We start from the raw sequence: 1,040,244 nt of genomic DNA on the forward strand, positions 1-1,040,244 counted from the left end.
AATCTTCAAAGACAAAAGAGTATGAAATTTATCTGTAGTGATTATAGCCACCATTTTGAATTAAATTTTACACTCTGCGCTCAAATAAATTAGCTCAGGCCAGACTAAGTTGGGACCTGAGAGTTAAGTGCTGAACGGTATTATTTCACTTTGATTTTTGATAATTTCCTTTTTTTTCTTGCGTTTTTGTTTTCTTTAAAAAGTATTTCCAGTGCTCACTCTTTCACTTGTATCCCCCCTCCCCAGTCGCTACACACAAATCACCCCCAAAGTCATGTTTTAAATGCACCTGTATTTGTTTAAACGAAAACGTCTGTATATTTATTTGTCCAACAAGCGGTGGGAATCGCTCTCCTCGGCTGGTCTGGCGATGCACGCCCTCGAGGTGTCTGTGCCGCTCACGTGTGAATGAGTGAGGTAATTGAAGATGAGGCCCTCTCCTCTTCATTTCTTCGTTTTTCCGTCGGTGTGTTTGTTTTGCTTTTTGTTTTGTTTTTTTTTTTTTTGTTCTTTTGTTCCTTTTGGACATTTTGCGTCTCTTTTCTGCGTAGACCCAGAACAAGTGGGTCATATTTTAGGGGAACTTGGAACATGTTGTGTGTTTGTTCATTCATTCGTTTGTTTTATTTTCCTCAGAATTTTCAGCCAGGCTTGAGTCTACTTCAGGATGTGGGACTTCTTGCTTGGACAGTAGCATTTGAACTCAAAAAATGTGAGTTTTCTTGCCACTTGGTATCCTAAAGCAGCCCGGCCGTAGTGCCCCTGTTAGGTCTTCATCTCCTTAGGAGAGGAGATAACAGTTACTCCCACTGAGCCATTCAATCAAGGAATGGCAGCCGATTATTTTGTTACCTCTTTCCCATCTCATTCTGTCTTAAAAACTGGATGTTGCTGCTACTGTCTGCAAGCTCTGGGTATTGCTCTACAGGAAGAACGTAATATCCCTCATAACCTTGCACACGCCCTGTGCTCAGGAGCTGCTGCTTCTCGCCCTCAGTCCACAGGCGGCTCCCCTCTCTCCCGTCCCTGGCTTTCTGCTGCTCCTTGGCCCAGGCGGTGCCCAGGGCCCTCTGTCTCGCCTGGTCCAGGACGCGGGCCTTCTCTTCGTCCAGCGTGTCAGGAGTGAGGCCATAGCGGATGCTGAGCAGCAGCGTGGAGTACTGGAATTCAATGTTGGTGAACCTTCGAGTCCTGCCGTTGACCAGCAGTGTGGGCTGCGACACGGTCACGTTCACCCCGTTCTCCAGCACCTTGCGGCCGATGGTGGTGCCCAGCGTGACCAGGTCACTGTCGGCCGAGCCGATCTTGACAAAGTAGTGGGTGTCTTTGCCCTCGATGCTGTAGTGCATCTTGTCCAGGTAGTAGGCGTTGTTCAGCACGGAAGCCACCTTGCGACTGTCCTCGCTGGCGATGCTGGACACACCGGTAGTCACCCGCCCTTCTTTGATGGCAAACATGATGCCTTTCCCGATGATGGGTGTGGTGGTGGCAAACCAGTGGCCTGCTTTCTCTCGGATGGTGGCGTGGAGCTTTTTAGAAATGACCTGCCCTTCAAGGGCCATGAATGCCTGATTATGCCTCTCTGTTGTCTGCTGGACTCCTGTAATGAGCTGTGGGCATAAGAAAACACAGAAAACTGAGGCGATAGGCTGGGCAGCTGTTTCCATGGGCTGGGAAGCTCATGAAAAATGGGTCAGAAAGAGAAATATTTGGCCTCCCCCTGGAAGAACTAGTCTGTGTCTGTAATGATGTGAGCTAATATAGTCCTACCTTTTGGAACTAGGACAGGCTGGCTGGTCTTCAGTGCTCTGATGGTGTGGCCTGTCCACCTCGTAACTGGGCCACTAACTACAAAGATGGTGATGGAGGTCCGCCACCTCGCTGGCATCTGCACCCAGGCCTATACACTTACCACGTCTCGCCATTATTGAAGGCGGGGCCACTCTGCACTCTGATGTTCTGGCAGCTGCCTTGCACACTTCAGACCCAGGAATATCCTGACCTGAAGGGCAGCGTGTGTGTTTGAGCAGCTGTGACCCTGCTGCTGTGACCTAGATTTCTTTGAGGCCAATGCCCTGGATGTTCATTAACTTCCTTGGGTTAAGACCTTCTTACTCAAAGTATGGCCAGCGGAGAGGAACTGCCAGGACCTACTCTGTCAGAAAGGCAGCATCTCAGGCCTCACTCCAGACCTGCTGAGTCAGAAGCTGCATCTTCACAGATACCCCAGGTGGTTTGTTTGCATATTAATGTTTGAGAAGCATCAGGCTCAGAGATTCTGGCTTCGTGGGCCAGAGGGAATGTCCCTAGTTCTGAGTCATTTGCTTTGGATCCTGGCCCTGGTTCTGCAGAGGGATGAAATCACCATTATCTCCTTGGCCTTGCGTTCTCCACTCACAAATTACAGCTTGTCTCAGTTGGTGGTTGGGGGGCAGGCTGGGATATTGGAAGAGGCTGTGTTTGGGAGGTAACGGCACTTAGACAAATGAGAGAAATGATGGCTATTCATCCACTGAGTGGTCCCCAAGGGGCAGGACTGAGAGAACGCTGTTCTCAATTACCCGGCAGCTCCTCCTTGCCTCTCTCTAGTTACACAGTCTGGACCATTATTCAGGGCAGCTGAGATCTTTCAGACTTTTATAGTGCTGAGTACCGGTTCTGTAGCAGGGGTTATCTCAACACTGGTGCCCACCCCTCCTGTCCGATTGAGGCAGAAGTCTCAATTTGCAACTGACCTCCCTTCAGTCATCACCGAAAGACCCAAACACATATTACCTTCTGAAAACTCAATCTGTATACATTTGGGCCATAAAACACTGAGGTTTTATGTGGGGCATAAAAATGTTCTTTAATGGGACAGAAACTGCAAACCACGGTTTTATTACATCCCATAAAAGCCAAAAGGGTTAAGATCTTATAGGCAGTGCAGATGGTAAGTTGCTGCTAGATTTCTCTGTGCTGTTGTTAATCAAGGAGTGACTCAAGGGTACATACTGAACAGATAATGATATTACAATTAAGGGAATAATTGAGGTTGGGAAGATGTGCTGCACCAGACAAGTGACAGTGCTGACATTTGCTATCCTAGGAAGTCACAACGTTTCATGCACCTTTTATACCCAGCTCCAATGTTTTCTCTTCTACTGACATGCCCTTGGCTCCCATGTGGTTCTGTTTGCAAAAGGAAATGATGACAATCATTTGGATTCTTGGAGGAACCTCCGCTTACCTGTCCATTCTCACTTGCTTGACTCTCTGACAATTCATAGGGAGGAGGCACGAAATACATTTTGGCTCTTGGGAAGCCAGGAATTATGTTGCTAAGCTGAAATCCAAACATCACAAGCCAGCTTTTCACATCTATGGTGGAAAGAAAAATAAAGATTTCTGAAATCACGATGGATGGAAAGCAACAGAGGTTCTTGGAGAGAGAACAAAATAAAATGGGTGGTTGGGTGTGTGGTCCAACCCAATGGAGCAGGAGGCAATAGCTTGTGAAAGTCTCCTGGTCCAGAGCTTCTTTACATGGGTTCTAGGAAGTAGATGTCCTTCCAAACTAACCCCCATGTGGTGACTTAGAAGGCCAATGCTGGAGTGAGATAGATCTAGCTTCAAATCCGCTTGCTGTGTGTCCTTGAGCAAGTTCCTGCCCCTCTCTAAGCCTCAGCTTTCTCAGATGAGAACTGGGATAATAACTGTACCAATCTTACTGGGTTACTATGAGGACTGAAGGAGAAAAATCCATGTAAAAGGCTCATCACAGTGCCTGGTACATGGACTGCTCAATAAATGTGAACTCCTTCATTTGGCAAGTGTTTAAGGGAGCATCTAATATAGGCCAGTAAATGTGTTAGAAGCCAGAGATACAGTGATCAATTAGATGGATAAGTGATGATTATTAACACTGTGCAGGACATCTGGGGGAGAGTGTGCTGCACTGAGGCTGGCTCATTATGGAAAGGGGGTTCCAAGAGTGTATGGAATGCACAGAGTCTTCTGGCTCCTGAGACCCATTTCTCCGGGTGCCTAGTCTTCAAAGAGAGGTGAAGAGAGAACTCTGTGCTAAGAGTAAGACTGTCCTTCTCCCACCTGGGTCAAGATTGAGTTCCTTGCAATGGGAATTGTACCTCCCACAGGTCCTGCCCTCCACTGAACATCCAGGCTCTCAGAGTAAGACAGCATCCCCCAGGCCACCTTGCTTCCTTCTGCAGTGACCAATAGGGAGTCCCGGACATTCATCCCTTGCAATGCTCACAGCCTCACCCACACCATTGGCCTCGAGTCCAGCAGGACTCGCCTCTTTATGCTCCTTATCTCTGTAACAGGCACCCCAACATCACGCCTAACCTCTCTTTTCCACTTCTCCCCAACTCCCGAAACACTTCATCAGGCCCTCTGAAATTCACATCCATCATCAGCAAAGTCCCCCATGTCATCAACCTCCTCTCAATGGTTCCTTTCCCTTCTTGCTCTAACTGAAAACCTCTCTCTCCTGTGGACACTGGGCTCCCTGCTTCTTTTCCTACAATCGCTGGACCTGGAGGGACAAGTGCCCCTTGTTACAGTCATTGCTGACTCTGGGCCGCTCACCTGTGTTTCTTGATGCTTTTCTGCTCCACTATCACTCTCTCCATCTCTGTTCTTGAATTCATTCTAAGTGATTTCACTGATCCTTCCAACATCCTGGCCTCTTAGTTCCTTGGATGATCCTTCCCTCCACTTACTCTCATGCTCATCCTCTGGACCTTGTCATCACCAATAATTCTGATCCCCCCATTATCTCAATTTCATGTACGTCTCCCTCTGACCACCACCTGGACTCTTTCTAGTTTGCTCCTTTTTGTAAACTGACACCTATACTCCTTCATCCTCTCACCTCCCTGGGACCTTCAATCCCTCCTAAACTTCTTTTTCTCCTGTCCCTCAACATCCTGGTCTCTCTCCTTCTCTTACCTAGCCCACATTCCATGGCCAATCATTAGATTCATTCCCTTGTGTATATTCTCAGATCCTTTGCCCCTTTCTTGCTTCATCACACTTGCTTGGTGAAACCACAGTTTTGGTTAAATCCAAGTCTTTGCCTATTCTGTGTTTGTACGTGTGCAGCTGAATGTGGCTAGAGAAATGAATGTTACCATGCTGACTGGTGTCACTTTAAATTCCTGACTAGGAACCCCAGTTCTGCCTTCCTGCTGGCTGGCAATCTGACTACGTTCCCTTCCTCCCTTCAGTCATCCTCCCATTCTCCTGGGTGATTTTACACCTTCTCCTAAAACCTACAGCACCTGCTTTCCCTTCACACTCCAGCAGCTGTCTTTGTTTCCTATTCTCCTGAGAAAACTGATGCAGCCAGAGGGAAATTTCCCTAAACCCTCATCACATTTACTGGCCTACCAGCATCTGTACCCAAGTTCCCTGCCTTCTTCCTATTACTCTGCAGGAACTAAGTCAAGCTGCCACTTGAGCACTAGGTCACATCCTTTCTTGCCCATGCAAGGACATCACTCCAGAAACTCTCTCTCCCCCACACCATCAATTTATTCCCTCTTCCACTGGATCAACCCCAGTGGCACACAAACATGTTGCTAAATGTTCACCTTAAAAAATGATGTGAACAGACATTTTTCCAGGGAAGATATACAGATGGCTAATAGGCTCATGAAAAGATGTTCAGTATCACTAATCATCAGGGAAATGCAAATCAAAACTACACTAAGATATCACCTTACACCCATTAGAATGGCCATAATCACCAAGACAAAAAACAACAAATGTTGGAGAGGTTATGGAGAAACGGGAACCCTCACTCACTGCTGTTGGGAATGCAAACTGGTGCAGCCTCTATGGAAAACAGTATGGGGATTCCTCAAAAAATTAAAAATAGAAATACCTTATGATCCAGCTATCCCACTACTGGGTATTTATCCAAAGAACATGAAATCAACAATCCAAAGAGGCTTATGCACCCCTATGTTCATTGCAGCATTATTCACTATAGCCAAGAAGTGGAAGCAACCCAAGTGTCCATCAACAGATGATTGGATAAAGAAGATGTGGTATAGATATACAATGGAATACTACTCAGCCATAAAAAAAGACAAAGTCGTCCCATTTGCAACAACGTGGATGCACCTGGAGGGTATTATGTTAAGCAAAATAAGCCAGACAGAGAAAGACAAATACCACATGATTTCACGCACACGTGGAAGGTAAACTAACACATGGACAGAGAGAACAGTTTGGTGGTTACCAGGGGGAAGGGGGTTGGGGGGTGGGCACAAGGGGTGAAGGGGCGCATTTATATGGTGACTGACACAATAACGTACAACTAAAATTTCACAATGTTATAAACTATTATGATGTCAATGAAACAAAAATTCCTCTGTTGTCCCTACTTCTCCCTTTAGCCACTACCCATTTCTCATCCCCTTTAACAAAAACTTCTCAAACTCAAAATAATTCTCTATACTCATTGTCTCCCATTCTCCTCTTTCCAATTAAAGATGTCCTGGACTACTCCACTGAAACCACTCTTGTCCAAGTCATGAATGATTTCCATGTTGCTAAGGCCAACGTTGATCATGTTCCTCATTTTATTTGACCTATTAGAAGCATTTGACAAGTTGAACGCTCCTGTCTTTCTATTTTCTTGGCTTTCTGGATAACACCTTCTCTTGTTTGTCCTTTTCCTATCATAGTAGCCACTCCTTGCCCTTTTTTGGTTCTTCCTCATCTCCCTGTTCTCTTAATGTTGGGATGCCCTGGACTCAGTCTGTGAACTTCTTCTCTACTCTATCTACTCTTACAAACACGGTGATCTTATCCAGCCTTATGGCCCTAAATACCATCTACATGCTGATGCTGACTCCAAAATTTATATCTCCATCCTGGACCTCTCCCTGAATGCCAAACTTGTATATCTCATTATATTCCAACTTACATCCAAAACTGCACAACTGATTTCCTTCCCAAACCTGCCCCACTCACAGTCTTATCCATTTCAGGTAATGGCAACTCCATCCTTCCAGCAACCATCCTTGACCTCTCTCTTTTTCTTACTCCCCACATTTAATCCGTTGATAAATCCTTACCGTTTTTTTTTATTGAGGTAAAATTCACATAACATAAAATTCATCATTTTAACCTTTTTAAAGTACACAATTCAGTGGCTTCTGGTACATTCACAATGTTGTGCAACCATCATCACTATCTAATTCCAGAACATTTCCATCACCCCCAAAAGAAACCTCATATGCATTAGCAGTCACTCTACAGTCTCCTTTCCTCGCAGTTCCTGACAACCAGTAATCTCCTTTCTGTCTCTATGGATTTGCCTATTCTGGACATTTCATATAAATGGAATCATACAGTATGTGGCCTTTTGTGTATGGCTTCTTTTACTTAGCATGTTTTCAAGGTTCATCCATGCTGCAGCATGTATAAGTACTTCATTCCTTTTTACGGCTGATAAATATTCCATTGTTTGAATATACTGCATTTTGTTTATCCATTCATCGGTTAATGGGTATTTAGGTTGTTTACACTTTTTTTCTTTTTTACTATTACGCATAGTGATGCTATGAACATTCATGTAAAAATTTTTGTTTGAAAACCTGTTTGCAATTTTCTTGCATATATACGTAGGTGTCGAATTGCTGGGTCAGATGGTTAAATCCTTTACTTTTACTCTTACAATAGATCCAGAATCTGCATCCACTTCTCGACACTTCCATCACCTCAACTCTGGCCCATCATCTCACACCTGGACTTCCAAGTGGCCTCCCTGCTTCCACCTCCCTGCCCCATATACCTTATCAGCACAGCAGCCAGAACAAGCCTTTAAGCATGGAGCAGACCATGCCATTCCTCGGCTCAGAACACTCCAGGGACCCCCATTTCTCTCAATGAGAAAGTCAAAGTCCTTCTAATGTTCTGTAAGGACCCTCACCCATTATCTCTCTGACCTCATCCTCGCCACTCTGTCCCTTGCTCACTCAGCTCCAGCCTCTGTGCTATTTCTTGAATATGCGAGGCACACACTCATCTCAGCAACCCCTCTGCCCCAAGTGTGCTTCCCTGAAAGTATTTTCTGGCTCTCTCACTCACCTCTTTCAGATCTTGCTCGAATGTTGTCTCTCCAATAGGGCCAACCCCAACTATCACATTTAAAACCTGCCCCCCATTCCCAGCCCCAATCCAAAGTCCCCTTACTCTGCTAATCCACGCTCCCCTCCCAAAAAAACCCCAGTAATCACATTCTAACATGCTGTATCATTTGTGTATTTACTATATTTATTGTTTATTGTCTGTCTCCCTCATTCAGAATGTAAGTTCCACCAGGGCAGGGAGTTGAAAATTCTGTTTTATTCACTGATGTCCCCCCAGGCCCTACAAGAATGTCTGGCACAAAACAGGTGCTCAATAAGTATCCATGGAATGAATGAGTGAGTGAGTCAATGAACACTGAACATGTGTGCAAAAGCTACCCTGAGTAGTGTAAGTGTGACAGAGGAACTATCTGTACCTGCCTGAGAACACGCTTCTGAAGGGGCTAAGTAAGGTATGACTCCCTCTGCCCTGGGACTGTAGTGAGAGATTTAACGTTGACTTTGCTACTAAACATACAGGCATAGAAGAACCTTCTAATGAGAGGGAGTCCGGAGTCCATGGTGCATCCATTGGTCTTGGGCACAGACTGGCTCCTTGAACCACTCACCAACTACATATAATAGTGATAGCCCATTTAAGAGTCATTTAAGAATACAGGCTTGAAATTGCCTTAAAAAGTGTGTCAGCATCAAGCAGAGAGGTCTGGCTTTAGTCCAGCAATGATCATATATTTATGGAGCACCTGTTTTGTGCCAGGTAAGTGCTAGGGGCAGTAGAACGTGGATGTCCCAACTTTGGATATTCACAGTCACTCGTCACGATGGTTTTGCCATATCCAGTATCACCTGTACTAGTACTTACTTCCTGATTTTTAAAAAATAAATTTGCCTTTCCCACTTCAGTAAATCCATTTTAAAGAAGAAACTTATGGCACTACCATAAATGGGAAAGCAAACTCACTGGATGCAAACAGAAAATAACTAGAAAATTAAAACAGAGGGGAAAAAAAGCAATGCAATTACATTAGAGTGTGATTTTGTTACCTGTCACTGAGGGAGTCTTAGACATGCTCCCTCCCTAAAAAAGGGAGATTAGAAGTGTTAATGAGGTTTTAAATACATACCAGAATCCAGTGGAGACTTTCTCCTCAATTTAGAAGAAAAGGAGCTCTGAAGGGAGACTAACTTTCCCCATTCGTGTTTCCATTATCTAATACCTCATCTGTACACCGTATAAAGTTATCCCATCTTTCACCAGGCACACGTGGGATATGGAGGCAATCCCAAGAAAGGCAAGAGGTCTTTGCCCTCAGAAGACTCTCCCCATCCTGATATTTTCCCTGCAGGGATCCCTCCCTAGGACTCAGGGGGGATGTTAAGAACTCCTTGCCTCTGAGACCAGAAATTTTAACGGCCACTCCCATGAACGATAATAGCTCACGTCATCTACTCTTTTTTTTTTAAGTGTCTAACAGGGCTTGGTTTCTGAGTCTAAACGTATTCTGAAACATTTATTCAAGCTGCCCGGCTCCTCCTCCATTCTGCAGAAGGCACTTCTGGCACCACGCAAACACCCCTCCTCCTTTTGAAGTAATTGGTGTTATCCAGCGACAGGCTCCCTAAACAATCTGTGAGAAGGAGCCGGGGAGGTGGCTCCTCCTAATAGCTCATTACTCCCCTCTCCTCATGTTCTTCACGGCCTGTGATTATGTTGCCACCACTGCCGAAGCTCTCTCTGAAAATGCTGTCAGCACAGCATCTTAGGTGTTAAGTGTAGACATGAGAAGAGGGTAATGTGAGAAGGAGGCTGTGCCTTCTCCCTCACTTGGGGAAATTAAACTTCACAAAATCCACCTACATAACTCACGTGTGCCTGGGGTTTGTGAGCCCGAAGCCCCGCCAGGGAGAAGGGGTGGGGAGAAAAGAATCATTGTGGGCGACATCTGGGAGGTTCTCTTGACTCAGAATTTGGGGTTTCAGGTTTGCCCAAGCAATGCCACTCAGAGCAGAGTTTGGATCTGTTTCAGGGTGGATCTGGAGACCCCTCCCCACGTTCCCCAGAAAATTATGCAAAGGTGGTGTCTCCACTCTTCGTCTACAAACTTCCCGTCTCCAAGTCCATAGCTGCTTATAAGTAACACATGCATTCCTGCCATTTATTAGCCTTGGCGAGTGTGAGGTGCTTTACACCTCACAATTCATTTACTTTTTAAAACCTCATGGAGTGAGTGCTATTATTATCACCATTTTGCCGATGAAGAAACTAACATTCAGAAAGGTTAAGATGTTTGTCCAAGTTACACAGCAAGCGATTGGCAAGGCCAGGATTGGTGTCTTGAGATGTACTCAGCTGCTAACATCCTAAGGAACTGGTGTGAGGACAGGCCAGGCTTGGGGCTGGCACAGGTCCCAGTTTGTTGAGGACTGAGGAGTTTCCTGTGACGCTAAAATTGGAAAAGACTGGGGCACTGCAGGTTGTTTGGAAGGGAGTCTGTCTCCCTATCTGTCTTTTACATCCATTTCTCTAATGTCTTTTTATCACAGATATATCAATTGTTAATATATTACCTTAAAAAAATAACTGTTATAAAAGGGTGCTGCTTTGGAGCCCAAGAGTGGGAAAGGAACCACTCTGGCCTCCTTCAACCCCTCCAGGCAGCTACACCTCTGTTCCAGCCCAGGTGTCTTCCAACTCCTCCTGGGTGCTCTATGCTGCTCCCCTTCATGCCAGCATTCCTGGGGGGAAAGAGAACCTCCTCCAGGCTCAGGAGCTGCCTCCTGCGTTCAGAGAGCTCTGTTTCCAAACAGCAATGATCCTTTTGAGCACCAGAGAGAAGGTTCTGTTCTCTGCATTCCTCCTGACTACATCTTAATTACTTCTGCTTAAATTGTGAGTGGCAAGTTCAACCACTCTGCTGTCTCCTAAGTGGCAAATTAAGACTAATTTAGATGGGGTTTACAGATTAGCCAACATTTGCAGAGTGGAGAATGATTTGGTGTTCTCTGCTGGGATCCACTCTCCGGGGGTCATCTCCTCCTGAACAGGCAGCAGGTGTGGGCTGGTGCCTGGTCTGACTCGCTTCTCTTCCTGGGCCCCCCCTTCCCCTAGCTTCCACTGCAGACATCAGCCCTGTGCACGCGGCTTCTCTAACAGTGCCTTTTATTTTAGACTCTTTCAAATGGTTTTTGGATTCAATTTTGTTGGACTTAGTTCAACTTGATTTGATTCCCATTTATTGAGTCTCTACGAAGCACAGGAATGAGGAGAGCCATCTCACTATTTAGAAAACTCTGCTAATTTTTTTTTTTTTTTTTTGCCTTTTCAGGAGAACCAGGAAAATAGCTGAGGGGGTCAGTGAGTTGACTGTGCTCTGTGAATGATTGTGTTCGGGCCTTGGCAGCTCTAGGTGTCTGTTCAGCTCACTCTGAGGGCTTTCTTTTTATTTGCCTCTGGCTGATTCATCTCTAAGGTATCCAGTGCCAAGCAGGGCTTTGAGAAACACATTCTGGAGGGTGGGGGAATTCTTCTCCCATGGCTAAGATAGGCATGGTCTGCCTCCCCAGTCACACTGCTTCCTCTGTCTGGAACATTCTTCCTTTCCCTGCCCTACTTCATAATGGTCTTTGCTCAAATGCCACCTCCTCAGAAAGGCCTCTGTCAATACCCTAAATAAAGGAGACATTTCCCATCACTCTCTGTCTAACCCTATATCCTATGTTATGTTCATAGTACTTATTGTTACCTGAAACTATATACATACGTGTGTGTGTGTCTGTTTTTCTGAGAGTTCCTTTAACTTGAAAGTGCAGTGACCTGGGGGACAAAAGTCATGCTAAGCCATGGGGAAGAGAGGGGCAGAGTAGTGTGGCAGGGCCTCCCCATGAGGTGCAGCGCGGAGAACAGGAGGGAACTAGCTTGGCTATGGCTCTGGGCTCAAAAGGTACCAGTTGTAGGGAGATGCTGAGTTCAACTTCAACTGCTATGGAACTTGTCAATGAGGCATAGCATCACTACAAGTTGATCTCTAAGGTCATCTATTTCTGTCTGCAGCATGGGACATTAAGGGCAGTGCTGTGCTCCGGATAGCTGCTGCTTCCTTCCCTATCTTGGGGATGGACAAGTGACCTCTGAGGGTAGGGACCCTTTGGGCTTGATGCCTCCCTGGCCCATGGCCAAGAGCTGTGAGTCTCCTAGAATTTGAGGGGCCTTGGACTTGGGGTCCTCACTGTTGCTCCTCTATAATGCACGGACAGGTGAGATGGCCCTGGCTTCCTTGCTGAAAGTTGGTGTCTTTGGATCCATCCATCCATCTGTCCATCCATCCTGATTTCCTTGCTTTCTTCCCCCTGAGGACAGGGACTTTATCTTGCTCTCTACTGCATCTGTAGTACTTAGTATATGTTAGATGCTATGAAAATATTTGTTGAATGGGTGAATGGATGATAGATGGAGATAGATGGCTGTGGATGGATGGACATTTTACCAATTTCTCATTTAACATGAGGAAGTAGATTATTTGCCTTTGTTGGCCCCTCTATCTATACCCCCTCTAGAAGCTTCCTATGTCCTTCTGACTTTTGCTCACAGTTTTTCTTCAGGGTTGAGCTCATCTCTGCCAACCAAGATCCCCTTCATCCTCAGGCCCATTTTGACATGGGCCCTTCTGTACTATGTCAAAATTTTCAAATCTGAAGTCATCTACACATGCATACACACACACACACTTGAGAGAAAGGTGTTTGTCTTGTTCACCATTGTATCCCCAGAATCTAGCATGGTAGCACTCCATAAATGCTTGTTGAATAAATAACTGAACAGACACGTATATGGTAGCACAGACTTAATTCTCTTTGCCTTATCATTGGTTATTTGTATTTGTATCTCGCCAGCCTGGTTGTGAGGTCAGGAACTGGGTCTTAGTCATCTCAGTACTTATGCTAACTCATTGCTTCACTAGTAATGATAATGTTAATAACGTGAGCAGATACCCTTTTGTGAACATCCTCTGTCTAAGTGCCAGGCGCTAGACTTTACCTACATAAGTTCCTTTACTTCTCGTGATCACTCTATGGGATGGCTTTATTAGTGCCCTTTCACAGAGAAGGAGACTACAGCTCAGAGAGATTGGACAACTAGACCAAGGTCCTTTGCCTTATAAATGGAAGAGAGAGAACTTGAAACAGACATTTCGGACACCAGAGTCTCATTCTTTCCCACTTTATAAGGCTGCTTTCCTCTGTTGGGGTAGGAAGGGCTCTTTTAAAAGTTATTTCAACTGAATGGACTTGAAAATGGTCAGGGCATCTTCAAACAGACCTGATGACTGCTCTGTACTGCTGCCATTTGACTGTTCTAGATATTGTACTGCCCACTGTTTACAGCTCTCCGGGATTCTCCTAGCATCAGATATAAGACCTTCTTTCGAAGTTCCCAATGGTCTACCAGGACAACCACCCCACAGGGAGCCACTGCTCAACTAAGGTGGGAAAGTCCTCACCTGTCACATAGTTCTTCAAGTCCAGCTCGTTGCTGAGAGGATTGTTGCTCTTGAACATATACAGGTTAAAGGGGGCTGGCTCCTTGCCCACATTTTTCCACATGGTATAGTCTGGAGAGGTCCATCGTCCTGCTAGCACATCATAATCACGCTGAGTGAAGTGGACCAGCTTGGTCAGGGGGTCGTAGAGTCCCCCATGGAAGCCAATGACCATCTGGAAGTCAGGGTTGGAGTCATAATAAATCTCCCCATAGGCTGTGTACTGCAACTGTTTGATCATGAGACCATTGATGCTGAACACAGCCAGGGGAGTCCCTGTGTTATCTGAGGCAACGTAGTACTCCTCCCCACTGCTGCTCTCCATGGCAAAGAGGTGACCTTGGAGGTCATAGTAGAGCGATGTTATCTCAGAATTGGAGTGATTGTAGACATGGGTGATGCGAGTTGGGTTGTGAAGGTCAGAGTAGAAATACTGCAGATGGTGGCCCAGGTTGGTCTTGTAGGAAGCCCGCCGCCCCACACCATCGTAGCGGTACTGGACACTCCATCCACTGGCCTTGTTGTAGGCTCTCGTTAGGAGGCCCTTGGAGTTGTACTCAAAGATGTCAGCACCTCGCTGGCACAGATAGCCATCATCGTCAATTTTGTACTGCACATCGCCGAGTCTAGTTATCCGATCTCGGAGGTCATAGCGCAAGGGCATAAGGCGCACACTGTTGCCTGGGTTCAGCAAATGGAGGTTCCCATTGAGGTCATAGCTGTAGCGCCAGGTTGGGCGGTCATTGACGGCCACACTCTGGAGCTGCCCATCCCCATCATAATCATAAGTGTACTTAGTGGTGTTGGCATATGGCCCCAGTTTTAGCTCCCTCTTGATCACCCTTCCCATGCTGTCATACTGCACTGTCATCCAGTACATGAGAGACCGGAACATCTCGTACTGGACTTCCTTGATCCGCCCGTGCGTGTCAAAGTGTTTGCTGAGGGTCATCACAGCAGTGGTGATAATCTGGTTGATATCATAATAGATGACTCCAAACTTGCCAAAGTGCTCCACCTTGCCGGAAATCTCGTCATAGCGGTAGAGGTCAACGGGAAGGGGAGTCTCACTTATGACAGGCTTGATGCTTGCAATCCGGAAGCTGTTGTCATGATAGGTGTAGTCAAACCTGGCGTTGACCATGCCTTCCTCAGAGAACCTATAGATCTGCTTGTCCACAAGTGGGCCAATCTTCCGGTACCTGATGGTGCAGGAGAAACCCCCACTTTGAAGGTTGACCATTTTTAAAACACCAGTGGTCTCGTCATACCCAAAGGTGACTGCAGTACTGTCATAGACAATCTCTGATAACTTGGAGAGTTTTCCATACTTGTAGAATACCTGGCGCCCAGTGCCCAAAAACGATGTCTTCAGGATGCGGCCATCATCACTGTAGTCAAAGATGACTGAAGCGTTGCTTTCAGGTGGGTTGTAAATGTTGCGGATGTAGCCAATGGAGGTGTGGGTAGACATGCTGTGCCTGGCGACGCTGGGCATGGTGACGGCATGGAGACGCTCGGAGGAGTCATACTCAAATATGTACTGACGCTGACTCTGAAGCAGGAGGACCATGGACTGGAGGAAGGAAAGGGGAAGGGAACACGTGAGTTGGCTCTTTAGGACTAAGCAGTCAAATGGACAGAATTTATTCCATTTCCCCAAATGTCAATTCAAAAGCCACGAAGGATGGGGAAGTTTAGACCAGAGATTATGAGTAGATTGATTTCATTGGGCATGCCAACTCTGATGGATCATGGTGGCTGCCTCGAGCAATGCTTCCCAAACTTGAATGTGCGTGTGAAACACCCAGGGATCTTGTTAAAAGGCAGATTCTGATTTAGTAGTTCAGTGGAGGGATATTGGGGGAGGTGGCCTGAGAATCTGCTTTTGTAACAAGCTCCCAGGTGATGCTGATGTTGCTTGGACCATACTTTGAGTAGCAAAGGCTTGAAGGACTGAGGTGAGAGGCATTGACCTTGCCTCTAGGCTCAATAACGAGAAATCCTGAGGTTGTTTAGAAATGACTGCCACTGGCCCAGCAGGGAACAGGTGTAACACACCTACTACATTTTGGCCACCCCTGATTAAACCTAGAAAGAAATCATATCCTCCATTTAGAAGCTACTGAAAAGATTACATAAGCCAGAATCATTGATTCTTTGGGAAAATAATGGCCTCAAACTTGAGGCAGTTGGGAGATTCTTGCCTCCCCTGGTCAACCATTCTAGTATTTTATGGCATAATGAGAACATTATTCAGGAAAGACTAAAGGGACTGCTGTCTCTTGTCTCTTGGAGAGGAGGCAACAGCTCTGTCTGCAAGTGACTGCTGTGATGACCAGGCAAGAAAGGAAGACATGGAAATGGACCTGTGTCAAGGTGAGTCCAGGTGAGAGGCCTAGGCTGAGCTAGGTGACCGGGGCAGCCTTCAAAAGTCTTGTCTTGTGCCCTGATGGGACCTCTTTTTACCACTGCTCCAACCTGACCTTTTCCGACATGGAGACCTGAATCTGGCACTTTCGGACACAGGGAGTTATGGAGAGAATCTGTTGGCTGGTTTAGCCAATGGGCCAAGTAGGAGGGTGTTGCTCTGTGTGTTCAGAGTTTTAGGCAAAATTCCCTACCTTGATGGCTTAATTTCGGGCAAGGCAGAAATGAATCACTGCATTTCCAATTCATAAGTAATGATTAGTCATGCTGCCAGTGGGATGAGTCTGTCCGCTTCAACAGCACTTTTTTTTGGGAATAAAATCAGATAATCTGTCCTTTTTGCCATTACTGAGTGTCTAGCACTTTTTTTTTTTTTTGCTTTTCATAGTAATGGTGCTAAGCTATGAATAACATTGTCCTTCAGATTTCCTCCTTCCCAGCGAGGATGGGAGTGTGAAGGAAGCCCTTCTAGAGTAGTCAAAGTAAAGATGTTAAAATGTCTTATGGCAAAGCATATCAGGTCAGCTTAAAAAGAGCAGCGTGAATAAGAGAAAGCCTCAGCTGAGCCGGCAGCAGTACCCACCTTGTCGAGGTAGGAGTAGCTCCACACTTTCCCGTCCGCAAACATGCGGGACACGATTCGGCCTTGCTTGTCGATGTCCGTCCTCTCGCTCATGGCCCCACGCTGAAGGCCAGCCAGGCGCCCATTGAAGAAGTACGAGACATTGACGGCTGCCAACCCACTGCTGGGGAGCCACAGGAAGGGGCGGCCCACCTGGTCGTAAATGATCCTCAGGGTGAACTTCCGGTGATCATCATAGATCTTTTCTGTCCGAATATTCCGGTCATAGTCAATGGACAAAAGATTTCTTCCATGGACCTAGGAAAACACAACGGGCCTGGTTTGAAAGACATCACCTTGGCCTGTTAGTTCAGGCTCCATAGGTATGTGTTGGAAGAAGAAATAACCTTGAAGTTATTTTGAGTAGTGCTTTCTAAACTCCTTTACATTATGTTAGACACAGAAAATGGTAATATTTGTAGGATGCACTAGAATACAGAAATGAGGCTGCTTATGGTCAGAGCTGACTGATTTGGGCATGGTTTCCATGAGCAGTTATGTAGGCTGTGCACTGCACAATTAAAAGGGGTGCCATCATGCTGTAGAACATGTGAATGGTGAAAATTGTGCAGTGCACAAATTACAGAGCCATACACAATAGCCCTTGATCCTGGGGTTCTGACTGCCCTGGCTGGCCACCCTGGGGGGCAAAGAATTTGTATATTTGCACATTATAACCCTTTTATGGCACACCATCAGCTGAGTAGCTAATGATCTTTAAGAGCAGGTGCCAAGATTTCTTCTGAAACCTCAAGTAAAGGTATGTAGGAGGGTAGGGAGGAGGTATTAGAAATCCATATTTTACAAAGATCTGGGAATATAAGGCTCATTCCTATGCGAACTCCTTTACTTCTGTCTAGAGAGAAATCTTGCCACTGTCAAGGACGCAGGACATCACTGGGGAGACCTCAGTGGGGCTGGGGAATTCCAACAAAGGGAAGAACTGATCTCCTTTGATTTGAAAGGAATAGTGGAACACATCCAGACATAATTTAATATTTATTTAAAAGTTGATCTGATCAGAGAAGAGAGCCTGTCCCAGAAGGCAGAGCTGGGGGACTAGACTCTGGTTAGGGGCAAAGGAGAGGGACTCTGAAGATTCAGCTAGCCCTGAGTGGATGGCTGGAAGTGAATAAAATGAGGCCGATTCAGCCTAGGCTCTTTCAACATAATTGACTGCAAATCCAGCTGTCCCTGGGGTGACTGCTGAAGGCTAGGGAAGATGTAAACAGGCAGAAGGAAGAGACGTGAGAGATGTTTGCTACTTCTTCACCTTAATCTAATAATTCAATAGCACTTAATGATAATAATGATGAGGATGGTAATAACAACTTTAACATGTGCCGAGGGCTAGTATACATAGGCATTGTGTTAGGCAATTTGCATCTATTGTCTGAGTTGATGCTCACAAAGATCATTTGACAAATGAGGAAACTGAGCCTGAAACAGAGAGGTTACATACTTGCTCAAGGTCACACAGCAATGAAGTGGTAGGGATCGTCTGGAACTTAGGTCTTCAGACTTCAACGAGTTAACCACTTAGACATTTACCCAGCTTTACTGCTTCCTGTATTGTATATGCCTTGAGTGCCCTGAGATGTGTCAAATGATGAAGAGACAGTAAAGCATTGCCTCAGCCCTTGAGGGCTCCATATTGCAGCTTTATGGGGAGACAAGGAATAATTCTAATACCACAGACACCTGTATTCTGAGGAGCAGCATTATACCCTTTCACATTTCACAGCTTCCTTTGGAGATAGGAGTGGCTAACATGATGTAAGTTGTAATTGTTGGCTGCGTCTTCTGTGGACCTTGAAGGAAGCTGACTCAGCTAAGAAGTAAGCACCCTTTTGTTCTTCCCACTTTCCTCCTTTGGCTCAGTGGAATGTGGATGTGATCGCTGGAGCTCCAGCATTCACCTTGTGAATATGGGGTGACTTTGAGGATGGAAACCTCAAAGAGAATGGCTCATCCAGAGAAAAAGAGTCTAGATCCCTATTGACCTAGGTGTCTTCAATGGTCATCCATAAGAGCCATGAATTGCTTATCTCTAGACTCCTTTTAGGTCATAAAACATAATAAGCCTATATCTTGTTTAAGCTCTTGTTGTTTCTAATCTCTGTTACTAGCAGTTAAAACTATAAGTTCTTTTTTATTTTTTTCCCCAAAGCCCCAGTAGATAGCTGTATGTCATAGTTGCACATCCTTCTAGTTGTTGTATGTGGGACGCGGCCTCAGCATGGCTGGAGAAGCGGTGTGTCGGTGCGCACCCGGGATCTGAACCCGGGCTGCCAGTAGCAGAGCGCGCGCACTTAACCACTAAGCCACGGGGCCGGCCCAAAGCTAATCTAAACTGACACAAGCCCCTGATGTTTGACAGGTACTGTGCTAGGTACTTTGCAAACCTGATCCCAGTTTAATTCTCACAACATAGGTAGAAATTAGTTTATATATGGGCAGTTGAGCTCAGAGGAGTCACATGGATAGACAAGGGGCAGAGGCTGGATTTGAACCAGTACTACTTGATTCCCCAAACTATTGTTGTTTCATGGAGTCATCCCAGAGAGAAGGGGATAGAACATTTAGAAAAGAGAATGCATCAAAGCACGGAGATAGGAATAAAGGTGGTGGGTTCTTGGGATTATAAGGAAACCTAACTTCCAGTGGAAGATTCATATCATCAAACTTGCAGCAATTGGAAGAATAGTCAAGAAGACAAAGGGCGAGTAGTAGGACTTTTTTAACAGGCGCAAATTTAATGCTGTCAGAATTACTGGGGAACTTGATCCCAAACCAGAGTTACCAAATCCAGAGCAAACCACAAGCTGGAGTCAGAATGATCACCTCCTTTGGAAACAGAAGTTTGGCCATCTTGGGTTGCTTCATTTGGGACAGCTGCAGAAGCTCACCAACACAAGATTCTCAAACCTGTGTTTGAGAATTTCGGTTCAAGACCTTGCCAGTGTTTCATTAGCAGAATGAATTACATGGCAACAATGAGGAAGGATTTTTGGGGTTTCCTGAGCCAACTGCTGGTGACTCCCCACCATGCCTACATATTTCCCATCTCCTCGGTCATCCTTCTATACACTTGCCCTTTCCTTACTTTTTCCCCTTTTTGCTTCTCTTTGCTAATACCTTACAGCCCCCAGTGCATTTATTATTCATTGAACATTAAATCTCTGTTAATGTCATGTGTGGTGCCTGCTCTGGAATGCAAGGGTGAGCAACACCAACAAAGCGGTGTGTCTGGAGAATTTGGGATGGGCTTAGCATGTTTTCAGCACTGCCCTTGTTTTGTCTTATGTAATCCTCACAGCAACATTCCCAGGCAAGCACTATTATCATCTCCATTTTACATGCAAGGCACATCCAGGTTTAAGCGCCCTGCTCAGGCTTACACAAATAGAAAGTGGTGGAGCCGGGATCCCAACCCAGAGCTCATCGCCTTCACCCCTGGGCTGTACCACCTCTCCCACCAGCAGCTTTCCATCAGGCGTGCAATTCTAAACCACTTGGGATGCTCTCTCAAAGCACTGCTGCTGGGCTGGCTCCACAGCTGCTGTATCAGCCCCCCAGGGAATAGAGGCTGAGTGATTGTGATGTGCGCTCTTGGTTAAAATATACTCAGTGTGATATAAGGGCCTATCTTCAGTTACCTGGGAGAGACCAATGGGCAAATCATATATATAAGCATAATATAATCGTGTGTGTGTATATATATGTATCTGTATATATACGAATATATACTATAAGCTGTGATCATGAGAGAGACCAACATGTAAATCATATACAGACATACCTCATTTTATTGCACTTTGCTTTATTGCACTTTGCAGATACTGTGTTTTTAAAAAGACTCTCCATCAGCAAAAGATTATGACTCACTGAAGGCTCAGATGATGGTTAGCATTTTTTAGCAATAAAGTATCTTTAAATTAAGGTATGTACATTGTTTTTAGACATAATGCTATTGCACACTTAATGGACTACAGTATATTGTAAATATAAGTTTTATATGCACTGGGAAACCAGCAAATTCATGTGACTTGCTTTATTGCAATATTTGCTTTATTGCAGTGGCCTGAAACCGAATCAACAATATCTCTGAGATATGCCTGTATATATGCATGGCTATTATTATAACAACTATATTAGTATGCGAGGGTGCCAAGATTGCAGAAAGAACTGAATAGTGGGCAAACACAGAAGAGTGTTCCCCAACCCCTGACTGCCACCATTTGGGTTTGTTGCTACTATTTAGAGCTGATGAGGCCTCTGACTTCTGGCCTGGGGGCACCAACCATAAAGAAGTAATAGGTGCTAACCATTAGCCATTGATAATTTAAGGTGGGATTTTATTCCCAAATTCACATGTCCCTGGGAATGGGATTTTGTTATTGCACTGGTTTGAGTTAACTTTTTAAAAATTTTTACTTACTGAGATATAATTGACATACATCACTGTATAAGTTTAAGGTATACAGCATAATGATTTGACTTACACATAGAGTCATGTGTCACTTAACGACAGTGATCTGAGAAATGCGTCAGGCAATTTCATCGTTGTGCGAACACCATAGAGTGTACTTACACAAACCTAGATGGTATAGCTTACTACACACCTAGGCTATCTGGTCTCTGGTACTAATCTTATGGGACCACTGTTGTATATGTGATCCGTCATTGACTGAAACGCTGTTATGTGGCGTATGACTGTATTGCAAAATGATTACTGACGTAAGTTTCGTTAACATCCATCATCTCATATGGATATGAAAAAAAAAAAAAAGGAAAACCATAATTTTTCTCCTTGTGATAAGAACTCTTAGGATTTACTCTCTTAACTTTCCTATATATCATACAGTTAACTGTAGTCATCATGTTATACATTACATCCCTAGTACTTATTTATCTTATAACTGGAAGTTTGTACCTTTTGACCACCTCCCTCCAATTATCCCCCACCCCCACCCCCGCCCCCCAAACCCCCCACCTCTGGTAACCACAAATCTCAGCTCTTTTTCTATGTTTTGTTTTAAGATTCCACATATAAGTGAGATCATATAATATTTGTCTTTTTTTGACTTATTTCACTTAGCATAATGCCCTCAAGGTCCAGCCACGTTGTTGCAAATGACAGGATTTTTTATGGCTGAATAATATTCCATTGTATACAAACACTACAACTTCTTTATCCATTCAACCACCAATAGACACTTAGGTTGTTTCCATGTCTTGGCTATTGTAAATAATGCTGCTATGAACATGGGGGTGCAGATATCTCTTTGACAAGGTGTTTTTGTTTCCTTCAGATATATTCCCAGAAGTAGAATTGCTGGATCATGTGGTAGTTCTATTTTCCATTCTTTAAGGCTCCTTCATACTGTTTTTCATAGTGGCTGTACCAATTTATCATCCCACCTAATGGGCAAAGGACCTGAATAGACATTTTTCCAAAGAAGATATATGAAGGGCCAATAGGTACATGAAAAGATGTTCAACATCACTAATCTTCCTCTTTTTGCTTGAGGAAGAGTGTCCCTGAGCTAACATCTGTGCCAATCTTCCTCTATTTTGTATGTGGGACGCCACCACAGCGTGGCTTAATGAGGGGTGTGTAGGTCTGTGCCAAGGATCCAAACCAGCAAACCCCACGCCATGAAGCAGAGCATGCGAACTTAACCGCTATGCCACCAGGCCCGCTCCTATTATTTTTGATGCTATTGTAAATGGGATTGTTTTCTTTACTTCTTTTTCAGATAATTCATTGTTAGCGTATAAAGACACTACTGATTTTTGTATGTTAATTTTGTATTCTGCAACTTTACTGAATTCATTGATTATATCTAACAGTATTTTGGTACAGTCTTTAGGATTATCTATATATAAAATGATGTCATCTGCAAATAGAGACAATTTTACTTCTTCCTTTTCAATTCTGATGCCTTTTATTTCTTTTTCTTGCCTGATTGCTGTGGCTAGGACTTCCAGCCTATGCTGAATAGGAGTGGTGAGAGTGGGCACCCTTGTCTTCTTCCTGATCTTAGAGGAAAAGCTTTCAACTTTTCACCATTGAGTGTTATATTAGCTGTGGGCTTGTCATATATGTCCTTTATTATGTTGAGGTTTGTTCCTTCTATATGCACATTGTTGGGAGTTTTTACTATGAATGGATGTTGAATTTTGTCAAATGCTTTTTCTGCATCTATTGAGATGGTCATATGATTTTTTTCATTCTATTAATGTATTGTATCACATTGCTTGATTTGCATATGTTGAACCCTCCTTACAGCCCAGGGATAAATCTCACTTGATCATGGTGAATGATCCTTTTAATGTGCTACTGAATTCAATTTGCTAATATTTTATTGAGAATTTTTGCATCTATATTCATCAGGGATATTGACCTGCAGTTTTCTTTTCTGGTAGTGTCCTTTTCTGGTTTTGGGATCAGAGTAATGCTGGCCTTGTAAAATGAGTTTGGGAGCGTTCCCTCTTTAATTTTTTGGAAGAATTTGAGAAGGATTGGCATTAATTCTTCTTTAAATGTTTGGTAAAATTCACCAGTGAAGCCATCTAGTCCTGGGCTTTTCTGCATTGGGAGATTTTTGATTACTGATTCAATCTCCTTACTAGTATTTGTTCTGTTGAGATTTTCTATTTCTTCCTGATTCAGTCTTGGTAGGTTGCTTTTCTAAGAATTTTTCCATTTCTTCTAGGTTGTCCAGTTTGTTGGTGTCCAGTTGTTTATAGTAGCCTCTTATGATCCTTTGTATTTCTGTAGTATCAGTTGTAACGTCCCTTTTTCAGTTATAATTTTGTTGATTTGGGTCCTCTCTTTCTCCCTTGGTTGGTCTAGCTAAAGGTTTGTCAATTTTGTTTATCTTTTCAAAGAATCAACTCTTAGTTTGGTTATTCTTTGCTATTCTGTTTCCCTGTTCTCTATTTCATTTATTTCTGCTCTCATGTTTATTATTTCCTTCCTTTTGCTAACTTTGGGCTTAAGGTATTCTTGTTTTTCTAGTTCCTTAGGGCATAGTGTTAGGCTTTTTATTTGAGATCTTGCTTGCTTCTTTTTTTGTGATTAATTTTTTTACCTTTTGATTTCCTTCACTCACTTTTCCCACCCCCTACTCCTCCCCTCTGGCAATCACCGATCTGCTTTCTGCATCAATGAGCCTGTTTTTTTTTTTTTTAAAAAGATTCCACATATAAGAGAGATCATGTGGTATTTGTCTTTCTCTGTCTGACTTATTTCACTTAACATAATGCCCTCAAAGTCCATCCATGTTGTCAGAAGTGGCAAGATTTCATTCTTTTTTTAATGGCCAAATAATATTCCATTGAACATGAATATATCAAATCTTCTTTATTCATCCTTTGATGGACACAGGCTGTTTTCATATCTTGGCTATTGTAAATAGTGCTGCAATGAAGATGGGGGTGCATATATCTTTTGAAGTTAGTGTTTTTGTTTTCTTTGGATAAATACCCAGAAGTGGAATTGCTGGATCATATGGTAATTCTATTTTTAATTTTTTGAAGAAGCTCCACACTGTTTTCCATAGTGGCTGCGCCAATTTACATTCCCACCAACAGTGCATGAGGGTTCTCTTTTCTCTACATCCTCACCAACACTTGTTATTTCTTGTCTTTTTGATAATAGCCATTCTAACAGGTGTAAGGTGATATCTCATGGTGGTTTTCATTTGCATTTCTCTGATGATTAATGATGTTGAGCATCTTTTCATGTACTTATGGGCTATCTGTAGGTCTTAGGAAAAATGTCTATTCAGGTATTCTGCCCATTTTTTAATTGGATTGTTTGGTTTTTTTGCTATTGAGTTGTATGAATTCTTTATATATTCTGCATATTAGCCCCTTATCAGATATATGATTTGCAAATATTTTCTCCCATTTTCTTTTTATTTTGTTTATGGTTTCCTTTGCTGTGCATAAGATTTTTAGTTTGCTGTAGTCCCATTTGTTTACTTTTGCTTTTGTTGCTTTTACTTTTGGTGTCAGATTCAAAAAACCATTGCCAAGATCTATGTCAAGGAGCTTACCACCTATGTTTACTTCTAGGAGTTTTATGGTTTCAGGTCTTTTTTTTTTTTTTTTTTTTTTTTAAGAAAACCAGCCCTGAGCTAACATCCCTGCTAATCCTCCTCTTTTTCTGAGGAAGACCGGCACTGAGTTAACATCTATTGCCAATCCTCCTCTTTCCCATCCCCCCCCCCACCAAAGCCCCAGTAGATAGTTGTATGTCATAGTTGCACATCCTTCTAGTTGCTGTACGTGGGACGCTGCCTCAGCGTGGCCGGAGAAGCTGTACGTCGGTGCGTGCCTGGGATCCGAACCCCGGCTGCCAGCAGTGGAGCGCACGCACTTAACCGCCGAGCCACAGGGCCGGCCTGGTTTCAGGTCTTATGTTCAAATCTTTAATCCATTTTGAGTTAATTTTTGTGTATAGTGTAAGGGAGTAGTCCAGTTTCATTCTTTTGGATATGGCTGTCCTGTTTTCCTACCACCATTTATTGAAGAAATTGTCCTTTTCCCATGTTTATTCTTGGCTCCTTTGTCATAAATTAATTAACCATATATATGTGGGTTTATTTCTGGGCTCTCTATTCCATTGATCTATGTGTCTTTTTTTATGCCAATACCATACTGTTTTAATTACTATAGCTTTGTAATACAGTTTGAAATCAGGGACCATGATGCCTCCAGCTTTGTTCTTCTTTCTCAAAATTGCTTTGGCTATTCTGGGTCTTGTATGTGGTTCCATACAAGTCCCTCTTTAAGACTGTTCTATTTTTATGAAAAATGCCATTGGAATTTTGATAGGGATTGCATTGAATCTGTAGATTTCTTTGGGTAGTATGGACATTTTAACAATATTAATTTTTCCAATCAATGAGCATGGAATATATTTCCATTTATTTGTGTCCTCTTCAATTTCTTTCCTTAATGTCTTGTAGTTTTCAGTATACAGGTCTTTCACCTACTTAAATAAATTTATTCTTAGGTATTTTATTCTTTTTGATGCAGTTATAAATGGAATTGTTTTCTTAATTTTTCTCCCTGCTAGTTTGTTATTACTGTATAGAAATGATTTTTGTATATTGACTTTGTATCCTGTAACTTTACTGAATTTCTTTATTAGTTTTAACAGTTTTTTGGTGAAATCTTCTTTGGGTGAAGTTAGGGTTTCATATACACAATATCATGTCATCTGCAAATAGTGAGTTTTACTTCTTCTTTTCCAATTTGGATCCCTTTCATTTCTTTTTCTTGCCTAATTGCTCTGGCTAAGACTTCTAATACTATGTTGAATAAAAGTGGCAAGACTAGGCATTCTTGTTTCTGATTTTAGAGGAAATGTTTTCAGCTTTTCACTGTTGAGTATGATGTTAGCTGTGGGCTTGTCATATATGAAGTTTATTATGTTAAGGTACTTCCCTCTATTCCCAGTTTGTTCTGAGTTTTTATCATAAATGGATGTTGAATTTTGTCAAATGCTTTTTCTGCATCTATTGGATAATGATACATTTTTTTTTGTGTGTGAGGAAGATTAGCCCTGAGCTAACATGCAATGCCAATCCTCTTCTTTTTTCTGAAGAAGACTGGCCCTGGGCTAACATCTGTTCCCATCTTCCTCTGTCTTTCATATGGGACGCTGCCACAGCATGGCTTGACAAGCGGTGCATTGGTGCGTGCCCAGGATCTGAACCTGTGAATCCCGGGCCACTACAGCGGAGCGTGCGCACTTGACTGCTACGCCACCAGGCTGGCCCCTATGATGATACAAGTTTTATCCTTCATTTTGTTAATGTAGTGTATCACATTGACTGGTTTGCAGATATTGAACCAGCCTTGCATCCTGGAATAAATCCCGCGTGATCATGGCATATGATCCTTTTAATGTATTGTTGAATATAGCTTGCTAATATTTTGTTGAGGATTTTTGCATCTATTTTCTTCGGGGATATTGGCCTGTAATTTTCTTTTCTTGTGGTGTCCTTGTCTGATTTGGTATCAGGGTAATACTGGCCTCACAAAGTAAGTTTGGAAGTGTCTCTCCTTTTCTATTTTTTGGAAGAGTTTGAGAAGGATTTATGTTAATTCTTCTTTGAGTGTTGGTAGAACTCACCAGTGAAGCTGTCTGGTCCTGGACTTTTGTTGTTGGGAGGCTTTTGATTACTGTTTCAATCTCCTTACTAGTATTCAGTCTGTTCAGATTTTCTATTTCTTCATGATGCAGTCTTGGTAGGTTGTATGTTTCTAGGTTGTATGTGCAATTTGTTGGCATATAATTGTTCATAGTAGTCTCTTATGATCCTTTGTATTTCTGTGGTATCAGTTGTAACGTCTCCTCTTTTATTTCTGATTTTATTTGAGTCCTTTTTTTCTTGTGCGTCTAGCTAAACCTTTGTCAATTTCCTTTATCTTTTCAAAGAACTAGCTCTTACTTTCATCTTTTCTATTGTCTCTTTAGTTTCTATTTCATTTAGTTCTGCTCTAATATTTGTTAGTTCCTTCCTTTTACTAACTTTGGGCTTCGTTTGTTCTTCTTTTTCTAGTTCCTTGAGGTGTAAAGTTGGGTTGAGACTTTTCTTTTTTCTTGAGGTAGGCATGTATTGTTGTGAACTTCCCTCTTTAAGTGCTTTTGCTGCAGTTTCAAGTTTTGGTATGTTGTGTTTCCACTTCATTTGTCTTAAGATACTTTTTATTTCCCCTTTGATTTCTTCTTTGATCCATTGGTTGTTCAGGAGAGTGATGTTTAATTTCCATGTATTGGTAAATTTTCCAGTTTTCCTCCTGTTATTGATTTCTATTTTCATACCATTGTGTTTGGAGAAGATGCTTGGTATAATGTCAATCTTCTTGAATTTGCTAAGACTTGTTTTGTGGCCCAAGATATGATCTATCCTAGAAAATGTTCCATGTACCCTTGAAGAATGTGTATTCTGCTGTTGTCACATAAAATCTTCTGTATATGTCTGTTAGGTCCATTTGGTCTATAGTGTTGTTGAAATTGGCAGTTTCCATATTGATTCTCTGTCTGGATGATCTATCCATTGTTGAGATTGGTAAATTAAAGTTTCCAAGTATTACTGTATTGCTATTTATTTCTCCTTTTAGCTCTGTTAGTTTTTGTTTTCTATATTTAGGTGCTCTGATGTTGGGCATATAAATATTTACAATAGTTACATCTTCTTGATTGATTGACCTCTTTATTATTATATAATGACATTCTTTGTTTCTTTTTACCATTTTTAAAGTTTATTTTTTCTGATATAAGTATAGCTATCCCTGCTTTTTAAATTTTTTTGGTTACCATTTGCTTGAAATATCTTTTTCCATCTCTTCACTCTCAGTTTATGTGTGTCTTTAAGGCTAAAGTGGGTCTTTGGTAGGCAGCATATTGGTGGATCTTATTTTAATCCATTCAGCCATTCTATATCTTTTGATTGGAGAATTTAATCTGTTTATATTTAAAGTAGTTATTGATAGGTAAGGACTTACTAGTGCCATTTTGTTAACTGATTTCTGGCTGTTCTGTACATCCATTGTTCCTTGTTTCTTATCCTTTTTTGTGTTTAGATATCTTTTGGTATCAGTATGCTTTGATTTCTTTATCATGTTTTTTTGTGTAATTACTACAGGTTTTTCCCTTGTGGTTACCATGAGGTTTACGTAAAATATCTTAAAATTGTAACATCCTATTTTAAACTGATACCAACTTAACTATAATAGAATTAATTCCTAACTTTATGCTTTTACTTATCCTCCTTCTCACATTTTAGGTTATTGATGTTACTGTTTACATATTTTTTATATTGTGTAACTAATAATAGATTATTGTAGTTATGGTTATTTTTAATACATTTGTTTTCTTTAACTACGAACTAGAGTTTTAAGTGAATTATTAACCACTATTACCACATTACAGACTCTAACTTTGACTATATATCTACCACTAAAAGTGATTTTTACACTATCTTCTCAGGTTTTCATGATGTTAATTAGCATCCTTTTATTTCTATTCAAAGAACTCCCTTTATAGCATTTCTTGTAAGGCAGGTCTAGTGGTGATGAACTCCCTCCACCTTTGTTTTTTTTGGGAAAATCTTTATCTTTCCTTCATTTCTGTAGGACAGCTTTTCCAGGTATAGAAATCTTGGCTGACAGTTTTTTTCTTTCAATATTTTGATTATATCATCCCAATCTCTTCTGGACTGAAAAGTTTCTGTTGCGAAATCTGCCCTTGAATGTAACTCCTCTCTTTTTCCTTGCTGCTCTAAAAATTACTTGTCTTTGAATTTGACAGTTTAATTATAATGCGTCTTGGTGTAGCTCTATTTGGGTTCAACCTATTTGGGGTCTTTTGGGCCTCAGGGATCTAGATGTCCCTTTCTCTGCCCAGCTTTGGGAAGTCTTCAGCCATTATTGCTTTAAATATACTTTCTGTCCCTTTCTCTTCTTCTGGAATTCCCATAATGCAGATATTGTTTCTTTTGAATGTGTCCCATAAGTCCCATAGGCTTGCTTCACTCTTTTTCTTTTTACTTCTCTGACTTGGTAATTTCAAATGTCTTTCTAGGTCACTGATACTTTCTTCTGCATGGTTGAGTCTTCTTTTGAAGCTCTCCATTGAGTTCTTCAGTTCAGTCATTGTGTTTTTCAGTTCTAGTATTTCTGTGTGGTTTTTTTGATGGTTTCTATTTTGTTGTTGTTGACTTCTCATTTTGTTCATGTGTTATTTTCCTATTTTTTTTGTTGTTGTTGTCTGTGTGTTCTTGTAGTTCACTAAACTTCTTTAAGAGGATTACTCTGACAGTTCATAGATCTCCATTTCTTTAGGTTCTGTTACTGGAGCTTTATTAGTTTCCTTTGGTGGTGTCATATTTACCTGATTTATCCATAATCCTTGATTCCTTACATTGGTATATGCATATTTGAGTAATTGGTGACCTCTTCCAGACTTCACAGGTTCACTTTGGCAGAGACAGTTCTTCACCAGTCAGCTCAGTTTGGGTTTCTGGATGTGTCTGCTGCTAATGTCCTTGGGCAGGTGGGGCTTGCTATCAGGGTCTATTTTGGGGTGAGGCAACTGCCTGAGCTCTGAGCTGGGGGTAAAGCGTTGTGCTGCTGGCTGAGAACAGTTGGGTAGGACTTCTGGCTTGGTTCCCTGCCCAAGCAAGGCTGTAGGATGGGCCCTATGGTTGCCTGGCTTCTCTGGTCAGGCTTACTAGATGGTTGGGACTGGGTACTATACTCAGCAGTAGGTGGGGCTATGAATTAGCTTCTCTGCCCTGGGAGGGCAGCAGGATGGGATCTTGGGCCTGCACAGCTCATTGTTTGAAAACCTGAATCCGGGAAGAGTATCACTGAATTCTCTGTACAGATGGGGCCACTGGTTTTGCTCTGCAGATGGAGAAAGCCAGGAGCTGTGCATTCTGTTCAAGTGCCACTGTAAGCAGGGCTATGTAGCTTCCCATGTACTTTCGTTAGCTTCCCTGGTAGGATGGGCTGAAGGCTGTATTCAGCAACGAGTGGGGCTACATATTAGTTTCCCTGACCAGGTGCAGTGGGAGAACTAGATCCAAGGCTTATGAGGTTCTTTGTGATCTTGACTTAGGCCGACCCTTGCCCCAAGTTCTCTGGCTGAACAGGGCCACTGGCTTTGCTCTGCAGACTGTCAGCTCTGCCTGCCTACCTTTCTGCTTGAGCTTGCTGGGCTATGCAGCCTCCGGGAATTCCCACTAGCCCCTCTAGCCAGTCAGGGAACTTAGCAGTGGATAGGTCAGGGCACTTATGACTTGGCTCTCCTGCCTGGGTGGGGAGGAGGGCCCACTCCATGCACCTCCCAAATTTTCCCAACAGACTCTCCAGAGGGGCAGGGAACTACACTAAGTAGTACGTGGGGTTGTGAACTAACTCCCTTTGCCTGGGCATAGCAGGGGAACCCTCCATGCTTGGTACTGGCTTTGCTCTGTGGGTGCTCAGCTCTGCTTGCCTGCCTCTTGGCTTGAGCATTGCTGGGCTATGCAGCTTCCAGGTGTTCCTGCCAGACCTCCAGTCAGATGGAGCTGGGAGTCACACTTAGCATCACATGGGGCCATGACTCAGGTCCCCTGCCTGGCCTGGGGCAGACCATGCTCCGGGGCCAGCAAAGCTCCTTGTCTGAGGACCCAAATTGGGCAGACCTGCACCCTGCCAAGTTCCCTGGTCCAACTGCACCACCAACATGGTTCTGCAGATGAGCAAAGCTGCTAGTTGGGACTACTACTCGGGCTTGGTGGGTGGGAACTTGGTCTGCCAAGACCAGAGTGCTGGTTGTTGCAAGTCCCTCTGCCTTCTCCATCCACAATCAGATTCCCGGTGGTCAAGCTCTGCAGATTCCCCTGTAATCCACGTGGTGAGACCAGAGTAGGGGCTCTCACTAAGCGACCCACAGTGCTAGGGGTGCTGGATGACCCTCTGGCCTCTCTTTCCCACTGGAGGAGCTGTAGGCTCAGGGGAGACCTCTCCACGGGTAGCCACTCCTCTTATCCTTCTAATCCGATCTGTCTTGGTCTCCGTGGTGCAGGGGGTACTTTAGCCTCATCCCGTGTTCTACGATTCTCTCAGTGGTGTCTTGTCCGTGAATAGTTGTTAGTTGTTCTTCTTGTGAGGAGGAGTGAAGTCAGGAACGACCTATGTCGCCATCTTGGTGACATCATTCTGAATTAACTCTTGAAATGTGTAATTTCTATAAAAATGCCCAATCCTTCCAATAATTAAATATGATAAATTCACTGGAAGCTGAGCCAAGGAGTTCAGGAGAGTTGTGTGATCAAATCAAATATCTTTAATTATGAGGGTGCCATTTGTGAAGAGGAGGTGCCTCAGCTGTGAGATGCAAGATGTTGGAGGGTTGGATAGGCATGTTCAGCCCTTCGTGGGCACCTGCTCCCCAGTTTAGAGTGTGCAGGAGCTTTAATTTAGCCATACTGTTCTCTTATTCCGAATTAAATTACCTATCTAACTATTTAAATTAACCTTGAGGCTTCCTGGAGAACATAAAAGTTATTTTGAATTATTTTCACTGCCAGGATCAGCACAATTCCCTTCTCAGCCAGCTCGGTAGGTACTCAGCGATACAGAAACCGATTTTTAAATTAATAAAATTTTGTGGTTTGTAAGGAAGCCATTATTTTTAATTATCGGGCATTTTCCTCAGCCTGGCTTCCCCAGTTAATAAAACTCAGCTATTTAGCATGGTTTTTATTTTTGCAGAGGGCAGACTTTGGGACATAGTTTCCCCTGTGGAATCTCCCCCTAGAATGTTTTGATCTCACCAAGCACATGCCTGTCACAAGGAGGCTCGTAAAAAACCCGGAGAAAAGGAAATGCTGTCATCAAAATGGCCCTGCTGGGCCTATAACTGGTGACTGAGAAACAAGAAGGAGGAAATTAACACTGGGCTGGATCCCTGCCAGGAAATGGCATTGTAGCACAGCAGGAGAGATTTCAGTTAGACTTACAGAAGAACCCTCTGCCCATCCTGCTTCGAGCATGGGAAACCCAAAAAAAGATCAGAGAGGGAGGGCCTGAGAGTCTCCATGTCTGGCGACATTTGAAAGCAGTTATTTGCCTGCCCAGAGGAAAAGCCTGGCCTAGATGACATCTTCATTTCGTCTCTCAGTCAATCCTCCGGGATTTAAAAAGCAGCTCTTCCCAGTTCCCACACAATGAGACTCAATGCTACATTGGGATCAGTGCTTGTGCAGACAAAACAACTTGCTATAAATTTAATATTAGCTTAAATAATGCATAATTAGAAGAGTAAGCCTCCGCAAACACATTAAATAATGTATTTCCCAAGCAAACATTATTTTTGGATGACTTGCTGTTTTGAATGGTGGTGGGGTGGAAAGGTGGACAGACCTGAATTTCATTTGCAGTTCTGACCCTGATTAGCTTTGTCATTGCAAAGCAATACCTTTACTGTTCGTGCCTCAGTTTCCTCAACTGTAATTGCCTGTGAGCTGCTGGTGGGTAGGAACTTTATCTTATTTTTCTTAGTGTCCCTGTTATTTTGGAAAGTGCTTGGTCCTCAACAAATATTTGTGAATAAGAGGCTTGAATTAGACTGAGTACAGTCACAGAGTACTCATACATACACTGAGTACATCATTTAATGATGGGGATACGTTCTGAGAAATGTGTTGTTAGGTGATTTTGTCATTGTGCGAACATCATAGAGTGTACTTACACAAACCTGGATGGTATGGCCTACTACACACCTAGGCTATGTGGTACTAATTTTATGGGACCACTGTCGTATATGCAGTCCGTTGTTGATGGAAACGTCATTATGTGGTGCATGACTAACTCTGACAACTCTGATGACCTAAGGTTCTAATATGGAAAACTGAGAAGAGAAAATGTGACCAGGACATTCATGATCTCCAAATATCTGAAAAGCTTCATTCCAAAGAGCAATGATAGTCATTCTGGGAGGCCCCCGGAGACCTGGAATTAATAGAGGTTGGAGGGAGCGGATTTTCATGATGCCAACTTAAAATCCCATTCATTCATTATTTACTGATCACCTACAATGTGCTTGTTACTGTGATCAGCACTTAAGACGGAGCAAGACAGTTATGGCCTCTGCCCTCATGGAACTTACAGGTCAGAGGAGGATAAAGACACGTGAACCAACAATGAAAATCGTGAGTGCGGTTGTGAGAGTAAACAGGGAAGGAACTCTGGGAATCAAGGAAGGACATGTAGCCAGAACTGGGCTGACAAGGATGGTTTTCCAGAGGAAATGCTGCCTCGGTGGGGGCCTAAAGTAAGACTTCACAGATGAGGGCAGAAGAGTCAGGGAGAATATTCCAGGTGGGGACGTCAGCAGGTGAAAGCTTGGGTAGTAAGCAAACAGGGGCCCTGCACAGGCAGAGAACTTCGTTTCAGATGCTGTGGGAGTATTCTGGTGGAGGTGGGTGGTCCATTGGTGGGCATGTGGCAGAGAAGAGAGGCGTCTGGTACAGAAGCTCGGCTCAGATGACCTGAATGGGCTTGTACTTGTCATCCTTCCACCTGATCTTCCAGAAGTCAGGAGTGTTGTGTGTCTCCCAGCCTCTAAGGTGGAAGGTAGTCCAGCCTGCAGATGAGTGCTCCTTTACATTTACCAGTGGGCAAATCTGGGGAGGACTTCCGTATTTCTAAGATCCTTACCAGTGCTGATAAAGCCCTGTCCCCTTAACCTCATCCCCAGCTAGTTTTCTCCAACCACAATGGCTCTCCTTCTGCTCAAGATATAAGCAACAGTCTCTTTGGCCTCAGGGCCTTTGCACCTGCTGGCATCCTAGCATAGAAGGCTTTCCGTCCACCCTATGCCTGGAAAATTCCTACTCCTCATTCAGTTCTCAGCTCAAATATAATTTTCTTAGAGTGGTCTTAACTTAAATCAGACATTTCCTATTATTCTCACCCTATAGTTTTCTTCATAGCACTCATCACAATTTTTTATATTATTCGTATGTTTATTTAATTTTTATCTGTTTCCCCTTGCTATGGCATAGGGAAAGCTCCGTGAGGGTCTTTCCACCTTTCCATTGTACCATCCAAAACAGCAAGTCATCCAAAAGTAATGTTTGCTTGGGGAATACATTGTTTAATGTGTTTGCAGAGGCTTGTCCTTCCAATTATGTATTGTTTAAGCTCATATTAAATTTATCACAAGTTGTTCTGTCTGCACAAGCACTGCTCACAATTTAGAGTCTTGTCTGTTTTGTTCACCAATATACACTCAGTGCCTGGTACAGTGCCAACAACATCATAGGTATTTGAAAAATAAAACATTAGTTGGTGAAGAATGAATGCACTATGGCAGGAAGGAGCTAATAAAATTCAGGCTTTCATGATGACCCTATCTTAACAGACCTCCCTGAGTGGGCTCCATGCAGAATTGAGTTCATGTGTGTGTGTTCACGTGCATATCTGCCTCTCACCTTGCTCCTGTGTCACTGTCATTTGCCACAAAGGTAACACAAGCCAACGTGTAATTGCAATGTCATATTAATTATATGGAAACCAAAACAAAATTACTGACTCCCACTTCTTGGAATACTAACAACACTAATACCAATATCATAATGGAAGATTATCTTGGAAGCAATTTTCCTTTTGTTCTGCTACTCACACATATAGCTGTATTTTGCTTTTGCAATGTCTCTATAAATCATAATCAGGAGGAAATATCCTGGAGGGTGGGTATATGCCTTCTTTTTCAGAGAGAATTATGCACTAAATCCATTTTAGGAAAGAGCAGAAGTTTTAAGTCTTAATAGAAGGGGTTGGTTTTAGTTCTCTCTTCCAAAAGTCTAGAAAAAAGGCTTGCTGGTGGTGAGGGGGCATTAATGCATTAACAGATCCTCAGGGCCGGGAATTTGCCTTCTGATTAGGCTTTGGAGGGATGAAGGTGGAGGATGTAGACTATATCTGGTGTGTGATTTAACCTATATCTTTTCCTTGCTCTTTTGGGTGCAGCACCCCCTTTCTCTAAGGTTTTCCCTGTCTAAGTGGTTTTATTGTGATGTCCATCACAAGATCCATGTGACCCAGACCTGACCAATCATAGATTCCCATTCCCCTGACCAGTGATTGGCCCAGGGATGTGAACTCCACCTGTGCCAGGCCAATCACAGTTCCTCCATGGGATTTTTAAAACATATAAATGCTAGGCGAGGTCCCTTCCTCTTTCTCCCGGTTTGCTGAGCTGCTGTCAGCCTGGAGTCAACTTTGGCCAAGGCTGCCTGACCCCTCAGTGTGAAGAGATCACCAGTCTACTGTAGGAGAAAATTAGGCCAAGTGCCAGAGAAACACTGCTGGGAGATGGAAGGGGGCTGTGAGAAAGAGAAAAAGAGAGAGACATCAACCTGATGACATCATTTGTGCTTGCGGAGTCACTCAACCTAGCTCTTTTCTTGTGGGGGCCCATTAGGCAAGACAATGTACACCTCTTTTATTAAGCTAATTTGAGTGTGCTTCCTGTCTTCGCAGTGGAAGGATTACTAACAGATACAGGGGCAATGTGTTTGTAAACTCATGCCTGCTTTTAGTAGGGGGGCATTTATGCAGTAAGCACCTTCCAAGGGGGCATGGTCATGACATATTCCTTTGTCATCCATTGTCTGAGTGCCCACTACACACCACTTGTCACCAGGGATATGGCGGTGAGATGGTCCTTGTGCTCACGGAGCTTACAGATGCCCTAATACAACTGCTTCATGAGTTTTTGACAGGCCAGAGAGAACAGAGGAAAGAGTGGTGGTGGTGAAGGGAAGAGGACTCTTTCAAATGAGATTCCTTGAGAAGCCCTTGGAAGGCATAATGAAAATCGTCCCCACAATGTGTTTGGACAGGGACAAAGGGACTAACACTCCAAATTTTGCCAAAGCATCATCAAGCTTTTGGTGGTCTTGGTCCATCAAGCTGCCATCTTACATTTCACTAGCCTATGAGGAAGAGCTGCTGACATGTTCTTCAGCTAAGAGATGTCCCGGACTGGATTGCTGGAAGAAGGAGTATCTAGGTGGGTTAGACTTTTGGTCTTTGAACTCCAAGGAAGCTCAGAGCCTTGGGCCCTCACACCACTCAACTGGTCAGACTCCAGGAGCTTGCCAGTCCTTGGGAAAGGTCAGGCTATTTGCTTGATACCCTCAGTTGCTGCACCACAGAGTCTCTGCAAATTCTCTGCTATCCATAGGGAGCAACAATTACATGGTGCTGGTTAAGTGGTTGTACCCTAAAGTTCATTCGGTTTCTTTCCCTTCCAAGAGGCAGAGCCGGAGCTGCCAGAATCCCACAGCTCTGTCTCGGGGTTCAGTTCGTGGCCTCTCTTATTCACATAGTCTTGCAGGCTGGTCCACAAAGTCTGGACAACCACTCAGCTTCCCAGTCTACATGATCCCTGAGAGGGCCCCTCAAAAGGTGAGCATGCCCCAGAAACCCTGCTAGTTGCCAAAAGGTGCTAAATCTCAGATCTCTCCCTCTCTCTTCTTTCTCTCTTCACTGCCAGTGATTTAGTTTCTTCTGGGATTACTGCAACAGCCTCCGTGCTGTCCCTCTCCTCCTATCTTGTCCCCTTCTAATCTATCTCCCTCCACACCTGAGAACCCCCGAGAGGCCTTTCTAATACTACACATCCCAACACATCACTCTGCTAATGACGCCCTGGAATGGCTCCCCACTGTCCTCAGGGTAAACGCCAGCTCCCTTCCACGTGCTGACCCTGGCCAACTTGCTCCTTTTCTGCTCCAGAGTCTAACATGTTCCCCTTCTCTCTGACAAACTGAGGTCAGGTTTTTTGAAATGCCATTCCCTTTTTTGACCTTCGTTTTTTCACAGGTGACTCTCTCTGTCTGATCACCCCTCCCTGTATCTTTGCCTGGGTCATTCCTACTGCTCTTCATAACTGATTCCAACTCTTCTGTGAAGCTCTTCCTGGTCTCTTGTCAACCTGCAGACCTGATCAGGGTGGCAGAGGCCCTGCTATGTGTTCCCCACATCTCCTTTCTTTTTCGTCATCTTAGGCACTCAGAAAGACATTTCCTAGGGTTCCTTGCCATTAATGTTGAAGTCACCCGACCACGTTCTCACCAGGGTTGTGGAAGTGACACATGTTATGCTCAGGCCTGCTCATCAAGGCCCCTTCCCTAGCAACCTTGGAGGCCACGTGCTTAAAATGGCAGGATCATAAGATAGAGCAACTGCGGTGAGTCCTCCCTAAGAAGAGCTGCCTGACTCCTTTGGAGCGTGGAATCTTGAGCCCCTGAGATTTCAGGGCTTATTTGCTATCCGGCCACAACCTGTCTTCTCCTGACTGAAACAATGAAGTATCCCTTTCCTTGTGATATTGGCCTCTATTGTAGCTTACATCATCTTCTCCACTAGATGGTAAGCTCCTTGATTGCAAAGATTTAGTTTTCTTTCTCTCTCTATAGCTTATTCACTCCATAATGCTTGACAGCTAGTTGGCACTTAGTAAACATCTTTTTTTAAAATTTGAAATATCAGTTTAATTTGAAGCCCAAATACAGAAGAGAGTTAAACCAAAGAGAAAATAAAACTAGACATACACAGGAAAACAAACAATTGTAGTTGCAAAATGCAATGTTCCCTTCAGAGTCCATTCTACTAAACATCTTTTGAAGGAATGAAAGCTGTCAGGCCCCCATTTGGCAATGGAGTTGAAACGGAGTGAAAAGAAACATCAGGACTGGAGGGAAGGAGAGAAGAGCCTGCTCGCTCATTGGCCAAGACAGCCTGCTTGCCTTGTGGGACCCAACAGATATCTTTGGTTTAGGGGCTGCAAACTTCCCTGCCAAGTGCTCATGAAGCATCTGATGAAAAGGACACCCCAGTTCTCTTAATCTACCTCACACTCCACCTTTCCTTACACCTTCTTCCAACTGCTCCCCTGCAATTTCCACGAGTTTCTTTTATTTCATTCACTAAACAATTTATGAATTGAATTAAAATAAATGAGATGCAAATAAATTCCAGGCTTTCTCCCTCATTTTCAAATTACATTTTCAGTCCACTCAACCTGTTATAATCTCATAGTGATTTTCATTTAAGAGAGCTAAATGGATATGTGATTATTGTTATAGGAACTAACACCAGACAATTAAATGTTGAGGTGTTGATAGATAAAGCTGTGTTTTGATTTGCATAAACACGATGCCAGCAAATCTAACCCTGGCAGAAATTCAGTTGTAAGACTTGCGTGCCTAACTTCTGCTAATTACCACAAGTACCATTATTAAGATTTTTAATATTCAGAGTTGGGATTATAGCCATTTTATTTTAGGGCCACACTTATCTTTATTTTGAAAACTTCGTCAAAATGCGTAACTGATTTATCAGAGAAAAGGTGTGATTACTACTTATAATCAACTTCTACAGTGCAGCATATCAAAAATCAATTACACAGCCCTGAAATCCAGTCATTAAGGATTTAGCTACTAATCTTATTGCATTTTTGTCTTTAGGAAGATACTGCAGCTTGCAACTTTGCAGATACCAGCAGAGGAAGGAAAACATGGGAGACTGCTGATAACCTAATGTGGAGAATTAAAGTCCAATTAGACAAAGGCAGAATCTTAATATGGAGTGGTCTGGCTCTGCAGGGAGGTGACCTGGGCTGGCGGGGTTTCAATCCAATAACATAGCAAAAGTTATGACCCCAGTTTTGTTGATGCAGAGCTTTCTGCTCTCAGGGATTACAACGCATTTGTTGAACTCTGCCCTTTCCCTTGTTTACCGTCTTCCTAGTGCTTATCTCAATCTGCAATTATTTTAGTTATTTATTAGTTTACTTACTACCTGCCCCTCTTGCTGCTTTCGCCCCACCCCTGAATGTAAACTTCAGGAGGGTAGGGCTTTTGCTTGGTGTGCCATGTATCTCCACCGCATAGAGCAGTGCCTCGTTCACAGTAGGTGTTCACAACATTTGAGCTGAACTTGAGGAAGTCTGGGATCCCTAGGACTCACCCCTGGGGAACGGGTTAGCACGATGCTAAGAATCTTAGTGCCAGAAAAGTGACTAGCGCAGGACCCAGATTCTCTGGATGACTGTGGATCTAAACAGGAAGCTGTGTGGCCTGGTGGTTAAGAATCCTGGCTAGTGAGCCAGAGAGAAAGATGGAACAGGGGCTGAGTCCTGGCTTTGCCATTTTCTAGCTATTGGGCTGGTTATTTGGCTTCCCAGCCTGTGTTTCTTCATCTGAAAAACGGAGATAATAACAACTACCCCCACGGGGCTGTTGAAAATAAGATAATACAAGTAAAGCATTTAACATAGTGCTTATATCATAAAAGTCCTCAATAAAAGTTTTATATTAGTTTTTAAACGAAGTAACTTGTGGGTAAGTTGCTGAGTCTGGGTAAGTTGCCGAGTCTGGGGAAGCTATGGTTGGTTAAACCTTCCTACTGTGGTTTGCTTGTTACTTCCTCTTGGGAAGCCTTCCCTGATCCGCTCAGGCTGGGTGATATCGCCTCCTCTGGAATCCCATCAGACCTGGATGTTCCTCCATCTTCTCACTTAACCCATCAGATTACCCTGTGTCTGTATATTCTACCAGATCGTTAGCAATCCTTGAGTATAGAGAACACATTTAACAATTTTCATTCTTCCAATATTTAGCAAATTACCCAGCACATGGTAGGCACTGGCACCAATTCATTTGTTGCATTGGCCAAACAGAGAAAGTTGAGGGAGAAGATGGCAAGAGTGAAAAGACCAAAGCTATCTCTAACTACAGCATAAGGTAAATCCCCACCTTTTCTAGTCCTAGGAAGTGGGGAACGTTTTTCCCAAGGTATGAGTCCCAAAGGGATATAGCTCTATCTTCCAAGGGAAAGACTTATCTTTTCCAAAAGAAAGGAGTAATGGAGGCTTGAAAGGTGGGGACTTTCCTCAGCCATTGAGGAAACGGTGTGTCCCCTACCACTTTGTGATGACAAGTTGGGTAAAACCACTTACCCGGAGCTTCCGGCCAAAGATGGTGACTTTGCCTTTAATCTGTTCCTTTCTTAGGCGCCACTCAATGGAATTTAGGCCATTCTCCATGGGCAAGGAGATGTTGCAGCGCCCAATGGTGGGGGTGATGGTGCCTGCCAGGACGTGGGGCTCACTGTGGAAGCTGACACCCATTCCATTGGCATACATCACCCTCAGAGTACCGTTATTACAGAGCTGGTAGCTGTTCCGCACTTGATCTGGAGAAACGTAAGTGGGGGTGGGGATAGGGAAATAAATTATCCACTCTGTTAGTCATAAGAGAACAGAACCTCTATTTTTATAGGTTTCCATGGTACTTTGCAGCTGTCAGTCTAAGGCTGCCTTCAATTAGCACACATACAATGTTAAGGTGAGTAGCAGAGATGCTACTGATCCGTGGAAAGAAAAACATTAATAATATGTGGCACTCCAGAAATAATTATGCCGTGATATTTTTCTTTTACTCACTGAAGACTATTAATAGCACATTTAAAGATGTCGATTGCCTACACAATTTGTGTCAATCAAATTCCTGATCTTTAACATACATATTTTAGCTTAAATGGAAAAAAAATAAATGAAAACTACTTAAATTTTTTTTCCTTTTGCCTACCATCTAATCTGAGGTTGATGGTCTTGCCACAGATCAGATCCACTACAAATCAAGTTTAGGATTCTTCAGGAAAATCAAGAGAAAAAGCAACCTTCCTGCTCCTTATGCTTTTACTGCTGACTCCACCATGATGCCACCTCCACTCAAGAGAACTCTGAAGAGACTCAAATAGCATGAGGTAGACTGAGCCAGTGGGTGCTGATAATGTGCATTTATCTCTCCAAATGGAATCTACACCAGTCAATCAGACTTCTGACCTTTTCCTTTATCGAAAAGTTCCAGGAAGGAAATGTGAGTCAGAGACAGATATGTTGCTTCCTGATTATCTAGGCAAAGGAGTCGGGCTGGGCTGGCCTCTGAGATTCTGGCTTTTGGGGTAGTGAGCAAGTGTGTATCTGTCACTCTTGCAACTGCAGCCATCATCATGCAGAAGGACAGAATCTACATCATTAATCATTTGGCGGAGCAGCAATAGAGTCATTAAAACAGGTTCTGTCATGGGATAATAGTCCAGAAATGTCACCATTTATCTACTGAGAGGACACTTTTATCCTCTGACAATGGGCTAGCCCACTGACATTATATCTTAATTAAATTAATCTGCACAATTCCTTTTCTTGCCAGCCCTTGTGCCTGTCCTGGACTATACGTCATGTCGAACAGCAACAGTAACCATGGGGTGGTCAGAAACCTTTGAGATCCCAGTCTTGGCAAGAGATTCCTAAAGGGCTCTGATTCCATGGCAACCAACTCCACAAAGAAATGCTTGGAAAAGATAATCAGAATGGGACCAAAAAAAAAAAAGAAGAAGGTGGGCCCAAGAGAATAAACAGCCTTTGAGAAGGTAACTATGTGGGTTGGGTTCGTGGTGAGTGCTGGTGATGGAAGAGTAGGAGATGGGGAGAGAGCACGTGGGGATGACAACTGATATTTTCAGATAAGTACATAGACATTTCCAAATATCTAGACATTTGGTCTGGCATAGATGACATTCTCCTGAATCTGATTAGGACATTGTGTACAAGATTGACCTCTTGCAGCGTCTGTTTGCTGTGGATATTTGACTAAAACAGCAAGCTGAGGGGTGCTTTAGGCCTCTGGAAGTCCTCCCAGGCTAGGTAACTCATACCTCTGAGCTTGGCTGGGGTCTGAGTCTGGGGGTGAGTTTGGGGCTTACCTTGTACCACTGTATAGGAGGCCTCCACCGAAGACAAGTTGGTAATGACAGTGACGTCATCATCACGGTTGGAATTCTCAATGTCAATGGTGATGGATTTCTCCATTTCCCGGTGTAGACTGGTCACCACCCCCGTGGGGCGTGTCACATTGGTCAGACGGCCCTCATGGTCATAGCTGGAGCACAGACATACTGGTTGGAAGCACAGTCACTGGAGTTGAAGGCCTTCCCAACACTCAGAACCACACAAGGGACAGACTCATGGGGCCAGAGAAAGAGATATTGCAAGGTAGGGTGGCTAGGTGGTGCATCACACTGAGGCCCCTTTTCACAATCATCAAAACCCCAACCTGTCCTGAGAAACAGTGGTGATGCTTTCTCTTCCACCAGTATACCTAACTTCAGCTCAGTGAAAACATTTCATGTGGTCTCAGGCAGGGTGTACTTAATGATGCTTTCCAAAGTTAGAACAGCGACTTGTAGGCATCTTTTGCTGTTTAATTTATATGTTCCACAAAGCCATCAAATTAATATTCCTAAATATTATCAGTTTCATCATGTCACTTCTCTGCTGAACTAACCATACTCATTCCTCACTGGTGGCTCAATCAAATCAAAAGCTGGCATTTGAGACCATCCATGCCCTTGGTATTCCACCAGGTACAATGTCATCCCACTTGTCACCTCATAGATCTCTGGATAGTCAGCCTGGGCCAAATGACACCTCCATGTCTTGGCTCAAGCATAGCAGGCCTGGCTGCCTGTAGCCTTTTCTCCGGTCCTATAGCTGCAAACCAACCATAGCTCAGCTCCCCAAGCAGCCTTCTTAGACAGTTTTCCCAATGACTCACTTGACCTCAGCACCCCAGTCTAGGTAGACCAGTGATCAAGCTCTGCTGCCAGAACGTTGCCTGAAGTTGGGCCCTCCTTCTTTATGTATTTGTGTCATCTTTACTCTTCACGTATGGAGTTTTGTTTCCACCTTCTTTAGCAAGAAGTCTTGCTGTTCCACTCGGTAGAGCATTTCTCTACCCTGGAAGATACATTGTATTCTGAAAGCCTAGGCCCTCCTTATGCCCTAGGAAAGGGAAACAGACTCTTTCCAAGGTCTGAGGCCTTTGAGCTCTCCCAGATGAGATCTGTTACTGGGGGAAGAAGCTGGAGCAACGAAGGCTTGGAGGGTTAAAAAGAAGGAAAACTGCTCATCCTCTGGTTGTGATTCCCTGTGTGCTGGGGACAGGGACAAAGCTGGCAGGTTCTGAGTGATGGAGACTGGAGTTTGTACAGTATGTGGTACCCCTACAGGCTCTTAAGAAGGATCCTCGTGGGGAGGGCCTGTGAAGAGAACCACTGTGGCCTGTTGGACTTTATCACTTAGTGCGTAGGACTACAAAAATCAAATATGGAGGGTGCTTGGTAAATGTTTTTGGAAATAGAGGAATGTAGACTTGGCTCAGACTTTCAGTGATCTGAGAAATTTTGCTTCTGGGTTGAACTGGAAAGCGTGAAGCTCTGTGGATGTTTGAAGGCTGACAGCAGAACCACATTAAGCTGGATGGCCAGTTGGGTAAAGGTGGGGAGAGGAGGGGAGAACTGTGAGCAGGGAACCTAGTGAGATTGGGGGCCCAGCCTTTGGTTCTACAGCCATCACAGGAATGGGACACAGGTCCTCCAAGGTAAAGGGGCTCCCTTGTGCTTTTTTATCTATTAAAGAATCTGCCTCTCAGACAGGGATACAAAGATGTTATTTATATTAGTGACAAATAGAACAACCTAAATGTTCTTTGATCGAAGATTTATTAAGTAAAGGATTGATCTATCCATAGAGTAGAAGCCTATGAAGCCATCAAAATTGATGACATGGATTTCTATTTAATGGTATGAAAAAAATGTATATATTGTTGAGTGGAAAGAGTAGAATACAAAATATATTCCCCTGATAGTGTACTTGTGGGAGAGGAGAGGGAAAAAAATGAATATATATGGAAGAAATTCTCTGAAAATATAAACATCTCAATGTTAGTGGTGGTTTTTCTGTGTGTTTTTATATGTTCCCATGTTTTAGTAATTACTTGTAACCAACATTTCTTACTTTCATGTTTTATAGCCAGAAACAAAACATATTTAAAAATAAAACAGAACTAACAAAGCCCAAAGATCAGAGTGGAAATAAATGAAATAGAGACTAAAAAGACAATAGAAAAGATCAATGAAACTAAGAGCTGGTTCTTTGAAAAGATAAACAAAATTGACAAACCTTTTCTTAGACTAACCAGGAGAAAAAGAGAGAGGACTCAAATAAAATGAGAAATGAAAGAGAAGACATTACAACTGAAACCACAGAAATACAAAGGGTCATAAGACTATTATGAACAATTATACACCAACAAATTGGACAACCTAGAATAGATAAATTCCTAGAAACATGAAGAAATAGAAAATCTGGACACTCTGAATACTAGTAAGGAGATTGAGTCAGTAATTAAAAACCTTCCAACAAACAAAAGTCCATGACCAGACAATTTCATTGGTAAATTCCACAAAACATTCAAAGAAGAATTAATACCAATTCTTCTCAAAGTCTTCCATAAAATAGAAGAGGAGGGAACTCTTCCAAAGTCATTTTATGAGGATGGCATTACCCTGATACAAAAACCAGACAAACGCTGCAATTTCGAAAAGAGAATTACAGGCCTATATCCCTAATGAACTTAAATGCAAAAATCCTCAACAAAATCTTAGCAAAGTGAATACAACAATACATTAAAAGGATCATATACCTTGATCAAGTGGGATTTTTTTTTCCAGGGATGTAAGGATGGTTCAACATCTGCAAATCCTAAAAAGGATTCCTTCCAAAAAAGATGGTGGTTTTTTGTTTTGTGGTACCTTTTGCACATGGTGAGCAACTTGGCCCCAGCAGGAAGTGAAGTTTATGTCTGATATTCAAATAGCCAAATTGATGATTGATTAATTCATTGATTGATTAATCAGTGTGATACACCATAGTAACAAAATGAAGGCTAAAAACCATATGATCATCTCAATAGATGCATAAAAAGCATTTGACAAAATTCAACATCTATTTGTAATAAAAACTCTCAATAAAGTTTATATATGACAAACCCACAGCTAACATCATACTCAACAGTGAGTATGATGAAAACTTTTCCTCTAAGATCAAGACAAGGATGCCCACTCTTGCCACCTTCATACAACATAGTATTGAAAGTCCTAGCCAGAGCAATTAGGCAAGAAGAAGAAATAAAAGGCATCCAAATCAGAAAGAAAGTAAATCTGTCACTATTCGCAAATGACATGATATTATACATAAAAAACCCTAACTTCACCAAAAAACTGTTAGTAAAGTTACAGGATACAAAATCAATATACAAAAACCTGTTGTAATTCTATACACTAATAACTATCAGAAAGAGAAATTAAGAAAACAGTTCCAAAAAGAATAAAATACCTAGGAATAAATTTAACCAAGGAAGTGAAAGACCTGTACACTGAAAACTATAAGACATTGATGAAAAATTGTGGAAGACACAAATAAACGGAAGGAAGATAAAGGCAAAATGAAGTATTAAGTAAATTCTGCTTTTCCAAAATAAATCTCCATCTATTTGACTCATGTATCCACTATGCAGTTGTTTGTCTGGAACCTGAGGAGTGGGACAGAGACAGAGGCATGTTTAATTATTCCCCTCAATCCCGTTAGCATCCACCCTTTGTTGAACTTCTATATGCCAGGTGCTTTGCTAATTGCTAAAAATATATTATCCCAGTGAATTATCACAGCACCCCTATGTGATTTGCATTATTATCCCCACTTGACAAATATGGACATTGAGGCTCTACTTAACAGAGAGGTTAAGTAACTTGTCCCAAGTCATTCAGTAAGTATGTGACATTCATACTCCTGTCATCCTGACTCCAAGATCCAGGAGCTTTCTGGTATACCATCCTGTCTTTTTGGGGAAACCTGTGTTCCCTCAGAGATATATCTGGATCAGGCTATGTCTTCTTCCAGGACCCAATGGCCTACATCTGGGGAAATTTTAATTCCAAGGCTAGGGCTTCCTGGAACTTTTTGGAACTGGCTGACCATAAAATAGGGCCAGTACAACTCAGTAGTGTTATTTTTCCCCACCTTTTTTTCCTGTTCCCAGAGTCACTGATGGATTTGTCTTATTGGGTTGTACCTTCCCCCAAATTTTGGGATAGTTCCCATTTGGAATCTGAAGGTGAGAGGTCCAAATGTTTCTCACAGCCCTGCTTCAGGACACTGGCATATAACACAAAGAATGCTAGACTTGGAGATCTGGATTTAAGTCTTGCTTCACTGCTGACTCTCTGTGTGGCCTTGGGGGAGTTGCTTCCCTTCTCTGAGCCTCAATTTCTTTATCCGTAAAATGAGGATAAGCAAACCTGTACTCAAAGGGTCATTATGACCTCTGAGCAGATGAAATGCTTCTCTACCTATAAAGTACTATGCAGAGGGAAGGTACTGTTACTCTTCCCACCTAGGGGAGGATTTGCACCCGGCCTCAGGTAACGGGAAGGAAAGAGAAGAATCCCCCTAAGGAAACTCTCATTGAAGGACAGACTGTTTTCTAATAGCCTCAAGGCCTCTGCGTGGTTTAACTCCTTTCTCAAGTTTTGGCTAAAGGTATGCAGCCCCAACAGGAAGTGAAGTTTATGTCTGATATTCAGATGGCCAAATTGCTGACCATGTGCAAAAGGTACCACAAAACGAAAAGAACTCACTATCTTTTTAGGAGGAAAAAGAAAACCTTATGCATTTGAACCCCTACAATAGAGAATTTGTGATAATTGGATTTACTCACATTATGGAAAAAAAGCTGCTCTTCAAAGCAAGAGAGAAAAATATGCAGTTTCCATGTAACTTCTGAACCTTTTTTTTTAAATTTATGAATCATGCCCATATTTTCATTAAACTAGTGGCCACTCCTGGAAAATATTCTCTGAGTTAGAGCTCATGTCTGAGCATGAACTTCTTTACTACAGTCTCTAAGTCAGGCCTAATTCAGATTGGCCTCCTGAGAATGACATTGTTTTTTTCTGTCAGGTGAGACAACAAATTATCTCTGAAATGCATTGGGTCTTTAGGCGGAACTGCTAGAAAGGAAGACGAAAATCTAGGAGGTGTTTGGGTTAAAGTATTACCTCTAATCTAATTTAGTCTGCTAGCTAAAGACGGCACTCGGATGTGCCTTCAGGGACAGAGTCACTGGCTGGTCAAGTTTGATCAGGTCCCAGTGCCCTGAAAGATGTTAGGATGCTTCAGAAGTCTGAGAAACACAGCTTTGCCCAAGGAAGGAAGACGGAGCAAGGGAAAGCAGCTCTCCAATGCAGTACATTTCCAGCAGGTGGCAACAGCTCCCTTTACATTCTCCCAAACCCATTGAACTATAAACAGGAAGTGAACATTCCTGGATTTGGGAGTGATCAACAATGAGGTCTTCTCTTGTCCCCCTTTCCCTCTGTGACAACCACTCCCTAACTTACTAAATTCTGAGCTAGCAGCAACACCTAGACAGAAAGGAAGCAAGGACTCCAAATACACAGGGGTTAACCAGATCCTTCACCATCAAGGAGAGCCAGATATTTGTAAATTCCATCCCAGTCTCAGCTAGCAATTGGAGGAATCATGCCTTAGCAATTTCCTCCAACCACATCCCACTGGGTAATACCAGCAACAGCAGGCAATTTGACCAAGAGCTGCCTGCGGGAGCAAGGGAAAACAGCTTTTTGGTAAAACGGATGGTGGGACTATTAAGTATGAGATAATTGTTAGGGGAAATATGACCAGCTTGGGCATATTTTAATATACCCAGCACTTTATCTGTATTGATCTGCTTCTGCTAAAGAGGAAATTCAGAGTTTATCTAACTGTCTGTGCAGTCAAGTGTGTTGCTGTACCTATTGGCAAATTAAAGGAACCCCACCAGGATCTTGCCTTTTAGGTTCTAATTTCCGCAACCATGGCAAACATGAATGATCAGCAAAGTTAATCAACACTTGATCTCCCAGGTGCTGTGCGTGCCCAATATCCTGAAATTGGAATAGCAAGCAGGCAACAGGAATTCCCAACTCTTGTAGGGAGGACGTTCAAAATCGGAGACCCAATAGTGTAAATTGTTTAGGGGTCAGGGAGGGGGGACATGAATATCTTGGGGCCACAAGTAAACATTAAAGTTAAGAAGACAACATGAGTAAACAATTCTACAAGCTACATGGACAGCCAATTCTGATGCCAGCTAGGGTAGCATAAGTGCTCTTGGGAAATACTTTGCAAACCTACTTACTCATAGAAAGTTGTCCATCCTGTTTCATCACTCTTGGTGGCTAGGAGGCCAGTGTTCCCATCATAGGTCATGAGGCCAAGCTCCAGGTTCTGTGTGGACACGACTTTGAGACCTCCATTGGTACCCACTGTGAGGGTGATTATCTGGTTGTCGGGCATGAGCAGGTGGCGGGGCATGCCACTGCTGTCCCGACGGATCTTCAGGGAATTTCCATTATTGTCAATCAATTCAGTGACATCGTTGTCAGTGCCGTATGTGAAATTGTACAAGTACTCCCCTGTCACCAGGCTTACAGTGTACTGGTGGATGCCATCGGCGTTGAAGACATACAATTCCTGTTCTCCGGGGGATGCAGCCTCATACTGGTTGAAAGCATTAAGAATGGGCTTGTTCTTGCTGACTGCCCTGATCCGAATATTTCCAAGGTCTGCGATGTAGATGGTACCATCTGGAGCTACCGCTAAGGATGATGGGGAATTCAAGATGGCATCAGTCGCATAGGCATCATCTCCCGAGTAGCAGTTGCAATTGACATCGTTTTTGCAGTCGCAGTCTGAGGCTGCCCCAGCTAAAAGGCAGATCTCCCCATTGGTTGTTACCTGGCGTAGACGGTTAATCTTCTTCTCATCCGTTTCAGTGATATAGAGGACCCCAGTGTGAGAAATGGCAATGGCACTGGCTGACTCCAGAGCAGAGTGAATGGCTAGTTTGCTAAGCGAGTAGTCAATGCCAGGAACCTGGCAGTGCATGGGGCGTCCCGCAATGATGCTGACTTGGTGGTTCTCAGTGATGCGAAGGATGACATTATTCTCTAGAACATACAGGGAGTTGTCCATGGGGTTGACAGCAAGGTCTGTTGGCCACTCCAGGCGAACCTGTGGATGACATGGCATCAGGTTAAAGAACAACCTCTAACATGCCCAACATTTAACTGTGTAGGGCACTTATATGGGTTTTATGCAGCTGGGGTAAAAAGACAGTTTTTTACTAAAACACTGTATGAGGAGTGCCCATCATCGAACCACTTGCCCATGTTAAGTGTGCATGATGGAGAAGAAGACTATGTAACAAACATCTCCTACTGTATCATCTGCTGTGGCTAGAGTAGGTCACCAGCTGTACGCATGATATTCTTCTCAGCCCCAGATGATTGGACCAGGGTCAGAGTCGTCATATATGGTTGTACAGGTAGTCCACTGCACAAGAAGCTCATGTAATCCAGCCTATTCTGCTCACCATGCCATGGGCCTGAGGAGGCTACATTCATTTAGAGGAGGTACCATTACCTAATTTACAAAAAGGAGCCATCCAGTTTGGAAGGTGGCCCTGACCCAAGGGCAGCCAATGCACAGGCTGGCCAGTGAACTACAACTTCAGTGTTTGCTTGAAAAAATGAACTGGACCAAACGCAGTCCTTCTCTGCAGAATTTGAAATGAAAATCTCAGTAGCAAGTTGTCAGTTTGTTCTGAAATTTGAACTAAAACTAATGAGATTGACCAAGGGTTGAAAAGGGCGTTATAGGAAGGGTGAATATATATTCCAGGTTGTTTGAGAATCCATATGATCAAGTCCAGTTTCTCCTGCTGTACATTTGAGCAAGCCTCTGTTCTCTGCCACCGTAAGAGCCCGGACTAAAGGACTATCACTTGGGGGAATGTCATGGAGGGCTCTGCTCTAGTTACTACTGCACAAAGTAAAGGTTTATATAGTGAAGATGCAGTCATTTAAGATTAACAGGGAAGTTCTGATTGACATATAACACTGTACAGTACATTCTCAAACCTGCAATAATGATGGAGAAGAGAGGTAATTACACAGTAACTCCTACCCTATAATCTGCCACGGCTGGAGTGCGTCACCAGCCCCACTTTTCTGAGCAGAATTCTCGCCCCGCCCCCATTCCTATCTGACATTTCCCAGCCCATCTTGCTGTCTAGTTCATCTCAAGCCTTCTGCAAACAAAGCTGTGATTTGTATCTATATCTTCTCCTCCCACTCCACTTCCAACCCAAACAGGCTGCAGGTGAGAACTTCAGGCCAAGAACCAGGTGTGGCTTAGTGATGAGAAATAAGAGAGAGAGTCCCACCTGGGCCACGTCCATGCTGGAGTCACAGCTCAGTGGCCGGACGGCAGTGAGGTCATTGGAGCCCAGCAAGGTGGAGATGATTCCATTCTGGTCAACCTTCCGGATCATGGTGGCGTCGACAAAGTACATGAGCCCATTCTTGTCTACTGCAATACCTGAGCAAGACAAACAGTGGGAGTGTGTCTCCTGGCAAGGAGCAGGGCTGGTGGGGTGGAGGTGGGGATGCCCTACTGGGCATTATCTTCTCGGACCAGGGACCTTACTGGGTGGATTAGCACACTCAGAGCAGTGGTTCTCAACCTTTTAAGGTGACACCCTTTCTCATGAGCACTGTGCTGTGATCTGCATAATTCCTGGGCTGTGTCACTACCCAACTGAAGAAAGAACCTTGGGCTGCAAATGAACCAAGGCTGCAAGTGAATGAATGGGGAAATAACTTTACATCAGCTATCTTTAGAAAAGAAGTTATCTCCCAAGTTCATTGCTTGAAAAATTATTGGTACTAAATTACTTGAATACCCTTCACAACTGACTGCAACGATGAAGTTGAGAAACAATGATTCTTGCACTCACAAACTCCCAATTCAAAATGTATCCTCCAGGAAGCATTCCCAATTAAGCCTGGGGGATGTCAATGCCCTGGGGGAACTCGGGTCCCAGCACTCCCCTGGTACAATGAAGACAGTGGCTTCTGTTTCTTTTGTATCTTAACCCCACTGCCCAAGCCCAAGGCTCCTCATCCTTAATCCATGCTGCCGGCTGCTTTCATGGTAGCTAAAAATGCTAACAGGCATTGGACCCTCAAATGATTGGTTCTTAACCTTATGTATCTTGAGTCATTTTCAAACAGAGATCCATAGGGTCCAAGAACCCCTCCCCCACAATCCCAGACCTTTGGAAATTAGACCCATTCCTAATTGCTACCCGTTTACTGGGCATTTACAAAATGTCAGGCACTGTGCTTTAGCGTTATACCCACTATTGTCCAACAAAAACGTCGGGGAGTGGTCAGAGGCCCCCCCACGGGGCTCTGTTCTGTCTCCACCCACACAGCTGGCACTCCAGCTCCTGGAGCTCACATTTCCTTCTGACGCGCTCTGACTGGCAGCAGTCAGAAATCTCCAGGAGCGATCCATCCCACTTTCCATTTGTGGCATATGTGGGTGATGAAGTTTACTTCAAATAAATAAGTTTTTTTTTAAACACCCACACACCAAAGCAACCTATCAGAGTTAAATTATTCTAGGGAAAGCTGTGTTTGGGACTGCTGGGCCTTGTTCAGTTCCAGTAAGAAAGCCAAGCTTGTGGCAAGCTCCAGCTGGGGCAGAGGTTGCAGCCTTTACCTCGAGGGCTCATCAGGGTTGCGTCCACAGCCTTCCCTCCGTCCCCGCAGCGGGCTTCATCAAAGGGCAAGCATTGCTCTCCAGTCCCTGCCACAACTTCTGAATTCCCAGCCAGGTCTTTAGCTCCGCTCAGAGACTTGACGCGGTAGATTCGCCGACTGTTGGTGTCAGACACGTAGAGAGAGCCGGACACGGGGTCCACTGCCAAATAGTACTTGTGTGCCGGGTTGTTGCTTTAGTAGAAGAAGCACAGAGAGGAATGAGAAGGGGGCTATGCAGCTGGCCTACTGGATCAAGGAGATGACAAAAATCCTAGCAAGACTCTTACCATCTCTAGTGTCTTTCCACTTTAGTGAACTGGAAAGAATCTAACATAATAACTTAGTGTGCTAACATATCAGGGCTCTTAGCTACTTCTAATTGGATTTAAGCTCCTCATGCTGCATAGAATTCATTGTTTCCCATGATGCTAAAATACCATTACTTCACATATCCGGTGCAAAAGATCGCACTCTGATCCTGCTTTTACGTTTGTGTTGTATGTGTTAGCACCTTTATTTCCCCCTGTGGCTTTAATATGTTCTCAAGTGGGATTGAGGAACACTTCCATGTGACAATGTTCTCTTTCCAATCTGTGTTTCCTCAATGTCTCCAAGGGACTAGATCATTAATACTGAGCCAACCTGGAGTTTTCCTAACTCGGTAACGGGAGGCTCGCCAGTTCTCAGCCTTGGATCTTCTCTACTGTTGCTCATGTGGATATGAATAAAGTTGGCATTTCATGAGAAGAAATGTGATGTCTTGCTGATATCACATCCAGAATCTGAATTACTGAGAGAGGAGATACAGTTTTCAAATCTTGGGTAATAGTGAGGTCACAGGTGTGGACCAAGATCTGCCAGGGCCTTAAGCCACAGTAGGAGATAAATATCTGAGTGTGTGAGAAATGCATTAGGAAGGCATTAAGTCTCAGAGACCTGGACCTCTTTCTCTGCTGTGTGTCTAGCTGTCTTATGTGTTGCTAGCATAGGGTAAGATTTGTAGATGTGGTTCAGGACTGAGACACAGGGAACTCTCAACTCAACTCTGACCCAGCTGGTGACCTTAGGTAAGTCTTTTAGCTGTGTTGGGTCCTAGATTCCTTATCTGGGTAATGAAAAACTCAGATCATTGCTCACATCCCTTTTGGCTCAAAACCTATAGTTTCTTCCTTTTGCAGTGTCTGCCACTGGTTGGAGGTTGAGACCAGAATGGGTGCTCATGCTGTTCCCATCCCAGTTATTCAAATCACTGGCTCGAGCATGCAAGCAGCGAGTGCCTCTCTGCCCTAGCGTGGTAGATTAGGTTTTGGTGCCACATGCCTAAAATGAGCATGACCCTTTTTTATTTTTCAGTTATTTTTCAATTGTAGTTTGGAATTATGGGAAGAGGGGCTCAGAGAGGTGAAGGGATGGTGAGAGCGATGATAACGTTAGATGGATTTGTCCTGTACATGTTCGTTGGTAAATTACTAACTAAAACACCACCATCTGGGTTCTTCCCAGATTTAAGAAAAGAACTAGGAAGCTATTTTTAGGAACACTTTGTGAATCGAGGCCATCTTTAATTCCAGCTTCTCCTCAGGTTGCTATTAAGACACATAATTAAACTAGACGTCAAAGTCTTTCTAAAATTCCAGCCTAGATAACTAGTTTGAAAGAGTAGGCTACCTGGGTTCTTTTCCTTTGCTTCTCTTTTCTTCTTTTTTTGGCTATTAAGTCTTTAGAGAAAATCCGTATACGCAAAACAAATTAGGGTAGAAAGGGAAAAATTCATGCCACTTTTTAATTAGATGCTGTACTTTGTTACTGAATGAACAGTAGCTGGCATGATCAACAGAGGGATCAGGGCATTGCACATCTGTGCCTATATATGAGCAAGATAATTAATTCTGGACTTTCTAGGGAGCCTAATTCAAGGAGGTTTTTCAAAATCTCTGGCAGAAGAGCAGACACCTGAGGGTGTGGGGTCAGTTCTTGCTGCGGCCCATTCTTCCCCATGGCCTCATACTCATTCCAACCAAGATGCTTGCAGAGAAGCTCAGGTAGGTGGACAGCCATGCTTCCACATCTGTGGCTGTGGTGAAGGTCAAATGGGGTGTCTTTCCAGGGCATTGCTGCTGCTTTTTAAAAAATTTGGCCCAATGGGGTACCTATAACCAGCCAATTTGGGGGTACGTGAGAAAAAGGACACAGAAGATTCCTCCTATGCATGGCTTTTCCACTGACTTTGATGATCTTACATAACTTGACTCCACTCTGTCTCATTTAGACCTGACATCATGAAGAAGCCCCTTTCATGTTTCATTTCCAAGAATGAGAAGAAACACCTTCTCGAGTATTAAAATACATTGCTTTGTTTTTTTTCCTCTTCCAAATAAAAATAAGGTCACTTTTCTTCCATTTCAGTGTAACCAGGGGCAACCTGGAGTTTTCCTAACTTTGTAATGAGAAGCTCCCCAGAGCCACATGCACATATATGCATGTCATACAGTATATATGTGAATTGTAGCAGTACGGTTTTAAATGATATCTTGGGAGCAAATGAATAACAAAGGCTATTGAGACAAAAAGGACTTGGTCTACACCCTTCATATGACTTAAAAGTGATTTAACTCCATGAAAATTCCCAATGCATCTGACTGCTGGATTCATTCTGACCAGCAGATTGGCAATTAACTTTTTTTTTTTTTTCCCAAATGACCATATATTCCAGGGGAAAAAAATCATTAATGAGTTGAAAATGAGTTTTTGACCCGTTTCCAGTTCATTAAAGCTTTTGTGAACCCAGTCCAGCATTTACAAAAGCCAGAAGTTTGCCTCAACTGTTTAGCCCAATTATGGACCGCACGGAGTAGTCGGGATAAAAGTTCGCTGAGGGTTCATTATCTTGCACTTGCATCTCCCGGAAATTCTAATTACTGTCATCTTATTTGGTTGCTTTTTGACTGCATTTCATAATTGCTAAAGCTTATCGTATCCACAACACAATTAGCACATAAAAAAGTTACTATATTTGGTACATAAAAATATACAACATTACACAAGAAGCACAAAACAAAAACCAAACACAAGGAAGCAAACGAACCATATCAAATTATACGGGAAAGAGTTTTTCGTCTTACCTATGTTTAAACTCTTTATTTCTTTATAGAAAGAAAACAGAAGGAAAAAGAACAAACAGTTAGCTGAAGAATTGATGATAAAGCAAACATAACATTTTCGTTTCTGGTCTAAAGGGGCCCCCAAAAGGCAGTCTTTTTCTTTTTTTCCCTTCTGGCTGACAGCTCCCGGCTCAATTACTTGGGAAGCACCCCTGATTTTGGACTCCTCCCAGCCACTGGAAAATCTAGACAAGAATGCTTGAATTCTCTGACCAGCAATGTGGCTGTCACATGACACAGGTAGCAACAGGTCTTCTGGCTAATGAAGGGATGGCAAATAGGTTACCTCTTGAGTCCTAACACTAGTTGATTGGTAATGGCTGTTGGGCAACCGAGAGGAGAAGGATTTTGAAGCCAAATGCAAGCTCATCTCTAAAGAGTGCTGTGACTCATTTTTAATGTCTGCCCTGGGTGTGGGAGCCTGATGACACCTGTGCCACCTATTAGCCATTGGTGCATTACAGGGTAGAGACAGCACCACTCAAGGGAGAGCCCCTGCCCACACCCGATGGCAGGCTGCCAAATGCTCTGTTGAACCCCGAGAATCTGAACCATTTCGTACTCCTGCTCCATGCCACCTTCCTTCTCCCATCTCACTTGCATGTGTGGGAGCCCAAGTCTGCATTCTTTCTTGCAGATAACACCTATAAATGAAATTCCTAGGTAAAAACATCCTCTTGTAATTGGAGCCAAAGACTCCAGTTACCGTTCCTTTTTGGAAAGTCATACAAGTTTTGCTGTTTTTTTAAGAACAAAAATACACGTCAATTGCAAGAGGAAAGTGGCTGAAAGTTAACAACATTAGGGAGAAGAGGTGGATGCAATGGCCTCAAGTAAAAAGAACAGCTCTGGATTTCTGAGGCTTCTAGGTCAAGGTGGAAGGAGCCCCTGACCCCTCTTTCCCTTCTGGCTGAAGGAGGAGACTACAGAGAAGGGACAAAGAGGGTTAATGTCCTGATTCCTGCTTGGATGCAGCTCTGGCCTCTGCCGGGGGCCATCATTAGTGATGGGTTTGTACAGGGATTACATTTTTATATTTTATTCCAGTGTGTTAGTTTTTGCAAAAAAAAAAAAAAAGTTAATTAAATGATGCTGATAACTCCTGAGCTCTGACTGACATAGCGCAATTTAAGATTCATTCTGCAAAGCCTGGTGTGTCAGGGTGGCAGCCGGGAATTCTCGCGTCTATTTTATATTGCTTAATGAAAGTGAAATGTTATCTGCCACCAGTGGTAGTCATATTTGGCTCTTAATTATTGCAATATCAATTCCACTTTTTTTAGTCAAGATTTTGTGAAAAGACTGGATGGGATTTGGGTCTGCAGACCTGACCTACTTTTTTCCTAAGAACATCTGCTTTAAGTTGATTAATATAATATCTATGTTGGGGGAAGAAGAAGGACGGGGTGGGGGACCAAGTCACTGAGAGTACAAAGTCAGAATGATCATAATGGATATAAGCTTTGGAGAAAGGCTGAGGTCATTGCTATTCCAGTCCAGGGCCAGTAATAGGGTGGGTGCTTAGCAGGCAACAAACTGAAATAACAGCATCATTGAGTCAGTCTATGTAGATAAGCATGGGTGCCCTACTTACAAGGGACAGGCCTAGGCTTTGTGTCCATCCCTCAATAATACCAACCCTCTTAGGCATATCCTTCGAGGAAAAAGTGGTGTCTCAAATTCAAGAATTGAGATGGATTAGCTCTTTACACTATGGAGTCTCAATGACTCCTCTGCAAAGCCTTCAGGGTCTCTCCAAGCATTCTCAGCTCGTCTTGCAGAGCGCTCATCAGGCTGTCTTGTGATTTATGTGTGTGTGCTTGTCTTCCTCACTTTGTTCTGAATGGAAGTGAGTAAGTAAATATGGACATGACTCACTCATCTCCATACTGCTGATTCTTAGTAGACAGTCCTAGAGTAAGGGCTGGGAAAATGGGTTCTTGAGCAATGGGAGGAAGGAATGAGGCAGCTTCCCTTAGTGCTCGGCAGACCCTGCCTTGGACTAGTTCCAACCCCTCATGTTCTGCTCAGAATCACAAAGCTGCAGTCAGTTGAGACTGTTGTCTCTTTCCATTCCAACTCCCTCTTTGCCACAGGATAGGGTAGATGTAGAGTGGCCACATTTTTTGTTTGTTTTAGTTTTAACTAAAGAGAAGTTAGTTGGGATACATTTAGTTTAGTTTTAGGGGGATGTGCTTATGTGGCTCACATGTAGTCCTTTCACCATCCCGTTAGATTATTGCTAGCCATTCTGGTATAGCAATGGCTTACAGGAATGCTCCTGCCCTGTTGTGCTGATTCACCTAGTATCTTTACAGGAAGTGGAACGCCCAGTGTAGAAGTCATATTTCATCATTATTGGGACATCAATGATAAACCGGTTAAGGAGTGTCAATTCAAAGAATATTTAGGTTATTCATGGCACAAGAAAACCTGAAATGCCCAGAAATACTATGAAGGAAGCTTGATAAAGTTTTCCTAAATTTTATAGCTCTAACAATTGTCACGACATCACCAATAATCAATTGTGAACATGAAAGAAAATTTTCTAATTAATAATCTGAAACAAATTTTGGCCAGCTAGAATGAAGGAAAGATGGAATATCTCTTTATTCTTTCTATAGAAAATGACATTAAAAATCATCATCATATTAAAAGACGATCAAAGAGGATGTAGCCAAAAAGTGTTAGCAAAACAAGTATCAGGAAAGTATAACGGTAGTTAAAAAACTTTAGGTTATTTTTCTGGATTTGTGATGTTTGCACTAATTGTTGGCTTTTCAAAATTTGCAATTTGTTTTGGTTTCTTTTCTCATCCTAAATAATATTCAGTTTCATTCTGAAATTACATAAGATTCAGGCCCCATGAAACCTAGATCTGTCTTTGGTAAAAGAGCTTTGAAAACACTGCCAAGAAGTGTCCAAATTTCATGGGGATATTGTTATTCTGGGTGGGGTGCTGTGTTATATTTTGTTTCTTGACCTCTATGTTTATACCCTGAACACACAGGGAGAGCATTGCTCTCTAAGTGGAATCATACATTCCTCCCTTACAGTCTATGTTGGCATCAAGCAGGGTCTGTCCTGGTTAAAACTCTCAGGTAAAGCTTATCTTCGGTGAAGCTTCCAATTTCTGTTGCCCACGCTCTCCTTCCTAGGCTCCCATTTTCTCGGAGCTCTTCCCCCTCTAACACCTCTGGGTTGGACAATTTCCTTCCCTGAAGATCTTCCCTGATGCAATGATACTATAGACCCACCTCAATAGCACCATCAGAATCTCATCATAGAGAAGCGTTTTAGTTGGAAAAAAGCATATTTAATATCACAGTATAATTTTATATTTGGAAAAAAATGTTTAGAATTTCAAGATTATGGAAAGTGTGAGATTCTTATGTTTATCCAAAGCGGACAAGTTAAGAAAAGGCAGAGAGACACTGTGCCCTCCCTTATCATTTACTGCCTTATATTGGGGTCTGATTCCTAAGATATTCTCAAATTGGGCAGGAAGGAAAGATTTTTCTGTGACAGAAATTCACCCCAGGATGTTAGTGACTGACAAATTTACTTTACTTCACAGGGCTTGGGTTTTCCAAGGACCACCTGGAAAGGGTGATAGTTAAAAAGGGAAATGGGCTACTACAGATGGGATATCAGGCTTTTTGGAGAAGTGGGTGTTGAAAATATTTTGAATGCTGGTGGAATCGAAGCATACAGGTGATAACCATTTTACCTAAGAAGAAGGCTTTTTCTAACATCAGAAGTGTGTAGAACTCTGCCCCTCTATGTTTTGGATAGGCAAAACAAGGAGGAAGGGAGAAGGATAGTGAAACGACCATGGAAACATTTAAACAAAATTCTGATTCAGATGCTCAGCTCTGGGGTGGTTAAGCGAGATAGGGATGGGCACCAACTCCCGAAATTGAATCATTCAGCTGCCAACTCACAATGGAGAAAAGACATAAGCAAGACAGGTCCCTACCGCCCTCCTCCCTCCCTTTGCTGGTTACTGTTTTGAAGAGAGGGGATTGACAGCCCTTTGTTTTCGAGTATGTAGTGGGAAGAAAAGAAGAATCAAACCAGTGTTCTTGTAAAAGCTTAACTTCTAATCGTCTCTGGATACCTGGCTGATGAAAGCAAGAACAAGTCCAAAGGCAGTTGAAAAGGAAAAAAAAAATCACACAGCTGTCGATGGAAATTGGTAGTTCCACTCCCTCAGGTTGTTTTCAATGTTACCATGTGAGGAAGCCACACACACATGGTGTGGCTCACTCTGAGTGGGCCCTTAGCTCATACCATTGATGTTGTGGCCTCTACAACTTGAGAGACATGGAATCAAGGCCAAGTTCCCACAAAAGGGAGGACATTGGTCTGTGTCTCCTTTAGCTCAAGCAATGTGTCTTGAGCCCCTGGTGTGGACCAGGCACTGTTCTAGGCATCAAGGGACACAGATGGCAAAAGTTCCTGCTCTACAGAAGTCCACACACCAGGGCCCTAAAGACTTACACAGAAATAACTGAAAAAGCAGTAGATGGTGTCGACTTTTGTGGAAAATTACAGTTACGTGACACAGAGGAGGGTGAGAATTATTTCTGCTAGGGAGATGGGGCTTCAGGGAAGAGGGGGCCTTCAAGGATGGACGTGATGAGGGAGAGAAGGTATTTCAAGCAGAGCGAGCAGCATGAGTCAAGGTTTGGAGGCGGGAATGTGGTGGGCAAGTGCTGATTTGATGAGCAGTGACAAAGAAGTAAGGGCCAGATGTAGAGGCTTGCAAATGCCCCATTACGAAATGCGACCCTTGGGGAAAAGCACAACTACCTCCACCCCTTTCCTTGCTCCTCCCATGGCTCTGCATTGCCCACAGGATGCCTGAGAAAACGATGTCACTCCTAAGATAAAAAAGGAAATCAACATCTTGGGAAGGGAGCCTAGTTGGGGAGCTCTGGGAAAAGTGGTTTGTCTGATTGTCAATTTGACAGCTTGAGGATTATCCAGCCTCTTCCATTTTGCCTCTTTCTTCCTCTCATTGTTCATCTTTTGGCTATTACACCCTCTTACTCCATCCCATGGCCTCCTCCTCTGTGTTTCCGTGATGGTTGGTTGTTGGCTCTTCTACAACACTCAGCTTGAATTGCCTTTACTTGCCCGGGTGGCTCTTTGAGCCTGGGTTTCATCTCCTTCTGGACCCTCAGAGCCCAGCATAGGCTTGGCTCTCCATCATGCTCAGTAAATGCCCACTATATCACTAAGGATGCAACTTTCTTGGGGTGGAGCTGGGGTTTCTCCTCTCTTTTTGTCCCTCCCAGTGCCCAGCACAGTCTTGGCTCCCAAGAATACTCAGCAGCGCTTGCTGGTGGTTAGATCACTGGTCCCTCTCCAGATGGGGCCTCAAAGACACTAAAATGCAAGCACAACCTGCAGCTTCTTCAAAGTCCTTCACATGGTAACTGAGGCTGCTTCAGAAAGCACCACCATCCACTCAGTAGCGCATGTCAACATCCTAGGCATCACCCTTTATTCTCTCCCTCTCTTTTTTTCCATTCCTTACATCTGATCTATCAATAATTCCTATCAGATTTACCTCTGATGATATATCTCAGTTCAGAAAATTTATAAATATATCCCAATTGGAACACTTGCCCACGTGCCCTGCTACCACCCTAGTCCATGTCACCATCACCCAAATGTTGATCAATTGCTACAGCCTCCCCATGGGTTTTTCTGCCTCCACTCTTGCAAAACAGTCCATTCTCCACACAATAGCCAGAATAATCTTTAAAAAATGCAAATAAGATCATATCACTGCATCCCACTTGCTACTTCAACCTCCAATGGCTGTCTGTTGCAATAAGAATACAATTTATACTTGTCAACATGGTCAGTAAGACCCTGAAGCATTGGTCCCCTACCTACCTCTCTGACTTCTTCTGAGACACTCTCCCCTGAGCTCACCACCTTCCAGCCATATTGGACTTCTATCAATCCCCTAAATAAACTAGGCTATTTGCTGATATTAGGGTTTTTGCACATCTTCTCTCTGCCTGGAGTACTTTTCCCCAGATCTTCACATGGCTGACCTCATCATTCAGGTCCCATCTCAAATGTCACTTAGTATGAGAGATTTCTCTGACTACTTTCTCTTATGTAGTTTTTTTAATCCCTCCTCCCCCACCCACCATAGTCCTTATTTCTTACCCTGTTAATTTTCCCTTAAAGCATTTAATGCTATTTGAAACTATTATTTTTTATTTGTCCACATGATTTGGTCTGAAGTTCCCTATCAGACCACAAACACAACAACGAGGGCTTTGCTTGTTCCCATGATTTTTTCCCCCTAGCCAGACAGTCCCTGGCACATAGTATACATTCACCAAATATTTGTTAAATGAATTTTCTCCATTATTTATAGGCTTTATTTCTCCCTCTATTTACAGATCCCTCTCTAGGTATAAAGGCCTGGAATCAACTTTCCTGGGGAGAGAGTTTCCAAGAGCTTTTGTCTAGCTGAGAGGAGTCCAGACTTCAGACTTAGTAGCAAGCAATGGCCAGAAGGAATCTACCAGGGGTGGCCAGAAGTTACCTAGTAAGACCTATGCAGTAATTCTAAGTAATATCCTAGTGGATGTGCACAGATCCAGAGAATTTATAGAGAGCTAGCACATGTTTATATTATTTATTCAATATAAACGTTTGAATTAGTAAATGAATATTAGTGGTTCTCAAACTTTGATGTGTATCAGAATCTTCTATGAGCTTTTCAAAGACAAAAGATATCTTGGGCCTTCTTTAGACTTATTGAGTCAGTGCCTCTGGGGGTGGGCTCTAGAAACCACTGAAATGGACCAAGAGCTTAAAGCAGTGGTTCTTTCACCATTTGGTATGTAACAGATTCACATGTGGAAGTTTTATAAAATACGGCTACCCAGGTCCCACCCCAAGCACCATGAGGGAAAGCTTTCACCCTTGTTTGTAAGTCAGGTGTTCACAATTGTATAAAATATGTGTGTGGTGTTTTATAGATACACAAAGCATTTCCCAAAATCCTTATTTGATTCCAGGCATAGGTTTCGAAACTCAGCCCATCACAAGGAAGATATATTCTCTGGAGAACCCCAAATGCCACCACCATTTACCCAGTGAAGCTTTGGAGCAATGGGAAAAACAGAGCAAAAGCAGGTTTTCTGTGCAGCCACTTACCGTAACTCCAAGATGCTGGTCACGTTTCGAGAGGGAAAGATGCGCCGAATGTAATTGAAGTCCCCAACAAAGAGGCTCCCATCAACTCCAACAGCCAGAGCTACTGGGGCCAGCAGCTTGTTGCCTTCGGCAAGGCCGTTGCAGCTGGGACAGGAAATGCTCCGGCGGCGGCCATTGCCCATGATGCTGGTGATGATGGCGGGCTGCTGGGTCAGGAACTGGTTCTCCCCGGTGCCCTTGTGTAGGATTCCTGGGAGGTGGGAAGTGGGGGTGGTTACTGCAGCCCTCTGGGGAGGACACTTCTATCACCCTACTGAGGGTGAAGGGAAATGACAGGCAGAAGAGAAACAATAGGAAACTTCAACCCTTAGGGAGCTCCCCAATTTCCTGACAATGCTGAGAGAGCTATAATAGGATGGCTATGGTATTGGGTAAGACAACATTTGTGGAGATGATTGAAGAATTGTGAGGTACACTAAGGCGGATGGTCTGGGAAAACCAGCCCAACATTCTTTGACATTTAAAAGGAGAAGGTGGGAAAACCTATGAGTATTTTGGGCATTTGATGAAAAATTAGCTGAGAGAAGGGGAGGGGCTATCACCTAAATGTCAAGGCTTGAGAGAAGGTTCCAGAGGAGAGACTAGGCTGTATTTGGGAAAGGAAATACGCTCACATACCACTTTTAACATTGAGGATGTGATGTTTATCCAGGGACCAGCCACCGAGGTTGGAAGGATCCAGCTCAAACCCCTGAAGGAGGGCTGTCCTTTTCTCCCACAGGATTAGACTGGGGCAAGTCTCATATTCAAAACCAACAGATACTGAAAGATAAAAAGGGGTGGGGCAGAGCAGGAGACAAGACAGTTTACTTGATTATTCCAGAGCTCTCCAGCAGGAACGAGAAACTGTTCCTGTTTCGTAGTAATACACATTCTGTTCCAAAAACTCATTCAAGGAGGCGGGCTGATTGCTTTCTCCTTGTGATTCCACACAATATTAAATTCAAATTTCAAGCTGAACTCCACCTTGAAACTTTACACAGTAGTACTCTGTGGAGATGGAAAGACCTTTCCAATGAATAGCTGGCTTTCAAAAATGACCCCAGTGACGTGGAGGGAGGAGATGAATCATTTAAAAACCAAATATGACACTCCTTTAGAGATGGACAGGAGACTGTTTCTCTCAGCCTGCTGTTCATGGCAGGCGTTTGTTATATTTTGGGTTATTTATTTTCACTCACTACGAAAAAGGCCTGTGGAAGCTCAGTGGCTCATTTATAAGGAGATTCTGGAGGCGAGAGCTTGTGTAAGTTAAGGCACCTTGTACATTCACTCAGGATTCCAGAGAGTGCTAGGCGAGGAGGCATGGGGACACAGCCTGCCAATTACCCGGCAATTCACTGGGGAACAGAATCCAAAAGCTGTAAAAATCCTGCATTTGCCACATGGACAAATGGGAGAGAGAGGCGGGAGATGAAGGACTTCATCCCAGCGCTGCTCTAGCTCACATATTCCCCATGTCAAAACAGAGCAAGTGAAGCCTCAATGTCTCAGAGAGATGTGGTAAGGATAGATGAGACAAAACACCAAGATGCCATACATTTGTGATTGGAACTCTGCTTTAGAAATATGAAGCATTGTTATTATTGCTGTTCCTACAACATTAAATTCTTAACCACGTGTGTCACCTTTGGGGACTCTCTGTAGCTTCTTTTAAATCCTGAGATATAGGATCATCGATGTGAATGGAAGATACATTTTGTCTTTAAAAAAAATCCATATATTTCCTAGCTTGTCCTCTGAAAATTCCAAGAAACAATGACCAACCTGGTAGCAATGAGAATTACTAGTGCCTGGCTTGTGGCCTTGAAATATTATTTCTCATTAAAAGGAATCAGGGGTCCTTGAAGAAATGGTTGGAGCAAGAAATGAACAAGATAAGACCAGGCCATTTTATCATACCAGATAGCGAAGAAAGAATCAAAATCTACTAGGGTCACGTTGAAAGAATTTGGGAGTCAGCTTGAAGAGGGTTTCACTGACCAAAGATGGGACAATTGGACCATTAGTAAAGATAATAACTAAATTCAATGGATTGAAACATATTAGATACATTTCATTCTATGAGTTTATAATGGCATTTAAAAAAACATTAATTTGTCACCATTAGAGGATATTAGAGAACCAACTTATATTGAAACTAGTAAATAAAGGGAAAGAATTAAGCATTTATTCATTCTTTCTTATTTGAACTGTACCTCAAATAACCAAGTAGTTAATGAGAAAGTATCTCTATATAAAAGTATTCTAGCTAATAAAGGAAGAAGCAATGATAGAATTAAAATATCATTTTGCACTCTCTAATGACCTAATCGATCTAGGCAATGAGCATCAATGGCTGCTGAAATCACTAAAGGGGAGACAAGCTGACATTAGGTGCCTCCTGATGGAAGTAGACAGCACCACCTACCAAGCAGTCCTGCTTTTAAAAAAAAAAAAATCAAAGAATAAAATACCTAGGAATAAATTTAACCAGGAAGGTGAAAGACCTGTACACTAAAAACTATAAGACATCGATGAAAGAAATTGAAGAGGAAACAAATAAATGGAAAGATATTCCATGCTTAAGGATTGGAAGAATTAATATTTTTAAAATGTCCATACTACCCAAAGCAATCTACAGATTCAATGTAATCCCTATCAAAATTCCAATGGCATTTTTCACAGAAATAGAACAAACGGTCCTAAAATTTGTATGGAACTACAAAAGATCCCGAATAGCCAAAGCAATCTTGAGCAGGAAGAACTAAGCTAAGGCATCAGGATCCCTGATTTCAAACTATATTAGAAAGCTATAGTAATCAAAACACTATGATATTGCACAAAAACAGACACATAGATAAATGGAATAGAATAGAGAGCCCAGAAATAAACTCACACATATATGGTCAATTAATTTATGACAAAGGAGCCAAGAATAAACAATGGAGAAAGGACATTTTCTTCAATAAATGGTAGTGGGAAAACTGGACAGCCATATCCAAAAGAATGAAACTGGACCACTGTCTTACGCCATACACAAAAATTAACTCAAAATGGATTAAAGACTTGAACATAAGACCTGAAACCATAAAAATCCTAGAAGAAAAAGGCAGTAAGCTCCTTGACATTGGTCTTGGTGATGAATTTTTGGATTTGACACCCAAACCAATGGCAACAAAAGCAAAAATCAACACAGTAGGACTACATCAAACTAAAAAGCTTCTGCACAGCAAAGGAAACTATCAACAAAATGAAAAGACAACCTACTGAATGGAAGAAAATATTTGCAAATCATATATCTGATAAGGTGGTCATATCTAAAATACATAAAAAACTTTAACAACACGATAGCAAAAAAACAGTTCAACTAAAAAATGGTCAGAGATCTAAATAGACATTTTTCCAAAGAAGACATACAGAAGGCCAACAAGTACACGAAAAGATGCTCAACATCACTAACCATCAGTGAAATGCAAATCAAAACCACAATGAGATATCACCTCACACCTGTTAGAATGGCTATTATTGAAAAGACAAGAAATAACAAGTGGTGAGGATGTGGAAAAAGGGGAACTCGTGTGCGCTGTTGGTGGGAATGTAAATTGGTGCAGTCGCTATGGAAAACAGTATGGCGGTTCCTCAAAAGATTAAAAATAGAGCTACCATATATTCCAGCTATTCCACTTTTGGATATCTATCTGAAGAAAACAAAAACACTAACTCGATATATGTACCCCATGTTCATTGCAGCATTATTTACAATAGCCAAGACATGCAAACAACCTAATATCAATGGATGAGTGGATAAAGAAGCTGTAGTATGTACACACACACACAGGAATATTATTCAGCCATAAAAAAAGAAGGAAATCTTGCCATTTATGACAACATGGATGGCCCTCAAGGGCATTATGCTGAGATAAGTCAGACAGAGAAATACTGTATGATCTCACTTATATGTGGAATCTAAAAAAAAAAAAAAAAACGCTCATAGATACAGAGAACAGAGTGGTGGTTGCCAGAGGCAGGGGTTGGTGATGGACAAAATGGGTGAAGGGAGTCAAAAGTACAAACTTCCAGTTGTAGAATAAATAAGTCATGGGGATGTAATGCACAGCATGGCAACTATAGTTAATAATACTGTACTACATATTTGAAAGTTGCTAAGAGAGTAGATCTTAAATGTTCTCATCACGAGAAAAAAAATTCTGTAACTATGTATGGTGATGGATGTTAACTAGATTTATTGTGGTGATCATTTCACAGTATGTACAAATATGGAATCATTGTGCTGTGCACCTGAAACTAATATAATGTTGTATGTCAATTATACCTCAATAAAAAAAAGTTTGTATAGATTAAAAAATAAAATCAAACCTGAAGCAGAGAAAGCGTCAAGATCCAACTATCAATTTACAGGAGATACAGGACAGAGGGGTATGCTAAACAACCACAGGTGTGTGATCAGAAAACAAACCAGACTATGGGAAATTCTACAGGCAAACAACACAGTTTCTTTAATAAATAAATCATAAAACTTAAAAAAAAAAGCTAGAGATAGAAGGGAAAAAAACCATAGATTAAAAAAAGTTGAGAGAAATTGCAAAACAACCAATTGCAAAAGGTGGATCTTATTTGGATTCTGATTCAAACAAATAAAGTACTATTGTCTTATGACATTCATCAGACAATTGAAATATTGAACAATGGTGGGCTATTTGATGATATTAAGAAATTGTGTTTTTTTGTTGTGATGATATTGTTGTTATGCTTTTTTAAAATTTTTTTGATTATTTTTTTATGTGTGTGAGGAGATCAGCCCTGTGCTAACATCTGCCAATCCTCCTCCTCATTTTTTGCTGAGGAAGACTGGCCCTGGGCTAACATCCGTGCCCATCTTCCTCCACTTTATATGGGACGCCGCCACAGCATGGCTTGCCAAGCAGTGCGTCGGGGCATGCCCGGGATCTGAACGGGCGAACACCAGGCTGCCGCAGCAGAGCGCGTGCACTTAACCATTTGTGCCACCGGGCTGGCCCCTGTTGTTATGCTTTTAAAGTGTTTTTTTAGAGATACATTCTGAAATATTATGGATGAAATGATGTGATGTCCGGGACTTGCTTTAGAAAAATATAGGAAGCAGGGGAGTGGATGACGGTCTGGAAAAAACAAGATTCCTCATGAGTCGATAATGGCAGAAGCTGGAGTACGTGGGGTGCATTATAATAGTCTACTTTTTGATGTTGGCTATCATTTTGATATTGGCAAAAGCCTGATAGAATATATTTTTTCGATTAGCCACTGTTTATATTAAATGCATTAGTAACTCCAATAACTTAATCTTTATTAAGTTAGTAACTCCACTCACTGATGCAGCAGACCACTAGGGCCATATCCTGGGCATGTGTAACCTGCTAGCTCCCTGACTTTAGGTAACTTACTTAACCTCTCTCCCCTGTCCCATCTGCACAATGGGGATTATGAGAGCGCCTACTCGACAGGGTTATTGAGAGGTTACCCAAGACAAGAGATTTACCACAACGTTCTGCACGAAGGGAGTGTCTGATAACAATTGACTGCAAATCATAGTGAAAATTTCTGAGTTTGCTGGTTTCTTATTCTGGTAACTTACTACAATTCTTGAAAATCACAAGCCTATTGGTGGTGATAATACAGGATTCTGGATTTTAATTAATCCCAGACAGCTTTCTACAAGTAGGAAAATATACTGGGTAGGTTGATATTAATCCACAGCTCACAACCCTTCAAAGACTGATAAGTGTAGGACCCTTCTTATATGGTGATCTTTCATAAGTGGGGAATCATGTGATTCCCTTACGGGCAAAGGCTGAAACAGAGCATGTGGCTTTCAGATCCCCTCTAGCTCCATTTTCTGATTCTCGTGATGCATTCTGTGCCATTTGCAACATGGAAATGGAACGTGATCTAGCCCTGCCCACCTCTCTCCTATCTCAAATATTCTCCTTGTCTACTACATTCCAGCCGCACTGGCGTTTGTTCTTCAAACGCACCTCATTCTTCTCTCCTTTTCTGTCAGGAAAAGTATGCTCTTTTCCTGATTTTCACATGGTTCCTTCTTGTCATTCAAGTCTCTGCTTAAATGTCACCTGCTGAGGAGCCTTCCCTGAATGCCCACCCGCAGTTGCCTCTCTCTCCAGTATATATCACTTATTTTTATTTTCATATTAGCACTCATCACTGCTTGATATTTTCTTGTCCAGTCTGTGTTTATCTCGATCTCCAACTAGAAGAGAAGGTCCATAGAAGAGGACGCTTGTCTAGCAATAAGACCACTGCATCCCTATCTATTAGAACAGTGTTTGGCACATACTAGGAACTCAATAAATGTTGGTTGAATTAATGCATGACTAAATCCAAGAATCAGTAAGAGGTTGAAACCGAAACATACCAACAGCGTCAGAGAGTCCATACACCCTTTGGCCATATGCATCTGTCTTGTCCCAGATGAAGGTGTAGGCCAGGTTGGGAGAGGCCTGGAATGACTTCTGGAAGAGGTGTCCCTCTACAGCTACCATCAGATGAACCTTGATGAGGTTCAGGGGCACCGTGGACTGGGTCATGGTGATCTTCAGCAGCGACTTGTAGCCCGCGGTCCTGGAGCTCAAGTAGCGAAGCTTCACATTGGAACCAGGGAGCTCAATTTCTTCATGAAGAACCTGGAGAGGAAACACATGGTAGACACACTGCATCAAATGCACCCCAGCAGGTGGGCTGCTTGCAACCCCGAGACTGCCTGTCTGCTGCCACCCTCACCGAAGCAACAGACCGTATGTGGGGTGCAAGAACCACTTCGCACGGTTGAGGAAAGCAACCACCACCACCACCAAAACTTGATCCCACACCATGGAGTGAAGGGGCTGAGGTTATGATTTTTGGATTAATAATTATTCTTGGTCATTGTTGTGTTTCTTTTTAAAAAGCACACTGTTGGCAAAAGATGTAAATAAGAACAGCAGGCTTTATTGCTAGCTGCATGCAAGGAGGCCATGAGAGGCTGTAATTATATGAACCTGCAACCTCCACTGACAATTGGTATAAAGCAACAGGGAGGCAATAATGTAATATGCCCTCTGTTGTAACACCGATGTAGATCATTAAAATGCGTCTTATCATGTATCTGTGAGTAATAGGAATAAAAAGCAATTTGCAGGTGGGTTGCACATATGTATATTGTTTTTATTTTATTAAAAGCTCCAGTGACTGCCAAAGTCTTGAACGACTTTTTGGAAACATCTGGAACGTCCAGGAGAGATTCAGTTTTCTCGTCAGTGACTATGAATTCTATTGTGCTCCTACTTCTTGTCCCTCCCCCTTACTATTAGTTTTTGGCCCACCCAAGGAGAGAGATGTGTGGGAGGAAGTTGGCCAGCTAGTTCTGTTCAGGGAGTATTGAGAGTCCTACCCCGGTACCTGCCCTTCCTACCTGGGTTTCAGGCACGATGGGATTCTGCCCAGGGGCAGCACTGAAGAAGGTGGACAGGGGGGAGGAGATGATGATTGGATCCGGCCGGACAAAGCCACTGAGGTCACAGCTGGGGATGGAGTTCTCCTCTGTCTTCATCACCAGGGTGTCCATGGCATAAAAGCTATTCCACGGCAGCCACACGGTGCGCTCCTGGCTCATGAATGGGGCTCGCTCAAAGTGCAGGGTCAAGGAGGCGCCTCCATTGGCGATCAGGTCAAACCTGGAGAGGGGGTGAGTGGGCTCACTGAGAGAGGTGAACTCACCTTCAGACAAGGCAGTGCTCTGACCTCCGCACCTGAGGGCAGCGGGAGGGGCAGAGCATGCAGGAGAAGAACGTGGGCTTTGGAGGCAGATGGGCTGGGTTGGAAGCCAAACTCTATCACTTACTAGTTATATGGCTGCGGGCAAGTTACTAACCATCTCTGAGCCCCAGTGTCTTCATCTGTGAAATGGGAATAATTATACCAATGTCACAGTGTGGTTGAGAGAATGAAATATCATGATCAGTGCAGGGCAGGGGTCAACGAACTAGGCTCATGAGCTAAATCTGGCCCACCACCCGTTTTGGTAAAAAATAGTTTTATTGGAACACAGCCACGCCCATCCTCTCCAGCTATTTTGGTGCTACAATGGCAGAGCTGAGTAGTTGTAACAGAAATCATATGGCATGCAAAGCCTAAAATAGTTATTATCAGGCCCTTTAAAGAAGATGTTTCCCCACCCCTGGTGTAAAGCACTTAGCATCGTGCGAAGCTAATAGAAGGGTTCAATACATAGTGGAGTTATAATGATATGATGCTAGGACACAGGAAGGGGCTCATTAAAGCCTTCTTCTCATCAACCTCTACTGTTTCTGATTTTTTTTTTGGTTTCATAGAACTTTAACTTTTTTTTTGAGCTACAACTGACATAACATTATATTAGTTTCAGGTGTACAACATAATGATTTGATATTTGTATATATTGCAAAATGATCACCACAATAAGTCTAGTTAACATTCATCACCACACATGGTTACATATATTTTTTTCTTGTGATGAGAACTTTTAAGATCTACTCTCTTAGCAACTTTTCAATATGCAACACAGTATTATTAACTATAGTCACCATGCTGTACATTACATTCTCATGATTTGTGTATTTTATAACTGGACGTTTGTACCTTTTGACCCCCTTCACCCATTTTGCCCTGTTTCTGATACTGTTGACAATCGTTCTTAAACTATATTCCTGTTTGTTCCTCAAGAGCTGGACAGAGGTGTATTAGTAGTAAAGTAAAATATAGTATTTCTTTCTCAATTAACAGGAAAGAAGGAGGTTAATGGAGAGAAGTCTTGCAATGTTAAGCTTTACTCCTCCACCAGGAACCCAGCTGCGCCCACTTCAGAACCGCCCCCAGCAGCTGACAAGAGTTCCTGGATCACGGTAAAAACTCAGTGACAAAATATGGACCTACTGGCTTCACCTAATTTTGGAAACACTTTTGGTGTTTTTTAATAAACATAAAATGAATGAACACCGAGCACATGAACATTAAGGTGAATATCAGAGCATGCACGGTACAACAGTTTATTTATTAGGTTAATTTGCTTATATATTAATTTTGGGCATGCACGTTGCTGGGGATGGTTTTGTATACGATACAGAGGAAAGTCAAATGTTTTGAAGTGAAATTATCCTAGTTGGAATGACAGAATCAAATCATCAATGTCTGCGGCACACACCCCCAGACAACAGATTGTGGGATTCCTCAGAGCATTCCCAAACACATCCCGTTACTTCCATGGCTTTGCAACCTGAACGAGCTGAAGAAGCGCCGATCCAGGAAGGTGGGGAGATGATCTGGGAAGTGGATTTGGGCCATAATCAGTCAGAAAGCAGCTGAGAGGGATGGGGCAGCACAAGGTGGAGACAGACAGCAGGCCAAGCACTTAAAAATGTCCTCTTGGGTTGTCACAAGATTTTGCAGGGCAAGAACGCTGGCTTCTGAGAATGAATAAGGGCAAAAGTAGCTCTACATTATACACGCTCACAGTTCTCGTGCTTCAAAATAATTAGATGTGGCAGCAGAAACGTAGGAGTGAAATTTCAGAAATTTAGCGAATGTTGAGAATTTGATGTGAACCATCAGATGTCTTCTTTGGGTGTCAGAGGTGGGAATATGAGGATAGGGCTACCGCGGGCTCGTAATTTGTGAAACTACCTGCAAGGCTACCTTAGAACATTCGAAAATAAGGCCAGACCCTTCACCAGAGAAAGGCAAGAATCACAGTTCTTACCCGCATGATACGTCCATGATTTTCCAGACTCCAGTTTTATAGAAAAATTGTTGCATCAGATTGATAGCAGATGTACAGTCTCCTTTTTCATTTGGAATAGAATGCAATAGTTTGTGTTTTCTTTCAGCCCAGGGTGGGTGTTTTCCTTTTCCCATAGATTTCCTTTCTTCTTCTTATCTTTTTTTTTTAATTTTAACTCCATGACCAACGGATTAAGGAAATGACGGAGCTTTTTCATCCTGGTGGGGGCTCCAGGGTGCGTGTTTCCAATCAGAAGATAACAGGGAGAGGTTGCCTCCTCCACACAGCAGGGTGACGGCTAAATGTTCTCAATTAGACTGCTCTGATTACATCCCACCCCCTCAGAACCAGAGCGAAAACAGCACACTCCTAAAGCCACAGATGAAAGCAGAAGGGCTTCGCCACAGGACACTACGTCATGTGGGTCCTCGTCACCCTGCACTGCCTTTGATTTAAAACACGAGTGAGTTTCCAAGAGCAGCTTTCCCTCCCTCTTTCTAGAATCCACCTCCCCCAACCCTACCTCCAACACACACACAGAAAAGCATTTACCTGACATGGAAAAAGGAGGATGATGGCTGTCGGCAGCCCTGGAGAGGTTATTCGTTCTATTTATTTTTCATTTTTACCATACCATACCAAAAAGCAATAAATATCTCTGGGGGGGATCCTCACTAGAGGTCTGGCCTGGAGGGCGTTCCAGTCTACAGGGGAGCCACGTGGTTCCAAGCTAGTAGCACCATCTGTCTCTTTGCCTCACCCTCAGTCCTGAGTAGGTAGAACCCCACAAGGCTACTTACGTGCCATCTTGGCGGGTGATGGTGTAGCCGTATTTTGGGTACTTGACAAAAGACACGTTCACACCAACCAGGGGAGTCCCATCTGTAGTTACTACTTGGCCTCGGATGAGAGAAACCAAGCTGAGAGAAAAAGAAACACAAGTCTCTGAGCCACACACAGGAGAACAAGGAGACAAGAGGGGTTGTTGAGTCCTCTTCCCCATGGCCACTGCACCCCCACCCCACACTCCCGTCCTCATCTGGTCCCTAAGGCAAGGAGAAGACTTTCAACATTAACTTCTGGCTTTACATCATCACACCTCTCAGAGAGGTGTGGTCAAAAGGGATGTCTCAATGCTTGCTTTCCCTGAGGAGCAGAATTGGTGACACGCTGGGGTGAAATCCACGGGCAGCATCTCCTGTCATCCGCTGGGCAATCGGGTCCCCTGTGCACATTCCCTCTACCCTGGGCCTCTCTCTACTTCTTGACATCGTTTGACTTTTGCTTGGCCCAAGCTTCAGGTTGCCCCTCATCACTCATGTTTGTGACTTAGCCTGGCACAGAGAGTATTACATTCTGGTAAGAGCTTCCCCATCTGGCTACTCATTTCCTTTTTTGGCTTTGGAGGAAGGTAATGTTACTCTTCTCCTCCAGGCTGGGATGTCAGAGGGAGCGGAGGCAAGCACACAGAGCATTTTTTATGAGGCTGGGACATATGCATGCATTGTTTTTTGCTGCCCTTTAGGAGAAAAATTTCTCACAATCCATGGCAGCCTGAGGAAAAGAGAATATTGGAGATATTTTTTTCTGGTAGAACTATCTTGGATTCTGGATTCCATGTAACTATATATTTCTCATATATCAAATTCCTGCTATCTTGACAGGGGAGGGGGAAGGTGGTTGAAATTCCACTCAACTTTTTCCCACTCTCAGAGAAAGCTCCCCTCTCTACAGATTACACTAACTAGAACTTTCCCCCAAATGCTAGTATCCAATCAGCTACTTCTGGGAAATCCCATAAAGCAATAGAGATGCCACAATATTCTACTCAAAATCCATGGAGGGAGAATGCACACACTTCCTCTCACCTGAATTCTCTTGACTTCGTGGAGAAATGGGCTAATGAGAAGTTCCATTTTTGCACTGAGCCCCCAGCCTACCAGGGAGGTCTGCTGCTGTATTGTTGGCCTCCAAGCGACTGGGCAATTTGGCGAATGCAGACAGGTTCTCAGGCTTCCAGGTTCCTGGACACACTCCCAATTTCTGGACTAGATAATCAACTTGACCTGTTCTTTGCCAGAATCTTGTCCAAGTCTGCTCGATTTTTGGAATGCACTTACTTCTGCAATCCCGGGTGACCTGAAAACTGGAGGGATGCTTTCTCCAACCACCTCTCTTTTTATTAGCAATACCCCCAACTGTTCAACTCTAACCCGTTGATGATTTCAGGAGGGTTTAGACTGTTCCACTGACAGCTCTAACTGTCTGCTACTGGCTGGCTAACAAATGAATCCCATTTTTAGCTGGTTCTAACCATAATGCCAGAGTCTCTCGAAAGTGGAAAACTAATTTATGAAATCTTAGCTCAGACTAAGATTTCTTTCAGGCCTTCGCAGACACTATTTTAAAATCAATGATGTGTGTTGATGACCACAAGGTACCAAGCACTTGTGATGAGAAAACAAAGTGGGGAGTAAATCCCACAGTGGGTTTTTTCCCCCCTCCTTTTTTATACAACCGTTATTTCTTTTCAATCATTCCTGTAGCATAAGACTTTGCAGAGCACCACAGGAATAAAAGGAGCTGGGTTGTCTATGATTTCTACCCTCTGTTTTTCTAATTCTTCATTGCTGCTGGCTTCCTATCATTTCTAGGCAGTCAATTCGCAGAAAAGATTCAGCTAAGACATGCTATCAGTTCATTTCTATTTATGATTATTGATGTGTAACAATTATCACATTATCTAGATAGTGAGATCTGCTCTATAAATTACAGTGGTGGAGTCAAGGCATTTTAGTTATTTTTGTATGCCATTATCTAGGGGAAACGCCTTCTTAGAAGTCTTGAATTAAGTTCTTTTTCACTCCTAGCTTTGTCCTTCATTATTTGTCAGACGATAATGCACTGAAATTCACATGCTTGGTGAACTTCAACCTATGTCTCGGAGTAATATTTTGTTGTTTCTGAATTATGTCTCCTTGCCGACTCGCTGGAACATGGGATCATTTGGGTGGTGCTATTTATTGCTACCTTCAAAGCTTCACAGAAGCTTTCTCTAAAGCAAGTTTCCTTCTTTTGCTCCTATCTCTGGGGCTGGTAGAGTCCACCAAATATTCTGGAGTCCTTGCCTGCTTTCCCACATCTTGGCTCTAGCACAAAGTACCTTCTGGAAGTGGTAACTATTAGTGAGGAGGAGAAGAATGAATTTTAAGGGACAGGTGAAGAAAGAGTATGGAAAGGAGAATATCAGGAAATTACTGGATTTAGGGTAGAAATACTCAAATCTTAATAGGAAGCCAATTGAAACAGAGCACAGGCCTTTAAAAGATGCATTTACAGTATAAGCAAACTATGCAAACCACACCAAAATGCTTATGGCCTAGTGCGAGGGCTGGTCATGGGTCTCTGGTGATGTAAGAAAAATTTTAAATACTAAGGTGTATGAGGAAGCTATTCTGGTTTAAACCGGATTTGGCCTGTATTTTATTTTAACCAGCGGCCTGACTTATGGCCTGACAAACGTACACTGTACATCTGCTTTAACTCACTACCCGTAAAGTAAAGAATGTATTCTTTGAACATAAAGATGAATGCCTCCCTCCCTGTGACACCAAAACCAGTACTCCTTTGAAAGATGCTTCCCTTCCCATGATGCCAGGGTCATGATGCCAGGGTCGTGTTGACCGGCTGTGTTCATGCCAATCTGTAACAAAGTGTCTCCTTGAAATCTTGAAAAAATGTACCCCTGTCATGCTTGATGTATGCTCTTTGTTCCAAGATGGTACATAACTGTGCTGAAACCCACCCCTTCTCCAGAGCGCTTTGCCCTCCCGGGCTATAGTCTTCAGCTTGGCTCAAATAAAACTCTCTACTATAGAATGATTATTATTAACGTCAACACTGGCAATAGGAATTATGTTTACAATTAAAAGGGAACATACCTACAGAATCCCTGTTCCAGAACTAGGATTTTACAAGTAGAGGAAATACTTTTCTGGTCAGAGATTTGTGGTTTCTTTTATTTTTTTGCAGGGTTCTTATATTAAAATAATAATATTACTGTGTATAGTATACTCTACACATAGTATTCTAATTTTACCAATCAGGAAAATGTTTATGAGGTTAAATAACTTGCCTAATGTTACACAGCTAGGGAGTGTCAGGGCTGAAATAGAAGAAGGCTGAGATGATTTGTTCTTTTCTATTTTTAGTAAGATAAGAGCAGAGAGAGGCTAAAGTTGCTGGCCCAAGGTAACCTTGTTAAGAACCTCATATTCAAAGAGCTGCCATGAACTGGGGCTGCACAACTTCCCAGAGAGTTCTAAGGGGCTGTAGAATTAACTGGCTGTACCATTACTCACCACCCCCCCATCCCACCTTCACCAGGCTCTCTCAGGGAGGAGAGGAGTGAGTCGTGGCCTGATGATGTCTCCTCACCAAAGTCTAAGAGGTGGCACCAAGAGAATCACTTGGTAACAAGAGAGTCAGGGGCTCCTGTGAGAAGTGAAATCTGGTATTTCCTTTGCTGGCTGGAAGCCTCCTGAAGCAGCACAATTCCTGAGTTGCTTCTGGGTCTGCCCAGAACTAAGTGAGGATAAAGAGGACTTAAGAGAAAGATGGCGTGATGAAGGCTGTCATGTTGAAGGCTGTCATGAGAAGGCTGTCGGAGAGGAAAGGGCGCCAGGACCACCCACTCAAGTTCCTAGTTCCTAGAGGTTTCGTGAAAGAGGACCCCACCAACAGTTCTTATTTTGCCCTGGGAAGGAGCACGGAGATGGGGTGGAGCACCCCCAAGGAGATCATGCCCGCCATCCTCACATCTGCAGACACCATCCACATCTGGACCCAGACGGACCAAAAGTGAGATCGTTGATATGCAGGCAGGTCATAAGAAGACCCCCTGCCTCTCCTATCCTTTCCCTCACCCTCAGAATACTAAACAGTGCCTGGAAGAGAGAAGGGGGTGGGGCTCTCAAAGCCCATTCTTCTCCTTGCTCTCTTATCCAGGGGTACAGTCCTAACTTGCTCTGGGGGGAGGGCAGGGGCTAAGCTGACTACAAAAGAAATCCAGAATTTGCCTCTAGAATATTCACAAGCCTCAAATTAGCAACTGAGAGCAAAAGTAAACTCAAGAGAAACCCCCACCGTCTTGGAATGAGAGGTGACACGCACTGGCACAATGCCTTGCACAAAGTAGGCAATTAGCAGATGCAACTGATGGGGTTGCTGCGAGGATGAGAGAAATCTACATAAAATCCCTGGCTCATCATAGATGCTCAATAAACTCAGCAACTGGCATCACCTTGACTCTAAGATGCCACAAATGATCAGTTATGTTATCAAGTTAATAAATGCTTTCAAAAATACTCTATTGAGTGAAATATTTCAGTGATGATCAAACAAAAGCCACTATCAGAGGTACTATAAAGGGAGATTTAAAATAATAACAGTAATGTCATAAAATAATACATCATAAAATAATAAAAAAATCAGGCAATCAACAGGCGTTTCCCGCAGGTTCTGGGATGAAGGTGGCCAAATCCCACAGAGAGACCAGGACTCTGCTCTGGAGCTGGATCCACAGAAAGAAAAGGGCCTTGGTAAAACAGAGCAGGGAGCTGCCCCCATGGGGTAGTTTCCAGGCCAAGTGGGTCCATAGACAATCCAGGAGCACTTCTTCCTGGTCCGACAGGAAGGGAAGCAGTGACCTCAGTGGTCTGCAGGGACAGAGGGCACCTACCTGCTGTTGAAGGGGTTGTCTCCAGGAATGATGTGGGTGCTGTCTTTGCCTGCCAAGAGCTTGATGCGGTCGTAGAAGGACTTCACTGCAGGTGAGTCTGTCTGGCCCTGCTGAATGATGTCCAGGGGGTCCCGGGACCCCCGGCAGAGCAGGCTGTTCTGACAGGCTGACTGCAAGCAGCAGTCAGGGTCCAGGCAATCCACCAGGCCATCTGGAAGGGCAGAGGCAGAGCCGGGTCAGCGGGTTCCATGGCACAAGCTGTTTAGAGATGCTAACACCTTCGTCATGAGCAGCATCAACATTTCTCAAGGGCCTGAATTGGCGGGTTTCACAAAACAAGCCCAGTATAGTTTCAATATACACATGCATAGAAAAGAAAAGACTGAAACGAAATAATTGAAAATGTTGACAAATGGTTATCCCCAAGTAGTAGATTAGTGTGTTTCCCTTCCTTTTCTTTGTTATACTTTTCTGGAATGTCTACTTTTTCTATTGTGAGTAAGTATTATCTGAGTGGTTGGAAATAAAAACAAATACTTTACTTTTAAACAACACAGCACAAAAATTTACCTGTAGCCAGTCCTCAGGGGCCTGTGCCACTGCGCACACAAACAAACAAAATGCATGGCATTCCTTAAATCTCACTTTAACGGAGAAAAGTGTTCTATTCTCACTCCCTCTAAGCCAGGGAGGGTACTGCTGACCAGGTGGAGAAGGAGGTGCGGTGAGTTTTACATTGTCCAGGAAATGTGGAGAAATGGCTTTGGCGTGAGCACCCAGAACTGAAGACATCAGTTCACCCAATTGTGTCTGGTACCACCTTCCTGCATGTCTGCAGGATGTCGAATATTCTGATTTACTTGCCTAGATTCCTGCCCCTTCATCCCTATCGTTCAACAAATATTTGAGTGCCACCACATTCTGGAAATAAAACAGGGAACAAAGAATGATGGTGTCTGTCCTTAAGATGCTGACAGTATAGTAGTGGAAACAGATATGACTCATCCTTATTTAAGACCCAGCCTAGGTATGGCCTCCTCCCGCAGGAAGCCTTCCTGAGGATGCCCCCGGCTAGGTTACATATTCCTATTGTGTGTATTCCTGAATCAGAGGTTCTCAGAGAATGGTTCTGCATCAAAATCCTGTGGGGAGAATCAAGAGCCTACCCCAGACCTCCCCAGGGAGAGCCTCCAGAGCAGATCCTGGAATCTGAATTTTAAACAGGAGTCTCAGGTGATTCTAATGCACAATAAATTTTAGAAACCGTTGTTAATGCCAACTTCCTTGTACTAGAATTATTATCTCTGTATGCTTGCCTTCCTGTCTGGAACACAAGCTCTTTGAAGAGAAGAACGGTATCTTATTCATTTCTATATTCATGCTTTGCTTAGTGCCAACCATGGAATTGGGCACTCAACAAATGTTTGTTGAATGAATAAATAACTGTTTCCCATGCCTCACATGTCTGTTAGGGCTGAGGATGGGAATGTTTAGGGCAGTGTTTGCTCCTTGGAATTTCTTATTAGAATGGATTAGCTGGCCAACCCTTATTCACTCTGCTGGGAATGATGGAACACACAGTGCAGGAACTTGGAGAATAACTTGCTTGCATCTCCCGGGTTTGGTAGCTAGGCATTTTGGGGCCATAATTAACATCCTAGAAACATGCACTCAAACCCTGGGCTGTGACTTGACAAACACTTGTACTGGATTGCTGAATCAGAGTCCTGGCTGTGTGCTTTAAATTTACTACAATGTAATTTTTTGGCATTACCCTTTTTATTTGGTTCTGCTAATGAAATTGAAATATGTAATTTCACTAAAGTTCCACTGTAATTTAGCAATTAATGTACAATTATTTTAATGCATTACTTTCTTTTTAGCAAACAAACAAATTAGGAGGTTGCGTGTTTTGCTTGGCTTTAAATTACTAAAACTAGCCTCTCATTTTCCACACGGGCAAATGTTGTTCGTGTGCCTCGTAACACATTTAGATTTACAAAATTTCCTCGAAACGCAGACACAGGAGGGTGAGCAGGCATGCAGTGCACACTTTAAATTTAGAGACTTTTGAAGTCAAGGCTCCGAACACCTCGGCCCGATGTGCTGCCTGAATTGGGTACTCCCCAGAGCCTGGCAAATCTCGGACCCCAGAAACAGCGCCGAGAATTGTTTCTCAGCAGCAGGATGATGCTGAGGCACCGTTTCAGATCCACATTCAGATTGTCCAGTGGACCCCAGGGCCCTTGGCAGAATAAGAATAAGAAAAAGAAAAGAAAAAAAAAGCATGGTATTCTGCCTTTAACATCACCTTCCACGGACCGCCTTCACTAATCAGAAGGATTCTGCCACGGAATGCCTGCTTTGAATTTAAAAATATCCTGCTGAGATATGTTGGCAGAGCTTCATTCTGCAGCTGCAGAAACTTCTCAGGTGAGAAGAAACCCACTGTTATTAGCACTATAGATTCCTTTAAGCCACTGGCCTTTTCCCATTAGGAGTTCCATCCATCTCTGGTGGCCTTTCCCTCCTGAAGCTGGGAATGTGCCCCCTCCCACCCCCAACCCTTTACCACCCACCCATCTCACCAGCTTCAGGACCTCATCCGGCTCAAATAACAACTTAAGACAGTTTTCCTCAGCGTTTTCCTTCCCCAACCCCCTCTAGTCTGCCACTCCTTCTGGGCTTGCAGTTGCTTCAAAAGTGTGGACCTCAAATTTGCCCACTGTTTTGTTGATCCTGGGCTTTTAATTCAAGGGCCTGTCTGGCAGGAGACGTCCTATAAACACATCAGCAATAGCAGATGGCAAGTGCTAAAAAAACCAAAGAGATAGAAATGATTTCCTTCCTCCACATTTACATTTACCTGCTCCAGAGACTGTGCAGTCAGGGTTCTCTGTGTTATTAAGTGTGAACATACATCGTGCCTGTAATGACCTCATCGTGTCACGTGATCGTGAGCTGCTGCCACTGAACGCTTTCAGCTGACACTGTGAACTTTAAATTGGCACTCCCATCTCCCAGTGGCCTGTCATGAGAATCGCATCTTTATGCCAGCGAGCCCCTGGCATGGAGTCTGACACGGCAATCTTCCGTAAATTACCCTGTCACTGACAATCTTGTGTTTATCTTGCAAACAATCAAGCAGGCAATCAAACTGTTCTGAATTGCCGGTTCAGGACCTGAGAGGCTGCTGGTGTCTCCATTCAGCAGGGGTGTGAATGTGGCACCGCCCTCCTATGACATTGCATGATTTCTTTATTTATTTATCTCCCTACTTATCTGTTTGTCTGGTTGGCTTTTTCCTGGTGAGGGTGGTGAGAGAGGTTTGCAGAGTTCTTGAAAAGGGCCCACTTCTGACTCAGCGGTTATGGAAAGTGACCCAGGCCTTCTCCATCAGCCCACAGTGGTGTCCTGTATCTGCTTAATGTGCCCTCGTTTACTTCACTCCGTGAGATGTGGCCATGGAGAATTACCCAGGTGCTTCCTGTCTGAACGCATGCTGAATCACAGCTCTGGCTGTATTCCACACGCACACGTCGTTCGCTAATTGTAATGGCCATTTCAGAGAAATATGGACGTGGAGAAACTTTCTGGGAATGATATGTGAGGCATTCTTTTTATTGCTTTTGATAAAGAAAATCAGAGAGAATCTTCCAGTTCTGGCAACGTGAAGCAGAAATCAGATTAATGCTAAATTGAAGCCTTCGGATTAGAATTCCCAGAGTAAAAAGCCAAAAAAATCTACACAGCATCAGAGGTTAGAGCCTGGCCTGTGGAATCAGATGGATTTGGGTTTGAAGCTCATTTCCTCTAGTGCATGGCTGTGTGAGCTTAGAAAGATAATCAACCTCACTGAACCTCAATTTCTTTGCCTTTAAAACTGAGTTATAATCGTGCATATATCATAAGATCATGAGATGGGGAATAAATGAATTGATATCTATAATAGCAGTCTGGCATATAGTGTGGGTTCAATGAACCATAGGTATTACTATAACCACAAACTCCTTGAAGTTTTCAACTTTTTCAGTTTATAAAAACTGGACATGAAAATAAATGAAATTAATATCCCCTTTATTAGAGTCATTCACTGGTGTGTGCTATGGGTAGGTTGAATCTTGGCAAGAATGCTATGTTTCCAAAGTGTTAAGTTAATAACAATTGATAGTAATAATAAATGCTATAGATTGAACAGGATTTGCATACATTTTTGATTTAAATCCTCATGGCAACCGTACAAAGCAGAATAACGTAACTCTCAAGCTGCACACTCTGGATCAGGGTGTCTGGGTTTGAATGTTGGATCAGCTACTACCAACCTGCTGACCTCGGGCAATTAACTGCTCTGTGCCTCAGTTTCCTAATGTGCAAAATGAAGATGATGATGATGATGTTAGAAGGTGCTGTTGGGAGGATAAAAGCAGTTATTACATGTGCAGCACTTGGAACATGCCTGGTACAGCAAGTACGCAGTAAACTCTGGATTATCCAATTATCATGATATTGCCCATCCTATAGAGTTGGAAACTGAGGCTCAGAGAAGCTGAGTCAGTTATCCAAGCGGCTAAGCAGCAGCAGCTTTGGATAAAAACTAGGAAAAGGCAACCAATGAGATCATCACCCTTTGTCTTCGTCATTATTGGAAGGAGGAGATATTTCGTCCCAAAGAGAGTCAGAAGACAGAGCAGTGGACACCCGTCAACCGGGGAAAGTGTGGGCGGCCATGAAATTTAATCACTTCTGAAGCCTGTCTACTCCTACAGCTGGGAAAGAATTTGGCTGGTTGAAATGAGCATCTGAAAAGGAATCAACATGAGAAACAAGAAGCTTGGGAATTCATTCCCTGCAATGTAGGCTGCCGAGGCCCACACGGTTTACCTGTGAGATTCAAACCCCCATTCAGCTGTTTACCATTGGCATAAGGTGGTACTTCCCTTCTGGGCTAGCTACAGCTTTGTGTCAGCTGTTTCCAGCTCCTGCCTAGTTTGCTCTGCTAGATTTTATCAAGAACTCCTAAATAGTCAAGAGATTTGACCTCAAAGCCCTAATTGAGCACTTACTAGTAAAGCTATGCCCAAGGGGGAGGAGGCCATGGGTAAATAGAGAGGCTGCAGAGAAGCCACAGTAAACATCTGGATATTTCAGTGTTGGCTGAAACATGCACATCTTTTCTGTCTGGGGAAGGCTGCCTGAGTCCTTGCATCACTCTTACAGGGAGGGAAGGAAGGGCCCTGGGAGAGAGGATGTTTATTTCATTTATTTTCCTCTTTGATCTTTGTACAATGGGCAGCTTATGGAGAATCTGGATGGAAGCATTTTGTTCAATTTTTGGTGCCTTTTGTTCCTGGTAGCTTGGTATGCAAGTGACTCCCTCTACAACCTGCATGAACTCTCCGGCTTTCTTGGGTATTAAAGGCTTCAGAGAAACATCTAAATTTACTTTTCTCAGTTTCATTTTGTGACAAGGTGGCACAAATCGACGCCAACAATTCACTTCAGGTCCCCGGATGGCTCTGCTAATGTCTGCACACAGCATCTGGGTGGGAACTGGTCAGCAGCTCCGATTTTAAAAATGAGCCCCTCTTTCCAGATCACGGTTTGATGGGAGGCACCACCAACCACCAAACCTACCTTCCCCTCTCATTGGGCCAGGAGGCCATAGAGTGGAAAATGCGGGCTTCGAAGAGCACATACTGTTCCATTTATAGGATGTTCAGAACAGGTAAAGTTAATCAATTATGGTAGAAAGTTAGAAGTTGTAGTTACCTTGATGGGGAGGTATTGGCTGGGAAAGAACATAGGGGAACTTTCTGTATGCCGGGAATGGTCTAGATCTTCATCTTATTCACCTGGCTACAGAGGTGAATGTATATATAAAAATTTATCAAGGTGTATATTTAAGATTATGCACCTTATGTACTTGCTAACAGACTGACTTTAGGCAAGATATCAACCTCTCTGTGCTCTGTCTTCTCCACTGACAAAGTGGGCATGATGATGATGACACCTAACAGGAGCATCGGGAGATTAAGATAAATGAAAGGTACTTAGAACAGTTGTGAGCACCTAGTAACCTACTAAGTACCTCTGAATCGTTTGTACTTCTTTGCTTCTTTTTGCGTTTTCTTGGCATCATACAGGTTTGTTTAGCATACAGAGTGAGGTGTCTGCCAAGTTCTCATTTCCCCAAGAAAAATACAGGGAACCCAGGTGGTGAAGCCAATACATCCTAGGGCTGTTTCTGAGACCAGTTAATGATGGGGAGGTGAAAAATTAATGAAGCAGTGGAGAGAAGGCAGGATGCAACAAGTTGGGGCAAGAAGGAAGAAACCTTTGCTTTTTGTGATGGAAATAAAGATGGACTGGGGACTGGAGAATGTTCTTCACTCTGCTGGCTGGCAAAGGCCAAAGGCTCCTGAATTTTAGTCAGAGACATAAAGGAATTCTTGAGTAAAAAGAAAGATGGCAACCATAGGGTTTGTTTTGCCTCAGGAGTTGTTTTGTTTTAAGGTGAGCTCTTGCAGGACCATGCCTGAAGTGTGTGTGAGGGCCCCTGTTGATATAAACAAGTTGAGTCACCCCAAATCAGCATATCAGCACCATTCCGGCAGCCTGATCTCACAGGATCTTGCAAAAGAAATACCCCTCCAGCCAGCAGGAGCAGTCTACTTGTCAATTTGCCCTCTGGAATGGGGTTGAACATTGGACCCTCATTTCATAGATGCAAATTGCCAAACATCTCAGGGCATCTGGTTGACTCCACATACACAGGAGTGGGGTGGGGGAGGTGGAGGGTTAGAGAGCACCCTGAAGGGGAGAAACAGTGACCAGGGCTCATTTCTGTCCTAGTCTGGGCTAGGATGCTCCTCCCAGACAGAACTGCTGACCCTGGCCAGTCTCTGCCACCAGAAGAACACTTAGAAAGTGTCAAGGAAGCCACTTCAAAGCTCAGGGACCCACTTGTCCAGCATGGCACTGGGCTCTTGGCCCAATTAGACAAATAGCAAAAGAACACAGGCTTTCGAGTCAGAATGGTCTGATTTTAAACCCTGTTCTATTGTTCATTAGCTATGTAACCCTGGCAAGTGACTGACCTCCTGTGACTCAGTTTTCCAAGCTATAGAACAGACTTAATACCACTTGCTTCACCAAAGAGCATGGAGGTGCTATAAGATGGTGCATATGAAATGAGATGATGAAGGTATTGCACTTAATACAGAGGAAGAGCTCAATAAATGGAGGATATTCTTAATGATATTTCCTGCTCTCCACCAGGGAAGGGCACTGTTCTATTTGCATTTTACCCAATGCCTGCTGACAAGTTGGAAGTGAGGGATAATTGAAAGTATTCTGGCTTGATGTAACTAAGAAGTGAAAGGAACGGGCAAGGCTGACTTGATTTAACCTGGCAATATGAGATTAGTTCTTCACCGCCTCTCTTAGGTCTCTTGCACTGCCAACCTTTTAAAGCAACAGATTGGCTGACAGGGTGCTCATTTGGAAGGTTTCACCTGCCATTAATACCCTGGCTGCCTGATGGACCATCGTTCCACAGGCACCCCGCCCTCCCCACCACGGAACAACCGCCATTCTTAAATATTGCAAGAAGTAAAACTGTATTTGTGCTCCTTCTGGAAGGCCTGTTGGAAGTTTTCCTCTTGCTTGCCAACTCTTTTTGTCAGTCTTTGAGTTCCAAGGCCAGAGATCCTTGGCCCAAAGCACCTTCAGGTTTTCTTGTGACTTAGCCATGGAAGATCAATGATGTCTGACTAGAGATTGGGCAGAGAGGAGTCCTCACTCCTCACTGAGAGCTGCTTTGCTGGCTTTCTTACTCTTCAGGATGGATGTGGGAAAGAAAGCAAAAGCTGCTTAGGAAAACCAAGGCACTGTTATTGAGGACTAGGATATAATACAGGCAAGACCTCTCTTTAAAACAACTTGGGCTTTACCTTGAAGCTACTGGGACATCTGGTCAACCCCACATGGCTGGGCGTGAGGGATAGTGGAAATTTTATGACAATGAAGTTGCAGTGTGTGTCCACTTTTTGTTTTTGGAATGTTATTCACCAAAAACCAAACAAATGAACAAAAAACAAAACAAAAACAAACGCTATCAACAAAAATTTTTTAATTCAATGCTTCTCAAATTCTAACCAGCATTGGAATCATCCGGGGACCTTGTTAAAATGTAGGTTCTAGTTCTGTGGTCCTGGGGTGGTCCTGCACTTCTTACAAGCTCCCAGGTGATGTGGACACTGCTGTTCCGAGCAACATACTTCCAGAAGTCAGGCACTAAAGTGCTGTGGGCAAGGTGTGCTCCCTGACCTCCTGCCCTGGGATCACCTCAGTGATGTTAAAATGCTGATTCCTGCTGTCACCCAGACTTACTGAATTCCTGAGAGTCGAGACTGGGAATCTGCACTTTTAAAGACGACTCCCAGATGATTCTTTTGCTCACTAAAGCTTGAGACCCCCTGCTCTGAATTATTGAAAACACCCTTCAAATATCCACAGCAGTCCATCTGACCCTGAGGGACTAAAGCAGCTTTTCCAAACTATGTCTCCTGGGGTTCTCTGAAACACAGAAGTGGAGGTGGGACAGGAGGATCTGTGGTCAAACAAAGTTAAACTGGTTTCTTTACAGCAGGACTTTTCAGAGCCTTTGATGGGTGAATATGCATTATGAATCTTTAATGTTGCAACGGAGCATGCAGCATTTCCTGACCACGGACCCCTTTTGGCTCAGAGCATCTCCCTGCAATAGTCTAGTGCCATACAGGTTGGGAAGCACTTCATGAGAACATAGGACTCTAGGTTTGGGGGCTCTATCCTTGGAAGGACCAGCCAAACCTTCATCTACTCAATAGTCACAAGTGGCAGCCCCATGCTTGACTGACCTTCTCATAAAATGCATGCTTTTGGGTGATCAGGCCCAACACAAACCACATCATCACTACTAGCACATCAGCTCAGAGCCCCTGTCCCCGGGCTCCCAGTGCCTCCCAAAGCCAATGCATTTCAACATAGGGACCCTGTGCTAGGTGACGGCATCCTGGGGGTCAGTAGGACAATGAAGCATTAACGGCAATCATGTCTAATAAGAACTAATGGTTAACACTTATGAAAAGCTTACTAGCTGCTGGGCACCGAGCTAAGTGCTTTACATGCATCCCTTTATTAAGTCACCACCAGAATTCCAGGCATCATTAGCACCATTGTTTATAGATGAGGAATTGGAGACTTAGATTAAATAACTTTCACCTAAGACCATGAAGCTTCTACCTCGTGGGGCTGGGTTTTGAAGCCAGTTTGCTGCACTCAAAGCCGAATCCTACCTGAAGCTTCCACGTAAGGTTTGTTACTGTTAAACACTCTGAGTGTTCAACACACAAGAGCCCGTTGTGCCCGCCAACATGACATACTTAGTGCTTGCACCAAGCTCTTGTATCTAAGGCAGGACTAAGTCAAACAGAAGAGGAACAATTTAAATATATATTGGAGAGTGATTTGGGAAACTGAGATACAGAATGTTTTAGTTAGCCCTCAGTCCCTGCTCCTAACTTCACCCAGCTTACACTTCTGACTTGGGTGGATCACCAGAGGGCTGTCCCTCTGTCAGCCACTTAAGTTCCTCTGTGTTTTCACAGCCTGTGCCTTGCATCCTTATCTAGCCATCATCCAGTGATGCTCACAAGAACCCTCTGAGGTGGCTTCCATGATCTCCATTTTTCACATGAAGAAATTGAGGCTCAGAGAGGTTAAAGGCCTTGCCCACAATCACACAGCTAGTAAATGACGGAAGAGTGATTCATCCCTAGGCTGTCTACCTCCAAAGCTACACTCTTGGCTTCTACCCTCAATTCTTTTTTTTTTCTTTTTCTTTTCTTTTTTTGAGGAATATTAGCCCTGAGCTAACATCTGTTGCCAATCCTCTTCTTTTTTGTTGAGGAAGATTGGCCCTGGACTAACATCCGTGCTCATCTTCCTCTACTTTATATGGGACGCCGCCACAGCATGGCTTGACAAGCGGCGCATCGGTCCACACCTGGGATCCGAACCTGCGAACCCCGGGCTGCCGATGTGGAGCACAGGAACTTAAATGCTACGCCACCAGGCTGGCCTACCCTCAATTCTTCATAGGAGGCTGCGAGTAATCACAGCCATATAAAGGTACTTTGTGGATGTTGTAGGACTTGGGAGAGGAAATGCTGAGGCTTCAGAAAACATCTTCATTTTCTAGTTGTTCTTTCAGTCTCTCTCTCTTTCTCTCTATCCCTTCTTCCCCCTCTCCCTCCCTCTGCTGCCTCTCCTCAACCCAGACAGAGCCTCTAGGAATAATGATCTCACTTGATCAGAATTCTCCCACCTTGGACAGTCCCTGACAGGCCTCTCTGGCTCAGTCTCACCCTTATTAGCCTAGGCCCATGGTTTTTATACCTCGGGGATTTCTATCCTGGCTACGGCTGTCTCCCCCCTTTTCTGTTACAAAAACCAGTGGCAGCAGAGAGCAGAGGTCTCTGCTCTCAGCCACTGATTTTCCCAAATGCTCGCCCTCTGTCTGCTGTCTCTGGCCTCTCGCAGCCTCGTCTACGCTGCCCCCTGCTCGTCTCATCAAACTCCATTTCAAAGAGCCCGCTGACAGGTCAGACAGAAGCGAGCTGGCCAGGGGAGTCCAGGCCTGGCAGGGGGTGGTGGCCTGGTGGGGTGCCAGACAGTGACCTGCTGGGCTCCTCAGAAAGAAAAGGGGCTGTCACCGCTGACACCTCTGAGCAACAAGCCAGAACAGTTACTTTCCGCCTGAGGAGAGACCCTGTCTCTTGAGGGGAGGTGGGAGGACTTGCACCAGAGCTGAGAGAATTAGCAGGGGGCGTGACACCTGTCCTCCTGCTGCATAAAGAAAGACCCCAGACTGCCACTGGGAGAAGGGACCAGACTCAGCCATCATATAAGCTTCCTGCTGGACTAGGGAAATTAGAAGTACTAATTTCTGAACATGGTCATTGCCATGCTTCAGGCACTGTGCTTAGCACTCCCTGGAGATCTTCCCATTTAATCTTCATATCTGCTCCACGGTGTAGCTACTAGCAGCCAGTATTATACTCCAATTATGATCACAGGATCTAGAGGTCTGCAACATGTTGGCTGTGTGGCCTTGGGCTAGTCACTTCACCTTTCTGAGCTTTAGTTTCTTGAGTGGTAAAACGGAAATAATAATCCTATCAACTTAATAGGGCTGTTGTGAAAAGATTAAATAAGCCTTATGCAGACGCATTTAGCATATAGTAACTGTCTGTTCACTCCAGCTTTACAGATGGAGAAATCTAGTCCTAGAGAGGTGACGTGGCTTGACAAGGTTGGGCAGCTGCCAGTGAGCAGTGGAGCTGGGATTCGCACAGGGCTGGCCCAACCTCGGACTTGCTGGTCTTCCTCACTACTCCGTGCCTCGCCAAGCAAGCAGTAGTTTGGGAGGTCGGGGTTCACTAAATCATGATCCTCAGTGGCTCCTGCCTTTCCTCCTGTCTTAGAGCAGGATTACAGAGCTTCTACACCTACTGCCATCAGCCCACAGGAAGTCGATATACAGGACAAGCCAAGATGACAATAGAGATGAAGAGTAGCATAACCATTTGTTCACATCTTACTGAAAAGGAATATCTTACATTTGGATTTTCTTTGCATTAATAAAACGATGTCTATGTTATATGTGACTTGGGTGTCACTGTCTGTATGCGAGTGTTTTTTTAATCCTAAAATGAAATTTACTCATCCTAAAATAATCTATTGAGTAAAAGACAACTCCTTCCTATACTAGAGACTTCTCATTTAAGCTTTCATTCACTCGATTCATTTAATAATGAATTGACCAAGACAGAGAGGGACGCTGCAGTTATGGACCTAGATTCTAAAAAGGAAACAGACAATTAACAAATAAATGTATAATAGACTTTGAGAGAGTATAATATTTTGAAGAAAAGTAAAGGAGGGCAAAGCAATGGAGATGATGGAGGAAGGGATTTGCTGCTTTAGAGCCAGGGATGGCGCCTCCGAAGCGATGTTTGGGTAGAAACATAAGTGAAATGAGGAAACAAGTCATAGAAACATCTAGAGGAAGAGCACTCTGGGAAGAGGGAACAGCATGATCAAAAGCCTAGCATGGGAATGTATCTTGTGTGATATAGGAACAGCAAGATGGCAGGTGTGGGGCTGAATGAGGAAGAGGAAGAAAGGAAAGAAATGAGATCAGAGTGGAAACAGGGATCCACTCATGCAGAGCAACGGAAGCCATTGTTGCAAACTGGATACCATTCTATGGAAGATGAGAGGCCCTGGGAAGGTTTGAGCAGGGGCCTGATATGACCTGACTTTTAAAAGGATTCTTCTGACTGCTCTGTGTAGAATAGACTGGAAGCTGGAGGATAAATAATTCAGCCCAGCAAAGTTGGTGGCATGATCTGGGTGGAGGTGGAAAGATATTAAGAAACCATGGACTTAGTGATTAAGTATAGAGAATGGAGGGGCCAAACAAGGGTGCAGCAACATGCATAGATGAATATGGCATGGGAGAGACCCAGGGAATGACCATCCCAGCAGACCACATGATAATTGACTGGCCACCCCAGCAAACAACGTGATAGTCGGGAAGTGATGGCATTGGAGTTGCACATCAAAGGGCCAAGACTTCGGGTGATGGGCCCCAGCAGTCTGGAATCTTCTCCCTAGATCTGCTCCCCCTGAGCTATGTGCTTTTCGAGTGAGCATGGCAGAAATAAGAGTAGGAGAAGCTTGCTCCAGTGACTGGGGTATCCCTTTTCTGCATCTATTTTCTCCACAGATTCCCCTTTCTCTTCCTGACCCCAGATCCCAGCAGCTTTGGACTCTCTGGCAAATCTGATATACAACTACTTTCAGAAAAAGGGTCTGGGATAAGAAGACATTTGGAATTAGGAGAACTGAGCTTCAATGCCTGCACTTCACTGCTTGACTTTGGGCAAGCTGCCCTCTAGCTCCTGTTTCTTTGTTGGCTAAATGGAATCCTCTATTGTTAAATGTCGGCAGCTAATTCAGAGATTTTTGTAACCCTATGCAGCCCAGACAGAACATGTCAGTGAGCCACCCAGCTTGGGCGCCACTGGTTTGTGGGAAAATACCACTCTGAGGGAAAATACCACTCACGCCAGAGCCAGTGGCCGTGGGATTAAGGGGGATATATCCAAACAGGGACCAAAAGATGGATTTCTGATTCTGAAATGTTATGCATTACTTGATATGATGAGCTGTGATTGGGGGCAGTGTGTGTTTTCAGAGTCTCTGAAGTCACATTACACAGGGAGATACTAATACTTAGAGCTATCATTTAAATAAAGTGGCATTAAGGCACCTCCTCTGAACTTTCTAGTCAAACCTCACAACAGGCCTATGAGGTTGGTGTTGCTGTTCCCAGGCTACAGATGAGGGAACAGAGGCTTGGACAAGTTAGGTTCTTTGTTCAAGGAAGCACAGCCAGTAACGACCAGAGCCAGAATTTACACAAGTCTGCCTGACCCCAAAGCCAGAGGACCCCAGCAGTAAAGGGCAAGAATCACCTGCTGGCCCGAGGCGAGCACTGTCCTGCGGGGGAAGGAGAAGCAGCAGACATCACCATGGGCAAGAGACCAGGGCCAGCTACCATCCACCCTCTCCCAGCACACTCTTCCACATCTGCCCTTTATTCTGATGCTCTTGAAAGAGGAGGATGGATCCTGGGAAGTTGGAGCCCTGAGCCCCCCTCCATAGCCATATATCTGTGGCAGGGCCTTCACTGAGTCTAGTGACGGCCCCAGGGTCCATATGTCAATCAAGTTGCCACTGTCTTGGGATGCAGAGCTTTTTGGCCTCTGGCTCCCCATCAGGAGGCCCAGGGCTGCCACACTTGGAGTAATCACTCTGCCAGCACTTGAGATCCCCTCAAAATTGCAAGTATTATGCCAAGTCAGTGGTTCTCCAAGTATCAGCATCATTTGGGCCCTTGTTAGAAATGCACATGCTTGGGGCCCACACCAGACCTACTGAATCAGAAACTCTGTGCATGGGGCCCAGCAATCTGTGCATTATGCCTTCCAGGTGATTCTGATGCCCACTGACCTATGAGAACCATTGTGCTAAATAAGTGTTTTGCATGTATTAACTCATCTAAGCCTCACAGCATCCTATGAAGTAGGAACGAGCATTAGTTTCGCTTTACAGAGGACAAAACTAAGGCTCAGAGAGATAGAGTGACTTGTTTATGCTCATACCGTGAATCATTGGAGGAGCCGGTACATGAACCCCGAGCTCCCTGATCCCAAAGCCTCTTCAGCACCCCCTACCCGCCGGCTGTCTCCTCCGCCTACAGTGAGAGAACACCCACGTGCAAAGGAAGAAACATAGAGAAAGGCCACTCTTTCTTCCCTGCTGTGAGCATGTGCGTTCAGGAGGAACTCAAGCAGATATATCAGCCTTCTGTCTGAGGGAAGAGGTGTGGTTGCAATTTCGGAGGCGAAGATGCTAAGTGGAGGAAGCCAAAGCAAATACTTAAGGTAAATTGCACTCTGCCCAGCATGACGCACAAGACCTGTCTCTGCCTGTGCAGACCTGCTTCCCCAGCCTCACTCCCCTCCCCTCTCCACCTGGGGTAGCCATGACACCCTTCTCAGAGGTCCCCAGATACGCGCTACTGTCTCTTGCCTCTGCGCCTTTGCCCTTTTCTTCACCCACAATGCCCTTCTCTCTTTCCTTATTTAATTTCTGTGCAGCTTTCAAAATTCAAACTTCACCTGCTCTGGAGCCTTCGATGCCCCTCGGCCTTACATCTATCACGGACCCTGAGTATTCGGCTTTGTAGTGGCTGCTTTCACGAATGTTTCACCCACCAACAGGCCATGGATTCTTTGTGGGCAGAGTCTGAGTCTCGTTCATTCATGCACAGTAGAGGCTCGGTGTACATTAATTGAATGAATAAATGATTTCAGGGGGGATCTGTCCAGGAGTGTGGCTGTTTTGGGGGGAGGTGGTTGCTATCATCACCATCCATGACAAGAAGTCTGATTAGGGCCAGGACTAAGGGGAGGTAGTGAGGCGCACATAGGGTGCAAAATTAAAGAATGCCCTTTCTCTCAGGTGCTAGGCACCTCAACTCATCCTGGTCTAGGTACTAGGTCTGAGATACATCTTGGCTCAAATCAGTAATGCCAGACACCCATTCTCTGGAGAGCAACTGGGTCCCTTTGGGGCAGCACGGCATAAAGAAAAGTGTACTGGATTTAGAGCCAGAAACCAGGCCTCCAGCTCAGACCCTGCTATTAGACCTTGAAGAAGTCACTTTCCCTCTCTGGGCTTTGTACCTGCTGGGGCTGCTATATTTTTGTCTTTCTGCATCTGACATTCCTGGACTTCATGATTCCCATAAATGAAAGAGGCAGTGTCACTCAGCGTGTGTGACCACAGAGTTCTAGGAAACACAGTGGGCAGATCAATGATGACATACCTTGAGGATAGGAAAAGGGAAGGAATTCCCTTGGAAAAGTTTGGACTTTGTTGTGAGTGGGAAAGAGGCAAGCACTGGGCACAGGGCATCCTACAGTTTTCTTTGGATTGACAATTGGCCACATAGTTCTGGCCCCTCTCCAATCCCCCAGAGCTCTTGGCTGAGAAGATGGAAAGTCAAAGAAAAGAGCACAGGCCTTGGGCAGCTGCTCCTGCTGTGCTGCGAAGAACGCCCGGCTATTTAAAGTCCAGCTGCTCCACTTTCCACTGCTCGCCCCCTGGCATTCCAGGGCACAAGCACTTTGCAGCAAAAAGGCATTCTAAATCCAAAACTGGGGGGAAAAGCTAACGCCAGTGCTATTTTTCAGAATGCTGCAGGATTTGTGTTTCTGAGGGGCTGAGGGTATTAAGCACTCACGGTCTGCCCTGCTCTGATCCCAGACACAACACACAGGTGCTGAGAGGGGCCCACAAGGAGGGCTCTAACCTGGCTTCTGACTCCTGGTGTGGCTACATTTGAGCTGTGGGACCTGGGTAAACCACTTCTCTCTGCTTCTGTGTAAAGGATAATAAGGGGCTCTTAGGGCTTTTGCGGGCTATTGTCATGATTTATTTGGGCAATGTGGGTAAAGTCTTAGCACAGGCCTGGCCCCCTGCAAGTGCCCAACGTGCCAGGCCTTTGACATCACATCCTTTGACAACAAGCCAAAGGACACTCTCTGTTCTGGGACTATCTAGAGCTCAGATGTGTTCCGGGGACATGTTAACGTCTGCACCAGATTTCTCAACCTTGGCATTATTGACATTTCGGGCTGGGTCATTCTTTGTTGTGGGGGCTGTCCTGTGCATGTAAGATATTTAGCAGCAACCGGGACCTCTACCACTGGATGCCAGTAGCACCTCCTCCCCTCCTCCCTGTTGTGACTCATAACATACCTCCAGACATTGCCAATCTCCCAGGGGAGAGCAAAGTTGCCCCAGGTAGAGAACCACCGGTCTGGATGGAGGGGAGGATTGTGGGAGCAACAGAGCTAATCACTGCCCCAGGGCCCTCGAACCTTGATTCAAATGCTCGTCACAGAAACCAAGAGGGTACTTGCTGCAATCTAGGCAGTTTTCTGGCCAAGGCAAAAATACAGGAAGCCAACATAATGATATAAATGTTATCTCTTTGCCACAAGTTAAATCTGTGTTTTGATCCTTTAATTCCCTAAAATAAGTCCGTAGTGATTTAAATTATTAACATTTTTTGCAGATTATGCATTTTAATCACAATTTTATGATGAATATTTGATTTATCATCTAATCAGGGAAAAAATATAATCCCTTAAGAGACACTTAATAACCATTTAAACTACTAAAGACCTGATTAGAAAAGACTGAAGGTGCCATGTTAGGTAAACTCATGAACTTTAAACACCTTTTTATTTTTTTAAACAAATTCCATGGTCAAATAAATTTACTGGGAAAAGGTTTTCAACGAGAAAGTTTTATCTTTGAGGTGATTTTTCCTGAGGCCTCTTTGCGATGACACAAATTCTGTATGTGTTTGAACCTTCTTCAGAAACAGCTTCCAAACTTTGTTAATGTTTTAGAAGAAATGAGATGCTGGCCTTACAGTAGGAAAGCAGTATATCATAGTGGTTAGCTGAAAGGCTTATTTTATTTTATTTTTTTGGTGAGGAAGATTAGACCTGAGCTAACATCTGTTGCCAATCCTCCTATTTTTTGCTGAGGAAGATTGGCCCTGGGCCAATAACATCCGTGGGCCCTAACATCCGTGCCCATCTTCTTCTACTTTATATGTGGGATGCCTGCCACAGCATGGCTTGACAAGCGCTGCGTAGGTCTGTGCCCGGGATCTGAACCTACGAAACCCTGGGCCGCCAAAGTGGAGCTCATGAACTTAATCAACCACTATGCCACTGGGCCGGCCCCTGAAAGGCTTATTTTGAATAGTACCTTCTTGAGCCTCTGTATCCTCATCTGTGAAATGGAAAAACTACGAAGAGAGAGATTCGTAGAGCTTATATTTCTGGTGTTAAGAAACAGACAACATAACAAGAAACAGGTAATTTAGGAGTGTGACATTTGCTGTGAAGGAAACACCAAAGGGTAACGGGAAAGAGACAGGGGTGAATTTTACAGGTCAAGATAGGCCTCTTTGGGGCGTGGGCATTTGAACTGAGAACTGAGAATGACTGGAAGGAGCCAATCATGTAAAATGCCCAGGTCAGAGCATTTCTGGCCCCGGACCAGCAAAGGCCCCGAGGTGGGACTAAGCTTAGCATTCGAGGATCAGAAGGCTGGCTAGTGTGGATGAAGCAGAGCTTCTGGGGAGGGCGGTGGGGGACAGGTGAGAGAGAAGGTGGGAATGTGTCATAGAAGGCACTCTAGGCCAAAGGAAACATTTGATTTTGATTCTAACTACATGAGAAGCCCTTTAGGGCATGGCATGATCTGATTTACAATTTAAAACTATCCCTCTGGCTGCTGTGTGGAAGAACAGAGAGCAAGGGGCATGAGCAGTGGCAGAGAGACCTGTTGGCTGCCTGTTCCCATTATCCAGGTACGTATAAAGCTCAGCACAGTGCTTGGTGCACGTAAGCTCTCAAAAATCTTACTGATTATGGTTTTTATATGCAATGGAGCATGGATTCTCTCTTTTTTTTTTTAAACTTCAACAGAATAAAAGAAAACTGAACCCCAACCCTCAGTTTCCTAAACAGAAGATTCTCTAGTCAAATATGGCCAGGGAGTCAAAGATCTTATTTCAACTGGAAGATCCAGAATAATTTCAGCCCCCTATTGCCAGGTGGTCCTCTAGGATTTCAGTTGGGGCTAGTTCTGCTTCCCTCCCAAAGAAGAGAGACCCAGCGCCTGGCCAGCTGGCAGTGGCCTCAAGGCCAAGTTCTCTTCCTAAGGATTGGATATATTGCTTTCCTCTCTGGGAGCTAATCGGGGCCTCCGTTTATGGCTCCAGCTACATTTGCCACAAGGTCTTTGGACTGCAAGAGGAATCCTCATCCAACCCAATTAATAGAGAAATGTTGCACTTTTAAGCTGCCCCCCAGCCAACCAATCCATCAACATGATTTGCACACATTAATCAAGGCATTTACAACGGGTTCACCAAGCTTTATCACTCATTGGATGAAGAAACGGTACTATTTGGACCTGAGAACCATAACTCTTCCAGAGTCCCTGAAGTCCAGAGCTTGGCTCTGCTAAACACACAGACAAGGTGAGTTATTAATTAACAATTGAGATAAATGCCGGAATAGCATCCCTGAATCATGTCAAACCAATTTGGATCAGTATGGGATGGGGATGGTGGGGGAGGCAGTGGGCGAGGGGTGGGTTTTGTCTGTTCCAAGTGCTTTGGACAGACTCCAGTGTTATTTCTCCTCATTTGGACCTGGCTAGAGTGCCTGGAGCTCAGGCCAGCATCCACATCTCTTAACCCAAGGCAGCCTCCTTTGGAGCAAAACAAGGAACCAAGCCTCGCAGATGGAGGCGGGCTGGGAAATAGCTTGAAGAGCAGCCTCAGTAGAGTCTTTAATTTAGGGAGGGAAATGGAGAAGCTGCTGGTAGACAGAAGAGCCCCCACCAGGGGTTACTGATCACACAGATCTGTGGCTTTGAGGGCTCTCCACGGAGACAGGCTGAAGACCCCAGGCTCAACATCGTGACGGGCTTTCTTTCCCGTTCTGCGGCCGACACTCACACTCCGCCGCTTCTCTACGTTCTTACTGAACTAAGGTCTTCCACCCTGTCAGGCTTCACACACCAGATTGTAATCATCATCATCATCATCATCATCATCATCATCATCATCATCATCATCATCATGTGTTTATACATCATAACTTTTCAGATGGATGTGAGCTCTTTGAGGACACGTCATATTTGTCTTAGTATTTTCAAAGGCCTATTTCCAACGTCTAACATTTAGTAAACCTTCAACAAGTGTTTGTTAAACCATGAATGAATAGCTAATGGATGGATGGATTCATACCCTAATGACAGAGAGTTAAAGGTTTTTTAAATTTCGAAACAAACATTGGTCACTTCTCCAACCAGGAGTGGAGAGCACTTCTAAAACATACTCAAGTTATTTACTCGGACACTAAACATGAAAATGTGTTCATGTTTTTGCTACTTATTTCTTCTTGAAATAAAATTCTCCTCTCCCCACTTCACTTTTCTTGTGTTCTGGGAATTCTAGGGGTAGGGGTTTCGGATCTAGGCACTATGACATTGGGCTGGGTCAGCCCACTCAGGGGAAACCATTATTTAAATAAATTTTTCTCAAAATGTGGTCTGCAGACCACTTTATGTGTCAGAATCCTCTGGGGCATCCTCCACTTGGTAAAAATGCGGACTCCTCAATCCCATATCTGACAATAAATCAGAATCTCAAAGGTGGGAGCCTAGAAATCTAAATTTAAAACAAGCTCTCCAGTGCAGTTATGCAACGTTGAAGTTCTATAAGCACTGGTTAGAACCTCAGCAGTTACGTACTGTGGGGAAATTATTGGTTGGGCTCCATCTATGTGGATCCAGCAGTCATTCTAGAAAACAACAGCTTTAACACTAATAACGTTAAAGCTAGCAGCAGCCAACACATGAGGGCATCCTATGAGCCAGGCACCGTGTAAGACATATTACATACGTTTTCTGCCTGAAACTTCACACCTGGTAACGGAGGTGGCATTATCCTGCCTATTTTATAGACAAGAAAACTGAAGAGTAAAGTTACTTGCAGAAGTGGGACACAAAGCCTGACTCCTGAGCCCAGGCTCTTCACCATTATGGTGTTACAGTGTCACCCATTCAGAAACCAGGGAAGGGACAGGAGAAGGAGCAAGACGTCTAACTTTCAGTGCTGTGTTGAAGCAGAACAGAGGGGAAATAAAGACAGCTCCCTGGCGTAGTAAGGAAGGACGTGCTGCAAAAGTGCCTTGTGGGCAAGCCCAGCATAGGAAGGGCTTTCTCCAGGCCTCTGCCACAGACTGGAGAGAGCATCTGTTAGGATTCCACGGGAGCTTCAGATGAACTCCCAGCCTGGCTTGAAGTGATGGAAGTTGGACTTTGTATAGACAGAGGGCTGGGGCACATGAGTCTAAAATTCTGGGTGATAAAGTGGTGTGGGGAAGGGTCCAGGCCAGATGGTCTAACAATGCCTCCACACCTCATGGTTCCCGCTTTTAGAGGAAATCTACACCCTTTCTCCTACCCATGGCTGTGATGAACTAAATCTCACACCTCTGTCTTGGTGGTGATAATTAAATATTATCCTCCTGTCACTTGACACACATGTTGTGTGTATTCTCAGACTTTAATGAGCTGGTATTTGTCTTCTGTAAGCAAAAATATTTCTTTGAGTCTCTTCTTTTTCAAATTGAGGTGAGCAGTTCAAGTGAAGATCTCACACTATTAAAAAGACAGTCTTCTTGCTGGCACGTCTGTCTGAACCATTTCTACTCCTTTTTGGGGGCAATGGCAGGTAAAGCTTGTCCCTTCAGAATCAGCCATTGCTTCCTGAGGTTAAGTTAGTGGTCACATGGCTGGAGGTGTTGGGAGACTTTGAAAGCGATGGGAGGAAGAAGATAGGGAATCGGCATGAATTGTTTTTGTGGGATATTCTAAGGCAGCTTTTTCCAACAGGGTTTCTCATCTAAGCACCACAGAATACAGAAAATATTCGAGTGAATATTTTCTCAATTCTTTCAAGGAAGGTACTTAGTACCATTCTAGATGCATAGGAGGGAAGTTAATTCATTCCGTATAATGGGCATCTTAGGACAGTGGTTCTCAAAGAGAACCTGCATCAGCATCATCTAGAAAGTTATTAGAAATTCCAATTCTTGCACCCCACCCCAGACCTATGGAATCAGAAACTCTGGGGTAGGGCTTAGCCATCTGTGTTGAATCAAGCCCTCCAGGTGGTTTTGCTGTAAGCTCAAGTTTCAGAACTACTAGTGACTGTAAAACACCAGGGCTTAACTCTACCACGGAGGGACCCAGATTGAAAAAGGCTATTAAAGGCTTCAAATATCTATATCTGCATTTGTTTCTATTTCAGTTTAAAATAAAAAATATCAATCTCTTAAAACTGAGTTGTTGTTGTTTTTTTTAAATGTAGAGTGTTCCTAGGTGGAAAAATGATTTGTTTCTTCCAGCTCACTTTGGAGAGTGCTCTGTTATTATCCCCATTCATGAGGTTTATAACAAATGTGTTCATTGCAGCTGCTCCCCAGGCCTGCATTCATGCTCTGCCTGGGGGCCTCCTCTGACCCACCGCCAGGTTTACAAACCCACAAAGCCCTTCCTGAGAGCTCCCAGTGCAGGACAGAGCCTGGGGCAGAACTCCCACCTCCACCCAAAACAAAGAAGTGATATAATTAGTGTGCAGGACTGGATCTGGCGTTGATGAGGAGCAACTTTAATATTTATCAATAAACAGCAAAGTGCTTAGGACACCTCCTAGGGAAGTAATTAACCATAAAAAGGATACTCTGCACCGAGGAATCTCCTCCAAAAAAAGAACTCAGTTAATTGTGAATTGCTTACGCCAGGTGAGAGAAAATCCGTGTCTACCTCTCTCACCTGACATAAGCAACTCTGAATTAACTGGGAGTTTCTTTTTATAAACACCGTGCAGAGTCTTTTTTTCTTGGTGGTTAATTACTTCCTTGGGAGGTTCGCTTTAATAGTTCCCATAACAAGGCCATTATTGTCTTTAGCATAATCACTGCCTCGTTTGCTCTTGTGCCCTGCCTGCCTGGCGCTCTGTCTCTGCCCACCAGGAGGGACCCTGAACTGCACTGGCTCCTTGGGCAGTCCTCAGGCCGCGGGACTGCACCTCGTCCAGCTCCACCACTTCAGGAATGTGGTTTTCTCCTGGTGGGAGCTGGGATCAGGGGCAGGGCTGGTGGAGAAGGATATGGGTGGCCCAGGGCACATTAGAGAGACTGAGTCCCCCTCCCCTACATGCAGCATTCCAGCCATTTGCTATGCTTTCAGCTGCTGACACCCACAACTGGGAAGGCAGCCAGGACAGCAGCTCTTTTCCGGAAGAGGAAGGAGCTGATCTGTAAGCAACCGCTGCGCTCAGTGAAATAACCAGGGACCAGAGGCAAAAACAGTGAATCTCACCAGGAAAAGTAGTGCGATTTTGACTCTCTTGGAAAGAAAAATGTATTATATAGTTATGCCCCACCTCATTCAAAAATGAATTAAAGTGGCTTCTATTTTGGCTCTGTTTCAGGAAGGTAAATGAAGGAATGGGAGCTCTGTAAACTGTCAGGTCTATAAACTTTTTGGTTGGTGTACTCCTATCGATGTGTGTACATTTGTTTATTTACAAATTACACACATGTACAACTGCAATAATAGATTATGGAAATTGCAAAATGTCTATTAAGAGAATGAGGAAAAGTAAAAATAGAATGTCTAATACATTCAGCCATCACCCAGATGGATCGCATCTCACTCTGGACACCACTGAAGCTGACCCCGTGGGCCATGAGGGCAGGGGCTGACCCTCCCAGAGCACAGTGATCGGCACACAGTGGGACTATTCACATTTTTGTTAAGTCAAATACTCAGGCATATGGATCCTCTTATACCCTGAAACAACTTCTGCCCCAAGGGAATTCTGACCAGTTAGAAATTTTGGTGGGGGTGGATCACACACCTGTTCTAATGTTTGGGGAACATGACATGGTATTGTTAGGAAATCAGGCAGCCCATATGCCACCTCAACCCCATTTAGCCCTAGAATCTTAGCACTCTGTCAGGGAATAACACGGGAAAATTGAGCTCAAAGCTTTAGAACAGGGGTCGGCAAACCTTTCCTGTAAAGGGTCAGAGAGTAAGTATTTTAGGCTTTCTTGGCCATGTGGTCTCTGTTTGACTACTTAACACTGCTGATGTAGGTGAAAGCAGCTATGGACAAAACATAAATGAATAGGTGTGGCGATATTCCAGTAAAACTTTGTATACAGGTACTGAAATTGTGAAGTCCACATAGTTTTCATGTGTCAAGAAAAACTACTCTTTTTAAGATTTTTCCCAACCATTAACAGTATAAGAACCATTTTTAGCTCTAGGGGTCCATACAAAAACAGTCAGTGGGCTGGATTTGGCTCATAGGCTATGGTTTGCCAACCACTGGTTAGAACATGAACTTGAGAGTCAGAGCTGGGTTTGGGTCCCAATTTATCGGTGGTTGAGTTACCTTTAACAGTTACTTAACCGCTCTAGGCCTCAGTAAAGTAACGTCTTGAAAGGCTGTAAGCATGAAGGGATGCATTGCTTACAACATCTTAGCACAGTGTGAGGCACATATTGTCATCATCATCATCATAGATTTATAACCCCCAGCCATTAAAGGTCTGGCAGGAACGGTCACCCGCAGGCAGAGCCAGGGCCCAGCCATCTTTCTGTGACGATGTGTACTTGAGAATCCAAAGCCAGCATCAAACCTCTGTGCCTCCAGACAGCGTCTCCAGGAGCACTGGCTCAAGGACACATGTTCTCTGCTGCATTTGCTTCAAAAGAAATGTTACAACAACATTTGACAATAGTATAGGTGAGGTCTTTCAGGAAAAATGACACGTGACGATAGTATATGTACAGTGCACTGTTCTTGAGGGGCTGGGAATTAGAAGATGCTTGCTCACCTCCCTCATTATCCTTGTTATCAGCACAAGAAGTTTCCATGGCAACGTTGCATCCGGGCCCTCTCCAGCCGGTCTGGCAGACACACTGCCAGCTGTTCTGACCCAGTGTGCATCTCCCGTTCCCGTTGCACAAATCGGGGCAGCCATCTGGTTGGAGAAATGGAGAAGATGAGAAGGAGGGACGTGAGGCCGCGCTGGGGCAGCAGGGGAGCCATGCAAAGGGGGAGCAAGGCCGCAGGGCAGCCGCTGGGCCAGCCTCAGAGTGGGGCCGATGCCTGCCTTCGAAAGAGTCGGGGAAGCAGGCGCTGCATGCAGTGGCAAGACATAGTGGGGTCCCAGATGCAGGGGATCCCCAATGACACTGACCTGTGTGAAGGGGTCTGAGGCAAACTTCCCAAAGTGGGGAACATTCCAGAAAACTAAACTAGCTCTGAGCTTACAACAAGACTAGCTAGGCTGTTATTTCCAGCCGGTGGCTCAGGATTGATGCTACCTCAAAAAAAAATCTTTTCTTTCTTTCTGTCTTTTTTTAGAAGTGCCTTCTGTAGAAGAGAGAAAATACCCTATCAATCCAGGATGGAGGCAAAATGCCCTCCGTCTTTCAGAATTTTAAAGATAAATTTACATATGATTACCACGAGCTTCTTATGACCAAGAACTGGATGGTTCTGGTGGGCTATTTTCATATTTTTGTAATGCTGAGTTTTAAGGGCGACTTTAAAACGCTGGCTGCTTATTGCTCAACCTATTTGTGGCATGATTTAAAACCACTGCAGGATCTGCAGGCGGTGGAAGGAGCAGGTGCTGAGGCCATGAATAGGGAAAAGACAGGAATACATGTGCACTAGGGGGAAGGTGCTGGGGTTCAAGTAATTCTTATTTTGTGGTTTTCTTTTCCTGTTTTTTGGGGGTGTGTGAAATCAGCAGCCTACATAATTCCCTAACTGCTCTGGCACCCAAAACAACTACAGCTACCACTCTCCTGACTTGAGCTTGGGTAAACGGAGCCTGGGAGAGGAAAAAAGAAAGAGAGTGGGGGATTCTAAAGAGAGATGGGAAGTCTTCCTCGCACAGCCTCCTTTGCCCTTCATAAGACGTGGAGGGAAGCACAGAATTGTAGGATGTGGCCACACTCACAAAACCTACTTGCTGGCAAGAATTCCTAGATACGTTTTCATTTTTCTTTCTTTTAACAGCTTTATGGAGGCATAATTTACATACCATAAAATTTAACTGTTTTATGTGTACAATGCAACGACTTCTAGCAAATTTACAGAGTTATGCAATCTAGGTATGTTTTCTGATTTCATTTAAATATACCCCAAATGACCATTAATTGTCCCCAGAAAGTAACTTTCCTAAATATCTATCTCTAATTCTACATGTACCTCTGCTGCCATCTCTATCTCCATCTCTCTTTATATCTATTTTTAAACCATACAAAGTGCAGGGTGGATTGGGCTGTGGCAGAGGGATGAAGAGCTTTGTAATGATGGAGGTAATTGATTTGAAACCTTTCTGGCCCAAATCTTCTGAATCAAAAGCGTGCATCTCCCCCTACTTCTCTCTCCAGTGTTCCAGAGGCCTTCACCTGGCATCCTTCCTTTCTTCTCTCGAGTACCCCTTATGAGAATGCCAATAAACCTAATTTGTGCATGTGGCAGTGGTGGGAATTTAAAGGACTCCTCCTAAGAAGAAAGGTCTGAAGGGTCTGAAATTGAGTTGAAATTCACTTCTTTAAGGAGTTTCACTCCTCAATGCTTATACCCTCTCATTCTTTCAAGAATGTGGTAGAGGTCAGGACCTGAGAGAACAGGGTAGGTAACGGAGGAGAAGTTCTACGTGAGGATGTCTCTGTAAGGAAGCTGAGATGTCTTGAGAAGAGAAACAAGGAGACCGTTACAAGGGCATCTGTTTCCCTTTGTTGCACAGCCCAGCACTAAATTCAGGATGCAAACGAAGAATTCAATGTTTGCATACCTTGAGAAAGACTTGCTGGCCTCTACACCTATCCTCACAAAGGCCAGAGTCACATGTCCATTCCTTTCCTTACAAAGGAGGTGACTGTGGCTCCGCCTGGAAAACCAGTGACATACCCACTGTTCGCACCGAGAGAGAATGCTGGGAGGGGAAGGCATCCCCAGTTTCAGAGAAATGCCACCAACATTTCTGCAGGAGCAAAATGGAACTCAGAAGGAAAAGCCCGAGGGACATTTTGCAGATTCTCAAGAAAGAGACGTCTCCACTCTCTAGCCACCTCCAGCTTTGCAATTTCTGCCAGTAGAATTTTATGGAATGCATCAGAGAGAACACACTAAGTGACGGATCTACCAACATTTGCTCAGCGTGGCGTCTTTTATATGTGCTTTGTTATTTAGCTACTCCTAGGTCTCGTGTTTGACTAAAATCATGCCCAAAGTCTCAATAGAAGCCTCATTGTGTCGGAAACCCACACCTACTACATAAAATTTAAATTTGCAAAGAACACTAGCATGTCAGTCAGAGATATGCACTCAAAATATGTGTGCTCCTAGATTGAATGAGGCTTTTTTTCCCTTCTCTTTCTCTCTTGATTCCCTCTCCCCACAACTGAAGTGAGATAAACAGACCACAGTAGCGGGTTTTCTCCACATCATATGAGGAAGATGAAAACATGAACAGTAGGAAGCTGGCAAATCTCTGAGAAGTTTCGGGGCAGCTGGGAATTAATGGACAGGACTTTGCTTTTAGCTTGAAGAGGAAGAAAGCAGCCTTGGTAGGTGCGTGGTGTTGCTAGGCAACCCCAGGCTACCCCCAGCACAAGTTCATTCTGCTAGTGGCCTTCTGAGGAGGAGATTCGCTGTGTTTGTAAAGTGCAAAGCCAGCTTCTGCTTAAGGAAAAACAAAACGTAGGAAGTAATTAGTCTGGAGGGCAAATGAGTATCAGGTGGAAGCTTTTCTTTGGAAAGGATTCTATAACTAGAGTTGGATTGGGCTTACGGGCTCACATTTGGGGATCCAAGAGGTCTCCTGTATGGAGTCTTCTGGATTTCAAGCTAGCACTGCTGACTTCCTTGAGTCCTACCTTCGAGACCAGAGACACAGAATGCCTTAAGGCAGAGCTGTTTGGTTCTTTGTGCAGCTAGAGAGCTGGTTGTCGGGAGACTTCAGGTTCTAGCATGACCCTAGACCAGTGATTCTCAACTGAGGCAATTTTGTCCCCCTCCTTCCCTCCAGAAGACATTTGGCAATGTTTGGAGACATTTTTGGTTACAACTTGGGGAGGATGCTACTGACATCTAGTGGGTAGAGGTAGGGGGTGCTGCTGCACATCCTATAATGCACAGGACAGTTCCCACAACAAAGAATGATACAGCTCCAAACATCAATAGTGCTGAGGTTGAGAAACCCTGCTCTGACCTACAGTTCTCTGAGACTTGACACCTCCTTGTTTGCTGTTGGATCCCAGAGCTTGGCCTGTGTCAGGTACACAGTAGGTACTTGAATGAATGAAAACCATCGGGTGGGGCTATATCATTTCAGTCTGGCCCTTACTATAGATTCTGCTGAGAGTCATGAGAAGATAGCAGGGCTTCCTTCTCAAAGATCAAAGTTCTCTTCCCAGGGAGAACTTTCAACGGCATCAGTGATATCTTGGGCTGGTTCTATCATTCTTCCAGTGCCTTTGGCAGAGTGGAAATGGAATAGTTTCTAAGACTTTTCTACACATAGAATTCCAACCACTAAAAAAAAAAATCCACTGTGGGGCCAACCCAGTGGTGTAGTGGTTAAGCTGACATGCTCTGCTTCAGCAGCCCGCAGTTCACAGGTTTGGATCCTGGGCACGGACCTACGCACCACTTATCAAGCCATACTGTGACAGGTGTCTCACATATAAAGTAGAGGAAGATGGGCACAGATGTTAGCCCAGGACCAATCTTCCTTAGCAAAAAGAGGAGGATTGGCAACAGATGTTAGCTCAGGGCTAATCTTTCTCACCAAAAAAAAAAAAAAAAATCCATCAACACAGTTACCAGGTAGGCAGGCTTTTTGCCTTGACAAAATTAGAGCTGATGTGGAAATTTGGGATTAAAAAAACAAACCCCAAACACACCCTTATATCTAGGTGACTCCTGAATCTTCAACTCTGAGCTCTAGAACTGAACTCCAACTTGCATCTCAACATCTCCATCTGTTCACTCACAAGCATCTCAAACTCAACAGAGTTCAGCCTCTTTACCCTCCCTCCCCCAAACTCTGATCCCTTGATCAGTGCATGACACCTCCATGTACCCATTGCCCAAGACTGAAACCTTGGAGTCATTCTCAGTTACCCTCCCCACTTCCCACCACCTCTCTCACTTCTTGTATCTAGTCAACAACCAAGTCCTGCCTAACTTTCCTCCTAACTATAAAAAGTTCTACCCATCCTTCCTCTTAAATATCGCTGGAATCTGCCCTCCACTCCCACCCCTACTGCCTCTACATTAATCCAAGCCACCCTCATCTTTGCTCTGGACTCTTGTCTAAGCCTCCTAACTGGTCTCCCTGCCTCCAGTCTTACACCATCATCCATTTCGCTCTGTTCTGGACACTGCTGAAAACACTTCTATAGCTTTCCATTGACCCCCAGGGTAAAGTCCCAAGTCCTTAAGACTGGCTTGAGATTCTAAGGATCTTAAATCCTTATCTGGCTTACAGATCCTATATGAATGGTTCTCACCACATCAGTCTAGCATCTCAATATCACTTGAGGCTTTGGTCAGACCAAAGCCATTCAGCCTTTCTTTTTCCCTTTCCTCATCTGCCTAAATCAACCCATCCTTCAGATCCCCACTCAGAAGTCATCTCCAGGAAGCCTTTCCAAAGCTCTCAAATCTAGGCTAGCTCTACCTGTCATGGCACCTTTATCCTATCCTATCCTGTCCCACCCACCACACTGTATCACAACTGTCTGTCATCTCCTTGATGCTTGCTAGCCCGTGTAGCAGCCCTTCCTTAAGACATTTTACTGTCACCTCCTGGAAAATTGTTGTAATAAATGTGCACATTATCATTAACTGCAAATGGAATGGTGCCCTGACAAGTGTGCAGTGTACAACCGAACAGCTGCTCTGGGCACTCTGGTCATGACGTAAACCTGTCAGGGCAGGGACCATGTCTATCTCTTTTACTCTTGGATTGCCAGGACTCAATAAATAGTCAGGGGAATGGATGAATGAATGATTTCTGACTGAAATCCGCATCTTCAGCGCCTTTGGCAGAGTGGAAATGGAATAGTTTCCAAGACTTTTCTACACATAGAATTCCAACCACTAAAAAAACAAAACTTCCGTCGACACAGTTACCAGGTGGGCAGGCTTTTTGCCTTAACAAAAATTAGGCATGAGCAAAATAACGTCTACAGCATAGTAAAAAGGGGAACATAAATGCACTTGAAGGAAGCTATGATTACCATAAAAGGCTTTTCTAAAAAAGCATCAAGAAACGTTCTGCCATGTGCAGCATTTTAGAGGTAGAAATGAGCGGCTAATATTGCATGAGGGGTATGGAGAGAGAAGGACATTAACATTCAGCATCAAGCACACCTTAGAGAAGCACAGAGGACAGCACCCCATCCATGTGGAAATACAAGTGAAAACATGAGACAGGCTGCACGGATGTGCAGACGGATGACAAGCAGAGCTAGAGAAGTGACAGCTTCCCGCTCCGTTCAAGAGAACCTGAGAAGAGCGATTGCATCCTGGGGTGAGGCCCTGTGGAAAGTCTTTTCTGAATCTCGGGGGCAAACCTTAACCTGGTTTTTAGTCCAAGAGCTCTGGGGTTAAAACATTGATCTGCCTCTTGTATGATCTTGAGCTAGTAGATTCCCCTCTCACTCCTGTTTGTAAAATTATACGTCTTCCTAATTAATCTTTTTGTGTGTGTGTGAGGAAGACTAGCCCTGAGCTAACATCTGTTGCCAATCTTCCTCTCTTTTGCTGAGGAAGATTGGCCCTGGGCTAACATCCATGCCCATCTTCCTCCACTTTATATGTGACGCCGCCACAGCATGGCTTGACAAGCGGTGCATTGGTGCATGCCCAGGATCTGAACCCCGGGCTGCCACAGCGGAGTGTGCGCACTTAACTGCTACACCACCAGGCTGGCCCCCTTACTAATTAATCTTATTTATTGTCCCTCCCAACAGAATACAGCTTGCACGAAGGCTGGGATTTTGTCTCTCTTGTTGATTGAGATGTTCTCAGTGTCTAGAAAAATAGTTGGCACATGACAGAATAAATGTTTGTTGAATGAATAACTTAACAGGGATGATGATAATACAGATGATAATACAGATGCCAGAGGGGTGGAATGAAATGATAAACACAAAGATTTCAGCATAGAGCTTGGCACACTGTAAATGCCCAATAGGTAACAGCACTTACTGTTAATATTACACCTATGATAATTAGTGGCGGGCTTTTCCTTCGGGACCAGTTCGAAGTGCAGGGCATTTCTCTGCCTCCCCTCCAGTTCAGGAAAAAAACAAGAGCCTATTCTATTTCAAATGAAAAAATGGAGGTTTCTCGGGTGTCCTCAGTGTGTGATTGCATCACATCCTAGGACATCCTCACTCCCCCTGGGACCACCACCCAAGAATCCAGCAATGCCACATTGGTCTGGCTGAGTGAAGAGAAAACCCATTCAGGCAAAGGGCAATTTTAGAGGGCAGGAGAGTTGAAGGTAGAATAAATGGTGGCTTTTTCTCTTGGGCAGAATTGTACTTTTGCATGTTAACTTAATTAGGGAACCCCCTCTCCTCAACTCTTTTAAATATCACTGCTTTCCGAGAGCTGTGCACTGTTGGAATTAAGGAGCAGATGCACACTGGCAATATGTAATAGAGTCTGCCATCGCATTCCAGAGCTCTTTAGAGATGAAAACAGCTGAGGTGTTGGGGACTGGGGATCACCAGGGGTTCAGTGGCTATTTATACTAAACAGCAGTGGCAAACGCTCAGAAAATTAATCTGGTGCTTCGAGACACTCTGGGGAAAACTCCAACTAATTTTAGAAGACTGGTTGCCAAAGAAGCATTCTGGTCACTGGAAAACGGCAGGGCTGGTCCCTCTCGCTCATCTGCGTGAGCAGGAGGGAGCGGTGTAGGGACTCTGTTTCCAGGCACAAGGGGACACAGACTCTCAGCCATGAACCTGAGCTTGAACAGCTGCCCTTGCATTCTTAGAGAAGACACGGAAAATCCAGAGGCAGATGTTTCTTTTTGTTTCAACAGTGTCTGTGTGTCTTCAAGGGTTTGCCTAGGGGCGAGTATGGGAGATGCTGCAGGAGGGAGGGCTGGGAAGGCCAGCGATCCTTTCCATGGTCGACTGCTCGTCTTTCGCTCATGAGGCAGAAATCATGCCCCTCCACCCCAGCAGCAACAGAAACAGCAGTGTCCATGAGGTGATATAAATTTGGATCCAGCTGTCTATGCTACACGTTTCCTGGATGCACCTGGATTCTCACTGATCAGCATAATTTCTGTCTGCCTGGGAAAAGGCAAGCAGCAGGCTCAGCCTTGGCCTCAGAAAAATATGGTGAACTTAAAAAAAAGAAAAATCTTTCTATATTCGAGGAAAAAGAGAAAAGGAAAAAGGAGAAATCTTATTAATACATTTTTTAAAAGTAGAAGATCATGGGGTGTGGGGGACTGAGAGTTTAGGCAATAGTTACCAGGAATCTCTCTTCTTGGGAGGGAAACCCCACGTCAGTTACTTAGTGAATCTTTATCACCCAGTAGCACTGGGGTCCACACAAGCCTGAGCTTCCCTTGTGGGAGCCCGCTTTCTTTCCTTGGAACATCACCTTTCTTTATTCCCCTTCACCTAATCAAAGGCGGATGTCGTGCGCTAGTGACCGGCAATTATCACCATGTTGCTAAAGAGCACACCAACTGGTACCATGCTGAAACCTGCTGAAAATGCACCAGCCGTTTCTCCCGTTGCTTTAGATCAGAGCGAAGCTTCTCAAGGTGTGGTGCTGGCATTGGCAGCAGCAATGTCATGCGGGAACTTGTTAGAAATGCACATTCTTGGGCTCCATTGCAGACCCTCTGGATCAGATCCCTGCGGGTGGGGCCCTGCAATCTGCATTTTAACAAGCTCTCCAGGGGATTCTGATGCCTGCTCCTTGTGAGAACCACTGCTTTAGGATTAAGTCCTAAACCCCTAAAAGGGCCCCAAAGGCCCTGCATTATCTGGCCCTGCCCATTTCTCCCCTCTCATTTCATGTCACTTCAGGCTCTGCTCTCTGACCTTCAGCAACACTGCCCTGCTATGCTACAGATCATAGCCTGGATCCTCCTTTCGGGGTTTTGCAGATCTCTCTCCCTAAACTACGCTCCCTGAACTCACCTGGGCACAGCCACTCATCCTTGGCTTAGCCAGCACTGGTTCAGGAAAGGCTTTCTGACTTCCGGCTCAGGGTTCCTCCCCCACTACATGATTCCACTGCACCACCTGCTCCTCCTTCTATAGCACTCACCATAATTCTAATTTATCCTTTGTTTAAAGCAGTGGGTCTCAACTTGGCTGCACATCACAGTCACCTGGAAGCCCTGAAAAATCCCGATGCTAGGGTTGCATCCCAGTTAAATTAGAATCTCTGAGGATGAGACCTGGGCATCAGTATTTTTATTTTCTGAGCTCCCCAAGTGATTCTTATGTGCAGCTAAGGCTGAGAACCAGCAGTTTAATGCCCATCTTCCTGGAAGCCGCTAAGCCCGCCGAATGCAAAGACTCTGACTCTGTTGTATATGGCTGTTTTCCCAGTGCCCACCCCCGCCCCTAACATTAAAGATATTTGTTGAACGCATGCGTAAATAAACCGTGTGGTGTTTCTGCTGCTTCACTGTGCCCTTGATTCAGCAGTCAGGTAAAAGGAAAAGCTTCCCGCAGGCCACACCCCAAGCCCCTGGATGGATGACACTCCCCCAAGCAAAAGAAACAGCTGGTTGCGGCACAGGGTCCAAAACCAAGCCGATGACAGTGGCTGTGGATGAGTGCTGGAGTGGGTCCATGTCTTTCAACTTGTAAGAAGCTGATACCTTCCGACTGAAAGAGACAGAACCTGGCACCCAGAGAGGTAGAAGGGAGTCACATGGGTAGATTAAGAGGGTGACAAGAGTTACACAAAGGCAGGGATGACAATAATAAGAAAGCCCAGTGGTTTAATTTTGTTCTTGGAGGATAATCAAGTTGTTGTAACTTGTGTTGCTTATTCCCACAGCTGTCCAGCAAATAATGAATGTGGTACCTACCCGGTATGGAAATAGGGACAAAGGCGCAACTTTGATTTCTTATTTGTTATTTTTAACCATCCAATTTCTACACGCACTGAGCATCCTTATAGCCACAAGAGGATCATAAAAATACAAATAACACCTAGGAGGCCTGTGGGCACGGACTTGTTACTTACCGCAGGGCTGATGGCTCTCTTTTAACTAGTGTAAAATCAGGTCGAGGATAAATTGCCGTATACTTTTTGTTGTTGTTGCTGTTTGCAGCACAACTTTAGGAAAAGTAAGGAAATCACTAAATGTTTGTTTCTTGTAGATGTTAAAAGGTCTAGACAAAGAATCTGTCCCAGGACTAACTGGGTTTTAGGAAGCTTTTAATATAATGACAACAATGATAGCAAACCCTCATAGAGACACTTCTGTGTGCCTGGCACTCTTTTACCTGCCTTTCATGCATTAGCTGATTTAATCCTCACTGCAACCTGTAGCGTAAGTAATATTATTATTCCCATTTTACAAGTGAAGAAATGGAGGCACAGAGAAATTAACATGGCCAAAGTCACAGAGTTGATTAGTGGTAGAGCCCAGGATTTGACACCAGGCAGACAGGATCCATAGTCTCTGCTCTCAACGAGAGTGACCACCCATCTCCATTTGCCTAGGACTGTCTAGATTTTCGCACTGAAAGTCCAGAGCCCAGGAAACCCCTCAGTCCCAGACAAACTGGGATAATGGGTCATCACGAAGGACAGGGAGTGAGGACTAGGCTCTTTTCATTGGTGGTCATGGAGGCAGAAGGTGGAGATAGAGGTGAAGGCCCCCAAGGGCAAGGGAGAGAGCACAGACTTTTTTACTTGGAGTCACTTGCTTGAGCATATTGGCCCCTCCAACAGATTCTGCTGCCCCCTCAGGCCAGAGTACCAGGTCAGCTCGGTACCATGTGGCAGTACTTGGAGTGATGAAAGCACGGGGCTCTGAACCCAGCCTGCCTGGGTTTAAAACTCGGCTCCACCCCTTGGCTGCATCTTGGGCAAAAATTATAAGCTTTTTATTCCTTAATTTCTTCATCTGTAAAAGCAGGATAATAAAAGTCCCTATCTCAGTAGGTTGTTGGGGTTTAAAAGAGAAAGCACATATCATGTCATTAGCATGATGTGTGTATAAATGTGTAAATGCATATAGTAATATACATGATGTGTAAACAACGTGTACATGCACATAGCAAATTTCAAGAATGAATAACTATTACTATTACAACTCAAATGGTAGCAGAAGGGTCTGTGTGGCTTAGGGAAGCCTTTGATTTGCACTTGAATTGGCGATGAGGAGGGACTATACGCTATTGTTTGAAACAGGATCAGTATAGTCAGTATAGCAAAGACCCCAGGAAGGTGCCCTCCAAAGACTGAAGTGGAAATGAGAAAAACGAGATAATTTCCTGAGAGTTACATGAGTAAGATTGGCACATAATGGATGTGACATGTTATCTACAGAATTCCCCTTAAAGTATAAGAGGCATGTGAAGTGAAACACTAAAGGATCACAAGGCTTAGAAATCTCAACCAGGCTCAGAAAAGTATGTTAACAGAAAAGGGCGGTCTGCCTGGGGTGTGGAAAGGGGGCCTGTGGGGCAAGAGAGAGTCAGGGTCACTTCAGAAGTGAGTGTGTCCTGCTCCTCTGAGGGGAATAAAGTAACACCACCTGCTGTTTATGAATGCAGAGCAGGTGCTCAGCACTTGCTATCTTTGTTATTTCATGAGCCATTTCAAGGACCATATGACGTACAAATTATCGTCATCACTCGTGGTTGAAAACTCTGAAGCTCAGAGAGGTTAATTAACTAGCCCAGGGTCATAATCACTGAAAGTGGTAGCTTGAGGCTTTGAACCCAAGCCTGCCCAACTCTGAGCCCACGCACTTTGCTCCCCTCCAGCCAGGTAGGATTCTGCAGGGAGAGGGCGGCCTCAGGATATCCAACTCCTTGCTTTGACTCCTTGCTCCCCAAGCAATCTTCTGACTTTAACTTCATTTCCCATTTAGATTTCCCTTTTGGGAGTGAATACTCTGAGAAGGAGACGTGGGTTTTCTTCACTGTGGATTAATGAATGGCCGTTTTGGGTTTATATGTGAATCTGGGTAGTGTGAGGGAGTCAGTCTAGAGCTTGACCTACTCTGTTAACACAACCAAAACGGAGTTTCTGAAGCTGAGAACCAGACAGTGCGCCACCATGATCCTGCCAGGTGAAGCCACCTCATGATGTCCTGCCTGAGTGGTTTGGTGTCTCCAGTCAAGAGTGTTGCTCCGTCACCTGCTCTACCCCTTGTCCTTGATGAGTCTAGTGTGTGGGAATCAAGGGATGAAGGCACCCTTAAGGCAGAAATTTCAATCTAATATCAAACATTTACTGAGTTACTACAATATGCAGACCTCTGGCATAGACCCATGAGTTTATTCTTTCATTCATTCAGTAAACATTTACTGACTATCTATCAAATGCCAGGTACTTTCTAGACACAGGACATACAGTGGTAAACAAAAGAGATAAAGTCTTGTTCTCAAAGATCTTATATTCTATTGGGGTGAGATCCACAACAAACAAATAAGACATTAATATAGTATGTCAGACAGTGAGAATTGCTATGGGGAAAAATAAAGCGGGAGGAGGGATTGTGATGGGGATACTGTGTGATGATGTTGTATATAGGGTGGTCAGGGAAATTCTTGCTGATAAGGTGACATTTGGGTGAATAACTTAAAGGAGGGGAGGAAGTGAGTCATGCCAATATCTGAGGAACAGTAATCCAGGCAGAGGAAACTATAGGTACAAAGGCCCTGAGGCAAAGAGAGTTTGGGTGTTGGAGGGACAGCACGGTGGCTAGTGTGGCTGGAGCAGAGTGAGCGAGGTGAGAATATGGGGACAGAGCAATGGGGTGGGGCCAGATCGTGCAGGGCCTTGGAATCCACTGTAAGGATATTGGCTTTATTCCACATGAAAAGAAGCTATTGGGGAGTTCTGAGCAGAGAAGCAGTCTGATCTGACTTGAATTTTTAAAGGATCCCTTTGTGCTGGGAGAACAGACTGGGGATGGGGCAGGGGCAGAATCTGGGAGGTTGGCCAGGAGGAGGCCACAGGGATAACTTGGTAAGCCATGGTGGTGGCTTGGGCAGGGAACAGGGTTACCCTGGTACCGTGACTCTACGTGTCACGGCTAATTCTATATGTGTTTAGGGTTCCCTACACATCCCTCTAAAAGCAAAGACTTTTGGGACACAAAAGCAGAGAATAAAATACACTGCCCATAAAATGGCACTCTAGTTGATGCAAAGAAATTAAACTCCTCAGCTGGGAATCTGCAAACAAATGAGGTTGAGGAGGCTGGATTTTGTGGTGATTCTGCCCTCCTCTCCAAGTTGCTTTTCCATATTAAAGACAACATGTGGAGGTGAAGGGAAAGGGTGGAAGGGGAGAAGGAGAGCAGAGAACCACAGGGTCACCCAGGGTCAGAGTTGACCATCTAACATGGAATAGCTCCAGCAAGTGAGCTCCCCGACTTTCTTAATGTAATAACTTCAGACTACAAGGCTGCAGTCCACCAGCTCTGTCTAGTTCTTCTTGACAACAGGGCTTCCTTGGACCATGCCCAAACACCCTCCCAGGTTATTAATCCCGGACTTTTCATCCCTTTGTGTTCTGTTTATCCCTATAAATCAGCTTGACCCATATGAAGTGTGGCACTCAGACACACTTAAAAAGCTCTATCTATCCTTCCTTCCTTCCTCCACCCAACCATCTTTTCATCCATCCATTCTTCCTCCTTCCATCACCTATCTATCCATCCATCCAGCAATTATCTATCTATCTGTCTATGTGTGTACATACATATATACATATATTTATATTTATTTATTAATCTGTCAAGCCTTCCTTACCAACCAATCCCTCCAAATCCTCTGAAGACTTGTTCTCAAAACACTGTGTATCAAATGACTTTATACAGTAGCTATATTTTATCTTGTTCTATGTTACTTTCTGCCTTGTATGGGAACAATAACAACATTTCAATCTCTCCTCCCCTATTTCCTCTTTTCTTTCCTCTGGCCTGCATGGTGTCTCCCACCCCTGCCCTTACTCATAAATCCAGCGCCTTCTGTCATTCACCCCTTCCCATCCTTGTGACCCAGGGAACCTGAGTCATCATGAACTTATCCTGCTTTTTGAAATTCTTTTTGCATGTAGCGTTCTAGTCCTTTTCTTAACTCAGTTTTCAGCTGATCAAGGACTTGGCCAGGAGGTCACTGGTCATTACAGGGTATTTATCTACAAATTTTGCAAAAAGTCTTGATCAGGGGGTGCCTTGTGTGTGGCAAAGTTGGAAGAATAGGGAGACTTGTTTTCTGAAAGAGTACAGAATGGGAGTCAGAATTCCAACGGTCTGGCCTCTGCTATTGTTAGGTGCTCTTCTCCAGTTTTGCATAATGAGTGTGCCCTTAGGAAGGCGAGCGCTTCGTCTTTGAAATCCTCTCATTTACAGAGAAACAAAAATCCCTCTTTTCAAATACATTTTAAACATGCAAAACAGGAGTATGTTTCTGCTAAGTCACATTTTAGCTAAATGGATAATTGAACGGTGAATGGGAGCTGCTCCTCAGCTGCTAACCTGCAGAGTTTCCACACACATACACTCCCAAATTGCAGCAGAGCAATCCCCAGGAGGGAGAAAGCATGACTGATTTTTCCAATAAAGCTACAAAAATCGATAATCCTTGTAGACGGAATGCTCGTATCTCTAACCATCTCGGCGTTGCATCTCCCTCTCCTATTCCTCCCAACAAGCCTGTCTTCACCTTGGCACATGTCACCAATTCCACACCACCAGGATTTAGCCCGAGTTCTATCCCAGTTCTGCTGAATGTACCTTTTAGAGAGGCCCTGCAATGTGTCTTGATTTAGAGATGCTTGGGTTTCATGTGGCTCTGGGAAATGTTGTTGAGCTTTTCCGGAGCTCCAATAAGTTCTGATGTATGGCTGTGCACGCCTGCATGATTAATGGCACATGCAAGGACTTGGAGCTTTCAGAGGTCACCCCGCATGTACTGAATAATACAGAGCAGATCCAAAAATACCCTTGGGTGGGACTTCTGGCTCCACACAAATGCAATGGCATTGGCTGCTTTAGTCAACACTGCCTGAGACTTGGTGCTTCTCACTGAGTGTGTTTCTAAGGAAAGTCACCTCCCCCCAACAGACATTTTTAAGACAAAAGGGGAATCATTTTGGTTTCTTGGCTATTTCTCTGTAAAGTGTCACAGGTACCAGGATAAATGAGAAGGCTAGGAAAACCAGAAAGCTGCTAGGCTAGTCTCTGACAGGACTGCAAAGTTCAGGGTAGCCCAGGCCATGGTGGGAAGCATATTAAGCATCCATGCAAAATATGCTATGGTGTGCAATGCTGTGGGTGAGAATTTAAATGCACCAAAGTCAAGAGATTCGAAATGATGGTTCCCACAGCAACTATAACTCAGTTCTCTGGTGAATATAAAATTAACTTTATTGCAAAACATGCTGTTCAATTTACGCCTTAATATAGTCATGGCAGAGTTACAGTTGCTGTGAGAACGCTAACTCTGAATTGTTTTGAATAATTAATTTAATGAAAAGTTGGTGGAAATGTGAACTCTGATAGAAAGTCAACTTAAACTTAGGGAAGTTGGCCAATTATGCCTATGCTGAGGAGCAATGGCATTTTTTGGGATCTGAGATAACTCAGTGCACTCTTTGGCTTGGGGGGCACTGGTAAAGCGGAGAACCCCAAAGCGTACTGACAGCGGGATCGTCCTCCATCACCTAAGAAACACTCCTGCAGGTGGTGACTCTCCCAATCGGGGAGGGGGCCTCCCTGGTGCCCATATACTCTGATTTCACTTCTGGCCTCCAAAGTAACCCTCTTGCTGCAACTACCTGGGGTCAGAGCAGGTGATCAAAATAGTGTAATGGTTACACCTGGTCTCTGTCAAATAAACCTGGATTTAGAGCTCCCCTTTCCCTGTTGCTGACAGTTAAGACTTACGCTAATTGCTTAACCTCTCTGAGCCAGCTTTCTCACCTGCATAATAACGATGACAATAGTTTCCACCTCACAAAATTGATATGAGGATTAGATGAGAGAAGCCATGTTAAGAATTCAGCCCTGGGGCTGGCAAGTTTTATGGTCAGTACTCAATAACTGTTAACTGTTATTATCCAAAAAGAGAATTTAGTTGATCAGTAAATTCAAAACATACACAAAATCAATTATTTGCCCTGTCTGATTATTTCAGTCCAAACTGATTTGTCATAAACCTTAGCCAGAAGGCAAGGGGGTGATAAAGATAGAAACATGAGTTGGCAGAAAGTTTCCTAAGCAGTTGTGTGTCTTCAGTAAAGACACTTGAGGCCGCTTCCACTGAAGTTCTAGAAACTAATCAGTCTATCATCTCTTCTACCAGATTAATAGTTCTCAACTGTTTTTTGTCATCATCTCCTCCCCCATGCCTTTTATCTTTTCCTCCTAATTCCTCTCCCCATCATGAAATTTTAATCCCACAAATACACTCTGCATCTATTTATATATTGTATATATATGTTTTATACATAAAAAGAGTAAGATTTCTTCACCCTCTCAAAGAACCATTTTTCATTCCATTGGGGGCGATATTGCCCCCATTTAGAGTGTATGCACTAGACTACAAGCCAACACATACCTTGTTCAAACCCTCATGCTCCAAAACTCAGGAGAAACCCTTCATTTACTCAGTTATTCCCTTTGCTATTTCTTTTTTGAATCCAGCTCTCGACTTCTAACCAATGGGCTATTTTGGCAGCTAAGAAACATTATTTTTGACGCTAACTCGTGGTGGCATCTCACTATATCCTCCCCAACTATTCTCCCCTGATACAATGTGGCTTCTCTTTTTCTCTCTTAAATAACTTGAGAGGGTCAGGTCCAGGGAACCTCAAGCTAGCCAGCACTTACTGAGCACCTGCTGTATTCCAGGCTCCAAGGCAGCGCATCGTTTAGGTTCTTTCTGGAGAGTATCTTTTGCTGCCGGGTGCCAGGGTTGGCCAAACCAAAGGAAATGGCCTGGCCAGAGATAGTCTTCCTTGGGAGGCACTGTCAGGGTTTTAACAGAAAGGAGTAAAGCCACAGCTTGGGAGGAAAAACAAACGAAAAGGAAAACCCCCAGCAATGTGCATTTCTAGCTTCTGAAGCCATTCCCAGCTTGCTTTATTTTCTTGACGTATCACGCTCATGCTTTTTTCAGGGCCTCTGCCTTCTTTCTCTCAAAGTCTCGGCTTGTGGCTTTTTTACCTCTCTGCCATCAGTATCAGTAACATTATAACGTCTCCTAAAAGACAGGATTTTATAATACTGCAATCATTCACTTTTACTGCTCAGAAAATATTTTAAAGCTCCATTACTTACTGTAACCCAATCTCACTGGTGATGGAAGCAGAAATTTAAATGTCAAGGTAAAGCCATCCCAGTATGTGAAGATCGGTTAGACGCAACTTCAAAGTGACCTGTTGGTCCAGCCAGGTGCTTGGCTGAACCTGGAATTTCACCTCAGCTTCTCCTAAAACCTGAGCAGGGCTGAAAGCGGCAACTCCAATGACTGAACTCCCTGCTGACCAGTATATCTGCCCGCTTGAGCCTCCCCGAGTTTCAGTGTTTGCCTGTAGGAGTCAGTCTAACCTGAAGGTCAGTTCAGCCAGGTGGGCTGGAATACACCGCGGACCCACCATGAGGGTCACCTGAGCTGGCATTCTATACCCCGTACAACGTGGTACTTTGGGCTTTACCGGATTTGGTAGCACTGAGGATGCTGGTGGCTTCCCTGACTTTTTTCTATTTTGAGAATGTCACCCTGAGGCTACTAAGACAGAGATGTCCCAACATGGTGCCCTTTTAACTCCCAAGAATGTATGTTTGTGAAAAATACAAATTACGATTTGTCTGTATGGTTCTTTGAGGGGCATGATGAATGAAGATAAAGAGAAGCCTCAGCTGACCTTTGAAAGCTTCCATTCCGAATAGCCAAGTAGAAAGCACAAGTCGATTTCTCCCAAGGCGGCAAAAAAGCCATCTCTTTATATATACCTGACTATATAAAGAGATGGCACCTGAGTATACAAAGAGATGGCTTTTTAAATCTACATACTTGACAAATATTCAATATTGGTTTTAATCTCCTGGGATGAGCTAAAACAGCACAGTTGATTCTAGATGCTCAATCAATTGTGCTTCTAGATTGAGGTGGGATCTTTAAAGTTTTCATCCCTGGAAAAAGCAGTTTCCGTTGACTCTACAGAAGAGCATCCTGATTTGCGAGACTGGATGGGAAGCTGGGGCGTCTGGCAGCCTTTGTTGTTCCAATGTCAGTAAGTCTAGTTATCTCCCCGACACATGTATTTAAAATGGCCAGGTGTTTCTCTGGTTTTGCATCGCCTCTGAAGGGTGTTTATGGCATGCTCGCATGCAGAGAAGGTGAATGACTGTAGTAGACTAGCATGCCAGGAACTGTTCCCAGGAATCGGCAGCCTGATCTGAGACAATTTGGAAGGCAGAGCAAGATGATCTAGAAAATGCAGGATACTTGTGCTCTGCTGTCCTGGGAAAAAGATCAACAGGTTTACAGTGCTGGACTGGAGTCTTCTCTCTGGGTCATGCCTGAAAAGCCCAAGGAATTCCCCTGAGTACAGCAGCACAGAGAGCGCATGTGCCCATGAAGCAGAGGGGAAGGGCCCGGGCAGGGGAACTGTGTAGCAAAGCCCTTGAACTCAGTCATAGAGGGGAGAAAGATGACAGTGGCAGAGCTCCAATCACTGCTGATCAGTGTGACTTTCTTGGCTGTTCTACCCAAGGCAACTCAGAGTGGCCTCCACTGCACCGCTCTGGCCCTTGTCTCTGTTTTACACGGCCACTCCTGTTAATCCACTGTGGCTGAAGAGAGGGCACATATGCCAGCTCTGCAAGGGAAAGACTTCTCCTTCACAGTTGTAATTCTGTCCGTCTAGGGAAGAGAAAGGGAGAGAGGGGCCCCAAGCAGCATGAATTATTAGGCACTGTCAGTAAAACACAGTTATCCAGAATCCTGAAGATAACTATTTGGAATTTCTAAGTCTTGAACATTTGCAAAAGTAGCATTTCAGAGCATGGCTTTAGACCAATGACCAATGCAGAGACGAGCTGTAATGGGTGTGGATGTACCATGCTGGGCCTGCCAAGGAGTCAGATGGTCGCACACACATGCATGCACACACAGACGTGTACACACTCACACGCACGACAGGAATTAGTCACTGGCTCAGTTTGCCTGTATTTATTGTTGAGATCTGGGGCTTAGCTGTCAACTGGAGCAGATGGAAGGAAGATAAGCCAAAAAGGGCAGCAGAGGAGGCAGTAATGGGAAACCCTGCCCATGCTTCTTGAATGCTGTATTTGCCAATTGTGTAGACCATGGATTTAAACCAATGAGTCAATGTAGCTGCCTTGCGTAAAATGCTTTCTGTTGCTACTCACTGTGTGTTTTGGGGCAATAGCAACCTGCCTGCCTTACAGGCTTGTTGTGAGGTTGACTAAAGCAACACAAAGTCTTTTGAGCTCCTTGGAGAAAATTAACAGTGTAAGTGCAAAGTATCACCATTGTACTATGGTAATGAGACTCCCACGAGCTTAAACCAGTCACCAGGAGAGTAGGGCATCAAAGAAAAGAAGCCACAGCTGTCCCAGTCTCAATCCAGGCAAATGATGTTTCCTAAGTCAGCACTAATCTTGCATTGGAAGTAAGTGTCGGTGGCCACAGATGCACGCTCCATTTGGCCCCCAGTCTTGTTTAAATGGTCTGTACAGCATTTTAACAAATTTTGAATTGCTTGCCAACATTTGAAAATTGGGAGAGTATGCGTAACAATCTGGATTTCTGCCTTCTATTGAAAAATTGGAAAATTTGGCAAAACGAGGCTGAATTTCTGCATGGCATCATTCTGCTGGAGGTGGGTCATATCTGCCCTCCATAGAGGGTGCATTCTCTTTCCAGATAATTACCACTCCCTACTGTCTTACACCCTGTTTAATGTACTCACATACATTGTTCTTGCCTCTTCCACATAGGGGTATTTGAGTTTATGACTCTTCCCATAGGTTCTGCCTTCCCTCCCCTTCCCATAATCAACAAAGATACTGAATTCTTAGTGCCCTCATTACCCAAATCTAGGCCAACTCCCCAGCAGAGGGAAGGCCTTCCCAACCAGTTCCTGCCAGGGGGAAATGAGAAGAGAACTTGGTTTCTCCCATTCCCTCCCTTAGCCAGTAACTCTACCTTAAAATCTCAAGGTTTTCATACCTAGAGATGTCCAGGCAGTAATCCAACTAAATTAGATTATAAGCATCTGAAGGTTTTCATAATAAATAAAAATATAGATATAGCGAAGAGAAGATGAGATTTAATTAATGAGTGTTATTTAATAGAACAAGTGTGCCATATACAGAGGATTAAAAGATGAAAAAGGATAGGAGGGAAAATCAAATTTTAATGAGTTGCCATCTTCATTTGATTTAACTAAATTTCTTCCGTGGTTGAAAATATTAACACTTATGAGGGAGTCATTTGTGTGTATCCACACAGTTTGATACCTGGCTGCTTTCTTTTACGTAATTACATTGTGTTACAAATGAATTTAAACTACCATTTGAAGTTTAAGGCTTCCATCCTTACATTGATCTCCCTGGGAAACTGTGACCAGGGGACAATGTTTGAAAAATAAACCAGTAATTATTGGCAGAAACAGCAGGAAGGGTGTCTTCAGTTAGAAAACAGCAAAGTGTCATGTGGGCAAAAATGCAGTGGAAGTCTAAAGTTCCCAGACTCTCACCTGCTCCTCTGCAGACCACTTCTCCCTGACCTGACCACTGCTGTCCAGGGGCTCATACAGAGGAGGCTCCTGCTGCACCCAGCACACACTAGGTGCTCAATAAATGTTTCATGAATGAGAATATAGTGGCCATGGCTTAGCTGGAACCAGACAGAGGAGGTGTGGACTCCAGAAGCGGCGTGCAATGATACACATGTGGCTCTCTTATTTATAACACCCATGTTCCTGCAACCGGCAGTCGGATTCTCACTGGGCTGTTTCTGCATCTCTCCCAGCTTTACTCTCGCTCTGTGTTCTCCCTTCTTAAAGGAACGGAATCCAAGTGTCCCAATGAGCAACTCCTGCGAGAGTGAAATGGGGGGTTGGGCCCAGGCACCTGGGTTAACACAGGAGGTTTAGCACCCGGCTTGTCTTTCCAGAGTCTTGGGCCCCTTTCCACGCATGGCTGTATGCTACGTCTACCTCTTTCTTAACTGCTCACCCTGTGAAGACACATTTGGGAAATGACGGTAAAGGCCTGAAGGTGTGATGGTAATGATTTTTAAGCTAACATTTATGGAATATCAAGCACTGTGTTAAGTGCTTCACCTATGAGTGAAGTATGCAGGTATGATTATTCCCAATTCACAGATGGGAAAAACTGAGGCTTACTGAAGACACATAACTTGCCAAAGGTCACCCAACTTGCAATTGAAGGAGGCTCGTTTTGAAGACAGGCCTGTTTGATTCCAAAGCTCATGCATTTAATCCCTTTGTTACACATCTCCCTAGCCCACCCTCTCAATGCAGGATAACGACAACAGTAAAGAATTGATGATGAGATTTAATAGTTAGCTGAGAGGGAAGATGTTACATTTTACAAACATAACGTGGGAGATATTGAGAGTTTGGAGTGGGTGTTGACATGTATTATGTGTTTCAAGCTGTTTAATTCTGGGTAGACTGTTTTCTGTGCTAGGCTTCTGTATGATATGATAACATTTTCCGTATCAGACCCCAAGAGAGTAGGTCTGTAAGTGAATGGATGCAGATCTTTCCTGGCCCCATTAAATGAAAATAAAAAGTTAAATCAGTTCATATTCAAAGTATGGTGAGAAGTTGATAGTAACATGCTTAAGGGACCCAACTCGACTCGCCTGCATTCCTTGGACGAATAGGAAAAAGCTAGTTTCTCTTACTGGCTCTAATATCTTCAATCTCTCTCCCTATTCACGAGAATTGCTATCATCAGTGACATTCGGTCTTCCTGGGCTCACACACACCTAACGCAGAGAAACAATCTCACTGCCTGTTGCCAGGATGCTCTCTGCAAAGCAGAAGCCACCGCTTTGAGTTTCGTGTCATTAGAGAGAGTGTGTTTCAGATGCAGTGGCGTGACCAGTGATCAACAGCTTGCTAACTTGGAATCAAATCAGGTACAAACGTTTCCTCTGTGCTTGTCAGATGGTTATTTTATAATCTTAGTGGCCCCTACCCCTGGCATTGTTTCTAGACAACGCTGTCTAGCAATCCCTCTTAAAGTTAAAGCATAATTTTAAAAATAAAGAAGTGCAATTCACACTTATTAGTGCCCATCGCTCTGCTTACAGCTTTAGACAGACAACACTTCTGGGCCAAACTCTAACCAGTTTCATCTCTAACCTGACCAGGTGCTGCTGTGGCTGAACTTGGAATTTGTGGCCCAGGATTCTCAGCAATTTTAATTCCTCCTGGAAAGCAATGATGTGGGCCTTTCTGTCTCTTATCTGCAGTTGAGCTGGCTGAAAATGGAAGCAACTCTTAACCTAAATGAGGAGGAATGAGGAGATTTTCTTAACGAGCCAGTTATAAAGATGATAGGGGTCCTAAGTGAATCTGAATTGGGATTCAGAGCCTGCTGTGTTTGAAGAACTTGTGAGTATTCCCCACCACCCCTGGGTCTATGGAGGGTGTCTGAGGGGGAGGGAAGGGCAGGAAACAGAAAGGACCCTGTGGTGTCTGTTCTATGGCCTAGCCCTGGGACAAAACCTGGATGTATGGGAGATGGGCTATAGGCAAAAAATGAAAGGCTGTTTTCTCAAAGGAATGTGGAACCAGCTGATAAAGTTCCCCAGTGTGAGGGAGTGTGGTGTTCCCTCCTTCACTGTAAACACAGCAGGACTTCAGTAGAGTGGGTGGTGTGGGGGTGCAGGCTGGCACACCCTGGCATGGACCGTGGCAGTAGGAGAAGTACTGTAGGGTTCTCCTTAAGTGAATTTTTTTTTGGTGAGGAAGATCAGCACTAAGCTAACATCCGATGCCAATCCTCCTGTTTTTGCTGGGGAAGATTGGCCCCAGGCTGACATCTGTGCCCATCTTCATCTACTTTATATGGGACGCTGCCACAGCATGGCTTGACAAGCGGTGCATCGGTGCTGGGATCCGAACCTGCAAACCCTGGGCCGCCGAAGCAGAGTGTGCACACTTAACTGCTGCACCACCAGGCCTTAAGTGAATTTTGTAGGCAGCAGGCCTCAATGAGGGGACCAAGCTTGAAGAATATGAATGGGCTAAACATGAGCATGTGAGTTACCTTAGAAACTTCTAGAAGTGTTTGGGGTAAGAGTTGGGATGAGCCGCGGAATTGGAGAGGTGAGGTGAATGATTCCTTATTTGTGAGACAGACTTGTAGGGCTCGGGGCAATTTGGGTTCTGTCAGTATTGGAATAGAACTCATGAAGGGCTAGACTGTGTCCCTCATATTTTACGAATGTCTTGTGTCACCTACCAGTCTCATTTTGATTATTATCCCAGCTCACTTGGAAAAGTGTATAAACCTCTGCTGAATTAATCTCCTCACTTGACACTTGTTGACCAAGAGGAGTCAACCACATCTTCAACAATCTAGGAATAGACAGAGAGTAACACCACCATGGACCACAGAATGAGGTCATTTGTGGAGAATCTCATGGTGAAAGCTAAGGGAAAAGATGGAACAGGCTCCTTAAGGATCTTAATAATTAAAAAAACACTGGCTGATAGCTTTTAATTACTCTGCAGATGTTGCTTCCTATCATTGAGGACCAAACAGGCCTCCCCCTTACTGATTACAATGAAAATATGTTTTTAAAAACAAACACTTTACTTAAAACTAGGGATATTTTTTTAATTAGAGGAAAGATTAACTAAATGCATTTTCTCTAGTAATATAATCCATTCTAATTATCCTGAGAATGTTTATGATGAAATACTTAACTTTCTCCTGGCTGCTATTTCGTGTGGTTTCTTTCTTTATTACTCAAGAAGGGAAAAGCTCAGAGATAGTCGATGATATGGTGGCCTTCTGTGGGTCTGATTATAATGATGCACAGAAATGCATGATGAAAAGGATGAGGAGGAAAGCAATAAACCTCGACTTTGACTGGCAGGTTTTAAAAACCGATGGTACCCTATTTTCTAAAGGCAATAAAGGCAAGCCTTGTAAAAAGAGCTTGTGAAATAGAGTGCTATGAAAGCAGTGGGTTGGTATAAGATTGAACCCCATTAGGCAGGCAACTTGGGAGAAAATGCAAAATCTGTTTCTTACATGAACATCTGGGATACTCTGTGTGGCTCCTGATAACCCAGGAGATGAGCCAAGGAATTGCAAAGAATCCCCAGATGTTACCCATGGGTCATGCTCCAAGGAGTCAAGCAATTGCAGTGTGGGAGGAATGAGGGTAATTGTGAAGTTTATTGGGCCGAATAGGGACAATCAGCGAGAGCCTTGATTCTCCAAAAGGCACGTATGCTATTCAGCTCACAGTTGAGCTTCCTGGGTTATTCTTTGATGTACAAGCCAGTGCAATAAAACCTTGGAACCCAGAGTCAGCCTCAGAAAGAGAAGGAGTAAGAAAAGGCGAGACGAGGACAAGGTGTTCTGAGAGACCCTGACCTGGCAGCATCCCCAAACTTGAGAAACACCAGGTTCCTTCCTAAAGGAGAACAGTGTCCTTCTGAACTCCTCAAGAATATGTCTGTGGTCCTCAGTTTGAAAAACACTGGCTTAAAAGAACTGAAGTTTTATTCTATTCAATAATAACAGAATTCCAAACTAATACTTCAAAGGAAAAGTTTCTTCTTTTGAACTGTGCTTACTATAAAAATGAAACCTAGAATTAAAAAAAAATTCTCATCGAGCTCTTGGCTCCTCTGAATATGTCCAAGAGGTCTAGTTTGAGAAATTTTGCTTGAAAGTAGCAAACCCCAATTTTACAATAAGGCTCTTCTAACATAAGGATATTCAGATATTTGATTCCACGTATAATTGGGCTGTTTGGTAAAACAAGCAGATTCAATTCCAGGTAAGAGAGGCAGTTTACGTTTTTCTGTAAGAACCAGATGGCAGCAAGTTACAGAACAAGTCTTTGTTTGGGAAATTGATAGTGGGTAGGTGTTATTTTTGACATGCTACTAACTGCTTGAAGGATTGGGAGCAGATATGTGAAAGGGAGGTTGAAAGTAGCAGAAATGTCTTAATGAGAAGTTAATTTTGATAATCTTCCCTTGCCTTTTCATTTATCTTACCATTACTAGATAATGATGGTGATGATGGGGGATGATGATGATGATGGTGACATTAGCTCACGTTCATTTGGCTCTTACTTTATGGTAGGCACTGTGCCAAGTACTTTACATATAACCCAATGAGGTAGGTAGTATTTAGTATTCCCATTTTGCAGACAAAGAAACTGAGGCGTGTGTAAGTTAGGAAACTTGCTAGAATTTGATCTCAGGTAGACAAACACAAAAGCTGAGCCAACACTCTGCTGTATCTATGCCTTTAACGTGAAGTGTATATTATGGGAGCCTGCCTGGAAACCCTCCCTGACCCTTACAGAAGAGAGAAAGGTTTGATTGCGTGAGAGTGGCCCATTCATATGATTTTGCATCAAAAGTAATGAAATTCTGGAGATGCACAGGTCCTTAGAGATTATCTCATCCAAGTGTGTTCTAAATTCAGTCAATCACATATCGCATTTGTGATATTTGCAATATCTGCACTGTTATTTACTTAATATTTTTCTTTAAATTTACTCAGGCCTAACATCACTACCTACTTTCACCACATCCCTAAGCAATAATACCAGTATAATCATGAGTTTGATGAGCTAGTTACATTTTTTCTTACTACTTATTTTTAAAAGCCTTACATAACTATTCAATAAAATATATTTGTACACCAACAAGAAGCATCTCATGTTTGTGAACCACACTCTGGAAAGCAATTACATGTTCCAACCCCCTCACTGGCCACAGGGAGAAACTGAGGCCAGGAAGGTTGGGTGGCTTTTCTAACGGCACCCTGAATGTTCGTGGCAGAGTCAAGCCTAGACGCAGATCTCCCTGTCCTCCATCAATCTATTCTTCATGACACTGAAATGAATCAGATAGCAAGCGAAGAGAAAATGTCCATTATGAATATCTGAAGGAGCTCAGTTCCCTACGGCCCTCTTTGCATTCCCTTTTCCTTTAATGTAAAGCCTTGAATATGTATTGTGGGGTCCGAGAATCACAGACTTGGAAGGAACATTGACTTTCTGTAAAAGCCCAAGTGACTGGGCACTCACTGTATACGCCAGGGCAATGCACCCCATTTTTCCAACAGCTCTTACTTTTACATGTTTTCCTTTCTTTTGAGTCTGGAACTTTCCTCACGCTAACTCTCATACCATGGGTTTCTGCTCCAAGAGTTCCAAACCGTTTTTAGTTCTTTGCTCTTGTGAAGTCAGTAACACCTTGTATCAAGCCATTTACTTGGTGATTCCAGTCATGCCACTGTGGGCCACAAGCTAGTACATCAATAGGACCTCCTGAAACAAAGAATGCTCCAAGTCACCGTCTCCCCACAGAACTAGAACACCGAGACTTCTTTCCTCTTTTTTTTCGATCGTTCCTCCTTGCATGCACAGATATTACCAAATCACATAGAAAGCAATATAAAAAATGTTTCCATTTAAACTACAGACTGGTTGGGCCATACAATTAGGGTGAGTTTTGTGTCTATCGAGTCTACCTTCCAACTGATGCTGAAAGCCCCTCTTCAACACCTAGGCCAAGAAAGCGAACACTTTCAGTGATGGAAATCTCACTACTTATAAGGCAGTTTTTTCCTTTCATTTTATTTTACTTTTTGCAGTTAGGTGAAAATGTGTTCCTGTAACTTCTACCTCCCAGATCTTGTTCTGGGTTTGGGTAGGAAACCTGGGCAGACTGCCTGGCCCAGACTCAAAGAGAACATCTGGGCATGTATCGATTTCTGATCTTCAATGAGAAGGCCTGTATTTTGGCCAAATTAAGAGGAAGAAAATCAGCAGTGGAATATCTTTTACACTCCACTAAAAGTTTGTCCATAATCTTTAACAGAGAAAGACCATCACTTCAGGTTTTCACTTCAAAAAAGATGGCGCTCCTAGCATAGGTTCCAATAAGAACCCCCAGAGGAATAGGTTAATTAACCAATCTGAGAACTAGCTGCTTCCACAGACCTGGTGGTAAGGACAGATTCACAGTGGCTAATTTCATCTCAACTTGATCTCATTGTAGAGTCATGAAAGCTCAAATGTTCAAGGATAATAGGGACAAGAAAAGAAGTTTCCATAACTTAGAATGAAACTGGAATGAGATGCAGAAGCAGCTGTACTCAGTCTGAAGTTGGTTAATTTTGACAGTCGCTTTCTTCCCATCCTGTTCCCTGTAGTTCTGAAGCTCTCTCCCTCTTGGACTGTGACCCTGTCTACTTCTGATGACAATCACTTAATCCGCACATCAGACTGTCGCACGGCTGGTTTTACCTTGGGTAAAGATTCATTTTCCTTATTAACGTCACAATAACCTATTTCTTTCCCCAACCAATTAAAGAGGAAAATAGAAGGGCCCCAGTGTGACAGAGGGAAAAGAAAACTATTCTGACTTGTGGCACCTGGGCAGGTCACTCAGCCCCACACGGTCCTAGGAATCGAGTCCTCACAATTCTGAAAGGCAATTGGAGGTCAGGACCACATCAACAAAATAAACAAATTGGGATAACCATTACAGATATTGCTCACTATCCAGATATCAAACAGTTTACCCAGGGTCAATACCTAGTGTTAGTGGATTTATTCTGTGGGTGTGTTAGTTTGTATTATTCAGAGTGGATGCCTGGCCAGCCGCCATTCAGGAGATAATAGCAACAATCCTCAATTAGCATTTAGCTTCCCTCTTTGCATTCTCCCTGTATTTTGTCCAACTATTCCGCTCGCAAAACACGTTAACATCTATTCTACTTCTTTTTATTTATTTTATTTTATTTCTTTCTTTCTTTTGTGAGGAAGATCAGCCCTGTGCTAACATCTGCCAATCCTCCTCTTGTTTTGCTGAGGAAGACTGGCCCTGGGCTAACATCCATGCCCATCTCCCTCTACTTTATGTGGGACGCCGCCACAGCATGGCTTGCCAAGCGGTGTGTCAGTGCGCACCCGGGATCCGAACTGGCGAACCCCAGACCGCCACAGCAGAGTGCACTCACTTAACCGCTTGCGCCACCGGGCTGGCCCCTCTACTTCTTTTTAATATAAGAGATGCTTATCTGAGTTTACTATAGTTCATAGTGATTTTTGACCTATTCTATGGTTCCTTTATGCCCTGGTATTATAGTCTTTGGATCGCCTTCTCAAGTTAAATCCTCAGTATTAATAAGGTGATGGTGGCGGCTGCAGCAGGGGATAGGAACAACAGCCCATTTTAAGATTATGTTTAAAGAATAAAACTATTCTAACCACACAATGTGCCTTCTGATTTATTCATAAGGGTAAACTGCAGTCTATCCAAATAACACTAATATATTCCAAAGATATACATGAATTGTGGTTGATTTGGATTCAAAGTATATTTCTTATCTATGCAATTCTGTAGGTTTTAGGCAGACCTTGTATTTAACATGTTAGAAAGAAGTAATATAAGAATTATTGCTTGGCAGAATCACTACTAATAAGTTAACTCTAACAGTTAACATTGAAATGTTATACCTTATATTTAAATCTTTAGCAATATGTACTAAATTTCCAAACAGAAAAAATAATAACTTGGTTGAAAAATTCCAGAAATGCATTTAGCCATAGATAGATCCTGGTGATTCTACTTGATTTTTAGAAGTCTGTGTTTTTATCCTCGTTCTTTTCCCCCATCCACCTTCTTGCTTCCTTCAGCAAAATAAATACGATCCATAAGTGCTGATGTGAATTGTTAGGTTGACTATTTGCAATGACTCTAAGAAAACTGCCTCCCCGTGACCTTTTAAAAATAGGCCACAGACAACCCAAGTACCCCAACACTAACCACCAGGTTCTGCCTTACCCCATATCTCTCAATGCATTGTTTGCAGACTAGGTGTCATTTCTTTCCTATTTATTTTCTATTTTCCAAATGTAGCATTTGAGGATCTGCTTGGAAAGGACCAAAGAGCCTCTCTTTCCTTCCTGACTGTCAGTGTCCCTGAGGAGGAAGACTGATTCTGGGCTTGTAAATTGTGGCACTGACATAAAATGAATTGACAGGAGTATCTGCTCGAAATAAAAGACTAAAACTCCATGAAACAGCTCTGGGGCCAGAGGTTGAAAAGCAAAGAAGCAATTATGCGTGTCCGAACATCTCTAGATTCTGAATAGCAAATCTCACCAACTAACATACGTTTGACGTTTTTGAGTGAAACTCCGTGAACATAACGGTGAGGAGACAGCACCTATCCTACTAAAAACACAGAGCCCTAATTTCTCACAAGAAAAGACTTTGGCGATAAAGATCTTTATAATTCACAAAGCACAAACTCATAAAGTCATGAGAGATCATAGACCTGAACAAGAGACTTTCCTGGACCACCACTGTCTTCATTTTGGGAGCTTTACTTGGCTTATAAACGTGCACTTTCTCTATATCTCTCAAGAACTCATGTATATTAGCGCACAGAGAGGTGAAACTTGAACCAAACACTTCAAGTAGCAGAAACATCTTTTGCCATTTCATCTCACCCAAAGGGCTAGCTAGAATGCAACAACAGCTATGTTTTTCTGCTGGCCACATCCTCACCATTTTCTGAGACTAAAGTTGTCATCTTCCCATCTCATTTTCAAAGCCCCAGAGACACTTCATCTAGTGTTTTCTCTCCACTCCCACTCGGTGATATCTGGACCTTCTCCCTTTTTTTTTGGTTCTGATGTCCTTCAAGCCACAACTGGACTCCTTTTCCTAATTCAAATGTTGACCTGCCTCTCTTTTCTCCTCTCTCTCCATCAAGACTTATACCACTCTCTAATTCAGGGGTCTGTTGATTTTTTTCTGTAAAGGGCCAGAAAACAAATGGCTTTGTGGGCCATGAAGTCTCTTTCACAATTGCTCAATGCCGAGATGCAGTGTGGAAGCCAACAGTACAATGACGAATGGGTGTGGCGGTCCTCTAATAATACTTTGTTTGACAGGACACTGAAATTTGAATTTCATATAATAGTAATGTATCAGGAAATATTTTTCTTTTGATTTTTTTTTCAACTCTTAATAATTGTAAAAACTATTTTTAGCTCATAAGTCGTAGAAAAACAGCAGTAGGCGAGATTTGGCCCCCTTGGCCGTAGTTTTCCAAACTCTGCACTACCTCCTCGAGGTTGCCCTCCTGTGAGTTATTCCCAGAGAAAAGACAGGTTGTAGGTAGGAGACAGCCAGCAGGCATCACTGTGGGTGCACTAAACCCTCGGTAGATGTGGGAAGGGAAGAGAAAAGGGGAGGGAGGCTGGATTGTGTGAATTGAGAGAAAGTAGGATTTTCTACCTAAAGGTTATTGGTTGGCAAGAGCTCTTTTTTGGGGGGAAATTGGGGGCAATGGAGGTATGGGGGCGGGGGAAGTCTTTATTTAAATCACACTGGGCATGCAAAAGTACATCAAGAGGAATGCCCCTGAAGAGTGGAAGCTATTGGTAAGAATTTTAAGCAGTCTTGGTAGTGGGCTGTGCACATCCCTCCCTTGAAAGTCTTCTGAATTATCCCCCAGACTCTGCAGCGAACTGAAGATGAAAGCAGCTGCAGGGGGAGCAGGATCTGGAGCGTCATTGAGAGATTGCAAAAACAATTCACTGCCAACAGACTGTCCCGGCAGGGTCCCAGTGCTACGGTCTCGGTCTGGATTGGCACGCTGCCCCTCGGATGCCCAATTAGATGAAACTGGGAGAAATCTAGTGCAGAGTGCACTTTACCTCTGCTTAACCACCCAAATGAACAGCATGGGAAACTGAGTCTGATCTCATGAGTCAGCCCTGGACAAGCTCCTAACCTTGTCTCTCACTCCCGGTGGCTGATCTGTGACTGGGGTTTTTGGGCTAAGACAGAGGGGAGGGCCTCCAACTTGATGGCTAGAATCAAAAATAACTTCAAGGGGACAAGTCAGTAGTTTGGTTGGAAACTTCTCTGAGAGTTTCCATGTAAGCAATTGGATTAGCCAGCTTGGCATGAAGTGAATCCTAGACTTGACTTAATTAAACAACAAAAGCAAAAACTGGAGGTAAAATGATGCTTAAGTTGACAACTTTGTAATTCCAACTGCCTGAGAGATGTGGAAAACCAGAGAGCACTGGCTCCCATCTCCTCAGTTAAAGGGATAATTGGATACATTCAATACGGCATTGTCCTACCCTAAACCACAACAATGACAAAAAAACAAACAAAACAAAACTGAAGAAACTTGAGAACTATTACTTCTCACAACAGAAAATGAACTTTAAAAAAAATATTCTTGGTCAAGAAGCTTATAGAAAGAGGTGGTTGAGTGAGAATGAAGTAGGATCAGGGGAGGAGATATTTAACGATGGTGGTGGTGATGGGGAGGGTCAGGATCCCAAGGACGAAGCCTTGTCTTGGGACAGCAAGAGGATGCTCAACCTACTACTGTGGTACCTGGCTACCTGGGAAACCTGGGACTCCTGCCTGCATCTAACCTGGTGTAAGAGAAGTGAGTTCAATTGTTGCCAGCAAGCAGGGATCCAGTGATCCAGCCAGCTGGGAGAGTATTCAAAAAGGGGAGACTTGCAGACGACAGTCATTTGGAGTGCTTGAAACTTCCAGGCCCTGACAATTTCCCATGCATGTGCATTTCTCCCTCCCCAAGATCAGAAATTTGGATGGATTTTCTTATCTGGTACAGTCCCTTTCCTCCCAATCTGGAACTCTGGAAAGAAGGGAAAGCCTTTTCCAATCGGGGACCTTGCTTTTCCTTTCCCCGTCCCCTCAAAGATTTGGAGAGGCAGCAGGAATGTTGGAGAGCACTCGTGTCCCTGAAGGAACAGCCAGTTGTAGTGCACAACCATCACTATAGATCTACGATTTATGAAAATAAAGCAATATGTGCCTGTTTCGGTGCCTGCCGTTTGCCTACCAATGGTGCAGTGTTCACCATTCCAGCCCTCTCGGCATTCACATTTGCCATCTTTACAGGTCCCGTGCTCAATGCAGCGGGGGTGGCACACGCGCTGGTCACAAGCTGCGCCTGTCCAGCCCTCTTCACAGCGGCAGGCTCCCCCGATGCAGACGCCGTGAGTGCCACAGTCTACTGAACACACTTCTGGAAGAAAAACAATGATTACAGCTCAACACCACAGCTGGAGAAACCCTCCACTGGAGCCCAGACCACACACATGGCCCAGGTCCCTGGAGCAGGCCCCAAGGTCCAACAAGTATATCATCTTGGGAGGCCTGTCTCTCCACTGGCTGGGTATTAATTCATCGTTATGTATTCTCTAGAGCAATGGTTCTCACAGTGGGGTCACAGGACCAGCAACGTCAACATCACCTGGGAACTTGTTAGAACTGCAAATTCTTGTGCCTTGGTTGGACCTCCTGAATTACCAACTGTGGGAGTAGGGCTCAGAAATTTGTTTTAACAAGTCCTCCAGGTAGTTTTGATGTGCACTAGAGTATAAGAACCACCGTTCTAGAGCTTGAGACCATCCCAAGGGAGGTCAGACAGTGGCCATCCAGTTTGGCAAATCTACCCGGCAGGTGCCCACCTGAAAAGACATCTGTGGATCCTGACTCCCTAGTCAGCTGGGATTTTACCTGCTTTGAGAGCCTAAACTCACTAAAGGCCAGTTGGGGACTCCGTAGCTCCATCCCCATGATGACTACAGAGCAACTCGCTACCCAGATGGGCATCTTGGTGGCAATGATGACCGCTGTAATTGTGCTGCATTTACACAGCCTCTTTCTCAAAGGAGCTCAAAGTCTTTTGTGGTTGGGGAGGAGACAGACAGACAGATATGCACTCTCTGGCATTCCAGACCTCTCACTCGAGGACAAGCACGTGCCAGACATTCATCCTTACAACAGACTACTGAGGGGGGCATGGCTCGTCATGCTAGGGGAGGAGAAACCAGACCAGGAGGGTCAGTGACTCACTCAAAGTCACACAGCATGTTGGGAGCACAGTGGGGCCCTGGATCTAGGGCTCCCCCTCCCCCGACCGTCTGCAGAGTTTGGCCTGGACAACCAGCATCAGAGTTGAAGCCAGAGCCGAGTGGGCTGAGAAGACATCCCAAAATAGCCTATTTTAACTGACTCTTCTTTTTTTCTTTTTGAAATGAAATATTCATTTCTTTCCCATTGTAGGCAAAGCTTCACATATATTCCCTTTCTGATTGCCATGGCAATCTGACAGCTGTCTCACTACCCAGAGGAAGGGGGCGGAATGATGATCGCTTGCTTGGATAGGTACTTGTCAGTGTGAACGGAAGCATGCTCAGGAAGGTTGGGACTGGCTTGAACTGTTGAACCGTTCCATTTTAAGGTCACTCGGGAGGTAAGACACATACTTTTAATTTTAGGAAAATAAAATGTACAGCACAGCTTCATTATTTTTCTGTCACCGGAGTATCACAGAGCTTTATAACATGTTCACACAGCACCCTGAGGGAGCCTCTTTTCTGTTTTATAGGACATTCCATTCAGTTTGTCTGAGACTGAATTGTTCTGTTTTGTTTTCTGGTACGTTTAGGGAACGTACATGAGAAAACCCATAATGCAAATGGAAGCATCCCTTCCGGGCTCCTCATCCATTTGTGGTGATGGAACCAACAAGGCACGAGAATCTACTTGGTGTCCTTTGTTTCTCAAGAATCACAGACTTCACCACTGAGGAGAAGAGAGTCAGAGAGGCACTATGCAATTGACCAAAGTCCCTTTATCCCAAGCTAAGTGTGAAGAGTAGATTCCCATCCATTTGGGCTGATGGAAGGAACACAGGGCATGAGCGTTGGGGAAAGTGAGGAGAAAACCTCTTGGCTTACCAACAGAGCAGTCGGGACCCATCCAGTTGGGATCGCAGCTGCAGAGGCCTGTGTCAGGCAGGTAAGTGCCATGCCCACTGCACTGGTCTGGGCACTGGACCCTTGCCAGCTCACAATTTAGACCACCCCAGCCAGGGCTGCAAAGGCATTCTCCATTTACACAGACGCCATGGCTGGAGCAGGTAGGATCCAAGCAATCAACTGAAAAAAACAAAGAAGAAAAGTATTGATCACTCATGGGGGATGGGCCATAAGACATTAGCTTACAGCTGAATGGACCAGTGGTTCACCAATTCCTATCCACCTGCAAGCAAATGGAGCGGCCAAGGTAATACCTATGTGGTCCCTTGAAGAACGCCTGTAAAGAATGCAAGACTTGTCAAAACACCAAATCTCACATGTGAAGAGAATGCAAGAGAAAAAAGGAGATTTCTCAAGCAGAATTAGGAGGAATCAGATATAGAGGTGTGTCTTTCAACCTTGAGAACCCTGATCTATAAACAGTAGTACCTTAATTAAACCATATCAGAGCTTCTGAGACTGGAACATGAATACTGATGATGTCTGTACGGGTATCACCAAATCCAATTACCCCTCATGATCAGAGAGACTCTAACTTCACTAATTCTAACTTCACTAATACTTGACTTCAGAAGGTAAAAAAAGACTGAAAAAAAAAAAAAACAATGAAACTTATAAATGAGTCACTTTCCTAATTGTTTCACTTAGGTTAAGTCTAAAATTAGTTTTCATTCTCTGAGCACACAAAGGAGTTAGTAAGTGTGAAGGATAGAATAGGTGGAATTGGGTGTGGAAATGATCCAGAGGGGGAAACCTTTCCACAGGTAATCACGAGTAGACTGGATAGGTGAGTCTCTTTGGCCGTGGCATTAACCTTCCACCAGACGGTCAATTGGATGAATTAATGGTCAGATTCTGGTCGTTGTTGTTCTTGCCAGTTTCATGGTCTGATTGTTTGGCCAACTTAATAATCAGAAGGAATACATATCCAGTGGGTAATTTGAAGATTATTACTCTGGAATCAACTCAAAGCGAGGAGAGGAATGAATTACAAAGGCCAGTTCTTGAGGAAAGGATTTTCTTGCATGAGAATGTGACCCCAAACTTTGGACATCCATCCAGCCAAGGGTTGATTAACAGGTCTTTTTAGAGGAAGATGAGCTTCCTTAGATATTCCTAAGAAATTATGCAACGCCACTTGGAGAAGAGGACCCTGCACTCTGTGGGGTTTGAACGGAGAATGGTGGTCTTGCAGAGGGCTCAGATGTTGCCCTGTGGATGAGAGAGATGAAGAGGTCTTATCAGCTTATTTGACTAAGACACACATTTCCCCCATTTTAACAGCTTGGAAATCAGGCCTGTTGGCCTAAATTAAAATATTTGCTTCTGCCATCGTCTGGGGGCACAGCCAGCTTGAGACCACTTCAAATTCTTTTCTTGAAGATTTTTGGACCACACTCATAGTGTAATTCAGTCCCTTGTGTGTATGCGTGCCATCTCGTAGTTCAAAATCTCAGAGAAAATTTTGATTTCTCTCCTTGCCCAATGCCAAGATTGAAATATGCAAGATTTCTGGCCTCTAAATAGTTCAGCTATTTAGAGATGGTAATTTCTTGGGGTCCCAGCTTTTGGTAGTGTAGTGTCTTCTTTTTTCTTGCTTATGGTACAGAAAATAATGGTATATTTTAAAATTGATGATACATTGGCTCTAAATATGACATTATTTAGATTTTCCATGCCACAAACTATTTAATTCTGGCAGACATGAGACTAGAGGAATTTGGATTTATTAGAAATCACAATATTCCATGAAGTTTCAAAGAGCACCTCTCCCTTGAGGCAAAAATAAGAATTTTCAGTGTTAAGAGATGTTTCTCAGGATCCCATTCGGATAGTCTCAGGAAGACATTATTTATGGAAATCAGTTTAAAGCTATTCGAGCCATGGGGAAACAGAAGCTGCCATCGATTTTTTTCTTTTTAAATCAGGAATACACTCTGAGAAAGGAGAATTTTAGTGAATTATTATTAGTTGGAGACATTTATGATGATATTACTTGCTCTGGTTACAATCACTTTAATGTTGAATTCATTGTCTTGGGGACTATAACTTCTGATGATATGAACCCTTTCTGATACCTTCAGATTTGCTCTATTTAGGATGGTGAGCACATCTGGAGAGTGTAAATGAACTGAAGGTTCAAACACATAGAAGACACTTGCAAAGAGGTTGTGTAATGCCTTTGGTGGCTCATGCCTAGCACAGTTAAGGGAACATAGTAGGTGTTCAATAAAAAATGTAATGACAGACTTAGCTAAGAGCATTTGTCATTAATGGGACAAATTTCCAGCGTTAAAGACTGACAAGAAACAGAAATGGTGCTAACAACTTCTTGCTTTTGGGAAAAATGCTGTGCAATTTGGGATCTGCAAAATATGAACTAATTCATTCAGAATCAATCTTGTCCATATTATTCTAATAAAAGAAAATCCTGAAGTTCTAGTTTTTTACTCTTTCCCCATGTCTAATATAGCAAAATCAAAAAAACATACACAAAAATATCTCATGTGCTATGTGCCTCAAAAATTACTCCTCATCTCTAATTAGCCATTTAAAATGTTTGGTGAGGGGCCAACAATTAGAAGCTTTCAAAAAATTCAAAAACTATATCATAATCTTTTTCTTAAAAGGATTAAATAAAAAGAAATATACAAAAAAAAAAAAAGGATCATGGCATTTGTCTTCTAAATAAATTAGCTTTCTCTTCTCTATCTTGAATTACAGTATGAAGGAAGGAGGAAAAATCCACTGAGATTTATTAGCCTGGGACTGGAATGTCATCAAAAGAACCATTTATTGTATCTAAAAATATGAGCTAACCCCTTCTCTGGTCAGCAATACCAGTAAATATGCCCTTTGTGCTATATAATTACAACAGCTGATGGAATAACTAAATTCAGCAGCAGTTTCACTATGAATTTTAAATTTGGTTCCAATTTCATAAGATGGTCTCGTGGCCACATCCTTTGAGTCTTTAGCAGGCGGGAGGGACTATGGCATTTTACACAAATTTATAAATAGAAACAGTGTTATACTTAAAAAGGGGACAGCGGCCTTTACCAGCTAAGTACCATGTGCTTTATACCACCAGGCCCCTGGCAGCTGAAATCATTAGAACTCATTTAGTCTTGGGTCCTCTGTAGGTTTGATAAAAAAGGGTTGTGAATGCAATTTCTATCCCTAAGGATAAAAAAGGAGGTCAAGGAGTTTTACAAACAATATGCACTATAAACCCCTGAAGAACTATGAATTACATTTATGAAGTTAAATGTCGTTGAAAAATGACTCAACCACGAAACTGACATGAAAACATGGCTGACTTAAACTAATGTGTCAATCCCTCTCTCGTCACCTTTCCACTCCCCCGGACATCATTGAATGAAACCTCATGAATACATCCTTTCATTTTCTTGTGAAAATTTGTTAATAGTACAATGTTTATGCAGCAAAAATGGAGGATGGCAACTATTGATTTTGTTGCCATGGCCATTTCAGGGTAAATTGTTTGAATGTTATGACTCTGATGAATATTAGAAATAAAAAAGCTAAATGGAAGAAAAAGTGCTGATCTAGACTTTGATTCCATTTCCTATTTTGAAAACAGCATATGAATCACTTCGGTTCGTTCTTTTTGGGTAGCAGAAATCAATAGAGGAGATTTCATCCTTTCATAATGATCCGCGTGGCTTCCTTGCTTTTTTGGATGGTTAATTCATTCTGAACATTTAAATAAGATGAGTTGGGAGAGTAAGAAAGTTGACAAATCACTTGAAATTTCACTCATACAGATGTGCACAATCTTTACTGGAGAGAAAAAATTCTAAGATGGGCAACATCATTGTTCTAACACTTTCCTCTCTCCACATGGTGTATGCAAAAGGTCGTTTTAACCTTTCTTGTCATATTATTGGCCTCTCCCATGTTTTCAGTGAATGCAGTTTTGCCTCCTGCAATCCATTTATCTTTAAGAACTTTCACCTTTCAAGCAGGGTTATTAAATCAGTACTTACTGCATCCAAACTCCCCATTTGGTTTTATGATGCAGATGGAGGGAAGCTACTTTTTATAATAGAGGAAAAAATATATATAGAGTGGAGCAAGTGATGATCTGGGGGTCAGACTTCTGAGCCCCATTAAGGACATTACTACAATACATTAGAAAATCTTGGAAGAATAATGTCATGGAAGCTGACTGTTTGTTGCCATAGCTCTAAAAACTATGAAATGGGAGACTGCACAAGGGGAGATTTTGTGTGTGTATCTAAGGATAAGCCACTGTCATTGCTTTGTGGTGAGGGCTGTAATGATTGGTGATTTTATATAGAACCCTAGAGATCCATAAGTTAATGAAATGGGAGAATGGAACCACTAGCATCTGAGAACTTCATAGCACCTGAGGTCCCTCCTTATCATCTTGGCAGTGAGAAGCTGAGCAAGAACACAAGCATATGACACCCAACAGGATCTATTCTATGGGGACATTCTGGGTGGTCATCTCAAGCTGTCTCACACGGAGTAGGCAGTGAGCTTCACTTTTTCCCTTAGCTTTTTGGGTGACTTACCACTTCTTTTTCCACTGCGAACATGGCAGGGGAAAGGGCTTTTGCAGTTGCATGGTGACGTTTCACTGGGAAATGGTCTTAGAGAAAAGGTGCTCACCTGGAAGATAATGACTGAGCCAACTCAAAGGCTGGGGAGCCAGTGAGAGGCTGAGAGGACATAGGCTCTTACTTTCCTACCAACTGTGGTTGATTACATGGGGAGAAACAATAGATGGGCAACAAGACACCATATTCTAGAAGGGCAAATACAGAGGGGGAAGGCTGACAGGCAGCTTGGCTGAGTTCCCTTGCCTTATAGGTCCCACAACTTGGTCCCAATACCTTGGTACCAAGTATCTCTTCTGACAGAACTAACCAGAGTAACTAGGACTAGTTAGAGCTGTATTCTGAGCATTTCTCCCCATTCCTATACTTCCTCACCCATGCCCCCGTCTCTTAATCTCCAAACCTAATCTCTGATCCTGTTTTATCAGAGTGGATTCAATTTCTTACATCCTTTAATTTTTACCCGTGCGTGCAGGAGGCCACTTCAATGTGTGCTCTACTGAGCTCTTCAGGAAACATCAAATCCCAGCCCACTGCTGCACACCCACTCTCCTCTAATTCTGTGGGGTTGTAGGTAACCAGGATAATTTGCCCTACGTGATGTCTCTAAATGACATGGATACCTATAGTCTTTCAAGCCTGACTGCTCTCTATTGATATTAATTGTGGCTGAAATATTTACACAGACACATATGGGCCGTAGATTACCAGGAAGAGTGAAAAAACAGCTTTGGGGAAGACAGGGGGATTAAGGATTCTTGTTTCTTTTTTCTGGATAGCTTTAGTAACTCCCAATTCAGAGAACTTTAAATAAAGCAGGAGAAAAGAGGAGGGAAGATAGGGGAAGGGGAAGGAATAAAAAGGAAAAGAGGGAGCAGGAAGAGGGGGGAGGAAGGGGAAAGAGAAGACAGACAGACAGACAGACAGACAAAGGCAGAGGAAGCAATTTAAAGAGAAAAACAAAGGAGAAAGAGAAAAGGAGCTAATGTCCATACAGAAGGGTAAAACAAAACATTCCTTCCAGAACCACTCCAAACAGCCTTCTGTTTTCTACAACTTAAGAAGTCCATCAAAGCTAAGGGGTTTGAAGCTTTCTGAGCAAAATGTTGAAGTTTCCTTTGCAAGACACTGAGCTGGGGACTGGGCCCATTCACAAAGGTCTGGGCCTGCCTCCACTGCTGCCCAGCCTGGCCCTGCCTTGGCGCTTACCTTCCTCACAATGCTCGCCTTTGTAGCCAGCAGAGCAGACACAGTTGCCATCAATGCAGGAGCCGTGGCCCCCGCAGGAAGGATCGATGCACTGATTCATGGGCACATCGCACTCGGCGCCTTTCCAGCCGCTGTAGCACTGGCATGTCCCTTTAGAGTACTGTCCGTTCCCGCTGCACAGGACGGGGCAGGCAGCTGCAAAAACCAGACAGAGCAGCAGGTCACGAGGGCCAGTGTGAAGGGCTCTGTCAGTCTAAGGAGACGGAGCCTGCCTGGTGTTTCAGCCTTGCTTGCAATGTTCTAGGCTTGAGACTTTGGTCATGGAGGTGCAGAGCCATTTTAAACAAACGATAACCACAACAATGAAAATGCTACTAATAACAGCAGTTCCCACCCACTGAATGCTTATTATGTGCCTGGCACAGCATAGAATGCTTTATGTGCAATTTATTACTTAATCATCATAATCACTCTATGAGGTGGAGGCTAGAATCATGATCCCATTTTACAGATGAGGCTCAGACTGGTGAAATTACTTTGCCGAAGTCTACAAAGCTCACAAGTGTGGGAGCCCCACTGGAAACCAGGTTGGCCCATCCCTCAGCTGTGCCCTTAATTAGGCCACATGGACTTGTGGGTTGTGTTGCTGTTGGTATTGGGGATCAGAACCCATTTTTCTTATTATCTTACCCTCAGATTAGTTGACTCCTATTCCTGATAAGTTTATGTTCATTAAAAAGGGAGAGGGATGGGCCACAGTTGAGATATTTCATCTCTCTCTGCCTCAGTTTCCCTTTGTAGACCACAAAGAAATAATTGTGCCTACCCCAAAGCATAACACATGTAATTAATATGCCTGGCCTATTAAAAAAAAGCAGAAAAAGGGGAGGGCAGGCTGAAGACATGAAATCTCTAGCAGTTCACGTCTCAGCTGGGACTCTCTTGCATCTGTTGATAGGAAGAAGGCTGAAAATCAGTGGGGATTGTCTGGTGTGAGATTACCAACAGTTTTCACCAGTTTGGCTTCAAATGTGCCAATTCTGCCCTCCTAGAGATCATCCAGAGTGGGACTTTACTGGTCACCTTCAGACTTCGGACTTTTCACTTCAGCATCAGTTTGTAAAGAACCTAAATTTCCAACCTGGCTTCTAAAGTGGGCCTAAAATGAGGATATGGCTCCAGGCTATGGAACTGGCATTCAGAGACCTTCAGAAATGACCAAGAGAGATGCTCCCCTGACTCCTGATTCACCTGTGATTGGGAATGCGCAGGTTCCAAGAATTCTACATGCACACGTGTGCGTACAACCCACATGGTCTCCCCATCCCATGAAGTGATTACATGTCTCTCAGATCTCTCCCTAGTCAATGGTCACACCCCATCTTACCAATCCCCTCTTGTTGCCATGTTTCTATTCAGTTTTTATCGTAATTAACTTTCCTTCTCTGAGAGTCTCATTTTCCAAAGATTTAGGTAGTAAACTGCTCAAGGACAGGATCACATGTGTCATTGTTGCTTTCCTTCCAGTGCTGCAGTCATCAATGTTGGCTTGATTAAGTAAACATTTCTCCTAGGTTCCTGATATTCAGGGGTTCCCAAGTGGTGGGGGTACGGGCAAACTCGAAATGGCCATTTATGAAACATGTACAAAGAACAATGTCTGGGCTGGACCTCGTGTTGCACACACAATGCCTTTTTCTGGGGAAGTGCATGTTGTACCTTAATTGTAAACTGACCTGAAACAAAAACATCTCAACAGTTGACATATGATTGAGGGGCTATTCCCCCTCCAAATGTTTTATAACCAGATAGTTGTAAAAACTGCTGGGGGGCACATAAAATTCCCAGTAGAATTCTTATCCTTATGAATCTACCAGAGGAGAAGAATGAGTTCAGAAGTGAGAACATTGAAGCTACATATTAAATTTAGATGAATTCTCTCTAAATGTAGGGAACATGCTTTCTATTTCCAGGATACTGAAGCAGAGATCCATACAGAGTTGCTACTCATGCTGATTGTCTAAGAGAGGGTAGAGGAAAGAGCTTTGAACTCAGGGTGCCCAAGACTCAAATTAGGGACTGTGGAAATAAGAATAGGGTGAGAACTAATGAGCTGTCTCAAAGTTTTGAGAGGGCTTTGAAGACAGTTAATCTGTTCCATGTCAGTTCCTCATGAGACTTGTGCTAAGCTCCAGATCAGGGATGGCAAATGTGTGCACATGAACTACTAGCCTCCCTTCCTGCACCTCTGCAGAGATCATTGCTTGATCATGGCATCTTGTCCCCTGAGCCTAGAAAGAGCCCCCAAATCTTCACTGTAGTGCGCAAGGCTGAGATGTGCAAGCAGGCAGAGTTGGCATTCAAGAGAAAACTCATTTGCCATTTCTGATGTAGGTAACACTGAAGATACGTCCTGGTGGAAAGACTAGAATCAACATCATTTCTTACCCCACTTCCACCCTTGCACACTGAAATAGGGAAATAGTGAGAAGTGTGGCTACACATCTAGCGAGATGAGCTTCCCAGGGCTCTTTCTGACCTGAGGGTTATATATTGGACAAGCTGTCATGGACGGCAGAGAAAGCGACATCAAATCACCATCACTGAGCTCCCATTTCACCCTCCTTCCTCCCAAAAGGTGGAAGAGGGTAGAAAGTAAGGAGCAAATAATTATTGTCTATATTAACTGATAACATACAGTTAGGATTATTTTCTTTATTCATATTGAAACTGTTTCTCTTCTGCATAAACTCCAAGTGGTGGGAAAAAAAACAGGAGTGTCTAGAAGATAAGAATGTATCTTATTTAAAACCAAGTGCCCGGGAAATCAAATTTAAAGTGTGACCTACTTAAATTACCTAGGAAAAAAAAATGGAGAATAGTCAGGTCAGGGAGTTCTCCACATTCTAAATGCAGCCTTGCTTCAAATGCTGTATGCTCACTGGGAGTGTGGTAAAAAATGCAAAGCGCTGTGATGTTCTCCGGAAAGCAGAGCACTTGATTGGCTCAGCTGATGTCACATAAAAAAGTGGAAGGCAGGTTAAAGAGGAGTGCAGCGCTCTAGTAATGCATTTGCCATTGGGGCAAAGAGATTGCAAATGCTAGATGAGCACCCTCCAGTGGTCTCTGGGCTAACCTGCAGGGAGAATTCCTTCCCTCAGGGAAACTGATTCATTCTCAGACATAACTCAACCCAGAGCATCTCAGTACGTAAGGCTCAGCCTGATCCTCATTTGAGAGGCTGGATGTGAAGTGGGGACCTCCTGTATTAATCACTATTCTTAGATTTTTTTACTATCACCAAATCTACATTTTTTTTTTTTTTTATGACACACAGGTTATAGGACACACAATTCAGACTCCACACACTGCCTGGATGTAATATAGAATAGAGGTGGAAAGAGCAAGGGTTTTGGTGCCAGAAAGACCCAGGTTCAAAACCTGGCCTGTCACTTACCAGCTGTAGGAGTTTGGCAAGATTACTGCACTTCTCTGAGGCCCAATTTCCCCTTCCAAAAATTGTCTCTCAGAGTTGATGGGAACCTTACGTGTGATAATGTGTGCAAGGACTCAAACCAGTAGCTGACACCTGGTTTGCAATTAATGGATGTTTCCTTGTGAAATTCCAAACTGAATCTCCAAATAGGCTTCAAGGATTAATAAAATTAAAAATGCAGTAGGTCTCAAATGGACCCACCACCACCACCACCAGAAGAGTATCAAATAATGCTAATGGAAAGACCTCATCTTTTTCTTCCCCAATCTCCCCTGATTGTGGGTGGGAGGTGGTTCTGGAATCACGTGTGGAGTGTTTTATGTCCCTGTCTCTCCTCTTCCTAAGACTTACAGGAGCAGAACACTGTGCATTCAAGCTTCTACTTAAAATTAATTAAAATGTTTGTACAAAGTGACTATTCCTGTTTTACTAAATCTAGTAAATGGAAGCTCTAAGACTCGCGCAGAAGAAAAATAAATTACTGCTGCCACTAACGACTGACAAGTTAACAGGCTGATGACAAAAAAATGACACAATTTAGATTCACCTAAATGGTGTAAAGCTCATTTTAATGATCACTGGAGCTTTTTTTTTTCTCCCCCTAAAGTTCTCTGTAAGGAATGAGATGAATTATCAGTGTTATTTACTCGGTGGGAAGTAACAGGACAAGTCACCCGTGTCTGCTGTTTTAAGTAAAACAAGTCTCATCCACTTGGAGCTTGCAGTAGAGAGAATACGTGGAGCAAAGGCAGAGACGGTTGAAGAGGCTCAGTCACACAGACAGACAGGATGCAGGAAAATGCCTGCGTCCCGACAAGTCATTTGTGGGCTAGGCTAGATGTGCAGAGGGAATTTCAAATAATGTATCTTTTAAAAATGATCTGAAATCTGATTGCAAACCCCTTTGAAAAGAGACTTGAGAATATTTGAACCTAGGACTCTGGGTAAATTGTCAAAATAGTACTAACAACTGGTTGCCTTACATCTCAGTTAGTCAATAAATGCTTATGAATAACCCAATCTGTGCTAATAGCTGGGTTAGGTGGTAGGGAAAAAGGGACGGAGAAATGAAGATGCCTCGATTCTCCTGAAGCAATTGATGATATAACATTTGGGTCATGGAGGTGAGGCAGACAAAGTTCAGTGTCCTTGAAACCAAAACTGATGTCCCACTGTCTTTTGAGACTGTGGACTCAGCTTGGTGCTAAGCAGAACAGTGTCAGGGAAGGGGAGTTTCACTTCTTGCTAGGTCCTTGCAATCGGCAATTCATTTGGTAGACAATAAAGTTTGACATCTAATGTAGACTGTTCTCACAAATAAATTCGATACAGATTAAGGATCCAAATAGGAAAAAACCTACACAAGTATTAGAAAAAATATTGAAGACTAATTTTATTTTCTTGGGAGGGGGATACATAAGGAAGACATAAATTCCAGAAACTAAGAAGGAAAAGAAGAAAGATCAGATTTGATCACATAAAATTAAAATCTTCTGTATGAGAAAGAACACCCTAAACAAAATTGAGGGATGAACAATACCAAGAAGAAATATTTTTTTAACATATTTAACAGAATAAAGCTTGATATCTGAAATACACAAAGAGCTATTCTAAATCAATAAAAAGAGACAAATGAATGAAAACCTGGGCAAAGGACATATAAATATAAATGCCAATAAAAGTATGAAGAGATTCTCAGCTTCATTAGCAAATAAATAAGTATAGACAAAAATAATAATGAGAAATAATCCTTGGCTTATCAGATTGAAAAAAAGCATCTTAAAGACTGATACCCCTAATGCTGCCACGGCTGAAGGGAAAGGAGCTCTGTCAAACACAGTTGGTGGGGGCAGAAATCCAAACTAGCTTCCAGGGGATGATTTGTCCCTGTCTGAATAGTCCCCTGGCTCACCGTGCCCAACCGAGAAGCCTGTTGGCTTTGGTGCCTCAGTTTTCTCTCCACGTTAAATGGGCAAGGTAATAAAGGACTGTGTAGGAAGAGCGAGGAAGCTGGAAATCAGAACTAAAGAGCCGTCACAAAAGTACAAATGCAAAGATCACCAGCCATTCTATCACGATGGTCACCTCCAACCCGAACAGCCCCCCACCTTCCTGCCTAGAACACTCAGACACTCTTGTTGGTCTCAGTGTGGGGCAAGACTCAGCAGGACCCCCGTAAAAAGAGGAAATCAGAGGACGCCTCTGACAGACATGGGCCGAGCCTCTGGCTCAGAGGGCCAAAGTTCAGGTGCACCAACTTCCTCCTTCTCATTCTGTCAAACGGCACATTAATAAGCAAGAAAGTGATTCAGGGAAGAATTTCCAGAAGGACAAAAAACTCATCAGGTGTGTCAGATCTCTGACATTCAGGAGCCATGTGGGGAAAGAAGCACACGCTGACTTAAGCACGAAAGTATGGATGCTTTAATTAATCCGGGGTGAATTTAATTGCTTTAGTTAAGTGGAAATCGGGTTAAAAATGATGCAGAGCATGCTGGGGTGTGTTAAAAACATGACATATGAGTTGGATGAATCGATAAATTAAAAGTGCACAGATGTTTTAATTAAACCCAGGGAAGTTAACGAAGATCGCAAGAGACTTTTAAGCCTATGATTAATTCAATTCATTTAAAATACCTGTAGAGATATGGGGATGCCTCCATTTTGAGAGTTATAAAAGTTCTCAATCGATAAGTGCTTAAGCTGTTGTTAAAAAAACGGCTGTTTGTGTGTGTGTATGACTGAAGAGCATTAATTACATAATGAATATTTAAATTCTTCAGAGTACACAGTAAGCTTTTTTGCAGCTCAAGTTCAGACTGACGTAGCTTTCCATTCTTAGTGTGATTCAAGCATCGAGACAAGTTTTCAAATCATCAGTGTCCCATTATCCACAAGCATGGAAGCTTCCTGAAGACATGGAGCGTGTGTTTATTCACTGCTGTCCCCAGCAGGTAGAAGAGTACCAGGCATAGTGTTGGCCTATGAGTTAGACAGCCTAAATTTCCCTTTGTTTTTACCAGCTGTGTGACAAGGGACACTTTATTTTCAGCCTTGATAACTTTATCTTTAAAATGGGACAAGAATTCTGGATTACCTACCCCACAATATTTTTAAGAGGGTGAAATGAGACAATACTTGTAAAGTGCTATATACAGTGCCCGGCTATAGTTAAGAAATCTACAGATATGATTTTATTATCATTATTGTTATTAGGAGAAAATTGTTCCAAAGCATTGCATTATAGTCATGCGTTGCTTAACGATGGGGATACGTTCTGAGAAATGCGTTAGGTGATTTTGTCACTGTGCAAACATCACAGAGTGTCCTTACACAAACCCTAGAAGGTATAGCCTACTACACACCCAGGCTACATGGTACTGATCTTATGGGACCAGTGTCGTATATGCGGTCCATCATTAACCAAAATGTCGTTATGTGGCACCTGACTGCATAAAGAGACAGGAGAGGGTAGAGTGCTCTCTCCCACGTCACTGTCCCAGCCGACCTACTCTCTAACGACTGGTTTACTCCCAATACGGAAGGTTTCTCTAAAACCACAGTACTTCCCCAACTCTGTGTGCAACACATCGAAGCATGCTTCCCCAGGGTGAGACACTGCTTTCTAAGGCTGCTCTGCAACTATTCTAAGTAGTTTAAAAAGGTTTTTAGTCTCAGAGCAATTTAACCTGGGGGAGGGCTGACTGATGTAAGGCCTGCAAAGTGATTTCTGTTTGGTAATGCAACAAGCAGGAGGAACATCATGAGCGGCCAACTTTTGGAGGTTGCAGGCAGGGACTCGCGTGGGGGCACCAGATAAAGGGCGCTGCAGCTTCCAGACTGGGGAGGCAGGCGCCCCCGCAACGCTGCTCGGCAAGCCGGGAATGGAAGGTGACAGCGATGCTATTGCTCCCGTTCACAGTTCTCTTGGGGCAGTCTTAGTTGCGTTCAAGGGCAATGTAGCGAGACTCAGACTTGAATGTGCACATGAGTCATCTGGGGATCCTGCTGGAATGAGGATTCTGATTCAGAAGGTCTGGCGTGGGGCCCGAGGGTTTGGATGCTTAAGCTTCCCCAGCTGATGCTAGTACCTCAGACCTACTGAATCAGAAGCTGCGGGGGGGAGTCCAGCAAGCTGTGTGTTAACAGGTGATTCTGACGAGCATGGTGCTAAAGCCACACCTGGGCAAGTGCCTTAGCTTCTCTGAGCCTCGGTTTCCTTAGCTGTGGAGTGGGGATGATGATGGTGTATGTGGTGAAGACGAAATGAGATCATTCGTATAAAACTCTTCACACAGTGCCTGGCCTGGACTTCGTCTTCCATATGTGGTCCAGATTCTTAAACTATTTTATTGAAGGTGACTGCTGAGTGTGGCTGCTCCATCACTTTCCACAAAGCACATACCAAGTGCACCTACTTCAAGCCCCTCCTCCTGGGTCCTTGCTGCCAAGAATTCCTGCACATTTTCTCCCGTCAAGCGTGGGAGGAAGGTCTCGTCCTCCTGGGATTCAGATTCAAACTGCACTGGGCTGTGGAATGGCTCCTGCTGGCAGCAGCTAATGCCCCTGGCTTGTCTGCATTAACAGAGATAGTGGGGGGAACGGGGTGGCAGAGGGAGACCCGTGTGAAAGACGGAGGGTCTGAATGAACAATTAGGAGGCATCCATGGTTGTTCCAGGAAGGACTGGTGGGACCTGAGCGTCTTTCACTGAGAGGTGAGGCCAGCTGTGAAAGGGGAAGGGTCTTCTGTGCCAGGGAAGCTCTGAAGGAGGCGTTTGTGGGGTGGTGGGGAGGACCCCTCCACATCAGGGAGGGGGCTAAGAGGCTTGTCATTCTTCTCCTGAGTGCGGAAATCCACTAAGGGGAGCAACTAATGGGGAGACACGAAAGCAGGTCATGAGACAGAGCCAGCGGGGAGAGTCAGACAGCTGAGCTGTCGGTGGGGACTTGGAGAATGGTTACTGCCCTCTATTCAGGGGGTCTTCCTGCCAAGTCTCTCTCCTATGTGGCCATTAGGGGTACATGCTTCAGGGTCAGCCACACAGGGCCTCAAAATCTAGCCCTGTTGTGTGACCTTGGGCAAGTAGCTTACTTTCTCTAAGTCTCTGTTTCTCCTGTAAAATAGGGATAATAACAAAGACTTCAAAGGCTTATGAAGATTAATACTAGCTAATATTTATGGAGCATTTAATACATGCCAAGCACGGTTCTACACACCTTACATGTATTTACTTTTTAGTCCTCACAGCAACACAACAGATAGTACTGCTATTGCCCCCATTTTGTGGATGAGAAAACTGAGGCTCAGAGAGGTTAAGTAGTTTTCTAAAATGGGTACAGTTAATAAGAGGAGTGTGGATTCAAACCTAGCAAATTCCAACTCTAAAGCTTCCATTCGCAATCACTTTGTCACCCGAGATAATGCACGTAAACTGTGGAATAAATGGTATTTCTTTTCTGTCAAATTTTTTTCTTTTCTTCCTTTTTTTCATTCCTCCTTTATTCCCTCCCTTGCTCATGCCCCCCCCCCTTTGTTTAAATTTGTGCCTTGATAAATGTCTTTAAACCAAAGTTGACACCGTGGTGGGAGGCATTTGGGAGCCACTGAAGGTGTTGGAGGAGAGCAATGACATGCACCTAAGAGCTCGTGGAGAATGCTGGAGGTGGGGAGTAGGAAAAATGTCATCTGGGAAATGCTGGTGGCAAGGTGAACAGTGAAGTGGCTGTGAGGACAGAGAGGAAAAATGGAGAGCACGTTGAAGTGATGAAATAGAAGCTGGCAAGTGATGGGATGAGGGAGGTGATGGACTGGACCTGTGGTTGGGAGGAGACTGGTTCAGAGCAGCAGGTTCTGAAGGCAGATGGACTTTGTTTCAAATGCTGGCTCTGCCACTTTTACCTAGTAAACTCTAGTTTCCTCTCCCGGAAAAGTTTCCTTGGGTTCAAACTCAAATCCTAGTGTGCAACCACCACATGAACTGCCTGCAAAGGCACATCTTCCTCACGCCTCACATCTCCTGAGGTTAATCTCATGGTTGGTCCAACGTTAGGAGTCCCGGCAGACGGTCTGGTTTGAATCCTAGCAATACCACTTACTAGCTGAGTGCCCTTGAGCAAGTTAACCTCTCTGTGCTTCCTTTTCCTCATCTATAAAAGGGGATAATCGTCATCTATAAAATAGTGCTTTTGATGATCAAATGAGATAATTATGCAGTTGCTTAGTACAGTGGTTGGCACGTAGTAAGAACTCAATAAATGTCAGCTACGATGATGATCATAATTTGACTTAGTGTTAGAACCCTGAGAGGGACTGGGTATTGGGTACATTTGCCAGTTAACAGGAGAAAAATGGCAAGATCCCCGTTCTCTTTTTTCAAGTCTCCACCGAAGCCGGGTAGGAGCTGAAACCAACCCCCAGAGAGAAGACTTTATGTTCCCGTGGTTGTGGCATTTCTGGGCCTCCCCTGACAGCTGTTCAGCAGCAGGAGTTGTCACATCTAATAGCTATTAAATGTGCATTACCTAACAAGTAAGACTCTGGTGTAGTAAGTTTCTGCTGCAGGTTGGGGCCTCGAGCTCAGAACCAAATAAGCCATCTGAGGAGCCAGGGTCAAAACAGAACAGTCCGAAGTCTTAGATCTCTCTAAATGCAAGGCTGCTTTACAAACAACCAAAGGAAGCATCTTAAGTCAATGAAAGACCTTCAAATAAAAGTAAACAAAAGAAAAAAGAATCATAATTAAAAAGCATCTAGGCCACCACAAATAGCATTAAAGTAATGAGAAAGTCAAGCAAGGGGAAGTTATAATAAGAAATTGTGGACTAAACAATGACTTGAGTAATAAGCACAATTACAGTTGGACAGGAGAGGCACCTGATGGAAAATGGTACAGATCACTGGGAAAGAAATGCCATTTTGCCTCAAGTTCTGAATTGGAACAGATTGCCTATTACAACACACAATTAATGAAATTCTATACTGAAAGACACTATTCAGTGTAGTCCCTTTACTAGACTCTTTCTCTGTGGAATCTTTTGCACATTCCCTGATACTAACTGGCTATTTTCATAGATCCATATTTCATTGTTTCATAAATTTCCTTTTCTTCTCCCTCGTAATGTCGACAGCCCTCCAAGTCCACATCACAGCACTTTGCACTTACATTTACATTTCCCACTAGCCCATCACGTGCATCCATCAGACTGGAAGCTCTCGGAAGGCAGGGCCATGGCACTCTTGCCCATCATTGGATTTCTGGCACTCAGTGCAGTACCTGGCTCACAGCAGGCACATATTAAGCATTTACTGGATGCACGAATAAGTTCTGTCCCCTCCACTGACTCGGAACAATGTATTACAACGCTTAAATGTTCTATTGGTGTGGGAGTCACTTGCATTTTGACTTCTGAGCCCCTCAGGACCCCCAGCTTGGCGGGGTCGTGGAACAAATTCCCTGCAAATGCACACTGACCAATTCCTCCATTCACTTCAAGGATGTCTGCAGATGCCTGATGCAGCCTGGCAGGTTGATACGAAGACAAGAAGCTGCCACCTGCACCGCACGTCTGAGGGCACGGGAGGCGCAGTGTGGGGTCAAGAGAATAAATCCCTATTTCTGTCACTTGGACACATACCCGGGCGCTTGGATGTGATGGGAATCTCGCTTCTAACGTGGCAACTTCTCCCCCTGGCAGGAGGGCTGAGTGTGCCGGCTGCCTGCAGTAGCAGCAACTGGCAGAACTCACGCATCCTGGGCACAGCGGTCAGCGAAGGAACAAAGGTGGATGCGGATTTGTGACGAGGGAGGAACTCGGGCTCAGGCCCCTCTAAGGGCTCTTATCAGGAAAGAAGGGGAATGACCGTGGGCCACAGCCGGGAGATGGTATGCACTGTTCTGGGTAGCAAGAGACTCAGGACACGTTGTATTTTCTCTCTGCCCTTGCTAACACGATTACCTCATCCTGTCTGCTCCAGGTTACTGCCTGCTAACACTTAGGAGCATGTTGGGCTCAGAAGTTGTTTGTGAGTGGCAATTTGTCATGGCCACCGACAAATTGTGCAGGACAAGTCGGATAGAGCCTCCCAGTGTCTCTGTCTTCTATGTAAGTGGGAGAAGGTATACACAAACACACACACAGACACAACCTCATTTAAAATTTTTTCTTATTAAAAATCAGAGGTGCATCTTTGATATGATGCACTGAGGAGGGTGCAGCATCCTGCTGAAAATGCATAAGCTCGATCTAATCCTGAGAAAACGTGAGACAAACCCACATTGAGGGACATACTGCAAAATACCTGACCAGTACTCTCCAGAATGGTCAAGGTCATGAAAGACAAGGAAGAGACTGAGGAACCTTCACAGATTGAAGCGGACTAAGGAGACATGACAACCAAATGCAATGTGGGATCTGGACCAGGAAAAACAGGGCAAAAATAGAAACAAGTCTGTAAATTGTTCAATAGTATTGCATCAACGTTAACTTTCTGATTTCCGTAATTGAACTAATTTAAAATGCTGACATTAGGAGAAACTGGGTGAATTCTGTACAGGAACTCTATGTACTATTTTTTGCAACTTGACTGAAAATCTTAAATGATTTCAATATAAAAAGCTTAAAACATTGGGGAGGTTGGTTAAAATAGGATTTATCTCATATTGTTGATATGAGAATGGATATTATGTATTGAGTACTTTGCACAAGGCCTGGTACATATTTAGTCCTTAATAACTATTAGTTGTTACTTAAAAATGATCTGAAATAGAGGCTTAATATACCACAAATAAATCCGGTGCTAACCATTAGATTTACCCACTTGAAGTTGGTTAAATCTGTGTGCCTATTTTTACTGGATTCTTGCCTCAAACACAGGTATAGTTAGTGAATTTGGTAATTTTCCGGAGCCAATACTAATGAGACGAGATGTTCAAGGCTTGAGTCTCTCTAGAAGCCAGGCTGCCTTTCACGTGCTCACGTCCGCTTTTGGGATTCTTGATGTGAAAGGAGTGTGTGAGAGGCTGACCTGGCTTGAATGTTCATCACAGGGAAAATATTACTCTCGATAGGGTTCAAGGTGGTATTAACATTGCCTACTCATTGCAATGGATTCTTCTTTTCTCTTTTTTAATTTTTGATTTTGACATCGTTCCTTTAAAAATAAACTTATCTATGTAAACATAATGAGTTGACTTAAAGAAATGTGTTAAGTAAATAATAATACTGATGGTCCATGAATTTGGCAAAAATCATAAAACCGGTACACGAAAGACCCAAGTTTGGGAAAGGCAGATTTAGAATAAGGAGAAAGTTAGCGTTGTTAATGAAGTAACTTAAACTGTCTCCATTTCAAAAATATTAAGGAAGAAACATCCTTAGGGCAAAGAGGGAGAAGCTGACTCCTAACACTCTTAAGCCAACTTTGCCAAGAATAAATGGGGAAATGAGGAGAAAGCAATTTTATTCTTTAAATGCTTCAATTCTGCCCACTGTATGCATCAACAGCTAAATTAAAATACATGACAAGTTCAAAGGCCGATTTCAGGAACAGCTCCTGAATATGCAGGAGTAACTACTCTTAACAGCCACTCAATATTTGTTTCCCAGGGATCAATTATATACCATGGCTAATGCACACTTGGAGTGTGCACCCAGCCACAGTACAGGTAGTGAATGCAAAACACACACTGAGAGTCCTTTTAAGCAGCTAAATGCACACCCCATTACAGATCCATAATGCACAATGGACGCTCATCTGCAAATGGATTTAGAGTGAAGAGTTCTTAAATGGCCGAGGTACTTAGGGCTGAAAGGCCAGTAACTGGATGTACAGCCAGAGCACACATGGTTTTTAGGATTAATAATACATCGATGTGTGTCAGTGTTAATATACATTTACAGCTCATAGGCCGTGCAGCTGAGTGTTCAGCCCATTTGCAGCCACATATAAAAGGACTATTCTGTCCTTCCTCTCATTATAGCCTTCACTCCCAGGAAAATTAGATTACGCAAGAAAAGCCATTCAAATGATATTGAGGTTTTTCCTCCTTTAAAGCCCTTGCTAGAAAAAGCACTCAGCACGGCGATGTACTGTGTCATCCACTCTCCTTCATCAGGGCCCTCGGAACCTGAGCAAAGCGCACGCTGGTAGGAGTTCCGGGCTCCACTGCCTACTTAGGGATGTGTCCAAATGCCACTGGGCAGGGTGTGCTGAGGCTGAAAAACAGCCAAGGAAACTGTCTGGTGGCTTCTTGCTCTTTTCCTTTTGTACCTGACAAGTTTAGCAAACCTTTCACGTTATTGTGTGATAGACGGTATGTCTGTAGGTGGTGCCATTTAGGATTTCATCTCAGGCTTGTGCAAGCAAATCCAGAACTTCAAGCACTAAAATGGCCCATTCACTTATCAGTCAGCATTCAGAAAGATGGGAACTGCAAATTTTTGAAATACTGTGAATATCTGAAATACTATTTTTCCCAGCAATTGTGGTGAGGATGTGAAAAAGGAGTGGCACTATTCAGCATTTACAGAGCAGCTTTATAATAATTGTCTCTCTCTCTCTCTCAGAATGTTGAGGCAGGATGGTCTTTTAACGAAGCACACATAAAAATAATGAAAAGATTATATAAATACACAAATATAGTATGATATACATAAATAAGAATGGTAAAAATAAACCCTTTGAGGCCTCATAATTTGTTCTGCTAAGAGCTTTGGCTGTGTTATCTCATACCACCCTCACAATGAACTTATGAGGAACTCCCCAGTTTTCCAGAGGAGGAAACCGAGATTCAGAAATGTTAGATCACTCGCTCAAGGTCATAGAGATACTCAATGGCAGAGCTGGGAGTGGAATGCAGGAATGCCTGACTCCTGAGCAAGGGCTCATAACCTCTCCATCACTGGTTTTCAGACCTATTGGTGGGTGCAGAGTCAGTGTAGTTGGTTAAAACTAGTGTTTAAAAAAAATAGGGTAGAATAGAAAAGAAATATGGAGTAAAGGTAAGTGTTTTTTTGTGAAAGTTTTATTGCAGTTTTATAGTTGTATTTATCTAGAATATACACGTGTGTGTGTTAGCATGCACCGTGTCTAAAATGTGTGAGAAGCTCTGCTCTCCACTACACCTGCCTCTGATAGTGCTACTTGAAGGTCATGTTCCAGGTTTCTTGCAAGCTAAATATGCAGCCCCTAAGTCCCCTGTTCTTGTGAGAGTCATTTTCTTTCTTATATTACCTTTCCCCCGTGAATCCCAGGGCCCAGCCATTCTGTGCAAAGCAGTGTAGATAAATTAATAATACAATTTAAAAACGATTCCACCAAGATAAATAGGGCTTTCTAGATTAAGAGCGTAGCTGGCCAGAATGAATGAAATTTACTAACCCTGAGATGCTTAATCTTCCATTACATAGAAGTTAATGATTATAAGAAAGGAGTGATGGTAATTCACTTCTGCTTTTACAGGAAATCCAACCATCTCATTTTTAGCAACTCTTTTTTCTCAGCACACCTCAGTGCCAAGGATAACCGCCTTGCTCCTATAGGTATATTGGCCAACTGTCATATATCAAAGCCTACTCTTTGCCAAAAGGTTAGGCCTTCTAGTGTGCATGGCTTATAAGATGTCCCAGGGGCTACTTTGGTGCCCCCTCTCTCATCCCCTCTGAGAAGCCTATTTTCTGTTTTCCAATGATAGCAGAGAAGTAGCAGCAAATACCTTTAGCACAGTCTGCTCCTAGAAATCCTGGGAAGCAGTGACACAGCCCGGACACACATTCACCATTTCCATGGCAATTACGTGGACAGTCCTGCACCGAGTCTGAAAAAGAGAGAAATTTAGCAACTACCTTTTCCTCTGCCTGCTAGCGAAACAATTTAATAATCAGCCATCCATTTTTTTCTTAAAAAAATAACCGTTTTTAAAGACCAGTGGTAGTAACCTCAAACACCTACAGGGGGCTGGTAGGGATCATAAGTGAGTAAAGGAAGAGAATAGGGAGTGGTGGGGACTAGGGCAACTTGGACTATGCATGGAAGTAACCACTGCTCTCCATTTGATTAACCCAGGTAGGAAGGCAGGACTAGTACTGCTGCAACTTTTGCTTTTTCAAAAGAAACTACTTGCCTGGATTTAAAAACTGAAAATTTCCATGTTTGAATGTTGACAAGTTTTTAAACACTGTGAGTCCCACCAGCCCAATATCATCCTATCATCCTAAGATTTGGTTTGTCATGTTGGATATCAGCTTTTAGCCTCAGGTATAGAGAGTGATTCTGCAAATGAGGGTGGTTATTCCTGAGCTCAGGTTTGTAGAGTAAAAAATTCCCTGCTTTAAGGGAAAAAAAAAATCAAAATACATAAGACTGATCCATTTAGGCATGATTTGGGGGATCATTAAGTAGTAGGTTTTGGGTTATACAAAAGTCCTTTTATGCCTAGCTTTTGTGGATCTTATTTTCATGAAAATCAATTAGTTCCCATTTGTTCTAACCTGCATAGCCATCTTATTTCATGGTTTACCTTTCTATGTGCACTCTCAAATAATACCTTCAAAGGGATTTTGGAACTTTTTCATGTTGATTTGGGTCTACACAGACACAGACATATTCTTTTAAAATTATTACTATTATTATCCTCATTTTTGCCTTAAATTAAACACATTTAGACTTTCAAGTTCCAAATTACCACGATGATGAAAAGAAAAATACAAGCCACTGTGCCTAAAACGTGACCTTTACACCACCCTTGGGGAGTTGGGGACATTGACTTGGTGATGTTGCATGAAAGACTGTAAAGTCTAATTGTTTGTAATGGAGTCACCTGAGAGTGGTAAAGCAGGTTTTCCCTTTAAACCAAATTTCCCATTTACTCCCACTCTGGTCTGAAAAACCAAACCATGCATAGTGCTTTCTTTCTACAATGTTTCACTTCTCAGCTCTCTTCTTCCAGAACCAGGCTGTAGTTGGTTTCTGGCACTCTGAGGAGAACTCAAGTGTATTTGCCTTTTCAAAATCAGGTAAAAGACTATAGATTCCATCAAGCCAGTTTCTTTCATGTCTAACAATTAACACTTCAGGCTGAAACTCCTTGAGGTTGGCTCTATAAAGATGGGCTGAGATGCATTCAAGTGGCTATCGATTTGTTTCATCTATTCCTCATCATGCATTCATTCAAAAAGCATTAGGTTGAATCATACAAAGTAGCAGCATTTGCAGGTCAGAAGGCAGCAATTTCACCTGGTGCTGGGAGACATTCTCCATGGGTCTCTCATGTTACTGAATGTCCCATAAGCAGAGGCACTGACTGCCTTATTTCTGGACTGTGTTTTCAAGGCTGTCTGCACAGTGAGCAGCCTTGGAAGATAGAGATAGTGTCTGTCTCTGGAGTAAAGGGCAGGTTTACTTGCTCTCCAGTATCATAAAGATAGTATCTCCCTCTAGAGTAAAGAACAGGCAGGCTCACCGCCCATTCTAAGAGATGCAGGGACAGTGGACTCAGGGTTTCTCTCCTATAATGCAACCCACTGCATGCGCAGGCTCCACCTGGTCCTGTTTGTGCTGCCCTGTGGGAACTGGGGCTTGGGGAACTGGCACACATGCTAATACCTGGGTGTTGCATGGCTTTCAGTAATAAAGTCCTTTGTCTCTGATCCAGGAGTCTCATGTCTTCTGCTAACATCTATGAAACAGTGGCAGGCTAATGTGTTAGCTTACAATTAGGGTGAGATCTCAGACCCGTCATGGTTCTTGACATATGGTTTACGTTATTAATTGAGCACCTATTATACACAAGGCACTGTACAAGGCATTGGAGATACAATGGTGAATAAGACAGACACAGTCCCTGCCCCCATAGAACTTTGACTGTCATAGAGAATATAGCTGAGGTGGAAAAGAGCAGGACTGAATCCAAAGTGGCTGGAGGGTAGCAAAAAAAAAAAAAAAAAGAGAGAGAGAGAGAGTGACATAAGATGAGTTTGGCGAGATCCACACAGGGGGACAGATCATCCAGGTCCCTGTAGGCCATGTGGATGAGTTGGATTTTATTCTGGGACCAATGGGAACAAATCAAAAGTTTTAAACATAAAAACAGTATTATCCAGCTTGCATTTTAAGAAGTCACTTCCACAGCGAGGCAGAGATTGCTTCTCACTGAGCATCTGGGTCTGGGGATGGTTTGGTGGAAATTGACATCGCTGAGGTCAAAGCTTCCTGTTCTCAAACCTAACATCTTCAGAGATAAAGCAGCGAAAGTTGAGGGAGCTCTTTGCCACCAGAGTCCCATGGAAAAGGACTGAGGTCTTTGCACAGGCTCTTTGCTGGGCTGAAAGGTCTTCCTTACCTTTTAGCTGAGGTATTTATCCTTAAGTCTCAGTTTAGAAAACATTTAGCTCCTGATCGTCTTCCTTCCTCACTTCCTTCAATCTGGGTTTTGTACCCCTTTCTCTATGTTCCCCTAACTCCTATAATTGCCTTTTTACATATCTGTCTTCTCTCATCAAGCTCCGCGAAGAAGAGACCAGATCTGCATCATTCACCGAGGTAGGCTCAATGCTTGGCACACAGTAGGTGCTTGGTAAACAGTTGTTGAAGTGTGTGTGTGTGTGTGTGTGTGTGTGTGTGTGTGGAAGCATGTGTATGTAGGAGGGTAGGAGAATCCAAAATAAACAAAAAGTGTAATGAAGAGTATTTTTCATTTAATTTTCTCAAGGTCTTACATTTGAAGCATTTCTACAGTTTTTGAGGGAAAAAACAATTTACATGGTACTGCTGAAATATAAAAGGAGCCCACCCTTTTCAGTCACCTTTCCCCAACATTCAATTAACTATTACTGTTGAGATATTATCAGCTTTTCTTTTTGTCAACTTAAGTGTTCTGGAGGAAACAATGGCAGGCAATGAGAGGGAGCCCAGGAAATGTGATTTTTATATACGCGGAGGCTGGCCTCCACTAAATCTGCACCGTGCTTCGAGAACGACACTCTGTTGTCCTCTGAGATGAAACTCATTTCTGAAAGCAGGCTGCTTCTCTCCTAAACATATCAGAAGACTTCCCTGAGTCAAAGGTATATTTAGTGTGATGGCCAGTTGACACCTGTCTCGCCTTTTCCCTTCTGTTTCACATCACAGGGCCTTTTGGCACTCCTGGCTGCTCTTGATGGAGAACGTCCTGATAACAGATATGTGTGGGAGAACCTCTGAACCAAATAAAACACTGTTCTTTTCCTTGCATCTCAGGCCAATTACTATCATTGCTCTATCAAGATGTCTGCCCAACTATTAGGCCGATTATCTTTGACTTTCTCTCTGAGCTACAGTCCAGACAACAGAAATCCTCCAGGGAGAATCACTGTTCCCAGCTCAGACAGGCGAGTGAGGGTAATGGCCTGGGGGCAGGGCATCTCGCTACCATGTCTGTGTCTATGTGGATAAAGGAGATGGAAGGCAGAAGCCATTATAGATAATCTGGCCCCTGGAAAACTTGCTGTGCACGGGGAAAGGGACTCATTTGGCTAGAATCCAAAACAATCCAGTGATTAAGAGCACAGGCTCTAGAGAGTTTGAATCCTGACTCCACCTCTTACTAGCTCTGTGTGACCTTGGGCAAGTTGTTGAACTTCTCTCAGTCTTGGCTTTTTCAACTGGAATCAGAATATTGGCAGTACCTACCTCATGTGACTACTGTATGGGTTGACCAAGCTAGTCCCCACAGAGGGCCGAATCCAGGTGCTGGCCCATAGTCAACACTCTATAAACAGACAGTTGTTCTGGTTTTCATTATTAACCGTTTCAGTGAGTCCTTGTAGACTCCAACAAAGCCAGCTGCTGTGTGGCATATATGCTGTTATGTATGTATTAAGCCTTTTAAGTTTAAATACAAAGTGACAAAAAGGATATAATTTCTCATCATGTTCTTAAACTAAAGATCATTTTTTATCTCAACATCTCAAACTAGTTCCAAATGTGTTGCCAGTTTCTTCCTTTTGTGAGCTGGTTTTTATCCTTTTACTTTTTTTCCCCCTTTGGTATATAACCTGATCCTGGAAATTTCCTTAACCGTGGAAGACTTCTCCAGTGACTTTCATTATATAAAGTTTACAATGTTAGTTAAGAGAAAGGGTTGGCAAACTTTTTCTGGAAAGGGACAGATAGTAAATATTTAGGCTTTGTGGGCCAAACTGTCTCCGTTGCAACTACTCAACTCTGTCGTTTTAGCTGCCATAGACAATATGCCAACAGATGAACATGGCTGTGCTCCAATAAAGCTTTATTTATAAAAACAGGCAGTGGGCCAGACTCAGCTCATGGGCTCTAGTGTGCCAACCCCTGCTTTAGAGGATTTGGCTGGCCATGATAGGGCCAATCTTTCCTTAGCAGAGGGAATAAGGATTAATTTCAATCCTCTGGTCAATACCAAATCCTATCCAATTTTGTACCACTCTAAAGTTGTGACCACTGATGAAGAACTGCCACTTGAATTTCAGTCTGGCTTAAATAGATCTTTCAAGAATCAGGAAACCCCTCAGAGAAATCCATGGGGCCAACAGAGAAGGTCCTAAAATGCAGTCAATAGAAAAACAGCTATACGAGATATGCTCTTAAAAAAATCATCAGGTCTCATTTAGTGACTACCAACTCCATTCCAGACACGTTCCATTCGGGAAGTCATATAGTCCTTCCCTTCAGGACCTTGATCACGACATTTTCACAAATGAAACTGAGGGTCAGGGAGGTAAGTGACCCTCAATCTCACCTCAAACCCTAACTCCCAGTTAAGATGACCCTCAAACCCTAACTCTTTCCCAGTTAGGATGTGGGAAAGAAAAGCTGGAATTTAATCTTGGCTTGACCAGGCCTTTCCTCATAGAACTACCTTATCTAGGCTTCTCCAGGGAACCTTGAAAGCCACAACTGAATGCTGTTGGGACAACATGGTGCTGCAGAAAGGCAAAGCCCAGAAGCCCAGGACATTTCCACCATTTTCACATCCAAGGACCTTGAAGGACTCAGTTTTCTGAACCTCAGTTTACTCTTCTATGAAATGAGTCTAACAATCTGACCTGATTCACAGAAGTTCTATGCAGGATCAGTTATTATCGTCAGTAAGAAGATGAAAACCTAATGACAAAATAATTTTAATGAAAATATCTGTAGCTTATTTTATTGGTAAAATTCTTAGGGTTTGCTTTAGAAAACCTCATGAAATTTTCTCAAGCTAATGACCCCTTTTAGAGGTTTGCATGTATATATAAGAAGAAATTTTGGATAAAGCCTTAGCTTTTCCTCTGATAGCTAATAAAAAGCAGGGCTAAAAACATGCCAAAAATGACAAGTGCTTAATTAAAGCATTTTGAGATTTACCTACTGGGGAACAAAGACATCATTTTTTTTTTTTCTTATGTCTATATCCTTTTCCCGATTTAATTTTAAGTTTTTTTTTTTTTTAACTTTTTATTTTGAGCTTTCTTTGATTTTTAAGAGAAATTCTGAGCTGATGTGAATAGTCAGTACTTATTGGCTCTACTATGTGTTTAGAGATTTACATACTTTATTTTATTTGAACCTCACAATAGCCCTATGAAGTGGGTGCTATTTTACCATGAGGAAACTGAGGCTTACAAAGTCCAGTGATTTGCCTGGATTTGCGGCCAGAACTTGAGCCAGGTGGTCTGACCTAGGCTCTTCACCACAACTGAATCCTTGAAACTCACAGCAGCTCTTTCATGATTTAAGCAGCATCTGTATTTTAATTGGGGCTAGTTTTAGGTGGATGACACTATGAGGTCTAAATTAAGGATTCTAGTTTGTTCTCTTACACAGTAGAAACTACCTTGAAGATGTGCCTTCTACAGAGAAGCCCAGAATGTTTCCATCCTTCCCTTCGTGGTGTATTACCTCTGAGATCCCATACCTACCTAAGACAACAGTGTTGAAGGAAACCATCTCTTTGTCTTTGCCATCATTGTAGAAGGCCAGGTGCCACAGGCCCACGTCCAGGTACTGCACAAACACGGCTTCGTTTTGAACCAGGGTCTGTATGCTCCGGCGTTCCCTGGGCGACTCGACCACACTCCACTTCTCCTTCCCATCCAGACGCTCCATGAAGTCATACTAGGAAAAGGAGAGAGGGCGCCCCGTGTGAAACAGGGTACAGACTATGACTAGCACCCTCCCCTCCCACCTCATTTGTTAACTGAGAAATACTTTTGAGTACATTTTACTATGAGCTCATTCAGTAAAACAAGAGTCACAACAGTTGTAGTAATAACAGCCACCATTTATTGTGCTTATAATTATTACTAATAGTTTTATTACTATAGGCCACAATCTCTTTTCTGCAGTTTGAAATCTAAAAAGCTTTAAAACCCAAACTTTTCTGTTTTCTTCTTCTTCTTTGTGTGTGTGTGTGTGTGAGAGAGAGGGAGAGAGATGGGTTATTGCTCCAGTCCCCACTGGGGTGTTATATAATACATAATATATGCCAAATATAACTTTTTTATAATTCTCAAAATTCTGAATTCCAAAATATATCTGGCTCCCCAAGAGTTTCAGATAAGGAATTTCGGATCTATGTTATCAGCTACCACTTACTGACCATTTACTAAAGGAAGGTGATACAGCAGAGTAGTCAGGAACGAGGGCTCTGTACCAAGACTACCTGGAGGAGAATCTGGCATTTACTAGCTTCACCTGCCTGTACCTCAGTTTCCCCATCTGCAAAACTGAAAATAATAGTACCTATGATATAGGTTGTTGTGAGGAATAAGATAATATTCAGAACAGTGTCTGGCACAGAGCAAATACAAAATACATGTTAGCTATCATCATCATCATCATCATAATTTCATTCAATTCTTGTAAAAACTCAATAAGAGAGGTACTATTTGTATCCTATTTTACAGATTACAAACTGAAGCTCAGAGAAGTCAACAGTCACACAGCGACTAAATGGCCAAGCAAAAATTTGAATCTAGATCTGTTCAGCTGCAATGTCCAAGCCCTCACAGTGGCTGGCCTCAGAAAAACCAGCAATTAAATACCAAAGCCTGTTTCAGTGGAAACCAGGTTTAGAACTGGAAGCGATCACTGAGAGATGCAGTGGACAGCAAAGGCTACCAGGATGTGGGGGATGGGGAGATCCAGTCGACCCAAGAGAGGCCTGTACTAGAGAACAGTGAAATTCTGTGGTGGGCAGGTGGGAGCCACTGAAGACTCTTGAGCAGTGACTGATATGATGAAAGCAGTGTTTTGAGGAATTCATTTGTAGGCAGGACATGGGATGTTCTAGAGGGGAGAAAGAAAAGAAGCAGGAAGACCAGTTAGGAAGTGATTGTAGAAACCCAAACGTGAGGTGACAAGGGTCTTGATTAGGACAGTGAATGGGAAGAGGAGACAATTGTGGAGGAACTTTTTTTTTTAATTAACCATTTTATTTATTTTTTTGCTGAGGAAGATTGGCCCTGAGCTAACATCTGTGCCCATCTTCCTCTATTGTTTGTGTGGGACGCTGCCACAGCATGGCTGCTGACGAGTGGTATAGGTCCGTGCCCTGGAACTGAAGCCGGGGCCACTGAAGCAGAGCTCGCCTAACTTAACCACCAGGACATGGAGCTGGCCCAGGAGGAATGCTTTTAAGGAAGAGAAGAGACTGCTGGATGGTGGACTGGACAGAGAGGATGCAGGAAAAGGCAAAGAGGACACCAATGTTTCTTACTTGTCCACAAGAAAATCGATAAGACGCTGGTAGAAATGGACTGATCTCGTGAACTCTTTCAAAATCACTGCACAGAAAAATCACCTGCACTGTGACTTCCAGAGAACATTCAAAGTGTAGGCCCTGAGCAGATAAAACCACCACTACGGGAATAAGCTCTCTTTCACCCCTTTCCCCTCTATAAAAAGGTTTTTATAGATTACAGATGTCAACCATAATCCCTTTCACGAACTTCACTGAATAAAACTCCAAGAATCTACTAATGGGACTTCTCCATCATCAGAATTCCCAGTTTTCCCAGCTGAAATGTGATAGTTGAAAACAAAAGAGTCTATAATCTTAAGTGCAAAGACTTTGCTGTCAGACAAACCTGGGTTTGAATTCTGATTCTGCCATTTGCTATTGTTTGAAGCCGGATGAATCTACTTTTAGCCTCTTTCCGGTTTGCTTACTAGGGAATAATAACGCCCAACTTTCAGAGATGTTGCAAGGATGACATGAGATAATGCGTCAGGCTGTGCCTGGAAGAAGATAACCATTTTATTAAGTACCTCGTGACTCTGAGGCACTTACTTGTAAATCACAATGATCAAAGGAGAAAAGTGCATGGTTCTGGTTTTTATGTCTGGGGGGCTGGAGACGGTCACTGCCTAGGAAGTGGAAATTTCCCCCATCTCTCAGGAAACAAGTATTTGTATTTATCTTCCCTCTACTGTATATCCCATTGGTCATAGCTGTCTTTATGGGACAAAATAAATGATTTGAAGTGAGATGACAAACCGATGCTGCTTTTGGAGACCTTTGTAACCAAAGCATTTGTTCCTTAGCAACCTCGTAAATGTCCAACTACCAAGACCCATGTCTACAAATTGCTGTCAGCCAGAGGGATGAGTGGAACTTTCTTGGTGCCAAGGTGAGAAGAATATACTTCATTTGGGGTCCAGGCTTTCACCCCCATGAGGAAAAGTTTGAGGAAAGCGATTACTTGTGTGGGGCCATTGCTCATTATTAATTTGGGCATCAGTCATCTCTTGCTGAACTGGCTGACCAGCCAAGGGGCAGAGAAATGGCTGAGGACTGGCGGCAGTGTTCGCTGTCCAACCAATCGAATTACTCTGGGAAGAGGTATTTGTCAGAGGAGAGAGAGGACATCTACCTAGGCTGGCTCCTCAGAGTCCCTCCACAGAAGCATGAAGGGCAATTTTCATTTAAGGATGAATCTGTGGGCCAGGGGCTCTCAAATAGGACATTGGGACATGTGGGTGTGATATGATACGGTGTCTGATGTGTCTCAATACTGTACCTCTTTATTGATCTGTATGTTTTTCAAAGCACTTATCACCCCCTGAAATGATATAATTTGTTTTTATGTCTGTTGTCAGTCTACCTAGAAGATTATAAAGCCCAGGAAGGTGGGGATTTCGTCTGCAAGGCAGAGCGGTTAAGAGGGAGGACTTCAGAGCTAGGCTGCCTGAGATGGCATCCTAGCTCTGCTGCTTACATGCTGTGACACTTGCACAAGCTATTTACATTCTCTGTGCCTCAGTCTGCTCATCTTTAAAATGGGGACAATAATAGTATGTATATCAAAACATTGTTGTAAAGATTAAATGAGTAAATTCATGTTAAGTGCTTAGAATAGTAAATACTTTGTATATGGTGAACATGCCTTAAAAGTTTCTGCTATCATGATTATAATTCACTGCCGCATCTAACTCACCTGGAGCAGAGTCAGATTAATAAGTATTTGTCAAATGTCAAATGAATAAACTACTGAATTTATAAATGAATTCCACTAAGAAGAATCTAAATTGGAATGTATTCAAGGTTTTATTTCTAATAATAATCACTTTCACTCCCTTGTCTTCTAATGTGCTTTCTTGGATAGGAGAGAAAGGGAGTTACAGTCAGCAAGCTTGAATCATGCACCACCCAGTGCAGAACATGCATATGGTGGGAAGCTACAGCCCAAGATGTTGGTGCATTCACAAATATCATCAAGATTTGAGAGCTGACTTTATTAGGCCATTATGACTTCACCTTCCCAGTTCTCAATGGGATGATGTATGATGCATGCTTTCCTACTTTGGACTTTCTTTGCTCCTTCTCTTGTCTTCCTTCCCTTCTTTCTTTGACACTGCTCCTTAGTGACCGCTGTGGTAGAGATTGCTAGCCATTGTCCACATCCGGGTCTTGCTCCTCTCCAGCCCCCTTGCTGCTAGGTGGGAACATATGTTCCAGTCAACAGAACATAGCTGTGGAATGTACTCCACTTCTAGACCCTGTCATAAAATGTCCTGTGCAATCTCCTACTTGCCCTCTTTCCATTCTTATCTGCCTCTGGAGGGTGCCAGAGTACCCTTAAAGTCCAAGATGGTGGAGCCACAAGATAGGAGTAGTCTGGATCCTAGAATTAGCACTTGGAGGGGAGCCTGAAACTTGACACAAGCAAACAGTAAACACACTAAATTAAGCCGCTGAAATATTGGGGCTTGTTACTTCAGCATAGCCTTCAGAGATTTCTTGACTTCATGCTTCTCTTTCTTCCCAGTTCAAGATCATAATAAGTTCCAGCATATTTTCCATTGGGCCAAGTTCCAACCTATTGTGTGTAGGGTGTCTGTTTATTCCAGTTTGCCCAGGAGTGTCCAAGTTTACACTTCTTGTTCCTCCTTTCACTCTCAGAAGTGCTCTTCTTTGGACTATATGGTTACCTTACTGCTAGGTCAACAGATACCAAGTATCATCACGTAGCATCATTCTTGGCTGCCATAACTTGGAGAAGGATAGGAGGCTAGAAACACAAGGCTCATCAATCCAGCCAAACACAGAGGCTGCCTTCCAGGGCAGGGAGGGCAGGAGCTAGGGAGGAAGCTGGTTTGCATGGAGGCCATCTGGTTCAGGAGAGCCTCCACTCTCTAGGATTCCTAGACTGCAGTCTGGCCAGCTTGCTTGGCAGCCTGGCTGACACTAGAAGGAGGCAATTTTCCAAAAGCTCTGGCCATGGCCAGAGTTTCTTTTTCATGCCCCAGCACTGGGGGTTGATAACTCAGGCTTGGTACCAGGGACATCTGTCTCCTCTGTTCCAGGGCCCCATCATGATCAATCCTGGATACAGGGATGCTCGGGGGACCGCACTGTGTTCGGCTGACTGAGAAGGTTGCTGCATAGCGCATTCTGTCTAATAGATCTGCAGAAGCCCTGGAAGAGGATTAGGAGGCACATGACTGAATCCCAGTTGGGGGACGTATGCGTGCATGGGCTGGCTGCGGGAAGAAGTCTGTCTCTCAAGGCAGCTTGTCTCTCTTGACTCAGCAATAAGCCACCCAGAGGGTGACAGCGCACTAACCCAAAATAAACACCCCCACCCCCAGTTCTTGCTGTTTCCTTGGGCTTTGAAAAATAACCCGTGTTGGCATGCGATGTGAGGGCTGTGCCTTTGAGTCATCAGTCATACCCAAAAGTGGCATGAAAATGCAACTTTTACGAGCACTCGAGAGGCAAAGAAATAAACCACAGCAAATTCCTGACTGATCCAATTATAAATCTCCCCCACTTCTTGGCAGAGACCAAGGAGGAATGGTAATTAAGATAACTTAGTGGGTTTCCAGAGGAGCTGGAAGAGAGAGCAGAGGAGGCTGGACTGTTGAGTGTGGCCTGTCACTTTCCCAGAAGGGAAAGTGTCCACAGGCAGGGAGCGTGCAGCAGAGAAATGCTTCTGGAAGCCACACCAATACACACCTGCCAAAGAGGGCAAGATTAAACATCTTGCCCTTCCGGAAGATGTTATTTCTGAGTCCAGGACCCTGGGAAAGGGGGGAAAATAACTTTATTGCTATTATTTGGAACGTCTGCTCGCTGAGGGTTGAGACATGGACAGGAAACGCATAAACGCTGACATTTTCCACAAACGGCCTGCCACTCCCTTGCTCCGTGCTGGCAGCGTCCCCAGCCTCCCTGTGTCTGATGCTGGTTCTACCTCAGATGGCGGGGCATGCTCAGCAGTTGGTAGGACTGCAGGGAAGCAGCATGCATGAGCGAGGGCTGTTTGAAGCCACGTTACCACGGGGTCTCTGGTCACATCTGGTGACGACTGGCGGTGGTGGGTCACTCACGGGGGCCTGTTCATCTCTTTCTGCCTCCAGCCAGGCTCCTGGCAACGTGCGCCTGGCTGATTCCTCATTAAAGCTCAGCGCAATTTCTTTTCTCTCCTTCAAAGGGGCTGAGTGCTGAAGGAAGCGTGGATGGGTGACCGCGGCAGGCTGTGCTCCAGGGGGCTGGCTCCCCTTAGCATGGCCTCCCCATCTTTTCCAGGACTCCCACTCACTTCCTACTTAGAGTGTCCGAGTTACTTAACTAGATGCCCATTGGTCCAGTTGCAGGCAATGCTGGGGCCACTGGTCCACCAGCTAGGAGAATGAGCCCCGCAGCCTCTGGACACGAAAGGGTACCTGTATGTGCAGACTGTAACGACTCATTGTGCCAGGCTCCACAGGCAAGGATCAAGCAGATCGAAGATAGAGAGGAACCAAACACTGTTCCTTCAAACAAGGAGTGGGGGGAGAATACATCTACCCAGGGGGATTCCTGATTTGTTACATGTGGTCTTGCAGCAGTGAAAAAAGTAATCATCAAACATAAGAAGAGTCTATTTTTTTTCTGGCACTTGCTATGTGCCAGGCATAATGGCAAACGCTGGCACATGTTATCTCATGTCATCCTCCCAGAAACCTTATTCTTTTCCCCATTTCTCAGGAGGGAACAATGGCTGCTAGAGAAGTTAAGCAACATTCCCTGTGCCATGGGCCATGGTTGGCAGCCAAGTGAGGACTTGAACTTGGATTTGCATGAGTCTTAACAATTGTGGAAGGTCGCCTTAAGTTTTCCAAGAACCTGGCTGTAGCTGCCTGCATATCTGGTGGCTGGCCTGATTTCTAAGTATCCTCAAGATGCCACTAAACAGAGAAGGGGGAGGAAGGCAGAGCTCAAAAGTGCTAGGGTTGGACTTGAGCAGAAGTACCTTGGGCACCCAAGGACAGGCAGACATCTCGTTGGAGTAGACAGAAAAGGATGCCAGGAAAGGTCTGGATGGCTTTGCTGGGTGTTGGCTGTATCTGGGCTATAAGCTTTTTTTTTTGCCAATCTCCAAACTCCCCCTCCTTGTGTTCCAGCCTTCTGCTCTTCTCTCTGTTACTGGAACATGCCAAGCTCATCCCAGCCTCAGGGCCTTTGCAAGAGCTATTCGCTCTACCTGCTCTTTTTCCTGATCTTCTTACAGCTGAATGCTTCTTCTTCTCTTTTTTTTTTGAGGAAGATTGGCCCTGAGCTAACATCTGTTGCCAATGTTCCTCCTTTTTGCCTTTTTTCTCCCCAAAGCCCCAATAGATAGTTGTATGTCATAGTTGCACATCCTTCTAGTTGCTCTAGGTGGGACACTGCATCAGCATGGCTTGATGAGCGGTGAGTAGCTCCGCGCCCAGGATCCAAACTGGTGAACCCCGGGCCGCCGAAGCGGAGCACGCGAACCTAACGGCTATGCCGCCAGGCGGGCCCCAGCTGACTGATTCTTGTCAATCCTGCCCTGCCTAATATCACGACCTCAGAAAGGGCAGCCCTGACCACCCATCCTAAAATGTCTCTATCACTTCTTTTTTTGTCCTCAGCAAAAACTCATCACTCTTTGAAAAAAAACTTGTTACTTGCCTAGTAATTTATAGCCCTCCTCTTGGATACAAACTTCTTAAGAGTGGGAGGCTTGTCTGTTTCACTGAATACAGTATCCCCAGTGCCCAGAGCAGTGCCTGGCACATACTGGGTACTCAGTAAAGGTCTTGACTGAATGAATGAAAAACATTTAGGCCCAAAGGAAATAATCCCTGGAGTGAAGTCTACACCAACGCAGCGGAGTTTTGGTGATACAACTACTAAGAGGACACAATGGCTTTAAGAAAAGTTTTTAGGAAATGTTAGTAAACACTATGCAGTTTTCCTGTGTTTTTGTTTGCTAACTGCTCAAGATGATACTATAGGAGGTAACATTTAATGAGGCTCAATCACTGTTCTAAGTGATTCACATGTACTACCTTATTTAATGCTTATAATAGCCGTATTGAATACGAATCATTATCCCCACTTTGCATATGAGGAAACTGAGGCATGGAGCGGTTACATAACTTGCTCAAGAGGTGGTAAGTGGTGGAGCTGGGAGTCACACCCAAGCAGCCAGCTTCAGAGAGCACGCCCTTAATCCATGGCATTACGGGCTACTCAATATGCCAAACAAACAGGCAGCCAGTATGCAGTGTTGGCCAGCCTTGCTCATTTGGAGGGAGATCAGGTTTTATTCTCCTGTCCCTGGAAGGAGAAAGTATGCTGTGGGTCAAGGGCAGGAGGGCCTTTGATGACGTAAAGGGGCCCCTGAATTAGCCTGCAGAGCTTCCAGCAGAAGTAGGGCTGTAAACAGAATCATACTCGGGACCAACGACTTGTTTCATTTCTTGGATCCTATTTCTTTGGCCTGCAATATCTCTTTCCTCTTGTGACACTGTGGTGCTAAGAAAGACTGGGGTGCCTGTGGTTCAGGGGTACCCTGCCCATGTGTATGACATGAGCAATTTCACTAATATTATTGGAAAAACAGTCCTTTAACAAACTGCTTAGAGTAGGAAGTAAGAAACCACGGAGCTTGGGTGTAGGCAGGACTTTCCTGGAAGAGACAAGAAGAATGTTTTTGTTACTGGAAACAGAGTGGAGCTAGAGAGAGGTAAAGGAAGGGGAAGGTAGAGCAGCAAGATGTTGGGGACCACCCAGGCCACAATGTGGCCTCTTCCTGTGACTCCCTCCCCACACTTCCAAATCCAAGAAAAAACTAAGGGAAGTCAGGAAGATGCTTGATGTCACCACATTTCTCAAGGAAACCAGCAAAGAGAGTGAGCACCATTCCTGGATGTCACAGGGCAGGAAAGAGACGGTCAAGAGACACAAGAGGAATAGGCTACAGGAACTCAGAAATCATGGGTGGGATTGCAGACACACTCAGTGCCATCTTGGCTGGACAGGGAGCCCCAGCTGACATCTGGTTTCACCTGAAAGCCTAAAGGTCTCTAGACTGGGGTTCATAGGAAAGAAAGATCTGAAACACAGCTCTCAAGTCTGTGTCTTGCCCAGGCCTTATGTCACAGGGGAAAATGAATGTAGAACTATTGGTTCATTCAACACATACTGAGCACTTACTCCATGCCTGGCACTGCTCTGGGCACTGGGGACATAGCAGTAAATCAAATGGACAAGGTTCCTGCCCTCTGGGGTCAACACTGCCACAGGGGGATAGAATGTTAGGGAGTGATGAGGGCTGTAAATAAACAAGAAAACAGACGTAAGACAACCCAGGTGCCCATCTGCAAGTGTCTGGACAAACAAATTATAGTATATCCATACAACTAGAAATCTTCTCAGTAATAAAAGGAATGAGCCACCAATACATACAACCACATGGGCAGATCTCACTGACTTTATGCTGAATGGAAGAGGCCAGACACAAAAGAGCATGGGATTCCCCATTTATGAAACTCGAGGGAAGACAATCTCATCTCTGGTGACAGAGCAGATGGGTCATTGCTTGGGCCTGGGGTGAGGTTGGCGTGGGGCAGAGGGGAGCTTTTGGAGGTGGCAGTGTTCTATAACACGACTAGTGGTGCTTACTCAGATGTGGTTTTCAAATTCTAGGAATCAGACTGTACACTTAGAATGTGTGCATTGAGTGGTTTGTAAACGATATCTAAATTAAGTTAAGACAAATAAAGTTGGATAAGGGGGTAGAGTATCCAGTTTTAGATTCCCTTGTCAGGAAAGGGCTCAGTGAGGACATGGTGTTTGGGCAGATGCCTGATAAAAGTAAGGGAGGAGTCATGCGAATATCTGGGGAAGGAACATTCTGGAAAGAGGGAACAGACAGTGCAAAAGCTGAGACAGAATGAGCTTGGCCTGACTGAGGGAGAGCAAGCGGGCCAGGGCGATGGAGCGAGGGAGTGAGGAAGAGACCGATGGTTGCCCAGCCTGCAGAGGGAACCAGCGGGCCATCTGACTGATGTTCCATCAGATGTTTCCCAAGCACCTACTGTGGACAAGCAGTGCTGTGAGCACTGGAGACGCAGCACGGAACCCAACAGTCTTTGCCCTCATCGAGTTGACCTTCCAGACAACTTCAGATTTTCTTTTTAGTGTGATAGGAGGCCAGTTGAGGGTCTGCAGAGACTGAAGGCTCTGATGAACGGTTATAAAAGAGGAGAGCAGAGCCTTTTCTGTAACAATAAGCAAGCTTCTCATCTGGTATGTTCACCATGCTTGGTTTCTGGGAGGGCCCTCCTGGGTTGGCAGTAGCTTTGGTGGTTTGCTGGTGGAAGATAAGCAGATTACGGGTTCTGCCAAGTTTTTCCCACCCTATATATCAAGCCTAAAATTGTGGTTTTCAAGTTTCAAAGGAGTATATTTTGAATGTCTCTGGTATGGGAGGGGTGATGTAGGGGGAACGAAAAATGAATAGAAAAGCATAGGTTATCACTACTAAAGGATAAGTCAGCACTATCATTACTACCATGGTGAGCATCCTAGCACCCCTCCTTCCCAGAGCTGTTTCAGAGTGGGATTCCCAAAAGAAACAGGGACAAATCTTAAGTAACGGGTCCAGGCCAGAACAAGACACGGACAATGCATATCTTGGTAGGTGGACCTTCCTGGGAATTCTTGGAGGAGCCTCAATGCCAGTGTCTACTGGCCACATAAGGGTAGGGCCAGCTCTGCCTTGTCCACAGCTGCAGTCCCTTGACATGTGGCACACAGTAGGCGCTCAATAAATGTTGGCAGAATCCAACATTATGGCCTCCCTTTGGCAGAATGATGTATCTATCTGAAGACAAGGTCTCCTTGGGGGAATGTTAACCCTCTCACAAGAAATTTTTGAGAACATGGAGAAGCAGCTGAAAACCATAAGTCCTGATCGCCTATTTCCAAGACTTTCCCTCAGTCAATAACAGCTTGTGTTCCCAGGTACAAGGGTAACTCAGAGCTTTGTGGTGTTCGGCCACTTTTCCCTTTTATTTAACATGTGTTCCTAGCTGGGGCTGTGTACATGGCTATAAATCTGCAGTGACTCAACACAGGGTCACAGCCGCTAAACCTCCAGAGGGGCTGCCCTCCTTGGTCACTCCTGGCCTTGTAAGAGCCAGTTCTGAAAGGAAAAGCTATGTCTTTGTTGGTAAGTGATGGCTAAAGAAAAACAGTTTCTAAAAAGAGGACACTCACTACATGAAGCTTCAACACAGCCCACACAACGAGGGGGATCTTCATTGCCCTCTGCTTGGAAAGATCTTCCCTCTCTTCCCTTTCTCTTTATCTGCTTAACTCACCTTTCAAGAGTCAGCTTGGGGAGCATCTGCTCCAGGAAGCTGTCCTAAAATCCTGCACAGGTTTGAATTGGTGGCCTACTTTCATGCTCTTAAACCTCCTGTACCCAACTCTTTAGGAATAGTAATAGCTAACGTTTGATGGGTTTATTATGCAAGGGACAGGAACAATCTCCATAAATGATACATGGCATCGGCTCCAAGAAATGTACAACAGAACGGTGCTAGTAGGATGCATGCTGTCCACCCCTCTCCCATCCCCCCGAGAGCTGTGCTTGGGCTGGACACAGCTGGACGCACTGTGCATTGTGCCCTAGGAGAGGCACCCCACCCCCTGCCACCTCACATATTTATAAAAGGATTGAAAGGAGACAGGAATCACTTGACTGCGATGGAAGACCCTGATCTTTGCCATCTGAGTTAGAGTCTTGAGAGGACCAGCTAAAACTCAGTTTGCCTATCAGCTCTGGTTTCAGCCAGAGGCCTTGCCTCTCCCTGTAGAGACCGCTGGTTGCTAGGTTACCTACGAGTGAGCTGTAAGGGATGTAGACCAGTCAGATTGATTGACTGATCTCCATAGGGTGCTTACTATTTGCTTGGCATTATCTCACTTATTCTCACAACAGCTTCATGAGGTATAGTCCTCATATTACGGATGGCAAAACTGAACCTAGAGATTTGTCCACAAACATTCAGCTACTGCATAGTGGAGATAAGATTCAAACCCAGACCAGGCCAACTCTAGAGGGTCAATTCTTCTCTTCCTCCCAGTACTGCATCTCATGGCCCTACCTACATGGTGCCACCATCATTGCTCAACTCATCAGGTCCCCATCTTCCTAAAGACAGAGCCGATGCCTTTCCTCTGTCTCCTCGGTACAGACATTCAGTGGATATTTGTTGAGCGCATGAATGGATTGATTTTATATTTCATTTTCCCATAAGGTCACGCCCTCATCATGCTGTCTTTTGATCCAACCCAGGAGAAGGGTGGAAGGTTTTGCTCTGAAGGCTCAAGTGGGCCACAGGGTAGGGGTCAAGTTCAGGGGAACTGATGAACATCTCAAGGCTATTCCAAGATGTGCAAAAGCTCTCCCACGAGGCCAGAAGAACGGAGGTTTTACCTCTCGGAGCTTTGCTGGTGTGACTTATTTACCGCACATTCCCATCTAATTGTCTTTAGCCAATGGTTTATCAAAAATGTCAGATTTGGCTCCTTGCCCTCCCAAGATCAATAGGAGGGTCTTATTATGGGCTGGTTGTGAAAATAAATCAAATCTATCACAGAGGAGAGGGAGTAAACTGGGAATGTTTCCAGTCACAAAACAACTTCCCAAGCACTAACGAGGAACAGAATCACAGGTACCAGTCGGTTCCTCTAAGAGCATGGCCCGAACCTCTCACCAGGCAGCAGTGTGGCCTTGGGCAAGTTCACCTTCACCTCTGAGGCTCCGCTCTCTTATCCCCAAGATGGGATAATAAAAGTACCTACCTCTGGGGTCATTGTGAGTAGGGCCTGGCTCACGGTGAGCACTAAATTAATGTCAGCTATTCCTATGGTTATTATTATTGTTATAAAAGCTTGCTGTATTGAAAATCCTTTGATCCTAACAATTTCACTCTTAAGAATTCATCATAAGGAAATTATTAAAAAATACATGAACATATACCTACAAGGATGTTTACTGTAGAATGATTATAATATTGAAAAAGGGAGATGGGTTAAAAAAAATTTTAATCGCTACAAGGAACTATTTCTGAGGCATTTAACATGAGTTTATGGAAGAACATTCAGATTTGGAAAGCTGTTCCCCACCTATCATTAAGCAAAGAAACAGGGTAAAAACAGTATGTATGGTATGATCCCATAGTTGTGAGAAAGATTACTATATAGGAACAGAAAACTGGAAAATATACTAAAAAATGTTAATGTTTTCTATTTTTCCTATCATCATCGTATATTGCTTTTATAATGAGAAAAACACAAATAAAAGTTATCTTTTTAAAAAAATTGAAAATTGTTTTGTTTTGTTTGTTTGGGGGCTTGTGGGGCTTGTGTAACGGAGGCTTTGAAAAACGTGATAATAATAGCTTATACCACTTCTCTGTGCCGGCACAGTCCTACGTGCTCTATAAGGATGACCTCATTTACATCTTACAACAAGGCTGGGGACGGCCTGGCGGCATAGCGGTTAAATTCGCGCGTTCCGCTTCAGAGGCCTGGGGTTTGCTGGTTTGGATTCCAGGTGCAGACCTATTCACCGCTCATCAGGCCATGCTGAGGTGGCGTCCCACAAAGAAGAACTAGAAGGGCCTACAACTAGGATATACAACTATGTACTGGGGCTTTGGGGAGAAAAAAGAAAAGAGAGGAAGATTGGCAACAGATGTTAAGCTCAGGGCCAATCTTCCTCAAAAAAAAGGATGACTTGAGAATAACTAAAAAAATTAAAAACATAAAATGCTATGAATGTGGGATATTATTATCTCCATATTACAAATCAGGCAACTGAGGCAAGGAAAGGCTGAGTGACTCGTCCAAGGTTACATAGTTTGGAAGTAGTGGAGGTTGAAATTCAAGGCCAGGCAGTCGGGACTGGTCCACACTCCTATGCCCAAGCTCATCTGTGTCTGCAACAGCTGCATAGGCATTCCACAGAATGTTTATTTATACTTTATTTTTATGTATTTATACATTTTAAAAATTATACTTAAATCCCCACACTGACTTGATATATGCAATAGGATCTAGTTATCTGAGGATATTTGGAATTAATAAAAGGCCACTTAAAATGAATGCCCTTAACAAATGGGAAAATGATCAGTTAGGATTTTATCTTGAAAAGTGAAACACTGATTATGAAAAAGTTTCTTTTAATCTCATATTTAGGAAAATTCAGGTTACATTTGCAATGATGCTTTAATTGTTAGAACGAACATTGAGTTTTCATACACACACAAAGATGCAATGCCAAACATTTCATTGTTTCTCAGCTTCATAGATTGCAAAACATATCCTGTTTTCAGAGATGTCAGAAGATGAGAATTATGTTCGTTAGAATCAATGAAATACTTGAGAACAATGCAGCATCACTCTAGTTTGACCACTGCAACACCATCAAAAGTGACATTTCTGAAAACACACTGATGTCTTCGTCAAACTTCCCAGGACCTCTCTTTATGTTATTATAATTATCCTCTTGGAAGTGCCGATCTCGTCGCCTTTGTTACCATCTCTGCCGCAGTATTTAACTGTGCTACCTCAGCTGGATTCCCATTTGCCACGGCTTCCCTGCCCGCACTTTAAAGCAGATCTCCAGCACCACTTTCACTGACTTAATGAAATTCCTCTTTGGGACACGCGTTGTCATTTTACTCCATCAATGATCGTGTTTACATTGTACTGCAGGATGCTCCTGGAAATGCTGCCCACAGAGGGGAGTAAAAGGAGGTGTCTGAACGACTGCTGTGGCCAGCACACACTATCTCTGTGACCCCAAACTCTGTCTTAGTTCTTGCATGTGTAAAATGAGGCTGCTCCTCATAGCACTGACCTTATAGGGGTGTTGTGTGGATAAAATAATTCACGTGAAACAGTTAGTCTCCCTACAAAACATCCTTACTGAAAGAGGCTTCAATTAACATTGTAAAAGCCATTAATTTTTGTGAAGATCTTGAAATAAAGCTTTTCCTAACATCTCTGAACACAGGTTTGAACTTCTGTAACTCTGTTGTTTATTAGGCAGCTTAAAGATCTGCACCGGGCTTTCTGTGAACGCACGCCAATGTGCGTCTGCTCAGATAAATTTGTACACCAAGCTGCACGGGTGGATCTTGTTCAACCAGATCCCAGGCAGAGCAGAGGTAGGAGTTCGTGCCTGGGTGTTAAACCAGGAGTGCAATTTCAAATGAACGTGTAACATGTCCCATATTGGGGATTTGTTTTTGTTTTTTTTAAAGAGAGTTTCAAAGCTTATTTTAAGTTTGGGGTACAACCTCTCTACTTCTGTATCTAAGGCAAGAAGTGTCAGTAGTTGTTAGATATTTTAAGTGATTTAACCTTGAAACAATTATTTTCTATCACTTCTTTCAAGCTTGTAGATCAATTTAATTGAAGAGTAGCCAGAGCCTGAGAGGGAAACAATTAGAGACAATACTGTTGCTACTTGCAACTACTTGTATAGATTCATTGTGATCTTTCTCAAAACTGTGCAAACAAAACAAAGTACATAAATAAATTGAATCTTGAGAGTGATATAAGATTACAGTCACCATCTATATCCTCTCAATGCTTGTTTTACTTAAAATAGACTCAAGCTAGTCACAGCTTTACTTTTCTTAAAGGGAGAGAGATTACCAAAATTAAGAAAAGTATAAAGAATATGGTAACAAATACCTGTATTTCAAGCACTCAAATGAATAAATGTGAGTATTTTGTCATAGTTATTTCCAGTCTTCGTGTGTGTGTGTGTGTGTGTGTGTGTGTGTGTGTTGGAGATGGGGAGGGGGCCTGCCTTCCCTTTAATGTTTTATTATGGATAAAAACAAGTACTTTTTAAACCTAATTCTCAGTTCTGTTCTCTTCACCTATTCCTAGAGGTGACCACCCTCATGAATTTAGTCTCTCTCTGCTTCTCTGTCTCTCTCTTTCTCTACAGCTACATACATACACACACACACACAATAAACATATCTATATCTACAGAGATTAACATTATAATAATAAATATGGATGTGAACTATAAACTATGTTTATGCTAATAAAACTGTCACTTTTATTTGTTTTATATAAGGGGTTCTACATAGATTTCACTTGAAGATAAAGGTCTTTGCCTAGAAAATCTGCTAAGTCCTGAATTACAGCACCTCCGAGACTCTGCTCAGTCAAAATATGTGATCTGGCGCTGCCCCCTCTTACTCATCCCTGTTTTCTCAGTTTCTGTCTCTCTCCTGAGTTCCACGTACTCACGCATTGCCATTCTTGAAAAACATTCACAGCGCCCTCCCCGTGCACCCACTCAACACTGGGTCCCTTGTCAAACTCAAGCAACCTCTGAGATCTCTCCTTCGCTCTGCTTGTTGGCTGCCCAAGAGTGCCCACAGATTTAAGTGGCTGTTTCGGTTCCTGCTAGGATGCCACCAGATAATCACAGGGGGCCTCTCAAGAAAGACCTTTCCAAAAGCACTTCTAGTCCAATACAGAAGAAAGCAAGGTTCTCTTGGTTTCACAAAATCTTTCTTTATACCTCAAGCTCTTTTGGAAAGGAAGGGTCTGAAACACGTGCCTGTAAAAACAAGCCTCCCTCCAAAATGACATTTTTGGATATGCTACGCAAGCAAGCTGACAGTCAAACTCTGATATTCCCTCCACATTAACCTCACAGGATACAGCTCCACAAGAAGGGTGAGGTCCGGGGAAAGCATCCTGACTGGTTAATGGGCACTGGGAGGGTGCAGAGATAGTGGCATGGTGACAGAACCAGGGTGCTCAGAACACTCGGGTGACCCAGTGTGCCAGCAATCCTGTTAGTCCCCCCTCTCACTGAAACTGCATGCAGTTTACTTACTCAGGTAAGAGAGAAGGGGACAAGGAAAGAGAGAGCTCATTTTCAAATAAGGCTCTGCATTGGAAAGGGATAAATTTGAGCTGGCAAAAGCTAACACCACTAATCACCATCTATAAATTTGCTTTTAAAAAATGTCATTAGGGGAATTCTGCTGATGAGGACAAATAGGAATGTTTGCTTGGCTCATTTTATCTTGGTCTATACATGCTCGATCTGCCATATTTGCATTTACTTGGCATGATCATGGGGCAATTTGTGGTCTCTTAAATAGTTCCCTTCTTTTGTTTAACGTGTGGATAGTTTTGCTTCCCATTCCACAGACACATCTAAGTGTAAAGCACTCAGGGTTGACAGTGTCTGCTTCTATCTCAGCGCCATTCAATCCCTAGTCCCTCCCTCTAACCAACCCGTGGGAGCTGTAAGCCCACCCTGTGTTCCCAGTTGCAGGCGCTGGAAGTCACCAGGCTCATGGCTCCATCAGTCTCAGTGATGAAATAGGCATTTTTAATATTTGCTAAACAGGATTGTGGAGAAGGTGAAGTCTCGGCAGGGCTCCCAAGCGGTAACTAAGTCTTGTTGTCTCAGGTTAATCATGTACCTAATTTGCCAATTATTGACTCGTTCTCACAAAGGATTTTACTTGGCTTGACATATCAGTAGCAATCAGTGATGAACTGTCAAGCAAACTTGCTCACTGCCTTAACCACTCAAGATCCTGACTTGCAGCAATAGCTTCTGAGATTTCCTTCAATGCCTATCACTGTAGCCAGGTCAGACGATGATTATTGTTTTAAAGTCTGATTTGTTTCTGTTCTAGAACCAGGGTTGAGCAAATCTGACAGAGTTTGTAGGATTTCAAATATTTGGCAAGATGCACTAGGTTTCCTTACAAACACCATCCCCATAAGATTTCAAATTGGTAGGTTACGAACGGCTTCGATAGACTGCTTTTTTTTTGGTTTAGGTCTTAAAAAATGCAATGCAGCATGTCAAAATGCAAAAAGACAATATAATATCTACCTTTTAAATTGACAAAGATTAAACAATAATAATACCCAGTCTATGCAAGGGTTCAAGTAAATAAAATGGGCACTTACACATTGCTGCTGGTGGGTAGGAGCGTAGGGAGAGTAAGTGGTGCAAACTTTTGAAAGGACAATTTGGCAATTCATATAAAATCCTTAAGGGTTTACCTTCAGGAAAAGAATTAAGGGTGTACACAAAGACTAGCCATGAAGACAGGTAGCCCAACATTTTATTGTCAGTCATTAGGGCTTTTCATTGATAGATCTGGTGCTCCTCCTCCAGGGACACCATAGGATTGTCCTTCCTGCCCCACTGAAGGTAGGATGTGACTTGTTTTGGTCCATATGACAATGGCTTAAATGATATGTGTCACTTCCAAGTGGAAGTGTTGAGGGATGGGTGCACAATTTACCACCTTCTCCTTCCTTGCTGTGTGGAACTAGTCATGTTCCTGATGGTGGAGGTTCCGTAGGTCAGTGTCCTTGAAGGATGGTGACATTGAGCAAAGTCTTCTTTAACCCAAGACGAACGTGTGAAGTAGGGTTTCTCAACCTCGGCACTACTGACATTTTGGGCTGGATAATTCTTTGTTGTTGAGGGCTGCCCTGCCTGTGGTTAGCAGTATCCTCAGTCTCTACCCACCAGCTGCCTGTAGCAACCTCTTCCCAGGGTGACAACCAAAAATATTCCCAGACGTGGCCAAGTGCCTCCGAGATGGGGCAAAAATGCCCCTGGTTGAGAACCACTGGTATGCAGTAAAAAAGAAATAGCCTCTGGGTTTTTTTTTTTGTTTTTTTTTGGTTTTTTTTTTGGTGAGGAAGATCAGCCCTGAGCTAACATCTATTGCCAATCCTCCTCTTTTTGCTGAGGAAGACTGGCCCTGGGCTAACATCTGTGCCCATCTTCCTCCACTTTACACAGGATGCTGCCACAGCATGGCTCGACAAGTGGTACGTCAGTCCGCGCCCAGGATCTGAACCTGCGAACCCCAGGCCGCCAAAGCAGAGCATGCAAACTTAACCACTATGCCACCAGGCTGGCCCCGTTGTGGTTTTGTTTTTTTTTTTACTGCAACTGATATGTTTTATTATAGCAAAAACATACATAAACATTTAGAAAAAGGGAACTGCTTCAAATTATGGGTGTTTTTACTTTTGTTTCTCTTTTTAATATTTTAAAAAATTTTCTGCAATGAAAACACTGTTCTTTCATAAGAAGAAAAAAAATTAGAAAATTTACTTTAAAAAGATATATTTACATAGTTGCCTATTTCTATACAGTATTTGCTAGGGCCAGGCAGAATTTCTACGCACAATGAAACGCGTATACGATAAGTTTTAACTGTGCTTTAGTTTACAAATTGTTTTCCCATCATACCCTTGCTGTTGTTGTGTAATTACAACACTGTGAGCCAAGTAACAGGTAGACAAAGAAACTGAAGCTAACAGAGGTTAAGGGACACGTCCAAGGTCACCTGACTAACATGTAGCAGGGCCTCCACGCTCAGTCCAACCTCCATTCCCAGGACTTTCTTCCCTATGCCACGCTACCTCTGTATCGCTGTAAAAAGCTACTTTCAAAAAGTCAACTGGGACAGACTCTGATTCTTGGGAAATTTAAGCAGGTAAGAAACGATCTCCTCTGTAGTTAATATCCTTGGACAAGGATACTAAACCTTGTAGGCTTTTGGTCAGATCATGATACTCAATAAAATTTAAGCATAGCCATTTTATGCAATACAGCCAATAGAATTTCATATTCTTCCCCCTTCCCACCTTTCTCTTTCTCTTTCCAGCTCAAATGAGTCACCTTGGCAAGACTGCCAATCCCTATAGAACTCATGTTCCTTGATAGGATATGCCAAAAGAAATGAGAAATTCTATAATGGTTCGAGACGTGTGTGCGTCGCCTATCCCTGCAAGGAGCTGAGCACTGTCTCCTCAAGGAAATGTAGCTCATCAAATGGACATGAGTGTAGGTAATGACAGGGAATGAATGTGTAGGGAGTCGGGTTTTTTTCTTTCTTTTTTAAAGAAGCGCCCCTATATTGTCTTGTGCATTTCCAAGCATCTGCACTGTCTCACTTACTTGACCCTCCAACACACACTAAACTCCCAAATTGGCAGCTGGACTAAAACCCTCAGTGCACATCAGCCCATGTCTATTCATTTTCCTTCCCTTGAAATGTGATGGGGCTGTCCCTGGAGTGGAGCTATTTGAGAGAACGATCACTAGAACAATCCCCGGGTTGTCAGGAGATGGACAGTGTAGTGTAGCCACAAAAGAAGAAAAGACATTGTCATTGAGGGTTTGAGTCCCGAATGTCAGAAGAGCAGGGAGAGCAGGTAGAGTATGTTTCTGCCTGCTGTCCACTATCACTCAGCCACAGAGAGTTACCTACTTTTCTTGCCATGATCATTGGCTTTTCCATGATTCTGGTTGCTCAGAGCATGCAAGGGAAGGGGGATAACACTGCTTTGGAATAATGTGGGGAGGAACTGTTTTTCCCCAGCAAAGCTCCTTGCATCCAACTGGCTGAGAGGAAAGTTATGCTCAGCGGTGTCCAGAGGCATATTCAAACTTACTCAAATAAGGCCAATAAGCAGATTTCACCACCGTAAATCATTCATTATGCTACAGTGGAGTCAGTGGAGCCTGAAGGTCAAGGAGACCACCTAACAATTTGCATAACTTCCCAGAGCAGCACCCTACCGTCTGGCCAGAAGTTACAGAAATGCCTCAGGGACTCCTCTCAGCTGAATTCCTCTCTTTCTCTTGATGAAAATCTCTTTGAAGAGCAGATATGATTTCTTTTTTTTTTTTTTTTAAGTTTTTGTTTATTGCAGTAACATTGGTTTATAACATTGTAAAAATTTCAGGTGTACATCATTGTACTTCTATTTCTGCATAGATTACATCATGTTCACCACCAAAATACTAATTACAACCCATCACCACACACATGTACCGAATTATCCCTTTCACCCTCCTCCCTCCCCCCTTCCCCTCTGGTAACCACCAATCCAATCTCTGTCCCTATGTGTTTGTTTATTGTTGTTATTATCTACTACTTAATGAAGGAAATCATGCGGTATTTGACCTTCTCCCTCTGACTTATTTCACTTTGCATTATACCCTCAATGTCCATCCATGATGTCACAAATGGCTGGATTTCATCGTTTCTTATGGCTGAGTAGTATTCCATTGTGTATATATACCACAGCTTCTTTATCCATTCGTCCCTTGATGGGCACTTAGGTTGCTTCCAAGTCTTGGCTATTGTGAATAACGCTGCAATGAACACAGTGGTGCATGTACCTTTACAAATTGGTGTTTTCAAGTTCTTTGGATAAATACCCAGCAGTGGGATGGCTGGATCATATGGTAGTTCTATCCTTGATTTTTTGAGGAATCTCCATACTGTTTTCCATAGTGGCTGCACCAGTTTGCACTCCCACCAGCAGTGTATGAGAGTTCCCTTCTCTCCACATCCTCTCCAACACATGTTGTTTCCTGTCTTGTTAATTATAGCCATTCTAACGGGCGTCAGGTGATATCTCATTGTAGTTTTGATTTGCATTTCCCTGATAGTTAATGATTTTGAACATCTTTTCATGTGTCTGTTGGCCATCTGTATATCTTCTTTGGAGAAATGTCTGTTCAGGTCCTTTGCCCATTTTTAAATTGGGTTGTGAGTAGTTTTGTTGGTAAGATGCATGAGTTCTTTATATATTTTGGAGATTAAGCCCTTATCAGAAGTATGGTTTGCAAATATCTTCTCCCAATTGTTAGGTTGTCTTTTCGTTTTGTTGATGGTTTCCTTTGCTGTGCAGAAGCTTTTTAGTTTGATGTAGTCCCATTTGTTTATTTTTTCTATTGTTTCTCTTGCCCGGTCAGACGTGGTGTTTGAGAAGATGTTGCTAAGACTGATGTCGAAGAGCGTACTGCCTATGTTTTCTTCTAGAAGTTTCACAGTTTCAGGTCTTACATTCAAGTCTTTAATCCATTTGGAGTTAATTTTTGTGTATGGTGTAAGGTAAGGGTCTACTTTCATTTTTTTGCATATGGCTATCCAGTTTTCCCAACACCATTTGTTGAAGAGACTTTCTTTTCCCCATTGTATTTTCTTGGCTCCTTTGTCAAAGATTAGCTGTCCATAGATGTGTGGGTTTATTTCTGGGCTTTCGATTCTATTCCATTGATCTGTGTGTCTGTTTTTGTGCCAGTACCATGCTGTTTTGGTTACTACAGCTTTGTAGTATATTCTGAAATCAGGGAGTGTGATACCTCCAGCTTTGTTCTTTTTTCTCAGGATTCCTTTAGCTATTCGGGGTCTTTTGTTGTTCCATATAAATTTTAGGATTCTTTGTTCTACTTCTGTGAAAAATGTTGTTGGAACTTTGATAGGGATTGCATTGAATCTATAGATGGCTTTAGGAAGTATGGACATCTTAACTACGTTAATTCTTCCAATCCAAGAGCACGGAATATCTTTCCATTTCTTTGTGTCTTCTTCAATTTCTTTCAGAGATGTGATTTCTGTATCAGGAGTTCTGCTTGGTCAGGGGCTATGTTAACTCATCTCTGGATAATCAGTGCCTAGACCAATAAATATTTTTCTGGATGGATGGATGGAGGACATATTGATTACCACCTTACATATTGGTCCCTATAACACGGGTTGTGGGTGGTAATAAAATCCTACACAGCCCTCCTTGCTCAAAAAAGAAACTGTCCCTCATAGCGATCATTTCAGGCTGTCAAGATGGGATTGCAAATGAGTTTCATCTTGAGAGCCAACACTGGTCAATTGGTAGTGGCTGCCCTGAGGGTTCTGTTGGAGGTATTTGTGCACCGAATTCAGGGAGGAAAAAGTGCAGTCATTGATTAGCAATGTCTGCCATGAGCTAAAGACAAAGAAATGGTGGCCTCACTGCTTTGCATTTGTCAATGGGTTTAAAGCTTTAAATTCTTCCAATTGAATTTTCTAGATGAATACTTTCCTACACATTTTCAAGTCAGCTTTGACTGGATATAATGGGCAGTTAAGGATGTTTTCCCTCCATTGGTGTATTTTGCTAATATACATGTTTATGTACTTGCTGGATTTGAAAGCAAATGAGGTGGGAAAACTCTACTTGGTTTTCGGCAGGATATAGAATTCTTATTGGAAAAGACACCCAAGCTAGGTGGGTATTAATTTATCTTATGTGATCTGCATAATAAAATCTCTACCAGGACAAATTAAAGGAGGGATGAGAGGAAAAATCATGAAATCCATACTATCATCCAATCTCTTCATTCCCAACACTGGGAATAATCTCTCTCTCACAGTGCCAAAGACTTCCCAAGGAACTTAGGACAGGGAAGAACAGGAAAGTCACAGGGAAATAGCAGCTGAATTTTGTTTAATGTTACATCACTCTTCTCATATACAGTGGGATGTCTCCTAGTGATATTTTAACAAATTAATCCAATAATAAGAACACCTGAATAACAAAAAAGTACCCAAGGATTAACCTCCAGGTCTAGCAAAGCTGACTTTGTCAGGTAGGGATATTACCTTTTTTTTTGAGATACAATTCACATCAACTAAATTTCACAATTCAGTAGTTTTCAATATATTTACTATGTTGTGCAACCATAACAGCTATCTAATTTCAGAGCATTTACATCACCTCAAAAAGAAATCTCATACCTATTAGCAGTCAGTCCCAATTCCCTCTTCCTCCACCCCTGGCAATCATGAATCTCCTTTCTGTCTCTATGGATTTGCCTATTCTGGACAGTATAAATGGAATTATACAATATGTGGCCTTTTGTATCTGGCTTCTTTTACCTGGCATAATACTTTCAAGATTCATCAACATTCTATCATGTAATAATACTTCATTCCTTTTTATGTTTGAATAATATTTCATCGTATGGATATATCACATTTTGTTTATCCATTCTTCAGTTCATAGACATTTGGGTTGTTTCTACTCTTTGGCTATTATGAATAATGCTGCTATGATCATTCATTTATACATTTTTATGAAAAATATTGTTTTCAATTCTCTGTGGGGATATACCTGGAAGTGGAATTGCTGGGTCATATGGTAATTCTATGTTTAACTTTTTGAAAAACTGTCAAACTGGTTTCCACAGCGGCTGTACCATTTTACATTCTCACCAGCAATGTACCAATTTACCCATGTATCAATATTCCAATTTCTTCATATCCCTGCCAACACTTGTTATTGTCCATCTTTTAATTATAGCCATCATAGTGGGTGTGAAGTGGTATTTTTTTTTTAAGTGCATGGTTATATAGAGCATGGTCATACCTGGGCATGAGATGGTGGCAGTCCCCTTCTTATGTAAACACCAAAGAGAGCATCCTTCCCAAGAGAGATGTTGAACTTTAAGAACTGGGGTTGACTGATGTGAATCTGTGATCTCCAAAACACGCCTGGTGGGACTTCTTGGGTGACACGCCGACCAACTTCTGCTTCCCCACTGTCTATGCTGCTATTTTTCAATGACCAGGGCACTGGAAAACAGGAATTGACATCAAGTCAGTGACATTTGTATACATTAGTTGGCTCTACATTTATGTTTAACTATATGCCAGGATTTAAAAAAATATATACGTAGATTAAACTCATGGCAAATTTCTCTTTAAGTCACAGCTTAAAACACTTAGGTTTTAATAACAAAGCTATAAACTCATACCCCAGGGCATCTGAAATATTGGCACAATGCTTTCTAAAATTTCTGTGATTGCTCTTTACTGATCCAATACAATAAGAAGTGGAGTCTGAAAAGCACATGTCAAGCTTCCAACAACTCCAAATGCGACTGGTATGTAAAAATTATCAGCAGGGGAGGAGACAGGGATACTAATTTGGCATCAAATTTAATTCTTGCAGCCTTTAATTATTCTTTCCAGTGACAAACAATTCCATTGTACTCTGACATTTTCATAAATTACACAAAAAGAAGCAACAGTGAATAAAAATTAGTTCAAAGTAAATAAAATAACTCAATAGAAAATGGGGACCTCATCTCAGGCTGACCTAATATTGGGGTGATCCCATCCTTGAGTTAGAAAGAGGGATCTAAGAGCCATGCAGAAACCAGCCCTCTCTCATAGTGACATTAATGCATCTCTGCTGCATTATTTGAAACTGTTTATATAGAAAACATTGGTTGAAGTTCTGAAGGATGCCACACTCAGCATCCTTCAGAACTTTAATAATAGGAGTTCCAGAAATACCTATTTTTAAAGAGGATTTCTTAATAACAATGAACCAACCAGTGGCTCCAACCACTTCTGAACGCGGTTTTCTTTGCAAACACAGAATTAAGGAAAAGCTGGGAGTCACTAGTGCCCAACGAAAGCAAGTTAATTGATCTCACAGAGCCTCATTTTCCTCATCTCTAAAATGGGAATAAAAGCTAGTTGGAACCTAGTTTTATAAAGGTCATTTGTGATTCCTTCAAATGGATTCTGAACTTGAAAAAATATATAAAGTCACAATCCCCTATCTTCTTGAGACCTTCTAAACCAATTGAAACCAAATACAAAAAGAATAAGAGATTTTTGTTTTGAGGGTCTGTTCATTTTTCAATTGATCACTTTGGTGGCCTTGTGGATCTGAAAATTTCTTCAGTCTGATGGCCAGAGAAGGAGAAACAAGCTCCCCTCTGCATTCTGTAATGGACGGCCTCTTCTGAAAATATTTATCTATATTTGGCCACCACACATTGCAAAAGGTTTGGACGATCAGAAGAGGTTATAAAATTGCTGAAGACTGGCATGAAAGGTGAGTGAAGCTGTCTGACTCGGGAGCCCTGGCTCTGTTACTATCTAGCTATTGCGTTAAGACAAGACCAGCACATGACCTTGGTGCCCGTTTCCCCAACTGCAAATTGGAGAGGTGACAGTTCTGGATGTCTGAGGGTTTTCCATATCTAAATTATAAAAGAAAACCACAGAGTGACTTGAGGGTGCGAAATTATTATTTTTTTTTCCTTTTTTCTTTAACAAGAGAGGTGACGATTCATTTTTATTTAGCTCAATAGCAGATCAAATAAAGAGTCAACAAGGGCTTAAAATAAAGCAAGAGAAACACTAGTTTGGACTTTAAGAAGAAACTCTTCACCTGTAGAATAATAAAACTAGGGAATGGGCTCCTAAGGGGAGTTTAGAAGCTTCCATCACACAACATCTTTAAGAAGAAAAGAAACAACTGTTAAGTCCTGAGTGGTTCAGATCTTTACATGGGTACTAGACGGTTTGTTCCTCAAACATTTTTAGGTTGGCTAGCATGTCTAACGGACATGGAATGCCTCTCTGTAGGGGAGGAATATTGCATAGTATCTAAGAGCACAGACTCCGGGCTGAGAGTGTCTTGGTTCAATTCCCAGCTTTGATACTTACCAAGTGTATCAGTTCTCTGAGCCCCAGCTCCTTCATCTGTGTAGTTGGGACACTATTATTATTTATTTCATTGGGTTGTTATGAGAATTTGATGAGTTAATCCATGCAAAGCTCTTGGAATAATTTTTGGCACAAAGTAAGTACTAGATAAAAAGTAGCTATCGTTAATATTATTATCTGTAAGGCTCTAAGCCTAAATAGAGTGTGGTTTATTTTGCTGAAACAATGACACATGAGGGGAGGAAACACTTGTTATCACAAATTGGTCAGAAGCTCTGATTACTATAAATTGGAAACTAATTTTTACTTAAAAATGCTACTTTTGTCAGACTCCCAAATTAAAGCCTTTTGGGGGAAGGGATATAATAAAAAGGACCCAGTAAGGAAGACATGTAGTGAAAAAAGACCCCCGGGAAGGAATAGTTTATGGGCCTCTGACAGAGACCAAAATAACCCTGGCAATCACAGTGTGGCAACCAGCTAAAGAAGTGCATTAAAAATAAAAAAGAATTTCAAAGAAATTATTCACCTTTAAATCTAATAAGATGAGCTTTCCTTCATGTCTGCTGGGCTTTCGGGGGTTGCTGGGTTAACGACAGGATATGAAAGAGAAGCAGGAAATCAGCACCCACAAGCCCTCTAATTTACTGTTGAAACCTAAACGGACTCTGATAACGTCAAGCCAAGTGAGGATGCCAGAGATGTGCAAGCGAGCTGGCTTCCAGAGAGCGGATGCTCGGGAGAAATTCACACAAGGAGCCTCAAGGGGTTTGGTTCTCATAGTAGTGGGATCCCCTTTCTTTTACTAGACCCCAACTTCAGGACACTGACTTTTGTAAATTAACTGCTACTACCAGTGAGTACAGGCTGCCTTCTCAGTAGTCACACCTCCCCCTAGGGTTTCACATGCTCCCCTCCTTCATGTTCCATCCACTAAAGGAGGCAGCACACCTGAGTGATGAAGTACAGGTTTTGTAGCCAGACAGAACTGAATTCAAATCCTGGCTCTGGTTCTTCCTTGCTGTGTGACCTCCAGCATTGGCTTCACCTCTCTGGGCTTCCATTCGTTTTTTGTAAAATGGGAATGATAATGGTTACTATGTCATAAGGTGGGAGTAACAAATGGAATTACACAAAGAATGGCTTAGTACAGTGCCTAGCACATAATAAGAGCAAAATAAATCCTACCTAGTCACATTGCATGAAATAAAAGAACGAAAAACTATTTAAGAAAGAATCTGGCTTTCTTTTCAGAGTAAAGAATTTTCTAAAAGAAAAAAAAATTGTGTGTATATGTGATATATATGTATATTTATATGTATATATTTGCCTATCAAGAGAGGAGAAAGTCTAATTCTTCTGGGATAGACAAGTATTGGAACAAACTTAAAATTGAGAGTCAGGATCTGTTCCCATTACTAATTTTAGGCGGGACCTTCTAGAAGCCAGTATTGATTTTTTATTGATTGGCCTACTTTATTGAGCAGCACTGAAATGAAGGTCCAGGTCACCTTCTCATTGAGGATCTCTTTTCCTTTACACTCTCTCCCTCCCACCAGATAAAGAGGCTCTTTCTCTGACTTTCCATAGCATTTACACCTAACTTGCCTGCAGCACATGGTGTTGGGTGCTATCATTGATTTTGCTTGCCTTCCCAAGCCTCTCTTATTAGACACTGTGCTCCCTGAGGTCAGGCGGAGCTGCGAACTCATCACTGGGTTCTCTGTGGTTTGCACCTGGCAATCCAGGGGTGATCTATAAATGCCTGTTGAACTGAACCAAGTCTTACCTGCCCAGCTGATGGGGTATTTTAACACGACATCTGACTACTGGGTGAAATGAGAGTCCTAAGGAAGATTTACTTTGAAAAGCTGCATGTAAAATGACTTCTATTATTTTTTTTAATCAAAACACCTTTTGAAAGCTCTATGGGGAAATTTACTATATAAAGGAAACTTCCTTGTGGATCCTTTTGAAAAACCATGAATAAACTCTTAATTTATCTTTTGTGTAAAATCTTGTAAGTAATCAAATCAGCGGAGTTAGAGTACAGAGGAAAGGTCCTTAGATTAAGAACCAGAAATCATGGGTCCTAATCCTGATGCTTAACAACATTGCACCTTTTGTGGAAGGAACGGGGTATAAATGAACTATTCAGTTGAACTCCCATCCTTGCTACTAAGCAGCTGCCTAGTTTTAGGAAGGTCTAGCTCTCAAGGTCTCAGTGTCCTTATCAACAAAACAGTGGTTTGGACTCAAGATATCTTATGGGGCATTCCACTCTGGTCTACTGCAGTCTACAGAGCAAGCCAGGAGGTTTACCTCTGGGTATGTGCTACAAAGGATGGGTGTGTGTGCATGTGTGGTGTCTGCAGTGGGGAGGAGGGATTGTCAGAAAGTGAAGGTGACTTCACTTCTAATAACTCGATTCATTTAACAAGTTATCAATAAAAGCTAGTGACTGCTTTCAAACTAAATTCTCCAGATGTGCAACTGAATTATGCTTTTGCAAAGAGGGTTTTTCACTTTTTCCCCATATATACATACTTCTATATATACAAAATTTTCATTTTGAAATCACTTCAGATTTATGGAAAAATTTCAAAAAAAGTTACAAAGAATTCCTGCATATCCTTCACCCAGATTCCATAAATTTTATACATATTTGCTCTATCATTTTCTCTATACATATATATATATATTTTTTTTTTCCTCAAACATTGAAAGCTAGACAGGTTGCTCTTTTACCTCTAAATTTATATGTGTTTTTCCTAAAAATAAGGACGTCTTTTTCAGAACCAGAGTACAGTTACCAAAAACAGAAAATTAACATTGGTACAATGCTATATCTAATCTACATATATTCAGATTTTCCAATTGTTACACTAACATTCTTTATAGCAAAAGAAAAAAAGGCTTTTTCTATATACCTTAAAAAAATTTGTAAAATGAGTGTGTATAACTTCTGTACTTTTAAAAACAATAAAAAAGAAAAAAAATGTTACGCAAATACTGCCTCAAAAGCGATAAAAAGGAAAGGTGGCTTTTGTACATGCTGCAGCCAGCATGGGGAACCATCTCAGTGACTCTGTCCCCAGAGGTCAATGCCCTGAGCTGGTGTCTGGAGTGAAGGTCTGTGATGCTCTCTGAGGTCACAGAGGGCAGCAGCCCAAGCCAGGCCTCCAGTCCCACAAATGACCTGAACCCGGGATCCCCCAGCCATGCCAACTGCTCTAGGACCACAAACACAGCTAGTCCCTAACTGGGTGCCATTGAGAGACAGGCAGGGGGGAAACAAAGGAATTAAGGGGTCTATCTTTACCTCCAGGTGGCATCCTCACGCTCAGAAGTTCTGAGACCTCACGAGGCAGTGTTGCACAGTGGAGCTGGTCAGCCCTGGGTTTGCATCCCAGCTCTAACAACTACTAGCTGTGTGCCTTCGGGCTGATCACTCCCCCTCTCTGAGGTTTGTCTACTCAACTGTATAATGGAGTTGCTTCTGAGGATTAACAGGATTTTATAAAAATGATAGTAGTACCTGACTTGTAGGCGCTTCTATCGCTTTCTATCTTGTAACTGTAACTATTTATCCAAGATTTGGAGGGTAAATTGGTGATGATTTAATTTAAAATATAGGCTGCCTAGTGTAGGCACAATTGACTGCAGAGGGCCAAGGGGGGATGTGGGCCTTAATGAAATAGGCAGTCATTTTCCAGAGCAGCTGAAATCAATATACAATGAGCAGTCAATATGTCTGCAGACAGGGAGGGACCCGTCACATGAATTAAGGTGCTATGGCCAGAGAAAACAAAGTCACGAGTTCATTCACTCCAAATTGCAGGTGTTGTGTCCTCTAGCTGCTTCTCAGGTGGGCAACTCTGTGCAGCCCGTGTTAGTGAAAAGCAGCCAGATTTTATTTAACAATGATTAATGAATGTCCCAAGCAATGTCAGGTGTGTCATTCACTCATAGTTTCATGCAACATATATTTATCGAGCATCTACTACAGTGCTAGGTAATCTTTAGTCAACATCAAAGTTGGGGTGTATGTCATATCCCCATTCTCTCTTACCCATGCAGCCTGCAGTCCAGGGGTCCCATGGACTTGGTTTGGGCTTGAACTGGCTGCATCAGAAGAAGAGGAATTAAACAGCCATTCTGTAATCATTCTGTGAAAGTCTGGCCACTGTCCTTGGGTTCTTGGTAATGACTGAGCATGGTGTCCTGGCAAGCAGGATTAAGTCCAGCCCACATCTCCTAGTGCTACAGTTTCCATGTCAAACTTTTCTTTCTCTCTGTGAGCTGCACAGTGCAAAGTGGAGATGATGATCATTTTGCCCTAAGAAGAAGATGCTTAAGACACAATGATTCTGGCTTGTTCATCTGCAGTTTAAAGATGAGATTTCTGGGATTTTAGAGGCAACACTCTAATGATCAATTTCACAGGATAGTCCACCTCTATAACTCCACGGAAGATTGCTCATGGAAATGTGAAGCTATTGCCTATTTCAGAAACATGTACCTGAAATTCCAACCAGTTAAATAAGATGGATGTTGAGCAAAACGACAGCCTTCCATAGCCACATTAGGAGCTAATCATTTCAGAAAATGTTGCCATAATTCATTTATGGAAACAGCGAGACTATTCCCCAAACAAGTGATAAAGGGAATGGACTCACAGTCATACCAGGGAAATGAGGCCTCATATTAATACTTCCTAAGCTTAACTGAACTCCGGAGGCACCTTGGCATAAATCTGCCTTGCAGATTATTCTGCCTCACATATTTTTATCTATTGCAAATAAAGTTGAATTCAGAATATTGCTTCAGTCATTACACCTCGTTTCCATTTATTTGGGAATCAGGACAACCATCTGAGGGTTGTGTTTAACCAAGAGATAGGTGAAAAGATTCTCCTAAGGACATTAGATTCACTGCCTTACACCACAGCTCCTCTGAGTCATCAGCAGCCCATCAGCCTTCACCCTGCTGTTGGCTGGCTATTCTTCAGGAATAGATTTCCATCCCGGGCATTCACTGCTCTTGTGATGGTATTCACACATCACACAGCAATAATGATTTTTATAAAATCCTTCAGTGCTTGGGACTACATGTGGTCTTTAGATCTTTTGAAACCTTAATTTGTCACCTTAGATAAAAATGGCCAACTCCTTGCCACTAACGGTGTGAACAGATATTTATACATGTGACCGTATATGTATATGCACATTGAGGTGCACATGCTTCTGCATTAATATGTAGTCCAGTTTATTAGTATTATAGGTAGCAGCTACAATTTATTGAGTAGTTACTACTCACCATGTAATCTCCTGATATCTTTACGATTTTTTCCTGTATTTCAGATAAGAGGACCAGGGGAGAAAGGGATTTGCTTAAGGTTACACAGCTCTTAAGTAGTGGAGTTTGGACCGAAAGCCGTGTTTGACCGATTCTGAAAGCCACATATCTAACCACTAAATTGACTGCATTTCAGACCCTGTGCTACGTACAAGAGATACAAAGAGGTGTGTATCCAAGCAGATAGCAGAGACCAACCTCTGGGTGTGCAAGTCAAATCTGAAAGAGAAGCCTGCCAATGCAAGTAAGGGCAAATGCAGTGGGGAGGGAAACTGGATCTCATTATTAATACTCATGTCAAGCCACGATGCTGCCGTGTACAACAGAAACTATGCAACTTAGAATGAGGTTGTGGGCGGCAATCAGAAGCTAAAATCCACCAGTGATATACTTAAGTGGTACCCATCTGTAACAACAGTAGAATAACATGACCTCTAAAATGAGAGAGTCGGTGTGTTGGTACTTGGGCTATTGGTATATTTGCCAGTAGACGTGCAGTATTGTTTGGCTCAAACATAATGACCCCTTGTCCTTCTGGGAACTTCACAGACTTTGAAAAAGCCCCATGTAGGGAAGTGATCATTCTGAAGCCCTGGGCTGTGTTCATTGAGAGGCTGACAAGAGCCAGAGGAAGAATTACCAACCTCCCTGCTAATCTGGCTTCTCGTACCATGCATTAAGCCAACTGGTAAAAATCATTACGAAGTTTTTGCTGAAAGGGCAAGTGTAGAAAAACATGTTTCTAAACAGAATAACAGTCTTTGCCATTTTTTTCCAACTTGCATACCATCTGGAAATTCTGATTTTTTTTTTTTCAAAGGGTAGGAAAGAAATGTGCTCCAGGCACAAATAAATGTTTACAGCTGAGTTATAAACCGAGAATGGTGGGGCTTAAAACAGACAGGCTGGCTGTCTGGGACTCACGCTGCAGGGAAACAGATATTGCTGGGGGGACAGGCCAACTTCTTTTGCACACTTGGCCCTTTTGAATGGGAAGTCCTGCTTCCTGCTGACCTCCCCAAGCAAATGTTTGGGAAAAGTCTTCATTTGAGTTTGATCTCATTTTTAGAAGGTAAAGGAAAAGATGAAGGGGCATGATTGTCTATCTTGACATTCTGAAGGCAGCCTTTGCCTTTGGAAAATACAGCCCCTCATAATAAGTGGCAGCCCGTGGAGCCTTGTTAAATGGACCAACTGAGAGACGTCATGATGATGTCAGTGACAACAACTAATCTTCATGGATCTCTTACTAAGTGCCTGATACCACACACCATGTTTTACAAGAGATATCTCATTTACGCTGGACAGCAAGCTTACGAGGGGTTCCATTTTACACATGAGGAATGCGAGGCTGAGGGAGGACAAATGACCTGCTTAGGGTCACACAGCTGCTAAGTGATGGAGCTGATGCTTGTGGATCTGTACAGAGGACTGTCGATGCAAAATTACCAAGAATATATTATAAGCAACTTTGGGTGAAGAAGGAACAACTGATATATTGGCAGTTGGTCTCCTCTCCCTAGTGTCCTATAATTTGTAGTTACAGGAAAGTCCAAGGAAAGTAGAAATGGGTTTGTGAATGATATAGAGCATTTGGCAAACTTTTCCTGTAAAGGGCCAGATAGGAAATATTTTAGGCTTTGTGGGTCATCTAGTCTCTGGTGCATCTACTCAACTCCATTGTTGCTGTGCAAAAGCAGCCACAGACAATGAATGAACACAGCTGTGCTCCGATAAAACTTTATTTGCAAAAACAGGCGGCTGGCCAGATTCAGTCCACCAGACATAGTGTGCTGACCCCTGATACAGAGGACAGCAAATTTAAATTTAAAATGAGTGATAGGTTTTGAGAATGATCCACGCAATTTTACTTGGGAGATTATTCTTTCTTAAGATCAGTGCACAAATTGGCTACATATGATGTGCCCTTTAAAAGCTCTTGTATGCGTTGCCTCTGGGCCTAGCCAATCAAGCTGGATTCCCTTTTGTTATCTGACCAGGTCAGAACACTGTATTGAATCTTCGTTCTCAAGGCTTATCTAATCCCAGATCTATAGAAAAAGTGCTCCATGCTCTTGTAATGAAGATGTATGAGTTCATTCCTTTTAACAGAGAAATACACCCGAGATGGTGAGTGAATCTGGCAGTCTGTGGGCTCCCTTTTCTTGATTTGAAAGCCAACCATCAAACCAATCACGTTAAGGTTTAATTGAAAGAGAGAACGGAGGAAAAATAAACCATGAACAACAATAAATGGAAAAGGGAAGACAAGGCTCAAAGAACACACTCTCCCAACTAATTAATCAAGTGCTTTGTTTCCACTAACATCTCAGAGTGTGTAGGCTGCCCTGTCTATTAGACTCCTTTGCAAATCTGAGCAATGTAAACACTCCAAAAGAGCAGGTAATGAAATCTCTATCGATGTGCCATCTTAGATGGGACTCACATGCCCGTGTTTTGCTTACATTTTAATTTGCTTCTGCTGGATACTTACCCAGTAATTGCTTAATAATATTAACCTCCTTGGCAATGTGTGGTGTATCTTGATTAAAACATTATCAGAGTGAAGGATTATCATATACCACAAAAAAATGGAGGGGGTGTTATTTAATTAACTTATTGCCAATATATCCTGATTGTCTCTTTGAAACACTGGAAAAGTAGTCGATTGGAATTGATTCAGGTTATCTAAATGTACAGAATTTGAGAGTGGGGAGGAGAGAGGTCACTGGGTCAAGAAATTCAAACCTAAGGTCACTTTCTTTAAAAGAATTAGGTGGCGATGAGAAAACTAAAATCTTTCTAGTCATTTTTTAAACCAAACTTTACACCTTAAGAAGAACTCTGATATCTTCAGTCATAGGAAGAGTACTGTTTTGGTGTTCAGAAAGGAGATGTTTTGAGTTTTGTTTCAACTTTAAGCAATTTTAATTTCTCATGCTTTTTCATAAGAGTCCTATTGACAACATTGACTGGACAACGATTTGGCAACCATTTTTTTCTCTCCTCACTCGTTTGGAAGATATCTGAATGGGTAACGTTACACGACTTACACATTTTCAAAAGCATGTTGCATCTGAGGGGAAAAATTCTGGTCTTTCCAAAGACACCATGGAAAGTGTTTCTTCATTTGTTAATTTAGAGACACCATTCTCTTAGGACTTGTTCTCTTCGGAGAATCTTCTGTCCTGCTGGTGTGGGATGCTAAAGTGGGGTGGGGGTTGGAAACGAAACTTAATGAAAGTGGGAGGAGTGGCTGACCTTAATTTATGGAAGTTAATGCCTATCAGTGATTCCCTTTGTGAAGGATACTATTTAAAAAGCATTTGTATATCACTTCAGAAGGTGTACACACATAAAATATACCCCTGTGCCTGATGATAGAATATGCATATTCACTTTCAAATGTGTCTTCTGCATTTTTCTCAAAGGATGGGGTGCTGACTTGTCAATTAAAGGATAAAACATAACAGAGACTCCTAAAGCAGTGTTTCTCAAAGAGCAGCACTGCTGACATTTCAGATGGGATAAGTCTTTGTTGTAGGAGGCTGTCCTGTTTATTGTAGGATGTTTAACTGCCTCTCGGCCTCCACCCACCAGACGCCAGTTGTACCTCCTCTAACTGTGACAACCAACAGTCTTCAGGCATTACCAAATGGCCCTTCGGGGGCTGAGAACCACTCTCTTAAAGGAAATCAAAGCTGGGGATGGTGTCAAGTACTTGAGGTGAACCGATTACAAATCTGAGGCCAGCAAATTTGGCTCCTGGCTTTTTGGTCAGTTAAGGCAGAACACGGTCATGTAAGGCAAAATACACATTTCATTTTTAGGTCTAGTTTTAGTTACCTGATAATGGAAAGCGTATAATTTCATCCTCAGATAAAACTTTTTCATGCTTACTTAAAGGTAATTTAGTGTTATGATTAAGATAGATGAGTAGAGCGATTCTTAAAGGCTGGATAAAAAGACAAAAAAGTCACACTCGAAGCATTAGGACAGCTCCATGGAGAATAATTTAAGCAACATTAGCATCTCAGGATAACTAATGTACACCTCTGTGGGAAGATGATTCTGGAATATTCTTCGTGGAAAATGACAGATCTAAGGAAAACCGTCAACAGCTTGCCCAAAGATGCACAGGGCGCAGACCTGAGTCCAAATGAGTGCCTGCCTACTAGTTTGATTTGGGGTAAGTTTCTAAAACATCCTGGGCCTCAGTTTCTCCAAGATAATTTTCCTCCCTTTAGAGTTGCTGAAGTTACACAATGCTAAGCCTGCACACAATAGGTGCCCAGTAAATGTTGTTTCCTTTCCCATCTCTGAAATATCCCTGGGGGGTATTTTAAGAAACATGGGGGTGAACTGCCGAGATGTGCTAAGAGGCAGAGTGGAAAATTCCGTGTTTGGAGAAACCCTTCCACATAATCTCCCCAGTTTGTGATTTCCATCCTGAATTAAGCGAACCCCACCGAGCGCCAGCCCACTGAACTGTGCCATTGGCTGCTGCTGTCTTTTTAATTGCCCCATGTGCCCACCTCCCCACGGTTGTTTTCTCTCCTCCTTCTTAGCACCTTGTTAGCACCTATTTTTTTTCCTGCAAGAATACAGTTGCCTGATTGCTTCAATAAACATTTCTATTGTCCCCTTCACTGTTCTGAGAAGAGCAGCTTTGTTCCCGAGTTGTCATAACTGCTTTCTATTCTCCCCCAAAGCGGAACAGCTCCGAGTCTTTCTCTTTCGTGCCGTGCCAGGCGGCGCTTCCTCCCCAGGGAGGCTGCGTCTCTCCTCTCGGGAGAGGGCTCCAGCCTAGTGGCACGTGCTGCCTGCTGCGCTCGGCGTTCTTGATTAGGCAGGGCTTTCTCCTGCTGCTGTTCCAGCTGCTGCTGTTGCTGCTGCTTCTGCCCAGGCCTTGGGATGCTTTCAAGTAGCTCCAGACCGTGCCAGTCGCTGTAGATAGCGTAGGTATGCACATTGCTCCGAGCAGGCACCGCGCCAGCTCCCAGTGACTCCAGCCAAACACAGCTAACAGACAGGAACAGCAAACAGCTTTTAACAGGGGCACCTAGGAAAGGCAACGATTTTTTCCCCCTTTCTTCTCCTTTTTGCATACCTTCCAAGATTTGGATTAGAAAACCTGAACCAGCTGGCGAGAGCTCTGAATTTTCCCGTGACCTCAAGAGGGCAAGGAGCAGCTGTAACCTCACCTTTGCCTCCAGATGGCATTGTTGCCACATCATCGTTTCCTGGTAGGCCGGTCCTTATCCCATTGTTAAAGGTGTGTCCATCTGCCGGCTGGAGTTGCCAATTGAGTCCGAGCAGATGCATTGCTGCAGGAGAGACAAAGTAATGAAAATATGAATAGATAATTCAGCAATGCAAATGTCAAGGGGGAGGGCCAGGTGCCTTTTCCAAGTGATTGCCTCTTAAGGAAGCTGCAGTTCAAAAATGGCTTGCCCCAGGCCGCAGGGACTAGCTAAATACAGAAAGCATGTAGATCTGGGTGGTTAGGTCTCCTGTTCACAGCCTCAGGGGGAGTGGATCCCCTGTGGTGGGCGGAGGAGGGACAGAAAACATAGCCCAGACCTTCCAAACAGTGCCACCACGGAGGGGAAAGTGGCCCTTAGGAATCACTATAAAGGGTGCTGTGCCCGCTGTCATATCCAGCATTCCTCATACCCTGGACACAGCTGTTTTTAGACTGGCAGTCCAGGGGCATTGCCAAGATAGTTACCCTTAAACTACTCAAAATGTAAATCAGTTTCAAAAAGAGACTACCCAAATGGGACCAACCTGCTGGTCTGGTTCAGCCCAGACCACACCTGCTCTGAAACGCCAATGCAGCTGGCAGTGTCCGCAGAAGTACCCGCCCACTGTAAAGCCCACTTCCCTAAATATTCCAAACTTTAAAAATATTTTTCCATTCCGCGGCTCTTCCTGATAAGTGGATAGCTTTCAGCTCATTGTGGAAAAAGCTGAGGGTGGTGGTGGAATGGGGTCCTTTCCTGAAAATACTACGATTGCGATTCCCTCTCCCTCTCACACTTCCCCACAGCACAGAATGAGACAGAGTTCGGGAGCATCGTTTTTTCTTTGCTAAGGAAGCAAGCCCGTCTGCCAAACTCTTGCGTTACTTTATGTGCAACTCAAACCTCCAAACACAAACTTCCTTCTGGTCTCTCCTGTCATTCTGTCTATGCCAATTCCCCTCTTCCCAATTACTTTAGCAAACTCAATACACCCCTATCTCTGACAGTTCTTGGTGAGTTGTTTTTACCATGTGGAATGAAATGCAAATCCCAAACACCTGTATTCTTTCAAAGTCCCTGTCTAAGAAGTGCTTCATTTGCAAATAAATAAGGAGCCCATTCCTCCGCATATTTCTCATCCAAACAATAACCACACCATGTCTGTCTCGCATTTCAACCGGACACTGATGCTGTTGCTACGTTTCCAGCACTGCGGGAAAGAAGGGTGTTGACAGGGAAAGTTTCCGAATATGATGCGGGGAGGGAGAAACAATTAACCACAGGAAACTCAATTAACAACGCTTAGATTGTTCACACAGCAATTTATTCTGCATGCCTACCACCACTTAAAGTCAGGCCGCATTCTATTAAGGTTAAAAACCTATCTTCAAACAATACAGCTCAGATTGATGGCCGTAGATTAAGGTGGCAAGGTGTCCCTGTGTGTATCCCTGCTTTTTTCTAACACACTTCCCCATCTCAGAACCATGTTTTCTTTCCATACATTACTCTGAAGTGCAAGGCCCACTGTTGCAACTCTTTGAGATGATACATACTAATAAGAATAAGCGACATTCACTGTACACTTTCTGTCAAGGTAACACCTAATTTTCTCCTGCCGTTTATCATTATATGTAGGTCACTTACTTGAAGAGACCAGATTCCATTGCCTCAAATAATGACAGATTTTCCCTGTACAGAGGTCAGGAAATGAGAACTAATCGTGACTACTCCAAGATAACGAGAGCTTCTGATTTGTAATTACCAGGTGAAGGGAGCCAAGGAATTAGCTATTTTAAAATTATTTCTTTTTTCTTTTAAATATTACTATTGGGTAATTGGGGCTTGCCTTGAGCCGGCTTGCTGCTGCACTGGAGATGTGGTTCTTTCAAGGAGGATCTCTTTGTGTTTTAAAATAGACACAGACAGGTATTGCAGGTGCAGCTGGGGCTGAGGCCTCACAAAGCTTTGATTTTCACATCTACAGAGGAAGCAGTGGGTCCATCAGGCAAAGATGACAACCACCCCGATGCCCCATCAATATGAAAACTCTTGTCAAACTTCTCCCCTCTTAGAGCACTCAATCTTAACATTCCACGGTACAGAACATATTGCAACCATCCGCTTTGGGAGAACAACAGGAAAAGACTACCAGAATCTTCCTGCACATGAAGAGGGCAGTCATGAAACTGTGTTCTCTCTGTATTCAAAGATGCCTGCCCACCTCCTTTTTGTTTTGGGTTCCATAACATGTCTTTACTGAAAAAAAAAAAAAAAAGTATTCTGAAAACAAGAAAACTATAGATGGAGTGAGAAGGGTTAGGGTCAGAGTATGCAAGTAACTTCTCAGACAACTCCCAGAAGCGAAAAGAAAAATAAGAAAGTGAGATGGAGACGGGAAAAGGGGAAAAGCCAGATCTGCTGAGCAGAAGCTCTGTCCTCCCGGCGGAAGCGAGACAACAAAAATGAAACTCAAGTTCGGGCATATTTTCTGTTGCTGAATTGAACGTTAAGTAAATAAGTGAGAATCATATCAGGGGGATAACCACCCTCTCTTATTTTTTTGGGGGGGTGGCTGAAATAGGCTTTTGTTGGCACTTATTTTTCCTCAATCAGCTATTCCTTCTCTCTTACTTGAGTAAGAAAATGAGAATATCTTTCTGGTCTGTGGGGATGGACTAAAGTGTCCTTAGGATAAAGACTCAGGGGAGCTGTGAAGTAAATGAGTTTCCTGGCTAATGAGAACTCTGTTTCTTATTCTGCTACCAATTTGCTCTATGGCTGGGGCTGAGAAATCAGTCTCTCAGTCTCTCCCTTTACCTCCTGTAAAAGCTTCCCTTTACAGCGAGAATAATGGCTGCTTAGGGCCAGAGGGAGGTTAAGCATCTGCAACCCCCCGACGATCTAGCAGAGTGTCTTGAATATAGAAGGCACTCCATAAATGTTTATTAGAATAGATAATGACACATGGGGGCAGATCTCAAGGGTTGGACTGTAGGACATTATACTCATAAATAAAAAATACACAACACTGAGGTGTGAGGGATGGAATACAACAGTGCTGGCAGCAATATGGACGAGTCTGCAAGGGAAGCTATTCTGATTATTAGTATTTCAATACCTGCTGCCCATTCTTGAACACCTTCTATGGCCAGCACTGTAGTCAACATTCGACAGCTATTATCATAAGACTCATGGCTTACATTAGAGGTAGGAACTGTCATAATCCCCATTTCACATATGAAGAAACTGTTGACTGTGAAGTTTGATCACAGGGGAGTTCAGAATCAGAGGAGGATTCCAGGGGGAGGTGGTTATCTGCTTCATATTCCATAGTGATCTGGTTATAAATTCTGTGGGCAATGCAATCTCAGCAAACCTTGCGTCTTTCTTGAAATTCACGATAATCTCACTGTGGTCAATGAATGACCATTGCCTATCTTCAGCACTCCTTCCTAAGGGGGGTTATATTGCCTCATTTTGTTGAATTCAGATGTGGCCATGTGACCTGGCAGCACACATTATTTTCCCTCTGCCACATGGTCAGCCTGGGTCTTGAGTGGAGATAACATGGCTCAGAGCCATGGCTGACCAGTGATAGAATACAGAATGAGTGAAGAAATAAACTGTTATTGTTGTAAGACACTGACAGTTTGGGATTCTTTGTTACAACAGCGTGCCTGAGACTATCTTGACTGATACATTCACTAACAAGAAAAGTGAGATATTCCATTTTTATACAAAAGGTCTCCATGCATTCCCTGTAGTTATTTATTTATTGGGTCAGAATCCTTTCTAAAACCCAGCCAGGAAGAGTTAGGACATAGTTAGGGCCACTACATTTGTTTCTATGAACAATAACAAAAAATAGCTCTTTAAACATTATGTCATAATATCTCCAATTTTAATCTGCTCTCAGAATCAGGCTTAGAAAGCTGAGAGGCCTCAGAGTAGCCAGTTACTGCTTCTTCATCTCAAGATTGTGGGTGAACACTGGCTTCATCAACTTACATTTTCCCTAACAAGACATCTTGGATACAGTGGGATGGCCCCCTCTCTCACTCCCTACAAATTTTCCAGCAGCTCATCCCAAAAGGTTCTGTTCAGACCGTCTCAGGGTCAGAAGTGAAATGAGTTTGGGAGGCCCTCTCCCTAACGTCACTCACCCCCACCGACAGCCAAAATGCACAATTTATCATGATTTGACAGGCTCTGCTCCAGAGAGACCCTCGGATGGAACAATGGGGCTCCATGGGTCAGCAAGGATGGAACAGGGAAAGGCTCCAAGTGGAAGCTCGTGTAATCCAGGTGGCAGCTGGGAAATCAGCCACTAAAAACACAATTGGCAGCCAAACTCTGAAAGTATCCCTCTGGCTAATTGGAGAAAACTTTCATCGAGTGCTGAAAACGAACCAAGGCAGGATGGACAGACCACACAGATCCCAGATTTCAGCAGGCATAATAAATAGACCTACCTGGAGTTAGGGTGATATTTTCTCATTAAAGTTTTCTGTTTTTGCCAGGTGGAATCTAGAAGAAATACTCAGGGGGAGCCAAAGCAAAAGTAAGGGAGAGGTGTTGGTTGCAGGTACCGGAATTCTCCAGGAACCACAAGGACAGGAGATTATAGACCTTGAAAAGTGGCAGCTTGGAATGGGGATTGTCTGAAATAGTAATTAGGGTATGTGTGGGCCCTGCTGGGTGCCACTTAGAACCTTCCATGTTCATTGGCTGGCAGAGGATCAACCTGACAGGAAAGTCAATCAATATGTCAGCAATGCTTCCCAGAGAGCTGCTCAGCCCCTGCTTGTCAAAGAGGGCAAACATGGGGGCCACAGATGCTCTGTGTTTGCTGAGCAGGCCCCCAGGAGCAGGGGGTATCGTTAAAGATCAGGCTTGTCGATACAAAACTGGAGCAAGAGATTGGGTTTTCTCTTTGAAAATGGAAGGCTTCAGGCCAAGCAGAGTTTAGGGAGCGGGAGGAGGGAGCCATGCCTGCCGGGTCTTGTGGCTCAGCGCACACGCAGTCAGATTCGCAAGGGCCTTAGAGATGATGGCCAAGCTCCTTCAGAGACCAGGCAGGATGATGGGAAGGGTGAGGGCTGGGCCTCCCTGGCCCGGAGTCAGCCAATTTAGTCAACAATGCCAGGGCTCCTGTGGGAAATGTAGCCAATTCCAAAAGTGCCACTGCTGAGAGGAGAAAACCACAGTGGAATAATCAGGGCTCAAATGCACAAATGTTAACCCTGAACTTGCACAGGCAATCTGCAAAGGCACTTTTGCAAACAGTAGTGAAAATTAACACATGCAAATGAGCCTACTCAATGAGGATAGTAACAATTAACATTTATTATGGCAATGTGTCAGGTATTGGGCTCATTACGTTAATTGCATTATTTGTTATTTATCATCCAGCAAATGTTTATTGAGCACCTACTGTGTGTTAGATGTGTCCTAGGCACAGGAATAAAACAGTTAACAAAACAAGTTGCTTGCTCTCATAGAACTTACATTCCAGTGGGAGACACAAAAACTACACACACACACACACACACACACACGTGAAAACCAGTGCATAGGGTTCCAGAATGCCAGGGCGTGGGGGAGGGGGAATGGAAAGTGTCTGTGTTTAAATGTAGATTGGTCAAGGATGGCGTCTGTGATAGGTAACATCTGAGCCAAGATGGAAAGGAAATGAGAAAGCAATTGATGCTGACATTTGGGGAAGGGCATTGGAGGCTGGAGTGGAGCTAGTGAGAAAGGAGAATGCAGGGTGACAGGAAGGCGGGGTGGCGGGGAGTGGGTGCCCCTGGAAGGACTTTGCCTCATATCTGGGTGAGATGAGATGACATTGGAGGATTGTAAAGAGGATGAAAGCTCATTTATTTCCTTTCTTATCCAGTGAGGTGGTTATATAATCTACATTTTCTAGATAAGGAAATTGAAGCTTAGGGAGGTTATGTGACTTGCCCAAGATCACACAGCCAGTAAATGGGAAATCTGGGATTTAGACCCAGACCATGTAACCACAGAGTCAGAGTCCCCAACCCCCATGCTCTCCTGCTGGTGACTCACTCAGAGTCCTCACTGGAGGCCAGCGGTGTACTCTAAGTGAACCGATACTTAGCCAAGACTGAACAGGGCAGCTGGGCTATAGAACTACTTACTAAATATCGTCAAGGCTCACTCAGGAATAGACACCAGTCTTTGTAAGCAGTCATTAGTCTTCTATAAAAATGTCCTTTTCTGCAACCAGTTTGCTATTTAACTTAAAGGAATTGCCATTGTCAATAGAAAATAAATCTGTTTGGCAACTTCAATTTACAGTCAGGCTGGCTAACAATCAATATGTTGGGTGCCTTTTTCCTTGGTCAGTTGGCTTATCCTTCGGGGATGCAGTAGAGTACAGTGCTGCTTCCTTGGAGAGGAGGGGGCCTGCTGCAATGTATTAATGGTATCCTTTTTAGGAACGCTGTCAGTGCCAAAATTACCGTCTGCCTAAAAAAGATGCAAACAAAACCGTGAGGGATAACATTCTAGGAAATGCCTTAAGTCTTAAAGGAGTTTAAAAATTTTAAATCTTAAAGGAGTTAAAAAAAAATCCCTTTCTGACCTCCTTGGTGAAGCGATTTCTCTTATTTTCCCCCCAGTGTATTGCAACGCACTGAATGGAATGAATTTTCAAAGCACTGCAGGGAAGTTACGCCCACAAATCCCTTTACTAGTAATGGGATTTGTATACCTATCACCCAAGAATGCTCTCAAAACTTACTTGCCTGCATCTAACTTCTGGCTTGCAGCTTCCAAAATGGTTGCAAAGCTTACGGACCAGGAATTACACAGAAAGATGAGTCGTAGATATGATACCAGAATCCTGGCAGGACTACTGGAAATGAGAGGGGGCTCTGGAGAAATGCACCTGCATTCACACCTCTACCTGCACTTGCCCATCTTCCAGCCATGGTGCTAAAATGGTCCTCAGCACGGATTTTGTCTGTGCCTTCCTCATTCTAGTCCCTCGCAAAAGCAGGAAGGCTTTTCATCCTCTTCTGCATGTCTGCCATGAGAACAAGGTGACAGTTGCATGAGACAGCTCCGGGACCAGAGAGCAGTGTGTTTTCGAGACAAGAAGAATCCACACGAGAAACCAGAGCATTAATCTATTCTCTTGACAGGCTCAGGATGGTACAGCAAGTGGGAAGTGGTACAAGATTAATCAATTCCTGTGCTGGGAGGAAACAAACGGGGCCCTTGCAGCTTCAGCACGCACGGGGCCCCCAAGCTGGTGTCACCTCTACCCCTGTCGTCCCCTCGCACTGGCTGCTGCGGCGGGCACACTGCAGGTGGCAACTGTTGACATTGTGGGTGTGTGGTGTCCGGTGTGCTCAGGTGACCTCTGACAATGCCCCCTTGCTCTCAGCATCACCAGGCAGATCAATACACAAGACAGACACACACGCTCACACTTTCCTTCCCTTGTGCAGAGCCTCCAGGAATGTACCCTGGAGCACTGGTGATGCTGGCCAGGTGTCCCATTGTCCACTGAGCCAGGTCACCCTCGGGGAGGTAAACACATGCCCGGAGCCATCCGCCACACAGGGTATCATTTCCCACCCCAGACTACTCTGTACCTGCCGCTGTTTTTCCCAGGAAAGAAATAAAATAAAAGCCTTTCTTTCTCCAAGAAAGGACCCATGTGATCAAAATACCTTTAGAGAATGATAATATCAGTCGGTTTTATTCAGCAAATAAATCATCGTCTGGGATTTTAAGAGCTTTTGTGATAGCAAAACACATCCCCACAATCCGCACACATACACCTAAATACATCTTTCTTTCTCCCCGAAGCTTGTCATTCAGTGTTGACAACCCAAACAATATTTGTCTTTCTTTAAAGAACAGCAACCAGCAGCCCTGTTAAGGAGAGGGCTGGTCCACAGACCACCTACTACAAAGGAGCGGCGACGCAGGCTGCACGCGGCGTGCAGCCACCGGCATCCTAGGAAGCAGACGTTATCAATGTTTTAGAGGATAAGATGTCATATTGATCGGTAGATGTGCAACGTGTGCTGGAACAGAGGGAGAAGTCTCCCATGAAAAACAGTCTTCTGCAAGAGAGAGTGGTGAGGGGGCTCACGGAGGTGGCAATGAGGGCACTGTCCATACTCCGTTCCTCAGGCACGTTTCTTCCCTCGGCTGCAGCAAACGAAGGAAGGAGGATCCGGACTCATTTCCCTTCCTGAGTCCCAGGCAGCCCCAACAAACTGCTTCCAATGAGCCCTCTGATTGCACTCTGGAGCCCACAGCCAGGCAGCCTGAGACAACAGCAAAGCCAGGGGAGCCTTAAGAATAAAGTAAATGAGGAGCCATCTCCCTGTCCTGGGTCCCTGAGACATACCAGATGCATTCCCATCAGGGTTCAAATCTCTCTACTACCACTTATAAGCAGATGACCTTGTGCAAACTAATTTACCTCCCTGAGCTTCACTTTCCCTAGCCAGAATAAAAAGCTAGCATTTTTATAAAGTACTGACTCAGTGTCAAACACTGTGTTAAGAACTTCACATGCATTACCTTACTTACCCTTTACAATAAACCTAAGGTAGATACTATTATTATTCCCATTTTATAGATGAGAGAATGGAGGCAGAAAGGTGTTGGGAAATTTGCTCAAACTGACAGGGCTGGTAAGTGGGGCAGCTGGTTATAGAACCAAGGACGCACTTTCAGCCACTGTAATTACATCTCTATGGGGAGAGGGGTGATCAACCAACCTTATAGGGTCTTGTTGGTATAAAGGAGGCAGAGATCTGGGAATATCAGACACAGAGGAAACACTCAAAAATGTGTCTCACTTCCTGCTGGGTCTTGGGTCATTTTGTCATTACAACGATGGCCAGGGTGGCTAACTTTTATTGAGCCCTTAGTGTTTATGCCAGGCATTGATTTTGTGAGGTGTGTGTATTATTTTCCCATTTTGCAAGTGAAGACATTGAGGCTCCAAGAGCTGAAGTAACATACAGCTGGTAAGGGGTAGAGGTGTGATTTGAACCTGAGCCGTGCGACACCTAATGCCTGAGTTCTGCACCACCCCAGGACAGTGTCTCGTAGCAGGACAACTGTCAGTTCAACTCCAAGTACCAGTGAAGACTGGGGATGCATATTCGTCTAGATATTCTTCCCCGATTTGCTTGAATCCCCTTTCAGAGAAATCTTTTTGGCTTCCTTTTCTGCATCACGTCGGAATGGCAGAGCCATAGTCAAGGTGGGCTCAAAAGTCATCTGGCCCAGACCTTTGCTGTACAGATGGTGGCCTTGAGCCCTACTTAGGTGAAATGATTTGCCCAAGGTCATGACCACCAATGACTGTCTGAGCCAGGATTTGAAGCTTGGTCCCTTGACTCTTTGTCTGGTGCTCTCTCTACCATCCTCTTGCACCTCCTTAAAGAAAGAGAATTCTGAAACCTATGTGCAACGCAATGCCTTATGCAAGAGAAAAGGAGGGGACTGCAGAGGAGCCTTCTTCTCTCATCCATCTAAGATTTTTATTACTACTATTTGCAAGGTAGGGCATGAGCAAAAATAACCTGTTAGCAAGTTAGTCGACTAAAGGGGCATAATGGTCCTTTCTGATCCTAAGTTCATTAGATTGGGTTTCCATGACAAGTTATTTCTACTGTAGAATTTCATTCACAACTAGAATCTAAAATCAGCCTTTTCCCATTTCTACCTGGTCCGAGGATGCCATGGTCGATACAGACGTGTTCCCTCCTGCATGTGAACTTGGTGATTTTTCAGGAGTGAGAAATGAGTTGAAGAAATAAAGATGTTGAGAAAATCTTGGATGTAATTCTCATTTCAATTTGGTCATTTGTTCAGCAAAGCCAAATTAGGCACATGGGGAGGCTGCCAGTGTTCTTTTCAATTTTTAATTTTTGACATGGTTCGCTCAAGGATTTTTTTTTTAACTCAGAAATAAAAAATCTTGTATTAGCAAATTGGGCTTGATCTTTCTCTTAAATGGCTTTCAGTTAAGTGGATTTCACATACCTAACCTGAAAGACTTTAAACTTGATTCTGATGGAAAGAAACATCACGTTAAAAAAATTAGCTCTGTCTCTCAGGGCCTGATCGTGCAGTGGGAAAAGAAAATCTCAGAAATACAGTAGTCCTGGTGCTCTGATATGCTTAATATCAACATGGTCAACTTTTTACCGACAGAATGCTAATCTGGGGAAAAAAAAGATAGTTTCTTTTTGGAAAGCAAGCCACCTATACCCATAGAAAAAGGACAACATTTTCATCAGCAATTAGATAAATGACACAAACTTATTTTGAGTTTGTGACAATTTACTTAATAGAGCTAATTTCAGGGGTTTTAGGTGACACTAAAGTTCTACAAATTTCTTTCTTGCTAAAGGTACACATTTCTCTCAACAGGTAGCAGCATTGTAACTGCTGTGGCATTTTTGGCTTATACAAAGCACTGCAATGATAGCAGAAAGACATTTGACATGGTTCAAAATTAACCTGCCTCCTCCCTTCAGCTTGTGCTCCCCGCGCCCCCCCATAACTCTATGGAAGATCCCAATCCAGGTGTCACCCCGTTCACTGCCAGGTAGGGGTCAGTGTCTCCTCTAATACTAGGCTGAGCTGCGTGTTCGGAGCTCAAGAAAGAAAGATGAACACGTTTGTAAAGTCCCCCAACTTGTTTTCATTACTTAGTTCTCTTAGGCTTAAGTTTCTAAATATGTCTCCTAGTAGTCTTATCCAATTTCATTTAATCTTTAATTTAATATCAGACACTCCTGAGGTAGGTATTTTATTATTCCTATTTTACAAATGAAGAGAATGAGGCTTAAATACAGTTATACATCTGCATACGCCCAGGGTCAAGGGTTGCCAAATTTTTTTTTTTAATTTGTTAAATCTGGCAACTCTACCAAGTTCCCATAGTTAGGACTAAATTTCAGAGAAAACTCGGTCCTCCTGCAGCCCCGGGAACAGCCTCCTAACCAGTGCCCTCAGATCCTCTAAGCTTTGCTCCAGATCTGTCAGAAAGAATTGTCCAAAGTAACCAGAGCTGGGTCCCTCTTCTGAACTTCTACAGTTCTCTACTCTGAACGTCATTTGCATTCTGCTTCTGGTCCAACGGAAATATAACATGAGCCACATATGTAACTTAAAATTTTCTAGTAACCACATTCAATAAGTAAAAATAAATTTAATGATCTATTTTTAACCCTACATATCCAAAATATTATCAGTTCAATATGTAATCAACATAAAAATCATTAATGAGGTATTTTACATTTTTTTTTGCACTACGTTTTCCAAATCTGGTTTGTATTTTATGCTTACAGCATATCTCAATTCAGATGCTCAATTTTCAGCGGTTAAAGGGAAATGTGGTCCTGCCAAAACAATAAAAGTGTGCTAAGCAGAAAAATATTTTATATTGCTTCAGTTTTTACATTTAAATTAATTACAATTAAATAACGTGAAAAATTCAGTTCTTTTGTCGCACTAACCATGTCTCAAGTGCTCAGTGGTCACACATGGCTATTGGACGGGGCAGTTCTAGACCACTGTGGCTAAAAGGGGTTCTTCTAGGCCCATTTCCTCCTCTGAGCTCCCAGCATATTTTGTGCGCACACCTTTTACAGCATTTACGGCTTTACATGGTAATTACGTATTCCTGACCGTCCTACCTCACCCCATCCCTACTACTTGAGCCATGAGCACTTTGTGGGGGGAGAGGGAGTCTTCCTCTCCCCTTTTTGAATTTGCTCCAGCAACCAGCATCAGGTTTAGAAGACACTAGCGTCCAAGAAATATTTACTGAATGGGGCTCTTTCAAATATTTGAAAGAGTGGCTCAAAAACTTGTGTTTAAAAAATGCAATTAACTGAGATCGTATGGTGTGCCATGCTAAGAATAATAATGGGAATAACAGAACAATATCTATTGAAGTCTCACTTTCTGCCAGGCTCTAAATTACCACTTGCTTTTAAGGCATTTCTCATTTGATCACTCCGTCCCAAAAAACCACTGTTGAGGTAGAAACTATTACTCCCATTTTACAGATGAGAAAACTGGGGCTTAGAGAGATTAAATAACTCGCCCGCTCTTACACGGCTACTAAGTGTCAGAGCCAGGAATACGCAGACCTATCTTAACCCCCTGCGGTGTCTCCTCGACCCCATCATCACCGACCATGTTCATGATTTTTACTAAAGCTGAGCTCCACCTGTACTATTATTTCCTTACCACATTTTAAAATCCATCCCCCCTTTAAAACTTTAATCCCCTTTAAAATCCATCCCAAAATATTTGTGAAATAAAAACCTTGATGAATTTAGGTATAAGGTTTTGTGATGCATTAAAATAAATATATAACTATTGAAATAAAGAAGTTTGCCCATACATCACACAGTCATACTATGTTGGCTACCAGTGGTATGCCAACTATCTTTGGGGAAACATTACCCCCTGCTAGATCACATCTAACTTAAAACATTTGTCCTTCTGTTCTCAAAGACCCACCATTATTTCTGTTTTCCCTGCCCTCAACAGTGGTCGAAGAAAGAGAAACACCAGCAGTGGAGGAACAGGCTGGAAGGAAGGCTCCCCGTGCCTGTCTTTTCTCATTATTTCTGGCTGTATAAAAGCAAAACACAAGCAAACCACAACACCTAACCTCCTAGCCCTCCACCTTGAGGGTTTTTCTTCACTTCTTCAGGCCCAGAGGACAGACTGCTTCGGGGAGGCTGCATCCATGAGGTCAGTCCTTCCTGCTGAGAGCTTTCCTGCCTTCTGCCAGGGCAATGTCAAGAGAGTCTGGAATCTTTAGAATCCAAGAGCCCTCATCCTCCAGCCTGCCTTCAACTCAGCCATGGGGAGGGGCGGTCTCCATAGCCCAGACCACCACGGATGTGCTCCTGGGCATCCCAGTTTCTACCAAGCTTACAAATTCACTAGAAATCATTGAGTACCTAATATAACCCAGATACTGCCAAACTTCCATGCAATTTTCAGTAAGAATAATAGCTAACACTAACATAGTAGTTACGGTGTGCTAGACCCTGTTTTAAGGACTGTAAATATTTAGACATGAAATTGCCATTTTTTAGGTCAAATATGGTAGAATATCAGTAATTATATATGGTTCAACTTAAATATATTTAATCACTTAATACAATAGCCCTAGAGACAGATACTTTTATTCTACCCATTTATAGCTGAAGAAACCATGGAAGAGAGAGTTTAAGTCACTTGCCCAAGGTCATTCCAGCAGTAGTAGCAGACCGGGCTTTGAACTTGGGGACTCTGGCTCAGAGCTCTTAACTACAATGCTTTCTGCCCCTTATAGTAAAAGTTTCAAAAAGAATGCTTTCTTCTGCCTAAAGGCTAGACTCCACATTTACAGTGCATTGTGGGCAAAGTATACTTTTGTGGAAACAATAGAACATAGTGGTTAGGATAGCTTTGGAACCAGGCAGTCCTGGCTTCAAATCCAGGTACTGGCCCTGGCCCTTAGTATCTGTGAGGTCCTGGGAAAGTTTTGCTTTTCGTTTTTTGACCTCTCAGACCCTCAGTTTTCTCATCTGTAAGACGGGAATGTTAAAACTCCCTACCTCACAGGGGGGTGTCACCTGAAATGAAATAAAGCATGCAAAGCACTTGGCTCAGCTTGACATAGAGTGAAGAGCTCAACAAACAACACTTATATGGACTGGCCAGACATAACATTATCTGTCTGCAGAAAAATATCTTTCAGATTCCAAATAGCTAGGTTACAAGCAAATAGCCCATTCCTAAATCAGAGATAGCCTGCCTTCTGAATTAAAACTACAGAATCCCATGTAGGAAAATAGCTAGAGATCATCTCCTCCAGACTCATTTTGCAGAAGAGGTTCCAGAGACCTAGGGGGGTTAAACCCCTTAGCAGAGAGACCATGTGACGTTATTGAGAAGCGCAGATCCCTGATCTCAGTCGCTTCCACCTTGCTGCACTGACTCTTGAAGCTGTTCTTTTGGATGATGCGTTAAAAAGGAGCCTCAGACCTGCTGGCCTGGCTCACCTATTTCATATACGTGTGATATCCCTGGCAGTGGTGGGGAGGTACAGTTGGGGTGGGAAGTGGAGGTGAGTGGGGGAATTCTAAATGATTTCCATCACCTTTCTCCAAAGCTACCACAAACACATAGTCTAAGTGAAAACCATGTGTTTCCTATGCAAATGTAGCTTCAAGACAACCCCCTCAACCTCCCTTTTCCCACTCAGATTGCCTCCTTTAATCCCCTCCTATGTTAATATTCTGGAGATGCCACTGCATAAAAACACATTAAGTAACAATATTTTCTGCACTTAATCAGATATCTGATTCAGGGTGCTCACCTGATTAGCTGTGACACTGCGGCAGGGCAAAGGCTTGTGTAGCACAGGAAAGCTCAGTTAACCAGCATTTCCTAACCTTCCACTCTGTGCCTGGCTCTGAGCTGGGCTCTGGGGTGCAAGGATGACTTACACACTGCTGCCCTCGAAAAGCTCACAGTCCAGGCCAGTGGTTTCAGGCTGTAATTCCCAGACCAGCAGAATCAGCATCCCTGAGAACTTGTTAGAAATGCAAACTAATGGGCCCCACTCCAGACCTACAAATCAGAAACTCAAGCAGGGGTGGGGCTGGATATCTGCGGATCAACAAGCCCTTCAGGTGATTCTGATGAATGCTCAAGTTTGAGAACCACTGGAACTGCATGAAGCAAGGCTGACAGCAATTAGTGAAAGAGAACTTGAGGAAAGGAACAAGCTCCTCTTGTCTATTTCCATGAGGGAGGAGGAGGTGAGGGAGCCCGGCACCTCCCTCCAGGTGCACTAAGTCTGCCTACACAGGTAGGATGTCAGAAGCGGCTGGGAAGACGCAATACGGAAAAGAGATGTTCAAGCCAGGGTGGAAGGATGGAAAAAATGCCAGACACAGACTTGGGCCAAAATGAAATAGTGAAGCAGGTAAAAGTCCTCCTCAGCATGTCTTCTCTCCTTCCAGTATGTGCTCTGTGTCGATTCTGCCTGTCGGAGATGACCAGTTGTCAGGCTCACTGCCACCTCCAAACTCAGCCATGCCACTTGTATGAATGCTTTCCTATCACACCAGAAGTTTCCTGGACTCCCAACCAACTCTCTCAGCACTCTGCTTTTCCAACTATCAGCCACTTCGATAGGATAAAAAAAAAAATCTGTTGGAACTTGATAGACGAATTCATCCACAGCCCTCCCCACAACAACTTCACATTTTCTACCATAAATGGATGTGCAATTATAGAGGAGATTAATGATTTAAGCTAAACATATAAACTCTAAGGGTAGAAATTTTAGGCACTGTGCCAGTTAGGGCGAGGGAGCTATTTTTAGACAGAAGATATTTTAGACAGTGGCTTTGAAATGGCGTGAAGGGATGGCACCCTCCTCTGCGGTCAGCTCTGACCATGGAGGTGCTGACCAGAGGCAGGTGGGCCTTGGGGGACCTCTGCACCGTTTGGCAGAAAGATTGCATCCCCTTCCCCACTATCAGGCACAGAGCTGCCCAAAGCCAGATGATCCACTGGGGTAGTTGTGGCAGGGGCATCTGATTGTAAACACCTATGTGTAAGCACTCCCAAGGCAAATTCCTTGTTTCTATAGACCATGAGGCTAAACGCAGGAGTTTGAGCTGAATAGCTATGTATTAGCTTAGAGCTGTTAGGGCTCAGCTGGACCTAGCTTAAGCAGAAAAGGGGAATTTTGGGAAGGCTGTTAAGATAGCTCATGGGAGTGAAAGAGTAGCTGGCCCGTAAGGGCCTGTCTTTATTCTCTGCCAGTGGGTTTTCTCCATGAGGGGCTGACCATGGCTACAAAGAACGCCAGACTCAGATTCCTACCTCCTTGGGCCACCAGAGAAAAGAGAGCTTCATTCTTCCAGCGTCACTTTTAGACATCCTAGGCAAGGACTCTGATGGTCTCAGCTGGGGTCACATGCCCTGCCTTGGGTCAATCACTGTGACCAGGAAGGTAAGAGGACATTATTGACCCTGTCTGGGTTCAGGGCCTGACCTGAAGGAGACAGGAAGAGAGTCTTGAGTGTAGACCTGGTCACCAAATAAAGTTGCCATATTTAGCAACAGGATGCCAGTTAAATTTGAACTCCCCATCAATATTTGGAACATACTTGTACTAAAAGCATTATTCGTTGTTAACTGGGCATCCTACATGGAATCTGGCAACCCTGTCACGAAGGGGACTGCTGTGAGTCACTCAGGGTCCCCACGGTGTGTCTACCACAACTCGTTTAAAACCTTGAAGAGGTGCAGAGTTCTTGGTGGAGGAAAACACTGTCCACGCCCAGGGGCACCTCGAGCCCCTTCTCCATATTGTGTTGGGATGGCTCTCTGCCCAGATGAGAATCTGTATCAGGCATCTACACTTCCCACAAAGTGTCAAAACTGCCTGGCTGTCTGGTGTGTAAAGCATATGGGTTACTCTTTTTATCAACTACATTGATTCCTGGGTGGGACCTGAGGAATTTACCAGAAAATTCAGCTAGGATCAAATTGCGATTCCACTCTTGCCAAAGCTCCTAGAGACATCTGATATCGAGAAAGTCAGCATGAGGCTAACTAGCTGGTCTGAGCCCATCTCTTAGGCTGGGTGTTAGTTCCCTCCTCCTAGAAGGCTGCCTACAACCAGTTTGTAAGGTCTGCTCCTCTCTAGTCTCGGCTGAAAATTTGGAACCTAAAGATATCTGTAAGCTCCATTTGCACCAACAGTGTTGACTCCTGTAAATATTTACTAAACTCGCTCTGCAGTCAAGGCACAGCCATTTTTTCTCTTCTTTCTGGAAGGCAGTTTCTTACACAAAGTAATAGGTGATGTCTTCTTACTACCACATAAATCTGCAATAGTACTGAACTTCTTAGACAGCAAGAACAAACAGTTGTTACTGAAACATTCCACACAGAGGAAAACAATAAAACCAGAAACCAAAGCAAAACAATAAACAGAACTTATATAGAGATTTATTCTCTGCTAGAATATTTAACACAAGATAGAGCCCCTCAAAGCTGAAGTTCAATTATGTTTCCTAAAGTAGGAAAACCACACAGTTCAGCTTTATTTTTCTTTAGACAACATTTTCTTATTCTGGTGATGAAGAGTGACTTTTCCAGCACCAAGTATCTAAGCAAGAACCCTGAGCTATGGGGTAAAGGACCGGCTCGTATTTAGGATACACAAAGCCAGTCCAGGGCCAAGGTCAGTTCTAGGCAAGATTTTGAGCTGAGAAACTTCTCCTTTGTGTTCTCCAATCTGGTAACAGAAGCTACGGCGCCTGAAAAACTCTGGGTGAATTATCTGATAGGTTTAGTGAATCAAAAAGCCAGTCTAGGGGCCTCTGGGCAGCATGTTTAAATTTAAGAGGAAGACTGTATTTCTTTTTCTGGGAAAGCCACACGCACTTAGAATGGACTCTTTAATGAAGTGCCAATGATCTCAGAGTTGACCTTCAATGTCCTTTCCACACAGCCCTGTGCTTTGTACCACGGTCAGGAGCCAGCTTTCATTGGGTGAGGATGACTTGGTTCTCCACAGTGGTTCTGGGAAATGTGCTTTGGGGTCATCTCGTGTGTGTGTGTGTGTGTGTGTGTGTGTGTGTTTGTGTGTGTGTGCACGCGCTCGCACGCGTATAGCTAATTTCCTGGCGGGTGCATATGTGACCACTTTGTCCGTGGGAGGGATTATCATTTTAATGGGTGGCTTTAGCTAATTAGTCTATTTTTGCTGAGATGGTCCCATTCTATACTCCTAATTCGATATTCTTATTTCTATATGAAATTGGAAGGCTGATTGACACTGGACTGAGCGGTTAGTTTTCACTGGTCCTATCTGGGTATGCTGCTGTGTATTCTGGAAGGGCGATGACTAAGTATGTCTCGTTCACCATTGGGCACCCAAAACCTAGCGCCATAAAAACAGTCTTTATATAGCTTCTTCCTTTGCCAAGCACTGTGGGAAGGGCTACTCAAGAACTATCTCATTTAATCTTTACAAAACCCCTGTGAGATAGGTACTATTATCATGCCCATTTTACAGGGAGGAAACTGAGTCACAGGGAGGTGTAGCTAGTGAGGAGAAAATCTGGGATTTCATCCTGGGCAGTCTGGATTTTGGGGCTTGCTCTTTCACTTTGTGCCAGAAAATATTCGTTTTATAAATTAATAAGCAGAGGACTGGTAAGAGGAGGATTTAATGCTTCACCAAACCATGCTTTCCACCTTTAATTATCAGGCCCAGAATTCAGATAAAATGCTCTAAAAGTACTGCCCATGTCAGCATTTCTCTAACTCAAGACTGTGACCTTCCTCATCCTCCACTGCTCATTCCGACGTCACCCTCCAGAATGTGTGCTCTTCTCGTGATTCTGTTATGTGAACTCCCCGACATGGAATTGCTAATCGCTTATCTCCATATCAGGGATAAATGTTTAGGCGGACACCCTTCTGCTGCTATTTACATTTCAAGAGGGATCCTCCACTCTCATAGGAACTGTGGGTGAAATCTCCTCACGTAAGTAGGGACATGCTTCTTGTGACTGCAGCTGCCCACATGGAGACCCAGAAAAGGCCCATCTGCGATCACACCTCAAGAAGAGCAAAGAAATATAAAAGCTCCAAACTATGATCATCCCTGGACAACTGAGCAAATCACTCCGAATTAGAAGTTGGATTTTTCTCAGTTCACAAATCCACTCCCCATCACAGCCCTGAGCACTGAGTATCAACACCCTCTGAGCTCAGATGGGAACTGTCCCAAACAGGGAAATCAAATCCCAACCTCAACACTCTCTGGCTAATTAAGCCTTCATTGCTGGTCAGTGCTCCTCATTGTGGCAGTAGTTTTAGGTTAAACAACTTCTGGGTGGTCTCCTTACATTCAAAAACTTGCCTCCATCATTTCACATATAATTTATACACACAAATCACGAATGGTGGAATTTCTGCCAACCCCACAGGACGTGTGTTTCTCTAATTCCATATCAAAAAGGTAGGCTAATTGAGCCACAAATTTGTGCCTGCTCTTTGGAACTCATGCCTAGTTAGTACACAAGAGAACATGGAAGAAAACTCTACTCATATTTTACTCTGCTCCCCAATCAAACCACATGGATGGAATACTGGAGGCTTCTTTTTGTCGCTTGGATTCTCACCATCACATCATCTTTTGATGTCCATTGTCAATGGGGAACAATTATTCAACACTAAAACACATGAGGGAAAAAAAAGTCTACTTTCCAACCAAACGAATTTCCAAGAATTGCTACTAAAGAGAAGTGTCAAACACTTTTCCACTTTAATTATTTTCAAAACTTTTAATGAATCTTCTCTTTTAAACAAATAATGCCATTAGCATGGATGCTATGCAAATGAAATGCAGGGCCTGCATTTGTTTGGCTTCCTTGAAATTGTTTCAGAAATCTGATCACATCAAATATTTTTCAGTTTATGCAAAACAGAACCTCTCAATACATTTTTTTGAAGAGTATGTAGTTTTTCATTTGCATGTTAGTCCCAAGTGGTAAATTTACACTTTGAATGTAGGATTAACAAATTTCCATGTCTGTACTGCATTTTGAACCTTAATCATAAAGAAGTTACCTTCATATGCCAAGGGCCTTAAGAATCTGAAATCGAATGACCTTATAGGTACCTGGATGCAGGAATTGAGCACACAGATGGCACCAAAGAAACCCGTTTCCCATAGGAACACCATTTTTGTAGTTACCTATTCCATACAGTGTTCTTTCAAAAACTGATCTCAGGTCATCTTGGAGAATTCAGGGACAAGAATACACTTTCTGCAGCTAAGAGATCATGCAGATCCTGGATCCACAAATCTGAGTCTACAACCCTTTTCCAGACTGCTCTTTCCCAGTTTGGCGAGCAGGCCTGGCAGTGCCACTTTCTCACTGTCAGTGAACAATGTTATGGCTTGAGAGAGCTATGCATGATCACACTTACTGTAGCATCAACTATTTTTTTCTTAATTGTCCTGAGATCCTAGAAAGGAAACAAGCGTCTGTGCTGACAGAGGAGCTCAGCATGAACTCTCATTTTTCACATGGAGCTAATTAAAAACTGAAATTAGTTAAATATGGAAATGACACTTGCAAGCACTTTAGTAGAATTCTGGCAAAATCCCTCTGGAGTGCTGTGACATTACCTGCTGCTTCGAAACTCCCCAACTGAATTTCACAGTTAAAAGGCTGAGCAAAGGGAAAGTTATTATTGAGATTTCGGATTCAGAATGTGTCTGGAAAACTCCAAATTAAATTTCACGGCTGGCCCTTGAGTGGTTGGTGATATATAATGCAGGCCAATGGAATGGGCCACTAACAATGTCCCTGTAAGCAGGCCCTCCAATTACCCCTCTTTAGGTATGGTGCTGTGGGTGGCACAGGTGCGACAATCAGAAGGTTAACGGATGTATTTCTCCTGGAATCTGACTCAAGGCGGTTCACACGCACACCAGTTCCAACAAAGAAAAGAGCCTGGATTCACGCATGGGGTATGACGGGCCCAATGATGAAAATTGAGCAGGGTTCTTAGGGGTAACAAGACACACTTCTTACATGGATTCTCTTTATAGGTTGGTTGGTAGGTCTGTCTGTCTATCAACGTATATGTATGTACGCACATAAATGTATATAAACATATATGTACATATGTGTATACATGTGTGTGTGTATATATCTCCCTCTATATATGTATATGTCTTATAGGTATTTCACCATTTTTATTCATAATTGTGACACCCCATCACGAAACAGGGAGATCAGACAGCTTGAGTCTTAGGGGGAAGTGAGAATGGTCTTCTCTTAAAATCTTGGGTACAATAAAATAGCCTTTCCAAACGGACAATGATGGAGAGGGACCTTCCAGCGTAGATGGAAACAGAGCACCATCCAAGATGCTATATCCCCCTTAATAGGCAAAAGTAGTGGCATTTGCTCAAGGGCAAATGATGGTATTTGTCTACATCTGCATACAATTTAATTAAGCCTGCCTACGTGTCTGATGGCTCTGGATCTACGGCAGAGTATTTGGGAAGTCCAGCTGCTCTCCAAACAACTGGAGTGTTGTGATTTTATTGTTTTTCCGACACCCCATCCATTTGCCCTTGAGGCATTCCCTCCCCCTGGACCCTGGCCACAACTGAGGCAGGCACCCTGTCCCCGCCTGGGCAGGCCAATGAGAGGAGCCACTTTGTGCCAAAGCCAGCTCTGCTCTGTGAGTCAGCTGGCAGGGAGCCGTCGGCGGGCTGGGCTGCCAGAAAGAGTTCTCTGGCAGCTTTGGCGCTCATCTTCCCATCACACTTGGGCTTTGCTAGTCCGAGGCCTGGAAATCATCACGGCTTACCCAGCTGGATGGGTGGAATGCTGCAGCTGTACCATCAGGCTGGCTTATTTTTATTGAATTTTGAATATCCAATTTCAAAGCAATTCAAATGAATTTGCCCAAGGCCAAGGATCAGCGTGGCTGCCGACACTCTCTGCAGTAGGGTTTCGAAGTTCATATTTCTAAACAAAGGCAAGATTACAGAAGCTTTCCTTGTCAGGACCAGAGCCTCTAAAGAACCCTCTCTACCAACTCTATTAGGTCACACGCTGACAGCACCGAAAGCTGTTGTGCAAATCCCGGTCCTTCACTATTCAGGCTGTGGTGGCCAAGAACACTTCCTCCACTGAGTAAAGAAAGACAGGGGAGTGGATTGGGGGTTCTTTAACACGATGCAAAAGGATACAGGACATGGAGGTCGGCATATGCAACATTGCTTACAGAATGCAGGCTGGATAGACAAGATGCACAAAAGTGTGGCATTGAGCAGGCAGAATGGGCAGGGGTGACCCCAAGCCCCAGAGAGAGACAACAACCATTCAGGAAATCAGGAACAATTCTAAACTTGTTCTGCAACAATCCCCCTACACCCGCCACCGCCCCCATCAAGACTGAAAATAAAAACTAAGAAACACTATACACGCTTTGGCATGACTGAATTGACGATGGGAACCCTTCATCTCATGGAGTCTTTCTACCAGCTCCAAAAATCTGTCTTCCCTCACCCCCATCATTTTATTCTAATCATGCTACACCCATGCCTGGAAGGCATTTATTTTAAATGCGCAAAATAAAACTTAACCCAAGTAGTAGAAGGTGGAAGAACTGTGGAGAAAAATGGGCCTCTTGATAAAAAGCCCGACACAGCATCTCATGGCCGAGGATGGCTAGACAATCAAAATAGAACCTGCTCTGATTTCTTTCAGTAGGACTCGGGAGACATTTAGAGCTTGGCACTCATTGAAAACTGTTTTTAAGAAGCCTTGGGACAAAACCAATTCAATAACTACTGATGTTCACAATCTGTCAACTCCTCCCCCCAGGGGTTAAAAAAAACCCCACAGAGCAGAGAGCAAATTGGGATCTGGAGACGCTCAGTAACACGGGACCATCAGCTTCACAGGAGCAGGGCTCCTGTCTGCTCTTCCTCAGCATGGCAGCCCCAGGCCCCAGCACAGTGCCCCACCATCAGTAGGGACTCTATAAGTATTTGTGGAATGAATGAATGAATGAACAAACGAACAAAAGCTGTCTTTGTTTCATGTCACCTGCGATGCAATATGGGTTTTAGAGTCAGAAAGACTCCTAATTGTTACATGGCATTGGATAAATAATCTCTAGGTGTTGGTTTTCCCATCGGTAAAATGTGTTGGATAACAGTACCCTCTACACAGGACTGTTTGGAAGATTAGACGAGAAAATGAACAGAAAGGGCCTGTGACCATTTAGAAGGAGTAGATCTCACCTCTTTCGTTCCCATTTATTCAGTTGGATAAGTCACAACTCTTTGTACCTGATCATTTATGTTCCCTTGCATCATTCTATGGAGTCTGCCCTTAAAAGGAAAAAAAAAATTTCAAATATGTAGGAGAGCCTTTGTTCTTTGAAAAATTTTATAGTCCTTCAAAGTGATTGTTTTGCCCACTCAGTGTAGTCAGCATTGGGGTATCTCTTGTGAACCTCAAGTGTACACCATAAATGAGGGAGCCATGATTTTCCTTCAGAGTCTCGTTCTACAGATTCAGATATTGAGTAAAGACATAGAAACCAAAACATAAAATAAATAGCACCAGGATAAAGAAAAAAATCCCAAAGATAGAAGTGAAGAAAGGCTGCGGATGTGAAGAACCCAATGTCTGGAAGAACCTGGGGGACTGAGTAGATGTTTCTAGAAACCAGAGGTAAGAACAGCTACCCACAGATCACTCCCCTTTAGTGTGCAACCCAGTCAGTTTTAAATCATTTGCTCCTTTGAGCAAACAGTGCTGCTGGTTAGTTATCCAGTAGATGTTTTTAATTACAAGCTGAAAAAGTCATTCTGTAGCCCTGAAACCAGTGCCCTCATGGCTAAGAAGTGCTTTTTAATATTTATACATCTAAAGAGGGTTTGCCCTTCTAGACATAGAAAATCATTAGGAAGCCTTCTCAGGAGGATATAACTTTGGTCAAGGTCATGCACAAATCTAAACTTCAAATTTCAGCCCAGGCTTACCAGTAGGTGCCACTTTTGTGCCACAAACCATTCCTAGTCCTCTCTCGACTTTGTTTCTAGGTTATCAATTTTTAAATAGAGGAAAGGAACAAAAATATGCTTATGAGACAATTCTGAGCATATAAAAGTTGGAGAAACTTTTCTTTTTTTCCTTGTTACTTGGCACATCTATTTAATAGAGCTTTTTTGATTTTACTTTTTTCTCCCAGTACAGCAGATGAATGGGCGAACCAAGGAAACTACACTTAAAGAGATGTCTTGTAACGGTTCTAACTTTGGTTTGGCATGTCACCTATCTAGCGCTATCAGGGAGAGGAAATATTCTGTCAAAGCTGTGAGCGTGAAAGGAAACAGCCTGGATGGGGTCCAGAGACATATAGTATCTTAGCAACTTTTGAAGTTCAGAAAAGCCAACATCTCAGTTTGGGAAGCAGGCTGGTGGAAGTTCCATCCTACCCAACCACGAATCACTGATAGATACACCCCAAGGTGGAAGTGGCAATTATTTTCAGGACCTGCTACCCAAGCTGCTGAAAATCAAGTGGCTGTCAGAGGACAGGCAACTCTATTCTCAAGAAAACAAAACAAAACGACGATGACAAGAACCCAAAACATATGAAACAGTGATAACCAGGTAGGGTCAAACATATCATCACTGAAAAATGCCTTATAGGAACATATTGGCCTCCCCTCTCCCCTCAAAAACCTGCATATGAAGAAAAGGAAAGCAAGATTCAGGAACTATCTATTCCAAGACCATTTCTCTAAGAATCAGAGTCTGTGCCTTTGTCTTGTAAAGAGAAAGCTTTCCAAGAATGCTTCTTTTCTCACTTATCTCTGGAGAATGGGGAGACTCGAAACACCCATTAAGATGTCTCGGGGATCACCTCGTAGCCCCTAGCCCTGTTTTTTGTAGCTAAGTGGTGAGTATGTATTTGGGTGGGGCAAGGTCTAAATTAACTTGACCAGTAAGCCTACCTATATCCTCAACACTATCCCCCAAATCTGATACTCATTGTTAATCTAACAATCTAATCCCTGAGCACTCTAAACCCAGCGCTGCAGCCCAGTATGGATCTAACCCTCAGAGAACCCAGTATATAATTGTCACATGAGTAGAAATCCACTCTCCTCTGTAAAGCCCGGCTCAGGTTATCTGTACCTTGACTGTTGCTTACTCGTAGGCAATTAAATCACCAGGAAGGTGAAACATGTCATTTCAAGTGAAGAGATGAAGTGGGTGCTTTTTAAGCCTTTTCTTTCCTCTAGCACCTATTGAGCTTAAAACATCATTCAGTGACAAAATAGGAAAGTTTACTAAATCCAAGTCTACTGTCCTCTAACTTTTTCATTACATGTGTGAAAATAACTTAGGAAGTACATTCTTTGTCCCTGAACTTCCAGCACTGTCCAGCCCAGCTGACACGCCCTGACCGCACACATGGAACTGGTGAGGCTTCCAGTGTGAATTACGGGAACAGGAAAATTTCTCTTAGCTCCCCCATTTCCAGAGGCTGGCCCCAGGTTACTCTGTCCGGGATACAAGAAAAGTCTCATCAATTTGATAGAGTCATGCCTGGTGTCTCCCTCGTCCTCCCCCCAGATTCAGTCAATGATCAGACTTGGATATTCCGTCTCCAAAATGTCTCTCTCATATCTGCTGTCCTCTTGGCCTGCTCTGCTTTTGTCCTTGTTCTGTTCACATTCTCTGCTTTCGGGGCTTTGAAACAGCCTCCTCAGCTCTTGTTGCCTCTAGTCCTGACTTGCTCATTTCATTCTGCACAGGGCTGCCACACTGTTCCATGTCCTCCTCTACTCAGAATTCTCAGCAGATATCGCGTCACTTAAGAATCAAATCCAAACATGCATCTGTATGGCATGAAAGGCTCGTTGCCGTCTGGCCTTTCTCTCCAGTCCCATCTCCATTAATACCTCAGCTCCCTGAAGATTTTTCGCTTCAGTGTTACCGATATGTGGTTCCCTCCAACACCATGCTCTCCCAGACTTTAATCACTGCATGTGGTGTTCTTTATTCCTGAAATGTACTTCTCCCACCTTGTCCTTCTGCCAAACTCCTATGTACTCTTCCAGCTAGAAGTCAAATGGCACTGCCTCTCTGAAGTACTCCCTGATTTTCCTCTCCCCCTTCACTTCCTACGGAGCATGGTTATGGCCCCCTTAGTCTTGTGTTATAAGTGACTGTTTGCACATCTGTTGTCCCTCTGCGTGTGACGGGGGATCTGCTGGAGGGAACTTAGTCACCCATCTCTGCATCACCAGGGTCTCAACACTTAGAGATAAAGAAGGATTCAGTAAATGTTTGCCAAATGAATGCATAAAGGACAAAGCCAGTCCTCAGAGGGTACCCTAGAACCAACTAAACTTGAGAATGAGCCTCAACATTAAAATACCGACATGAGGATTCTCTCACCTGAAAAGTCCTCTGCTGCCAGACTAGCTCTACTTTCAGAACTCAGTTGCTTCCTCACCTCTCTTTCCTCATCTCGTATTCCTTTCTGGGACTTCTGGGGCAGGGGTCTGAATAGAACTTCCCTCCTCCTCCCCCAACCCAGGGGGTCAACAAGTCCATATCTGCAGTTACTCCAGCAATCAGGGACCCAAAGTTGTTATCAATAAAAGAGACCTAAGAACAAAGGGCAATCCAATCCTTTTTTCCTCCAGGCTCTATTTCTCTGGAAACACTTATTTCTGTATGAAACAAAGAAAGAGAAAAAGAGCTCACAAGACCATGTTAAAGCAAATGCTTAGAAAATATTTTTGAAACATTTGGAAGTAATTTCTATTCACAAATTATCTCCATTCACAAAATGAAAAGGCAAATTATGTGAGCTGGATAAATTGAGAGAGAGAAGAAATCAGACTTAATGCTGGGAGCAGAAGAAGAACAGAGAGAAAGGAAAAGAGAGAAAGGCTAGTAATTCTTGCATTTCTATAGTAAGGAGAATTTTTAAAACACTGAACATGTATTACTTTCTATGAATGCCACAACCAATTCCAAGATGCTAGCAGGCAGTTAATTTCTCCATAAGGCAGAAGAGAAAGTTTAACCTAAATAAAGACAGGTCTTCCATCACCCAACAGTGGGAGAGCTGGGGCTAGCAAATAAGAGGTATGGAAGAGGGAGAGATGAGAAAGAACAAGATGGGAAGAGGGAGAAGGAATGGAAGAAAGCTAATACGTCAGGAAGAAGGTGACAGCAGGGGGCCTCAAGATTCATCTAACATCAACAATGAATGGCAAAAATGGCATGAAGAACTTTGAAGCCAACCTGTGCTTTGTGCTCCTGACATACGAAGCCCCTTTTTCAAACAGCCACAACTGAAAAAATAATCAGAATAATTAATGAGCCAACAGATCCTCTTGAATCTTCGGAAGGTGAACCCACTGATGGCTCAGAGGCTCCAACTCTGGGCTGAATGCTTCTGAACATGCTGACTGGTGTACTGTTCTCCTTGTAATACATCTTCCTCTAATCACTAAAAATTAAATAGCCACACATGGTATTCGAAAGCGATTCACTAGTTACATGCTATAAGAGACCCACCAGCCACAGCTGGAGTGGGAAAAGTTCAGAATATAAACAATACCAAATAAAATGAGCAGAGAACATTTGTAGAACTCACATCACTTCTTCTCTCAATGGCCCCCCGACCACGAACTGCCCAATGCAAACGGGTTGGCCAATCTAAAAACGACGGCTCTTTTGCTATTCTGTGCTGGGGCACTCCATAACTATCCTCTTGTTTAGTCTTAACAATAACTTTGCAAGGATGGGCATTATTATCCTCATTTCAGAATGATAATTTGAAGCTCGGGGAGGTTTAAATGGTATCCAAATTTGAACCCAGGTCTGAGCAGATCCAAACCCACATTTATTCCACCTCAGTCTCCTGCTTCTAAAATTGATCATGAATTATTCTACTTCTTTTCCCTTTAATGAAATGATGAGAGGCTCTCTAGCTGGGTGAGGACAATGGGAGTGAAGAAATTCTGAGGGGCAGGGGAAGAAGCTGCTAAATGATCAGTGTAGTTCTAAGGAGTGCAAGCAGGGTGCCTGCCAGGAGAAGCAGCCCCGTGCAAAGTTGGGTACCATCCTGGGCTGGCTCAGTCTGGTGACCCTATGAGATGCACACTAATCCCTTCTAACAGTTATTGAGCACTTACTTTATACCAAGCACCTTTTAAAACAACTGTGCATGCAACATCTAATTTAATCTTTGCAGCCACTCTTGGAGGTGGGAGCATTTATTATTACCATGTTATAGATGACAAAGCTATCTCAGGGAGGTTAAGTAACTTGCTCAAAGTCATACAGCTTGTAAGTGGAAAAGTGGAGATTCCAGCCCTGATCTGTCTGGTTCCAGAGGGTCTGCTGTTAGCCACCAAACAAACTGCCTTCTTCCTCTCCCATTGAGGGGATGCTCGGGGATCATGGCTTCATTATTCATATCAGGTTAAGGTCAAGAGGCAGTAAACACGGTTTCTGAATGTCAGCTTCACAGAATCTATGTTAACATGGTCATTGGAATTCGACAGGCCTGACATTGAAGACACTACTGCCCTTCACTAATTGTATCACTTTAAGCGAGTTATTTGATTTGCACCTCAGTTTCTGCATCTGTAAAGTGGGAATAAAATGAAGATAATGCATGCTTCTTGGAATGTTGTAGGAACTCACTATAGAGCTGCTGCATTTGGAAAGAAAAATATATATCGCTTCTCGGCCTTTTGGCTAAGATCAAGTGTGGAAAGAAAAATATATACTAAGTTTAATAAGTCAGATAAAATAATGGATTGATGAAAACTGAGAGCTGAAGGACCTTGGGGATTACCCACAGCCATAGATCATTATGGTTAAGCGCATGGATGCTTTGCTTAGGCGGCTCCTGGCTGTGTGACTCTGGACAAGTTACTTAACATCTCTAAGCCTCAGTTTCCTAGTCTAATAGTACAACTCCATAGGGCTGTTGTGAGGATGGAATGAGATGATGTAGGCAAAGCCCAGTGACCTGCACAGAGTAAGCGCTGCATAAATGCTATGATTGTTATGATGGGGAAATTGAGGCCCTGGGAAGGAAAATCCTTGTCCATGGTTGCACTGTGAGTTAACAGCAGAGGAAGGAATAGAACATGGGCCTCTTTATTTCCATGCTGCTTCTCCTCAGCTGTGTGACCTTGGACAAGTTACTTAAAATTTCTAAGACTTAGTCTCCCCACCTGTTAAATGGGGACAATTCTCACCTCTACTAATAAAGATGTGGAGGGAATTAAATGAGTGATCTGGGGAAAGCCCTCACCTGAAGCATCGTTAGCGCTCACTAAATGTTGGCTGTTCTAATGATCCCTTCCTATCTGATTTGAAAGAGAGTATGTTCTATCCTCAGGAATAAGGAGGAGAAAAATGAGAGGAAACTTTTCCTCATGGCTGTTTGCTGATTCAGAGAATGAGTGGGAAACACCCACTACAGTTGTGAAGTGGACAAATCCCAAACAGAAGAAAGCCACCCAGGCGAAGTCACCTGAAGTACTCTCAGCTCCCAAACTAAACAGACTTCTCCTAGAGGCACGGCACCTAGAATAAGTACCTTAGTCCTCTATGTGGAATTCTTTCCCTTTCTGATTCTAGAAGCTTCTCTTAGCTTAAATCAGAAGCACTTTATTACAGCTCTCTGCAGCAGTGCTGAATGTTATTGTGGAAAGAGCATAGTATTTGGAGTCTGACTACCTCGGTACCAGCCCCAGACCTACTATTTGCTAGCTGTGTGCCTTGGACCAATTCTTTCCCTACTTGAGCCTGTATCCGCAGTTGTAAAATGTGGATAATAACACCTGCTGTCTACCACACAGAATCACGCATAAAGCGTTACCTGCTTTTGACTATCATTTCCCGCATAGTTTGCCCCCAGTCAGGAGGAAATGAGAAACCTGTGCGATTGTCTTTAAAAAGCCGAATTTCCCTCTACGTCTTCAGTCCTTTGTTTAAGAGGCAGCAGCCGCCTTTTCCATTTGTGGGCCTGTTGCAGAAGGAGGATGTAGCGAAGCACTGGACGATTCCAAGTGGCTACTAAGGTTGTTTTACGGCACGAGGGATCAGTTACAGGGCTGTTTAGCCAAAGCAATGACTGTGAAGCAGTCCACACAGATCAATGCCAGGCTCCCGGTGGCTGAGGAGGGCCAGAAGGACAGCGTGGAAGCAGCACTTCTGCCTCATGAACTGCTTAGCCATCAACAGCACCATTTCATCCTGCTCCTCAAGAATGCCTTTTCCTCCTTGGGGTGGCTGGAACAGAACTACAGTCATGCATGAGACCGGGCAAGAGTGGTGGGCAGGATCGAAGACACCTCCACCCCAGCTCTGGTCTCAAAGGTGGCACGATTGGGTTTCTACTCTGGTCATTTGCTTTCAGTTTGGAAATCCTTCCACGTCATCGTTCCATTAAGGATGGTTTCATCTTTTAAGTGAACTTCAACAAACGATGAAATAAAATACTTTGCGCAGATGGCTCTGCATTTGAATAAGAGGAAACCATCATGCCCAGTGCAGAGTGAAGTGTTTTATTTGTGTTTCTAAGGCAGCAAAGAAAGCTTTATAGAAAAAAAAAATTTAAGCTGTAAGAAAATCAACTTGTCTACCCTTATTTGGCATTTATGAGCAGGAAACTTACAATACCAGAGATGAAGATAGCTGTGGTGAAGACAGTCTAGATGAGAGTTAAAGGCAAGGTCTCAGAGGTCAGATGCATGGGGTTGAGACCTGGCCCTATTAGTTAATAATTATGTGATCTGGGGGAGGATCTAATACTTTCGTGCCTCAGTTTCCTCTTCTGCAAGATAGAAATGATGATAGGACCGATCTTATATGATGGTGGTACGGATTAAAGGAGAAAACCCATATGAACTGCTTAGCATAGAGTAAATGCTCAAAAACATTAACTATGATCATTACTATTAAGATACTATGAAGGATTCAGAAAAATCTTATGTTATTGGTTGAGTTGTGTACCCCTCAAAAGATGCTGAGGTCTTAAACTCCAGTATCTGTGAACGTGACCTTATTTGGAAGTAGGTTTCTTTGCAGACGCTCAAGTTAAGATGAGCTCATTAGGGTGGGCCCTAATCCAAGATGACTGGGGTCCTAATAAAAAGGGAAAATCGTGCCTCAGAGACAGATATGCACATAGGGAGAATGCCATGTAAAGATTGGAGTTGTGCTGCCACAAGAATAGGAACTATCAGAAGCCAGGAGAGAGGCCTGGAACTGATCTTTCCTAGTGCCTTCAGAGGGAGCACAGCTCAGCCGACTCTTTGATCTTTGACTTCCAGCCTCCAGAACTGTGAGACAATAAACTTCTGTCACAAGCCATTCATTTTGTGGTACTTTGTTACGGCAGCCCTAGCAAACTAACACACCCTCTTTCAGAGTGCCACACTGGACAAGTATATAAAAGAGATTTCTTATAGGTAGCTGTTGCATCTATTTCCAGACTTAGCTTTTTTTGTGTGTGAGGAAGATTAGCCCTGAGCTAATATCTGTTGCCAATCCTCCTCTTTTTTGCTGAGGAAGATTGGCCCTGGGCTAACATTTGCGCCCATCTTCCTCTGCTTTATGTGGGACGCCTGCCACAGCATGGCTTGATAAGGGGTCCATAGGTCCACACCTGGGATCTGAACCTGCAAACCCCAGGCCACCGAGGTGGAGCTGGCAACTTAACCACTACGCCACCAGGCCGGCCCCAAAAACTTAGCTTTTGAGTGTAAAAATCACTCTAGTAAGACACTGTTGATTTTTGGATTTATGAGACAATTCCAACCTTCTTCTCCCTTGTTGCTTCCAATCAAAGAGTCTAGAAAAGCTTTCCTAGCCTCCCCTGAAGTAAGAGACAGCCATGTGACATAATTCTGACTAGTAAGATATCAGTAAAATTTTGCTCTGTGTGTGTGTGTGTGTGTGTGTGTGTGTGTGTGTGTGTGTTGCAGGGGATGGTTTAGGCTTTTCTCGATAAAAGGGACAGAGAACTTGAATCCTTCCTTTCCTCTTTCTTCCCCCTTTGAAGGTAGACATGATGTCTGGAGCTGCATCAGCCATCTTGTGACAATGAGACAGCAAAACCGAGGGGGAAAAAACACTAAAGTGCTGGGAATGGCAAAGTGGAGACACAGGAAGAGCTCATGTCTTGGCATCACTGAGCAGCGTAAACAATGCCAGTTCCTATCAACCTCGGATGTCTAGGTAGCTATGTGAGGAAAATAGAGGCTTATATTTTTAAAGCCACTGTTAGGGTTTTTACATTGTTTTTTGTTTTTGATAACTTATAGCTGAATGCATGCCTAACTGAAACACTGTCTTGACTGATCATCCTGGCCAGGACTTTGGGTCCCCTCCTCACTTTCAGTTTTGAAGTGTATTTCATTTTATCTCCCAATTCCTTCTGCCTGTCTCCAGTCTTCCCACATGCCCTGACATGGAGAACTGAGGGATGTGTCATCTTTCAGCTCTCAGGACAAGGCTAACGTGCAGCTCACCAGTCTTTGCAGGATCAGAGGGACTCATTTCTCCTTTCTCAGAAGTGTTGTCATTAAGGGTAGTTGCAAGGACTTCTAGGGGGATGGAAACACATAAAGTCGGTCATCAAGCACATATCTATAAGTTCATGGCAGTACACATATTGGTGAGAACATGGATTTTGGAGTTAAACAGACCACTGTTCTAATTCCAAATCCCAACCACTGACTAGTGCGTGATCGTGGGCAAATTATTTAACCTCACTGAATCTCCTTCTTTAATTATTAATAGGAAAATGGAGTCATTGGGAAGATTAGATCAGATGTTGAACGTGAAGTTTCTGCACATTGTAGGTCCCTAACGAATGACTCACTTCATTGTCCTCTTTATGGAGAAAAAAAATCAGTGATGATAATTTGGGAAAGATTGACATTCAGGGGTACTTGTCACTTCATCTCTTCAGTTGAACCCTCTTTTCATAGCCCAAAGTTGACCAGCTCAGTCAAACAACTTCTCAGAACTTAGCACCACAGCTTCCTTCCATGAAGGGGATTGAGGACTTTGAGCGTGAAAAGCAGCACCAAGAGGAATGAGCAACACAGAGCCAAAGAGGACTCATGTAGGGTAATAGATAGGTCTGAGCTCTTATTTTAGTTCTGATGGTAAAGGAGAAAAAAGTACACCTGAAGACATGATTATAAATCAATGAGAGCAGGATTTCTCAATCTTGGCACTACTGACATTTTGGGTTGGGTAATTCTTGGTTGTGGGGGCTGTCCTGTGCATTGTAGGATGTTTAGCAGCTACTCTGGCCTCTACCCACTAGATGCCAGTAGCATTCCCCAGTTGTGACAACCAAAAATGTCTCCAGAGGGCCGGCCCTGTGGCTTGGTGGTTAAGTGCGCGCGCTGCGATGCTGGCGGCCCGGGTTCGGATCCCGGGTGCGCATTGAGGCACCACTTCTCTGTCCATCCTGAGGCCGAGTCCCACATACAGCAACTAGAAGGGTGTGCAGCTGTGACATACAACTATCTACTGGGGCTTTGGGGGCAAAAAATAAATAAAATCTTTAAAAAAAAAAAAAATGTCTCCAGACATTGTCAAATGCTCCCAGGGATCGGAGCGGGGGGGTGGGGAAGGAAGGCGTGGTACACTGAGTTAGAGCAAAGGGCAATGGAGTCCTGATGTACAAGAGTCTCGCTGGGTGAATCTCAGTGGGGTCGATCTGCAGGTGGTCCGCAGTACACTATAAGCCTGCATAATGTGCAAAATGGCAAGAGAGGAAAGGAAATGATTTTGCACATCTTTGGGCGTTGACCACCTCATTAATGAGCAAAGATCGAGGCAGCTGGTTATTACTCCATCCAGACTGCAGAACAAGGAGTGACAATATTTGGGCTATTTCATCCATCTGTGCCAAAGACTTCTTCAAATCAAGTCAGCTTAACGGGCAAAATATTTGATATTCTGTTAAAAGACCTCACAGGTTCCAATCCATCCTTTGCAGACAAAGCACTATTACAGCCGAAAGGATCACAGGAAGGGCAGTTATGAAAAGGAAGTGGAGGCTGAGAAGGAGCCTCATGCCTGTTTTCCAGGCACAGCCCAGCTTGAATGCAGAAGGGCATTGCTTCCTCTCACACGGGCAGTGTTTGCAAGCTCTCTGCTCATCTCACACAGAGACTGAAGAAGATCTGCTCATCAGCGTAGCTGCAGAATAGGCGTGTTCGCATTTGACTTTCATTCTCTACTACTCCCAATGATTTTTAAAGCGTTCTTCCCCATGAACATCCCTCCTTAGCCTTCATCATCATTTACTTACAAAAATGCAGTCTCCGAGTTGCTACTCATTTATGCTTCTCTCAGAATCTTTTTGGGAGCCCTTGGTCTTGAGACTGTAAAACACTGTTCTAAAAGACTCTACTGTATCTACCGCGAAGCACTGAAGAGGGTAAAACTTGAAAGAAAGGCGGCTCTGCATGAAAATATTCATACACATTATTTCATTATACACTTGAGAAATGACAAGTTGGTTTGCAAGAATAGTGTAAGATGTTCTCTTACAATTTTACTCATGGTTAAGAGCCTGTTCACTCTATTCCAAACTCCACTTTAAACTTCTCCTGGATGTCTTACAACTCTCATCCAATCTTTGAGTCCCCAAAGCAGGTTCCTTTATATTTTAAAGAGGCCTTCACAGTGTCGTTAGCTACAGGAATACTACTAGACAATAACGCCCTATTGTCCTGTGATTATTCTAACCTGGCTGATAATTCGACTAAAATAAGTGCCATTTAAAATAACTCTCCACTTTTATGATTGAGCTATGAACTTGTTGGGAATGCATACCGCAATTAATTATCAGGCAAGATATAACATCCAGCTCCAGAAACTTCCCTCTCATGGTGGTTTGGGAACCCCACAGGCTCAGGTTCCAGGGGCGGGCTTATCAAAGCATCATAGTACTGCCTCTCTCTTGGGGTGAAGTGGAGAAGGCAAGGGTCTGACGTCTGTCTTAACCCAACCGAGCTTGGAAATGGTTCATGATTTAGTACTCCCTAAAGACCAGCGCCATGGCATAGGGTCTAAAACTGGACAGAAAGGGATGTCTGCCTTCATGGCCAAGTCTTATCTCCTGCTCCCCTACAGCAGAAAGGATACTAGAAGAAGTTAGAAGAAGGATAAATATAAAAAGAAAGCAGAGAGACATAATTAGCTACTAAATTTAGGATCATCCACAATCCAGATAACGCAAACTACAGTGCCTTTGGGGCCTAAATTATCTTGGTTAGTTTGGAAGCTAATTCTAAAATTCCCCAAGTAAGCATGCTGTTTTATGCTTTACTTTGGGTACCTAGCATCTGAGAGTATTTCATGTACTTCAGTCAAATGTTAAAGCATAGAAAACAAATCAAGACTTCAGCGCGGTGCAGAGAAAGGGCTGTGGGGAGCAGGGAGGGAGGCAAAGGCTCCTTTCCTGATGTCTGGCCCTCTCTGCCCGGATCCATAAACCCATAACCAGCTTCATCCATCTCACCCTTCAGCCTGGGTACAGGGAGTCAGCCTCATTTGCAGAGACATGGGCAGCTGCATTAGAGTTTAAACTTGCTCATACAGTGAATATGTAGCCGATTTATCATAATTTCAAACCTGCCTCTAACCAGCTGATCAAAAGGCAAGTTTCTTCTTTGAAGATTTTCATTTGTAGGCTTCACTGCCCCAAATCAAAAAGGGCAACGGTACAGACTCCCAGGACCACATTCTGCATTTGGAAGGCAAGTACCTTCAAGTCCTGGAGCGTGTTTTTCTATTTATAAATGGGTATACTGAGTTTCAATGTCTAGCCTCACACCTCTCTTCGGTTCACAAAACGTGCGCGACATATAAGCGCTATGGTATGGAGGAATTTTGTTAGCCTTTTAGAGTTTAGTTTTAACCCAATTCTGCTCTTCTTTTTCTCCACAGACTTTCATACAAAATCCAAAGTGAATGCCTCAGAAGGGGTCTTGATAGGTTTCATTGGATCAAAGGACCCTCTCATAATAAAGAAACCGCGCAGAGATTTACCGAGTACATTAAAAAAGAATGGCTTCTCGCTAGCCCTGGTAGAATTATACACTAATAAAAAAAAACGTTTTGGCCAACCATGCTTTTAGAAAAGTGAGAAATGATTTAGAAATGGTGGGTTAATTTTTAATTTTTCAGTTCCTCCATTCTTGACAACATTCCTCTAGGGATCCAGGCTAGAAACCTGACGGATATATTAGATATTTCTGTCTTCTTCATCTCCATAGTCACTACAATACAAAATTCTATCACAAAGCTGTCTTTTCTTCTTTGGAAGAAATCTCTCACAGATTCACTCTGTTTCTCTCTTTCCCCAGCTCCCCTCTCATCTGGGCCCTCGCCAACTCACACACTCACTGATTATTGCCAGAGCCTTTTGAAAAGTCTCCCCATCTCCTGTCCCATTTCCCAATCTATCCTGAATCCTCAATCAATTAGCAAATAAATATTTATGGAGCATCTACTAGGTAATTGACACAATATCATGTCATAATTTTATCACATTACACTCCTGCTTATGAACTTAAAGCACCTCCCTATTGCCAAATTAATTAAATTAAACCTCCTGCCAGATTTTGAGGCCAGCTATCATCTCTTCCTGCTCTACCTCACCTACTATTTTCCAGCATCGTCAGCAGGCAACCTTCTCCTCACCACTGAGCTCTTCGTTTCCTCCTCACCAGACCCTATTCATTCTGGCCTCTCACCTTCCCTGCTGCGAGTTCCTCTGCCTGGAATGCTCCTCAGCCCATTCCTAGTTCAATTTCTCTCTATCTTCCCAGGACTGGGTCAGCCTGGAACTTCCTCCACCCAGTCATGCTCACCTCCTCCAGTCCTTGGGGGTTTCTCCTTTCTCTGAACTTCATTAGCCCAATTCCTAAATTGCAATTTAGCATCTGTGTTTGTGTGTGTGCGTGCTCTTGAATGAATGCACAAAGAATAACAATAATAAAAAATATCAATACCTACTTTAAACTTTACATAGAAAGACTATGAAAAGGGTATCATCATCATGACAACTGTTATCAACCATTTCTTATAGTTGAGAAAAATGAGGCTCAAGGCATTGAATCGATTTTCCCACTCAGCAAGGGTTGAGATTTGAACCTAGCTTTGTAAGCCAAATCCAGAGCTTTCTTCACTGGACTACTCTAATGTCCAGTTGGCTCTTTTATTTTTTTTTTTGCTAAGGAAGATTCGCCCTGAGCTAACATCTGTTACCAATCTTCCCCTTTTATGGCTTGAGGAAGATTAGCCCTGAGCTAACATCCATGCCAATCTCCCTCTATTTTTTGTATGTGGGTTGCTGCCACGGCATGGCATTTGCTAAGGAAGATTCGCCCTGAGCTAACATCTGTTACCAATCTTCCCCTTTTATGGCTTGAGGAAGATTAGCCCTGAGCTAACATCCATGCCAATCTCCCTCTATTTTTTGTATGTGGGTTGCTGCCACGGCCATGGCTCACACCGAACCCGCGAATCCAGGCGGCCAAAGCAGAGTATGCTGAACATAACCACTACGCCACGGAGCTGGCCCCCCAGCTGGCTCTTAAAACGAGGAACCGTTACAACTACAAATCAGATTTCCTGATCCAGGGGGACAATGATCTTGGAAGCATAAAGTTTCAGTGAGTCATTATTTGCATCAAGAAGGAACAGAGGCAGGGAATTCTGTGTTGATAACATGTGAAAAAGAAAACCTATCTCAAATTGATAATCAACTCTCCACATCACAGGTGCCCTTCCATACCCGAGTCCCCAAACCTTTTTCAAATCCCTGCTGAAACTCATCTTTGAAGACCCCCCTTAGTCTCCTTAGCCACCAAGAGGCAGGGTGGCTCAAATCAGTTTCCTAACAATGTAGCTCAGTCTTGAGAAGGAAGGAGGCCTGGAGTTCCTGTATTAGGAAAAACTCAATGAATAGGTGAGTTTGCCTGAAATTAAACAATAAAACTTGGGACGGTCTTCAAAAAGAAATATACTCACGTGTGTTGGTAAGCATAGGCAGATAAAAATAAAACAGCAATAACCACCACCCCAAACCATCCCAATTTCTCCATCCCTGACTTCCCCACAGGTTCTAGCAGGCACCCAGGTGGAACCAGATTCGAATTGCAGCTCATTAGCACAGACGAATAGAAGTTGAAGGGAAAAGTGTGTAGTCAACAATGGTAATCCTGACTTAAGCGGGAGAAAGCGACCTTTCTCCCTTCCCTAAAACAAATCGCTGTTTCAGGCTGCGCGTGCCTGTTTTACTATTACTGGTTAATACGGCCGCAGGCAGAAGACGCAGCTGTGGCCCCGCACACAGGCTCCACAGTCAGGCTGAACATAATCCCTCATGTAATGAAAAACCTATTTCTATTTCTGAGGCCTCACTACTCTTCATACTGAAGAGCCTTGTGCCTGTCACACATTTATTGAAGCTTATTACTCATCTAGGCAGCGGGGCCCAGTTAGTATTTGGAATTATATTTTAAATCACAATTTTTCTATTATTTATTTTAGGATTCCGAGGCTACAGTGAAAGCATGTCAGTGTTACTCTTGATGCGCTTTCAAAGGCATTAAAGCCCCAAATCAAAATTCTTTTCTACTCGGAGAATCTTTATGCATATGTGGAAAACCTTCAGTCAAGGTACCACGGTAACCCCTGTGTGCTAGAACCTCAGGACTTGACCATGATCACGTGGTTCAGGGTAGAGATTTTAAGTCTTCCCCATTCGGCATTAGAGAAATCTTTCCTGGGCCACCGGCTTTACCTCCCCCTCTCACATCATGCTCTCTTCTTTGGCTTTCGAAGATAAATGGATAGTCTCTTAGGATGCTGGGGATGGGGCTGTGAACAGATGGGCTAAAACTGTAGCCTCATCGTCCAGTGTAAAAATACGAACTGCTTTAATCTAAGTCAGAGGATTTTCTGAACTGACCATAAAGCTTGAGCTTCCGTTAATTCACCAGGCCAGTGGTGAGCATGTGGTTCTTTCTTGTTCTGTAGAAGCCAGTGGAAACTGTAATTCTCTCTAGCTATTCATCTGGCTTCCCTCTCCCTTTATATTCCCAGGAAAAAATATATATACCATATATACTACAGTAATTCAAAGGAATGCCTTCCCATATTTTTTCTCTCTTGTGCGTGCTTGCTTTTTCTTGTGGTACTTACTTTTCCATCTGCACAAAAAATATTCTTTGCCATTAGAATATGCACCCCACTTGGCCTATCCCATGAATGAAAATCAGCCCAAATTTGATAGCACTCACACAATATAAAGAATCCTTTCCGTTTTTCTACACTTCACACCTAGTTACTTTTCATTTCTGGAGTCTTTCTTTACATTCCCACCAAGAGAGATTCCAGACCAGCCCTTCGAAAAAAACCTCTGTCGTATGTCCATCCTGGTGTGTGAGTTTTGAAGGCTGCGACAAGCCAAGAGCCAATTTAGTCCACTCGGGGTACCTTCTCAATTAGCCGGGATTTTTTGTTTTGTTGTTCTGTTTTGTGATACTGTGGGAGACAGGCACAGTAAAGTTTCTGGTTAGGGGTGAGGCAGCAGGAGTATGTGATGAAGAAAGACTTACAGAGGGCGTGGGCAGAATTAGCAAAGGTACTCAGACACGCAATTATGACAAGAGTTCAGGCCTGGCTTTCGTGTGATCTCTCTTTTTTTTCCTTCATGTTTTGACAGCATTCTCCTTGGGTGGGGTACACAGCTTATTTAATAAATCCCTTAGTCATACAAACATGACAGACAATTCTTTTTCTTCCTTCAAGATAAATTTAGTCACAGATATTTCACTCGGATCCACTTTCCAATTTGCCTCTGACATTAAAACAAGCCATCGGTATTTCACTACAATACGGATAGCACGGCTGGGTCAGCTGACCTTTCCAAAAGGCTTAATTCCTGTCAGTTTTGAAAAGAAGAATAAAATACCATGCAATCAGCATCCACATCCCTGCAAAAGAAATGGAGATATTTCCTCCCAGACAGGGCCAAGACCCTGAGTCCTTAGACGGCACTTTCACCCAAATGACCACCACCGAAAGAACCAAGCGGGAGGGCGAGGGGTTGGGGGACAAGAGTTTTGATAAAGCCACAGCTCGGCAGAGCAGTAAATTTTTTAAAGGCTTAGAATTAAATTAACTGTAATATATGTATATTACTTTTAAAAAATTAAACTTGACAGAGCAGGATCAATCTGGACTTGCCCCAAGGTTACTTAAAGGTGGAATGTATAGAGGAGAGGAGGGGAAAGAAACAGTGACATCCATATCTGTGAAAACACAAACCAACATTGTGAAAGATTAAACCTTTAGAAGCAAGGCTGGAAACTGGTTTCCTTAAAGTCAGACCAAATTTACCTGTTAAAACATTTCTTTAAAATGTGCATATATTAAAAAATGTTTCTGATCAAAACATTTGGGGCAGGGTCTGTGGGAGTAGTGGTGTGTGGGCACATTTACACACAACCCAAATAGGGAGGCTAACCTCCCTTCCCTTCTCTTTCACTGCACCGTCCCCTGCCCGTACCACTACCAGCCAGGACTGGGGAAAGTAGTGAGTTGCTATCAGCCTGGGCATACCCATGTCTTGTCCTAGACCAAGACCTACCCGATTAGGAATTAGAAAACTTTCTTAAATGCTGGAAGTTATAAATCCATTGAATTGGATTGGGAGCTAAAATTGTACAGTAATCTCAACCATCCCTAGTGGACTTTCCTTTATACTATGAAGATAGACAAAATAAGGGAGAGAAAGGATCTGGTAGAAAATAATTCTCTTCCCTCATGTTGATTTTTTATCAAGATTGTAAAGAAGACTTTTAAGCACGCCCTCGCTTGATTAAAAAACAAATATACATGCTCCCTGGCTTCAAGGGTCATTACAAAGACAACATATCTGAAGACAAAGGTGATTTCTAGCCCCCAACTTTCAAACTCTCCTGGGAACCAACATCCACGTTCATTCTTTCCATCTCTTACATCACTTTTACTAGCAAAGACTATAGCAGAATCACATGGATATCAATTAGACACAACAGAAGAGAAATCAACCTTAGTGAGGAATCATTTTGTAGGAGGAGGTATGTTTAGAGGCCCCCCTCCTTCACACTCTGTATTTGAAATATAGATTGATGTTCAACATTAGACACATTACTCTCATCTATTAGGCAAGAGCCTGCTGTGTCTACAAATTCAATTTCCTTTATCATGGTAGCTTTCTGGTTTATTTGGATAAATGTTGAGCTGTCCACTGTTATTTATCTAAGTAGTTCATGAGGGAATCAAAAGTTTAATGATGTAAGATGAGGTGGTAAAACAGCACCTCCAAGCAATTCTCAAGGATTGCTTTTCATCTCATTACCTTGGTTGGACTTATTGGTTCAAGAAATAGTGCGAAAGATTGTGTGTAACTTGGTATACTGGGTGTCATTTTCCCCCCAGACTTGTGTCTTCTCATTGTTCCATGTTTTATCCTGCTTGATGTATGGCATTTCATAGTTTGTGTTGCTAGTTAACATTTCTAATTACTCTCTTCACAGCTTCTTATGCCTTTTCTTTGCTTCTTGTCTTAATTTCATCCGGCTCTTTTTAGTATTTATTCTTCTTCCTTGGCTCTTCACTCTTTACTGCAGTGGTCCCAAGAAGTGTAAGCTAATCACAGGCCAGCTTCTTTTTTTAGAAGCTTTACGGTTTTTAAGTCAATTCAGGAGGAGATAATGCCTTCATTTCACAAAAACAGACTGGATAAAAATAGACACAAATCTCCTCAATTTCTGAGTCAGACCATCCACGTTTCTAGGGGCAAAAAGGATTGCTGACCATTGCTTCATACCCATGAGTTAATAAAAAGCTTTTCAGTATAAAAGCTTCTGTTCTCTGATGGGTCTAAGAAAAATGAAACTCAGATGCCTTCTGTCACTGTGCGTATGCCTGATTAACATCATCGCGTGAGTTGTTTATGTAAAACAACTTTCCTAGGCTCTCTACGCTGTCCTATTAACTGTGCTATTTTATGGGGCTGCTTATCAGACTCCAGGTCTAGGAAAAAAATTTCAAGTAAAAATGTCCTAGATTCCAAGACTGGTTAGTAGATTCCAGCATACAATGTGACTGGTCAATCACTTGCTTAAATAAAATTTCTTGTGAATGGCAAAAGATAAAATTAATAAATTTTAAATTAATTAATATAAAATTAATAATACATTAAATTAATTTACAAAGTTACAAGAATTTTTTTCCTGGGAAAAAGAATCTTTAACTCACAATGCTCTCAAGATTAAGGAAGTCTACAAATCTTATTAAAAGAAAGTTTAAACACACGAACTCCAATTTAGCTAATGCCCCAGAAGTCTATGTTTGTAAAATTTGGGGCACAAGGTAGCCTTAAAACCAGTTTTGAAAATGCATCTAATTCAAAGGCACCCTGAGCTTCGTTGAACGATGTCATCTTATTTATCACGGCCTGAGGAACAGAGTGCATTTGACACGCTGCCACTTACCTTTCCCTGTAGATATAAGCAAGTCTTATTGAAACTTCATTAATGTACCTCTAAAACGCTCATGGTGTAATATAAGTAAGCAAACCGATAGAATTGCATCATGACGGCAAAGGCAGAAGCAAGGCAACACGCCTTTATTTTATAAAGATCAGAGTCCTGAGGGGACGGCCCAACACGTTTGTACAAATCTCCCCACAAATGACCTAACGCCACTGAAAATCCATCCCAGGGGAAGGGCCTTCCCCAACAGCTGCAAAGAAAGTCATGATGAAAGAAATGCAAAGATTGAAGGCAAAGCTGATCCTCCCTTCTCATCCCTAGCTTTGGTTTTTAGGGGAAAAAAGCCTTTGAAAGATGATGCACACTATGTGTCTTATAAATTGCTTTCTCTTTCCAAGAAGGGAGGACAGTATTTTCTTCAGCAAAACTCTTTTCTGGTCAATGTGTAGCTTGGTAGTGTTATATTTTCTGAAACGTTCTGATATTTACGTATTTATTTAAGGCTAGAAGTTGATAATAGAAAAAATGAAATTACTGGAACATGCCATGCATTATCCTCTTTTTTATTGTAATATTAAATATGTTAATATAGTTGATGGACCATTTGCTCTCCTAATGCAGAGGATCTTATTAGGAGACATCAATTTAATAAATGATTTATTTGATGAGAAAAGGGCTCAGGCAAAAATTCTGGGTGTCTATTCTTAACAACCAAAATACGAATTTTCTACAAAGGAATTTTCAGTGAATGACACAAGAAGTCTAGTTTAAGGTGACCTTAAGAGAAACACGAGGGCCGGCCCCGTGGCTTAGCGGTTAAGTGCGCGCGCTCCGCTGCTGGTGGCCCGGGTTCGGATCCCAGGCGCGCACGATGCACCGCTTCTCCGGCCATGCTGGGGCCGCGTCCCACATACAGCAACTAGAAGGATGTGCAACTGTGACATACAACTATCTACTGGGGCTTTGGGGGAAAAAAAAGGAGGAAGATTGGCAATAGATGTTAGCTCAGAGCCGGTCTTCCTCTGCAAAAAGAGGAGGATTAGCATGGATGTTAGCTCAGGGCTGATCTTCCTCACAAAAAAATAAAGAGAGAGAGAAACACGAACGTTTTAGAAGTTCGCTTTTGGGTCAAGTCTCTGTCATATGAGGCTACACTGCTAAGCAGGGCATTGCAGAGCACAAAAGATTCTGTATGGCTTGTGTACACAGACCTAATTCACCATATAATATTTCCTTTCTCTACTTGCTGCCTTGTCGCAAGTTCTTCCATTTCTTAGCACATCCTCATTTACAGAGAAGCAGCCAACAGACTTTCAGATTTATGCCATTATTTGCTTCTTCACCTTGAACTCCAACTAAATTCTGCTACACTTTTGTAATGTGAGTGCCAAATGGTGGCTGTATGCCAGACACACACACTTCCCAGTTTCACTCAGCTAGCTCTCTCGATTTCAGGGAATCACAGATTCCTGCTAGAGGGCTTAAATGTGGTGCTTACATAGCCCCCCTAACTGTTCCTTTGCCTAAATGCTTTCTAACTTGGAAATGCAATTTGGGAACAGAGGTAATTACAACATCAGGGAACCAGAAACTTCCCTTTACATGGGGAAACAAGTGAATCAGGGATTCTGGGTACTTGATGATGCCTTCCACAAATGGTTCAACTCAGCCCTAAGCCTCATCAGCATTCATTAATTCAACAGATATTTATTGATTGCTTATGAGGTGCTAGGCACTGTTCTGAGGATTCAATAACCCAAGAACCTGGTTTATGCTTCTCCCTGGACTTGGCCTAGGAGTGTGGTAGCCAATACAATTATCATAATAACTCCGTTTAGGGAGTTTCTATTGTGCAGCCAGGTACCACATTTCATTGATTCTAAGACTAGGATTTTTTTTCACATTTTCAGATCTCTGAAATCAGAATGCACATTATAATTGGTGTTTTCTTACAACCAAGGCTGGCCAGGCAGCACACTGGTCTGCCACTGTGACTGTGGACCTATCTATTCACACGGTTGTCCACCAATCCAGGTGGTCTGTGTCTACTTCTTTCCAAAAGACAAAATAAAAATTATAAGTGCTAAGAAATCATGTCACGTTTTAATTGCTAATCCTTTCTTCCCTTGGAGACACACACAATAATGCCACTTCTCATATATGATGACATACTGGATTTGAAGAAAAGTTGTATGTATGTATCATTTCAATGAATACTTGAGGCATCTTTACAAGGTAGGAATTTTCCCCATTTTTTCGGATGAGGAAACTTAGGCGCAGGGAGATTAAATAGCAAGCCCATAGTCACATGGCTTTTAAATATATACATCAGAATTTGAACCCAGGCCTCTCTGACACCAAAGCCCAAGTGTGTGCTTTCCATTTTATCAAGCTGCTTCTTTTCCAATTACCAAGGCAAGGCAAGAATGTCTGCGATTGTGTTATAGGTAAAATGTAGAATAAAATAATACTTATTTACAGTATCTTCGAAGCCTTGATCAGAATCCTGAATAGTGAAATAAGTACAAATAAACAAATAAAAGCCTTAGGAAATGGGGGATTTAAAAGCTTCCTGTGAAAGCAGAAGGATCTGTGGGCTTGGTGACCACCCTAAGTGATCCAGTCAAATAAACAGTGTATGGAGAGGGAGACAATAATGTCACAGGGTCCCATTACTGCTTTTGGACTGATGATTGCTAGACAGATAATTGTTACAAAGAAAGTCCAGGACAGAGGCCTGAATGGTGATTCCGGGATAGACGGGTGGTGAACACTCCATACTCATTCCCCAGCACCTACTTCACGGAGGCAGAAAGTCCAGGGCCGGCAAACGACACCAGTACCCTGTTTCCTTGTCATAGTCCTTAAGGGACTTGGGGGTGTAGCACCCACTCACTCCTCACTGGTTTTGTATTAAGATGCTCTACAAAGTCAGGACCCAAAGTAGCTTCCTCACTCTCATCCACCGAGTTTGCCCAGGAGGGCAGGAAAGCCCTGAACTGGCCACCTACCTTGCTTTCTGACAGGTGTCTTGGGGAGGAGAGCAGAGGCACCTCACCTCAGCAGAGGAATTCATCTTTTCTAAATGTCAAACACGAGATACAAATGTTGCCACATGGCTGCTAGGTGATGGAGACCTAGCTAACGACTTAATTTACTTTCTGTAAATTGATAGACCCTCTGAAATCAGGTGTACAGTTATGAAATGGCAGTCCCACTGCCAAAGACTCACCAGTGTGTAAGTGCTGACAGGACTTTATTATCCGGTTAAGAGCACATTAGCATATCTATTAGATAAAAAGTCCGCTACTACCATCAGAACAGATAACATAAGTGGGTCCCCTGACTTCCTTGTGAGCAGTTCTCTTTCTCTGTGTGGCTAACTACGAGGTTTGACCATCTGGGGCAGGGGAGTTGGGTGGAAATGTTATTTGCCGGATTGTTCAGATGTAATCATTAGCATTTGCCCTTTAGATAATGGGAGGTAAATACATAATTTGGAACTCATACAGAGGTCAAGGTATAGCATCTCTCTTGATAGTCAAGGAGCAGCAAGTTTGAGTGAGCGGGCCAAGATTTTTCCTAGGCTGTGTCCTCACAAAGTACACCAGGTAAGTGTACTGTTCTCACCATTTTCTGTCATTTTCTTTATGTTTTCCCCAAACCTGCTCTGTTCAGTGAGATGGGAATACACAAAATAGCAGGTGAGAACGCAGCATTCATCAGTATGAGTCTCAACATATCAATTTTCAAGTGAGGCAACTTTAAACACATTGTAGGCTTTTCGTTTCCATAGAAAATAATCTCTCATTGTTTTCAAAAGAAACTGAAAGCACCCCAAATTACCACACTTTTAACATCCTGACATGTTGATGGCCCGTGTTCTTTCCAGATCAAAGTGAGAGTGGCAGAAGACAGAGTGTTGAGCAGCTTACCTAAAACAGAGTATTTCATATCTGGCAGGAATTATTGTAGTGAAAAAGACAAGGTGACTTTCTAACATATCTATGCATTTTAGTTTGGCAGAGATCTGAAGAGCTAAAAACTAATTTAGGATGACACAAATGTTCTTCTCTTTCTCTCTGCTCCCCTTCCTTTCCCAACCATGGGAAGAGTTTTTGACAGAAACTCAGCATAAGTGACGTATTGTCTTTAACTCAGGGGTGATAGTCTGAGTCCTGTGTCATGCTGAACTATCGTGTTGATTCCCGTCTTAGAATTTCTAGGATTATTTGGATTTAAACAGCCAAGTCATGCATCATAAGCATCTTTCTTCCTTGACGTGGGATAGCCCTGCAAGAACTTTGGTGCCTTTTAAGGAAACTAGATCTATCCAACGTTAACCTAGGACAAGAAAGCAATGATGTCATTCAATGACCCAGCACTGTTACAACTTGTTGGAAAACATCAACAAAGAAGGCATTGGGCGCTGAGTAATCTATGAAAACAGGCAATGGTTTTGTAGAGGAACTTGGGATACCTGAAGACTGAGGACAAGTGAGGATGTGGCAAAATTGCTAGGCAATTCCATTCCATCCATGAGTTGGAGCACTGTTTCGAGCCATCTACTGAAAAGCTACACTTTAGGAAGGGAATTTTTATCCTATAGAAAATTTTTAACTAAAGGAAAAAGCAGCTTGCTTTTCCTATGTTTTGGTTTGGGTTAGAAAGTCAGATGTAATTATTCATCATGAAATAGGATTGCAGTGTCAGAATGTGTCAATTACCTGCTCCACTTACAGTGGACATATGGTTGGACTCTTAGCCAGTCTGAAAGCAATTTTTCTTTCTTTTTGTAAAGGTGGAGACACTCGGAAAATGTATTCTTAGGAAAAGAACAGTAATATGATCAAACAGGGATGGGCAAACTGTGGCCGGCAGGCCAAATCCAGTTCGCCATGTGTTTTTTTGTTTGTTTGTATGTTTTTAACTGCACATGAGCTAAGGAATAGTTTTACATTTTAAATGATTGAAAAAAAATCAAAAGAATAGTATTTCATGACATATGAAAAGTACATAAAATTCACATTTCAGTGTCCACAATGAAAATCTCTTGGAACACAATCATGCCCATGTGTTTACGTGTGTCTATGGCTGCTTTCGCATCACAAGGGCAGAGCTGTGTAGTTGTGACAGATATTGCAAGACCTGCAAGACCAAAAATATTTACTATCTGGCTCTTTACAAAAAAAGTCTGCTGACCTTTGTGACAGAAGATATTTGGGGAAGCAGAAATATGAGGACAGGGTAGGAGACCAAGGAGGAGATATGGTTTCTGTCCACTGTGTTAAAAGATGATTCAGGAAGGAGAGGAACCAGTTACTGTCCCTTGCTAATGAGGACAGAATTAGATCAGGTGAACTGATGTTACAGAAAGGATCATTTAGGTTTCAGGCAGTATTTGGAAAATATGGCTAACTGTAATCCTTATGAGAAGTAGTTAAGGGAAAGATGTTAGACTAGACATCAGGAGACGAAGGGCCTAGTCTTAGCCCTGCAGCTAAGTAGCCCTGTGACTTAAGACTCACTGGGCCTCAGTATCAACTCTTGTCAAATGATTATAATACACCAATTTTATTTTCTGCCAGAGTGTATCTTGGGGGCTGGGGGTCTGGTTCAAATTTAATAATTATATAAAAGTGCTTTAGATGGAAAAGCTTACAGTTCTAAGCAAATAGAAGGTTCTAACCAGTTATTGTTATATGTATATATATATACATATATATATGTATATTGTTGTGTATATATACTATGAGGATAAAAACACAGTATAGTTGGCATAAAACACGTGAGAAACTCTACACTGGTGACATGATTCAGAAACTTAGGGATCTAGAGGGATTTCTGATGTCGCAGGCAATGAAAGTACTTGAACTGCCCAAGGATAAAAGGCAACTTCCTGAGAGGGATGCTTTCTTGCCTTTCACAGACAAATTCTCCTAAATCAGTTTTCCCTAGGAACCATTTGGGACAGGGGCTGAGTGATGCACGAAATGGTCCCCTAGTAGCTCATGCAGCTTTTCAGAGTAATTTATTCCAGGATGTTTCATACACTGGGAGAATGTGGCATCGGAAGAATCTGATGGAAGAGTACATCATAAAAGATCTCTGACCCCAGCTGTGTGAGTAGGAACCGGTGGAACCTTTCCTGAGCTGGTCAAGGCTCATGTTTTCCAGTTTGTATGAGGGCTGGTGTCATTCTGCTTTTATACCCACCCACATGCTGGATTTATGGAAGACATTGTCATGGCGCTGAGCTATTCCAAATTGCTCATTTCTGGAAAGTCTTGTCTCAATGAGTTTGAACATGCAAGGAAGATCATTCGACCTATTTGTCACAGTTCCTGGCAGACCTGAACCCAGTGCCTGTCCATAAATGTCCTGGGGCTGATGCTTCAATTTCAGGACCTGTCATGTTCCAGTAGAACAAGGAGTCATGTGTGAACCAGGATGGGCTCAGGTCTTAAAAACTCCGGTCTTCTTAACAGGAGGGCTTCTATTTTTCTGTTGCCCATCTGTCCTTCCCTGATGGCTTGTTTTCTAGGTAGGCACAATCACTCCCTCCCAAAAGCACTTTTCTCTGTGTTTGCAATGCACTGTTTATGCCCCTGCAGCTCTGTAATTAATAATATACTGCTTTTCATCTTCAAAGTGATTTATACACATTAATTAATCCTCACCAGACTTTGGAGTTTCTGTACAGAAATAACCATCATGCTCCCATGTTTTACTTAGGAAACCAAGACCCAGAAGGAAAACAACTTTGTCAAGGCTAAAGAGAAAAGGATCACCGGGGTCAAGATCAGCACTCAAGATCTTGAGCCCTTGTCACACTTGCAGACCTATCATCACCTCTGGAGAGTAGCCCTATAGCTCCACGCTCACTGCCATTACTGTTGGGTTAATAGGCCCGTTACATCACTCATTCTGAGTCATAAACTATTTTTCAATACTCCAGGGTCAATGCATAATCTTACCTAAAGCATACATAATAGGAAATGATGGATTATAATCTAATAAACCCTCCTAAGATGCTCGGGTCCAGCTTCCAGTAGCCTCCAGACTGAGGATAAATATGTTTCCTAATCCATCATTTACAAGTTACACATGCGATTAAAACATTAAACTCTCACTATATGGTTTCCCATTTATGTGATCGCCCTACAGAAAGCTATTATATTTTAACTATCCAGCTCAATAAATCAGGCAGTAGCCATCTATCTCTCCCCTGCAAGTGGAGTAGGAGGTACACTGGGGACGGTATTGGCAGAGGCTGGCAGTGCCTCAATTCTGTAGCTGGGCTCCCCATGGTGCCCACTGGCTCAGCGGCACATTAAGCCTGAGATGTGAACTCATGGACCCTTTTTGAAGTTTCTGACACAAAGCCAAATCATGCAAAGACCCTGAAGGCAATTCAATTTGCTTCCACCAAGCCCCTCCCTCCCTCGAACACCTACCTGGGGAAGCACACAAAACTACCTTTAAGGACAGAAAAGATTCTACTCAAGTGATTGAGGTGCAACAGATGCCCTTCCCCTCCCTCAGGTCAATCCATTACTCTATCCTTCATCAAGAGGTAAGTGAGAGGCAGATATGACTTTAAACTAGGGGTTTGTGGGTATCAGACCTTAGTCCCCATGTAGAGCTGGGGTTTAGAGCAAAAAGTTTTTTTGCAAAGCCCCAGATAAACATGGTGCCTTTCCCCGGAGTGGCAATTTTCTCACTTTTGGAGGGCATTTCTGAGAGATGCAACTGGTAAGGAATGTAAAAACCTATTTTTCCTTATTAAGATGAACATAGTGACATTATAGGAGAGAGTGAAAACTTCCCATCAGTTTTTGGCTTGTAATGGTCTGTCTTGGGCAGGGCCTCAGATGTCTGTGGGGTGCACGGTCACCCACCCTTGCCATCAGGCAAGCCTGGGTAGAATGGTCTGGGAAGTCCTGGACCAGTTCCTTCTCTGGCAGGCACCACACTGGCTGTCTGAGGATGAAGGAAGTGTGCGAGCCCCCAGTTCTGAGGGAGAAAGGGAGGGCTTTTGTTGGGAGAAGAGGCAAAGCCAGAATGATCAGGGTTGCCTTTTTTTTCTCTTAAATGGGAGAGGTTTCAGCATAAGTGTTAAGACCTGTTTGGGAGTCGGCCTCTTTTTGCTGGTGTTTTATAGGTTTGCTTTGCAACATGGCACAGCCAAACTAGGGAGGCCTGTCACCGCTGCCCTGAAACTAAGCCAGGACCATCAAGTGTTTCAAATAAACTTTAACAAACGCCACCCTGGCCTCTGCCTGGGCCAGGAGGTCTGCCATTGGCAAGCTCAGTTGACAGAGCAGTGGCTCGGGGGCTCTTCGTTGGGGCCAGGAGCTGCAAGCAGGGTTCGTGTCCAGCCCAGGATGCTCATATGCATGTGGCACCCTGCCCCTGAACTCTTGGCATCTGATGATTTCCATAGTTACATGGCTACACCCCATGGATGCAAACCAACATCCTTGGCATGGGGAGAAAGATACCCCAGCAACTTCATCAATCTGCTACCCTAAGTCATACCTTGAGTTCCCAGAAGCACAGCTGGTGTGGGAGGTGAACCTGATTCAGATTCAGTAACACGTGGTAAGATTTGAGTTGAAGCTAAAGGGACAGAGGCAAAGGAGGGGATGTGGACAAGATCCACTGTATCTGGGCGACTGGATTCTGTACAAAGTCCTGGTTGGATGCTCTGGCCTCTCAATCCTGTTTCTGTTCCACAGCTCTGAAAACAAGCTAGCTACTTTAGCTTTTGTTTGAATCAAGATGTGCTCAGGCATGCTGATCTCTATTCTTCTTCTATTCAGTTTCTGGCTGAAGTTAACCAATGTTGCACGTATTTCAGAGCACAGACCTGGGTTAAAATCCAATGATGGAGGAGACTAGAAGGCTACTTTGGGAGTGAGGGATGGGTTTGCAGGAATGACAATTTTCAGCTTATCTCCAAGAAACAATACAGTAAGGATGCTTAATTTCACATCTGATAAATGTCATTTAGAATCATGAAGGAGAAACTCATCAGACTTAAGTGGATTTCAGGAGGGAAAAATCACTCCCATCCATCACTCATTTTTACATCTTTCAGGAGCCAACAAGCAAATTGTACAGACTTAAGAGGGCTTCTACATGCAGAAGACCATGACCTTTCCCCCACATTATCACAGCCAGGGTCGGGAGCAGGCTGTCCTGACTTACCTATGAAATACGCCAACAGAATAGCCAAGAGCAGGGCCGCAGCAATGGCAGACAGGGCGGCGCATTTCCAGCTGCAGTATTTGGAGGGCTTCTTCAGCTTGAAGGCCTTCCTGGAGAAGGTATTCCGGGGCAGCAGGCGGGGCGGTGGCGTGTACACGGTTCCTGAGGTCAAAGGGTACCCCGGAGAAGAGCTGCTGAACAGGGGCGTGCTTCCCGAGGAGGTCTTAAAGAGAAAGTGCCTACCAAGAAAAGGGAAAGAGTCAGGATCGACATGGGTAGCTAACAAGGAACATCCAGCTGCTTTTTCTTTCATTCTGCTTGATACAGTCCTAGTTAACCACCCTACCCTGTCATGGAAAAAGGGGTGAACAGTACATTTGAGGGCCACATAAGTTAATTCTATAAACTTGCATCATTTTATGCTTTCACATATACATCTAGATTTTATCTTCCTGCAAAGTATTCAAAGCAAATATGTAAAGTGAGTTACTGTTTGTCACTGAGAGATGACGACTGCTGCTGCTGCTGCTGCTAAACATTATCATGTATTAGAACCTACTATTTAAAGGCACTTGAAATATACCATCACAACTACTTACAAACTAAATATATCCCTGTTTAATATATGAGAAATCAGGCTTGGCTAAGTCAAGCAACTGTCCAAGGATTCAAACCCGAGCTCTGTCTTCTACTAAAATCAGCGCTCTTAAGTGTTACCCTAAATTGTCTCTCTTCAGCCTTGTTCCTGGGCTGTGTCCCCTCTCCATGCTGCTTCCTGTTCTGAGACCACCTCTGTAGGTCATGCGATCATGGTTCTTTCTTTGGAAACATCTTTGCCTGGCAATTGAACAAAGTGCCGTTGGTCACTAGAGCCATGGTGTGACAACAGGGTAACGGGGTCTACAATTGACACCTAATACAACCCTTCCTCAGGGGTCAGGAGACTGTCACTCCAAGGATACTTCAAGGACCATCAGTTCTCTGACAGTAGATTTTCTCTGTCTTATGTGTGCCGTTTATAAGATTTCAAGTGTGACTTGCCACTCTTTGTTTAAAATGATGTCTTATCTTCCAGGAAATATACAGTGTACTTCAAAGCATGGGTTACACAGAATCTAGAGTCTGAGCAGCTGGAGGCTGGGGACTGTGTCTTATTTTCTACCTTATTCACCTTTATATTCCCAGCATCCAACTCAAAATTCAGCATGCGGGGAGACTTGAATGAATGTGTGGAGTTCTCTTATTGTTTTGTGATTTTATTCAGCTTCAATTCTAAGATTCCAAAATATCATACAGGTATTTCTCTTCTTTTCAAGTCTTCAGTAGGTGCAACTATATTTCTGGACTACATACTATGTGTCAGTTACAACGTTAAATGTTTTACTTGCAGCTAAACCTCACATCAACCGTATGAGGTAGGTACTATTATCCCCCCAGTTTTACAAACGAGAAAGCTGAAGCTCAGAGGTGGCAAGTGGGGTTGTTGCCTGACTCTAATTGGACCCTACTACACCACACCGCCCCTGCATATGGCGTTAGCAGGCTTTCCCAATGGGATTCCGAGGCAAAATCACTGTCATTACAAATTTTTGTATCTTGGCTGCTTCCAGATAAAATCTTGAAAGTATTAATCCTCGACAAAGATCAAATGAGCTTGATATGACTGACAAGCATGTCAGAAAATGAGTATCTGATTAGTGAATTCTTTAACGTAGCTAACATTAAAATAAACAACTGATATTTAAACTTTATTTGTACGATAAGTATGCTCAATGATCTGAATAAAGCCGGGAGGTTTGATTCCATAAATAAGGCTTTGTATTGCTTGTCCAATAGCTTTCTTTTAATGCTCCAGATTAAAAGAGACTTGGAAGAGGAGGCAGTAGGCATAGTGTTTAAAAGCAGCATTTTGGAGCAAGATACACCTCGTTTGGAGTCCTGGTGGTGCCATTCCTGGACAAGTACGCTCCTGTAAGTCACCTAATGCTGCTCTTAAGAGCCTCCATCTCTTCGTCTGTAAAATGGGGTAATGACAACACAGGTGCCTCAGATCACAGCACAGGTTGTGGTGAGGATTACATCAGATCGTGCAGAAAAAGCACTTACCCCAGCGTGTGTCTCATACTAAGTGCTCAATACATTATGAGTAACTTTTATTATTAATTCTTCAGAGCAACATAAGGAGCCTGAAACAGGAGTTTTAATTTAAAGCTTGACAAATGTCAAACAAACACCTGAAGAGTTCTCCAAATCACTAAATAATAGTCCACTGTCTTATAATTAAGCTGGAACATATGCACACCAGAAAGTCAGGGTGATGGAAAAACTCTGGGATGTGATTTAGAACGACTTCAATTTTATTTCTTGAACAATTTTCCAAGAGTGGGTAGTGAAAATAGGAAATCAAAGGGATGTAAAGACATTGTAAGTCATCATTAATGAGTAATTTAATGAGTATTTAAAAATTTAAGAACACTAGTTCTCACTCCCACAGAGATGTCACCCATTCCCACGGCTTCAGCCATCACTGACATGACTGAAGATCTCCCTTCCAGCCCAGCTTCTTCCCTGAGGTCCAGACCCACATTCCAGTTGTATACCGGGCATCTCTTCCTCTACATTGCTTCTCTGTCAAACAAGTTACAATCAAACACAGGCTCTTTTCCTTCCCCTCCCCAAACACACTCCTCTTTTTATTCCCAGTTGCCTAATAAGCTATAGTCACTTTCACTTCCTCCCTTTCCCTCACCTTCTCCCACACAAGCGATTGAAGCATCCCATCAGTTTTATTTCTGAAAACCTCTCCCACCAACCCTCCCCTCCAGCCCTCTTGCCATTTTTCTTCCCAAAGCACAAATGCTGTCATGCCCTGGCTTAGAAATCTCTGCTGATGCTCTAATGCCTAAAAGCAGAAACCTAAATCTCAATCTCCAAAAACGGACCAGTTTCTTTATGACCACTACCCAACTTTTCTACTCATCTCCAATCTTGTGTTCCAGCTCCCATGAACTCCATGCTTCAGCCACACCAAAAGGTGCATCTTTCCTTACCAGCCTGTTCGTGCTGCCATGCCTTTGGCAATGATGTGCAGTGCTCTCTGAAATAGCTTTTCTTGAGCTTCTCTACTCAGCCCATCCACCCCACCCCCACCCCAGCCAACTCCTAGTCACCTTCCAACCACCCACCTGGGAAACCTATTCCAACATGCCCCCACCCCCATCACTTTGTGTACTCAAGAATTCATTTATACACTTGGTATAGTATACATATTAATAATCTTAATAATTAATGTATCTACCCCAAATCAAATTGTGAAATCCTTGACACTTGATACTGGTAGATATTACTCTTGGTATCTCTAGAGCCTAAACATCAGTGCCTGAACATCAGTCATAGTTGTGGACAGAATCAGTAAATTAGAAACAAGAATGTTTTAGCAACCTGAGGGAAATCACAAGATGAAGTTTAAATTGGCTTTAATGTTATTTTTAATGCACTCATTTATAAGAATAGAAGGATACAGTTATTATTTCTTACATATGGAATTGCTTCATGAGATCCTAAAATTGTCCTGTTGACAATCCAGTCTGTTTTCCACACTTCCTTCTAAAAAGGAAGTCAGATTACGTCATATGCCACCACCCCACTACCACCCCCCCAATGAACAAACAAACAAATAAATAAAGGCTTTCAATAACACTTAGAATAAATTCAGAAGTCCTTCTCTGGCCTACAATGTCTTCCAAGATCTGCCCTCTCCCACCTCTCCAACCACATCTTTTACCACTTTATCCTCCCATCAGTTACATTGCCCATTCCTCATCATATCACATCCAACACATTCCTGCCTCAGGGCCTTTTCACTTGCTGTTCCCTCTGCCTGGAAGTATCTGCATAGCTTGTTTCTTGATGTCATTCACCACTCAGCTCCAGCATCACTTTCTCAAAGAGATCTTCCCCGACCTCCTCACTTTTTTTCTCTGTCATTCTCCATCCTGTGACAACTGCTTTATTTTTCTTCATTATATATGTATTTATGTATTATTTATTGTCTATCTCCATCAAGAGAACTGAATTTCTATGAAGTTTAAAATAAGCAGGTATTTTGTCTGATTTGTTCAATGCTATATCCTAACATTTAGAATAGAGCCTGGCACATAGTGGACACTCAACAAATCTTTGTTAAATGAATGACCTACAATCTTTCTAAGGCCAAAATAATGAATGCTAAAAGGACAATACTGGGAACATTCTTAATTTTTAAATTGAGATTTCTTCTGCCATGTTGACTTCTGCTTTCCCAATAGATTTACAAGTTTTCATATGTGCATACAGGCAAGTGTCTATATTCATACATACAAGGCCAGATCCCTCCACAGAAAAAACAACCCATACACTCTTCATTGCTGCATTAACTTTCACAGAGTGTATCTCTCAGGCCGCCCATGGTACTGTGGTGTCTGATGATCATTGCTAAACAAAATTCATTTAGTTATCACATCCCTCCTTTCTAGTTTCTGGTACTGCAAATTATTAAACCAAAGTACCAAGATATGTAGACTCCTGTTTCTCACACAATACAGTTACACCCTGGTATTACAAATCTTTAGAACATTAAATTCAGCCAACAAATATAAAAAGAAAGATTCTAAAGAAGTGAGCCTCAGATTGTGTCCCATAAAACTGCTTTAGGATCACTTGAGTGCTCTGTTAGAAAAGTACAAATTCCTGAGCTCCATCCAAACCCTGGGGTCTGGGAGTGAGTCTGTTAAGAAGTCTCCTAGGTGATTCTCATGTATGTTGAAGTTTAAGAGACTCTACCCTAACCACTTTTACAACTTTCAAATGTGTCAAACTAAAGAGAACACACTAGATGGCTACTAGATATATTTTTTAAAATGCAAGTTTTGAATGCTGATGTCTTGAGAGGTGAAGTGTCATGAAGTCTCCAACTTACTGTCAAATGATTCAGCAAAAGGCTCTCTCTCTCTGTGTCTCTACAGATAGATAAGGCAAAAGTGGCAAAACGATGGCAATTGTTGAAACCCGGTGATTGTTCTTATGTTGCACTATTCTTCCAATTTTTCTGTATATTTGAAAATTTTCATAATAACATCGAATAAACGCAAGCTCTGATTCTCCCAAGGATTGCAGTCACATGCGGCAGAAAAAAAGATAAATAAAATGAAGCAAGACCCACAAGGCAATGGTCTGGCCAGATGGTCACTGGGAGGACCAAGAAGGCTTAGGGGACTTTTCCTGATTCTTCCCTGAACTGACCATTAAGACAGCTTTTCCCCCTCAGGGGCCTGCTCAGTATGCGCCGATGAATCATTTGTGATGCCCCAACTGAACTGCTTCCCAGCGGTCGGTCACGGCAGTAGCTCGGCTCAGGACTCCAGGCGTCAGCAAAAATGTGTAGTTTCCAAATGCACTTGACATTTTTCAAGCACAACTCAATTGCTCTTAGAATTGGCCACTTGTGCCTCGGAAAGGAAAGGCAAATGAGGGGCCCCAAAGTGCTGTCCTTGGAGTTTGCTAACACTCAAAGGGATAGAGAAAACCAGTCCTTGATGTCTTACACAAAAATAACAGAAGAGCTTGCCATGCTTCTTTCCTTTCCCAGCCATGCGGGTTATCGGGTCTTCAGTCCCCGCACGCAGCACCCTGCCTGGCACAGGTTAGGGGCACAGAACGGCTGTGGAATTGAGTGTAAGGATGAGGGAGAAGGGGGTCCTCTATGTCCTCATCTCTGTACATTAGGTCCCAGTGAGTTCTTAAGAAAACAGTGATCACCACTTCACCCTAAACTATCAATCTTTTTGGTAAATGTCACCACTTTTTCCTCATGTGAAAACAAAACTGTTTAATAAAAACAGAAAGAGAGAGAGCATGCCTAAGAGCCATTCTCCCATGCTCTTTACATGACAGCAAAGACATGCATTTGAGGCAGAATCTTGGCAAACCAGGCTTTTGCTTCAAATTGGCTTAGAAAATTAAGGGCATACATTTTCTGTGATTAAACAACCATGGAAGATCTTAAAAAGAAGTCTAACAAACAAGAAACTCATGCATAGCATCCATGCAAGAAGGACCTCATCCATTCAAAATGCTGTGAGTTTTTACTTTATTCTTACGATACAGAAGGAGCTTGACGAATCTGGAGTGGAAGCTTTGAGAAGCGGTGGCTGGCTAAATTACTTGAGGCCCCTTTCAAGAAAAGAGGGAAAGATTTCCCTTTTTTTCTGAGTCAAGCACAAGTAAACTCACTCATTAACCTCAAAACCTACCAAAGGAAGAAAAAACAAATACAAAAATCCCTTAACACTGAGTACCATTTTCAGCTTGCAACCAGTGGGATCCTAAGGGGCGGTCTCCCTATTTTCTGTTGGTTTGGCTGTATTCTCGGGGGGAAATCCCAGCAGGGATTCCAAACAGAAATGTACTACACAAATAATTGTACTGCCTCGACTCCAATGGTCAAGGTTTTGTTTTTTTCCTCTCTCTTCATCTGTATCCCACTATCTCATCAGAGGGTACAATTCAGCCAATAGGACAACTAATGACTAACAGGACAGGCATGTTCTCTTTTGTTCACGAAGTCAGCTGCAGCAAACCTTCTCTTTGAAACCAGGAGGGCATCCTGAATGGTCTCAACGTAGTGCCATGTGCAAAAAAGCAGGTCTGGTTATCAGGGAAACCAGGTGTTCACTGCTGTTCTACCGAGAAAATTGACCTCCCCGGTAAATAAACTCACAGGTATTTAGGGTAGCGGATGAAAATATTGATACACAGCCCATTAATCCCTAAAAGATTTTTAATATCTTATAATGCAGTGGCTGAAATCTGATAAAAAGCCAAAGAAAGGACAGAGGCAGAAATCCACTAGGAGTGGGGGCGTGGTGACCAGCGAGGGAGATCAGGTGTGCACTAGAAAACGTGAGATTTCATCTCGTTTTACCGGTCCTGGCCATGCCCTTTGAAGCATCAGGTTTATTGTCTCTAAAGGAGTAAGTTTAATAAAGAGGCAGCCCATAAAGGGTACTGTAGCATGTAAAGTTACTGTAATTAGGTTTTCAGGAGTTATAACAAAACATTTAGCTGGAGAGAGGTTAAATCACCACCACACTTTCTGGCATCGTTATTATACTCTCCAACAGGAAAAGGAATGGTGGTGGTAGTGGAGAAACTCGATGAGTGGGTTCCTGAGAGACAGAGAGACACAGGGCGTAGAGAGAAAGAGAGAAGAGAAAAAGAGAGAGGAGCATACAGGATGAGATGGAAAAAGCATGAGAGGTAATGAGAAAGATGACATTGATTACTCTGCTGCTTAGCCACTTCTTGAATAGCAAACTAAGCAACCTTTTAAGTGTTCTGCCTCTGTTTTCCTGTTTGCAAACGTAAAATGTTTGCATAAAACATCATAAAAAAATCGAGTACATAAATTTAAAAGAATAGAAAGCAAAAGTCTCCTATACTCTTGAGAGATAGACTGGTAAACATTTGATGTTTAGAGTCAGACTCTTTCCCTACATATAAACATTCCTTCATTATTATTATCACTATTATTAATTTAATTATTTTTGAAACCAACAGGATCGTATCAAGGAGGCAGTATGAAGCCTACAGATTCTGGACTTGGACAACCAGGGTTTGGATCCTGGCTCCTATACTTGTCACTGTGTGACACTGGGCAAGTTACTAAACCTCTCTAGGTCCTGGAGGCCTCACCTATAAAGTGAGAAAATGCTAGTACCTACTTCATGGCCTTGTTAGGGGGATGGAGTGAGTTTATTCATGAGAAATGTCTAACATTGCGCTTGACGTCCAGTGACTAGTCAATAAATGTCAGTTGATCCCTTGAAGGTGGGAATCATGTACATCTTGCTTTTTACTAGATCTCCTTGCCCTAGTCCAGTGCCCAGCTCATTTAAAATATTTGTTGAATGAATGAGTAGTTCTAATTAGGACAACGACTAGAGCATTGCAGGCACCCCACCCCTCAAAAATAATTTTATTAGGAAAGAAAGGGATTGAGGATGTTACTAATGTACTTATGCTCTTCTTCCAGTTGGGAATTTATGCTTGGGTTGAGAAGTAAACTGTTGCTTTTAAAATAAAACTTTAAAAGTGTTTTTTATAGATTGCTACATCCCAAGTTTGAAAAAGAAGCCGATAACCCAATTAGGATAATTAAAAGCCCATTTCATATCATGATTCCCTAGGCTTAGACTCCAACTAATTTTGATTCAACGAAAAGTAGGCTTTCAAGGTTTCTGATCCCTGAACCTTTTAGATCATAGGCGACCGTCACTACATTTGCACATGCCACGAACAACAGGAAAATCCTCTATTTTGCCCTCTTCAAAATTTGCAGTCATACCAAAAATACTCACAGCTGGAATAATTAGCAACTCAATTTATTGCCTTCCATTTTCTAAATAGAAGCTTCAACTCTTGATATTTAAATAATGTCACACTGTGATATAACATAGCATTTTCATGGTAAAACTTTTTTTCCCCTCCGTGAAATGATATACTGCTCAGTGTGACAGTCAAGGTCTCTGGAGGTCACTAAAGAAACCTGGTGTTTCGTGAGCAAATCCATTTCAGAGTCTTTGGGATGAGATGAGGAGTCTTTTTTTTCCCCCTGGAGTTGTTAACTTGTTGACTTTTTTCAAGTTAATTGGTAAGAGTCTTGATATAGTAGTGGGAAAAAACAAAGATTTCTGACTTTGACTTCAAACTTGACCTTGAATTCACCATACACTATAATATGGGAGAGTAGAGACAGCTATTTCAAATAGACTTGCAATTGTGTTCCCTGGCAGCCAGAGGTAGATGAAGAAAGAATACACGCCATCAGATACAATCAATGAGCAGAATGATTTCTCCCATCGCGTTTATTGCCTGTACCATTCAGAGAGTCAAAGAATTTTCGAGCTAAAAGGAACTTGACGGTATGTCCCTTTATCATATTCTGCTTCATGCTATTACATTTGTCCTGTGTGTTTGCCTTGTCTCTCCAGTCAAATTACAAGCTTCTCAAAGGCAGGCCCCTATAGCTTTTGTTTCCTAGTATTTTTCTCTGTTCATAGTAGGTGCTCACAAATGTCTGCTGAAGGAACATACACACTATGGTAGAGTGGAAAATGTACAGGATTTGATGAGGCACATCTGGACACAAATCTCATCTCCACCGGGAATTGTGTGATGTTGGGAAAGCCAATTAACCTCCTTGAGCCTCAGATGCCTCTCCTGAAAAATGGGTAAATAATAGCTACATTACAGAACTGTTGGAAGGGCTGAAAGAGATAATGAATACAATCTGTAAGCACAGAAGCTGGCCCACAGGTGGCGTTTAATACATGTATGTACTGTATTCCCCCTCGTCCTTGGAAGAACACAATATCTAAAATATGAAGTCATGAGTCAACCAATATTTATTGAGCACATGGATACAATGGTGAATAAGTCCTTATCCTCATGTGGAATTTCTAATTGGAGAGACAGACTAAATAAACAAAACTCAAGTCCAGGTAAACCAACAAATACATGAAATGATTACAAATTGTGAGAAGTGCCATGAAGGAAATAAGGAACTAAGACAGAGAAAATGTGGGACTACATTAGCATGGTCAGTCTTCTCTGAGGAGATGATCAAAAAGGGGAGGTCTCAGGATAAGAAGCAGCTAATCATGCAAGGAGTGGTGAAAAGAGCATCCCAGGCAGAGGAAACAGCATGTACAAAGGCCCTGAGGTGGGAAAGATCAAATTTTTGAGGATAGGAAAGAATAGTGTGGCTGGAACATAGTGATCCAGGGGGTGAGTGGAGGGAAGAAGAGGTACCCATTATGGACGACTACATTATGCATGTTTTTGAGAGCATGGAATCCGGATTTTAATCCAGATACAAAAGGCTTTAAACTATGTCTTCTCGTTGAACAAAGGAAGCAGAATTAGGAGCATTCAATCTAAAAAATGACTATGGTAGAATAGACTCACGGAGAATTTAGTCTGGTCCCCTGTGATGAAAAGGCTTGGCTGTCGTCTTTGCCCTCTGCCTTGAGGGTTTTGGTTTTTGTCCAGAGTATTCTAGCCACCCCCCAATATTGCACCTATTACTCTATCTACATTTGGATATAGTTAGACATCTCAAGTTTAACATGACCAAAACACAACTCTTGATTTTCACTCCAAATTATCTTTCTTCTTCAGTCTTCACCCATATTGGGTAAAGAAGTCATCACCCATCTGTTGTGCAGGTGCCATCCTCAGGAAGCAGACTCTGAGGAAGAAAAGTCTGCGTGCAGGAAGTTTATCAGAAAGTGCTCTGGGAATACCACCTGTGAGGGAGTGAAGGAAGCAGGCTGGGCAGAAGGAGAAATTGAAATGTGATGCTGTTGCTAAGGGCCCTTGGTCAACCTCATGGGCGGCTCTGGAGCTGGGATGGCTCTGCAGAGTTGTTCCAATTTGCGCTGAGAGGGTTGGGCCTTCATAACCTCCTATGGTCCAGTCATGGGATGTGAGCTGTCCCCAGCTGAAGTCCAGTCTGAGATAGAGACATGGCTGAGATCTGTTGGCTGCCAACTCTCCCAGCAACTGAGAGGAAATGTGTGCTCCAGTCCTGGAGGGTGGCATCTGGCTGGGCACGATGCCACTTACCTCACTAGGCTTCACTATGGTCCCTGTCCTTCCCTCACACCTGACTTATCATCAGTCAATTTCCTCTCTGCCTCCAACACATATCCGTCCTCCTCTTACCACTTACACCTTGTGCCTGGCCTACTGCACACAGCAGTTCTGTTTCCACTTTGGCCCTTACAGCCATTGTCTACACAGGAGCTAGTCATTGTCTATAAACACAAACCAAATCATATTGCTCTCTTGCTTAAAATCTTCCAATCGCTTTATACTTAGAAGTAATCCAGCTCCTCACCGTGGCCTGCAAGGCACCTCGTTATGGTCTATCTCATCTCTTTTTTGCCTCCACTCACTCTGCTCCTGAGGCTTCCGCCATACTTTTGCAGTCCCTCAAAGAGGCCAAGCTTCTCCACATCTCAGGGCACTGACATTGTAGTTCCCTCAGTCTGGAAAGTTCTTAACTCAGATCTTTGCACAGCTCCTCCTTCTCAGGCCTTTAAGTTTCCCCTTAAAGCTCACTTCCTCAGAAAGGCTTCCTTGATCAGCCTTTCCCACCCCATTATTTTATTACCCTATCTTACCCAAGATTGCAGCCTGGGGACCGCCCACCTCCAATGACTGGTTGTTGAGGGAGGTGGGGTGATGGTGGTGGTATAAAGACCCCGCCCTCTCATCCTTTCAAGGCGAATCCTTTTGAGTAGCTATCTCATTCATTTCCTTGCTTATTATCTGCTTCCCTAATGGCATGTACTTTCCTTGGGGGCCTGGATTTAGTCTTCCTCACCACTGTATCCCCAGTCCCTGGAAGAGTGCCTGCCACATGTTTGATACTTGATCAATTTTTAGCAAATGAATTAAAAGCATGAATCAATTTAGATTTTGAAAAGTTTATTTTATACTGCCTGTAGGAAGTGATGAATTTAAAAAGTTCTCTATCTGCTCTCAGATGCAACACTTCTATTTATTTATCCTCTAGCGTCCTCTTCAAGGAATGCCCTGTCACTCTGGTTTTCAAGATTTTGGTAAACAAGACCGTGTTCTTATTATAACAATACATGGTTATTTTAAATACTTGGAGAAACCTTCATCTTTCTGTTCTGAGGAGGCTTTTAGCATGTTTTGTGAGAGCCTTCCCATTTTCTTGATCTTTTAAGTTGGAATTCTCCTCAACTTTTCTGTCATTCTTGAGGTATATTAGCCATAATCACATTGGTTATTTATACTGAGACCTCACAATAGTATTTGAAACAGTGGGATAATGCATTTTTGACTAATTTCTAAGAGTCTATTTAGTGATGCTGTCATTTTGCAGCCCTCCCCTCCTCCCTCCCCACAGCAACCTGATGGATGTATATGTGCAGGCATCCGTTTATGCTAATCTCAGGGCCAGTTCCTGGTTTGTAACCGGAGCTCAGAGATAATCTTCCTATAAGTCTGGAAGAATTTTTGGTAAATGTACTTCCTCCTTATCTGTCACTTCCCTGCCCACCTACAGAGGAGTTTATCTTCATAGGTTTGGTATCTCTGCAAACGTGAAGATTTCGTGGTGCATTTTCTCTTCCAAATCACTTTTAAAAGGATGGTTTTCATCTCTGAAAATATCTCAGGTTGACCTTCCTCCACCCAGAGAAGAATTCATTTATCTTTTTCCTTCTTTCTCTCCACCTCTGTAACAAAGGAGTCCTGCCTGATACACTTTTCTTTATTTCCTCATCTTTGGTGCTTCAATGACTTCGGGACAGTCTGCAGAGTTGCATTTACCCTGATGAGGGATGGGGATCATGTTGACCATCTTCCAGATGTTAACATATTACACGCTCAGATCCATTTTCTAGGATTAATCAAATCACATGTGCTGGTATTTTGTGTAGTGTCTTCAAAGTTGACCACTTCAAAGCACGTTTTGGGAATAAGCATTTTTTCCTAGCATTTTTCTTGGAAGAGACTAGAACAAGAGATGGATTCTCCAGTACTATTTTGCTGTCTCTCCCTTGAGTAGATTTTTCATACTGAGGGGGACACACTGATCCTCTAGCTGTTCTCCTTTAATTAATTAATTAATTAAAATTTTTTCTATTGAGGTGAAATTCAAATAACATAAGATTAACCATTTTTTTTTAAATTTTTTATTACTATTTTTTTTTTTTTTTTGTGAGGAAGACCAGCCCTGAGCTAACATCTGCCAGTCCTCCTCTTTTTGCTGAGGAAGACCGGCCCTGGGCTAACATCCATGCCCATCTTCCTCTACTTTATATGGGACGCCGCCACAGCATGTCTCGCCAAGCGGTGCGTCGGTGCGAGCCTGGGATCCGAACCGGCGAACCCCAGGCCGCCGCAGCGGACCACGTGCACCCAACTGCTTGCGCCACCAGGTCAGCCCCAGATTAACCATTTTAAAGTGTACAATTCAGTGGCATTTAGTGCATTCATGGTGTTGTACAACCATAACTTCTATTTTGTTCAAAACATTTTCATCACCCTAAAAGAAAACCCTGTACCCATTAAGCAGTAACTCCTATTCCCCTGTTCTCCTGCTCCCAGTTCCTGATAAACACTAATTTGATTTCTGACTGTATGGATTTCCTCATTCTGAGTATTTCATATATATGGAATCATATAATATGTGACTTTTTGTGCTTGGCTTCTTTCACTTCACATAATATTGTCAAGTTCATCTCTGTCATAGCATTTATCAGTACTTCATTCTTTTTTATGGCTGAATACTATTCCATTGTATATTTTTGTACCACATTTTGTTTATCCATTCATCTGCCCATGGACATTTGGGGTTGTTTCCACCCTTTGGCTACTCTGGATATTTGTGTACAAGTATTTGTTTGAGCACCTGTTTTTAATTCTTTTGCAGATATGCCTGGGAGAGGAATTGCTGGGTCATATGGTAATTCTACATTAGACTTTTTCAGGAACGTGTAGCTGTTTTCTAAATGTAGAAAATGATGATCAACATTGAACTCCTTGCAAAGTCAAATTCTGGTTGGCCCTAAATATTTTGCTAGTCTCCTTGCATTCTACCCATGTCATGAGCTTGTTCATGAATTACATGAACAAAAAGCATCACCAAAGAGCCAGGTAGCAGTAGTCACAAAAAGAGTAAGAACACTTCATATCTTACAAAATGTTTTAACATGCCCAAGTCAACAGGCTCTCATTTCAGCAAAAAGTTTTAGTTAGAGTCTTTCTGGAATAGAGTTTCTATTCTAGGAAAGCTATCTATCCATGACATTTTTACAAAAAAGTTTTATTGTTAGTACGTATTCTGAGCATTATGTTATAAACACTACTTACTCACCAGGCCCAAATATTGAATAATCTGATAAACGATTCTAGGTATGGATGAATTTCAAAAATTTAGGTCGAAAGAGAAATTATGTTTTATCTTAGAAAGCAAAATCACAAAGTCCTTCTGCAGTAAGGGTGTGAAGAAATTCTGGGCTTCCTATCTCTGTCATGAGATCAGAGAGGGTCTGAAATATAAGATCTCAAAGTGTGTTCTGTGGGTCACCAAGTGTATTTGTGTATGATTAGCTTTAAGTAAAGAAAGTGTTCCATAGAAAGATATTTGGGGAATACTAGAGTTGACAAAATTAAGGAGATTACTACGTATCTTCACAAGCCTTTGATATCTTAAATATCCTAAATATCCCAGTACTCCCTATACAGTATTTATCATTCTGCTTACTTATTTGACCACATAAATTTTAGCCAACCCACATTCTCAAGTCTTAAAATTGGTGTTCCATGGGATACACCTTTGAGAAATGAAGTTCAAATTCACTTCCATTTCTGAATGAGTACACTAAGGCCCAGAAAGAAATAAAAAACAAACTAACCAAAAAAACCCAAAATGGTTATTTCCTAGGTTTTTGTAGGTTCTCAAGACCTAGTCACTGGGTGAAGGGAGGGAGGGAGAGAGGAAGGAGAAAAAGAAGAAGGAAAGCATATTTATGCCATAAAAATTAAAAGGGACAAATTAAGTATTTTATGAGACTTTTTCAACACCTAGAAAGGAAAAGAAAACTGATTTATCTGAATTCCTGCACACCTAACAACAATTCTTAAGTCCTCAAAGCAATCGTAGGTGTAGGGAATGGCAGAGGAGAAAGAAAACAAAATGAAGAAAATGAAAAGAAAGAAAACTGCTACTCTTTTTTGTGGATTATAGATTTGTATCTTCCACATCAATAGTGAGTAGAGATTTCTAGCAGTTAAGTTTAGGGCTCTGTTCCTTTTTTTTTAACCCTCAACTAAAAGATGGTTATCTTTCATGCAATGTATCTTCCCATTTGAATTTACATCAGACTCTTTGAGGCATAAGCAAATGTGAGAAGCTTTATCGGTATATTTACCCACATTTCTTCATATGTATAATAGCCATAGGTACAATATTTTCTTCTTATTTAGCACTTTTCATGAAATGATATAAAAGCTCTTCAGGGATATTAATTAAGCTTTATAGCAACCCCTGTGACATGTCTGCCTGCCTACATATACCTGTTGGACACTCATAAATTAATGCTTTGCAGAAGTGTGCCATTTAAGTGTGTTTGTAGGCCAGCCACATACCCACTGACAATGCACAGAACAGATCCATACATTTCAGTCGTCAAAAAATGCCATGAAAAAAGGCAACCATCATTTAGCATCAACATGTAAATATCGCATGGCACTCAGTAAACTCTCAAGCAGATCCTGCAGCATCCCTGTCACAAAACAAGTCCCAGGGAAGCAGGCTCTGAAAGTTTGGCTTCCTTGAGAGGCTCCTGGTTTCTTAAATGCTGGGTTTCCTAGGGCCCCGGGCAAGGCTTTTTAAAAATGCAAGTGACAAGGAAAACTGTCATGCACGTTTGCCTTAAGTACCCAGAAAGCTTGTCACTGCCACCTTGGAAGTCTTGAAGAAGACGCAGTTGGACATGCCGAGGCACAATAAATTGAAAGCTGCCTGACAGGGAGGTGGCATGTTAGACTAAAAGGCAGGTGCCCGCCTTCAGGCATTTTCTTTGCAAGTAGCAGAATTAAACAAAACCTAAAGGAAAGTCTGGTAGGGGGAGGCTGTCTTTGCAGACATCTCAGAGGCTTAGACTTGAACTGGGATCCTTTCTGGCTCTTAGGTTTTGCTTGACAAGAGGTTAAGTGGTTATATGAAAAACAAAGCAAGGTCTGCATTTCTGTGAGGGTGGTGGGGAGGTGGGATGAGTAGCGGATGCAGAGGGAGGAGCAAGGAAGAAGGGGAAGGTTAGGGGCCGGCCCTGTGGCGTAGCAGTTAAGTGTGTGTGCTCTGCTGCTGGCGGCCCGGGTTTGGATCCCAGGTGTGCACCGATGCACTGCTTGTCAGGCCATGCTGTGGCAGTGTCCCACATAAAGTGGAGGAAGATGGGCACAAATGTTAGCTCAGGGCCAGTCTTCCCCAGCAAAAAAAGAGGAGGATTGGCATGGATGTTAGCTCAGGGCTGATCTTCCTCACATACACGCAGACAAAAATAATAAATAAAATAACAATAAAATAATGTTTAAAAAAAAAAAAAAAGAAGGGGAAGGTCATGGAGAGGGCCAGATTGGGAGGGCACCTGCTCATTCTAGGACGCTGGACAGGGCAGTGGTTAACGGGTGAACTGTTGGCAGCGTGTGGGTTCAGAGCCTGGTTGTCCCACCTGTAACCTGTGCAGCCTTTGGCAAATGACTTCTTGAATCTCAGTTTTCTTGTATGGAAAATGATGAAATATTTCACAGGGATATTGTGTGGATTAATGAGGGGCTCAGTACATACCTGACACCGAGTAGACCCTCAGTAAATGTTGGCTTTTACTGTTATGGAGATAATTATCAATGAATCCCATAGTCTGCCTAACTTAAGGATATATCTCTTTCCTTTTAGTCCCCCCTCCTTCTTTCTGTCTATCCTTCCTCCCTCCCTCCTTCCTACTTTCCTTTCTTCAATATGGGATCTTTTGGTTAACTGCAGTGAACTTTTACCTCTTATCCTTCTGGTAGGTCAACCAAGGTCTTTCCTCCTCCTCCCTGCAAATGTGACCAGAACACACCTTTGCACAAATCCCTTTGCAGGCTCCCCATCCCACACAGAACAAAGCAGAGAGGCTTGACCGGGCCTCAAAGGTGTCCCTGACATGGGCCACACACCCTCTTCCCCATTGTCACCTGAGTCCCAGCGCAGTTGATCCTGAGTGCTTGCACACTCTTGCCTTTCTTATTCTCTTGCGTCTGCCTCGAATGCCCTTTTGATGGAGTAACTCTCACTTTTCCATCAAAATGGGACGCAGATGCCATTTCTATCAGCCAAACTTCCCTGACGAGGTAGGTGTGGGTGTCCCCCATCACCTCATATTCCCATACCATCCTCTGAGCTTATGTCTATCTTACAACGCTCTGTGTTAATATAGATTATCTTCTCAGCTATCTTTCTCCCACTAGACTGTAATTCCCAGAGGACAAGGGCCATGTCTTCTCTATCCGTTACCCTCAGCACCTGGCATGGTGCTCAGCACCTAATAGGACCTGCATAAATGTTGGCTGAATTAAGCTGAAGTCCTATGAACACAGCTGGTAATGGGATTACCAATAAGAGGTGGGAAACACAAAAATCCTTATTTATCATAAAATCAGAGTCTGAGATAAAGAAACTATATAAGTTTGGCCTGAGGGCCTCTTATTGATGGAGCCCTCACATATTTATTTCACAGAAGAGGCTGTCTTCCTCACCGGATTTCCAAGCCCTTGATCATAATGCTTTCCTGTAATAGTACGATAACACTGCTGTACTAGGCATTTCTCCTGGGGACTCAGAAACTTGACTAAGTCATCTTAGAAATTCTTATAATATCCCCATTAGGTAGATAGAGGCAAGGCAGTCAGGGAGAAGAGGCAAATTTAAACATTGCCAAATTATAAATGAGAAAACAAAAGACAGCCAAAGTTAGGTGTCTTGAATCACGCAGGCCACACTGCAGCACGGTTTGGGAATCAAGAGAAAGGGCCCTAGAGTTAGAACCAAGGGAAGTGAGGGGGTCAGATTTTCCCCACAGCATTACCTCCTTCTCATACTACACCTGGCATGTAAGAATGGGAGTTGAGTTTCTTGAGTATTCAAGTATTACTTACACATTATTCCTGGGGAAAAAAATCCTTTCAATTCTTTGTTTAAAATCCAATACCATAAACTTCATGGCTCTTGTTTTAAATTCATAAAAGAAATTCAGGCCATTAAAGAAGGAGGAAAAAAGAGAGATTGCAATATTCGAATTGAGGTGGACATAATTTGGCACAATCTATCAAAATTCAAAACGCACATTATACATACTGTTCGATCTAGCCATTTCACTTCCAGGAATTTAACTTTTGAATATAATCATGTAAATATGCAAAGAAAGATAGACACACAAGACTCTTCATTACAGTTTTGTTTGTAATAGCAGAAACCTGAAAGCAGTCTGAACGTCCATAAAGAAGAGATTGGCTAAATAAATTATGGCATTATGGAATATTACACAGACTTTACAAAAGAATAAGGTAGGTCTACATGAAATTACCTGAAATGATTTCCACAATATCTCATGAAGTTAAAAAAGGAAGTTGCCAAATGATATGTATAATATGATTCTGTTTATATTAAACTTTAAATCAATATGCTCAGACATCCATAAACATTTCTGGAAGCCTAAAATAATAAATCTTCAAGCGAAATTTTCTTGAAAATAGGAATGGAGGGGCAGGGAATATTACTTTCCACTTTCTATCTTTCTAATTGTTGAATATTTTTACCAAGAGAATGTATCCATTTTGTAACAAAATAACTGGAAAGACCAAATCTGTTGCAATATGTGCTCTAACTCCTTGTCTTAAATTCTCAATCACTCCTTTGCAGAAGGAAATGGAGATAAAGATTCTGTGCAGGATGAACAGGCAATGAAGTCCTCTAATCATGCAGGACAGTGGGATGTGCTGAGGAAAGCCAAGCCAGAGGCCTGCCTTCCAGCCCTGCTCGGACATTCAGAGCACGAAGCTTTGAAGAGTCATCTGGGCCTCACTCTCCTCATCTGTAAAACAGCCATTGGACCATTTTAGTTGGTGATCTGAAAATTCTGCCTCTGTTCTGTCAAATGATTTCCCCTTCTCTTCAATGATCAGGTCAACCTAAATTGTGTTGACCTTGATTCCTTCTCTTGGTCTGCCTTGTGAAGTAGTGGTCAGAATCAAGGGACCAACTTCCCAGAAGATAACATGTACTTATTTCTATATCCTCAGCTCCAGAGCCTTTCTTCTCTTTCTCTCTCTCTCTCTCCCTTCCTCCCTCCTCTCCCTCTGTGCCTGAAATAGCCCTTTGGCTTTAGCTCTGTAGAGAATTCTACACTTCCTTTTCCCCAAACGAAATTTGAAGACGCACATTATAGGCAGAACATGAAGAGGTTCCCATCTTAACACTGCTTTCATACTCTCAGACAAGGCCAACAATGTTGAAAACTCAGAAAACAAAGTATACCAGACACATACTGAGTATGTCCTGCCCATCCTGTTCTCACACCCATGCCAATGCAACTCACATTATTATACGGAAATCCTAGGTGGGTTTAAATGTATGTGTGCTACCTTTTCTCGCTCCTACACTGAGCCTGACTCCTTCTAGTAATATCAAATTAATTCACTGGAGTGGAAATAGCAGTGGGCATAATTATTGACATGAAGACTTGTTGCATTTTAGGACAAAACTTCTTGTCTAATTAAATGTAGAAATAGCCTGGTATTACATATATTATGGTCCATTATGGAGCTGACCGGCCCCTGTAAAATATCCTACCTAAGATTTTCACCACAAAGAGGGTAAAATGCATTGCTGAGAAGAGGAGCTTGGAGCATGGACTTAAATGTTTCCCATTCATGGTTTTATTAAAAAAGAAAAACCAAAAATTCTCCAAAGTACTTCAACTTTATACAGGTAAAACTGCTTCTCAAGCCATTTTCAGGAGATGGGAAATGCATCAAGTTGTTTTGAGTTAACTTTCTCATCATGAGCCCTCGTAAAGAGCACTGGTTAGTGAGACACTAAATGAGCATGTTTTAATTAGAAAATGTGGAATCCGAGCACTTTTGCAGGAAAGAAGATGATAGCTTAAAAGAGACATCAGGAGACTAATAAAAGTTAAAATGCATTAAGTGGCTACAGTGAACTCAAAGGTAAAGTTGTGGGACGTTTGAGAAGTGAACCAGAGAGGGTGATGCATCAGAAGGGGGTGGGAATTAGTCAGTGGAACTTATTCTTTCTATTTCATATTGGAATCAGCTGTAAACCCCCTTCTGTGCCCAGGCAAGTGAGATAACCCAGCGCCCTGAAATTCTCCCACCCTGGCCAGGACACTGGCCCAGAGGATAAAATCACTATAGTCAGGCAATAAGAGAAGGCAGCTGGGCTGGGACAAAACTAGCATTGAACTTGAACTAGATTGTCTTTTTTTTTCTGCCTGCGAGGCCTCCATTTTATGGTCTCCTAATATCATGTTTGGTTATGGCCATGTCCTTCTTCCCACTATCAGGCTCGACATGGGCATGTGATCCAGGTCTAGCTAATCAATGTGGTCCATTCTCCAGGCCTCAGGGATTGGGTCCATTGTGGGCATGTGACCCTCTATGGGTTCAATGAAACTCAATCAAGGGAGTGTTGTTGAAATATCAGGAAGAAGAAATCTTCTTTCTGTTAGGTTTCTGAGCTATGAGAATGCAGCCTGTAGTTCCCACAAAGATCTCACAAAAGGAGGCCTGCTTAAGAATGATGTTGGGAAACAGAGAAAAGCAAAGCTGAGAGACAGACTCCTAATGCCTGACTTAAGTCCTCGAATCCAGTTCTGCCAGAATCTTGATTCTGTCCCAGACTCTTCATTTTCCCAAGTTTCATCCTCCTGACATGCTGAAAGGGGGCAATGGTTTCTATCCCACACGGCTTCAAATTGTAACATCATGCAAAGTCGCCAGTAGAATACTTGGCACAAAGCAAGCATTTAGGAGACAGTGACATACAAAAACAAAAGCAAAGAGTGTTCAGTTGTTTCTAGGAGGTGAAAAGATTTTCAATAGGGCCACAGTTTCTCTTCACATGGATTCTGAGGTTTGGAAGCTAGAGATGATCTTTGCAGTCCTCTGCCTTCGGTATACCACATAGGACACTAACATACCCAGAGGCAGGAGCCCTAAGCTGAGTATAAGACATCCACAAACCCATGTGTACATAGCACCCACCCCCCGCCATTCCCAAAGGGCTTTTCCACTTCTTCTCTCATTTTACTGAAGTGGCCAGGGTGGGATAGATTTCCCCAGGGTCCCACCAAACACTTAAATGGCCCTATTAGCACCTTATGTTTTCTTATCCCATGTTCCCAAGTACAGTAGAGAGGATCTGGGTTGACAAGAGATTAAAAATTCACTAAGATTAGTGACTTTAAAATTCTTAGCAAAGCACATACCTATACAAGAAGAGCAACATTTCCCACCTTCCTCTCACCGCAGGATTTTTAAGCCATTTGTTCAAATAATTTTAAAAAATAAGCTTGTAATCATCATATCACAGGTGTGCAACATCTTTACAGGAGGGATGAATGTTGAGAAATGGACTTATGGATGCTGGTACCCAACTGAAGCTTTCACAAATTGAAATACAATTTCAACACAATCTAACAAACAGAAGAGAAGTGTTATTCATTCTCTTTTCAAATATAAGGCGCACATAGTTAAAATGCTGATGACAGAAATTGGAGGCATTTGCTGATTCCTCAAACAGTTATTCTGAGCAAGAAATGATTCTACAAGGGATTTAAAAATACCCAATTTTGAGGATGATCCTTTTGTCAGCATTGTCGTGACCTCTAAAAATGAATATTTGCAAACAAGACTCACAGAATAGTCCTAAATTGTTTGGTGGGTTTTGGAGGGAAAAGAAGCTATCTGAGAAAAACTTTCTTAAACATTCTCCTGTAATCAAAAGGATGCAGCCCCAGTAGAGAGAACTGGCTGAGCGCCTTGTGACAGACTACAATTCTGGGGACACAAGATCCCAACTCACAAAGATAGGTGAGGCTGAGACTAATAAATCAAAGGAACCTTCAGAAAAGTTGCAAGCCTACTTCCCCTGCCTGGGAGAACCAAGAAAACCTTATCTGGCTTCTGTGAAAAAGAAAAGGATCATTGAGGAGCCAGAATTAGAAAAAGACTTGCGCTTCATCAAGTCTCTTGCTGTCTGAGCCAGATAAAATATCCTCTGGGAAGGCTTCAGGAAATGCCCCAAGGGAATGACAGTTGATATTAGCTGAATGGGTGAAAGAGCACAGACAGAGATGGAAATATTTGGCTCTTTCCAACTGTGAACTTAACCTGAGTCTTCGACATTTACACAGATTCAGGGCAGAGTCTTGTGCTTACAAGGCACGACCACGAGATGGCCTCAATCTGTAATTGGGTCCCCATGGTCCAGGCTGCGGAGGGATGGCTTTTAAAAAAAAAGTTCTTTCTACCTAGAGGCTTAGCTGTGGTAACTTACAAGTAAGAAGTTCAAGTCCCCAAAGCTTTAATAAACTTAACAAGGTCTTAATTTTACAAGCAAGAGCCAAATTTAAAAAGGGCAGCCCAGGGCCGGCCAGGTGGCACAGGCGGTTAGGTGCACGCACTCCACTGCGGCGGCCCGGGGTTCGCCGGTTCAGATCCTAGGCGTGGACCGCCGCACTGCCTGTGAAGCCATGCTGTGGAGGCGTCCCATATAAAGTGGAGGAAGATGGGCACGGATTTTAGCCCAGGGCCAGTCTTCCTCAGCAAAAAAGAGGAGGATTGGCAGATGTTAGCACCGGGCTGATCTCCTCACACACACACAAAAAGGACAGCCTCTCCTTGGATACCTCCACCTTCAAGGATGCTTCCAAGTTTGCAAATGACGCCAAGAGCAGGCTGGAGTGGTCTTAAATAAGATGTAAGGCTTGTTTCTTTCTTAATGCACCTTGTAATTTGCACACGTGCTGTAACACTTTATTTATTTTCTTATTAATAGGTTTGAGTGTGTTTAACACTGCAAGCCATAAATTGCAGAGCAGCGGATTAAACTAAGTTCTCTTTATTTTCCTGCCAATTATTGGAAAGTGATGTGGGGTCCAGGGTGCCCTTCCTAACTGGCTTTTTCTCTATCACCCCCCTTTGCCTCTATCCAATAACCAACCCCTTGTCTCCATCTGCCAAGAAAAAAAAAAAAGACACAGTCTGCTTTCTCATTGGAGAGCTTGCCTATTGAGCAGCTCTGTTATTGAGATTAATAAGCTGCCAGTTTTCAAGGAAGACTAAGAAAACTACAAAATTAAAGTGCACTGCAACGTGAAATGCTGCTGGTGGCCAGGCGGGATCATGGTGTCAAAAAGGCAAGGTAAAGCTATAAAATAAGGCTGAGCTTGAAAGGCTAACCTAAAGGTCTCATTAATTTCCACGTTGCCTCTGATGAGAATTTAGAGGGGGCATAATGTTTTGCAATATGGAGAAATCAAGCTGCCTATTGATTTGAAAAGTGCTTGAATGCATTTGGTTCACCCAGAACGAATTCTAGTTTGAAACCTTACTCAAAAATATTTTTTAAAAAAAGCAAACAGGTTACCTTGGTTTAATATTCTCAAGACCAAGCTTGTCAGTGATTCTGTCAGAAAATTAATCCTTAGGTAGAAAAATCAATCTGAGAACAAGTTTGGAATAGTCTCCGGGCTCAGCATGGTGAGGATGTTGGCACAATCTCATTGCTTCTCCATGAAAACCTTATTTACTAAAGGTCTTGCGTCTTGATTCCCAAATATGCATTACCAATAAGGCATCCAGATTAGGCTAAGATTGCTTCATCGTGGAGACAAGAAGTGTGTTGTCTGAAATTCTGATACCAAAATTAGATTCCTTAGATGTCACTCATCAAGCCCGGTGTGCTCAATTCTTTTACAGAGCACTTTTCACAACTTCCTGCTAACAGGAACAACGATGACACTCAAAGTATGACCAAAGGGTCGGCCACCATACCTCTAGCTGTTTGCCTTTCTCTTACCAATCGGGCAAAGCCCTGTTTGAAGATAAAAATTCTACAAATCACGGAGCTAAAACAGTAGCGGTGTTTCTTATTCCTGCAATGTCAATTTGCTCTCACATTTTGTGATACACAGAGCGTTAAACCTCTGTAAATCAGGTCACACATATCCTATGCTGCCACCGCCACGGAGCAGCGAGGCCTCAGATTTACCATCCCAGGTTGCCACGGATCCCGCAGAGCTGCAGAGAAGGGGCTCTTACCTCTGCGTGGCTTACGATTTTGTCAGTGACTAGGTCTATGTCTAGTAACAGGCTGGAATTCATCCATACATCATTTCTTGCCTTATGTCACTTAAAATGCATTGACATCACCATTTCCACGGCCTGGGCAAATTAATTTGTTGTTTGCCATCTGGAAAAGCATAGTTCTACTTTGTTTAGTTTTTCTAGTCCCAAAGCCCAGTGCATGTGGTGATTAAGAACATGGGATTTGGAGTCAGGTAGGCTCAGGTTCAAATCCCAGCTCTGCTACTTACTTATTTGGAGATGTGTAGGTAACTTAATCTTCCCGAGCCTCAGTTTCCCTTTATTTAAAATAGGGAGAGTAACGTATACCTAACAGGAGAGGTAAAGGGATTAAATGGGATCATATATATAAAACTCAGTGTCAAGCAAAAAGTATTTGATAAAGAAAAGTTGTTATTCACATACCTATATAATCATGTAGAATTACTATTAAATTTAACAAAGTTTCTGGAGAAACTTTTTTTCAAAGAGAAAAATCAACTGCTGAGCGCTCTGGATACACTAAATGTGCTATTATTTGTAAATGGATGAATTTCTGTGTTACATCTATTATTTTAGAATCAAACTGAATCTGGCCAATAACAGCTCCACTTAATTCTCTTTTGCATCATAGATTGAACATGCCTAAAACTGACCTTTTGTTTTCTAAATGACATCACTATCCACCCAGCCTCCTAAGTGAAAACATTGGTCGTCATACTCACACCTGCCTAACCCACATCTCTGCATTCTCGCAATCGTTAATTCACATCTGTGAATGTTAACCTTCTTGCCAGATTGCTAGGAGAAAGCCAAAAAGCTATAGATGCCGTAGCTACAGGGACCTACTGGAAGCTACACCACCTTCCATCTTAACCATCACAACATTCTCCAGACTGGACCTTTAGTCTTGCTACCTTTGACCCTACCCCCCATCTACTCGCCATATGGCAGCTACCATAATTAAAACCAAACCAAAACAATATGTTATTATTTTATTCTCCTGTTTAAAATGCTTCAATGACTTTTCACTGTTCTTGGGGTAGAGTCCAAAATCTTCAACCCAGCCCAAATCCTCGCACCACCCTGCCCTCGCCTGCCTTTCTAGCTTGCTATCTGTTCCTGGCATCTTAGTGTTTCTTCCCCCAGTGGGTCATTGTTTTTGCCACCTAGAACATTCTTTAAGTCTAATTAACACCTACTCATCCTTAGGGCTCAGCTTAAATGCTAATTTCTCATGAGTCTGAGACTTCTCTCTACCTCACATGGCACTTACTACATTTGTCATTGTAGGGGCATTTGTCTAATCATTTGTTCCCGTTCTGTCTACATCCAGCCTGGAATCTCTGCAAAGGCAAGGACTTTGCTTTTCTTCCTCATTGCTGAATCCCCAGTGCCTGGCACGTGGTAGGTTCTTATAGATGTTTCTTGAATGAATAATGGATGACTATTTTGAAAAACAACTTGCAAATTTGTTTGTAGCTTGAGGATCTTGATGGTTAAAATTAGGGCTTCTGGTATTTCAGGGCAAAAGTAAACTGAGAGGGAAGTTTTGTCTTGCTTAGGGATTCTCTTTAGTCTCCTGCTGCTGAGAAAGATTTAGGGAGAGAAGCTGGCTTCAGCAAAAATGCATAAAGGAAGGAAAGTTAGGCTCCGTCATCGAGCTGCTTTCTACGGTTTTAGACAAAAGAGGCTGACTTCAGAAACTTCCAAAGCAGCAGCTGGCCAGGAAGATACCTGACCTTGTCTCTCTCAGGAGAGGAAGGAATAGACAGGAGACATCAACCAAGAGTTGCATGTGGACTTTGTTCTAAGACCTTCTGTGAACAGGCTGAGAGAAAGATGGTGGGCAGAATTATTTGTTACACGCTACGTTAGAAAAGACAGTACAGACTGCTTGCAATTAGTTCCTCTGCTCTATGTTGGTTTTTCTTGGATTATATTATGGTTTATGCATAAATTGACTGCATTCAGTAATAGAAGTTTATATGCATTGTTCTTTTTTATGACTACCGTTGATTACAGAACTTTCTTTACAGGCATTTTTGTCTTGCGTTAAATTCCAAATTGATACAGCCCAGTTTTTTGGCTATGCCTCCTTAATCAGCACCTCTGATTCTACTTGTCATGGAAAGAAAATGGAAAAGCATAGTCAAAGGAAGATCTAACATGCCTCATTAAGACTGATGGGAACATCAAAAAGCAATGCAGAGAGGCAAGGGCTTGCTCCTCACCGGTCTAAAGAAACACACTGGACTTGGCTTAGAGTCTCTGGGGGTGGCTCATCACCTCCCAGAGTTATGAAATTCTTCCATCACACCCAGATGTCTGTATTAATGAGAGCAGAGGTGGTGAAGCTGTTTGTAAATTTCCACTGCATTTTCAAAATTGATGACTACATCGTGATTGTCCTCCAGAATGTTTTGCCTTCAATGTTTCTCTCTCCTGGATGTGGTTAATCAATTCTTATTTGGTATGAAAGATAGGAATGGGAATCCTAGTATGGCATCATGCCCCCAAAAGAAGAGCTCCCATACCTACACTTTCTCTCATGGGTAAGAAAATAACAGTATTAAACTCACAATGTTTCGGCATTTGAATGAGTGAATTTGTTCAGTTCTACGGTTTCCAAGACTACATGAAAACTCAGTAGAGAATGCGAATGAATAATATGCAAAAATCTTTGACTTTTTTCCACTTATCTATTAGGAAACTCTATTCTATTAATCTATTACTAAACTCTTACTCATCCTTCAAAACCCAGCTTAAATAGCCCCTTGGCTGTGAAACTTTTCCTGGGAGAGTTAATCACATCTTTCACTGTGCAATCACTGTAACTTTTACACTTCCATTATTGTACATACTGTACCATCCTTTTGTTTATATGCCTATCTCCTCCTTTAGATTGTATGAGCTTTAAGGACAGAATACATATTTTAATTGTTACCTCCCCAGTACCTAACATAGTGCTTGGCATATACGAGGGACTCAGTAAATATTTGCCAATGTAAGACAGACTGGATAATACTTACAAGAGAAACATAAAGCTCAACAATTCTATTCATTACTGCTCAAGTTTCATGTACGAGATCAGTTGCACAGCCAAGTTATATGTATTCAATGCCATGACTGGAGTTTCAAATATCTGCTGACTTCTGCACTCTGTGTTTGACTTCTGGTAATAGCCTCATCCCAAGGGCCTGACATTCTCTAATCCTTGGCCCTTGAATCTACTGATCAAAGAACACGCAGGTGTTGTTCTTGTTTCTTTTTTCTGATGGGCTTCAAGGTTTTGCATTCCTGTCTATTCCCCAAGCTTTGTCTTTAACTTGCCTCCAAGAGCATCACTGAGAAGCCCTAATCCTTGGAGAAATGCCAAAGATCCAAATATCCAATGAGGAGGACTCTACAGGTCAGAAAACCAGTTCCAGGAGAGCTCACTTCAGGAAACAGGAAGGTGATATGCTTGGCTTTGCTGGACCTCTCTACCAGACCCTTGTCCAGGGAACACTTTATTACAAATGGCTGTTCAAAATAAATCTCCTAGAAAACAAACTGATCGCATCAGAAGCTGGGAGATGGAAGATTTGTACATGCAGCATATGCTTTCTTATCACCAAGGGGAGACTCCTTGTGAGGTGCAAACACTCGGATGGTCCTTGCCCTGTCAGTGTAACAATTAGGACAATAAATGTAGGTTTGTGGTTATTCACCTGTCAGACATCTCACCATCTTCTTTTGTGTGTAGGAACCACCAGAGTTTCATCCAATGTGGCTCATAATTTACCATCTCCCTGAAACCCTAGACCACTTGGAAGTTACTTCACCCCTCTACATCTAGAGTCTGCATCTTTAACATGGTGATAACTATGGTCCTTCCTACCTTACTCGATTGATTGCTTTCAGGCTTGAATGAGACAGTGCATGTAAAGCACTCATGTGGGGCATATACAAAGCGTACAATAAAAGCCGGTTGTTAATGGTGATGGTGTTCCTCTTCTTTCCTTCTCCTTTTCCTTTTTCTACAGTAGCTACTGCATTTCTCCTTCCCCTTCTCCTTCTCCATCTAGTCTGCTCTATGAGCCTTTATATCCAGAAACTATTTTTCAAACAATAGTCTGTTAATGTAAAAATAGGCTGACTAGTGCCCAACAAACTCTATGGCAGATCATAATTATGGGGAGGAAAAAGAAAGTCTTATCTAACCTTAAAGACCACCATCAACTATGACAATATCCCAAGGAAAGCCTGGTGGACCAGTCAGCTTTCTGCCTGGAAACTTTCCAGCAAAGCTGTTTATTAATGGGTTACTATATCAGTGCAGACATTAAATATATCCAGCATATATAATATATGCATATAGTTTCTATTGATTTCACATATTTTAAGCCTTAGAGATTAAGATTGTAGGCATGGTTTAAAATAACCTATAATTGTCAGAAAATAAAATTTATTACAGTTTGGAGTGACTACAGTGACAATGGTGCACAACGTATTAATGTTCAAGATCTTATTTAAAAAAATCCAAAGAGTGTTATAGACAAGAAATAACATCAAATGCTATGGCTTGCAAAATTGTTTTCAGCTGAGTGCAGAAAATTCACTGGCCATTACCAGAAAGATTACAGATTATTTCTGTTTTTCCTCAAATCTCAGTTATTAGAGTTTAAAAACTATGTGAGAACGTTTTGAAGGGTCATTATGATTAACCTCTTTCTCTGTTTAGTCTCCATGATTCTTTCAGACAAGGAAACAATCACAACTAAAGCACACAATCATGAAATTGTCTGGGGATGGAGGCACCAAGGCCATTCCAATATCTGGCCGACCCACTCACCGCCTTCACTGCCAATTACACCCCAGCCCACCATGCTGTTTCTGACACACCTTCTTTCAGGTCACGAAGGTGGGCATGGTTTTGGAAGACCAGAAGCAACGGTGGGAAAAGGACGGGAGCAAAGGCAAAATAAGAAGCGAGGCCTGGAGATCACTCTGAAACTCTTCCCTCCCAACATAAGTGCTGCCCCTTTTTCCTTGCTGTTTGTTTTTACACATTGTTGTTTGCCCCTCAGGCATCAAGCTGTTAGTGTGTACAGGAGGGATTAAAGTGGGACTGCATGTTGGATGAAATATAAATTAAAATTATACTTCTGTCAGTCTGGAATCAGGGATTGTTTCCAAGGTCTCCCCAAACACTTAATTTCAAATGAGTCTTCATTTATTACTTCAAGAAAGGCCAAATGCATAATTTATCAGCAACTTTCAGTCAATATACCCTTATAAGCATGTTTCCCATGAGCCTTTGAGTAAAAATATGTTATGCTAATTCTATTAGTTGGGTACACAAGAGCTGTCCAAGAGAGTAAACAAGCATTAAAAGGAGACACATGTGAACAAAGAAATACCTATCAACCTACCATCCAGGGTCAAATTACCAAGGGAACAACAAGGAGGTGGTAAACTTGTCCCATTATTTATGCCAAGATTTTCTCCCCCACTAGAACTCTGAGCCACCCAGCAGCATTGTGTGGGTGACTCAGGTAGGGAGATGGGCGTGATTGGTGGCGGGGACTTACCGGGTCTCCAGTGGCACGTTGCTGTTTAGCACCCAGCTGTCCTGAAGCTGAACAGACTCTGGTGTGGTGGCCAGGTCATTGGGCGCGGGAGCTGGGGCGTGGATCTGACTCCGCCGATTGGTCAGCGAGTTCCTGTTAAGGGAGTTGGCTGACGAGTGGTGATGGGACAGCGTGTGGTTGTGAGGGGGTGGCAGAGGGGGCCTCAGAGTTGACTGGCTGTGGTGGTTTGGAGGGCCTGAAAAAAGAGGAAGGAGAAACGGCCATTAGCAGCTACAGGTTACAGCCTCAGACACTCTGCAAACCTGCAGAGGAGAGCCTAGAACCCAAGTCTCTATGCTGACAATGGCTGCAAGTTACAAAGCAGAGACACAGATAAGAGGGCATAAAGCATCCCAGTGTTACTTACTAATAAATAATATGCTTTCACTTGCTTTTATCCATAGGCATCAAATGAAGAATGAAAAACTAGGTTAGCAAACCCAGGCTGATGAGGGCTGACCAGTGCAAACATTTGAAACATATGCATACTGCAGTGAAAGTGACACGACATTCAAAGCCAATCATTGTTGTAAGGAGTCCCTATACCATTTCCTGGTAAACCAGTGCACTGCATACATTCCTCTTCCTAAAGGTAATAAGAATATGGCACACTCTAAGTCAGGGAGTAGCAGATCCAAATACCTGTAGGGGCCAGGCAAGAAAGGGAAGTTGGCCAGTTATGGGCTGAGGTGACCTGGAGAGGGTAGAAAGCAGCCCTCACTCAGATCCAGGTCCATGTGGCCACGTGGGCATGAGGGCTCAAGGCAGCCTGATCTTCTATTTTTTCTAGGAAAGCTGAAGATCTGGACTTTTAGATACAATTTCCTGTCTTTTTTAAATGTTGACAATTAAAAAAATTTGTGTGTGTGTTTGTGTACGTGTATATATATACATATATAATTTTTTATATATATAATTAATTTTATATATAATTTTTTTTAATGAGAGTCAACAAAACACACCTGTGAGCCCGCTCAGATCAGCGAGCTGATAATGTCTCTCCTCTGAGAGATGAGCCCTGAGGATTCAGTCTCTGGAGAAGGTCAGGGTTGGTGTTTTCAAACCATGACCCTTACTCCAAACTGCATCCTGTTTTCTGGTCTTGAAGTCCTCTATCCTTGCAGCAAAAACACACAAAGGAGAACTGTACCTCTGTATATATCCCCTAGTAAATATGACCACAGATGACAACTCCACACGGGGTTTTCCCGGCAACCCCTTCTCAATCTACGAAATGAAATATTTTAAGCGAAATGAAAATGGAAGTAGTTCACTATGCAATAGAAGCCTATAATGGCTGCTGAAACATGACTTTTAATTTGTGTCCTTTGAGAAAGTTTATTGTTTGAAGCCTCCAGTCAGGGTTGGCAGCTCACCAGGTGACTGCAGAGCCTTGTCATTTTGGCCCTGGCCAACTTTTAAAATCCTCAGCCCCTGCTGTCCTGGCTTTAAGAAGTTGGCTCAAGTCATTTAAACAAGCAATTTGACACAAATTTCAACTACTTGTCTCCTTATGTGGCCAGGTTACATCTCCAAAAGGTATAATCTACATTCCGTGGCTCCTGTGAAGCCCGCAGAAACGTTCTGAAAGAAAGACAACATGTCAGGAAGATAGTAGGTTTGGAGAGCATCATGACCAACGAAAACAGGAAGGAAAAATAGGGAGGAAAGTGGTTCCTCGAAGTTTGCATCTCTGGGCTGAAATTACTTGGGAGATGGTTTCTGTATTTTTTTTTTGGTGTTCAGAAAAAGACAACTAAAACTAAAACTCAGTGGGAAATGCCACTGTACAGTTGTGTAGATTTTAAATCGCGTCCTCCAAATGAACCTGTAATTCGCATTTTACATTATGCACCAGTGACATTTTAAATATATCCTTGAGGGAGTTTCATAGCCGTAGCAGGCTATTATATTTTCTGGCATTGTTGTGTGTCTAGTAATGTATTATTATAGAGTTATTTAGCATTTGTCTGTCTCGTATTAGTGGAAAGAAGTGAGAAGAGGAGGTGAAATGATGTAATAATGATCCTTCAGAGATGCTATCCAAGTCCCTCACACACAGCTAATGAATTCTCATGCCTTCCTTTCCCCCTCTCTCAACGCCCATCCAAGTGGTGTCATTATTCTCCATTAGTTGGATAATTATGAGGCTTGCCTCGGGAAGACGAGATGAATCAGTGCACAAGTGAGAACCCGCCCTCCTCAGACCCAAGCCCTAACCTTCCATCTCCTCCAGCCCCCACCCTCCAGCTCACCAGACCACACATTCTCCCAAAGTTCAAAGAGACCACGTGAGGGATTTAATTCACTAAATGAAATACTGGAACCTTCCTGCTTCCTGTCTATTCACCCTGAGCTAAAGTTTCTCTGCCTACTCCAGCTTGCGTGACCCTTCTTTGTCCATCTGCGTTCTGTGTGGGCGGAATTCCTGTGGTTGCCTTTCCAGGGGTGGCGCCGAGGGGGAAACGGGACCACCGGCCTGAGTGCTATGTGGTATGTCCCCAATAAAGCGGAGGGTGAGTTTTCCAGTTCATTGGAAGAGATTTCAGGCTTTCTTTCCATTTCTCCTAAAGAGAAGGCCTAGAGTTTCAGGGAGGAGATGCAGAAAGAAGAACAGGGGAAGATGAAGGAATACTTAATTCTCCACTCACCCTGCCCTCCTATAAAGCAACACGCAACTGCAAATAAATCAAATTATTGAGAGTAACAACAACAAAAACTATCCAGCATCCTCGGTGTCAAAAGATGTTCTCCTTACTGTTGCTCATTTCCACTCTGACACTGTACTGCTCATTTATCTATCTATCCAACAGTCACGTTTCAACTAGGTGCAGGGGATAGAAGGGAAAGGCAGTTGCAGTACAGAGTGGTAAATGCTCCCACGGGAGTATACACAGAGAGACGTGGGGCACCAGGAGGGGCATTTCGCCAGCAGGCAGGAGATAAAATCTAAAGAACTGGGTTTGGGGATTGGGTCTGCCACTTTCCAGTTGTGTGAACCTGGGCTTGCGACCTCATTTCTTGAATTCTCAGTGTCCTCATCTGCCAGATGGTGACAACGGCAGTAACTACCCACTAAGGCTGCTGTGAAGGAGCAAGAGGATATGCATGTAAAGTACTAACAATGCTGCCTGATGGCTGGCAAGTTCCCCAAAACCGTGTGCCTGGAGCATTGCTCGGGTCTTTCAGGAATGAAAGGATGGATAAGACTTAGCTGCAGCTCTCAAGGAGCCCAGAGTTGAGGAGAGGGAGTAAATCTGGACTTCATCTATCTGTGTCACAAACCTGCAGCCCCCAAGCTGAATATTACTAAAATCTGAAGTTGAGATTTTATATAGTGTTCCAGATTTCTGACTTCCTTTGAAAACAAAAACAAAATGAAAATACTGAGTCTGTACTCCCTCATGGCAACAGTTAGATAGAGAAACTGTTAACAATCCCTGTTATCTTACTCTAGCCGGATGTATGCATTTATGTCACCAGTTGGTAGACATTTATGGTTTTGACCGCTGGTTTAACCTGGGGTACCTTAGCATTCTCTGAGGGTCATGTACCTCTAATATAACATCTCTGCCACAACTAATGACCTCAAGCACTTTTTGCGTTTATCCTTTTTCATTACAGTCATCCAAGCATTTGCCTGATGGGATGGTTTTCATTTTAAAAATGCAAACAATAGTCAGCAACATGCCTTACTGCTTCTTTCTAAGAAGCCAAATTACATGAAAAGCCCTTCTTGAAGGCAAGTGATGTCTTCAAACTATGGTGAAACAGAAATGAATAACTCAGCTTGATGGAGGAACCTTCAGGTCCACTCTAAGTTCAACATATTTATTGGGCTTGATTAATGTGCATATTATTAATGGCTCTTCTATTACATAACTATGAAATCACATAATGCAATTGAGCCACGAATAACTAGGTAACATAAATGCTTACACAGTATCAACCTAATAAGTATGCTATTAGCAAGCAAAAGGCAACTGCCATTAAAATTGCAGTGCTAACCTATTATATTGTACCTGATTTACCTTGAGGTGAGAACCTGGAATTTATTTTTAGGTGCTGCGTGGCTTTTAGTTCTAGGAAGAAGGAGCTGCATATTGGTTCTTTGTTAAAAGCTAGGGCGGGACAGGTAAGACTCCTAGCAAAGATAAGTGAATATATAGAGAAGGTGCTTCCTGTATATTTAAAAATTAAGTCCTGGAACGAGCACTTAATTTGTCCTGTTTGCTTGTTTGGTCCTGTTTGCTTGAATGATCTATGATTCTGTGTTTTTAGATTTGCTGTGCGGCAGTTGCCCAAAATTTTGATCTCAACAGGGATGCCCTTCACATATTCTGTCCTTCCTAAATGCCAATTGGTTGACAGTGGAGTCATAAGAAGAATAAAGCAGTACTTCTTTGTTGAGTAACAATATCAATTCCAACAAAGTTACATGTGAGGACTGCAAAATCTTGGAGTATCAACTCTTGTGTTGACTAGACTAGTGCTGCTCAAACAGCACGTGGAAACAACTAACACCCACATTTTAAGTAATGTGTAAAGTAAGAACTTTCTTTGGAGTTAAGGAAGTAAATTCTTAATAATTGGCTATTGTTTTGCACTCTTCCTAAATAAACAGCTGGGGAAGGCATTTAGGCTAGGTCTACCCTTGCCAAGGAGGGGTGCAGATGAGAGTAGCAGGCAGGGATAAACTAAGATAGCCTCACAATTTTTCCTGGTGATTAAAAATGATGATAAAATGTATGAAAGAAAAAATGAAAGTAGAGACCTGTCCAATTGCTAATAATTCACTCATTCTTGAAGATGGCATGCCAACTGCTGGTCTTTAAAAATTTCAACCCCTCAGACCCCAGGATGATGAATTAACCACAAACTCTCTGCCTTCTTCTAGTGAACCACATCTTTGGAGCAAGTTACCTCCTGAGAGCAATCTGAAGATGCTAGAAGTGGGGATGGTGTTGGCAGAGACTTTGGAGTCTCTGGTTGATGAAAACTGGCCCCACAACATCCTGTTCAAATTTGACCTTGAGTGGAAGCCAGAGGGAGTCAGAGGTGAGGATTTTCAAGAATAACAGCCTCTGTTAGAACTAAGCAGAGTCCGTTGCAGATGGCCAGGCTGGTGGGCAGCTTTGAACCCCTGCATGGCCACTTACTAGCCGTGTGACCACTGAAAAGCTACATATTTTTTTCTGATTCTGTTTCTTCACTTGTAAAATGGGTATAGTAATTTTACTTCTTTCATACACTTGTTAGGAGCATCAAATGAGAATATATCTATAAAGATCTTAGCATAATTCTTGGCACATAGTAAGTATTAATAAACATTATTATATATTATACTATGTGTTATAATTAACAATACTGATGATAGTAATAACAGCATCAGTATCTACAGCTCTGGGGAAAATGATGAGTACCTCCTGGGCCACTCCAGTTTTCCTAGCTCTTGGAAGTGGCAGCTCTTGAAGGCAATATCAACTTGACGTATGGAGGCAAAATTGCCAACCTCAATTCTCCACCTTCAAATTCTGTCTGCAGAAGGGCATAGTGACTAAGTGACATGGCACAAGCAGTAATTTAGGCAGTCTCCAGAGCATCTCTCTGAGATCTTGCAGAAATAGAACCTGGATTCAGAAATGTTCCATTTCCATAAACAAAACAATCCATGTTAATGACACAAAATAATAATATTGACAATAGGTGCTATGAGTTAAGCTCTCCCTGTGTGTCTGCTCTTCTGCTAAGTGCTGTACATAAATTATTTCCATGTATCCCCACTCACTCCTATGAGACAGGCTCTCTTATCATCCCCATTTTACAGATCCAGCAAGTGAGGTTCAGAGAGGTTAAGTAATAAGCCAAAGGTCACGTAGCTTAGCAAGTAGCAGAGCTGCTCTTTGATCCCAGGGTCTCTTCCCCACTCTGCCATGAGCAAAGGAGCCCGAGGCCCCAGAGTATACTCACATAGGGAGGGAACAAGGACCCCTGCCCTGATTTATACACACCCTAGCAAATACAGAGGAAAACTCTATTGGACTCATTTTTTGCACATTTGCTTAAACGGCAGAATGAAATCTTGTGAGAAATTGCAGGCAATCGCCCACCTCAAAAGTCTGCACCTCCCGATGCTGCTTGAATCAGGAGAAATAGGCCAGAACAGCCAGACTGCAGCACCGTCTCTTTTCTGTGCCTTCCCCAAAGGCCCTCCACAAACTTCCTCCTCCGCGCTGCAGCCCTGGCTCCTGTAACCAGTGGCTTGAGGGATGAGCAGCAATTAGGTCTGTTGGAGGCAGAAACAAGGGCACACTGGGTCCCAGCTCATCCTGCCTGCTCTGACTGGAGATACTTTGTCAACAGCCCAGGGGTGGAGGGGTGGGGATTGGTCCAGATCTACTTGCCTGTGTTTGGAAACGGATGGAAAGAGATTAACTTAATTGTATGTAAGCATTGGGCACTTTGGCCATTCAACTTGCTCCCTTCCCCCCTGTCTTAGCATCTACTGAATGATCTGTCCCCTAAAGAATGGACTTTTATTTTTCACTATTGACCCACGTATGGTATTATAGCTGGGTTTGCAGGGCAGTTGACCAGTCTGCAGTATTTTTCGGATCTGGCTCCTATTGCAGCAAGCTGCAGCCTTTCTCCACATTTCAGAACGGTGGAGAAAAAGAACGGAGGATAAAGAAATGAGCCAAACTATGTCCTCTTTCTCATCTTCTGGCGCTCGGCTACAGCTCTGACCAGTGCCTCACGGCCTGGGTTGCACAGTCCTGGATCAGGGGGCTGTCCTTGATGGAAGGGCCCCACTCAGCCTGAACGGAGTGCCAGAGAAGGAAAGGGCTGTGCTCACTCGTAAAGAACAATTTGTAGTTCTCTTGCTTACACAAAATATATGACCTCAGAGAAAAAACATTCCGAGTGCATTCACAATGACACACAGATCAACATCACATGGCAGAAGCACGGGAATTGCAGTCATAGGAGCAATCATTTGCAGGCTTAGAAACGAAAATTTTGTCAGCTCTATCTACATTCATAAAAAACCAGGGTTTAGAGGGACATCTTAGATCATCTAAGAACAATCGCTCCCATTTAATAAGCACCAGCTATGTGATAATCGCTCTATATATTTCACCTTATTTAAAACTAGAAATAACCTTCAAAGTAGATATTGTTCTCCATTTTAAAGATGAGGAAATTGAGGTGCAGGGCAGTTAAGTGATATGTTTCCCTCCTTACATTTTGTATTTAACTGTAATACATCTGGGCCCCTTTTGAGCACATACTGGGTACATCTCTTTCATAACCCTAGGCACATGGTTTTATATTATTTTTGGACTCTCCTGTGTTCCCTGATGGATTGTGAGCTCCTCCAGCACAGGGAGTCTGTCTCTCTTGTTTTTATATCCCCAGCACAAGGCTACAGTGTCTGGCACAGAAGTAGTGCTGAATGAATGAATGAATGGATGAGCAACTCGTTTAGACAGCCTCAGCGGAGAAGGATCAGAGCAGATTTCTGCCTCTGTTCTTTGAACATTCCAGTTGATTGCTGGAATATGACTGGCCTTCCCTTAATTCCCTGAATTCTTATTGCCCTCAGAGGCTCCTTTAACAGGGAGACAGATGGACACAGGGGCAAGGTGATTTTGATCCCCTCTGTTTTTATCTGTTTATTTATTCCTGGCTCTGCCTGACCACCTATTCTTTTTTTTTTTTTTTATAACAGCTTTATTCAGATATAATAAAATTCAGCTTTTTAAAGCGTACATTTCAGTGTTTTTTTAGTATATTCACTGGGATCTGCAACTACCACTATCTAATTTTAAAGCATTTTCATCAACCCCCCAAGGAAATCCCTACCCATTAGCAGTCACTCTCCACTCCCTCCTTCCCCATAACCCCTGGCAAATATTAATCTACTTTCTGTTTCTATGGATTTACCTATCCTGTACATTTCACATACATGGTGATTCCCTCTGTTTTTATAACCAAGATGTCTGCTGCAGAACCCCCTTGGAACCAATCAAAGTTAGATCTCAGATGGGGCACACTTCACACCACTTTACAATATCTTTCCCTGGCAACCTGAAGCCGGTCCGTCACAGGAGATTTTTGGCTGGGACTCTGCTGCTGTTGATATTTTTCAGATGGAGATTGTTAGGTGATGGCATTTGAGAGCCAAGTGTGCACTTGAGGGTCTGAGGGGGATCCTGGAATTTGTTCCAGCACTTCAGGCATGGCTGTAATCACTGCAGAGCCATCCCTGCTCAGCTAAAACCAAGCCATGCACAGGCAGGGACTCTTGTGGGGAGGAAGAACGAAGGAGGGAACTCTTGAATTGGGTGCCAAACCAGCAGCTGCCCTTGAATTACAAGCTTAATAGCGATTGTAATTGTTTGGGACCATCCTGCCCAAATAGGGCAAGTTCTCACATATGATGGGACAGAAAGGGATTTTAATCATAGGTGCCACATCACTGTACCACACCTTAGACTCATTCCTTGCTTTCTTAAATCATCAGGAAAGTATCACTTGAGATCAATGTCAACTCCATTAGCTACTTTCCAAGTGACAAAGACAAAAAAAAAAAAAGGGCCACTTGAAATACTTAGAGGAACCCTTCTAAAGAGAAGATTTTATTGCAAAGTTACATCTGAGCAGTGCCTATCTGAGCATTTCAATAAATCTACATTACTCTAGGTATTTTGGCATCCTCGGGGAGAGGAAAGCCTATCAGTGGAAAGTAATGATTTTGGGTTTTTCAATTGCCCTAAGGATCTTGACAATGCTATTAAGACCCATGCTTTCCCTGTCGAGAAGTTAGGAGTGAAATTATTAATACGGCCAGACTTTATGTTGATTGTTGCGCTGTAGCAGAAAATATTCTCTGTTATTTGAGCTGCATTATCACTTTCCCAAGCAGAGAATTGCATCAGAAATTTAAACTCTTCTCATTTCAGCTCATCACATAGCTTTTCAAGGTCTTATTGTAAAATAGGCTGGGCAAAATTTGGATATCTCCCTACGCATGAAAGATAACATGTTTTTGAAAGACCATAGTATTTTTTTTTTTTTTAATAAAAATCACAGTGAAAATTTTCTTCCATCAAGATGTCATTCTTTAGTGCTTTAGGTTTTCCTTGGGGTATATTTCATTCTTTTCTTTTTTTCTTCTTTGAGATGGTCACAATGCTTTCCTGTGAACACAGGAAGAGGATCAAAACAAAGATAAAATATGATTTTGATTTCAGATTGAGCCTCTGATGCACAGAATGATGGGGAAGAGCTCTGATCTCCACCATTCATTAATACCAAGAATGACTGAAGCACATCAGTTAAATGGCAAGGACTGGATAAAGGTTCCTGGAGCATTTTCACTTCAAAGCTCAGCAGAATTATTTACTATCTGAGTGACCTTTTCCCCAAATCTCTCATGGTACACGCCTTATAGGGCAAGGGAACAAAAGTTTCTCCATATTATATAAACAGAAGTCAGCTGAATGTCAGACCTTGAACTGCATCTGGTTTCATGTCAAGTGACAGCTGATGTAATGGGATGTACAGAACATATTGATGGAGATATTTTTAGGATACCCTTTCTGCCTTCAAAATAAACACATACACACACATAAGCAGGTAATTACCCCAGAGAAACAAACATCTGAGAGCTTCCTGAAGAAGCATCCTCTGCCCAGGATTACATGGTTCATGTACTATCAGCGAGAGTGCCCTTTGGATTTTATTTATAATTGTTTAGTGGTTTCTTTCAAAGTTGTCTTGGAGTTGCTTTGAATCTCCAATTAGAGTGGATCAGACAGTGCTCATGGCCATTCTTATCTTGTAGCATGAATGAGTAGGAGCATTCAGTGCTGAGAAGGGAAAGATGAGAAAATCCCCTCCCCCTCTGCCCCAGTCCAAGAGCCCCAGGATCCAAATAACTTTCAGAAAAAATTGGGACCAGTGGGAGGCCAGTGTGCTCTGCAGATCTTAGTTTTGTGGGGGACTAGGAGTCAACAACATTAGAATCACCATCTCCTACTGTGCTCCATTAGAAAAAAGTGTTTCTTCCTAGCCACCGTTCACAATGCCATTTTCTAGGGCTTCTTCAGTCTTTTCGACACTGATCTCTCCAGTTTTGCCCGGGGCACTTCTGGAGTTAGACAACCAGAGTTATGAGGTACTTAACCTATCTGTGCCTCTGTTTCCCTGTCCATAAAAGGTGGTTAATAACCGCTCCTACATGGTAAAGAGAGTTAAATGAGATGGTACGTTTAAAGTTAAAATGCTTAGAAAATGCATTAAAAATAAGAAATACCTAGGAAATGTCAGTATTTATGTTTATTTTTGCCTGAACAGGCTAATTCTTTCTCGAGGTGGTGGAGAGAGGAGTGAAATAGACCCTATGGTTCAAAGACTATTTTAACGACTTGGAAAACTTTCTGTTGCCAGATATTTTCAAGGTAAATAGCACCACTAAGAACAAGGGATCCTTTTTTCCTACTAATGAAGTATAGTAGCTTCAGGTCTTACAGAGTAACAAAAGATTTAGTGCTCTTAATTTTTACTTTTTGCAGCTTAAATACATTGAAACAAAACCATACGATAGCGGGCAATTTGAAGGACCTTATAGTAGCTTTTTTAAAACTTTTATGAATTTTCTTATTCCCTATGAAAATCAGCGTCAGGAAGGCCTAGGTTTTCGTGAATCCTGGTACGCCTGTTTAGCATCAGATCCCATTTCACATGAAAAGCCTGTGGTAAAATCAAAACTTTCAAGTCTCTCTTGCTCGCGCTCGTCCGTGAGCCACGGAGGCTGCCCGGGCATTGCGCTCCCCCACGGAACAACTCACGGAGGTCCTGAGTTATTCATCACATTTAGATGGTTGAAGTCACGAATTAGCAATTTGTTTCTCAGGGCTTCCTGGGTTACCGAAACTTTCTAGTATTTATCATCTCAAATGGGATCATTCTTAATCCCACAATGTAGAGAGTGAGTCATCTTTCTCCGAAAATAATCAGATTTGGCGGAGAAAATAATTTCCATTTCTAACACTGCTTATCTGACACTTTAATTGTGTGGTCTGGGAAGGCTTCTCAATAACACGCTATTTGATCAGAGACCTAAAGGGAATAGGGAGAGAGCCATTCCAGTGTCTGAGGGAACAACGTTTCAGAGAGAGGGAAAAGCAAGAACAAGGATATTTTAAAATCTGGGATATGTACAGGAATTGGCCAGAATATCAGTCTAGGTTTGTCTTTTCCATTCAGCTTTAAGCCTAGTTCTCAAAGCAGACACTGAAGTAAATAAGAAAGGCCCTGATCCTCACTGGCCTCTGTCTAATCTGGGATGGAACCAAGCAGGCTTCTGCCTCAGGCCCTTTGCACTCACCATACCCTTGGCCTGAGGATACAGATAATTGAGTGGCTCACTTCTTCAATGTGTGCAGGTCTCAGCTCAAATGTCACCTTTTAAGACATGCCTTCCCAGACAACCTCAGCTGTCTTATTCTGCTTACAATGCTTTCTTTTTCTCTAAAGCACATATCATCACATTTTTAAAAATTGTTTATCTGTACTAGAAAGTAAGCTCCTCGAAGGCAAGGATGCTACTTTATTCTCTGCTGAACCCCTGGCTCCTGGAACACTTAGTAGACACAATAAAGAGTTGCTGAATTAATCAATTACACATTGAGAAGTATAGCAAGAACAAACGAGTCGAAAGGAGAGTCCAAATTCCAACAGAAATGAGTCTTTCAAAGGGACTGTTGCATGGTGTCATTTGAGACAAATATTGAAAGCCTGGACTTGACCGAAGTTCAAGAAAAAAATTATTGTAAGCTTCCTTGCCAAAACACAGCTCTATCTCACGCAAACTGTAGCAATTTTTTCTCTTCCTGCAGCAACCCAAACATGACAACAAGTGCCTTACAAGCAGAAATCCCCACGGAACCAATGATGGCAGAGGCCTCTGACACACCCCAAGTGGGAATAGACACATTTCACTTCCAAACTCCAAGTAACAGGATCTCCTGTGGCTCTCTGTGCCACTTGAAAATGTTCTCTTTCCAGCACAAATCTATTGTATTAAAGAGTCTTCGTGCTACAGGCCCCGGACTCACCTGGGCAGGGAGGATCCTGACTCATCCATGTAGTTGGTGATACAAAAAGCAACCAGATATGGCAAAGAAAAAGGATAATGCAGCAGAGGGTTTGCAAGTCAAAAGCAAGATAGATGGAATTCCTCCTCCTTCAGGAAGCCTTTTCAGATTGGATCGGATGAAATCCAATGGTTTCCTAACTTTACGCTGACAAGTACAAGATATTTTATGGTTGCTCTGTTCTAGGACTAACATTCGTGCTAACACTGACACATTATATATTGAACGGCTCCATCTGGCCATATTTAACCTATTAAATCTTTATAAACCTCTCCAACTTATACATGACATATAATTGGAAACACTTTTCATTCTACGGGTTTCTCTTTGTGCAGAGCCTAGCAATGTCATATGCAGGTAGTCACTTGATAAAGCCTTTTATATTCTCTGAAAAAAATCCAAAGAAGTGACAATTCTCTCCATAAGATTCCTTTTGCCTTCTCTCTACTTAAATTCCTTACATAAGAACAGTGACCAACGAGCTAAGTTTGCTCACAGCAAACCGTTTCCAATCATTTCAATCACTGTTCATCCCTTCACTCATGTCTTCATTTGTTCATGTGCGAATTCATTTGGCAATTAATTATTGAGCATCTACGCTGGCTCCAATAGATTTTTGAGGTTACAGAGTCTCTGGCCTCTAGGAAGGTAAAGCAAGAGAGTTATTTCCTATGCTGACCTTTCTTTTGAGCCACAAAGACCCCACCTTAACTCTTTTCTTTCCCCTGTGCTTGTTAACTACCAAAATGCTTCGCTTTTCCATGTATGTTTTTATTCATGTTTCAGCTCATGTATAAAAATTTTGTAAGGGCCATTATGACATACTGCTAAAATTTTTCATATATGCATATCATTAAACAAAACCTGAACCCTTTCCTCCTCTCCCCACCCCAGTCTTATCTCCCAAGGCTAACTCACTATTCTATTGGGTCTACACACATGCATGTCCAAATGTACAAGGTTTTTGGCTAGCGTACCATTTAAAGGATGCTCCATGACACACAGAGAAATTCTCAAGAATGTTAATTATTACCTGGGGAGAGAAACTCTAACATTTTGATCCATTTGTGTTTTCAATTGAACGTGGTATTTATCAACTGTCTTTTATGTTTAATTCTAGGTAATAGAGCATGGCCAATTGGAGTCTTCAATTATGCACATGAAATACATGTGCTGTGTTGCTTTTTTTGCAAGGTTCAGACTTGGAATTCCTACTCTGGATTCCGAATTGCAGTGGCAGGAGCCACATGGACTTCAGGGTTCTCTTTGCACACATACAGTGGAGCGAGACATTTGGATTCATGAAGTGAAAATGAAAGTGGAGGATACAAAGGGGTTTCACCACTTGAGTTTACTCCGCTTGTCCAGTCCCCATCTAGCAGCACTTCTACAAGTACCCTGAGCATCATCGCCTTGATTCCGTGAACGGCAGAAAGACCCATCATTTATAAGTTTTTCAATTAAAACACATGTAGTTTGGGGGCCGGCCCGGTGGCGCAGTGGTTAAGTATGTGCGCTCTGCTTTGGCAGCCCGGGGTTCGCAGGTTTGGATCCCGGGCGCGCACCAAAGCAACGCTTATCAAGCCATGTTGTGGTGCACCCCATATAAAGTAGAGGAACACGGGCACGGATGTTAGCCCAGGGCCAATTTTCCTCAGCAAAAATGGGGATTGGCATCGGATGTTAGCTCAGGGCTGATCTTCCTCACAAAAAAACAAAACAAAACAAAAAAAACCACATGTAGTTTGAACCAAAGAAGAAACCATAGCTAGAATTGAGAAAAGCAAGTAAACACACTTCATGACAGAAAATTTAAGGACTGTCTCGTTGGGGCACTAAAAAAATAAACGACTTATGAAATTAACCAGAAGCAGCACATGACAAAAGGAAGTATTATGCTAGAACATGCTTTTGACAGACATGAAAGCTAACCAAAATACTGTGATGGGAACTCGCGTACATTGCTGGTGGGGATGCAAAATGGGAGTGCCACTCTGGAATCAGTTTCTCATACTGTTATACTTACCACACTACCTAATAATTTCAATCCTAGGTATTTACCCTAGAGAAATGAAAACCTATGTTCTCCCAAAAACTTGCAGAGTTTATAGCAGCTCTATTCATAGTCACCAAAAACTGGAAACAACCCAGATGTCCTACAAGTGAATGGATAAACAAAGTGGGGTAATCCGTACAATGGAATAACATGCAGCAATAAAAGGAATCAACTATTGATACATGCAACGACTCGGATACATCTCAAAGCACCATGCTGAATGAAAGAAGTCAGTTTCAAAAGGTTACATACGTATGATTCCATTCATACGACATTCTCAAAAAGATAAAACTATAGCGACTGAGAAAGGATCAGTGACTGCCAGAGTTTGGGATTGGGAGAGGGTGTGACTACAGAAGGATAGCACGAGGGAGGTTTTTGAGGTGATAGAGCTGTCCTGTGTCATGATAGTGGTGGTTGTTACACAAATCTCTACACATGTTAAAATTCACAGAATTGTACACAACAAAGGCAATTTTACCGTATGTTAACTAAAAATATATAACAAAACACCAAAAGTTAAACAACTTGATGAATGCTAAGGACAGGACAGAATTATTTGGTGTCGATGGGGGCAAGACTTGCATCAGAGCGGGAGCTATTTCAGGTAGAGAAGCTGAGAATACTCTCTGAAAAACAAGGGAGCGAGTAAACCCCAAAACTTGAAAATCTGTTTTCAACCTATGTATCACGTCCTTAAAAAGAAAAAAAATACACCGGAAAAAAACAAAAATGGAAGCAACATCTGTGTAAAAGTGCTATCAGCATATCACTAATAGTTTTTGTATTTGAATTCATTTGAAGACAGTAGTCTCCCCTTATCCTCGGGATAGTTGCGAGACCCCCAGTGGATGCCGGAAACAGCGGATAGTACTGAACCCTGTATAGCCTACTTTTTCCTATTCATACACACGTATGATAAAGTTTAATTTATAAATTAGGCACAGTAAGAGATTAATAATAACTAATAATAAAATAGAACAAGTATAACAATATAATAAATGTAACAATGTAATAAAAGTTACTGTAGATCTTAGCAACTCAGCATACGATTTTTTTTCTTTGGTTATTAAGTCGAGAACTTGCACCTTTTCACTTAAAGGAAGCACTTTACGGCTTCTCTTTGGCGTGTTCAAATTGCCACATCATTACTCTTGCACTTTGGGGCCATTATCAAGGAAAATAAGAGTTAATTGAACACAAGCACTACGATACCTCAATACCTCAGATACATCGATAGTCGATCTCATAACCAAGACTAAGTTACTAACGCGGGTAAATGTTTACAGTGTGTATATGCCCAACAAAGGGATGCTTCACGTCCTGGGCAGAATGGAGCGGGATGGCACGAGATTTCATCATGCTACTCAGAATGGCCCACAACTTAAAACTTACAAATTGTTTATTTCTGGAATTTTCCATTTAATATTTACAAAGCACGGTTGACCACGGGTAACTGAAACCACAGAAAGCGAAATCAGGGATAAGGGGGGACTACTGCATTGTTTGCTAAAGCTCGAGTGTCTATTGCAAGCTGTTTAAGAAACTATACTGTGAAAAAAGGAGAAAGAATAGCTTTGCTGCACAATGCTGTCGGCTTCTCTACTGACACTGAGCACAATCCATAACCTTGTAGAAACATTAGCAGTACTACATTATTCATCACAATAAGATTATTAGTTGACGGGAAACAAATTACAGAGCTTCACAATTTGCTATACTTCCTGACTGCATACAAGACAATTTTTCACAAATGGAAATTGCTACCCAGGAAGAGAAACTTCTGTTTGTCTTATGAAATTTCCAACAGTAGAGGGATTGGTTCTGGGAGTGAAATAGTGCAATATAATAGAAGAAAAGTTTAAGAAGTATTTAGAAAGAACCCCTACAGGCACTTATAGCTCAGCAACACGTCGGATAGACATATAGAACATGAGCTGGGAGAAATGGGGAAAATCATACCTATCTTGTTGAGTGTGATGGCATAGCTCTGCATGATGCCATGGATTTATTGGGAAAACACCTTTAGGAATGTAAGGAGTGCCAGCTGTGTTGAGTACAGGTCTGGCAATATATGTGGCCATCTAAAACGACTTGACTTGTTCAGGTCCCTGTGCCATGAATGCCAGCAACTAGCAAACGCCCTTTCACCTTTTATATCTCACATCTTCCTGAAATGCCTTCCTGACCACTCTCTTCCCCTGCAGGTGGAACTGACTCCTCTCATTCAGAATCTCCGGGTACCACATACAGATGCTATTTTCCCACGTAGCACTCCTTACTGTCCTTGCCCCCGTACATGAGGGACTGAGCCCCAAGTCCACGGTCTGTGACATGATGTGGTCAGGGAGCAGCAATAACTGCTCCTTGGAAAATGGATGAATGAAAAGGGATATCAAGGTTTCCAATAGCAACCGCTTAACCTGGGGAACCAGGTGCGATGTAATTAGCATAGCTGTCTCCACAGCTTCGGCACCTGTGACCCACATCAGTCCTGTCCTTCAGAGCCCGGGAGGCTCCTTAGTGACGAGGCTGGGAACTAGCAGGAAGGAGAGGGAAGTACACAAAAATGACACTGCCTGGGCTCACGACAGGGCCTGTGGCTTACAAGGGCTGGTCCCAGGGAGGGGATGAGGGCAGAGTGTGAGAAGTGAGAATTTTAACAAGGTTACTGTAGGCACTGACAAGTAAATCAGGATGCCCCATCGCAGCAGCTGCTCTTCTTCACTCCTCTTTTCCTCCTGGTTTGTAGAGCAGACAAACCTTCTTTCCCCTTCCCTTCCTGGGCACACTCTCTCCTTGTCCCTTAGGTGTTCTGACCTTTCCCACGAACACTCACGAGGACACAGCTAAAATGTCATCTATTGTTTTGATATTTCCCACCCCTTTTCTTTGCTTCCAGTCTCAGGGAAAGTCAATAACAAAACCATCTTTCTCCCTACCTGGACGATTCAAGGGCAGTGTCGCCTGTGCCACTGTCTGGCTGAACGCGTAGTAAGCTAGGGCTCTTCTGTCGCGATAGCCGACTGTGGAGCTGAGAACACAAATACCAGGCCCTGGAAGGCAGCCGTTGCACGGGCCGGAACGGAAATTCTCGCTCGGTGGAGACGGTCCTGAACGAGGAGAGCCTTGCGGGAGGACAGGCAGGAGCAGCAATGTAGGCAAGCCCTGAGTCAGAAAGGCAGGAGCTATCTTCGTCTTTCCTCCAAGGGATCACACTGCCAGTCTGGTGAATACCCAGAGGCCCTCGACGGTTCTCATTGCTCCAGACAACTCCCTCATCCCAATTTCCTCCTCTGCAACAGCCCTTTCTCTGTGTTACATCAGTGGTTAGATTTGTCATCAGGACTTGTTTTCCAGAAGGAAGCAGCCCTTTTCAGGTCCCTGCTTTTAAAGGTCACAACAAATGTGGCATGTCTGGACCCCCACTGGGTCACATTTTGGTGATGAAATGAAGTGTGGTTTGAAGCCAAAACAGTTTGAAAGAAGATTTCAGGAGAGAAAATTTGAATCTTTTCCCCTTCTTCTAGGAGGGGATCTGGTTTTCTGAGTTAAGTAAAATGCAATTGTTCGACTCCACTTCCACACTCCCTTTCTCTCACTGCTTAAGAATAAAACAATTAATGTGATAGGGCGCTGGAAATTCAAAACATTTGGGAGTATATAGTAGGATCTGATTTAATATTATGTGGGTGGATTTCACTACTCTAGAAAACAGACTTTCTCAACCTAACAAAAGAAAGTAGTCTGGGGTAATATGTGTTCCTGGGGAATTAGTCCCAATTTAGCCTGATTTCTAGAATTAGTTTGATAATTCTAGATCAAGTAGCACCTTCCTTTTTTTTTTTTTTTTTGTGAGGAAGATCAGCCCTGAGCTAACATCCATGCTAATCCTCCTCTTTTTGCTGAGGAAGACCGGTTCTGAGCTAACATCTATTGCCAATCCTCCTCCTTTTTTTCCCTTTTTTCTCCCCAAAGCCCCAGTAGATAGCTGTATGTCATAGTTGCACATCCTTCTAGTTGCTGTATGTGGGACGTGGCCTCAGCATGGCCAGAGAAGCGGTGCGTCAGTGCGCACCGGGGATCCGAACCCAGGCCGCCAGTAGCGGAGCGGGTGCACTCAACCGCCAAGCCACGGGGTTGGCCCCAAGTAGCACCTTCTATAAGGTGCATCTCAGATGTCTTCACCATATTTATACTTTTATGTAGTCTCCTTTCACACTTTATGTGTATCACTTTCATTTTCACACTTCATCATAAAAAACATGATGATAGTAATTATAATCTAATAGCTAACTTTTTTGAGCATTCACTTTGTGTCAGGTTCTGTGTTAAGAACTTTACTTATTTAACACAGAACAATAAGATTATCTAAATAAAATAATCTTACTTAGTCCTCACATTGACCCTAAGGGAATGTGCCCATTATACAGATCAGGAAATTGAGGTTTAGAGAGGTCCTGTAACTTGCCTCAGGTAGCATAGCTGGAAAGGGAGAACCAGCCTGGGCCATCTGACTCTACAGCCCTTGCTCTTCATACTAGGTGGTCCTGGGTCCAAATGAGTGAACTTTCCAGATAACCAAAACTTATTGTCTATAAGTGCTTGGATATTTTTATTTTAACTGTGTTGTGTGGCTATAATAATTCAAAATTGGAAGCTAAATCTGGTCGCATTTTCAAAGAGAGCATAATGAGCATAATTCAACATTTAATTGATGATGAAAACCTATTAAGAACAAACATAATTGTACTATACAGTCATATAGCTCTGTATCTTCTTTTGATTTATTCTGTCTCTGAGGTCAGGCTGTCAGGCGTTATTCTTGGGTTGCTTCTGGGCCTATTGCTCTGCTCCCCACCATCACATATACCCCTCCATTTTTGCTGTCCATCTCTTAAGTTCTTATTCTTAAAAAGTTATTAAATTTATTGAAAATTGCATGTTAAGAAAGAACAAACAAGATCCCAGATGAATGCCTAATGAAGTACAGAGCAAGGTCTTTCTTAAAGCTATTCTGAGAACTCAAGAGGGTATTTTAAACACTTATCTCTCAACTTGGAGTTATATTCCAGAAAGCCAGAGTCGTCCAGGGCCTGTCAAGAACACTCACTGTGTTCCGAATTGTTACTTAACTGGTTTCTGTATAGGACCTTGTTTTCCCAGGCGGAATATAAAACTGGAAGGTGGAGATCACCATATATTTGGAAAATGAACATTTGCCAGTGCTCAGGCCAGGGCTGCAAAGATAAGAACCTCCACTCCGAAAATTGAGAGTTTAGCTCTTTTCAATACAATGTGGAGGCTGCTATGGGGGTGAAACAAGGGACCCTTGGCTTGGCCTCAGGGTTGCAAACTATGGCCCGTGAGCTAAGAATGTTGTATACATTCTTCAAAGGTAGTAAAAAAAAGAATATGTGATAGAGACTATATGGGGCTCACAAAGTGAAGCCTAAAATATTTACTATCTGTACCTTTACAAAAAAATTTGCTGTCCTCTGGCCTAGTCGATGAAGGAAGGCTTCCTAGAGGAAGAGGTACATGAGCTGCCACATTATAATCCATCAAGGTCTACTTCAGTCTTACACACATATGTATATATGCTTATTATATGTATATTATGTTTGTTTGAATGAACGAATGATAAAAGAAACAGGCATATTGGTAGTTCAATTAGTTTTGATCATGGACTATGGTTCTGGCTCATTCCACTGGGCTGCTACCTTGAGCAAACACAGACTTTCTAAATCATGCACATTCTTGATAGCGCATAAGAGAAACAACTGAAAAAAAAAATAAAGTGAAGAATCGAGTTTCCTTTCTCAGGTTCCATATTACATCCAATCAACCTGCACAGGATTGAGACATTCAAATACGGAATTACAGCAAGGGAGGTGCTGCTAAGCATCCAATAAATTACACCTCCCAAAAGTTAACACTCCCTCCCTCCCTCCTCCACCTGCAAAAAGCCTCCCCACGTACAACGGTTCACCTAGGCAGCTCAGTACAGACGATGGTAAAATCAGCAAACATATCTTTTTCTTCTCTGGTGTTTTATATCTCGCCTACTATTTGGGCTTCATTGAAACAGAAATGTCACGCTGCTATCTTTAGAACATTCATAGAGTTTGAACTAAAAAACACTGTAGCTGATGCCCTAGACGGAAAGTGAGGGATGCAGATTTCATCTCTGGAACAGCAAAAAGAGACACAGCTTCAAAACAGCTATTAATCCACGATAGGGGAAAAGACAGCAAGGTGCAAGATCTTCCTTCCAACCACAGTCAAAACCAAAGTTAAATAATCCAGCTATTTCTGAAGCAATTAGGCAGTATGTATTATTTCCCAACACTCACGAACAGAATCATTTTGAAAACCAGTGCTCTCGACACGTTTCACTATAAAATCAATTACTTTTAAAAGCAAGAAGCTCATTCTCCACCCCGGGAACATATGATACACCACCTGCCTGTTCCAAGAGATGCTTCGTGTTTTTGTTTTAAATGGGCTTATGGATTGGGGTGCTCTCTTTCTTCTTGTATTATCTGCACATTTCTGCAATAGGGAATTTCAAACTCATCCCTATACTTCTATGACCATTTGAGGCCCAATTCATAAGCATTCTGAGTCTGCTCCACAAGGAAACTTTCATTTCCTGTTAGGAATTAAGCTTTCCAAACGTGATATGATCTTAATTATAAGAAGTGCATTCTTGCCCAAGTTCAATCTCTGATATCATAATAAAGTACAGTAGCTCCATTTCAGATAAGAAAAAGCTGATTCAGGGAGATACTGTATATATCTGTTTGCATAGCAGGAATCAGGACTGAATTTATTTTCTTAGAGATGTTTCACGGATAACATTTTCATTTTCATCAACGGCAAGCAATTTAAAAGTTTCTCTTGCTGTTGACAGTCTCCCTAGCAGGGGACCTGGGCTGATTACAAATGGCAATGTTTTTCAAGGGGCAAAAGGTGCTATTTTATTTCCAGAGCATACACTGTAAGGCATAGTCAGAATAGTGTTGCATTACTTTGCGATCTTTCAGTTTTGCAGAAATCAAAGGGAAAGAACTTCTCCAGCTAAGACTGGCACTGTTAAAGTTGTGTTACAGAACTATAAGGTATTATGCACATATCTATCAGTAAGTATTTTAAACTAGCCATTTTCTATCAGAGCAAAACCAGCAACTATTTCTGTCCATTTTAAATGTCATTTAATGAATTTCCAGTTTGGTTCAATTAATGGCACCTTGAAAAGAAATCATGCTTTCTTTCCAAAAAATCTCTTTCTATTCTAGGAACGATCTACTCACTGTCAGAAACTGGCTAAGCATCTTTAAAAAAAAAGAAAAAAAGAACTCAGTAAATTCAAATTAAACCATAAGTCAATTGTCAACGGATATCAAGAATCAGGATTTTGGGAGCAAGCCTGGAGTTGACGCCAAAAAAATTAAAAATTGCTTTTTTTTCTTTGACTCTTCATTAATTCTTCATACAGCATCACTAACTTATTTGTTCCTACAACAAATTGAAAATTTTGTGTCTAAACATTCATCAGCACCCTGATAAAAATTAATTGTTAAGAAATCTGTATTTGTGAGGATGTGTCTCAGGTCACATCTAGCCTGTCATTTAAGTTATCTCTGGAAAAGCCTCCTCTAGCTGAGATAGGCCAAACCCAATTGATCTTTTCATGTCTCTAGTCTTCTCTGGAAAAAGTAAAAATTGCTATTTCCCCAGAGCACAGTAAAGAAGTCTGAGCATGCCTCTTCTTTAAGCAATAACCATTAATATGGGTTCTGCTTGTACCAGACATCTGTAATGCTTTGGGCTGTATTTTCTGGCGCGATAACAGTGTTGTCTTGAGAACTGGTGCATGAAGAGGACAGAAGGCAGAGAGGCAGAGCTGAACCGCTCACTTGTACTTCTATCTAAGGGACAACACTCTTATCTTGCAGGAAAACACAGCCCTGAGCCATAAAGGAAAGTTTCATAAATCTTCCCCCACCAATTTTGTCAGTGTCTATTCTAGCTTCTGGCCCATGGCCGACCTTGATTAGAATCCACTCTCCCATGTAAGGATTCAAAGGGAGCTGAAGTAAGAGCACGGAAGAACATCGCTCAGACTCCTTCAGGTCCAGACCCCAACTTCTTTGACAACCCATTCTATGGGCAATTTTTCCTGAAAATGAGCCAGAAACAATGTGTAAGAAGTTCAACAGACATTTACTGAGCATCTATTTTGTACCCGGGCCTGAGCTTGATGCTGAGAACATAGTGATGTCTAAGATTTAGTCCCTATCCTGAGGAGTTTGTAGTCCCAAAGGAGGGACAAACAACTTCAATAGAACTTGATAAATGGTAAGAACGGGGAACGTGCGGGGTGTTCTAAATGTGTCTTCTTATGACGATAACACAATGAAAACGCATAAGCTTTTGCATGAACTGAGAATTTTTTAGACTAGAGCAATTCCGTGGGCAAGCAAGGCAGGCTCTAACATCCTCTCAGACGCATTTCTCAAATGCTCTTAGAAAAGTCTAGGAAGCACCTAGACCTAGAACATCCTCTTCGCACATTCTTCCAACACACTTTTGGGTGTCTCTTATGTGCCTTGGGGAGATACAGGCATGTCGCCCACCTTCACTTATCACCAAATCACTGAATGTAATTTCAGGAACACGGAAGCTCCCCCTCTCTGCCTAAAAACCTCTCTCCATAGCTCTGTTGTGGCACCTGGGATTACACCACTTTATGCGCCTGGAGGAAATGAATGTCTTCATAACACATTAAAGCTTCATGCTATCTGATTAGTCTGATTATCACTCAGTGTCTTATCAAGGCTCAGGGTCCTGAGGGATGGGAAATAGAACTGGTAAGTTCTGATGTTGGAATGAGAATGAGATGAGAACCTCGGGCTTTTTGGGGGATTCTTAGAAAAGGTAGATGCTAAGAGAACAAATGAGAAAAGACAGATAATTTTCCATACTTGTCTTAGATTCTTACTATGCCCCCTCCCCAAGAAGGAGGAGGAGGAGGAACAAGAGGAAGAAGAGGAAGCCAAGGACAGGAGGAAGAAGAGTGGAAGAGGAAAAGAAAGAAGGAAGAGGAGTAGGAGGAGGAGAACGAAGAGGTTTAGCTGTGATTAACTGATTTTCCTTTTTGCGAAATGGAATAAGCCATACCAACAGACCTCCTGAACATCGTTGGATATACTGGGATACTGCTGGTGACATCCTTACCAAAAAAAAGCAGTTAGCTGTCCCAAAGTACACGTTGATAATCATTGGCATTTTAATTCAGAACATCAGCCTTACGATAGCCGACATTTGGCTAAGGCAGAATACATGAGGCTAGGTGGGCAGGCGCCAAGAGACAGGCCAGCAATGGAGACTCAAGGATGGCATTCTGGAGCCCCAGGCAAGCCAAAGCAGGCAACACCAACCTCATTCCAGGTGATAAATCCCCTCATTCTTAGTTCTGTCCAAGCCAGAGCAGCCTTCCCAGGGTATTTCAATAAAGAAATAAAACACCCCAAAACTAGGTTCTGATATTGCATGCATCACTTGCTTTCCTCAAATGTAAACCATTTGCTCCAGGAGGCATCCTGCCCTCCCTCCCTATGTGCAGCACACACAAGGAAGCCCTCTGTATGGATTGGAAAAAAAATAAGGATTGATTTATGCACTTAAGGCCCCCAAGGGAGTGACATAAACCCAGTTGGTGTCCCTGCATCCAGGAGACTACATTAGCACGACTGCGTTACTCAGGGGATGTGCAAAATCACATGTGGCTGATATCTTCCCCCACTCAGCAGCATAGACGCCTCACAGGCACTATTTTCTCCACAATGTCAGTGGAATAATGAAATGTTCAAGAAAGGGGTTCTTCGTACTGCATGGCAACTTTGGAGTTATAAGACATTGGGAAGAATTAGGGAATGACATGGAGATTTTTGACCTTAGACTGATGAAGTTAGCTCCATTGAAGGAGTGGATGTTTAATCATGAGCACACAAAACAAAAATTGAAACAAAAATGGAGAAATCAAAATAAATTTAAAAATACTTAAAAACCCTCTGTTCTCACTCTCTCTCTCTCTCTCATAATGCACACACACACATACACACACAAACACAATGGGTTACCTGCAAGAAGACGAAATTCAAATCCCAAGCTGTTAATACCAAATATTTGTTGTTGTTTTGTTTTAATTAAAACTTTTAACTTTGAGATGATTGTAGATTTGCATGCAGTTGTAAGAATAAGGCAGGGAGATCCCATATACCTTTATCCAGTTTCCCCTAGGGGTAGCAGACATCTTGTAAAACAATAGCACACATCACAACTGAGATGTTGACACTGACATAGTCAAGATGGAGAACATTTCCATCACCTAGAAGATCCCACATATTGCTCTTTTCTTGCTACACCCACCTCTCTTCCACCTTCCTTTTTAAAAATTGAGGTGAAATTGACGCATACAAATCGTAAGCATACCGTTTGAAAAGTTTTGATAAATATATATAGATATATACACACACCCATGTAACTATCAGCTCCCTCTACATATAGACTATTTCAACATCACCGCTGAAGGTTCCCTCTTGCCCTTTGCCAGGCAATCCTCAACCTCTCTAAGCCACACTTATGATTTCTACCACCATAAATTAATTTTGGAACTTGTAAAAAGGGAATGATAACTATGTACTATTTTGTATCTGACTTGTTTTGCTCAGCACAATGTTTTTGAGATTCATCCATGTTGTTGTGTGTCTCAGTAGCTCATCCCTTTGCATTGCTGAATAATATTCCATTGTGTGACGATATCAGAGTTTGCTTATCCAAATTGACTTGTCGGGGGACATTTGGTTTGTTTCCAGTTTGTGGTTATTGAGACCCAAAGCTGCTATTAGCATTCATGCACAAATCCACTTTTGGACATATATTCTCATTTCTTTGGGGTTCATACTTAGGATTGGGATTGCTGGGTACATGTTTAACTGTATGAGAAAATGCCAGATTGTGTTCCAAAGTGATTATCCTAGTTGATAGCCCCACCATGGTTTATGAGGTACTCTACATCCCTGCCAGTACTGGTTTTGTCACTCTTTTTAACTTTAGCCATTCTGGTGGGTGTGAAATAATACCTAAGTGTTTTATTTCTTTCAACCGAAAGACATGGCAGAAAGAGGGTCTTGAGATACATTTTGCAATCCAATGTGTGGATTAGACTTCTAGTCAGATCTCAGTTAAAGCCCCTGTTTTAGCATTTAGCTGGCAGCATTAGACAAGACACACAATTTCAAGCTCTCCAAGTGCTTCTAATGCAGGTGATCCTCCAACTTAACTTTGACAAACAGTCCCGGGGAATAAGTTTCTGATGTATGCATTCAGTGGAGTCCCTTTTAGGTTCTCATGAACACTTTATCCATGCTTTGGTTACCCTGAGTTCAATGAATTGTTAACCTATGTCATGAACTCTAAATATTTTACCATTTTAATGCTATTGCCAGGAGAGATAAAAATTGGCTGACAGGTCAGACCAGCCAGTTGGACATTCTCGCCTACTCTGCGTGTTCCTGTCGAGAAAAACAATGTTTGGCCCATCAATAGGCATCCTATTGACTTGCCTGCATGGTTCCTGGCAAGCACCCATGGACAGAAATGAATCAGAGCTGGTCCCCAGGACACCGACACAGGAGTCAGCAAGAGCATCTCGCCTGTCATCTGTGTTCAGCTAACTGGGCCCAAGAGCCAAGAACTGCACCTGATTCTGCCCACCTGTAAAGAATATGTATAAAGACAAATATGTGACTAAAGTTTTGATGTGGAGAGATGCTATAATCAGATCCCTGAGCTAAAATGAAGCATCCTATCTTCTATAGGGTGCATTTAGAAGATAAGAAAACAGCAATAAGAAGACCCAGGACTCGGACACTCTGTCAGCACACATAATTGGGTATCTTCCCACAATAGGCATGATTATGAAGCATTAAGATAGACTTTCATGCATGTTTTATTCTGCCATCTTTCTGCTTTATAGTCACACCTCAAGTCTCTGTATAGATACACACATACTCTGAGAAAGTTTGATAGAAAGATGATGGCCAGTAAAGAGAGAGTTGTGGGTGAGACGGCACGGTCTAGTGGAAATACTGGGCTTCTCGCCTGACAGTTAACTCCCAAACTCCCCACTTATAAGCCATACATGGGAGCTGTGTGGGAAAATACTTAACATATCCAGGGCCCCAATTTCCCCATCTGTAAAATGGAAGTTATAACATTTATTTCACAGGGCTACTAGGAGAAATATGTCAGCTAATACCTGTGGAACTCATCTAACACGCAGCCTGAAACGGTACTAGGACTCAAATATGGACTGAATCTGAAAACATGCTCCATGGGGACAAAATTCTGGTTTGAAGTCACCCAAGCTGTCTTTCTACCTCACTGGCAGAGGTTCTGAGATTACATAGGTAGTTAAAATTATTTATGCATCAATTAATCCTATTTCTATTCAGATGCAAACAAGGCTGTTGGAAAAGAGGTGGCTGGTAGACCAGGTGGTATCCTCACATCATGAATTAAAGCCTGAACACATTCCACACACTCTTCCTATAGCTTTGGTTAGAGTATAAGACATGGGCCCTGGGGGAAGGCATCTAAAATGTCTTAAACACAACAACAAGTTTTAAAGTCCAGTTTTTTGGACCTTTGAGCTATTCTGTTGTCTCCTTGTTCTTTCTTTGTTCCAGAGACATGGCAGGAATACAAATCCTGATCTAGAAGGGACAATAAATAAGTAAGCAAAATACTAACAGATCTAAAAGTGGTAAAGCGAAGGGAGCAAGTCCTTCTGCTTGGGTAACGCGAAGTGAGGGACTCCACAGCAGAACTGGCTATTGAAGGATGAGTTGAGTTCACCAGATAGTTGAGGCAGAAAGAATGTCCTGGGCTGTGGAAAGAGTGTGATTGGTGAGATACTGAGGGTGGCTGGGATGTTGTGTGTAGGCACAGAGGGAAATGAGACTAGACAGGTAGACCAGGCAGAGTGTGAGGGCTTTCCGTGGACTTGTCACTTCCTTGAGGACAGAATAGGTGTTTTATTTGCCCTTGTGTTTCAGCATCTGGCATAGAGCCAGGCAGAGAAAGAACATGGTTGGATTGGGTTTTAGGATGATAGTAGTGAGTAACAGCAGTATGGTGGATGGACTGGAAAAGGGAGAGACTGGAGTCAGGGAGGCTAGTCTGGAGAGTGTTTCTACAGATGAAGACGTCTGAACTAGGACAGCAGAGTGGACTTCAAGAGCCAGGGAAACAGTTAAGAGATTCTAAGAAAGGGAAGTGACAGAAAGGGGAAGTCAACTGGATATGGCCATGAGGGAAAAAGAAGAATCAAGGATGACTGCAGGTCTCTAGCGGGGAACTCAAAGGGGGTCATATTCTAATAGAGCCTAAAAGACCATTTGCTGGTCTTCCTTTTCTCCTTCCCTATAAATACAGCTCCCATTTCATGACTTATTTCCTTCTCAATATTCCAATCTCTCCGTCCAACATGGCTGCCCCCGTCTACTAGCAATTCTGACTAACAGGACTTTACTGAAGTGGTTATGAAGTTAGATAGGTGTGAGTGTCCATCCTGGCACTGGTACTTACAAGCTTTGAGACTGGGGGAAAATTTAATCTTCTCAGTCTTTAGTTCCTCATTTGTAAAGCAGGAATACTACCGCTCTTCTCACAGGGTTGTTGTCATGAAGATTATATGGGGTCAAGTACATAACGGTCTTTGCAGAATGTCTTGTTCATAATAAGTGTTCAGTAAACGTTAACCACTATTTTTATTGTTTTGCTATTTTGGTTTATTGTTATTAATACTATTTGGTCATGTCTCACGGTCATTTAGCACATTCTCTGAGATACACTAAGAGCTCCCTTCCTCCTTTCAGGCATCCTGTCTATGACAGCACAATTTGCCTCTAGACCTGCACTTCTCAAACTGTAAAGCACAAAGAATCGCCTGGGGATCTTGTCTAATTCAAGATACACAATCTAATCCAGGGAGTCTGGACTGGGCCTGAGAGGCTGAATTTCTCACAAGCTCCCAGGGACTGCCAGTGTGCTGGTCCAAGGACCACACCTCAAGGAACAGGGATCTAGACTTTCTAGACAATTCTGGAGAGGAGAACAAAATGCAGATTGTAACCACTTTAGATTTGTTAGTGCATATCATTCATGTTGACCAGGAAACGCTTCCATTTAGAGCACACAGCTTCACTGTAATTACACCTTTGTTTCCCCATCTATGCATTTAACTCCTATGAATGGGGCCAACTGAAGATCGCCTAGTCTTCTGAGACTCTAAAATATTTGGAACTGAAGTGGGCATTAAAAAATAAACTCTATTTATTCTGTACACAGCAAGCGAAATCCTTGCACATCCAAATGTAATAAATATATTTTTCAATGTCTGTTCCATAATTTATCACACAATTTCTCCCTCTGCTTACTGTGGCTTATCATCAGGACACCACCAATTGGATAAGATGAAGATGCTGCCAGTAATTTTTAATATTATGGTGAAATCATATATTTTCCTAGATAGTTGATTTGATACAAGGTCTAAGATCCAGTCCATAAATCTTTGGGTGCTTGAGATTTGTAGCAATTTTGTATTTAATCTATAGCCTATCAATATATCATCAGGACCTGAGAAATGATTAAGAAGAACTTGGAAGATAAGCATGGGTGGTAGTGGATAATAACCTAATTTCAAACACATTTATAGACAGAGGACCCTAGAATGGGCAAAATAAGTCAGATGTTTTTTTCCCTTTATATTGTTGATAATTTTTATTTAACTCCTAACTTTCACACTGGGCTCCTTTGGGGTGTTTTCTTAGGCATTATAGATGCTGTCAGGTCGTGATGGCACTAAACGCGAAGAAAACTGTTCCTTGTCTGAGAACTTTATCTACTTAAAGCCTTGTATTTGAGTTTCAAGATGTCCTTCAATTACTTATCTCTTTAGGTTTAGAATTTGCCAAGGGCTGGGTGTGAGAATATATGTACCGCTGAAGGCTGTGACTTTGCTTTCTTCACTACTGGACCTCCAACACCTAGAATAATATCCATACCAGGGCCGGCTCCGTGGCTTAGCGGTTAAGTGCGCGCGCTCTGATGCTGGCGGCCCGGGTTCGGATCCCGGGCGCGCCCCGAGGCACCACTTCTCCGTCCAACGTGAGGCCGAGTCCCACGTACAGCAACTAGAAGGATGTGAACCTATGACATACAACTATCTACTGGGGCTTTGGGGGGAAAAACTGAATAAATAAAATCTTTAAAAAAAAAAAAAAAATATCCATACCAATATTTTTTGAGTGATTGAATTTTGGTGTTTAACCCTCATTCATTTATCAGAAGCCACCGATAGAGTCACTTCTAAAACAGCATTTTCCTTCTTGTTTAGTCTAGGCGTCAACTTGAATTGTTAATCTCCTCCTTCCAGCTCTTTTCCTGTCAGATGGACCCATCATAGGACAATCCCTTGGGCACCCTGAGATGCCGACACCCTGATGTTATTACTCTTACTTCCAACACTGCCAATGGAGAAAGTGCTCCCACCTTTACAACTCAACAGGAAGCTGAGATCTGCAGACTCAAGACAGCAGAGCGCTGCTTCATATTTGCCTTGTCTCGCCTGGAAAAAAAGAGTGTCTTGATTTATTTCATTTCGAGTCGCCATGATCTCGTGGGAATTTAGGAAACGCAAATAAACTCAAAATAGAAATGGTTCTGATCCCGTCTCCCTCTAAGAGCCTCTGCCAGATCTATCGCCAGTACACTCTGATACGTACTCAAACATTTTCAGTTTACTTCTCATAAATTCTTCACCACTTGCTATTCTCTTTGCTTTCTATAAGGGGATTTCAGAAAGTGAGACACAGAAACACAGCTTATTCCCAAACAAAATGCATCCCCCTTAAGTTTCAGACTAACACTGCTCTCAGAAAGCATTTTTCTCACATGCCGAGGGATCACCTCCCGTCTCTCCTCTGAGAATCCAAGAAACCTGAGCTCTTCTCCCTCACTTAGAATAAAAGCTAAGGAATAACGTGTCCTTAAACGATAATTTGCTTGCATTCTGCAGCTTCCTATCCACCACCACAATAGTCCTCTATGTAAATCAGATTTATTTATTCATAGGCACTAGCATTCCATTACTTTCATCAAAACCAGTCAAGCTGCATTCAGCGGTTTCCGCATGCTTATAAACTAACTGGAAAAGCAATTAACATTCGCCAGCGATTTAGATAGTGGGGAGAGGGTGAGGGACCCCACCACACTCCTGATAACACAACCTCTGTAGGCGGATGGCGGTGCAAAATGACTGCTCCTCTGTGTCGAGGGAGATAAGAGAAGTGACATAGATTAAAACAAATTGTTGATCCATACCAGGGAGAAGCTAGGGAAACAATAGAAGTAAAAGCATAAATGTCAATTTGGGATGATAAAGGATACAATCTAAATGTAATATGAGAGGCCCCCAGACAAAAGCAAGAAATAGAGATTGCACATTAGTGAAGTATCAGAGTACTGGAGCATTATAACACACGCGCACGCACATGGAGTCATATGCTCCCAGCATAGGAAAATACAAGCAACACATTGTTGATTGCTCAGCAAACCCAATTATGAATTAACCCGCTATTGCAGAAATTCTCCAAAATTATGCTCATTTCAAGCTGCTTGGAAGAACATTTTGTCCCCGTGGTAACTTTGCTTCCCATATTGGCTTCATTCTTCTGCTCCTTTTTCTTCTAAGTGTCTACAGGCTACACACACACACACACACCCTGCTCTGGTTGCAGCCTAACAAAAGGTCTGGCCAAATGCTCACTGATCTCTCTGATAGAAAGATGAAGGGTGAGGTCAACTTGCAAGGTCACCACCTCAGCTTCCAAAACACTGCCACCCAGCTCCCGCCTCCCTCCCTGGCAGTGTGCTGCATTAAGTCAAGATCTGAGAATTCATTCCTAATTACTCCAGTGTCATTTCTAGTCCTGCCTTTATGGTGACAAAAATCAAATCGCGGGCTCAGCTGTGGCTCCGTCTAATATAATCGCTGCAGCTTGCTAATTCTGCAGGCAAAGCTGACGGGGAGGTGTGCAGGTGGTAACGTGGCCCACCATCCCCCCAGACCAGGGCAGCAGCTCATTCCTGATGGGCTTCAAGTGTCAGGGTGCTTATTAATTACCAGAATGGTCAGCGTGACGCGGTGAGACCCGGGGAATCAGACACATCCTGGAAATGTTCTGAGCTTGCTCAACACACATCTCAGTGCTTCTTTTTAAGGACTAGTGGTAACTGTTTTTATTCACTAAATAAAACCGTTATGCTTTAATAAAAAAGAGAAGTATAAACAAGCCCTTCTTTATCTCACAGAGGCAATGCCAAAAATGCATACAGAAATCAACATTTTCAAAGGCAGGCTATGGGCTGTTTCACTATTACTGAACCTTATTGAGCACTAACTTTCTGCTAGGTACTATACGAAATGTCATATATCAGTAAACAGTAGCTGTTGTTACTGTTGTCCTCTATAGCCAATAATAACAATAACATTAATCATAGCAGTGATAATAATAGAATAATACTGGGGTGGTTACAAAAAGATTCTTCACTTCGCAAAATAATTTGTCACAAGGTTCCTGTAAGAGACTTTCCTCAACATATTGAAAATATTATTTATCTTTATAGCCAACTCAATCTAATCAATGCAGATCAAGTCTCCATGAAATACAAGGCAACGGGCTAGGCACGGAGAGATGGACAAGCATGAGATGCTTTGTAGTGAAGGCTTCTTTTGTCACTTGTCACCCTACTGTGCTATGAACTCTGTGGGGCATGAACTGTGTCAGGCACGGTTGAGGTTGAAGTGTTTTCCATGGATTCTTATCATTCGTCCTCACCACGAACTTCCCATTTTATGGGTGAGAAACCCAAGGTTCAGACAGGTGAGGTGAGTCTTTCAAGGCCACCAGCAAGTGGGTGACCTTGAAAGCGGTGGTGAGGCTTACCCCCCACTCAGCTTGTTATTATACATTCTTCTTCCTACTCCCATATCTGAGGTGGAAATAAAGTCCTTAAACTTGGTAACTACTTTAGAAAAATTCCCTGTCTAGGGACACCCCAAGATTCCCAATTCACAAATGAAGCTAATGCTACATGTCTACTGGGTTTACAGCACTCGGTCCCCATGAGCCCCAGAGACTCCAAAACCTCATCAATGGATGTGGTCTGCTCATCAAGCTAGCCTCTTCCCTTTGCTTGGCTTCTGAGAGAACGTTCTCTTGGGCTAGAACTGGGATTTGCAAATCACCCTGGATTCCACAGGCAACTTGTTCCATGATCAAGTCTCTTACTCTTCCTCGGTTTCCATATTATAATTTAGGAGTGAAGGAAGGGGAGGATGAGAGGATGAGAAAAACAGAGCTCCTTCAAGAATTCCTCCTCTCAAAGAATTGTCAGGAGTGTCTGATGCCTGGTGGCATCAAAGACCAGCCTTCCTGGATTTGAAAAGCGCTGGCACAGTATCTCCCCTTCATGAACAGATCTTCTTTCCTACCTCCTCCTAACCCCTTCCCTACACTCCTCCATATGTAGGCCCTCAGGGAGAAACCCAACGCAGCCCCTTGTTTAAGCAACAAAGACAAAAAAAGGTGAGGCCAACAATGCTGAAATCAGAGCCACTGCCGTTGCTGGTCTGTGGATTGTGGACGGCTGGGCAGTGGTTTTGCTCACCCTGAGAAGGAACTTAGCTGCCAAGTCAAGGGCAGTGGACCACCGAGAGTAAGTGCGGCCTCCTATGGATTTTTTCTTTTTTTTTCTTTTTTTTGTTCCGGGGCCTCCCTCCCTCCTGGAAGAGCCTAGCTCTGCACGCTGGCGTCTCAGCCTTTCAAGGTGAACCTCTACTCCTGGAGATGTGCTTCCCGGCAAAGGCTGAGGGAGAGGGAAGGGAGGGGGTCCAGATCAAAGCCAGCTTTGAAGTGAGTATAATTTTTGGAATGTTGCTAAGAGTGTAACATACAGTTCAGCAGGAAATTGACTCTGGAAACAGCTTTGTAGTTGCTCCCCAGGACTGATGATTTCCCTGACCTGGTGGCAAAGGTGCAGAGCCGAGCAGTGGGGGAGATGAAGATTGCTGACTCTCGCCGATCTGATTTAAATTTTTTACCAGCCGGGTCCTTTGGCTCTGACTCACTGAACAAAAATGTAGTACAATGAAGTCTGACACAAACCCCGAGACAAACCGGGACTCTTTCAACGGATTCTGAGCAGGTTCCAGGACTGGACATAAAGGACAGGAACAATATTTCGCTTCCTGTGGCAGATCGGAAAAAGCCACGTAGTAACAAAAATCGTGACTTTATTATGTGTCAGACCCTCTGCTAAGTGGCATACAAGATCCTGCGATAATCCATGAAAATCGCTTAGCATGGTGCCCGACACACAGCAAGTGCTCTGTGTGTTATTAGCTTCTTTAATACTCATCACAATCCTATAAATTAGGTACTTTTTTTATCCTCAGTTTACAGATAAGGAAGGACACCAAGTAACATCTTCAAGGTCAATCAGATAAATCGGCAGAACAGATAATCAAATGCACATCTCTGAGAATCTGAACCCACATTTCCTATATATATACACCATGTGACTTGCATCCAGGACAAGAATAATTAACAGCAAAGTCCATTTTGGAACAATTAACGCCCTTCAAATTAAGGAAATACCATCTCTTTATAAAACAAAATCCTGCGTGTATCTTCCTATGGAAAAAGAAATGGAGAACAGATAAGTCTTTCTTAGTACATGGGTTTTCTTTCCCAGGGATGCCATGAAGGTTGAGGGTGTTCTGTTCTTTCGGTTTATGCCTTTAATTTCTGTTGTCGTTGTTGTTGTAAGGGGAGGGATTGGAGAGTGAGGATTAGGTGGATAATTGGTGAATCAATACAGGGGAACAAAAGATTTTGCTGGGAAAGTGAGATCTAGCCACATGCTTCAAATATCAGCAGAGTAACAGAGGCCAATGCCGGCAGAAGGGAGCTGGTGGTTAGTGGGGGTGTGGAGGAGAAAAGAAATTCAATATGGAGCAAACTTCGCTGAACAGGAGGGGAAAAGACACTTCCAAGAACAGATTCAGACACCTTAAATGAAAGCTCGGTTGGGATGAGATTTGACCATATGTTGTCATGGATTTAATTTCTTCCTTTTTTCTCCTCTCTCTCCAACTCCTTCTCTATTGCTGTGCACCAAGTTCCCTTTTGACAACACTCTCTAGCTGTTCTTCATGTGTAATTTGGGGTCTACCTCTTCTTGTATTAATGGTCATTGAGAAGCTAGGACCTTGAGGCTAGGGGTAAACATAAGTCTCTCTTCCCCTCTCACTCTATGCTATCTTCTCACCCTAATCAGGAATGAGGGTGACTTGAAGGAGGCGAGGGGATAGGTAGAATAAGGACCCCCTAAAGATGTCCATGTCTGCATCCCCAGAACCTGTGAATATGTCAGGTTATGTGGCGTTATGGGTTGAATTGTGTCCCCCCCAAATATATTTTGAAGTCCTAACCATCAATACCTCAAATGTGACTTTATTTGATAAAAGAGTCATTGCAAATATAACTAGTTAAGATGAGTCATACTGGAGCAGGGTGGGCTCCTAATCCAATATGACTAGTGTCCTTATAAGAAAATAGCCATGTGAAGACACAGAGACACATAAGGAGAACGCTACGTGACAATGAAGTCAGAGATTGGAGTGATGCAGCTGCAAGCCAAGGAACGCTGAAGATTGCCGGACACCACCGGAAGCTCGGAAGAGGCAAGGAAAGATCCCTCTACGGGTTTTAGAGAGAGTACGGTCCTACCAACATCTTGATTTTGGACTTCTACGCTCCAGAACCATGAGACAATGAATTTCTGTCGTTTTAAGCCAGCCCAGTTTGTGGTACTTTGTTATGGCGGATCAAAGAAACTAATACAGATGGCAAGGGTGAATGAATGTTGCGGATGAAATTAAGGTTGCTAATCAGGTGACTTTGAGCTGGGGAGATTATATCCTAGATTATCTAGGTGGGCTCAATGTAATTGTAAGGGTCCTTCTAAGTAGAAGAGGGAAGCAGAGAGATGGCAGTGTGAAAAAGACTCAGCCCAACATTGCTGGTTTTAAAGATGGAGGAAGGAGCCACAAGCCAAGGAATGCAGGCAACCTCTAGAAGCTAGAGAAGGCAAGGAAACTGATTCTTCCCTGGAGCCTCCAGAAGGAATGCGGCCCTACTGACACCTTGATTTTAGCCTAAATCAACCCATTTCAAACTTCTGACTTCCAGAATTGTAAGATAATAAAGTTGTGTGTGTGAAGCCACTAGCTTGTGATAATTTATTAGAGCAGCCATAGAGAACTAACACAAGGGGGTCCCGCTGAACCTGTACCAGTAATCCTCAGAGTCAGGCATCCCCCAGGCCAAGTGCAACACAGGAGGAAATGGGAAAACTCAGTAGTTGTTGGCCCCCTACCTTCTCCCCTTCCCACCTTTCTGGTCCTTCAGTTTAACATATATACACGATCACCTCTTCTATATAGATACAACAATAAGAGGAGTAATAATAACAACAGCTGCTGACATTTATTGATTGCTCATCAGATTCAGGCACCATTCTTAGCACTTAACATACATGATCTATTTTTATCCTTGTAACAATGTTAGTACTAGGTTCTGCTCTTATCTCCATTTAACTGATGAGGAAACAATGGCAATAGAGATTACATAATTTGAACTAAGTTACATAGCTGGTCAGCAGTGGAGCCTTGATTGCAAGGGACAGAAGCGGCAGTTGGGTGGGAATCAGAAGTTCCTGGGGTGAGTGGGTCCTTCTGGAGACGGGATGGCCAGACGGAGCTAGAGAAGAGGATATAACCCCTCTCTCCTTTCCGCCTGTAAATAAATCCAGAGAGGATATGCACATTGCAATTTGTTGTCTATCTCAGTTTAAAACTTCTATAGTTTTAATTTCTCTGCCACAAACTAGTAATAGATTAATGTTGAAGATATCCAAAATCTTGAAGACTGTCTCAATTCAAAGTTGGCAGTAAGGGGATTGAGAAACAGGAACATGTTGCTTCGCCCCCACCCCCATTTCAACTGCAGTGCCAATATCCTGTCGAGAAAAGGATAAAAAGAGCGTCTGCATAAATAAATATGCTTTGTAACACCACTTAAACTTATTCTTCCTGCTTGATATGAAAATACGATGGGTGATAGAACGTGAAACTTGCTGCTTCTACTGCTTTATCAAAGTTTATACATCCCACTGATCTTTGGCACGGAGTCAACACACTAAAATCCCAGGCAAAGAGGGTGGATTCAGCCATCAGAACACAGTCAAGGCTCCAGGTTGTGTAAGCAAAAGAGGTAGGAGGATGCAGAGTTAAAGTATTCAGCCAGACAGCCAGGGAGGTCTGGTGAGCTTCCCCATGGTTCTCAACATCGTGGCCCTGCTACTCCATCTTGCTGAGGTTGCTGCGTGGTTTTGCTGGAACGCAAGGATGCTAACGAATGAATACCTCCAGGCTTTCCAAGAGATACTCCCTCATCCATCACTTCATGCCTGCCTGAATCTTCCTTGCTGCTTGGCTGGTCCTGTTCCACCTGGGAAGGCCCTTTCCTTTCCCTGCTTTTGCCCAAGGTGTTCTAGCAGCTGGCACAAGAAATAATGATGCACAGAATGTGTACACTGAGTAAATCACCTCCACTCTCCACTTGCTCTTGAGAGAAGGAAAAGGTACCTTGGACTTCTATTTTCAAGATCACAGTGGTCTAAAATTACCTTATGCTCTAGTCCTGCCCTTTCCTTCACATCTTATCACTTAACTTCCCTCTAATTCATTCCTTGGAAACCTCCGAAATCATTCCGCAGCATTTTTCCATGCCCATGAGATGCCAAGATCTCAGAACATGGAGATAGTAGACTTGTGCCCTGTCATAAGGGAGCTCATTGTCTGCAAAGGCATGTGCAAAATCACACACACTCACTCACTGCCTCTTCCCATTCCCTTTGTATAATTCATTCAATCAACATGGGTTTATTGAATGCCTACCATGTGCTAGCACTGTGCTAGTTGCTGCGGATCCGACATTGAACTAGAGAGGCATGATCACTGCCCCTAAAAAATTACATTCAAGAGAAACTTAAAATGAATCATTCATGGGTTGTCAGCCACCATCCCTGGTTGTACACGTTTCTGTAGTCTGATAGTGCCCCTGGAGGGCAAGGACACTGCCTGGCATAAAGAAAACACCAATAAATATTCACTGCATGAATGACTGTGGGAGTCAACTGCCCACCGCTTCCTGCACCCCATCGTGCAGACTCTCTTAGTGCTCCCAGGATAACCACGGCCACCTCAGTTGCAGTTCTGATGCCTAACACAGAGTAGGTGCTCAACAGGTATTTGATGATCTCATTTCGGTCCCTTACCTCACTACCCACTCTACAGCACACATTCCCATTTCTGTGAAACAACTCCATCTTACAGTAACAATTAAAACCACGGGCAATTACATTCATCTGAAATAAAACATGATATGACTGTCCCTTATCACAAAAGGAAATATAAAATCACTCAATTCTAGAGATTGTTACACTTGGAAAAAAATTTAAATCTTCTAATAAGAAGTTTACATTTTCAGCTCTTAATAACAGGTTTTTGATGCATAAACATGATTTTTTTCCCAGGGTTTGTTTAACCAAAAAATATGTATTCATAAAGTGCATAGTCCTCAATTTAGCAGAGATCCAAAGAGAATCTGAGAGTAATGATAGGTTCTTGCTCTTATGAATTTAACTGTGCTGCCATGGATTTACTTATTTTAATGTAACTTAGGATAAATTATTCCTCTATAAATATAGCTCCTTCAAGATTCAGAATATTTCATTCTGTGGAAGGACACAATTTAGTATCAGTATTCAAGACAAAGGATGCTAAGCATTCAGAACTATCTGCCCACAGAAGAGCGATTTAATAATGGTGAAATTGTACTATAAGGGTTGCTTTTTCCTTTTTTGGAGAAAATGAATATGAACTGAGTTATGAGTTAGAGGATTTCAGTGATGGCTCTTTTTGTGCAAGAACAGTTTGGATCTTAAGCCACAAAGAAATGCAAAGATTTAGAAGTTTTTCTCCCAAACAGGACCTACTTTGCATGCCTTTATTCTTTTCATTTGTAATGGAGGGAAACAGAATATTAAATACACATTTTGAAGAGGCAATTATAACAGGTTTTGGCATCCTGACTACCCCAGGGAATCACATCTGTGAGATTGTTATTTTACGTGATTATTGCCCTAAATGGCAAGTGCATTTTACAGTGCATGCCAATCTCATTGATTAGTGGTGGCTGCTTAGAGGACTGTTGAGAAGTATTGGCAGGATGCATCTGTTCCCAGCAGGAAAGAGGGCTGTGATCGATTAGTGATGTCTGCCCTGGGTGCAAAAATGAGAAGTGGTAGCACGTGTGCTTAGTATCTGCCAAAATGGATATAATTCCAAAACCAGAAGAGAAAATTTTCATGGTTTTGGTATTGTAGATAGATAAATTAAGCTGCACATCCAAACGCGCCAGATTGTTATAGAAGTCAAAACTGAGTTCTCTGGGAGTCCTAGAAGATAAGTCACTGGCCAGTAATTTTATAATAATGAGCCCAATCTGTCCTTCAGCATTAAAAAGAACACATATACTGACACAAAGGCTTACATTTTGTGCAAATGTACTAGAAAAAAGCCTTACTCACAATTGCACACCCAGGAGTGAACTTCAGAAGGCTTAATTTTCCCTAACCATGTAGCTTCAACAGTCTATATTTTGCTCCACCCATGATGTAAGTACTATCCTAAATTTATTTATTTTTCACTACAAAATAAAACCATTCATTCGAAATTCTATTTCTAGTTCACACAATAAAGTCTAGACATCTGGGTGATAACACAACACCCTAATCTTTGTGTTCAAATCCCCACTATTTATACTTTTTTACTTAAAAATTAAATTTCTAATCTTCCCAAATGCAGATGTGATGACTGATTGTTAAATGAAGGTTAGTCCTTAAGGCTCTAAGAGGACTTTGAACCTACAGAGTACTGACAAGTAAGAATTAATGACCACACAATTATAAATGAAAGGCAACAACTGAGTACTGACAAAATAGCTCTCTTTAAGAGTAATTTTACAGTGACATTGCAACAATACTTTTGATAATCCTTCATTCCTTAAAGAAGGGAGATTAAACACAAGTGATTATATTATGCAGCAGGACAAAGAGAATGTAGTTAATATTTTGAAAGTAAGGCAACGGTCAGACATTCAGTCCATTAACCCTTTCAAAAGTCCCAACTGTAAACTCTGATACAGGATAAAGTAAAAAATTTCTGTGTGGTGTCCAAGATGTAAAAAATTATGCTATGAGTTTCTACTTTGTTTCCTCTTCTCCCTTTAGAAAAGGGAACGCTCTATCCTGGAAGAGAATAAAACTGGTTCAATTTTTCCTTTTAAAAAAAAGAGAAAAGAAAACGAAAATATAAAACTCAGCAGAAATGTCACAGTGAGGAATCATAATAAGCATTAAACATTATTTAAGTCATGCACAACCACTAAAATATATGACCCCTTTCCATAAATTGAAAGACACTGTATTCAGCAGATTACGGGCCTCAAATGCTGAACTAAGGGAAGCTCCTAAAATGCCCATGCCTTGTAGACCTAAAGATTAACTCGGATCGTGGTAGCTTTCTCTCCAGGAAAGCAATACACTCTGCCTGGAGAACTGCCAAGGTCAGCTTTCTTTTCTTCTTGTCAGGGGATATTTGTTGAGAACCTGTAAGCTGAGGACTGCACTGGGGAGAGTGGGAATGGGAGAGAGAGAGATAGAGAGGGAGGGAGGGAGGGAGGGAAGGAAGGAGGGGAAGAGAAGAGAAGAGAAGAGACGAGAAGAGACGAGATGAAGAGATGAGACAAGAAGAGACGAGACGAAGAGAAGAGGCGAGGTGAGAAGAGAAGAGAGAAATGTAGATACAAACTTTCTCCTCCAAAGATTGACCACCTGCTGAGGTCCTGCCAATAGTCTCTAGACAACACTTTTAGGCTCATCTGTTCCTGACAGAATGCGTGGTTTTAACAACAGACAGCCTAGAACAGAGTGATTCTGAGAACCAAGAATTGGCCGGAAATATTAAACATGCAATCAGAGGAAATGGTCCAGTAAAAACAGACTTTAAGTTAGAGACAGAGAATTTCATCTCTAGAAAGAACCCTAGAGTATCATCGAGTTGAACGTCCTCATTTTACAAACGAGGAAACTGAGGCACAGAGACAGGTGACTTGCTCTCTTGGGGTTGTCTTTCTGTAGGACGTGGTGTCTTTACACAACAGAGAACTTCATGTTTTCCTAAACACTTCAAAGTCATCAGTTCTATCAAATTTATTTAAGTTAGGGCAGCATCACATTTAAAAATTGACCGTATGGCTATTTATACAAAATTGGACATGCTTTTATCTCTGTGGTGGGGCTCCAGGAGAGAAGACAGAATAACACCTCTTCCTGAACTCTTAGGTCTATAAATATATTACAATAATTTACAAAATATTTATTTTCATTTTCAGGATAATTTAAACAAACTAAAGGCTGCACGACCATCTTGACCAGAAAAAAATTTTTTGCCTACTTTTATTTATACTTCTTTTTATTACTGTTTGTGTCATTAGTGACAACACCTAAAGTGACAATGTGCAACTTTTGATGCAGTATTTTGCAAATCAGGGTCTGTGAGTTCTTAAAATGGAGCTATAAGGATATGGAGTATAATAGTTCAGATTTATGCTCTCAAGTTTATATGACTCCTTCCTTTTTTATTTCATCTGTTGTGCCATCTAGGATAGAGAGCCTATTTAGTTGGATTCTTTGTCAGCTCTCGAGAATATCTGCTCCCGATCTCACTCCCTCCTTTTTCTAGCTTCTGTTCTCTCTATATCAGAGGAGTGTAATGTAGCCAATCAGCAGAGAGCCTAAAAAGAGAAATAAGAAGCAACAGGGGGGCTCATTCACATTGGACACCCCCAACGCACAACTTTACATAGAGAACAATGTGAAGGGCTCCCCCGGAGTTGTGCACCCCGCCGTGCTGAGTACACTCCTCGCCAAATCAGATGGTTTGTGTGGAATCAAGATCTTGACTCTTAAGCCTCATTACAGACAGACTGAGGCCAGGCTGGGTAGGAGGTGCAGATGATTGCTTTGAAATGCTGACCTTGAGTAGTTCTGTCAAAGGAGAAATTGAGGGGTTTGATCATGGCCACTGAGTTCGGGGTTGGTGGGTAGCAGCGCCTTTCTCAGAAAATCAGAGGCTGCACTTGGGCAAACAGGTGCACAGGCTAATTGTCAGCTCCCTGGCGGAGTTTGCTAGTCACTGGAGAGCGGGACTGCACCTTAGGAGCTCTTTGAAATGTTCACTGATTTGATTGTTTAGCACCACCCACAAGAGGCTCTTAATTGCATTCCTAGAGCATTGGCTTTCTACGGAAATTACTTAAAACACAGCTTAAGTGTTAAATCTGAACTGTGTAATGTGCAATTGAGGGTTTTTATTTTATTTTATTTTTTTTTAAATAACCTCACTCCTGGCTGCCTCCTTGTAGGAAGCACTGACAGGTTCAGTGGGAAATCTTGGGGCTGGCGCACGTTATAAGTTATCTCCTGCAGGGTTGGCAGGTGTGAGCTATGTCAAATAAATTTATTACAGTCTGTGCTAATAATGAAAATTATAGAAAAGCTAGATGAAAGTGCTCTACAGCCAGCTAATTTGAAGCTACCTTACTAGACAATAACAAGCTCCTAACAGTTTTTCCTTTTTTTAAAAAACACTAATTATGCTTAATGTTCCCTGTCGCATTAGCTTTCATGGTAATTATATTTCAAAACTTTTGCAATTAGGGTGCAGTTAATATTGTGGAATATTGCAATTATTTTTCATTGTGACACCTCTATTGAAAACTGGTGGCATAATGATCACATTGTTCAACTAAATCAGAACTGTAGAAATATGGCAAATGAACCAATTACACATTATTATTTCTAATTACAGATAATGTCATTTTCTCCACTTTTGTCCAAAAGAATTTCTCAAACACAGATATCCCGAATTCTCCTATTTGTAAAGACTCCCTTGTTCTCCCATCCACAGACTGGTATATTCTTATATTAGTGCCTTGAGTGCTAAATTTAAAAAAGTCTCATAGGGATTTCTTGAATTTTCTTCCTCCACTCCCATGCCCCTCCTGTGGAGTTTTTAAGCCAGATGCTCTCATTGAAAAATCTCAGCCTTGGCCCAGCTACAGACAGCATGCCACCGCTATGAGCTGGTGTGAATTTAGCTTCTCATAATCATCATTCATGACGGCTCATTTTTATTCATTCAATAAGTCAAACCTCTCATCCCAATGAAGATTCATTTGCGGTAACTTGCTGGATCCCAAATACCTTCTAAATAGCACCTATCCCCCCCTTTCCATCACAAAACGATGAGGTTGGAAAGTTGAATTTTTTACCTATGTGTTTTTTACCTATGTATTCCTAACTGTCTAAAAACTGAGTAGAGACCAACAGAGGGTTTCTAGGAAACAGTTATGTTTGGATTTGGGGATTTATTTTTCCTTTTACCTTTAATATTCTCATACATAGTCACTCTAATAATAAGGATTGTGACCATGAGATCATTTATGGATTCAACATCTCTGATTATATGTGATGTGAAATGCTGTCCAATTTCATCCTGAGAAATGCAGGCCAGTCATTCAGATCCAGTTTTACAGATAAAGAAACTGAAGGTTAAAGAGTTGCCCAAGACCTTATATCTCGTCTGTGGTCATCAAACTCAGAGCAGCTCTCCTCCCACGCATGACCCCTACAGTCGGGGTGACCAGCTGTCCCGGTTGCTGGGATGCAGCACTTCAGCGCTGACACCAGGACAGTCCCCCGCAAAATGGGACAGTCGTCCACCCTACCTACAGTTAAAACTAACTTGTCTCTGAACTGGGAAACATACAGGTGAGATGCTTTCTACATTGGGCTCCCTTTAAGTTCTGAGTTTTCAGAGTAGAAGACAGAGATACAAGTGAGCAATGGGGGAAAATTAATAAAAATGTCCCCCAAAGCTGGATTTAATTACCTTCTTACCTATCTATTTTCCCAATTAGCCTGCAATCTCTGCACTGGGGTAGGGCTGGGCACTGTTACACTTAGGCCCCAGCACCTCACTCTGTATCCAGACCATGGTAGGTGTTCAGTACAGATTTGTGGAATAACATTACTAATATTAATAGCTTGTGTTTACAGAGCCCTTATTAAATTACTTTGCTAAGCAACTTAAATGCATTTTCTCAATTAATACACATACCAACGTACTAAGGAAAGTGTTGGGCTACTTTTATCCCTCCTATACCAACAAGGAAACCAAGGCAGAAAGAGTCTAGGTAACGTGGTCACGGTTGCCCAGGTAGGGTGTGGGGGAGGAGATGGGGATGCAGGGCTGGCCATGCTCTTTACTGTATGGTGACCCTTCGGAAAGAAGGACCCCCGCGGCTTATCCAACCCCTTGGACTCTCCGAGTCCTAAGACAAAGCGTCTAATTTAGGGGAAACAAGTGTTCTATTTTCCTGCCCGGGGGACATAGATGGACTTATTTTTCTCTGCTTGCCTTTACTCATGGGACAGCTTCTCAGGTACACAGTGATGCCTGGAACTTCTCTGTAATCTAGTCTTGATTAAATTCACCTCTCAAATGAGCTTCTACAACAACCTCCTAACTAGTCCTCCTGTTTCTATTCTTGTCATCCTCCAATCTTCCTCCATTCAGCCAGAGAGATCTTTAAAGATTTAGTTGTAGGGGCTGGTCCGGTGGCATAGGGGTTAAGTGCGCGCGCTCCGCTTTGGCAGCCCGGGGTTCGCAGGTTCAGATCCCAGGCGCACACTGACACACCGCTTGTCAAGCCATGCTGTGGCGGCGTCCCATATAAAGTAGAGGAAGATGGGCACAGATGTTAGCCCAGGGCCAATCTTCCTCGCCAAAAAGAGAAGGATTGGCATCGGAAGTCAGCTCAGGGCCTATCTTCCGCACCAAAAAAAAAAAAAAAATTTAAAGATTTAGCTAATTTAGCATGCCACCCCCTGCTTAAAATCTCCAATTACTTCCCATTGCAGTTAAAACAAAACCTGAACCTCTTATATCAGCATTTTCCAAACTTTAATGAGCAGGTCCACGAACCACCTGAGGATCTAGTCCAGTGAAATGCCTGTCCTGATTCAGCAGACCTGAGGTGGAGCCTGGATGCTGTACTTTTAGTAAGCTCCCAGATGATGCTGATGCGGCAGGTCTGACCTCCACCTACTTTTCCATCTCATCTGAGGCTTCTCTCTTCTGGGCTGGTTACATTCTAGCCACACGCATTCTCTTATAGTTCCTCAACATAATCAAGAACTTTCCTGTCTTGGAGCCTTTTACTTGCCTTTCCCTTTGCTGGAAAAATGCCCTACTACCACCCTACCCCCAGCCCCTCAAACCTTGTTACATGGTGACTTCAATTTTACTTTTCCAGTTTTGGCTAAAAAGTCACCTCCTCCAAAGTCTTCCTTCCCTATTCTAAGTCGGTGTCTTCAGGTTTTTTTTTTTTCTTTCTCAGCATTTGGTCTGTTTCTCTCATAGCATTCATATTGGTAATCATTATATTTTTATTACCCTAAGATTTTAAATTCCTCTTTAGAATAGAAGCTTCATGAGGTCCCTGGCCACATCTTTCTTGGGTACTGTTAGGCCCACAGTGCTTAGAAAAGTGCTGGCGTGGGGCAGGTGTGCAATGATTATTAGTTGAGCGAATGTTGGTGGGTTTACTTTGCATCAAAACATTTGTGGGAATTGCTACAGTTTGAACTGCATTTCCCTTAGGCTGCCAAAGCTATTTTTCCCAGGAGTACAGAATAATATGTAAAAATGCCAGATTTGTTTTCCTGTTTGGAACAAATACAGCCAACCTAAGTGCCTCGCTCCTTTCATACAAACCGGGGGAGTACAAAAGCAAACTGTCACACATGATCACTTTCCAGGCAGAGTTGAAGCATTGCAATATGAAAACAGGTTCCCCTTCATAAGATACAGAGAGCTCCAAAGCATTTAAGTGACATCGGGTCTCATTCTCGATGAGTCGGCTGCCGTAACACTTTATTTATACAACTCATTCCATTTCTCTGAGGAGTTTTACAACCATCTTATCAGTTTTCCTCTTGAGGAGGTAACTCTGTAGGAGGGATTAATCCTCTTATCCTAGGGCAGCCCCAGTAAGTGAGTTATATTATCTGTGTCACAGAGGGAGAATCCAGGGGGCCAAGGAGGCTGGAATGGCCTTGAATCTGATGCCTTGAGAAGGGCAAGGTAATTAAAATGACAAAGCAACTGAGTGCACCAAGACAGAAGCAGAGTTCCCTCCTCTATCCGGGAGATTCCAGCCCTGGTCCACACTAGAGTCCAGCACTTTCTACACTTGGCTTTGAGCACTTAGATTTATTGAAGGCGACAGTCTGGTTTATCTCTGATACTCATGCAGCTTCTTGGGACAGAAGAGCCACATCTACGCATCCTCACCCCACTCCCTACTGCCCCTCACACGCCCCAACACCAAAAACCTGCTCCTAAAAATGTGTTACTTGTTGGCAGAGCATCTTGGTCTAACTCAAGATGGCCTGAAGAAATGAAAGAGGATTTGTTCTTCGAAACGAACCTGCTAAAAGGTGAAAGGAAACAGCCTTGCTCACACACTGTTGGTGGTTTCTACACTGCTACAACATTTCATTGGCAATATATTACATAAAGTTATCAAAAGATTCATTGCCTGTGTTTCTACTTCTACAATTTTATCCTAAGGAAATAATCATAGATATGCAATGCAATTTTTATATAAGGAAGATCTTTGCAATGAGACTGATATTTTTTAACAACAAAAAAATTGAAAGAGCAAAAATGACACGAGGGAGTAGGTTTAAATAAATTGTGATACGTCAGCATGATGGAATAACACTATCATGGTGCTCTAGAATAGTATTTAATAATATACAATAATATTAACAGCCAGTATTTACGAGCAGTTATGAACATGCCAGTCATGGTGCTAAGCACATTATATATATATATAATTTATTTCCTCCACAAGGATTCTATGAGATGGGTATCACTATTGCTCCCACTTTACAGATTAAGAAACTGAGACCTAAAGAGATTAAGAAACTAATTACAGTCACCCTGCTAGTAAGTGTTGGTATGTAGATTCTGACTCAGGCAGTCTGAATCCAGAGCCCAAATTCTGAACCCCAGTGTTCTTGCATGCTGGTTCATGGCACTGGAGATTGTCATATGAATGAGGGTATGTGCAGGGTAGCAGCTCAGGTTGGGATTTAAAAATTGTATGAATATTTAATTACATATAATTAAGAGTATAATATATAATTATATATAATAAATATAATGTATTTTTCTTTCCATCCTTACATCAACAAATCTTTATTGAGTGTCTACTATGTGCTCAGGAATAGTTCTAGGTGCTAGCAATTCAGTTGTGAACAGTTAAGATAAAGTCTCTGCTCTCATAGATCTTATATTTTAGTGTTTTATATATATATAGAGAGAGAGAGAAAGACAGAGAAAAGCTATATATCAAAAGATTAAAAATGATTATTTCTGGGTGTGTGATTTAGAGTAGTTTTAATTGTCTTTTTAAATCTTGTCTATATATTCCAGCTGTTCTCCGATGTTCACAGAACATAAGAAAAAAAGCATACTTAATTCATGTCGTTAGTGGAAAAAAAAATTTCAAGGAATTAAAAGACACCCACGTTTCCAAAAAGCCACCTCAGGCCATTTTTACCCTGCTGTCCCCTTGACGGCTCCCCATGAGTATGTCCTGAACTGCCAGTCTCCAACAGAAGAGTCCCCCGGGCTGTCACTGCCGTCCTCCCCTCCTGGTCATGGTGCTATCAATTCTACTTCACCCACCCCTCCCACCGCTCCTGCCTCCCTGCTTCCTGAGCTTTCCATCAAGACAGGACACGCCAGGCTGACTGAAGGCCTGACCTATTTCAGACAATCTCTCTCTGCCACAGTCATAACCAGGTAGTTATTAACCAAACCTGTGATTAACAAGAAAATTAACAGTTTGAAAACAGGGCCAATCCTCCAATCCTTTCACTTCAATAATGAAACTGTGTCAGCTTCCTCTATCTAGGCTCATTTGCAATTAATTCTCACAGCCAAATTTCACTTCCAAACATGGGAAATGATCTTTAAAAACGTGCATTTATAAATCACTACCCCAATTCCCAAATTTTACTTTGGATCATCAGAGCGGCCCTAATTAGAAAACAAATACAAATACAGAAGTTCTCAGGGCCGGGCTGGGAAAGTTTCCTCTCTTGCCCACTGGGAATATCATTTAACCTCTCAGTACCACAATTTCCACCTTCATGATACACTGATAATAATTCCTTCCCCGCATAAGTGTCGGTGGTTTCACGTATGTAAAGTGCTTTGATGATATTTTACAAATTGCAAGGAAGTAGCAACGCTGTTTCATATCTCTCCGGCTCCTCACATTTGAGGGTTTCCTAATGCACAGAGTGAAGCGTCTGCCTCCACGTGATGTTGCCAGAGGAAGATATTCCTTTTTTCCCCCTTCTCTTGCAGTGGGTTGAGGGCACAGGCAGAAAGATCTTGTAAGAAGCAGCATGAGGTCTAACCATTTCAGGGGTGAGATGAACACTCCCTGGCATCATCCCGAATGCGCTCTGAGCCGCAGCGCTAACTAAACTCAGGGAGGTGAGCCAAGGGTAGGATAAAAGCCTTAATTGAGAACGCCTTTGCGTGAGTGGATTTAAACAAGACCTTTCAAATTAATTTAACGTACTCTCTTTTATTTAATTCTCTTTGTTCAAACGTCAACTTTTTGTCAGAATCGAGTGCACTGCTTTCTCTCATCCTGATAGGCGCTTACGCATTTGCCCAGTGATATTCTCTCAGTGAAGAGAATCCCCTTTCTGTGGAGAACTCTGTCTGGAGCAGCCCGGGAGATATTTCCATCTCCCTGGACAGAGACTTCCGGCCCCTGCTGGTTTTTCCACCCACACGGAAGGCTGACCTCTAAATGGAGCATGCTGGTTTCCACAGAGAGGCCAGATGCCTGGAGTCGGACTGCCTTGAGTTCTCATCCGGGCTCCACCACTTTTCTTCTGTGTAATCCCGCACACGTACCTGACAGCTCCATGCCTCAGTTTCTTCATCTGCAAAATGGGGATACCTAATACATCAAAGGTTGTTGTTGAGTTAATGTAAAGCACTTGGCCAAGAGCCTGGGTCATGATTAATGGACTGTAAACACAGACTATCATTATTACCATCATTACGACTTTGCAAGCTTTCTTGTTACCTGAAATATCTCACCCTCTTTGCCTGTCTTGAGCATTTGATACTGTTGGCAATAATACTTCCTGCACCCATCCCCCAACCTACTCTTTCTTTAGCTTCAATTATGCTACCTTAACATGAGTCTTCTCTGAGCTCTTGCCCTTTGCTATCTTCTTTTCTTTCTTTCTTTTTTTTTTTTGTGAGGAAGATGAGCCATGAGCTAACATTCATGCCAATCTCCTCTCCTTTTTTTTTCTCGCTGAGGAAGACTGGCCCTGGGCTAATATCCGTGCCCATCTTCCTCCACTTTATATGGGACACTGCCACAGCATGGCCTGACAAGTCGTGCATCGGTGCACGCCCGGATCTGAACCCGGGCCGCCAGCAGTGGAGCGTGCTCACTTAACCTCTATTCCACAGGGCAGGCCCCATCTTCTTTTCTTTTTATTTATTTTTTTCTGAACAAGCTGGAGGTTCTGTCCTCAGACCTCTTTCTTCCTGTCAGCATAGCCCCTCTCTCAGCAAGGTCATTCTCTCCACAAGCTTCAAACATCACCTCTGCACAGATGACTGCAAAATCCTTCTCTTGGTGTTTTTCATTGTCTCTTTTTCTCTTCATTCCTCCCTTCTCTTCCCTTCCATCCTTCCCTCGTGTGTCTCTTCCCTGAACTCCAGATCCAAAATTTCAGCTGCCTGCTTAGCGTCACCATCTGGCCAATGCACAATTTATCAGAGTCAAATTCATTTTCTACCTCCCAGCAAAGATCTTCCCTCTCAAACCCCAATCTTTATTTTGCCAAGAGGAATTTTCCTAGCCCTGCTCAAGAACCAGAGCTGCCTTTGATTTTTCCTTCTCTTCTTTTTCCCCCACAGTCATCCAATATGCGGGTTCTGTAGCTTCTTTCTTGCCAAAGTCTCTAGCGTCTCCCACCCCACAATGACACAGCCTAGGGTAAGTGTCTCCTTACTTCTGAGAGCCTGGCCCATGTCTTGCAATAAGCAGCTAACTCTTTGCACATCTCCAGTCTCTCCCGCTCGGCTCCTCTTACACTTGCTTCCATGTGAACCTTTCCATAAGAGCATCTGGGAGCTTTTAAACACCGTGGTGCCCAGGCTGCTCCCTGGTCCTACTATATCAGAATTTCTGGGTTGGCACCCAGGCATCCACACTGTTTAAACTGCTGAGGTGATTCCAGTGTGTAACCCAGGCCGTCAACTACAGCTTAAAGAAACGGCTAAGCAAGGCCAAACTACTAGATCAGTGGTTCTCAAACTTCAGCATATGTCAGCATCACCCGTAGAGCTTGGTCTCTGCCCCTACAGTTTCTGATTTCATAGATCTGGGGAAGGGGGAGTAGGGGGTGTTGAGGTTTTGCATTTATAGCAAGTTCCCAGGAGCTGCTGCTGATGCTGCTGGTTGAGAACCACGGCACTAAACTATTCTCTTTACTAGAGGCATCTGAATGTGAGTTGGTTGAGAGGAAAACCACACTTCATTGAGTTTGGGTAGACTAAGGAGCCCTAAGTAATGCTACAGCAAAGGGCTCTGGGAAGATGACCCAGATTAGCAGGAGGTGGGAGGAAGTCATGTCTTCTGTTCACAAATCCCTTGTCGCTGCAATCACTTTGCCCACCGTGAAAGGGCACGAGTTAATATCCTGACCCTACTTCTAATATTTAGGGTGGTGCCAGGTGCCCAACAGATGAAAGAAAAAAAAAGACTATGGTATGGGCTGCATAGATTGTTCGTATGTGCTTTTCCAACTCAAATTCCTAAGGAATTTCCCAGGCTCATGAGTTTAGTTATCTCTCTCTATCATCCTACCTACATCTATCTACCTGCCTACTATCAATCTATATCTATGTATCTATGTGTGTGTATCTATCTATCACCTATCTATCTATCATCTTTATCTATACTGCTTCTAAAATAAGGACCTGAGACTAGCCTGAGGCAGCTCTCACAAATGCAGGAATATCATGGATGGCAACAAGGCTATTGGCAGAATATCCCATTACTGGGAAGAATGTGGTTTCTCTTTTTTCATTTCATTTAGGTTTTACAGGTAATTCTGACCTGGCAGGCAGATAAATCTATATTCAACACCTCCTGGCAGGGATCATTGTAAATAGCTTTCCTACCCGAATTCTTGAGAGTTTATAGCAGGAAAGGAAGATGATGAATATAATCTGGAACGGGGTTTATAAATCTTTTTAAGACCTGATTTTTCTCCTATTTTCTAAGCATCTGTATTACAACCAGCTCTTTAGCTAATATTGTTCTTGTGCTGAAAAGCAAAGTTTACCAGAGCTGTCTTGACTGTGAGCACTTTATAATTATAAGAGAAGGAGGAGTCTCTGAATACTGAGAAGGAAAAAAAAAAAAAAAAAAAAAGGTACCACGAGCTGCACCAGTTCAGCTAATGGCACAAATGAGACCTAAGAGCCAAATGAAAGAGTAGAAATAGCACGGGTCCTCACTGCTTGCTAAATTGGGGGAAAAATCCTACAAAGCTAAACTAAACCAGCTCATCAGTCAGTCCTTACTCATATTCTAAAAGTGTGGATTAATCAGGAAGCGAGGGAAGAATGGCGCAGGGCCTCTGCCTCCCATGCTTTGAAGCATGATAGAATGATGAGCCTGACATTATAAGCCTTTCTGCCTTCACAGACCAACCGAGTTAAGCTCATTTTGGGTGGTTATAAAGATTCATGCAGCAATTACTTAGAGGCCTGCACATCCACCCTTTAATCAGGCTGGGGAAATGCACATGCGAGCTATTTTCTGGACATTTAGCAAGGAAGAGAAAGCAGGCATGACTCTAAAGGCAACTTCTCTCCACCAGCCTCTGGAGTTTACACTTCCCAGCTTCCATCCCCACACTCTTTGAGGTGACTCAGAGAGCCATCTATAAAACTATCCATCGTGAGGTGTTGATAATGGGGACCCACTTTGCCTTCCAGCTCCGACTCTCTTATGCGAGTTTTCACAAATGTAGCTTCCATGATTCTGCCAGTTTTTTGATTCTGCTTGGCTGCTCCTTCCCTCCATGCTGCTCCAGAACTTCTGTTCTCTGTCTCCTTTTAATAAGGGCACATTTTCACCATAGCATTGGATTTGAGATTGTAAATGTCTTCTTTCTCTTCCTAGAGGACAGATTCAGAGTTTAAGTCTTCTTGGTATTGCCTGTATCATCCAGCACAGGCTCAAAAATATTCACTGAATGAATGCATGAATAAGTAACAGACATCATATATTTTGGGTAGGAGCCACACACCTCAACCGTGAGCTTCCTTAATTTTCTGACTTCCGTTCCTAATCCATGGTATGTAGACAAGCCCTTCACAACCAGACTCCACTTGCATTTCCACTCATTTCCCTTCTGCGCCTGGATCTCGACACATCTGCATGGTAGTCCGTGCATTAGCATTTCAAGCTTTCCCCAAAGGCACCGTGTTCTTTGGTACTTCCGTGCCTTTGCACTTGCTGTTGGCTTTTCCTGAAACCCCACCTGCCCATCCCAGCTGACGACTAATGATGGTTTAGGATACCAGAGAGCTGCCATCTCTGTAGGGAACTTTCCTCATCCCACCTCTAGCCCAGGTGGGGAGGGCCTTGTTGTGCCATTCTAGCACAGAATGGGCCACATTCTAGCACTGTGTCCACATCGATCAGAACATCTGACCTGCTGCATCACAATCATCATTTACTTTTGCTCTCCTCAATGCCTCTTCTTACCCCGTGCTGCCACTAACTAGATTAGGATCTCCCTAAGGCCATGAACCTGGTCTTAGTAATCTCTGACTCTCTGTGTATTTTATAATGTGTCTATAACAGTAGACGCTCAATAAATACTTGTGGAATTGAAAGGAATTAGTTGTATCATTTGAAGGCAATAAAAACTATCTGAAAGAATGTTCAGCTTCTTAAGTCTCTAATAACTATTACAAAAAACTTTAAACAGTGATATTCACTGTTTAAGCCTGTGGTTCTCAAAATGTGGGCCCCAGATCAACAGTATCAGACCTCACCTGGGTACCTGTTAGAAATGCAAATTTTCAGGTCTCACCCCAGAACTACTGAATCAAAAACTCTGGTATAGTGCCCAGAAATCTGTGTCTTACAAGCTCTTGAGATGATTCTAGTGTTTGCTAGAAAGAACCTCTGCTTTGAGTAGTTAGAAGCAATATTTTGAGAAGTACGTAGAGGTGGGAAGATCAAGGCCATTGGAATCCAGCAGCAATGGTTCAAATCCTAGCTGCTGTGCTTGAACTGCTGGTTATGGGGATTTGATTAAGTTAGCTAAACTCTGTGAGGCTCATTTTCTTCATCAATAAAAGGCAAAGGGACCAAGGCAACTGACAAACTTAAAATGCCTAGTACAGTGCCTGGGGCACAGTAAACGTTCAGCAGGTATTGGTTCCCAACTTACTGCTTTCCCAAATGTATGCCATCAAAGATTAGCCCTGAAAATATTCAGGAGAAAGAGGAGGAGGAGGAGGAATAGAGCTGCCTGGTCAAACAACTTTGAGAAATGAGGTATCTATTCTTCTCTTGGAGATTCTCAGTTCACATAAGCATATTAAAGGCTCTGAGAAGTCTAATCCAGTCTTTTCCTTTCTTCCTTCCTCCTCTCCCCTTCCCTCCCTTCCTTCTTTTTTAGGGGGGAAGTGGGGGAAGCGGTGGAGTGGAGATTGCCCCTTAGCTTCTGGTTATTTAGGAGGACAAAACAAAAAGAATATTTCACCTTGTATTTGAGTTTTAGATTGTTTGCTTCTTAGTTGGAGTTTGGGAAGAAGAATGCCCTCAAGAATTTTCTTACAGTAACATATTGAATATTTGGAAAATATGAATAATTATTTGGCAATCACCCAACAGATATTAATTGAGCACATACTAAGTGTCAAGTGCTCTCTTGGGTGTTGAGGATACAGAAAGAGGGGAGGAGAACAAATTTGGATTGGGAAGGCCTGTCTGAGGAGAAGATATTTGAGCCAAGTGAGTGAATAGGTCAGTCATGGGGAGATACAGGGAAAGATCTGGGCAGATGAAACAGGAAAAGCAAAGTTGTCAAGGGAAAGAGCTTGGTGTTTTTGAAGAATGCAAAAAAGTCTAGTTTTGCTGCAGAGTAAGGAGAGGAAAGAGACGAAGTTTTGAGGGTTAGGCTCTGGCCAAATCACATCATGTTAGCCACAATAAATGGTCTGGATTTTATTCTAAGTGCAATGAAAATATATTTTGCTATACATGCTGCTTTGGCCTGATTTTTAGGCATGAGAATCGTGCCCTATATTCTATTTGTTCATTGGTGAAACAGAAAATTCAAAGACCAAGAAAGCCAAGTATTTTCTCTCCATCCACCTATGGATCCATCCTCCATCCATCCGTCTACTCACCCACCCATCCACCCCTCCATCCATCCCTTCAATAGTCATCTTTGGCTTCTGAAATGCCGGGCACTGTGCTTAATATGTAACAAAGATATAAAGATAAGACAAAGCTTCCACTTTCAAGGAATTTGTCATCCCATAAAGGACTTACAATGTGAAAGAGGCCTGGTAGAAGTCTAGATGATTATGCTTGTTTCATTGAACTACCTTGCCATATTTCTCAGGGAGTCAATGTGCATACTGGGACTAAGTCTTTGGATGGAAAGAAACACCTCAGAATTTTGACTATTTACTACATACACTGTATTATTTTACCACATTCAAAAGCATGCTAAGCATAATTGTTTGGACCCTGAATTGGTGTGGAGCACAGAAACTAGGGTAATCAGAATTCCAAGCTGACACAACAAACTCAGTTTCTCTGTCACTCGTAAGACCTAATCTTGCTTAGGGGTTGATCCTGCACTTGCATGATTGTCCTACTGTATAGTTTTAAAAGCCCCTGGAAATTATTTCCTTCTTTATTTCATTAACCAACGTTTTTTCCCCTCCAACACTTACTTGAAATGCCTCTTATAAAAAACTTTTTGTGTTTCCTGTGGCAAAGGAAAGGAAGAAAAATACTAGCAACAAAGCATATGCTAAGGTAATTTAAGAGTTGTGATAAGCCAAAAGGAAAAGATAAACAGCCCCCAGAAACCCACAACGTTACAGAGGTTGTTCCTTTTTAAGGAAGTCTAATTGGACACGGCGGGGGTCTTGATCAGTGTGCCTGGTTGTTTTATGAGCAGAATTTTCTACTGCAATGCAGGAAGTTAAAGTGTGTGCTCAACTTCTCTGAAATTGCTTTTCTCACATCTATCATCCAATCTTGAACTCGTATGAACAATTTGGAGGGAGCAGGGCCGTGGAAATGTACGTATAAACCCTGAACCTGAGGTATGTGAAGTTTTTACAATCTGCCAACTCTTTGGCCTGAGTAGCTACTGAGTTACCGTCCCATTTAGAATTTCTCTTGTGATTATTACAGTCAGAGAGTTGTGAACAGCCCAACCCCAGTTGTTTACAAGAGGTGCTGATGAAGAGTAAAAAGGCAGCAAGTGAAGAGGAAACCCAGCAAAGAGGTAATGCTCTACCTCTGCGTAGCCTCCAGCGAAATCTCAGAGTTGATGTTAGGTTTAATGAGGGAATCTGGAGGAAGGTTCTGAGTTCTACAGGGGAGAGTGCTTGATTCCATTGTCCATGTGGGGTGTCATTGCTATTAATAAACAAATAATGATAATTTGCATGCCTGCTCCTCACTGTGCAAAGGAGAGGCATTTTTTTCCCCACACATTATCTCGAAGTATAATTATCTCTTCGTTATAAATGGTGAAACTAAAACATAGAGAAGTTAATTAAAGAACTTGCCCAAGGTAATAATAGTCCAAATGGAAAAGAGAATAAGGCATAGACTTTGGAGCTCCTAAGAGACGGTTTCAGAACCGTGATAGAGGCAAAATAAGGGCATGGGCTCCCGCATTTTCCTTGCAGAGGAGATATTTCTCAGGCTCTTTTTCTAGGCTTGACCTCTAAAACGTAATAGGTTTTGAAAATGGAAACTCTCCCATCCCCAAGTAGATGCACAATGGATTTTGGATGGCACATGCCATCCCATGGAAACTCTCTCCAGATGATCTCTGCTTTGGTTCTTCACCCTGACAACAGGGCCACACTCTTGGCTCTTCACCTCAGGAAGGAAAACCAGTCCTATGTAGCAGCCCCTTCAAAGCTTGGTTGCAGTGCAATATGGGAATGTTTATTAGGAGATCAACCTTATTTGATCCAGGTTATTCAAAACATGCAACTCTGAACATGGATGTGAGCTGCACATATATCTTTCATACATTTATAATGAAACGTATTTGGCTTATATGAAGGTGTGTGCTATTTTTCCTCCCTTCTGGAAAATAGTTTTTTACATTTAATGTTCCTGAAATCAGGACTTTATAATTAATGTGCATGTTTAATGTAGCATTCCCTTTTTCCTCCCATGAAATGCTGTAATGAAGTCCACAGGGTGCTTACTACCATCAATGTCATCTTTCAAGCAAGAACATATCATATTTACTTATTTCTAATACAAGCCCTTTCATAAAGGACTTGAGGCAACTTATAGCAAAATACAATGAACTATAAATAGAATTGACTCAGCATAGGAAATTTCACGTTGTAAAAGTTTGAATCTTTTCCAGAGCAGGCTATGGTAAAGTTAAACCCTAGAAGCCTCTAGGTTATTTTGAAAAAAGAATCTTGTACTGATCTTATGCTGCTCTGAGGACACAGGCAAGTTGGGACCAGCAGAATCTCAGAGTTGCAGAACTTGTCAATGTCAGACAGAATGCCAGAAGGAAGCCATCTGAGCTGGCTCTGGTGTGACAACGGCCCTTCAAACCCAGGCAATGCCCAGAACCAGTGACACAATGGACATACTGTGGGTATTTCATCAAAATGTGCTGACAGTCCACAGCTGCTGAGTATTAACATCAGAACCAGAGGTGAGGTAATCTTCCACAGTGTATACTCCATATCAAAAATAACAACAACAAAATACTTGAGTTTGAATTCTTCTCTTCTAGCTGCCTGATCAGTGACCTTAGCAGACCAGCATAAAACTCAGCTATGTTATAAAGATATTTGGTCCAGGCTCCTTAAAATTGACCTAACCTCTCCATGACCCATGTAAGCATTCTTTCCTATGTACCTGTTGATAAGTCCATCTAGGAAAGGACAGAAATCCAGAGTAATTGTGCAAAGGAACCAAAGAATGCATCCATTAGGCGTTATAATCTTATTTGGTAAATAAATTAAATTCATCACCGAGAGCAGAGGTTAGATAGTAGTTGAAATGTAGTTGAAGGGCCGGCTCCGTGGCTTAGCGGTTAAGTGCTCGCGCTCTGATGCTGGCGGCCCGGGTTCAGATCCCGGGCGCGCCCCGAGGCACCACTTCTCCGTCCAACGCGAGGCCGAGTCCCACGTACAGCAACTAGAGGGATGTGAACCTATGACATGCAACTATCTACTGGGGCTTTGGGGGGAAAAAAATGAATAAATAAGATCTTTAAAAAAAAAAAAAAAAGAAATGTAGTTGAAAAAGGTACTGGTAGCTTAAGGGAAATCAGTTATGAAGGTAAAAGCATATTTTTGGGGTAGTGTAAGCCCAAGGTGTAAGAATTCTCTTAGTTCAGTGTGTTAAAACAAGTTAATAGTGTGAAACACATATACGTGTATTCATGTAATGCAAAATGAGAAAACAATCTATGACTTAATACATGTGAATAGGTAGACAAAGTCCTACAAAACATTGGGTACGTGGGAGAAAATAATAAAAGGAGACCTTGGTGGTGGAAAGTTTGAGACCATTAGAGACTAAATACTGCCCATTGATAAGTCACTTGAGTTTTCTGACCCTCAGAAGTCTTATCTGTTAAGTGGAGATAATAATACTTTTTATACCCTTCTCACCACATGGTAGTGATGGGGGTTTTAAATAGATTATGCACATGATAGTGTTTTCTAAGGGCAAAAATGGCATACCAATAGGGAGATTATTATTATTATTATTTTTCAATTTTTTTAATGTGGTAAAGTACATGTAACATAAAATTTATCATCTTAACCATCCTTAAGTGTACAGTTCATCGGTATTAAGTACATTCATATTGTTGTGTAACCATCACCACCATTCATAGGGAGATTATTATTAATGACAATGGTGGTGGTAGCATCATCATCATCATCATCAACGGCGACAAGCTAGATAACTGGGACTGCAAGTTCAAATCCCTCCAGAGGCCAGCCAAATCACAGAGAGGAGCAAATGGAAATGCCTGCCCTGTCCAACATGGGCAGCCTCCACTTGGATCCTGTTATTTGGGGCCATGATGTAATACAGGCAGATAATTCTAGATTTGTTATTTCAAAAAAGACAGAATTATGAATGTTTATGTGAAATCTCCTGATTTTTCAATGTTGTCACCTAAATAAAAACACTTAAAAAATACCATCAAGGACAAATCAAATAGGTTTGCAAGCTCATTAGTCTAAGGGCCAGGTGTTTGCAACCTCTGAGATAACGTATATATAAGCCCATTCCTTGAAATAGAAGATGTTATACAAATATGAGTGAAGATGGTTAGTATTTAACATCGTCATCATTATCATCATCCTCATCACCAATCTAGAAAGGGCCAATGGTCTTAGTTTCCTATCTTTGGAAGAGAAAAGTTGTTTCTGTGTTTTTTAAGAGAGCTGACAGACTCAGCAACTCAAGACATCCTTGGAAGTGAAATAAATGTGTTGTGCATAGTTCCTATTCTTTTCAAAGAATTGTGACATTTGAAAGTTGGAAAAGACCTTTCAAAATATCTGGCCCAAATTCTCCCTACATTACAAAGGAAAAAACAGAGGGTCCAAGAGGAGAAGTGACTGCCCAGGTGACACAGTGAGTTCTCAGTAGAATTAGGACTCAGATTCTGATTCTCCGGCTCCCACTGTCTCCAAGGCTCTTTTCTTCTTCACCACAATTTTCTTTCTGTTTCACGGATTCTTTTTATCTTCTGAACCCTTTCAGCAATTTGAGATCAATAAAGAGAGACAAAAAAGGCCAAGTCTGCCCAGTGTAATATGACTTTTTTCCCTCCCTGTGAATTATTTTCACAACCTATCTTCAGTCTCTTATATTCCAACCAGTTTTCAGTCTTCAAAGAAGGTGCACAGGTTAGCAAAAGAAATCACAAAAGCAGCATCCTAATATTTAAATAGGTGATGTCCCATCCTATCTCTTCCCATTTTTTAAAGCAAATTGCTTGACCTGAGTGAGAAGAACATCAGAAGAACCCACGTAGAAATAAGGGTGCGGTCATAAGCTAGTAAAGATCACTGCTTCTTTAAGGCAGCAACAAAATCACTGATAGATATCTATCAAAGACAACAGTTACTGCAGAAACAGTAACATGTAAAGCAATATCTTAAGGAGGCAGAGTGAAAGGGGTGTGGGTAATGGCGAGGCGCCCCAGGGAGATGCAAAAGGTCATGGAGATGAAAATAACCTTGGGAACTTGGAAACAGTGCTCCATTACCACAGACGGGAAGAAAACACAGTATCCAATCAGATGGAACAGATTGAAATGCGATTCCAGTCAAGTGTGAATGCCACGGAATGCATTGTGGAAGTATTTGGGGAGCTGGCAGGAAGGAATATAAGTCCTGTCCCCACCCCTCAGTCCACGGTTGGACATCAACACAAGGGAAAAGCAGGGAGTCATAAGGTCATAACTTACACAAATGCATCTTTGTAAACCCTAAGTGAGGGTGAGGGGTGGGAATATGTGATAAGGATAAATTAGGGGTCTCTCTGCATAGGGGCACCGACTGTTCTGCTGAGGTGTTAGAAAGATGCTACACCATCTGCTTAGTTTTTTTAAAGCGAAAGGATGCAAAGTCTGCCTTTGGAATGGAAGAGGGAAAAAAAAGAGCGATTGATCATTGCATCTATTGTTAGCTTCCCATGGTTGAGTGTTCACTGATAGAATTGGTTCAACTCCAAGATGCTGTCTTAGAAACAATTATTGTTTTCCACTAAAATACAACTCTAGCAGAAAACATTAATTTAAGTGATAACTGCCTAAATGCTTCAGTATCAAGAACGCATGTGCCCCCTCATCTTTGGCTTGACAAGCACCAGAAAGGAATAAAGATAATAAGCAACAGAAATCATAAAACAAAAGATTTGATAGAAAATGACAAAAGAGAAGGCTGAGATTGGCCTGAGGGAAATCAGGGGGAAAGCCTGGTACTGGAATTTTAAAGCACCACACAAAATAGTTTTCCTATACTTTACTAGTTTATTCAGATTCTAGAGTTTAACTATTAACTTATGTTGGTTTTCTTGGCTTGTTTCTGGCTTTCTTTGCCATCCATGCTGCACTATCCCATCAGCCAGAAATGCCTTCTTAATTCTTTACCTCTTCTACTACTGAATGAGGAAATCCACTTGTGAGCCAGAGTCTGCCCTCACGACTTTCTTGGACAATTCTTTGGAAATTGAAAATACCCTCTGCATACCTTTCCTCCATCTTTGACTTCATTCACTATTTATTTGTTCATTCGCCTAATAGTTATTGAGCATCTGCTGTGTTCTAGGCACTCTGCTAGCGGAATGCATAATGTAAAATGGGGCATAAGGGAAATATGGTTCTAGTCTTCAAAGAGCTTAAATCTAATGTTGAATGTAGTCAAAGAGCATGTTGAGTTCAATAATAGAGGAGACATGGCGAGCTAAGAAAGGGAGACTAACTCAGATTAGGAAGATCAGAAAGGCTTCCTGGAGAAAAGAACACCATGTGCAAAGACTCTCAGTCACGAGTGTGGCACATTCACGTACTATGTACGGAGTAGAGTGAAGGGTGGGGGATGGAGATACGGAGGCGCACAGGAGCCTTTTACGATACGCTAAAAGGTATAGACTATATCCCAGGAGCCAGGGGTCCCACTGAAGAGTTTTAAGCCACAGAGAGACTTGCTCAGATATGTATTTTATGGAGACTCTGCTGATCGAATTGTGAACATGGATTAGACGACAGAAAGACTAAAATAAAGAAGAATCAATTAGAACCAATTAGATCTCCAGGCCAAAGCTGATAGTAATTTGAGCTAGGGTAGTGGCAGCAGAGATATAAACATATTTAAGAGTAAAAATTGATAGGGTTTGGCAATTTATTCAAGGAGGAACTAAGCAACAGGAAGGAGAGTTTCTAGGTTTCTGGTTTGAGTAACTGATGGGATGATGGGAGCATGCACTGAGATGAAGAATACCAGAGAAGAGTCAAATGGAGAAATATGTTTGAGATTAAGTGTGTTGAGTTTCATTTCAGACCTACTGCATTTGTAAACCCTTTTGTATTGGTCTATCAGACATCCTATTGGAAATATCCAGGAGCATTTAGACATATTGGGCAAAAGATCTGACCTGGAGAAATGGATATCAGGGCCATAAACTCACAGACAGTAATTTTAATTATGAGTGTAGATGATCTCCCATGGGACAGTGCATAAAAAGTGAAAGTAAAGGGGCCTGGGTATTTTTTTTTTTTTTAAAGATTTTATTTATTTATTTTTTCCCCCCAAAGCCCCAGTAGATAGTTGTATGTCATAGCTGCACATTCATCCAGTTGCTGTATGTGGGATGCGGCCTCAGCGTGGCCGGAGAAGCGGTGCGTCAGTGCGCGCCCGGGATCTGAACCCGGGCCGCCAGCAGCGGAGCGCACGCACTTAACCGCTTAAGCCACGGGGCCGGGCCTGGGTTTTAACTTATAGATATCCTGACATTTAAGGGATAAGCAGAGAAGGAAGCATCTGCAGGAAGATAGAAGTGGCCAGAAACACAGGAGTGAGAATGAGAAGAATGTAGAACCATAGACACTAAAGGAGAGGACATTTCAAGGAGGAAGGAGCAGTCAAGAAGGGAAATGTGAGATGTGATGACAAATGTTTACTAAATTTAGCAAATAGGAGGTTATTTGTGAACGTAGTAAAAGTAGTTACCAAGTAAGTAAAAATAATAGTTTGCAGAGCATGTGGGAAGTGAGAAAATAGAGAGAGAGAGGGTAGATAACCCTTTCAAGAAATTTTTCAAGGATAGGAATAATTTTCCCATATATTTAAATCCTGTTGCAAAAGTCCTCCAGAGAGGGGATACTTAAGACAGGGAGAAGGCAGGACGAGATGGACTCTAGAACACAAGCAGAGGGAAAGAAGAGGGATGATGCTTTTCCCAAGGTAACAGAAATAAGACAGAAGGCCTTGAGCTCTACTCCCACACCCATCATCTAGTAGCTCTGTCCTGCTTCGGATTCATTTGGATGCTGCTGTGGGTTGAATTGTGTCCCTTGAAAATGTATGTTGAAGTCCTAACTTCTGGAACCTGTGAGTGTGACCTCATTTGGAAATAGGGTCTTTGCAGATGTAATTAAGATGAGGTTGTACTGGATTAGGCTGAGCACTGAATCCAATCACTGATATCCTTATAGAGAGAGATTTGGAGAACTGGAGACACGCACAAGGAGAAGGTGGCCACGTGAAGAGGGAGGGAGAGATGGGAGTTATGCTGTAACAATCAAGGAATACCAAGGATTGCCAGCAACCAACAGAAGTGAGGAGAGGCAAGGAAGGATTGTTCCGTAGAGTCTTTGGAGAGAGCATGGACCAGCCAGCACCTTGATTTTGGACTTCTAGCCTCTCAAACCATAAGAGAATAAATTTCCGTTGTTTTAAGCCACCCAGTTTCTGGTGCTTTGTAACAGTAGCCCTGGGAAACTAATACAGATGCCAAGGCCATGCATTCACTAGGCTAGTTCCCTGGGTTGTGGCTGTACCATCAAAAACTTATCAACAGAGGCAACTGTTTTAAAGGTACCATCAACTCAGGGGAGCAGCTACTAAAAATGAAGAGAGAAATAGTCCTTAGATACAAGGAAGATAATAGATTAGACTAACACTCATCTTTTTTCATCATGCCCTGTGGTACTCTTTCTGTTCTAAGAGTGATCACGCTCACACCCACAATCATAAATGGCTTCAGATCTAAAAACATTACAGTGACCTGCAGTCAAGAGATTCAAGTCAGAAGGCCTTACTGGAGATGCATCCACCCTTTTCTTGCCCCAGTCTACCACTGACTTTTTTTTTTTTTTTTTTTTTTGTGAGGAGATCAGCCCTGTGCTAACATCTGCCAATCATCCTCCTTTTTTTTTTTTTGCTGAGGAAGACTGGCCCTGGGCTAAGATTCGTGCCCATCTTCCTCCACTTTATATGGGACGCCACCACAGCATGGCTTGACAAGCGGTGTGTCAGTGAGCGCCCAGGATCCGAACTGGCGAACCCAGGGCCGCCACAGTGGAACGTGCGCGCTTAACCACTTGCACCACCGGGCCGGCCCCTACCACTGACTTTTTAAAGCTAGATCAAGAAGGATGTCTCAAATGAATCTCAACCTGCACCAAGTGCTAAGTGATATAAAAAGACCAAAGAAATGACCCGTGTCTTTAAGTGGTGACAATTTAATGTTGACACAAGTGACTTATATGCATGAAATGCCAAGAGAATATTACAAATCAGAATGTAATGAGGTGCTAAATTGAGCAAGTACCCTATAAGGCTGTTGTGCAATTCTCACTCTGGCTCTAGTTGGGTGAGGTTGGTTGGGAAAGCTTTGGGGTAAAGATGGGACCTGCGCTTAGACGGATACTGGCTTAGTAATGAGGAGGAACAGTAGTTATGGTACATTCTCTGTCTCGTGCCATCCTAAGCCTGGGATTTTTTAGCAAGGCTAGGGCTGGGTTGAGATAAAGAGCTGAAGTTCTAGTAACTCCACAGAGCTCCCTAATCAACAGAAGCAGACACAGACAAATCTACAGATTCGATGAAAATGCTCCAGTGCCTAACCATTCAAGTTCACAGCACCTGGTGTTGTCTCAAACACATTGCCCCTAATCAATACACATTTGTTGAATGAAAATGTGTCTGAGAATATTAAACAGCTACCATTTTGGGGTTTTAACATTGTAAGTGTTTTGCATGCCCAGTTTCTTGTACTTTCTTTTTAAATTTTTTTTTCTTTTCATCTAAAGAAAAAAAAATGCACATAGTCTAAAGAATCAAGTAGTTTACAATGTTCAAAAATAGCAATCCTTTTCCATCGCTACCAATTTCTTCCTTCCTAGAGGCAAACACATTTACCTTTTTTAGCTGATTATTTTGGTATTTATCTCTAGGTCTATTAATATCATGCTTTGCTGCTATTTCTTGCAATTTCAATTTTAGGCATTATCTAGTAACTTCTCACCATAGAAGATGCAGATCTGGGCTTTTCCCCTTACCTGCCCAGTCCACATATGTACCTTTTCCATCCCCCATCCTCCTGATGTAATTCTTAGATTGTTATTCAATGTTTACAATACTATGGCCATGTAAATGCTATTAGAGCTGAGCCATGTAGTAAATGATGACTATTTTTTATTTCTTGAACATATTTTTTTCTTGTCTTTAAAAAATTTACCTAAATTTCTATATCCTTATCATTCTGGAGACTGATTTCTTTGGGTTGAGTTTCTGTTCTACTGTTTCTGTTCTACTCCTTGGGCAAGTTACTTAACTCCTCTGTGACACAGTTTTCCCATCTGTAAAACAGGATAATAATAATACCAACCCATAGCATAATGGTGTCAATGTCCTCCAGCTGAAATACCACCAGGAGCACACTGTGGTTACTGCAAGGAAAGAGACACACAATGGGGCGCCACGGGGTGCTTCAGGAGAAGGGTGTTAGGGCTCTGGCGGGTGATTTAGGGACGGCTCAAGGAAACAGGTTCTCTCTGCATTTGGTGCTGTCAGAGAGCAGGGATAATTCTATGATTGGATATCTCAGTATATTTTATCTATAGGAAGGGCTGACTAGAAGAGGCTAACATTGTAACTGGTAAAGAAAGAACAGTCACTCAGTTTAGCCTGGTGTGGGGGATGTTTTGTATTTTTGTGTTTGGGACAGTGACCTTGTTTCTGTCTGTATTTAGGCAAGATTATGAAGTGGTCTTCTTTTCATTTTATCTCACTTCATCCCAGTCACAGAGTGGACTTGTGGGGTGTTGGTGTTCTGGAATATTGTTTTTGTTCAACAGGAGAATATCATGACCTCGCTGGGAATGCCCAGCTAGCTCCTAATAGTGTGTATGCCTTGATGTTAGTGTCAGGCCGGTTCCCAGAGTCAGGGGCTGCTTTCCTCTTTCTCAGTGGTAAGGATTAAATGAGTTACCATTCATAAAAACTACTGGAACAATGGTTGCTATGAAATAAGCCCTTAAAAGTATTTGTTATATGATCCTAAAAGCACAGGCAACAAAAGAAAAAATAGGGAAGTTGGAGGACATCGGAATTAAAAACTTTTGCACATCAAAGGACACTCAACAGAATGAAAAAGCAACCCACAGAATGGAGAAAAAATTTGCAAATTAGGCTGGCCCTGTGGTATAGTGGTTAAGTTCAGCTAGCTCCGCTTCAGCAGCCCAGGTTCACAGGTTCAGATCCCAGGTGCAGTCCTACACCACTCATCAGCCATGTTGTGGCAGCAACCCACATATAAAGTGGAGGAAGACTGCACAGATGTTAGCTCAGGACTAATCTTCCTCAGAAAAAAAAAATTTGCAAATAATATTTCTAATAAGTGATTGATATCCAGAGTATATAAAGAACTCCTATAACTCAACAACAGCAACAAAAAATAAACAACCTGATTAAAAAGTTGGCAAAGGCTTGAATAGATTTCTCCAAAGAAGATACACAAATGGTCAATAAGTTCACAAAAAGATGCTCAACACCACTAATCACTGGAGAAATGCAAATCAAAATCGCAAGGAGAGACCACTTCATACTCGTTTGGATGGCTATTATAAAAAAGAAGCAAAACAGAAAATAATGAGTATTAGCAAGGATGTAGCGAAATTGGAACTCTTGTGCATTGCTGGTGGGAATGTAAAATGGCACAGCCATTTACAGTGGAATACAGTATGGCAAGTCCTCAAAACATTAAACGTAGAATTACTATATGACTCAGTGATTGTACTTTTGAGTATATACCTAAAAGAAGTCAAAGCAGGCACTTGAACAGATATTTGTACACCAGTGTTCATAGCAGCATTATTCACAATAGCCAAGAGGTAGAAACAACCCATTTGTCCATTGGCAGATGAATGAATAAACAAAATGTGATATAAATACAAAAGAATATTATTTAGCCTTAAAAAGGAAGGAAATTCTGACACATGCTACAATGTGGACAAATCTTGAAGATGTTATAGTAAGTGAAATAAGCCAGTCACAAAAGAACAATATTGTATGATTCCATTTACATGAAGTATCCAGAGTAGTCAAATTCATGGAGACAGAAAATAGAATGGTGGTTGCCAGGGGCTGGGGATGGAGGGGAATGGTGAGTTAGTGTTCAATGGGTACAGAGTTTCTGTTGGGGGAAGACAAAAGTGTTCTGGAGATGGATGGTGGTGATGGTTGCACAACAATGTGAATGTACTTAATGCCACTGAACTGTACACTTAAAAATGGTAAAAATGGTAAATCTCATTTATGTATATTTTACCACAAGTGTTTGTTAAATTAAAAAGTAAATATTATCAAACTTGATCTCTGCTTCAACTGCCTAAATTTCCTTTCAAGATATTCAGATGCATCAGAATGTCATTTAATACTCCCAACAACTTGAGAAGTTGTCTACTTTTAGTACTATTTTACAGATAAAAGAATTAAGACATAGGGCCGGCCCCGTGGCTTAGCGGTTAAGTGCACGCGCTCCGCTACTGGCGGCCCGGGTTCGGATCCCGGGCGCGCACCGACGCATCGCTTCTCCGGCCATGCTGAGGCCGCGTCCCACATACAGCAACTAGAAGGATGTGCAGCTATGACATACAACTATCTACTGGGGCTTTGGGGGGAAAAAATAAATAAATGAAATCTTAAAAAAAAAAAAAAGAATTAAGACATAGATTAAGTTGTTCAGGATCATAGCATTAGAAAGTGGCTGAGCTATGATTTGAATCCAAGCAGTACAGACTTCAGAGACCACACTCTTAAGAATATAGTTATTCCTTATTGTGGTGATCATTTCGCAATATATACAAATATCAAATCATTATTGTTGTACACCTGAAATTAACATAATGTTATATGTCAATTATACCTCAATAAAAAAGAATAAAGTTATTCTTAATTATTAATTTTGGAAGGGGTCTACGAGATTTACCAGGGGCTGGGGCTATAACTTCTGTTGAAACTGCTCATTGGTAAAAGAAATCTATCTTTTCATTCAACAGAGAATTGAGACATCTCTAACAAAGGATTGGGGCCATGTTTTAAAATGTCTACTGAATGTTATGCAGGAAGCTAGTTAGAATTAAGTGTAGTTTTCAAGGGGATTCAGGAGAAGCTGAAGTTCTGGGTAAAATTGTTAGGGCATGAAACTGTTAAGATATCTCACAGAGCTCCCAGGACATCTTTTAGTATGTACCAAGAAGCCAGGGACAGAGACGGAGAGGCAAAATGTACACAATGCTTATCGACCTTGGGAATTTTGTCAATAGCAAGATTATTTGCTGAGGAGGAGCAGTCCTGTGCCGTATGTCAGTTCATGCTGCACATCTCCAAAGGAACTACCTGTCCATCTTGCCTGTGTGCTCATTTGCACCGTGGTGCAGAAGAGTGGTCCCAATCCTAGCTGCGCTGAAAATTGCTAGACCCACAAACTGTGTGTGTGTGTGTGTGTGTGTGTGTGTGTGTGTGTATGTTGCAAGAAGGCACAAATGAAAAGAAGAAAAGGTCCCATCTCTGTTTGCTACACTGTTGGGTCATTTAGCAGGGCCAAGGGAGGAAAGAGAGTCAATTCTCAGGGTGGAAGATCATGTTTAGGAGGCTCGGGTGACACTCTCTAGGAGCCTGGGTCAGTGTGGAGGTGCTATGTTTTTTCTGCTTGCTGCCAGGATTGCCTTCAACATTTCAACCAAGTGTCAGAGGACCCCAAATCATGCTTCTCAACCTCTGCAGGGAAACTGCAAGGAGCTGCTCTGCATGACTGTGTAGGTCTCAGTTTTGTCAATGACACAGAGGATGGAGTGTAATCCACACTATCTAGGAAGAGGGGTTGATGGGCCTGTAAACACGGGGACAGCCCGGTCCAGCTGGATGCAAGGAACTTACAAACACAGAATGTTAGAGTAAGAAGGGAAGCTTAGAGACATTTTTGGCCAATGCTCAACCTTCACTGGTAGGGAAACTGAGGCGCAGGATGATTGAGTGACTTGCCCAGGATCACGCTGTGAATCAGACAGAGTATAGAAAACCCAAGCACCTCAACTTTCACTTGAGAGTATTCCCATTACACTCACGCTTCCCAAACTTGCCAGACCGTGAGAATCACCTGAATGGAGCAGTAAAACCACAGTTCCTTAGTCCCTCCTGGACTTATTGAACCACAGTCTTCAGGGGAAGAGTCTGGGGATATGTGTGCTTTCCAGATAGTGGAGATGAAGAATATTTTGTGATGCTATATTAGTTTTCTTTGACCTTTAAAAAATTGTAACCCATGCCCCTTAATACAATACTTTCATTGTCTTCTGTGTATCTCAATCAGCCACATAAATATTTTAGAGGTTAACATTTAACAGAGACATGAGGAGAAAAGTCTTTGAATTAGGAAGTTTGGGTTTGAAATCCAGGTCCTTCATTTTCCAGCTTTGTGACTTTAGACAAATTACTTAACTTCTTTGTGCCACAGTTTTCTCACCAATAAAATGGGTATTATGGTAATCCTGACTGCATTGGGATGTGGTGGGCATCGAATAAAAGTAAATGAAGTAAGGTGTATAAAGTGCTTAGCAGAATAGCTGTCGGAGAGGAAAAGGATCTTAGGCTGAGTGCCCAACCTTGTGTCGCTCTGCACTTGGGGCAGGAGTAGGGGCTGTCTCTGTGCCCCCTACAGCCTTGAGACAGCATCCTGGACTCGGCTGGCACCGCCTGGTGGGCTGAGAACACCCCTGGAGGAGAGGCAGCTGGGGCCAAACCACTGCCTGGGCACCAGGAAGGGGTTACAGGTAGCTCTGAACATCTGACCCAGACATCCAAGTTGACCTGGGGAAGAACTTGGAACCAAGCGGCTTATGCACAAAACAAATCCAACTTGGGAAAGGGAATGTTGTTAGGACTCTACTTCCTGACCCTAAAATCGAGTGAAAAATGGTCTCTCCCAGACAGGTGCAGCCTCTTCCACTTGGGTTTCCTATCAGGTTCTTTACATTGGCCCTGCTTCTACTTGTCATGATGTATATAAACAGTACTTTTCAAAACCTTCTCATTTAAAGATGAACTACACAGTTCTAAAGTATCTAAAAACAGACAAGACAAAAAATAGGTATATTGAATATGTTTTGTAAAATAAGTGTATTCCCCCAAGCTGGGACATTCTGATCTGCCCTCCTTCCCCACAATTATCCATTCTTTCCATCATATGTGATGGAAAGCAGTAAATTAATAAAATGAAGGCAGTTACTAAAGACATTAGTTAATTCGTTTATTTAATAAATATTTGTTGAGCATCTACTAGAAATTTGACACCAGAAATCCTTCAGCGGAGATCTCTGCATGATGGAGTGAAGCTGAGAGGAGAAAGAAAAGCCTGGAAAGAGCAGAATACAAAGTTAAAATGTGGTCCATTAGGAGAGGTGGGATAAACAACCTCACAATGTACAATGACTTTAAGAAAATGAGTTAGTATTATCAACAGAGTACAATCATCAACGTGCATAATAATTGCTGTGAGCTATTCAGGAAATCCAAAACTAAATTAAATTACAGTGGGCACAATCTGCTTAAGAAGACAAGAACATTTATAATATATTAGAGGAAAACATTTTCCCCAAACCTAAGATATATAAGGGGAAAAGGTTTCATTAACTTAAAAAAATTCTGTGGATCTCCTTCTTCCTCATCCCAAATCCAGCACCATGGATGGTGGGAGAGGCCAGATGACGAGACTGTCCTGGAGTGGGGCTTCAGATTCCACGAGAGGATATCAAGTCTAACCTCTCTACGGCTGTCAAGACAACTTTGTAACGCAGAGCATCTCCGTTTCAGGTCCTGGGTGGTGACTATAACTTCAAAGTTGGCTAATTCCCATAAAAATTTAGTTATGAGCAATGATATTTAAGGTCTATTGTCTACAGGACATGCATTTTACAAGGTCTTTTAGTAGAACTAAGGTCTATCTATGGATCAAGTCAACTTTTGTACTTGGGCTACGCAATGTCTGGACAGTTATAGAATTGTTTTTTAACTGAGAGTGCTTTCTGTGGCTTATGTGGAGGAAGGTTATATGAGATTTTGACAGGAAATTCTTTAGCATATGTATTATAGTACGTTACTGAGAATTCAGTCAGCTTGAATGCATACATTACGTGCTTTAAGAGGAATTTCTTTCTGGCCTCACTATGAGGATTCACAGAACTTTCCTGAGCCAGTTGATTTGTTTTAATCTCATGGATGTTGTGCATTTTGTCCTTTCTCTATTTCCCTCTTTGCTTTGGTTTCTAGGAAGCTCAGAATCAAGTTTTCTGTCTATCTTAAATAATGGAACAGGACTTTACATATATGAGCCTATATGTATGCTTCCCTCCCTAGATTTCCTCTTTACCCTTATTGTGTGATCTTATTGTAGTTTTCCAATTTTTTAAAAAAATTGTTATAAGCTGTCGCAAGTTATGGAGGAGACGTAAGAAAATGAATGAATGGATGGATAGACAGTTGAATAAGTGAATGGATGGACAGATGAGTGAATGAAAGAATGAACAAAGCTCTTTTGCTTTGTGATGTCAGATAAAAAAGACAATCATTAAATCAGCTGGTCAACTGAATTCTTGGCCCACTCTAGGCAACCTGAAGTTTGCTGAGTTCGATGTACTATCTTCATTTAGAAGTAACCAAGGCATTGCTTGTTTTTGTTTCGTGAGGAAGATTAGCCCTGAGCTAACATCTGATGTCAATCCTATTTTTGCTGAGGAAGATTGGCCCTGGGCTAACATCCGTGCCCATCTTCCTCTATTTTACATGTGGGATGCCTGCCCCAGCATGGCTTGACAAGTGGTGCGTCGGTGCGCGCCCGAACCCGCGAACGCCGGGCCGCAGAAGCAGAGTGTGCGAACTTAGCTGCTACAGCACCGGGCCGGCCCCAGGCACTGCTGTTTTAACAAGGGTCCAGGGCACCTTTATCGTGCTCAGTTACAAACTGAGACTCTCCAGCAGGGACAGCTCCTTTGCCACATAGAATCCACTGAAGGGGTCCTGGGAGAGGCATCCTGGTTGTTTCTTCTGTATAGTCTGATGTTACTAAGGAGCGTTCCAAACCCCTTTATTTAGACTTTAAAGAAAACTAGAACTCAGCCTTTTATGAGAGGGGAGGTAAGCCAATGCTTTTAGGTTATAATGTGGTTGCCTGTATATTTTCGGCCTTATATGCTGATAGCCAACTGCAGACCTTATTCCGATTTGGAAGATAGTCTTACTCCTTCATGCGCAGGAGCCTCCATTATGCTGCTGCTGGGATCCAGATTTTTCTCTGGATGAGTTATTTCTTAGGATTTGAAATTATGCTGCTGTGTAGAAGAAACATTTCCAGAGCGAACTCGTCCTGGCAGAAGGTCAGAACACAGGATGAGCCACTTGCCAGAGCTCAGCTATCTGGAATAAAATGCTTGAGGGGGAGGGAAATGCCACTCTTCTAAGCATCTCACTAGCTGCACCTGGGTATCTGCTCAACTGGCATAGATTGAGGGTTAGAGCAATTTGGCTCCAAAGGTGCCAAGGTGTTAGTACTGTCCACTCGAGAGTGTACTACAGTCATAGAAAATAATGACAGTCAAGCCATAAGGTGAAGTTTTGCTGTTGCTTTGAGAAGGTATTCATGTTGTCAAAAACATTTTAGCTGTATAGTTTATGTCCGGTTTGTCTCTTTAGAACAGAAGCTCTTTGGGCAGGAAATGTGTGCAGTGACTCTCCTAATGATGGGCTTCACAATGTCAAGTAAACAGTGACAATAAGAGGACAGCAGGAAATAATTTTTTATTGTCATGTATGGGCTGATTGCATTGGAGGGGGTTTTATTTCACCTAAGAAAGAGAAAAAGACCAAACTAGTACCAGATCTTTAGAACACAAGGTCATTGCCAAGAAACCAACTTTAAAAATTCTGTATAATTAACCAGCTAAACATAACACAACCAATCACAGGGTCGCTTTGTTTATGCCGCGACATCTATTGAAGAAACCAGCCCCCTTCATCAAACTCAATTCAGAACACCCAGGCACAGCTCTGCACTTTGCATCTTCTGTGTCAAACTCTATTTTCAATCCTTTATGTCAAATTTAAATTCATGGCAACTGCATTCAGATCTTGATAGAATCCCCAATTTGCCCTGGACCCCAAATCTATTCCACAAGACACACACACACAGACGTGAGCGTGCACATATTAGAACTTGATCTGCACTCACTTGAAGCCAGAGTCAAGAATTTTGAACGACTGCCTGTTGGCAGGAGCTTTAACAGGTTCTCGGATAAGCATCCGCTGAAAACAAGGGTATTGCACAATTGGGTCTTCACCCCTCAGATGAAGAAATCATATCAGCACAGCTCTAGTTTGGGATGAAAACAGACCCTCAAATTTTCTGTGGTATTTTCCTCTGTTGCTGAAGCTTAAATTGCTATCAATCTTAAGTGACCTGAACAAATTGGTATGAGTGATGAAAAATGGATAAGTTTGACTCTGAACACATAGATCTGTTGTGTCCACCAAAATGAGGTCTTGATTAGGCAGAAAGCTAACAAAAATACCCTATCAACAACTTACAATCTGATACAACATCCAAAAGAAAAGAAATCACTCACAGCGTTATCACTAAGAAAACATTCTAGACGGTCCGGAGACATGAACTGATCTCTCTCATAGAAATCATCTTTGCTTGGGTCTCCATATATGCATAAAAGGACATCGTTTTTAAAAGCTCATTTTCTCCCTAATAATTGTCTGTTTTTAAAAAGCTATCAGCAGGTGCACCTCATTTCAAAAGCCTCTTGTCCCTCATAATACAATGTTCATCACGATTACATAGTATGAAATAAAAAGCAGCAAAACATAAGTGAGCACAGTTCAATTAAATGCAACATAATCTCTGCAGCAAAAAAAAAAAAAAAAAAGGTTCTGTAGCTAAAATCAGGTTCCAATGAAAGAAAAAAGGGAATATATTTCCACATATTTTTAATTATATAGAATTTCCTCAAACATGATTTTTCATAATATATTCCATTAAGTTAACATCATATTTGAAGAAAGAGCATTTTCTGATTTCATTTTAAGCCTGATTTTGAGCAATTACAGTGTCATTGTTCCGCGGTAGAAAGGTTGAATTCATTTACTGTGTGGTTATGCTAGTTATGATTGATGTCTCTTCTCCAAATGATAAACCAATCACCCCAATGATGTAATGTCATTTTAAGAGTGCCATAATCACATTTCTCTCCAACTAGAAGCTCTGATGAGTTCTAATAAAGATTTATGGTAGATTAAAGGCCTACATAATATCAACAATGGATTGCTCATTTGATGAGAGATTTGATTAGGTAATTTTTTTTGAAAAAGAATATGAGTTTACTAAATATATCAGGCCTGGCTTTGAAGAAGGGCATGGGCCATCACAAGTAGCAGTCCATCATCCCATCTCCAGAATGAATCATCTTAAATGTATTTAGGGGGTCCTCTCTAATTGTAGAGGTTGAGGCCAGTGGTGGCATACACTCATGGATGGAGCCAAAATACAATCTCATCAAGGAACACTCTTGGCATGGAAAGCTCTGTATCGCTTTTGATGGAATATGTTAATGAACACCATGAGCGGCCAATTCAGAAAATAACTCTGAAGCCTTTGGGTCAGGAGTAATTAATTTTTGCAAACGTTTCTCCTTGCTCCATGGGTACTTACCCCTAGATATTGCTAACTTCTACATTCGTATGTTTTGTAAACAAGTCACTAACAGGAGAACAAAATAAGGCGTGATTGTTGCTGGGCCCAGGGCAATTCTACCTAAAATTTAGAGGTTGGAAGGTAAGGCAGTTGCCACAAAATTCTCAAAAGCAGGATAGAACCCTGTAACCAGTCCCTTTGCTCTGTGATTGTGAAAACCACAATGAGAACTAGGGATTTAGAAGCAGTATGTGTCATGGTACCATACAATCAGCCTGTTAAATTCAAGTGAAGTGGCACAAGTAGAGGGTTATAGGAGAGGTCACCCCCAAACACTTCAGACTTGGCAAGACATTCCGTATTCATGTCAAGGGAACACATTTTAAACACAAAATCATTTAAACAAGGAAGGAAGAAAAAGTCAAAAGCCAACCATCAAAAAACAAGAGATCTGAGATGCACACAAATTGGGCACGTGAGGGTGTCCAGGGTCACTCAGCTATGACCAGAATTGTAGTAATACAAAATTCAATATTCCATTGTCTCTCTGCACTTCACCTTTGAGACCTGCATGCTCTCATGTGCAGCAGCGGGCAAATTCCTTCTACTGAAGGAGGCCCAAACCCTGTTAAAATGAGCAAAATCTCTTCAGTAACTGTGACCTTCAACAAATGTATCCTGGAATGGCAATGCCACAAAACAACAAACGTATTTCACCTTGATGATCCCCACACCACCTTGTCCCCAGCCCTTGTTTCAGAGTCGTCATTTTGCCGGAGATTCGAGAATGTCAAGTATACAACATCACACATTCAGACACCACAGTTTCCTTACCACTGCTGGAGGCTTGCTGGGGCCCTGAGCATGCTCTGAGCAGGTATGAATTGGGGGAGAATTCCTCATCAGGGTTGGTGTCCATGATTTGATGGGAGGTGTTGCTGTCTAGCAATGGCATCTGGCAGCTAACTGGTGGAGGATTATGGGAGCTAGGCAGCTGAGCAGATGGGAGGAGGCTAGACGAGGATGTAGGTGGAATGGGACGACCTGGGAAAGAGGACAGAGGGGTCAAAGGTCAGCAATGAGTGTCATGAAAGCATCCAGAGAAAGTTACACTGAAACCACCTCACAATACAAATATCCACAAAAAAAAATGAAATGCTCCAGATGTATTTTTTTGAGTGGTTTGATGTTTCTCCAAATGTCCAATTTCACACTACGGGTAGTTGCATATTTCAGAAACCCGGCATGAGCAGAAGTATTCATCTACACAGCTGAAATGGAATCAGTCTGGAAAACATCCACTTCTTCCTTTCTCCTCTGGTATTGTCCTAACGTAAGTCTGCACATCCCTCACTGAACTGTCTCCCTCCTGGTCTCCCTGCTTCCACTCTTGCCACATACCCATCTACTCCCCATTGTCCCCATCCCTTCTCTGCAGCAGCCAGAATGATATTTTGAAGATAGAAATTAGGTCATATCACTTGCCTGCTTGGCAATTTCCAACAGCTTCCCATTGCATGTAGAAAGAAACTCCAACTCCTTATGACAACATGTGTCTTGCCTACTTTGGCACTAGCTGTCTCTCCTACCTCACCTCTAATAGTGGCCATTACCACTCTCCACTTGGCCCCTTGTTCTCCAGCCAACGTGGCCATCTTCATTTCTGTTGCTTGACTATGCCTCACTATTCCATCTTGAGAGTCTTTACATTTCCTGTCCCCTCCATGTGGAGCATTCTCCCCTACTTACACCTCACTGATAGTTACAATCCTGTTTCTTCTCTTATTCAAGCCTTCCCTGTCTGCCTTCTTGAAAGTTGCCCACCTATCTGCTCTATCCTATTAGCCTGTTTACATTTCCTCATCATCCATGTTACTATCGGAAGGTGAACATCTTTCTCTTTTATTCACCCCTGTATCCTCAACATCTTCCTAACGAATAGCACCCGTTGAATGAATGAACAAATAAATAAGGTAGACTAAAACCAAATTAGCTTGGGGTAGAAGTAGAAGAGAGGTGGAAAGAGTGACACATTTGCACCCCAAAGAATCAGCCAATGCCCCCACTCTCTCCACCATGTAATTTTTTGGGACACCATGGGGGATTTCCTACACAACCATGCCAGGCCATGAGGAGGAACAGCCAGCCTAGCAGGAGGTGGGCAGACTTGGAGCTGCCCTTGGATCAAGAAGTTCTCCTCCCACATGGAAGGCTACTGCAACCTCTCTTTTCAGGTGGCAGGGAGCTCCTGGCAGCAGACTGCCTAGTGAGGATAATTGTGTACTTTCACCTGATTCACCCTTACATCTTGGGGTCCTCACAATTGTTTGCCTGCTGGTTTGTTCATTTGGGAAGTTCAGCAAAAGGAGCCAAGAGTAGCAGTCCACAGGTTATGCCCTAAAGCTGGGGGTGTGGTGGGAAGGGTAAGATGCTGCGAAAACAAACTCAAGAGTCAAGTTAGAGTTTCAACTCGGGCAAGAAGTGCCTGAGCCAGAAGGGACATGTTGTTCTGCTTTTAGATGTAATATATATGTGAAGACATTTTCAGACACCTCAAATGGATGCCAATTTTCATTGTTGCTTTCATAATTGTATTTCCTGATCTATTCCTCAGTGCCTTAAATGTTATTGATAGATAATTTTGTTTCAATAAAATATATGAGTGCCTCTTATGTGCACTCTGAGACACTGAGGATACAAAAATAAGCAAGACATCATTCCCGCCCTCAGAGAGGTCACAGTCTAGTGGGGGAGGCAGACAGGTACATACGTCATTTCAGCCCCACATAATAAAGAGCAGGATGGTGGCATGTAAGGACATGGTGCTGTGGGGGTAGAGAAAAGGGAGGCTTGGTCCAGCCTGGCCTGGTGGAGGTAGAGAGTCAAACAGAGATGCCTGGGAAAGGCGATGCCTGAGCAGTCTTCAAAAGAGGAAAAAAGGGACTTTCAGTGAGAGGAAACAATGAACAATCGCACAGAGACATCAAAGCACTAGCCTGTTATCCTTTTTGAGGGACGGAGTAGCAGAAAGAGACAGGACATAAGATACTCAAAGCTTAAACGTTAGGGGCTGCTGCCCAGTAACACAATTGAAGAAGAATGGTCCCTGAAATAGATCAATGGATAAATGGAGTTTGATTTCAAAAATTCAATTCATCATAACTGTTTGGGAGTCAATAAAGCATGACGTTCTTGCCAGATGCTCTGGCAAAGGTAGATGTACCACATTAGAGTTTCATCAGAATCAGTGCTAACATATAATCAATACCTTCTCCCATAGATTTCCCTCCAATAATAGTAACTATCATTATTATTACTATTTTAACTGCTAATGGTTTTGTGCAATGACTATCTGCCACTCACTGTGCCAGCCACTTTACATATATTATCTCATTTAATTCCAAAGCAGTCCTGTAGGTTAGAATTATTATAATCCTCATTTTATAGATGAGGAAACTGGGGCACAGAGAGGTGAGATTGCATAGCTAGTAAGAGATAAGGGCCAGGAGTCAAATTCAGTTTTGTCTATTCCAAAATTTACCCTCTAACCACTCTGCATGGTGTTTGCCAAACAGCAAGGTGACAAAAAAGGAAGAAGGGGACATACAATGAGGGAGGTGATTTACAGGAAATCATGTTTCCAGTTTCCTATCTCCCAATCCCAAGGCACTGTCAAGACTTCAAATAAGAAACATTTCTTTGAATAACCATTTACAGCAGCTATCATCTGGCAGAGTTCAAAGCTTTTCTCGTAATTTTGTTATGAAGTTCAAAGTGGCTCCTTCATAGCAACGTTACCCTCTGCCTTCTTCAACGCTCCTGCATACAAGGTGTCCTGACCAGGGCACTGTGAAGCCAGTGTTGACGTCCACTTAGTGGCGAGGCTCTGGGAGGAAGAGATTTTAACTCGCAATCAATAGGCTTTAAAGTTTGTATTATTGAGGCATATCTGAAACTGCATGTTGAAGAACAAGGATGGCTAGGAGCCAATTTTTAAATTCCTTTGAGTGACTGAGGTGGAACTGAAGTTCAAGTGCAATTTTCCAGGAGCCTGATATGATAGTTGCTGTGAAATCACTCTTTACATGAACTTTTCGAAATTTTGTTCAGCATGAATTCATTTCACATAGCGCAGACCGAACTGCTTTTTAATTTATACAAATACAGACAACGGAAGAGCAGTCATAACACAATGAAAGCACTGGGGTTACTTCAGTGTATGAAATACACATCACAGAATTGTCTGATTCCTGTTATTTCCCTGCCCCCTGTAAATCCATGCTCTGCTAGCTCCTGAACCTCTGCTTGCTGGTATCTCCCATTACTTGGGAAATTTCTCAGTCCCTAGATCTGCCCCCAATCAGATTGTTTGCTGTTCCCTATTTGCTATGTCATTTGCTAATTTTGTGCACTTATGCTACATTTTTCCCCCTGACTATTCCAACTGACAGAGACCATCTGTACAGACACAAACAGGTTCCAAAGTACAGGGGAGAAAGCTGGAACTTATACAGGCTCACTCTATAGACCACGACTCCTACCAAAATACCCAGTGTGGGATGGGCACGGAACCACGGGCTATGAACTTACCTGGCTCCTGCTTTATGCACTACAGAGGGCCCTTGATCCCCGAACTATTTTTGAAGTTGCATTTTGAATGGGTATGGAGTCCCCAGAAAACATACGAAAAACGGGGTTTAATTGATCTGTTAAAAAGCAAAAGGAAACATGCAAAGGCAGCAATATGTCATTCATTAAACTCATATGGTTTTGTGTATGTGTGGGTGTGTATGTGTGTGTTTTCCAAGATTCCCGTGTAAATCAAAGTCTAATTATCTTCGTGATTGGATTCCCCCATGACCTTAAAAATGGGGACTAATTCAAATTTTGCTACTTTATCTATTTCCAAATGAGTAAGATTTTGTGAGAGTTCCAACTCATGAACTTTTTCTGATTAAATGACCTATAGCTGGACAAAGCAGTTCCCTGCTAACTCTGATAGATTAGTAGTGGCTGTTTGGAATGCTGTGTTGAGAAGGATTCTGAGGATGCCCTGGGTTCAGTGGGAAACAATGCCATCATCAATTAGAAAACCATGGACCAGGAGTGGGTGAAAAGGAGCAGATGCACGGCACTTATTTGCCAGCCATGCTCCAGGCATGGTTGCCTGGAAGCATGCTCATTCATCATCTGCTTCAGCCACACCTGAAAACTTAATCCTACACCATCTGTGGTTGAGGTCACATTGCTTTAACTCCCATTGTCTCAACTATAGCACCATTTTTCTTCTTAAATTGATTTGGATCCAGATTTAGTTCTCCTATCCAAGATTAAAGGGCTGTAATCTTCCCTCCATCCCCAAAGCAGTAAATATTTTCAGTGAAATTGCTGTTCTACCCAACTGTTGCTAATATATTCACTAATTTATGATCGAGGGCATGTTGCAGATCAATTCCCAAAATTCACTTAAAACAACTGGTTCCTTTTTCATTCAAAAGATTAATGGCAAACAGATATTAAAATGTTCTGCATAGACAATGCACAATTGATCTGTGTAGTGGTGGGATATCAGAATATTGGTGGAGTATGAAAAAAAACAGTACTAGGAAAAATTACATCCAAAATAAAAAGTTCAATGACCTCATTACAAATTATATATGTGATCTGGCCTTGTGCTAAGAACTGAGCTAAATATTTCACATGTTATGTTTCCTTTTTAACATTCACGACTTTCTATGAACAAAGTACTATTATCATCCCCTTTTATAGGTGAAGAAACTGAGGCCTAGATGGACTAACTCTTTCTTAATACTGCACTGTTAGTAAGCAGTAGAACTGGCTGGGATTTGAACCCAGGCAGTCTGACTCCAAAAGCCAAGCCTTGAATGGTTCATTCTACTATTTTCCACATTAGACAAGAATGATTTCTAAAAAATGAGCAAGATATGAAACCCAAACTCATCAGTCCTTTTCTGGAAGGCACCTTCAAGGTCACCCTCGGGGAGGTTATTAACCATGGGCAGAAACAAGGTTCCTCCTGAAAATAGCCACAGTGACCGCTCACATAGAATAAATAATTTGTAAAGAGAGAAAGCAATTCTTGTGTCAAAAACTGGGAGTCTTCTGTGGCTTGGTAAGTTCAAAAACTTAATGAAAATATGGCCTTTGTATTAAAGTTGAGTAATGCAAAAGGACTATATTAACCTAGGCAAAACAGTTGGATAGAGAATTTAAATAATTGTGCCAATAACATTTCCCAATGCTTGCTGTTTTTTCAGTTGTCTGACTAAATTATCCACTTTTTTTCCCCAAATGCTTGGGATTTGTGAAGCCCTTATTTTTGAAGGAGTTAAAATGTGAAGTATATGAATAAGTATGTAAGTAGAAATATTTTCAGTACCTGAGATATTGCCCTCCTTTTGTTTGTAACCAATACATTTTTCAGGAATATGGTCCTACTTTCTCTTGAGTTGCATGAGAACATTATTCAGGAAAGTGCATCAGGTTTTTCAAGTTCTGCCTAGTTCTGCATGTGGAACTTGCAGAGGGCTGGGTGATGGGACATCCTTCATCAAGGTATGATGGGCTCAATGAGGCAGTGGGGCATGGCAGCCATGGCCACCATCACATAGGCTCAAGTTGCCCTGACAACAAGTCTAACTGGATTCCCTACCTCCAGCTAATGGAACGTGGATGAAGCCACTGCACATCTGTTCAGCCTATTTTATGTGCTAAGTACCAGGCTGGAGATTTTATTTATGCCCCTTTCACAATTACCACAACAACACTGTCTAGAGACTCAGGGATGTTAATAACACACCCAAGGGGCAGAACCAAGATCTGAACTCAGGTTTGTGTTTTGCCAAAACGACCACGGGCTATTCCTAAACCTGGAGTCGCCTCACGCTCAAATTCACCTAGTAATTGCTTTATCATCCAACCCATCCCATTCTTGCTTTCCACTCCGCCCCAAATGAAACCCTGGACTCCAGTGAATGTGATCGTCTCATTGTCTTTCACAAACGTTTATTTCTGCCTTCCCACCAGCAGTATTTCTGTCTCTGTACTGTGCAATCCATCCCCAATTTCTTAGTGTATCTGATTTTATCTGTCTTATAAAGCCTAGATGGGGGGATGGAGAGGGCACAGACATTGGATCCAGGCTGACTGAGCTTTGGCCACTTTCTGTGTGAGTTTGAGCAACTTACTTCATCTCTTTGGGCCTCTCTGATGATAATAACACTAACTTCACATGTTGTTGTGAAGACTGGTGATAATATATGTAAGGCCCTTAGGACTGTGCCTGGCACATAGTAGGTACAATGGACCCAGATGGAACTAATGAGACTTGCAGCTTATTGGTTCCAGTTGGTTCACAAGCACCTACTGTGTGCGCATGGCTGTGCCACAGGTGGGGAGGCTGTCATTCTTTCCCCTTGGGGCTGAGTCTGGGAAATGGTGAGGCTGGAACAACTGCAGCTATCTTGCCACTGAAGGGAAGAGGCTGCCTGAGAATGGAGTCAACAGGGAGGAAAGCAGAGATGTGAGATGAAGGGAGAGACATTCCTGATGGCATCAGTAGAGTGCCTGGATTCAGCCAGGCCTGAAGCAACACTGCTGCTAAACGTTTTAACATATGAACCAATTTATTCTCCACCACCTCATCTTCATTTTTGGTTTGTTTTAAAGCCAGCTTGAGTTGGTTTTTGTCACTTAGAACCAAAAGCGTCCTGCCTAAAACTGATCACTAAGCCCAAGCAAGCAAATAACTCGGCCAGTGCCACTCATATATTTAGTAGAAGAACTGGACATAGATTCTAAGTCTTCTGCCTCCAGAATTATGAAAGTTTCGTGTTCTATAGGCTGACTCCTTTCCAGTTAAATCATGAGAAATCAAACACGTGAAGCCATTTATGGTGGGAGGTATCTAGTCTGTTTATAAGAATATTGTGGATCTTAAAGAGTTAGGGAGAGATGCAGGCAGATGGCTGTCTACTTATTACCAATCGAGCATGCTCCAGCAGCTCTCCGTCCCAGCACTGGAGAGAAACTCAGATCACCTTCTAGGTGGTGTCGGGCCTTAGGTGTACCACACTGATCTTGGGGTAGGGTGAAGGGGACTCAATTTCTTACCTACATCTTAAATTTTAACAAAAGGACAGAGACTGTAGTTTCAATTATAATTGTAGAATGCAAAATGACGTCAATGAATATAGCAACTTAAAATTAAAATATAGACATATATATTTATATTTTATATTGATATCATATTATATATTTATATTCCATGTAGCAGGCTGCTTATGTTTAGTGCTGATGTTAGGCTAGATCAGTCATTCTTAACAGGGGGCGATTTTGCTCCCCAGGGGACATTTCCTCCCCCAAATGTCTGGAGACATTTTGGTTATCACAATTTGGCACGGGGGTTGGGGGGAGGTGCAGTGGGGGTGGGGATACTACTGGCCTCTAGAGGGTAGAGACCAGAGATGCTGCTCAACATCCTACAATGCACAGAAGAGTCTCTCACAACAAAAAATTTCCAGCCCCAAATGTCAACAGTGCCCAGGTTGAGAAACGGGGTCAGCATGTGTGATGGCCTTAGATTAGCATGCTTTTATTTCACATGGTCAATTTTTAAGTAGCTTTTTTTCCTAATTGATAAGAATTGGGCAGATATTAGAAGTGAAAAATTTGATTCAGTTAGCTCTTTCTCCCCACCTAAGAAAATAAGCAAATAAACTTAAATTGCCGTTGGGGAATTTAAGTTAGAGAGCAGGCAATGTTCCTCCAACCTGTCTAATGCGTCAGTGATGGAAGTTATAGCACGCCTTTCTCTGAAGCTAGGAGAGACCCGTTTGTCAAGAGAGAGTTTGGCTGCCTTTGTAGGGGTGAGAGACTCAGGGGAGAATGTTCCAACTCAGATGTGGGTTATTGAACCTCACTTGAGGAATTTTCATGATGACCTCTCATGTCTTCTCAATGAAGCAATATCAACCTAACTGGGTTTGCTCTATTCCATATCACCCCATTTAAAGTTCTCATTTTCACAGCAGAAGACCTAATTGCCCTCTTCACTCATACTTCACTGAACTTACTAAAGCCCAGTTAAGCATTTTCTTGAAAACAAATCGTTTTCAGATGGCCCTGGCAAAACTATCCTGATTTCGCACAAGCTATTATACGTAATTTATTGGAAGAACGGCAAGTTGTTGGACTTGCCCCAGTTAAAGGGCCTCTTTCAGGAGCTCGAGCATGAACTGTCTTCACAGTTTGGGGCTCTATGCATTTGGGTGTCGTTACCAGATCTCACTAACAACTTGCATGTTTATATATCACATCTTCCTGGCAGCATTGCACTTTGAAATGTGTCAAATATAGATCAGGCTATAGATGGAGGGTAGAGTTTATTTTGAAGTAATATGATTTCTGTAATTTTTTAATGCCAGCCCCTTCATATTCACGAGGTGAAATGCAGTGAATCTGTGCAGCTTCCCCTTTTGAGGACACAAATCTACTTTACTTATAGTGACTCAGCTGTTTAGCTAAAGGTAATGGATCCTCAAATACCTTCTGACCAGAAATTCCTAGTTGCTTGACAGGCACCTTAATTACATCTTCACCTCCTTTAGGGTGAGATGGCATTATTATATTGGTGATGTGTAGTTGTCCAGATCAATGCTGTCCAATAGAACTTTCTGTGATGATGGGCATGTTCTATGTCTACAATGTTTAATATATGTGGCTACTGAGCTTTTGAAATGTGGCTAGTGCAATGAAGGAACTGAATTCTTAATTAACTGAAGTTTATATGGCTACATGTGGCTAGTGGCTACCACATTGGACAGCACAGTCTATGGTTCTAGCTTCCCAGTTACTGGCATCCCTCACTCCTGTGTTTCTCCCCTCCATACAAGAGCCAACATATTTCTGAATATACAAATTTGCTCATGTCATGCTTCTTCTCTCAACTCTCCCAAGATTCCCCACTGCCTCCATAATACAGTTCAAACTCTTACAAGGCAATTATCTCTTGCCAGACCCCCTCATTCCCTGTACTCTAACCACATGAAAGCAACTGTACTACTGAATATCTACCTTTCCCTCCTCGCATCCTTCTCTGTGTGTGGAAGGTGTTCCCTTCTCATTGGTAGTCTCAACCTCCTGAAAACCTCCTCAAAGACTCACCTCAAGCATTCACTTCTTTATAAATCTTTCCCGACCACTCCACCCACTGGTACCCAAGACATACTTCTATCATTGAACTTGCAATGTATTAGAATTTTATTTGTCTAAATGTCTGGCTCATTCATGAGACTGAGAGTGCCTGGGTAGAAATTGTAGATTATACACCTTTGCATCCTAGGACTCAGCCCAGGGCTTGTACGCAGTAAACAGCAGCGTGATTGGTTGATTATAACAATTCACTCCACGAAAATTTATTGGATGTCTATCAAATGCACATGGCATTGACTTCACTGCTGGGTGCTGTGCCTGTTGGTCTTGGGTTTTAGGTGCTTCTCAGTGTGTAAGTAGCTTGCTGAGAAGAATTGATTCTGATTCTAAATATATGTCCTGTTCTTTTAATCAAGTGGCTAGAATATTAAGCCGTTACTTCCTCTGGTGCTCAAATGAAGACATAGCAGTCTGTGACAACCTTGGAGGAACAACTGTTAGACGTATTAAGAGACAATATGTCAGTCTCCAAGGTGGCACCTTTCTAAGGGTAGTAGTGTGACCACATTTTCTGGCTCAGCTGCTGACCTTACAACCTAACCCCTGTGTCAGAAGATGTGATTCCATTCTAATTATGAAAGCTTCCTGCCCTAGGGAACTGCTTGGGAGATGTGACCCAACGCTATCCAGAAACACAAGATGAAAGTGCTAAACTGTGAGGGCAATGCAGTCCCTTATAGAGTCATCTCTCTAAGCTGAGTAACACGTGGAAGATAGATTGGGCTGTTTCTTGCCCTTCTGGAATCTACATTACACTCTCAAAAGAGCTTAGTTGGGGAAAAAACTTGTAGAGAAAGATTTAAAGAAACTGTAAGCCCATGCCAAAACTTAATTTTCAAAGGACTTCCTTGGAAAACAACTTCCATGACACTTGGGAATCTATCTTTCTCATTTTTACATTCACTCCTTGTGTTTGTTGTACATAGAAACAGCAATATTGCTAATCACTAAGATTTACTGAGCTCTTATGATGTACCAGGCATTACTTCTAAGCCCTCTACATATATTATTATATTTAATCTTACAACAACCCTTTGGAGGTGGATAATATGATCCCCATTTCAAAGATAAGAAGACTGAACTAAGAGGGGATAAGTTGGTTGGGAGGAAGAATTTGAGACCAGGCACTTTGGCTCTAGATCTCACACCACACTGCACAGGAAATGACAATAGAATTTAATTAACCTCTGTAATTACGAAGTACCGGTCACTGATGTGACAATATGATTGGCACTAGAACCAGACTGAAGTTCAAATTTTGGCCCTGCCACTGGTTTGCTGGGTGACTTTTGGCAAGTCACTTAACTTTTCTGGGCTTAACTGTTTGATAACCAAAATGTGTATAAAAATACTTCACAGATTGTTATAAGTATTAAATGAGACATTTATCTAAATGTTCTGAAGTAAATGATAAGTATTATTATCATCCATTAGAAGAGTATGAGATAAATGTCCTATTCCCCTTCCAGGACATTTTGAGGATTAAATAACATATAGGAAAGTACACTGCAAATGGTAAAATGCTCTACAAATGGTAATTGTTTTCATTCTCATTATTGGAATCTTTCCTTTTCAAAGGCTTTGTCTGCAGATAGTGAATGGTTCTCCACTGTAAGTCTGTGTTTTGCTACGTGCCTTAGGAAGAAGAAAGATAAAACATGGGGTCAAGGAGGCAATGCTTCAACTATTTCATGTTGTGCTGCCCACACTCACAGAACTCACCCATTCCTCACTGAATGGTCCTTGGTAAGGTGTTAAAGATTAGAATTCTGGGAGTCTAACCAATGGAAATAGCCAATGGAAAGGCTGAAAAGCTCCCCTTGAAAGACATAGAAATGTTTTGAAACTAGAATGGAAAATGTAAACTAGACTGGTACCAGGTCTAGTTTGTTAGGAGGCCGTGGATGTCATACACATTAGTTCATTCCTTCCCTGAACAGTCGTTTAAAAATCATTGCTTTGGGCCGGCCCCGTGGCTTAGTGGTTAAGTGCGTGCGCTCCGCTACTGGCGGCCCGGGTTTGGATCCCAGGCGTGCACCGACACATTGCTTTTCCGGCCATGCTGAGGCCGCGTCCCACATACAGCAACTAGCAGGACATGTAACTATGACATACAACTACCTACTGGGGCTCTGGGGGAAAAAAAGGAGGAGGATTGGCAATAGATGTTAGCTCAGAGCCAGTATTCCTCAGCAAAAAGAGGAGGAATAGCATGGATGTTAGCTCAGAGCTGATCTTCCTCACAAAAAAAAAAAAAAAATCATTGCCTTGTACCTAAAAAACCCAACAAGCAATACAATTAGAAAGAGTACTAGGGTTAGGAGACCAGGGTTCCTTACTGTGGCTACCCAGATGCTAGCTAGTTGTGTGACTCAGAGCAAACTGCTTACCCTCACCAGGCCTCAGTTAATGCATGCAATGTTATTGCACCATCACATAATAGACCCAGTATTTTTAAGAAATGTGATGATGTAGTCTTAGCCACAATCGAACCCATATTCCAGTGGAAGATACTAATATTCACTAACATTTTTTGAGCATTCACAATGTTCTCGGCAGTATGCTTGGCACATTTAATGGTTTGTAATTTACATAATCCTTCCAACAAGACTATCTGGAGGGTACTATTATTTTCCCCATTTTACAGATGAGGAAACTAAGGCTTGTAGAGATGAAGAGATTTGACCAAGGTCACACAGTAACTAATGGGAAAGCCAAGATACTAGTTCATATCTCTGTGATTAACATAGAGTCACTGCAGCGCTAGAGATGTAAAGAGAGAAGAGTAACAATTCCAACCAGGATAAGCTGGGAAGGCAGATTAGAAGGGGTAGCAGTGTGGGAGGAACGAAACTATCTGTAGGGAGCTCTCCTTCAGTTCTAAAATTCCACAATTTCTAACAATCATTCTGCCCACATAACAGACATGGAGGTCAACAACGGGGTCAAGATCACAGACAAGATTGTGTCCTTGCAGAAATTCACAACCTGACTTGCACCTTCCTCATCTTCTCCAAGCCTGGCTTACTTTCCTCATGAAGGTCAGAAGGAATCTTCAAATCTCTCTCTTCAGGCCCTGCAAAAGCAGGTGCTACAGGGTAGCATTCTCTGAAGGCTCACTTAGAATACACTCCAGGGAAAACTATGCATGGATGCAGATAGCTGGAGACACGGAAGAAAAGGACGTAGAGGAGCAAGAGGAAGCATTAAGGGAGAAGAGGAGGAGAATTAACTTCACAACTGGGAGCATGATAATTACGCAGACCACATACACCAGCCACGTGGCTACTCAGCCCCAGGACTGGGTGCCAAGTGACTGATTTGAGTCTGAAATAGCACAGTGCTACGTTGTGGGTGAAAACACGTGGAAGGAGAGATGTTTTGGAGAGTTTCCATGACACCCTGGCAGCCTCCTGGCCTGCTGGACTACGAAGGTGTCTTAGTTCAGCTCATGAGAAGTTGTTCTGTGTGTGTGCGCGTGTGTGCGCGCGCACATGTGCATGTGCACACACACACAAACATTCTTAAATTGACTAGAGTCAGCAAAATTAATATGCACCCACGGGGCACTGTTGGCCAAGTCTCTGTTTTCATAAATAATGCCTTTCTCACCATTTACAAGCCTGTTTGAAGACCTGCAGCGCATCCTGGCTACAATTCAAAGCCCACCTAATGAAAGCACCTCCACTGTCAGCAACGTTAATGTCACTTTAAAGAGTGTGAAATGTTGCTAAATGTGTCAGGAAACAATTAGATAACATAATAGACATGTTTTCTCAGTGCACAGAGAAATATATTATGCAGGCAGGAGATAAATGCGAAGTTTTCTGAGCTCCAGCATATTCAGCATTCTCCCTCTCGCTCTCTTTAATCCAACAGAGAAATTGTGTGGCCAGAGTAACCCCTGTTTCAAATACTTGGAGATGGGAGAAAGGCCTGCTTTGCCTCTGACTGCTGTCGCTTGAGCCCTGTGCTATCAGGCTCAGCGAGATACAGTCTTCCACTCAAATTAAATGTGTGCCCTTCCTAATTAGCATTATAAATATAGGTTTCTCTGAGCCAGAGTTGATAAAATTACAGTGTTGGGCTGGAAAGGAACCGGCAGCTCTCCCTTGCTGACACAATGGCTGCAGCATTTGCACGGGCTAGAACAATGCCCCCAGAGCCTGCCCCCATCTTCAGAGGTCAGCCTGGGGAAGGAAGGTAAATGCCAAGCAGGCTGACATTAGGACGGCAGCCGGGCCCAGATGCAATCTGTTCTTTGTGTGTGATGGTGTAAGGTTTGGTTCCTAAGCTCTGGGGAGAATAGTTCTTACTGCAAAGCTTCTTTGTAGAGTTTTGGCATCTCCACCACCTGTGGGCTTCCAAATGGGGCCTCAAAACCACAGGCAAGAGCTGACTAAAATGGATTTTTCCCCAGTCTCCACCGCACATTGCTCTTCGTGGTTCTGAAACCTCACCATGCACCAGGAAACAGTTGTTTCTTTCCTTCCCAACCCTGCGATGTGTCTGCCTAACGTCTTGGGGGAATTTTGAATTAGGCCAGAAATCAGTGGAGGAGAGAGAGAAAGCATGGAGGGAGTAAATAAAGAGAGATGAGGGCAGTTACTCTGGAATAGGCATAGCCACTGAGTGATAGTCTGGGGGTGAAAAAGGGAAATGATTTGTTTTGACATTATTTTCAAATAATCACAGTTGCCAAGAAAGAAATCACTGCCAACCAGAGCTGAAATGCTGAAAGACTTAAGGTGAGCGAGGAGTTTGCGTTTCAGGTGATGCAATGATGTGCAATTTGGGGCATGAACAAACAGGTTTGTGTGGGCAACCAGCAAACCTCATCATGGTGGAAGCAGTGTGATTGAAGTGTCAGTATCAGTTAAATTCTTGGGCTTTTTCTTTCCTTATGAAAACTTGCCACATTGTATAGATGCAGAACAAAGACCATTGTGACTAGTAGTTCATGTTTGTTTCACAATTTATGCAGTTTTGTCGTGTTAGTAAGTCTTAGAAGCTGGGGGTAGGGTTGACCTGTTGCTTATCTCCTTTGCTATGCTTCTATTTAGAACAGTTATCTCGCTGTCTCTTGCTCTTTTTCTGAGATCAGTAAAATTCATGGAATGAATTTTATTCATGGAATAAAGTCAAAGAAAGCTATGGCTAAAGACCATTGAATGCTAACTCTAGAAGAAACTTCAGATAATATCTGGACCAACTATCTCACTTTGCTGATGACAAAATCGTGGTTCAGAAAGTGGCTTTTCCCACACCACACAGTGAATTAGCAACCTGAGTCCAAAGCTCTGTCCACTGAATTACACCCCTCTTAATATTCAAATTGAAGAACAAACAGAAAACCCAAAGTTCAAGTTAGTATGAAGAAAATCTGGTTTCACAGTAAATCATATTAATGGGCTATAATTCTACAATTTTAATGCAAGATGTGTAAAACAAGTACAAAAAAAAGCCCAACATACAATGTGATACTCTTATTTTCCAAATTATGTTCTTTGGAACATTAGGTTGTCTCAGGATATAAACACGTGTCCCAGGAAAGAAGGGTTCCATGACAAAATGGTTTGTGCAGTATGAGACAGTATGAGAAGCATAGGAAAAAGAGTTCCATTGTACTCTATGCTGGTGTGATCACATCTGGATTGGCTGGTCCATTCCATTCTAGGCTGACATCATCTTAAGAGCCTCATTGAGAAACTGGATTTGCCCAGGGGAGGAAATTCAGACTGATGCGTGCACTAGAGATCATTTAATAGGTAAGAGGCCCTGCAGCTCTTGAGCCTGGAAAAGAGGTAAGGGAAGTTGTACCTGTCCTCAGATAATTGAGTCATGACCCCTGGAAGAAGAAATGGACTTTATAAATTGGTTCAGATGTCAGTTCTAGGAATGATGAAAGTTAAAGGAAGCAGATTCAGCTTGACATCTGCTGCATCTGTCTGTGCCTCTCCTTTATATAAGGTCTACCTAGAATCATGGTTCCTTCAGCATGTGCTTCATCATTCTTTCTAGAGTGTAATTTACTCTTTCATTCATTCAACATAGATTTACTGAACAACTACTACATTTCAGGTGCTCTTCTAGGCTAGGGTATTGCTCTAGGTGGTTGTTGAATCTGCACTATTAGTGTTGTTGTTTGTAATCTTTCCATCTCCCAAAGCACCTAACAAAGTACTTGCTCATAGAAAGCGTTTAATAAATATTTGTTGACAAAATGGATAAACATGAAAAGAACTTTTTAAGAACAGTTGTTGAGTAACATCAGAATTGGCCTCCTTGTAGGTAATAAGCTCCCCATCACAGAGATTATTTAAGTATTCTTGAGCAGCCCTTTCAGCAAGCCCATAGAGAGTGTTTTGCCCTTCAGTGAGAGGTAGGATTATAAGCCCTTTAAATTCAGCTCCAGCTCTAACTCCCCATAATTTTTTGAGTGTTCTTATCATTGCCTCTTGGGGTAAAGGACACAGAGGATCACTTAGAAGATGCCTCAAAAGTAAGCAGTCTGCCCAGATAGTCTCCCTGCTCCACCAGAAGTCAGAGACGCATTTGTCTTCCTGCCTTCTGCATGTCTGAAAAATTTTAGTTCCCAGCTGAAAACTAAGACCCATATAGATTCACGCATCCTTAGAGGACCTCCCTTTATCTAAAGGAAACATGTCACTGTGTTGAAGCTTAAGCTCAAATTAATTTTAACAAGTGTAATATTCGGCCAACCTTAGTCTCATGATTCAACATTCCTGCTTGATCAGTTTCCAGAGCTAAATGAGAGCCTATAACCATTCTCAATGTAATAACACTTTTTGCTTTTATGACTGCTTTCATCTGTGGGTCTCAAAGCATGGTGCAAACAGTAATTAATGTTCACCTGGGAGGTAAGGATGCATTTGCTCGGCTCATTTGGCAAAGTAGTGTGGGAGGGGGGTGACTGGGCAATGTCCAGGCAGAAACTGGAATGGTGGGCTCCCTCTTCCCATCTATTTTTTTTTATGATCCAAGTAAACTAGTCACATTGTTTGTTTAAGCAAAGAGTTGGCATATGTGCACTTAAACTAAAATAGTTTATATCTAGGATAAGAGAAGTTGAAATAAGTGATTGTGTGGAAGATAAAAGGACTATTAAGGAATTCCCATCAGAGTTCCTAGACAAGCTATCATAAAAAGAGATTCTTGAATCAATCCTTCCTTCCTTCCTTCTTTCCTTTCTTCCTTCCTTCCTTTCCTCCCTCCTTCCTTCCTCCCTCCCTCCCTTCCCTCCTTCCATTTATTCAACATAAATTCTTTGAGCGTCTGATGCATGTGAGGCACTGTTCTATGTGCTGGGGCTATGAAGTGAAAAACCAAAATCTTTGCCTTCTTGGAGCTTATATTCTGATGTGGGGAGAGAAAAACCAACAAATAAGTAATAGCAAAAATAACAACAAATAAAAAACAACAAAAATATATATTTACAGACACATATCCAAACACACATATACGTATGCATATATATAATGGGCTATAGCGAAAAAGAGAGAAAGGAAAAGGAACTAGGGAGTGGCAGGGTGGGGCTCAAGAGGTGGGTGCTATTTAATATAAGGTCATCAGGGAAGACCTCCCAGTTAAGATCACATTTGAACAGGGACCTGAAGAAAGTGAGAGAGGCAGCTATGCTGATATCAGGGGGGCAGTGCATTCCAGATGCAAGGACTAGCATGAACACAGGCTCTGAGCTGGCAGCATGCTTGGTTTATTTCAGGAACAGCAAGCAGGTCAGGGAGCATGGAATGTAATGAGAGATAGGGAGGAGGGAGACCTCACAAGCCACTGTGAGGTCTTTGGCTTTCACTCGGAGTGAGATGGAAAGCTGCTAGAGAGTTCTGAGGGAGGAGTGACATGTCTGATGCACAGTTTAACAAGATCACTTTGGCTGCTGTGTTGAGAATAGACCTAAGGGAGACAAGGGCAGAAGGAGGGAGACCCATTAGAAGGTGGTTGCAACAATCCAGGTCAGAGATTACTGGGGCTTAGATTTGGTGGTGGTGGTGGTGGTGACACAAGTGATAAAGATCAGAACCCGGAGACATTTTGAAGGTAAAGCCAACATGTTTTGCTGATGGATAAATGTGGGTGTGAGAGAAAGAGAGGAATCAATAATAATTCGGTTTTTGGCCTGAATAAACATACAGAGGCATTTAGACCAAATTTGCATATTTATGCTATGTGCTTGCTTTAGCACATAGCAAAAGATGAAAGACACAACTGGATCAAAAACCATTGTACATGTTTGAAAATGATGCTAGAAAATGATGCTAGGGGTTGCCTAGAAAACCCTTCTTAGACAGAGAGGCAAGTCGTGATTTTATTCACAACTTCACCAAAAAATATCCCCCAGAAAGAGAGAGGTACAAAAAGGGCTTTCAGATGTTCTGGAACAGAACAGAACTGACAAGGCAGATACCCATCTTTTATCCAACTTAAGGAAATCTAATAAAACCTAAGCGGAGAGAGTTGAACTTTCATCTCTGTCTGGGCGAGATGACGCTATACCTATCTCAGTGTTAAAATTTCTCAACATACACCGGGATAGGAATGGTCCAGAAAATAAGCCATTTTCCCCCTGCAAACTCATATCACATGGTACAGAGTAGTAAATTAATTTTGGTCCTGTTCTCTGATTTCTCCTTTAGCTTGACCTGATTTTCTTGCAAGCCTCAGGCACAGTTAACTTGTAGGGAGGGGTGTGCGTATATATTAGAGAAAATGTATTTGCGTGTGTGTGTGAGTAGACGGGGATCTTTGCTGAAATATTAATATAGTGCCTTTTTTTTTTTTTTTTAAGATTTTATTTATTCAGCTTTTTCGCCCCAAAGCCCCAGTAGATAGTTGTATGTCATAGGTTCACATCCTTCTAGTTGCTGTATGCGGGACTCGGCCTCGCGCTGGACAGAGAAGTGGTGCCTCCGGGCGCTCCCAGGATCCGAACCCAGGCCGCCAGCATCAGAGCGCACGCACTTAACCGCCAAGCCACAGAGCCGGCCCTATAGTGCCTTTTTATTATTATTTATAGGAGAACTATATCTTCAGGGCTTTTAAAATAAAAAGAAATGGAAGATAGGTGATGTGAAATTATTTTTTAGTGTTCATACCCTTTGGTTGATACATAAATAATACTAATGAAATGGTAAACAGCACTAAGGGTACAATTATCGAATAAGTAGAAATGTAGATTCACAACAGTACAAAGTTCCCAGTTGTTATCATATCAGGGAAGCAGCTATTTATGTAAAAGTCCGTAAGTTTTTTTTTTTTTTTTCGGTCTTATTTGAATTTTGCTGTAGTTGAATTATTTTATTGCAAAACTGGAAGATGAATTTCTATCTATAAAGTTTAAAAATTGAAAGCTTGGGTAGGAATTGGCCACAAATAAACAACTTCAGTCTGCACAGAACAAGTGAAAAAGCAAATTTTGATAGTCTATGGAACGAAATAGTTGCTTAATTGGTTCTGAGTGACCTGCCATTCTAGACAGGCATGCAGTATTAATGGTAGAGAAACCGCTTAAACCTTTCCAGGAAAATACGCCAAGTCCTGTAAAGAAAGGCAAACATTCTCCTCCAAATAGCAAAAAAGGAAACATTGTCACAAAATCATGTTGGAACCATCTACTTAAAAGTATGTTATGAGTGAAATTTCCTCTTCTCAAATGGAGCCTCAATTAAAATGAATGTCTCACCCCCGTAATCTCCCATAGGGTTATGGAACCTTATTTATTTAAATTGGTTGGTCGTCCCCTGCGAGTTCTACCAATGGAGTGATGCAAAAACTCATTAGTGCCATTTTATTTTTAAATCTCACAGAAGAGTCTCAAACAGAGCATGATCACTTTCTGAAGTGCTCCCACTGTGGAGCATCATTTGCAACGGGATGTGCACCAGTAAATCATAATGCCCATCACTCAAACTGAGGTTTCCATCTTCTGACGTTCCTATATCACTTTGTGGGTAACAAATCCAGTGCATAATGACACCTGCTATCAAAATTTGATTTACGGCAGGACACGTGCTCCATTTTGTCTCATTCTGCAATTTATTAAATTCTATGAGGAGTACACACAACTTCAAATTCCATGCTAAAGAGAAATATAAAGGAGCCAATCATGCACATTTGCTTTCTATAGGACTCATACTCAGCTTTTACAGTAGAGGTATGAAGGCAAAGAGACACCAATTACCATCAAGTCCAGACGTAGAGATCAATGCATGGGCTAACAATTGGGTGCTGTCAAATGTTAAAACCACTAAATTCTCGCCTTGTTAAATCATCTGATGGCCGTTTCTTCTTTAGTTAAATAGGGATAAATAATAAAAAACAATTTACAACTAAAAGATGCTAGTGTTTTGCAGCTGCTGAATGTCTTTTGGGGAGATTAGATTCTATAATGAGAAGATATAACCATCATTTTATAAAAGCTGTTGCTGTCTTGGAAAAAACACCACTGAATACGATTAGAAAAAGCCTTTCCTTCATGAACCTATTACAGTCATGCGCTGATTTCTTGGCATATGCTTAACGATATCTCCATAGCTGAAAAACAATAATTTGTTACTGTAAATCTTGACATAATATATTAAGTTCACCTGTGCTTTTATTAGTTCTACCTTTGACTTGAGTGCTTTAAATTTGCAAAGCCCTACAAAAGTTGAAAAGCAAATCAACTACCTATAATTTTAACATAGATATTTCCCAATAGCTTAATAGAAGTCTTTTTCAAATAATTTAAATATCATTTCAAGCATCCCTGGCTGCTGGTTCTCCATTAAGGGTATCAAAGGTACGGTAATGGGGGGCTGAGAATTATGGAGTGGGGAAAACTCTATGTGTAGTACAGACAATTAGTATTAGGCAATAAACAGCTAACATTACTATCCTACTTGATTTTTAAAAATTATAGGGTCTATTAAGACAGTATCAACTGATGTAACTGTCAGAGACATTTCTAAAAGAGACAGTAACTCCTTCGCTTCTATTTCTTTCATGAGGAAAATGGAGACAGAAGGAAGGACATGGCATTTCTACTTCCTTCTTTTCCAGCCCACCTCCCTCTCCAACAAGAGAGCCGCAGGAACCTCCAGCTGTTCCCAGCAGCAAGACCCAAGCAAGTCTTGACCATAAGACTCCTTGTTGCTACTGCTGTGTCCCACAAAGACAGAAATGTCCTCAATCAAAGCTTAAGCCCCAGAACGTTTCCATTCTTTATAGTCAAAAGTCTACCCTCAAGCTCTGATACTATGAATATCCAAGGCCAAAGCCTTGAAGGGGAGATTTTTACACCCTAAAACAAGAAGATGAATAGCATCTAAAAGGGAAATAGATAACAGGTTTTCTCACCTTATCAAATATTCCTGTAGTCTTTGGCACTATAAAAATCATTGCTTAATAAGTTTGGTGACTAGGATAAGTCTGGATACAGATACATATCAGATATACATCAATATATAATATATACAAATTATATATATATATTATTCTTTATAATCTTTTTTTTTAATCAGTGACTATACACACAAGCATTTAAACAAATGTCTTCTCATCTAAGACAAAGGACTTCATACCAGGACTCAGAATTCATGAGTCACAGGACAAACTAAGATGAAATTGGCTCTTTCCCTCAGAGCTTATCCACTGCCCCCAAACCAGCATGATGATCACACTGATCAACAACCCCCCAGTTAAGCTTCCACTTCCTCCAATCAACATAATTTCCAAGTTGGGAAATGGAAATCTCCACAAAGGCTGACACATTTCGTAAGTAGGTTTGCTGCTGGGTTCCATGGAGAAATTTATCTTCTGGGATTAGGGTAACAATTAGTGATTCATGCACTCTGAGAGTGATAGTACTGGGTGGGAAAGATCACACCTTCGTGAATGAACATCAGAAAATTCAGAGTAGTAATTATTTAGCATTTTTAATGCCAAACCTCATCTAAGTCACACAAGTCCCTGAACCCAGCACCGCAGAGCTACTTTTAACTCCTTGCAAGCTAATTGAGGGAAAAGCATGAAGCCAGCCCTGGGTGACTGGCTAAGGGTCTAGGTTTCTTGCATTTTCTTCACAGCCCAGGTGCTTTGGAGAGGAGTTTCTCTTCAAGTATCACTAAAGTCTTACCTTTGCAGCCCCATCCTCTGGAGTAGCCCCAGGAAGTTATTTACTAGGCTTTTTCTGGATTGTACTTATGGCTTTGCTCACTTTCAGAAGCTGGGCTATGTCATCTTGGGGTTAAATGTGGGAGGAGGAAAGAATTTTCTTGATTTAAATTTTGAGCTCAGGAGAGGAGCTCTATCTTCTCTGTCCGCCGTAAGTTCTAGCACAGCGCAGAGACTGGGACTATCACCTAAGTCCTAGTGGAATCCCTCTCCTCAATGAACCCCATCCTCTTACAGCCTCACAGAGCTGATCAGAATGAAGGTTACAGAGTAGAGTGCTTTCTCCCTCAAGCTGGCCTCATGACCATACATTATAATTCAGTTATAACATATGTGGTGGGCACAATAATGGCTCCCAAAGTCATCCATGTCTAATCCCTGGAACCTGTGGATATGTGACTTCACATAGCAAAAGGGAATTTTCAGATGTGATTATGTTAAGGATGTTGTATTGGGGACATAACAGGGAGGCAGGAGGATCCGAGTTCAAGGAGGAGATCTGACCACAGAAGGAAAGGTCGGAATGAGGTAAGGAAGGGGCCCTGAGCCAAGGAATGCAGGTGGCCTCCAGAAGTGGAAAAGGCAAGGAAACAGATTTGCCCCTAGAGCTACAGAAACAATGTAGCCCTGCTTACACCTTGATTTTAGTCCACTGAGACTGCTTTTAGATCTCTCACTTCCAAAACTATAAAATAAATTTATGTTGTCTTAAGCCATTAAGTTTGTGGTAATTTGTTAGACTAGCAATAAGAAACTAACACAATACACAATGTGGCTTTAAAGAAGGCCTACTCTAAGTGGGCCATCTTGGCCAGTATCAGGACCACCCATAGCAGGGTGCTGGGACTGGGGTCTAAGTGGAACAATGTCTAGCCTGTCCCCAAATTCTTCAGCCAGCAAACCAAGCTCACTGAGAGCAATCAGATCAACAACAAACAGTAATAACATGATGCTGTCAGCTCTGGCAAAAAGTCTCCAGTTAGTGAATCAACTAATACCTTAACAACTACGCAAGGAGGAAAAGTGCTTCAAACAGGAGCTTTTTAGATATGCAGGAAATCTTTAAGAGCTGAGCATTGCTGTCTGTGTGTGAGAAATACACGAGTCCATTCCTTGATTCTAAAGCTGCTCTCTGGAGCAGAGTGCGCCAGGGCAGCCGACTGGACGACTTGGCATACATACATATATTTTTTTGACCAAAACAATGTTTTCTTTTTAAATTGAATTTTAATGCCCTTGATTGAAATATGGATTCTCCACTTTACTACAGACCTCACCATTCCCTCTTAATTACCCCTGGTTATTTCATTCATTTATATTGCCTAACATGTCCTTATAGGCACTGGAGTTTTCAATCTAAGGTAAGATCTATGGTGACTCTATTATTATGCATTTACTACCTAACACTTTGAAGCAACTCTCATGACCCATCCAGCACTCATGACCTATTCGACCACCTCTTGTGACCCACCAAAGTCTATTCCTCTGCATGTTCCTAGTGATAGTCCACGGGGCCCTGTTGTTGGGCATGCTCAGTAGGTTCATTGAAAAACTGAATGGTAGTCACTGTAATTGTAGAGAACATAGTGCTAGAATTAAAAGCTTATATTTTGGACAAGAGAATGAAGATTCAAAAATATCTGAATCACTCACACTGAAATCTAAGAGGGTAAATATAAAGTTCTGTATTTAGGATAAAAGAGAAGGAAAAAACTTATGCAAGTACTAGCTGGGAAAATATGATTCAACAGAAGCACATATAAAAAAGGCTTTGGAGTTTCATATCAAAAGCTCTGTTATGAGACACTCGCTGAGTGTTTGGCCCAAAGAAACCATTCGTAGAAGTCAAAGTTCTGATTAAGAGAAACCATATTTCTTCAAATTCTACCCTAAGATAGTCACAACATACTCAGAGATGCAGTAACATGTCAAGATGGACATCTATAAACTGGAAGGTGTTCATAAGAAAATGGGCACGGTGGTGTTGGGGAGCAAATTCGAGTCAGGTGAAAGTCTGAAGGAAACTGAGATGCTCAGATAGAAGGATTGGAGACTTGGGCAGGCCGAGTCTGGTGTGTGCATGGGCAGATTCAATTCAGTCCATACGGTCCCGTCCTGTAGAAGGAGGTTGGGATTTATTTTGTCTGTTTGCAGAAGACAAAAAAGGAACCAAAGAAGAGAGGAGATAAGAAGGAGAGTCCAGCTAAATAGGATAGATTTTCTAACGATTTGACTGGTGCACAAACGGAATAGGCTTTCTTGTGTGGGAGTGAGTTCACCATGGATGGAGGCATTCAAGCAGATGTTAGATGGCCCTCAGAGGGGATGCTAGAGAGGAAACCCATGCATGGATAAAAATGAGAAAGATGACCTCTGAGGTCCAGTCCAAAAGCAAGATTCTCTGATACCATAGCCTTACTGTCCTCAAGATAATGCACAATTTGGAAAGTGATCCTGTGGAGGTAGAAGGGGGGAAATCAAGTTCATATACGAGGAGGGAGCAAAAGATACCACTCGAGGACAATCTAAAGAAGCTTTTGCTTTCAATTAATTGGTCCCTGGTGAACTGTAGCCTTGGGAATGTGGTTCATAAGCATGTCCTGGGCTATTAATTTCTTAATCAAAGAGACTCAAAATATTCTAGCATTTAAGTTTTCAATGTTATTTGTAGCATTTTTCTCTGTGGCTTCATCTGTTCTCACCCATTTAACAGACTCTCGGCATCACGTAAACAACACCCAAGCATTCTAAAAAAGACTCCCCAACACTTTTCAACTACCTGGGGGTGAACATTTTCTAGCAATCTAAGAGCTGCTGAACAGGCCAGAGTTTCCCTTTCCCTCTCTTTTCTGACTCAGGATAATTTCAAAGTCAAGCGATTCACCAGTAGCCACTGTGGATACATGCAGACGGAGGACAAAGTTGAGCACGGGGTGCCAGATCTAACACTTTTCTAAGTTGCTGTGCTGTCCTGAGCAGGTACTAACATTTCATGTTCATTCAGTCAGTCTTCACCGAGGGCCGACCACGTGGCAGGAGCTGTGCTAGACAGGAGCCACATAAAGTGGAACCAGACCCGGCCTGTGCCCTCAGGGAATTCACACAGACAAGTAAATAGGTGGCTCTGTTTTCAACGTGGTAGCTGCCATCACGTTGTACCCCATGGGAACCCTGAAGAGGTGCAATTAACTCTTCCTGGGGAAGGAGGGGTGGTGACTATCTGAGAGAGAAGACGGTTTTAGAAGTAGACATTGCTAAGTGGAGGGGGGTGAGAGAAGGAAGTTGGAAGGAGGTCTTGTACGGGTGGAAAGTAGCAAGTAGAGCGACCACGGGAGAGGCAGCCAGGACTAGCGGGCCGGGGCTCTTCTCTGCCTCCCTCTAACAAGTTAAGTTGAATTTTTGGTGCTTCCGTTTCCAGTGTGAAGTGGGGAAAATGAAATCCCAAGTACCCACCTTCCAGGGCTATTTTGAAGACAATAATGAGATATCAGGTGAGAGTGTTTGGAAAAGGTTAAAGGTGGTAAAGTTTAGGTTGGAAATCACAAACTCTGCAGCCTTCCAGCCTGCAGAATGCTGCATCTGCCTGCCTGCCTGCCTGCCTGCCTCTCCGTCTGTCTGGCTGTAGGTTTCATATTGGATGCCTTCAGTGGGATATATATGCTCCAGTTCACTTCAGGCCTTAGCATTTCCTTATCTTATTCCATATGACTTAGGCAGGTCATGCCTAAAACCAGAAGGACTTGATATTAAAGGGATCTGCACATGGAAATATGGGAATCGTGAATATTTTTGAGTCTGAATCTTTCTGTTAGACAGTGGGAAAGTGATACATTGTTCTGAGCTGCAACAGTAATGAGGGTGATTAAGAACAGGTCTTCAAAGTTAGAGTTATTTTTCACACAGCCCTTTTAAATGAAAATAAATATCATTCCTGCCCAATCAAGAACAGACTAATGGTCTGAAAAATTCAGAGAGCGGGGAAAGTAATGATGGGGAGATTTTCCACTTAAAAAAAATAAAAACAAAGAAACTTCTGCAACAATGGTTTAGTTTAAATCCTTAAAGTAAAAATAAATTTTTACCTAACTTGGAAAAAATGGCAACCAAGACTAAAAGTTGACTTCTGGATGGACTTCTTTGGCAGTCTGCCCACTATTTGGTGCAAAATATAGTTCATTTTACACAAAGAGTTGTAAGGAGGTGGCTGAGAAATGACAGACATTCACTAAGCCGGCACAGCAGGAGGAGGAGACAGAGAGGAAGAATGGGATGCTAGAGAAATAATTAGTAGAAAACTAAAAGTGAAAGATAGAAATACTGAAGGGGTGAAGATAAGAAAAGTCTATGAAGGATTTTTTTGGCCACTCCCAAATCTCTAAAATAAAATTTACATATCTGAAGATTGCAAACTCAAACCTGAGGTGAGATAAAGCCCATTAGATCCATTATGCCAGAGGAGAATCACGGAACATTCATGGAAGGACAGCTTATGCATACAAGTTTGTTTGAAACCTATTGTTAAATGGAAAAGGTCTGCCAAGTAAGTTCCTATATTTCAGTCAAAAATGCCAGCTTAAAGCAGGTGCACCGATTCTCTTTTCCTCCCCCAATTCAAAAGCCATTTACAAATGCATCTTGGTAATTCAGACCAAAAAATTACCAAACCCAATAACAGAACAAGGCTGCATAGGAATCTGAACTTTGTTTACACAATTAGGAGACACTCACATGCATATTCCATAAATGACAAGGTTCCCACAGCAAATTAACAAGAACAATTTTCCCATCTCAGGAGCTGTCAAGATGGGCCCTGTTGGCCAATTTATCTTACTCTAGCACATCTCTGGTGCTTGTCAATCAATACATGAAACATTTGGTGCTGATTGCCATTTTTCTCTCCACTTCCTTTTGCCTCTTGTACCAGGCAATTTACCGCAAGTCAATCAAGGTCGAAGCAGACCTTGTTTAAATAAAACACTGTTGAGCTCTTTTCACACCAACAATTTCAAAGACAGAATGAGCCGTATCTTTTACATTTACATTTATAGTATATTTTTTTTTTCCACCAGTTCTCCTAAAATGCCACCCTTGAGCTATAAGTCATAATGAAAGCCACCTAGAGTCTGAGAAAACTAAGTTGAGAAAGGGGTGAGGAAATGTATATTTCAGATACATGTCTTCACTATTGAAGAGTCACTCAGCCAACAGAGAAGTCTTACCACGCAAGGGTACTCCAGATTGTCTTGCCGACCACCAGTCAGCTCTAATTTGAGGCGGGGCCACACAGCACAAACAATATACCCCAGATCATCAGCACCTGATAACCCAAAGTGCGCAATTTCAAGTGTTTGCCCTAGAGATCAGTTCCTATAGTTGAGAGAGTTTAAGGACATTTTCGTGATGGCTCCCACTGTTATTGAGTCAAGCATGAATTTTTATCACTATTATCATTATACTCATCGAAGAAAAAAACTAGAAAGGAAGCAGCTGAGCCTACTCAAGTCCTTGAAAACAATCTGCTCTCAGGTTTTGTTTTCAAAACCTTTTTCCTGCAAATCATGTATAATCTCTATTTTCCTAAATAAATCCGGCTCTGGTTGGTTACTAAAATATAACTTTGCACCCCCACCTCTGCAAATGTTAAGAAAACACTTTGAAATGAGCCCTCGCTAAATGTGACTCTCAAAGAAAGAAATACAGTTGGACAAATATAGAATTTCCTGAAAATAGTAACACGCAGCTTAACTGCTAAAGTAGTACCATGCTCTCAAAATGATTAATTAGAAATGGATGCTTTTTAAGTGCCTACTATGGATATAGAAGACACAGTTTTGTGTTTTCTAAAGTGTGATTTCTCCCATTTAAACCCAAAACAAACAAACAAAACGTCCTTACATGCTCAGAGCAAGAATGATCCCTATCCTTTTATGCCACATGCAATTTCACTGGGTTCAAACGAGTCTCAGGTTGGCCCGTGGTCTTACTCTGTTTCATCATTTAGCAGAAGGCACTATTGATGTATTCACTCTTCCTTTGACAGTTATTTCCTGTCTATTAGGCAGCAGGCACCACCAGGACACAATGGTGGGCAAAACTGAGGGAGTCTCTGTTATGTGGAGCCTAGAGCCGGGTTGGGTATAGATACTAACAAAATCATCTTGAAAATGAAAATATTGTTACAAACTGAGATTAGTGCTGTGCAGGAGGCATTTGATGGTGGCCCCAAACAGGCTGGTGAATTAGGAATGCTCCGTGAAGACAAAAACCAGCTGAATTCTAAATGATAGGAGCTCACTGCCCCTAGCCCAGTGCAGCTCAAAGTGCAGCCCATGAGGCCCACCCAGTCAGCACCCAATGACAGAAATACAGAAGTTGAGACCAAATGGTTAGGAAATTTTACAGCAATGTGACATTGCCATGATGAAGCACTCGGTCAGTAGAAACAGGTCATAGACCAGTTTGGGGGAGGTCAACCTTGCCATGGTGCATCACATGTGGTGCATGTGTAGTTACCTTCTTTAAAGGGTCCCTGAAGAATTGGAAGAATTGGAGGATAAAAGGATCCTTCACCACAGACCATTTGAGAAGTTCTGATCTGAGGAAATCATCCCCTGTCTAATGTTCACGAAGCCAAACACTTGGCTTCATTTAGATCACAGCAGACAGCAACACCCTCTTCCCCACTTAGTCTGAGATAGCAGCAAGATGTCTGGGCTGCTGGTAGAGCAGTACAACTTACAGCCATAATCATGAGATAGTCTAGGATGAAAAAGTTGATCTTGGTCAAAAGGAATTCATGTTTCTTTTGGCTATACAGCATGCGCGATAAAAGTTAAGTGCAGAGGAGGGCTCCTGGGGTGGTGGGTTTATGTTCCATTTCTTGCTCTGGAGCCAGTAACACGGGTGTGTTTCATCTGTGGAAAATTCACTTGATTGTACATTTATGATATGTACCTCTTTATATATATATATAACACCTCCATAAAAAGATTAAAAATATCACAATTGAAAAAGACAAAGAAAGGCCAAGGAAATGTTTTGGATTAAAGGAGACTGAAAAGACATGAAAACAAAATTCAGCGTGTGATTCTGAAATGAACACTGGACTGGGAAAAAAGAGCTATACAGGGCATTCTTGGGGCAACTGACGATATTTGAATATGGACTGGGGATTAGATAATATATCAATGCTAAATTTGTTTTTTGGTAATTGCACTGTGGTTATGTAAGAGAATGTCTCTGTTCTTAGGAAAAACACACTGAAGTATTCAGAGGTAAGTGTGCATCTCGCTCTTAATTGGTTCAGAAAAAAATAATACATATCTGTGTGTGAGAGAGAGAATGAGAGAGATGTTGGGAGAGAATGATAAAGCAAATGACAAACGGGGCAAATATACACAATTGGCGAACTGGTAAAGGGTGTGGGGTGTTCTTGCCACTATTTCTGTAATTTTGAAATTGCATCAAAATAAAAATTTACATAAATGAAGATGACAATTTTTAAATAAAAGTTAACTGTTCTTCAAGTGAATGACCAGCCTGATGAGGTGGCACACGGTTGCTCCAACAAATTTGGTGTGTTATGCAAAGGAAAGTGATGTGGCAAGCTCCTCTCAGCATTTAGTCACTGGCACAATTACCCCTCCAATGGGGGTTGGGAAAGCTTGACAGTTCCCTGGGTGGACGTGATTTTCAACTCAGTCTAACACAGTCTGATAGACCAAGCATTCTTTTTTTGACATTAATTCACTTGTGATCTTCACTGTGACACTGAGTATCTTATCACGAGGTGGTCCTTAATGGTGCATGCTATATTTTATTGATGCTTCTTTCATTCTGGTGTTTTTCTTCCTTGCGATTATATCTGTTGTTACTCTCTGTCTCCTTCAAAATGCTATTCTCTTGTGAGACCAGGCACTGCTTGGAGGCTTAATGAGGCTTCTATATTGTTTGCTGATTTATCAGGTTCTCAGTTAACAGAGGCATGGGGGAGAGGTGCTCCAGGATGAACTGAGCAAGCATAGTTTGTATCAAGTTCATTTTTGTGTGAGTAGAATTGGTTAAAGAGCAACATTCAGTCATAGGGAGAAATATACACCTCTATTCTTAATTCTTCCCATCATTTCTCTCTCATAATGTTTTTTAAAGTATCACTATTAGATCCATGCATCACGTTATACAGTAGAATTCCAAAGCTGTTTGTTAGCTTGGCAGAAAAATCAGGGTCCAAACTTTGCTTTTCCTCTCTGAACGCTCTGTCAAAGTTAAACTTTTCTTTCTCTGCAATCAGGATCTGAGATTCAAATGATTACCTATTGTTCCTTTTAGTCCTTCCTTATGGGGAAGCATTTGTTGGATTTGCCTTAATAAGGACATATTGTGAATTAAACAGGTAATTCAATTTCTTCCCCAACCTTGGAAAATTTTCCTGTTATTAAAAAATATATATATATTCTTTATCTAAAACAAACTACAAACACTACATGTGCTCATTGCTTATAAGGGGACTATTTTCAATATCAGTGGAAACTAGGCCATCATATCGGAGGACATGGTGTTACATTGACTTTATATTTGATCTCAATTCTTTAAGCACACACGTGCTCGTATGCGCCTGCCCACACACACAGTCTCGCATTTCTAAAATAAAAGTCAGTTAAAAAAATCCATATCTCAGGTTCTATCTAACCTCTTCATTTTTCTTTCCTAAAAGCTATGATGCCTTGGTTTTCGATGCTAACAAATGTTATATGACAGGTTCACCGATTTACTGCTCTGCACCCTTTTTAATTATGGATGTATGAAGGAAAATTTCACTGGGGAAAACAATAAATCACCAGTGAAATTATTTGTTAGTTGAATGAGCTGAATAAACAGTTGGCTTCGGGGCAAAGATTTGTCTGGCATCTTTTAAGTCATCCCCTATTTTTCCTTTCAATTTCCACATAAAAACAGGACTGGGCCTGCAGGAATCAGCTCAGAATGCAGATGTCGCTGAGAAGTGGAGAAAACAGATAAACACCTGACCCACAGATGTCCGGGGTGTTGAAGAAAATAATTTTTGTCAAGTTTGAATAATAATAATGACAATACTCAGAAACACTTACTGAGTGTGTACTGTAGACCTTCAGCATTTCAGTTAATTCCAACAACAAGACTCTTTTCCTGCACCCATAACAACAACATCTTTAAGCTAGAAAGTGGCAAACCCAGAATTCAAACCAGTTTCTGACTCTAGACCTTGAGTTCTCAGCCATCAACTGTCTACAAATTTCCTCAAAGGAAACCACACTTTCGCCAAGGAATTCTCATGTATTATTTAAGCTTTAAAAACAAAGAGCCCAAGTTAACGGCTGAAACTTTGGTTCATAATGTTACCTCAAACCTATACAATGCTCCTTCTCTTTGTCTAGGTGATGAAGAAAGCAGATTATCCAGCATCTCCTTTGAGTAAACTGAGTTTGAAACAAAATATGCAAAGAACCAGCTAAGAAGGGAATCACAGAAAAATGGGCTATCACCAGAGTTTCTTGGGGGAGGTGACAGAAATAAGACGGTTAGTTTCGATGTGAAAGCATGGAATGTGTCAGGAATGATAACTAACTGTTGCTATTTTTATAATAAATGTCTCCGTCAGAGTCACAGCAGACATTGAGCACTGGAAGCTTCCATGTAGGAATTTAGTTTAGTGCCCTTCCTTGATGTCCCTGTTGAACTTGTCTGAAAAGTTATGAAGAATCACGGCCGCTTTGAATGCATTCATACAACTAGTACTGACAGTTTTCAAGCCAGGACAAATGTCTCTGCTTTGGACTTCCTCCCATGCCAGCAAATGGGCTGCCAGGGCGAATCCCACAAATATCTCAGCTAGAACCCTTGTTTAAAGGTACTTAAATGGACCCTGGAGCTCCCAATTTTGGAAACAGATTTGAGTCTGTAATCAGATATTTACATCGGAATTGCTGACCATCTCTGTGGCTCCTCTTGTATCATTAAGCTTCAGATTCCTTGTCCATATATTGATTAGACATTGCTTCATGTCAGATGTGACAAACTTGTGTGCAGACAACTGCTTGTGATTTAGTATTTCAGACTAGTGGCTCAAGTCTATATTTCTTATGTGCATTTCCTATATACCTCAACACTAAACCAGGTTCAGGTTCCAAAGGGCTTCACTGGGAATTTTCAAGGACAACCAAGATGGGAATCAAGGGGCCCTGGGAGGCAGAAGGCAGCCATAGAGACCCCTGGGGCAGCTTTGCGTATGGTTTCATGTGTTTCACCTTTGCAAATGTGTAAGAGCATGACGGTGGCAGAAAAAAACAAACCCTCCTTCAGGTAGCACCCAAACTAGTTTTATGTTCTGATCTATAGTCTGTTTCTCTTTCGGCACTGACTACCTGGTGGCTTTGAGGCAGAGCTATCTCCAGAGATTTAAAAAAGCATAAAGAATTTAAATCTTGATTGTGTCAGTAAGAAAAAGATGTACACCCCAATAGAAGAATGGCCAGGGTGGGGATGAACATGGAATTCACAAATGCACACCCATATACATGTTAATAATCAGATTAAAAAATATTTCGCTTCTCTATTGATCAATTAAGGGCAAGTTTAAAAAATTATGGGATGCTGTTTTTTTTTAAGTTTGCAACTGGACCAACATTTTAATAAATATTAATATCTAATGCTGGGAAAAGCATGGAAAATTCAGCATTCCCATATACTGATGCGAGTGTATATTAAAATACAACTTTTTTGGAGGGTGAGTCAATGATATATTCACACCCTTGAATCACTCAGGTCCTAGGTGTATAAAATGTGCAAGGTGGCTCACTCTACCACTTTTCTGTAACGGTAAGAACTGGAGAAACTAAATATCCAACAGAAGTGGAATGCCTAAATAACCAATGGTGAATCCACACATTGAACCATATGTAGTCCTTAAAAATAATATTTTAGAAGAACATTAACTCGTGAGAAAATATATTATAAACACTGTTTATACATATATATGAACTTATACATGAATATAACATATACTATCAGGGGGATTACAGTTAATTTTCTTCATATTTTTCTCTTTGTACTTTTCTGAATTTACTCAACTTAAAAAAATGATCATAAAGTGCTTTTGTAGTTTACACACATTCCTAGTAAAGATACATATATATCTTAATATATGTATACTTAATATGTAATGTTATTATATATAATATATAAAAATATATTATACATATTTAACATATATATGTGTACTTAATACATATTATTATTATATATAATATATATAAAAGTATATTACTAAACATATTTAAGATATATTTCGGGGCCAGCCCGGTGGCGCAAGTGGTTAAGTGCACGCGCTCAGCTGCGGCAGCCTGGGGTTCGCCAGCTTGGATCCCCGGCGCGCACCGACGCACTGCTTGTCGAGCCATGCTGTGGCGGCATCTCATATAAAGTAGAGGAAGATGGGCACAGATGTTAGCTCAGAGCCAGTCTTCCTCAGAAAAAAAAGAAGGATTGGCATCAGATGTTAGCCCAGGGCTGATCTTTCTCAAAAAAAAAAAAAAAAAAAAAGATATACATGTATCCTTACTGGGAATCCTGCCCCCTTTCTGATGTCACTGAGTTAATTATGCCATGAATCCTATGGGAAATGGACACAGCGGGACATGTTCTTCTCTTCTTCCAAAATGTTCACACTTACATTTCAGTAGATAAGGCATTGTGATGAAAGTCCTGGTTAAATTGTTAAAAGTGTGACATTCTTTTTTTTTTTTTGGTGAGGCAGCTTCAAAACAAAGTGGGCAAACTCAATGATGAAAAAGTCTGAAAATGTATTATGCCACAGCTGGGTGGGTCCTTAAAAAGATGTCACATTTGTTACAGTGGCTGCCACCTCAATTTGACAGTCCACAAAGTCCAAATAGTGTCCTCAAGTGGTCTTAGATATTTCCACGGTGAGTTCTCTGGGAGTAGGGCCTGGTCTGAAACCCTTTGGTGAATGGGACTGTTTGTTAACTCCAGTAGACAATTATAAAGGGCAATTAAAAATTCAAATTATGTTAATAGGCCAGAGAAAAATGACTGTTTGCAGAAATCAGTGGCAATTACCAGACATAATGGTTCTCAATTAGGCTGGAGGGGATTTTTAGTCATTCATAATTCACTATCTTAAATGTATCATAAAAAAGTAATTGTCACTTGTTAATAAAACTTACTTAAAAACAACGTAGCTATCTTGTATAGAAAGTAACTCTTTCCTCTCTCTCCCATTAGTTTTTAAAAAGGTATATTCTTCATTTAAAAATGTAGTGCAGGCTGGTTCGAAACAAAATCAAACAACGTGAATATGTTTAAAATAAAAAATAAAGCCCCTTCTAGCCCTCTACTTGTATTTCCCAGGGGTAACACTGTTTTATCAATTCAGTGAGTACTCTTCCTCCCAACCACCTCCCTGCTCCCACTAAAAAAAGGGGCGGGGGATGGGGAGATTGTCCAAGGACTGTGTTGTATCGATATTTTTAGTCATTAAAGGTGAAAACATAAAAACATTATCTTGCTGCTTCTGTCATGTTTATTTTTCTCCCAAGGTTTTTGATTTTTTTGTTTATATTCATATGCAGTTTCCATTACCCCTAGGAATAGAGTCAGCACTCATGCATGTCCTTACAATTCTATTGTCAGGCAATGTAGTTTGCTGTATAAATTGCACTGCACATGACACGTGATTCAAGGAGTCTGACCAGTTGGTTCCAAGCTTTATTTCTGGTGCTTCAGGGAGAACCAAAAAGGACTAAAAGAAGCAAGAGAGAAGGGGAAGGAAGTAGGGGAAGGGCAGAGAGGAACTCTTAGATGAGTAAAGGATTAAAGGAATGGCTTTTTCTCTTGCTAGGAACCCAACTGGTAACGCCTCTTTTGTCTCCTGTTATGTATCATGCTAAAAGAATTACAGCTGCATTCTCAATTCTCTTGCCCAACGAGGAAAACTTTGCCACAACATCAAGTCCCAAATTGCAGCTCTGCATTCAGCAGAAAGACTGAAGCAAGGACAAGAATGAGCTCTCCCTGTCCCCATGCAATGATAGCCTCACTCTGGTGAGTCACAGTTCAGCAATATTTCCAGAAACTTCTCTAAAAGGAAGCTCTAGGCTACTCTGAGCCAGGCACTTTATAGACATGACCTCATTCAATTTTCACCATCAGCCTATGAAGTGGGCATTTTTATATTCCCATGTTGCAGTTGAGGGCACTCAGTGTTCAGAGTGACACTGATCCAAAGTCTACATACATGTCTCTTTGTGAAATTGTACAGCCACTCACAACTGTGAGAATCACTTGGTCTACATCTCAATTTATGACTGCCCCATTTTTCTTTCTTTTCTGGAAACAATGCTACACACCACACTGACCAGTAAACAATCTCAGGGATATTTTAAGAACATGAAATCAGCTACACATACACAGATGATACCAATTTTGAACATTTTTCAAAAGTATTTGGAGCAGTGAAGATTTGAGCTTGCTTTGAAATAGTTACCAGGAAAGAAAGAAAGCATCTACCATCTGTTTTTCATTGGACCTGTGTCTTAAAAGTGGGTGCACTCTCAGTGGATGCAGAAAAATCTTCCTAGAGAGCATTTAGGATATACATTTTGTAATAGAATCTACACATGCCTGGCTTCCTCCTGTCATTCACATCTCAGTTCAAAGTTTATCTTCTCAGAAATGTTTTCCTTTCCAGCCCTTCTAGAGAATATAAAGTACCTATTGCTCTCTATCACACCCCCTATTTCATGTTTTCTAAACGTTATTCACACTTTCGTATTTTTAATTGGTTTATCTAGTTATACCTGTCTCTGTTGACTGGAACGGCAGCTCCCTGAAAGCAAGGTCCTTGTCTAATGCATTTACCACTGTGTCCATACCTAACCCGGTGACTGGCACAGAGAAATTTTGTTGAATGGATGAATACGTGTTTGTAAAATCAAGCATCTGTTTTCATGAACAGTTCAGGTATGAGCTTCCAGGAATGGGGCTTTCATTTGTAAGAGTTCTAGGAACTACGAGCAGTTAGGTCATAAGTAGGATGTCACCTGGAATTGGTAGCTGTCATGGAGACAGAACAACTGAGACAAATGACAAGGATTTGGAAAGGAGGGGAAACAGTGAGCCTTCTTTATTGTGTCCCTTATTGAGGCTGACTGAAGAGCTCAGCCACAAGGAAGTGTCCACATTTCTTCTTGGTGATAGACTGGCTGGCCCCACATGGATGGTATGTTTTCAGCGAGATTACAACTTTATTATCTGGAGTGGAGTGTCTTTCTCTTCATTAGCAATGTTTCACACTGTCAACTCAAAGCTGCTGATTAGGTAAAGACTGTGATAAGATACGGGTCAATCAATGGATGATGTGAGGAGACGAGCTCTGGAGGTACCATGTGGCTTTCTTTACTAGAATTTGTTCTGGGATGGGATCTGACTGAAAACTCTACACTCTTGTGTACTGATCTACATCACAACTTTGTGTCTGCTTCTGTTTTCCTTTTGATTTGAGAGATTGAGGAAGTTTTCACCATCATAGGATATACTTCTGGCTGAGTCCTAAGTCCTTTGACCAGTTGATTCTACCATTTGTCTGAATTGCTTTACCTTGTACAAATGCTTTGTACCTGACTTACAAAATAAAAGTGATTAATTTTATTTCCACATCTTAAACAAGTTTTAGTGATATTTGTGGACTAATTTTAAAATAAAATAAAATTTTTAAAAGTATTAATTATTAATATTCATAATATTATAAAATAAATGCTTAATGAAAATTTCAAGTACTAAATAAATGTGTTAAGTAAAGAGGAAAAATGCCTTGTTTCTCATTCCCAACCCTCTTGCTTTAGCTATCCCTCATTATCCTAGTAAACCCACTTTCTAGATATAACCTCTCTGAAAGGTTGGTTATGTGGGTGTGCTGATAAAAGCTTAACACTTGGCTCTCCAGAAAAAAAATCTCTGGTTTGTAGCATTTACTTATTTTTTTGGAATAAATACTCTCACCTTCCACAATTTTAAGCTAAGAAATATGATGGAATTGGGAAAGAGTGTTGCACAATCGGCTCTACAAGACAGTGCAAGCCATTTCTAGCACACCACTGTGTGCTCCTTCCAAATTATCTGTATTTCTCTCCCTCCTTCCCTTTCTTTCCTTTCTTTTTCTTCTTCTTCCCTTCTTCTCTCCTTCCTTCCCTTCCTTCCTTCTATTTTTGCATATATACTCGTACACAAACAGACATACATAAATCAATATCTTACACAGACAATGTACATTTTGTTCTGCAACTTTCACTTCTTCACATAGTATATTGAAGTTCTGTATTTTGAAAATTCTTTGACACTCCTTGTAACTGGAAACACCCTGTGCTAGCTTGACAGCAAAGCTGAGAATCACTTGGTCTACACAGACAAGCCTGCGAGCATGCGCGTGAGCCCACATACTCGCTGTAGTATATCTATTGTAAAATGGAGTAATTCATCATTGGGCAGCAGGTTCTGCTCAGATGGTTTATTGTCCTGACCTCATTAAAAGCATGTAATCCACGCAGTGCCGTAAATCTATGCCTCTAAATACTTTCCTCTTTAATTTTTTAATACCGCACACATGAAGGGAAAGGTTAAAGCCAATTAAAAGAGATACAAATACCATTATTACTGCCCTGACAAACAGTTAGTTATTGGATTTGGTCGTTTCAGTTTAGAAAGCCATTATTTTTGTTCCTGAATGAATTAGTAATCAAGCTGTTTATTGACTTGTCTCATCTCCGAAATGCTAAATATTTTTTTTAGGTCCATTCTTTCTCTCAATTGGCATCATTCCTACACACATAAAAATTACAGACAACTTAAGGTCTAAGTGCAGACAATAACTACACAGCTGCATGTGGAAATCCACATATGGACAGAATCATCATTTTCACTGTGGTCCAGGAAGGAGAGAGCCACTCACTGCATTCTTGTACAGCAAATAGTCGTTACTGTTGTTGTTGTTTTCCCCTCCTATTAAGGCTATTATATGATACTGACAGATGCTTAAAAGCATTTAGAGCTGAAAGAACTGTTAGGAAAATTGCTGTAAAAGGATTGACACATGATGATCTTTCTGTCCACAAGATTCTCATTTCCTGGCAAAATGGACCAAAAGAATAAAGGAAAAGAGAAAGGATCGTTAATGTAGAAACTTGGTATTGTTTTCTGACATGAGTTCATATTTCCTATTGCATTTAGCCAAAAATGTGACTCCACTTATGGAAAGGCTGCAGTACTGTCCCTGTTTTAGGCTTTCTTGGGTGCCTCCTTCTCTCTGACCTTCTCCTTCACTCCTCCAGGAATATAATGTATGCTCTACAGGATCTGAGATGACCTGAGGATATGTAGGAGTGGGTCAGAAATTTGATTACCTTGTTCGTTTAATTGTTCACCCTCAGGTCTAAAGTATTTTGTGAGAAGCAGCGCTCACCACAGAGTGGGCTTCAGAATAAACTCATACCCACAGACTCACATCCATAAGAATGTATACAAGTCATAATTCATATAAATGTCTTACCACTTTTCTTAGTATCCTTGTTGTTCCTACCCATGAGAGGTCAAAGTCAGGTACTTAAAAAAAAAAAAAAAGGAAAGCTTTCAGAATACTATTGAGCTACAATTTCAAAGGAGAAATAGAAGCACACATATTCATAAGGAAAATCACAACACTGAGCAAGACAGAGAGAGGGTGAAACGAAATATTTTTAAATTAAGAAGATAAAAACCTAGAAACAACAATGAGTATTTTCTGTATTATCTTTCCTCTGGAAAGGCTAGCAAAGTGGTTCTCAAAGTGTGTCCCCTGGACCAGCAGCATCACCATTGTCTGAGAACTGGTTAGAAATGCAAATTAGGGGACCTATGCCCAGACACATTGAATTAGAAACTCCATCTGTGTTTTAACAAGCCCTCTGGGGGCTTCTGATGCCCGGTCAAGTTTGAGAAGCCTTGTTCTAGGGAATATAGTTTTCTTAGCTGCTTCTCTAAATCTGTCCTTGCAGCCAGTCATAAACTTTTGAATGTGAGCCGACCGCTCTCTCCTTTGTCTGCGTGCTATACCACACACCACAACACATGACACTGATACGTTTACACATCCTGCTCTCCGACTACACTGGAAGCACCTTGAGGCCAGAGGCTGTATCTGATTCACCTCTTCACTCTCAGTGACCAGCCAGGGGCCTAGAACAAAGCAGGAGCTTAGGAAATTAATCACATAACATAAAATGGCTAGATAAAGCCCAACGAATGAGACAGAAACATTTAGAGGTATATAAATCCGTTAAAGTTATTAGTTGTAACTTGATAAATAAGACTTATGCCTAAGTAAAAATGACTTCTGCTTCCTTTAAAACAGAAAGAAAGAAGAAAAAATGGTCAAAGGAACATTCTCAAGCAACTTCTAATGAGTTCACTGTTTATTCTCTCGAGGAAAGCAAGAAATAATTGAACACACCTCACGCGAATAGCCTCTTATCAAGTATGTTGACAATCCAGTTGGCTCTGAATATTCCTAAGAGGGTTTCACATTCAGACAGGTCCCATCTGCCCATTTGACGATAGACGCGTTCTTAAACTGAAAGTAGTCCGAATACAGGCTATAATAAAACCACAGGAACTGCCAGCTCCAGCTCAGTGGGTTAAGGATGTGAAACCCCTTGGAACTCTGGTGCCCCAATGTGTAGGAGGATAGAGGGCCATTCTTGGCAAGAGGAGATATCCTGCAACCATTCTGATTGCCCCTTCATGAGACCTAGAGTATGGAGTCCTCAGCCCTTTGTAGCCTCCACAGACACTCTAAAGGTGTCCCGCTTAGCCTTTATTTTCTACCATGGGATTTACCATGGCATTTCATACAAGCTGGTGAAAGACTCCTTTATGCAAATGTTCTATGCCTGTCTTTGTGTGGCTGTGGCATCAGGTCACTTGGGTTCTAATCTCCAATACTTTGACTTCTTTAGCTTTTCTGAGCCTCAGTTTCCTCATCTATAAAATGGGAACAACTGTGATACCTGAGGATTAAGTTAAGAAAAAAAATATATATATATAAAATTAGTCAGGTGTCTGACACATAAGAGCTTAATAAATATTAGCTATTATAATTGACTAATATTATTATTCGCTATGTGCTACCAGAGCTTCTTAAACTAGAATCCACGGGCCTCTAGAGATCCATGAGATGGACAAAATAGGGTCCATAAGCTCCCTGAAATAATCTGCAAAATGTTTCATGTTTGTAGATATTCCTTTTTTCTGAGCATACAGCTCCAAACTTTAATCAGCTTCTCAGCGTGGTCTATGGCTCCTACGTGGTAAAGAATCATGGTGTTGGGGATTTTAGTAGCCAGATTATGTCCCCAACAAGCTGGCAAACCAGGAAAATGAGGCAGCTTCTCTAAGGCTGGTGTGTCACTCTAGGCATGTGTAGCTCTGGGATCTCCATTTTTAATTCCACACGATGCGTGTTTGTTTATTTGTCTTCTTCCACCTCATAACAGGAAAAAGCATTTCAAATGCATTCCACCACGAGGATAGGCAGACAGTTAATTTTCACCTCGAACACTCCCAAGATTTAAGAAAATAGGGGAACTTCAATCTACTGCTCCTGATCTGCCAAGCACAATGTTCTTAGTAGCAGCAAAAGTCAGTCTGAAAGAGCTCTTCTGTTTCTGATGGGTTTCTCTTGATGCCATCAGCCTAGGCGACTGCACGAGCAAGGCAGAGGGCAGAAAGGACATTAGACCACGAGCCAAAAGCACAAGGGTTTGCTCTTGAACTCTGTCCTAACCAGCTCCCTACCTTTTAGCAAGTGGCTTTTCCTCTCAGGTTCTCTGATTCTCTACCTGTCAAACAGGAGTTATATTCAAGTATCAATCCCCAACATTTCATTACAGGGACCCAGATTTAATATAGAAATGGTTATACTAGGCTGTCATTTTTCTATCAACTAAGAAATTATTTAACCACAAAAAGAGATTTACCCTCTCTTTTCGAAAAATTGAAAAAGAATATTTTTCATCTGTCTATCTATCTGGACAGACAGACAGATACACAGATGAGAAATATCATTTATTCTGGCTACAGACAGCAAATGGTGAGCATATGAGTTCAAGGACCCATTAAACAAATATTTATTCCATGTTTATTAAATGTCAGTTATTTTAATGGGCCTGGGGATATAGCATCAAACAAAAACACTTGCCGCCTTCATGGACGTGAGAGTAGTGCCAGAGAAGGGAAATGACAACTAAAAATACACGTACACGTATATGATCATTTTAAATTGTGCTAATGCACACTGCAAAGGATAAACTGGATTCTAAAAGAAATAAATGGAGAGGGGGGTGACTTTAGATACAGGTGTCAGGGACAGCATCTAAGCTGAGATCTGAGGGCTGGTAGTAGCTGACCCTACCAAGAGGCAACAGAACTTTGTGGTGAAGAGAAGACCTCAAGTCAGCAGGACCCGGGGCAAGGCACTTAACCTCTCTCCGACTCATTTCCCTGTCTGTAAACTGAGGATGATGATGGGACCTAGTCCATTAGGCTATTGCAAGGATTAAATTAGCTAATAACTAAAATTTGTTTAGGACAAAGCCTGGCAATGTATTAATGAATTGTTGCAAAATAAATGTCATGCGGAGGTAAAAGGATGTACTAGTTCCGGAGGTGGGAAAGAGCTGGGTATGTTTGAGAAACTGCAAGGAGGGTGTGGCTCTTGGGTGGAGCATGAGTGGGAAGGTGGTGGAAACTGAGGTGACAGAAGTGGCAGGCATAGTGGGGGAAGTTGAATCTCATGTTAAGTTAAATTGGAAGAGAGTGGAGAGTTTTGTAACGTCCCCAGTGGACCCCTGAAATTCATTGCCCAGAGGTTAGAAAATTATTGTCTCTGATTTGTTTTTTGTATAGTTCTCTCATTCAATGGTTTTATGAAATAACTCCTTAAAGGGAACAGTTTCTTTAGGTAAGAAGTTTTAAATAAAGAACCCATTTCATTCATGCTCATTAAACTGTTTTTCCCCCCACCTAGATCTCTGCAATAATAAATATAATTATATCCATCTTTAATGACTTTGGTTCCTTGAGCTGCAGGTGCTGGAATACTGTATTTATTAACATTTTTTAAGCCCTTTAAAAAGACTGCATTAATTCCTATGATAATTTAGTACCCATAATACATTCTCTGTTCTGAATAGATGTTAATCATCACAGAATGACTGATTTGCCAGTGTACGAACTAAGCCAAGCTCTAACTAGTAGCTAGTAACTTTTTAATTCAATATTGTTACTGAAACTGTTGATTAAAACTTAGTTGCAATAATTGTTCCTTGCTCCCCTCCAGCCACACCCTCTGAGGACTCAAACCAGGAGCAAACAATTGGATTCTCTGCCCCTGAAGACGAATGAGACAATTCTGAGTGTTGGTGTTTCTAGTAACTCTCTGCTTGGAAAAAAATTCTGCTAATGCCAGTTATTCTGAACCACCTTGGGTTTGTTAGCTGTCTGGTTAAAAGAGCAGGAGGGAGGAAGTTCACTGCAGAGAAATAGACACTAAACCAAAAGCCTGCTTGGAGGAAGGCAGCAGGACCACCCACTTCTTGACGACAGAGGAGGGTCGGTAACTGTGTGCCCATTTCCACTTAGGGTGGTGAGGTGTGATCTGGTCTATGCCAGAATCCTGGCACCCCACCAACTTAAACTGAAATTATTTTGGAAATAGAAGGAAAAATCCTATCATGAAATTTGGATCACAATGAAAAGATGAAACTGAGCACAGACAAAAGAAATAACAATTACATGTGCCAGGCTCTGAAATAAGCGCCTTCCTATGCAATAGCTCATTTAATCACGTAAAAGGCCTAACAGGGAGGTATCATGACTAGCTCTCATTTTCCTGGAGCTCAGAGAACTTAAGTAACTTGCTCACAGTCACAGAGCTGGTAAGTGTCAGAGTCTGTGCTCTTACCTTTTGGCCACACTGCATCTATAATCGATCATTCAATCAATCAGATGTTGAAAAGCATAACAAAATACATAATACAGTACTATGTGTCAGAAAACTCTTATTTAAAACAAAAACTGAACTTTTTGCTTCTTAGTGGCTTAGAGGTTGATGACGGGAAATGGTATTATTCATATCTGTGGGGAAATACATCTCTATACTATTGTCTTCCTCTGGCAGAGTCTGTCAGGATAGGGAGAGAGGCTCAGCCCAGGATAGACTGGCTTCTGTCCTCTGTGTACTGACAAGGGCACAGGCTTTGCGGGCAGAGGCGAGATGCTTAACTGCTCTGCATAAATACAATGGGAGAAACACTTGAATTTCTGGCCAGTCAGAAGACAGAGGGAGATACAGAAGGGAACTCAGTAGGGAGCTGGAGCCCCAGTGGATAAATCTTTGCTGATTTTGCTTCCTTGAGCTGCAGGGACTGTTTAAGAAGGGGGGCATCCAGTACTCCAATTAAAATTCTTTTTATTGCTGGCGTATGAAACTCTTTCCTTTCCCCAAACTTTCAGTAGAGTCTGCTCCACAGAGAGGTCTGGGGTGGATGACTGTGTTTGCCTGTGTGTGCGTTTGCTAGTTTGTTTTTTGTTTTGTGCACATACCATTGGAAAGGGGCCGAGTTCCACAACTGGATCAGTGCAGAGTGGAGACAAAAGAATAGGCACGGGGCGTGACAGGCCGCCAGACCATTGGACCCTGCCGGGAAAAGGCACTGGGAAGTAAACGTGAGCGTGAGCCAGGAGGCCGAGAACACACAGAAGTCGTGGCTGGTTTGTGGAACTTGGGTCTGACCTGATATCTTGGCCACAACGTATTCTTCTTTTTATCGTCATTAACATTCTCCCCGCAGAGTTGAAAAGTATTACCAACTAGTCTTCAGACAGATAAATTAGGGCACTGAGAGCTCAGTCACTTCAACAAATGCTAAAAGCCCAGCATTACTCAAAAGCAGCAAGACAGCCAGGGCCCAATGTCAGGTTTCCCACTGCCAGCCTGGCACTTAACTCACAAGGAAGCCCTGACCATTTGGAAGGGAAGAGCCAGGGGTATGATGGATGGGATCCTTCTGAGCAGTCTCTCCTGGGAGGCCCTGCCCACAGACCGCCATGCACAGCCCTTCCTGGCCTGGGGTCAGATGAGGGTCATGGGGCAGCAGAGGAGTCCAAGTCTAAGAGGTCATCTCCAGCCTCCTTTCCACCATCTCAAGTGAATACCAAGTGGAGGCTGCATTCTCAAAAGATATGTCCATGGACTCTGCTAGGGCTTTCTAACAGAAGTGGGAGCATCTCTGCCATTACCATCGGGTAGAAAGTTAAATTGCTCTTGAGAAAAGTAAAATTAAAGACAAGGAATAACCCTCCAAACCACATACTACATGGGCTAAGCCAAAAGGCACTCACTAGCCGTGACAGGCTAACTATGTGTCTTTATCTATAGAGTTGGCATTTCAACCTGCATTTCTGATTTCACCTCCAGAAGCTTCAACTATATGAAGGAATCCAAACACACCCACCAACACATATATATATATACATATATATATATATATATATATATATATATATATATATATATAAAAATCCCGATGTAAACATAAGCATATATTTAATCCTCTTCAACCAGATTTCAAGTGGGGGCACTTGACAATTGTAGAGTTTTGGAGAAAATTTGTCTCCAAGCATATTGTTTATGTATATGTAAAAGCCCCTCTCTAAAATCTTTTCAGATTTAAAGCAAGTTAGCTAGAGGATGAGATCTCTTCACAGCCTCCCTGTTGTCCATTTGCAGAGGTTGCAAGCTAGCAGCCCCCAGACTCCATCTGGGACCTTCACATTTAATTGTTGGTCCACACAGTGGCAGCCAGCACAATTTCTCTTTAAGTTGCATTAGACATGGAAATTGTAAAGCCCAGGAGCTCTCACATAACCCCCTGAACTGTGGTTCTGATATGCCTAGCCCTCGCCGTGCTTAACTGCCATGAACTGTCTGGCTGTTTTAGACTTCCGAGATGGTGGTGTGGACTGGAAAGTATGGAAAGCCATTCACCATGGGGGATCTGCTCATCTTTCTAGTACAATCTTTTTCCTTCCTCACGCCCAGTGTACCAGCCTTCTTGGACTCAGGACCTGAAGTTTCATGATCCGCCAATTCTTTGCTGTTTTCTGGGCCCAGAAGGCCCTGCCCCACGTCTTCTACCGGAACCTTCCAGGCTACTTCTGTTGACCAACAGCCTCTATGAAGCCTTTCCCGACCCTCTCTCTGAGGACGGTCTGCTCTCTCCTTCGCACCCATCTGGTACCTGGGGCCACACCAGGCTTTCCTTGCTCAGCCCCGCAGCACTGCAGCTTTAGGCACTTTTGCTAGCAGGCCCTCCTCATCAGAGAGGAGCTCCTTCAAGGCGGGGACCACATCTCAATTGCTTTTCTTTCCAGTGCCTGTCAGAGTGCCAGCCACATACGAGGCTCGAAAGAGGCCTTTTGAAGTGAAGAGAGATCATCATCAACCTCAGTCACCTCTGAGCACCTCCGGGTCAGGACAGTGGTCAGAGAAGGGTCACATAGGCAGCAGGCAGTGTGGCAGGGCAGCTGGGAGCGTGTCTGGCCTCCAGGGACAGCACACTGGGGTGACCTCTGTTGGGACTTCCTCAGCTGGAAGGAAGAAGCCAGGGGGTGCCATCTCAAGGCAGTTCAACATGAGCCGGATCCCACCCTGCTGGATCTCAGCCCTGGGACCCAGTGGGTAGTGAGTAGGAGCAGACCATCCCTCCTGCCCAGCTGGGGGCTTCCTCACTCTCCCACCCCATCCCAAGGGAAGAGGGCTCTCTAGCAGTTCAGGGCACTCTTTTGCACCCCCATTCCAGAATGCAGCCTACAGGAGAGTTTAAAAAAATTATTCAACAAAATAAAGTAACTGTTGCTACTTAGGATGGGGTTAAAACAATTTTTTAAAAGGTTAAAAAAGCTACTTGCTCTTCAGGTCAGTAACTGTCATAATGATTTTTCTCTTGCCATATGCTCCTCTGAATTGCATTAATATGACATCTCTCTCTGAAGCATCTGGTCTCAGCCACTTCAAGGCACTCAAGGAAGTCGCACATTCAGGCTGAGTATATAATAACATGGGAGGTATTCACACTCCTGCCATCACAAAACAACATACCGCACTTGCATAAATCTACATCGTGTTTTATCCAGCATTCCAGAAATGGTGCAGGAGATAATTCAAATCAATGGAGGCAGAATTTGGAGGGCTTTTGTATGCTTGTCTATTGTATGTGTGTATATATATTTATATATAAATGTATAAATACATACATGTACACATATACATACATGTTTCATGAATTGGCAATTGCCTTCATTGCTCAAACATACATTCTTGTTTTCTATCAAAAGGGGCTAAACATTTTAAGCATCAGATGAAAATAGAGCTCCACCAACCTGTAAAATATGGACAGAGAGGTACGGCATATCTACATTTCAGTACTTTGACGTACAAAAAGGGAAATTTTCCGTCACAAGCCAAAGGCAAAGTAGCATTACCAACCCCCAACCACATTTTCCAGACTAAGAAAAAATCTGGCAAGCAATGCAGTAGAAAGGGTTTCCTCTGTCTCATTGGCAATAATCTTTATCAAACTGATATATTTACTTAAATTTTTCCAAATAGCTCACCCACTTTCTTAAAGAGTCCATTAAAAATTCCAAATGGGTATAGTAAAAAGTTTACCACCTAAGAAATGGTTCCAACGTCCATCCTTTTCTTGTCCTAAAGATCCTTCTGCTTATTTTGTCAGAAGCACAAAAAGTAGAAATGTAATTGCATTTGTGCTGATGCTAAATGTTAATAGATTTGCCTAAATGCCCGCTAATAGCCCCCCTAAAATTAGCCAGCCTAGTAGTGCATGCCTAATGTGTTGTTGTTGTTGTTTTACTTGCTTTTTTGCTTCTCCTTCTTTTATCAGAGGAGAAAAAGACCCTTAGAAAAAAGTCTAGATCTTTGGATGTGAAACATTTCCAGTGTCATATGTGAATTCTGCAGAAAGAACATATATTCTGAAACTATCCCACAGTTCTGACATTCTGTCATGAAGGTGACAAATCCTAGTGCTCTAATGTTTCATTAAATTAAACATGAAATGTTTAATGTTTTGTTAAATTAAACATGAAGCCGTGACTTTGCACCCGAGAACCACAGCCTTCTATCAATTCCTCACATTCCTTCAGGTCACTTCTTAGGTTATAAAAACTGAGTTTTGTTTATCAGAAGTATTGTATTTCTCTCTGTAGTGAAAATATACTTTCTTCTAATGCACTTATAAATAAAAACTAACAAGCAACACAGTTTTTGGGTGCTTAAACCATTTCTAAACTCAGGCCTGCAGAGAACAGCTTGCAGATAACCCCTTAGCTAATTCTCTATTACAATTTTTTCCTTTCAAATATTCGCAAGTATGACCAAGAGGTTTGCAGAGGGCAGAGGTATTACATTTTTAATCAGATCTCAAGCCCATTTCACAGATGGGCATGCTATTGCTCAAAGAATGGAAAGTGTGCTAGAAAACTGTTGAAACAGATCCTTCAGATCGAAGAAATCTCAGACTAGAGTGTGTGGTGATGGGTTGTAATTAGTATTTTGGTGGTGAACATGATGTAATCTATGCAGAAATAGAAGTACAATGATGTACACCTGAAATTTATACAATGTTATAAACCAATGTTACTACAATAAACAAAAAATTTTTTAAAAAAATAGAGATATCTCAATAACTCCCCTGCCCCACGTCCTTATCCATGACGACAGAAATTGACAGGGAAAACAAAACCAGACAGAACAACAACTCTGCTCTGGGAAAGCATTTTTTAAGCAGAGAGGAGTATGCAGGGCTCTTGTGACTATTGAATAAAAGTTCTGATGGAACCCTTTAAAGCAGCCGTTAAACAAGGCATGGGCACTGTTGGGAGAGGATGAAATAAGGCTCAGACAAAAACGTGCCCCTTTTCCACCAGTACAATCACATGGTTACAAGCAACTTCTACAGTTCTTAGTAATACATCCAGGGGCTCCCACCACAAACAACATTTCTAAATACTATTTCATAAAACACATTTGGATGATAACTTTTTAAAGGGAGGAAAAAACCAAAACAACTATGTAGCAACTTACAAGGAAAAAAAATACACATGTCCCATGATGGAAGTATCTGAATGTTTTTACATTTTTCTTGTGAATTTAGTGGCTTATAGCTGGTTTCCAAATGAGGTGCCATAATTGTCAAACCAGCAACAAGGGAAAGAATCATCCCTCAAAGGGCCAGTCACATAGACATTTCTAGTCCAACCAAACTTGTCATTTACATATTTTCTGTGTTGATACACCAGCTCCTATCACTGGCCAAAAATAGTAAAACAGCCCGATTTGGTAAGCCCGGATCGTTGCTCAGAACTCCTGCTCGAGAACCCTTCTCTCGGCTAGCTACCCCAAACAGTAGGAATATAATTGACACTTACCATTCTGAAGCTTCATGTCTGTGAGGCAAACTAAATAAATTAAATGTATTCTGCTTTAATCTTCTTTTCTAGACCCCAAACGCCTTAATCAAAAGGAAAAACAAAAAACAAATATTCCCTGAAGTCCTTCTTGAAAGCACCAGGGTATAAGCAAGAAATAGCTATCTTTTTTACTAAATACCCAGAACCTCTCCCTCAACATTAACAACAGAAAGTTATTTTTAACATCCCTCTATTCCATCCCCTTCACCCCCCATCTTTTCCTTCACTTCTCTTATTTTGTGGCCAAGACAAGGCTTAAGCTACACTTTAAATCAAAATCTGGAAGATGCTTCAACTGGATATTTGGCTTGGCAGACCTCCTGTAAAATCTCACGTAAAGACACATTTGTTTCCTTCCTGCAAATGAACTGTGGCATCTGCGGTCCCTGCTGCCCTCCTCAGTGAACACTTTGCCTTTAAATGAGCTTAAGTTACAGGACTTCATTTGGGGTTAGCTGTCCCACAAAGCTCATTTGGCTCTTACCATTAAGGCAAGAGGCTCTAAAAGGCTAGCAAGATGCTTTTAACTATGTTTGAGGGGCCAGTCATATCTTGTTAGCAACAGCTGCACACTTACCGGGCTTCCAGGGCCTTGACAGAGCTGTCCTATTCCTTCTGGGATTAGGAACGCAAAATGAAATTAACCAATCTTTAGCTGGAGCCATCCAGGCTGCACCAGATTCTCATTCTCCAAAAACCAAGTGAGGCAGCTTCCTCCAAAGTCCCTTCTGTCGGCTTCTCTTGGCATACACAGCCCACCAAGGCCCTGGCTACAGTTTCAAAACTACTACACAATAAAAGGATTTTAAAGGCTGTGCTGGGAGCCGGGAGCCTCAGATCCCAGTTTGGCTTTTTCTCCATCAGCATTCCTCTGCAAGCCTGCACAAAACGAGGTACGCTACATTATTTATGTCAGCGCTAGGCTCTGGAAAACACACACTGGCATCCTGATTACTAAGAATCCTCATGGATACAATTAAACTGTTCCCACGTATATTTTTCCCTCCTCTCTTCCCAGATTCAACCTCTTTCAGAGGAGACAAAAGCACTTTGAGGCATGTCCCAACTCATCTATTAGGAGCCAAGAGAGCAATGAAATACGGCCATGACAGCAAATGAGCCAAGGGAAAAGGATACTTTCCCTGGAGTGGGCAGAACACACTCCAGGGAGGAAAGTTCAGACAACAGTTTGGGGATTGCCCTGTAAGTGGCCTCACTGGGTCCAGGGCATCAACATGGAAGCAGTAAAATTGAGGCGCCACCCAAAACATTTTGATGAATTCATGGAAGATTGATTTAGAATGGGCTGTTAAGGGAAGGAAGGAGCATTTGGCAACATGACTAACCCTCAGAGCTGGATCAAGAGCAATCACGCTCACCCAACAAATGCTCCTCGGTGCCCCATCCAAGTCACAACACTAGACGGGAGGACCACTGACTTAGCCAAGTAGAACAATGACTCTGTCCCCAAGTCTCCTCTTCAGCAAAACGAACAATTCTCCAAGTTGTAGTCCACCGTTTCCCTTCTTGTCGATAGCTCGACACACGTGATGAGCTGGGCATATTCACTACAGGGAGAATGAACTGAACGCTGGCACAGTGAAGGGAGGAGGATGACAGAAACTTCCCTCCTCTGTAGGAGTAGTGAGAAGGCTGTGAATTTCCCCCCGCGTCTAGCTAGAAAGTCCCTGCTTGGCAGGCAGAGGGGACTTCACTTTGTGAAAGCCCCAGGCACTGCTTAGTGAAACAACCTTTGGCAGGACCTCACAGTTAAGTCAGTTTATCCAGGCAAGAAGTCAGCTTGGGGAAAGTCAGTTGTCTCATCCAGGAACACAGGAGAAAAGAGCAACCTGCTTCTCTGCAAAGGCTTCCTTTGAACATGCATTCCTATGTTTTTTTTTTTAAGTGACTGTCACTTCCAATGACTTAGTCCATCCCAACTCAGATATCTTGGGTGGAAAACTGGTGTCTGGGATAGAAACAATGGTAAAGAACACAGTGTAGGTCAGTGGAGCAGAGCCTGGAGGGGGCAAACCACACTCTAATGCACACAAGAGCAAAGCAATGGGGATTGCTCCAGTGCATGAAGAAGCAGAGTTTCCTCAACACTAAATAGATGAAAAGTAGCATTATAGAACACACACACATACACACACACACACACACACACATATATTCTTATACCACAACATATATACAACAACCCAGACACCCAAAGATCTGATGAATGAAAAAGTAGATACAAGTTTCCATGTGGGATGATTTCAAGTTGGAGTATTGGCTCCCTAGACCCACAATGCTGGGTCATCCAGTCCACTGACCCTTAAGGAGGCCTTGGCCGCATGTGGACACAACTGTGCTCTCAGCTAGAAGCAGTTCCTCTGATCCTAAGAATCCAACCCTTAGGAATCCAACCCATGTTGTAATTTTTCTTGAAAAAGACTTAGAAGCAACTAACTAGAGCGACAAGAACAGAAATGATTCCTTAGGAGGAAGATTATTCAAGAATATCATTTCTTCCTCTAATACCTAAGCAATAATCAACTTAAAGGCTGACCTCAAACCACAAGTCTTGGCAAGGACCCCCTGGGGACCCTGCTGCTGCTGTCCAGAGCTGCAATGTGGGAAAGGCCTAAGGGTCTGCCAGTCATTTGCTAGCCTGTGGCCTTGAGCAAGTTGTTCAACCTCCCTGAACCTCAGCTTTCTCATCTGGAAACTGCAGATAAGGAGACCCACTTCTAGGATTTTGAGGATTCACTCAGAAATGTAAAGTACTTAACTCAGTGCCTGGTACCTTGTGAGCTCATAATAAACCCTGGCTATTATGAATTTTCAAAAGGTTACCAGTTCAATGGCACAAAACTTACACTGACTGGTTTGCAGATGCCTGAGCCCCATCTCTAAGCACTCCCTGAACAATCTGATCGTTACTGACAACCTGTGTGCAAAGCACTGCAGTCATCACTATCATTTGCCTTCAATAAACTTGTTCGGATGAGCTGCCCCATGACAGCGATGTCGATAAAAATTAAGAGAGTATAAACTGAGAGTATGAAGAAGAGGGCCATGAAACATTTACTTTTTTAAAAGGGGATTCCAAAATTAAAAAATCAACTGAAACACCTTTCTGTTGATTAAACTGTAAATGAAAACTACTTCAGAATTTTGATATCCAAAACAGAGCTGGCAGAAAAAGTAGCCTGAAGTCACAACCTTTAGAACCCTCCATCCCCCTATCTACATCCCCCACTCCCCAACTTACAAGCTACAGAGGTTGAGAACCTCTAATCTTATACAAAACGAGCATTTTATGAAAAAGGACAGGAGGACCAGAGAGATGAAGGGACTCACTCAATTTCACATCATCTAGCACAGCTGAGCTAGAACCCACAGGTCTGACTTCCTTTCGAATGCCCCTTCCATCCTCCCACATGGCTAAAGGTAAAACCAGTGGAACTCACAGCCAGGTTTTTATTTCACTGTCCAATAAATTGGTTTCAACTCAACCCAGTCTCTCTGCTTTAATAATGTGTGTACAGGACCAGTACTTCATGAGGAATTTAATTTTTTTCAGAAAGCAATTGCTTTAAATTTTGATTTTAAGTTTCTCCATAAATGAGGTTCCACGGTTTTTGCTAAGCCATTTTACTAAGCCATTTTACTATCTAAGGTTTTTAGCAGAAGTTTCTAAATCTTTCGAATGAGAAAAGCAATACTTCAAACTCTTCATGTTTTTGTAAAGGCTTTATTTTCACTGGATGATAATATACATATATTATTATCAATACCTTCAAAAAATACAGAAGTTTACACTTATATCTCTTGTCTAATGACACAGTTAGATAATTGCATCGTCTTCTGTAAAACAAACACAAGAGGTCTTGAACACGCAGTTTTGTTTTTAATTTGCTGAGGAAGTTTCTCCCTGAGCTAATATCTGCTGCCAATCTTCCTCTTTTTTTGTATGTGAGCCACCACCACAGCATGGCCACTGACAGACAAGTGGTGTAGTTCTGTGCCTAGAAACAGAACCTGCACTGCTGAAGCAGAATGTGCCAAAATTAACCACTAGGCTGTCGGGGCTAGCCCGAACATGCAGTTTTTTGAAGTGCTAACCACACTTATTGCTTACATAGACAAAAGCTATCAAAATTATAAATCTTCAAAAGAAGTAGGTTCTAGAACAATTCACTGCTAAGAAATACCCACACACGTTGTGACTCCATCCCTATATACAGCCACACTGCATGGACATCATTAAGATCCTTTTCTCAATTAGAGTTCCAAACAGCTTCATCTTTCACTTCTTGTCAAACCACCTGAACAAAATTGCAGTATGTTGCATCATTCGCTGAAGCTATTTCTCCAGTTGAAACATGAACTATGAGTCCTTCTAAAACACATCAGCCAAATCAAGTTGTTACAGGGCCCTACTTTATTCACTGCCCAGATTACAGCTAATCTCTTTCTAATACAAGTCATGATTTTGCTCCATTAAGTTAACATTTCCCTTATTTTTCCTTCCATGGTACGTACTAAGATAGCCAGCATGAAGTTGAACATTTCTTCTCTTACCAGGTATACACTAGTCCCCCCTTATCCACGGGGGATATGTTCCAAGACCCCCAGTGGATGCCTGAAACCACAGATAGTACAGAACCCTATATATACTATGTTTTTTCTAAAAATACCCATGATGAAGTTTAATTTATAAATTAGACACAGTAAGAGATTAACAATAACTAATAATAAAATAGAACAATTACAATACTACACTGTAATAAAAGTTATGTGAATGTGGTCTCTCTCAAAATATCTTATTGTATATCACTTCTTGTGATGATGTGAGATGATACAATGCCTACGTGATGAGATGAAGTGAGGTGACTGACATAGGCATTGTGATGTAGCATTATTTTCAGACTGCAGTTGACTACACGTAATTGAAACCTCAGAAAGCAAAACCATAGATAAGGGTGGACTACTGTACTTCACCTGAGGGTTACCCTGACTTTGCTGGGTCACTTATACTTATACAATGTGTGGGGTTAGAATGCTAGTCTTCCAATACAGGCCTTTCTTTGTCTCTGTAAATAACATGAAGGCACTCTTGGTAGCCTTTAAATTCTAGGATTTTTTCCCATGTGGAAGCTCAAATTCAATTCCAAATGATGACGATCATTAAATATGTGCTACTGAGACTACCTAAAAGGCATAGGTGTGTCTTATTGGCAGCGGAATTGAGAAACTATCACCACTTCCAGAAAAACACAAGGAACTCCCTGGGGCACCTATTTCCTGTTTCCATTGGGGTGAACAATTGTTTTTTTTTTAGTTTGTTTTTTTAAAGATTTATTTATTTATTTTCCCCCCAAAGCCCCAGTAGATAGTTGTATGTCATAGTTGCACAGCCTTCCAGTTGCCGTATGTGGGACACGACCTCAGCATGGCCGGAGAAGCGGTGCGTCAGTGTGCGCCTGGGATCCGAACCCGGGCCGCCAGCATCAGCGAGCACGCACTTAACCACTAAGCCACGGGGCCGGCCCTGAACAATTGTTTAAGGCTACCTTTAAGTTGGTGGCAGATTCAGAAACTGTATAATCCTCATCTAAGTAACTTTCATAAATGAAGTAAAAGGAAAGAAGTCATCTTATTTGCTGAAGTTAAAGTTAAGCTCTTCTGGGCCGGCCCTGTGGCTTGGTGGTTAAGTGCGCGCGCTGCGATGCTCGTGGCCCGGGTTCGGGACCCGGGTGCGCATCGAGGCACCACTTCTCCGTTCACCCTGAGGCCGAGTCCCGCATACAGCAACTAGAAGGATGTGCAGCTACGACATACAAATATCCACTGGGGCTTTGGGGGAAAAAATAAAATAAATAAAATCTTTAAAGTTAAGCTCTTCTGGGAGAGGACTCAGCATTTCTCTCGTCTACAGAAGCTGATTCAAAAACTCAGTTGATTCTACAACATTCCAAGTTATGGTTGGGCAAGAAGGCAGCAGGGCTTCTGGTACGGAGCCCAAAGAGACAGTATGGGGATGGGGTAGAATTGGCCCCCTGTTCCCCATGTCATGCCCTTTCTCCTTGCTTCAGAACAAGATATCCTATGTAACTCTTCTTGGGATCCTTTATGATGACATGACTCTATTATCCTTTCTTAGACTGAGCCACCAGTGAAGATTAGGTTTCTCGAGCGTTTTAGCAACCACCTTCCAACCCAACTCTCTCCTTCTGAGCTATTCTATATCAAAGGCAAAATCAAAATAAATTACCCTAACGTGGATTCAAAGGGTTTTAATGTGACTTACATGGTCATATAGTCTAAATCTCTCATAAAATAGGCGAGGAAAAAGAAGATCAAGGAGGATAAGAGGGCCGGCCCCGTGGCTTGGTGGTTAAGTGAGTGCGCTCCACTGCTGGCGACCCGGGTTCGGATCCCGGGCTCCCACCGGCACGCTGCTTCTCCAGCCATGCTGAGGCCGCGTCCCACATACAGCAACTAGAAGGATGTGCAGCTATGACACACAACTATCTACTGGGGCTTTGGGGGGAAAAAATAAATAAATAAAATCTTTAAAAAAAAAAAAAAAAAAAAAAAGGAGGATAAGAGATTTTCCTAAAGTCATTAGGGCTCACTATGGAGCTGGGACAAGAACCCTGGTGCATAAATTCCTCTCATGTATATGGATTTATTATTTTCTTTTCCTTTTTTTCCTCCCATGCCAACCATCCCTCCACTCTCCCAACCTTTACCACACCTGAAAAAAGATCATGGTTAATTATCTGTGATTTCCTGTTGCCAGGGAGGAAGTTTAAGTTTGGGCACTATTCTAAAGGAGACTTTGTAGGATTTTTAAATGCCCATTGTGGATGGAATCACAGCTGTAGGAGCATCCATTTCCCCAAAGTGTTCACAGCTGGAGAGTGACCTCCTATTTTGAGTTGTGAAGGAAGTCCAGCCTCTTGGTCAGACACAACTAGATTTGAATCTCTTAGCTGTGTGTGTCTCTAACTTGAGCTTCCCCATAAATACACCGGGAGAATAATGGTGCCTGGTTCACTTAGATCTTCTGAAGGTTTAATGCACTGTGCCTGGCATATACTGAAGACTCGGTAGCCAGGCACTGCTATCATGATCTCTTCATCATGAGCTCAGATATAGAAGAGGATAGTTACAAATTCTCCCCTTGCACTTGAGAGTCCAGGGCAGAGCCCACTCATTTGGAGGACTCCCTCTCTGAAAGGCACGTCTCCTCAGTGGCTGGCAATATTCTGTCTGACATCATTTCATTGTGAAGAGGGTTGATATGACATGTTGGATTGAGGCACCATGAACGTGCAATTTTCTGCTTAAAACCACAAGAAAAACAGGACTTCAGACAACGGAATTGTGATTCAACTCCAGTTGTGGTCTCCGTCTCTGCAGGGGGATATAGACTCATAGATTCACACTTGTCAGCACTGGCCAGGGAAGGGCAGATCTGGCCCTGATTCTCCCATTAATTAAATAGGTGGGGAATTTCTCCAGATCAGCATTTCCCAATGTTAGTCATTTTCCTACCACCTTCTGGATTTTGGCTCTACCCAGTCCTTCTCTGTAGCTGCTGCAGCTGCCATTTCATCCAGTCCTTGGTTCTTTCACTCACTTAATATTTTTCTTCAAAGTGACTTACTGTTTTCAACTTTAGCCTCATCCTAGCCAATAACATCCATGAAATCACAGCTTAGAAGTGCTAGCTATATATAACTACATCTATACATATTTCTAATGTGCACTACAACAAATAAACATTAAAATAAAAGAATATTCAACTCTGTGCCTCTTAAAGACATCTTGCATTTTTGTACCACACACACTGACATCCACATGGCACTCAAACATATGTTTGGAAATACTGTCCTAGATGAACTGTTATTTTTTTTTTTGAACCAGCAGAGTCTTTACTTTGTGCCTTTTTCTCTTCAAAATGCAGTGCCTCAGAGTGAAATGTCACCGGGAAAAGAAATGCTCTAAAAATGAAGTTTTGATTATGTCCTATAGCCCAGATAGAAAACTCAGAGAAGAGCCCACATGCTACTTTTCATCCTGGGGACTGATGCTTAAATGTGTTAAAATGCTGTTTATTTTCCAACAGGCTACTTGGGCTTGGCACCATGTAAATCCAAAGTGTTTGTAGAGGTTCCCTTGAGGACAAAGGAAAAATCATCTGTATAGATCAAACGTGTATTAGCTGCATTAGCAATTGGTCCCTGGAGACTGATAAAGACCTTTTTAGACAGATTTCACGGCACAGCTTATAAAGAGCTTGCCTTGAACTAGCCGTCGGTAGCATAGGTTTGGGGCTTTCTTCATGTCCTAAGTGTCAGAAGAGAAAGATGGAAAATGAGACGCTGGATGAGGACTGCTACCTTCATTGCAGGAAAACCTCAATACCACAGCCATGCTCCCTTCCCCCATCAATATTTCATGTTCTCAGAGTCATAAGAAAACACATCTGTTGCCTTCCTGCATTGTAATGTGTAGGGTGGTGGAAAGATTATTACAGCACAGGTTCAAGAATTTAAAAATTCATCAGCTTCTCAATTTAGAAAGCTGATATGTGGTTAGGACTTATGAAGGCTTTGTAGGCCTGAAATGACCAGTAGGTCAGAATAGGCCAGAGCCCCATTCCTGAGAAATCTGCGGAGGGGGGGATGCAGTGAGAGGGAGGGGAGTGGTTAGAACTGCTATTGCTCAGGCTGCAGACTGCCAGTGAGGTGGAGGCCTCAATTCTCCAGCTTATTGTCAACACAGAGTTTGCTTTGTATCATGGCACCGTGTGGGGGAATTGAGAGAGAAAATGTCGCGTTGGTTGTAAGCTTAGAAGCAAGATCCGACTTTTCAATAGGCACCTATATTCTCCCTGCTGCTCCAATGCTCCAATGCTCTTTCCACCATAGCACAGTGGTTCCCAGTGCCTTGCTCAGTTCCACACGTGTGTGTGTGTGTGTGTGTGTGTGTGTGTAGAACTGGTAAGCTCTCTAGTAAAGAGACCCTCTTTCAGAACCCGGGACAGTCATGTAATATTCCTCCGTCCTCTGAAGACCTTCCAAGTCATTAATCTAGGTTGGTTTGACTCCTGTCCTTTCACTACTGGACACATTTCAGAGACTGATACAATCTTACATCATCATCTCCATTCCCACCAACAGGGATGCACATAGCCCTCTTCAGACTGGAGGGGCCCAGCCCCTGCTTGTGAAGGACTGGCTACAGCAAGGGTCACCAGGAAACTCTGACACTTTCCAGGGCCAGATGCAAACCTTTGTATTTCCGACAGCTGCCTCACAGAAATATGAAGGAAAGTTTAACCTGTAGCAAAATAATTAAGGAAGGAATGAGTATAACTTTCAGGTCTGATAGATTATCTCATAATCGTATGCCCTGTGGCCTACTTTTTTGCAATGGTGAGTCCTGGGGACACCATGACCAGCCTGTATGCCATCCTGGACACCTCAGGATGTCCACTTCTTCTCTGTCCCTCTCCCCTGACACTGTTTTTCTCATTTGCCTTGTCCCTTAGTCATGTTACTGGGCCATCAAAGATAGGCATTGCTCAGAAAGACGGTTTTCCTTGACCTGTAAGTATGAGACACAGACGTCCTTCGATATAAACCTGGAGAAAAAGGCAGCTAGGAGTTAATGTCTGCTCCAGGCAACTGTCTACGGTGCATCTTTTCCACAAAGTTGGACACTTAGTGGCATACAATCAGATTGTCGCTTAAAGAAGGTGACACTTTCTAAGAAATCCTAGGGCATTAGATTTGATACAGAAGCATTAAGTTTCCATGAGCAGCATTCACCAATAAATAAAAAATGAAAATCTTCATTCCTTCCACTTCTAGTCAACGAGTAGAATGTTGACATGTCTGATGCCTGAGAGCTGTACACAGACACCTCTGGCAGGGCAGTGCCCACTCTCGGGGGGTAGGCTGTTTTCAAGAGAGGTCTACAGAGCAAACTTGTACTATTATCACTTCAACAGGGACAGAAGCAATGCTGGGCCTCAGGATCACCTAAAATGGAAATCTGAACGTCATCCCTACTTAAAAATTCTCTCATGGCTCCACAACCTATAGGACAGAGCCCTCACTGCTTTCGATTACCTCCAGCTCCTTCTCCACCAGCAGCCTTTTGCTTTATGCTGCAGTAATGCCTCATTGCTTAGATGAGCTCATCTTATGTCACACTTTGAACCTTTATATATGAGGTTTTCTCTATTGAGTAAGGTTTTACTTCCATTCCTCTGTTTCTTAGACATAGGAAACGATTCCTATACATCCTTCAAGACCCATTCAAACACTTCCTTTGAGGGGACTCTCCATATCCTTCATGCTCCGGGTATGATAGTCTAACCTTTCCATTAAATGATTTATTTCCTGTAAAGCACTTAGAAGAGTGACTAGCTCACAGTAGGTGCTCAATAATTTTTAAAAGTTATTATTGCCTTGCAATGGCCTTTATCACATTATATTAACAGTATATGTTCACCTGTCTTAAGCCCCTACTAGACATGAAGCTCTTGTCCATGACTTCACTGAACCACTAATGTCTTGCCAATGTTGGGCACATAGTAGGTCTCGGATAGGACATGCTGAACTAAAATGGACTAAAGTAGTTTGAGTCTATGGGAATTCTACATGGTGCCTCGTTCCTTCTTGCAGGGACCCATAAGGCTCTTCTCAATTCTGTTCCCAGTGGAATAAGTCTCATACTTTCCTTTAGTTCTATCTGGGCACTACTGTCCAGCTGCATTACATACCAGGCTGGTACTCAGAAGCCACACATTTTAGGAGCAAAAGCAGCAGATGCAAGACAAGAGCTTGCTCTCCTCTGTCGGTTACTCTAATCAAGCTACGGTTACTGTGCCTTTCCTTAATCCGATTTGAGAAGGGCCTTAATAGCAGGGTAGAAGCAAAGAATGAAGCCAGTTCTTTAAGGAGCTGCTCACATTAATGGCAATTTTTTTGTTGTACGTTGTGACAAGTGCAGCCCCCGACTGGGGCCAATTGTTGCACTCAGATACAAGCATGAGGCCCTCCTGAAGTTGCACACGTGTTGGATGGCATAAGCCAGCCTTTCCTGATTTAATTAGAGTTTTTTCCTCTCTCCATCTCTCTTGACCTTCTGCTTGATTATGTAGTGAAGTATTCCTAGAGAGCAAAAATCCTGTAAACTCGACATCAACCCTCATGGCTATGAAAATGACAAAGCTGTCAAAATTTCAGCCTTATAACGTCTGGACAGGGTCAGCTTAGAGATGTGATAGCAGAGAAACTGATCGACCAGGATCCGTTAAGAGAAAAAAAATGAAGAGTTAAATAAATAAAAGGACCCAAACAACAACAACGAGAAGCTTTAAATTTCAGGTTACGCAGACAACTTTTGCCTTTCTGTGTGTGCCATTAACACAGTGATTTAGTAATTTCCGTGGGAGCCGCCATCCCCTTGCAATGCTATTAGTGTCAGAGTCAGGGAAAATGAGGAAGTCTTTTTTTCTCCCAGAGTATGCAAACAGAAGCTTAGAAACATGTTTGCATTTGGATTGGATGATCTAAACCAACAAAGTTCAACCTTTTCACTAGGAGCTGTGAGCTGTTTGACAAGACCTACTTTTCATCAGGCAGGTTCAAAGTCTACATACTGCAGAGGCTTCCTTAATAAGAGGGACTAATAAGATTATTTCCTTAAAGATCTAACTTTGGCATCCATCCTCCTACCAGACAGCAGAGCAGATTCATTCTCTAAATTGCTTACCTTCAAAAGAAAAGCTCTGTTGACTGGAGCAGGGCCCCAGTATGGTACACCAAGATGCTATTAGTAGGATTCTCATTTGGATGTGAAGTGGCTATTCTTTTTGTCTTTCTCTCTCCTTTTCTTTCTTTCCTGGAATTTTTTTTGCTGTCACCAAAAAATTAATTTCTCAAACTAAACACAAAGATTGCATTTCAATGGGAGAAGTCAGAATCACTGATGGTTCACTCGTCTCTAAAATCTCTCCAAACATCTCGCCTCCACTCGGGGACATATTTAGCCAGCTACAAAAAAATTAGTAAACATAGGCACATTTCCAGGCAAGTAGGCTTTAACGTTAGGAGAGAGAAATGGGGCATATCTGTATCAAGTATAAATAGAACAGAGCAAAGGACTCTATTCAGAAAATTTTTTCCAAGCTTATATTTTGACCAATTTGGGATCATAACACAAAATCTTCAGCTGAATGGGGAGGTTTGAGGAAGAAAAATCACGTGATCATCAAACTGAATTCCCTGACTTCCCACCTCCCACCCTCCTGTATCATGGCTTATGTGATCTGCTGAAATAATGAGCCATTTCACTCTCCCATCCATGGGTGGGATGACTTACAGCCATTTAAGATTGGCCCTGTTTGAAGAAAAGTGATTTAAAAATGGGGACCATTTAAACAGGTCACATACTTCTCAAACGTGAAACAGTGATCAGCGTATGACATTTAATGATCTAAAAGAAGCATGAAAAATAATTTTATCCTGATGAAATTGGAGTTGACTTTCTTCTCAGGAGGCCATCTGTGGAACTTAGTCCTTTCCGGCCTCCAATGACTGAATCAGTATCTTGCACGGCGCTGTATCCTAATGCCTAGCATCCTGGAGGATACCACATTTCACTGATTCTATGATGTACATTTCCTGACTCATTTTAACATTTATGAAATAGGAATTCCTCTAGCAACTGATGGCATGTCATAGTTTAATTGGCGAAGGTTTTTCCTCTCTTATTCATATATAAGGTAGCAGTGGGTTATTTTGCAAGTGAGTGCATTTTAGGATTGATGGAATATTGGCGTAGATACTTAGGAAATCTTGCTTGGATAAATAACTGACTGAACGGGCTACTTCTTCACGGGACTCCCAACATTTAAGAGATCAAATATATTTAATAACAAAGAAAACTTCAAACTTTTGCATCATTGACCAACATACAAATTTTTTTATCCTACATAGACATGTTAAAAACAAAACAAAGCAACCAAGTCTGATAGGCAGGAAAAAAAAGACAAGAGGTTTCTATATCTCTTACAATAAATACAATAATATAAGGAAATCAATTGACATTTGCCATGCCAGGAATTTTCTACATATTTTCTTTCAGAAGTTGCATGTGGTAGAGATTACTAGTTGTTTACTGGTAAGGAACCTTGCAGAGGCTAAGACACATGCTCAAGATCCAACACCCAGTAATTGTAAAAGCCAGGTTTGAACTCAGGTATCTCCAACTGAGGTTTTCACTACATTCTGTCTATTCTCAAGAACAGTTCTTCTGCCTAGCAGTTGGGTAGTGTTCACTTGGCCATACTGGAAACTAGCGATCCAAGCAGTAGTGTTTGGGTTGTTTTAATACTCTACAACAGTGGTTTCTAAACCGCTGCAAATTGGAATCTCCTAGGGATCTTTAAAAAATACGGATGCCTGGATCCTCTCCCTAGACATTCTGATTTCACTGGTATGGGGTGTGACCTGGGCATTCAGATTTTAAAAGCTCCCCAGATGATGCTAATGCACCACAAGCTTGGGAACCACTGCTCTAGGAGGTTTGCATGTTGCTCTAGGGAAATGAGACAGACGACTCATTCTTGGTGGGAAATTTGCATGAGCAATCACATATAGAGCCTCTTCATCAGCTTGTTATTATTTTGTCTCTTTCTTAAGTCACACATGTCATATTTTAAGAGGCTCTGTCTTTTTTAAAAACTACACTTAGTAAGTCACCTTTAGTTCACTTTCCCATGGACTTGCTACTGACATCCATTAAATCAAAATAAAAGGAATTTGGTCTTTTATTTACTCTGTGTAGTCTTTTCATGAGTGAACACAGACTTTTGTCCTCTTATTTTATTTCCTACTGAAAAGAGCTTGATCAATGTCCAATTTTCTTTGAGAACCACCATTCCTTGCTCTTGGTTTACAGAGTGGGCCAGCCAAATGGCCTGATCCCTAGGCCTAGCCAGTTAGCATGTTTCATTTCTATGCCAGAGCAATTGGTTCAGGGATGGGCCCATGACCCACTGGAGGCCAGGGCTGTTATTGGAACGGTTGGGGAATTAATTGTGCAGTAAAGAATTAACCTTATTCAAAGAGAACAAAGAGATGTCTGGTCTCTGCCCTTGGGTCCTGAAAGGTAATCTCTAAGTCCTTGGAATGACTTGCCTGATAAGAGTCTTTGGTTACCTGGGGGACTTGGGCCACATGGGATAGTTTAATGATGTGATATATGGTGGGAGCTGTTGGACCACGTGGTATCAGCTTGGCCTCCAGAAGGACTAGAGACTAAAAGTCAGCCACATGGGTGGTTGACCATGTCTCTGTGACCAAGCTCCAGTAAAAACTCTGGACATCAAGGCTCCAGAGAGCTTCCCTGGTTGAAAATACGCCAGGTGTATTGTCAGGCATTGTTACGGGGAAAAGTTAGCCCTGTCTATGACTGTACTGGGAAAGCACAACAGGAAGCTTTGTTTTTGGAACTTTCCTGGACTCTGTTCCGTAAGTCTCTTCCCTTGACTTAATCTGTATTCTTTCACTGTAATAAACCATAACTGTGAGTATAACAGCTTTCACTGAGTGCTATGAATCCTTCCAGTGAATTATCAAAACTGAGTGATCGTGGGGACCCCCAAATTTACAACTGGTATCAGAAGGCAGGGTGATCTCAGGGACCTCCAAACTTTGCAGTCAATGTCAGAAGCGAAGGTGATCTTGTGGACTTCCCTGACTTTGCAGCAAGAGAATATTCTTTTCCACTAGGCTAGATCTTCACAGGATGTAAGCTGGAGTTGCTGGTGGCCATCTTATCACCAAAGAAAAAGCCAAGAGGGAAGAGAAGGGTCCTATGTTATTGTTTGATCCCAATCTTAATTGAGATGCTCTTATTTGTAATACACTATGCTACTTCACTGGGTTCTTGTAAAGAATCAATTAAATAGCATGATACATGAAAAAGCTCAGTATAATACCTGGAACATAGTTAGGGGCTTGATAAACGCTAGCCCATTAATTATCATTACTGCCATTTTGATTTTTAATATTTTCCTATTGAAAAAAATTTTAAAGCTTAGTGAGCCTAAAATTAGACAATGAGGTGCCGGCTTTGCTGACTCCAGGTGACTCTGTCCTACCTCTACCTCCAGTCCTCTCACAGTCTAGCCTGACATCCTCTGGCTCACTCAATTGCCTGCACCTGCCCCTCTTAACTCCTGAGTTTCAGATACATTTGGGAGCACACTTTAGGACTGTCTGTGATAAAATATGCATATTTCCTGAAACCCAAAGTATTCTCACTGAATGTAATAAGTGGAAAGTTATTTTACAGGAAATGAAAATCTAAGATTAATACTCTCTGATGCCATCTATTCCCCTCAGGACAATTATTCACCATACTACAGCAAAATAAACTTGCAAAATGTGGGAACTGGTTTTCTCCTTGGGTTTCTAGGATAAGTAAACTCCTGAAACTACTCAGAATCAGCTCCTAGATGCTATACCCCCCACCTCACCTCACTAAAGAGGCAGCACGTTTTGCAGAACACAAGACTTTAAACAAATTCATGGCCATTTCCCTAGAGCTGAGCAAAGGTACAGGAAAAACAAGTCATAGATTTAAAACTAATCAATCAGTACACAATTATTGATCACTATTTACTAGCATTACATCATCACTGACCCAAAGGAACTTGTAATATTCATTCCTTCCCTCCTTCAGTCAACAAATATCTACTGAACTTGACATCTAGCTCTGTGCCAAGCACTCTGCTAGATGCTAGGGAACAAAGTGCCCTTGTGGACTTAGAGTTTTAAAGAGCAGCAAATTCCAAAAACGGTTCATTCCAAAAACCACAGGAAAATCTTATAAAAATACAGGTATCTGAGCCTTTACTCAAGACTATTGTATCAAAAATTTCTCAGGGGACCAGAAACCTATTCTTTTAATAAGTGGCTCCCACGACTGTTATGCTTAACCAAGTTTGAGAACCATGGGGATGAAGGATAAAACACATACATGAAAACAATCTAATACAAGGCGGTGTTTATTGTTAAGTGGCAAACGAGTGGTACACTGAGGAGTTAGCTGAGGGAGAAATCACTTCAGACAATGCTCCTCTTACACCCCTCAAGTTGCTATAAAATAATGACCTATTCCGAGCTTATTCAAGCCGCCAAATCATGACGCCTCACCAAGCGTTACCACAGATCTGCGACGTTCATTCCCAGGTGGAGAGTCACCAAAGGTGAGTCAAGCAGCAGCTTGCCCGTACCCAGTCTCATCCTCTCACTCAGCATCAAACACCACACAGTTCAAAGGACAAAGGCTCAGCAATTCCACAGCCATAAGCATTCTCGCCTTAAATCACTCTTTTATTCCACCATTTTTGGGTGGCTGTTAAGTGTGAATGTTGGCTTACCTTTTTCCCTGGGGCCACATGTTTTCAATTTTTCTTTCCTAGTAAAAGAAGCCGACCTCCGGCAGTTAGGCTGCCCTGCGATTACTGTGCCTTGATTCATCTGTCTAGAGATGGGATAAAGCGTGATCCTTAAAGTAGGGGCGGGGCAGTGAGACAGCCCTGGCTTTCATTCCTGGCTTTGAAACTGAATGTGGAGTGACTTTGAAAAATCTATTTCATCTCTCTGAACCTCAGTTTCCTAATCTTTATAGAGGGAGAGAGCCTAGGATGAGGCTTAAATGAGATAATGCATATGAAGAGAATAAAATAGAATATACAATCAACAAGTAGCAGAGATTATTACTATTATTGTTCCAATTTTCTGGCAACTAAAGGCTTACTTACTTCCGTATAAGACATGTAACCCAAGAAGTGGATTCTCCTCCCTCTTGCCACCCACAACAAGCTCTACTTCAAATCTCGGGGTAGAATCTCAAAGTATGGTGAAATGGAGCAGCTCTGCAAACTGGGCTTCACAGCTATCAGACCACCTTCTTCCCCTCTCTGTTTTTTCTCATGCCACAGTAATTATATTATAATAGTATAACAGAAGCTAGAAAAATAAACGTAAATATATTTTTAAAATAAGATATTATAAAACATGCTGCTTTGGTTTTCAAATAAAAGAATATCATCTATCAGCCAATTTTGGAGAGGGTTTGTATGCTAATTAAAAATAAACTGGGCAGGCATGAAGGAACTTTCTAATATGACAGAAATGCTTTAAAACTGGATTTTGAGGATGATTGCACAACTGTATAAATTTAGTAAAAATCATTAAAATGTATACTTACAATGGGTAAACTGAAACGTAAATTATACCTCCATAAAGAGACATGGCAACTAAAAACAAAGAAATTAATAAAGAAAGAGAGGAAGGAAGGAAAGAAGGTAGGATGAGGTTTAACCTCTGAATCACAAGTATTCATGCCTCTGTTTTAAACAGTCATCTTACTTTCACAAACCCTAAAGTATCAGTTCTGTCTCCTGGTAATGGAAAATTTGGAGTTCCATAGGAGCCCTACAGGTCTGGTGCTTCCTGACTCATGATCTGATATTAACACAGAAAGTAGAGTTGCTCCTAGAAATAAAAAAAAGTAGAAAATGGGAAACCTGCCACTGGTTCCTTTCTATCTCCATTGAAGACTCTTCTTCTCCATGGTTCACTCCTGCAAGATGCTCTAACACTCCCTTTAAATCTTCCATTGACCAAAATCTACTCTCAAATCTTTATATGTTCAAATGAGCAGAGAAAGCAAGTAAGGCAAAGGTAGACAGAGCTGAATATGCTTAGGAGACAGTCCTCCTCGGAGGACACTTGGTGGAATTTCATGTGTCAGACCACAGGTGCTGGGAGCAATGGGGCATTCTCCAGTCATCTCTAGCTTCCTATGTAGATGACCACATATGAGAAATCTGACCCAGGCAGGCAGAACATCTTACACAGATGTTCACTGTGTAAGAAGTACAGAATTTGATAAAATCAAAGCAGTGATTTTTAGCAATTATTGATTTGCCACTTTTCTTGTCTATGCCTGAGGCTCTCCCTAAGGCCTCTACATCAGGTATTTAGCTTCCTCTGCACTCAAGTCTCCGCTGGTACATGCCTGCAGTTGGCTACTGTTTCTGTGAGTACTCATTTGATTTTCTTTGAATATACAGGGTTAACATGCTATCATTTCTAGGACTCATGCAAGTTAATATTTGGCATCCCAGGAAATAACTGTTAGTCTCATAGTGAAAGAATGAAGGTTGACAGGTATGAACCTTGTTAAGACATCATTAGTTGCATTATAATGCATCTACACTCACTCAAACCAACATGAGAGCTTGATCACTCCGACAGGAATTAGGAAAAATCCATTTAAATGATCAGAAGATGCAATACAGAAGCCTACCACTAGGATTCTACATCATCATCTCATTTAATGCTCCTAATAACTCATAGGGAAGGTGTTATCATGGATGAGTCATGGAAGGGTCAAGAAATGTAATGGAAGAAATGTTAAGTGTGAAGGTATGATTAGTCTTGACCCACCCTCTTCAGTGTAGTCCCAGGGCTCTTAGACAATGAAGAGTCTCACACTTACTGGGGTTTTTCCTCTCCAACTTAATTATCCCTACCCTTTCCCTATCTGTTAGCCCCACCTAGCTCTCTAAGCTAGGTCAATGTACCCAAGCATCATGCCCCCACCAGTCCATGCATACAAATCTTAAATATGGGCCAGATTCATGATCATCCTCAAGAGACAATCCCCCCATCCCCTGCTAAGATTTGATTCCAACCTGCCTTACTTCACTCTTGGTTCCCTGGATCTCTGATTCCCTGTCCCTTAATTTCAATCTCAACTATTCTTGGGTCTCCCCAAACATGGGATCTCATTTATCTGTCAAGTCTCTATCTCAGTTCCCTTTTCTGCATCCCATCACCTTCTGTTCATAGCTCTACTAACGCCACTCATCTTGCTTGTTTGTATTTATGTGTTTAGAAGATTGGCATTCCTCACTAACTGTTAGTTCCATTAGGGAATGAAACATTATCTATTGCTATACTTTCAAGGCCTAAACTCTGCCAGGCACATTCCAGGCACTAACTTACTGACTGAGGAATGGATAATCATGGTCCTTCATAACCAGTCACCATGAAATAATAATAATAATAATAATAATAATAAAAATGTTATTCCTTCAGCAGTCAGATCATTTCTTTATGAAACACAAAATTGCCAAAATATTCTTGGTCCCCATAGCACTGGGGCACTTTGATCCTGAGGACAGAGAATATTTTCCCCCAAATGCAAGGCTTTAAAAATATAGGGGAAAAAAAGAGAAATGCTATAATTAGTTGGCCAAAGGCCTTTATTTGAACACTGATCATTTGGAATTAGAGCATTGTTTTTCAAGGCAGTGGTTTTGAGACACAGAAGTAAGGTCTAGAACAAAGGAAGATCTAACAAACTCCAGAAATCAGTCTATTCATCCACTGGGACTACTGGGTATGACTTTCACAGTGTCTTCTAAAATTAATTTGGTCCCTGAAGGAATTCGTTCACTATGGAATCAAGGAAGTCTGTGATGATTGAAGGGACCTCCAGACAAAGAGTGACTGGGGACACAAATAGGGTAGGTGTGTTATTTTACAGTTAGCACAGCCTCATGGAAAACACACATAAAGACAGCAGCCTTTGGTAAAGCCCATGGGGCTGCCAGCATTCCTCTGCTGATGCCCAACAGAACTGAAATTCAGTGGAAATCAAGTAGCAGATTATGTGTGCTGCAAGACTTGAAAACTAACACGCAGCCTAACGAGCATATTATAACTGCAGGCTCTGCTTGTTAACTGTTGAAAATATTTTCACAGGCTTTGGGTATGGCAGGATAATGCTAGTTATGAAACATCTATGCTGAAAGGGAACTCTGTGTAAGCCAGGCTCGAGCAAGTCACCTGGATAATGTCAGTGATTAGAAATGAATCATAGCATGTTCCGGACTTGGGTGTTCCATGACAAACCCCATTGGTTTTCTCAGAGACCAGCAAGTAAACAGCTTCGTCAGGCTCAGTGAAGAGAAAGGCTGTCAAGTTCCTACCAGAGGAGCTTGGTGCTCCTCTGACCTGTGAAATAAAACCCCACTCAAGAGTTGCCTTCAACAGGAACTGGGAAAATTCTTATATGACATCAGCAGCATTCTGTAAGAGCAAATTTATAAGGGATAACTTTGGGCATAGAAACACACATACATTATGCAGATAAAAGGGACCTTAATAATGGGCTGGCCCTGTGGCTTAGCGGTTGGGTGCTCGCGCTCCGCTGCTGGCAGCCTGGGTTCGGATCCTGGGCGCGCACCGAGGCACTGCTTCTCCGGCCATGCTGGGGCCGTGTCCTGCATGCAGCAGCTAGAAGGAGGTGCGGCTATGACATGCAGCTGTCTACTTGGGCTTTGGGGGAATAAATAAATAAAATTAAAAAAAAAAAAAGGGACCATAATGGATTGGCCAGCCAGATATGTTACTCTCATGCAGGTAAATAGTATCATCCCAATTTTCCAGAAAAGGTTCCTGAGGTCAAGAGAGGTCAAGGGGATTGACAAGCCACTTATCTGTTTGGTGAACACAGGGCTGCATGAATTGGAAATTTATTTTTGACATTTATTTTTACAAGCAGTAACACTGTTACTTCTCTTTCATTGGTATGGCCTCTTTACACTGGAAGGTTTTATATTTACCTGGCACAGTCACACACATTTCCTCATTTGGGTCTGCACACAACACTGGGCGCTAACATTGACCAAATTCTCTCAGTGCAGAGTCTCAGTTGGGAGTGCTCATTTGTGATCTGGAATAGTTAATAAAATGCACATACCTTGGCCCCATCCCAAACCCACCGAAACAAAATCTCTGGCAGTGGATCCCAGGTATCTGAATTTTGGTAAAGAAAAACAAAGCCAAAATCTCCCACGAGTCTGATACTCATCAAACCACTGTCACCACGGATTATGATAATCTATGGACTATGATAATCTGTAGACTGCGGATGGGGATTCCCACCCCAGTACAGTTCCTTTTTATCCTGCCTTTAGGATCCCGAAATTGTTAGACCTACTCAACACTCAGTGTTAAGGATCTGCCACAATTTTCAGGACTCCCTGCAAACGTGCATGTCTGAGAAGAGATTTCTGTGAACGCCGCTTAGTTCACAGGCGGAGTTAGAGAAAAGCATAATTAATGCAGGGCCTCTCGATTAAAGCTTTTGTCCAAAGTTAGTCCTTCCTGTACCCTTCACAGTCTTTGCTTTATCGTGTACTACCACATACTCAACAAGTCTTGTTTAAGTAAATCTACCTTTTTTCCTAACTAAATGCACTGGATGAAAAAGAAAACTTTGTCACTACAAGAAATGTAAAACAAACTTCACCCGTCATAAATAGAAAGCAGAGGTAAAAATAGATACAATGAAGAGAAAGCAAGATTATAAAAACACCAAACCAAAGATACTCTCCTTGATTTAATCCAAAGCATTAAAATCGAGTTGAAAAGAGAGTAACTTCCTTATTGTGTGATTCAGTCATTTAACGCACGTTGCTGTGCATCTAAAATCTCAAGCACCCCCGCCCCCAATATTACCCCGACTATGCCGGGGGGAATGCTCCCAGCTCTTAACCTACTGGGAAGGTGCAGTTAAGTGCCTCTGCAGAAAGTCTTGGCGATGAGCACTGTAGAGGGAGGCTTGGAGGACAGATGCATGGGGCTTGGGGTCTGGGAGTCACTCACAGGGTTGGCCCCTGAAGCCCACGCAGCCTCCTTGGACTTCACATTTTGTCCAAGGCCACCCAAGCTGTGCCCACTCATAACACCACCAAAGCCTCCTGGTTAGGTGTTCACGGCAGCGCAGAGGTGAGGACAGTGGAAGGAGAGAGACAGAAATGTTCTTTTATTCCGAGTTTGAAGCTTATCAAGGGTAGGGTTCAGCGTACTAAGTCCTTTTCTGACTGTAAAGATAAAAAGATAAAATAGCTCCCTCAACCACAGTGGAGTTTAGTGTGTCTTTGACAAGCAGCATAATTAAGATCTAGCATAAACACAGAGCCTCGGAGGACAGTAAAAGCTGACTAAATGGGAATTTGTTCTGTTTGGCTTTTCTTTCCTTTATTTAGTTTTCCCGTGGAAGTTTCACTGGGAAGCGGGGCCGGCCCTAGGCAAAAGTGTGGAGTCTGCGATCTACGATCTACGGGGATACCACTACCCCGTTCCATCTCACTCCTTTCCGGGCTCCATCCACACGTCAGTCAACGCCACCCACCTGCGAGAGCCTCCCGCACACGGGCACAGCCGGTCCTCAGTCCACGCTGGCCCTTCCAGGCTCCTTCCCTAAAAAGAGGCATGCAGTGCCTGGCCCTCTACTACACAGTCCGAAGTTCTCATCCCGTCTCCTCTCATCAAACACACTGGTCTGTGTCCTAAACCACCAGCACGCTCTCCCTGTGCTGCCGACTGCTGTGCGTGGGGAGAAGGTGGCCGGCAGTGGTTTCTTTGTTTTTAACAAGGGGCTTTTCAAAGTAGGAACCCACGTACAATCTCTAAGTTGCAGAAGACTGACCGAGATGGGGCTTGGGAGCAGGAGGTCTCGATGGAGGTGCTGGTTAAGTTAACATCTATACGGTTGGTGGTGGCAAGGCTCCGGCCCTGGAGTTAGCCAGCCTGGGTCCAAATCCTAGCTCTCCCATTCTTTAGCTGAATAAATGCAGGCGTTTAACTGAATCTTTCTAAATATCAATTCTCCCATCAGTAAATAGCGCTGTCAGGATGAGTAAATGGAATAAATCATAAAAAGCACTTTGCATAGTCCTTGGAATTTAATAACCACTCACTAAATATTTATTGTCATTATTATCCATATTATCAAATATTATCCATATTATTAAAATGATACCAGAACGACCTATTGGCCAGAATGACTCAATTCAAGCACATGCAAATTTTGTGGGGTCAGAAACACATTGTGTGGGATCCATGCTTCCCCCATAAACTAATAAAGAAGATTTTTTTCCCCCTGCAGCTGTCAGTAAGCATCAAGTTTCCTCTCCTTCCTTTTTCTAACACTGTACTCATTTTTGACACATAGCATCACTCTTCATTTCCTAGACAGTGGCCAAAAGGCAGTGATCTCGAAGGCAATGAGAGAATTAATTATAACACGTGAAACACATTCAACCTTCAGATCTGAAATGACAGGTAAATAGCATAATTCGAAAGGAACACAGTCTCCTTCCTCAGAAAATGCTTACATGTTAAAGGGGTTTCTATTTACCCACCATTCACATCACAACGGAAATATGATGACTCACAATAAAGCTGCTATTAGCCCCACTGCCACAAACGCCTGCAGGTGCTATCACAGGGAAAAATGAGCATCTACCTTTCAGTTTCAAATTAGTCCATAATGGGTAATTTGAGGCAGCCATTATTTCTAAACAAGAAATTCCCTAAATGCTAATTGCTTCTAAGAGCTGTTCAGTTAAAGGGGACAAATATTTCCACTCATTAAAGGGGATGCCATTTAGAATGGGTTCTAGTTAATGCAAGGAAGCTTTAAGTGGGATGCCACAAGAAAAAGGTCAAGATTCCAGGGACCAAGGGACAAGGTGTTTGACTGGAGGGCTCTGGGCTGACTTTGGCTCAAAAATTTGTAGGTATGACTATACTGAGAATGCATTTCTTCATGTCAATAATTGCTAAGTCCCCACCACGGTGAAATGGTTGAACAACTGTCAATGTCCAGCTAAGATTAACAAGTAGAGATTCCACTTCCTTATTACCACTAAGAACTTCTCTGCATGGTATTTAGTAGGGGATTGTGACAAACTGGAGAGTGGTCTCTGTTTGGCTCCTGTAGGCAGTAGAGTTTACGTCTCCTGTTGGCAAATGCCATATTGACAGTATGAGTGAGAAAAGAATGAGACAAAAAATTTACTCTTGGGCCGGCCCCGTGGCTTAGCGGTTAAGTGCACACGCTCCACTGCCAGAGGCCCGGGTTCGGATCCCGGGCGCGCACCCATGCACTGCTTCTCCAGCCATGCTGAGGCCACGTCCCACATACAGCAACTAGAAGGATGTGCAGCTATGACATACAACTATCTACTGGGGCTTTGGGGGAAAAATAAATAAATAAAATTTAAAAAAAAATTTACTCTTGGGGAAGACATGGCTGACTCAAGCTGCATCAGGACCTTGAAAGACAGCCAGAGAGGGGAATTCCAGAGATGCCACAGAAATACTGAACATGGACAGTCCATCTTAGTAGCAACTTCCAATAGATGTGCAACTTCCATGTTTCAGTTGCTGTTTCCAGTCTGTGGAGAAGGGATGACGAAGGTATGGCATCCCTATGGCCTTGAGCTACCCCCAGCTATATGGGGAGACAAACATCAAATAATTCTGCATGGGTGGTGCACACATGCACACACGCACACGTTCATGCACACACACACAGAAGCCAAATGAACTGTGATAAATTGCTTTGAAAGAAATGGAGATAGAGTAAGAGTATATAAATGAGAGTATTATTTTAGGGAGATTGTAGAAGGCCCAATTTAGATAATGATAACTGAGCTAAGAGCTATAAGATGAGGAGATGAAGACAGAAGGGAAGAGCAAGAAAGAGTAAGCAGTATGTGCAAAGACTCTGAGGAGGAGGAAACCATAGTGTTTTCAAGAAATGGAAAGCAAGCCAGTGTGGTTGGAAGCAAAGAACATGCGGGGAGAGGATGGTGTGAGATAAAGCTGGAGAGGCAGACAAGAGTTGAGATTATGCAGCCCTTTGTAGGATTTTTTTTTATAATTTTATTTATTTATTTTTTCCCCAAAGCCCCAGTAGATAGTTGTATGTCATAGTTGCACATCCTTCTAGTTGCTGCATGTGGGACGCGGCCTCAGCATGGCCGGAGAAGCAGTGCATGGGTGCGCGCCCGGGATCCGAACCCGGGCCACTGGCAGCGGAGCGCATGTACTTAACCCCTAAGCCACGGGGCCAGCCCCCTTGTAGGATTTTGATCTTTATCCAAAGAACAATAGTGTAAAGGGTTTTCAGAGGGGGAGAGCTACCATATGATAAGATTCTAGTTGAACTGTGGAGAATAAAAGGGGTGGTGGCAACAGTAGATGTAAACAGATGAGTTAGGAGGCTATCACAGCTCCAGATGAGAAATGGTGGTGGTGCAGTTGAGACAAAGTCAACCTCTTTACACATGCCCTTGTTTCTCTTTCTAGCTCCTAAAGGACACTGTTTCCTTTCTATTACCTTCTTCAGCATCTGTAGTCTCTCCTACTCCTTTCCCCTCCTCTTTCACAAAAAACACCTTCCCTTTCTTTAAAAATAATAATAAAATAAAACAACAACAACAACAAAATGCATCTTACTCATACAGATGCCTCCATTATTTGGCATCTTGTTTCTCTATTTCTAAAGAAATAATTTCTTATAAGAGTGGAATGTGTATTGTGCCTCTATTTCTTCTCTTCTCAACCTTGTGAGAATCTGGCTTTTGTTCTCATCACTTTACTGACACAGTTCTCCTGATGGTCGTTAGTTGTCTCCATACTGACATCTGTACAGCTGTCATTTACCTTGACAGAATTTGCTGCATTTACCAGTATTGTCTACACTCATCTCCTTGAAACTCTCTCCTGCCTTTACTTTTGGAGGCTTATACCCTCATGGCTCTTCTCTTGGCTCCTCAGTTGCCTTCAAGGCTTTTTACCCACCTTGTAACTCCTCACTCTGGATTTCTGCCAAAGGGAGGTCCTTAGATGACTGTTCTCTGGGTCACTCCCTTGCAGAATCAAATACAGTTCAATGTGAGTTTCTCCCTTAACTTCTCTTCTTAAATCCACCTAGAAGCCTCCAACACTTGGAAGATAGATCTGATTTTATGTACCACCTTCACTGCATTCTCAGAATGTTAGGGGAAAAACACAAGCATAACATATTATCTTCCTCCAAAGTGGTTCCCTCCAAAAGAACTTTCTAACTTGTCTATCTGCACCAATCTCTCTTACTTGTTTTTCTTGCACACTTCTACTAGGTTAATCATCCAAAAACTGTATTTCAGTGAGATTACCACCTTGTTTAAAACAAAAATCAAACAAAAAAACCCTCATCTCTCTAACACAATGAAGATCCTCCAGCCCAGCATTCAAGTTCCTCTCTGATATGGCCCCAACCTTCCTTTCCATCTTAGCTGAGTTTAACTCACCTACCCAAACTCCAGGTCAGTTTAATGAACTGTCTATTCTATATTCCTCACTCTTGATATTCTTTTGCAAAATAAATTTTATTTTGGAATAATTTTATATTTACAGAAAAGCTGCAAAGATCATCCAGTGAGTTCTCATATACCCTTCACCCAGTCCCCCAGTCCCCTAAATGTCAACATCTTACACCACCAAGATACATTTGTCAAAAGTAAGAATCTAACACTGGCATATTACCAGTAACTCAATGCCAGACTTCACCAGTTTTTCCTGTCCCAGGATCCAATCCAGGACACCACATTGCATTTAGCACTCTTGCTTTTTAAGTTCCCATGGCTTTGCCTTAATGTCTCTTCTCCCCACCAATTTTCTCCCTGAATACCTTCCAGCTTTCTGTCATGGATCTAACTCCTACTCACCTTTCATAAGAAACCTTCCTACAAGATAGTTCCCTACTTATTTCTCTTTCTTTCTAACTCTTCCAGAGCTTTCTCTTTATTCCACTAATTTGACACTTGTTATATACACCCATATCAACCTCAGTACCCAGAACACAGAAGGAGTACTGACTGATTCATTTCTAACCAAGAGCGCAGCACATGCATGTTGTAAAGGACTCATTCCACATGTAATTTTCCTAGTAAAGAAATTACTGATGACTTGACCCTCCTAACAGCCAAACTTTTTCCCCTAAGCTGCCAAGACCAAAACAACTTATTTCATTTTGAGGTTCACCAGCAGAAGCAATAGTTTTGAAATAAATATGGGTAATTTGTCATGCCCAAAGAAAATGTTTGTTTTTCTCAAACAAGTGTTTTATTTGGCAAACATGTGCCACTTGTAGCATTTGCATAATGTGTGTTTGTAGAAGCAGCTTTAGATTTTATCTGGGTTCTAAGTGGACTAGTGGATGACATATCTACTGTAATATATTCCTCAATTAAATAGGTGGATAGAAATAGAATTTAAATATTCAGGAATAATAATTGTTGGGGAGAGGAGCCCTAAGCGATATTCCTCACTGTCTATCATTTTTCTATTCTTACTTCTTAAATTTAGGGCTTATTAACATTTTTCTAATATTTCTCTCCAAGCAAGCTGAAAGGTGAATACAGAAGTGAGATTGAAGAGTAATAGAAAGTTACATTACACTGAAGTATTATAACACTTTGTGGTCTAGTTGGTTATGTTTGCTCACTTCTTGATGTTTCTTAAGAATAAATTGCAATTTGAGAGGCAGGACATTATTTACACATGGTTTTACCAAAGAGAAAGGATGAAAAAGAAGAAAGAATGGTTAAGAAGAGGTAGAAGTTGAAAAATAATAATAGTAGATATTTACTAAGCATTTACCATAATCTATCACACATGGTTATATAGTGGTAGCAATCATTTTCTCCTTTAATCCTCAAAACCACTCCATGAAGCTTTTATTATTATAACTCCCATTTTACAGATGAGAAAGCAGAGCATCGGAGACTTTAAGTCATTTGTCCAAGATCATACAGCAGGAAGTAGTGGAACCTGGTGTTCTCTTGATTTCAAAGCCCACCTTGCACTACACCACCTCAGAAGGGAGGGTGAGAGTATTTAATTTCATGCCACAATTTCATTCTGCCTGTGAAGGGCAAAGCTTTCTAGAGGCTTTAACAGCAAGGAGAGACTCTTTCACCCCAGCCTGTTTCTAAAAGCCGGTAGGAACATGTATTTGCTGCTCATCCTGGAGAATCCAGGAAGTGTGGGTGTGCAAACAAAAAAAGATTTTCTTTCCCTGCAAACTTTCTGTGCAGCAGGACTTAGAGAAAGGAGACAAATTGGAAAACTTAATCAGGGACAGAAACCTCAGAGGAGAAGGCTCCTGCAGAACCACGAAAATGTTTCTCGACATACAGCAAAACTCTTTTCATAACACTGCAAATGTTGACATCGATATTATGTAAACGCACGTTAACAGAACAATACCTCATGGGGGCAAAAATGAGTCATCTTTAAAAAACAAAAAAGGCAGCGCAAACCCCTATGCAGATTTATATGACCTCTGGTAACTTTCCCAGAGAGCCACTATGTTCTACGGAGTGAAACACTACCTCTGGAGAAAATCCCTAAACTTCAGGATGTAGACAACCACTCTTTGTGGCTCCTGAGGAACTATTATAGTCAGTGAGGTAGACAGAACATGTTGTCTTCAAGTCTCTAGCAACCCTCTGGAGCCACACGTGGACCATCTCATCTCCTGATGTAAGCTTCTGGGTGGGATGCATTCCAAATACCTCTCTGCACTTCTGTCATGAACACCACCAGGGAAATTGGTGGTAGAGTAGAGAGAATGACCTTCCAACGTGTGCCACCATGCTCTGTTTTCATCCCCAAGTTGCCCCCCAGGATACACATAATGACTTGTAAGCCAGAGGTCAATGGCTGACCCTTCATGCATACAGATGGTCTGGGTAGGTTCTACTGACGTCATCATGACAGTTAGTCTATTTTACCCTCAAAGGAAAACTGTGAGATGAGTAGAACTTGCCATGAAGACTCCGGGCTGTTATGATTTGCCTAAGAAAGGGTTTGCAAATTTGCTTGCCTAGAGCACCTAAGAAAATCTCATAAATGAGAGAGACTGGCCACGAGAAACTGCAGCCCTCTTGACCTGTTTTTCACATATCTGCTTTTTATAGAGGCATGAGGATAAGAAATAGTTCACTTTCCTCTCTACCATAAGAAAAACAATATTTCAAGCTTGATGATAAAGGCAAGTGACACTAATCCTCACTGTTGGGAATACAATATGGAGAGTTGGAGACTATGTTTCCCTAGAGAGAATATGTTCCATCTGAAGGGTGAACAGCCTTTGCACATGACTGATGTCATGTGGAGGTGTCGCTCAGAAAACAGACTGTCTGGTATTTCAAAAGCAATTGGAAACCTAGATGTTTGTTTTGTTTTTGATCCTAGCCCACTAATTCCAAGTTTTCTTAAGCACTGTGTAGGTCACACAAAACAGGTTTGCTCCCTTAAACAGTAAGAGAGGGCTGAAATCAAGACTAGAACTCACTTCTTGATTGCAGAATTTGGCAATCATCAATCACACTTAGGGTTCCAATGTTTTCCTTGTGTGCTATACAATCACTATGTATCTTCATTAATTTATTCAATACATATTTACCAAGAATTTACTACATGTAAAGCACTTTGCTATATTCTGTGGAATATTTCCACAGTAGAATTGCTATATTCTATGGAATACTTACATATTTCCATAATGTATATTACATTATATATAAAATACACAGATATACAAAAGTACATGCATGTGCACATGTATATGATATAGTCCATGTTTTGGGGAGTATACAATGTACTTAAGAGAAATGAAAAGTGGGCGAAAAAATTGAAATATGATGGCTAAAACATCACTAGAGAGCTTTTATTAAAGATGTGTTTTACTAGATAAAATCTAAGGATATTACAGAGACACTATGCTTATACACTCGGGGTTTACAATCCAAGTCAAACACATCCTCGTGGGCAGTTATTGATAAGGTATACACACAGAGAAATAGAAACTTTCAGCAGAGGTGTGACTGGCCATGAGGTTTTGAGTCATATTCCAGGGGTTGGAGTGGAAAATGAAAGGTGAAGGTGTATTTTTCACTAGGTTACAAAAAAGGAAGAATCAATGTGGTCGCTGTATGTCTGCCCTGACAGTGATGGAGAGACATTTTCAATATGGAAAGCATTTGATGGAGAAGCTGTGTTTTCAGACAATGTTTGCCTGATGGATGGATTCCCACTTGGGGGCTTCAGGGAAAGGTTTTGCAAGGATCTGATGAGGAGAAGGTTAGAGAAAGGAGTGCTGAAAAAGTGACTTGGAAACCCAACACTGCCTCTTCACAATATCTTTTCTCTGTTGGAATATGTCTTGCTAATACTGATTCCCACAGGGACGGTGAAAGATGGCAGAGGGGCATCTCTGCAATAGAAGGGTTCCAGAAACCCCCTCTCTCATGCTTTGACGGGTCCATGAACTTCAGTGTTTATGTTTCTAGGTTTGCTTTTGGGCATGGACTATCTGAAAGCCTATTATTCCTCTCTCTATTTTGGTTCCTCTGTGTTAAAAAATGATGTTCTGGCAGTTGGAGAAGGCAGGCGTGTGCATTTTCTAAGTAGGAATCATGCAGAGTCGAACATCGCTTTACCCAAATAAAACTTTTTGCTTTCAGACATTCCGTGGGTATGTTCCTTTTTTTAGCTTAAAAATTTTCTGCTCTGTATTAACAGCTTCTTTCACCAGCTTAGTCTCTCCCATTTTGCCAGCTGTGGACCCCGCCGGTGTGATTTCTTTTGTGTCCTGCTTTAAACAGTCTTAGAAACAGACTGTATTCTGCCATCAATCCATGCAGAGAAATCGCACTGACATGAATGGAGGCTCCATAAAGGAATCAAAGCCAGGGCATGGCTTCATCATATCTTTAAAAAAAAAAAGTCTGCTTTTTATTTTGTCTGTTAATAACAAAAAATACACTCAAAGAGCTGAGATAGAGGTTAAATCAAGAAACCAGGCAATGTGAAACTCAACTTCCATGATGTTATTTCTTTTCTCTGTAAACTGTAAGAGGATCTAGTGCCCTTTTAAAAATTTTCAAGTATGAATACCTGGATAATTACAATAAAAATAATGCTGGTTAACATTTATTTTAAGTACATGTTATGTCTTAGGTGCTCTGCTAAGTACTTTTTTTAAATATAATAACTTTCTAGAGTAGGAATGATTATTAAAGTCCCATTTTACCCCGCTGGTCATAGCTGAGGCAAGAATTGAACTAAGGCAGTCTGAGTGCAGAGAACATATTCTTAACTACTTCTCTAAACGGCCTTAGAGGAAGAAGTACCAATGAATATTGTTGGCTCTGAAGACAAACAAATGAAAGCACATACTAAGTTGGTTTATTAAAGGTAGCTGGCTGGGATCTAAACAACGCAATCGAAAAGGAACAAAGACAACCCAAACTGGTTTATATGAATGCTAAAATAATCATTAATAACAGGACATTCATAATGTCCAAGAAACATGGAAGATGACAGACCATGGCCCATGGGCAGCCAGAGTTGACTGGGCTGGTCAGAGGAGAAATGCTGCAATCTGCTCTTTCCACCTGCTTGGGGTTACCTCTGGCTCCTCTTCCACAAACCAAGGAATGAGGTAGGCTTAGCTTTGTGGAGAGGCCAGGATTTAGGGAGAGGGTGAAATAGTCATGAACCTACAACCAGTTCTGGCTTCCTGCACTGGAAAGCTCTTGCTAGGAATCCTCTAGTCAGATGCTATTAGGGTGATTATTATCCTTTTATCTCAAACACACAAGTAGGACACAGACTAGGAAAAGGAAAATACGGATTTAAAATGGTTGCAAATATTTGCCTAGGAATTATTTTTGAGGCCTACCTTGATGACTTGCTGTTGTGTTTCATTAATTTCTTTATTCAATCAGGAAACATTTACATACCAGGTACTACGCTGGGCGAGCAGGATGCAATGCTAAATGAGACACAGCACTCTCCTTGACATGTTCACAGAATTGTACATCACAATAAGGTGCAGCAGGATCTGGGGTGGCAGAGCTGTGCCAGCTGGTCCATATATCTTCAGCTGCCCCACAAAGGTTTTCACTCACCTTCCATTGTAAAGAGTTGTTGCTGTGACTCTATTTCCCAGCTTTACCTGCATCTAGGTAGGACAAGGTAACTATTAATGGAAAGGAAGAGGAAGTGATGGGTCAGTGATTAAGAAATACAGGTACTTTTCCCATAGCTGAATGGAGAGGATGCTCATGATCAAAGAAAAGGCAGCACCACAAAATGGAAGAAGTTTGGGCTCCTATATAATCATGGGGAAGGCTGTACCTTTGGCCTTTGGACTGTGATGGGAGTGAGATATACATTTTTATGCTAAGTTAAACTACTAGGGGACCCAGGCTTTTCTGTCACCACAGCTAGTATTACCTTAGCTAATCCATGATCTATAAGCAAAGTATTGCAGATCCATTCTGTGTTGAACAATTTTGACTCTCAGAAGACCTAAATATTTCCCTTATTTTCAAGATCTTGTTGGGTATTTCATTGTTGCTTGCATACACTGCCAACAGTTACTAATAACACTTTCATCATAATGAGTTGTAAGTCAGGTGTCTTTTTCTTGATGAAATAGATTTAATCTAGGAAGTATACAGATTCCTTTACTGTGAATTAATCTATGCTTCACATGTTCCAAGGAATTTCTAACGTAAAGGATCCTTGGGGCTAAATCACTTGAAAAAGAGAAAAGCAATACTTTCCATGAGCTAGGCACTGTGCTGAAACCTTTTTATCTATCATATTGTTTCAATTCATCCTCACAAAAATCCTATGACAGAGGGGCCTGGAGCAAAACATTGGCTCAAGTTTACACAAAGCTACTCGATAATGGCCAAGATCTGAATCCCTTATCTGATGTCTAGTATAACATGTGTCTTCTCGAACAGAATAGTAAATAAGACCAATACAACCCACTTTTGGCAAAACAGAAAACTCCATGGACCACCTACCCACCACTAATTGCCATGGGAAAATAAAGAGAATTCAACAAAAAGTTGATATAAAAGCTACTATTTTTAAAGGCATATCAAGGACAAAAGAGAGGCAACATGATATATTGGAAAGAGTATTCATTTGAAATTAAAGGTCCACACTATAACTCCAGCTATACCACAGTGCTGTTGGACTTTTTTACCTGCCACCTTCCTCCAACGGTTCTCTGGTTTCCCTTTAGGGACCATCTCTCCCACACTGGCAACCCATGTGGTTTGCAAGGGTTGTCTCCATTCTCAGGTGCATAGGTGGGCACCTGACTCCACCATGTTCAATCAAAGCATGGTATTCCTTTGGCCACAGAAGTCAGGGTAGGCATGCAGTGTAAGCTAGGTCAAACAGATCTAATAAGACTCGATGACAGGGCATTTCTTGGAACTATCGGAAAAGGAAAGGCTTTTTTCTGTTGAGATTGCTAGAAGATAGGATGAATGTCTGAGCTGCCTGGTGGGAGAGGTAGGCTCTAAACAAAGTGAGAAAAGGAAGTGTGATATCTATCTCGCTTCCACATGGAATCAAAGACTAGAACTGATCTTGAACAGAAGAGAGGGCAAGATGTGAACCCCTGGAATTAGGAATTCCTGGATTTTTCTATCATCTCAGTTAATACATTTCTTTTCTTTTTTCTGTGCGTGTGGTTAGAGTTCTGTCATTTGTAATTCTATGAATACTAAGCAGTAAAATCACTTAATTACTTGCAAGTAATTAAGTGATTTTCTGGAAAAAAAAAGTTAAGCACCAATGCCTTTAAAAATATCAGCATGCAAGCCTTAAAAATGTAAGACCCACAAAAGAACTCCTCTGGTTGAGACGTTGCTTTGCCTAGTGACCCACCCTTCCCATTATCCCAGTCCCCCTCTCCTCTGTGTGGAATCTCACGGCTCCCTAGAACACAATTTAGAACCTTGAACAGCAGATGCTCCCTACATGGGGAGAATTGCCTCTGCTTTGTGAGACTATTGCATGAATAAAATAAAACAGCATGTGAAAAAATTCCTAAAAATGTGCCTGGTGTTTAGTAAGTGCTTAATAATGTATGTTAAAGAAGAGTGGAGAAAATAGAAAAAGAACGGGTTAACCTCTTGCATTTGAGTCATTGGAAATTGTACTGCTCCCTAGTATATGCCTTCTGATAGGTTCCGGGGCTCTAAGACATGGCCCTACGAATTCCAACCACCTAAGTCCCATGCTAAGGCTCCTGGGAGACAAACTCTGAACAGAGTACGAAGGGGAAGCATGATCATTATCTATTGTTTTTGCCTGCCTAGTTCCCATCGCCTCGTTTTGGGACAATGTTTCAATCTTTCCTCTTTATTCCCAGGCCAGGAAGTTCACTGGGGAGACTCCAACTTCTGGCCAGTCTGTGTATTGCTTTCTCCTGGCCATAGCAATTAGTTCAGAGAAGGGCACATAATCCAATTATTCCAATGAGACTCAATTTTAGGATTTTGTTGTTTATAGTCATTAAGAAAGAGAAGGTCTATTACAATTTGCTTGGGTTGTTATATAGATGGACATATAAGCCTAGACCTACTGGAAATTATCTTATCTTTACAAGGGGGAGTCTTCCTGAAAATGAGGCCACTAGAAAAAGAGAGTTAAGAGATGGAGAGAGTGTGTCTTCATGAGCTGATCTGAGCATCTGCATGAAGCCATGGCTTTAGCTAGAATTTTTCTGTTCTTGCACGAGGCAACGAATTCCCTTTAATTTTTGCAGGAGCCAGCTGAAGTTCAGTTGCTGTCATTTTTAAGAGAGAGAATCCTGTCTAATACTGTAACCAATGGCATTCCACAGAGCTTGGTACCTGAGGTGTTAGAGGCTGGTGTTCCAAACTAGAAGTTGAACTTTAAGCATGGCATTTGGTAATGGCATCAGGGACAAAAAAATGTGAGAAGTTTGGAAAATTCTGAGTGTGACATATTGGGTAAGAGATTTCACTTCTCACGTTCTAAGTTTTCTCTTCTGTAAAATGAGGCATGGGATTAATTCAAGGGTCACAAATGGCAGGCTGTAGGCAAAGACAACCCATCATTATGTTTTGTTTGGCCATTTTACTTCCCTAACCCCTAGCGTGCTTTATAAGACAAAGTAGGAAGGCATGCGTTAGGCTTAGGTTAGAATAAAAGTAATTTAGCACTTACTGTCTCAACACCCACCTACCTGGTGCTTGCAGACATTTGAGCTTCCAATCCCTTGACTAATGCTCTCTCAGGGTGCTTCAGCACTACCATTCAATGTTTCTACTTCAAATTTGCCCATTTCTAAGGTCCGAATTTGTAACTTTGGCAGTTTGTTATGGCAGGGCAGACCTGAAGAGGGATGAACGTGGGCTAGCACACCTGTCTACTTAAACTTCTATCTGGACCCTACGAAATTACCATTCTGGGGATTTTCCTATTGATGAGAGGACTGTTCAAACATTCAAGATGTGGATGATATCGAAGCATCCCACAGGGCCTGTATCTCAGCCATCAATCCACCCGACTTCTCTACTGCTTCCCCTTTTCCTACAGGGCTGGAAATCAATTGTGTGTTAGCTACTCTCTAGGTCTGAAACCAGGAAGCCTGGGAATTGAAATGCATATTGTTTCATTAGCTACATCAGCAAGAAAGAAAAAAAAAAAAAGGAAACAAACTCCCCTAAATGACTTCACCAAATGAAGTGCATATTAATAGATAGTTGACTTATCTTCCCACGGCACTGAGAAAAAACAGGAGAAATAAAGAAAATTCAGTGACCACATTAAATCACATCATATGACACCCAGAAATAAGGGTGGGCTGGGATAGGAAACCAGGAGAGAAAAACTCTATATGTACATAAAATCTCTATACACACATCCCTTGGAAGACATTATAGTAGGAAAAAAAAAGAAATCCTGTCTATTTTAAGAATTAGATATGTGAAACATTTTCCTGTTAGTTCAGATTGGCTCAAAATACCATGCAGGGCTGCATTAATGAAGATTAAATATATTTAGAGAGAATAATTTAAAAGACTTTATCAATTTGGCACTATTTCCTTCAAAATGGAAAAACCTTAATTTAACAGGATATAGATGAATTCCTGGATTTATTGAAATAGTTTGGAGCTGAATAAATTGAGTAGGAGTCACAAATCATTTGTCGCTGGTATTTTAGATTCTCTACCTTGAATTAAAACCCAAATAATACAAACTCTCAATTTTGTGTGATGTTCTGAAGAGAGACTGGTACACATTTTGATATTTCCTTCCAACGTATGACATCCCGTTTAACCTTCTTTTCACCCCTTCTTGGAACAAAAGAATTACAATGACAAATGCAAATGTGTGAAATCTTATATTCGCAGGCTGGCGGAGAGGAAAACATAGTTTTATATTGTTCTGGCACCCAAAAGTCACATAACTCTCATGCTGGAGAAGGTTGAAAGCAGGTAAGGAGAGACTAATAGAAATGTAAACACCCAGAAGACAGGAACTATGCCATCTTTTGGCCGATGACTATACACATGATCACGATTAAAGTTCACATTACTTTAATAAAACTTAGCCTAATAAGGAAGGGTGGATGATTTCTGTAAAAACTACTATTCCTACTTCAAGTGATCTAACCACAGGAAGATAAGGAGAAAGAGGAAGAGGAGGAGGGGAAGCAGCAATCATTGAGCTCTTACTGTATGCATTCTACGGGCTAGGCTCCATGAGAAGAATACACATACACACTGTTTTATTTATCTCTTTACCAAAGCAAAAAACAAAAGAAAGAAAAAATCTTTCAGGTTGTCACTATTTTTTCCCCATTGTACAGAAGAGGAAACTGAGGCTTTGGGGATTAAGCAATTTTGTCCAAAGTCTAAAAGTTAGTAAGTGATAAAGTCCGAATTTGAATTAGACAGTCACTCTAGCACTCCTTCCTATAACGATTGCTGTGTAACTATGACATTGTTGGGGTCCTGGTCCATTGTTCTCTATTGAATTAACTCTGAATTTGGTTGCAAAAAACGCCACAAAGTTATCAAGCCATGGGCCAGTTAGCTTCGCCTCGTGGTTTACTCAGTTACTCCCAGAATTCCTCCCTCTCCCTCTCATTCCGTCACAAACATTAATACTCATTATATGCCAGATATATTACTATACCCATAAGTTTGACCAAGACCTTGTTAAACCTGTGTGATTTCTCACCAGGACCAAGGGATCCATTGGTAGGCAAAGAACCCTTCATATAGTGGTTGACGTTGTTTTGTAATGTTAGAAACAACACAGTGATTTGGAATCACGCCTGTGCTAGTTCTCAGAAGACTGGAGGCATCTCCATAAGGTCAGTGTAGAGGAAGAGGCTGGGCTAACGAATAGAGGAGCTGTTTTGGCACTCCTGGTGGTGGTGCTGAAGAGTGGCTACACCTCCTCTCCGTCTTAGGTGCACACTGCTATGGCATCTAACTGCATTAATGAGTTTCCTGGGGATTGGAACTGGAGCTGTGAAGGGCTTGTTAAACTGGGGTTCAGAAACCCTTCCTTCTACAGTGATGGACTTTGGTTCCCAGCAGTGAGAGCTGCTGCCAGTGTCTCATGGGTCTGCCCTGCAGCATTCCATGGTCATCCACAAACACGACTCACTCTCACCCTGCAGAGCCCCAGGCCTGACCCTCACTGTCTCTGTTTCCTTTTTTTCTGGACTCCCTGCATGAGTTAAGCCAGGTTTGTGCTGATGAGCAAAACCATACTGGGGGAATGAGGCAAAAACAAACAAAAACAAAAGAGAAAAAAAATCCTGTTTTTAATTAGAGTTGATCAATGTTTCGTCTTCCATGGTGAGAACAGAACCTGAGCTTACACTCAGTTTCAAAAGCACTGTCCTTTCACTGTGCTCCGAAAACTAAGCAACCACTCTTCCTTTTTTAAGTGCCAGAAGCTGCAAGTTGGTCAGATGATCCGAAAAAAAATGTTAAGCCAAGTGGAGACATGTGTCTGATGATTAGAAAAATGGTGAATAAAATTCCCCGCTTCTATATTGGAGACTTTTGTTGTCCCGCATAAATGTGGCCACTGAGCTAGGCGAGCAGACCCTGTATTCATGGAATCTGACAGCTGCTTGATTGACTCACCTACCTTTGCTTTTCAATCCAAAGCAGCCTTCCCATAATGTTCATTTCTTTTCCGCCAGCAGTCTTTTAAGCTGAGGAGGGGAATATTAAAAGCTGCTAATTCCTTGGTGAAAAGATCAAAAAAGCACCCAAAAGGCAGCTAAGGGGACTTTTTGTCTCTTTAATTGCTCTCATTTCAGTTTGACTGTTCCCTTGTACTTTTTTTTGTTTTTACATCTTTTGCTCCAAGTGCCAAAAACCTCCCTTCTCTTGCATTTACGATGAAGCAGGTTGAAGAACGGTGCGCACAAAGAGCTGAACTTGGAAGCAACTTCAGCGCCTTACTGAGATGCGCTGTGAGCATCTTCCCTTCCTAGCGTTGCACGTGGGTTGTGTTTATCAGACAAGGGAGAACCAGCTGGCTGGGGCTAGAGGCCAAGTCCTGTTTTAAAGGCCAGGTTTGGTGAGCTATATTAAAAGCAATTCAGAAACCTGCTATTAATTGTAAGGAAACTTAGAACCAATATAGAAAACTAATCTACAATCTTTATAAATTCTGTCTACATTGTCAAGGCCTAAACTTGAGATTAGAATGGCCATGCACTCACCTGATCACTTCCGTTTACTCTCTGTATTCCCCGTAAACTATGTCACAGTACCTCTGTTAAATTTGCTATTAGCTACAAAACTAGACTCTAAGGAGTCTCTAAATAAGAAAGGTGAAGAATAAATGCATTCTCCAATTTTAGGGTTCCATAAACTTATTTTTTGCCTGACTTCTTTACAGATTATTTCGTGTATATATTTACTACGATATTTCCTAGTTCATTGTATCATATAATATTTTTTTCTTTAAATTAACTCAGTTATTCCACTCAAATGTATCTGAGAAAAAAAACTTTTATCACTATTTTATAATACAAGAAAAGTTTGCAATACTATTTGTGCCACAAATAGAAGGTAACAGCAAAAATAAATAATCTAAAATATGAAAAACAAACAAGTGGAAAAAAAGTGTTTACAAATTCTTACAAAATGCTATTGTCAGCTAATTAACAGTACAATTCTATTATTTGTGGTAGTTTATGTTTTATAAAATCTCCATGAGCACTGAATTAGCAAATACTGAACCGTTGCTTCTAGGGGAAATATAGGGTTAGGTTCCCGCGAGCCTCTGGTCACCGCGTTTTCGTCAACTGATCAATATACAGCTTTGTTTTATGTGTGTTTCTGTTTAAGGACATCTTATTTAATATTATGTCATTAACATTGAACTCCTGGCCAACAGCACTATAACTCGTGTCTGAACAAAGGTTATCTAACGTGTTTTCTCCGTACGGCACATCGCGGCCTTCTTGCACACAGGATCACTTGACAGCACTTCAGCACTGCACTCAAGGGCCATTTTAAACAGCAGAATAACCAATAAAAAGCACAAAATGTAAAAATCACAGCACTAAATTGACCGTGAAAGGACACTTCTTAACATTATGAAAGCTAAAATAAGAAGGCAGAATGTCTCCCTGTTTGGCCTCAGCTGGGAACGTGCACATCGGCCAACTCAAACTTTTCACTACTCTGCACATGTCCATGAATGACTGTGAAAGTGCCACAAGTATTGATTTTGGGGTTACCAAGAAATTTTAGTGAGTAGCAAATTCGCAAATATGGAATCTGCAAATAATGAGGATGGACTGTATGATGAAATAAAGCAGGCTAATATCAAATGGCGGTTTTTTCCTTGACATGATAAAAAGGACTGAGAGTAAAACAGCAAACACTGCTCTTGCTATGTGCTTCAATGTACTTAATGCCAAGTGTGTGAGCCAGCTACTCCCCGAAATATCACCATTGGTAATTGTTCCCTGCTTTAGGAAACTCTCCTTGATCTCTATAAATTTGGGATATTTGAGATTTGTCATGTGGCTTCCTGGAGCTTGCCCTGGCTTCTCTGCAACATTGAAGGATGGCTCACAACCTTGCACAGCAAAGTATAAAGGTAGCTACGTTTCCTTCCTTCCTCCTGCCTCTCTCCCTCCCGATGCCCCAGCTCCAGTTGGATATGGCCTTCTAGAGAGTTGTGCTGGGAACAGAACAGAATTTGTCAGCAGCAATTGTAGGAGGTCTTCATAATGCCAGAGCTTCTAAAGCATTTTAGAAAGCCTGTCTCTCTGAGCCACATTTTATCTGGTGTGTTACCTGACTCCAACATCAAGGGGAAGGCTGGTGACTAATACATCTCTTAAAACTCAGTTATTCAAATAGTTCTGCCCTAGTTTATGTTGTTCTAAGTCTGCTAGTGACAAGACTACAAAGGAAGAGTGGGGTCCTAATTAAGTCACTGTATATAAGACAATTGGAAGTAATATGTAAGTGCCCACCCAATCTTGTGAATTTTTGGACACCATGAAAGTGCATTTTGGGATCTCACAATGTATGGTCTAAGCTACTGGGGATCGTGTCCACCTCCCTCATCCCTCCCCTCATTGAATTCTAGAGAAGTTCTTAATTGGCAGGGCAGCGAATATTTCATCTCTGCTGTTGGGCTGATTCTTGGTTTCCAGTTGCTAAAGACCTTTTGTCAATGGAGGCTTTAATGATTAACAGAGGACCTTGAAGATGCAGTACAAAAACCCCTCCAGCCAGCTTGCAGTGCTGCTGCCTACCACTGCCAGTCTACTTGGTGTTTAAAAGGTTGCATGCTAGATGCTTTCTTTTCACTTTACCTTTAGGATGGAAACTTTCTTCCTTCCACCTCATTACCACTATGATGTTCTGTAGTACAATAAAGGACTCTAAAGATACCCTAAGCTCTGGGTGACAGCCTGATATGCGTTAGTGCTGTTGACACCATTAGCCAGGGGCTAAGTTGAGTGCAAGTCAGATCAGACGTTGATAAGTGGCAAGGTAAGCACTCAGATTTTGCCATCGCAGAAGGAATTCTGATGAAATATGATGGTTTTAATGTTGTTTCCCCAAATGAATCCTTGTGCAGCCTACACATCTATGTATCCATGACTTTTAAAGAAAGGCATTGTGAGCCTAATCTAGGTTTTTATCTAGATCAAGTATCCCATTTTGGAATTATTATTTTAATTCATTTTGTAGAAAAGACTGTGCTATTCTGCTAATGTTGATAAACTCTGCTGTTGACTATATACTACTGAGCTTGTTTCCAGGGAAGAAACCCATGGTGTTTTTTTGTGAGAATGTGGGAAATAGTTTTTATAAGAATTAAAGGACTGTGAAATTTAATTTTCTATTCCCACCCACCACCACTCTTGCTGAGACCCTATTTCCCCATCATGATATTACTCTCACAGGTACCTATTTACTCTCCAGTTACAAGTTTACCTTCTATGATCCCTGCACATACCCCACTGTTCGATAATCTCCTCATCTGTTCTGCTCAATAGCCTGTTACCTAACACACTAGACCTAAGCACCTTGTTGTGGACAAAGATCTTCACATTAGTCCTACCCTACTCAGCCAAACTTTTTTTTTTACACTATTCTTCCAAATAAATACTCCTTATTGGTTTCAACAGATCCCTTTCACACATGATATGGATACACATCTCAGTATCCTCTTTGACTCACCTCTTTCTAGCTCACAAAACCTTCTCTTTTTACTCCAGTCTACAAGGATACAGGCTTCATGGATCCCCTACAGCAGGGGTGGGCAAACTTTTTCTATAAAAAGCTAGACAGTAAATATTTTAGCTTTTGCAGTCCATGTGGTCTCTGCCATAATCACTCAATTCTATCTGTTGCATCGTGGAAGCAGCCATAGACAATAAAGAAATGAATGGTGGTGTGGCTGTGTTCCAAGAAAACTTTATTTACAAAAATAGGCGGCGGGTCAGATTGGGTCCATGGGTCGTAGTTGCCAATTTCTCTCCTACAGCATCAAGACTAACACACATGCTCTCATTTCATCATTTACTTAGTTCCACTCTTCTCTGAATGCTATGTAAAGCCAAGCTTTGGCTCACAATTTAGAAATTAAGCCCCTTGATGACATAAGAAAAATAATAGTAAAATAAGACCTAGGTAATATTTAAGCAGTTACTCTGCATGAAGCGTTCTTCTATGATCTCAATATACTTTATGTGATCTTCACAACATCCTCTGGCTGTTGGATGCTACTACTACGATCTCTATTTTGCAGTTATATAAACTGAGTACTATAGAGGGTATAAAGTGAACTTTTCCAAAGTTACACATATAAAAAGTGGCAGATTTGAGATTCAAAGCCAGGAATCCTAAAAGCAAAGACAGTCTTACTAGCAAATTTGCCATACTACCTCTCAAACACTGATTCTATCATATAGCCCAGTCCTAGATACACTGCATCTTTTACTTTTAATATTTATTCAAATTAATTTAATCAGTAATTTGTCTGCTTATGAAAGTATATTTATTCATTGTAAAGAGTTTGAATACTACAAAAAAGGAGAAAAAAAATACAAATCTCTCATAATTTCCCCTTCCAGAGATAAGCACTATTAACATTGCGGTGTCTATTGTTTCAGTCACTCTCTTCTTTCACCTGCTCACATACACACCTGAAGCTCCCCTATCGACTTTGATCTGACTGGTTTGGGGATTAGCCCATTCTCTGCTCCCTCTGTGAAACATACAAACATACCCATAGCATGCAGCTCATAGGCTACTCTCTAATAACCCTCTCCCTTCTGCTCCTACAAATTGTGTTTGTTCCCAGACCTATTTATGTCGGTTGTATTTTCATCTAACTTCACAATCCAGTTAAATATAGCATGAACCAATAAAATAGTGTAAACACAAAGTATTTTCTTAAGTTCAGTGCTTTGAAAAAACTGGATGCATGCAAATTGCTACAAACAATACTGTCAAATTAGGTATAGATGTAACTGGAAAAAATTGACGGGGAACATGTAAACATCTAGAAAGATTCAGCATTCAGACTTCTTTGCAAGCCTTTTAAATTCTTGCTTTACTTTAAAGAACTGAAATAGGAAATCACACATGCTGCAAATGGGAGTGGTTTATGCAAGAAACAAACAATTCCACACTCAAAGAAAAAGCTTGGCTTTGTCCCTGAAGACAAGGGAAGTTTAAGATTAGTGAAAAAAAAATGTTTCTATATTTTAAGTTGGAACAAAATATTTAGATACGTCTGGATTGATTTTTATGACTCCTTGCTTTACTATTTTAGTTAAACCATCAATCATTTAGTTTGGTCATGTCGGATCTGAATGCTTCTCTTCTGTGTGTGTGTACAGATATCTTTCTTTTCACAAAATCAAAATTATAGTACATATATTTCTTTGTAAGCTGCTTTCATCTAACATATTTAGAAAGTCTTTCCTATGCCATTAGATATTCTTCACAAAATTTTAAATTCTTTCAAAATCTTTTAAATTTTAGATGCCATATTAAACCAATTCTCTTTGTTGCACATTTAGAAGTTCTCATTTCTGCTCTTATATATAGTTCATAATAATATTTATTCAATACAAAGTCACTGAGCATCTACTTAGCTGCCAGTCACCATGATACAACTAATATCCATTTAAACATAATTTTGCACACTGTTTGTCTGGATAAATTCCTAGAAATAAACCTGCTGGGTCAAAAGGTAACAGAATTTTAAACAACATACTGCTACACTGTGTTATACTTACTTGAATACATCTGTTTCTCTCCCAGTCTCCGAGAATAGGAGCCACGGCTGGTTTGTCTTTTTATCCCTGAGCACTGAACATAGAATGTGCCCAGAGTTGCTGCTCAAAAAATGTTTATTGAATCTTGAATAATGAATAGTCCTTGACTGAAGTACTTATTTACTGGAAGTACAGATTTTTTTTTCTAAACACTCCTAGTAAAGTCAATTAAAAATCATTACTTGCATTTGTAACAGAAGGCAGGGTAAGAGAAAATATCCAAAAGTGAGTACAACTTTTGTCAAGAAAGCATCTGAGGACCTTAGTTAAACCTAGTTCTGAGTTACCAGCAGTTTGAAGACGTACGTAGCATCCAAAATCTGAGGAGATTTTTCAACAACAGTTGGAAATTCTCAGGAGAGAAACTCCATCCGCCAAGGGACCACGCAACCTGGTTTCCTCCTGCTCCCTTCTCCTGGTGAAGTGGCCTTGTGAGATCTCACATCCCGCAGAAGCCCCAGCACATCCTCTGGATCACTTGCTAGCTGGGCAGCATTCATTCTCTCAACAGATGCACTGGAGAGACTATACCACGGACATAGACACTGTTAAGGATAGGTTTTAAAAATAATTTCAGAGAAAATCATGGGTGTATGGAGTTATAGGGTTGTTGACTGCTGCCGATAGTCCTCTACATTACTTTCTCTCCAACCATTCTGTGCACAATACACTGCTATGACATTTCTGAGACTTTGTAGGCCCCTCTTGATCTGATGATTGGCTATTACTTACAGTTTCTTCTCATAATTTGTAATTCCTCAGTTCCCTTTAATAAACTATATTAGGCAACTGGGGGTGTCCAAGTACTAATTAAATGGATGTATTACATATTTTTGTATATGTTCTAGAGCTGACTACAGCTAAGACAGACCCTCCCTGATGTAGCTGTTGAGACGATAAATGGTAAGATGAGGAATATAGCCCAATTAGTACCTGGTTCAGTGTTTCCACGTCTAGGTCTAAAGAAGACTATGGAGTAAGACTGGGCAACTTCATGTTTAGGCAAATTTGGCAATGCGAGTAAAGTTATCTCCAAGGTGTGCTAACTATCTTGAGCATTGTCAGACAGATATATATACATGATACTTTATCTAAAGAAGCTGCCCTGAGCATATCTCATCCACCGGAGAATCTATCTTTCTTCCTTCCTTTTTTCTTTCTTTTTCAAATACTGAGATGGCAATTGTTTCTGATTGGCAACTGGGGCAGCCCTTTCTCACAGCTATGTAAGAACCCAGCTTTCGCTGCTGGCATGTGGGTCACCTGCTTCTTCTAGGCATGCCCTTATATTAGTTAATTTGTTAGCTTGCTTGAATCACAGTCGAGAACCCTTCAGCTTTGGTTTGCAGCAATAAATTCAACTGACAGCTGAAATTTGGAACGCTCACTTAATATTGATTCTGAATGTAATAACAAGCGACATGACCTTTTGGATGGTGTAAAATATGGCCGCCACAACATCTGTGCCACATTTCTTGCTGTTTAGTAATATGCTATAACAGCATGGAGCTGGCATTAAAGCTAAGCTTTATTATCAAGCAGATCACTCCATCTCTCTGGCTTCATTTTAAAAAAAAAATGCTTTCAGCTTCTGAAGCTGATAATCGTGTCTAATACACATTGCTGTTTTTGAGACCTAATTTACCCTGCAGTAAGAAAGAGAAAGATATCTGATGACCAAATAGGAAGGCAGGGAAGAACAGGGAGGTTAAGAAAGGCTACCTGACACCCCAAATGCCAATGGACCAGAAACTGACACAATTCTCCGTGACAGTAGCAGGGACACTAAGAATTCTCAAGCGCATCCTTGAAAAATATCTACGGAGTTGACGTCATTTAGTGATGCCCACAAGATGTAAAAATATCTTTCCTTTTCTCAGCCACCTCCTCCCATAAAAAGAAAAAAAGATGATTACCAATGGTACTTGCCCTGATGCCTGAGCATCAGTCTCATTTAGCATTGCCCTAGGAAATTCTAAACTAATTTTTCTAGAATGGACACAGGGATGTTTGCATCTGATTTACTCTCACTGTTTTTCTTTGAAGTCTTGGTATCTTTAAAACATTCTCTAAGTAGGCAGAACATCAATTTGTGCACTTAAAAAAATCCAATTTAAGCAGGTTAAAAATTGTCAAAATAGTCTAACTATATTTCTCCAACAGAATTTCCAACCATAGAGCACACAAAAAATGCTAAACTTGAAAGCTTTCCATCATTTCAATATATTCCATGGCTCAGATTGGCTCACACTAGGTGAATAGTGAGGATTTAAATCTCTTTATCACAAGAGACAGATCTGGACTCTGAAACAATACAGCATCGTTTTTTCACTGCTGTGATATTTTGACTTCGTTTGGTTGAGCCATTTCTGGAGGGTACAAGCAAAGTTTTAAATCCTATTTCTCTGGAGAGAAGAAAAGAATTAAATCATATTTAGGAAGTCTTCTTCCCTGTAAAATATATTTCCAAAATAAAAGAACTGTCAGTAGTTTCAAAGAGGCTAAACATATAGAAAATGAAAAATAGTCTTATTCATTCTTCTGGTCAATAGAATACTGATTCTATTTAACATGCAAGTCTGGCTATTGTAGATGCTTAAACTTGGTATGGTGGCAATCTATATGAAGCAAATTATTAATAGGGCACTTTTTGTATTAGGAACTGCAGAAAAGTGGGTCTGATACTTGGTAAGTGTTTTATTCAAAGAAAATACCAGGTCTGGTAGGTAATTGAAAACGTCAGACTTCAAAGCCCTAACACAAAATGAGAGAAGTTGGCCTGTACCCTTTCCCCAGGGAAACCTAGGAGAATGCCCGCTGGGATAACTTCCAAAAGAGTAGAGAGCTGCGCTGCCTAAAAAGAAGCTAATCAAACCATAAGTGAGGTGTCCTGACAGTGAGACAGTGGTCAGGAGAAAACCTCACACAGCTGACATGCCTTTAGGTAGATTTCCAAGACTGACAGGCAGCTATCACCAGTAATCCATGCTACTTGTCCCCATTAGATTCCAGCAATTATTAGGAAATTTTTGATGTTATTTGTTCAAGTAGTATTCATTTTAGGAAAGATCAGAAACACTAGAGGCCACTCCTATATTCCAGGGAGCACATATTTATTTATAAAGACTGAGCTCACTACTCATGCAGAAGAATGTGGGTAAAATGTGACTGGATTCCTTTATTGACAGCAGCCTATGCCAGATGGCTGAAATGCCACTTTCATTTCAGGACAAAAGGAAGCCTTCACAGAAAAGAAGAAGCCTGGAGCTGCAAGGTAAGATAGTTCTTAATTATCAGTCACAGGGAAGGTATGGCCCCCACTATTTTTATACATTTATGGTTAGAAAGTGAATTTCAAACTAAGGAATTCAAATACAAAGTCCACCATTAATAACAAAGTACAAATGGCGTTGGGTTAGAGCGGGACCCAGATAATCAAAAACATTTCAGCTTTAAGATGAGTTTTTGGTTCTGGGCTTAGAATGAATCAATCCTCAAACTTGGCAAGCAATAATTAATTCCAGGAGTGTATCACTCATCTCTGTAGTGGCTGCTCCCTCAAATAGAGATCTTATAAAACTCTCCCTTGTGAAATCAGCGAAGCCATCAGACACAGCCATATGTTCAAAGCTCAGAGAGGATTGGTCATGAGACAGTTGTCTATGAATTAAGATGTTAACTGCCCAACAAAATTTCAGTAGCGTAGGTTGAGAGCCTCAGGATTGTTTCAGTCGTTACCAAGAAAGCAAAAACAAAAACAGAAACCCACACCTCTTCAAACATTTAAATATACTCCTTTTGTTTTTTCTTTTCTTTCTGATCTGGTAATTGACTTGTTCTCAGAGATACTGGGGTAGCTTTGTTGATAGCACCCACTGAGGCCAATAGAAAAGAGAAAATGTTTGGGAACAAGAAGCGCCCACACAGACAAGGTAAATAGGCGTGAATTGGATTACTCTAGCATCTTCCGCTAAGGTAGGATTCAAAACTAATCTGATTATATGAATATTACGAGCCACTAAGTATCTTTCTGCAGCAATTACCAAGCTTTTGCACAGAAAAGACGGCATTTTCTTTAGAGCTGGGCTAATCTATCAAGTGTTTAGCTTCAAAGCAAAAGTTGAGAGTGACGAATGAGGGGAGAGAGAGAGAAAGAGAGAGTTAGAGAATGAGAATGACTGAAATGGGCTTATAATGTAGCAATGTTTCTCTCTTTTCTTTTCCATTTTTCTCCATCCTCTTCTTCCTTTCTTTTCCCTTTTCTTATCTTCTCTTTTATTAAAACTCAGAGGATTATTCTCATTCCTTAAATACATTGAAATCATTTTTTAATATAATACTATTTTTGCTCTTTAAACTCCATTCTTGGACTTCACAACCTGGTACCAGCTAAGAAAGCTATACGATCTTCTCTCAGCCATAGTGCTGCCCAGTGGGACCAAAAGCATTCAAACCTTAATTTATAAGCCTCCCTTTGAGGCTTAGAGACCTAAGATTTGGTGTAAAGATAACAGTGGCTGTGTAAAAATTGATCTGTGTACCCTGTTTAGTCTGCCAGCAGGTAGCTTGGTTTTTTTTTGATGCAAATCAATGGCAGACTTAAGTAACAGATTCTACAGAAAGACCACATTGACACTGGATGATGACATTGTGAGTCAAAACTCCACGAAAATGCTCGAGAGGCATCTTAGAGAGGGAGTACAATATGGTAGTTATGAGCTTAGGCTATGGTTTCAATCCTACATCTGCCACTTCCTAGCTGAGGAATAAGGTTATTTCACCACTTTAAGCTTGAATTTGCCAAAGCATTGGGAAGATAATATCGATAGGACCCACTATTGAACTAAAGTTGGTCTAAGAAGTTTAGCCAAACTCCTAACATGGCCTAGGTGGATTGGTCCTTATCACTTCTCCAGAAATCTTTTGGACTTGACTTTCTCTGGCTCCAGCCACCCAAAATTTCTCTCAGTTCCTCACCTGGCCACGCCCCCACCTGTCATATGACCATACATACCCTGCTTCTCTTGCCTGAGACACTCATTCCTAGTCACTTCATTTGTTCAGCCCTTTGGCACCTCGTCAGGGAAACCTTCAGTGATTCCCAGGACTATATCACCTCTTCCCTAATCCGTAGAATGGAAGCTCCCAGAGGCAGGGGCTGTGCATGCCTCTGGTCATCATTCAATCCCCAGCTAGAAGCAGAGGGCTTGATACACAGTAAGAACTCAACAAATATTAGTTGCTATCATGATGCTATGTGTTAGGTCTTCAGAGCAGAGGTTGGAAAAAACTAACATCTGCCTAAGGGATTGCTAGGCACTGAGAAGGCAAGAAGTATCATGGTTTTGGTGGCTTTAAAATTCCCGTGTGGACGTGATCCCAAATTGTGATTTTCATGAGCAACACTCGGTGCTTGCTGCAAAACTCATCAAAATCCAACTGTATACCTGTAACGAGCTATAATCATTGCCAGGCCTCCTGTATTCACTGGCCATTGTCTCGAAAACTATCCCTCAACGTGCACCATCCTTGTATTCATAGGCAATAGCTCAAGTATTAGTATTCAAGTTTGATCATCTCTCTGAAATCCAGTGGCTAAATACATATTTTAATTGAGCCCAGGAGTGTTGACTCGCAGACACAGTGTAGAAAAAAATCACTAAAAAAGTGGCACGTGGAAGTAGCCTTTTACCTTTGAATGGAATATGATACTTACAAAACATCAATAACAATTTTCCCCTGGGGAAAAGCCTGAGGCAAGACTAACCTGCTTAGGTTTTTAAGCTACAACTCAACAAAAATTAGTGTTTCTTTTTCTTTAGAAAACAAAACTGCCATAGTAAGCCAGGTAAGGTAACTTTAACTGGATGAAATATAATGCAATTAGTTTTCTGTAATGTTAAGATATGGAAATTATTATTAGCCAGCGAAAACGCTCCAATGTCCAAAATGATGTTAAGAGGGGTCATAGTGATTAAAATGGGCAACATAAATTTAATAAGAAACAGAACGACCAGAGTGGGTGAGGATGTGCCTTTAAAACAACATTAAACTAGTTATGGATCAAGATTTCTAATCTCTGTCATACAGCGTAAAATACTACCAAATCTTTATCATGGACTCCAAGCACTCCATAAACTGTGAATCACTCTCCACATTAATTTCACTGTCACATACACATGGTCACACAAATAATGACCTCGATGTATATATTTCTCCCTTTATATGTTTTTTTTTTTTTTTTGAGGAAGATCAGTCCTGAGCTAACATCCATGCTAATCCTCCTCTTTTTGCTGAGGAAGACCGGCTCTGAGCTAACATCTATTGCCAATCTTCCTCCTTTTTTTTCCCCAAAGCCCCAGCAGATAGTTGTATGTCATACTTGCACATCCTTCTAGTTGCTGTATGTGGGACGCGGCCTCAGCATGGCCAGAGAAGCAGTGCGTTGGTGTGCGCCCGGATCCGAACCCGGGCTGCCAGTGACGGAGCGTGCACACTTAACCGCTAAGCCACAGGGCCAGCCCTCTCCCTTTATATCTTTACATATATTTATTTTCATATACAATGTCTTTCTCATGGGAATATTATTTCAGTTCACTGATGATAATAACAGCTAACATTTATCGAGTACTTATTCTAAGATAGGTACGGTTCCAAGAGCTTTACATTTATTATCTTAATTGCCACAGGGACCTCATGAGATAGGTATGGCTATGGTACCCATTTTATAGAAGAGGACACTGAGGTTCAGGGAGCTTAGGTAAATCATCTAAGGTCACATAGTCAGTCAGCAGCTTTGCTGGGATACAACTCAGGCAGTCGAACTGCAGAGCTCCAGAGCCAGCCACTGCTGTTTACCACTTTGTAATCTCATGGTTCAGACCATGCTGGAAACATCCCAAATAAATAAAACAAGACTCCTGGGGGCTTTGAAGGCTCCACGGGAAGCCCAAATGTGGCCCTTTCATAGATCATTAAATCTTATATGGAGTGTTTGCTCATAACAAACATTTTCTTAATAATCTAATTATTTTTAAATTCCAAGGCACTAATGCGAGATGCCACTAAAATTGGGTGGATTTTCAATTTTTTAAAAATAAGTCTTACCAACATTCTTAACCTTTCTAGTGGGCTTTCCAATTGCTTGTTTCTGTACCACATAATTATCACATAAAGCACTATCTACTTATGCAGAAGCAAGAAAGAGAAAACAAAACAAATGGAAAACACAAACACAGGCATGTTTGTTGTTTCATATTGAGGGTTATTTAGCTTGGATAATAAATCATTACAATGAATGTCAACACTGCACAGGGGAAAGGGAATAGTTAGTTGCATATGCTAATGGAAGATGTGCATTACTAATAAGGAAGAGAATGAACAACGCTAGCCACATGCTAGTTATCACTGCAAATCATAAGACAAGCCATGTTCACACAGAGCATATGACTGCTGTATGACAGTGCAGGCAAATACTCACATGTCAACAGCAATAGCTCCCAGACTCCATCCAAGACTACTGAAGAGTTTAAAAATAAAGCTCGCCTTGTCATGCACCAAGATGTCAAGCTTAAACACATCTGCCAGTCAAAGGGATTTTGGTAGTCTTTACCCCCCATAAGTGTGCTCTAAAGTCTTCAAGTAAATCAAAGTTGGGACTATAAAGAACTGTGATGTTATCCATCAATAAGTCCCGTAGCTTTTTTCCTTTAATATACGTCTCAGAGCCACAGATTCTCTGCATCTCTATTGCCACTAGACTACCATTGTCTTAGTTCTGCACTGGAGCAATAACCTATCTGTCTTCCCTACTGTTCTCTTGCCTCCTTTCTATCTAGCATGAAATATATCAGAGTTTTATTTTTTTTTTAGATTTTTTTGTAAAATGTACAAAACACAAAATTTATCATCTTAACTATTTTTAAATGTATAGTTCAGTGACGTTAATTACATTCACAGTGTTGTGTAACCATCACCACCATCCATCTCCAGAACTTTTTAATCTTTCCAAATGAAAACTCCATATCCATTAAACAATAACTCCTCCATTCCCCCTTCCCCCAGCCCCTGGCAATCACCATTCTACTTCTGTCTCTATGAATTTGACTACTCTAGGTACTTCATATAAATAGAATCATACAATATTTGTCTTTTTGTGTTTGGCTTATTTTACTTAGCATAATGTCTTCAAGTTTATCATATTGAGGCATGTGTCAGAATTTCCTTTATTTTTAAGGCTGAAAAATATTCCACAGTATGTATACACCACATTTTGCTTATCTATTCCGTCATTGGATAATTCGTTTATTTCCACCTTTTGGCTATTGTGGATAATGCTGCTATGAACATGGGTGTACAAATATCCTGCTTTCAATTCTTTTGGAAATATACTCAGAAGTGGAATCACTGGATCATATGATAATTCTATGTTTAATATTTTGAAGAACTGCCGTACTATTTTGCATGGCACTATACCATTTTATATTCTTATCAGCTATGCACAAGGGCTCCAATTTCTCCACATCCTTGCCAACACTTATTTTCTATTTTTTTTTTAAGTAATAACCATCCCAGTAGGTGTGAAAATAGTTTTTAAAGATACAAACTGAACTAAGAAACACACTTCCATGGCTTCTAACTGCAATTAGGATAAAATAATAAACTCCTTCCATGGCTACATGGCTCTGTATGACCTGTTCTCTGCAGAAATCTCTTTAATCCCGTCTCATCTCACTCTGCCTCCTTGTTTTGCACTAGACATACTCATCTCCATTTAATTCTTCAAACATGTTATTCTTTTCCCCAGTTGAGGATCTTTGCACATCCTATTTCTTTTGCCTTGAAAGCTCTTTCTCCCTTTATTTTTAAGCCTAGCTTGGCCTCATCCTTTCTCTCTCAGCTTAAATATCACCTTATCAGCAACAGAATCAGTGGCTCCCCTCCCCATAATTCTCTCTCTTCTCTTCCTACTCTTTTCCCACGTAGCAATGAGCAAATATAATCTTTTTGCCTGTGCATTTATTGTTCCTCTCCATATCTAGGTAGGAATCCTATGGGAGAAGAGCCCAGATCTTGCTATTCACTGTTACATCTCCAGAGTCAATCAAAGTGCCTGGCACGCAGTAGGTACTCAATAAGTATCAATTAAGTTTATGAGTGAAATACAGAAAAATGCAGACCCACAAACGGAACTTGGTAGCAGGCATCAATGATAACCTCACTCGGTTCTGGGAAGAGGCTGGAAGAAATTTATCCCATGCAGATATTCATCAGCCCTGGCAACAGGCACTGTGCGTCTTAGGCCTGAAAAAAACCACACATCTCAATAACAATGGGATCAATTTTGACATTAACACGAATATTACCAAAGCCCAAGAGATACATTTAAATTCACCGAGCTCCGCGGCAGATAACATAAAAGCTCTAACTTGCTCTCTAGAAACAAGAAACTTTCATTTATGGCTTCCCAGCTCTTGCTAATCCTGCCCATTAGGCCAAAATATTGCATTTTACACAGGATGCAAGATCATACAAGAGACTGATGTAATACTTAGGCACAAAACCAGCTGGCAGGTTTCACACTGAAATCCCCTCTATTCAGAAGGCACAAATCAAGCCCATGACGCCTTTTTTGACAGAGGCCTGCGTGTTCCTCATTACGGATAGATGAAAGAAGACAACTCTGCATTCCAGGGCACAACTCTAATGCCCTGCATTTGCATGCTCAGTCATTTGTAAACTGAAAGAAACACATCACCGCATTTGCCCAGAGGTGAGTGTTTACTCAGAAAGGTGACTTCTGACATTGACAATAATGTCAGTTTTCCATCTGCATATTTTAAGGTAATGCATCCTTCCTTTCAGTGCTTTCAGTTCGGTTTCTTGGTTTCCCACTTTCCATGAGCACAGTGACACTCAGACCTCTAGGTCTCAATTTGAATAAGTTGCTAGGAGGACTGAAAAATGCAATAAGCCTTCTTACTAGCCCAAGGATAGGCGCTTGGGGTGCTGAAAAGGGAGCACTGATACTGTAGTCCTTTCATCTTCCTTACGCCACCATACTCAACTAGCTAAGGGCTAAAAGGCTCACCCCAGGCTATGGATGAATCCTTCTCTAAAATGTGTTTTATCCCTGGAGATCTCTCTGGAACATTTGCTCAGGTAGCTGAGCGGTTCATCAGCATAGCAATTTGCCGGGTCAGCTCCATCCATCAGAGCAGAGAAGTGTGGCTGGCAGAGGGGAGACTTGCGGGAGAGTGCCCCTAGGGCAGGTAGAGAAGGCACATTCATCCAGAGATCATAAATATGCATCTTGGCCCTCATCTTCTCTGCATGAGGATGATAGACTGGAGGCGGCAAAGAGGGAATCCTCACAGCCCACAGTCTCCAAGTGCCCCTGTTCCATGTAAGAACATGCTCTATTTAGATCTACAAAGGCAGGGAAATTTGCCACATGCGACTCAATGGACTGTCTGAAACACAAAGGCAAGAGGGAGAGCTCTCTCTAGCTTTCAGATCACAAAGCTCACGAATCACATTCAACAGAGGTCTACTTCTGGAGAAGCTACTATTTGCCAGGTGGGATCCGACAATGACTAAGACAGCAACTCGCTCCTTGGAGAGCTGACAATCTAGACAATTAAAATTAAATTGCTAAATTAATTTAAATAGGATACAAGAAGCTCTATGATGGAAAAAACAGATGGTGCTATGAGAGCAGGGAAGAGGAACCTTACTTAACTGTGGGTGGCAGGGGGGCGGGAGGGGGGGGGTCACTGAAAATTTCCCAGGAGAAGTAAAATCTGGACAGAGACATAAAAAACAGATAGCAGCTTGGAGATTAAAATCAGGGTATAAGAAGTGGAACGAAAACTCAGCAGTCTCTCCATTTTACCCCCAACAATGTTTTTTTCTTTTTGCCATAGCTGGAACATTTAAGTTGAGAATTTTCCAGCATCTCCCTGTGGCCTATGCTAAGAAGCCAAAATAAAGATACACAACATAAACCATCAACAGGAGTGGCTTGGAAATTCTGACTTTCATTGATTAAGACATCTTTACCCAAAGAAAGCCCAGATAAGCAATATGTTGCTTGTCAGTTGTTTATTGGCTTCTTTGCCAGGCAAGGATGAGAGGGCTAAAGTAAAAAAAAAAAAAAAGAAAAGAAAGAAAAGAAAGAAAAGGAAAAAAGTGCTCTCTGTAAATTAATGCTTGTCAAGCTCAACAAGTTGGAGAGTTGGAGAAGGCTTAATTAAAGTAAACAGACAATTTAAAGGGAGGGGAAGTTCAGCCTACATGGGAGAAAAATTCTAGAGATTCAAACAAATTCATGAACAGTTAGAAGTACCCACTGCCATTTATCATTTATTCAAGGCATAGATGTTAAAGAGTTAGCAAACTGCAAAATTTGGTGTGATCATGACTTTGGTCCTTAAAAGATGCTGAGCAACTGAAGATAATGTTTTTGTGTCCATGCAAGGCATCTTCCTTTCTTTTCTTTTTTCTATTCCCGGTTGCACCAGGAACGTAATAATAATAATAATACAATCCCCATTCAGCAGGTGGTGCCTCAGTATCTCAGCTGGTTGCTGCGCTTGGGGACACTTGACATTTGCTGATCGCTTGGGAGCTTGAGGCGACAATTTCAAACTCTCAGCATAAAGAATCTAATGTGAAGAACAAAATGACATAGACTTGTGAACTGGGAAAGCTCACTGGTAAAAGTTATGCTTTCTATGGTCCGTGTAGGCAAGAAATAAAAAGACATACCAGACAGGATGGAACACGAACCAATCTACCTCAGGAAGTACTTTTTAAAAGATCTTTTAAAGCATTCACTTGCTTGGACCATATTTTTCTCTCAGCAGTGAGCATGGGCTGCCTTCAACAAGAGAGTTGGAATACATATTTTTGTGACTTTGAGTGCCAATATTTAATTGTGTGTGCATTAGGGCCACAGTCCGGTTTCTGGAATTGCTCTGCAGGGAGAAGACAGGTCAAAAAGAAAGTGTGAATGTGGAATTTATAAGCTAGATAATCAGTGATAATGGAAAAGGAACAAAGGGAGGAAAAAAAAAAATCTGACAGTTCAATTGGATTTTGGTAAAGTATTTCCTGCTTGGAAATCATTCTTTAGACCAAAAGGCAGCAGCTTTTGGAGGGTAAGATGTAGAGGTCTTAGAGTAGTTCTTCTGGTAACAAAGGTAGGAGGAATTCTGATTGCTTTGCAACCTCTGTGTAAACTTAATGAAGCATCTTTAGTTGGATATTTTTAAAACTGGGTCAAAGAAAGGGGAACAAGACCCTGAATGCTGATGCTACTTTATAACAGATTGAATATGTTGTTGCAGTAAATCTGTAAAAGCCTTTGCCTAAGCACGGGAGTGAACCAGCACAGCAAAAGCCTTTCTGATAAATGGAGATCCATACCAGGAGAATATGTAAAATTGGCTTTTCATCCCTAACCTCACCATTGCCTGTTAACAACCAGAACTCTGCATATAGGGGCACCCACTTAAGTCACACAGGGTCTCATAGAAGCAAAATAAATGGATGAAGGTGAGAGGAAAGGAGCGAAGCAACTCTCTGGGAAAATGATGCATTCTTTTGGATCTTGGATGTAATATCCTCCATCTGATAGAGAAGCTCTAATGCTATATGCAGTTGAAAAAACAGATGATTAGACGTAGCTAAGTTCTCCCACACCTAAGAGTGGAATAAGGGTATTTGGGGATGTGGCAGTAGGGAATCTTCTTCCTCCTAAAGAGCTGGTCAGATTCTTAGCTCATTTGTGGAATACCTTAGATCTGTGTATGCATGCACATGTGTATTGTGCGTGTGTGTGAGAGAGAGAGACTGAAAGTTAGTCACTTTGATTCCCTTCCAAAAAGCCATGTGAGAATCAAGAACAGCGTGTTCCTCAGGCTAGCCCCAAGTCAGGCAGCACTTCAGCATCTGCTTAATTCTTTCCAGCAGAGGAGCTGGTTCCTCTGGCACTCGTAGCTCATTGGTGCAAGCATATTGACGATTCAAAGCTGATGTAACTTTTCCAATCAGCCATATTCCTGGATGTGGCCCTTCTGGCACTCTCTCTGCATTTCTATCTCTGGCCGAGAGGATATATGATAATTGTTGGATGCCGCTATGGTGGGAGGGTGAATGGCAAGGCCACAAGCTCTGAACAGCTGTTAAGAAGCTCAGGAAGCTAAGTGGGAAACTCAAGTTTCTTCAGAGGGCCCTGGGATGGATTTTGATTCCCCACATTAGGCCATTGGGCCTCCATCTGAGGTCTGCAGAGGAATTTGCGGGGTCATGTGCTGCTCGGTGGTTTTAATCTTGTGTTTTCAATTTGTTAATAATCTAAAGCTAAAACATTTAGCAGGTATAAAGGCAAACTTTTCTTTTGCACTGATACTGACATTGTCATAGAATATGATTTTTTGAATGATTTTTCCTAATAGCAGCCCTTATTCCCCAAGGACACTTATTTATTCATTCATTCTGCAAAATACTGCTGCCATGTACCAGGCACTGTTCTGGGTCCATGGGATGTATCTTGGAACAAAGCAGACCAAGTTTCCTGTCCTGCTGGAGCTTATGTGTTAGTGAGTGGAGGCAAAGAAACAATAACATAATAAATAATTGCATAGCATGTTCGAAACTCATAAGTGCCATCAAAAAAAAGTAAAAGTAAAAAAAGTCACAACAGGGTAAGGGGCACTGAGAGTGAGTGGGAGAGAGAGCCATTTTTGCTCTTAAACAGCATATTCAGGATCGGGCTCAGTGAGAAGGTTCATTTAAAAAATGACTTAAAAGAGGTATAGCAGCAAGTTTAGAGGCAGAATGCATTCACTCACTACCTTAGTCACAGATGATCCTGGACATTTGTGCCACAGAGGCATCAATGGGTCACTTGTTGGGTGGGGGTGCAGGAGCTGCAGTGTGGAAAGGGCAACAAGAAGCCAGCTGCAAGGTGGAACACACTCTCCAGGTACCAACACATTTATTCATAAGTGACTCCATCAACGGCATTTCCTCAACTCAAACTGTCCACTCTAGGGGTAGGTATCTTCTGGGCCAGAAGCCAAAATTCTAATAAGAGTAAGAGAGAAAAGATGGGAAAAGGGAACAATTGGGAGAAGCCCGAGCTGTCCACAGTTGGATGTTAGCACCTAAGTCTAACTCACAGAGACTATACCGCACCTTGGACATTCTCCTATGTTCCCATGACCTCCAACCGTGTATTAAATTCTTTCCTTGTCTGACATAAAGTAATAACCAAGAGTTGTCCTGAGCAACAAAAGATGGGATGATGACTTTATTTCTTTTTCTGTCAGAGGCATGTCACAGTCTCCTATTTAATGATAGGAGAGAAGCCACTGGACCTTGGTGAGGGAAGCCACAATTGACCACACCCTTGGGAAGACAAGGAGTAAGCCATTGAGGATACAATGCACCACGTGGAGTTTTAATCACTGAAGAGCTAGGCATCACATTCTACTTGAATAAGTAGTTTAGGATGGGCCAGCTCCACTCTCCAAATACCCATGGCTATTCTCCACGATGACCATGCTCAGGTATAACCAATTTCACATTTCTGAATATTCATCAAAAATTCAAAAGGAAGAATAAATATCTGAAAAACAAAACTTATTACTTTTTTTACAAAAAGAACCTCATTCTTTATTTCACAATCTGAAACTAAAGAAATCCTGTCTCCAGGTGGGGGCTCATCAGCACATTTGGAAACTATCCCTTGTGCCATTATTATTGCAGGAAGATCCAGGCTCCTGGCTGGATCTCTCAAGCAACAGATTCCGTGGTCTCCTCCCAGGTCAGCCCGCCAGGAACTGGACATTCACCCTGCCAGAAGGGAGTTGATGCACGTCCCTTCCAGGCAGAACAAAGCTTCTAGGCACACCCAGGCTTCTCCATCACCGTGCTGTCTGCATTCCTGCTCCATCAGCCTCTCATCTCCGTGACTCATACCCCCACTAGCCTGCACCTCCCCACTTCCCCATCACTCTTCAGCTCTTGGGAACCAATGACTTTATCCTCATGAAATTTTATGACACTGTGCAAGGCTTAGGAAAATCTGTGAATTTTCCCACTTATAGATCAGAGTCCTAATAATTGTTTCCACGTATAGAATGTGAGTCCTAACAAATAGCAAACACTAATAAAAGCAAACGTTTATGGAACACTTACCATGTGCTGGGCACTTACAACCATTTAATATTGAACACTTTTATGTGCTAAGTTCTCTGAATGCACTGTTATCATTTAATCTTCACTGCAGCCTTTTAGTTACGGAAGAAGATACTGAGACACAGAGTGGTTAAGCAACTTGCTAGTTAAGTAACAGTTAGTGAGCGGCAGAACCTGGACTTGAACCTAAGACTTTGAACACATACTTTTAATCACTACATGCTATTGCTACCCACTATGAAAAATATATGCATTTTTAAAAGATTATGTATTTATGCAAAGTATTAAGCTATCCATAGCAAAAGTAGTATGGGGGAACACTAACTGAGTAGCAGTCAGGAAACGGAGAACTGCTTGGGCTGTGGTCTTAGCTCCAGCTGTTACTGTATCAGTCAAGGTCACAGCACGAAAGCAGACGGCACCCAGACTGGTCATGTGAGGAGAGTTTATTAAGGGCACTATTTAAAAAGTTGTGGTCAGGGTTTAGGGAAACCAGAAGGGACAGTGTGATGCTCTAGGACATAGCAAAAGACAGAAGTTGTTGCCATTGCTAGCCCTCAAAGGGCAAGGAGAGGGAGTGATGAGAGGAACCCAGAAAGAGAAAACTGTAGGAGGAACACCTGAAAGGGTTGGTGTCTCAGGTACAAGGAAGTAGCCAGCCCATGGCACCAGGACTAGGAGGAAGCTGGTAACAAATGCCCCTGCATCCGTTTCCTCCACCCTCTGATCTCCTCCCACTGAGTAAACCAGTTGGCAGCTAGTGGACAAGGGCACTTATGGATGCAGGCTGCAGGGTCAGCTTTCAGGGCAGAGCCAGTTCTAGAAGGATTCAGGGGCACATGAAGGACAAATAGAAAATATGTAACAGTCATTACCCCAATAAACTGGGACAAATCTCAGCCTCCCTGGGACTCAATTTCTTCATCATTATCATGAGACAATTGGACCACATGCGATTTATGCTGCCTTCCAGCTCTGACATTTTCAAGATTTTTATGAATCCACCCTCCACCTATTTCTCAAGGGATTTTTCAGAATAACTTCAAAAAACGAAGAATAAAATATAGCCCCCAAGATGCAAACTCTAGTGATATTCTGCATCACTTCTGCAGGTGTGTGTTGGTGAAAGCATGAAGGCAGACTGTGGCTGAGGTGGAAGGGCATTTGTCTGTTCTAGAAAGTAACCAGGGCATTGTTAAATGATCTAAGAAAAAGGCTTGAGAATATGAAAATTGTCCCAACAAAGGAATTAATGTAACACAAAATCCCTTGCTCTCTTTCGGAAGCAGAAGGAAAGGCACATAAGAAAGTACTGCCTAGCATACTTAGTAAACCTGAAAACAGATGCCTCACATGCTTTCATGGGAGTCTGTGTCACAACAGTTCAAGCCCCATCCCTGTGTTCTCACAAAGAACCGTGGACACATGCTGTGGGGCACTGAATACAGACACCGGGAGGTATGGCCTTGGTAGGGGGAAAAGCAGGGGGAAGGATTGGGAGGAGGTGACCGTATCCTCCTGAATGACCTGAGGTGTATCTAAGTAGCCTTTACAATGTGCTCCTAGGTACCTGATGAGCTGTTCTTAGTTCTCAAGGTCTCTGGCTGGCCAGTTCTTAAGAGAACACCAAGCTTGTCTGTATAGACAGAAGAAGTCACAGGCTCTCGATGAGGGCACGTACCCTCCCTAGCTTCTGGGGACACATTTGCTTGTTCTCAAAGGCTGAAGTAACTGATGTGTGATGATTTGAAGGATGCTGGAATATTCCCCCTGGATCCCTCCATCTCTTCTACTCAAACAAAATGTAAATGAAATTGTACCATTATAGAATCATTCCTTTGTTTTCTCTAGATTTCTGAGAGGTAATATTAATCCTTTATCAGATTTACTGAGGATTTTCTTCTTAAATGAGAAGGAATTCACAGCATCTCAGGGCCACTAAACCTAGGGACCAAAATATGTGTACGTGTGTGTGTGTGCACGTGGGTGTTATGTGCGTGTGTGTAGCAGAAAAGAGAGGCAAGGCATGCTCAAATTGAACTTGTTCTGTTTCACCACTGTGCCTACTGTGGTCTGAAGAGCAAAAAGGAAGTGGGCAAAAAAGAAGAAAAATGGCAAATATATACATATATATATAATAGACAATATGGAAGTGGGAACCTCTGTTTGTGTGGTTGTCTATACCACCCACGGGTCATATGCATAAGGAAACAAAAGCTTGAGATACAGAGTGGGTTGAAGTACCATGTCTACTTACTAGTTGTGTGACCTTGGATGAGTCCTTTGCCCCTTACTTTCCTCATTTAAAAAATGGAGCTAATAAAAATAGTAATGCCTACCCCACAGGGTTGAAGTAATGATAACACGAGATCAATTCAATAATATAAGTAAAAGCACTTTGTAAAACATCAGTTGCCCTAAAATGCAAGCGATTCTTATTACTCCATTTAAACTGATGTGACAGCAGTGTGCCCTACGAAGGCAAATGGTACACCTGAAGATGTGTCAACAAACCCAGCACCTGCAGCAGATACCAGGAGTTTCTTAAAATTCTGTTCCTCATACTAAATTTCAGATCACAAGAATAATCCACATTTTGAAGAAAAGTTCAGTTAATAGAATGAATCATTTCTCCTCTCCCTTTTTGCCTATTTTTAAAAACGTGTTAACACAGAGCTACAATCAAGGGTAAAGCCAATCAGCGCACAGACAGCCACCACAAATAGGTCTCCAGAGGGTGAAAAAATGTGACAGATGCAGAGAGAGTAACTTGAAAGAGTATTTCGGCAATAGACACAAAATGCCTGACTTGACTTAACAGATGTTTATAGTTAAGAAATCCCATTTTATATCTATTTTCACAGAATATTTTCCTGTTGATATACCTGGCAGCCAGCATGAAGGTAGCAGAGAAAATTCCAGATAGACAGCCTGATAGGAACTAGAAATTTCCCTCAGTGACAAGAATTCACGGCTACTCTAAGAGAGCTGGGGTGCAAATACAGCTTCATGGCCACGTCCCCCATCTTTCCCTCGATACCCACCGAAGAGTTAAAGCGAATGCTGCCACTACTCTGCCAATTAGTAAAGGTCCTTGCAGAGCCCCACCTGCATGCACCTCTGTCGTCCTTACCCAGAGACTCCATCACAACCTTCCCATGGAGAAAACTCACAGGCTGAGGTGAGGCACTGACGGGTCTCCATAAGAGGCGGTCTGGCTTGCATTCAACTGTGCCAGCCACGCTGATGATCAGGAGAGGCTGGCTCACCATTGGCATGAGCTGGGACCGGGATGCTCTTCCTTCTGTGTTCCCCTCTAACTACAGAAAATCACCAGCAGTCCCAGCCTCACACAGCTGAGGCCTTCTCCAGCTGCGGAGGAAAAACATAATAGGCGATATCTGCTCCCCCCTCCTCCCTGTTTTTCTCCCTTCCCTGTAGACAGACTCAGCATGAGGTTCCTGAGGAATTAGTTGCGGGAGGACGCCTCCCCCGCTGGCAGCCAAATGCCAACCGCACGTCTTGCCCATGTAATGTGTCTGACATTTCTGCATCTCTCCGGGTTAACACTGTTTGACACAGACTTTTTGAAATATCTCTTTAAAAGGTTTGTGCATGTGTGGATATGTGTGTGTGTGCGCACAATTTCTGTTGTTTCACAGCATCATTGTGTGTATTATTATTATTATTATTTTTTAAATTATTCTCTTAGCTGCTGACACATCTCTGCTTTGGCATTTCCACTTAGGCAGAAGTAATTGGTTTCAGAAGGCTGAAAACCCTTATTTGAAACCATGTGCACATTCCTGTTGATGGATGCCATAAAATGCTCAAATATCATCTTCCCTCAAGTAAAACAAGTGTTAAAATCCAGAAGGACGAAATTTGATTGACAACATAGCATACTTACATTTTAACTACCTGTTGTCAAATTATTTAAAAGCACCTGGATATGAAATGGGGTCACTTCTCCTTCTTGGTCAGTTACCTTTTGATAGATCTTATCAGGTTTGAAAGGGATTCTCTCTCTCTTGCTGGACTGGAAATCACTTTCCATTTCTCATTTGTTTCCTAACAGGCAAAGGGCTGATTAAGCCGAGATCTCTCTCAAACATTCATATGAGGTACAGTGTCTGATGGGGAAGAGGACAAACAGCTATCCATCATATCTAGAAGAAAGGTCTACTCGTAGTTCATATACCCAGAAAGCAGGGCTTTCTTTCTTGCAATGTTTTTGGGTATTTTTGTGATTTTTCTTTTTAAGGAATGTCACGGTGTGGATGCTGAAGTGGATGACATGGATGACATCAATATGGTAGACAAAGAAAATTCTACCAAGAAACAATGAACCACAACTCCAGATGGCATTGGGAAGGCAACTGGATGGTTGTGCATAACAACAGCAGGATGACTGGACATAGAGGCTCAACCTAGGGACTCTGGGTGCATGTGCAGGAAGGCTCCTCCAAATGTGTTATGTACCACCCGAGTATCTGCATATGATAGGCACCACAGAATGCACTACCACTGGCGGCTTCTTCAAAGACCACCTTGGAAACTCAAGGCAGAAATCCCACCCAGATTCTCTAAGTGATGCCCACCTAGAGGCAACAGAACAGCACAATTAAGCCTGCAGACTCTACAATCAGACTGCATAGGCTCAAATCCCAGCTTTGTCACCTACTAATTGTGGTCTTAGGAAAGTGGCTTAACTATAGTGTGCCTCAGTTTCTTCATCTGTACTATGGGAATGATAATAGAAGCCACCTCAAAGGGTGTTATGAGGATCGAGTTAATACATGCAAAAACATTTGCATCATTGCCTTTTACAATCAGTATTAATATCCAGTCTCTTCCTTATCACTCTCCACACAAGGGAAACTAAGTCCCATTCCATTCTTGGTTAGATACTATTGTCAGAAACTTCTCCACACTGAGCACAAATTAAGCTCCCTGCAATTTCAATTGATTTACCTCAGGTCTGTTAGGAAAGGCAGAGCCAGGATAAGTCTCATTTCTCTTCCCTTGACAGTTCTTCACAGTTTGAGACAGCTGTAATGTATCCCTAAGTCTTCTTGAGACCAAGCCTTCCCAATTTTTAACAACTTTTCCTTACATGGCAATTTTCCCAGATTTTTCTTCATCTTTGTCACCTTTCTTTGATTCAGATTTGTCTGCATCCCTAAATTGCATCATATCAAATAGAACAGAATTTTCTGGGTGTGGTTTAAGAATGCTAACTATAGGAAACTATTATCTTCCTTAGCCCAGATATGCCATTTCTTGAATCTTAGAAACCACCAGGTACAGTCGAAATTCATATGCAAATAGCCACCCATCCTTTTGGCCCAAAATGTTTTTCAGATACTTGAAGGACTAAAGGAGTTCTCTCTCTCTTTTTTTTCTCCCTGACATCAGTATGAAGGATACAGTCAAGCACTCTCTTGTGTATAGACCCATATAGCTAAATACCTGCAATAATCCTGAGGCAAAAGAACCTTCTGAAAAATCAGTTCACAGCTTTCCTGGATGGAAATCCATATCTGGAACTAACTTTGGAAAACACCTGGGTGATCAGTCAGCCTAACCATCTTATTTTTCCAGCAAAACTCAGAGAGCTTCAATGACTTACCCAAGCTCACAGAGAGATGGCTGAGACTTGAGCCAACATGAAACCAAGGGCTAGAACTTTCCCAATGCCTCCCTACATGACCAACTGAAAATTTTCTTTTCCATGATCTCAGTATAACCCAGCCTAATTATTTCAAAAGAGATTCACCAGTGGAGCTTGGTAACTTTTCCATCACAGCAAATCAGTGCACTTGATTGGCCACCTCTATTGAAATAGAGCTGTATGTATGGGCGGGAAGTGATAAATGATAAGTAGAGTGGTATTTCAGAAGGGTGTTTCAAGAAGGGGCCCCAAGAGCTATTCACGAGCTTTGTATAAGTTTTTCTAATTGCAATCCATTCCAGATTTCTTAGGATAAAGGCATTGTAACCCTCTGCATTTGCACAGTCATTTGTGTGCCTGTATGTCTGTGCTGCTGACTCAGCAGCACTACGTCCTCCAAGAGATTTGTCTCTAAACCCTTCCTGACTGTACTAACTGACGGATGACCTGGGGCAAGGAATGGGGAATTCACTTCTCCTCTTTAAAAGGAAATTAACAAAAACCTGCTTTCTACTTGCCTGACAAAGATAATGTGAACCTGAATATAAAGTGTGTGTTTGTAGCTTTAAAAAAAACAAAACGGGGGTCAGCCCAGTGGTGTAGGTTAAGTTGGTGCTCTGCTTTGGCAGCAGCCTGGGGTTCAGAAGTTTGGATTCCCTGCGTGGACCGAGGCACCGCTTGTCAAGCCATGCTGTGGCGGCATCCGATATAAAGTAGAGGAAGATGGGCATGGATGTTAGCCCAGGGCCGATCTTCCTCAGCAAAAAAGAGGAGAATTGGCAACGGATGTTAGCTCAGGGCTAATCTTCCTCACACACCAAAAAAAACAAAAAGTGAGAATGCTACTTTTAAAGTAATTTCGTATCCTGGAAGCAGTTGTAACTAACATCAAAATACAACAAACAAGCAAAAAACAAAACAAATAAACCTCAGGTCACTGGATTCATTGGATCCTGCTCAATGTGTAAGAAGATATTTCTGTGATTCTTCTCTGCTGAAAGTGACCTTTTCTTTTCCTCTCTTCATTTTACTTAATCCTATGGCACATCACATATTGCACTGTAATAATTCTGTGTATCTATGTCACTCCCTTACTAGATGGTAAACGTATGAGGGACAAGGACAAATTATCACGCTGTTCTCTGTCATCATGGCATCTTACACAGTGTGACAACCTCCCATTGTTCTCTCAATATCACTCTTGCTCCTCTCTCTAATCTTTTATCCACATGACAGGCAAATGTGATCACTACATCCCCTTCTTAAAATCCCCAGCGACTTCCCATTTTTTTGAGGATAAAATTCATATCCCTTTGAGATGGTCCAGGAACTCTTGTAGGATCTGGTCCTTGCCCACTTCTTAGCATCTCTTTCACTCCTCTGTCTTGCTCCTCCTCTCTGCCCCAGGCACCCCATCTTTCTCTCACTTCCTGGAACACACTATTTTCCCACCCAGTCCACACGTGGTGTGGCTGCTTCTCTCCCTCCTTCCCCCAACCCCTTCCTCTGGTTAGCTATTAATCAATTCACTTCTTTAGGAAAGCCTTTCCTGATATCATATTCAAGTCAGGTCCCCCTGATGTTACATGCTGTCACCCTATCCTGTAAATTTTTTCCAAGACCTTCCCAAAGCATATTTCCTGATACATTGGTGAAATACGATATAATCGCATCAGAAGTTAAGTCATAAGTTCTCAGAAACCTTCTAAAGAACCATACAACTGAAGGAAGAATTCTCTCTTTCTCCTAGAAATAAAATATCAGTCCAGACATATTTCTGGAAGGGAGGGTGGTGGTTAGAATCTACTGTAACACTGAATCAGTCACTCACATCATTTCTACTTAAAAAAAAAGTGCCCCAGGCTGGTTAATTAGTTTAATACTTCAAAAAGGCTCCCTGGGGGCAGGCCTGGTGGCATAGCGGTTACGTGTGCGCGCTCTGCTGTGGTGGCCCGAGGGTCGGATCCCGGGCACGCACCGACGCGATGCTTGTCAAGCCATGCTGTGGTGGCGTCCCATATAAAAAAGTGGAGGAAGATGGGCACAAATGTTAGCCCAGGGCCAGTCTTCCTCAGCAAAAAGAGGAGGATTGGCATGGATGTTAGCTCAGGGCTGATCTTCCTCACACACACACAAAAGGCTCAAGGGAAGTCTAGAGAGAGGATCAAAGTGTAGATGTATTACTTCAATATAGTGTGTTTCCAAAGTCACAGTTGGCCATCCTTGATTAACTGCCTCTGTGGTATATCTATCATCCCAGCAGAATATATTAGGTCACCACAAACATAGTACAACTGGACTCATCCCCTTTACAATCAGGGTCACAACTTCAGAAAATGCTGGAGTCAAAAGAAGAGGACCACTGTAGGATTATAAGGGCAACACTCTCATCAAGAATCCCACAGTACATCAGGAGTCAAGGAGAAACATGTCAACTCTGAGAATAGGACCCCCTACCCTGTGGGTGCCACTGGAGCCCTCAATGCTTTCTCTAAGCACATTAATATTAACACCAACTGAAACACATAAGAGCATAAGGCTAAATTATCCCAGAGTAGGGGCAAGGGAAGAGGGTTGAAAAATTATATTCACTGAGCACCTATTCTGTGCCACTTCCTCTGCTAGGGGCTTTACAGCCAGTTTATCATTTAATTCTACTTGTCACTTGGCTTATTCTTCCCTTCATTAGAGTTCTCCATGTAGATCAATAACTTTCCCCCTAGATATTGAATAATCCTGCAATTAACCCCCTTATGACTTTCACCTTAGAAAGAAAGTCATTTCCAGGAGCTGGCCCTGTGGCATAGTGGTTGAGTTTGGCACGCTCTGCTTCAGATGCCCAGGTTTGCAGGCTTGGATCCCAGGCGTGGACCTACACCACTTGTCAGCCATGCCAGGGCGTCAGCCCACATACCAAAATAGAGGAAGATTGGCACAGATGTTAGCTCAGGGCTAATCTTCCTCAAGCAAAAAAAAAGGAAGATTGGCAATAGATGTTAGCTCAGGGCGAATCTTCCTCATCAGAAAAAAAAAAGTCATCTCCATTACTTTTGACAAAGTCTAATACACCTGATCAAAGCAAAAGGGAGATTATTACTAAAGTCATAAGCTGAATAACAATGTTTAGGTCAACGACAGACCGCATATAGGAAGGTGGTTCCATAAGGGTAGTATCATATAGCCCAGGTGTATGTGTAGTAGGCTGTGACATCTAGGTTTGTGTAAGTACACTTTATGACATTTGTATGATGACGAAGTCACCGCACAACACTTTCTCAGAATGCATCCTGTTGTTAAGCGACACATGATTGTATTATGAGGATTTTATTAGAATAAGCAATGTAGCTAGGGATCAAGCCAGTTCCAGATCCCAAGTTCCTCCCCAAATTTCCTCCTTCAAAAAAAAAAAAGGAAAGGAATCTCCTTATTGATATAATATACAGGGTCTAAGAGATTTTGAGTAAAAACAAAAATATAGATATCAAATGCTAAATATAAATATAGTCCATATCTATATTTTATATATACATAAATATTTAAATATATATTATAGTCTATATTGATATAGATTGTAAATATAGTGACTGGCTGACTTAACTGTGCCTCCCCCTTCTCTCATGCTGACCTGGAAGGAAGGGGTCATAGGACTCAGTACTGAATTCATAGATCTATTTTCCCTTTATAAATCTCTCATTCCCTTCAACTTTTATTTCCTTATGTTCATATTATGGATATCTGAACATCCTTTTTATCCCTAATCTACCAAAGTGTAAGTCTTTAAAGGCAGGAATCCTGTCTCATTTATCACTCTATTCCTGTCAGTTCTTAGTATAATGCCTTGTGTAGTCTTTGTCCTAAGTAACAATTTTTTTCATTTCTGCCTCAGTTTCTCTATTACAATAAAAGTGATACTCAATTATTCCAATAGCTATGTAATGAAATCAGTATCATTATGTTGGACTTTTTTTGAAAAATGTAGATACATATAGAAAAATATGAATTGTTATTTTTAAAATGAAAAAACCAGAGGCTTCTACAGATTTAAATTTCTTTACACCTCAACACTTCTAATATAGGTCAGTGAAACTTAGTGGAATTACAAAAGCTTCTCAATACTTACCATAAAATAATTTAACTTCAGTATGGGGTGAGGGTAATTTTATAGAGTCTCCTTACCAGTGAAGAAAGTTAAAGAAAAATATGAGATGGACCAATGGGGGAAATTTCTGTTAACAACAACAGTCAATTGGAAGAAAAATGGACAACTAATTCTTCAGCAGGAAGTAGTACCGGGTCGTACATTTTCAAAAAGCAGATTTGATGAGATGTGGAGAATACGAAAGGTAAAACTAGACTTTTTTCCTACAGAACTTTAAGGAAAAATGATCACATAACTAAAAGTTTCTGACAACTGGAAAGTAATAAGAATCAGAGAAGCTTCATAAGGAACTGTGCAAAGAATTGAGAATACACAGATAGAGGGAGCTGAAATAAAATGCAGTGTGTCACTAAAGACTATGAAAAACAGAGACAAGAACAGGAACCTACTCATTCATTAAAAGGAATTTCAGAACTAGGATCACCTGTTTGTTTTTCTAATTCATGAAATAATTGAAAATAAAAGTCATAGGATACTGTTGACACTGAAGACCAAATCCACAGCAAGTAATCCAAAGATAATTTCAGCGTTAGTTCCTTCAAACGAAAAGGATGGTATTTTTCTTTCCCCAAATGGAAGACATCCCCACGATCAAATGACTCAGAAAAGGCCCAATCGATGTTACTGAAATTTGGCAAAAGTATTCACATTTCAGCTGAGTGTAAAGGTTGAGGTATTACAGCCCAGAGGCATATCTTTAAGAAAGTTATAGGGGAACATAAATAGATTCTTAGAATAGAAATGGCTCTTTCAGCATAGGTTAATGGAAGATATGTTATCACTAACTTGGGCAGGGAAAATGGAGGATTGATATATTAGGTTACCCAGGCTTGATACAGAAATTGCCAATCTCTATGGAAGATTTGCAGAATATTTAAAAAAGACACAGAAGGAAGGGCTTTACATTTTCAAGTGTGTCTATTTCTCTCCATCTCTCCTGCCAGGCCCATACTCGAAGTCACTGGGATATATCATTTGCTCCCTGCTAATTCTTCCTCCACACACTAGCTTGAGAGGTTGTGTTTTGACTTTTTGTTTTGCTTGGTAATTTTTTGTTTGTTTTCTTTTAATGCAAAGCTGAGCATAACTCCACTGCCTTCTGCCCCTGACAGACATGTAAATGTCCTCTTGACAGACTATTTCTTCATAGCTCTTTTCACAATTTTCATGATTTATCTATTTATTTAATATCCATCTTAGTCAGCCCGGGCTGCTACAGCAAATACCAGAGACTGGGTAGCTTAACTAACAAACACTTATTTCTCACAGTTCTGGAGGCTGAAAGTTTGAGATCAGGGTGACAGAATGGTTGGGTTCTGGTGAAGGCCCTCTTCCTGCTTTGTAGATGGCCGCCTTCTCACTGTGTCCTACGTGGCAGAGAGAGCTGAACTCTGGTCTCTTTATCCCCTTATAAGGGCACTAATCCCATCATGGGGGTTTTACCCTCATGACGTCATCCAAACCTAATTACCTCCCCAAAGCCCCACTTCCAATTGCCATCACATTGGGGATTAGAGAGTCAACACATGGATTTTGGGGGGACACAAACATTCATTCATAGCGTTCATCTTCCCACAAGATTGCACCCCAGGAGGTCAGGAAACTCTATTTTGCTCCCTGCTAAAGGCTGCAGGCCTTGCACTGTACCTGGAACCCTGTAGGTCTTTCATAAAGATTTATGGGATGTACGAATGAAAAATATATGTATAATCCTCTCTCGAAGAAGAAGAAAGAGAGAAACTGTAGATTTTCCATTTACTATCTGGGAAATATGAAAAAATAAACTGCCTTAAATGATTTTAACATTTCCATATTTCTATAGAATATCTTCTGAGTAGTTCATTAATTGTGCAGAGGCCAGCTCTCTTTACATATTAGTAATTTAGCTCCACAGTGTCCACATAACTCAAGAAGGAAATAGGCAGGTGCCATAGGAGTGGTAAATGGTCTGGGTATTAGCACAGGTTTTTAAATAATCAAAGTTCTCAGTACACTTGTATTTGGTTCTACGTAATTTAGACGTGTGTATATGAGTCTTGTCTTTCCATCATACTGCCCTCAAGGGGCTGTGGTTGTTTGTCATTCATCTTTTGTATCCTTGCAGTGCCCACCCTGGTGATAAGCATAAAGAAGATAATTGATACATTCTCAATGATTTATGTATCAATGTTAAAACTGAGTTGGAAGTGACCTTTGGGGCTGTTGTAATTTAGAAGAGACTATTTCTATGTGAAAGAATCCTAGGGCAGATTTACAAACCTCAAATCCATTTAAAGTGGCCACACTGGGGTCTCTTGATATGGCTGGAGAGAGGGCAATTGGGCTTGCTACGGAAGCTCAGTGCAAATGTCTGTTTTCTGTTAGAGAGGCGGCCTGGCATAGTGGAAAGAGAATGGGCTTGAATTTTGGCTCCAGACACATTTCTTCAAGTGAGTTGCTTCTTTATAAGCCTTGGTTTCCTGATTAAAATACCTGCCTCACCAATTGTTGTGAAGTCTAGAAATAACACATTGAAAGTGATTAGCATAGTTTTGGGGCATATGAGCATTTAATAAGTGGCAGTTAAGAGGTTTATTAGGAAACATATGTCCATGCAAAGAAATGTATGCAAATGTTCATAAGAGCATTATGGCCCCAAACTGGAAACAATCCAAATGGCCATCAATTGGTGGACGGATAATGAAAATGTGGCATATCTGTCAATGGAATTATTTATTTAGCAATAAAAAGGAATGGACTATTGATACATGCTACAACGTGGATGAACCTCAAAAACATCACACTACCTGTTATACAATTCCAATGGTAAGAAATGCCCAGAAAAGATATACTTACAGAGACAAAATGTAGATCAGTGGTGGCACAGGGCTGGGAGTGCAAGGAGAGGTTAACAGCATGTGGGAAGTAGGGAATTTTAGGATGATAGAAATGTTCTAAAAGTAGGGGATTTTGATGGTTGTACAACTCCATGAGTTTGATAAAAAAAAATCATAGAATTGTGTATTTATAATGGGTTAATTTTATGGTGTGTGAATTATATTTCGAAGTTTTTTTTTTTTTTAAGGTCTATTAGAACGCTAAGGGAAACTGAGGAAGTAAGAAATCCCCCTGTACTTCATACTGGGAGAAGGATCTCAGGCTGAAGATGGAGCTGGACACAGAGGCAGTGGCCTCACTGGGCAGAGACACGGCAGAGCTGGCATTCTCTAAGACTCCTGGGAAAGACCCTGATGCCTTCACAGAGTCGGCAACAAGCCAGAATCATACGGAATGGTTCCTGCAGCCAATGCCCACAAAACTGCTGGCCTGGGGAATGTTGCCTCCCTCAGGGACAGCCAGAAAGCTGCTGCCGGCACTATTTTGAAATGAGAAATTTGGGTACTTCATATTCCCGCTTTCTAGCCTCACTTTCCAATTTCATCTTATTGTAATTATTAACTAACGGCAGGCAGCTAACCTGAGAAGTATTTGTATGCCTTGCTGTTCTGATGAGAATCTATACATTAGTTGTTGGCTGTTTCCTGTCTAAAGAGGTTGTTCCAAGAAAGATGGGTGATGTTGACACTGGTGCCTCGGGTCACATAGAGACAAAAAGGTACCTGGAAGACCATCAGTCAGCCACAAACATACAAGTTCCAATAAAAGAGGAATAATTGACATATTAAAATCTATAGGTCCTAGGAGGATACTAAACCCATCACATTTTTTTTAAAGAGAGAGAAAGAGAAAGCACGGTGCCCACAATACATCAATTAAAACCTGCCATTTCCCCGAAGCTGTCAGCTGCAGAGCTGCTGCCAGAAGTCCCTCTTCTCTGAGGGCGTCTTGAAAATGAGCACCTGGGGCAGCCAGAGCTATTAATAGGTGGAGGGAATGATATAAAATGTCACAATGCACCTTTCCAAATAAAAACGTGTACAGACTTCTCTAGGAGGGAAGCAAGAGAGGAAAATGGCCCAAAGTACTTAAGAAATTATTGCATTTTCTTTTTTCTGAACTCCTACTATATATTACAAGGGAGAGCTTGTCACTTCCAAGGTGTCAGACCTCTCTCACTGCAGTTCCGGAGAGTCCCATCACTCACTCATGGCTAGCAGCATCTTCTTGCTGCATTCCTTTCACTACAGAGGCCAGAGAGGCATTGTTTCTGTTCCAACAAGAGGTGTGTAGGTAGAAAGTGTTGACTACCATCAAGGTATAGCAGTGAGGAAGGATGGGGATCTCCTGACACTTCTTCTTCCACAGCTGATGCCTAGACCACACAGGGAAGAGAACCTTGGGACCCTCAATTCACAAGAACTTTACAGATATACTCAGAATCCCCGAATCTGCTTCTGGATTGATGTCAGAATAATCGCCATGAATTTCTTTTTAGCATGATGCTTTCCCGATAAGATTCTATAAAATAAACAGATTCTGTATCGGGAGAAAATAAGTTTCAGTTTCTGCCGATTTCAAGAATTTAACCTTGAAATTCAAAAACTAGGTAAGCATGGGCAAGTCACTTAACTGCTTTAGACATTAGTTCCTCCAATTATAAAATAAGATACTCCATTGTAATGATTATTCAACTCCCTTCTAGTTTTTAAATTCCTGAATTGTATCAATGAGGTAAGAAGGTTGCTCCTGGAACAGACTCAAGAATGCTCTCAATGAGGGGAAGGTCAGCAGTCACCACTTCAATAGAGGCTGATTAAAAGATCCTTTTCTTTTTTCTTCTTTCTTAATAGCAAAGGTTGTTCTATTTCCCTCCAACCAAACTATCAAGCTTATAGTGGCTCTAATTTAACTTTATTATTCTTTTGTCTTGTCAATAAGAACATAATAGTGTCCTTAAAGGAAATGACAGCTTTTTTCTTTCTCTTTGAGGTTTATTTCAAATAATTTTCTTTCTTCCTAATGAGGCTGATCCATGTTTGCAGTTGCATATTGTGTGCTCTTAATGGGAAGGTTTTCAAACACAGAGAAGAAAAAGAAAAGCCTGCTTTCTTTGACTTATTTTTTGCTAGCCTTTTTGTCAGTTCAAATAGTTACCTTACACATCATTTACGAATCATGGTCTCTTTGCAATGTAGTGCATTTTGAGGACAGTTTGCCTTTTGTCTTTTTATAAACGAGGTCTTGTCCAGACAGTCCATGTGCCCCATTGCCCCTCCTTCTGAGGCCCTGGGTCCCTGTGTTTTCCTCCACAAACGGTAGGGGCCCGGTAGCTTTAGAGCTTTTTGATCGGGTTTCATGTGGGGAGACATTATGCATTAACTGGCATATTGGAACTACCACCGAGGCACCATTAGTCCACAATGATTGGACTTTTAAACTCTGGCCTCAGCTTTCCCCAGCAAGTGTGCTCCCAGGCCTTATACTAAAAGAGAAAAGCAACCATGTGTGCCTGTTGGTCTTTTTTATTCAGTGTTGAGATGAATTCAAGGATTTGGATTACTAAAGGTTTGGTAGCTCAGAAATGGTGTCTTATATTCTAATGGCCCAGATGGCAAATGCGGTTGAGCAGGAGAACAGATACTCAAATCTGCAAAAGTGACTCCTTTTAGCCCACACCCTCCTTCGCCTTTTCTTACCCAATTCCTCTCCCCAGTTCACTCAAGAAAACTTCCCTCTTAATTCTCCACTTGTCTTGAGAACTTTAATTGCACTCTGAGAGTAGCTGCTAACATGTGGACACATAGCCATGTGGACATATAGCTAGCAAGCACAAGTGGAAAATGTATTGGGTCAAGAGCCTTAAAAGTCAGGAAGAAATATTTTTAGGACCAGCTCTCTGACTTTAAGCCTATAAACTTCAGTTTTCTTTTTGATACTATGAAAGAGTTGGGCTAAATAACTTCTAAGGTTCCACCCAAATCTAAATTCTATGCCAGGTACTATAGGAATAAAAATGAAGGTTAAAGGGACAGTGAAGCAAATGGCTTGGCTGGGAAAGAGGAAATTATTGGAGAAACGTGGGAATAAATTAGAGTGATGGTCAGAATATAAAGTTTCAAAAGCACAGCATAAAAAAATTCTAGCACAAAATGAAGTTAGTTTAGGTTCCCAAAGAGGAGGTAGAATGATTAATTGCTGCTTAGGATGATTAGTCTGGCAGCAATCTGCAGGACACGGTTAAGAGGTTACTGTTGAAAAGCGGGGGCTTGATGTGACGAAGACCTGGACCCTGGGAGTGGTGCTCATTCATTGTTCTTTCATCCAGTTAAAACAGAAAAGGGTGACTAAGTTCTATGGGGGCCAGGGCCCTGTTTGTTTACAGGTTTAGTTCAGTTTCTAGGAATAACAAGTGCTGAATGAATGCATGATTGTTTAATTTTATTGAAAGTAACATAACTCCTTTTTGATATATTGAGAATGAGGGACTACAGATAGTGGAGAGTCAGTGAGGGCTGTCTTTTTTCTTCTTGAGAGACGAGAAGATGGGCAGTGACACTGACAGGGTAGTTGAGAAGGTAGAGTGAGTTGCTAAGCCAGAAGCAATGTTAATATTTTCATTGTTTGGAATCTGAGGTGACAGCAGAATCCAGAAACTGAGGGCGGGTGCTATGATTGGGCGGCATACATCCCGAGAGTAACTTGTGTGCAGGTGTTAGCTGAAGCACGTTGGCCGCAACACTGTCCATTCGCAGAGATGGCCCATGACTGGAAACTCTTTAAGAACTGCAAACTTAAGCTAAAACCTGAACCAACAAGACAATTTCTCCACTGGTATCTTTTCGGAGATTATTAATTGTATTTTCCTCTCTAATTCATCCTTCCTTAAGCCTATTCCTCTAAACCTAGTCATTCAACAAAGATTTGCCTAGTCTGTGACAGGCAAAGTTAAAGATGCTAGAGAAAACAGGGCCAGGACACAAAGTCCCAAACCTTGGAGCTTACTTTTGATAGTAATAAGGGTAAGAAGGTTAAGAAGAAAGCAGAATGTCACAATGGAAAAGAAAGTGACTGGGGGAAGACAGTGGAATTGCTTCAACCAGGGCGGTCAGGGAAGGTTTCCTCAAAGAGGTAACACTTGAGTTCTCAGATTGATGAGAAGATGTAACACAGCTATAGGGAAGGAGTGTGCCAGGAAGGGGAAAAAGCGCCAAGGCTTTGGAATGGGAATGAGCTCGGCATGTCTGCAGGGTCTAAAGAATTTTGGTGTGGCCAGGGCTCAGTAGGTGGAGGGGGCAGAGGGGATGATGAGGTCAAAGAGTGAGGGTGGATGTTGGGATCACTGAGAAGGAATTAAGAAACAGGGTAGGGATGCTTTTCCTCAGTAAGAGAAAGTCAAGATTGTTCTGATCCTTAATCTTGCAGAATAAAGCAAAGAGAACCAAGTTGTGGTTGAACTCCATCAGGTACCTTTCACGAGCCCTTAGGCTCAGGAACTGAGGCTAAAGGGTGGTTCTTATGTTGGCAGTATCCCAATTGCGTTTACACAGGTAAGATAGGGATCAAGTAGGACAAGGAATAGAAAAGGAATAAGAGAGATGCATGGCATTGTTTCTCAGATTGGCTGATCTGAGTTATAAAGCCACTGGGATTAGCAATGGGAAATCCTAGCAGAAGGAGAATTGAAGTTATTAGAAAGGAGAGTGAAGAGAAGTAGAATCAACAAACTGTCAATGACTGCACAATCCAAGAGCAGACAGGAGAAGCATTCTCTCAGGTACTGGTGTGCAAGGCTCCTCAAGTTCCATTCAATGTATATCAGAAGCTGCTGTTTTATGCTGAAATGCAAACGACTCTGAATTTCTGTGATCACAATTATTTGGGCAAGTTCCTACATTCCTGTTTCTGTAACCCGATGTGACCGAGTAAATGAAGAGAAGGCACTAACTGGAAAGGCAAAGATATAGATTTGGAAAGTCATTGTCAATTCAGAAAGGTGATTTCTTGGGCAAAGGGGCAGTAAATGAAAATGAGAAGAACATATGCAAATCCACATAAAAGCAGCTACAATCCTGCTTTTGAGTGCAGTGAGCAAGCTGGCAGACTTGGAGACCAGCACACCTCACTAATGAAACATTACAGAAACCCTTGCATCTGTTAATCATCCTAGGGATTTTATTCTAGTAGCATCTTAGCAAGTTCTTACACTGAAGAGGACCTGTTTCCAGGAGACAACAAGGGTGGGAGAGGGTTACAAAAAATTCCTCATTGAACATTGATGGAGGGCTACACTGGATGTAGGGAGAATATTCCACATGTTTCTACTCTGTCATTTCACTGTTCAAGATAATGTCTCAATTAAGCAATCGAAACAGGAAAGAAAAGGAAACATCAGTGGAATAGGCTGGAAAGTGGTCCTTTACGGGGTTTCATCTATCAGTTATTTCATATTCAGATATTCAGTTATCTATTCTGAGCTTTGGGGCAGAGGTGGGAGGGACTAAGGTTTGATTACTATGTTTGTGAAATATGGTCTTTCTTGCTTTCTTGACCACTGTATCCCTCAAAGTCAATCATCATGAAGATAGGAGTAGATGGATGGAAGGCAGCAAAGAGTTGATCCCCACTCAAAAGATGGAAATCTGGAGCATTTGCTACCTTTTTCCTATTCAGGACGTTGCTTAAAAGTTGCTATTTAGGAAGCATCCCGGGGTAGAGACTTTTGCCTCCCCAGGATTCTGACTTGCATGTAACTGGAGTCCTACTAAGGGAAAGACAGGGTAGTTTTTGGGTCCCTGCTTCCTCTCCACAGGCCAGTGAGAAAGAGAAGTATTGAAGGTTATTGCTCTTAGTCAAACAAAATAGCCAGAAGGAATACTTCCATCCTGGTCTGCTTTTCACAGAATCACAGAGTGACTCAATGATTCCAACCCTTTCATTTCATAGGTTAAAGAACTGAGGCCCAGAAATCAAAAGACTAGAGCCAATCTATGACCTAGCCCTAGCTAGAACACCATTCCGGGCCTGCTGGCAGTAACGCCACCCTTTCTTTTCCCACTCAAGGGAACATATGAGGCAGAGTGATATTATCACAAGAAATAACCTTAACTCATTTTAATGCAATATTTATGTACATTATTCTCAAATTTCTCCACTTTAATATGAACCAATTTTCTGTGATATACTTCATTCTGTTTATAGCATTCATGCTTGTTATCTGAATTGTTTCCCCTTCAAATTCATATGTTGAAGCCTTAACCTCCAGCACCACAGAATGTGACTGTAATTGGAAATAGGGCCTTTAAAGAGGTGATTAAGTTAAAATGAGGCCATTAGGGTGGGCCTTAATCCAATATTACAGGTGTCCTTATAAGAAGAGGAAATTTCCACGAAGAGACACCAGAGATGCGCACGTGGAGGAAAAGGCCATGTGAGGACACAGTGATAAGACAGCCATCTTCAAGCCAAGGAGAGAGGCTTCAGGAGAAACCAAACCTGACGATACCTTGATCTTGGACCTCTAGCCTCCAGAACTATCAGAAAATAAATTTCTGTTGTTGAAGCCACCCAGCCTGTGGTCTTTTGTTATGGCAGTTCTAGCAAACTAAGATAATCCCTTTAATAGACATATATGCCAAATCTGTTCAAGACATTGGGGTATAATGACAAAGAATCTACATTTTGTCAGTGCCTTTTTGGGAATTATAGTCTTGCAAGGGGCAAAAAATCCAGTAAATTATTTCACTAACAACTACTTAGAGTTGCAATAAGTCTTCTAAAAGCAAATCATCTAGCTTGAGAAGTCACTAATCTGGGAGGTCAGAGGGTATCAAAAGTGTGAAAAAGCAGGTCTGACACAAGGTAAACTCAAGCCCAACATACCACTTGGTGTTCTAACAGCCTGTAATGGTATTTTCTTATTATACAAACTATTAGAATTTCACACAGCCAGAAACTTTCACCATGCTATTGCATTGCCAGATATTAAGCAGTCACGCACAGCAACCTGTCTTCTGAGTTATGAATCCACTGCCAACCAAGCACTTGCTGGAGTGCCAGGAACCCTGCGGGTGCTCAGCAAATGCTGAAAAACAAGAACAAAATCATACAAGTAACAGAACAAGAAAAAGGAGGCAAATTGGAGCCAGGAATTTAGAATGGAAGAGTTGATTAACAACAGCATCCATGACTGCTGGGGCCAAGCTTGCCTTCCCTTTGACCTCAGAGGGATATGGATCAGCTTAGTGCCCCGATGGGACAGTCCAGAAAAAGAATCGCAGGGATCAGGGGCAGCCGCATTCATTCTTATGAGGTCTCCCTTTAGCGGAGGCCTCATTTTATCTTATTTTTTCTTGTGTCCTAAAGGGACAGAAAGAACCCTGACAGGGCAAGGACAATTTCTCTGGGTCTCTATGAAATGTGGCCAATGGTCCTTTTGCAGGGGTAGCGCTACATCAAGAGCCCCAAACAATCCCTGAATTCCTGCAGCCATCACTGCTGAGCTGTTAATTATGTGGAGCCTCCACGTATCATCTGGCTGCCTCCTGCTTTTGTGTCTGGACTCCCTAGCATGATTATAGACCCCCAGAGGGCTGCATACCCCACAGGACTGGACCCTCAGCAGGAGCACATTAAACACTTGTTGAGTTGAAATGAAGGAGAAGATTTCCTGCAACTGGCAGCTTCCCAGCTGAGTTCTCTCTTCCTGGGAGGTACCAGCATGCACCTTTGGAAGCAGCAGCCAAACAGCTAAGCCTCTGCCAGAGGACAGATTTTGGACTCCCGGGCTGGGGCAGCGGCTCTTTCCAGCAGGCACTGCTCAGTAGCCGCTGGCACTCTGTGACCGTCATGTTCTGATCAGAGAAGAGATGTTTCCCCCCTTCCAGGGAACCTTGTTGAAGGGCAGCCTGCCTCTATATGAACCACAGAACTTTGCAGGGGCTCAGTGCATGAGCTGGGCAACGAGAATCATCACTTTAGACTAGTCCATTTAAAACACTTTGACGTACTGGCTAAGTACCCAGAGGTTAACTAATGAACTTAAAAGTAGGACATGATGGAGAGTGTCAGAGTTATCTTTCTGGAAGGCAGAAAGATCTGAATCTTAATCCCAGGTGTGACATGGACTGCTTCTATGGCCTTGGGCAAGTCTCGTATACTCGGCTTCATTTTCGCTACCATTCAGTAGGGATACTAGTACTCGTCTGCAGCCAGGTGGAACGGAGGTTTAACCAGCCTGGGTCACTGGGACGGAGGAAGGCAGTCTTCCCCACTGGAATTCCGTAGTGGGGCTGCTTCAGCCCCTCATCAGGGCCTCCTGCTTCCTTCCGGCATCTCTTTCAGCCTCAAGGCCTTCAGGTTTCAACAATACTCCTCAAGTTCCCTCTGGGGGAACTTGAAAGTATGCATTTTGGGGATCCCTTCCTCTCTCCTAATGCCTTCCTTCAGCACCTCCAGGATTTCCATCCTGGATCTTGTTTCTATAGAGGTCCTAGGTGACTGGCTGCTATCGTAACACATTTATTAGAGCAGAATTTTTAAGGTTTCATAACAGTTTTACATTTTCTCTGAGTAGATAACATCTTTTACTGAGACCTTAAATACCTTAACCCAAAGAAACGAGTGATATAAGATTTGTAAACTGTGACTATGTTGCATTTTTGGCCCCTATAAAATCACAGAATATAGGCAGATGGCTCTTTTGTGTTTCAATTCCTCTTGGTTAGAAGTAGAAATGGATATTTCTAAATTCTTTTGGTAACATTCATATGATTTGCAAAACTCCATTTTTCTTCTCTCCTTCCCTAGTAGATAATAAGCACCATGAGAGTAGTGTAGATCTCACCACTGCCTGGCACTGCTTGAGGCGTCCAGTGAACAACCGATGAATTTTAGGGACTGCTCAGGGGATTTTCTTAGTGAACCATTCTCACATCCAACTCACCCCTCCCTTTAAAGAACTTGCTAAGTATTTCTAGTTAGAAAGGTTTTGTTTAATATCAGTTTTCTAACCAAAAGAAACTTGACATTTTAGTTAGCCTGTACCAAGAAAGGTACTACTTCCATTCGGCTTTTTGAAATACTGAAATGACCTTGAGTACCCCTATGTAGTTTTGTCCATCTGTAAATTTTGAGACTCCAACACAGCAATCAGACACCTCAGTTGTGGCTGCCTGACATACCACAGTATGATTGTAATGGAACTTCAAAGCAATTGTATTCTGTTTTTTGTTTTTTTCTTTACATATGGATATTTGTTGTCTCTACAGGACTCCAAAAAGAGGCAGATGCTTAATGAATGTACCTGGTTAATTTGTCTACACCATACTAAACATCTAGATACTTGCATACTCGGAGACCCTGCTTGACTGGCATTTTCAATTTTCATTGAGATCACCTAATGCCACTTAGACTGAAACAAATGAGTCCGTTTCCCACCAGTTTTGAAGGATAAAAATTGGGTGTGTGTGGTGTGGAGAAAAAGTGGAAGGGAGGGAGGGAGGGAGAGGGAGCGTGAACAGCCCGACTTTTGCAATCACCTCTACTGTGTGGATCTTCTCTGCCCTACAAAAGAGGGCAGTAGGTCGAGCTCAGTGTTTAATTGCCCCTGTATTCTTAAGGGTGCAGTACAGATTATGCTAATCATCCCACTTAAATAATTCAGACCACATTATCAAAAGCTGCAGAGTCACTCCGAATAATGCAGACAGAACACACTGAAAAACTATGGAGATCATGAGTGGTATCTGTTTGGCACAAAAAGGATGAAATGATGCAATAGAGCACTCTCTTCTTTAACCAGCCTAGTTTTTATTAACTATAATTATTATTTAGAGTATGCAATCCTTTTGCCTGCTTTTTAGATTTTACTGATTGCTCACATTTATTCCTTAAAGTGGATGAATATTTCACACCATTTTGTAAAAGGGCTTTTGAGACAAGACATGGGTCTTCTTGTGTGAGTCCTCACAAGTTAGCTCCACCAAATCTCAAAGATCAAAGACAGATTAGGTGATGGGAAAAATAAGAAGAGCCATGACCAGAACCACAAGGGCCATGAGTACTGCTCACGCCCTTCTCAGCAGCACTTGCTTCCATCTGTATTTTTATTTGGTACAGTAATTGGTTTCCTAAGTTACAGAAGATCCCCAAAGCCCATGAGCACATAGTGGAAACATGAGATGATCTCTCCAGAGCAGGACACCAGGTGTGGGGCAGTTGAAATGTTGTTTGAATTCAGACAAACCTCGGGTCAAGTTCTCACTTCACTCTTTACTGAGTATGAGATGGAGAAGTTTCTACCTCTCTGAACCTTAGCTTCCTCACATATAAAAAGGAAAGACGATTCCTCCCCTGCAGGTTCCGCAGAGACCATAAATATGCAGTGGCTGGCACATATGCTGTCGATACGTGGTAGCTGCTTCTGTTAAGATACACTGGGGTTCCTGCTGAGCAACTGGGCAGCAAAGTCTGAAACATTGACTTGGTGAAAATTTAGACAGTTTTCTGGTCTTAAGCAGAGAACCATAGGCCCTTCTGTTTAAAAGAAAGAAATGTGCTTGTATTAGCAGCTACACGGGTAAACATATACAAACCAGATCATCAGCTTATTAAAAATTAGACTTCAGAAGTCAGGGACCGGCATTCTGGTTCAAGCCTTTCCTTTATTTGTATGATTTCAGGAAAGCCTCTTGACTCCTTTGGATCATAGTTCTCTCATATGTAAAATAGAAACTTTGGAATAGAGGGAGCAGTGTGTTAGTATTGACTATCAGGGGCTTGTAGGATCCAATTGTTAGTATCTCTTCCTAATTTCACATTCAGTGTCACATTGGTGGCTTGAAATTGACCGTGGTGGGAACGTTTATACCACAGAAATCAAATCATCAAATGCTACACATCAGCCCCACTCATGCCCCTAGAACCTGTTGTTAACCATTACCAGCACAGCACTGACTAGAGATTCCATCAGAACTAACCACGTTCAGTTCCCTGATCTTATACCACATTTGTACAGCTTGCAGTTTTACAGAAGTACCAGGTGATCAAAAAAATGGCTGAGTGAGTAGCTTCATCAGTTAACGTCTTTTGATTGCAAGCAACAGAAAACTCGACTCAATCATCTTGAATAATAAAGGGAAAGTATTGGGAATAATACCGGAAAGTTTAGAAACAGTGCAGGCTTCAGGGATGGTTTAATTCAAAGGTTCAAGAACTCTGCTGACACTTCTTTGAGATTCTTTTAGCTCTGCCCTGTTATGGGGGCCCTCCTTATCTTCAGGCTGGCTTCTCTCTTAGCAGTGAAAACTGGCTGCAGCAGTTGCTGTCCTCACATCTCCATACCCCACAGACCCACACCCTGAGCTGCTTCATCTCGGAGTCCTAATTAAAAGACCTGAGATGCTTTCTGATTGGACCCGCTCAGCATATGACCCTGGGGCCAGAAGGAGAGAATCAACTGATAGGCTTAGCCTAAATCTTGGCTTCCCCTCCTGTATCCCCCAATAGCAACTGGGCACTCTTGGCAAGAGGATGATGAGATGAGACTGTTGCTGAGGGTGAGGGGGGTAACTAACAAATGTCCACCACTGCACAGGGACATGCCTTTCTCTGTGACACCAGCCAGCCAATTTGAGGAATCAAACTGAGGAGATGCTGGGGTTAAAGAAAATGGAGGAAATTATTTTGCCCTTTCTGCTCCAGCAAAATATTTCCTAATGGGAAAACAAGAATCCTGTGTCAAAAAATTTCAAATTAATGGAGAGTTTCCACTATAGACCAAGCACCATGCACGTCACTCCTTAATGCAAAGTGAAAACATGACATTGTTAATGTATTTAGTTACCTGTAACCTTATACATCCAGAAACGAACAAGGAAGCATCTTCAATTTCAAGGCCCCGCATTTCAGTATCAGTTTGTCATATTTGGCACATCTACAGCCGGTTTGTAAATCGGAAAGATTGGTTCAGAGCTTTTCCATTCAATGATGGAATAACATTTTCTTGGGAACTCGAACCATGTCATCTATCTCTGTCAGAAAATCGTCCGGGCACAATAAAGTGAAGTGTCACTACATGTCACTAATGAGAAATTTTCTTGTCCTCCCAGTACTTCCAGCCAGGACATAATAAGAGAGTGGCACAAGTGGATCTGACCAACAAACTCTAAAAGCTCCACTGAAATTCAAAAAAGCGACCTGTCAACTATTTGGCAACAAGAAAAAAATATTTTCTTATCCTCTTTTAAGTTTTCTTGAAAACAATAATGTATTCAGTTCTTTTTTCTCCCATAATTGATCTTAAATCTCATCACATTGACTAAACAGGGCCCTAAGTGTAAATTTTACACTTTCCAAACCCTCAGATGCACTTAAGTTTTACATAATGGACATTACATTCACAAGGGACACATTTCTCCCTGGACAGCTTAAAAAAAAATCTAAAAGAAATCTAATTAAAATAAGCACAAACACAGTAATGGCCTAGTGATTTTTATATATCTTGCTTCTGGCAGTCCTCCTAGGTGCTCATAATGACTATGTGAAAGGAAACTAAATATAAAAATACCTCACCTATCTGGAATTCAACTATCTCACAAATTTATGGATTCAGAGCTCAGTTTCAAAGCAGGAAGCAAGTTTTAAAAGCAACCTCTTAGCAGTCAAAATAGATGTCACAAAATCTAAGCCTTTGTTGGCTTTTTATTCCCTAGGCAAGTAAAGTCCTCATTCACATAGTGTTTAATCTTGATTTGCATATAATTTTATCATGTACGGCTATTGGATTTCCAAAACCTAAACAAATTAGAAGTAGGCAATTAGAAAAGAGAAGAGGAAATACCATAACCAGATATGCAACAAAAGAAGTGAAAAGTGATGATCCTTTATTCATTTAACAAATATTTAATGAGCACCTACTATTGGCCAGGCACTGTGACAAGGTAACAGCATGAAAGCAACAAACGAGGGAGTAACGTTATAAAAAAAAAATGATATAAAAACTCAAACACAGTAATCTGGGACCATTTAGGAGACAAGCAAATAGCCTTGAATATCTGAAAAAACCTCTGAGAAACTGATGCTTTAGCAATCACCCAGGGTCCATGAAAAGAGATTCAAATATACCAAACACATTCTATGAAGGCAGAAGCAAGATAATGTCTTTTCAAATGATAAAGTAGGTTAAATAAAAAAATTTTTTTGTTATGAAGAAAATTAAGGTAGCAACAAGAAGACTTTCTTCCTGAAGGTCTGGAGGGCTGAGATTTACCTATTCTGACCTGGTTCACCCATTAGGAAGTTCAGAATAAGATAAAGATCAAAGAATAACCTGGTTTAGATCTCAAAAAGCTGGATAAATGATCATGTGCTTGATAAAAGATGTTCTCAGAGCACAGACTAGAAAAATCTCACCCAGCAGGTGCCAGCAAATTTCAGCTCCATGGAATGGATGAAACTCTGTAACAGAGGCAAACATCTTCCATCTTGCTCAGAACTCTATTGATGCAGCTAAAATTGAACTCTTCCCCTTAGAACCAGCAAAAAAAAAAAAGGTCTAGAGGGTAAAAATCCATTTTACTCAACTGGAATGTGTTTTTATCTGCTGTTTGATATCAAAAGTGAAAGATTATTTGCATATTCCAATGATGAAACAATCAGCTGCACATTGCCCTTGTGCATTGGAACTAAGGATGTTTCTATTAAAAACATCCTTGCATCCACACAGAAAGCAAAGTGAAACTAGATGGCTATCAGACAGTATTTCAACAGTGTATGGAGTGTCTTATAACTGAGCAGACAATTTTGCTGTAAGAAGTATTATGTTGAAACTGTTAGGAATCTAAGTATCTTGGTATGCTTATTATTCTGCACTTCATGTTGCATAAATTTAGTAGAGGAGAGGAAAAACGTTACTGCCAGTTTTGGAAAGTCCTCTGGGGGAAAATATGAGTTCAATCTGTTAAGGTAGAGTTTATTTAGCTAATTTTCAGTTTCAGCATTAAAAAATAAAGTCAGCTTTTGTACACAAATGATTCAATTAATAAAATCAATACTTTTAGTATTAGTCATACAAGTCCATGGAACAAATCCAAAACATCTCCAATGTGAACAAAGAAAATTTAAATAGATTAAACTCTCTGATGGTTTGGTTGCAGGAGAATGGGGGAGGCGGGTTAGAGCAGGAGTAGAGAGCTGTGTCACATCAGATAACAAAGGAAGACTTTATTATCTAGTCATTGCAAAAAACTCTAGAAATTATACATGATCCACCACCTACAATGATTACTTTCAAATATTGGATGACAGTAAGAACAGGTGTTTACAGAGAAACTCTGAAATGTGAGGCTCTCTTCTGGTTTTCAAAGCCAGTGCCTCACAAACAATATGCAATAAGAAATGAGCCTAGAGATCTAGAGTATTACTCATACAGCTTTGTCTTCACAGTCTCAATCAGAACTATCCCAACATCCTCAGTTGACCTCAATTCTGTAAATTGCATAAGTGACCAAAAATTCCCTTCCCTACAACTATTTGGAAACCACAAGATATTTTCATAAATAGGTTTCTGTAGCATGCTCCAATGAGAACATTTACACTGCAAGAAGAGAGTTACCAGCAGTTCCAGTTGAAGACTATTGAGAAGACAATGGATTTTAAGGTTGTTTCATGGCGAGCGTTATTTGCAATGGTGGAGAAGCTAAGAAATTAAGACCCCTAATAAGAATACTGAATATCTTCCCAATGGAATGCCATGTATCTTGCTACCAAGAGCAGAGCGATGTGTTTATAATCTCAAAATCCTTTTCTAAAAGAAAAACTATCTCAAAAAGAAAGGAATGAAACATCTCCAATTATTTCTACACGTACCCACAGTGTGGTGGCAGAGATGCCATGCAGCTGTTTATTGCCGGCTAGAAAATGACCTTCAGAGAGAAGAAATAGTCTGAGTATAATTTCCTACAAACTGCCAAATTTAAATTTCTATTACTAAACAAAACCTCGTTTTGACAAACCGAAAAGAAAATCCAACAGATTGAAAAACAGGGCAGAACAAAATACTCATAAACCTTCCTTCAGGCCTTAGACAGTCATTATTACTTTCCCAGGACCATTCTCCAAACTACAAGAGAAAATTGATTGTTTAAACAATATTATTTAACAATCTCCCATTAATTGACATTTCCCACTAGTTGGGTTCACCCAATTATATTAGCCTTTAAACAGTCAGCACACTTCCATAATTTTTAATAAAAATGGCCATTCTGCAAGGTTTAACTTGCTAAATAAGGGTATTAATTTCAATAAAGCAATTAGCACATTTACATAATTTGATATTGTTATTTTAATAGAACACAAGAGCTTTAAAAAGCTGTTCCTAATACAGGAAAGAGAATAGTGGCCTATTCACATGCAAAAACTCAACTTTAGATCCCTGATAAAAAGTTAATAATAATAGCTCTTTATATTTTAGAAATAAGTGAAATTAGAGAGTTAAGGGCTTGGAAGTTGGCAGTCAATCTGCTTCAACATTAACATCTGGACAAGGAGCGAATGTGGGAGAGGAAGGGACAGAAGGAGGTTCCTTTTAGGAATACCAAGAGGCTGCTTAGAGGTGGAAAATGGTGCCCAGGTTTTCAACAATGCTTTTGCGATGGAGCAGCTTGGTAAATGTGGAGTATTGAGAGGGATGCTCAGAGTGCAAGGGAAAGGTAACAAAAAGTAAATGAAACAAAGTGGAGTTATCACCAAGGAGATGCTGTCAAATCTGGATATTTGTTGAAATGGCAACTGTTTGCCTTCTAGATGAGCATGTCCACATATGAACATGACAAGTGTCTCTTCCTGATAACTGCCTGGCCGTATCACACGGCCTGGGCTGCACAGATTTCATTTGGACCTCCTCTTCAGTGCCAGGGGCTGGGCATTCCCAGTAGCCCTTGTGGTTCCCACCTACATTGTCCCAGGAGCTGAGTTAGGACTCATTTTCATTGGAGGGACAGGTATATAGGCTGTAGATGAAACACAGGCCAATATAGGCTGCAGATGAAACACAGAATGAAACATACTCTCTCTCAGCCACTCCATTTAAAATTAGGAAGACTTATCTAAAGCTTGTGCACAGGCAGGGCTGAGAATCCTTCAGTAAATAAAGGGAGGGAAGGGAAACAGTTTGACTTCATCTTCCTTGGCCCCAAGATAAATCTCGCCAAAAACAAAGAGTAAGGGATGAAGTGGGGTGGAGGAAAATAATTTTAGGAATAGGAACAGCATGTGCAAAGGGCCTCCATCACAGCATTGACTCCAGCTCCTACTAGTCAACTGAGCCTCCTTTTCAAGTAATCTAGGCTTGAAACTGTTGCCTGGCATGTTGCCTAGAGGCAGAATGTTGACACAGCCTGTAAGTGAAACCCAGATAAGCTAAGTGACATACCCAGGGGTCTCACACCAAGTTCCCAATGAGAAATGAGCATCTAGCACCATTCTTAGCACAAAATGTGTTCCTGAAATGTTAGATGAATCTAAATTTAAACCTTACCCAGTGATGTTGAAAAGTCTGAGAATCGAGGTGGATATGAACAAGCACATATACCGACATTACACGAGTTAAGAGCCTCTCCACTTCTCCACTTCAGCTGATAAATTGCAGATCTATGAAACAGTCTTTGATTTAGGTGGGACTCAGCAGATGCCTATGGGAGCCCCAACAAGATATATGAAAAGCAATGTGAAAAAATTAATGGATTCATTACTGATTCTGCAAGCTTTACTTGGGGTAGAGTTGGAGGCTTCATTTTGGTAACCATTTAAAATTTAAAACACACAAGTTTTGCATCTGCACTGCTGAGATTTCTTCAATAAACATATTTATTAACCTATCATGAAGACTTATTCCTTCAATTAATTACTAACGATAGAAATTCAAAGCAATCATTTCTACAGGATAAAATTGAAAGCTAGGGGAGTATAGGATTGTTAGAGACATCCATGCTCATCAGCAAGCCCATGGAATGAAAGGCACAGTATTGGCATAAACTTCCGGGGTTTGGAATGGTTTTGCTAAAAAAAAGGAAGAAAAAAGGAAAGGAAAGAAGCCCCTCTGCTTTTATTTATGAATACTGGTATGATCAAATTGGATTTTTTGATTGCAGATCATGAAACTAGACTTCAAGTAGTGAGGAGTTTATCTACTACTCTTCTCAGAGGCATTTGATTTAAAGGAATATTTTAAATTCAAGAAACGCTTCCTGAGTACTTGCTCTATGCTATGCAGTGTGCCCAGCATCAGGGATCTAAAGAGCAACCTCACAGTCATGATGCCTGCCTTCACCAACTAACAATCAGTAGGGTAGCTAGACAGGCAGCAATGACAATGAGTGTAATAATTCTGATACAGACAGAAGGTGACTGGGCACCTGAGAGGGCACATACTTAGACACAGTGATGGAGTGGACATGGAAAGCAGCCTTTGCGAAATGACTTGAGCTGGGATTTAACGGATGAGTAGAAATTAGTCGGGTAAAAGCAGAGGGGATAAAGTTAGGTGGAGGAAGGCATTTCAGGCAAAAGGGAACAGCATGAGAGAAAGAGAGCAAGCCTTCTCTGAGTAAGGAAGGAATTTCAGGGAGATGGTAGGAAGTAGCAAGAGATGTACTTAGAACGGTAAATAAGGGGCAAGAAGTAGAAGCCCCTGGACCACTCGGGGCACTGGGAAGCCAAGCAAAGATTTGAAAGCCCGGAATGGGTCAGATTTGCATTTGAGAAGACCTCATGGGCCAGCTGCTGCAGAAAGATAGTGAGGGAGGGTGGGAGTCTGATAGACAGCAGTGTTTGTGGGGATAAAAACAAGTATACATACATTAGAGGTATTTAGCCTGTAAAATCCACAAAACTTGGCCTCTAATTAAATAAGCATTTAGCATGAGGCTTAACACATTGTCACCAGCATTCAGTAAGTATTCGTTGGGAGAACAAACAAATATGTCAGATTGATGAAAACAGGCTTATTATTTAAAGATTTCCGAAGAAAACCTTCAGATCCTCTTTGTAGTCAAACAGGCTTTCAGGAAATACATACATATATATATTTTAGGACTTTCTCAATATATATTCTTCTTGAAGATAGCCAAACCCAAATCTCTCTTTTAAAATAGGATGATTCATTCTACACCATATCATAGGAATTATACTTGCATTAATCCAGGGGAAAACATGAGACGACATTTTGGGTAAAAAATTATCCAATTTTAATAAGAATCAATTTTCTGTGCCTTTAATTAAAGTTGTGATTGATGATAAAGGTAAGTTAGAGTGTACACAACAAACTACTTGAACATACCTTTGTTCACATCTTTTATTTTACTGGAGAATATAGTCCTTCTACTTGGGAAATTTAAACTTGAAAGAGAAAGAAAACATTTAAATTTATTGGACAATTACTGGGTGCCAGGAATAGTGGTAAGATGATTCCTCCAGGAACAATTTTCCATGGTGTGCCCTACACGAGCCAGCTTACATCTCCAAGCTCATTCAGTCCCACTCTTTCTATGACTTCAGCCACAGCAGTCTTCTTTCCCTTCTCTGAACCATCACGCTCCTGGCCGCTGTGGGGACTCTGAACTTACGGTTACCCCTGCCTGGAACATTACCCCCTAGGCTCTCTGTGTGTTTGGTTCTTCTCAGTATTTATATCTCAGCACAAAGAAAAGACTTCCCTAAAAACTCCACCTTAAATGGTGTCCCTCTTTCCCCCACATCTACCTCCTCTCTCTTCTGTCACCCTGGGTTTCTTTGAAAACACTTTCCCCCTCACTGAAAATATCTTACTAAATTAGTTATCTCCTTCCTACTTTATTATCTGTCACTCCCCAATACACTGAAAGCTATATGAAGACAGGCATCTTGTTTGTCTTATACATCACTCTTTCCCTGGCGCCCAAGTAATGCCTGAACCATAGTAGGTGCTCAATAAAATATTTATTAAATGTGTAAATGAGAACCTAACAAAGAGTTTTTTAAAATCCTCTTTTATATATGAGGAGAGTCAGAGAGGTTAAGAAACTTGCCCAAAGTCACACAGCAAGTAAATGGAAAAACTAGTATTTTGCCCTCGGAGTGTCTTTTCCACCAGCCATCGACAAGGCTGCTGCTAGAGAGGAAGGCAAGTCACACTGAAGCCCAACAGGTGTGCTACATAAAAAGTTTGATATCTGTAAAATATTTATGGATATAAGATGCGTGAGATGTATAAAGCAAGAATAGACAAAAGTAAAGGAACCAATCTCTGGTCTTACTGCAACAATTGAACTGGGTAAATTACAAAGTACTTGGAAAACTCACTTCTGATCAACTGCACAGAGCCAGAAAGGCAGTAGCATTTGTATATTTATACCTCACTAAGTGTGAACACTGAAATTTACAGCTTGCCCGGACACCACTTTTTATATTATATTCAAGTTCCTGCCTAGTGGGGCATATATCCAATTTTGGTAAATCAAGGCTTGTTATCTTTCAGATTTACTCATTCATCAAACCCCACTTATGTGGCAGTATTACACTAAGTGCTAGGGACACAGCAATGAAGCAGTTAGTCACGGTCCCCGCTCCTAGGAGCTCACTTTTTAGCAAGGGAGACAGAAAAATGGCAAATATATAGGATAAATGCTATGAAGGAAACAAACACGACAATGAGTTGCAGAATACCGGGAGTTCTATCAATAAGGCTGTCTGTGGGCTCCTTGAACAGGTAATGCTTTTGTTCATTCATTCAATAGGTATTTATTGAGCACCTACTAAATGCTTATTCTAGAACATGAAAGTACAGTAGTAATGAGAGAAATAAGAGAGGGAGCCTGTGTACATCTAGGGGAAAACCATTAAGACAGGGGACGGCAAAGGTCTAGAAGTAGGAGAATGCCCAGCATATTTGAGGGACATGGAGAAATTTGAGAGCGTGACTAAGGGGGAGTGCGGAGAAGTCACCGTCAAGACCTTAGCTTGTATCCCCAATATGGTAGGAGGCCATTGGAGGGCTGTGAGCAGAGCAGTGATGGACCAGACTGTAACAGGCGCACTCTGGTGGCTGTGCTGAGAACACGTTATGGATGAACCAAGAGGGGACAGACGAACATTGCAGGCAGGGGGAGCAGCACGTGCCAAGATCTAGGGACAGGTGGGTTTGGCACTTTCGAGAAACAGAAAGAAGCCCAATGTGACCAGTGAATAGTGATCAAGGGAGAGAGTGGCATGAGATGAGAACACAGGCCAAATCAGGCAGGGCAGCCACAGATACGAGAATCTTTTTATGAAACGAGCCACGCGCCTTGGGCAAAGGCTCATCTTCTAATGCTTTTCTTTGCGTAGTTGGCCTCAGCCAACAGTGGGACAGAAAAGTCTAAGCACTGACTGAAAAAAATGCCTTAACTTTTTAAAAACATACCAATGGAGTTATAATTACTGAACACACAACCTCATGTGTATATAATGACAGATGCAGTGATTACAGTGTTCAAGTCCTTCAGGGATAAAGAAATTTAATACTATCATTCTAGTTCCAAAGAGGGTTTTATAGTTGGCTGCCTCGTCACACTCTCACTACTAATAAATCGTCTCATTTCTCCATGACTAGCCAAACTGGAAACATATTTTCTGAAATTTAGGAGAAAGAGATCTAAGGTCAAAGTAGACACATTTTTAAGAACTTAGTTAAAAAGTTGAGGATTTTTCAACTTTTCCAAACATCCCCCTTGTCCTCCTTTTCAATCAAGAGCAAGGGTCCATGAATTCTTTACAGATGTATAAAGTTTTCTTGGAAAATGAGCAACACTTGATCCTGGCCACAGCATCCTTCACATTAGAAAGCCTGGTTTGATATGCTCAAAGAGCAGTTTATCTCTGATGGGCACACTGATGGCGTTCAAGTGATTCCTTTTACCAAATATTAACAGCTAATCATGCAGCCAGCCGTAGCCACACGCTTGCTGACACCAGTAATTGTCTGCTCGTAGGAATCAGTGCCTGAGGGAAGAGACAAGGGACACAGCTGAGCTACGTGGAGCGAGACACGCAGGCTATGCATGGGGTGACTCGGGTATCCATAGCTGCAAGTTGACAGGGGGGATGTCCCGTCAACTTCCACTACTCATTTCTCATCCTGGGAGGCATCCCACTCAGCATCTTTGGGAGTTTTATTTCTATAGTGTGAGTGGGAAAAAATGGAGCTGAGGATTTCATGTCCGGGTTAATTTAACTTTAAAGCTGAAGAAGTAACAGGTGATGTTTTAAAAACACTTTGAAATATGCTTTTCTGATTTTTAAGAATCATTTGAAATTTCTTTCAAATCATATTGGAGATGAGGAAATCAGGCAGGGTAGGCAGAAGAATGGACTTCCAAAGATGTCCATGTCTTAATCCCTACAATTTGTAAGTATGTACCCTTACATGGCAAAAGGGATTTTGCAGATGTGATTAAGATCAAGGACCTTGAGGTGGTGAGATTATCCTGGATTATCTAGGTAGGCTCAACCTAATCTATGAATCCCTATAAACGGAGAAAGTTTCCTGGCTGTGGTCGGAGGGAAACGTGACAAGAAAAGAAGGGTCAGAGAGACACTGCATTGCTAGCTTTGAAGATGGGAAAAGGGGCCAGGCACCAAGGAGTACAGGCAGCCTCTAGAAGCCAGAAAAGGCGAGGAACAGATTCTGCCCTAGAATCTCCAGAAAGGAACGCAACCCTGCCGATACTTTGATTTGATTTTAGCCTAGTGAAACTCGTGTTGGACTTCTGAACTACAGAACTGTAGGATAATAAATTTGGGTTGTTTTAAGTCATTATTTGGTAATCTATTATGGCAGCAATAGAAACACTAATACACAAGGTTTTTAGTTTCATTTGATACAAAATTAAACCACTCAAAATTTTTTTCATCATACTTTTCAAGTGATGTATTACATTTTTTTTAAACCCGCTAAATAATGGTAGCTGATTATATTAACTGACTTCTCTGCAAATGGAAATGGGGATTAGGTATAACATCAAGCTAATGAATGATTGAAGGACAAAAGGTCCTAAGGCTTTTAATCCCTTAACACTATATTAAGTAGGATCAAAAGAGAGATGAGATATAAGTTTTCTCCTAGAAAATTAAGTAATTGGGCTACTAGAATGCAGGGATTTATTATGCTAAATATACATGCCTATTTCTTAATAAAGTGCCATTTGTAATAGATTACTGTAGATTCCATTCCAGCACAGCACATACCCAACTTCCCCTTCTGCAGAGAGCTCATTCCAGACTCTCTTCTGAGAAATGCATATTATATTCAAGGAACTAAGGGAATTTTAAGCTTCAGTATAATACGTAGACAATAATAAATTGTCCCCTTTCTTCCTCTGGGCTTCTACTTTCACTCAAAAGCTCCGATGTCAGCCCAACACCTCCATTTAAATTATGGCCTCGCATTCGACCCAGGAGTATACATTATTCTCGCTCTCCTTTGAATACATCTTCTAAGAAGATGCTCTGAAATAAATAGATGTGATATTTCAGAGGAAAAAATGCAAGTGAATAGAATCTTTTTACAAACAAAGCAATCAGATGTGAGCATCTGCTATAACTACTCACTTATAAACGAGGGTGGGGAGAATCACTTAAGTATCAACAATAAATTCAGTTCAACAAACATATTGAGTGCCTACCAGGGAAAAGGCTGTGTTAGCATCCTGGTATACTGATGAGACGTTAGACTTTTGTCATTCGTACTGCTAGAGATGGTATGAAGGAACCATGGACTAGAACATTCTTCTGTTACATCACTGCTCCAACCATCAAGATGATATAGTGTATGTCAGGATGCAATATTTTGTGCCTGCACATTTTTTTCATATGCCTGGTTATGTTTTATGTGTTTTTTTTTTTTTTTTGAACAATGTAAGGTCAATTAAGTAGACTTTTCAAGTAGTACTTTTTCAAATAGATACTGTGGCATATATCACCAAAAAGTAATTAATATGAAATACTAGATTAGTGTTTCCCATACTATGGCTTGTGGAACATTTGTAACTTACAAAGTTACTTCTTGGAAAATTGGTTTCAGCAATGCTTACCTTTTTTACTAAATACTCAGAAACATTCTGTAGTAAAGAAACCTATTTATGTTTGTGGGTCATAGAGCTTCCCAAATTTATTGGGACACAGAACCTCCCTTCTCCAAGCACATTTTTCCTCCCCAGAAAATGTATCGTTACCCTGTAGCATCCTGGTGGGATGCAGTTTGGAAAATGCTGTTCTAAGGCAGGGTTTCTCAACCTGGGCACTCTTGACATCTTGATCCGGTAATTCTTTGTTGTGGGTGGGGGCTGTCCTGTGCACTGAAGGATGTTTAGCAGCATCCCTAGATCGTATCCACTGCATGACAATGGTACCCTCCCAGTTGTGTGAAACAAAAATGTCCACAGACTTTGCCAAAGTCCTTTGGGGGAAAAATCACCCCCGGTTGAGAATCACTGTTCTAGACGGTCTCCTCAGTCACTGGGAAGACTACCTTTTGTGTACTTTATTGCAAATATTCTGGTTATTCAGATTTTACTTCCTTCTTGCCATTAGCCCTATACCCAAACATCATCCACGGCTTAGGCTCCTTATCGTCTATCATTTGGTGCTCATTCTCAGTCCATCAAACATTCATTTTACCTTTCACCTCCTCAGAAACACATTCTTTCCCTGTGGAAACTCAATTCAAACTGTTCCAGGTGTCCCTCTGCTCTTCAGGACCCTCTGAGCTCAAACCCTTAGGCGTTTTGCTTACATCTCAATGTTGTCCTAAAATCTCAATACTTGTTACCACAGAGCTGTCTTCTTTATCTAGTCCTTTGTGGTAAGTCATTGAGACCAGGGTATTGACCCAAGAAGAGAACTTGGACCAGTGGGAACTTCACAAGTGTGTAGGCCAATCCATTTCAAATAGTGTTTCCATTCTAAAACTTACCGTGAGAGGTGATGCGTGTTTTATTAGGAATGAGATCTCCTCTCTGACAATTTGCTTCGTCTCTTCTATTTTAAATACATTCCTAACATGTCCTTGCTTTTTGGGGTAGAATTATTTTCATCCTTCTTATATTTATATATCCTTGACTACATAAAAAAGCATTTGTAACACACGGACTGAGTTCAACATCTGGCTTAGTTGCACACCTGCAAGACGTACAAGCTAGAAACAGTAATCAGCACTTCTCTGGGGCCAGTGTCTCTCCAGGATTGCACTCAGAGCATTACATACTTTGCCTCTACTTCACATAAAAAGGCTGAAAGCTGTGATTAGTATCACTATTGTGCAGATGAGGAAACTGAAGAACAGAGAGGTCAAGTGAAATGGCAAAGGTCACAAAACTGGTAAATATTGAAGGAAAGAAGAAAAAAAAATGAAACCAAACTATTGATTCAAGCTAGACTTTCTTAACTGGAGCCCACTTTGTTGTGCATGGAAATTGGATTCACTCTAATTTATATAAATCCTGATCTATGATGTGACCTCAAAACCCATATTCTTTCCACCATACAATGGATAAAATAATTCAGCTATCAAACCTCACTCAACCTGTCTCTGAATTACATATTTGACTTTGGCCCCTTTTAGTCCCAGAGGGTGAGATAGGCTCTGTGCTTTTCAATAATACCAATAGTTCATCCTGAATTTGTTCATCCCAGGAGATTTTTCAAAGTGCTTTAATGTACATTGTCTCTGGCAAGGCAGAGAGGAGAGGGGTGATTACCCTGTTTTAGAGATGCAGACAGCGAGCCACAGAGAGGCTGTGACTTGCCCTGGTCACCAGCTCTTCTATGAGTGGCCCAGGAGCAGGACCTAATTTGTCAGACAATAAGCCTAGCAATGTTCCCTCCACACCACATAGGTTCAAGAGAGGTCCTTGGAGCAGGGCTGGTTCCACTGCAACAGAGTGAGGGATGGAGGCAATTATGAGGACATGTAAGAAAAATATACTAAAATCAACTGGATGATGCCTTCCCTGAGCTTGACTCTGCAAAGAGAATTGAAGTCCCCCCAAGTTATATTGAAGGAGGTTGTGTCCTTTTGATTCAGGAAATAACTATATAGTACGTCTAAAATCTAATTCATATGTGGATGATAGATAGTCAGAATTTCAAAATAGCAAAACCTTTAGAAATCACTTACTTAAAATTAAAACTCCTTTGTGAATTAGCAGTGCTAAAATCTCAGAATGGGAGAAGTCAGAGTATTTGACCACTGTAGAACACCTCTGTGTAATTCTAACTCGAAGGACACTGGTCATTTAGAGCAAAGTCCTGCTTTGCCCGAAAGTCTCTTTTGGGGCAGTGCCTGTAACCAAATAGATTCAGTTTCTGCCCCACAGAGATTACAGTCCTTGTTTATTTTAAGTTTCATTTTGTTGATTTAGAAACTGAGGCTCAGAGAGGGGAACCCAAGGACACACAGCCTGTCAATGATGCAGCTTCCATTATAACTGAGAGCTGATCCCAAAAATCACTATCATTTTCTTTTCCTTTGATATAAGTTCTCTCAAAAAGAAAGGGAAATTATTGCTTCCTTAGGAAGCAGGAAAAAACCTTCATATTTTAAACATTAATAAAATCTCAAAAGGGATGGATGGTATACAACTATAGCATTCTAGCCAAAATTAATAAGCGTTCAAGGAGGCAAAGAATTCAGAGTATGAAGTGTGTGCCAACAAAACCATTCAAATACAACTCGTGGGTTATTTTAGGATATCTGAGGATATGTTCAACCTATTTCCAAGCCATCTCACTTTTGAGAATTTAAAACTGAGGAGGTAGGAGGGGTCAGTTTATAGCTAAGGATGAAGCAGTGAAAATACTGAGTTGAAGGTCAAATTAAAGAAAGCAGGTTAGTGTGTTCTCGGTAGTGCTAGAAAATGTTCAAAAGCTGAGGAAAGATAGCTTTATGTAAACTTGACTCACTTGAAAATAAAGGTAACAAAAAAGACTTAAAATTGATTTTTCTCCTCCAGATTTCTGTATTCTAGACACAGTAATGGCTTGCCTCAGAAAGTCGTTTACCCAGCCCCTGAATACTGCTTAGTATCCATTTGGATTGCTAAGAATTGCATAAAGCAAAGCTTTATATTTTATTTTTGGCAGTTTTACTGGAAGTCACTCAACTCATTTTATTTATTAAAAACATAAATAAAATACAATATTTTTTTTAAAAAAAGAAAGAAGCTAGTTTCTGAGCTTCTAGACCTTGGCTCATTCTGTATTCCACTGGTCTCCCTACCCAAAGGCCACAATCTGGAAGTTATGTAAATATTAACGATAAAAGCCTATGAGCGAAACTGCTGTTAATTCCAACTGACATTAACCCATTGCCGATGAACACTTGGATCTTGGTAATAAACTCTCAGATGAAAGGCACGGGAGTGATGCACATTTCACAGACATGACACAACAATGAGAACCGGGTGGTCTTCCAGGAGATGAAAGCTGAAGTCGACAGATCAGCAGATTGCTGGAGAAGGCATGAATGTTAAAGAGATACCTTGGGATCCTTCAAAATACAGTTTCTTAGTCATCATCAACCTTCAAGTGATTTGTTTTCAAGCCTTCATGACAGGAGTCTATTTCTACTACAAAGGACCTCTCCACATCCCTGTGTTCCTGGGCTGACGTGGGATGAATGGGGGACCATGTTCCTCAGCGGCCTTGAAGAGTCTCAGGCTCCCAGCGCACACTGGCAGCTGCCTGTGGGGGTGTGCAATGACTGGGAGGATTACACCTTCACTCCAAACTCCATCTCTTTTGGCATTATGGCAGCAAGTCAAGTCTGCCTAATTGCTAGACTTCCACTTTCCCCCTTCTTAAGTTCCATTTAAAACATGTTGCTTTAGTGGGCAGTAGAAAATTTAAAAATTCCCCAGTAATGGAAGCATTCTCAAATAACTGAATCCCTGAATTGAAGTGGACCTCTCATGTGTCACAGGCAAATACTAGAATGTGGCAGGAACGTCTTTTGTATCCAGCAGCTTGCATGGCCTACATTAAACGAGAACCCAAATAGGGAAGGTTCGAACTCACCACTGTTTTTCCTTCACTACTTTGAATTTTTTTCTCAGTTATTTTGACTCCAGAGAAGATCTGAGCCCATCATTTACTCTAGATAAATGGGTTCTATATGGAAAGGTATATGAAATTGATTAAGAAATTAAATTGGCTTAATCTTATTATTCCTGGGAAATATTTTCTTATTAAAAATTCATTGTTCTTGGTACAATTCTGTTGAAAATATCTGTGCTCATAACTATAAAGTCAAAACATCCCAGGAGTCAAAACAACTGAAAACGATATTTTAACTCCATTGCTTTAAATCCTTCAATGGCTCATTTTGGATTAAATGGGTTGTTCTGTCCTCTCCAGCCCCTTCTCCATCTGGGCCCCGGCAAGCAGCCCATGCTACCCACCCTCAGATGCAGACTTCTTGAAAAATCCTCAAAGAAACAGGTGGTCACTACTTTTATATACATATATTTTTTCCCTCTGCTTAGAACTAAATTAGCTAAATTAATTTGGCTAATCCTCTTCTTTCTCCTAAGATACAGTTCAAAATGTATCTCCTCAGCCCATTCTGCCAAGTCAGCCACCCTCTTGGTATTCTTTCTCTAGCCTCCCCTATCGCTTGTCCATCTATTATGGACTATAGATATACTGGAATACTAACTTTGCTGTCTCTTCCTTACAAGACCATGAGATCTTTGAGGTCAGGGGCTATGTCCTCTTTTCCTTGGCATTCTTGGAGCCTAACACTGAACTTAGTATGAAATAGGTACTCAAAGTTCCATTAACAATAAAGTGAGTATGCTGTTTAGAGAATATGAAGAGCAGGGGTAGAGAGTTTTTAACCCATTATGTACATACATCAGTGCCTCAAGCCTTTTTGAGCTAACATTTGGAAGCCTTGCCTATGCTGTGTTTCCAGGCCCCACCAATCTTGGGGACAAAAGTTACAGTGCAGGGCTCTGGAGATGGTCCCAGTGGCATAAATTTGGGGACACAGTCTGTGTTGAGGGTGGTAGGCAGAAGACTTGGAAAATACCCCAAGAATCTCAGAGGATTTGAGCTGGTAGAAGTTTCCTCCATCTGGCTGGTAAATCCTTCTAAGAAGTTTACTCACTTTGCTTGTCTGATTTGTTACAAAAGCCAGTTCCTCTTACTTGTCTATTGTTCAGGGGCCTCCACAGCAGTGGTTTGTTGGGCTATATGCTGACAAATCACAGAATCCTGAGTTCAGAGGCCTGGGCGGCCCAGTCTACCCAAAACAAGAAAGGTAGGATTCAATGGATTTGGGCAATTCAACTGAGACATGGTCCTCCCTTGTTCTTGTATCCAATCTTTTCCACAGAGTCTTAGCAGAGATCAGAGCCAAAGATGCCCTTTCTCAAACATCCTCAAAACATATGAAACAAAAGCAGAAGAACAGAGCAGAGATAAGATCTATAAAGAGTGATGAAGCCACTCCCCAGTCCATGCTGCTTCTTTCTGCAGCAGAAGAAACAACTTTAAAAATCTCTTTCCACAGTCTAATGTGAAGAACAGTGGAGCACCAGGGAAGTGTTAGAACATGAAAACCACGATCCCTTCACAAAGAAGTAACAGGGGAAAATGTTAGACACCACATGGAAATCCCCATGTATGGTTACACCCTGGTCATAGGGAAGAAGGCTGTGGGAAGCTCTCAATTTCATGTCCCTCACTTACTACAACATGGACCGCCCGAGTCAATAGACAAGGCCAAGGTGACCCTCGCTTCTTTAGCGTTAAGCTTCAATGATTTGATGCTTCTTCTACTCAGACAGGTTATGAAAACTTCCATATCTGGTGAATAGGACTGTTCAATGATCTCATAAAAAGATAAATCCAGGCCTTGTCAGTAGAAATATCATATTCTTAACAGTGATGAACTATACAATAACCTCAAGAGTCTCAGTATTGAGGATGTTGAGGGGAAAATGGGAAATGAAAAAATTGGAGGGAAGAAAAAAGTTTAGGTGGGAAGGGTAAGTGGAAAAGTGCATCAGATCTATGTGTGCATGTGTGTGCATATACATGTATGTGTGTGCAGGTGTACATGCCTATGCATGTATATATACATATGCATGTGTGTGTATATGTGTGTGCATGCATAGGCATGTGTAGGTGTATGGTTGTGTGCATGTGTGTGTATATGGGTTTATGTGTCTGTGTGTGCTTGCATATGCATGCATTTTTGCATGTGGGTGTGTAGGGTGTGCATATATGTATGCATGCCCAGGTTTGTATGTGTGTGCATATATATCTGTGTGTGTGTGTTTGGTACATGAGATCAGTCCACTATGCCCAAACTAGTAAAATGATTCACCAGGAAGATAGTACAAGCCAAATTAAATAGGAAGCTGATACTAGAGCTCTCTCAGCCAGCTTTGGCACAGAAACCCAAAGGGAGTACTACAGGATGGGAGAAAAAAGTAGCTTCCTGACTTCTAGGCTGTTGATTTGGCACCTCTCACCAGCGTTATATTTTAGAAGAGAGGAAAAACAGGATCCTCATAGGAGGATAGAAAATGTGGCAGAGGCTCAGGGAATTCAGTCTGTCTAATAAACATAGATTAAGAGCAGGCACATTCACTGAAAAATACAAACACTGCTGTATCCTTTTCAAAATGCCATTAAAAATATATACATATGTATATATATATATATATATATATATATATATATATATATATATATATATACATACACACAGACATACATACATAAGTACATATAGCAGCACAAACTATAAGTTTATGAGGCAGGGAAATACTTTTGTCCAGACTGTGTCTTAGGCTTAATTTGTACAATCAGTTGCTTCCAGCAAGAAGACACTAAAATCCAGAGCTTGGGTGATTTTGTCATTTAATAAGAGAAACATGCAGACACTAACACATATGGGTGTTTGCTGAAAGGAATATTCTGTCATTTTAGAGCAAGTAAATTGTTTTCTCCACTAAACTCCTACTGGGGTAGAACACTGAAAAATGTGTTCTAATTTGCTTATGTCTAGATTCATGTTTTATTCCATATTCAAAAAAGCCTCCTCAGTTATGGGCTTTTCTTTCCTTGTGGTATTTCAATTTTTACTGAAGCTATGTTTATATTTCCGAATAAGACCATTAATGAGGCATCACAAAACCAACACCGAACCTAAGAGAGAAATGGGTACCATGGGTCTCAGATACTTCTTCTCTACGAAACAAAAATAAGCAGAACTTTTAACACAGGGCACTGCGGCCTGAGTAGGAATTTTGTAAACTGACCAAGTTAAACCTAGCTACAAGTACTAGACAAAGAGAAGCATAATTCTAGGGAGAAAATTTACTGTATTGTCTTATTAACAAAATCTAATTTGATTTCTTCACATTTTCACATTTACATTTATGAAATAAGTATTAAATTTGCACTTACGCATTTAATTTCCACCATAACCCCCTTACTAAAAAAATCTCTTACAATTGATGGCATCTTAAAACTTGTTAATATATAATATAAAGACCTAGTTTTTGAGATATTAATGACTGGTGCCTTTCTTTACTCATTAAACTTATTTTTTATCCAGTAATTCACTGGTTAAGGCTTAGAAATGGAAGTAAAGCATCATTTGGAGGCTAATTAAAATCTAGTTGATTGGAGCTTAACCTACTTCATCTTGACCCAAGATAACGACGGGGAAAATTTGGCCTTTCTCATAGTTTATCGCGGGATGATGAAAGCTCTGCTAACAAAGACAATACTAGTTTTTACATAGAGGATAAGAATTTTAAAATAACTTTAACTGAATTTTCACCATGAATTTTGGACAATGTATTAAAAATAACTTGCACACAATTGATAGATCAAGGCTCAGTTGGTGGCAAGAAAAGAAAGAACCTCTGTTTTTAAAATAAGAGTGGAGAATGGGTAAGGATAGAAAGGCATGTAGAGGTGGGGACAGCAGAGTGGAGAGACTTCAGCTTGCATGACCTTGCTATTCAAAGTCAGTGGCCAAGTCACCCTGCAAAGAGCAGGTGGCTGGCAAGGGTCTAAGGAGATGGGTTCAGCGCAGAAGAGGAGGAGGAGTTTGATGGTAGAAGAGGGAAAGGACAAGGGTGAGTGAAAGCACTGAGCCCAGCTGATTTTTACAGGTATCACTGCGTGGCTTCCCGGAGCTGGCACAGAGTAAACAGACAGTTTGATCCAAGGAATGTGACTGGCAAGGTGAATGGTATGGTGAAAGGTCAGGGGACAAAGGGACTGAAGGAATTGTAAAGCAGATAGCTGGAAACAATGGCCAAGGGGCCCAGGCCAAGAGGGATGGAGAGAGTGACTAGCTACAGAATGTGAAGGGCCAGGGGTCTAGAGAGAGTGAAGTTGCCAAATGACTGGTTTCCATGTGATGCACCTTAATTGGAATGAATGTCAAAGACCCTTTTCAAGTTTGAATAAAACTCAGTCCTTCTGCATCCATATCCCAGACATCCAGGCTCAAAATGTGGTACTTATTCTCGGTGCACTCTACTTTATTCCTTGAACCTTGGAAATCACCTAGTCTGGCTAATTACACCTCCTAAATTCTTCTGACCTCTATCCTCTCCTCTTCATAGCTATTACCATTGGGATGGTGGTTAATTACTAAAGTTTGTTGTCAGAGAGACTTGGATTTGGATATTGCCTTTGCCACTTCTTGGCTAAGAGAACTTTGGCCAGGTAATTCATCTCTCAGAGCCTCTGCTCTCCCATCTGCAATACCAGCACCTCACATCATGGGCCTTTTCTGGGAACTGAACAAGATGGGCCATGTAAGAGACCTAGCACAGCGCACCGCACATAAGAAATGTTAATAGCTATTTGCTGAATTCATGAATGGTAGCTATATTATTACTTGTGCTTAGTTGAGATCTCCATCATCTTCCCCCTAGATTATTCCAATAGTTACTTAATTAGTCTCCCTGTCTCCCAGATTGTCTTTCTCTCAAATCCATTTTCCGTATGTCTGCCAGGTGATCTATATGAAACACAAGTTTGACCGTGTCACTCCTCTGGTCAAAACTTTCGATGGCTTCCAAATGTCCTTAAGTTACTATCTGGATTTATTAACCTGCCAACAATGCTCTTTAAAATCTGCCCTTTGTTCCCTCCCTTCTGCTTTCCTCTCCTCACCTCTTTATGCTGCTAGCAAGTCTGCGCTACCCTTCCCAGAACACACCACACTATTTCTCATTGACATGCCGTTATCCATGTTACCTTTCTCCCCTGAATGGCCTGCTCACCTGTCCTTCATCAGGCTACTTCCTATTCTGCCTTTCAGAGCCAGCTCAGGCATCTGCTCCTCTGGGAAGGCTTCCTGTCAGTCTCCTTTCCTGGGCTAGTAAGCGCTCCCTGGGCTCCATGGCCACCGTGCACAAGAACTTGACTTTTCTCTGTTTGTGTCTATATTTCCCATGAGATTGAAAGCTACCTGAGAACAAGGGCTACTTCAGTATGTGGCATAGTGCCAAATGTATTCACTAAGTGTGTGTATGTGTATTCATATATACATATGACACATATACATATATGTATATTCATACACACAGTAGTGTATCACTTAATGATGGGGACACGTTCTGAGAAATGCGTAGTTAGGCAATTTCATCGCTGTGCAATCATAGAGTGTACCTACACGAACCTAGATGGTATAGCCTACTACACATCTAGGCTATGTGGTACTAATCTTACGGGACTACTGTCACATATATGGTCCGTTGTTGACTGAAACATCGTTATGCAGCTCATGACTGTATATACACACATACAGGTTCTTTTAAATTTCAGGTTCAGAAGAAGTTAAATTATAATCGGTTTCACTTCTTTTTCTTCCTTCTTTCATCTATCTCTTTATGTCCCTCTACCATTCACTTTCACCACTGTAGTAGACTTTGGGGGATTGTGCCTGTTTCAGAATGATCCCCCTTAACTTACCCACATGTTTGGGACCCTGGAGCCTCATTTTCACTCTATAACTTTGCTCTCTTTGCTGGAGTTTATTGAATCAGATATAGATTCTTGACCAAGCTGGACCAAGAGGAGTATCCCTCACTCTCCCCCTCATTCTCCCTAATATTTTGAGCTACTCCTAAAAGTCCGAGCCAATTTCTCGAACAGAGGAGATGTGAAACTTTGGGTTCAGCAGCCATGTTCTTCCATGTGAACTGTGGAGCAAGGAAAGTGGGTTTGCAGAGAGGAGAATGAGGAAGATATGCAGACACAAAGGTATGCTGAGACAAAGGGAGAGCGAGCATGTAAATTTTCCAATCATTCTAGCTGCCCTTTTGCAAGAACAAGTTTAGTACCAATTGGACTAACCTCACGGACAGCTACCATCACTTCTGACTTTCACTCTAGTCTAACTGTTCTATTTATAAGTGTGTAGACATCAGAGTTAAGTATATATTTGTACTCTACAATGAATACCCAGCTGTCAGGGAAGAGACAACACGTTTAGAATCCAAAATGGCCTGGATGCACTGGAGGGATTACATGAAATGAAATTCAAATAAGATAGATACAAAAAATTACACTTAGGAAAGGAAAAATAAATTCTATAAAACCTAAATAGGAAAGTGCTGGTGGGAAAATGAGAGTAGAAGATCAAATAACCTGGGGATTAGAGAAGTGAACCCAAGTTGGAAGAAACAGGAATTACAAAGCAGGAAAGTGACTCAGTCAAGGATGTAGTATGTGACTGGGGGGATGGAGGGAGGGGAGAAGTGTCCCCTTTCTGCTCGCCCCTCAGATTTCCCCCAGAGCTCTGGTGCAGTTCTGGTGGCTGCACTTGGATTCAAATGTTGACACTGTCGTCTTCAGGGAGGACTGTAGTAGACAGACAGTTTGAAGCATTAGCCTGATTTATGAAGAAGAGAGGGAAGTGCTCAACTTGCCTATTTAATGAAAGGGAAAGAATGCTTTGGGGAGGCTTCTTAGCAGATGTAAAAATACAGAATTTGCATGGAAAGGGAAATCATGTCTTTTCCTTTCTTGTATTTCTAATCCACACTTCCATTGTGCTTTACATTTTGTAAAAAGCTTTGACATATACAGCATTAGTCAGCGTAGGCAAACAAGCTCAATTATGTGGCACCACACAGTAAAAGTGTATTTCTTGTTCAGTGCAGGACAGTGCAGGTTGGCAGGCAAAAGGGGAATGGGCTGGGGAGAGGCATCTGCTCGATGCAGTCATTCAGGGACTCAGGCCTCTTCTCCTGGCTGTGGCTATACTCTCTTCTAGGTCCTCTGACACAAGTTCTCTCCATTCCTTCTGCCAGTGCACAGAGAAATAGAATGGAGGATTGTATGTGGAAAGATTTATTTTCCACGATGAATGCCATTTCCACACACACATTCCATTGTCCAGAACTCAGGAACATGGCCACATCTAACTTCAAGGGAGGCTGAAATTGTAGTTCAGCGGTCTGTCCAAGAGGAAAAGGGGCAAAGGAACTAGCCCATATCTGCCACCTATATTGTATAATTTTACCCTTACAATGACCTCTCAAAATTAAAAGTGCATATACCATCATTTTGATAATACAGTACACACATATATAGTAAGTATGTCTATATAATATGGTGCATCTCTCCCTCCTCCTCCCTCCCCTTATCTCTCCATCACTTTCTTCCTCATGGCAGAAAGTATTCTTCAATTGTGGCAACTTCTTTTTCTTTACTGACCCAAGATATCACGACATCATATATTCTCAAAGGAACACCTTAGGCAGCCACTACCAATCAATAGGAATCAGAATTTGAGATAAAATGTATTTGTCTTTCTAATCCAAGCTGTAGCTCAGCATAAATGAATTAAAATATATCAAGACAGCAAGCAAGTCCTGATCATATGATCATATTCATTGAGCAGAAAAATGGTAGGACCAGAAAACTCTGAGCATCATCCATTCCTTTTCAGTTTGGTAAATTACAGCTAATATTTTGACTTTTGACATGTGTTTGAACACCATTTCCCTAAGTGATTGGGAGTCTCTACTAATCAGAGCTACTCAAAGACTTCTATCAAAGCTTGGAGGTCTCCAAAGAAAAATATAGTTTTCTAATGCTCATACACATCTTCAGTCTGGTCAGACCTCCACAGCAAAGCCATTAGGAATACAGCAGGTAGACTGCCCAGGACTGCAGGCAGGGTTCAGGCATTGGGTTCCAGGATTTCTGGAAGTCTATCATGTACAATTCATGCTATTAATTTGGTGTATTTTTAATAACACCTCTGGGTTACAAGTCTAAGTCACTGCTAAGCATAGAGTAGAGGACGCATTTGGTGAACTACTCTGAACAGGATGAATTAATTCTAATTGAATTAATTAGGAAAATCCACACTTCCCCTCCCCACTACAGTCGGTAAATAGAAACCTCTATCCTCTCTTCAAATTCAGAAACAAATTACAGAGGTAGACAAATGGTAGGGAGGATGTCAATGATAGAGCCAAAGGTAATCATAAATAAAGAACATATTCTGAATTTCCATCCAGAACAACCAACAGGGGGAAAAAAAGAAAATAGGAACACCCAGATTTCTACCAATTATTCTACATTTTTGAGAATTACAGTTATAAGAAGTCAAGATTTTAGTAGCTATTCTGTTTCATTGAAATATTTGTTCATCCATTAGCCAGTTTTATTTTGGTATTAAATGATTGCCTAGTTTGAGCTCAGCAGAGTTCCACTCATATGCAACAGGAACATGATAACCATACTTGCTAAGAGAGTTAGTAGAGGAACAAAGTTTTTCCTTTAACTATTTACTATTAAGAAAGTAAGTTCGAGTCTTCTATCACTTTTCACATTCCAATGCACAAAAAGCACAGGTCTAGCCAGCAGAGCAAGGGGTTGTCTTCCTCAGGTGTTTCTGCAAACTCAAAGCAACACATGATTTCTTGACAGTGACTTTTACTGACTTCAAACTATTCAAACTCCACTGTCAATAATGCATGCCACAGAATTAGCTGGAAATAAAGAATCAACACACCCCAGCTCCATCTACCTTCATCACACTCCACCAGACCTAACACATGTCCTGTTCTTACACCCAAGGTGCCACTCCTTGGCACCCTAGGGAAAAGCTTAGAAGACATCATATTTCTTTCAACATTAAGAATCCTAGCCTGGAGATAATGCACAAAAATTTAAACTACTCAAGTAAAAAGGGCTGATTCCTTCAACTGTAATAACACAACAGCAAGAAGCAAACCCAGTTAATTCACACAAAGTTATTGCAACTCAACATCACTCTATGCCATTTTTATTCAGAGCCTTCTTTTTCCATGATTTTTCTGGCCTGCGCAGCCCTCTCCCTTCTTATCATTGCTATTTCTGTACTCAATTATGTATCACGTAATATTAGTATTTAACTCTTCCGTTTGAATATATTTTATCCTCCTAACTGCAGCGAGGGTTGAGAGTGGAACATTCTTTTATCAGAGGCATTTCCTTTTCCCCACAAGGAATGACTGCACCTAAAGTACTAAGTTTTGTATTATGGGCTTTGTATTAAATGAATTAGTTAGTAGGGATGGTTCCTATTGGGTAAGGTGTGCTTAGCTTATAACTCTAAAAAAAAACAAAATTGTTAAAGTTAAAATAAAAGTTGGGGCTAAGATTGTAGGCAGAGAAACTATCTGTAGTGACAAATAAATATAATCTGCCAAGAGATGGGCCCAGAGTGCCGAAGAGACTGAGAGGATGACTCCCTGAAGGCATGCAGGTAAGGTATAACTTCCCTCCAGCGGGCTCCCAGTACACCACACCATGACCATACTCAATTGAGGGAATAAAATCTTTGAGCAAAGTAACCCAAGATAGGCTAGCTCCACAGCCAGTTTCCACTCAAAGTTCTTTGAGGGGACCACGTTCAGAACTGCCTGGAAATCATTTTTCACCTTCAAGGAATTCCTTCTCTTACTCTGCCAAACAGTTCATTTCTTCCTTCTCCCTCTGTATTCCTTCCACCTGTTCTTCTGGCTAAGAGAAGGGGCTAGAGAGAGCAAATTAAAAAACAAGCAAACAAACTCCTGATGGAGAGGAACAAATCCTCACCTCTTTTTACTCTCCCATATTAGCATAAGAGAACGCTAATTGCTACATCACACACAAAGACCCAAGTTGTTGACACAACTTTCCTAAAATGAATACATCAATGAAAACGTAAACTTCTTAAGGACTAGCACCAATTTAGCATACTACTTGTTGGGTTCTACTATATGTTTCCGGGAAAAAAATGGAAATTGCTTTTTTCTAAAGGATATGAAGTGATCCTACGATTCTCCTCTTTGTTGAACAAATAAGAATCACACTCAATTCATTTGTTGCTTAAATGAGGGATTAATATGTCCTTTTTAATGCTGCAAATCACTTATCATAGGCATCATCTAGCATATATTACAGTGCATGGCTTTGCATTGAAGTTTCTGGACTAAATGTAGCCAAGGCAATTCTGGGGCATGGAATGACACTAGGAGAAGGAAGCCTAAAAGGTCTGAATGAACGTGGGTGTGTGTGGCTATGCTTGTGCATGCATGCAAGAGAAAGTGAAAACAAGACAGAGAGCTAGAATAAGAGAGAGTGAGCCCAAATAAAGACTTTTGAAGAAAATAAAAACAGCAGTTCTTCGAAAAACATTTACTATTTAAAGGATTCACAACTGTGGCAAAACCAGCCCTTTCTTCATTAAAACGAAGTGAAATTCAATGAGGAACATGGCCCCATAGAGAGAAGCAAGACTGAAACCAGAACAGCAATGTATAAACACGCATGTTGGCAAAGTGGAAATGGACTCAGGCACTCAAGAGATGACATGGAAGGAACTGGGAGGCGAATTTTCCCAAGGAAAGACACAATTCTGAAACCCAAGTGGTTCCATCCTTCATTACCTTGTGTATGGGATTTGGTCACCCATGCATGGAAGTTCAGATGTTTTTATTTCATTTATATAACTGAATGAATGGGTGGGCAGAGTTAATAGGATTTACTCATTAAATAGTTAAATCAGCATGTCGTATCAGTTGTTATACATGTTTTAAAACTTTCTTTGGTATTTCAGGGTTCCTGAAATACCTCTTCTGTATAAAAAGATATTAATAATCCTCCCCCAGATCTCTTCAAAGGCATACTTTATAGTTTTCTGTAACTGTTGCAATGTTCAAAATAGCGTGAAAATTCCTTAAATTGAATAAACCTGGTGGTTGGATTAAAGCAGGACATATCTCTACTTCCCAAAGCAAATATTCTCTAAAAGAGATTGATAGAACATAACAATTAAAGAAATATATTTATTTTTAGTATAGTTCAAATTTATTACAACATACATATAAATAATAGTAAGGAAAAGTCAAATAAAAAGTAACTATCATTAAAATAAGGAAATATTTACATAGGGATGCAGGCAGATCCTTTCCCAGTGCAAAACAAAGAATAATACCATACAATAATAATAAAAGCTACAATTTAGGGTCCTACTAACTAGGAATCAGGCGCTTTGCCAAACACTATATATGTATTGACTCAGTGAACTCTTATAACAATCAATGAGGTGGAGATCCTGAGCAATCCTCTTTTCCAGAGGAAGACATGGAACCAGAGCTTAAGTGATTTGCCCAAGATCTCACACGCAGTTAGTGAGGACTAAAGGCGACATTGGCCTCATTCCAAAGCCAGTGGTCTCTGGTACATGTCAGGAATCTGTTACTTTTCCTTCTTCTCATTGAAACTCCAGAAGGTACACAGAGTAAGAATGAGTAACTGCTACCATATGCTAATTTTATGCAGAGTAATTTGAAACTGATATAAAAAAACATCGTGATAATAAAGCTGATATTTTATGGTTCTATCTTTCAAACCAGTTCAGAGTATTCATAATTTCATGTTTATAAAGCTTTAGCCCAGTCAAAAAGGTGTCTCATTTAACCATAAATTTGCAACTTATGCAAAAATCCCACATCCTACAAGAGTGGGGGGAAATGTAATGATTGGAAAAAACCATAATAGCTAGAATACAAAAATCACATTTTCCATTGACCTGCCACATTTCTTGTGTACATTTCTCTAGCAGCTGTTGTTTAGAAAGGGCTACTGGTCACACTGATACAATGTGGCAGTTCCATCATACTAATGTAAATATTTTCACCTGAATAATTTCTGCTGTTCTTTTGAAACTGAAATTAATTCACATATTGTTTTCCCTAGAGTTCCCTAAAAACTTACTAGTTTTTTTTTTTTTTTAAAGTAGAGAAGGGTGTGCACTGGTGCTGAACATTTCTAAACAGACGTTTTATTTTTCCAGTGCATGCTATACTAAGAAGCAGAATAATGGTACTGAATGTAGAATTGATACATATTCAAATGGAGTCTGCTTATTTTGCTTTTAAAATGTATTCCCCTCAAGATGGGCTGAATTGTGATATCCACAATCTACTGTTAATAGTATCAAATCATTAACGGCTGGCTTCGTGCTTTCTATGAAGTCCTAGTTCGCATAACCCAGGCAAGCATGGCCATGCTGATTTAATCAGCCTGCTTCTCTGCCCTGAGAGAGGATGCTTACAGGGGTGTTGGTGCACCAAGAGCAGTGAAGAGCAACGAGTCTGAAATAGGAAACTCTGGGTTCAAATCCAGCTCACCCCCTTCCTAGCTACATGATGCCTGAACTAACCATTAAACCTCTGCATTCTCAACAATAAGTGGGATAATATTAACAACCTTATGAGCAGGGCCATTGCACTGCCCTACACCCAAAGCCACCATGCGTGTCATAGTTTATATGAATGGTGACCTTTGGAGTTGTGCATTGTGCAACCTGAACATACAGAGCCTGCTCAAGGGTTGTGGGGATTCGAGCCATTATGTTAATAAAATACTTAGCCCAGCCTCGAGCATGTAGTAAGACTCCAGGGAATGCAAGCTCTTTTCAATATTTCTATCTTAACGTATATCATCTTTGGCTTCCAGCTTCACATTCCAATTTTTAGAAGACTTAAGAAAGTACCATAGTCCATGTTTCATCTGATGTCCTTATCAAAGGAGCAATGAGATTTTGTAAATTTTCTGAGTCTAGTACTCTTTATATCTTTTCAGAGAAACTGTCTTTGCAAATTTCATTTTGTTTCTATGATATGTCTGTGTAGAGGTCTAAGGAACTCAACATGTCCCCAAAGGTGCTATATAAAAATTTCCCCCAAACCCCAATATACAAATGCATTTACAAAAGTAAGTTTGGAGCCAGACTGGGTCAAAAATCTCGATCTCACCATTTTTAGCTGTGTGATTTTCCCAAGTTGGTTCACCTTTCAAGCCTGGGTTTTCTCTTTTGTATATAGGGGAAGTTAATTTCTACCACATAGTATTGTTGGGGTGGGTGAGGAAGACACTGCATAGCAAAGTGCTTAGCAAAAGCCTAGCTCATAGTTGATACTAAGCAAATCATTGCTATACTATTACTAGCTGCCTGTCTGTGTCTCAGCCACTGGCAGAGGGATATTAGATCCAGAAACCTCTTAAGCTGCCAGTCATGCCCCAGAAATGTTGCCCCATGAACTCAACAGGGTTCAGAATTCTTAGGAAGATAATCAGCAGAGCACCGTTCTAGTTCTGTCTGCTATTGTGAAGACCCACTCAGCATACTTATTCTGTGAACCTGAGCTGCCTCATTGGTAAAGTAAGGCGATTACATTCAGGGAAGTCTAAAGAGGTCTCTTTAAGTACAAGGTACTCTGATTTAAACACTAGGTAAAATATGCAGGATTTGTGTTCAGATTTTTCTCTCACTTTTTTAGTTACCTCTTTGGAGTTTGGATGTTGTACCTGTGGCCATCCCTGTTCGATGTTCATAGCACATTTTGCTGATGGATCAAATTATTCTTTTTCTTGAGCTTGGATGAGGGCTCAGAATCCTACTCAACACAGTATTCCAGTGTGTTGAGCCTCTATCAATCCTTCTAAGTTTTGATTTGAAGGACTTGACATTTGCCATTTCTGTTTTGAAACATCTTCTTAAGTACTTAGGACTGTCTTGTGTAATAGACACGTATATTTCTTTTTTTGTTTTTTTCTGGGGGAGGAAGATCAGCCCTGAGCTAACATCCACGCCAATCCCCCTCTTTTTGCTGAGGAAGACTGGCTAACATCTGCGCCCACCTTCCTCCAGTTTATATGGGACGCTGCCACAGCGAGGCCTGACAAGCTGTGCGTCTGTGCGCGCCTGGGATCTGAACCCGGGCTGCCAGCAGCAGAGTGCGCATGCTTAACCACTACACCACTGGGCCAGCCCGAGACATGTATGTTTCTCTTTACCACCTCTAACCAAGGATGGACTTTTATAACTAGCTAACAATAGAATTGATTCTTAGTTTCAGAGGGTTTACATTTTAAAAGGTACTTCATTAATTCCTTTAAAAATATTTATGGAAGCCCTTCTTTGTTCCTTCCACTATGCATTTCCAAGCATTGGGCGCGCGAGGGGGTTGGGGGGGCGGGCGGCAGGCAAGTTCTGGGTAGGGGAGTTGGAAAGACATCCAACCAATCTTGAAGATTAAGGGATTCTTTCGAGGAGAAAGTGATGGGTGAGAATGTTCTACCACAGGGAACAGGGTGTCCAAAGCCTGATGGAGAGACAGATACGATGGTTGGCTGGGAAATGTCAAGTCACTCAGAACAGTAAAGCATAGTGTGTGGCAGGCTGGGCTTTTGTGGGAGACACAAAAATGAGAAGATGAACAAAAGCCATCATCTCATAGAAAGAAATGCAATACTTTGACCCGAGAGGTAACGCCAAAGGATTAAAAAAGAAAAAAAACTCTGGTGGATACTGGTAAAAGGAATATGAAGGAGAAGAGGGTCTTTTTATGTAGCTCAAATTACTGCACGTAGAGGCCGCCTGTTCAGGTTAATCAGATCTGCACACAAGATCAACTCATATGATGAGAAACGGAGGAGGAGAAATTCTCCTATATGGCATGTGGAGTTAGGTTTATTTTCTTGTGAACAATGAAGGCAAATACCAGAGCACTTGTTCGTACCCTTAATATGACAGCAATTTAATCCCTTAGAGGGAGAATTTGTTGAGCTATTATATTTAGAACTTCTGAAGATTTATTTTTCTGTATTAAGTAACCCAAATCATAGCAGCCAGGGATGGTGCTCACGCTAACACAGCACCAGGCACACGGGGTTGTGGAATGAAAATCTGACCTTGTTCATTCAAAATATATTCATTGGTGCACCGCTATGTGCCAGGCACTGTGGTAAGTGCTGGAAACAAGGCAGTGAACAAATCAGCATGCCTTCAAGGAGCTTACAGTCTAGTGAACAAACAGACATTAAATAAACACATCATAAATGCATGATTACCAACTGAGACATGCACTTGTAAAGAAAAATCAAGTGTAGAATGAAAGGTTCAAATCAGAGGAACCATTTTTAAATGTGCGGGTCGAGGAGGCTGTAGGAGTAAAATGCATGCTGAGCTCTAAAAGGTGACAAAGAAAAAGAAGGGGACAGTACCCCTGCAGAGCAGTGGTTCTCACGAGGTAGGACACTTGGCACTGTCTGGAGGCATTTCTGTTTGCTATAACTGGGGGCAGGTGGTGCTCCTGGCATCTGAGTGGGTAGAGCCCAGAATGCTGCTCAATATGCTATGATGCATAGGTCAGCCTCCTGTTATTGAGAATTATCTGGCACAAATATCAATAGTGCCAAGGTTGAGAAACTCTGAGCTAGAGGGATCAGCATCTCTGTCTCAGGCCCCAAGGCAAGCAAGAACCAGGCAAGCATGAGAAGTTGAAGGATGGTCGGGGCTGGAGGGAGGATGGAGCATGAGCTGAGGCCGCAGAATGCCAGGGACCAAATCCTGCAGGGCTAGTTGGCCCGCGGCCTTCAAGAGTTTGGATGGTTGTTTTCCCTAGTGTGGTGATGAGCCTCCTGAGGTTTTTAACGCAGGAGGGCCACAGGCTGATTGACTTAAGATCTTATGGGCTGCTGAGTGTGAATGGAAGGCAAGGAGGTAGGAAGTGAGGGAAGAGCCCAGGGAGGCAGCAAGAGGAGAGGCTGAGAGGCCACTTAGAGCCTGTTGCAGCCGACACACTGAGAGAATGTGGTCCAAGTGTAAGCAAGGCCTTTGCATTAATGGAAACATTTGTAGTCACAGAGCAATTGGTCATTTTAGCTTAGAAAATTCAGTCTGCTCTCTTTCGAAAGAATACCTCATAATCCTTTCACCATTTGTTTTCCTATTTCTGTTGATTTGTTTAAATATTTATTGAATACCTTCACACAACAGAAAGGGAGGATCGCCATTTTGGATAAGGATGAGTAAGTCAGCTCCTGATCATACAGTAAGAACATGTTAAGCGTTAAGATAAAAGGTGTGGTAAGGAACTATGTGAGATTATACAGTACTCTTCCATAGATGATTCAGGGGGGCAATTAAGCTTCTCTTGCTGGATGTGTTCCAAGAGTCATCCCAAGTTTTAACCTTATTTTATTTTGGTTTTCATACCTCAGCTGGCTCTGATGTAAGTGGGTGGATGGGGCATTTGTGTGTTTAACTGGGGGCTCTTTTATTTTTAATATCATGAACTGTGTGAAACATAGTAAGCTTTTTCCCCCCGAAACACAGGTATTTCTTGCAAGAGGAAAATAGTCACAGATAAACAAATCTAGATAGCATTTTCCCAAATACTAACTCTTTGATACACGTCTCATGATCATTGCCAATCCGTAAATCTCCTGGACACTTCTTTACTTAATATTTTTCTGTAAATCAACTTATTTTTTTAAACACTATTCTAAATGGAAAATCCATATAACTAGCAATAAATAGAAAGTAGTTTTAAAAATAAAATTTAAGGGATTCAACACAGTGTGGTTAAATTCTAGCTAAATATTCTTGTCTGATAAAGAGAGAAGCTTAAAACCTCTAACTCTGTTAAAAAGAGAAATTCACAGGTTTTAGAAAAGCATTAAAGTTGATTACCAAACAGAGGCTTCCCTTAGGGCAGGAGTCGGCAAAGTAGCCCAGTGATCGTGTTTATACAAACCGTGAGCTAAGAATGATTTTTACATTTTAAATGGTTAAAAAAATCAAAATAATATTATTTCATGATATATAAAAATTATATGAAACCCAAATCTCAGTGTCCATAAAAGTTTTACTTGGAGCCACACTTATCACTTATTGTGTAGTATTATGTAGTGTCTACAGCTGGCTTCTGGCTACAATGGCTGAGTAGTGACACAGACCATGTGGCCTGCAAAGCCTGAGATATTTACTATCTGGCTTTTTATACAAAAAGTTTTTCTACCTCTCCTGTGTGACCCAAAGTTATTTCATGTCACATCAGGTGCTGTACCTAAAATCATCTTGCATACCACTTGTGGTATATGCAGCTCCCACACTGGAAAATTCTGCTCTGTGAATGAGCATAGCTGAAGACAGGGGCTTGAGGTCCCAAAAAAAGGCAATAAAGCTTCAGAGAAGCATATATCCCTTTGGGAAATGACAATATGAAAAGCAAAAGTAGATGAATATTGTACAGTAATATATAGAATATATCTAAATTTCTGGCTCATAGATGTAGCCTGACTGGAAAAATCAACAGAAGTACGTTTGGTGGCTGTTGGCTTCTGCTTGTAAAGAATGGGCTATTTATGTACTTGTGGTGATGATGGGTTTTTTTCCTCCAAGTAAACATTAAAATCCATTTCGATGAACAATGTGATTACATGATCCAGTTTCAGTGAGCTTCTACACTTAGTTTCACTTAACACAACTAATGAGAGCTACTCATGCACACCCGGAGATTAAGAAGGGACCCAATTCTTAAAAGTATGGGGGAAAAAAGATGATTAGCAAGCTCTGCACCAACAAGACTTCCACCACTAAGCTCGTTTAAAGCACAACATACTGAGGAAGCAAAGCAAAGAAATGACAGAGAGAATAGACTCATCATGAAGCCATGTTCCAAGAAAACAAGACGTTAATTATTTCGTAAAAGTAGTCAGGGGCATAATTTGGTACTGATTTGTCAAAGTTAGGCACAGAAAATATAGCTGCGTCACGTCAAGCCTGCGGGAATGGATGCTTCTCTGGAGCGGTGGTTCTGTACCCGGGGTCTGCCTGAGACTCACCTGAGGAGTTTTGAAAGCCTGATTCCCATGCCACATCCCCAACCAATTAACCAGCATCAGAGGTTTGTAAAGATGACCAGGTGATTCCAGTACACAGCCACAGCTGAGAACCATTGCTCTCCAACTGTCCTACCATGTGCCCCTGTGCCCACAAGATGTTAAATGGGCTCATTTGGGATGAGAAACTGAGTTGGGCAAGTGCAGAGGAGGTGGAATGAATAGGATGAACTCTAGGGAGACGTCGATTTAGAAGGCTGGTGATTTTTGTAGATCTCTAACAAAACTAAAGTCTCATCTTGAGTTTCATGGTGCCTGTCTAAAAATCTTAAATAAATAAGTGGAATCAGAAACAGTTCATTCTATGCAGAAATAGAAGTACAATGATGTACACCTGAAATTTTTACAATGTTATAAACCAATGTTACTGCAATAAACAAAAAATTAAAAAAAAAAAAAAGGCAAAGAGAAACAGTTCATTCAACCAATTAGTCTGTTCTGCTTCCATGATTTAAGTTATTTTTAAAAGTTAAAAGGAATGATGGTGCTGGGTTCCCTGAGTTCCATTCTTAAGCTAAATCCCTGGGGAACTGGAACCCCCGGTAAAAGATATTCCCATATGCAACTAGCCTTCATGTGTGGTGATGATAGCACCCCTACAACATCGTGGACATGCTAGTCAGCAGACTTGGAAATGTAAATCAAACTCAGGATTATAGTCTATCTGATATTGGTTTTGCTGCTGGGTATGGAATCATCTGAGCTATGTTTCTTCCACCGTCAACCCCAGGTCCATTCACTACGATTCATGCTTAATAACCCTTGCATTAATCAAGGTGTTTTTTTGCCAAGAAATTTCTTAAAAGGTAGATGACAGTTAGGGGGAGGAGCATCAGTTGTTGGCATATGACAGTTACTCAGTCCTCCAGTAATAACTCCTCAGTTCACCCAATGAGACTATTCCCTAGGAGATTAATTTTTGCGTCATCTGAATCAAGCACAAATTGAATCAAGCCCAACTTTTTTCTGGGAACTCAATCCATCATTCAGGAAAATTATGTAACTATTTAAAAATTCATTTATTAAAACCCTAACTTCATATAGCAAATGTCAAAGGAGGGATTTTTTTCTTTGCAGTTAAAGTTTCGTTATTCTCACTTTTTTCACACGCAACTGAACACCTTTGGCTGGTCCCTCTCTTGACCAATGGAGACAAGATTTCCTAGACTTTGGAGACTTGATATGGCAGTTTCTGGCAATAGAATGGCATGAGTTAATTTTCCCAGAGGTTATGATATTTGCATTTATTGAGCATCATCTACACAAAATGCCAGACACACTGTACTGATAGCTTATCACAAACCCATGAGTTAGACAATATTATCCCTAATTACAAATGAAAGATCTGAGACTTACAAAGGCTACATAAAATGCCCCATATCACAGTTTAATCAGTGGCCATTCTGTGATTCAGACCCGGGGCTGTCTGACTCTAAAGCTTGGGCTCTCAATTTCTACGCCATTCTGCCGCCAACTGCATACATGCAAGCCAACCAGGCAGCCCTTCAGGGGACGAATGGAAGACCTCGCAATGGCTTCATTCCCAGCACAAGCGCGTATGCAACACCATAGTCCATCTGCCACAATGCTACAGTGTATTGACGCCATTCTAGAAGAAAACCCAAAGGCTATTTGGGCAACCTCTCAGCAGTTCACTATTTTATTTGTTAACCTAATTGATCTGTCTTTTTCTTGGGGAGGAGGCACTGACTGGACAGCTGGACTCCCTACCTTATTGTAAATAGGATATGAATAAATACAATTGTTTCTGCAAGAAGCACATACACAAACTGGATAAGCCTGTGAGGTATATATTTTAAAAATCATGAATACATAATTAATTGCTTGCAATATAGGAAATGTGGTTTAGGTGATGAAGAACTTTGACAATGAAGTTCTGTCTTCAGTAATATTCCTCATGAGAGTAATTCTCATGTATCAGTCCAGGCACTGGCTGTGTCCAGTCATCTGAGATGCTAATTAAAAATACAAGTTCCTAACCTTCCCCCAAGACAAACTGAATCAGACTGTCCAGGGGTGATCTGGAAACTGTTTGCAACAAAGCTCCAGGTGATGGTAGTGCACAGCCAGAATTAGGAACTAATTCACTAAGTTAGAGTGAATAGGAGCAACTGCCTCAGGCAATTCACTCGACTTTTCAATGAATATTTATTGATATAATACTCTGTGCCAAGCACTGTTCTAGACGCTGAGAACAAGCTGTGAACAGGACAGATAAGGTCCGTCATTTGGAGTCTACAATCTAGTGAGGGAAGGATAGCAATAAGCAAGTAGACATAGCATCAATAAGATAATTTCAGGTAGTGGTATTACAGGGCGGTAAAGCAAGAAGGAAGATAGAGAGGGCTACGAAGCTATGAATCAGAGAGGCAAATGGTTGGGTAGAAGGGCAGAGGATGAAGAGAGAGGTATCCCTCTCTCTCAGTGGTGCTAGAAAAATAGTCGAGACATTAACCACACAGGCAGTTTCAGATTTCAGATCCATAGCAGTTCATAGTTAGGATAGGCCATTGTATATCACATGCCTGCGACAAGGACAATGTCTCCGGGACAACTGGTTGTTCACTAGGGCTGGGATGCCCTCAGCCTCTCTTTCTCTGACCTCTCCTCTGCCTGTGGGGCTCCTCCCCCCATCATCTCCCTAGAGATCCCCCTAGAGAACTCGCAGCTCTCCCACCCACCAGGAGCCACTGCATCTCTGCCCTGATGTGGGGGAAAGTTGGGATTTGAACCAAGTTATGTTTGATTGCAATGCCCGTGCTCTTTCTATAGATCATAAGATGAAATATGGTAAGGGGTTAATTTTTGGTGGTGGTTGTTGAGGGTTGGGGCAGCACAATAGGATTGGAGATGTGAGATATAACAGAAAACTTTGGTCCATGTACTCAGCTCCATCGTCATTCACACACTATTCACTTTAAACTGATTTCACCGAGTAAAATGTCCACTGGTAGAAGACACACACACGGTGGCCTGCCTCAGGCCTTAACTTGCCTAGCTGGTTCTAGCTACTTCCTTCTCTTGAACGCTCCCAGAAGAACAAGAAGGAAGTGTTCTTATTTGTTCTAGATCTTGGTTTTTCCACTTATAAGCCAAGATGCAAAGAGAACAAACACTTCTGCAGTCAGAGGAGTAATGGTTTTTACAAATTTTGCAATTGAAAAGATGAGGAGAAATGAGCTCAAGGTAGGTCAAGGTGGGGAGAATGGAAACCACAAACTCATGAGACTGAATGGATATTACAAATCATTTTTCCACTGTATCCCAAAGTGTAGGACACTGGCCACCCACAAAATGATATTAGGTGTGACAAAGTGTCAAACAACATTGGGTCTCCAGAACATTCTCATTAGAAATAGTTTATTTTCAATTTTCCATCCAACTTTCTAATTGCATTAATTAAGGAGAAAGTCTCAGTTTGTTGCTAGCATTTCTTTAACAGGTTGCGTTCCTTACATATACCTTACCTTATATACAAATAAACACATATGGCATATACATATTCTGATGTATATATTATATATAATAAATATATAAAATTTTAAAATTACATGTATATATAAAATTCTACATGTATACTGATGTTCCATTCTAAACAGTGATATAATGTTTTCATTTTAAATACATTTAAGTTAAAAAGGAGGAATCGTTTTAAATAAAATATCAAGCAAATAAATTTTAGATGGCATTATAAGTGTGGCAAAAATCATAGGGATGGAAAATGGCTGAAGTTTGGTAAATACTATCTAAGCCAATCTCCTTTCTTTACAGGTGAAAAAAACTGAGGCCCAGAGAACTTAATTGACTAATTCACGGCCACACAACTATTTAGCAGCAGAAATGGTAATAGAACGCAGGTCTCTCTACTCAGTGCCCTTTTCAGGATGTAAAGGAAGATATCTGTACAAATATTAGAAGTGCTTCCCAAATAAGTAAAGTAAAGTAACTGGTGGAATTGAGACATTCTTTGGCAAATCTATTCTTTATACGAATTCAGGAGAAACAGAGAAAGAACAGGATAAACTCCCAATCTGTTCTTTTTAGTTGGCAATGAAAAGTCACCAGACCTTTCTGAATTTCACTTCCCTCTTCTGTTGAAAACAAAGAAACAAACCCAACAACACAAGCAAAAACATAACCCTACTCACCTCAGATGGTTGTAAAAATTAAGGAAGATGACAATATATAGGCCTGGCATAGAGGAAACGATCATATAATGCAGCATTCATTTTTTCTTTCTGCTTCTCAAAGTACGTTTTGGGTTTTGAACGAAGGAAAGCATGTGTTCTTTCCTAAATTCCACCTCTCCCATTCCCAGATGATTTTTCTATTCAGATAGGACTTGGGGTTTCCAGGTTCATGGGCCAAGAATTACGGCAAACCTAAGCAACACTCTGCATCCACAGCAAAACTAGTAGCAGCAACAGTAGAGCCTCAGAGAGGTTTTTAAGGGAAGATGAAGAGGTAAGAACTGTGTTTAAGCACTCTTCTCTTTCCCTCAGCTGTTGGAATTTAATCAAAACAGGTGCTTCCTTTCTCCAACCCACCTCTCCAACTATGCTAAACCTCTGCTGGAGACCAATGGAGAATCAGGTGGAGGAGAGATTATTTAAAATATTATATTTTCTTTTAAAAAAGACACACAGAGATAAAACAATGCATTGGTCATCTCATCTCTCCCTCTGTCCCTGCCTGTGTAGATCTCCTACTGCAGGAAAAGAGGTGATGGAGAGCTACAGTTGCTGTCTCCTTCGGATCCATCACTATATCTGTGCTGAGGCCAGGCTTCCCACGGGCTGCTCTCAGCCAATGACTAAGCACAGTGGATAAACTAACTCAATCACATTTCTGTGGGGTGTGGGCAAGCTCTGGTGGGCAACTTTGGCTCCTGGACTCTCCATTGTGCTGGCTGACACTTTTGTAGAACATGCTGTGGTCTGGGGCTCTTCTACCCAATACTCCTTTCCCACTCTCCTGTCACTGGTATCACACTCACGTTGCCATCTGAAGGCTCTCCCCGTCTTCTCCTGCACCTCTGCTTTAGTCTTCACAGGTGTTTCCTCCAATAAATCTCTTGCATATCTAATCCTGTCTTTGGATCTGCTTCTCAGAAGACCCAAAATAACACAACAGTGTTCCAAAAGTTCAACTACTCCCAAAAACCTAATTCTGCACAAGGTTTAAAATGAGTAACTAGCCAGGGACTCAGACGCATCCCATTGGTTATAACAGAAAGGGAAAAAAATGTTCTGTTAACATTTTGTGTAAACTTATGACCACATTTAATCACCCAAAGTGTACCTTCACTGACTACCAGATGTGTCATTAACCATTTCTGAAAAAAGTGAAATAAAATCACCCAGCATGAGAATGCTGTGGAATAAGTCAATACTAACAGATGGTGTTTATTTTGTCACTGCTTGTGTTAAAAAATTACCACCTAGTCCCATCAAATCCATTTCTTTAAGGTGGAAGCTTTATGTAAAAACTGCTACAGAAAATGCAATATTTTATCAGCTGTCATTGAGTTCCTTAAAATATGAGCACTTGTTTTCATGGTTTTCAGTTTCCTAGGACATGGTGCAATACACAGGAGATGGGTTTGTATAAATCTGACATGATGGTGTATTTTGCCAGCAGCTCTGTCTTGCAACATGCAATCTGTTTTGTTTTTCAAACAAAGTTGGTACATGAGTTAGTTGGAATGCTAGTGTTTTGAGGATGAAGACAGAAATTCCTCGATTAAACAACCTTCTGCATTGTGATTCAGCCTACATGCTCAACAATAGGTGTCATTTAAATACATTGTTGCATGCCCTTTTAGATGGCGTCACGAGGAGAATCATGAAAAATGGTGCCATAGAAGAATACATAACAACATGGAGGAAAGTTCACAATACATTCAGTGAAAAAATTATAAAATGATAAGTAAAATTGATGCCATTTTTGCTTCAAAATACACACACTTGAGAGGCAGTATAGTAGAGTGGGTAGGAGCAGGTAATCTTGAGCCAGGCTGGCTGAGAGCAAATAATGGCTCTGGCACTCACTCTTACTACCTTATCACTTGCCAAAGTCATCTGACCTGTCTCTACCCCAGTTTCTTCACACATCAGGGATGATAATAACAGTGTACCCAGTTCATGGGGCTCTTTGGAGGGTTAAAAGTAAAACATTTTTAAAAGTGCCTACACAGAGTAAGTGTTATATAAATATTATTATTGTTGTTTTACATTTTTATTCCCCATAATTGTAGAGAAAGCCCTGGAAGCATATTTCTCACAATATTGATAGTGATTCTTGCTAAATGGTAAGATTGCAAATGATTTTCAAGTGTTTTTTTTCCCTTGGCTTATTTGTTTATTCTAATGTTTTTTCACACATATAAAAATGTACCATTTGAAAAGAAGAAGAGAAGGGAGAGAAAGGGAGATGAAGAAGGAAAATTCTCACATGTTTTTGCCACATCAAATTTTGCTACTGCGAATAGTGTATAATTAGCTGGATAAAGTGGCTTAATTTTTTTTAAGTCTTAAACTCAAAGTATCTTGATCATTTAGAATTTCTCTTAAAATACCTCAAGTGAAACATCTGTGAACTCTCAACCTCAATGCTAGCATGGTAAGTGAACAAAATCGCATATCAATCAATGTGATGATGGAAAAAACTGAAAACACTACGTACGTGGAGAGAGAGTTTTTCCCTCATAAATAAGTTAGGGAATAAATGTACTCCCTTGTCCAATGCTTCCATTTCACTCTCCCATACTTCATGACGAAAATTGAGCCATTTTTTTCCTTCAGAAAACAGTGGTCTCTGTAATCTTTTTGCACATGAATAATTTAAAAAATATACTCACAATTATACTGAATAAATATGTAGGTTATACATGTATATATGCTCTACATATGTAAATAAGTCAAATGTTACATGACTGCCTTTTGATCTAAAATGATTGGTTTAAGAATCAAACTTTGTTTCTTGTCACCCTGTAGTACAGCCAGTGTCAATTTTCTCTGAGGTTCCCAGAGAACACATCACTGAAGTTCAGTAGCAAAATGCCAAATGATAAAATTAAGGCAGAGACATAACTTCCTCCATGTTCTGGCTATCCTTTTTGTTAACTACACCTGTCTGGCAATGTATTTTAAGAAATTTGACAACAGATTTTTCAATAAGTAGGAGTCTGGTGATGAGACTGGGACTGTTCTGGACTATGACTTTGTCTTTTTCACCCAGGATTTCAGCAGGTACTTGGCAAATGAGAAGTGGAGCTCTTAAGCTGAGGGATCTCCCATGTACCAAGATGTCATAAGCTTCACTTCTTGAAGTTCTATATTCTTTACTATCTAAGGCATCAGCTCCTTTAATGGCTCCAGCATCTCAGCAGAGCTACAGTGGTATCCCAGTCCTATTTTTTTCTTAATACTCATAGTTAGGTTGACCATCAAGAAAATTCCAGAACACATCTCTGAATGCCACCTCATTCCATGAGATTGGCCCTTGTGATACTGAATGAGGTTACCATAGAAACTCATCCGGCCCCACTTATGCTGAGACCTTACCTGCTTTTCTACTCTGTAAACATGTTTCCATTTTTAAAGCCCTCACTCCATCAAAATGACGGCTGTGCCAACACTACCTGGAGAAAATAGGCCCTCCATGTAAACACATGGCAACCCTTGGGCTGTGGAATAGATGCCTGAGAGGAAATGAATCTTAACAACTGTGCTACAGCTCCTTTAAACACTTAAGTCATAAAGACATGCATCCTTATTCACCCAAGATAACAAACTTTTCCATCTCTAACCTAAAACATTAAGGACAAAAAAAGTCATAGGCTCTATGTAAAACTGTCTTTTTGATCATTAAAGCATGAATCTGCATTGCTTAAGAATTTCAGAAGGAGCTGGCCTACCCTTCTCATACACGTACTCAATATGTCCTTACAAAGATGTCCTTTGCCACAGGATAGGTAAGTGGATCTTGGCAAACAGTAAGTGATCAATAAATTCCAGGTCTTATTATGTGTGAGGCAGTATTCCAAGTGCTTTAATGCACTATTTTATTTCATCTTTACATCAATCATATTAGAAATACATTTATTATTCCCATTTTAAAAGATGTAGAAATTGAAGCTAAAAGATGGTAAGTGACTTTCTCAAGGTAACACCACTACTGGATGTCATGTTAGATTTGAACTCAGGTTACCTCGTTCCACAAACTGATACCTATCTGATTCTGTAAGCTGGTAACCAATCATAACACTCCATTGAAAAACCTTATGGGTGCTCTTATCTAGCTTTGGTGTTCCATTTCCTCTACATCCCTTACCCATTTGGGAAAGGTAAATGCACCCTGTAGTTAGGAACAGGGACATAGTTTATTTTTTTTTACCACCTATCACAGACTATTGTGTATCTTTATGGATTACCTCCCTATCATCAATTGCTTCAACTACATAGTTCTCTTGATGCTTCGAATTGAACAATTATGAAGATTTCAACTTAAAAAGGCTTTTATGTTTTCACAATACTTTTGCAAGCACTGGGACCAGGTAGAAGCTTATAGGTATAAGATAGGAGTGAAAATTCTCTGAAAAAAGAATTACTGATATAGCAATGAACCGGCAGTACCAACCACTGAGATATTGAAAATGCATTTCTTCCCAATTGTATTTAAAAGATCATCTCACTGATTCCCTACGAAAAGGTAAATTAAAGAGACAGAGGAAAAGGAGCAAGAGGGAGAGAGAATATTGCTTGATTGATTGCTTGATTAATTAATTCAAGATGGAATACAAAGACCCAGAATTACATCTACTTGGGATATGAAAACAGGTGGACAGAGTTTACTTTGGCATGGTGGCTTTGGGACACGTGGAAATAAAAAGAAGAGATAACTTTCAATCTCAAGAGATGGTTTCATTTTTTTCCATTGAACTGTACCTTTGAGTCACTTTTGAAAAATATAATTTATATTTAACAGTATAAACATTCCACAATTCTCTTTTCAAGTTGGTTTCTGAAGCTGCAAAGTTTACAGTAATGAGAAGGAAGGCTTAACTACTGATGACTAACAATTCTACATGAGGTTCTCAGAGTCTGTTTCCAAAATGTGACCCTAGGATGGGAACCACCCAGATAGCCTTGAGTACTAGGCTGATGTTGAGAGCTGATGATCTAGATTTCATAAGATCTCATTTGAGTTCCAATTTGGCCTCTCCACTTACAAGGAATGTATCCCTGGGCTAATGGCTTTAGGTCTACATGTCTTAGTTTTTTTCATGTGGAATACGGTGATGTTAATAGAACCTGGATGTTTATTAACAGATCTTTCATGAATTAATTGAGATAATGTATTTGAGGATGGTTCAGTATAGTAGGTGCTCAAGAAAGATGGGCTTTCTTGTTATGATAGTTACAACAACTACTATTAATGAGAAAGGGACTTCTGGTGATGGAAGGACATAATTTAATTCCTTACAATAGCATATAGTATGCTTAATTCTTACAATAAAATATTTTAACTAAATTCTTCCATTGTTTCCCACCTTGCAAGTGCAGAACAATGGACATTTGCACTGAGGGATCTTTTTAAAAATATTACTCAAGCTCTGTCTGAGGGTAAAAGATTTCTTCACTTGTTGCAGACTCATTCTCCTGGCTTACTTAGTCATTTGCACCACAAATGGAAGGTCAGTGTATGCCTTCATTCTCCATCAGGCAGACACAGTGTGGTGCATTTTTGATACTAAAGGCATAGGGAATGAACTGGGAGTTTCCGGAATGCAAAAGCCTCCTGCTCTGGGCCCATGCCTAGAGAAAGGCTACTCTAGTACTCACTCACATGAGAACCAAGAGCCAGGCAACATCATTTGGAAAGACCATCAACCAGTTGGGACAAATAGCCAAGGCTGAGGCCATCTGTCTCATGGAGAAGAATCCAGTGGGTGTTAAAAAATCTCATCAGAGAGGGCTGGGTGTGCACTTTATGCTTTTCTTCATCAGAATAAACCTGAGCGTTGGTCAAGATCCTTTTACTGAATTATGACTGCTGAAGATGAGCTGGCACTGGAGTAGCCAGCTGCAAGAGTAGACCCTCTGGTTTGTCCCATTGCCACATCCACATGGAACGTGTCATTTGTCATTTGTCCTTTTCAAAAGCTTGAGAAGCCACAGGCTAGCACAATGGACACCCAGCCACTCAAGAGGCATTTCTTTTATCCAAGTACTACATGCATTTTTAATTTTAAAAATACTTCCAATTACATTAGAATCATCATAAATAAGAGTACAAGGTGGTAGAGAGTGAAGCTGGCAGGCCATTCATAGATTGATTGTTATTAAAATCAGTATTATTATGATTCCATCAATTATTTCTACACTTTGGAATGTTTTGTTTTCTTCCAAACCCCTTTATATGCTTTTGTGAGTTTCATTATAATGTCAAGTGCCCCTTTCATAGGAACATAAATTTCATGTCTAACAAATATAGTTTTCCCTATCTCAGGAAATCTTTCTATTGGAGGCATGGAGAAAATGACTATGTTATTTCTAATGCTGCCTGTGTTTATTTCCTCACATAAACCCAATTATCAGCATCTTTTGGCATTCCATTACAGTCAACCAGATGTTTACATAACAACAACACATTCTGGTTTTTAATGATAAACATAATGGCCATTATTCTATTTTGCATGAACAATGTTCTTCTCCTAAGAGATTAGTGATATTTGTGCAACCAGGAAGTCAAATGACATCACAGGAATCACCTTTCCTTTGAGCAACTAGGAAAAAGTAATATACAAATAGCTGCAGAGGCCATCTTTCTTGACTCTCCTATGTCTGATGCTCAGTGAATAAGAGAGACATCGTCCTGCCTATCACAGAGCTACTGGAGGAGACAGACAATAAATATGCAACCAAACAAATACTACGCAATTAATATAGATTATTATAACTGCTATGAAAGAAATAAATGCAGTTGCTATTATTATTATCCATTAGTCAGGAGACGATGTTAACAAACATCCAATATATTAAAAAGATCTCTTGTGTTTCAATAGTAGTAGAGTCTTGATATTTACATAGATTATATATATATAGGTAGATTTTATATAAAATCTCTATATAACTCATTTGAAAGGGTTCATTTGGGAAAAAGCAGCTATTATTTTCTTTCTTCTTTGCAATTTATTTGTCTCCCTACTAATAAAACAACAAAGGGCAAACCATAGTAAAATTATTTTTTCCAAAGTAAGCTATGAACAAAGAGTCTGATTACATTTTATCAAGTATCTAATATCATGAGTCTTGCTGTTGTGCCCAGGGTCCCCAGCTTGCCTGATAGTTCTGCATATACTCTGCCTAAAGGGCTATAGGCATCACTTATCTCTCAGCCACTGGGCACTGGAACTAGCACCCTATTCCAGAGAGGTCTCCCAATGAAACAAAGTTACAAAGCTGCCATTGACCACAGTGTTAGCTCAAGACCTCTATGTAGAAATACAAATGATCAACAAGGAATCACCATATATAAGGAACACCAACACTATGGAGAAAGAGAAATACCTATATCAAAGGAAAGAGTCTGCCAGAATCCAATAAGAATTTTTCAAAATCATGTATAATTACTAACCACAGACAAGTGAAAGAGGATATTGCATCCGTAAAAGGCTTCTATAAAAAAACATTCTCTGTGTGTGTGTGCTCTTTCTCTCTCAACACAAACCACACACACACACACACACACCCCCAAGAGAAGGTTTGGATTCCAGAAAAGAGCGAATAAGTGATTTGGAAGTAAAGTCTAGGAAATCACCTAGACATAGGACAAAATTGAAAGATCTGAAAATATTTCTCTTCATTATTTGGCTAGTTTTAATGAGGATATAGAAAACTGGGTACTTCTACACTACTGGTGGGAGAATGAATTGGCACAACCCTTTTGGAGGGCAATTTGTCCACATATATGTGTGTGTGTATATATATATAGTTGTATGTATTATATATATGTCTATGTATATATATAATACACACATAAATATGTATGTATACATACACATAATTAGAATATGAATATATGTATACAACACATACATAGAATATGGATATATATATATATCTCCACATTTGATTCACTAAGTCTAATTTTAGGCATCTGTCCTATAGAAATTAAGTATATGTACAAAGATGTCCATTTCAGCATCATTTATAACATTGAATAAAACAGATATAACTTAAATGCCCATTAGTCGAGGAATGATAAAATCATTGTGCTTCCATCTCTAGAGAAAGCTGCAGCTGTTAAAGGAAATGAGCTGGGATATATGTTCTAAATGGAAAGATGTCCATGATATGCTATCAGAAAAAAGCAAGTTGCAGAACTATATGTAGTGCATAATCACCTTTTTATTAAAAAAGAAGAAAAGAAAAAAAAAACTGTGTGCATATGTAAGTGCTAGAAAAGTTCTAAAATAACTCAAACAATACTATTGGAGGTATGGTTCAGACTATGGGTTTAGGGAGCTTACCCAACAATTCATAAGAACAGATCTTCCTTGACTTAAGATGTGGTTATGTCCCAATAAACCCATTGTACATTGAAAATATCATAAGGTAAAAATGCATTTAGTACATCTAACCTACCAAATGTCACAGCTTAGCCTGGCCTGCCTTAAACATCCTCAGAACACTTACACTAGCCTACAGTTGGGCAAAATCATCTAACACAAAACTTTATAATAAAGTATCGAATATCTCATGTAATGTATTTAATGCTATACTGACAGTGACAAATAGAATGGTTGTCTGGGTACAGAATGGTTGTAAGTGTATCGGTTGTTTACCCTCATGATCGTGTGGCTGACTGGGAGCTGTGCTCACTGCCCCTGCCCAGCATCACGAGAGAGGACCATACCACTTATGGCTAGCCCAGGAAAAGATCAAAATTCAAAATCTAAAGTACAGTTTCTACTGAAGATGTATCACTTTTGCACCATTGTAAAGTTGAAAAATCTTAAGTTGAACCATCATAAGTTGGGGACCGTCTGTATATATGATTATAGAGTAAAAACTCATGTTTTGAAGTTTAACTTCATTATTGTTTTAAAATGTAAAAAGAGAAAATTAAATTTGAAAAGACATTACACAGTTAGCAACTTAAATCACGACTTCTTTTTGTTACGATTTTAGTGAAACTGTTTTCTAGAGGCACGGATATAGCAACATCATTTAAAGACAGTTTATAACATAGAATCATATGAAGTTTATTCCTTAACATGTACCAAGCATCTAAAATGTGTCAGGCAGTGAGTTAAGTTCTGAATTCATAAGAAAAATGCCTGCAAATGACTCATGGTTTTACAGGGGATAGACTAAAATAAGTCACTGTAATTCAGAATGACAAAGGTGTATGTTAGATACATGCTTTGATCTGAAAGTCTTGCCATTTATGCCTACTAAGCATTACTGGCCCCTCTCCAGGGCTTTGCACCTCCATGCTCTCAAGCCATTCTGGGCCACCATCCTCATGGAGTTACAAGTGCCTCTAGCTTCTTAATGAGTTTCTACCTGTCCTCTTGTTTCCCACACCTTGGACTTTCTAAATTGTGGATCTCCCCGTGTCACTACGCATAAATATATGCTTACACAGACATACCTCGGAGATATTATGGGTTTGGTTCCAGATCACTGCTAAACAGTGAATATCACAATAAAGCGAGTCTCACAAAGTTTTTGGTTCCCCAGTGCATATAAAAGTTATGTTTACACTATACTGTAGTCTATTAAGTGTGCGATAGAATTATGTCTAAAAAAACAATGTATATACCTTAATTGAAAAATACTTTAGGGGCGAGCCCAGTGGTGTAGTGGTTAAGTTTGTGTGTTCTGCTTCAGCGGCCTGGGTTTGTGGGTTCAGATTCCAGGCACAGACATATGCACTGCTCATCAAGCCATGCTGTGGCAGCATCCCACGTACAAAATAGAGGAAGATGGACACAGATATTAGCTCAGGGCCAATCTTCCTCAGCAAAATTAAACAAACAAAAAATTTTATTGCTAAAAAATGCTAACCATCATCTAAGCCTTCAGTGAGTTGTAATCTTTCTGCTGGTGGAGGGTCTTGTAAAAAACGCAATATCTGTGCAGCACAATAAAGCAAAACACAATAAAGTGAGGTAGGCCTGTCCTTCTCTGTCCTTAACATAACATTTCAACTGTAACTCAAAGGTATTTTGGATATCTCACCCTGGCAGTCCTCCCACTTCATGTCTACCCATCTCTCTCTTGCCTGACTTGTGGTTCTTTAAAGCACCACTCCCTTATTTGCCCCAAATCTTTATAATTCCTCTTTGCCTGGAAACCTCTCCCGCAACTCTTCTGCTGAATTTCTACTTACCCTTCAGATTTACCCTGATTATTATTTTCTCAGGGAAAATAACCTATTTTAACCTATTAGGGTCCCCCATATACTTTTTCTTTAAGCCCCTACTGGTGCTTGTTTACTCTATAAATCTGCAAGCAGTATAAAGACAGAGATCATTTCTTTCTTTATCACCATCCCTAGTGCCAAGTACTGTACCCAGCATAAAATAGGTTCAACAGTGGTTGAAGGGAATGAAGTGATTAATTAGGTTGCAAAGCCTATGGGAGCACTGAGAAAGAAAGTCCACTCCAGCCTGGAGGATACTTTCTCCAAAGTCTGTGTCTTGAAGAATGACAAAGAAAAGACAAAGGCAATACAGAGACAGACTTATGATATTTAACCAGGTGGTTATAAAATCTGTTTTCACTTAAAAATAAAGAATATCTTGGCCAATGAAAAGAGCTAACTTAAAAAAAGAGCTGCTACCATGATGAAGCATAAACTGTAAATGTTATTCTTTCTAGAAAACACCCCAGCCTACCCCAGGTGACCATTGCAAGAAGGTTTGTCTTTCCTTTTTCTACATGTGGAGATATTACACTTTAGATTCTTCATCAGTATAATCAAACTCTTTCTGCAGAATATTGATCCAGAATAAAAATCTAAACTGCTTATAATGTCAGAGAGTATCAATTTCTAATAACACGTTTCAGAAAAACAGCCTAAGAATTTGGTTTCTAAGGTTTCTCTATTAAATTACCCTTTCTAAAATAAAAACTTGCATTCAGCACCAATAGAGAAAACTGTTGAGTTGCATTACGAATATAATATACTGAAATTAATCATGATCACATACCCTCTTAAATTTAAATAAGTCTAATTATTCCTAAACTGAATAAAAATAATGCACGTATTTTCAAAAGAAGTACATCTATAGTACTTGCTGATAACATATGAATTCATGCCAGGATTTCTGAATTGAGGAAATGCTTTTATTTTAACAGTCAGAGTTTTGAAATCTAATGAATTACCTATTTTACTTTTATCACTTGAGTTTCACCATATGAATGTGGAAAAGTAAGTATCTCATAGCAATACAGTTTAACATATTATTAATACTATTTTTTCCTAGGTAGATCTTGAAGACTGTATAAGTAGATGATAACAGGGTAAATCACATTTTAAAGTTAGAGAGAAGTCAGAAAGGCTATAGGAAATAGTCCTGTTGCAGCTGATATGAAATTATAGGTACTTCATCAAAACCCAGCCAACCACAGCTACCTCAGAACTCACGCTTAGAGCTTCAGAATGTGATTAGGTTTTCAAGAGGGTGCATTTGTGTTTTGGTTTTCTTTTAATCACTTCATGTTCAGCTTGGCTTCCAACTGACTACTGATTGACTACAGTCATCATGGAGAGAAAAAAGAGATCGTCAACTTTGCCAAAGAAAAGTTATTAAATTTTAGTTTTCCTAAAGGGAAACATTCCCTGCAACAGTAATTGAAAAAAAAAATAAAATTTCTATTGACATTCTTTGAGGGAAAATACAATATTCAACATTTAGGCTGAAGCTAGATAGGTATAGGAAATACAGATTTGAATCAATTATACAGACAAAGTCAGCCAAGAAAATTGGCTGTGAGAGAAAGTGTCTTGACTGCTGTTATTCTGGTCTGATTGGCAGCAAGAGTTTCTTCTTTTTTACTTTCACTCACTCACTCACACACTCACTCATTCCAGAAACATTTATTGAATGCCTAAAAATATGATTCACCTTTTCCCTCAAATGAGATGCAGGCTAGTGGGTGGTTGGGGGTTGGAACCAAAGATTTATAAACAAGCAAGCGGACTTCCAGGTGGTAAGTGCTATAACAGAAGTACAGATGGCTGTGGGAACAAGGAGGAAAGAAAACAATAACTCCACATATAGAATCTGCTTATTAGCTACTTTTACCAATCTCTAGACACTATACCATTGCCATCGAAGCAAAAGGCCCTGCACTGAGTATATACGAACCCTTTTTATGGCTTATTTTGAGAGGCAAGACTTCTCTGCTGTATGTAATAACAAGAAATGTTTCTATTCTGGCTTTTTAAAACAAATGCTTTTTCCTGATTAGAAATATAACACATGTTCGTTGTAGAGAATTTAGAAAATACAAAAAAATTACAAAAATGAAAGAAATAGAAAACTCATCTATAAAGTCACAGTTTGATGATAGTTATAACTTTATTTCATATACTTGTAATCTTTAGTGTGTGTGTTACGTGTGTGCATTAAAATCTATTCTCATACATAACCAGAACAGTCTAGATAGACTACTTTGTAACCCATTATTTTAAATTTTATAATATACTACAAAAACTGTTCCACATTTTAAAATATTGTTCTATATCATGATTTTAATAGTCATATATTATTTTATTGTATTAATATATCAATGCATTTAACCAATTGTTTATGGATGAACATTTAGACCATTTCCAGTTCTTCTATACTATAAACAATGTACTAGCTTGGATCTGCTAAATTTGGGGAAGAGAGATTAATAGTTTACCATATTCTATTCAAATTTATCTTAAAATCTCTATCTCTCCTATTATCCTTAAATAGGTTTATAGTGTTTTTTAAACTATTATATTTTAAACCATATTTTATAACTATATGGTCAAAAAAAAATTTGAAGCTCCCTATAGAGCTTTATGTTGAAAAGCAAAATTTTAAAAATAATAATGCTTTTTGGATGGTGAATAAGAGTTTGAAAAACAGGAAATAAACAGAGGTAAAGTTAGTACACAGAATATATGCCATAAATATCTATAGATTTTGGTGGAGGGGAGTAAAAGTTTAGTTCTGATTTGCCTACCAATCAATAGAAACAAAAAAATACTATCAGTCATACAAGTAATATTTGAAAAAGAAAAAAAAAGCAGTTGCTCTTTAATCCATCTATTCTAGTACAAAGTCATGAGAAATGTTTTCTTGTAGATCTTCATACAGATCTGTATGATGTAACGAGTGATATCCTCGAATAGCATAGTCAAAGTAAATATAATTCTTTATATAATTGTTTTATAAAATTTTACTTATCACTAAGAACAATTAAAATAAACTATGTTTAGAAAATCATTTCAGGTTATGTTGTACTCTTGAGATAACTAGGAATACTTTGGAATACTGTTAAACAAGTGTGGAGAGTTCTTACACTAGGAGCTGAATAAGAGATTTGATGACATTCCTTTGTCCTCCACGTGTTGAAAGGCAGGTGGAAGAGTGTGAATAGGGCACAGAGGGAGAGGCCATTGACCTCCTACTGCCCTTATTGTACAACATGCATACATTTAGTTGAGAGAATTACCTACAGACATCAGCTGACTCTAAGAGGTCATTTTCAGGTGTGCTGTTCTCCCATAGTTTAATTAGTTTGACTTTTTCTTGATGACAAAAAGCATTAGACTCACAGAAAAGGCCTAGTATAATCTCAACTTTTCCAAGGACATTTCAGGAGCAAAGGAGATGTAGATTTAATTCCATGAAGCATTGCTCCAGCAACGGATACAGAGAATTATTGAAAGCATATTGTTTATGGGATATGAGTGCAGAATAAAGCTGCAGGTAGCAGTCACTTTGCATAAAATCCATCATCCCAAAGGTCTCATTTTGGCTTATGAAACTGAATCATTTGCCATTTTTCCAGGAAGCCTTCCCTGACAGATACCCCTCAACCATGACCGCTCTCCTCCTGGGCAGACATGTGTACATGAATGTACACATTCTATGTGTAGCAGAATAGTTTTATACTTGCCATATTGCTTTGTACACATTTTCAAGTTCACTTATTAATTTGTCAAAGTACTCTTGAATATCAGGCATTAGACATAAGTGTAAAGTGCAGGTGTCATGAGTTTTCCCTTTTTACCTAGACTGCATATTTCTAAATAAACCAGCAACCACTTCTGATATTTTTTTATTTTTGAGGGCTGATTTACAAGATAATTATTTAGCACTGGGCAGAGAAGAATGAGTAAAGAAGAGTGTTAGTAAGTAAGATGAAGATGTTTAATTTCAAGGAAAAAATCTGGATTAAAAAGATTGAACTGAAGATAGCAGAGGTGGAAAAAATATAATCAAAGATTCATAGAATGGACCTGTCACTAAAATTATTATACTTATCCATATTCTGGAAAAATTGACCATGTCTAGAATAAAAGTGCCATGTAAATAGATATAACGAGTTGCTGCAGTGATGCACGGCTTAGATGACAGGATTTTTTTTCAAAACCAACTCCTTGAATATGCATGAGACTTCATATTGCCTATTCCAGGTTGTTGTCAAGCATCCTGGGATCAGTAAATACTCCAAAAGTTTTGAAAGTCAGGCTGATCTCTGACATTTCTACATTACCCAGGTGACCTAAGAAAAGTACAATGACTGGGACATTGGGGAAACATAGAGGGAAGTAAAGTTTCCCGTAAAAGTATTATTTGGATATAAACATGTTTGTCTTGTACTCTCTATATGAGAATGTGACTCTCTGATTTAACATAACAACTGCCACTGGTTATTGAATGTTGAACATGTGCTGATCTCATTTACTCCCTTTGAGCTCAGTATTATTATTTTTTCCCATTATATCAATGGAAATATTCAGTCTTTGAAACAAAATCACCAAACTCTAAGTAGCAGAGCTGGGATTCTTATCCCCTTAACAACTCTCTATGGGAGGCTATACCATCTCTCATATATAAGTCCTTAAACTGTGTGGTCAAGAAAACATACTGAGATTCTATAAACATGAGTCATCTTCAAATGACCCCAGGGATGCCATGATTAAAGCTGGGCAATGCTGGTGACAATTTAGACATAGCAATGGCATATAGTTGAACATTTAGGCCCAGCCCTCCTCCAAGGTACAGATCAACCACATAGTGCAAAGATGTGTTGCGGATATATATAATTTTAGAAAGTCAAATATTGTTAATGGAAAGATAGGACCACTGTTGTCTGAACATAGATTCCTTTTCTCCTCTTGTGAGCCTCATGTGGCAATTTACCGTCAAATTCTACATCCTCAGGTTTATTTAAACATCAGCAAGTATGCAAAAGCCTTTGTGTGTCATACCAAACAACAGGAAACAAGATACTTTATCTTCCCAGTTCAAAAGAAGCACAGGCCATTAATAAACCATGCTAATCTCGTTAGACTACAACAGCACACATTAAAAAAAATCTCATTATATCATATTGGCATTGGGCTTGATATTTTCAGAGTGCTTACCTATTACTGTGTTTCTTTTGTTCCCCACCATTCACTGGATAGCACATCAGTTTGACAGAATGGGTGTCTAAGCTGAAGATTTACTTTCTTGCATTTGTTTTGTGAGACAGTGAAATAGAGAATGCAAATGTGAGGAATGCAAATTTGGAGCTGTCTGGGGCTGGAGCTTAAACAGAGCCCAACAACATAAAGATTTCGGTGTTTTGATAGGGAGACATTTACAAAGCTTCAGTGCTGACAATGTGACCAGCCAGTACATAAACATAATCTGAATTCTGGGTTCAGGAAGATTACATTTCTGCTAACTGATGTTCCTCCGATAAAAGCCCAGATACAGTTACTCCCGCACCTGCATCCATCAACGCTACTCCCATTCCTGAGTACTTACTAAGTGTTTTACATATTTATCTCACTTGATCCACGCCAAGAAGGAAGTTCTATTAATGCTCCCACTTTACAGGCAAGGAAATTGAGATACACAGAGATGAAATAACTTGCCCCAGGTCACAAGCAGCAGAACCTTCGTCTTTTAAATTTATTAATTTTTTTCCCCTACTACAATTCTGCCTTTCAAATAAATGTTTTGGACTGTCCGTTTTGAGTATCTGCGTCCATGGGAAAGGTTTTGAATGTGTTATAGGCATCAGTTGTGGGTCCCTGTATTTGAGTTCCGTATGTACTTTCACAGAAATAAACATTTTGGGACACCAAATCAAAGGTGAGGACCTACAGAATAAATGTTCAAAGATGCCCAAGTAGAACAAAGGTGATGGCATGACTGAATAATCAGTTTTTGACCCCAGGTGACCTGACCTGCATAATCCTGGAAATTCATTTGTCTCCATCGAAAGGGCAGCTGAGTTGACTAAACTGCATGCAGGAAGGTCAGAAGGCTTCAGCCGAGTGACTGGAGACACAGATATTCAATGTCAATACCCACGCACAACCACACACCCTGGAGTTTATTCGTCTTTTATAGAGAATATAATAGAGAAATTCTAGTCAGCAATAAGTTAGCTTTTTCAGGAGTCTAATGACATCATTATAGAACATTCTAACTTTGCTCTGTGGATACAATGTCATTAGTGCCCCTGGGGTTTAGACCACGCTATCTCAGTTATTCCATGCAGCCTCTCTCCATGTTCTATCCTTTCCCATATGTCAGAAAAAAATGAGAGCTTTTATAGACACAAAAGGGTCTGCAATAGCCCCAAGAGTACACAATATTATTTTATTCATCAGTTGTCAAGTGCCTGCAGGGTTCAAAGAGACAGGTCAGTAGAAGGGTGTATATAATATGAATTGTTTTACACTGAAGAAAAAAAAAAAAGGTGTTCGCAGGAAGGTGTCTCTAGGGTTCAAATTTAATAGAAGCTGCAGACTCAATTGAGGTCTCTCAACTTAACCTCTTTTCTGAGACCACCAACCTGGAAGTCAGTATTTGAATGATGATTTGGATTTTCTTTTCAATACCTGAATATTATCTTCTAATATCCCCACAAGCATCCTTTATGCTAAACACTGAAGCCTGCCCAACACATTCTTGCCAGCAATCTCAAGTAGTTGAAATACGGTGTACCAGTGGATGCTCAATACATCTTAGTGGAAGGAACAAATGTCAGGGGCTTTGTAGAGACAATCTATGTTTCAGAGAGCTTCCCCCATGGGCAACCATGAGGACTAGCATTCCTCTCAATCAGTAATGAGCAAACTTGTTTTGGCATGGGGGCCAAACAAAAGTGTTAATGTGAACCATATTTTATTCTAAAATTAGAATAACTTCATTTTTTTCCTCATTATTAAAGGAGTAAACATACATTGTAAAACTTAAAACCATACTGAAAAATAAAAAAGTAGACATTTCCCATCACCCAAAACATGCACAATGTTAAATAGTAAAATAAAAGTTATTTTATTGAGTCCTACCCATGGGTATGGGTATAGAAATGGCCATAGGATAAATGGCAGCTACACATTGCCAACACTGCTATGCCATAACAGACATGATTGTTTAATGCTCCTCATACGGTCTTACAGACATTGTGTAATATCTTTTAGAATTCTATGGGTGGGGGTGGAGGGTGGGGAAGCTGACTTGGTATCTCCTGAGAAACCGGCCTGGCTCCTTTTATTAGAAGATAGGAGTTAGGCAAATCATCACACTTTTATCTTTGCTTTGCCTAATTTTTGGCTTACTTTTCAGTAACTTTCCTCAGCAAAGCTTTTCTGTCAGAATTATTTGTCACACTATTATTCTTATTCTTGTGTCCTTGGGTCAATAGTGTGTCTAAAGTCCTTTTCTGAGAGAAATAGGTGCCTGTGTGTACACCTGTTTTCACATCTATGAAGATAAACTTATTTAGGACTCAAACATGTTAGCACCTCGTGTGATTTTCAGATCCTACAGATCTACTCTCAATAACTAATGGAGCATATCCCTATGCCAAGCCTTTCTCAGAGAGCATCACCTAAGATTATTTGATTCCAAGCTTCTATTGAAAGCCTGGCTGAGAGAAACACTGGGTTGGAAACCTTGTCTGTGGGATATGTGATCCATTCACCCCTCTAGAACTTGAAGTTAGAGCACCAGAAGGCCATACGCATGGACCTCAGTTTCACGTTGAGGGGAATGAATCTATATGAAATGAGGTTATAATGCTATGCCATTGGCTTTCATTAAAGGATACTATAAGATATGTGCATGCAAAGCCCATTTGAGTCTTGGTCATCAAGAACATTGCCTATGACATCACTTCATATTCCTAATTTAAAAAAACTGGACATGAAAAATCTGTTTTGGAATTTAATACCTGGCAAAGTTTTGTCTTCTTGAGTATCTTCTAGGTTTCTCTAACCCCTAAGCCCATTTTGACAAAACAACAACCATAAAAAACTATGTATGTACCATGAACTTAATGCATATCCTGAGAAATTCAGAGTCTAATACTGAAGTTCAATAAAAGCAGCCATGTTGATCCTTCACAGGATATTCACAGTCTATTTTTTCCCATATTGTTTTCTATTCTCTATCTCATTACCCGGATGAATACACACCTTATAGTGCAGTTACTTCAGATATTTTTATGCAAAATGAGTAAGAAAAGTTAACGCTGGTCATTGTGTTTTTGTCACTGATCTTAAGTTCTTTCAATTCTTTCCATTTTTTTTATTAGAGAGTTTATAAACGATGGATGGTACAGACACGCATGTGGCATGCACAGACACAGACGCCTGATTCCTAGGAAATTTAGTAATAGAACAAAGATTTTAGTTTACACAGTTTGGCACGTTAATTTAGTTTGATAATTTATACATATACACATGAAAACAGAGAGGCATTCTCTACTTTATAAATGGATTTTCATTTTTAAGTTCTTCTGTAAGTGTGCTATGTGGATTTTATAATCTATTTCTCTAAAGGAACATTCTAATAATAGTACTAGTTACTGTTAATCAAACACTAACTCTGTGCTCTGTACTATATATTTAACATACGTATTATATTTGTTCTTTATAACAACCCTCTCTGGGCAAAGTTATTATCCATCCCCATTTTATAGATCAGAAAACTGAGGTGAGACAAGTTAAGTAACCAAACTACTGAGAAAGTAGAATGAGGATATGAACCCAAATCTGCCTGAATGCAAACCTCCTACTCCAAACCACCAATCCATCTTGCCTGAAGCTAGGCAGGTCCAAGCACAGAGTTCCTTTGAAACCATAGAGCTTGATCCTCAGTAATAGTAAGTCATTTCAACAACACCAAATCATGGTGTTATTCCTCGAGGAAAGAGCACTATTAATTAGAATTGAAAATGTATATCTCTGTTTCTTAGCAGCAGAGTACCTGAGACACTGGAATCAGGGTTGAAGTAAAGAAGTAAAGCAGAGACTCGGCCACTCCTAATTCACAGGACACTTCTCTGAGCTTTAGTCGCTGCACCTTCAATGTGGAGTTAGTGACATCCCCCCCCAATAGTTTTAACAGGGAACATCAAATAAGGTAAACAACGAGGCAACACTTGATAAACAGAAAAAGCCCAGTAGAGATAAAAGTTAAGATATCTTAGAATAAGAGAAAGAATCTTCTTATAGCTCTATAATTGTATTACAAATAGATCTCTTTCAATTTCCACATAGGTGCCTAATGGAAAACACAGCTGCACATCCCTGCATATTTTTGCTAAATATCACACCCCTTCCTAAATGAGTCTCTCCTCTACATATCCTTAATGCTAGAAATACAAGGCAGGAAAGAGAGGCACAGGGTATGTGAAACTCTACTTTTCCAAGAATGCCTGGATCCATACATTAACATTTCCTCATCTGTAGGATGCGGCTAATACTAGACCAGTGTATTCTGCTACAACAGGTGTTTCGTTATTATACATAAATTGATAGGCCACTGGCAAATAAGAGAATAACGCCAGTACAATTTAGAATTTCATTGCTTGATCCATAATTTTTCCCAGCACCTTAATGTTTTGTGTTAGGAATCACAGCAGAGAAATAAAAATGCGGTTGAAAGCAGCAAGTCAGAAAACAGTGCAGTAGTGACCCCATGACTTCCACTTGCCTCACATTCTGACTTTGGTTCCTTTTGGCTGTGTTCTGTCTTGGAAGAACTTAATAGTATGGTTCTCCCTGATGTGTGTGTAATTTACTCTTGTTTCCAGAGCTCAATAGTCTTTACCTTTTATATTCTTTAATCAATTTAACTCTTTTTTATTAAAGGTAAATATACAAACACACACACATACGTATACACATACGTACACACACAAATTACAAATCTAATAATATTCCTCTGGCCGACCCCACGGCATAGTGATTAAGTGCGCACGGTTGGCTGCTGGCGGCAGGGATTTGGATCCCGGGAGCACACCTACGCACCACTTGTCAGGCCATGCTGTCGCAGCGTCCCACATAAAGTGGAGGAAAATGGGCACAGATGTTAGCTCAGGGCCAGTCTTCTTCAGCAAAAAAAGGAGGATTGGCATGGATGTTGGCTCAGGGCTGTTCTTCCTCACAAAAAGAAAAATAATAATAATATTCCTCTAGTGTTTTATTTTTTAGGGTTGTCATTGTTTTGTTGATGTTCCGGTTATCAAGTTGTATGGGCTTTGAATGGTCTGCCCCAACTCAAGTTTACTGTAAATCATCTTATTTTTTTTAGTGCATGATTTTATACATAAAATTTTTAAAGAATGTATATATTGCATTAGATCAGAAATGCAAGCACTGGTTTTACAGGTTTGTTGTGAGGATTAAAGGAAATAATGCATGAAAAACATTTATCCCAGCACACTGTACACAGAGGGAGCTCAGTAAAGGATACCTATCATGACTATTGACATGTTTATATCTCAGGGAGGGGAGCTGATAACCTCTATATTGTAAGCAGTGTGTATAGTTCAGGAATTGTGAATAATTTTTAGGGAAATATTTGTGGCCATTCTGCCTACACTATTTCTGGGTATGTATATCTATAGCTATAGATTTGATTAATATATAATATAAATATATTATAGATGTTCTAAAGGAATTAACATGATATGTTGATAAACAGGTATTTATAATTATAATGGAAATATATATATATATGTGGTGTTCATACAGACATACATTAAAATCTCAATATAAAATACAATAGCTCCATGGTTCTTAAACCTAGCTGGATGTCAGAATCATTTGGGGAACTTTAAAAATGTATATCAGCTGGCATATCACCCAGGCTATTGATGAGGAGGCTTGAGATGGGATCCAGTCCGTGAGAGGGAGAGGGAGAGTGACTGGGGGGGGGGGCAATATGAATATATCTTCTTAAAGGGAATGAAATTAATAAAATGAAACAAAGAGGATAGCATGTGGATACACCGTCATTGACATTGGATCACATTGCCCTTTATAATGTGTATATGTTTAGTAAAATTGCACTGCTCCCTTTGTCCTTATCTCTGGCCACCTTGGGAGTTTTGATCCTTAAAATTACAAAGAGGACAGAGAAGGATCACAAAGCACTCCCTCTTGGATGCACTGCCATCCATCTTTTTGATGTGAAACATCTAAAACCAAATTCTCAAAAATAATTTTCCACTGAGCATTTATTCAGAGCTGTTTCTCCTGCGATTCTTAACAAAGGTTTTGTTGCCAGTGCCCAGAGGAAAGACTAATTTAAATGTAGAAAGAGACACTTAAAATATAATGTCATCTGTTGGCAAAATCTCTGAGGGTATTACCTTCCTTTCACACAGGCAGGGAGCTAAACCTGATTGTATTTAGGGTTATCTTTAGCAGCTATACTCAGAATCAAAACATTCTCATGAGGACTATTGTTCTAACTAATCTACTTATTAAGCTTTTATTCAGTTTTAATAGTCTTTTATTAAAAAAACTCAAAAGGGACAGCAATGGATTTTGCAGTTACTAGCAAGGAAAGCACAGCCTGCGACCTACAGCCCCTGGTTTGTCTAAGAAAGTTCCTCCATTGAATGCTGTATTTTAAACCATTATGCTTAATTACAGGTGCTCACTTCCCCGTCTGCCACCCCGCCCTCTATCCCCACCAAAGTACCACCAGTATGAAGCTGACTGTCCTCCAGGTTGGAGTCGGGGGTGAAAAAGCTCAGTGGTGTAACATGTGACAGCAGTTTACAGGAATGAGATGGAGCAGCTGAGGGTGGCACATAAGAAAAAAAATCACACTATAGAATATTTGTGAGTAGGATGTTCAAAGCTTTGTTTAAACCTTCTTTGTGCTATCTAATACGAATTTCTGTCTTTCTCCACCTCACTGTCTTCAGGGTATAGAACAAGTCAGTCTGATGTGTTTCCCTCTTCTTTATGTGTCGTTTGTCTTGGGCAAGAGATGTTCACGTATTTCTTTTGAATGAAAGCTATATTGACCAAAGCAATTAAAAGAAGATTTCTAATTTCTTACTTCTTATTAAGGACTTTCCCCACAATCTACAAACAGTATAATTTTGAAGTAGATAACTCTTTCCCTTACATCTAAACAAATTGCACACTGTGCACCTGAACACAAATAAAAATCACAAACAGCTATAGACCTATATAGAGCAACACACCACAGTGTTCATGAAAACGTTGAGAACCATGGTAGGTAAAATCCCACCAAAATCATACTGGGTTTCTCTGGAAATACTCCCACTACTTTTGTATCTTAAATTCAGTTTGGAAATTCCAAATGGAAGGAGTAGCTTTTGGTTATGTTAAATATATGCTCAGTTAAAATGCAGGACCATATGACTGCTAATTTATTCTTTAACTCCTGATCAAATATTTTATACATTAGGCCTTTACTGTCAGAAGTCACTGTTTTCCAGATCGTTCTCTCTCAAGGTCTTCCAGAAAGGTTTTAAGAACTGTCTAAAAGCAGAAAGGAAAATTAAAGCTCACTCTGCACCGGCATCTTTTTGTTTCTAAGAAGCCAGGAAATGCTCAAGGGATCTACTCCCCCATTAGAGTGCACGGACGATGCTAGAAGTCATATTAATGCAAATGGGGAATGACCCAAGGAGTAAGAGCACTTAACATTTGTGGGACATTTCTAAAATGTATTAAACACCATAATCATTAGCTAATGAAACCTTGTAACACTGTCATAAGAGACATAAGGGCAAATGAGACAACAAACCCTGACAGCACAAGACAAGTCTCTGATAAACAAGGGTTTGATCATTTACACGAGAGCTAGGGTTCTGTTTTTTCATAAAGGGGTCTTGGTGGAGCTGAGGAAGATTTGCTTCAATGACCTTGAACTCATCCTTAAACAAACAAAGCAGCCCCAGGAAGGAGGGAAGAGTGTAAACATTCAGCTCACATAGAGGGAGTGACAGGGAGTTGAGAAAGATTTTCAAAGTAAGAAAATCGGATCATATTTTCTGTGTTGGGGACTTTGTTATGAGAATTGGGGCATCAAGGTTCCAATGAAAGACTTTCTCCTGAGATGAAAGATCAATGTCTTATTTGATTTGCAGGCAAGAAATAAACTTTAGAATGGCGAGTTCCTTACTGTGTTTTCCTTGCTTAGACTCTTCGTCTAGTTTAGAAGGCTGCTGGCCATATCTTAAGTGGCAGATAGAGAAACTGAGATATGGAGACATTTCATATAAATTCCCTGGGCTTTATGATCTACACCAACTGACAGAAGGTGGTACATCTGCCATATTCCTATTATATTCAGGCACCTAGGAAATCAACAGCAAGAAGAATTCACATCAGTGGGATAAATGGCAAACTAAAGAACAAAAGTGGATATTAGAGAGATAGATTGCCCCCTCATCTGCATATAGCAGATACTCTTGTTTCCCTACTCAATACCCATCAGTTGTTTCTCCAACCCCCTTCCTTCTTTCCTAACCAAATCCATTTTTGTTTGTGCTCAAAGGTGCTCACAGAAGGTTGGACCCTCCCTCAGCCCAGAGGATGACCTATGCTTTGTCTAATTGTCTAGTAATTCCATGCACTTGCTTGCTTGATTAATGAGTGAGCAGATGTCCCAGCTCTGGCTAAGGAAACACAAAGGAAATGGGTCAGATTCAGAAAATGATTTTACTCCCTAATGAAAACAGAGAGATGTTTGAGGTAGGCCCTCCACTATGTTTGCCCTTCCTGGTTTGACTGAAGTCATGAGAGTAAGAGACTTGAAGATGAAGCCGAATGTGACTGGGAGGGCAAACATGCCCAACACCAATACAAAGATTCTCCAGTCTTCAAAGACATTGGTGAACTACTGAACCAATCCAGAAACCACTTACCTCCAGACTTCAAGACCTTTTATTTTAATCCAGTTTTAGTTTGGCATTGAGTATTTTTGAAGCCGAAAGCAGCTGTAAGGATATATCCCTCCTCCCTTTTCCCCTCCCTCAGCACTTTCTCCAGTGAAGGATTTTTTAATTTACACAAGACCTATGTATTGCTTAAAAGCTCATCAGATCTGAGTGCCTTACGGTATTTACTACAAGGCTCTGTAGCGCATAAGGTCATCCAGTTTGCTTGGGACTGTCCTGGTTTTCCCACTGAAAGTGCCATTTCCCAGAAACTCCTTCAGTCTCAGGCAAATCTGGATGGTTGGTTACCCTAAATATATAACAGAAAATCCAACATATGCATTTTATTCCCCCCCAAATTGAGAAATTATCTAGATAATTCAATGTTTTGGTTTTTTGCCTCAAACATCTGGGCATATTAAGTGCAAGTAGAGTTTGGACTGAATTTAAAATAATGTCTTCAATTGATCACCTTGCTCTCCAGATATAAATTGAGGAATGGAGATCTCAGACCATTTGCAAAAAAAAAACCTAATATAGGCTAACATCAGGATTAATATTATGAATATTATGAGTATATATACATGTATATATCAGATGTGCCAGGCACTTGAAGTGCTATACTTGAACTATCTGATTTAACTCTTATACAATTCTGAAAAAATATTAATATTTATTCCCATTTTACAGATGAGGCAACCAAGGCTTAGAGAGCTTAAGTAACCTGCTGAAGGTCACTCATAGGATAAATATTTGAAGAACAATTCCTGATTTTTGTGAGCAAACCTACGTAGATTTAGTTTGGAGTTGAAAGTGTCACAAAACACAGTCAACACTTGTGTGAACTGAGTTAGAACATCCTAAATGCTCGCTACCATTTCTTAGAAGTTTCACTTCAGTTCCTTCCAACCTACAGATTTGAGCACAAGGCCCTGGGGAAAATGAAAATGTGTTCCTGGGAAGGTCCCTGGTGGTGCAGGCTCCAGTTGGTACAAGTCACCCTCAGGGACCTACCAATTCACAGAGTCTCTGCACCCCCGCAGGAGGAAAGTCCAATTAAAGGTAAATGCCACGTCTTGCATCTTTGCTGATGGGAATCACCTGTTTTACACGAATACCTCTACCTCCGGTCTAATAGAAAACTACACAGAGCATTTCAAGTAGTGGAATCAGAGGTTACTGAAGCAGAAGTTATCAGCTAGACCTGTCCTGTATTATCTGCTTGCAAGAGAGGAATGAGAATGATGTTGGCAATTTTTGATCTGATTATATTTAGAAGATAATGTCAATGAAAATTGAGTGTTGTTACTGGTGCAAAGTAAATGTCGGGGCAGACTGAGACATTTAAGAAAGAGTGGAGAGGCCACTTCCCAAGGAAAACCATTCAATGTTATTAACATTAGAGCTATTACATGCCACATGCTTTTTGTTTTGTTCTTTGGCAAAAATAAAATAAGATAATTGAGGGAACCCAATGGCCAAATATGAGTCAATTTATATAAGGGTAAAATCCAGGACGGAACCGCAAGTGACCTTATTTATTCGGCTAGTTTATCTCTCTCTTTTTTAAAAGGCAAGACTCCCACAACAGCACATCCAAAGATATTTTAATGATTGTTTTCTGCAAGGTCAGTGATCTGTTTGGTACACACTGGGACCCATAAAAATCGAAATAGTTTGAAGGTATAGTGTTAATTTTATCGGTCTCACATCTTATTCTGCCCTCACCATCCAGATGTTTTAAAAAATACAAAATGGACTCATATGTACTTTTTTTGGTGATGTTTGTGACCATGATGAAGATATCCATCCACTAGCAATAATAAAAATATCAATAACGGTACTACTAAGAATAGTTTCATTTGACTGTTTACTTGTGCTACGTAATTTTATATGTATTATCTTATTCATTTGTCACAGTAACCTTGTGATAACCCTAAAATCATTGCCCATTTCCAGGAGAGGAAACAGAAGTTCAGAAGAGTGTAAGATTTTGCCAAAGGTCACACAGCTAGCACACAAGGATAAAGCCTGTATTTGAACACGGCCTGTTTGACCTCAGAGTCCATGCTTTACATCACTCTATTATATGCTCTCCACTTGCAGAGTCTACTTATACAACAAGATTTATGATACTTAAAATCATATTTTAAAAAGACCTTAGGGTTACTTAGCCCATGTTCTGACTAATATAAGATCAATTCCATGTAAAGCCATGCTTTAAGGTTATACAAACCAAAAATATAATGCGAGTTCAAAAAGGGTTTAGAGAAATTCTTGGATGACAGATCTTTCCCAGTTAGGGATGCCCCCTTTGAGGACAGTATCACGAAGGGCAACTATCATCATGTCACACCAATGTCCCCTGGTGCTACTATAAAAGACAAAATACTGAATAGTGTGGACTATAAGTCTTATCCCATATGACTTTTTCATGTTCTTATGATTCTTAAAATATATCTAAGTAACCTATTTCTACAATTCATCAAAGTTAACCATGAGGAATAACTGAATCTTGCTGTTACTTGTCCAATTGGAGGCAAAGGTGAAGCCATTCTTATTAGAAGAAGGCATTTCTATTTTTGTAGCTTGTTTTGTTGGAGAGAAAATGACTGGACTATGAGAAGATCTGGGTCCTTTTTTCATCTCTGCCTCCCAGGTGTTATGTGACCCTGAGCAAGTCAAACTCTGAGCTTTACTTTACTCATTAACAGTATGAATGATTTGAAGCTGGGGCACTTCCCCTCAAGGAAAGAGTGGAATAAGAATAAAAAAAAATTCACCAGTCAGCAAAGAGACAGACAAGGCAATTTGTTTACCTAATGCTGAATTCTGGATAGAAAATAAGCACCTTGTGAAAAATTCATCACCACAGCTTTGCCCTCAGGCGAATATGGGATTCAAAATTTACATAATCAGCATGTAAGAAGAAACTCCAAGACAAGAAATCAAAGTGGCCTTGTCTTCCTTGTATTTTATAGAAGCGGGCCGAAGCCAACACAAATTTCTCTACTAGGATGGAAGGTACCCTCAACTGAGGCCTCACAAAACATTCACAGATAAGTTCCAGATAACATAAACTCACTCTCCAAAACTGCAAAGCAAACAAGGAAACAGGTGTCCATGAGCAGTAATCAGCAGAAACAACAGAAAAAAGTTTAGATATTGGAATGATGAGATTCAGATTGTAACATAACTATGTTTACATATCTTTTTTTAAAGAATTGAAATAATAAGCAAGGAGAAAGACACTAGTGAAGAAAGACCAGTCAGATTATAAAAAGAACTTCTAGAAATGAAATATTCTAACTAGAAATTTAAGGAGTGAAAAAATAAAAGCATCGAAATAAAAACTCAGTGTATATGTTCAGTAGCATATTAGAATTGGAAAATAAAAAGAATTTATCCAGAATGCTGAAGAGAGAGACAAGAAGATTAAAATATGAGAGAATAAGAGACATAGAGGAAGATAAAAATGCTTTGCATAAGTCTAATTTACTTTTCAAAAAAAAAAACAAAGAATGAATAGAACATGGGACAATAATATGGCTTAAGAATTTTTCAAAAGAGATGAAAAACCTGAATCCTAAGATTAAGAAAATACAATAAATCCTAAATGTAATAATAATTAAGAAATATACACCTATTAGCAATGGAGTAAAATTGCACAATATCAAAGACAATGAGAAGGTCTCAATAGCAACCAGAAATTAAAAGCTCAGATTGCTTACAGGGAAAAAGAGTCTATTCTCAACAGATTTTCCAGCAACAACAATTAAACCCAGAAAAGAATGAAAATCTTTTAAATCTTTAAATCACTGAGGGAAAATAAATGTCAACCTAGAATTGTATAACTCAAATTATTATTTAATAATGAATAATAAGTATTTTTCAAACAAACAAACAAAAATGAGAGTTTATCACCTATTGATCCTGAATAAAGGATCTCCTAGAGTAGTGGCCCCATGCCCAGCGATTCTAATTTAGTTGGTCTGAGGAAGGGCTCTGGCATCTATCTCTACATACATTACTGATACTTGGGGGTGTTTAAGCCACCTAGGAGATTCTAAAAGGCAGCCAATTCAGAGAACCACTGACCCCTAACAAGGTTTCTCCGACTTTAATGTGTATACAAATCATCTGGGGATCTTGTTAAACTAAAGAATCTGATCCAGTGAGTCCCAGATTCTGCAGGTCTACTAAGCTCCCAGGTAATGTTGATGATGCTGGTCCATGGACCATACTTTGAGTAGTAAGGTTCCAAAGGAATAGTTCAGGAAGACGAAAATGTATCTCAGGAGACAGATTGAGATTGAAGAAGCAATGATGAACATAGAATTTGTTAAATGTGCGTAACTTTACACAAATAAGTGTATAAAATCATAATAATAAAGTTTAATTTTGTATGGGAAACAAGTAAAATGGGAGAAGATGATCTGAGTTAGACTCTTCCAAGATCTTCACATTATTCAAGTGAAACATAGAGATATTTATCAAAATGAATGCCTCGGTGTAGATCAAGAGTGTTACAATTGTGGGGCCGGTCCGGTGGAGCAGCGGTTGGTTATGTGCGCGCAGCCTGCTTCAGTGGGCTGAGGGTTCACAGGTTTGGATCCCGGGCGTGCACCAACACACCACTTGTCAAGCCCTGCTGTGGCAGCATCCCATATAAAGTAGAGGAAGATGGGCACAGATGTTAGCCCAGGGCAAGTCTTCCTCAGCAAAAAAGAGGAGGATTGGCATTGGATACTAGCTCAGGGCTGATCTTCCTCACAAAACAACAACAAAAAAAGTGTTACAATTGTGTTTGACAGATAATAATAGATCTCAGACGTCCCCCAAGATCTAGCACCCCTAAATTTTATCAAGCAAACCAGAAAACTTTTCAGAGGAAAAAGAGGTGCTATTAATAATTTCCCTGGATAACAGACACAAACCAGGATCATCCCAGGAAAATTGGGATAGATGGCCGGCTTCCCTCAAGAGCTGAGAGGTGTGGATGATTGAGCAGGTCTCTGGGCCCCTTCCCCACCCCCCTAGGACCTTCTGATGAGAAATTCCCTCTTTTTATTTATTTTATACCTCGTGCTTCTGTGTAAATGTTCACTTGAAAACAATATAATGGGCTTCTGTTGATTTTGCCTGCCCAGCATCAATTCCTCCTTCTTCTGGTAGTTGTGCCTCCATCTATTTTTGGAAGAACCACGCCTCCTCCATTCTCTATTATTCTCTATTGGTCTGTGCCAACTCCAGGAATGGCAACATCTCCCAGGTCTGGCCAATCAGGTCATTTTATTCTCTTGACACCTTTTGATTGGTTGCAGCATAAGCATATGAGTCAGGACAGCCCAACGAGAGTCAATTATGAGAATCATTAAGAAAGAGACAGCTCTTCCCGTTGGTTTTCTAGTTCTAAGGATTTTGTAAGCTTGCAGCTGCTGGGAACCAGCAGGTAGAGGGCCCGTCTGAGATCCATGCCAAACCAGAGAGAGGCACGGTCCACGGTCCTGACGACACGGTCTGCACCACTGAATCTAGTCAATCCTGAAGCAAACTATACCTGCCCCCCTACTCTGAGGTGAAGGGAGACAATATCCCCCACATCATTTATTCATATTTACTTACTAATTTTATCACTGTTGTTGTTGTTCTTATTTACTTAAGCCAGTGTGAACTAGGTTTCTCTACCAGCAAATGAAGGAATAATTAATAAGATGGACAGTTTGTGAAAACCTCTTGACCAAATTAACTTGGCAGTCCCTTTCAGCTCAGGTGACATGACTGAAGTGGCACCAGCTACATAAGAATGAGAATCAGAATTACTTTTTTCCATGTGCTATTATTCAAATCTATGGCTTGGAGCTGCAATAAACTTTTAAAATGCTGTTTCTAAATATAGATTTTTCTAAACCAACTCACCTTATAATTGGAAAAAAGGCCAGGTTTGTGCAGGTCTAAATTCACATTCTAAGATAGGCAGCTTATAAAACTTTGTTTAGGATCTGATTTTCAAAACATTTCTAGGGACTGGGTTAGATCACAGAAATTCAGCTAAAGCAAGAGGCTAGAATTAATGCTTTTGAATTTCTTTGCTTCCGATTCTAAATCTCATAATTACGTGTTATTTAAATGCACCATTATCAGTATTCCAGGGAGAGTCACAACGATAAAGTATCTGCTCAGTTCAAGGTGCCCTAATAACATGTAAGGGAAAATAGCTATTATTTTGCATTTTTTCTGAACCCTTGACTTAAGATTCTAAAATAGTCTATATTTGATGTATTGATGTATTACAATACTTTGATTTTTTAAATATAATTTATTATTTACATTAGCAACTAAGTTATCATATATTTTGAAAACAAAATTAAAATATACTATTGAACTGATGTGTCCCCACCATCCAACATTTCCTGGCACAGAGAAGTTCCTCAAATATTTGCTGAATGAATGATAAATGAATAAACATGCCTAAAATATATACAAAAAGCATGTATTAGGGGATATAAAAAGTGTAATAAAAACAGGAGAATGTACTTACTGCTAGTTGCTAGTTCCTAGTTAGACCAGGGTTTTGGAATGTGTATTCCCAGAAATACAGGTTCCAATGCCAGGCATCAGATTAAAAAAAAAAAAAAAATTTTCTCTGAACAAAAAGTTTGGAAAAACAAAGCTTCATACATATCTTTCCTGCAGGACTTCTCAGAGCCTTTAATATGCCAGTGTGCCTTTAAATATCCAAGAAGGGAGATAAGCAAAGCAGTGGTTCTTAGACATAATTCTCCTAATTTGACAACCAAACTTAATTTTTGTGAAATATTTCTTATTAAGAGTGTCTTCAGACCCCACTTTTGAGAAATGCTCCCAGACTCTCACTGCCAACATGTAGAAAAAGGCTTGCCTAATGTCATTTCCTTTGAGAAATGTACTGGAAAACATAGTAAAGTCAGAGAAAATTTTGTTATGAGTTCAGACACGCCATATAATTAACTGTTGTCATTGAATTATTGATTTTTATCTTATTTCAGGTGTATTTATAGAAATGAGTGTGATGTTTAAAATAATGGTTTACATATCAGAGCATTGATATGCCACTTACTTAGTAATTTGGAAGAAAGAGGTGGCATTTTCTCATTCCTCTGGGTTGCATTATGGCAAACACATCATATGGAGAGGCAGGTGTGTTTCTTGCATAGCAGAGGAATCCAACCTCCCCTTACTGGGATGTACAATTGAACTCTACAGAAAGATTTTTTCCTTGGATCCCAACAAAATAGAGAGCTTAGAGGAGCAGAATTACCCTGGATGTAGAACTGATCTGCATAAATTCATCAAAGGATCATGCTGCAGATGCAGAGATTATTTGAAAGAGGAAACGTGAATATCAAGCAACGTTTTAAAATAATGCCTGAAATAAAAAGGATAGTGTTTCAAAACTCAAATGCAGTTCTACATTTCTTATGTATCAATAAAATGTGGATAAACGTGTCAAAGAGAGTATTGAGTATTTCATTTGCTTCTTGTATTTAACCACATTTGGGGTTATCCCTTATTGATTTATGATTTTATTAAAGCCCTAGGGATATGTTTTCCTGCACATTTCTAACTGATGATTGAATGTGCATCTGATGTTTTGTAAAGAACATGTGGAATGCTTCCTTGCAAAGCTTCACCCTCTTTTAAAGCAATACTTATAATAGGAGTCCAATACAACAACAAATAAGCATCATTTGTTTCCCTCTTTATCTTATCTTTGTTCCAAAGGAATTTAAATGCAAATGTGAAATAGAATGAATACCAACAAATGCATCAACTGCTCTCAGAATATAATCATTGCAATCTATAAAGCATAACAGGCTCTCTCGTGCTGTCTGCTTACTGTCACAGTATTTTGTGGTTGGAAATACATTCTGTGGGTGTTATTTTGCAACCAAATTTGAAAAGGAACACTCTGAGGAATCATCTCAGTGTTTATGTGAAAAGAGTGTAATGTGTGTCTGTGCATGTATGGAACAGCTTTATTCTTTATTTAACTTATTTTCACAAAACAATTAAGGGAAATGTATTTTTAGCATCAATAATTAAAACCAGGGAACTGAAAGGGAAGGCTGATCTTCTCAGCCTTATCTAAGCAGGGCTTTCTCCCTCGTTACTAACAACATGCTCTTCTTTACAGTCTCCTGGCACGTGCTATTCCAGTTTATTGGCCACTTCTCACAACCTGCCTCTTGCCCTTACCTGAATACAGAACATCCCAAACATTAGTCCTTCTACCCTGAGAAATCACACCATGTGCCAACCTAGGTCAATCAGTTACATTTTTCAGTACTTTAAAATGGCCCAACAGGAATAAACTGGGTTTCTAGATCAGTGGTTCTTAACTTAATCACACACAAAATTCTCTAGGGTAACTTGGTAAACACAGACACTCAGACTTCAAACCCAGAGATTTAGGTTTAAGGTGGCTGGAGGAGGGCACAAGAATCTGGATTTTTAATATGCATCCCATATGATACGGATGCACGTGGTCCCAACTAAGGCTGATGGGCCAAATCTGGCCTACTGTCTGTTTTTCCAAATAAAGATTAGTTGGAAGACGGCAACATTTATTTGTTTAAGTATTGTCTATGGCCACTTTTGCACAACAATTAGAGATCTGAGTAGTTGTGAAAAGACCATATGGTCTGCAAAGCTTATGATGTTTACTATCTGGACCTTTACAGAAACGTTGGCCTCTGCTTTAAATGGTATTGTATTAAGTTTTATGCTTCAGACTTAAATTAATGTACCAAAATATTATCGTGTTATAATATGTATGTTTACTTCAGTATATGCCTCAACAACTTAAAACCCTCCAGTGGTATCCCATCATATTTAATTTCTTACCCTGGCCTGCAAAGCTCTTACTTGACATCTTTCCTGCTCCCTCACAAACCTCATTTCTTCCTTCTCTCCCTTAAGCCTTTGCTCACTGTGTCCCAGGCATACTGACCCTTCTTTCTGGGCCTCGAACATGCCACGTTTGTTCCTACCTCCCGGTCCTTTCACTTGATGCCACTTCGAAAACAGAGCATGTACTTTCATGCTTTTTTTTTTTTTTTAAACTCAATATATATTTATGGGACTTTTACCATGTGCTTAGGAATCATGCTAAATTCTTGGCATACACTGGAATAAGAGAAGTTTGGTTCTTTCCCTTAAGAAGCTTACAATCTCATTTAGGAGAGAAATACCAAGTAACTAAATACACAAAATCTGCAATAAAAAATCATGAGAAATGATATAATGTTAAACCACAGATGCCCTAAGAGAAAATAACATGAGAGTCCTGATTTGGTTTGGAAAGACACAAAAACCTCTCTTAGCAAGTGACATTTATACAAGATCTGAATATGAGTAAGCCTTATTCAGGAATTTTATTTTATTTTTATTCAACTTTCTGCAATGGGTATCTACTGAAGGATATTAAGCAGACGAATAACATGTTCCAATATCTGGCTTTAACAGAACACCACTCTTCTCTAAGATCCAGCATTCTGTACTTATCCATATTCTAACTCAACCTTCAATGACTGATATATTTTCTCTTGAACCTAGCAAAGTGTTCTGCAGGCTTCATGTAACAAATGGTTGAATAAATTAAAAACAGAGTTTATTTTATAAAAACAAGAAAGCCAATTCCTCCAAGGAGTTAATACTCACCTTTGAAGATCAACGGATTTCAAATATATTTTACGTTTCAGAAAAATGATCTGTCTTGGATAAGTCAACATGTCTGAGGTCTATTTACAAAGACTGTGGGGTGAGCACTGGATTCTAGTGGTGGGAATGCTATAGTTCTGTATCATTTTCACCTATCCCCTACCTTTGCTGCCCTTCCTAAAAAGCAAGTGTATTGCATATGGATTGAGCAAATTCTAGGATATTATACCAGGCCAGAGTATCAGAGATGGCATTTGTTAAAGAGATTAAAAGTTATGACACTTGTGGCCTAGGTGTTCCCACTTGCAAGCTATTCTGGTTTCCTTTGTTTCTGTCTTTGTCAGGGTCTGCTACATAATATGCAAGACCCACTGCAAAATGAAAATGCAGGCCTTTTGTTCACGTTATTAACAACTTCAAGAGCAGACAGTATAAGGTCCTTCTGAGCACAGGGCAACAGCACAGGTCACAAACCCATGAAGCTGGCATGGTTCCTCTCTTTATACGTGGGTCTTTAAGAGGGACTTAGAGGCAGCCATCTTGGGAGCAACTCAGAGTCACTGCAAAGGCCTGGATCGGGCAGCTGAACTCTACACGCTGGGACCAACTTATGCTCTTTTTGCTTTGCCTTTGTTATCTTCTGACTGGGAAGGATTGAACCTGCATCAGACTTAACTCAAATTTGAGAGTAAGATCCGGTTTGTAATTGCAGAAAAGTAGAAAAACAAGACTTTCCACTTGTATTAGTTCCAGGCTACTTAGCCCTAATAAATCCAGACAAAAAAGTCTTGTACATGTTGCAGCCCACCTCATTGGAGTTCTATATTGGTAACTGGGGTCAATGCCCAAATTAATAATAAAATGTCCCTGCGCCTATCTTATCTAGATTGTGCACACATGTTTCAAGAGTCCTCCAGGGGAAAAAGGGCTAGTCTAGGGCAGAATTTTGGGTTTAAAAATCTGTCTTAGACATTCTTACTCTCCACATCTATTGGCAAAACCATTTCAACACAACTCACAGAAAGATTAGTCCAATTCACTTGCTAATAGATGGCAGCATGTTTTGAGCCAAATAGTTGAACTAAAATATACAGCAACACCAAATCTTTTTTTTCTACCAAATTCACTCCCATGCCCACAGAAACAGCTTCGTGCTTCCAAAATTTGAGCAAATGCGATGTGACTGCTGCAGCAAAGCGTCATGATAAAGTGATTTTGCTCATGTTCAACACAGATTGGCAATTGGCCCAGAATATGTGTAAAGTAGGACAGTGAAAGTTTTCAGATTCTAACTGTACCAAAGTAATGGACATCTGTTGTTCGTGTATAGTGTTGGTAGAACTTTTCAAGAGAATGCCTTGCTTTCTCTTGGTCAAAAGGTAGACATATGATCACAATCAGGAAATGAACCCACCATCCTAGGAATTAGTCTTGATAGAATAATGCAAAGACAAAAATTGAGTGGAATCATGTGAGGAAAATTGTTTGTGTAGATTCATCCTATTTGTGCCTTGATGAGACTACAGATATATGCTCTTGTTAACCACTTCTCTGGAGCTGCCTGGCTTCCGTCCTATTCCAATGTCTTTCTTTTGGATCTGTTTATTCGTTTGATCTGATATTCCTTTCTAAAACATTCTTTATATTCAGAGTCAGATTCTGTTGCTTACAACCATTGAACCAACACCAGCACAAACACTAAGTGGCTACTGAATGCCCATAATTTTAAATAACTGACAAAATTACATATAAAATGAAGATAATGTTTATAGCCTATTGCACCTATTAGGTAGGCTTCGATGATTTAATTGTTTCTCTAATTTATTTATTTAACATTTTTATTAATAATAGGTACCAGCTTGGAAGCAACTTTACCACTGAGAATTCTAGTGCAAAAGTAGCACATCTGTGCTGACAAGATGGCTCACTAGATTGACCTAGATAATGAGTTGTATAATTTTGGCTTCACAACAGACACTGAACTATGAAAATATAAGTAAAGGAGTGAAAATTCAATCCTCTGTCCCTTATTCCATGTTATTTCTGAATGTATCACCTAGTAGAGATATTACTTCACCTCATTGCTGGGAAATGTAATTTACAGTTTTTTAGAGTCACGTCATCAACAAACCCTCCCTGTAATCACTGTATATTGATGAATGACTTCAAGATGAAGAGGTCAGATGTGTCAGATGAGTATCATGCTAAAGAAGATACAATGCTGAATAATTCCCACCTCCATGCAAAATGTGGAATTCTCTTGAATTTGCCAAAAACTTATTGAGTAGTTACTCTGTTAGCAGAGTCAGTACTAGAATGAAGTGAGTGAGATGCACAGGGAGCAACAGTTAAGGAGGCACTCACTCTCCATGTCATGCGAGTGCAGAGTTAGCACCTGAGAGTGAGTGCCTCCTTCAATGTTGCACCCTAGGTACCTCATTTGCCATACTTTAGTCCAGGCCCTGTTTGCCAGGTCAATCAAAAGCTCTAAAGAGGAATACTCATCCATTCAAATCTGATAGGGGCAAGACAGGTTCACAAAGAACTCTAAAATAAGGCTGAATAATGTATGTACCATAGCTGAGAGACAAAATAATTGATGATACAGAAAAACTGCACTGAATAGGGAAAACCAGTAAAGGTTCAGTGAAAGGAGTAGCGTTTGAGATTGGTTGACTGTATTTGTTTTCTCTTTTAGAAAACACAACTCAGACTGACTTAAGCAAAAAGACAAATGATTGGTTTATATAATTAAGAATTCCAGGGGTGTGGTGTGACTTGATTTGGGGGGGCTCATATGATCTTACCAAGAACTGGTTTCTTTTTTCCTTTCTCCTTCTGGGTTGACTCCATTCTCCAATAGCCAAGATGGCTCTGGTAACTCTAGACCTTCCATTCTTTCAGGTTCAAATCCAACAGGAATAAATGAAGACTGCTTCCCAGTGGTTTCCTTAAAAGCCCTCAGATTAGCTGTTTGTCTAGCTTAAGTCACATGCCATTCCAGAACCAATCCCTATGGGCAAAGAAATGTAGGGTGCTGATTGGTTTAGCCCTAGGTCACATGACCCACCTCTGGAACAAGGGCTGGATTGAGGGTTTGGAAAGGGTGAAGTCAGGAAAAATAGACACTGGGAAGACAAAAAGCTTCAATAAATATGCCATAAATATGGGTCAGATATTGATTATTAGAGACAAGGACTATTAGAGACAAGAGATAAGCAAAAAGAAAAATAGGCAGAAAATACTAGGCAGTATTCAGAATTAGTAACTTATCTAACTTAGGTCAAGTGCAAAATATATTTGTGCTACTTAAACATATAGTTATTTCCCTGTTACTCTATTTTTTATCATATTCTTTGTTTCTCTCATACAACTTATATGTGTACGTGTGTGTGTGTGTGTGTGTGTGTTTGGCTTTTCTCTTCCATTAGACTGAAAGTTTCATGTTCGTATTGTTCAATGTTGTATCCTTAGAATCTTGTATATTGTTGGCCCTCAATCAATATTTGTTGAATAAATAAAGGGATGACTTAAAAGCAGGAAATTAGCCTGGAAAAGTAGTCAGGGTCACATTGTACAGGACTTTGAAAGTCAGGGTAAGGAGTTTAGACTTTATTATATGGCTAATAAATGTTTGGGAGCGTGGAGATCAAATGATCAGAGCTGTACTCCAAAAAATAAATTAATTTTACAGCTTTATAACCTGGAGTGAAAGAAAGAGAAAACAGGGAGAAGTTAGATGACCTGTTGGAGGTTATTTCACTATTTCATGTCCTGAGGACCTCATTTGAGTGACAATAATGGCAATGGGAAAGGGAAAGTACAAATAAAGGTATAAATAGAAAAGTTAGTAAGCAATTAAAGGGAGAGAGGGATGGAGAGGAGTAAAAAGGAATGAGATTGTGCATCTGGTTTCCTGTAACAACAGAGATGCCATTAACAGAAGTCAGAAGCCATAGCTGCTGGGTGGTTTGGGGAAGGATATGACGAATTACACCTAGGGCATGCTGACCAGAATTCAAGTAGGATACATTCTACTAGCTGTTAGAAATGCGAGTATGGACTCAGCACAAATTTGGGGCTAGAGACTTCTCCTCCCAAAAGAGGAAGATGAGGAGGAGGAGGGGCAGGAGAAGGCTGAAGTCGTGGAAGAGGATTTTTATAAGCGGTGAGGAGGAAGAGAAAGGAAGGAAGGGGTCCAAAGTAAAAAATTACTGTTAAATATAGTAAAGAATTTGGATTTTATTCTAAATATGGTAGTCCCCCCTTACCCATGGGGGATACGTTCCAAGACCCCCAGTGGATGCCTGAAACTGTGGATAATACTAAACACTATATATACTATGTTTTTTCCTATGATACCAAAACATAGGTATGATAAAGTTTAATTTGTAAATTAGGTACAGTACGAGATTAACAACAATAAATGATAATAGAACAATTATAACAATATACTGTAATAAAAGTAGCAACCTCAGCATACACTTTTTTTTCTTTCCTTATTAAGCTGAGAACTTGAACCTTTTCACTTAAAGGAAGCACTTATGGTTTCCTTTGCCATATCCCAATTGCCAGCATCACTATTCTTGCACTTTGGGGCTATTATTAAGTAAGATAACGGTGACTTGAACACAAGCACTGTGATATCTCGACAGTGGATCTGGTAACCGAGATGGCTACTAAGTGACTCACAGGTGGGTAGCATATACAGCAAGGAAACACTAGACAAAGGGATGATTCACAACCTGGGAGGGACAGAGAGGGACGGCGTGAGATTTCATCACACTACTCAGAATGGAGCACAATTTAAAACTTATGAGTTGTTTATTTCTGGAATTTTCCATTTAATACTTTCAGACCACAGTTGACCATGGGTAACTAAAACCTCAGAAACTGAAACTATGAATAAGGGGGGACTACTGTATAGTATAGTGAGAAACTCTGGATGGTTTTTAAACAAAGGAATGATGTGCTTTGATTTAAATTTTAAAAAGAAGACTTTGGATGCTATATAGAGAGTAGAATTAAGGTCAAGTAACTGCCAGTCCCAGAGACAGATGTATTAATCCTTGATTCCTCACTGTTAACCTAGGCTAGTTGATCATGGTCCTCCTTCTAGTCCTCCTTCTAGAACAAATCAAAACAAAACAAATCAGAACAAAACTCTACCATTAAGAAGTGAAAGGAGGAGGAGGAGACAGCAGGGGGAGAGAAAAGGATTAGTGAAATAGGATCTTCAGGCCATGTTACAGCTGCAGAAGTCAGGCTGAGATAATTAAGTAGCTGGGGAGAAAAGGCAATGATGACACCCAAATGCAATGTCTGCATCCTCTGCTCTCTACCACTACGCTATACTTGCTCCTGAGGGGTTCAGGCTAATTTCTCAAGAAGCTGGACTGACCAGGATTTCTTTGGGTAATGCACGTGGTAGATAAAAATTTGGAAGCTAAGTGTATTCAAAACAGAAAGGACCTCTTTGTTTGAACTGTATTGGAACAAAGAGCTTAGATAACTTGTCCAAGATCACACAGGCACTTAGAATGAGAGGTGGACACAGCAACCAGCCTCCTGAGTCCCATGGGGTAGAGTGATTTTCCCAATCATGTGGACTCTTTCTATGCTGAAACTGAACAGGATCTTGAGAGTTATAGGTTGTAGTTGTAAACTGGGAACTTTTATAGTAGAAGGGCATGAGTTTGGAAGCTACAGGAACGTAGAAGGTAACTTCAACCTACAAAGGAAACAGGCCAGGAGTAAGATAAATGTCTTTTTGTGAAGCTGAATATCACTTACCATTAACCATCATATATCCAGCCTTACACTTTGTTCTTACAGTTTTGCCTGGCCCTGACATTTATGTGAACACACAAACTCTAATGAAGATATTGACGCACAAAGGAAATTAGTGTGAGAGGTGGTTCTTATTTGGAGGCTGCTGAGGGGTATCCATTTTTTTTTTTGAGCCACATTTCAAGTAGGGTTAATGACAACAGTTTCCCATAAAATGAGGATGCCCTTTTGTTAATGTACAGTGTCAATGTCCTTGTCCTCATAAACATGTTATTTTGTATTCATAGTAATAACTAACATAACTCTCACTATTTGAAAAAATTGTGACAACAGGATTTAGTTTTTACTTCCAAGTGTAATAGTTGGCAAGCAAAAAGACTATTTAGATGATTTTGTTTATTCTGCTTGATTTCTGGATCACAGAGTGCTTGAACCATAGACTGTCAATTTCTCTACCTGTGGAATCATCGTGACAAGTCACAGAGAATCCAGGTGACAGCCCCTTACAGCTCATACCTGATCCAGTTGTACCCACACATTCACGGTAAAAATATTAGCCATTTAATCTTCGGTGTCACCTCTGCTTCTTAAGTATCAATTCAATGTTGTTTTGCCTCCCAGCTCATCTGGTTTGACTTTCTGCAGTCCTTGTTGTGCTTGGTTTTCTAAATACCCTGCATGTTGCAAAAGAAATGGCTTCATTTTGTTCAAGCAACTATCACAAATAAAACCAACCTTATTGTAATGTGTCTTAAAGCCTTAGTTAGGAAGCTCTTAACAACCTTTCAAAGGTAGATCAGCATTAAAGATGTATTACCGGGATCTCATAAAAGTTAAATATATTTCCCAGGAACCTTAGCTGAATTAGGGGCAAAGCCAGAAAAAAGAATTATTACCTCTACTTTAGCCTTTAGGCCATGTTATAAGAACAGACACCCCATCAAACAACTTCATAAATGTGAAGAACCTAATTAGAAAATTAATTCCCAATTATGCATATAGAACAAAGTCTGCTAAATGAGGAAGAGACCACAGTGGGCAAAGTCAAAGCAATGTGGAAATTCTTTCAGTTGGGAAACCTGCTTCTTACAGAAGGGTATAGATATTGAGACCAAGGGAACACCATTTATTTTATGGAAAAAGACCCTGCGGCTTCATTTCTCTGGCCTTGGGGCCTTTCATTATTACTTACAGAAGGTCAGGGAGTCCTAAAACTCTATGAAGTATGGGCCATCTCCCACAGTGGGAGTGAGAATAAAGAAAAAACAAAACAATAAAACCGGATCAGCCAATATTTTAAATGAGTAATTGCAGAGTCTTGATGTATGCATGCTTTATCTATATGGCTCAATTTCCATTTGAAAAACTACAAAATGCCCATGCATGGAAATGCATATTTTCTCTTTGAAATACTGAACCGTACTCTGTTGCCTGAGATACTTTGATACAAATCTACTACTTATATAAGGACAAGGGATTCATAGACAAGAGGATCAAATATATTACATTTGCTTAGATACTTAATACGATGTTAGCACCCTTAAGGTATGATGCTGACAGCCTGGGTAACTAACAGGTTCCTCTAAAACACATCCATATCGCTCCTGCCTGTTTTCCAAGAAAACAGTCACATTATACCACCTCTTTAAATGGGTTTCACATGCAATTAAAATGAAAGTGCCATAATGGGCCACGACATAAGAACAAAACACACTCTTAGAAGGTTTTCTCGTGTGTTTTTTTTTCTGAGCACTGAAAATTATCTCGTTGTCAGCCCTGTGGCATGGTCACAATGCAAGGGGCTCAGACTTGGGAAACGTGTTCATTAGGAGAATTGGATTACTAGGCAAGGTGCCAGGTTGTGTTGCCTCGTTTGGAACAGAAAGGAGAGCTGAGTTCTCCAGCACCACCTGCCCGTCAAACCCGTGAGCATTTCTCAGCCTTTCAGGTCAACTTGGAGGATGTTAACTTACATCAACAAAGGAAAGGGCAGGAAATTTGACTCCAAACCCATTAATTTAATATACTGTCTTACAAATCAAGATTGTGCTGCAGGAGATATTCAGGGTAGTGTTAACCAGGAGTTACACATATAAGAGAAATGAGAGTTTCCAATTAAGATCTAAGGAGGAAATTATCAAGTTGTATGCTGTCTGTGGTGTGAAAGATGCTTAAAATCTGATCCCGAAAGTCATTATTTTACGATCAATGAAACCAGAAGGGCTCTGAGGGAGAAGTCTGCTAACTCAGGATGGTACCATGGTAGAAGAAGAGGCTCAAAACTGGGGCCACTGCTAGGGAGGGGCCACAGACCGAGCCCTTCTCATTTGCCTGAGAGGCACTGGAAAGTTGCCCTAAAAATCCTCAGATCAAAGTACAGGCAGTTTGAGAACAGAGCCTTCAAACTGTCTCCTAGTCCCTCAAACCAATTTCGACTAGTAATTAACTGATTCCCAACATCAAAAGGTGAGATATCCCAGGAGGAGTCAAGGAAGATCAAAGCCTGTGGTGAGGGGTCCCCCTGCACCCCATCCACCTCCGCCCTCTTTCCCAGACAGACATCCATCCAATTGCAGCAAGAGAACAGTCGCATTGCTTCTCACTAGAGACCAACATCAAACAGACTTCCGAATAACTTGCTAGAGTTTTCAAGCTCTGTTAGGAGAAAAGGAGGAAGGTAACAGGTATGTGACCATATGGTCCGGATTTTCTAGGGTGGTCTAGGTTTCTAATATTCAGTCCTGTTGTCCGCATTGCTGGGACAGATCCCCAAAAGGAGTCATCATGGTAAAGAAAAACTGGGCAGTGCCTGGCACACAGTATATGATCAGCAAATGTTAATTCCTTTCTTTTACATATAAACAGACAGTAGAATTACAACTATTATATTTGTTCAAATATTTTGTGTTTGTGTATATGTGTGTGTGTGTACCTTTATAACATAAAAGGAAAGAGCATTGCACACTGGCTTTCAATACTTTGTCTAAGCCAAGTGCTGGACACAAGCCTGACAGAGCTGGCTGTTTTCCGTAGGGCCCTTACTAGGACATTTTTATATGACATTCTGAAATGCGCTTGATTAGTCTGGCTCGCCTTGCTTCATTCATACCACTGGTTAATCTCCATGGTTTTCCACAAAGGTATGCACACATACGGATGCACCCAACCAGATCCTGGGGATTGCCTTTTGGACAGAGAAAAGCTATAGCCAAAGCTTTTACAGATTTTGTGCCCCAAGAACTCTTTGAAACAAAACTTCAGGGTGACTTGAGGTCAAAATGTACCTAAGGATTTAATACAGGAGAAAAATGAGAGGGACAGTCAGGCTAGGGCTCAAGTTTCTAAATTGGGAAGGGTTCTGCCAGTACGTTAGGCTCAAAATATCTAAAACTGAACCTACAAGCACTTCCTGCAGGAGGGGGTCAGACTGTGGGGCACCTCCAGGGCAGATGCACATTACTCCTTTCCCTGCTCCCGTCCTTGGGAATGTCTGCCCATGTGAAATGATTCAGCACATGCTGAATGAACTCAGATCTTCCCTTCGAAACATGCTGCTTTTCTTATGGTTTTATGTTGTCAGTGGAGCCAACATCTTTCTTGAGAGTCTCCATCAACATCTATAATTTCTTGGATCTTTACCCCCATCCTGGATCCATCAAGTCCACCAATTTCTCATCTGTCTGGTAGTTTCCAATGCTACGATGCTAATTTCAGTCCTTATGACTCTTCTGTAAACTGTAATGCCTCAGGACTGTTTTCCTTATTCCAAACCACCGAACATAGCACTGACAGATTAATTTGCAGAAGTTGCACTTTTGTATCATCACACCCCAACCCCTGGAACTCTTTGAGAGTTCCACATTGCCTACAAGAGATAAATTAAGTAGGGAAATTGTCCTGTATCTCCAAATCCTATCTAGGTTTTAAAGGGCTTCCCAATTGCTGCATTCTCTCCTGTTAGCTGCATGCAACCTTTATCCTCCTCTTGATTTTGACCCAGATTTTCAAGAAGATGGAAGGAACAATTGGCTTGAGTTGAATTACAGAGGTGTCTTTTTCATGAGCCATCAGGCTTGCCATAGTCTTTCCACTCTCAATTATATGCCTGACACTGCAGTTGAATGTTACTTTTTAACTTTGCACTTATGCTATTATTTTTCTTATCATAGGGTCAGGGGAAATATGGAATGTTCTCATTGCTCCCATGTCTCTAATACCAGTCATTTTGGTTCACTCATTTATATCAACTGCTTAGCTCCAGTACACACCAGAGTTTGTGTCTCCTGCCCCATAGCTGTTGTGTAACTGAAGTAGAGCAGACCAGCCCCTAAGGAGAAGTTAGCCACAACTCAAAGTTTTAGCACCAAATTGTCTCATTTTCTAAGGTTCAGCTTGGTTTCTTCAGAATGACCTCTTGTATTTTCACATTTCTCCTTTCTTTTGGCATTTTAATGGCAATAACCATACCTCCACCACATTTAATAACATCTTCCAGAAATAAGCCAGCTCTTTGATAATGACCCACTGCGCTGATACCATCAGCAAATAATACCCAAGGATAATAACACAAACCTTTCACAGAAAAGAATAGCTACAAGGTGAAACCCATTACTTGGAATGAATACAGGAAAGGATTTTTTTGTTGTTGTAATAAACAATCTTTTTTGTTTTTTGTTTTTCTTTTTACATACAGCTCCTTCAGGAATAACCTTTGTGAAAACATAAAGATATCAAAGTTTAACTTTTTGACCTTTCTTTCTCTAAACTAACATTGATAACGTACTGTGAAACTCTTATTTACTGGATAACATCCACTGAAGGTCTTAAGAAAGCATTCTTTAAAAGCTCTATTGTCTATTTCCTTTTAATCCTTCATGTTTACTTGAAAAAAAAAAAAATCTCTGCTTTCTAAATTACGTGTCCCTGACAAAAGGAAAAGAACACACAAGTTTTTCTTGTGAAGAGCATCAAAGAAGCCTCAGAGATTGAGGGGGAGTTTCTGGTTGATTTTCAGTCTTGGTTTGATTGGTGCTTATGACTCCCTGTGGCAAGTGCAGCCGCCCTAGCCCTGTGTGTGATGGTCATCACCACCATCTTTCTCCGCCCACCCTCCCTCTATGCCTGCACACTGCTTTTTCCTCACTGCTGCCATTTCTTTCCATCCCAATTTACACTGATTCTTCCCTCACCCCAGCCATGAGTCAGACATCTTAAGAGATCAGGGAAATGAGAATTTAATTCTGCTCAAGAAAAGGCACCTGGTGCAAAATGAACCTCTCATTCTTTAGATTAATAAACTAAGATCTTCGAGGTCATTTGACTTGTTAATGTAGTTGAGGAGCTGGCAGGTGTGGGGAGGGGCAGGTCTCCTGTCTGCCATTTTGAGAAACAGTTTAGCATAACTGTTAAGAGCACGGACTTTTAAGATTAGACAGAGCTAGAGTCAAGTCCCAGCTCTGACACTTACTAGCTTTGTGATTTTGGACAAGTTACTTGACCTCTTTTAACCTCAGTTTCTTCATTTGCTAAATGGAATAATGATAGAAACTATATCACAAGGCATTTATCGTATGGAATCCTCCCAATGGCTACACCATTTATTGAGGACACAATTCTACCCTTACTGTTATTGTTTAGTGACCACAAACCCACTCACTGACCCTTTTTACAACCCCCGGAATTGCTTAAGTCTTGAAATCCACACTATCTTTGGAAGGCCCTCTCCTACCCCAGGGAAAGGAAGACAGTGTTTGCCCCACTTAGAAGAGAAACTGGGAAAACACAAAAAGCCAAATGTTATGTGAGAAAAACACGAGCTCAAACCTCAGGTTGCAAAGCACATTTATGCTGCTCCAGGAATTTCATGTGAAACACCCATTACCCAAGCTGGTTTAATTTGTTTAGTTAATAAACTTTATACGACCCATTTTTATTTAGCATGCATACTAGAAGCTTTTTTATATAATTTCTGAGTCCACAGTGGCATTCTCTCCCTGAACATTTATGACATTCCACAACTCAACTTCCAAAGAAACCCATTATGAAATTAAATGGATCCAGGTGGATAATTTGAGAGGGTAACGATATTGCATGCAGCAAAGACAATATGTAAATATTGCAGCAATCTCTCTGACACGGTATTAGAATATGAAAGAAAATGAAATCAACAAAACTATGAGATACTGAATTAATTCACTTTCAAATATTAAAAGTAATGAATCTTCTACTTATTTTCAGATTCCTATGACTCATCTTAATACTATGATAATTTTTAACTCCATTACATTACTTAACACATATTTGCATCACAGCACTCTACAAATGAAGGCCTGGCACTTTTTTTCAACTACAGTTTGCTAGAAATTGCTTTTATATTTTCACCATTCTGGGTTTGAATAATCTATTGTGCAATTATTTTTTAAAAAGTGCAACAAGACAGCCAACACTTGACATGGTGTTTTCTTTACAAGACGAACAAATAAATAAGGAAGTATAATCAGCCACACTAGGTAAGATACAGAGAATAAAACTCTATACTGAATCTGGATCTATCTTGTCTTCACTGGAAATGTGTTTTCCCTTCAGTTTTTATATACATATAAATAATTAAATAAATATAGGCCTTTAAAATTTTTTAACGGAAGTGGTTGGAATATTATTCAGCAATAAAAAGCAATGAACCACTGACACAGGCTACACCCTGGATGAACCTCAAAAAGATTATGCCAAAATGATTATGTGACTGAGACAAATCAGACACAAGAGATCATATATTGTGTGATTCCACTGATAGGAATCAGTGTCTAGAAAAGGCAAATTTATAAGAACAGAAAGTAGATTAGTGATCACCTGGAGCTGGGAGAGGGAATGGGGATTAACTTTAAACAGGCACAAGGGATATTACTGGGGGACACAAATGTCCTAAATCTTATTTATGGTGATGGTATCTGTAAAGTCACTACAAATCATTGACTTGTATACTCAAATGGGACAATTTTGTGATATATAAAACATACCTCAATAAAATTGTTTATAAAAACAACCCGGAAGCTGTAATTGACACATAGATGATTTAAAACTAATTGCAAGGCAGGCTATTTGAGAAAGGAACTTTTTGCCATCATGTCATCAAAAGGACACATCTCCCTTTGCAGTGACACATGGGGACATCTTCTGTGGGAACCTTGACGTAAGCGTATCCACTGAGCACTGTGGCACTGCTGACCACGTACGAAGGCACGGGCTTTATACGTCGAGGCAGTTTCTTACACTCTCCTCCACAGAAGACAGTGTCCCTCCCACTGCACCTCTTTCTCACACACTGTATCCAAACAATGCATACTGAGGTGGGTTTAATATCCACAGACTTGATGTGCAAACTCAAAGTATATCACGGAGGTTAGTTCTTCATTCCTTCTTTGAGTTCAGTAAGTTTGGCTAAGCACTGTATTTCCTCGATTCAACAATGCTGTATGTCCAATCCTTTTATAGTTCTATCATATTTTTTTATTTCCATCTTAAATCTTTTGGTTTTTAAGCCCTACTATGATACTTGTACTATACTTCCTGGGCACAATAATAAATAATAGCTGTATATCACACAGGCAATAAAAGCTCATAATAGACTCAATTTGGTGTGCAAGCGTATGTATGTATGTATAGAAACATATCTGTAAATGCTGTGTGTAGGGAGCTTGAGGAATGGGAGTGAAAATAGTTCACTTGCATGTCTAATGCATCTTTGGAACAGCTACATATGTCTCTCTGTCAACTGTGTACAGTTGTCTCAGCAGAGAAGAGCTCATTTTGTAAATACCATCTACGCCAACACTTAAGTTGCTGTATTTTGAGATTGCGTCTCTCTTTTCACATTCATTGTCTCCTTCTCATTTCCTCAATATGTGATATTTTGGAAACCTGGGGTGGAGCCAAAGAGAAAAAGGTACAGAGCCCGAAAAAGAACAATTCGTTACTTTTTAGCTAAGGGAGCAGGCAAAGGAGAAGCCACCAGTGTATGAGTGTCATTTTTGTGCCAGGCTCGGTGGTATGCTGGTGGGTCTTCTCTCTATATTATTTTCTTTAGTTCTTGCAACAACATTCTGAAGCAGGTTTTATCTTTTCCTTTCACTGATGAGGAAGTTGAAGCTCAAAGGAAAGTTAACTAACTAGCCCAGGTTCACTGAGCTAGTAAGTGAAGTAGACAGACTTGATTCTGATGCCAATTTATTTCATGATTAAAACTGATTTTCATGCTCAGTAACTTTTACTATCTTAGTAAAGATAGTAAATATTTAGTAAACTCCTATAGTGTGTGTTCTGCTCCTTTGTCAATTCTGAAAGGATTGTCTGAGAGATGAAACATCAAGAATTCTGGGAGGAAAAGAGAGTAGCCACCTTTTCATGAAAACCAAATGCTTGTTTGTTTTATGAACCATGCTGAAAAATTCCTTACTTCCTCAATGAACGGCCTAATTGGAAGGGGTGTCTTTGTAATTATAATGACCTCCTCCTGCAATCAGCCATGATATGTAGGTGATAAATTATTGATCTCCTATCTCACTATGGCTAACTACTCTCCATGGTTTATTTGGTTCTGTGAGCCTGTCATTATGGAAATAAGTGGGTGACATACTTTGATACAAATTTGACTGTTAGATTTTACAATGAACTTCTATGAACATATGTACTAACACAGTAAGACCTCATAATTCTGAAAGTTATTTTCATGTTTACCTTATTAAGTCATTTACAACAAAGGTTCTCAAACTTAAGTGTGTATCAGAATTCTATGGAAGAGTGGAGAAAAGTCAAGATGGCGGCGTGGGCAGACTCTGAACTCACCTCCTCCCGCGGACACAGCCAATTTACAACTACTCGTGGAAAAATTACCCCTGAGACAGAACTGAAAACTGGATAAGAGGAACTCGTGCAACAAAGGACAATCCTAATTGCGGTGGAAGAGGCAGAAACACCCTTCTTGAGAGGAAAAACGCCGCCTTCACAAGCCGCAGCGCCTCACGGCCGCCGGGAGCAGCCCACAGGTCCGCAGCCCTCCCTGGAGGCGTGGGGCCCTGAGCTGGGGAGCGCCCCCGCTGTGGGCATTTTGTGGACCCAGCACAATCGAGACAAGTGGTATAATATCCGACTTTGCCTGCTACTAAAACATTGGGGAGTCCCCCCAGAAAAGCTGGTTCACAAAGAAATTAAAACTGGCTCTTAAAAGGCCCATGCGCAAACTCACCCGTTTCATAAAGCAACCTAAAATCACCAGAAAGAAAGGTGCACGGTGCTTTGGTGAAAAGAGACTCACCTGATAGGCCCTGAGTGCATCTCGGTGAGAGGGGAGACCTCTCCAGGGACTGGGACATTGGCGGTGGCCATTGTTGTGGCCTGGTGTGAGCGTGCTGACACAGATGCCATTGGAGTCCTCCCTGGGGCCTGCTAGCCCAGGTCTGCCCCACCCACTAGAGCACTGATTTAATCCAGCTCAGCCAGGGCAGGCAGCCCACCCTAGAGACGGGCCCCACCCAACAACAAGCCCTCAGGCAACTTGTGGGCTTACATAGATTGGTGACTGGATTCTCTGCAGCCTGGCAACTGAGCCCACTTCAGTGGGGCAGGGCGTGCACAAGGAGCCGGCAGAGAGTGTGGGGAGGTGGTGGAGTGTGTGGAGCTCCCGCCATGGAGAGACTGGGTCCACTTCAGGAAGTTGGGGTGCACACACGGGGCAGGACTGTGTTGACTGTGTGTGTGGACCTGTGGGCGGCAGGGCTTGTCAGCCACAGAAGACTTGTGCTTCTCAAAGACCCACATAGGGGGTTTGACCCACCTTCCAAAGCCTGAAACAATTGGGTGCTCCCGTGCCTGAGGCCAGCCCCACCAAGCTGCAATCCTCAGAGAGCTGACAAGAGACCTAAAGGCTGGAGGCTTATAGCAATTGTAAGCCCCTGAGTCTAACAACCTGCCATGCTGGGGGCCTACTCACTTAAAAGAAATACTGAAACACAAATGTGGTATTAGAACTTGCAGCCAACTGTGCTGGGGCTCCCCACACCTGATAAAGAGACTGAAGGGACCACAACAAATGAAGCAGCTGAGCATTACAACAGCTAGCTAGGAGCATAACTCAGCCTCCCTGGGCACCTACAGGGAGAGCAAACAGGCTACAACAGAAGGACACATGTAGCCCACATAGGGGTCACCCCTGGAACATTGAGAACTGAAGGAATCACACTGGAAGCCTCCTAAGGCATCACATATATAAGGTCACCTATCCAAGAGCAGGAGACGTAGATGACCTACCTAATACGTAGACACAAGCACAGGGAAAGAGGCAAAATGAGGAGGCAAAGGAATACATTCCAAGTAAGGGAACAACACAAAACCCCAGAAAAGGAACTAAGTGAAACAGAAATGAGCAACCTACCTGACAGAGAGTTCAAACAGAGTGTTAAGGATGCTCACTGATCTGGGGAGAAGAATAGATGAACTCAGTGAGAATGTCAACAAAGAAATGGAAGATATAAAAAAGAACCAATCAGAAATGAAGAATACAGTACAGGAAACGAAAAATTCACTAGAGGGACTCAAAAGCAGAGTAAAGGATACAGAAGAACGGATCTGCGAGCTGGACGAAAGACTAGAAGAAATTACCCAAGCTGAACAGGTAAAAGAAAAAAGAATTAAAAAGAGTGAGGACAGTCTAAGGGACCTCTGGGACAACATCAAGCGCACTAACATCCGTGTTATAGGTGTCCCAGAAGGAGAAGAGCGGGACAAAGGGGCAGAGAATCTATTTCAAGAAATAATAGATGAAAACTTCCCTAACCTAAGGAAGGAAACAATCAGGTACAGGAAGCACAGAGAGCCCCAAACAAGATAAACCCAAAGAGGCCCACACCAAGACACATCATAATCAAAATGTCCAGAATTAAAGATAAAGAGAGAATCCTAAAAGCCGCAAGAGAAAGATAAGTTACATACAAAGGAAACCCCATAAGGCTATCAGCTGACTTCTCAGCAGACACCTTACAGGCTAGAAGAGAGTGGCACAATACATTTAAAGTGCTAAAAGGAAAAAACTTACAGCCAAGAATACTCTACCCAACAAGGTCATCATTAAAAATGGAAGGAGAGAGAAAAAATTTCCCAGACAAGCAAAAATTAAAGGAGTTTGTCACCAAGAAACCAGTGCTACAAGAAATGTTAAAGGGACTGATTTAAGGGGAAAAGAGAAGACCACAAATAGGAAAAATTATCTATTTCCATGATAAGAGGGTAATGGATACAAATGACAAAAAAGAGGTTAGATATGATATCAAAAACATAAAATGAGGGAGGAGGGGAGTTAAAGAGTAGAGCTCTCAGACAGAGGTCAAACTAAAGAGACCATCAATTCTGTAGAGAAGGAGAAAGGAACAGAGAAGGACTACTAAAACACCGAGAAAAAAAAAAGTTAAAAAATGGCAGTAAGTACATACTTGTCAATAGCTACTTTAAAGGTCAATGGACTAGGGCCGGCCCCGTGGCTTAGTGGTTAAGTGAGCACGCTCCACTGCTGGCGACCTGGGTTCGGATCCCGGGCTCGCACCGACGTGCTGCTTCTCCGGTCATGCTGAGGCCGCGTCCCACATACAGCAACTAGAAGGATGTGCAGCTATGACACACAACTATCTACTGGGGCTTTGGGGGGAAAAAATAAATAAAAAAAAAAAAAAAAAAAAAAAAAAAAATAAAAAAATCTTTAAAAAAAAAAAAAAAGGTCAATGGACTAAATGCTCCAATTAAAAGGCACAGGGTGGCTGACTGGATAAAACAACAGGACCCATATATATGCTGCATACAAGAGACACACTTCAGACCTAAAGACACTCACAAACTGAAAGTGAAGGGATGGAAAAAGATACTCCATGCATATGGCAATGAAAAGAAAGCTGGACTAGCAGTACTCATATCAGACAAAATAGACTTTAAAACAAAAACTGTAAAAAGAGACAAAGAAGGGCATTACATAATGATCAAGGGAACAATCCAACAAGAGGATATAACACTTGTAAATATCCACGCACCCAATGCAGGTGCACCTAAATATATAAAGCAATTATTAACTGACATAAAAAGAGAAATAGACAGTAACACAATAATAGTAGGGGACTTTAACACTCCACTTACACCAACGGATAGATCACCCAAACAGAAGATCAATAAGGAAACATTGGCCTTAAACGACACCTTAGAACAGATGGACCTAGTAGATATATACAGAGCATTCCATCCAAAAACCGAAGAATACACGTTCTTTTCAAATGCACATGGAACATTGTCCAGGAGTGATCATATATTAGGCCACAAAACAAGTCTCCATAAATTTAAGAAGATCGAAATAATACCAAGCATCTTTTCTGACCACAACAGTATGAAACTAGAAATCAACTATAGGAAGAAAATCAGAAAAGCCACAAATATGTGGAGATTAAACAACATGCTATTGAACAACGACTGGGTCAGTGAAGAAATCAAAGGAGAAATCAAAAAATACCCGGAGACAAATGAAAATGAAAATACAACATGCCAGAATTTATGGGATACAGCAAAAGCGGTTCTAAGAGGGAAGTTTATAGCGATACAGGCCTATCTCAACAAACAAGAAAAATCTCAAATAAACAATCTAACAATGCACCTAAAGGAACTGGAAAAAGAAGAACAAAGTCCAAAATCAGTATAAGAAGGGAAATAATAAAAATCAGAGCAGAAATAAATGAAATAGAGACTAAAAAACAATAGAAAAAATTAATAAAACCAAGAGCTGGTTCTTTGAAAAGATAAAAACAAAATTGACAAACCTTTAGCTAGACTCACCAAGAAAAAAAGAGAGAAGGCTCAAATAAGTAAAATCAGAAATGAAAGAGGAGAAATTACAACAGACACCTCAGAAATACAAAAGATTATAAGAGAATACTATGAAAAGCTATATGCCAACCAATTCGACAATCTGGAAGAAATGGATAAATTCTTGGAATCATACAACCTTCCAAAACTGGATCAAGAAGAAGTAGAGAATTTGAATAGACAAATCACCAGTAAGGAGATCAAAACAGTAATCAAAAACCTCCCCCAAAATAAAAGTCCAGGACCAGACGGCTTCCCTGGTGGATTCTACCAAACATTCAAAGAAGACTTAATACCTATCCTTCTCAAACTCTTCCAAAAAATTGAGCAGGCGGGGAAGCTCCCTAACTCATTCTACAAAGCCAACATTACCCTGATACCAAAACCAGACAAGGACAACACAAAAAAAAGAAAATTACAGGCCAATATCACTGATGAACATCGATGCAAAAATCCTCAACAAAATACTAGCAAATTGCATACAACAATACGTTAAAAAGATTACACACCATGATCAAGTGGGATTTATTCCAGGGATGCAGGGCTAGTTCAACATTCACAAATCAATCAACGTAATACACCACATTAATAAAATGAAGAATAAAAATCACATGATTATCTCAATAGATGCAGAGAAAGCATTTGACAAGACACAGCATCCATTTATGATAAAAACTCTGAATAAAATGGGTATAGAAGGAAAGTACTTCAACATAATAAAGGCCATATATGACAAACCCACAGCTAATATCATCCTCAATAGTGAAAAACTGAAACCTATCCCTCTAAGAACAGGAACCAGACAAGGATGCCCACTGTCACCACTCCTATTTAACATAGTACTGGAAGTCGTAGCCAGAGCAATCAGGCAAGAAAAAGAAATAAAAGGGATCCAAATTGGAAAGGAAGAAGTGAAACTGTCACTATTTGCAGATGACATGATTTTATATATAGAAAACCCTAAAGAATCCACCAGAAAACTTTTAGAAGTAATAAACAAATACAGTAAAGTTGCAGGATACAAAATCAACATACAAAAATCAGTTGCATTTCTATACACCAACAATGAAGTAGCAGAAAGAGAAATTAAGAATACAATCCCATTTACAATTGCAACAAAAAGAATAAAATACCTAGGAATAAACTTAACCAAAGAGGTGAAAGATCTGTACACCGAAAACTATAAAACATTTCTGAAAGAAATTGAAGAAGACACAAAGAAATGGAAAGATATTCCATGCTCTTGGATTGGAAGAATCAACATAGTTAAGATGTCCATACTTCCTAAAGCAATCTATAGATTCAATGTAATCCCTATCCAAGTTCCAACAACATTTTTCACAGAAATAGAACAAAGAATCCTAAAATTTATATGGAACAACAGAAGACCGCGAATAGCTAAAGGAATCCTGAGAAAAAAGAACAAAGCTGGAGGTATCACACTCCCTGATTTCAAAATATACTACAAAGCTATAGTAACCAAAACAGCCCGGTACTGGCACAAAAACAGACACACAGATCAATGGAATAGAATGGAAAGCCCAGAAATAAACCCACACATCTATGGACAGCTAATCTTTGACAAAGGAGACAAGAACATACAATGGAGAAAAGAAAGTCTCTTCAACAAATGGTGTTGGGAAAACTGGATAGCCACATGCAAAAAAATGAAAGTAGACCCTTACCTTACACCATACACAAAAATTAACTCCCAATGGATTAAAGACTTGAATGTAAGACCTGAAACTATGAAACTTCTAGAAGAAAGCATAGGCAGTACGCTCTTTGACATCGGTCTTAGCAACATATTTTTAAGCACCATGTCTGACCGGGCAACAGAAACTATAGAGAAAATAAACAAATGGGACTACATCAAACTAAAAAGCTTCTGCACAGCAAAGGAAACCATCAACAAAACGAAAACACAACCTAACAATTGGGAGAAGATATTTGCAAACCATACATCTGATAAGGGCTTAATCTCCAAAATATATAAAGAACCCATGCATCTGAACAACAAAAAAACTAACAACTCAATTAAAAAATGGGAAAAAGACCTAAACAGATATTTCTCCAAAGAAGATATACAGATGGCCAACAGACACATGAAAAGATGTTCAACGTCATTAACTATCAGGGAAATGCAAATCAAAACTACAATGAGATATCACCTCACGCCCGTCAGAATGGCTATAATTAACAAGACAGGAAACAACATGTGTTGGAGAGGATGTGGAGAGAAGGGAACTCTCATACACTGCTGGTGGGAGTGCAAACTGGTGCAGCCACTATGGAAAACAGTAGGGAGATTCCTCAAAAAATCAAGGATAGAACTACCATATGATCCAGCTATTCCACTGCTGGGTATTTATCCAAAGAACTTGAAAACACCAATGCGTAAAGATACATGCACCCCTGTGTTCATTGCAGCGTTATACACAATAGCCAAGACTTGGAAGCAACCTAAGTGCCCATCAAGGCACGAATGGATAAAGAAGCTGTGGTATATATACACAATGGAATACTACTCAGCCATAAGAAATGATGAAATCCAGCCATTTGTGACATGGATGGACATTGAGGGTATTATGCAAAGTGAAATAAGTCAGAGGGAGAAGGTCAAATACCATATGATTTCCTTCATTAAGTAGTACATAATAACAACAATAAACAAACACATAGAGACAGAGATTGGATTGGTGGTTACCAGAGGGGAAGGGGGGAGGGAGGAAGGTGAAAGGGATAATTCGGCACATGTGTGTGGTGATGGGTTGTAATTAGTATTTGGGTGGTGAACATGATGTAATCTATGCAGAAATAGAAGTATAATGATGTACACCTGAAATTATACAATGTTATAAACCAATGTTACTGCAATAAACAAAAAAATTAAAAAAAAAAAAGAATTCTATGGAAGGCTTGATAAAACACACAAATTGGCTGACTCCCACGATTTCCACATCAGTAGGTCTAAGGTCTGCAGGGATTTGGTATTTTGGACAAGTTTTCAAATGATGCTGATGTGCTGACTTGGGGACCCATTTTTGAGAACTACTAACTTAAAATTAAAATTAAAAAAATTTAAATTAAATTGGGTAAGAGGATAAGAGAATGATTAGCTAAAGCACTACTATAGCTAAGAGTCAAGCTTCTCCCTGAACAAGTGATATCTTAGTGGTCCTTTAGATGCCACATAACGTGATGGGGAAAGCATATACCAGGTAGGGCTATACTAAATGCAAAGACCCTGAGGTATAAACCAGCTTGGCTTTTGTGAGAAATAGGAAGAAGGTCAGTATTCTGGGTGAGTGAGCAAATGGTAAGAGACAAAATTTAGAATGGCAGGCAGAGCCAGATCATTTAGAGTCTTAAAGGCCACGATAAGAACTTGGAGGTCTTTAAGCAGAGAAAGGTACAACCTGAGCCAGGCTAAGACGACTCACTCGTTCCATAGGTATTGAGTAAGTATATAAAAGTGAGCATACACACACATAAAAACCAGTTTCAAAAATTTTGACCTTTAAATAAGTGTTTTCGCCTACTTTATATAGCATATGAGTGAGAACATACAAATTAATACACTGGCCAAAATTGTGCCTTTACCACTGATACTTTAAGGATATTACTATGTACTATAAACATGGGCAACTCAAATAATAATTAGGGGGAAAATCATATGGAAATTGCTAACAAACTCATTAGAGTGTGCTTAATTATTGCAGTGAAGGGGTAGCAAGAGGATTGGAGCTTACCAAATAAATCTGTTTGCACATGGATTGATATGCCTGTATCATAATTACTCACAGCTGTTGGACTTTTGAAGTTTATTAGGAACTTAATTCCAAAACTTGCATGCTGAAAAGGTTTTTTAAGAAGGAAGTGTTAGCCCAGTGCCTGTAATGTAACCAAGGAGAATTTTTCTAGCAATTCTTCTTGGCAATTACTCACAGAGTAACTATAGTTCTCCTCATTATATATAATGAAGTGGACCTGCTCATTTTTGATTTTCACACACTTTGCAGAAAGAGCAAAGCCTCCTGATTGAAACTGCTTGAGCCCCGTGATGAGAAGTTGCATGTAATATGTGTTCCAATTACAAAACGATCTCAGAAAACAGGCTCGATGCCTGATGTATTCATTTGAAAGCAATTCTTGGCCAAATTGATCTTTAAATAATCTATCTATATGCTTGTTAATTTAATAGATCAACTGACATCAGGAAAAGACAGAAGTGCTTCATCCTTCACACTCTGTCTTATAGCTGACAACTAATCCTTCTTTCTTGGCGATTCATTTTATACCTTATAAATTAGAAGAAATGTACAAGATCCCTGAAATACAGCTGAGGCTATGCCCAATAGCTTCTTCTTACTCATCATTAATCAGAAAATTAATACTGTGGCTGGGCTAACAATTTTGATCTCAGTCTAATTTTTGGTCTATTTAACTATGGCTGCTATCCTGACTTACAGTGTTATTGAGCGTAAATGAAGTGATTATTTGTACCTAAGTGATTTCCTTTGTTTCTAAGGTACCTTTTCAGATCAGCTTTTGATAAGTGCTAAGACTAGCTAATGAGGACAATTTAAAAAGAAAACAATAACTTAAGAACCAAGTGTTATCACAGTCAATGAATTTTCCAGTGTTCATGCACGTGCACCCATACACTCTTCCTGCCTATATAGACCAAATCATAGTATTAAAGATCTTGTATAATCTGGCCTTTTTTATCCTTGCTGCCACATACCTTGCATTCCAGATTCCCCAATTACTAACTTTTCTTCCAACTTATGTTGGACTATCATATATCCATGCCTACATCCTTTTCATTCCTTCTTCCTGGAATGCCCTTCCTTACTTGAATTGAGATCCCACCCAACCTTCAAGGACCAAATCAACATCTTTCCCACTGAAAAGGCTTGCCTCAGTCTATCCCAGGAAAAATCAATATGTAAACAAACTCTGCTTTTAATACTAATATATTATTTGTCATCAATTAAAATGCAAACTACAACAGCAACAATCATAGTGATAGCAAACACTTATATTGTTCCAGTTCCTTGTTCTAAGTTTACCATTCTAAATTCTTTATAGATTATCATCTCATTTAATCTTTACAAAGCCCTATGATATGGGTGATTTTATTTGCTTCATGAGCAACAGAGGCAGTGAGAGAACAAATAATTTGTTCCAGATCACTCAGATGTTAAGAGGGCTGAGCCAGATTTTGGACCCAGTCAATGTGGCTTCAGAGTCCAGTCTCTTAACTCCTATGCTGTGTCACAATGCCAATCTTGCAGGGGAGTTGAAAGCATTAGAATAAATCTAAAGTGCCTGGCATAGTATCTCAAACATAATTCAAGAAGTGGTGGTGATCTTATTATTATATGCAATAAAATTATTATAAAAATAAATTATAAGTAATAATTAATAAATCTGATACGATATATTTATTGTTCTTTTAGTATGTCAAATGTCAGTCTATCATTTTAGGTTGATGCTCTATAAATCAGCAATCATAACTTTTATGCATGAGTCCACAACTCACATACATGGTTGTGGTGCAGAATAAGCATTCAATAAACATTAAGTGAATGAATGAATGAAATGAATCAACAAACTAATCCAAGAAGCTTCTGGATGGGCTTTTCCCTCTCCTCCATATTTCCCTGAGGCACAATGCTAAATATCTCAAAAATCAGACAAATATTAAGCCATTGAAGCCTGGATTAAATCAATTTTTTCCTTCCACTTCCATGAGTTATTATTTAAAATAAAACCCACAAAGCAATATTTTTAAAAGTCTACATCCCGAAGTAAAACATGGAAATTATCTGATTAATGCAGATAGCCACTCACCAATTTATATTCTTAAACTCAAGAGAATCATTTAGCTAATTGTATAGGTGATTATTATGCTTTTCACAGAAGTGTGTATCATGCATTTAGAATTTTTAAATTGCATCTCCAAGAGAATCCTCTTAAATCTAATTATTGTATACTTAAAATTTTCCATAATCAGTTAAAAGATTTATTTCTTTAAAGACAAAAAGCTTTTACATATGTGAAAATTCACTTGTGAGAAGGTTAGTTAAACATTTAAAAAAGTAATTAAGTAGGTTTTTTTTTTAAGTAGGCTGAAACATACATTAAAATAACTGGTCAACAACAACAAAAAAATTCTTTCTCATATTTTTCTTGCTAACTGTTTAAAGTTTAGTGTATGACCACCAAAAAAAATTTGTTTCAATAATTCAATAGTAATCAGAATTCTTATACTTAGGGAAATTCTCCGATGTTTCAGAAAATATTTTAAGATAAAGTGCTGATAGAGGTACTGAGTTTGGAAAAGGCTGAAATTCTTTGAACTTCCCATGTGATTGGTGACTGGTTCCACTTCAAATGTGCTGCTGCTTTAAATTTGGTCCACCGAGAAGAGATATATGCACGTAGAGAACATTTTCAGAAAAAAGTAAAAAGAAGGAACAAAGAGAGAGGCAGGAAGTGTGGGAAGGAAGGAAGAAGAAACTCACTGTGGTTTGCTTCTCTCAGTGGCCTTGGAGAGAAACAACAGAAAAAGTAGTTTTCAGAACTCTATCATTGGTCTGAAACCTGTTTTTACTCATGTGTTTATATTGGTTTTTTAAAAAAGGCACAAACCCACACTATATATATACTTATCTATAAATTATATACTTCTGTATTATATATGCTATAATACATATATAAATGTACACAGCATTTACAAGGATGTGATAAACAAAATAAAAGAAAAGAAGTTCAATAGTACCTTCCTGCACCACATTTGAGAAACACCGCTCTAAAGAATGGCAATGTCAATATTTTAAAATATAAGATTTCCCAATTGGGACTTCAACATGTCAGTATCCCGTAATATTCTGATTTGCCAAAAACTTAACCATAGACCCATTGTCCAAATTCAATGCCTACGTCTTTTTGTTAATTTCATAAAAGTCTTCTTTTTGGTGTACATCTCTGACTGAAGAAAAAAAAAGTTTTCAAGGACAAATGAATGCTTTGGGGAGGCTTTTGATATACTGAAGGTTTGTTTAACAGTTCGTCCTGGGCTAAGTTGGGGAATTTAGGAGATTCAGGTGGGATTGCTTAACGTTAAGTACATGATAAAAGAACTTTATTTACAGAGCCATCAATCTTCTTTATGAAGCTGGGACTGCAGAGAGAACATTGGACTATGAATCAAAAGATGTGGGTGCTAGTGCCAGAGGTGATTCTGCAACTAAGTAGTTGGATGACCTTGATCAAGTCATTTAATTTTTCTGTGTCTCCCTTTAAAATTTTTTTTTGCTAAATTCCTCAGACATTTATGGAGCTTCTTCTATGTACTTGGTATAATAAGAAATAATCACATGAATAATTAACCCTAATACTTTTAAGCACCTATTAAGACTCCAAAAGGAGAATTTCTAACTTTCTAGACATTTTCTCTAACTTCGTGGGATTTTAACATTTAAGTTATATTCAAAGTCTATGCCAAGTATCAGCAGAATGCCTTGTTTGCAACAGTAATCTGGATGTGCTTCCTGGGGCTATATGGGAAAGCAATCATTGGCCAAACGTTCATTATAAACTGTAAGTGTCTTACAAACAGAAACAAAAGCCAAGGTTTTCAAACTTCTTGGATTGTCAGAATCACTTGCTGAACTTTTTTGAATCCCACATCCCAACCTTGGCATTATGATTCAGTACATCTGAGCTGCAAATTTGTCTCCAAGCTCAAGTTTTCTAGCAATCAACTCAAAGAGGAGGTCCAAGCAGCTACAAAACCCATAGTATTCATAACACAGAAACAAACCAGTTGCTCAGGAAAAGCCCAACCATTCCTTATAACAGGAGGAAATTTCTCTCTTGCAATTGAATCAATGAACCAAAGTAAAATTGCTGTTGGTGGTAAAAATTACTGCCTTTAACATCAGGACTACAAAATGATCTATTATGTTCTATGAGAAATATTTCCAGGGATGGATTTCCATTGATTAATCAAACCTCTCTTTTGAAGGGTTGCACCTATAGGAGAGTAGAGTACTTGAACTATACACAGTTATTAATTAATATTTGTGTAAAGATGGAGGGAAAGAAGAGAAGGAGGATGTAAAGGAGAGAGAGGGAGGAAGAGGAAGAGTATATAGCTAATCTGCTAAAATTGTGTTTCCAGGAGCCAAGCTAAACCACACAATGGTTAGGTTGATTGGCACCACCAATTCAGTTCTGCTTTAGAAGGATCCCTTAAGCTAACACTTGTAGAGCTTCAAATGAAACTCTACCTGATGTTATGCAGTAAATTTGTTTGGATTAAATGCAACATTTGCCATGTGTTTTCAAGAATATTTTTGACTGATTTGCTCCAATTATCCCTGAATGTCTTCTAAGAACGTTCCTCTCAAAATTCCACTCATTTTTCAAGGGCCAATTCAAGTCTTAACTTTTTTTTTTTTTTGGGAAGCTTTTGCTAATAATTCTAGCCCTAAACATATCTTCTTCTTAAAACTTTTTGAACTTGTAAGTGTTGACAAGTATATTTTGTGAACCTGACAGGGTTGTCAACTCTTTGAGCAGAGAGGTCACATTTGATAAATCATACCCCCAAATTACTTAGAGAACCTCCTCAGGTTCTACATTATCACCTTTCTACTTCTATCTCTGAGTATTTACTACGTGCTGCTGGATTCCCAACATTTAGCTCCAGCTTGAACTTCTAACTTGAGTTATCGCCTTTCAGACATCTTCACAAGTGTATCATCAACACCTCAAACTCAAAATATCCAAAACGAAGGAAATAGAAGTTTCAAGGAGGAAATAGAAGTTTCCTGGACTCGCTCTTTCACTGAAGTTCTTTGTTATACAACCTAGAAACCTTGCAAGTATCCTCAATCTCTCCCTCTACTAGCTCCCTACTTGCAACGTATAAACTCCTCTGTCAATTTTACCTCAGAAAACGATAGAGGATAATGGCAGAGAAATCACACTTGAAAGCAGGAAAATGTTTGTCAAGCCGTATCAACTTCTGTTTGTCTTTTGTCAATGTGATCAACAGCAGAGCATTTCCCTTCATGGAGTATTTTTAAAAAAATATGTTGAATAAAAATAGCTAGATTTTTATAGTGACTACTTTGTACCAGGCACTATGCTGGATACTTTACGTACATAATACACATGTGTGTCTGTGTGTACCAGTTACCTATATTGGGTCCAAACAAAGTAAAGGGACTCCTTTGAAAGTGAAAAGCTTAATCACTTCAGGACTCATAACTGATTTATTCTCTCAACTGGGTAGATTTAAATATGGCTCCAGTGGGTGGCTGCCTTACAAATATATATTAAAAAGTCGATTCAACATGTAGTGCCGAGTAGATTTATTGATTCTCTACTCCAGTGTCACTTGGTATTTTATTACGTTTATATGTATTCATATATTTCATAACAGGCCAATTTATTCACAAAGAATAAGGAACAATTTTCTCTAACAGTTTCCTCTTTCTTGCAGGGTTACCTGGTATATTTGGATCCAGGATGCTCTGCCTCACAGATGCCGTCACAATCAGTAGGACTAGTATTGCTACAGGGCAAAGACGTTCCATTTCACTCTCAACAGGGAGCTTCCAGAGTTCTTTCAAGAGGGCGGAGAGGCTGGGTAAGGCAACATCCACAGGTGCTGTTCAAAACTTCGTCATTGCAGAAGTGAGATGGCAGAATTAGACGCATTTACAGTAATTTCTCTGGCAATGAACATACTGCCAGGATCAAAAAATATTGACTGAACATGTTCTACATACTAGGCATCACGGTAGGTGCCGAGGGTTCAATGTGAGCAAAACTGACCCATTTCCTGACGTCACAGTGCCCATAATCAAGAGAGAGGAATGGATAAATAATCAGGTAGATAAATACATAATTCTAATCCACAATCTGGGTTATGAAAGAGAAGGCCAAAGCGTTTATGAGAGTGTGTGACAGGCATTCTGACCTAGTCTGGGGTGGTGGGAGTCAGGGAGGGATTTTTTGAGGATGTGGAGTTTGAAACACAATCTAAAGGAGGAGTAGAAATGAATAGGCAAAGGCTAGGGGGGTGGGATGTAGGGAGATCATTCTTAGAAGGTGAGATGAGCCTAAAGTGGGAAGCAGCAATGACAATCGGAAACAAAGGAAGGTCCCTGGGCAGGCACTCAGAGACTAAGGTGAGTCTTACAAGGAATGAGGGGCCAGGTCTTCTAGACCATGCTAAGCAATTTGGTCTCTATTCTAGTGACAATGCGGAGCCCCTCCTGAGTGATTTAAGAACGTACAATACAGGTATAATGATCCAATTTCTACTTTTAAATGATTGATCTGGTTGCAAGATAGAGAAGTGATTAGCAGGGCTATGTGGGCTCAGGGAGGAGAGCTGGTACCCACGAGCATCCAGGTGAGAGCTGATGGTGACTTGGATGCAGTAGCAGCTGTGAACTAGAGACTAGAGGAGATAGAGAGATACTCAGAAGGTAAATTCATCAGAACTTGATGGAGGGCAGAATATGGGAATGATGAAGAAGAAAACAAAAGACATCCCCGGAAGCCACTTTGCTCTTTGCATAATAAAAAAAAGTTCTCCTCATCTTGATTTTAAACTTTGCCATTAATAATTTATTTCTTTGCTTTCAACACTGGCTTCCTTTTGTAAAAAATGTGAATACTCATGTGAGTTGTAACCTAATTGGTACTCACTTCTTTTGAATGAATATATGTATCATTGATTCAGCAATTAGCAAGGACAGAGAGGCATAGTGGAAATATACAGGCTAGGGAGTTAGACAAACTTGGGATCAGTTTCTAGGCCTTAATCACTAGCCATAGGCAATCTTTTCACCTCTCTGCATTGTACTTGTCCCATCTGTAAAATGGGCATTATAATATATACTTTACAAGTTAGTTGTGAGGGTTAAATACATGGTGTAAAGTGCTTGAAAAAGTAGTAGGAATACGGTAAATGTTCAAGAAAAGTTAGCTTACTCCCACCTTAAAAAATTCCCCATTGGAGGGGCAGTAATAAATTCTGTCAAACTCCATGCTAGGGCCTAGAAGACCATATATAATCTGGCTGCTCTCTACATCATCTTCCATTCTCTCCTCTTTACTCTCTACACTTCAGCCATGTTCAACTTCTTTCTATCTCTGGACACACCCAGCTGGGTCCTATCTTAGGACCTTTGCTGTAGCTATTTTCTCTGCCTGGAACACTCCAGATCTTTCCATAGCTGGCACCTTCTCACTGTTCAAGCCTCAGCTCAAATGTCACACTCTCAGTGAGGACTGCCCTGACGATGCTCTATGAAATAGCCCCTTTTCTGGTCATCCTTTATTCCATTATTTCATTACATTTTCTTCACGGCCCAAAACACTAGCTGAAGTTACTGTGTTTCTTTCTTTCCAAGATTAGTGACTGTCTTTCCCAAGTAAAATGCAGGCAACAAGAGTGCAGGGATCTCATCTATCTTATATCCCAAACAGCTGCAATAGTATATGGCACATAGTACGTACTCAATGAATAACAGTTGAATGGGTGAATGAATGAATAACAATCACAAGTACTATGAAAGAAGAGCAGTCTCAGCCAGTGATCCCAAACCTTGCTGGGGTTACACGAAGACACTGGGGAGCACTTTCCTAGATGGATCAAAAAATCCATCTTCCTCATTTTGCCCCAGGAGGTGGTTTCCCACTCTGGGGTTTTCCCAGTGGAGAAAAGCTACTCACAGATACAGCTCCACATATCTCTGCCTTGCTAATTTCCCCTCTGAGTAGCAACGCTCTTAGAACTGCATTTCTAGAATACTGTTCCAGTTGCCTTTAAATTAATGCCAGAAATGGTGATTATATTTTATATAATAAATGTTTGGGGATGTGTGAGGATTTAATCTGAGATTTTTTCAAGACCAGTGGTCACTGAAATCACCACATATTGCCTGGACCACTAAGTCACTCAAAGGAGCGGACTTAGATTTCCCACAACGTGATCCCATTTCTTCTTCTTTTTTTAATTTTTACATAGAGACTGAATTGCAACAAGATATAACAAGCAGTGCATTTCTGGGTGATTATAACACACCCTGGGTGGTGTCATATGGCACAAGAAGTGCAATACTTTCCTCAAATCCCAGAGAGTTTTATTACTTTAATGTAGTTGACTCTCTATAGAACAATGAGAAAACCAGACAGCGTATTTACTGGACACTGCAAAGGTGAGCATGGAATGTTATTATCACCCCATAAGTAAGGCTTGATAGTGTTCATAGTCTGAAAGACACCACCCTGGTTTATGTTCTGGTGTGAAGTCATTTCATGTACCTGCTCAGTCCTGGATTTTCTATGACTTATTTCAACTATTTTGGTCCAGAGAGACTGTGGTGTGATACCAACCAATTGAAAAATGTGTACCAACAGGGCATGTGCTTAAGATTTAAGTGCGCGGATTGTACAAGCATGATTAAATACTAATAGTTAACATTTATAGAGCCTTTCGTATGTGCCAGGTACTTTAACATGGGTTATCTCATTTAATCCTCACAAGAACCTTAGGAGGTAAATACCATTAATATCCTCATTTTACTGATGAAGAGACTGAGGCTTATAGAGATTAGGAAATTCACCCAAGGGCATACATCTAGAAAGTGGTAAACCAGGATTTAAACCTAGGCCTCCCTCTCAGTCAATCTCTTTCTTTCTCTCTTGTTCTATAAGTGAAAATTTTAACACCCAAGCATTTAGCCTGGTTTAACATCTTGTTCTACCACTTTTGTGCGATACACTCTTGGATCTCTAAGCCCAAGTTTTCTAATGTAGAAAATGGTGGTGATAATAGGATTTACTTCATAGACTGTTTTGAAGGTTAATATAGCAGAGTGCTTGACTTATAGTAAGTGCTTAATAAATTATAATTATCCATTGTCAGTACTTTAGACAAAGCTCTATGCCAGATTTAGTTGTGAAGATCTAACGGCACAAGCTTCTTTGAAGTGGTTGCCAATATATTTGGAACACAGCGCAAGCAACACACAGCTAAAAAGTCAGTGAGTAATACAACGGTAAGAGTAAATAAGCAACTGCAGAATATTAGCAATGATAACACTGTGCTGAATGCGTTCTCTATCCTTACTTAACCTTCACCATGTTCCTAAAAGGTAGGTATTATTACCTCCTGTTTACAAATGAAACTGAGGCCAGAGAGGTTATTTAAGGTCATACAATTAGCAAGTGGTAGAGGCAGAATTTGAACCCAGGACAGCTAACTCTAAAGCCTACATTCTCTATGCCACTTATCCTATGCCATACTGCTTCCCACCACCACAGGAACTCAGCGGTGGAGGGATCAGTGTCTATGAGGAGGAGAAGGATGTTTTAGAAAGGAAGAGGTGTTGACAGGGACCTATATTATACATATTTCAGGAGGTAGGACACCATCACAGTAGGAGAAATGCCAGATCATGAGCAAAGAAGAAAGAACATACAATTCATAACACTATGAGGGAAGATAACATAATTCAATGTTGGAAATGTAAGGAAAACTAGACCAGGAAGGGCCTTAAAGGTTTAACTGCAGCTTTTGGATCATCCCCACGAGTAATGGAAACAACTGAGATTTTTGAGTAGGGAAGTGAGAAGATGACAATGTCTTTGAAAACAATCTATATGGCAGGAACATGCAAGATGGAGAAGGAGAAGTCACTTAGGAGCTTTCTGAAGAAAACAACAAATGAAGGATGAAGACCTGAATACAGTGGTAGGAGTAAGAACTGGAAGATGAATGCAGATGAGACACTAAAAATCAGGTTCCAAGTTGGCTAAGGAAGCCTTTTGAGGGGTAGGGGTGTGTGTTAAACTTCTTATAATGCCTAGGCACAGAAATTTGATACGTAGAGAGGGAGTTCTATAACACTGCTTTTAAAAGGCAAAGTTCTTTACAAATACAAGACATTCTTGCAATCGTCCTTATTTTGTGTAATACCTATAGACATTCTTTTTAGCAGCTTATTTAAAATAATGTGGATCTCTCTAGATGTAACTAGGATAATTTAAGGTAATAATGGGTCATGGTGGAGCAAGGATGAGCTTCCTGTCTTGAGGAATCAAAGCCTTATATTTATAAAGATTTACTGGGGTATATCAAATATACGTCCTGGGGATCTTGAAGTTGCTGGGAAAATGGTTGTCAGAATTACCTTCTTTTCCACAGTGTAATATCAACAGGTGAACTCCAGCATCTGGTCTCTAGGTTGATAATGGGATCCCACAATCTCTCTTTCAAAGGAAACTCATCTACTGAACTGTCAGTGCCCAGATGAAATCCAGTTAATAACTGAAATTGCTGTTTTCTTTAGTGTGTTGCCTTATCTCTTTTTAACAAGCCTTACTTACTAGGGTAATTGCACTGAATTCAATCCATTATCTATGGATTAATTCATTAGGGTGGTTTAAACTTTGGGAAAATGGATGAGTTTTAACAGTCCTCCCTTCAATTCCACAAATTGACACTGTAAAACAAGCCTGTGCCATTTTTATGGAGGCTCCAATTCATGAAATAAAAATCAATGAAGACATTTCCTTTCCTAGCCCTCATGTCATTGTTATGCTCCCTTGGTTGCATGGAAAGCCTTTGGGTAAAAGGAGGACAACTCTAATCAGAAAGAGAGTCATTGTCTTCAGAAAGCGTGAACAATGCATTTCTGGGCCAGCGCGCTTACCGCTGTGATGGCCCCTCTCATGTTACTGCCTTCAGGGATGCAGCTATAGAACCAGATAGTCATTGTCAGTCAGGCGGCTGGTATGGGGAAAGTGCCTAGAAACCCAGACAGAGCCTTTTCTGAAAGCAAAATAAGGTTGATTACCACGAGAGTGTCAATGCTTTCCCTGTTTCTTGATGTTATCCTTTGCAACGGATCTTAGTTGAAGAGATTTGGGTTAAGTATGGCAGGGGTTCCCAAACATTGTTCTAATTGGCTATATCAAAATCACCCAGAGCTTTAAAAACAGTAACAATTCTCAGGGCCCCCTTCTCTGAAATTTGTGATTTAGTAGATCTGGGCAAGTGGCCAGGAATCTTTATTTTTAAAAAGCTTCAGGTGAGTCATAACTAAAACCTATGTTTATAAACCACTGACCTAGTCATGTTTCTGTTTTCTATTAAAAAACAGCCACTTAGCCAAAGGAGTAAGGGAGACTGGAATTGTTTTATATATAACTCCAATAAATGGTTTTAATTTTATTAAACATAACCAATCTGGAAGCCATGACAGAAACACATGGCATGAAAAACCACATCATATTGTCCAACCTAAGACCATTCTGTGTAGCTGGAAGAATGTTGCCTCCCACAGTAGTCTTCTAATCACATTTTGAGACTGATAAAGAAAAAATACTGACAATCTACCCCAATTTGTTGAATATATAGGTATTATAAAAGTTAAAAATTATAGGAATATAATGTGATAGTTTTAAAATGTGTTCACAAATTCTTTCATGCTTCTTCCTTCTAAAGGCAGAGTCTAAATCCCTCTCCCTTTGAATGTGGGCTGGACTCAGTGACTCCCTTCTAATGAATAGAATGTGGCAGAAATAACAGTGGGTCCCAAGGCTGGACCATAAAAGAAATTGCTCCTTCCTCTCTCTTGAATCTCCTGCTTTTGGGGAAGCAAGTCATAAGGACATTCCAGCAACCTGTGTAGGGACCCCAGCAGGGAAGAATTTGGGCCTCCTACAGCTAGCACCAACATGCCAGTCATGTGAATAAGCTACCAAGGAAACAGATCCTCCAGCCCCAGCAAAGCCTTCAGATACTGCAGCTGGGGCACACATCTTGACTGCAGCCCCATGAGAGGTCTTAAGCCAGAACCGCCCACTTAATCCACTCCCAAATTTCTGACCTGTGAGCATTATTAAATGTTTCTTATTGTTTTAAGCCACTAAATTTTAGAGTAATTTGTTACACAGCAATAGATAACTGATACACCTGAGAAGATTTTCCTTATCTAATTTACATTTATTTTACCTCTACCTTTATCTGTTCCTTATCTTAGATATACAGACACACAAAAATTATCACCCACACACACATATCAGTAAATATTTCATAATTCATAAGCATTGTTGTAAGTATAGTCCCTAAAAACTAGATAAGTAATGGTTAAACAATAAAATTTGGGATGGCTTCAGTGAGGTGGTACGTGATAATAAAACAGTTAAAGCAAACATGAACTAAAAGAGAAATTTGAATAGTGGGGGAGACTTGAATCGGGAAATGGTTCTCACATTTTACAAAGCCACATCATAGCACAAGGAATTAAACTTATTGGTAATAACAGGCAGCTGCAGTAGGCAATGTGCAAAATCTTCTTAGTCCTAGCTTTGCAAACATTCTTGGAAGAGCAAACTAGGAAGAGCCATGTTTAGGATTACAATTTGGCAATGAAGATGAGTGCTAAAAGTCTGAACCTGCACCCACTGTAAAAAAGGCATGTGAGAGTTCTGCTTTTGGTAAACCAGCCATGATTCAAGACAGGGATTTGCTAAATGAGGCCGCAAGGGATGGAACACAAAAAACCAGCAAAGAGTTAAGAGTGTGAACAGTTTCTTAGAGAAATAGGATGGGTGTTCACGCAAGAAGCACCTTGTTTATAGCTCTCTGTATCATGTTATGTATCTGCAGATAAACACTTCAGCTAAGTGTTTGGTAACAAGATTATAGAACACGTTTTGTCATTCACAACAAATTTTCTTGTTATGAAGTCCTTAGTTAAAAAAACGCCATCAGCTGTTATTAAAGAGAAATTCCTGAATCCTGAAGTCTTAACTGACAGAGTCAAATATCTGAGACCCAGAACATTCTTTTTAACTGGATGTGTAACTTATATCAGGATTTTTTCTTTGGGGAGGATGAGAAGTAGTATGTTAGTTATGTGGTAAATATTGGCAAATAAAACATGAAAACTACCTAATATAAAAAATTATTGAAGTCTCCCAAAGGAGATAGAATTTATTTGGCTATAATGGGAGGGGTGGAGAAAGAAAGAAAGAAAACCAAAACAACCAGCTGCTCCACTAGCATCACCACCCATCAACAGAAACACACACACACACACACAATTGACACATACAACCAACGCATGCACAACACACATATAACACTCCCACTCAACTCATACATACAACCGACACACACACCATTGATACATACTAACACAACCAGCACACATACACACAAACACACTCCCCCAAACCTAGCAGTTACACAAGAAGAACGATGGAGGTGCTGAAAAAGAAAATCAACACGAGTTGGTCTTGCCAGGATTCCTTCAGAGGCCAATGCGTGAAGCAGCAGGCGTGACGCAATTGTGGATAGTGGGGAGTGTACTCATCTAAAGACATTCAAACTCAATTAAAAAAAATTCACTGTGCTGGCTACACAAAATCCTGTTGGCCACGATGTAGCCTGCAGACTGCCAGATTGTAATCACGTCAGGTTTGGTGGCAAACATAGGGTTAAGCAGGAAATTAAAATTGCGCTAGCTAAATTGACTAGAGGTGCTGGAAGTGAATCTGAAAGAGGGAAAAAAATTCTCATATGTTTTTTGAAATGATAAAGAGAAACTAGACAAGCTGGGGAAAGGAGATTCAGTCATTCCTGGTAATTTTCTGTAGAAATCATGTCATTGAATAAAATAGGACAATAAAAATTATACTAGGTACAACTCTGCCTTAGAAGGTGCAACAAATGTAGTCTCCTATTTTCAGGGGAGGACGAGGGGACTTGATCAAATGATCTGCATTCAAAGCAGTTGGCTCTGGAACAAGAAAGAGCAGCCCTATTTCTTGGGCTAGGAGCCCTAGAGGAAACCTTACCCTTCTGCCATCTTATGCAGCGTCTTACAGTGTCATTTTATTTTAGTATTTTGGGGGGACAAGATTTTAAGAGAATTTTGTTTAAAAAACATCTGCCTTTTTTGTTTTCCCTGCCACAAGTGAAAACCATTGTATATTTTGTTAGGAAACAGACAGCAGCAAGAGGAAGTGGATGATAACCTACGCAGCTTTGCCAAGACAGTGAAAGAGGGAAATATCCTAAATAAGTAAACAAAACAAAACCCTAAAGATGAATGAATTTCCGTTCTCCAGGCCTCCTCCTTCGCCGTTCGGATTGGAATATATTTGGCTATACGTATAGCCAAAATACGTGTCCTAAACCGGATTGGAAAATACGTATAGCTAAATCGTGTCCCTCCTCCCAGCTGAGGGTCTGTCATTTTCATCCTCGGAAACACTACTTCAAGTGATTGCCATGTATACAGTGTTTGAGGGATGTTAAAAAACACAATGTACTCGGAGCAGCAACAATACTGTCACTGGAAACGTGTGGTATGGCTTAATCTTAACGCTGAATCTCTTCCTCCAATATCTTTCTAAAAACCAAATAGAGGAGTAGAGGAACCTATATCTTTGCCGATATTTGGATAGAACTTGCTAAAGGTAGAAGTTTATTCTGCATCTCGACTCATTCCTTTATCATTTTATCCAATTTTTCTTTTAAAAATTAGTTCATTAAGGCAATATATGTTTTTAACACATGGCATACTTTGTATTGCTCTGCTTTTTTGAAGAGTTTTAAATCCTAAGCTCTTGGATTTCAAAGTTTTGCTGGCATGAGCTGACCAAAGAGGTTGTTCTTTGTCACATGGCTTCCTCAGCGAAGCTAGAGTTTACCTTTTGATAATAAAATCTAATAAATGAATAGAAAAAATGTAGAAATAGAATTTCCCAACTTCACTCATTTTGCTTGAATTAATAAATTGTAAGTACATTAAAAATGGACACACTTGTGTAATCTTATTAAGATCCAGTATATAAAATAGTGTAAACACATGCAGCTGTCAGCAGGAATCTCTCGTGAATATACACATATATTAGCCTAAATATTTTTACCTTTGAGATTTTTTATAATATAGCAGGAATTTCTTGGGAGAAAGGAAAAGGAGGTCAATTCTCAAATTTCCTGTCCATAAGAATTGCTCGAGGAGCTCGTTGAAAATGCAGAATGAAAGTTCCACTCCCGGAAAGTCTGAATTCATAAGCCTGGAGTGAGGCCTCGGACTCTTTATTTTACAAAAGCCCCTCTAGATGACTTTGGTGCAGGTGGGCCATGATCACATTTGATGACACTCCAGCTCAGTTTATCAAACACACTTCCTAATTACGTACCAGGTCCTATGTTGGATGTCCAGAGACGCATAAAGGAATGAGGCAGAGCCTTTACTCCATGAGCTCACAGTGCAGAGATGGCAATGACATGAGTCTACTTGTGTTTATGTGGCCTTGCTCCACTTCTACACCCAGTCAGGGGGAAGGACACTGGGCAAGTTCTCATCCCCTTAGAAAGACTGCAGGCAGTGAAGCACTGGTTCTGAATTAATATCCTTACCATGGGGTAGGTCCGAAATGACCTGACCCCTACTTACCTTTCCCTGTACCTCCTGTCATTCTCCCCACTCTTCTCACCGTATGGTCTTTGAATTTGTCATACTTTCCCCAAACCTCATTATTGCTTTCTTTCAGTCATTTAGGTCTCAGCTCAAATGTCACGACCCCAGCTCAGCTTTCTCTGACAAGACAATCTAAAGCAACAATAGTTGCCCCCTCCAAAGGCATCATCCTGTTTTATTTTCTTCATAGCAAGTATCATTATCTGAAATGATGGTATTCATTCATTTATGTAATTATTGCCTGGGCCTCCCAATAAAATGCACTAAGACCTTGTCTTTCTTTTTCACATTGTGGATCTTGCTCCTAGAATAATATCTTGCACATGTAGTGACTTGTTAAATATTTGCTGAATGAATGAGTAAATCAAAGAATAAATGAAAGTTCTAAGACTATTCTATCTTGTCTCTCTTCTTACTTCTTAGTGTTGATATGAAAATCAGCAAAAAAGTGAATGTGTAAGGGAGTTGAAAATCGAAAGCAGTCATAAATGCAAAATATTCTTACATCATTATTATTGTTAATTATTCAGAGCCAGTCGTGAATTGAAACATTATCTTTTTTATGGGGAGAAGCCATGGAGCTCTTTTCTGCTATCTAAGGGTCAGGGAAAGTGAGGGATGGGGAAGACAGAAAAATAACCTGGGACATAGAGGTAGACCAGAGCTCTCAATTTCTTTCAAAATCAAAGACAAGTAAAAACATTTCTTCTCTCCAGATTGCTTCTCTTAAGCATTGAAGAGGAGAGGAGGACGGTAAGTCTAGAGTGGCAGCTCTCTCATTTACAAATACCAACATTTCAAGTGAGGCAAAGCTGAATTATTGTAGCTCCTCAAAAGACAGAGCTTTTCTATAGCAAATCTGAGCTCAGTTCTTGAGAAAAAATAAAAGCCAAAACACAAAGTTTGTATCAAACTTGGTTTGAGTTAGAGATTTAAATCTACAATAGCATTATTAGAAAGGAAGATGCACAATCCCAACCTATTCACAATAAGTTGAAAAAATAAAGACTGTAAACAGTCTTTGGCCCAAGAGTTATGCACTTATTTTAAAAATGTTTTCCAGTAAATTATGATCAAGAGGGAATTGAAAGCTACCACAGACTTATGCTGAAAAGGGATAGCTTGAGGCTTACTTCTTAGGAACATAAGAATTGTTCTGATTTCTCTCTCCCAGTGCTCCCCACAGCTGTGCCCTGTCCTCTTGGTTTAAACCAATTATCATTATTACAGAGACACTTTCCTAATTGCACGTACCATCATCAGATATACGAGCAGGGCTGCATTAGGCTGCAGCTGCTCCGGCTGCCCTGCATAACCAGCCACCCGGCCGACTGTTGACCTCTGAGAAGGTTAACAGGCATTTATCAACTCTTCACATTTAACACAACCCTACTCTTAAAATACATACATATATTCATTATTAATCACACTTCGCTTCTAATCATCCCAAAGAGATTTCCTCTGGTTCCACAAGCATAACCTCCTCATCAGTATGGTAGAAAGGGTAGGAAAGAGTTACATGACTTGGACTTTTGTCCATCACCACGAAACTGTCAGTCTTGCTAATTTTTGAAAGAGAGGAGTAATAGGGAAAGGCCTTGAAATGTCAACGGAAAAAGTAGCAAGGGAGGAGCAAGCGGGTTTACCCAATGCTTAAGGCCAACGAGAGCAATGAGACAAAGTCATGGGCAATGGTTTGCCTGATTTCAGTCTATTAAAAACATTACACTCATTAAATGTATCTTTTCTATTACTAGGGCCCCTGCTTTACTGCTAAGCACTTTATACACACAATTTAATTTAATCCTCTAGACACCCGTGAGAATCAGTGTCTTATGTCTCCATTTTACAGATGAGGAAACATAAGCTCTGAATGCTAAAGAATTCATTTAAAATCATGGAGCTGGTAAGTGGTAGCAAGAGGGTCCCATCTCCACCAGCCTTTCTCTAGAGATCTTTAAAGCCCCCTATAATTCTATAATGCCCTCCTCTAGGTTCAATTTCACAGATCCATAAAGTTCTATGCCTTGTCTAAAGTCAGAATACCATTTCCTGATAAAGATTAGAACTCAGTGCACTTAGTAGTTAATGAGGAAAGATAAATTATTTATTTCAAAATACAAAAAGATAGCAGAATAAGGCAGCTACTTGCTTTGAGCTATATACAAGTTCTTTGACGTTGTTACTATCGACACAATATTGACCTGCACAATGTTGAAAAAAATAAATGAACCTAGCTGCTAAGTAATTTTGCAACAGAAAAACAAAATTAAAAAAGAATTAGACTTCTGGAGTCTCCTGAAAAACTGGAAGATCCAGAACACTGGGTAGTATTTCTGTGTGTCTACCTTGTGAGACTGGAGTAGTGAGTACCCCTAGAAATGGGACACATGCTCTCCAGTTTGCCCCAGTGATAACCAACCTATCTTTGAAAAGGGGGATACTCACTACTCAAAGACTTGTCTTCTTCACTCATTTGCCTGATCTGCCTAATTCCCCTAAACAGGTGAATTTTTAGGATTCCTGATGTAGAACCTTATTTTTGGCAAATAGACACCTTTATACAGGTAAAATGCTATTAAAATGAACCTCAGCGGTACACGGTGGAAGGTGGAGATGGAAAGCTTATAGCCGAGAATATGAAAACCAGGTTGCTAACAAAAGATGGGAAATTTATTACAAAGAAGGTAGACTCCCAGCTCCATCTCTCCAAAGGTAGGTGTCTGGGACAACTACTCTGCTTTGCTGTGGTTATGCCCAGACATAATGAACTTATAAGTAGAATAAATAGCCTCCACTCTTCACAGACATTGAGTGAGTTCTGACGTATAGCTAAGGGAGTGATGCTCACCATGGCTGCATACTAGAACCACCTCCGATATTTAATAAAGTGCCCACACAGATAAATTAAATAAGTGTATCTGGGAGTGGGTCCAGGAAGAGGTCCTCAGATGATTCTAATACACCTCCAGGGTTGATAACCACTCACCATTCCAGAGCATAAGGGCACAAGTAGGAAAGGGAGACCATAAAGGTTATCCGAAGTCAGGCTTCCTGGGCTCAAGTCCCAGCTCTGCCACTCACAAGCCAATTATGGGTGACCCTGGACAAGTTATTTTACTAAACTCTAAGCCAGTAATGGAGTAAAATGAAAGTGAGAGAATACATGTAAAATGATTAGAATACTAATCACGCAATAAATGATAACCATTATCACCATCTCTGTTGCTTATGGCATTGATTCCCATTTGAGGGACAGGTAATTAGTGATAAATTTTGTCACAGTCCTCCTAAATTAGGTATCACTTCAAGACCTCCAATCCCAAACATAGGACCTCACTGAAGCAATGACAATTAATGAGCCATCTCAGAATCTGAGTTCATCACAAAGTACTCAAAAGAACAGATGGCTCAGCAGGAACTGAGTCATATCTTGCTAAGACACAAAATTCACTTGTAAAAAAAATTAATTAACTAATTCCTTCATTTGGAATATATACAGGGTTGTTCACTGTGTGGCAAGCATTGTGCTAGGATAGCAGTTCTTTATTCACTTAGCTATCCTTCCATGATTTTTCTTCCTATTATATCTATTCTCCTGTTGGAATATTCAACAGTCAAATGCCCTGGGACCATGATGTCCAAAGCACAGTGTTAGGCTCTGGGGCTAAAAAGACCATTCAGACATGAAGCCTATGCTAAGGGGTATTAGAGTTGAATGAGTAGGAAATGCATGCAATGTACCCAGAAGAAGAAGAGAATTATGAGTATTCATAAGGTTCGTGATATCTGAGTGTCGGTTACTAAAACAAAATTAATTTAATATAGATCGAGTAGAAATCAATATTTGTTGGTAGCAGTTTAGGAGTTAATGGACTGAAACTATACATTAAATTTTTAAAACTTTTTATTTTGAAATAAGACCCACAGAAATTGCAAAAATAGTCCAGAGAGTTCTCGTGTAGCCTTCATCCAGATTTCCCCAATGATAACCTATATAACCATAGGACATTATCAAAACCAAGAAGTTAACACTGGTGCAATATTAAGTAAACCAGAGACCTTATTTGAATTTCATCAGTTGTTAACACGCATTCATTTGTGTGTATGTGTTTGTGTATGTGTGATACTTTCAAATTTTATCACATGACTATACAGTAATTTTTAAATGCAGAGTAAACATGTAAGAAATAGCATCTCAAGGTGACATAGTTTAGAGCGGGAAACCCAACAATAAATTAAAGCTAGGGCACCTACTGGAAAAATGAATCACAATAGTTTCCAACACAGCAGCCCTGCTCCAACTGAAATTCAAAGCAATACTTGTGTAATGTTTATAATAGACTATATAACAAAGTTTTAAACTGAAAGTTGCATTTGTTGAGGCACAAGGAGGAGAGGTAGATATGCAAAACGTGAAACCAGATCATTATCCTGGAAGGTTTCCCACAGAACAAATGCTCAATCTAACTTAAAAGGATGAGAAGCCTCCATTCTCAAATATTTCAGGGGTGGAAGTAAACAAATTTATCTGGAGAAATTATCAGCTCATATAAACATGCATTGTCCTTTTTATGTTTGCGTAAACCAAAAGAAGAAAACAATTACACTGTTGCCCCATGTTTTTCATCATAGCAAAAAGAAATGCAGCCCTCCATCCTCCCCCTCCTTCCCTCCCTTCCTTTCCTTATTTCTTGAAAAATAATTTTGAAAAAAATTAAAGATCTGATTTTCTTAATACCCTTACAGCCTTTTAAATGAATGCATACATGCTCATAATTACAAGTAAGGCATTTGCTATTTTGCATCAGTGGAATTTAGGAAATTAAAAACCAAAAGGGGGTTTTCAGGAACACAGCAGAATTGCCTTTTTAATAATAGATTTGGCTCCTCTAATCCATTCTTAATCTAATTAAGACAATGAAAAGCATTGGGCTGCCATCTCAGAAAATGGCAAGGATGCTATAAACAGAGTGTAATAAAGTGATCAGTTCACACCCCATCAAATTTACTCACAGTCTGAATAACTGTTCTTATTTTCTGTGTTTCATTTTTACAAGTTAACAAATGTTTTCATTTGATTTCCACGGCTTCATCTTCAGATCAAGCACAGGCTGTGGGACTTCTAGTTCTGGAAAGCGTGTCATATCTGGTGAAGCAACACCCACTGTGTGATTATGGAACCCTACAAATTGATGCTAACATCTCCAATAAGCAAAGATAATAATTAAGTGGTAAACCTTTGGCATGGAAACCAGCAATGGTGTTATTAATACCCAAATGAGCACCAAAACAAACAGCATCGATGGAATTTAATTAAATGATTTTATGATTGTGTACTCTTCGCAAGCTCAGCCGATTACACTGGTTATCCTTAGATGAGCATTTAAATCTGGAAGCTATGATTCTATCTGATAGCCTTTTGTTCAAATATTTCCTAGAAGAAAAAAAAAGGCAGATTATTATTTTTTTCAATCAAAAGTAGAAATGGAGTAATAGAGAAAAAAAAAATGAACTGGTTTTGGTCTCTGTTCCCACCACCAGCACAAGAAATATTAAGGGGACGAAGGTTCAGTCTAATTGGGGAGTTTTGCCTGCTCTTCCTTTTGTTCTTAAGTGATGAGCAACTCTGGGAGAAAATGGACTATTTGCTGTCTCACTTAATTATAATTAAGATAGTCTGTTTATTCAACGATGACACTAAAGATTAAATAAAAATCTGCCATGTCACAAGTCTGAGTTCCTCCTCCCACCCCCACCAGAATCTGCCAACTGGTAAATCGGTGATATTCTGAAATTATAACACAACTGAAGAACTATCACTTGCTATTTGTTTTTGCAGAGGCAAGATTACAATGAATAATGACCAACAGTAGAGACCAAATGAGCCAAGGGGTCTCAATCTCAGGTTCAGGGATCTACAACTTGTTAATTACTTTGTTAAAAACAAAACAAAAAACAACCAACCAACAGTAACAACTGGGTTCCTGAAGCTATCAGCAGTCAATTTCCCAATCAGTGAGATTTGATATGGCTGTGGTCACCTGATAACATTTACTGTTCACTAATCCTTAAGGAAGAATCATAGGCATGAGCAAACCTTTCTAAACATATAAAATGAAAAAAAACTCAACCCACACCATATTATTCACAGTAACAGGGCAGTCCAGAATAGAAATAGTTACAATAAAAATCCTCATTAGGTGACAAAATGTATGTTTTGTTCTGAAACAAGATGAAGTTGTTTAGATTGTTTATCAGTATTTTCAGAAGCTCCATGCAGTTCTCATAAATTATAATTTCACCCTTAGATTCCTCGTTTACATAAACATAACTAATATGAAAGATGCTGAACCCCCACAGCGAGATAAAGGCAAAATTTGCTTCCAGTCAGAGCCATCAATGATGATGAGATGAAGTCCACAGATAAGTGAGATCACTCTCTCACATACTTTATGAGGGCTTTATGCTTATTCTATGAGGAAATGAAAGAAGAAAGGAGGATGAGGGATAGATAAGCTTTAAGAAACTGATTGCTATGGGATATGGTTTGCATGAACCTGCAAGTGACTTACTTGCCTCAATTCTCGCAGCATTCCCCATTGCTCCTCATTCATTCACACAGCTCCCATCCCTTAGGGTGGACCACATGTCCTTGTTCATTTTGATGTGTTTCTCTCTTCCTCATGCAATCAGAAAATCATAGGTTGGAAAATCTTCCTCTTATTTTCCACAATTCTTTTTTTTTTTTTTTTTTATGAGGAAGATCAGCCCTGAGCTAACATCCATGCTAACCCTCCTCTTTTTGCTGAGGAAGACCGGCTCTGAGCTAACATCTATTGCCAATCCTCCTCCTTTTTTTTTTTTCCCCCCAAAGCCCCAGTCGATAGTTGTGTGTCATAGTTGCACATCCTTCTAGTTGCTGTATGTGGGACGCGGCCTCAGCATGGCCAGAGAAGCGGTGGGTTGGTGCACGCCCGGGATCCAAACCCAGGCCGCCAGTAGCGGAGCGGGCACACTTAATGGCTAAGCCACAGGGCCAGCCCTTATTTTCCACAATTCTTAAATCCAATCCTATGAATTCAACCTAAAAGTGAATCCTATGAATCCAGTCTAAAAGTGTTTTCTACTTCCAAATTTAAATGCAAAATAATATTTCCTCTCTTGTGTGAGTTAATAGACCACACAACTTCACCCTTGTCTTATAACAAGAAAAAGTGGCAGAATAATGTAGTGAAACTAACCAAGGCACAGAACTGTGGAGGCCTGGGTTTCTGTCCTATATCTACCACCTCACTGCATGATCTTGAAGAAATCAAGAGATGACCTTGACCTTCTCTCTGGGTGAAGGTTTCCACAGATTCAAAATGTGGGGATTGGATTAAATTTAAAGAAACAAAATGGCCCACTATGGGCCAAATATGGCCAGCAGACAGGTGTTGGTTATCCCACACTAGTGTTCATACAGTTTTTCTCTTTTTCTTTTTGTGAGGAAGATCCGCCCTGAGCTAACTTCGGATGCCAATCCTCCTCTTTTTTTGCTGAGGAAGACTGGCCCTGGGCTAATATCTGTGCCCATCTTCCTCTACTTTGTATGCGATGCCGCCACAGCATGGCTTGACAAGTGGTGCATCAGTGCGCACCTGGGATCCGAACCTGCCAACCCTCGGGCCGCCGAAGCAGAATGCGCGCACTTAACCACTACGCCACCGGGCCAGCCCCTGTTTATACAGTTTTTGAAATAGTTAATGACATTCAAAAACTATGAACTTTCTCATGCAAGTCAGATATTATGGGGTCTTTTTTGGAAGGCTGGCGTATCCTTAGGCATATCAGCTGGACCTGAGCAGCAGCAGATGCCCTCCTAGCCCACTCTGGGCATGTCATTTATTTGTTCAGACAAGAGCAAGCACATTTGGATGAACTTGGAACCTGAGAGCTCTGGACTCAATAATCTCTAAAGATTCCTAAAACTTAAAAAATCTAAATTGTTATCGGTTGATTTTCAAATGTTTTTCTATGCTAAAGCCAAGATAAAGAAAAAGAAAACAAATGATAAAAATTAACGATTTTCTTTATTCGGAGCAATAGGGGATTTAAAATTAGTGATTTCTAAGTAAAATTTCTTCTACAATTACATTTTAGAAACACATTTAGCAGGTTATTTACTTATTGACATTTTCTTTAAAGCTGTGTTAAAAATATAATACTAACACTCATACATACAGGCAAAGCTTGGCTTATTTTCTTCTTGAGAGAAAAAGGAGCAAATATGAGAATGCATATGTTTTAAAAACCAACTGTCCAGTCCTGGCAGGGCATAAACTTGGCTTTCTGTGTCCTGATGCCTGGATTTATATAGCTCATTTTTCTCAGTGGGTGACAGTGGGCTGGCTCCTGGCGTCAGTGCATCCAATAATGGTTGATGTACGTGGGACCTTCAAGTTCAATTACCACCTTTTACAGATGAATAAACTGACCTAAAAGTGTCAGTTACCTGGCTCTGCGTCTCCACCCTTTCCTAGGTGGATAACTCTGGAAACAATAAGCATCCCTTAGAGTCTCCATTTCTTCATTTGTAAATTAGTAATGATACTAGCAACGCCCATCTCACAGGGTGGTTGGAGAATTCAATGAATACATGCAAAACAATTCGCAGAGTCCTGCTATATAACAATAATAGCCAACATTCACTGGACTCAGATTATCCTCATAGTAACTCTATGAGGTAAGTAATATTATTATTCTGATTTTACAAATTAGAAAATTGAGGCACTAGATGTCAAGTGACTTGCTCCAAGCCACAGTGCAAGTGGGGCAGCCAGCATTTGAACATACACAGTCTCACACGAGAGCCTGGGATTTTAAGCACTATGCTCTTTGTATCATGCTCTTCACATGGCTCTTAATAGTTGATAGTTATTAATTTTAATAATAAAATTATTTTTATAACCAGACCCGACTCTCCCATGCATGTCTCTACCTGCTCAGATCTGCCAAAAGGAAATTTATATTCATGACCTCTCTGCCTTAGCTGTAGTCCAAATTTTGCAATTTTGCACCTCGAGTAAATGTGTCTATTTTTGCTATTGGAAACTCTCCAGTGGACATTTCTATTTCGGAACAAGCCTCTTGAAGATTTTCCAAATGCCACCATTTGGAAAACCTTAGAGTTGAATGCTGCCACACTTGTCATTTGATGGTCTCATGTCATCCAGGGGGTCAAAGAGAAGTCACATATTAAAGTTCCCTCAAAACATTCCGTATTTCTGGGATGTGCTACATAAATGTAGCATGCTTGTAGTCAATGTATGATAACAGTTTGTCAAATACAATTCACTGAGTCCAATTGAAATTAATGAAGGGTGTAAAAATGACAGCTATCTGACATATTTCAAATCTCAATTTGACATTTACAACCTTTTAAAGTTATTTTTAAATGCAGCAGTGTTTAAAATGTATTGAATATATCACATGCCACTAAGCCACTGTTGGATGACTGGGTGTGTAGCCATGGAAATTAACACAGGGCCACATTCCCTAGTCTTAAAAAAATCACCCAATATATCTAGATGTAAAGGAAATATGGCAAGGTATCTTATGAAAATTAAATAAATGCCACCTTCCACCTATCTTTTTTCGGGGTATGTGTTCATTTCCATGGAAATGTCTGTCTTGACGGAAACTCTGATACAGGTAGAAGCGTACATGTATAAGCTTAGTGATGGAGGGAATAGAAGCAGAGAGCAATGGACAATGAAGACAGCTCTATTTAGGAAGGTACTGTGCTACTATGAGCTGGTGGTGGGGGTGGGGGCGGGGATACAAAGAAGTTAGCAGGGCTGGACTTTGAGAACTAGTGTTCCAGTCCTGGTTCCAAGAAGAACTCGCTAAATTCTGACCCCGGACCTGACACTGTGACTTCATTTTTTATTTGTAAAGTAAACACTGGGACAAATTCATGAGATGGAACTATCGGTCAATTGAGGTAAATATGTATGAAATTGCTTCAGAATATCTGGAACACGATACAAATTGTAAGTTGTTATCATTCAATCTACACGTTAAATATCCTCAAATTATCTCCCATCTAGACTTTCTTAACAAAACTCTCCCTTCCTACTGGCACAAACATTCTAATGCAACTGTGTTGCTCAAGTAGGCACATGCAAAAAGAGAGGGTAGGTCTCTGAGACGGAGGCAGCCTTCTTCTGTGCCACTTCCCGGATGCAGCCCTAGAGCAGGGTTTTCCCCATCTTCTTCCAGCAGGACTATACGCTCTAGGGAGGTACCCAGGGAGCCAGACCAAGTGGGCAGCTCACATCCCTATTTCAACCATGAATGCTCCTCTTTGATCTATCTTATATATTCAGTGTGAAAAGAAAGCTGCTATTAAAGAAAAAAAAAATGAGAGCTATTGATATTGACATGTTAATGCCACTATGATCTAAAAATAAAGAGTTATAAGTAGAAATCCATTGAGAATAAGAGTAAGAGAATGAATGGGATCCCGTAATGCAAAGCCCTGGGGAATAGTCAGAAGGTCATGGTGAAGGTGGATGTTTTGGGGAGGCCTACAGTTATTGGTGGGCATGCCCAAAGAAGATGACCATTTCTTCTTATAAAATAATTCACATTAAAGCAGTGGGAGGTTCAGATTCCTCTTGGTATTCCCAGGGTGTAGTCCAGGGCTGGGCACATAGTAAATGTATAATACAATTTGATGAATAGTGAATTTATGAGGGATTGTCTCCTTACCAATGAGAGAGGGTTGAATACACTGAGGTTTCCTGATTCAGGGATCTGAGTAGGTTGTAATGAAGAGCTAATTATAGATCACATATTATCCTATGAAAAGGACACTGACAGTAACTAAAATATCCAATGGAAATGAACCAGCACAAGCATCCAGAAACATTAACCTAAGACTTGTGGAATAAAATAAGAAAACAATCAAACATTTAAGTGCTCCCTGATTCAACTTAGCCCATCTCAAGCTTATCACTCCAGCCTGTTACATACTTATAAGAGTGAGTTCACAAGAAGCCAAAGGGGGGCCTCTCACTGGCCTACAGTAGATAGAATAGCACGGCATAGCAAGGATTCGCAGATTCTAACACAGCTATCCCACTGGTTTGCAGCCACAAATTCACTCTCTGAAACCATTATTTAGAGTAGTTGATTCTGTCTTATAAAGTACAATCAGATAAAAGTTTCCACCACAGTCTCTTCCTTTTCTTTCCCCAATTTTCTAAGAAAAAGTTCTAAGTAAATATTTTTGTGTTCTCAAAGAAGAAAGGCAGAAATCAAATTCAAACTGACCAGTGAAAGAGGATTTGGGGAGAAGAGAATGCCTTGGAATCAGAGTCACGAAGCAGCAATGTGTGACTAACGTGGAATCATTTCAACAAATTGCATCTTCTTTATTGGATACCCAAATATTAATGAAATTGTGGACTTGCATCAACAGGCATGGACTAGAAATGTGACTCTACCTGTGTAATTCTGGGCAATAACGTTTGTGATTCTCAGTTTCGTCATCTCTAAAATGGGAGGAAAAGTGCATGTCTGGCCTTTCACAAAGGGTTGTTATGGCTGGACTATGAAACAAGGTGTATGAACAGAACAGCACACAAGGCATTATGCAAAGCATGGTGCCTATATAGTGAAGGATGAGATAATAGAAAGCAACAGATTCGTCCTCCATCTCCTTCAAATGATTTCCCAAAATTCAAAGACAGGGTAGAGTGTTGACTCACAAATAACAAAGAATTGTTCCATTCATTTCTTTTTTTTTTTACTAATTTAATTAAAGTTTATAGAATATGGATTTCCTCAACTGAAAAACTTCTATTGCCTGTTTGACCACAAAGAAATGACAGCAGTCACTAAACAGCAAAATCACTAAAAAAATTAGAATCTATTTCCCCTTTCAAGAGAAGACATCTGGGTGTCCCATCTGACAAGCTTTCAATACCTCTCTCTGCTGAAGCACGAAAGCATTTTCAAGAAACACCGGACAACCCTCCAAAAAAAATTATGTTTTGTTTTTTTGCAAATCTGTAGGCTCCTGCAAGACACAAAGCAACAAGCTCTAGTCCATTAGTATGACAGGTAGTGCTCTTACTAACAACTGCTTTTTACTCCCTCTGACAAATGTGCTTGGTGCCACGGTTGACGTTTGTGTGGTAATCAGGAGTGATGGAGAGGGGACGTCGGCGCTGCCGAAAGTACCCCCCGATTTAATGTGAACGATTTGTCAAACGTGCTGTGATAGCAATGCTGTCAGACCCGGGCAGGGAAGCACTCTGTCATCTTTGCGCCAACCAAGGTCACTTTGGCCAGGAGAGGAGGGCTCTCACCAATGAAATTTTCATGTTTATCGGTGACGCACATGGCCTACTTTCACAACTTGCTTTTCCTTCTATTAACAGATAACCATCTCAGGGTTTGGGAGACACTCCCCTGGAGAGAAGCCTGCTACAAGAGACAGTCCCCAGAGTGAGCCACTTGGCATCACTGAGCACCAAAAACCCGGGTTGCAGATAGAAAAGCCGGGAGTCCATGGGAACCAAATGCGTCCGGGTGTCTTTGTTCCTGGCTGAATACAACTATCACATATTTTGCACTTCAAATACAATGTTGAGGGTGTTGGGTATTAAGTTATTAGCACTGCACTGAGTGGTATGACTTCTGGTTTTATACCATGATCTTCTGGACATGAAATATCTCCTAAGCATCAACAGAACCAGAGATAAGATGTGGTCTTCACACAGTGGGCTCAATGCCTTGGCTAAATGTTCAAAAAAAAAAAAAAAAAAAAAAAATTAGGGGAAAAAAGGTAGGTAAAAGAAAAGGGAGGGCATTTTCTGTTATTAATAAAAAAAGAACTAGAAGTAATAGACTCTCTATAGGAGGTTGGATTAGATCTCTTGGTTTCATGTTCCTGTCATATTTTTTCAGGCCTCAGTCACTGCACTGGGCATATCTCCTAGACTAGACCAGAAGTAACGTAGGGCAGGGACTGTGTCTTATTGAATTTTGTATCTTTATCATACAGCACAGTATCTGCTCAGTAAATATTGATAGCACAAATGAATATAATCTGTAGAAATGAATGCCAGAACATTGAGTAAAAGGAAACAAGGATATGTGCCAGAGATTGCCAACTGGGTGCTGCCTCATATTTGCAGATAAACAATATATGTAAAAAACAATGGTTTAGTGGATGGAAGAGATGGAGGATAAGGCCCAAAGGAATGGTCATCAACTGGTAGTGTGCAGGCCAAATTGAGCACACAGGCAAAATTCAGACTACAAATATGTTTTGTTTATACCAGGCATGTTAGCCTGTGAAATGCTTTCTGAGATAATGTGTGTATATCTGTGTTTGTGCATTTAATTAGTTACTATCATTTAAATCTCGAGAGCTTTTACCCAAAAGCATGGATTCTGGAATCTCTCGGGGAAAAATGGGATGATCTGGCAACGCTGGACTGAGTACAAACAGCTGCCCCCTTCATATGGCATTCACTCTCCAGCTTTCTCAGTCCTGAAGGTCTTATGCCAGCTGCCATTTGTCACCAGGTTTGCATTATTACTTTTCTAATAGTAGGGAGACATTTCTTTCTCCTGCGTCTCAATCAAAAGTGGCTCGGAGCACTGAATGATTTTTCTCACAGCCTGCTCGCTCCCTCTTCCCTCATTTACATGATCTGCGCTGGTCCAGTGGGTACTGGAACTTGTGCCACCTAAGCTATGCCTTCTTGTGCGATTGCCTTCCTGATATATTCAGAGCAGGAGCAGTCCCAATTCAGGGCTACCAGAAAACCCAGGTCTTAAAAATTCTGATACACAACACTTAAAATACTGATTCCATCTGAAGCTGCTCATCACAGAAAGACAGTTAATTAAGACTGAAAATTACATTTTGCAATACTTTAGAGACAACCAACCCTTTTGATATCTGTAATCTCATGCAATCTTCAGCATAGCTAGTAATATCAATCCCATTTTGCAGATGAGAAAATCAAGGCTTTAAGTTAAGTTATGTCACTAGCAGGATGAAGAGTTAGGCCTGGCAAACATCCTAATTTGGAATCCCATGGGCTAGGACCAGAGCACTAGTATTTTCTTAAAGGTCCGCAGTGACTCTGATGTGCAGCCAGGATTGAGAACCACACTCTTAGTGTAATGGACTGAATGTCTGTGTTTCTCCAAAACTTCTATGTTGAAGCCCTAACTCCCAATGTAATGATATTAGAGGGTGTGGCCTTTGAGAGGTAAATAGGTTTAGATGACATCATGAGGTTAGGGTCCTCATGAAGGTATTGGACCATGTTTCCCTTATAAGAAGAAACCAGAGAGCTTTTTTTCACTCTCTCTCTCTTTCTCTCTCTCTCTCTATCTCCCCCTCTCCCCGCTTCTCCTTCTCCCTCTCCTAAACCTCTCCCTCTCACTCTCCATCTCTCTCATCCTCTTCTGTTCTCTCCCTCTCTCTCTCTCCCCCTCTCACCAGCATATGAGGACACAGAAAGAAGAGAGCCATCTGTTAGTCAAGGAAGAGGGGCCTCACCAAGAACCCAACCATTCTGGCACCCTGATCTCAGACTTCCAGCCTCCAGAATTGTGAAAAATAAATGTCTGCTGTTTAAATACCATAAAACCACCCAGTTTATCGTATTCTGTTATACCAGCCTGAGCTAATATACTTAGATTGCAATTTTCCTCCTGCCACCACCTCTCAGATTAAAGAAATACAAACACAGATGTCTTGGCTCAAGTTCTGGCACATGCTGGATGGACACAGGAAGATGTGCAGTAATGGGAATTGCCCTGGGCGAGGCTCAGAGGATTGGACTTCTAGTCCTAGCTCTAACAATCTATGCCTTGGTTGTGTTTAAGGGATATTTGATTAGAAATAGCAGTTTTTCAAGGAGGTGAATGTATGAGAATCCACTGGAGAGCTTTTAACACTACGAATTTCCTTGGGTCCTACGCCTAGTCCGGGATTAGAGATTCTGATCTCTTGGGCGGCACCCAAAGGTGCATATTTTTAAAAAATACCTCTCACAATTCTGATGTGCATTCATGGTTAATCTCACTGCATGAGATGATAAGGACCCTCCAGTGCTCACAATCTATGACAAATGTGAGGAAAAAATGGCCAATGTACCTCATGCCTGAACAGGTGCAATTACATGAAGAGGATGTGGTTATATCAAACGTTTATGTACATGTCATTCAAAATTGAGTTCCCATTAGAGAGTTACGCTGAATTTGATGTAGAAACTGACCATCACGTGATATCCATTCTACCCAGTGAAGAGAAGGACTTGCTCAACTCATAATCCTCAAGCGCACACGCAGGGGGCCTAATTATACTCAGTGGCAGTAACCCCAGGGGAAGACTTCTCAGTGGAAACATAAGCCTACATTTAAAGGGAGCACTTTGAGATGAATAGTTATTCACAGGCCCTTTTTGGCTAATGTAACTTATTTTAATCACTGACTCTGAGAGTCACAGCGTGCCCTATGTTGAATATTTATTCATTGTTCTTATCCATATATCCAGCGTATAGACAAAAGCTGATTCATACTAAGTTCTTAATATTGAGTGATAAATGAATATCAAAAAAAAAAAGAATTTAAAAAATTGCCTACTGCTGTTTCCACACTTTTGTTTAGCAAAATGGTCTTTAAAAATGAACACAGAATCATTACGTTCTCCTGTTTAAAATTCTTTCATGATTCCTCACGGTCTTCAGCATAAAGTGGAAAGCACTCAGTATACTTTAGGAGCATATGCATGATCTGGCCTGGACAACATCTGTGATTTCATCTCTCACTGCACTGACAAGGGATGACCTTGTCATTAATTGCAGTTCAAGGAACCATCTTATTGGACGCCTCCAAGTCTTTGATCAAACCGCTTCCCTCTGCCTGGAATATCATCTTCCTGTTTGCTTTCCTAGTACCTTCCAAGGTTCAGCTCTATGAAATCTTTCTAAATCTGTCCAAGTAGAATACATCATTCCTTTTCTCTTCCTATCATCTACAGACTTCATTCTTGGTGGCTTCATCACTTTATACCACTTAATATTTGTACATCTTTTTTCCCTAAAAGTCTGAAAATACTAGAAGCTTGGGCCTAAATTTGCTTATAGCTCTGGCATCTGCAAAAAGACCTGGGTCACTGCAAGCACCCACTGAAAACAGTTGATTGAACACACTGATGTGTCTCATTCCCATCCTGGCGCCTCAGATTTGAGGAACACACGCTAGAGGACTTTGTCTTCTCAGACAGGCAAAACAATAGGAGATTTTTGAATGAGAAGCCTTATAGAAACCCAAATCCAACATAAGAATTTACTTATAGACATGGAGAACAGCTAGATACTTGGATCACAAGAAAGCTACTCTAAAAGATTAACAGTGACTAAACTACTTAAAACAAAGCCTCCTAATGATGATCTAAACAACAGTAATTTTCAAGATCAATTTGTAATATGAAGGAGGAGACTGAAAAATGCCCCACTGCCCCACTTCATCAATGAAATGGTGATTCACTAATTACTAGCTATTCAATTTGAGTTTTCAGACTAAAAGTTAAGAATTAAGCTATTTTCCCTGCGGTAGTGTTAATTGCAGAGTGTGCACTCATTTCCTACCTCCACCTTCTATCGTTCTTGACAAATATTGCTTGAGCACCTACTCTGCGCCAGACATTATTTTAGTAATAAACAGGACCGACAGGGCCTGCTCTCATGTTTCATGTTTATCTTTTACTATCATCGACCATTTTTAGTCTTTTCATATTATTTTAAGAAAACTGGAAACCAGGTTAGTATTATTTTATTTCACCCTAGTCAGGATTCTTGAGTTACAAAAATGGGAGGATTCATACCTCATCCCTGAAACGCACTTCAAAACACACAGACATATGTTACATGAAACTCCAGATCAATTAAAGGAGGTACTTAATGGAAAATAAAGCACTTCTCTGTAGTTTCTTTTTCATGTCACGCTGTGATGTGCCCATTCCTTCTGCTAGCTCTTACTTGCAAGTGCTCTGTCTTTAGCAAGGCTTGGAGATTCAGATCCTTCCTGTCCACCCCCCCCCCCACCATTGATGAAGAAGAGACAATAGTATAAATTCAACTTCTTCATTCCTGTTTTTCTAACCGATTCTATGGTTTTAAAAGATACTTTTAAGTATCCTGCAAGTATTTCCTAACATAGACTTTTTTTTAATGCTTAGAAATGAGCAGTGAGATCTAAAAGCCAACATGAACTTACTCTCTAAAATAGGTGACATTAAACAATTCAAGGAAACACCTCTGGTCTAAGTTTCAACAATAAAACCTGAAATAATATCACCTCACAGTATCTAATGGAATTTAAGAAACTTTATGGTATATTAATTGATTACTAACCCATAACATGGGCAAAATGACATTGTAGGTGGTTGAGCATCTAGTGATACTTAAGTTTCTTCAAACTTCTCTCCCACCACTTTTCCTCTTCTTCATGTCGCTTTAGCCTACTGGATCTCTGCGTTCTTCTATACCTGAGAATCTGAACTATCAGAGTCATCTGTATCTCAGGATCCTCAACCTTGATGTTCCTTAGAAAGCCCTACCATAGCTATTCCCATGGCAGACTCCCTCCGTCATGCAAGTCTCAGTTCAAATGTCGTGGTTTTTTACAAGGCCTTCCATGACCATCCTCTTTAAGGGAGCCCTCCTCATGACCAGTTACTATCATATTACTCTGCATTCATTTATTTTATAGCCTTTATCTCTATGAAGTTTTCTTTTGTCTCTCGTTAATGTATTTATTTTCTTTCTCCTTTCCAGCCTCACCGCCTGACAGAATGTAAGTTCCATTTATCAAAGTTTCTTTGTCTGTCTTGTTCTCTCTCCCTCTCTTTCTTTGTATCATCAGAATCTAGGAAAACCAGTGCATAGTATGCACTCAATTTATATCAACTGAAAGAATATATGAATTTATATGAATTTAAATGCATTCATGAGGAGGTATTTTCCTCTTTGATGGAGTTGAGAAAATAGGGTAAAATAGTCTCAACAATGTATACTCTTCTTTACCACCCCCAAGCTTACTTGACCCAACCCGTAACCCAGAACACTCAATCTTCAGCAGAAACTGATAGAGAAATGTTTTTTCGTTGCTCTGCCCTCATTAATAAAAAAAATACAGAGGGTAAGACAATACGAAGGCATGAACCCCAAGTGGAAAGGTGACACACGCACATCTCACAGATGGCCAGCAGTGGTTTCATAGGAGGCAGTGAGTCAAAAGGCCTTGGATATCAGTTGGAAAGGAGAAGGAGCAGAAAATTGTTTGGCACATTTTTCCTTCTTTGGCGAGAAATAAAATGAGAAACAAACAAGAAGCAGCTGAGGAATGTAGGGTTCAAAAACACTAGAATGTTCTCAATACTACAAAACTGCAGGGACAAGGAATCTGGAGAGTAATAAAAATGCTAGAGAAAAGAAATCTGACGGCAACTTTAATGATCATAGCTGCATCACCGCCAAAGGACTCCCACGTTTCCTGGCAACAAAGGCTGCTTCCTCTGGGTTGTTTCAATTCTATGGGCCCCCTTCTCTTCCCTTCCTTCTCTCTCCCCTACCTTGCCTTTCTCTTTCTCTTCTTCTTTGCATCTTTCTCCATCCCCAGTTCCTTTTCTCTCTTTCTATTCCCATCAAGAAATACATACACACCAGGAAATGAGAATGAGAAATTTGTTACAGTGGAATGATATTGAATATAACTCTGGGTAAAAATATGTTCGCAGTTTTTACTAAGCAGCAGCATAAGCTAAAGTAGAAGACTTATGGTAACAAATCATATTAATCAACTAAATTAATATACAATATCAGTGATTCATAGAGCAACAATAACACATAAAAAATTGGACTTAGGAAAATATCCTTACCAGGTATAGGATTCAAGACATAAATTAAAGTTTAATTTGTAATCTACTCATGCACTAAGATCAAGGACATTATTTCATCACTTCTTACCAAATATGCAAAAACACAGTCATTCCCTCATGGATTCTCCTGGTCTTTGAAAGTGTTCCTCACGGAGTAAATGATAAATTAAACTTATTATACCTTGTCCTGTTGTATGCTATACCAAGTGCTATTTTCAAATGTAAAAGTAGATACAAGTAATAATATGATACATTTTAAACCAGCATTGTCCAATATAGTGGTTTCTAGCCAGGTGTGGCTGCTTAAATTTAAGTATTAATTTATTAAAATTAAAGACAATTAAAAATTCAATTCCTCAGTCATGCTAACCACATTTCAAGTTCTCAAAAGTAAAATGTAGCTAGCACCCATGTATTGGAAAATGCAGATGTAGAATATTTCCACCATATGGAAAGTTCTATTGAACACTCTTCTATGCAAACATTTATTATGCTAGGGGTAAAAACGAGTTACAAGTACCATGCAAATTATCTAGTTATTTTTCACATTTTTCTGTTAATTAGATGTATTGCTGCAATTATTTAATAATGTCTTTCTATCCAAATGGATTGCCAAGTTCACAAGGGCTTTTCTGCTTTGTTCTTACTATAACCTCACGGCCTAGCAAAAGGCCTTGCACAAAGCTGGCACTTGATAAATATTTGTTGGGTGAGTGAAGGATGGAATGAATTGATGGAATGATTATTTGGCAATGCCAAATAATCGCAACAAATGTATATCTAAGGAAAAACAAAAAAGAGAGAAAATGCCATTTAGTTAGATATAAATACAAATAAGGGTCTGTTTTCCTCATTGTTTTATCTGCCTATGAAGAATCCAGAAATCAATTCCACCCTTAACATATGGGGATCTTCTTACCCAGATGAGCAAATGAACCCTAACCATATCAGTTGAGGAAACTGTGAAATTAATTGTGTTGACATCGACTTGGGCAGAAAACAGTTAACCCAGCGTGACAGGGTTATGATAGTGACTGAAAACTCCTCGGAGGCCCTCGAGAAAGAGTTGTTTTCATCTCATTATGTGTGCCTTGATAATTATAAGCAACTCATCAGCCTTGAGTTGAACACCACACATAATCACTTTCCTGCATATTTTTTGAAGGAGGAAGCATAATAAGGTAAAATCTGCAGACTAATTTATGACATTTGTGGATCTATTTTCAGGAAAAGCAAAACTACAACGCAGTGGGGGACGTTAAAATTCTCTTTTAAATGGTGTAGATTTTTTTTAGAACTGTGCTTAAAATTAAGGGAAAAAGTCTCCCCTATATAAAAACGAGCAAACACACAACACTTCATACTTGTTCTGTTAACAAAAAACTTTCTAACTTGATGTTCAAATTAATCTCCATCTTTAATTCAAGAACATATTACTAGAAGAAAGTAAAAATCCTATATCTGGTTAAATGCATAGATTAAAATACTAAATACAGGAACACACCATTAGCGAGAACATACAAGGAAAAAGTTATTAGCTTAGACTGAATATTAACGTATTTGGGCAATAAAACAGTCTTGGGAGGACTTTTTTTTCTGGATCCCATGTATCTGTAAATGAAAAAGAAATAATGAAGCTCTTAATGCTATTCGCAATCACCTCACCAAGCTTTTATACTCAGTAAGTCATCTGTTAGCTATCACAAGGACATTTCACTAATCAAAAAACAGTGAGTAATTTTCAAAAATCACCAAATCTCTGTGCTAAACACAAAACAAAATCAATCAAACAAACAAATTAAAAAAACTCCAACAAAACTATCTGGCTATTTCTATTTCAGGTCATAGCAGCTAAAAATGGCATTAAGAAAGATGATGAGCAACATGGTAAATGCTCTTACCCAGAGGGGTTTAAAACAAGAACACAGGTTTCTAAGTTTTGCCATGGGGGCCACCAAACTCTTCTCACTGGCAGTATTTTCCCCAGTGGAATCAAATTGATCCATAGAAAATTCTTAACTTTTAGTTGATCATAATGTTCAGATATAATAAGATTTTAATTATGTGCAAAAAGGCAGCACTTGAGAGTTATATGGTTTATTTTTAACAGTGAAACATTAGGTGTAGGTGGTTTTGTAAAAATCAATTCAAATGCCCATCTGCAAATTGGGAATCTCATTTGTGTAAAGTTCCTAATTAAAGAGCACTGTTCTACCCTCTCTCTTTCTTTGCCCTTAGTGATTTGCTGCCCTAATAGGATGACACACACGCACACAAAAAAAAGCCCCAAGCCCTACTTTTAGCTTCTTCTCACTTTCCACCGCTAATGCTAAACACAAAGTTATGCACAAAGATACAAGAAGTGATTTTCCTTCCACTAGCCCTGGTTTCTCTCCTATACATTTTTTGCTTTTTAATGTTTGCTTCCGTGTTCATTTATTCCAAGCATTCGTTTTGAAGCTCAAAAGCAATGCCTAAAAAAATTTCAACTGTCTTCTGAAGTGAAACAAAACCCTTTAATCTTTGAGGCTTTTCTAGGAGAGCGCAGTTGCTCAAATGAAGTTCAAAAGAACTCTTAATGTAAGAACTTTCCTGATGGGGGGAGGGTGTGATTAACCTAGAGTCTGAATTATGCTTGTCTAACTTTTTTTTTTTTAATAATTTTATTTATTTATTTATTTTTCCCCCCAAAGCCCCAGTAGATAGTTGTAGGTCATAGTTGCACATCCTTCCAGCTGCTGTATGTGGGACACGGCCTCAGCACGGCCAGAGAAGCGGCGCGTCGGTGCACGCCCGGGATCCGAACCCGGGCCGCCAGCAGCGGAGCGCGCGCACTTAACCGCTAAGCCACGGGGCCGGCCCTATGCTTGTCTAACTTAATTTCCAGTTTAAGAGAATCACTTTTTCCCCCTTTACTTTGATAACTGCCAACATTTACATATATTACACAGTGCTTCCAACATTAAAATACTCTGACAATCAGACCTGGAACTCGAAGTTAAAATGGTAGCAACTCCAGGAAAGAGAATAGCTGTTGGTAGGAAGGTTGTGATTAGACATACTTTAAGATTCACAGTAGGGTTCTAAACTGCCACAAATACCCTATATATAACTTTCATGATGCTTTTCATCTTCCAACATGGAGTTACCCACCTAATAAAGTGTAATAATATCCTCCCTCTGTAGACATCATTTGTATCCATATTTACCCAAGCTGGCAAAATGTAGAAAGATTATTCCTTCCAGCCTTTTTAATTACCAAAATTCGAGTTGCTTTTAAAATATCATAGTCTCCCTTGAGATGTTAGGAGAGCTGGAGATCACCATGGCAATAAGAAAATGGTGCCAGAATCATCTTGGCATCAACTCGTTACACATCTCAGGAGACTTTCTCATGGGAGAAAACTGAACTTGTGTAAGAAGTAGGCACTCTCCCTTCAATCCTTTATTTTGGGAATAAAATGACAAATTTCATGTTACAGAAGGTAAATAAGAAAATGTTGTAACCATATGCCTTCCTCTAATACACACAATTAAAATGCAATATCAATCTGCTCTCCTGGTATGTAAAGCAAAAATGGAAAGTTAACAGACAGTAGCCCACATACGAGGTCCATGTACCAGTTGTACTTCACTCTTTCACACTTTCTCGACCTCTCCTAAACTGATCTCTCTGACTCCAAGAGGGGTGAGTGCGTCTCAACTTATGGAATGTGGGTGTGATCTTGTTGCATCCTGTCATTCATAAGTTTGTTCATTCACTCTTTCAGTCAACATTTCCTGTCTACTTAGAATATTGCAGGCAATGGAGAACCAGAGGCGAGTAGCACAGAGTAGTTAGTATACAGCAGAGTAGGAGCAGCTATATATGCGTGCATGTGTGTGTGTGTGATTATCAAAGTATGTGTGTGGTAAGTGTGGTGGGAGAGATTTGCACAGAATATTATAGAAATACTGAAATACAGTACTATGTATAATCTTAAAAATAATACTATAGCATTATATTAAAGACAGTCAACAAAACATATATTAATTATAACGTAATAACATACTAGTACATGTACATTAGTAGTAATTATAATGTAATTATATACTAGTACATACATATTAGTAGCAATATAATACTATTATTTCTAGCTATCTCCACTGTCCTCTCACCTGCTTCCCTTCCCCTAAGGGGTCAAATGTTCATTTTATTTGTTCTGTCTAAGCAGACTGTTCCTAGGACATTTTAAATGTGCATTCGATGCCCCAGTAACACTTGCCCCAGCCTCACTACTTCGGCCAGAAGAAACCCTCATAACTCTAAGAGGGTGGGGACCGAAACTTGGAGGCCTCAGCCCATGAAGTTTTCCCTTAAAAAGCTGGATTTGGAAAAGCAAGGCTCTGAGCTGGCCTCTTCATGTGTTGTTGGGAGCTTTAGTTCTAGACCTGTTCGTGTCCTCTGAAGGTAAACTGATTGCTGGAGAAAAGCTGGGACCCTTTCCTTCAAACTCGACACAGAAGGCCTCATGAAAGAAGAGATATTTCTCAATGCCTCTGAATTTTTCTCCCCCTACAATTAACACAGAAAATTCACTGATGGAACAACAGAAAGTGGTTCAATGAAATTAGTGGGAATCGGCCCAAGAGATTCTTGGACCTGAGGGTCTGTAGGGACATCCCTGGAGGAAGAAGTCCAGTAGACTGGGGAAAATAAGGGTTTGGCAGAGTCAAAGCCAGGCTTCCTGCTTCCTAGCTATGGGTCACCATAGAAACTACTTGGCTTTCGTTGCCTCAGTTTGCTTGTCTGAAAAATAGGGATGATATTGAGTTTTGTTGTTTAGGTATACGTAAGATAATGACAGTAAATGGTCTGGCACATAATTAGCACTAAATCAGTGTTGCTATTCCTCCATCATCCCTAATAGTCGTTGAGTCCTCTAGCATACAACCTGCCATCATGCTTGAAGAAAACTAGAGGACACTGGGCAGGTAGCATTGAGGGAAGAATTCAAATCAAAAGGGGAAATCTGAAGAAGAGCAGCGAGGTTTTGCCATCTGTTAACAATATCCTTAGGTAGATGTGAACATTTACACACTGAAATTGCATTTAAACCAAACAGTCATTCTGACTTTCCAATAATCCCCATGCTTAGTGACTGCAATGGAGTTTTTCTTCCTCTGTTTTTTGGGGGGAGTGTGGAGAGGAGAGAGAGAGTGAATAAGGGTTGACACAGGCTGTTCTTGCTGAGAATTTAAACAAGGATCTATTTGTACATTACAAACATTAAGTGCAAACATTCCTACCAACTCTAGATCTGAAGTTCAATGTCAAAACCAGCAGTTAGTTTATATGTCATGTTTCGATACAAGAGGCTTCCTTCCTCAGACACAAATAAGTGTGAAATTGCTAAAGGAATACTAAACAACTAAGGAAATCCAAATGGTTCTCTGTTTATTCTCTTTAAGGAGAACAGCAATACAAGAAATAGTTCACGAATGCTTGAGGGCTTGTATTTTTTGAGAAAGTAATTGGTTCGAAAATTAACCTTTGGTTTCAGAATGGGTCTATTTACTGTGAATGTTGGTGATATTAGATTTCATGTCATAAATCTTGATCAGGGACAAAGCCCCGAGTCAGTTCTCATCAACTCCCTGGTCCAAATTTGTTGCATAAGTCATTTTCATTCTCTGGGGCTCAGTTTCCCCATATTTTTCAAAAGTTGGCTTTGGGCTAGATATTTCTTGGCACCTTAGTGTTTCTGTGATTCTACGTGACTGACAAAAATGTAATTTCAATTAAATGTAATTTAATTGATTCAGTTTTACTAATTTCTCTTCTGATCACTTAGATTCCTGGTACCTTGTCTTTTCTTTCCCTCTCTTAATAAGTGAGGGGCTGTCTTGAAAGACAGTAGCTGCCCATGTAAAGGAAGATTTATTTGATAATAAGGTGAGACGATTATCTTAAATCCTTGAAATTGATGTTCTCCAAACGAAGGACTCAAAAAGAACTTCTCAATTTTGCACTGATCAGTCCTGACAGTTTCAAATGAGTAATTTCAGTGTCAGGATCATTCCAAGGTTTGGAACCATTCTATTTTCATTTGAGCTGGGGTCAGAACAAACGTAATCGTTTCAAACTGCCAGAGCCAATCAGCCTTCACTTCCTAATCTGTATTTTTAAGTAAAATTGCAAGGGCTTTGGTGTACCAAAAATAGTGTGGCATAGGTGAACTGATCAGATTTTCTTCTCCATCATCTAGGATAGCATATGATCGAAGGCAGACAATCACTGCTTGAGACTGTTCTTTCCATATAAAAAGAGGCTGAAGTACATAATTCTCTCTCTCTATTATCTGAATCTTTGACTCTACAAAAATAAACACTGAAGCATGCCACAAAATGACAGCTACTTTAAGAGCATTCAATTCTGATGCTAGGCTTTAAACATGTTCTTTTTAATTAATGAAAACATAGTCTTTTAGATTAAAACAAAACACATAGAAACTATATATCTGTATAGAAGGATAGCTGAATGCAAACACAATTTCTAAATTGATTGCTATCTTAATAGAACCTGATTTCTAGACTTGTTTCATGACAACTCAGGTTTCTAAAACCATATTCAGTTACTACACTCCCACGTGGGTTAGACTAAGCATTATATTTTTATAGATTATACATTTTAAAGATTAAAATAAAAAAATGTGCTTTCTCAAATCTGCATTTCACATATTGCACTTAGGTGCAAAGTCTTATGTTATCTATCAATGAGAAAAACAAGTTCTATACTGGCTGGCTAAAGACAGAAGGAAACATAAAGTTGGCATCTGCCATTGTATGATATGATCTTAATACAGTTTAATTTTAGCAGTGGATGCATCAAGCCAGATTTCTCATCTACTAGCAGATTTAAAGAATTTAAGTTCTTTTTAAATACTGTATATTTTTAAGTTGTTTCAATTTTATACAATATTCCTTTCTATCAGGCGGGGAATATGTAACTTAAAGAATGTACAATGAAGTCTAGATATGCATGGGAAAAGTCACATTTCAGCAAAGAAAGATAAGCCATGCATCTCTAAATCTACATGTGGTTTCACACAATGACATCTGCATAATATGATTAACACGGGGGGCCAACAACGTGTGTATTTCGCTGCGGTGAGAGAGAAGAAAGCAGCAAGCATTCTTGCTATACAAGGACTCATTCCAGAAACGCTTGTGACAAGTAATGCAAAGACCTACAATGGTGGTTCATCTCAAAACCCTAAGGGAAATAGCTGTGACTGGGGGCATTCTTTCCAATTTCAGGAGTGTTTCTATTAACAGAGTGGACAGATACAAGGAATATAGTGTAATATGTTATCATCTAAAGGCAAATCCACAAATCTTAGAGTGAAGATGAGGAATAAATATTTACCGCTTTAACTTAACTCTTAATTCTCAACTTCTCTTCCCAGATATGCAGAAGCCAAGAGCAAGGACAGTGACCAGAGTCCCGTGGTCTTGGGCTACACTCACGGCCAAACAGGATTTGGCAAAGAGCACAGGGTTTATAATCCCCCAACTAGAGTTTAAATAAAGTCTTATTTCAAAAGGCCCAAACAGAGAGGCAGAATTGATGTTCAAAAGAAGATGATCACGTTAGGGGTACATGACTAGAAGAATTTTTACAAAAGATGGCAGAACATGGAAAGCTTCTCCAAGGCTATACCCCTTTTATGAAACACTTGTATTCCTAGCATGAATGGACAGAGACGGCCAGGTCAAGTACTCCTGAATTATTCAATTAAGATCAAGATTCATCTTTTTTATAATAGCTCCAAAATGAAAGGATCTCTAATCTTTAGCAGTAGAGGGTTAATTCCACAGGGACATGGGCTGTGTCTGTTTTATCTCTTACTGTGTCGTCAGAAACTAAGGCAGGACCATGTAAAGCGTGAGCATTTGATAAATATTTATTTAAGGAGTAACTGCTAAATGAAAGAAATCACACATTTCATAAGATGAAAAATTATGCAATTATTAAAATAAAGTTTTTAAACTATAGAAAAAGACCACAGCAACATCAATTTAAAAAGTGGGTTACTAAATAATAAGTGTAATATAAAACTCATTTTATTAAACATTTTATAGTATATGCATAGAAAAATACTTTAGCCCATATTTTCTCCATAATATTGAATATTATGATTATGACAGAAAAAAAACAAAAAATACAATCCATGTTTTTCCAACCTATAACCGAGATATACTTTGTTGAAGTAATAAAGAATTTATGTTTAAAAATGTAATACAAGCTAAAACCTGGCAATGTAACTTTGAATAGACACCTCAAGCTCATGGAACATACCAAAAGCTTCCAAATTTAAGTCTTTAGAAGTGACCAGGGTTTGGTGAAAGAAAAATCCATGAAAGAGGCAGAATGAAACCACATCTCTAAGGCACCATTTGTGTGAGTAAAACAACTTCACAATCAATGTAAAATTTTATGGATAACCAATATGAGGATTGAATTGATGGTTCTAAACATGCTGAGGTGACAAAATGCCAGGAAGGATCTGGCCCATCTTATACTCTTAGGTTGCATTCTATAAATAACACAGTTTAGAAGACCCACACATAGAGAATTATAGGAGTCTAGACTTAGAGTAATAAAGGGGTTTACCAACATTTCCACATTATTCTTGCTGAGCTGGGGCTTCGCTTCCAGGAGGATAAAATGATGCTCCAGTAACAATGGCAGGATGTTTACCCATCGATGAATGAGATGTCAACACAACACAAAGGCACTTACCCGTTTGGGATGCTTTTAAAATCACATTCCATAAAAAGGTTACCAGAGAAGAAGCCCAACTCAGCAAGCACTTGGAGTTGAGGAACTGAACTTGGATGCGATTTTGATTCAGTTCAATCAAACTGTGTGACAGTCTTCGATGCTCAGCATGGGTAAAATCCTCATATAGAAGGATGGGCGCTTCTCCTTATTCTGGATTGGCATATACTGTAGCGTGGAATAACCACCCCCAGAGAACTGTTGCATGGCTTGATTTCAGCTCCCCCACTGCATTTTCCTGTTCTTCTACTTTACTTACTTGGATGCTTACACTCTCAATGGCGTACATTAAAATATATGGAAATTGCAAAGTATTATGAAACTGTTACTTCTTATTGCACCACTGTTAGGTGTTTGTAAGCAGGGACTATGTCCTATTCACTTTTCTTGTAAATGATTATTAAGTGTAATGCCAACTATCATTTTGTAAGTGGTTACTCTGGGCAGACATTGTATTAAGGGCTTTATATGCATCATTGCTGCTGCTCATAACCTTCTGCAAGATACTGTCCCCATTTTACAGACAAAAAAGTGATCTGCAAAAAATTCAATTTATTTGCAAAGTAGCATAGAACTACCACGTATGATGACTATATAATACTGCCTGCTGCAACCACAACTACTACTAATCATAGATAAATGATCAGTGAGTAAAATGTTTTGAACCCTGCCTCTAAAGATCTGAGTAGAACTATCTTTCATTCTACACCTAAAAAAAACAAGACTTACTGGAAATTGACATGGTTGGAATAATGCCTGGACAATTTGAATATTCAATATAAGTTCGTCGGTTGGTTAACAGGTATTACATTTACCCTACAACAAAATACAAATCATCAAACTCCTCCAAAATTACAGCAAATGTTTATGCCGTTGATTAAATCTGGGAGAAATTGGGTTCAAACAAATCAAAGACGTTTTCATTGTACAATTTGTCAGAGCTTTTAATATGATAATGGTTATCATGAAGTGCCAAGAAAAGGCTATTATATGAATTATGTCTCAAACTTATTCCACCAAGGAACACTTTCTTTGCAGAGCTTCGTGCTGGACTGTTTTTCTATGGATTATATCTTAGAAAATTCTACCCTGAGGAAGCTAGAGCAACCAGAACTCTTTAGACTGCTTAGTGCATTTATTGCTGATACACAACTGTATAAAGACAAGCTATGTTAGATCAGCATTTTATTTTATGTAGCTGTGTTTCAGAAAATGTAATTTGGCCCTTGGTAGACTAACATAATGAGTATTTTTTAATAGACATACATTGTTTTCTCGAGAAGAAAAGAAAGTAAGGTGGGAGAAATTTCCTGCGTCATTGTATACAAAAACATAAGGCATTTTTATGAAATTGTAGAAAAAATTGCCTGATTAAGACAAATGAAAGGGAAATGGGTTAAAACACCAAACCCACATATTCCAAAGGGAAGAAATGTTTTATTGGAGAACAACTACCGAATTAAAGAGCCGCAAACTAAAGAGAAAAATATTGTCGAAGATGGTCACATTTCCCCGCTTTCTATACATACATACAATTGAATAATCAAGATCAAAATTTAATAAAATTGAATTTAATATATATAATTGATGATAAAATTTTTTAATATCATGATTCTACGATTTACTTGGGAAAATAAACAAATAATAAGAAAGACATTCAAAGAGAAGAAAAACAAGGAGGAGAGTCTTCCTCTATTATATTGAACTTACTATAAATTAATATAACAAAACAATGGAGTAACAACGCAAAAAATAGATGTATACGTGCATATCTTATAGAGCAGAGTGTCCTGAAATAGACTCTACTGTACAAGAAATTTAATATAGAATACAGGTGAAAATTCTAATAATAGATTCGCTTTTAGGGGAAAATAGATCCTCATTTGACACACACATAAATTTCTAAATGGATTAAGAAGTTTAATGCTATTATAACATTTTTTAAACTACTAGGAGAAAATAGTATATATTTATTGGACCTTGTAGTGGGGATTCTTTTAAAGCTGAGAACCAATTCAAGATATCTAAAATATCAGAAGACCTTACTACATAAAGATTTTAAATATCTTCATGTGAAAAAACAAAATAAAAAAACTACTGGGGTAAAATATTAACAATGACTATGACAAGCAGAAGTTTACCATACCCTAAAAACATTAAGGGTACTTATAAATAAAGAAAAAAATCTGACATTGTTTAAGAAAAATATAAGCAAGCAGAAAATTCAGTGGAAAGTGAACAGATCAGGAGATCAAGTGTATAACCTCAATAGAAATAACTGACACATAAATTTAAAAAATAATAACTTTTACTATTTATTACATAGACAAAATAATAAAAAATGATACACTAAACCTATTAGCAGTATTTATCTTTTTATACTAGTATTTCAAAATCATTTTACTTTTACTTGCATATTTTTCCAAATATTTTATAATAAACATATAATTAGATTTTTATAATTACAAAATTGATAAAAATTATTTTTTTAAAGTCATGATATATTTTCTATGGCATATACTTTGGTAGAATATTAATATAATGTTTTTGAGTCCTGTTAATGCATGAGAGAATTTCCACAGTATAACAATGAATGCATGAAACAAAATCCTGATTTTGAAATATCCATTTGTTTAGGTTAAAAAAAACAGATTTGGGTGAAATTATGGGTGACTTTTATTATGTTTGATATTTTTCTGTATTTTCCAAATGTCTTGGAAGGATCATTCTACTTTTATAATTAGAAAATATATATTTAAATAAAATGTGCAAATTTCTATTGCCATCATAAACTTATTAGAGAGTGTGTTTGCAAGAAAGCAAAGGATGACATATAATATAAAATGTGGTATTTAGCATTCCCATGTCTTCCACACAGCAATTCACATTCATTTTTTAATTCTGACACTAGCTTTTTTTCAAAAACAGACTACCAAGTCTTACAGAAGAGTCAGATTTGATTATCTATTTGCTTAAATTAAACAAATGATAAATAACAAGTATATTGTGCATGAAGGGAACACTGAGAGAGACAACAAATGATGAGTGTGTGGCTTTATGAAGATAGTAAAGATGATACACCATGCTCTCACTGAGAGAACATCAGTGTCATCTGATTTTATGTTTCTTGGCAGATGTAAAGGAAAGTTTCAAGAACAAAGAGACAAGATGAATTAAATGGGACCCAAACATAAATGAAAAACATAAGTCCACATTCCACTTGCTGAATAACCAGGATCCCCCACATTGTCCTTTACAAAACAGTAAGTAATTCTACACAGGTGTTACATGCCTCTTCCATCAGTTCAGTAATTCTCTGCAAATGATCTCATGTATTATGTGCTTTTTTAAAAAGATTAACTATTACATCAGTAGGTAAGTAGAGTAGATTTTATTTTATTTCATTTTTGTTTGTTTGAGCTTCTAAAATGATTGTGGGAAAAAAATGGTTTGAAAAGGTAATGCATAACTAAGGATCAAAAGGAAATAATATCTTTTAACAACGCTTATTCATATCAATTTACTGGAATGAAAACTAATTGTATCTGTAGCTACATAATTACCTTCTAAAATGAATTTCACTCAACACACCCAATTGACGGAAAGAAATACTATTACAGTCTGTCTAGAAATATAAGTGATATCTCAAATTAAGGAGAAATTCAATTCATGAATATTCAATACACATACGCAAACGATTCTATACCAAGTCACCATAGCTAAACAGGGCGATCAGGTCTAGGCTATCGGCTCTAACCAGGCAGGCAATCAAGATATTTAGAACAGGGGCCGGCCCCGTGGCTTAGCGGTTAAGTGCGTGCGCTCCGCCACTGGCACCACGCACCACTTCTCTGGCCATGCTGAGGTGGCGTCCCACATACAGCAACTAGAAGGATGTGTAACTATGACATACAACTATCTACTGGGGCTTTGAGGGAAAAAAAGGAGGAGGATTGGCAATAGATGTTAGCTCAGAGCCAGTCTTCCTCAGCAAAAAGAGGAGGATTGGCATGGATGTTAGCTCAGGGCTGATCTTCCTCATGAAAAAAAAAAGATATTTAGAACACGAAGACCAGAAGAAATTTCCCCCAAACACCAGTTTTCTGCAACGCCATCCAGCAGACATTTTCATGTTGCAATTATGTAGCACACTCATTCCATTTATGATGAAACATATGGAAACTTAATTCTCTGAGAAGGTGAACAATAAGCCCTGGGAATATCACTCACTTTCAACAGATTGAAATGGTCTGATCACCTCCTGCCACTCTCTGCCTTTTTCTTAGCAGAGATGCCTCCTTGGATCTCAGCATGCGATTCTCATTAATGGCAGCAGAGGGGGGTGTGGAAGCTCTAGGTGACCAAGCCTGTGCATTAAACCAGACCTTTGCAAACCACCAGGCTCGTGGGCTAAGAGGGGAAAAGTGGGCATTTCCCAGTCCCAGTAATGCTTTCTGACATATAAAAAGGGAAAATAGTTACACCTTTCACTGCATCCCTGTGGGAAACTAATTTGTTTTGACATACTGAGAAGTAATCTGATCGTATTTATTCCGAAAAAAGCTGTATTAGCTAAAAACAAATTTCAGGAATAAAACCAGGGATATATAATCAGACGTGTACATCTACTGAGCATGTCTGATATGTAGGGAATTAACTATTGCTCATAAACTTCTCTTTAAAGGAATTTAATTTCTATCACTTTGAAATCTTTCCCAATTCTTCTCTCTAGCACTCCTAGGACCAGGACACAGCTGTCTCCAGGAACACATGGAAACATTATACCCAGAACACTAGCAGGCATTGATCCGACCCGCTTGTCTCATGCTTCTCCTTCCAAAAGGCCTTATAAATGATCTTGATTGAAGAGCTATTTCAATACTGTTCTTGGCACAATGACAGGCACTGAAAACTTTTCTGAGCCACAGCGTGTTTCACAACAAGCTGACACACCACCTTATTTCTTTATCTTCAGTTTATGAAAAGCTAATGGCTAAAATTTTATTTAAACCTAAGAATCACCAAATTACTCCCCTCTCCAAACTCTTCTAGTTAGGAAAGGCATAGAGAAATACATTAGGCCTTAAAGATAACAGAAAGGGGGGAGAACCCCAATGAAACCATAGTGAGTGATAAGGGACTCGGAGTTACAAGTATTAAAAGAGATGAATTGCATTAACCCCTGCCCTTCCCCATTTTATACACTGCCCACTGGAAACAACAACAGAATTACTAAAATCCCACACTCTCTAATGGGATGGTAATAGGATTCAGAGGCCATTAGGGTAAAGGCAATCCATATTTTACACGGTAATAAGCTCAGACTGAAGATACTGCACCCCTCCTCAGAGATCGACAATTACCAATTTAACGCTAACAAGTCCACAAGCACTTTCAAAATTGCAAAATAAACCCAAGTTAAAAGTCAAAGGTCTATTTTTTTATAACTGTATACATTTTTGTGAAGTGAAACCATTTAAATTGAAATATATTTTTTTACTCTGATATTATTTCTCATTCCAGAATGCTTTGAAATGAGGCATACTGTGATTGTTATGAGGTGGTTATAATTCTTTACAAATGAATATATTTTCTCATAACAAGTACAATCCATTTTTCAAATAATTACTTTTTTTCTAGAAATATTTTCTTATTCAAGAAGAACTATAAACTATTTTTGGTATTAAGAGTTTCCGCAAAAGATGCATGAGTCGATTTATTAGGACACTTTTTGGAGAAGGAAAAGGAGAGTGAGGCAGAAATGACATCTTGACACCATCCTCATGGAAGCAAAAATTGGAATAAAGGGTATATGCAAAAAATTAAAACAGATACAAATTACAGTTGTGAACTCAAATCATTTAATATGTATATTGTCAGGAGGACAGTAAGCTAACTAGCCTTTTAATGTTTATTAGTATAACTTAAAATTATTATTATTTGATTAACATTTGTATTAAATTGTTATCTAAAGAACTTCTAGGATGGCTGTAAGGTTGTTTAAGTTTTTGTATAATATAGAGAGACAATGAATTTTTAGGAAAATATTTCGATTGAGGAGTTCTTAAATTTTCACCAGAGATGAAGAAAAGAATTTATTATTCATCTCCACATGTTCCTCTTTTTAACTTCCCTGACACAATATTAAAAAATAAAATCCCTGATAATAGATAGCAAATATCACCAAACTATAGAATAATAGCCAGCTCCCCCATCATACAAGTATGCTTTAGTTCTTCCTGAAACCTTCATTATTCTTCCTGAATAATAGCATAATTTCAACCCTGCTTTAATCATATAAATATATGGAGATAATCCCATTTTATACTTTTTATAAAATATTCACTCCCTCCTTTAGACAACAACAAAAACAAATGACAGAGAACACAGGGTTAGATGATAAAGGCAGAAGGTAATTTAAAATAATAATAATGAGAAGATACTATATCTGAATGCTCTCTCCACCATATTCCTCATACCTCTCAGCAAACTCATCATACATTTCTGAATTAAAAGGTAGTAATGCCTGGAATGCAGCTGAGTTAAAATCATAAAAAGTTAAAGTTGTCTACTCCTTAATTCCAAATCCATGCTTAACCATATTGCAGGGTACTATGAGAATTATTTTCTACTTTGACGATATGACTTAACAAAAGTGGCCAACTAAAAAATGAATAAAAGTGAAACAGGTGCTCTGACAGCAACTGCATGCACCAGAAGCTACTCCATTGTCTAAATAGGTCTATCTACAAAGAACAATAGTGTGGGAATCTGGGAAATCTTGTGTTAGGGTCACAAACATAAGTCTCAGGGTGTTAAAAGAAAGACTGGCACCTACTAGGGTCTTCCAATTACAAGCAACCATGGACAGTTCCATCTTATCAAATCAGAGAACTCAAAGACCTATTGAAACATTAAAGAGGAAAGTTGAAAAGACAGCAGAGAAGTATGATTTTGAGGGGAAGATCCTCACATAAAGTAACCTGGTCTCCTAGATGCAACTAAAAATAAATCAATACGTAATTATTCTGCATTATCATTTCTGAATCTCCAGTTCCTAGCAAAGCAACCAATATTGAGTAACCACTCAATCCACATTCATGGTAGCACTGCTCAAAGTCCATGGTCTTTTTAAGCAGTTCTGATAGCCAAGCTTCTATATTTTGAAACCAATCACTAGAGTGGAGAGGGTGAAGTCATCACTTTCAGGCTTTCACTAGAACAAGTCTACCATCCATCATAAGTAATGTGATCAGAAACTAAGGAGAAAACCACAATTAAAAAGTGTACAGGGGCTGGCCCGGTGGCGCAAGCGGCTGAGTGTGCGCGCTCCACTGTGGCGGCCCTGGGTTCACTGGTTTGGATCCCGGGTGCACACCAACGCACCGCTTGTTAGGCCATGCTGTGGTGGTGTCCCATATAAAGAAGAGGAAGATGGGCACAGATGTTAGCCCAGGGCCAGTCTTCTTCAGCAAAAAAGAGGAGGATTGGCATCGGATGTTAGCTCAGGGCTGGTCTTCCTCACCAAAAAAAAAAAAAAAAAAAGTGTACGATCCCTTCCAATTAAGAGGATGGTTCTGTTCTGGTATTTGGGTACCTGGATCTATTTCAAAGTAGATAAAGAGAGGCAGAAGAAAGGTGACAGCTGGGGCTACTTTGAACCTGTTCTTGAGTAAGACTTGAGCCCAAATAAGAATGTTAATCCTTCCCAGTTTCTTGAAGATCTGGTATCTCTTTTTTAATTTATCAATGCATTGTAATTATTTATGTATTTAAACATTCATTCAAGAGTTACTGGTTAAATAAACTTTACACTGCCAGATATTTTACCAAGCATCATGATACAGCAGTGGACAAGCTAGACCACATGGTTCCTGCCCTCGCTGAGCTTAATAGCTTATGCGGAAATGGACAATTAAACGGACAGTTATATAAATTGAGAACAGTGTTATAATAAGGTAAATACATTGTTAAAGGGTCACAGAGTGGGAGCTCCTAATTTAGACTTAGGGAGGAGTAGTCCAGGAAAACTTCTGAGACCTAAAACATTACACTGAGACCTACAAGACGAATGGGAATTAGCCAGGGGCAAGCTGGTGTGTTGGAAGAAGACAAGAAGGATGAACATTTACAAAGGCACAGTTAAGAAAGCTGGAAGAACCAAAAAGAATTCTGTAGGGACGGAATGGAGAATGCAGAAGTTTGAGAGAGCAAATGTAGGGGCACAGAGGCAGGGGAGATGATGCATGGGAGGCATCCAGTTACATTGTAAACTCCTTGAGGACAGGAAATCTATTGCATCTTCCTCTTTTAATAATATGGCAGCAAGTAAGTAGATTACCCATTGGAAATGCTCCATCAATATTTATCAAATATCTACTAGGGATGTCTTGGTGATGACTGAAGCCACTCTAAGCCTAAAGTTCTTTTAAATACTCCACATGATCACTCTCTAAAAATGCTTAATAGGTATTTTTGTTGTTTGTTTTTTAGGCAGCACAGGTTTGGGCTGTGTTTGCGTGTGTGTGTGTTTAAAATTGTAATGCCTTCTTCAGTGACCCCTATCACCTCCTATCGTCTCATTTCTGACTATTCCCCTCTAGGCATTGTGTTTCCAACCCCTGGTTTATGATTTATCATGGAGGAAACTGAGCTAAGAATGCAATCCACTACGGTGTAAATAGACAAATATGGGAATAGGTTATTGACAGATTAGTTCCAAGTGTGAGTGATATTAACATGTGCAAGACATATTAAGTTCAACTTAAAATGATAATCATTCCTTCTCAAATTCAGATGAAACCTGAAGCCCTGCTGCACCGTTTTCTCTTGCATGAGATGGTATGTAAGAGGCACTGGCAACTCTAGTTCATAGCCATATGCCATCATTTTCTACACTTTTTGCGCATGACTTTTCTAGAGAAAAACTTGATAAACATGCTGAACTGTGCAGCAATTTGCTGAACTGTCAACAATTTTAGCTTTATATATAAAATAAATCACAATTTTCTAATACATTTTCTAACATCAGGGACATTTAGTTCATAAGAACAAATAGAATTGCAACATATAAATCATTAAGTCATTCATTTCTGAGAGTTGAAGGGACTGAATTGGCAGTTAAAATAGAAATAGTGTTTTGGATGTAATAGTCAAGTGTTGAAAAACAATTTACCATTTTCTTCTTGTCACATTAAAATATATCTTCAAAAAAGGTTCTAGGGAATCACAGTCTTATAATAAACCATAATAAAGTAATTACAGCTTGAGTTTCTGTCAAGGTTCTTGCCATGTAAATGTTCATTTATCTGAAATTTGCTTAAAACAAATAGATTAGATTCATTTCAGGAACAAGAATGACATGACTTTTTTGTTAACACTGATTAATGATTTTAGTTCCTAATGTCATTAGTCAACTATCATCATTTTACCGTTTGAAAAATGATCTTCAGAATCTCTAGCTCTCATCTAGACGTAAATGTTTGCCCATTTCTTATATTCTACTGACCTCTAGAGACTATGTGTGTGTGTATATAAATCACATACGATATGTGGTTACAAACACATAAAACATATACATCATAAATGCCATATAGATTGAGAATAAAAGGATCTTAACCACATAAGCCCACTTCATTTTATAAAAATACGCACAAATTGTTTACATACATTTTCCAACAAGACCTTGGGTGTACACGTTTAATACTAAGCATGTGGATAGCACATTCCCTGTGTTCTTACTTGTACAGAACTCATAGGAAAGTGACCAACAGACAAACTGATCCTATCTTTGGTTTGTGACTTGCCAGCAGTAAGGGGTAATAGAGAATTCAGACATGCTGGCCTGGCTTTTCCATAAAGCCAGATTTATTTTTTATTGAGACCAGATCACTTTATGTGATCCCCAAAATCATACTTGTTATATTTCTTTTCCAATCCTCCCGACCAGGCAAAAAGCATGTCAAGTTTCAAGGCACCTAGTGAGGGCTCAGATAGCTTTGCAATCCTTGAATTTTTTTTTCTCTCAATGTCTCCAATTGTTAAATATATCCATGAGTGAAACATTCAACATAGGGCCGGCTCCGTGGCTTGGCGGTTGGGTGCGCGCGCTCTGATGCTGGCGGCCCGGGTTCGGATCCCGGGAGCGCCCCGAGGCACCACTTCTCCCTCCAACGCGAGGCCGAGTCCCACGTACAGCAACTAGAAGGATGTGAACCTATGACATGCAACTATCTACTGGGGCTTTGGGGGGAAAAAACTGAATAAATAAAATCTTTAAAAAAAAAAAAAAAAAAAAAAAAAGAAACATTCAACATTAAAATAATGTCTAATTCAGGACAAGATAATGAACTCCTTAAGAGTTATGCCTGGTTCATTCTGGCATCCCTGGTACCTAGTACATTGCACATCAGATTGTAGGAAATTAATAATGTCAGCTAGAATAAAACACAATATCTTACCAGGAATATTTCACACTATATCTTACTAGGAATATACCTATTCTTTCTCTTTCTACCTCTGGATATAGATATAGATAACGATACAGACACAGATACAAAGAAAGAAATAGAGATAGAAATAGGCACATACATATAGAGTAACCATATATGTATGTATATACTTGCATATAAATGTGCACACACATATGAATGATAAGAGGTATCTCCTACTTATACAGAACTCGTGACTAGATTTGTCAATGATTTTCCTAATGGTTGCCAAGGTTTTCCACTTTCAGTTGTGTACTACTTAAATTCTCATTTAAAATATGGATTGAAAACTCTTGGTCATTATGCTACGTCATCAACTACACCTCAACATTTAAAAACTCCAAGTAAATTTCTTTCTAATAATTCTAAAATTTTAATCTAGTGATAAGAAAATATTTTTAAATATCAAGAGAGTGATAAGATCTTTTGCCTTTTAGTATATTTATGTGAACTGTATCACAGAGTATATATTTTATCACTTACACTATATTTCATAATAGATTTAGAAATTTTAAACATCTTGTGAAGTTTGATTAGGCACCTCAAAGTGCAACCAATTATTTATAGACATTTGTCAAATAAAGATAGTATAAGAGAAGAGTGCATTATTTGATAAGACACTGTTACAAAGTGACAGATATGACCACAAGATTTTGAAAATGTTCAAGCCACAACTGATGCACAAGAAAAGGAGAGGAAATCAAATTCCGATTCTTGAGCGATATCCAGTAGATGGAATCCTGCATCCTGTTCTGCAAACTTGGAGGGGGGCTGCTATTGTCTGTGCTTATTCTGTAGTTACAACCCCTCTGGAAAAGCCAGCTACACTTCCTATCCTTTCACTATTTCACCCTAATTCTGGCATCTAAGAGACTTTAAAGTCTTTCAAGTCCTCTGGGACTTTGAAGACCTCCAGGGGGGCAAATTCTAAATATAAATAATTTATCAAGGATTGACAGGCAGCCAGCTGGTGATGGAAATGGGATAGGACTGGTATTGAAGATTAAGTGGAGTTTGGGCACCAATAATCCACTTTTGTACTTAATACTAGAGGAATATGCTAATCAGAGCCCTGATAACCTGCACAAGGTACACTTGCTTGATCCAAGTGACCTTATAAAATTCCAGTAGACACAATATCCAACTCGTTAATTCAAAACGGTAGTTGGTCTAGGTGGTAGGAAAGGGGAATGATATAATCCAGAACAATGAAACCGATTACTTGGCATCATTCAGACCGACTGATTTACTTTCTGCCTCTTAAATATGTGGGTAAAATATTGGCATTTTAACAGCTGTAGTAAACTATCATTTGTAAATAGACAGAGGGCCCCCCCCAAATTAAAATTTAGTTAGTCAATTTTAGTGAATAGTTTCGAAAACCTAGCCACTCAGAATTTATACATAATTAGCTCTTCCGAAGGATAGTTCGCTGGTTTGGATTTTGCTGCTCAAATATGCCCTTCTATACCATTAGCAGAGGTGCCCATGATTAGAGAGGTGATTCGCATCAGGTAGTTAGAGAGAAGACAGGGGAGTCAGAGAAGAAATCTGGATAATCCCCATGCTGGAAATTCAAACCCTGGATAATCAGGACTGTACTATATGCAATTATGATTCTGTCCAGTTAAGAGAAATTTGTAATCCATTCAGTTTCAAGTCTAAAAAGTTACATTTCTCAAAATCTTGTATTTCAGCCTCCAATGGCTTAAAAAGTCCTCCTTGCTAGATTGTCTCCAATTACAGAAATCCTTCCCATGTACAAGGTTGCAGAAGTATATTAAACCTGTAGGATACCATGTAGCTGGCTGTTTCACAGAGCTTTACAGCGTGTGCGATCTCGATGCATGATGTAATACTACTGAAGCAATTCACCACAATCTGATAACACTATTTCTTCAGCTCACAAATGTTGTCTTAAACATGGGGGGTAAATTATCTTTAAATAGAAGGTTCAGAATAGTAAGCATAAGTAGTAAGCATAAGATAAATTTACATTAACTTTAAGAATCCCTCCTTCCCACCCCAACAAACGCACAAAGATTTTATGGGTAAACGAACACAGGACTGCTATGGATTCAATAGATTCCTGGTCTACTAAGCAATAATGGGGTTACTGCAATGACCACAGATGTGTGAGTCAGGAAAAGGTTTGGCCACAGCTGTCTGACAGTCAGAAGAACTGAAGTCAACGGTGAAAAGACAGTTTTAGCACAAGGCTCAACTTTGGTACTGCAACAAAAAGTGGTTGGTGCCTAGCCAATAACAGATAATAATAGAGTTGTAAATTTCCATTGTATTACTACTCATCCCTCCAGTGAACATAAGGATGTGTATGTTAAGAATTTGTCAGTGCTGATTTTTCCAGGGTTTTCAGACTCTCTGCAAACACACAGAAGCTAAACAGTCAAATGAGGCAGGCTGGAGGAAACAAACAAAAAAAATCCACCCACATTCAAGGTACGAAACAATAATTTATAAGCCTTTGGGATCTATTTCTTTCCCTTGCATTGTAATGCAGTCAAGTGTACGAGTGATGCCTTTTGTGTTTGATAATGTCAAGTGTGAATGTCATGGGCAGCACCCCCATCTCTGATGGTATTAAAATGTTGGGAAGATGAAAAGCTTGGAAAAGTAAATGGAACAAATTAGATTAAAGTGGCTGGAGGACAAGGCAAGGCACTCATCTATGGCTTGGTTTCGAGGTGATTTTGATAACCCTGTCCACCTGAATAGGCTGGTTAAATCAATTTCTGAGGAAAAGAGTGGCACTACTCTTAAACGTGCTAATTATTTTTGCTCCTTCTCATTATGAAGTCTATTGGATGCAAGAAAACATCCTATACGTTAATATATAAACTTCCATTATATAGTTGGAGGAGTCTCCATAGCTGAGCTTGTCAGTTAAATACACTAGGCATCTAAGAGTTCAAGGCAAGTTAGCCAAGGTTTATAGAAAGTGATACACAGGCAATTCAGGGAGGAAATTAATTCCAACAAATAAAGTATGTACCTTTTCAGAGAGAAGAAAACTCTTAAAGATCATAAAAATCCATCCTAATCAATGCCAGGAAACTGGAGATGAACTTAATACTAATGGATTATAATCCAAATAATATGGAGAGAATATCACACCTTCTAAACTACAGGACTCATCTTCGACGATGGTGAAGGTTTTTCTTATGAAAACAAATGCGTATACACAAAATCCCTGCCTAACGAGGCCATGACATCTACAGTACACACAAAACATTGCAATAATTATAATAGGAAGGTGTTTCTCATAGCCACTCTCCCTCCTCTTGACTATTTCCCAACCTTACCCCCTTTGTCTAGGCTAATGCACTAGATTATTCACTGGCTTCTAGCCTCTAGAGCAGAGGTTCTCACTGTTTTTTCAACATCATTCTTAAAAGTTAAGGCAATATCCCACTACTAACAATAGCTCCTTAAGGCCACAATTGAATGGGAGAGAAGATGGCCCCTAGATAGGTGTTTTAGCATCTCTTGGGTGGGTGGGGGGCATAGTATGGACCCACTATTCCACTCCTCCCCATTCCCATACTAAGGAAACTCCTCTAGAAGCTGCCAGATAACAACTTCCCAGTGATTATTAAATACCTTGACCTGCCATTCAAGGCCCTCGATTGTACTGGCATCAGTCAAGCTTTTTGGCATTACTTCCCACATGACCCCTCTGATTTTGCCCATCAGGATTATCTTATGTTTTCACCTTTCACTCCTACCTCAAAGGCTATCATCCTCAGGATCACCTCAACCTGCAGCCATCTTTCCTCTCCTGCTCTCTTAAGGAAGGAGTTAGGACCCGGCACACTTTAACCCACCAGGCAATTCTCCAGGTACAGGCGACATCTTCCATCTTCATAAGGTTCTCAGTGAGAGGACAAACATTTTTTGTTGTTGCTGCTAGAGGTACCATTTGGTACGTTTAACTCAGGGTGCTTTAGGTATAGTCAGTGCTTGATAACTATAATGAAAAAAAAAAAAAAAACACCAAAAGCAAACAGCAAACAAACAAAAAAAAGAAACCAAAATCTCCCACCAAATTGCAAAGCATTTCTTATTTAAAGAGAAAAGGAAAAAAACATAACCACTATGAGTCAAGTCAAATACAAAAATGTATTTGAATCAAAGCAAAAAAAAAAAAATTGGAACATCCTTACCCCAGTGGACTTAACAGTGCTAATTACAAAACAGGAGTAGTTCAGGCCTTCTAAATATAAGCTTTTCCCTCCCAGAAAAGAGAAATGAATGGGTGTTAAATCAAAACATCCTATGGAACATTTCACACCTCAGGAATGAAAATGACAAAGAAGTGCTTCAATGCAACAGAAAAATCCACCAGAAAAGAGCTTGGACTGCTTGAGGTAAGAAAATCTGAAGCTCTACCACACAGGTGGTACCCTTGTCCTATCTGAATGTGCTTTTGTAATATCCAAGGCCCCCCTTGCATTGGGAAAACACGTATACACTTCTCTTTCACAATTGAAATTGGTTAATTGATCATTTCCAAAAATAAATATGTGCATAGATAGAGGTCATTGGTTGCCTGAAATTGCATCAGTTCATGTCTGGGTACTAGCATCCTGGGCTCCTCTGGGACATCTTTGTCATTTTATCAGAGTGATCACCAGCAGAGTAGTACCAGCGTGGGTCCCCTCAGCTTCTAGCACTAATGCTTGCTCCCTGCATTCCTATTTTCTCCATCAAGCCTTGTGGCTTTTGCTTTGGTAATCTGGCGCTTAATACCCAATGTTAATTACATTTCCTAGTCTGAGGAAAATCCTATTGGGCTAATTTTTCAAAATCACGTAATGAAGGAACTTCAGTGACAAACCATGTAGGTGTTCGATTGTTTTTTACGGATAGATCTATTAAGCACTTAATATTCAGTGGGAAGACGGTCTCAGAGCAATGAAATTCTATTACTTTAGAGGTTGCATGCTTTTAATTTCTTAATATTTCATTACATGTTGGCAACTGGTGCATATTTTTATAATGCGTTTGATCATTACTCTTCTCAGGGTATTCTATTTCAGTTCTTCCTCTGACATCATATTTGCATGTTAAAGGGTTTTAGCATTCAGGGATGAAATGTTCTGAATAGTAATGTGCAGTTAACTTGATTTTTTAAAAACGGAAAACAGTAAACAGATATTATATATAGGGACTAAAGAGAATAATCTCATAATTTTAAAATCTAACTCAAGTTTTAATAGCTTTCTATAGAACATTTATAAAAGGTAATGATTCAACATAATTCATTAATTAGCAAATTATGCAAAATGCTATCAGCGGAGTTTGGGGAGAAGGATCTTTTTCGTTGGCTTTTATAAGTCTACTGCATTTCTTTTTTTCCTGTAAAAAAATGATCTTTTCTTTGCTCTCCAGCAACATCTACTGGAAAAGTCAGAAAAATGCTATTTATATGAATCAGATAGTTTGAGTAAGGATAGTTTTGGTTACCATCTGCTTAAAAAGTGCGTGCTGAACTACCATCCAGTTTCCAACTGAATTGTTTCTGCCTACTTTAGTTGCATTTAGTTATCTAGGAGAAGGACAGAGGTTCAGTGACACATATAGCCAAACAGCAACTTCAAATTTTTCATCTCCTCACCTTGAAGAAGTCACTTTTTAAATAAAATTAAAATGCATCTATGATGCAGACAACATGTTTCTCTTAGCCCATGTTCTCAGCACTTGTCACTTATTTAAGAAATCATCATCATGATCAGCGGCAGCATAACAAAACTCAATAGTTAGGGACAGCGAGAGTCAGAGAAAAGATTTTACACCAGAAAGCTATGTAGAAATACGGGTTGAATTTGAAAAGAGCTACTTCAAGATTCCGCAAAGTTTCTTAAGTTAAAAAATAGAAAAGTACATGTGATATGATTTTAAAAACTCACTATGCTACTGCCAGCACAATTACATCAAACATTCTACAGCACTATCTTCTTCCCTTGTCTACCTCTTTCTCTGCTCCTTTAACCAAGATGGAAAAATTAGATTTCCCCACACCTGTATGAGGGAGTTTCCCAAGGAACTTCCGTTGGAGATTATCTCTGGATGATGAAGTATGATGAGACCCATAGCCCATTTGGTCTCCTCTCCCTCAGATTCAGCAGCTCCTGAGGTCCTCACAAAATTGGATTCACGGGCTGTACCCACAAGATGCCATTAGATGGTCTGGCAGACACGAGACATGCCAGAGCAAGGTATTGAGGAGCGAGTTCAGTTTGGAAACTCGGGAAGAAAAAAATCTTATCACCAAATAAATCTATAAAATATCTTCTCATTCATGGTTGCTGAACTCAACAATGCCACAGTACAGCAGTTCTTTCTAGGACCAAATCTTGTGGAGGCATTAAAGTCACCTTTCTACATCTCATTCCCGAGAAGATTCTTTTAACAGAATTTTATACTTTTAATATTCAGATTTCTCCCATCCGAAAAAAATCATCTAAAAAATAATTTAAACATTTTAGGTAACATCTTAGGTAAAAACCTGGATATAATTTGGATTTCTCTTATCCTTAAATACAAACTCTGGCTAATTAGATTTTTTTCTTTTTGGCATTCTCAAATCTCAGTTCATTCATGCCAGCAATAAATTTTTGCAGCAGAGGCAATGAACACAAAATCAGCGAAGACTGAGGTTAAAAAAAAGATTATCAAAACTTTAAAACAACAGCAGCAACAAGAATCAGGTGCTGGGAGACTACAGAATATTGCATTTTGCGTTTGTTCAACGTTAATATAGATGTGAGCCTTTTAAGCTTCATCCCAAAGCTCTTTAAAGGAGAAATGCCATCAAATATAATCCACAACTCTCATTCATAGCACACAAAAGGGACAGATTCCTAAAAGACACCTACAGTGAAAGTCCACATGTAATCTAAATTTAGGTCCTAATGCAAAGTTCCGACTTGAAACTGACAATTAGCCCCCTTCATTATTGAGCCGCTGAAAATCCAGGGAGGCTTATCAAACAGCACCTCCAGAGTTAACTCGAATTCCAAACTGTCATAATTCAGTTATCCTAATTATTTACTGGATCCTTTTCTAAAACATGCCCTAGCCTGATGTTTTAACTTCATATTTCATTTGGGACAACACTTAATCTCCATTTATGAAACATCAACCTGACACAGGTTACGGAGATATAAGCAAGCGCTTCACCCACAAGATCCAAACCAAACACACCCCGGCAGCCAGACTTAAATAAACTCTACCCTTGCTTAAACCTCCGGTGAAAAATTATTATAACGCATCAGAAGTTCAGTTCGAAGAAAAATTTCAAATGCCAGCTCTCTCCCAGGGTTTAAGTCCTGGAGTTCAAAAACAGGATCAATTGGATTATTTTTTTTTTTTCCCGTTAGCTGTTTAGAATTTAACACAATGCAAAGTGCTATTCTGATCAAAATCATCTTTCTCATCTCTCCCCTTAAATAAAACGGAGGAGAAATCATTCAGTGTAAATGCATTTACTATACAAATCTATTTTCAATTGAATTTGCTGCATGCTCTAATTCATCAAAATTAATACAGGTACTTTCTATGTTAAACAAAAGGAAGCCGACTGAAAAATCGGCTTCTGCTGCGGATGCCTTTCTCAATTACAAAACGGTGAAAACAGAGATTTAACTAAGCCACTCGGTCAAACCCTCCGATGGGCGCTCTTACCTGTCTCAGCTGAAGGCTTCCTTCCCTTGTTAGCAGCGTGCAGCATCTCTAACTCGCCTCAATCCTCACCACCGGTCTCAAATTACACCGCTAAATCCACCCCCCGCCTTTTTTTTTTTTTTTCCCTTTCTTCTTCTTCTTTTTTTTTTTCTTTTCCCCAGCAAGAAAATGCTTATTGAAAGTGATTAGTTTTTGTTGTCCCTTTTAAGTCCCTCCTGCGGGAAGGAACAGGGGAGCAATGTGACGCCACCTTTTAATCTTTTGTAAGAGTGAAAAGGCAGAAAAGGAACGCGCTATCAAACTGAGCTGCACACATGACTGAAACTCGCAGGAGAGGCTGCCGCTGCCTGGCGAAAGCACCGCTAGGCTTGAGTGTAAGAACAGAGAAGAGGGGAGAGTCAATGGAATGTGACAACGTATGTGCATCAAAGGCAGCAGGAGAGAGAGAACAATGAGCGAGGGAAAGACAGCGAGGAGAGAGGGAGAGAAGGAGAAAGAGAGGGAGAGAAGGAGAGAGAGAGAGAAGAAAGAACACGGAGAAAAGATAGAGCGGGTTTCAGGCAAAGGATTCTGAGAATAAAGCCACAGTGCAGTGTCTGGCAGCTTCTGTTTTTATCTCAGCGAGCATGATACACTGCCTCTCTCATTTAGAAACACATTCTTGTATCTTCCAGGTTTGAAAACTGAGATAATCGCAATGTGTTTCTGGTTTTGTCTGATTGGCATTTAACTGTGCCGGGTACCTGTGATTTTTTGGGATGCATTTATGTGCAATTTATTTCGCATATTTATTTATGTAGGCAAAAATGAAAGCTGCTAATTTCTACGGCAATTTGCAACGTAGTTTTACTGGCAGATGGAACTCTACTTATCATAACTGCTGACAAACTGCCACGGGTAAACAAAAGAAGAAACAAATGCTTCGTCTTGATAATTGTTTTTAAAAGAAAAAAGCCCACACCAAAATATTAGCACTTGCAAAACCTATGTTTCCTGGTTAAAATTTGAAAGGTGGTTTCTCCCCACTAATTTTATTAATAAAGGCAAAATAAAAGGGGGAGCAAGATGTTTGAAGGAAAGGTATTGGAAAGGAGGCTATTAGGCAAGTGAAAACCTAAATTCTTTCTGGTTTCCCTCCAAATGTGACAACAGGCTTGCTTTCTTGAGTCCTGGAACAGAGTTTTTGAGTCACTATTTCTACAGACTTTTACTGCATCCGTCTGCCTTCCTGTACCATTTTAAAGTAGGTTCCATTTTTAAAATAAAGTCAAAAAGAAATGATTTCCTAATTCAAATTGTTTCAAATGGTGTTTCAGCAGCTTTGTTGCATTTCTACTCATCTCCTGCCACATGGGGGCTAGGATTACACAGTTAAATTCCCTAAGTGACCTCTTTTATAAGGATGTAAATTGCTGATTCCAAGGTCAAGTAGTTGGTATAAGTTAAATTATTGGTGAAAATATGTGCTTGCTTTCCATGGTAACCTGAAGCTAACGCAGTAGTGAGCCAGCAGGAAAAGGAGACACCCAAGATTTTGACTATCTTTTTGAAATTAAGCAATTCTAATAATGGAAAATAAATCCCATGTGTCCTATTTATAACAGTTATTATTTTGGAAAATCTAAAACGAAACAAAACACTCAATCTTTTCCCTTCAACTACGATGTATCCCAACAATACATCCATGAACTCTGGGCATCTGGTATTTTGGAGTTCCTGTGTGAGCCACCAGATATAGAATGAGAACCGGTCCAGGAATAAGACCTTCTTCCTCCACCCTGGCCACATTGCTGTATCCAAAGACGGATTACTTGATCTTGTTAGACGCGAAGTGTCATAAATTTCGTGGTTTGCCAACAGGAGGGTATGTTTTTAGCTTGGACCCAAATAAAGAAGTAACAACTTCCCTCTCTCACCCCAGTATGATCAAGATGAAGCCCTACTTGTCAATAAGGCAGAGCAGAGAATGGAGAACACACAGGGGCCGAACAGAAGGCAGCTGGCCAGAGAACAGAGTGCTCAGATGTAGAAGGGAAAGGAAGTTGCAGGGCCAGCAAATAGCTGGGGAAGAGGTGCGCTGGTAAATCTGGAATTCTCTGCAGACATTTCACAGAGTGCATTGGAAGCAGCCTCCTTTAAATGACATTATTGATATAGGTTCTATAGTTAAAATTAACTTTATACAAGGGAGTAAGTAGACTGAGAATTTTCTGCCAATAAAAATAAAGACCCTGTTTCAAGAATACAACTATTTCAGTGCAATAAAAGCAGGGGAGGGGCTTGGGGCTTATTGAACAGGATCAGCAAAGCATCGTCAAGGAAAGATAAAAAGGAATCAAGGCGACAAAGAGATGTTTTTTAAAGCTATAAATGGCTATCAGTGTTGTTGCTTATTTTAGCCACTTCCTTAGTGAGGAGGTGGGTTCCCTGATTGGGCATCATTTATTGTTCGATATATGTGATTTATTCTTAAGATATCTGGAGAGTGACGGGGGCTATCTGACTATACTGGGGTGCCAAAGGTGGCCCAAATCACATTACTATTTCTTACTAGAATATGAGTTTTACACAACTTATTTCTCGTGAGGGAGCTTTATGTTCATGTGCTTATGCTGTGGTGTATACGGTGGTGAAGTGTTCAGGTTTTGGAACCAGGCTGCCTGGGGCTCAATCCCAGCTCTGCCACCTGCTTGCTGTGTGACCTTGGCCAAGTTATTTTGCCTCTCTGTGGCTGTTTCCTTATCTCAAAATGGGTATAATAATATTACCTGCCTCACAGGGCTGTCGTTAGGAATAAATAATGCATGTGCTGTTCTGTTGTGGGTTCTGCTCGTAGTACATAACAAGTACTTCATAAATAAACTCCAATAAGGAAATCCACCCAAGAGATTTTGTTTAATAGCTAAGGTAGACAATATTTTATCACCTCAAAATAGATGAGTCACAAAGACTTCTTTCCACTCTGACCTTCCTTGTAAGCTCTAGTTATTCAAAGTGCCCTCTGGGTCTTTCCACTTGGATAACATGCTTAAAAGCCAGCAAGTTCCACAACCAAACTCATGACCCCACCCTCAAAACAAGCTGTTTCTTCCAGTTCCCTCACCTGTGTAAAATATATAAATCTTGGAGTCATTCAGAGCTCCTTTCTTTCCTTTCTCTCTCATCGTTCAATTATCAATAACTAGCAAATATCAAACCCCTCATGTCCCTTAAAGTTATTGTTTCATTTCCAGACTCCTAATACCTTCTCGATCTGGGCACTTTTGCCTGGACTATTGCAATAATATTATAATGCAGCACTTCACTTCTCCATGCTTCTCTGTCCTGAAACATGAAGGGTGACAAAATGCAGCACCCACTCCCCTAGGGACATTCCTATGGTCCTGCCAAAGACTGAACCAGATCGTAACACACCTGCCTTTTCCCCTCTCAAGAAAGCACTTGAAATCTAAGTGAAGGAGAATGACATTCTTCTAGGAATGACCTTGAATCTGCTCTAATGGATAAAGCAGCTAATCTTTGGCAAACCAATACTTTACTATTAGTGCCTTGTTAGTCGTAACACTCTCCCAACTGTCATGAAACAGCTATTGAAAACAACCGTTTTAAGAGGTTTTCTTTTCTTCTCCAATTCATCCTTCACGAGCCAGAATAACCTTCTTAAAATGCCAGTCTGAATGACATCCATTCTCAATAGTTATTGATTGGTCAATTGAAAGTCTGTTTTATTTCATTATCTTATGTATCAGCTTAAAAATCATCAAAGGTTCAAAAAAATGATAGTAAAAATCATTATCATCCAAAGAAACAAAAAGCATGCAGAAAAAAACGGAGGAAAAAGAAATAAAGAGGTGTTTCAGGCTGATAATAAAAAGATCATGTTACTTTTCTGGCAATTGTAATATTTGTGGTTATTGTCAGCCCTTTAAAATTTGTAGTTTGTGATTTCTTTTCCCATTTTAAATAAATATTAGTTTTTATAAGAAAAAAATCATCAAAGGTTCACAATTCTTTAGAGAATAAAATGCAGATTTTTTTCCCTCATATTCAAAAATCTCTGCCATTTGACACCAGCCTATCCATGTAAATATTTGTTCTATCACCTCCTCACAGGAGCTTGCTGCTCTGCCAGCCCGAGCCATACACAGCCCTTCCAGAGCCTCATGCACATTCCTTGCTCTCTTTAGAATGTCCTCTTCTCTTTCATCACATTTTTAACTCCCATCTCTTTATCTAAGACCAAGATCAGTTACATGTCCTCCACAATGACTTTCTTGACCTTCCTAAGTTTACATAGTAGCTACTCAAGTGCTCCAGGAAAGGTGGTATGTACAATAATTAGGAGCTTGGCTTTGGAGCTGTTGCTTGGTCTAAATCTTGACCCTGAAATTTACTTCCTAATTGTGGGACATTGATCAAATCCCTTTCCTCTTTCAACCTCACTCTCCGCATCTGTAAAGTATTGTGATGACTTAATTTAATTAGCTAATAAATGTAAAGCAATTAGCACAACCTAGTACACAGCTAGCACCTACACAATAAAGAGTAGTTAGCAATAATACAAGCGCTAATTAAATAACAGGAGTTGATCACTGCCTCTAATTTCTAAACCTCACGACAACCCACCAAATGGCTGTTGTTAGAGCCATTTTACAGCAGATGAAATTGAGGTTTAGCAAAATTACCCAATGTCACAAAGAAACAAATGGCAAAGCCAGGATATAAACCCTTGTCTTTCACCTTCTAGTTATTTTTATCCACACCGATCATTTACAACTTAGCCTATACCTTATTGGCTTATTATTATTTGGGTTTTCGGGTTCATGCCCTATTTTTCCAATTACATTATAGACTAAATGAGAGCAATATTCATGTTTAAAACATCTCTACATCTTGAGTATCTTCCATAAATCTTTAAACAAAGTAGATTGCCTACTCGGTAAATGTTTGTTGACTTGTTTGATCATCTGTGCTCATGGGGATTAAAGTTTTTAACCATATTTAAATTCAGTGGCACTGTTTTTTGAGGAAATGGTTTCATCATCCTTTCTATGAAAAACATCATAATTACACAAAATAATATAAAAGACAGACACTACATATGAATGAGGCATGCAGATAGATTCTCTGCAAAAAAGCTATAGGGAAGTGGTACTCATTGATTTCATTTGGTCCTTAATACTTGGCATTTATATTCTGCTTGAAGATAGACCCCTCAGCCACCCATTCCATGCATGGAAAGTGGAGGTTATGAGCTGAAAGTCATACATTTAAGGTTACACACGAATGCAGAAATAACCACTCAAATACCCATGGTGTTGTCACCTTTAATTCTTTCTTTTTAAATAAATGCAATAATTATATTCTCATTTATTTTCTTTCTGGCTAAGCCTATACAATACTAAAACAACCTATTAACGTAAAATATTCAGTCAGGCAATATCATGCTTTTCAGTGTACATGATGATAAACAATGTTTTTGAATTTTCAACAAGTTAAATGAATGCTTTTATTAAAAAAAAAACTAGACAGATCTAGATATAGATAGATAGTTACCATGGTCTCTGCCTGTCTGTGCAGAAGAGAAATGCCCAGTGCACCCCAAACAAGATTATCAATGGTATCAAACACTTGTTGTCTTGATATTTGCATGAACTTCGTGAAGTCGGGGTATGTTGTTATTGTTCACTGCTGCATTCCTGGCACCTAGCGTAGTATCTAACATCCAGTGGGCGCTCTATATATATGTGTTTCATAAGTGAATGAGTGTATGGAGTCACCTGCTGATTTTGCCTAAATCTATCTATTTCTAGCTATTTTTTTTTATTCCCACTCAACTGGTTTATATACATCCAAATACATTTAGTACTCTGTCACCTCCACATGTTGTATCCCACGGAATTTTCTTTGTTAAATGTGCGCTATCCTTTGTTCAGCATAAAATTTCTTCATCCTCAAAGAATCCTGTCCAGATTATATTAGCTCATGGTAATGCTCTTTTCTCCAATTTCAAAGCACCCATTGCCAGGAACATTTTATTACATATAATTTTCCCAATTAATCTTGTCCTGTCCTTGGAAATCTCATACTGTTGGTGAACTGTTCTTCTTCTAATATTTCTAGGTCACTCATTTCATCACATAGATTTTAAGTTTCCTGAAGGTTGTAGGAACTAAGTGTCTTTTTTTTCTGTATAATGTATATTGCTATTCCTCTGAGTACTATCTTGTACATGGAATGTGCTTATATATATTTTAAAAAATGTTGATTTGATGTTTATACTGAAAGCACTGATAGGTGTAAAATTCTATTGTTCAGAAATTATGTGAAAGAGTTTATAATACAGTCTCTGGCCTTTAGAACACTGTTGTTAGAATACTGCGAGAATAGTGGCAAAGTGCATGGAATTTTTTAGTAGCTTTTTCATCCCTTAGGTGGTATGAAAGGCCGTTCATTTATTTACTCCGTATATACATTTTTTGAGCACATGCTCAAAGTCAACCAGTGTTCAGTTAGGGTCAAAATTAACCTGTCCCAACGAGTTGAGATTCTTATGGTAGGAAGAATTAGCAACTGCCCTCTGGAAGAATATAATTTTTCCCCAATCATTGACACATTAGTTGGAAGTCAGTTTATGTTGACCCATAGGTAACTAATCCTTAGAGAGAGGGTTTTTCGATTCTATAGGGTCTTGTCTATGGGGTCATTTCAGGCCCAATTATACGATTATCTATTCTAGGAGGTTTGTTTTTCCTTAGGGGGTATATAATGGGAAAGAACATTGTGGAAGACACCTTACCCTATTAAGCCTTACTCCTTGGACAAAAGGAGCTTCCTTAGGAAAGATTTTTCACCCTCGTAGTGGTTCTATCTGGATTCCCTGGAGATTCAAGCTATTGGAACTGTCTATAAATTACTGGTATTCAAAAAGAAAAAAAACATTCTCCAAAATTAAAAAAAGGACATAACCTCTGAAGTTTCAAAAAAGCCCTTAATGTATCCTTCTTACTGGTAAAGATGAGATAATTCAGGTCCATTTTCATATCTGTTTCCAAAATTGCAATGAGTATATAATATAATTAAAGGTTGGTGATCTAAACAGTTTTCTGAAATTAGTTTATCAAATATTATAATTATATCAGATCTTATTTAGCCAATTAAAACAAATTATTTTGCTTATAAAATTGCTTACATTAATTACCACATACTGGCATTTTGGTTTTGTCTGATGAACAGAAGTCCATCTTGTCTGTTTTCCACTTCTGTTTTGCATAGTGATTTGAACACCCCCTTAAGTGAAAACCAAAGTAGCAGCCACCTAATCATAAAGTAAAAATGGAAAGCAAATCAAGAGAGAACCTCAAATTTCTCCTTCCCATGGTGGACCGAATAGAGTTGGCCTCAATGAAACTCTAAGTAAGAATTTATGTTCCTCTCCATCGAGTTGAATACAGGCTTCGGTGGACTATTTGGTTCTTGTTACTGATGTTTTTCAATACGGAACATTTGAAAGCATCCAACCAGAAGTTGCACAATGATCACAGTCTTGAACATATTCATCAGAAAAATGCATTCACTGCTACAGGTTTTATTTTTACAGGAACCAGGGTACCGCACTGTTTACCAGTTTCTTCAATACTCTTACCCATGACAATCACAAAAGCAATTCGCAATCTTACTTATCAGATAGTTCTGTTTCACAATAATCTGGTTGCTATTTGTAAAATCCAGGATAAAACAGTGCAATTTCTGATGCTGAATATCTGAAAAGCTCTGGAAGCTGTTTGGAAGAGATATGCACTAAAATATGTCATGCGATGGAACTACAACAAACAGACATTCTGGAGGGTGCACACTCAAGTGTATCTCAGAGTGCTTGACATTTAATGGTGCTATTTCAAGATTTACAAATAAATTCTGCATTTAAACTGCCCCCTTCCATTTGCAGTCTTTCTTAGCTCCAAATTTAACTCTTTCATTAAAAAAAAAAAAAAGGGGTAGAATCCTCTCAGAAAGAATGATCAATCAAAACAATCACCACTGAATAACTGTTTCCAGAAGGAAATGAAAGTAGGGATCGCAATTAGTTTATCCCATGTGCTGGTTCCTAAATCTCTAGATGCACTCTGAAAGCAACAGCATCTTTCTGCTGAGACTTTAACTAACAAAAAAGTGGTGATTTTACCAGCTGACAAATCCCCTGTAATAAGGGGCTTAAAAAAACACACAAACAAATCACTTTTCCAGTGATCAGGCTGTGCAGATGTCAAAGAACAGTGTGTCATACACTCCCTTGAAGAGTAGAGATGCCAGTTAAATCTTTTTAGGTGGAGTTTTCATGACTGTATATATATCAGTGTGAGAGAGAAATGGGAATAACATGCACCACTGAGAGGCAGTGTAGTGCAATAGAAAAAGTTACTGTATTTCAATCCCAGATCTGCAACCATCTCAGTACATGGCAGTGGCCAAATCACTTAAACCACTATCTGCCTCCACTTCTCCATCCACTAAATGGGACTAATATCTTCCAGTTTTTGATAACAAGATTAATTAAAAAGCACTAGCATACTCATAAAGACAGAGAAACCTATAGTTTCCTTATGCAATCAGACTCTACCAAAGCTATATCTACTCCAAGGGAATAGGTTGTATGCTGGAAGCTTAAAGCTTTCTTTGAGGCTGCTGGGGCACCAGTTAATAGAGTGAGGCAATAAACCACTCAATAGTCCAGCATTGGCTGAAAGAATTAATGCAGCTCACTTCTGTTGCTGTGAGTGCAATACCATGTACTCAGAGGATGCTCAATAAATATTAGCTGATGATGATATTGACAGGGTGCTGTGTACAGTCACAGCACTGAATGAATTACTAAGTTTACAATTGTTCAGAAAACTCATTGAATAATTATTAGCAACAAAAAAAACCTATCCCTGACCTCATTTACTTTATTGTGATATCATCTCGTGCATGACAAGAACGTCACCATCCCTGGAATCTTAATAGCCTTACCCTAGTGACTTAAGAGAATAAAAGTAAGGTCATCTTTCAAACTATATTCAGAATCTAGGCACTTCTTAACACTTCCATTGTCATCACTCTGGTGCAATCCATCATCATTTCTTTTCTGGATTATTGTAGAGCCCCCTAATTGCTCTCCGTGATTTCCACTTTTGGCCCTTGTGGCTGATTACTACACTAAAGACTTCCAATATCTTACTTTCAAGAGGACTTATGTAGTCCTCTCCCACACTGACTCTCGGATTACCTTTGTGACTTGCTTTGGCCAATGGGACATAAGCTAAGACCCAAGTAAAGACACTATAAGCATTTGTGAATTAGGACTTGCCTTGTTGTCACTTCCATAGAAGACAGTCTTGTCTGGCCTCCTGGAGGATGAAAGACCATATGGAGAGAGAGAGGCCCAACCCTTTCCTGGAGTCCAGCTCCCATCTGACCTACCAGCTGGATGTAACTATGTGAGTGCAGGCAAGCCCAGCAGAAGAACTAACCAGCCAACACACTGAAATTTGAGAAATAATCAATTACTCTTGTTTCAAGCCACCAAGTTTTGGTGTATTTTGTTATGTAGCAATAGGTAACTGGCACAGGCCTCTACTTATTATTCTCAATTCTGCAATCAGAGTGATTCTTTTCATAATATAAGCCAGATAATCTCACTCCTCTGCTCAAACCCCTCCAAGAGCTCCTTCTCTCACCCAGAGTTAAAGCCCAAGTCTTTCCAATGTTCTAAAGACTTCACATGCTTTGTCCTCCCCCCAGCTTATCAGATCTCAGATCCTACTAATTTTTCCCTCATTCTCTTCCCTTCAGCTACACACACTTCTGCCTAGAATGTTCTTCCTTGCAAACATGGATTACACTCTCACCTCATTTGAGTGTTTCCTCCAACTTCATTTTTTCCATTGATACCTAGTCTGACCACCCTATTTAAAACTGCATCACCCCCTCCCCCCAAAGTCCGAATCCTCCCTTTCTGTTCTTTCTCCAATGCACCTTATACTTCTAAATCACTATATAGTTTGCTTATTTTGGTTATTGTCTGATCCCTCTAACAGAATGTAAGCTCCGAGAGGGCAGGGAGTTGTCTTTTTAGTTTACTGCTGGATTCCCAGCACCTAGAACCATGGCTGGTACATATGATAGACTTAATAAGTATTTGCTAAATTATTAAATTAATCCTGCTGGGTTAAGGTGCCGGGATCTACAGATTAGTTTCTACGTTTAATGATAATGCTGAGAGTGAGTAGAGTCTGTAAGGGCACACAGTTGATGCAACTTACAAAGATTTACAGGACATCACTTGACAGAGCACAGAAGTAGCCTGTGGCCAAGGAAAAGAGAAGGTCAAGAAGGTTCTTTGGGAAGTATTTTCTCAGGGAGTCTCTTCAGTAGGTAGTGAGAACTGCAATCAAAAGCAAAGAGAGGTGACTCCTCATCAGAACAGCCACCCTGGAAAGGCTAAGGAGGAACCCAAGGGAAGAAAAGGAGACACTCCAAGCCTGCTTGAATCAAAAAAGCAAGTGGTACAAGGAGACAGATGCATCCAAAGGTAAGTCTGGTCTTTTTTTGGAAAAGAAAGTTTGTGATGCGCTTGTACCTTTTTCAGGAAAAGCCTAAAAATAAAGAGAAATATATCTGAGGCTTTGTCTTTTCATGTCGCTATCAAGGTTGAGGATGCACACCGAAGAACACTGTTCCAGGACCTACGGGTGTGCCCAGGGACAGGAGGCTCTGGCATTTATGCTCCATAAACACATAACATTTTCTTAAAAGCTAGCATCTGATTTGACTGATCACAAAGTTGGCCAAGCCCCAGTCACAGGCTTCCATTTGAATACCTCAGTCTATGAAAAAGTCCATCTTACAAAGGCACAGCCTGGGCTGGTGGTATGGCCTCCAGCTTGCAGCACAGGTGTGCGGCCAATAATTTACCTTAGTGCAGCACAGACATGACCTGGGATGACTTAACTTCACCTCGCTGACTCAATCTTTGTGCAAATCTCATCCAAAACCATCCATTTTCCTTCTTGCCCACACCTCATTTTCCCTGTTGCTCTGCAATTATTTATTATCTGGCTCAGTAATTGTTTTGTTTATAGGAGCCGTGCAAACTCTATTGTTAGGGGGAAAGAATGCCTCTTTGCCCAACTAGATTCTCCTGCATGGGGAACAATGGATGTTGGTCTCTTAGAGCTCTGAACATACAGCTCTCTACGTTCAGTTTTCCTAACAAAGAAAATTGCCAAAAAAGCAAAGTATGCAGGAGATGTACGGTTGGACGCTATCGCCACTTCGCGTTCCTGCTGATGGGTGGTGCCCCCTGAATGTCTGGGAGCCCTCGCTAGCTCACCGCCCTGGCTCCGGCTTTCAGAGAAGCTGGCAACATCCCGCTCTTCTGAATAGCAAGTCCCCCACCCCCACCCACCATCTCTTTAACTGCTTCAGTTAGTCATTCCTGGCCTTTTCCAAAACCAAAACACCAAGAGGCAGGACTATTATCCCAGCCCAGCAGATGATGAGGCTGAAGGTGGTGCTGGAACTCAGTATTATTTTTTTTTTGGTGGTACTCACATATATATTTCAGCATTTGATCCCACTTAGCATAAAATATTTACTTCATGATTTCTGGTGGGGGAAATGTCATTTTTGAAAAAAGTTCCTTTAGCTTAATTACAAAAGATGTAAATGTGATCTCACTTGTGGAAAAAAGTTACTCTTAACAATGAGGTGTAAATTGGCGTCGGCTTAATCTGTTCACAGTAGGAATAAAGCCTTACACTCGCCTCCTCGCCCTTCTTTTTGCAGTGGTACCTGGGAAACTAGTACATTCTCCAGAGCTCTTGCAGCATCTCTGATTTCTTAAGGAAACAAGAGACAGGAGTTTCATGCTTGATCCTTCTACCAGCTGTAAGGACATTTATTTTGTTCCATTTCCAGCATCTCTTTTGAACCGTGGACCGCAGCTATATTGTCTGACCTCAGTCACGGGCAGCAAAAGTCCAGGCTTCGTTGGCCTCTCTTCTCTCTGACAATTGTGGCTTCCTGCATATTCCGAAATGGAGTAAAATTAATAGGGGAACTAGTGTTATTTATACAATGACCTTGTGCTCCTGAGGGAATTGCAGGCACTATTCTTTCACTTATGATGTTTTACATTTCAAAGAACCTAGCTCTCTTTGATATTAAAGAATGAAATGTGCAATGTAATTGTTATTGTTTTATGACCTTTAATAGGTTAATCAGCCTGCATCAGGCTTTCCAGTGTGTGGTTCTCTTCCAAAGGAAATGATTTGGCTCTTAGTCAATGAATTTTGAAATGGGGGCTCAGCATTAATATTGGAGAAAATAAATATACTGAGGTACCCAAATCCTCAAGAAAAATGGTTACTTTGCTTACCTCAGTCCCTCTGTGCGTAAGAGAGGGTTTCTCAACATTGGCAGTATTGACATTTGGGGCCTAGTCGTGCTTTGTTGTGGGGGCTACCTTGTGCACTGTATGACATTTAGCAGCATCCCTGGTTTCTCCCAGATAGATGCCACTGGTACCCTCCCCCCCATTCACAACAATCAAACGTCTCCAGACATTGCCATATGTTCCCTGGAGAGCAAAATCAACCCCAGTTGAGAACCACAAGGTTAATTGAAAAAGTGTGGAGGGGGATTCTTTTTAGGATTATGATATGTATAGAATTTACTGGCTTAAATGATAATTAATATAATAGTAGCTAACATTTATTGAGAACTCACTATGAACCAATTAGCACTATGCTAATTGCTTTATATGTCTGATCGCATTTGATCCTTAAAACAAAGCTAGGAGGTAGTTATTATGATCTGCATTTTACCGTTAAGAAAACTGAGGCATACAGGACTGAAACAATTAGCCCAAGCCTCCGCCACTGGGAAGCGGAACAGTTAAGTGTGCCTACATCCAGAGCAATGCTGCAGTCGCTCCTCTTCTCTTTCTGGCTTGCCTCCTCGCCTGGTGATTATAATCTGAGTACCCAAAGTAAATCCCGGAGTTGATTAAGTACCCCTATGTTTAGGAAATGCACCTACATGCTAAATAATTCTTAAAAATTAACACAATGCTTGCCCTCAAGTAACATATGCAAAATAAAAGTGTCATATAGAAACAAATAAGAAAAACGTGTGGTAAGCGCCACTGACGCCATCAGAGGTCAGAGTGCTTTGGATCAGTGCTTCTTAGACCTCAATGTGCATAAGAATCACCTGAGGTCTTATTAAGATATAGATTTGGATCCAGTAGGTGTGGATTGGGGCCTGGGGTTCTGTATTTCTAACCAGCTCCTGGGCGACAATGCTGCTGGTCTGAGGACCACACTTTCAGCAACGAGGCTCTATTGTGCTAGGAAATGGGGCTTCAATGGGTTTGAGAAGTGAGGCCCAACGGTGTGTATCTGAGGTGCCAAGAAAGCACCACCACAGAGTGGAAGGGGTAGGAGGAGAGGGCGGGGATTGCCTTGGCCGTGAGAGCCACACTTGTCTCTCAGCCCTTCACTTGGAACATCGACAGTGTGCCTACTCAAGTCGACTGCCCACATGCACAGCTAAACATCTGCTATTTTAAAGGACAAATATTAATTTGAAGCACGAAAACACCTACCCATTGAACATAACTTGTTTCTGCAAACAGATTACATTCTTATGACCGATTTTGCACTTTTGGAAGAGAATACTTTTCTCTCTTCAACACGCTATGCTGTTGGCTATGTAAAAAATATTTTCATTCCCCCTCCAGACATTGTGACTTGAATGACTATTGAACTGCAACTGGCCAAGAGTTTATATAACAGGGGAAAAAATATATGTGGGAGGCCAGAAACAGAAAGAGATTTTTTTAATGCAGTGAAAGTCATAATTAAAATTACAGTTATGAGGATTGTAAACTGGATTGCCATTTATTTAGCTGTGTTCAGAGAGACAGAATCAAATCCTGTAATAAACGTTCACAAAGAAACGGTTTGGGAACCGATCTCTATCAGTGGTTGTGGCCTCTTCACCCAGACCCCAGTGACCACCGCAGATCACAGATTGTTTTGTGAATCTGGGTTTGACTGCAGGTCATAATGAAGGGGATGATTTTTGAGTCACTTGACCCTCTGAACACATTCAGCTTATTCTTCACCCACATTGCAGGGGGAAACAGTAGAAGAATGATTCACTGGGGTACAGAGAGGGACCATATTAAAGCAAAGGCTGAGAGGCTAAGAACTGAAGCCACCCAATTATTGCTAATACTCTACTCAGACATAAAATGGGAAGGGATTTATATATTTGAGGTTACAGGTATTACCACCATTCAAACTCCATTGTACTGATGGAGTAAGATTGAGAGCTTAGGTTCATTCATTAAGCACATATTTCCTCAGCACCTGCTGTGTGCCAGACCCCAGGAAATGTAGAGGGACTCTCTGTCACCCCTGTCCTCAAATGTCATCTGGGACAAAGTGTTTTATGAATCATTTGTGTCACACTATTATGATTTTTGCTATATCTACTACGGACTGTACTGATATTTACTCAGTATTTTTTCTTTAGATAATCTCACTTTTCACAGTTTTAATTTGGCCTCATCTTAAGCAATGATAGCTGTGAAATTGTATGTTTGAAGTGCTTCTCAGGACTGACCAAATCAGTTGTTAAGCTATTACAACATACTTCTGTGACTATTGGCAGATGAAGCCTGTGCCGGCTTTGGGGGTGGCCACCACCAGCCCGACCACCCTGGCTCAGCCCACTGGACCTCCGTCCCCGTGATCCAGCAACGTCAGAATGGTCAGGCCTGGCACAGGAGGGGATTTCGGTTCTCTAATACTGTACTCTAGACATGTCTGTTCTGACTGGCCCAAGCCCATTCCTGGACTGTTCCAAGTCCACAAAGAACCCCAGGTTTCTGATTTGGGGGGTTTTAGAGGGGCCATACACATTCATCTTAAAAACAAAATAAACCTTTCTGCTCCAAAAGGCTGTTGCATAGTGGTTAGATTCTCCGAATCTGTAGTACGATCATGAAGTTATACTTTCTCCAAGCTTCAGATTCCCTCATCCGTAAAATGAGCATAATGTTAACAATTCCTGTTTCATGGATTAAATCAGGGCTTTTCAACCTCAGCGCTCTTAATGTCTTGAGCCAGATAATTCTTTCTTGTGGGCTACTGTCCTCTGCATTGTATGATGTTTAGCAGCATCCCTGGCCTCTATCCACTAGACGCCAGTAGCACTTCCCAAGTCTTGGCAATATATACGTCTATAGACATTGCCTAATGTCTTCTGGGGGGTAAAATCACCCCCAGTTGAATATGATTGGACTAAATAAACAGACCGTGTAAACTTCTCAGCCACTACCTGGCACATACTATGACCTCAGTAGTGTTCATAGCACTTACTAGGTGCTTACTATGTGCTTGGCACACATCCAAGCATTTTAAATCTATTACCTCATTGGATCCATACATAACCTTGTGAGATAGGCCTTATTATTATTCCAATTTTACAGATGAGGAAAATAAATGCCAGAGAGGTAAAATAATTTACACGAAGTTTCACAATTAGAGAGTGGCAGAGCCAGGATTCTAACACATGTAATCTGTCTCCAAAGTCCATGCTTTTAGCCCTTTGCTTTGGTACCTTTGGAGAGAGGAAGTCTCCACAAAAACAGGCATCATGATGAGAATAAGGATGATGATGTTGAGAAAAAATCATACAGTGCATAATAGGCTAAGATTTTCATATTAAAAATTATATTCAAATAAAGAGACTGACATGTATACAAGATACTTGATAGGAAATTCAAATATAGACCATCCATAATTAAATGTTCATATGCCAGTGGTGTGTGTACACACATACACACTTTTCTCAAAATAATTAGAAAAATCTTAACTTTCTCCAAACTGATAGAGATTAAAAAATAAAAACTTAACATATCAAATAAAGAAATGTGCATCCTGTTGGAATTGGTATTATAAGGGGTTTAGGGAATTCAGGAACTGTGGAAAGATACAGTGCTGCTCCAGGACTGTGGAAAAGCACTTGGATAATCAGGCTGTGGTCACTAGGGCTGCCTAAAATAGGGATGATGACAAGGGGTGGGGGCACATGCTGCACTTCCCATTGGTTATTGGGAAAACTTGTATGTTTTCCTAAGGACTCTTCTTACCCCAATGTCCTAGGCAGCCAGTACACATCTTAGGCAATGACACAGACTAGAATCCATTTGTCAAGGTTGATCTAAGAGAACTCAGAAAAGCCCATTGACCTACTGTGGCAGCTTGAGAACTCACTAACACTCTTCACTGTCTTTCTGCTCAGCAGTAGCAAAAACAAATATTTTGTGACACTAAATGCCCCCTGAAAACAATGGATAGGTGCATATAGGTACATATATATTGTTCCCTTTGACAAACAAAAATTCATACACAAAGATCAATATCAACACAAAGAGAAAAAGCAAATGTAAACAGAGGATTTTGATATGGGATATGTACACATGAACGGGAAACTGAAATATAGACTAAGAATAACAATTCAGAAAGATACCAGAAGTTCCTTCTTCTAAAGTTTCAGAATCCAGGCTACCATTGAATTATTAAGTTTGTCTTTGTTGAACACAGAAAAATGGGAGCTCTTCTACATTTGACTGAAAATCTTTGCATTTCTACTAGTCTGAAATAGAAACTTGCAATTAAATCAATTAAGCAATGAAAATCAAATATGCCATTAAAATCTAATTTTCTTCATATCTGATTGGTTGTAACTCAACTGAGTTGGAAACAGATGAGAGAGGCAAAATGACTCAAAGTCTGAGACATGAAGACAGGAGAAAGGGAAAATTTTAAACATGTTCACAGAAAATTTAATAAGGGCATTTTATTTTCCTTCTGCTTGTGTAACTTTAGCCATTAGGGGTTCCCCAAACATAGGATTTCAGAACTAATTCTGCAGATTGAAATGCAAATAGCAAGATTTCTTTCTCCTCTGTCTACTTTTTGCAAACGTGCCCTTGAAGTTTCTTTTTCCCCTTAAGGAATTTGAAAAGGCTAGTCCACACTCCTATTCAGAAGGTGCTGTATGTCTTTGTGCACTCCAGCAGGCCTGAAATTTAGTTGCTACGACCGACGGTCAGATTGGAATTGGCTGTTTGCTGATTCGAGGAGGTCCTGAGACTCAACGTGTCAAGGAGGGATTTATTCTTCTTAGTAGCAAAATGGAGGAGTTGTCTCTTGGAGATGTTGGGAAAGAACATGCCATCCGACCTAAATATTCTTTTTCCCTCTATCCTTAGAGGTGACCCAAGCTAGCTACTTTCATCCCAGCAATCACCTCATGGAAGGAAGGCTGAATCTCCAAGAACGAAGTGGAAAATGACTCCATATGTTGTCCAAAAAGCAAGTCAGTGAAGAGAAGACAACAAGGCCGGCCCCATGGCATAGCAGTTAGGTTCACGTGTTCCGCTTCGGTGGCCCGGGGTTCGCCGGTTTGGATACTGGGCATGGACCTCACCACTCATCAAGCCATGCTGAGGCAGTGTCCCATATAGAAGAACTAGAAGGACCTACACCTAGGATAAACAACTATGTACTGGGGCTTTGGAGAGAAAAAAGAAAAAGAGGAAGATCAGCAACAGATGTTAGCTCAGGGCCAATCTTCCTCCAAAAAAAGAAGACAATAATTTATAAGTAAGATACCTTTCCAAGATTTGACAGACACTAGGATGCTCAACCGAGTCTGAATTAAATATAACATAATATTGAATGTGAATTTTAAAAATATAACATGTAAATAGGCAAAAAGAAAAGAGAAAGATAACACTTTAGGAACCATAGTGCACTTCAAATTTTAAACACAAAGATGCTATTGGTCGGTATTTCTGAGATGACATTTTTTTTTTAATTCAATTGTCTAAATCATTTTTGGGAACGGTTGGGATCTTCCAGAGAGCTTCTCACACATTTGATTGCCATGACCAGCCTCAAATTATGTGAATCTGAGAAAGTAGAGAGAGCCATAGAACGTTTTCCAAATGCCGCTGGAAGAGTGTGTGTGTGTGTGTGTGTGTGTGTGTGTGTGCGCGCGCACGCCCATGTCTATGTGCTGAGGGAGAAAGGGAAGTGTTTAATTCAACAGCCACCCATTAGTTTCGAGAAAGCTGAGTGATGGGAAATTTGTGTTTTTAATCCTTAAATTAAAAAAATCATAATTTATCAGGATTTTCTTTGCTTTGCTGCTCATACTCCTCCCTGAGCACCTGTCTTCTCTGAACAGTTGGAACAGGTTGGAGGAGGAGGAGGAGCAGAGAGAGAAGGTCCTTTGAAAAGAAATAACGGCTCTTGAGTTCCTTATCTCTGCCACCCTCTCAGCCCCATCCATTTCTTGGTGATATAGGCAGTAGTTAGAACACAGGCACTGGAGCCAGCTGCCTGGATCTGAATCCCAGCTCCTCTGTTTCCCAGCTTATGACTTTGGGCAAAATACTTCACCTCTCTGTGCCTCAGTTTTCTTATCTGTAAAATGCAAAAAATAACAGTATGCATGTCCTAGGGTTGTTATGAGAATTCAAGCATTCTAAGTGCCTTTTATGCACAGCTAGGTATCCACAGCTCTGAATGTACTGTCAGTGCTGCATCCACCCTGGTAACAGTACCATAACCCACAATCTCCTTTGACACTGAATTCACTTAAATGATGAAAACTGTATAGTGAGGTCACTGCATCCAAGCATCTGATCAGAATAACTGTCAGAAAACTAATGGCAACTAATCATCACTCCCTTTAAAAACACATATGCTTGTGTCCTTCCAAGGAGTTTGGCTTGCTTAACATGTTTTATATTTAGAGTATAATACATCCAGCTATTGAGTCAAGGAATGGTAATCTTCTTTACTTCAATTTAACCATTTTTTAAGGAAGATTCGGAACAAAGTCATCCCTGTTTTAGAATCAAGATAAATAATAATTCGTTGTCCAAAAAGTTGGAGGGCAGTACCACACAGGTAAGTGAGGAAATGGATATTGCTCTGGTGGTAACTCTGTACAAAAAACTAAATCATGTCAAAGGAAAGTTCATATGTCCCATTGAGTGAGCCCCACGAGTTGTTCCATGAGAATTAACCCGTTTGAGGAACTCATCCCTACGTGTGCCACGCTGAAGAGGATCCTTCCATTCTGAGAGAAGGAGACCCCGTCTAGCCCTCCTCCTCCCCCTCTGTGGGAGACACTTGGGCTCTGTCCAGCCTGCCCTGCCCACCTGGAATCTTCCAGGGCTTTCTGTCACAATACTGCTTTAGAAATGTCTGTGTGAAGGAGGGGACTCTGGTATTTAACTCCATCCATCAATGTCAACCCCTCTTTCCCCTCTACCCCAACAGCTTGGGACATTTACCTAAAAGCTGAATAGTCTAAATGGATGGATTTTGTGCTGGTCTCATTAGAAAGGGAAATTAGCCAGTCACTGTTCAGCTGTGCAGAAGGCATGCTGATCCTGAAAGCCTATTCCAACCCCTGCCCCCAGTCTTTTCTTCATCACATATGACGTCCATGATTCCTTTAACATTTCTTAAAGGTTTCATTATCCCACCCCCCCCTCCAGTTTGTAATGAACACAGAGCTCCTAGTTCCCATCTCCTTCTCTCATTGCCCAGCCCAAAACTAAGCATGGATTTGGACGCTATGTGAGCATCGATGACCTCAAAGTGCTTTCCTACTCTTTGACACTTAGTTATATATTCAGAGTTTGCTTTTGAAAAATCAGGATTATTTACTGACGTTAATATCTAATTTTTTGGTTCCCGCGTGCCCCTCCAGCCCAGTTCATACCACTCTCTCCCCATCTTTGTGTTCCTGCCACACCAGCCTGCTGTCAGCTCTTGGGGGCCCTGGGCTCCCTGCCACCACTGGACCAGTGCTCATGCCGTTCTGTGCATCCGAAATGGTCTTCCTTGCTCATCACGTAGTTCACTCGGCATCCTTTAGTTTTCAGCTCATGATCCACTTCCTCAGAGAAATCTTTGATCCCATCCAATTTGGCTAGCTTTCTTTGATATGTGTTCTCTAAAACCATGTTTCTGTTTTTCAAAGTATTTTTCCTCAGCTTGTAATGATATTTTCATTTGTTGCTTACCTGATTAATGTCTTATTTCTCTACTAGAATATAATTCTGTTCTATGGAGCAGGACCATATATTATTTATTTATTCATTCATTCATTTATTATTAACTTACCATTGCACACCAGCACCTGTCATAGTGCTTGGCAAGTAGTAGGTGTTTACTAAGTATTTGTCAAACGAATGAATATCGTGACACCACAAGGGGCTATGTTGTTAGAATGTTTAAGAATGTAATTCTCCTATTTTTCTATCACTTTTGATCTCCCTAAAGACAGCAAGAGAAGAAATCTCAGTCTTACATACAACAAATATTTATGGAACATGCCAGTTATCCTGCACGCCCAAAGCAGCAAACTCCCCTGATGCTAATGCGCATTACAAGACTATGATGCCAATGGATTCTATACAACATTAACGTGGCCTCCTTATTTTGTGGGGGATCAGGGGTTAAGGGCCTGTCTTTGGTTCTTAATAATCCCAGTGGCATCCAGCTTTAGCTAACTATGGTGGCTTTGTAACTGGTGCTTCAACAATCAGAGACCAATATTAGAGGCTCCAGAGAATCAAAACAAAAATCATGTGCAAGAACTGTAACTCTCAAAAATAATGCCAAATGTGACAATTGAAATTTCCTGATGAACTAAAAAGAAATACTATAGCCTCTTGACTGTGCCTACTGTATACCTCAGTACATATATGCTGTTTGAACTTCAGGACTTTATCGAGTTCTGATTAACAACACAGCTATCCCAAGCTATTTGGTACAAGTGGACCAAGGATTTTGCCACCTTGCCTAGCACATTCATTTATGATAGCTTTGCACTGACAGTGGCCTAGAGATACTTTCTTGGGCAATTGAGAATTTAGATTAATAAGTAATAGACTAAAGTGATTTATTGCAGGTATTATATCATGATTTTTCTCCCCAGAAAACCCATAACATAGCTGTTCAGTGAATGAACAATTAGAAAGCAATCACCAGGGAGCTGGTGGCTTCTGTGCCTTGCTTGAAGGAGGTCTGCCCCATCCTCCTGCTCCCTCACCAATGGCCCAGGGGTCAACCCCTACCTGGGAGCCCTCACTTTTAAACCAGTCCCCTAGAGGTTGCTATTAGCAGTCCCAATAAAGAACAAGCTGATGATTTTCACATTTCGTAGAAATGAACATTTTTCCCCTCAAAGAGGGTACACAATGGAGTAGGTTTGTACAACCATTTAACTTACACAAAATTGATGACTGGCCCTTGGTAAGATAGGTAGGTAGGTAGGTAGGTAGGTAGATAGATAGATAGATACATAGATAGATAGATGAAATAATCTCAAAACCTATATTTTTATGTGTTTATTTAGATATTGTTTATATCTTTATCTCCACAGAGAGAGATTTAATTGTTATAGCTAGATAAAATAATATGTAAATTTATATTTTACTTATGGATTCATTTATTAGTTTATTGTAAAAGATATATGTTTATAAATATATTTATTTATTGCTTACAGATAGATAGACAAATGGATAGATAGATAAAGTAATCCATAACCTTATATTTTGCTTACAGGTTGCTTATTGCTCATGCATTTATTAGGTCTTTTCTCAGTGAGCATGCTGGGAGTAGAAATCTTGTATTTCTTGCTTACCACTTCACTCCCAGGGCCTAGAAAAGTGCCTGGCACTTAGTAAACACTATTTGTTGGATTGCTAAGTACTTTACATTTTATCAGATGTAAATGCACACGCATTACCATACAAGGAGGTACCCACACAACCATTTATACTGTAGCTCATGGACAGCTAAAGGGATTTTCATAGGCAATTTTGATCATGCTTAACCATTGCTCTCCACGATGACAATAACTTTAGAATCTTCTCCCCTCAACAACAGGGCAACTCCATTGTATCAGGAAGTTATTTGTTGTGTAGAAATTACTCGGACTGGCAGGGATGCACTGGCTTGGCATAGTGTCCTGAATGTTGTCATTGTGTCAAAGATCAGCCCCTCTAGAGCAAACCGCCAGGCTACAGATCAGCTCTGCGCTGTTAACAAGTGCTTGGACGCTTCGCACAGGGTTGTACAAAGCTTTGTGCATAATGAGTTACTCTTTCCCCCTCACTGAAACTGTTAGAGCCATAAATTGACCATCACTTAAGCAAAATAGAAAGCAATTTCTGACTCCGTGGTGGAACAAGAATATTTATATTACTATTTTGATCCTAAAAGGCAAGAGTTGTGAAAGACCATGGCAATAATGTAAATCAAAGCCAAGGGAATCCCGCACCATAATAAAATCTATGCTCGGCGCAATATGCTTCAGGAGAAGAGCAAACCAGCAGTGTGTCCCATTGCCTGTAATGTGTAGCTAGGTACTTTCACTGCACCATATGCTGGTTTCTTTAAGTAACCCATTACACAGAAATTAAATATCTTGTGACAGATTGTTTTGACAGTGGGAAAAAAAAAAGAAAGCGGGAGAGAGTGGGAGAGATTTAATTTTTTTAAAAATGCATTTGACTGAAGGCAAAACGTTAGGTAGATGTTAATTTAACAGATGTCTAGTTTTGCATCATCAGCCTGAAACGGGCAATTTCTGGCAAGCCTTCCCACCACATCGCAACACAAAATCCTCTCAATTCCACATGGATATGCCTTTCACAACCTTCCAAGTGAGCCATTTTCATTCAAAGGAAAATGCCTGAAATTACTCAGGGAAGATGCTAACACCTGGCAATAGTTTTGAAGGAGGAGTCCATGAATGCACTGAGGTATAATGGAACAAAAGTCGGCTCACAGCAACTTTTTAGTTGAGAGAGGAAATGTATTCACACTGCAAAACAGCTAACACATCACAAAGGTACCGTGTATGACAAAGTAACCCCCACCTCAATACTGTAACAGGTAACTAGTTCTTTTTATAAATATGTCATACAGATACATCAGATCTAATTTGGCATTATTGTAAAGTTATCTGAAAATGAAAGTCATCTGGAAATGGACACTTTAGGACCTCATTGTTCCTATACCACTTCTTTGCAAAAAGCCCCACTCCTCCCTGTTAGGCCTATACTTTAATCCAATAGTTATGAGTTATATAAATATCTAATTTATATATAACTGCCTAAAAATTGATGGGTAGAAGTTCACCAGTTGATATAACGTTAGGTTCCATATTCAGCAGACATTTAATTAAACATAATTAATTTGGATTTTGTGATTTTATTTTCATTTTGGAGCCAATACACTTTATTTTTAGGACACATATTTTCATAAGCCTTATAAAATTCAAGGTTACTAGATAAGATGCTCATAATGACTAACAGGGGAAATGTTCTACATGAAGTAAAACAAAGCTCACAGATTTTAGATTAGCGTTCTCCTCAGTCTTTTCACAGCAAAGATGTGTTGATATTCATTCCTTGGTAGAATCTATCAGATAACTCTACTGTGATTGGCTGAACTGAAATACTACAAACACAGACCCTAGCACAGTCCCTATTGTGATAGATATTTTTGGAAAGAAGGAAGGAAGGTAGGAAAAGAGGGAGGGAGAGAGAAAAGAATTCTACTACAAAGGATTAAGAATCTATTCTTATAGTTCAAAAGCTGCTCTACAATTCTGCAGGATTATTAATTAGCACTGCTTATTTTAATAGCAAAGAACATTTTACAACTAATGTAATAAAACATTTCTCTTTCAATAAACTGTAAATTCTATTGCTCCTCCCCACCCAATGCACAGAGATTTCCAACAATTGCAAAATACATTAGACTTGCGCGTGTGTCTGTGTGTGTGTAACCACTTGATTCAGCATTTTTATTTTTAGGTATGTAAAGTAAATGGTCTATATCTTGTTTTCTGACAGAATATGGCAAAAGGCCATCTTTAAGGGCTGAGAGAGATTAATGATATGATGGCAACCTTTGGAGACTGAAACAAAATTGGTCTGGTCTCCAAACAGTTCAATACAGGGAGGAGTGTGTGTGTGTGTGTGTGCACGCCTCCGTGACATGTAATAAATACCAAGTTACAGAACACTGTCCCCAGGTGATTCCATTTTACTTTATAAACATCGCAACCATGGGAAATGAGAAAAATTAGCCCCGTGAATTCCAAGAGGCTAAAATGCATATTGTAAAAATATCCAAAAGGGAGCTAGATCGTTTACACCAACACACATTCCTTCTCATGAGAGCCGCACCAAGCCAAGGACATGATCTGAAATTGAAGAAATTGGTAGGGGTAAAAAAAATTTTAAACCACCATATGCTGCAAAAAGAATAAGAAAAAACCTGTCAACACAAAAGATTCCTTTCTCACTCTCTGAAATTCTAATCCAGTAATCATGTCTGCCTTCTAAAGCACCTTTCATCTGACTATCTCAGAATCCTTTACGGTATTAAACACTCACTGAATCCCTGAGGTGGCTAAAATTATTCTAGTAATTTTACAAATGTATCTATTCTCTCAAACCTCTCTTCCTGGGGAGTGATAAGTCTGGAAATAAAAATCAGGAATCGATGAATAACCAGAGTCCTTATTCCTTTAACCTGTTTTATAATTACGTAGGGGAAAATCCTGTGATTTTGCTCCAGGAAAGTGCTCTGATGAATTGAATGTAAGTTTTTGATTTGGTATAAATTATCTTAATATATGCCAAAGTATTCTTGCTCCTATCCTGTCTCCACCTTTCGCCTCATCCCTTTAAGTGGAAGGATTGAAGAATATGTTAGAACATGATAAAACAGAGAAATAGAAGTAATTAAAAGTACAAAGAGAAAATGAGTTTAGTGTATATTTCCATATCTTTGGGTCTTAGGGGATATTACCTATAGTATAGCTAGTCATGAGACCTCGGACTGGGCATATGATCTCTCCAGGCCTCAATTTACACATCTGTAAAGAGAATGTTAAATTACATAAACTCTGAAGTCCCTGACAGCTCTACTATTTATTGTATGGTTCCACGTTTATAGGCAACATAGTTTCAGTGTTTTGGCATGAATCTTCATTATGATAAAAAGAAAAACATCTAAGATAAATATTTCAAAATATTTCTGAAAACTAAATGTGCTTGAGACACATTCGTAATGTCAAAACCATTTTTTTTTTCTTCAAATACCAGTATTCCTAATGGGGCCTGAAGAACAAATAACCCTACTCGGAGCCCACTGCTAGACATGCTGATCTGCCAAAATAAGTGGACTTCAAGTTTAAGTCCCATTAGAATGATCCCGTGCTTTGGACTGACATGTTATGAATGTATCACGTGCAGTCAATGTGACTGCCCTTTTGAAGGTGAGATAAGAGGAGCTCCCGCACCCAGATTACCCAGGAGAAGAGGCCAGCGTGATGATTGAGGTGTCAATTATGGGGAAGGGGATAGAAATATGACCTAAGGGTGTTAAGTTGTAAATTAGCACACTGAAGTTGACAGAGAGATTAGCTCAGTCTTTGAGTGTGGAAGAAAGCCAAGGGACCATGGAATATCTGATGCTTAGTTGTCATTATTTCTGCCTTCAAAGAGTGCCCCCTCCCTTTTTAACCGGAGTCCCTGCCAACATCTCTCCGTAGGACACCTAAATCATGAGACTATCAAATGTAGGCACCCATTCACGATCAATCCTACCCGCTCCTTCCTAATTTAGGCTTACATCTCAAAGAATATTTACCTTCTGTGCAACCTTCTGTCACATAAACGTTCAGTTCAGCAGTTAGCAAAGACTTAGCGTTAGTCATGCAGGGGAGGTCTGAGCTAACAGAAGCACCAGTTCTTGAATAAAGATTTCCTTTCAGGTCAGAGATTGAAACCTCAGCAGTATAAAGTTCATATTGTAAGGGTCCTGGGCAGATCATGCCATTTATGGGGAATAATTCCAGAAGACAATGACTCATTTAATATACGAACTTAGAAAGTCAGGCACTAGCTCCTGATACTAAAAAAAAAAAAAAAAAAAAAAAAGAGGACATTCCACGTCTAGCTCTACAGCAAATGACACAAATGACTTAGCCCCATGTGTTTCCATCAGGTGGTCTGGGCAGTATGGTGATGAAGCATAAATATGCTGGAGCAAGAACAATGGGGTTCAGATTTCTGCTTCCTCACTTTCTAACTATGCATCTGGTTAAGTTATTTAATTTCTCAGGGTTTCATATTGCCCATCTATAAAATGCCAATAACATTTCCTAACTCATGGGATTGTTCTGAATATTGAATGAGCTGCTTCATATGTGGTAAGTCTCCAATAACTTTTTTCCGATAATGTTATCATTTGCAAATTATTAGGATTACACTTGGAGATACATCCTATGTGACACTTCCAAGTTTGTTCCTTACCAATATTATTGCTATCATTGCTATGTATGACCTGTGAAGTCTATAAGCACGGTCATAATTTACTCATGGAGGATGCACAAGGGATCCTTGTCCAGTAGCCTGTGCAGTAGATATAATTAAGATTATTGTGCCCAAATTAGGAAGATAAAATGCAGTCTTAATGCAGGCTATTTAAGAGGGCTTTTTAAAGATTCACAAACTTTGGATGCACCCATAAAAGTAGAAACCATAAATATTATGTGAAAGTATGAATCAGATTTTAGTGTAAACGGTTTTTGTTAATGCCCTTTTATTGTATTTGATGTATAATGCACCATTGGGAAGTTACACATTTTTGAATATCTAAAAATTAACTATGGTTGTTTTCTTTATCTGGGAAGAATAACAAATTCTTTTGAAAACATGTTTATTCAGCAAGACCATGCTCTCAATGTTGGACTTCCATTGTGCACAGGTTCTTGAGTGATATCATTTTAGAGAAGAAGATCTTTGACTGATCTGTCTTCATAAGACTATTTTTTAAGTGGCCATTTTAAAAGACCATCAAAAAGACCAAATTGCTTGAGTGAAATTAGAGAAAATAAACATGTAAAAATATGTGTTGAGCACCTATTTGCTGAAGACCATGGTTGACCGTGTCCCATATGCCTTCTCGTGTAAGGTTTAGGACAACCTAAGAACTAGGCATTATTGTCTTCATTTAATGGGGACATTTACTAAACCCAGAGAGAATAAATAACCATACTGCCAAGCCTCAGTTCAAACCGAGGTTTCTCAGGATCCAAAATCCATGCTCTTTACACAGCATAACAACAGTCACAAGCTCAATTATTGAAATCAATTAGCATCAATTAAAAAATATTTCCAGTGACTTGAAAAGGGGCACTGACTATATCATTTTTGGTGATGGTTGACTAGATATTTGGATCCTACTATATTAAAAAACAAACCTTTATAAAATGTGCTTTCACATGACGCCTAGCATTATTTGAATAAATATTAATTCTATCCCCCAATTACACGTACGTTTTTTCATAGAACATTTTACTGCCTGAATCGTATTTTATGCTGCATACTTACCATTATTTAAAAATTTTACATCTCCCTTTTGAATATTAGCTCCATGAGGTCAGGGCAGAAAATTGTTTCATTATTTCTGATCCCCTAGTACCTATCTCCCAGTAAGCATTCAGTCCATGTTTGTTGAATGAAAGAATGAATGATGAATAAACAAATGAATGAAGGAATATGTAGATCCAGTTAGATATAAACATACACACAGACAGGTCTACTTGTTCTAAAACCCAAAGTCTCATTACACGAGAGATATAATAGAATAAAAATGCCCCTGATAAATTCCAGGGAATGATATAAAACCATCCCTTTACCCAATTGAAACTACGTATACCTCATTGCAGCTATCACTATTTCCAAGCTATAACATGACATTTTAAATGTGCCCCTGGTATTATTATGCTAAATAATAATGGTGCCATTGATTTCCATGCTATGTAATGAAATACTTTAAAATACACAGCTCAGGAAGATACCATCTTCTGTGGCTTTTCCATCATAACATATACAAGTATCACATTCTGTGCTGACATTCTTTTCTGGACATTCTCTTCATGTCCAGTAGATCACTAAACCATGAAACATTCATGTATCTGTTCACACTAGAGGGTCAGTTATACATAACCATGTCGTGATTAAGAGGTGAATTAAGCTCTTTGGAATCCCTCCTTCCTCCCAGTGCAGAGTTACTCCTTGATTCTAAATTTTGTAAAATATAGTCAACCACATGACTGAAACCTAAGTACATCTTATGAGTTGAACTGTGTCCCCCAAAAAGATACGTTGAAGTCCTAACCCCCACTACCTCAGAATGTGACTGTACTGGGAAATAGGGTCATTGCAGATGTAATTAGTTTAAGTAAGATAAGGTTGTACTGGATTAGAGTGGACCCTTAATCCAACATAACTGGTGTCCTCATAAGATGATGTGAAGACACAGGAAGAACCCCATGTGACGACAAAGGCAGAGATTGGAGTAGTGCAACTGCAAGCCAATGAACACCAAGAACTGTCTGCAAGCCATCAGAAGCTAGAAAAAGGCAAGGAAGGATTCTCTCCTATAGGTTTCAGAGGAAGCACGGTCACTTGATACCTTTATTTTGGACTTCTAGACTCCAGAACTATGAGAAACTAAATTTCTGTTGTTTTAAGCCATGCAGTTTATGTTATTTTGTTATGGCCACCTTATGAAATGTATACAATCAGCATTGTATTATGTATAGAAGAGAAAAATCCTTTAGGACCATGTTGGGGAATCTTGGTGAGAATAAGTCATTAGGTCTATTATATTATTGGTATGGTATATTGCTTGGCCAAAACAATTATTCCCATTCCTGTATCCATGCCTCTTTTCCATGTGACTCTGCCTTTCCTCTCAACAGGAAGTGGAGTCTGTTTTCCTTCCCCTTGCATTTGGGTTGGCTTTATGATTTGATTTAACCAATAGACTATGTCACAAATGACCTTGGACAACTTCTGAACATAGGCCTCAAGAGGCCTTTCAACTTCCGATTTCATCCTACCGGAATGTGGTACCACCATTTGAGGAAACTCAGGGTAGCCTATAGGAGGAGGAGACCACTTGCAACAGAGATGAGCCCTCCTATCTGATGCTCTTTAAACCAGGGTTCTTAAGCTTGATTGTTTATTGGAATCACCTGAAGGACTTACTAAATCAGATTGCTAGGTCCCATCCCTAGAGTTTTTCATTCCATAGTCCCTGGATGGTGTCTGAGAATCTTCAGTTCTAACAACTTCCCAGCTGATGCTAATGGTGCTGGGCCAGTGGCCACACTTTGAGAATCACTAACCTAGACCAATCAGCCTCCATTTAAGCCTTGAGATGACTGTAGTCATGTGATCCATCCCAGGTAAGTCCAGGAGAAGAAATGCTCAGTTGACCCATAAGCTCCTGAGTTTTTGGGTGGTTTTCTACACAGTAAGAAACACCAAGTTATCCCGGATCTTCTGTGGCTGACTCCTAACTCATTACTGGATTTATAAATGTTTTGAATTTCCACTGCAAAAGCCATTTGTGGTTGACAGAAAGAAACCAGAGAATATAATGGTGGGCAGAGGTAAAGTTCTTGTTTGCAGGAAAACAAAACAAAAATTCTATAAGAGATGGCTTTATGTATGTAGGAATAGGTAAGGACAATGCAAAACATATGCAGAGTAAACAACAGATTACTTTTCCTATTTGACAACAACCCAGAGATATTTTTCTTAAACTTTAAGGTGCGTAAGAATTACTTGAGAAGCTCACTAACATTCAGATACCAGGGCTTGATTTCTCAGAGACTCAGATGGAGGCAGACAGAGAGAGGACCCAGTAATTGGTATTTTTTAATAACTATCCCCATTCTTGGTCATTCTTATTCGGATGGTTTATAGATCCACAGACACCAAGGAAAGCCCTGAAAGGCCAGACAATGTTTATAAATCTCCACACAGCTCACATTTGAGAGGCTCTTGAAAAATGTGTTAAACCACCTGCCTGGTTGGGAACATCTTCTCTTCAATATGAAGAGCCTTCTTTGTGACCAATTTCTTCTATTTGTAGTAATAATCATTTTCTTTCTTTTTTCTCTATTTGGCTTTTAAAAGATGGTGGAAGAAAAAAAAAAAAAAAAACTCTGGAGAGAGAGTTCAAGGGCTTCTGGCTCACCTCCTTCTGTCTGCTGCTGGTCACTCCGCCCACCTCCACTCCCCTGCCTGCACTCGCCCTAAACACAACTTGCCCACTGCCCAAAGCACTTCCAGTCTGAAAGGGCACATTGAGTACACAGAGCGACCAGTGAGTAAATGGGGGGATTCCAGGACACCAGCTTTTCCTGTTCTCCCTAACTACAGCAACCTCCAGAAGCCATTCGTATTTGTATTTCACAGCATGTGATTATATGCTATGTGTGATTGTGACCCCATCCCTCAAATTATTGACTTATATATCAGTTACCTAAAATCAATATAATTTCAAAATATTTTCCTAATGCATATCGTTTCAGGGAAAATGTATTAATGTTGCTTGCAACCTTCAGAGAGATGAAATGGAGGCCGTTATATCTTCAGTTTGAACCTCACTTTAAACACCTTTAGTAGTTTGCAGTGTTGTTTTCCAAGAACATATAAAGCAATCTGAATTATGGCCAAATGTCTACGTAAGTACATTGATTCTAGAAGCCAATCTTACTATTTACATCACTGAACTTTGATGGCTTTGTATGTGTGCGTGTGTGTTGATTAAAATTCCTGCTGCTCTGAAATACAGATTTTTCAACTTAGAGAATAATTTTTTTAAGTTTTCAGTTTACCCCCAATCTCCCTCCCAAAAAACACCTCGCCTCTGAAAAAAACAAATTTGACTTATAAAAGATAGGCTCCCTATGGCATTTAATGAGTTACCCATCATTAACTCCACAGGATACAGTCAATAAATTTAATATGTGTGTAGTTAAATGAAGATCTGACAGCTATGAAATGTGAGTAGGAATTCGGTATAAATAGAGATTTTCATGAGTAAAAAAAATAAGAACGACATCATTGGAACTTACATTAACAATACATTTTTCCTGGCTACTTCCTTCCTTCAGGTTTTATTAGAAGAAGGAGCTGATGCTTCAGGGTATTTGGGGACAAAATGGGGACAAAGTACCATAATATTAAAGCAGAAAATCTTCAATGAGACCATTTTCGTTTAGTATCTATCTCCTTTTCCATCTTATTCATAAAGTGGGTGAAAAATAGTACTGCTCCCAGTCCTGGGCCATGCATCCTTCCATTTAGAGACCTTTTTAAGGAGGGTGAGAAGGAGAGCTAATAAAGAACCCTAACTTTATTTTGTATCTAGGAAGAGTTGGGAGCCAGGAAAGTAACTTTTACTGATTATCTACCATGAGTCAAGTACCAAGTGGGGTACTTTCTTTAAGTAATCCTATTTAATTCTTAAAAGGCTCAGTTTTCATATATCTATGAAGAGAGTCATAATTCCCATATTATAAACTGAGGCTTAGAAATTTTAAATCACCTACCCGAAGTCACACAAGCTAACAAATTATGGAACCGATATTGCTCTACTTGACTCCCCAAACTGCCCTATTATATCAAGATATTTAGCTTTTAATTCAGGGATGGGTAAATTTTTTCTGTAAAGGGACAGAGAGTAAATTTTTCAGGCTTTGAGAGCCATATGGTCTCTGTTGCAACTACTCAACTCTGCCGATGTAGGCGAAAGCAGCCACAGACAGTACATAAACGAATAAACATGGCTGTGTTCCAATAAAACTTTTTTATGAACAGTGAAATTTGAATTTCATTTAATTTTCATGTGTCATGAAATATCATTCTTCATTCTTTTTTATTCAACCATTTAAAAACGTATAAACCATTCTTAGTTTACAGCCATAGGGAAAAAAATGCCTGGCTGGCTGAATTTGGCCTGGGGGCCTTAGTTTGCAAAACCCTCCTTTAATTCCCTCAGCATCTGGAGGTCAGGGGCTGCATTTTTTGATTCTCTGGATCTTCTGAGGGCCTCCAACAGTGCCTAAAAACAGAGCTGGCTCTTGTCTAGTCTTTGGTGATTGGATTGAACATGTGGCTCCCAATGGTGTCATTTTTATCTTTTCAATTGTGTATTCCTTGCTCTCTTTTCACTTGAGCCTCAATTTACTCCCTTGTTGTAGTTTAAAATTTTTTCAAAGAAAAATAAAAGTTGTATCATTTAAAGTTACTGTACCTTAACAAATGCACCTAAAGTGGCACTGTTTTTGCATGCATGAAAGCTCAAAGCCTCAACAACTCCCATGAGTGATTAATCTTCTAACACTAATTAGATATTTGCTAATTAGCGTCTGATGTGTGAAATGAAAAAACATTTTGAAGCTGAAATGAATAGGGTCTAGAAAGATAGGGCTGTATTCCAGTTCCCCCTTTTCCATATTATTATCATATTTCATAAATATTAATAAGATCACATGATATCAGCCACTCTATAAAATTATCTCTCTGAACGAAGGCTTTTGTTTGATGTAATAGGGAGGTGTCAATATTTTGCATATGGAAGAAAGCACTCAATGAAGGAAAACATTTTTTTCCTCAATGTTAAAGAGATGTCATATTTCATGAATTACTTTTATGCTCGATCAACCAGTCCTACTTTTTAACCTAGACTTCCTCTTCCTATAAGGGAAGGTAGAAAACCTTTCTTCAAATCATCACTTTTCTTCCTTTCTTACACCTTAATCTTATCTTGGTTTAAAAGAAAACTTAATAGAATGGAAAATATCTTAAACCTATGATTCTGTGCAATGAAATAATAGAAATTGTTATAGAATGGTCAATTTCAATAAAGAATTTGACTAGTAAAAGAGAGACATTTGAATTTCATTAATTGCATGCATGAGGACAATCCTAAAAACCTCCATATGCCATCTTAGTTAAAAAAAAAAAGAAACCTATAGAGAATGGATAGAGGTTTCGTTTCAGTGCTTCAAACTCACACATATAGGCTATAATACTCCAGTCATAAATATTAAGTCATGTTGTATTCATAAAGTGTAACATTTTGATTTGGAATATTTCTCAAGTGAAAGCCCACATTAAACATATTTGGTTCTGGAAGAAAAGACCTATAATAATAAACTATTTCAGTTGGTGTGGGATTTTTTGAAAAACCACTCACCTGTGAATGCTGGTCATATCACAAATTATATCTAATTACAGCATTGATACAGTAATTTGAAATGATAGCTAAGCACAAGTTGACAAAGGTGACATTGAAACATAATGACGATGAGATTATCGTTTTCTTAGGCTGACATTTTGTGATTATAATAATGCTGATCGAGATGATTAAAACCATAATGAAGGGAAAGCACCAAGAACCAGAATAAAATAGACCAAGACTAGAGAAAAGCTAACTATCATTTTGTCTCCTGCTTCTTCCATATGATTTCTCCTTCCAGCGTAAAATTAGGCACTTGCGCTAGTCCCAGAGACCTGTGGAAACTGCAATTGATAGACTATGTTTTCCACCGACTCACAGAAGTTTCTGTTTTTCAGAACTGGAATGAGAGGATATGGTCATCTATGCCAATTTATACATTTACACTGGGGATTGTTTACCAATTGGCTATGAGATTGATTATCAACTCCCAGATGCAAAACAGCCATACACCACTATCTGCACTGATACTCAGTTACCAGGAACTTTAGCTTAAAATTCACGGTGATCCCAAGGCTCTGCACTGTTGCAAACACCAAGCAAATGGGAAAAGTCTGGCAGACATTACCCTTTCACTTATCGTTAAATGAGAATAAAACCAGACAGCTTTTAATTACCAACGACAGAGAAATGAGTCAAGGGGAATCATACCCAATCAAGACATCACCAGTCAATCCAGTGGGCACACTGGCTGAAGCTGGGAAATGAACGACGCTTTGTACTTTGCTCAAATGATCCTATATAAATTGTATCAAGTTCAAAGTATCTGATGAGACTTGTAATTCCAGCTGAATTCTGAACCTCATTTCAAAAATAGAGGATAAATGGGTCTCAATTATTTAAAATTGCCTTCCCAGCTCTACATGTGTTCTCAAATTTGGTTTTCATTTACCTACGGTATTCGTTGTCTTAAAGTATCATGATAGATTCATGGATAATTTGCCTGGAAGCAATTTGCAAAAAACTCTCTGCTGTTAGCTGGGTTAGGTCCAATTGTCCCATTTTCCTGATGAGGCAACTGAGACATAGACTGACAGGTTCGGACTATAAATGCTGCCTTGTAATTGGAAGCTTCCCATTATCTTACAGTGTCCTACATTCTGCAACATTTGAAAAGTTTCCTTCCTCCCTTAACGCGTCAGCTGACTGCTTGTTTTATAGCTCAGATATCATGGCTTTGTTATCACCACCTATTTTTCAGCAAGTGTATCAAAGAGACATGATACAGCGTGAATTGCCTGATGTCCAAACGTATCCCATTCTTTAGTCAAGTCTCTATTTCATTTGAAATCCTCATCCTTATGCACTCCACGCTAATGATACCCACCTGGGTTATAATAGCACCTTTCCCCAAGGATCACCTGTGATTTTAATCTTTGCAACATGCCTAGGAAGATGAAGAGGACAAAGGCCACAGGAGCTAGTAAAGGTTTACACGTGTCCACATTCAGGATCAGAGCTGGAAAGCAGTGGCCTTTTCTGAAGGTCTTGTTTTGTTTTGTTTTTCAAAAAGAAGAAATTATAATCATTTTGAGATAACTATACTCTTCCTGATTGACGAGGCCAGTGTTTCTCCACTTGTCGTCAGCCTATCCTTAGAACGTTCAACTTTTTCCTTTCATATCAAATCTGACTATTGATACAATAATTTGAAATGATAGCTAAGCGTATGTTGACAAAGGTGACATTGGACCATAAAGACGATGAGATTATCGTCATTATGTGACTGGCACTGTAATACATACACTTTATACAGTATCTCTTTATTCCTGACAACATTGTTCTCTGCATTTTATAGATGAAGAAATCCACTTCAAAAAACGTTACATCATTTAAATCCATTCCCTCAAAAGTATTTACTGAGTATGCTGACCACTGCGCTGGGGCTGGGCATCCGATCTCGAGTCAAACGGACAATTTAAAGTCTACGCTCTCACCAACCATGGGGGCTGGTCTGAGGTCTTAGGGCAAGTAACTGATGAAGTTCTATCTATCTGTTGCTTGGCTCCATGCTAAAATCATAGGTACCCCAAATTTCCAAACTCATAGACCTCTGTTGTCTTTGAGTTCTTTATCATAACCAAGAGTTAGCAAACTACAGCGCATGGGCCAAACCTGGTCTGCAGCCTGTTTTTGTATGGCCCACAAGCTAAGAATGGTTTTTCCATTTCTAAAGGGTGGTTTAAAAAAAAAGAAGAATATGTGAAAGAGACATTATGACCCACAAAGTCTTAACTATTTACTATTTGGCCTTTTATAGAAATGTTTGCTGACCACTGATCTCTATGAAGGAAAGTTAAATCTGCCTTCAAGGCCTTTTACTTGACTCCTAAATAATTTTGTACAGACAATGTGTGTTGTTGGCTTCAGCATTTTTGTGGTAGTGGTTATTATTTATTTGTAGCTATGTTCTAGTCATTGTTTGAAGCACTTTTAGCTTATTAACTTTATTAACCGTCAAAATAAGCCCAGGTAGGCACTATTGTTATCCCATTCTGCAGGTAAAGAGACTTAGGCTCAGGATGTCAAGTATCAGAGCATATGGTCTGACAACTAACCAGGATTCAGACCCGACTCTGTGCAGGCCCACCACTCACCTATAGGGCACCCATATGTTAATAAGAAAAAGGTGTCCCCTCCTATTGGAGGCAAACTGCCCCAGAGCAAACTGCTTGGCAAGGAGATCAGGAGCTAGATTTCAGCCCCACTTTCCTCCTCACCAGGATTCCTGAATAATCATAAGAAGCTTGAGTTTATGAGCCACTCTGATGTCTCACTTCTCATTCATGAGCTCTAATTCTTATGCCTAAACCTCAATCTTCAGTGAGCATCCTCATGTTTTGTACCTTCTTCTTGGCACTGTTTGCTCACTTATCACTTTGGCTCTTTCTTCTTCAAGCAGGGTTTGGCTCTCCTCTAAGCAGCATCACTGTGGCCACCTCTGCTAGACTTCTCCTTGTTTCTCAGGCCCCAATTCCCCGGCTCCCTATTTTCAGGCTAAGACTTTGACATGCAGTACAGTGGCAAAGAGGAGGGCCTGAGTAACTCTACCCAGCCACTTGAGCCACAGAGTGGCGAGAGTGTCAAAGGAGTAGGCAATCCCCCCAGAATGGTTAGTAACTTACATCATGGACCCCATGTGAATTCAATGTGAAATTCAAATTTAACTGGGTATCCTGTATTTTTATTTGCTAAATCTGTAAATTCAAATGCATTTCTAATCTGGCCCCAATCTCCCTATGGAGCTTTCTCTTCTGGCATTCCATTAAAGTGGTTTTCTTGCCCCTTGAAATACACAAGGAACATCTTGTCCCTAAGCCTGGCTTACACCAGCATCCTCACCTGGAACACCTATTTTATTTTTCTCTTTCTACCCAACAAAGTACCACATCACAGTGCCCTAAGAGTATTCTTCGCCTCTGAGAAATTTCATCTATGAGATGTCTATGTAAGCCTCATTTGACACTTGGGAAATAACCATATTGTTTTTATCAACATTTTGACACTGCTAGTAGGGTGGCATCTTTGGTTATTTAAACCCTGAATTGTTATCCTAGCCTGACTACGGTGTCATGCTTCTGATGTGTCCTTCCTTATAGACACTCAGTGACTCAACATGGCTTAAACCTCAAACCAATTGTTCCTTAGAGCCTCTGAAAGGTTCAGAAGCTTGTCTAAGACCACAAGTCTGGCAAGTGACAGAGCAGGTTTTGAACCTAGTTAAGAATCAGTGTGTGACTCTTAAACTGTGGTGTTGATTTTTGTTGATTTCACTCCTTTGTGTACTGAGCATCTGGGTCTTCCTTTCTATCTCGATATACGACACTCCATGCCATTTTACCTACACACTATACAAGAGCAGTGGCCACCTGGCCAGTTTCTCTGCCTGCAGTGTCTTTCTCAAGATTCTGCCATAATTCGTGTAATAAAGCCTGTCAAAAATCTTCCTAAAACCACTATGAACATGGTATCTGCAAGTTCCAGAACCTTCATTCCTACCAAGTGTACCAGCTCGTTTTTCCAGGTTGTCTACTTCCTGACCCCAATCTACTAGTTTGCTTTAACTTGTACTAATTCCTTTCACGGAAAGTTTTCATCCAAAAGCCAGAGAAGACTCTGAATATTCCTCTACTTTCCCATCTTGAAGAAGTGAGGTCCTTCAAGTTTCTACTTATATTCCACCTCCTTCAGGAAGCTCTCCTTGATCATCCTAATCAAACGCCACAGAACCTTAGGTTTAGGAGGAAGACCTCAGAGTTCATCTCATATCATATTCTAGTTTGCACATTTCTTTATTGGATACATATTTTGTCTTCCTACTGGATACATACTTTGTGAAAGTTGGGAACCATGGTCCTCATGTCCTACCTTAATTACATCATCTAGACGGGATTATCTACCATATTTTATAGGATATGTATGTACATACATATACATATTTCAATTTCTATTATCAGTATCTAAACTTTTCATATGTCTCACCTAACTAATAAAACTTTAAATGTCTTATGGAAACAAACAACAATTTTCATGGTCCTAGGATCTTAGGCAAGTTACTTACTTTTTTAAACATTCAGTTGGTGTGGCCATGAGATTGAATGAGAGCATTTAGGGCAGCTTAATAGCTGTGTCTGGAGAAAACTCTAAGTAAAGATGTGCTGAATAAATGAATGATGTTGGAAGAGAGGTACTCTATTTCCCACGACACCTAGGAAATGTGATCCAACTCACAGCATAAATGAGGCTGTGAAAAGACAAAGTGCTGAGTAACAAGGTTTACTGGAGCTCAAGTGTGGAGAGAGAAGTTCTAATACCCATTACAGGATAACTTGTTGGGCCCTTATTTATTACAATAAAGTAAAAAACAAAATCCAGTGGCTTTGAACCCTAGTTTATTTTCTAATAAAAAAATTGTAGACTGTAGTCTCTGAAAACAATATAAAGGAAGCCTATAGTTCTTGCTTTGAAATCATCAGTAGAAACACATATAGGGTATTCTTGTACATAAAGCAGCTGTAATCCATAGCTCTAAGAGGTAGGAGGGGGGAATAAAACATCAGAAACTCCTCAAAAATAAAGGAAGCCACTGTTTCAGCTACTTCTAGTGTTTAACAAGGTTTATAAACAGAATATTAGATGCCCTGTGATACTCCGGTGTCATTTATTTGAAGGCAGTAAGTGAAACCTCTTTAGGCTCCCATGCTCCTTGCAGTCCTGGACTTGTATACTGCTGCTCTGTTCTCTTCACTTCAGCTCCGACGAGCCTTGTACCCTCTTCAGCCTTCTCCACTCAGACGGAGGAGTTAATGCAGTTAGATTGCTCCCGGGCTTCTAGTGGGACTACTTCAAATGATATTACTTCCATTTGTGACGTGCATCACCAGCAGTGCTCACATTTGAGAGAAACAGCAAACACACATCTAAAGTCCGCTTGCGGACTAAGAGAAGCGGCGCTTCCCCGCTGAAAAGGGAGGCAGCAACAGGGCTATAAATTTGTCAATTTCCTAAACTGCGCTGCGGTGCACTGGCCTCCACCTGAATGGGACTCTTGAGCAAGGCGACGGATTGCTCCGTGCTCGCAGGATTTGGAGGGAACTTTGTTCACGGATCAGGAGCCCATTTTGACAACCGGGGATCGATGCGATGAGAGTGAAAACTTAAATCGGAGCTTTCTTCTGATAACTGCCATGCTGTGAGCAAATCCACTCGGGGCCAAAAAGAAGGGCCTCCAAACCACCCAACACGCAGAGTTCTTCGAGGATTAAAAGACATAATGGAAGTAAAGTATTAAGCTCAGGGCCCTTCACACCGTCAGAACTACATAAAGGGTGCCTGCAGTTGTTTGCACACATCTGCTCACACATACAGACATCCACATACAAACCCTCAGGAAACCCTTCCCAGTTTTACTCCTTATTCTCTTATTCCTTATTTTTAATTTTATTCCTTGCAGAACAGTGTTTCTCAAATTTTCTGTGTGAACAACTGATTTTTTAAAGTTTCTAATCTATCACTGAAATGCAATATAATAAAAAATGAATTATTAGAAAAATGGATGTCCTGATAATGTCAAAGTGCTCTAAAAGTGTCTAATTGTCTCAATTTCTCTATGTATCCTATCATGGTTTGATAGCAGTTTTTTCTGCAGATCATGCTTTGAGCAACACTACTTTAGGGTACATTCTATATTGCTTAGTACAAAGAATTATTCTCACAAAAACGGCCAAGGAACATATAAGAATTTTTTGTCATAAACTGTATAACAAACTGGTTACAATATTGCACCCCAATTAATTTAATTTTGGAAGAGTAGCCATTCCTTTCTTCTCCAGACACACATCAGCTTCAAACACGCTGGTGTGAGGTCTCCAGAGACCCACAAATGCTGGACACTCTGAATGCTGTAACCTCTGTCACTTGTGTTTTCTATCATCACAATAGGCATTTTATAGTTTAAAAGGGCTAAGAGAATATATTACAGAAACTGGAAAATTTAACTTGAAATATATGATTTATTTGTGCTGTTATAAGCTAACAGAGTCACTTATTTCTGTACTAATCACCAAAACCCAATCAATTCCTTTTTTTTTTTTTTTTTTTTTTTGCTGAGGAAGATTCGCCCTGAGCTAACATCTGTGCCGGTCTTCCTCTACTTTGTATGTTTGTCACCGCCACAGCATGGCCACCAACGAGTGGTGTAGGTCCGCGCCTGGGAACTGAACCTGGGTCGCCGAAGCGGAGTGCACCAAACTTAACCACTAGGCCATGGGCCAGCCTCAATCAATTCTTTATATGATTGCACATGTAAATGCACTGTTTTCAAGGTTTTGGAGGCTCTTCCTATCAAAACTACCCTTCATCTCAGCTCTTCTCTCTGCGTTTACTCCATGTGTTCAGACACTCTGGGCTTAAGATGTATGCTGAGTACTCTATGAAAGACACAAAGATTCTCCTAAGTGCAGGAGGTGAACACATTAAGATGTAATGTAGAAGAAATGATATTAACCAAGAAGCATGGGAATGGGTTCTAGTTACAGCATAATCACTTAAAATCACAGGACTACAGATTGTTCAAGGGCTTAAAGAAACTCCTGAAGATCATGCCTCAATTTCCTTATTTATAAATGTGAAAACTAGAACAGGGACTTAAGAATAATTGGTCTGCAGCAGGGCCAAGAATCTGGCTCAGAAGGCAAGGGGGCAGTGATTGAACAGAAACCACTGCTGACTGATTTGCTTTTTTTCCACCTAAGATTCCAATTTATAAAACTAAAAAATGTATACTTCACTCATTCACTCAATTACCTACTATATATAATCCTATATGAGGAAGAGAAAAAGAGTTCTCCAGATGAAATGAGACAAGTCAAGCCAAGGCTTTCTTATTGATTATTGTCTTTACTATTATTAGACACAGATTTAAAGTGCACTTTTAGAGAAATCTTTCTCCTATTCTTAATCTTTCTACTTCAACCACTCCCACAATAAACTAAAATGAAAGAAAAACCATAAGGGGATATATAGTATAGAATGTCAAGAAGCCTGAATATGGTTGTTGGTGACAAAGGACAACCGACACTGGGCTTAGATATTTTTATAAACACAAAATAAGGAGAGATGAGAATGTGAAGAGCTTACATAATTCATTCCAATGAGCTCAACAGAGATCATTTCAACACACAGGTAATATCAATCATTGAGTGAGCAGCTACAAATGCTGGGCACTTGATAAATGTCATCATATTTTTTTGTAAGTACCATACAGTGTATGGTGGATTCAAAGAACAAAATTCAGAAAAGTTAAAGAATTTTCTCCATTTATACAGCTACACAGACAGATAGGAGTTTGAATCCCAGGTGGTTTAGCATGTGCCAGAAATAAGACTTTTGCATGCATGATTTCATTTAATCCTCTCAACAAACTTCTAAAGTACGTATTATTATGACTCTAAAGATGAAATTATCCAGATTCAGATTAAGAAATTTAGCTAAGTTAACACAATGAATAAGGTACAGAACTGGGATTCCGAAAGTAGCACCCATGGTTTATTCTCAATACTACACTCTTTCTCCAATACTCTCTTCTGCCTGGCAGCAAGGGGCAGGATATTTAACCAAACTCCAGGCAGGCCGAGCCCATGAAATCTTGCAGTCCATTTCGACTTCCAAATGAGCTAGGGGCACTGGAAGGAAATGACCTTTCTTATCTAAGATGAATACATTACCAATTATTGCACACCACGGTCACATTGCATCACTCAAGATTGCTTCCTAATTCCCAGCTCCCCAAATTGTCAGACTTTCACTGGACACTTTAATTATTGAAGTTTATCTAAATAAAAAAAAGGCAATATGAAATTTGTCAGAAGATTGATTTTACACAGCCATCAAAGCAAATGCTGAATACCTTGTATGGGATTATTAAAAAGCATTTAATGGACTTGATCTCAAACTTGTTTTTAATTCTTTTTTTTCCCCCTCCAGAAAGGATGTAATTTCTCTGGAGGTTTCAGAAAAGCTACAAGGTGATGGTGATGCAGCCATTTTGATAGTGCAGAAGTATCCCTTTTGCACACTGAAGATAAACTCTGTTTTTTTCTTGTCAGAGCAAAGACTCCCTAATGCTATGTCATCTGATTAAAGCTTCATTCAATAAACATTTATTGAGTACCTACTGTGTGCTATGGTTTCTGAAGTATAAAGATTCAAGGTTTTCTACCCTCACAGAATTCTGAATCTATAATTCATAAGGCACAAATAATTTATTCCATGAAAAAATAACTATAAGAGAAGTATGCAGAAAATATGGGATCACAGGTGAATAAGCAACTATTTCTACCCTGGGACTCAGGGAATGCTTTAAGAGAAAAGAGGCCATTTTCTCCTATCTTTGAAGTATTAGCATCAGTTTACCAAGTGGGACAAGAGGCAGAGCAATCCAGACAGAGGGAATAGCATAGATACACACAGTGCAGGAAACACAAAGCTTGGGAAATAAAATGGTGGGTTTGAATGGATGCCATACAAATATACGAAAAAGGAATAAAATTCATCACACGAAATTCCAATCATCCCAATATGATATCCTGTACATATAATTTATGAGGGTCTGTTGAATTTTTTGGGGGGGGCAGAGGGCACTGTTCCTTGTTGAATGCTGAGGCCTAGTAGATGTGATCCTTTGGGCTTGCCTGTGCATGAGGGCCTATGTAATATTTCAGATATATCCTTTTTGCATCAAAAAGTTAAATTCAAGAATGATTTTTTTTTCTATGTAGGAATGCAAAGTTTCAGTTGTCCCACTTTTGTAAATAACAATGCTCTCCTTCCATTTGAGATACTGGGAAGTGGGGGTGGATGAGAAGGGAGTTTGGTGGGGACTCTGGATCAAAGATCTTTTATTTCCAGAGAGTTCATTTTTAATGCCAGGAGACAGGGGATTGATTGCATTTGAATCCACGTGGACTCCATGCTTTTCTGATGTATTGTGGGTCAAACAAGGGTATAGCATAAGCCCTCAGAAATATTTGCATAAATATTTCAGCAAAACTCCATGATCTAACTTCTTTCCTTGACAGTTCTGTGAACATTTCAGGAGCAGATTTCCACAGACACTGCCTGAGATTTTATTCCTGAAAAAGGTTCCAAATGTATGCTAATAGAGAAGGCATTATCCATGGTAGAGGGCACAAACCAACCAATTAGCCAATGAAAAGGAATAAGAAAGAAGGAAATCTAACTTCCTAGGGATAGAGATCCAGAGAAGTTGTATGTTTTTTCAAGTATGTTGGTATTTATAAAATAACTTTTCAAAAAGAGCTATAAAACAATAAATGTTGACTATGAAGTAATCACAAAGAGCAAACAAGCCAAAAGAAGAAAAACATAAACTGTACTTCCAAAGCATTCAACAGTTGTTATTGCTGTTTTCTGATCATATAAGTAGTAATATAGGCTTGTTTTAGAACATTTAAAAAAATATAGAACCATGGTATTCCCACTACCCCACTGTTAGCAATCTGTTACAGAATATTCCACCCTTCTTTTCTAGGGTTGTGTATATGTGTGTGTGTATTATTTCTTACATAGATAGGGAACAAAATATACACAGTTTTTGATATTGCTAGCTGACTGTATGCATTCACATCTTGAATATTTTCTCAGAGATGACTCCTTATTATCCCACTGTTCCAAACTTCCCTACCTATCTATTTAGGCATTTTTAAAACCCTGGATTCCTGCAATAGAGGTCTCTTTTTGTTAGTCATGAAAGCACAAGAAGCTGCTATGCAAATATTGGATACCGTTCATGTTTTCTTCTTGTTGTTAAGGCCATGAATAAACTTCTTCCTTCCTAGGGCAGGTCTTTCTTCCTTTGTTAGGTGAGTTAGCCATTTACAAGTAAATCAACCTCTGAATGTGCAGAAAGACACAGTCACTCGCCAGTTCCATGCCCTGATGATTAGGAGATAATAAATGGAGATACCTTGAAATATATAACAATACTAGTCATAAAAATAATGCTAACTGTATTCTTCTAATAGTGTCAATCAAGTCACATTACTGAAAATAGTAGCTAGGGATTTAAGCAGGTTTCTTTTTTTTTTTTTTTTTTAAAGATTTTTTTTATTTATTTATTTTTTCCCCCCAAAGCCCCAGTAGACAGTTGTGTGTCATAGCTGCACATCCTTCTAGTTGCTGTATGTGGGACGCGGCCTCAGCATGGCTGGAGAAGCAGCGCGTCGGTGCGAGCCCGGGATCCGAACCCGGGTCGCCAGCAGTGGAGCGCGCGCACTCAACCACCAAGCCACGGGGCCGGCCCATAAGCAGGTTTCACTATTTGCTTGCTTCCCTATTTTCCCTTCACACTTGAAAAAGAAGACTACAATCTGCTATAAATTTCAAGCCCAGGGTGATTTCTACAGTAGAGTTCCTGACCTGAGGATATAGAAGGATCTCAGTCTAAAAAGAGATACCCAGTGAGAAATTTCCATGGATGCACATAGAAATGGAAGAAAGGTTAGACTTGGTTCTCTAGGTTTCAGGCTGATGTGACTTTAGTGATTCCCTGGGTGTCTTTTACATAGAGGAGTTGAACCTATGGAAATTTCCATGTTCTTGAAATCTTATTTTACTTAATATTTTGTTAAGGAATTATCAGCACACTCATGCATTCTGATAGCAAATCCCAATAGAGCTGAGCCATATGTTCCTCCTTGGTTCTTGGAATAGAGTGCCTAGGTTGGTACTTTGGAGGCTCAAGACCTATAAATAACTCCTCCAGGAAACACCCTTACATAAAATGAATCTGACCTTAAAAAAGACTGACATTTGGATATTGGTCAAAATATTACTCCTTGACTTTAAAGTATGTCATCATAGTGTCATAATATTGTGACACATTATGGTCTGTCACATCAGACCAACCCCCACAAATTACCAGTCCAAGCAATCCACTTACACAGATTTGCACCTTCAAAGGAAATCCTTTCTGATATTCTAAAGGGTGGTGAGCAGCTTGAAGAGAGGGCAGTGTGTAATTTATGCACTTGATTTGGAAACTGGCCAACACAGTTTGGGAAGATCGACACAGAAACTGCTCATCAAGCTGATTAATGAACACAAACAAGGGATGATTCTTGTTAACAACACCAGGTTGGAAAACACCAAAATATTGTTTCCCATAAGATACTTACAAGACTGGCCGTGGGCACCACTTCAGATGTGTTATTATGTATGCTGCTAGCTTCTTCCAGATGAGGTAAGGATTTAATTCATAATAGAGAGGCCTGGCATTTCTTTTTACCCCATTATTTGGGAAGGTATGAAAATTTTTACATAGTAAGGGAGCAGCTCTCAACTCTGGTTGCATATCAGATTCCCTTGGTGTTACAGACTGAATGTTCATGTCTCCCCCAAATTCATATGTTGAAACCCTAATCCCATTATGATGGTATTTGGAGGTGGGGAATTTGCAGGTAATTAGGTCATGAGGGTGGACCCCACATGAATGGGATTTGTGCCCTTATAGGATAAAGCCAGAGAGCTAGCTCACTCTCTTTCTCCATGTGAGGATACAAAAAGTCAGTAATCTGCAACCTGGTAGAAGGTCCACACCAGAATCCGACCACACTCACACCCTGTTCTCAGACTTCTAGCCACTAGAACTGAAAAAATAAATTTGTGTTGTTTATAAGCCACCCAATCTATAGTATTTTGTTATAGCACCCTGAACTAAATATTAATGATTACAAAAATATCAATGATCTGGGTTCCCACCACCCGTGATTTTGATTTAATTCGTCTGTGGGTAGAGAGGGAGCTATGCAGTGATATTTTTTGAAAGCCTTCCAGATTGATCGTAATGTGCAGCCAGGGTCTTAGGCTACTCAAATTGTGATCTTCAGATAGGCAGCACCAGCCTCACTTGGGAGGTTGTTAAAAATGCAGAATTAGGCCCCACCCAGACTTACTGAATCAGAATCTGCATTTTAACGTGATCCCCAGGTGAATCACATATACATTATATTTTGAGAAGCACTGTCATAGGGAAAGGAGATAAAATAATAAAGATATTTGCCAATATTCGGTAATAATAAATATAATACTGATTAAAATAAAAGTCATAGCTAATGCTAATTAGGTGTTCACTATGTGCCAGGCACCCCTCTAAACTCTTTACATGCATTAACCCCTTTAGTTCCCAAAACAACCTAGAGAGGGAGATATTGTTATTATCTCTATTCTTTTTTCCCAGTTTTATTGAGATATAATTCACATATAACATCGTATAAATTAAAGGTGTACAACATAATGATTTGATAGATGTATATATTGTGAAATGATTAAGATAATAAGTTTAGTTAACATCCATCACCTCACATAGTTACACATTTTTTTTCTTGGGATGAGAACTTTTAAGATCTACTCTATTTCTAAATGAGAAAACTGAGGTAAATGAACTTGGGCAAGGCCGCACAGCTACTGACGGCAGATTGGGCACTTGCAAGAACTTTCTCCTTTGTATTAAGGAAATACGCAGTTTAACAGCCAATGATGAATGAAATCAAAGGACTTAGCATTCTAACATGCTTGCCTAATTTCAGCTATGCTGACTCAATAAGAATGAGGGTCTATATGAAATGTGAATCGCTTTGCCATTGTTATCTACAAAGAATCTAGTCAAGATAGCCAAGATGAATCTCCAGTAAATGTAAGATATCAGGCAACTTAGGGGCACTATTATCTCCAAGGTACTCAAAGATCAGACCACATTTAAGATTCTGAATTTGGATCTTAACTTCATTTGAGAATCATGAAGCCCAGTTGACCGGAATGAAGAGAAGGCCACAGAGTCATAGGTAACATCTCCAGAAAGGAAATACAGAGCTAATGCTTTCTTTTCTTCTTAAGAAAAACCACGAGACATTTTGGGAGTTATTTTCTCAAAGCAGCAAGGTCTCCCTTGGTCAATCTAAAATAAATATTATTCTATTAGGTGCTAAAGAAATATTTGTTGAGTTAATGAATATGTATACAAAGTGCTCTCTCAAAGGAAATTTTATTCTGCTTTTCTGAGATTGTATACTGGCAGCCCTTGCAGTGAATGTGGCCCATACATGGGTTTTATTTTGCACATGTTGATTTGTTTTTTCAACAAGCCAACATCAAATATCAGGGGATTTCATGGGGCTGGCCCAGTGGTGGTGTGGTTAGGTTCGCGTGCTCTGCTTAGGTGGCCCAGGGTTCACAGGTTCGGATCCCACGCACAGACCAATACACCACTTATCAAGCCATGCTGTGGCAGGCATCCCACGTAAAATAGAGGAAGATGGGCACAGACATTAGCTCAGGGCCAATCTTCCTCACACACACACGCGCGCACACACACAAAATCAGGGGATTTCACTCATGAACCCATAGGCACAAAATCCAAGTTTCTAGCTTTTTTTTCAAAATTGGAAACTCTGGCAACACTGAGCCTGTGTTCCTGTGTGCAACAATCATCCAACACTGTATGGCTGTTCTCACAGTAGTGAGACACATGCTCACTGGTTATTTGTTGTAACCACCTGTAATGGGCTGAATGGTGGCCCCCAGAAATACATGTCTGCGTCCTAATTCCCAGAACCTGCAAATATTCCCTTACATGGTAAAAGAGTGAATATTGTCTTATATGGCAAAAGATGTGATTAAGTGTGATGTGGAGAGGAGGAGCTTATCCTGATTATCTAGATGGGCCCTCAATGGCTTCTCATGTATCCTTATATGAAAGAAGCAGAGGGAGACAGGCACACAGAGAAGGGGATGTGAAGATGGAGTAGAGGGAGATGTGGCTGCAAGCCAAGGAATGCCAACAGCCTCCAGAAGCTGGAGGAGGCAAGGAACAAATCCTCCCACAGAGCCTCCAGATGGAGTACAGCCCTGTGGACACCTTGATTCAGGAATTCTGGCCCCCAGAACTGTGAGAGAATAAATTTGTATTGTTTTAAGTTTAAAATGCCACCCAGTTTGTGGCATTTTGTTATGGCAGCCCTAGAAAACTAATATACCCTCACTAGTACATAGATGCCCATGCACTTGCATAGGCAGAATCATTCATTTTTATTAGGTCAGAAGCATTTTTGTTGGGTAAAATGGGCAAAGTAGGACATACTAGTAACAACTCCTATCTCCCAGGCCATGGTACTCTCCAAATCCAGGCATCATCCCTTAGAATGCATCAAGTTGAGATTCACTCTTTGTTCTTTGCCAGCACACTGTTATCTTAATATAAACGGTATGGCTTTTAGACAGATTTATATTTTGATATTCCAACTTTATAAAATGCCAGGAGGAATGTATTTCCCATCAGGTGTGAAATAAATAATATAGACAAATGATTCTTAGAGATCTCCATAGCCCTCATTTTACAAATGAGAAAACTAGTCCCAGAGAGAACATGAGGGGCCCACAGTCATATAGATAATTAGGGCAGAGTTAGGCATAGACCTTCTCATTCTTGGTTCATCGCTCATTTAACATCCCAGCCCCCTTTCAAGACCATCTGAGTCCTAACTCTTACCTTTTGATCATTGAAAGAAGGTTGAGTGTGAGACCCATTTAATTTAATAGAATGCCATTTTGGTTCCAAAGTAAGTATAGACATGCCCTTAGTCTATCAAAGGAAACAATTTAAATCCATCTCCAAATGGGACTTTTTCTGAGCAAACTAATTTATCCAGAACATTTAGGTCTCTTCATGTTTAACTTTAAAAAGGTCTTGTCATGATATAACTACTGTCTAATACACTAAAGAGTAGGGATATTAAAAGAAATTGGACAGGAACAACTCAACTGGTAACTTTCTAAAGGGAAGGGAGAAATGCAAGAGAATATATCCTAACCCATTTTTTAGAAAGATTTGAAAGGTCTTAAGAAAATCTGAAAAACATAATTGTGCTGTACAAATTGAGAGTTAACATACAGAGTTCAGCACTCAAAGGATACTATAAATTAATATTGTGCACTAATGTTCTTTTTTGGTACATGAAAAAAGGAGAGTGGAACCTTTTAATTAAATTTTTTTTCTAAAGATAATTTTTTAGAGCAATCACAGATGCTCCAGTAAGGCAAGAGCTGACTGATACAGTGTTACATTAGCCAACTTTTACACCTTTCTAAGCCTCAGGTGGCCAAGTCACATTTGGACTCTATTCTGCATAAATTTCACACTCCAACACAATGGCAATATTTTCTTTAATGCTGATCCCAGAATTCCCTAAAAACACATGGAGTCTGCATTACTGGAACTAATTCATAAAATAATAAGGATTTCTGAAATCAGTTAGAAGGCATATTAAAATGCCATGTCAATATTTGTCTGTGTCAAGAACCCACCATACACAGTGATAAGCTTGATTCACTAATGCCCAGTATAAACCTATACATGATGAATGCTTCTGCATAGTTCCTGGATAAATTCAGCGGTTTCACTATATCTAGTTCTACCCATGCCACAGCCTGTTTATTCAAAGTCACTGGATATTCAAAATTTGAGTCTCGTTTATATATTTCTCTTCTAGTAAGCAGAGGTGCTAGAAATAAAACCAACTGACCCTGTCTCAAGGAAAAAAAAAATCAAATATTTGAGTAGTGATTTACTTTTTATTGGCTCAAGCAATGGATTTTGCTTAATCCACATAATCTGAGATTCTGAAAGTTAATTTTGACAATTTTGTCTCTGGCTATGAACAGCCTGGATGTTGTTTATTTTTGAGACCTGTCTATCAGGGCACATGATTGCTTATATCACTCTCTGTGGTAACAATCACACCCATAGCCCTTCCAGAATGGTCAGCTCCATACGACCACATTATCAGCCATTTGACCCTTATATCACCTCCATCTCACCAAATCTTGGCTAATTAACTAGAGGTAAGCCCTAACTTCCAGGCAGTTTTTGGCAAATATGATCTGGTACCAAAAAACAAGCAAACAAAAAATTGAACTGAGCCACTCTTTCAGGAATTTGAATTAGTATCAGGAAAGAATTAAGTAGTTAAGAATTGGAGCTGAAGATGAGAGGTCAAATTGAGACACAAATCAGACAGGTTGTGTGGAAGCAGAGTTATGAGGAAGCAGGAACAATGAGTAAGAAATGCCACGAAGTAGAGAAAAGATAGAGTAGATCATGGCAAAAGTAGAGAGAAGAACATACACACAAATGCCAAGCCACATGCATCATGGTCAGAGCACTAGAGTGGTGAACCATGAACTCTATTCTGCAGAGGTCTCTGTAATCTTTTTGTATCCAGAAAAATCTACCTTTAGAAGAGTCTACCTTTGTCCAGAACAGCTCTCTCTTTCTTCATCTTCCATAGATAGACATAATGCGCCAAGTATCCATACTCCTATGCTCATAACGAAAATCCCACCTTCCCACCCCTTACTGAAGGAACATGAATGAATATGTTTCTGGCAAGCGAGAGCGATTAACTAAAACCATTATATAAACCTAACCATTCATCTGATGATGTTACACCATTTTCTGGGTTTGAGTATGTACTATTTGAGATATCTCTTTGCTTCGTGCAGAGATCCTGCTGTTTCATAACCACTTTGTTTGATGTTATATGGGCATCTAAAGTGTAGGCATCTTGATATGCATTACTCAATAAGATCTAATCTAACACAGACACATACTGGCTACAGAGAATACCAAAATACTTTAAAGCTCAAATGTGCCCTTCTCCCACTGCTCCTTGCTGGGTATTTTAAGGCATTGGTTGATTAAATATCTGGTATCATTAACTCTAATTTTAACTTCAATTAAATGTTTAGGCTCCATTTAGTCTATGCTCACAAAATGGTGAATCAAGTTTCCAATTTCCAACATTCTGTAACACAATTCTTCAGTTTTAGAATGTTTTCTATGTTGCTTTAGACATCTTAAAGTACTCATTTACTACATCTTAAATGATTCATATTGTAAATATCATATGAAAGTTAAAACTAACATTAACATAAAATTTAATTTGATATGTTTCTTGGAGTGTCTATCTAAATCCAAACTAACTATGTGTCTATAGATGTGTGTGTGTATGTGTGTATGTTTTAAAAAACAATCACCTTTTGATTATGAATTGTAGGTCAAAAAACATTTTTAATAAATAATAAATTCAAATAATTTTTACATTTAGATGAATTGGTTACATTTTTCAGAATCTCCATCGTCTTCTCTTAGTGAACAATAATTCCATGTTTACTTAGAGGTATACGAGATGAAACAGTGAACTTGGGACATCTTGAGTTTTTCCTTTCTTTTGAAAGTAATGTAATAATTTTAGGTGTTGAGCCAATGGCTCCATCAGGTAATAAATGTATATTACACACATAGAATCCTTAGTCAAGAAAATGTATTGTTTTGGCATAGACAATGATGTTCCTGGTTGAATGAGTCAATGCCTTCGAAAGAACTTCTGATCTTAATGTTTAGTGCTCCCAATATACCCACCATATAAACGTATCATTGGTAGATCTGGGAGTGAAATTTAGAATCAGGGACTTTAATTGATCAACTAGTCAACATGTATTTAGTGACCTATTATATGCCCAGCTCTGGGACAAACCCCACAGAAAATGTAAAATAAAGATAAGACTTTGTTTCTGCCTTGGAAGAGGTTCTACCCTGAATGAGGAGATAATATTTAAGCCTAAGAAGCAATGAGAGAACCACATAGGACAAAATATAATTAAACACATGGTTGTTTCGTACAAACTGTTAGACATTAGAGCAGGGAAATTAGTATGTCCTACCATGGATGGGAAGGCCTTATACATGTGAATTCTGCCCTGAAAGGGGAAAGGGCATAGACTAAGTAAAGCTTTGTTCTCTCCACACTCTCTGCAGAAACACGGCTGCATAAAATTTACAAGAAATAAGCCACCAGAGTAGGTTATATAACTTCTCTTCTCCAAGGCTGAATCTAAACACAAGTAGCCTGAGTACTGCCTACATATATGATTCTCAAGGCCCAAGAAACCTCTCTCCCTCTATCCTCCCATTGGTTCCCAACACTGGCCCCATCTGAATCAGGCTCACCATTCAACATTCGGACCCCTATGGAGACAACCTAAAATGAACATGGGCTTTAAAGTCATAAAAATTTTAGCCTAGTTCTGAATTGGTCTTTCTACTGTCACTATACAACCCTGGGTTGATTACTCAGTGTCAGTTTTCTGGTAATAAGATTGTTAGCAGATTAAATGATAGAATATATGACAAGTGCCTGGCACATATGTGCAGTATAGTCATGCACTGCATAACTATGTTTTAGTCAATGACGGATCACGTATACGACAGTGGTCCCATAAGATTAGTACCATATAGCCTAGGTGTGTAGTAGGCTATACCATCTAGGTTTGTGTAAGAACACTCTGTGATGTTCACTCAATGACCAAATTGCCTAACGAGCCATTTCTCAGAACATATCCCTGTCATAAGTGACACATGACTGTATTGTGGGGAGTGGAGGAACACTTACATGATCATCAGAGGTTATTTACCCCTGACCCGCTCATTAAACCCCCATTAACTTATACGCATTATCTGGAAATTTCAGATTGAGGTATATGAAATTACAAATATTTAACTGTTTTGTCCTACAAAAATGACAATTTCATGATTCAACCTAACTAATATTAGTACAAATTAATCTATTTTTCATCATTAATATATTTTCTCCAATCTTATAATTAAATTGAATAGAGTCAGTGGTCTTTTGGGATCCTGAGGGAGGGATATATGAGGCAAGTTTTGATTTTGGTTAAGGCAGACGAAAATCCAAATTTTGGAGGTTAGCTTTACTGGCTCCTATAATAGGGTCATTGGATAGAAAGTGAATGCCATTATTGAGCATGTGGGTTTAAACAAAGGATAGAAAGAGAGGAGAAATGAATTTAGACTATTAAATATTTTTGCATAGGTCAGGCCTGACCCTCTCCCTCTCAACCCTTCCTACCCTCCACCACAACTGCACACAATGCTCTCTTTGAGGGGCACAATAGAAATCAGTTGACTGCTAGGTTGGATGGCATTAGCCTTTCCAAAATAGCCCCAATCCAGTAAAGGATCCAAGCCAGGCTAGAAACTATAGGTTTGTTTATGGTATATGCTTGTAAATGTTCCCAGATAAAACGGCCATTTGTCAATGACCCAGCAGGGAGTAAATGAAAACGCTTATTCAGACCCCTCAGCAGAGAGAGCTCCCTTAATCCGCTCACTGATGAGATAACGCTGTAGGATTACAATAATCAACTTGCAGTATGTCCTCTATTAGTGCTTAAAACTATAGCAGTTCATAAGCACTAGGAGATGTTTCTTCATTTAGATAATATAGTGACAGACTTTCACCCTTCTGAGACCATCCATTATCTCCCTATCCCTCCCTCGAAGTATTTCAAATAGATACAATTATACTGAGGACCATTTAACAACCACGTTCTAAATGCCTGAATTTAAAAGAACATATATTTTTCTTTTTTATATATATTTTTTCGTGTGTGTGTGTGTGTGTGTGTGTGTGTATAGAGAGAGACGTGATATATATATATGTTCCATCACTTACTTAAGCCACCAAATTATAAACATATCTAGATATTAACAGTGACATTAAGATTCTCAGCTTCCTCTCAGTGCGAGAATTACAATGAAGTGTCTGTGAGACTGGTATGTAAATAGGGAAAGTAATAATGCACAGACTCTTCTTAAAATACTTTCTATATCACTATTAGTTTATGCAGTGACATTTGAAAGTTATTTCCCTCTACATCATTTCCTAGTTAGCCAAAGTAATACCCACTGACAAAGAGAGAAGGCACTTTCTGATACACATTTTTTAAAAAGTTGGTTAAAATTCATGTTATAAAATTGCAAAAGTTTAGATAATTCATTTAAACTTGGCTTTTTTCCATGTACTTTTCTAAAGAAAATTTAAAGTGTCAAAAATACATATCTTGTGCTCATTATTAAATGCTAAATACCACAGTGTTTTGAGCTGCCTCGTGGCCATTGTAAAGAAAACAGGTGTTCTGATAGATTATAAAGTGTGAGTCAGATGATGTGTAGGACAGAATTTTAATGAAGCTGCAAGCACAGAACTCTGACTGGCCTCTTGAATGTGATGGTAAAACCTGAAAGTAGTTTTAAAGACAAAATAGCAGGAACACAACTCAAGAAGCATTCATTAATAATCAACAAGTAAATGGGATGTGGAAAATCATTATATTGAGGTGCCTTAGCATTTCAATGCAATTTAATATAGCATTAGCCTAAGGAGAAGGTGGGTATAATTTGAAAGGACATCCACGTCTTTGTATATATGCAAATATAGAAAGAACGTGTCTTAATCACCATATTAAGTTATTAGTCAAGACCACAAGCAAAAGCTACAATTCTTCTAGATGCAGAGATGCCATTTGAGATGGGAAAAGTCTCATGAATGTGGCATCAAGGAGTAATTATCAATTTTTTAAATTAGGTTTCTATGTAGAGAACTTCTGTGAAACCTAACTTTTCTATCTTTTGTTTTTCATTAAAATGTCTAAAGAAGATAATATAAGTCAAAATGCACTCAGAATTTTAGCTGTATGATGGAATTTCAAAAGAAAGACCTAGGCTACAAATCTCCAAGTTCTTACAATGTGAGGAAGTAAAGACTAGGAGTTAAGATAGGTGATATCTTTCATTAACAACTATGAATTTTATCTAGTTTCTTTTAAAGAAATGTACATCACATCTGGTTTCCCTAATTTTTTTCCTTCTACATTCCCTCCCCCTGCTTTTAGAAATGGTTATGTATAATTTATATCAATAATTTAGATATAAATGTTAGCATTTCAATATGTTTTGTGGCCCTCACATACAATCATTACCAAGAGAAATTTCTGAAAAAAAACCTGTATCCTTAGGCTAATATTTTAGCTACTTCAGAGAAAGACTACTAGAGAGTTCATCAAAAGGACAGAACTTTTATATGAATGAAATTTCCTTCGGCCAAATAAACATAATTAACAAGAAAACTGGAAATGAGCTTGCCCCACATATTTATAGGGTAAACTAAATATTGTTCTATGATTTGCTTATCTATCTTCTTCAATTGACTTTAGGTTCTTTGATGGCAAGGGTATGAAGACTTCTACCTTGGTATCCCCAGCACTTAGCATAGTGGCTGGCTCCACAGTCACTGGAAATATTCCATGGAGATTTGCTTGCATGAATAAAAGAGCTAAGTATCTATGTGTGATATAGAGTTCTAAAAAAATACTAAGACTACATAAAAAGGCAATCTACAAAATGCTTTCTAAACTATATGTCTCTTGATTTAAAAATCATATAAAATCTATGAATAAAACAATGCTGTATTTAACCTATAAGATTTGCTGTGATATAAATAATGCTACTTTCCGATTATTTGTGTTACAGAGATATACATACACTTTATTTGTAGTCTACATCTCCTAGACGGCTAAAAAATTGTAACTTTGCCAACTCTGTTTAGGTAGATGTAGTCTGAAGTGAACATGGCTGTTGTTTAAATTTCATGCTTAAATGTACATTGCCAATGACATATTATGTATCAGATTAAAAAGGAACTATGTACTCTGTGAACAAGAGCCAAAATAACTTTACAACTCTCACTCTCAATATTTACCTTCAAGAACTTGCTGCTGCTGTACCGGACAGTATTACTTACGAGTTATTTCCACTTCCACCTCTGAATATATTGTCCCTTTTGTAGGGAATCCTCTTCCCCTGGCTTGCTACCTATATAAATTCTGCCTGTCAGTCATTCAGGCCCTGCACTTCCTCTAAGAAGCGTTTCCCAAACTTCCAATGGGATCTCTCATTCCTCTGGATATCTCTAGCACTTATTTTCTATCACTTGTCACTTATTTAATGACTATTGCCATTATTTATCTTTTATGGGAATCCTGGTATTTCTAACCAAATTTCAAACCCTCATGACATTGTTGTGTGTTCCGCTGGGATGAATATCCTTCCTGGGCAGAGCCCTATTAGTATTACTACCGGCACAGCCACTTCCTGAAATTCATGTGGCTGTAGAGGGCTTAGGAAACGTCGACCATAGTCAACACTGCTGTATGATTCAGAGGAAAGTTGTTAAGAGAGTAGATCCTAAGAGTTCTCATCACAAGGAGAATTTTTTTTCTTTTTATTGTATCTATATGAGATGACGGATGTTAACTAAACCTATAGTGGTAATCATTTCACACTATATGTAAATCAAGCCATCATGCTGTACACCTTAAACTTACACAGTGATGTATGTCAATGATTTCTTAATAAAACTGGAAAAAAACACAAGCACTAACACATTTATCATCTTATTTGCCTGACAATTTCTTCACTTGATTTTGATGAAGGAGCCATATGATGGGGCCATAGTCCTAATTGGCTGATCACTTCCCTGTCTTCTTTACAAGATGGTTGCCTCCTTGAGCGTAGGGTAGGGATGGTGTGTTTGTATCTCCAGTACTTTGAATAATACCTACTAAACATGGATTGATACTCAATGATAGCTTTTGGAATGAATAAAAGGGGATATCGAGACTCGATAAATTAAAATATCCTATGCAAGGTCATGGGGCCAGTGAACTGAAGAGAGCAGGAAGAACTCTATCTGCTTGCTTCCTAGTGACACACTCTTAACTGTATAGCATTACAGCCCAAAGAACAGGGAATCTGGACATTTAAAGAAAGAGCTAAGAGAGTAGACAACTAAAGAGGAGACAATATTTAGATGCCTTATCTTTCTTCCTTCCCAGAGAACTATAACATTGATTTGACCACCGTGAGACCCAGGAGAACAGAGTCTTCGTCAGCAGGACGATGACTGTCTGCCAACTCAATAGCAAAGCTAACAATAGGATGTCAGTGAAGGCTAAACTGCTTTTCCTCCCATAGAAGTGGCTCCTGAATGTCTAGGGTGAGATATTTTGAGAAACAGGAAAGCTTCTGCTGAATGGATATGGAGGAATCACAGAACATCACTGACTACCCCAGGCTAAGAATAAGTGCACTTTATTAGAGCAGATAAAAAATGTGTGTTCATCCATGTTGTTGCAAATGGGACTACTGACCTGGAGGGTATTATGTTAAGTGAAATAAGCCAGAAAGAGAAAGACAAACGTGCATGATTTCACTCACATGTGGAAGATAAACCAACACACAGACAGAACTGTTTGGTGGTTACTAGGGGCTAGGGGGTTGGGGGTGGGCACAAGGTGTGGAGGGATGCACTTATATGGTGACTGATAAACAATATGTACAACAAAAATTTCACAATAAAAAAAAAAATGTGTTCAGTTTATCTAGTCAAACACACCTGCTCTAAAGTGGCCATTCCAGTAGATTCCGTGAATGACTTCATACTAAAGATAGAGCACAACATGCCAAAACAAACATTTAGAAACGTAAGTAATGAGGTTTCACTGAGGATCTGCATAGTTAAGTGATTCCTACCCAACAGGCTCATAAGGCATTTATATATCTACTATAAAACTGAGCACTTTCACCTCTGGGAAGCAGGCTTCACTTTCATTACCCCGGTTCAGCCTCTTTTTGCCGTTTACTTCCCTTTCACTGAATTTTACTCTATTATTAAAATGATATTTTATATTTTATTGTCCCTGAACATCTCCAAGTAAAACATATTTTAGTGCCCAAATAAATACAGGCATACTTTAAAGTGGTCTTTTCAAAAAACCTCACAGAGTCCATGGGTCATGTTAGTGACATGTTACTAAGGAAGACAAAAGAGAGCTCAAAGTAAACCATTATTCCTTGCTTTCTATCCAATTAAATTAAAGCCAACAAATGCCTTAAACCCCAGTGGAATGCGAGTTACAGATTTTATCTCACGTCTATGAAAAATGAGACTTTGGGGAAACCTTTGTATTTCAACTCTTCCACAATAAAATCATATCTTCAAACAAGTTACACCTAGTCCCATTTTCTTTCAAAATCCAATCCCCTATCACTTCTTTATTCGTGTCCTAATCAATTACAATTTAAGGGCACTGACAAGGAGAAGTGCTCTGTGATTGTTCTTATCGTACTCGCTTCCACGTAAGAGACAATACTGCAACTTATCCATTTAAAAATTATAAAAAGGGAAAAAACACAAGAAAACTACTTCAGAAAAATAGACACTATGAAGGCTCAGACACAGGAAGAATTAAATTGCTTTTCCTGGAGTTCCATAAGTAATTCTGACATTTGTGTCACTAGAGGGCAATGGATAAACTATATTTTAAAAATAATTTTATAACAAATCTCAGCTCTCTTCTAAACCTAAGAGGTATAGTTAGGAGGCTAAATATACTGCCAAGGAAGCATCAGAAAAAGGAAAACAAACATATACAAAGACGCTATTCCCTTCTGCTTATTTAGAGGAACTGATAGTGCTCATGCTGTAAATCCATTACAGCCGATGATTCAGATGCATCCCTGGCAGTGTAGGGATTATAATCTGTATAAAATAAAATAAAGATTAGGCTTATTAAGCACTATCATGTGCCTTAGCATCCTGTGTTAGGATATTCATTTTAAGTGAACTAATTTGAAATAGTGCTGATGAAACACAATTTAAATAAGCAAGATTTAGAGTTGCTGGAATAGCTGTGTGGGCCATGCCAAATTCTCTTAGCAACTAACACATACACCTCAGTTGATATCAGAGATCTCTTATTGGATACAGCCAACCATCTAAACACACAAGTATGTGCACTCTCAAGAGCTTTCCATGGATCTTCAGGTCAGATTCCTTGTGTTATGGAGGTAATCCAATCATCAATCCAAGACTACCTTTTGAGTTTCTTTATATCCAAATCCAACTGATAGTCAAAGACTTTCAAATCTAGAGCTTCCCAATCCAATTCTGAGGTTGCCTGTCTGCTTAAACTCTCTCTAAAACAGAATATTCATGACTCAAATGCTCAGTATTTCAGCTTTGCTTTAAAATCCAAGTGTTTTGCCTATAAAGACTGGTAATGACTTCCTAAGATTGCCTCTACAAATTGCTTAAACTGAGAAACTCTACGTCAAATCCCACTTCTCATGGAGAAAGTTGGAAATAAAGGCGTTCCTTGCTATTTAGTGACCCTAAAAGTGGAATCTCACCTTAGTTGAACTGATTAAATGTGTGGTTGGAAATATGTAATTCGCAAGTGTACCATCATTCCTTCTTTGAATCCAGTGGCAGACAGAATTAATTGATCATCAGTCTCTTTCTATTTAGTTTAGGCTTGGCCTCCTAATGCTCACAATACAGCCTACCAGGCATACCAGGCCCTCACAACCAATGGATTAGAACTGGTACTTGCAATCCCAGTTCTTGTCCATTTCTCTTACTCATAGAAGAGAAAATGGAGATTCAACAAGAAATGAATTCCCCTCTGCCACAAACCTAGTTAATGGCAGAGTCCTTAAGATTGTTTTTATGGCAAGTCCTCTTATGATAAAAGCATGTAAATTCCTTATCTACTGTAGGAATGGTTTGCAAAGAAGCACTAAGTGATTAGTGCTTGGTGGTGGTTAGAGAGAAGCTGGTTCTATTCTAGAGCAGAGAAAGAGGAAAGAGCCAGTGTGCACTGCTCCTGGCATCTCTGTCTGACTGTCAGGAGTAGCTGAATCCTACTCTTTCCTCAAGTCTCAACTAGTTTTATTTTCTCATGAAATTTTTTCTTACCCTATGGGCCTCTCCAAAATCAAAGACAATCTCCTTAGCTCTGAATTCCCAGTCTTTTATCTCTCCTTGGAAGACAATTAACATTGTCTTTGGGTATGTTTTATTTCCTTGCTACTAGATTGTGGATTAGTTAGGGACACAGGGCTATTCTTATTTATCTTGGAATTTATGCTAATCCCTTATCACAGTGCCTCATCCATAGAATATATTCAATAAATGTCTGTGGAACGAATGGCACAGAACAAAATGTAGAAGAAAGTAAGGATGGCAGCAAGAAGGAGGTTGATGCCATGTTCAACCATGATCTCATCTCTTTTCCCAACTCCATTTTCTTCTCTCTCTCTTTTTTTCCCTCTGTCCTACAGAGTACTTGGAATCCATTTCATCTTAAAATTAGAGGTGAAGAAAGGCAGTGATTTAATATTTGTATTTGGAAACCTAATGGGACTGAGAATTATCTGTGTATGCAACAATACATCAAAAGTATTGCAATTATAATTTAAGAGATGTAGATATAATCATGGGTGGAGTTCCCCATCCAAAAGAAAAACAATAACAAAAAACTAAACTGTACTAAATTGTCAACATCTTTCTTTTAACAAGCATTGACTTTTTTCTGTAATAACAGTTTGGGAAAATAATTATTGAGAAATATTTATAATGTGAAACATAAAATGCCAATCTTTGATATCCATTTCCCTTTTCATTCAAAGTGTCCTTCCAGGAGCAATGGCATTTTCAAAGTGAATAAGGTGAGCTCTACAAATGAGTGATAGCTTGCTTCAGTATAACTTAGAAATTCACTGGTTGCATCACAAGGTGCCACAGGCCTGGTCATGAACATTATTTCACGAAAATTTACATTAGTGGGCACAAGGCAAACTATTTTAGCAAGCATAGTGTTGCATTTAGAAGACACAGGAAAAATAAAGTCACTATTAACTTGAAAACTTTGGAGGCTAAATTACTAATGCATTAATGGAGCCACATTCCAAAGTGAGCAAATACATTTTATACTTCAGTACATTTGAAAAATAAACATCAACTAAATTAAATTGAAGAAATATTTATGGGGAGCCTATTTGTGCCGAGTGCCATGCTAGGCTCTGGATGCAAATTTACATGACATACTGACCTGCATTCAAACGGATAAAGAAGATGTGGTGGATGTGGTGGGTGGGATATTATTCAGCCATGAGAAAGAAAGATATCCTACTGTTTGCAACAACATGGATGGACCTCACGGTCATTATGCCAAGTGAAGTAAGTCAGCCAGAGAAAGACAAATACTGCATGATCTCACTTATACATGGAATCTAAAAAAGCTGAACTCATAGAAGCAGAGAGTACAGTGGTGGTTATCAGGGACTCGGGGGTGGGGAAAATGGGGAAATGTTGGTCAAAGAGTACAAACTTCCAGTTTGACTAAGTTCTGGGGATCTAACAGACAGCACGGTATTATAGTTAACAATACTATGTCATATACTTGAAAGTTGCTAAGAGAGTAGATATTAAATGTTCTCACCACAAAAAAGAAATAGTAATTAGGTGACGTGATGCAGGTGTTAGCTAACACTATGGTGATAATCATTTTGCAATATATAAATGCATTAAATCAACACACTGTATGCCTTAAACTTGCACAATGTTATACATCAATTATATCTCAATAAAGCTGAAAAAAAACACCGAAAAAGAGAATTTAGTGAAAAATACATTGATAGTGAAAAGGCAGCCAGACATGATGAGAGTTAAACATCATTCTTTAATTACCCTCGTTTGTATTTTAGGTCTAACTGTGACACATTGTTCTATCATTCTATTTAGCCCCACCATATGGGCTTGGGAGTTAAACAGACTTGAGTCCAATCCTGGCTCTGCCACTTAACGGCTTTTAAACTGCATTGGGTTACTCAGCATCCTTAAGGCTAGAATGGCATAATAAATAATGAGAATATCTTCATTTAATAGTGTTATTGTTAAAATTATGTGAGGCACTGCCTGTGAGGTGCTTACATGGTTCCTGGCACATGAAAGGGCTCAGTAAACATTTACTCTTATTACTATTATCACTAATAATAATGACCTCTGTTAGAAAAGTTGAGTCACTTTAATTACCCATTAAATTCCAAATTATTAGACTCTTGAGCATGTAATTATTACAAATCAAAATATCATAATTGGGATAAGAAATATAGTTCCAAGACAGAATCGACCAAAAGTAAACACATTGTCAATTAAAGGCATCTACCTTAAAACTTATACTTGAAATAAATCTGCAGAGTAAATACAACTTTTCAAGTTAATCCAATAACTTTGGCATTTTGAATGTTCTCAATTATTTCAAGTGAAGTAAAACTATCTCTAAATAAATCTCCCACGTGAGGAAACTGATTCAACAATGACTCAAGGGGAAATACAGCATTGCCTCTCACCACAATTAGAAATTTTAATATATTTAATTTAAGGACAATTAGTCTACAGTCAATGGAACTTACACAATCTGACAGTTATGGATAATACCCTGAGGTAGCAAAAATATAGACAGGAAGAATGACCTTTATTTGTCACAACGAGAAACAGCACACCCTAAAATATTAAAGTATATGTCAGATATTAGGGAAAAAATTTGAGCTTGTGGTTCTAATTCATACCTAACTTGGAGAGAGAGAGCTGTGAGACCCCTATTTGTTCAGTAAAATTGATAAAATAAAAGGAAGCATCTACCATAACTTTGTTTTTTAACATCTAACAAATAGCTCCTAACATAGGCATATTTCTATTGCATAGTGATAGGTCACAAGAGAGCATAAACTGTCCTTCCAGTGTGTGCCTCAGAGTGGTATGTTTGGTGCGACAACATAAAAAAGACAGCTGAGGTACTCTTTTGTCCTGACTGTATTTTTTTCCCCTCCAAATTTTGTGACTGTGTGGAGCCATCAGGATCTGGTTTATAATTTAATTGAGCTGAGGTTTACACTCATAACTAAACAATAAAGTTAAAGTAATGAGTTTCAATCACAGGACTGTAGCACATAGTTTAATTTACATAGATAATTAAAATCACCACCCTTATTGTCCTTTCTTTGTACTTAGAGCTGTACTAGCAAGACAGCTGGATATTACCAGCATCCCTTTTCCATTAAAGGGAGAGGGAGGAAAGAAAGGGGTGTGGAGAGCCATCTTAACGCAATTCACTCACCCCCTTTCAAAGCTGAAAATGCTTTAGGTGAAATCTGTTTGAGCCAATTGATTTTAAGTTCCAAGTGAAAATTATTCTGATAATTAAGGGAAGTTTAACAAACTGGCATGAGTGTATCAACAGAAAACATTACTTCCGCCTTGACTTTCCTGTGGGTTCAGTGGGGTTTCCTTGGTAAACTCGAGTTTCGTATCTTTATCTGCTGAGTCACCGGGCTCTTTCTGTGGGCAGTAATTTCTCATTCCGCTAATCACTTGCAAACCATTATTTAACTGTCAGATCCCCACAGTGGAGTGACAAGTTCTAATTTTATAGTAGAAGGAAAAATAAAATCTACAGAGAAAGAACCTTTACGGATTTCATAAAAAACAAATTTCAGATTCCATAATCACTCCTATGGTAATTGTCATTTATTAGCGAATCACTTTATTAACCCGTCTACGGCAAGCTGGTATTGTTTTATTTTTTCATTTAGTTTTCATTGAGCTCTGTAACAAAAGTTAGAGGTTAACAACCTGATATTGTTTGACAGGGTTGAAGGGGAAGACATTATTACTCATGACACTAATGCCACCATTTGCATGATGTCACTCTGCCCAGGCCAAGGATGGGATGCCTACATTCATCCTGAACGGAAGATACGTGATGGTGACAGGTATTTCTGAGAGCACTGCAGCAATCTATGTCCTAATTTTTATAGAAGTTGGGAATTTTATATAAAAGATGTATACCCTGCCATATACCTTTTAGGTATCTTTGCTGGATTACATTGCATTTTTAATATTTTATTAAACACACTATGCTTTTATACAAAGTACTATCAAAAAATGAAAAATCCTATTTTTAATGAGAGTGACATGGAGAGTTGATACTATGTCCCATGACCAATGAGATACTTATTCTAAAAAATTAAACAATGAAAATTACTTGGGAGTAATGCAGTTTAAGAATAAGATTGAATTAAATTTTGTTTTCTTTTGATTTCTTGAGAGGTAGATGCTCTTCTATTTATCTGAAAGCATAGTATACTTAACAAAATCACAATTAGTTTACCATTAAGAAAGTTGATAGTTGAGTTCTTATACTTAAGAATGACATACAGAAATCCAATTACAAATTCAAAAAATGCTTCCAGCAACTTGTTTTGCTTTAATAATAGGTATTAATAATTAACTGACATTTTACACTAGAAAAGTTGTTTAAGTCTGATGGCTAATTATGTAAGTGAGGATAGAACATTCACAAACAAATTAATTTGGATTTATTTAATTTAGATACATTTAAAAAGTACACTCAAGATGATGGATAATTTTCAAGCTCAGAAACTCATGTCTAGAAATATCTTCAAATACTATGCAGCAAATACTTCTATGTGCCATTTATGAATGATCCTAAAAACAATCACTCATGTTCTGCAACTAGAAATTAAGAAGAATTCAATGAAGTGAAACTGTTAAACTGATTGTTTTAAGGAGTGACCCTTTTTTTCACATTCCCTCACCTTAATAATGGGATTGAGCATCAGGAAATGGACTAGAAGTCAAGCAACCCTTAAGTGTCATTATACCAAACGAACTCTATGCCAGCAAATCTGACTTGATTGCTGAGTCTTATTTACTAAAAATAGCTTTAAATATAACTTCAGACATCAGCATATTTGTAACAGTAAGATACCAAGTTATTTTCTTTTTCCGAAAAGTGTTGACATGTGGTTTCTGGGTTTTTATTCCGGCCTGCACTGAAACCCAACTTTCACAAAGTTAGCTGTAGTTAAAGCAGTTCTCTCCATGTCATTTCGTAGTAGGAGAATCATAAAGGTTTTTGTAAATAGGTAGAAAGAGTAAGTACAATGGTGTGAAATTTCTTGCATGTATCTCATTGTTCTTACTAGATAATAGCCAATTCAGTATTACACAGATTCTAAAATACTTTGCTAGAGACTCCGTGTGAAATGCTATATGCTACTCTAAAAACACATGATGGAGCATGTAATACATAAGAAGTGAGCTCTCATTTAAGGCAGTCATATCACAGCAAGGCACAGCCATTCTGATATTTCTGTCTGGAATGCTCATCTTTTCACTGGTCCCTTGGTCAATTCCTACTAGTGTTTTAAGCCTGAGCTTAAATATCAATTCCCTAAAACAGATTTCCCTTGTCCAAGGTCAAAAAGATTATGCCCTCCTTAGCACTTTCTCATCACCCTCTTAATTTCCCTTTAGAGAACCTATCACAACTAGTGATTATACATCTTCCCTGGTTTTCCGACTCATGTCTGCCTCTCCTAACTCCATGAAGACAAAGCCTCTTTCTATTTTATGCATTGCTATCTATATTCCCTTAGTAAATGAGTATTTTTTGAAGGAAGGAATGAATGGATACTCAGTTTGTACCACTCCTTTTCCACTATATTTTATAAAATATCCAGACTCCATATAAATTGACTTTTTTTAAAGAACAAGTTTATCTGCATTTTTCAACTCCCCTCCTATTTCCATTATTTTCTGTATAATAACAAGAGTTTGACTGAGAAAGAAATCCTTTTCCTTATATCCATATACATCCCTTGTTTTTCTAGGGTATCTGTGCTTTATATATTTAAACTCTAAATAACTAAGTAGCAGTTAAGACCCTCACATATTCTTCTGCTGTTGTGTGAAGCCTCAAAAATAATACTAATGGTAGAATAATAACCATGAATTTTATAAACATATTTTGCATTTGACTAATTTACACATGTTAAAGATTTGATGTAACTAATAATTCATCAGTCTATTCCACATGCAAACCAAGAAAATGATAACATCAGTTTGAATATCAAACATAATGATACTGAGGCAGCTTTCAATCATTACTAAGAAAATGATAGCATCAGTTAGAATATTAAACACAATGATTCTGAGGCAGCGTTCAATCATCCATGTTAATGCAATAGATACAATCCATCCCCCCCAATAAAAGCAAAGCCTCACTTTACCCTTGATTTGTTTTCCTATTTAACCCATTATAACATCTGCTAAGAGGCAGAAAGATGGAAATCACCACTTCCTGTTTTGCGTCTGCTCAGCCTCTTTGCATGGGGGTAACTACAAGTAGTATAATGTCCTTTAGGAAAAAGGAGAAGGAGGGGATGGAAGGAAGCAGAAGAAGAGAGAGGAGGCCTGGTAACTCACAAAGAGTACAACAGGTCCCTGTAGATATTCCACAGGGAATTACATTTTGGAAGAAATTCTGAGCTACCTAACAGAGGCTTGCCGATAACAGGAAAGATAAAGCAACGACATTAGACATTAATTCTGGATCAAAACTAAAGAACGAAAGGTCTAATCTCAGTACTATGGAGAGGCATACCAAAGTTCAGTGAGGCTATCAGACTGTGATGTACACAACCCCCTTCTACAGAGTATCAGGGTTCTTCTTGGTCTTCCACCTCCAAGTGGTTAAAGCAATATTTCTCCCAGTGAGGTGCATGTAATTTTTCATTATATGGTTTCAAATCAAGCTCCAGTCTTAGAAGACAGAAACAGAAAATCAACATTGTGAAGTATTATAGATTTTGCATCTCTAAACAGCTGTGATGAATTAGTCACAGTTACAATGAACTGTAGGAAAAATCTACAGGCAATATATTGTTTTTTGCAAGTTTTATATTAAAGTAAAAGAAAACCCTCAAGTAATATTATATAATAAATTATTGTAACAGTGGTTGGCAGTAGGAGTAATTTAAATAAGATTAATTTAACAACCTTTAAATATCAATAAGTAATAAATATCTTCATGCATGGGGGGGTCCACATTTCACTTTATTTAGAAATAATGAATAATGCCAGTTGCCTAATATAACCCTAATAACAGAATAGGAATACTCTGCACTGTAACAATTGTCATTAGAAGAGCTCAAGCATTGCTTCCATTGGACAGAAATTGCATCTGTTCCATAGTAGGCTTGCAAAAGATAAGTAAGTTCTGTGAAGAAGTTCCCAAATTAACTTTGCAAAGCAAAAGCAAAATGAATCCAAACATTAAACCAAAGCATGCAATCAACTTCATTGGCCCACTTTTGCAACGATCTGTTCTTAACTCTAATGTGAAGTAGTTGTCACACCTCAGAGATACCTGGCTTTTGACAGTGAGATTCTGGTGCCTCAGATAATCTATTGTAGAACTTTTCAAGTTACTTTTTTATTCCCAAATATCAAAAAAAAAAAAAAAAACAAAGAAAGAAAGAGAGGAGGGAGGGTGTTTTTCTATTTGCATCTCACATACACACTTGGATTAACTTTCAAATTGTCATCGTCTTCCTCATCTTCTCTTCCTTCTCCTCCTCCTCCTTCTGCACATTCCCACACCATTTCTTACCCTCGTCTTCCCTAAAGACTGAACTCCCACGATGGCACTGTCTAGATTAATCATTAGATTTATTAAGTAAGAAAAAGGAAGGTGCAAAACTGCAGATACATTATGTTCTTAAAGATTTTTCATTATGTGCTTTCAGTTTTTAAAAAATATAATAATACTAAAGATTTTGCATTGTGTGGTATTGACTTATTTTTAACTCTTAATTATTTACTGTATTTCCAAATTTCCCACAGTAAAATATATTGCTTTGATTGGAAAATAATAAGAATATCTAAACTTCCAAATGTTATTTTTAAGTTTAAATTAGCTATGGTCCCTGCGTAGAAGAATTTATGAAGATCAGAGTCTCAAATATCTTACATAAAAATGTATGTAATAAAGTAATGAGTGTTGATTTAAGGAGTGGAAAGGATGAATGTTGAGTTGGTGGGTTGATCACTGCTCTGCATTAATCAGACAGCTGGACATCTGATCAGAAGAGGAAAGAGAAGACACAGAATGGCTTTGAAGAGCAAAACAACACAGTGGAAACAAAAAGAGACTAAACAGATTTAGGGACCAACTCCATAAGAGCTGGGTTTGACTATGAGTCTAAAACAGAACCTCCAAAATGTGAGACGAGAAGTTTGCTTGGATTGATTTATTAAAATTAAAAAAGGTGAAATTTAACCTGTAAAGCAGTACAATTAACAAAATAAATAAAATACAGTTCATACAGAAATATTGGGAGGTTGAGGTTATGTTGGTGGTTTTTAAAACCTACTTCTTACTTAGATAAATAATGTACTAATTTACCTTCAATGCTTAAACTAGCAGTTTTCAAAAGTTGGTGTGAACAGACTGTACTGGAAGGTTGTTAAAAATCCAGATTTCCATTCACTGGAGCACATTTTGATGCATTTAGTCTTAGAATTGATATAGGAATGTGCATTTTTAGCATGAATCCCCACCTGAAACCGATACAATTATTCAAGGATCATACTTTGTAAAACAGTGGATTCCAGTGGGGATTCAGTGATTTTTGACTAAAATCAACCATTTAACCAGCATGTTTTTCTAGGCTGATATTCTTAGACATCTTGAAAAGAAATAACTTAACCATGCAAAATGTAATGTTCTATTACAACTAAATACTCCATTATAGACAGTGAAATATAAAAATATGTTGGAAGAAGCTCAACAAAGATTTGAAATAACCAAGCTTTTCTGTATTGTTTGTCCAATGAATATTAAAAGTTGTAGTTAAGCAAAATAGCAGTTAAAGAAAATGAAGCAAATAAATAGATTGCAAAAACTGTAATCTGAAAGTGGCATTTTATTTGTGTCTTGAGCATATAATACATTTTTCTTTCATTAAATTGTTGCATGCTGTTTTCTTGCTTCTATTCATCCTATTAGCTCCTGATTCATAATTTGACTGCTTATAGTCCTGATTCTTAAACAAAAAAGAAGAAATAGGTCACTCAAGTTCTTCCACCAGAGGCTGCAGATGCACTCAGCTCAAATAAGCCAGTCAAATCCTTAATATGGCCACAGTGCACCACTATATCATTATCACAAACCCTACCGTCTTGGGTAAATATATGCATTCTGGCCATTTACAAGCGAAAAGTGGTCAGAGTTCATGTCAAAAATGAAATATTCCTAGCACATCTTAGCCATGCCAAAAATATCTAGAGCAAGCAACATGACCTAGTACTTTTTTTGTTTTTATTTTTGCTTCCAAGTTCCTACTATCTTTGTCAAATGTCAAGTTTGGAAAAACAGTTCCTTTTTAGGGGTGTGACAATTAAACAACTAATAGCAAAATCCAAGCTTTCTCTTGACATTCCTATTTCACCTTCTTTTTTTCTTTCCCCAGTACTTCTGCTGAAATAATTAATTAATTCAGTAAATATTTATTTCTAAGGACTGCCGCCTAAAACCAGAATAAGGTGGTGAAGTCCAGCCACCCCAAATCTCCAAATTTTCCTCACTAAGGAAGAAGGGAGCAATTGAGTTAACAAGTCCTCACATTGACTCAACTCAGTTCAAGGCAACCAAAGAACTTCCACTCCTGGTCTCAACTGTAGAGTGGGTAATGTGAAAACTGCCAGAGGCTTGGGAGCAACAAGATGGAAGAAGGATTTGGGGAATGGGGATAGGGAGGGAGAAGTCAGTACAGAGTATAAGATGAAATATGAGAACATACTGAACTTACACCATTGACCACTAAGAAGATACAGAGAAGGACAATTTTGTGAATGCATCTATACAAGGCCCACGATCAACATGGACAAGTAGCCATAGTATGAAATGCTCAATGAAATATGTGTGTCATTGGGTGTCCATGATGTATGATCCCCTCGTACAGGTCCTATGGTACTCGTACTGGTGGCCATGGTAGAGAAGATATAAGAGGGTGAAGGACATGGTCCCCGCCCTCAAGGAGCTCACTCCCTAGCTGAAGAGGGGAGAGTACCCACACTGACCATGACACTGTTTGAAAAGGCCAGCTCGCAGAGATTCCCAACTAAGTGCAATGGAACACAGGTCACGTGATTTGGATAGAGAGGGATGAGTAACAATTAGTAAAGCAAAGAAGAAAAAGAAAGGCAGTCCAGGTAGAAAGAGCAGCTTGATCCAAGTCATCTGGAAATGATAGTAAGCAGCATGTTTAAGAAATAAATTATTTGGGTGACAAGTACCTATAGCCTGCATGTGGACTAAAATGGCCGGAGCGAAAAAACAAAGGTAGATTGGGGCCGTTTATGAAAGTCTACGCTCGGATATGATCCAAAAGAAGTATAGAATTAATTCTACAGTAACAGAAGCTACTAAAGATTTTAAAGCTGAAGAACAAAATGAGGGGCTGCGAATCATGGAGAAAAACTGAGGAGGACATTTAGTATTTGGAGGCACCTACTATTTTTTCCTAGTGCCAAACAGCTCTCTATCTTCCTTTTTTTTTTTTTTTTGGTGAGGAAGATTAGCCCTGAGCTAACATCCATTGCCAATCCTTCTCTTGTGTTTTGCTGAGAAAGACTGGCCCTGGGCTAACGTCCGTGCCCATCTTCCTCTAATTTATATGGGACACCTGCCACAGCATGGCTTGACAAGTGATGTGTTGGTCTGCACCCGGGATCCAAACCTGTGAACCCTGGGCCGCCAAAGCAGAGCATGTGAACTTAACTGCTACACCACCGGGCCAGCCCCTATCTTCCTTTTGAGGGACTGCCTCTCTCCCCTGGACCCAGAGTTGTTGGTCCTGGTTACTCAAATGCCCATTGCATCTCACCACACCCCTGGAGGATTCCATTTTCTCCCAGAATCTTCCACTCATCTTCTACATACAGCTAGAAACCAGGCATAAAAAGCAAGCCAGTTCCATGAGACACTGCCTGCCTGGAATTTGGACGATAGCCCAGTGACAGAGAGGAAAATAGGTAAGTGCTCATTTTACCTGCAGTTCCTTAACCAGGCAGTTCTTCAACCACTCACAATTTTCTCTATTTCCTGCTTCTTAGGCATCCAGGTCACCTTGGTTCCTGCCCATTTCTTTTTATTTTTGAATTTTTTGAGACATTATATGGAAAATTTATTGACAACAAGCTACATTTCTAATTATATTTTTACACTATTCTGCACTGATTGAGAGCATATAAATCATGTCTTCACAGTCATAAAACATATGCAGTGGAAGAAAAGGACATTCACAGTTGGGATTTAGTAGTATTCACTGGCTACATCTCATAGGTGTTTAGTGATCATGACGCCACAGATCCAAGCATGTGTGGTTTGGACCTACACACCGTGCATCAGAAGGTGATGGTAAACCCCTGCTCTATTTTCCTTTTTTTTCTCTCGTTTAAACTTTTTTACCTTGAAAACCCTATGAAAAGACAGGCCAAATGAAATACAATGTAGTGCTGGAATATGAGATACACCCCCGCCAAGGTCGGAAGGCACTCACACAGTTACTGGGGAAGAGAAAAGAACAAGTGGCACTGTTGCTAATGACGCAGCTAGACTAAAGCCAGAAGACGTCTAGAGGCTGAAGTGCACAAAGGTGAAAGGAAAGTCCCATGCTGTGCAACACACACAATTGGAACACGGAACGTGAGAAGCATGAACCCATAATTCTAGAAAGTGAAGGGAAAGCTGTCCTGAAAGTACTGGGAAGAAATAAGTCACCAGGGGTAGATGGGATATTTATAGAGTTCTTTCAAGCCACAGAGACTGAGTCTGTCACAATCTTAACCAGAATATACCAACAAATACAAAAAACAAGCAATCACCTACAGACTGGGGATGCTCAATTTACATCCCAATCCCCAAGAAAGGAGATGCCAGAGAGTGCAGTAACTATAGGACCATTGCTCTAATTTCCCACGCAAGTAAAACGATGCTCAAAGGGCTGCAACAAGGTTTTTACCTTACATGGAGCAAGAAATGCCTGATATCCAAGCTGGATTTCGAAAAGGGTGAGGCACACATGATCTAATTGCAATTATTTGCTGGCAGTTAGAGTGCTCCTAAGAATTTCAGAAGAAGGTTAGTCTGTGTTTTATAGACTACAGTAAAGCCTTTGACTGTGTGGATCATGAAAAGGTCTGGGATGCTCTGAAAGAAATGGGCATGCCTCAGCACTTGATTGCCCTGATGCATAACCTGTATTGTGGACAAGAAGCCACTGTCAGGACAGAATCTGGAGAGACAGAACAGTTTCTTATGGGCAAACGTGCAGATAAGGGTGCATTTAATCTATACACAGACATACCATACAAAAAACTGGGCTAGACTTAGACGAAAGAGGAGTAAAAATTGGTGGAAGAAATGTCAACAATCTAAGATATGCAGATGACACCATCTTACTGGCAGAAAGCAGCAATGACTTGAAACGACTTCTGACAAAAGTGAAAGAAGAAAGTGCCAAAGCAGGACTGCATTTGAAGACAAAATCCATGATTATAGAACTACACAACTTTTTTTTTTTTTTTTTTTTAAAGATTTTATTTATTTATTTTTTCCCCCCAAAGCCCCAGTAGATAGTTGTGTGTCACAGCTGCACATCCTTCTAGTTGCTGTATGTGGGACGCGGCCTCAGCATGGCCGGAGAAGCAGCGCGTCGGTGTGAGCCCGGGATCCGAACCCGGGTCGCCAGCAGTGGAGCGCGCTCACTTAACCACCAAGCCACGGGGCCGGCCCAGAACTACACAACTTTAACGTAGACAATGAAGACATTGAAATTGTTAAAGATTTTGTTTACCTTGGTTCAGTCATCAATTTAAATGGAGACTGCAGCCAAGAAATCAAGAGAAGAAGGAGACTTGGAAGGGCAGCAATGAAAGAACTAGGAAAGATCATCAAGTGTAAGGAAGTGTCATTAGAGACTAAGGCCAAGATTATCCACACCCTCATATTCCCAATTACTATTTACAGGTGTGAAGGCTGGAGAGTGAAGAAGGCAGACAGGAAAAAAATTGATTCATTTGCAATATGGTGTTGGAGGAGAGCTCTACAGATATCTTAGACTGCCAGAAAGACAAACAAGTGGGTCTTAGCACAAATTAAGCCTAAACTATTGCTGGAGGCAAAGATGATAAAACTGAGGCTGTCCTACTTTGGCACATCATGAGAAGGCAGGATTCTTTGGAAAAGACAATAATGCTGGGAAAAGTAGAAGGCAGCAGGAAAAGAAGAAGACCAAATAAAAGATGGACTGACTCCATATAGGAAGCCATATACATGAGTGGGGCTGTTGAGGACGGGACATTGTGGACATCACTCATTCACACGGTTGTCAGGAGTTGGAGCCCACTTGACAGCACATAACAACAACATTCACTGGACAGAAACCTCAAAGGCTGAAGTGATTATCAAACAGGACAGCTGCCAACCAAATATGGGACAACCTGCTACAGAGCACAAAGCACTTCAACTCTGTCACCTCTGTTCTCAGACTTCACACATTGCCAGACCTATCACACACTCACATACATACACACACTCACATCCCATGGAACACACACTCATGAACACACACTCATATACCCTCCCGCCACACATACCTCAGAGACAGCAGGCACTTACATACCTACACACACACACACACATATACACACACACTCATACACACATACACACTCATTTCACAGAACACACATTCATATACATGCACACGCACACATACACTCTCACACACACACGCCTACTCCTTGACTGCATCAAGGCAGGGCAAATACCTATGCACTAAGTATGTCTTCCTTAGAGTGCTTCTTAGATTTATTCAAGAGTCACACACCTGTCTCTGTCTATTCCAAGCAGTTGGGAGGCTCTCAGGAGCAGCAGCCTTGGATACGTCTTTCCATTCTGATCTTTTTTCATAGAAATTTCAAATATGCCCCAAAGTAAAGAGAAGAGTAAATGAACTCTCATATACCCATCATCCAGCTACAAAACTCATCAACTCATGATTCTTGTTTCCTTTATAGCCCCATCTACCCTTACCCTACAATGGAAAATTTTGAAGCAAATTCTAGAAAGAGCATAATGCTCTCCATAAATATTTCAGTATGCATCTCTAAAACAGGAATTTTTTGGAAAATTTCCCCATGCCCATTTCTAGCACTGGTTCTCCAGCCTGCCTACAATTCTCTGAGCCTCCCACTCTGTTCCACTAAATTCCTCTTTTGCTCAGTTTCCGAGTTGTCTATGTTGCTTCCAACCAAGGAATGATACCTGATAGAGTACCTGTGGTGGAAGTCATCTTATGGTGGAGCAGTGAAGGGTGCCTCCTAGGAAAATGTTAAGGATACAGGGACATGTGTTAGCAGTAGAAAAAGGTTCCAGGAGACACAGTGGAAGGGACCAGAAAAGGGGCAGCAGGATGAAGACAGGTGAGGAAAGCAGACTGGCTGAATTAGGGAAGAAAGCACATAGACCAAAGTCACTGTATTTTTGGCAGCTATGGTACATTTTAGGATTTTTTTTTTTGCATTAGACCCAGTTTTTTTTTAAAAAACTAAAACTTTTTCACAACCATTGTACATGAAGCTCTCAACCTTGGTTTTGTAACAAAAATCAAATGATTGTACATTTTTTATAACTCCCCAATACAGAGATTTTTCATTGTCTCATTAATGACACTCCCACACAGGTCATCCTCTCCTGAAATCAAAGAGAGAAGAGGGTAAGACATTTTAAAATTTGGAATAAAACTTAAAAAATGAAACATGTAAAGTGTAGTTTTTCTTAATTCTTGTTTTGCCATCCTCCTTGAGAGAACCCAGAGGCTCCCTGTGACGAGGTCTCTGGAGGGTTGTCTGTAGTGCCAGAGGGTAAGCTTTCAGAGAGGAACTGCTTGGCTCACTCTCCACACTTTGCCAGTGCTTGTGTCGGGATGTACGAGTGTGCAGCTGTGCAGTATGCAACGTTTAGACCGGAGAGTCGATGTCTCCAGTAGAAGAATGAACCTTCTTTGGTTGAAAAAGGTAGTCCCTGGAATTCTTACTCCTCACAGCAATGTCACGCCCCCTTAGAAGTTATGCTGTAAAACCTGAAATCTCGAGAATGTGAGCAAAGTGCTAGGAAGGTGGCAAAAAGTAAGTATGATCATTGAAGTACGAAGTCATTCAAGAGACAGACCTAAAATCAGGCTATAAATCAAGACAGAGTCTGAAGAAAGCCGGAAAGAAGCACCAAATCTGATTCTTTCTAAGAGTTTCAAGTGCCCCTGCATCCTGTGAACAGAGCCAGAGAGCAAAAAAGAAGAGCAGATGGCACAGACGACAATCTAATCCTAGAAACATAGAGGTCATGTTTCAACGTTAAAAGCATGCTGCTCATTAGGACAACAAACTCGCCCCCTCCCCGCCCCCCGGAAGAGCAGAAATTTGTAATTTGTAATTGGCTGGAACTGAAAGGCCAGCTCATACTCTCTGGTCAGCCCCCACAAAGAGCTCCTTGACAAAAGTCTGAGGCTATTAGGATCCAATGATCTGAAAAATATTTTTGATTAGAGGTGTACCAGATGGACAGATATCAGAAGAGAGCAAGGTAGCACCCTATCACAAGGATAGATGCTATTTCTGTGATAATGAATAGACTGTTCAAACTTGGGTCCTCCATAAAGGAAGACATTCTCAAAGGAGAAAGGCACTCAGGAACACTTAATTACCAAGTCACCCTGTCCCAAGCCACTCACCCTGTGGGTACCCAATAAATATTAATTAAGGATGATGATAAAGAGCAGCTCATTCTGGGGTGAGACAAGTTTGCTGTTTACTAGCGTGGCACCTACCCTTATACACTGCCACAGGTAGAAGAATGAGGCAAAATGATTTTTCTAATTGAAACTACAGGGGGTCTTTAGGTAACAGAATGTAATTACCTAACCTGGAATTTGGCCAGAGCAATGGGGTGTGTGCCTTGTATTTTCAAAGAGGAGGTCACGATTGTGCAAAAGCAGGAGATCCTCAATTCACTTTGACATTAAGTGACAAAACTGACCATGGTGAATGTTGAGTTGTCAAAGGTAAATGATGCCCTGCTAAGAGAATGCATTATTGAGGCACCTTAGTAAGGATCTATTTTGTAGGATAACATCTACTTGGAATAATTCATGAAGAGTCTGAGAAATTAGACTCTGCTGCAAGCTAGGTCTCTTTCCTGTTCTGCTGCTTCATTGTGAGAAGTTGCTCTATATTGGGAAGGACCAACAGTCCATCAGGTGCAGGAAAGAAGGAGGTGAGAGGCAGGTTCTTCTTCTCCTCAATGCCTTGCTAGGACTGGTTTGTCACTTGTGGATCTTTCTTCATTGGAGAGTTTTATTCCTTTTGATTTTATCATCCTACTTAGTCACTCTGATCTTATAACATTGTAACAGTATCCTCCCTTTAGCCAGAGGACAATGTTTTGACAGGAGAAACTAGCACTTAACTCCTCTTCAGCTGTGAGTGACTACCTAGAATGATTAAAATGCCCCATGATTCTAATTATGCAAATATTTTTGATAGAGTCTTTCAAATTTAAATTTTACACTGCCCTTGTTTTTAAATCTGCAACTGATGTGCTTATTTTATTTTTTAAGTCTCTCTAGGAGTACTGACTTAAATTGCTCCATTTTTGAGGACTATGAGGGAAAAAAATCAAATCTACAGATGGCTAGCATCTGTGGTTCTGCAGTGTTAACATGTACAATAACACACAGTCTCTAATTGAATACAAGAATGTAACTCAATCGAGGGTCTGTGCTAACATCATAAACCATGACAGTGCAGCCCAAGCAATTAATAAATAGTAATAGCATCTCTCAATTGAATTCTGTCAGGAAGGGGCATTGTAATGAAGATTTCCGCAGTATACTTTTCTTGAATTACACCTACTAACAAAATAAAAGTGAATCCGCCTCTAAAATCATGTCACAGCCATTAATTTTTAATGTGTATCGCTAAAGGAAAAAAAAACAACAAAAAAAGTGAAGACCTATAATGGACAAAGAGAAGGTGATTAAGAACTGATTGTTGTTTGGGAAGAGTTTTGGTTGCTGTGACATTAAGTTTCAGCTTGCCAAAATCCATCTGAACCTACAGATCCCCTCAGTGTCATTTTAAAAATCGAAGTAAACATCAGAGTTGAAAGAAGTAATACAAAGAGACAGGGCAATCTTCTAAAGCTACCAGGCATTTCTTCCTGCTGCTGATAAACATATCCTTGAACAGTTCAGAGAACTAAATGAGGAAGGAGAATTCTGTGAATATTTTGAGCAACAGGCTGAAATGAATCACATCAAGATCAAATGCTACTCTGGAAGTACTATTTTCTGCCCTAACTTAATTTCTGAAAGGACTTGTCCTAGTTCTGTTTTAAAATCCATTCCAATTGATTTAGAGTTCAAGATCATCTATACTTGTGGCATGGCTACATTTCCTCTGCTTGCACGAGGAATTCTCTTTACTCTGGGTTAGTACCTAAAGAGGAAAGTATGAGAGAACCTATATAATATTTTGCAAAATCTTAAAGTCACCAAAAAATAAAACTTGGCTTTGAGGTCACAAGAATCAGTTTTCAACCAATGACTTAACTATTTCGTGAGCTGAAAAACACTTGATACTGACTATATAAAGTTAGGCTTACTTTAAAAATTCAAATTGTTATTGATTGCAATTGTAAATGAACTGTAAAGATTAAGTTCTTTTTGTTTCGTTTTGTTTTGTTTTTAGGTTACAAACAATTAAAACTAATTTAAGTTATCTTAAACAAGACAGGATTTTATTGCAAGCATACTGGACGCCTGAAAAGGATCCACGTAAGAAATAAACAATCAGGGGCCAGCCTGGTGGCACAAGCGGTTAAGTGCGCCCGCTCCGCTGCGGCGGCCTGGGGTTCGCTGGCCTGGATCCCGGGCGCGCACCGATGCACGGCTTGTCAAGCCATGCTGTGGCAGCGTCCCATATAAAGTAGAGGAAGGTGGGCACAGATGTTAGCCCAGGGCCAGTCTTCCTCAGAAAAAAGAGGAGGATTGGCATCAGATGTTAGCTCAGGGCTGATCTTCCTCACAAAAAAGATAAATAAATAAATAAAAAATAAATTAATTAATTAAAAAAAAAAGAAAGAAACAATCAGGACCTCAGGAAGGGCAGAAACCACAGAGTATTGTCAGCACTTATTCTGGGACCTGCCTTAACATGCATTACTTCTCAACTCCCATTATCCATATTTCCAGGAGAAAACACGCTGGAATCTGCTAAATCCAGCTTAGGTTGTACAGCTTGTTCTTGTTCTAATCATTTGCAGCCAGGGACGGGGTCACAAAACACAGCTGGCCACTCTTGTCCCATCGTGGTGATCCTACAATCAGAGGCTATCGTAAAGAAAGGGTTGCCACCGTAGGCTGAGGAATTATCCACAAAGAATTTTCAAGCACACCTCCCATGTTGCTATTGCAGCCTTTGTCTCCATATTTGTGTCAATTCTGGCTGTCTATAGTCTCAATTATGCAAAAATTTAATTTTATAGAGGAAACTTTATATGACTTTGTGGTCTTAAAAGGAAAGCAGCATGATTACTTACCAGTTTATTTAACTATGAGTTTCCATTGCCTTATAAAACTGATGGTCGCATTTGAAAATTTTGACCTCGAGGCCTTCTCAACAAATGTGTGTGGTGTTCATTTTAAATTATTAAAATAAAAACTTCATATTAAAAAGTTCTACCATTAGAAAGATTGTATATCATCTAAATAAATTCATTTGCCTTTGTGGGTTGAAAATGTCATCTAACTAGAGTTCATAAATTTTAGAGACTGTATATTAAAATTATTCATAATAGTCTAAATGAAATCTTAAAAATATGAATTATTGCAGTTGGTTGAATATATTAGGTTTTTCTTATCCTACTGTTTTTATCTAGGGTCATCTGTTCAGTCCAACTTTAAGTCTTGCTCATAACAGACTAAGGTAGACAGAAAAATGGTATAATTGGATTTTCAAAAGAATATTCTATTTTTCTAACAAAGAATAGAGAAAACATATTTACAGTTATTTCTTTAGACCTTCGCTCCACTTGAAATCATAATCTTCTTCATGTATTGGCTTAAAATATGTCTGCTTCACACCTGTTTGTATTTGTAACTCTCTTTATTAATAGGGAAACTCTACTAATCCTCTTGCTCTGGACTGGACACTTAGGGTCAGTACTTGCCGAATGAATGAATGCATGAATGAATGAATGAGCAAGAAATCATATAACATCACACGTAAGTATTGAAAGAGTTTCCTAACTGCCCCTGAGTTGATTTTCTAAATATTTGATCATATTACTTCCTTGTTCAAAAGCTTTTTAAGTAACTCCTTATTGTCTAAAGAATGAAGTTCCACACCCTTTAAACCTTCAAAACTTTAGATAAGTTTAGTTTTCTTGCCTTTTCTCCCACCAATTAATTGCTATATTTTCTGCAATGTGTGCTTTCTTATCTTTGGTACGATTGTTGCTCTCTTCCATCTGATCGAGATAGCTGCCTGTTCTCTATGTTATGCTCCTTGGGAAAATGTTCTCTTGACTTTCCAGTGTTAATTATAGTGACTCTCACATACACATGAAGTACAAGTTGAGTGAATCAACTAAGGGATGGATCGTGAAATTCTAATCATCAGAATGAACTCTCATATCATTTTTTTCCATGAAGGTTACCCTAATGACTCCATCTAGAAATCATCTTTCCTCCCTCTAAACTCCTTTCCATCAACCAAGTAACAGACCATTTGGCCTCCTCAGCCAGGTGGGTCCTGACAACACCTGCTATCTCCATGTCATTCTCTGTGCCTACTACCCTATTTTAGATGGTTTATTTTATATTGCTTTTTACTATACTTATTTTATTTTATTTTATGTGTGTGAGGAAGCTTGGCCATGAGCTAACATCCGTTGCCAATCTTCCTCTTTTTGCTGAGGAAGATTGGCCCTAAGCTAACATTTGTGCCCATCTTCCTCTATTTTGTATGTGGGATGCCTCCATGGCATGGCTTGATAAGCAGTGTATAGGTCCATGCCCCGGATCTGAACCTGTGAACCCTGGGCTGCCAAAGTGAAGCACGCGAACTTAACCACTACACCACTGGGCTGGCCCCCTATATGGTTTACTTTTTGTTTGACATTCTTCTTCCACTTTACCGTCACACCAACTCCATGATATCAAGGACCTTTTCTTTCCTGTTTATAAGTATATAAACATATATGCTGAATAAATAAGTGGATTCTTACAGAATCATATGCACATATTATTTATTCCCTTGAATTCCAGATATTTGTGCTCAAGTCTTTCTCACTGGTGAAATTCTTATAAGTTAAGATAGCAGGTAATTCATCTTTGATCCTGCATATCTCAGTACTTTCATTTATTCAATATTAATAGTAATAATAGCAAATATATGTTGAGTGCTTACTAGATGCCAGGAACTATGCTAAGGTTATTACATGCTATATTTTATTTGATACTTATAAGAATCCTACGAGGTAGAAACTACTATTACTTCCATTTTCACAAAAGAAAATGAAGGCTTCAGAGAAGTCAAGTCTTTTGCCCAAATCATAATAGATTCAGTGCCAAGACCAGGACTGAACATAGGAATATCAGACTCCACGATGTATGCTCTTAATAAACATAGTCCCATGACACTTTTCGTTGTAACAATGAAGGTTTCCTGAATGAACGATTCGATGAGTACAAACTTATCAAGGAGGAAAATATCTGACTTTCGTTTACAAATCAGAATCATGGAATCCCACAGCAGGAAGGGCTCCTGTCAATCACCTCATCTAATCCATGCTCAATCTCTCTTCTGCAAATGCGTCTCCTCTATGATTTCCCGGCTAAGATTTTGCCCGGCCTCTGCTTGGAAACTTCTAGGGAAAAGGAGCTGACTTTCTCTAGCAGTAGACCTTAGCATTGTAGATTAATTTTGAATTTTAGGGTGAGTCAATATCATTTTACAATGAACCAAAATCTGCCTTCCTAAACTTTCCATCCACACATAAATTTCTGTTCCCCGTGACCACAGAGGAGAAGTGTAACCTCCTGCCTGTGATGGCCAGCATCGTGTCCTCACTGAGCCTTGTCTTCCATTGGCTGAGCATCCGCTAGTTTTTTCACTGCTTTTTACCTTTGCATAGCACCAGGGATAGCTTACTGGAAAATAGCTAAAACTTTGTAAAAATTATTAAAAATAGCCATATAAATTTTACAAAATTACAAAAGCCAAAAGAATTATTTGCTCACAACCTCCTTAATAACATTAAGTATTATTTAACGAAAGCTAACATACTTCAATTCTTTCTTACTTTGTGCTACTCAGCCGACTACACGAATTATCTTATTGCATCCTTATAACATGTCATGATATAGGTGCTATTACTGGTAATTTAGTAATTTCATTTTCTAGATCATGAAACTGAGTTCCAAATAGGGTTATGTACTCCTCAAGGACATTCAAGTAGTAAGTGGGAATGATAATATAATAATAGTATCTCTCTCTGATTCCAAAATCTGTGCTCTTAACTGCTACTCTACACTGCCTCATAAGTTGAAAATTACCTACACACAAATAGACATTTACTAAGTATATAACACAATTTGAATTTCAAGGATTTCTATAATTTTATAATGATATAAAGGCTTCTCTGCTATTTCAACAACTTCTCTTTTGCTCTATCTAAAGCAATCAGGTTTGCATTGAAAACATCCTTTTAGCCTTTAAAATACTAACAATGCAATAGCCACAAAATGGAAAAATTGTCCATCATCCCCTTGCTCTCTCCCTCTCTTTATTTACATCTTTTCAATCTAGTTTTAGTCTGCTTTGTTAGGGCAGCAATTACTTGAGATAACATTGCCATAGCTATTATGTGATACCCAATGATCCCACATACTTTGTTCATTCTCTTGATGACTTCTGACCTCTTGGTATTTTTCAGATCAGGTAGTTAGTTGAGTGTGGGTGGGCAAGGGAGTAAAGAGATGAATGTACAGGTGAATGGCTGTACACATTTAATTGGGACTTTTAATAGAACCCCTTGTGGACTGTTCAGACAAGAGAGTGGCAAGCTGGGTATCCTTGACAACAGTGTAGGTATATCGCAAAACAAAAGAAACAGCAGAAGATTCACAGTAGGAGATCTAAGCAGTAGATCATTGGGGTAACAGCTGACAGCCTTTTGGTGAAAGCCTCAAAATTTTTCAAATGTGTGAAATGTACCATGGATAGTGGGTCATTAGAACATTTGAATAAAAAAGCATCAATAATTGGCAGAGTAGCTGATGGACCACTGTAAAAACTGATGTTCAGTGTTAAATTTTCTGTGTGATAACAAGTAATGGCTGTAAGTAATGCAGTTACAGATGGAAAGGATCATCAGTGAATAAGGAGTAAGTGCTGACTTTTAGCCTCAGTTAATTGTGTGTCATTGAGCTGAGTTCTCCCATAGGTAAAATGGGGTAAAAAACAAAAAGTATTTATTCTACTTACCTCACAGGTAATTGAAAACAATGCTCAAGATAGTTTTGGGATACGGTATGGTCTCATCTGAAATTAAAGTGGAGTTTTTAATGATCATGTTTGAAATCTAACACCCACTAAACAGCTCACGATTTTAATTTAGGGATATACTTCCTCCCAATCTCAGTACACGAGATTCTGTCTATTCCTAGGAGTGGACACTTGCCCCTGGAAAAGGCCATTCAGCATAGCTTACATCTCGTATCACTGTGATTGGTTCAGAAACAAGTGATCCACCAGATTTTTGGAAGGAAGCCCTCTTACCATGCTGCAGATCGCGAAAAATGAAGCCAATGTGCAGACTCAAGAAATACAGAGATGCAAAGTCCTAACGACAACATTGGACTCCTGAATCTAGCTACCTTACCCTGAGACTTCTCATTACACCATGAGATTCATTACCTTCTGTGTTCAAGAAAGTTGAGTTAGACTTTTCGTCACTTGCAACACAGAGATTTAACTAATAAATCACTAACTAATAAATTAAGAAATAACTTGAATCTAATTAAACTTGGTTAAAAAGCCATGCTTGTACTATGTTATATATTAATGTTCCCAAATAGTTATGGTGATGCAACCCATTTGTCATATAACATCTACGAATTTTGGAGGAATTATTATAATGTGACAGACATTTTGAGACATGTGGGTGTAAATTATTCTTGCTTTCAATAGACCTTAATCCACCACATATAATTCATCAAAAATACATTATACATGGGGCCGGCCCTGTGGTGCAAGCAGTTAAGTGTGTGTGCTCTGCTTTGGTGGCCCAGGGTTTGCAGGTTCAGATCCTGGGCGTGCACTGAGGTACTGCTTGTCAAGCCATGCTGTGGCGGCATCCCATATAAAGTAGAGGAAGATGGGCACAGATGTTAGCTCAGGGCCGATCTTCCTTAGCAAAAAAGAGGGGGATTTGCATCGGATGTTAGCTCAGGGCTGATCTTCTTCACACACACACACACACACACACACACACACAAATACATTATACAATTAAAAAAAAACTGGCAAATAACATAAAATTACATTTCATGAAAGAAGTCATACAAAGGACAAATGGGGAAGTTAGGATTCAACCTGGAAAAAAAGTTAATCAAAACATTAATAGATAAAGTTAGTTAATAGTAATATACTGATGTTCATTTCTTAGTGTTGGCAAATGTATGAAAGTTATGTAAGATATTAACATTAGGGAAGACTCTCGATACGATCTTTGCAACATTTATAAATCTAAAATCATTTCAAAATTAAAAGTTAATTAAAAAAACTTATTATATACATTTTGTGTATCAAGTTGGCAAGATTTTTTGGCAAGCAATATAAAATGCAGCTCAGTGTGCCAGGAAAAGGGTACCCCTATAACCTGTGATGGTAGAGTAAATGAATGCCAACTTTCCAGAGGTCAATTTGGTAACATATATCTAAATCCATAAAATCAGCACACACTTGGGTCCAAATTAACTCTTCCAGAAACATAATTCTTAGAAAATAATCTGAAAGTTGTACAAATATTTATGTAGATGGATATTTATGCAGGTACTATTCCTTATATTAGTTAAAAATTCAAGCTACATAACATATCCAGTAATAGGGATCTAATAAATGATGGAACATTCATACAATGGAATACTATTGTACCAAAAACAAATCATACTGTAGTAGGGAAAAATACCTAGCAAATTGGGAGATTTCTTGAGTAACAGTAAGTGGGAAAAAAATGTCAACATGTAATATATATAGTACAATGCCAATCATATTATTATTCATTTCTGAAAATAACACATTTTGAGCATCTATTGTGCTTGGCACTAGGGATACAGAGAGCAGTCAACAAAATGCACAAAATCCCTGCCTTAATGGAGTGTACAGTCTAGATTATAATAAGAACAACAAACAAGTATATTGTCTAGCATGTTAGAATACTATAGTGTTCTACAGTAAGTGCTATAGAGAAAAATAGAGCAGAGAGGAGACAGGGAGTGTGGGAATGCTGGAGGGCAGTGTTGCAATTTTCATTGGGCTGGTCAGTAAAGATCTCTGAGAAAGTGATACTTGAGCAAAGGCCTGAAGATAGCGAGGGAGTGAGTCTTGCAGCTCGCTAGGGAAAAGTAATCCAGAAAGCGAGACTAGAAAGTGCACAGGCTCAAAGGTAAGGGCATGCCTAGAGAGTTCTAGCATCTGCAAGGAGGCTAGAGCACTGGAGAGCAGAGGGAACGGGAAAGAGGAGTAAAAGTTCAGCAGACAGCTAACTGCACAGGTCATTGTAAGAACCTGGCCTTTATTCTGAGCAAAGCAGAGAGACACTTGAGGGATTTGTAATGAAGGCAGACATGGTTTGATTTATCTTTTAAAGGGATCATTCTGGCTGCTATTTTTGAGAACAGAGATCGAAGGAGGCAGGCGAGAAAGTAGGAAGACCTGATCAGAAGGCCAATGCAATGATTCAGGGGAGCAATGATAGTGGCTTAGACCAGAGTAATGGCAGTGTCAACAGTTAGCAGTGGTTCTATTCTTGAAATGTTTCTAAATTATAATAACTGAGAGAATTGGATATGGATGAAGGGTGGCATGAATCAAGGACGACTCTAAAGATTTTGACCTGAGAAAATAGAAGGATGGGGTTACCATTAACTGAGATGTTGAAGGCTGTAGCTAGGGCTAGTTGGGAGATAAGACCAGGAATTCAATTTTGAACATGTCACATTTGGGATATTTATTAGACTTCGAAGTGCAAATATTAAGTAAGCAGTTGAATATTTAAGTATGGAGTTCAGGGGAAATCTCATATAAAGTCAGATCTCATAAAAAGAGAGACACAAGACTAGGTGAGATCACAAAAGCAAGGGAGATATTACATAGTGAAAAGAAGGTTTCAGTGAGTGAGCCCTGGTCAACTGCAACACTAAGAGGCCAAAGAGAAGAAAAGAAAACAGCAAAGGAGACTCAGAAAGAGCAGTTAATGAGTTAGGAGCAAAACTATCCTGGAAGCCAAGGGAATGGAATATTTCAAGAGGGAAGGAATGATCTGCTGAGTCAAATGCTACTTATAGGCTCAGGAAGATGAGATTGAGAACGGACAATTGGATTTAGCAACATGGAGGTCATTAATGACCTCTAGAAGGTCAGTTTTAGTGGAATAGAGAGTGTTTTAAGAGAGTGAGAGGGAAGACAGTGAGTGTAGACAGTGATTTCAAGGCATTTTCCTCTTAAGAGAAGGGAAGAATTAGGGCCATTGCTAGCAGGGGAAGCGGGATCAAGAAAAGATTTTTAAAAAATAATATTCAATATAACAGCATATTTTATGCTTACAGTTAAGATCCAAGAAAGAGAGAAGAATTTATGATGAAAGCGAGAGAGAGACAAAAATTCCTGGAGTGATGTCTTAGAGCAGGAGAAAGAATGTGATCTAATACTCATTCACGTGGCTGTGTATGCAATTCTATTTACCTATTCAAATATTATCTGTGGATTTTGTGGGCTTTCATGTAATCTCCATACTTTATATTTTTCAAAATATTTTCAAAATAATTTTATAAATTATACATTTTATGACCAGAAAATATTACGTCAATAATTTGTAAGAAAGCATTCAACATTTCTTTAAATTTTGCATTATACAGTAGGCCCTCCATATCTGAGGGTTCCGTATCTACTAAGGAACCTGAGCATCCGCAGATTTTGGTATTGGCTGGGCGTTCTGGAACCAATCCCCCCGGCATAACGAGGGGCAACTGTATACTGTTGCACTAGATGCAGAGGAAAATGACTGAAGATGCAATAGGTAACCCAGACGTGGGTGTGGTTATTACACCTGAAGTTTTCAAGAGTTACACAACTAAGGAACAATCCTACACTTTTGTCTACCATTTTACATTTAATAGAGTTCTTTATTGGTACTTAACTAGCAGAAAGAGTCAACAGAATCAGTTTATGAAAGTAGAAATACCATCAGTTAACGCCACGGTCTGAATGCTTGTGGCCCGCCAAAATTCACGTTAAAATTCGAACCCTCAAAGGTAATGGTATTAATAAGTGAGGCCTTTGGGAGGTGCATAAGTCATGAGAGTGGAACTCTCCTGGATGGGAATAGTGCCTATAAAAGAGGCTCCAGAGAGATCCCTAACCCCTCCCATCATGTGAGGATACGAGAAGTCTGCAACCCAGAAGAGGGCCCTAACCTGACCAGGCTGGCACCCTGATTTCATCTTCCAGCCTCTAGAACTATGAGCAATCAATTTCTGCTGTTTATAAGCCACCCAGTCTGTGGTATTTTGTTATAGCAGTCTGAAGAGACCAAGACAGTTAATTAAAAGAAAAGACAAAAAAAAAAAAAAAACACCTTTAAGAGCCTAAAAGGCATCAAACCACTCTGATATACACAGAGCTCACAAACATAATCATAGATACATACTACACACACAAAAATACATGCATAAACACACACCACCACATGCATACATACAAACACACATATACGAATACACATATACAAACATACACATATAAATACACACAAACACATGCACCCATACCTACCAGCACACAAATACACATGTGTGCACACTCGCTCATACACACAGCTACATGCAAGTCTGTCTAGGTCTGGTTTAGTTTGAAGGTCTTTTGTTTCTTCTCGTGCTTCCTTTTCTCACAGATAATTTTCCACATGTTTGTGAAAATTCAGATATTATCCTGAATAACTAAGACTCTTACAGAGAACTTCCTAAAGTGACACAAATACCCAGGTTCCAAACAAAAGATAGCTGGAATTAAACCAGATCACGGCCTCAATCCTCAAAGAACATATCTCCACAAACTACCACACTGTACCACTATGTAAAATGATATGCCTTCAGGTCACTCTCTCACAAGTCCAATCTAACTAGTATGTTATTTTGCACCCACTGAGATAGTGCAACAATCTCTTAACATTTATGTATGTATATATGCATATTTTTCTGAACTTTTACATAAAACTTTTCATTAATTTATTCATAGATGTGAAGTATAACTGCTCTTTTGATTTTTTCCCCGATCCATTTTAAATCATGGAAAATATAAAAAGGTGTATATCAGGCATGATTTGGTCCTTCAATTAATGCTCATCTTGCCTGGGCCAAGCATATAGGTGATGGGATTGTCACCTCCAATTTGTACAGGCTCCTCAACCAAATGCCACCCCATAGCTGAGTGACAGGAAAATAAAGCATTAAATTATATTCTTCCCTCTAACGATGTATTCTCCTGGCATATATCCATGCACTGGTAACTAGCATTAGATGTTACATAAAGAATGGTACAAAAACAAAAACATCAGACTGTCAGCTCCCTGAGGGCAGGAGCAAAGTCCTACGAATTTATTTCTCTCCCCAACAGAAGCACAGCTCTGGAGTACAGTAGATACTCTTGTATGTTTATGTTTATTCAATCTTTGAGTAGAGTTACTTTTCATTTAACACTACACTATACCATGCTCTCTATAAAAATCCTTCTGAAAATAAGACATGATTTCATTTTTTTTTCTCAGACACTTGAAGGATACCTTCTAGACAACAATGATAGGGGGAAGTATTTCCACTAGACATTAGGAAAAGTTTCAATATGAGTGTGTGTTTACAAATATGTACTGTATATATAATTTGTGTGTGTACAGACACGAGGGCAGAGAGCTCTACAAGGTTCACATATGTGTGTGTACAGGTATACCTAGGTACATATCATTATTAAGGTAGCTTTGGTCTACATCAAAAGGAAAGCAGCATCTTGAATCAATAGTCCACATTTTGCAGCCCAATAGGTACCAAGATGCAAAATGTGTACCCCATGCCACTCTCAATTTGCTCTTCTCTTCCCCCATAACTTGTCAAAGTATTTAGGCATTTGGCGGCATGGTGACACAGTTCTTCACGGGCATTGCTGTTTTATTCTTCAACTCACTGCACTTTTGAAGTGACAAAAGCCACTTCCCAGGGTGCTGCAAGACAGCCTCTCAGTAATGAAGGTCTCTTTCTCTGCCCCCCTCCTGCCCCAAATTCCATGCTCATGACACAGAAGCACAGTTAGAGATGAAAAATATGGTTCATTATCTTGGTAGCACAGAGAAAAATGTTATGGCTTTATTTAGCAGTTGCTTTTATGCTTTTAAAAACATGTTAATTTCATTTTTTATGTAATTGTGCATTAAATCATCTCAGACAATTGTGTGATTTGGAAATAAAAGTCCAACAAAATAAGTAAAAGCTTTAATGTGGTTTTTTTCCTTACAGCTTTTTGTAGTCTGTTTTTATGTTTCTCAAGCATTAGTGTCTCTGCTCCTTCCTGGGAAGATTAATCTGGAGGCTCATAGAGACTCTTGCCTTCCTGTCTTTAGCTCTCCCGGCGCTCTAAGCTTTTCCCTGTGGTTTCTGCATCTACTACTCATGAATTACCAACCCCAACAACATTAGGACTTATAAAGCCTCATAATCCTTTAGTCTACTCCCTAATAGGGCCACCAGCTAGATGACGACCTCAACCCGGAGGGAGAAATTTTAAGGAGACCTAAAAGGCCTAAAGTAAAATTATGAATCCCAGGCTATAGAACATCACTGTCCTCATACAGAATACTGGTGATAGATTTTTTTTTTTTTACTAGAATATAGGCAATGGAATGTATGCAATGTGATTTAGCAGGTTTGAAAGATGTTTTCCTTTTTCCTTAATGAAAGTTAACATACAGTATTTTTCATATCTCACATTTTAAGCATTTTGCAAGGCACAAGCCTTTCTGATGGATGTTAATGATGGATTGGGACTCCTGAGTGGGGCCTCTGTGTTACCAGTTGATTCAAAACTAATTTCATACATGTTAAATTTTTTTCAAATATCCCTCAATACATATGAACAATCAAACACTCTCTTTTGTCTTACTTTCTTTAGGGTGTTTTAATGTAGGTTATTGTTATAAGGCATTGTACTTCCTTTAAGGGAATGTTTTCTAGTTTGCTAGGGCTGTTGTAACAAAGTACCATAGACTAACGACAAAAATTTATTGCCTAATAGTTCTGGAGGCTAGAAGTCTAAGATCAAGGTGCTGACAGGGCTGGTTTGTTCTGAGGGCCGTGAAGGAAGGATCTGTTCCAGGCCTCTCTTCTTGGCTTGCAGATGGTCATCTTCTCCCTATGTCTCTACACATGATCTTCCCTCTACATACTTCCGTGTCCAAGTTTCCCCTTTTTAAAAGGACACTGGTCATACTGGATTAAGGCCCACCCAAATGACCTCATCTTAACCTGATTACTTCTTAAGGACCCTATTTCCAAATAAGGTACATGGATTTCAACACATGAATTTTAGGGAGACACAATTCAAACCATAACAGGATGTAAAACTTCTTTCTGTTTTATAGTGTTCACCCAACTTAAAAATACATAGCTTTCCAAAGACTGACATTCTGAAAAATCACTAAAGATTAACTTCTTCTTTCATTTCATTCCAAAATGAATTTTTATATGATACAAGCAGGAGTATACATAAAAAAAACAAAATCACTCTTAATTTACTTGTAGTGGAACCCTCAAGACAGACATATGTACATGTATGTACACATGCAGTAACCCATACAACAACCAAAATATGCATATACAACCAGCCTTGAAATTAACTTCTGCCTGAGGCTACTATGAAATGTCAATTAAAGTGCCAAACTTCCAGAGCTTGGTACTCTGTCTTCCTGCCTTGGGGAGGTTTTGTGTTCAATTTATTGTTAAATAAAACAGCCAACTTGGCAGCAGAGTTAGATTAACAAATTGTAATGAATTTTATTTTTTTGCCTAAAAAAATAAGGTGGGCTAATATTCCTGAAGAATAAATTTCAGAGAGATTAAAGATTTTGAGAGAGGTTATTTGTTTGTAATCATTTCAAGTTGAGCAGGAGAAAAACAATGTGCCTACTAGCTTGTTTGAATTAAAGAGAAGTATAAACAGAACTTGACTAAAAACTAATAGTGGCTGTGTTTAACATTTCTTTTATTAACATTTAATATTTTATTAGGAGGAACTGATGTCAGAAGCCAAGAAGAGCCATGGAACAGCTGTGGGCCTCAAATTTAAGTATCTTTCCTTTGACCCATTTATATACCTTTTTCACTTTCTTAAAGTCACAGACACACACACACACACACACACACACACACACACCTAATTTAATCTGTAGTCTTCACTTCAAGTGAGAGAAGAGGGCTGGACATTTCTATTTTATTATATTGCAGCTAACATTCATTGAGCTCCTACTGGTTGCCAGACACTGATCTAAGCATTTTATGTATATGACCTCACTTAATTTAACTGTGAAGACAGTTACCCTATGAGATAGACTCTACTGTTATTTCCAATTTCCAGAGCTTAATAACTTTATTTAGGTCATGCAGGCGGGATTTAAAGTCCCCTGGCTTGCTCTAGAGCCTGTGTCTTAACTGTTAGTATTTTACTATTAGGTTGTAATAGGATAAAACAACCTTTGTTTTGTCAAGCAACTAATGGGTAGCTTGACTTACTCATAGGGTGTGTCTGTAAAAATTAGGGTGTGTTATCCAAACTCTTCAATTGAATTATACATTAAATGAATGAAGGTTGTATATCATTAAAAGAATTCTGGAAAAATAATCTGAAGTTTGAGCAACTAAATTATTCATCATAAAGTTATCAGGGCAGCAAAAAAAGGGAAAAAAGTCAAAACCAAAAAATCTTAACTATCCTACTAAAGGAGAACTCAGATTATGGCACATCCATATGAATGAATAATATTAAATCATAAAAATCACATTTACAAAGATTTGCAAACAGCATGGGAAACTACTCCTTATAGTTTTAAATGATATTGTATATTGCTTTTATAGTAAGTTTTCCAATATATAAAAGTATTTGAAAAAGATCTAGAGGGAAATACATTGACATGTAAGTAGGGTTTATTCATATCCAGATAGTAAAAATTAAGGGAGGTTTCCATTTCTATCTTGTAGTCTTTTTCAAATTTTGTATCCGTAGCACATATTCCTTATATAATCAGGGAAAATCATATTTTTGAAAGATAACACTACCACAATGAAACATTTTCCATAACTGAAATAACCATCTCATAATGTATGTGCTTTCAGTGCTCAATAACAGGAGTCAGTAAACTTTTTCTGTGAAGGTCCAATAGTAAACATTTTAGACTTTGCAGGTCAAGTGGCAAAATTCAGGATATTATATAGATACTTACATAACAAGAAAAAGACCACAAATGTTCACATTTTTTGACAAAATTCAAAATATAATACTAATAATGGAGTATAATTTTTTTGTAATACCTGTCTACTAATGAAAAGACTGAAATTCTTTTTGTATGTGTATGCTAACATTTTGCTTAATTGGGGTTCAAAATTAGCATTCCCTATCATCAAAATTTATTGCAAATGTTCATCTGTTAACACTGATCTACAATGAGATTTTACGTATTTCCTCTTTGAAAATGGCTTTTCACACAGATAGGTGACACATGCGGCACTTGAAACACTGCCAAGCTGTAACTGCTTCACCGCAATTTATAATGTGCCAAGCAGTGAGGGCCATATATGGTCTCTGTTGCAACTACAGAACTGTGTTTTTTGTGGTATGAAAGCAGCTACAGACGATGCGTAAACGAATGAGTGTGGCTGTGTGACAATAACACTTTGTTTATAGGACACTAACATTTGAATTTCAAATAATTTTCAGGTGTTACGATTATCCTGTTTTTGAATTTTTAAACCTTTCAAAAATGTAAAAACTTAAAATATTTCAAAATAAAAACTCCTAAAAGATAAATCCATTTTTAGCTAATAGACCATGCAATCATAGGCGGCAGGCCATATTTGGTCCATGGGTTGAAGCTGGCTAATCCCTACTCTAGAAGTAGGCACGCCTCTCTTGTAAACTTCACCCAACAACTATCTCTGATAGCATGGAATATCTTAATATATTCTTTTCAAAAAAATTAAAATACCTTTATGCAAAGTGATGTCTCGAGACTCTCTATGAATTAATTCTCTTGTAGATAAAGAAACTATGTAACCAGACAGTGAAAAACATTAAACAGACATTCTGAAGGAAATGTTTATAGAATGAAAAGAAAAATCAAGGTTCTGATATCTAAACTCAATGTTACCTCCTCCAGATCTCTGGATACTTTTTATGGGAATTCTAGGTTGTTAGGAACTATGCTAAACAGACTCTTTATATTACCCTTGTAAGAAATAACATCAAATGCTTAGAATCTTAAAAATAAAGCTGCCAAGCCTATTCAAGTTCCATTCTCCTGTCTTATGTTCCTATGTTATTTCTCCCTTGACTGGCTACTTGAGGCCTTAGCAGAACACAAAAGATGGGTTCAAGGGTTAGTCAGTTTTGAGCAGGAAAATATTTGACAGAAGCTTAAAGAACCTGAAAAGTCTGTTAAAATACATATGCTACCTGCTTCAACCATATCTTTAGTGCAAAATTCCTTAAGAAGTGATGTATGAACCATCTACATAAGAATCATCTGGGTTCCTTGTTAAAAATGCAAATTCCTGAGTCCCAAGTGTTTCTAAAAACACTAAATTTGGAGAATTAGAGTTTCAGAATTGGTTCAGGCAAACATTGTATAGTTTCCATTTACAAAGCATAACATTTCTAGATTTTCCTCTTTAGTAATTTACATACATAATCTGTCTCTTTACTCACCTCCCTTATCAGGTGTAAATTTTTTCAACAAAGAGGCAAGACTTTGAGAAGTAATTTTGTAGCTAATAAAAAGGTGTACATCCTTCTAAAAGTATTATAAAAAGTAATCAATGGTTATTCCAGGCAGCCATTTGTATGTCTCAGAGTATGGGAGCATTTTACAATCTGTGATGGACAGAGAGGGAAAGCGAGCAGTTAGTTAAGGGAGGTAACCAGGGAAAGCCTCAGACTGGGATGGAAAAGAAGACACTGTGACTGTGGGATTAAGTATTCCAAATGAAGCTTATCTACTAGGAACATGGATTCAAATGTTCAAAGCAGAGACAGGACAATCGGAAGTCAATCACAAATCAAGACTCTCCCCAATCCCTTCCTAAAATTGTTTAACCACATTCCTTGAAATGTGGTCTGAAATGCCTGAGGTACTTTTAAAAAATTCAGATGCCTGGATCCATCCCAGACTTAATGACTCGAAATCTTTGCAGTGTGTTCCAGAAATCTATATTTTAAATTATCTGGCCAGCCATGCATTAAAATGTGTTAAAATCAATTGATGAATGGATAAAGAAAATGTGGTATATATATACAATGGAATATTATTCAGCCATAAAAAGGAATGAAATCTTGCCATGTGTAACAATATTATGTTGAGTGAAATAAGTCAGACAGAGAAAGACGAATACTATACGATCTCACTTACATGTGGAATCTAAAAAAAAAAAAAACCTGAGCTCATAGATATAGACACCAGACTGTTGGTTGCCAGAGGCAAGGGGTGGAGGTGAGCCAAATGGGTGAAAGAGGTCAAAAGAGTCAAACTTCCAGTTATAAAATAAATAAGTCACGGTGATGTAGTGTACAGCACGGTAACTATCATTAATAATGCTGTATTGTACATTTGAAAGTTACTAAGAAAGTAGATCTTAAAAGTTCTCATCACAAGAAAAAAAATTTGTAACTATGTATGGTGATAGATGTTAACTAGACTTATTGTGGTGATCATTTTGCAATATATACAAATACAGAATAATTACGTTGTACACCTCAATCTAATATAATGTTATATGTCAATTAGACCTCAATAACAACAAAAAATGTGTTAAAATGGCCCATTCTCTGGGCAAACGATTTTGTTTTTCCTTTTGAGCTGTTAAAATTTCTTTAATCTATTCATTTCAACACCTTCTTAGAGGTCTAATTATGGTCAAGGATACCACATACAATAGAAAAATAAGCTTGCAGTGGTGGCCCCAAAAAATCCACAGTACAGTAAGGAAATTCAGATAAGTAGGTTGCCACAGTGCAGAGTGATAAATGTCGTGACAACAGTAAAATCCAAGGTGCTAAGAAAACAGTGAAAAACTGAAACAAAAAATTCATGTTCAGGTAAAGAGCTCATCTTTCCTTTGGGATACTGTAATCTGCTTCTAAAATGTTTTTTTCTAGGTAATGATATTTTTAATTCTAATATTTTTAATTATTTATTTGTGATTGAAATCTGCCTTTGACCATATCCTTGATGATGTTTCTAAAAAGTCATCTACGAACAATTTAACACAAAATTATTTAGATGCAAATGAATCTGTCCTTTGACTCTCAGTTTGAAGGTTTAATCTATTCTAGACTATTCCCCATGAAATTTTGTTATCACATAGTTTCAGATAGTAGAACCTCAAACCTTATACTTTTATATTTAATTGTGTTCAGAATAATAACATGAAGAAATTTCCTCCTGTTTTGTGTGCAATTAATTAAGTAATTTGGGGGTTGAGTAGAATGAAACACAGCAAAAGTTTTTACTTCCAAATATTCTGGTCTAAGAGAGAAACCATGATAACTCAGAGGTTTAGATAAACCTGGGTTTGATCCAAGGTCTAACCTACTAGCTGTGTGTCCTTGGACAACTCACTCAACCTCAAGTTTGTCTCCACTTATATCTACTACACTAGATTTAGTAACATACAGGTAATGTCAACAGCATGCATATCTTATATACACGTATATACACATGTACCTGTATATACACACACACATAAAAAGGAGTCATAAGTAGTCATGTTTATTTTTTAATATTGTGAAGAGCAAATGAAATAATGCATATAAAGTGATTAGCATAGCACCTGGCTCATAGCTGGTGCTCAACAAACACTGGTGACAGAGATGAGAAAGAGAGAAAAAGAGGGAGCTGTTGAGCTTAAAGTGAAACAAAAAACAAAACTGAGAACTCATAAAAGCGAGAGAGGTAAAAAATGTAAAAAAAAAAAAAAGTTTACTCCTCAGATCTTGAATAGCTTTAGTTTTTTGTAATTAGATACAAGATTGCTTCTGAGCTATTAAATGTAGTAGCCATGCCATCCTTTCATTGATTGAATGGACATCATTAGAATAAGCACAAAATAGAGGAACCACAGAAAGGCTATTAGTATTTTATCTGAACCCTGCAAATGTCAAGCCATATAGGGCTGGTGGATGGTGATACGAAACTCGTTTCCAGTTATCATATGTTAATGAAGGGAAACAATGTGCAATCTACAAGGATGGGGAAAAACCCAGAACAAGCTGAGTCCAGAGTCTATGCAGTTTCCCACATTTCCAGCCTCATTAAAATATGCAGATCATATCATTAGGAGACAGATTCCTGGCAGAGCCTCCTCCTAGAGTCCAGTTATAGGTACATGTTGGCAGTTGTTAGTACAATGAGTCTAACGACAGCTATATTCTTCTATGTAAAAACAAACAAATAAAGAAAACAAAGAAGCAGAAGCAGCTCTTGTAAGCCATGTTTTCATTTAGGGTGCTTTTTTTCTTTCAAAGTATGAGACTGTATGTATTTTTTTTTAATGGCCATTGATGCTTGTTTGTTTTGTTCTTCCAACAACATATAAGAATCTTATACTGCAACTTTATATTTTCTCAAAGGTTTGGTTTTCCAATTTGGGGTGCACACAATAATATATTTAATGGGATAACACACATTACACCTGGGTTTAATTCAGTAAACTGATCAAGAGTAGCTGCTAAATTGAATAAACAGTGATTTAAAAGACCATCCCTGAACAAAGTTCAGTTTTAATCCAGATAAAAAGCATTCTAGTGTTCATCTCAATTCCTTGCTTCTTCCACATCTTCTGTTCCTTCATTTCTGCCTTGGTTCCTTCCTCCCTCTTTTCCTCTCTTCCTCCTTTCTTTCCTTGTTGTCTCGCTTTCTTCCTTCTTTTTCAACTTCCTTTCTAGCTAATCTTTTTTTTTTTTTTTTGGTGGACAAGGTGGCATATTAAAAAATATCTCACCAAGAAGTCTAATATAACCTCACAAATGAACACCTTTGACATGAAGGTTAGTGCTGATTACTACCTTGAGAAAATTGGCGACTGAACATGAATACAAAATGGTAATAAGAAGATGACTATGTAATCAAAATTATTTCGTGGATATCAACACTTAATGCCATAATGTGAGAGTGCAGGTAAACAATATATGCCAGTGATTAACACTGTTATATATAAACACCATTTATTAGTTTCTCCTGTCAATGGTTTTCCAAGTGTAGTCTGAGATCCCCTAGGGGTCCCCAGGTCAAACCTATTTTCATAATAATGTTTACGCATTATTGTCTTTTCCACTGATGGTGCAAAAGCGATGGAGGATAAAGCTGCTGGGGGCTTAGCATGAATCAAGTCAGTGGCACCAAACCGTGCTAGCAGACACTACTTTTCATCACCATTTACACACAGCGAAAAAACGCCTGTTTCACTCAAGAATGCCTTTGATGAAGCAGTAAAAATTATTAATTTTATTAAATCTTGGTGCTTGAGTACCTTTTTAAAATATCCTATGTGATGAAATGGCAAGTAAGTCTGAAGCATTTCTGCGGCAAACCAACGTATAATAGTTGTCTTGAGGAAAAGCACTCATGGGATTATTTGAGCTATGAGCTGAACTATTCACTTTCTTATGAGACATTATTTTTACTTACAATAACTACTGAAAGACAACCTATGGTTATTCAGATTTGAATATTTAACAGACGTTCTCTGGAAAAATGAATGACGTGACTCAGTCGCTTCAAGGAAATCAACTATAAAAGTATTTGTTGCCAATGATAAAATTCAACCTTTCAAGCAAAAATTAGTATTGTGCAAAACATGAATCCACCACCATGATTTCCAACACTTCAAGACTTTTCTGATGAGACTGCTGGTGATATTTACAAATGTGATTTTTTGACATTTTATAATGAAACGTGTCAACACGTGGAAGATCTGTGTATCTCAGTGAACCAATATTTTCCAAATGACCAAGACATGGTGTTACAGATTACCGCATAAGAAAAAAAATTCATCCCCACTTCCAAAAAAGCCAATGGATTTTAATTAATAGATTAAAAAAATTAATATGGTTTCAACAAGATCCCACACTATAAATAATCTTTAAGAAACTACCATTCGTTGAATTTCTGTAGAGATTCAAATAAGAATAGCCATAATTAATTGAAAAGGCTAATAAAAAAGGCTATCTAAATATCTATGTGATGCCAGATTTTCTTCATATGCTTCAACCAAAACAATGAAGCTTTACTAATTCAGGATTAAAGATATTTAGAAAGAATAAAAGAGTTATTCTTCTTACTAAATATTTTTTGGAAATATACTTATTTTTCTTAAAGTATATTCTTTATGTTAACATGTAATGAGTTTATTATTGCTATTTTTAAATTAATAAATGAATAAATAAAATTTTAAACACTTCTCAGTTCTAATTTTTAATATAGTAAATATTGGTAGATAAAATGTACATAAAATCTCTTTGAATCAAAAATTTTTAAGAATGTAAAAGGATCTTGCAACCAAAATTTTGAGAAATGTTATTCTAGGTGCAAGGAATATTCTTCTATTTATTTAATTCTTTCGCAGTCTAGATAATATTTAATAATTTTAAGTATAAGTTATGTTACCTGCATTTAACATATTTTCATATATATCTAAGTATAAGGTAAGTCCCCTCCAAAAGAAATGTCCCCTAGAAAACAGGCGTTGCATATATTTGTGTTCACAATTTTTATGGTGTGTTCTATCGATGACTTTATTTTCACAACACAGTATGCTTGGGGAGGATACATTAGCCTGAAACATCTCAAACAATGTTAGGTTTATACTTTTGGAAGTCCACTGATTACACTGGAATTGGCAAAAAAGGGGAGAGAAAGTTTGAAAGCTATGTAGATTTTATCATTTTTCCAGGATTCATGCAGCTGGCAAATAAGTATGTCAATAAATCCTTGCATATCACTTTTAAAAAGCAATATAGTAACCAGGTAAAGTAGAGATAAATACTTGCCTATCGAATGAATGCAAAACTAAGAGTTGTAATGGGTTCTTGTGATTTGGAATAAAATTGACATTGTGCATGAATTAATGAACTTCTGTACCCCAGAACCTTTCTGTTGAAGTGAAGATGAAAGCTCTGAAAACCGGCATCAGTTAACAGAAACCCTGACACAGAATACGAATGTGAAATTAAACAAAAGTATCTCATGAATATCGTGTTACAGTTTGAACAAATACACAGCACAGTTAATGTTTTGTGTAACTAAATAAAGACTATAAGGGAACACTTGACTATTTCATTTACATCTCTAAAAGTTTTCATCACGAACTTGGCCAAAAATGTTTTTCTTTTGTGAGCATCTGCTCACACTTGCACAGTGAGTGAGCATGAGAATTGGGATTGGAACCCAGGTCCATTGCAAAGCCTACAATCTATCTATATGTTGATGTTCATGAAGTATCTCCTATGGCTCAAGGACTGTTACAGTCCCTGGACCACAAATTCACATGTCATTAAATTTTCACATGAACCTATGAGATAGGTGCCATTTTGGCTCTATTTTCTAAATAAAGAAACTGATGCTTGCAAGGTCACATTATTAGTAATTAACAGCAATGACATTTGAACCTGGTCTTGTTTCAAAGTCCATACTGTAATGTTCTACTTTATACTGCCTCTCAATCTACTATAGTACTTCTAAGATCTGCTTGAACTTGCTGCCATTACACAATCATTTCTATGAAACAAGCATCAGATTGGAAATTTTAAGTCACGTTTTTCTTTTCAAGGATTCAAGTAGAATATACACCTGTAAAAGTATAGCAGACATGACATTTTAAAATATTAAAAAATTAAGATTTAGTATGACCTTTATTTTGTTCCTGGCTCTTTAAAGAAACTTGATGTTTAGCTAAAGTTGGGAAAATACCCAGAGGAAAAAAGTTATATGGTGCTGAAAAGTGCCAGGTCATACCTGGGATTAAGCGATTCACTCCTTTCCACATACATATAACTAGTAAACATTCTTTCTTTTTACTTAGTTATATATATGGAGAGAAGTGAATCTCTTAATCCTAGAGATTTTATATATATATTATATATATACTATATCTGTCTATCTCATTAACAATAACACAGTAAGAATGATTTGTCAAATAATTTGGGCAGGGTGGACAGTCACATCTTCATAATATGCAAAACCTAAAGGGCACTTACTGCTCACAATGATAAGTCTATGTAGGCACACAGTTCAACATTAATCATAAAAATATTAAGGTCTTTTTTTAGAGAAAATACTACACAAGGGTGGGAAAATGGTAAATGTTAACACACATATAATATTGTTATATCATCCAAGAACTGAAAAGCATTCAGTTTTTTGTTAGTGTGTTTGTTTTTAGTCTTTCAGTTCCCACCCCAATTTGTTTATTGTCCAGTGGGGACATAGAGAAGTTATTAAATTCTCAAGGTCATACAGAAAGTCATGGCTGTTCTTGAGAAAGGGGCTTATATACTCCTGAATCCCAGCTAGGTCCTGTTGCCTCCTGCAGTGGATGGGTCCATGTGGAATGAAAGAATGCTCTTAAGCAAATTCCAATTATGGTTTATTAACTTCACACATAGCATTTATCTTCCAGTTTCCAAAAAACAGCAGAACCAATTAAATTGTCTGTTTAGCACTAAGTTTTTTTTTTAATTTTTAATTTTTCTTCAGATAAAGCCTTTATAGAAAGATAAATGGAACATTACAGACACGAGGGGAAGGGAGGAAGCCATCACTTCCCTGTCACTACCACCATCTTCTTTCACCATCACTGTTAAGGCAACCAAGGCAGGACCTCTTCTGGTCCTGAACTGATAGGATAGCATCCTCAGTCAAGCAAACCAGGCCATTTTAGGCATGATGGATCCTGGGGAAAAATTTGTACTCAAGACAGTTGCTGATTTGAAATAAAAGCCCAACAAATTCTAGCATTCTGTCCACTGTCCAAATAAGATTAAACAATTACAGCAAGAAAAAGAGCAGGCTTGTAAAAGGAGGCTTCAGAACAGTATTTTACTTCACAGTTAAAACTCTATAATTTCCAATCAGAGGTACAGAAGGGAGACTCAACTTGATGAAAACCCTACAGGGATCTTCTACTTTTGAGATGTTTCCTTTAAGTCTCTCTTTCACAACTGTTCTGTACATGCCCAAATGAGAGCCACAGAGAATTGGAATTGGAATTTCTACACTGGATGTCTTCAGCAAAAAAGAAGATGCAGGAAGTGTTTGCAAGTTAAAGAGAGAATAGTGCAAGAGAGGACCTTGACTCTAAATTTGGCTGGATTACCATCAACATCCAGAAACCACAAAAGGTCTAAGGAGCAAAAGATTGGTGAGCAGGCGGGGTCTCCAGCCTGCTTTGCTGAGGATGGAGTTGCATATCAAGGAAGAGATTCTCCGAAACTGAGGTTCAGAGAAAGAAAAGGATTTTCCTCATATCACACTGCCAGGACTCAATCCACAGCCTCTTGACACTTAATCTAGTTCTTTTTCTACGATACGGCAATGTTGTGAATTGGAGATTACTTTTTTTCCTCCTCTAGATTTTCAACATAAAACCTGTCTTGACTTTTTCACTGTTATAGGTACCCTACTCGTGTGTCTATCACCACAAACCTACCTGTCTAACAAGAGCTGTGGGAATGTCATAGGATGCATTCATGATATAGAGTTTGCCACTTGGTTCTGTTGAATGTGTATGATAATTATTTGACACTTCTAAGAAATGACAACCATCTTGAAATAATAAAATTGCAATTATCTTATCAAATTTAATATTCTGTATACTTCAGAACTGAAATTTTTTTGTCGGAGATTGCCACTTCAGTGTAACTGATTGAACTTGAATTTTTACAGTAATGTACCTTTCATCACTTTTATTCTTAGAATTTTGTTACTACATTAACTCTTTCTTTCCCACTACCATGCTTTTACTTATTTATTTTTTTCCTCTTCAGAAAAGTGCTAAAGATCTATTCCTTCTTTACAAATGTTCAGAAAATACTACTTAATGGGAAAGGATGCTAGCTCATACGCAAAGGGACAGTCAACTACGATTATACTTATAAGTCTAACTCATAAATACCTCAGTCTCCCTTAATCTGTATAACACAGCAAGGAAAAACTATCACCAATATGCAGTTAGGAAACAAGGCCATGCCATTAAGTAGTAGTGTATTCATAACATGCATGCTTTCTGCATGCTTTCTGAGTTTGGGAATCCTCACCAAAGAAGCCAGGGTCTTGTAGATTAAGGATTTCAGACTTTTTAAAAACCTTTTCCTAGAAAACTAAGGTCCAGGGATTCTAAAGGACTTATTCAAAATCACTCAGGTTTTTAATGATGCAGCAGAGAAAGAAGACAGATTCCTTGACAATCTATCAGCTGCTCTTTCACCAAATTTCCACAACCAAACTGCCAAACCTTTTCCAGAAGATAGACCTCCTCCAGTGTGTCTCTATAAATAATTTTAAAATAATTAATAGTTTCTGAATTTTACTGCAGGATCTCTTTCTGCTCAACTGCAAATGGCCAACCACCTTGTGTTGCTTCCATGACCCTCCATCACGGGCCACATGATATTTGACGACAGAATACCAAGGCATTGATTGGGCTCTTTTCAGATCCCTGAATAAAGGCAACTCCTCTAAGTTCCGCTCCATGGAACACACCACCATTCTTAGGGCTATCTCTTAATCAAATCAGCTAGAAAATATTACATTGGGTTCTTTAGTCCTAAAATAGGGGAAGAAAGAAGCTTTTTCTTTAAATTGAAACACAAAAATAAAAACCAAACAAAATAAATTGCAAATAGATTTTTGAGGAAAAGAACCCTTCCCCCGCCCAAAAAACAAAAAACAAGCACTGTGAATACTACTCTTAAGTTCTGAATGCACCAATAACATGGAATTGCAGAATCATACTGGAGTTTCAAAGGCTCTACTGACATATTGGGAAGGACGATGCTCATCTATAATTGCATTGCAGCCACATAAAACAAACAATTATATTTGTCAATATAGATAAATATAATTTCTATGCTTAAGATCTGCTAACTTGATTTATGTGTTGGTCATCATCTATTACCGCAAAACCTTCCATCACTGGCTTATTAAAGCTTCATTATGGTAGGAAATTTGAATGCCCATTTGGTTCCAGTCCATGCACAAAGATTTGTATTAACAAATGATTGACACAAATAATCTTTTCCAGTAGACTCTTTGGGGCTCACTGATCATTGCAACATTTTATTGTGGATATAACAGGGCTTTAACTATTAAACCTGTGTAGATCATTTATTTAAACTGAGTCATTTTTGGAAAATACCTGTGCATAGACCGAAGTATAAAGGAAAATAATGAACACTAAAATATGGTAAATTTATAAGATTATGATGAAACAAAACTTATTGGCAGTTTTTATGAAATAGAAGGAAGGAATTTCTTGTTTAGGAGAATAAACACAAGATTCCAGGTGTGACTGCTCCCATACCAAGTTTGTATTCTATATAGTTTCTTTTGATAAACACACGCAGCTAAAAAATCTTGATATCATATTTTTGCTAAAATAGTTTAAGTTTTCAATTGCCAATAAAAATGGATTATAACTAAAAATGTAAGGGCTAAGAATGAAATAAAAACTTAACTGGGAATCAGAAAAATAACCACAGCAGTGATTTGTTAATGGCTAATGACTCATTAAACCTAACATTTGCATCATAAACTGTGTCAGCACTTTAAAAACTGTGGCCCCCTTTAAAAGGTTATGTACAATAACAAACATTCTAGAAAAGCCATACTTTAACAGACATTCAGAGTTGTGTCTAACATATTGCATTTAAGCCTCAAATTTACAAAATTGATTTATAACATTAATCTTTACTTGGGAAAATAACAAATGCTTATCATAATCAGACTGTAATTAAAAAACAAATAGTCTTGCAAGAATCTCTTTTTACTGTAGTTTACAAGATGCCATTTCTGCACTGAAAAATATGTTTTTTATGTAACCATCAAACATGTTTATTAAAACCTAATTACACAGACATAAAATGTGCATTTTGATGCAGTGTTAGGACTAATCCCTAGTTTGATGATCTTTCTATCAGCCTAACTTCAGATTGAGAAAACATACACACACAAACTTTTACTTTTTATCTATTATTGAGATTAAACACCCCTGGGAGAGTGTCTGACGGAATAATTATATTAGGATATTGTTTAAAGTTCCTATGCAAATCTAAAGGCACTTCTCATTTTTAATACAGGAAAACAGAAAGTCAGAATTAAAGTATATTTAATTATGCATCAAGTGGGAGGACAGAGATGTTTACGACTGGCATCACTCGAATATTGCAAAGGTAAACCATTCAACTGAGTATAACAGAAACGTTTTCTAGCATGGAAGTATTACAATTTGTAAAGACTATTTGCTTGTTCTTTGTGTGCATAATAAATGTTAAGACTGCTAAATTATTTGAGTCGTACAAAGAAAAGTTGGAATGCATACAGCACACATTTCATTCAAGAATCAGTGATTCAGTGTACAGGTTTCTATAAATTGCCTAAGTGAGAAAGTGGTATCAGAGCATCAAAGCAGTAAATATCTGTATTTGATGGTTGATTCCATCACAAAGAGAGAATTACCACAAATTTTAGAAGACTAGGACTGAACACAACTTTGCCTGATAGTTTTCTGAGCTCTGTAGATTTTGACTTTCCTATTTCTAAGAATTATGAAAAAACTAATGATGTCCTTATAGGCAAACTATCCTGGCTATCAAAAATATATGTAAATGTATTACAGAGAGCCTCATTACTTCAGTCATATTTTCAATACAAAGTGGACAGTTTCTGAACACACCGAGTTTTGTATTCTCCCTTTGTCCCATTTCTAATATTTTAGATTTCTTGTTATACTTAACTTCTGAGAATAGCATGCATAGACATTCTAGTGTTGCAAGGTAGAATACTATTTCTGAAATGAAGAACTCCTAGAAGCTCTGTTTGCATTCATGGTGGGCCATCCTTCCAGAACAACTTCTGTAACGAAATGTGAATGGAATAGATGCCAGTTTATGGTTTTATATTTCTGATGAAGGTTCTAGTGAACTTTATTACCCCAGAAATATCCATTGATATAAGATTTGACTAAATATTTAGTCAACTGTGAAGTAGACACCTGAATGCTATATTGTATGAAAACTTTCACCATATACATAAATCAATCAGGGCCAGTAGAATAACCTACCACATAAAATTTTAGTTCAGCTGATTCAGTATCATGGTGTTCTATAAAATACGTTCCTCTCTTCATCATAATTCCAGCCCTCCTTTTGCTGTCACAAATAGAAAAGAGAACAAACACCTTCCTCAGGATTCATGAAGTTTAGGAGGGGATCTATGGGGGATATTTTAAAAGCCATCTTTAAAGACTCCTCTGAAAAGGCATAGGGTCACTTTTATTTTACTCCAAACAAAGGTAAGAATGACTTATCTTTGTTTCCTTCTGTAAATTTTATTTTACCTACAGTGAGCATAAGCTTTAAGGATTAAGTTACTGAACTTACTGCTGAATCTGAAATTAGGATACATTTCTTCAAAACTGGCTGGGCAACCTCTGATTCATTGTGTGCTGCTTGCCTTGATTTAAGTATAGAATACATGGATAAAATCAACAAAGTGCCCTAAGTCCGAAACACTACATGAATCCCGAGCGGCTGAGGCCTCCTCGCACACCGTCAAGGGGTTTGGGGAGACTACTCAAATGAGAAAACCATTAGTGACAATTTACAAACTAAGTCAGAATTTGGCCAAAACACGAATAACTAATTTTTATGATCCTGCAAGAGAAAGTTAAAGATATGCTTTCAACAAATCCATTTTCCATTAAAAACAATATTTTTAGAAAATTGAAAGTCAACATATTTATAAATGAAAACTTTCATATATATTTATTTATTTTTACCTAACAGGAAGAGTAAATATATATTTAGTTTTTATTTGTAAATATATTTCCCAGAAGACGTTGCGATGCACGGTGTCAATGACTGATAATTGCAATAAATGAGAATCATTGGAAATAACAGAGCACAGGAAATTTGTCACATTGCATGTATTGAGATACACGTAGGTTTTGGACTCCATTAATTCAATTCACTCTTTTCTGTTATGGATCAGACACTGCGGAACTCGGAGACTGGATATGAGTGTGATGGAGAGCTCCGCTGCGCCTCTCTAAAAACCAGTTGAATTAAAGCAGCGGGGCTGTGTTAGGAAGACAGGAGGTAGAGAGGAGGGTTCTGGGGCCCACACAAGAAACCTGCTGTAGAGCAGTTAGGAGTGAAGGAGGAGGAGTTCAGCTGTCTCTGAACACTGAAATGTCAAACTATTCTTAGGGACTTTTCAGAGTCCTGTGACCCACGAAAAGGGAAACCGTAAATCGGTAAATTCCAGCTTTACTTCCTTTTCAAGGATATTTTAAAAATCTTATAGTCTAAAGAGTAGAGAATATAACCGACTCGGGGTCTAGATGTGAAATCAGTCACCATTAATCTTTCCTTTCTTAAAGAAGCTCACATTTAGATCAGAATCATTAAGAACCAGAATCCTTATTTAGTAATGCACCCTAGACATTCGTGGGCTTTGGATTAAGGCAGATATTGATGAACTCGCTCTTCGTCACTCAGTAGCCCTGTGACCTTGGGCATGTTGCTAACCCATGCTGACCCTCATCTGCCAATCAGAGTAATAACACTTTCACAGGGTCGCTGTGAAGTCCAAGTGAAATTATGCAGATTGTAGAGCAAGAGCTTGGAGCCACGTAGGAGCCCAGCTCACGCTTCTCCCTTTCACCATCTCCTCTCCTCATTTAACAATAGGACAAAAAGTGCTTAAAGAGAAAGCGTGAGCTGTTGAATTTTTTTTAATTGAACAAAACGAGATACATTCACCTTCAATACCTTCCCACACTATTTCTGCATGTCAGCTTCCTAGAAAGAGCCATATTAGAAGGCTTAAATAAGCATATGTGTAAACATTTACCCAATCAGAGTGATGGCTGTGTGTCAGCACCTAACGCCAGAAGTGCAGAAAATTTCGGCTTACAACTGACATCAGAGAGAAATTGCCCTCGACATCACCTAAAAATCAAGCACCTCTAATAACTTGTGATTATCCAAACTGGAGAGATGTGGAATATTTTGAGGGATCTGGGTTTTAAAGTATTTCCCATGATAACCACATCAACGTCACATGGCGAGTTTGAGACACTTTATTGGGAAAGTTATGGATCATAAGTTAGACTCAACTGTATGTACTATGCATGCTGATTATCTAAATTAAATTGGAATAGTTTAGCACATTTCCAGTAAATGCATAGTTACGTGCTTTTTTCTTCAGAGAATTTATTTGGAGAGAAATGAGTCTCTTGCTCATACTAATAAAAGGGATTTGAAAGCTGAAACAGTATGCAATCTTTTTCTACAAGGGCGATTGCACATAATCTCCCGTAAGTTAACACAGTCAAGCCTATTGTGAAGGGACAGGGTCTGTCTTCAATTTTTGTACAACAGGTTTGTAAATGATTTGGTCTCCTTTACTGCAGTAAGCATATTTATGGCTCTTGACCTTAATTTTATAATGAAAACTGGTTCAATTCAAAGTCTTCTACCAGCGATACTGGAGAACAGGAAACATAAAAAAATACCTGACATGGTATTAACGATATAGGCTCACATCAGCAATCCATCATTAAAGGATTTTACTTTTCTTCCCTCTAACTGCTATAAAAACTGTGCATCCAGATATAGGATTAGATTGCAACAGATGTTAATTTCTTTATTACTCGTATATACAAAAAGGATACATAGTTGTCAAAGATATGCTCTTCAGTAATATGAGGTTGTAGATGGCATTAGGGCTTACCTGCTTAACACTGCACTATTTCCTTTATGGGAGGGAAAAAAGAAAAGAAAATAAAAGAATCCACATTCTCTCTCTAAGGCACTTTTCTTCAGAACACTTGTACTTTTCCTTATGGCTTAAACTCTTCACTTATTCCTGATGAGCAGCAAGTCTCCCAAGAAAAAACTATTACTCTGAGTCAGCAATGAAATCAGATACAATGGAGATGAAAATTGTCAGTAAGTCCCCTGCAGCAGTTCTGGCCCCATTTGTCTGACAGTAAGTTGGGGCATTGCCCTGGGACCTTATGCACAGGGACCTTTCACCTCCCTATTGGAAATTTCAGTGAGACCCAAACCCACAGCTTCCATGCATTTGCCCACCTCCTTACCACCACAGTAAACATTCTAGATCATGCTGTAAATGTTTTTCTTCTATGAAACACAAGCTCTTCCAACTTTCTAATAATTGAGAAAGGAACCAAACAACTTACACGCTTGAGAAGTTAAAATGAAACTAATATTCCATGTAGAAAATTAAATGTTTTTTAAGATCCAAAAATACTCACATGCACATATATTACTGAAAAGACATTCACTTGCTTTTGAGTTCAAAACAGTTACCCTGGAGTAAACACTGTCCTCTGGGCAATTACTAGCCAGTCAACAATAAGCAAAGATGGTCCAGAGTGAAATAATAACCTTGGGATGGAATTCTGATTCTGCCATTTGCCTTCTTTATCACATGGGGCTAGTTTCTCTTATTCTCTGAGCTGTGTTTTCCTTATGTAGAAAATAGGGATAAACACAACAGAAGCATCTTACATGAATGGTATGATACTTAAATAAGATTATCCATGTGAAGGGCTTATCAAGGTGCCTGGTATATAGCACATGATCAATGAATGGCAGCTATTATTATTAGCAGACATGCACGTGTGGTTGTTTTTGCAGTAGGCGACAGTAACACTGAGAAAGAATGATTATTCATTGTTTTGAGCCTTAGGATTCAGGAACTGTAGATATTGAATTAGAAAATATGGTCTGTTCTTATATCTTTTCTCTTGTCCCTTTCTGGATTTCCACGAAACAGTAGCACCTTATAGTTTTATACTTTTGGCTCTATGGGGACCACAGAGCTCACTGCGTTCATTATTATTTCAGTACCACATGGACTGTATTATTCTGAAGAAAATCCAAGAAAAGGGTGCATATGTGTGTATGTGTCTGTGTATGTGTATGTCTGCGTGTGTGTGAAAGTGATCAACCAACTGGCTCTGAAACTTGATTCTCATATCTGTCTCTTGAAAATCCACTGCTTTGGGGCCATGTAGTTTATTTCTATCTCTAACTTACAACTATTATGCTTTTCACAGGCCACTAATCACTCAAATCTGTTAAGCTTAAATTCCTCTGAAGTATACTGTAAAATACTATATGATCAATAGGCAATAAGTATCTAAAATTACCAAGAATATTAACTGTTAGATGAAACAAACAAAAAAACTTATAAATTAGAACCATATTACCAAAAACAGTCAAATTAATTTATACTTTACAGTAGTGACGCATTTGCTTTGCTTTAGACCATATGTTTATTTCCCCGCACAAAACTTTGGCTACTGAATCTGGTATACTATATCCGAGATATAAGTAAGGCACATACAGTACATGTGACCCAATTATAAAAATATTTATCGAGTGCCCGTCTATGTAGATATGGTGCTGAACAACCAGAGTTCAGTATAATATCTCTTACAATCATCAAGTAAAATATCTAGGAAAGGCTGAATTTGCTGGAGAGTAACCAAGACATTGGCATCACAATGTCACACCATTCTCGAAGACAATGTACTTCACTAGGTATTTCTGTGACTCTTCCAAGTGCGTTGGGGGGTGCACAGTTAAGTGTTAGGAGAACCTCCTAGAAGCAGCTGTGTCTTTAGGCCGTCTAATACATAGACCTCAAGGAAGGAATTGTAACGTGGCAGCTGTAAAGGAAAGAGTCCATGTCTCTTTTTTTATTCTCTTCCAATGTGTGAAAAGAACAATGGTTTCCCCAAAGGAACTCCAAGCACCCCTGAAAGAAAGTTAAAAAAACAGCCTTTCTGGACTTCTATAAATCTTAATTAAAAAAAAAAACATATCTGAATATGAACTAAAAAGTATTATACCTTTCTCACCAAAAATAAAATAAAAAAACCAATAGCAACACAAAATGCTTAAAATAGTACTATGAGCCTGCAGGGATTTTCAGGTTAAGGTACAAAAACATCGTGCTTAGTCTAGGCTTTCCTCCTACTAAAAGGTGCATTGTGCTAACTTATTAGTTGCTTATTTGTGGGTTGAAACTAAAGTGGAGTTCACAATTCCCTTGCAGGTGGATAAGCAACTGCAGTTTATTTCAATAGTGTGAGTTGCACACATCACACATCCTGAAGTGACGAATTTGAAAACAAAAGGTATTAAAATAAAAGGAGTCCCCTAAAAGCCCAGCCAGGAGGCAAATAAAATGGATATTTTACCCAACTGAAATTCAATAGATTTTTTTAAAGTACATTTTTTTGCCTGGTTTAGGGAAGCTGACATTGTCTGTGTTAGTGTTTTACAGAGGCATTTATTTTTAGTTATACAGCTGAAACTCTCCAGCCCAATGAACTGCGGCTGTCTGTGGTATACTCAGCAGAAGGGAAAAAAAGACATTTTGCCATTAGTTCTAAAAATATCAGTGACATGGCAGGGTCATCATCTCTATGTTAAGAACTATGGAGACTTAGACAGAGATGAACTTATGTCTTTCACACTCAGCATCTTCAGTGCAAATGAAATTTTAAAAGAACCTTTCACACTTTTGAAGCTGAATATATATCTCAATTCAAAATCTAAAAACAAGGACACCTATACCAAATAGGATAGCTGGAAAATAGTGGGAGATAGCTTACATCTCAACTCCATATGGGGGATGGAAATGATTTTAAACTAACAGTATCTTATTAACATCTATAATACAATACATAATGCTATAAATTATAGATATTATAGTAAGATATTACAGACATTATAATATCTTATAGATATTGGATAATATCTTGTAGACATTGGACAACACACTGAATTTAGAGAGCTGTGAGACAAGAATTCCAGGCTGAATCAGGCTCTAACTAGATTTGCAACTTGTGACCAATCACTTAACCTGCCTGGACTTCAGTTTTCTCAACTTTGACATGAGAGGGCATATCTTTATGGCTTCTTCCAAATTGAAAATTCCACACTTCAGAAATAGGAGAGAAGCTATATGCTTAAATAAGCTTGTTCTATTTTTCATTAGAGACACAAAAGTCTAATATATACAATATAGTCTAATATATACATATATTTGTATAATAAAAGCCTCATATATATTATATACATGTAAAATATTTGCATATAGACATGTTTGTTTTTACATACAGGGATATGCAGAATGATCTGGGGGCCATCTAGTTTGCAAACGACAGATAAAAAGTAAAAAATTATTTAGGAAATGTATTTTTGAGTGACATTGGCTATGTTCTCAACGTGTGTATACCAGTTTACGTGACTGATTAAAAAAGAAAATTTACCACCTCATACCCATTAGGATGGCTACTATTAGAAAGAACAACAATAACACCAACAGAAAATAACTAATGTTGACAAGGATGTGGATAAAATGTAACGCTTATACAGTGTTGGTGGGAATGTAAAATGATGCAACCACTACAGAAAACAGTATAGTCGTTCCTCATAAAATTAAAAACAGAATTTCCATATGCTCCAGCAATTCCACTTCTAGGTATATACCCAGTAGAATTCAAAGCAGAGTCTCAAACTGATATTTGTACATTCAGGTTCATAGTAGCATTATTCGTAATAGCCAAAAGGAAGAAGCAACCCAAGTGTCTAGGAAAGGATGAATCGATAAAACAAAATGTAGTAAATACACACAATAGAACATCATTCAGACTTAAAAACGAAAAATAATCTGACATAATACTACAACATGATGAACCTTGAGGACATTATGCTAAGGGAAATAAGCCAGACACAAAAGGACATTTGTATTTTGTAATGTATGATATTGTATGATTCCAGTTATATGAGGTACATAAAACAGTGAAATTTCATGGAAACAGAAAGCAGAACAATAGTTGCCAGGGGTTGTGGGGAGGGGAAACTGGGACTTATTGTTTAACAGGTACAGAGTTTCCCAACAGGTACAGATGAAAAGAGTTCTAATGCTAGATGGTGGTAATGGTTGCACAATAGTGTGAATGTATTAATGCTACTGAACTGCACACTTAAAAATAAAGATGGTAAATTTTATGTTACATATATTTTACCACAATAAAAAAAAATAAATTGAAAAAAAAAAAAGAAAATTTGACTTGAACTTGAATGTATTAGCTGTTTTTAATGCTTAGAGAAACAGCATTTCATAGTGGATAAGAGGACAGATCCCAGAATAGATTGCCTGACTTTGAATTGTGGCTCCATCTTTCCCTCACAGCAATACTGTAGGTCTGTTATGTACACTCTCGGTGACTCTTTTTTCTCATCTGTATATTGAGGATAATAACAGTACTTTCTTCATAGAATTGTTGGGATGCTAAAAATGTGTTGATATAGTAAAGCATGTAGGAAGACATCTGGCAGATATTAAGCATGATGTAAGTATTGCATCTTGCTATTATTATTGGTGTTTTTATTACCAGTAAAATTCTGCTAACATGTCTTCTTTTACATATGATGTTAGCTTTATCTTTTTAGATATAGCAATGAAATCTTTTAACTTGTTTGACATTTTGAAATCGCTCACATTTATAACCAAAAAGGTTGATTGCTTTTAAATGAATAGGAAAATTAGAATATTTTCTTATTTTATTGTAGTAAAAAATATTTATTTTAAAATAATTTAGAAGGTTGGGAATGTAAAGGGTCATTGCAGAAGACTAATACTTTGACCTCCGTGACCTGAAAAACTAGCCATATCACCAAGTCTAAGACAATCAGTAAAATCACATATCATACAAACAAAAAATTCAATTTGCCTTAGCTGTGCCTCTTTTTTTCAATGATTGCCTTTGAAAATGCTTGCCATTATTGGCATATGTCTGTTTAGCAAACATTCTGCCTAAAAGTTTCTCGGACAATAGGAAATCTTGCCATGACTTAGGGAAGTGGTGTTACACTAATTCAGGGAAATGCCTCTAAAGCAAAGTATTAATTTGCTTGACCAAAAAAAGAAAAAATATACACTGCTTTTTTTTTTGGTTTTATGGTATAAAATAGATTGTTTTCAAAGTCACTGAAGAGTGAGTTCTTTCAAAAAGGACTTCATCATTTTGCATAAAGTTTGAGGAGGCAGAGAACAGTCTCTAAAAGCATGAGGCAAATAAATGAATTATCTAAATCGTATAAGCTTCCACCTATGCAATATGATTCCATACTTTTTAAAGTGATTGGTATGCTACGAACTAAATCACTTGCTAATGTAACTGAAGCTTTCTACTTCTCCACCACTTCAGAGTGAACTGATAGAGATATCAAAGAAGAGAGAAGAGAGCTCTCCAAGATGGCTCTGAGGCTAAGGAGAAAAGAAGCTATCAAAATAATTTTTACATTTTTGCCTAAGGTAAGAGAAACCCGTGAGAAGAAACCATATGCTTCAAAACACAACTGGAAAGAGGAGAGGGGAGAGAGGAATTCTCACTCTTGTATTTAGCTCTGGTAATATTATTCTCCCAGGGAGCAGCCAAACAATCAACTACAGTATTTCTCTGAGATGCAGCATGACTTATGAATGTGGATATTCAGATATTGGAGAATATATACCTTTAATATCATCTGCCTGAACCTGATAAACTGATAGCATAAACTAAAATCAGCTTACCACAAATAATTATACAAAATGAAAATTAGATGGATGAAATCTAACATTTGATGCTTTTTATATTAAGTCAAAATTAGAAATAGATAAGCTCATTTATGTAGCTAATAAATTGAAAGCAGAACATCCATCTTGTGTAAAAAGGAATACTCTGAAATGGAAATTAATACCCTAGTGCATAAATACTTTGAAGCTCAGTTACCTCTATCTAGTCTACATTTTGTCTGAAAATTATTTTTTTCTCAACTACACAGTAAAACCTCTGGAACAAAGGCATAGCACATAAAAAACACAGACCTGTGTGTGCACATGTATGTGTGTGTGTGTGTGTGTGTATAGTCATAACAACTAGAAATGTGCTTAGTAAAAATAATAAAGTTGGGGGGCCGGCCCGGTGGCGCAAGCGGTTAAGTGCGTGCGCTCTGCTGCGGCGGCCCGGGGTTCGCTGGTTCGGATCCCGGGCGCGCACCGATGCACTGCTTGGCAAGCCATGCTGTGGCGGCGTCCCATATAAAGTGGAGGAAGATGGGCACAGATGTTAGCCCAGGGCCGTCTTCCTCAGCAAAAAAAGAGGAGGATTGGCAGATGTTAGCACAGGGCTGATCTCCTCACACACACACACACACAAAAAATAATAATAATAATAATAAAGTTGGAAAAGAATAACAGGTTGAATTCAGTTCAATTTGATTCATCAGTACTTATTCGTCACCTACTATGTGTAAATTCCTGCTCTACAATAAACCACAAAGATCATTATCTACTTGTAGAATTAGGTTAAGTAATTTAAAGAATTAAGCCCTCCTCCCTTACCCCAGGATGCTCAAAGTGGTTTGAGGCCCCCATCTGACTAGAGTGTAAATAAGCAACCAGACATAGTGGGTCATCTCTTCCAAAAACTTGCCTTACTCCATACTGCCAACTTTGCGATTTCAGGATTGTCAACCAAAGAATAAACATTTCTGTTCCATTCCGCCCAGAGACCAATGTGGCATATCGTAGAGATGTTGTTTCCAAAATTTAGGGCACAATCGTTCCTCATAAGGGTAGCCAATCAGAAAAAATTAGTAAGATCACTCAAAATTCATTCAGTATTCATGATCCAGTTGTTCTTTCTAACCTCCTACGGACAATAAATTGGTGCCTTCACATTATCTTGCTACAAGAGACACTCTACATTATTTTATAGGGCATCTATGAAATTGATTTGTAATAAATGTCTATTGGAGGTCAAGGTGCAGCTAAGAGCAGCTGAGTGTCTTTAGAAAAAAGGTCATGGCTACTGCATACAAACAAGCTTGAAAACTATAATCACCCTTGAATGATCTCTTGGGTCAATGACAACTTAAAAGCTATATAAACCCAAGGAGATTTGGGGAGGCACTGAACATCCTTTAAAAGCAAGAGCCAAATGAACTTGAATTATCAAAGAAAACTGGGACAGCATATTCAGTTAACTTCTTTATCAACTAAAATTAATGTACTGACAAATTAAAAGCAACAGTGAATTACATGCATTCCATATCTGGCAGAGACATCGCTTGGAAAAAAAAATAAAAAGATGGATAATGAAATGTTTTATTTTAATGTTCCCAGGAGACACATTTCAAAAATATACACATATATCAGCAACAAGGGGATAAGCCATGCCTATAATACTTAGAAATCAAGTATTTCAACATACAGCCTTTTTCAGGAAATATGATATTTTGTTTGGATTGAGATGAGATACCTGTTTCAAAGAAGAGCCATATTTTCATTTCAAAGATCAGAACAGAACCCAAATGATGAACTGTATGTTTTCAGTTTGACTACTCATAAATTCCTTTGTTCCAGTGTTTACTCAGTGAACAAGAAACTCTGTATCATAGGGAATTTCTTTGGCTTCTCAAAAGGAAGAATTCAATATTAATGGGTCCATGTAACACTTGGAAGGATGGCACAAATATAGGAAGACTAGATAAATTTCAGAGTTAGAAAGATCAGAAGGGGACCTATGTATTAATTAATGATACCTTGCTTTCCTTCACACTACCGTGGGCCAAAAACACAAATTCTATTTTCTGGGGGGAAAGAACTGCAGTTGACATATGCATACTTCTCCAACCCTCTCTATTTCTGGTAACAGCAATCCAATTCTCCTTAAAGAAGCATCCCTTCTCCAACTTTAGTCAACATCGTTAGGGAGGGTATGACTCCTTTGGGGCTTCTGTTATGGACATGAAACCAAGGCCTGGATAATCATAACCATAGTGATTCAAAGATGAAAAGTGCCTAAAACCAGGCCAATCAGAGTGCCAAGACTTTTGCTAGAACTATGGTACAATACAGATCTGATGTTACTGTAGCCCAAACTCCAAGGTAAGCTGATCTGAGAGCAAAGGTAACACAGAGAATCAACGAGTGGGTGGGTGGGGGAGAAGGTAGGAGGGTAGGAGGGAGAAGGAGATGGATATATAGAGATAAAGAGAAAGAGAGAGAGAGAGAACATCCTAGTGTCCTTGTTCTGTGAACTCTGGTATTTAGCCTTGCCTGAAGCCATCCATATTCACTCCTTGATCTTCCTAATTGTATGAGCCAACAAATTCCCTTTCATGTTTATGCTGGTTTGAACTGTAGTTCCTCTTATTTGAAACAGTAAACATCCTGACTAGCACAGCTATTCAGATTGAGAGTGAGCAGTAGGACTGTTGGAAAGGGAAAAGAATGTTCCCACCCCCACCAACTTTCTAAGAATAAATTCTGTTCTTGTATTACCAAGGAATGACTCAAGGGCATTGCACTTACTCCTCTGCCATTCCTTTAATATACCTTTCTTGGTGATCCCCTGTGACCCTGTAATATGATTATAGACATTGATGATTTACAAGAAGTGAAAATTCAATTGGAATGATTCAAAGTGACTTTGATAAACTACAATCTGGGGGACATGCGTATTCTTGAAATACACATTTTCATTGATTACCTCTGTCCCTAAGCAGTGAAGAGATGGCAAATTATAGAGCTTAAAACCGTTACAGACAAGGATGAAGGAAGACTTTATAACATGTTAGTAATTGGTTGGAGCATGATTCACCTAGTGAATATTCCAAAATGAATCAGAGTTCCTACATACCAAAAGATCTATTTCCCTTTTGAAATTTACACAGAAGAAAATTGAATGCTTAGATGAATGGACAGCTGAACTGAGTCTGATGTTTTTGCATTGGCTCAATTTACAGTTCATGACTCTCATACCTAAATTATCCATTCTTTTGATCCTGAATTAAGGGCAAATTTGGACTCTAGGGCCTGTTCTCTCCCTGGCCTATGAACTACATGAGGATAAAAGAGATAAAAGGAACCTTGGAGAGCCTCTAATTTAATAACTTTCCTTAGAAATGAAGAAACTGAGGTACAGAAAGTTCAATATGATTTGTCCAAAGTCACACAAGCAGTTAACACTAGAGTCATTCAGAAGTTTCCTGTCTTTTATTTTTATAATGAGATTTGAAGATGTTCAGAATGCTATGTTTCATTATCAATGGAAAAGGATAGATTCATCTTTTTTTACTCAAACAATAGTGACCACTGACCAGACATGCTTAACCATTTCTTTCTTCAATTAGAGGAGATGACAGATAGGTAGAAGACGGGTTTTCTGAGACAAAAAGAGTGGGACATTTCAAGAAAACAAATGCAGTAGAAAGAGAATTTTTGAGTCTCTACATGAACTGGAAAGCTTTTAAAACTCTACTAATAAAAATCATTTAACCTGTTGTTACAGCTTCTATTTTATTCAGTTATATAAGGAACTGAAGCTTCCAAAGGCCGTTATAACATATTGTCAAATTCTGTTTCTGGGCTGTTTTCAATTTCTCACCCCACTTTTCTTGTGCTATCTCTCTTCCCCTATCCACGGAAATCTGACATGCTGTCAGAAAGCTCACCTTCTCCTTCAGCTCCCCACTCAAGTACAGAAATTCATTTACATTTCCATAGCTGCCATACTGTTCTCTGACAATAAGAATCTAAACTCATTATCAGTGAATTTGATTTAATACCAGCACAGATGTGTTAAACTAAATAGATCCATGCATCAGGGTTCTAAGCAACATGGGAAGGCCATTTTGAATAAGGTGTTTGCCTAACTCTCTTTTGCAATTCCCAAAACCTTACACTTTGACCACACATCAGTTGTTACTGATACAGTGGAAAATTACAGCATAACTGGGTTCTAGTCTCATTTTAGCCACAAACTGGCTCTGTCATCTTGGGCTACCCACATCTTTCCTCTGGGTTTCTTTTTTTTTTTTTTTTAAAGGTAATTTCTTTTTTTTTTTTTTAATAATTTTATTTATTTATTTTTTCCCCCAAAGCCCCAGTAGATAGTTGTATGTCAGCTGCACATCCTTCTAGTTGCTGTACGTGGGACGCGGCCTCAGCATGGCCAGAGAAGCAGTGCGTCAGTGCACGCCCGGGATCGAACCCCGGGCCGCCAGTAGCAGAGAGCGCGCACTTAACCGCTAAGCCACGGGGCAGCCCTCCTCTGGGTTTCTGTTCCCAATTATAAGAGAAGAGGTTAAATTGGGCATTTATTTACTTGTAAATCTGACAAACACTTGATGAATTCCTACTATGTTCTGGGCATGTGTAAATTCACTAGTGAGAGACGACAAGAGAGCCATAATGTACCTTTCCCTCATAGAATCCTCCAGACTAGGACTACATTAATCTCTAACTTTCAACACACATATATTTATAAGGAGTCAACTCTTAAAGAAATTTTGAAAAAATGGTTGTCCACCACCCTACCCAGAAGCCAAAAGCAAGTATATAAGTGACTTGAGCTAATATTTTCAATTCTATTAGATGGTTTATTAAACCCAAGCTTCATTTTTTCATATTTCATATTTCACTATTATACCTCTTCAAAGAATGATGTAGGCAATGTTTTATGCTCTGATTTAATTCTTTTTAAGTCATAGAAAAAGATATCACCTCCCTTCCCCAAATTTTCAGGAAATCTTCACTGACTGCAGCTTCGGGAAAAATATTTGCTATCTGGTGCCTGCTCCCAAAAGCACCCTTGAGAAAAGCAATGTCATCCTAGAGGTCTCAGATAAGTACAAAATCTAAAGGAAAAATGCATGACAGGATTGGAATAGTGACGTGGGCTATTCTTTTCAGTTTCTCTTATTTCAATACAGATCCCTAACTTCAGAGACTGGTTTTCACATAGATAAAACAACTGTTAATAATAATAAGTAGAAGAAGATCCTGAAAGCAGAGGCCCAAGTATCTGAACCATGAAGACAAAGACCCTTGGCATAGTTTTCAATCGCTCCTTTCTGGCACCACACTGTCTAGTCATACAAAGCTGTGATTGAAACCATGTGGTGTGTGCACAGGGCTCATTACAGGCTCCTCCAGAGTAATCTCACGACTAAGTCCTGTGGGGAGTCTCTGACAATCCTGGGGTCAAGATATCGTCACTTAAATATGAGAAACGACACACAAACTTGCCTCCTCAGGGAAAAGAAAACTGGTTTGAATTTAGCGTGTGCAGATAAAAACTTCTGTTCCTGAGTACATGTTTATGATTTTATTGACATCCTCTACAGAAGAGGAAATATATTTTATGAAACAGTTCAGTGATTCATTTTATAATATAAAAGGTAGCAGTTCCAATAATTTTTAAAATAGTGATTTTTAAAATAAAAAATAGGAAACCATATATTCTTGCAAAATATTACATTAACAATGGATATCAACACATTAAAGAGTCAAACAGAGAAGTATGATGTGATATTAATAGTAATATCCCACAGAGAAACATCCTTAGCTTTTGACAAATAAGTCATACCACCCATTAAGGTATCTAATTTAGTGCAGACTGAAAGTTGTGAAAACTAAACCGAGTTAATGCCAACTGAGAATGAGGGAAAGTTGAGAACATATATTCTGATTCGAACCTGAGCCCCTTGTGAGCTGAGGCCATTTACTGCCCCACTGGACTTCCCTTCTTTTCTAATGCTTCCACTATTAGCTATTTCTTAAGAATTGCCGACTTAGAAGAATCCATAGACCTCAGAATATAAGTACACACATATGGAGAAGTCAAAGAACAACTTTTGGTTCTGATAGTCTGACTTCCTACATCCACCCCTCATAAACTCAAGAAATATGCCACCAAACAAATGACACAGTTCTTGGTGTAAGAGAAATAACAGGAAATTAGATAAGGTCCTTGCTCTCGTGGGACTTAATTTTAGTGGTAGAGAGGTCATTAACAAGTAAACAATCAAGGTACATTTTGAAAATAATGAACTATAAGGAAAATATGATTGCATGTGTTAAGGGATGGGGAAAGTGAGAAAGAGATATTTGGGTTGTTGCTCAATGGCAATCAAAACAAGTCTCCTGAGGGGCTGCCCCGGTGGCAGAGCAGTTGGGTTCACTCGCTCCACTTTGGCAGCCCGGGGTTCGTGGGTTCGGATCCTGGGCGTGTCCCTGTGCACCACTCGTTGGGCCATGCTGGGGGGGGGGGCGTCCCACATGGAGCAACTGGGAGGATATACAACTATGACATACAACTATCTACTGGGGCTTTGGGAGGAAAAAGGAAAAAAGGAGGAAGGTTGGCAACAGGCTCAGGGCCAATCCTCCTTAAAAAAAAACAAGTCTCCTGAAAAGACAAGGAAGAGTGTTCCAGTCACAGGGAAAAGCAATTACGAAGGCCCCTGAGCTAAAAATGAGCTTGCATTTTTGAGGAAAATAAAAATAGTTTTATATATAAAAATAATTTTAAAGAGTGAGCAAAAGGAAGAGTTGTAGTATTTGAAGTTAGAGAAGTAGGCAGGGGCCAGAACATGAAGATATTTGAAAGCTATCTATCCATCCCTCTAGCCATCATTTCAACTATATGCCTTATACTAGACAAACAGAATATTTTATTTATTTTCTTAATAAAAATGTCATTCAACTCAACATACATCAGAAATTATAAAGTACTAAAATAGCAAAGAATATAATTATTTATATGTATATACACACACACACAAACACATACACTTTCACACATCTTTACTGTGTGTGCACTCAGCCACAAATGGAGCCAAGCTCAGCTGTTGTTACAATCCAGAAGGTAACCTTCACTCCTGTTGAGCGACTGTGTCTGCAGAGGGCCTGGAGCCACCACACATAGGAGCCTGAGAGCATCCCACCCACCTTCACCTCCTGCTCACCATAAATCCTCATTATCATGTTGTCAGCACCGGAGTCTGTTAACCTCTTCAGTGCCCAGGCTGACAGGCAGGATCTACTTATTAATATGCCAATGCTTCATTTCATTGTTGTCTGAAACACTGAACTCTATTTTCTTCTCATCCCAAGGACCAGTGCTAAGTACCCCAGTAAAAGCAGTTAGCAAACATCACAGAACTGCCTACATTCTTTAATGTTTACATCTAAATTGGCCACACTACAATTTTAGTTGGGAAATTAATTTAAAAATTTTTATTTTCCCACACCAAAATTTTTAGAGTCCACCTTTACAAAACATATAAATGCCTTATCAGATAAGAAGCTGTAAATAAAATTCCTTTACAGGTTAAGGGCAATTAGGATACGTATGAAAGTAAAACATCTTCACAAGTGGTGGGTTCTTATTTTTCCTTTTTCTTTTTGCATTGTTCTGCTACTTAGAATTGGCTAAGCACCACAAGAACTTGGTTAGTAAATCTTCCTCTAATCATCCTTCTGCTGCCGTGGGAAGGCATACGCAACTTTACCACCTTGCACTATAAAGTGACATTACTGAATTAAGGAATTCTAGTTCCTATTTATTTGAGCATGTAAACTTTCTTGGTATGTTTCTGTAAAACAGTTTCTTTGATAATAAATGCATTTAATTTTCATTCTAACATGGTATGTATTGCTCCCTGGTGCTATGTGTTGGCTGACAGCATCAGCTTTTGCACATCCCTAATCAAATTTTGTCTAACAAAAAGCTGAACTAAGCATATTTGTTTTCCTATTTATAGTAGCATGTGCTTACATAACATATGAGATGGCAAGATTTTTTGAAAAACCAATCCAAATCTTAAAATGCATCCATTATGTTTAGTTTAAATAAAAGCTATGTTCTCCCATTAAAAGGAATATTAAAAACAATTGGAGACAGACAGAAGCTTATTGCTTATTTTCCAACCAGTCTAATCACTGTGTTCAACCACAATAAAATAGAACAGCAGGCAGAAATTTATTGTTCCTGGGGAAAATTTTTTTCCCCACCCTCCCCATTTGCACGATCGCCCTGGCACCACTCCCCTCTCACATGCATGGGGTCTTTGGTAGCAATAGTATAGTAATGAATTATCACAACGCAGCCAGGGTGGGGGGGCATGCCATTGTGCTGCATATAAGCAGCGATTTCGCCATATCAATAATTCTGACTGCCACTGGGAACCACTGTAGCTGAAACAGATGTTTCATGTTGATAAGTAGGGACTGGGAAAGGAATTTTTATCCCACTGTTCATTTTTCTCTATTTCCACTACTCATACCTGGCAGCAGCTCCTCCAGTACAGCTGTCTCTTGCAAGCCAATCTGTTCAATCCAGGCTCCTAGGTCTCATTTCATAAATCAAACTCAGTCCTGGACAAGCCACAATCTCAGAGTACTCTCGCTGCCTTCCTTGGTGGAAAATGCCTCTGTCACAATGAGAGACGCTGGGCCATTTGTGCTTAAATTAGCGCATTGTCACAATTCATTAAGAAAGACAGCATGGGCAGGGGATCTTTTAGGTCTTGTACATTAACTGTTTACTAGAGAGAGAGTCACATATATGGCATTTTGCATAAGGTGTTCACCTTCAAATGAAGCTTTTGGGAGAAAGCCCAGAATTTCCATGGGGAAGCAGTTCCGTGTGATTCCAGCAGGGTCAAGTGCTACTGCTCATGTTTGCAAAGCATTCCCTGGTCCTCTTTACTGGAAATAAAACTCTACTGGCTGAGCCTCAGGTCACAGATGCTCACTCAACTCTGGGTAACAACACCTCAGTAGCTCGGCGAGGATCAAGGGAAAGTCTTGTTAAATTAACTAGGAACAAATGAAAAACTAAAAAAAAAAAAAAAAAACCCAAACAAAAAAACCACTCAGATCCAAACTATTTTAACATACTTTAATGTAGACTAACTTAAATGCAACTTTAACTTCCTTGAATAACTAACTACATGTCATGTAGTAATAATTTAAAACAGCTACCATTTATTAAGTACCTATCATAGGTCAGGGATTGTGCCAAATTCTTAACACATGTGGCCTTATTTAACCTGCACAATAATTTTTAGAGTGGGATTTGCTATTTCCATTTCATAGAGTAGGAAATTAAAGAGGGTCTGAGGCTTACCTAGAAGCTACACCAGGTAAACTTTAAAACCAGGTCTAAGAGGTTCTAAAGCCCACACTTCTGTCCATTTGTTAATTCTAATCCCTAGTGAGTATCACTGTGTGAATGTGTATGTGTGTTGTGTGTGTGTGTGTTTTAAAGACTAGGATGAGGCCAGTGAAAAAATTAGGTTGATAGCTATGTTACAAAAGTTACACATCAAATGGGTACCAACTCTCCAAAAAGTTTAGGTGTTCACTGCATAATTTTTACAATATTACTTGCTTGAAGATAGTCCTAAAAAGTGATGAGAAATGGTTAGGGATAACAGTTCAGGCAAAATATGATTAAAAGAAGGTGAAGGTAGGTTTCTGGACTTCATGAAACAGTGCTGGTGGAGAGCAGTGGATCAGTTGCAAGTCATATATTTAGAGTGGTATAAGAAATTAACACACTTTAACTGGCCCAGGAGATGTGTGGATAGAGCTTTAAATTATAAATTTTCTAAACTGGAAGGCAGAGTGATCTAATTGATGCCAAATAAACAGAGGAAATGGGGCAAAGCACCACTATTTATATTTGTAGATCTCATTCAGGCTTTAGAGGTAGGGCACCAGGAGGGACTGCTGAAGTGGACTACTCAGAATTTGTTTCAATCCGGTCTCAATGGATCCAGTCGATAGACAAGAAACGAGGTAGACGGCTTTTCAACGTCCCCTCAATTTTTACAGTCCAAGAGAAAAAAAATAAAAAATCTAAGCAAAAAGCAGAATTCAAACTGTGTACATTTTTTTTCAGTCCAACTCAAATCATTTTTATGTAAATATCAGTCATCAATTAACATTGTCAACAAATGGTTACAAGTAAACAATAAGCTACACTCCCATCACTCAGCTTATGGCTAGACCAGCAGCTGATGACGTCCACCAACCTCAGGGAAGATTAAACCTCTCACCACGGCATTATTATTTACAATGACACCATTTACCCACAGCAATTAGCATGTACATAAGCACTGAGAAGAAACCAGGCCAGACTGAACAGACTGCAGTCAAGAGTCCTAAAATGAAATGGCTTCTCTTCCTTTTTCTTTATGCTCCATTTGTGGTGTCCAGACTAGGGACGGTTTGGCCAGCCACACCATGGAGTAGGCGATGTCCTGGACAACACTCCCCGTCTCCTGAACCAGGCAAGCAATGGCTGAGGGGCTGGAAAACCACGGGCTTTGGTCTCTGAAGACCTGGGTTCAGTTCTGCCTTTGCCACACCCTGGCTGCTTGATTCTAGGTTAGTGACTCCTAGAAAGTGAAATGGGGATGGTAAGATCTACCTTGTAGGGCTGCTGGGAGGATAAAATATATGTACAAAGTCCCCTTTACAACAGCTTTTAGTCATTTGCTACTGAGTTATTCATAGTTCTTACCTCTGTCTTGGATAGAATTGCTTTGAAATTACTTGCTTATAATTTGTTTCCCGTTCTGGGTTGTACACTCCTCAGGAGCAGAAATAACTATACAACTATACTCATCTCCAATCTATCTGCCCAGAAGTAGGACAAAGGCTATTTAGTATTTCTAAAATGAACAAACAAATGAATGGCTTCCATTTGTCTCTTATGATGAATACTCTACACAATGCATCTGTTAATATTGGTATTATTTATTTACACTCTAACTTAGGAAATTCGGGGACATCTAAAGATGTATTTGACTACTATTACTAGTTTTACTACTACCAGCACTACTGTTATTACTATTACTACTACCATTATGAGCAGGTAATATTGAGGGAGCATTATATGGTAGGACTGTCTAAGTGCTTTATGTATAATAGCTCTTCATTCTCACCCCAACCCTATAATGTAGGTGCCATTATTACACCCAATTTTCCAAATGGGGAAACTGAGGCACAGAGAGGTTGAGCCTGTGATCACAAATATCAGTGAGGGAGTGTATGTACAATTCAATGTTCACGTTGAGTCTGATCATTCTGATTTTATGGATGTTTTTCTAGGAACACATTTTCAGGACACTAATTTGTTTTAATATTTGCCCAAATGCTCATTTATTACAAAAGTTTACTGAGATTTTACTTAGTGCCAGGTATTTCGGCTACAGATAGGAAAAGACACAGAGCTTCCCTCCTATTTTCTGGTCACCATAAACCCTTACTAGTGTGTTCTCTGAATAAAATGACTGCCACAATATGGTAGGAACTAGTGAAAGTTGGAGAACTGCAACAACTTTTGGAAGAAAAATCTAGTTATATTTATTTAGGCCAGTAAGCTACTTCTGGGCAAGTTCTTGTTCTACATGAAGTATAAGCCAGGATGGTTCTTTTAACTTGCATTTATTTAAGGTGTGATTACTTCTGTTTTTATTTTAGTTACTTGCTAACAGTAGTTTCTGATTTGTCTCCAGATATTTCATTAGTTTCATATCGAAACTTGATTGTCCCCAAATGTCCTACTTTTCTTGGTTGAAAGCTTACTCATTTGTTATATGTGAAAGTCACCAACGTAATTTTTTTCCATGACAGCATTAGGGACAATGTGTATGTGCGTGTGTGTGTGTTTGCCTGCACGCACGTGTGTATGACGTTGAGACAGGTCTACTGGACACTGGATGTGTGGAAATATGAAAAAAAATTAATATTATAATACATTACCTGAGACTTTGATTGTGGTTCCTTTTTATGACTAAGAAATGCTGTCAAAATATGCGGCTGGCAGTATTTTCTTGAATTAGTAATATCTCTTGAGACTATCTTACTTATCTACCACCATAATACCACTCACTATGAATTGAGGAAATATAAAACATAATTATTAAACATTTATTTGCCAATGAATATGCTAATATTTTAATGCTACTTTAAGTAAGTCTTTTTGAACTTAATAAATTAACCTGCTGGGATTAAAAAAACAGATGTTTTGAGTAATCATAAGACAGATTTTTTATCATTAAACACTACAATAATCCATAAACCATAATTTAACTGTCTTTTTTTATTTCTAAAAGTTAAAGCGTTACTGTGTATAATAAGGTCCTTTTTTAAGTTAAAGGAGATATTATTTCAGTAACCTATCAGCAAATATAGCAAACAAAAGACATTGTTTGACTTTGTGTTTTCTACCAGTTAAGGTGTTTTTCAGAAGTACTTGCACTATAAACATCTTTTATGACAAACAAAAATATTTTCTAAACAAAATTTCATTAAAGTTTCTCACCACTATAATCCATCTGCCAAGAGAATTATGAAAGGTTCTTTAAATATTTCAAAGTAATAAAAACAAAGGATCCATGGATCTATTCACAAACTAGTTATCAAACTTTCAGAACATAGTCTACTTCAGGTTACGTATACAGTAGACCAGGAGTCACTACACCTTTCTGTTAAGGGCCAGGCAGCAAATAATTTAGGTCTCACAGTCGTGACTTCTCAACTCTGCCTTTGTAAGGCAATCAGCCACAGACAATACATAAACAAGTGGGCTTTTCTTAGTTCTGATAAAACTTTATTGACAAAAACTAGCTTTGGACTGGATTTGGCACCGAAGCAGTATTCTCCTGATGACTGCTAGACAAGTATCACTAAATCCATGTGGAAGCCAACTCTTATTGCATGGGCACTCACTTTCTTGAGTTTCATGACTCATTATTTCAAAGTATAGAACAGATGGAGAAAACGTTGTGCTACTGAAACATTCTGATCACTTGAAAGACTTTCACAGAATGATAAACCTGATCAACATCTCCCTCTTGACCTAAATGGCCAATTTTCAAAGGCCATCAATCAGTGTGACTTTTTGTGTATTTGCAAACTTCTGTCCATACAGCAACTTCATTTTTAGCCCAGGAAACATAATGTTTAATAACCTGTTCCTGTATAAGCAAGTTGAAAAACTCCAAGTCAAGATACCTGAATAATTGGGGCAGGATCCCTGTGTCTTTATAACAGACCTATGATAAATTCAACAGGGATGCTCTCATAAAACAGGCCCCTTGCACTGACAGGGTTAGAGGTGAGAGCTCTCATTGAAAATTTGACCATATTACACAATTTCTCTTTTTATCCATCTAATAATTCTAAGACATAGGCAAATAATGCTATTTTTGAAAAATGCCTCAGAGATATTTTATCAGAAAATATTATATCATTTTACTAGCATTTACTACTGCTGTCTTTATTTAAATCTATAAAATGATCAAGTTAACTTTTCTAATAAAAATAATAAAAATTAATTTTAAAAAGAACTTAAAATGTATTAGAGAAAGGCATCTCACACTCTTCACCAACACAACAATGAAAGGTGGAGATAATTTTTCTCCCTCCCATTTCTACTTACGTGGAAGGGTTAGGACCATATCACAGAACTATTTACCAGTCACAGCAACTTATCTGCTAATGAAACAGGAAACAAAATTAGTCTGCAATTGATTTTCCTCGTTAGAATATAATAAAAGGGGACTTATGGAGTTCAGTTGATAGAAAAGTAGTAAAATAGCTGAATAAGCCCAAATATTTCAGGGAGCACATGCTGATAAAGTGTGCAAGATAGACAATAATATATTTTACACTTATTTTGATGAGTGAGTTCCAAAAACATCCATAGATAGAGTTATATAGCAATTTTACTTGAAAAATGAAGAGTTGAGAGAATCCAAATAATAAAAAATTGTTATCAGCTTTAGCTAATATAGAGACAGGTAACAGCCAGTGGCTAATGCTAAATTTCCTTAGAATATTACTTTGACTCCCCCACTAACAAACAAACAAATAACCTCTGCTTTAAACATTACTTTTTAGCATATGATCAGCATTATGACAAAAATTGCCTTTAGGCTGGGCTTGGAAAAGAGTTAATATTCAAGTAAATGTTAGATTAATACCTAGGAAATCCAAAGGACAATTAACTCTCCGTGAAGGAGACCAGTCCTGGAAAGATGATATGCGTGGGCGAGCATGCAGGCATTTTCAGAGCAGCCAGTTCTCTATTACCTTTAGGAGTGGGGTGGGAAATGGATACCTTCTGGGTCATTAGCTTGCTGAGAAGTTGAGGAGAGGGTTAGCAAAGAGCAGTTAGGAACATCCATATGCTGCATTCTAATTTGGCACAGACTGTCGATTTACTTGGGGACCTGGCTTAATATGTAAGCACTGTGTAGAAGCTCAACAAGTTTGAAGAAGGAAGGAAAATGAAAGAGAAAAGAAAGACAAAGGAATCGAAAGGCAGATTAGGAGAAGAGAAAAAGAAGGGAAAAATAGGAGAGAGAATGAAAATAGAAGACATAAGAAAAAAAAATTAAAGAGGTACAAAAGGCTGGCCACAATTAATATTACACGGTACCTTTTTCTTTTCAGGGAGTTGAATAGTCACTACAATATTGAAAGGAAAATATGCTAGGTATTTCATTTTTATACATTCCCCCAGTAACTACAAATATTACACATATGTCTAATTTGGACAGTAAAAATGAATATGTGCTAAAGATCCACCATATCCTGCTCCTAGACTCATAACCACCATGGCACTCTTTGTTCCTAAGCCTGAATGAAGCTTCATTATCTTTTTCAACACATGGATCCGGGAAGCCATTTCCAACGGATTACAGTTGGCACACTAGATGAACGCTATTTGCCATCTCTCCATTAGGATCTCTGTCCTTGTTCTACATTTCACTTAGCATTGAAGCTTTTATCTCAGGAAACTCATTGTATTATGGAAATTCTATTCAATAACAAAAAATCATTTATTTTCATTAAATTGTTATAAGTAGAATGATCTCAATACATTATTTAAGAGACACGAAAATATGACTGTGTTATCTATAGTTATCTCATTAAAACAGGATCTGGTTATGACATATAAAGAGCTGGGTAGACATATTTTTTTAATAAAATCTATTTACTACAAATAAATTATGTCTGAAAACATCAGACAGTGGTAATTGGGGAAGGGTTAGAGCTACCACGTAAAACAGGACATTTTTCCAGCCACAAGATGATGGTCAAAGGTATAAATTAAATTAGATAGTGCCTTTATACTGTAACTGAATTTGAATTGGCAATAATGCATTGGCGATAAAATGTTCTATCTTTTAAAATGTGGGCTTGGTAATGATTTAAAATTTTATTCTTTTCCAGAAAAATATAGGTAGTTAAGAATACTTGCTGACTCTCCAAGTGGTGACTATTCCTAAAATACCTTTGAATTCTTTGTGACTTTGTCTAAGAGAAGGAGTAGCAAAAGGATGAAGAGGGGTCATATTATTAATAATAATATTTCACATATAGAGAACTTACTACATGCCAATCTTCTGCATATTTATATATAGTTTATTATTCGTTCATGCATGGACTCTAGAAAATTGGTATTATTATTTGAGTTTTCAGAGAGAGAAATCCGCCTAGAAAGGTTCAGTAAGTTTCCTAGTATCACAGTAAGCAGAGACAGGATTCAATTCAAAGTGTTTTCACCTTTGGATTTGATGCCCTTAACAGTTGTTGAATCATTGAATCACAGCTCAGAAAGGAACCCATAGAGATAAGTGTTTCTTAGCCACAAAAGCAGGTAGAGTATCTCTTCAAAGCAAACCATCTCCTTTCCAACTCTTCCCACTCACTGCAGACAGGTGTCCTGATTTTAGAGCTTCTGATCACATTTGCACAAAGTTATCAGCATACATTATCTCATCCAGGTATAACTTATGTCCTACCTTCTTCATAAAAGCTAACTCGATCATCTTGGCCTCCCGTGAAAAACTCAGTGCTGACCCTCTCATGTGGTATGTGTATAAAACTTCACTTGATTGCTTTCCTCATAATAATGCCTGACATAATACACTTTGCTCAGAAGCCATTAAAAATGTTTGTTCAAGCTTCATTTGATATGTTGATTGCATAGCTGCACACCTAGAACCTCATACTGGCAAATCGTTTATGTGTGCATATGTGTGGAGCACCTACTAAGCACTTAGTTTTGAACATGCAGAGGTAAGAAGGGAAAGGCAACAGACAGTCCACAAGGAGGAAATAACATGCGCAAAGGCACCAAAGAGGAACATCTTGGGGATTCATGAAGTGAAAAGTGCATAGTTCATTCTGGTTGGAGTACAGATTTTCTGATGAAACTAAACTTGGCAAGAGAGACTGAAGGCAGGTTATAAATAGCCTAGATTATCAGGTAGTTAGTAGTAGACTACATTTTATATGGAGGAATTTCACACACTGTATTATTCTGTAGAATATTAACAAGTAACAATTGGTAAGTGGTAAATGGTATTTTGGGAGAACTGTTAAAGAGATGTCTCCTCTGTTATAACTCTGAGAACTTCAATGTATTGAAGGTATTAAATATGTAGCAGTCCCCAAATCTCTCTGACCATACTATTTTTTTAAAATTTTACCATGAAACAACTCATAATACACACAATGGGAAACTGCACTGCCTAATGGAAAATTGTTTAAAATGATAGACATGTGATATAATAAGTGAGACACACATGGAAGATTCATTTAGATTTGAGCACCTATATATGTGGCTACCATGTTTGGCATTCAACTACTAAATGTGTTCTCTAGTCATGTGGTTCTATCTACTATTTTGTTAATTTTTGGACAAGGGGGTAGTTGGGTCATGCAGCATATTCAATTCAACCTTAAATTGATCTAAATTTTGCCTATAATTTTTTATCTTTTTTTCCCATAAGGTCAAAGGAACTCACAGAACTTGACCTAACATCTTCTCTGTGTGTGAGCAGATACTACCAATAAATAATAATATATTCTAAATTTCAGCTACTTTATTAATATGGAATCATGAATTCAATGTCCTATCAATACTTCTAGAGTCACCATTACACTAAATCTGGATAAAATTCAGGGATAAGACATTTTGTTGCAGATTTCTTAATCATTTTTTTGGTGATTTTTTTTTTATAATTGTTGTATCAGGTTCAGAAGTTCAGTAATTGAACAAAAATTCATTTTTTGAGATTACATATAAAATACTAAGTAATTAGCTATTTAGAAACAAGTTGGCTTGGGTATTTTGAGAATAAAATATTAACAAAAAATAAATCTTACAGTTGAAAAATGTTTTCATATATTATTAAATTATTTTATTATCTTAATGCATTACTATAATTTCAAATATGCTTTCATTTCATTTGTATTAAGATATTTTAGAATATCTGAAAAGTACTCTGTCCATCATGTTAATTAAAACATACTGAAATTTTTCTGGAAAGAGATTAAAGGAATTCCAAAACAAAATAATTCAAAGGTATGTTATCACATTAATATTTTTGCAGTTATATAGCCATCTTTTTAATTTTAAACAAGACATATTTGAGTTATTCCTGGATGGTTCAAAGATCTGCACTATAGTGTACTTTTTTCAAATATATCAGTTTAATGATTAGGAGTTTTTTCCAATAAAAAAGCAATATCATAACGTGAATTATGAGATTTTATACCAAAATGTTTCTTAGACTTTATCTTATTATTTTTTGAATTATGTTAATATCCATACTATATTTTCACTTTAAGATATAAGATAAATGTGGAAATAAATATAAAGACTATTTGCTGGAAAGATACCAATAGTACAAATGTTACATTGCTCTATCAACTATGTTCAGGCTTTAACTCAAGGAAGAAATTAATTTAATAAAAAACATTCTTTAAATTGCTTCAACTTACCTTCCAATTAGAAGCCAAAAATTTAGAACATCAACCAAAAGCATAAGAGGAGAAAAATTCCTTTAAGGAGCAATAGCATAACCAGAAAGAGTCTAAATAGTCAGAATCTCAACCTGCCCCTGTTACCCTTCCTAAGTCTAAGTTCTGAAATTAATTTTAAAGGCTTGATTGTTTAAGCTATAATAGTGCCCAACATAATACGACGTGCACAGTAGCCATTAAAAAATGTTGGTTCAAGTTCTAAACTGGGTTCAAGTTCTAAACTGAGTTCAAGTTCTCACAATTTCTGGAACGTGGCCACAATATCTATTCTGTAGTAAAATTGACTTGAAACCTATCGATGTCTTACAAATTCACCTTAAGGGCAATCTAAGTTACCTGTTGTTAATAAATTTTGCTAAGGTGGGAAAATATAGAAATGTATATGCTTATTCAAAATTACTCAGTGTTTATTACCAAAATTCAATTAATATTTTGGGAAGTGAAACAATGTATTTTTTTCTCCTGGCAGAGCAAAAGAAAACAGAAATTTAACAAATTAAATGTTATATTTTAAAACAGCCTAATAAACTCTCAGATTTCTCTTAAAACATTCACGCATTAATTTGTATTTATTTCATTTATTGACAGTCTAACATAAAATTCAATCTTTGTCCAAACGCTCATAATATGAAAGTTTAAATTTGGGGAGTGGGGAAGTGATTGTCAAGAATTATACTCTATCCAACCACCTTGACATTTGCTGAATATAAAGTTTCATTTTTTACCTCTCCTTTACAAATAATTCTCAGAAGTGTTGAGGAAATGAGGGGGAAAGGTAGCACGTAAAAGTTAACGGGAATAGAAAGGAAGAAATATTTTTCACTTATGAAAAGCAGCACCAATAATTATTCAATGAATTTGGAAATCGACTCCAGCAGAGAAGTATATGAGATTCCTGCTGATATTGGTCATCTGAGAAATAATGATTTATTGCTGTTTGGTATATGCTTACTTATGTGAATACAATTTTCCACTGTGGAATCAAAATAAAATAAGTGCTCCAACTGCTTGCGAGGCTTCTTCAAAGAGACGAAGAGAAATAAATTGGGCACTAATGAGTACGTTCAGCAAAGCTGATTCACTCTGTGACTGTGAAGTGTACGACGAGCGGAAGAAAAATATGCAGGGGGGTTAACTTAACCGGTTTTGATATTTTAAGTACAGAGAAGCAATGATAAAGGCTGTATCTATGGAAATGATAATTTAGAGCAATATTAAAAACCACTGCTTTTCAATCTTTTGTTGCTTCGCGCTGCAAAACTCAAATGTTTGTAATTCAGATTTAAATATGGTGAGTCCATGTCAATGATGAGCTGTTTGGGGGCATAAACCACTCACTGTGCTCTTCCAAATTGAGAATCTTTCATAAAAAAAAATCTATGGTGGCAAGTAAGTAACTGAACAGGGGTACAAGTTCAGGGGAGGTTTTTTTGTATTAGAATTTAACTTCTATATATTTTTTCTTTGCCATCATTTTCCTCAAGTGTAGATATACCCTTAAAGTTTCAGTTTACAGAAAGCATTGAAACATATAATGAAAAGATATCCCAGAATCATAACTTAAGTGTAAAGTGGTAATGATTCTCACTGTAAATACATAAAGGATTAAAACTCCTGTTTTTATCCTTGTGACGTAGTAATGAAAATATTCTTTGCAAGCATTCTGTATGAAAATGTCCTTTTAGAAATAGGTGGTAGGAAAAACAAGTTTATCTTGTACTCCCTAAGTTATGATAAATATGTATATGGATATAAAAATTGATAAATCAGTGGTTGTGTATAGGGATAGAAATGTATAGGCAAGTATACATAAATATTTCAAGATCAAATGCAATCTATTTTGTAGAAAACACTAGCGAGGCAAGGAAGAAGGAGAGATACGATAACATAATGCACAACAACTCTCTTACATTTCCTTCCTTTTAAACTTTTTTCCCAATCTTGAGTTTGTATAAATATAATTCCATTTTTTCAATTAATTGTCTTCACTTTACATCAAACATTTTTAATGTTTTTCTCCCTGTTTTTCCTAATAGTTGGGATACAATTTTGTCCCAGGTTTAACATTCCAAAGAAATTTTCCTGCCTTCTTTGCCACCAAATTAAGAATGGAGGAATCAACTTTATCTATTTTATAATTCTCTTCTGAAAATATCCTTCTCTTTCACAGGCTGGTATTAACTGAGCAATGAAATAAGGTATATTTGCTTCTCCATGTAATGGTTCAGATAAAAAGAAATTAGTCATTGTCTTAATGACCTACAATCCTGATGCTATGCCCTCACTATGAAAATTTCATAGCAATATCATGGCTGGGCTAACAATAAAGATTCATAGTTCATTTTTTTTACATTTAAATGTTTAATTCCCTTCTTCATGTATGTAGTAAGGCTTTAGGTTTGGGACTCCTCAAATAAAACAGAAGACAAAATACACTTCTTAATTATTTGGATATTGTTTCTATGCAGGCCATTCAATTAGATACTTTGAATCATTAAAAAGTCTTGAATTTTTCAGGTTCCATGAAGTGGTTAGCTTGCAAGGAAACACTGGAAATTTGAAATAGCAGCAGATTACTTATTTCCATTTGCTATTACCTGTACTCTTGGAAATTGTGGACCAAATTATCTGCAGATGTTGTTTGGCTCTGATATTTGTAGGCAAAATGAATGATTTTGGATTCGAAATGGTTTTGTTAGAAGAAACTTTTTGAGAGTGTCATATTACAGTTTAACTGACATGTTATTAATGGGGAAAATGTCCATTTTTAAACCCCCTAAAGCCCAAACCTGTTTTGTTTGTTTGTTTTGATTTTTGCTGCTAGGGCAGCCCCATGGGGCCACTTAATAGGCTGCACCACCTCCCATTCTCTCTGGTTATTCTGGTTGTGCTGGCACTTCCAGCGGATAATTAACAGACAGTAAACCAGACCCCCTGTCCTCTCCACAGGCCCAAATGCCAGGAATCCCAGAGAAAATCATCAAAAATTTCAGATATTAAGGGAGAGGCGGAGAGTACAAAATAAATTAATGAATGGCCTAGGCTGGAGAACCAGGGGGACACAAGAGAGACCTAAGTGTTTTCTTGAAAACTCCATCCGCTGAATGTTCCCTGTTGACAGAGCAGTTTATGTTGATTGCCTTATTTCATCTTTACCGTATGAGTTATGATGATCATAACAATGCCAGTTTTAGAGATCACAAAATGGTGGCTCAGGGAGGTAAGCGGCAGAGACAAGATTCAGTCTTCGTAGATTTTTGAACACGTTATTATTATTTTAAATGTAAATTACACCATGCCACTCCAACCCAAAAAGCCCTCCAATGGTTTTACTTTAATTTAAAATAAAATCACAACTCCTTATACATCATGGCCCTACATGATTTTGCTCCTGTCCCCTCATCAGTTTCATCTCTTATGCCCTCCAGGCTCAGTCATATAAGGTTTTATGGAGTTTCCCTTCCCTTCAACCAACACTCCACATCCATTCTTCTCAATGGTGTCGAGCATGTTGTTTTCTCCCCAGTTTGCCTGTGGCTACCTCCTTCTTGTAATTTGCATTTCTGCTTAAATGATACATTTTCAGAGAGGCTTTCCCTGACCCTTCTGAAGAAGATCTCCACTGCTCTACTCACACATTATCATAATGTATTTCCTGTTCTGCAGTCCTTACTTGTGATTTTTGTCTTGTTCATGTTCAGACTTCCCTCACTAGAATTAAATTTCATAAACACGGGGACTGTCTTGTTTACACCTATGTCCGTGGCACCTTGAGGGGGGCCTGGCACCAAGTAGATGTGCAGTAAGTAATTTTGGATGGGTTAATTTAATCCTCATAACAATCTTTTGAGAAACATTGGAGGCAATCTTTCAAATGAATTCTCTACTATTCAAACCACAAAGCTTGCTGCATTGAGAGGAACAATTAAAACAAACCCAGAGGCAAAATCATGACCACTTTTCTATAAACTGATACTAGACCCTCATCCCTGCCAGAAGTAGTCTTAATGAGAGGCATTGATTTTGAAGGAGAAAATGACTGATTGCAAACCAGGTAAAACTATGAGAAAGCTTTCAAAGATATTTATATCATAGGATTTCCATTCAAAAATTCTATTTATAGATTTGTCAGGAGACAGAAAAAAATACATATGTGTATATAAATAGTTTGTGGGAATGCAGAAAGTAATGGGTTTAACACTTCGAGGACAGGACTGATGAAGAAGGATTTTTATTAGCGATGGAACATAGTATCTGTGAACTACCACGAGCATTAGGGAGTCCAAAAGAACAAAACATGAAACTACCTAGTTTGAGGCCCTGCCCACAGTTAAGAAAGAGAGGAAATATATTCTTCTCTACGTACTGAGCTCAGCTTCGACTGAACAATTATTCAAGGTGGATACCATTTATAACTAGGGCAACAGGGATAAAGAAATGCTTTCTTTTTTGCACTGTTCAGGGTTTTATACCAAAACAAGGCTACTCAATTTTGAAATACAATCAAATACATCATTCAAGCTTTCAATATCACAGCACCGGAAAAGCATCCCAGGCAAATTCATCACTTTTCACTTTTGCAAAGGCACATGTGAAATTTCAAATTCTTTTTTCTTAATTTCAAAACTTCTTTAAGTAGTCAATCATGAATGAACATATATGATATAAAAAAAGGAGTTTAATTGCTACCCTGGCTCACAGTTCTACTAGCCCATTTTAGTTTTCCACAAATGAGTGATACTGATTATGAATATATTTAAAAACCAAAATGTTATTTTTAAAAATAGAGGCAATGACATTCTTTAAGAATTTCAATAACCTGTAAAAGTTTGCCCCCCAAAATATGCTAAACTGAAATTCAGTTGTGTCTATTCAAAAGAGGTCACTGAGGCACCTGGGCCTTCCTGCTTCAGAAACAGTGGGGATCCATTTCCTACTAATCGTTTCAATGTAGCTGCAAGAGTAACTGCTTTTTTAAAAAACCAGTAATCTATTGGGGAGATAGCATTATCTCTACTTCTATACCATTTTGTCTTATGCAAGAAGAGAGTATTTACTCAAAATTGAGATATTAAAAGACTTTCAAAAATTAATAGGAATAGAAACAAAAAAAAGGAGCACAGAGAAAATTCTCAATTAGTGAAAGTGGATGGAAAAATACAGCAGAATACCAGATGCTGAAACCAGGGATTGTTATTGTTGACTTATTCTCTCTCCCCTCCTCCCTTCCTCCCTCCCTCCTTCTTTTTTTTCTTTCTCTCTTTTGTCTTTTTGTGAAAGTAAAAATTGAACACACGAACACATCCTGACCAAATGGGCTCCTCTCACCACTCTCGTTTCCCACAGTGTTCCAGCTGGGAAACTACAACTAGAACACATCTGTCCTTGTGCTTTTTATTCTAGGATCTTGAAAGGACAAGCTATTCATGTGACTCGTGGAGGTTTTTGTAGTGAAAATGATCTTTGAGATAATCATTTATGTATCAAAATAAATCTACAGCATGATTTTTTTCCCTAGAGTTCAACTTGCTGCTAGGTCTCCAAATTCTCAATGAAGATTTGCTGACAAACCCTAAAAGTAAACATTTATAGGGGTGACGAACAAACAGACAGCTCCAATTGTATGGACAACTGCCCATGTTTTGATAGAGCTGACAAATCAGTCCAAACACCACAGTCATAAAATACAAAATAGATCCCCATCATGCCAAAGTAGTTAAAACAGTAGCTGTGAAACAGTAGTCACTCACAGGAACTATCTATATATCTCAACAGTACTCAAAGACCTGCATAATTCTTGGAAAATATAATGTTAAAGAATAACTGGTGATAGTAATAATAATAAGTACATTTACTAAGCATTTACTATAAGCCAGGCAGTGTATAAGGAAGTAAAATACTATAGTACCTATGAGGAATGAGGAATTGAGATGAGGTTTAAATAACTTTCCCAAAATCATATACCAAATTAGTGGCCAAAGTTGATTTGCAACCAAATCAGCCTGATTTTAGAGACAGGCACTATTTGGCTAGAACGGGTTTATTAATAGAACATTTCCTGTAATCTTTTTGTAAATCACAGCCCTATAGACAATGTTTTATTTTTATGCAATATATTCTTCAGACAAAAATGCTGCATTGCCAAAAAGCTATCCGGGTCAGATAGATGAGGAATATGTGAATTGGAAAGGAGTTGTTAGCAATTTGCCTTTCTTTATGTAGCAGGGCTGAGGTTCATTCCCATTCATAAGATATAACACACTAACACGAGAGATGATGTAAGAGGAGCAGAGAAGAACAGTACTGATTACTTTAGTATGGTATTGCTCACGATGAAGAACTTAAATCTTGGTTGACTGAGTAGTCACACCCATGTGTTGGACAAAGTAGATGAAGAAGAAACTGGATGATTGGGGGCACTCAGAATGTATAGAAAAACAGGTAATTTTATGTTGCAAACACTTTATACGGTGGGCATTTGCATTGTTTCCCCGACAAAACTGTTAATATCTTTCGTATCATGGCCATTTTGTAAACTTGTGAAATCTTTAATAATGTTTAAAGAAAATTCTAAAATAATGCAGACTTTAGGCTCCTCTCCCCATCAGAGTTAAGATATAAAATCTCGCAGCTACCACAAACAACCATTAGACTAATAATAAGTTGTCAGTTAGAAGTGGTGTTTACAAGAGTCACAGAAGAAAGCAAAAACGACTTCTTTGTCTGACTTGTGGGAAGAGATCAAGAGAAAAAAAAATGGTGCTATTGTAAGTAGAAAAGCATGCATTTAGAACCCTTGAGAGTCCTGGAGGGTTTGGGAGTATGGGCCACAGTTAAGAGGCATTACAAACATGTGGTTGGAAATGCGACATCAAACAACAGTGTAGAAGGCTCATAAAAATCTGAGGGATGTGAATTAAAAAACACTTTTTAAAATGTAGATTAGTTAGAATTTCAAAGAGAGATTGACTGCAGTATATTCCTCTGAGACTTGGTGTCTAGGGTCAGAATAAAGGAAGTCTTAGTTCTTAAGTTTATTTTGAAGCCCCTTTCATTCCTAACAGCAATGGCGAGGGTGGAGGAAGCAAAGACAAAGCAAGCTACTACTACCCAGATAAAAAGGACCAGGTAAAGAGGGGGGGGCAGCCCTGTGGCCTGGTAGTTAAGTTTGGAGCGCTCTGCTTTGTCAGCTTGGGTTTGCAGGTTCAGAACTCTGGGCACAGACCTCCACCACTCATTGGCAGCCATGCTGTGGTGGAGACATACAAAAGAGAGGAAGATTGGCATAAATGTTAGCTCAGGGCTAATCTTCCTCAAGCAAAAAAAGAGGAAGATTGGCAACAGATATTAGCTCAGGGCAAATCCTCCTCAGGGAAAAAAAAACCAAAAAAGGACTTTTAAAGGTTTTAAGATAGTGGGACAAGGGGAAAAAGGCTGGCTCACTTCTCTGTGACTCCAGGTTTTCCTCTTCCTCCACATTACGGAAAGCAGAGTGCTAAGATCAGCAGTCTAATAAAAAGAAATACGAGAAATGTGATATGCACAAAAATGATGAGCCACAAAATATCCCCAGTTCCTTCTATTGACCACTTACATGCAGCAGGGTTTCTAAAGATCACACTGTCCTTAAAAATAGTAATAATAATGCTAAAGACTGTATAACTAACAATAACAACAGGTGACAGAGCACTTGCTATGTGTCAGGCACTGTCTAATACTTCACAGGGATTATCTCACTGAATCTTCACTACAGCCCTGGGAAGGAGGCGTCATCACCGCGAGCAGCAGCAGCAACGCTATTTTACAGTTGAGGAAACTGAGACATAGAGAGGTTAAGTAAGTTCAAACAGTTACTAAGTTGCAGAATTAAGGACTAATACAATATAATATGTGTACTTTATTTCTACCTAAAATGCACAAATGCTCAGGAAGTTAACCTAAAAGTGTCTAAGATGTAAAAACAAGAACTCATATCAAATATAAGCTATACATTATCTAGAGATTAAAATACAGAAATTGAAGTATGTGTGAGACTCGTGCCTGGCACATAGTAAGCACTCAATGAATGTTACTTATTTATTATCATTAACCCATTTAATCCACAGGGTCATCCTAGGAGCAGGGCATTATCTCTACCATTTATATATAAATGTGCTAAGACCCTGGGAGGTCAAGACACTTGTTCATCCCAGAGCCCAGCTCTTTCCATCACACCCTCCTGCTTCTCAAAAGACCAATTCACTTTTTTCCTTTAGTTTATTGGATTATTTCCTTTGATTGCCCGGCTTGTTTTATCAGTCACCAGAATTACAGTTTTATACTGCCCTCATCTGTCTTGGGAGGAGTTAAGTGGTATTTAGAAATAACTCATAGATACTTGGAACTCGCATATTTACATTTTCAACACTTACAAATAAATTTTTCAAACAGCAGAGCAGGTACTATAACCAAACATATAAAGCCATCTATATTCCTCTTGGACATTAACATGAAATTGCACCGTGCAAAACCTTATGATAACTACATTTCATTGGCAAATATTTATTGCATTTTTGATATACTTATAATAAAACAGCTTAATCCATCATTTCAACTAGATATGAATGCATGATTTTTCTGTAGATTATGATACTTTCTTTATGAAACATTATAACTCCCAGAGCTGAGAGTATGAGGTAAAAAAAAAAAAACTCTGTAAGAATAATATTTTCAATAATTTTGGAATAAGTAACATGCTAACAAGTACAAAAGTCTCCGTGCTCAAAGCTGAACAGAAGATTTTTTTTTTACATAAAATATCAATTTCATATAATCAAAACATGACTTTCACAAAACAAAACAAGATGTAATTTCACATTTCTGGGGGGAATATTAAGAGTCTTTAAAAGATGTCTACTTTAATTGTACTGTGAGGTGAAGCATTCTTGAAGAATTGCTCTCTCGTAATAACTGTCTGGATGGAATAGTGATCATAACAATTAAAAATAAAAGTGATGAGACTGCAGCAAAATTATTATACTTATAAATATTGGAAACCGTTTAATAACCTTAGTTTTATTATAAAACATAAGTCTGAGCAGAATTTCTTCAGAAGTGTCCTGAGGTGGCTATTTTCTAACGTTGAGGAACGTGATTCATTAAGACGAGTATGAGGTAGGCAGGATTCTGAAGGAGCTCACAGTTTGCGTGTGGGGGAGGAGTGAGGGGGCTGGAGGAGCTGATGGTGGAAGACGCTTCAGCCTTAGTTTTTTCAAGTACTCTGGAGACACTGCAGAAAGGGACAGATTTACTCTGCCTGGGGAAGGAGGCAAGAAGAACCAAAGAGAAAACATAACAGTTGTATAGGTCCTTGAAGGATGCATGGGAGTGTATTAGGTCAACAAATTCAAGAGCATCTGAAATGAAAAAAAAATTAAGCAAGATAGACAATTAGTGGATGTTCTGGCCACTGGCCACAAACAGGTTATTTCTTCTGGGAAACAGGCAGAGAAGCAGATTTTTGAAAGAAATATTTCCAGTTTGACAATTCATAACCACAAAAAGGATTTGTGCTAAAGAGATAATCTCAAATACTACAAAGAGACATGGGATTTGGGGCAGCTAACATTAGTGCAGGATATTTAAGGATTGGGGGTTGGCAACCAATGTTTTCACTAGAGGGGATAGTCTCCAGTGGAAAGAAAGGGAAAATGTATGTCCTATATGAGAACCATAAAATAGTTACCCATGAATATCAGAACACTTAAAACCGAACTTCACTTATGGCCAAGGCTGAATGAAAATGATTCCAGGGCTGGCCCCGTAGCTTAGCGGTTAAGTGCTCGCACTCCACTGCTGGCGGCCCGGGTTCGGATCCCGGACGCACACCAACGCGCCACTTCTCCGGCCATGCTGAGGCCGCGTCCCACATACAGCAACTAGAAGGATGTGCAGCTATGACCATACAACTATCTACTGGGCAAAAGATAGTTGGGGGAAAAAAATAAATAAAATTAAAAAAAAAAAAAAATGATTCCAGAATTGCTAACATAAAGCAAAACACTTCCTAGAGATAGAGTGTCTTGTTCTCTCTGCACCTAAAGAAGGTGTAGGCTGTCCTCTACCATGCACATCATGGGAACAGTGCAGTGGTAAGGGAGAGCAAATGTTTAAGGACAGTTATTACAAGAGGAATTATCAACTTTGTAATATTTCAAGGAGGCATTTTTAACTCTAGGCACATCAATCCTTCAATGTCTCTTTCCCTAATTTGCATAAACACCATAATTGACAGCTTGTTAACAGTTCATTAAGAACACTAAAACCTTGTGATAAACAACAACCTGCCGACAGCACAGTGGACAGAACATCTAGCCATGCATTTTATCCACCTCAGAAATCAACCCGGTTTACCAACAATAAGTCCAAAAGGTGGCTTGGCTAATAGATATGCTCATACAGACAAGCACTCAAACATCATGCCATAAAGCTCTCATTAAGTCCTGATTAGCAGTTAATTTCTGTTTTTCAAGTTAGCTAACTTTGCTTAGTAAATGTATTCATGACCCCTAAAACTGCTAAAATAATTTTAGTTAAATAATTGCAAGTGTTAGGAAAACTCTCTAAATCATAAGAAGAAACTGAAAAAATAAAACAGAACAGCAGATACTAACAATTCGTACTTCTTGTTTCTTGCTAAAAAAAAAACAAACCTAGTTTCATGTGTGGCTTTTTCTTCTTAGTGGTCTAAAATGGAAAATTTTCATGACTGCAGTTTGACATATGCTGTCCAGGTGTCAATGCTGGACAACATAGAGAAATCTATTTGTGTTTTCCTGGTAAGAGTGCATCATAAAACTACTGGGTGTTGTCCTTCCTTATCTTTGGATGAAAGCCTGATTATAAGCTCATTTCAGTAGAACAAATCTCTCTGGACCGCCTGCTGAGCAGGGCATTTAAACTTTAAAGCCGAGAGGTCTTCATTTTCTGTCCCCTGACAGCGTGCTCCTTGCAGCTCTGGCATCAGGATTCATGTGTATGCATTAAGATTCACGGGGGCATCTCACATTAAGGACTTTAGCCATTCCACTTTACATTTTTCTTCTGGAAATGGACATCAGATAGACTACTGTTATCAGTGGCATGCATCCTAGTAACTCCCTATTCTCCTCACCTGGACTCGTGTTCTCACAGGGAAGGAAATGTGAAATAAACATAGAACCATTCTAAAGAACACTCCAGTATGGAAAGAGAGGCTGCCTGATAACCTATTGCTGCAAAGCCCTTTTGCAATATAAGATAATGGGAGAGAGTTGAAAATCCCTTAAAAGGGTAGGTACATATCTTTTCCCTTATTAGCTTTTTTCAATAGTCATTGAAGTTCCTAAAGGCCCACAGCTTAAGTCATGGATATGTTGATTTGCTTGAATAAATAGATTTCCTGGGATGCTGATTGGAGAAAATGAGAAATTATTATGTTAAACTGCATATCTTGGACTTCTAAAGTATTCTGAATATTGTGAAACTGCTAGCCATAACTTTTCTTTTTTTTTGATTAGGATATTCTGTTCCTCTAATAACTGTTCTAATCGTCAAATTACCATCACCACAATCACATATGCGAAACAAATACGATGACTACTTATTAAAGCCATGAGTAAACCTTATCAATGGAGAGGGTAATTATAACATTCTTAGGAAGACTACCAAAAGTACAGTGTGGTGGTACTTGAGGACTGTGTGCTAAGGAATTTTATAAGCATTAGCTCATAATAGTCATAGTAATTTTATGTGGTAGATTTCCCATTATCCCTATGTTATAGATAAGTAAACTGAACCTCACAATGAATTGTATAGGAGTTCACAGAGCTAGTGGAAGTGGAAGAACCATTTTGAACCCAGACTATTAGTCTCCAAAGTCCGTGTCTGGATTAGCACATTAAATTGCCCGTTGAATACCTCTCTATGTATTCACTGGAGATCTCTCTAGTGGTTCAAATAGGGGCCACCTGTTGAGTGGACTTGACTCTCTTTGAACACCTCAAGGATGACACCCCATAAGATGTTATGCCAAGACTCCTCTGATCTCTAGTTAAACAGAGCTATAATAGGCACTTAATTTAAGTTAGGTGAGCGACTGAGAGCAAGGTTAATGTGTATACAGTGGAAATGTTAATTTTGGTAAAAATGACTACTCTGTCAGAACAATGTTTTGCAAAACAGCCATTAACACTCAAATATAATTATCTTTATTGCTATTGTCAGAGAAGGAACACTGAATAGCATGGATCAGTGGCCTAAATCAGCCTGTTTCTTTTGAGATGTCAACAATGCTTTTTTTTTTCATATGAGTTTAGTTAATTAGAGAATGGTCGAAGTTTTAGCATCGACATTATTACTGTTTGTGACCTCAAAATACTGTCACAAAATTTCATAAGCTTTTTCCAATTCTTACTCCTCTGGCCCCTCCAATTCTAAGTTTGAAGGTCCTCTCGGCTCTGGCTAATTTAGTTTAGTCTTGACCTTCAAAAATATATATCTATCTTTTTCCAAGATAGACTTTAAACCATAAATGAATTCATTCACTCATTCACATATTTCCTTTTGCAACAAGTATTTTGAGTGTGTACAAACTATCAGGCTCAGTTCTAGATATATTAGTAAACAAAACAAAGATTCCTGCCACTTCCAGAACATTCCAGGAGCAAGAAACAGATAATAAGCAAAAATAGTGATAAATAAGTAAATTATATAGTGGGGTAGAAGGTGAGAACACTATAGGAAAAAGACAAGGGACATCATGGGAAAGCAGAGGTGGGAATGGAGTTACAATTGTACATAATAACCTTATTGAGAAGGTGAGTGTTTGACATGAAGACATCTGGGGCAAGACCATTCCAGGCAGGAATAGCAGCCAGGGCAAAATTCCCTAAGTTGAAGTGGGTCTGGCTTATTCAAAGATAATGTGGCTGGAAAGCAGTGAGGCAGGGAGGACTGGTAGGAGGTAAGATCACAGAACTTCCAGGGTTCCACCGCTGAGAAGAGTGGGAAGACAGCTACAGCACACTTGCATCATACTTAGTGCAGGTAGACATGGTCCTCACAGGATACTGTAGAGGTAAGCATGCAGTAGTCCACACAATTCTTTGATTTTGTCCCAGAATAATTTAGTAATTTAATTAACATTATTCAAAAATCAGAGGATTTTTCAAAAATTGGATTTCAGTATTCTCTAGAAGAATGAGAAGATCTGATACCCCACAGTTTCATTAACAAACAGGGCAACAATTAGCAGACCACTTTTTATGGACATGTGCTTTTCAGGTTGGGAAATACTTTTGCTCTGGCATCTTTATTTGTTAGGTGACTGGCAACACTTTGCAGAGTATAAAACTCTGTACCTGTTTACACCCTTACCTTTTACTCTCTTTTCTTATACTATTTTAACTACTATTTTTCCTTCAATGTTCAACTTAATTGTAACTCGCTACATAAAAAAAAAAAATTGTCATTAAAATGTCCCAACCTTGTTCTCTGTTGCTGCAAAGTCCTGGAACCTTTCCTATTGGTGGAACTTGAAGTAAGTCTCCTTTTGTTACTTACAATGTGTCTTTTAACCCGATTTTAGTTCCAATGAGAGCTAGGTTTTCCCTCCTGGGATCTTCTCAGCCTTATAACATAGGTATTTTTATTCATAGTTTACTGAAGAGAAGTTGCATAACTCATCCAAAGAAACAGAGAAAGTGATATGTAAATTCAGGATTGTAACTTAGGTTTGTCTGGCTTTTGAATTGATGTGCTTTCCGTAATGTTAGGCAGGGGATGTGCTGAAAATTTATAAGTAACTTTGAAAAAGCTCTCTCTTTGTTTCAGGCATTCTAACTGAGCAGGGCTTTTGAGAGTACTAACCAAAATGGGAAATGATGTTGATGAAATTTTATCTTTGTAGATACCTATCCATCAACATATTTAAGTGATTATCTTTATTTATGTGTATATATATATATAATCTTTCATATATAGAGATGTAATATATATGAAAGATTATATATGCTAGGATTGCCTAACAGAGTTACCTATATTACTCAAATTATTTAATTTCCCCAAAATGTTTTCTTTTATTTAATGATAGAGTTTAAATTACCCTGAAGCAATTAAGACTTTTAAAAAATGACATGAGCATGTTTATTCACACACATATATGATAATGATTCATATTCATTCTTGATACCAAACAACAGTATATGATTTACTCCTCACCTTCGTCACCAATTGCTTTTACCAATTTTGATTTTCCCATCCTTGAGTTTTCAAAACAAAACAAAACCAAACAAAAGAATAATTAGCTTTTCTGCCTTCTAGAAAATACATTCTTGACATTTTTTATGGAAAAAATAGTTATAAAAAAGAAAAGTACAGATCGAATCCATCATTAATCACATGAAGTTTTGAAAGTATCTAGATCTCCACATCCTCCAAATGGTTAGAGATTCTTTACTATTTATGCCCTGCTCATTGTTCTGGATATGGTTGGAGGGTCAGGCGGTTGTTTGCAAAACTTTGCTTTTCTCAAGTTTCATAATGGAAAAAAAAATGTAATTAGTCTGTGGTTTACCAAATGGAAACATTAAAATAAAATATAGCAACAAAGCCATCCTTACAAAGAGGCACATTAGTGAGTTGGATATTCACCTTCATTAGGGACTATGGGTACAAAATATTGTATTAAAGACTACAACATATTTTGATTCTATATGTTTCTAGAAAGCATTTTAGTTTTATTGCGGTGGAGGGTAGGACGCACACGGACAAGTACAAATATTAAGTGACCCATCGTCCAATGCAAATTAATGTAGTAAAAATAAATACAGAAATGCCAAAGGAAAAGTGGGTTCGGTCTCCAAATGCGCACAAAGAGAATGAGGGACATGAACTATCAGAAAACTGAATATTGAATATTGGAACTTTGGGGTCTCATTTATGCTATAGGGGACCTTAAGATTGTCTGGGAATGGAGGAGTACTTGAAGACCATCTTGAGATGTGACCTCTTTCCAAAGTCCTAATGAAGACCTGTTTCCTTGAAATTCTCTATACCTATTTAACACACTTTCTTTTTCTCCAGTGGAAGCCCCAAATGTTTCAATCAGAGAACACACATCTCTCAGCTTTCCTGTTCTCCTGTATTTCCCATTTTCTTCCTGCAATTCCTTGGAATGAAATACATAGGCTTTTATTTACCTTATATCACATGCTGCTTCTGTCACAGAACAGCAAGAGTCAGGTTATATGTCAAATGCAGAAGACTATGTACTCTGTGAACAGGTGCTCTAGGTCTGCCATTAATATGTTACAAAGAAACTCTGGAAATGTATCAAATCCTCTCTTTATGTACAGCTTTGGCTTTTAAATCCTGCTAAAACCAGCAAGTTACCGACCCTCTCATGTTATAAGGAAATAAGACCCATGGATTGGCTTTGGAGGAAGAGGGGAAACATTTTAAAGTAAAATACTAATTAAGGGAGGAAACAAAATAACTTCAGTATTTACAAAATATGGCATTCAGTGTGTGTATGTGTGTATGTATGTGTGTGTTTTAGAAATCTCTCCAAGAGAATTTATCAAAAAAAATGCAAATTTACACAAAGGTGATGGCAAGGGTGCCAGTGTTGCATGGTGGCTGATCACATCACTGCAAAGTCAGACAGATCTACTTTAGACCCTGGCTCTCCCTCTTATAGCTGTATATTGGTGGGCAAGTTGTTTCACGTCTCTGAGCCGCTGTTTCCTTGACTATAAAAAGGGAATCATCCCACTTATCTTGTAGGAATGTCGTGAGGCTTAAACTAGATAATACATGGAAAGCACTTAGCACGGTAACTAGCTCAAAAAATTATAAATGACAAACATAATTAGCCAATTATGTGTATTCAGGAAAAGGGAAGAGAGAAGCAAGAAAAAAATGTATAAGTTTCTTAGGCTGAAATAAGAAGAAGCAAAAGGCCCAGTGCCATGGGGAAGGCAATATGAATGGATGTAATCAATATTTAAGAGACCCATCTGGCAGCGTGGTATATACAGGCTCTACTGACATGGGGAGAGAGGTGGCAGGGACATGGACTGGAAGAGTGGCACAGTACTCCAGGCACAGTATGATGAAAGGGGAGAGGGATGGTGGCTATAGAAATGAAAAAGAAGGGGTGATCTAAGAGACTCTGCTGGGAAAGAATCAGCAGGTGTTGGTGATAAATTGGACATGGAAGGTGAGGAGGAGAGTCGAAAATAACTCCCAGATAAGAGCTTTAGGGAGCTAGAAGAACACTGGTGACAGTGACAGAAGGGAAGAATTGATAAGTGTCCTCCTTTACCTTCAAAGTGAAATATCCAACCGATAGAGTTATCAAGCTCTTCTAAATTTGTAATTCTGGCTAGTTAAAATTAGGGACAAGGTGAAGGGCCTAAGGCAGAAATTAAGACACTAAGAAAACATTTTATCGTAGATTTGATTTGAGATTTTGAAATCGGTTTTGCAATTGATAAAAACAATGACTATAATAAGAGAAACAAAAACCCCCTCAAACTCTATACTTTGCTTTGTGATCAAATGACAACCCTGCTTGAGAAATAAAAGGGATCAATTATATATGGCAACTTTCTATAATAGGCTGAAAGAAAAAGAGTAGTCCTCTTCATGAATCTGGTTTGGAGTAAGAAGCTCAGCACCCATTTTCACTGTACTACTGAATACGATCTCAGTAATCATTAAAACAACAAAACAAACACAGCCAGGGAATGAATCTCATACAATAGTAGTGGAAAGGCGACTTCACAGTTCTACATGTTTTGGTAATCCTGCAATAAATTTGGCCTAATATAATGCTGTGCTAGTATTTGCATTGCCAACCACTGTCATCATAAGCCTTTTAGAGGCATCTGACAGTCCGTTTATCTTGCAAATAGTTGTAAGGCAAAAAAAGGAATGTTATATTTTAAGTTGCTTAAAAACTACTTGCAATTAGGAGCCCCAAACATATCTAAATCACAACAACTCCAGCAATGTTTTCAGGATTGCTGCAAATGCAATACATAGATGAGAATTTACAGTGTTCCATAACCAGGGAAATTGTGATACCAGATTGCATTTACTTTTATCTTACCCAAAGTAACATTATCTTCTGCAACCATAAAGAAACTGCACTATCATATAAATCTATTTAAAGGAATTGGCACCATTACAATTAAAGGCATCCATACACTGGTTTATTCTCTGAAAATTACCCAAATGCCAGCGTCTGAGAACAGATTTTTGATTTCTTCCTGAATTGCCACTAAGCAGCCGCCTCACTCTTACACACATATCCCTCAAACTATGTCAAAAGCAGGAACAAATTTCCTAACCCAAACTGAAAAGTCCTTGGCTCTCCAAATGACTATAAATTGCATGGCTAAGTGCATATGGCCACAGGGCTGTCACAGTTACTTCTCCTGACAATTCATCATAGCATACTAATTCTATAATATCATTACTGTGTCTCTTCTCACCGTACTGATCCAGCCAGTTAATTTAATCAACTAATAATAGATTCAGAAATGGATGCAAGGGGCCCTAGCACTTCAAATTATATTACTAGAGATGTACCTCGGTGACGAGTTTGCATTCCTCGCCATCCAACATAACCTCCAGAAGTTAGGTTGCCTCATAAGGTAGGTGAGGTTACCATTGAATATTTCAGTTGGAAAATTACAACCACAGAATTTTCTTTCAAAATTAGTACTTTTTTTGCTAAAAATATATTAACTATGTCAACAGGCAAAAAAACCTCTTTTTCTAAGTGCAGGGTTCATCCTGGATATTAGTAAGACATATGAACCTCGGAAGTTTTCATGTGAGTAGGACAAATCAGAGTTTTGCAGATTAACTGCAAAGTGAGCCATTCAAGGATGGACAATTAATTTTATTAAATTTTAATCTTCTCTGCAAATGTCAATGATAATTAGAAAACATTATTCTTTAACATCACAGTCCATCTTGCATGTCATGAAGAGTAATAAGTTAATTTATTATGGAGAAAAAATAGCCTGAAAACATAATGTTAGAAAATATACAACAGGTAAAATAAACGTCACAGATATGCATATACAATTTATTCAAATCTACAGTAAAAGCCGTAGTAGTTTTTTAGAAGAGTCATTTATTTGAAAGAATAATATGATTTCCTTTTAACACCTTTCTATCAAAAAGGAGTTGCCTATCTAGCCTATAGCTGGAACAATGATAGACAGAAAAGTTCAAATGTGGTAGGTCTGTCAGCCAACTCTGCATCTAGATTTGCTTTGCAATTAACAGGTGGATTAATTAAATGGTACTCGTCTTGGAAATGTTTTTTTACCCATACAGACTTGTGAGGAAGGAGAATCAGCTTGCAAAGAAGCTTTTCTCACCAGAGCTTTCTCACTTTCTCTCGAAGTCACCACCCACCTGATGGAAACTATAATATGACAGTGTCAATTTAGTAAAATATTAACTGATGTTTTCTCAAGGTGTTATTCCCCATGTAAGTTATGAACATTTGAATATATATGGTCTTCCCACTGATTTTTTCCACCCATGAAAAGGATAACTCTTTTTCCTCTGTATGGAATGATGTTCTCAGAAGCCCTGAGATGAGACGTCATTAACCAGTAGCTTGTGTGCTGAAAATTGACCTAAGATGGGTTAAATTTTGTCTGTATCCCTTATTTTACATTGAAATTTACTTTTAATGATTTAAAATCAAGAGACTTCATACAAAAATCTGTATTTCTGTCTTTTATTGCAAATCACAAGGTCTGGCACTGTCATCCACCCAGACACAACAATTGGATGAAGCTGAGAAGTGGGGCACTCATTCTCCAGTCTACCAGGGTCCCTAGCACTTCTGAATGGCTCCATAAATCACTGGCTGAGTGTTAGCTATGGTTTTTCATCTCATATAGAACCAATTTTATCCATTTATGTTACCTACATTACCTGGACACCCGTAGCTATTACAATTTCCAAATTCTCCTTAAACCAATCAAAATTTTTTGAAGATTCTTCTAATGCAAGAATTTTTATAAAACATAAGTTTACCATAAGATTATTTGTCTTTTAAAAAATGCTTATAGGTTTTCTGAATATGATAATAATTTTACAAGACAGATTCACGCATTTAGAGATATTGACCTTAAAACTCCATGTGGAATTGCTTTTACTAGTGTCAGGAAATTTACAGTAAAATGTATTTCCACAAAAAGTCACTAACTACCTTGTATGAATCTTTTTTCTTTGTTAAAAAAAAGTGAGAAAACTGTCATCATGATAATGCTCTGTATAGCTATTTTGAGAAACATGTGTAAATTCAGTAAAATGTCCATCCAATGTCACCCTTTGCTAAATGTGATTCAAATCATGTTTGTGTAGCCTAAATGCAAGACATCTCCATGAGCACTGTAATATAACAAAACAAATAATTTTCCTTTCATCAATATACAACAGCTTTGTTCATTATTGAGAAACGTTAGGTGGTAAAGTATTGAGTGCTATGCATTTTATGCTTAAATCAATGTACTGTCTTGCAGTTATGCCACCTAATGTGTTTTTAAGTCATCCGCTACAGAGATCAATGTGATTCTTATTTGATATTCAGTGTTAAGTTCAGCCTCATAAATTTAGAATTGCACTCTGTTATTTTGATGGTTATATATTAACCACGTACTGAAAGTTTTATGATTTTCTACTCAGCCTGGCTGTAAATCATACCGGTTCCATACGTAAGGCATAGGGTCTGGCTTGATTTTTTATTGCTCTGCTCAGAAGGAAACGGATGAATGGCTGGATATTTGAGGGAGGTAAACCTACAGTGTGTTTGGATAAATACCTGAGGTATGTGAGCATTAAAGGCATGGCTCAGAAAATTCAAATTAGACAACTCATTGCAAGCAGCCTCACAGGCATGGATAATAATGCAACAGCAAGGTGTCACAAATTGGCAATCTTTTATATTAGTACTGTCACTGGCATGGGCCTTGACCTCTTACAAGTTCATCATGCTCATTCTGTGGTGAGTGAGTCTGACCAACATGGCTCCATCCGGGCTCAGTGTAAAAGGAGTGACCTCATCGAGAGAGAGAGAGTTGTATAATATTGCTACTCAATTTGAGACCTATTCATTACTTTGGAGATTAAAAATAATAAGGATAGATACCAACATCACCTCCTTGAAACAATAAACTGAGTTGTAACACTGGAATAGATTGATGCCCTCATAGAACAACTTCTTATTTATGTAGGAAACTGACAGAATCTAATTAATAATGATCATCAGAGCCAGAGTAAAGTAAAAAAAGCCAGGGTAAAGTCTTTTTTAAAAAGATGCCAAAATAGTGCAAAATTAGATACAATAATGAAAATTTCTTTCACATAAATGGTATTCCTTACTTAAATTACAGATTTCAGTCCAGTGTTGATTTTTAATCCTTAGTTCTATTGCAAGTGGTGAACACTTGGCAGGGTCTCAACTACTCATGTTCTCTGAAGACGCCTATTTAGTCCCTTTACTATATTTTTGTCATAAATTGAAGTCACTTTTTTTCTTTCAATGACATATTTTCAGACTCTGCACTCATCTCCCTAAGTTAAACATGCAACATCTTAAACTATGACTAAACTGACAGACGTGACAAAACAGCTCAAAGGGAATTATGCTAGACTGGGCCAAAAGTTTGATCAATTTTGATTTACCAGCATTTAGGAGAAATGTATCAGCCACTATTTTTTTTTCAAACCATTGGGAAGTAAAAATTGCCTGACCTTTCTCTTTTCCCTGGGATAGTATTTCCTTGATTTCTGACTCAAGGAAGAAACATAGTTAAAAAGTATTCTAGGGGCCGGCCCTGAGGCATAGTGGTTAAATCTATGCGCTCCCCTTTGGTGGCCGGGGGTTTGCAGGTTCAGATCCCGGGTACAGACCTACGCACCGTTTACCAAGCCACCCTGTGGCAGGCATCCTACATGTAAAATAGAGGAAGATGGGCACGGATGTTAGCCCAGGCCAATCTTCCTCAGCAAAAAAGAGGAGGATTGGCAACAGATGTTAGCTCAGGGCTAATCTTCCTCACCAAAAAAAAAAAGTATTCCGTATTTTCTTTTACTACTTCCAAGATTGATGAGACAATCTCATTATGACAAAAAAGTCTGATCTTGCACACAAATCCAGGTGGTAAAAAGTCATCTGGTAATTATTTTTCTTACTGAAAGAGTATCTGTGAAGCTTTTTGTGCAGGGCTATTTTTCAGTAATCTTTAAAATATGTCTGAAAGAAAAAAAAAACATTTTATTTGCAAGGTTTGGTTCACAAGATTGACATTACATCAGTGGTTCTCAAATTTGAGGGAGCATCAGAATCACCTGGTGAGCCTATTGACACACATTGCTACACCCTTATCACCAGTTTCTGATTCAGGAGGTCTGGGGTGGGCCTGAGAATCTGCCTATCTAATAAGTCCCCTGGTGACAAACCTGAGGCTGTGGGTATCACACTTTGAGAACCACTGCTCAAAACACTTCCAAGCGACTCCCATTCCTCTTCCTCTGTGAGACTGTCTTGCAAAACCATTTGGCCTGGATATAAGAGCTCTGGAGATTCTAAGAGCTCGCTGAACTGGAGAGATTCAGGTCACCTGTTAGAGCTCAATGAAGTTTCAAGATAGCTTCCAGATGAACCTTCAAATTCCATTACACACAATTTGGTAGCTACAAATTTATGTACCAGTCAAGCACCCACAAAGCATTTCTTGGTCAGCCTTCTGATAATGTCTTTTAATGAAAATACATTTAAGTAATGAATGTTTTTCTGACATTTATATTTCTATATTTTGTCCTTTTCCACACATATATGTGGTTTGATCAGCAGTAATTTAGTCAAAATAGATACATTTAGACATGAAAATGATATTTTGAATATGTAGATATTGTAAATAGGCCCCTAGTAACCGAGAGAGGAAAAAGTTAACTCCTCATGGTTTCAGGTGCATTCTACACATTGAAAATTATTCTGGCCAAAATTGTTTGAGTTTTGGTAATGTGATTGAGCAACTGAGTCATTAATATATTCTAGATTATTTTATAATTTTGATTTCTTCAAATTTCCTGGAACCCTGTGGAGAAATTTTAAGATAAGTCATTCAGTTGCCTCTCATTATCACACACACACACAAACGGGATAACAAATATTGTAGCTTTCAGAAACTAATTTAGATCGGGTTCTTTGAATCACCTCTCAGACTGATACTCCATGTCTTTCAGTTAAAGACTCAATGTGCTCCAGAAAGATTCGACTTCTGTTTGTTATACAATTAAAAGCCAAAGAAACATTTTGTCAAATATAGTGTGTTTCTAGGGGCAAAGGAATTAATAATTGATCTACTAATTTTAAATCTAATTCCCCAGATTATCAGAAATAGACACATTTATCTAAGTATACATTTATACATGTAAAAGTGAAGAATAATTTACTTTAAAAATTTACTTGACTTATCATTACTTACATCACCATGCTCTCCTACGCTCTCTTAGCCTCAAAGAGTTTAAGTAACTTGCCCAACATCACACAGTTAAGGAAATGGTGGACTTAACGTTTGAAATCCACCTCATCTACAACGCTTATGGTCTTTCATCTCACAACACTGCTTCCCTAAATTGACTAAATAAGTTCCTCTTTTCACAGAATTTATACTTTTAAAGAAATTTTCTGGGAAATGCAATATTTACAACAAGGAACACCTACTCAATGTTGGATTTCAAATATTGGATCGTTTGGATGTGGCTGGAGGTTTATAAGTTCAGAGTCCATTCAATCACACACACAAGTAGCTGCCTATTTTGATAGAACATTCTTTACAATACTAAATACGATGCACTGAAGTGTACCTTAAAATACATAAAATTAAAAATTAAATGAACTCTCTTGTTTAAGGACCCAGAAACATTGTAAATTCCTTCTGAGGCCATGGTCAACCTCTAACTTAAATAAATAACAATGACAGGGAAGTTGCATTCCACTCAGGGATTCTTTCTGGAAAAATTTTAGGCTGCTTTATGTATACCTAGGAAGCTGTCAGTTTCTCTGATCTTCAAACACACTGTGAACTCGATGGGGAGAATCTTTGGTAAATCAGACTGTTGACTTACATGCAATTAATTCTCCACCTGCCTTTTTTAATACAAAAGCTGCATTCTCTATAACAATATACTTCTTATTTGGAAGGCTTGCTAATTTTTATAATTGAGTTGCAGGGAATGCAGTTATGACAAAGACATTGCAAAGAAGAGTTTTATGTCTATACCATGGAATGGAATAAATCAAGTCATTGAGCATATGGCTTATTAGGCTTAAATAGCTCTTTTCCAAGATGATTCTGAGCACCATATTTTGAAAGATAAGGTAGTGGGTTGTTGTTTTTGGATATTTGCCTTCGTAAAGATAGGCCATCTGTCCCAACAAGTGAAAAGAGTCGAATGCTTTGATTGCTATTTTCCTAATCAAGACTAATTCTAATATATTTTACCACACTGATTAACTAGATCTGACATGATATCTTGGAGATATTTGCTGGTATCATCACTAAAAGAATTTCACGCTGTCCACAAATACTTCTACACACTCCATGATGAAAATGTAGGAATTTTATTTTCTGATGGTAGAGAAAAATCATGCTAACGCAATGTAGTTATATCATAATGAAACCATAGAATTTATACTTTGAGTTATAAAATTAATGTTAATTATAAGGTTCTACCCCCCAAATTCTTCTTTGATATTTTTCTTGTGACCTAATCTTTTAACTTAAAAAAACTAACAAAAGCAGAGGGATTTCAAAACTACAAGAAAATTCCACTATGAAACATGCTCATCAGCGTTAGAGATTCCATCAAGGATCACTCATACAACAGATATTTCCCTTATTACCAAAGTGCTAAAAAAAAAAAGACCTACTTGAATAAAAATGGTATAATTACATTTAATACCACCAATATACTTAAAATTTTACTTTAAAATGTTTTCTCTGTATAAAGAAATTATATTCTTATTATTTAACAAATCAGAAAAATAGGATACACACAAAATCCTCCATAATCCTATTGTGTATGTATACCATTGTTAATATTTTTGAGCACATGCTTCTAGTCTGCTTTCTACTTGAGTTTATCTTTTTTTTTTAAAGCTTAATTGGTTCTATAATGTGCATGCCAATTTTTAGACTGCTTATTAACTTAACAATAGATGAGTGAGCACCTCCCTATGTTATTAAAATTTCACAATTACTTTTAAAGTTGCTCCTTCAGGATATGGAAGTTTCTTGTACTGTTTTTGCAACTTTTTTGTAAGTTTATCCATTTTGTTCAGCCTAAATATTCCCACCTCATTTTCTGAGTACTAAAAGCTGAGAGAAAACAAATTCATGTCTTTAGTTAATATACATATCTTTCACCACATACAATCATTAGTTACTCCTTGTAATAAGAATAAATCTTAAAAAAATAGAATTGGTTTAGTTACTCATACTTACTACCTAATTCTTTTCAAATGACATCTCTGAGGTCCTTCCTAGGTAGACAGAATTGAGTTCACTTTTGTGAATAGGAACACCATTAAGATATTTCCCAAATGATTTTGAGTAAAGTTGTCTTTCAAGTTCTATTCAGTGAAGTTACTTCATTACATTAAGTGATAACATACCCTATAATTGCATATATTATTTTATTATATATACATTAGATTTTTGAGAAAATACACAGAAAGCATATAGGTCTAAAATACTATTTCTTGGCTGATACCCTGCCCAAAAGTAAGTACATTAGCACATCTCTAACACACTCAATAAGCTTGCTATTATTAACTAAAGACTGCATTTCAAGTACATTATGGCATCACTTGAAGTAATAGCAACTGAAATGTACCTACTTAATGGAATCGATCTTTCATAAAGACTGCAGTAAAGTATTATCAGAAGTCACTCATTGAACTTTATTCTCAATGATATAATAAAAAGTAGCATGTCAGGAATAAAAATGTCATTTGTCACCTGAATCTCTGGCACCTCAGAAATGTTATCAAGAAGTAGGGGCATTACTTGAGAAATACAATGAAAGTAAGGATTCCTTGTCTACTAAAGTTTCTTGCCAGAAGATCCCAAATTCATTCAACACTCAGACTCAAACACTGAAGTAAGTTACACATACACATAGAGATATACTCTTGAGAATGAGCAATATTTATTGTATTTCTTTTTCCAAGTAAACTGCTTAACATCTCCAGTTCCAATATTCCTCATGATTTTGAGAGTTGAAATGATTTGAGAGATTATACTTTGGTGGAGACTAACTTATTTTCTCTGTCCTGTTTCTCCAGTTTTTCTCCTGTATGTTTGGTTTTCACGGTGAATTTGTTAGATCTGATGTCCTTAGGTATAACAGGAAATCACAAGGGCCCACGATGAAATTAAACAGATGCTTAATAGAGTTTAGGTGTTTCCCAAGAAAAAGAATGGGAGTTTGGTAAAGTCTGATTCTTTGTTTGAATTTCTGAATACTGAAATGATCAGAATGTAAACACCCACACCTCTTTTCACTTTTAGTACCTCAGTATTAAATGGGAGTGGGTTTTCTCTCCAGGAGGAAGGTCCGTTTAAGTGAAAGTTGAAAATAAATGGCAGGAGGATGGTGGGCTAATTCCTCCTGCCAGCTTGTGCTTTTTGTTGGTCCTACAAAGGATTTTCTTTCATTAAACTTAATTCAAATATTAAGAAACTTCATAACTCAAAAAAAAATGTTGGTTTCTCTCCTCATTTGGAAAACCAGAAGTTTTGGAAAAATCAGATGCTAATGTCAAGGTGGCAACAACCAACCGGAGCAAGGTATGTCTCCTTTAACTAGTACACATGTCCCAGTTCTCTACAGTCCCACCACTTGCAGAACACGTGCACATGTATCTATAACCACCACATACCCAGTCATTTATATTATCCACCTGGTTCCTATAGGCGTTTGACTTTGAGACCACTGTTTTCAAGTACCCTTTATCTTTACAAACCAGTCACCACCAGCTATTACTGCAATTGTAATGCTCCAACACAATGACAATGATTCTAGAAAAGAAGATGAACTTGAATGCCCCAGAAACAAGGGCAAAGCAGGTGGTATATTTCAAATGCGTATAGAATTAACCTATCCTCATTTCTTTTGTTTGCCTATTTGCATTCAGTGTTTTCTCAAATGAATTGCTGGTGTGTGTTTTCCTTGAATGTTTAATTAATACTGTAAACAAACACCTTATTTTTTTATTAAATTATTAATCAAGAATTACATTTACCCTGGCATCAGGAAATGCTGCATTCTGTCCATTCCCAAATGTCCATGAGGCTCAGTGGCCCTACAATTAAACTGACAATACCGCAATACACATACGAGCTAAATAAAAACCTAAAGTAGGTAGGTACTTTCAAACCTACAGGAACAAGTCATTCCCCAGGGAGGCAACAGGATGCAGAAAATGTAATAAAGAACTAGAAGTCAGAAGCGTCCAGATTCTAATCTTGCTTCAGTACTTACTAACTGTGTGATCTTAGACAAGACGTTCTTCTTGGGTAACAGTCAGTTTCCTCATCTGTAAAACACTTTCTGTTCACAAAGTTTTGTGAGGAAAAAACCGTGCTCATTATAATCTTAGACATTTTGTGATCTATAAATCAAGGAATAATATTGATGGTAATTGTCTTAAAAATCCAACTGATAAAGCAAGGATGGTGGTTTCCTCCTGATACTCATTCACATTTTATATTTCAAGGATTTGATCAGGCCCTGAAATATTCAATCTACTCTACTCCAGTATATGCAACTAAGCCCGCAATTGCAAAAATAATTGAGCTCTTTAAGTCCACCGATAATACTTAATTCTATGAATATTCATATGGAGAATAATGTAATTTCCACGGGCTGCCTAATGTCAGGCTGTAAGAGGCAGAAGCTGATTTTGATTTAGAAACTAAAGCAAACCCATCATTAAACATCCTGGAAGAGAACTGACAAGGTGAATTACTACCTACTCTAAGCAAACTTTACAAGTAAGTTTAATTAAACAAAAGTCTATTCGCTTTCAGCAACCTCATTTGGAAGCATTTATTTAGGTGCAGGATTTCTACTTAAAGTCTTGGTGAGCCACTATCTTTGACTCAGTTACTAAAGAAACTATTGGCAGGCTCTCAGACTTCTTTAAAGGGTCCCATTTGTAACCCATATACTCTTCTCTGGTTGAAATTAAAATGAGAAACTTTTAACAGCACATGATGAACAACACTTTAAGTTTAAAGATGTAAAAAGGCTTAGTTCTTGGGTTTCTGAAATCCTGGATTACCTAGTGAATCACTTACTTTATCTTTGCCACAACAGATGATGCTATGAAATGGGAAGACCCGTGCTAGCTCTTCTTTGGGGCTGGTTGCCGGTATCAACTTAGTTTTTTTTGAATTGCACTCTATCTAAGGCAAAGGTTTGTGGGGTTTACTTTCTGGGATTACAAGGTAAGGCTGAGTTAGGAAAAGATGAACAGAAACAATTCTCATGGAGCTTTGCTGAGTCTTCTGTAGAGAATCCTGTCAATACCAGAAGATGTCTCTGAAGTCTTCACTTGCTTGACTTAAAATAGAATGTAATAGCCTGGCATGACCCAGATTACTTTTACATAAAATACACAAGATCTCCAAGGTAAGGCTCATGTTATGTGACTATCTATTTAAGAAATGGAAAATTGCTCAACGGCTATCTCATTTAATCCTTACATCAAGCCAAAGGGGTGGCACAGGTTGTCTGTTTGTACAAAATGAGGAAATAAAGGAGCACAAATATATAACTTGACCAGGGGCCCAAGCTAATCAGCAGCAGAACTGGGGTTTGAGCCCAGATGCAGGTAACCCCAAGGCCTGTGCTCTTTACACCAGACCATTCAGAAATCACGCATGGTGTCAAAGATAAAAAATCACAGAAGACCAAAAGTGGAAACAACCCAAATGCCGATCAACGGATAACTAAATGTGGTAATATCCATACAATGGAATATTATTTGTCGATAACAAGGAATGAAATACTGATACATACTGTAATATGGATGAACTGAGAGCATTATGCTAAGTGAAAAAAGCTAGTCACAAAGACAACCTATTGCATGATTCCATTTATATGCAATATCCAGAACAGGCAAATCCATAGAGACAAAGTAGATTGATGGTTGCTTAGAGCTGAGGGTTGGGGGGAGGCAGGAGAGAGGGAGTGACAGCTAAAGGGTACTGGGTTTCTCTGGGGAGTGATAAAAATGTTCTAAAATTGATTGTCCTGATGGTTGCACAACTCTGTGAATATACTAGAAACCATTGAATTGTATACTTTAAGTAGGCGAATTATATCTCAATAATACTGTTACCCAAAAAAGGTCACAGGAGCAACTTGAAGCATGAGCAATCGCTCAAGGACACTAAGAAGTGAACGGAGTTAACCAACATCCATCGAGCGGGTCATCATAGATTTCAACGGTCGGCAGCACTGGGTTTACCTTCACTGGAGAATGTGGTGAAAAATACGGAGTTTCATGCAACAGCAGTTGTGACAAACTCCGGAGGGAGCCGCGGGTGGCCTTGCTGGCAAAAGTGGTTAAAAGGGCTTCCTTCAAAGGTTTATCTCTCCTGAAGGGGCTACACCAGAGCTTTATCATTTTCACTAGCTTGAACTCACCTCGCTTGAGGGTAGTCAATCATAATATTTGCCTGTAGGAATCCTGCATTCACTGTAATGATAGGATCTTCTGATCTTACCCTATGCTGATGGAGAGTTAGTCATTTTTTATAGTCCCAAATCACCATCATTAGTTCTTTCTCAGGGAAATGCACCAGGAAATTCTCCAATTTCAGAGGCCTTTCATCTCCCCTCATGCCTCTCAAACACTACAGTGCCTCTCTCTGTTATTCCTCTCTTCTCCCATCTTCAGGTTTAATGACTTTCTCTTGGCCTAGAGACAAGAGGAGAGGCACAGATGGTACATTTTGAGAGTTAAATTGCTTTAAAATTTAGGGGTCACTTTCTTCACGAAAAGTAAGTAAAGGATGGAAATAATTTATAATTCTCCACAAAACCACTATTTTTAAATAGAGAGGAACTGTTGCTGAGGGCATTGTGTTTCACATGTTTTAAAACATGAAGCTGTTCTCGTGTATTTCCCTTAAAAATGAAAAGGACATCTTTTGATGATAAGAAAATGACCTTTTTTTCCCAAACAGTAGCAATATCATGTGATAAACAAACTCACCCAAGGATGGAAGGAGGTTCGTATTATGTCTGTACTAATTTCAAAGTCACCACCAACTTTCTGTGTTATTCCCCAGTGCAAGCTTGTACGTCTTTATAATGCCTTCAGAATAATTTATCACATAGTAAAGATTTGAAAAAATCATTATCCTTTTGATCTAAAAATCCTTATACTTCAACTTTAATATGTTCTTTCTGAAGAAGTTATCTGTATATTTTACTCCTCAGAGAAATCAACAGTAGAGCACTCAAGCAAGGTTTCAGGATCTTCCACTCTCATTTTAAAAAATTTTACCAAAGTTTTTTGTTGTGTCTATTTACCACGACACACACTTTCGGATGCAAAACGTGAAGACCTATGAAACATCAGGACAAATGTAGGTTGGTGGAATCATTAGAGGGAATATCCAGATATTCGAACTAATGGTTTAAAGTTAGCTTAATGTTTAGAAGTACTTTTTGTCTCTAGCGAATATATTAGCACAGCATAACTACGCTATGAACAACATTGATTTATGTTTCTATCTTTAGGCTACTTCAAACTGTTCTTTTGTAACTACAAAAAATCAAGGGTGGCAGACATTTCAGTTTGGTTTTGCACCCCAAAAAGCGTGTTTAGGAAAGCAGTCACAAACCATCCAAATGTCATAGTATTATTCTCTCAATATCGGGATGTATTATTCTAAGGCAATTTTGCTTATTAACCAAAAGTAAAAACCATCACACACACATACCCACACGTGTACACACACACACACGTCTAAGCTAAAAAATCTTTGAGGAAAGGAACTACAACCATAACCAAATCCATTCTCCCTTGTGCCTTGTAAAGGGTTTACCTCAAATCCACCAAAAGCTGCGCAATTTGGAGCTTTTAGGCCTTCCTATGTATTAGATTTAAGAAAATGTTCCTTTTATCAGGCTCTCAGAAGACTACAGAGAGAGACTAAAATTAACTCAAACAGTCTATTGTTGCCTGATCACACTGCATCATTGCATTGTCTAAGCATGGTCAGCCAGGGGTGGATTAGGCAACAAGGCTGCATGTCTCAGAGTTCTGACACTGCTGGCTCTGAAGAAGGCTCTTTAGACCTTTCTTAAGCTATAGAGCAGCTTTCGTTTGAAACTGTCTTCTATTAGGAGAACAAAAGGCATTAAAAATAGTAATGGCTATTTATTGAGTGTTTATTATGTGCTAGGAACTGTGGTATGCCTTTGGCTCATAGTGGTATCCCATAATGTACAATGGAGAATTCCCTTCTGTTGGAGGATGAAGGAAGGAAAGAGAAAGAGCACACCCAGGCTTCAGCAAGAGCGTGAGATGGGAGACATGAATCTACTCATATATCAGGCACGTCATTTCCCCCTAACACTCGTAGTATGTGTATCTCAATACACTAAATATATCTATGCTTGATACATGTTCACATTATTATGTTCTGTGTATTACTGTAAGCATTAAACTTTTATACATATGTATCATTGTACAGTCATGTGCTACATAATGATGTTTTGGTGAATGATGGACTACATACATGATGGTGGTCCCATAAGATTAGTACCATATAGCTTAAGTGTAGTAGGCTATACCATCTAGGTTTGTGGAAGTACATTCTGTGATGTTTGCACAATGACAAAATGGTCTAACAATGCATTTTCCAGAATGTATCCCTGTCATTAAGCGAGGCATGACTGTATAGTGTTACATGCACAAAACCATGCATTGTCTACTTAAGAGCCAGTTTAAGGGATTTTTCAGGGGTGATTGTTTCCATATATGACTATGATGTTACCTCTTGGGTGAGTATAGAACTAAGGAAAATGCAATGCTAATATAAGGCACTAGTTTATAATCCCTATAACAACCTTTTAGAATGGGTATATATATTCTCTTTTGTTATTTTACCAATGACAAAAGAGAATCCCAGAAAATTTAATAAATTGGCTGACCACCTAGCTTTTAAATGGAAGAAGTGGGATTCCAATTTGGGTCTGTCTTAATCCAAAACCTAAGCTTTAACTGCTTCTCTTATTTTAAAAAATTGTACCGCCAATCTTGTCTCATTTTAAAGAGTTTCCTACAAAGCTGTAGAAACATATGACATGTTCTATTAAAGAAAATAAAGAAAGGAGGGAAGGGCAAATCACTCTGCATTTGCTCGAATGGGAAGGAGAATTTACCCTCGATAGAGTTCTGTTCTTCTCCACCTTCGTTTCTCTTCTACCACTAGGGAAATGACAAAGATAAGCTGAAGTTACAACTGAAAACAGTCAAAACTAACTAACTACAACAAAAAACTAATTTGCTTCAGTGAGTTTTATGACATTTCTCAAAATTTGGAATATCAGTGTTCTGATAGGAAAATTCACTCCTACAGCTAAACCTGGGAAGTTGGGGTTTTCTTAGAAAAAGACTTGTGACAAAAGACTTGTGATTTAACTCTAGATGGATCACTGAAGCCTACCTATCATCCAAAATCTGGTGCAAGTCCTGACTAGCTTCATAATTACATAATGGATGACAGTGGCTCTGATTAACATTCACTGTTTAAGCTAGCAGAGGAGCTACATTTTAAAGTTAAGCGTTGTAGCCTTTTATTCAGAACATTTTATACTCTATCCTTTTAAAAAATTAAAGGCTTCTTGTTTTATAATATTGCTCCAAATGCTGTATAAATAATGAGACTCTTACTGACTGTCCATGATTCTCAGTAAACATAACTCCTAGAGTTCTAAGTTGAGTAATTCCAAGCATCTGCCCCTCTTCCTAAGTATCCTTGCTCTAGATCAATGACAGAGGACTTGCTCTTCTCCTGGACAAGATATAATGAAAATCATCATTTAGTGTCACTCCCTTAAGTTGAAAACTCTACAATACACACAACAAGAGATATGGTTAGATCATCTACCGTATGTGAGGCATTAGTACAGGAAATGCAAGGTCTTTACATATGTACAGGATGTAATGCTTGATCTCTGCTTTCATGTTTTTTACACCCTCCTCTCTGTCAGCCATTCTAATCAAGTGTCTGCAACTGCCTCACTCCAGAACGTTCCATCAGATGTTATCAATGTCAGATCCAAAGTTCTCTCCTTACTCTTCATTCTTCATCTTAATTAAACACTTTGCAGCTTATGGCATAGTTGATCTTGCTCTTCTTGATAGTCTCTTCTTCCAGGAAGAAAACAGATTCACCCCTCTTTTCTCTGAGCATTGTTTCTCCATCAACTTTGCTGATTCGTCTTTCTTGGACTGCCCCCTAAAGGCAGCATTTCTAGGATCCTGTCCTTGGCCCTGGTCACTCTACATCTATTGTCCCAGACATCTTATGCCCTGATGGAACCCCATTTATAACCTATAGGTGATAGTCTCTTTATCTCTGGTCCCAGGTTCACACTCTACCTTATTGCCATTAAACAATGGAAATTGTTTAGTTAATGCCTATTTAATATCCTCATACAGAAATCCAAGAAAATTGATACTCAATATTTTCCAAAACCAAACTTCTTGTTTCTCTGCCAGATGCTCTCCTCTTCCTAGCCTCTATCTCATTTATTGACCTTCTTCTAACCTAGTCATCCTAGTCGTAGTCTTAGAATCACCCTTGAACCCTCCCTCTCCCTATGAACTCATCCTTGCCCGCTCCAATCAGTTGCTAGCCACTGTCAAGTTGCCTCCCAAATCTCTCGTCACCACATTCCTTCCCATCACTCTCACTGCCCCAGATGGGACCATTATTGAACTTGTAGCCTTCTAATTCCTCTTTCTGGCCCAAGCCCTCCTTCTCCCAATATAGCTTCCACATTTAGAGTGATTTTTCTAAAATGCAAATCTAATTAAGTCACTACTTTGTTAATAACTTTTAGTGGCCCCCACCTGCTTATATGGTAAAGACAAAATGCTTTGCCATGCAATTCAAAGTTTTCCAAGAGCTGGCCCAGGGTGAACTTTCCAGTCTCCTCTTTGTTCACTTACAATTTCTTTCCCATCCCACCATTCTTTGCTCTGTCATGAGACTGTTCTTCATTCCCCAACCATACCAGTGTATTCACAGCTCATAATTCACAATTCTACTGTATTCTCAGGTCAAGATGTCATCCATTCTCTTTCCTACCTGCAATAATCTTCCTCTAGCTTCAAAGCCTAGCCAAATACTAATTTCTTTGTGAAACCTTTAATCATGTAACAATATGCGTTATTGCCTATAATAACATGTATTATTGCCCATATTAGAAAGTGGGTATTGCATTAAGACCATTTCAACATTTTATTCATTTACTCTTTACAACAAATACATGGGTAGGTACTTCCATTTTACCAATGAAGAAACTCAGGCTGAGAAAGATGAAGTAATTTCCCAAGTCCCAAAGTCTAGGAAATGGCAGAACTGAGCTTTAAACCCAGACAGTCTCATTTCAAAGAAATGCGCTTAATTACTGTGCTATTCTACCTCCTGTCACCATTTAGGTCTCTTTCTTCCTGCTAGGATGTGAGTTACTTGAGGGCAGGGAGTATGTGAAATTTATCTTTGTATTTCCAGTTCCCTGCATGTAGTAGATATTCAGTAAATGTTTGATGACTTATCTTCAGAATGAGAGATGCTGCAGTGTTCTTCTGTAGTTAAAGGTGTTCTGCACTGCAGTCTACGATTGGGCTTCTTGCATGTTTTCATCACATCCCACACCTCTTACCTCTTGCTCTGCTCCTCACTCTGCTCACCCTGGCTCATTATTGGCTGTGATCCCTTTCACAGCTCCTTTTATCATAAACTCTATGAGTCTGGGATGGTTGCATCTTCATATTTACTGGATTAGACTTCTTAATATTAAACTCCCTTTCCTTGAAGAACAAAATGAAAGCACAAATGAAATCACCTTTTAGAACCCCTTTTTGAATATACAAGGCAGACCTCCTACTTGTGACAGGTCCCCCGAAAATGAGGATGGCTACTCTAAGTGAAAATGATCTAATCCCCATTGCCGTTACTGCAGGATCAATGCAGGAACAGGGATTTACATTTCTGCCTGATGACCTGATAGCCAAGGGTTTTGAAAGAGACAACGGAAATCATGTTGAGTCACTGACATGTGATGAATCTATAAACTTTAAAAGCATTCTAAATTGATTAAATATGGCAACAAAGAAAATTATTTTAAAAACAGCAATACAAAAATAATCAGTACCATGCATGAAAGTGTTTACCATGTACCAGGCACATGGCTAATAGTTTCATATACTTCAACTCATTTAACAAAGACACGAATAAGGGAGAGGTACAACTATTATCCCCATTTTACAGAAGAAGAAACAAGGGCTTCAAGAGCTTAGTGATAAATTGGCAAGGTCATGGGGCTGATAAAGGACAGAGCTAGGACTCAAGCCCTTTTCTATCTGACTCCACGATCCCCACACTTAATAGATATGCTACCCTGCCGCCAGTGTGTTCATATCACAAACAATCGTATTAACATCTAGCGAGATTAGGTCTGTTGTCCCCAGCCACACAGCTAGTTAGCGGCAGAGCGAGGACAAGAACTTAAGTCTCTAGACTTTGCCTCCTAAACCCTCCAATCTCTCTCATTAATACTATCACAGTACATGGAGTATATATAGTTCTTGTATTTTCTTCATAATATGTGCCTTTTGTTTTTCAAAAACAAATTGGAAGTTGAAAGAAGATCATGGTCATGGATATAGGAACAGTTTTCCTAGGGGAGACAGTGATAGAAATCTTTGATATTTTTATTTTTTATTTATTTTTTTTTAAAGATTTTATTTATTTATTATTTTCCCCCCAAAGCCCCAGTAGATAGTTGTATGTCATAGCTGCACATCCTTCTAGTTGCTGTACGTGGGACGCGGCCTCAGCATGGCCGGAGAAGCAGTGCGTCAGTGCGCGCCCGGGATCCGAACCCGGGCCGCCAGCAGTAGAGCGTGCGCACTTAACCGCTAAGCCACGGGGCCAGCCCGAAATCTTTGATATTTTTAAAGGATTAAGCCCACTTAATGGATCCTAGAGAAAACAACCTGGAGTCATGTTTTAGAGCCTACTTTTTTTTGATACACATTTCAGAAAAGCAAATAAAGGTATACAAGACCAAGCTGTCATTCCTGTATCTTCAAAGTGCAGTCATCCCTCTTTCTTAACCTACTATTTCAGCAGGAACACTATCTTGCACCCTATTATACTATATATAATAATATATAGTGTATATATATATATTTCTCTAGAAGGTATGAAATGATCCTCCTGTCAGTCCCTGTACCCCTAGCTTATTGGTTTGTTAACTCATCAGGCTATTGCCTCTTCAAAACGAGAAGCATTGGTTTTATATTAAACCATGGACACATATACACTCAAGCTAAGTTTAATTAATCAACAAAATCTATCTTTCATAGGTTCCAAACTTTGTTTTATAAAGTGGATTGCAATGATCTCTAAGTCACTGTTATTTTCTTTTATTAATTAATTTTAAAGTTTAGAATGTTTTGTCATTTTTTGAAATAAATTTTGTTAAATTAAATCTATAAGGACTTAGTTCTCCTAACGAGTGTAGTTTTACCAAGTGACTATTTCCTAATCATTCATCCTTTTGAGTTTGCCTTTCTATTTTCCTTCCTTCATTTTCTGGCCTTCTCTCCTATTCTCCCTAGGTCGTTTCCACAATTTTGTGACTCAATCTGACAAGCAATGCTCTAGACAATGTAGAAACATACGTGAATAAGATGTGGTCCTTATCATCAAGATCTTTTACAGTGTATTATAAAATAGCTCTTCCCTCTCTGTACCTGAATAGGAAATATTATAAAGGGTCTGTACCCACCAAGGACAACCATGTCTTTATACTAAGGGGTGACCTCTTGTCTTCTCCAGCATCACAAGTTGATCACTGCCCTAAATGAGAGAAATAGATTGGGAATATGTCCCCAGGTCAACAGTGAACCTGCACACCAGGATTAAACCATACCTCTCTTGGTCCTTCTAACGCATTATCAGGGGTTAAGAGAGGTTCTAGAAATCCATCTTTCCTTGTCCCTTAACATCCAAAGTCTTGCCTTCACTGTCCGCCTTAAATACTTTTTATGTACTTTATCACCGAAAAAAATCTCAACCATTTTTCCAAATGCTCATCTCACATTCTTGCTTCAATGGAAATCCTACTCTTCCTAGGGACACTGCTTCCTGGAGTGCGTTCAAGTGGTGGCGGTTTTTCTTTCTTGTACCCTCATACCACTGGGACTGAAGATGTGCAAGAGGGACATCTTGCTCCTTGTCACTGGTAGACCATGCTTCCTCAATGCTCTGTAAATATCCTCGGTTTTTGAGTTTCTTGTAAGCTAATTATAACACATATTACCTCTCTTTCACTGACACTATATCTCACCTCTGCCACCATTCCCCCTTCTTTCTGGATAATTTCAACTCTCAGCTGTCTGTCACTCACTTAGTACTCCTCCTCTCTACGGTGGTGGCTATTTCAGTATACATGTAGGCAACCCTTCTAAAACTCTCACTTTCATTTCTTTGAACTGCTCTTGCCACTGTTCTTGTCTTCTATCCAGCTTCAGCTACTCATGCTCATGGTCATACATCATCATTGTTGATACTACAGCCCCTCCTCAATCTCAATGTCATGCAACCCACTCTCTAATCACCACTGCCTACCTTCCTAGCTCAGTCTGTCTCACATCCTGACCCATTAGTCTTTTGACACCCATCAGCACCTCCAATCAATTGATTTCATGACCTTCTCTCACCCCAAGATGTTCTCATTCCGATCCTTACTTAGCTTAACTTTCATGGTGAATCAATATAATTATTATAATTACTGCTTGTACTCACTTACCCCTCTATTGCTTTATGGTATTTGGTAATGGCTTGATAAAACCACAGCATTAGTTAAATCAAATTCTACCCACTTTGTGCCTGCACTTGTTAGTAGAATGTGAATCAACACACACACACACCTCTGATCATGAAGAGTAGTGAAGAGTAGTGTCCTCATTCTCCTAGTAACTTCTTCACATTTCTCTTCTCTCTTTAAAATCTAACAACTCTCCCTCTACCCTCTCTCTCAGCTGATGACCACTGTAGTTCACATATCACTGAGAAAACAGAAGCAATCAGTGGAGAAATTCCACAGAATTCCATCACATATCCACACACCTACCCTAATCTGCCCTCTCCCTTTACCACAGATGAACTACTCATGCTCCTGCACTTGTGAAAGAGATTCCATCCTTTTATCTGTTATCAATCAATCTTTCCTTCCCTATTGGATCATTCTCACCATCACAAAAATATACAGTTCTCTTACTAAGGAAAAAAAAAAAGAATTCTCTTGACTCTCCTTCCTACAGTTGCAGCAACATTCATGGAAATTGTTGTTTTTATTTGTGTTTCCAGTTCTTGTCATCTGTTCTCTATTAATGCCACATATTCAGTCTTTCACCACTTTCTACTCCAAAATTTGTTCCACTTCACTTTCACTTGATGAAACTTACCATTTCAGTTGGCAGAAAATCCATACTCCAGTTACTCAGGCCAAAGCCTTGGGAATCACCTTTTTCTTTTTTTTATTGTAGTAAGAATAGATAACATGAGATCTACATTCTTAACAAATTTTTAAGCATATAGGAAAGTACTGTTAACATAAGCACAATGTTACACAGATCTTTAGAATTTATTAATCTTGCATAACTGAAATTTTATACCCATTGAACTGCAACTCCCCATTTTCCCCTCCTCCTAGCCCCTGGCAACCACCATTCTATTTTCCGCTTTTATGAGTTTTACTATTTTAGATACCTCATATAAGTGAAATCACGCAGTATTTGTCCTTCTGTGACTGGCTCATTTCACGTATCTTAATGTTCTCAAGGTTCATCCATGTTGTCACATACGGCAGGATTTCTTTATTTTTTATGGCTGAGTAATATTTCATTGTATGTATATACTTGTTGGCCATTTGTGCATCTTCTCTGGAGAAACTGAAAGCTTTTCCTCTAAGATCAAGAACAAGGCAAGAATGTCCATTCTCACCATGTCTATTTAACATAGTACTGGAAGTCCTAGCCAGAACAGTTAGGCAAGAAAAAGAAATAAAAGGCATCCAAATTGGAAAGGAAGAAGTAAAATTATCTGTTTGCAGATGACATGATCTTATACGTAGAAAACCCTCAAGTCTCTACAAAAAGCCTGTTAGAGATAGGGAATGAATTCAGCAAAGTTGCAGGATTCAAAATCAACATACGAATATCAGTTGCATTTCCATACAACAATCCCATTTACAATAGCATCGAAAAGAATAAAATACTTAGGAATGAACTTAACCAAGGAGGTGAATGACTTGTACACTGAAAACTAAAAAATTTTTTGAAAGAAATTAAAGAAGACACAAATAAATGACAAGATATCTCATGTTTATGGACTGGAAGACTTGATATTGTTAAAATGTGCATACTGCTCAAAGTAATCTACAGATTCAGTACAATCCTTTTCAAAATCCCAATGACAATTTTTACAGAAATAGGAAAAACAATCCTAAAATTCATATGGAACCACAAAGGACACCAAACAGCCAAAGATATCTTGAGAAAGAAGAACAAAGCTGGAGGCATCACACTTCCTGATTTCAAAATATATTTTAAAGTTACAGCAATTAAAACTGGTATAAAGATAAACACATAGACCAATAGAACAGACCACAGAGCCTAGAAATAAACCCATGCAAATATGGTCAACTGATCTTTGACAAAGGTGCCAAGAATACATAATGGAGAAAGAATAGTTTCTTCAAAAAGTGGTGTTGGGTGAACTGGATATGCACATGCAAAAGAATGAAATTGAACCCTGATTTTACACCATACACAAAAATTAACTCAAAATGGATTAAAGACTTAAATATAAGATCTGAAACTGTAAAACTCCTCAAAGAACACATAGGGGGAAAACTTCATAGCATTTGTCTTGGCAATTATTTCTTGGATATGATACCAAAAGTACAGGCAAGAAAAACAAAAATAGACAAGTGGGACTACATCAAACTAAAACGCTTCTGCACAGCAAAAGCAGTCAAGAGTGAAAAGAGGCAAAAGGCAACCTATGGAATGGGAGAGAATATTTGAAAATCATATATCTGATAGGGGGTGACGTCCAAAATATATAAAGAACTCCTACAACTCAACAGCAAAAAACACAGATAACCCCATTAAAAAATAGGCAAAGGACTTGGGAGTCATCTTTGATGTCTTTCTTTCACACACTTCTCAGCCAATACACCTGGAAATACTACTACCTCTACCTTCAAAATATATTGAGAATCAGACCATTTATCACTACCTCCATTGGTCCTAGACACTTTCATCTCTTGTCTTGGTTACTGCAACAGCCTTCTAACTGGACTCCCCACCCTTGCCTCTTTCACTCTATTCTAAACACAACAGCCAGAGTGATATTTTTAAACGGGAAGTCAGATCATATCACTCTTATGAGATCTGCATGGATATCCATTTCCCTCAGAAAAAAGAACACAGTTTTAAATTGTCTATGATGCCCTACACGATCTGGGTCTACCTTTACCTCGATGTCCTCATGTCCTACTATTCTTTCCAATTTGCATTCTGTTGCAATCACACTGACTTCCTTGAATACACCAGGAATATTCTTGCATTAAATGGCAGAGCACTAGCTCTGCCATCTGCCTGGGATGCCATACCCCCAGAAATCTGCATAGTCGATTTCATTTCAGAGCTAATTTCCTTGCCTACTTAAAGTTTTCTTTGTTCAAGTGTCAACTTTGGATATCCATATGCAAAAGAATGAAATTGAACCCTGATTTTACACCATACACAAAAATTAACTCAAAATGGATTAAACGCTTAAATATAAGATCTGAAACTGTAAAACTCCTTGAAGAACACATGGGGGAAAACTTCATAGCATTGGTCTTGGCAATTATTTCTTGGATATGATACCAAAAGTACAGGCAAGAAAAACAAAAATAGACAAGTGGGACTACATCAAACTAAAGAGCTCAAGGAAGCCTTAGCTGACATCTCCCACCTCAATTAATACTGCAAAACCACAACCACATACTCCCAACTACCTTTACTCTCTATTTTTCTTTTTTCCATAGAATTTGTCACTTTCTAGCATAGTTTTTTTCCTTTCCTTCTTTCTTTCCACTTCCTTCATTCTCTCTCTCTCTTTCTTTCTTTTTCTCTTTCTCTCTCTGTTCATCTTTTATTATCTGTCTTTCCAAGAAGAATTAAAGTTGCAAGAGAGTAGGGATCTTTGTCCAGTTTATTCACTGATATAGCTTAAGTATAATACATAGTAGGTGCTCAATAAATATTGTGAATGCAGTAAAAGTTTATAGTCAAATGTTGTTGACACTCATTACTCATTACATCTTGAAATAACCGTAGAGATCAGTTTACCAGTCATAGAAGAAAGCCCATCTTATTTATTTATATTCCCGAGTCACTAACCCTTTTTAAATTCTTTCTCTTTCCCCTGTAATGAATAAGTTCATCCAGTTTTTCTCCCTTTGATTGAAACAGCAGTCATGGAGAGAAAAGAAATAGAAATTTTGAGTTGAGAGATTATGCAGCCACGTCCAAAGTAGAAGCCATAAGGAGCCCTAATGAAAATCATATAAACAAGATTGAATACAGAACTACTATGTGCAAGCCGGTATGTTTTCAGTCTCTTTTGAGTGTTCCTTCTCCTCTATCCAACATTTAAGGGATCTTCAGAGTTTGCTCTGGCCCTCTACTCTTCTCTCTCTGCCTTTCTCTTTGTGTGAGCTCATCTACTTCCATGGATATATATGGACCACTGTTATGCTGTTGATTCTCAAATGGTTGTCTCCAGTTCAGATCTCTCCTCGAAGTTCCATTCTTACTAATTACACAATTATCCACATTACCTTTCTACCAGGATGTCTTTTTTTTTTTTTTTTTGGTGAGGAAGATCAGCCCTTAGCTAACATCCATGCCAATCTTCCTCTTTTTTGCTGAGGAAGACTGCCCCTGGGCTAACATCTTTGCCCATCTTCCTCCACTTTATATGGGACACCGCCACAGAATGGCCTGCCAAGCGGCACGTGGGTGAGCGCCTGGGATCTGAACCTGGGCCGCCAGCAGCGGAATGAGCGCGCATTTAACCGCTACACCACGGGGCCAGCCCCAAGGATGTCTTATGTTACTTAACAACGTACAAAAAAACCTCTTGGTCAGCCCTCAAATCCTGTCCTGTCCAAATATTCCCCATCTTAGTACCTAAGAATCCATTCAATTGCTAGTCAGAAATCCTTGATAGGTCTTTTTCATCAGCTCCTACATTTCAGCCACTGTCAGGTTCCGTATACTCTGTCTCCAAAATACATCTCAAATCATTTGCTTCTCTACCTTGGGTGAAGGATACATCATTTCCCCTAAGTTCTAAAAGAAATAGACAAATAAAATGCTAAAGAATTCAAAGGAGTGGGAGTTCACATAGGGTGAAGGAAACCAGAATGGTTTCACAGGGGACTTGGCATCTTAGATAATTCTTTGATGGTGGATGGAAATGTGATAGGCGGGTGGATTTGGGGATAACAATGAGAGCAAAGTGAACAGGACGAACAAAGACACAGAGAAGGAAAGAGTATGCTCTGAAAAAAATAAGTAGCCCAGTTGGGCTGGAGCTGAAAGTATATTTAGAGGAGAAGTGGGAGCAAGGGCTAAAAACATAAAATTGGACTATATTGTGAAGGGCCTGAAATACCACAGAGGGACAGATTAAGTTGATTTGTATACTTCCTGCCTTCCCAGTGTGCCTGGTTGTTCGTAGCCATAAATGTGTATCAGCGGAAGTGGAAGACAGCCTGTATTCTCTTAATTGTTCTGCATTTCACTAGGGTCTTTTCCATGCTCAATGTACAAGGGGATGCCCCAGAATACAGAACTTTTTCTATTCTCCTTTTTTCTATAACATCAATTATTAAGCAACACTATATTAGCAGAACCATATGCTTATTATAATAGCAATTGCCTCCACATGATTATTTTCAGAGTGTTCCTTTATGTACTGAGATATTTATCCTGCATGCAGAACTACCTATTTTGTGAAAATACCAATAGCTGGGATACCACTGTGTTTATTATTACTATCCTCATTGAATCAAAGGCACCATGGACGGAGGAAGTTTTAAGAATATGTAATACATCATTTACTCGATTCTTTCTCCTCAAGGTGCCTTGCAGATTGTCTTAGCAGATGTGAATTTCCTTTCATCATGTGGAATGTAATTCTATCCTTGCTTTGTTATAAATTAACAATATGAAATAAAGTCCTGCATTCTGAACAACAGCTGAAATATTTAATATGGAAAAAAAATTCCCTACCCTACTCAGAGCTGGCTATTCTTCTGTGGTTAATGCAACCATTTTAAATGGTTTTTCAGCTTTCAAGTCTGGTGGATTAAATGGATTTCTGAAATCTCCAGATCAAGACACACACATATATATATGTAGTGTTCCATCCTACAGAAAGTAAGTTGCATAATTTTGAGAATGTTGCCAAGTGGTTTTCACACCTGTAAATGAACATTTTAAACCATCTGTATAGAGAACAAAGTACAACAGGACTTATTCTGGGATCACTGTAGGCATTGTAAAAAGTTAATACAAACTAAAACATGAGAAGAGTCATTCCAGCATCTTCTCATCTGGAGAAGAAATATAAATCATAAAATAAGAAATACAAATAGTCAATAAACACACGGAGAGTTGTTCAGCCTCACTCATATCCAAATAAACAAAAACAAGAATATAAATATTTTTCATAAAATGATAGGATAAATAGGAAAATTTTAAGCTAGTTTCCAGTGACTCCTGAGCACTAGTGTGTGTGCCAGGCCACTCTCACTGGTGCAAAGGTAAACTTTCCTACAAGGAAACTGGTTGAAAAAGATGACAATTTTGCATAACCATATATATATAAATCTTCCAGGAATCCATCATAAGAAAAGAATTAGGGATGTGCACAGGAACTTAGCTATAAGGATTTTATTCATCACATTGTTCTTCACTGCTTCTAAGATTAAAATAAGTTAAATGTCCTATGGAAGGAAATTGAGGAAACATCTTAGATAAAGGAGTACTATGCACCTCTTAATTATTGCAGAAAATATTAAAGCCATGGAAAAATGTTTATAATATATTTACTGAAAAAAAATAAGGTTACATAGGGTGTGTAAACCATGATGCCAGCTCTGTAAAAATAGTAATATCACACATATTTTCATATATCTTAGATACATTTTGCATACTTATATTACATATTTTACACATATGTATATTTATATATTGTACATATATTATATATTAATAATATATAATATATATCTTACTTTGGACATCATAAAAAATCAACAATAAAGAATTGGCCTTTTTCAGTAATTATTAGTACTCAAGTGGAAAACTGGTAATATTAGGATTCTGTTTTATTTTGGGAGTCCCAGATGGCTAGGAGTCTTTAGAAAGCAATGAAGAGGACATTACTTTGTATCAAATCTTATGGGTTATAAATAAATATGTTTACTCTTATTAAATAAAGAAGACTTAAAGTACCAAAACTTAATACTCATCTTAAAAAGTTAGGAAAAACAACAAAACATACTCTAAAAGTTAAAATGAGAGAATTAAAAAATAAAGGATGAATTTAATGAACACAAAATAATTAGAGTTAATAATAAAGACAAGTAGAAAATTTGAAAGAAAAACAGATATGTCCCTTTCAAGTCTGATTTTAAAAAAATATGAGGGATAAAAATATAAAAGATTAGGGATAAGAATGGAGACAACTACAGTTACAGGAGAACTTACAATAAATTGCATGAGAATATGACTCCAGAAGAAGCAATAAGGATATAGAAACAGAAATAATCTTCAAGAAACTGTTAATCAACCTGGACTAGTTCATCTACAACACACTAACTGTTCCTTTAAAAATAATATTATGACCTGTTTTTCTTGTACATAGCAATATTTGATGCTATTTTCTTATTTAATCATTTGATTAAGTAGTATAAACACCGGACTCTAGCTGTTGTAATACTGTATTGTACACGTAAGGCATAATAGATTGCCCTGTAAGGAACATCCCCTGTACTCCAGGAACTTCAAATTAGATGTTTTTCAAATTTTAATATCTTAATTACAAATATTCAGCATTCATATACTAGTTAGGGGTTAATTTCTCCTACTGAAATGTCAAGAAGCAGGAATCACTATAGTCTAGGGATTTCTTGGGTCCTTCTACCTGAATTACTGCTTTCTTCTCTGATATCAGTGCTTCTAACTTTGTTGCCTTCCTGTCCAAACACTTGCGTGTGTGTATGTATGTGCTTTAATCACATGCTTCCTAAAACATAACAGTCCCTGCTCAGATAAACTTCCAGTAATTCTCTAATGTCTTCTTGGTCAGGCCTTAATTCCTTCGGATGAAACTCAAAGCTCTTGGTCATGTGGTTCCTACACATCTATTGACTTAATTCTACTGCTGTCCAATAAAATCACTATGTTCCCATTAGTCTGACTAGAGTTGGAATTTTTTGAAAGAGAATATTACTGAAAAAAATCATCATCATCTTTGCACCACCTCCCCATTCTCCAGCCACCATACACATGGGTTTTTCTTCATTTAGAATTTCTATCCTCTCATTTCCACTCACATAAACTCTAACCCTCATTTACAACCTAATTAAAACTCCACCTCCTCAAACCTGCACCTACTATACCAGTCTGCTGACGTTTCTTTTCTTATTTCCCTATGGAGAAAAGACAGGATTTTCTTTATAAATGTATAGGGGTGCTTGCTTTCCTCAATAAACAGCAAAGTAAGTATTCATATCCATCTGTGTAAGAAGTGAAAGCTGACACATGGAATTGAGAGAAGAAAACAGGAACTGCATCCAACAATAGCAAGGTATGAGCAGCACAGACGGCCATGAACAATAAGAACAATAAGAAGACACTCTAATAGGCGGCCACAAGACAACGAATTATCCAAATATTCCAAGAAGACACTGGCTGCTCAGACTTCATCTCTTGGGAAATAAAACGTCTAAAACAATAGTCACTTAACATTTTGTCACATACCTATACTAATATAAAACTTCTGGAACACTTCCAATGTATACATTTCTGCATTTATGTAATCCATTATATATATGTGTGTGTGTGTACATATACGAATATATCACATGCATTATAAAACATACTCAAAAATAAAAATTATAAAGGATAAATGAATGGAAAATTAAATATAAATAGAAGTTTTAATTTTTTCCTACACTCCAGTGAATCATGCTGCTCAAATCACATTTGGAAACATGAGCCCACTAATTTGAACAAGAGGATAGAATGAAATAATAAAGAAATTAGCTCACTGATGGGGTGATTGGGCCATGCTGGATGCAGGGTGGGAAGGTAAAGTCCTGGGGGTAGAGATCAGGGTTGGGAAGGGAGGAAGGACATAGAAGGATACATTTTACATGACAAAGAAATCAGCTTCCTTACCAAATCAGACATTCTATCTCTGACAGACTCAAACTCATGTAGGGCTCCCAGGAGGCAAGAGTTCTTAGGTGGGACCTGAGAGAAAACCGGTCCTTTTATGCTCCTTCTGACTTAGGTGGATGGGACAGCATAATAGGAAGAGAGGTTTGAGGTTTTAATGGGAATGCTCCTTGGTCTAAGATGACCAACAGAGTTCAAGTCAAAAGAAGGTCAGCACATGTCTCCCTTCTCTCTTCCCCCGAAATTGTACACTGCAAAATGTCAAAGTACTCACGTTGGCATTTTCATATATGGCTTTCATTACCATCCGCCTGTAATTTGATCAGTTTCTATTTCTTGATATCTCTCTCTCTCTCAATAATGTCCCTCCTCCCAACTGAACTACACCCCCATGCACACACAACACAGACACACATGTACAAAGAGACACACACAATGGCTATGAATAATGCTGAACACCCAGCAGCCACACATCAAATCTTTTCAGAAAGAAAATAATAAGGACCTTCCAAATTAAAGTATCTCCTCATCTGAGACTACTTAGCTACTCTCTGTCAATGCTAAATAAAACAGAACATCATGTATGTGTGAGTATTAAAATATGCATATTTAACCAATGTGCACTATCTTCCAAACACCAATTTTCTTTTTCTTAAAATTCATTTCAAAGGTCCTTTTGGATCAGTGAATGTGCGATGGTGTATTTCTTGCATAAAATACACTACAAAGAAATATTTCCCAAACTTCCTCTTGTGCCTACTTTCTCCACGTAAGTTCATGCCCCCTTTTTTTATGTTTTACACAAGCAGAATATTGCTGTAGTGTCGATCTTTTTTATTCCCCTCAGGTCAGTATAAATTTCCATGAATGGAGGTTCCAAAGAATGCCAAATCAAATATTTCAGCTCCTTCCATTAGTAAACATGATTGTATTTCAACTATTTTTTCTCCTTTACAGATATCTTCAGGATGCTAAGAGAACTGGGAGTATATTGCACTGTGAATAAAAGCCATCCCTAAATAATACTTGGGTATCCTGTTTATTCACTTGTAGAGGAACACTTCTTAGTTTGGAGCACCATTTCTGACTCTCACTTGTTCCCAATCAGCATTATCCAACATCGCTCCAAGTCCTTCTCTCTTGGGGTGCTGGAGGTCTGTGTATATCACTGCATTTTTCTCTTCTAGCCTTCACTTTATTGTCTTCCACTTCATTGTAACAGACTCCATAAACCACTTGCCTGATCAAAACTGAACATAATTAGTACAAAGTCATTTTCCTCCTCTTTAAATGGCTTCGTCCTGAAAAGCCCGGGAGTTTTCCTCAATGAGCTGAAGTAGCTAAAGTTTTTAAAGTAGGTTTTCCTTCCATCTATTTCTTAAAACTCCACCTTGGGCCGGCCCGGTGGCTTAGTGGTTAAGTGCGCCCGCTCCACTACTGGCAGCCTGGGTTCGGATCCCGGGCGCGCACCAACGCACCGCTTCTCCGGCCATGCTGAGGCCGCGTCCCACATACAGCAACTAGAAGGATGTGCAGCTATGACATGCAACTATCTACTGGGGCTTCGGGGGAAAAAAAAAAGGAGGAGGATTGGCAATATATGTTAGCTCAGAGCCGGTCTTCCTCAGCAAAAAGAGGAGGATTAGCATGGATGTTAGCTCAGGGCTGATCTTCCTCACAAAACCAAAACAAAACAAAACTCCACTTAAATACTTTTACATTAAAATAGCTCGAAGTATTTGTGTTAAAATCAAAGATTCTGACTTTAATTTTCCAGTACTTCAGGGCATCTACTTCAGAAGATGCGGATGGCATACCCATTTACCATCCCCTTCCACACACATACAATTACTTTATTAATTTCCAAATTAAGTTGATATTTACCTCATTTAATTTTATCTAAACACCTTAAAACTATTTTAGAAATTTGGTATAGCAAAATTAAACCCATTTTATGGATGAGTCAAACTTACAAAAAAGAAGGAACATCCCTGTGCTAAACACATGTTAAATTAAGCTAAAATTGCTGGTTTCCAGGTTTATACCTACCATTTTCATTATCTCTGGTTTCCCTAAAGTTTGCACGTAGGTCAAGGTTGGTAACTCAAGTGCCTATGAAGCTAAGGCTGACTTTAAATAGAGGAGCAGCATGGAGGGAGCTCTGGTGAACCAGATGACACGGGCCCACCTAGAACTGCTATGGTAACTGCTGCTATCCCCATTTGTCCCGAGGGAAAACTGGACAAGTGTTACTGGGTCTTGCATATTTTGAGAGAAGCCAAAAATAAAAATTTCTAGTATGAAATCTCCCACTTGTAAAATGTTGGTTAGTAATGCATAACTTTTTAGACACTGCTCCAACTAGATAAAACAGCTGGTGGACTTCGGTTTGTAACCTCTGTTGTTATGACTACTCCGTGAATCTCTTACCTCCACCTTTGACCTCTTTAACATTCCTCAAACTGAATTCAGGGAAACCAGGAAGGACAATTTTCTAGGCAGTCATTTTAGCTAGCACTAAATAATACTCAACATTAAATAACAAGTAACATTTTCACCTTTACGTATAAGCATATATACATAATACCTAAGTATCTGCAATTTCTATCCTGTTTACAAATCTAGTACTTGAAATTTTCTCCTTTCACTCACTGAGTCCCAGTTTCAGGATGGGTAATTGAAACATCTCATTACTTCTCATGTGCACATCTCAAACCCTTTTTAGTTTGATATTATTTTCTGTGCAGGTTCATCCTGATTCAGTTGTCCGTAGAAAATTTATACTATCAACTTCCTTAGCTTTAATTCATTTTATTTATGGCCTTAATACTTGATTACCTCTCTCTTCAAAATTTTATTTAATTTGATCCTTGACAAACAACAACTAAACTAACAAGTGACTGAACAATAAGCAAAAAAGTTAATTTTCTGACTGAAGAAGGCTTCCATTCGTGAACTGACAAAAACACTTGCCTCTCACCCGTTTACTGCCTTTGCTACTTAACCGAAGTGAAAGTACAGATATCAGGAACTCAGCAGCTTAAAACCAAATGATTATCCACCAAGCCCAATGTCTCCCCAAAGGCCTGGAGATTACACATGTAATAATCAGGCTGCCCTTGCCAAAAGTAAGGCTTAGCGCTTCATTTTATTTATTGTATTTATTGAATGGAGCTATTGCTTGATAGCCCCGGGGGGCATTAACACACATGAAAGAAACCACCGAAGGAAAGAAAGTTATAAATAACTAAGAACCATGACACTAAAGTTTATAATCTGGAACATGCAGCACTAAAATCAGGCACATACTCTTACACTCCTTCATGTGCTCTGTTCTACTTTAAAGTAATGTAAGCATTGCTTAATTTGCCAAAAACCTAAATCCCTACAGTTTTATACAGATCCGTCTGCAAAACATCAATCCTTTCACTTCTTGGTTATGTATCAAGCCATATAACAATGTGATATTCCTAAATTTTGCCTCTAGTTTTATTTATATTATTATCAGCTGTATCTCAGCATTGTGATAATCACATCTTTTTTTTTTTTTTTTTTTTTGTGAGGAATATCAGCCCTGAGCTAACAACTGATGCCAATCCTCCTCTTTTTTCTGAGGAAGACTGGCCCTGAGCTAACATCCATGCCCATATTCCTCTACTTTATATGGGACACCGCCACATCATGGCTCGACAAGCAGCGCCTCGGTGCGCGCCCAAGATCCAAACCGGCAAACCCTGGGCCGCCACAGCAGAACGCGCCCACTTAACTGCTTGCGCCACAGGCCCGGCCCTGATAATCATATCTTTAAGACTCCCATTAATAAACTTTTTGTGGCCCGGCCCCGTGGCTTAGCGGTTAAGTGCTCGCGCTCCGCTGCTGGTGGCCCGGGTTCGGATCCTGGGCGCGCACCGACGCACCGCTTCTCCAGCCATGCTGAGGCCGCATCCCACATACAGCAACTAGAAGGATGTGCAACTATGACATACAGCTATCTACTGGGACTTTGGGGGAAAAAAAAAAAAAGGAAAATATTCTGGATCAGGTTAAATTAAAACATTAAAAAAATAAACTTTTTGTAAAATAAGGTGCCTCTAATATCTGAACTTATAGGGAATTGAATCAGAATTATTAAAATCAAGTCATCCTTTCATTCAGGAATAGACAAGACTGAGAACCTGTGACATTTTCTGTTCATGTCTTTTATTTTTTTTCAATCCATGGAAACTTATTTCACATTCTTCTTTATAAATGCTACTCTGTCAAATTGGAAGTATAAAAAAATAATGCTTAGAAAACAAAATTTGAAATAATTGTCATCAAAATGGATTTAAACTTTGTTTTGTTCTCTTTCATGTTTTTTGTTTTGTGTTTAAGGATGTGAGACAGTATTTTCTTTAGTTTTCCTGGAAGTTTTTGCCACGAAATTTGGCTGGAAGAAAAATCATCCCCATATCAACATCAAAGTATAGTCAAATATTACTGTATGATTTCTGTTGCTACCTTTTTTACTATTCTTACTCCCATTTTTAAGAGCAAAATTACAAGCCTTTGACTATAATTGTCTAGTGCTTATAGAAAGTTTTTATATCTGTTCCAGGCATTCTCTGTAATTTTTATACATAGAATGGGGGAGAAGAAAGGAGTAGAGTGGAGTATAAAACATACAATCCATTTAAGAGTATGTAAGAGTAATAGAGTGGGGCAGATATAGAAACCCACCAGCAGATCTTGGATGTGTTTACTTACAGGGTACTCTAACATAACATTTATTCAGGAGCCATTTTTTGAAGAGAAAGGAAGAAGACTTAAGAATCTCACCCCATAGGACAAATGAATCCAGTGTGGTTGGTGGTAACAACCCACAGACATTGTCCCTGGTACTAAGGAAAATCCTTCCTCCCCTCAGAGTTCATGCTTCATGTCTCAATTAACATGCAGTGAGTACCCGGTGTGTTCAAGCCCTCCCGAGGAGACAGGAACACTGCAGATCTCTGCCAAAAGGACTCACAATCTAATAGAATCTGTGTCCCACAAATACACTTTACACAAATCCATTATGTGCCGAGAGCCAGCTTGTTTTACAAATGCATTTTGTGAAATGCGATGGAATTAACCCAACATTTATATGTTCAACCTCAAAGTACTTTATGAAAATTATAAATTTCCCAATTGACAACAGATGAAAATGAACATTGTCTTTATTTACTTTGGGTGGAAACAGAGAGGGAAAGGAAAGGATAATTTTCTTAAAGCTTTAACCAAGGCCAGATTTAGTTTTCTATAATTTCTGGCTCCCTATCCCATAGCCAAGCTTATTTTTCTTTTTTCTTTCTAGATTTCCAATAAAATAACTGAAACTAGAATTATGCTGGGCAACAAAAGGAAAACTCAAGGATATTTTTAAGTCCCCAAGGAGAACAAACCGCCTAAGGGAGTCAAGAGTACATAGACCAGATTTTTTACAGTGTGTGCTATTCCACATTTTCAAGGAGGCAATTAGTTATTCTTGTGTATTAGTGACTGCCCCATTTTCTCCATAACTCAGGTGATACAAAGGGTCTTGGAAAGGACATATTTTAAGTGGGACATTTATTACCCAAGAAAGGAATAATTCTAATTTAAGATCACTGGGAAAGCCCTTTCTGTAGATGTAGTCAAATTTTACAGCAGCGAAGTCTTGGCCTAGCTGTTCTCAACTCTCACTGCCATTTCTAACCAAGCCATCATTAACTTAAAGATAAAGACCCTGATAAAAAAACATGAACCTGAGACTTTGTACCTATTTAAAGCAACCCAAGCCAGCACAATGTTAACTTGGTGGCTATACAGTGAGTGTAAGATACGAGCTGTGAGAGGTAATAACTGAAGTGTCTACATTGCAAAAAGAAAGGACATTCATCTGTGTGTTCAGTGTGATAGGACTTTCAAGTTACTAGTAGGTCATTTTCGTCACAGCAGCATACAGAAAGAACTGTTGACAGTCAGGAATTTTATTACATGAGTTTGAAGGTTGGATACATGTCTCATACTATAGAAAGAGAAGTTGGCTTTTGAGATCTGTCTTCACTGTCTAACTATGCTTAGGAAAACCACAATACAAATTTTTAAGGGTGATTTTAAACAAGCACTGTGAAAATATAAGTATCCCAAGATCCCACCACGAAAATGAAATAAAAATATAAGGGATCCAAAGAATAGATTCATTTAATGACAACATAGCCTTAAAATCTAAAATGGAAGTGGAGAGCTTCTTTCTCAAAGTATGGATTCTTGCCACTTCCTCTTCAAGAGAGGCACACCTAAAAAGTTATTGATTTGGTTCTGAAGGACAGAATGTTCACTATGGAGGAAACCATTGCAGGGTGCAAGTGTGAGAAATTAATGATGGCTTTGTAAGTGTCCACACTGTGGTGTGGAACCAGCGGGACAACTGTCAATCTATATGATAATACATTCCCAAACTTCATAGATTCAGTGATGTGAAAACGCATTGATTTCTTTGCAGGCTAAACAGAATTTGTCAAAGAGAAAGAGAAGAAGTTTACTGACGTTAACACCTCAGCCTGCAGAGCAGCTTGCCCCTCACTTTGTATTTGCTTAAAGAGTTTATGATGTGATGTACACAATTTCTTAATTTTATTTCTGGCCCCAAATTGGGAACAGAACACGCATTATGTACATCTTTTGAATATGTGAAATACTAAAAAATTTTAAAAAGAGAAAAGGAAACACAATCTATCCATACATTTTAAAATAACCATCTATCACGGAAGCTTGAACTCGGGCTTCAGCACCTCCTTCGGTACTGAAGGAGGCGCAGGCACAAAAGAGCGGCTTAGTACTTAGTACATTTTTCTTTATGTAATTCTGACTGCATTATAACTGGTATTACAGGAAAAAAGTTGAGACACTGTATCTAAAGGTTTATTTCCTATTGCTACATAGGGATTTATATAGACTCCCTCAACGTGAAAACTGTTCAAATATGACCTTTCAAATAATACTGGAAAAAAGAGACCACTATTGGTCTACCAAATACATCATTAATTATAAAGTTCTCCCATCCATAACAGTTCTAGGTAAACTCAAGGCAAGTACTTTTTGCTCCCTTTGCTTCACTGGAAACCTCTCCTTATTAGTTGAGTTTTAAAGATGTATGTAGCTTAAAAAAGAAAAGATGCAGAATCTATACATTTCTATAAATAATTCCATACAGACAGTTCCCATAAGACCAGTGAGAATACCAACCAGGTAAGATTTGCTAAAACACCTTGTTTAAAATGTGCCATAAGTTCTTGGATTCCAAGTGATTTTATTTATTTGGCAATCAAACTGCCTCCATTTAAATAGTATCCGACACACACCAAAGGTGAAAAAGTACGTCAATAAATGGATTCAATGTATGCCTTTATGAAAACTTCTAAAAGTAATTTCCTATCAAGTAAGCACCTTAGAGTGTTGAATGTGCCAAGTGTCAGAATTTTGTTAAAATTCAAAAGGAGTCAAGTACAGATTTTTCCTTGAGAGTATACATTGATTAGCTACACGAACATAGGCATAAGTAAGACACATCCCCTTGTCCTCACTGTAGAATAAATTATTTCGGAATTAAACATAAATTTACATGCAACAAAATGACATCTTTTTGAATACATGAGACTTACCCAGGAAACGATGTATTTTCAACATAATTTTGAGATTAAATGATATTTAGCTATGCTTTTGCATTCACAGTAAGCTGTCCACCTGCAAATTTCTTTTTCTTTTTTTAAATGCAAGAAGATATTTAAAGCTGCTCTAGTATAAGTTTATAACATAAAACATTCTTAACTGATGTATTTGTAAACATTTTAATGGTAATTCTTTTAGCAAACACAATATACTCATAACAAACCACATAGCATTTGATGTTTACTTCATAAATCAACTGTACCTAATGCAATTTATCTTTTAAAAAATGTTTTTGACTAAACATAGTTCTGAGTCTCTAAGAAACCCACAAATAAGCACCTTATCTCTGTAGTGACTTGCTCAGGCTTCCCTATATTTATTGCTTAATGATCGGAAACATTTAATTTTCAAAGTTTCATTAAAACCCATCTACAAAGCTGATGGATAAGCAATAGTGATTTGTGATAGAAGATGTGGGAAGCCATTAACCTACAGAGGTGCCAAGGAGAAAAGTAAACATATAAGAGAACACTTTTTTGAAGACAAGTCTCTTCCTATTTGTCATTATTAAACTCCAGAGCATCTGTTCCAAGTTTGATCTTCAATACGGATATGAGGCATTGCCGCCTGGAAATGAAAGTCTAAGATAAGGTAGGATTCTTAAGAGATCTTCATGAAAAAAAATAACCCAGGTTGCCATTTACTGGGAAGGGGAAATCAATACAAAGACCTAGAAACTTGTGGAGAGAGGACGTCTTCTAGGAATAGGTCATAGTTTATCAAGTTTACTCTTTTGCAATGTAATTTACTTGCTAATAAGACGAACTGACTATACCTAAGACCGTGTTATCACAGTGCGATTTTAAAATTCTCTCCTCATTTCTTGTGTGCTTGAGGTTTGCTGGTTTATTTTCCCCCAGCTCAGGGTGGGTAGACAAGGTCGATTTAAAGGAAAGTGAATGGTTTCATATGCCTCTTTATTAAAAAACAAAAACATCCCAAGCCCCACGTTGTGCAGTGCCCAGAACATTAAAAGGTATTTAAGAAACAGGCCTACCGTTCTCCTCATCTGACTTATTTTCGTTGTCAGAATCAGTCAAGGTTAGGGCTGAGTTTTCACGACTGGACAGGCCGGAACTGCGTCTGGATTTTATCCCTCTCCCCCACAGTCTGATGGCGTGTTCTGGAGACATCCCTCCCTCTGTGTCGGAGTCGGCATCAGAGCCTGTGCTCAGAGAGTAGCCCTGGTGAAGGATCCCCATGTCGGAACAGTAGCCACTTCGGTGTGGGGAGGGCTCACAGATTCCCAGTTCAGCAAGGGTGAAGTTAGTTCCTAGGGTGACAGCAACAGAGAGACCCATTAAGATTTGTGAAATGCTTCACAAACTTAAAATTTATTCTTACAGAAAGCAGACAGACACTTTTCCATCCAAAAAATATGCCAGATTTGCCATGGTATACAGGAATAAGTCTTGGGCAAGAGTATTTAGGATACTGGGGTAAATTTGACAACAATAAAAAAAGTAAACACCTAAGAGTAATTTTAATCCTAGGACAGAACGCTCAGATTTTATTTCAAAAACTTTTACATTTATTGTTGTCTAGGAAGCACAATGTAGCTGAAAAAACCCTGGATTTATAATAAAAGCTAATATAAACCAAGCATTTACTATACTCCAGGTATCTCTTATTTTTCAACTTTCATATTTTAAAATTTTACAACTTTATGAAGATGATAATATTATTGTAATCATTTTGTAAATGAGGAAACTAAGGAACAGAGAATTTAAGTGACTTACCCAACGTCACACATCTAGTTTGTAGCAAAACCTGGATCTGATTCTTGAGCAGTTTGTCTTCATGTCAAAGAAGTTTAATCCTCCAATAAATGTGAGTGGTGGCCAGGAGACCTGGGTATCAGTCCTAGCTTCCCTCTGGTAAATCTCATTGTGGCAAGTCTCTGACTCCTTGAGCCCCAGTTTTCTTATCTGTAAAATCTGGGTATTAATCTCTTAAATTCCTCTCAGGATTACTGAGTGTCTTATATGTGATAATATACACCAAACTATTTTTTAAAATTAGTATATGTAATGTGTTACTTAAATCAGCATCCTAGGGATGAAGTCAGTCCTTTTGTTTTTAAATGATATCAAACAATTTCTCTTTGCTAACACAATTTAAAACCACAAGTAGGTTTCCTCGGTGAAATTGAATATGTGCGCTTGTGGGGTGTGCTGTGGGCACAGGGTTTGATGAGAAGCAGAAGAGAATAGGCATTTATTGAATACTTACATGTTACCACATATCAGGCCTGGGGCCAGGCACTTAATAGGCTTTATCTCATCTAAATCTCCTAATAGCCCAGCAGTTTAAGTGATGACCACTTTACAGAGAGGTTAAATACTGTGTCCAAGGTCACACTTGGGCAAGTGGCAGATCCAGGATTCACCTCTAATCTGTAGACCCCAAGTCTGTGCTCTTTCTACAATGTCAAGCAGTCTCAAGCAAAATCTATTCTGGCAACATTTTTACATAGTGAATGCTCTATCTATTTGTGTGCTTTACTAAAAAGACATCTTAAAAGACATCTTGCATTGCAGTTTCAGCGCAAATTAGATGAAATCATGTGGTCCACTCTACTCATTGACATATAAAACTGATTTTTTTTGTCTTTAACTGATTTATGGACAACAGAAAAAAAACGCAGTGGCGAAACACACTTTTATGCTAAAAGTGAAGATAACCATATAAATAACCCCAAAGCCCTGGGTTTACTCACTCTACGCACATTGATTACATCAGGGCCATTCCCTTACCACTCACGTCTCCAAACTCCTGATCTAACTTAACACTCTATGATGGTCCACATACATGATATCATTTCCTAGCTTTTATTTTAAAAAGCCCCAAATAACTGTTTATATTAACCTAGTGTGACTTGAATTTGTAATAGACACGTAATTTTATTCTGAGGTTTTACTCTCCCTTCTCCACTGTACGTTGAACCTTATTTGGCTGTGTAAATGGAATCAAATCCAATTCTATACATAATTGCCTCTGCAGAGTGAAACCTGTTTACTGGAGGGCTAACCCAAGTAAATATTCCTGTAGGCATGGGGTGATTTCTTACTACCTGTGCAGGGAAGAGAGAAGTCCTCACTACCATCAGCACAGTTCTAAACGTGTTATATATTCCCTGGGCACAGTTTATCATGCTGTCTGAAATTCTCTGGCCAGTGTACTCTGTTCCAGGTTGAATCCATGGTAATTAGGTATTGTCTCATAATTGTACACTAAACGTATATTTTAGTTTCAGTAGTCTATAAAACTAAAGTTATTGAGTTCATATATAGCTGATATTACAATACTTTTCTCTCCTGTTGCTTTTCTCATTCTTAAGTAATTGGAAAAAGTCATTTAATATTAGCATTCTCCTATCTTGTCTTTAGAGCTCATGTTCATTCTGGACAGTCATGAAATACATTGCTTCCTTTCCCTACAATAAATGAAAACAATCCAAACTAAAACATACATGTTTTTATTCCACATGTGGGAATTTTTAGCTATATGATTCCATTTGAAATGGAGTGTGTACGTATTAAGGCAACTTTCTTGATGGTTTTCCCACATCTCATTATCTGGAACTAGCTTCAAAGACCTCCTCAGGAAAAGGCAAACATCTGTGTGAGGAAAGGAAGTCTCAGTTTTCAGAGCATCCCATGTGCTTTTCAATCTGGGTACTAGGAGTAATAGGCAGTGAGCCTAGGGCATGGGAAGCCATGGAATAAATATAGTGCTCCTTCTTTGGTTATCAAATTTACTTGATAATAAGAAATTAAAATACTATTTTTCTGTTAAAACAAACTTGAGATCATCATGGATCAGGTAAAATTTGCCTAATTTTTTAAAGTAGCCACAAATTATATAAAAGAAAAAAGTGCACTTCAAGAGTTTCAACTTCAAGCTTATAGCCCCTAAGCCACAAATGAGCAACAGTAAAGAAAATTGGAGGTACTGTACTGAATTCACCAGGAAAAGTTCATGAGTAAGTTCACATTGGCTTATAGAAAGGCAAATTTTCCTCTAAAAACAGAATTGTTTCCTCAAAAATATTATCTTTTAGGGGCTGGCCCAGTGGCGTAGTGGTTAAGTTTGCACACCCCGTTTTGGCAGTTGGGGTTCGCAGGTTCAGATCCCAGGCGTGGACCAACACATCACTTATCAAGCCATGCTGTGGCAGGTGTCCCACATATAAAGTAGAGGAAGATGGGCACGGATGTTAGCCCAGGGCCAATCTTCCTCAGCAAAAAGAGGAGGATTGGCAACAGATGTTAGCTCAGGGCTGATCTTCCTCACCAAAAAAAAAAAAATTATGTTCTAAACTCATCTTCATCTTCCAGTAGGACCATACCTCCCCAGTGCTACTTGTTCCCCACAATTCCTACTTTAGTACCTTTCTGTCCTCAATAACTCAAAGAATAGGAAGCTCATTCTAAGTACTTGGGATAGATTCTGGACCAAGCCTTTCCCAAGTCTGCTGGCTTAACATGTGAAGCTGGAGCGCCATATAGAGAATAGAAAGGAAAAACTGGTCTATCATTTATTAAATCATTCAACAAATATTTATTGTTCCTAATGCTGTCCTAGGCATTGGGGATATAACAGTGAGCATTATAAAAATACAGCCCATGACATTTACTGTCTAATTGGGAAAGAGACATTAATCAAAGAATCACATGAACAAAGTACAATCTATACAGTGATAAATACTACATAGGAAAAGGACAGGGAGCCATGAAAGGTCAGCCGGTAGTCCCAGTCTTCATCCTTTCACAGCTTGCCCACCAGCTCTTCATCTAGCAGTAGGCTCACTACTTTGAGACACTGGGAGTTTGCTCCATGGAGAAGTTATCACGCCCCCTCTAGTTGGCTCCTACCAATCCCAGTTTCCCAAACATTCTTCTACACGAATTTATCTCAGAAACACATTTTTCCTGTAGTTCATCTTACACCATGAATCCACACGTTACATACTTCTGCTCAGCATGTAAATAGTATGAGAGAATTTTAATATTATGTCAACTTATTGTTTTGCCCTTACTTTGCTCATTGATGGAAGACTGATTTTGCTCTAATTCATCTTGTATAATTGTATATTTATTAAGCTCCATGGCAGCTTTGAATGGAAGAGAGAAACTAGTCATTGTGTGATTCTCCAAGCTAAGGTTTCTAGTGGAAAGCAGTCAACATTTAATTCCTTCTTTACTATCTTGTAGAAGGATAAAAAGAGGCACAATATTTCAGTATTCATGGAACACATGTTTACCCTCTATCTGCCTCCAACCTCCCGGATCACCGATTAAAGGAGATGCGGATGATGTGTCAAACTCATTTTATCTTATGTATATGTTTTATGGCTGTTGCTAATAAACTGCCCAGTGCGGCCCCACATTACTTTATCAAAGCCAGAGTCAATATTTTTATAGGAGAATTATTATACAAAATCTATGATATTTGCAATATGAAATCTTAGTATAATATAAGGTGTCAGGAGAGAATGTTAATATCTAAAAACTTAGGTGATCAGAATAGAGAAACACAAGTCTTTAAAAATAACTCTCGGGGCTGGCCTCCTGGCGTAGCGGTTAAGTGCGTGCACTCTGCTGCTGGCGGCCGGGGTTTGGATCCCGGGCGCACATGGATGCACTGCTTGTCAAGCCATGCTGTGGCAGCATCCACATAAAGTGGAGGAAGATGGGCACGGATGTTAGCCCAGGGCCAGTCTTCCTCGGCAAAAAAAAAAAAAAGAGGATTGGCATGGATGTTAGCTCAGGGCTGATCTTCCTCACAAATAAATAAATGAATGAATAAATAAATAAAAACAAAAATAACTCTCTTGATAAGTCGCTTTTGCTTTGTTATCTTTTTCTTGATCATAACTTCAGTGTATAACCTAAACCCTCTCTAACACTTTTTAGAGAGAAATTTTGCAATAGATATCAAGAACCATCCTTTGACCAACTACTTTTATTTGTGGATGCAATTCTAAGGAAGGATATATCAGCACACTGTGATCATGGCTTCATTTTCTAAGTTTTTACCAACTTCTCACACTTTGAAATAACCTTTAACTAGGAGAAGCACATATGTCACTAAGTCAGAATTATCATGTCATGGTAATACCAGGGAATACAAATAGCACTGAAAATGTCAGCATTTGAACAGATTTTCTACTATGAGGGCAGCAAGATAAAAGTTAACTGTAATAATGGGGGAGTACAATATAGAAAACTTTAATATCTAAATGTTTACTACACGAGTCCCCTGAATTTAAGAGAAGAAACTTTACACAGGGAAGCAAAAGTTGCTATAACATGAAAATAGTCACTAGTGATCACTTATAAAATTAATCCTCACCCACTTACTACAAGTTTCTTTTCTCATATCAACCACCAATGTCTAGGTCATCACTCAGTTGCTGATAACAAAAAGTAATATGGTACCAATCTGAGATTAAGTTATAAAGCTTGTGAAGATACAGATTTCAATGAAGTCAATAAAAGTGATGCCAAAAAACACTAGGAACATTAAATAAGGCCACAAAATAACTAAGATCTAACAGAATTAAGCCAGTAAGAAGAAAAAATAGAAATGGATGTTGGCATGATGATGGATTCTTCAAAAGATGAAGTGACGGACTTCTGATTCTGGACCAAGATGGAATTTTCTACTTCTCTCTACTCTCTCAACGAAGTCCAGCTAAAAATCCTAGACAGTACATACAAAAACCACATAAAAAGAGTCTAAAATTTGAGAAGAAGACAGGTTGAGAAGAAGACAGACCTCTTAGGGTCCTGGGGCCTGAGGAAGGACATAATGTTGAGTTCCCTGGGTTTTCTTTTTGTTCATATACCCCAGACATGGTGCTAGAGAAATCTGCAAATTGGAAACACCAATGGAAGCAGACAAAATAAGCCCAAAATAAAGTCTACTATAACGAACGGTCCTTCCCTACCTCCACAAACACACCAGGGTGGAATCAGAGAAGACTGAGTGGTGAACCAGAACTTTCCTCCTCATCCAGTGGTAATGAGCCTTCACTGATTCCTGTACAAAGGTGTCCTTGGAGGCCATGAGGGATCCTGGACTTGTACCCCCACCCAGTGGCAATGAAGCACCCCTCCCTCTCCCTGCTAGTGTCAGAGGAGATTGAATGTTAAATCTAATTTTATCACCACTGGAGGACTCATAGGAAACTGTAAGGAGGTGCCCCCCTCCCTCTCATCCAGGTTGCTATCTGCAGATCCTAGCGAGGAGTCTGAACACCCAGCATGGCCCAGCAGCAAAGAAGCATCCCTTCCTCTTCCACCTCATCCCCCCTGCCTTGTCAAAGAAGGCCAAGCAAGGAACCTGGACTTTCACCTCCACCTGGCAGGCAAGCCTCAGTGTCCCACCTTCCCACTGGCTTGGTATGAGAGGCATGTTGAAACAGAAGATTTAAATAAGATCCAGAGTTTTAAAATATAATACTTCAAACAGCCAGGATACAATAGAGAAATCATTCATTATACCAAGAACCAGGAAAATCTCAACTTGAATGAGGAATGATAATTATTTAAATAAAAGGTTAATGAGAGGCTCTTAAGAAAATTAATGAATACATCAAATATTTTTTGCAAAATATGACCCTCTGTGACCATGCTGCAAAGTGCAAATCTAAAGTTAAGGATGTAATATTGTATATTCATACAATTTTGCCATAAAACATATTATGCCTCACACAAAAATTGTTATTCTTTATCCTTTTGAATAATTATAGCACAGTTAGAATAATAAATGGTATTAAACATAAAATAAAATATATCCTTGATAATCAATTTTATTTTTTCAAGATAAAATTTTTACTATTTAATATGAAATATTGGTTCTTTTAAAACATTGATTCCTTTTTTAAGTGGCCTTTTTCTAGGATCATTTATCCTAAGACAAAGAGAATCTCTTGTAAATAAACATGGGTCACTTTTCTTGAGCAAATGTTAAGAGTCCACATTTTAAAGTCAGGAATGAATATCAACTCCAAATTTTTCTAACAAGTATTTAAGCAAGGATATAAATTATAACGTTATAGTTCTTTTATCATAGTAAGTGAAATAATTTGACCTGATGCCTTAAGTTTTTGCAAAATAGAAAGTTATCAAGAAAACTATGGCAATTATAAGTGATAAAACATAACTTTTATTTTTGTTTGATTAATCAAAATACATCACAAAATTGTTACCTTATATTTAATATCAATACCTTATATTTAAATTTTGAGCAATTATAGATATTTATAAGACACACAAAATAATCAGTCCAAAACAATTACCAAGAGTGTCTAAAATATTATTTTCATACAAATCTAAAATCTACATATTTGTGTATGCAATGATAACAATTTTGAAAGCCACTGAAGGACTACTTATGAATTCTAATGTTTTATGCTTGGATATACTAAAATTCTTCACATAAACTCTCTCTTAATGCCCTTCTAAAGTTCATCTGATTTTACACATTCAGATATTTTCCCAAATGTTGACAAAACTGTTCACAAAAAAGCCTGTGGCTTAAAACTACAGAGTAGGTGTACGTGCATTATTATTCACAAAATTTAAGTCAAATATATATATTTTAAAAATGAACTTTAAGAATCACAATTTTCTTTTATGTATAGCACCTGACGTTAATATTTTATTTCTAAACTTTCAGATTAATTATTTTAATCTCTATCTGAATGTCAGACGTGTTACAACTCTTACAATTTGTAACTAGAATCATTTCAATGTAAAGAAACACTTTCCTAATCAAGGAAACACTGAAGACAGGAGAGTTTCCAATATCCTAGGTTTCTCTGTAAGCTTTATAACTTCAAAAAGAAAGGTGAATGTGGCATTCTCCTCTGATATGGTGGCATTTTCATGTTCCAACCTGCACAAAGCCCAATTTGGAAAACCCAAAAGCAGCCACAACAAAAGGTTCTGCTGAACAACGGCCAGTTCATAAATAGAAACGAAATGTCCAGAAACCTAGCTGGCTAGAGACTCTTTTCTGCTGATGAAAATGCCAACAAGATTAAAAATCAATTCCAGTATTAAAAACTGTACCAATGTAAGAGTATTACAAAGGCGTACAGTTATTTGACCATGTGCGACTCTGCCTCTACATACAATTATTTTTTTTTTGGTGAGGAAGACCAGCCCTGAGCTAACATTTGATGCCAATCCTCCTCTTTTTTTTTGCTGAGGAAGATTGGCCCTGAGCTAACATCCATGCCTATCTTCCTCTACTTTATATAGGATGTCGCCACAGCATGGCTTGACAAGCAGTGCGTCCGTGCGCGCCCGGATCCGAGCCGGTGAACCTCGGGCCACTGCAGCAGAGCGCGCGCACTTAACCGCTTTGCACCACCGGGCTGGCCCCTACGTACAATTTTTTTAATCAGAGAAAAATAAAAAAAGGATGATAGTGAGTTAGCTGCAGTAGTCTGGCTGTCCTATATTGGAGAATGGCTACTACATTAGTTTATATTTACTGAGGACTTCACAATGTGGCGGGCACTGTTCCAACATGCTTTTATACAGTTTTCCAATTAATTAGGACCGCAGCCCTATAAAATAGTCACTATATAGCCTAGGATTAAAGTGGGAGTTTCAGTGTCTGTTTTAAAAATACTCTTTGACCATACTGTCTTAGAATTAATTACTTCTGATGAGTCTCCATTTACTCATTTATAAAATGGGCATAAAAACAGCACCCACCTTCATAGGGTGGTTGTGAGCATTGAATTAGATCATGCAGGTAAAAATGCTTAGGACGCTGCCTGCCACAGAGTAACCACACAACAAATGTAGCCGTTACGATGACCATCAGTTTACAGATGAAGAAACTTGCTTTATTTTTTTTTATTATAGGATTATTAACACTTTCTATTTTTTCTTGAGTTGATTTTGAAAGTTTTGGAACAATAAAGTTTTCTAGGAATATGCCCGTTTCGTCTTTGTTTTAAATGGATTGGCAGGAAGTTATCTGTCTTTCTGAGTCCTTTTAAATTTCTGCTAGATTTGTAGAATGCTGTCTTTATTTTCATTCCCGACATTATTTATTTGTGCCTTCGTTAACTGGATTGGTTTCGCCAACAATTGCTTTCGTCTTTCAAAAAGCAAATTTTTGCTTTTTAGTTTAATTTCTACCCTCCTGTATATAAATTATCTCTTTCTCCTCCTTTCTTTGAGTTAATTCATTGTTCTTTTCCATATCTTTAAAATTTGATTCTTCATGTCACTAGTGTTCAGCCATTCCTCTTTTTTTTATGCTGAGGAAGACACACCCTAAGCTAACATACGTTGCCAATCTTCATCCATTTTTGCTTGAGTACGATTCACCCTGAGCTAACATCTGTGCCCATCTTCCTCTATTTTATATGTGGGTTGCCACTGCAGCATGGCTGACGAGTGGTGTAAGTCCGTGCCCAGGATCCGAACCTGCGAACCCAGGCTGCTGAAGCAGAGTGCACCGAACTTAACCACTAGGCCATGGGGTCAGACCCCCATTCTTCTTTTATATTATAAGAATTTCAGGCTACACATTTCTCTCGAAGGACCACTTTCACCGCATCTCACAAGTTTTGATTCATAGCTTTTTCACTACTGTTTAGGGATCTAAATATTTTCATATTTCTATTGAATCTATTTATTAAGTTTCCAAATGTGTTGGGATATTTTGTATATATTTCTGTTTTTGACTTCTAGTTTAAAAGAATTTGGCTAGAGACCATAACTTTTATGTTACTAAATCTTGGAACAACTTTGAAATTGCTTCAAATCTTTGAAACAATTTTGAATTGTTTTATAGCCTGATAAATTTTTTAAAGTGTTTCATGTGTATTTGAGACAAACATGTGTTCTCTAATTATTGAGTACAAGATTCTATCTCTGTCAACTAAACAAATTTATTAATCATGTGTTCAATTCTTCTACATGGTACTAATTTGCTGTTTATCTTATCAACAATTGAAAGATATATGCTGAAATTTCCTACTATGATGGGTGTTTCTCCCCATAGTTTTATCAATATTTGCTTTATGACTATTTAAGACCATATTATAAATACATATAGGCTTAGAATTATCATAGCTTTCTAATGAATTGAACCTTTTATCATCAATATGTAGTGACTCTATTTCTAATAAATATTTTTTGAGATATCTGTTTTTTTAATATTAATTATATTTTAAAAGGAATTTTCCCATTTCATCTAAATTGTCATAGTTTATGACAATAGCTTTGATTATGTGTAGGATCTATAACAATACCCCTTCCTTGACTCCTGATTTGGGGTATTTGTGTATTCTCTCTTTTTTTCTTGATTAGCCTTGCTAGGGGTTCGTCAATTTTAGTAGTTTTTTCAAGGAACCAGCTTTTGGCTTTAATATGTTCCTTTATTGTTTATTTTCTGTTTCTCTATTTTTTGCTCTTATCTGGATTATTTATTTCTCTCTACTTATTTTGGGTTTCATTTGCTCATTAATTTCTAGGTTCTCGAGGTAGAAATGTAGATCACCGATTTACAGACAATCTTTATTTCTTAAATAAACATTCACACCTGTAATCTTTCTTTCTTTAGATGTATCACACAAATTTAGACACGTTATCCATTCCTCATCTTTCAATTCCAAATGTTTTCTAATTTCTCTTGTACTTCTTTGATGCATGAGTTACTTAGAAGTGTGTAATTTTATTTCCACATATCTGGGACTTGTCTAGATTTCTTATTGTTATTGGTTTCTCACTTAAGTACTTGGTGGACAGAGAACAAACTCTCCAGGATTTCCTCTTGAAATTCAATGAGACTTACTTTGTAGCCCAGGATATAGTATATGTTGCTGAATGTTCCACTGAAAAATAGAGTATATTCTAAAGTTGCATGTAGTGTTCTATAAATGTCTATTAGGTCAAGATGATTAACAATGCTGTTCTCTGTACTTTTACTGATATGTTTGGTCTAATTGTTCTATGAGTAACTGAGGAAAGGGTTAAATCTGTAATTAATTATGGGTTTTTTTCTTTCTCCCTTTACTTTTGTCAATTTTTCCCCTCCTCCTCCCTCTTCTTTTTGAAACTGTTATTAGACATACACACACTTTTATATCTCCAGGGCGAATTGACCCTTTCATCACTTTCAAATTTCCATCTTTTTCTCTGGTAATACTCCTGGTCTTGAAGTCTATTTTGCCTGATAGAAAATAGTGAAGACAGCTTTCTTAAATTTACTGAAAACAGTAAACATATTATATGTCTCTTTCTGTTCTGTGTCTTTGTATTTAAAATAGGTCTGTTGTAGACAGCATATATTTGGGACTTGCTATTTAAGTAATCTGACTATCTTTTCCTTTTAACTGGTGTGATAGTCCATTTATATTAATGTAATTATTGAGATGGCTGGATTTAGGTTCACCATTTTTCTATGTTTTTCCTATTTGTGTCTTTTTTGTTGTTACTTTCTGTATTTCCTTTACTACCTTCACTCAGGTTAATAAATTTTTTAAATTCCATTTTATTTTTTCTGTTGGCTTTTTAGCTTTCTCTTCATATAATTTTTTAGTGGTTGCTCTAGGAATTATAATATGTATATCAGTCTATTTAGAGTTCTAATCTTATTTGAAACATGCTGTGCCTCCAATTTCTGTGAATTCTTGATTTCTTTATTCTAAAAATTTCTCAGCCATTGCCTCTTAAATATTTACTCACTTCTATATTCTTTATTCTCTTCACTAATTAAACTAAGTACTATCCTTCTTCTCTCTAAATGTCTCTATCATATTTTTAATCTCTTTTCTCTTTGTCCTGTCTCTTGGTAATTTCTTCTGGTTATTTTTCCAGTTGACTAATTTTCTCTTTAATTGTGCCTGATCTCATATTTACTGTTTGCATTAACCTTTTTTATTTCAACAGTTATATGTTTCATTTACAAAATTTATATAGCTTTTTAAGTATTTCTGTTCAGTTTTTCTATTATATTCTTACTTGGTAATTTGCATATTATACATAGTTGAAAGTACGTATCTGACAAATTCTAATGTTTTAGGACATTAAAGATCAAAATCAGTTCTTCTTTGATTTGCTTGCTCTTAATTATGAGGGTTTGTTTTCTTACGAACTTAATTATATTTAATTTTAGCTGGCATTGGTTTATTTTAATTTTTAAAAGTCACAAGGGCCTAAATTGAGGATTCTTGCCTCTTGAAAGACTTGTATTTGCTTCTGTCCAGGCCATGTGATACCATTAACCACATATCTCTTTTCAAATTTCATGGTTAATGCAGGAATCTCAGTTCCATGGCCTCCTTCTTGCTTCAAGGTCCAATCTCCCAGTTGCAGCTCTGATAGCAGCTCTCGCCCTCAGTGAAGACCTAATACGAGCTTGCAATCCAGTCTTCAGATTTCTGACTTTAGCTCATTTTTACTTCTTATTTTGTTTTGTTTTAGCTGCTTGGAGATTTCTCTTACTCACTGTAAAGACGATATTGTTATTGTTTTGATCAAACTACTTAATATTCCCATGTTTTAATTTTCTCACCTGTAAAATGGAGGAAATTATAGCAGTACTTGTCTCATATGGTCATTGTGTTAATGAATATATAAAAATATAAATTTAGAATATTTCAGAACAAAGTAAGAAGTCAATAAATATTAGCTAGTACTATTATTATGTTAGTAGTAAGTGTAAAACTACAAAATGATGGGCATGATTTCATTTTCAATTTTTTTTTACCACTATACAAATGAAATGCTTTTTCCAGTTAAGTGCACATATTTAGATATATTTAATGTTTATTCCATTAAGTAATGTAATATTCAACTTTCTCAAAGTAATACAAAGAATATTTGATATGTCAGTAGAGAAGCTACCAACATTAACTGAAATTTTAACAAAGGCATATATGACATTTGCATTCTCAGCACTCATGAAGGTCCCTGTCTCCATCATGCACTTGATGTTTTGAAAACATTTTGACTTTCCCATCACTGAAGGATTATTCTAGATCTCAAGAGTTAATTAACTCATCTTCAGTCTGACATGTAGTGAGATGGATAGATCAGTCTATCATTAGGTGAATATATGTATAGCAGATATTTTGCTTCAGTAACTAATCAGAGTCTACATTGTAATCCCAAATATTTGGGGACAAATGTTAATGATATACTCTTGTTTGTAAATCAATTCCTTTAAATCAACTGCTTCATCACCAATTACCTTTAGGATTTAGATACTTGTCTAAAACCATGTTAAGCATCCAACCACTGAGTTTGTAGAAAATGGTAAGACTATAGTTTCCTGGTGCCTTTTAGCATTCATTATATAGGGAGAGGATAATTCAAATTGAGTCAAGAGTTTTCCTTTTCTTCCTTTCCCACCTTGCTTCCCGTGTTCCAAACACATGTTGTAGGTTACAAATACATGTAAAGCCTTAATTACATTTAGCATCTGGCAGCTGTTGACTTACAGAGAGTTGTTGAGTCACATAAACTCAAAGTCAAAAAGAAATTCAGGAATAGAAAGCAGAAGCTTGCCCAATGGGGTAAAAAAATCTTATGTCATCACAGCTGAAATACTTCACCATCAGTACTATTATGTTCATGGTGTGAATGATGCTGTAACTAATCAGTTTCAGCAATACTGGAGACTAACTTGCTACTAAAATACATCACTGCCAATGTGGTTAGAGCCATTAACCAAAGGGTCTTACATGCATTACTTTCAATACATGATGGATGAGTTCACCTGCAATGGAGACACAATTTCACAATGATTTCAGCATATCTAGAGGCATCAATTGATGACTATTTAAAAACAAGATCTTCACACTGTCCACTCAAAACTGTCACCAAAGTTAGATGTGTTAGGTAATTTAGTTCATACACTGCTTACTTTTGGAAGAAATGTCTCCTGAGAAACTAGCAAGAAGAGCTACAAACCTTTAACACTGGCCACCATTTGCCATATAATGGCAATTTTATGAGTAGAGAATTATCAGAAATAACAGTCTTGGTCTTAATAGAGATAGATCTCAAAATCCAAATGTCAAGTTACAAAAGCACAATAAAAAATATAATGAGAGCTATATGTTCTTTATAGATACATATATACTAACCGGATAAATTAAAACTGGAAAAATATACACAAAATTCTTAGCAATTATTTCTGGAGAGGCAGAGAGAAGAATGAAATGTGGGGGTGAGGGAGGGAGAGGATTTGAAACAAATTTGACAAAATATTAACACGTGTTAATTACAAGTGATGAGTATTGTGTACTTTATTCTCTACTTTTCTGTGATTTAAAGTTTTTTTTTTTAATTAAGTAATTTAAAAATAGAAGCCTTGGACCAGTCTGTCTCTATTCCATACTTTAAAATATTTGCACTATCATAATTTTTCTATTAAGTAACATCATTCAAAATTTTCATATTTATATTTTGAATTAAACTATAAAGAATTGCCTCCACTTGCATATCTCTTTAAGTTCCAGTCAATCACGAATAAAGTTATGGAGCAAAATTAAATGCAACCAATGGATAAATAAACTGTGATACATCTAGACAATGGAATATTATTCATCAGTAAAAAGAAATGAGCTATCAAGCCATGAAAATATATGGAGAAACCTTAATTGTATATTACTAAGTGAAAAAAGCCAATCTCAAAAGGCTGCATACTGTATGATTCCAACTATATGACATTCTGGAAAAGGCAAAACTATGGAGACAGGTCAGTGGTTGCCAGGGGTTGGGCAGGGGGAGATGAATAGGTGGAGCACAGAGGATTTTTAGGATAGTGAAAATATTCTGTATGATACTATAATAATGGATACATGTCATTATACATTTGTCCAAACCCATAGAATGTACACCAAGAGTGAACAGTAATGTAAACTATGAACTTTGGGTGATCATAGCATGCCAACGTAGGTTCACCATAGTCATAACAAATGTTTATCACTCTGGTGGGGAATATTGATAACGGGGGATGCTACGCATACGTGGGGGAAGAGGGTATATGGGAAATCTCTGTACCTTTTACTCAATTTTGCTGTAAACCTAAAATTTCTCTAAAAAAGTCTTAATTTTTTAAAAAAGTAAATGCCACCAAATCATTACATGACAGATACACTGCCAGGAAACCCATGCACTTTTCTCCCTGGAGAAAGACTCTGTATATGTGTGGTTACGAATACTTCAGAAGCAAGTAATTCAGAGTTCGAATCTTTACTCTACCACTTAACGGTTTCATCACGTGCAAGTTAATTGATTCCCTCACCCCTGATCTTCAGTCTCCTCATCTATAGAATAGGTTTAATAATATCTACGCTCATAAGGCTGTAGAGATGAAGTTATCTATAGCCCATAAAACACTTAGCAGTGGACCTAGAACATAAGAGGTACTGAATAAAATGTTTTAGAAAATATCATAAAGTAGTAGAAACAGCAGCAGAAGCAGCAGTAGAAATTTTTAGGCCCTCGCTCTTGTGGTCTACATTCATTCTTAACACACATTGTTATTTCTTTATCCCACTCATAAGGAGGGATACCAACAAGCAGAAGGACAGCTGACCACATGAGAGCAGACACATAAATACATGAAAGGAGATGTAAACCTAAAAGAATGGGACACTAGGCAAGGAGAATAGAGGTAAAGAACCCTATTCATTCATTCATTTGATCAATACTTATTAAGTGCTTACTAAGTGCTAAGCCTTGTTCTAAGGGCTTGGGAAAGATCAGCAAACAAAAGAAAGAAAGATCTCTACCGTTATGGAGCTTCTATTTTAGCCAGTGTAGACAGACAATAAACAGTTAACATAATGAATAAGTTCTATACTTTGTATCTGCAAAAGTGCTATGAAAAGCAAAAAAAAAAAGAAAGTAGAGTAGTAAAAGTCATTTGCAGATATTTTGAATAATTTGATCTGGGAAGGCCTCACTGAGAAGGTGACATTTAAGCAAAGACTTGCAGGAGTTGAGGCAGCCAGCCTTTCCAATACCCAGAGCAAGAGGAAACCATCAGTACTAGGTCCCAGGCAGGAGCACGCAGGGCAGGCTCTAGCAACAGCAAGGACTTTGTGGCTGGAATGAAGTGAGCAGAGGTACAACTGTAGGAGAAGGGGTCAGAGAGTTAATGAGAGCTGAATCCTGAGGGTCTTCGGGGGCGATTTTAAGGACACTGGTTTTTACTCAAGAGTGAAATAGAAAGGTATTGCATTGTTCTGGGGGAGAGGGGTGACATCATCTAATTTACATTTTTAAAAGATTGCTCTGACTATTGCGTTAGAATACCAGAGAGAGAGAGCAAGAACACAATCAAGGAGACCACTCAGACTGCATTTGTAAGAGAGAATCACAGCCCATTCTGGATGGAAGCAGAGTGGGATTTGCCAATGGACTGCAAGTAGGGTGTGGAACAAAGAGAGAAGGCAGAAGTGACATCAGTGCTTTCAAACTGAAAACGAGAAGGAGGGAATTGCCATCAATTTCGATGGGGAAGGCTACAAGAAGAGCAAGTGGGGTGTGTGTGTGTGTGTGTGTGTGTGTGTGTATGAGCAGAAGAGCAGGATTTCAGTCTTGGATATCTGAGCTTGAAACATATATTAGACATACAAATGGAGATGCTGTGTAAGTCACTGAATATAAAAGAGACAGGTCTGATATAGGAGATATATTTGGGAGTCCTTGGCATATAGATGCTATTTAATGCCATGGAACTGGAACAATCACCAGTGTGGAATGACTGTAGATAGAAAAGAAAAGAATATCAAGGACTGAGCACTGAGTCAATTTTATATTCAGATTTGGGAGCAAAGAAGAGGCAACAGTAAAGGAGTACGAAAAGGAGTGACTAGTACAGTAAGAGGAAAGCCACAGCATGTGCTAGAATAGAATCTAAGTGAAGAAAGTGTATCAAAAGATGAGGGGGAGAATACCGTTTCAAATGTTGCTGAGGGTCATTAAAACGAGAACCGAGAATTGACTATTACAACGCAGCACTGTGGTAATCATTGGTGACCTGTACAAGAGCAGTTATATGGAGGGATATGTGTGATAGTCTCATTAGATTGTGTTTATAAGAAAAGAGGGGAGAAGAATTGGTGGCAATAAGATAGACACCCCTTCTGAGATGTGCTGCGACGAGTAAAGGAATGTGGCAGCAGCTGGTGGAAGAAATGGGTGAACAGAAGTTGGGAAAAGTCACAGCACATTTGTGAGTTGGTGGGAATGGAAGAACGGTTCATTCAGGAGAGAGAGGGGGGAGAATTCCTGGAGCAGCATTCTTGAGTAGACCAGTGGGACTCTGATCTTGCACACAAATGGGGGTTTCACTTGGGATAAGAGTAGCAATTGTTCACTTACAGCCATAGGCAGGAAGTCAGAGCGTGTGGGTGCAGATGCTGGGAGTGGGTAGATGGCAGAGGTGGATTTGGGAGTATGCCTGTGTTTGAGGATGGGGAGGAGGTGCTAGAAGTTTAGGAGAGAGTAGAGAGAGCGAAGCTGACATCTAGAAGAGTGAGACAATGCATAGTACAGAGAGTTTGTTACAGTTGCTGAGCAGAATTAAGGGACCACTTGAAATTAATAAACTTCAAAAACTTTTGGAAACAAATCTATTACAGTGCACACCAAACACTGAACTCACATTTACTAGGGCTGCTTTGATTCACATAGAAAAAGTAAATTATGGTGACTATATTCAGTTTTTAAAAATGAGACAATATTAAATGCAACGTAAAAACCTTGTTCATAAAAGGAATGGCTCTTACGTTAGGCGGAAAAATAAGGCAATTAGGGTGATGTGTTATATTTGGACTAAATTATTCCTTAAGTGTAAATTGTAACTATGAATACTTAATCCCCGGAAATTAATTAGTATTATGTTACAACTTCTATTTTTCATCAGATGGAGGTACCATCTTTAACATAAGAGGTCTTTAGCTCAAAACACTGAAATTCACATTTTTAGATCCATGAGCGAATGCAACAAAAAGACATGTCAGTTTCAATCGTACCAGGGCCAACTTATCCAGTAGGCACAATAGTCACAGCCCCCATAATACTTCTAGGGGCCCACAAAAATGGTTTAATTTCCTTTAAAATCAGAAAAAAAGTAAACTTTTAGTTTGTAGAATATGTTTTAATCTATACCAGCAATACATTTGTCTTTACAGGAATGCAGTTGTAAAATACAACAATTGTAGATATTTTTTAGGGAGGAAAGGTCCAGCAAAGGCAAAAGTGCCTAGGGTTTATGAGAGCCATGGTGCAGCCCTGCTTCCTCCACGAAATCCTCACAGGTATGGAAGGCCAAAATTACAGCAAATCAAAACGCGAATCAAAACACCAACCTCCTCACAGGATTTTACAAAGAAATGCTGATTGTGTTCTAATACTGTTATCATCTTGGAACATACAAAGAACATCTTCCCCTATATAAATATCAAATGCTCTGGCCACTTGGCTGTTTCAGAGGCACAGGAAAAGCCTGGTCTGGTTTTCAGGTGTTCTGGCAAAGGCATGCTCAGTGCTAATATCATCCTGTCTCTTCTAATTAGTGGAACAACTGTTTAGCCATTACAGAAAATTTCCTTGGCCCTTCCTCATTTTCCCAAAATATCTCGTGGAATCCAGTGACTCTACTATCTCTCTCTTCTATTTGTTATTCAGAGAGCATGTTTATTGAACATTTTCAAAGCACGCTGCTTTAGGAATCAAAATCATCAGTGGAAAGTAGCAAGAATTATCTCTCCTGAGAAGCAGAGAAATAGGGAGGTTCCCAGGCTTTCCAAAAGTCACAAAGCAGACCTCTGACAGAGCTGAGAAGTGAGACGCATCTCCCTGCCTTCTTTTTTTTTTTTTAATCAGGGGTCACGCCTGGTAGATTGCTTCTTTCTTAAAAAGCCAACTCTTCCCAGCAAAACAGCTACTTCTCTGCAATGACGGGCAATGAAATCCAATGTGAAACTTAATTGTTCTCTATTGAGATATTTCTCTTTGCTGAGGTTTTTCCAGGTGCCTCACGAAAAACATTTGCACTATCTGGCACTTTGTGAGCCTTCATCTGAGAAACAACCTTTCCCTTATTAAGATGGCTTTGTTTCAAAGCGGACGTTGGTTTTGTTTGCTCCCTCACAGCCCATGAACGGACCAACAGGGAAATTGCTGCTTCACTGGCCTAAGTCCGGTATGCCTATGTCACAAGGGGTTAGGAACTTCATTAATTCCTGTGCTCTCATTTCAGTTGTTTAGGGATCAGCAGCAGATTATTATTTCAAACACTTATTTCTTGCTTCAATTTCCTCTCTCTTAGAATTGGCTCCAAATCACTTTCTCTTGTGTGCAGTGTGCTCAATCTCCATTCAGATAAGAAAATCAAAATAGTCCTTTCAGAAAACCTATCCATCAGCATTATCAGGAACACACCCCAAGAAGGCTTTGGCTGATGTTCCTGCATATCTGGCAGGTTTTATGTTTCCTTGTACTTAAGTCTCCCCAAGAATCGTAGCCATTATATGGCTTGCACAGACCCAAGGGCACCCACTGTTCATGTTTCAAATTGATTAGTTCAATTCGGTTCTACAAATAGACAAAAATGTGTGCTAAGAAACAACCAAGGATACAGAGATGGAAAAGCTGTGACCCTGCTTTGGGGGATCGCACAGGCTAATAAGATAAACACACAAATATAGAATTACAATATCATATCATATTCCTGGTAAATTTACTTTCCCCTCCATCTATGTTGATGGCAGTGGGAAGCCAGATGGAGGGGTCAGGTAACTATATTTCTTTGTTCTCTAGAAAACCTTATTCTGGGTAGCAAACATATAATCTTGGGTAGGCCCCTTAATCCCTTGAGTCCTCAGGTTCTTTTTAAAATAAAAGGATGAGATCAGAAGGGTTGGTATCCTTCATTCATTCATTCAACAAACATTTATGACTTAATATTTATTGATTGTGTAGTATGTGTCAAGGCTAGGTTATAAACACTTTACATGCAAAATCTCAGAGAATCCTCAGAACAAAACTAGGAGGAAGGCATTAGGCTCAAAAGAAAGAAATAACATTCCTAAGGCCACATGAAGAGTAGGTATCATAGCCTCGATTCATGCATTTCTCTTTTCGGCTCCAAAGCCTGTGTGCCCTCTCACATGCCAGCTTTCTAGTTGAGTCTAAAGACTTTCAGCTTTTAACTTCTGTGATTATGTAATATTTCTAGCGAGAGACTGGGCATCAGAGCCACTTTTCCCAACTAGGATACTGGAAGGTGGGGTGGGGGTGAGGGGCTCTGAAGGATCTGCTGAACAAGGGCAAAACAAGAAAGTAGCCCTTTTATGAGAATGGATTATAGACTCCTAGACTTTATTTTGTTGCTACTGTTCAAATCAATGAAATAATTTGTAGATTATCAAAGTGAATTAGGCTAATTTCTTTAAATACCCTTTTTGCTGTAAATAAATGAGAAATGAGCACAGACATATGGGATCCAATGTAAAGAAGTGGAGAATTGAGCATCCCTTGGTCACAGTAGGTAACTGTTATGTGACACTGATATTCACCTGTTGACTCTCAGCCTTCCTCAACACACCAGATCCTCCTCAGCAGCTCTGTTGATCTTTACCACCGTAAACCCCAGGATCAAGTGTAATGGGTACTCAATAAACATATGCTGAATGAATGAATTAATTAAAGCTACACAGGCAGATTAAAAATAGAGAAAATGTACCCGTTTCATTCATCAGGAATGTATGCTCTATTTTACTCTACCTGTCCCTCTTCTTCATCTTTCCTGACTTTTCCTTCAACTTGTTTTATATATATTAAAATATGCATGGAGTCCTAATACAGATAAAAAATGTAAAACAGCTTTATGTTTAGTGGCTTCAACATCTTGGCGGTGCCATCTCCCCAACCATTCTGAGAATTATATCTTCAAAAAAATATATATTTTTTTAAAACAAAACACTTTACACTATTCACTGCCACCATGTGGTCACTTGGACAGACCCAAAGCCTTAGACCACATGAGAAGTTTATGTAAATATTCGTGTATTTTTATTTCTCTGCGTGGTTACCAGGTTTTATTTCAAGCAAGAAATTATCTGTTCCTCCCTTCTTTTTGCACATCACAGAGCCAAGTTTCCTATGTTACACCGATTTCAAAATGTTCAGCACCATTTATTGCTTTTTTATAGTTCATATAAAGACATGGCTCCAAGACCTCAAATAACAAAAAGTTTATTTATGTATTTATTTTTGCATGGCATGTGCTGATGAGCTGGTCTGCTCAGCAAGCATTTCACAGATTAGACGCATGAGTATGGTTTCAGGCAAGGCTCCCTCATGTTTCTGCGCATTGGCTGATAAACACTTCAAAGTAAACCGCTCATAAATATGAAATGAAAAGCCGAGGAGTCGTTATGCACAGCTTTGAGATACAAATCTCTTTATTCCCTTCTGAAGTGGGGTTTGATTGACATAATGAGTCATAGATCCTGTCCAGGGACACACTGCCTTTTTCCCTTTTTCTCTGGAGACAGGGAGACTTTAAAGAAATCCACTTCAGAACTTGGTGATAGACAGCTTACTTGAAAAAATAACAAAGTTGAATCCTATATTAAATAACTTATTATTTTCTGTTAATGCTGACTTTGACAACCATGACATACGTCAAAGTTTCACTACACATCCTCAGAAAGATATTATTAGCTACAACTCTAAGAGAAAGGTTGCCAAATTAAAAAAAAAGTGCCATTATCTCTTTTGTCATATATATTGTTGATATGTAGACCCTTTGTCTGGTAAGAGAAAATCACTACTTAAATTAATTCAGAGCAGAAGCCTAAAATCCTATAAGCCAAAAGGCTATGGGGAGTAATACAGGCAATAGGGAATAGTTATGATGGAAAATTCATTTTATAAATAAATGTCTTCCAAAAAGGAGAGGATCTTGCAGCAGAACATTCTATGAAAAATAGGTTGGAGAACAACTGAAAGTGGAGATTCAATTTATCCTTGCTCATAAGTTTTTAATAATTATCTGCTTGCTTGAAAAAGATAAAAATTTCAACGAGGTCACATAATTTTCCATTAGATCATATTTTGTAAATTTAAATCAGTGACAGAAGCTAGGCAGTTAACATAAAGAAGTTAAGTCAGCCAGTGTAAAGGGCAATAAGGAGTAGTGGGAGCCTGTGGAAAAATGGAAGACAGTTCTAATAAGGCAGGTCTTATTCAGCTCCAGTAGATTTCTGCATTCAAGTGGAACTAATTACACCAGATCTTGCAATGTTTCTAGAAAAGCCTGAAATCTAGATTTTATGTGATATTTACGTATTTATAAATAACGGCCAAAAAAACGTAACTTAAAAAAAGTACAGTTTGAATAAAATAGGTCTTTGGGCTGCCACTCTTTAGTTTCTGCTCTGTACTTTCTATAGTGATTATTTAAATAAGTTTTTATTAAGAAATAAAAGAGGACAGAGAGAATAAAAACTTTAAATCAGAGAATGTTAAGAGAAGGAGTCTGAGATAATCTCCTCCAGTGGTTTTCATCTTTCTTTCCAGGATTCCTGGGGATTCTGCTGAGAGCCTGCAGTGAGGGAGGAGCGCCTGCCTAGACCTGTCCCTTCCTAAAGCCCCTTCAACCAGAATAGTTCTGTTTTTATACTTAAATAATGATTGTGGGCCAGAAAACTTTTGAAAATAGCTAATTAGGACCATCTCCTCATTTGAGAGTGAAGAAACCAAGTTATTCTCTACCATCTCCTCCAATACCTAATTGGTTCAAGGTTCAAGACTCCATCAAGTTTCAGGGTCAGATCACCTCTAATCTTCAGCCTAGAGACCTAGTTTGAGTGTCACACAGAATTCACCAACATTAGTGTTTCCCTTTCCATGGTACAGAACTTCTACTAGAAGGTGGCTGTCCAGCCAGGAACTATCATTCCTTATTCCCACTGCATCTAGGTCAGGCCACACGTCTAGTTCCTGTCAACCAAGTGAAGCAGAAGTGACGTGTGCCCTTTAAAAACCAGAGACCATAACAAGCAAATGATCCTTCTCCGTGTTCTCTTTAACTTATGATGCAGGAGATACCAGCAATGATGGATTCAGTAGTGCCATCAGATGAAAGAAACCTTGTTCCTAGAGTCACTACCTAAAGGAGATAAACCCAGTCATCAGCATTACTGATTTCTGACTTCACAGGAATGAGAAATTAATTTTAATTGTGGTCGATCCTTTACATATATATTTGGATTTCCTTGTTCCATCATCTAGGTTTATCCAAAATAATTCAGTCAATATTGAATCATTTGAAGATATGTTTTATAGGAAACGTACACAACTAAATAACGCAAAAGATAAAACATTGACTTCCTACTAAGAACTTGCTAATGCCAATAACTACCATTTAATTAGACCTATTACGTATTAAATAACTGAGGAGCAGGGAAATTACATGACCTTTTGAAGGACATGAAACTGGTTAACAGAAAAGCAGGAACTCAAACTCAGATTTTTGTCCGCTTCAGAGAAGTTCTTACCACCCTACGCTACTTTTTGTTGCAGTGTCATGAGTTGGTGTCTTTTTATTAAAATCCTTACCAGTCCAACTTGATAAAGTTTAGCACCATTAAGATATGTCAGATGTTAGATCTCTGATTATTTGTACTACAAATTAAAAAAAAACCTCAAATCTTTGCATAATACAAGTATCTCCAAATACACGTTTCAACATAAAGAAGTAGCTGGTCAATAAGCAATATTATAATACTGTATTTCATTATCAGCAATTTTATCTTTCAATAACAACACAATGTTTTGATGAGATGTTTTCATACATATGAGAAAAGAGATGATAGAATTTTTTTAATATGAAAGAAAATAATGATTACATAAGTTAGCATCAGAGAATTATCAGCCATCAAACGTTAACACAACTCAAGATAAAAGAGACATGCTATGTATACAAGTACATATATCTACAGTATGTGCATAAATAGTATATATAGTAATAATAATAAGAGAATTAAGAAATTAGAAAAGTGAAAAACTATGCACACATACAAGAATAACAAGAATAATCTTTGATTCATCTCCAACTTCTATGAAGATCCACAATAAGTTCACTTTCAAACTAGGAGTGATTGTGCCACATGCGGCAAAGGGGCTTTGCAATCAGACTAAACACAGTTCAAATCCTTCAGCTTCTTAGCTTTGGGACCTTGGGTAAATTTCCTGGCTTCTCTAAATCTCAATTTCCTCATTTATAAAATAAGAATGATAATATCTACTATATTCAAAAATACGGACTAAAGTCCACATCGGAGAAAACTCAACCTAGACCCTTGGGTGATGAGCATAAACCATTATAACGTGAGGTTCAAGTTAAACCAGTGGTCGCCTGGGGCTGGAGCTGGAAGCAAATGAGCAGGAGAAATCTTTTTGGGATGATAGAAATGTTCTAAAATTGTATTGTGGTGATGAGTGTACAACTCTGTTAATTTACTAAAATTCATGTAGTTGTACACTTGAAATGGGAGGATTTTATCATTTGTAAATTATACCTCAATAAAGGTGTTAAAAAATTAAACTGGTTACATGCGATTATTTTTCTGTACGTAGGTGAAAATTGCACCTGTAAAACCCAAGAAACAACAACAGAGTCAACACTTAAGATTTACAGAATGTGAAATAAACTATTTGAAGCTAATCTACTATTCTCCTACCATGAATTGAAAGGAGGTAGATTCTCTGACTGCCAAGAAAGTAGAATTATTATAACAGAGTGACTTTTATTTTGATTCCATCACATATTTTAGTGGCTAAAATATTCCTAGAAAAACAGTTACTCATTAACTTTGCTTTGAAAATCATGAAGACACAAGTCCCCTGGGATTAAAACATTCTACGCTAACCATAAGGATAAAAAGAATAGCCTTTCTAAGAATAAATCTATACCAGAATACTTTTCCAACTTGAGGTGTTTTAATCCTCTAGACTGAAAATAGTTTGATTAAACAGGGCTGCACTGGGATCACGCATTCTGTCTCAGTCCAGGAAGAAAGAGCTGTCAGTCACATCTCTGTCCTCCTCCCACAGTCCCTGGAGGACAACCTAAGCAAGCTGTCTCCAGGATAAGCGCTCCTCCGAGAACTGCCGGCTCGTCATGGCCTGCAGCTGAAAAGCAGCCATTCTGCTCACTCAGTCTATTAGCCCTTTGACTTCCTTCCTTCACACACAAATACATATATGATGCTTAAGTGAATGATTACTACTGTCCCCAAAGAAATTTCAATTAAACACTTGGAATCCTTAGGAATGGTACCTAGGGAGATTCCCAAACAGAGCTGCAATTTGTTATGTATTATTAAGTCTGGCTTCGGATTGTAAATCCCCTGTTTTTTCTTTTCATGTTAGCTGTGGCTTTCAAAGAACCGCCTCCCATATGATTTGAACACTTCTTTCCCAAACTCTAAGCAGGACCAGTATAATGGAGTTATTCCTAAAAAACAAGCCCCCTGTCTGTTGAAAAGTTTAAAAGGCAGGTGGGAAAATTCTTTTGCCTGCTAACCAGAGTTGGGGATGAGATAACCTCTCTTCTCTTCTCAAAGAGAGTGGAGGGCTCTAGGAAATGTCTGATGGGTGCTGGGGCAGATTCGTTCCTGTAGTGCTCAGTGCTTCAATCTACCATAATCTTGCATCATATCATCATACACACTGACAGCTGATTACTAGAATTTAAGCTCCATGAAGGGAGTATTTTGACTAATTGACTTCTGTGTTTTCAGTATCTACGACAGTGCTGGGTACACAGATAGAAAGTTTTCCATAAATAAATGGAAGAAAGGAAGGAAGGATGGACGGACGGACGGACTTGGATAGAAGTCCCTTGACAACTAGGCCAGGTCTTTCTATTTCAAGTCTGGCAAAATTTCATAATACATTTCCTTAGGCCACATTTACAATTGCATTATTTTTGAAGAATTTACTTTAGAATCAGATATTTGGTAAAACTCAGGTTATGCTTTCCTTTCACTGATTACTTGTCTTGCGCTGCGTTATTCAGCTGAATTAAATGATCAGAGCTAATCAGATTATATTCAGAGATAAGAAGGAAAAAGTTCCTTCTCAAAAAAATTCAATAGGGTCAGTGGGTTGCTAAATAACATTCCCTCCTATGTTGAGATTCTATGATTCATCCTCTTTTGGTTTGTCCAAATATAGTTTTTAAAGAAATCAGGAATATTAGCTCTTTTCCACTACTGGGGCTTATGCCAATTACTTAAAATAATATTAATAAAAAATTTTAAAGGCCACTGAAAAACCTCATTTCTACCAAAGGGAACGTTTGTGTTAATATCTCTCTTCAAGCATTCATTCCCCTACAAAAGAAGCAGTTTCAAATCTTCACTAAACAAAAACCAATTGAAACAAAATGTAAATAAATCCTCTCCTTTTAATACCAATTTTCTTTCTGTCATTTGCATATGCTTTTGGTTCTTAAACCCAACACAACTTATGCATAAATGATAAATGATTGAAGGTAAGTTTTCTGACATTTTTGACTACAGTTTTGTCCCCTAACAATGAAAGCTATGTGCTCCCAGGCACTCAGCCATGGACTGATGGATACATGCAGCGACTGAAGCCTGAACGGAGGGAGGGCCTGTAAACCCTGGTTTCTCACAGAGCAGCGATGTCAACGCTTGGTCCCCTGCAAGTTGACTCTTCGCTCACCTCCTGGAACTCTCGGTGAAGCCTGTTTTTGAATAACTGACTCCGAAGCCAAGAGAAACAGCTCTTAGGAATCAGGTCTCCATGTCATCTGTAAAATGCTGATCAGCAATGCAGCAGGAAGATGCTTAAGAGAGCTGAAATTCTCTCTTCACCCTCAAGTAAGGTTGCATTTCCTGTCCTTCTGTCTCTCAGGGCCTGGGACACCAGGAGAACAAAGAAGACTTGTGATGGGCTGATTTTGGAACCTATAAATGGGCATCACTTACCCATCTTTCATCTTCATATAAAGGCTGCAATGCTCCTTCTCTTTCTGGTAGTCCCCAGATTGATGAATGCTGCTCCAAGAAATTAAAGAGCACACGTGATATCTTAATCCCCTCCAAGTTTCTGGAGTGCCCTACCTTTCATGTCTTTCCTTGTCACCAATCCCAAGAATCAGAAAGAGGGAACAGGAAGGAATGAGGAACTAAGTAATGAGATACAAAGTTCCTCGCTCATTGCTAGAAAGGGTAAAGGCAACACAATCATATTAATGGCTTTCTTCAGGAAACCTTTATTTTCACTTTTAGTATCATTCAAAGGGATTTATGCTTGGTAAATCATCAAAAACAGCCTAGTTAGCTGTGTATTTTATTTGCCTTTAAATAAGTTAATTTTTCCTTGTACATTTGGTTTCAAGCAGAGACGAATTTCTTTTCAAAATTTCTTGGTTCTATCCAGTGAGTCTTAGGTAAAAATAGCAAACGTAATTCAGATGGCCATGCCCTCAGCCATCAAAATGCTTTATTGAATCAAAGTTTCGTCTCTCTGTAATTACATATATATAAATACATACATAATAAACATATATGTGTGTATATATACACATACATATATACATATATATAAGTTCTTGAAGTGGTTAAACATTTTTTCTACTCTGGATGGGATCTGCATCCCAGGACACTTGAATTCTGGTTCTAATTCGGCAGCTACAGAAATAAATGAGCTGAGGTAAATGATTTTACTCAATATTAAGATGATTCTTTTGGAGGATAGTTTATAAGATTCCTTCCAGGTCCAAAATTAATATATTTTACGATGAAAGTAATTGTTACAGTACAATAAATATTTTTTGCCTCAGTGAAATTGCCATCCCATGCCCACTGACTTCCACCGCAAAATGACATTTCTCAGACAGGTCTGCCAAAAGGTAGATCATTGTAACATAGGGTTTAAGAAAAACGAAACCAGAATATAATTGTCTCAGAACAATTAATTTAATTAGTAACGATCTTATGTTAAGGAATAAACTTTCATTAATTTATTTTTTAAAATTCAGTAGATGCATTTAGTTATTTCTAGTTTGATTTATGATATTTTCCTCACATCTGAGTAGACTGAAGAAGAAAGCTAAGCTCTCTTGAACTAAAACAAGAGCACAGCTTTTTTAGACAGTCAAATCAGTCTGATTCTAGAGGTCCTAGTAGATAAAGCAAAACGTTGGTAAGCAAAACCTGAAGTTCACGTAGTACATAAATGGGACTGAAACAAAATATGACTTCTCTGTAGTGTGTGGGAGAAACATCAGGTTCTCAATGGCCACCCAATATTAAAGTTAAATCAAACCAATAATGGAAGACATCAAATCACACCTAGATCTCGGTTTCTCATACTACTCTCCAACAAAAAAAAAGAGAAAGAAAAAGAAACAGGCCCCTCAGAGAAATAGCTGACTCTAGGGCTGGGGAAGAAAACATACAACAGCCTGGATCATCTTGTAGTGCCAGAGAGTAAGAAAGTGCTCAAAACAAAACAAAACAAAAACCTTCAATATGGGTGTATATCCAAGGGACCCAAGAGCCAACTGAAAGAACTCCCAGTGGCCAAACTGGAACAATTTGAGCAACAAAATAAATAAAGTAGTATTGACTTATAATCCAAAGTATAAAATAAATATCCGTGAGTCAATGCTACTATAAATTAATGACTGAATAAATACATAAATGTGGAGAATGACAACTCTCTCATGCAGAAGAATTCCAAATCATTGATGAGGTAACTCTGCACTCAATAAGGTGGAACATAACTCCTCACTCCTTAAGTGTGATTGACTTTTTTCTAAAAACTTTAAAAGCAATTTGCACATAGAGACTTTCTTCTAAAAAATAATTATGAAAAGGAAGACAAAAAGAGCAACTTTACAGTGGAGAAACTTGAAAAATACTCCCTCAGTCAGATGATGATCAGGGTTCATATCAACAGCGACAAGTTATGTTGATAGAATGTACTTTTGATATGATGAGAATGGAACTGTGGCTCTGTAGCCCTCCTCCTAACAACACATTACCCCATTCTAATCAGGAGAAAAATATCAGACAAATCGCAACTGAGGGACATTCCATAAAATACCTGACCAAAACTCCTCAAAACTGCCAGTCATCAAAAACAAGGAAAGTCTGAGAAACTGTCAAAACCAAGAGAAGCCTAAGGAGCTGTGAGGACCAAATGTAATGTGGTATTCTGGATGGGATCCTGAAACAGAAAAATGACATTAGGGGAAAACTGAGGAAATCTGTTTAAACTTTAGTTAACAATAATGTATCAACATTGGTTCACTAATTGTGACAAATGCACCATACTATTGCAAGATGTTAATAATAGGGGTGATTGGGTATGGGACATAAAAGAACTCTCTTGTACTATCTTTGGAATAAGTCGGTAAATCTAAATTTTTTAAAATTGAAAACTGTTCTAAAGTAAAAAGTTTACTTAAAAAACCTGATCCAAATGTGTTCTACAACCTCTTTCCATCCATAAAGAAAAGAAAAGAAAAGAGAAAAAAGTGATAAAAAAGGGGGAAATCACCAGTATTTAGGGAGAAGAACTGGGGAAACTATGTGGTAAAATGTAAATTTTGCTTTGTTTCTTTTTTTCAAATCACAGCTAAATTAGTCAAATAATGCCCCAACTCTTACTTTGCCCCTGGGCAGAGAATAAGAGATCTACAACCTCATCTTCAACAATAACACATAGACACATGATTACTCCTTCATGAAATTTAAGACAGAAGGTTTCTTCAATCATCTCAAATGTGAAGTACTTCATAAAAGATCATACACTGCCTCCAAAATAATCATTTAACTGCATCATGGTAACCGGCTGACTGAAATGTTCATAGAAAATTCAAGGAACAAACAGAAAAAAATTTTTTAAAAGCAGTCAACTTTGTTCTTTGCTGAAATGGATAGATAATTTGGTTTAAACATAACAAATAAATAAATCTAGTGATTAACCTTGACTGACTTTCTCATCAGATATGCTGGAATTTTGGAGTAAAAAAAAGTAAAAATTACTTCAGCAGTAGCAAAAAAAGAAAGATAACTTATCCTTAGGACAAACCAATGACTAACAGATACTGAGCTAAAATAAAATAAAATCCTCTTTTCTAATTTTAAAACATAAAGATGGAAGGAAAAAACGAACTACACAATTAAACTAGAACAACTCACAGGTGAGGTTGCCATGACCTCTTCGTGAAGAAACAGCGGCACACCTATCACTTATGTATAGTTAGACCCAAACAGGAATAGCAGAGACCTGGGAAGCGCACTGACAATATCTTCCGGAAGGCCTCGCATCGAATAAGAATCTTTAGTGTGTCAGCAGAATTGCCTCCATTCCGCAAACGGAGAGGGAAGGGAGGATGAGATGAGAAGTGACAGTTGAGCAAGCTCCCATTTCTACTCCCTTCTGACTTGTCTTTTTTAGAACTCCCCAAAGAAAAAAAGCCTATACAGGAATCATTTTAGAGTATAAATCTTGACTATATTTACTAACAAATTTTAGAGCACACAGTTTAATAATTTGTCAATATAATTAATACAATTTATGCTATTGTAGGCACCAATCCACATCTTTTCTATGTACCAAATAATTTTGATAGGGTCATTTCAAAAGTTTATATGTAATCAAACTTTATAAATAATATAATTCTGTCCTCCCCAAATTGATACGGTGAAGGCTTAACCCTCCAGGTGATTGTTTTGGAGACAGGGCCCTTAAGGAGATGGTGAAGGTTAAATGAGGCCCAAAGTTATAGTCCTGATCCAATGGAACTGGTACCCTTATAAGAAGAAGAGGAGACACCAAAGCTCTCTCTCTGCCATGTGAGGACACAGCAAGAAGATGGCTGTCTGCAAGCCAGGAAGGAAGTTCTCACCAGAAGCCAACCACGTTGGCACCCTGATCTCATGCTTCCAGCCTCCGGATTGTGAGAAAATAAATTTCTGTTGTTTAAACCACCCAATCCACGGTATTTTGTTATGGCAGCCTGAGCTGACTAATACATTATGCAGGCAACTTAGTGTGGCTCCCAAATAATTAGGGTTTTTTCCTTCAAGGCATATGATAGGATCAAACTTCCTCAACCTCCTTTAAAAGTAGGCAAAGCCACGTGATATATTTTAGCCAATGAAATGTCAGCCAAGGTGACATTTGTCACTTTCAGTGAGTCTTTAATAAGAGAGAGGGCATGATTCTCCACGTTTTGTTTCTCCTTTCTCTGCAATGTGCAGTGCTCGAGATGGTGAAGTCTTTATCAGCTGCATGTCTGAGTGAGGACATTGGGGAGCCAAGTCCCCCGACAACCCACAATGGACATGTAGTGTGAGTGAGAAATAAACATGTGTTGTTTTAAGTCACTGAGACTTTTCATTGTTAAGGTTGATATAGCAACCCTAGTCTTGCAGGGGAAAAAACAAATAGCAAAACAAAACAGTAAAGCAAGCAAGCAAGGAAACAAAATATCCTTAGACCTATAGGGGGAAAAAGGCAGAAGCAAACAAGAACTAGAACAAACTTTGTAATGCTCTGCTAAAGCCCACTGAATTACCACAGTAAGCATGCGTTACAGATACAATCATAAGTAAACAATGTGTTAACCTTTGTAAAGATGTAGACACTTTAATTATGAGACTGCCCAGCTGAATTGGTAATCTACTAAGAAAGCACAAAATTTCATGTTATCCTTTAAAATTTTATTCAAAATATCTATCTGGATCCAAGATAATTTTGGAACAGCATTTTAATCTCATCTAACTTTGTTGAATATTATTTACAAAGTTTTTATTATTTATAAGAGTAAATAGAAAATTAATCTTACTTGATTTATGATAAAACACTCCAACATATATTGAGATTGGCATTTGAAATTGGGCATATTTTGGCACGAACTTTTCATAATCTCAACCACATTCCCAAGGCTAACACTTAGTCTCCTTCCTCACTGCCACTCTCTGAAGTCACCCCACCATTGAACAATCCCCCTTTCCCTTGGTGGGTCTTCACACAATGGGCTCCCTCTGCCTTGGAGTTCTCATTCCCCCCATTCACCATCTGGATGATGACTACCCATTTGACAAGACTCACCTCAAATGTCAATTGCTCCAAAAAACCTTGGCCACAATCTCCAGCAGCAATTATTTCCTTCTTTAGATTCCCAAATAACTTTATAGATATTTTTATTATAGCACTTATTCTTCTTAATTATAATTTACCTTTTAATGTGTCTGTTCATTGTATTTTGAATTCTAAGAAGGCTGAAAACTTACTTCACTTATTGTATTATCTAGCTACAATATACTTGCTAAATGATTGGGTGAAAATGTCAAATTATAAGCTATTTCTGCCTGAAAATATTGGATACTTAATAAAGGTGAATAATTATGTTCATAATCTTTAATTTCTTTCTTAAACACCAAAGGGAAGCAGATTGTAAACTTACCTGCCTTCATTTTTCTTGTTTCTGCTCTATGTATTTATTATATATGCTATCATAACATAGGAAGTTTGGGTATACTAGTATTTAAGTTTGCTAGACTATGCTTTGTAACAGCTGATTAGAAAGAATATAAGGAGCCTTAGAAGTCTCTACAGTTCTGTCCAAATTTCCCTTTGCAAACTTTTGACATGTGATTTATATTCCTTAGGTAATAAAGGAGCTTTCTTCAACTTTCTTCACAGCCAGACTACAGAACTCTTTAGTCTCCATCCCTACCACTCCTGTGGGCAAGAACAAAAGCAGAAAAAAGCCAGGGACCAGAGATGCCTTTTCATGCTCTTAATCAAAGGCTGTGGCCGCCTGAGTTTGGCACACACTCCAAGCGGCTCTCCCAAGTAGGGATGGTCCAGATCCGCTGGCTACAGCATGTGGCTGGCAAAAACAGAGAAACTACAAACCACGGCATCCAACCCCTATCTTGGACCCCTACCCTGACAAAGAAAGGAGAAAGCAAAAGGACTAACATCAGAGGAGAGATTGTTGTGGGTGCCAGTATATGTTTACCCATGTTCTAGCTTGGGAGAGGGGCAAAATGAATTGAAAACACTTCAGGAAGCAGCATTGCACAGAGGCTGGCATCAGTAAGACAGGGGCTTAAAAGTAAACTCCATCACTTTCTGGTTTGGATGTCAGGAAGTTACTTAACATGATAAGCCTTCGTTTCTTCATTTATAAGGGTGGGGCGTTCATGATATATCCCCAACAGGGCTGCTGAGATGATTCAGTGAGAAGTGTTGAACATAGCACACGGCACAGAGCTCAGTATTTCACTCCCATTGAGAGCTTATGTGTTATTAGGCCCCTAAGATTAATACATAGGATCAGGGCTCTTATTAATAACCATCAGCATTTCACTAGCAACTGATAATAGTTTGATTATTTTCATTTGTTGTGATAATGTGGGGGAAGTAGCTGGAATGGAATTTGGAAGAGTAGAATTTGAGGTGTGGCTATCTTTCACAAGGCATTCTTTCAGCTTCAGTTTCCTCATCTTTAAAATAAAGAGGCTACAACAATTACTGTCATCTGTAGTGGTAATGTTTGAATCTTTGGGATAAATCTGGCTTGATTATGTTGTAAAATGAAGTGGTAACAGTGATGGTGGTGCAAGTGCGAGGGTGTGTTCCTCAAACAGGTATCCTAAGGAAGTCACAGAGCAGTAGGCTGCTAGCCAACCAAGTTAAAATAGTCAAGCTCTGTTCACAACTACCTAAAAGGCTCCAATTTGGCAACACACATGAGTTACTTATATGAAATTTGAATTGAATTTCTATTTAACAATGCATTTTGTCACCTTCCTCTCCTGTTAGATTTTAAATCTCCAAGCCCTCCACAAATTCTGATTTCAAAGGACAAATATGGCTTTGGTGACAATTGCAAAATGCTTGCAAATCAGAGCCTCAATTCAATGTCTATTTAAGACATCAGCAGAGCTCGCTACTTCAATAATATGACCTACAAACTGGAGAATTTGTCAAAAGGGAGACCATTACTGCCAAAACGCACCATATCTATAGCATGCTAACACAAAGTTGACAGGGCTGAATGGAATCACAAAAACAATGGAAGAAAGGAAGGAAAAAAGAAGGGAGGAAGAAAAGGGAAGAGAGGGAAGGAAAAGAAAGGAAAGGAGAATACATCATTGAATGGGAATTCCTGGAATACCAAATGCATTGTCTGCTTGGCCAAGTCTAAAAAGTGCCACTTAACTCCAATTTCCAGAGAAAGAGGTGGGGCTTCTGCAGATATTATTTAATAATTTTAAACCATTAAGCGTATCTGGAAACAGATGATTTTCAAAAGATGAACTATTTTAATATTAACATTAAAGGCATATTTTAAAGCTCACCAAGTACCTCAAAGGAATTTTCAGGAAGTTGCACTGTCCTTCAATCGAATCCAGATGGTAAGCGTTGATCTGTTTAAAGTCAGTTTTTGTTTTAAGTTTAAGATGGTGAGGCTGGAGTCAGACTTCCTGGGCTAGAACCCAACTCCACTATTTTCTAACTGCGTGAACTTCAGAAAGCTACTTGCCCACTCTTCATGTCAGTTTTCCCATTGCCAAATTGGAGATAATGAAAGTATTTTACATCATAAGGTTTTGGTGGAGTAATAAATAAAACAATTCACAAAAACCTTTAACATAGTATCTGGCACATCATAAACACTCAATAAATATATAAGTTGTATTATTAGTAGAGCTCTTACTGAAATATCTTTAAATGCTATATATTTTGTTATAAAATACGTACATATATCAACTCATAATTAGATGTTGACAAGGTAACCTATACCATTGTCTTAATGAGTTTATCATAACTCCATTGAAACTATTTTTCCCAACACTGCTGCCATATAGAGTGAACCAAGGTAAGCACTGGATTCGCGAGCATAGAAGGTGCACCTTGAGAGGTTGAAATAGATTTTCTAAATCTTCTCGATTTTCTAAGAGGTCAAGTTTATTCCAGCCTTGCTGTTTAGGGACCTACTTTTAAAAACATACCTTCCCTGTCATGCAGGTGGATCCACATCTCTCACCTTGGAGCAAAGGGGCAAGAACACCAAACATATCCACACTAACCACAAATTAGAAAGCAACAGCAACTTTAGTCTCTCTTCCATCCTGCTGGAAGTACTCTACTCAGTTCCAATGCCACCATTTCTCCATCCGCCAAAGAATGTGCACTATAGTAGCTGGCCCAAGCATACAGGATATAAGCGACAATTCCAAATTTTTTTGTAATCATTTTTGAGTTGAAAGACAAAAAAGTTAGGAGGGATGCTTTCTGATCAAGTTGCCTATATTTATTTTTCTAATAATAATAATGATAAAAATATTTATAGTAATAATAACAACAGCTACCACTTAATATATACTAGATACTGCGTTAAGAACTTTATGTAAAAGTTATCTCGTTAAATAACCTTTAATTTAAGGTGATATCATCATTATTCCCACTTTACACATGAGAAGTTGAGGCTAAGAAGAGAAGTAAGTAGTTCTCAGGTCTCCACAGCTAGAAATTGGTAAAGCCATAAGCCTGAAGCAACTAGGATGTCCCCCCTCCCATTTTTTTTGATTTGCCCTAATAATCCATTCGGAATTCTGTCTAGCTTTCCTGTTCCTCAGGAAAGGTTCCAATTACTTTTCCTCTCTTCATACATTTTACTTACTGCCTGTATCACTGATACAATATTTCTTTTATCTTTGTCAATGACTTATGGATTCATTTTGGAATTTCTGTTACATGCTCTATTGTTTCTGGGGCTCAAATTTCATATCCATTTCTTCCTTAATCTCCTACTACCTTTTAAACAAACTCTTTACCTGGTTTTGCACTTGTATTCGCATGTAATTCAGAAGATCAGTTGGCCTCCTCAATTTGGGACTCTGCCATAATGCCTATATACAGTACCTTCTATTCCTGGCTTCTGCAATAAGTGTCTCTCTATAGAATATTATTTTTTTACTGTAATATGTAGGACATGAAATATACGAGATAACTAACTGAATCAACACTCTGAAAAACTATTCGTAAGTACTCAGATGTTCAGTGCTTCCATTTTCATTGTTGAGCTAATTAGTTTTTTTATGATTAGTGTTTATGAACTCAACCCAGTATAAGCAAATAAAATACTGCACAGGATATTCCTGAAGTGATAGGTCACATTAAGAATCCCAAGGAATGAATGCATGCTACTCTTGGGGATGAAACTGGGGCAAAGCCAAGCGTCCACTGCCAGATAAAATGAATTCTCCTCTCCTGATCCCCTCCCCTACAATACAGAAGCCTCCGGTTCACTTGTCACAAAGCTGTTCTCCAGGGAACAAAGCCTGTTTCCGTCGAGGCGGGTGCAGCTACCAGCAAAGAAACCCTCACCATGATTCAACCGCAGTTCAGATGCACGTAAGGCAAAGGAAGCAATTTTGACAAAGAATAGCAAGAGCTATCCATACAAATGTAGAACAAAAGCCTAAAAAAGCCTAAAAGGTATTGATAATTAATTTAAAATACCATAAGGAAACCCTAGCTAAAGTGAGGGGGAAAATGGAGCCTCAACAAAGACAAATGGAACAGCCGAGGCCATGAAAGCGAATGCCCCCACACTTTGGACTACAATCGCAATGCCCAAATTTTTTCCTGTAATTACGGTTCTACTTATCCCATCTTAGATTCATAGAAAAACTTGAGTGGATAGGGGATTATTTCACGCTGGGAATATAGAAATAAATTTGAACAAATTGCCCATTTGTGATTATTTAAATAAAACATCATAATTGGAATATGTTGGTCGATAAAGGCAATTTTTTTCCTTCTTTTTCTTTTGTGTAAGAACAATACACTAAATGCTATCTTGATTTTTTTACTGCATTTCTGTAAATACAGTATTTAATGCCAGGTGCCCCCTCAATTTTATATTGTGATGGGCTACATAAAAGGAAGAGTAAATGCACTCTGAGTTGTTTTCCACACCACTTGGGCGCTGACAAATCATTACGCACATTCTCTGCTGGAGCATTGTCTTCTAAGATGATTACATGCAGCTTGACTCAGTGGTGCTCACGTTTAACGGGTCTCACTTTTACCACATTTATTTCAACGGTGGTTCCCTTATACAGTTACGTTTGCCATCACTGTTTTCACAGACTCTTTAAAAATGTATCTTTCAAATGGAAGAGGTTCTTCTCCTCTTTTGATTCCCATAAAAGATATTCTCCTATCTTTCCAACAAAAAAAAGGTAGTTTTTGATTATCTTAAGATGGCAGAACCCCCTGCATTGAAAATAAATCTTTCTCAGGTGTGGCTAAGGAGGACTCCCCATGTGGTCACTTCTGTAGGCACACTCATCCCTTGAGGACAGTTAAAGGGACTTAGTCTTATTTCCTTAGGCACCATCTATCTAACTTTCGATCTTAAAAGAAGTGCTAATTAATTGGACTTTTCAGCTTTTAGATATACATTTTTGAAATAACTTCTTATTTCAACTGGCACTTAGGTAGAATTGAACAAGTTATTTTTTCTTAATATCCTTCAAAGATAATAAATATGAATATTGAAATATGAATATCTTCAAAGATAAAAATTATGACTTAAATGCCCATTGTAAGCAAAATTCAGGCCACGTATTGGAGAAGACCTGAAGAAGAATGAAACATAATCCTTGCCCTCAAAATTTAAGTGAAGACATAAGACATAACATGAATGTTAAGTTAAAAATGCCAGTAAGCTGCTGTGGATCCCAGTGCTACAGGAATTAAGAGGAAATGGAAATGATGGTGGGTGGTAGAAAATTACACTGCTGCTGACTCTTGGGTTTCAGATTTAGACAAGGAGCATGAAGGAATTCAAAACTATCTAATTCAGCTACTCTTTTAGGTCTTGGATCTCCCTGGGTAACAGGGTGAGTGGAAGCACTAGATGTCCATGGATGCCCAGCCTCTGCTTGAATCTCTCTTACGACAGGGAGATCACTTCTTGTCACAATTCATCCTCTCTGCATTTTGAAAACTCTTCTCTATATTAAATTGGAACTGTGCAAGTATCCTACTTCTACCCCAGGGATCATGCAGTTTATGCCTATATGTTTAAGAGCTTGGGATCTGGAGTCAGACAGTCTGGGTTCAAATCCACACTTCAAAGACAATTCTCTGGTGTCCTCTTTCCATGATGTTCTTTTATACCATATAGTAACAATGTTTAGAGAAGTTAAGTGACATGTTCAAGGTCATGTGTCTGGTTAATGACAGAAACATAGCAAGAAGTGAGATATCCTAAAAATCTAATGACTATGCCATTACAAAACATTTCAAGAAGATTTCAAATATTTTAGCCAGGAAAAGAACATGTTTTTTTCTATAATAAATGGTACCACAAGATTCAAGGTAGATTTCAATTATTCCAAACGACCAATTGACTCAAATGCTTTGTGAGAAATTGTAGATGTAAAAACCTAAACAAATTGTCTTAATGGGAAAAAAGCTCATGAAAACCAACAGTGATCACTATTGTAAGTAAGAACCTATGATTTCCATTCCTCATATCTCTTCCTCTTCTTTCCATTACCATTTTCAAAACTGAAGTTTGGACATTTGAGATATACCTCATAGCCAGATAAATTCAGTAATTTCCTGACAAATTTTTCAGATTTCCAAAGTCTTCCCACTTATACTTCGTCCTTCACACCATTCCTCAGATTATTAACGTAAAAACATAGGACAGAGTGTGCCACCTCCATCTTTAAAAACCTTCTAACTACCCATACCCTCTTCTCACACTGACAGGGTTATTGTTGCAAAAACTCAATAAACTCAGTGCCTGACATATTCCAAATAGTCAACAAACTTTAGCTATTAAAGCAGTATTTATCCTGGAAGGCACTATCTCCCTTCTGCAACCATCATCATTTATTTATTCATTTGACCAATGTGCATTGATTATTGTTATAGGTACCAGGGATATGGTAATGAAAAAAAAACAAGATCCAGTTCTTAATGAGTTTATATTTTAGTGGGGAGACAAGCCAAAAATTTTAAATAAATAAAATATATACTTTGTTAGATACTGATAAATATTAAGAAAAAAAAGAAAGTAGAAAGAGAAAATAAAGTATATTGGGAAGGAAGGTTTCAACATTTAGATAGGTGACCAGAAAAGACCTTGCTTTGAAGGTGATATTCGAGTCAAGAGCTAAAGAAAGGGAAAGACTACTTCACGTGCCTATCTAGGGAATTCCATCTAGAAGGAACAGCAAAGACAAACACCATGAGGTGGAATGTGATTGTTGTGTATGAATACAGCTAGAAGACCAGTGAGGCTAGCTCAGATGAAGGGAGGACACTAGTAGAAAAATGATTCAGAGATTTAACATGAGGGAAGCACACTTAGGAGCTTGGAGGTCATATCAAATAAAAAGGTCACCTTTTTATTTGAATGATATGGGGACCATTGGAGAATTCTGAGGAGAGGAATAAGACTGTTTGTTTTTTTTTTTTTTTAACAGGGTCACACTTGATGCTGTGTCAAGGATAACTCCAAGTTTTTAGCTTGAACAATTGGAAGAAGGAAAATAGATCATTCCACTATATCCAGTGACTGTATGTGTAAAACCTTTGGATCCATCCACTTTTTTCCATCTGCACTCTCGCTGTCTTATCTAAAACACCATCATCATGTTTTATACAATTTAATACAATATCATAATATATAGTTTTCCATCATCAGCTCTTGTCCCCGCTTAGTCAATTCGTTTTGCAGAAATTAGGATGATCATTTAAACGAAGCCCTGCAATGGCTCACCTATTGACTTAGAATATAACTTAACTCCTTATGGCCTGCAACGTCTTACTCTATTTTGCCACTCTCTCCCTTTCTAATATCATCTCTCCGGCTTTCTGACATTCTAGAACTCTTTCTCGTCTCTAGACCCTCACACATTTGTCCCTCTACCTTGAAGCCACTGCTCCCCTCAGTCTTTTGAAATGATAATGCCTTCACTTCCTTCTGATCAAGTTTAAGTAGTAGTTCCTCAGGGAGACTTTTTCTGACCATGCTATCTAAAGTATGTTACTCCCTGTTATTCTATTTTCCACCATTCATTCATTCCTTTATTCAACTGATATTTATTAAGTGCCTATGTGCCAGATACTGTCTTAAGTGCCCTTCTTTTCTCATCATTAAGTTTATTCCAGTTTGTGATTATATTTCATATTTAATTCCTACCTTTCCACTGGACCTCAAACTCCATAACAGCAAGAACCATATGTGTTTTGTTCAGCATTGTATTCTTTCCAATATGTGATAGGTAACAAAAAGTATTTGTGGAATAAATGAATAATGTTATTCAGAATTTGCTGAGTTTTCCTTTAGGCTTCTACTATAGAATTTACTTCATTCAAATTTTATATCATAGGTAATTATAAACAGTTCTTTTCTCAATAGCATGTAGATTAATTGAGACAAAAATTATTTCTCTATTATTATTGTATCTTTCAAAAGGCCTAGCTTAGTAGTTTCGTAACTATACATATTTTTGAATAGAATTGATGACTAGGTAGAACTCTGGGGTTTTCCCCAGTATCTAAACTGAAGGTGTCTTCGGAAACTTGACTTTATTCCATTTTAAAGGGGTATGTATAAAATTACTAAGATACTTGGTCAGTTCCAGAAGTTTAACAACAAAGTAAGCTGTAGGCTTCAAATCTAACGCCTTCTCATTATAACATCAAAAAATACCAAACTATAGCCTCTGAAAGCCTACAGAATACTTGCTGCTTTCCTCATCAAACTCATCTTGTAGGACAGTTTCCCTTCTTCATCCACGAAGGCCCAGCCACACTGGCCTCACTCTAATCCTGAACCACACTGAGCACAGTCGCTCCTCGGGCCTGTGCACAGACCATCCCGCCACCCAGAATGCTCTTCCCTCTGAAGTCCACAGCACAGGCTTCTGCTCCTCCTTCAGACTCCAATCCAAACGTCACCTTCAGAGAGGTCTTTGCAGAAAGCTCTGCGTAGAGAGTCCACTCCTCGCTCCTCTCCAAAGTGCTCCATTTGTCTTGTTATTCTTAACACCACTAAGTGAAATTATCTTATTTCTTTATTTACAAGTCCATGGTTCATCTCCTCACTATAGAATATAAGTTCTAAGCAGCACAAGTCTTGGTTTGTTCACTGCTACTACTTTCTGTGCCTAGAACAATGTCTGGCATATAGTTGAATGTGCATAATAAATATTTGTGGAATGAAGGAATTAATGCATACAAAATTAAAATATTCCACTGGAATTTATTATGAACAGTTGGCCAGTATATAGCTCTTAAACTGCGTGTAAGCTAAAATCCACAAGATATAATTAAGAATAGAAGTAGAACAATTCTAAATTCTAACCTGGAAGTCATGTAAATCCCCTTGTGTGGGATGTTATATAAGGAAGAAAGGAGGTTTTCTGGGATAAAGGGTGATGGACTCTAATATGGGCAATTACTTACCAGATTTCTAGAAGTGGGCTTTTCTCCTCTGTGGGTCTCTAAGAACTAGCACACTTCTTGGCTCATAGGAAATCTACAATAGATACTTACTGAATTGATCTGAAATTAGAACAAAAACCTACACTAGGACATTTGCTGCTATAAACTCCAGCATCACTCAAACTATATTTAAAAAGCATATTTACTTATTTATAAGTATCATTTAAATAGATGAATATAAATTCTTCTCGGCTAATTTCCAGTGATTTACTGAAATGCTCTATTTAAAAATGTCAAGTGGCCATTAGCAGTAAACCTCCAAGAATTTGTCTGCCATAATATTCCCACTTAAATATTGTCATTGCGTTACTTCATTTTATTGGTTTATTTTTAAAACTCTTTCTGAAATCGTTGAAAGTTTTTAATAGCAATTCGTTCTCAATCTAAGGTGATGAAAACACATGGAGCAGAAATGGAAGGGGAACGCTCCATACACTTACTAAACATCACTATACCTAGTTGCCAGTAGGGGCTGCTAGTTCTGGGCTGGCACTTGAATAAGACTGAAAGGCACAGTTATTGAAACGGGCCACTTTAGGCCAGGTTAGGCCAAATTCAGTCCATCTGGACCTTTTCATAGACTCAGAGAAAAGTTTTTCGGCCTCTTACTAAGTCCATCCTGTTTCCTTTACCCCACAACTTAATTCAGCCATCTTCCTTAAGATCAATGTACCTCGTCATAGAACACCTATATGGTTAATATCTTAAAGGCATTACAAATAAAACTAAAGACACTTATAGTCATATTTATTTGTATTTCAATTACATATTCAGTTCTATAGTCTCTTCTTTGGTTCTACCCAAACGCATTGTGGCCCAAATAACTGTTAATCTTCCTGGGAAGAGGGAATTAACCATCGGGGTGTATTGAGGTCTTTCTCTATATGGCAAATAGAGAAGGATGGAATCCCATACACTCTCACATTTGCAGTTCAGAGTTTTATGATCAAATTTGAGCCTTCCTTGAAGAATCTCATGTCTAGAATTATTAGCTCAAAATACATAGATTGAAATATTTTGAAAAAATGAGCTACCCTCCTTTAAAACGAGACTTAATTGGCGAAGAAGAATCACATGTTGTTTTTGAGGAGTACAAATTCTGAAATAGACAGTGATCACATTTCCTTGGCTGCAATGCTATTTGCAAATTTTAAATGTTAACAAGAGTGTGCTTCTCTTCTAGAGCACATACTACTGTATCTCTCAAAAATGAGTTGTGCTGCTGAACTTCTGATGAAAGCTATAATGGCCTCATATAATGGCTATCATTGACTGAGCTCCTACAATGGTCTAGTCATTGTATTCAGTACTTCACATAATCTATCTCTAATCTCCACAACTATACTTCAAGGTAAATATTATTTTCACTTCACTATGAGGAACCCAGGGATCACAGTTGGGTGACTAACTTGCTCAAAGTCACTACCTAATAAGAGTCACAGCTAAGATGAATTCAAACTCAGATCTCTCAGATCATTATACCAAGGGTTCTCTAACTTGACGTTGCATCAGAATAGTCATGTGGGCTTGTTAAGACCCAGACCACTGGACGCCATTTCCAGAGTTTTTGATTCAGTAGGTCTTGGGTGAGGCCCAATGATTTATATTTCTCTCAAGTTCACAGGTGATTATGTTGCTGGTCCCAGACCACACATTGAGAACTACTGTCCTACATCACATCATGTTCTTGGTTAGAATGTAAGTCCTGGCAGTAAGAACAACTGAATATTGGTCTTAACACCAGGAATTTTGTGTGGACTTTTATGAAATTTAAAATATATCAACATAACATTTATCAAAATATTTACAGATGTTATTTCTGGAATTTCAGGCAATTTTAGCGTTCTTTATATTCTTCTGAATTTGACTTTTTAAAAATGAACACATAATTTTTATTATCAATGAATAAAAAGCTGACTGCATTTAGGAAAATATAAAACAAACAAAAAAACTCCTCAGAAGTGTGACATTTATAGAGGTCTCAGCATCTCAACACCTTTTCTAAGGAAGAGAATATACATATACACACAGACACACATATACATACATATGCACCACATACACACACACATGCACATCCTTATCTACGAAGCAAAGACAGAAGCTTTATTATTTCAGCCTAATCTAGATTAGGAGGATCTGGGTTCAAATTCTGAACCAGCTGCTTACTCTACTTAGCCAGGTCCAGTCAATTCACTGCTTCAACTCTCAATTTCTTTATCTGTACATTCAGAAAACTGGGCTAGACTCACACATCTCATAGTTAAAGGATTTTTAAAAGACTAAATACCAGCTCTATACACTGCACTAATGTAAATCCTCCTTTCAGGATTTGAAGGAGAAAAAGATCAAATACCAGGCACCTTATGACGTGAGGGTCCTTTAGATGAGACCAGAACAAACTGAAGGGTGTTCAACAAGGTGGTTAAAGATGTGGGGCCACTTGGTCAAAATGCCTCCGCTACTGTTTTATATTTTTAAATGATATCATATTACATAATGATAGCACATGACTATTTCTATTCTGCACATTATGCCAGTGAAAGGAAATACCCTGGTATTTATGAGATACTTAGTGCATCTGTCACCATGGCCTTATGGCCCAAATCAAAGTGATCGGAGCTATTAAGATGATTTCCCTATTTGGCTGAGTTTTAAAGACTATAGTTTTGAAGTCAGTGGCAGATGACCTACTAATGGTGTTTAATGGTTCTCTCAACAAATTGTGAAGTACCTTGAATGACCCACTGGTTAAGTATGCCAAAGGAAAATTCCAGCTTTAACCACCTAATCCTTCATTCCCTCCTGTTTTTCTTTTAAAAAACAGTGTTTTATTTTCTGCCTTCAAGAAAGAATAGGGAGAGTAAAAAAGGGAGGGGAAAGGGAATTAAGATTTCTTGAGCACTTGAGCTCATTTGTTATGATGGTATTTGATCTTCACAACACTACAGCAGAAGAAAATATTATCTTCATTTTGCAAATGAAGAAAAGGTACAGAGAAGTTGCATAACTGAAGTCACACAGCCAGGGAGCAATGCAGTGGGATTTGAATATGATCTCTCTGAATCTAGGCCCCAAGTGTTTACATGATGTTTCCCAGGGAGAGAAATGCTGAGATTCTCTCTCCACCAAGTAGGTAGCTAAAAGGGACAGCGTGAGACCCAACTCTTCCGAGGCAGAAATATGACACATGGTGGACCCTTTACAGACGTTCTTTGGTTTTTTTGTTGTTGTTAGTTTGTTTTTTTACAAATATTTTTCAGCACTTAAATAAGTGAGCATCATAAATAAGCAAATCAAAGAGAGTCAAGAAGACACAAAAACTAAGGCAAGAGATTCAAGGTCCAGGCAGGCATTGAGGGGAAATAAACAAAGAAAAAGTTGAGCAGGAGAGGCGACCTCAAGCATAATATACAGCCGGCCTGGGTAACAGAGCAATTTGGCCATCGTAGCCTTGGCTGCCTCTATTCCCTTCTACCTTAGCAAACGACCTAATCATTGGCCTAGAAACAAGGAGCAAGCCGTTGGCTGAGGAGATAAAGTCAAGGAAAGTTAGAGCAGACAAATTCTCGGCAAAGAAGTTTCTCACTCCACGAGCTGGTGATAAATCCTACAAGGCTCGTGTCTGCAGAAGGGGAAAGATGTCCCCACTCCATAAAAAATTAACTTCAACATAACTTCTATGGGATCCCTGTCTGTCAGCCTCTGGATAGAAAAAGGGAAAAGCAGGCCAGAGAGAGAGAAGTTTCAAGAATGATACCCATTTCTTTTCCTACCCTGGCCTGAATGCCCCCAAAATGCCTTATTTTTTTTCTTTGCTTGTTTTGATACACTGGCCAAATAAATGAGTTTGCATCTTATTCTTGGATTAAAATTTATTCATTTTGTGAATAATGTATCACAGCTAGAACTGCAGTATAATGTCCAGCGATGATCATCAACTTTTTAAAATAAAAATCTTTTGACTTAGCTGGCAATTTTCTAGACCCTTCTTGCTTGCAAGAGAGTTCATTTGAAAATGGAGAATTTATTTCAGGGCCCCTAAATTCTCAGAGAGTAGGTGTTCCTTATCATAAGGAAGAGAGTTAAAAGAGCAAAACAGGGAATCAGCATTGCAGGTGTGTTCCAGATGTGTTTTTGCCTTTATAGGAAGAGGTCCCTTTAAAAGTAAAAGGGACACTTGAAAACAAAGGTCTGAACTACCCTAAAAAAAGAAGTTATTCCTATATGGCTAGGCCCTGAATGATCTGCTTCTTCATCCACCAAAAAGAAAGCAAGAATCTGAGATGTGCTTTAAGACAGGATTCACCTGCATATTGAAGAATTTATCTATTCAGGTCTTTCCTGAATGAAGTCCATTTTCTCTTTTGAGCCCTAACTATATTTCACTGTGCTGGTTTTGTACTGCCTAGAGCAGTTTTAGTGCATTTATTTTTTCATACCTATTTCATTCCCATTAGACTATCCCAAGCCTATCCATGCAACAAATATTTTATTGAGCATCGACTATGTGCCAGAAGACTATCACTCTTCTTGTTTAGAGGCTATAGTTCAGCAAGTCTCATTAAGATAGACTGGGGATCTGTATCTTATTTAATTTTGATTTTTCTTCATATCATAAAATGGAAATAATAGTAGTACTCATTTCATAGGGCTTCTGTTTGAATCAAATTAAATTACACTAGCAAAATTCTTAGCCTATGGCCTGAAGTGTCATAAGTATTTAACACATATTAATTATCATTATTGCTAGCAGAGTGCCTGGCATACACCAGGGGGTTAATAAGTATTTGCAGAATGAATGGCAAAGGATTGGTTGCATATCGTATTTAACATGGTAGTAACCTTGCTTATTACAATTGGTTATATCATCGGTATATCAACTGGTCCCTTGGTTCCAGCCATTTAATAGGTTTTGGGTAGGTCTGCATATAAAGCGAAGTTGACAATGAAGTCATTCTATTTTCAAACACTTAAAAAGTCCAGCTAATTTTTAAATTGACATTTATGAGAGCTACATGCGATAGCACAAATCACACCAGCTTGAAGAAAACCCAGCACCCTGATAGGGTCCTTTCCACCAAATAGAGGCACGACATTGGAAAAGTCACTTTCTGGATTTCTGGTGAACTCTTCTTTTTCAACGTAAAATGAGGAGGGTTAGACTAAATCTTGACGTTTCCTTCTAGCATAAACCCTCTGTGATTCTAAATCATTTTCATAGTAAGATTCTAAAAGACCTTTAAGATATGCAGGCAGATGAGTTAAGTCTGCTGCTGGTTTTCCCTCCATGGCTCTCCTCAGTTGTATGGGTAAATGCAATTAACATAATAATGATCATTGTTAAAGCTATCTGAGGACTCCTAAATGCCAGACAACAAGTTAAGTGCCTTCACATGGCTTTTCTCATTTAACACTCACAACAAGACAAAATAAAGTATTATTAATATCTCCACAAAAACAAAAACAAACTCAAACTTAGAAAAATTTATTAACTTGCCTAAGGTTATACAGCTAAAAAGCAGAATTAGGACATCTGACCTCACAGTAGCTACCCTTAACTACAGTATATTCTACAACAGTGAAACAAATAAAATTTTGTCTGTCCCCCCAAAAATATGCTTGGTCTTCAGCTCCTTTCACTGATGGGTCCTTAGTGAAGTAAAGTCATCATTCTAAATTGTCCAACGGTATACAGATTGGTAGATAGATATTTTTAAATCTCTAAACACGGACAAGTGTGGTGTGTTCGTACATGCGAGCATTCATGTAAATCCCACACACACGTAGCTGCAGTGTGGACACTGACATTCCAATTTCCCACACAAGAAAGCCTCAACTGACAAGTTGCCTTTGCAAGACATACCTAATCATTCTACTGAGAGAATACTATTTTATCCATTCTCTCATTGCTCCTCTCTCCTTCAACTTAATGGAAAATAGCTCTAGGCTGACAATCTCAAAAACGTAATTTACAAAATTAAAAAAAAAATTTACTTTCTAAATAACTCTCACATGTACAGATTCCACTTGTTGGATCTGAGTCACAAAGCAGTTGATAAGTTGGGGACACTCAGAAGAACATGGGATATCGCAAACGGTCAGGAACCTAATTCTCCCAACAGGCCAATGAGGCCGTGTGGTGAAAGAAGGCAGACGCTCCTTAAAATGAGAAGCCTCTAAACATGATTTCTTTTTGACTCTACTACCATTGGAAAAGTAGTTAGGCCCTATTCTTCTAGTGCATCAGCAGAGGCCTTCAAGTTAATTACAGCCTTGTATTTACTCTGACTCGATTATCTGATATTTACAGAAGAAAAGAAGATGGTTTAATCACTGAAGTGGTTTTAATGTGCACTTATCTCATTTTATTCATGCTATGTGAAAAAAATGCATGTGTATTTTTAAAAAAATGAAAAAGAATGAACGATTTCATCTATTCTTCAATTCCATAACACATATCAGGTGACTCCAAGTTATTGTAGTAACCTGATATATGTAGTGCAGCATTTTTCATTTCTCTAACATGTAACATATTTAAAAGACTCCTCCATTCTGAAATGGTTAATTTCAAACTTTCCCAAGGTACTCTCCTCTGAGCCCCATTACCAACACATGATTGTCACTGCAACATGGCTTTACTGACACATTTGTGTTAAAAGGCAGTGACAGAGCCAACAGGAGCGAACCGAAGCCATTTATATATACTGTAGAACTACACTGACAATCCAAAGGAACACGTCATCTGCATTCTGTGGTGCTGCAACCTACTGAACTGTGGGTTTGCAATTTCAGAATTCAGAATGTCATGCCCAGCTCCACTTTAGGGAGCTCCCACAGCTGCTACTTTTGCTTACCTGCCTTCAGAATTCTGATGCTGAAGTTAATATATGAGGACATCCTTGTGTAGTGATGGAAACATGGCAGTAGGGCATGCTAGAGCACCATATATTTTTATGTATCTATTTATTCAAGCTGTGTGGCCTTTTTTTCCCCTTTCCCTTTGCAACTTATCAACCTGAACCCTCAGACACTCACACCCACACAATGATCTCAGCAGGCAAGGAGGAAAAGCAAAAGCAAATGCACTTTAGGAAAAGAACAGGAAACCGACACTGAAATGGCCATTATTGGGCATTTCAATTTTACCTGTGGTTTCAGCTTCTGCTCCAAGTGCATGCAATGAATGTGGCCTGATTACCTTAATTCACTGATATTGGCAATAATCACAACGACAGGCAGTGCCTAAGAGATTGCCCTTGACAGCAGAGTCACAGAAATGGAGATATGGAAAACTTCCGTTGAGCACAACACACAAAAGGAATAATAGAGAGATGTTCAGGGATCCATTTCCTGGTAGAAGAGTAGATGGCAAAAGAGTTGAATTCACTTTGTGATTAACTGTACGGTTGATGAGTTGATCTTTTACTGATCCCTTCTAGCATTCTTGTTCTCAATTTGATGGGAGGATAAAAGAAGAGTTGTGATATATAGCCACGACAGAGACAGTTTAGTGCTGATTTGACTTAGGATGGAGAAAACAAAATTTTAAAAATAAATACAAATTAAATACAAAAATAAAACCATTTGATTTTAAAGGCAAAATACCAAAGGACATTCCTTGAATAAGAAGAATTGAGAGCCTACTGAAAGGATCCTTTCTAGTTGCATTATTGACTGCTGAGAGGAGCAGATTTTCTGCCTTTGATGACCATGGCCATTCTAAATTTGGGAAGTCTACTAGGTTAGGGGAATTAATGGATGAAACGCAAGTCAAGGGTTAATGATACTACAAGTCATCAGTATGATGACAGAATAGGCTAAAAAGTGACCAATGGATGACGAGAAGAAGACTGAGACATAAGAAGACATTGGCAACGGGGGTGTGCAGACAAAGGCTGGAACATCATCAGACTGTGCTCTTTTTTGCAGCACTCTCAGAAAAGCGTCATTAGGCATCATAAAGAGTAACTCTTTACAGGATGCTTTACCCCTGGCCTACACAGCAAGAGCACCGAAACTTGAACTGCAATTTTCAATCGAAATTCACTTGTTCTAGGCTTCTCTCCATTGCAATATCTCCAGAAATTCTTAAAAGACTTTTAAAAGATAGGAAAATATTAGTTGAAATTAACCGATTCTACTCAACATGATACCCCCTACAGAGTTCACTAACGTTAACTTAAACGATACACTCACAGAAATATACGAGTGTGGGTATGTGTATGTTATGTGGATATATACTTGCAGCTATGTGTATTCATACAGATACATGCATGTATATGTGAATATGCATGTATATCCATACCTAACTGAAAATAATATACAGTGAGCGTCTGGAATCTACCTCCAATCCCTCCTCAGAAAGAAATGAAGAAACACTTAGACACATGTAGCCACAGGACCCAATCTTATCTTCCATTTCATTGGTTGCCTTCAGTCTGCATCATCTGCTGCATGGTGTCTTGGTCCCAATACTACATCTCCTCATACGCAACTCTACACTGGAATGCTCATTTATTTGTATAAGGTTTGACATTGATATCAACTAGAGTTTGGGCAATTTCGCCAACTGTGATTTTCCACAATTCATTGATTCACTCCTTGACTCAACAAACATTTATGAAGAACCTATTACATGCCAGGCATTGTTCTATCAGGCCCTAAGGAAACGGTAGTGAGCAAAAGAGACAAAGGAGAAAAACAAAAACCTGTGCCCTAACGGAGTTTACATTCTTGTGGTATAAAGACAAGTAAATAAATAAGCGAATGCCAGATTATGAAGCACGAAGCAGGATAAAGGGAAATAGGGAGTGAGTGGTAAGTGAGGTGCATAGAGCTTTTAGAGTTTATACAGAGTAGGCAGGGATATACCCAGGGACAGACTATCTACTTCAGCTACATGCTGTTCGTCGGAGCTCTCTCTCCTTCTCTGTTTCTTCCTCCTCTTTGCTTGGAAATAGGAAGGATTTTATAGCTTCTGAAATATTAATAGGAAGGGTCAATTTTTAAGTTTGATACCGCTCAAAAAAAATCCTCCTCACTATGCCTGTTACTGACTTTATAAAACTTCACTAAACACTTTCTGTCTTACTCTATTAAATATTATTCCTGGCAACAGAAGCCTATTCATTCCTTGGGTATCTTCATTTGAGCTAAACTTAATCTCAATTCTGTGAATATCTCGAAAATCTGCTAATAGAAAATTACAGCATCATATGTGGGCCACCTTACATATCACCACTTGTCAAAGAATAAAACATAGAAAGCCAAATTAATGGAGAAAAATGGTCATTTTATCTAATTACCTATGAAATTCTTGGGGCAGATTGGTTAAAAATAAGTTAATAACCATATGGTACCATCTTACCTATTAATTTTGCAAAAATTATAAAATGATGATGCAATCTAATGCTGTCTATCTTGTAGTTGAATTACAACTATAATTAAATTACTGGTGGTAGTGTAAAATGATAGAAATCATTTGATGAGAAGTTTGATGTTTCAAGAGCCACAAAAGCATTCCTCTTCTTTTACCCATTAATCCGATTTCTAGAAATACTCTAGATGTATATATATAATTGTTTATTAAATTGTATTTATTATAGTAAAAAATAGAAGTGGTCTAATTACTTAACATCCCGGGAATGGTCAAGCAAAATTTAGCACATCAATCCAATGTGTGGCATTCAGTGATTAAAAAGAAAATCATTGAGAATATGTACGTCTGAAGTATAATTGAAAAAAAGCATGCAAAACCATAACTATTCTATGTAAAAATGTGTCCAGATGGATGAGAGCTAAAATGAAAATGGAAAAATGAAACCTGTTAATTTGTTAGGAATGGGTGATATTTAAATGTATATATTATCAAGCTATATTAATATTATACATATCATATGTAGATATTAATATAATATTTTATATATTAAAATATTATTATTAGTGCTCTAATATTATTTCTACAATTAAACAATGTAATCTTAATATTTGAGGCAAGCAAATTATTGACTAAGTCTGTGAAATTGTATTAGATGGTGATGTCCCACTTTTTGTTAAATGTGTCATGTCATCTTTAAGATGATATCGATCTCGTCTTATGTAAAGATTCCAGGGCTCCTAACTATATTAAATCACATATTAAACATATTTTCTCATTTCTCCAAATTCAAGATTTTAATTCTCTTTAATGCCCTATTTTAATTGGAATGTTGCTAAATCCGCTGACAGTCTTACCAACCATTTTAACAGCCTTTTAATTTGTCGTCTAGAAAATTATAACTCTTCATTAACTTTGGGACACACAGCATTGCAGTTGTGATATATCATTCCTCATTTTATTAACAATCTACTTAATGAAATTCAGGCTTTGAGCAGATGATGGTGATAATGTAAGCACTTGCCCTGGATTTTTTTTTTTCTTTAACAAAATTAAGAATTTACTGATAAGCATAATAGGAGAACAAACATTCAATTCCTCAGGAGTGCAAGAAGTAAAAACCTAAAAAAAGAGATTTTTGAGTCCTCATATGTATAATTAATAGCCATATGAATTCTTCCAAAATGCCCAATCTCTTTAAAACACCATTTGCCACTGTAAGGCAATACTGAGAGGCTGTGTCAGTCATTCAATATTTATAAACATAACCCACTTGGATCGAAGAAGGGAGATGACATAATCTGGTAGAGGATCTTGGTGAGCATAAAAAGGACGCTCAGGGCAGGAAGTAGGTGGAGGAGAAAGTACACTCCTTTTTGGGAGAATCTGGAGTTTCTTTACTCCAAATGGTATTCACCTGTATTTGTACATTTAAATACAGTCGCAGTTCTCGCTCATCAGATTTTGCATACTGTGGCAGGAACAATGTGAAATTAAATATTACTAGATATATTCAAAGATCTAGAAAGTCAGCTGAATAGCTGGGACGGAATCCACATAGAAGCAGAGATAGAGGAAGTGATCTGAGAAGAGTCTTAAGGATCATTCATGCCTTCCTTGGCCTCACTTTAGGGGAGAAAACTGAGGCTTAAAGAGGGTAACTGACTTGCCAAGGTAACCCAGTAAATTAGTGTCAGAGTCCAGGGAAGGGGCGAGGCTTCATGAGGATGAGTGTCCTCTCGCCAGGGTCCTGTCTGGCAGCACATGTGCTGGTTACTCAGCAGCTGAACCCTCCAAGAACATCGTGCTTTATATCGCATCATCTCGGCAGTGTCACACAAAACTAAAGAGATGGTTATGAAAGATAGCTTCAGAGGGAAAAAGCATCTTCGCACAAGATTTTTTTTTCTTTTGTTCAGGTTTATGTAGCAAATGTTGTAACACACTGAGATTAATTTTCACATAAGACCTATTTTTCCCATGGGAATCAGCCATCACTTCATTTTTTCGTTCCTTTCTCATATCATGACACTGCCCTCCCTAGGGACGATTTGTTGTATAGGTGGAAAGCTTCCCACAGACACATTCAAAATGAGACAGAAAAATCCAGCAAGCCCTGCCTTTGTCTCTTGACTCCATCTTTTCGGTTCTGGGCATTTGTGTGTTTTGGACCATGATGCAAGACTTCCTTTTGAGATAAACTCTAAGCAATACTTTACAGTTAGGGCAAATGGAGACTAATAGCAGACCAGCTTACTATAGGACCTACAGTATTTATTATTCTTTGTTCTAATGATCATCTGATTAAAACATCATAACCAAACCCAAATAAATCACTTGACTCTATGCACACTCTTTAAACAATATAACATACATTTAATATATATGATTTTTATGTATGTTCATGAACATAAACATATAAATACATATTTTAATGCATTTAACATGTGTAATATGTTCTATGTGATTTTTGTAACATACATATTTATGCACATATGTATATAGTTACATATGTGTACGGTCAAGTAAAAAAATTAAAACTATATCCATGCTACAATTCTAAATTTCATAGGATTTAGCAATTAGGATGCCACTGTAAAAAACCTGAGGTTTAAAGGATCGTCATTTGACCTTACACAACCTCCCCTTAACTGAGCTCTAGAGAAATATGACATAAGAGCCCCACATTCATACAATTTAAAACTGATTTAGCAAAATATCATTACAACAAAATGATACATTATGATGAATACGATGTTGGGATACGATTTGTAAGTTGAATTTTAATTCTGTTTTGAAAAGTATTTTCGATTTTAGATGCATGTCCTAAACATTTAGACCTATATTAAAGTCTAGCCTATTTGTTCCTTTTTTTCCTTCTACCTTAGCATAATTTAAAATACTCACAAATTTATTCTGAGGAAATTAATGACATGCACAAAGATTTATGTAGAATGATGTTCACTGAAGCATTATAATAAAAAATGCACAGAAACAAATTCCACTGGAAAAAAACAATTAAATGGAAAGGATAGTGTGGGTACATCCATATGATAATGCCACACAGCTGTTAAAGAAATCTTATTTCAGAAGAATATTTTAAGAAAAGGAAAACATTCATGACATAATAAGTAAAAAGAGCATATTACACAGTACATATCATTCCAAGTTTGAAAATGCATTACACATATACACAAACAGCTAAAAGGCTAGAAAATAAATATACCAAAATGATAATAGCAATTAGTGTTGGGAGGTAAAAAATAATAGGTTGTTATAATTTTCTTCTTTATGTATTTGTTATTTTCAAATTCTTTACAATGGATATGAATTGCTTTTATAACCAGGAAAAAAAAAAAAAGCAAGGCAAGCAATTTAAAAGACTCTTAAAGGGACTGGCCCGATGGTGAAGTGGTTAAGTTTGCACACTCTGCTTTGGTGGCCCTGGGTTTGTGGGTTCGGATCCTGGGCATGGACATACACATTGCTCATCAAGCCACGCTGTGGTGGCGTCCCATATGCAATGTAGGGAAAGACTGGCACAGATGTTAGCTCGGGGATCATCTTCCTCGAGCGAAAAAGAGGAAGACTGGCAACAGATGTTAGCTCAGGGCCAATCTTCCTCACCAAAAAAATAAAAGACTCTTAAAGACTGATCCCCCAAATTATCCAAAACCCCAGGCAGCAGCCTGTGCCCTACTCCACTTGTCAATGAAGCTTGGTCAGGCCGTCATGTTCAACCATCCAGGATCCCTCAAACGCTGGGCCAAGCCAAGCACTAACTAACACACTATTTTCCAAAAATAAACAGCGAAATGAAGGCTCTGAGTACTAAGCATTGTATGTTAAATATTTATTGTAATTATTAATAACACAATTAATTCAATTAAAAGGATACTTAATAAAATAAGAATAAATGGAGTATAAACTAAGTCCCTAGCAGTCTAAGGTTCATTCAGGTCCCAGCTTAACAATTATTTACATTTAGTATAAACTAATTTACTATTATTATTGTTTTTATTAACGTCATCAATTTCTTGGATTCACTTTCACACATTCAAGGGGAATCAACAGCACTAATTTTCCAGCCTATAATTTGTATGCAACAACCAAGCTTGGTGTACATCTCTCATATGAAATTAATTCTTCCTTATTTTAGTTGTTTCGGGTTAAGTCCTGATCAAATGAAATTCAAAACGCTATTTATTTTTTTCCTAAAACACAAAACCTCGTACTCAGGGGTCACTGTAACTGTATCAAATGAGAGACTAATTAATGTGTTTATTAAGTTTTCTCTGAAATAAACACATATATTTAAGAGTGAAAAGACTTCTTCTTTTTCTTTTTTTTTAAAACAAGTGCCAGGTGATAGCATCCATAAACACAAACACTGCATCCTCTAAGGAGGACTTTCTACAAATATTTTTAAAGGCTCCTTTTGGCTCTGAATAAAGCAATATACTGGAATTGCCATAGGAGCATGAGTCGGGCTGGGAGAAGCCATAATCCGAATATGCTAAGAAAATGTAAGCAAAAAATTGCAAATAAAACTGCTTATATTCATGTAACTTGTTTGGCGACAGCCGTATAGCATAAGGAAAGCTGCTATAACTCATAACAGCATCTTGTAATAAAACAGCTCTATGCATCCCTCTCAAACTGTTCAGTGCTCAAATCTCATCAGATGGCTGAGTAAGCATTACACTTTGGGACAGTAAATCTGTTTCCAATATGGTGTACATTCACAGATAGGCGCTTTAGTATTCATCCTTAGACACTTCCAGCTAAGTACTTATAAAGAAAGGGCAATCATATATTTAAATATCAGGATGCTATTTTCTCTGTCTATTTTAGTCATCTAACTCACACTGGAGCAGACCTAAGTGGATCTCAGGAAACCTTCAGCAAACTCAACTCAGACTCGCAGCACAGAATCTCCACCTACAACGGTTTCCAGGAAGCCTTCTCTTCTGCTCCCATAATACTCTGTGCTTTTGTCTGCCACGGTCTTTCCTGTATGGTATTAGCATTATATGGCTCTTTTTATCTCCCCCACACTAGCCTGTGGGTTTCCTGAGAGCACGGACTATACCTTTTTCACGTCTGTCTTCCCAGCTGCCAAACAAAACTAGGGACGAAGCCAGCCGTAGGTAAGGGTTTGTTGAGGGAGTGATCTCCTACAGTTTGAAGTTAGTCACCTGGATTTGAGGTTCTGAATCTTTTCCAGCGCCCTAAGGTTTCAACAGGGGTGAGGATAAAGCAAACAGCGGATGAGGTTTTCAAGCTGTTTACAGACATTCATTTTTCTGAGGGATCCATCCTGGTTTGAGCTTTGGAAGAGATGCTTCTATTCTGATACCGACCCACTGGGATCAGAGAGAGGCGGGAACAGCAGTCTTTGTTCTTCCCATTTCTCTTTGGGGCACTACATCCATAGCAAGCTTACCTGCCTCAGCATAGGGACACAAAGTGGGAGACATTAGCGGAGATAGGAACATTGTCTTACAAAAGTGATTTTTTTTAATTAAAAACATCCCCATATAAAGATTTAAGCCCCTACAAAAACTCTAAAGATAAATTTATTAAGTGGTTATGTTGGCTCAGATGAATTTGAGCTCTGATTGAGCAGGAACACGCCCACCTCCCTGCCCTCACACTCATCTCTGCAATGGTCTCCCTTGGTTTGTCTCTCAGGTGGTATTTTTGCAATTATGCATCCATTTCCGTGCCTAGAGAAATGAAAACTGGGGAATACTATGTCTCAACTTCAAGCCTACCTCACCACAGATTTATCTCTTAGAGCAAGAATGCTACAGGCAGAGCCTCATGGCATACTGACATGAGGGACTTTGTAAGATCTGGGCCACAAGAAATGCTACTTCACCACCAAGTGGTAAGTGGAATTCAGAGTTGGGAAGACATTGGCCCTGTTTCTGAGTGGACACAGGATGGCTCTGGTGGGCAGACAGGCTACAGGAAAACACAGCACTCTTTGATACCTGAAAGATCTCATGGCTTTGGGGGCTCCCAGGCTCAGTCTCCTGGGTTGGGACAGATTGTCCCACAGTTCATGTGTCAACACATGAACATGTTTGAGAGCACGGTGATTTTCAAATAGAGTTGTGGAGTTTACAAAGTAATTTGTCACTAGGCATTTCACCCACAGTAACAATTATGTGGCAATAAACAGTGCTTACAAAGTATTTTGTCGTTAATAAACTTCGCGCCTAAAATATCACTTTGGAGAGGATACTAGGACACCAGTTGTACAGAGGAATACACTGCATCCCAGAGAGACTTGTCGAAGACTCGCCCAACATCACATGGCTCACTGTGTTCTGGCTTAGGCTTGAAACCATGTCTTCCTGCTTCAAATTCTGTCCTTTTACTGTTCCGAGCAGTTCCGAGTATCTGAGCTGCTGGAAAAATCTGTGCAGGGGAACAAGTGATGAAGGAGGTAGGAGGTGGAGAGACGAGAGCTTGGGTTTCTTGGCAGGCTGGAACTCGGACTTGCTCTGATTCCCCCTCTCTATTCACACAGGAAACAGCAGGAGAGCGACAGGGGATGAAGTCGAGGTAAGGATGGGGGAGGACACAGCAAGGAGTTGGCGGCTGCAGCAGGCAGAGAATGGCCCAGCCCATCACTTAACACGGGAGACGAGGCGAGAAGGGTCTCCTTTGGTTCAGAGAAAGGAAAGGAGCTGGCCAAAACACATAACAGGGAAGAGAGCTAAAGACCGCGGTTCTGGGGTTAAAAGCACACCTGCATGGATACTGGAGAACAAAGGGAATAATTTCCAGCTCATGCTTCCTACTTTTTTTACCCTTGTTAAAATATAGATAGATTCTTTACTTAATGTAAAACTCAGCTCTGTGAATTTAGAGGAAGGAACAACGAACTTGACCAGCAGGCCACGTAGCTGGATGAATACTGAACTGGGAGGTGGGAACTAGGTTCTGGGAACTAGACTCTAGCTCTAAATTTAGTATGACCTTGGCCGCCACAGAAGCTTTCTGAGTCTCAGTTTCCTTATCTGCCAAATGAGTGGTTTGAAACAGACTGTCCCTAAGGGTCTGTCTGGTTCTGACATTCTATGGCCATGTCACTTTTGAGAGAGTTTCCATACCCTTATCGTCTATGGTTTCCAGAGAAATAGCATCTGTCACATCAATGACATAGCATTTGTATCCCTCTCTTTATTTTTCTCCTGCTAAGGTGTTTTAATCCTGACAGTATAATAGAATAAATCACAGCCATCAGAGATGAGAGTGACACTGGCCACACACATTAGAGATAAACAGTCAAAAATCACTCACCCATGCCTTCCCCTTTGCCCACAGCCTCTGCTGTCTGACAACACTAAGCTTGAACTACGATTTCCATCTGGCTGCACAGATCTGAGCACCAAAATAACCCTCTGCATTGTCTTAATAGCTGTAATGATACTCTGCTTTCCAGCAGCCTGCCTGTCCAGATCATCTCAACATTTGGATTTGATTTTTTCCCTCCAGCAAGTGTTGAGGGAAGTATGGTTGTTACAGTCAATCAACAAACATTTCCTAGCACCGACAAAAAGCAGCCACTTAAGTCAGATTGCTTAGGTCTGATAACTCTTTCTACCCCTTACATACAAGTTGCTTGCCCTTGGTAGGGTAACTAAACCCTTTAACCTTGGTTGTCATTAAGTATAGTGACGATTTACATGGACAAACCTCATAGGTATAATGAGGCACATAGTAATTGTTTAGTAAATTTAAGCTATTAACAGTATTGTTACAATTCTTTTGTCTCTGTGTTAGACAAGAGAAGGAGAGTACTATGGTGTTGCAGAATTGGCGAAATGGATGATGATGACAGAAAGCTCCAAAAAGACAATAATTGGCCGGGGGGCTAAATAAGTCCTGTAAATGGCTGATTTTCAAGATGAGCTCTTATCCACTTCTTTGTTTTGTTTTGTTTCCTCAACAATTGGCTTAGCTGGCATCCCTGCATCTATCCATGAAAGCTACCTGTGCACAAGAAGCTGTGATATTTCATACAACCAGGGATGGGTATGTTGTGCATGACAGAGGATTTCTGGTCTTTAAAAGAAAAAAAGAGTCTTCTCTTTTAAGGAAAGAGGCCTGTGATACACCTGAATTAAATCACCTTTGAAAAGCCAAGGAATCATTGTCTACTAAGGATGACTGAGGAGCAAGAAGTCAATACTCACTGTGCATGGAAGGCAAGAGAGTGGAAGCTAGTGGAGGACACCTGTTTCGAGACAAAGCACAAAAGGGTTGGACCCACTGTTCTGATCTGGAAAGCAAGACTATGGATAAGGGCCATGATCTGATTGAAATGTGCTTTCACTGTGCTCCACAAAACATCCATTGCTCACAGCTGAAACTTACCAAATCCAGGACAAGGAGCAAGCTTTCTGCCTTCAGCGTATAAATGAACTCAGAGACTCCAAACTTCTATCAAACACACCTGAACCCCCTCTAAGACTTGTGATGCTGTTGCCCCTTAAGCAATCCTGGATAGCTTTTACCTCTTCCTTCTGCCTACACTCTACTTTAGGATGTGTTTCCCACAGAGAAGCCAGGGAGTTCTTTATAACATAAGCGATATTATACTGCTCTCCAGCTGAAAATTCTCCAGTGAATTCCCACTGTCCTCTTAGCCCTGATGATCCATGATCTCTGTACCTCAGTTTTTCCATTTTTAAAATGGGGGTGATATTGAATTGATATGTAAGGTGCATTGAAAAATACCTGGCACTTCATAAGTACTCAACGAAAAGTATTATCATTAAAAAAAAAAAACAAAATAAAACTCTATGAAAGAAGATGCCTTCTGTTTCTTTCATCCGTGACCCAGTCGCTTTATAAAATGTGCTGAATCCCTGCCATAGAATGCTGAATCTTTCTAATTCTGTTAAAGACTGAAAGCAAGTCGCTTACAGTATTAAGCTACTACGTAATTTAACATGCTATGACTAATCATCTCCTGAGATGTAAACCGAGGTTAAACAAAAGTAAGTTATTCACACAGATATTTGTTCTATCTTTTACAGCTTTGTGATCAAGCTGTTTGTGTTTCCAGAAAAGGGTTAATAAAAAGACATCGTAAAGGTGTTCTGCAATCGGAGGCTGAAATTACAGCGTGTGTTATTATCACTGATTTTGTTAGCCACCCAGTAAACAAGCAAGATGTGTGCTTAGAGCATCTAGAAAGGAAACAAAATGCATGTTGGCTTTCACTCAGAGTTTGGCTAAAAATACATTGCGACATGCAGTGTACAGGAATGTCCTAGAAAGCTTTCACGGTGTGGGGTGGCCAAGAGGCAGTTCGGGCTTTGTTTGGCAACAAAGATCACTTGATCATGCATGAGAGAGTAGGGGGTCTGGCAAAGCCAGCCCTGAGTAGAAAACCTGCCTTCCAATGTTTCTTCCCAATCTACAGTGGTGGAACTGAAATAACACAGGGCAAAAGGCTGCCCTGTGGGAAGGCGGAAAGTGGGTACCGGGGATGCGGGGAGAGCTTTGGGACAGGATGTGATCGCTCCAGATTCTAATGTGTGATGGGAACTGCCTGTGCAACAAATGTCCCTGTGCATGGCACTATGGCTGGTACTAACGGGGATGGAAAGATGAATGAGGCACTGTCTTCATCCTCAAGGAACTTACAGGGTATGTTTACAGCTTCCTATTCTGCACCTTCTGAGATCTCATGGGATGGCTTCTAAGAGGAAAAAGCAATATCAGCTTTGCTGGGCATTTAGTTAGAAATCTCACTTGTACTAAAAGCAACAATAACAAAAACAACCAACCAGGGAACTCTATATTTTTGCAACATGTATGAAAATCTAAAGCTATTCTAAAATTAAAAATTTATTAAAATTTTTTGAAAAAACAACCAACTCAATAAACAGAAAAAAATTACAATGTTTCTTACGTAAAACAAAATCAACACCAAATCACTAACCTTCTAAAATTTAGTAAGTACCAAGCCATATCTGTAATGTAAGCTCAGAGCCTTCCTTTCAAACGAACTATATCCCAACTAAGAAGTCCTACGCTGGTAGCTTCAGGCGCTACATCTACTCTATAGTCTTTTGGCCTACTCAGTGATTCTTAAAACAATTTAGCTGCCAAAAGTCTTAACCCACTTTGCCCTGAAAGCAGAGGCTGAGAAGAATCCTTGTGAATAAGCCCTTTATTTGAGAAGTGATTCAAAGGAGCAGAAGGGAAGGACAGGAGGGAGAGCCAATACAAAGATGAGTTATACAGTTGTCCACTGCTGTGGGTGCCTAGCGATGATGGTGCTGGAACCTCCCTAGGAGCCTTAGGCTGTGCTGCACAGGATGAAGGGGAGGAGTATTTATCATTAGCTTCCCATCCTTTGGCTTCTGAACCAATTGGTCAAGGGAGCTCCACAGCTGCTAACTGGGACAGCCTAAGGTGCATTCAGTACCTTATCATGAGAAAATCCCAGGGCAGGAAATGAAGCCATCATGTTGTGCAGAGCCTACTGAAACTGCTCCTCAGTGGCCATCACAGCAACATTTAAAATGTGAGGATTTTATGGAAAAAAATCCAGATTTCTCAACTTTTTTGAAAAGTTGGAAGATCTCGCAACACTAGACCTGAATTCTCCAATGGCACCAAATTGCCAGAGCTGAGAGGCACTGCCTGGACAGACATAATCCAAATCTGGACTGTCTCCACCACGACCCACAGTTGAAAACCCAGCCCGATTCATTCCTTGATCTTACCTGACTTCCCCGGTGAACGTTGGACTTTTTGCTCTTACTTGACCTATTCTCAGGCTTAATAAAGATTCACATTGAAAAGCAGATAGGGACCCACTATTAACACTCTCTTTCCTCACTGACTTCTCCTTTCAACATAAACATAACTTGATTGTGTTTCTTCTGATAATAGGTTTCAATTCATTATTACTCCTTGACATTGAAGATGTTGGATCAACTGACATAATTAATTGATTATGTGCTGCATTCCAAGCCAGGTGCTCAAATTAAATCCTCACTTTCAATGTTTAACGGAATGTAAGATGAGAAGCAGGAGCACCAGAAGAATCCGTCCACTGTTTCTTCTGACTCAGAACAGAGTTGGACTCTGACAACCAAGGACCCACAATACCTAATTAACGGTTGCTCACAACTGGTTTCGAAACACTACGTAATGAACTCCCAGCTGCATGGTATTTATTAACCAAAACCCTCTAAGAATTACAAAGCTCTATTAAAACTGGAATTATGGGCTTCTTCGAGAAAAGCGAGATTCCAGGTCACCATGCTCAGCATAAGGCCCTGTAAGCTTGAAATGCTATCAGTTAATAAAGAAATGGTTATTTTCTGTCGAGTGTGTCCTGTTGCACTCCATCCTTTGAGATGTTTCATTTATATAAAAATACAGTTTTAAAAGTGCTGATGCCTGGGTTCGACCCACTGGAGATTCTGATTTAATTAGTCTTGGGCAGGGCTTGGGTATGGGGACTTTTTAATAAAAACTCCCCAGAAGAATCTAATGAGTTGCCACTGGTCCAGAGACAGAAATGGCATGGGTGTGTGACCACACTTGCTGTCCCCTCAACTGCTCAGCTAGGATAACTCAGCACTTTGCTGCAGCCTCCCTGGTGTTCAGTCTCTGAGTTTGTGAAGCAGAAACTGTTAAGTGGGTCACTTCCAGGCATGGCTTTTGCAGCACATACAAATGGGGGTCAGAGTGTGAGCATTAACTGAATTGTCACTGTGAACTAAGGAGAATTTGAACCTAAGGCTGCCAGGCGAGCAGGGGTCTTTTTAAAGTTGATGGTGTCACCTGAATTTGCAGTCATTTTCAGAGGGATCTGTTTGTGCTATGGATATTTATCCTGCAGTTGACTGGATTTTTTTTGGGGGGGGAGGACATTAAAGTAATATTCCTCCCTTCTATCAATGTTCCAGCTGCAGCAAATAGATTCATAGAAACAAATTTAATCCACTGGAATTGCTCTGTAAATAAATTCAACATTTTGCTTCAAAGTGCTACCAATAAATTCAGTGCTCTAATTCCCCATACATGGAGCGGACCTTAACTGCACAAGCACAGACTGAGAAGCACGCATTATACAGTCAAGGTGGCAGTGGACGTGGGGGAATTTAAAAGGAAGTGCTTCAAACTATTTTTAAAATAAAATGCATCCCACTAGGACAGCAACTGCCCAATGCCTACTATTCATAAATGAGGGTGAACAAAGAGAAGCTTCACATTTTGTGGCTCCGGCCAAAGAAAAAGACCTGGAAAAGGAAGGAGAATAACAGGTTCAGCTGAGAACACAAAGGAGCCCACCTGACTTTTCTGTTGTTGTTTTTTTTTTTTTTTCCTTTTCATTCCCAAAAAGATCTTTCTATCTTGGAGAAAATGCATTAAACATAATGCTCAAGTAACTTCGGCAAAATATTCAGAATATTATAAAAGACTGTTGGATATTATGAAATAAGTCTGTGTTGCACTTATTTTTATATCTTTGCACATATTCAGTATTTGTTCTGATCATTCCCAGCAGAGATTTGTTACTCAAGTAGATCTGACTTGAGGTTCGGTGGAAAGGAAAGCAATCCGTGCAGGAGGAATATTGAGTAACTTGGTGGTGCGATGGAATTTGGCTGCAGCAGAGAGAGAGGGCTTGGGAGATGTGCATGCCAATTAAGGTGCTCAAGAAATGAACATGAATTCATTTCGGGTACATACCAGCCCCCTCCCCTTCATATGTCCTTAGGGATGCTTCTGGAATTGCCAGAGCTGAAAATTAAATTATACCTAAAACATGACACTGAAAATATAATGTCTCCTTTGATAATATCAGTGTGATGATTCATCTGTGGGTGGGGCAGCACCCCTCCTGGACCCAGCCTGTAAGGCCTGGTGAGACAGACAATGGCAATTACTCCATCTCTTACAGCGCAGTTTTTCTAAAACTTCCAGTCAGAATTGTATCCTGTCACCGATCACATTGCACTGAAGGCCTCCTACACATATGACATAGTAGGTGCCTACAGAGGCACAGTTGCAATATGTGGCATCAGCCTAGAAAAGCCGATAGTATTTTTGGATCACCAATACTCAGAAAAAGCAAATGGTAGTGCAATTCAACACATGAATGTCAGAGTGTGTTGTAGAAAACTCTTGCAAGTTGGCATTTCACAATGTGGGAATGGGTATTGTCACGCTGGACAGACACACAACCTACATGTTCTAAATGGAGTCTTTTTCCGAGCTGTGCTTTAAATTCTTCTCATTAGAACAGGAAACAAGCCACTAAGAAGAAGAAATTCTCCTGTAGTTGCATCCATGAGTCAGAGCACAAAACTGTAGAAGCACTCTGTTTATTTCCCTGTTCCCAGGAGTCATAGAATCCATGTGCTGTGTATGCTGAGTCACTCATAAAGAGGATGGTAACAACAATAACAACTCATGAAGGGCCACCGGAATTCATTGGACTGAGGTTTCACCAAAGAGGTGGTCCACAGGTTAAGCCTTGTGGGATGAATGGATTTGGTGTAGGCAGATAGGTATTCTACAAGGAAGGAATGGATATAGGAAGGTCTGTGCTATTTTTGCAATTGCCTTAGCCTTCAGGGTCCTGGCATATAAAATAAATGGCTAAAGAGGAGAACTAGTATAAGACAAAAGGCAGAGATGGGGCCTGTGGCAAAATGGAATGTGAATGGACTAGCTACAGGCACTTGATTCAAAATTTCTAAAGCAATCTGTAGGCCAAACAAAACATATCTAGGGGCCAAATACAGCCTGTGTGCATTAACTTTGTGGCCTCTGATTTAGGGGATAAAAAGAAGGTCAATTCTGAGTAGTGGAGTAGAAAATAAAACTAGCACTGTTTTATTTACTTATGCCTAGAATGCTAGGTCAAGTTTGAACTGACTGAAGGCAAGTAAGGTTTTTTCCACTCTCTCTGTAGGATATTCTTCGTCTTCCTGTCCATTGATTACCTGTGTTCTCATGTGAGCTCCTTATTTCTTTTCCTTGTAAATTTTTCCTGGATGATCACACCAAGTCCCATGAAATTATTAGCTGTCAACTTCTAAATCTCTATCCAGCTCAAGCCTCTCAGCAGAATTTCAGAACCGTACACTCAATTGCCCATTAGACATCTACACGTGCATGGCCTAAGGGCACCTCAAACTCAAAAAGTCCACAGTTGCACATTCTGTTTTAATCCACAAACCAGCTCATCCTCTGTTTCAAGCTCTGGTGATTAGCATTAACATCTAGTCAGTTGCCATAACCAGAAACTTCAGCCATGTCCTTGACTCTTCTCCCCCTCACCTTGCTTGTCCCTTCAGTTGCCAGAAAGTATTGATTCCATATTCTAAACATCCTCAGTTTTGCTAGTCAAGTTACCAACTGGCAGGAATAAAACACACACTCACTTGCATACACACACACCCCCCTCACATCTGCTATGAATACCTAATTTATTTAGCCAGTGATAGAAAATGAACAATGTATTGTGGTCACACAGAGAGGCAGTGGATGAAACATAATCTTTTTCCTTTATTTTCCTTGCCCTGGATCCATATGAGGCGCTCTGTTGCTGGTGCTACTCTTTGCATAGGCAAGAACCTAACAAAACTGAGTTCTTATACCACTATATATCCAAGTTCTTATACCACTATATATATATTTTTTGTGTGTCTGAGGAAGATTAGCCCTGAGCTAACGTCCATGCCAATCCTCCTCTTTTTGCTGAGGAAGACTGGCCCTGGGCTAACATCTGTGCCCATCTTCCTCCACTTTATATGGGACGCCGCCACAGCATGGCCTGACAAGCAGTGCATCAGTGCGTGCCCAGGATCCGAACCTGTGAACCCCAGGCCGCCAAAGCAGAGCGTGCGCACTTAACCGCTATGCCACAGGGCTGGCGCCTTATAACACTATATTTTTATAAACAGGCTTATGTCACCATTCCAGGAGAACTTGAACTAACAATCTATGCACTTCCATTTGAGGGCTTATTTACAAGCACTGACCTTTCCTGAATCTTTAAGTAAATTCAACATCAGAAAAGCAATATTCTCTTCGCAGGAGAAGAAAGCAGTCAATGCCCAAGAGTCCCAGAACAATATGTCTGCCTCCACTTTTATAGTGTCCTCAAAAGTGAACAATCTTTGTTTCTCAACAACATTCTCAAATCATCTTCACTATCCCAGTTTAGGCTTCTAGGCTCCCTTGTCTAGATGAAATACAACCTCCTAACCCACCTCATTGACCATTTTGTCACCCTGTAATATATTCCATAAACTGAAGCAAGCATTCTTTCTCTGAAATGCCTTCATGACCCAGTTTTTCCTTACCATCTAGCTCATCTGTCCCCACTCCACATTCAGCTAACCTGAACTTTTAGATCCTTGGAACAACCAAGCTTTGTCACCTCTGGACTTTTGCATATGCCATATATTTTGCCTGAACACTCTTTCTTGCCTCTTTGATCACCCAACTCCTCCTCATCCTTCAAGGGTATGAAAGGATGTCACAATTTCTGACACACCTGATGCACAATTCTGGGTTAGATGCCTCTCCACAACCATCCAATATTTTCCCTTTTGTGGTGTTTATCAGACTGTACCTAGTTATACATCTATTGTATCTTTCCTTTTAGGACTGCCAAGCTTTGTGAGGTTAGGGACCACGTTTGCCTTATTCACTGTTGTGTCCCATAACTTAACACAGTTGCCTCCTGGGTACTCAAAAAATATTTTGGAATTAATTTGAGTAAAGAGGCAAAAATAGGGCAGTGTTTTAGAAACTTAAGACTATCCATGATATGAAAACATACCAGAGGAAAGACTAAGGTAAGGAGGCAATTTAAATGGTGAAGCAGTTGTACAGTGTTGAAATGTTAGAAGCTTCCCATGGGATGAGAAACTTAGAAATAAGACAAATTAAGAAGTAATAATGATCACAATTAGGTGAACATCAATATAAAGAATCAAGAGAAAAGATAAAGTCTTGTAAGACTCTACCTAAAATGCAAGAGTTGTGATATCATTCACAAAACCTGGGCAAAAAAAGTGGAAACAGATTTGGAGGAAAAGACAATTAAATTTTCTACTTGATTGTCTAAGAAGAAATATTCTAAAAACTACTAAAAGGGGAAATGGAGCTTGGAAAGACCATACTTGTCTTAGATATCAGCATCACTAGTGTTGGAAGCATGCAGTATCAGGCCAGTCAGTATTCCTTACCTACTTCTGATATCAGAACCTTTCTTTCCTATATGGAATCTATTTCATCGGGTTAAGGAGGTGCTCACCATAACCTATCTCCAAACACAGGGTAAGCGTAAGTCCAAGACACAGCCAACTAAATTCACAGTGATAGAGACATTAACATGTGTCCCATGCCAGGCCTATCTGAATCTTCCTTGGGAATGTTCTGCTGAAGATTGAAAAAAAGGACTCTTTCCTATGATGTTACTAAGGGAAGAGAATTTGAGAGAGATTATCAACAGACATCCTTAAACAAATCTCTCTGAAGAGTAAAGCCAAATAAAGAGGATGAGAAATAAGACAGGATATGTGTGAGGCCAGATGTATTCCTAGATCCCCCAGTGATATGAGACAAAGCATCATATTTTTGCATAAGCCAATTTCACTTGGTATATTATCTTATTTTCACTTGTAACTAAGTCTTGAGAAGTAGAAATAGTGAACATTGAAGTTATATGAACTAAGACTGTTATAACGAAAATGCCAGGGAGAAGAAAGAGTAGAGGTCTAAGGGTGAAACTGGAGAATTACCACAGAAAAAGAGCAGGGAAAGAAAGATAATTCAAAGAAAGTTAGATGCAAAGTTGAATACAGAATTGACAGTAGATAATTACTTAAGAGATAACAATTGAGCAAACACGAAGACTGTTGCCCAATAGCTTGAAAAATATAGATGTAATCCTAGAAGGGCAGTGACTATCAACAATGAAAATCCAGGTAAAATTGACTAAGTGACATGGACTCTAAGTTATTACATATAGAGTGATGAGAATGGATTAATTTTCATTCAGTTTACAAGGATAAAGTCTTCTCCTAATTAAACTCATTCCTAAAATTTGTATTTATTTACATGCCATAAAATGCACATCTCTAAAAAAATTGTTTGTATCCAATGACACTACCTGAGAGCATTTTTTCCAATCTTCTTTTTTACTTGTAAAATTGTCTGACTAGCAACTCTCTTACAGCGTGTTGGCATGAGCTGACAGCTTTTAGATGGTATCTTTCATTCCTTTCTAAAAATAGGGAAATAATGCGTGAGTTATGTTCATCTTTGGGAGCAAAAGGTATGATGTGTAGGGAGTCAAATACACTCTATCAACAACTGGAAGAGAAATTCTGGGTTTGAAGATGTCAGAATTTTTGCAAGCCATAGGAAGCAAATCCAAGGGAAAAAAATTTCTGTTGCACACAATATTATGAGGAAAGCAGAGTCACCAGTTTTGCTGGCAGTAGGATTAAAATGACAATAATTGTAATTATAACCACTAGCACTTATTCAGCACTTATTAAAAGAAGGACAACATCCATAGCATGATAAATACATAATTGTAAGAAATGACCCCAATAATACTGGTATTAGACAGAGAAAATATGACAGACTCTATGTTCTAGAATTTGATCACGGTCACACGGATAGAACACATCAGTACTAGGATACAGACAGTTTAACTTTGGGTCTGCATTCTTAACTGCTCTTCTCTATGCTTCTTATGCAAAGCAAGAAGGATTCAAGCTGGCGAGCAAGAAGACAATGCATCCTATTACACTGAAAGGTTGTAGATTCTCTTTTTGTAAAGATTTTTTTTAAAGCAACAACACAACCAAAGACTAAGAAGCACCATGCTATTCTCAGTTGAGTTATAAACAGAAGTCCTGCTTACAGGTAGGAAAATAAATTGAAAGCAATCTTTTCAAGGTACTTTTCAGCCTTCCAAATACTGACCAAATAAACTCTTGAACTTCATTAAAATATAAAGGTTGCTCTTCGTGGGGTTGGCATTTTCAAAATAGAAGCTTTCTAACTGTTGCTTGGGGTACAGTGGAAAAACAACTATTTAAAGACAGTAGCATAGGCAGAAATGCTCACAGGTTTTCAAAGTACTTCAACAATTATTATATACATTAATTGAATCAATACAGGTAACACTTTAGCTTACTAGTGGTTCATGAGTTTTCAGCTCATTAACACGGGTTAAATTTATGCTATGGTAAATTACACAGAGCAAAAACTATTGCCCAAATTATTTTAAAGATCAGAGGAGTGAGAATTGGCTTATGAAATACCAAAATCAAACCTAGTCTAAAATGTGTGCGTGTGTGTGTGTATTCATGTATTTTTTAAAGTGCATCATAGGGTTGGTGAAAGTTATTACTGTGCTACAACTGATTGAGAGAACTGATGCAAGCATACTTTCAAAAATCCAATCTTCCCCCAATTCTTTCTTCAACCTTGACCCAAACAGACAGCCTGAGGTGCAGAGAAAGAATTCAATCTTGGCCCCCCTCTCAAGAGACTTGCATTACTAACTGGAAAGAAGGGCTTTTTGAGGAATGAGAAGCCTGGCTGAACTCTCTAGCCCACTGGGCCTTGTCTAGCACAGAAACCAGTCAGTTCTGCTTACCTGAGCAATATCATTTAGATAGCGACACCTTTCTTGGTTGGTGTTCCAGGTTGAGAGGTTGTGCAAAAAGGTGATGACTGTAGGGGAGGACAGAGAATCAGTGCTGACAGCCTGGCACACATTCTGACAGTAGGAAGTTTTCCTACAGCCGTGGATGGTGGAGAGGTATTGCAGGAAGGAATGCTTCTAGGGAGTCTGGGAGAGTTGTGGAAATGGATGGGAATGGATGAGAGTAGGAACACGGATCAGCAGGGCTGGGGGTAGTGCTCCTTATAGGTTCAATCATTATCAGTGACTGTAGTTCCTATATTATTAAGAAAGGTTTAAAGCTGTTGATACCTATAAAGTGTATAAATTGAACTTCATATACCCTCCCTAGCCTTTGACTGAGGCTTTAATGACTTGTTTTTTGTTTGTTTATTTATGTATTGGAAAGGTAATCAAACACGTGGTTTAAAACACAGCTTTTGAATCCAACTCCCTGGATTTGAAATCTGTCTCCACCTCTTCCTATGTCTGTGCCCTTGGATGATTTATTTAATCTTTCTATGCCTCATTTTCCTAATCCACAAGAAAGAGAATAATAATAGTACCCACCTCACAATGTTGTTGTGCACATTAACTGTTAACACAAGCAAAATGCTTAGACTGGCACTTGACATGTAGAAAGTGTTTATAAATGTTAGCCAGAATTTTTTTGTTATTGCTGTTTAATATATCTGAACACAGTGTATTAATCCTGGTGAAGCACAGAAAGCATCCCAGTGCACAGGCACATAAATATGGAAAAGCAGAGGACAAGTAAAAGTTTATGCTCCTAACCCACGGCAGAATGTCTTGTATATGACATTGCTCTACACCCTAACTTCAGGGTCCAAAAGAACAAGCTTGTACAATCTGCCTAGGAACTTGGGCAACCCTTGTTATTCAAACTGGCATCTATTTCACAGGTTAGACTGGGGCTGGGTCTGACCAGGGATCAGACCACTGGTCACTTTTGTCAGATGCATTAATCTGACCACTAGGATGCTATTTAGTGCAGGATTAGTCATTTACTAATTACTAATTACTCCAGTGGCCACAGACGTAAGGTCAGCAATTTTCTCCCTTCACACCAGGAGGATCCAGCATAATAGTGGCCAGACAGGTAATTTGCATTGTCTCTACTTAGGAGAAGAGGCTCACAATAGAAGAAGGCAGATGAGGATTCTGTGTTGAAAGCAAGCAAAGAAGGCACAATTTGATGGGAGCTTCCATAAGCTTCTCAGGGGAACACCTGGCCCATCTCTCCTGCTGATATCTGGCAGGTTCTCACCTTTGATACTTGCAGCCGGCCAGCTGGGGGAACCGGACAAGGTCTGACCCTGGGCCCACATCACGTTCACTGGCTGGCAATTCTTTCCCACTCTGAGCATCTGGAGAGTCATCCAACTGTGTTTGCCAAACTTGCTTGTATGTGAGAAGTGTATTTGTTTTATGATCAGTGTCTTGGGTTTTAAATAAGAATACCACAGGAGATGATCCCACTATGATCCTTGCTAATGTACCTCTAGGCTAATAAGTACCAAGATGATCCTGCTCTTTGATTTCATGAATAAGAAAATAAAATAGGAAATGCATGACATTTAAAAAAATTATTGTTATTACTGAGTGTAAAATTTATTTTAACCCTCTCTGTAGTAGCTAAGTTTCACGTTGAATGTGCTGCTTGCCAGATTGTATCTCCTGTTCCTCCTCTCCTTAAATATGTGCTTATTTACTTCCTGCAGAGTTCAATTTTAGAACCCATCAAAGTAGATCCACTCAGACTCTGACTACATTTTCATGCATAAATTCATAGATGTCTTCAGAAGGAATTGCACTTGCATATGCAAATACTTTCCAATGCCTTTTCATTTCTACTTTTGGCCTGCACAGTTTTTAATTCATGCAAACACATTACACAAACAAATATGGGCTCAATAACAACACACGGCATGTGTGAATTGTTAATTGCAAAGCTATGAGTTTGATATGGCCAAGCAACTTCCATTATTATCAATGGAGAGGAACAAGATTAAACAGGAAGAATAAAGGTATATTTGAAAATAAAATCCCAAGCACTTGGTATCGTTTTATGTAAATACTAATAAGGGAAAAAGTGACAGGACAATCCACAATTCAACAATAATCTGGGATCTACAGCTCAGTGCACAATGATCCAGAAGCCAGGATACACCTTTAATGAGACTTAGGAAGAAGAGTCTACATTTCAGCACAGAATCACAAGAAACAAAAATGTAAGCAGCAACACCGTAAATGAAACCAAAAATACAGCAGAAAATGAAAGGCTTTCAACCATGTTGAACGTGCATCACCTTTCAAAATATTTGACTCTTGTATTAGCAATGCTCTTGGAAATAACAGATAGGTGTCCTAATTTTTCATATTGGAAATTTAAGCACTCCTCAATTAATTAAGCTGTGATTCTTCATATTTTTTTTTTCCAATTCCCACTACATGCACTTTGGGGTTGGGTAAGAACTTAATGAAGTAAAACACTTGTTGAAGTTACTCACAGATCAAAGGCATTTGATACAGAGCAATTTTCAAGCAACCCTCCCCCTGTTTGAAATGTGTTTCATTTACATGAAGATAACTCAGAAAATAAGAGTGAAGATTAAAGAAAAATTGTATCCTGCAAGTGTCTACAATTGCAATGGAAACATAATTGTAACCGTTTGCTGATTTTTTTGAATATTCTGTTAAATACAAAAGACGGAGCTAATTAAACCAGAAGTATATGAGAACATGTTTTTTAGAAAAACCACTGGATTGCAGATTTTATATACATATATAAACACTATATATAGTGTTTTCTAAGAAATAAGGAAAAGATAAGTAAGTAACTTAAGGAAGCTAAGAAACCAGGAATGGAATTCCAAGCTGCTATAGACTGAATGTTTCTGACTATCCAAAATTCTTATACTAAAACCTAATCTCCAATGGTATTTGCAGGTGGGGCCTTTAAGAGGCGATTAGGTCATGAGGGTGTAGCCCTCATGAAAGGGTTTAGTGCCCTTATAAAAGAGGCCCCAGACAGCTCCCTCACCCTCTTCAGCTATGAGGACATAAGAAAAGACCACTGTCTATGAACCAGGAAGAGAGTTCTCACCAGTCACCAAATCTGCTGGCACCCTGACCTTGCACTTCCCAGCCTCCAGAACAGTGAGAAATAAATTTCTGTTGTTTATAAGCCACCGGTTTATGGTATTTTGTTATAGCAGCCTGAAAGGACTAAGACACAAGCTGAGGTATCTCATTAGGAATTAAATAAGTTGCAACATTTACTGCCAGGAACATGGAATAAGAAATAAAGAATCAGTGATGCGATATCCTAGCAGGCAGGGCCTTGACCCTTGGCACTGGCAGAGTGACCCTTCCCAGTGTATTCACTATATGTCTGTGCATTCACTTGTAATTTTGCTAAGCTGTTAATGTAAAGCACACACACAGTGAGGCTGGTACACAAAGCGGGAGATGTGGAGCTAGTGAATCAACTGAGCCAGACTGCTTCTCAGCACTGTTTTGCTTTAGTCTACATGTCCATACATTTACAGCAACCCTTGACAAGTGATAACCAAATTCCTCATGGATATTGGACATGAAGAGAATGCCAACTGTCAGTGCTTGGGAGAAAAATATTCTCCCCAAAGAAATCAAAATAGTATGAGAAAATTAAGTTTTGGTGAAAGTAGGAGGGAGAATTATATAAATGGAATTGGGTAATAACATATATGTGTTCACCTCTGTTCTGAAACAGAGAAAGGAAAATGTGTAACTCGGAAGTAACACCACGTTTTTGAGAGGGAAAAAATACATATTATTATAGGGGAAGAGGGCGATGGTCTCGACTATGTTTTAATCAATATACCATTTGTTCAAAGAGAATCTAACTGAGAAGCCCAATGGATAAAGCAGTAGAAATTTGAGCTCCTAGAGGCTCGTGAGTGGACTTCAAGGAGAACAGTTTAAAAACCACAGATAATCTCATGTTTCTCAGGATAGAGATTCATGATTCATGAGGAATCTCCCTTATGCAGCCAAGAGTCTGCTGTCTGTTACATCTGTCAAAACCCACCATGGCGAGTCTCCAAAAGCAACCACCAAATTGTCAAAAAATTTAGTGTCCAGGAAAACGAAGCACTTCTGTAATACCCATAGGAGGTGATATGGGTTGATAAAAGGGATTGTTCTCTTAAACTAAACTCTAACTGGGCGCTTGATGCCGGCATGCTTTGCTCCCAGTTTTCACCAAACTCAGTCATCAACACGCCACAGTGCAAGTCAAGAATGTAAGACAACTCTGAGCAAGTCAGCTAGGTCAACTCTACAAACCTTGTCTTGGAAACTCATCTGACTCCCGGTGAACGAGGTCCGTGACTCGGTTTCCATAGTGCATCCTGCTGTCATGGTCATACGCCTTCAGAGTCTCACTGGAGCTGTAGGACTTCTGCGTGGGCACACGGCAGTCTTCACTGTCCAGGGAAGAACTCGTGTAGCGGCACTCTTTGCCACACCGCCCCCTGGTCAGAGAGCGGTGTCGCCGGTCCTTTACATCCATTATTCCAGATCAGGCAGAACACTAATGCTCTCAGAAAAGTCAGGCCTGAGTTTTGGCACTTGTCACTTTGCCACCTAAAAACATCAAAGGAGAAAACCAAGACCATGATTATAAGAAACGTTGTCTTCAGTTCTCACTCAAGCTCTGACTCAGATAAAAGCATAAAAAGGCAAATTTGGTCAGTGCCGCATAATCTCTTTTGCAAATGCTTAATGTATACTTAAACAATCAGCCTAAATAGAAAAACTTGATACAGTAAATTAATTTTCTTGCTGTTTAATTTAATAGATTTGGGAAAAAAGTAATAGCAAAATAACTCATCTTTTGATTTTCTATATGTGCACAAATGACGTGATAAGTCTGTCACTCTAATGCAAGATCTTACTATGAAGCGGTTCAAAGCAAAACTGATTTTATCCTTTTTTAATTACATTCTCTTTTTGCTATAGAAGTGTTAGGGAAAAACAAATATCAAAAACAAATAAAAATAAAAGAAAGGTGTACAAATATATACATACTTTATATATTTTATAGAGGCATAAATATATGCTGCTGATGCTTTGCAATGGTACCAAGTCAATTCGACCCACACAAAATTGCCTAGCTGGGTCTGGAGAATAATGTATGGCGTTCTTGGCATGCAAACAATCTTCCTCCAATTTCTTTAATGAGGCTTCAGCAAACTCCTAGTCAGTTTTCTCTCCCCTGCAAATCTGTGTCTTAGGTACACCTTGTCACTTCTTTTCCCTAGTCACCTACCAACAGGAGATCCCGCTGACAAGAGGCCTAACTGGCACAACCACCTGATGATCAACCTAAGCCCATCCATACTGTCCCCTTCATTGCTGGGATATCCACTGTGGAAAAGAAAAATGGAGAAGAGCATTGAATACAATAGGTAAGCTGATTGAAAGGAACCTCTCTAACATATGAACTGGCAACCAGAGAGCCCCACAATCTGTCACTTGACATCCTGGGCCTAGAAGTGTATGCCAAACCTCACTCAGAAAACACTAGCCTTCTACCTAGCAAATATGACAAAAACGCTTAGATGCCTCCAAGTTCCAAATAATAGGCTCTTATTGATTTAATTGGCCATGCAAAATAGCATGAATCACAGGGACAGGGCCTGGACAGATGGACAAATATGAATTTTAATTAAATTGGAAAATACAACCCGGAGCCCGGGTAATGATTTTTCTCCATGCTACCGTTGCTCACTGCCTCCTCAATAGGTCAGAAAATACTTGGGGAGCAGATCTGTACTTCTGAACCCCTCTGCTCATCTTTGGCTATTTACCACACTGTAATGAGATGCCTATGTATACCAAAGGGCTAGCCTGTATACACAGCAATGTGGACAGCCTCTGGCCCAAGAGAGCAGAAGTCAAGTTATCCCTCCCTGTCTTTTCACACCAAGGGGTCCTTCTGGATTTCAAGAACCCGCCTGTTGACAAATTATCAAATATTACTTGTAATCATGGACAATTTTGTTTGACAATTGGCAATGAAAAAGAGGGTACACCTGTTATGAACACCAAGCACAGTTGTGCTGCTGCCACAGTCACTTATAAAAAAGCAAATAGTTTCCTGGAGCCTATAGTTCCTGAGTCAGGAAATTGGGAAGCACCTTTAAGAGTCACCAGTCAAGATCCTAGGACCTGCTTGAAAGATATGAATAGTCAGTGATGGCATGGATGATTTTGCTGCTGCATAGTCCATTTAAGTGTCTTAACATTGATGCAATTTCTAGATGCCAAATATCCCTTCCTTTAATTTCCAACATGTGCCCTTGACATTTCGGAATCCATATTACAGGCTGGTAAAGAGCATGGCCATTGAGGTCTTGATTGGACAGTAAGCCTATCATGGCCACTGACTATCCAGTGTCTTGTAAAATTAATACTGGCCTTTCAAACTCAGTTTCTCAGTTTGTAAAAATGGAAAATAATAGTATCTACTTCATAGAGTTTTTGTAAAAATTAAAACAGATACTGCGGTAAAGCTCCCAATATGTTGTCTAACACATGGTAGGGGCTCTATAAGAAGTAGGTTTTTTTCTCTTCTGAATGATTAAAATTATTTTTTCTTAGCTAAGTAGTTACAGACTTGCATAAGATAAAGGGTGGAGATAAAAATATAAATCCCCAAAAGTCAAAGTTGTAATTATAAATCTCAATACTTAAACTACACACCAATCAAGGAAGACCTTCAGCACCTACTGAGGATTTATAAGACTGTGTGCACCAACAATGAAGAGCCCCAAGTGGTTTTTAGGGAGACTGGGTGTTTTGAGTGGATTTTATAATTTCCCTCTCTCCTGCTTCACTGTAAGTTTTTACTTTTTAATGTTTTCAGTGTTTCTGACTCATGAAATCCTATCTTCTCTAATTTGCATCATGCTTTGGAAAGTGGGCTGACTTTCTATGTGTGTGTATGTGATTTTATTTTACTTTTTTTAAATCATGCTCTGAGTGGGAGCCTAAAGGCTTATTACCTATTTATAAAGTACAAGAACTTTCGTGTTTAGACATTTTGACGCCTAATTGGGTTGCCCAGTGATCTTTTCCTGCTAAATTCCTCTTTTTTGGCTCTGCCCTTGATAGTTAAGTTTGTCAGCAGTCATCTTTGAATAAATGATACAAATTTATATATAATGAGGTAAAAAATGACAAATCTTAGTCAGGGAAAGCTAATTTCTTAGGGAACTGAGCAGAGTACACACACTGTTGGCCTACAGACATTTTTGCATGTAGCCTGCCAGTTATTTAAAAATTAATTTTCAATATTAAAAGAGACAAAACAGGAGAATTCATATTAAAATCTGGATCTCCAGCTTGTCATGAAAAATTGGGCAGTCTAGAAATTTCTGCTTCCAAGAAGATGGAATAAATGTACTTTTTCCTATTCCTCTATTAAGTACAGCTAAAAATCCTGGACATTGTATATAAAATAAATGTAGGAAGAGTCTGAAAAGTGGAAAGAAGAGGCAGACCAACTAGGGCCCTCAGGACCCAAGGAATAATACTGTGATGAGTTCCTGGGATTTCTTCTTGCGCTATATATCCTAGACTTGGAGCTAAAGACACCAGAAACCAAGAAACATCAATAGGCACACAATAAAAGCTCCAACAAAAGCTAGCTTCCTCTAGCCAAGGGACTATGAAAAGCACAGCCTAATAAGAGAGAAAATGTTTAGATAGTAACCACCTCACTTTAGCCAAACAACCTGGAAAACACTGTGGCCTCACTCCCACCTTCACCAGCAAGAGCCAAGTGGGGAGCCTAGATTTCCACGCTACTGAGGAAGCAACAATGTGCCCCAACCCCAAACAGCGGTTTCAGAGAAGGCTGAGAAGGCAGCCAGGACTTTCACCTCTTCTGGGAAGTAATGAGGCCTGTCAGAAGGATCTGACCTCATTATTGCTAGATTGAGACAGAAGTCCAGGTTTCCCAGTCAGTCTTTGCCAGCACCCAAGAGCAGGGAGCTCCTTGTTAGTAATGAGGCCATGCCTTCCTCATAGGGAGCCTGGCCTTCCACCCCCACTGGGTGATAACAAGATGCCCCTCTCCTCCTCTGCTGGGTGGTGTAGGAGGAGCCTAGTGAGAGTTAGGAGTTTCACTATCTCCCAGTGGTAATGAGTCCTTCCACCCCCTTGTTGATGGTTGTTGGTGTCAGCAGATGCCATGTGGGAAGGAGTAATGAGGCACTCATATTCCTACTATCCAGTGGAGCTAGAACTCCCCCCAACCCCCAGCTCCTAACAAGGAGCTCCCTGCTCTTGGGTGCTGGCAAAGACTGACTGGGAAACCTGGACTTCTGTCTCAATCTAGCAATAATGAGGTCAGATCCTTCTGACAGACCAGTGTCAGAGGAAACCAGCTAAAATAGAACGTTTAAATAAGATATAGAATCTCATAACATAATACCCCAAATGTCCAGGTTTCAATTAAAAAAAACCCAACCTGTCATGCCAACAACTAGGAAGATCTCAAATGGAATTAAAAAAGGCAATCAATAGATGCCAACACTGGGATGACGAAGACGTTAGAGTTATTTGACAGATTTAAAAACAGCTTTACAAAATGTTTCAATGAGAAATTATGGACACACTTGAAACAAATGAAAAAATAGAAAGTCTCATCAAAAAAAAAAAAACAACAGATGGGCCGGCCCAGTGGCGCAGGCAGTTAAGTGTGCGCGCTCCGCTTCTGCGGCCCGGGGTTCGCAGGTTCGGATCCCAGGCGCACGCCAAGGCATCGCTTGTTAAGATGTTGTGGAGGCATCCCATATAAAGTAGAGGAAGATGGGCATGGATGTGAGCTCAGGGCTAGTCCTCCTCACAAAACAAACAAACAAACAAAAAAAACCAGAAAGTCTCAGCAAACAAACAGAAGATATAAAGAAGACTCCAATAGAAATTTTAGAACTGAAAAACAAAATAATCAAAAAACTCAATAAATGGGTTCAAGAGCAGAATGGAGGGATAGAAGAAAGAATGAGGGAAATTGAGCAGTGGAAATTACCCAATCTATGCAACAGATTAAAAAATAGACTAAAGAAAAAAAATGAACAAAGCCTCAGGGACCTGTAAAATAATAACAAAGACCTAATTTTTGTGTCCTCAGAGTCCCAGAAGGAAAGGAGAAAGAGAGAGGGGCTGAGAAAGTGCTAAAACAGCAGCTGAATACTTTCAAATTTGCAAAAGACATAAAGCTATGCATTTAAGAAGCTGAGCAAAGCTCAAACAGGATAACTTCAAATGCATCCATATGAAGACATATCATAGTCAAACTTCTGAAAACTTAAGACAAAGAAAATCCTGAAAGCAGTGAGAGAAAAATGACACCTTACCTATTGGGGAAAGCAATTTGAATAAAAGTGGATTTCTCATCAGAAACCATGGAGGCCAGAAGAAAATGGCACAACATTTTTCAAGTGCTGAAAGAAAAGAACTTTCAATGCAGAATCCTATATCCAGTGAAAATATCCTTACAGAATGAAGGAGAAAACAAGACATTCTCAGACGAAGGAAAACTAAGAGAATTTATAACCAGTAGATTTATTCTAAAAGAATGGTTCAAAAATTAGTTCTCTGAAACAGAAAGGAAACAATAAAAGGAGAAATTTTGGAACAACAGGAAGGAAGAAAAAACATAGCAAGCAAAAACATGAGTAAACGCAATATACTTTCTCCTCTTGAGTTTTCCAAATATTTTTGATGGTTGAAGAAAAAATTATAACACTGTCTGATGAGGTTCTAAAGGTATGTGGAGGACATAATTTAAGAAATTATATTATAAGTGGCGGAGGATAAAGGGACATAAAGGGAGGTAGGGTTTCCACAATTCACTCGAACTGGTAAAATGACGAAGCAGTAAACCATGTAAAAAGGCTATACAAAGAGATGCACTCAAAAACACTAGAGACAAATCAAAATGGAGTTCAAAAAAATGTTTATTAGCCCGTAGGAAAGTAGGAACAAGAAAATAGAGAAACGAAAAATAAAGAGAACAAGAGAATTGATAGAAAACAACAAGTAAAATGGCAGACATAAGCCCTAAAATAGCAATAATTATATCAAATGCAAGTGGTCTAAGTATAGAAATTGAAAAACAGAGATCCACAGAGTCAATTAGAAAATATGACCCAACTCCATGTTGTCAACAAGAAAGTCACTTTAAATATAACAAGAGAGACATGTTGAGAGTAAAAATAAGGAAAAAGATAATACCGTCATGTGCTGCATAATGCCATTTTAGTCAATGATGGACTGCAAATATGACAGTGGTCCTGTAGGATAAGGATCATATAGCCTAGCTGTGTAGTAGGCTATACTATCTAGGTTTGTGTAAGTACACTCTGTGATGTTCACACAATGATGAAATTCTCTAAGACGCATTTCTCAGAATGTATCTGCATCATTTAGCGATGCATGACTGCACAAACATTAATCAAAAGAAAGCAGGATTGACTATATTAATATTAGATAAAGTGGACTTCATAGGCAAAGAAAATTACCAGAGACAGAGAGGGGCATTATATAATGATGAAAGGATCAACTCTCCAAGAAGAAATAGCAACTCTAAATATGTATGTACCCAAAAACAGGGCTGCAAAATATGTGAAGCAAAAAATGGTAGAACTGAAAGAAAAAATAAACAAAGTCACAATTATAGTCGGACGTTCCAACACCAGAGTCTCAACAATTGATAAAATGACTAGACAGAAAATCAAGAAGGATACAGAAGAACCCTAAAACACATCAACCAACAAGGTCTACTCAACATTCATAGAATGTTCCTCCCAACAACAGCAGATTATAAATCCTTCTTAAGTGCCCATGGGACATATACCAAGACAGAACATAGCCTGGACCATAAAACAAACCTCAAAAATTTTAAAAGAATTGAAATCATACAGAATATGTTCTCTTACCATAATGGAATCAAACCTGAATCAATAACAGAAAGATAAGAAGAAAATCTACAAACACTTGAAAACGAAACCATAGTTTCCTAAATAACTCATGGGTAAAAGAAGTAGTCTCAAGCAATATCAAAATACACATTAAAGTATATTTAAGAAAAATGAAAATACATCAAAATTTGTGATAAACTGCTAAAGCAATGATGAGAGGGAAGTTTATGGAACGAAATGTATCCATTGGAAAACTGGAAAAGTCTCAAATCAATAATCTAAGCTTCCAATTCAAGAATCTAGAAAAAGAAAAAAATAAACCCAAAGCAAGAAGAAGGAAGGAAATAATGAAGAGCCAAATTCAATGAAATTAAAAACAGAAAAACAATACAGAAAAGCAATGAAACAGCTTGTTTCTTGGTAAAGATCAGTAAGATTGACAAATCTCTGGTAAGACTGACAAAGGAAAAAAAGACACAAATTACCCATATCAAGAATGACATGGGATATCACTAGAGGCCCTGACGGCATGAACAAGATTTTTATAGAATATTACAAAGAAATCTACAAAAATAAATTTGACAACTAAGATGAAATGGACCAACTCCTCAAAAAACTCAGAGTATCACAACTCACCCAATATGAAATACATCATTTGAATAACTTTGTAACTATTAAGGACATTTAATTTGTAATTGTAAAACTCACACACACACAAATCTCCAGGCCCAGATGATTTCATTAGAGAATTCTATCAAATGTTTAAAGAAGAATTAACATCAATTCTACAAAATCTCTCTCAGAAAATAGTAGAGGAGAGAGCACTTTACAATTCATTTTGTGAAGCTACTATTACTCTGAGACCAAAACCAGACAAGCATGATACAAAAAAAAAAAAAATTAAAGACCAGTATTCCCCATGAATATAAATGCAAAAATCCTTAATTAGCACATACAATTCAACAATACATAAAACGAATTATACACCACAACCAAATGGGGTTTATCCTGGGGATGCAGAGATGGCCCAATATTGAAAAATCAATCAATATAATCCATCATATTGCCAGGCTAAAGAAGCAAAATCACACAATAATAATCAATACAGAAAAAGCATTTGGCAAAAATATACATCTACTCATGATAAAAACTCCTGGAAAAATAGGAATAGAGGGAACTTCCTCAACTTGATAAAGAGCTTCAACAAAAAAACCTACAGCTAACATTGTACTTTCTGGCGAAAGACTAGATGCTTCTCCCTAAGAATGGGAACATATATCTGATCTCATCACTCTTATTCAACATAGTGCTGGAACTTCTAGTCAGTGCAATAACACAGGAAAGGGAAATAAAAGGCATACAGAGCAGAAAGAAGACATATCATCCTTATTTATAGATGAAATGGTTGTCTATGCAAAAAATCCCAAGAAAACTCCTAGAACTGATACAGTGAGTTCAGGGACGTCATAGGATATAAGATAAACATACAAAAATCAATTGCTTTTCAATTTACTAGCAATGAACACACGGATACCAGAATGCAAAATACCATACTATTTACAATCTTTAAAAAAAAGAGAGAGAAATACTTAGATGTAAGTCTAACAAAACATGCACAGAAATTGTATGTTGAAAACTACACAACACTGATGAAAGAAATTAATGATCTAAATAAATGGAGAGACATGTGTTTATGGATTGGAAGAATCAACATAGTAAAATATCAATTCTCCCCAAAATTGATATATATTTTGAATAAAATGTTTATCAAATCCCAGCCAAAATTTTATAAATATAGACAAGATTATTCTAAAGTTTACATAGAAAAGAAGAGGAACTGGAATAGCTAAAATAATTTTTAAAAAATAAGAAGAAAGTAGGAGGAATCAGTCTACCCAACTTTAAGACTTATTATGTAGCTACTGTACTCAAGACTGTGTGGTACTGGCAGAGAGATAGACACATGTAAAGTAAGGGATCAGAATAGAGAACCCAGATACTATAAAAAATATGCCCAACTGATTATTTTAAAAGATGCAAAAGCAATTCAATGAAGGTAAGATAGCATTTTCAACAAATGGTCCTGGAATGATTGGACATCCATAGGACAAAAAAAAAAAAGAGAAACGAAAAAGACCCTTGACTTAGTTTCATACGTACAAAATGAACTCAAATGGATCCAATGATTTAAATATAAAACTTTTAGAAAAGGTTTAGAAAAAACTATAAAACTTTCAGAATAAAAAGGAGAAAAGTTTGAGACTTGACACCAAAAGCATAATCCATAAAATGAAAAATTAATAAATTGAACTTCATTAAAATTAAACACATTTGCTCTACAAAATACCCTGTTACAAGGATAAAATGACAATATACAGACTGAGAGAACCTCTTTGCAAAATATATTATCTGATAAAAGACAAATATTGAGAATATATAAATATTTCTCAAAACTAAACTGTAAAAAGCCAAACAATTCAATTAGAAAATAGGCAAAAGACATGAAGCAACATTTCACCAAATAGGACATACAAATGACAAATAAACACATAAAAAGATGCTCAACATCATTAGCCATTAGAGAAATGCACATTAAAATCACAATGAGCTATTACTACAGACTTGTCAGGATGGCTAAAATAAAAAAAAAAATAGTGATAACACTGAGTACTGGCAAGGATGTGGAAAAACCGGTCCAGATTGCTGGTGCAGATGTAAAATGGCACAGCCACTTTGGAAAACAGTTGAACAGTTTTTAAAAACACTAAATGTGCAACAGCCATATGACCCAGCAATTGCTCTGCTGGACATTTATCCCAGAGAAATAAAAACCTGTGTTCACACAAAAACCTGTACGTGAAGGTTTATAGTAGAATGTTCATTCACAATAGCCCCAAACCGGAAACAACTCAGAAGTTCTTCAATGAGTGAATGGTTCAACAAACTCTGATACACCCATGACATGAAATATTGCTCTGCAATAAAAAGGAAGGATATACACAAAAACCAGTGTGAATCTCCAGAGAATAATGCAGAGTGAAAAAAAAGCAAATCCCAGAGGTTACATACTGGATGCTCTAGTTATATAACAGTCTTGAAATGACAAAATTATAGAAATGAGAACAGCTTAATGGTTGCCAGGGTTAAGGAGGGTGTGAGGGTGTGAGGGGAGTGTGTATGGCTATGAACAGACAACATGAGGAGTCCTGCGGTGATGGAAATGTGCTACATGTCGGCTGTGTCAATGTCAATATCCTGGTTGTGATATCGTACTACAGTTTTGCAAGATGTTGCCACTGGTGGAACTACAGGGTACTATGGGACATCTCTGTATTACTTCTTGAAATTGCACATGATTCTACAGTTATATCAAAGTAAAAAGCTTAAGTTTTTAAATTTTAATCAGGCAATCCAGCAAACCTGGGCTCAAACTTCATTATGAAAACAAATGCCTAATCTGGGAGGCCACTCACAATTTTAAACTACGTACACGTGCTCCTCATTATCATTATCATCATCATCATCATCATCTTACCACTCCTTTTGATTTTATAGCCACTCTGCTTCATTTATTTGAACACCCCGCTTGACCGATATAGGCCATTATATTTGTGACTTTGGTATAAAGAAGAAAGAAACACTGTTGCAGCCTCTGGAAAGGATCACAAAGAGCCAGTTACAGTATAAGCAGCAGCATTTGCCAATATATTTTTCTTCTTAAAACAATTCTACAATAATAGGATATTGGTCTTAATCCGAATATGGCTAAACATCCATCCTTTATCTAATAAAATGCATTTATTACCTACTATGGACAAGCGCTCTTTGCATACTTGTCCTTGAAAGTGAAGGTCAACAATTCATGCGGGGAAATGCAAGTTTAGAGACTGATTTTTAAAAGTAATTAAAATTGCCTTCAAGCAGTAGGAAAGAGGATAACCAAAATTATAAATCTTTTCCCCAAGCCTCCGCCTTTTCCGGCACTGACAAATGGCAATCCCTGGATGGCAATGCCTCTGCCAGCTCGTTACTGCTATGCTGAGGCTTTATTCTGTTACATTCCACATTTCCTCCCTTGAAGAGTGTTCACACTGCTTTTTTCATCAGTTGCCTAAGTGGGTTCCATCACTTTAGCAGAACAGACTACAGAAATCTTGCCTGCAAGCCTTTGTCTAATTAACTAATCCTATGAGCTGTAACACTATTCACTATTAACTTTTCAGATTATCCTACTATTTAAGGGAGTTGAGTTGTTAATCATTGACAGCCCATTTGAGATGTGTGCGTGTGTGTGTTATTGTATAGGTGAGTGTACCTGTGTGTGTAAATAAGTGCATGAATGATGCATCAGTGAACTTTAGGCACATCCAATGGAGAGCTACTGTTTCCGGGTTATAACTAACACTGCAGGCAGTTGGTTAAGCTTGCCTCACCCTCATCATTGGTCTTTGATCACACCCGGGGCATTGTTTCATTGTACTTGAATATTTGTATCTTATAAACTGACTGCAGATCTTTGGGAGGTACGGTACCAGGAAAGCCAGCCATTTCCAGATGCCCACACGGATTGGAACTCTGTCAGTTCTGAATATAGGTCACCTTTCTGGTGGCCACCTTTCTCCCCCACTTCAAATTATGACAAAACATTGAAGAAGTTTGTCTAGAAGGGAATAGGCAAAGAGTCAGTGCAGGTGAATCAAATGTTCCTGTTTCCTAATTTGAGCTGATGCCAGATATTTTAGAAATCTAATAAAAAGTTTCATTATATGAGCATGTTTGTAGATTAAAAATATATATTGTTAAAAGCTCAATCAGAAAGCTCCTGTAGAACATCTTTTTTCCTTCTGATGACACATTAATTGCATTGCCTACTTGTTTCTTAAATATTGCAGGTGCCATGTTTCTACAGTTAAAAAGATGTAATGGATACTGCATGGTCCCTTTATCCTTAACTCCTCTGCAAGCTCTGCCTATTAGCAAAAGCCGAAATGCTAAGTCGACCTAAAAACACTGTATTCACAGATTCTTTTCCTGTGTATTAGAACTCTTCCATGAAAGTAATTTATTTTAAAACCTTGAAAGCACCAAATGAAATGTGATACAGAATGCCATGTATAAGAGAGGGAGAAGCTGAGACAGGGGAGGGAGATAGAGTCTCAGCCACTTGGCCTCCCCCCGCCCCCAAGTAGGGCTCTGATCGACACAGTGTGGAAATCAGAGTGTGTACTCAAAGATTTCCAGTCTCTCCTCTTAGAAACATTTAAGAACTAGTCTGAACATAGATATACTCCAAAATATCTAGAGACAGAAAATCCCTGTGACCTCTGGGTGGACCAAGAAAATCTGGTTTAAAATCTACAAAAGTAGAAGATAGTGCCCTAGTAATTTAATGCACTAGTAAATAAGAGGTCAAAGACAATTTGCTTTCTGTTCCCCAGTGCTGTTATATTGATATGTCTGGGGATAAAAAGCCAGCTCTGGTTAATGTCCAGAGCAAGAAAGGATAAGCAAATTCATAATTGTATTTTGCTCTCTAGCTTCAGAGCTGCATGTTGCTGCCTTTTAGAATCTGTTAGGGTCCCTGGAGCCATTTGCACAGGAAATGGTGAGAACAGAACCAGGATCCGCTGTTTACGAATTTTATGAATTGTGAAATGCAGCGAGATTTCTATGAGCTAGAAGTCCCAATGATCAACAGCCACATGCACCCTACAAATCTAGATATTTGCCATCATAGTACAAGCTTGTGTGTTTGTGTATATTCTTATTTGAACAGCAATGAGAAGTCAAAAGTCTATGTTAGATTGGTATTTAGTCTAATTCCATGCCATTTTTCCCCCTCTCCAGTCCAAACTGTTTAACATTCAAGAAAGTCAGCATGGTTACACCTCCTGCTAAAATTTCAATATGAAATGTGGAAGTTTACTGAAGCCTTTGCCTCCTCAGCTCCACCTTCCCCACACGCAGGCCCCTCTGCTCTCCTCCCATTTTCCTATGTGCCTCCTCAGATCAGGAGCCGAACAGATGGCTGTACCTTAGGCACTGGCTAAGTTACCGTAACCAGAAAGACAGTCCCTCCCTTCTCCTCCTCCCCGCCATGCAGAGCTCAGAGAGGCAGTAGAGCAGGAGCGTGAGCCTGCAGCCTCAAAGCCTAATGAAGGAAAGACCTGCACACCTTCTTCTCACCCCATTGAGTGTGCTCCTCTCGTACATGAGACTGAAAGTAGCACCAGATAATCAGAGGGAGTGGGGGGCGTTGGACCACAGGCTTCTAGGCAAAACATTCAAGTCAAAATCATTGTCAAGTTAAGCTCCCGTTTAATGAATGCCTACAAAGTGCCAGGCCTTGAGTTAGGATTCTTATGTAAGTTATCACTAATTGCACACTCCTGCAACACAGGTATCCTTATGTATGTTTTAGAGATGGGGAAATGGAGACTCAGGGAGGTTAAGGGACTTGCTAAACTCTACACACCTAATAACTGTTCATGCTGAGATTGGGAATGAGAGCTGACTCTGAGGCCTGCCTTCATTACAAAAATAGTGACTCAGAGAAAAGGGCAGTCTTAGAACATTCTGTCATGTCCTTCTTGGTCACTGGATTTGTAACTGTCTGAGAATCTAATCTCCTAATCCAATGCAGTTGCCTCATGAAAGTCACTAACGACATCAGAAAACATCCGATCAGTTGACCAGTATATGCAAGCGTCTCTTATGATATAGCATAAACAATGGAAACCAAGGAGAGAGATACCATGAAAAATCTCATGAAGAGTTGAGAAGGATAGGTCCCACTTTCCACATCTGGAAAATGAGGATAAGACGCCTACTTTGAAGTGTTAATGTGAGACTGTCAAACTGGCACATGTGAATCGCCTAAAAATAGATGCTCAAATTGTGACAGACTTCACCACCACCACCATCACCCTCATCGCTACCATCAATTGTCAATATGATCTAGCCATGAAAAATTGCAATAGCTATTACTTAGTGATCCCCAAAGTACAAGTTAAGTACCACTGTTCCAAATAATATCTGTTAGGGTGCTGCATTTCCGAGCTCTAAAGAGTTAACATTGTAGCACTTTCTTAGGATGGACACACAGATACAAATATCCTCATTTGGTATTCAACCTTTGCTGTGTGAAACAGTTTCACTAACACTGAAAATCTGAAACTGAGATGTTTTAACAATATCACCCATTCCTTAGCAAATCAGATGCACTTTGCCCTGTATTTTAAATAGAACATAAGTTCATCATAGAAATGATAACACATGATAAGGAGACAATGACATGAAAAGGATTAACTGTTTATAATTAACTCACTCTCTGTTCAGAAAGGTAGATCCTGGTAGATCTGGAACTGGAACTGGAAATTCTATTGTTTGCTAGAACTAAAATGTTGGATATGGAGATGTAGGATTTGAGGAATTAGGATGGGTCTAAATTACTCTGCAAAATAAACAGAGATGTAGAAAAGTCTTAAGAGAGCAGGTAAGTGCAGGAACCAGAGAAATTTAGACATCATGTGGAAAAGGATATAAAAGAGGCATATTCAGAAAGGGAGAGAGAGAATGGGTGGAGAATGGAGATATCCACTGGAGACTTTCAGAGTAGAATGCTAACTAGGCAATTTCAACTCTTTGTGCTCCAAGCCTTCACCTAAAAACAGATTGGGGGCAGGCGTTCACAGCACAATCTACATTCATCGTTTTGTATGAATTTTAGTGCATGAGTATGTGAGGATGGAGTCAATATTTTCTATCTATTATTTTGCTATTATGAGAAAGCAGATAAGACTCATTGAAGACTTACTTCAATGATGATACCACTCCAGAAAGGGATGGATAACAAGGAGAGCATTTTGCTGTGTAACCGAGATGCTTCTTGAGGGCAGGGACCTTGTCTCCTGCTAGTAATCTATCTCCAGGAGCTGGCAGAGAACCTGCCATTAAAGAGCACCCAATAAAGCTTTGTTAAAAATAGCTGAGCATTTATATCAAGGCATCTAAATTAAAAAATGAGAAAAAACATTTAAGAGGCCATTTTTGTCTTTCTTAGTGTTTAACTGTGCTGAACATATTTTTCAAGTCTATTGTTAATTTGCAGATTCACATAATAATTTTCATACAAATTTTGTGACATATTTCCTCCTGCTTTGTCAAACAAATATAATGTAAGTATTCTCTTTCAAGATAGTCTCTGCTTCCTTAACTAGGAAACAAAGTATAAATACTGCCAACTGTTTGGAAAATTCTAAAATAGTACACCAAGAACAGGAGCTGGTCCCCGATATGACATGAAGTCAGAATCAATGGCCTACCTTTAAAACATCTTCCTGTTTTGGAAAGTATGTACTGAGGCCCAGTGTGATGATATATCAAGAGTCAACAAACATGTCTGTAAAGGTCCAGGGAGTAAAATTTTTTTCCACATCTTAGGGTCTGTGGCCACTACTCAACTCTGCCACTGTAACACAAAAGCAGCCAGAGAAAATACTTAAATGAATGGGCATGTCTGCATTCCAATAAAATTTTATTTATGAAAACAGCCAGAGAGCTGGATTTGACCCTCAGGCCACAGTACGCCAACCCTTGCTACAGGTAAATAGGGAGACACCAAACGCAAGAAGTTTGAAATTCTGGCCACTTACTAGCTTCAAGCTAACCAAAGATCTCCCAGAAAAAGAGGACTTCCTTACCAGAAACTTTGTGACAATGCTGAATTAACATAAACAACTCATTCCTGGTGAACAGGTGTGGGAGCAATAACTAGTACAATATAAGTAGAGGAAAATGCCTGTATTTAGGAGGTTGCTGATTTGAAATTGATACATTTTCTTAGGCTACAACCAAAGCTGTGTATCTACTGAGAAGATAGACTTGTAGTTAACTGCTTTTGTGACAACAGTTTGAATTTGACCTTTCTGCATAATGTGTATTTAGTTCTTGCCTGACTGCTCCTACTAATTATTATTTGCCAATTATTTTCTGGCATTGAGGTTTGTCAGTGAATATTAGAAGCACCAATGATGATATCAAATTATTTATTTTCTTACATCACTCTTTCTCCTGTTTTTATGTCTCTATATCTTATTTTGCATGTATAAGATAGAAGATGGTAATTCATTTACCAAATGACCAAAACTGTTGATAGTTCAAGTTTCAAGATCCAGAAGAACACAAACCTCCAGGAAAAAAGCTCATATTCATTCTGGCTGAAAAACGTATTTATCAAGAAGTAAGGAATGAGAATTTGGGTAATAGCTTACAAGTTCATTTATACAAATCTTCATTAAAAGGACTCTTTGTAGCCTGGGCTTACTATCGCAGTTTGCTTGTAAATCAAAAGGTGATATGAAAGAGAAGATTAGAAAATGCAGAGCCCAACACAAAATTTTGTGCAAATTTAAAAATAACTCAATAACATCAATTTCAAAATTATGTACTTGCATCCCTGCATTTCCTAGTGATCCCTCAAGGTATACCGTTATATTTTTACAGCCATTAGCACTGCCATTCACCAGAAACATAATGCTGCAATCACTCAGAGGTTCAAGGAAATGAAAGTCTCTCACATTTGCCTACTACCCTCCGTTGTCTAATATAGTATCAAATGTTACAACAGTGTAAACTCTTCCATACATGCGGAGAAAAGCCGCTGCGGGAGACAGCTGTGATGAACTGCCTGAAATAGAGAGGTAGCTTCTGATTTTTGAGAGGGGAATGTTCCCTCCCAAAGCAATTACCAACATCCCTCATGCTATGAAATGTTTGTGTTCTAGTACAACTTCCTGGAAAGTGAATATGGCTTCTTCCCTGCCTTTGATTATAAAAATGGAGGGTTACTCTGGTGGGGGAAAGAATAAAGGCTCAAAGTAGTCATCACAACCCTATTTTCAAAAAACATACACTCTTTAAATCCCGGAAATGAAAAAGAAACCCAGGCTTGATAAACTAATATTGGCCCTCCATAGAGGTTGCTAAAAACCCAAGTAGTCAGGATTGTTGGGAACAACAGTGGCTTAGAACCCAAATCACAAATGGATGTGCAAACAAAAGAAGGGTACACATCAGAAGCAAATATCAGTCAGATCCTATCAAACGCCTTCCCCGATTCACCAGCAGGACAGAGGGCAATTTTCTATGAGGGCTCAAATACAACTTCATAACACTTTATGGAAACAGCAGGATTTTAAAAAAGTAACAGGTTGATTTGGCCAGCAGGACCAGTCGATGACACAGAGTAGAGGCAACAATTCAAAATATATTGAGGGATAAACAGATAGAGCAACATGTTTCCTATAAACCACAATTGAAGAGACTGCAGAGGGGATGAGACTGTCCCTACTTATGAAAGGTGATTCATGTACCACAGGATATCACATTTTATGATTTGGCATGACTTTTATCCCGAATTATCATTAATATACGTTCCTGGATATCTGAAACCTTTTATTTATATGAATGGAAATGTCCCAACCTCTGCACCATGCGAGGGAATTCATATTTGCTATCTCTTTAAACAACACAACAACCATTTTATTTAGGTACCCTATCCCCATTTTACAGATGAGGAATAAAATAAAGAATCTTGGCTGGAGACTCATAAAGGCACTAGAAGCTGGATGTGAATCCAGATACGTGGTTTTAAATCCAGATTTCACCAACAAATGCCATCTCTTTTTGTTTCTCTTCCACATATTCTATTATTTTTTAACAACAGGTTAAATTTCTACCACATGTGAAATGACCTCAAAGTTCAAGAACTTAGAAAGTACGCTACGGACAGCTACCTCTCAGTATTATCTAAATTTTGGAAAATTAAATTTTATCTCTAGTAAGAAGACACTTCAAAAATAAATGAGTGATTTTCCAACTCTTAATCAAGGTTAAATTCCATGACCTCTCTTTCTGTGTTAACCCCCTTTCCCTTATACCCAAGTGTTTTTATGTGATTTGATAAAACATTAAAATTGAATTAAAATTCATTCCAGGGGAATTTTGCACTTCTCCTTGAGATGATTAGTGACAATTTGCAATCTCACAATCATGATAAATGTAATAAGGAGATGCTGACAGGAGAGGCTCAATTGGTTGAAGCAGGAAAAGAGTCAGACATTCCATAACTGGGACTCTCTCCATTCAGTCCCTGTGCTTTCTCACTTAACAAGCACTGTGCACCTCCAAAGAAGTAGGAACTATGCTGACTGTGGTGCACAGAAAACAAGTAAGACACAGACTCTGTTCCAAGGATCTCACCTACTTCTTGGAAGCCAAAATCCAAGCACAGGTAATTAATGTAAGTTCATGGCAATGTCAGTGCCATGAGCAAGTTCACATAGTGACCACATTGGAAAAGTTATCCAATCCCCACCTCTGCAGTTTGATTGGAACAAGAGTGAGCACATGACACAAGCTAGGCCAATCAGAGTATCTTCTGCAGGAATATGGAAATATTTGGAGGTAATCAGAGACTAATTGAAATTGCCTGTCCTCTAATAGTTGGATTTGCAACATACATGCTTGGAAAATGTGAGGTCAGAAACCCCTGCTCATAAACAGATAAGTAGATGCAGAAGAAGCTAGTCTACAGAGTGAGAGAAGAATAAGGCAGCTTACAGAGATATAGGATGGAAAATCTGTACAATTTTCCAATCCTTAGTTCTAGTACCTTCCAGGCCTGGATTTAATTCTGTACTTGGATTCACAGAAACATCGCTGTACCCTTAGAATAAATTTTCCATTTCAGCTTAAACCAACTCTAAGTTAGTTTCACATATTTGGAACCCAGAAAGCTCAATTTCAGAAGCCATCACCTGAACTTATATGAAGCAAAACTTATTTGATAATACCATAACCCATGCTGCATCCCCAATATGCTAGCAGCCTACTAGCAAAAATCCTTTAAAATGGCCATCATGCCCACCCTTCCTTTTGTTTATCCACATCCTGGCTTCATCTTCCTAGGAAAGTCTTCACTATTTTCCTTTGTACTTGGCTCACATAAGAGTTAGCTGTTTCACATAATAAAATCTTAGGCTGAAAAAGCTATTGAATCCATTTTCTGTCTGACCCTGCACATATCTTGGGCATCCAGATGCCTAGGTACAATTTGATAATACTAACAAGTCTCTCTGCCATTTTGACTTGCTAAGCAAATGTCAGCAACATTAAATGCCTGAGAGGTGTAAACTGTTGAAGAAATAATATTATTCAGATGGAAAAAGATACATGGCCTGGTGACAGAAATGCTGCTCTCACTTCAAGTAGGGGAAGACACATGGGAAGCATACAGGTAGAAACATCTTGACTCAGTGCTTGCTTGGGTCAATTATGGGGAAGATTCTGTAGTGCAGCATTTCCCTATCCAAGACCCCCATGAGGGCTTGTGTTCCTTTGCAGCTGCCAGTGTGACTGGAGGATGTGACACACACTCTGTGGGAAAACAGCCCAGAGTTTAGGAACAAAATACACACTACTCAACTGTCACATTTCCTAAATCACTCATGAATATATTTCCATATGCAGTAACAGCCAAATCATTTCAAGTATGCCCCATCTTGTCTATCGCATAAGGATTTATGAAAAAAGAGAAGCTGAGGACGTGGGTGGAGGTGGGAGGAACATGTCCCCAGTGCCAGTAGCATTGATACTGGCCCTGACATCAGTGCCCCTACATTAAACCCAGAATGTATGGGGTTAAAACCAAAAGCACTCATCCTCTTTCCCTGCTTCTCTAAGTTACATGCATATGTAACTATTGTTTTTTTTTTTGTATCCCTGAACTTCACAAGGCAGATATAAGTTACTAATTGTTAAAAGCCCAGGTGGCCCCAAGCTGGGCTCACACTGATGTTTTGGCTAATTACCAGTTCTTGAAGTTTGTTATAGGGAAACCGATATCAAGAAGCTAAAGCTTCTCAGACTTCAACTCCTTGGCTTCCTAGCACCAGAATCCATCATCCACCACGGAGACAGAGACAGAGACAGAGACAGAGACGGCTGAAGGACACTCTCCTGTGGATTCCCTTATCTCACCATCCTCCTCCCTGCCAGTAGCCTCACAAGGCCAAACGCAGGCTGGTGGGAAAGTGCCGACCAGCAAGGCCACAGGCTCCCCCTCCCTACAAGCAGCCATATTCCTCACAACCTTTAAAACCCCTTGCCTCCCAACTTTCAGGGAGATAGGACAAATTTAAGAGCTCTCGTCTCCCGGCTGACATCACCCGAAATAAAAACTCTTTCCTTGCCAAAAGCCTGGCATTCCAGTGTTTATCTGGCCCCTCTTGTGTGGTGGGCAAAGAACCTGGGTATGTATCCGGTAACAGCATGAGTTCACAAGTTGAACGTTTCCATGCTAGCCCCATAGCCAAATATCAATCCTTCCATTTCTCCTGCAAAATAAATAACAATATCTAAAATAAAAAAAAAAAACACAGCCTCTTCATTTTCAGACTAATCCTTCAGCAAAATCAACCTTTGGGAGAACATGAGACCTTTAGTTTTGCATCTAAAATAGGCACTCTGGCTACTAGGAATTCTGCATTTAACCTCCTCCCAGCCACCACAGATGCAGCGCAAACAGAAAAAAATATATATATATTTTTTGGTGAAGAAAATTCGCTCTGAGCTAACATCTGTGCCAATCTTCTTCTATTTTGTAAGTGGGTTGCTGCCACAGTGTGGCTTGATGAGTGGTATAGGTCTGCACCCAGGATTCAAACCTGCAAACCCCGGGCCACTGAAGCAGCACACGCTGGACTTAACTACTACGCCACACGGCCGGCCCCAAAGAAAATATTTTTTACTCTTCATTGGAAAAGGAGCAGAATTGCCTAGCGTTTCTGAAGGTTTTATAAATCAAGAGAGCAGATACCAGAATGGTGAAAGCTGGCACATAAAAGGGCATTAGAAATATTAAAGAATTGGAAATTTAGGATTGAGGGAAAATTTATTATTTTAACATATGAGGAATTGCCAGAATATAGAATGAAATCCAAGTAGGATATATAAAAATTGGTGGGTGAGTGGAATCCATAGACTTTACTCTGAAGTGAAAACAATCTTAATTCTCTGCTTCAATCTGCTCATTTTTCCCCGGGGTAATATTCAAGAGTTCAGTCTCTGAGTCCACATATGTGGTTTTGATAATTTTATTTCTTTATTTTTTTCCCCCAAAGCCCTAGTAGATAGTTGTATGCCATAGCTGCACATCCTTCTAGTTGCTGTATGTGGGACGTGGCCTCAGCATGCTCGGAGAAGCGGTGCGTCGGTGCGCGCCCGGGATCCGAACCCGGGCCACCAGCAGCCGAGCGCTCGCACTTAACTGCTAAGCCATGGGGCCAGCCCCACATATGTGGTTTTGAATTCCGGCCTAAACTCTCTCTGCTCTCCATGACCCCTGAGCAAAATTCTGAGCCTGTCTTAAGTTTCTCTTTACTCCTCTGTGAAATAAAAGTAATAATCCTTACTTTACTAGGCTAGTATTATAAGGACCGAGAGCTAGTGTTCTCTGGTACATTAACACAGTGCCTGACACAGAGGAAGCACTCATACATGGTAGCAAATCTACATTAATTCATTCATTTACTTAAAACAAAATAGCAGAAGGAAGTGAACGTGATTTGCCCAAAGTCATTTAACTGGATTGTAACGGAAGTGTGTTTAGACATAATTATACTCAAGAAAGCTACAGCCATGCATTATACTCAGAAGGGTTCCCAGAACATCTTCCCAGGTGCATATTTGAGACCAGAAAATATATCTCCTTTAACCTCTTTTTTCACCAAGGTTTGTTAAGCAGCTGTTGGGTCTGCAGCAATTCTGTCCCTTCTCCCTCCATCCCTCTTATCTCCTCCATCGCTACCCTTGCCTACCCCCACCAGTGCACACTTTAGCACCTAGGAAAAGCAATGGAAAGAGTTGGCAATTATACACTCTTGCTTTCATGCCCTGCCCTGCTGAGTTGCACCATTTTGGAATTTCACAAACCCATGAATAGTATCCTTCTTTAACTCACCACAAGAAAGAGAAAAGAAAAAAGGGAAAAAAAAAAAAAAAAGAAAAAAGGTGGCTGTTACTGAGAACTTCTTGTCTTCCGGGCGGTGAGATAAGAGCTTTCTTTGCATTATCTCTTCCAATTTCCCCAATGATCCTACCCCAAAGTGCCCCTATTTTGAATTTAAAAATTAAATATCTCAATAATTGTATTCTTTTTTTAAAAAACCATTGATTTAATGTCATTCCATTTTAAAGATGAGGCAACTTGGGCCACTGGCCCAAAGTCAACCAGCTCATGAGCTGGTTTTGAATCCAGTCTGATTCCAGAACAGGAGCTGTTCAACTCTCCCACTGGAAAACATTAAAGAAATAGGAGGCCCAGGGCCTTGGCTGTCTATTCCAGGGAGATGCAATGTGTGTCTTAGATTAGAACAATTACAGGCCAACATAAAAAAAAAATGAGAATTTATTCAGGACAGGCTATATCCACACATGTTCAAGGAAAGCAAACCGAAAAAAAAAAAAATCCCTGTGGGGGAAGATTAATCAAAGAGGTTTTTTGAAGGATATAAATATTGAGGCTTTAATATTTCAATTCATTATTTGTGACCTGCTTCTGCCACAAAAGAGAGAAATGCTCCCCTTAATCTTCTGCTTAGGAAAACTATCTACTCCTTCCTCCCTGCCTTAATTCACGCTGCTCTCTTCACCTGGATAGGGATGACAATGAGGAAGAGGAGGCAGACAATGATGATAACAGTGATGATAATCACTATAATAAAAGCTACCTTTTAATGCTCAAAATAGCAATAAGGAGTAATGACAACCATTCTCCCCATTTTACAGATGATGAATCTGAGATTCAACGAGGTTAAGTAACATATTCAAGGTCACACATGCAGTAAGTGGCAAAGACAGAACCAGCTGCAAAGCATCATAACCTCTATGTCATATGTTACACCCTTCACTGCCCTTAACCTCTTCACCTAATGCTGTGGTTCTTGAACTTCAGTGAACATCAGAATCCCCTGGGAGGTTGTCAAAACACAGATTGCTGTCTCACTCTCAGAGTTTTTTACTCAATAAGTTTGGGGTGAGGAGGGCACAAGAATTTGCATTTCTAACAAGCTCCCAAGTAACGTTGATACTGCTGGTCCTCACTCTAAGAACCACTGACTTCAGGGCCAGCCCCGTGGCACGGTGGTTAAGTGCGCACGCTCCACTTTGGCAGGCCCAGGGTTCATGGGTTCGGATCCCAGCCGCGCACCGTCGCACTGCTTCTCAAGCCATGCTGTGGCAGCATCCCATAAAAAGTAGAGGAAGATAGGCACGGATGCTAGCCAGGGCCAATCTTCCTCGGCAAAAAGAGGAGGACTGGCATTGGAAGTTAGCTCAGGGCTGATCTTCCTCACACGCACAAAAAAAAGAACCACTGACTTCATAAAATCTTTGGTGTTTTTGCACCTGTGAAATGGGACAATTCTAGGACCAAACTCATCGAGCTCTCATGAGGATTTAAAGCCTTAGTGCATGGAAAGCTCTTAGAGCTGGCATGCCAGGCAGAGTAAATGATCAACACATTGTGGTGTTAGTCATTATTACTGTTGTTTTCATTTTTCAAGGTCAAGCTCAAATTTTACTAAATAATCTCACCAGAATAATTTTCTTTTCTATGTTCTAATATTGTCTTCACACCACTCCACATCAATGATTACATTTTGCTGTATGTTGATTACATCTGACATGTTAATGATAAATTGTCAACACTACAAAGCAGAAAATATATGTCAATTTAGATTGTTTTCTTCTCTTCCACAGTGCCCAGCACAGTGCTCCATAAGCATTACTGGATTGTTTCTTGCTTAACAATGAACTGATTCAAAAGCAGAAAGTGAATCCAGAAGAGATTTAAATTATACTATTAGATTAAATTTAGCAGAAGATTTAGTAAGATCCCTTAGGTCTCTTGATTCAGAGTCCAGTGCCAGCCCTCAGTTTATTGCACAGACCTAGATACAGCCATGGAAGAAGAGATAAACAGCCAATGTAATTACAGTGACATAATGGTTAAACTTTTATAGCTGAGGGGAGCAGCAAATAGGATTTTAAAAATCAAATTAAAACTGTCATTCCACAACATTAAGTTTCCAGAATTTTCATTTTTTAATATTAATGATTTTTTTCTCCAAAAAGGAACAAACAATGCTAATTCTACTGCTACAATACTGTTAATGAAGAAATAAAGAATAATTTATCATTGCATAATTGACACAGTACAGTTAAGCATGTTTTAATGATTTTGTATAATGGCCTCTCATAACTAGATGATACTTGTTAGTCATAGTGAAAAATAAAAAGAAAAGAACTATGCCAGGAATCATTAATGAAGATAGACAAACTGACCAGGATTTTATTTTATTCTTTTATATAAAGTGTTTACAAGATTTCTTGGTATATTTTGGTATTGGTTTATTCCTGAATCTGTAGGTGACCAGATGGTTAGTAAAACATTTTAACTGATTCAAGGAATAAAAGGCTAAGAATGCAACCCATGCAAATCAAAAGGCTTCTTTGCTTCATAATTGTACCAACTCTTAACTTTCTAAATGGTACCAACTCTTAATTTTACTGGTGCATTAGACTTTGAAGGTACAAGAATGTTTTTATTTTTTAGCCATTTATAATACCTTACATTTATCAGATGTAATGAGGCTATTTACTGGAATTTTCTGTTCAAAACACTTTAGGGGCCACGAGGTATGAGGAGAGAAAAAAATCAAAGAAGATGAATTAAAGGTGGTAATACACATGATCTTATAGCTACTCTTTCGTTTAATGTTGTTACCAAAAATAGACGTATGAGTTATTGAAGGTTGTATCTACAGGAAATGCTGCAAAAATTTTAACATCTACATTCAATCAAAGTGGGTGCATATTCAAGTTCGAGTTATTGTCAGATGTGGTAGTGATGTGGTGTGGTGGACAGGGTTACTTTTGCCCACTGGAGAGGTTTTAAACAGGGGACTCACATGGGCACAGCCAGTCTGAAGACACATTTATTTGACTCACATATTATTTAAATCATATTTTAGTTAGTGTTCAACATATGCAAATTGAGAAATTATACATAAAATATATATTTCCAGCTGCTCTTTAGAAATCAGACCATTCAGCAACACTGAACCCATAACACACAATCTGCAGAAGATTGTTGGGGGCTGTCCCCTTTCAGCAGGGACTTATGTCTCCAGATTTCTAGTTTTCAATATTCTCTGTTGTCTGACACTCAATCTTATTTCATCATTTACATTTCCTGCTTGACCTCTGTTGAAATTTATATTTTTGACCCTGGTCTACTATACCTCTAGCACAGTGGTTCTCAAAGCATGGTCCCCAGACCAGTAGCATCAGCATCATCGGTGAATTTGTTAGAAATACAAATTCTCAGCCCTATCCCAGGTACTGAATTAGAAACTCTGGGGATAGGACCCACCACTCTAACAATCCCTTCAGATGATTCTGATGCCCATTCAAGTTTTAGAATACTAATCTAACACATTCTTCTTGCATATCCAAGCCTTAAGATGGTTATTTATTCTTGGCTTGCTTCTATTTCCAGAAAGCTGTGAAGGATCAATAATCATCAGGACATTAGTACAAACCTTTTTGTTCTTGTCAGCTGTAGCAAAATTTTCATCGCACAAATGGAAACAGAGGGACAGAGAACAATGTCATGAGTAAAACCACCAACCTCTATTACTCAGGTTTTCTGTATTTCAGTTGAAGTTTTAATAGAGAGTTAGGAATAACAGGTTCATCCGTGTCTAGATGTATGTCTAATAGCAAGCTGGGCTGAGCGTTCACGATAGAAGGAAGCTAAAGAAGGAAGGAAGAGCCTGAGTTTGATATCATGGAAATCTAAACAAGAAAGTCCAAGACAAAAAGGTTTTGTAGCACTTCCACATCACTTCCTCTACCTTCTCATAGGCTGAGCACAGATCCAAGGGCAGGGGACTACAAAAGGGCATGGAAACCACAAGAGTGGTTCATTTGGGAGACAACAACGCAACAGACTGCCACAGTATCTGACTGCCTCTCTGAGCAGCTGAACTGACATTAGCAGCCACATTTCTCTGGACTTTTTGTTACATGAGAAAATTTAGCCTTTATTTTTTTTAAGGCTCTCTTATTTGTGTTTTCTTTTACTTGCAGCTTAAAACATTCTTAACTGATATGGACCCTGCATCCACCATTTATACGAAAAAAGCAAATTTTGCATAGAAAGAAAAATACAGAACACACTATCTCCAAATTATGATTAGTAAAAGACTATGTTATTTCCTCTTTCTTTTACTAAAACTATCAACAGCAACTTTGAAAGGATGTTCTTTGTTTCTTGCTTTATGAAATATGGAAAACAAATGGGTGTATACCTCCTTTCTCCTCGCCTTGGCTTAATGATTTCATCAACTTTGATCACATAAGCTCTTAGTCTTCATCTTTTGAAATATGAGAGTATAATCTTTGGAATCCATTCTCAAAAAAATTGATTCTCATGGATCTTAACTATTTCCCTTCTTTGCATCTTTTCTAGCTCCTTGTTGTCATTCTTGACATGTTTTAATTACTAGATCACTTTGCATTTATATGTACTAAGTATATTTTCTATCCCATTTATGACATATTTACAATATCTCACTGGCCCTTTTAACTGTAGTCTAGACTTCAGGAAAGAGTTTATATTGATTGCAAACCCTTTCTTGATTCATCTGGTACTACTTTCCTGAGTTTTCTTTGCTTACTGTTCATATTTTTCTATGCTGAAGCTCTTGACTTTTTTTAGTTGCCTGGATTCTTTCTTTGCTTTGCCTCAATTAATTTGGCATTTCACTCCCAGAAAATATTAGATACCTATTATGATTTGATCCTTTTCTTTCCAAATGATTTATCCTTTACCAATTCTTGTCCTAGAGAAACAAATTAGGATATACCCAAAGACTTAGCTACCTGGGTATGTGTTGCAATACTGTTTATAAAAACCAGGTGTCTGGAAACAATTGGTTGTCCAAAAATAGGAGAATAAATTAATCAATTGTGGTACCTCACACAATGAAATATTTTGTAACCTGCAAATGAAATACAATGATATGTATCAGTACGTAAACATGTCTAGTAGAAAAAGCAGGTTACAAAGCATTATATAGGATATGATCTTATTTTATGGTGAGGTAATAGGGGAAAGTTGTATTATCTTTTTTGCATATTCTATTTTATCTGTATAACCTAATTTATTGATATAGTGCCTTAAGCTTTTCCATCAAAATCTTGATCTATATGCCTGTCAAATAGAAAGATCCCATCTCAGCATGGTGATGCATGAGAAAGAAGCACAATTTTAACTCTGAGAGTATTGAAGAAAAATGTAGATATCTTTACTGAAATGTTTCCACCGTATATGGAAGGATTAATGGAAAATTGCATCTCACAATATTCAGCAAACCTCCTTATCTTTTTACACAGTAAAACTTCCTAAAAGTTGTTTTACCACTTGATCTCCCCCAAATCTCACAAAACATAGCAGCTTTCCACTTTCTCCTAAAGTCCTTCAAAACTTCTCTATCTCCATATTAGTTTTTCTCTTTTCCTTATTTCCCCTTCCCTTCCTAGCTACTTTTTCACTAAATAAAACAATCTAAATATTTTATCCTCTTCCTGTTTACTATACTTGTATCTCCACATATTTTGATAGAGAAGCAGCCAAACGAGAGTCTCCTTAGCAGTGTGGCACAAAGGGTGTAGGAGGAAAAACGATAAATTGCATTGATTCTTCAACATTTATACTATATTTTACTAATGGTCCTTGTATTACATTATACTTTGAGGTTAATACAATAATTTTAGTCCCAATTACATCTTCCATAAACATCTATTACCTTTACAATCAGTAAAAAACAAAAGATGAATGCCAGTAGAAATTCCCTGGCAGTTTCCACTATTCCCATGGCTCTATTAAGAGAAGTGCCCATCATCTCTACCCTTTCCTTCTTTGCTTGGATCAGTTACTCATGACCAAGCACGGCTTGACCAATGTATTTTATTTCTCAAGTGGATAACAACTGGAGAGTTTCCACTTATTACTGAAAGTTTCAACGCCACCCACTGTCAAAGGTTGTTAACCCTGAATGCCTGCTTTCATTTGTAGCCAGGGACTACAAGAATACCAAAACCATATAGACAATATCTAGCTCATTCACTTGCATCTCATGCACTGCAAGTGGGCTGGCTCCAGGAAACATACCCAAAGGCACTTCATCACTTACAGGGTGGGCACCACTTAGTGTAGGATCACTTCCAAAAACTGAAAACCAAAGCCAAAGCTAAAGCCAAAAGAATGCATAATGAATGGGAAAAAAGAGTATTTAACAAAACAGCAATCACAAGCCTCATCAAGTTTCCCAAGACATTTTACAAACCAACATCAAAAACTCATTGTTTTCAAACATCTCTTTAATAATTCTGAGTTCCAAACAATTCTGAGGAGAAACAAAATTGTGGTAGCATGTGTCCCAATGGCATCACCGTATATCTCAAGAAGAACAGACAGAGCACAAACTAAAAATAAAACTTAAATCACACCAAATCGCAACTGTGGAACACATGTACCTCAGAGTTTTTGCTTCATTTAAATCAACACCAAAATATTCTTTATTTTCTAGTTGGAGGATTTATGCCTTAACTGAAATAGCCTATAGTTTCTTGTTCTCTCAAACTTTTACTTCTTGTAAAGTGGACAAACATCAAAGAAATCTAGCTATAAATATCAAAGCAAAAAATAATTGAAATCTATGTTTTCATAAACAAGACAGAATTTATAATAAATGGCAATGGTTTGCATGAAACTCATAGAAAAACATAGCAAGAAGAAAAAGGGGACAGGAGTTTATAGTCAGCTTGTCATTTCTTATTAGCACCAATTCCCTTAACCATTTCATTCATTCTTGCAGAGGTAAGTGCTTTTAAATGGGAAACATACCTTCAAGAAAGAACATGGCTTTTAGCAATCACCCTTTGGAAAAAGGACCTTCGTAATGGTGTAATTTCTGTTACATTAAATAAAAGTCTTCATTATACTCTAGGGTAAAAAAAGATTTTACTCTTTACTTTATCCTAAATGTAAAGGAAATTACAAAGAAATAAAGTTTGCCATTCAAGAGTTTGCAATTTGCATGTGTCAATAAATATTATTAAAACTCTTTTTATAATTCTCCATTTGTTTTGCAATTTGACAGACGTAGGGACTAAGATTTTGAGTGCAGAGCTCAAGACACCAGAAAAAGAACTTTCAGTAGCACAGAATATTTAACCACATGGAACAAACAAAAATAAATAAATTCTTAGCAGGTACAAATGGTTTCTTACCACACTTAGGATAAAATCTAAACTCACTTGTTCCTGGAGGAACTAAGAGATCTGGCATATTCTGTTCTCATACCTTCAGCCATATTGACTCAACTCTAGACACAAGGGTCTTCTTTCTGTTCCTTGGACTAGCCAAGAACATTCCCACACAGTGCCTTAGCACCTTCTGTTCCCTTTTCCTAGAAGGGTTTATCCCCAGAGCTAGGTATGGCTGCCTCCTTGACTCCTCCTCACCATTCAGGTCTCAACTCACATGCCCCCCAAACAGAAGGACCTTCTGGGATCACCTTATCTAAATTCAACACTCACCCCTTACCCTCTATCAGATATCTTTTTTTATTATTTCACCCTCAGCAGTCATCACTCTCTCTAATAATCTAGTGAATTTTTTCTCCTGTTTATTGCTGAGATCCCTCCTCATTTTTTTTTGTAATGTAACCTCCATCAGAGGAAGAGCCTTATATTTCCCCAGTCCAGTAAATACTTGCACACTGCATCAGAGAAGGTGGAGAAGGGTTGGTTAATCGGCTGACCCAGATAGCATCTACTCTACCTTGAAAGTAGGATAGCTTGGTGAAGGAATGACTTTGGCACAAATGAACAATAGAGAGGTTCCATTTTATCTCCATATGGGGCACAGCAGGGAGGAGAGCGCTTTCTCTACACGTTCAGCACTAAACATGGTTCTGACACAAATGGCTTTCTTCCTGAGCCTTGTTTGAAGACTTTGAATGATGAAACTTTTAGGTGGGAAGGGTCTGAAGAAGGCAGCTGTTCCTAAAACTGCCCTTTCTCTCTTTTCACCCTTTCTCTCCCCGGTTCTGCACACTTTTACTGTGATCCTTAGAAGCATGGAAGTTCATGGTTCACCAGGCCAGCTGATCTCCAGGAGTGTAAACAGTCTTCTTGTTAATCCTTACTGAAGTGTAGAAAATTTTTTTCTTTGTGTCAGTCAAGCAACTTGTACTAAATATCTCAGAGGAAGGAAAATCAAGAGATAAAAGAATTGACCAACTTTACTTCAAACTGATTTGGCAGGCAAGCTTTAACTGTGATTATCCAAGTTTATTTCCCTCATATGCAATCCTATCTGAGGTAGAAAAAGTGGACATCACAGTCATAGCAGAATCTTCAGAGTTTTAGCCTGCAACCAATTTATATTGTTGTTAATTCTAGGATATTGATTTGAGGACAGTCAGGCATTCAATAAGTATTTATAGAGAACAAACTATGCACTAAACATGGCCCTAGATACTGCATGATTGGTAGAATTGGGGGTGGGGGACACACCTAATTGTTAATATATTAATCATCTTAATGATCAAAGGAGAAAATATTACTGTCTTCATAGATGCTAAAACATAATTTAAGAAAACTTAACCTCCATTCTTGGTTTTTGAGAATATATTATTTGAGAAATAGATATTGACAGTGATTTTATCATGAAAAAACTGAGACAATGCTAAGATTTTAATATTTTAAATTATTTCTACATTTTAAAAATCCTTTAATTCTCTTGACAACTTTGGGAGGTAGCATTTTTGTTTTGTTTCGTTTTTCTCATTGAAATATTCAATCTAAGACTCAAAGAGGTTAAGACATTTACCCACGCATACAAAGCTATGAACAAGGACAAGTCAAGAACAAGGACCCAAACCCATGTCTGTCTAACTCCAAAAACATGGTCTTTGCATTTGTCATGTTGCCTACATGGTCACAATATGAACAAAATTATGTAATAGTATACTTCATTGAACTTCTTCCCAGAGAGCTATGACAGGTTAGGTCAGAGTCGAGCATCCAGTTGAACACATGTAAAATAGTTTGAAAAAACAGAAATGTTAAAAATATTGACTTGGCATGGGGTACCGTGTTAACTCTACCCAAAAGTGATCTAAAGGCAAAAATCAGATTGTGTTAAGGGTGCACAGGATCAATGTTCAGTTGAACCAAACTAGCAGAGATCACTAGTTGCTGACCTAACTCCAGGTTCTCCTCTTCTGCCTTGGTGCACATCTAGACTATCTTTTACAGTCTCCTGCAATTGGGTGTGGCTGTGTAATTGAGACCTACCAATAGAAATGTAGAAGAAGTGATGTGGACCATTTCCAGGCACAACCGATAAAAATCTCTTTGATGCTTCTCCATGTTACTTTCCCTATACTTCTGGCCAAAATTGAGATGACATTGGAAGATACATGTTGAAAAGAGCGGAGTCTCTATCAGCCTGGGAGCCCTCTTCCACAAAATGACAGTGTGAAAGGGAACTGCCCGCTGCTATTTACCTGCCTACTACTACTATTGAGAAATAAACACTTTCTTCTAGCTATTTTGTAACAGTGGTTGGCCTACATTAACAAATAGAGCTAGATTCCATCACACATGTTGAATTACATTGAAAGCTAATATTTCCCCAAGCTTTGGGCTCAGCATGTTCTCTTCCCCAATATCTTTCTTTATCACCTTTGGCATTTCTATTCTGTAGCTTTCTTAGTTTCTGCAGTTTTCCCTAACCTCAAAGAGGATATTTCATAGCCCTCTAAAATTTTCTCTTCTGGGTTTCTGAAGCATAGAGCAAATTAACCTTGTGAACTGTTACTTGAGCAAATGCCAGGAGAACTCCATCACCCTAGGCCCCCCAAAAAGGCCTAACTTTGGCCCTGAATACATTTCTCTATCTTGTTTAGTTTTCCTGAGCAATATTTGCTACGAATTTTTCTGTATTTCAAGTGTGGATGATGCTTCATATCTTATGATGCTAGACTGAGACTTGCCTTGGCACATGGTAGGCATTCAATAAATATTTATCAATTATTATTTATCCTTTAGGCATGTAAGATGACTGAGCTAGAATTCCGATGCTATAACTCTGCATATCAAAACAACATTATACTTAAAGTAAAGCTAACAAACAAACTCTCATGAATTTACACAAACCGCCAAGAAGTATCACTGAACCATAGTCCAAAGTCAATTTGATTCTTTTAATCAGACTGAACAATCTCATAGGTGAAATTCATACGGTCAATGAGATCTCCATCTTTTATTAAGATGAGGTGAGCCCAGACACTCGGTCATTTTTCGGCACCTTCGTGGAATGCAAAATGGACGTCATAAACTTGCCCAGATTGGTTTATCTGAAAGCAGTAAGGGAGTCTTAGCTTGTGTCCATTCCCCATAAAGAAAAGTAAACGAAATATTACACCTTGGCCTCTCCAAATTCCAAATGAATGAAGGACAGAGTGAGCAATAAACATATCATCTAAAAGTACAGTGGATATATAGCATTAGGCATTAGCATGCATTTTAATTGTTTTACCCCTACATTATTACTGTTAATGTTTAGGTTGATACATTTCCCTTTGGGAGAGTATTGTTTCATTGTTTTGTTTTTATAGCTTTGTGCACTATGACTCTACTTGAATTTAGTTATTTGTTTGAAACCAAAGAGCCCCCTTAGCTGAAAGCAATTGCAAATATGCAGCCAGTTCTCATGCTTCTACCACTTTATGTGCACACAAAGCTGGACCTCGGAATCAACTTTTATAACATGTTCCTTTTTTTTCTAGACACCACAATCCCTCTGAATGTACTCAGAATATAAAGACTATAATCATTAGCACTGTTTCCTATACAGGGATTTAAAACACCTACAAGCTGAAGTTGTATCTATAGAGAATGGTCCCATTCTACTTCCATTTCTCATAGTTTACTCTTTCTCAAAAGAGAGAACCAATTTGCTTCAATATATCACCACTTGGCCAAATAAAACCAAAACCATCCAATCACCATACATAACCTCTTAAGCTAACAACCTAGGAATGGGACTCGCGAAAGAAATAGGGTTGACATTTACATCCATCACCACACTTCTCAGAAGCTGCTCACTAAATCTTCACTCAGCTGCATTCTTAGATGCTAAAATTTTTGTATTGAGACGCACAACATGGCAATCAAATAACAGGTCAAAACAGTAAGCTTTTACAATACAACAGCATTTCCGCAAGACATATGTTTCTCTCTGCATAGGGACTTGCCACAGTGCAGGAACAAGTGAGATGGAATGGTCTCATATTTCAGATCAGAGAGCAAAAGTTTGCAATACATGTCAGACTTACTTCGCACGATAGTTCCATCAAATACAACCATATGTATCATATACTATATATTTGTATTGCTGTACAACAGAAATATAATGGGAGCCACAAATGCAAGCCACATATGTAATGTTACATTTTCTGGTAGCCACATTAAAAAATTAAAAAGAAATAAGTGAAATTAATTTTAATAGTATATTTTATTTAAACAAACATATCCAAAATACAATAATTTCAACATGTAATCAATATTTTAAAATTTATCAATGGGCTATTTTACATTCTTTTTTCATACTAAGTCTTCAAAACCTGTCGTATATTTTATACTTATAGTGCATCTCAATTTGGACTAGTCATATTCTAAATGCATAGTAGCCATATGTGGCTAGTGGTTACCATATTGGACAGCTAAGCTCCATATACGTTAGTTTATGTTTGGGCACAACGACATCACATGCCACCTTTCTGGAATGCTCCCTATTACCACTTGACCCTTCACTAGGAATGGGACTCACAAAAGAAATACGAGAAAGAAAGCCCTATTCACCCTCAGAGCTCAGAATTATTTATTCCACACATATTTATTGAGTGCACACGATGTTCCAGGTAGCACTCTAGAGGCAGGGGAAAAGGAATGGACAAGGCAAAGTTTCTGCCCTCCAAACATAATTTATCTAGAGAAGCCTGGCCTGATCCCCTGATAGGACCTGTTCCTCTGTCATATGCTTTTACAGTGCACACTCCTACTTCACACGACTTGTCCCAGTTTAAATTATTTACTTATTATCTATCTTCCTTAATAGACTGCAAAGATCCATGACAGTAAAGACATCATCTGTCTTATTCATTGCTGCATCCCAAAGCCAACCCAGCACAGTCAGTGCCTGACACAGAGCAGATGTGCAAAAATACCTGTTGAATATAAGGAAGGAGGGAGCGAAGTAAGAAGAGAGGACGGAGGGAAGAAGGAAGGAAGGAAGGGAGGGGATGTAAACTGGTGGAAAGTGAGACAACTCTCTCTAAACATCAGTGATGTTCATTAGCTAAATGGCATAGCAAGCTGCCATAATTTACCTCTCTCTACCTTATTTATAGGCAGCCCTTTCTGAATTCTCCCAAGCTCCACAGAATCAGTACTTCATACCTTGTATTTCATTTGCTCTTTTCCTGAATTTACTTCAGCAATGTTTCAATTCTGGATATGACCTAAAGATATGGATGAAGGAGCTACATATTTTATAGCCACTCTAATAAATTTTGAAAACTTTTCTATCCAGTTTATATTGTATCATATGCACTTAAAAGAAGCTGGCTGGGTTTCACCACTGTCATCTTGCCAGGGATCGACAGGATGGCTATAAGCGGCCCCCATGTAGTTCTAATTACAGAGGTACGCAAATATTTTCCTTCTGGTGGCCTATTTACTCTTTACTGATTTAATTAGTGGATCCCCAGAATTCCTTTTTGGGCCAGTATTTTTTTTTGTTTTTGTTTTTTAATTTCTGCTAGCACATATCATATATGCATATTAGGCACTTCCAAATTTATGTTTCAGTCAAGAACTTTGAAATGTTTTATGACGTATATTAAGTTTTTGAATCTCTTTCCTCCAAATCCATATTTTACTCACCCTCTCATTTATTTCATCAACCTATAGATTCAGCTAAGTTTGTCAATGCTGAAACTCTTTGCAGTCCTCAACCTTCCACCCCACCACCAATATACACACAGCATCAATTCAGATTTTATTAACACTGATATTCACGAAGAGGCATGGAAGCAACAGGTGATGGTTTGTCCTCTTCTTCCTCTAGGGAGGTCAGGGGTTTTCAAGGTGAGGTCCAGGTACCAAGAGCACAAACATTACCTGGGAACTTGTTGGAAATGAAAATCTTCAGGCATCTCCCCAAACATACTAAATCAGAGAATCTGGGGATGGGACCCAGCAATCTGCATTTTGTGGAACCCTCCAGGGGATTCTGATGCACAGTCTGATGCACAGTCTGATGTACGGTCTGAGGGACAGTTTGAAAACTACCGCTCTTAGCCAACCTCTTGCCCTGTGCCTGGGTGCGCCACTACCAGAGACAAAAGTAAATTAGCCCATTGTACTCTCACTTTTGGAAGTGCAACATGGTACCATGAGAGAGAAACATATTCAGAGAGCACATTTAAATCCTGTAATGATAAGGAAAAAAAAGCTATAAACGAAAATGAAATTTACAAAGAATGGCACAAACATTAAAAAAAAACTCAAAGCAAAAATCCATCAAATTTCATTGTAAAGGGGAAAATAAGTCACTGGTGCTATTTTAAAATCTACAACATTTCTGAAGTGAAATTCCAAGTTGTCTTTCAGTTTTTGTTTACAGTATTTTTAGATCTTCCTCTGCATGCTATGTTTTCTTTTAGACATACTGCCAAATTTTTATATCCGTCATCTGGTTTCAAAAATGAGGTTTCTCATCATTTTTTAAGCTTTTCACCATTTCGATTGTCACACTAATGCTTGGTACATCTGGAAGTCCCTATGACAGGATGGATTTAGAATCTACATTTAAAAGCGTATCAAATAATTACCAATATTTAATTTTGTATTCTTTTAGAAAAAAAAATCCATTAGAAGTTCTACAGCTCTTCTTCCATGCTATACTCTAAATTAAATTTCATATTAAAAAGACTGGATTCTCGGATTTCTCAGCCTTCACATTTTCAAATTTAAATTCAAAAAAGCAGAAAAGAGTGATATGGAATGAAGTGACTTATCCGAGGGGTTTCTTCCTTTTAACTATAAGATAAACTGAGAATCACAAGGTGGGGGTGGGGAGGGAGGAATCACATGAGTCAGAGTGGCATCTTCATATTATTTTCTTATGTGATTACATACTGCTTTGGGGTTTCTATTTCAAGCACCAGTCATTTATTTTCTTCCTCCAATACAAATACGTTCTTGATGACTTGGATATCGTTTTAATTATTTTTAACAAAAATCATTTGACACCCTTGAACTTTGTGTTTCTCCAAAAGGTTCAAAATATTAAACAAAAGTATCTTTCCATCTCCAAACTGCAGTATGACTTCAGAGAGCTAATTAATGTCACGTTCAGAAGGCTGTGAAGGCTGTTTGGGATGGTAGCAAAGACCCTGAACTGGAAAGTCAAATTGCACAGGTATGAATTTAGCTCTGTCACATAGTTGCTGCATGACCTCAAGCAATTTCTTAAACTCTGTGTTTGAGCTTTCTCATCTACAGAAAGTGCATAGGAATTTATTTAGCTCTTGAATTGTTGTTAGGGAGCATCAAGTAATTCAGTGCATGTAAAGGGTCTAGCATGATGCCTAATACATAATATCAAACATTTATTGGTATTATTTTATTGATAATATTTAATAACCAGTCTACCATTAGTAGATAACTAGGTTTTTAAAAAATTAAGTTACTGTAAATAATACAAATATACAGTATTCTTTCTATACCATTCTATTAATTTCCTGGGGATGAATTCCTAAATGAAGACTGGCTGGGTCAACATAAAGGAATCTTCGAAATGTTTTTTTATATACAGTGTGAAGTTGTCATCCAGAAATTTTGTGTCATTTAATGTTTCCCCTAGAAGTGAATGACAGTACCTGTTACCTTGCACCCATACCAGAATTAAGAAATGGGATTAAAATAATATGTCATACTGCACTTCCTGTGATTTTTATATGCTTTAGGTACTGGAAAGGAGCCAGGGTGCATCCTTTGTTTGGAAGGCACTGTTTTTCTGCAGTTTGCCCAAGTGTGAAATGCCATATTTCCTTAAATCAAGTTACCTAATCTCCTGACATCACAAATATTAGCATTTTAAAACCTGTTTTGAAATTAAGACAAAAGCAAACATCATTGCTAATATACATTTGAGGGAGGAGGGGGAAAGAAACCATGGAAACCAGCAAAGGAACTAAAATGGCAACTAAGAATGAGATACCAGAATAGAACCAGAAATGGGCCAGATGACAATTGTAATTGGAAGCAATTTGACAAGAATTATAAGGTGTTTCTTTGCATTTTTCTTTTTTTTTCCCCTTTTGGTCAGGCTTTTAGGAACCCTTGATAAATCTTACCTCCACTATGCTTTTACTTCTCATAAAACTCCATAAAAATACCACAGGCAGTTACAACTACACGCAAACACAGCTCGATTTAGGCCACAGGATGGCACTCTGGGTGCATACAAGTGACAAAGTGTCCCACTCCCCCTGGAAAAAAGGTTCTCTGTCCCCTGGGAGGCTCTGAGAGACAATACTCACAGCCCCAACTAAAAGTCCAGCATCTATCCACAGGAGGACTTTATAGTGACTAACATTTTCTCCACTCAGAATGCCTGGGCTTCTCTCAGGTCTGTTTGTCTCCACATGTCAAATGCTGGCAAGGGGCTCACTGGAACACCTGACCTCCCAGCCTGCTCATTTCCTTGAAGGTTACACTTACAGAGAGTGAGAAGATTCTTATTGTTTCATGGGAAGCAGATATATCCCCGAGATGGACACATCAGGAAATGTAACCACTTAACTGCTTGTGGCTCACATGGTGAAAATACATTTCCATATCGTTGATAGTTCCAAGTTCCCAAAATAACAGTGTTGCTTTTCTCTAAAAATAATTAATATTCCATTGTGTGGGAGTGAGGTTAATACGTGTTAAATACAGTTGTAGGTAAATCGTATAGAAATGTTTTTTTATCCTTTTTTGGACAATTGAAGTTGCCATTATTAATACAGTTATTATCATTATTATTGTTTATCATTAAAATATGATGTAAAAAGAAAATATCCTTGAGGTTTAAATGTTAATACTTCTGATGCAATCATCAGAAAACTAAAAGAAGACTTAAAAGATGACCTAAGTCCTTGGCAGATAAAGTATGCTTAACTAAATCTTTAGTAAACTATAAATAGTAAAATGATTTAGATTAAAATCACAATAATGATTTTACCCAATAGAAAGAAAGAGGAAGGGTTCCCAGGCAAAGACTTGTGGGCTGGATGATAAGGAGACAGTGTGGGTACAAAGTGGACTCCTGTCAAGGAATTACCAGAAAATAATTCAATATTTAAAGTATGATAAAATGATAGAAAGCCTTGAATGCCAAGCTAAGGTTTTTTATAGACTTGCCCCAGACACAGAATGAAGTGCTGAGCAGGGATGCTGTGTGATGGAGGCACTGTTTTGAGATCAGTCAGGCATCAGGGCAGAAAAGATTAGATTAGGAAACAAGTTCGAGGTGAAGACACTGAGGCGTGAAGATGTGTTAGGAGGATACTGTAGTTGACTAATGTAACAAGGGCTTGGACAGGAGTGGGGGCAGAGGAAATGGAGAAAAATCTGCAGGTTAGAGAGATACTAGGAGAAATATGGACTGTCCAGACTAGGTGACTAAGTGAAACTAGCAATATAGCCTTCAGTCTTCCACAACCTCCAATCTTTTTGGCTCACTACAGTAATTCTTTGAGCTGATCTCCAAGGACTCATTTTTCTTCTTTTGTAGTCCCCTCCAGGCTTCACTTCATTCTTTTTCCTGCTCCACCAGCATAATGTCCTTGGAAATATCCTCAATTCCTTTGCCTCTCGATTTGTTTGGCAAAATCCTGGATGAACCCAACCGGCCATCAGGTCTTTCCCGCCTCCACGGCACGCACGCAGATTAACAATGATATGGGGATTATCCAACAAGACAGAAGGGTGTAGGTATAAATCTATGAGACATGGCCTTAAATTGCCCAGAAATTTTACTACATTTCTTTGCTATGTTCAATCTCTAATCTCAGCAACTATGACAAGCATTTTCACATGCTCTTCCTTACTTTCATCTGACAATCTTGCCTCATTCTCTTTAAGAATCTCTAGAAACTGTGAGATGGGAACTTCATTCCAAATCTAGAAATCCACTGTGTCTGCACCCAATTTTTCCTGCTCTATTATTACAATGGGAAAATTTTTCTTCCTTCCATTAAACGCCAAAATTTTTACATGTACACTGGATCTGAGCCCTGCTCCTTCTAAAAGATTTCTCTCTTGCATTTTTGGCTTCATGTTCTATAATTGATATCTCTCATCCACACACCAACACGATCTAGAATATCATTCATTCAATCATCAAAGGTTTAATGAGTATCTACTATGTATCAGGTGTTCTATGAGTCAAGAATACACCAAGTAAAAAAAAAAGACAAAAAAAATCCCATGGAGTTCTGGACTTTGTTAGTGGAAATTCTAGTCTTATCCCAGAACAAACAAACAAAAAATAAAAATAAAATCCATTTCCATTACCACACAGTCTTCTTGAGCTATCAACCACTACTCTGTTCCACTTCATAGAAAAACTTCTTCAAAGAGTTATGTACACATAATGTCCCCACTCTGTCTCTTGCAATCATTTTTCAAATCACTCCAATCTTGCTTTCTTCCCATCACTCCACTAAAACTGCTCTAGCTCAGGTCTCAAAAGATATCCATGTTCCCCAATCCAACAACTGCACTCAGTCCTCATCTCATTTGACTCCTTGGCAGCATTTTACTGTGTCATCAATCCTTTCTTCTTGAAGCACTCCTCTCGACTTCTGTTATACCACACGCTTGCTGGAATTCTTCCAGTTCCCTTGATTACACCATTGTATGTGATTCTGTGAGTGCAGTGTTCATCCTCTGTTTGTCTGTCTGCCTGTCTGTCTCCTTCTACTGTTCAGCACTCCACTTAAGTGTCACTTCTTCCAAGAAGTCTTTCCTATCTCTCCGATTTAATGTGAACTCCAAATTTTTTTCATGTTACCCTATTCTTTGCCTCCAGAGCCTTGGTCGCAAATTTGTATAAGTATGTGCAAATTTGTTTAATGTTTGCGAGGAATAAGACTTTTTTCCTACCATTATATACCAATGTTATATTACTAATCTGTCTAGTAATGGCATATATACAATTACATACCTAGTGCCTGGTATATAGTAAATAGTAGTTGAATGATTGAGCTAGGTATTTTGCTCTCTTTATATTGTACTATGCTTGAGACTGAATGAGACAGAGTCAAAAGTAACTCCTTGTCTTTTGGAATGGCTAATAAAGAAAATTTCAATTAAATTCATAGTGCAGGAAAATTTGGAAGTGCTTGCTTTAGGAGGAAAGACTGTGATTCATTTTGGGACATATTTGATTTGAGCTGTCACTGGAACATTTAAAGGAAAGATATAGCACACAATGGAGACATGTTTTGGTTGACACTGTGGCTTCTCATTATCCACTCTACCCCTCTCCATTGTGTGGAAGCCACAATACTTAGTAGCTTGACCTCCCCTCAAGCAGTAAGCTACTTATGTTAATCTCACTCCTTCTTGTTAGGAATTTGTTTGAGAACCCAGGTCTAAGCCAGTTGGTACATAACATTCAGTGACAATAGGGATTGGTTCAGGAATGAGCATGGGTCCCAACCCAACGCAAGGTGACATGAGGAAAAGCTTTCTTAAGACATATGGGAAAAGTTTTCTTGTTCTAAGGGCAATAAGAAGGGATGTACCTTCTCTCCTGCTGACCATGAAGGAGTAAGCACACAGACCTAATTGGTACTGTCGCTGATTCCATGCACAGCCAAAGAAAAGCCATGCTTGAGATAAAGCCAGTGTGTAGACAGCAAAACCAAAAGATGGAAAGAACCTGGTTCCCTTATTATGTCATGAATGGCTAAGTCAACAAACTCTGAAGCCCCCTAACTCTGCTATTTCTTGTTATGACCCAACAAACCTAATAGGCTATTTACAGTTGGATTATCTGTTTCCTTTTTTTTTTTTTAAGCTGAAAACTTCTTAACTGATACACACGAGGCAAGAGCTTGGGAGAATGAGTGGAAGTAAAATCAAGAAAATAGACAAACTCACTGAAGGAGTGACAACATTAAAAAAACAATGGGAGGAATCAAGCAACAACAAATGTGGCCGAGTATTACACCTAAAGAAATGGATTAATAATTAGAAAGAATAAGTATAAATACGGACAAATAGGGAGGGGAAAAAAAGGCCACCTACCAAAGTCACTTAGTTATCTATCGTGTTCTGTAGAGGAGTGATGCTGGTCATATTATTTAATCATATCATTATAACAGTATGTAAGAGAGACCCAGTACCAGAAAACAAGACTGTGTGAAAAAGTATTTCTAGAAAGAAACTTCAATAAAATTCCAATAAGAAATTTCAAGGACAGGTCCATTAATTTACTCATGAATAAATATAAAATAACTTTACATGCGTTTCTCAACTGCTTCACCACTTACTGAGAGATGTCCTTTATTTTTGGCACTGATGTAGTACTGGGTGCAGGCAAACATGCATGCCCTCAGGTTGCCCACATACTCCTAGTGGTGGAGGCAGACTAGTAAAAGGTACACCATAATTTTGTTAACCCTGAGATAAATGTAGGTACAACTACTGGTACTATGGCAACTATATAACCCAACGTTAATGGAGATGGACTACATAAGGAATCTTGAGGAAATAATGCCTGAACTGTATGTCTAAGGAAGAGTAGGAGTAGGCAGGCAAAGGAGAAAGCAAGTTCTTTCAAGAAAGAACAGACTCAGAGAAATGAGGGCTGTGTAACCTAGCTCTAGACTCTGAAGTGTGCCTCTTGTGTCCAGACCTGGATCAGCTCTCTGGTTGAAACTGGTGCTCTTACGTATTGGCCCATCAGTTTACAAAAGGCCAATCAGCCCAGGCCAAATTAGAAAATAAATGAAAAGTGTCTATTAGCCATGGTGTTCTACATTATCATTTATGGTTAGATAAATGAACATGACAAGACACTCTTCAAAGATGCCCTGAAGATACCAGATCTTTTTGTATTCATTTTGAAAGGCAAATGACTCAGATACCAGTTTCTCTGGGATTTATTTCATCTGCTTATAGAAAGACCTGTAGACTCAGCCACATAAGGGCATTGCTCTATTTATGAACCAAGTATGCAAATACTGCTGTCTAATTATATTTTATACACCTCAATACAATGCACAATGGGCCCCAGAAAAAGCTCCTCTCAAAGAATATCTGATCATAAGCAAATAGCTGTATCTTATTTTCTAAAATAGAAATTGAAGCAACTGAAGCAACTTTTATCTGTGATCAAGAACATCTTTTCCTGATCAGTGGAGTGAGAGTCCAAATAACTTGACTATTTTTCATTCTTCACGGGCTTCTGATATGCTGATTAAGACAATCTGCTAAGCCCCAATTCTTACTTTCTCATTTGCTCTCTTTCTTGTGCCTAGGTAATCAGAAGGAGAAGAGGCCAGCTCACCTAGTTATTCCATAAAAGGAAGCATACACTTCACAAAGACAGCTGCTCTGTGCACTCAAAGATAGGCAGAACCTAACAACCATCATTGGCACCAAAAAAAATTTCCCTTGCAAATCTCAGAGGCTGAAGAATTTAGTCTCCCTCAATAGTTAATTCTTGTCTTCAGCATATTCTAACTTTGGAGAAACTCTCCCTTAGGTCTAATCCAAGTCTATCTTCATGGAGAATAACTTAATTAGTATCAGGGAGAAGCAGGAAATATTCTATGTGGCAAGATTCCAGGCATGGTAAGGTCCTTTGCCTGAAAATCTCTCTCCCACTGATACTACCATATCTCATAGGACCTTAAATCTATTGATTGTGTGATACGCCATTACTTTGTAAATGACTAAGTAATAAAAAAAGTAGGCAATCAAACTATGGACTAATGATTTAGCACTTAAATTTTTTTGAACTTATTCAAAGAGCTCTTAAGGACTTATTTAGATATAGATTTTAATTGTAAAATCCTTTTGTGGAAAATATAAACAAAACAAATTCCTAACACTAATTCATATTCAGAATCCAACTCTACCAAATCTTTTTTTTTTTTTTTTGACTAAGAATCATAAATGTCTACGTTTTTCACATATGAAAACTCTCTCTGCTGAAGAGTTGGTGATGCAGCATTTCTTAAAATAGTGTTCTGCTATCATTTTGGTGATTTTCTTCCAAGCTGTTATAGACATCCATTCTATCAGTTTTGTTGTTGTTGCTTTCTTGATCTTAGGAGAAGGTTTAAATGGAAGATTATCAGACAACAACTAGGACACATAGTCCTCCTTTAAATGTTCACTAAATGAAATGTCAAGTTGTTGCATGTAAATGCAGACAACAATTAAATTCAACATATACTGATAATGCACAAAAATCGATCAAAGTTTTGACCATATGTAGACAATGATGATTCCATTATAATGGTCTTCGGCCAACAGTGATTGAACGTCGCCATCAATTGTTTCAGAAATGTTAAAATGTGAAAAAGTGTTTGTCTTAAATTGAGGAAACGTGGATATCTCAAGTGGCAGCTATTTATTCACTTATTGACTCATTCAGTCATTAAAAATTATATTTACTGAGTGTCTACCATGTGGCAGGCACATGGATATGGGTCATGAAGTGATTAAGTGGATGGACTGGTTTCTCCAAACAGACTTAGAAACTCATGGATCTAAAATTACATACTGTTAGAGTTCATGACCTGATAATAAACACCGTTCCTAGTTTCTCACAAGATATTTGTTGATCAAGGAAAACCCCAAGAATTGCAAGAGAAATTTTTGTTATTCTGCTAAGATGCCATCTGCCCCTAACAGGAGAATTAGTAAATAGAGAGGTTTCTGGAAATAAATAGTGACATTAATCTTAGATAATGGTTACTTAGGGCAGGGAAAGAACAGAGCAGACACAAACTAAGTGGACCAAGGCATTCCTTTGTTTGAATTGAGAACAAGAGTATACAAGTAGAGGCAAGCTAAGTAGGAGAGACGTGATAATACCAGCCAGCCAATGATACGGAAAGGGACAGAAGGCAAGAAGCTACTCTTATTGAAACTTTACTTCTCCTTTGACACGTGTGGACCGCCCCCCTCCCCCCCCGCCAGAGGGGACATTCTTATGACTTCCATGAGCTTCCCAAATTCTAGAACTTACTTGCCTAGATCTAGGATATGGACCACTCAATCCCTACCCCATGCACATTCCTGGATTCAGGCCTCCTGCCTGCCTCCTGCTGTAGCACACTATCACCACAGAATCATCAAATGAAACTCTTCAAAGGATCTTGGAAGACTTCTAAAATTTAATCCAAATATCATATGGTTTTAGAAACAGGAAAACAGGAGCCCAGAGACAGAATGCAAATTGCTTAAGAACACTCAACTTTCTTTCTGTCCTACACTCTCTTCTGACAATAGAGTCATTTGATTATTTCACCTCCAGTGTCTCCCAGCCCCTGATTCAATGACAGGTATCTCTGTCTCAGACACTCCCAGACAGCTCCTTTTTGTTGTTCATACCAGGTATGATAGTTGCTTCCCACAGAAGAAATAACTTCCACAATTTGTGGTTCATTAAGTTGGGCAGCTTAAAATACACTCACACATGCAGAGACACATACACGATGCCCGTATGTCAAGCACTGTCCTGGCATTAGATATATGAAAGATAAAATTATAATTCTATTCCTCTCAGAAATCCCATGCCCCAGAGAGAAAGAAAGGCATGCCAAAAGTTCACGTAATAATGAAGACGTGGACAAGTTCCCATGTGGTGCTTCCTCTGCTGAAGAGACTTCAAGTTGATCTCAGGGAGGAGGAGATGCCCGAGTAGAAATGTGAGGAGTGATTGAGAGTTTGTGAGGTGGGAGGGAGGAGGGCTGGTGAAGTGAACATCTATTGATTTTGCTTATTTAGCTCCCTTCCTCCTGCCTCTGATAACAGCAACTTCAATGTCCTGAGGAACTCCAACTCTCCCTCACTCATGTTCTTTGTGATTCACTCCCCTTTTGACTTAGAGCAACACATGTGAACCAGATCTCACCCACCAGAGCATCTCATTGACCTGACCACAAGATTGGCTTAGTAATGGATGAAAGACTTGAGCCAGACTAATGAGACTTGAATCTGAGACTTCCATTAGAATAGGTGAGAAAGAAGCAGTCTTTCTTTCTGCTGGAGTTGCCAATAGGCTAGATCATAATTTGGAGCAGTTGGCAGCCATCTTGTAACCATGATGGAGAGCCTGTCTGAGAGTGGAGCCATTACAGAGAAAAGCAGAAGTGACAGAGAGTGAGATCAATGCCTGATAAAATCATTAGAATATCTGGATCCAGCTGTGCCTGAAGCTGTGATAAATCTACCTCAAACTTTTCAGTTGTGTGAGTCAAGAGTTTTCCTTTCTTACTAAAGCCAGATTGAGTTGTATTCTGTTTTCTACATTTAAAGGACTCCTAATGGTGGAGATGGGAGGGCAGTGCATGTGAGAAGAGATGGATTTGGGGCGGGTCAGAGGGTGGAGTGTTATGGGCTGAATTACCTTCCCTCAAAATTCATATGTTGAAGTTCTAGCCCCCAGTACTTCAGAATGTGACTATATTTGGAGCTGGGTCTTTAAAAAGGTAATTAACGTAAAATGAGGTCATTGGAGTGGGCCCTGATCCAATACGACTGGTGCCCTTACAAGAAGAGAAGATTAGGACACAGACACGCACACAGGGAAGACCATGTGAAGACACAGGGAGACAATGACATCTACAAGCCAAGGAGAGAGGCGCTCAGAAGAAACCAACCCTGTTGACATCTTGATCTTGAACTTCTAGCCTCCAGAACTGTGAGGAAATAAATTTTTGTTGTTTAGCCACCCAATGTGTGGTACTTTGTTATGACAGCCCTAGCAAACTAATAGAGGCAAGTTCCCAGGAAGAAAGATTGTCATAGATAAAGAACCAATATTGTCAAAATGGGTACATTTAGAAGTGGTCATAGATTGAAAGCACTAAGAGGTAGAAAGGAAATAGTGTAAAGTATGTTGAAATGGACGCAAAAAGTGGAAGGGGCATCTGTCACCTTCATCACAATTTTGTTATGGTTCATTCTCTCTTCCTTAATATAGAATCTCTTTTTCCATGATGGAGGACAAGCCACAGTGCTTAGATTTTAGACATTGTGACACAAGTCTTCAAACACCTATTTGTTTTGAAATGTATCAGGGACCCACTTGTGCCAAATATAATCAACCTTTCCTGCTAAGTTTATGGAACAACCTTCTTTCACAAGAGTCTCACAATTGTGATGTGCAGAGTCTGACAAAAGCCTGGCATTTTCAAGTTGGTCTCTTCAAGTAGCCTGGCTTCTAAGAAATGGGTTATTGTTGATTTCTGCTTCAAAATGGTATGTGGCTCTATTTTGTCTGTGCACAGCAGAGTCCTGATGAAACAAAGTATAGTCTGGCCTTTAAACAACGATGACAAAAAGCCTCAATTGTTGAACCTTCAAAAACTTCTCAGCCTCAAGGACATGTTCTTCACAGTTACCATAATGAAGTCCTTTAGCTCTGGGAGTTAGAAAGAGAACGAGTAAAAATGAAGGATGATTCTAAAGCTAGAGCAAGAGAAAGAAGGAACTTCTGATTGAAAAAGAATTTTAAAAATTGGATTTGTTTGCCCTCAGCCTGGGTGTGAGGACTCATTATGGGTTAAATTCTTCATGTTTCATCTGGATACACAAAGACAGAGTTAGAGCTCGTAACTCAAGGGAACCAGTCTCCTGTGTTATTTCTAACTCTCCACTTATTAAAGTTAGACCAATGCCATTTTCTCTGTACTGAGTTCTATCAGCGACATTTTAAAGTGCTCTTTATTCGCTTGATAGAAAGCATCTGGGCATTTTTTAGTGTTTTCATGGATTTTTACCCATGCTCATAAAAAAATCATAAGGTTCTTTTGTTGTTGATGTTGTTAAACACCATTTCACTTCCTGATATAATTGTTTATTAATTTTCAGATTACTCAATAAATCATGCCCTCCATATCAGGCTGTCAGTCCCACATTGAGAGTTCTGTGGAGCAAAAAAACATTTTTTTAGAAATTATGCTTCCCTCCTATACTCATCGATACTAGCTTTCAATCTTGGCTGAGATATTTTTGTTGAGTCACTATAACAACTCCTTCTAAATGCTTTTTATACAAAGGGGAAAAATGAAATCAAGTGCTTTCACATCATATTAGCTGAATACATTTTATGTTAACACACATTTTCTTATTTTTATAATGGAAAAAATTGTTAAGTACAATTTCACTCTCCCTAATTGTAATAAAGTAGATTTGCTTTCAGACTGAAATACAATAAACTTTCTGATAAACAGTAGTCAACCCAAGGCAGGGTTGAAATTCTAGTGAAAATGCTGACCTTCTTCATAAATAGATGTAATTTTTTAGACAGGTCAGGGTTTTATGCCCTTCCTAAAATATATATTTCCAACTGCTTTCCTGCTTGATATTTTCAGACATTGAGCTCTAAATGAAGAAGAAAAAAAAAAGGAGGGGAGGGGTCATTATTTTGCTAAAACCCCTAGTTATACACACAATGATATGGCTTTCCGTTTTAAAATAAAGTTTGAGTAAATCTGCATAAGCAAGCAGCCAGCTGCAGATACACTGACTTTTAGAAAAATATTTATGTAATTCCTATGCAAACAGTTAGGTCAGGCTTTTATGTTCCACCTTCTCTATCAGGCTTCCAACCTCGGAGCCCACAATGATGTTCTCCCTCCCCCAAGCCATGGAGTATTTATTGTTGCCACCGCTGATTTGGCACTTAGCATATGCCACCTGGCATTGTTAATTATCTTTTTTTATGTACATGTCCTATCTGTCCAAGTAGCTGACTCTCCTTGACTGTAAGGGCACTATCTTAGAGTACTTTATGTCGCCAGCACATAGCAGAGTGCTTTGCTAGAGTAGGTTTTCAACATATGTTTTTGGATGATGGTGGTGATAATGCAATAAAGGAGAGGCATTATTCAATTTGCCCTGTGAGACTAAGGCAGCTTGAAAATTCTCTGCTACAACCTACCACAGAGCTTTGCATATTTTAGGAACTTAGGACATCTTTCGTAAATTTTAAGCAATTTTCTTTCAGTCCAAGTAAGCTTATATTCAGCTATTGAACTAATTCTCACTGCATTTCTGTATACATTTTATTATTCTAGCAGGTTTTTACTCATTAAACATTTTCATCACATCAACATTTCCTGCAAAGCTTTATAAAATGAAGATGCCAGGGCCCTACCCAAGATCTAAAATATCAGAATAGTTAGAGATAGGATCCAATAATTTGCACTTTTAAAATATCTCTAAAATATTGGAGGATTCCGATGGGCAACCAGGTTTGAAAATCCCACTCAAAGACTATTTTATTTCCAATGTAGAGTCTTATTTTTCCCTTTTCTAAACTTTTTCCAGACTTTACATATTATTTAAATCATATATGAAATAACAGTACATGCAAAGAAAGGAAAGATCAAATGGCTATAATTTATATGTCTATGTATCCACATATTTCTTCATTTTCCATGTTGTTTTACAAAAGATTTGAAGCTGCTTTCAAAATATTTTTAGAATAAAATAAATATCAAGGGAATTAAAGCTGAAGGAATGTAAGGGTAGAAAGTAAATAATGACAGACAGGCATGAGGGTAATGTTTGCAAACTGGGATACGCAGAGTCCTGTTCAAAGGCTTAAGGTGGGCCATGGATTTATTTAAGTCTACGTTTCCTAGCAGCCAAAGCAAAGAGAGAAACATAGGTACTGTAAAGTCTGCATAAGATAAAAGCAGTTCATTTTTCTAGACGCTGATTGACCCTTATAAAGAGGAAAACTTTTAGCTGTGATAGACAACATCTCATACTGAGTCACCGTTACATACAACATGTTTTCTTACATTATTTCTTAAAATTTCCCTCAATGTAATCTACTAGCCTGATGACAAAATCCAATTTTGCAAAAGCAGTTCTACAAGGAGGCTAAACTGTGCAATTATTCAGAAAGCAAATTTTAGAGAATGAATGTCCTTCAGATAGTCTTCCATAAATACTATTTCCTGTGACTGTGTTTTTGATAATGATTTGTTAAGTTTGTCTTTAAACATGAAAGGCTGGTGTGTCACTATTCTCTCTTACTAATTGAGGACAGACTCATTTGCTTGACCATCATTTGTGTAGATGGATAGTTCTGGTCTCCTTATTAAAAATAAAAATCCAAATTAAGACACATCTTTGAGGTGCTGAAATTCCATCTCCAGCAGCAAATTGAGAAAAGAAGGTTCCTTTAGTCTGGGCCAAATTTTTCCTCAGAAAACAGTTCTTAGTCAGCTTTAACATTGGGATAAATAGTGTTTATTTTATAACCCAAAATGCCCTAGAGTTGAGCTATGCACTGAGTCTTTTTTTACAATATGAAATTTTAGTAAATTTTTACTGTGTTTACTGTCCTTTCTGGATTTCCAAGTAGAAAATCTATTTGGATTCCCAAATAGAAGTCTAGACAGAGATGATGGTCACCTTCAACTTACCCACAATGTCCAGTTATGTTGTATATGTCTGTCTTTAACAAGCACATTTAATCTGAGAGATTAAACCAAAAGTACAGAATTTGGATGCAGAGAGAAGATAAGTTGTAGAGCAGAAGATTCCTGGAGAACTGAATTTCTACCTTCTACCACTCACTGGTTGTATGGCCTTGAACAAATCCATCTTTCCTCATATGCAAAATTAGTGTTTTAATCTATTTCACCACGTTGCTTAGCACTGTTGCTAAAATTAAATGTGAGAATGTCACAAAACATTTTTTGTAATGCATACAGTGTTTGCTAATTGCAGGTATTTGTTTTTCTTTGGAGCTCTTAAGAAGAACACTAGCACAGGGATTGAAGAGGAAAACTTGATCTCTTACGAATCAATAGAAAGTGGCCATCTACAGGTTCACACATACACAGGAGACCTTGTCTCCTCTTCCTGCCTCACTTTTGCACATGAGTACCATGATAGCTCTGTTTTCATAGTGCTCACCTTACTAGCTCAGTTACAGGCATAAAGCACAAAATATATCACTTCAGCATCCTAACTCCAAAACATTCTTCCCATTGCTTTTCTTTTCATTTGCTGTATCTGGCTATTTATTGTACGCTTACGATTTACTGCGGTGCGTACAGGCACCAGCCTTCACATTTGTCTTCCCAATTCATTCCCACAACTAGACTGTAAGCTCCAGCAAGGCAGGAATCATGCCCATCTGGACTACAGTTGCATCTCCAACTCTTGTAAAGTATGTGACATGCAAAGGCATTCAATAAAGAGTTGTGGCATAGTTTCTCATTCATTTGTTCATATAAGATTAGTATTATCATCCCCATTTTTCAGGTGAAGAAATTGGAGCTCCAAGAGGTGGTGTACTCTGGTAAGCCTAAGGTAATGAGGTGACATATGCCAGACCTGAGATTTGAACCCAGTCCTACAGAGCTCTCATGACCCTACTATGTATTACCTGCTCTATACATGATGCAGAAACTCCCCAAGAATGTAGGGGCCCCTCGTGCAGCTCTGGGCTTCATGTGTCACACATGGATTCTTATTTGTGATGCAATAATCTAATTGGATTTCTATGCATAAGCAGTAAAGTAAAATGAGCTATGTCCTTGGTTTGGTTTATAAAATGCACAGTCTTTTAAAATATTTTTTATTTTATATTGTTACTATGTTCTTGCACATGGTAGCTGAAATGTCCACAAATTTGTTTTTCAGCTTCCTTGTGACTAAAAGAAAGAGTCTAACACTATTGGCTATAAGAATTGTAGTGTCTATAAGCTACCAAAAAAATCTGGGTTTTTAAGAGAAGCATTTATTTTTCTCACATCAAGACTCGCGAGTCTTTTCTTTTCCCTATGAACTTTAATAAAGAGATGTCATCAGGGGCCTCTTTTGCAGCACTGATTTTTGGGAAAATAAACATTAGAGTCAGTACTAGTATAGTTCAAAGGCCTCAGAAAACTTCTATCTGACCTGAACCCTTGCATTTCAGAGGTCTGGCCTGATTTAGAGGTACGGTTCTCCTCGTATACTCTCAAATCATATCTCTTTTGTGTGGAAAAATAAGATTTCATGCACAACCAAGTTTATCTACCTCAAATCAATAAAAGCATTAAAACAGATATAAAAGAAATACAGTTAACCAATTTAAATATTATTGAAAGTCTTGTAGAACCACAGATATGCCGAATGTGAAATTTCCTAGTTGAAAGGTATGTTGAAAGCGTTTCAGGCAACACTAGAATGCTTTCAAATGATGCGCAGCCACTTATGAAAACTATTCAGGTGCTTTCCCTAATCTGAAAGGGAGTGCTTTTTCATAGCATTAGTTTTATAATGAGCCTTTTCAGGCAAATTTCAAAGGGTGCATGGTTCACATACTTTAAACTAAATTCACTCATAATTTAGCATCCCACAAAAGCTAATGCTTAATTGTCTCTAAAGAGGCTATAGAAGGAAAACAATTTCCTTATTCACAAACATAGAGCTAAACAGTGGGGCTCCCTCCCATTACCATCCCTCCCTAATTTTCAATAGGAACAATGGCGCTGTAAAGAGCTGGCCACGATGAGACTGGGAACATAGATGCCAGGGTGACACAGGAGGCTGGGACTCACTGGCTTTGTACATTATTGCCTGCCACCCCTGGTCTGATCACCTCAGGGGTAAAGACTTCAACCTGGAGGTTGGAGGGATCAAGATTTGCAATCTATGTTAACATGGGATATCAAACAGTTTACTATTGGCTGACACCTTGAGATACGTCATTTAAATTTGCTGAGCTCCACCCAATTTCCTCAATGGCAAAATGAGGAGGCTGTGCTTGACAGAGAGTCTCATTATCACAGTGGTTAAGAGCACTGACAGACACGAAAGCCAGAACCTTGATTTCCTAATCCTTGCTCTGCCACTTCCTACGAGACTCTGGAGAAGTAAACTCAACTCTACGGCCTCAACTGCCTCATGTGTAAAATAGGGATACAGACAGCACAATCCTTTTAGGACTATAGTGAGTATTAGATGAGTTCATGTACATAAACAATTTAGAACAATATCCGGTGTGTGTAAGGCAGTGCTACATACATCTTAACTGCCATTATTCTTATTGTAATTATTACATCCTTCCCAATTCTTATATTCTGAGTTTCTTGGAAAAACAACCACCTGTTCTCTCACTTTTATTCATTTATTTTTCTATCTCGTGTGTTTTTCAATTAGTGGCATACCTTGGCAAAACCTTCGCTCTATTTTTCTTTTCATAGTAGAACTTTTGCCAGGTTTAAGGCACAAATGCCTTTTGAGGTGTGAGAAGTTGGGGAGAGGGAATCCTTTAAAACATCATCAGGGAAGATGGCAGTTCCCTTGGAAGATGGCGTATTAAAATACAATGATTTGACAAAGCCCTTTTGGAAACAATAAAAACTTTTTAACCTATCCAATCCTGAGAAGACTGTAGAAATAAGCAAACAGGAGGAAAAAAGTATAAGACAGGGAGCCGCCCCAGTGGCGCAAGCGGTTGGGTGTGTGCGCTCCACTGTGGCAGCCTGGGGTTTGCCGGTTCGGATCCCGGGCATGCATTGACGCGCTGCTTGTCGAGCCATGCTGTGGCGGCGTCCCATGTAAAGTGGAGGAAGATGGGCACGGATGTTAGCCCAGGGCCAGTCTTCCTCAGCAAAAAAAGAGGAGGATTGGCAGATGTTAGCACAAGGTTGATCTTCCTCACAAAAAAAAAAGTATAAGAGAAAAAAATCTCACTCTTGGAAACCTTTTAAAATCTCAAGTAATTTTCATAATTGTGACACTTGGCACAATTGGATAGTATCTTGTATTGATTCTCAGGTTTCAAGACAAAAATCATTACATTATTATCTGCAGCCTAAGCAGTGTAGCGTAACCTCCTAACTAGGATAAAAAACAGAGCCAGGAGCGGCCCCAGCAAGTCACAACAATCAATATTTTTAATAAGGATTAATTAAAAAAAAACTCCACAAGGTTGTATTTGAGGCAGTTCTGGCATGTCTATTGATTAACAGTTGGCATTACATTTCATAAAGGGCTCATTATGTAAAGCATCAATCTAAGTGTGATGTTCCCCCCCCCTTAAATACTATTGATTCGTTTTGATGTGTTTTTTTAAGCACAGTTTGGGAACTGAGAAGATTGAGAACTTCCTGCAATCACACTGTCCATCACATTGCAGGACACCCAATAGAAATGGCAAAGAGGACTAACATCTTCTGTTTTTCCCCATAGCCAGCTTCTACTGACTTCCCAGGCTGGCAGAGGAAATCTGCTTACCCACACTGTCAACCAAAGGGATCCAGATTCGTGGGGCATCATCAACTCCCGGGCAGAGTGTCAGTTCAAGCTGGCATTCTCTTGAAGGAGGATGGAGGTTTTTTTCTCCCCTGAAATAATTCTACATGCATTCATTCCCCACTCCCCACTATTTCCTTTATATATTTATTTTATATGCAAATAAACAACAATACCATTTGGAAACCACCTCCAGTGCCCTTCTGAAGACTGCAGCACTAAGAATCTGCAGGAAGACAGCGTGGCCACAGGTGCCTGCAACTCATGAATATGCAGCTCTGACATTTGAAACTCTTCTGCAGATTCCACAGCCCCTTTCTTCATTGACACCAATTCACTCTCAATCACGAGGGTTTTCAAGTAAACAACGTTGGTCGGAAGCTGCTGCAAATACTTCCTGAAGTAATCTCAGTCCGTACTTCTTAAAAGATTGCAGACTTATCCCCTTAATAATATTTTAAATACAGAGAAGCCTCAATTCTCTTTTTAATAAAAAAAAAAAAAAAAAAAAAAGCCTGTGTGGTTGATGCTAGGTGGCAGTGCTGTGTAATTAAAACTCCAAAGGATTCCGCTAGAATTCGTGACTCAGGCCACCTACTCTTCTAAACACAATCATAAGGTATAATTATGAGTAAAATATATTAGGAACTCATGGTTCTTTCTGAGAAATTCATTAAGAAATCATGACAAAGCCTTTACCATTTAAGGTCAGTATTTTTCAAAAAGAACCTAAAAATGGATAAATCTAAGTATATATATTATACATTTTTAAATGACCAAACTAAGTAATACCAATAATTTACCAGCACATGCATTATTTAGATAAAACAAACTATATTTTTCTGCTGTGACATCATGCATATGTAATTTTAGGAATCTTTCACCAGTAATCTTTTAATGATGTAAACATCTAGCATACCTGCTATCTAGATGCCATACTGCAGCATTACCAGGAATCATTCATTCACTCACGCATTCCAAATATCTATGGAGACTCCGTATATGGACTAAGTATAGCACTAGGTATGATGAAGGAAACAAAGATGCATAATTCGTAATCCTCATACTCAAGGATATTGCACCATAGAAGGGGAACACTAAATACCATGTAGACAATGTAGAATATAAGTACCAGGCTTGAAAGAGAGCACATAGCACCCTGGACAAAATGACTCAATGGGTCAGGGCAAGCTTTTGGTGGAGACTGAAAGACTTAGACTTGCCTCTGTTCCTTCTTGCTCCTAGTGAAATCCTTTCCTCATAAATGATTTGCAGGGGGAAAAAAAAAATCTATCCATTTTTATTTTGTCTAAACTGAATCCCCTCCCACAGAGTGGGTGAAAGGACAACAGACTATCTCTAGTTCTGAGGGGGGACTTTGGAACGTGATCACCTCAGTTTTTCATTCTGCCTTTACCCTTAACTAGATGCGTGATGTTGAGCAAGTTGCTTAACCTCTCTATCTTAGTCCTGTTATCAAGCAAAGTAACACTGGATCTTTCTCCTGTGGTTGTTGTGAGGGTTAATGGATACAAGTTTTCCTTGTAACGGTGATAAAAAGTGTTCTAAATTAGATGATGGTGATGGTTATACCACTCTGTAGATATCATTAAATTGTATACTTTAAACAGATGAACTGTATGATATGTAAATTTTATATCAATAAAGCTGTTAGAAAAGATATTGAAGATAAACCAACTGTGGTATATTGATACCACAGAATACTACTAAGTAATCAAAAGGAAAGAAGCATTGATATATGAAAATAACAAGTTAACACATATAAAATGGTTTGGCCCAGCGTATGCCTTCTAAAAATATTAGCTCACCTTTTGGCCTTTCAACCATAGGTTACACGATCTTAGGAAAGTCACTTGGGCCACTGGAAAAGCATCTTCATGCTTAAATTTCTTTCTCTTTAATGTGAGGCATTGGACTACATCCCCCTATGATGGATTTCAGTTCCAAGATTACTCCAAATCTCAGGAAATGGTTTCTAAGTTTTGCCAAGCTCTTACTCTGGGGATTGCCCTTCTGGCAGGATGCAGGCTCAGTATGGTTGCTGCCTGGGAGCTGTCGGCCACCTTCAGCTGAATGTACAAGCTCTTTTCACCTAAATGTTCATCCTTACTTTCATGCACTTTATGGATCCTACACTGCTTTTGAGTTGCGGAAGAAAGAGAAAGAGTATCATACCATAGAACAGTGGTTCTCAACTCTGGTTGCATATTAGGGTTACCAAGGGCACTTTTGGAAAACATACCAATACCGAGGCCCTACCCTAGACCAATTAATTCTGAATCTCTGGTGGCATCTAAACATCGATTGTTTTTCAAAAGCTTCTCAAGTGATTTCCATGCACAATGAGGTTGTGAGCCACTGGTAAGTAAGTGCAGAGCAGGGTGAGATTGTGTTCACCTAGAGTGATCAGGGAGGAGGAGGTACTATTTGAACTGTGTCTTGAAGGGCAGTAAGAGATGGATGTGGAGTTGTAATGAAGAAGAGGAATTTCTAAGGAAGGTAGCACCTCTCTCTGATCCATCTTATTCTAGAAGATGAAGCATTCCTAGAAAGAACTGTATAAATAATCTAAGAAAGAAGCAGAACGAAATATATTCTGAAAGGATGGTAGGCAATCAAAACCTAGGCCAAGAGATTGGCAAGGGAAGAGACTTACAAACAAAGGGAGAAGAAACTGCACTGCTGTGGTTGTAACACAGGGCAATATGGAGAAATGCCCCTGGCTAAGATCTATGTCTGCCTGATAAGGTAAATCTGTCTCCTGCTAACTCCAGTGAATTCCTCTTATTCAATCAATGGGCCCCTTAGTCGCCCTTCCTCTGCTGCATGTGACACCGTATCTAACGCCAATCTCCAACCCCAGGGTCCATCACTGCTAATCAAATCAGAATGTCAAGTCTACTTAATTGGAAGCCCAACACACATTTTTCTTCTGCTCTTAGAGGAATAAAGATAGTTGGAGAATATTGGTTACATATCCAAATAGAATACGGTGACAGTGATACTGATGTGTAGACAAGAAACAAAGGTGGCCAAGAAAAGAAAGGGGAGAGTCATATTTTGTGCCTCTGAAATGCAAGAAATGGGGGAGAGTTCTGAATTATGATTTTTATTAGCCCACAAAAGGGTTAACCTACCTCTGGATAATTAACAACTGACTGTATAGTTTTCTCACACCTACAGATCCCTTCAGGCAGTGGGATGTTGCAGCCAGCTAGCACCAGCTCAGAAACGCTCATTGTTAAATTTTCAGGAATTGGGTGAGTTGATTGATGTTGGGTTGGTGGTTTGAAGTTGGTCATGGTGGAAGTATTTGTACCATAAGAAATGGCACATGCTACAAATCAGGGCTCCTTCAATCCCAGAGTCAGTTGTTAAACATTTACCAACACACTATTGCTTTAGGGCCACAGCTTTGCCCAACTCGAAAACACGCCATTCATAGAGACTACAATGTGAATTGCTCTCCCGAGAGTGCCATATGAGTTTTCCTCCTGAGATTATCACCATTATGGTCTTGTATCCCTTTAACCTGATGTTTACTTGTTAGAATATTAGGCCTATTATTCCACTTCTGTCCAAAATATCAATCCTTGTAAAAATGGCCTACACTGGCCAACTTGGCTAAAAATTCATCCCCAGTTTTGTAGTGGTTTTCAAACTCTAATCTACTGGTAGATCATTTTTATGCAAATTGCAATTCCTGAAGATCTGACATAATTCAAAACTCACACAATTCAAGGTAAATTTTCCCATAGGAATACAGATCTGCAACCATTAGTAGCATGTGTTTGTTTTATTTACATTTTTAATTTTCTCAATTTTGTTTCTAATATTTTATAGAGGCCACTAGCCCAAATTAACAATATAGGGCACACTGGTGGTTGTTAGATCTTCTTCACAAAAGTATCATCATCACATGTCACTTCTTTGTCAATGTTAGTAATTTTAAGGATTTTTCAGCATGTGTGACAGCATTACCATTTAATGAATATCTGGATGGTACGGTTGTAATATACTACACAGCAACAATGAATACAACAATGGCGTAGCAATAATTACCAACATTATTTGTATGTAAAAAGCAATGTAGTTCAACGATACAAAAAAACAGGTATTTGAAATTACCAACTAAACTAGCGCTGCTGATGGTAAAGTTGATAATTTATCGGGATTGGCAGCTTTAAATTGCAAATCTTAACCAATTTTTTGTAATTGGAGGGAATCACATAGTTTCAAATTTTGCATATAATATACATTTTGTTTATTATATTTAAATTGTACTATTTCAAATTCACATAAAATGTGACTTAACTAGTCATAAAAATAACCTGGGGTACTTGTTAAAAATGAAGATTCCTACTTTCTACTCCTGTGTCTATATGGTATAGAGTGCATTTTTGACAAGCAACCAAGATAACACCAGAAAATTCTGGTGTGGGTGGTATAGGTGGTCCAATGAAACACTGATCTAATTCCTCTATCTAATTGCTCTAATTCCTTTTAAACATTCAAGCTGAAAAATCCTTAAATGAAAGGCTCCAGCTTATATAAAATGAAGCAGGTTTATTTTATATAATTCTTCATGTTTAACTTTGTGTAAAGCAAATATACTTGAAATGCACTTCATCGTCAGGGGAATGGTTCAATAAGCCATGGAACATCCGTGAGCCAGAGGCCAGCTACCACTTTGCACCTTATCAGTCTTAAAAAGCTCTACAGGGAAAGTGTTGTATCTGAAAGATTCATGCCACACCTCATTTTAATCATGGACACAATAACCCCCATCTCTTCAAAGTCATTTAGCTGTGAATTTTCAAGAATACATCAAGTAGATTTTCTATGGGCCCATCTGTGCGGCACATTTATTTTCTGTGACTGTTTTGCTGAGCACAATGAAAACCTTGACTACTAATGAACGGGGACCCAGAGAATGGCAGGGCTGCTGCTGCCGCTGCTGTGGCTCTTAGTAAGAGAAGAATCCTTTTCACCTGGAGCTGCAGCCGCAGGTTTGTTGATCTGTGGAAGCTTTTGAAGGAAAGCCTTTTAGTTGAGCTGCTTCTCTTCTCTCTCATCTACTCCACTTGAAGAGTAATTTCTACTATGTTCTTCCTGGCTATAAAGCCAAAAAGCTAAAAGTAATCTTCTCCACTGTGTTCAAATCAACAGAATTTGGGGTTCCAATGAGACATAAATATCTAAAATTATTAGACAGAAGGGCTCTAGTGTGAAAGCACCATAAATTTAGAAGTTAAAAATTTGGGCTTTGGAGACATTACTTCTATAACCTTTAGTTTTATCATCTGTACAATGGAACTAATAATAAAATTTACTTCATGGGGTTGTTACGGGGAAAAAGAGACAAAGTTCTTAGCAAAGTGATGGCAAATGGTAGGCATATAATCAGTCAATATATCATATATATGACATATTATTTCTAATATATCTATTATTAGATAATCAAGAATAACCCAGGGTACCAATTATGAGATAATCAATCTAATGTCAGCTATCATTAGTATTACTAAGAACAGAAATAAACTATAATCTCATAGTCACCGTGACCAGTCAGTCTATACATTTTCTTGCAAGGTACTAAATACAGAGGAACATCCACTGCCCCCCTGGGATTATAGTGTTTGGGATATGGGGTAACATTAATTTAGCGGTGGGTGCAAAAAATTGTTCTTGTTAGGTTATCATACTGGTGGAAGAGTGAAGAAAATACATTCCTAAGCCAAGTACACTTCAACACAGCATTGTGAATGATAAATATATTTTTAAGGAAATTCATATTATACTATGGGCTGTGGCATCTGTTATGCTCAAATGCATTATAAATGATTATTCTCTGAGTCCACATGGATGTCTCAGTGATAGATGATGATCAAACCATTTAATTTTATCAACTTTTATAAAACAGTTTATAACATTTTGTAGAATCTTATCCTCAGAATTAGTTCAATGTAGAATTTACAAACTATCACACATATTTTATCCTATTGGTTGAAATAGTATAACTTTTTAACGTTCATAAAACCTTGGTAGGTTACTTGTAGTTTCAAGTTAGACACAACAGTCACTGTGATTTTTCAGAAACACCTAAGAAACTGGTTTAACAAAAGCAGAATTGTGAGAAAGACACTTTTCTTGAAGAAGAAATAAATCAGGTAACAAGAGATTATCTCAAAAGAGAGACCAAAAGTGGAATCTTAAAGTCATTCTCTTTATCTTGGATATTCGTGTGTCCATTACTTACCACAATCTTTTGTTTTATCATTATTTACTTACCTGGCTTTATAATATGGTAATCTCCTGAAGGGAAGGTAATACATTTTCATTTATATCTTTTCTCTCCTAGTGCCTAGCATACAATTGTGCTCGTGGTTTTTGTTCAATGTAGTGTCACAAAATTGAATTGAAGTGTGAACTATATTGCTCAAACTTTATCAAAAAAGTATGTAGATGCAGGCATTTAAAAAGGTAATGAAAAGTGCAAACAGATTTAGCAGTTAAAGAATGAGTTTTAATTTAAGAAAAAGGAAGTTTATTTCTTTTCAGGTAGGACAAATATTCTAATATTTAGAGGTGCTTTATAAAATATGACTGCTTTCTTTCATGCATGCATTCATTCATCTCACCTACCAGGAAGAAGCATAGAAGGGTGGTTAGAAATGCAGTCTGGTCTCAATTGTTTCCATTCCAGTCCTGTACCAACCACTATTGCCTATGCTATCTCTAATAAATTACGTCTCTAAACCTCAGTTTCCTAATGTGCAAAATAGGAATAACAGTAACAATAATATCTACTTTATGGAATTGTCATATAAGATAAAATAATTCACACGTGTTAAATAAATTTAGCCATCAATTTCATTTGAGCCTATTATATTTATAGCTATTCACTGCATGGAATTCAAGACATTAAGGCATGGTTTCCCACTCCCAGAAGTTTACAATATACCAGGTAAGCGAGACACAAAGGACAAAGTCAATTGCATATGACTAAATGCCATATTAATTCAATGGCACTGCGAGTGGATACAGTTGAATAAGGGAATCAAAGCATATATTTTCTGAGCCTTATTAGTATCAGACATTACCCAGAAAATCAGACCTTGCTCTCTCTCTCTTTGTTTAGCAGTTGGGATTACCCCTGGACCCTGAGGAACGTGGGATTTCAAATTCTGGCACTTCAACAGAATTGGGTAAATTATGTGAGGGAAAAAAGTGGTTTTACAAAGAGCAGGAAATACTATAAAAATAAATCATTCGCTGCCTTAAATTAGAAACTTTTATCACTCAGTCAATATAAGTTGAGGAATAACAATATTACTAAGAATAGCTAACATTTATTGAGTTCTTTCCATATGCCAGGAAAGCTAAGTGCTTTTCACATGCATTCTCTCATTTAATCCTCATAGGGTGCTATGAAGTAGGGACTATTATTATTCTCATTTTATATATAAGGAAAAGGAAACTTGAAGAACTTCAGCAATTTGCCCAAGGTGCCAGATAGTATGACTGCCTACTAAGAACTGAACAAGAAGAAACATGAGTAGTTATGAAGAAAGTTGTACGGAAAGGGCATAGCTTCCTAATTCTTCCGGATGACTCCCCTAGAAAATTAGAAGCTACCATGTTCACTGTACCCTCCTACTCAAGGCTGAAAGAAATCTCCACAGAACTTTTGTTTTCATTCTGACCACTGACTCTAATAGAACAAAAAGCAAAGCAACACAGCTTCCCAAATGTAAGACAGAAGCAACACGTTCCAGCAAATATTAGCATGATCTGACACACCTTTGGATATCAGGAACAATACTTATGGGCCAAGAGATCTCTCAAGAACGTAGACAAACCCAGACAAGATAGCACATGAACGTTCCTCATTAACTTAGCTTTAACTACAGAGGTCTTATTTAGAGGACGAGCAGTTAATTTAGGCTCAGCAAAATCCCTGTAACTTTACATCTTCTTAAATGAAAACCCTTAAAAGAGCTCTAATTCATGCCAATATACCAAAATAAATCGACTTGCAATCTAAATCCTAAGGTAATATATGCATTCTCTGTGCCTTAAGAAAACATTAATTATGTCCATGTGGTTCTAGTGTTCTTTGGTGCATGCCTGACTTATTTGTTTTATAGCTCTTCTCACTTCTAAGTTAGCAGTTCAAATTTATGAGACCATTCAATTGCTTTCTCCCCAGGATGTGGTATCTCAGAGTGTTTTACTCTAAGCTTCTAAAGATTCAGCCATCTACTATTAGCTTAGAATGACTAAAATAGACATTAAGCTATGTCAGTTTATCTTAGACAATCATATCTTTGCAAAGAATAAATGTTTACTTGTCATGAATAGCAGAGACAACATAAAATGACTAGCGAGAACTAACCGAGAATTTGTTTTTTTTTTTTTTTTTTTTTTAAAGATTTTATTTATTTATTTTTTCCCCCCAAAGCCCCAGTAGATAGTTGTATGTCATAGCTGCACATTCTTCTAGTTGCTGTATGTGGGACGCGGCCTCAGCGTGGCCGGAGAAGCGGTGCGTTGGTGTGCGCCCGGGATCCGAACCCGGGCCGCCAGCAGCAGAGCGCACGCACTTAACCACCAAGCCACGGGGCCGGCCCTGAGAATTTGTATATCAAATCATTTCTCTCTCTCTCCATGCCCCTCTTCCTCTCGCTCATCGTCCCCTCTTCTCTTTGTCTCCTTCTGTCTGTCAGTCTGTCTCTGTCTAACACACACATACATAAATACCTTTCTTAGAATACACATCTCTTTCATAAATTGATTTCATATTAAAAAATGACATTACTTCTATCTTAAATGCAATGAAATAAGAATATCCCTCAGTCGTTATTCATGCAGCTTTAGAAAGTGCTCTCATGTATGCTGTCTGATTTTACTGTAAGGTTACCAAAGCATGAGGAAGTTGTGTGGTCAGTGCTGGAGAAGAACACCTGGCACAGACAAAACTCTAAATAACTGCTCGCCCTGTGCGCCACCTATCAGCTAACTCCATGTCTGGCGGCAAACTGGCAGTCCGTGGACCTCATTTGGCTTGCAGATATGTTTTATATGGTCCACACAGAATTTTTAAAAATTGAATTCCTTGCCAACATTTGAAAATGATTCTTTTGTAACATAAATAAAATCCAGATTTCCAGCTCACTTTAAGATCAGAAGATCTGACATCGCCAGGCCTGTATCTCTCAAGAGAACAATTGGTGGGAGCTCAGTAGCTGTGCCCATGTGTTCTCTGTCCTGCTTCGGCCTTCCTCACTCACTTGTGCTGCCTCCTTGAGGCATCTGAATCTAGACACTGCATCAATCACGTATATTATAGCAAAAATTCCCAGTCCATGGAGAAGTCCCAACAATGTTCCACCAAGAGAGAATGGAAGGCAGACTGAAATTTAAGAACCAGAATTTTAGAACTAGAATAAGCTTTGAGATCATTCAATCTCGTGGTTCACCATCAGGTGTTGCAGGGTTCCAGGAGAACCTTAAAAATCATTTCCTTGAATTTTTTCGATATTAAATTTAATTACCAATATACTGAAGTAAATTGACTTCCTTTTTCTAATGCCAAATTATCTTGTTGACAATCTTGACTCAAGAGCTCTTCCTTACATCTTACACCTTCCTTCAAGATGTTTCTTCTTTTATTTTTATTTATTTTTTGATGGGGCAATAATTATCTCAAGTCACAGTAACATTAGTTACAGTAACTGCCAATCAAGTGTTTTGATTATATGTGCTGTGAAATAACACATAATTTTGACAGATAAATATGGGGGAAATTACTACCAAATAAATATAGGTTGGTATTAAAAATATTTCCAAATCTGGGTCCACTGGGAGTTAAAATAAAAGAAATCTTTGATTAGTGAAAAGATTGGATAACATCAACTTTTTTTAATACCTCTTACAGAAGAGAAAGCTGTGGCCTAAATAAATTAAGTGACTTAGATAAGATTGCTCAACGGCGAAAGCTTAGAACTAAAATTCTAAGTCACATGTTTGCTTCAAGATACATGATCTGCCTAAATTCTCTTTCATGGCATTTGGGACATGCCTAGTTCTCGCCAGTATAGATTAAAACATTTACTCCCCAAGCATTTTATCAGGAACTGTGGCAGGCTTCTGGGATCCAAAAACTAATAGCTCACCGTCCCTGCCTTCGTGGGACCTTTTCTAGTGAGGAAGGCAAGCAGAGAAATAATAAAGTGTCATAGGTACCATGACAAAAGGGGACAGGAGAAGAAAAAGGGAAGAGAAAGGCAGACACATTTTTGAAGGTGTTGGGAATGATAATGAGTTCAGTTTAGAGTAGGATAAAGCTTGAGGAGACTGAAATCGAGGCGAGCCAGTTGGGTATCCGGGTAAGTATCTGTGGTAGCAGACTTCTGCTTCCCATGACCTTTACCCACTGGTGTCATGTCAATGAATATGTTTCATGACAAAAGAGATTTTGCAGATGTAATTAAGGTTACTAATCATTTGATCTTAAAATAGGGAGTTCTCTTGGATTATCCAGGTAGGTCTAATGTAATCATGTAAACCTTAAAAAGCAGAGCTTTCTCTTGGCTCAGAGCAGTAGAGAAAGTCAAAGAAGTGGTAGAAGAGGAAGCTGGAGAGATTCCAAGTGTGAGAAAGATTCAAGGAGCCCTCAATGGCTTGAAATGAAGTGAGCCACATGCCAAAAAAAAAAAAAAAACCGAGAACTTCATTCCTTTAACCACAAAGAACTAAAGTCCACCAACTACCTGGATGAGCTTGGAATTAGATTCTTCCCCAGAGTTCTAGAAAGGAACACAGACTTGCTGACATCTTGATTTCAGCCTGATGAGACTCTAAACAGAAAACGCTGCTTAGCCACATTGTGTTTGGATTTCTGACCCATGAAAACTCTGAGATAATAAATAGGCATTGTTGTAAGTCACTAAATTTGTGGTACTTTGTTAAGCAGCAGTAGAAAACTAATATGGCATCTCAGCTAAGAGGTTGGGGAATAATGAAAAGAAAAAATTTTTCCTCACTGTCTCTAACACCTTGCAGTTCAAAAGGAGGATGTGTCTACAGGTAAATATGATGTCAGCTGAAGATCGACACTGTATTTAATGTGTGGGTAGAAGTTAGAAGGAGGAAAAAGTGGTATTGGAAGTAAAAGAAAGAAACATTTAGTGGAAAGATTTCCCACACCAGGCACTGTTTGAGGTGTTTTGCATTACTGTTTAATCATCATACAAAAGTGGTGGAGCAAATATATTATTCTCCCCATTTCACAGATGAGTAGACCGGGGCTCTTAGATATGAGTGATAGGTCAAAGAGTCACAACTAATTAGTGGGCAAGTCAGGACAGATTTCCAGATAACTCAGGTCTCTCTGATGAGGACGCTCCTGTGGTTCATTTGTAACATACGCAGGGGGTCTGTTGTTAAGACAATAGTTGTGTTTGTGTGTACACAGCAAAATGGTCACTTTAGAGGCCCCGCTTGGAACAACAATTCTTGAGCTTTTGAAGAAAGCTTTTGGCAAATAAGATTCTAATCTGCAGGAGACGTAGTTCTCCCTGAGTAATTGTTTCATTCTCTCTGAAGGAATGTCCTCAAATAAGGACACCATGCTTTCCTGGCATCATGGTAAATTCCATCACTGCAGCGTATGGTGCCCGATGTTGGAAATGTGGCCCCTTTGAATTCGAGAATTAAAATTGGGAATCCTAAACGCGATTCCACTGAGGATGTCCATGCATTTCTAATTCCTGCAGTGAGGGGCAAGAATCTCCTGGCATCTGCTCCAGGAAATCTGTGCATGCATTTCATCTGGAGGGCCTAGCGGATTTTCTCACCTCTGGTCCATCTTGTTCCACTGTGGTTTGTCCACATTAATCTCCTCACTGATTTATCTCTTCTCATTCTGAACAGCTTGGATGCTATTGCTTCAATTATTTTCTTTGGGAAATTATTCTGTTGTCTAATTGACCCTACTATTAATTTTATTTTCTATTATCTAATTTATTCCACCCTCCTCTTTTTTTTGCCCCTAGTTTCAGGCCATTACTTCTAATTTCTTTCAGTTCCAGTCAAGCACCACTGTTTTTTTCTTTCTCAGGCCTTATAGTAATCTCTAATAGCAGCAAATACTTACAGAGAACAAAACATCCATAGGAAAGACACTGGGATGCAAAACCTTTACATTTTCCACTCACCCCTTTCATTGCAGATATTAACCGCTCCTCATTATTACTTAAGATTGATAGATTCTCTTTTCTGGGATTTTATAACTCCTCATATTTTTATAGCTTAACCACATTTTCTCTCTCCCTTTTCTCCTACCCTCCTTTCCTCCTTTTTTACCTTCCTCCTTTTCTCTTCCTTCTCTCTCTTTTTTCTTTACCTCACTTTCTATCTTCCCTTCTTTCCTTCTTTATGTAAGGTTTACTGTTTCATCTGGCCTACAGAAGCAACATTTTTATTTGATATATTTTAGAAAATATAAGAAAGTATAAAAAAGAAAATTCAAAAAAATCCATAATCATAAAAACCAAAATAACCACCAATAACATTTGCTATAGTCCTATTATCGTAGCATGACACATACTAAACCCACTGAGAGTTCTATCAAAATCAATGGTTTCTAATCTTTTCTTAGGGAGACCCTCTACTGTTCACTTTCTTTAAATGCAGAGGACTTTGCCTCCTTCTTGCCCCAGCTGATATGAAAGAAAGTTATGAATTTCTACAATAGTTCAAGGAAGAAAATGATTGCTTCAGTCTGGGGAGATGAGGGCATGCTTTTTGAAAGTGGTGATAGTTAAGATCTACTGTCAAGGGGGAGTGTGGGGTCAGTTCTTGAAGTGCCATGGAGGATAGGGAGAAGAAAAGGCATTTCAGAGAGAACTTGTGGTGTGGGGAAAAAGAGGCAAAGATTTTCACCAGCAAAAGCCATATGTGAAGAACACTGAGTCGTCCTTCGAATGTGGACAGAAAGGGTAACAGAAGTGATGCAATGGGAATCAAGACTAGAAAGTTATGTTAGGCATGGATTTTGAGGGTGTTGAATGGCAAGGTAAGAAATGTGGGGAACAGGCAGTATCTGAAGATATCAAGCAGAGAAGTGACACGTCAAGTGTGCCCTTTGGAAAATTCAGTTAGCATTAGGAGGTGATGTTGCATGGTGAAAAGAACTTGTGAATTGGATTGGTGCAAATTCCAATTCCAATCTCTCCCTTTGCAAGATGTGTGTGGCATTTGGCAAATTACCTATCATCACTATACCTCGGGTTCCTCATCCATAAAATATGGATAATGATACCACATAGGATTTGTCTTGGTTCAAGTTCCCTGGAAGCAGAGTGTGAGAGGAGGATTCATGTGCAAGTGATTTATTAAGGAAGCTTTCCCACTGCAGACCTGTCAGGGCATCAGAGAGAGGAAAAGGGAACAAGACAACTGAGGGTATGATTTCAAACTAGGGCCATAGAGATTAGCTTTCACCTCATCCTCCCAGGTGACTCTGGAGTACAAGTTACACCTCAGAGATATCCTGACCCAAAGCAAGGGAGCTGGGGGTTTTGTACTTCTAGGAGCCATGCCTGTGTGACTGGGAGGCTGGTGGAATTACTAGCCAGAATATGTTTGTCAAGGAGCAGAATTTTGAGGAGGGGAGCAGGAGGATAAATTCCACTGTGGACATGATTATCCAAACCAGCAAATGAAGAAGAAGCATTGCTTTCTCCCATAGGATACCTAAACACAAATGTAAGGTTAATTTTAACGTGATGAGAAATGTAATTAACCATTATTAGACATTTAAATTCCTTCATTTCCCCTGCAGAGGAGAGTGAATCCTAATCCTGGGGAAGGTAGTTTCTTTGCTGAATAAGATGAGGGGATGGGGATGCAAACTGGGTATGTTCAAAGAGATGTAGGCTGACAAAAGAAGAGGTAAGCAAGGGCAGATCTGAGAGGGGAAGTAGAGAAAGTAGCAGGTGTAGCAGGAGATGCTGAAGAAAGACCCAGAGGGAGAACTCAAAAGGATCTGAGAGTGTCTAAGAAGGCTATGACTGCTGTATAGAGAAGGGACATTTGGGGAACCCAAAAAATCTTTACCAGTATTGTTCAGGGAGTTTTACTATGTGATATTTCTTCCCATGAAAAGTCAATACAACCTATGTCTTTAATTGCTGTCTTCAGGAGTGAGTATTGGGGCATGTATGAGTGTGTGCGTTGGAGGGAATGGGTTCTGTGGGAGACCAGAAGGCCCCTCTTTGTGCTTCCAACAATGGCCTGCCTTGAAGCCAATTATATTCGGATTGTGCAAAAAACCAGTTCACTGTAAGAAAATGCTAAACAGCAGCTCTGAAAGCGTGGTCTCCAGGCAGTCAGAAACAAGCGAGAACAGAGCAGGGACTGGAGACAGTGGAGAGAAAAAAGAAACCATCTGAACTCAATTACATCAGTCAGCCAATCAGTTCTCCAAGGCACTGCATATTATTCAGAGTAAAAGTTAAAACAAAAAAGAAAATAGAGACCAATCACAAAAAAGCTTAATCATGAAAATAGAGCACACGCATCTCTAAACAAAGAGCCCTTGGAGCCAATCACATGCACAAAATGAAGAGATAAACAGTATAGTTGTAAACTGGCTGAAGCATCAGGAAAAACACCCCAAGTTAATCAGAAGGCATTCTTTCTATACAGTAAGCTTGTCCCCATTATAATCCACTGCGCTAATGACCATTACTCAACATGACAACATCGTAACTAACATCACCATTTGTTCAAGTTAATTTCTTAAAAATCTGTGATTTTCCTCCATTACATTTAATATTTATGAATCCTAAATCACTGGAACTTCTCTATTTTCTGGTTATTACCATTCATTTTCAGGATATAAAACGAAAGTCATTAAAGTTGGACTTTTCCTTTTCTTTTTCATTTACCTAGCATTATGTCTTTAAAAGGTAATATAATTCCAATCAAATGCTTGGCATACAGTAACAGTTTTACTTTTACTTGAATATTATGTTATTGGGAACAAAATTCAGGTCCCTTTAACCTGATCTGCTACATACAAGTATTTCTCACCTTAAGCAATAGCTATTTTCTAACAAATCTGGCTAGAAAGTGAATACTTTTGTTAGGAAAATCCTGATTTCACTCTGACTTCTATCATAAAAGGGGAAAAAATACTTGAAAGAAATTGAAAACCACTGGTGGGGAAGAAATGAAGTTGGCAGGCAGGCTAATGGCATGCTGGGTACAATGTTCTGTGTTCTCCTTCCTCATTCTTTCCTTGGAATTTTCCATTTGTCTCAGGATTCCTTTGGGATATAAGGTTCACAGTTCTTGGAACTCAGTGCCTTCTTACATTTTTTGGGTACTTAGAGTGTAAATGAAATTGGTTTGCTTTGTCAATGGGTTCTATAATCAAATAAATGAAATATTCTTTAATTTTATAAATCTTTAGATTCTGAAAAGGAAATGTACACCCTTGACAGAAATCTCTAACTTTCTGTAGAAAATCTCTAAAACTTAGGCTATATAGAGCAGTGCCTGCTACACTTAGATTGCCCCATGCACTCATGTCATGCTATGACTCCCATTGCTTGGCATCACTGGAGATACAACTTTTAATTAAATACATTAAACAAAAAGAGAGATTTAAATCTCCATAATATCCTATATATTGGTAGAAAAGTTATTCTTAGATCTCGGTTCTATATAACGCTTCCCCACTCCCACTCCTTATTCAAATTTAGAAAACACTTTTCTCATAGAGAAAATTCCAGAAAAGTTTCTCTGTCATCACTGCCTTTGGACCCCTTCTGCACACATAAGGAGAGAGAGAAGAAGGTGGAGAGAGAGAGAAAGAATGAGAGAAAGGGAACAAAAAAAGAAGTAGGACTTAATGCAATAAAATGGTGATAAAAATAAAGGCTAACTGTAAAGTGAAAGGCTCCACTCAGACTGAACTAATATGGAATGGTCTCTCACGCTGGGAAAATGAGTTGAAAAGAGCCCATACTGGGAATCGACTCCCACCAACACTGTAAAAAATAAATATGAAAGAAAAAAACAACCAAGCTTAATGCCAGTTTTTAGTTTCAAATTAAATGCTTTGCCTTTGGAGAATTCATACAAAAGAAAAAAAAGGGAGGGCGGGAAGGCCTTTCTGCTTTACTCTCTTTGAATTGGCGAAAAGATTCAACCCTTTTCTTTGGTTGGCTCATCATCATAGGAGGCAGTGGGTGGTGAGGAAAATGGAGCTTGATGTAAACCAGCCTTGCAAAGATGTACCTCAAAGTACTAGCTCCTACCAGACCAGTAGACTATTCCCTTTCCTGCTCAGTGGTGGTACAAAGGAAAGAGATTTATACTTCAACCTACGTATAATTTACACACCATGGACAAAGTAGGGATGGGGCTATGCTTAGGGCTGCCTAAAAAAAAATCCCATTGGCATTTAAAACAGTAAATAGGCAAGGGAAAAAAATGCACTCCTTTCTTTCTAGGAGCTCATATTATAATTTAAAGACTTGAGAGCCAGTTGAGAAACATGTCAAAAGGATGTAGGCACTCCTCACCACCCTCAATGAGGTTATTTCACAAAAGGGAAAAAATGTGAAGTAAGAGAAAGGTCACAGCTTGGAAGAGTCAGACAGGCCGGTAGAAATAATAGTAGATGCTGAGAAAGATTACACTGCCCTCCTGAAAATGGAAGAGAGTGTTCATTCGGTTACTGTCACCTAGATGAAAGGCAGATTTGGTGAATGAGAGGAGACTGAGAAATATGGAATTAAAAGCCTCTGAAGGTGCTGGGCTCGGGAAACTCAATGGATAGTGGTAACTCAAACAGTGGCCATGAAGTTGATCACAAATTTGATCCTTCCCTCCAGGGAAGAGACGAGAATGCCAGCTACAAGAAGGTATAAATTGAAACACCAGATAGCAGGCCGATTAGAGCAGAAACATATTACTCTCCGTGCAACTGAAAGTATTCACATGTCTTTATGTTCACAGTCCTTTAAACACAGAGCAACTCAATAAATTCTTATTTATGTGATGCCATCAGCAGCAGCAGTGCCTACATAGTTTCCTTCTTTTGTTTATAGGCAGAAAGGGATACAACGCACATGATTTTTTCATTTCATATCAGCTAGTGACTGCCCTTCGAGTTGCAGTGTTAAGATGGGAATTGAAGGATTTTGACAGTTTTACCATACATCTTTTTATTCACAAAGACTTCTAATCTTGAAACTGGTTCTTTGTTTTAAATCAGGCATCTATTGATTAACCGTGAGACCCAGCGCAGCTCACCAGGGGCTGAGGTGGGGTATACACTATGGAATTAGGACAGTTAAACACTGAAATCGATCTTCCTCTTCTCCCGCCGCCGTTGCTGTAGCAAGCAGTTTCTCTAAGCTATTAATTTTATTATTAGCACACCTGGAGGCATTGCTTCCCTAAGGGGAAGCAATTCAACTGTGTGTGCTACAAGGCTAGTGGCGGATGATCAATGACACAGCTGGGATGGGACGGGGAGTTAGGTCCCATCCCCACTTATATGAAGGTGGGGGTGATCTTTCTTGCAAAGTGGGGGGCACAGAATAAGATGTTTCCAATCTCCTCCCTGCACTCTTTCAGCAAATTTAGTTACCAAAAATATGCTTTTATGTTTGTTTGTTTTTAAAGAAAATGTGGAAAGAGAATTCCTCTGGGTTCTAGTCCTAACTCTGCCACTTCACTTTGTGGCTTCCTGAAAACCATTTCCCCATTCTAGTTCTTGTTTAAAATGGAGAATAAGAAGAAGGGAGGAGAAGGACGGAAGTTGTAAACTGGCTGCTCATTATAGGAGGCTTAACTCTCCCTTCCAATATATTTCCTTTGTCTAGCTTAATGTTGGCCCTATAACCTGCATAAAAATTTATGCACTTTTTGAAAACACAAATTCTTGGCCAACTTTCAGAAAGCAGGATATTTCATATGAACATCTGGATATCTGGTTTCCCATTAAAAAATTAGATGCACTCACAACACTAGACCTCTAAGGCCTATTGTGCAACTGACCAGATCCTCCCTTTCAGAGAACACGTCTCTGTGGTTTCCCATGTCCTCATTCAGCTCACATCACTGGCTAATGTTACCTGCTTGGCCCCTGTGCTGTTGTGTTTGCGGTCTCTGGTGGAGATTATCTCCACAACAATAATTTAAATCATCTGAGAATATTCCAATACAAATAACTTCTCCAGCTACTTCAGGTCTCTGTCTTCCCTCGTTCTTTACTTTTTTCCCTTCCTTTCTCCATTCTTGCTCCTCTCTCTCTCTCTCCCTCCCTCTCATACTTCAGTAAGAAACAAGTGCTTAACAAAAGTCCATTTTATAACAGAAAATATAGAAAGAAGACTTAGAGTATGTCTGAGCTGACATGACTGTTTAAAGGTGTCCAGATGATGGGGTTGAGGTTGCCTGGTTCATAATCATATGGGCACCTGTTCATCTGTTCTTATAGTGTGCAGAGTACTGAGCTAGTTGCCAGAGAAGTCCCAGGGCACAGTTTTGCACTGTCCTCCTCCATGTTCTGATGTTCTGTACTGACTGGGGTTGCAGATGAAGCGCGGTTTACAACGAGAAGCAAGTTTTGCTCACAAATAATCAATATACTGAGTTCTGCCAACACCAGGCAAAAATATTAAGAAGGTCATTGACCTTTGTAATCCAATTTCTGCATCCTCCAAAGACTGACTCCTTCCCCTATTCTGTTAACAAATGTTGACTAAGCAAATACTCTGTACCAGGTTCTTTTCCAGAAACAAGTGATATAGATTAGGTGAGTTCCCTCACCTGGCCTACTACCATCAGAAATCCTGGGCATCTACCTATGGCTTCTAGCAAACCATGCTGTAGAAGCCAATGCTTTGGAATGAGATAGATGTGGGTTTGAGGCCTGGTTTTGCCACTTATATAACCGTGTGTCCCCGTCAGGTTACTGAACATTTCTGAATTTACATACCTTGGCTCTTACATAGCTCACTAGTGAAAATGTTCACAGTAATGCCTATGTCTAGTAGAAAAGGAGAAAAGGAAGCAACTACTCCATTGCTCCATGACTCTAGGTGGGATCTCGCTGAACTTACTGCCAATCTTGGAGTCAGGATCAGAATCAGTGAACTACTTCATGAGGTACAGGGTAAAACAGGCTACCAACATGAGAGGAATGTGAGTTATACAGTCAGTTATATATATTAGTCAGAATTTCACAGTAAGAATTTTGCATTTATATATGTTATATATATTACATTAAAAACTGTAAATAATTAATAATAATTGTGTGGAAGGAATAGGGAGTGAGTGGAGGTATAGATGATAGGGTAGAATGTTAGTAACTATTGAAGTTGGGTAATGGGTATGGGGGGTTAATTATGCTATTTGGTTTATTTTGAATATATTTAAAATATTTTACAATAAAAAAGTTCTCAATGACTTAAAAAATTTGATATTCAAATACCAGTATGCATATCAGGCTGCGGAAAATGAAGAAAACTAAGAAAATATAAAGAGCCCTTTATGAAGTTAAATTTATTTTTTCTTCAATTTAAAAGATCATCTTTTTTGCCTTAGGTGATCTTTCCTATTTTTTAGCACTAAAATATCCATTCTTTTATAAAAAGATAATAATAATAATATATTAATAATAACAGCTATCATTTATCAAAAACAGGACTGCAGCCTGACTTTGTAAGTCAGGTTTTATCGGAACACTTCACTCCTTTACGTATTGTCTATAGTTGCTTTCATGTCACAAACGCTGGCTTAAGTAGCTGTGATAGAGACCGTACTGTCCACAGAGCCTAAGATATTTGACCCCTTACAGAAATAACTTGTGGATCCCTGATCCACCTTTATTCCTGACTCATAATATGCGCTCAATAAAAGCTTCCACCTTTTCTGTCTGAAGGACCAGTTACCTCAGGTCTCTTGTAGGTGACTGAGAACTAATTGGACACATTAATTTGAGCTATTAATGGTTGATAATGGCTTAATATGTCACTACTCTCAGATAGTGACTAAAAGCCCCCCTTAAAATGCAAATGTTAGCACAAGGACACAGCTAATAAATCAATTCCAGGAACTGAGATGATGGAGCTCTTTTGTGCTGGTCATCTTTTTCCCACTGAGATTGTCTTTACTAACTTCCCCCATATATCCCACCAGATGCTCTTGGTGTTTATTCTATTTTTATAATTTCATGGATCAGCATAAATATATCATAAACCCACATAGGCCAGCCGGTTATTATCTACAATAGTTAGACTCTTTTAGGATATTAGTGATGGGAGTATAGTAAATTACTGTAGTTAAGAGTGTGATCTTCAGTAACTAACAGACTTCACTCCTTGCTCTGTTAGTAAGCTAGCTGTATGGTTTAGAACCAAAGATTTAAGCTCAATGTCTCCTCCCATACAATAGAAATGAGAATAACGTGCATCTTGAGGGGTTCTGTGAGGATTAATGAGAAGATTCTAGGGAAGTGCTTATCACAGCTAACATTTATGGAGCATTACTATTTTTACACCTTGTGTTGCAAATGTCAGTACCTCCCAGAGATAATGATCTCTGCTAAATTGGGTTTGTCCAGGGACCAAAAGTTAGAGTGTGTGACCTTCAAGAGCTGCTCCCTGTCCCATCCCCCTATTCCTTCTCACTTTCATTAATCCTTGACTCAAAACCCAATTTCAGAAGAAAAGGAACAGCCTTCATAAAGTCACAGGTGCCTCACATGGAAATCTCTTTCAAATATATAATTCGGTAACTCTGCATGCTATCTTAATAGTCTACAGTTCAGTAATAAAGATAGGTTAATTTTGCATTAGATGAGCTTTAATATACATTTAGAAATCAGAAACTAGCTTATGTGTTCGTTAGTGGAAATCTTGCCTAAAGTGGGTCATGTTGAACCAGAGGAAATTGAGAGACTTCGGAAGAAAGAAGGTATTTTTCTTTTGTGTCGTCATCTTCTACTATTTATGATGAGTTGAATGGCTGTAAATCAAATGAGTCTAATATGTTTTCTTTTTTTTTTTTTATCCTTTTAAAATCCTTTTTTTTTTTTTTTAATTTTTTGTTTATTGCAGTAACATTGGTTTATAACATTGTAAAAATTTCAGGTGTACATCATTGTACTTCTATTTCTGCATGGACTACATCATGTTCACCACCAAAATACTAATTACAACCCATCACTACACACATGTACCGAATTATCCCTTTCACCCTCCTCCCTCCCCCCTTCCCCTCTGGTAACCACCAATCCAATCTCTGTCCCTATGTATTTGTTTATTGTTGTTATTATCTACTACTTAATGAAGGAAATCATACGGTATTTGACCTTCTCCCTCTGACTTATTTCACTTTGCATTATACCCTCAATGTCCATCCATGTTGTCACAAATGGCTGGATTTCATCGTTTCTTATGGCTGAGTAGTATTCCATTGTGTATATATATACCACAGCTTCTTTATCCATTCGTCCCTTGATGGGCACTTAGGTTGCTTCCAAGTCTTGGCTATCGTGAATAAGGCTGCAATGAACACAGGGGTGCATGTACCTTTGCAAATTGGTGTTTTCTAATATGTTTTCTAATGTACCCTTGGTATATAATGGTTTGAGAGATCGCCAGGGAAGCGACTTTTCCCACGATTTCCACATCCTGTGCCCAACTCCTGCGAAGGGTAGTAGGGGGATGCTATGGCCTCATCACCAGTGAGGTGACACCTGGTATAACCTTCTCACTTGGCACAACAGCAGAGAGGCATCCTTAGCAGTGACTTGTGTCATGCAAAGAACTTGAGGTTGAAATGAGATAGCCCTGCAGCTGGCTCCAGCTTTGCCAGTAATCTTGGGCAAAGTGCCTCATGTTTGAGAAACTCAGTTTCCTCATCCAAAAAAAATAGAAATAATGATTGCTAGGACAAAGAATGGTGCCTATAAGGCATATTGCCCAACTTCCGTCAAATAAGCTCTAAATAAACTTATTATTTGTGAAACTCTTTGAAGATCACTTTAATACAGTAAGTACTTAGTGAATGACATTATCATCATCAGCACCATCTTCATCGTCACTGTTGTCATCAAAAGCTGACCGACAAATCAAAAATTATTTTCATAGCCCTCCTAGTGTAAAACACCTCAATAGAAACAGTAATAGGCTCAAATGACAGTATGAACTTCAAAAGTTAAACTTACACTTACAAATAACTATACCTTCCCTGAGTCTTTGACTAGGGTTAGAGAAATTTGTATGTGAAAATAGAGAAGCCATTCCTAGGTGTTGGGAAGAATGTTTTTGGTTTCTTCCCCCCATCTTCTGTCTGATATAAACTACGTGGTAGAGAGATTCCTAGGCTGTGTACAAAGGAAAGAATTTACAGGCTCCACTTAAACTGAGCTGAAACGCTTAAGAAAACAATGATATCTTCTGCCTAAGTTTCCTGGGTGTACATGGGGAATGAGATTCACACTTCCATTTAACAGTCACAGGAATTGCACACCTACAGTGATTTCCCAGGGGTGCAATGCTGAAAATGTACCCTAAGGTGTCAGGAACAAATGTGTATAACCATGTCTGTCTTTCCTGATTACAACTGCAGTGTACGAGTCTTAATGGATTTAAAAGAAATAGGAGCTGACACTAAAATGACACTTTTTGTGAACAAGATATATTAGATGTTTTCCCCACTCCTCCCCCCATCAGCAGGATTTTCCCCTTTGAGAAAATGTGCTCAGTCTCTGCTTCTATCCTGTGGTAGCAGCACAGATTCAAAAGTAGATGTTTTCCATTACTGATATCAAACTTGATATCAAAGATCCCACATATGCCATAAGACTCCTTTGCTGCTTTCCCCCTCACATCCAGTGCAGGTATTTATGCCCTGCAATATTTTTTTCCGTACTTTCTTCAACCTCCCATAATGTTAGACAGGTACAAAGAACATTACCAACCATCACCTTCCTGAATAAAGCTCCATACTTATACAACCTAGAGAGTTAGAATTCATTTTTCTCCATTACATCTCAGCAAAGGGTTAATGCACTGAGATGTCCCAGCCATCGTGTAAATGGTCAAAACTAACAGAAGAGAATTGGGTTCCTGCTTTATTATCCTATCTCAGCGATACGATGAATGACCATACCTTTCATGTGATTTGTTCTGATAAGTATACGCTGTGCTAGAAGTCTGGAGAATCAGTTTTACTCCTTGTTCTGCCCCTGGTTAGCTATGGGCATGTGGGGAATTCCCTTATCCTCTATAGATCTGAATTTCTTCACACATAGAGTAAGTGGAGACATGAGAACAAAAATGAAAGTTTTCATGTCTTTTACCAACACCTATCCACTGGTAGTAGCTCTGTGAATCACTGTGTTGAATGAATTCTGGGGCTGCAACCCAGACTTAGCAGAAAAGCCATCATGGTTGATGGGTGCTGCCTGCACTCAGACGAGAAGAAGAAGGGGGAGCAGTGAGCACCGGCTTGGCTACACCTCAGCTAGACCTCATCACCTGAGTGATGTATATAAAAACATATTATCCGACTGCAACGTTGACGGCTATTAAAGAAATTTTCTTGAGAATAAAATTATTCCTTTTAATTCTGTGAGGCCATATATGGACACTGCTAATGGATCTGGTGACATGTCAGTGTGCCACCAAGATCACCTTCCCTGTGCCTGCTACATTGTGATGTTCTTTCTGTGTGAAAGAAACAGAATTTGAGTATTAAAAGGTAGAAGATTTTTCACAAGTGTTGAGTCTCATCTACGTCTTCAATGCTTTATAAGCACACCTAAACAAACTGCCCCTCTGAGCCCACTGGGAGTGCACTTTCAAGTTCTTAAAACAGATTATTGCCCTTGTGGCACATCTTTCATAGTACCATACAGTCGCGTACAAATATGCTGTGTCTTGTTCTTGGCTTCCGTGCCTACCCTGTATAGACTTTAGCTACACTCCTTTCTCCATTATGAAAATGATAATTTTCTCCTGTTACTAATATGCCTGCTTTTCTTCTAAGGAAAGATGACAATAAAATCAATATAATGGTACCAGTAAGCTTACCAAAACCTTATCCTAAAGTATCAGCTGCTATTTATTTTTTTTTTTTTTTTTTTTTTTTTATTCAGTTTTTCCCCCCCAAAGCCCCAGTAGACAGTTGTATGTCATAGGTTCACATCCTTCTAGTTGCTGTACGTGGGACCCGGCCTCACGTTGGACGGAGAAGCGGTGCCTCCGGGCGCGCCCGGGATCCGAACCCGGGCCGCCAGCATCAGAGCGCACGCACCTAACCGCTAAGCCACGGAGCCGGCCCTCAGCTGCTATTTAAACAAAAAGTACTGACATAAGAATTCTATTTGAATAAAATGTCTCTTTCACTGGACTTCTACTTTCCTGTGGTTGGTCTTTGATCTTTCTGTTTCTAGGTACATAAAACATGAAATCAATCAAGAAATCTGAGTGAGTTCCAGGTATTTGAATTTAATTTTTTATCAAGGGATTGCACAAGGGAGAATTGGGGATGAAAAGTGTATCAGTTTTCAATGGCTGGTGTAACAAATTACCACAAACTTAGCAGCTTAAAACAAAACATGTATTATTTCACAGTTTCTATAGGTCAGGAGTCTGGGCATTGCTTAGCTGGGTCTTCTGCTCAGGGTCTCACAAGGCTAGAGTCAAGGTAATGTCTGGACCTGAAATTTCATCTGAGGCTTGGGATCCTCTCCCAATTCTCTGATTATTGGCAAAATTCAGTTCCTTGCAGTTGTGGGACTGAGGCCCTCAGCTCCTAGAGGCTACCTGCAGTTTCCTGCCACCTGCCCTCTCTACCACATGGCACTTTGGTCTTTCAAGGCAACAAGAGGATCTCTCTGCTTCCCAGATCTTCTTTTAAAAGTTTCACCAGATTAGGTCAGAGCTACCCAAGATAATCTTCCTTAAAATTAATTTAAAATGGACATATTACAGACTTTAATTACATCAGAAAAATCCCTCACTTTTGCCATAGAGGGTAACTTAAATATAAGAGTGAAATCTCGTCATATTCACAGGCCCTACCCACACTCAAAGGGAGGGGATTATACAGGATGTGTATATAAGGGGGCGGGAATCCCGGGGGCTATCTTAGAAGTCTGCCTACTCCAAGTGTATGTGGAAATGCGTGGGCGGCTGTCCACATGAAGAAATGGAAACTAAACAAAGCATTCCAGGAATGATTAGAAACAGAGTTTTTAATCAGTCAATCAATCTCATTCACACAGGTATAATACCTGTTTTTTCTCTTTGTGGTACTTTGTTTTATGGTTAGAAAATATTTTCTGATTCTAAAGGCAGAATTATATATTTTTTTGTTCCCAAATATTGATGGCTCAATATTTTTGTTATTTTTTAACCTTTCTAATTTCTTTTCCCAATACGATGTGTATCTAAAAGTTTTTCCTCCAGAAAAACAAATCAATTGTTCTAGCACCATTTATTGCTGTACTAATGTGCTCAAAATGCAAAACAAACAAAAACAAAAATTATTCAGGAAAATATTTACAAGTTATGCAATAAAAGATAAAAGTAATTGAAGCACATCTATCCACAAAATAAAAATTGATGCAACACAGATATTTCACAAGTAGTTAATAAGTTCATGCAAAAATATTCAAGCTTCTAAAAATAATACAAAGGAGACAGTGTTGCCCACCTGCTTAATTAGCAATTTTCAAACAATGAGCGTATCCAGGTTGGTATGAGTTGGTGAAATGGGCCTTCTCAAGCACCAATGCTGAGAGTGTAGAAAAGAGAAAGCCAGGGGGTCTTAAAATATTTATAGCTTTTGACCTAGAAATTGTATGAGTCTTTGTAGCTCCTTTCCCTGATGCCACGGTCCTTAGAAACCTGGAGTACAGTACTAAAGGGGAAAAAATTATGCAGATAAATCCTTAGAGAATTACTTGGGCACACAGCTTATATCATACCATGAGAATCAAGCAAAATACAGATTCCAGACTGGCTCAATAATAAAGATTTTCACAAAATAAAAAAAAAAGCTCCAAACATATAATAATCTTAAAATTTCCCTCCTAGAAATCTCATTCCTGTCTTACTGCACCATGGCTATCACTGAGATCTAAACGAGGCACAGGGAAGAGGGGATAGAGAGTTTTGTTGCAAGGTGGAGAGAAGCTTAACCTGAACAAGAGCTATAGCTTTCAGGAACAACCCTGGTCCTGTTCTCAAGGGTATTTTCTCGTCCTTGATATGCATATGCCATACCTCAAAAACTCTAAATTACAGAATTTATACATCGGATTGAGGAAACCACCATTATCCTCATTTCCCACTTACACCCTTGTTGATGGAGGGCTGTGACTACCCGAGGCAACCCTCCAAGGCTGCAACCTTCCAACTCCAAGATCTGGGGCATGATTATTTAATAGAGATATTCTAGTTCAATTAGCCAAAAACGAATAAAACAAAGACATGCCAGTGTAAAACTGTTACAGCTATGCAAATGTCAGACATTCAATGCCAGCCTGCCTCGAAGAATTTGGATAAACTCTGAGTGCCATACTGGAAGTTTTTTGAGTTCATTTCCAATAATTTTCTTTTAATTTTAGACTTTTGTAGGACTATTAAGTCTCACCAGATGCTAATTTGGAGAATTTATGCTAGCAAATAACCTAAATCACTAATGAAAAGTTATATCCCAAGTTATCTAGTAAGGTATTATTTTTAACAGTGAGAAAAAAAAGAAAAAGAAATATACCTCCAAACAGGGAACTGGGTATTTAAGTTTTGGTACCTACATATGGTAGAATACTATGCACCATTAATAATCATACTATCTAAGGTTGCTGTGATTTGGGAGTAAGAAAATCATAACATAAAAAAAAAAATTCTACAAACTCTAAAATAATAAATTGGACCCCCAATTGTATGCTGTGGCTTTGGGAAACTAAATTCACACATATTACAACTGCAGATACTTCCCTTCCTCGCTGCATAGTAAATATAAATGAGAAATTTAAAGTCTCCTTCAGACCATGAGTGATTCTATAAACTCCAGTCATTTATAAAGTAGTTTTCTGGCAAAAGACCATCAGTTTCTTCACTTATTTATTTATTTTTGGACTGCTTGATTGTATTGTCACACCCATCTCAAGCTTTAGCAAGCAGCTTTCTTACTGCGTCCTTTTCCCAGAGGGAAAAAATGATTCAAGCAGACAAACTTTTTATAAATGTGAATTACTTTGTACATGAAGATGAGTAGAGAGTAACACAAGCAGGTGTTGAAATTAAAAAGCAAATACATAAACCTTAGCAGAACAAAACATCATGGATCTCTGGGTCACTAACAATTGATCTAATCCACAAATCCTAAAGGTTGATTTCATGTACGGAAGGACCAGAAGGAAATATGCCAAATAATTTCTCCCCGCATAATGAGATATCATTGATCTTTATCTTATTTATCTCTATCTTCCAAGTTTCCAAAAATATATTATTTCTATAATTTTAAAAACACACAGACATAAGAAACAATGTTCAGAGCGAGCATAAACCTGGCTTTCACCAGCACCTGAAAATACCTTCTGGCTGTGGTCAATTATTTTCATCAGAAGCAATTGTTTCAAGGCATATAGAACTGGTCACATCACTTGTCACAAATTAAAAACCTTGTCAAAGTCTTCCCTTTGTGGCATTATAAACAGTAGTCAAAAGTGAGCTGTTTGCAAAAGCAGCATAAGAAGGAGAAAAATGGTCTATTTCCCTTTTACACGAAGTGAAGGGTTTCCTATAATTTTAGCAGTCATTAAGATTTACTAATGAAGACTTGAAACGGAGTCTAAAAAGGGAAATATAAAGTTAAGTGGCTCATTTCGTGTTTTAAGAGGTAAAATATTAAGAGGAGAAAGAAGTGCTATCTCATCAATCACAAACTACATAGAGCTGGAAAAGTAACGCAGCCCTTTCCGGCAGCAGCCTCCGCCGAAGAACACCACTGGCCTAGCGAGACTACCTTCTAATAGGTGAGAGGCTATTTCAATCTCCATACCCATTTAATACAGGGCTGTTTGAGCACTGACTGCCAATTATCCTGAATTATGTGTCATATAGTAGGTTTGTGATCTCAGCTATAGTGCATTAGGGACCCAGCAGAGACCACCATGTTGATTTGACAAGGTTCTTAGAGCCAGGGTGAATAAATTAATGCAACAGAATGATTCTGATGAACAGAAGATTGGAGCCAAGCTCCCAGAGATGGAAGATTAGTGACTAATCAGCTCTAACACCTGGTTTCCATAACACTCTAATAACAACTCCTCGCACTGCTGTAACAAAACACAACAGCCTCTGCCAGGGGGAGAAATATGAAAAAGCCTCCAAAGTTATGGCTTGGGGTGTTTTATTCACGACAGGATGTATTTCACCTGTTCTTGGAAAAGTAAGAGTAGCGGCAATCCTCCCCCACCCCCACCCCCTTTGTAATGGGATAGAGGGCGGGCATGCCTGTGAATTCCAAACAACCAGGTTCCCAGGAGAACAGATTGAACGAGAAATCCACTGCTGCTAACTTTTCAATTCCACTTACGTCAGCTAAAGGGAAGAGGAGGAGGGGGAAGCATAGGGGAGCAGGAGTCCCAACAGCTAATTATGATGGGACTGTAGAGTGACATCCTCTGGTGGAGAGAGACCCCAGGTAACTATCAGGTCTGGTGTCTTACCTTTACGTTCAGGGGAAACAACTGCAAAAGCCCCCAGACCCTCAAATCTCACTACTTCGGTTAATCTGGAGAAAATGTCAGGCCCCTAACATCATCATGTAAAGCTAAGATGCAAGACAGAGCCAAATGTCTCATTTGAAAGCAAATTAAAAATGTCTCATTTGAAAGCAAATTAAGATCTTCCAATATACCTGGCATTGCTGCCCCTCACCAGACAACGTGAGGCGGTGCTGTTTGCCTAATGCTGGCCTCTGAAAGACCAGTATGATCCATTGTCGGTCGTCCCTTTGGCCATTCATTTCATGAAAGGCAAGTCACTAATTATGACCTGTTTTGTTACATCAGAAAGCACTTAACAGAGAACAGCTGATTCTCACAGAACATCTGAGATGTATGCTGGAATAGCATTTTGACATCTAGTGGAATGGAGGTGTCAAAGTATTAGAACCCTTCTCTTATGACTGCCTAAAAATTTGTTAGAGCATCTTTCTGCTAACCTCACCAACAAATCTAAGAAAACCCAATTTAATGTCAACTAAGTGTTTGAAGCCATGGTTAATGGTAAGGAGGGGTTACTCTCATTAGAAAAAAAAAAAAAAGAAAAGAATTGTTTATCAGAAGACACGTGGTAAATTCTCCTGGAATTCTTCAAACATGATTTGATGCACGAGAATGAGATTGCCCCTCCCCCTTTCAAAGAAACAATACGTTTTTTGTAAAGCAGGTTGGCTTGTCTTTGCAGCTTCTATTCATGACTACAATTTCTATTCACACAACTGGACTTTCTCGTCACAATCTGTTTAATTCTGTAACTTAATCTCTAGCCAGGGGTTGGACCATCAATTTGGATTTCATGTTTCTTTTTTATTCAGGTTATTTCCCCAGATAGGACACATCCTTATGCCCCACATTTGGCTCATCAGCCTGTGAAGACCCACGCTTTCTGCGGTGACTGACAGAGAAGCCAACTACACATTGTCCCAAGGGCTGTTTCCAAATTTGGTCTCCCAAAGGGAAACTCGCTAAACTTCTCTAGGCATGCTTTAATACCGACCCATTTTCACAGCTTCATTTGTTCTAAAACCTGACTCCTCCTTTGCCTCACCGAAGGAAGACTGAAGGAGCTGTGGGTTTAGCTATATTACACTAGGAATCATTTCCTTCACCCCTTTCCCAGTTTTTCACCCCCAAATTCAAATTTAAACCTAAGCGTCAAAGGTGAGAGACACTTCCTTCAAATGCAGTGTATGACAGACAATAAACCTTTATAAGTTCATAGCTAATATACTTGTTGTCTTTTGTTTTATTTTCTCTCTCTGTTGAAATATTTTAATGAGTCTTGTTAAATGAAGGAAAGATTCTTCTTGAAATAGACTTTCAAAGTGAAATTCAGGGAGAAAAAAGTAAATCTTTAAAAGGGTTGATTGAACTTGTAATCATAAAAGCCACACTCTGGGCCATTTGCTGAGTTCCAGTCTGTTAAATGTTTTATCTTCTTACCCCAAATTATAAATGCCCTAAACCAAAAAGTAGAAAAGAGCCAGACATCATCAATGTTCTGCTGAAAAACTACCCCTGCCACCACCAAAGGGACCTGCAGATACTCACAGCAGTCAGCGTGGCTTCGGTGGGAACAGCAGGCAGCAGTTTTGTGTGTGCAAAGCATAGGTGAGAACACAGGAGTTACCATTACAAAACCCTCAAATCTGGGGTGAGAGAGGCTTTGCCTCCTGCCCCTTCAAAGACACTCTGAAGGTTTCTGAGGGGCATGAAAGGAGGATGGAGGTTTATGGTTAATCTGAAAACACGGCATTTTTCTAAGCAACTGCAGCCAACAAATGATCTTCAAGAGATGGGACCAAATGATACTCTAATCTACCCATGCCCTTTATGTGGTTCTGCATCATAAAGTTTATACAACACTGAATAGACAGGAATCTCATGGAAGAAATTGAAACCTAAGACAGTGACACTTGTGTGTCACACAGCTTTTGAGAATCTGGGGAAACATAAAAACCTCCCTCCAGGGGGTCGGCCCTGTGGCATAATGGTTAAGTTTGGCACACTCTGCTTTGGTGGCCCAGGTTCAGTTCCCAGGCATGGACCTACACCACTCTTCAGCTATGCTCTGGCAGCAACCCACATTCAAAATAGAGGAAGACTGGCACAGACATTAGCTCAGGGTTAATCTTCCTGAAGCAAGAAAAAAAAAAAAAAACCCTCACTCCAATAAAATGCAAGTATTCACATACACATGACAACGTGCATATTATTTCAGAGTTTTGTCATGGATAAGAATTACTCTAGAAGATATAAATAATATATTTTCATCATTTACAGTATCACATTAGCACATTAATCCCTATATCAACAAGGTTCTTAGCTTCAAGATCAGAAGGAAAATGGGTGTTAAATGGGTTACAGCAAGCAAAAAAAGGAGCCCTAATTATCTCCCCTCTCTCCTCAAAGCTTCAGCCACATAACACCGAAAGGAGGGGAAAGGCAAGTAGAGAAGTTGCAAAAGGTACTATATTGCTTTATTCAATTTGCTACTGTAGCAAGGAAATGAAAGAAATGATTTCTGATTATGATCCTTACATCTGAAAGTTTCAACCATCGATGGGGGCAAAAAGTAAGGCAACAAGATGCCATAGGAAGTGCCTTTTCCACAGGCACTAGGGCCAGATGGTATTTCATAAAATGAGGGTAATTCAGTTCCTTATCTATAAAATCAGTACGTTGAATGTACCTAACTTACAGGCAAATAGGGAGGATTAAATTAATTAATGTGTCTGAAAGAGATTTGCAGACTGTTAGATACTATACAAATGTCACACTATTTTTACAAAAGGCTACAGGCTTTTAATAATATTCAGATTAGATAAAAACTCAGACGGTCCTAGAATCGCTTTTGCTTGCTCCTACATTAACCTAATGACCTACCAGCAGAATATGTGCTCTGAACTCTGTTTAGAGTGCTAAAGAAGTAGACATACAGTTATTTATCCCAACAGAATTGGTAAAGCAACTGAAGTTCAGAATTCAGTCTGCAGCCGTGTTAAACTAGTAATGACGACATCAATTCTACCTTGCATTTTGCAAATTATTTAAAATAGGAATCTCCAAAGTGGGTGGTGTGGCTAGCAAGAAAATCACTGGGCTGGAGGGAAGAAAATACGAGAACTACTATTCATTTTTATTTCTTTATCTTGTTTCTGAGAAAATAATTTTATTTAACAGTATGCATGATATATTACTACAGTTACACATGTATTTAATTTATATATAAATATTCATATGTTAGAGAGTGTGTTTAAATTTGTTACTGCTTGGTGTGCATGCTCAAAAAATGTGAAATATACAGGTCCTTTTATACATACAACATTATTTGACCCTCCTAGCTGTGTTAGATCATTATTCCCACCATAGAGTTAAGGAAACCAAGCCTGGGAAAAGTGAAGAGATTTCTACATCATCTTATCTAGCGGGACCAGGATAGAATTCCACGTTTTGGCTCTAAGGCCTGCACTCCAGACCCTTTACACGAAACTGGACCCTTCTGAACCTGCTTCTGCCAGAAGTCATCAAAAGGTAGCCTGAGGGCTATACAACTGACTAGTGTCATGTCAGAAAGCACAGATGGCATGAGAACATAAGAAGGGGAGATGGGTAGACTTTCTTGGGTAGGTCAGTTCAGAGTGGCTCTTCCAATGTACACAGTTGGGCTACATTCCAGAGAGTTCATTAGAATATACACAAATAAGTGTCAGGCATGCAGTGATCCCAAATCATTGCAAATCGATGGTGATTACTCCCATGGATGGCCCTTTAAGTGCTCCAACATGATACTGAAATATGGTAGAAATGAAACACCTCTTTCCATCCCCCAAACCAAAACAAAAAACAAAAAAAACCTGAAAATCTTGTTAACATCCCAATGTTTCTGTATTATTTATAAATGGCATTTTCAGTACGTCTTGTACTTTCCTATCTTAGTATAAGGTACTATATAAATGCTAACTATTGTTTGTATTTAACAAGCCTCAGCCAGAGGAAAACTGTATACCTCGGCTTCGGCAATAAAATAAGGGCAAAACAGGCTGAAAGGAAATTGCCTATTCTGGGTTATAACAACATAAACTTTACTTCCTCACCTTGTGCTCACCTCCCTGTTTTCTGGTTCAAAACCACGTTCAGAGCCAAGAATTCATTTCCTTGGATATCTTAAAAGGATACATTTTCAATGACAGGAATTCGTATAATTCTTGAAAATACCAAGTAATCTGTTCTTTTGAGTGAGTTTTGTGGACGCAGGTTGAATGGCCAGAAACGGGTCTAAAAATAACCTATCTTCTTGAATATGGAGATTTTAAAAGCATGTGTGCTTCTGGGCAAAAAAGAAATGTGAGAAAGCTTTGTCCTTTTATAAATCAACAAGAAAACTGTAAAATTACCTTTAATGTGTCAAATGAAATGGATATTTAACAATTAATTTACTATGTTAGTTGTAGTAAATTAGTTACATTAGTACATTTCCATTTCTGAAATCCATATCCGAAATGTGTCTTAAAAATTCAGTTAAGTGGCCATTTTTTTCTTTATGGTTCAGGTGGCTCATATTGCTGATTTTCCAAGTTAGTCTGCTTGGATATGAGCCACTTACATATAAAATACATATGTTATAGAACCATAGAATCTGAAGACTGGCAAAAATCTTTAAAATAAGCAGGTCGATCCCTTATTTTTGAAAGGAGGAAAGAGTGTCCCTGTGGGAGATCAAGATTTGGCCACCCTGAAATCTATCTCTTTACCTTGGTTGTTTTCTCTAGGGACATTTGACCTCCCCCACTAACTGCCTAAAGAATTTGACATGGTAGCTCCTTCCTGGAACAGATCTATCATGATGGCTGTAAAGATAATGTAGGGTAAATGTTACAATAGGAAAGGCACCAACAAGCCCCTCTTATCAGAAGTTCTGTCTCTCTGGCCACATTCTCTAGATGACCCTGCGAAGAGTTGCCAGACAATCATTTACATTTATAAGGGAAATCTCCATTTGTAAAGGTATCTCCCTCTCTGTTTGGAGAAGAGAGGGGGATGAGCTCATTTCTAGTGACTTATCAATGTGGAAGGTGAGGCCTTGAGCTGCATAATAACCTTACTCTTGTTTACTGTGCTTTAGTGGTAATCTCCTGTAACTGACTCCCCCCACCCCCAAAATCCTCCTTTGTCATTGGCTGAAAATGATATTTAAGACGAGAATTTCTACTATTGTGTGAGAAACGCAGTGTCCCTGCTTTCTCCCATGTATACATGTTATTAAACTTGGTATTATTTTCTCCTGCTAACCTGTCTTGTTGATTATTTGGCCAGCCAGAAGAACCTTAAGGGAAAGGGCAGAGGGAGATTCTCCCTCTTCCCCCTACAGTTTTGGCGTAGTCGCCAGGAGCCACACTGGCTGGCAAGTTGCCTTCTCTGGCTTGAAGATCTGCCTTCTCCCTGGACTACTGCAGATGATGAGATACGGGAACGCCTGACGAAAGTCGGCAAAAGGTAAGACTTCTTACCATGTCAGCCTCCCGGAATCTCTATCTGCGGAGTCCGGCGGAAGGAAATAGTGAGAATTTTTTCTCTTTCTAAATTTAGATTGGCAGGAGAAAATATTGGGGAAACTAGTTTCTTGGGCTTTTAGTGACTCTTGGTTTAAATTTGGTAGAGTACTCTTGGTTCTGATCTTGATCCCTTTTCCTCCCAGAGTAGTCTCTGTCTTGTTCTGTGTCCTGAGAACTTGGCTTTGTGACCAGTGAGAATCTTCTCCTTGGTCTCCACCATACGGAAGGTGCATTTACCGGGGTGCACCTTGGTGGCCAGTCGAGTAGACTGGGGTTCCGAACTGTCTCTTTGTCCGGCTGTGCCAAGTTCTCAGGGGAGTTTGTCATAAAAGGCTTTTGCCTTCTTTACCTTCGTTGCTTGTTAGTGCTGGAAAAATCCCATTCCAGTATCGCCTGCCCGGTGTCACAGATTAGCGGGTCTGTGACTGGAGGCGTCCCACACTATTGTGGGAGACCGGAGACACCATCCTTACCGCCTGTGCAACGAAGGTCTTTACTTTCTCTGAATATCTTTGGGAGTGAATTCTGTGGATCACGGGGGCTACATCATCTGCGCCCTCACCAGGGACGCCTCTTGTGTCCATGGTAGATTTATTCTAAGCGTGGAAAGTTACCTCCAGGTCTTTCCTTAAAAAGCCTTATTGGTTCGAGTCACTATTGGAATAAATATACAAATGAAGATCCTACTCGTCAATGGCCAGACGACGGATCCTTTGAATTGGGAAAACTTCTAAATTGGGGGAAAAAAATTTTTTTTGAGAGCTCTCACATAATTATTTATTTGGTACCTAAGAAAAGGCCAGAAAAAGGAAGGAAAAAATTTGACTAGCCTTAAGACCTTGACTCAGGTTACAATTGAATTGAGAACATGTAAAAGTGTAAGTGTTAATAAGATTATAAAGGTTGGCATGTTTGAGCTAATTTTATATAGAGGTTACATCACCTTTGCCTGAGTATGTTTTAAAATGTCTGACTGGGAATGCTTCCCTTGTCCAAAATTATAAGACCAAGACCTATTGATAAAAATTTTAATGATAACTATGTTTAAAGGTATAAGAGGTGATGAAATTTACATAAAATTTTGTAGAAAAAAACTGATGTTATTTCTATTATAGAACTGGTTAACAAAAATAGTAATTTAAATGATGGCTAATTTTATCTGAAGTCTTATGAAGTCTTATAGGCAATCTAAATAATTATTGGGAATAAGTAACTAAATAGTTGTGAAAAGGATGAATGTTAGATGAACTTTAAACAATAATTATGTGTTATGGTGGTTACAGCTTCCAAACTCTTTTTGGTGACTTAAAACTTGAGAGTTTTGCTAAGTTTTATGATAAAAATTCTCTGAGTATCATCATTTCCAAATAAGATAAGATATTAGACATTGATTGCTAAATGTACATTTGTCTACTTTTGGCTTTTCATTACAGGAAAACTAAAAGATATTTTGGGTCTATTGGTAAACATGTGTTTTATTAAAAGATTGTACTATAAAGTAATGTGTTTCTAGAAGTTATGAAGTGTTTATAAATTTTCCAAGCCACAAGATACTAATGTAAAAAAAAGTTTATAATTGTTTACTTAGTTTTTACTTATAAATTAAGGTTTCTAAGGGGTAAAATTCCTAATTAATATATGTGATTGAAGCTACTAAAAATTAAGAAAAATATGTCTGTGTACAAGGAAAGTAAGATATATAAAGGTACAAAGAATGGAAATATTTTGTTTGGTTAAGAAAGATAAATTTGTCCTCAAGTACTAGGAGGAAAAAGAAAGACATGGGACAAATTCTGAATGTAAAAAAAAAGTTATAGAAGGTTTGTGAAAGAAGAATTCTGGAAAAGGAGTTTTTGTATGGTCAAGTTGGCTAAGATTGAAATGAATTTAATTAAGTAAATGAGTTTTAACAGCAGAAGTAAGCTGGTGCAAAATTGAAATTTCTCGTAAAAGGATAATTTGCTTAAACTTGATAAAGAGGTTATAAAAGATTTTTCTTTACCTTTGAGTAAGTCTACCTAAAAAAAAAACAAAAAACTGTTAAAATAATTTCCTGTGTTCAAGAGACTGAGGTCTCTCTATTAAGGCTTTTTGGACTATTAATGCTCTGTTTGCTTTGACTTTTTATATTTTTGACAAGCTCCCCAAAATTCGTATCTTAAATAAAGTCTTTATTTTTACTTTTTTCTTCGAGAATTTTCAAAGGGCCCTGAAACTTCTCAACGAAATTTGCTCTCTTCCTATAAGGAGGAAGACAAAAAAAATTTGCTCTCTTCCTATAAGGAAGAAGATACTAAACTTATTAGGCTGATTTAGTATGTTAAATTACATAGAAAACATTGTCAGACAAGTGATGATAAGCCTGCTTAGGTGGTATTATGTGGGTAAATGTTATTGATATAGGTGTTTTAAAATTGTATAATATTACTAAATTCTGATCTGTCCTGGTTATCAGCCATAATTCTGGTTATTATTATTTTAAAGTGTTGTATGTCACAAAATTAACCAAATTTCTTTGTCAATTGCCATTTTGAGGTCTTGTTTACAGACTTATTTATTTGCTCTAATGCTTTGCAAAATGTTTCAACTTCAGAAAAATTCATGGAAAGGACTCTGACATTTACACTGAAGTACAGGCTTCTGATAAACTTTCTGATCATAAAACTGAACTGGGAAAAAAAAATTACAGAAATCCGATGGAGAAACTGATAAGTTCATGAAGCTGCTAACAAAAAGATTGGGATCAAGAATGGATTACACAGGACTGAATGAACTGATTATAATTTTTATGATTTTTCATTTAAAGTATTGCTGAATTTTTAATGTTTTGTTTTTTCAGATTTAAGGAAAACTTTTTCTCTTTTCTCCTGAGCTAGCTATGACTTATAGCAATTTGGACACAATTGGAAACACTGTGTCTATTACCAAGGTTGTGACTGGAACATCATATTTGCAATATAACCATACAGCTTTTGAGGAATGAAGATTGGACTTTATGGAATAAAGCCACGTGGAAATATTGGCCTGGTACCTTTATGTTCCAAGCAGCACTTACCAGGATAAGTAAAGAATGTCACTTATCTGGCAGGTACAAGGAACCTCGAAATATTTTGGGGAAACCTCGGAAGAGAGGAATTCACCCAAATCTATAGGTATTGCAGGCAAACTCTGATGACAAAATCCTTGGCTTGGCTTTCCTGGCCTCGAGAAACCTTTAAAGTTCAATCTGAGATTCCTTATAAAAAGTTCCAGCAAAGCAGATTTAAAAGAGCCTATGTGATCAATTGCTATTCTTGCTGTACTTATGTAAATAATTGGGCCAACTCTATTGGAACTAGACTTATTTTGCAAACTAGTTAGTTTTAATTTGGCTATCTTTGATAAAAATGAGGGTGATTTTAGAGAGAAAAATTATGTTTCAGTAAAAACTATAGTGTACATTTGCGGATATTAGATCCCAGTTTTGTTAATTGTATTTTGAGGTTTTTGTTTTATATCTGTTGACGGGACTATATCCTGATTTCTTCTAGTCTCCTAAAATATCTGGCTACAGATGTCCAAACTAACGTTTTTGATTTTTTCCATCATTTTCATTTAAAATCACTGAAAACTGAACCTGCCCTTTTTCCTGAAGCCTTACAAACTGAAGCTGATGGACTTGATACAAACTTAAGAGATTACTTGATGACATCATCAGAGACATTTTAAACTGCAAAAGATGCTTTGACGCTGACATCTAAAATTCTTCACTGGCTGTCCTCTGAACTCAAAAACTGCTTTACAACTTGCTCTAACCATTAACCTTGTTTTTCTTTCGTTTACACAGAAATGCTTCTTATTAAATACTTGATTGCTTGCTTCCACAATATAGGTTTAACCTTGAGAGCCCACCTGCATCACCACCTTCTAAAATGAACTTAATTGAACTGATCTATTATTAGGACTAAGAAATGTGTTCAGTGAGATGAAACAATCTACCAACTCAGCTTCTGGACTATGAAACTTCTTTAAGTTTCAAAAAGACTGTGAAACTTTTAGTTTCAAAGGCGGGACTGTGGGAGATCAAGATTTGGCCACCCTGAAATCTATCTCTTTACCTTGGTTGTTTTCTCTAGGGACATTTGACCTCCCCCACTAACTGCCTAAAGAATTTGACATGGTAGCTCCTTCCTGGAACAGATCTATCATGATGGCATGTAGGGTAAATGTTACAATAGGAAAGGCACCAACAAGCCCCTCTTATCAGAAGTTCTGTCTCTCTGGCCACATTCTCTAGATGACCCTGCGAAGAGTTGCCAGACAATCATTTACATTTATAAGGGAAATCTCCATTTGTAAAGGTATCTCCCTCTCTGTTTGGAGAAGAGAGGGGGATGAGCTCATTTCTAGTGACTTATCAATGTGGAAGGTGAGGCCTGAGCTGCATAATAACCTTACTCTTGTTTACTGTGCTTTAGTGGTAATCTCCTGTAACTGACTCCCCCCACCCCCAAAATCCTCCTTTGTCATTGGCTGAAAATGATATTTAAGACAAGAATTTCTGCTATTGTGTGGAGAAACGCAGTGTCCCTGCTTTCTCCCATGTATACATGTTATTAAACTTGGTATTATTTTCTCCTGCTAACCTGTCTTGTTGATTATTTGGCCAGCCAGAAGAACCTTAAGGGAAAGGGCAGAGGGAGATTCTCCCTCTTCCCCCTACATCCCCCAAATGGAAAATCAAATAGCTGGGTGTGTAAATAACAAGAAACGTAAACATGGTGTATTTATTCAACAAATATATGCTGAGTACAGAAGACTGGCCTGATTCTGGGTATATTGTATTCAAAGACAATGATATGGGCACACAAATTATCAAAATTAAGGAAAATACTGGATGTATCACTTAGCTGACAAGGAAGATGTTTAACAACATGTTATTAGGTCTTTACTATGTAAATAAATATGTTGCTACCACGGCAACTTCAATTTAATCATCTGTTTTACCAACACATTTTATACCTATCAGATTTACACACCAGGAAATTGAGGGGATATGATTTCCTAAAAACTGTATATCAAGTAAGTGGTAGAGTCAGGACCAATATAAATATTGGTTATATGAAGCTGAATGCATCATCAAAACAGCATCATTTCCATGCTTGACCTTCCGTACCATCACTTCTAATCTTGTGTATGAATGTGAGGTATAAAATAGACAACAATGAGGGATGATTTATAGCAAATCACAGTGAAAAATAACATAATGGGCCTTTAAATGCAACTTTGTCTAAATTGTACAAATAATGTTAGTTCTCCTTGCTTGAATTTGTGGTAAAGAGGCAGAAGGACAGAAATGAAGACCTAATGGGAAATAAGTTTTTTAAAAAAAACAGTGGGACACTTTACTGTCAGAATATCTTCTTGAGTTTAAACATAATGTTAATATTTTTAAAATTAGGTGTAAATATTTAAAAATGCATTCATATTAATGGGAAATGTACACATTTCATAAGACCCCCCCCAGAATAATTTTGATCTCAAAAAAGAATGAGGTTATTATTTTTAATTTTTGGAGGCCTTTCTTATAAAAGCAACAGAGGAAGAATGGAATCATGGATTACCATATGTCTGAAATGTTATAAACATAGTAAATTGGTAGACTTGTATGAAAACTCCCTATATTTTCATACTTCCCCTGAAAAAATAAGATGTTACTTCTCTGACAATTTATTTGGGGATAGACTCAAAAAGGCAATTGACTTTTGGAAGTCAATGGAAGTGAAGAGAAGTCACTTCCATTTGACTTCTAATGGAAAATTAGAAGTTCTGGATTCTTTTTAATGTAGAAATTCTCTAAAGCTGTAAAACCAATAAAAAAATAAAAAGTTTAAAAATATTTTAGAAAGATTTCTAAATTAATTTTTTTAAAAAGAACAAATTTTTCAATTCACTCTAGTGACAAAATAGTGGAGTAGAAAATGGAAGAAAAAAATCAGAATGAAGCTCCAAATTAAAACACTACAGGATTCAAAGAGTACTTTAAAAAAGCAACAGAGTCTTTCAAGAAAATAAGAAATATTTACGTAATGCTTAATGGATTCATTGAACTGCTGTAGCAACCTATTTGAAGAATAATTTCACATTGACTCAACTGAATTTAGGAAAAAAATCATTATAAATACACAGATATTAGCAGAACTTCCCCCCTGACCAGTGCAGGATTTTTTTTTTTTTTTAATTTAAATCAATATGATTAGCAAGGCTATTTTCCATCCAAGCACCCAAATAGCAAATGCTAAAATAATGTTTACCTGAAATGTTTTGCTACTGTATTTAGATTTTGATAAGAAAACTAATTGCACCTGCGCACTGATTTTGATAGGGATTATTAGTTATCAGAAATTACAAAATCTTCCTTAATTTAACTTGCATTATAGATGAAACCTCAAATAAGATCTGCTACTTACAAATGACATTGCTTTTTTTGTAGAAATCAACAGGAACTACCTATACATAGTACCTGGACACGGAAAGTAAAGAAAAGCACTTTAATTCTAAATCCCTTCTAAAGAAATCTAAGATTTCAGGCAAAATGTAATATGTAGATTTCTTAAGTTTCATAACAAAACAAAAATGCAAGAGCTGCATATTGTTGTATGTGCTGGTTTACAATGAAAAATTAACATGAAACCAATATACCTCAAAATTTTTATTACCTACAGAATTGTTATGCAGAATTTTAATGTTTACATTAATATATTTATATGCAAAAATAGAAACTCATTTAGATATTTTCTGTTTTGTGCAACAAATTTCTTTTACCCATGTTGAGCCAAAGGCACATTCAGATCTTTTCTGCTTTACATAACAATACGTCAGTTACCCATGTTGACCTACAGGTAGGATATGTGAACAACACACACACACACACACACACACACACACACACAAGCTGCTCCCTAGAAAAACCAGAGAACCAAGAAAAATCAAAGTTTTAAAATGCAAACACTTGTGTTAATTTAAAAGAAAGAAGGAAGTGATGGAAAGAAAAAAGGGAGAAAGGGAAGTTGGGAAGGAGGAAGGAAAATTAATCATGATAAAGAATAGAGAAGAGTAAAGGGCTGTCACTAGATATGTTTCTATAACTACGTTAATGGTCTCATTTCAGGGAAAATTAGGCAAACCAGTTCAGCATTTTTGCTGTCACAGGTTCTAAAATACCATGGCTGCTGTACCCCAACTTCCACAAAACCTTTTAGGAAAACTATCGCTCACATACAGGCCATGGTTATTTCTAGTGGATCTCTGTGCTGATCTGCCTGAAGACTCTCCTTATGCAACTAAGAAATTCTTGGGTTGAGGATTCAAAATACCTGCTGACAGGTAGCTCAACCAGCCTACAGGGAACTGGGCATGTCGGGCTTAGGCGATTTATTTCTCCAGAGGGAATAAAGAATAACCAAGAAAAGGAGGGAGTAGAGAAAGGCTTGTAAATAAGCACTTCATCTGAAAAGAGCTGGGGAAGAGAAAAGGTGAGGAGGAAACAGTGAAAGCACCAGGTCAAACAGACCCAAGATGACCCAGCCATGGCTGGAGTCAGCTCCTTCCCCAGCTTTCCCAAGTCCTCCTTTCATGAACATCCTTCACATCTGCTCTGTTGTCTCATTCTTCAGTCCTGTCCTCCCGTCTGCGAAGAATCTTCATTTTTACTATTTTAAAACTTTCCACATGAACCTGCTATCAGGACACTCCAGCTCCAGCACTGGGCCCCAACCACAGGCTGACCAACTGTCCTGGTTTTCCTGGGATCCAGGAGCTGCCTGGGACCTGAGACGTGCAGTGCTAAAACTGGAAATGTCATGGACAAACTGAGGCAAGGTGGTCACCCTACCTAAGCATAAATTTCTTTTCTTGTCCTCATGTCCTATCAGTCACACAGACATTCTTATCTAAGGGCAGAAACAAAATGAGTCAAAACTAAAGTTAGGGGTATATAATCAGAAGTTCAGGGAGGCCTCGGGAAGCCTATGCTATCAATAAGCCTTATTTATTAAAGGGAAAAAATGCCTGCAGTGTATAAATCCTATGGTAACAGTTAATCCCCTCCAGAAAAAAAATAAAATAAAATATAAAAGAATGCAGCTGATAAATTACTTACTGAAAATGTAATGCTCAAAGCAGTAACCACAATGCAATAATTATTGGACTTGATTAAACATAAAAATAAATCTGTCTTTTACTTCTCTCTCATCCCATTAGTATGTACAATGAAAGGAAAAGCCTTTTTAAAAGGTACCTCACGGCCAATTCTTTTCCTCCTTAATTCTGCATTGTAACAAACAAAGGTAAAATCAAAAATCATGCAAGCGGTGAAGTATAAGCTTTTTCCCATTATCCTTAGAAGGGTGACAGTGCCAATTAAAAACACATTCCCATGCAGCTCTCAGCAAATGCCTTTTTTTTTAACTCCTTGATAGTAGAGGAAAAGAATTTTTTTTAACTCCTTGATTAAGGGGAAAAGAATCACAAAGTATAAGGCCTTATAAATCATCAACATTTCTGGGAAATCAATGAATTGGTCTCAATTTAAATGTATGGATCCTCTAGTAACCTCACTTACATAAATAATATTCTCTATTCATAAAGTCTAAGACTAAAATAAGCATCTAATCTCTAAAAGTGTATGCTAACAATGTTGTCTTTCTTAAAGTAACACGCAAAAGTTGGATTATTCAATAAAATGTAGTTAAATTATTTCTGCTTTAAATGGAAAAATGTGGCCACATTTTATACACATGTGTACAAGTCTCAATGTGACTTTTTCCCTCTGTTGAGATACCTGACTTTGATTTTATTTTTATCATTTACGCTCTGAAATGCCAACACCACGCCATTCCTACAAAACACGTTTTTATCCGTTTCTTTTAAGTCCGCGCTCAAGTTAGAAAGTAAGTTATATCTCCAGATCTCGTTTTGTAAAGGTTGTACTCGCCACAGGCTTAACCCAACGGTGGGAGACAGTGTGGAAGGGATCGATAAAGTAGTATTACCCTTTGTGATGGTGAGTCTCTGCAGGACATTCTGGCTTAACTCTGCTGTCTGCGCTAACACTCCATCCTTACCCACGGGGAGAGTGCACTAAAGCACATTTATGGACCAAGAGCCCTGACGAGAATGAGAAACTCACTTCCCTCACCTTGTTCCGGAGCTGCTTTAATAAAGCTGGAGAAAACCTGGATGCCATAAGATAGAGCTTCAAATTTGAAAGACAAATGTATAAACACCCTGAAGTCTGAGGGCATAGGCCTTGACATTCAGACAGGTGTATGCATCATTGGGGAAGTTTCACTTTGGCAGAAGGCCTATAAATGCAGCTATTCTTCAAGCTCGACATGTCACTTGTGATTTTAAAAAGCCAACTATCGTGGTTGCAGGGATGCAAGGCTGCAATGTAATGAGCTTGTATTAATTGCCTCCTTCACTTGCCAAGTGGACTTAGGGAATAATGTCTTCAATGTGCCTGCAAATTAAATGTTTATAATTTTTCATTTGTCACTTTAAGAGTAAAATTACAACTCTGTGGCTACGAATGCTAGAAGGTGTAAGGATATGATCACCCTGTTCCCATTCATGTTAGTAGGGAGGAGCTGATGCTGTTCAGGCCTGAGACTTCGAGGCTCTGCATGTTTGACAATAGGGACAATATGGGTCTGCTGCAGTTCTTTTTTTTCCTAATAAGTGTACTGAGACTTTCATTTAATTAAACAGACCTCACTTTGCTATTCAGCCAAAATGAATGATAAGTAATACAAATTCATCCGTAGGGCCTATAACATTACAACTAACTTCACTCCTTTTCTGTGTCCCTATTATCTTTCAGGCCACAATTCAACTATTTCCCAGACACAAATATGGGTAGCTGCCTGCCCCTCGTCCTCTCTCACATCAAATACTCTTCTCATCTGACTTGAACTTTTCTCTGAGCCTTGACACTCATCCTCATCCCTAGGATAAGACCAAGTCATTTCTCACTAATCTATTGTACTTGGTAATACCTGACCCAAGATTTGTCATTATTTTACAAACACTGAAAGAGAACTTACCATGGAATACACGCAAATACATAAGGAAAGTTCTGCAGCGAACTATATTTCCTACCTCTAAGCGAATTAACTTCTAGGGATTGAAAACCAGCTTAAATATGCCATTTTCAGATTCAAACAACCAGGGAAACCTTTCTCCATTCTAGAAGGAGAGACTTAAAGGGATAGGTTTTGGATTTTGGTATAATTACCTATTTCCCTTACTAGTAGTGACTCCCTAGTATTCTAATATTTTAGGATTTATATTCACACGTACCTCAAATGATACTATAACATATAACTACTATCCATTCAGCATAAACACCACCCATTTAATCTTTTAGGCCGCCAGGTAAAAAACCAAGGGAAAAAAAGCCCTCTTATTTTATCGTGTAGAACAAATTTATTTCCCCTTTGTCTCAACTTTCCCTAGCTAGGCTACACCTGGTTGCTACTTTTATAACTAAAAGCATCATTAATGTGATTAACTAAAGAGCCAGCTGCCCTAGGTCAACACCCTCAGCAATACTAAGAACTTGCAAAAGCTTTGACATTGCAGTTTCTCTTTACTACGTCCCAGATGAAATTCTTAGGTCGAGCTACCTACAGCCTCAGAAAGTGGGAGGAGACAGTATCAAAAATATATTCCCCATGCAGGTTCCCCATCCAGATCAAGCCCCAGGAATCATACCAAGTGTGCTTTCTTTTCCATCCTGGTAGAGTTATTTTTCCCCTATTTATTAAATTGATATCTTTTTTATAGTTTTCAAAAAACATAAAACTACGTGTAAGGCACCTTACATAGAAGATACAATTGAAGATACAAAAGGGTAAAACCTGCCCTCAAAGGACATAAAATCTGACAGAGTAGAGAAGTCACACATAGAAATGGTTATAATTGAGGCCACCTCAAAGAACAAAGGTTTTGAAGTCAGACAAGCACGCTCTGCAACAGGGTACCGTTGCTACTTTGGAAGCACAGGGTTAATTTGAATCTCTGAGCTACAATTGTACCTACCTTTCAAAGTTGGTAGAGAAATGAATGAGATCACAATTGTGATCCTCTAGTCCAGTGCTCCCAAACAAAACATTTAATAAATAGTACCTATTTCAGTAATTAAAGTTATTATAATACACAGCCCAGTAAGGTAGAATAATAAAATGAGGGTGAGAGGGATGATTAGGCACATGTGTGTGGTGATGGATTGTAATTAGTCTTCGGGTGGTGAACATGATGTAATCTATGCAGAAAAAGAAGTATAATGATGTACACCTGAAATTTATACGATGTTATAAACCAATGTTACCACAATAAAAATAATAAATTAGAAAATAATTACAAAAAATAAAAGAGCAGAGAAAGCTCAACAAGTTTGGGAGGTGAGGGTAGCCCTACCTGCCTGGTGGTTCAAGGGAGACTCCACTAAAGGTAAAGGGCTGTGTTGAGTCACAAAGAACGAATTGGGTCAACAGAATGGGGTGAGGGGGACGTCTCAGCGGAAAAAATAGACACATTTAGAAATAACTAGGTTTGGCTGGAATGTCAAGTTCCTACAGAGAATATTCTAGAAGATCAGCTTGGAAAAACAGAAGAAAGCCTCATCGAGGGAATATCACCAAAGATTTACTATCTATTTGAGTGAAGATCTCTGAATGTTTAGAGATCTACCAGATCTTTAGAAAGTAATCTGGCAACTCTGTGTAAGTCTTCTGAATTGGGCAAGACCACCGATAACGATGTAGAAGCACAGGGAGAGTCTAGGCTCTAGGAAATGAGGGCCTTTTATCAGAATAATAACATTCAGAAAGGGAAAAAGGATGACCGGGGAAACACTGAAGAAGCAGAAAATACAGGACTCGGCAATTAATTGAATGTGGGGTACAACAGAGGAAAAACAAATGAAAAGACACATTTTAAGTCCGGATGTCTAAGAATGTGACAAAACGTTAGACAGAAAAGAGTAATCAGTGTTGGAGAACAATATTAGTATGGGGATCACATAAGTTAGCATGGCTCTTGTTAAATTCATTACATCATTTAAAACTTAAAAAGCAAACTGCCCTACCATTGGCCATCTGAAAATAAAATTTACTGATGATATCAACTTCCAAATAAGTATAACATCTGTGATGCTTAATATGTTTCAGAGCATATTTAGAATCTAAGATAAAGGGATTCTAGCTCTCAAAAAATAAACAAAAGTTTAAAAAAAATTTAAAACGGACAAAAACATTTAGTACACCATCTTAAAACAAAGCAACATGGCATTTATAATATTTACACTGGGTACAAAATAAAACTTTGTCACATATTAATTTTATTTACTAACCATTGTTTTTCAGTATTTCACGAAGCAAGGTCTGTACTTAACAGGACTAATAATGTGTCAAAACAGCAGTGTGGGAAGTGAGGGCACTAGGGAGAACCCCAAAACAAATCCACCCGATCGGAGGAGGCCTTTGCTTCATGTAATGGGGAAAATTAAATCTTCATGCCTACATAAGCGCATAAGAATAAACCCAAGTTGAAGGTGGCATTAATCTCAATCGGTTTATTTGTGGGTGTTTAGACATATTGCATGCAGGGTATGTTTCCATTATTGTTGTTTTGAATGAAACACGCAGCATTTCATTGTGAGGAAACCAGGGAAATAATTTTCTCAGTTGCAGAATTCTAGTAATAAAGAAAAAACTACAAAACTCAGTTCACTTTATAGCTTGCATGCTTAGCCCTGTCTTTATTTCAAGGGGGTGGAGAAAGGAAGTCAAGAACAAACTGTTCCCTCCAATGTTATTAATAACAGAATTTTTCTACCTTATTGTACATTTTATGTTTAAAAAAATCACATACGGATCATTAAAAAAGATTAAGATATGTCTGAAAAGAATTTCAGCAAAAAAGTGGTTAACATTCATCATAGACTTTCAAAACAAAATTGAATTCCACTTTATCTGAAAACTTTCCAATGCAATATTAGTTTTTCTTACATATACAGCCTGCAACTTACCTAGGGCACTATTTATCATTTGGACAACTTAAGTACACCACACACACACACACGCACACAAATCACCTTGAGACAAACGAGCAATTCTCTCTGTGGAAATTCAAAACTGTATTAAAATGATAAGTAACAAGTCTTCACTCTCCCTTCAGTAACTTAGGCAGACAAGTATGATGCACACACACCAAAAAAATCAAGGTTCCGACAAGCTCCTGGTCATAATAATCATCTTTGCTTCCTGTAGTCCACAAAGTTTGTTCATTTTTACAAAGACATTATAAGCTGTGATGGAAAAACCAGTACCCAGAGGAGCCTTCCAATTACCCAAACAGGTAGCCTAGCCCATCTGGGACCCCCAACAGGTATGGGTCAGGATTTAAGGACTCAAAATAATTATTGCAGACGAAGTGCTTGAATGAGTAATTTCTCTTTGGTATTCTATCCACCGACTGTAGTAAAGCAGAAAGGAAGCAGAAATTTGGGGTTTAAAAAGGTATCAATAACATGGTAAGTAATAAAATTCAGGTTTGTCAACTGTTTTATGTAGGTGGTACATGGGTTACAAAAGAGCACTTTCCAAGGTAAATTCTAGCAATCACACTTCACAAGTACCCCTCTGCTATAAATATTCACACCTCAGAATTCTGGGCCCCACGTTACAGACAATAAGCCAGAAAGGAATCTATTTCGATAGTTCACACGGATATTTTAGGTGCCTTTTGTATACAGAGACTGGGGCACCGGATGTGGTCAGGAGGAGAAGCACATCGTATCTTTAGATTTTGGTCAAAGCTAGAAATGAATCCAAATTACTTTTTGAGAGATAAAATCATGCAGGGAATAAAAAGAGACTTTCCTAGGGATTTCTCTCAAAAACATCAAAAAGAAAGCTCAAAATATGAACAGTTTCTGCTCTGGAACCACCACCATCCCATCCGGGAGGCAGTCCTAATATTAAGACTAGTCAAGAGGTAGGGCGTTAGATCAAAAGTCCCAGCACCACCATAGCTAGATGAGTGGTCTTAGGCAAAATTACCCTTCACTGAGCCTCAGGATCTAAACCCATACACGGAGAAAATGACAAGAACCTCCTGAGTGTGGTCATTGAAGGTTTAAATGAGATACCCTCTCCAAGCTTAGCACAGTGCCTATGTTATATACATTACATAAATTCCTGTATATAAGGCACACTCTTCCCAAATGTTCTTTAAAAAGAAAAGATTTCCCCTTTCAATATTTATATTCTAGTATCTTTTAGAAATGCTCTATATCGAACATTGCACAATATATCCCAGTATTGTATACTGTTCTCATTTATTAGGCTACTGTTCTCATTTTTGAGTGTCTGTTTCATACTGCTTTTAAATATTTTGAACATCACTCCTGCTACTTGTAGAAGATACATGGCTTAGGGTGACTTCAGCCAACGCTAGTTTGGATGCTATAGAGGCTAACCTATCACAAAGGAGGTGACGACATTTAATGCTGATTTTGTAATGATTCCCCAGGGGTTTACCATCACAATCCACGTGCCAAGTGAGAATAAGCCTTTTTAAAGATCCTCTGCTAGTTTGCCTTTGCTCAGTCACCTAGATCCCCTCTCCACTTTTCTCTGCCTTGTTCTAGGTGCTAGGAATCTGAACTCCAGAGCTGGCTTCACCTGCCCTGCAGAATCCAATAGGAATTTAGCCAATGAGGGACAATCAAAAGTTCAGAGGACAAGAGAAGGGGATGTCCAGAGTATTTCTTTGCATTTTATCTTCCCCCTTCTCCTCTGCTTCCCTTGAATCTTCATGGTCCTGGAAGTGGCTGTGCTCTTCTTTAGCCACACTTCTGTTGAGTAGCCCCTCCTTCATAGCTCCAGCTTGCAAACAGGCTCTGGTAACACAGTTCTCTTTGCTTGTCCCCTCAGGCCTGGGGTGGCAATGGCTGCCCCACAGTTGCTCATCCCTGAGCGCTTCACCATTCCTTATCGATTCCCTTAACCCTGCTTACAGCTTCTTGCATAGTTTCTTTACTAACCTCTCTTCAGTGGAACCCTTTAGAATGTGCCATCTGTTTCCTATTGGGCCCCCGCCTGACATAATTACTTTTAAAAGCTTTAGAGTGAGTGCTTATATTGTGGAGATCACACACAGGCACGTCAGGGAAGGTTTTCTGATAAAACAACTAAGGCTTGCAGGACCTGATGGAGTTCACCATGCAGCTACTAGGGAGAATAACTTTATAGTTATAGTGAATACCAAGTGCAAAGGTGGAGGCCTATTTGGAATTTTCAAGGCAGGGAAGGAGGCTAGTGGGGCTGAAACAGAGTCAGAGGTGTAACAGGCCTCAGCATTTATTTTTTTTTTATTATTTATTTTTTTTTTTTAAATAATCACTCTGCTTTTTTTTTTTTTTTTAAAGATTTTATTTATTTATTTTCCCCCCAAAGCCCCAGTAGATAGTTGTATGTCATAGGTGCACATCCTTCTAGTTGCTGCATGTGGGACGCGGCCTCAGCACGGCCGGAGAAGCGGTGTGCCGGTGCACGCCGGGGATCCGAACCCGGCCCGCCAGCAGCAGGGCGCACGCACTTAACCGCTAAGCCACGGGGCCGGCCCAAGGCCTCAGCATTTAGATGGCATTAAAGACACGGGCCAGAAGGAGATCACCCAGAGAGTGAATGCTACAAAGAGAAGATAGGAGGGCCCAGGAAAGAGCTGTAGAGGGGAAGAGGATGGACCAGCAACCAGCAAAGGATACTGAGAAGGAGAAACCAGGGTGGTATGAGGAGAACAAGAAAGAATGGTATCCAAAAAGTCAAACGAAAAAAGACTTTTAAGGAGGCATGATTAACTGCATCATATCCTGGCGTATGTTACATAAAATGAGAATAGATCACTGGATTTAGCCATTTGGTTTGTCGTTGACCTTGACAAAGGCTGCTTTGGTAAAGGGGTTGGAAGCAGAAGTCTAACTAAAGTGAGTCCAACAGAAAACAAAGGAGAGATTATGGGTTGACACTTCAGAGAATAAATTAAACAAAAACAAAAAACTGACCTAACATTATGCCAATAGATTTTCGTGTCTTGGCATAAAATTCACAGTGAGAATATCATATAGAAGTTTAAACACCCTGTGTCTCCAACAACTGAGTTGGCAAGTGATGTGCCATGCAAAACTGTTAGATAAATAAAAAAAGTGATTTTAGTCAATATATTAAATATTGTAAGAAGCATATCATTATCCCAGAAAATTTATACATTCAATTTGGCCTAAACAACTTTTCTTGTAAGAAACTTCACCACACACACACACACCCCCATACCTGGCTAGCATTTATGTAGTAGGTTGCATCTGAGATTCAAACCAAATCTTATTTTGAGACTGATCTGCAAACCAACGAGGCTTTACTAGGTTGCAGCAGTAGTAACAACTTGATTGTACATTTTTCCCCTGAGAAGGAACTGAAAAGAATCATATTTGTTAATCCTCCTACAAGGACTTCTGTGGTGCCTTCATCCTTTCTTAAAAACAGCATAGGCTATTTTCTAGGAAGAGGAAATTAGGTTCTATGTAAATACTCCAGCCAATATATGTACTGTTTTGATGTTAGCAAGAGTACGTGTGAGCCCGTTTATAGGTAGGTGGCATGGGCACTAGAAGAGGCATCGGGACTGACCACACCTAAGGAGTGTGGTCCTTTTGGTTTGTCAGCAGTGTGGGTCAGCAGTGTCCTTTTGTGTGTCTCCATACTTTCCATGGTGATGGATGTCCTTATCTGCCAAGAGCTGTGCTAAAGCATCAGATACATATAAATCACTTGGGCAAGGCTACTCTTTTGCAGAGAGCTCATTCCTATAGAAGCACAATTGCACAAAACAAACACATGAAGCAACAAACACTTTTCATACTAACTTTAGCCTCAGCCTATTTGCCTTTTATTCCATGGCACCAAGAGGAAGGGCCAAAGACAGATATGGGTCATAATGGGATTTTCCTTTTGGAAAAATAATTTTCTTATGGTGATAAAAGATAATAATTCCTCCATGGAAATGTCAGTGTGGGCAAGTGAAATTTTCAGTTAGCATAGCTGCCAGTGTGAACAACAAGAGCTAATATTTATTAAGTGCTTAACATGGTCCATGCACTGTGCTGAATGTGTTACATGCAGTCTCATTTATTCCTCTAAATGATGCTGTGAGGAGAGTACTACTATGCTTTTTACTTTACAGACAGAAAAACAGAGGCTCAGGGAGTTAAGGTGACCTGCCCAGGGTAAGAGGCCATCCATAAGTGGTAGTGTTGGGATGTGAACACAGGAAGTCTGCCCTGGTGTCCACAAAATATAATATCACCATAATACCAGCTCACATTTAATGGACTCTTACCATTGATGCATAACCTTGACATGGATGTTATTTCCATGTTTTCCTTTCCATAACTACTATCATCCTATTTTACAGATGAGAATATTGAAGCATAAAGAATTGATTGAACTAGATTGCCCTGGCTTACACTGCCAATGAGGGAACAGGAGTGCAGTTTAAATCCAATTCTTCTGACTCCAAAGAAAGCACCATATCCCACTGCACAGACTCTTCCATTTCAAAATTTAATTCGATGTCATTATTAAACACAGGCATCACTTTCAAATATCAACAAATGTTTATAGCACACTTACTACGGTCAAGGCCTGGTGCTAGCTACTACAACTGAATGCAGAAGTGAAGTTCCTTCTAGGAGTAATCTGAAAATAAGGCTGGGAAAACAAAGCACAAAAGCTCATTAAAAATTTAAGGTTTGATTCGGTTAAACATAATTTTAAAAAAATATTCAGAACATGTCAGAAGTAAGCATGTGATGATTTGAACGGAGAAGAAAATACATAGGATGAAAACATCAATGAAGACTTGTCCTCCTGCAAAAGTTTCAGGAATGAAGTTTCAATCAGTCTTAAAGAAAAGAGGTGGACTCTCAAAAAAATGAATGAGGGGGCCGGCCCCGTGGCTTAGCGGTTAAGTGCGTGCACTCCGCTACTGGCGGCCCGGGTTCGAATCCCAGGCATGCACCACTTGTCCGGCCATGCTGAGGTGGCATCTCACATACAGCAACTAGAAGGATGTGCAACTATGACATACAACTATCTACTGGGGCTTTGGGGAGAAAAAGGGAAAAAAAAAGGAGGAGGATTGGCAATAGATGTTAGCTCAGGGCCAGTCTTCCTCAGCAAAAAGAGGAGGATTGGCATGGATGTTAGCTCAGGGCTGATCTTCCTCACACACACACAAAAAAATGAATGAATGATATGAGCAGAATACGGAGAAAGACACGTGGACGATTTTAGCAAAGACAACTGGCAAATCTGGAGAGTAGTTAGTGCAAACTGGAGAAGGGCTCAAACGCCAGGCAGAGTTTGGACTGTCCTCTGTAAATGAAGAGATGTTTGACCTCAGACATGACATGATATCAAATACTGCTTGAAGAAGAAAAATCTTCTGTTCCAGATAAGTATAAACAATTCAAACTTGTATGGAGAAAGTAAATGCAGCTACAACTAACTTGAGGGTTGCTGTAAGATTTTTCAGAACACCTACACGGCATCCCCTGTCAGCGTGTTTATGCTTACACTGAAAAACAGGCAGATTGATTTTCTCTGATTAAGGCGGCTTCAGTCTGGTCTGATGAGTAAATACCCAAAGCAGCCACATGGTAAGCTGCCCTCCCTTTGCAATTACTACCAATTTTTTTTTCCACTCTACTCAAGGTGCGGGTCTAAATTCGTAATTCTTAACTTTTCAGAGTAGGCACACATATCAGTCACTTGATCTTGGAATTACCCTGCTCCTTCTAAGAGGGACATTCATTCATTCATTCATTATGTGTTTACTGAATACCTACAAAGGGCCAGGCCTGGTGGTAGGCTTTGGAGATGCAAAAATAAAATATCACCTCAGTCTTTAAAGAGCTCACAGTCTGCCTGAGGGAGACCATGAGTGAGCAGTCACGATATGTTGGCTGAAATGCTGTAAGAGGCCTACATGCAGGGTGCTATGTGATCACACACAAGGAGGCCTTAATTCTGCCTGGTGCAGCCTGGCATACCTTCCAGAGAAAGGCATTTTTAAACTGAGGTGTGAAGAATAAGTAGCCATTCTCCAGGTGGCTTAGGAGGGAAAAGACACTCCTAACAGAGGGTGAAGAATGTCCAAATGTTTGGGAATCTGGGTAACTGTCAGAAAGAGTGATCCAGAGCTGAGTTTCGGAGAGGGGAGGGATTAAGAGGGGATGGGTGCCACACAGTGTTTGAATTTGATTCAGCGATGGCATTTGTAGCTCAGAAGCAACCAAAGAGCGAGACCTAAGGAGTGGACAAATAGGAACTGACCAGAATAAAATTCATGTACATCTTAAAGTTATCATTAAAAAGTTAATCTGCCATTATCTTGTGAATCTCTCTGCAGTCCTAGATAATTGAAGACACCATGGTCTGTCAGAATTTGGAGGTAGAACTTGCTGATTCATAAAAACTATCGCTTTGTATTTTCCCAGCTCTAAGTCAATAACATCAGCTAAAGAATTGCCGTTATCCCTCCCTGGACGTTAACTCTGGCAACTTGTCAGCCAAGCATTTTTCTGAGACAGTCATCTAGGTGGCCGCAACTTGAAAGTGAAGAAATGATGAGGAAGGTTTGGTCTTGCCAATTATAGGAATTTTAAGCCAAATCCGTGACCTGGCTGTGATTAATCTAGACTTTGGGATACGATCTTAAGCACGTCTATACTGATGCTAGGATCTGAGGACTAGCCAAGTGAGGTTTGAGATTACTGAGAAATATCCACTCCCTGATTCCAAAGCTCTGTGCCTGCACCTCCAGAAGAATCCGAAATTATCAGAGAGGAAGGTTATAACATTATTGAGAACAAGCAACTTATGTATTTAATGATCAGTAATAAGAAGGTTAACAAAAATAATAGATACTGGATATAAATGCCTCCCTTATACTTGCTGATTTAATATGTTATTTAAAGCACACTAGATTTTGGAAAAAGTTTATATGCATGTGTGATTTAAATAACTTTTCTACAGATGACCCAAATTAACTACATAAATATTTGGAACTTAGTTAAAATAATAGTAAACCTCCCTTCCATATATACATTTCTTTATAGTTTAAAGAACATAATCACAAACTTAATCTTGCTCGAAGCTCTTAACAATATTATGAAGCAGAAAGAACAAAGATTTTCATGTCCAGCCTACCTGAACAGAGACAGATAATTGACGATACATTCCAAGGACAGGTTATAAAATTGGCACAGGTGCAAAAAGTTATCAATGACCAGAAAACCAAATATCTGGGCATTTACTGCCAGCTTCATTCTGAAGACCGAAAAAACAGAGCACCTGATTGATTCCTTTCTACCTGAAAGTTTGTGTGTGTATGTGTGTCTGGTGTGCAGGTGCATGTAGAACAATGCTTTGTAAACAGAATCCTTACCTGTGGGCACGGAACTAAAAAACTATAACAATTACAGCGACAGCTTCAATTTGATATTTGAATGACCGTTTACAAAATGTTTCCCCATTCACTACCTAATTTGAACTTCACTTTCATATCATGAAACAGGCAGGCATTATGATCTTCACTCTATAGATGAGAAAAGGAAGGTTCAGAAATTTTATTCAGGATTTTGCAGCAAGGAAATGGCAGAGACAGCATGGAATTCTGGTAGTTGAATTTCTAGGCTAGATAGTACTATCGCATCAAGAAAATTTCCTAATTCTCCTAAATTGTTAGAATTTATCCCTCTCTTAAACAGTATTTATACATGTCTGGATGTATAACCATATTCTATTTATTATTAACAATAAAATTATTTGCACATCCTGCTTGTCTCATTATCTTCACCAACACCACAGGAAGGAAACCACTGTCACGCCCAGCATAAGACTTTCGTGTATTGTGTTCACCAAACCTATCTTTAATTGACTTCAATTTGGTGTCTAAGTCTTGTGGAAGGGACAGTTAATGCTCATGAGTATCTGTGTCCTCTCTTGTTTGTGGTCACTCAGGCAGATCACATGTTCTGCCTCCTTGAAGTTCACATCAGAAATCCAGCCAATGGAACCTGAGTGGACCTGAGGCCCACCATTTCCAAACTGAGCCAATTAAGGAAAACTTCCCATTTATAATCCTTACTCCTTTTTCACTGTCATCCATTGAATAGAGAAGACCCCAATTACCTAGAGTGAGTTGGAGCTACAATACAGAAGGGGCCTGGGTCACTGAATAACTGTGATGGACAGAGCCCATTTCCCTCACATCGCTCCCTCCACTCCCTGCTCCCACTGACCTGCATTGGACTGTGTGATGTGAGCAAGAAATAAACCCTTATGACGTCAAGCCACTGAGATCTGGAGGTTATTACAGCTGTTAGCCTACCCAGACTAATCCAACTCTCCATTATAAGAAGCTAATATCTACAAAGAACTAATATTCAACAGATTCCAAAAGAGCATACATTGTAAAGAGATTTTAATAAGCTATTTCATATTGCTGATTCTGAGAATACATTTTCTGGGGGGAAAAAACCCCACAATGCAACACTTTCAAATAAAAACGTAATCACAATTTTTATGATCAATCAAATTTTCCTATCATAGAAATCTTTAGGTCATGTAGACAAATTCTATGTAGCACACATTGTAATATAAGACTGATATCAGATATTCAGGACTTACTAATAAGCAAAGCATGGATGGATAAATCTAATTTAAGTCCGTCCTGCTGAGTCATTTGAGATATCTATCTACCCAAAATGAACATAATCCATTAGCATCAAAATAACAAAGTCCCTGCAAATGCAGAGGGGTCTAGTTCTCTTCATGATTTTTATCAGCATGACATGTGGCTAATATTCATTTATCAAACAGTAAGGGCATTGCTTTGCACTCAAATAATTATCAGTTAATGAAGCTTAAAAAAAAGAATCTCTTATATCTAGACTGAATTATTCTTTCTATGGTGCTTATCCTCATATTCCTAAATACTTAAAATGTTCCCATAGTAAATGAGGTCAGCTTATGTAAGCTCAAAAGCAATAGGATATTTTAGCCTCAGAGCATAACAGCCAAGAATATTAGAGCACATTCATTCAATTCCAAAATTGAGTCTAATATTCCACACTTGGCTACATGCCTTTCACAGTTACATCTATAGTGAAGATACATCATAGAAATACAGATCATTTCTAATGTCCTTTTACAACAAAATTTGGAGTCCCAACAATTCCATTTGATAGAAGAGAAAACTGAGGGTCTAAGAGGTGAAGTGGCTCACTAAAACCACACAAGAATCTACTCCTGGACTGAGGAAGACATCTTCTCAACTTCATTTTGGTGGCTGTTTGTCCCTGTGCCTTTTTGTTCCCACCCTGCTTCATTCATAACTGAGATGAGAAAGGTCCATATTTTAAGCTGGAATGCTTGCCACGCCAGAATGCACAATTTTCTGATTTGGTAAAAGGGGTTGACTTTTTCTAGCACTCTTAATGCAATTGCATTCACACACTAAAACAAAAGGCACTGGATGCACAATTGCAGAGAACCCCCGAAAGTTCTCAGTAGGTGCAAGGGTCAAGGAGGAGGGTTATAATATGAGCATTCATTTCAAGGAGGATTTGGAGACTACCTTTGTCTCATCTTTCTTTCCCTCCAGGTCTCCAGAGGACTTGGCCATGGAGGCTGTGTCTACCGAAACCTTCAAAATAGCTTTGCTTTGTTTTATTATAGATACAGTAAAATACTCTAGAGGCCAGTGACTTGCTGGGAAGCAACAGCCAGTTGGAATGAATGAAATAGCCAAATCTTCCCTATAATGTTGTAGTGGGGAGTGTCAGTAGCATAGCCTGTAGTTACCATAATCAGAAATCCCCATAGAAGAGCTGATTTAAAGTAACTTTCCAAGTCGCTGGTGAAAGTGTTACAACCAGTACAGTGGCATGTAACAGATGGAATAGAAAAGTCCAGATAATTCGCAAACAAATTATGTTTTATTCCTCCATTATTATGATTCTCAAGCTTCTCTTTCCAGAAGAATTTTTTTTAAGCCATGCACATTTCCAGTATGATTTCATTGTATCTGAGAAGTGTGTGTATTCATATTTGAAGAGACATGAAAAGGGCCTCTGATTTGGTGGTCTCACTGAATAAAGGGCTAACATTTTTCAAATCAAATGTAGGCACCCCTTCTCTTGAAACTTTCCCTAAAATGTGTGTTCCATGACTAGACAAGGGTCTGGCAGCACATCACGCCCATTCAATTGACAGGCAAACTCAGCCAGCATGAGACAAAAATGCTTCATTTTAGCTATTATTTTTAAAAATCATGTTTGTCAACAGATTGTAATACCGCATTGGCAAGACACAGCTGAAACCTCTTTTCTCCTCACATAGTTCCCCACCTTCTTCTGAAATGCACTCTGCTTTCTTTATGATGGAATTGGTCATGAGTGTCAGGCTTCTGGAAATAAACTTCTTTTCTTTCAATTACAAAAAAAAAAAAATTACTTGCTTTGTTTTTTGGCTTGAGGTTCCCTCCCACAGTCCCGGGGAAATATTTCTCATAAAGAAGCAAATGGGCTTTGGAGAGGTACGAAAGACTATTTAAAATTCCAAATAGTGCTCTAGCTCATCCACCCAGCTCTTGCAAGATTGACCATATGTGAAATTTGAATGTAGATTACAGTGTTTCAATTTAACAAGATTAAGGTGTGATTACACTGGTTATTTTGTAATTTTGTACTTTCTCCATTAAAGGAAGTCAGCATTTAAGATCACTCTCGTTATTTTTAATAGCATATTGAAGTGGAAAACAAATGCTTACCATTTTAGGTTACCAGCCACCTAACTTTCTTTAGTTTATATTTTCTAATTAGTTGTTTCTTAAAATATATCTCTACCATATCTTCTCTACAGTAATCCAAATTACAAGCCACTTCACTTTCTTTAATTTCTACTTTCTAATCTTGTTTTCTTAAGATAAATCTCCCCAGTATTCATAGTGAGGAAGAGGGCAGAAAGCATAGAACTTTTTTCTTTTTTTTTTTGTGAGGCAGATCAGTGCTGTGCTAACATCCGCCAATGCTCCTCTTTTTTTTTTTTTTTTTTTTTGCTGAGGAAGACTGGCCCTTGGCTAACATCTGTGCCCATCTTCCTCCACTTTATATGGGACGCCGCCACAGCATGGCTTGCCAAGCCGTGCGTCGGTGCGTGCCGGGGATCCAAACCAGTGAACCCCGGGCCACCGCAGTGGAGCGTGGTTCGCTTGCGCCACCGGGCTGGCCCCAAGAACTTTTTTAAAAATGCTAAAATATTTAATCTTAATTTCCTAATAGAAATTTCTATTTACCCACTTCCTAGGGAGGAGCTGTGTATGATTATGGCAAGGAGCAATTCCCATCCTGGATTCTGCTGAAGACTGGGGTCCCATAAGATGTTAGTTTAATTGAAAGAAGTAAATCATAGCCAAACACTAGTGGGAAATGGTGCAGACCATATCAGTTTCTTGGAGAGCCATAATGCATATTTGCATATTAAAGTCTCTTGGATGTCCTGCGAGAAAGAAATATGTTCGATTTTCTTTAAACAATTATATCATATTCACAATTTGTTTGAACATAGATTCTTTTTTATTCTTGAAACATCAGAACGCTAGTGTTCAAGGAACATAGTTTGGAAAAACCAATTATAGTTGAAAATACAAGGATTTTAGAGTGTGTTTTCAAATCTCTAGCTTTGATACTTACTGTGTGACTTTGGATAAGTTACTTAACCTGTCTGAGCTTCATTTCAATTTTGCAGTCCAATCAATATTTACTGAGCATCTGTGGTATCCCTGGGCTAACTAGGCACAAGGGACACCACAGTGAACAAAACAGACATACTCCTCCCTAAGGTAATTTAAGGTCAAGTAGAAGAGATAGACATTAAACAAATACATGTATAAATAGAGTGTTGATAAGTGCCACAAAGGAAAAAGAGTAAGTGGAGGCGATAATTACAGGGAAAAGCAATGTAGATTGAGTGGGCAGGGAAGTTCTCTGAGAAAGTGACAATAAAGTGGAGGCCTGAAAGAGATATAAAATCCTGCTAAGCCAAATGTAGCAGGGAATGTTCCAGAAAGAGAAAAAAAACAAAGGAAAAGACCCCATGACCAGTCTTGCATGCTGCCTTTCCTTGAGAGAGAAAATGTGAAACTTAAAAATTACCAAGCTACAGGGGCTGGCCCCGCGGCTTAGTAGTTAAGTGCGCGCACTCTGCTACTGGCGGACCGGGTTTGGATCCTGGGCGCACACCAACGCACCGCTTCTCCGGCCATGCTGAGGCCGCGGCCCACATACAGCAACTAGAAGGATGTGCAACTGTGATGTACAACTATCTACTGGGGCTTTGGGGAGAAAAACTGAAGAAAAAAGGAGGAGGATTGGCATGGATGTTAGCTCAGGGCTGACCTTCCTCACACATACAAAAAAAATTACCAAGCTACAGCCTCCTTGATCTTGTTGGATGAGCTTGTTGTATCTGAGGAGCAGCAAGGAGGCCAGTATGGCTGGAGCACAGTGAGCCGGGGGTGAGCAGTGGGGACAGTTGAGAGCAACACAACAGAGAGGGGTCAGCCATTGGTCCTGTTGACCAGTACTCACATGGAGGAGACTGGGTTTTACTCTAAGTGCAAAGGATACTGGACTGGTATTATCTGATTTAAGTCTTTTAAAAGGCCATGCATGGGGGCCTGCCCTATGGCCTAGTGGTTGAGCTCGGCGCACTCCACTTCAGCGGCCCCGGGCTTGCGGGTTCAAATCCCAGGCATGGACCTACACCACTCTTCAGCCATGCTATGGTGGCAACCCACATACAAAATAGAGGAAGACTGGCACCGATGTTAGCTCAGGGTGAATCTTAGTCAAGCAAAAAAGAGGAAGATTGGCGATGGATACTAGCTCAGGGCAAATCCTCCTCAGCCGAAAAAAAAATAGGCCACGCAGGGAAACAAGGAAACCAGTTAGAAGGTTCTTTCTTAGTAAGAAATAACTTCAGATTCCTCCTCTGCAAAACTAAGGTATTAACTCTTAACTCATATTATTGCAGGAAAGAGTTAAAACCTGTACAAGAGCTTGGCACAGAAAAGGTGCCAAAATAGAACTTCCTGCTCCTGTTTCTCTCCTGAGACATGGAGCCAAACCCATCTAGAGACTTCCATATGTCTGCATTGACCTCCCTCCTCCCAACCTTGTACATTCCATCCAGTGTGCTGAATTACAACCTCTTGAGACTGTGTGTATTTCAAATGGGCCACACCATGACTAATTACAGAGAAAATGTCTTCCCTCCTCTACTTTCCCTCTCCAGTGAAAGGAGGGAGAGAGCAGCACCAACTTTTCCCTATGAATTTGGAATGCCATCATGGGGCAGGGTATCACTATGGCCATGTTTGGGTTCAAATGTGCTTGACCACCTAAGCAGAACCGAAATGCAAGGGGTGTGAGGCGGGGGAAATACCAGAAACTAACTGAATAATTACAAAACACCTCCCAGAAAATTCCTATGCTGGCCGTTTGGATACTTCATCTTTTTTAAGAAATGACTCAATTTCTTCAACAAATAAATTGCAAGGGCAATAAAAGGATGCAGGGAGAAACTGTGTATTCAAAGAGACTTAGACAAATCTAAACCATGACATCTAAGAATGCATCCCTGGGTGATAGAGAAAAGCAAGGAATTGATAATATAAAATCAAATTACTGGTTACTTTTTCAGGAATGCCAGGGGTTTGTGAGGCTATGCCATGCACAAGACTCTTGGGTAGGAGAGGTGGGGGGCTGGCTGAATTCTATTTCTTGACCTGACTGGTGGTTATAAGGGTGCTGCCTTACAATAACTTACTAAGTTAGATATTTGTTTTATTCAGTTCTGTATGTGTATTTTATTTTACAATAAAATGATTAACAAGTGAAGAAGAAATTAAGAGCAAACAAATTTTACATGTCAGTTATTTTAGTCAAGGCTATGGCACAAACTTTTAAATTAAAAAAAAATAGAGCTTGGGCTTCACAAAATGACTTGATTTGTACTGCTATAGGGAAAAAAATACCAAATGAGAATAATGATAGTGTCACATTTTCTGCCGAATTTTTCTCTCCTTTCTGATTGTACATCATAAATGACTAATTAAACTGTTATTTCATTACAGAGTTCAATTAATTTATATGTCACTTAGCTGCCCCCATAGCTTGATATTGTAAGACAAAAGTATAAATTAAATGAGCAACAGGAAGGCATTCCTGTTGATAAAACGTTTAAGATAGAGTCTAAAAAATCTTACCTCCCAAACAAACTGGATAATTAATTTTATAATTCTTTCATTTCTAAGTAGTAACTCTACAATATAGTTGATGGGTATGACAATAAGTAATTAACAACTATCACCTTTCGTGTTCATATAGATATAGAAATGTCTTCCTCCCTAAACTGCCTTTTTCTGTCCCAGATATTAGAAGGGAACACCAAATCTAAAAGTCCTCACTGACTGTAAAATACTCCTCACTGGTGGAAATTTCCAGGTTCTTTTTTCATGTCATCTTTGGTTATTTGAGCACAAATTCTTTTTGTACCCTCATGATATAATAACTTGGTAGGAATTGGGATGTTTCATATTTAAGTATTCTGTGAAAAACGTAAATCATTACCTGGGAAGCAGGAACTGAGCTCACTCTAAATGAGGGGCTTATCAGTAAACAAACCACCCTCATCTCACTTTGATTTACTCTGTCTTGGAAGCATGTGGTATCTTTTTGTCTTCAACACAGAGAGGCCTTTTGAAACCTAAACACTGGAGAACAATAGCAGGACGGAAGGCATTCTTTTTACAAAGTAAATGGAACCACCCTGAGGCTGCTATATAAGATATGTTTCCTACTGTAACAGATTGCCAAATTATCACAGCATCAACGACACATGAGTCTACAAAACTGCTTTATTAACTCAGAATGCTGAGATATTATGAATCACACCTGCGCGAAAACAAATGGCAATGCTTAGGTCATAAAAAAATACATGAGTTTTCAGAAGTTGGAAATACCACAGTATTCATACATAAACAGCGGGTCACCATATTTTACCATTTCCTCTACTTTCCCTTCCCTTTTAAATCCCCTTAAAATACAATAAACGTGCAACTTAAATATTTCAGAGACACCAAGAGGTTCCAAGTCTGGCCATTTGGACTCAAAATACTCACAGTCCAGGCAGTTTTTAAATAGTCATTTTATTTTGGATAAGGGCTTGATAGGGCCAGGTGTGTAACCAGGAAAGCGTATTTTGCACTCTTTGAGTTTCTCAGCATGTGAGAGCAACCTGGCTGGAATCGCTCATTTGCATGCCAGTACCCACAACGCTCTTCCAGCCCTCTACTATTTTCCAGAAATATGGGGGCCCAACCTCTGGCAATGTGGTGAAAGGTTTGGATGCACTGGTAACTGACAAGCTGCTCTCTGATTTGAAGATCAAGAAGAGCTTGCCGTTAGGAGGAGCAGTGACAAGTGAAAACCAAGAAAACTCTTGTGGCTTTCACAGAAACACTTCATGGATTAATTTCCATTACAGAATAACCGCTAGTTGAGGCAAACGTAAAACAAGAAAAGAAAAAGAAAAGGTTTGCTTTGTTAAAAAGGAGACAACTGGCTTAAAACGGAGTGACTTGTGCTAAGAACACATATCAACTGAGACTTAATACCTAACCTAATTGCCGTTTCAACCTCCCACAGAAATGTAATCTTAACCAGTCAGTCTGGAATTTCCTGGTCAGCACTAGTGAGGTAATACACCTACCTGTTAGACCCCTTTCATCCCCTAAAGGAAGGTGGTCTTGCCTAAAACAATCAACTGTTTTCCCTTTTCTGCCCATAAAAGCCTTCCATTTTGTACAGCACCTTGGAGCTCCTTTCTATTTGCTGGATGGGATGCTGCCTGATTCATGAATCAATGAATAAGGCCAATTTCATCTTAAAATTTACTCAGCTGAATTTTGTTTTTTACAAGATTCTTTTCTCTTTTTCCATCCTATGTGATTAAGGTTACAACACTACAATATTTGGAAATCCCATATGCAAGTCAGTATGTGTAAAGCTACAAAGTTGGTGAATGGAACAGCCTTTGACAGATGTCATTTCCATAATGGCCACCAAAGAACCACGCCTGAAGCTTACCCTGAGTGTAGGAGCAATATTTGTGTAGGCTACCAAAACAGTGTAAAGCAGAGGCCATCAATAAATCATTTTATTTGCGAAATCTCAGGTATGTCCAAAACATATGCGTATTTTCCTCTGCAGGCACCTCCTTCAGAAATTCATAAATAGATTGTCAGCAAAGTAATAAAGACACTTGCTACTTTTATTCCTTAGCAACTAGACAAAACCCACTTGTCCCATCACTTCATTTGCCCACTAACAAGACATCTGAATGTCATAAAATTAAAGTGCTTTGCTATAGCTATACCAGACTCAAGAGTGACAACAGAAGCAGTTAGCGAAATACACGGCCCAGGGAATCATTTAGAGGAAAGGAAAGAGCCTGAGAAGTCCAGTGCTGCTCAGACATATTGTCATTTTCCACACATGCTGCATGACCACACAAGGGCAGCAAAATCCCTGTCAGTTTCCCAATGCCTTCCCGCTTTGCTTTTCACTTGAGGAGGAAATGTACTGAAATGCAAATGAATGACAGCAACAGAGTTACAGGGATATCCTTGAGCTGGCTTTATTTTTTGTAAATCATTCTCAAATTTCAATACTTAATTGAGGAAACCTCGTAACTCCTAGTGCAGAACACTATCATGGCAGTGTGGAAAGACCAACTGGTGAAGGCCAATGTTGTGCCTTTGGTCATGGTCACAGATTCAGAGCAGCACTTTCTAAATCCTGCTGTTCATTATATTGAGCACACAATGCTCTACAAGTCCCCTTCAAAACAGGGTTCAGGGCAAGTCTGAAAACTGCTACCTCCCATCCTTGAATTATCTCCTTGCACATTAGCACAGTAAATGTTCTGAGAATTCTTAAACCACAGGAGTTTGATTGTATAACCTAGTTTCTCAATATTATTTGATCACGAAACTCTTTTTTTTGGGTGTGAGGGGCTACTTCTTCTTAATATCTTTTGGACATGGTACCCCATAGAAGATAGTTTGGAAAATTTTGCTCCGTAAAGCATAATGACATTTTAACATGTCACAACAGGGCAGGTCGCTGAACGACTGATCATTTTTTGTTTCAACTCTTACACTGGGCCTCTTGACAGAACAAAATCTATGTACATTTTAGTGAATTCTTAATGTTGAATCCACAAAATGGACCCCATTACACAACCAATTATGTCCTTACTACTTCATCAGCAGTACCAAAGAAGAATATGATAAAAGCTTTACTATCAAGGTGGTTATGATATCATTAGGTTCATCCAAAAAAAACCATGAAAGATTACAAGGCCATATGCATGACTTTTATGTTTTTATAAGGCAAAAAGGATTGGGATATTTAATAAAAGTAGTTTATACCTACTCAGTATTTTCTATGTGCCCACTCTTCTAATTACTTTTTATGTGATTTTATATTTTTATATATATTTACTTAACATTTTATATATTTTATACAATTACACAAACTTTATATATTTATACTTTATATGTAGTAATTCATTTGTACCTTAGGGCAAAATACAAATGAGGTTCTAATTTTTCCCCTTTTTACAAATAAGGCAATTCAGGAACTGAGAAGTTAAGTAACTTGAACAAGGTCACACAGCTAGTAAATGACACAATGGAAAAAAGATAACGCAGGACTAGTTTGAACATGATTACAGATTTGAATTTGCAAGCCTTTTAATCCTAAAGAAAACTCCCTATTTTAATTTAAGAATCTTCTTTTCTTTGTGGAAGACATCATCTGATTCTGTCATTGGTTTATCAGAGTGAAGCATTTTTATTCACTATCAAGTGAGATAATTCCTCAACTATGCTTTATTTTAATTTTTTAAAAATTTATATTTTTCAATAATAGAAATATCGGAATCCTTCATGTTTTCACACATATTTCCTTCATTCACATGCCCAGATTCATGCCAAATTGCATAATTTAACAAGGCAATGGAGAGGTATCGTCAATTCTATAATTACCTGTGGTTCATGATCCACCAGTAAAGTACAAAAGTATAAATAATTTCAGCCTTTGGAAAATGCTCGCAAGTTTTTTAATATATGTTCCAAATAAAATCTGTCATGGGTTCAATCACTTCAATAAGTGCAATTTGCACATACAAACCAAAGGCCCTATTCTTCAACACATATACACAAGAACAGATCCATTCGTCATCTTTATCATTTTGCTTTAGATCAATTGATTATCGGCAGGCTATGCCTGGTCCATAAACAGAAATATTCATTTCCAGAAGAAAATCAGTGCTCAGTCTCATTTCATGCACAAAGAGACCTTGTGCTTGTAGTTCACCACGATGAAAGCAGCTTTTATTGATTTCATGTTGGACTGAATTTGTGACAGTTTCTACAGCAGTGGCAGAAACCCTATTTGGCAATATTATTAACTTAAAGGTGAAAATATAAATTTAAAAAAGGAAAGATGAATATTAGAAAATGCTATGAATTTCTGGCAAGCCTGATAATTGCATTAATTGTGACAAAGGTGTTTATTGGTTTTTGTTTTTTTGAATTTTTTTTACAGATTTAGTAAGATTAAACATTTATTTAATTATCTAATAAACATTAGAAAGAAAACCCTTCCATTTTCATTCTTAAAGTCAAATAGATCCAGATTTTGATGCGTTAAAAAAACTATATCACAGCTAAAATATAGATATGTTCATTTACTGTGATGTCCAGATCACTCAAAATAATTACAACCCCAGTGTAGTCCAAGTCACCAAATTTTCCCAAGAGAAGGCAAACTAATCTCTGGTAACTAGAACACATTATTTGTGACAGGACTTTTCCAGACATATCTAGAAATGCCTAACACACATACCTTTACCATGGACTATATTTGAGAGGTTTCCCTTAATTCAAACACTATATAAGAGCTGAGAATTTATGGGCCTATATTAAAACTGTACCTCATTTTGGACCCATAAAACTGAATGTTGAAATTTAATTCCTAGTTTGAGAGGCAAGAAACTCCCCCTCCTACTAGCTTTCATGTTACTCTTACATAAAGTCTTTCATACAACAATCTCAGGACAAATTCACAAGCAAGTCTGAACCACGTATGTATATGTGTACATAAAATTATTATTATACTGATATTCGAAGTTCAGTTATGCTATCCTTCAAGCTCTTACTTCTTTAGGTTCTAAAAGTGAGTAAACTTCATAATAAAATTTCTGCCCCATTCCACATAAGTTTCCTTGTGAATAAATAGAAAAATAGAGTGCGCGATATACAAATAAGTAGAAGGAATCAGAACAGCTTGAAAGCATGTACAGTGTCTTGCTTTTCCAACGTGATTATTTCCCTGACAAAAAGTAGCAAATGTTGTATACCAGTGCCTCTGCCAGCGGTTTAAAATTGAGCTACACACACTACACTAGCTTAACTATTAGGCATCTAAACGGAGCATGCGAGAAAGCCATAGTGTGTGCAATGCCTGGATGGACATGGCGTCTTTCCCTTTTACTTGGAGCTGCTGAATATAAAGAGAGTCAACAGGGATTTATTGACCTCCTACAGAGTGGAAAACCACATATTACCAAAGGGTTTGAGGTATATTTTTAAAGAACAAAAGAGCTGGCTTTTTAGCTGTAAATATGTAGGGTTCCAAACTAATGCTACTAAGTTGTGAAAATGGCCCTTAGGTAGCAGAACGAGTGCTCCTTCACTTTCCTCCAAATTATCCTCAGAAGTCATAAGCGCTAAATGTTGGTTTGCTATTGTGATACAATAAGAAATTTATATTTGGTCTTGGTCCCAGGTTCCTGGCACAGAGCTTCAAAACCCTTGGAATTTCCTGAGTGATAAGGGTGAGAGGAGTTGTTATACACATCAAGCCCCTTTCAACCCACCTGAGTTCATGTTAATGAGGTGACTTTTTTTGGAAAATTCTTAAGGATGGGGGAGCTGGTTGACATGAGAACCAGCCATGGGATAAGAGGGTTGGAACTTTCAGCCCCACTCCCAGACCTCCAGGGAGAGGAAAGTGGCTACAGATTGAGTTCAATTACCAATGGTCAATGATTTAATCAATCATGCCTATGTAATGGAATCTCCATAAAAATCCTAAACAACAGGGTTCAGAGAGCTTCCAAGTTGGTGAATACCTGAGGTGCTGAGAGGGTCACACACCTGGAGAGGGCACGGAAGCTCTGCACCCTTCCCACATACCCTGTCCTATACATCTCTTCCATTTGGCTGTTCTTGAGTTGTATCCTTTATAATAAACCAGTAATATTAGGTAAGCTGTTTTCCTGAGTTCTGTGAGCCATTCTAGCAAATTATCAATTCCAAGAAGGGGGTTGTCTGAACCTCCTGATTAATAGCTGGTCAGTCAGAAGTACACAAGGCCCTAGAACTGCCATTGGCATCTGAAGTGGGGAGCAGTCTTATGGGACACAGCCCTTAACCTGTGGGGTCTGTGCTAACTCCAGGTGGTTAATGTCAGTATTGAATTAAATTGTAGGACACCCAGTTGGTGTCAACAGAGAATTGGAGAATGGCTTGGTGTGGAAAACCCACACATTTGGTATCAGAAGCATTGTGTGAGGAAAAAACAGACCGTAAGAGTTGAAAAGCACTGCATGATTAGCTAATTATTATCTATCAGTGTGCCTCACTTTACTCAATGGGCACCTTGTTGAAAGCAGGCATGTTCATTAAACTTCCCTAAATGAAAAATAAAATAATGTTTCAGAATTTCCCTTACTTTCCATTTTTAATTGATTTCCACTTGGCAGAGATCCCCATGATCTCCTTTATTGGTCTCTGTCCTCCCAATCTGCTTTCTAAGAATAAAAAATTTTTCAATACTTAGTAATCCCTACTGGAGAAGAGGTTTACTAAAATAAACTTTAAATCAATAGATTTAGTAAAATAAGCCAGGAAAAACTCCAAGGATATCTGTGTTGTAGTCCTGGTTCAACCACCTGATGTACCTTGAGTTACTCTGAAGTGAGTTTTGGGGAAGATTATCACCAATCTACTAAGATTGTTGTGATGATTACATTAAAATGTATTTAAATGGCCAAGCTCACCCCATCATTTTCTTGAAAATGAAATTTTAATCATACTATATTGGCTTATTATATTAAACATAATTGTGCTTGCAATCATTGCCATGAAAGAGTTTTTGCATCATCTATGCACCAGGATAAAATCCTATGAGAGGTTTTACAGGAATAGCCTGGAATCTAAACTACCTGGATTAGAATTCCTACTAAGCCTCATATAAGATGTGTGACCCTGGACAAATTACTTAACCTCTATGTGCCTCAGTTTCCTCAGCTACAAAAGACAGAAACTATATTTAATGAGTTGTGAGACTTCAATGAGTTGATCATGTAAAGCACGTAGAATACTTGCTGGCATAGTAAGCACCATGTAAGTATTAGTTATTATTATGAGAGCTTGAAGAAATCAATTCATAACATCTTTCAATTCTAGGACCAGAACACTGTTCTGTCCCTTAAGATGTGTTTTGAAAACAAGATGACAAGCTAATTAAATTTAATTGACCCCAAGCTTGAATATTGAGGCTTGTTACACAGCAATAATTCTTTTTTTTTCTTATAATGATGATTTTTTTCCCTGAACTCTCAAAAGCAAGCTTGTAATAATTCTAATACAAGCAGAAACTAAGATTTCACCACTAGTTCAATGACATAGGCGACCATTAAAATACATTGCAATTTTATGGTGATGGCTGCCCAAGGAAAGAGGGAAGAGACAATCAGAAATGAGCAGGCCATAGAGTAGATAGAAGGAAGTGGACAGTGTCTTTCATATAGATAAATACTCTCAACACCTGTAGCAATTTTTTTTAAATCTTGTATTTACCCCTCCCTTTTCTAACTTATGGCTATTCTCCAGTGGAAACAACTCCTTTATAATAGTAATTGAAGAGATTTCTTTGAGTGTTTTCCTTTTCCCTCCCTCCCTTCCTTCCTTCCTTCCTTCTTTCCTCCCGTCCTCCCTCCCTTCATCTCCCCTCCCTACCCCCCTTCTTTCTTTCCATACAGCATTGACATTAGCTCCCTTTGTGTCATGCACGCCAAGAAGCATTGGAGCTATGGCAGTAAATAAAATATACTACTTGCCTTCAAGATCCTCACAAGTCTAGTGGAAGAGACTGACACACAAGCAGATCACCATAGGCAATGCAATTAGTATGAAGATAACCACAGATGGAAGTGAAAACGTGGAAGGGGCAGCCTGAGCAGGGCTGAAAGGAGAGATAAGGAAGGTTTTCTGCAAGGGGAATTGACTGAATTGAATCTTCAAGAATTAGTAGAAATTAGCTTGTGGGAATAGGAGAAAACGGACTGGAAGAGCAGGGCAGGTTATCTATGGAGAGGGGAAGCGTGACAAAGGCAGGGTATTGAGAAGCCATGTAATCTGTGTCAAGGATGCAGAATCAGGTCTACGTTGTTGGACTATCTATACTCTGCATTTTTTCAAGATTTTAGGCAACATGTATTGTTCTTTAAAATATCCCACATAATAATATAATGTAGAAGCAGAATTGATATCTAGTATTTTTGAACATTTACATTTTTCAGAAACATACTAGGTCATTTTCCTGGCTGAAAAATTCTCTAGATAAATAATAATTAAAGACAGTCTTGTGCACTAGATATAGGAGTAAATAGGATAGGCTCATGGAGCTTATAATCTAGCAGGGGAGAGTGAAAATAAATAGAAACAATTCAAAAGCATAAAACGAATTGTTTTAAAATAATGAACTATTTCTAAATCAAACTATAAAGGAAAATTAGTGAACTAGCTTAATATTTATCAGGGACTAAGTTCCTTCCTAAGCTTAATAATAAGCTTTATTGTTAAGAGTTTTAGTTCATTTATTTATTCAATTCATACATATTTATTGAGCACTTACTATAGTACAGAATATTGAATTAACTGAATTGCTTGGACTACATTCACAAACAAAATGGACAAAGAAAATCTTTGAATTCCTTTTTTTCCTCTTTCATTCCTCTGAATACCAGAAGTAGAAACACAATCTTTGATTCTTTTCCCATCACAAAGATTTCATGAATCTTTCTAAGAATGCACTTGAATATTAGGAAAATAATTGACTAGAAAGCAAGAATTGCAGCAATCTGCATATTCACGATTCTTTTTCTCTTAACAAGAATCTACAGATATTTGTATTTTTTTAAAATGCTTCATTTAAATATCTAAACAAAAACAGAATATATCAGGTGTCTATGTAAATGTTAGTACCCCAATGGCATTTTTGAAGAAATACATAAACCCACTGTGGGAATCCTTAATGGACACAAAAGTCATGAAACCACAATGAGAAATGTAATGCCAAACCACAAGTTATCTAATATTTCAAAGATAACAATATCCTGTAATGCTGTACAATAATTTTAAGGCAGATTGAATGTAGTCTTGCAATTTTCATAGGGGAAAAAAGTCTGCACGTTTTTGTGATTTTTCTTTTTTGACACATTAATTGCTCTTCCGTACACAAGGAGAACAAAAGCAGCAGCATGCCATATTTATTCAATGAAGGGTGAGCCACAGGGGTTGTGGAACATTCTTTCTCCAACACTAGCCAAATTATCTCAGTGCCCAACTTGTAAGAGGCTGCAATAATACTCGATCATTTCAGAGTGCCGGTAGGGTTATGCATCATTTTAACAGCACGATGGCAGATTGTGATCATCTTCATGTTATAGGAATCTAGAGATAAGTAGCAGGCATGGTGAGTCATTTTCATACATCCTCATTCTGCATGGAAACCTTAAAGAGATAGGCCGAAATTGTTCTCTTCTGGCATGGAATGCTCATTAACTCTAAGAGTAAGGAGGCTTGCGTATACCTGGAGGGTCACTGGTGAAGCAATCATGGCTTTTTGTGTTCACTCTAAAGAACAACCCAAGGGAGAGAGTGTATAGTCACTGAAATTGATAGTGCGTTATCCAGTAAATATATATCTCAGAACAAGGCAACTTAAATTAAATAGACTGGAAGCTCCATCAGGGCAGGAATAATGTCAGTTGCATTTACTGATTTGTATATTCAGTGCCTGGCACAGTACTAGAAACTTAAGCGTATTTAATAAGTATTGTCTCAATGAATGATGCATGAATGAATGAATGAATGATGCATATATTATAAAAGTTCAATATGTACATTAGTGCTAACTCTGCTTATGTAAAATATTCCCTGTCAATCTAAGAAGCTGGATATTTGGCCACTAAAATACATCTTAAAAAATAAGAACTTTTTACTTGTCATCATAATGTATTTGTATGCACTGAACAGCCACTGCTTAACTACTTGAATAAAAAAGACATTCAGCATGTTTATGCCAATTCAACTTCCATCAACATCCGAATACCCACAAAAAATCATCATCAGAGATAATCAGTTCTTTTGGTAAAGGCACAAAGCAGTTTGGAAAAACTTAATTGAAAACTGGACACAACTGGATGATGATTGATGATGAATGCGATGGTGATGAATTAATTTATTTCTTAATGAGCAGGCTCAGATCCTTCATTTCCTCTAAGAAATTAGCATATTTAAATACAATATGTTATGTTTCCCTATAAGATCTAATCTTTTAAGCACTATGCCTAGTTCAAAGACTATTTTAATAAAAGAGAAAGGGATAAAAATAATTCTGTGTACAACTAAAGTTGTAGAAGCACATGTTTTAGGAAAAGGTGTGTCTGTAAATATGCTCTATATGTGAAATACAAATGTTATACTTAGGACCTGCCAAGCCAATAAGTCCAAAAATGAAAATTCAAATGACCTATCACCGAAAATGGGTTCCTCCATTCCGTGTGATGCTACAAATGTACCATCTAATGTCCTAAAAATAATACCCTATATTTTATATCAAATCATAACTGTTTCATTTTTCTGTTCATCTCTTCCTTGTGTGGGCCTTTTTCTTTTTTAAATTTTAATTTCTTTTAGATTTAATTAGTTTCCTTTCTTTTCAGTGTTCTTTTGAGTTATCTTTTGAGGGAGTTGATTTAAATTCAGTGTGACACAAGAGTTAGTGAAGAATATCGGAGAATAAAGGAGTCAAATCACTGGAATGGCATTCGAGTCCATTTTCAGGCTCGAGGCAGTCAAGCTGGACTGGGTTGATATTTATTTCTCTATCATCTGCGTTGGTAAATATAGATTAGAGCTGGATTGTTCCCCTCATTCAATTATAAGCATTTTATAGGGAGATCCTAAGTCTTTCATTTCCACTCCCAACAGTACTTGGTAAACTGTGTTCACAGTGGACTCAGAACGAAGGCTGTGCTCAAACTGTTAAAAACCAAAACCTGTATCATGCAGAAGCCACATAAACTAAAGTTATCAACAGATCTCCCAAGACTGGGCAGAAAAGAATATTGAAACAAAACTTTCCCCATGGATCTCATCAACTCACTTGGGGCTCCAAGAGATCACCTGGGGCCATGTGAATTAACTCTTAGTTAATGGAATTTTTGACCAACCGGAACTCCTGTTGCCTTACCATTCAAGATAGCAAAGATTTTATTGTAATAGTGGCATTCATAACAAGACAAGTTAGCCCATATTGACAGCTCCATAAATAATTGAGTCCCAGAAGGACTGGCAGGAGCTTTGGTGATATATAGCTACTAAGTCCACTGACAAATTGTGATCGGGCTGCCTTTGTTCGAAAAGCAGCCCATCTCAATATAAACTCAGAATGGCAGGGGAATTATGCAGCATAAAGCAGTCGGATAAATGGAGCTCCCATCTGTCACAGGGAGTTCCACCCCAGGACAGAGGTCACCAGATAATAATAATAATAATGAGAGCAATAATGTGAATAATGACATCATCATAATAATAGGTGAACGAGCTGTAAAGAGTACAAGGGGTGCCCATTGTCAACTCAGCCGCACTGAAGGGGAACTTTGACTGTCTTCCCAGAAGATGGGCAAATCAAATTCAAATGGCTATTGTTCTCAACAGGGGCAGAATCAGTCATAGGATTTTCAGTCCCATTGGCATCCTGTGACACGAGGCAGCTGGGTGACAGAAAGAATCTGTCAAAAATCACTAGTGTACTTGACCCAATACAGGGAGGTGCAGTGAGAATATACCCTCATTCATAATAATACTAATAAAATGAGAATGTCTTAAAAACCCTATTTGCATTAAATACTTCTCTAATTGTAAAATCCACTGAAGAAACAAAAAAGACTAGCCATTTCTACTGACCAATAACTTGACCTGATCAGACTTGTTAAAATGTTCCATTACTTCTACATTTACTTCTTAGAGGTTGGGTAGGGATTAAATTTGTGGAACACCTACTATGTAAAGCCTGTTGCTTTTCATACATTTTCTGTGCAGTTGCATTATCCCCATTTATAGGTGACAAGCAGAGGATTAATAAGTTTTCTAAGGATATATGAGCAGTTGGCAAAGTTAGAAATCACATCCAGATCTAGCTTCCTCCAAAGTTCATACCCCGAGGTAGGCTGAATAATGGTCTCCCAAAGATGTTCATGTCCGAATCCCCAGGACTGGAACATATGCTAATGTACAAGGTAAAAGGGACTTTGCAGATGTGATTAAATTAAGGATTTCGAGACGGGGAGATTACCACGGATTATCCAGGTGGGCTCAATAACACAAGGGTCCTTAGAGAGCCAGAGGGAGATTCTAAAGAAGAGGTGATATGGCAGAAGCAGAGATGGGAGTGATGTGACCAAGAGGCAAAGAATGCCAGCAGCACCTAGGAGTTGAAGAAGCAAAGAACAGATTCTCCCCTGGAGCCTCCAGAAGAAAACAGCCCTGCTGACACTTTGATCTTAACCCCATAAGACTCATTTTGAACTTCTACTCTCCAGAATTGTAAAAGAATAAATTTGTGTTGTTTCAATCCACTAAGCTTGTGATAATTTGTTACAGCAGCACTAGGAAACTAATATATACCCTAAGTGGCAATGCTTTCTTAACTAACGACTCAGCACATAGGCTGTTCTTGCATTAAGAGGCAAAAAAAAAGTCATGGCTGCCATCTTTATTTAATTAACTACATATAGCTGGGTGGGGGCTAAAGCATGTGCATGTCAGGCAATTTCCTCACAAAGGTAGAGGGAAAGAGATGAGGTCCTAATGAATCCCATTGATCACTGGGTCTATGGAATTTGAGTCACCCTCCTCGGAATGTTAACTGTTTAGCACAACACGGCCAGCACATAACACTACTCAATAAATTGAGGAGAGAAACCAAAAAGGAATCTTAGAGAAAAGAAACTTTCTACCCTTTTCAGGTTTAGCTTATTGGAAATTATAACTCAAGAAAATGCAGAGGAGCCAGAACAAAGCACCTGGGTTTCCTTCTGAGACAACAGTTCACCTAATCAAGAGTTATCAAACAGCTGGAATGTGCATACCATGCTTCCGAATCATTTGCCACCTGTAGCACGGAGCTTTACTCAGATCTGTACTAGTAGGAAGAGTACACTCTAATGCAGTGAAAGAGGAAAGAGACAGCCTCTCACAAGCCTGCACACAAATGTGAACGCTGTCACCACCAGCGTAGTCACTGCCATTTAAAATAATTTTTTCAAAATTAAAAATATTTAATGCGATGTTTACGTCACACCCATTTGGGGAAACTAAGCTTTTATTTTAAGTATGAATAATACAGCTGCTTGGGTTTTAAAAATCTCCTCATTTCAATGTGAATACAGCACAGCTGCCTTGATGAGCGATCACAGAAGGGTGGCAGTGCCATTGGTCCAAAGTTGGAATATGTAATGACGTCTCATCACCGATGGCTCCTTTTTAAAAATAACACCAAGTTTGCCAGCATTGCATTGGTCTCTAAAGGTGTCGGTCAACTATGGCTCATATATAAGGCCGGGCAAAGCAAAGCATGTGCAAAATGTGAAGTGTTGAATATATATGTGGATATATTTAGTTCTTTTAAAAGTGCAGTGGTCATCCATCCTCATATGGCTTTGTAAGAATCGGCTTACTTAGCATCAGCTGCACAAGTTACCCTTGCATGATGTGAAGCTCCCATCAGCTGACATTTTGTTCTAAAAACTATTTTCAAAATGTCAGCAAGTCTCCAGACTTCAACTCAGTGGTTAAGGCCTACTCAAAATCTGCTACTAGCAACCACTTTGTGGTTGGTGAGTGTGTGTGTTTTTTTCCCCTCAGTGAATATGCATACAGAAAAGAGTTCACTGCTAAGATAACCAAAAGAAGTGGAAAAACAAATTTCTTCCTTATAACCCCACCATGTATGAGACACCGATTTCCAGTTCCAGCATCATTCACAAAGGAAAAATCAGACTGAATGAAATTACAATAAAGGAGATAAAATATAGGTATTTCAACAAACAGCAGTAAAGCATAGAAAACCCATTAATGATCCCCCACTACTGCTAATTTTGAATTGTAGGTCAAGGCAAACACAATTAGGAAAATTCATAAATTGTGTTTCTGTTTGCACATTATTGCCAAGCAAACCATTTTATCGCTATTGTCTCAATTACACATATCCATGGTCATATCTAAACCTCTTCAGGGTAATCAGTAAATAAAAGGTCCTTCCAATGCCTGCAAGCACCACAGGACTGCACTAATCCTGTGAATCAGGATTGCCCTGATTCACAACTTGAGACTAGCTGATGCAGATAACTAAAGTTTACAATGACAGCGAGCAATCTGATAGTGTGGACTATACTTAAGGGAACTAGTTTCTGGGCTTCTGCCATGTGTCTGCTAAAGCTTACACTTGATATCACACATGGTAGAGACAGAAAGCAGGGATCTGGGCCACTGTGGGACTCAGCTCCTCCACCGATGCTTCAGGGCTCCTCTAAGTTCCTTCACTCCTCCCCTCCAGGACTTAGTGCAGCCTGGGCCACTCCGATTTGCTAGCTTAAAAAGATGGATAAATGTTAAGAGCAAGCCACTTAGAAAGTGGGACGACATTAAATAAAGTAGAGCAACAGTCCTCAGGATGGCAGGAGACAAGTCTTAATGACTTGGAAAGCACATATGCGGAAGGGAAAGAAGAGCCATGATCTTAACCTAGTAATGAGGATATACTAGCAAGGGCGAGGTCTCTGGGCAGGAGTGACAGCTTGGTGAGCAAGACAGCAAGAGTCCCTCCCCTAAAAAGGCCCTAACAAGCTTAGAATGCACGGAAAAAAACCTTATATCAAGACCTGTCTCTATACACTCATAGCGACATCCTTACAGCGTTTTCAGTTTTTTAATGCTAACTCTCCTCATGGATTTCAGGCACGCTAGGACATAAGGAACTGTAGGCTATGTTAACACTGCTTCAGGTTTTCCCCCAGACTTTGCCACTTCATGAAGATATTTTAACTACTTGTCATTGATCATGATTACACACAAGTGACTACTCCTCATTAAAAACTTGGCACTAATACACAAAAAATTATTGACACAATTAAGCTTTGACACTGTGCCCATCAAATTCCTTTTGTCCTCACTATGTATTAGTCCCACATTATTCTTTTTTAAAGAGAGAAAATGATCTGTTTTAATCAGAGCTGAACTCTCTCAAGTTTGTTCACAATATAAATATAAGGAAATGCTGAATTACTAAAAATAGCCCGTGCTCTATCCAGTATATTATTAGCATTCACAAAGGGATAATGAAAAAGCAATGTTCAGACACTGAAGGACAGACATCTAACACAATAAAAAAGAATAATTCAGCATGAGAGTCCCCAAATAAGAGAAATTTCATTGCCAATGCCTGCAAACGCAATGTACTGACGGTTATTTAAACAATCTATATGTCTGTACGAGCATATAACCAAATATATTATCCACAACCTATTTAATTTCATTCCCTAACTTCTTAAAGTTGACAGAGTTCTATGTCTGCTAATATAGTCAGTACATAATTATTGTGGTCAGTATGAACATTTAACAAATGTTGCAAAAGCATGATAACCATTTTTCTTTCTAAAATAAAAAATGGTGAAAAAAAATTGTTAAAGCCCTACGCAATCATTCCCATCAAGAAAGATAATACCATCTACTATTTTCCAAATATAGTTTAGGCCACATCTGCTACAAGAGAGCTTGAAATATTATCATAGAAATGTTTGGATAATTAGCAATTAATTTCCATTGACTAATATACAATAAAAATAGAGCTGCGTATGCATGAAGCAAATCACAGTGTGTGGTCTCCCTTCCCTCCTGATCACATTTCCACATGGGTAAAATCTGGTTGATACAAATTCCAAAGGCAATCTGAATCAACTAAACGGAAAAACCTACAAACTACATTACAGAGAAACCGAAGGAGGCAAAACAGAATAGATGTCCCAATCTAAATATGGAAGGGGATACTGCCGCCAAGGTCTATATCCCAGCCCTGCCCCATTGCCCTCTACAATCCACCTGGTTTTAATGGTAGCCACAGAATAGAGTTTGCATGTTAATTTTAAGTGTTTGTCTTTATTCTTTGCTAAGCCACTGATCATAAGTATTTTAAAAGAATTCCCATTGCCCATATATCTCCTTCTTCCATCTGGTGTCACTCAGCTCTTCAGTCACCTGATTCCTAAAAAATCAGAAAGCAAAGCCTGGGACACTCATTCTGATTTACAATAGCCTAAAAGCAGTTCTGTCACCATGCACATAGCACCCCCTACCTACATAAGATTCAATAAAAAGGTTTTTTTTTAATTACAAAACTCTTAAATATTTTCCAGCTAAACACTATTCAGCATTATACGCTTCAGGCAAAATCTGAGAATTTATTAATATGAAGTATTTAGTCCCAGCTTCCAAAACCAGAAAGCTACTTAAGGAAACCATGGTTATGAGGGGCAAGTACTAACTGAGAAGTGAAGAAGGCAAATAATAAATCAGTTAATCGTCATCAGATACAGTGTTGTAGTATGTGTCACATGTCAAATCAGCATCAGAATTAGAATTTTATTCAAATTAGAATTTTGCCACTTTTTAGCTGAGAAACTTGAGGCAAGTCACTTGATCTCTACAAAAATAAGTCTCATCTCCTGCAGAAAAGAAAGAGTGAAACCCTTTTCAGGATGCTAGTGTTAGAACAAAATGTAAAAATACATGTTCAAGTGACTGACATCTCTCTCTCTAACCAAGAATAGCAATACAGAACCAACTATCACGAAAGTAAGTAACAGCATAGCTGGTTATTACAACTCCTGGTTTTGACTTTCCAGATTTATTTACATTTCCCTTGTCCTGAATCTTTTTTCATATTTATATCTTCTTTTGTGTATGTTCATCTTGTCAGTTGCATTAAATCTTTTGTGGATATGTAAGGAATAGATAAGTTATGCATATGTGAATTACATAAGGCATTGCAATAAAATTTTCTGTATGACAATATAATACACAACCATTAGTTGGTGATTGACTCTACTCTGGGAAAAGTGTTTCTCATATAAGAATATATATGTCAGAAACCCCTCTGGAATTTATTTTACCAAGATCATTACAGATAAACAAGGAAGGACATATGTCTAGAAGTTTATAAATTTGTTTGAAGTTCACAGTTTTATGCCCTAAACTCTTTTTGACATTTGGTTATATGCCCAACACATAAATCTATGTCTCACAATTTGAGGGTATATAGATCATAAAAAACAAATTTTCACACATATAAAACCTATTCCATAAACTCTTCTTTCAAAACAACTACAATATAAGAAAATTATCCATTTTAATTCTCATTGCCTTTCCCTGTATATCAGTTGAGGAAATGTTGACACTTAAAGGCAGATTGCATGAAGCAGAAGTGATAAAAGGAAAAGAAATATACAAAATGTATCATTGAAATTTGGCCATAAAAGTACAATTCTTGGACTGGACCTCCGCATGAACTCCTGCTCGCCTAATAGTACTTTATTGCTGCAGCCCCAATGGCCAAGAAAACAGCACCTGGGTATTTTCATTGGCTGGGTCTTGCCAGACCACCATTATACAAGATCCCCCAGGGAGCAGAACAAGGAAGGAGTGATAATAACCAGGTCTTACATTAGAATATAAAAGAACAGCTTATAGTATTCCAAACACAATCAAACAGAGAATCTCATCTGACCCTCCCAGCAATCATATAAGATCAGTGAAATAATTGTCATCATTATACTCATTTTATAGATGAAAAAACGAGGCTCAGTGAAGCTCAATGCCTTGCCTGAGATCACGGTTTCTAATTGGCAGACTGATGTACGACATTGGTCTACTCTACTATTTCAAGTTTCTGACAACCAACCATGTTGTCTTGCACATAGTTAAATGTCCACTCATTTCCAGGGAGTCATTGAATCCTTGTCCATCGCTTCAGTCCTGAGTTACTCCTGGGCTTCCTTAAGAAACTTGTTTTGAGTCAATTTAAAAAACATTCATGAAATTTTTTTCATTATATTCTAAGTACTATATCTTGCTCTTAGAAAAGCAAGACACGCCATTTCACCTACAGCTAGATGCCTCTTTGATTCTTTTTTAGGTAAACACTTCTTTGATTCTTTTCTAAGTCTTTGAAAACAAACATTAGAGATTCAAACAGACAGTAATGAGGCTGACTCCGGCTGCTTCCCTATGCCTAACTTTCAAGGAACATTGGCTAAATCACTTTATAATCTTACTCTTGAACTAGTAATGCCAAAGTTGATAATATAAATATTTTTAGCCGTTAAAATAGATAGATTTTTATTTTCTTGACTCTTACCCTTAGAAAATGGATTAGATGAATTTTCTGGACAGTTTGCTACCCCATCAAGAAAGCAATAGCGTCAAATTTTGAAATGTGAAAATGGCTGATTGGTCTTTAATGAAAGATTCTAATTTATACCAGTTTCTTTGAAAACACATGACTAGTTTCTGTTAATAGCCTAAATGATCACAGTTCCACCAATTAAAGTTAACAAGCCAGTAGCCAGTACAGCTCACATCAAGAAACAAATATATATTACTCACAACTCTAAATCTGGACTCAGAAAGGAAAAGTGATAGAATTAATCTGAGCCACAATTCTTCCTCATTTCCCCCACTCTAGATATGTTCTAAACTAGATTAAGGTCTTCAGCACAGTCACACAGAGACCTCAGGGCTTGAGCCAACTCTCAAGCTATATCAGTAATGGAACATCTGGGACACCTGGGGCAATTCCTGAATTTAGAACCTGCACATGTTTTATTTCTTTACTAGCATTCCCCAAGTGTGGTATGTGAGAACCAGAAAAGGGTTCACATGTTTTTTTCCCATAGTTTCATATTTACACATTCACCTTTTATTTATGGTAAATGATCTATTTAGAGTGCTGATATAAAATTTCCTTTTAAAAGTATTTTAAGTAAAAAAAAAATTGAGTTCAGTTTTAGTAAAAAATATTAAGTAATGTTGAAAGGGGCGGGGGAGAGATTGAGGTTAGTTACCTCAAAGAAAATAGAGGAAGTTTGTGCTCTGGACTGAACTGTGTTTCCCCAAAATTCATGTTTTAAAGCCTTAACCTCCAATGTGATGGTATTTGAAGACAGGCCTTTGGGAGATAATTAGGGTTGGATGAGGTCATAGGGTAGGAGGCTCTTGATGGGATTAATGGCTTTAAAAGAAGAAGAAGAAGAAGAAGAGAGAGAGTTTTTGTCTGCCATTTGAGGACACAGCAAGATGGTGGACGTCTGCAAGCCAGGAAGAGGGCCCTCACCGAGAACCAAATCAGCTAGCACCTTGATCTTGGACTTTTCTGCCTCTAAAACTGTGAAAAATAAATATCTGCTGTTTAACCTACTCAATCTATGGTATTTTGTAATAGCAGCCCAAGAACAATAATACAGTCAGAGAATTTAGAGAAACATATAAAATATCTAACACCCTGGAATGAAAGACACAATATGAGGAAGAGAACTCAGGCCCACCATGAGATTAGAGTGAGCACAGAATTCAACTGGAATTTGATCAAATAGAAGAAGGACCCTCTGACGTTGCACTGAGGATGTACCACTTTTGGCCATCTCAGTAGCAGGACCCCTTCCTCATTCTAATTACACTACAATGAAAAAAGCAACATGGAAATAAGAAGAAATAGAGGCGGGACAACATGTAATCTAATTATTTCCATTCCAAAAGCAGATCTGGAGAGAAATCTGGACAAGTATATGCAAAACAGGATGAGTAAAAGGATTTAACAGGGCTACAGCTCTGTGAGTTTTTGAACATTGTGTTCCCCTGTTACTTATTCCACTGGTTTATTCACAACCAGTACCAATAAACCAACCTAGTGGCACTTCCATTACTTCTCATCCGTTCTATTAGTGTCAATGCCTGGGAGGACGGAGACTGCAGCAATGGCAGCAATGTGTTGATTAGCTCAGCCAGTAAGGTTCAGACCACAGCAAGGAGGAATGAGATAGAACCACAAGTCAAAAAATAACTGCCCAGTTGGGTTGATATGCAGACATGGGAAATATTTAAAGAGACATAAAGGACTGAATTTAAAAAATACTGGTTTAATGGCAAGCTTTTTAACATGACATAAGTAATAAATAAATTTAAAGCCTAATCACCCTCTCATTAAATATAGAGCTTAGAAGTTGTCCATAATTGTGTAATATATTAATGAGTTGGGTGGGATATCAGGTTGGAAGCTACTGTGTTACCTGTCTCATTAAAAATGGAAAATCTTTATGTGCTAATGTACTACTGGAAATAAAATCCACTTCTTTACCTCGCACTTTACTCTACTCTCAATGAACCAGGATAAACAACCAAGTTGATTATATGCTTCTGCAAGAATTGTCAAAATACATGCCATTTGTTTCTTTATCTTTTAAGAACCGAGGATATAGAGATTTACCAAAAAAAACAAGGAAAAAGCTTTGATAAATGAGATAGAATAAAATTTTCTATTTATTGGCAGACACTTGCTCTGAGTGGACCTATAATTCTATGCCAAAGTTAAGGAACTCTGTTAATAGCTTAAAAATGTATGAGGGTTCAATTCACTTAAAGGTGAAGTGTAGTACTGAAATTATTCGATGAAATATAATTGTATAGTGTTCTTGTTTTGAAAGTGTTAGCAAAACCAGGATCAGTTGTGACAGTCATAGAACGAGATTAATAAATAACAACAATAATAAAAACTGAGCTCTAAACCCCAGAAAACCAATTTTGAAACAATTACAGGCAACTATTATGGGGTACCTCCAAACGGTTTTAGCTAAATTCCCTCAGCACAGCTCTGATGATGATAATGTGCACTGTGTATGCAATTCACTGCACACTCTTGAAAATGTACTCTGCTATATTTTGTATTAATGAATAAGGCTACTGGCTCAATATACCATCGTTAACAATAGAATTGTTCACAAGTGTGAGAGTACACAATGTTTCCTCTGTGACTTCATATCCAGGAAAGAGGTAATTTTTTATGTGGGTGTTTTAAAGTCATTATTGAGGCCTCTGTGGCTATTGGAGTTATACCATTATGCTTAAATTCTAGCTACCAAAAGCCTGGAATCAGGAGGGGAAATATGTACTGAGAAGATAAATAATTTCTTTAGCCAAGATGGCGATGGTCATAGCCAACGAAATCTGTGTTTGGCCAATAACACAGTGGGAAAAATGGGTCAGAGAAAGCTGAATAATAGTAGGTCTCTAACTTCTAAATGAAAAAAATATGCAAAATCAGCCACACCAGGCTCAGAGCCTGATTCCACTTTGCCAGGCATTTTGTAAGCTCTCCACTCGCGGAATGAAATCAACATTCACGACCCAGCTCTCATAAGAATAAAACAAGAACTAGAATGTAACAACTGTATGTTGTAAAAATCTACTGCTAATAATGCACACTATGAACAATCACCTAGTTAGAGAAATCATTCACCTCCAGTAATTTTAATCTTTTTTCCTTTCAATGTTTTATGGATTTTATACACATATGCCAAAAAAATCAAAATTCATTACAAAAAGTGATGTCACCAAGATAATAGTTAGTGAAAAAGTTGTCCAATATCTGGCTATTAATAAGTCTTTGACCACCTCAACTGACAGTTTCTTTTTAAGTTTCATATTAAAATGTTTCTGCTATTAAAGCAATTATTTTTTTCCAAATCAATAACCATTTCTTCTCTTGACTTTCAAGAGTCTCAGCCTTGCTGTTATTGTTTATTTTGAAACATGTTATTTAAAATAGCAAAGTTGTCACTGTATTTTGTTAAAAAGCATTATTATGTTTGATAACCATTCGATGGATAAATAGTCTGCAAACCACATTTCTGTGGAGGATCATGGCTTTCTTTTTTTGTGTGTGTGAGGAAGATCAGCCCTGAGCTAACATCCGTGCTAATCCTCCTCTTTTTGCTGAGGAAGACTGACTCTGAGCTAACATCTATTGCCAATCCTCCTCCTTTTTTTCCCCCTAAAGACCCAGTAGATAGTTGTATGTCATAGTTGCACATTCTTCTAGTTGCTGTATGTGGGACGCGGGCTCAGCATGGCCGGAGAAG

General features: G+C 39.8%; 1 protein-coding gene across 2 annotated transcripts; it reads right to left on the bottom strand.

Annotated features, from left to right (window-relative positions):
• Positions 1–244: 244 nt before the first annotated feature.
• On the bottom strand, positions 245–573,710 carry TENM2 (teneurin transmembrane protein 2). 2 transcript variants are annotated; one of them, XM_014786118.2, is made up of 27 exons: positions 573,609–573,710; positions 355,258–355,467; positions 280,616–280,850; positions 251,052–251,290; positions 199,562–199,684; positions 186,901–187,106; positions 162,779–162,974; positions 156,580–156,681; positions 141,369–141,563; positions 135,472–135,672; positions 133,566–133,751; positions 102,000–102,146; positions 77,806–78,016; positions 72,866–72,985; positions 69,723–69,984; positions 68,688–68,955; positions 62,894–63,037; positions 62,216–62,465; positions 51,820–52,052; positions 50,477–50,631; positions 48,389–49,263; positions 42,054–42,229; positions 40,246–40,481; positions 16,659–16,955; positions 13,607–15,221; positions 3,230–3,360; positions 245–1,610 (listed from the first exon to the last, which is right to left on the bottom strand). In XM_014786118.2, exons 1-27 carry the CDS (start codon positions 573,664–573,666, stop codon positions 849–851), a joined length of 7,833 nt encoding a protein of 2,610 aa, XP_014641604.2. In that variant the 5' UTR covers positions 573,667–573,710; the 3' UTR covers positions 245–848. The 2 variants fall into 2 exon arrangements, with proteins under 2 accessions (XP_014641604.2, XP_087285574.1); XM_087429448.1 differs by lacking the exon at positions 133,566–133,751.
• Between the last annotated feature and the right edge of the window lie 466,534 nt (positions 573,711–1,040,244).

This window comes from Ceratotherium simum, chromosome 4 (genome assembly GCF_057802395.1).
Source record: "Ceratotherium simum simum isolate JZ-2026a chromosome 4, ASM5780239v1, whole genome shotgun sequence".
In the NCBI taxonomy this organism is placed as follows: Eukaryota; Metazoa; Chordata; class Mammalia; order Perissodactyla; family Rhinocerotidae; genus Ceratotherium; species Ceratotherium simum.

Bases quoted from the DNA above. Each gene is read 5' to 3' on its own strand.
- TENM2 (XM_014786118.2), bottom strand. From the start codon at position 573,666: ATGTCCCAGTCCCTGGAGAGGTCTCCCCTCTCACCGAGATGCACTCAG. The intron at 52,053-62,215 runs GTAAGTGGCTGC...CTTCTACTAAAG, and splicing joins ACCAGCATCTTGGAGTTACG to CAACAACCCGGCACACAAGT. The intron at 1,611-3,229 runs GTAAGCGGAGGT...TTATGCCCACAG, and splicing joins AAGCAAGTGAGAATGGACAG to CTCATTACAGGAGTCCAGCA.